The 1,037,882-nt window shown below is 42.1% G+C and overlaps 140 protein-coding genes and 6 long non-coding RNA genes across 250 annotated transcripts; 71 read left to right on the plus strand and 75 right to left on the minus strand.

Moving 5' to 3' along the window:
• The first annotated feature begins 3,496 nt into the window (after positions 1–3,496).
• On the plus strand, positions 3,497–4,765 carry LOC122321044 (uncharacterized). Its single transcript, XM_043210051.2, has 2 exons — positions 3,497–4,414; positions 4,487–4,765. Exons 1-2 carry the CDS (start codon positions 3,497–3,499, stop codon positions 4,676–4,678), a joined length of 1,110 nt encoding a protein of 369 aa, XP_043065986.1. The 3' UTR covers positions 4,679–4,765.
• Positions 4,766–9,842: 5,077 nt separating this feature from the next.
• On the plus strand, positions 9,843–11,029 carry LOC108133418 (uncharacterized). Its single transcript, XM_043210052.2, has 2 exons — positions 9,843–10,730; positions 10,797–11,029. The coding sequence occupies exons 1-2, from the start codon at positions 9,900–9,902 to the stop codon at positions 10,986–10,988; spliced, it is 1,023 nt and encodes a 340-aa protein (XP_043065987.1). The 5' UTR covers positions 9,843–9,899; the 3' UTR covers positions 10,989–11,029.
• Positions 11,030–16,653: 5,624 nt separating this feature from the next.
• Positions 16,654–17,614, plus strand: LOC108130940 (uncharacterized). The gene is made up of 2 exons (XM_017249627.3): positions 16,654–16,925; positions 16,993–17,614. The coding sequence occupies exons 1-2, from the start codon at positions 16,812–16,814 to the stop codon at positions 17,329–17,331; spliced, it is 453 nt and encodes a 150-aa protein (XP_017105116.1). The 5' UTR covers positions 16,654–16,811; the 3' UTR covers positions 17,332–17,614.
• Grx5 (Glutaredoxin 5) lies at positions 17,353–18,144 on the minus strand. The gene is made up of 2 exons (XM_017249626.3): positions 17,716–18,144; positions 17,353–17,653 (listed from the first exon to the last, which is right to left on the minus strand). Exons 1-2 carry the CDS (start codon positions 18,032–18,034, stop codon positions 17,454–17,456), a joined length of 519 nt encoding a protein of 172 aa, XP_017105115.1. The 5' UTR covers positions 18,035–18,144; the 3' UTR covers positions 17,353–17,453.
• Positions 18,145–18,241: 97 nt separating this feature from the next.
• On the minus strand, positions 18,242–19,000 carry LOC108130938 (BLOC-1-related complex subunit 8 homolog). Its single transcript, XM_017249625.3, has 2 exons — positions 18,708–19,000; positions 18,242–18,639 (listed from the first exon to the last, which is right to left on the minus strand). The coding sequence occupies exons 1-2, from the start codon at positions 18,923–18,925 to the stop codon at positions 18,306–18,308; spliced, it is 552 nt and encodes a 183-aa protein (XP_017105114.1). The 5' UTR covers positions 18,926–19,000; the 3' UTR covers positions 18,242–18,305.
• A 74-nt stretch (positions 19,001–19,074) lies between these two features.
• Positions 19,075–143,939, plus strand: Flo2 (flotillin-2). 6 transcript variants are annotated; one of them, XM_043210075.2, is made up of 8 exons: positions 19,075–19,093; positions 20,592–20,729; positions 132,013–132,200; positions 134,294–134,332; positions 135,408–135,516; positions 139,243–139,810; positions 141,841–142,024; positions 142,085–143,939. In XM_043210075.2, exons 2-8 carry the CDS (start codon positions 20,681–20,683, stop codon positions 142,262–142,264), a joined length of 1,317 nt encoding a protein of 438 aa, XP_043066010.1. In that variant the 5' UTR covers positions 19,075–19,093; positions 20,592–20,680; the 3' UTR covers positions 142,265–143,939. The 6 variants fall into 6 exon arrangements, with proteins under 6 accessions (XP_043066010.1, XP_043066008.1, XP_043066011.1 ...); XM_043210073.2 differs by having other exon boundaries at positions 19,085–19,164; XM_043210074.2 differs by lacking the exon at positions 19,075–19,093 and adding an exon at positions 19,100–19,262.
• On the plus strand, positions 22,691–23,711 carry LOC138926328 (uncharacterized). Of its 3 annotated transcripts, none has more exons than XR_011442802.1 (3): positions 22,860–22,901; positions 22,973–23,208; positions 23,407–23,711. It is a non-coding gene; the product is annotated as an uncharacterized lncRNA (long non-coding RNA). The 3 variants fall into 3 exon arrangements; XR_011442799.1 differs by having other exon boundaries at positions 22,867–22,901; positions 22,958–23,208; XR_011442797.1 differs by having other exon boundaries at positions 22,691–23,208.
• LOC108130930 (glucose dehydrogenase [FAD, quinone]-like) lies at positions 24,488–26,480 on the minus strand. The gene is made up of 2 exons (XM_070280007.1): positions 26,310–26,480; positions 24,488–26,246 (listed from the first exon to the last, which is right to left on the minus strand). The coding sequence occupies exons 1-2, from the start codon at positions 26,455–26,457 to the stop codon at positions 24,520–24,522; spliced, it is 1,875 nt and encodes a 624-aa protein (XP_070136108.1). The 5' UTR covers positions 26,458–26,480; the 3' UTR covers positions 24,488–24,519.
• On the minus strand, positions 26,639–29,188 carry LOC108130941 (glucose dehydrogenase [FAD, quinone]). The gene is made up of 2 exons (XM_017249628.3): positions 28,776–29,188; positions 26,639–28,716 (listed from the first exon to the last, which is right to left on the minus strand). The coding sequence occupies exons 1-2, from the start codon at positions 28,927–28,929 to the stop codon at positions 26,993–26,995; spliced, it is 1,878 nt and encodes a 625-aa protein (XP_017105117.2). The 5' UTR covers positions 28,930–29,188; the 3' UTR covers positions 26,639–26,992.
• LOC108130932 (glucose dehydrogenase [FAD, quinone]) lies at positions 32,672–35,810 on the minus strand. Its single transcript, XM_017249620.3, has 2 exons — positions 35,535–35,810; positions 32,672–34,658 (listed from the first exon to the last, which is right to left on the minus strand). The coding sequence occupies exons 1-2, from the start codon at positions 35,716–35,718 to the stop codon at positions 32,944–32,946; spliced, it is 1,899 nt and encodes a 632-aa protein (XP_017105109.2). The 5' UTR covers positions 35,719–35,810; the 3' UTR covers positions 32,672–32,943.
• LOC108130934 (glucose dehydrogenase [FAD, quinone]) lies at positions 39,975–42,142 on the minus strand. The gene has a single exon (XM_017249621.3). The coding sequence runs from the start codon at positions 42,092–42,094 to the stop codon at positions 40,244–40,246; it is 1,851 nt and encodes a 616-aa protein (XP_017105110.2). The 5' UTR covers positions 42,095–42,142; the 3' UTR covers positions 39,975–40,243.
• LOC108130935 (uncharacterized) lies at positions 43,952–56,323 on the minus strand. Its single transcript, XM_017249622.3, has 3 exons — positions 53,972–56,323; positions 49,807–50,083; positions 43,952–46,047 (listed from the first exon to the last, which is right to left on the minus strand). The coding sequence occupies exons 1-3, from the start codon at positions 56,059–56,061 to the stop codon at positions 43,981–43,983; spliced, it is 4,434 nt and encodes a 1,477-aa protein (XP_017105111.3). The 5' UTR covers positions 56,062–56,323; the 3' UTR covers positions 43,952–43,980.
• Positions 49,652–51,254, plus strand: LOC122321055 (uncharacterized). Its single transcript, XM_043210080.2, has one exon. The coding sequence runs from the start codon at positions 49,775–49,777 to the stop codon at positions 50,414–50,416; it is 642 nt and encodes a 213-aa protein (XP_043066015.1). The 5' UTR covers positions 49,652–49,774; the 3' UTR covers positions 50,417–51,254.
• LOC108120145 (glucose dehydrogenase [FAD, quinone]) lies at positions 66,795–68,906 on the minus strand. The gene is made up of 2 exons (XM_017233672.3): positions 68,767–68,906; positions 66,795–68,706 (listed from the first exon to the last, which is right to left on the minus strand). The coding sequence occupies exons 1-2, from the start codon at positions 68,881–68,883 to the stop codon at positions 66,985–66,987; spliced, it is 1,839 nt and encodes a 612-aa protein (XP_017089161.2). The 5' UTR covers positions 68,884–68,906; the 3' UTR covers positions 66,795–66,984.
• Positions 68,897–74,721, minus strand: LOC122321054 (uncharacterized). 2 transcript variants are annotated; one of them, XM_043210078.2, is made up of 2 exons: positions 74,242–74,721; positions 68,897–69,739 (listed from the first exon to the last, which is right to left on the minus strand). In XM_043210078.2, the coding sequence occupies exon 2, from the start codon at positions 69,713–69,715 to the stop codon at positions 68,897–68,899; it is 819 nt and encodes a 272-aa protein (XP_043066013.1). In that variant the 5' UTR covers positions 69,716–69,739; positions 74,242–74,721. The 2 variants fall into 2 exon arrangements, with proteins under 2 accessions (XP_043066013.1, XP_043066014.1); XM_043210079.2 differs by lacking the exon at positions 74,242–74,721 and adding an exon at positions 70,981–71,083.
• On the minus strand, positions 80,455–92,900 carry LOC108119710 (glucose dehydrogenase [FAD, quinone]). 3 transcript variants are annotated; one of them, XM_070281961.1, is made up of 4 exons: positions 92,560–92,900; positions 91,443–92,094; positions 83,394–83,644; positions 80,455–82,392 (listed from the first exon to the last, which is right to left on the minus strand). In XM_070281961.1, exons 2-4 carry the CDS (start codon positions 91,898–91,900, stop codon positions 80,927–80,929), a joined length of 2,175 nt encoding a protein of 724 aa, XP_070138062.1. In that variant the 5' UTR covers positions 91,901–92,094; positions 92,560–92,900; the 3' UTR covers positions 80,455–80,926. The 3 variants fall into 3 exon arrangements, with proteins under 3 accessions (XP_070138062.1, XP_017088504.2, XP_017088501.2); XM_017233015.3 differs by having other exon boundaries at positions 92,538–92,900; XM_017233012.3 differs by having other exon boundaries at positions 92,488–92,900.
• On the minus strand, positions 101,651–106,428 carry LOC108119712 (glucose dehydrogenase [FAD, quinone]). Its single transcript, XM_017233016.3, has 3 exons — positions 106,155–106,428; positions 103,366–104,384; positions 101,651–102,654 (listed from the first exon to the last, which is right to left on the minus strand). The coding sequence occupies exons 2-3, from the start codon at positions 104,336–104,338 to the stop codon at positions 101,756–101,758; spliced, it is 1,872 nt and encodes a 623-aa protein (XP_017088505.2). The 5' UTR covers positions 104,339–104,384; positions 106,155–106,428; the 3' UTR covers positions 101,651–101,755.
• On the plus strand, positions 105,421–106,160 carry LOC108119713 (uncharacterized). Its single transcript, XR_001773014.3, has 2 exons — positions 105,421–105,559; positions 105,620–106,160. It is a non-coding gene; the product is annotated as an uncharacterized lncRNA (long non-coding RNA).
• Positions 107,169–115,096, minus strand: fiz (fezzik). Its single transcript, XM_017233020.3, has 2 exons — positions 114,499–115,096; positions 107,169–108,918 (listed from the first exon to the last, which is right to left on the minus strand). Exons 1-2 carry the CDS (start codon positions 114,808–114,810, stop codon positions 107,296–107,298), a joined length of 1,935 nt encoding a protein of 644 aa, XP_017088509.2. The 5' UTR covers positions 114,811–115,096; the 3' UTR covers positions 107,169–107,295.
• LOC138926776 (period circadian protein) lies at positions 115,839–116,461 on the minus strand. The gene is made up of 2 exons (XM_070282143.1): positions 116,117–116,461; positions 115,839–115,990 (listed from the first exon to the last, which is right to left on the minus strand). Exons 1-2 carry the CDS (start codon positions 116,400–116,402, stop codon positions 115,875–115,877), a joined length of 402 nt encoding a protein of 133 aa, XP_070138244.1. The 5' UTR covers positions 116,403–116,461; the 3' UTR covers positions 115,839–115,874.
• On the minus strand, positions 117,894–119,894 carry LOC108119691 (glucose dehydrogenase [FAD, quinone]). Its single transcript, XM_017232985.3, has 2 exons — positions 119,275–119,894; positions 117,894–119,221 (listed from the first exon to the last, which is right to left on the minus strand). Exons 1-2 carry the CDS (start codon positions 119,892–119,894, stop codon positions 117,940–117,942), a joined length of 1,902 nt encoding a protein of 633 aa, XP_017088474.1. The 3' UTR covers positions 117,894–117,939.
• Eo (Ecdysone oxidase) lies at positions 121,220–123,256 on the minus strand. Its single transcript, XM_017232986.3, has one exon. The coding sequence runs from the start codon at positions 123,229–123,231 to the stop codon at positions 121,339–121,341; it is 1,893 nt and encodes a 630-aa protein (XP_017088475.2). The 5' UTR covers positions 123,232–123,256; the 3' UTR covers positions 121,220–121,338.
• LOC108119714 (glucose dehydrogenase [FAD, quinone]) lies at positions 124,226–130,689 on the minus strand. Of its 2 annotated transcripts, none has more exons than XM_017233019.3 (3): positions 130,512–130,689; positions 126,137–126,624; positions 124,226–126,074 (listed from the first exon to the last, which is right to left on the minus strand). In XM_017233019.3, exons 2-3 carry the CDS (start codon positions 126,516–126,518, stop codon positions 124,576–124,578), a joined length of 1,881 nt encoding a protein of 626 aa, XP_017088508.1. In that variant the 5' UTR covers positions 126,519–126,624; positions 130,512–130,689; the 3' UTR covers positions 124,226–124,575. The 2 variants fall into 2 exon arrangements, with proteins under 2 accessions (XP_017088508.1, XP_017088507.1); XM_017233018.3 differs by having other exon boundaries at positions 124,227–126,074; positions 130,504–130,689.
• LOC108119707 (uncharacterized) lies at positions 136,102–137,850 on the minus strand. The gene has a single exon (XM_017233004.3). The coding sequence runs from the start codon at positions 137,640–137,642 to the stop codon at positions 136,518–136,520; it is 1,125 nt and encodes a 374-aa protein (XP_017088493.2). The 5' UTR covers positions 137,643–137,850; the 3' UTR covers positions 136,102–136,517.
• Positions 143,940–146,333: 2,394 nt separating the features above from the next.
• On the minus strand, positions 146,334–147,849 carry LOC108119694 (decapping and exoribonuclease protein Rai1-like). 2 transcript variants are annotated; one of them, XM_070279007.1, is made up of 5 exons: positions 147,839–147,849; positions 147,156–147,597; positions 146,953–147,100; positions 146,688–146,895; positions 146,334–146,620 (listed from the first exon to the last, which is right to left on the minus strand). In XM_070279007.1, the coding sequence occupies exons 2-5, from the start codon at positions 147,583–147,585 to the stop codon at positions 146,438–146,440; spliced, it is 969 nt and encodes a 322-aa protein (XP_070135108.1). In that variant the 5' UTR covers positions 147,586–147,597; positions 147,839–147,849; the 3' UTR covers positions 146,334–146,437. The 2 variants fall into 2 exon arrangements, with proteins under 2 accessions (XP_070135108.1, XP_017088476.3); XM_017232987.3 differs by lacking the exon at positions 147,839–147,849 and having other exon boundaries at positions 147,156–147,636.
• Positions 147,850–150,932: 3,083 nt separating this feature from the next.
• LOC108119689 (retinol dehydrogenase 12) lies at positions 150,933–152,400 on the minus strand. The gene is made up of 2 exons (XM_043209873.2): positions 152,095–152,400; positions 150,933–152,038 (listed from the first exon to the last, which is right to left on the minus strand). The coding sequence occupies exons 1-2, from the start codon at positions 152,308–152,310 to the stop codon at positions 151,088–151,090; spliced, it is 1,167 nt and encodes a 388-aa protein (XP_043065808.1). The 5' UTR covers positions 152,311–152,400; the 3' UTR covers positions 150,933–151,087.
• Positions 152,401–157,350: 4,950 nt separating this feature from the next.
• On the minus strand, positions 157,351–158,709 carry LOC122321045 (uncharacterized). The gene has a single exon (XM_043210053.2). The coding sequence runs from the start codon at positions 158,653–158,655 to the stop codon at positions 158,416–158,418; it is 240 nt and encodes a 79-aa protein (XP_043065988.2). The 5' UTR covers positions 158,656–158,709; the 3' UTR covers positions 157,351–158,415.
• Positions 158,710–158,754: 45 nt separating this feature from the next.
• LOC108119688 (uncharacterized) lies at positions 158,755–159,637 on the minus strand. Its single transcript, XM_017232982.3, has one exon. The coding sequence runs from the start codon at positions 159,442–159,444 to the stop codon at positions 158,854–158,856; it is 591 nt and encodes a 196-aa protein (XP_017088471.2). The 5' UTR covers positions 159,445–159,637; the 3' UTR covers positions 158,755–158,853.
• Positions 159,638–162,474: 2,837 nt separating this feature from the next.
• LOC108119709 (pneumococcal serine-rich repeat protein) lies at positions 162,475–173,970 on the minus strand. 5 transcript variants are annotated; one of them, XM_017233007.3, is made up of 7 exons: positions 173,737–173,970; positions 169,775–170,224; positions 168,878–169,027; positions 164,469–166,851; positions 162,998–164,411; positions 162,877–162,940; positions 162,475–162,810 (listed from the first exon to the last, which is right to left on the minus strand). In XM_017233007.3, exons 1-7 carry the CDS (start codon positions 173,938–173,940, stop codon positions 162,736–162,738), a joined length of 4,740 nt encoding a protein of 1,579 aa, XP_017088496.3. In that variant the 5' UTR covers positions 173,941–173,970; the 3' UTR covers positions 162,475–162,735. The 5 variants fall into 5 exon arrangements, with proteins under 5 accessions (XP_017088496.3, XP_070132536.1, XP_017088498.3 ...); XM_070276435.1 differs by having other exon boundaries at positions 168,878–169,006; positions 173,737–173,967; XM_017233009.3 differs by lacking the exon at positions 173,737–173,970 and adding an exon at positions 171,782–172,158.
• An 8,560-nt stretch (positions 173,971–182,530) lies between these two features.
• Positions 182,531–187,565, minus strand: LOC108119695 (alpha-tocopherol transfer protein). 3 transcript variants are annotated; one of them, XM_070277666.1, is made up of 7 exons: positions 187,442–187,483; positions 185,675–185,759; positions 183,968–184,065; positions 183,680–183,839; positions 183,300–183,381; positions 182,807–183,234; positions 182,531–182,747 (listed from the first exon to the last, which is right to left on the minus strand). In XM_070277666.1, the coding sequence occupies exons 3-7, from the start codon at positions 184,059–184,061 to the stop codon at positions 182,633–182,635; spliced, it is 879 nt and encodes a 292-aa protein (XP_070133767.1). In that variant the 5' UTR covers positions 184,062–184,065; positions 185,675–185,759; positions 187,442–187,483; the 3' UTR covers positions 182,531–182,632. The 3 variants fall into 3 exon arrangements, with proteins under 3 accessions (XP_070133767.1, XP_070133768.1, XP_017088477.2); XM_070277667.1 differs by lacking the exon at positions 185,675–185,759 and having other exon boundaries at positions 187,442–187,565; XM_017232988.3 differs by lacking the exons at positions 185,675–185,759; positions 187,442–187,483 and adding an exon at positions 184,437–184,533.
• A 305-nt stretch (positions 187,566–187,870) lies between these two features.
• LOC122321029 (uncharacterized) lies at positions 187,871–191,548 on the minus strand. 2 transcript variants are annotated; one of them, XM_070277671.1, is made up of 3 exons: positions 190,972–191,106; positions 190,436–190,852; positions 187,871–188,365 (listed from the first exon to the last, which is right to left on the minus strand). In XM_070277671.1, exons 2-3 carry the CDS (start codon positions 190,811–190,813, stop codon positions 188,006–188,008), a joined length of 738 nt encoding a protein of 245 aa, XP_070133772.1. In that variant the 5' UTR covers positions 190,814–190,852; positions 190,972–191,106; the 3' UTR covers positions 187,871–188,005. The 2 variants fall into 2 exon arrangements, with proteins under 2 accessions (XP_070133772.1, XP_070133769.1); XM_070277668.1 differs by lacking the exon at positions 190,972–191,106 and adding an exon at positions 191,407–191,548 and having other exon boundaries at positions 187,875–188,365.
• LOC138925937 (uncharacterized) lies at positions 191,405–193,747 on the plus strand. Its single transcript, XR_011442188.1, has 3 exons — positions 191,405–191,544; positions 192,853–193,299; positions 193,357–193,747. It is a non-coding gene; the product is annotated as an uncharacterized lncRNA (long non-coding RNA).
• A 4,023-nt stretch (positions 193,748–197,770) lies between these two features.
• Positions 197,771–202,804, minus strand: LOC122321030 (alpha-tocopherol transfer protein-like). Of its 3 annotated transcripts, XM_070278939.1 has the most exons (7): positions 202,682–202,803; positions 200,915–200,999; positions 199,208–199,305; positions 198,920–199,079; positions 198,540–198,621; positions 198,047–198,474; positions 197,771–197,987 (listed from the first exon to the last, which is right to left on the minus strand). In XM_070278939.1, the coding sequence occupies exons 3-7, from the start codon at positions 199,299–199,301 to the stop codon at positions 197,873–197,875; spliced, it is 879 nt and encodes a 292-aa protein (XP_070135040.1). In that variant the 5' UTR covers positions 199,302–199,305; positions 200,915–200,999; positions 202,682–202,803; the 3' UTR covers positions 197,771–197,872. The 3 variants fall into 3 exon arrangements, with proteins under 3 accessions (XP_070135040.1, XP_070135041.1, XP_043065925.1); XM_070278940.1 differs by lacking the exon at positions 200,915–200,999 and having other exon boundaries at positions 202,682–202,804; XM_043209990.2 differs by lacking the exons at positions 200,915–200,999; positions 202,682–202,803 and adding an exon at positions 199,677–199,773.
• A 32-nt stretch (positions 202,805–202,836) lies between these two features.
• Positions 202,837–204,802, plus strand: LOC108119690 (sal-like protein 4). Its single transcript, XM_017232984.3, has 4 exons — positions 202,837–203,001; positions 203,091–204,160; positions 204,216–204,432; positions 204,496–204,802. Exons 1-4 carry the CDS (start codon positions 202,837–202,839, stop codon positions 204,730–204,732), a joined length of 1,689 nt encoding a protein of 562 aa, XP_017088473.2. The 3' UTR covers positions 204,733–204,802.
• Positions 204,803–205,650: 848 nt separating this feature from the next.
• On the minus strand, positions 205,651–209,786 carry LOC108119703 (pleckstrin homology domain-containing family F member 1 homolog). 2 transcript variants are annotated; one of them, XM_017233000.3, is made up of 3 exons: positions 209,551–209,786; positions 208,782–209,470; positions 205,651–206,253 (listed from the first exon to the last, which is right to left on the minus strand). In XM_017233000.3, the coding sequence occupies exons 1-3, from the start codon at positions 209,639–209,641 to the stop codon at positions 206,161–206,163; spliced, it is 873 nt and encodes a 290-aa protein (XP_017088489.2). In that variant the 5' UTR covers positions 209,642–209,786; the 3' UTR covers positions 205,651–206,160. The 2 variants fall into 2 exon arrangements, with proteins under 2 accessions (XP_017088489.2, XP_017088488.1); XM_017232999.3 differs by lacking the exons at positions 208,782–209,470; positions 209,551–209,786 and adding an exon at positions 206,962–208,659.
• Positions 209,787–209,966: 180 nt separating this feature from the next.
• Positions 209,967–214,595, minus strand: inc (BTB/POZ domain-containing protein inc). Its single transcript, XM_017233001.3, has 5 exons — positions 213,845–214,595; positions 212,451–212,636; positions 212,326–212,391; positions 212,068–212,258; positions 209,967–211,990 (listed from the first exon to the last, which is right to left on the minus strand). The coding sequence occupies exons 1-5, from the start codon at positions 214,175–214,177 to the stop codon at positions 211,978–211,980; spliced, it is 789 nt and encodes a 262-aa protein (XP_017088490.2). The 5' UTR covers positions 214,178–214,595; the 3' UTR covers positions 209,967–211,977.
• A 142-nt stretch (positions 214,596–214,737) lies between these two features.
• On the plus strand, positions 214,738–215,364 carry LOC108119706 (uncharacterized). Its single transcript, XM_017233002.3, has 3 exons — positions 214,738–214,880; positions 214,937–215,158; positions 215,211–215,364. The coding sequence occupies exons 1-3, from the start codon at positions 214,784–214,786 to the stop codon at positions 215,252–215,254; spliced, it is 363 nt and encodes a 120-aa protein (XP_017088491.2). The 5' UTR covers positions 214,738–214,783; the 3' UTR covers positions 215,255–215,364.
• Positions 215,365–224,212: 8,848 nt separating this feature from the next.
• On the plus strand, positions 224,213–235,471 carry Nmdar2 (NMDA receptor 2). 2 transcript variants are annotated; one of them, XM_017232992.3, is made up of 10 exons: positions 224,213–224,835; positions 230,490–231,261; positions 231,376–231,526; positions 231,746–232,339; positions 232,442–232,731; positions 232,793–232,945; positions 233,007–233,158; positions 233,214–233,721; positions 233,780–233,884; positions 235,006–235,471. In XM_017232992.3, exons 1-10 carry the CDS (start codon positions 224,331–224,333, stop codon positions 235,046–235,048), a joined length of 3,273 nt encoding a protein of 1,090 aa, XP_017088481.2. In that variant the 5' UTR covers positions 224,213–224,330; the 3' UTR covers positions 235,049–235,471. The 2 variants fall into 2 exon arrangements, with proteins under 2 accessions (XP_017088481.2, XP_017088482.2); XM_017232993.3 differs by having other exon boundaries at positions 233,780–233,881.
• A 3,208-nt stretch (positions 235,472–238,679) lies between these two features.
• On the plus strand, positions 238,680–240,128 carry sta (stubarista 40S ribosomal protein SA). The gene is made up of 3 exons (XM_017232997.3): positions 238,680–238,771; positions 239,012–239,255; positions 239,458–240,128. The coding sequence occupies exons 2-3, from the start codon at positions 239,037–239,039 to the stop codon at positions 240,049–240,051; spliced, it is 813 nt and encodes a 270-aa protein (XP_017088486.1). The 5' UTR covers positions 238,680–238,771; positions 239,012–239,036; the 3' UTR covers positions 240,052–240,128.
• Positions 240,129–240,199: 71 nt separating this feature from the next.
• Positions 240,200–243,699, minus strand: Lrpprc2 (Leucine-rich pentatricopeptide repeat containing 2). The gene is made up of 2 exons (XM_017232994.3): positions 241,299–243,699; positions 240,200–241,239 (listed from the first exon to the last, which is right to left on the minus strand). The coding sequence occupies exons 1-2, from the start codon at positions 243,592–243,594 to the stop codon at positions 240,305–240,307; spliced, it is 3,231 nt and encodes a 1,076-aa protein (XP_017088483.2). The 5' UTR covers positions 243,595–243,699; the 3' UTR covers positions 240,200–240,304.
• A 107-nt stretch (positions 243,700–243,806) lies between these two features.
• On the minus strand, positions 243,807–245,075 carry Sirt4 (Sirtuin 4). Its single transcript, XM_017232996.3, has 2 exons — positions 244,679–245,075; positions 243,807–244,605 (listed from the first exon to the last, which is right to left on the minus strand). The coding sequence occupies exons 1-2, from the start codon at positions 244,857–244,859 to the stop codon at positions 243,848–243,850; spliced, it is 939 nt and encodes a 312-aa protein (XP_017088485.2). The 5' UTR covers positions 244,860–245,075; the 3' UTR covers positions 243,807–243,847.
• A 118-nt stretch (positions 245,076–245,193) lies between these two features.
• LOC108119700 (RNA-binding protein 25) lies at positions 245,194–249,362 on the plus strand. Its single transcript, XM_017232995.3, has 6 exons — positions 245,194–245,602; positions 245,667–245,911; positions 246,004–247,180; positions 247,239–248,112; positions 248,179–248,801; positions 248,910–249,362. Exons 1-6 carry the CDS (start codon positions 245,540–245,542, stop codon positions 249,003–249,005), a joined length of 3,078 nt encoding a protein of 1,025 aa, XP_017088484.2. The 5' UTR covers positions 245,194–245,539; the 3' UTR covers positions 249,006–249,362.
• Positions 249,363–299,104: 49,742 nt separating this feature from the next.
• Positions 299,105–300,102, minus strand: Rab18 (RAS oncogene family member Rab18). Its single transcript, XM_017239620.3, has 3 exons — positions 299,889–300,102; positions 299,363–299,795; positions 299,105–299,291 (listed from the first exon to the last, which is right to left on the minus strand). The coding sequence occupies exons 1-3, from the start codon at positions 299,945–299,947 to the stop codon at positions 299,187–299,189; spliced, it is 597 nt and encodes a 198-aa protein (XP_017095109.1). The 5' UTR covers positions 299,948–300,102; the 3' UTR covers positions 299,105–299,186.
• Positions 300,103–300,315: 213 nt separating this feature from the next.
• Positions 300,316–301,211, plus strand: RpL35 (Ribosomal protein L35). Of its 2 annotated transcripts, none has more exons than XM_070278712.1 (4): positions 300,316–300,452; positions 300,519–300,546; positions 300,677–300,807; positions 300,875–301,211. In XM_070278712.1, exons 1-4 carry the CDS (start codon positions 300,355–300,357, stop codon positions 301,104–301,106), a joined length of 489 nt encoding a protein of 162 aa, XP_070134813.1. In that variant the 5' UTR covers positions 300,316–300,354; the 3' UTR covers positions 301,107–301,211. The 2 variants fall into 2 exon arrangements, with proteins under 2 accessions (XP_070134813.1, XP_017095110.1); XM_017239621.3 differs by having other exon boundaries at positions 300,378–300,452; positions 300,519–300,542; positions 300,671–300,807.
• A 262-nt stretch (positions 301,212–301,473) lies between these two features.
• Positions 301,474–308,112, minus strand: Tre1 (Trapped in endoderm 1). Its single transcript, XM_017239619.3, has 7 exons — positions 307,711–308,112; positions 303,020–303,156; positions 302,792–302,937; positions 302,628–302,728; positions 302,452–302,554; positions 301,887–302,383; positions 301,474–301,826 (listed from the first exon to the last, which is right to left on the minus strand). The coding sequence occupies exons 2-7, from the start codon at positions 303,153–303,155 to the stop codon at positions 301,640–301,642; spliced, it is 1,170 nt and encodes a 389-aa protein (XP_017095108.2). The 5' UTR covers position 303,156; positions 307,711–308,112; the 3' UTR covers positions 301,474–301,639.
• A 1,566-nt stretch (positions 308,113–309,678) lies between these two features.
• Gr5a (Gustatory receptor 5a) lies at positions 309,679–311,755 on the plus strand. The gene is made up of 7 exons (XM_043210054.2): positions 309,679–310,119; positions 310,175–310,435; positions 310,505–310,699; positions 310,758–311,026; positions 311,086–311,240; positions 311,296–311,551; positions 311,610–311,755. Exons 1-7 carry the CDS (start codon positions 310,011–310,013, stop codon positions 311,700–311,702), a joined length of 1,338 nt encoding a protein of 445 aa, XP_043065989.2. The 5' UTR covers positions 309,679–310,010; the 3' UTR covers positions 311,703–311,755.
• Positions 311,756–312,454: 699 nt separating this feature from the next.
• LOC108124034 (ESX-1 secretion-associated protein EspK) lies at positions 312,455–313,569 on the plus strand. Its single transcript, XM_017239515.3, has 2 exons — positions 312,455–313,296; positions 313,353–313,569. Exons 1-2 carry the CDS (start codon positions 312,503–312,505, stop codon positions 313,435–313,437), a joined length of 879 nt encoding a protein of 292 aa, XP_017095004.2. The 5' UTR covers positions 312,455–312,502; the 3' UTR covers positions 313,438–313,569.
• Positions 313,570–315,420: 1,851 nt separating this feature from the next.
• Positions 315,421–319,905, minus strand: PGAP1 (GPI inositol-deacylase). The gene is made up of 9 exons (XM_017239579.3): positions 319,615–319,905; positions 318,644–319,558; positions 318,347–318,594; positions 317,871–318,293; positions 317,690–317,815; positions 317,439–317,632; positions 316,473–317,118; positions 316,314–316,409; positions 315,421–316,258 (listed from the first exon to the last, which is right to left on the minus strand). The coding sequence occupies exons 1-9, from the start codon at positions 319,753–319,755 to the stop codon at positions 316,096–316,098; spliced, it is 2,952 nt and encodes a 983-aa protein (XP_017095068.2). The 5' UTR covers positions 319,756–319,905; the 3' UTR covers positions 315,421–316,095.
• Positions 319,906–320,081: 176 nt separating this feature from the next.
• Positions 320,082–322,554, plus strand: cv (twisted gastrulation BMP signaling modulator crossveinless). Its single transcript, XM_017239582.3, has 4 exons — positions 320,082–321,011; positions 321,637–321,849; positions 321,908–322,052; positions 322,119–322,554. Exons 1-4 carry the CDS (start codon positions 320,792–320,794, stop codon positions 322,309–322,311), a joined length of 771 nt encoding a protein of 256 aa, XP_017095071.1. The 5' UTR covers positions 320,082–320,791; the 3' UTR covers positions 322,312–322,554.
• Positions 322,555–322,824: 270 nt separating this feature from the next.
• Spg7 (SPG7 matrix AAA peptidase subunit, paraplegin) lies at positions 322,825–326,236 on the plus strand. The gene is made up of 7 exons (XM_017239580.3): positions 322,825–323,194; positions 323,251–323,691; positions 323,752–324,120; positions 324,184–324,720; positions 324,777–325,047; positions 325,105–325,643; positions 325,884–326,236. The coding sequence occupies exons 1-7, from the start codon at positions 323,051–323,053 to the stop codon at positions 326,046–326,048; spliced, it is 2,466 nt and encodes an 821-aa protein (XP_017095069.1). The 5' UTR covers positions 322,825–323,050; the 3' UTR covers positions 326,049–326,236.
• Positions 326,237–327,180: 944 nt separating this feature from the next.
• dyw (daywake) lies at positions 327,181–328,235 on the plus strand. Its single transcript, XM_017239581.3, has 3 exons — positions 327,181–327,334; positions 327,401–327,893; positions 327,970–328,235. The coding sequence occupies exons 1-3, from the start codon at positions 327,256–327,258 to the stop codon at positions 328,169–328,171; spliced, it is 774 nt and encodes a 257-aa protein (XP_017095070.2). The 5' UTR covers positions 327,181–327,255; the 3' UTR covers positions 328,172–328,235.
• On the minus strand, positions 328,231–335,353 carry per (period circadian regulator). Of its 3 annotated transcripts, XM_017239554.3 has the most exons (10): positions 335,149–335,353; positions 333,178–333,245; positions 332,911–333,064; positions 331,531–332,627; positions 331,118–331,474; positions 329,281–331,058; positions 328,980–329,222; positions 328,777–328,917; positions 328,520–328,718; positions 328,231–328,453 (listed from the first exon to the last, which is right to left on the minus strand). In XM_017239554.3, the coding sequence occupies exons 2-9, from the start codon at positions 333,227–333,229 to the stop codon at positions 328,647–328,649; spliced, it is 3,894 nt and encodes a 1,297-aa protein (XP_017095043.2). In that variant the 5' UTR covers positions 333,230–333,245; positions 335,149–335,353; the 3' UTR covers positions 328,231–328,453; positions 328,520–328,646. The 3 variants fall into 3 exon arrangements, with proteins under 3 accessions (XP_017095043.2, XP_017095045.2, XP_070136074.1); XM_017239556.3 differs by lacking the exon at positions 333,178–333,245; XM_070279973.1 differs by lacking the exon at positions 333,178–333,245 and having other exon boundaries at positions 334,918–335,353.
• A 4,818-nt stretch (positions 335,354–340,171) lies between these two features.
• On the plus strand, positions 340,172–341,132 carry LOC108124031 (uncharacterized). Its single transcript, XM_017239512.3, has one exon. It carries the CDS (start codon positions 340,337–340,339, stop codon positions 340,979–340,981), a length of 645 nt encoding a protein of 214 aa, XP_017095001.1. The 5' UTR covers positions 340,172–340,336; the 3' UTR covers positions 340,982–341,132.
• Positions 341,133–341,366: 234 nt separating this feature from the next.
• On the plus strand, positions 341,367–342,609 carry HLH3B (Helix loop helix protein 3B). Its single transcript, XM_017239510.3, has 2 exons — positions 341,367–341,767; positions 341,827–342,609. The coding sequence occupies exons 1-2, from the start codon at positions 341,419–341,421 to the stop codon at positions 342,600–342,602; spliced, it is 1,125 nt and encodes a 374-aa protein (XP_017094999.2). The 5' UTR covers positions 341,367–341,418; the 3' UTR covers positions 342,603–342,609.
• Positions 342,610–344,999: 2,390 nt separating this feature from the next.
• On the minus strand, positions 345,000–391,598 carry LOC108124038 (protein kinase shaggy). Of its 9 annotated transcripts, none has more exons than XM_070278577.1 (10): positions 391,512–391,598; positions 383,220–383,956; positions 354,048–354,238; positions 353,902–353,985; positions 353,124–353,234; positions 352,822–353,059; positions 352,568–352,761; positions 350,635–350,824; positions 350,048–350,560; positions 345,000–345,564 (listed from the first exon to the last, which is right to left on the minus strand). In XM_070278577.1, the coding sequence occupies exons 2-10, from the start codon at positions 383,302–383,304 to the stop codon at positions 345,380–345,382; spliced, it is 1,791 nt and encodes a 596-aa protein (XP_070134678.1). In that variant the 5' UTR covers positions 383,305–383,956; positions 391,512–391,598; the 3' UTR covers positions 345,000–345,379. The 9 variants fall into 9 exon arrangements, with proteins under 9 accessions (XP_070134678.1, XP_070134674.1, XP_070134673.1 ...); XM_070278573.1 differs by having other exon boundaries at positions 391,363–391,551; XM_070278572.1 differs by having other exon boundaries at positions 391,357–391,551.
• Positions 354,340–357,017, minus strand: LOC138925771 (uncharacterized). The gene is made up of 3 exons (XM_070277095.1): positions 356,982–357,017; positions 354,779–355,457; positions 354,340–354,473 (listed from the first exon to the last, which is right to left on the minus strand). The coding sequence occupies exons 1-3, from the start codon at positions 357,015–357,017 to the stop codon at positions 354,340–354,342; spliced, it is 849 nt and encodes a 282-aa protein (XP_070133196.1).
• Positions 391,599–392,183: 585 nt separating the features above from the next.
• Positions 392,184–400,419, minus strand: Pi4KIIIalpha (phosphatidylinositol 4-kinase III alpha). Its single transcript, XM_017239600.3, has 11 exons — positions 400,090–400,419; positions 399,655–399,868; positions 398,550–399,596; positions 397,235–397,730; positions 396,621–397,179; positions 396,157–396,563; positions 394,299–396,097; positions 393,329–394,245; positions 393,079–393,267; positions 392,771–393,017; positions 392,184–392,702 (listed from the first exon to the last, which is right to left on the minus strand). Exons 1-11 carry the CDS (start codon positions 400,183–400,185, stop codon positions 392,317–392,319), a joined length of 6,357 nt encoding a protein of 2,118 aa, XP_017095089.3. The 5' UTR covers positions 400,186–400,419; the 3' UTR covers positions 392,184–392,316.
• Positions 400,420–400,588: 169 nt separating this feature from the next.
• LOC108124032 (uncharacterized) lies at positions 400,589–401,649 on the minus strand. The gene is made up of 4 exons (XM_017239513.3): positions 401,561–401,649; positions 401,438–401,482; positions 401,033–401,333; positions 400,589–400,974 (listed from the first exon to the last, which is right to left on the minus strand). The coding sequence occupies exons 3-4, from the start codon at positions 401,327–401,329 to the stop codon at positions 400,711–400,713; spliced, it is 561 nt and encodes a 186-aa protein (XP_017095002.2). The 5' UTR covers positions 401,330–401,333; positions 401,438–401,482; positions 401,561–401,649; the 3' UTR covers positions 400,589–400,710.
• An 859-nt stretch (positions 401,650–402,508) lies between these two features.
• brv3 (brivido-3) lies at positions 402,509–404,987 on the plus strand. The gene is made up of 2 exons (XM_017239643.3): positions 402,509–403,513; positions 403,575–404,987. Exons 1-2 carry the CDS (start codon positions 402,584–402,586, stop codon positions 404,925–404,927), a joined length of 2,283 nt encoding a protein of 760 aa, XP_017095132.2. The 5' UTR covers positions 402,509–402,583; the 3' UTR covers positions 404,928–404,987.
• A 34-nt stretch (positions 404,988–405,021) lies between these two features.
• Positions 405,022–407,446, minus strand: Seipin (lipid droplet biogenesis associated protein seipin). Its single transcript, XM_017239644.3, has 3 exons — positions 406,529–407,446; positions 405,981–406,468; positions 405,022–405,921 (listed from the first exon to the last, which is right to left on the minus strand). Exons 1-3 carry the CDS (start codon positions 406,810–406,812, stop codon positions 405,503–405,505), a joined length of 1,191 nt encoding a protein of 396 aa, XP_017095133.2. The 5' UTR covers positions 406,813–407,446; the 3' UTR covers positions 405,022–405,502.
• Tsp3A (Tetraspanin 3A) lies at positions 407,432–409,248 on the plus strand. The gene is given in 2 exon segments (XM_017239506.3): positions 407,432–408,063; positions 408,141–409,248. Coding segments are annotated over 2 exon segments (912 nt in total). The 5' UTR covers positions 407,432–407,648; the 3' UTR covers positions 408,638–409,248.
• Positions 409,249–409,960: 712 nt separating this feature from the next.
• Positions 409,961–414,200, plus strand: Mybbp1A (MYB binding protein 1a). The gene is made up of 3 exons (XM_017239605.3): positions 409,961–410,765; positions 410,832–412,115; positions 412,179–414,200. Exons 1-3 carry the CDS (start codon positions 410,085–410,087, stop codon positions 414,024–414,026), a joined length of 3,813 nt encoding a protein of 1,270 aa, XP_017095094.2. The 5' UTR covers positions 409,961–410,084; the 3' UTR covers positions 414,027–414,200.
• Positions 414,201–414,233: 33 nt separating this feature from the next.
• Dredd (Caspase-8 Dredd) lies at positions 414,234–416,105 on the minus strand. Its single transcript, XM_017239606.3, has 5 exons — positions 415,896–416,105; positions 415,064–415,837; positions 414,654–415,010; positions 414,440–414,591; positions 414,234–414,381 (listed from the first exon to the last, which is right to left on the minus strand). The coding sequence occupies exons 1-5, from the start codon at positions 415,983–415,985 to the stop codon at positions 414,234–414,236; spliced, it is 1,521 nt and encodes a 506-aa protein (XP_017095095.2). The 5' UTR covers positions 415,986–416,105.
• An 871-nt stretch (positions 416,106–416,976) lies between these two features.
• Positions 416,977–421,525, plus strand: LOC108124113 (type-1 angiotensin II receptor-associated protein). The gene is made up of 4 exons (XM_017239662.3): positions 416,977–417,553; positions 418,337–418,483; positions 420,704–420,773; positions 420,861–421,525. The coding sequence occupies exons 1-4, from the start codon at positions 417,506–417,508 to the stop codon at positions 421,073–421,075; spliced, it is 480 nt and encodes a 159-aa protein (XP_017095151.1). The 5' UTR covers positions 416,977–417,505; the 3' UTR covers positions 421,076–421,525.
• Positions 421,369–426,642, minus strand: LOC108124106 (uncharacterized). 2 transcript variants are annotated; one of them, XM_017239649.3, is made up of 6 exons: positions 426,513–426,642; positions 422,954–423,283; positions 422,637–422,753; positions 422,264–422,553; positions 422,044–422,203; positions 421,369–421,981 (listed from the first exon to the last, which is right to left on the minus strand). In XM_017239649.3, the coding sequence occupies exons 2-6, from the start codon at positions 423,160–423,162 to the stop codon at positions 421,819–421,821; spliced, it is 939 nt and encodes a 312-aa protein (XP_017095138.1). In that variant the 5' UTR covers positions 423,163–423,283; positions 426,513–426,642; the 3' UTR covers positions 421,369–421,818. The 2 variants fall into 2 exon arrangements, with proteins under 2 accessions (XP_017095138.1, XP_017095137.1); XM_017239648.3 differs by having other exon boundaries at positions 426,509–426,630.
• Positions 426,643–429,065: 2,423 nt separating this feature from the next.
• Positions 429,066–430,530, minus strand: LOC108124023 (required for meiotic nuclear division protein 1 homolog). The gene has a single exon (XM_017239503.3). It carries the CDS (start codon positions 430,375–430,377, stop codon positions 429,121–429,123), a length of 1,257 nt encoding a protein of 418 aa, XP_017094992.1. The 5' UTR covers positions 430,378–430,530; the 3' UTR covers positions 429,066–429,120.
• A 194-nt stretch (positions 430,531–430,724) lies between these two features.
• LOC108124098 (large ribosomal subunit protein mL63) lies at positions 430,725–431,263 on the plus strand. Its single transcript, XM_017239637.3, has 2 exons — positions 430,725–430,982; positions 431,043–431,263. The coding sequence occupies exons 1-2, from the start codon at positions 430,812–430,814 to the stop codon at positions 431,190–431,192; spliced, it is 321 nt and encodes a 106-aa protein (XP_017095126.1). The 5' UTR covers positions 430,725–430,811; the 3' UTR covers positions 431,193–431,263.
• Positions 431,264–432,129: 866 nt separating this feature from the next.
• Positions 432,130–434,196, minus strand: Vps26 (vacuolar protein sorting 26). The gene is made up of 2 exons (XM_017239634.3): positions 433,760–434,196; positions 432,130–433,627 (listed from the first exon to the last, which is right to left on the minus strand). The coding sequence occupies exons 1-2, from the start codon at positions 433,901–433,903 to the stop codon at positions 432,326–432,328; spliced, it is 1,446 nt and encodes a 481-aa protein (XP_017095123.1). The 5' UTR covers positions 433,904–434,196; the 3' UTR covers positions 432,130–432,325.
• Positions 434,197–434,280: 84 nt separating this feature from the next.
• Positions 434,281–435,527, minus strand: LOC108124097 (uncharacterized). Its single transcript, XM_017239636.3, has 4 exons — positions 435,298–435,527; positions 434,891–435,235; positions 434,689–434,822; positions 434,281–434,628 (listed from the first exon to the last, which is right to left on the minus strand). The coding sequence occupies exons 1-4, from the start codon at positions 435,379–435,381 to the stop codon at positions 434,388–434,390; spliced, it is 804 nt and encodes a 267-aa protein (XP_017095125.2). The 5' UTR covers positions 435,382–435,527; the 3' UTR covers positions 434,281–434,387.
• Positions 435,528–435,626: 99 nt separating this feature from the next.
• On the minus strand, positions 435,627–441,967 carry LOC108124092 (apoptosis-inducing factor 3). 3 transcript variants are annotated; one of them, XM_017239628.3, is made up of 4 exons: positions 441,782–441,967; positions 440,329–440,376; positions 440,143–440,267; positions 435,627–437,589 (listed from the first exon to the last, which is right to left on the minus strand). In XM_017239628.3, coding segments are annotated over exons 1-4 (1,896 nt in total). In that variant the 5' UTR covers positions 441,784–441,967; the 3' UTR covers positions 435,627–435,868. The 3 variants fall into 3 exon arrangements, with proteins under 3 accessions (XP_017095117.2, XP_017095118.2, XP_017095119.2); XM_017239629.3 differs by lacking the exon at positions 441,782–441,967 and adding an exon at positions 440,650–440,841; XM_017239630.3 differs by lacking the exons at positions 440,143–440,267; positions 440,329–440,376; positions 441,782–441,967 and adding an exon at positions 439,394–439,553.
• LOC108124094 (uncharacterized) lies at positions 437,719–438,601 on the plus strand. Its single transcript, XM_017239631.3, has one exon. It carries the CDS (start codon positions 437,776–437,778, stop codon positions 438,583–438,585), a length of 810 nt encoding a protein of 269 aa, XP_017095120.2. The 5' UTR covers positions 437,719–437,775; the 3' UTR covers positions 438,586–438,601.
• Positions 441,968–442,352: 385 nt separating the features above from the next.
• Positions 442,353–443,469, plus strand: LOC108124082 (tRNA (guanine-N(7)-)-methyltransferase). The gene is made up of 4 exons (XM_017239617.3): positions 442,353–442,608; positions 442,662–443,073; positions 443,134–443,235; positions 443,301–443,469. Exons 1-4 carry the CDS (start codon positions 442,454–442,456, stop codon positions 443,403–443,405), a joined length of 774 nt encoding a protein of 257 aa, XP_017095106.2. The 5' UTR covers positions 442,353–442,453; the 3' UTR covers positions 443,406–443,469.
• Rtca (RNA 3'-terminal phosphate cyclase) lies at positions 443,389–444,853 on the minus strand. The gene has a single exon (XM_017239616.3). The coding sequence runs from the start codon at positions 444,558–444,560 to the stop codon at positions 443,472–443,474; it is 1,089 nt and encodes a 362-aa protein (XP_017095105.2). The 5' UTR covers positions 444,561–444,853; the 3' UTR covers positions 443,389–443,471.
• Positions 444,854–444,973: 120 nt separating this feature from the next.
• LOC108124083 (DNA damage-regulated autophagy modulator protein 1) lies at positions 444,974–446,324 on the plus strand. The gene is made up of 3 exons (XM_017239618.3): positions 444,974–445,131; positions 445,211–445,332; positions 445,407–446,324. The coding sequence occupies exons 1-3, from the start codon at positions 445,067–445,069 to the stop codon at positions 445,985–445,987; spliced, it is 768 nt and encodes a 255-aa protein (XP_017095107.1). The 5' UTR covers positions 444,974–445,066; the 3' UTR covers positions 445,988–446,324.
• On the minus strand, positions 446,172–448,274 carry LOC108124079 (cyclin-L1). Of its 2 annotated transcripts, none has more exons than XM_017239615.3 (3): positions 447,540–448,274; positions 446,663–447,481; positions 446,172–446,588 (listed from the first exon to the last, which is right to left on the minus strand). In XM_017239615.3, exons 1-3 carry the CDS (start codon positions 448,151–448,153, stop codon positions 446,348–446,350), a joined length of 1,674 nt encoding a protein of 557 aa, XP_017095104.2. In that variant the 5' UTR covers positions 448,154–448,274; the 3' UTR covers positions 446,172–446,347. The 2 variants fall into 2 exon arrangements, with proteins under 2 accessions (XP_017095104.2, XP_017095103.2); XM_017239614.3 differs by having other exon boundaries at positions 446,172–446,603.
• An 898-nt stretch (positions 448,275–449,172) lies between these two features.
• LOC108124046 (uncharacterized) lies at positions 449,173–450,891 on the plus strand. The gene is made up of 2 exons (XM_017239552.3): positions 449,173–449,375; positions 449,925–450,891. Exons 1-2 carry the CDS (start codon positions 449,331–449,333, stop codon positions 450,255–450,257), a joined length of 378 nt encoding a protein of 125 aa, XP_017095041.2. The 5' UTR covers positions 449,173–449,330; the 3' UTR covers positions 450,258–450,891.
• Positions 450,892–451,156: 265 nt separating this feature from the next.
• svr (Carboxypeptidase D svr) lies at positions 451,157–463,892 on the plus strand. Of its 2 annotated transcripts, none has more exons than XM_017239543.3 (9): positions 451,157–452,178; positions 456,200–456,435; positions 456,502–456,981; positions 457,055–457,155; positions 458,720–458,837; positions 458,899–460,225; positions 461,619–461,842; positions 461,903–463,113; positions 463,175–463,892. In XM_017239543.3, the coding sequence occupies exons 1-9, from the start codon at positions 451,696–451,698 to the stop codon at positions 463,354–463,356; spliced, it is 4,362 nt and encodes a 1,453-aa protein (XP_017095032.2). In that variant the 5' UTR covers positions 451,157–451,695; the 3' UTR covers positions 463,357–463,892. The 2 variants fall into 2 exon arrangements, with proteins under 2 accessions (XP_017095032.2, XP_017095033.2); XM_017239544.3 differs by lacking the exon at positions 451,157–452,178 and adding an exon at positions 454,678–455,422.
• An 835-nt stretch (positions 463,893–464,727) lies between these two features.
• On the plus strand, positions 464,728–484,656 carry arg (arginase). Its single transcript, XM_017239551.3, has 5 exons — positions 464,728–465,018; positions 465,120–465,323; positions 465,399–465,585; positions 483,179–483,278; positions 484,297–484,656. Exons 1-5 carry the CDS (start codon positions 464,796–464,798, stop codon positions 484,654–484,656), a joined length of 1,074 nt encoding a protein of 357 aa, XP_017095040.2. The 5' UTR covers positions 464,728–464,795.
• elav (embryonic lethal abnormal vision) lies at positions 473,828–480,340 on the minus strand. Of its 3 annotated transcripts, none has more exons than XM_070278589.1 (3): positions 480,080–480,340; positions 477,515–477,817; positions 473,828–475,581 (listed from the first exon to the last, which is right to left on the minus strand). In XM_070278589.1, coding segments are annotated over exons 2-3 (1,464 nt in total). In that variant the 5' UTR covers positions 477,516–477,817; positions 480,080–480,340; the 3' UTR covers positions 473,828–474,118. The 3 variants fall into 3 exon arrangements, with proteins under 3 accessions (XP_070134690.1, XP_070134689.1, XP_017095037.1); XM_070278588.1 differs by lacking the exon at positions 480,080–480,340 and adding an exon at positions 479,551–479,793; XM_017239548.3 differs by lacking the exons at positions 477,515–477,817; positions 480,080–480,340 and adding an exon at positions 479,551–479,587.
• Positions 484,657–484,745: 89 nt separating the features above from the next.
• Positions 484,746–486,594, minus strand: LOC108124044 (endoplasmic reticulum-Golgi intermediate compartment protein 2). The gene is made up of 3 exons (XM_017239550.3): positions 486,195–486,594; positions 485,310–486,134; positions 484,746–485,246 (listed from the first exon to the last, which is right to left on the minus strand). Exons 1-3 carry the CDS (start codon positions 486,313–486,315, stop codon positions 484,852–484,854), a joined length of 1,341 nt encoding a protein of 446 aa, XP_017095039.2. The 5' UTR covers positions 486,316–486,594; the 3' UTR covers positions 484,746–484,851.
• A 238-nt stretch (positions 486,595–486,832) lies between these two features.
• On the plus strand, positions 486,833–489,417 carry LOC108124108 (uncharacterized). Its single transcript, XM_017239654.3, has 3 exons — positions 486,833–486,993; positions 487,076–487,845; positions 488,035–489,417. The coding sequence occupies exons 2-3, from the start codon at positions 487,110–487,112 to the stop codon at positions 488,718–488,720; spliced, it is 1,422 nt and encodes a 473-aa protein (XP_017095143.2). The 5' UTR covers positions 486,833–486,993; positions 487,076–487,109; the 3' UTR covers positions 488,721–489,417.
• A 2,124-nt stretch (positions 489,418–491,541) lies between these two features.
• On the minus strand, positions 491,542–493,983 carry RpL22 (Ribosomal protein L22). Its single transcript, XM_017239590.3, has 3 exons — positions 493,890–493,983; positions 493,077–493,697; positions 491,542–491,959 (listed from the first exon to the last, which is right to left on the minus strand). Exons 1-3 carry the CDS (start codon positions 493,899–493,901, stop codon positions 491,693–491,695), a joined length of 900 nt encoding a protein of 299 aa, XP_017095079.2. The 5' UTR covers positions 493,902–493,983; the 3' UTR covers positions 491,542–491,692.
• A 386-nt stretch (positions 493,984–494,369) lies between these two features.
• Positions 494,370–495,546, plus strand: eIF3g1 (eukaryotic translation initiation factor 3 subunit g1). The gene is made up of 2 exons (XM_017239591.3): positions 494,370–494,500; positions 494,564–495,546. The coding sequence occupies exon 2, from the start codon at positions 494,564–494,566 to the stop codon at positions 495,374–495,376; it is 813 nt and encodes a 270-aa protein (XP_017095080.1). The 5' UTR covers positions 494,370–494,500; the 3' UTR covers positions 495,377–495,546.
• A 317-nt stretch (positions 495,547–495,863) lies between these two features.
• On the plus strand, positions 495,864–498,038 carry Smyd3 (SET and MYND domain containing, class 3). Its single transcript, XM_017239589.3, has 5 exons — positions 495,864–496,290; positions 496,357–496,598; positions 496,660–496,793; positions 497,071–497,533; positions 497,590–498,038. The coding sequence occupies exons 1-5, from the start codon at positions 496,121–496,123 to the stop codon at positions 497,961–497,963; spliced, it is 1,383 nt and encodes a 460-aa protein (XP_017095078.2). The 5' UTR covers positions 495,864–496,120; the 3' UTR covers positions 497,964–498,038.
• On the minus strand, positions 498,026–500,420 carry Zw10 (Zeste-white 10). Its single transcript, XM_017239588.3, has 2 exons — positions 498,955–500,420; positions 498,026–498,897 (listed from the first exon to the last, which is right to left on the minus strand). Exons 1-2 carry the CDS (start codon positions 500,284–500,286, stop codon positions 498,064–498,066), a joined length of 2,166 nt encoding a protein of 721 aa, XP_017095077.1. The 5' UTR covers positions 500,287–500,420; the 3' UTR covers positions 498,026–498,063.
• A 356-nt stretch (positions 500,421–500,776) lies between these two features.
• Klp3A (kinesin-like protein 3A) lies at positions 500,777–505,303 on the plus strand. The gene is made up of 6 exons (XM_017239624.3): positions 500,777–501,116; positions 501,184–501,863; positions 501,921–502,072; positions 502,130–504,429; positions 504,526–505,088; positions 505,149–505,303. Exons 2-6 carry the CDS (start codon positions 501,184–501,186, stop codon positions 505,192–505,194), a joined length of 3,741 nt encoding a protein of 1,246 aa, XP_017095113.2. The 5' UTR covers positions 500,777–501,116; the 3' UTR covers positions 505,195–505,303.
• A 705-nt stretch (positions 505,304–506,008) lies between these two features.
• egh (beta-1,4-mannosyltransferase egh) lies at positions 506,009–516,291 on the minus strand. 2 transcript variants are annotated; one of them, XM_017239583.3, is made up of 3 exons: positions 515,153–516,291; positions 508,134–509,251; positions 506,009–508,071 (listed from the first exon to the last, which is right to left on the minus strand). In XM_017239583.3, the coding sequence occupies exons 2-3, from the start codon at positions 508,932–508,934 to the stop codon at positions 507,499–507,501; spliced, it is 1,374 nt and encodes a 457-aa protein (XP_017095072.1). In that variant the 5' UTR covers positions 508,935–509,251; positions 515,153–516,291; the 3' UTR covers positions 506,009–507,498. The 2 variants fall into 2 exon arrangements, with proteins under 2 accessions (XP_017095072.1, XP_070133221.1); XM_070277120.1 differs by lacking the exon at positions 515,153–516,291 and adding an exon at positions 512,421–512,523.
• Positions 516,292–516,486: 195 nt separating this feature from the next.
• wds (WD repeat-containing protein wds) lies at positions 516,487–518,672 on the minus strand. Of its 3 annotated transcripts, none has more exons than XR_001773224.3 (4): positions 518,054–518,671; positions 517,372–517,997; positions 517,053–517,311; positions 516,487–516,938 (listed from the first exon to the last, which is right to left on the minus strand). XR_001773224.3 is itself a non-coding variant. In XM_017239586.3 (4 exons), the coding sequence occupies exons 2-4, from the start codon at positions 518,322–518,324 to the stop codon at positions 517,123–517,125; spliced, it is 1,086 nt and encodes a 361-aa protein (XP_017095075.1). In that variant the 5' UTR covers positions 518,325–518,348; positions 518,415–518,672; the 3' UTR covers positions 516,487–517,122. The 3 variants fall into 3 exon arrangements, 2 of the variants coding, with proteins under 2 accessions (XP_017095075.1, XP_017095074.1); XM_017239586.3 differs by having other exon boundaries at positions 516,487–517,311; positions 518,054–518,348; positions 518,415–518,672; XM_017239585.3 differs by having other exon boundaries at positions 516,487–517,311.
• Positions 518,673–519,032: 360 nt separating this feature from the next.
• Positions 519,033–520,757, plus strand: LOC108124111 (protein GUCD1). Of its 2 annotated transcripts, none has more exons than XM_017239659.3 (3): positions 519,033–519,645; positions 519,807–519,892; positions 519,958–520,757. In XM_017239659.3, exons 1-3 carry the CDS (start codon positions 519,167–519,169, stop codon positions 520,062–520,064), a joined length of 672 nt encoding a protein of 223 aa, XP_017095148.1. In that variant the 5' UTR covers positions 519,033–519,166; the 3' UTR covers positions 520,065–520,757. The 2 variants fall into 2 exon arrangements, with proteins under 2 accessions (XP_017095148.1, XP_017095147.1); XM_017239658.3 differs by having other exon boundaries at positions 519,035–519,645; positions 519,750–519,892.
• On the minus strand, positions 520,615–525,278 carry AANATL7 (Arylalkylamine N-acetyltransferase-like 7). Its single transcript, XM_017239655.3, has 2 exons — positions 525,124–525,278; positions 520,615–521,523 (listed from the first exon to the last, which is right to left on the minus strand). The coding sequence occupies exons 1-2, from the start codon at positions 525,205–525,207 to the stop codon at positions 520,777–520,779; spliced, it is 831 nt and encodes a 276-aa protein (XP_017095144.2). The 5' UTR covers positions 525,208–525,278; the 3' UTR covers positions 520,615–520,776.
• Positions 525,279–526,020: 742 nt separating this feature from the next.
• On the plus strand, positions 526,021–527,384 carry Vha36-3 (Vacuolar H[+] ATPase 36kD subunit 3). The gene is made up of 4 exons (XM_017239497.3): positions 526,021–526,314; positions 526,368–526,485; positions 526,548–526,911; positions 526,974–527,384. Exons 1-4 carry the CDS (start codon positions 526,274–526,276, stop codon positions 527,198–527,200), a joined length of 750 nt encoding a protein of 249 aa, XP_017094986.3. The 5' UTR covers positions 526,021–526,273; the 3' UTR covers positions 527,201–527,384.
• Positions 527,385–528,913: 1,529 nt separating this feature from the next.
• Pdfr (Pigment-dispersing factor receptor) lies at positions 528,914–558,428 on the minus strand. 2 transcript variants are annotated; one of them, XM_070278838.1, is made up of 11 exons: positions 558,248–558,428; positions 557,998–558,138; positions 555,090–555,258; positions 533,733–534,172; positions 533,083–533,193; positions 532,126–532,277; positions 531,803–532,060; positions 531,436–531,732; positions 531,107–531,370; positions 530,873–531,036; positions 529,665–530,808 (listed from the first exon to the last, which is right to left on the minus strand). In XM_070278838.1, exons 4-11 carry the CDS (start codon positions 534,145–534,147, stop codon positions 530,436–530,438), a joined length of 2,034 nt encoding a protein of 677 aa, XP_070134939.1. In that variant the 5' UTR covers positions 534,148–534,172; positions 555,090–555,258; positions 557,998–558,138; positions 558,248–558,428; the 3' UTR covers positions 529,665–530,435. The 2 variants fall into 2 exon arrangements, with proteins under 2 accessions (XP_017095129.2, XP_070134939.1); XM_017239640.3 differs by lacking the exons at positions 557,998–558,138; positions 558,248–558,428 and adding an exon at positions 528,914–529,281 and having other exon boundaries at positions 530,505–530,808; positions 555,090–556,281.
• On the plus strand, positions 538,817–539,170 carry LOC122321046 (protein FAM133-like). The gene has a single exon (XM_043210055.1). The coding sequence runs from the start codon at positions 538,817–538,819 to the stop codon at positions 539,168–539,170; it is 354 nt and encodes a 117-aa protein (XP_043065990.1).
• Positions 558,429–565,983: 7,555 nt separating the features above from the next.
• trol (terribly reduced optic lobes) lies at positions 565,984–645,886 on the plus strand. Of its 26 annotated transcripts, none has more exons than XM_070276595.1 (44): positions 565,984–566,116; positions 566,820–567,176; positions 589,628–590,087; positions 590,152–590,326; positions 590,390–590,553; positions 590,863–591,432; positions 591,746–591,973; positions 592,634–592,792; positions 616,280–616,390; positions 616,731–616,853; positions 617,502–617,630; positions 618,285–618,767; positions 619,329–619,513; positions 619,744–619,837; positions 620,252–620,422; positions 620,752–620,901; positions 621,077–621,209; positions 621,531–621,616; positions 622,249–622,425; positions 622,732–623,016; positions 623,775–624,002; positions 624,598–624,837; positions 625,075–625,152; positions 625,380–625,394; positions 625,735–625,868; positions 626,315–626,408; positions 626,764–627,153; positions 627,217–629,447; positions 629,504–630,605; positions 632,545–632,705; positions 632,779–632,959; positions 633,149–633,758; positions 633,818–634,080; positions 634,383–634,557; positions 634,629–635,727; positions 635,873–636,047; positions 638,078–638,146; positions 640,536–640,762; positions 640,822–641,094; positions 641,157–642,082; positions 642,151–642,863; positions 642,928–643,344; positions 643,402–643,549; positions 645,047–645,886. In XM_070276595.1, the coding sequence occupies exons 2-44, from the start codon at positions 567,024–567,026 to the stop codon at positions 645,087–645,089; spliced, it is 14,028 nt and encodes a 4,675-aa protein (XP_070132696.1). In that variant the 5' UTR covers positions 565,984–566,116; positions 566,820–567,023; the 3' UTR covers positions 645,090–645,886. The 26 variants fall into 26 exon arrangements, with proteins under 26 accessions (XP_070132696.1, XP_070132694.1, XP_070132705.1 ...); XM_070276593.1 differs by having other exon boundaries at positions 566,005–566,116; positions 566,792–567,176; XM_070276604.1 differs by lacking the exon at positions 638,078–638,146 and having other exon boundaries at positions 566,005–566,116; positions 566,792–567,176.
• A 579-nt stretch (positions 645,887–646,465) lies between these two features.
• Positions 646,466–673,454, plus strand: boi (brother of ihog). Of its 2 annotated transcripts, XM_017239593.3 has the most exons (10): positions 646,466–646,700; positions 647,335–647,456; positions 662,869–662,925; positions 665,598–666,838; positions 666,901–667,072; positions 670,341–671,045; positions 671,109–671,276; positions 671,337–671,503; positions 671,759–672,115; positions 672,335–673,454. In XM_017239593.3, exons 4-10 carry the CDS (start codon positions 665,612–665,614, stop codon positions 672,893–672,895), a joined length of 3,357 nt encoding a protein of 1,118 aa, XP_017095082.2. In that variant the 5' UTR covers positions 646,466–646,700; positions 647,335–647,456; positions 662,869–662,925; positions 665,598–665,611; the 3' UTR covers positions 672,896–673,454. The 2 variants fall into 2 exon arrangements, with proteins under 2 accessions (XP_017095082.2, XP_043065726.1); XM_043209791.2 differs by lacking the exon at positions 671,759–672,115 and having other exon boundaries at positions 672,335–673,452.
• On the minus strand, positions 667,145–669,750 carry z (zeste). Its single transcript, XM_043209792.2, is given in 3 exon segments — positions 667,145–668,280; positions 668,342–668,871; positions 668,943–669,750. Coding segments are annotated over 3 exon segments (1,833 nt in total). The 5' UTR covers positions 669,350–669,750; the 3' UTR covers positions 667,145–667,384.
• A 171-nt stretch (positions 673,455–673,625) lies between the features above and the next one.
• On the plus strand, positions 673,626–675,164 carry tko (technical knockout). The gene is made up of 2 exons (XM_017239509.2): positions 673,626–673,857; positions 674,701–675,164. Exons 1-2 carry the CDS (start codon positions 673,806–673,808, stop codon positions 675,069–675,071), a joined length of 423 nt encoding a protein of 140 aa, XP_017094998.1. The 5' UTR covers positions 673,626–673,805; the 3' UTR covers positions 675,072–675,164.
• A 17,004-nt stretch (positions 675,165–692,168) lies between these two features.
• Positions 692,169–694,240, plus strand: gt (transcription factor giant). Its single transcript, XM_017239575.3, has 2 exons — positions 692,169–692,475; positions 692,542–694,240. The coding sequence occupies exons 1-2, from the start codon at positions 692,424–692,426 to the stop codon at positions 693,858–693,860; spliced, it is 1,371 nt and encodes a 456-aa protein (XP_017095064.2). The 5' UTR covers positions 692,169–692,423; the 3' UTR covers positions 693,861–694,240.
• A 7,414-nt stretch (positions 694,241–701,654) lies between these two features.
• LOC138925628 (uncharacterized) lies at positions 701,655–760,741 on the minus strand. Its single transcript, XR_011441845.1, has 3 exons — positions 760,124–760,741; positions 701,815–701,946; positions 701,655–701,761 (listed from the first exon to the last, which is right to left on the minus strand). It is a non-coding gene; the product is annotated as an uncharacterized lncRNA (long non-coding RNA).
• Positions 712,061–713,467, plus strand: LOC108124052 (uncharacterized). The gene has a single exon (XM_017239576.2). It carries the CDS (start codon positions 712,149–712,151, stop codon positions 713,256–713,258), a length of 1,110 nt encoding a protein of 369 aa, XP_017095065.2. The 5' UTR covers positions 712,061–712,148; the 3' UTR covers positions 713,259–713,467.
• On the plus strand, positions 730,749–754,216 carry PsGEF (Protostome-specific GEF). 11 transcript variants are annotated; one of them, XM_017239559.3, is made up of 16 exons: positions 730,749–730,982; positions 732,437–733,347; positions 733,638–733,923; positions 736,766–738,065; positions 738,415–739,297; positions 739,362–739,539; positions 739,595–739,769; positions 743,985–744,521; positions 744,621–746,396; positions 746,455–746,570; positions 747,323–747,404; positions 748,426–749,103; positions 749,164–749,726; positions 749,784–750,539; positions 751,942–752,128; positions 752,189–754,216. In XM_017239559.3, the coding sequence occupies exons 2-16, from the start codon at positions 732,441–732,443 to the stop codon at positions 752,273–752,275; spliced, it is 8,511 nt and encodes a 2,836-aa protein (XP_017095048.2). In that variant the 5' UTR covers positions 730,749–730,982; positions 732,437–732,440; the 3' UTR covers positions 752,276–754,216. The 11 variants fall into 11 exon arrangements, with proteins under 11 accessions (XP_017095048.2, XP_070132970.1, XP_017095049.2 ...); XM_070276869.1 differs by having other exon boundaries at positions 746,467–746,570; XM_017239560.3 differs by having other exon boundaries at positions 743,988–744,521.
• Positions 755,381–779,885, plus strand: LOC108124050 (nascent polypeptide-associated complex subunit alpha, muscle-specific form). Of its 4 annotated transcripts, XM_070276479.1 has the most exons (4): positions 770,502–770,672; positions 774,657–774,985; positions 775,046–775,348; positions 775,810–779,885. In XM_070276479.1, exons 2-4 carry the CDS (start codon positions 774,928–774,930, stop codon positions 779,139–779,141), a joined length of 3,693 nt encoding a protein of 1,230 aa, XP_070132580.1. In that variant the 5' UTR covers positions 770,502–770,672; positions 774,657–774,927; the 3' UTR covers positions 779,142–779,885. The 4 variants fall into 4 exon arrangements, with proteins under 4 accessions (XP_043065881.1, XP_043065882.1, XP_070132580.1 ...); XM_043209946.2 differs by lacking the exon at positions 770,502–770,672 and adding an exon at positions 755,381–755,894 and having other exon boundaries at positions 774,657–775,348; XM_043209947.2 differs by having other exon boundaries at positions 770,501–770,672; positions 774,657–775,348.
• A 431-nt stretch (positions 779,886–780,316) lies between these two features.
• Positions 780,317–780,995, plus strand: mRpL14 (mitochondrial ribosomal protein L14). Its single transcript, XM_017239627.3, has one exon. It carries the CDS (start codon positions 780,424–780,426, stop codon positions 780,901–780,903), a length of 480 nt encoding a protein of 159 aa, XP_017095116.2. The 5' UTR covers positions 780,317–780,423; the 3' UTR covers positions 780,904–780,995.
• Raf (Raf oncogene) lies at positions 780,983–784,823 on the minus strand. Of its 2 annotated transcripts, XM_017239626.3 has the most exons (6): positions 784,186–784,821; positions 783,116–783,903; positions 782,888–783,016; positions 782,642–782,782; positions 782,194–782,567; positions 780,983–782,133 (listed from the first exon to the last, which is right to left on the minus strand). In XM_017239626.3, the coding sequence occupies exons 1-6, from the start codon at positions 784,346–784,348 to the stop codon at positions 781,554–781,556; spliced, it is 2,175 nt and encodes a 724-aa protein (XP_017095115.1). In that variant the 5' UTR covers positions 784,349–784,821; the 3' UTR covers positions 780,983–781,553. The 2 variants fall into 2 exon arrangements, with proteins under 2 accessions (XP_017095115.1, XP_017095114.1); XM_017239625.3 differs by having other exon boundaries at positions 782,888–783,903; positions 784,186–784,823.
• Positions 784,824–785,656: 833 nt separating this feature from the next.
• On the plus strand, positions 785,657–788,615 carry LOC108124107 (transcription factor mef2A-like). Of its 5 annotated transcripts, XM_070279468.1 has the most exons (4): positions 785,658–786,302; positions 786,540–786,824; positions 787,480–787,533; positions 787,585–788,614. In XM_070279468.1, the coding sequence occupies exons 1-4, from the start codon at positions 785,858–785,860 to the stop codon at positions 788,151–788,153; spliced, it is 1,353 nt and encodes a 450-aa protein (XP_070135569.1). In that variant the 5' UTR covers positions 785,658–785,857; the 3' UTR covers positions 788,154–788,614. The 5 variants fall into 5 exon arrangements, with proteins under 5 accessions (XP_070135562.1, XP_070135569.1, XP_070135563.1 ...); XM_070279461.1 differs by having other exon boundaries at positions 785,657–786,824; positions 787,585–788,615; XM_070279462.1 differs by having other exon boundaries at positions 785,662–786,824; positions 787,597–788,613.
• A 2,321-nt stretch (positions 788,616–790,936) lies between these two features.
• Ilp6 (Insulin-like peptide 6) lies at positions 790,937–797,353 on the plus strand. The gene is made up of 3 exons (XM_070277525.1): positions 790,937–790,969; positions 796,910–797,147; positions 797,223–797,353. Exons 1-3 carry the CDS (start codon positions 790,937–790,939, stop codon positions 797,351–797,353), a joined length of 402 nt encoding a protein of 133 aa, XP_070133626.1.
• Positions 797,354–798,504: 1,151 nt separating this feature from the next.
• Positions 798,505–799,419, minus strand: LOC108124105 (uncharacterized). Its single transcript, XM_017239646.3, has 2 exons — positions 799,130–799,419; positions 798,505–799,058 (listed from the first exon to the last, which is right to left on the minus strand). The coding sequence occupies exons 1-2, from the start codon at positions 799,247–799,249 to the stop codon at positions 798,831–798,833; spliced, it is 348 nt and encodes a 115-aa protein (XP_017095135.1). The 5' UTR covers positions 799,250–799,419; the 3' UTR covers positions 798,505–798,830.
• Positions 799,420–801,560: 2,141 nt separating this feature from the next.
• Positions 801,561–803,300, minus strand: LOC108124028 (T-cell activation inhibitor, mitochondrial). The gene has a single exon (XM_017239508.3). The coding sequence runs from the start codon at positions 803,150–803,152 to the stop codon at positions 801,737–801,739; it is 1,416 nt and encodes a 471-aa protein (XP_017094997.3). The 5' UTR covers positions 803,153–803,300; the 3' UTR covers positions 801,561–801,736.
• A 19,525-nt stretch (positions 803,301–822,825) lies between these two features.
• Positions 822,826–824,007, plus strand: LOC138926708 (uncharacterized). Its single transcript, XR_011443321.1, has 2 exons — positions 822,826–822,923; positions 823,755–824,007. It is a non-coding gene; the product is annotated as an uncharacterized lncRNA (long non-coding RNA).
• A 5,895-nt stretch (positions 824,008–829,902) lies between these two features.
• Positions 829,903–843,569, plus strand: LOC108124073 (uncharacterized). Its single transcript, XM_017239604.3, has 2 exons — positions 829,903–831,282; positions 840,786–843,569. The coding sequence occupies exons 1-2, from the start codon at positions 830,948–830,950 to the stop codon at positions 841,798–841,800; spliced, it is 1,350 nt and encodes a 449-aa protein (XP_017095093.2). The 5' UTR covers positions 829,903–830,947; the 3' UTR covers positions 841,801–843,569.
• Positions 843,570–845,076: 1,507 nt separating this feature from the next.
• LOC108124112 (uncharacterized) lies at positions 845,077–846,494 on the minus strand. The gene is made up of 2 exons (XM_017239660.3): positions 845,993–846,494; positions 845,077–845,789 (listed from the first exon to the last, which is right to left on the minus strand). The coding sequence occupies exons 1-2, from the start codon at positions 846,389–846,391 to the stop codon at positions 845,352–845,354; spliced, it is 837 nt and encodes a 278-aa protein (XP_017095149.2). The 5' UTR covers positions 846,392–846,494; the 3' UTR covers positions 845,077–845,351.
• Positions 846,495–847,487: 993 nt separating this feature from the next.
• On the plus strand, positions 847,488–848,252 carry LOC108124026 (uncharacterized). The gene has a single exon (XM_017239507.3). The coding sequence runs from the start codon at positions 847,562–847,564 to the stop codon at positions 848,117–848,119; it is 558 nt and encodes a 185-aa protein (XP_017094996.2). The 5' UTR covers positions 847,488–847,561; the 3' UTR covers positions 848,120–848,252.
• Positions 848,243–849,949, minus strand: Vml (Vitelline membrane-like). Its single transcript, XM_017239496.3, has one exon. The coding sequence runs from the start codon at positions 849,924–849,926 to the stop codon at positions 848,298–848,300; it is 1,629 nt and encodes a 542-aa protein (XP_017094985.2). The 5' UTR covers positions 849,927–849,949; the 3' UTR covers positions 848,243–848,297.
• A 900-nt stretch (positions 849,950–850,849) lies between these two features.
• Grp170 (Grp170 co-chaperone) lies at positions 850,850–854,846 on the plus strand. Of its 3 annotated transcripts, none has more exons than XM_017239632.3 (3): positions 850,850–851,008; positions 851,392–851,705; positions 851,921–854,846. In XM_017239632.3, the coding sequence occupies exons 2-3, from the start codon at positions 851,395–851,397 to the stop codon at positions 854,439–854,441; spliced, it is 2,832 nt and encodes a 943-aa protein (XP_017095121.3). In that variant the 5' UTR covers positions 850,850–851,008; positions 851,392–851,394; the 3' UTR covers positions 854,442–854,846. The 3 variants fall into 3 exon arrangements, with proteins under 3 accessions (XP_017095121.3, XP_017095122.3, XP_070136198.1); XM_017239633.3 differs by having other exon boundaries at positions 850,853–851,071; XM_070280097.1 differs by lacking the exon at positions 850,850–851,008 and adding an exon at positions 851,177–851,301.
• A 996-nt stretch (positions 854,847–855,842) lies between these two features.
• On the plus strand, positions 855,843–862,952 carry LOC108124068 (ubiquitin-conjugating enzyme E2 Q2). 4 transcript variants are annotated; one of them, XM_017239597.3, is made up of 9 exons: positions 855,843–855,873; positions 857,023–858,103; positions 859,955–860,071; positions 860,142–860,438; positions 860,500–860,574; positions 860,645–860,936; positions 860,996–861,144; positions 861,210–861,288; positions 861,347–862,952. In XM_017239597.3, exons 2-9 carry the CDS (start codon positions 857,942–857,944, stop codon positions 861,376–861,378), a joined length of 1,203 nt encoding a protein of 400 aa, XP_017095086.1. In that variant the 5' UTR covers positions 855,843–855,873; positions 857,023–857,941; the 3' UTR covers positions 861,379–862,952. The 4 variants fall into 4 exon arrangements, with proteins under 4 accessions (XP_017095086.1, XP_017095085.1, XP_017095087.1 ...); XM_017239596.3 differs by having other exon boundaries at positions 855,856–855,928; XM_017239598.3 differs by lacking the exon at positions 855,843–855,873 and adding an exon at positions 855,880–855,899.
• Positions 862,953–863,032: 80 nt separating this feature from the next.
• LOC108124067 (U3 small nucleolar RNA-associated protein 15 homolog) lies at positions 863,033–864,922 on the minus strand. Its single transcript, XM_017239595.3, has 2 exons — positions 864,738–864,922; positions 863,033–864,680 (listed from the first exon to the last, which is right to left on the minus strand). Exons 1-2 carry the CDS (start codon positions 864,828–864,830, stop codon positions 863,160–863,162), a joined length of 1,614 nt encoding a protein of 537 aa, XP_017095084.2. The 5' UTR covers positions 864,831–864,922; the 3' UTR covers positions 863,033–863,159.
• Positions 864,923–865,284: 362 nt separating this feature from the next.
• Positions 865,285–867,865, plus strand: temp (protein prenyltransferase alpha subunit repeat-containing protein tempura). The gene is made up of 3 exons (XM_017239613.3): positions 865,285–865,889; positions 865,948–866,336; positions 866,649–867,865. Exons 1-3 carry the CDS (start codon positions 865,804–865,806, stop codon positions 867,386–867,388), a joined length of 1,215 nt encoding a protein of 404 aa, XP_017095102.2. The 5' UTR covers positions 865,285–865,803; the 3' UTR covers positions 867,389–867,865.
• Positions 867,866–868,093: 228 nt separating this feature from the next.
• Positions 868,094–873,559, plus strand: LOC108124077 (UNC93-like protein). 3 transcript variants are annotated; one of them, XM_017239610.3, is made up of 5 exons: positions 868,094–868,280; positions 869,932–870,367; positions 870,416–870,757; positions 871,209–872,592; positions 872,675–873,559. In XM_017239610.3, exons 2-5 carry the CDS (start codon positions 870,221–870,223, stop codon positions 873,034–873,036), a joined length of 2,235 nt encoding a protein of 744 aa, XP_017095099.2. In that variant the 5' UTR covers positions 868,094–868,280; positions 869,932–870,220; the 3' UTR covers positions 873,037–873,559. The 3 variants fall into 3 exon arrangements, with proteins under 3 accessions (XP_017095099.2, XP_017095097.2, XP_017095096.2); XM_017239608.3 differs by lacking the exon at positions 868,094–868,280 and adding an exon at positions 868,340–868,427; XM_017239607.3 differs by lacking the exon at positions 868,094–868,280 and adding an exon at positions 868,340–868,427 and having other exon boundaries at positions 869,941–870,367.
• A 1,270-nt stretch (positions 873,560–874,829) lies between these two features.
• On the plus strand, positions 874,830–876,539 carry LOC108124022 (alpha-tocopherol transfer protein-like). The gene is made up of 6 exons (XM_017239502.3): positions 874,830–875,036; positions 875,271–875,430; positions 875,485–875,566; positions 875,626–875,952; positions 876,011–876,147; positions 876,208–876,539. The coding sequence occupies exons 1-6, from the start codon at positions 874,910–874,912 to the stop codon at positions 876,275–876,277; spliced, it is 903 nt and encodes a 300-aa protein (XP_017094991.2). The 5' UTR covers positions 874,830–874,909; the 3' UTR covers positions 876,278–876,539.
• A 92-nt stretch (positions 876,540–876,631) lies between these two features.
• On the plus strand, positions 876,632–879,386 carry LOC108124021 (alpha-tocopherol transfer protein). Its single transcript, XM_017239498.3, has 5 exons — positions 876,632–877,140; positions 878,276–878,435; positions 878,487–878,871; positions 878,941–879,077; positions 879,137–879,386. The coding sequence occupies exons 1-5, from the start codon at positions 876,987–876,989 to the stop codon at positions 879,216–879,218; spliced, it is 918 nt and encodes a 305-aa protein (XP_017094987.1). The 5' UTR covers positions 876,632–876,986; the 3' UTR covers positions 879,219–879,386.
• Positions 879,387–879,636: 250 nt separating this feature from the next.
• Positions 879,637–882,655, plus strand: fs(1)K10 (female sterile (1) K10). Its single transcript, XM_017239602.3, has 2 exons — positions 879,637–881,059; positions 881,655–882,655. The coding sequence occupies exons 1-2, from the start codon at positions 879,806–879,808 to the stop codon at positions 881,766–881,768; spliced, it is 1,368 nt and encodes a 455-aa protein (XP_017095091.2). The 5' UTR covers positions 879,637–879,805; the 3' UTR covers positions 881,769–882,655.
• A 413-nt stretch (positions 882,656–883,068) lies between these two features.
• Or2a (Odorant receptor 2a) lies at positions 883,069–884,333 on the plus strand. Its single transcript, XM_017239603.3, has 2 exons — positions 883,069–884,207; positions 884,264–884,333. Exons 1-2 carry the CDS (start codon positions 883,104–883,106, stop codon positions 884,312–884,314), a joined length of 1,155 nt encoding a protein of 384 aa, XP_017095092.2. The 5' UTR covers positions 883,069–883,103; the 3' UTR covers positions 884,315–884,333.
• Positions 884,334–884,340: 7 nt separating this feature from the next.
• crn (pre-mRNA splicing factor crn) lies at positions 884,341–886,676 on the minus strand. Its single transcript, XM_017239601.3, has 2 exons — positions 886,521–886,676; positions 884,341–886,451 (listed from the first exon to the last, which is right to left on the minus strand). Exons 1-2 carry the CDS (start codon positions 886,554–886,556, stop codon positions 884,430–884,432), a joined length of 2,058 nt encoding a protein of 685 aa, XP_017095090.2. The 5' UTR covers positions 886,557–886,676; the 3' UTR covers positions 884,341–884,429.
• A 338-nt stretch (positions 886,677–887,014) lies between these two features.
• kz (putative ATP-dependent RNA helicase kurz) lies at positions 887,015–891,061 on the plus strand. The gene is made up of 5 exons (XM_017239642.3): positions 887,015–887,249; positions 887,313–887,504; positions 887,564–890,583; positions 890,656–890,858; positions 890,928–891,061. Exons 1-5 carry the CDS (start codon positions 887,175–887,177, stop codon positions 891,017–891,019), a joined length of 3,582 nt encoding a protein of 1,193 aa, XP_017095131.2. The 5' UTR covers positions 887,015–887,174; the 3' UTR covers positions 891,020–891,061.
• Positions 891,062–891,226: 165 nt separating this feature from the next.
• Positions 891,227–904,324, minus strand: pcx (pecanex). Of its 2 annotated transcripts, XM_017239577.3 has the most exons (10): positions 903,701–904,324; positions 903,326–903,635; positions 902,315–903,262; positions 899,160–902,255; positions 897,675–899,102; positions 897,447–897,607; positions 896,981–897,380; positions 896,580–896,926; positions 894,008–896,518; positions 891,227–893,952 (listed from the first exon to the last, which is right to left on the minus strand). In XM_017239577.3, exons 1-10 carry the CDS (start codon positions 903,851–903,853, stop codon positions 892,891–892,893), a joined length of 10,416 nt encoding a protein of 3,471 aa, XP_017095066.2. In that variant the 5' UTR covers positions 903,854–904,324; the 3' UTR covers positions 891,227–892,890. The 2 variants fall into 2 exon arrangements, with proteins under 2 accessions (XP_017095066.2, XP_070137666.1); XM_070281565.1 differs by lacking the exon at positions 891,227–893,952 and having other exon boundaries at positions 896,240–896,516.
• Positions 904,325–905,064: 740 nt separating this feature from the next.
• On the minus strand, positions 905,065–905,715 carry LOC108124037 (histidine-rich glycoprotein). The gene is made up of 3 exons (XM_017239534.2): positions 905,646–905,715; positions 905,515–905,582; positions 905,065–905,452 (listed from the first exon to the last, which is right to left on the minus strand). Exons 1-3 carry the CDS (start codon positions 905,661–905,663, stop codon positions 905,065–905,067), a joined length of 474 nt encoding a protein of 157 aa, XP_017095023.1. The 5' UTR covers positions 905,664–905,715.
• Positions 905,716–907,456: 1,741 nt separating this feature from the next.
• Positions 907,457–915,594, plus strand: Vinc (vinculin). Its single transcript, XM_017239623.2, has 6 exons — positions 907,457–907,530; positions 909,493–909,665; positions 911,771–913,961; positions 914,039–914,169; positions 914,228–914,626; positions 914,700–915,594. The coding sequence occupies exons 2-6, from the start codon at positions 909,609–909,611 to the stop codon at positions 914,805–914,807; spliced, it is 2,886 nt and encodes a 961-aa protein (XP_017095112.1). The 5' UTR covers positions 907,457–907,530; positions 909,493–909,608; the 3' UTR covers positions 914,808–915,594.
• Positions 915,595–915,804: 210 nt separating this feature from the next.
• On the minus strand, positions 915,805–916,642 carry LOC108124033 (transcription initiation factor TFIID subunit 4-like). Its single transcript, XM_017239514.3, has 2 exons — positions 916,603–916,642; positions 915,805–916,542 (listed from the first exon to the last, which is right to left on the minus strand). Exon 2 carries the CDS (start codon positions 916,537–916,539, stop codon positions 915,859–915,861), a length of 681 nt encoding a protein of 226 aa, XP_017095003.2. The 5' UTR covers positions 916,540–916,542; positions 916,603–916,642; the 3' UTR covers positions 915,805–915,858.
• Positions 916,643–934,074: 17,432 nt separating this feature from the next.
• LOC108129070 (zinc finger protein 664) lies at positions 934,075–935,798 on the plus strand. 2 transcript variants are annotated; one of them, XM_070279667.1, is made up of 3 exons: positions 934,075–934,696; positions 934,766–934,814; positions 934,877–935,035. In XM_070279667.1, the coding sequence occupies exons 1-3, from the start codon at positions 934,184–934,186 to the stop codon at positions 934,897–934,899; spliced, it is 585 nt and encodes a 194-aa protein (XP_070135768.1). In that variant the 5' UTR covers positions 934,075–934,183; the 3' UTR covers positions 934,900–935,035. The 2 variants fall into 2 exon arrangements, with proteins under 2 accessions (XP_070135768.1, XP_017102482.2); XM_017246993.3 differs by having other exon boundaries at positions 934,766–935,798.
• On the minus strand, positions 935,784–937,444 carry Gbeta5 (guanine nucleotide-binding protein subunit beta-5). The gene has a single exon (XM_017246994.3). The coding sequence runs from the start codon at positions 937,232–937,234 to the stop codon at positions 936,158–936,160; it is 1,077 nt and encodes a 358-aa protein (XP_017102483.1). The 5' UTR covers positions 937,235–937,444; the 3' UTR covers positions 935,784–936,157.
• A 530-nt stretch (positions 937,445–937,974) lies between these two features.
• LOC108129052 (zinc finger protein 91) lies at positions 937,975–939,678 on the plus strand. The gene has a single exon (XM_017246974.3). The coding sequence runs from the start codon at positions 938,112–938,114 to the stop codon at positions 939,510–939,512; it is 1,401 nt and encodes a 466-aa protein (XP_017102463.2). The 5' UTR covers positions 937,975–938,111; the 3' UTR covers positions 939,513–939,678.
• Positions 939,679–939,699: 21 nt separating this feature from the next.
• Positions 939,700–942,488, minus strand: Traf6 (TNF-receptor-associated factor 6). 2 transcript variants are annotated; one of them, XM_017246973.3, is made up of 2 exons: positions 940,871–942,488; positions 939,700–940,791 (listed from the first exon to the last, which is right to left on the minus strand). In XM_017246973.3, exon 1 carries the CDS (start codon positions 942,366–942,368, stop codon positions 940,947–940,949), a length of 1,422 nt encoding a protein of 473 aa, XP_017102462.2. In that variant the 5' UTR covers positions 942,369–942,488; the 3' UTR covers positions 939,700–940,791; positions 940,871–940,946. The 2 variants fall into 2 exon arrangements, with proteins under 2 accessions (XP_017102462.2, XP_017102461.2); XM_017246972.3 differs by having other exon boundaries at positions 939,700–939,936; positions 939,990–942,488.
• A 56-nt stretch (positions 942,489–942,544) lies between these two features.
• Positions 942,545–943,881, plus strand: GIIIspla2 (Phospholipase A2 group III). Its single transcript, XM_017246897.3, has 2 exons — positions 942,545–943,316; positions 943,436–943,881. Exon 1 carries the CDS (start codon positions 942,691–942,693, stop codon positions 943,303–943,305), a length of 615 nt encoding a protein of 204 aa, XP_017102386.2. The 5' UTR covers positions 942,545–942,690; the 3' UTR covers positions 943,306–943,316; positions 943,436–943,881.
• A 1,209-nt stretch (positions 943,882–945,090) lies between these two features.
• On the plus strand, positions 945,091–947,132 carry LOC108129000 (uncharacterized). The gene is made up of 2 exons (XM_017246903.3): positions 945,091–945,438; positions 945,493–947,132. Exons 1-2 carry the CDS (start codon positions 945,260–945,262, stop codon positions 946,760–946,762), a joined length of 1,449 nt encoding a protein of 482 aa, XP_017102392.2. The 5' UTR covers positions 945,091–945,259; the 3' UTR covers positions 946,763–947,132.
• On the minus strand, positions 946,917–948,655 carry LOC108129004 (E3 ubiquitin-protein ligase MARCHF5). Its single transcript, XM_017246906.3, has one exon. It carries the CDS (start codon positions 948,465–948,467, stop codon positions 947,451–947,453), a length of 1,017 nt encoding a protein of 338 aa, XP_017102395.2. The 5' UTR covers positions 948,468–948,655; the 3' UTR covers positions 946,917–947,450.
• Positions 948,656–963,006: 14,351 nt separating this feature from the next.
• nullo lies at positions 963,007–963,896 on the minus strand. The gene has a single exon (XM_017246987.3). It carries the CDS (start codon positions 963,823–963,825, stop codon positions 963,142–963,144), a length of 684 nt encoding a protein of 227 aa, XP_017102476.2. The 5' UTR covers positions 963,826–963,896; the 3' UTR covers positions 963,007–963,141.
• Positions 963,897–964,418: 522 nt separating this feature from the next.
• Positions 964,419–965,236, plus strand: LOC108129065 (uncharacterized). Its single transcript, XM_017246988.3, has one exon. It carries the CDS (start codon positions 964,576–964,578, stop codon positions 964,963–964,965), a length of 390 nt encoding a protein of 129 aa, XP_017102477.2. The 5' UTR covers positions 964,419–964,575; the 3' UTR covers positions 964,966–965,236.
• Positions 965,237–971,748: 6,512 nt separating this feature from the next.
• On the minus strand, positions 971,749–972,806 carry LOC108129063 (uncharacterized). The gene has a single exon (XM_017246986.2). It carries the CDS (start codon positions 972,743–972,745, stop codon positions 971,960–971,962), a length of 786 nt encoding a protein of 261 aa, XP_017102475.2. The 5' UTR covers positions 972,746–972,806; the 3' UTR covers positions 971,749–971,959.
• Positions 972,807–974,401: 1,595 nt separating this feature from the next.
• On the plus strand, positions 974,402–983,498 carry LOC108129062 (uncharacterized). The gene is made up of 6 exons (XM_043210056.2): positions 974,402–974,522; positions 979,471–979,512; positions 979,572–979,772; positions 980,164–980,357; positions 981,104–981,200; positions 982,585–983,498. The coding sequence occupies exons 1-6, from the start codon at positions 974,402–974,404 to the stop codon at positions 982,743–982,745; spliced, it is 816 nt and encodes a 271-aa protein (XP_043065991.1). The 3' UTR covers positions 982,746–983,498.
• A 4,937-nt stretch (positions 983,499–988,435) lies between these two features.
• Positions 988,436–989,262, minus strand: LOC108129001 (coiled-coil domain-containing protein 25). Its single transcript, XM_017246904.3, has one exon. It carries the CDS (start codon positions 989,155–989,157, stop codon positions 988,528–988,530), a length of 630 nt encoding a protein of 209 aa, XP_017102393.1. The 5' UTR covers positions 989,158–989,262; the 3' UTR covers positions 988,436–988,527.
• A 3,028-nt stretch (positions 989,263–992,290) lies between these two features.
• On the plus strand, positions 992,291–995,547 carry LOC108129007 (facilitated trehalose transporter Tret1). The gene is made up of 3 exons (XM_017246907.3): positions 992,291–993,351; positions 993,693–994,196; positions 994,452–995,547. Exons 1-3 carry the CDS (start codon positions 993,060–993,062, stop codon positions 995,255–995,257), a joined length of 1,602 nt encoding a protein of 533 aa, XP_017102396.2. The 5' UTR covers positions 992,291–993,059; the 3' UTR covers positions 995,258–995,547.
• Positions 995,548–999,076: 3,529 nt separating this feature from the next.
• On the minus strand, positions 999,077–1,018,871 carry Sxl (Sex lethal). Its single transcript, XM_070282373.1, is given in 9 exon segments — positions 999,077–1,001,835; positions 1,003,446–1,003,511; positions 1,007,131–1,007,357; positions 1,007,558–1,007,739; positions 1,007,803–1,007,910; positions 1,007,974–1,008,336; positions 1,009,359–1,009,404; positions 1,013,284–1,013,859; positions 1,018,812–1,018,871. Coding segments are annotated over 8 exon segments (2,001 nt in total). The 5' UTR covers positions 1,013,361–1,013,859; positions 1,018,812–1,018,871; the 3' UTR covers positions 999,077–1,000,903.
• An 852-nt stretch (positions 1,018,872–1,019,723) lies between these two features.
• Positions 1,019,724–1,027,731, minus strand: su(sable) (suppressor of sable). Of its 4 annotated transcripts, none has more exons than XM_017246948.3 (6): positions 1,027,642–1,027,731; positions 1,024,987–1,025,385; positions 1,024,642–1,024,895; positions 1,022,774–1,024,107; positions 1,022,593–1,022,714; positions 1,019,725–1,022,457 (listed from the first exon to the last, which is right to left on the minus strand). In XM_017246948.3, exons 2-6 carry the CDS (start codon positions 1,025,279–1,025,281, stop codon positions 1,020,428–1,020,430), a joined length of 4,035 nt encoding a protein of 1,344 aa, XP_017102437.2. In that variant the 5' UTR covers positions 1,025,282–1,025,385; positions 1,027,642–1,027,731; the 3' UTR covers positions 1,019,725–1,020,427. The 4 variants fall into 4 exon arrangements, with proteins under 4 accessions (XP_070137364.1, XP_017102437.2, XP_017102436.2 ...); XM_017246947.3 differs by having other exon boundaries at positions 1,027,408–1,027,693; XM_070281255.1 differs by lacking the exon at positions 1,027,642–1,027,731 and having other exon boundaries at positions 1,024,987–1,025,511.
• A 297-nt stretch (positions 1,027,732–1,028,028) lies between these two features.
• On the plus strand, positions 1,028,029–1,029,249 carry LOC108129045 (uncharacterized). Its single transcript, XM_017246964.3, has 3 exons — positions 1,028,029–1,028,204; positions 1,028,270–1,028,393; positions 1,028,459–1,029,249. The coding sequence occupies exons 2-3, from the start codon at positions 1,028,289–1,028,291 to the stop codon at positions 1,029,113–1,029,115; spliced, it is 762 nt and encodes a 253-aa protein (XP_017102453.2). The 5' UTR covers positions 1,028,029–1,028,204; positions 1,028,270–1,028,288; the 3' UTR covers positions 1,029,116–1,029,249.
• Positions 1,029,220–1,029,955, minus strand: LOC138926590 (uncharacterized). 2 transcript variants are annotated; one of them, XR_011443160.1, is made up of 3 exons: positions 1,029,814–1,029,955; positions 1,029,626–1,029,753; positions 1,029,220–1,029,388 (listed from the first exon to the last, which is right to left on the minus strand). It is a non-coding gene; the product is annotated as an uncharacterized lncRNA (long non-coding RNA). The 2 variants fall into 2 exon arrangements; XR_011443159.1 differs by having other exon boundaries at positions 1,029,220–1,029,519.
• Positions 1,029,956–1,030,412: 457 nt separating this feature from the next.
• Positions 1,030,413–1,033,113, plus strand: MFS10 (major facilitator superfamily transporter 10). The gene is made up of 2 exons (XM_017246961.3): positions 1,030,413–1,030,620; positions 1,030,992–1,033,113. Exons 1-2 carry the CDS (start codon positions 1,030,413–1,030,415, stop codon positions 1,032,527–1,032,529), a joined length of 1,746 nt encoding a protein of 581 aa, XP_017102450.2. The 3' UTR covers positions 1,032,530–1,033,113.
• Positions 1,033,114–1,037,882: the final 4,769 nt, after the last annotated feature.

The following is a 1,037,882-nucleotide window of genomic DNA, read 5'->3' on the forward strand; positions in this document are numbered from 1 at the left end:
TCGAAATAATCCAGATTCAGTGTCCATGGGCATAGTGCTGAAACAATGTAAAATAATTATTTTGGATGAATGCACTATAACATTTAAAACCGTTTGGTAGCTCTTTGTTAGTCCTTTCATGATCCGAAAGGGGGCAAGGGTACGAAGATTTCCTTACGAACATTAAATATCTCATAATTATCTCTTATATTCTTTAAGTTTTTTAAACCTTCTGTATACAAGGAAAGCCCATAGGATCTTCGTACCCTCACAGGGGTACATAAATATCAATAATAATATTAAAAATGGCAGCCAAGAATTTAGTACAACAATCATCAATTGAGCTATCCGAAAAAAGGGAAACTCAATTAAATCACTATCAGTAAAAGCATTCATTTTTTATGTCAAAATTCGCAAAAAAGTTTCAATGCCATAATCATACTGAGCCCCGATTCCGCCTCCCTCAAAAGATAAGGAGAATGTCTAAATTGAATATTAAAGAACTTCTTCATTAATGCCTATTAGCTTCCGCGAAATCTGAGTCTTTTATTTGCAACTTAGATACATCTCTCGATTTATGAATTATTAACAGTTCCCAAGAACCGAAATCTGACCGTGTTCCTTGGTGCATTCACTTTTTGGGTATATATAAGACCGAAAATCGTACATTTCGAAAAGAATAGCGGATCTTCTCTCGTCAGGGAAGCACCAGTCAGCTCCTCACCAGTGGATTAATCCTTCTTGATCAGTTATGGGAAAGGATCCTTCTGCCGTCGTTTTGGCAACGGCACTTGCATTTTGTGCCTTTTGTCCTTTCTTTGCCAGGTGCGATGAGATTGAGCTTGATATCAAAAAAGGCATAAAAAGTTTGTCGAACGTCCTGGTGAAATATCAAGCCGATTTCGACAGGAAGGTGAAGTTTGTGGAGCTGCAGGAGGCCATCGATGAGATTGATACAGCCATGCTGAATTATAACGGCAAAGCCAAGGAAAAGCTGCCTCAGATTCGCTCTTTGAACTCCGAAGCCCGTCTCAGCTACGAAAACTGTGTGGGTCCAGTCTTCGAGTGGTGCATTTCTGCCAACAAGGCCTTCAATATCTTCATCGATAAAATTGGCGACAGCAACCTGTCGGAAACGAATAGGAATATAATGTGGAACTTGGTAGCGGTAGCTCTGGAATTGGGCCTCGAAAAAACCAGAATATCTTGGGATCTCCTCACCAATGTCCAACACAGAACTGCTCAGCTTAAACAAGCATTTAAAGTGATATTGCATGATGTCCACTACGATTTCGGTCCAGGGGGCTTCTATGGCAAAGAAAGGGCGAAACTGCAGAAGGGGGTGGACGGTTCTTTACTGGACCGCCCTTTAACCGCCATTTTCATCGTCCTCACCAAAATATTTAATTCGAATCAAAAGCAAACCTTCAAGGAGCAAATAGAGCTTATTGAGCGTTTCTTTACGTTCCTGACGAAAAAGATTGAGAAAGCCACCGAAATAGTGAAAGAAATGGAGAGTAACCTGGAGGAGGACAAAAGCAATCTTTACAGGCTCCAAAAACATTTTGAAGGCGCCAATGATGTACGTTTTTCCCCCAAAAACTCATACTTTTCAATGCTGTTATTTTTATATTTTTCTCTATTTTAGAACAAAGAGATGTTGTTGTTTGACATGGCTCTTCTGCGACGCCAATTTATTCCGGACATCAAGGATTTAAAGGATAGCTGCGCCGAGTATGTGAACTGGCATGGATTCGATGCTCCCTTTTATCAGAAGATCAGTTCCAGAACTCGTCGTGCAGCCTCCACTTTCTACGAAAGCGAACCATCGCCAGCTTAAATTGCAATTGTTAATTCTTAATCAACAATAGGGTGAATAAAGGTCAAACAAGTTACTTTTTTGATACCAACAACTTTTACCCTTTATCTACAAGTATTAGCTTTTTATACCCTTGCAGAGGGTATTACAATTTTGGTGAAAAGTGTGCAACGCAGTGAAGAATGTGGAAGACTCTAGCCCAGCGTTCTGAGTCTAAGGAAGAGATAAGCTTGTTGAGATCAGGCAGATTGGTTCTATCCTCAAGCCCGCTTTCTCCCTTTGAAGATGAGATGCTGGTAGCTTCGTCTTGGAAAGAGGCCATCCGAATATTCTTCCAAGAGGCCATCCCGTCACTTCGGCTATAGTGCCTGACTTTCATGAGAAGAACCTACACTCTCGGCCTTGGGCGCTAGGTCCGGAGATCGGTTCCCAATACTGGCCTATTAATTGTTAGTATCTTCTAGTGGTTTTAAAATTGTATTCTAGTGGTTTCTTCACAAAGCCTTTAGGTTTCTTTTAGATGATCGATTTTATGGGAGAATAAATGGGGAGAATGGGGAGATACCATCCGAGTCAGGTGTTGGTGACTCTGTTAAATGTCCTGTGGCATGGACAACTAGGTCCAATAGTCCAATATGTCCATGTTACTCACATTGAGAAAAGGCTCAATGCTAAAAAGAGTTTCATTATTACTCCAAGGAACCTTAAAGGCAAAGTATTTTGCAAAAAGTTCCGAAACGCCCTGATTCTAGTCGGCTACTAAATTACCATAACATATGAATGATGGTATGTCCGATCTTGACTTTTTTCTGCCAAAAAACTTTAGGACTGGATCGGAGGCTAGCTTCGACATGGATACTTAAAGAAACGTACAGCTCTCCCTGAAGGGGTTCCCCTTTATCTCGGGGGGATCTTTATAAATCAATTGTAATGCTTATCTCTTCTATTCTTTAAGTTTTTTAAACCTTTTCCTGGTATACGAAAAGCCCATAGGATCTTCGTACCCTCACAGGGGTACATAAATATCAATAATAATATTAAAATTGATGTTCATCAAACTCACACACTGGATGGAAATGAATAGATTCTCTGTAAAAATATTTGAAAAACATCTTTTCATGAACTTGCAACTTGTGGTTGACCTTTCTTGAGAACTACCCATATATAGATAGGAAAATGTATGATTCTGGGAATCATGGCTTTTGTGATAAAATTTGTAAATGTTAATAAATCTTAAATTTAAATTCACCCCACCCTTTTCGGGCCTTTATTCGAACTTCGTTATGGACACATAAAGGAAAATATGTGTCCACAAAATATCACTATCAGTAAAAGCATTCATTTTTTATGTCAAAATTTGCAAAAAAGTTTCAATGCCATAATCATACTGAGCCCCGATTCCGCCTCCCTCAAAAGATAAGGAGAATGTCTAAATTGAATATTAAAGAACTTCTTCATTAATGCCTATTAGCTTCCGCGAAATCTGAGTCTTTTATTTGCAACTACGATACATCTCTTGATTAAGGAATTATTAACAGTTCCCAAGAACCGAATTAGTGTTAAGTGTCCTTAGTGTATTCACTTTTTAGGTATATATAAGACCGAAAATCGTACATTTCGAAAAGAATAGCGGATCTTCTCTCGTCAGGGAAGCACCAGTCAGCTCCTCGCCAGTGGATTAATCCTTCTTGATCAATCATGGGAAAGGATCCTTCTGCCGTCGTTTTGGTAATGGCACTTGCATTTTGCGCCTTTTGTCCTTTCTTTGCCAGGTGCGATGAGACCGAGCTTAATATCAAAAAAGGCATAGCAAGTTTGTCGAACGTCCTGGTGAAATATCATGCCGAGTTCGACAGGAAGGTGAAGTTTGTGGAGCTGCAGGAGGCCGTCGACGTGATTGGTAAAGCCATGCTGAATTATAACGGCAAAGCCAAGGAAAAGCTGCCTCAGATTCGCTCTTTGAACTCCGAAGCCCGTCTCACCTACCAAAACTGTGTGGGCCCAGTCTTCGAGTGGTGCATTTCTGCCAACAAGACCTTCGATATCTTCATCGATAAAATTGGCGACAGCAACCTGTCGGAAACGAATAGGAATATAATGTGGAACATGGTAGCGGTAGCTCTGGAATTGGGCCTCGAAAAAACCGGAAAATCTTTGGAACTCCTCACCAATGTCCAACACAGAACTGCTGAGCTCAAAAATGCATTTGAAGAGATATTGCATGATGTCCACGACGATTTCGGACCAGGGGGCTTCTATGGCAAAGATAAGGCGGAACTGGAGGAGAGGATCAATAACAAAGCGGTGTTAGTGAAGACAAGAATTGTCTTATTCGTTGGAACCTTGTTTGATGCGATCGGTGTCCTGGTTTTTGGACCGATTGGTCTTTCACTGGGTTTCCCCGCCGCCTTTGCCTCGTTTGGTATCACCGATTTGGTTCATTGGCAACAAATGGAACCCTACCAGGAGCAAGTTGAGCTTATTGAGCATTTCTTCACGGACCTGACGCAAAAGATTAAGAATGCCACCGAAAAAGTGAAGGAAATGGAGAGTGACCTGAAGGAGGACAAAACCAATCTTCAGAAGCTCCGAAGAGTAATTGCAGGCCCCAATAATGTACGTTTTTCCCCCAAACACGCATACTCATACTTTTCAAATCTGTAATTTTTATAATTTTCTTTATTTTAGAAAAAAGAGATATTGTTGTCTGACATGGCTCTTCGGCGAGTCCAATTTATTCCTAACATCCAGAATCTAAAGGATAGCTGCGCCGAGTACGTGAAATGGCTTGGACATGATGCTCCCTTTTATCAGAAGATCAGTTCCAGAACTCGTCGTTCAGCCTCCCCATTCTACGAAAGCGAACCATCGCCCGCTTAAATAGCAATTGTTAATTATAAACAATTGTTAATTAATTATATAAGCAATATACAATTGTTAATTATATAAGCAATTAATAAACAATACTGTGAATAAAGGTCAAACAAGTTACTTTCTTAGTACCAACAACTATTACCCTTTATCCATAAGCTGTTTATACCCTTGCAGAGGGTATAACAATTTTGGTGAAAGGTTTGCAACGCAATGAAGGACGTGGCAGACTCCTCATTTTCTCTGCTCTCTAGCGTTCTGAGTCTAAGGAAGAGATAAGCTTGTTGAGATCAGGCAGATTGGTTCTCCCCTCCAGCCCGCTTTCTCCCTTTGAAGATGAGATGCTGGTAGCTTCGTCTTGGAAAGAGGCCGAATATTCTTCCAAGAGGCCATCCCGTCACTTCGGCTATAGTGCCTGACTTTCATGAGAAGAACCTACACGCTCGGCCTTGGGCGCTAGGTGCGAAGATCCGTTCCCAATACTGGCCAATAATTGTTAGTATCTTCTAGTGGTTTATAAGACTCCATAAAGTATCTCTAATCTTGATCAGAATCATCTCCAGTGCCGATTAGGCCATGTCTTTCTGTATGTTTTACAGAAAAAAGATCAAAGAGAAAAACTTTAAGATTTTTGATTTCCTATTTTATTTTTTATACCCTTGCAGAGGGTATTATAATTTTCTTGAAATATAAAATATATATATATATTAATATATATACATATATAGAAATATAAATATATTCTTGATCAGGGTCACCTCCTGAGTTGAAGATATAAAGCTGGAACTTGGTACAGATTATATTTTTTGTCAATTAATCCGACCTACCAAATTTCATCGATCGATCGGTCGACTATATCCTATAGCTGCCATATAACTGAACGATCGGAAATGGTTTTTGGTAGAACTTTGGTATTTTTGAAGATAGAAGTTTGGGACTTCTTTTTGGAACAACTATATCCGATATTTGCGATATATATCCGGTTTTAACTGCAAGGGTATATCAACTTCGGCTCCTCCCGAAGCTAGCTTTCCTTTCTAGTTTTTTTTTATAATTTTTCATCCGAACTTAAAAAGTGATTTTCCGATTGTACGCCCGTGGCGAAGTTTAGCCAAACCGTATCAGTTGTGAATAAATGAAAATCAATAATTTAAATTATACAAGTATGAAAAAAATTAATAAAAGAAAAAATTAGGTCCTAACTGCTTGAAAGCTTCTCTTGGTAAGCGATCAACTGCTCCTCTCGGCCATCTGTTGAATTGATTCAGGGAATATACATAGAAAAGAAAAAAAGGGTTCCTTTGCATCGGGCTCTACCGTCGAGCACCTAAGACCTCTGATGTTGCGAGGCTTAGTTTGCCCACCCAACCTGTGGCTATCAAAACTCCTGGGGGCGAAACCCTTTATGTCAATAATAGCCCCAGCTTTGACGGTCTCAAGGGGGCCTGTTATGTCGGGTCCAAAAAGTGGTTCTTAGAACATTATAAAAATTTATTTAAGCACTAAAAGAAATATAATAAAAATTAGCTTTAGACCTAAAACATACATGCCCACTATATCGAATTATATGGAGTAAATACTAAAGTAAACCTAATAATAACAGAAATAATCAAATGTGGCTAAACAAAATTAAAAGAATTAAAACTAAAAGATTTAAGAAATTGGCTTTTCAAAACAATAAAAACAAATTAGACATGAGCAAGACTTTCATATAAAAATAAAACTTCATGGCGATCCCTTCGAACATATAAACGAACATGCGCTCGAACTTGAGTGAAAACTCGCCAGCGAAATGGTTCGAACGATTTGGACTAGCGGATTTACTATTTACTTCAAAATTACCTTTTTTTATTTAAAAATTTAAGTCGTCCATGTTTGGGAAATATTCCTTGTTTTATTATATTTTTGTCCTTTCGGTCTCATTTACTTTCTTGTTGGGACTAAATCTGGTATTACGTAAGTTCAGTTCACACTCACCCCAGCCTTGGTAAACCCATCGTTGAAAGCGCTTTCTTGGACTGCAGGTGGCTGAAACTTTAGACTTAACACTAACAAAAAAACAAGGAAAATTTTCTATTGTGAAACGCACTTTGGGGCCATGGAAATCATTATTCTTATTTTTTCTCTTTTCTTCTCTTCTTTTTTTTTGAAAAGGTTAGGTATAACCCCACTACCACTTCGAATCGCGCTTGGCCAATTTTTCCTTTTTCATGCCATATGCCAGAAAACGTACTCACTAATAGAACTAACTAACAGTACTTAATCTTAATCTAACACCTATCTACTTGCCGAACTCCCACGTGGATTCGGCCGTACCGGTTTTTCCCGGATGAAAGTTCTCCGGATTACCACGCCGGGGTCGCCGGATGCCTCCGCAAACTGCCCGCTCGAGCCAAAGGTTTGATGGTGGGCCTATCGAGTAAATCTCAAGCCCGTTGACCGAGTCTTTTTCTTTGTTTTTTTTTTCGCCCTCAGCTTCTCGGTTTTGGTCTATCTCTTGATATCTTGGTGCAAAACTGGAACTCTTCCGGCGAACGCTGCTCCTGCAGCTCTGCGCCGTGGGCTTCTGGAGTCCCTTAGATCCGCTCCGACCCCTTAGGGCTGCCTGAATTTCCCTCCGGTAGTGTCTACCTTGATGCCGAGCTTAGTCACCCAAGAGAAAATTTAGCTAGAAAATTTACCTAACTGACCCGCCGCACTTCCTTACCTCGACGGATTCACCCTTGGCCACAAAAACGGTGGGCCCCTTTTTGATATTTTTGCCCCTGGACACCGCACTTAGGTGAAAAAATTTACTCAACTAAATCAGAGGAATGAATGCCCCGACGCCAAAACTTGGCGCTGATCCCCCCATTGCCTTTGCCCGGAGAGACAATGCCCCAACGGAAAATTTGCCATTTTAACCGGTTGCACTCCTCCTAATCTCTCTGTGCCCCTTGCTAGTTTGACACTTCTCTTCTAGATGGCGCACCCTTCGCAACTACTTTTTTTTTTTGAAAGATACAAGCTTTACACAATAGAAGCTATTTTTATCACTTGCCAGGGGGGATTTTATTTAAAACTGTCCAACAGAGACAACCATTAAATATTTTAACAGAAAACTTGGCTTATGTGTAACTTATGTAAGAGGTGAAAAAATAAGAGTTAATAAGAGTCTGAAGTTATTTCGGATGAGGTCCAGCGGGTGAGGTCCAGCGCTGTTGTCGAGGAGAGTGGTCGCCAACTCGTTGGGGTGGTCGTGTAGCCTCTGGATGTACTTGCTGCTGCTTCTCTGGATCTCCTCCTTCACCCATGGGAGGCCAAGCACCTCGGGGATTGTCTGGTTGTCGTGGTGGACGTGGGCCCCAGTGGCGATACAGAGGGCACTATTTTCAAATATTTGGATAGTCCGAATATTAGTCTTGGTGGCCGTGCCCCAAAGTTGGATCCCGCATGTCCAAATTGGCCGAATAATCACCTTGTAGAGTAGGATTTTCGAAGAGGTCCTCAGCTTCGACCTCCTACCCATCAGCCAATAGAACGCCTTTAATCTTACTTCACACTGCTTTCGCTGTTTTGACTAGGCGAGGCTTCCAAGTAAGCCTCCTGTCTAGCGTGAAGCCCAGGTATCTTGGGTTTTCTACTTGCGGGATGGGGGAGCTGTTGAGGTGGACCGGTGGGCAATTTCCTCGACGGAGAGAAAATGTGGTGGCGTGGTGTGGTGGAGGATTGTGGTGGGGTGGTATGGTGGGGATTTATCGTTATTCACTTGAATAACCTATTGCCGAGAAGATCTAGTTGCTCCTGCATGACAGTAGCTGGCCCTGTAGCGTTGTCAGCAGCGGTCAGGAAGGCGGTATCGTCCGCATAGGTTGCCTTGGGGGACTCCGGCGCGGACCTCCCTGAGTCCGGAATTAGCGGTCCTTCAGGTAGGACTTCAGGAAGAGGTAGTAAGGTCTGGGCAGGTTACTCTTCCATTTAAGCAGGAGACCGGAGTGCCAGACTCGGTCGAAGGCTTGTTTGACATCCAGCATTATATATCCAGGTATATATATTCTTGATCAGCATCAACAACCGAGTCGTTATAGCCATGCCCGGCTGTCCGTATGAACGCGTGGATCTCGAAGACCATAAGATATAGAACTATCCGATTTGGAACTTGGGATCGTATGATATCCGCGCAGATCAAGTTTGTGTCAATATTTTGCCACGCCCACTCCCGCCCCAAAAATATAAATCTTTTTTCAGCGCCAGTTCGTTAATGTTTGTGGAGAATGTTTTGATGCCAAACTGTTCCAATGGCTAACCTACACCTACCAAAGCAGCCAAATCGGATATTGAGGAGTTATAGACTTCCCTACTGAATCGGTAGTATGACCGTAGGTTTCTTGTTGTTGTTTTGCCCAAGCGCAAAAGTATGCAACAAAAATTTGTTGCTGAGAATCCATTCCTTTGGAGTTTAAGCTCTTAAGATGATTTAAATTGTGGCTGGAGGAGATGAGTACCGGGTATAATATAGTCGGGAAACTCGATTACATATAGCCGTCCACTCCTGTTTTTTTTTTTTAATTTTTTTGGTATAAAAGTATAAAATTGGACACAATAATTGACGTTCATCGGGCAACTACCATGTTATGGAAAATTTCAAGACTGAAATCACACGCTTTTTCGAAATGTCTTAAAATTAATTGGAAAATGGATTTGAAAAACATATTTGTTATATATATTGTTGGTTGTGGTTAACTCTCTGTGGTTAGTTCTTGGAATAGATCTCTATCTCTAGATCTACCCGTATATAGATCTGGAATCTGGATACTGGAATCATGGATTATAATATTAATTAATGTTTAATAAATATGTATCTGTGTCCACAAAATATCACTATCAGTAAAAGCATTCATTTTTTATGTCAAAATTTGCAAAAAAGTTTCAATGCCATAATCATACTGAGCCCCGATTCCGCCTCCCTCAAAAGATAAGGAGAATGTCTAAATTGAATATTAAAGAACTTCTTCATTAATGCCTATTAGCTTCCGCGAAATCTGAGTCTTTTATTTGCAACTACGATACATCTCTTGATTAAGGAATTATTAACAGTTCCCAAGAACCGAATTAGTGTTAAGTGTTCTTTGGTGTATTCACTTTTTGGGTATATATAAGACCGAAAATCGTACATTTCGAATAGAATCTTCTCTCGTCAGGGAAGCACCAGTCAGCTCCTCACCAGTGGATTAATCCTTCTTGATCAGTTATGGGAAAGGATCCTTCTGCCGTCGTTTTGGCAGCGGCACTTGCATTTTGTGCCTTTTGTCCTTTCTTTGCCAGGTGCGATGAGATCGAGCTTGATATCAAAAAAGGCCTAGCAAGTTTGTCGAACGTCCTGGTGAAATATCAAGCCGAGTTCGACAGGAAGGTGAAGTTTGTGGAGCTGCAGAAGGCCATCGATGAGATTGATACAGCCATGCTGGAATACAACGGCACAGCCAAGGACAAGCTGTCTCTGATTAGCTCTTTGAACTTCCAAGCCCGTCTTATCTACCAAAACTGTGTGAGTCCAGTCTTCGACTCGTGCCAAACCATCAACGGCACCTTTGATATCTTCATCGATAATATTGGCGACAGCAACTTGTCGGAAACGAATAGGAATATAATCTGGAACCTGACCGTGTCTACTTTGGAATTGGGCCTCACAGAAACCGAAAAATCTTTGGAATGTCTCACCTATTTCCAAAACAGAATTGAAGAGCTCGATAATGCGATTCAAAATATTTCGATTTATGTCCGCGACGATTTTGGTCCAGGGGGCTTCTATGGCGAAGTAAAGGCGAAACTTGAGAAGGGGACCGCCACTGGACCACTGGACCGCCATTTAACCGCCATTTTCATCGTCCTCACCAAAATATTTAATTTGAAGCAAAAGCAAACCTACGAGGCGCAAATGGAGCTTATTGAGCGTTTCTTTACGTTCCTGACGCAAAAGATTGAGAATGCCACCGAAATAGTGAAAGATATGGAGAGTGACCTGGAGGAGGACAAAAGCAATCTTCACAGACTCCGAGGAGATATTTTTAATGCCGATATGGTACGTTTTTCCCCCAAAAACTCATACTTTTCAATGCTGTTATTTTTATATTTTTCTTTATTTTAGAAAAAAGGGATATTGTTGTCTGATATTGATCTTCTGCGACGCCAATTTATTCCGGACATCAAGAATCTACAGGATATCTGCGCCAAATACGTGAACTGGCACGGATACAATGCTCCCTTTTATCAGAAGAACAGGTCCAGAACTCGTCGTGCAGCCTCCACTTTCTACGAAAGCGAATCATCGCCAGCTTAAATAGAAATTGTTAATTCTTAATCAACAATACGGTGAATAAAGGTCAAACAAGTTACTTTCTTAGTACCAAAAACTATTACCCTTTATCCATAAGCTGTTTATACCATTGCAGAGGGTATTATAATTTTGGTGAAAAGTGTGCAACGCAGTGAAGGACGTGGCAGACTCGACATTTTCTCTGCTCTCTAGCGTTCTGAGTCTAAGGAAGAGATAAGCTTGTTGAGATCAGGCAGATTGGTTCTCCCCTCCAGCCCGCTTTCTCCCTTTGAAGATGAGATGCTGGTAGCTTCGTCTTGGAAAGAGGCCATCCGAATATTCTTCCAAGAGGCCATACCGTCACTTCGGCTGTAGTGCCTGACTTTTATGAGAAGAACCTACACTCTCGCCCTTGGACGCTAGGTCCGGAGATCGGTTCCCAATACTGGCCTATTAATTGTTAGTATCTTCTAGTGGTTTTAAAATTGTATTCTAGTGGTTTCTTCACAAAGCCCAGCATAGCATACGATTTAGGCAGTATCTTTGATAATCTTTTAGATGATCGATTTTATGGGAGAATAAATGGGGAGAATGGGGAGATACCATCCGAGTCAGGTGTGGGTGACTCTGTTGAATGTCCTGTGGCATGGACAACTAGGTCCAATAGTCCAATATGTCCATGTTACTCACATTGAGAAAAGGCTCAATGCTAAAAAGAGTTTCATTATTACTCCAAGGAACCTTAAAGGCAAAGTATTTTGCAAAAAGTTCCGAAACGCCCTGATTCTAGTCGGCTACTAAATTACCATAACATATGGATGAAGGTATGTCCGATGTTGACTTTTTTCTTCCAAAAAACTTTAGGATTGGATCGGAGGCTAGATTCTAGATACTTAAAGAAACGTACAGCTCTCCCTAAAGGGGTTCCCCTTTATCTCGGGGGGATCTTTATAAATCAATTGTAATGCTTATCTCTTCTATTCTTTAAGTTTTTTAAACCTTTTCCTGGTATACGGAAAGCCCATAGGATCTTCGTACCCTCACAGGGGTACATAAATATCAATAATAATATTAAAGGGTTACGCCACCCTGAAATTTTCAAAAAATTTAAATTTTTTTTTACTTAATTTAAAAGACTATATTCTTACGCGTATTTTAAGACAAAGTCCCCGAAGACAATATCTTGATAATTATGGAAGTTATGTTTATTTGAAGTCGGCACGGCAGGAGGGCACCTAAGACACTTCTTTTTCTTCTTTTGCGTTTTTCTCGAAACCACTTTTTTCAAGACGGTGGGCATGATAACTCAAAAACTGTTCAACCGATTGACTTGAAAATTGAACCACATCTTCTTACATAGATTTTCCACAGAGTGACGTAGGATTTTTTCGATCCAATGGATAGAAATTTTGTTATGCAATTTGTAGTACGAAATTTTTGCCCAAAAAATTGAGTAAATTTTTGAAGTGCTCTCATTTGCGTAATTTTTTTTTTTTTCTTAAACGGCTACGTCACTCTGTTCCAAATTTATCACTTTTTAAAAAAAAATTTTGTTTACTTGACACGTGAAAATTGACACGTGAATCATGCCCACCATTAAGGAGCACTCCTGAAAAACCGATGATCGCCGATGTTCATATCTCCGCCATTTTGCATAGAAAACAAGTTTTTTTTTAGAATTTATAAAGCTTATTAGTTGTATTGAATAGAAATAAAAGTGGAAAAATCCTATCTCAACTAGTTTAGTCACAAGAAATTCCTGAAAAACCGTCCCGTTTCCACGCGGTCAGGGTGGCGTAACCCCTTAAAATTGATGTTCATCAAACTCACACGCTAGATGGAAATGAATAGATTCTCTGTAAAAATATTTGAAAAACATCTTTTCATGAACTTGCAACTTGTGGTTGACCTTTCTTGAGAACTACCCATATACTTATAGATCTGAAAATGTATATGTACATATATGTATGATTCTGGGAATCATGGCTTTTGTGATAAAATTTGTAAATGTTAATAAATCTTAAATTTCAATTCACCCCACCCTCTTCGGGCCTTTATTCGAACTTCGTTATGGACACATAAAGGAAAATATGTGTCCACAAAATATCACTATCAGTAAAAGCATTCATTTTTTATGTCAAAATTCGCAAAAAAGTTTCAATGCCATAATCATACTGAGCCCCGATTCCGCCTCCCTCAAAAGAAAAGGAGATTGTCTAAATTGAATATTAAAGAACTTCTTCATTAATGCCTATTAGCTTCCGCGAAATCCGAGTCTTTTATTTGCAACTACGATACATCTCTTGATTAAGGAATTATTAACAGTTCCCAAGAACCGAATTAGTGTTAAGTGTTCTTTGGTGTATTCACTTTTTGGGTATATATAAGACCGAAAATCGTACATTTCGAAAACAATAGTAGATCTTCTCTCGTCAGGGAAGCACCAGTCAGCTCCTCGCCAGTGGATTAATCCTTCTTGATCAATCATGGGAAAGGATCCTTCTGCCGTCGTTTTGGTAACGGCACTTGCATTTTGCGCCTTTTGTCCTTTCTTTGCCAGGTGCGATGAGACCGAGATTAATTTCATAAAAGGCATAGCAAGTTTGTCGAACGTCCTGGTGAAATATCAAGCCGAGTTCGACAGGAAGGTGAAGTTTGTGGAGCTGCAGAAGGCCATCGACGAGATTGATACAGCCATGCTGAATTATAACGGCAAAGCCAAGGAAAAGCTGCCTCAGATTCGCTCTTTGAACTCCGAAGCCCGTCTCACCTACCAAAACTGTGTGGGTCCAGTCTTCCAGTGGTGCATTTCCGTCAACAGCACCTTCGATATCTTCATCGATAAAATTGGCGACAGCAACTTGTCGGAAATGAATAGGAATATAATCAGGAACTTGGTAGCGGTAGCTCTGGAATTGGGCCTCGAAAAAACCGGAAAATCTTTGGAACTCCTCACCAATGTCCAACACAGAACTGCTGAGCTCAAAAATGCGTTTCAAAGTATGTTGCATGATGTCCACGACGATTTCGGTCCAGGGGGCTTCTATGGCAAACAAAAGGCGGAACTGAAGGTGAGGAGCGAAGAGGCGTTAGTGAGGGCAGTAATTGCCTTCGTTGGCGCCTTGTTTGTTGCGATCGGTTCCCTGGTTTTTGGACCGATTGGTTTTGCACTGGGTTGTTACGCCGCCTATGAAGTGTTTGGTATCACCTCAATAGATCAATGGAAACAAAAGCAAAGCTACGACGAGCAAATAAAGATTATTGAGCATTTCTTTAAGGACATAACGCAAAAGATTGAGAAAGCCACCGAAATAGTGAAAGATATGGAGAGTAACCTGGAGGAGGACAAAACCAATCTTCAACAGCTCCGAGGACATATTGGAGGTGCCGATTTGGTACGTTTTCCCCCAAAAACTCATACTTTTCAATGCTGTAATTGTATATTTTTCTTTATTTTAGAAAAAAACGGTATTGTTGTCTGACATGGTTGTTCTGCGAAAAACATTTATTGAGGACATCAATAAACTACAGGATAGCTGCACCAAGTACGTGAACTGGCACGGATACGATGCTCCCTTTTATCAGAAGAACAGTTCCAGATCTCGTCGTGCAGCCTCCACTTTCTGCGAAAGCCAACGAGCAACTGCAAAACAAATGTTAGCCGAATCAGGGTCTTCGAACTCCACACAATCTGAGGAATTGGGTCTCATCATTGACCAAATGGATTGTGGTGGCTTTATTCCTCCATATTCCGTGGAGCACCATGGATTCCAAAAGTGGCGTGCATAGGGATGATATTTTCGAAAAACCCCTTTAATTGCAATGTCATTCAGTGCTATATGTTGCAATGTATCAAAAATACGATGAATAAAGTTCAAACAAGTCGACTATAGTCCGACTATATCTTACAGCTGCCATATAACTGAACGATTGATGCAGAATGATGGAGAATCAATATAGAAATCGTTTAAGGTACTCCGCTTGAGAATTGGATCAGAATTGGGGAAGATATAGACATCGCCGTGGGCCATATGGGGGAAATCTGCATTTTCAAGGGGTCCCATCAGGAAAAATGGACAAAAAATCCAAAAAATATTTTGTGTTAGGATTTTGATGCAGAATGATGGAGAATCGATATAGAAATCGTTTAAGGTACTCCGCTTGAGAATCGGATCAGAATTCGTATATATGAGATACGAATGTATAACAAAGGCATTTTGTAAGGGATATTATGAGGATATTTTTATAAAGATATAATTGATACACAATATTACATAGCTTCTATTGATAGAGCTTGTCCTTTATAGGCATTATGGATATATTTTCTAGATATTACGAAAGTAATCGTACTTTACGAAGATTTACTTTAAATATAATTTTTCTTCTTAAAAAGCGTCTTTTTATTTTTAAAATATTGCATAGGTAGTCTTCTAAAAATATTATTTGTGTAATCTTATAAAGTAATATCTTTATAGAATATATAAATCTATCGATGTCTATATCTTCTATTTACATATATATTTATATATTTATTTATATAAAATATTTTTGTATAAAAGTTTTCAGACGGTTATCTTTAAGAGATATTACCGTCCATAATATTAGCATGTTAAAAATATAATAATCATATAATTTATTCTTTTAGAAGAACTACGAAGATAATATTTTAGAGATATTACGATTAAACTGAATTATTAGATACTATAGATAGAGTTTTTTATTACTAGGTCATACAAATAAATACAATTTTGAACTATTTCTTAAGTTATATTCTTCTAAAAGTATTATGTATAAACAATATTAGATTCTGGTAATAGAGGTTTACTTGTATTCATAGATCTATAAGGAAGATACCCCTTTAGAGACCAATATTACATTCCATTGATGCAGATGTTCTTTACAAGATATTACAGAGCTATGCTTTTAGATATTTTATTGCAAAGGTACTCTTCTAACGATATTACGAAGATATGCTTCTTAAAATACTACGAATATATTAATTTTTATACCCTTGCAGAGGGTACTATAATTTTGTCCAAAAGTGTGTAACGCAGTGAAGGAGACATCTTCGACCCTATAAAGTATATATATTCTTGATCAGGATCACCTCCTGAGTTGATATGAGCATGTCCGTCTGTCCGTCAGTTTTAAAGCTATCGTCTTGAAACTTTGCACACACCCTTCTTTCCTTTGCACGCAGTATATAAGTCGGAACGGACGGGATCGGCTGACTATATCCTATAGCTGCCATATAACTGATTGATCGGAAATGGTATAACTTTGGTGATTTTTGAGTTAGAGAGTTAATATTTGACATGAGAGCTATTTTTAGCAATATAATACGACATGCCAAATTTTATAAGGATCGGCCGACTATATCTTACAGCTGCCATATAACTGATTGATCGGAAATGGTATTTGGTTGACTTTTTTTTAATTTTTGTATTTTAATAAATTGGTTATATTATAATATTCTCTTAGTTATCGGAAAATGATACCCGATTTTTGCGATATATATCCGGTTTTAACTGAAAGGGTTTATCAAGTAAGTTTTAGTTAATTTAATGTTCACATGAATCTTGGAACTAATTCCTTTATGATATTAAATTCATAAATTTTTGTTTTATTCGATCGTTACCGACGTTTCTTTTTTAATATAGTAAATAAAAATATTGCCGCACAAGGGTTAAAGTTAAGCTTCCTTCAAATAACTGTTAATTTCCCATTTCTGATAAAAATATATTAAAAATGGGCTTTTGGCAGTTACGCGAAGAATTATGAACAATTGCTTGTATTTTTGGATTTAAAAAGATAAAACATAATAAACAAAAATAATTATTTAGTTTAATGATTCTGGATAAGGCCAGCATGGAAAATATGGATCAGTTTTCTAAAATAAGCTCACAGCATGAAAATTTGTTTACACAAATCGACAATCTTAACGATATTAGGGTTCAAAATGTAAGAATAAACCAGTTATATATATACAATATCCATATAATACTAAAAATTACAATACCCCATCCAGGAAGATCAGAAGAAACAATATTCACCACCAAAGCATGATCAGCACGAGCCCCTTGAGGTCCCAGAGGATTTAGAAGAGGTTCCCCCAAGTCAAGCCGTTGACCTTGAAGCCTCCCAGAAGTCGGTTCGTTCCCTCAACAGGAATACACCGCCCATGCCCTCCGAGGACCGAATGCGACACTCCATTGCCGATAGTCTGATGGAGATTCTGGCAAACATGACAAACCCTTTGTGCCAACGACAGTGTTTCGAGCTCTTACAGGTCAAAGATCCGCTACAGGCACGCTGTCGGATCCTCGCAGAACTGCAAAAGATCGACGAGAGCCGGTCGAACCCCTAAAAAAGTGTGCCTTTTCATCAGTTTGGTTTTCGTTAAGAGTTAAACATTTAATAATAAAAACGTTGCGTGGCTAACACATAGAAGTATTTAGGTCTTTGATCTTTTGGTGCTCTGCTAGGACACTATTTGGCCTCCTCCTTAGACCCCGCCGCCTGTTTGGATTCCTCCGCCTTCAGCAGCTCAGATACGATGCCTACTTTCTTGAGTTCCTCGATAAGATCGCCGCTTTGGTGCATTTGGAGTAAAATGTCGCAACCGCCAACGAATTCGCCATCAATGAATACCTGGGGAATGGTTGGCCAGTCTGTGTACTCCTTAACGCCTTTAAGAATATAAAGATTGTGTCAAACATAGTTACTTCTTATATGATGATGAAATTCGTACCTTGACGGAGCGCCTCGTTTTGGAGAACATCGTGGGCATCGTACTGAACGCCGTGCATGCGGAGGATCTGAACCACAGCGTTGCTGAAGCCGCATCTTGGCTGCTGGGGATTGCCCTTCATGAAGATGACCACCTTGTTGGTGCGGACCAGCTTGTCCAGCGTTGCCTTGTCCACGGCAGCCGGCGGAGCAGCCGCATCTGCGGAATAAAACCGCAACGCCGACAATGGCATAGATGCAGTGGCTCCTGCTGCCGGCCGCAAATGGTTAGCGGCTCCTGCGTAGCTCTGACGCAACAGGCTCTGGCAAATTCGGTTCATTTTCTCGAGGGCCGCTGGATTTCCTTACACTTATCTAATTTAAAGCGAGCGACGAGAGAGGAGACGCCGTGTCAGGTGGAAGATATCGATAGTTTGGTGATGACACGAACAGTATATGACGGTAATTTCTATGGTTGCTTTGTATTTTTAAATTATGGGTTTTATTCTCATGCAAAATCTGTCCAATGCAAAGAAGAAAATAAGATCTTACCCCTGTACTATAATAACATTTTATTCTATGTATATACATTAATATAATTTTAAAGGCTAACTAGTGGAGTGTGGTATAGGATCTTTGGAGCTCTCCAGGGTTGCTGGTTTGAGTTGTTGGAGCCTCTGAACGTCCTGTTGCCGCCGTAGGACCAATGATATTTTCCATCCGTTGACTAGTTTCCCTCATGACTCCACCAAAATCGGGCAATTCTGGTAGATCCAGGGCGAGGTGGGCAGAGAAACGCTTATAGACCGATGATTTCGTGCTTTCCTTTTTAATCTTTTTGCGGTTTTCCTCATATCGTAGTTGCTGTTTCAGGAATATTGAAGCCTTAATCATTTCTTGTATGTTATCGAATACGCTTTCTGATTTCTCGATGGTGCGCAGAGCTCTATGAAAAGGGGTTTCAAAGAAATGATGATTTTGGACTGTTTGGAAGCTATTCAAGTGGACACATACTGTATTCCGTATTCCATGTCGTAGCAGTGTCCCTGCAGCTTGTTTTGCAGCTGGAATACCTCATCGCGCTTCTCGAAAATCGCTGGTGACACCTTGCGTACATGCTCCTGGACGCGGAAAAACGCCAGCGACGGGTCATTGGCGAATATGTGTATGTTCTCCGATATCTTTTCCGAGGTTTTCTTTGTTTTAAAGACCAGTTCTCCGCCGCGGGACATTGTGATTGCGCCTCGTCTCTATTTGTTTACATCAAGAATACTTACACACAAATGTAACCAGTAGTGATGGTACAATGAGACCTATCGATGGTGGAATTAGCAATCGATATATCCTGAGGTAGACTGTCGTGCAGCTCTAGATTTTACTACCACCGCTAATATTTACTTGTGAGTTTGGTTGTGGTGCGCTAAATTGCGGAATTCGTTTACGTTTTACGTTAAACACATTTGGTTTAAAAGTTTGTGAATTAAGAAATCGGCAAAAAAAAACCAATTAGACGCGCTCGTCCAAGTTTCTTATTTGTTTTTTTTTTGTCAAATTTTTCTTGTTGTGGGTGTGAGTGAAAATCAATTAGAAAAGAATAGAATCGGCTACAGCCTGTGGATGCTGTTGAGAATCTGTGCGGCGCGGGTTTCGCCCACAGCCATTTTGTTGTTGTTTCTGCGACGCCGGTTGCTTAGTGTAAATGACTAATAAACTGATAAACAAATGCATGCCAAACTGGATGCATTCGTATACCTGATCCCCCCCCAAATCAAGTACAGCAACAACAAAGCAGCGGCAATAACAAAACTTTGTTTACCTCCAGTTTCTCCGGTTGAGCAACCCCAATCAGATTCCCAACCAGAATCCCAACTAAGGGTTATTTTCGAGTGTGTACTTCAGTGTGTGTGTGTGTGTGTGTGTGTGTGCTGCCTTGGGTAGAATCTGTTTCTAAGTTGTGTAGAATCTGGTTTCGCTCAGTGTTCTAAATGAAAAGAAAAGTGATGAGCTCATTGATAAGGCTCTCTTCCTCTCTCCTTCATCTCCCATCGGTCGCTCCCTTACGCACACACACACACATACACACACACGGACATGCTTACGTCATGCGACGCCACCCAGCGCCACCCCTTTTGCGAACCCCCATCAATGTACTTCCCAAAGTTGTATTCTATTTTTGAAATTCGCTTTATTTGAACCTTGATAAAGGCCAGAATAAAAGCCCGAGTACAACTAATAAAAATCACATTATCAAGTGGATGGATGGCTGGCCATAAAAATGTGGCCGCTCTCAGAATTAAGTTCTGAAATCTGAATAAATTCCTCTCCGATCGGGTCCATAATTGAATAGTACATATATGACGAACAAGTGTCCGATATTGTTGCTTTTGTTGTTGGAGACGTTGGAGACGCCGCCCGTGGCGAGAGCTTTCAATAAATGCGATATAAAACAAAAACAAAACATGGAGAACTAGGAACAACAACAAGAACAATGAAAATAAACAAAAAAAACACCAGCAAAGCAAGACAACAACAATAGGGCGCGCGTGCTCGATTCTAATCTCGAACAAAAAATTTGTAGCATACTCGCGGGCTGCGTTGGAAAATTGAGGGCACAGCCATTAAAAGCTATCTGTGTGTTTGTGCACAGAGAGAAAATATCCGATAAACAAAATAAATAAATAAATTATAATTCTTAAATGATATTTGAGAATATTTTTAGGAAATTAAAGTTAAATTTAAGGATTTTTATTAAAAAAAAAATATATATATATTTTTAAAATTAATCCTTAATTTATACCTTAAAATTCTCAAATGTTTTTTAAAAATAAATTTAAAATAAAATATTTTATTTTTGTCTATGTGGGTGTCTTTGTGTGTGTGTTGGTTTTTCCGTGGCAGAACTTTTCCAGCGAAGCTTTCGATTAAGGAGGAAATACCGTTATTATAAAGTCGACGAAGAAGAGGAAGAGCTAAGGACAACCTCGACCATGGGCAATATACACACAACGGGTCCCAATGAGGCGTTAATCGTTTCAGGTAAGTTACTTCCCCATCCTGTAATATTAACCCCCCACATGCTCCTCAGGTATGTGTAGGCCTTAACCCCTTAACCGTTAGTACTGTTGCGTCTGTCGCCTGTTGACTGGTTTTGAAATGGTGCAATTAGGAAACCGCATGTTGACAGGACATTGCGAAATACAGACAGGGTTGCGAATGGCACATGACTTGCCCCTTTGATCCTGGCGACTGTGGCCACTGAGAAAAATCACATTTCAAAAGATAATTCCTTAACAGAATGACGATAATGACTCCAGGGTCTTAATAGAAGTCGTTCAGGTACCGTTCTGTAGGGTTTTTTTAAAAATATGTTTATAATAATATTTAACATCATTAATTTTAAGAGATAATCCCCTTTTAGATCTCCAGAATCCGGAAATGGAACTAAGCTTAAGGCCTTATATACAGACTCTTTAAATATATAGCTCCAGACTCTTCCAGACTCATTCAAGTAGAGATATATTTAATATTATAAATCTTATGGAATAAACCTTTTTTTTAGATTCTATAATCCGAAACTGGAATAAAACTCTGGGCCTTATATAGCTCCAGATTCTTTATACATATAAGTCGTTTTATTAAAAATCTGTGGTGTTCTTTTAATAAAATATATATATTATTATGTTATATATTTCAAATTTAATAGAATTAACCTTTTTTAGATCCCAGAATCTAAACTATAGCTACAGACTCTTTATATAAGTCTTTTAAATACAGTTCTATAGGTTCTGAAGGGTTTTGATGAAATATATAGTATGATATAATGATGATATATGATATAACAGTATATATAGTATGATATAACATATAATGATGTATAATATCATTAATTTTAAAAGATAATCCCCTTTTAAATCCCCAGAAACCCAAAGTGGAACTAATCTCAAGGCTCCAGAGGCTGGTATAGATCCAAAATCTTTGCATGAGTCGTTTAAATACAGTTCTATAGGTTCTATAGGGACTTTGTTATAATATATAGAATATAATATATAACATTATTAATTTTAAGAGAAAATCTCCTTTTAGATCCCTAGAAACTGAAAGTGGAACTAAGGTACAAGGCCTCCAGACTCATTATATAAGTCATTATATATAGGTTCTATAGGGACTTCGATATTATATATTGATATTATAGTACTTTTGAACTGAAAGGTTGTAAAACATGTTTTAACTTATTAAAACATGTTAAATTAAATTAAAAAAAAAAATAAAAATTGATTGACATTTGCATTTAAATTAGCAAGATATTTAATGGAAAAGCACAAATAAAAATACATTTATTTGCCAGAAATAAATTCTGAACCTTTTCTGAAGTTTTTTTTTTGCAATTAAATTTTTAACAAAAGAAATGCTTAAAAAAATGTATAAATATTATAGGTATTATTCATCTTATCTTTATAAAGCTTTGATAATATGATAATATTTTCCAAGAACTATATTATTTTCTGTGCAAAACAGCTATTGTGTTTTTTGTTTTTTTTTTTTTGTTGTTGCCCCAAAGGCGGAAAACTTCCGGCGGCGTCGGCGTCGGAACAGAAAACTCCCCCATGTCCTACGAGTCCTGATGATGCATATTGAATTTTTTGATAAATACATACACGTATTAGGCCGGGAATGCGGAAGCCAAGGACAGTGATAACCACTTGTATGCAACCACCCCGCTGCCACCCGCCACCCGCCACCAGCGTCCTAATCCGAAACAGCATCCTCCTCCACAGCATGTCCTGATGCGGCAAACCACCCCCTGAGGTTGTTTTGTTGTGTTTTGGTTTTGGTTTTGAGCTGCGTGTTGGCAACGTTTTCAACCCCCGTTCGACCGTGTGGGTTAATGCACTCTTGGCCAACCCCTAGAGGACACCCAGACCCTAGCTATAGCTATAGCCCTAGCCTACCCCCCTTTTTGGGGAAAGAAAGCCCCCCCCCCCAATCGCAAGTACGTTGCGACTCGTTAAGGTAATTCCATTTAATTAACTTGCCAAGTCAAACAACTCTTTACCCTTTTCTTGGTTCGGCAATTGAATAATGCAATTATAGGCGTATCAATGGATTTGTTGCCCCCAGGGGTTTCGTAACTCCATGGAGTTTCAAGCATTCTGATCATGCAGATTTGGTTGGAGATTTACCAGCTTTTGACTCCCAGAGGAAGACGAGGTAATTGCAAGTCCAAAAGTACTCCTTTCTTTCAGATTTCAAGTCATTATTATCAGTTCGAACCACTACAGAGAACCATGAACCATGACTATGAGACTAGGGGACTAACCAGAAGATAAGTAAGCTATACTAATACTACCTAATCCGAGACCAATCTCAAGTTAAAAGTCAAGAACCAACGGGTGGTGGAAACAGACACTATTCTAAGAATCTCTTCAAAGCAAGCTCTTCAATTTTAAGCCATAAAATGACTTCTCCTGAACTTATAAAAATTAATATTTATGATTTTAATAATACAAGTATAAAGGTTAGTAAAGTAAGAAAGTAAGAAAGTAATATCCTTGTCTAGTAAGTGCTGTCTATACTTAAATTTAAAAAAGAAAATAAAACTTTGAAGAAAGTATTAGTCTTTGTTAAGTGAGTGTCTATATCCATGTTGTAGATTGATTAATTCCTAATTGAAAACTTCCAGTTTAATATGCCAATTTTTGTCCCTTTTTTTAAGAATGAAGAAATAAGAACTGAAATAAGTAAAAGTCCTGCTGGAAGTTTGACTTGAGCAAAGGTTCTATACGATCTCCATTGTCATGGTCATGATGTCAACATTTTGAATGAAAATCGAAGTCCATTAACAGAAAATATGTGCCGATTTATTGCAAGAAATGGTACTGTTTTTAAACAAATATTAAAAACAATTTAATGGAAAATTTAGCCCTGAATTAGGTACAAAATGGTGAAGAAAGGATTTTTTGGTCATTGAGGTTTTTCAATAAAAATCCGTTCTAAAATAAAAGTCAAATTTAATAAATGCACGTTATAAGTTATTTATTCTGCGGGTTGATGAAGCTGGATGGTCTATGATAGACCGTTTTAAGGTATGACTTAAGACTTAATCAATGACTTAATGTAATGAACAGAGAGGGCCCCCCGAATTAGACATTGCGGAGTTAAAGGTCTCTTAAGATAGGTATTATTTCTAATAACAGATCAGGGCGGGGTTATGGCACATCTAGTTTTACAAGCATCTGAAATCTCTTTTTACAATAAACTTAAGGTATAAAATAAACGTTAAATATTAAAAAAAAGGCCTGCGAAAATATCTAGCTTAGAATTCGAGTTATTAACTCATGCCATATATATTAAGTACTAAAACTAGTTCTACGATAGGTACTAAGTTCCTGGTATCCATAACCAAATTCGAAATGGAATAACAACAAATTTGTTCTCGATAATGCATATGTATATACATTTAAGGGCCACCAAGCCACAACTCTAGTTTAAAAGTAAGTTCGAACCAAGCTGGGAAGTGTTACCTATAGACCAGACCATACCATTTCTAATAAACTGAGATTAAACACAAAATAGGACCCTACAGAAAAACCCCTTGCTGTGGTTTAGGACCTGTTTCTATTTCTAGTAATGCTCCCTTCACAATCAATGATGAATCACAGTTTAGATAAAGTGGCCTAATACCTTTCGAATATAAAGTCCTAAAGTAATGTAGTCCTAGTTCGAATACTAGAGTACTGGGAGTACTACCTAGAGTTCTACAAGTAGAGTACTTTCCCTGATTCGGAGATAAACTCTTAAAGTGTTGAGGTGCTTTTATTGACGATCGTTACTGACCCCACTCGGACCGTATCATATCCGCCGCCTTTTCGGCAATCATGTAGGCCACGGCGTTGGTGTGGGCGGCTGGGATCACGGGGATTATACTGGCGTCCACCACCCGGAGTCGCCTCAGGCCATGCACTTTGAGGCGATGGTCCACCACGGCATGGGGATCGCTCTGGGGCCCCATGCGGCAGGTGGACGTCTGGTGGTAGATGGTGAACGAGAGAGTCCTGATGGAACAGCGCCAGTAGTCGTCGGAGGCGAACGCGAAGCCCTCACAGCCCGGCACCGTCTTGTTGAGGAGCTTCGTGCCGATCTTCTGCAGGGCCGGCATCTCGCTTATCCTCAGCGCCGCCTTGATCCCGTCCAGGACTACCTCCACGTCGGCGTCCTCCATGTAGTACTGTGGGTCGAGCTGGGGCGCGCTGAAGGGACTCTGATCCTTTAGCCACAAGCGACCCACCGACTTGGGGTGGAACAGCATCACCAGCAGCGTGAAGTGATCCTGCTCGGCTTCTGCCAGGTCCTTGAAGAGCTTCTCGTAGATCTCGTCTCGGAAGTTGGCGGCCATCTTGAGGCTAGTGCCCTCGTCGCTGGCCAGGCTTCCGGGGGCCATCATGAACTCGATGTCGGGCCAGTCCGGCGGCAGCTGCGATCGGTTGGACTTGAGGAAGGCCAGTGCCTCCACCCCGCCGATCGAGCTCAGCCGGGTGTCGGCCTTCGCGTCGTAGAAGAAGGACAACAAGTCGGTGGTGGTGACCCGCGAGATGTAGTTCGTCTGCCGGCTGGTGTTGGTCACGAAGGTGGGTCCAAAGTGGCTGATATGGTCGTACATCCGCCGGCCCACGGGCAGCGCTTGTACGAGGGGTATCCCCAGGGCCTTGAGGTCCTCCTCAGGACCGATCCCGGCGAGTATCAAGATCTGGGGCGAGCCGAAGACCCCGGCGGACAGGATAACCTCCTTGCGGGCCTTGAAAGTGTAGCTCTGGTTCCGGTAGTCGAACTCCACTCCGTAGGCGGACTTGGAGGCCTCGTCGACCAGCAGACGGGTCACCCTGGAGAAGGTGAAGATGTGCAGGTTGGGGCGCAGATCCCTCTGGGGTTGGAGGTAGGCGGAGTAGGCCGAGTGCCTCCTGCCGTTCAGAGTGGTGGCCTGGACGTAGGAGACCCCGATCTGGGACTCCCCGTTGTAGTCCGTGAGGGGCAGGCCCGATTCCACGGCGGCCTCCACGAAGGCGTCCACCAGCTTGGTGCGGAAGCGGACGTACTCCACGCTCAACGGGCCACTGTGGTTGTGGTAGGGGGAGTGCTCCAGTCCCTTCAGGTGGGCGTTCTCGCTGCGCAGGAAATAGGGCAGCACCTCTCGGTAGCTCCAGCCCGGGTTCCCAGCAGCCGCCCAGCCGTCAAAGTCCCGCCGATTGCCGCGGTTGTAGATCATGGTGTTGATGGAGCTGGAGCCCCCGAGGACCTTGCCGCGCGGAAGGGCGCACTGCCGGTTGATCATCCCCAGGCAGGACACGTTCTGGGGCACCGACTTGAAGCCCCAGTTGGAGGGAGTCAGCTGGGTGTAGCTGGAGAGCAGCGGTGTGAGGTGGCCCACGTTCTCCACCCCGCCGGCCTCGATCAGGGCCACGGTCCAGCGGGGGTTCTCGGAGAGGCGGGAGGCCAGAGTGCAGCCAGAGGTGCCACCCCCAACCACGATGAAGTCGTAGTTGGTGGGGTTGTGGGGTTCTTTTGGAAAGAAGTCATGGCGCTTGAATATCAGACCTTAAAAAGACAACCAGAGAGACCCACCTCGACCCAGTGCAGGTTCCTTGACATCCAAGATGCCTTCCATTTGGATGAGCTGCTCCAGGAGGTAGGGATCGGCCTCCCCTCGGCTGCCGTCAGCCAACAAAAGCCCAAGGAAGAGCAACTGTAGCGCCCTCATCGAACCTATCATGGAGGGGTAGAACTACTTTCGAGCTATGGTTCTCTGGTGCCTTGGACATTAACCACCGTGGCTGCAACGAATCGCCGGGGAGAGTAGAAACCTGCATCCGAAAGCTAATGAGACCGGAACATCCATAAGTGCAAAGTTAATTATAAATAAAGTAAAGCGAGTTCGAAAAACCCGGTAACTGTGTGATTGAACTGATATATCAAATGGGCCGACCGGTTATCGGAAAGCGCATTAATTTTGGATAACGCCAATGAAGTAATACCCGCCGAGATAAGTGGAAGGCTGCGATACATAACTCATCTAATAAATGCTTAAAGGCTGCCTGAAGGTGACGCAGATCCAGTTACAGAACTGGAAAGCTCCCTCAGTTGGGGAGCTACGAGAGACCCGGTTTGGATCTGATACCCCGCCCATTAGCAGTCTCCCAGTGTGGATTCTTACGGGTTTAGTTTACTTTTTGGTGGAGATATCGTTTAGGGTTATCGTAGGTTATAGCTGGGGGCTTATAGCTTCTATTCCATTAGTGTCCGGTGGCTCAGATCCATTCCCGCCGAATCATGTCCGCGGCCTTCTCGCCGATCATGAAGGCCGGCGCATTGGTGTGGGCCGTGGGCGGCACTGGGATGATGCTGGTGTCCACCACCCGGAGCCGCCTCACCCCGTGCACCTTGAGCTCGGGATCCACCACGGTGGTGGGATCGGATGCGGGTCCCATGCGGCAGGTGGCCACCTGGTGGTGCAGGGTGTAGGACAGGGTCCTGATGGAGCACCGCCAGTAGTCGTCGGAGCCGAACTCCAGCTTCTCGCAGCCTGGGACGGGGCTCCTGAGCAGCCTGGCGCCGATCCTCTGCATGGCCGGCATCTCGAGGATCCGCAGGCTGGCCTTAATGCCGTCTAGCAGGAACTCGACGTCCTCCTCGTCCTTGAAGTACTTGGGGTCGATGACGGGCCAGCGCAGGGGGTTGCGATCCCGCAGCCACAGACGGCCCACGGACTTGGGGTGGAACTGCATCACCAGGAGGGTGAAGTGGTCCCTCTGCTGCTGGGCCAGGGGCCGGTACAGCTTGTCGTAGACCTCGTCCTTGAAGTTGGCGCCCAGCTTGAGGCCCGTGCCCTCGTCGCTGGCCAGGCTGCCGGAGACCATGATGAGCTCCACGTCCGGCCAGTCCCGCGGCAGCTTCGAGCGCTCCAGGTTGAGGAAGGCCAGCGCCTCCACGCCGCCGATGGAGCTCATGCGGGTGGCCGGGTTCCCGGCCAGGAGGTAGGACACCACCTCCGCGGGAGTGACCCGTGAGGTGAAGGTCGTCTCGCCGGTGGTGTTGGTGACGATGGTGGGTCCGAAGTGGCACATATGGTCGAACATCCGCCGGCCCACGGGCAGGGTCTGGACGATCGGCACCTCGATGGCCTTCAGGTTGTCCTCCGGCCCGATCCCCGAGAGCATCAGGATCTGGGGCGAGTTGAATGCGCCGGCCGAGAGGATCACCTCCTTGCGGGCCTTGAAAATGTAGGACTTGTTCTTGAGGAGGAACTCCACGCCGTAGGCGGACTTGGTGGGCGCGTCGATGAGCACGCGGGTGACCCTGGCGAAGGTGAAGATGTGCAGGTTGGGGCGCAGGTCCCGGATGGGCTTTATATAGGCGGAGTACGCCGAGTGCCTCCTGCCGTTCAGAGTTGTGGCTTGGACATAGGAGACCCCGTTCTGGGACTCGCCATTGTAGTCCGTGAGGGGCAGACCCGCCTCCACGGAGGCGCCCACGAAGGCGTCCACCAGCTTGGTGCGGAACCGGACGTACTCCACGCTCAACGGGCCACTGTGGTTGTGGTAGGGAGAGTGCTCCAAGCCCTGCAGCTGGGCGTTCTCGCTGCGCAGGAAGTAGGGCAGCACCTCCTCGTAGCTCCAGCCCTTGGCGCCGGCCGCCGCCCACCCGTCGTAGTCCCTCCGGTTACCGCGGTTGTAGATCATGTAGTTGATGGAGCTGGTGCCGCCGAGGACCTTGCCACGCGGCAGGGCGCACTCGTTGTTGTTCATGCCCCGGCAGGAGAACTTCTGGGGCACCGACTTGTAGCCCCAGTTGGAGGAGGTCTCCTGCAGGTAGCCGGCCAGGACGGGCGTGTGGTGGGCTATGTTCTCCACGCCCCCCGCCTCGATCAGGGCCACGGTCCAGTCGGGGTTCTCCGAGAGGCGGGCGGCGACGGCGCACCCCGCCGCCCCAGATCCGACCACAATGAAGTCGTAGGCCTTCTGGTCGTGGGGAACTGAAAGGGAAGGCGCTTTAGTTATTTTGCCATGAAGCTGGGGAGGAGCTTGAACCGACCACTGGGGCGCACGGCCTGATCCAGAAGGTTGACGAAGCCGACCTGGTTGAGTTGCTGGAGCAGGAGTCGGTTGGGATCAGCCCGCGTTCCTCCGAGGACGGAGAGCAGCAGCATCAACGACGGCAGAAGGGGCGACTGCGTTCTGGACGCCATTTGGTGGGCAAATGAACTGCCCTCGAATGGTGGGAGTTGCTTTTAAGCCATGGCTCTTGGCGGCTCCTGGCCCGGCTGGACTGGCCGGCTCAGTGGAGTGACTCAGGTGCCGTCAGCCGGCGCACGCAAACAGTTGCACAAACACAAACACACCTGTCCCAGTGAGCCGCCAGACTGGGCCGAGAACCACCCGCCAGCCCCACCCACCGGTGCGTTAGGCGGTGCGTCTGTCATACAAACCACATACCCTGGAAAAGGTCTGAAATGGGAGTGTTGTGGTTTGGCAACAGAGGGTCAACCAGAGATCCAGTGGTAAAGGTTCTATTGGGGTTATCAATATTTGAAATTATTTTAGAGATAAAAGTATGGAAGCCCCAAGGAGACTACTAAGGAACTAAAAGCTTTCAAAAAGAACCTCATTCTTAAATACGAAACCATAAGGAACCAACTTCATGAATGAAATGAAGCTTAAAACCGAAAATAAAACTAAATCTGCAGCTCCCAGGAAGAAATAAACTTCAAACCATAAACCAACAATAAAAAAAGAAGCCCGAAAAGTCAGCAAACCGTCCAAAGTAATCAAACGAGTCATTTAAACAAAGCAAAATGGCCCAAACTAAATTAAGAAAAGACCCACAAAAAGCTAACGGCCAGTAGATAAGAACAAAAACTAAAAAAATAAATAAAATATAAAAACAAACAAACCAGAAACTAAAACCCGTTTAGAACTCTTGATGAAAACCATCAGCAATTAGCAGTAAACTTTAATCTTGAGATTTCTATTAATTTTTGGGTTACCATCCAGTTTGCTCTACTTTTTGGCTAATACAGGGCAAGATACAATATCTCATCGACAAATGAAGTGAAACAGTGTTGTCTAACAAGTTCATTGTTAACCCTTAAACGGGGACTAGGGCTTCATTTCGCCTCCTCTAATAAAATGGTATAATTTTCCTCATAATTGTTCTTCACTTGTTTCTACAGTTTAGTTATTAACCCTTTTAGTGGTGATGATCTGAATCATACTCTTAAAACTGTTATGTTTCCTAGTTCGCTATAAAATTGTCAAAATTTATGTTGATGCTATTCAGTTATTAATTTTATATAGAATATAAAATGTGCCTATTTTCCCAAAAATATGCCTCAAAATATCCTTTCGACTATATATAACTTCGAAATGGTTGAAGGTCCTACTTTTTCAAGAATATAAAAATAATTATAAAAAGTGCGTGGCTCATAAAATCTTATTTTAAAAAGTGGTGTATATTATATTTATGTTTAGACTATAATTCTTTTGGGCTAACCTCGTTAGAATTCAAGTAAGTCTGCAAATATTTTATATATTTATTTATATTTTTATTTATATATATATATATTTTTTATATAAATATATTTTTAAATATATTTTTTTTTTATAAATTTGGTTAGGGTGTATTTCTGGCAATACTATTATAATCTATGGTGCATTCAAGCCAGGATTTGTCTTATAATTCTTTTTGTTAATATTTTTAAATTCTTCAAACAAGCTTTTTACAAAATTAAAAAAAAACCTTCATTGTCTTACACACATTAAAGGTTAAATAAAGGTTAAGCCTTACAAGGCTTCACAACACTGTTAGGACATTAAGAGACTCAAAATGTAACAAAATGTCAACGAAGAGATCACCTTATCGTCATTGTATCTTATAGATACTGATACAGGGTATCTCACTCTTTCAAATACCCATAACCATAAGCTTTGGGCAATTGTGAAGGGAGAATGACAAGATTCTCACATTTTAAGTGCCGGGATGCCATTTGTGCGAGTTCGTTTAACTTTTGGAAGCGTGCTCGCCGATCCACTGGATTGTAATATAACAACAAACCCTTTCCACTTGACGAAAATAATAAAAAATGCACCCATTTTTTAGTCATATGTATAGGTATGTGTGAATGTGTGTGCCACATACACTCCCCCTTACCCGGAGCTCTATTAATTTTTGTTTTTTTTGGCTGGCCAGCCAGTAGCGAGACATTGAACTTGATGCGTGCAAACCCGTTTGCAATGCCTCGTTTGCTCCGCTCTGGACTTTGATTTGGATTTGTATTCGGCCATAGCCTTTTGGTTGGGGCTTTGGTGCAAATTTATTAAGCTAGGTCATGACGTGGACTGGCCCTGTCTAGTGCCAACACCACTGCCAAGACTACGCCTTTCTGGGCCAAAAAATAGATTAGCTTTCTAGGTTTTGGGTTCTAAAGAAATAAAATTAGATTCTGAAATTCAATAAATTCGGTGCTTTTTTTATTGGGGGCATTTATTTAAAGAAATTAAAGAAATTGGCACATTCATAAGAACATTCATTATCTAGGTCTTATCTTGGTTTTGAGCTAGAAATAAATAAATGAAAATGCCCAAACCATGATGACTTTTTGCTTAACAAAAAAATGCGCTTGAACGAAAAAATTGAAAGGTAATTCCACAAATATATACATATCTTTATTTATTTATCTACTAATAGATCATTTTATTATTTGTAGAACCGGCATTTTTCGAAAAATACATGCTTTTTAACAAATAGACAGTCTAAATAAAAGAAATAGAATAAAAGATTACGTTATATGTTTCGTATTAAGATGTAATCGATGTCTATTTCTTAATACAGGTAGTATCAATAATATTTGTTCGGAAACAGAATCAAATTATTATCAGAATTGATATTTTTTGGGCAAATAGATCAAGTTTCTTGCTTTTGGGTTTTGAATAAAATATGATTTAAAAGAGCGTTTTTTTTTTGGGATATTAAAGATAACTTTATAAAAGCGTGCCTTTACAAAGAATACATGTTCTTTGATAAAAATATATTGAAAACCATCAAGACGATATAATAATCTGGGTTCTATTTATACTTGATAAAAATATTTAGAACACCCAATATAAGGGTTTCATTCTCTGGGTTCTATCTCGGTTTTGCTTTCTTAAGAAGTACAAGAAAATTGAGAATTATTATACCCGGTACTCGTAGAGTGAATGTATGTAACATAGAGAAGGAATCATCTTCGACCTTATAGAGGTCGAATATATATAGAATATATGTTCTTGATCAGCATCCGTCCATTCGTCTGTCTTTCAGTTTGTCCGTATGAGCGCTGTAATGTCAGATTCTCAGATAACCTCAGAGCTATAGACTTATAGAGATATAGAGCTGGAGGAGCGCCCTCTTATTCAAAAGAAATTAAAGAAGAGCACATAGAAGAACATACAAGAAAGCAAAAAATAAAGAAAGTAAAATAAATATATGTTCTAGTCCCTTTCTAGTCCCTAATAGATCAAGTTTTGGGACATGTGTAGGAATGATTTTAGAATAAGTTGCTTTTAAAGCATATGTTCAAAATATTGAAAAAAAAGTCATATTAGGTTATATATTTTTAATTACGCGAGATTAGGTCTTTCCAGGTCAACAGAAAGAGTAACTTACGTTTATTAGAAATAAATTGGAATCCGGGTATCTAATCTAAAAAATCTCTTTCTAAAAGTAATCAGAGACCAACGAAAGCACATTTTATTTGTTAAATAAGATAGAGATAGAGATAGAGCCTTCGCCCTATAAGATAGAGCCTATTATAGCCTAAGGTTATATTTTATTTTTTTTCGAGAGTACAAGTCTATTAAAAGAAAAAAAAAAAAACAGACACTATCAATAGTATCATTTTGAGAATGCTGTTTGAAGAGCTGGCTAGGCAGGCACAATTATAGAAACCCCAATTAAGAGCAGTAGGTGTTAGTCTTTATTACATGGTAGTTTCTATTAGTCTATTAGTTATATTAATTTAAAAAAAGGAAAAAAAAAAGTATTGTTTCTATAAACTAGTTCCATATTTTCGTCGATAGCTTCATTTCATATGCAGTTGTTTCCCCCAACGATTCCTCACTTTCGACTTTCATCTCTCACTCCGGCTTGTCTTTATTGACCCGTTTACATAAAGATTAGTTTCTTGTTTGGCTTTCCGAGCTTCGAAACCAAAACAAGGCCGACCTCAGCTCCAGTCGCTCCGCACCAGGTCCGCCGCCTTCTCGCCGATCATGAAGGCCGCCGCATTGGTGTGGGCGGTGGGCGGCAGGGGGATGATGCTGGTGTCCACCACCCGGAGGCGCCGCATGCCGTGCACCTTCAGCCGGTGGTCCACCACGGTGGTGGGATCGGACTCGGGCCCCATGCGGCAGGTGGCCACCTGGTGGTGCAGGGTGTAGGACAGCGTCCTGATGGAGCACCGCCAGTAGTCGTCGGAGGCGAACTGGAAGGACTCACAGCCCGGCACGGGCTTGTCTAGCAGGCGCGTTCCAATGGCCTGCATGGCCGGCATCTGGGTGATCCGGATGGCCTCCTTGATGCCCTCCAGCAGCTGCTCCACGTCGCCGGCAGCCGAGAAGTACTTGGGGTCGATCCGCGGCCACTCCAGGGGGTTCCGGTTGTGCAGCCACAGGCGGCCCACGGAGGCGGGCTTGAAGTGCATGATGAGGAAGCTGAAGTGGTCCTGCTGCCGGTCGGCCAGGTCCTTGTACATCCTGTTGTAGATCTCGGGCTTGAAGTTGGCGCCCTTGGCGAGGGCAGTGCCCTCGTCACTGGCCAGGCTGCCGGCTACCTGGATGAGCTCGATGTCCGGCTGGGTGGCCGGGCTCTGGGCCGAGGGCACCTTGATGAAGGTGAGCGTCTCCACGCCCCCAATGCTGGACATGATGGTGTCCGCCCGGCCCAGCAGGAACTCCTTGACGACCGGCGGGCCTAGCTGGGCGGCGAAAAGGCTCTCCCCGGTGGTGTTGGTCACGAAGGTGGGTCCAAAGTGGCACATATGGTCGTAGAGGCGTCGCCCCACCGGCAGGGCCTTCACTACGGGCACCCCGATGGCCTTCAGGTTGTCCTCCGGCCCGATCCCCGACAACATCAGGAGCTGTGGGGAGTTGAAGGCTCCTGCTGAGAGGATCACTTCCTTGCGGGCCTTCACCTGGTACCGCCGGCCCTGGTGGGTGAGCTCCACGCCGTAGGCGGACTTGGTGGCGCCGTCTATGAGGATGCGGGTGACCCGGGCCAGGGTGAGGATGTGGAGGTTGCGGCGGCGCTGGCGGATGGGCTCAATGAACGCCCGGAAGGCGCTGTGCCGCCGCCCCTTCTGGGTGGTGGCCTGGACGTAGGACACGCCCAGCTGGGACTCGCCGTTGTAGTCGGTCTTGGAGTGGCCCGCCTCCTGGGCGGCGCGCAGGTAGGAGTGGGCCAGCCGGCTGCGGTGGCGCACGTCCTCCACGCTAAGCGGCCCGCTGTGGTTGTGGTAGGGGGAGTGCTCCAGCCCCTGCAGCTGGGCCCGCTCGCTCCTCAGGAAGTAGGGCAGCACCTCCTCGTAGCTCCATCCGGGATTCCCGAAGGCCGACCAGCCGTCAAAGTCCCGTCGGTTGCCACGGTTGTAGATCATGTAGTTGATGGAGCTGGTGCCGCCGAGGACCTTGCCCCGGGGCAGGGCGCACTGGTTCTGGGGCATGCCCCGGCAGGCGTGGCGCTGCGGCTGGGACAGGTAGCCCCAGTTGGAGGCGGTGGCCTGCAGGTGGGCGGCCAGCACGGGCACCTGGTGCACGAGGTTCTCCACGCCGCCGGCCTCGATCAGAAAGACGCTCCACTGGGGGTTCTCGGAGAGGCGGGCGGCCAGGGTGCAGCCCGCAGCTCCGGCTCCCACCACGATGAAGTCGTAGTGCGATTGGGGCACTAAAAAGAAAAGTCTTAGTTTTAAAATCAAATAGTAATTAATTGAAAAGAAAATGGAAAACTTAAAGCCTCTGTATGGCTTTCACAAAGCTTACCAAAGTCTGTTTATGAATGAATCGAATTAGTGGGGTAGTGATAAGAAAATAAAGCCTAATGATATATTGTCTTCGCTATTTTGCATATGAATCACGGATGTAAACTTTTTAATCTGTGTTTCTTAATAATATAATACAAATAGCTCAAAAGTCTATAATAGTTCTGATAAAAACTTATGATATTGATATTGAAACCTTATAAACATGGTTCTTAAATATACATACAGTCATGAATTAGGGATCTCTAGTCCTTCTTTCTAATATATTTACTTTCTGAAGTTCTTATATCTTTAAACTTTTACAAAAATATAGTCAAATATTTAAAGAAACCCTAATTTCTTGAAATTAAAATGCAATTGTTAGCCTTTATAACTATGGTTCTCAAAGATATAGTTAGATATTAGATGGTACTTTACAAATCGTCTCTAAAATATGCAGTGAAGTACCAAGGTAATAAAAATAATGATACATTTAAAGAAGCAGGTGTTGGGGCCAACAAGGTAGAACCCCGACTTAAGGACCTCTTCTTAAAAACTCACAAAGAACTATGACTTTAAAACTTAGTATAGTTTAAACTCTTAAACCTTATAAATATGTTTTCTTTTTTGTCATTTTAATTTTATCACGAAACTTTAAGATCTAAAACCAACACAGGCATGTTTCTAACATATACAGTATAGTATTTCAGGATCTCTAATATCTTAAAAAAAAAACTGTTGTTCTCAAACCTCATAAATCTAGAACTCTAGATCCAATATCTTTCACAAAAACTAAAACTCACCATCGCTATAAAGCGGCACATTGATGATATTTCCCAATCCCAAGCGCCTGAGATCATCCAGTTCGGGATTTTGGTTGCCATTCCGATTGCGATTCTGATTCTTCTGGTTCCTCTGGCAGCTGGCCAGGATCACCAGTACCAGGAGCTGGGTGAGGAGCAGGAACAGAGACAGCGGCTTCTCCATGGCTGCTGTGATCGGTAACTGAACTCTGCGGCCACTTGGAAGCAGGTGAAATGGTAGCTCGGCTCAGCATCGCACAGTGGTTGAGATAGGCAGAATATCTGACAAAAAGGTGTAATAAAATTAATCAAATAAAAGTTAAAGTCTTCAAAGTCTCAAGCCTTCTTAAAAAAGTGAATCATTTTGATGGCTAATACTTATTTTATTAGAGTATTATTGGATATCAGGAATAGAATTATTTTAGTAAGATGTGTGATAATCTGTCCTGAGTTCTTTAATATTTAATTATTATTTCAGAAATATTTTGTTAAAATATCTATTCTTGCTCCACGGTGGCTATCTTAGAGCTCCGGTTTGGATCTCCTCGACTGATCTTTCTCCACTGTCCCGCTCTACCTTTCTCCAGCTTTTGGCAGCTTCTGCAGCTTCTCTTGTCTGGTGTCTCTTTCTGGTGTCTTCCTCAAGCCGTCTCTCTCTTGTCCAGGTCCATAGGGCCAACAAGAAACGGGCCAAGAGTGCCGCTGCCCCTCAGTCGTGCTTTAGAATTTTTATTGCCACTCGCTAATTTTTGGTTTCTGCTTGAGAAACAGCGATGCTGTCTTCTTTAGCCCCCTCTCTTTCGCCCTGCCCATCACCCGTCTCTCTCTCTTCACTTGGCTTTGCATCTCCAGCCCGGTTCAATGGCACTTCTCCGGCCAACTTGTTCTGCCCCGACCGGGCTTGTACTTGACTTCCCATGCCTCATGCCCGTCGTCCATTATTAGGGAATCTTTGAAGGGAATCTTTGCAGAGACTCACCACAAACCCGGGGCTCTTAGGGGTTAATGCGGGTGGTCCAAGCCACCCCTATACACCCCCCCCATTCTGGTGAAAACAAAACCAAAGCGGATTAAACGAAAAAACAAAATTAATAAAAAATGTAACCCTTTTCCACTGCAACCCCAGACAGCCGGCATATGGATGCAGTTCCTCCCCCCAAAGTAAAGGAGGCGTAGGATGGATGAGCCGAGGGTGATCCCTGCCACGCAATCCTATGGCCTCCATGGCTACCGCACCAGGAGAGTGGGTCGTGTTCTGGTCATGGAAATTGCATTCAAAATTTGTTCTCTTGTCCGCCGTTTTCCGTGGCTTTGTCATCCGAGTACGCCCCGTCGATTCATGAATATTTCATTTCGCGTTAATGAAAAGTCTGGCGTAACCACAGTAACAATTTTTCCATTTTTTGAAGCGAAAGGGAAGGTTATGGTAAGAGATTTGAGAAGATGAGCCTTAGATGAGATAAAAGATAAAAAAATAATATATTTTGGTAAAAGATTTCAATGTATGATGGATGGAGTTTTATGGGGAATGAGAATAAAAACCTTTTAAGACATAATTCTTAAGAATCGGGAATCATCTTCATGAGGAATTTAAGGGGCTAGCCAAGAAACCCAATGCTCCTGGAGGTCTGGACCCTTTTGAACCCACAATGGAAAAGCAAAGATTGGAAAATACTACTTTTTGTCATCGCATGATGGGATGCACATGCTTTTTAGCTTAAAATTTTTGGAATATGTTGTAAAATGAATCTTTTATTTAGTTTTGGAAATATTTCAAAATTCTGTACCATCAATACTAATGTCAAATTGTGTGGAGATTTATTAGTTCTCAATTATTCAAAATTGTGTTATTTTTTACCCTTGTAGCCTTATAATTTTGGCAATATTTGCAATTAAAAATAAATAAAGGCTATAGGCGAGTTTCCCCAACTATCTTATACACGGTACTCATGTTTTTCTTCTTTTAATAAACTCTTTTTTTTTAACTCCAAAAATCAGATATAGTTAGCCGATCCTTATGAGAATATCATATTAAAACCCATTTATTACAATAAAAATCTAAGAAAATGTCGCAAGCTTCTATCTTGATGATGATCCTGATCAAGAATGTATATACTTATAGGGTAAGAGACTTCTTATTAACGTTGCACACTTTTGACGAAAATTATAAAAAGGGTATAAAAAAATAAGTATAGTAACAAAATAAATAAAAAAGGCATTTTATAAAAGGCTTAAAGCACAGTTCCATGAAACCACAGGAGGTACTATAGTTCGTCATTTGAATAGAAATAATGAAGAGAAATAATAATCATAAAAATAAATAAAATAAAAGCTTTTAAACAAAATGAAACCTTAAGAGCTCATCCGCCGATGTCTTTATTGTATCGGAATCATCAAGAGACCCACTTTTATACAAACTAAACAAAAAGAAATAAAGGCTTACACCGGAGGAAAATAATAAAAATAAAATGAGTTAAAAAATTAAAAAAAAATTAGCATAGTAGCAAGCTCTACATGGAACCAAAATTCATTTCATTAAGTGTTTTAAGCACTGTTCCATGAAACCACAGGAATTAATCCAACGATTTGGGGATCATAAAATACTGTTTTACAAAACAAAAAAAAAAAATCAAAGAAAATAAAGGAAAATTACAAGCACCAACACCTTATTCCCATATTATTCAAAAATAAAATCAGTTAAAAAATTCTAAAAAATAATGAGCAAAGAAGCAAGCTCTACATGGAACCAAAATTGATTCCATTAAGTGTTTTAAGCACTGTTCCATGAAGCCACAGGAATTAATCCAACGATTTGGGGATCATGAAATACTTTTTTACAAAACAAAAAAAATTCAAAGAAAAAAATAAAAAAAAGGAAATTAAAAAGAAACCGGGAAAAGTTAACTGGTTGGAGAGCAGTTAACGAATGATTGGAAATTGAAAGACGGCTGCCTTTCATACTGTTCGTGAAAACAAAAACTCCCCCAGGGCCTACTAATTTCGATAACAAATGATTTTCAGACTGCATTTATCGATTGTTCGTAGGGCTGCAACATGCAAGAGGCAATTCGTTCAGTCACCTGTAACCCTGGCATCTGGCTATCAAAATTGTTAAGTTTTTGAAAAATATTATAGCTTTGGGGTTCAGATTAAAGCCAAGCTTTGAGCTTTTAATTTGGAAAGAAATATTTTAGTGTAGCCTACCTTAGGGCAGCTGGGTGATTAGCAGCTTCTGCGGCGATTATTCTCAATTTATGACTGATTTACAGCCACTCCACATACATAAATAATTCTAAGGTCAGATCGATGCGAATCGAACAGCGAACCACCAGAAACCAAAGCCCGAAATGCTCGCAGCCAAATGGGAAATAAAAACAAATCAGAGTAAGGCGAAAAAAAATTCATTTCCGCAACAATAAAACGATATCCGAAATAGCGACGAATAAAAAGAAGCTGCGACTGAGAAACAAAGGCGTCTAATAAATCAAGAGCCGGCGAGAAAATCATCAAGTTAAACAAGCAGACTGTGTGTGGATTTCACGGATTTTTGATTATGATGCGACTGCCAATTGATTAGCATGAAAATTGCCGGAGCTGAACCGAAGATTTCGGTGTAGAAACGAATGAGACACGGCCAATAAAGGTTCAATGTCAATGTCAGATGTGCAGAGTCATAGAGGTCTATTTAAGATTGGTCTTTAGACCGATCTATCGGAGATCTATCAGGTGTAGGTATCTATTTAGGGTGTATCTTGTCTAAAGGCACGTGGAAAAAAAATGTCTTTCTTGTCTGTCTTTTGGAATTTGTTCATCAGATGATCATGATCATGATCATAGAGATATATCATTATACATCATACTTTCTTACGAGGAGATCTTTTTATGATCAATCATATCATGGAATCATGTATTGTAGATAAAAGTTATATTTAATATCTACCCTACAAAGAGTATATACAAAAATCTATTATGATAGAGGTCCATAATGATGTATGTATCTTTAAGAGAGATCTATTTAAGACCTACCCTGTTTAGGGTATACCTTATGGATTGATAAAAGTAAAGATGATGGATACGCAGAGCTATAGAGGAGTAAGATCATGCTTATAAAGAGACCCTACCTTATCTGGAAAATTATATAGGGAACTTGGAAAAATCATCTTACTTTTTGATGGTCAAAGTTACAGAGATCTATCAAGATCAAAGTATTATAAGTGTATCTATTTAAGATTTATCTTCTAAATCTTAAAGAGCTCTATCATTATCTATCTTATTAGTAAATCTTATAGGAATCTATCTAAAATATTTCTTCTAAAGAGCGCTATTCAAGACCCATCACCTGATATAGATCTCTGTTAAAAAATCTTGCTTATAGAAAATCCCTTTAAGATCTACCTTAGGCTACCTAGGCACTTGAAAAAAACAAACATACATTTCTTATTTTTTTTATATACAAAACTTACTCGATTTATTTGTTCATAAGGTTTCCTTGTGGCTTACGGGTCTAGACTTAAAGTAGAATCAGTTCAGGCAAGAGAGAATTAAACATAAAAACAAACAGTGATTCCTTAAAAGCTAAGCCCCACAAAGACCGGCCGGGAGGGATGGGATGGAAGCAGGGGATGGTACAGGGCCGGTGGCAGTGGGGCCTACACCTGATGATGATGACGATCGGCTTTGGACTAAGAACTAGCAACTATCCCCTGGGATTACTGGATGTATCCGTGATCCTGCTTGATCATATCGGCCGCCTTCTCGGCAATCATGAAGACGGGTCCGTTCGGATGGCCGGACATGATCTCCGGCATGATGCTGGCGTCGGCCACGCGGAGGTTCTTGATGCCGTGGACGCGCAGGCGATGGTCGACGACGGCGGCCCTGTCGGACTTGGGGCCCATCTTGGCGGTGCCGGAGTAGTGGTAGATGGTGAAGGTGAAGTGGCGGACGTAGCAGGCCCAGTAGGCCCACGACTTGTAGGGGTGCTGCTTGCAGGTGGGGATCTTCTTCTCCCACAGCTTGGCGTTGATGGCCTGCATGCCCTTCTGGTTCATCAGGCTGATGGCCTTGAGGAGGCCCCGCACCGAGATGTCCACGTCGTAGGGGTGGGCGAAGTAGTTGGCGTGGATGAGGGGATACTTGAAGGGGTCGGTGCTCTTCAGCATGATGCGGCCGCGGCTCTTGGGGCGCAGGATCATGGGGAAGATCATGAACGCGTTCAGCGACTTGTCCTCGATCTCGGCGAAGAGCGAGTCGTAGATGGACTTCTTGAGGCCGAAGGCCCGCGAGATGGCCGGGTTGGAGGACATGGATCCGCCCACCAGGAACAGCTCGATGTCCGGCCAGCCGTCCTCGTCGCGCTCGTGGTCCAGGTCCCAGAAGGCGATGGCTTCACAGCCGCCCGGTGAGCCGTAAGGACCCTCCATCCGGTTGAAACGGTTGATGAGCGTCGGATCGGCAAAGTCCTCAAACTTCAGAGAGGTAGCGTTGGTGGTGAAGGTGACCGCTGGCGCCGTGTGGTCCTGCAGGTTGTAGCCCACGGCCAGGTCGGCGATCGGCTTGATGCCCACCTCCCGGAGGTGCTTGGCCGGGCCCACGCCCGACAACATCAGCAGCTGGGGGGTGTTGATGGCGCCCGCGGAGACGATCACCTCGCGGCGGGCCAGGATCTTCTGCATGCGCCCGTCGGCCTGCACCATGATGCCGTAGGCGGTCTTGGTCTGGGGGTCGATCAGCACCTTGGTGACGAGGGCGAACTTCTTGATGTGCAGGTTGGGGCGCTTGCCCTTCAGGGGGTAGAGGTAGGCGCGGTTGGAGCTCCAGCGCGTCGAGTTGCGCGTGGTGGTGTGCAGGAACGCCACTCCGTTCTGGATGCGCCCGTTGTAGTCCCGGTACTTGAGCCCGTCCTCCTGGGCGGCCTCCACGAACGCCTCCGATATCTTGGAGCGCCAGTTGACGTAGCTGATCTTGACGGGCCCGTTGCGGCCCACGTAGTCCTCCTCGGCGTCGGGCACGCTGCTGCCCTCGTACTTCTTGAAGTACGGCAGCACGTCCTTGTAGCTCCAGCCGGGGTTGCCCAGCTCCTCCCACCGGTCGTAGTCCCGGCGGTTGCCGCGCGTGTACATCATGTAGTTGAGGACGGAGCTGCCGCCGACCACCTTGCCGCGCGGCCAGTTGCAGCGGTTGTTGTTCATCGCCAGGCAGGCGTGGTCCGAGGGCTGGGTCCGGTACTTCCAGTTCATCTCGCCGAGCTGCAGGAAGTGGGCTACGATCGGCACGTCCATCACGAGGCGCTCGGGCCCGCCAGCCTCCAGCAGTAGGACGCGCCACTTGGGGTTTTCGGAGAGCCGGGCGGCCAGGGCACATCCCGCCGTGCCGGCCCCCACCACGATGAAGTCATACTCCGGCTCGAGGACGACATAGTTGTCGTGGTTCTCCAGCTCCAGGTCGGCCTGGCCGCGGCGCAGGAAGTTGATGGTCTCGAACAGGACGTTGTTCTCCTGGGCGCGGATGAGGCCCAGCAGCCCGAGGCAGGTCAGGTATAGAGTCGCTTTGAATGCCATGTTGGCCTTCTTGGGTCTCCGGCTGGGTTCGGCACTTTCTTTGATTCTTTGCACTTGAAAAAAAATAGCGGTAAGCGGTAAGGTTGGGGGGAGCGCGTTCTTCTCTTTCTTGGCAGCCACTAAGACACGACGTGTTGCCCAATCGAAACCGAAACTAGAAATGCTGACAAATGCCGTGGCCAAGTTCAATTTAATATTAAATCTCGGCTGCCGAACGCGAATCTGTCGGCCGGCTTCGGTTTGCAACTTCGGGCCAGAAATCAGAAAACATATGGTATGCCGTGCCGATCACCCAAGAATCTTCAAATCTCCTCTCCAAAGTCTTTTGGCCAAGTCACTTTTGGCCAATAGCATGACTGTGGACACGTTCACAAGACTCCGAGACTCGGAGACTCGAAGACTCGGAGACTGAGAAACAAAATAAAAAACCCAAAGACCATAAACAAAAACAAAATCGAAAGCTGCTAGCTCCGCAATCTGACATTGACTTGGACCGATTGTTGGGCTTTCGGTTTCTATATACAACTCTTAGATAATATATCTGCTAGATGCGGAAGCAAGCCATTAAAGGGCTTCCCATGGCTAGACTGGATCCTCTTCCAAGTCCAAGTCCAAGTCCACATTCAAAACAATTCTTTAATTAAAGCAGCGACTAAGAATTTCTTGGGCGGGGTTCTTCGTGGGAATTCAGTCAACTCATCGTGATCTTTTCGGATAAACCCATAATATTTTAGTCTTATTTATGTGGCTTTTGTTTATAAAAGATTCTGAATCTAAATTAATTTTTTCAGACTCGGATGGCAACTGATTTTTAGACGAGATTCTATTAAAGTTCTTTGTTAGAAGAATCATTACTCACTTATAGATATTTAGTTTCTATAATGACAAGTCTCCACTTATTAAGTTTTAATGGAAAGTTATTTATCGTAAAATTATGTAAATATCGGAAAAAATACTCTAGAACCCTACCCTGGGGGGCTTTTTTATTAAAAACTAATTGACGGAAAAATATGGTTTTGTAATGCAACTTTAATGACAAGCGTGAAGTCGCAAATTATAATTTAATCGATAATTATCGATAAGCTGATAGTCATGTTAAGTACCAGTACCAACAATAAATTAAAATTAATGACTAACTTAAGTACCGTTTAAAGTTATGGATAATTGTGAATTACTATATTAATTCAATTTCTGTATTATTAACTACCAGTATTAACCATAAACAACAACGATAATAGTTACCAGTATACCAGTATAAGTTATAATTTATAATTTACTCGATAATTATCGATTATTATGAAATATTATATTATTCTGAATCCGGAAACTTATAACAATTTCAAATAATAATAAATACCGATTAATGACAAACGAAAATGTCGATATTTTAATTTTATCGATAAACTTTAATTCTTAAATTGAGTCAACCTTAATAACACCAATAAAATACTGTATATAAATACTATACTGTGCAAAAAATATCTATAATGTCAAAAGCAAAATACGTTTGAGCTCATATGTATATAATTTTATTCGATAAATATCGATTTTCACTCTTCGATATAAATCTTAATATTAAAACTAATTAATAAAATACGCATGTTTAAGTGTTTAGAGATATCGATTATTGTGTGAAGTACTCCCTAATAAATACAAATCATTCACAAATTGTAATTAATCGATAATTATCGACTATTGGACGGAGACATCCCAAATAAATGCCAAAAACGGTAATAAAAAGTATACATTTTAATTGTATTTATTAAATACAAATGGCAACAAGTAATATATTAAATTATTATAATTATAATTTAATCGATAATTATCGATAAATACAAATACCAACAAGAAATACCATAAAGCTCAACTTTTTATCACAAAGCCTTTCACCTAAACTGATGATCTTCCTTGACCAAGTCCGCCGCCTTCTCGGCTATCAGGTAGACCGGTCCGTTGGGATGACCGGACACCAAGTAGGGCATAATACTGGTGTCCACCACGCGGAGGTTCCCGATGCCGTGGACTCTCAGGCGGGCGTCCACCACCGCCGCCGGGTCCGAGCGAGGACCCATCTTGGCGGTTCCCGAGTAGTGGTAGATGGTGTACGTGAAGTGCCGGGCATAGCACGCCCAGTAGGCACTGCTCCGGTACTGGTACTGCTGGCAGCCCGGCAGTGTCCTGTCCAGGAGCCTCGCCCCGATGTCCCTGAAGGCCGGCTGGTCCAGCAAGCTGACGGCCTTCTCGATGCCCCGCACCGTGATGTTCAGGTCGTAGGGATGAGAAAAGTAGTTGGCGTAGATCCTGGGGTGGTCGGTGGGACTCCGGCTCCTCAGCTTGATCCTGCCGCGGCTCTTGGCGCGCAGGATCATGGGAAAGATCATGAAGCCGTTGGCACTGCTGCGCTCCAGGTCGCCGAACATGTTCTCGTAGATGTCCTCGGTGATGCCCAAGGCGATCCGCAAGGCCCCGTTGGTCTGGAGTCCCCCGCCGGCCAGGAAGAGTTCCATATCCGCCCAGCCATCTGGGTTCTGGTCGTCGTCCAGGGCATAGAAGGAAATGGCCTCCACGCCGCCAGGTATCTTGAGAACACCGTGACCTGCCAGAAACTTGCCCAGCGAATCGATGCTGAAAAACTGGCTGGGCTGCAGGGAGCTCGCGTTGCACAGGACGTTGATGGCCGGGGCTATGTGGTCCTGCAGGTTGTAGCCCACGGCCAGGTCGGCCAGGGGCTTGATGCCTATTTCCCGGAGGTGCTTGGCCGGGCCCACGCCTGACAGCATCAGCAGCTGGGGGGTGTTGATGGCTCCGGCCGAGACAATGACCTCCCTCTTGGCCAGGATCTTCTGGGACCTGTTGCCCACAGTCGCCATGACTCCGTAGGCTTTCTTGGTCTGCGGATCTATCAGAATCTTGGTGACCAGAGTGTTCTTCCTCACGTGGAGGTTGCGGCGCTTTCCCTTCAAAGGATAGAGGTAGGCGCGGTTGGAGCTCCAGCGGGTCTCGTTGTAGATGTTGGCCTGGAGGTAGGAGACCCTGATCTGGGACGCGCCGTTGTAGTCGCCCCCGGGAAGACCCCCCTCCCGGGAGGCCTCCACGAAGGCGTCGGCTATTTTGGTGCGGGTGTCCGGGTAGGATACCTTCACAGGCCCCTGGCGGCCCACCAGCCCCTCGTCGGCATTGGGGATGGTGCTGCCCTCGTACTTCCGGAAGTAGGGCAGCAGTTCCTGGTAGCTCCAGCCGGGATTTCCCAGGGCGGCCCACCGGTCGTAGTCCCGGCGGTTGCCCCGCGTGTACATCATGTAGTTGAGGACGGAGCTGCCGCCGATCACCTTGCCCCGCGGCCAGTTGCAGCGTCTGTCGTTCATCGCCAGGCAGTAGCTGTCCGAGGGCTCCGTCCGGTACTTCCAGTTCATCTCGCCCAGCTGGAGCAGGTGGGCGGCGAGCGGGATGTCCATGACGTAGTTCTCAGGGCCGCCGGCCTCCAGGAGCAGCACGCTCCACTTGGGATTCTCGGAGAGCCTCGCCGCCATAGCGCATCCCGCCGTGCCAGCCCCCACCACAATGAAGTCGTACTTCGAGCGCAGCTCCACCAAGTCATCGAGTCTCTCCAGGTCGGCTTGGTGCTGACCGCGCTGCAGGAAGTCCAGGACATCCATTAACGAGTTGGGGTGGTAGCTCTGGCCCAGAGCTCCAACCACGAGGAGCGCCGGGAGGAAAAGGGTTCGCCACCGCACCAGAGTCATTGGAGCGTCTTGACTTTTTGCAGCCGACTGCCGCGATCGACTAACTAGAGGCCCTAGTCGGGGCTTCCAGTAAACCCGAAAGCTCTGGGAACTGAGGCACTCGGCTTCAGATTCCAGATTCCAGTTAAGAACCATTCGCCGTGCGGAATACCAAGTGCTGTGCTCAGTGATTGATCGATCAGAGATCGTAGGCATTCCGAAATGCAGTGACTTGGAATCGTATCATTAAGAGCTATTCTTATTGTCAACTTGGCATTCCAGATACAGGTGTTAGTAGTGTACAATTTTAAAGGTAAAAAAATTATTAATTGAAATTGTTACCTTTTATTTATAATAATAAATATGTTAAATTGTAAACGGGTTTATAAAATAAGGAAGTTTATGATAACAAGTCATCAGTAAGTAATAATTGCATATCAAGCAATACTTTGTAATGCTGGGGGACATCTATATCTTACAATAGCTGAAAATTAAAATATATTTGTAATATTTTAAAAAGAATATCTTTAAATATCGCTAGATGAATTCTCAATACCTCTAGAAGATATCTTTTGAAGAATAGCTCTGTAATATCTTGTAAAGAACATCTGCATCAATGGAATGTATCTTCCTTATAGATCTATGAATACAAGTAAACCTCTATTACCAGAATCTAATATTGTTTATACATAACTTTAGAAATAGTTCAATATTGTATTTATTTGTATGACCTAGAAGAAGATATAGACATCGATAGATATATCGATCCTGACACAAAATATTTGTTGGATTTTTGTCCATTTTTCCTGATGGGACCCCTTGAAAATGCAGATTTCCCCCATATGGCCCACGGCGATGTCTATATCTTCCGCAATTCTGATCCGATTCTCAAGCGGTGTACGTTAAACGATTTCTGGATCGATTCTCCATCATTCTGCATCAAAATCCTGACACAAAATATTTTTTCGATTTTTTGTCCATTTTTCATGATGGGATCCCTTGAAAATGCGGTTTTCCCCAATAGGGTCCACAGTAATGGCTATATCTTCCCCAATTCTTATCCTATTCTCAACCGGAGTACCTTAAAAGATTTCTATATCGATTCTCCATCATTCTGCATCAAAATCCTGACACAAAATATTTTTTGGATTTTTTGTCCATTTTTCCTGATGGGACCCCTTGAAAATGCAGATTTTCCCTATATGGCCCACGGCGATGTCTATATCTTCCCCAATTCTGATCCGATTCTCAAGCGGAGTACCTTAAACGATTTCTATATCGATTCTCCATCATTCTGCATCAAAATCCTAACACAAAATATTTTTTTGGATTTTTTGTCCATTTTTCCTGATGAGACCCCTTGAAAATGCAGATTTCCCCCATATGGCCCTCGGCGATGTCTTATTTATCATGTATCTGTTTTTGTTATCTTTAGTATATTGGAAGATTTTGTATTTGTAACATATTTAGAAGAAAACTATAATCTTCAGTCGAGAGAAAAAGATCTTTGTAGTACCTCTCAAAAGAATCCTGATACCTCTTAAAGATTCATACCTATATGAATAGAATGTAACATCGTTGCTTCTTTAATTTTTAATACTTAAGTTGTAATGAAGGGTTTGTTTAAACCTTAACTTTTAGCCGAAACCAACATATATGGTAATTACAAAATCTTGTAAGATCTCTAATAAATCTCTGAAAACCTAATGATTACTGAAGCTGGCAACTAAGTGGCTAAAAATAATCCTCAAAAAGACCCCAATCGCCCAATGAACTTGCGCATTTTTGAACAAAAACTATTGATTTGTTTTTAAATTGCCGTCGCAATCGCAGGGCCTCTAATTATAATTACAAGTAAAGATAATGAATGGAGTCGAAGGCTTGTAATGTGTGTGTGTGTTTTCGCTGCATTGTTTAGTGAGTAATTTTATAATTATTTCCGCTTGCATGTGATTATTCGCGGAGCTTAGAATGGGAGAACCCGGTGCCGACGACTGGGCTCTAAAAGCGCCAAAGCCAAGAAACAAGAGCTGGCCAAGATAGTTGGCCAGCCGAGCGCAACCGTATGACAAAGTGAATAAATAAAAACTCACATACAAAACCGCAACAAAAATAAATTAAGAAGCTGCTTAATGGTTTTTTGATGTGTTCTCCGCCCTAAAAAAATCCAAAATAAAAGTAAAATATGAGATGCGATCGCGAAACCTTGAGGGACATCCGTCCAAAGGGATTCTAGGGGGAGTTCTTCCTTCTTTTTTTTGTCGGATGAGTTCGGAATACCAATGAGGCAGGGCAGCTGGAGGCTGGGCAGGGGCCATAAAGAACCGAGGCAGAACCTTTTGTGGCAAGAGGCAAGGCCAAAGCCGGCATTTAAGAACCGTTGACATTCAAGCCCAACACTTTGGAGCCAAGGTTGCTGGTTTCTGCGGAGCACTGCGGCTTCCATTTTTAGCAATTTTGTCTCAGATTCGCGGTCTTTGAGTTCGTTGAGCTAGCTAGTGGCTACTAAGTACACAGAGCGAAAAAAATCAAGTAATTATTTGGGATAGAGAAAGGTCTAAACTAAAAGAAAGTAAAATGTTATCGATAATATCGATTAAAGAGGGTTTTTTTATTGAGAATTTAAGTTTAGTTCAATAAATTTATTTTTTACAGTCGTAAATCAGAACTAAAAACATTAAATAAAATAATATCGATAGAGACTATAAAAGATATCGATAAAATCGATTAAAAGTATAAATATAATTTTTTTTGTGCCTTGTTTTAAGAAATTATTTTATAATGAGATTAAAAATCAATAAAACTATCGATAATACGTTCGATAGAACTTTCGATAATAGCGATAGAAACGATTTTATCGACAACAGTCGATAATTAAATCGAAACTATTCTGTATCGTCATTATTTTGGGGATTTCCAAAAGAGTTTAGCTCTAAATTCGACTAATCTACTATCGATAGAAACAGCAACCGTTCAATAATATCGATAGTTCGACCATATAATCGATAAAAATATCAAATCAAGCCTAAATAACCATTATTTTGGGATATTATCTGAGTAATATCGACTAATGACTCTAAGCTCCCACATTTTTCTCACAGTGCACATACTAACGGCAATTAATGCTTGGGGCTACCTACTATCGATAGGTATTGTGCTGGCGATTTGTGTTTTTGCTTCTGCCGTTTCTGTTTCAGTTCGCATAAAGTCAAGAATTTAAGCAAACTCGTTGTCTTTGACCGACTTTTCATTAGTTGGCAACTGCTGATTTTGGCCAAGTTGCTCTTTGGCTATGACGGACAATTTTTGATTTGGCATTTGTTATTAACTTGACGGGCCTCGACCATGTCTCTATTGGGTCTTTGACACTCGTTTTTGGCCACCTGTTTTGTCCCTGGCCTTCCATACCACGCAGAAGGATAAAGGATATTGATTTTTTGGCAGCTGATTCGACTGCCAAGCCCCAAAAGTATGTCTAGTTGCCTCAGCTGGTGGAATGACTGGCGAAAAAAAAACAGGAATTTGGTAATATCTTGGCCGTAAAATGTTCTTAAGTTTATAAAATGAGACTTCTATTAATTGCTGCGAGTTGTATCATCATGACAAAGCATTTTGATTTGCATATCCATAGCGGCAACATGTGGCAATATTTTTGGCAAATATTACAAGAAATAAATCGCATTCGATTTGAATGTGATTTTCTCAAGGTTGACCAAGAATAGAATAGATTAATAGGCATTTTATTTTATTTATTTTTTTGGTGAATGGCAAGTATTTGGGTTGTGCAACTCTGGGTGGGTTGTTGCTCTCTATGAGGCAATTTAGAAGGCACATAAATTAGAAGAAATATAATCGGAAACGTAATCCAAGTAGATCCACAGACAATACTCAAAATTCCAAAAAAATAAATACTCTTTTTCAATATCCGGTTGATTAAAGAAACGCCAATAGAATCGTCATGTCGCTGCCGAGTGGAAAAGGTCGTAGAACCCTTGGGAGTTCTGGAACTCCGCGGCCTAATCCTCGGGCTGTGCACTTTGTTAGTCCACCCGATGGCCACAAAAAGGCCGACAATGTGCCCGGATGCTCGAAAAAGTGCCTGGGGGCCTTGGTCTCGGATCCGGTGGACTCGGTGGAGAGTCTGGGTGCGGAAGGATCGCCGGGCACCTGCAACATCCTGTACAAGAACAGCCTCCAGGTGACCGGTACGGACAAGGGGTACGAACCCGGCGCCGACTCCACCGACGACTGGGAGGATGCGGATAAGCTGGAAATCAAAAATAGAACCGTTCGACCAGATCAGTGCGGTGTGCTGGAGACCCAATCCCGGCCCGATCTGGTGCCCGGCACTCGGCTAGGGGGCTTCCTGCGAGTCCTGGCCCGGAGCCTGCAGCACTGCTCCCTCAGCATCGCCGCAGGATTTGGGCTGAGCCATCAGCACACGGCTTGGTACAAGCACTGCTGGCACAGTCCAAGTAGCACCCAGACCCGGGACAGCCTCCAGCTGATGGACCAGCTCCACGAAATGAGGGAAGTTCGGCGGCCAGGCTCCCCAACACCAAGCTCACGTAGGCCAGTTTCCAGTTGCACGGAACTGTGATACAACACTTTTCCGATTCCGGAACTTCAAAAGGTGTACAATAGTTGAGTGTTTTTTGGATTAAAATTCATCCGCAAACGATCTCACCATTTTGTTAGTCTTTGTTGTGGGAAGTACCATTATCCATAGCCCGAGAACAGTAACAGAAGTACATAATTGCATTCCTATTGAGATTTTCTGCGGTTGTAGGAAGTCCGGCAAGAAATGAATCAATTATCTATCGAGAGGCTGCCCCGAAACCAAAACAAATCGATTGATTTGCAGATGATTGACATGACAAAGCAGAACAGAAGTTGAATAACATTTTGATACGACCATAATGCGAATAATTGCCGGCTGTATGAGTGCTTCGATATATATATAGTCTTGTCGGTGGGGAGACAAACAAATGGCCAGATAACACTCTATTGTTTGCCGAGCAATAAAGCACATTAAAGTGTGCAATTATTTGAGCTTGGAATCGCCACTATTTGCTCCGATTGTTGTGATCTGTGATCCGATCAATGGCCAATTGAGAGTACGTGACGCCAACACATCAGCGGCTTTTAAGAAATATTTTCGAAGCCACAAAAATAAGTGTCGGGCTAGGAAGTTGATCGACCCAAGGGTCATGGATCAAGATAATCACTTCAAAAATCAAGATTACTTATAATTAGTAGTAGGTGTGATGTGTTCAGCTCTAACAGACACTTATCGATTAGAACATCAGTTGTGAGATGTTATTAACCGCCTCGATTCCAAGCCATTCATTCAAACTTTTCCATAGCCACTCATTAAATCAATCTAAATTCCATTTCCCCCTTTGGAAACTTTGGATATGTTAATCCGCGAGAACCCCCCTTCGATATTTAGCCTCTATATATAATAAATATTTTAATCCAAGTTCTCAGAGTGATTTTTCCAGTGACCCACAGCGTGAATCAGACACCGAAACCTGTATGCCTCAAAAAAAAAAAGAATCTCAAGGTTGCTTCTTAAGAATTTTTTGTTTGCTTTTCAATCGAATTGGGGAAGTCGAGTGTATCTATGTTGTAACAAACTCGAGAACTGGCTGTACAGGTAGCATATATGGGTCAGGCGATCACTAATCACCAGCCAGGGTCGAAACCAAGCACTTCCGATCACTTTAGAAGAATGCTAGCCATGAATACTGATTTTGTAATCTCCCTATAATGGGTTATTCTTAGGTTGTCGTGATGATTTATTGAAACCAATTAATAATTCTCCCTCTCTCCCTCTGTGTCTTTACAGGTGAGTCGATGTGTGGTGTGAGTGACGTTGCGGTATGCAAAGCCAGAGATCAAGTTCATTGGGTCTGGGTCAACTGGTTGAACCGATATCTACGCTCATGTATGGTATATCCGATCGGGTGTCTAACGGAGCCCAACAAGTTGATTGACCTCTAACTGGAACGGTAACACATCAATCCGGAAGTCGGACGAACGGATGAACCAAAGCTGATACTTCCGCTGGCCATTGACCCAGTTTTCCTTTGCGAATTTTTTTGATATTTTTCGTATTTTGGCTTTTTGTTTTGCTTTTGTTTAGGTTTATTGCGTTTTTGGCCAAGAAATGTGCACACATGTTCGGGGACTAGGGCAAGATGTGAAGACTATGGTCTCAGTTTCTCTAAAGAAATTGCAATCGGTTGCTAACTGGTCACGTAGACATTGTTTTTTTGCCATCTTTATATAGTTTTGATCTTATTTTTCTTGCTTTTTGTGGGCGTGATCTCCATAAGTTTTCAGTAACTGAATTTTAAATAAAATTAAATATCTTGGTAAAGTAAAGGAGGTAATAAATGGCCAACTGGTTCTCCTAACATTCAAATAAAATAAGAAAAGCGTAGAAGTTTTTGATGGTGGATTTTGTGCGTCTATAAACACCGCAAGAGAGTTTTTGGATTCGGAATAATGCTAAAAATCTGAATAATACAAAAAAGTAAATAAAAAATTAAATAGGAGTGGGAACTGCCTAGATCGAAGACGAAGACGAAGACAGGCCCAGCTGTCTTAAGAATTTGAAAATATTAATATCGTAAAATCATTTTTTCATAAATCATTAGATTTTCTCATAAACCAAAATTAGATATCGTTCATCCTAGGATTATATCATCATTTTTAAAAATTTTAGGTATTCCGTTAAGAGCCAATGAATTATTCTCGGCTTAGACCTTGAACTTGTCTGAACCACCGCCCCGCCCAAGCCCATTAAGTCGTGTGATTTGTGCTCGTGCCCTCTGTAAATGGCCGAGACTTGTGGACATTTCCATTAATTAGCCATAAAGTCAGGTTTTGAGCTTAGCTTTCAGTTTCTGGTTTTTGGAATTATTAACTCAATTAGAACATTTTTTTTCTTGATTTTTTTGTGGACAATGTGGGACAGGGACCGATTAGTTAGCACATCTTTGATTCCGACCGGAAAAAGCCATTAATTTTGTGGGTTGATTAGACCAAGTTGGTTGTTTCCGACTTCCGATACTTTTGAAAACATGAAAATTGCTAGTCAAGGTTTGTGGTTCAGTCCCTCGGAGCTGTCAAACTTATGATTTATAACTAGTATCGATTGGTTGTCCGTTTTTTTTTAGACTGCTAGCTGTTTTAGCTTTTTGGGGCGTAACTGCAACAGGTGCGAAATATTTCGCCATTCGTTACTAGTAATTAATTTTCTACACCAGAATATTGCGTGCTGTTGGGTCTTTACGACAGAGGACGCCCAGAGGATAGGCTACATCTTTAGTCGCGGTCTGATGGGTTTGGCTTTCCATTAAAATGTTTCCGTGCATAAAAATGCTTTGAAATATGATTTATAGGTCAGGCATGGGAGTGGCATATGACGAGGGATTAATAGTAATAGATAGAGTTAACAGATAAAAGATGAGAGTAGTAGATAGAGAATAACTAGAAGATAGTACAAATACTTCAGTAATTATAAACCAAAACAAATAGCAACTAGTTTTGGCCAATCTTATGAGTCATAGGGCCAAATCTACAAGCTTACCTCATTTTTGTTGCCTGCTTTTTGGCTGTCAACATTAAATAGCCTCCCCACCGCGCCTCCCAACAGATAAACTCGCAAAAAATAATTATGATATTTAATTTATTAAATAGAATGTCGTTTAAATAATGCGCGTGTATGAGAACTTCTTATAAATAGTCAAACAGTATTAAATATTCTAGTACTAGCTTAGCATAAATAATACATAAACACAAAAAAAATATGTATATTAGATGGAAAAGAAACAATTACTAAGGCAGCTAGGAATAGTCTACAGCATAAGTGAAGTAAGGCATTTAATCTATGACTCGATTTCTGGGTTGTCCTTCTTGTGGTTGCTTTGAGACTCTTTACATTCAAGGATGACATTAGCTGAGATTAAAAAAAAAGAGGATATTGAGCTAGAGAATGGGGTTTTTCGGGCTTATCACCACAATTAATTCAAGCAATGGCAAACATTTGTGTTTTTTCTCTCGTTTTCTCGGTTGTGTAAAGCTAATGGACCCCTGAGCACTATTTTGGAACTTATAGCCCCTCCCACTACTCCTCCCGATTCACTAACTGACCATGACTGGGGTACTGTTGCCGCTGAAGCTGCTGCTCTCGAGGGTGCTGTTCCTGCTGACGTCGAGGTGGTGGCTGCTGTTGCCGCTCCGGTCACTAATCGTATCGGCGTCCACCTGGATTGTGTTGCTGACCGGTGGCAGTAGACTGATGCCCTCCAGATTGCTCTCGGCTGGCTCTGTTTCGCGCACCACCTGCGCCTGCCGCTTCACCTTGTACTCGGGATTCGTCAGCCAGTCCTCCTTGATGAGATCGGCGCCCTTCTCGCCAATCATGATGACCGGAGCGTTGGTATTCCCGCTACTTATCGTGGGCATAATGCTGGCATCGATCACCCTCAGGCCCCGAACGCCGTAGACCCTGAGGCGGGGATCCACCACAGCCTCGGGGTCCCAGGCGGGTCCCATCTTGGCAGTGCCACACGGATGGTAGATGGTCATCGAAATCGTCCGGACGTGGCACTCCAGATAGGCGTCCGACAAGAACTTGTGCTGCTTGCAGTTCGGCAGTGGCTTCCGCCACAGCCTCGAACCGAACTGCTTGAAGACCTGGGCTTCGGCCACTCGCAGGGCTATCTTGGCGCCCTCCACCAGGGTCTTGGCGTCCAGCGGATCATCGAAGTAGTTGGCGTTAATGAGGGGATAGTGGAAGGGGTTGGCCGAGCGGAGCTTCACAGAGCCCCGAGATCGGGGTCGCAGCAACAGCGGCATTATCGTCCAACTGTCCTTGTTGGCAATGGGGTGGTAGACCTCCTGATAGACCGACTCCTTGAGGCCCAACACCTTCTTCACTCGGGCCCCGTTGTCCGAGTTGATGGAGGCCGGCGCCATGTGGAACTGAATGTCCGGCCAGTCGAGGCTGCGATTCGAGTAGGGCGTGTGGACGAAGGCCAGGCCCTCGACTCCGCCCAGAGTGGTCATCGGTCCGCGTTCCCGCAGCACATACTGGAAGGTAACTGCCGTGGGATTGAAACGGTCCTGGACAATGGCCACGGGCTTGTCCACCAGGAACGTTAGTCCTCCCATGCCCACGTGGTCTTGCATATTCTCGCCCACGGGCAGATCCTGCAGGACCCGGATTCCGTGCTTTTCGAGGTGCTTCTTGGGGCCCAGACCCGACAGCATCATGATTTGGGGTGTGTTGATGGCTCCGGCCGCTAGGATGACCTCCCTGCGGGCTGCTATCCTGTAGACCTTTCCGTGCTTCACGAACTCCACCGCCTGGGCCCGCATCGTGCCCGGCTCGATGATGACTCTGGTGACATGGGAGTTCATGGAGAGATGGAAGTTCTTGCGCTGGCGAATGGGTCTGAGGAAGGCCTTGGCCGTGGAGCAGCGCGACCCGCGGCGAATAGTGCCCTGGGCGATCATGAAGCCGGCCTGTTGGGCGCCATTTATGTCCCGATTCTCGTAGCCCATTTGGGTGCCGGCCTCTACGAAAGCGGCAACCAAGGGCGAGTGCCAAGGCGATTCCTGGACGGTGAGCAGGCCTCCCTTCCCGTGATAGGCATTGTTGGCCAAGTACGGATTGCGATTGTCCTCCGATTTCTTGAAGTAGCGCAGCACATGGTCGTAGTCCCAGCCCGGGTTGCCCAGCGAGGCCCAGTGGTCGTAGTCGTTGCGGTTGCCCCTCACATAGAGCATGTAGTTGAGAACAGAGCTGCCGCCGAGGACCCGACCTCTCGGCCAGTTGCAGCGATTGTTCTGCATGCCCAGGCAGGCCTTGGTCGAGGGCTCCGTCTTGTAGGCCCAGTCCAGCTTGCTCAGCTGCAAGTAGGCCGCCAGCGACGGCACGTCCGAGATCTCGTTCTCATCCGGACCGGCCTCGATGAGCAGCACCTTCCACTTTCGCACTTCGCTCAGGCGATTGGCCACCACGGCTCCCGCCGAACCACTTCCCACCACTATGAAGTCGTACTCCGGCCAGAGATTCAGCTGATCCAGCGGTCTCGACTCGGGGTCCACGGCGTCGTATCGGTAGTACGTGATGGCGGCCAGCATCAGGGGTATGAGCCAGAGGCCAGTGGTGACCACTCCGAAGGTGGACTTGATCACTGTGGTTATAAACAGCAGGTTGAGCACCATGTTGGGGGTGTTGTGACTGTGATTCGAGGAGGTTTTGTTTGGGGATAGTTTCTAGTCTAGTCTTCCGTTCCAGGGGGTTAGATGGAGTAATGTTTGTGTTTGAGGTCCTTGAGGGGATCTTTCCTTCTCTCTAGAGTCTAGCGTTTTTTTCTTTTGTGCATGGCGGGGCTTTATGTGGCCCGCAATGTGATAGGTTTCGGGGATTGTGGGCTTAGTCCTATGCTATTATCCTTCTTAGCTTCCTTAGGTAATTGTTTAGATTCCTCTTCTGTCTTTGTGCTATCCTTGTGCTTGTCGTCAGCCAACTAAAAAACATAGAAAATTAGTTAAAAGGTTTACAAAATTATTGAAAAATCACTTGAGAGTCCAAAGAGAAAGGCTGTTGGGCTAATGCTTATGCCACATGTTGCTAATATTTTTTGCATTTTATTACCAAACTCCCAATTGATTGCCTTGCCTGTTCTAAATTTCAGAAACCCAGTAGCACTAATTACGTTGTTAACCAAGTCAGTAGCTTGTAAACTGCATCGGCTGGGTTACAACATGCTAACCAACGCCACCTCCCCGGCTGTGGCTGTTAACACAGCAACGACCTTGACGATTTATGGCAGCAACAGCATTTCAAAGGGTTTTGGCCACCGGCGGCTCTTCATTTGGGCCTATAATGCTGGCCACGTTACTGCATTACAGCCACAATGGTTAGCCATCTTTCGTTTGTTTGTCTTTCAAATTCGTGGGCCGTTTGTTCGGCTTTTGTGGTGGATCGCGGATTACAACAGTGTGTGTACGGTCGGTGGTGTTGTACGATCCCCCCCTCCCCACCTATGACGTAAGGGAGACCTATGGAGTGTTATTTTTATTTCGGGGGTATTCGTAATTGGCGTGCTCGATTGGGCAAAGACGGAATATTTGGTGGGTTCGTTTCATTTCGATTGTATTGCGAGCATTTTGTATCTGACGGATACACTTAATGCCGGCTCATGATGAGGTTCGGTGCTTAGGCTTTGGATATCTGCAGACCCTATGGGTTATGGTTTATGGCTTGGGGCTTGGGGCTTGGGGCTTGGGGGAGACCCGTTGACACATGTCTCTTGGCTGTTGTTGAGTTGGTAAGAGTGCGGGTGTTGAAATATCCAACGGAATTCAGCGCCTGTCTATCCAGTTTACAAATCGGACGGCGGGCGGCTGGGAGAGGTGGCTCTGTGCGCCACCTCCCCGGGTGGGTGAGAAATCCAGTGAAGGGTTGCCCCGGGGCCCAGAAACCAAAAGTGACAGGTGGATGGAATGATTAACGATGTTGCGGCACTAATGGAATGAAACCATTTTGATTAACAAGTTCATTAACTCTTTATAGGGCCGATATTATGTCTAATGTGCTGTTAAGAGCTCTCTAATAGGGGGTCTCCAATGAAAGGTTCTCCTTCTCCTCCGAAGTGAAAACTGGTTTTGCTTGGAAACCCCCTCTGACATAATCGATTTCAATGTCGATCTCTTATCACTTCAATTACCTGGCAAGCGGAACCCGCTCTTACCCACCTTAAGGTGGCCAAGTGAAAGGCCGGACTGGGCCAAAATAACAGCAAAAATAATCAACAAAAAATACAGGTGGCTATCGTATCTTTTCTGGCGGGGATGCAGATACTCTTTGGTCTCACAGATGCAGATACTGTATCCGTATCTGTATCTCCGCTAGCTGAGTCGAGGGTTTTTCTTTTTGTGATTCGGTTTGTGTTTTTTTTGCGAAAAAAAAGCTTACAACAGAAGCAGATTGTTGTAAAAAACAAAAATGTCGAAAAAAAAAGTTGCATGAAATTGGGTCAGCGAGAAACGAGTTTAGTTGCGGCCAAGACGCGGCTCCGGGACCAGGTAAACCTGTTGGCCCGCTGCCCCGGAGTCATCCATCCATTTCTCCATCACCCTCCCCCCACCGGCTTGCCACACCTGGTATCCCCACCGATTTCGGTTTATTTTCATTATATTTTTTTTCGTTAACTATCGACAGGCGGTTTTATAAATAGGATATTTGTGGGCTTTAAAGAGTAATAAATAGAAATACAATTTCGAACTAAAAGTCTTGGATGAAATTTTATGGTTCTTTCAATAGCTCCTAACTTCTCTAACCTTTTTTTTCCTCTGCAATGGGATAATTATAAATATTAATACTTTTATAACTACAAAGTCTGGGGTATTACTAGGTTCTTTGTTTGAGGAAGTATATCTTTCATTTGTAACCTAGGCTTTTTACCTAATAAATGTGTGTATTCTACACTCTTTTTATTAGAAATATTAAACTGAGATACAGTGAGGTTCTTTATTTAATGAATACTTTAAAATAATATTTGTTTTACTAAAAAATCATTGGTTTCTTCCATTATTTTGTTATCTAACTTGGGTAGAATAACCTGTATCTGTAGGATGTTCAGGGACTTTTAATAGAAGAATTTAGTTTAAGGGTTAAGAGTTATCGGATATAGCTGGCGTTTTTCTATAAGAAGGCATATCTTTTATTATAAACTCTGATCTTAATATCCGTATGATACTTGTACTTAAAATCTTAAACTGTGATATAGATAGGTTCTTTGCAAATCCTTTAAAATATTTAATGTTTTAATAAGGGACCATATATTTCTTTCCCCACTTTGACCTTAACTCATAGCAACCTCCACACCAAATAATTGCAACTAATTTCCACAACTTCCGCACTGAATAAAGGTCATGATCACTGAACTTCCCCTCTCGAAAAATATTCCCAAAAGAGTTGGTTAGCACCCACGCACTCCGGCACCTGATGATTGAGACAATTAAAGTGAATTGGTTTTGCCATTTTGTGCGCTAATTCGGTGTAAACAAACGTCACTCACCCAGTCAGTCACTCACTCAGTCAGTCACTCTGTCACTTACTCGGTCATTCATTCAGTTGATAAGCCCCACAATTGCTTTATAAAGTAGGTGGCGGTTGGGTTCACGACGGTGTGTCACTCACCTTGGCTCTATGGAGGGGCTTTGAAGATTCCTACCCAACGTGTCATTGTGTCAATGACTCGGGTTTGGCCCCAAAGGCAACACAGTACTCGCCCAAATGGCGCAATTAATTAATTATAATACTCTTGGGAAGGTAATGCGTTTAATTATCTAGCGGCAAATTGCATTTACCTGCAACAACACCTGCCGCAAGTTGCAAGTTGCAGGTTGCAGATAGCCGGTGCTTGGTGCTGCGTGCCAAATGTATATTAAGCTAAACAAATTTTAGAGAAGGTGTTTTTAGGAAATATTTATGTTTAATTAACCCATTAAGTGGGTTTCTTTAAAAAAAAAAAGAAATATTATTTCTTCCAGTGTCTCATAAAAATACTATTTTTATGATGAAGTTGTTGCTTAGCTTAGTAATTAATTATACAACTTTTTCTGTTTTTTTTTTTTTTCAAAAAAGATCTTTTATCAAAAACATCTCAATCTTTATGCTTTTTTTTTTTTTGGCAAAAATGCCGCAACTGTCAGATTTCAAATCTTAATTTAAAAAACACTCCACTGTTGCAATACCTTTGTTTATTTTTTGCGTAGTTATGTGAAAGGGGCGTGGCAATCTCCCATAGCCATAACATGCGGCATATGATTTAAAAAAAAAATAAATAAAAAAAAAAAAAGAAAGAAACAATTGTTGCGGCAAGTGATGCTGTTGCTTTTGTTAATGTTCATGTTGCTGATGTTCGTCGGCAAAGACAAATCTTTCTATTGTCTTTGGTGTTGCAAAAAAACAAAAGAAATGACTGTCTGTCTGTCAGTCCCCTACAACAACAACAACAACAACAACACCAACATAAACCGTGACAATCGTGAAGAAACCGTTAGAGTGATGTTGGTGTTGCAAATGCAACATGTAGCCTACTTACTACCTCTTTGTAAAGTCGTGTATCTTGACCTGAACACGACTATACTGCACTTGAGTGCACTTTTCACCCAACAATGTTTTCGATTTTTTTTTTTTTTTCCTCCAACCGGCAACAGGTGGTCACAGCATTAACCCTTGTGTGTCCCTTGTTAACCCTTGAACTCTCAATTTGCACTTTTCACTTTGGCTTGGCTTACTTGCAATTCTTAGCCCGCGTAGCCTGGCACTTGGGCACTTCCGGTTGTTACTTCAAAAACGACGTCAAGGGATGCAACTCTCGGGTTCGAAACAAAAAATAAAAAAAAATGGTTTTTTTTTGTAGTTGAGTTTTGAACCGCGGTCTGCGTCTGCGCGGCTGCGTTGCACGTTGCCAACTGAACGGAGCGATCCGCTTGCCGCGAAATTCCGCTAACCCAAAGCCAAAAGCCAAAACCAAAACCAAAGCCAAAGCAAAGAAAAAGCAAAGCAAAGCCAAAGACACAAAAGAAGCAGCAGCAGCTGTTGCATATTATTGGCACATCGAACACGTTCGCCGCCAACAAGTTCGACGCTCTGATAACGGTTCGGGGGCTCTGACGAGTTCGAAAAAAAAAAAAAAAAATATTACTGGAATTTCCAAGCAGAAGGTCAAATCGCCAGGAGAAAGAGGAAGCAAAAGTGGTAATTGAGGCTAATGCCTCAAAATGGAACGATTTTACCAATCAATATCGATACATTGCGAAATTTTTAACACTTAACACGAAATATTAAATATAATCTTAAGATAAATAATAAATCAAGCTAATCAGGCCAAGAAATGTCTCTAAAAATGTTACCAATTTCTTCGTCGACCGCATTCCACGCATATTCCCCCAAACTACTCCCCTTTGGTGGAAAAACAAAAATAAAAGCCAAGAAATGGTCAAATGAAGTTATTAACCCATAAACATGGCTGAGAAAAATCTGTGTGTGCTGTTTTTTTTTTGGCTTTTGGCTTTTTGGCATATCTCTGTGGCAATTGGCCTGGCTAGGTGGCTGCCTTGCTGCCTGCCTGGCTGTGTTTTGTCAACGGGTATAATTTATGTAATCATGAGCCAAAAAAAAAAAAAAAAAGTTAAACAAAAACAGCACACGGTAACTACGGTAAACAGCAACAACATGATTTAGGTAAGCTGTTGAAATATTTCGTTGCTGTCTCTTTCCCATTTCGCTAAAGTCTTGTGTAGTTTTTTTTTTCCTTGGGATGTTTGGGTGTTAAAGTGCAATTAGTGCCCGGGAAAGAGGGATATAGACATAGTATTAACCCTGTTATATATAGGGAGTGCCCAGGGCAATGCCAGCAATCTGGCCAACTGAAAAGGGAATGTTACCATTTGAAGTTGTAACGCCCTCGAAAAAAAATGCAATTCATAGGTGAAAGACAGTCCTGAATGGGTTGATCAGTTTTTGGATGCTCTTATGGTCGGGTTTAAGAATTTTTGATAATGAAAGATGGTAAGAATTGGGTTATCTTTACATTTATTCTCTTTAACGGACAGGCGAACATATTATTAAATATTTAAAAATCATTGTAAAATATTTTTGATACAAAAAAGTTATGTTCTTTGGAGATTGAACTTTATATCTAACTTTTTCAACTGAAACATAGTTCATATTCTATTCTATAGACATATGTATTCTATTCTATTAAACAGACCAACGGACAAGAGGACAGATGGGTTCCTAAAAATAAAGAAACTCGGTAGTGCTTAGAAAATATATAAAAATAGTAGAAAAAATAATGAATAAAATACCATAATGAGAAAAAACTCCCATCAATTTATTTTAATTAAAAAAAAATACTATCATTTCTTAAATATATTCTCTTGAGCGGACAAACGGATAAGCGGCCCTGCGGACACCTAAGAAAACACTTAGGAAAACAGCTTAGAATATTTCTTGCAAAAATACCTTGACCTCTAATTCAACTATTATTTGACATTTTTAAAACTAAACTAAGAACTATATTTATAAGAAAATTCTTATACATATTCTCTGAAGTGAAAACACTTAAAAAATCAATAAGAATTGATTTTTTTATTAAAATAAATTTGCTTAAACCTTAAACTTTTATTTTATACTTTCCAACTAAAAGGGCCAAGAAAGTTCTTAAAAATATTATCTGAAGCGGATAATAAATAGTTACCCAGAGCATCAGTCCTAATCCCTATACCCTTTCCAAGTGTATTCCGAGTTTCACTCCTTGAAAAAAAAGGGGGTGTGGCTCCGAAGTGCTCCGGCTGGAGAAAGGCTCTCCCATGTAGCCGCTCGAATTAAAAGGGCGGCAAGTGGCTTTAACTGCGGATCCAGCCTCGTTAGCCTGGCTTAGTCTGTTGGCGGATTTGGGTTTGATTTTGATTGCCTACGTGAGGCGCAGCACCTAACACCTTGCCATCTATGACATAAGCAGGCGGCGGTCTGATATTTTTTTGGTGTTTGGCTTTATTTTTGTATTTTTTTTTGACAATGCCTCCGTGGATCTCCTCCACTCTGCCTCCTCCACCTCCACCTCCTTCTTTTTTCGGGCCAGTTTGCAATTGAAATTATATGCCTTGAACGATTTCGGGTTTCGGCTTTCTGCGGCTCTTGGCTGCAATTGCTTGCAACTTTGCCTGCGACTGAGGCACGGCATAATTGACCGAAATTAAACAGAGATTATCCAATCCCTCAACGCCCCCTCTGGCCTGCCGCACAGTTCGAGTACCCCCTCAAAAAAAAAATTACAGAAAAAAAATTTCCCCCAACCAGTCGGCTTGGATTCGTTTGGAGTTTTCCTGCGATTTGTCGCATGTGCTCGACATCACGTCGCTATCTTTGCTCTGCGAAAGGGAGCCAAAGCGGAGGAGAGATGATGGAGAAGCAGGAAAGAGAAGCAGACAGATAACGGTGCTGCATTCGAATATTATGATGAATTTCCATACAATGCGTATTCGAGCTCACGAAATGAATGCGAATGAATCGTTGAAATGAATCACTTTTGACGACCCAGTTGTTCAATCTACATACTAGGTATTCATTTGTATTTGAGTAGAGCAACTACTCGATCATGTCGATTCGGATACTCAATCATTTACAGAAATTAATAGCTCCGATTGATTAATTTCCCATTTATTGTCATCAATATCACTTCAATCAAACGATTATTGGAATGACCCGAAAATGAATCTCGTAACGAATCTGACAAATATAGCCAAAGAGGTAGAGGTATAAAGGAGAAGAAGACAAATAACGGTGCTGTATTCGAATATAAATACGAATGAATCTTAAAAATGATTCATTTATGGGTATTCATATTTGAAACTTGATCATATTAACTCAGATCCCTTACAGAAATGAATAGTTTCTACTGATCTACGATTCCACTTTTTATATCAACAATATCACTAAAACCAAACGATTATCGGAATGACCCCAAATCTCCTACCGAATCCACACCCACCACACAACCTTCCAAATGTATGCATTTCCTACCTTACTTCATCTCTATTATTACTATTTTTACTGTTTTACGTTTTTGTGTCGGATCGAACTCACTGTTTGTTGGTTTAATGACCCAATTCCGTGTGACCGACCCATCGTTTCACTGACCACAGACATGTGGTCCCCCATATATGGCCCTCTCCACCTCTCCGGTGGTGTCATCATCCTCCACGATCTTCGGCATAACACTTTCCATTTGTATGCTATATGTATGTGGTCGCTATGACTTGTCGTTTCGTTAAAATCAAATCAAATATTTGCCCGGTCTTTGTTTGCATTTATTTATTAGTTATTTCTCTCGCACATCTCTCTATCCCTGTCTCTCTAGGGGTCTTATGTAATAAATAGTCTACGTATCGCGAGGCGCCCCCCTGGGTGGCATATGTTTGTTTTGATCTTTTTGTTACAATATTATTTTGGTTTTTTTTTTTTTGCAATATGTACTGGGTTTTGTGGACATTTCTGGCAAGTAGCATGCGAAATTCGCAATTGTCCGGCATTAGCTGGATGTCGATAATTGCCGGACAGGCCATTGCCCAAATTTTCAAACCGACTGACTGACACCTACGAAATAAAACGTGCCCACTTGCGGTGTGGTTTGGCCAACAACTTCGTTAACCTTGGCACACTTGAAAGCCCGAATCGGAAACTTTTTTATTCGTTTTTTTTTTTCTCTTTTATTTCATTTGAAATGGAAAACACGGAAGCCTGACTCTGCCACCACCAAGCCACGCCCCCTCCTCCTAGGCAAAAAAAAAAGCTTCAAAAGAGGGTGGAGGGGGAAACACGGAAATCTTCAACCATCATAAGTGAAGAGTTTTGATTTAAACGGCTGGCGGCTGCCTGGCTGGGTAGCTGGCCATTTTTTTTTTTGACATTTGGCCAAAGCCAAAGGAAAGCGGAAGGCTCCGAGAAGAAACAGAGCTGGCCAAAAGGGGCGTGGCACCAACGCCCAGCACTTAAGGCAAATCGAAAGACGAAATTGAAAATTGTGGTTTGGCACTTTCACCAGGGTTGGTGTCTGGGCTGAGGGGGTTTCTCAGCTAAGTTCGATGTGGTTGGAAGCCACGCTAAAGGCTTTTTCTTTTATTTTATTTATATTTTATTTATTATCATTTAATTAGAAGATTTTTAAAATCTTTTTTTTTTGTTTTTATTTTTGCATATTTTATCTATTTTAAGTTTTCATTTAAAATTTATTAAAATATAATTATATTCATAAAAAAGTTACAAAATTTATAATTTAAAATATTGTTAAATGTTTTTAGTTTATTAATTTGTCTCACAATCCTGTTAAGTTTTGGATAATATCCTTCCTTACGTCGGAAAGTCAACGGCATATTACATTGCATACCCAAAAGGCGTTGTATGTAAAAAAAAAATTACAAGTAAATCAGAAATCCTTTGAAATGAAAATTTTAAATTCTAACAAAAATATTTTGTCCCAAGATATTGGTTAAAATTAATTAAGAATCAGTTTACCAGTTGTTTAAGGAATTTATTTTGTTTTTATTGTACGTAATGTATATACATATGTATACATATATAAAAATATAGCTAAACTATTGCTTTAAAATCCAATCCACGTCGAACCCATATATATAATATATGTGTGAGAAGTAAATTAAGATCGTTATGAAATCGACTCCCAAAGACCATTTAAAGTAATGGCATTGAGATCAGATATTGACCGATTTAAAAATTTTTAAGGCATCTTGAAGATCCTGAAGTATTTTATTCGTTAAAGCGACTTAAAATCAAAAAGATAAAAAAAAATAAATAAATTAAAAATTAAGAAAAAAATAATGATGAACAGCTTTAAATAATGAATACAAAAAAATACTAAATACTTTTTTAAAAGAGGTAAAAAAAGGTCCATTAAAAGGAAATAAACTCTACCAGCTACAATATTAATATATAATATTAATAATACCGGGCTTTTCGGGCAAAGCGTACAAAGAACTAACTTCTTTTCAAAGTCCATAGAGTAGATTAAACATAAAAGGAAAACATAAACACAAATGGATGTTATATTAAACATATAATATAAAAAAAAACGGTGTTTCCAAAACGTACAAAGAAATAACATCCTTTAAAGTCCATAGAGTAGATTAAACATAAAAGGAAAACATAAACACAAATGGATGTTATATTAAACATATAATATAAAAAAAAACGGTGTTTCCAAAACGTACAAAGAAATAACATCCTTTAAAGTCCATAGAGTAGATTAAACATAAAAGGAAATAATAAACACAAATGGATGTTATATTAAACATATAATATTAAAAAAAAAAACGGTGTTTCCAAAACGTACAAAGAACTAAATTCAGCTAAAGTCCATTGAGGATGGATTTATACAAATGGATGTTAAAAAAATAAATAATTAAAAAAAGAAAAAAATAAAATGAAAACACAATAAAAATGAATAGATGTTGAGGGTTTGGAACCCGAACAGCAACTGACTTTTATACTGAAATCAATCCAGGTACTCCTAATTCTTTGAAAGTCTAAAAATGTCAAGGCCAATGTGATGACTTTTAAAAAAATCACTGAAAAAGTGTGAATTCCTTTAAAAAGGCCAAGAAAAGTGGGCTTTATAGACTTATGCTTTAGGATTTTTCCAAAAATGCCAAGAAATTTAAAAACCATTGTGTACGGTTTAAAAGAAAGGCGAAGAAATAGGTTGGGGGATGCCATATACGAGTATGATGAGAATATATGTTATTTTGATAGAGTTTTCATTACCGTTCTCTGGAAAATTGAAAAGAAGTCCAGGAGTCCAAAGTTTCTGAAGAATCTTTACAATCGGATGAAAATTGGAAGACATATACTCTGTTAATGGTCCATACATACAATATTATTAAGGGTTTGTGTATCAAAATAGTGTGTGATGGGTAATCGATCTAACAATAGTTTACAGTACTCTTCTTAAAAACCACATGAGAATAGAGATATAGAGACATTGTTCGTGGTCAAACATATAAGAAACAAACGATTTTTTGAGGGGTATATTATTATGATTTATTTTGGCATCTCATTATGAAGGTATATGATATTATTTTGGTATTCCCACATAAATAGGGTCATATAGGTTTGTTGGTTAATTTTTTAAAGTGCTTTTTGGTCCAGGATCTTAACTCCACTCTGAATGGGTAATCTTTCTAAAAATCCCTTTCTTTTAAAAAAGGGGAATCTCCTCCAAGGTATTCCACTTTAAAAAAGTATACGAAAATTCATATATATATACACACCATATGCCCAAAAATATGAAACACCTCCCCCCTTTTTACATAAATACATAAATATTTATTAAAATGCTGTTGATAAAATAACAAAAAAAAAGAGTGGAATGTGGGAAGTCGTACTCTTAACTATTCGTAACTAAGCATATCTTTAAGCTGCAAACAAAACGAGGAAGTCGCCGAACAGAACGCGAAGCAATAACATTAAATAACCGACATTTGACTAGTTGAGAATATAAATTAGTGATAGGCGAATACAGGGGGGGAATTGGGGGCTTGACACACTTAGGACTACGAGGGGTTTGGCCGGCGGGCGCCCCAGTCTTCCTTGATCAGGTCGGAGGCCTTCTCGCCGATGGCGATCACGGGGGCGTTGGGGTTCCCATTGACGATCGTCGGCATAATGCTGGCGTCCACCACGCGGACGCCGGACACGCCGTACACCCGCAGGCGGGGATCCACCACCGCGGTGACGTCCCAGCTGGGGCCCATGCGACAGGTGCCGGCCGGATGGTAGATGGTGAAGGTGAACTCCTTGATGCAGCAGGCCCAGTACTCGTCCGACTGGAAGGGCAGGTGCCGGCAGCCCGGCAGCGGGATGTTGTGCAGCCGGGAGCCGAAGCGCTGGAAGGCCTGGGTGTTGGACACGTTAATGGCCAGCTTAATGCCCTCGACCAGGACGTCGACGTCCTCCTGGTGGGCGAAGTAGTTGGGTATGATCTTCGGCTGCTGCTGGGGGTTGCGCGAGTTGAGGCGCACCCAGCCGGTGCTCTTGGGGCGCAGCAGGAGCGGCAGGATCGACCAGGTCTCGCTGTGCTGCAGCGGCTTGTAGACTGTGTTGTAGAAGCCGTCCCGCAGGTTGAGGATCTTGCGGATCTGCTCGCCGCCGTCCGAGTTTATGGAGCTCGGGCAGAAGTGGAACTGGACGTCGGGCCAGTCCACCGCGGGGTCTTGGTACTTGGTGTTCAGGAAGGCCACGCCCTCGACGCCCGAGAAGGTCATCGGGCCGCGCTCCCTCAGTATGTACTCCATGGAGACGGGAATGGTCTGGAAGCGGTTGCGGGTGACGGTCAGGGGGGCGTCCACAACGAAGGTGAGGCCGCCGAGGCCTACGTGGTCCTGCATATTGTTGCCCACCGGCAGGTCCGAGACGACCGGAATGTTGTGCTCCTGTAGGTGCTCCGCCGGCCCTACGCCCGAGAGCATCAGCAGCTTGGGAGAGTTGAGGGCTCCGGCACTCACGACCACTTCACGGCGGACGAAGACCAGCTGCTTCCGGCCGCCGCGCAGGTACTCCACTCCGATGGCCCGCTTCTGCTTGTCGAACAGCACCCTGGTGGCCTCCGCGTGGAGCAGGACGTCCAGGTTGGGTCGCTGGCGCACAGGCCGGATAAAGGCCTTGCCCGTGGAGCAGCGTGCCCCGCGCCGTATGGTGCTCTGGGTGAGCATGAAGCCCGTCTGCTGGGCGCCGTTGATGTCACGGTTCTCGTAGCCCATCTCCATACCGGCCTGCAGGAAGGCGATCGAGAGCGGGGTGCGCCAGGGCGCCTCCTGCACCGTCAGGTAGCCACCCGTCTCGTGGTAGGGCGTCTTGGCCAGGTAGGGGTTGCGCACGTCCTCCGACTTGAGGAAGTACTTGAGCATGTTGTCGTAGTCCCAGCCGGGATTGCCCAGCGAGGCCCAGTGGTTGTAGTCGTTCTTGGAGCCCCGAACGTACACCATGGCGTTGAGGACCGAGCTGCCGCCCAGGACCTTGCCCCGCGGCCAGAAGCAGCGGTCGCCCTTCATCGCCTGGCAGTACTGGCGGGTGGACGAGGGCGTGGTCTGGTACTTCCAGTCCAGCTCGGTCAGCTGCAGATAGCCGGCCAGGGCCGGCACGTCCGAGATTTCCGTCTCATCGCCGCCGGCCTCCAGGAGCAGAACCGTCCAGTTGCGCACTTCACTCAAGCGATTGGCCACCACGGCTCCGGCGGATCCTCCGCCAATCACCACGAAATCATATTGGCGACGTATCTGCAAGATGGAGGGCGTTAGCTCTAGTGTCTTATCACTAGGGTTCTAAGTGCTACTCACGACGGTTGGCTCCTGGACCTTGTTCTCGGGATCGACGCTTTGATAGCGATAGAAGTTCATGCCGATCGCCAGCAGCGGGATCATGCCAAGCAAAGACGTCATTGTGCCAAACGCCATGTTTCAGTAATTGTCAAATCCAGGGGTCCTCTTGGGAATGCTTGCCGGTGACGGATGATGCTCCGGAGCTCGTTCCGGATGTCCGCTTGCCAGGCCCGTAGCAGTGAGCCGGAGCACTGGAGGACAGTGACGCGTTGGTGGAGGTGGCCTCACCGCCGCTGGAGGCCAAGATCTTGGGGGTGTAGTTCCGGATGCCGCCCGGACGCGCCGACTTGAAGTGGGCCCGCGCTCGCTCGTCCTCCTCCAAGATATCCAAGTAGGACTTGATGTACAGGTGGTGGCTCAGGTAGTGCTTCTGCTTGTCCAGGGACTTATTGGACTTGCTGGAGAGCAGGGAGCTGGGACAGCCGCGACTGGAGTTGCTGCTGGTGCTGCTGCTGCGGCTGCTGTTGGTGCTGCTGCTCACCGCCGACAGCGAGGAGATGGAGCTGCAGTGGCAGGACGAGTTGTATATCCCGCTGTCCGAGCTCTGGGAGCTGCTGCGCTGAAGGTTCAACTTGGCGTAGTGCGAGTCCGTGTCCGACTGGCTCGTGTTCGAGGCCGTTCCCAGGATCTTGGTCCGCTCGTAGGTCTGCTTGCTGAGGTTGTACTTGTGCCGCAGTCGGTAGTTCTGGTTGTCGTTGGAAATGGACGAGTTGCTGGAGATGTTGCTGGTGGGCGTGTAGATGGGCTGGTTGTTGCTGGGGGTCACTGGTATGCTCTTGCGCTGATTCTGACGCTTCAGGTGGTGGGGCGTTGGCTGTTGGTGGTGGCTGTGGTTGTGGTTGTGGTGCTGTTGGTGTGGAGTTTGTTGCTGTTGCTGAGTTTGCTGTTGCGATATCTCCTGGCCCATATTTTGACAGAAATATGAACAGAACTGGAAGAGAAATGGGAGTAGAATAAGAGAATATAAGTAATTCTTCAAGGATAATAAGGATGAGAGTTCTTAATCTTATAAGTAGAGTTTGAAAAGGAAATAAAACTATTAGACAGGCTTAACTAAATTCATCTTAATCCTTTCTGTTTAGCCACTCTTAACAAACTCCCAACAAACTCAAGTTTCTTATCAAAACTGTTCAATCAAAAACCCCACATGATTATACCATTAATCCGCATGAGTGTCTGATTATTTCGATTAAAACTAAACTTGAATAAAGATATGCAGTTCCCAGCCTAATCCATCCGTAATCGGACGATGGAGCAACCATACAAGCGACTCTCGAGTGTTTCCAGATAACGACGACAATCGAAAAAGCGTGGGATCGGCCATCATTTTTCCCATTTATGGGTAATTGATGAGTTTTTGTTGTTGCTTTTGTTGTTGCTCTTGTTGTTGTTGGTGTTTTTTGTTAGGATTGTTGCATGACTTGGCTGGAATGAAAAGCAAAAGCTGGCCATATGCGTGATTGTCTAGCGGAAGCCAGTAGTCCACGGGTTTGGCAATCGTTGGCCAACAGATGGCGCTGTCGAACAAAAGACTTAGGCAACGAACTTGTTTACACTTTTTCGCAAGAAAGCAACAAAAAAAAAATGAGAAAAAAATATAAAGCACACACTCACATTAAAAAAACAGATAAAAAACAGAAATGTTATCAAATCGCTTAGAAAATTAAATTGTAAAATATTTAAACAAAAGTCGGGCTGCATCTCATTATTAATTTTTGTTTTTTATTTTCTTTCTTTTTTTTTGTTTTTGTTTTTCCACTTCATCTATTACTGTCTTGTTCGCTTTTTATACATATATTTTTTTTTGTCTTTTCTTGCACTGGCTAGTTTTTCAAGTTCAATGCCGCTTTAGTGGCAGGCGGAAAACAACAACAACCACTGAGTATATTTATTTAAAAAAAAAAAAAAAAAAAAAGAGTCCGTTTTGTCTTTGGATGTGAGACTCGGCCTGGCAAAATGCAATTTCGTTATTTTGTTTGTCCATTTGGACGGCATCTCGGCAGCTTTAATTGCTGTCCAGCCACCGCTCTGCGGATTTTCCAGTTTCCCAGTCCCCCCCCCCCCCAGTCGCCTAGCCCCTCGCGATGATGGTTGCTTTTTAGTGAAAGCCACTAGCGGCCACGGCGACATTGAAACTTCCTATGTAATCCCTGTCGAACATATACTGTTTACCTCCACGAGATAAATACGAAAAACACAACGGTTACTGGAACTGCTCTCGATTAATTAACTCGAACGAAAATAGTCGTCTATTTTTAGACGCAAAATATGGCCAAATAAACTACGCTCTTGGCCAAATAGTCGCGGTTTTATAATAAATATCGGGCTGTATATATTTTTTTATTTTCGCCAAAAAAACACAATTTCGCTTAGCGAATCGAAACGAAAAGCAAACGATAGTGAGGAATTCAACGATTTAAACGGCTCGACGGTTGCCATATAACTGAGCCACAAACCAAATCATCATCATCATCATCCTCTGGGGGCTGTTGCATTAAAGCCGAAATTCATTCATTCAGCCACTCGATTCCCCGTTAAGACGAGGACGCAACACCATCCATGGACCGTGTTTAGTTCGTGCAACAAGAAAACAATCAACACTGCCCGCTAATTTATGCAACGCCCTTGGGCGGAGTGACAAAGCCAGCCAGCAAGACAGCAAGCCCTATGGATGCTTGACGCAATCGGCCCCAAAGCTCATACTGAAGACTAGGTTTTCTCGAGCATTTCTGCTTTACATCACATTGATGTCCGATTTGTTCGTCATTATGCAATTCACACATTGTTAGGGAACTGGCCGCCAGTTTTCAGTTTTCAGTTTCTCAGCCTGTCAATTATGATTTGACGGCTTTTAATTATGGCCAAGACTTTTATGCCCCATAATTGATGACATTTACACGGCTAGCTGGCCGGGCTTGTTTGTTTTTTTTTTTTTGTTTTGTCCCTTTTGTGGGTCACTTGGGGTCTGGCCGTTGAGAGCTCGTAAACCTCTAGTACCGAAAGTGGCCAAGTAATTCCAGCTACTTCACTCCGGCTCAACGCTTTCTCGACAATCGGCTGAGTCACGCTACCGTGACACATTAAAGAAGCTCAACTTTGTCTAACACACATGCTTGTCTATCTTTTCCCTTCAAACATTATAAAGTAAAGAAATAGTTAAGGAAAATAGGTATATAATAATACAAGCCACATTTCCGTGGGGTTTCTTTGTAGGGAAAAAAGGAGCTTTTAAGGAAAAAACTAATAAGATTTTGTCTTCTGGGTGGCTTTGTACTTTTACATAACTTATTAAGGGGAAGATTGAGAGGTTTTTTGTTATAGAGTTTAATTGTAAAATTTATAAAACATGTGAGAGGTCTGTTTGCATTTTAACTTGTGGAATTTGTGACTATTTTGTAGATGGTTTTAGAAATCTATATTTATTTTTGAACATCATAGCTTGTTTTTCAACATATTGAGTAACTGGTTTTATAGCCTGTAATATAGAAACTATGGCTATGACAAAAATTGGTTTGCAATTAAAGATAGAATTCTGTAAATTGCCAGGCAACTTTTTCCAGATTTAAAATTAAGGTGTGCAGAAAGTAATTTGTTTTAACAACAAGCCTAATCGGCAAAAGTGTAGTGCACTTCAAAATTTAATAAATTTAATACAATGCTCTTGTTGTTGTTGAACATGAGCCTAAAGAGCCTAAAGCCTAATCTATGTTAATAAACTTAAATTAAAGGTCGATTTAGGTGTTAAAAATTAGTTTACTTTTCACATTACTTGAACAAGATAAGGCTCTCGTTTTCAAAAGATAAGGAGAAATATTAAAGGGACACTGGAAGCCCGATACTTTTACGTATTATCAGAAAACAGTAGTTAACTTGGAACAATAAACACTGAAACCTGCCTGAAATACTAAAGTTTATCTAAAATATACATATTAAAAATATAACTCGTTACCGATTGTTCTCATATTCTGTTGAAGTAATAGAATAGGGAAGTAATAGAACCGCTTGCTGGCCAAAATACTGCATCTACCCATGAAGCAATTATTTAATGATTTTATTACCTATTATTTCATTATTATTATTGTAATAATCCTGTTACTTATTCTGTAACTATATCTGTCAATAATACTTAAGACTTGTAGCTTTCGTTTGGTAAGAAAAATGATCTTTTTAGTAGCTTTTATGTTCCTCAACTAACTCACTGTAGCCCTTAACCTAATCTCCCCATTCCTAGGGTATCTACTAATCACTTCCTATTCCCTTTCAAAGAAAACTTGACCATCTCGGCGTTATATAGCCGTATAGCCTTACTTTCGTGGACGCTTTTAATTGCCCGACTCGTATGCAGATGCAGTGCCAGTGGCGATACACGCGCTCCCCGATTGCCTCTGTTTTTGTTATTTTTTTTTTCCAAGTTAAATTTTTTGTATTTTATGGCCGCGACGTGCACAAATTGATAATAATTCGCGCAGAGGTGCGAGGTGGTTTGGCTTTTGGCGGTGCGCGGTATTCGGTGGTTCGGTGGATCGGTGGAGTAATGCCACCGGCTTGTCGGTAGAAAGTGTGAATAGTCCACAAACCAACTAAATAACAAACAAGCCGCAGGGCGTGGCCGGGAGGAGTAGCCAGCCAGGCAGCCACTCAGACTGACTCTTACATAAGAATCTCAGCTCCTTGTTGTTTTTTTTCCCCCAACATTTCCACTTTTAAGGGTCAAAAATCGAAAGAAAACAGTAACAAAAAAAAAACAGTAACAACAACAAAATGTTACATAAAATAAAAGTGAAATTAACGCGAGTTGCAAACTACAAATGCAAATACATGTTGATGTGCGGAATAATGGATACTTTATGGTCTTTTATTGTTTACACACAGGTTGTTAACAAAAAAAAACCAAAAAAATTGTGAAAACAATTCACGGCTTGGCTATATTATGGTATTACGCTTAGGCTCATAACAAGAATCGTCATTTTTTCATTAGCGTATCGGTTAAAAAATGAATGTGATTATAATAATAGCATTTTTTGGGGGTTTCTTTGTTTTTGTTTGGATAAGGTTGGTTGGTTGAGTGATTTGAAGAGTTCTTTGTGCTCTCTGTTTGTTTTGGAATTACAATACTTCTTTCAATAAAGATTTATATAATTGGTAATGATTGGTTATGGATTATAGAGCCTATTAGTTACTTGAAAGAGTCCAGACTCTAGACCAAGTTATTGGCTTATGAATGGTTGTTTCTAGACTAGTTTTTGCTTAATTTTTCTGAAATATACTACTATGAAAAACACATAATTTTATTCCTAGTTTTCTTCCTTTATTCTTATTTATTATTTATTTAAAAAATATTTGTTTAAATACTTATTTTTAAACCCAATTTTTCGCCCTATGACTTGCCCTAACTTATCTTTAATATAATTTTTATTTCCTTAGTCCACTTGCCTCTGGTTTTGTTGTTGTTGTTGCAGTTACTGCCGCCTGAGGTTTAGTTGTTGTTGTTGTTTGATGAAGATTTGTTGTTGTTGTTGTTATTGTTGTTGCTTTTGTAGTGTGGCGGCTTCAACTGCCACTTTCCTTTGTCTCACACACGATTACCATGGCTGCTGCTCTCTTTTTCTTTTTTATTTTTTATATTTTATACATTAAAAAAAGAAAAAAAGTAAAAAAAAAATAAACAAAAAAAAAACTGAAGAAGAAAATTGTGGGGACACTCTTTTGTAGATTTGATTGCACTTCAGTTTCTTCGCTTCGGTTTCTTTGGATAATTGTTCGAACACGGCGCCTTCGTTTCACTCTCGATAGTTCGATATGTGGTTTATTTTTTTTAAGATTAAAACTATTATTTATTTATGTTTTTTTTTTTTTTGATTTTTTAAAACACCGCTCTCTGCCAAACGCACGCCACGAGCTCGTCTTGTTCAATGAGCATTTCGCTTTTGGCTTTGGGCCGCCTTGCACGAAGATGGCCAGCTTTCTGGACGGCCTTCGAAAGCTTTTCACTTGCACTGCCATCCACCACCACCACCACTACCACCACTACCCAAACACTGGCACTCTCACTCTAAAAACCAAATGGCTAAAAACCACAATGATCCGACGATCGGCCGAGTCAAAGAAAATAAAGAAAGAGTCCGAGCTTCGAGGCCTCCAAGAGACAGAGACTCGAAGAAACGGGCCACAAATATCCGCAACTTGGCCAAAGCTGCTACTTATTAAACACTTCAAAAAAAAATGCATTACTTAAAAATATATATTTTATAAATTTTATGTTATAGTATTGATCCATTTAACAAAAACTATCGATTATGTGAATGTTTAATTACCACTTTTCTGGGTTGTAGGAAATATTTATAAAGATTTGACTATAAAACTTAAGTTCGATCAAAAATGATATACGATACTTTCGAGAAAAAAATAACTGAAATTAAAAATTTTTAATAGAAGCTTATGTACAATAACTTCGAAAAAAACACTATTATTCGATACTGTCGATAACAACTGATATACGACACTTTTCGATACATTCAATAAAAGCTTATATACGATACTTTCGATAAAATAAATATTTGATACCTTCGATAACAAATAATACATATATGATTCCTTTGTTAACAACATATATATATAGTGTCCCGAAACTATATCGATATTGTAGGATTCAGGCAAAACAATTACTACCTAAAATATCAAGTTGTTAAGGATGTTTTTGAAACATTTTTATTTTCCAAAACATAATTACTTTGTTTTAAAATTAAAAAATACTCTAAAATCCTTAATTAAACCCATATATTTCTAAGAAAACCTTCATTAACCTGTTTAAAATTGAAAAACTTATACCAAAACCCTAAAGATTTTCTTGCAGTGCCTGTCTGCAAAGCGGAGCTGCACTTTCGATTTCATATCCATTTCTTCTGGCTTCGTCTTCGGTCTGTCTTCGGGCCTTTGTCACTGAGCTACGTGCTCGCCCCAGCGTGTGTTGCCAAGTTACCACATTACCATGGACTTTGAGTTTGATTTTTGATTTGATTGTGATTGTGATTGTGGCTGTATGTGACTTGCAGAGAAAAGGCAAAAAAAAAAAAAAAAAGCGAAAAGCTTTTCGGGAATTTGCTGGTGCTGTAATGCTGGAAAAAGACGGGTAGATGGCTAAGGAAAGAGAGCGGCTGAGAGGCCGGTTTAGAGGCTTTCGATGGCTGATCCAAAACTGCCCGCCCGGTGCTGGCCGACGATTTACAAGTCTGGCCATCAACTTACCGTTTTATTATTCATGATCGCCCCCACCCCTTTGACAAAAAAAAAAAGCTCAGCGTTTAACAACAAGGCCATAAAGGTTGCTTTTGGCCAAACATTGAATTGTTGTTGTCGGTATCGATCAAGATCAAAATTTCCGGTTTGTTTGCTTGCACTCGGTACTCTGTACTCTCCGTTTGGCAACCAATTGGGCAACCGAAGGGTAAAAGTGGTCAATTGACTTTTGTTTTTGGTGGCAAATAAATCAATAAAGTCAATATTTAAAGGAGTTGAGACATTTTTTGAAGAAATTCAATGAATATTTAATGCTTAGGTCTTGAGAAACAGCTTGAGGAAATCTTTTCTTATCACAAGATATAAGTTATTTTGTTGGCAAGCTTTTACTCGGCTTTTAAGAGGTCTATTTTAAGAGATTTTTAATAAAATGTGATCTTGGTTTTAGTTTCCTTTTCATTTCAAAGAGAAATAGATCCAATATATCCAAACAACTACCCACTCTTATAGATCAACTGTCACTGTATCTAATAATCCCCTGATTGATAAGCATCTATATAAATATCGCATTACCTTTGGGGTTCACTCTCTCTCTGTATCTCTGTATCTGTGAAATGAGGACCATTAAATTCGCTACCCACTCGCGGAATAAATTCGCTTCATTCACAAAACCTCCGCATCATTTCCCTCCAAAAAAGCAAAAAACACTCCACTCATTCAGTGTTTCTGCGTTTTTTCGGTTCATTCATTAGAGGAATCAGCAAAGTTGAACAACTTTGTGAACTCTGTGAACCCTGGGAATAATATCAGGTGCACTCACAATGGATACTACCAATTGCCCCCCCATTGAACTCGAACTCTATGCAAACTACCACAAATAGTGGGAAGTGGGTATAAATTTCACAAAAAAAAAAAAAGGAAAAGAGTTGCGTTTGTTCCGCCATGATGGCAGGTATATATACCTATATATATCTAGTGTTGTGCCGGCTTCCGACAAGCGGGCCAAATCTTGGGCCAAAATGCAGATTTAAAGCTTGACATAGCACTGAGAGAAATGGGGTCTAGAGTATGAGGTTCTTTCTTAACAATTTCTAACTCTCTCGCATTTAGTCTTCAAGAACCATTTGAAAAAGTTGAAAATTCTTTTGAAAAGCAACCTTATTTTTCGTCAAGTGTCATAGTACAAGGGGGCAACTTTCATTTTCATTTTCGTTCAGATGGCCGCGAATTTTGGACGGTCATTGCTTCGTAGCATAAATATTTATGCGTTGCACTTGAGAGAGCTCTGGAATTGGAATTGGAATCGTAGTTGGATTAGGTTTTTATTTTTTTATTTTTTTTTTTGGAATCTTGGATGGGTATACGGCATGCGGCTTAGATTTATGGCCCTCTTCCGCGACCCAACCGTGGCAAGGCAAGGCAACTGCAATTAGCCAAACACTAACACACACCGCCTGCATTTTGTTAACAAATTATTGGAGGCATCCAAAAATGCATTATTCAATGCGATTCCGAATCCGAATGCGAATCAGATTTATTATCCCTCTACGCACCGTTAACTGCCCGCATCGACTTTATGTCTAACATAATTGCAATTATCATCCCCGATGTCTGTAATTGTAATTGCAATCGAAACGGCCGGCTTGTAATTAATTTGCCAAAAGGAAAATTATCGCATTATGGCATTTAACAATTAAAGCACCTAACCGCATCGGGCTAGTTAGATCCGTTCAGGTGCGCTTCTGCGAAATGAGGAACTCCAGTGCCCAGGAATTACACAACAGTTTCCTAGAGTGTTTCCCAGAATTGCAATTGGTTTTTAGTTTATGATAATTGAAAATTCTTGCATGTCTTAGAAATAGGTAAAGGTTGATCCCAGTTGTCTTCAAACTTATAGTAAACGGTTGCCTTGGAGAGGAGAGACCCAGAGTTAAAATTACCAAAGAATTACTAAAGGATTTATAAAAGGTAATTATTTATTTTGACTAACGGACATGCATAGATATTCAGGATCCAACAACTTATATACGCAGGATAGAAATTTGAAATTTTTTGCTTGCTTTCCAAAGTATCTTTCCAAAGAGGGTTTTCTTATGTCCAGAAGTTGGGAACTCGGTCGGCACCACCTGGCCCTAAGCTCCTCTATAGAAGCGTTGTCGGTAGCAGTCGTGTACCCAAACACTTCCCAAGACCAGAGCCAGAAAAATGATGTAGCCACCAGCGACAGCCAGGTGGTTCCATAGCAGTTCGTACTTGAATTCCAGGCGGAATAGTCCGTTAATCACAGCCCCCACTTTGTCATCTAAATAGAGTTTTCTTGCAGTTATTAAAAATGATGCCCACATAATAAAAGTGAAAATTGCAACACGGTTGCGGTTCAGAAAATCAATAGCTCTACGGAGGCCTTCCATTTCGATCTTCCTCACAAGGAACTGCTCTAGAATTTCCAAAAGTCCTGATTATGATCCTTTCGTCACTTCCAATCAGAGCTTCTGATACGAAAAAATGTAGAGAGTTGATTTGCCTTGACGATTCAGCACTGGCTTCCTACTCGGTATCGGTATTTTTTGAATAATTTTCAATATTTTACAGCCAACTATGATAGAACAAGTTTTATACGAATCATCCCAAAGACATAAATAGTTTTTTTTTGGAATATTCATCTACAAAAAACTATATTTTAAAGATAAAATATGTTGAGTTATGAAAATAAATTAGGATTGCAAGCTTGAAACTTTTTTGGTAAATAGTTTGCTATGTGGAAAATGGTTCTGCCATCTCAAACCTTCTACTAAAGTTGGAAAGGACCGTCCAACAATATCCTATAGCTTCCATATAATTCAATACTCGGAAATAATACAACACCCAAATATCATACTCGGAAATGTTTTGGAAGATAGAAGCTTGTGACTTTGTTTAAAATTTGGAAATATAGAAGAAGGGCAAGAGAAGGGCAAGAGAAGGGCCAAGCGGACCAAGTATATAGGTATATGTATATCCTATATATCCTAGATATTTATACATACATACATATGTATGTATATCTTATTCCTTAAAGTGTCACATAACTCCAAGAGCGGCTTTTATTTCTTAACGCTTAAGGCGATTTTTCAAGAAAAATCTGCATGAGATTGAGATAGTTGATTTCAATCGTCTTCAATGGTCCTTGTCAATTCTGATACTACCAGTAGATATAGTTACATATATAACTGCTTTATTATGTAGGATATTCATTTAGAAAAAATTATTTTTTAAAATAATAAGTGTGTTGAAAGAATGTTGAAACATTGAACAGATTCTATTTTTGACCAAATAAAGCCGGTAAATCGGTACCCAAATATGAATTCCATGTACCTAACTATTTTTTTTTTTTTAAATACTCATTCTATAGCTAATTTGTATCTTGAAAAGAAGTTTCAGTTCAATCGACCGATTTGTAGGCGGTAGTACTAAAGAAGACTCTCAACTAAGTCTTTTTTTTTTTTGAGGTGTTAACTTAACTCTATATTTTTTACGCGGTATTTGGTTCTTGGTATTTCAGTCAGTAATGTAACTTATTAACAATAAGCTATTATACTCGAACCTTACAATATAAAAGCCTCTTAAATACTTCTTTGTAATTTGAAGATAAATATCAAATTATTAGCATCATACAATGACTATGTATGTACATAAAATATAGTTATTTTATCAAGATTACAAGTTTCCTCCTAAAGCCTAAAAGAATGCAACAAGCTATTGTCTCAAACAATTAAAATTTCTTCATTGGAAAGAAAAGAGTACCGGGTATCATATAATCAAGACTATTCTTGTGTTTTTTTTAGCAAGCTTCTAAATGGATTCATAAATTTTTAAGTGTTCTTGGTAGTTTGTTTTAACTATTGTTACTTTATTAAATATTAAATATTAAAACCTTTAAACTCCTTTCTCTAATATTAAGCTTTCTAATTTATAAGCACCAAGCTTTCGTTTAAGCTTTAAAGCCAGGCTTTAAATTTCCGTAAGCTTGAATAAAGCTTTTATTTGAAATTCGTCTCTTAACTAATCATTTTTGTCATTTATTTCATTTCAGGTAAGCTTTGTTTAAGCTTTTTTTGAGCCAAGTTTGCCGGGCTCTCTATAAACTGTGCTTGTAAAACTGTAGGCTTGAAAGAAAGTGTTTGTAAAAATTCAAACTGTAAGTAAAATACATACTTTTGAGAAAAGAAACGTAAAATAAAAGTTAAGTAGTGGTTAGGGACTCTATTTTACTTTAAATTACAATTTATTCTCCAGAGTCGAGACAGATATCCTCTAAATAAATTAATAATTAATCAGATACTCCATGGCTATAAAGACTTGAAAATTTCAAGTAAATAAATAACAAGAAAAACACAATATTTTATAATCATTAAAATTTATTCGCTTTTTGTATATGTGGTTTAGATTTAAGAGTTAAGAACTAATCAAAAACACTTGCATCGCAACGACAGACTCGACTTACAGACTAACTGAGGTACTCCACGTGTACGCGACATAAAACGAAGTTTAAACAGAAACTAAAGCTTAAGCTTTAAATACAAAAAAATAAACATTCTAGATTAGACACACACGATACTCGAACAAAAAAAATTACAAATGAACCTAAAAATTAGCATAAATGACTCGATATTTACATGAAGCGCTTAAGTGACTAAGTCCATGGGGGAGGAGGGGGCGGTGACCACAGGGGCATAGGATAAACGTTAATGGGGGTGCAGGGAGAGCAATGTATTGGAGGGGTGATGAGAAGCACACTAAAGCTTAATAAATTAAATTTGTCTCGAAGAGGATTTTTGTTCTAGAGGCTAGCCACCCAGGCCCAAGGCTAGGCCCCACCCCACGCCCACTACCGCCCCTGACCCTATGACCTTGGCAGAGGCCATTGATGAACGGGCGAGACTCCCGCATCCACCTCACTGTCCGTAAAGTTGAAGGCCCCCCCGAGGGAGCGTTTTCTTCGCCATTTCTGGGGGATCTGACCCTGACCCTGCTGCCCCTGCCCCTGCCCCTGACCTTGACCCAGGCCCTGCCCCTGCCCGTGCACAGGCGCCGTGGTGGGCGTCAGCCACAGCTGCTTGATAAGATCGGCGCCCTTCTCGCCAATCATCACCACCGGGGCGTGGATGTTGCCGTTGGTGATGGCCGGCATGATGCTGGCGTCGATGACCCTCAGCCCCGGTATTCCGTAGACCCGCAGCTGGGGGTCCACCACCGCCCAGGGATCCGAGGGCGGGCCCATCTTGGCCGTGCCGCTCATGTGGTAGATGGTCATCGTGTACTGCCGGATGAAGCAGTTCCAGTAGTCGTCCGTGAAGAGGGTCAGGTGGCGGCAGTTGGGCAGGGGCTTGCTCCAGAAGCGCGCCCCGAACCGCTTCATGGCCTGGGTCTCGCCCATGGCCACCGCGGCCTTCACTCCCTCCCGCAGCACGTTCACGTCGTCCGGATGGGTGAGGTAGTTGTGGTACAGGAGCGGATACCTCAGGGGGTTCTTCGAGGCCAGCTTGATGTAGCCCCGGCTCTTGGGGCGCAGCATCATGGGGAATACGCCGAAGACGTCCCGGTTGTTGACCTCCCCGAAGACCTCCTGGTAGAACTCGTCCGTCAGGCCGTGCGCCGTCTTGACCTGCGACCCGCCGTCGGACATGACGGAGGCGGAGGTCATCATGAAGTTCATGTCCGGCCAGTCGTCGCTGGCGTTAGCGTACTTGGTGTTGATGAAGGCCACCGCCTCCAGACCGATGCTGGAGGTCAGGGGGCCGTCCTCCGTGATGGCGTACCGCAGGGCGGTGTTGATGTTCACCATCCGCTTCATCACGATCGAAATGGGGTAGTCGATGAGAAAGGCGATCCCACCCACGGCGATGTGGTCCTGCAGGTTCTGCCCCACGCCCGGCAGGTGCTGCACGAGGGGTATACCCACGCGGCCCAGCTCCTCACCGTGCCCGATCCCGGAGAGCATCATGAGGTGCGGCGAGCCGATGGCTCCTGCCGAGAGGATCACCTCCCTGGTGGCATACACGTTCTGGAGGCGTCCGTCCCGAATGAACTGAACTCCCGTGGCCCGTTTGGTCTGGGGATCCGTTAGCACCTTGGTCACGTGGGAGAACAGGGCCACGTGAAGGTTGGGCCGCAGTCGGGCGGGACGCAGAAAGGACTTGGCCGTGGAGCTCCGAGAGCCTCGCCGCATGTTGAACTGATAGAACCCGAAGCCGGTCTGCTGCTCGCCGTTCACGTCCACGATGTCGTAGCCCATCTCCTCGCCGGCCTGCAGGAAAGCGGGTCCTATGGGGGTGTTGTAGGGGGCGTCCTGCACAGTCCAGAGGCCACCTACGAATTATAGATTTCGGATTAAGTTTTTTTTTTAATTTGATAGTGATTGGGTTTATATTTTGGCTAGCACTAGCAGTGAAATTTAGTTGTTAGAATGTTTTATGGGGTTTATGGTTCAAAGTTGAACTGAAGGCAGTTGAAATCAACTCTCCCAACCGAAATCAGCTCTATATATTTGTTTTAAAAAGCCACTTTAACCTAAAAAAGTTGGATAGATCTATAAATCAAAAGATTTGAATTATTAGAAGCAGCATAATCAAGACTTTTGGAAGTTGTACAGCAAAGAATCTATCGTGAGGAAGATACAAATGGAACGGTTCTATTTCGGTATCTTAAATATTGTTCTTGAATATGTCCCATAAATAAAGTAAATTGTTATCCGTTTGATATGTTGTAGTAATCCTTTGGTGAATCCTGCTTTGGGGCTTTCCGATCAGAAACATCAATACTTTATAGGTTCGTAGCTGAATCCTTTACTGGCTTCTCCCTTCTACTAATAGGCTTAGAACCACTGGTTAAGTGGTCAAGTTTTGTAGTTGTGCTAGTACTTTCTTAGTTAGAAAAGTAATAAGAAGTAGACACTTTGCCAAACAGTCATGGAAAGTTAAGCTCCAAAACCATATATGAGAATTCAAAAGGTTGGTTAGTTTTCTACTCAAGTTGTAACAATTTAATGGGAAATAAAAAAAATTGGGCTTGGTATTTCTTGGTAAGGATTATCACATTAAAAGAAGTACAAATTTTACCGATAAGTCTCGGAAAGTTAAGCTTTTAAGCCTTGTATTAACAGTTTAGTTAGTTATCTGCTTTAGTTGTGCTAATTTAATGGAAAAGTTGGCGCATCAACTTTCGCAAAACGAAAGATTTATGGGAAACGGCTTATGAGCTTATAGTCTTTTGTAGAGGCCTTTCATTCATAGGCCTTATAGAGAAACTATAGCTCTGAGAGAAAAAAGTTTACAATAATATTATAATGCCATCTAGAAACTTCCACAAACCTGTGCCGTGATAGCGCTTATTCCTGGCCAAGTAGGGATTCCGCTGGTCCTCCGACTTGCGGAAGTAGGGCAGTATCTCCTCGTAGGACCAGCCAGGATTGCCAAAGTCCGCCCACTGGTCAAAGTCCCTTTTGTTTCCTCGAATGTAGAGCATCGTGTTGAGCACGGAGCTGCCTCCCAGGACCTTGCCGCGCGTCCAGCAGCAGCGCTTGTCCTTCATGGCCTGACAGGCCGTCGGCTGGGGTTGAGTGCTTTAAATACAAGACATAATTATTATATAAAATTTCAAACAAAATAATTAAGACTTCAAGACAATTAGCAAATAAAAATGCCAAAAATCATCAGTCAAAAGCTAGCGAGGAAAGTGATTGAGAAAATCTCCGATAATTCGGCGGGCAGGCAAACAAAAGCGACAATGAAAGCCCATTAGCCAAGGGGGCCACGCCCACTGGGAGGAGGGTGGGGAGGCGTGGCTGGTTGCCCAGTGGCCGGCATAATTACAACACCACAAGAGCCGGTGTTAAACGTTCATTAGGCCAAGATCTCTGGGCTTGTTGGCCAAAAATAGCCGAGTCTGAGGCAATGAGTAAGCTGCGAGTACGGGTATCTGACAGTGCAAGTATCTATGTATCTGTGAGTGGCATTTAATGTATAATTTACTAGCCGCTAGCCCTGGTAACAAGCTCTTTCCCAAGAGCCAGCGTCTTAAATTTTAAAAATTAAACAAATAAGCCGGAAAGCCAACACCAACTCTTAAAATCTAACTAGCTCTCACTAGTTTCTCCTTAAATATTTCTTGAGATTTTAATCTCGCCTCCCAGGGTTAGGCGATTTCAAAAACATTCCCCAGCTCGAAAAACAAAATATTTCCCTGCCGTGAGTGCACTCAATGAAAAAAGCCAACAAATTAGCCAACAAAACGGTTTTGACAATTTCTTCTCTTTAGTTTTAATTTCTGCTTCAGTTTCAGTTACAGTTTCCACTCGTTTTTCTTTTATTTATTTTTTTATCCGCTGCTAAACATACAGGAAGACTATTGTTTTTTTGTTTAGTATCGGTAGTAGTTGTAGTATTTAATGAAATTAAAAATTACCAGTGACAGGCAACTAACAAAAGCCAGAGCCGAGAAAGCCAAAGCCAAAGCCAGGCAAGACACCAAACGGAAATCAAATGTCAATTGCGGAAAACTTGGTCAGCAATGATTTTGGTAACACGCCGTATGGCGGGGCTAAAAAGCGTGCCAAAAGCCAGCTCTTAAAAAATTGAAAACTAATCCATATAGATTTCTAAATGCTCTTGGAAAAACTATATATATTTTTTTAACAAATACTCTATCAAATACCCAGAAATAAACCCTTATAAATCCACAATATAAAGACAAAAGAGACTATATATTATATATACCCACTGCATCAACAAGTACAAGTGAAGACATTAATAGATGTCCCATCACTCTCTTGTCTCGAATGCATTTGCATCTTTAGGGCTTTGTGATTCACACCTGTCCCCTTGTCTTTATTGCTATTTTTCACCCAAACAGGTGGAGGTTGAGGGTAAGGTAGGAGTAATTAGCATAAAACACCGGCTCTATCTCTGTCTCTGCCTCTGTCTCTTTTTTTTTGTGATTTATGCTGTTCAGATATATATATTTTTTCCATTGCTTTAACCCACGGAGACCACGATGACGAGCCATTAATATCAATTCGCGCCACCGTAACCCCACTGTGGCACATTGTTTGGCTTACTGACTTATTGGCTACGTGCTGGCACTCTCACAGATACAAAGATACACCACAACACTGACACATTCCGAAGTAAGGTAAAAATAGTGAAAAAACTTTCGCCTTTACCTCGGCCTCGACTTCCATCTAACGCCCAACTGACGCAATTTGTTTGCCTTTTATTAGCCATTTAGCAGTTAACTCACATAAACGTAACAAATTATTATTAACTCATTTTGGGGAGTGTGCTTGCTTGTGTCTTTTTCCTCCTTGGTGGGCCAATAAATTGCAAATTAATGGAATAAACCAGCGGCGAAATGGACCTTCAAATTGGCTTTGAAAATTAAAGAAGATGGACCCGATTTTTGTATCGGGTTTCGGAAAGTGTGGCAGTTACAACTAATATTGGGCCTAAATTCTTTATATTTCTTTTTTTCAATAATAGCTATAATTTTGTTTTGGGAGGTAAATTATCATTAAAGTATCGGGTTTTTTATATTCATCATTTTAAGGAGTTATCATTTGTTGTCGTACAGGGTATCATATAAATAGTGTTGAATAAAAGTTGGAATATGATAATATTATATGATTATAAATATGATTATGATATTTTGAAGATAGAGGTATTGTTTTAAAACTCCATTTTGGTATTATATGATACGCGGTACTACAATTATAATTTAAATTTTTTTTAAAACCTCAATAATCAACAAAATCTATTGTATTATGATGTCTTTTCTATTTCTATATGTTTATATCTATTTAATCGAAGTTCGTTCATTATTTGTAGAAGAAGTTATATTTGTAGTATCGAGTTTTTTAATATAAAATCTTAGCTTAAAATATATTTTCAATTTATTTGGAAAATAACTGTCGTATCGGGTACTGGAGTACAAGGATGATTGTATGAGGCATCATATACATCGGTTCTTTTAATATCTTACAGACCTCTATTCTATCTTTCTTTATTTTTTATGTATTATAATTTATGAAATTCTTGAAAGCTTTTAAAATATTAAACACCCATTAGGGGCACTCACATTTGTCCAAAGCAAACAAAAGAAATAAAAAGATCCATAATTGCCGCTTATGAAATGAATATGCATGCCGAAAAACGCGAGTTGATTGCATTACTTTCGTAATTGTTTAATGCTCGTTAACTGAAAGTTGGTTAAGGCCTCGCCGCAGTTCCCCCGAAAATACAGAAAAATGTCTAAAGAAACAAATAAATAATGGGGCTAGCGCATTGGCTTGGAACAACTGTGCTGATTGCCATATAAAATCACTTAGCAGCCGAATTAAGCTGTAAAACGACGACGATTTATTAATTGCTGAACTCTCAGGCACTACTAGGTTCAGTGTCTGGCCAATTGTTTGGCCAACAAATCTTTGCCCAGTTCCAGTTTACATAATCTCCCAAAAAGCGCTGACCCATTGGCGATAATTAGATTAACATGTCGGGAGCCGAGAAGCTGTCACAACACGTATTTGTGCCACACATCCTATTCATTGGCCATCAGTTGATCAATAACTGTGCTCAATTTTCATTTATGGCCAAAAGGTAAGTAGATTTTTGTTTTATTGCCCGGTTGACACATATTTTCGGGATTTTTTTGAGGGTGCGGGGTGTATGACTGCAGCCACTGGTAGCCACCGAAGCCCGACCGCTCTCAACCGGCTATTTTGGATTGAGACTGTTGCTGTTGACTTTCGGCTATTGGCAATCACTATAGCCGGCATTCCCTCACTCATTCACTTGCTCACTCTGGCATTCCGACATTCAGGTGCAATTGCCAGCAAGTACAAGTACCAGCCTCGTTTCGTTTCATTTCATTTCATTTCTTGCGTTGCCTTTCATGGATATATTTGTAAATATATATATACACTGTGCTCTGCTATATAGTCCGATCTCAGCCTATGTAGATGCGTGTGTAGTTAGACCCAACCGCCTAACCCAAATCACCACTTGGAGCGCTCCAATGCGATCCGGTTTGGTCGCAGACCGATCCGACCGACCATGTTGGGAAACTCAACTGGACCGGCGTAGGATATCCCCATCTGGGAATGTGCACTGTGGGAATTTTGAGGGGCTTAGGGTTACATTTTAAATTTTTGGAACTTTGGAAAATATCTTAAAAAAGCCTGAAATAATATATTTTAAAATTTCTAAGGAAAATATCTTTAAGATACAGATAATAGTTACAGATACTATCTGAATTGTTTTCTATTTTTGTTTGTACTACAAACTTTATAGCTCCCCTGGAGTTTTAGAAATTTTAGAACTAAAAAATTTCCAAAAAAGGGTCTTAGGATTGAAACTTTTTCAAAAGTAACCTATAAGTTTGCTCTTCCAAAGCTATTCAAGTTTTTAACAAAAATATAATATTTAAAGTAGATATGACTATAATAATTTAGAAGGCATAATCTACATATCTGACTATCTTATTTATTGAATTAGTACCATTAGTACCTTAAGCATTATTTCTGCCAGTGTACAAGGTTCGTGTGGAGTGCCGGAATTGAATTCCCCTTGCAGCTTGCATTTAAATGCGAGCCCCCATCTGTCCGGGCGTGTCTCCATTGCGCCTGCCCGGCCAGATTCCCAAAATATTTCTGTGACTTTTAAACTTTAATGAGGCGGATAGGACCAGGCCAGACAGCTTGGGGGTCATCGCATCTTTCTTATATTATTTTTTGTCGTCGTTGCATAACGTCCCTTGGAAGAGCGGAATGCACCAGGGACAGGTTAGCAAGGCAAGTGGTATATCGACTCGATTTTTTTCCCTCGCGATTCGAAGTTCGGACGTGACTAATAATCGGAAATTATTGTTATCAACAGTAGGATGTGCCAAGTCACTTTATAGCCAGGGTCTACTGTAAAATTTGAATGCTTTCGAATGGCGAGCCGGCAAGACAACAACCAGTTGCTGCACTCGAAGCTGCAGTTATGAAATTTTATTTCGCGACGCAAAGTCGTAAAGTCTCGAAGCATTTATCCTGTAATCACACACGAAGCTGGCTCGATTGCCAATGCTTTATTATTCTTGAGTGGTGATGCAATTTTCTGGGAGATATCATGATAGAGACTACCAGCTCTGAGCGATACAATAGACTTCCCACGACCTTGAACCCCGATTTAAAACCGAAAAATCCCAAACATAAATATTTAAATCGATTTTGCCGACTTTCTCGGGTGAAACTTTTCGCCCATGAGTCAGTGTGTTTCAATCAAGATTTAACGATGATTGACGTGAGAGTGATTGCCGAGTGCTATTCGATTCAGTGTCTGCACTTTGTTGACTGAATTTCCCGTTTTTCTACAAAGCGGTTTTCTGTTTTCTGGGTGGCGTTGCACCCAGAAATCCAAAACAAACACAAAACACTCAACGCGTCGGGTATTAGGCACCTGAGCTGGTTAATCATTTGGTATTTTTTATGGTGTACACTGGGAATAATTAAGAGGGGTTTTCTAGAGAAAAAGTTTGACTCTAAAAGGGCTATTTAAGTCTCAAAGTTAGGGCTATTCTTTATTAAAAGTTATTCCGAACAGAAAAAAATTAAGAAAAAATATTAAACTCTAAAGCGGAGTCGAACCCGAGATCAAAGAACCCTGAAGAATCCCAAAAAGAGAAAATAAAGGGTCATACTTTAAAAGATTCATAATTTCTTTCTCTGCCAGACTGACGTTGAGAGGCACAGATACAGATAGCTAAAGTGCAGATTCAGATAGAGGCTCTCCCAAAAGTGATGCAACTCCATTGCCCCACTCGATGCACTTAAGGTTTTCCTGCGGTTTTTGTTCATTGTTTTACCGGCACCTGGCCTTTTCATAAAAATTAAAATTAAATTTTTAGGAGAATGCTCCACCGCAACGGAATCTGAATGAAAATGCTAATGAATGTGGAATTCTGAAAGTGAAATTCGAAGAAGACCTCGAAACAGAGACGAAAACGCCGCTAGGCCTACAAACCGAACCCAGCCCCTTGTCACATTAAACAGTTAAATGGATTACGGTATTGGTAACACGCTCGAACAAAATTCCAAAAAAAAAAAAACAGTCAAAACTCATGAATAATTAAGCATCTGTTGGATGTTAATTCGGTTCGCCATGCGGCAGCCACAGGTGGTGGCCTGTCTGTCGATCATCAGCTGTTATTAATGGGGAGTCGAACCCGAACCCTGAGAGCCCTGGGGGGCCACAGGAAGGGGCAGAGCAGCCTGCTTTTGTGGCCTAACGGTAGCCCGTTCTAATTTGTGGCAGTAGAAGCTTCAACAGTGTACCATTCTTCGTAACTAATGGAGGGCCCCGCCATACAAGGCAGCACTTAATTGCTGCTTGAACTCATCATCGAACCGCCAGACACAAAAGAAGATTATCCATCGGAATCGGAATAGGAATGGTAAATGTTTTCGGTTTGTCTTTATCGAATTGGAACATTCTGGAGAAGCGGCCGGTGGGTTTTACTTTTGGAAAAGTGAAAGACTCTTGGAGATGGGAGTGGGAAATGGGAACAGAAGCCTTATATCTTAATCGTTAAAATAATGGGATTTATAGGTGATCTATTAATAGATTGGATTTCCTTGAACTTAAGCCCTAATAATATCTCTGAACTTCTTAATAATACTATATTTGGATGTAGATTTCTTATGCTAGTCATCTATAGATCTTCTATTATATCTTTTATATCTGTTATATATATTATATCATCTCGTAGAGAAACAGAAGGTCTATATCTTAAGTGTTAAGCTAATAACTTTTAAAAGAATGGATTTTATTCAAAAATATTAATAGATTTGACTTTTTTGAACCTTAATCCCTACTAATCTGTCTGAATTTCATCATAATATTATATTAGTTTATGAATTCCCTATATTACTCCTCAATAGTTAATTTTCGGCTCTGTTTTATGTTTAATAGAGCTTTAAGATAGCTCTATATCTATTATATCTCTATAGAATATTTCTTAATTAGATGAAACTCCTTTAAACCCTAAGCTCTACTAAACTCCCTGGATGACCATTTACCAAATTATACATATTACTCATCTCCAGTAGATTTCCCTTTCTATTACATCTTCTCGGGAGATTGCTGAAATCGTTTGCTGTTTGCGTGTGAAAAGAGCTGGCAAATAGTCTGAAATTTGGCAGGCAGTTGCTAACTAAACGAATTCGGCCTTTAACACCGCCAGCGGCCTGAGTCAACGCTGTCAACTCGCTTTGGGCCAAGTTAAGTTGTCTGGGTCTATTCCAAATGCTAATGATGGCCGCAACTCATCGATGGTTGATGGCAAGCCCTCTGCGATTTGCGATTTGCATGCGATTCCCGGCAATAATCGCCGAGTCATGGCTTTCGTTCGTTGTTTTGGCCGAAAAGGGCGCAGACAAAGCTAACAAAATGCCGGCCAACAACAGGAAATTATTGTGAGTGCGTTTCGGCCCGAACTGGGCCACTGCTAAGGCCAAACGATGTTGACCCCACCCAGCCCCAACGCTGACCCGTTTGCTGGGCAATCAGGAAATGCTTTGTGTTCCGTACTTGGCTTAAACCAAGTGCAAGTTAGAGCGAACTAAATGGCTTAACAGATAATATATTTTATGGAGATTTTGGTTTAAACTTTCAATTATGGAAATAACTGGGAAGGAAATAAAATATTAAAAAAGTCAATAGTTTTCTTAGAAATTTCTTCTTAGAAAGAACAAGAATTCTAAGAGAGCCTATAAGTATTTGGTTCAAAAATGAATACATTTCCGGGAGATTATGTGTTTAAGCAATTCTGAGATGAACTGGGAAGAAACCATAATTTTAAGTTAAAAGATGAAGAAGAAGATTGAAGATTTTATGAAGATTTTGGTTTAAAACTTTCAATTCTCAATGGAAACTATAATGTTTAAGTTTAAAAATGGAGAGTTTATGAAAAGTTCAAATGGGTCTCAAAAGAAGAAATTATAGGTATCTTCATCTTCATCTTCATCTTCATCTTCATCTTAAACTATAAAAATAATTAGCTAACAAATAATTTATTTTTAAAATATTATGGCCTTACTATACCAATTCTACGAAGAACTACGAACAAACTATAATTTTTAGTTCGACAATGAATATATTTCACGAAGATTTGGGACTTAAGATTTCTATCCTTTGAAGAATTTGGAAAAAAACTAAGTTTTCTAAGCTTAAAAATGAGTATACATTTAAGGATATAATACTTAGTATTTCTAGGTCATATAATTCCAATTCTGTTAGAATATAATAATATTAAGGTCAAAAAACCATATATATTTTACCGAGATTCCGGTCCAAGTCCGATAGGTTCTCAGCATAACTCACCGGTACTTCCAGTCCATTTTGCTTTTGTGCAAGTAGAGCGAGAGGAGCGGGACATCAGAGATTTCGGTCTCGTGTCCGCCGGCCTCCAGGAGCAGGATCTTCCAGTGGGGCACCTCAGACAGCCGGGAGGCCAGCACAGTGCCCGCCGACCCGCCGCCAATGATGATAAAGTCGTAGGCCAGTTCCACTTGCTGGACGTTGAAAGGACGATTCTCGGGATCGAACAGATCATAGTTATAGTAAGCTATCGCCGCTATCAGGAAGGGCAGGATGGTGAGCTTCCCCACTCCGATCACGGCGGTGGCCAGCTTGATGGCGCCCGCAATGGCAAGGCCCAGCTTGGAGGCGCCCACAGCGGCCACGCCCGCGGTGGCGGCTGCCTTGGAGGCGGCACTGGCCTTGAAGAGTAGACCGCCCACCGAAACGGCGGCGGCTCCCAGAGCGGGAACCACAACCATGATTCCTTGGATATACAATCTTTTATTTCAAATATATATATTTCTATATATCTTCTGGGGTTTCTCGTTAGGGATTTTGGGAGCAGGTGACTGTTTCGTTGACTTTTTATTCCACTTTCGGATGTCACTTCATTGCATTGAATTATCTGGACACTTTCATTCGATTTGCTTTGGAATTTCTAAAGCGCGATGCACTGAGAAAAACATGTATGATGTATTTTAGTATAAATAAAGACTCAAGATTAAGATTTAATACTTTGAAGTATTTCTAGTCTTTTCTTTTAAATTTTTTCTTATCATAATTTGAAGAGACTCTTAATAGACTTTTTATAAAAATGTATTTTAAGATACATGAGTAATATTTAAAAAAAAAGTATTTTTGTAATTCTTATTTTAGAATATTTTTTTAAATTTTTTATGGAACATTTTTAACATCAAAGCAGTATCAAAGCAGCAGATTCTTTAAAAATGTAGATTTTTTAATAGTTTTTCGAATTAATAAAAACAAAAACTATCTTTATTAACTCAAAATAATTTTTTAAAATTACAATATAATTTTTAAGATATATTTCAAACAAAGAACTAACATTTCTGACAAAATCTTCAGGGCAACAACCGTTTCTCTCAGTGCAGTCACGTTCGCATTCACAATCACTTGCCTATCTGCACTTTCATTTAGGCCTCATTCACAATGCAGCAATGGAGCAGAAAACAAAAACAACAACAAAAGTAATAGTACAAAAAAAAAAACAAAAACAATTACAGAAGACACCAAAAACAAAACAAAAACAAATAAATTGTAATAGAAATGTTTGCTTCTTTTTTTCTCAATCGGAGTCCACGCGCGCGCTGTGAATCGGTAATTCAGGAAATCGGTTTGGTTTTTCGAATAAACGGAATCGGGCAGGCCTACAACCGCTCGCTTTAGGCCATCCGCCTCGTTTGGCAGTCACTGCGTTTCTGAGCCACAAAAGCCACTCGCCTGCGACGTCTTGGCTTGGCTTGACGTCTGCGGCTGCTTTCGCGCTTTCTTGCCGCCGACGTCGCCGCCGCAGCTGCTGTTGCTGGCTGCTAGCTGCTCGTGGTGCAGTGGCGCCGACGTCGCTGCCACCAAAAAGTTGCGCATGTGCTATTCGCAGCCACTGCACTCTCGCCGCCTCAGTGGCAGCGCAGTCGCAACTAAGCCTCGCTTCTGATTAGCTCTCTTTTGCTCTCTCTCTCTCTTTCTCTCTCTGGCTCCTGTCTGCCTCCATCTTCTGAAAATTGCAACACCGTTACTTCTTACAGCTCCTACTTAACCCTTAGTTTGTTCTGAAGGAACGAATACATGTCGTATACGTGATGTGAATTGAAAGAAATTACAAAAATATTTCATACGCACTGTGGTACGAAAAAATGTAAAAACGTTGAAACCTTGATGGAATTAATAAACTTTAGTGCTAAAGTTTTATTTTTTGATTCCCCTTAATAAAAAGAATCAAATATAAGATTATAATGGTTTCATGAAAGTTGAAATTATTCTTACGCACTGTGGTACACATAATAAATATTATATCAAAACTTAAAATAAAGCCTAAAAATAAATAAAACCTCAGCAAATAATCTTTGGGAATAATTTATAACGATTATTTTTTATCAAGGTATATCATGGCGTATACGTGTTAAAAATCTCATACGCACTGTTGTCTCTAAATGTCTTATATTTATGTTTTTTAATAAAAAGTTACCTTAATAAATTATTTAAAATATCAATAACACGGCGTATGAGAAATAGGGTTAAGCTTACTCTCCTTACATATTTCATGTAATATGGGTTACTCTTTCTCTCTTCTGAGCTCTCGCCTCATTAAGCTCCTTAAGTCTTGGCTCTTGCGGCTCCTGTTTGCTTCTCTCTATTTGCTTCTCTATTTATTTTATTATTGTAGTGGTTGCGATTGCGCTCATTTTGCAATGCGAAACGGTAACCGCTTCACGCTCCTCCTGTTCGCTGCCTCTCTTTCGCACTTCACCCACATGGTCTGCTGCTGCTGCTTTGACGGCTGCTGCGGTTGCGGTTGCGCTGGCTGCTGTGCATTGCGAAACGGTACTCGCATATAACCGCTTGCAGCCTCAGCTCCTTCTGCCGCCGCCTCCCGCTCTGCCACGCACTCTCGCATCTGACATTTGCGGTTTCTGCTTGTGGGCTTTTGTGCTGCTTCTTCCTCTTCAAGGGGCTCTCCTTGCAGACGTCAGACGACAGACGACCTTCATGCTCGCTTTACGGTTTACGGTTATGCGTGTGCTCTTCTCTCCCCATAGTTGAGTTGTTTTGGGGCTGTGGGATCGCTCACGTAAGCCATAAGATACATATAGTACGACCTCTATAGGAAATATTTTTAAGAAAAAATCTTCAAAATTTATTTTTAATCTATACTAGATGAGAAATTGTTTAAAATATGGAAACAGTCTAAAATTTTTTTGTTTGTATTTATCAAGTTCTTTTACTTAAGTTACCACTGTACTACCTCTTCAGCTTGTACATCCAAAAAAAATAAAATTAAAAACCAACAGAATCCGTAATCAATTGAAAAGTTTGGCATTGGAGGTCGAAAAAGGCAGAGATTTTTGATGAAATAATTTTTTTCCTTATTATGTCCATTGATTAACCGGTTTTTTTGGCCAACAAACAACACCTCATGGAATTTTTTCTGCCAAGTAATTGTCATTACATTGCACCTGAGCATCAAACGGATATTAAATAAAAAACAAGTTTTCAAATTCAATCGGAAATCGTCAACGACATTCCCCGAAATTGCTCTATTTTCTCTAGCCTATGGGGTGATAGTTTGGGGTCTTTGGGGATAGTGGATGTCTTGGGGGTTATCGATATGCACACAGATGTTTGTATTTCGCACTAATGGCTTCCCGGTTTGCATTGTTGCATGAAAGTTTCAGATACCGCTGGGTGAAAATCAATCTTGCATCCAATTTGTTACTTGAATTGAATGCTGATTGAAAAAAGAGCAATATATATTAAAGTTAAATGGAAATGGGAATGATTAAAGTTTATATTTTATTATAAAAAATTGATAATAATTGAAAGTGAAATTTAAGATTTTATGGAAATTGCTTTAAAAAATGGAACTTTATTATATAAGACCATTTTCTTATGGGATATAAGTTATGAAATACGAACCACAGTGCGTATGAGTTATATAATTTGGAAAATTATCCATTCTATCCATTTTAGAATGACATTTAGGCCATCTATCGCATCTACCGACCTATAGTAACTGGAGCATTTCCCAATCCAATCCCCAAACCCAAATGACGAAAGTCCCACACAATATAATGCCCGCAAATTAACGGAGTGACGATGTGACGATCGCTTGATATATATCGCCGTCTAATGGGGCAAGGTCGGGTCGAGCGACCTAAACTCAGTTTTTCCATGCGAATGTCTTTCGAGGAAACCCCCCCACTGCCCAATAAAACAAACCTCGACAATAAAAGCACAAATAAACTTGTCAAAACTTTTTGCGATGACAACTTGTGCCTCTATTTTTGTTTTCTTGCTTTAGCTTCTTTTTCTGTCTTGTGTCTTTTTTTTTTGTCAAATTCCAAGTCTTAGAGCCTCGGACGGTCAAGGGCCACACTTCAATGACCACAATTTGTTAGACCTTAAAATTTGGGCAAGGGCCTCCTTGCCTTTATGATGGATCTTGGGAATAATGATTCAAGTTTAATAAGTATTATGGCTTCTAGTTTAATAAATAATATAAATTATGAAATGAGCTTTCAAGAAACAATGTATATTTCTTATAATATTCTCCGCTAGTACGCTATTACACCTTTTGGTTTAGTTTAAAACAATCTTCTGTAAAGTTAGAATAAAAAATAAATAATAAAATAATAAAGAACAATAAAATGAATAAACAGAAAAAATAAAACTTAAAATCAGTACTAAAGAAACATTATTTTTTTCTAATACTTCCTAAAAATAACCTCCTTTTTTTAGTTTTCAAAGTCTTTTAATATTCCATCGTAACTTATTCCATCGTATCTTATCTTATGATATAATAAAATGGGAATAAATCTAGTGCTATAAAATATTCAGGTAATACAAATCTTAAGATGCGTTCTATAGAGACCATCATTCTCTCTAATATTTCCCTAAATAATCACCTCTATTAAACGTTAAACACTTGCATTCCTTTTCAATGTTATTCCCAAAACGATTACCTCTATTAGTCCCTAAAGTTTTAAAATATTGTGGTTTAATAGGAATAATAGCACTTATATAATATAATATAAAACAACGACCTTAAGAAGAGTTCTGAAGAAACCATATGTTTTATATAGAGATTACCCCTGTAATATCTTAATATAATTGTTTTGTAATATATTAGGTATTATTTATTTCTAATCCCCAAATTCTATTAAACCCTTTTGTCTTCTAAAATTTCCTTTCCAAAACAACTCTCCTTATGAATCATCTCTGTTTAAGCCTCAAGTCTTGTAATATCCCATCGTAACTTTAGGTTTAGTTCCCAGGCTTCTGTCTGTTTACATATTTAATCAGCGATTTCCGCCACAATTACACTTAGTGTAACACTCTGGGTTCCCACAAGTCGGCCATTTCCGGCAATACTTTCCTCAGAGTACTATATAGTACACACACGACTGCCAGCCCAAATATGTGGGCCATATTTCTTGCGGGCCAATTGCCCAATAAACAAACACACTTGGCTCGAGGGCAATTAAAAGTGAAAATAGAAGAGGCCCCGAAAATAATAATACAAGTTGGTTAGAGTGAAGAGGCGCCACAGTCGCCCCTTTCTGCGGCATTCCGCCCTCCCCCAAAGGAGGGGGTGACATAACATTTAGTGTCAGTTGCCCTCCGCGGCCCCTTTCTATTGTTTTTGATTTTTCAATGCCTGCCTAGCTTTATCTTTCTGCTGTGTCATTCGAATCTGTATCTTTGTATCTGGCTATCTTTATACTTGTGTATCTGTGAGTGTGCTTTTTGTGGCCGAAAATGAACTTCATTAAACGACAAATGCAAGAAACGAAGTCATAGGTATGTAGTAATGCCAACAAGTGCTTCGAGTACTTGCAACTCTGGTAGTAGCGATGGCAGCGTGAATCCTTGAAAAAGAGGTTTGAACCATATTTGTTCATATAACCCATAAGAGGGTCTATATCTCCAATGACTATTATTGAATTTTCTACAAAATACTTGAAAACCAGGCTTTATTTTTAGAGTTTCCTTAAAAATCCTGCATTTTTCATATACTACCTCTAATATTGTCTTTCTCAAAACAGCTTATATCTTTCATAATTCTTATTCAATTCTCAAGAAAAAGGTCTCAAAATGTAGATAAGATCGAACACTTTAACAAAAACTCACGCGTGACTTACGACCTACCTACCAACCTCACGCCCATCTCTAGTATCTTTGTATCTCGACTCGTGTATCTAACCGCAGTCGAGCATGGCCGACGTGCTTGACGCCAAAAACGCGGCCTGTACGTGTATGGGTAGTATGTAGGTTACCACGCACGCTGAGGGGCTGTAAAGAAAGGAGGCGTGGCTGGTGGAAGAGGGCTGGGGGGGGGGAGGGGGGGGGGGGGGGGGGGGGGGAGGGGCAAAACAGTGGGCAATTGGTAGCCAACAACTGACAACTGACACATCCAGCAGCCAACAAATGGCCACCGTAGCCACGCTCATCTCTCATCTAATCACTTTCCTAAACGCCTCAAATGGCTTGGCTTCTTGTTTTCTTTTTTAATGTTTTTTGTTTTTTTTTTTTTTTGTATTGTTTTTGGGAATTTCCGAAAGCGTCATGCCCACTTCCGAAACACTTATCCCCTTCCATTCCCAGGCATGCCATCCACTAACCCACAAAACCATTATCTGAGCAAGTATCGCGGGCGATTTCGTTTAATTGGATTCCATTTTGTTCGGTTTTTGGTCAAGTGCATGGCGAGAAGAGAGTCGCTTATTACGTCCACTCCTCTTGGCTAATTGAATTCAATAAAAAATGCCCGAAGAAGTGATAAAAAATAGGAGTGTTGCAAGTAATTACTTAGATGCAAGCCTGGTATTTTTTCATTTGCAAGATGGCTAGGAAAATGGCTTAAATTCCTGAAAAGGATAATAGTGAATATTAGCTTTCAATGATAAATGGGTTTAGTTAATTATAATTATAAGCATACTAGTTATTTTAGCCTTTTTTTAGAGGGAACTTGCTTACAAATTTTGTTCTATTTGGAAGATATGTGTAAGATATCCTAGCAGGGTTTATAAGAAATATTATAAACATATATGAATAAGATGTCATATAAGCTAGAATTTTACTTTTTTAATTGGGAATCATTATATCCTTATATTCCCTCTAATTCCACTACTTTAAACCTTTAAACTTGCTTATAAAAGATGCATTTTTAGGATGTCCAATCCTGACCCTATTGTATTTCCTATAAAATCTCCTTATTAAAGCCTTTAAACTTGATTTAAAAAAAAAAACCCCTAATTTCCTCTCCGATTATACGATTATTTAACAAACAACAGGCCACCTCCTCCAGGTGCGTGGAGCCAACTTGGCCAACAATTAATTGCGATTAGTCTTTGGTATGCACTGCCAGGCCATTAGATGATCGCCCAAAAATGTTCAAACAAAACCGAAAAGCTGGCACGCTTCGTGGCGTCTACAGAAAACAAAAAATTAAATATATGTACATATATTTCGATCATGGGGGGGCATGGATAATGAATAAGTCGAGTCCCCGGCCGTGCAATTTATTTACAAATATATTTAAAAATAAAAATAAAAGCAAAACCCCCCCAAAAAAAAAAAACACAAGATAAGGCAAAAAGTGAAAGCTGTCAATCAAAAATGAAACGAACCGAATTGCTGGTCAGTGGTCAACAAGTGTTAACCAGGCCGGGCATCGAAGTATCTCAGAGATACGAAATACAATTTGCCATTCAATGCTGATGGGGCAGTTTTTGGAGCCAATATTACACGAAATTAAGTGAAATTCACACCCAAAAATTAAGTTTTTAAGTTATTAATAGTGATTTCCCTTGTTTTTGTTTTTTAAATAGTTAAAAAATAAATCAAAAGTTTCCCTTTTAAAACCACTAGAAGATACTAACAATTAATTGCACAGAGACTTGCACAGCGGCTGTTGGCCAAACCAAGTCAGGGCCAGATAAATGGCCAAAAACTTTTCACCAAAATTATAATACAATTTATAATACAATATACCTGCAAGGGTATAAACAGCTTATGGATAAAGGGTAATAGTTGTTGGTATCAAAAGAGTAACTTGTTTGACCTTTATTCACCGTATTCTTGATTAAAAATTAACAATTGCAATTTAAGCTGGCGATGATTCGCTTTCGTTGAATGTGGAGGCTGCACGACGAGTTCTGGACCTGTTCTTCCGATAAAAGGGAGCATCGAACCCGTGCCAGTTCACATACTCGTCGCAGCTATCCTTTAGATGTTTGATGATCGGTATAAATCGGACGCGAAGAGCAGTATGAGATAACAATAACGCTTTTTTCTAAAATAAAGAAATATATAAAAATTAAGTATGAGTTTTTGAGGGAAAAACGTACATGATTGGCGTCTACAACTGATCCTCGGAGCTTGTGAAGGTTGGTGTTGTCCTCCTCCAGGTTACTCTCCATATCTTTCACTATTTCGGTGCCGTTCTCAATCGTTTGCGTTAAGAAACGCTTAACAATCTCTTTTCGCTCCTCGTAGGTTTGCGGTTGCTTCCAATTAAATATTTTGGTGACGACGGTGAAAATGGCGGTTAAATGGCGGTCCAGTGAAGAACTTTTTTCGGCATAGAAGCCCCATGGACCCAAATCGTCGTGGACATAGTTTAAAATATTATAAAACGCATTATTGAGCTCTCCCATTCTGTTTCGGAAATGGTTTTGACATTCCAAAGATTTTCCGGTTTCTGTGAGGCCCAATTCCAGAGTAGACACGGTCAGGTGCCTGATTATATTCCTATTCGTTTCCGACAAGTTGCTGTCGCCAATTTTATCGATGATGATATCAAAAATGCCGTTGAGGGATTGGCACCAGTCGAAGACTGGACCCACACAGTTCTTGTAGCTGAGACGGGCGTCATAGTTCAAAGAGCGAATCATTGGCAGCTTGTCCTTGGCTTTGCCGTCGTATCCCAGCATGACGTTACCAATCTCGTCGATGGCCTCCTGCAGCTCCACAAACTTCACCTTCCTGTCGAACTCGGTTTGATATTTCACCAGGACGTTCGACAAACTTGCTATGCCTTTTATGAAATTAATCTCGGTCTTATCGCACCTGGCAAAGAAAGGACAAAAGGCGCAAAATGCAAGTGCCGTTACCAAAACGACGGCAGAAGGATCCTTTCCCATAACTGATCAAGAAGGATTAATCCACTGGCGAGGAGCTGACTGGTGCTTCCCTGACGAGAGAAGATCCGCTATTCTTTTCGAAATGTACGATTTTCGGTCTTATATATACCCAAAAAGTAAATACACTAAAGAACACTTAACACTAATTCGGTTCTTGGGAACTGTTAATAATTCCTAAATCAAGAGATGTATCGTAGTTGCAAATAAAAGACTCAGATTTCGCGGAAGCTAATAGGCATTAATGAAGAAGTTCTTTAATATTCAATTTAGACATTCTCCTTATCTTTGAGGGAGGCGGAATCGGGGCCGGACCGTTGATCTGCCGGACCGCTTGTGTGGATTTGCCTCCGGAGGCTATACAACTACTTATTAACATTCCGAGCTTAATGCGGCAATGTGATAGCTGCGTCATTGGAAATGATTCGCATTCCAAAATTGATGAGCTGAATCATAAGGTTCTGGATCTGGAATCCCTTTTCGAAAGCCTAATGCCAAAGTGGATCATGCCCTGGTAAATGGAGCGGCTGGACCCGTGGGCCCGAGGTCTCTTCGGCTGGGGTCCATGCTGTTGCTCCCCCTTTTATGCCTACCATTTTTATTACCATAACATTTCCCTACAGTCTTCATTGATGACTTTTGGCCTATGTCGGTAAAAGTCAGCCGGTTTGTGCATGGAGAGCATGTTTTTTCAAAATTACCTTTGCGGTGGACACGACTATTATTCCGATCAACACCAAATTTTGACCACTTATTTATTATGATATTAGCTAGTCCGTGAATGAAGGGTTTTTTAATTTTTTTGAAAACTCCTTTTTAAAGCATAAAAATCGAAAATCTTCTACCTTGAAAAAGTACATTTTCTGTTAAAACCGTCGCCATTTTTTTTTTTATCAAAATTTTTACAAATCCCTCGTTCACGGACTAGACAATACAATATACTAACTAAATTTTTTTGAATTTTGGATTTCCGATGAACCGTTTTCGGGATATCATGTCCACCGCAAGATATCATCGAAAAAAGGCGATCCGGGAATTCGGCTATAACATTTTTATTATGTAATATTTTTTTATGAAAAAATTTAATTAAGTACCCAGAAACATGTACTAAACAACGTCGGTAAAACATTTTCAATAAAAATTTTTTTGTGCGGTACAACTGTATATAACCCCTTAAGAACTTTTATTCTAACTTGCCAAGGCTTTAAAACTGTACTACAGTTTGGGAGTGATTGTAAAATTGTTTAGCTTAGACACCCACCACTAGAGGGCTAGTTTTACATTTTGTGTAAAAAACTTTGTTTCTTTTTAAAAAAAATATGTTATTTATGAATTAAAAATTAAACAAAATTTTAAACTTTATGCATGTTTATTCGTTAAACACTTTCAAAAAAAAATTTGACCAAAAAAACCTACTTGCTAAGTGATAATCGTGTAATATCGCAAACTTTAGATTCAAAGCTCGGTGTGCTTGGCGCCAAGATAGTCCTCCTTGATCATATCGGCGCCCTTCTCGCCGATCATGATGCAGGCGGCGTTCGTGTTGGCGCCCACGATGTCCGGCATGATGCTGGCATCGATCACGCGAAGACCCTTGGCTCCATGGACCCGGAGGCGGGCGTCCACCACGGCGGTGGGGTCGTTCTTGGGACCCATCTTGGTGGTGCCCACCGGGTGGTAGACCGTGGTGGTCATGTGGCGGATGTAGCAGCGCCAGTAGTCGTCCGACTGGTACTCCAGGCCGTTGCAGGCCTCCAGGTCGACCTTGTGGAGGGCCGCCTCCCGCTGGCTGAAGGCCTTGGTCTTGGGCAGGTTCTTGTAGATGTTCAGGGCCCGGATGTAGGTGTCCACGTCCCGCTGGTCGGTCATGTAGCCGGGGTCGATGAGGGGCGACTCCAGGTAGTCACTGGACTGGAGTGTCAGCTGTCCGGCGGAGAAGGGCTTCAGGTGGAGCAGGTAGGTGATGTAGGTGTTGGAGTTCTGGTTGGCGGACAGGATGCTCTTGGCCACACGGTCGTTGAAGCCTGTGGCGGCCACATAGCCCTTCAGCTCGGGGCTCTGCATCAGGCTGAAGAAGTTGGTGGTCTGGATGTCGGGGTTGGGGCCCTCGATGGTGGTCGTGTTGATGAAACCGGTCAGGGCGGTGGCCTCGTGGTGGAGCAGCTTGCTGTAGCGGCCCATCAGCAGGTTGAACATGGCGTCCACCAGCTCCTCCTCGGTGGGCACACGGGCGGTGGACTTGTCGATCTGGAAGATGACGGGCAGGCTGGCATGATCCTTGAGGTTCTTTCCCACGGGCAGGTCCAGTTTCAGGGGGATACCCAGGCTCTTCAGGTGGTCAGCGGGTCCAACACCTGAAAAGTGGTATGTTTTTAGGGAACTATGTTTTTAAAAAAAACCTGTTCTTATATATTTTCTAGAACCTGTCTTTATGGAGTCAATAGGTAATCTTGGGGAAAAACTAGTTCCTCTCCAGTGATCTGTATGAGCTTTGGGTTCTATGATTTCTTGAATATAATACTGCATAACCCATTACCTATTATTATACTAATATATCTTTTATATTTCCATTTTCAGGTTCGTATGTGGTTTATACTAGAAGCTAAGAGCCATCTTCTGCCAAGTCATGCCTAGACAGGTAAAAATACTGTGCCCCTTTACCAAAAAGAAAATATTCCATCATAAAGTCGATGATATATTTTACAATCCCACACGATTGGTGTGACACCGAGGCACTTGACCTTGCTCATGACCTTGTGGGAGCACCTATCGACACTGGATTGTAGGATTGCCAGATTGCCGGAGGGAATCCCCTTGAGCTACCCATCTGATATCTTGATTCCGGCTATCTAATCGCTACTAACTGGCCGCAGCTGCCAATCCCCTACTTTATCACTAGAGCTCCCTGGCTTTATGCCTTTCTGGATGCAGAATATGGCCATAATCTTGGGCAAACTAACTTGGGCCCAAAGCCATCTGAGATTTGAGATTAATGCCACTGCATTGTGGACACAAGTACAAGGGCCAAGTATAAAGGCTCTCTGGAGGACTTCTCCGACACTCACCCGACAGCATCAGGATCTGGGGCGAGCCAATGGCTCCTGCCGACAGGACCACCTCCTTTCTGGCCTTCACCGTGTACTCCTTCTGGCCGCGATGCACGAAAGTCACGCTCTCGGCCCTGTTCTGGGCGTCCAGGTTGATCTTCTTGACGTGGGCGTGGCGCAGGATGTGCAGGTTGGGCGTGTCCTTGCGCAGGTGGGAGCGGGCGGTGGTGATGCGGCGACCGCCGTCCTGGGTGCCCAGGATGTCCATCTGGCCGACAAAGGAGCCCTCCGTGAAGTCGGGGGCACTGCCATAGCCCATCTCCTGCATTCCGGCGCGGATCGTCGACCGGAACTCGTTGTCCGAGACGTAGTTGTTGAGGCCCATGGGTCCGCCAACACCGTGGTCGCCGGGCTTGTAGTCCGGCCGGGTGGAGCGCAGGTCCTCCGCCTTGCGGAAGTGCTCGAGCACCTCGTCGTAGCCCCAGCCGGGGTTGCCGCGCCGCTCCCAGTCATCAAAGTCCTCACGGGTGCCGCGGGCGTAGATCATTGCGTTCATGCCGTTGGTGCCGCCCAGCATCTTGCCCCGCGGCCAGTGGCAGCTCTCGCCCAGCATCGCCATGCAGGCCCGACCGTTCGGCTCCGTGTGGTACTGCCAGTCCCACTCGGAGAACTGGGTCGCCATGTGCCAGGCCACGAACTCCGTCTCGATGGGGGGATCGCCTCCTGCCTCCAGGAGCAGCACCTTCCAGTTCGCTTCCTCCGCCAGTCGTCCCGCCACCACTGATCCCGAGCTTCCCGATCCAATCACTATGAAGTCGTAGTCGTCTGTGAAGCCCCCCGACTTCTCCAGCCAGTCGCCCTGGTCCGCCGGCCACTGCTGCTGGCCGCTCAGCTCACAGTACTTGGTTATCAGGGTGGTCAGCAGCAAGGACATCAGCGTGTTGGCAGGTCCTGCCGAACGGGCGGCGCACTGGGCACTCAGGAACTCCATTATAGTGGATTCCTCTTGGAGTTTCTCGCAAAAGATTCCTCAAGATCTGGAAAATAGACAAAGAATTAATGTTTTTGCAAGCTAAATAATTTTTAAAGTTTAATATTTGTCCTAAAAGAATAATTCTTTAAATAACATCGCCCCTCTCCTCGCTTTTCTTCTTAAAGAAGGTCTTTAAAACTAAAAGGTCCTTAAGCATAGCCTTAAAAAATAATTTCAAATGAAAAAATATCCAAAAACTTTCCAAATTGTTCCTCTAATTTAGAAAAAGACTAATAATTATTAGAAAAATCTAATGATTTAATAAAATGATTTAAATGATTTAATTTTCAAGAAATTGAAATTCTACGCTTCTTACAAAAAATAGCACCTTTCTCCTCGCTTCTCATAAGGTTTACTTAACCAACAAAATAAAATTAAATGAAAGAATATCTAAAATCTTCTATCTAAAATACTCATAATTCTCAAGAATTATAACAGACTACCACTTTTCACACTTCACATATGGGTTTAGTTATTAAGAAATATAAAAACCGAGAAACTTTAAGAAATTGAAACCCTTTAAAGTTTAAAAAAGTATCAGTTCAAAAGACAAGGCCTTTCCTCCTCGCTTCTCATAAGTTTACAATTATTAAAATTTAATACTTCAAAGTAGCCTAAAAACAGGACTCTTTTCCTCGCTTCAGTTAATAAATAATCTTAAGACTCAAAAATACTTAAAATGTTAAAATTTTAAGGCCTTTCTCCTAGATTCTTTTTGAGTTTCTTGAAACAACTAAGATCCTATGAAATAATAAAAAAAATATTTAAACATCAACGACCTTCTCATTGGGAGTTCCTAAGCCATAAAGTTTATTCAAGTTCACGGCACTTCCTAAGGCTTTCTAAAACTACTTCACAAATATATAATATTTAAATATTTTTATTTAAAGAATCTTTATGCTTATCCATATATTAAACCAATCTGTTGAACTTGAGTCATAATTTAATTTCAAAACACAACACTATTTACTTTTAAAATTCTAAACATTAAACCACTATCTATGGCTGAAGGCGGCTACAGTATAATACGAATAGGATAATAGTAGGCTGTGTAATATATTCAAAATTACCCTAAAAATATCGATAGCAGTAGAAAGCCAATGCTTAAACGTCAGGGCATTGAAGCGTTGACCTTTTCACTGAATTCAGTTCAATTTATAAAAATCTGCTAAAATCTGAGTAAGTTGAAAAAATCGACCAAAACCAAGACGTATCTGAAGCTCTGCTTGAAACCATTAGAAGCATCATAATCAAGACTTTTTCGAGGATCTAAAGCTGTGTGGTGGATCGAAATGGAACGCTTCCGCAAAGCTATTGATTTTATAAAGCACAACCGTTTTGAAATTCTCAATTTTACGTGTTGCACTATATTAATGATCGCAGCCGGAGTAGTATCATTAGACGACTATTTGGCGGCTGGGATTACAGGACTATTCCGCCTGCAACTACAAAACAAGTTGAAATGGAATTACCTCGCCGCCGCTGGTAGCTACACAATTTTTTTGGCGCTGGTCTTAGCAAGTATTTTGGTACAGCACCGCTTCCGACATCGCTTTTATAGAGTAGCTTAGAGTGGTCAGGTGGTACCGAACTCCAGCCTTATTTTGGAATTCAAAACACTCTCGGACTCGGACAATAGGACACCAACAAATGAGAAGAAACTTTGGAAAACGAGCCGAAAATTATAAATTTGCATCCTGTTAAGATTCCCGTTAAGATTCATTTCTGTATCCTGAAAACCTCTGTATGTCCTTTGGCAAAAATACATAGTTACCCTCTATTAGTCCTCTAGTAATCCTCTGGTAATCCTTTGGTAATCCTTGGCCGCAGACACGTTCGTCGGGTCTCTCCGCTCGACGGCAACTGAACTCGACAGCCGGTGTTCACCCGGAATTTGTACGGAATTCACCGAATGGGTGTTTTGTTTCTATTTTTCTATCTTTTTTTTTCGTATTCCAGCGGCGTCCGTAAATCAAGCTAGCTTGGAGGCGATTTGCATTTGGCGTGGCTCTTGTTTTTGCCTTCAAAGTAGTCGCGTTCTAGTCGCTCTTCTGGCACACCACACTCACATAAATTAGACGCACCTTCCATGCCAGTTGGCACTCCCCCTTATCACTCGGCTAGATTACGGGTGTAGGGTGTACGGCGTATACGGCGTATAAGGCATACAGGGAGAGGTGTGATAAACCCGACAACGGATCACTATTTAGTGGGGTCTTTGAAAAGTCGCCTCTCGCCTCTGCACTTGCTGCTGCTGGGAGGCTTATCTTTATGCTCGTGTTTTGGGTGGCACTTCCAGTTTTTAGTTTTTTTTTTTTCCTCCATTTCCAGTTCCAGCTGATAAGACCAGGTTTCTGGGATCTCATTGGGGCCCTCTATAGGTGTACTACAGGTATACATGGGTGTTTGTGTACTAAAGTGTTTTATTTATTTGGCAAACCAGTTTTTTGATAGCTTTGGTAAACATCTCTATTGTTGGCTTGGTGGGAGAATGTTGGCCAGCAAACAGGTGTTTTTTGTCGATAGATATAAGCACTGATTCGGGAAACTAATATAGATCTATGGGTTATCTAGCTTAGTGAATATTTTTCATAAATATTTGTTCAGGAGGACAAAGTTCTTTAAGAAAATATGCCTTGGTTTGTGTTTTTTATTAAATAGTTCCATGAAGATTCTTATTTTCCACAAAAAAAAAACCTTAAATCTTAATTCCTTAGATACTATTTATTTACAAAATAAAAGCCGTGGCTCTCTGCTTAACTTTTCTTATCAAAAAATCCAAAAAAAAAAAAAGCGGGTTATTAGCCCATAATCATAACACTTCCATAACAAATGTCCCCTATCCTGCAATTAAGAGCAATTGCATATCGTTATCGGGCCTATCGTTGATTTATGAAAGACCCTCCAGTGGTGGATCAATCGACGTCTTGCTGACAAGTCTCCGGAGTGCCGAGGTGTGACTGGAATTCCCAAGCGGGATTCTCGTCGACGTGCCAGTCCTCGCGAATGAACTGCGCCGCCCGCTCTCCGATCATCACGGTGGCGGCGTTCGTGTTGGCGCTGACTACCGCCGGCATGATGCTGGCATCCGCCACCCGGAGGTTCTCCAATCCATACACCCTCAGTCGGGGATCCACGCAGGCCTCGTGGTCCTTCGAAGGACCCATTTTCACGGAACCCGACTGGTGGTAGCACGTAATGCTGAAGTACTTGGCGTAGCACTTCCAGTAGTCGTCGCTGCGATACGGCAGGACATCGCACTCCTCGATGGCCACATGGGCTATGTCGGCCAGGTGGTTTTGGAAGGAGCTAGTCTGCACCAGGGTCTCTAGATATCTAATCCCTCGGAGCAGGGTCTCCACGTCCTGCGCTTCTGTCAGATAGTTGCTGATCAGAATGGGCTTCTCTCCCACCTCCGTGCTCCTCAAACGCACCTCGCCCCTGGCCAGGGGATGCGAGAGCAGCACGAAGACGCACAGCAAGTGCGAGTCCTTCAGGTAGTCCTGCAACTGCTCTATGTACTGGTCCTGGAAGGACAGGCCCTGCGTGAAAATGTTCAGCATGTCGTGCCGTCCGCGGCGGAAGAACAAGTGATGGAACTCCGTGTCCGGATAGGGACTCTGGTTGCTCGTGTTCGTGTTGACAAAGGCCACCAGAGAGGTCGGCCCGTGGGTGGCCAAAGGACCGCGCCGATGCATCAGGTATTGGTAGATGTCGTCCAGCATGTCCTGCTCCTTGGGCAAGGGAGCCTGTCCCTCGTCGAGTCGCAGGAAAACGGGAATCACCACGTGATCTTGCAGGTTCTTCCCGACGCCTGGTAGATCCAGTTGCAGCGGGATGCTCAGGTCCTGGAGGTCCTGCGCAGGACCTATGCCAGACCGAAGGAGCAGAGCTGGCGAATCGATGGCTCCTGCGGAGAGGATGGCTTCCTTTTTAACGAACACCCTCTCCTCGCGTCCTCTTCTCACAAAATCCACTGAAACCACGCGGTCTCCTTGGACGTTGATCCTGGTGACCTGGGCGTTCTTAAGGACATGCAGATTAGGACGACTGGCGGATACTGCTCCCAAGTAGCCCTTGGCCGTGCTCATCCTGTGGCCATCTCGAATGGTGCCCGGCACGTCGGAATATCCCGTCTCGCTGCCCTCCTGAAAGGACTTGACATACGGAAGTCCCAGCTCCCCGGCTCCGGCCAGGATCAACTGGTGTATGTCCTCGTCCTGGCGCTCGAACGGGTTCAGGCTGACGTAGCCCCTCGGGTGACTGGCATTTCCCTGCGGGGTCACCGACTTCTCGAAGAAGGGCAGGACCTCGTCGTAGCTCCACCCCGTATTCCCCAAGGCCGCCCACCCATCAAAGTCCTGGCGGTTTCCTCGCACGTACAGCATGGCGTTCGCGGCCCCCGATCCGCCCAGCATCCTGCCTCGCGGCCAGTAGCAGCGCTCGTCCTTCATGCCCCGGCAGGAGGCGTCGCTCCGCTCCACAAAGTAGTTCCACACAAAATCCGTATGTTGCAGTCCAAAAAACAGCGATGGGAGCTGGGAAGAAAGTATTACAAAATTATAATTAATTCCATATACTTTTCATTCCAAAAGTTTGGGTTGTGATCTTTGACTAAAACATGTTGTACTCTTTTCAGCGCTGAAAGCTTATTTCACAAAAAGAGCTTTCATTATGCTTTGGAGGTCTTGTTTTTGGGGAATAAGGGGGTTAACGTTACTTCAAATATCGGGAGAATGCATGGAAGCCCAATATGTGCCCCAGCGATGGCTATATCTCGGCCAGTTTTTATCCGATCCTTGAGCGGGATACCTTAAACGATTTCTAGACCGATTCTCTATCAATCTGCATCAAAATCTAGCAGCGAAATATTTTTTAGATTTTTTGTCAAATTTTCTGAGGGATCCCCTTCAAATATCGGGAAAATGCATGGAGGCCCAATATGGGCCCCAGCGATGGCTATATCTCGGCCTGTTTTTATCCGATTCTTGAGCGGGATACCTTAAACGATTTCTAGACCGATTCTCTATCAATCTGCATCAAAATCTAGCAACAAAATATTTTTTAGATTTTTTGTCAAATTTTCTGAGAGATCTCCTTCAAATATCGGGAAAATGCATGGAAGCCCAATATGGGCCCCAGCGATGGCTATATCTCGGCCAGTTTTTATCCGATTCTTGAGCGGGACACCTTAAACGATTTCTAGACCGATTCTCTATCAATCTGCATGAAAATCTAGCAACAAAATATTTTTTAGATTTTTTGTCAAATTTTCTGAGGGATTTCCTTCAAATATCGGGAAAATGCATGGAAGCCCAATATGGGCCCCAGCGATGGCTGTATCTCGGCCAGTTTTTATCCGATTCTGGAGCGGAATACCTTAAACGATTTCTAGACCGATTCTCTATTAATCTGCATCAAAATCTAGCAGCGAAATGTTTTTTAGATTTTTTGTCAAATTTTCTGAGGGATCCCCTTCAAATATCGGGAAAATGCATGGAAGCCCAATATGGGCCCCAGCGATGGCTATATCTCGGCCAATTTTAATCCGATTCTTGAGCGGGATACCTTAACCGATTTCTAGACCGATTCTCTATTAATCTGCATCAAAATCTAGCAGCGAAATGTTTTTTAGATTTTTTGTCAAATTTTCTGAGGGATCCCCTTCAAATATGGGGAAAATGCATGGAAGCCCAATATGGGCCCCAGCGATGGCTATATCTCGGCCAATTTTAATCCGATTCTTGAGCGGGATACCTTAAACGATTTCTAGACCGATTCTCTATTAATCTGCATCAAAATCTAGCAGCGAAATATTTTTTCGATTTTTTGTCAAATTTTTTGAGGGATCCCCTTCAAATATCAGGAAAATGCATGGAAGCCCAATATGGGCCCCAGCGATGGCTGTATCTCGGCCAGTTTTTATCCGATTCTGGAGCGGAATACCTTAAACGATTTCTAGACCGATTCTCTATTAATCTGCATCAAAATCTAGCAGCGAAATGTTTTTTAGATTTTTTGTCAAATTTTCTGAGGGATCTCCTTCAAATATCGGGAAAATGCATGGAAGCCCAATATGGGCCCCAGCGATGGCTATATCTCGGCCAATTTTAATCCGATTCTTGAGCGGGATACCTTAACCGATTTCTAGACCGATTCTCTATTAATCTGCATCAAAATCTAGCAGCGAAACGTTTTTTAGATTTTTTGTCAAATTTTCTGAGGGATCCCCTTCAAATATCGGGAAAATGCATGGAAGCCCAATATGGGCCCCAGCGATGGCTATATCTCGGCCAATTTTAATCCGATTCTTGAGCGGGATACCTTAAACGATTTCTAGACCGATTCTCTATTAATCTGCATCAAAATCTAGCAGCGAAATGTTTTTTAGATTTTTTGTCAAATTTTCTGAGGGATCCCCTTCAAATATCGGGAAAATGCATGGAAGCCCAATATGGGCCCCAGCGATGGCTATATCTCGGCCAATTTTAATCCGATTCTTGAGCGGGATACCTTAAACGATTTCTAGACCGATTCTCTATTAATCTGCATCAAAATCTAGCAGCGAAATGTTTTTTAGATTTTTTGTCAAATTTTCTGAGGGATCCCCTTCAAATATCGGGAAAATGCATGGAAGCCCAATATGGGCCCCAGCGATGGCTATATCTCGGCCAATTTTAATCCGATTCTTGAGCGGGATACCTTAAACGATTTCTAGACCGATTCTCTATTAATCTGCATCAAAATCTAGCAGCGAAATATTTTTTCGATTTTTTGTCAAATTTTCTGAGGGATCTCCTGCAAATATCGGGAAAATGCATGGAAGCCCAATATGAGCCCCAGCGATGGCTATATCTCGGCCAGTTTTTATCCGATTCTTGAGCGGGATACCTTAAACGATTTCTAGACCGATTCTCTATCAATCTGCATCAAAATCTAGCAACAAAATATTTTTTAGATTTTTTGTCAAATTTTCTGAGAGATCTCCTTCAAATATCAGGAAAATGCATGGAAGCCCAATATGGGCCCCAGCGATGGCTGTATCTCGGCCAGTTTTTATCCGATTCTGGAGCGGAATACCTTAAACGATTTCTAGACCGATTCTCTATTAATCTGCATCAAAATCTAGCAGCGAAATGTTTTTTAGATTTTTTGTCAAATTTTCTGAGGGATCCCCTTCAAATATCGGGAAAATGCATGGAAGCCCAATATGGGCCCCAGCGATGGCTATATCTCGGCCAATTTTAATCCGATTCTTGAGCGGGATACCTTAACCGATTTCTAGACCGATTCTCTATTAATCTGCATCAAAATCTAGCAGCGAAATGTTTTTTAGATTTTTTGTCAAATTTTCTGAGGGATCCCCTTCAAATATCGGGAAAATGCATGGAAGCCCAATATGGGCCCCAGCGATGGCTATATCTCGGCCAATTTTAATCCGATTCTTGAGCGGGATACCTTAACCGATTTCTAGACCGATTCTCTATTAATCTGCATCAAAATCTAGCAGCGAAATGTTTTTTAGATTTTTTGTCAAATTTTCTGAGGGATCTCCTGCAAATATCGGGAAAATGCATGGAAGCCCAATATGAGCCCCAGCGATGGCTATATCTCGGCCAGTTTTTATCCGATTCTTGAGCGGGATACCTTAAACGATTTCTAGACCGATTCTCTATCAATCTGCATCAAAATCTAGCAACAAAATATTTTTTAGATTTTTTGTCAAATTTTCTGAGAGATCTCCTTCAAATATCGGGAAAATGCATGGAAGCCCAATATGGGCCCCAGCGATGGCTATATCTCGGCCAGTTTTTATCCGATTCTTGAGCGGGATACCTTAAACGATTTCTAGACCGATTCTCTATCAATCTGCATCAAAATCTAGCAACAAAATATTTTTTAGATTTTTTGTCAAATTTTCTGAGGGATCTCCTGCAAATATCGGGAAAATGCATGGAAGCCCAATATGGGCCCCAGCAATGGCTATATCTCGACCAGTTTTTATCCGATTCTTGAGCGGGATACCTTAAACGATTTCTAGACCGATTCTCTATCAATCTGCATCAAAATCTAGCAACAAAATATTTTTTAGATTTTTTGTCAAATTTTCTGAGAGATCTCCTGCAAATATCGGGAAAATGCATGGAAGCCCAATATGGGCCCCAGCAATGGCTATATCTCGGCCAGTTTTTATCCGATTCTTGAGCGGGATACCTTAAACGATTTCTAGACCGATTCTCTATCAATCTGCATCAAAATCTAGCAACAAAATATTTTTTAGATTTTTTGTCAAATTTTCTGAGGGATCTCCTGCAAATATCGGGAAAATGCATGGAAGCCCAATATGGGCCCCAGCGATGGCTATATCTCGGCCAGTTTTTATCCGATTCTTGAGCGGGATACCTTAAACGATTTCTAGACCGATTCTCTATCAATCTGCATCAAAATCTAGCAACAAAATATTTTTTAGATTTTTTGTCAAATTTTCTGAGGGATCTCCTGCAAATATCGGGAAAATGCATGGAAGCCCAATATGGGCCCCAGCGATGGCTATATCTCGGCCAGTTTTTATCCGATTCTTGAGCGGGATACCTTAAACGATTTCTAGACCGATTCTCTATCAATCTGCATCAAAATCTAGCAACAAAATATTTTTTAGATTTTTTGTCAAATTTTCTGAGGGATCTCCTGCAAATATCGGGAAAATGCATGGAAGCCCAATATGGGTCCCAGCAATGGCTATATCTCGGCCTGTTTTTATCCGATTCTTGAGCGGGACACCTTAAACGATTTCTAGACCGATTCTCTATCAATCTGCATGAAAATCTAGCAACAAAATATTTTTTAGATTTTTTGTCAAATTTTCTGAGGGATCTCCTGCAAATATCGGGAAAATGCATGGAAGCCCAATATGAGCCCCAGCGATGGCTATATCTCGGCCAGTTTTTATCCGATTCTTGAGCGGGATACCTTAAACGATTTCTAGACCGATTCTCTATCAATCTGCATCAAAATCTAGCAACAAAATATTTTTTAGATTTTTTGTCAAATTTTCTGAGGGATCTCCTGCAAATATCGGGAAAATGCATGGAAGCCCAATATGGGCCCCAGCAATGGCTATATCTCGACCAGTTTTTATCCGATTCTTGAGCGGGATACCTTAAACGATTTCTAGACCGATTCTCTATCAATCTGCATCAAAATCTAGCAACAAAATATTTTTTAGATTTTTTGTCAAATTTTCTGAGAGATCTCCTGCAAATATCGGGAAAATGCATGGAAGCCCAATATGGGCCCCAGCAATGGCTATATCTCGGCCAGTTTTTATCCGATTCTTGAGCGGGATACCTTAAACGATTTCTAGACCGATTCTCTATCAATCTGCATCAAAATCTAGCAACAAAATATTTTTTAGATTTTTTGTCAAATTTTCTGAGGGATCTCCTGCAAATATCGGGAAAATGCATGGAAGCCCAATATGGGCCCCAGCGATGGCTATATCTCGGCCAGTTTTTATCCGATTCTTGAGCGGGATACCTTAAACGATTTCTAGACCGATTCTCTATCAATCTACATCAAAATCTAGCAGCGAAATATTTTTTAAATCTTTTGTCAAATTTTCTGAGGGATCTCCTTCAAATATCGGGAAAATGCATGGAAGCCCAATATGGGCCCCAGCGCCCACAAGACTTCTTTCTTATTCCTTTCATTAACTTTTTTCATAAACCAATTCGTGTCTCTTCAAGGTTTCAGACATAAAGGCCTTTCTCCTCGATACTTCTCGAGTTTTAGTTTATAAACAACTAAAATCCTACGAAATAATACAAAAATATTTAAACAACAACGCCCTTCTCCTCACTTCTCATTGGGAGTACCTAAGCCATAAAGTTAAATCATCTTAAAACGGCATTTCCTACGGCCTTACTTCTAAAATATCTTTAAGTATATTTATTTTAAGATTCTTTGTCCATATTTTAAACCACTTTCGTACAAAAGCCCAAGAAAATGGGCTTGGTATTTCTTGGTAAGAATTATCACATTATAAGAAGTAAAAATTTTAAGCCTTGTATTAACAGTTTAATTAGTTATCTGCTTAAAATCCCTTAACCATAACCTACCTCGGATTCCACGGGGGGATCTCCGCCAGCCTCCAGGACCAGTACCCGCCAGTGGGGATTCTCGCTGAGCCGGCTGGCCACCACAGAGCCGGCAGATCCCGCTCCAATCACCACCATATCGTAGGGCTGCTCCAGCGGGCCGGAGTAGTCCTCGGGCCAGAGGCTGGGCGGCGAGACCTGGCACTGGGCGGAGAGGAGGGACTGCACCAGCAGGCTGACCATTCCGGCGAACAAGCCCGTGGCCGGAGAGGGGCACTGGGCGCTCCAGTCCGGCGTGGAATTGTGGCAGGCTCCTTCGGCGACGAACGACATCTCGCGGATGCGTATCTGTATCTGGGACTGGAGTGCACTCGGGGCTGGGGATGTGCTTTTATATGGCGATAAGAGACCCGGGCACAGTGCAGCCTCCCCCTGAACGGACGCCCCTGTGCGATTTTTTCGGCATGTGCCGAGGACGTTGACTCACGAATGTGAGCTTGGAGATCACGAATGTGGATCAAACAAATCCAGTTTCAGGGGATGGCCAGTTTTGTGTTTTTATTTTATATTTTTAACAAAAGTTTTATTTTGATTTGTTCAACTGAGTGCTATGGGATTCTAAAATAGATGTTCCCGTGGTTTTAATTTAACTTCCGTTTATTAAAATTAAGTGGAAAACTATCGTGGTTTTTTTTATAAATCTTTTTTTTTTTATTTAAAGGTCGATCTACTTTTATTCAAAAGTTGTTAAACAATTAAGATTTTATCGGAAAATGAGAATGGTGCCAAAACAAGTCACTTTTTTTGGGGCGAGAGAACAGGTTTACTTTTTAGACCAAAAACTAATTCAAGTTTTTTCTATAAAAATCCTAAAACAATTAACATTTTTAAAGCGTTTTTTTTATTTTTTAAAATGTTTTTATATAAAAATTTAAAAAATACAAAGCCTTAGATTCTAAACTAATATTTTGGATCAACAGCAAACGACCTTTTTTTCTAAAAAATATTTTCATAAAAAAAAAAAACACACTTAGCTTATTTATTTAAAATATTTTGTATTACATCACTTGTTTTACTGTACCATGTCCTACAGTGGAACCATAGAGATAATGAAAGCGACCTGATTACAAGCACAGATAAGTCAGAAATCTCCCGATTTTCCGCAATTTATCGCACAATATATTAACACACTGTTGTCACCAGATAAAAACGTGTATCATAAACTCATTTTTAGCACTAATCTAAGGCACAAACAAAAAAAAAACAAGAAAACAAACAATTTAGCTTAACAAAGTAATTAAGAGAGTTGCTTAAAAATGCGCTTAAAAATTAGAGATAATTCGAATCTTTTTTTGGGGGGGGGGCGAGCAAGAATTCACTTTGGCGCCACCTGTCGGTCAGAGCCCGCTGTTCATGGCCGTGCGTATAAACGTAACGGGGGCGGGGGGCACGGCATTGGCAGCGGCGGCGATCAGGTTGCTAACGGGGGTCAGATTTAGACCAGCACTGAGATCTAGGAAAAATGATATATTTTATAAACATTAAACATTTATTTAAGAGTTGAAAATTAATAATTTTAATATTAAAATTTATTAATTTTAAAGCCTCTATGCTCCAACCAAGAGCTTTAAAAACTCACCCGAAGGATCATTAACTGGCAAGGGATTGGCTCCAGTTCCAGTGCCAGTTCCAATACCAGTTCCTGCTCCTTTGGCAGTTCCCGCAACAGGTCCCGCACCAGTTCCAGTTCCACTTCCCGTTAGTAGGTCCTGCGCAAAAAAGAACTGCTGCGGTGTGGCCAGGCTCTGGCTAAGGAGCGCCAGTGTGACCAGTAGCCTTATAATCGCCGGACTATTCGGATGCAGCGTCATCTTGCGTTCAGTGGCGGACGTGAACTGGCCAGCCACCTCGCCCGGCACTCGCATGAAAAGTCTCGAAAAAACCTTTTCCGATTGCCGATATGCGATTTGTGCGATTTAAGCCATGGCCCACTGAATCAAACTGGTCAAACTCGCTAACCGGCCGGGCCGAGCCGAGCTGCCATTTGCCATTTCAGTTCACTAACCGCTCATAAATTACCGTCCGCTGTGGTGAGAGAATTGTTAGACTGTTAAAATACTTCTTAAGGGCGAATGGGTATTGAAAAATGGGTATTTTTCAAAAACAAATAGACTTTAAACCAATAAAGTAATCACTTAAAATAGTGCCATAAAGAAAGAAAGCCTTAAACCCACTTCAAGTGGCTTTTAATCTCTCCAATAAAAAGACAATCGCAAATGTTGATGTTCCTCAATCACCCAACCAGCCGGCCAAGATAACCCGGGGGGAATCATAAAGCAAGACGTTGACCCAGTAAACAAAATAAGAATACAATGTGTCAGAGAGTCATTTACAAACCCAATGAACAACCCAATATACCCCATCCACTAAGCGGTCGAGCTAAAAATTTATAAATAACAGATTGCAAAATTGCTAAAGTTCAGAACCGCTGGGAAATAATATCCAGCTCAGCGCGACTAAATGGAGAAAATCAGAATTGAATTGAAAATGGAAAACTAGACAAGTCCGATTCCGCATAATGATTCCGCAAAAAGGCAAAACAAAAGACCAAACTGAATGCCAAGATCATTACCAAAGCAAATTAGCTGACCTGTGGAATGACAACAATGGAACGGGGCGAGATACATAGTCGGTGTGGTATGCCTCTAAATGGTATGGATACTGGCGGGCAAATATTTTAAATGGTACTTGCTAATCACAGTACTTGATTCCCAGGCACTTGGCTTGATTGGCTCTAAATAGGCCATATGTTGGGCCCTATTAGTCGGGTATGTTAGTTGGGCTTGGGAAAGGACAAGTAACTGAGACAATGGAGAGCCATTAATGCCCAGTACTTGTTGGATTTTCTTTCCATTTATCAAGCTTTGATTTATATAGGTTTAGGGAAAAATAATTAGAAGCTATTAATAACTGATACTTGTTAGATTTAATCTAATTTTAAAGAATTTTAACTTTAATTTTCCTTCAAACATGTAGCTTTAAGAATAGAAAGTGATCCAACTATGGGCATCTGTCTATAGTACCTAGTATTTGTCTATATAACTATAGAATCAGGAAGGAACACAGACAGTAATGCCAGACAGTAAGTAATGCCTATTTACATTACTTTTTCAATTTGATAAAATATTAATGAATAAAAAATATATAGCTTTAGACCAAAGTCTGTAAAGACAGTTATAATACCTAATACTTACCGGATGTTTTCTGGTTTTGAAAAACTCTGGTTATTTTCATAGATGAAAATAAAATATTAGAATTAATAGATAATACTATAAATAGTATTTCTTATTAATAACCCCATATTTGTCTCCTCTTCAGAATAACCCTTTTCGAAAGTTTTTAATGAAAAATATATATATGTATTTCCGAAGAAGAGCTAGAAGTCAATAGCATACAGAAGGCCTAGCTCCAACCACCATTCCTGTAGTGGTGCCAGTCCTGCTTGATGATGTCCGCCCCCCTCTCGGCCAGCATCAGGGTCGGAGCATTGGTGTTTCCGGTGGGGATGGTGGGCATGATGCTGGCATCGATGACACGCAGGTTGCGGATACCGCGCACCCGCAGGCGGGGATCAACGACGCCCGAGGGATCCGAGAGCGGGGCCATCTTGCAGGTGCCCACCGGGTGGTAGATGGTCTGGGAGTAGAACCGCGCCAGGCACTCCCAGAAGGCGTCGCTCAGGTACTCCACCTCCGGGCAGTTGCGCCACTCGTAGATGTTCATGGTGGCGTTGATGGCGCGCATCACCGGGGTCTGGGTCAGGCGGTGGGCCATCTTGAGGCCCTCGACCATCACGGCCATGTCGTGGGGGTCGTCGTAGTAGTTGGCGTGGATGCGGGGGTGGATTTTCGGGTCCTTGGACAGGATCTGGAGGTAGCCGCGCGACCTGGGCCGCATCACCAGCGGAGCGATCACAAACGAGTCCTGGTAGATCATCGGCTCGAAGGTGTCCGCAAAGTTGTCCAGGGTGATGGCCGCGCCACGGCGTCCGATCATGCCGCCGTCGGCGCCGTAGCCGTAGCTGCCCAGGAAGAGCTGGACATCGGGCCAGTCCTGGCGGGGGTCCTGGTAGCGGGTGCTGAAGAAGCCCATCACCTCGCTCACCGGCATGGCGTAGAAGAAGCTGTCCTTGCCCTGCAGGAAGTCCGCCACAGCCTCCTCGTTCAGCATCTCCGGCACGATGAATGACAGGTGGCGGTTCTGGTGCGCATTGAAGGTGTAGATGGCGCCCGAGGTGGATATATGGTCCTGCAGGTTGCCCCCTACGCCGGGCAGGTGCTGCACCACCGGGATGCCCAGCGGCTCCAGCTGCTCCCGGGGGCCCACGCCGCTGACCATCAGGAGCTGGGGGCTGGCAATGGCGCCGGCGGAGAGGATCACCTCCCGCTGCGCCAGAACGCGATGCTTCCCCAAGCCGTACTCGAAGACCACGCCCACGGCCCTCCGGGTGTCCGGCTCGATAAGGATCCGCTCCACGAAGGCCTTGAGGACGATGTCCAGGTTGGGGCGCTGCCAGCTGCGCCGGATGTAGCCCTTGTTGGCGCTGCACCGGAGGCCGTCCCGGAGGGTGCCGTGCGGTGGCGCGAATCCCGTCTGGGAGCGCCCGTTGAAGTCGCCGTCGGGATGGGCGAGGCCCAGCTGGTGCGCGGCCTGCATGAAGATGTTCAGCAGGGGCGAGGGGAACCTGTGGGGGATCTCTCCGTTATACCAGGTCCTTGGACTCTCCAGCCTCCTTACCTGTAGCGCTCCACGGAGATGGGGCCGCCGTGCCCGTGATAGGGATTGTGCTCGAAGCCCGGCACTCGCATGTCCTCCGTCTTCCGGAAGTAGTGCAGGACGTTGGCGTAGTCCCACCCCGGGTTACCCAACTCCGACCAGTGGTCGTAGTCGCGGCGGTTGCCCCGAATGTACATCATGGCGTTGATGGAGCTGCAGCCGCCCAGGACCTTGCCGCGCGGCCAGAAGCAGCGCTGGTCCTCCATCGCCAGGCAGTACCGGTCCGAGGGCTCCGTCGAGTACTTCCAGTCCCAGGGGCTGCGCTGGAACACCGGATACAGCTGGGGCAGGTCGAGGAGCAGCGGCTCGTCGCCGCCCGCCTCCAGCAGCAGGACGCTCCAGGCCGGGTTCTCCGAGAGGCGAGCCGCCAGTACGCAGCCCGCCGAACCTCCGCCAATCACTATGAAGTCATAGGACTCCCGCAGCTTTTCGATGTAGATGGAGCGCACTCGGTGGGCCTCATCCACAATGTCGGGTCGCTCCTCGACGAGTCCCTTGTTCAGCAACAGGATGACCATGGCCGAGGGCCCGAGGGTCAGCAAGAAGCGCCACATGGCCACGAAAGTGTTCATCGCCGTCATCGCGCAGAAGTCAACTGACTCGAATCGTAGAGTCACTTCCACGGGAGCCCTCTCTTTCCGGATTTGCTGAGGCAGCTGCTGCGAAATTCGCTGACCTCTTTCACAGTCCACTCTCCCGTAGCCCTTGGGGCTTCAATTCTTTCTAGAGTGCATTGACCCATATACATATAGGTTCACTCCAAGCCAGAAATTTCTGCAATCCCAGTCGAACATTTGGCCAAAAAAATGAGAATCTTACACAAGGTGTTGGGCGATTACTCAAGAATTTTAAGGGGGGAATAGGGTTCATTTGTTGCAAAATAAATATTATATTATATATAATAATTAATAATAATGTTAATGATAGTCTAGTATATTTTATGTTTATATATAGTATATAGTTTATACCATGAATTGGTTCTTTTAGTTTAAAAGCTATGATTGGACTTCGTTGCAGTTCTATTTATAGTATTTCTTGTTACATTACCTACGAAAACTATAGTTGAATAACGTTTTGTTCGGATTTTTAGCTTATCGTTTCAATATTTTTCTAGTAAAATGTCTAATAACATTTTTCTAATAATATATACAGATTGAAAGACATTAAAAAAAACCCTAATTAGTACCATAATCTTTCTTCATATTTTTTAACAACCAATAAACAACCTTTTCGAGAAATAGTTAAGAATATAATCTTTAATTTGTATGATATATTAAAAAAACGCTTTCCAGAGATACCTGGAAAATAGTTTATTGAGAATTTTGAATTTTGAGAATCAGAAACTGAAAATCTGTCAAATCAGTCGGTATAGCACTTTTTCAGATGAGTACCGACTTCTAAAATTATATCGATGGCGGTGATGATTAAAATATTTAGATAAATATTTGTAATTATTATTAAAGGTAGAAAAGTTTACAAAACTCAACTAACTTTGTGGGTATTTCACTGTTTATATTGTATTGGACTCTGGCTGTTTAAATAAATTAAATTTATTATATTAATTTATAAGGTTATAAACCTTAAAATATTATTGATTTATTTTAAAAGAGATCTGTATAAAGTTCTATAGATATTATAAAAATATAATTCTGCATGAACTCCCCATATAATAATTTCCTATCAACATCTTTAGGAACGTCATTTCAATGTCACTCAAGATAACACTAAACCATTTAATCAACTTCTCTGATATTTTCATTGTATAAATTATTATCTCTATATAGCTTTTTTCTTATTTCTTTAAAGCCCAAACAAAACCATAAACAAAAGGCTTGACCAAAACAAAACAAAAAATAAAAACAAAACCCCCAAAAGTGCTAACAATGCCAAAAATTTGATAAGCGTGTTTACAGAAATTCCAAAAAGAAGAGAGTTTATTAAACGCTAATTGCGAACTTGACACAAAGGCAAATACTTTATTCTTTTAAAACAAAAACAGTATGTAGTCTTAAATTAAAAAAAAACTTAACATTGCTGGAACACTTCATTGTTTTCTTGGCGATCCTCCAGTATCAGTTGGGCGCCCCTCTCGCCGATAATCATGGCGGGTCCGTTGGTGTTCCCGGCTGGCAGTTGCGGCATTATGCTGGCATCCACCACCCTTAGGGCCTTGACCCCCTGAACCCGCAACCTCTCGTCTACCACACCCTTTCCCACCTTTCCCAGGCGGCAAGTGCCCACGGAGTGCCAGGCTCCCACGTAAAAGCTACGGATGTAGCAGAGCCAGAAGTTATCCGAGTCCGGAAGATACTTGTTGCACTCCGGGAGAGGGGGGAGCCACAGGCGGAGGCCGCAGTGCCGGAAGGAGGGAGTCCCTGTCAGGTTTTGGATGAACCTCACAAAATGCAGGAGAACCTGCTGGTCTATGGGGTTCTCCCCGTAATGGTTTTCGATTCTGGGGGAGTCCGAGGGGTTTCTACTTCGGAGCCGAACTCTTCCCCTGGCCAGGGGCTTTAGAAGAGACCCCATGATCTGCAGGAGGTCTGCGCCCTGTAGAATGTCCTTCTGAGCCTGAACCAGTTCGTCCCGAAAGCCGAGATACCCGAAACTGCCAGAGCTGCCCTTCGGCAACAGAGTGTGAGCCACGACATGCAGATCGGGTTCTGCTGTGCGGGATTTGGGCATCCTCGCGTTGATGAACCCCATCATGGAGAAGCCAGTGGCCAGAGGTCCTTGCTGGCTCTCCAAGAGGTACTTGGTCACCGAAACGGGCGCAGTGGGCTGACTCACTCCCACCAGGGTGCTGTTTACTTGGCAGTTGCTGCCGAAAACCAGATACAAGGGCAGCATGCCATGATCCTGGAGGTTAAGGCCCACTGGCAGGTCCTTGATGAGGGGAATGCCCCATTTCTGGAGCTCTTCCCGAGGACCTATCCCCGAGAGAAGCAGCAACTTGGCGGAGTTTATGGTCCCAGCACTTAAAATTACTTCTCTGGAGGCCCTTGCGGTGTACAGTCTGGAGTTAAGGGAGTAGGTAACGCCTATGGCTCGGTTGTCCATGAAGAGAATTCTCTGGGCCTCTGCCCCACGTACCACCTTCAGGTTGGGCCTTCGGTTCACACCATCTCTGGCCAAGTACAGGCGCCCACTGCTGGCCCTGCGCGCCTGGTTGAGGGTCACTGGGACCCGGTGGGTGTACCCGTAGCTGGAACCCGCTATCAGGGGTCTCTGGACCTTGGGAATTCCAAACTCGTGGACGGCAGAGTACACCAAGTTGGCCAGCTTGGAGTTCAGTCTGTCGACTTCGAAGTAGGAGAGGTTCAGTGTCCCGAGGAGCCGTCTGTAGGACTTTTGCACCTGCGACCAGCTCCAGAGGCTAGAGTTCCAGCTGTCGAAGTTCCTGGGGGTACTGGGTATGAATATGTTCCCGTTGATGGCCCCCGTACCGCCCATCATGCGTCCATGCCACCAGGAGCAGCCCAGCGGCGGCTTCATGGCCCGACAGCAGCTCGGGTTCACCTCCGCCCGGTCCAGGAACATGTAGCGCTCGTCCTGGTGAAGGGAGCCACTCAGGCCGAACATTTCCGACTCCAGGGGAGGCAGGTCGCCCGCTTCCAGCAGCAGTATCCTTGCCCCGCACGTCTCACTCAGTCTGCTCGCCACAATGGAGCCGGCACTGCCCGACCCGATCACTATATAGTCGTAGGACTCCTCCTCCTGGGCAGGATCGTGCTGCAGGGGCCAAGCGGAGCTGTTGGCCAACGCCAGACTGGCCGAGTCCAGGGCCGAGGCCACCGCCTCCATCAGACTCAGCCCGTATCCATTGCTGTCCACCGTGAACTGGCCCAGAGCCCCGCTCGGCGACAGGACCATAGCCACAAAAGCCAGCAGAGTTCGCCGTACACCTCGGTCGCCCATCTTAAACTGATTTTACGGCCGTGTGCTGCCGTGCAGTATGCTTGGGAGTGTAAGATAGCCCCAGCATTATCACGATTATTAAATTTAACATTTTACTCCACTTTCTGTTTGTCCAGTCATTATAAAGATAATATAGCGAGTGGGAGGGATCTTCGGGGGAAGTCGAAGTTGGTGTACTCTTTTGAAAGCTTTTGAGAATATTTTTGTACTTCAAATTCTTTTGTATCTTTTTATGTTGTCTTTATATTTAAAATATATTTCTATTTTTATGGTTTAGGAGATCCTTACATAAACCAATAGATAGGCCCTCTGTCTCTGCAATTCTTTATATCTTAGGCTTTTATCATTTGATTTTTGAGAGGAATACCATATCCTTCGTAAGAATTTTAATACTATTTTTATTGTTTAAAGATTTTGTTAAAATTTATGTAGATAGACCCCTAAAGAGTCTTAGATCCCTCATATATGGCCCCTATATACATACATATCTGTATTAATCTCTATATCTCATGAGATGAGCATCCCATTCCCAACTCCCAGTTTAATTAATCAAAAATCTGCCTAAAAATTAAAAAGAATATATATTATTTAAACTTTCAGAAAATCATAATACCCGCAATAAGGGTATACTCCACACAAACTCTGAATTTCTTGACTGAAACACCTGGGGCGATAAAAACAGCACACAATTGTTATTTTCGGTGAAGCATAAAAACAAAACATAAAATAAATTGTATTCACTTTTTGACAATATTAATTTTTATGAATAATTCTGTATTTGTTCGCGATTTTGTTTCTGTTATTTTGAATCTCAAGAGATCTCTCAATTCTGAGACAATAGAGGGGGTTTAAAAATATAGGATTTAAATGAAAATAAAATCAAATATTTTCAGAGCTTATATTCCTGTATTACATGACAAATATTATGCAGCTTTATAAAGCTAAAAATTAATCCCCTGTAGTAATTAATTTTAAGCTGAAATCTATTAAAAGTAGTGTGGTTTTATTGCATTTTCATAAATTTAAAAATAAATACAGGGTTTGGCTTAAATATACAAAAAAAAAAAAAAAGAGAATGTAAGGTTTTAATGTAAATCATTTAATTTTAAAAATTTAAAACTAAGTCATGTACACTATTCGAGTATAAAGACATTCACAAGCCAGACACTCAAGATTCATACTCAGTCGGTCATTCAGACACTCGGAAACACTCACAAGCACTCACAGGTTAGATTGTGGGCTTTTTGGAAAGTGACTTCTCAGAAGAATCGTATCTGAGAGTTCTTCCAACAAACCAACAGTCGGAAACACCCAAAACTAAGACCCTACCACTCCGTTCTAAGACTACACGATGGTGTTTTTGATCCAAAACTCCTTGATCATGTCGCTGCCCTTCTCGGCGATCATGATGACCGGGGCATTGGTGTTGGCGGAGACCAGCTTGGGCATGATGCTGGCGTCGATGACCCGCAGGCCCCGGATGCCGTACACCCGCAGCTTGGCGTCCACCACGGCGTCCTTGTCCCAGTAGGGGCCCATCTTGCAGGTGCCGACCGGGTGGTAGATGGTGGACGTGTACCGTCGGATCATGCACTCCCAGAAGGCGTCCGTGAAGAGCGGCACCTGCTCGCAGCCCGGCCAGCGGATGCTCGAGAGCCGCGAGCCGAAACGCTGCATGGCCTTCGTCCGGGACAGGGCCACGGCGATCTTGACGCCCTCGATCAGCGTCTTCATGTCGAAGTCGTCGGTCAGGTAGTTGGGGAAGATGTACGGGTAGTCGAAGGGGTTACCGCTCCGCAGCCGGATGCTGCCCACCGACCGGGGCCTCAGCAGCATTGGGATGATGCTCCAGGCGTCCCGGTTGTTGATCGGTTCGAAGACGGCCCTGTAGAAGGACTCGGTCAGGCCGTGTGCCTTCCGCAGCTGGGAGCCCCCGTCGGAGTTCGTGGATCCCGACACGAAGTGGAACTCGATGTCCGGCCAGTCCATCGAGCTGTTCGCATACTTGGTGTTCACGTAGGCGAGTCCCTCGACTCCGCCAAGAATGGTCAGAGGTCCTTGCCCGAACACGGCGTACTGCAGGACCGTGGACATGGTGTGGAAGCGGTTCTCGACTATGGAGACCGGCTGGTTCACCAGGAACGTCAGCCCGCCCAGCCCGATGTGGTCCTGCAGGTTCTCGCCCACACTCAGCTCCTTGATCAGCGGTATCCGGTGCTTGGCCAGCTCCTTCCGCGGGCCCACGCCGCTGAGCATCAGCAGCTGGGGGCTGTTCACCGAGCCGCCGGACAGCACCACCTCCTTGGTGGCCCGCACGTGGTACAGCTTCTGATCCTTGACGAACTCCACGCCGAAGGCCAGCTTCGTCACCGGATCGATCATAATCCTGGTCACGTGCGAGTTCATGGAGATGTGGAGGTTGGGCCTCAGCCTGGCCGGGCGCAGGAAGGCCTTCGAGGTGGAGCAGCGTGATCCCCGTCGGGTGGTGCCTTGGGCGATCATGAATCCGGTCATCTTCTCGCCGTTCAGGTCCCGGTTCTCGTAGCCCATCTCCACGCCCGCCTCCACGAAGCTGGCGGCCAGCGGGGTGTGGTAGGGCGCCTCACCCACGGTCAGGTATCCGCCCGTGGCGTGGTACGGCGTGTTGGCCAGGTACTGGTTGGTGTTGTCCTCCGACTTCTTGAAGTAGTAGAGGGCGTCGCGGTAGGACCAGCTCGGGTTCCCCATGGCCTCCCAGTTGTCGTAGTCGTGCTTGGATCCCCGCAAGTACAGCATGTAGTTGAGGACAGAGCTGCCGCCCAGGACCTTGCCACGCGGCCAGTTGCAACGTCCTCCCTGCATAGCTAAGGGGTGTGGAATACCAGGATTAGGAACGGACGAACTCACTCCTCGAATGTCAACTCACCCAGACACGAGGTTCCCGAGGGCTCCGTCTTGTACTGCCAATCGACCTTGGACAGCTGCAGGTAGCCGGCCATCAGGGGCACGTCCGTGAGCTCCGTTTCATCGCCGCCAGCCTCCAGGAGCAGGACGTTCCAGTTCTCCACCTCCGTCAGCCGGTTGGCCACCACCGCCCCCGCCGACCCGGCGCCTATCACTATGAAGTCGTAGTGGTCGAGGATCTCGTCGCCGCCTATGTCGCTGGGCTTGGACTCCGGATCGATGATCTCCTCGTACTGAAAGTAGGCCACCGCGGCCATCAGCATGGGGATGAACCAGCTGTTGCTGGTGGCCGCCGTGACAGCTCCTCCGATCGCCGAAGCGGCTCCCGCAATCGCCGAACTCATTCTGTGTCTGGGGCCTTAGGTTTTCGGGGCTTTTTCGGGGTCTTGGGCGGAAATAGGTCGCTCGTTCGGTTTACTGGCCAACTTCCAAGTGTTTTCGGCGGCGTGACTGCAATGACAAGTGGGTTGCTGGTCAGTTGAATGTCGAAGAAGTGCTTAATGGAAATTGGATAGTGCCGGACTGGCTCAGCCAGGCAACCGGGTTACCAGGTGACAGCAGGGTGCGATTTTCATGCTCAATATTTTGATCACGAGTCCCCCGCCCCCGGCACACACCTGGCATCCCAGCGATCGCAGCGATTTCGTAACTTGGAAATTATTATGCATACTCTATACTATGTACGACATGTCCAATTTCCCCCATGTCCAAGGGCCGTAACTCTGTTGTGCTAATCGTGAGCAAGATCTGAAAGCTAATTGATAGTCTCTCCCTGAATTAGGGTAATACTTGTGGGGATTAATCGTCAAAAATAGACCTTCAAAAAAAAATTAAAAACCTCTTACTACACATGCTCTTTCTATATCCATACGAACTTCGTAACTCTCTATATATCCCATAATCCCCCAAAAGCTAAATGACAATCTTTCCCCGGATTAGGGCATTATCTTTAAAGATGGTAACCAGAAAAAAACATTTAAATAAAATTTTAAAAAATATATCGGTTCAAGCGGAGTTGAACCTCTTACCAGGCTACTTTTTGCTTATTTCAGATCCTTAAGGGTAATAAGGGTAAGAGTAATACTTTTAAATCAACAAAATTGAAGATAAAACAAATAAAAAGACATTAAAAGTACATTTTTTTAAGAAGAGGCGAAGAGGCTCGACCTCTGTAGGCTTACAACATGTATTTATTTCAATCCCTCTCCAAAAACCCCGTAACTCTATTGTGATAATAATGATTATATAACCTAAAAGCTATTTACATAGTAGTGTCCCCTTAATTAACTTTTTTTTTCAACTTTTGGGCATGTAATTGAAAAAGGAGATAAATATAAATATTTTATAAAATGTACCTCAGCGTAGTCGAACCTCTTTTAAGATCTGTCCCATTCAGAATATGTATCTTCTTTTAAGTCAGATTAGAATAATATTTCTGAATATTTTGAAGATTTTAACAGAAGAAAATAAAAAAATAACTATCTGGACAGATTCGAACCTCTCACCAGTCTTAGTCTTCTCTTCAGCCCCATTAGGATAATAATACTCTTAAGGCTTAACAAAAAAAAAAGACTATTAAACAAAGGAAACTTTTGAGTAAAATTTTTAAAAACCATCTAGAAAGACTCGAACCCCTCAGTCTCAGTCTTCTCTCTCAGTTTCAGTTTCGCTTCGTTTAGTTTAATTAATTCTGTTTGTTTTCAATTATAAAATAAATATGTTAATTTCCCTTTCATAAATCTTTCGCGTCACGTGCTCTTCATTACTGGCTGATGGATTGTATCGTAGAGATACCGGAGAGATGTTATAAGAAAGAGGTGTAATATGAGAGTTTTGGGGTTGAGGGGCCTCCCCCACAAAAGTGAAATCTTCCACGCTATTATAAAACTTTACTGGGCACCCGAAAAAAAAACAAATATTTTGAAAAAAAAAAAAATGGAAATCTTTAACCAAAAGCCGAACCAGCAACTTTTCACTCCCGTGGCAGCCGCGACATGCAACAATTGAGATGCACAATCCACACTCGCCACACCACAGCTTCACTCGAACTTGAGACGAGCTTGCAACCAGTTTGACAAAGTACAGTGGGACTTCTATAAGTGGAATGATCTATAAGAGCATTCATGTGCGTTTTTTGAGAGGGAGGGTTTAGAATCTAAGCCTAAGCATCTACCTACCAGAAAAAAGTATCTAAAGCTGTATTTAATAGTATCTAATAGTATCTAAAAGTATCTAAAATATATTTATATTCCTAGAATTCTCTAGGTGAGTCTTGTTTTAATTATAATTAGCAGATCTTTGTTAATAAATAAATACATTTTTTTCCAAAGGAAATTGTTCTAGATAGAAGCTTAAGTTTAGATCTTTAAAATGCTTATACTTTTAACAAGAAAGCAAAGCTAACTTCGGGCGGAGCCGAAGTTGATATACCCTTGCAGTTAAAACCGGATATATATCGCAAACATCGGATATAGTTGGCCGATCCTTATGGGAATAGGAATATATAATCCAATATTTTACAATACAAAATCTAAAAAAAATCCCAAACTTCTATCTTCAAAAATACGAAAGTTGATATTTCTACCAAGTACCATTTCCGATCGTTCAGTTATATGGCAGCTATAAGATATAGTCGGCCGATCCTAATGAAATTTGGTAGGTCGGATCAACTGACCAAATATATAATCTGTACCAAGTTCCAGCTTTCTATCTTCAAAAACACGAAAGTTGGGTCATTTCCGATCGTTCAGTTATATGGAAGCTATAGGATATAGTCGGCCGATCCTTACGAAATTTGGCATGTCGTATTATTTTGCCAAAAATAGCTCTCATGTCAAATTTGAACTCTCTAACTCTAAAAACACCAAAGTTATACCATTTCCGATCAATCAGTTATATGGCAGCTATAGGATATAGTCGGCCGATCCGGGCCGTTCCGACTTATATACTGCGTGCAAAGGAAAGAAGGGTGTGTGCAAAGTTTCAAGACGATAGCTTTAAAACTGAGAGACTAGTTTGCGTAGAAACAGACAGACGGACAGACAGACAGACGGACAGACGGACAGACGGACATGCTCATATCAACTCAGGAGGTGATCCTGATCAAGAATATATATACTTTATAGGGTCGGAGATGTCTCCTTCACTGCGTTGCACACTTTTGGACAAAATTATAATACCCTCTGCAAGGGTATAAACAGGTGATCATCACTTGACAAAAATATAAAAACATTTAGTTACGATTTTTTAATAAAAATTAGTTTTCTAGGGCTAATGTTTTGTTTTTTGTTTACTAAGTTTAAAATTTGTTACTGATATTTTATAACACGTAGGCTTAATTGTGATGTATAATCTTCAATTATACTAAAGTATTGATTATAACTAAATTTAAATGTTTAAAAATACTTCTCATATTTAAAATTGGTCTCTAAACTTTGTTTTATCAAAACCATATATTATATTTAATATTTAAGATCTAATCACAAAACAAGTCTTGTAAAATATTGAAACTAAGTTTAAAAAATATTGTCAGTGTTGTAAAGCTAACAATGAAACCCATCTGCAAGTTCGCGTTATGCAAGCTGGACTGTTAAATTTTTTTCTTAATATTTTTTTTTTTTATTTATGTTTCCGTTTGGCTTGTTAGGCTTTGGCTTTTCAACGAGAAGTTGGGAAGAAATAGGCATTTCCTCTTGCCTGCCAATTTTTTTGCATAATAAAAGTCTAGTAGGCATTTAGATGTTGTTGTTAGTTAGTTGCTAGTTGTTGTTGTTGCTGCTTCAACTGGTGGCAATTACAAGTGTTGTTGTTGTTGCAAACAGGTTGCTGATGGAAGAGTTGAATGTGCTGCCTGCCGCCGATCAAGTTCAAGGTACAAAACAAAGCTACCAAGAGACGCCAGTGCTGCGACTGTGACGCCGGCAGTGCTGCCTTCAACGAGGCACTTACAAAAAAAATAGAAAAAACACACCACACACTTGGAAAAAAAAAATTGGGTTGGTAAATGGTACGGTAAACACTTGCCAAAGAGAAATGCATAACAGAAAGCAACAACAATAGAGCAACCGTAATAAAGAAGAAGAAAAGAGCGGCATGAATCACTTTCGTTGAGAAAGCTTCTGCGTAGGCGGCGCTGTCGCTGCCACAGTCGCTGCCGCTGCCGCTGCCGGCGTTTGGTTCAGAATTTTTGTGCGTATTCTTTTTTTTTTTTTTTTTTTTTGTTTAAGCCTTGTTTCTTGTTCTTCGTTTACTTTGATTTCTTTTTTTTTTTACGATTTTTTTGCGTTTGGCACACTTTTTTTCGCCCTGTGTTTGTTTTCTTTTACTTACACACTCACTTGAGCTTGTTCTCTCTTTTTAACACACTTTATTATTTTTTAGAATTTTATTTTGATTTTTTTCTTCAGTTTTTGTTTATTTAAACCGTTTTGAGGTTTTGCGCATGCGCGCCTGGCGTTTGAGTGGAAGAGCAGGAGGTTTCTGTCAAAAAAATACAAGCGACCTCACGCTTCGAGGTTCGCTGGCCGAATAAAAGGCAAAAACAAAAAAAATATAGACAACTCCAAAGACATGGCCACTCTCTCTCTTGGACTCTCTTTCAAACTCTTACTCCCTGTCTCTCTCTCTCTCTATCTCTCGCTTGGAGCGACTCCAAGTGGGCCTGGCTTCCTTGGCTCAGAAGAGAGTGATTGATGATTGAGCCCTTTTGACAGTTTGTCGGTTAGTTTTCCGCCTTCAAGCCGGACAATTACTTCCTGGACGTGCAGTTATATCTCTTGGATCGACTTTGGACTTAGTGACGTGTTTGCCGGCACGTAGACCCATCACACCACACCAAACCACCTCCACACCGACACACGCATTGCTGGCGAAATGCTTTCACTCTTACTATTTGGTCAACTGGCCAAAGTCTGGGCCAAAAAGCTTTTTCGGCCGCCATGCACCTGGTCAGAGGTGCCTACCACATGGCAACACCTTTTTGTGGGTCACTGTGACGTCAGTCTTACCAAAAGAGGAAGTTGTAGAAAAAGGCTTGGTTTTTTTAGTCTAAAAGAAGCGTTTTTTGCATGAAAACCTCTCTTGGGTGGACAGTTTGTGGAGTGAGCCAAGTAAAATATACTAAAACTTGATAAATATGACAATTACATAGAAAAACTCTGTTAAGCGGGCAGGGTAGGGACCTAATAATCCCAAAATTTTACATTTTAAGTCCCCAAACTTTTAAAACTTCTGTAACTTTAGATAAAGGGCCACCCTCTCTTAAGCGGACAGGCTAGAAAGTCAATGCACACCAAATTCTTTTTTCAAAATAACTTCTGCAACGTGCAAGAGTCAACCAACCTCCCCTAAGCGGACAGTGTATAGAGTCTATATTATGGTATTAAAATACCTACAAGTACCTACCTAAAATTTAGCAAATAATATAATTTAAAAGCCAACCCCTGCATATAAGACTCTACAACTTTAATAAAAAATCCAACCTCTCTTATGCGGACAGATTAATGCCTCACTAATTATCTATTAAAAGTAAACTTATAGACGGTCTGAAAGTCAAAAATACCATCAAATATGATAAATAAGCAAATAAAAATGCAAACCTCTCTTAAGCGGACAGGATAAAATACAAATGAAATGGAATATAATTTTATAACCTCTGGAGGTATTATAACCTCTGGAACTATAACGAATTAATCAACCTCTCTTAAGCGGACAGGTTATAGCCGCGATAAACCGAAAACTTATTTTTATTTTCAGATATTACAATTAGAAAGCAACCCTCTCTTGAACGGACAGATTTTTTTTCTAACCTCACTTTTTGCCATTTCTCTCCAATTCCAGGTGGCTGCTGCGGTTCTACCAAGAAGCGGACAATTGTGGGCGGCTGGGCGTGGGCCTGGTGGCTGGTCACCGATGTCCAGCGTCTGTCCCTGAACGTGATGACCCTGAATCCGATGTGCGAGAATGTGGAGACCGCCCAGGGTGTCCCCCTGACCGTTACGGGCGTGGCTCAGTGCAAGATCATGAAGGTACGATTCGAAATATACGTCGATCGAAATGGAAATTTTTGGGCAACCCCTTTTTTTCTCTTCTGCACCCCAAAATCTGAGCGAAAGTGATTGAAGCTTGGCCGAGTTTTCTTTTAGGTTCTATTGAGTTCTATTTCTGCAAGATTTGTTCGAGTTTGATTTTTGTTTTCGATAATTCTCGATATATAGATAAATAATATTAATCCTTAGTCGAACTAGAGCGCCAAAAAGTAGTGAGTTGGTATCCTGCCTGCACCAGTTATTGGATTGTTCATATATATACATATATATCTCCGTATCTATTTAACCAATTTGTATGGAACTTGTTTTAATCCAATCTTTGGCTCTTTTTTGTTTTGTTTGTGCATCTTTCCTCTCGTAAAATACAAAAATACACACCTTATATACCTATGATTCCTAAACGTGTTCCAAAGTAAACAATCGAAATATCCTGAAACCCATCGAATGTATATTTAGCCTAGCAAGTGCTCTCAATCTGAACACCGCCAAGTAAGTTGCGATCATCCATCCCGGCGATTTATCTTAATTTTCTAAAAAAAAGAAAAAAAATATTTTAGTAGATATAGTCTTAAATCACATGTAGAATTCATATCAGTTGGCACAATATTATTTATAGTCTAGTTTTTGTTTCAGATTTTATTTAAGCTAGATGATGGCCAATTCAAAATTATAGTTTAATTTCTTTAAAAAAAAAAACAACCTCTTACCGGACAGTTCTCACTTCTACTGATCATTTCAAATAAATAATTTTATTTCTTCAAATATTTAATCCAAAACATAAGTATGTCCTTATAAACCACATAGTTTATTGTCTTGAACCGATTTTCCCAATCCCAATCACTATGATACGTTAACTATGAGATAGTCTCTCAGATAATGAGTGAAACAGTGTTGTATAACAAGGCCATTGTTAACCCTTAAACTCTGACTAGGGCTTAAGGGGTTATATACAGTTGTACCGCGCAAGAATATGGAATTTTATCGATTTTTTTTTGACACCATAAAAAATATTTATGAAAAATGTTTTACCGACGTTGTTTAGTACATGTTTCTGGGTACCTAATTAAATTTTTTCATAAAAAAATATTACATAACAAAAATGTTATAGCCGAATTCCCGAATCGTCTTTTTTCGATGGTGTCTTGCGGTGGACAGGATTTCTCGAAAACGGTTCATCCGAAATCAAAAATTCAAAAAAGTTTAGTTAGTATATTGTATTGTCTAGTCCGTGAACGAGGGATTTTTAAAAATTTTGATTCAAAAAAAAATGGCGACGTTTTTAACAAAAAATGTACTTTTTCAGGGTATAAGATTTTCGTTTTTTGTTCTTTAAAAAAGGAGTTTTCAAAAAAATGGAAAATCCCTCGTTCACGGACTAGCTAATATCATAATAAATAAGTGGTCAAAATTTGGTGTTGATCGGATTAGTATTTTTTTAGTAATCGTGTCCACCGCAAAGGTAACTTCCCAAAAAAAAGATTCTGAGATAATCGCGTTTAAAGTTTCAAGTTTGTTCAAGTTTTATATGCAGATAGTGCGCTATAAATAGCTACAGCTTCGGTTCTAATGCTCCGATCATTATGCATTTTTGTGAAAGTATTCCCAATAGAATATACTTTAAGAATATGCAAAAAAAAAAAAATCGATTTTTTCATATATCACAACTGTATATAACCCCTTAATTAAGCCTACTGAATTAAAATTATATAATGTCCTCTATAATTGTTATCAACATGTTTATATAATTGAAATTGAAAAAAGTACTCCCATACATACTTTAAAGGTTAAATATATTTAAAAAATTAATTTGCCAAATCACTTTACTCTTTACAACACTGGAGACTACCTTATAGTTATTGTTTCCTGCCCTACCACACTGTGAATAATTATTCCAATTCATTTGAATTTTTGCCATTAATTTTCACACTCCAAAAATTAAAGCACTTTCAAATCACTGTCTTGATAACCCACAAAAATCACAGACTGGCAATTATGATCGATTTCTTAGACCACAAGATAGCCTGCCTCAAAATTATTTGATCACTTTTAATTAATTTCATTCGATTTTGCAGTCATCTTCGTATAAAAGTAACGATTATCATAATGACGAGGTACGTTTATTATTGCATTTATATGATTTCCACCTGGGTTTATTATTTATGTTTTCTCTGGCCTAATCATCTAATATTTAATGTATAATATTTATGTTATATGCCATGCACTTACCCACACACCACACACACACACCACCTCCCATCGAGCACAAAACCAGGAAAAAGTTAAGGAGCCATTATCCATATTTTAAATATTATAAGCATGTGCTTTATTTGTGCTTTTTTTTTTTAAAGATTATTGTTTGTGTATGGCTTTACGTTTTTTGGTTTGCATAAAAAATTTCATTCAATCATCATCATCAGAAGCTGAGGAGGAAGAAGAAGGAGAAAGAAAAGTACAATCTGCAAATTATACAAAAGAATAAAAAAAATTATATATATGTATAATAAAAAAAAAATATAAAAATTTAACGAAGCCTTGTTGATCTTTGTATTCTACTCTCTTTTTTCTCTACTTTCTTTTCACCAAAAAAAAAAATCGACAATCGAAAAAAACCAAAACCCTGCGACCGATCGTTCAACGTTCAACTCATCAATTAATCCGCAACTAACTGTAACTGTATCCGAAATCAACTAAAATTAAATCAAAAAACAAAAAAAAAAATCCAAAACCACACACACATGCATTTAAAAAAACAAAAATCATTACAAAACCGAAAAAAAATTATAAAAATGAAAAAAAAAAAAAATACTGCTCCTCTACCGTTACTGCTACTGTTACTACTACCGTTACTGCTCTGGTTGCTGCTGTTACCGTTACTCCATGTATCGCTCTATATATCTATATATATATATACATATATATCTATTTCTGTCTCTCTCTCTGTCTCTGTGTGCATGTGCGTGTGTGTGGGTGAAAAAATTTAATAAAAAAAAAATTGGTATAAAAATTGAATAAAAAATAAATAAAATAAAACCCAATTGGATCGAACCTGCAAAACCTTCAATCACACACATGCACACCAAATACACCCACACACCACACTGACACACTGACACAATGACGTACAAACCCACACACACAAACACAAAACACCTACAGATGATGAATGTTTATTATTTCCACCATCAGGCCGACGAACTTCTGGGAACTGCCAGCGAGCAATTCCTGGGCAAGAGCGTCAAGGAGATCAAGCAGACGATCCTGCAGACCCTCGAAGGACACCTGCGCGCCATATTGGGTGAGTCATCACTTTTATTTTTAACCGTTAACTATTTTAATAGAGAATTACACTTATTTAAAGCCTACTTTTAGGCTTCAAGTGTTCCAAAAAAAGCTTCCAACAATAAGGAGGGTTTATAAGGTTAATTCGGTGGCACAGCGAGCAAGATACTGATTAAATTAAGCGTAATTTAATCAATTGAATTTCCATTCAAAAATTAAACATTCGAAGAATATTTTTGTAAATCATTGAGAAATATTGAAAATTAACCGCGTTATAGGGAATCTTCAGAGGCGCCGGAAAGAAGTTGAATCATCCCAAAGCAAAAAAAATAATAACTGAGGAATTAGTTAAATTAGTTATTTGTGAAATTTCATGACCGAAAAATTGAAATTGGTACAGTAGATTTTGCGTAATCGAGTACTGAGACTTTCAAAATTAGACATTTCAGGGCCACACCGACATTTGCTCCGACTGTCATATAATTTGGGATGGAATATTTGATACAAAAAATATTTTAAAAATGCCAAAAAAATCCTTATCTTACCCTACCTTTCCTCCCAAAAAAAAAACCTTTGTTTTTATAGTTTTACACTGTTTTTTTTATATTTTTGAATGTTGCTGTAGTAATTTGGAGTTAAATATGTTTGTCCAATCTGCTTTTTCGTTTCCTCATTTGCAGTTCGATTGAAAACACGTTTATGATTTTCTGTTCCTTGAATTTGTTTCTTACTTTGGACACATCCTAACTAGATCTTATCCTTGATTTAATTTTTCTTCGAATTTCCTACGATTTTTTCATCATTTTGGAGGTTTCAGTATTATGATATACTTTTGAAAACGATATTCTGAGGATAGTTGCGCTTGAAGTGTATCTAGTCTTTGGTTGAGATCCTTTTTCGTCGAAAGTTCTTTTTTGGGAGTGTGAGTGTGAGAGAGAAAACAAATAAATTTGGAATTTAAACACCATTTTGAATAACGATTAACGTGAGGACTATCGATTAACTATCGATCACCGATCATCGCTTGTAGTACATCTCCAAGTGGGGCTGATCGAACATGTTGATGGCGTAGTCCAACTCATCCAACTGCCGTTCAATGGCAATCTTCCGGGTGCGCACGCGCAGGGTGGGCTCCGAAACTGGCAGATGGTTGTACTCCTCGATCAGCTTGCCGTACTTAAACTGGGCGTCCTGCAGCGCCGCCTGGCGCTCCTTGGGCGTCAACGGGGTGTAGCCCTCGTATTGAGTGGGCTCCTGCTTGGATGATCCATCTTTCTCCTTCTCCCGCTCTGGCTCCCGCTCCTCCTTCTTATCCTCCTTCTGCTCCCTGGCGACCAACTGGGGTGGCGGCATGACCTCCATCAGCTGGGACTTGCGACTCGCTTGACTCACCACCGACTTCTTCGAGGCGGTGCTGCGCCTGGAGGCCAGCGACATGTTGGACCTGACAGTGGCGTTGGAGCGAATACTCTCCTGGGACGGGGATCGCATCACCGATTTCAGGGTCTTGGCCGAGTCGCTGCTCCGGGCACTGAGAGGGGTCTCCTGTTTCTCCCCCACCGATGACTTCTTGCTCTTGGTACTCATCCTGGAGACGCGAGAGCACACGGACATGGTGTCCTCGGCCTGCGGAGGGGCTACGGCGGGCGCACTCTCCTGCTTGGCCTCTGCCTCCGCCCCTGCGGCCAGACGGTCCGCCTCCTGCTTGCAGTGGCACTCGTGGCAGCACTTGTGCCGCATCTGGTGCTGAAGATGCTGCTTCTGCTCCCGCCTAGGGTCTATCCAGCCGCCCTGGAGCCGTGCCCGCTCCTGCTCCTGCTGGTCGCGCTTGTGCAGCTCGCAGCCGCAGGGCGGCGGCACCCGGCGACGATGGTTGTCCTTGAAGCCGTACGGATGGGTCAGGCCGCTTCTCAGGTCCTGCGTCTCGTGGGGGGCGGCCTGGTACTGGCGGGTGCGCCGCTGGATGGTCTGGCTGTGGGGCCGCAGCTTCTCCGTGTAGTGGAGCACGACCGGTCGCCAGAGGGGCACTCGGCGGGCGTTGGCAGCCGCCAAGCACCTGTTATTGGTCTCCATGCGGGACACGTTGTTCTTGTTCTCCATCAGGAAGTCGCGTCCTGCGTGCTGCCGCCGAAGGGCCGCCATAACACTCACCCTTTGCCCTTTATTCCCTTTTATTTTTTTTTATTAATTCCAAGATTGATAAAACAGCGAAACAAGTGATTCGTTTGGATGATTACATAAATTAAACTGAATAATGATTGAAACTTATTCCGGAATCGAGACAAGAGACTATATATGTTGTTTTTGGTTTTGGGGTGTGCGTTAAGGTCCGAGTGGAAAACTAGACTGAGCTCCGGAAAGCCCCACCCTGCCACCAGAATCCAAATGGAAAAGCAAGGCCTACTTGTGATATCAGAAAAGAGCTTACACCAATCCCAATGAGTGCCGGGCTTATGAATATAATTATGCCACTAAGTACTGGAAATGCCTTTTGAATCGACAATTAAAGGCCCGAAAAGTGCAGGGCAAATGGGTTTTTCTTTTGTGAATAAATCAATAATGACCTGATTACCTGACTGTCTAGTTCTTTTGTTTCCAGAGACTGCACTCTCCCCTCAAAAACTATTTCAAGTTCAGAGTGTCGGCGGGTTCTATTCCGACCGCCCGGCGACCTTGGCGGGCAATCTACACGAGGCTTTCAATTAAACATAATTCGAGTCGAGGGTTTATGGGCTCATCGAACTCACTATAATTTTTTTTTTTTTATTATTTGCTCGGTTGTTTCAATTTACTGGGCCCAGAGACAGACCCGATTCCATAGCCGAATCCGAGCCAAAGTTTTCAGTCCCCGGATAGCTTGAGCTCGAGCTCGAGACACGCTCGTGTCAGTTGAGAGGCGCATCGCGAAACGTTCGGTTTGTTTGGAAAATTGCTAAAAAAAAAAATAAAAAAAATATAGTACTAATAGTACTACAATGAAACTATAATATTGTAGCTTTGCGTGTGAAATAAATATGTAATGGTTCCCTGATGATCTCTCGATTTATAACCACTCCAAGTTCTCATCATTTTTTTGCCCGTGACATCATTGTGTGATAAGAGCGATTAGAAGTGATAAGACTGCGACAAGTGACGTCAAAACTAATACAGAGCCCTACACGCGGAGCACTATACATTTAATTAAACACCAGACCAGATACTATATCTGGCCTATAGGTATCTGGTTCTATAAGTAGAACCCGCTACCAGGCCGGCCGAAGCAGTTAGCCACCAGTTAGCCAGCATGTCCGACGTGTGGATGGGTGTCTTCAAGGTGGCCATGATAGTGGGCGTCACCTCGCTGGTGGTCACTCGGTAAGGTCATCGATTGCACAGAGCCAAGAACCAAGAGCCACCCCTAACCTATAGCACTCGAAGAAATCGGAAGATACTATCTTATCAGTGCGACTTAAGATATTAAAGGGGTCTTGGCTTTTTTTGCATAAATATTATGCCTGACATTGCTTTTAAAATAGTATCTCTTTTTTTTGCAATTTACTTGGATCTTTATTGTAAAATAAAACTACGTGCTTTGCTTGAGGAATTGCAAGGCTTCCGGAGGTTTAATTCCGATTGAGTTATGTGATTTGAAAGCAAAGTATTTTTTGGTTTTTTTTTCTCTGTGGAGGACAAACAAACACGAATACGAATGTCCTTTGGCTTTCCAATTTTAATATTCGATTACCCGATTGTGTCCTTGCAGGAACGCTTACAGTCGAAGAGGTGTACAAGGACCGCGACCAGTTCGCAGCCTTGGTGCGCGAAGTGGCCGCGCCTGACGTGGGTCGCATGGGCATCGAGATCCTCTCGTTCACCATCAAGGACGTCTACGACGATGTCCAGTACCTGGCCTCCCTGGGCAAGGCCCAGACGGCGGTGGTCAAGCGCGACGCCGACGCCGGCGTGGCGGAGGCCAATCGCGATGCCGGCATCCGCGAGGCCGAGTGCGAGAAGAGCGCCATGGACGTCAAGTACTCGACCGACACCAAAATCGAGGACAATACGCGCATGTACAAGCTGCAGAAGGCCAACTTTGATCAGGAGATCAACACGGCCAAGGCCGAGTCCCAGCTGGCGTACGAGCTGCAGGCCGCCAAGATCCGCCAGAGGATCCGTAACGAGGAGATCCAGATCGAAGTGGTGGAGCGGCGCAAGCAGATCGAAATCGAGTCCCAGGAGGTCCAGCGCAAGGACCGCGAGCTGACTGGAACCGTGAAACTTCCCGCCGAGGCAGAGGCCTTCCGCCTCCAGACCCTGGCTCAGGCCAAGCAGTAAGTATCTTAAATAGTATCTAGTATCTTAAATCCACTAAATCTAAATTGTGAATAATACCAGGAACAATCTACGGAAAGCTGAAGCCCGTTTCCTTAGAAACAGCCACAAACAACCTGTTTGGTTTATTGCAATTACAGAACTAGTTTTTTTATTACATTCTAGTCTAGTTAGGGTTCTAGTTTATGAAATTCTAGCCCCAGTTTACTTCTGATGGGTGCTTTTCCAATAAAACAGCGTAATCTACCCTGCAAGTAATAAAATTAACGCTTTCAAAGAATCTAAAGTTTTGATACTCGATTACTTTTTGTATTCCTACCGTAATTATACCCTTGCAGAGGGTATTATAATTTTGTCCAAAAGTGTGCAACGCAGTGAAGGAGACATCTCCGACCCTATAAAGTATATATATTCTATGTGAGCATGTGTGATATGTGTGTGACATATATGTGATATGAGCATGTCCGTCTGTCCGTCTGTCCGTCTGTCTGTCCGTCTGTCTGTTTCTACGCAAACTAGTCTCTCAGTTTTAAAGCTATCGACTTGAAACTTTGCACACACCCTTCTTTCCTTTGCACGCAGTATATAAGTCGGAACGGCCCGGATCGGCCGACTATATCATATAGCTGCCATATAACTGATTGATCGGAAATGGTATAACTTTGGTGTTTTTAGAGTTAGAGAGTTCAAATTTGACATGAGAGCTATTTTTGGCAAAATAATACGACATGCCAAATTTCGTAAGGATCGGCCGACTGTATCCTATAGCTGCCATATAACTGAACGATCGGAAATGACCCAACTTTCGTGTTTTTGAAGATAGAAAGCTGGAACTTGGTACAGATTATATTTTTGGTCAGTTAATCCGACCTACCAAATTTCATTAGGATCGGCCGACTATATCCTATAGCTGCCATATAACTGAACGATCGGAAATGGTATTTGGTAGAAATATCAACTTTCGTATTTTTGAAGATAGAAGTTTGGGACTTTTTTTAGATTTTGTATTGTAATAAATTGGATTATATATTCCTATTCCCATAAGGATCGGCCAACTATATCCGATGTTTGCGAAATATATCCGGTTTTAACTGCAAGGGTATATAAACTTCGGCTCCGCCCGAAGTTAGCATTCCTTTCTTGTTTGTACATATTAAACTCTGCCTTAAAAATGTCCCTACTTGAGGTCATATCTTTGCTTATTTATAATAGAAACCTTATACTGGCTTTTTGTAAATCTCTTAAGGTTGTATCTTTACGATTTAGCCACATATATATGTACATAGAGTAGATACCTTCTAAAATATAGGTATGCAGGTATAGGAGTTCAATATTCTTAATTGTTTTTTTATTAATTTTTAGTGGGTTTACTTTATCATAGTTTTTGAAAATTGAACGACAATCTTATTTATTCAATATATTTTAATCTTTCAATATCTTTTGAATATCTTTTCATATAACTTTTAATTCTTTTAAAAAATATTTTGAAAACATTTGGGAAAACGGAAACTTTAATTGTGATATTTTGGTTTAGATTGGTCTGATTTTAATGTCTTAATGACTTCACAATATAGGAATCTCTTAAAGAAAAATACACAAGCCTACATTAAAATCTGAGACTCTAAAATTTAGAGCCTAAAGAGCCTTTAGAGCCTTTAGAGCCTTTATTGGATAATTTTAAAAAAGTTTTAAAGTTTTAGGACAAATTTTCCTTACTTTTCCTGAGAATTTAAGGAATTTGAAGCTCAAGACCTGACTATAAGTTCTATCAGGAAATTACTGAGATATTGCAATAAAAGATATTGATTTTGAAAATCTTTAGAGAATTTCATCTTGAAATTGTTTAATTTTGTAAAATTTTAAAAAGATTTTCTATTAAACAGATAATAATATTAATTTGATAAGAATATTAGTTAACCATTAAGGATGATGACCTCTATATAGATACGTTGAAACCTTTTAAAAGATCTTGAAGATTATACCTTGGAGTACACCTTAATAAAAAAATGATCGCATCTTACCCCCACAGGTGCCAGACCATTGAGAGTGCCCGTGCCGAGGCGGAGCGTATCCGGAAGATTGGATCGGCAGAGGCCCATGCCATCGAGTTGGTGGGCAAGGCGGAGGCTGAGAGGATGCGAATGAAGGCCAATGTCTATAAGCAGTACGGCGACGCTGCCATTATGAACATAGTCTTGGAATCACTACCAAAGGCAAGTACTTTTCTGATTCTCTGAAATGGAACTTCATTAATGATCCATCCATCCCCACAGATTGCCGCCGAAGTGGCTGCTCCGTTGGCCAAGACCGAGGAGATCGTCCTGATTGGAGGTAACGATAACGTCACCAACGACGTGACCCGCTTGGTGGCCCAGCTGCCGCCCTCGATCAACGCCCTGACCGGGGTGGACCTGTCCAAGGTCCTGTCGAAGATACCCGGGGCCAAGGCGTGAAACCTAATGGAGTGGGACATCCAGCAAATGGCAATGACAACGTAACGCATCGCGCAATGGAATTGTAAACGATAGGACGGACTAGGACGCTTAAGAAAAAGGATCAAAAATCGGATGGAGATGGAGACTGGAAGGGTGATGGAGTGGATTAGAGTGTGGGGCATTTGTAGATTAGAACGAGAACTCGGGAAATCGAAACTGAAAACTGGAAACTGAAACATGGAAACTGGAAAATCGAGAAAATCAATCGAACGTAGCAAAATGTACTCCGATATTATATTTATATGTATATGTATAAATGTATATGTATTTGTATATGTATGTGCACACATATGCGTACACCTGCATGTGGGTGTCCTTTCTCTGACTGTTTGTGTGTGCGTGTGTGTGATGCACGACCGTGTAACAATCAAAAAAAAAAAAACAAAAGAAAGCGAAACCAACGGTAATCTCAGCTAAAGTTAAATATGCATTTCGTACGCAGCATTTGGTGGCCTTTTCTCGCAAAAAAAAAAAACAAAAAACGAAACAATATCGTCAAATTTGTATAACTTTAAACTCGAAAACGAACCAGATTAAGGCAAAGTTTTAGCAATTTATTTACTACTACTATTATATATATTAGTCACACACACGTACACTCAGAGTTCTTAGTTTGTAACAATATGCCACACCGTGTGGCGCGAGTCCTGCTGCAGCCCCCTCTCTAGCTCCTTGTGCTTCTAACTGAACTTCAGACTCCAGACTCAGACTACGACTACTGCCTACACTATAATTTCAAGAGAAATCTAATTAAAAGCCAAAGAGAAAGAGAGGGGAGAATCGAGTAGAATAATATCATAAATCGATCGAGACTTTCTTCAAGTTCAAGAAAAAGTTTAAGCCCAAGGACAGGGCACCTATTATTTCGACAAAACTTTCCAATATTGTTTAATGTGCCATTCTGCCATTTATAATAAAAACTTAATTTTTCAAACAAAAATCTCTTACTTTGTCTCGATCGATGGATGGAAACTCTATGGCTGTACTATGCAGCGCCAGGATCGTGCCACACCATACGCTCTTCCATTACCCATACTCACACACATCAACTAACACACTCACAAAAACAGATATTTATTTTCGATAAATTATATAAATATTTCTTTGTTATGGTTCGGCGAGACCCTAAGTAATTCTCCCATTTTGTAACTGTCTCGTCCTTTTGAATTTTTTGTGTTTGTAGTGTGTTTGTAAGCATTTAAAAATTAACAAAACAATTTTTTAGTTGATAGCATAAACAACTAAGCATACAAAATGAATATTTTTGTTATTTATTTATATAACACTTAACTGGAATTTAGTTAAAGCAATTTTTCGAGTCTTTGAGTCCAGTTCTTTCTTATATATATTTTTTTGCTAGAGTAATTAACCCTTATTCTTTTAAGCACACATCACAAGAGCTGATCCTTGAAAACAGAATACACCCACACCCATTAGACACACACACACACACACACACTCATAAAAATACTTTTTTTTCTATTGTATATTAAGTGCAAGTAATTTACAAAACACAACAAAGGTCAACAACAACAACAACATAAAACCGAAGAAGAACTAACCAAAATGCTAAACCTAAATCAAATCTAAAATTTTGTGTATTTTGTCGTAAATAAATAAATTTAAAAAAATACCTATTTATATTGATTTAATTCATAGATATTTTGAAATCATTCACGTTGTCTAGTGTGATCCCTTACGTTGTTTGTAATCCTTGATTATTGTGTAAGAATCAAGTTCGATTTCAGGTCATGTTTCAGGCCCTGACACCACATTACAATCCACTACTCACGACAACCACACTCACGATCCACAAACCACATACGAAACACACCATCGGCGCAAGCAAACGGTTCGTGTTTCGGGTAAATGTGTCTCAAAAAGAGCTTTTAAGCTTTTGAAACGTTTTCCGAAACCAAAGAAATGCTATATGTATATGAATTGCGTAGAACGTGCGTAAAGAATATTCTTGAGAGCTTTTGCTACAAGATTTAAAGAAAAGTTTCAAAACTTTTCTTTAAATTTTAAATTTTAAAAAATTTTTTAAGTTTTGAAAAATAAATTTTCTTAAATTTTTAAAATTTTTCTTAAATTTTTAAAATTTTCTTAAATTTTTAAAATTTCTTAAATTTTTAAAATTTTCTTAAATTTTTAAAGTTTTCTTAAATTTTTAAAATTTTCTTAAAATTTTAAAGTTTTTTTAAATTTTTTAAAATTTTATTAAATTTTTTAAATATTTCTTAAATTTTTTTTATTAATTTTTTAAATTTTTCCTGAATTTTTTAGAATTTATTAAAATTTTTCCAGATTTTTTCCAAGTGTTTTACGTTATATGTAAAAATATTTAAAGTCCATTACGGTGTACGACGTAAGGTTAAAATATGCCCTTTTCTATGGGTCGGGTGTTGGATTTATACTAAGTCCAGTACGTCATATTTTTGAAATTTGCGCCTTATCGCATGCGAGAGTTTTGCCAAAATGAAAAAGTGAAAAAATCGCATGCGACAAAATCTGAAAAAAATCTTAAAAATTCAGGAAAAATTGGAAAAACTCAGAAAAAATTCGGAAAAAATCGGGAAATTAGCATACTTTCAGAAACTTTCCTTTGCACGCAGTATATAAGTCGGAACGGACGGGATCGGCCGACTATATCCTATATAACTGATTGATCGGAAATGGTATAACTTTGGTGTTTTTAGAGTTAGAGAGTTCAAATTTGACATGATAGCTATTTTTGGCAAAACATTATGACATGCCAAATTTCATAAGGATCGGCCGACTATATCTTATAGCTGCCATATAACTGAACGATCGGAAATGACCCAACTTTCGTGTTTTTGAAGATAGAAAGCTGGAACTTGGTACAGATTATATTTTTGGTCAGTTAATCCGACCTACGAAATTTCATTAGGATCGGCCGACTATATCCTATAGCTTCCATGTAACTGAACGATCGGAAATGGTATTTGGTAGAAATATCAACTTTCGTATTTTTGAAGATAGAAGCTTGGAACTTTTTTTTGATTTTTTATTGTAATTAATTGGTTTTATTATGATGTAATCATAAGGATCGGCCACCTACATCCGATGTTTGCGGTACATACGGTTTTAACTGCAAGGGTATATCAACTTCGGCTCCGCCCGAAGTTAGCTTTCCTTTCTTGTTTTAAGTGCTTTTTGTGCCGAATTGAATTTTATGTAAGTCATAAAATGACTTAATAATCGGTGGTGTGACCCCTGACCATGTTGGCATGACCCCTGGCCGGAGGCTGTAATAATTTCTGGTTCTTTGGGAGCCACATCCCACGGAACTTGTTCCGACCAGGCTGTACACTATGGAAAATTTTACCACTTTTTCTGGACAAAATTAATATTTTATCTCAGAACCGAAGCAGGATTTTTAAATACGGTTTTTTTTTTCAGTTGTTTTTTTTTACATTTTTTGTTGCTTAAAATATTTACTTTAATAATTTTATATTAGCTAATCTTACAAGTTGATTAGTTGTGCCTTTTTTTAAATTTTTTTTAATAAATCGTAATATCGTATATATGTGCATGTATGATATTCACATGCACATGCATCCCATCATGATTGGCATTATCTAGACGCAGGGGGTACACCTGGACTGTGAGTTATTTTATTTCGCTTAGATATTTTCTTTGAAAAATTTCCTTATTTTAATTCACGTATATTCCTTTTTAAAGAATGGTTTTTGGCCAGAAAAGGCCCCCTTGGAAGATATGAGGTGGTTGTGATGTATTACCCAAATGTGGTTAGAGACCTTAGGTGCCGTGATCCCACAGATCGAGAGAGGGGTAGATAGGCCTTACCGAGGATTAGGTCATTCCTGAACCTTAAGGGCTTAGAGATTAGGCCAGGTGGCCAGTGATCACGTAACCATTAAGACTTTTAAACCCTTGCACTGTACGAGTTCCAGGTATCTTGGTATCTTGCATCTAATCTTGGTCACACTTATCTAATCGAAGTAATAAACTTATATTATATATATGAAATAAATGTATGATATACTTGTAAAGGGGAATACCACAAATTTATTGACACTTTTCAGTTTCATGGCTTATAATATACAAACAGTTGGTATATATTATAAGAATATAATAATACTGAGCTTAAAACTGGTTGGCAAAGTCCAGAAAGTCGGTTTTGAAAGCCTCGTCGAAAACGAATTCATTGCCGGAGAGGGTAAGCTTGAGGCTCACATTCGGATTGTCGACCTCGTCCAGCTTCTGCCAGATCTGCTCTAAAAAGCGGTTCAATTGTTTAAAGCTGGTCTGGTTAGATCGGACGTGAGACTGATAGAAAGGGGATATTAATTGGCTTAAAGACTTAAGGTTATATGTAGTTTAGTTTGGTGGTTACCTCGAGCAAATCCTCAACGGACTCGACCTCAATCCTTTCGGAAACACATCCATTATCCTCGAATTTGGCTACAGCCAACTGATTACCTCCACAAAAGTAGGTCTGAAGGACCCACGAAGGACAGCGAAAAGAGGTTCGCCATTTCACATAGCTTTTAACGACCCTTACGGTGGTCAAAGAGCACTTTTCCAGCTCCTCGGGATCAGTGCTGTGGATCAGTAAATAGGAATTATTATTATTTATAAATTGTCTAAATTCAACTTACAGATCACCGAGCTTTTCGGTGTTTGTAACTCCAACAACCTCGCATGAGTAGAGCAATCGGAATTTCCCAATTCGAGCGGAGAACATTCCATACATCTGGTCCCTCTGGTCTACTGGGGCATTCGTATCGGGTAGTTTTCCTGGCTCATCTAGATGAAAATTTTAAAACACTATTTAAATTTAAAAAACCATTAAATAACTTACCACTAAATAGGTACTGGCGTGCCTTAAATGAGTATGAATCACGGGCGGAAGCTTCAACATTTTCTTGTAGTATCCTTAGAAAGATACATCCTTTAAACCTGAAGGCCTCCATTGACAGATCTTTGGTAAATGATGTCCTTGGCTTGGCGGTAGTTAGCGTTAGTAGTACTTTGCGGGAGCAAAAGATGTCAAAGTCCTGCCGAATAAACGCCAATTTGTCGACGTGCTCAAAGTAGTACTGCACCATGTCAAATTCACCGGGATAATCGTTGTTCCGATGGACAAAGGTCTCATAGTTTTTGGTCAGATCCAGGGGATACTCCTTATCCTCAGGCACTCGAAGGTATTTTATGGTTGATGTCGGTAAAAACTTGTGACTTTCCGGGTCGAAATGCAAAAGGCTTCGCAAACGAATGTTGCTGAACTCCATTATTTCTTGATTCTTGATTCTGGCTTATTTTTAAGAAAAAGATTACAAATGATTTATCCTATTTCCTAACTTCCTATTTCTGGAAGTTTCTGACTGGTTTATGTGAAACCCTTTCTTGAGTTATTCCACGGAATGTAAAAATATCCCCTTTTGCACTTCGTTTTCTTTTTAAGAATGTGAAAACAATTTTATTTGACAAATTTTAAATGAACGAAAATTAATCGGTTTTGGCCAAGAAGCGATTTGAACCAACAATGTTACTGTTTGTCACTGAACTGCTTCGGCATTTTGGCGAGCTATTCTTTAAGGGGACCCCCCCCATTCTCGATTTTAAATTTTGACGATTTTCAATGGGCTGGCAAATGAACATAAATTATTTTTTAGGGTTGTAACTGTGCTTACATATATTAAGACACAAAAAGGAAGAAAATCATTTCACAGAATTTTTTTTTGTTTTGTTTTTGTTGTTGTTTTTTGTGATCAAAGAAAAGTCCTTCTTTTCGGCGGCGCATGTGATTTCCGCTCACTGGAACATCTGAATCCAAAAATTCCAACGGGATTAGAAAAAGTACATGTTTGGCTCTCGTATGAACTAGGATTATTAACTTCGCTCAAAAATTAACAAAATGGTGGACCTTTGAAATTTTTTTTTTGAAATTTCCATTTTTTTCAGCCACAAATCGAGTTGAAAAGTAAGGAAGATCTTCACCGATTCGATTTATCCTAGTTCATACGAGAGCTATATATGTATAGAATAACGTGTTAAAATTTGGAACCGATTGGATTAATAGTTTTTGAGTAACCTCATGCGCCAGTCGTAAAAACACTGTTTCAAGAAAAACGCGTTTAAAGTTTTGAGATGGCTCTCGCCGTCGCCTGAGGCTTCCACCATAAAGCGGCTATATCTTTAAGAGTTTTTGAAATTTTTACTTGAAATTTTCAGGGAACATTCTTGAATAGTTACAAGTTCGAATTAAATTAAAAAAAAAAAATCGATTTTTTAAAACCGAGAATGGGGGGGGTCCCCTTAAGTAAACTGCATTTATTGATAAGCAGCATTGATAAGCCATCTAAATACAATATTGAATGTAACACAACTTTTATAAACACATATGTATAACCAGGCCCGTCGAGAGGGAATTTCGGGCCCCCATCGGATTATCCAAGAGCTCACTCTGGCGAAACTGCCGACACAGAGTCTTACCGGATGCCCGTGCATAGCCCCATAGGTTTGCCGCTTTAAGATCCAATTACGATGTTCGATGGGCACGATGGGCATCTCTTGGGCATCTCGTCACCTGGTTCCTCAGCCAGAGCAAGGTTATGATCTGTTACAAGTTCTTCCTCATTTGCTCCTCATTTGGCAGAGCTTGTTCCAGAACCCTCTTGGATGCATTTTCTGCTTGATATGCTTGAAGTGGAGCATACTCCTCCAATTTTTGTATTCGTGAGTGCATAAGTACTTTGTTCGGCAGTTGATGTCATCACTGAGCCTGTATTTACGGAGTTTGGGTCGTGGAACGTAATGATTTCCCCTCATTGGGGAATTAGGTTGGCAATCTTCCTCCATAAGTGGTTCCTCCATATTACTCCATAATCGAATTTCCAAGACTCGATCCTGGTGCAGCTAAGGTAGTCGATACTATTAGTGCCCTGCCCTAAAGTATGCCCCACCAGATTGTCTTGAAGAATTTCAGGAGCTCTTTAAAGTATGCAGTTGAGATCCAATGGTTTACTGTCCCAGGAAACAGGGCTCTCAACAACAGGTGCTCCCGGTTTCGGAAACGGCTCTTGGGTTACCTTATGGTACAAGCCCATGGTTCTATAGAAAGAGAACATATAGTATAGTATAGTATAGTATAGTATGTGGATATATTTTATAAAAGTTAAAATTCTGATTAACGTGGCCTGCACGTTTTATGTAAATATAATAATTTGCAAAGTTTGCAAGATTTTTTTTTTTGCCTTTTTCAAACTGAAATTGCACAATCTGCTGCATTTTGTTTATACCAGGAAAGATCTATTTACGTATAGTACTGTGTTCAGTTTGATAAACAAAATTGGGGTAGGTTAAATAGATTTACAATTAGCCATTATCACGACCTGGTAGTATCTATTACCTGCCACTTGTTAGTTAATTTCTAGTTCATGACTAACAAGTATACGTATTTCACATGATATATCAATGGAAGACATAATCTTGGGACGTGTTCTTTTAAAGATATTTCCTCTATGGAAAATTCTAGAAGCAAAAAATAAATATTCTAAAAATAATATATCAGTTTTCTGATTGGAGAAGATTCTGGAAAATCGGAAAACTACGTTTTAGGGTAGGTGATGGGGGTTGCTACCCTTCGTCATTATTTTGTGGATACCCCAAACTGCCAATTTATTTATTTCACAAGACGAAAGGTAATTTTCTATAATTTATATTGTTGTGACTGCCCCTGGCTCACCCTTGACTCGTTATCGATCAAATTCACTTGCCAATGCAACAGCTGTTTGTTTGTTGGGGCTTCTTTTTGTATGGGGTGGGGGGGGGGGATGGGTGGTAATGGGGGTAATAAGGGGGTTGGAACGACCCAAGAGGGGTGACACGCAATCAAAAGGCACTCACTCATTCACGAGTGGAAATTTCCATTGCAATTTTTCGAGGAATGTACATATTGCGGCTTCTCTTAACCCAACTGGAGCTTCAATCGAAAAGTGTATTTTGTTTTAATCGAAATTTATTCCAGCAATTGTCTACATTTTTGCAGACAACTTTCAAATAAATAAAAATGCATATCAATTACCATTAATTGATCAAACCGAATCAGCTTTAGTTTTGGCCGATTTTCATTTTCACTTTTTTTTTTGCCAACTTTTCCAGCGCAGCCGGAACGACCCCACCGGGCACGAATGGGTTTAATGGCAGTTGCTCTCTCTTTCGCTCCATGCGATTTTTCGTTAATGCAAATGGCATTTGGATACAAAAACGAGAGAGAGAGAGGGAGAGCGACAGCGCGGGTAGAAAGGGGGGGAACTGACTAACTCACTTACTCATGTTGCCTGTCTCTGTCTCTGTCTGGGTTCTCCATATATAATTGCATTGCCAGCGCAAAATAAGAACACACTGGAAAAAAAAATTCAAAGTAATAAAATATTTAAAATTGTTTTAAAATGTTTTAAAATTATTATTAAAATATAAAATTAAAGAGTCACAATATTTATAATTTTTATATTAGTTTAATAAATTTTTGTAGAAGATTTTCTCTCAGTGTTGAAGCTCAAAAACGTCAGTGTCCTCTTTGGTTTTTGGTCTGCGGTCGTAATTTGTAAAAAAAAAAAGCTAAAAAACCAAACAATTGCATGACAGAGCATAACTTTTCTTTTTTTAATGGGTTTTCTTTCTTAAAATTAAGCACAGGATATACACGTAAAAAAAAACAGCAGGTAAAGTGAAAAAAGGGGAAAGTCACTTTGTAATACACTGGAAGAAAGTTCTATAGATTGGAACCCACTATGAACGATTCACCACCACTGTGTCCACTGATTGCATGGCTCCGGGTCCGGAGCTTCCGTTTCCGTTGCTGGTACCGTTATTGGCAGGTGATTCGTTTGTAGGGGAGGAGGGGGGTAGCCCCACCAGCTTCTCACTTTCCCGCCACAACCAGTCGGCGGTGTCGGTGCTCCTCGCCCACGGCACCAACGGCCAGCGAATACAATCCGAATAGTAGCCGCCCGTGGAGCCCTCCATCGAGGGATCGAGGGCCAGCTTTAGTGTTGTTTGGGCACCAGCTTTGGGCGTCTTGATGAGATAGATGGACAGCACCTCGAGGGCGCTCTTCATCCAGGCGGGGCCGGAAAAGTGGCGATTCAGCTCCGTGCGCACCACTCCCGGATGGCAGCAGTTCACCGTCACGCCCGTATCCTTGAGCATAGTGGCCAGTTTGCGGGTAAACAGGATGTTGGCCAACTTGGACTGGCTGTAAGCTCCAAGGAACTTGCTGTACTTCTTCTCGCTCATCAGATCGTCACGGTTGATCCGCCCCAACAGGTGGGCCGCCGAACTGACCACCACAATCCGGCTGGGGGCACTCTGCTTGAGGCGATCCAACAGGAGGTTGGTGAGCAGGAAGTGGCCCAGGTGATTGACGCCCAGTTGCTGCTCGAATCCGTCAGCGGTCAGGGAGCGGGGACAGGCCATAACGCCGGCATTGTTGATCAGCAGATCCAGCCGGGTCTCCTCGGCCTTGAAGCGTTCCACGAAATTCCGGACGGACTGCAGCGAGCCCAGGTCCAGGGTGCGGTTGAAGAGTTGTTGGTTTTGGCTCTTCTTCATGATCTCCAGGCGGGCGGCCTCGCAACGTCCCGGATCCCGACAGGCCATGTAGACTCTAGCTCCTCGCTTGGCCAGCTCTAGAGCGGTCTCTTTTCCAATACCCGTATTGCATCCCGTAACGATTACGACCTGGAATTAAAAATGATATTATAATAGATCTGGGGACTAGAGATGAGATCCCTTACCTTTCCATCTATTCTGTTGGTCTTGCGGTATATGGGTCCTTGGATGAACTTGCGCAGCAACCACATTATGGCCGAAACGAAGACGACTATGAGAAGAATCAGCACAAACCAGGCCCAGAATCCCCGGAAGCAGAGAGTCTTCTCAGCAGACTCGGCCGCGGGATCGAAACCAGGTGGAAAGGGTGTGCCTGATCCAGATCCAGGTGCTGAGGACATAGCTACAGGTAACCACTATGTCGACTAATTCTTCTCGGGTCTCTCTTCTCAAGATCTGAAAGAGTGGGGCGGCGGGCTGTGGAGGGAGGAAGAAAGAAAGTTTTTTTTAGAGAAATGGGAAATCATGAATTTTAAGTGCACCTGCCCTAAACTGGTTTTGGTAATTCAGATAAATTCTGAGATTAAATTGAGGAACTCTGCCCGACTATTTAGGTCATTTATAAAGTAAGAAAATAGTTAATTTTAAGCAAATTTTTAATAAATAGTTTAATTGTTTACTTTAGGAATCAATTCCAGTCATTGTTATTCAAATCAAGCTTCAACTTTCATTTCCATTTCTTTCTTTTTTTTTTTTTGGCAACTTACCTGTTTGGGAATTGGACTTTAATGGATATTTTCCTAAAATTGGAGAACTATAGAAACTGGAGCTCTTTTTTGGATCTGGAGCTGGTGGTGGTCAGGTGCCGATTTCGCACATTTCCAGGGACACAGGGCTTTCGTTTGCTCGACCAGTTAGTACGATAGGCCTATATGATAACTAGTGGGGGCTTCTACTGGGTTCGTGTCCAAGCGAGGCGCGAGATCTTGGCCAACTGACTGCCGCGGTCTTGGACTCCAGTTGCTCGGAGAGCTCAGCCCGTGTTAAGGCGTCAAAAACAACCTGTCTGTTATTAACATGAGACGCTACTAGGGTGAACTTTCGTGACCTACATAAATATATATATTATAAATATTATTAAAAAAAATTAATAAAAAATCTTAATTATTAAATGGTTACCCCTTAACCCCGCTGATAAGTCGTATAAGTTAGTATTTTTATTATCTGTTGAGGTTCATCCTAATGCTTCTCAGTCGACGTCGCTGCTGCTAGTTGTTAATGTTGTTGTTGTTGTTTTTGTTGTTGTTGTTGTGGCCAACATACCAAAGAAGAGCTTCAATTTCATTTCTTACCAATTTGGCTTTCTGGCTCTTTGCTTTTCTTATGCGAGTGCACAAGAAACTTTCACTGGTTACCCCCCCCCCCCCCCCCCCCCCCTCCCCCCCCTCCCCCTCACCCCTTCTGGCCAATCTCCAATCGCTTCGTTTGTTTTGCTCCGTCATTCTGCCATTCTTCAAGCCAAGCTCGTGCCCCGCTTCGCTGCCTCTGGTGGGCACCTCCTCCTTTCCCACCTATTGTTGTTTCTTCACCTTGTTCGCGAATACTCTTTCTAAAGGTATTCCCAAAATATCGGTAAACGGGGAGAGTTCTTGGACGGATCTAAAACTTTTGCTCTTCTTCCTTCACGGTCTTCTTGATCCTTTTTAGTTGTTTTTTTTTTGTGAAAAAGCTTTGTTTTTCTTTTTTAATTTAAAAATAAAAGAAATATAGATTAAAGAGTGATTAAAACAGCACTTAATCTTTTATTTTTTTTGGGGATAAACTGAACAAGAAAGGATAATTAACAGAAAGGATCTGAAAAAGTAAGTGCATTTCTGAGATGAAGCTTTTCAAGTAAATTCCGTTTTTACCGAAATAAGGGTAGTTTTTTTTTAAATATTTTATAATCTAAAGTTTTAAACTAAAACCAATACATCATTTTTTTGCAATCAACAAAAAAAAATTGCATTTCTAGACGTCATTAGACAAGCCCCATTCAAAGAAAAAAGCTTTATGACAGAAAATAATAATTACTGTAATTTTAATATACGTTATTAATAAACTTTAGTTATAGAATTTTACTTTTGACGCAAAAACACAATAATCAATAAAAAGAAAAAGAAAATCAAAAGCAACCAGAGTTGAATGTCCTTGACACGAGCCGAAAAGCAGAGTCGCAGGGGTCACGGGACCAGCTGCCGGCTTTTTCTCACGTTTTGTTTTGCTGGAAAGAGAGGGGAAAACAATTGTAAAAGAATTTGTAAAGAATCTTAAGACTAAAATCTTTTTGTTAAATCATTAAAATATAATAATTTCCAAAGAATTTCTTAACTTTATTTTCTTAAAAAAAAAAAAAAACATAAAGACCTCCATACCTTGAAAAGGGGGAGGCAATGGGCTATAAGAGAACCAGAAAGGAGAGAGCAAGAATGGAGAGTGTGAGAGAGAGAGTCTAAGCAGGGAGAGAAATAGCGCAACTTTGACTAGGTCAGGACATGTGGCGTCGTCGTCCTGCTCACCCCCTTTCTCCCCCCTCCTTTCTGCATTGTTTAATCGATGAACGGTAGAGCGTAATCCTTGCCATCTCCCTCGCTCCCTCTCTGTTTGCATTGGGGGGCTTTGCGTTGGGAATTTTCCACTGCACGATAATGGGCGAAATCGTTGTCGAGGGGCGTGGCAGGCATTGTTCAATTGAGAATATTAATTCAATTCCTGATTGAGGCGAATATATTTCAATGAGATGAGCATGAGAACGAAATAAAGGGCCACGTGATAAGAAATATAGGGTTTTTTTTCTTTTTAATTATTATTATTATTATTATTTTTACAGTGTTTTTAATTCTTATAACTCGAGGAGTATAATTGAATGAAAACAAGACGTGGATGAATTAATCGGAGCCCCATTATAAAACAAAACATAATACAAATCGTTTTCCATTGTATCTTCTTCCAATGGGGGGGGGTGAGGGGATCGAACTGGAAATTGTTCAATTCAGCATCACGTTGAATGCGGCACGCGCGGCACTAAATGTAGCATGGAATGGTGGTGGGGCTAGGGGGCTAGCGGGGGGTACGAGTCACAAAACCTGTTGCCTATCTTAGAAACTACAAAACAAAACACCAAAAAAAAAAACAAAAACAAAAACGCTTTTCATAAAGTGATTCATCCAATTAGTCAATCGAATAGTACCATATAGTACCTATAGACAAGACTTGGATTTATGGATGCAGAACATTATAATATCTGCGATGTTTACGCTCGATATCTTTCCGGCTATTTATGGTCATGTGAACTTGAAAAGCTGCCGCATCGTATCGAAAACAATGTAGTAACCGCCTGGAACTGGTTATGGAACACGCCACAGATAAGAACCAATAAGGGTTTCATAATAAAAGAACTGATCTACACTTTATAACAGCGTTTCAGATCTGAGAACCTAAAAGATAGAAGATACATTGATAATATTAAGGTGGAATAGTGTGTTTAGATGAAATATATACGAGGTATACCATTTATCTCAGAATCACTTGAAAGATTATAAGATCTATCTAAATCTTCTATCTCTAAAACTGTAAAATAAATATTAATTAAGAAGAAATATTACTAAAGATAGTAATATAACAGTTACTAATGATAATATACCTTATATATTTGAATTTCAGATCAAAAAAACTCAAAAAATATCAGATATATTGATAATAATTAGGTAGAATAGTGATTTTAGATGAAATATATACGAGATAAACACTTTATCTCAGAATCACCTATAAGATTATTAGATCTATCTAGATCTACTATCTGAAAAACCCAAAAACCCTAGTAATTAGGTAGAAAAGTTATTAAAGATAATAATATTCACTTAATATCTTACTTTTAGCTCAAAAACCCTAAAGATATGATACATTTTATAAGAAATGATATGAAGATATATCTAGAATCTGAATGTATACCTTCTGAAACCCTAAAATAATAGATAATAATTTAATAAAGATAATAAATAAAATATAGATAATAATATAATAGTTTCAGATGACTTTCAGAACTAAAACCCGAAAGATATGTTAAATTTTATGAGAAATGACGATAAGATCTATCTAGAATTTAGAATCTTGAATTCTAGAAACTTCTTAAACACTAAAATAAATACTAATTAAGAAGAATAGTTAGTTTTATGTAATAATGATAGTTACAGATAATAATATACATTATATATCCGACTTTCAGATCAAAAACGCTAAAGATATGCTGAATTTTATTCGAAATGAATATAAGATCTATCTAGAATCTGATAGATATCTGCATGCATGAACATATAACTTCTGAAACTCTGAAATAAATACTAATTAAGTAGAATTGTTATTTTTAAATGGGATTGCAACTGTGCAAGCAAATACATATATGTATATTTTTCTTTTTTATATAAGAGGCAAGACCTTCAAAGTTATATACTACATATATACAAATACTGTCGAGTTCTGGACCTTTTCGATTTAAATTTCTGGGTCTATTGTGTGAGGTACCCATTCCCATTACCATAACGCCACTGGATGCGGTCGGGTTGCACAGCTGTTCTTTATTTAATATGCAACATTTCGCTTCCGCTAATTTGCCGCATGCGCGAATCAGAACAAATCGAAATTGAAAACGTCAACGCACAGAAATTGAATCAGAGTAACAGTGACTGAATCACAATCAGCTCTAACTGGTCACAGAATCACAGATCGTATAACCGATCGTTCATAAAAAAAAATATTCATATGTATGTCGATATATTCATTTCATGGTCAATGTTCCATCGCATTCTAGGGTTTCTTTCAATTTATGGATCTTTTTCGACCCGTGATCGTACGTACGTACCCCTTTCGAGTTCTTAATTGAAAATTTCCAAACGTTCTCTATATATGTATGAGAATTTTTCATATATATGTACATATATTTCACGTAACAATGACATAGATTTTATCTTTTTCTATCTTTTCTCAGCAATTCGGTTCGACGCCACTGTGTCCAAAGGTCAAGGTTATTGAGGCGGCAGAAGCCGTGACGCTCTCAATTCGGGCACTCGAGTGTGTGACTCAAAAAAGCAAACGTATGTATGTATACACGGCGTATACTTAACGCGACAGTGATCGCTCTAGAAGAGTACTTTACAAGAGTACTATGCATTTTTGGATTCTTTTCTTTCTTTTTTTTTTGTATGTCTTTTTGGTTTTCTTTTTCGTTTGGTTGTTTCCGCATACCATCAGCCGTGTCGGAGGGAGATGGGTAGCTAGTCTAATTGCAGCGACTGAATTGGGGGGTGCCTCCCAACCCCCCGCCCTGCGCCCGCCCACACATGACGCATTTTTTGCGCACTTGGCTGCAGTTGCAGCTTTCTCCTCTCTCTCTCTCGTGCTCTCTCTCTCTCTCGCCGACATTTAAAATAGCTTTTCGCGTGCAAATGAAATTACATACATATGGTATTCTTGATTTTTATTCTTTTTTTTTTTTATTTAATTTAGTTTTTTATTATTTTTTCTGGTTGCCATTCTTTTTTCGTTTACTGTTGTGTATGCTTGTGTAATTACAAAAAGTTACTAACTAAGAAATAAAAAAAAAATAATACAATAAAATAAACCGAAAAATAGCTTAAATGTAGGTTTTTTTTTCGTCTCTAGGTACATTCTTGTATACATATTTATATAGATATGTATTCATATATACATATGTATATATTTTTTATTTTATGTGTATATAATATTTTAAGTCTGTTTTTCAGCTGCTTTTGTTTGATTTAACTTGCTCTGTTAATTTTTTTAAAATTTAATTTTGTGTTTTTTTTTGCTTGTTCGCAATGCTTAAAAAGTATATTGTCAATTGCTCTTACTAATTATGCAATTACAGTGTATAAATAAACACAAAAAATAAAATAAAATCAAATCTATTTAAAATCTGTTTTTTTGCTTAATTGTTTTGTCTAGATTTTTGTTTTCTTGTTTTTGTTTTTGTGGATTTTGTTGTACAATGCAATTGGCAGTTGCAATTACTGTTCTCGTTACAATATTATATATTATGTATATTTAAAAAAAAAATGGTTATTTAAAAATAAAATAGGGGGTTTTTTGGAAGCCTGATATACACACATACAAACATATATAAAGTTTTTTTTTGTTAATGTTTTTTTGTTACTTTTTGTATGTTTTAATATTACATAATTAGTTCGAATTAATTATACCGTTGATTAAATAAAATATTCTCAATTATTTATCAACAACCGTCAACGTTTTTTTTCTATTCTAATCCAACTCTCTGCTTTCTGCTTTCTCCTTTCTCTTCCCATCTCCTGCCGTCGTCGTTTACTCACTCCCAGTCTGTCCTCTCTCTCTCTCTCTGTCTCTGTAGCTGGCTGGTAGCACTCTCTGGTAGGGATCACCTGTAGTGATCTCAGGTATTAGTGGTCCTGCTCTCTCACTCTCTCTCTTTCTCTCTAGCCCGGTGAGGAGGTGCAGCGTCGCAGCCGCATTTTCAGCCGGCTGCCGGCGCTACCGATGCTGCTGCTGCGCCTACGCTTCCCCCCCGTTAGCTGCTCCATGGAGCTGCCCACCGCAGAGGCGGCCGCTGAACCCGAGGCCTCGCCATCTCCGTCACTCTCCCTTCGGGAGTGAAAGGGCGAGTGGGCGAGGAACTTGCAGTAGCGCCGGAAACGTCGCGACAGGCGACTAACCATGCCCCTATGATCCTTGCCGCCCTCGGCTAATCCTGCCTCCTCCCAGCTGTTGTTGTTGCCGCCAATTAGAGTTGCACTTCCGCCTGTATTGTTATCGTTGTTGTTATTGTTGTTGTTGTTGATATTGTGGTTGTTGTACTGTTGCTGTTGTTGTTGTTGTTGCTGTTGCGGTTGTTGCTGCGAATTTGGAGCCTGTTCTCATGACCGTTTGCCGCTATCCTTGCGGAAGGATTTGCGCAGCTTGTCGACCAACCGGAGATGGAATTTGGTGTAGTCGTTCGAGGATTCACCGCCGGTGGCGCCACTAGAACTCTGATTTTTTAAATTCAGCTGCGCCGCTGCCTGGGCGGCCGCTTGTCGTTCCAGAGCCGAGGCGGTGGCCGAGCGACTGGGCGGACTGGACCGTGTGGGCGATATCATTTGCATGTGTTGCATCGAGCCGTGGGAGCTGCGGGAGGTGTTGCGGGGAAAGGCGCGCGAACTGTTGGAGCGCTGCATGTGCAAACGATGGGAATTGGAGCCGCCGCCGCCGCCTACGCCGCTGCCGCTGCCGATGCCACCACCAAAGTGCGATGGACTCGCCGCAAAGCTTTCCGACTTGCATTCGGACACCTTGCGGCGCCGTTGCGAATGGGGGGCACTGCCCGGTGGGGCGGGTGTGCCGAGGGCAGAGGCCAGGGCCGTGGTGGTACCGTTACTGCTGGCATTCGAGCACTCGGACGTCTTGCGGGACCGCGTGTCCTTGTAAATGTCGTAGTTGTTCTTCATAACGGGCATCATGAACGCCATGGTTCTATCTTTTTTTAAACACAAAACAAAAATAAATAATTCGAATTCGCTTTCCGTTTTGCCGCTTTTCGTTTTATATTTTTATTTTTAAAAATAAATTGTTTTTTTTTTCGTTTGGTCTGCGCGCCGTTTATTTTTTTTTTTTTTGTGATTGACTGTCGGGACCCGTTAGCACGCCAAGTACGATGGGCAGTTTTTGACTATTTTTGCGAAATCGGCGAGCGGCGTTGCCTTATATAGTCGGCGCTCTCCCGCAACAGCGACTCAACACAGTGGGGTGGCTGAGAGCATCCAAGTGTTAAATACCATTAATTAACATTAATTTCTCAATCACGGGATATCGTGTTGAAAAGGATATAAATACAATTAGTTGGATTCTGTTGGATTGATTTAAACCTCTTGAAAATATACTCTTTTTTCTTAATTATTTCTTAAATCTACTTATTTCTGTCTAGTAACCCCATTGTGCAGTTCTGTTGTTCTCACAGCAACTGTTAACCGATTACAACATGGGCATTACAGCATCGGTTATGTTACAGGGAGTTAGTTTAGGAATTAATTACTCAAGAGTTTGCCCAAAATATGTTTTAAAATTATTAAAAAAAAACATAAAAATATGTATTTCATTAAATGATGTCATATAGAAGTGGAAACTCGTTAAATCAATGTAACAGAATCGGTTGAATCGGTTAACAGTGGTTCAGAGAGTCGCGCTTGGAGAGCGCCTGCGCAGAGAGAGAAAAGTGCCTACGTGTATTTGTGCGCGGCGTCACTGTAGTAGGTTTACACGGCGAACAGATAACGCGAACTTTACAAAAGGTGAAAACAGGTCAACGGCTTACCTTGTAGAACTGAAAATATTGCAGAAATTACAATTGTGTTTCCAGGCAGCTTGTCAGTCGTCTTGACGTCGTTCTTATCTCTTAGATATCTTAGATACTCGTAGCCCATAATCATGATTGATTGCCAACGGTGGGCTGGTTAAGCTTTGAATCGTGATAAGAGTCCAATTCACAAGTCCAAGTCGCATGCAAATTGTTTAGACCCCGGATTTTAAAGAATAAAGTCCCCCAGATAAAACAAAACTGTATTTATATATGTTTTTTTTTTTTACTTGTCACTTTAATGAATAGTTTTCAATTAACGTTCTGTATGCCTTTTACATCAAAAAGCATCGTCTTCGTTTATTTGAAATCGTTAAATGATGAGAGTGCATATATATTTATTAATTTATTTCCATTTGCTTTGCCCATCTGGTTTTTTTTCGGTTTTTTTTCATATGAATGCATTAATTTTGATAACAACAATTATTTTATAATTCTTCTTAATTAAACGTTCACTTTCCTTCGTCTTGTTTTTCATTTAAATGCATTTTTTTTAACAACAACTTTTCGTCTTTTGTTTTTCTTCTAAGTTATATATATAAAAAAAAAAATTTTATTAAAAAAAGTAAGAAAAAATGTATTCATCAAAACAAGATTCGGAAGCTGGAATGAAACTTATGTTTAAATGCATATACATATATGTATGTATGTAAATCCATCTATATAAATGTATGTGCGAATATATATGTATATATTATAATATATATATTGTTGAAATTATTGTACAATTTGTTTAAGATCATTTATGGATTCATCTATTATATAAAACATATATGGTGCATTTTGTGCATCTTCACCACTTTCAGCAGGAAAAAAATAAAAATAACTAAAATTATATAATCCGAATCGAACTCTGTACTTAGTTCTTCCATAAGTGATTCGATTTTTTGTTCAGAGTTCTTAAATTTCTTCGTTAAACTCGTTCAGTTCTCTGCAAAAAGCTCCCATTTTATGATCCTTTCATGCTAATTATGTTTTTTGTTTTTTTGTATAATTTACCTATAAGTTTTTCTTAAATTTGGATTTTTATATTAATTTTAACTTTAGTTTATTATGTTTTTCTTCATTTAGATGAACGTCCGTTGTCCGCTAAGTTCAATAGATTTTTAGGAATTTCAAAGACTAGCTAGGTGTTTATGTTTTTTTTTGTTTTTTATTAAATTTATAGTTTGATTTAGGTTTCGTTTTTCTTGGGATCAGATAATTGAAGGAATTAATTCGTGATATCTTTGGCGCATGAACCGAGGGGTAACCGACTTACTCAACCGGTTAGTGGCCCCCAAAAAAGAATTTTTGGAAATGTTTTCGAAAACAAAAAAAAGAATCTTTGAAATTCGCAATTGCCGCCTATCTCGAATGGCATTTTCTTTTTGTGTGTGCTGGCAGTTGTGTTTTCATTTCTAAACATACATATAAATATTTAACTTTATAGATCTGCAATAAAAAAAAAAAATGCCATTATCCTTTTGTATCCAAATACTGTCATCTAGTTTCGACTTAATATTTACAACAAACTAACTAATACGTTTCCTAAAAACGTCCAACTAAAGGCTACTTTATGTGTGGGCATGATCGAACCTAAAACGAATACAACACTCGTCCTTCGTCCTTCGTCCTTTTTAGAATTCTAGAATCTAGATTTTAGATGTAAATCTTTATATATAAATATTTTGTGTGGGTGTATGAGCAACCATCACCAGCCGAATAGAAAAAAACGAATAGAACTCGTTTGTAGATCGTTATTCAGATATATAATATATAGGTATATATATTTATATATTAGTAAATAGTATTATGGGTCTGGGGGAAATCGGGGGAACCCCAAAACACACGTTCTGAAAGTGTAAGTCTATGGGTTCTGGATTTGTCTGAGCGAGTTAACAAACTACACACAAAAACACCGACTTAAAGCTACAATCCCATCCGATCGGATAATGTCCGTCGAGTTTCGATCATACAACATCGTATTAGAGAGATCACATACATATATATATATATAATATATATATATATATATATTTTAAAATTGCCAGCGAAATGATTAGCGAAAAAAAAGACCTCTGTCTATATGGATTGCTATTAATGTATCTAGTATCTGGTAGAGTGAGTTTTTTAGGTTTTTGCTAGATTACCATTTATATATTTTATATATATTTTTATAAAAAAAACATTATCCTATCCATCATCATCATCATATACATGAGCTCTATGTAGTACCGAGTATTGTATTTCAATATGTATTATGGGTTCAGATTTCAGTTATTATTGAAGTCGAAAGGAAACACTTCTCCACATTTTAACAACCACTCTGCTTGAGGTACATTAAGGATATAGACCTGGGGCCTTATAGTTTAGTTTAGTGAGTATAGCTCTCTACCCAGAAGATCTACATAAGAACAGAACCGCTTTACTTTCTGTCCGGAAACTTGCGATTACGAGAACTGGATCCATTGTCCCGCCGACTGAACTCTCCCATTTGGTTCTGTTCAAAGGATAGATAGATATATAGGGTTCATTGGAGTTATAGCTAAGATGTCCTGACACTCACCCTAGAACCAGCACCTCCTTTGACATTATGACCCAACAGGGAGTGGGTCTCATCCGCATATATCCTGGAAATGATATATCTTTTAAAGAAAGAATCTCTCATCTAAGGACTTGAAACTCACCTGCCCTCTGCCGAAGTTTCAGGATCGAGGAGCGGCAACATGTCCTCGCCATGCTCCGCCGATGGCAGGGACTCGCTGCCCGTTCCAGTGCCAGTACCAGTGCTGGTGTCTCCTGCACCGGCTGTCGAGGATTCGTCCCGCTCCGCCTCATGGCACTCGCACTGGCAGTCCTCCGGCTTCACGTAGTTGTAGTGCAACTTGTCGCCTCCATCCGCTCCTAGTTTTGATTGCTGCTGATGGTGGTGGTGGTGATGGTGACCCGAACCGCTGCGATGGCCGCTCCCGCAGGCCGAGGAGGAGCTGGTGGTGGTCACGGCGGCGCCCCCAGAGGCAGCACCAGCCCCTGCCAGCGATTCCTTGGGCAGGGCCGTAATCCGTTTGGCGGGCTTTCGCTTCTCCGGGATGTTCTCGAAATCAATCCAGTGCCCCGAGAGCTTCCGCTGGGTGGATGCCTTCGGCTTGGGCTCCTCCAGAGTGGCGCCCGCCTGGGGCGGAGGCGTCACCACCGGGAGCAGCTGCTCGGCGGAGTCTTTGCGCTCCAGGTTGTTGTTCGCCCGGAGACCCTCCTCCGCGAACTCGAACCACGACTTGCCGCTGGCGTTGGAGGTTCGACGGGGTGACTTGGAGCTCTGGATGCGCTCCTTGCCGGCGGACTCCTTGCGCGGCAGGCTGATACGGAGCTTCTCTCCTCGCACGGGTGCTCCTCCAGCTCCTCCTGCCCCTGCTCCTGCAGAAGCTCCTGCTGAAGCTCCAGCGGAGGCAGCAGTGGGATCTACACTGGAAAGATATCCAGCGTTATCCTGCGGCACTGGCACTGGGATGCCTGTGCAGTACTCCTCTATGTGCGAAGGATTCAGGGGAGTGGTGGACCGTGGCCTGTCCACCGGGCAGGTCTTCAGTTCCATATTGGCGCGCTCCCTCATCGGGATGAGGGGCACTCCCTGGGCCCGCTCCTCGGGCAGGGTGGTCGGGATGTAGGGCAGCTCGTCGTCGAAGGATTCCTGCGAGACCAGACCGGTGCTCTCGTGCTCCTCGATCACGCACACGTTGCGCGGGAAGTGGTGATGGTGCCGCTTGGCGGCCTCGTCTCCCGCCGGCACCGCCGTCGTCACGGAGGAGCTGCCGGCCATGTCCGAGTCCCGCTCGCTCTCCGACGACTCCACCGGCTCGTGGTCGTCCGTCGACTGGGAGTGACGGCGCTCCGCCGGCGGCGAGGACAACGCCGAGGTCATGGCGTAGGAAGTGGGCGGTAGCTCGGCGCTAAAAGGCGTTGAGGATGGGGGCGTGGCAGCACCCGTTGTGGTTGTCGGTGTGGTGGAGGTAGTGGCCTTGGAAGTGGATGGAGGCAGAGGCTGGGTGGCAGCTGGGATGGGCGTGGTAGGCGTGGCTCCGCCAGAACTCTGACTTGTTTCACCTGAAAACGGATACAGGATGAAGGATGAAGGATACGGGGATTAGGTGAGTGACTTACGTCTTGATTCCGTGATGCTCTGCCGCTTGGGCTTCCTGGGAATCGTGGCGGTGGTGGGCTGACCCGCCGGCACCTCCGGCTCCGCGGGTAGGTTGTCCTGCAGCTTGAGCCGCACGTTGAAGTTCTCCAGATACCGGGAGTGCCGCAAGTCTGCCACCGGAGCTGGGGCGGGAGCTTCATCCCCCGAGTCCCCGCCACGTGGCTTGTGCTTGGCGCGCATCACTACGCTCTCGCGGAAGCCCGCCGTCCTGGCCCCCGCATCCGGTTCGTCCTCGGAGGAGGAGCAGACGCCGCGGGGCGGCGGTGGTGGTGGGATGGAAGGTTCAATCCTCCGGATGACGGTTCCCTGGCGCTGCAGGCCGTCGGCACCGATTGCTCCGCCGACCGTGGCCTCCGAGGTGCTCGAGTGCTGCTCCACCTGCTCGGACAGCTGGCTGGACTGGCTCTCGGTCTTCGAGATGCTGAACTGGGTGGAGAAGATCTGCTCCTGGCTGCCAGAGCCCAGACGCGTAGCGAACAGCAGGCGGCGACGTTCCTTGGCCGCCGCCGTCTCCACGTCCGGGTGGGGAGCATTCACGGTGGCCACCGTGTGGACCAGCTTCGGTTCGCAGGCGCTCTGCGTCGACTCCACGGATGGCAGTCGCTGGATCTCCGCCTGCTCGCGCTGCTGGGCGAGATTCGCCGCCCGGGCACTGACCACCGAGCCCACGGAATCGGCCGTGGTCTCCTGCGAGTCCTGGGAGCTATGGCGCTGCACTTCCAGGCTCCAGCTGGCCCCAGTGCCGCCCTGGTCGTTGGATGGCGGCATCGGCGGCTCGTCCTGGCTGGGCAGCGATTGTATGGCGTCCAGATCCGGTCGCTGGGCCACCTTCTTGTGGGCCACCGGCCGGAGGGCGGCGGCAGCGGCGGCCAACTGGCTGGCCGTGATGTGGGTGCCCGGCGGGGCGGTGGCCACGGCGGAGGAGGGCAGGACACGGTGGGCGGGCAGGGGCGAGGGATCCACAGAGGCCTGGGCGGCGCTGGCCAGCTGCTGGATGCCCTGCAGCAGGGTGCGGGCCTCTCGCTCCTCCGGCGGCGTGTGCAGCGGTATGTGGATGTAGCCCTCCACCGGCTCATCGTAGTAACGGAGTCGGGATCCCGGACGAGAAGGTGGTCGGCTGCGGTTCTCCGACCCGGCAGACCCCGGCACTGGTGGCGGTGGTGGTGGCACCGGTTCCACACTGGCCTCCACCGGCGAGGAGCTCTTGCTGCTCTGACTGCCGCGTTTTCCGGGCTTGAAGATGGCCAGCACGGACTTCTGCTTGCTGGGTGTCACATTCTGGGAGCCACCGCCTGGTGCTCCACTGCCACCGCCCAGTCCTCCCGAGGCGGTCGAGGGTCTGTCTTTGCTTTTGCTTCGCGAACGTGCCGTTTCGCGCGGCGAGTCCGGAGAGTCCTTGCCCAGCCGGAACAGGGAGCTGAAGGAGCTCTTGCGGGACACGGAACCGCCGCCGCCTCCGGGGCCAGTGGCCGGCGAGGGCGAGCGGCTGGTGAAGCGCCTGCCCGGCTTGGGACTCGCCGTCGGGGTCAGGTGCATCTCCTCGATGACGGTGGCGGCGGCTCCGCCACCCTCCCGCTGTAAGCTCAGGGAGGCCGGCTTGGAGTAGACCGGAGCCAGTTGATTGGGCGCCTCCACGACCCGTTCATTGGCGGCGATGCCCTTGTCGCTGTACATGTGATCCGGCCGGAGGTTGATCCGGATGTACTCCGTGCCGCTGGCGGTCTTGCCCACGACCATCTGGCCGGGGCTCTTGGTGCTCCTCCGTTGGGCGCCAATCGTAGTCTTGCCCGCCGACTTGGACTCCCTCTCCCCGTTGGCCAGCGAGTTGGCTTGCCGGCTGCGCCGCGACGTCGAGGAGCTCGGAGCGGAGCTGTGCAGCTGGGCGGGTGGCAGGACCTTAATGCCCTCGGCCAGGACCGCCTGTGTGGGATCGTGTTTCCGCGCCAGGAGCAGCTGTTCCAGCAACGCCGCATTGGCCGCCACAGTGCCCGCTCCGGGGACACAGTCTCCCGGACCGTGGGCTGAAGAGGCCGCCGTGGAGGCGCTGCTTGCCCCACTGGCTCCTGCCCCTCCGGCCCCACCGGCCAGTTCCACGGGCTTGGGGCCACAGAAGGAGGTCTCGAGGAGCATGCGATGTGGCGAGGGGGAGCGGGAGACCCCTGAGACGGCCGACAAGCGACTCACTGCCGATCCCTGACTGCCAACGCTGGAAATCCGACTGGTGCGGCCCGAGATGCACAGAAGGGCGGCCACCTCCGAGCTGGCCGAGTCCTTGCGCTGGTGCTGTTGCAGGTAGCTCTGGTGGTCGTCGAACTTGAAGATGTGCGGCGAGGAGCGTTTGGCCTGGGAATCAGAAAACCAAGAAATGGCTATAGACTGGAAGGAAGACCGGACGAGGATTCTAGAGGTGGAACATTCATTAGAGATTCTACAAAAGACTAAAAAAAAAGGACTAAGGACTGGCAGTCCTTCCAAAAATAGACCATTAGGGGTATAGTTAGATTCGGCCAGTGCTTAGGGTATAGTTAGGTTAGGAACAGGCCAGTGGACTCCAGAGGACTCCAGTCCCCCCGATTGAGAGAAAAAGAGGGACTATAGAAAGGGGGTAATCCTATTTACAGATGAAATCATTCAAATAATTATTTTACAATCATTTCTAGAATGGATCTTACCAATTAGGTGCCCCACTTGCCACAATTAACACTGTCACGTGTCCAAATAATCAATTGAAGCTTCTGGCAATTAGCTCCAGGATTAGGTACTTCCTCCTCCACCAAAAAGGTAAAGGTCCTTCCTTCAATTGATAAGTTTCGTCTTTATGGCAGCCCAGCAGCTGACAAAGTAACTCATTTCTCTCCCAGGGGGGGAGGTAGTCAGTCCGGGGGTAAATGATTCGCACAAAACTTTGTCCCACCAACTTTTCCATCCAAAAAACAAAACTTGGCCCAAACAATTGCTGCGCTGGGAAACTGCCAGGGTTACCAGAGTTAAGGTGGGTTGGCTTTGGGGGTGGCTTGGGGATGGCTTTCTGCACACTTGTCAGCTGTCATTCAGTGCTCGCCCGCACGATGAGTTTGCCCTTGACACCTCCACCCACAAACCAACCACCCAACCCCCCTACTCTCCTCTACTATCTATCTATGTGTGTGCTCCAACCCATCCCCATCACCATCCCCATTCCCACTTCCGTTTTTCCCATTTCCGTTTTCCCTTTTACTCATCCACCGCTTCCGCTGCTGTTTCACTTCCCAGGCACTTGAATGCAATTTTGCATTATTAATTGAACTTGTGATGCGGTTACCCCCCTATACATTTTTTGTCCTCAGCCCCCCCCTGTCCCCTGACCCCTTTGATTCCATCAATGTCATACAATGTCCTGTTCACGGCTTTGGAAAATATTGGAAACTAACCGTTAAAAATGAATTTGGGGTCCTTTCTCCAAGAGGGGTTTCTATTGATGGGATATTTGTTGAATGGAATATTTGATTGGGAAGTCCTTGACAGGGATTGTTGGGATTTTAATCGTTTAACAGTCATTTATAAGTGGTGGTTTGGAGATCTTAATAGATATAGATCTAGGTAGAGTAATCATATTATTCTATCAGACAGGTCTTATTAGCAGGTCTTCACTCTAGAGTATCATTATGAGAAGTACAAGATAAGTACTGGGTATGAATAAGGTTCCTGAAAGACCTCTAGAATACCTCAGGAAGTCCTGTAGAATACCTCTAGATCTCAAAGACCCTCTCTCTGTAAAGATTATATTGTGAGAAGTGCAATAAAAGTACTGGGTGTGAATATTTTTACCCCTATTCCAACTTGTCTGTATGAGGAGCTCTATAGTATCTCTTGAAAATCTCTAGAAGACCTCTAGAAGTTCTGTAGAAGACCTCTTGATCTCTAGAACCATACCCATTGAAGGATGAAAGGTTTTATAAAACACCTCTCTGTAGAAGTCATGAGAAGTTCAAGAAAAGTATTGGGTATGAATAGTTTTAGCCTTGTTCTAAGTTTCTTGTATAAAGAGCTATAGAAGAGCTCTTAAAAACCTCTAGAAAACCTGTTAAAGTTCTGTAGAAGACCTATAGATCTTAAAGGCTATAAAGGCCCTATAAACACCCTCTCTGTAGATATTAAATTATGAGAAGAACAATAAAAGTACCGGGTATGAGTAGCTTTACCCTTACTCTAGGTTTTTTCTAAAAATAGCTTTAAAAGATCTTTAGAATACCTCTAAAGGACCTAAAAAGGAACCTTTAAAAGATGTGTAGAGATTCTACAAAAGACCTCCTACACCTCAAAGACTATATCCTTTTCATTAATCTGTATATATTTTTTTAAGAGAAACCCTAACTGATCCTCAGCTCACCTGCTGCTGCTGTTGCTGGATGCGTTCCTGCTCCTCCTTCTTCTGTTCGGGATCCATGAAGTACAACTCCTCCGTGGAGCTGCGCAGCTCGAGGGCGCCCTCCTCCCGAAAGCCGAGACCGATTGTTTCCTGTAGGGTGCCAGTGCCGACCTTCAGAGCATTAGTTCCACATAACCACATAAACCAGCCAGTACACACACACATATCGAGTATTTCGTTTTGTCAGAGCGATAGTTTTTTTTTTTTTTTTTTTGATTGATTTCCGTGGGGATTTAAGGAGGGTGGGGTATGGGGTATGGAAATTGGGGGGTGCAGAAGCATGCAAGGATGTTGGAAAAGGGGGAGTCGAGTTTGGAGAAGCCAAAAAATTCGGAAACGGAATCGAAATCAACAAATCAACAGCCAATTTTGTGTGCAGGATTTTTTTTTCAAGGATGGTTGTATGGGGTTTTAAGGATATGGAGGAGGTAGGTGGAGGAGGAGGAGGAGGAGGTCGTTGAGGGCGTGTTCGCAGGACAAGTGTGTGTGCAAAGGGGTGTAGCGAGCGCATCACAGAGTGTTACAAACAGAGAAAGAGACAAATGTACACATAGTATGTAAGATAATCACATGATGAAGTGTATAAATGGATAAAGAGGATAAAAAGGATAAAAAGGATCAAAAGGATTAAAAGGATAAATGGATAAAAAGAATAAATGTATCGATAGAAAAATAAGAAAAATAATTAGCAACTAATTAGCACTTCTAGAGAGGCATTTTGTGATGAAAACTTCCAATTAAGGATAATAATTAAGGATATATTTAAAAAAAAAATAAAAACTCACTAAAAGGACATATATATCTAGCATATATATAGTCCAATCTATCACCAACTTCTACCCTCAACGATCAACTCACCTGCTCGAACACATTCTCGGGACTACTCTCCCGACTGTCCTCCTCGTGATGCGACGAACTGGACGCCCGGCTTAGCTCGATCCTGGGCGTTGAGGGCGTGGTCAGGGTGGCTGCGCCCCGGTATGTACCACCTGGTCCGCCCCCTCCACCTCCAGGATGGGCACTGGACGGCAGGGGCTGACCCCCTTCGCTGCTGGACACCAGAGTGGTGGTGACCGTCGTGGTGGCCGTTTTCAGGGGTGGCGGTCGCTGCTTAGCCTGGACAATGGTCGCCGAACAGGTGGCCGAGGACATGGACGACGACGAGGAGGAGGAGGTGGATGCGGTTGCTGTGGCGGTTGCGGTGGCGGTGGCGGTAGCGGAGGCGGTATTTGGAATGTTTCTATTCCGGTTGGCCATTTCTGTGGTTGGCCTCGTTGTTGTCTGTTTTTCCAAACTTTGTTCCATCATCTTTAAAGAAAAAGGATAAAGGATATTTTCGATACCAAAAAGGACTATGTAACAGGTATATCACCCTTCACCCAGATACCCCATATAATCCCTTAACTCCCGGCCAGACCTAATGACATATTTAATAATCCCTAGTGTTCTAATTAAAAACCACATGAGCTTCATACAATTGGCCCTCCCTCCAACTATGTCCTTGCCACATTTTGTTGCAAATACCGCCCTCTCGGGCTGCAATTCACAAATTGAAATCAAATGCTTTCACAAACGTGCTTTTTTTTTCGTCCTTTTTCTGGATATATAGCGTTTGTCGATTTCTCTGTGGATTTTGTCCTCAAAAACACCCACCCACATGTGTCTGTGGCAGTGTGTCCTTTTATTTTCCTTTTTAATAAAACGATGATTTGCTTTGTCAGTGTCCTTGCCCGACTTTTTATTGAGTTCTTTTGATTGAATTTCCATTGGGAGCGAGAGATATGCGACTTATATCCTTATAAACCTTGAAAAGCTTTAATATTTTTGGCTTTAATTTCGACCTACTTTTGGGCCAACAACTTTAATGGTCTTTAAGTTTTTAAGAAGCATAGTAACTCCTTTTTTTACAGAAAATACAGATCCTGAATCCTTTATTGAATAATCTATAGCCCCAAGACTCAGTCCTGAAAAGTTTCTGAAAACCTTAATGGTCTTGTTTTTTAGGCCATGACGATGCTGTTGCAGGGGAATATCCTTTCAAACAAGGACTAAAAAGGGGTAGGTCACAAGGATTGAATGAATTGTCGATAAAAAATAGGCTACACCCAAAAAATAATATTAAAGTCATCCAAGGACCCAAAAAAAGTTTTAAGAAAATCACTTGCTTTCGATAACATTTTGAAGGCTTCTGTGGGGGGGGGCTATTGGGGATTACTTGGGGGGGTCTATAGATCTAACATTTATTGTCTCTGCGGGACCTTGGAATCCAAATTAATTTAAAGTTGACGTTTGCAACTATGCAGCGATTTCAAATTGAAGGCAGCGCCCGCTGTGCGCCCCTTGAAACTCCCCATGCCCCATGCCCCCATGCCACCATGGTCATGCCTCGTGCCCCAAGCCAACCCGCTGGGTCCTTTAGTCTTTGTTTTTGTGGTGTACAGAAAGAAGAATAACGATTCTTTTCTTCTATTTTTTTTTTGGATAGAACGTAAGGCAAGTGTTTTGGGAAAAATCATAGCATAATTCTAGGCATACGAATTCAAGAGAGGAAGAGAGTGGAGAGCGAGAATGGGCTAGAAGGGGGAAAGTACGAAAATGAGAATGAGAGAGCACAGGTTTTTGGTTGAATGGGAAGAGAGCTGGAGAGGCAGTCACATAATGTGTGATTAGATTAATTAAAATTTAAATAAAAAGCAAAAGGGAGGTGCCACCCAACAGTACAAAAGGCAGAAGGAGAAAGTACATGGGGGGGGTAACATGGGGGTGCAAGAAGAAAAGGGAACTGGGCCGGGACCTGAAAGAGCCGCGTGCTTTCTATTTAGTTCTCACTTACACACACACACATACACTTAAAGCAAAACTCACCGCGAGCCCAAAAAAAAAAAAGGTCCCGTCTACGCTTTCTAGTTGTGTGTGTGTGTATTGCTTGCCGCTATTGTTTTTACTTGATTAATTTTCTAACGATTTCCACACTAAACACACGATTGAAAAAAAAGAAAGAAAAAAAGCAATTTTCAATTCTACTTCTGACTTTTTTTTTCCTGTTTTTTGGCTTTACTTTTCACTCAGTTATCGGCTATTGCATGCCCCCCCGTTAACAAACACACACACACACACGCGCACACACTTATATACACTACACGAACCGACACGCGCTCTCTTTAGTTCTTGCTCCCCAATCACGCTCCGCACTGTTTACCGTTAGACTGCACGCACGCAGCGCCAGCGTCGTACTACGGGCAGCAAAAGCCCTGAAATGTATGCTACAGTCACTCGACTAGCATTCCTTCCAAGCAGCAACGAAAGCTTGTCTCGGCTCGGAGTTCGTACACCGAAAGCTTTGTCACGATTACGGTTCGTCTGTATTGTACTATAGCTGCTGCAGGGGCGAAAGGGATAGTCGGCAGGAAAGCTTTGCTTGGCTTGGACTCAGCTGTGTGGCCTGTGAAGCTTCAAGAGTCAACTGGATATGTGCTAAATATTTAAGTGTGTGTGTGTATGTGAGAGAGTTTGTGGGTGCGACTCTGAGGGGGAAAATATTCGAGGGCTACTAACTGTAAGCTTAGAGATGAGAAAATCTAAATAAATATGTTAATAATATTTAATTTAATTATTTTAAAAAGAGCTTTTTAGGTTTTGGAATATTGTTTTTAATAATCATTTTTATTAGGTGTCTCTATTTTTCTGCCCTCTATTGTTTTTCATTCCCTTTACCTTGGCCCGGCGGAATGTTTCATTTTCGGGTACTTGCTCTTTCTCTGCCTCTCTCTCTCCTCCCCCTCCTGCCGTTCTATCGCACTCCGTCACTCTCGGATTTTAACCGGTCTAGCCATCTCTGTTCCACCCATTAAATGTCTCTACAAATGACATTATTTTTTTGTGAGGGGGGCGTGGATGTAGAGGGGGCGTGTTGTAGGTACTTCACGTTTTGATGCAAAGGATGCGTGCCAAATATATGTATATATGTATGTATTTGTGAAACGCACGCCAAAAATTTTTAACGTTTTTCAGGCACTGATCCTGCGGCGCGTGTCACGGATATTGTTTCCAATTTTTGTTATCCTTCAATGTTGTTGTTGTTGTTGCTGCTTGTTTGTCGTTTAAGGTTCATTTTGTTTATTAGCCAAAAGCGTTTGGGCAGCTTGCCTTTTAAGTGGCCTTTTGCATGATTGCGGCATACTGACTCCTCCAAGCCCTCCCCTACCCACCAATACACATACATATACACATACACCCACCCAGAGATAGGGAAAATTTCATATTTCGGGTTTTGGAAAGCTTTGTAGAGCTTGTAGAGCGCCCACCAGAATGCTTTAGTTGACTCCATGTTTTGGTTAATTAATTTATGCCCTGCATTTGGTGTAAAAACAACATGCTGTTATGCAGGATAAGGCTTTCGAATCAGGCCAGGCTGCTGGTTGAAAATTTTCACAAAGCTACGGGGCGTATGAGCGATTTGTAGTTTGAAAACTTTTAGGAGAGAATAGTTAAGCCTTGAAAATTTTACAAATTAATTATAGTTATAGTTTCCTAAGCATGAACTTTATTAAAATATATTTAAAAGTTAGCCATAAAAGCCCAGTATTTAAATGGAATAACAGGGCGTATGAGTAATTTTTTGAAAAAATATTGAACTTACAGCCCTAAAAAGTAGTTTCAACTGATCTAATCTTATTTAAACTTGAAAATAATTATAGTTTATTACAATTTCAGAAAGAAAGCCTTATCGAGGACCACCCTACTATCCACTGGGGCAACCAGTGCTCTATAAAATATTGTGGCATGGCGTGTTTGTGGTATATAGGCTAAAGGACACTCACCGCTGCAGGATTGCCATGGTGATGGTGATGGTGATGCTGATGGTGATGCTGTTGCTGTTGCTGAGCATTTGTCGTGGCATTGTCCTCGAATGACTTTTCGAACGATGCAATTGGCGCTTGGCCAAGTCTTTTCTGCCGACGAGCATCCATTCCGAAGCCGTTTACCTCTTCCTTCGTACCGCTCCAAAACGTTTGGTTTCTCATTCAACCGGCTGCATGGCCTCAAAGTTCCTTTAATGGGGCACAAGGATATATACATATATAGAAGAATAGTGTGAGGCGGCAATACCATCTACATATATAAAATAAAAACGGATGGGAGGGCGGTGGCTCAATTTCATTTCTGGCATAATAAATGGCAAATATAATGATTTGAAGAACACCATATGATAAAAAAAAAAGAAACTACAAGACCCTGATGTAAAAGGGTCTTATATGGCGTGCTAACGGTTCATTGAACCGTATAACAACCGTTAGCGAACCGGAAGTGCAATAATAACATCAACAATCGATGAATATTTAAAGGCACAGCCCACGGTCAGCCGTCAAGTAATTGAAGGCAATACCCCCTTTATTTTTATATTTTTTCTAACTTTATCCTTTATCCTTGTAACCAATAGAATACTCTGCCAGGGACAATAGATTTTTATTGCCTATAAAATCAATTTGGCAAACAAATATTAATCTCTTCTCTAGTGCAAACAATTCATCAATTTATTGCCAAACTGAAATTGTGTCACTTCTATGTATGACGTCGTGCCAGATGCAAAAATATCTCGGAAAAATTACCTCATCCTGGGAGCCTTTTATGACTTCATCAATTCTCTCTAGAAGGACTCTGGAAATGAAATCTCTGCACAAACTGTGAGCCATGACTAAGAGCTATCCTTTGGGATGATGACGGCTTTAAAGTGGCAAATCCTTGACACACACTCAGGATCCCTCAAAACAGGACATCCGAGCGGAAAAGTAGATTTCATAGACCTTCGATTTCAAGGTATAAATCCCCTTCTTTAGATACATAAATTATTTATGAGTTAATATTCTGTATAGATTTGTTGATCCTTTAAGGACCAACCTGTGAGGATGAGAAATCAAGTTTTTCGCCACTGAAGCCGCATCGCAACCCGCTGTGGAGCTTCAATTAAGAACTTTCGTCCTTGTAAAATAATTTACTTAAAGTTTCACTTCCTAATTACGTAATGATATCATTGTTTAAACTTATTAAACTTGCCAGTTCTGTGTCCTTTCGCAAAACTATTTTTGTGTGGAAGTCCTTCAAATTAGAAAGGACTTTGAAAGTTTTGAAAGTATCGCAAGGATACCAGGATACCTAGTTATGGCCACTTAACTGTAGTGGAATATCAAATGAATGCATTAACTCGAAAGTTGATCAAACAGTAAATCCTTTTTCATTAATAAATTGATTTTCGCTCGACAGGACACTCTGTTTGCAATGATTTTTTATTGGTTTTTTTTTGCCCAGCAATCGCAGTTTTTAATAAACTTGCCCCGCTTACCCGAGGCCCGAGGCCTTTTTCCGTTTCACTCTTCCATTTACCTTGATAAAGTCAAACACCCACCCACCCAGGCCCAGGCCCAGCCACCCACCGTTTGACCTTTTATGAATCCCAGAGTTTAAAATTAAAACAAGCAACAAGAAGCGCCCAACAGTGGTTCCGGTTTGTTTTTTTTTTATATAAATATAAATAATATATATAACTTGTAACTATAAAGGGGAAATGAAAACTGTCATAAGCATCAAAAATCGATACCCGGGAGATGTTTTTGGCATTAAAGCCATGTCTTGGCCCCGTTGCGGAAGCTAGTTGTCCCAAACACACTAACAGGAACTGAGTTTTAAAAGAGGTTTCTTTAAGAAATCACAGAAAAAAAGATAACCTTAACATAAAAGGCTTATAAATATTCTGATTAAGAAATCACACTTCCTTAAATCCGTGCCATTATCTTCCTTTTGGCAAGCTTGGATTACAAATGGCCGAGCGTCTGGTGGCGGCCCAAAGCCTAGGCCTTGCCAAATATAAAAAAAAAAAATAGATAAATTTATATACATTGTCCTTCCCCCTACCCCGACCCAGTGACATTGGTGGTGTCTCGAGCCATTAAAGGGGGCTGAAGGATAGGGCGCAGGACGGGCCGGGGTGTGGTGACGCCGGGCGACGTCGCCGCTGTCGTCGCTGACAGAGTTTCCCACTGAGAGTCGCGGAGGGGGCGCTTGGCGGGCGGCACAAAGGCATTTCATTGACCTCATAAATTGGCCAAGAAGGGCCACTGAAAGAAATTGGGAGAAAAGAAAATGGGAAAATGTCTGGGAAATGAAAATGTGTTCCCTGCAAAGGCCATATCTCGGTCAATATCCATCCGATTCTCAAGCGGATTACCTTAAACGATTTCTGGATCGATTCTCCACCAATCTGCATCAAAGCCTAGAAATAAAATTTTCGATCCGATTTTTTCAAATTTTTTTGATGGACCCCCTGCGAAAATGGGGAAAATCGTGAAACTCCAAGATATCGACTTCCGAAGGCCATATCTCGGTCAATATCCATCCGATTCTTAAAAGGAATACCTTAAACGATTTCTGGAAGGATTCTCCACCAATCTGCATCAAAACCTAGAAATAAAATTTTCGATCCGATTTTTTCAAATTTTTTTGATGGACCCCCTGCGAAAATGGGGAAAATCGTGAAACTCCAAGATATCGACTTCCGAAGGCCATATCTCGGTCAATATCCATCCGATTCTTAAAAGGAATACCTTAAACGATTTCTGGAAGGATTCTCCACCAATCTGCATCAAAACCTAGAAATAAAATTTTCGATCCGATTTTTTCAAATTTTTCTGATGGACCCCTTGCGAAAATGGGGAAAATTGTGAAACTCCAAAATATCGACTTCCGAAGGCCATATCTCGGTCAATATCCATCCGATTCTCAAGCGGATTACCTTAAACGATTTCTGGATCGATTCTCCACCAATCTGCATCAAAGCCTAGAAATAAAATTTTCGATCCGATTTTTTCAAATTTTTTGATGGACCCCCTGCGAAAATGGGGAAAATCGTGAAACTCCAAAATATCGACTTCCGAAGGCCATATCTCGGTCAATATCCATCCGATTCTTAAGAGGAATACCTTAAACGATTTCTGGAAGGATTCTCCACCAATCTGCATCAAAACCTAGAAATAAAATTTTCGATCCGATTTTTTCAAATTTTTCTGATGGACCCCTTGCGAAAATGGGGAAAATTGTGAAACTCCAAAATATCGACTTCCGAAGGCCATATCTCGGTCAATATCCATCCGATTCTCAAGCGGATTACCTTAAACGATTTCTGGATCGATTCTCCACCAATCTGCATCAAAGCCTAGAAATAAAATTTTCGATCCGATTTTTTCAAATTTTTTTGATGGACCCCCTGCGAAAATGGGGAAAATCGTGAAACTCCAAAATATCGACTTCCGAAGGCCATATCTCGGTCAATATCCATCCGATTCTTAAGAGGAATACCTTAAACGATTTCTGGAAGGATTCTCCACCAATCTGCATCAAAACCTAGAAATAAAATTTTCGATCCGATTTTTTCAAATTTTTCTGATGGACCCCTTGCGAAAATGGGGAAAATTGTGAAACTCCAAAATATCGACTTCCGAAGGCCATATCTCGGTCAATATCCATCCGATTCTCAAGCGGATTACCTTAAACGATTTCTGGATCGATTCTCCACCAATCTGCATCAAAGCCTAGAAATAAAATTTTCGATCCGATTTTTTCAAATTTTTTTGATGGACCCCCTGCGAAAATGGGGAAAATCGTGAAACTCCAAAATATCGACTTCCGAAGGCCATATCTCGGTCAATATCCATCCGATTCTTAAGAGGAATACCTTAAACGATTTCTGGAAGGATTCTCCACCAATCTGCATCAAAACCTAGAAATAAAATTTTCGATCCGATTTTTTCAAATTTTTCTGATGGACCCCTTGCGAAAATGGGGAAAATTGTGAAACTCCAAAATATCGACTTCCGAAGGCCATATCTCGGTCAATATCCATCCGATTCTCAAGCGGATTACCTTAAACGATTTCTGGATCGATTCTCCACCAATCTGCATCAAAACCTAGAAATAAAATTTTCGATCCGATTTTTTCAAATTTTTCTGATGGACCCCTTGCGAAAATGGGGAAAATTGTGAAACTCCAAAATATCGACTTCCGAAGGCCATATCTCGGTCAATATCCATCCGATTCTTAAGAGGAATACCTTAAACGATTTCTGGAAGGATTCTCCACCAATCTGCATCAAAACCTAGAAATAAAATTTTCGATCCGATTTTTTCAAATTTTTCTGATCCTTGCGAAAATGGGGAAAATCGTGAAACTCCAAAATATCGACTTCCGAAGGCCATATCTCGGTCAATATCCATCCGATTCTCAAGCGGATTACCTTAAACGATTTCTGGAAGGATTCTCCACCAATCTGCATCAAAACCTAGAAATAAAATTTTCGATCCGATTTTTTCAAATTTTTCTGATCCTTGCGAAAATGGGTAAAATCGTGAATTTCCAAAATATCGACTTCCGAAGGCCATATCTCGGTCAATATCCATCCGATTCTCAAGCGGAATACCTTAAACGATTTCTGGAAGGATTCTCCACCAATCTGCATCAAAACCTAGAAATAAAATTTTCGATCCGATTTTTCTTTAATTTTTCTGATGACCCCCTGCGAAAATGGGGAAAATCGTGAAACTCCAAGATATCGACCTTGGGAAGGCCATATCTCGGTCAATATCCATCCGATTCTCAAGAGGAATACCTTTATCGATTTCTGGATCGATTCTCCATCGATCTGCATCAAAACCTAGAAATACAATTTTCGATCCGATTTTTTCAAATTTTTCTGATGTACCCCCTGCGAAAATGGGGAAAATCGTGAATTTCCAAAATATAGACTTCCGAAGGCCATATCTCGGCCAATATCCATCTGTTTCTCAAGCTGAATACCCCAAACGATTTCTAGATCAATTCTCCATCGATCTTTATTAAAACAGGATTTAAACTTTATGTTAAACTATTTTTTAAAATTTCCTCCAGGACCCCCTATCAAAATTCAACAAAATTGTTGTGTTTCCCTCCTAGACACCATACCCCAGCCAATTTGCATTCAATCCTCAAAAGAAATATCTTAAATGATTCCTACTAATATTCGCCAACAACCATCATCAAAAGCTAGAAGCATATGTTTTCTCTCAGTGTACCAAATGCGATTACTTTGGTGCCATTGCATACTTCCAGCCAGCTGCAGGAAAATGACTTTTTGAATCGCAAAAACCCCTAAAAGGAAATAGTGCCAAAGAACCGAGAATCTGAACCCGACGGTAAGGAATTAGCCTAAAATAACAACGCCCGGTCGGAGAAAGTAGACAGGAGAAAGCAGAACTCAGGGAGAGGTACGACAAAACAAAAGTGCCATGACTAATAGGGTTCTTGTTTTCCCTATTGGGGTAGTTCCACTCCCCATTTTGGGTTTTTCTTTTTTTTTCGTTTTTGTTGTTTTTATTTTCTCCGGTGTAGGTGTAATTGTATGAAAGCGTGCCGATTGGCGGCAGGTTCTAGGTGTTAAATAGTGGCACACATGCACAGAACGGTACTGAGAGCATTGGGGTTATGCCCTAAGGTCGTTAGTTAGTGAATGGCTATTAAGGTATTAAGTTAGTTAATCAATAGTGTGCTAGCTGAAATAAAATTGAAACTTTTGCATTAGCCCAAGCCTGTTGTTAGACCTTTGAAATCCTACAACCCAATCCTATAATTTTTGCTCATCGCATTTCCCCATTGATTTGTGTGGCAGTCGCTTAGTAACACACAACAGACTTTGCACCCATAAATACTACCTTACATAATTGAAGAGCAAAAACAACAACAACAATAATACACAAACACACCTCTACAAGGATTAACGAAAAGGATTTTCGCACAAGCAACAGACGGTTGCTAAAAAATTCATAGCATACTTTTTGGAAATTCGTTGAAATGCGTTGCAAAGCACTTAAAAAAAATCAGTTTTCGAAATAGTTAAATAGTTTTCTATTTTTGGGAAATAGTTTGTTTGAATATTTCCCGCTAAACTAGACGAGAGTTAGCCGTACTATGAGGTACAAATATTCGATGGGGCGCGTTCAAAATTAAACCGTTCTCGGCGCCAAGCGAACTCCAACTGAACTTATCAGTCACTCAACTGAGTGGCTCAACTACAACTACAACTACAACTATTGTCACAACTACAGTTATAAGCCACAGCCATGGATACAAATATAAGTGCTCACATCGATTATGTAATTGTGTGAGGGTGTTGCGACCCACAACATGGTGGACCACACACACACACATGAGGAAGTACAGTAGTTATTGGTTATTTAAATTTAAAAGATAAAAGTTATAAAAATAAAAAAACAGATAACTTAAAATAGTAAAAGTATATTATTTTAATATTTAATATTTATTTTATTTTGATAAATAGCTTGTACCTTTTAATGAGACCCCACTGTAGTCTCATACAAAAGCACAGAAAACGGTTCTTGGATTATTGTTGACTGCACATTTCGTTTATTGCCTTTGCCTCTCTCTTGCTTTCTCTCCTACTCTTCCTCTCTCGCCACTCTTCCGGCTGGCAAGGAAGTGTTGCCTGGGAGGAAGAGAGTCACACACACACACACAGACACACAGACAAGAAAAACAGAAGACTGTGGGGGAATTCTTTGGGAGAAAAACAACAAGATGGGGCCATAGTTTTGAAGAGTGCATTGTAAGCATTTTGGCTTAGGCATGTTAATGGGGTCATCACGCCCTCAATAAGACCTAAACCCTAAACCTAAACCCCTTCTGACCAACACACACCCACACTTACATACGTACATACACATGCATATGTACTTGTAGGTGCCCCCAAGGACTGCGGCTGTTATGACAAAATGTAAAATTGATCAATTTGGGGAAAAATGCATTCCTTTTTTTTGCTCTTTTTTCTGCTGACTCTAAATTGAAAATATATATAATTTACGGAAAGAGAGGGAGAGATAATTGCGGTCTTAGGGCCATTTAAGCCAAGGATTTACCATTGAGCTCTATTATGGAATTAAAGGAGTGGACACTGGCCATGGAAAACCTTCTAGAAATTTAAACTAAATATTAAAATAAAGAAAATCAAAAATAAATAAATAAAATAAATAAAGGTAAACCCAAGTTTTAAGTCTTAAAATTTATTAAAGTCTTCCCACCCCCGCTTAAAATTATTGGATGCCAACCATCGTACCCATGCGACCCACTTCCACTGACACTTCTCCCTTTTCTGGCCAAAAGCAGAGCTGCCACATAATTTAATTACCATACATGCAATCGGATGCACAGCACGTCTGGTTTGGGATAAAAACGTAACCAGAACCACCCACACACCCACCCAAGTCCAACCTTCCAAGCACCACCCAAAAGGAATCCCTTAATGGAACTCCACGCATCCATCGGATGGCTGAGTTGCAGCATTAAGTGGCGTTAAATGGTGGCATGAAGCCCCAATAAGAAATATGAATTGATGTTTCAATAATAAAAAAAAAAAAGAAATAAATGCAAAAATGATTTCACAACAAAATTTAATTATGTTTTATTGTCTTAATTAAGATTTAATGAAAAATTTCCGAAAGGCCGAATGAACTTTATGCTGAATCATTAAATGATTATTGTATTTTGGGGGCTGAGCATAGTTTCTAGTCAAAACTATCTAAAATCTGCATAAAAAAAGATCTAAATTAATTTACACTTAAATTAATATTTTTAAGAAGTAAGAAATTAAAAAGAAGGCTTAATGACTTTCGTAACCTTTCTGCCAAATCATTCTTTTGGAAAACCACAAAGTTTATGGTAATCTTGTGGCTATAAAAATTCAGTTTTTCTTTTCGATTTTTTTTTCTTAATATTTTTTTCAAGTGTATGATGTAATAATCCGAATGTATGCAAAAGTATTTTTTTTGCAGGGCCATACACACTTTAATGTGTCAGCCACACGGTTTATGAATCTCCTCCATGTGCAATGTTGATGTGGTTACTGCACATTGGATAAATGGACAGTTGGGTGGATTGGATGGCTTGGATGGCTTGGCTTGGGTGGTATTCGGTGGTTGGAATGGATCGGTAATTGTACGTTGGACATGGCCTGTCTGGCGATGACGTTCTCGATGTACCAATGTGTGTAAAGTGTCATTGGGCGTTTGCGAAATGCAGATTGTGGTGTATTGGGGGGAGGGATAGGCACATGGATTACGGATAGCTGGCTGTGAATAATGGACTCCGAACTGGGTAAGGGGTACGGGTCCAAGTCTGGGAATGAGGACGAGCCAGGTCGGCCAACTTGGCCAACCGAACGGATGTGTCAATACCCACACACACATTGTGGTACTTCAAGGGGTCCTCGATGGGTCTGCTTCCATTACGGATTTCGTTTTGCTCTTAATTCCGTCCGGTTTTTGTTGCTCCACTTTCCACCAACCACACCTGTCACACCTACTTAAAAAACTGAGCTGAAGAAACTACAAAAAAAGGGGGTAACCTACATAAACTACACTACAAAAAGACACGAATTAACATAAAAATTATGTTGATAAAGTTTGAAGAGGTTATCTGTAGACTATATGATACCTAGTACTTCTGAAAGGATTCCCCTATATTCCCCCTAAACCTCTCAATAAAAAAACATCCCAAAATTATAATAAAATATATGTATATTTAAAAAATAAAATATTTACTTACAAAAGCCCAAGCCCAGCTGGGAAATACAAGAATTAAAAAGCAATAACAATACATATTTATAAAAAATCCTTTAAAAACTAATCAATCTCCAAGGTACGAAGGCTTTGAGCCACATCGGTGTCGACCTTGTGCCTGTTGCCGCCCTTTTTGGCCTTGTTTAGCTGCCAATTTTTGGCATCCATCAGGTAATCCCTAGAGAGTTAAACCATCTTTACTAAATCCAATTAACAAATTAGAATCCCAGCACCCACCTTTGCTCCTTAAGTAGCTGCATCCACTCCTGCTTCAGATCCGACATCTTTCCGGCCTCTCCGCCGTACTCCTCCGGCAGCATGGAGCGCGGAAAGTGCTGGAACGGAGTCTCGGCATTGGGCAGATGGAAGTGTATTAGCTTGAAGACCTCACCCTTAATAAAGGGCTTCACCACGGTGAGGACCTTGTCCAGAAACGAGGGGCAGTTGAGGACATGGATCTCCTTGAGCCGAACGGGATGTGCCTCCTGGACGAACTTCATGTAGACACGGAGAGCGCCCAGGGCGGTCTTGGTCAGATGTCGTAGGGTATAACCAGCCATGTCGAAAATGGGTATCTCACCGTCCGACAGCTTCTCCTCGTCCTCGGTGGCGAACCGGCAATCGGCCACCATGAAGAAGACCTTGATTCCAGCCGTAAAATTAAACTATAAAAAAAACATATATATTTTGGTTACAACTTCATATAACTCCGATACTACTACTATATTACCTTGTCGGCGTCAAAGTCAATCAGGCGGTAAAATAGCAACTTGTTGTTCTCCGGGGTCAGTCCGGGCAACGGCACCAGATCTCTGTGGTAGACCGAGAGGTGGGTTAATAAATATACAAAAGTCGGGATCCCAAAAAAAAAAAAAACCGGTTGCCCAAATGACACTGCATCACCCTAAGTGCAGACACTGCGAAAAAATCACAAAGTTGCCAAATCACATCGTAAATTATCATTCAATGTTAGTGCAAATTAATGCACATAAACCCAACCTGATATTTTGTATTTTTGATTACCATATGCATTTGGAAATCTTACAAAAGAAATTATAGTTTAAAATCCAATCAATGAATCCCCCACCTCGTAGTGGAACTCCTACTTACGCCACTTTAAGAAGCTGCTGGGAACTGGCATCTAGGGGATCTCGATCTATAAAGATATTACTGTGTTTATTCCTCAGACCGTAGTTGAGTTCCAGGAGGCGCTGGGCGTGGCTGACATCGCCCCTTGTGGAATGCAGAAAGCGTCGCAGCAGAAGACTGGCTACAAAAGGGGAGTCGGAAAATCAGAAAAAAAAGTGGGGGAAGAGACGGTGGGGTATGTGTTGGATTATGCAACTTGGCCAAGAGGCCATCCAGGCCATTGACCCAATTTCCAGTTGGTCCACTCACATATATTCTGTGGCAGCTGTGGATGCGACTTAATCCATTCCCGCAGCTCCAGCATCCGATCCGCCAGCAGTTGGTCCTCGTTTTTGTGCACCATTTTGCTGAACGAGAGAAAGTGGGTTTAGGTTTTAGAGTATCTTGTAGATTTCTAACTTTTAAGACTTTTATTGTTTAAGATCTTAAAAGAGATATATCCCATTCTAGCAAAAAAGGTCCTAAAATGGAGTCATTATTATAAAGGTTTCATTGCAAAGTCTTCCCTTTAAAGTTGTATCCATATTTGATTCATATTTTGTGTTATTTAAATATTAATTTTAATATTTTATCTTAATCACACAAAAAAATAGAAAACCTTCATCACAAATAATTAAAATCTTTATTCACGACCTAAACTTGAATTTATCAGTTAACTTTTTAGCATCTCTTGGTAATAAAAAAAAAACTAAAGTTGGTTGTAAAAATGAAGACCCACTAGAACTTGGCCGGATTTGGAGTGAAACGCGTCTATGCGAGACTTAACCGCGATTGCAACTGATTGGGGCTGGAGCCCGGTCTTGGTTTTGGCTTTGGGTTTTTGGCTTTTTGGCTCTGCCACCGCCTCTGCCTCTGCCTCTGCCTCGGCCTCGGCCGCTGCCTCTGCCGCAGTCTGGCTCTGCTGTTGGCATCGCAAATAACCAAGTTATTACCTGAATAAAGCCAAGATCGAGGGGGCCATGGGGGGAGGGACAACCACAACCCGCTTCCAGCTCCCAGCTCCCATCACCCATCCCAGCTGACTTGCAAAGTTTTTGTGTTTTTTTTGCACTTTGTGCGATCAGAGTTTGGCTTTTATGTAAGATGCATTTTTTTTTTAGCAAATTCGTTAATTTCAAATGGAATGCTGCATTATTTTGAAGCATTACATTTATGGACAAATATTTAAAGAACTTGAAACAAAAATTGCCACAACTTTTGAAACTTAAAAGATAACCACTTAAAACCATGATTAGAATCACCTCCCTTATCCTTATAGACATGTCCTGTGGTTTTTTTGTCCAAAATTCTAATGAATAAAAAATAATAATTAAAATAAAATAAAATTAATATTTTTTTAAAAAAGCGCCCTCCTCCTCGATTCTCATAGGAAGCACTTAAGTAGGCCTAAAAAGCCGAAAAAAAAATTAAGTCTTTTTTAATTTTATGACTTTTCTTTTTTGTTTTTGTTGTTTATTGTTGTAAAAACTAAGAGCTTATACAGTTTAACGGTAAATAAAGCCCTAGAAGTGGCTCTCTAAAACATATTAAATATTTTATTGAATATTTAAAATATTCTTCTTAAATGAGCTTGTTACCTTGCCAACATATAAGATAATTTAGTAAATCCTTGATCAGGATCAACTCTCTTATCCTTATAGACATGTCCTGTGGTTTTTTTGGCTAAAATGTTTATGCAAAAAAAATAATAACTAAAATAAAATAATTTATTAATTTTAAAAATAGCGCCCTCCTCCTCGATTCTCATAGGGAGCACTTAAGTAAGCCTAAAAAGCAAAAAAAAAATTAAGTCTTTATTAATTTTATGACTTTTCCTTTTTGTTTTTGTTGTTTATTGTTGTAAAAACAAGTAGCTTATACAGTTTAACGGTAAATAAAGCTATAGAAGTAGCTCTCTAAAACATATATAATATTTTTTTCAATATTTAAAATTTACTTCTTAAATAAGCTTCTCACCTTGCCAACTTATAAGATAATTAAGTGAATCCCTGATCAGGATCAACTCTCTTATCCTTATAGACATGTCCTGTTGTTTATTTGCCTAAAATGTTAATAATAAAAAAATTATAAACAAAACAAAATAATATAAATAATTTAAAAAATAGCGCCCTCCTCCTCGATTCTCATAGTGAGCACTTAAGTAAGCCCCTAAAACAAAATATTTTTTGAATCTTGAAAATTTTTATGGATTTTATTTCTTGTTTTTATTGTCTCTTATTATATAAACAACTAGTTTACACAGCTGACAGGTTAAGAAGCTTTAGAAAATGCTTTCTCAGGTGCATTAAATATTTTTTTTTTCATTTTTAAAACCTCTTTCTATCTTTTTTTTTTAAATAAAATTAACACCTCAGCTCGTGTTGGTATTGTTGTGCAATTCAATGTGTTGACTTTTCTGTGTCAAAAGGTCAAACACCTATATGTGCATGCGTGTTTACTATTGTTGTTGTTGGTGGTGTTGCGTGGGTGCTGTGCGGGTTTTCCGGCCATAACTTACTGGCTTTAAGCTTTTTCCATGCGACCGCCATGGCGGCCATTGGCGGTAACTTTTTTTTTCAGTTGCTGTTGTTGGACATGTACATATGTCTTCGATCTTGGTTTACTATATGGGTTGGCTTTAGCTTTACCGCGACATTGGCAAACAATTTTCGGCAAGGCAAGGCAAGGCCCACACCATCCGCTGCTAACCACAGTCCGATGGCGAGTCGCGCTCCACTTGTTATGCCGCCGGCTGGTCGAATCGCTTCGTACGTGTTTCGCAACTTAAACTATTTACAACAGCATGAATTAAAACAAAAAAAACTGTCAAAAAACAAAAACCAAAAAGAAGCAGTCACGAACCAAAAAAAAAAATAAAGACGGAACAGCAAAAGCAGCGCAGAACAGAAAAATAAAAAAAAAATACAGCTACAAAATAAAAAATAAATAAAACAAACAAAAAAAATAACCATAACAAATATATATAAAAATGTTTAACCTGTATTTGCGTTAGCAGCAGATTGCATTACCATATAACATACAAGTTTACAGTGAAGCTTCTGGTTGGCGGGATCACAAAAATCAATCATACGCCATGTAAGCCAAATGAATATTACATGGTTTTCTTATGACATAACTTCTCGTGTAAAAAAACTAAAAACTTTAATGAGAAATCCTAAAAAATATCAATAAAATATATTTCATAGTTACTTGGCTTATTGAAGCTCCACTGTACTATTTGACAGTTGGTTTTTAATGCAGCTGTAAACTTAATAAGCCACCAAAATCCACACACAAGCGCCATTTTTTCACATTTCCATAAAAAAAGCGAAAAAAAAAACCAAATAAAAAACGAAAAGCATTTTTATGTGTGTCTCAGCAATGAAAATTAAAAGCAATTGCTCTTGACCTTGGAAATGAAACTTAACCGGCTTAATATTTTTTATTCAACAATTTAAATGCTTCCTTAAGAGTTATTTTAACAATTGCCAAATGAATTAAAAGTCAAGTAATTAAGTTGTATTTTTAAAATGCGAATAAGATTTAAAAAAAAAGCTTAGAACTTAAAATAATAGAACATATGGATGTACCATAAACATAGGCTTTTATCATTCAAATTTTTAATATTTAAAATTTTTACTAATTTTAAAATAAACTAAGTAATCATTTAATTTTTAACAAAGCGTTAAATTAATTTTGAAATAAAAATATTACATACCGTTTTTACACATGTAAATAACTTACCTAATTCTTACATCGATTTTACAGTGTGACCGTGTAGGTCAGGCGTTGGCCAAAATGAGCTGTCCATACCGTACGCACCCCAACTGGGCACACTCGTTCGCATATCCGATGGTGGAGCAAATCTAGGGATGTCGAATTTTTTAAAATTATCGTATCGATAATATTTTCTGTTTTAAAAAAATATCAAAATGATATAAATATATATCGCTACAAAAAATCGATATATCGATGTTTTTGATATTTTTTTTAGTTTCCTAAAAAGTTTTTTAGAATATAAAATAATAGAAATAAAACACAGAAATTATTATTGCTGTTTAGTTTTTCTCATCTTTAGTTTTTTAAATCCATAAACATAACATTTGAAAATCATAAAGAAAAATATAACATAAAGAAAAATATAACATAAAGAAAAATAATATTCTATTTCATTATAGTCTTTGCCTGAGATTCGAGTTCTATTCATAAAAATAACATAAAATTTATCTTAAATTAAATTCAAAGTTCTTATATAATAAAAAAATAAGGAGATTGTATTCCATTATACAGTCTTGGTCTTGTATAAAGTTAGTGCCAATATTTGGCATTAATAGACTTTAAAAATACCCGTTGCGTTATGTGATTATCAGTCATTCGACTCCTTGAATCACAAACGACGCATTTTATAGCCGAAGCCAGTCTCTCCGAAGGCACTGAACTCCCAGGTGTAATTAGGTATTTCCGGGCGAGTTGATATAATCCTGGCATAGCCACCTTGTGTGCATTCCAAAATGTTAGGGGATTACTTTCCCATGATGTTTGGGGCAAACTGAGATATAATTTTAGCTCGCTGTGATCAGAGTTTTGCAAGGAAAGGCCCTTTAAAATTGACCTATTGTGGGCCTCCATAAAATCGACACACTGTTCCTCTGCATTGTCATCAGAAATCTGTAATAATTTAAAGGAAATTAATATATACTTTATTTTTGCTTCGGAATAATAAATAAATTATTAATGAATTAATTACGTTGAGTTATTATTATTATTAATGTAAATGTAAGTATTACTATTAAATTATATACATGATTACGAACTCTAAAATTTGACATACCGGGGTTTCCTTTGAAAAGGTAGAAATTTCGTTCAACAAATCATTTGTTGCCTCCTGTACCCCGATGGGTGATATGTACATTTTTTTAAATCTTGGATCAAGAAAAGATGATTTCACCAATATTTTATTTGATTCAAGTGTAAATTTTATTTTACAGTGTAGTGTAGATTTTATTTCGTGTGTGTGAAATTTTGCGACATTTTACTGCGAAATCTACATTTTTTTTCACACACACGAAATAAAATCTACACCTTCGCGGTAAAATGGCGCCAAATTTCGGCGTCATGTTGTACACATAAATATATATATTAGCGGTGCCCACACAAATACATTTACATATGTGCACAATTATACTGCGAATTTCTTTTCACACACACAAAAACACTGAAAAGAAAACGCTATTTTATATATAAATTTATTAATATGTACAAACCTTTTTTTGCTGACACTTTAAAAAAAATTCGTTATGTTTATTTTTAACATGTGACGTCAAATTTGTGGTGTTTCCACTTGTTTTTACCATTTTATTGCACAAATTACACTTTGCTGTTCCGTTTTTTATTTCACTATAATTCTTTTTTATTAGCTTTATGTCCATTTTTCTCACACCGCCGATCTTCACTTTTTTCAATTTGATCAAAGAGTGACCAACGCAGAAATATCAGATAATATCAAAAAAAACTATCGCACACTCGATATTTGGGGGAAAAAAATATTACGATATAAATATATTATTTTTCCCAAAAAATATCGATATATTGATATTTCGATATATTATCAACAACCCTAGTACTAAACTAAAACTAAGTGTGCGAAGCAACAAGCGTCCGGACTTTGAGGCTTCTGACAGTTGCCTACTCAGTTGAATCAAATTGTTTAGACGGTCTTGGCGGAACAAGAAAACAGCAAAAGCGAATGATAAGATAAGCTGTCCCGAAACTGTCTCTCTCTCCGGCTCGTTATCAGCCACCGCATCTGACGTAGAGTGCCTATGTATATTCCTTGTCAGATGCCGTGAGCTGAGTTTGGCTTTTAATCCGGTCTTGACCTTTCAGGCTGACGCTTTCGACACTGATTGGCCAAGTTTAAACTTTGTATAGAGGAATTACATTAGGCACCTCATAAATAACAGTTGGCCAAGTCTGATAAGGCTTTCTGATTGCAGACGATTGCTTTAAAGAACCAATTACATTTTATAAGTATTGCCAGACGAATGAATGCGATAAAGTCGCAGGCAAATTTCAAAGGTAAACTCCTAAGAATATACAGACTTTATAAAACGGCAGGTACATTTAAATAAAACAGAAAACATCGATGAAAAAAATAGTCAGTGAGACTTCCCTAGCTTTCAATCAACAAAGCTGTTAAGCAGGGCCGTAGCTAGCATGGGGCAGGTGGGGCGGTGCCCCAGGGCCCCCGAAGGGAAGGGGCCCCGCCGGGGCAAAAGACTTCCGTATAGGGGGCCCCACATTTACTTGTTGCCCCAGGGCCCCCGAGGCTCTAGCTACGGCCCTGCTGTTAAGCTTATTGAAAATTTAGATTTTGGAACTTGAGTTTTGGATAACCATTTTGGGATGTAAAGGAGTAACTTTTAAAGATTAATTGACTACGAGACGCTCTCTACGATAGTTAAATGCCTATCCTGAGTCAAAGTCAATTTTTGTAAGGTACAGTTTCTTGCAAAAGAAAAGGCCCTTTCTGCACATTGGCACCTTTTGTAATTAGCCATTAAACCATGGACGAACACGACATTCAAATGACTGCAGGGCGCAGTCAGAGAAGTGCGACTAACAAGTGCTGATAACCACACGTTGGTGGGTCAGCGATAAGGGCTTTCGCACATGGGTGCGCAATTGTTTTTTTCGTTTTTGTCTTTGTGGAAAACAGACAGAAAATGGAATGCTTACCTCCGCCTCAATAAGCTGAGTGTCCTCGGGGGTCGAGGGTAGCGGGCATCCGGCATCATCCTCTTCTCCCAGTTCGTCGTCGTACTCGAGCAGGCCCAAGTCGTTGGCGCTGAGGGAATCCTCCGGCCCCCAGCCTCGGCGCTTGCGAAGAATCATCTTAACTTCTTCGAAGATGTCCTCCTCTACCTCGTCGCTGCCGCTGCCGATCTTGTTGGTTCCGCGCAGAGTGGCGGTGGTGGTGGTCACAGCGTCGGCAGTAGCGTGACCCGAAGCGTCCATGCCAAACTTGGTGCTAGCGGTGGTTTTGACTTCCACTTCAGCATCGTTCAGATCGTTCGTGGAGCTGTGTCGCTCGAGAAGAGTCGATTCCGAATCCATGAGGCCCGTACTTTCTTTTAGCCTTCAAACAAGAAAGTTCTGAAATATAAATGAGAACTAATCAGTTGGAAACGCTTGAATTTGGTTGCTCGGAAAAGGGGGAAACGTTGTTTGTGGCGTCGCCAGCTTGCCACAATCGAGAAATTTGATATTTATACTTGTTTATTGGTGTCCGCCTGGAACCAATCCAATCGCCGTCGTGCCAAGTAACCTTTGTATCCCAGTGAATCGGTCGGTTACAGTTTTGTGCTTGTGTGTACCAGTGCGATTCATTAGTATTGCTTTGTTTGTTTAATCATTTGGCGAGTCAGATGCCAATTAAATTTTTATATAAGATCACTCAGATGAGTGGGCGGGGAGGGGTGATGGCGGAGTGCAATGATGGTGACTCCGCAGTCCATCAAAAAAACTTTGGAACTTTGATTGATAACTTGAACTCTTCAGAGCTCGACCTGAAGGCCACGTGTAAAAGGTTGAGAAACTGGTGTACAACCCACTCCAAGTTTTCACTTGCGAGTTTTTCCAAACTATTGAGGCCACCAATGTCGTCACAACCAAGGGCCTAATCAGCTGCATCCAATGGGATCACTTACATTGCTTAAATCGCGCAATTGGGGTAACTTCAATTGAAGGCGCTTGAAGTTAACACTGGCGCTGAGAACTAGTGGCTAAGCTTGGTTTAATTAAAACAAGAAGCCTATTTTCTTCGTGTGTTTTTCTCTAATTTTCTGGTAAGTATGGCTGCCTATGAAAAAAGGAAAATGTGTACTTGATTTTTAGGTGGGTACACACTATCATATGGTTTTAGAATTCACTATGTGGTCACACTGCTAGTAACAGCTGTTAACACTGCTCAAATTTAACACAACAGCTGTTGGGCTCAAAAACTTTCTCTGTTAAAGTTAACAGATTGTCAGACTGTAAATGTAGCGCCAATATTTAAATTATTTTATTTTTAATAAAATGTAAGCATTATTGTTTATATATGTAGGCATTTTACAAATGCATTTTGTATACAATTTTTTTTATTTATTTAACAAGGTTCTCAAGGTTCATTTTGCTGCATACTATGTCGATTTCTATAATAAAAAATATAAAATTAACAAAAGAAATATAAGCATTATTTTTAAGCATTATATATAAGCATTATATCTTGTTATATTTCCTTTTTTTTATAACTAATTGATAAAAAAAACTTCTTACTCCGAAAATATTTTTTAATGAGTTTATAATGCTACAAAGAAACTGCCGGCATAAATAATGAATGAAACTTCATTCAAGCATTGTATTTGTGTTACTTTGTCATTTTATGCTAAATGATCTGCTGTTTTAGTTAAATAGCCCTAAAAGATGTCAATAATGGTCAATGAATGGAGCTTCATTTTGAGTCGTAAAGCTATTTGTGTTACCAATTTACGCATCTTGTCTCTTTTATGAGAAATTTTCGACCATGTGTAAGACCTCATCCCAAGATGCCGATAATTTGTAACTCGAAGATCTGCTGCACTTATAACTCACTTTCTAAACAGTAAAGCTCATTGAGTTATTATTAGACATTGTTGAAACTTTCCTACCTCAACCACTCAATATTCCTAGCTACCTGACAATTATTATAATTGTAGTTTCTGAATATGTCCGTTAAGCCTAATATTGTAGTTATTTTCCAAGCTTATTTATTAAACTGATATTATGTTACAATTATCTTATTACAATTACAATTACAATGTAAAGTATCTTGTCGTTGTTTGTTATCTAACACCAACTTTATAGCCATTAACTTTATACCCTTTATAATCAATGTGATCTTTTTTTTTTTTGCGTTCTATCCCATTTAACATGTTTATCAAACTTATAGTTTCTTTGCTAAATGAATTTATGGGCTATAAAAAAATTTTCGAAAGATGTTTTAAAAATTGCCCCTCTATGAATACATTCTGACACAAATTGTAATAAACCCTACAATGTACTTTCTTTGAATAAATTATTCAACAATTAACGAGGGGTACTTTTTATATTAATAAATCGAAACTTTTCCGCAGCTTCTTAAAGGTTTCCATGCAAACTTGAATCAATATCTATAAATATTTACTAGGACTGGAACTACCATGGACAAAGAAAAACCCCATTAAGGAATCCAGGCCAATAGCATTAATCAGTCTCGCCAAAGTCTCGTGCCTTGTGTAGTCGGTCTTTGGTGTTCTGATAACTCTGTCAGAAACTCGGCCAAGGATCTGAGGCAAATTCGCAATGACGCGGACTCTGGACTAGCGGTATTAATCGACTGAATTTAAATAATATCGCTGAAGTTCAGGGCCATTATCACGAAAGAGAAACACCGATAATAGACGCCGCTCGAATGACAAACGAACGATAACAAACGCAAAACGGCTTTTTGTTTTTGCCACATAGTGGCGTTTTATAATGAAAATGCTAAAGACCCGGAAGAGCTCATGTCCGGCGAAAAATATATTTATGTATTTATACATGTATCTATAGTGCATTGCATTGATTTTGGTTTATTACACAGTTTTTTTATTTTACAGAATCGCAAATATTTGGGAGGGCACTTAACACTTGGGTGGGTCACAGGCCGTATAACTTCCCATCGTTGATCTGCAAATGCTTTCCCATCGGCCCAAAAACGTGTTAACTGTCCCCCGATAATCCTATTTACGCAAGTATTTACGTAGAGCCGTAATAGTGCCGGAATAGGGCGTGTCACCAATATATATGTATGTACGTTATCCAGACAAATGACGTGACGGCGATAATAAATCAATTGTCTAGCGGTTAGTTGGCGGCCAATTCGTGTTACCACCAGGAAAATCCACACAAGAAAAAAATTTAAACAAAAGTGCTTTAATTTTAAACATTTATTTAAGATATTTCTATTATTATGTACACAAAAATAGGAAACAAAATACTTTATTTACTTTTTTTGTATAAAATTGGGAAGGCCATATCTCGGTCAATATCCATCCGATTCTCAAGAGGAATACCTTTATCGATTTCTGGATCGATTCTCCATCGATCTGCATCAAAACCTAGAAATACAATTTTCGATCCGATTTTTTCAAATTTTTCTGATGTACCCCCTGCGAAAATGGGGAAAATCGTGAATTTCCAAAATATAGACTTCCGAAGGCCATATCTCGGCCAATATCCATCTGTTTCTCAAGCTGAATACCCCAAACGATTTCTAGATCAATTCTCCATCGATCTTTATTAAAACAGGATTTAAACTTTATGTTAAACTATTTTTTAAAATTTCCTCCAGGACCCCCTATCAAAATTCAACAAAATTGTTGTGTTTCCCTCCTAGACACCATACCCCAGCCAATTTGCATTCAATCCTCAAAAGAAATATCTTAAATGATTCCTACTAATATTCGCCAACAACCATCATCAAAAGCTAGAAGCATATGTTTTCTCTCAGTGTACCAAATGCGATTACTTTGGTGCCATTGCATACTTCCAGCCAGCTGCAGGAAAATGACTTTTTGAATCGCAAAAACCCCTAAAAGGAAATAGTGCCAAAGAACCGAGAATCTGAACCCGACGGTAAGGAATTAGCCTAAAATAACAACGCCCGGTCGGAGAAAGTAGACAGGAGAAAGCAGAACTCAGGGAGAGGTACGACAAAACAAAAGTGCCATGACTAATAGGGTTCTTGTTTTCCCTATTGGGGTAGTTCCACTCCCCATTTTGGGTTTTTCTTTTTTTTTCGTTTTTGTTGTTTTTATTTTCTCCGGTGTAGGTGTAATTGTATGAAAGCGTGCCGATTGGCGGCAGGTTCTAGGTGTTAAATAGTGGCACACATGCACAGAACGGTACTGAGAGCATTGGGGTTATGCCCTAAGGTCGTTAGTTAGTGAATGGCTATTAAGGTATTAAGTTAGTTAATCAATAGTGTGCTAGCTGAAATAAAATTGAAACTTTTGCATTAGCCCAAGCCTGTTGTTAGACCTTTGAAATCCTACAACCCAATCCTATAATTTTTGCTCATCGCATTTCCCCATTGATTTGTGTGGCAGTCGCTTAGTAACACACAACAGACTTTGCACCCATAAATACTACCTTACATAATTGAAGAGCAAAAACAACAACAACAATAATACACAAACACACCTCTACAAGGATTAACGAAAAGGATTTTCGCACAAGCAACAGACGGTTGCTAAAAAATTCATAGCATACTTTTTGGAAATTCGTTGAAATGCGTTGCAAAGCACTTAAAAAAAATCAGTTTTCGAAATAGTTAAATAGTTTTCTATTTTTGGGAAATAGTTTGTTTGAATATTTCCCGCTAAACTAGACGAGAGTTAGCCGTACTATGAGGTACAAATATTCGATGGGGCGCGTTCAAAATTAAACCGTTCTCGGCGCCAAGCGAACTCCAACTGAACTTATCAGTCACTCAACTGAGTGGCTCAACTACAACTACAACTACAACTATTGTCACAACTACAGTTATAAGCCACAGCCATGGATACAAATATAAGTGCTCACATCGATTATGTAATTGTGTGAGGGTGTTGCGACCCACAACATGGTGGACCACACACACACACATGAGGAAGTACAGTAGTTATTGGTTATTTAAATTTAAAAGATAAAAGTTATAAAAATAAAAAAACAGATAACTTAAAATAGTAAAAGTATATTATTTTAATATTTAATATTTATTTTATTTTGATAAATAGCTTGTACCTTTTAATGAGACCCCACTGTAGTCTCATACAAAAGCACAGAAAACGGTTCTTGGATTATTGTTGACTGCACATTTCGTTTATTGCCTTTGCCTCTCTCTTGCTTTCTCTCCTACTCTTCCTCTCTCGCCACTCTTCCGGCTGGCAAGGAAGTGTTGCCTGGGAGGAAGAGAGTCACACACACACACACAGACACACAGACAAGAAAAACAGAAGACTGTGGGGGAATTCTTTGGGAGAAAAACAACAAGATGGGGCCATAGTTTTGAAGAGTGCATTGTAAGCATTTTGGCTTAGGCATGTTAATGGGGTCATCACGCCCTCAATAAGACCTAAACCCTAAACCTAAACCCCTTCTGACCAACACACACCCACACTTACATACGTACATACACATGCATATGTACTTGTAGGTGCCCCCAAGGACTGCGGCTGTTATGACAAAATGTAAAATTGATCAATTTGGGGAAAAATGCATTCCTTTTTTTTGCTCTTTTTTCTGCTGACTCTAAATTGAAAATATATATAATTTACGGAAAGAGAGGGAGAGATAATTGCGGTCTTAGGGCCATTTAAGCCAAGGATTTACCATTGAGCTCTATTATGGAATTAAAGGAGTGGACACTGGCCATGGAAAACCTTCTAGAAATTTAAACTAAATATTAAAATAAAGAAAATCAAAAATAAATAAATAAAATAAATAAAGGTAAACCCAAGTTTTAAGTCTTAAAATTTATTAAAGTCTTCCCACCCCCGCTTAAAATTATTGGATGCCAACCATCGTACCCATGCGACCCACTTCCACTGACACTTCTCCCTTTTCTGGCCAAAAGCAGAGCTGCCACATAATTTAATTACCATACATGCAATCGGATGCACAGCACGTCTGGTTTGGGATAAAAACGTAACCAGAACCACCCACACACCCACCCAAGTCCAACCTTCCAAGCACCACCCAAAAGGAATCCCTTAATGGAACTCCACGCATCCATCGGATGGCTGAGTTGCAGCATTAAGTGGCGTTAAATGGTGGCATGAAGCCCCAATAAGAAATATGAATTGATGTTTCAATAATAAAAAAAAAAAAGAAATAAATGCAAAAATGATTTCACAACAAAATTTAATTATGTTTTATTGTCTTAATTAAGATTTAATGAAAAATTTCCGAAAGGCCGAATGAACTTTATGCTGAATCATTAAATGATTATTGTATTTTGGGGGCTGAGCATAGTTTCTAGTCAAAACTATCTAAAATCTGCATAAAAAAAGATCTAAATTAATTTACACTTAAATTAATATTTTTAAGAAGTAAGAAATTAAAAAGAAGGCTTAATGACTTTCGTAACCTTTCTGCCAAATCATTCTTTTGGAAAACCACAAAGTTTATGGTAATCTTGTGGCTATAAAAATTCAGTTTTTCTTTTCGATTTTTTTTTCTTAATATTTTTTTCAAGTGTATGATGTAATAATCCGAATGTATGCAAAAGTATTTTTTTTGCAGGGCCATACACACTTTAATGTGTCAGCCACACGGTTTATGAATCTCCTCCATGTGCAATGTTGATGTGGTTACTGCACATTGGATAAATGGACAGTTGGGTGGATTGGATGGCTTGGATGGCTTGGCTTGGGTGGTATTCGGTGGTTGGAATGGATCGGTAATTGTACGTTGGACATGGCCTGTCTGGCGATGACGTTCTCGATGTACCAATGTGTGTAAAGTGTCATTGGGCGTTTGCGAAATGCAGATTGTGGTGTATTGGGGGGAGGGATAGGCACATGGATTACGGATAGCTGGCTGTGAATAATGGACTCCGAACTGGGTAAGGGGTACGGGTCCAAGTCTGGGAATGAGGACGAGCCAGGTCGGCCAACTTGGCCAACCGAACGGATGTGTCAATACCCACACACACATTGTGGTACTTCAAGGGGTCCTCGATGGGTCTGCTTCCATTACGGATTTCGTTTTGCTCTTAATTCCGTCCGGTTTTTGTTGCTCCACTTTCCACCAACCACACCTGTCACACCTACTTAAAAAACTGAGCTGAAGAAACTACAAAAAAAGGGGGTAACCTACATAAACTACACTACAAAAAGACACGAATTAACATAAAAATTATGTTGATAAAGTTTGAAGAGGTTATCTGTAGACTATATGATACCTAGTACTTCTGAAAGGATTCCCCTATATTCCCCCTAAACCTCTCAATAAAAAAACATCCCAAAATTATAATAAAATATATGTATATTTAAAAAATAAAATATTTACTTACAAAAGCCCAAGCCCAGCTGGGAAATACAAGAATTAAAAAGCAATAACAATACATATTTATAAAAAATCCTTTAAAAACTAATCAATCTCCAAGGTACGAAGGCTTTGAGCCACATCGGTGTCGACCTTGTGCCTGTTGCCGCCCTTTTTGGCCTTGTTTAGCTGCCAATTTTTGGCATCCATCAGGTAATCCCTAGAGAGTTAAACCATCTTTACTAAATCCAATTAACAAATTAGAATCCCAGCACCCACCTTTGCTCCTTAAGTAGCTGCATCCACTCCTGCTTCAGATCCGACATCTTTCCGGCCTCTCCGCCGTACTCCTCCGGCAGCATGGAGCGCGGAAAGTGCTGGAACGGAGTCTCGGCATTGGGCAGATGGAAGTGTATTAGCTTGAAGACCTCACCCTTAATAAAGGGCTTCACCACGGTGAGGACCTTGTCCAGAAACGAGGGGCAGTTGAGGACATGGATCTCCTTGAGCCGAACGGGATGTGCCTCCTGGACGAACTTCATGTAGACACGGAGAGCGCCCAGGGCGGTCTTGGTCAGATGTCGTAGGGTATAACCAGCCATGTCGAAAATGGGTATCTCACCGTCCGACAGCTTCTCCTCGTCCTCGGTGGCGAACCGGCAATCGGCCACCATGAAGAAGACCTTGATTCCAGCCGTAAAATTAAACTATAAAAAAAACATATATATTTTGGTTACAACTTCATATAACTCCGATACTACTACTATATTACCTTGTCGGCGTCAAAGTCAATCAGGCGGTAAAATAGCAACTTGTTGTTCTCCGGGGTCAGTCCGGGCAACGGCACCAGATCTCTGTGGTAGACCGAGAGGTGGGTTAATAAATATACAAAAGTCGGGATCCCAAAAAAAAAAAAAACCGGTTGCCCAAATGACACTGCATCACCCTAAGTGCAGACACTGCGAAAAAATCACAAAGTTGCCAAATCACATCGTAAATTATCATTCAATGTTAGTGCAAATTAATGCACATAAACCCAACCTGATATTTTGTATTTTTGATTACCATATGCATTTGGAAATCTTACAAAAGAAATTATAGTTTAAAATCCAATCAATGAATCCCCCACCTCGTAGTGGAACTCCTACTTACGCCACTTTAAGAAGCTGCTGGGAACTGGCATCTAGGGGATCTCGATCTATAAAGATATTACTGTGTTTATTCCTCAGACCGTAGTTGAGTTCCAGGAGGCGCTGGGCGTGGCTGACATCGCCCCTTGTGGAATGCAGAAAGCGTCGCAGCAGAAGACTGGCTACAAAAGGGGAGTCGGAAAATCAGAAAAAAAAGTGGGGGAAGAGACGGTGGGGTATGTGTTGGATTATGCAACTTGGCCAAGAGGCCATCCAGGCCATTGACCCAATTTCCAGTTGGTCCACTCACATATATTCTGTGGCAGCTGTGGATGCGACTTAATCCATTCCCGCAGCTCCAGCATCCGATCCGCCAGCAGTTGGTCCTCGTTTTTGTGCACCATTTTGCTGAACGAGAGAAAGTGGGTTTAGGTTTTAGAGTATCTTGTAGATTTCTAACTTTTAAGACTTTTATTGTTTAAGATCTTAAAAGAGATATATCCCATTCTAGCAAAAAAGGTCCTAAAATGGAGTCATTATTATAAAGGTTTCATTGCAAAGTCTTCCCTTTAAAGTTGTATCCATATTTGATTCATATTTTGTGTTATTTAAATATTAATTTTAATATTTTATCTTAATCACACAAAAAAATAGAAAACCTTCATCACAAATAATTAAAATCTTTATTCACGACCTAAACTTGAATTTATCAGTTAACTTTTTAGCATCTCTTGGTAATAAAAAAAAAACTAAAGTTGGTTGTAAAAATGAAGACCCACTAGAACTTGGCCGGATTTGGAGTGAAACGCGTCTATGCGAGACTTAACCGCGATTGCAACTGATTGGGGCTGGAGCCCGGTCTTGGTTTTGGCTTTGGGTTTTTGGCTTTTTGGCTCTGCCACCGCCTCTGCCTCTGCCTCTGCCTCGGCCTCGGCCGCTGCCTCTGCCGCAGTCTGGCTCTGCTGTTGGCATCGCAAATAACCAAGTTATTACCTGAATAAAGCCAAGATCGAGGGGGCCATGGGGGGAGGGACAACCACAACCCGCTTCCAGCTCCCAGCTCCCATCACCCATCCCAGCTGACTTGCAAAGTTTTTGTGTTTTTTTTGCACTTTGTGCGATCAGAGTTTGGCTTTTATGTAAGATGCATTTTTTTTTTAGCAAATTCGTTAATTTCAAATGGAATGCTGCATTATTTTGAAGCATTACATTTATGGACAAATATTTAAAGAACTTGAAACAAAAATTGCCACAACTTTTGAAACTTAAAAGATAACCACTTAAAACCATGATTAGAATCACCTCCCTTATCCTTATAGACATGTCCTGTGGTTTTTTTGTCCAAAATTCTAATGAATAAAAAATAATAATTAAAATAAAATAAAATTAATATTTTTTTAAAAAAGCGCCCTCCTCCTCGATTCTCATAGGAAGCACTTAAGTAGGCCTAAAAAGCCGAAAAAAAAATTAAGTCTTTTTTAATTTTATGACTTTTCTTTTTTGTTTTTGTTGTTTATTGTTGTAAAAACTAAGAGCTTATACAGTTTAACGGTAAATAAAGCCCTAGAAGTGGCTCTCTAAAACATATTAAATATTTTATTGAATATTTAAAATATTCTTCTTAAATGAGCTTGTTACCTTGCCAACATATAAGATAATTTAGTAAATCCTTGATCAGGATCAACTCTCTTATCCTTATAGACATGTCCTGTGGTTTTTTTGGCTAAAATGTTTATGCAAAAAAAATAATAACTAAAATAAAATAATTTATTAATTTTAAAAATAGCGCCCTCCTCCTCGATTCTCATAGGGAGCACTTAAGTAAGCCTAAAAAGCAAAAAAAAAATTAAGTCTTTATTAATTTTATGACTTTTCCTTTTTGTTTTTGTTGTTTATTGTTGTAAAAACAAGTAGCTTATACAGTTTAACGGTAAATAAAGCTATAGAAGTAGCTCTCTAAAACATATATAATATTTTTTTCAATATTTAAAATTTACTTCTTAAATAAGCTTCTCACCTTGCCAACTTATAAGATAATTAAGTGAATCCCTGATCAGGATCAACTCTCTTATCCTTATAGACATGTCCTGTTGTTTATTTGCCTAAAATGTTAATAATAAAAAAATTATAAACAAAACAAAATAATATAAATAATTTAAAAAATAGCGCCCTCCTCCTCGATTCTCATAGTGAGCACTTAAGTAAGCCCCTAAAACAAAATATTTTTTGAATCTTGAAAATTTTTATGGATTTTATTTCTTGTTTTTATTGTCTCTTATTATATAAACAACTAGTTTACACAGCTGACAGGTTAAGAAGCTTTAGAAAATGCTTTCTCAGGTGCATTAAATATTTTTTTTTTCATTTTTAAAACCTCTTTCTATCTTTTTTTTTTAAATAAAATTAACACCTCAGCTCGTGTTGGTATTGTTGTGCAATTCAATGTGTTGACTTTTCTGTGTCAAAAGGTCAAACACCTATATGTGCATGCGTGTTTACTATTGTTGTTGTTGGTGGTGTTGCGTGGGTGCTGTGCGGGTTTTCCGGCCATAACTTACTGGCTTTAAGCTTTTTCCATGCGACCGCCATGGCGGCCATTGGCGGTAACTTTTTTTTTCAGTTGCTGTTGTTGGACATGTACATATGTCTTCGATCTTGGTTTACTATATGGGTTGGCTTTAGCTTTACCGCGACATTGGCAAACAATTTTCGGCAAGGCAAGGCAAGGCCCACACCATCCGCTGCTAACCACAGTCCGATGGCGAGTCGCGCTCCACTTGTTATGCCGCCGGCTGGTCGAATCGCTTCGTACGTGTTTCGCAACTTAAACTATTTACAACAGCATGAATTAAAACAAAAAAAACTGTCAAAAAACAAAAACCAAAAAGAAGCAGTCACGAACCAAAAAAAAAAATAAAGACGGAACAGCAAAAGCAGCGCAGAACAGAAAAATAAAAAAAAAATACAGCTACAAAATAAAAAATAAATAAAACAAACAAAAAAAATAACCATAACAAATATATATAAAAATGTTTAACCTGTATTTGCGTTAGCAGCAGATTGCATTACCATATAACATACAAGTTTACAGTGAAGCTTCTGGTTGGCGGGATCACAAAAATCAATCATACGCCATGTAAGCCAAATGAATATTACATGGTTTTCTTATGACATAACTTCTCGTGTAAAAAAACTAAAAACTTTAATGAGAAATCCTAAAAAATATCAATAAAATATATTTCATAGTTACTTGGCTTATTGAAGCTCCACTGTACTATTTGACAGTTGGTTTTTAATGCAGCTGTAAACTTAATAAGCCACCAAAATCCACACACAAGCGCCATTTTTTCACATTTCCATAAAAAAAGCGAAAAAAAAAACCAAATAAAAAACGAAAAGCATTTTTATGTGTGTCTCAGCAATGAAAATTAAAAGCAATTGCTCTTGACCTTGGAAATGAAACTTAACCGGCTTAATATTTTTTATTCAACAATTTAAATGCTTCCTTAAGAGTTATTTTAACAATTGCCAAATGAATTAAAAGTCAAGTAATTAAGTTGTATTTTTAAAATGCGAATAAGATTTAAAAAAAAAGCTTAGAACTTAAAATAATAGAACATATGGATGTACCATAAACATAGGCTTTTATCATTCAAATTTTTAATATTTAAAATTTTTACTAATTTTAAAATAAACTAAGTAATCATTTAATTTTTAACAAAGCGTTAAATTAATTTTGAAATAAAAATATTACATACCGTTTTTACACATGTAAATAACTTACCTAATTCTTACATCGATTTTACAGTGTGACCGTGTAGGTCAGGCGTTGGCCAAAATGAGCTGTCCATACCGTACGCACCCCAACTGGGCACACTCGTTCGCATATCCGATGGTGGAGCAAATCCCAACTTAGGATAAGAGAAACCCAATTACAAAATGATCTGTCGCCTGTGTCTGAACGCGCTGGACGAGCAGGACGCAGTGCTGCTATTCGGCGGTGCCACCGAGGCGGCAGCAGAGGACGAGGGCGACGGTGCCAGCGGCCAGGCAATGCCGGAAAGCGACCTGGTCCAACTGATCTCGATTCATCTGTACCTCTGCGTGAGTATTCCAACTTAGCCACCCCCCGACACCTCCCCATCAGCTGGAAGTGACAGAAGTGCATTCGTACAATTCCATGCATCTTGCAGCTATCCCGCGACGACGCCATCTCCACCTGCATCTGCACGGAGTGCTGCTCCCAGCTGGAGAGCTTCCACAACTTTTGGAAGCTGGTGGAGCTGAAGCAGACGACTCTGTGTAGCCAGTTCCTGGAAATCGACTGTGACGTCAACTGGTCGGAGGAGCCGGACGAGGAACTGGTCCAATTGGAGCCCGAATTTCCTGTGGAATTCTGTATAAAAACAGAACCCAAAGCAGTGGCCACCACCGTTGCTACGGCAGTCAATAAGTTTCCTTGTATGTTCTGCGAGAAGTCGTTCAAGATGCGTCGCTACCTGGAGGAGCACATTGCCACACACACCGGTGATCGACCAATCCCCTGTCCTTACTGCGAGATGGCCTTTCGCTGCCGCTCCAACATGTACACCCACGTCAAGAGCAAGCACACGGCCCAGTGGCTGAAAGCTCGAGAGGAACGGGATGCGGCCAAATCGCAGAATCACGCCATTCACGAGGTGAAAACTGAGGTGGTGGAGGAGGTTTCAGTTCTTGCTCCGCTTACAACTCCTGCCATCACCGGTATTCCCGCAACAGCTTCGGCTACATCTCCGCCATCCATGCAGCAGCTCCCGCTGTCTGTGATCAAGACAGAGCCCGGAGACTCCATCAACTTGACCATGGCCAAGACCCCACCCACAGCCAGTCGTGCATCGCGGACTCGTTCCAGCCGCCGCAAGACCCATTCGCCCAAGAAGGCTCAGCCCACAGAGTCCAGTGACGGCAGCGGCGATGAGGAATCACCCCAGAAGCGTCTCAAAGAGAACGAACTCATTTTGGCCAACTACAATGCTGTGGCTGCGGCTGTGGTGGCTGCCGCCTCAATATCTGGCACAGGAGGAGCCAGTAGCGGAGGAGGTGGCAATAGTGGAACCACCAGCCAGACAGACACCCTGCAGCAGCGTTTGTGTGCAAGTCTCCTTCAGCAGCAGCAACTCCAGCAGCACATAAATCTCCTGTCCGCTATGACAGCATCCACAGCAGCCGGAGGGTCAAGTAGCACCTGCACCACCACCACCACCACCACCAGCAATCCCTACGGGTAAGTCAACATAAATGCTCTTTACGATCGATTTTAATGACAAATCCATTTCCAGATCACCACCTGGCCAAGCTGAAAAGCGAACGCCGGACAAACGGCGATCCGCACCGACAGCACCACCCATCCAGACGGCCATCAAACCCGAGGCGCCCATCTCCCTCATTTGTCCCAACTGCGGGGAACTGCCCGGGCTGAATCACCGCTGCCTAAGCAAACCCAAGTACGCCTGCGATGTGTGCGGCAAGAGCTTCAAGATGAAGCGCTACCTAGAGGTGAGTAGGCTTGCCTAGCTTGTTAATACCTAGCCTTTATTCCATTGTATTCCATCGATTCAGGAACACTTTGCCACCCACACTGGCGTTAAACTGCATACCTGCGCCTTCTGCCCCACAGAATTTCGGTCCAAGTCGAACATGTACCATCATACGAAGCGTAAGCACAAAGCCGAATGGGAACGCTCCAGGGCTAGCCGATCGGCGGCGAAGGAGCAAAGGCTCCAGGAGCAAATCCAGATGAAAATACAGTTACCCAGTGCAGTTACCCAGGCCCAGTCCGGACCGGCTGCTGTCTAAACTTTTATATACATTTATATATGAATATATTTTTTGCATGTTAGACATACATAACACAAAATAACGAGAATACCGACATGTACTTAACCGAAGTTTCGTATAACTCCAGTCGCGATTTGCGGATATCGCCTATCGCCCATCGCCTGGCACCTATTGTGTATACTCTTCTCATTCTCTATAATGCCTTGGCCAGTTTTGATTAGATCTGGTTATAAAGTAAACATTAATTTCAACAAAAACTGATATATAATCGTTTTGCTTATTGGGGCGGCTTGGAGCTTAGGCGGTACGGATCCGTACCCTTAACTGTATTGGATTTCGATCTCTGGATGTTTATTTTGATTTGTTGGAAGTGGGGACTGGACTGGACTTTAAATAAGCAAATTCCTAAATTCTTTCCGTTATTTTCTTGCTTATTGATGAGTGAGCTTCTTTCTGGCAGAAATGATGAGTTTAACAGGATACTTCCATCTCTTTTCATTCGAACTATACGGGTCAGCAAAAAACAAACCCTAGTCCCTAGTCCCAAACCCACTCTGCTGGAAAGCCTCGAAAAACGAGCAAAATGCAGACAATAGTCGCCCAGATTACCCGGCGAACAGAAATCAGGAGCAGATGGAACTTCAAAACAAAAAAATAATACTGCAACGGTTCTCAACTCCGAATACCTCAGTATATACTATATACCAACTTTTTTGGTATTCTCACATGTGCTGACAACTGGTAACACTGCAGAGAGCGAGGAAAGTGGCGTTGCCACCTGCTGCCGATTACTGTTCGCCTGGTAATCTGGGTGCGTTTTGTGTGCATTTTGGGGAGCGTTTTGTGGCTCAAAAAAAAGCTAGCTAGTCCGTTTTTCTGGACTTGTATGCGCCCCCTAAAGCCCAAATGGAAAAAGATGAGAATTATTATTGCAAATTCAATTTACAGATTTAATTTTAATTTATTTTTTTTGTTTTATCGCCTTTGTACAAATAGAAAACAGTTAATAATTGCAATTGCAAATTGCTCAATGCGTACGTTGTTTTTTTTTTTATATATATATATAGTATGTAAGTTTAGTTATGATCCTCCCGCCAAACATAAAATTTTTAGTGATTTCTCTCATCCGAAATAAAGAGGGGAAATACAAATAATGTGAACGGATAAACGGATATACGCGTAAATTAGTGTTAGGGACAAAAGTGTGTGTGTTAATATGATAAAACTAGGTATACAATATAATATATATATATCGGTATATCAAGCTGCTTTCTGTACTGCCATGTTTTTTTTTGGAGAAGTATCCTTCGCCAGGCATGTGTTCTTTCATTTGTTTCGAGTTCGTTGTAACCACGAAAGCAGCCACCACTTGACATCGTTTTTTTTTGGACAAAAAAAAATAATAATAATTCTAACTCTGTTAGTCGACGATTAGTCGTTGGCGCGCTACTTGAATGGATTGGGTCGTGCCTTGAATACCGTCATCTTTCGTATTTCCTTGATCTCCTCCTGCTCGCATCGTTTCCGTTGTTCGTCTTGCTGAAAAAAATAAATTGAAAAAAAAGAGAACTTTAATGAATGGGAACATTCACAACAATGTACATTCAGTGGCTCATCCATATTGATAGCGACATTATTAAGTTGCCATTATATTCCCAACCCACTTTAATTGAAAAATGAAAAAAGAACTGAATCATTCGAGTCTTTCCTCTTCTTATGAAGCCGGGCTTACCCCCCGATTAGTCAGCCGGCAGGAGGCCAAGTGATAAGGGGACCTTGCTCGCCAGAGAATATGGTGGACGGCGACGTCCACTTGGTATCGGCTGTGGCTGATCCACTCGGCGGTTTGTTTGCCAGCAAAAAAAAAATAGAGAAACAGCCACAGCCATTTGGGCTGATAAGATTAGCGTAGCGGACGGAATTCGCGCCGAGTGGGATCAGTGAATAAAAAAAAAAAAAAAAATGGAAATTAAAAGAATAAGAAAACAAAGCGCCGAGCCAAGGTCAAAGTCACAAATACAAAAAAATGAGGATCTTACAAAGGATCTTATGAAGTAATCTTAAGCTCCCACCGCTCCAAAAGGATCATCGTAATAGAGCCACTTTCTATGGCTTAACTATGTCACTTAAAACTAACGATCATTACTAATATCTCTTTGGAAGCGGTGCACTAATCTCTTGTGAAAAGCTGCTAAGAGCCCCCCCCGGGCTATAATCATCTGAGTTTTGTTTGTGTTGGATATCTACCAGTGGGTTAACTCTCTTTTTTGATCTTCTCAGCAGTGGCTGCCGACTATGGGGGCAGCTGGATTCGGGGTGGCTTGGGCTGGCTCGCCACCAACGCCGGAATGGCCCAGCGCTGACGTTGCGGTAATCGTGGAGGAGGGAGTGGCTATCGTGGAGTCATCGGCGGAGGAGAGCACGCTGTTGTCGCCATAGAAACGGGGCTCGTCATGTGATTCGCCGCCCGGCGAGACAATATCTTCGTCGGAATCCTCATCATTGGAGCTATCACCGGCGGTTGTGTTGAGCTTATTTCCGGTAGCTGCGGCCACAGCTGCCGAATCCTCGCCAGAGCTGGAGCTTGGCACATGCTTTAAACGATCATAACAGGCGTCGCAGACGCGTAGCGGTTTGGTGCTCTGCTGTGGTAGCAGAAACTTCTTGGCGGAGCAGCCGGCACAGACGACAGCACCGCAGTTGCGGCAGTGATGACGGCGCTGGATAAACGTAAACTGCGTCTTCTTGCAGTGCATGCAGACACTGGCCTCGGTGTCCGGCACCCAAACAGCGGCATGATTCTCCACCGGCTTCTTGCCGCTTTTGCGCAGCAGGTCCTCCACGCACTTGTTGATGTGCGCCATCCATTCCTGCTTCTCTGTACTGGTGGCGGCATACACCACAAACGACTTGGTGGTGGTGCGAATGTACCAGCCATTCCTATACTGCTGATTATCGGCAATCGACTCCAGCGATACCTCCTCCAGCGGCATGATGTGCTGCTTGTTGTACTTCTTCTTGCCAATCACTATATTCCCGTAGACCAGGATGTCGTTGAAAAGGAAAAACTGGCGGCTCTTTGGACGCTTCCGGCACATCTTGGTTAGCACACCTTCGCCGACCAGGACACGGCCCTGCATCGCCAGCGGCACACCCGAACTTCCAAAACAATTCTCAACGGAGGCGATGCGTCGCGTGTTCGCCTCCGAGTTCACCAGACGGTCCACCATGATGTGAAAGTTCTTGTTCCGGTTGTTCCTGTTGCTTCGTTCGTTCGGTTCCGAGTGCTTAGGTGTTTAGTATTTGGTGCTCAGAATCGGAATCGGAATCAAAAATAATGAAGACTCTGAAATCCGAAGAGTAGCCAACTGTGACGACAAATTCACCTGTGTGTTGGTGTGTGCAGCGTTGTGCCGTGTGACCCTCGGTACCAGCTATATGTATGTGTGTGTGATAATGTATCCGATATTTTGTTAGCGTGTGCGTATGGGTGGAACTCGGTAGCAGCTGTTGCGTGTCCTGCGGGTACCCTGGTACCTTGATGGCCAATATCTCCTCCTTTCGGCTCGTCCGATATATGCAATGTACAACTGTCAACTGGCTTTTTCTACGCCGTCCGCGACGTCATGACTCACTCCCACCACTAACAACAAAAACAAACTGCGCTCTCGGCGCCCCCGCCTCGCTTCTTGTCACTTTCGCTCTTCCTATCTCTTTCCGTTGCTCGGTGTTCGGTGCCGTTTCAGCTTGCTGTCCGCTTATGTCGCTTTATTAGCGTACTGGTTCCGATTTTCTAATCTGAATGGTGATTTGTGTGTGGCGAGATCCAAGGAATACAGTATCCCGGCTGGCCAGATAGGATGCACAATTTCCCTCGATGGCAAAACTAAGTAAACCTTTTCGACGTTTTAACTCGCAACGGTGTGGCCAGCCTATGATCCTAAAAAATGACCTACTTTTAACCCCAAAACCTGTTATGACCCAGTGTTGTAAAATACAGCAATTGATGAACTTTCCAACCGCTGTATTTGGTTTTTAAATCTTTTAAACATTTAACGTTTAAATACCTCATTTTTTTTCTGCTCCAAATTCGCCTGCACAGCAGCGTCAAATTCACGGCGTTCCCGCAGGCGCTGTTCGCTTCGAAGCTGGAATGGCTTGGGCTGGCAGTGTCCAGGCCTAGGGGGTGGATGCTTATCATGCTCCGACCCTGTCTCCCGAATCCTTCGCCGTTCCCTGTCCAAGCGCCCGTGTTTTACGACCTCTGGAGTGACCGGCATTGTCACTTTGTGTACCACACGCATCTCGCCAATGCGGTTGTGTATCATTTTGAAATTTGGCATTGGCCGGCTGTGGAACTCACGCGCCTTACGCTCCTCATCCTCGCGTCTTCGCAGCGCCAGCTGCCGGTTTGACTCGTAGACGTTCTTAAAATCGTAGGCTTTGGGAATGGGAACCGAACCGCCGGCAGCAGGCTCTGTTTGGTGTTTCTGCTGGACGGGTGACCACATCAGACGCAGATTGGGACCCGGTGCGCAGCGGTTCTCTGTACTTTGGTGTTGATCAGCCTCAGGTCTGTTCTCCTCCTTGAGCTCGTCCTCGTCCCAGCTCGGTTGGATGATCGGAATCGGTTTGATTTCCGCTTCTTCATTTTTCGTTTGATATTGATCCTGATCCGCTTTGGCCACGGGAGTGGCACAGGTCAGCAGAGCGTTTACATTGTTTATGTTTCCAATATTTTCCTTGTTTGCCTTTGCTGTACAAAAATTGGCAATGGGCAAAAATGGCGCCCTTTTATTTAACTAACTGTGAATGCTGTGTTTGCAAAGTTCTTACCGAAAAAGTTTTGGGAATGATCTAGGAGATAATCACCCACGTCGATGGCGTCCCAATCGAACTCCGTCTTCAAAAAAGTGCCATCCTCCATGGCTATTTTGTGAATTGCGGCTACAAATTTTAAAATACAAGCAAGGTATGATCAAGGCACGCTGCGAGTGACCGTATGGCTTTGGTCAAAAAACACCAAATATCGTTTTGCAACACTCTATCGGTAAAATTTATCGATTTATCGACTGGCGCCTTCTTGAATTTTGAATATTCTGCTCAACAAGGGCTCTTTGTTTTCAACAAATAAAAATTCTATTTACAGATTTTTAATGCAAAACACACCAAAGTATTGTTTGTACATATCATCTATTTATAAATTGTAGTACTTCTATAAATAGGACATTCCAAAGAAGAGTCAATATTGCTTTGAAGATGATTTGTTGTTCCAAGAATTTGTTTTATTTATTAAATACACAAAAAAAAAATATTATTTCGAAAATTTAGTTCATATTATTGAAGTTTCCAGCTTCCCAGTTGCCCCAGACTTAATGCGACGAAAGAATCAAACAAGTTGAATGGTTTAAAATAAAGTTAATGTTATAATTTGAATTTTTCAAGATTGAAATTTTGCAAAAAAGTTTCCAGATTTTGGTCAGATTTTGTCATGTTTATTAGTTTTTTTTGTTTATTCTTAAATGTATTATTATTAGTTTGAGTGAGTGTGGATTATCGAGGACTGGTGCCTGGAATCAGGGTATGGCGAGACACCTATCTGCAGAAACGTGGGTAAACTTGTGAAGAGTTTTATTCTTTATAATGTGGAGGGGGTTAGGTAAGGCCCGGGTGAGTACAATATTATTGAGGGTTTTACATTAGGATTATCGTATTATCGTTTTGAATATCTGCATGTGTATATATATATATGTATATAGCTTTACCCATATTCTGTATCTGCTGTATATCTGCATATATATTTAAAGCAGTTGCGCCATTCTGGTATTGCTGTTTTGCCGGATCCGGGTATATATATTTACGGCATTAACCGGGAGCTGCGTGAACCAAAAATTCACGTTTAGCATAATTTAAAGTTATTCTCTAAATAATCAGCACGCACCTTACGTTACATAAAATAAGTCAAAATGGGTACGACGAGTAGGTGGCGACGTTTTTGAATTGTTATCAAATTTTTTTTTTTTTCATTTTCTTTTGTTTTCTTGTGTATAAATTAGTATCTATGTATTTAAAATTATATACATTAATGTACTTATCATATTATATTATATGCCTGTCTGAACATAACGTCGCCGGATAGGGTTTTCGCTTATAATTCCATCATTTTGTATTATTTGCTTTTTTGTTTTTATTAATTAACATTTCTCGTCACTATCAAATTTCAAGTTTTTTTTTGTTATATTTTTGAGTGCAAGTTCACATAAATTCAGTCGTAATTCATTTGTTTTCATTAGTGGATATCATTGTTTTTGCTTTTCATGTATTATTTTTTTTTGTATTTTTCACTTAAATAAAGCTCAAAAGGTAGTAGCCGGGGGCGTACACAACGCGGAACGAATTTTATACTCAAGAATTTACCATTTGTTTGAACAATTTAAAGTTTTTCTTTATATTTTTTTGGTTATTTTAAATCGAAAAACGTATCTCATTGGACAAACAAATAGTTAATCCTTTAGTTAACGGCTCTACGGTTCTGGGGAGCATCCAAGTCTGACATGTAAATGCAGCTCCAACTTAGAGTACAGTTTATGAAATTAAATTGCTTAACCAAGGACGCGACTGCCCAGCGGCGAAATAGTCGGTGTTGTTATATTGTAAGCACTATAAAAACTACTAAGACCTAACCCTACAAACATCCGCTAAATTGTGCATAATTCCTACCTTATTGTACGCAAGAGAGATCCGTTCAGGACCTGAGAACTGTGCTCTCGCGGAGCTCAAAGCAGAGGCGCTCAACAAAGCACTGGTTGGCTGGTTGTGGTTCTAGCTTAGTTTGTAATTTTTTTTTATATTATTTCATTTGTTTTCTTAGTTTTTGGTTCCACTCGAGTTGAACACATGCACTCCAGCCCACAAATTAGCTCTCTACAGTGCTATATATATATAGTCTATAGTACAGGAGCAAGCGCACAACGCTATTGAAATCGAATTTCAGTATTTGTCTGTTAACTTCTGTTTTGAAACGCGGCTGCTTGGGATGAACTTGGTAGGTGGCTGTGGCTGGTCTGGTATGGTCTGGTCTAGTCTGAAATCCTATAATGAACTGCCTGATGATGTACTGTTGCTAATGTGGCGCTTCCTTGGCGGCTCTTATTGTTGCTGTTGTCTCTATTGTTAGCTGATTGGCGATGAATTCTGTTTTTTGATTGATAGATGATGTGAGTTCGATCTCGTTAAAGGTTTCTATGTGAACATTGTGCGCATTTAAATTCCAAGACTAAAGACATTCAAATAAGAAAGAGATGGAATGTTAGTTTGAGAAACAAATCAAATAAGATAATTATTCATTCTCACATTCGTGATCCTTTCTGCTGCAGGACCTTGGCGCGGTCGTTTAGCTCTAGCTCCCGGCCGGCCGTCGTTCCGCACTCTTTGGAGACCACACACAGGAACTCATTGTTTTCGAAGGGCCCATAACTGGTGTACTGCATACCCAAGCTGATCAACTGCTCGAATCGCCAACCATCCGAAAGCGTTGAGATCATCTAAGGATGAGATTAAGACACAAATAGTTTATCAAAAGCTTTAATATGGAGTTTGGTAAGGACTCACCTGAGTCAGTTCTTGCTCCCGGCACTGAAGCACACGATAAACCCGTTTCTTGTCCGCTTGCGGCCGCTAGAGAAGAAGAGATTGGTTTGGAACATAACTACTTTGTACTTAAAGGACATAGTTACCTGATCCCTGTGACTGATGCACTCCTTCAGCAGTGCTATTAATTGTGTCACATTATAGAACTCGGCCTCCTCCAGTACTCCCTCCTCAGAGACGCCATCGAGTACTAGCTTACCGTGCCGCAAGTAGTTCAGCACCGGGGCAAAGTATTTGGGATCTCTGTCGATCAGGTAGGCGCCAGTTTCGTCCTGCCAATGGGAGAATATTACACGGTGTTAGTAATTACTAATCGAGCTGGGGAGGGGGAGGCCCAACCACCTTAAGGCCACCACTCAGGTAATAGCTAGAATGGCCTGGGGGGGGTGGGTGACCGGACCGGACTCGGTTCGGGGTGTATTTTATGTTCTGGTCTGGTCTGGTCACGGGGTGAGCAACGAATTTAATCAATAGTGAAACACAACGCTCTGGTACATGAATACAAAGTGCAATGCTTATTGTTCGACAGTATTTAAGCATCGTGGGAGGAATATATAACACGAAATTACTATCCATGCACAAAGAGAAAAAGCCCACTGGCTGCCCATTGTAGTTCCGCCGTACAGTAGTGACTGGCAATGATTGTTCATTGCCGTATTTGTTGAGCTTATTTATTATTTCGGTGTACATAACAAGAGGCCATCTGGAATTTCTCTGTGGAATTGTGTTTGAATATAATTGTTTGTGGTTTTGGTCGCGTTCATGTTGTGATTATTGTTATGATTGGGCCTTTATTTTTTTTGTTGTTTTCAACCACCCTACCATCAGCACCACCCACGGAGCTGCGCCCGCTCCAAGGCACCAAGGCTGCAAGGCTCAAGGACTTTGGTCAGCAGGGCCTCTGCCTGTCACTGCGAAACTAGTTCACCCACACAACTATGTCCAAGTGCAGCAAGTGCAGAGCTCTCCGGCTCTCGGCTGCAAGGTCTCTGTTCTTATTCTCTCTGGCTTCTCCTTGCCAGAGTACACTGGGTCACTCGCATATGATCTGTGTTTTCGACAAAAAGTTTATTACTTGAACGAGAAACAATTAAAAATGAAATAAAAGAAATATTCAAAAAATTACTAATAATAGACATAACTCACACCAATTACATTTGTTTACGATATTCTGTATCTTGAATATTGAGGTATTTGCTCTCCACTGTGTGACCTGCGACCTAGAAAAACGATTTTTCTGCGCTGGCTAGCTATGCTTTCACTGGCTGCCACTGCATGACCTGCATTGGGTCACCCAGTCATACATGTGCACTAAAATTTTTGGTGTTGGAATGGCCTGCCTTATTACTATAATTATAGCCCAGCCACGATGGTGGGGCGATGCTATTAATGTGTAATATTCATGAGTGTGCGTGTGTCTGTGTGTGTGGGGGGGTAGGGCGACCAGCCAGAGCATGGGGGGAGAGAGAAAAATACTCACCCGATCCGATATCAAGTCGCAGTCTTCCTGGATCAGACGTGACAGAAAGGAGTTGGGGTCGCGGGAGAGCGTCGTCTTTGTGGTGAGGAAATAGGTGCCGCCCACATTCAGCTTGACCCACTGGTCGGTGCCCTGCTTCTTCAGCACATTGGGGCTCTTGCGAGAGTTTATGAACACAGTGCTCATAGTGGATCCGTTGTTATCTCCGTCTGCTGCTGCGTCTGCGGATTTGTTTCTGCCAGTTGCCTCGCCGTGGAGGTGCTGTTGGTGGCTGCAGGATTTAATTTCTGTCGTCTCTGATGAGGAACTACTGCCTGGACACCTGAAGTTCATGGGCTGCTCTTCAAGTCACTTGGCTGCTTATCCAATTACCCAACTTTTCGTCACGTTGTCTGATTGTCCGCCCACACTGTTTGGTTGCCCTCGCCACTCGTCGTCACACTCCGCACTCCTGGTCGCAGTTGCAGTTGCAGTTTTAATTTCGATTTCAAGCTCAGCTCCAGCTCATGCTTTGCCCCTTCCTCCCCGTTGGCGTTTCCTCTTTGTTGTCGCTGTGTCGCTGCTCGAGGTGCTGCTGCCCTTCCGATAATTCCGCTTTTCCTTCGTGTCCTGATTGCCTGCGCTGGTCACTTGGTCGTCCGTTCCATTGGCCTCGATTCCTGGGCGATTTCGCTGATTTTCATTTACCTCACCAAACAAAAACACGGCCACAAAACCTCAAATACCATTACATTATAGAGCTGGGAAAATATCGTACAGGGAGTGCGATAGGCATGCTGCAACTGTTATCGACTTATCGATATATCGTTTGAGGTGAGAATATCGCTTTTGGTGAGTTTTTCAAATACGAATTTGAAATTTCTTTTTTGATTTTGATGGCGAGCATGTTATGATTGCAGATCCATGGATCAGTTAATACTAGACGACTAAACTGTCAACATGACAACGATTACTTTCCTTCTGTTGGCTTGCGTGGCCACTTCTTTAGCCTCGCCCATGCTCTACAAGCTGAATCCCGGCGAGAAATACGAAGTAGGTAAGTGTTTTCTAAATATATTTTATTTATTTATGATTAATATAATCTTTCCCTAGATCTAGTTCCTATATCATCCACTGTGATCCCTCTGACTGTCCTGGAAGTGAGCTATGGAGCCGGTGGAAAGCCCAGCGAGGAGTACAAGGCGGCCTATCTGCGAAAACTGAGAAAGCAGGTCCTCCAGCGGGCGGACAAGGAGCAGCAGGGTGCCGGAGACGACGATTTCACACCCACCATAGTTGCCGTGGCACCTGCCGATGCCGATTCCCTGATTACAGGTGAGTTTTTCATCGTTTTTCTGTTTCCCAATCTGATTAATCTCGTTTAAAGCCAAGACACATCAAGTGGAGAAGGCCAAAGTCAAGGACATTTGAATGGAGGTGGACCTGTCCTAAGTGTAGTGACCAAACTGGTGCTGGAGCTGGAGCAGGTCTTTGAGCTGATGTCATATAGTGCGTGGAATAAACAACATCTAGCCATCTAGCCGAATGGCAAATCTTGTTTTGGTTTTGGCCTTATTGGGTCGATTGTGTGGGCTTTGCTTGCGAATGACGCAAGGTTTTGGCCAGACATCAGACTCGAGACTCCAGACTCTTAAGTCTCTTCTTTATTATTTTTTTTTTGAATAGGAAGTGCCAGTGAAAGCCGGAATTTATAACAATCAATCGCCTCTGGCATTTGTAATAAATGATGGAGACCAATAGTTTGTCCAGCCATAATGGTAAAAAGTAGAAAAAAATAAAAAACTGTAACAAACAAAAGCTCCAACAAGCCATGGGATAGTGGCATTATCATGATTTTCAAGCCAGTTAGTCACTTTCCTTCCCCCTCGATGTCTTCTTTGTTGCCCTTGTTTGTGTGGCTTGTTTTTTGTGGGGGTACAGGACACAGGACTCAGGACTCAGGTGAGATTTTTTTTGTGCTAAACAGAAAGCTTTGTTGTTTCCCTTTTTGTTTGATTTCTTTTTTTTTAGAGCCTTTTCCATTGTCAGGAGTCCTGCATTGTGGACTTTAGCCATCTAATGTATTTTAAGCTGTAGTTGGGTGTAAGTAACACAAACAAGTCAGGGGCAGCACTTTAAAGAGCTTTGGAATTCCTAATCATCTGACAAGAGGAAATATTTATAATTGCTGTATCCTTGGCTTGTTTTATTTTCAAATATGGTTTTAATTATAGCTCTTGTGTGTCGTTGACACTCTTTTTCCAGCCTCTAGGGCTTCAATTAATAGCAGCGCCTCTTCAAATTGAATGTCAACATTGCGTATACGCCTACGTGTCCCACTTGTGTTTGCAGATGTGGTGGCTTTTGTTGTTTTGGCGGTTGCAGCATCTGATTGTTTGTGCCACAAATGTCAGATGCCGTTTCTAATCGATTTTGCCATTTTTCTACAAGAGAGAGGACAACTAACAAAGTTCGCAAGCTTTTTTAAACCACAATCCTTCATCAGGCTATGGTCACAATCTCCTAAAAATTCAAAACTTTAGAATTTTGCCATTTTGTCTCCTTCCGATACTCATAGTTTCTCCAATTTATACCCGATCGGAGAAAGGCATACCTTTCTGTAATCAGAGTGAGGAGTAGCTCAATCCCTCATTTAAATCATTTTCTAAGTACAGTTTTAAAATTTTTCGATTTTTTGCAAGGGGGTCCCCTTCAAAAATCCCCATTTTCGAATTTGGCCATTTTGTCTCCTTCCGATACTCATAGTTTCTCCAATTCACATCCGATCGGAGAAAGGCATATTTTTCTGTAATCAGAGCAAAGAGTAGCTCAATTCCTTATTTAAATCTTTTTCTAAACACAGTTTTAAAATTTTACGATTTTTTCCAAGGATTTCCTTTGAAAAAATTGACTTTCCGACCATGGCACCCCAGTTACGTCTATATCTTGTCCAATTTACATCCGATTCTTAAGGATAATGTCTTAAATGATTTCAAGATTTATTCCCCATCAATCTTTTTAACAATTGGAGATGCAAAGGATGTGGTTATCCAATGAAGACCCTGTCAAGGTGGGAAGGTAACGTTAGATTGAAAAGGCTGGAATATCCGGCCCGGCCATGGAGACACGATGTCATTAATTTCTTTTTGTTGGGGCTCGCCTTTGTATTTTGTGCCAGGGACATGGCAGAGGGCGTGATCTAATTGCGGATTTTGGTTGCATGCCGATGCAGTTGGTCCTCCGATTTCGATTCCTATTCCGATTTTCATTTCCATTCGCATTCATGTTCGAACACAGTTTGCCTTCCGGCTGGCCTCTATTGACCCGACTCCGGGCTCTGGCGATGGTGCTGGGCTCTGGTACTGTGTTGTCCACCCGGAGTATCGTGCAGCGTGGGAATTTATGCAAATGAGCTAGGGGGAGGTGGGCTGGATGGGGGTTTCACGTCTAATTGGCGCACGTCCTGTTCGTCGTGCATCATCCGGTGACTTCCAGAGCACCCAGCCATCCAATGATGTGGAAAATTACTTGAAACTTGTACTGTTTTGTCGGTTTATCAGATGAAACAGGAAGAGTGCCTTTCCCCGGCTAACCAATTTATTTTAAATGCTTTTATCTCTGTTTTCTGCTTTCTTATTTCTCGATTTTAATGTATGAGTATGTGTGTGTGTACTTTCAAGGATAAACTAAGGGGGGAGAAAGGTAAAAGAACTCTTTAGACTCCCCAGGTTTTTCGTCTTTTACAGAAAATGTCTCGAGGGCAACAAAATCGGTAACTTAATGAAATTTTGGGTTGGGCAAACAGAGCTTCAAAAAAACAAGGACATACATGGCCCAACACACACACAAACACACAGGAAAATGAAATTATAACAAACTTAAAGGCAACGGAAGTGCAGACGGAAGAAATGGACGACCGGATGGGGCGTGGCTCTTCCCAAAATCATCGGCTAGCGTAATTAATCGACCTTTCAATGCTACCGTATCGTAATCGCATCCATCAAAGTCTCAGGTCTCAGGTCTCAGTCTCAAAACTGAAAAAACCCAAAAAATTCAAAGTACGAACCGGAAAACAGGAAGCCGGATAATCCCGGTATAGGAACAGGAGCCATGGCAGCAACCTCCAATCATCTATCATAGACATTCCCATTCTCTTTCTGTATGTATGTGTTTGTGTATCCACCTTCACACATACATACATACATATACCATATTTATCTAAAAACGTTGCCTCATCACCACCTCCCCCGCTCATTCAAATCTAATCAACGAATACACGTCGCTATCTTTTTCCAGACCGAGCGTCTTTACAGGCAATTTATTAATTTGGCAAGTTAGGCCACAGGACTAAGGACTCGGGCATCAAAAAAAAAAAAACAAAAAAAAAAACAAGGATATAACGGAGGGATAAGATGGAAACTATGGAAACAAGAAAAGCCGCAAAGCGTCTTCTTTGGCGCAGATGGCCTGAAATTCAAGCCGAAAGCTGAAAACCGGAAAATAGAAACCATCAAGCAGAGTCCTTCCTTCCCGCCAACCCCAACGGCTCCCCCCCAAAAGGATGACACACTATGACACAGTGATGGCAGGTGCCACTAGATTATCCGTGAATATAATATTGAAACTAAATATAAAAGCAATGAATAAATAAATAACTCATACGTCATGTTGTCCGATTTGGAAGTTGGTTGCCTTTTTTAAAGAATTAAGCTCTGCTTAAAGAACTTCTAAATTGAATTTGACATTTGAGATTGATTAAAATTATGTGTGTGTAAGCCTCATCACTATGCGGGGAGCATTCCGAAACAGGGATTCGATTGGAGGAGTTGCACGGAGAAAGTCAGGCAGGACAGGATAAACGGTGGCAGCGAAAACAGAAGCAGAAGAGTAGAATCAGAATCAGAAGCAGAAGAAACGCGACAAAAGCGTACAATAAAAACAAATCAACACGTGGTTTCTGGACACCATCCCGAGTACTATGGCCGTTGAGGTCGAGGCCTACCCAACACCACCCCCAACATGGGTGAGAGCGACGCAGACGCAAAAGAGAAAGTTCAAGGGTTGCCAGATAAAAAAAAGGTGTAAACCATAAAAGCTTATTAAATGCAAGCTTGATTTATTAGATAATATTACTTTTAATTATAAATATTAATATTTAAAAGTCTAGCTTTATTTTTTAATGAAACTTTATTGATATAATTTGTAATATCCTCTCCTTCGAATCCTTTTAAAAGCTTAGGGTGACAACCCAGACAGCAATTGGGTTTGGCTAACGGTAGAGCCAAGAGAGCCAAGAGAGAGAGAGCGCCAGAGAGAGAGAAATATTACGTGAACGCTGCAGGAGGGCGTGTTACATGCCCGTTTGACGCAGGCTGATGACGCGAGGAGAAACGAAATCGAAATCGGAACCAAGTCAATCCCTCTTTCTCTTTGACATTGACAATGCTCCGGCTTCGGGATTTTGGGCGGCTTCGGGCTTTCAAGCTTCGGCCCAGGCACACCGCCCCCTCCCCCTCAAGCACCCCTACTGGCTAGTACCGCGAAAAACGAGCACACCCCCCCCAGCCAGCGCCTGTATGTGTGTGTGGATTTCGTAACGTGCCTCGGGATGCTTGGGATGCTGGTGCTCCTCGGGATGGCTGGCTGCTCTGCTCTGCGGACACCCGGGATGATGGCAGTGCCATTCGGTGGCTCGTCGCATTCAGTCCGCAGAGCGCGCTCCGTTCCTCTCCGTTCCGATCCGCTCTGCTCAGCTCGTTCTATTCTGTTCTGTTTAATGGCTTAATTCTGTCCTCCGGTTCTCTGTACAGAAGGCGTTGTTGTGTTGTGTTTCTTTGTTTTTTTTTTTTTTGGAATGATTTTTGTTGTTGTGTGTGTGTTTTTGCCAGCGGATCCTTTGACCCTTGGATCAAGCAAGCACTAGAACTGAGAGACAGGATCAACTTCGGATCAACCCGGAACCAAAAACGAGCGCCAAGCATCCAGGCAGGCAGGCAGGACGACGAGCGGAATGTGAACGGAAATGTAAGCAAAAGCATCCTCGATGTCCCCGCCCTTGTCCTGCAATTGTGTTTTGTTTTATAACAAAGAACAACGGTACATTTATGTGCCTGGCTGACTGGCTGACAACAACAACAATAATAATAATAACTGGGGGAAATAACGGTACTCTAGAACAATAATACCAAGCGGAGAGCGAGTCAGCAATGAGAGCAAAAAAAAAAAAAATTAAATGAATTTTCTGTTGCCTATTTTTTGGGGCTGTATGTAAAAAGTCTGCCTGTTTTAGGGCTAAACTGTATTAGTGTGCGTGTATTTTTTTCCCCATTTTTTTTTTTTTTGGCAATGTGTGTGATTGTGGTAGTGTGTGTGTTTGTGTCAGTCTGTGAGGCTGCGTCGTCGTCGTCATCGTTGCCTTTTACTCGTGTATTTGTACTTGTCGTGGCTGTTGTGCGTGCCTTTGACTTTTTGGGTGTGGACTTGTTTCATGTTTCAGCTTCTGTCTCATCTTTCCATATCCTCCATAGCCGTCCTCCCTGCCGTTTTTGGGGGCGCCCAACCCCCCTCCCCCTTGCCCTGGCAGCAGCTTACGCCCCTGAACTGTCACCATAAAACAAAAACTTTTTCGGCCAAGAAGAAGAAGAAGCACCAGCAACAACAAAAAAAAACAAAAACAACATCAAACAAAATTATGTGCATTTTTTAAAAAATAACCAAAAAAAAAAAGGACGAAAATGCAGTCTCTTTGCTTGTTTTTTATTCAAATCCTTTTTTTTAAGAGAGTATGTGTGTGTGTGTCTAATAGCAACAACAACAACAAAGGCAGTGCATTAAAAGTGTCGAAAAAAAAAGAGAAAAAAAAAAAAAGAAAGCAGCCTGAAATGCAAACAAAAGCCACGGGAACTACCTTTCCACATCCTACCAGCCCCTTCAGCGTCGCCCCTTATGACACATTTTAATTATGAGTCCTGCATGAACCCCACCACCCCACCACCCCTCTCAGCCATCCTTTTCATAACTTGCATTATTCTAAAAGGACGAAATTCGAGACGGTAGGCCAAGCGGATCAGCTGCCTTGGGTGTTTCTTTTGGCGCGTGTTGGCGCATCCTTTTTCGCCTGCTTTCCGGCCCATACTTTAATCCTTTTTTTGCCACCCCACCCAGGTGGTCTAGGCACCTTGCTATCTCTGTATCCTATGTTGCAGTTCGGAACGTAAACAAACCCCATCAGCATAAATCAATAAACTCCTACTGCCACCACCTGGCATGTAGCTCCTTAAAGGATATATCATTCTAGAGTACCCATAGTGGTAGTCCTTTCTCTTTGTGGCTATCGGATTACAGTATTTTAGTGCTATAATAAGGATAATAGCTATAAGGATATTAAATATTCTGTTGGTGGCACAACAGTTGCAGTTTTCTAGGAAGCTGCAAACTTTTTTTCGGTTTTTTTTTTTTTGGTTTTTTTTTTCTGGCTGGCCAGAACAGGACTCGGTAGACGTGTTTGTGTTTCCTAGTCCTTCTGCAGGCTGTGTAGTCCTTGTTTTATGTTGCACCAGTGTTGTCGAGTGGCGTGTAGTGGGATTTGCATTTTCGGGGGCACAACTTTTGGGGGCACAAACTTTTGTTTGCTTGTTGTTATGGCGGCTCGACACGACACGACATCCTCGTGCCCCGAACGGGGGTCCTGAGTCCTGAATTAATGAATCGAATGCCAGACTTGGATTTGATAGATTATACACCCAGTTGGCACTATCCTTTTGGATGCCACAAAGGATATACAGTTGACAGACAAAAACCGTTTTGGTCCAAAAAAAAAAAAAAAACTAATAAGGCTGACAGCGGTCGTGGCTCTGTCAAATTAGACGCCAAACCAAAAAAAGGATAAAACATGGCGCAAGGATAAGCGAAAGAAGAAGCCGAAAATAAATGAAAATATTGCATTTTGTGGGCGTGGTCAGGCCGAAAGAAAGAAGAAGAGCAAGAAGTGGGAGAAGAGCCAAGGAAATGTGAGTAGGGCTAAAAAGTAAATAACTGTCAAAAGGGTCCAAGGGAGTAGGTGGAGTGGGTGGAGTAGGGATATCCATGCTCAAGATGCCTCATAAATACGAACACACACATCCTTGGCAAAATGGCGGCCAGTTTCTAATGGTTTCTTTGGTCCTGGCAAGGACTAGGAACACATCCAACACAGCCGCATTAATAAGACGAAGCTGGAAGCTGCCGGAGCAACAAACATTTGCAATCAAAAGTTTAATACGCCGTGAATTCATTACACGTCCAATGAATGATCCTGCCAGCCTCCCCAGCCTCCCTAGCCTCCCTAGCCTCCCCAGCCTCCCTCGCCCTAGCTCCTTGAACATCCTTGTTAGTCTGTTATTTTGGTCCTTTCTTTCTTTCTTTCTCCTCTCTCATAAGATACAATTTATTGCCCTCATGTACGAGGTGAACAAAACACACATACATATGTAAGGAGTGTGGAGTCACACACACACACACTCGCATATCCTTGTGTATCCTGTAGAAAAGAAGCCCATGACCTTCGGCGTTTTTGGCGGCCATTGCATGGCTGAGGATTTCGCTTTTCCTTTGGCTTCCAGTCTGAGTCCTGCCTTTGAGTCCTGCCTGCCCCCCAGTTGTTAGTTGTTTTCTGGCGAAAAGGTCCTGTTAAGGCCTCCTCCCCCTCCCCCTTGGTAATCACTCCTTTCCCGCCCAGTCGCCCACTGAAAAGGCGGTGAAAGCCAGCAAGAGAGAGAGAGAGAAAGAGTGTGTAGAGAGAGAGAGAGCGCCTATTGACAGTCAGGATGTCTGGCATGTGTCAAAATACAGTTAAGGACGAAAGAGAGAGAGAGGGAGAGAGAGAGGTTAGGGGGGTCAGACAGAGTCGCCACCAACAAATTATAAGCCAAAAACATATTCAGCCAGCAGGATCCTGGCTGGAGGAGGGGGGAGGAGTGGCTGGAGGATGTCCTGGGCTGCGTCATGCATTCGCATTCAATGATGACGCGAAGCCACAGCAGGCGACGCCCAAAGCCCACACAGAGAGAAACAGATTGGAGGGCATATACTCCTCCTAAAACTAGAGATTCTTCTATTTTGTTCAGTGTCCTTTTCCAGCCCCCCAACCGCCCCCTCTACCCGAAAAATAAAAGCCAAAACCAAACAAAAGGGAAAACGCGAAAAAAAAGGACGAGAAGGATAAGATAGGACGAAACTACCAGCAGTAGTATACCCACAGTATGTGGGAGATATTTATGATGATGACTTTCATAAGGGGGACAGGACCAAAAGGACCACAGGACCAAAAGGGGGGTGGGGTGGCCGAAGAGCAAAGGACCAAAAAGCGACCACACCCCGAAAATATAGGCGTTTTCCGACGCTTTCCGATTTCGAATTGCTGATTTTTGCTTCCGCACGTCCTTCCACCTCCCTGTCGTTCTGTTATCCTGCCACCCCCTAGCACACCCCCCCCTTTAGACACCCCTCCTCCCTCCTGTATGACTTTAACAGTTGGGGGATTTGTTGCTTCCGCGATCCTGAAACATTAAAAATAATTAAAAGTGAGGAAATTCACGGGCAGGAGCAGAAGCAACAGCAACAGCAGGATGTGAAAAAGTAGCAGACGGTGCAGAGGACATGCCAGGCCAGACCAGGCCAGGCCAGGCCAGGACGAAGGTGCCAGGAGAGAGTAGGAGTTGCCGTCGGCAGCCGGTGTCCCATTTAATTTATGTAGAATGGCAAATTGCTCACAAATTGAATCTGTGTGAACAACATAACTTGGAATAATATGATTTGAAGGAACCAAACACACACACCGACACACACACACACACATACACTCACCATATACATATATCTTTATTAGATTTTCTACTCTTTAGTAATTTTCTTCGCCCATCGAATAATTTATCAGCCTGAGCTTTAAATTGCCGGAAGTTGCAGGACGAAGAAAAAAAAAAAAAAAGGACACACCTTTTATTTTCAATCTCGGCAAGGAGTTGAACAAAAGGACTTGTGGGTGTCCTTGTACATATCAACTCAAGCGCAGAGCGCAACTATAGCATACTTTTCTGGGCTTCCCCCCACCCCCCCGTTATGCCACTGCGGCGGCCATAACAAATTAGTAGCGGAAACGGAAATGGCGGAAAACGTCAATGACGACTGTTGGCTGTTGCTGTTCGTTGTTGCCATTTCTGCAGATGTTGCAAGCGTGCGTGGGTGGGATGGTATGGACTATGGGTTATTAAGGACTCCCCTTTTTTTTCTTTAAAGGATACTCCCTCATCACTAACCAAAGAAAACCCATTTTATTTTTTTTGTAAAAAATACTCACAGAATCCAATGCCAACATAGTAACTTAACGGAGCAGCAAAAGGATATCCGGCAGCAGCAGGAGAGAAGCAAGAAAGCAACCCAAGTCCATCCATCCAGGCATCGGAACTGATCCAGATGCACTAGAGAAGAGTCGCAGTAAGGATACCCGAGACGGCCCAGTCAAGTCCCAGTCATGCTGCTCAGTCGCGTTAAGCTGAAATGGAGGAGCAGCGGGTGGAATGGCTCCTCCCATAACGCCACGAACGAACACCACCAGAACAACCACCAGAAGGACCTTCACCAGAACCACCACCACCATCATGATGATGATGATCCGATCACTGCCAGCCGACAGCACAATATTACCAACAGATCCGCACATCCGCCGCCCGTTCGGGGGCTGTTACTGCCGTTGCTTTTGGTGGCGAGCCTGCTGGCCAGCCAGGCGGAGGCACTGCGTCTCACCAACGGCGGCAGCAGTCTCAGCAAAGGAGCGGCCGCCAACAAGGAGCAACTGAACATCGGCCTGATCGCGCCGCACACGAACTTCGGGAAGCGGGAGTACCTGCGGAGCATCAATAATGCGGTGACAGGACTCACCAAGACGCGCGGTGCCAAGCTCACCTTCCTCAAGGACTACTCCTTCGAGCAGAAGAACATACACTTTGACATGATGTCCCTGACGCCAAGTCCAACAGGTGAGTCCTTCTGTATATATCCTAGTAGTCCTAGTTCTCAGTGTAGTCTCAGTAAGAAAGGTCCTGCCATTTGGTTTATTGTCCAGAGTGGCGAGGACCTCCTGCGATTCACGATTCGTCGCGGAATGCGTAACACCTGGAAAGTCCTTTAATTACGTTCACCGTTCACCGTTATAATGGCCATTAATTTTAAGCTACTTAACCCCTTTTCTTCGCCTCCTCGGCTACTCCTCCGCAATAAAGGCGAAATGAGAAAGGGCGGGGCAGTGGGAAAAGGAATCTGAAGGATGCCAGGCTCAGGAGCGAGTGAAATACAGGATCAAAGTAGTGTCAGGCCGTCAAGGATGTCAGGTTTCTCAGGTTTCTCAGGACTCTCTAAACGGGCGAGAGTTAAGGGCTTAAGTTTAGCCTTTAAAAAGTTTAATATACCAGATAGAGAAATCCTTTGGCAAGGACCTCTGCCAAGAACCTCTGCCAAGGACCAAGTTAGTATGCATTTCCAGGAATGGCTGATTTTTCAGGATATTCGCTGAGACCAAACCCAAACGAATTTGCAATCAACTTTAAATGATTATTATTGCCAAGGACCAAGGACCTTGAGCGCAGGACATGCCCTATAGAAGACTATATGGAACAGAATCGATAACCAAATTATCGGCAGAGACAAGTCGGATGTGATATTCGTGGGGAAAATGGAAATTGAATTCAATCCTAATGCCAGACTGAAGCTGTCAATCTAATTGAATCCTTTAAGGACACAGAAAGGATGCTTACAATTTATATTAGAAAGCTAAGGGAGGAAGGGGAGATCCCAACATGTAGTTGTCCTGTGGGATTATTTTGTGTGAAAATAATTTCATCTAAAATGATATTACCTTAACCTCCAGACACAACAACAAACGATTCTGCTAGCCAGCATCCTGAGTAAAGTGGTTTTGTGGCCAAGGACTCCACTCCACTCAACTTGTGTGGCCCGTCCTGTCCTTTTGGGCCATAAACCTTGATGGCCCGGTTATCGAGTTTGGCTCATTTTCTGCCTGATGTCAGGGGAGAATTAAGGACAAACACCTTAGCCATGTCCTTTGGAAAGAAATTTAAACATTTATTTATTTTTAGTCGAGCCTCTATCGCATCATCATGATTAGATATCCTTTGAAATGTGCTCCAAGTACTGGCAGTTTGCGTTAATTGAACGTTTGTCTGCAATTAAGATCGACACAAGTTCCTCGTCCTGCGTCCTTCGTCCTTCGTCCTGTGTCTATGTTTAATGTAAACTGTTGTCGGTTGGCTGTCATGTTCGAAACAACATCCAACACAGCGCCTTCTTATTCCGACACGGATGCAAATGATGACTGACACGGTCCTTGATTTCAAAGGACATGAATGGACATAAAGGATGCGACTGCCAACTGGCATTGCGAATGCAAGCCAATGAAAGGATAATTAAATGAGCTCCCACTGCCTTGTCCAAGTTACTCAATTCATTGAGAATCCTGGGCCGGGACCAATCCAGGGCACTTTGCCAAATGAAATATTATGTTGCAGGATCGTCCAGGACTCGCCCATTCATATATCATTCCATTGTGAGTGTCTGGAAAACTCCGATACTCCGATATCAGGGACAAGTCATTTTTTACTTGTCATCCTGCTTACGGGCTTGGGTCCTGGCATCCGTGCTCAGCTGAGCCGAGCTGTCCTTCAATTGATTGTCCTTCAGTCGAAGTGGCCGCAGTCCTGTGTGTGTGTGGGGTCGTTATTATTAGCCACTGACCCGCGATTACTGGAGGTGTGGATTGGCCAGCACCTTGTCAGCATCCAGCATCCTGGCCGTAATAAGCTTTTGAAGCCAAGGGGGGTTCCTGCCATTAACAGTTATCGCTTTGCACACCTGCCCAGTGTCCTTTCACCTCCCATCACCCATCAGCCCATCAGCCATCCCACATCCTGTTTATCCTCTGACTCTGAACTATGCAAATTGTGAGGAAAATCGTAAATTGTTTCTCCCTCTATGCATTCCCAGGACATTCAGATAGTACTTGTATTGTCCTGCTCGAAGGAGGAGGGGGGAGGGGAGGGGAGGGAAGGGGGCAAATTCTAAACAAATTCCTCGCAAGAAAGGACATTTATTGAAAAGCCAAGTCGGGCATTGTAATGGCCCGACGTGTGGCATTGTATCCTTGCAGAGAATGGAAAGCAGTTTATGACTGAAAGCAGGCGACTTTTTCAAGGATACGATACCCGGTACTGGCCAGGATTAAGCCACAAATTTCCCTCTCTCTCTCAAGCCAAAAACCAAAATCAGAAGGAGTCACTTGCAGGTCAAAAATGACCCTCAAGCGTATTCGTCCTGCCTGGGTCCTGCCTTTTCATTTTTCTGCCTTTTCTGGTGAATGCCCCGCCCACTGGCCACTGGACTTTTGAAGTAAGGATATATATGTATATGTGTGTGTGTGGGTGTGTGTGTGTGGAGGAGCCAGTAGCCTACGGCTCCTGCGGTTGATGTCCTGCCGGACAGAAGGCAGTTAGTCTGGTTTGGGTTTCAGTTTTGCTTTTCAATTTGCCAGTGTCCTGCGAACTTGTGACCTTTCTCCAACACAGACAGTCCTTACAGCTTTTCAGAATTATTTAAAATATTAAAAAATTCCCAAATTTCGACAGGATGTTTCGATGCAGGACCTCGGTGCAGGTGCAGAGATTTTAATTAAATTCTATTTTCAATGCATCGTTGTGGCCTGCGACACTTCGGTCAGGGGGGGGATGTCCTTTTAAAACAAATAAGTCGAAAAATTAAGGATAAGAAGGGCAAGGCAAGTTGGCAGGACTAGACAAGGACATGAGGCGGAAAAAAGAGCATCCTCGCAGCCCTTGGCATCTCCTCGGAGCGAAAACTGGCATAGTTGCCAAGTTTTCAAGTTTTCCTTTCCAGCACCCGTTGCATGCCACACATCCTTCACTTGTCTATCTATCTACGAGTGTGTGTGTGTGTATGGGAGTGTGTATGTGTGTATGTGTGTGTGTGCTAAATAGTTCACGTGCTAAAGTCGTCCTAGTAAAGGACATGAAATGCGGGGAATCATCTGGCAACACTTTGATATTCGATAAGATGGTTCTTTTTTTGGACGGACACTCGTACCTTATCGCTATGTCCTGCGTCGTCCTGTCGTCCTGTCGCCCCATTATTCGCCATCATAAGGATTTCGGCAAGACTGTCTCTGTGTGTGTATTGGGGCGCTAGTGACGTCATGTTATAAAATATGCGTCAAGTTTCCATCGCATAGCTTCGAGTTTGCTTAAGTTTCCTCCTGCCACTCGTCCTTTTCGTCCTGCTCCTGTTTCGGCTCCTGTTTTTCTCCGCCAAATATGCCATTTTTTTTTCCTTTTTTTTTTTTGCATGCCACGCCCATGTCAGTTGTGAGAGTGTGTGTGTGTGTGTGTGCTAATGTTTGAATGGCAGGAAAATTGCTGCCACCAGGATAAGGGTATGAGTGTGTGTGTGTGTGTGAAGGATGCCTATTCTGATGTCTGATGAGGTCAGAACTATAAAATCATCTAAAGAATTTCGAGTTTTTGGAAATAGTTGTTTTGAAATTTTAAGATTTCTCCTCCTGATTCCTAAATGTCCTTTTACTCCCCCGGAAGCCTGGAATCTGGTTATTCCAATTAGGATACAGTCAGGTTGAGAGCTTCAGGCTTTCAGTTCGATATTCAGCGGAGTGGATGGAGTGGATGGAGTGGGTGGAGTGCCACTGCCTGCTTCACTGATTCCTGCTGACGAAGCTAAAACATTTTCCTGGCCAGGATGCGGGAATTAAATTGGCTTTCGGCTTTCGGTGTCTGTATCGGTTTCGGTTTTTGGTTTTGGTTTTCGGTTTCGTTTTCGGTTTTGGGATCTAAACCACCAACCAGGAGGACCCCAAGGCGACAGGCCCCTAATCGAGCGTTATTCTAAATTATCGACAAGGAAACCGAATCCGAGCCGGAATTGAGATTTGGTGAGATGGCAGGAGAGTGTGTGTGTCCTCCAGAGACTGGCTGGCAAGGACATCGGAACCCCTTTACTTTTTGTCAGGCAAGTTGTGATAACGAAGGCAATTGAATGATGCTTAAATGAAATTAATGGATGTTATAATAAGTTGACAGAGTCGCTTCCTGCTCGCAGGACCTAAAAGCTGACAAGGACATGAGGGGACAGGGACAGGGACAGGCAGGCAGTCTCTTCAGGCAAGTCACGCTGACAGCTGTCAGCTGCCTCACACTCGTGCCACCGACTCCTTGCCACCTTGCCACCGACTTCTTATTCTGTACTTTGTCAGAGGCACCAGAAATAATCAGCTCGAGGTGGTCCTGCAACTGCCACTTGCCACTTGCCGCTTTCCACTTTCCACTTGGTGCTTGGTACTTGCCACTGGTGGTACTTGTCTGCCACTGCCGCTTTGACAGTCAAATTGAGGCGGCATTCAGTGTCAAAATTCAATTTTCCCCCCATTACAATAGGCTGGAAGGAATGTGTTCCTTGAAAGAAGAGTCCTTAAAACAGGCACACCCAAGGAGGTGGTGGTATAATAATGCAATTACAAGACGCTTTATGCAAGTAATTAAATTTTTAATGGATGATTTGAAGGATACTCCCCCCCTTACAAACGAAATTAATTTCGGTGTCAAGTGAGTTTCTATTTATGTTTTTTTTTTGTTGAAAAATATGCCGACCCATCGATCTATCACTGTGCCTTTGTGGTTTGGAGGCCTATCCCCCCCCATCATCTCTCCAGTGACTATATAGAAAATGGTAATTGAATGCATGGCTGACAGAGGGGGCGGTGGGGGACTATCCGAAGGGAAAACTTAGGAGAACATATATAGCACCCGCAGGACTGGGTCCCTCCAGCCTCTATCCTGTCATTGCTGAAATGTAGATAGCAGAAGTAAAGTGATGAAAAAGTTAATTAAACTTTTTGATGAGATTTCACATTTTTGCCAAAGTATTGACAGACGGCTGACAGTCCTGACAGCAACTCCTCCCCTTAGAAGGGGGGGATGGATAGCAGGGGGATTGTCAAGGACTTGACAATGTCTTGTCATCGATTTCCTTGGAAAATATTGTTTTTTTTTTTTGTTTAGAAATTTTATATCCAGCGAGGGTTTATTTGAAATAATTATACAGATTTTCATGTGGTTGTGGTGTTGAAATTTTCAGACCTAAACCACCCACACAGCCACCTAACCTAACCTAACCCAACCACCCAACCACATCCCTATCCACAGGACCTCCCTCATCATCGTAACCCGTTTAAGTAGGTCAATTAGCGAGTGGTGCGTATAGCTGTAGAGCCCCCCCACCAGGCCCCAAAACCTGCCCCACTTTGATTCGGTTTCAGGCGTGGCACCATGCCTCCCCCCCTCCTCTTTTGGACCGTAAAACAAGCTGGAAAGGTGGCTAATCTGCAATTAATTGCCACACATCTGTACACAAGACACGCACGAGCAGAGATTGGGATTGTGATTTCCATCAGAAGGGGGATGGGGGGTCAGAGGTTACTGGGTCAGAGAGGGTTACCATATATACAATCTAATTTAGTTTCGACAGGGCCCTCGAATAAAAATGGGGGCGTTAACCGAAAGCCAATAATGATGACTGATATCCATTTTCGTTCCAGCGATTCTGAGCACTCTGTGCAAGGAGTTCCTGCGCGTCAACGTCTCCGCCATCCTGTACATGATGAACAACGAACAGTTCGGTCACAGTACCGCCTCGGCCCAGTACTTCCTCCAGCTGGCTGGGTACCTGGGCATACCGGTGATCTCGTGGAATGCCGACAACTCTGGCCTGGAGCGAAGGGCCTCCCAGTCGACGCTGCAACTCCAACTAGCGCCCAGCATAGAGCACCAGAGCGCCGCCATGCTGAGCATCCTGGAGCGGTACAAGTGGCATCAGTTCTCGGTGGTCACCTCCCAGATCGCCGGCCACGATGACTTCGTTCAGGCGGTGCGGGAGCGGGTGGCCGAGATGCAGGAGCACTTCAAGTTCACCATCCTGAACTCGATTGTGGTGACCCGGACGAGTGACCTGATGGAGCTGGTCAACAGCGAGGCCCGGGTGATGCTGCTCTACGCCACCCAGACGGAGGCCATCACCATTCTGCGGGCCGCCGAGGAGATGAAGCTCACCGGGGAGAACTATGTGTGGGTGGTGAGCCAGTCGGTGATCGAGAAGAAGGATGCCCACTCCCAGTTCCCGGTCGGCATGCTGGGCGTTCACTTCGACACCTCCAGTGCGGCCCTCATGAACGAGATCTCGAACGCCATCAAGATCTACAGCTACGGGGTGGAGGCCTATCTCACGGATCCGGCCAACAGGGACAGGCGTCTCACCACCCAGTCGTTGTCCTGCGAGGACGAGGGACGCGGTCGCTGGGACAATGGAGAAATGTGAGTGATCCGAGTAGAGTATTCCTACCCAGAGTTGGTCTTGATCCTTAGAGCGGGTTTTTTGGTCCAGGAAAGTATATCCTCCTCTAACCTTTGACCTGCTGTCTCTCGTAGCTTCTTCAAGTACCTCCGCAACGTCTCCATCGAGGGTGATCTCAACAAGCCGAACATCGAGTTCACGGCGGACGGGGATCTGCGCTCCGCCGAGCTCAAGATCATGAACCTCCGGCCCAGCGCCAATAACAAGAACCTCGTCTGGGAGGAGGTAAGTGGAGCGTTCGCTTTCGGCATGCTTTTTTCGCTCACATTCCTTACGTCTTCCTTACTGTTTTCTTAACTGTTCCGATCCTGAATCCGATCCTGAAATCCGCACCTTTCTTGCACCGCTTTGTAAATTATGCCACCACTACCAACCACCTATGCCAACCACCAACCATCAACCATCATGTCCTCCAATCCGATCCAATCCGATTGGGGAGGGCAGATTGGAGTATGGAAGTCGTGGGAGACACAGAAGCTGGACATTCGCGACATTGCGTGGCCCGGCAACTCACATGCCCCGCCCCAGGGCGTGCCGGAGAAGTTCCACTTGAAGATAACGTTCTTAGAGGAGGCACCCTATATCAATCTGTCGCCCGCTGATCCCGTGAGCGGTAAATGCCTGATGGACCGCGGTGTCCTGTGCCGTGTGGCAGCGGATCACGAAATGGCCGCCGATATCGATGTGGGCCAGGCACACCGCAACGAGTCCTTCTACCAGTGCTGCAGCGGCTTCTGCATCGATCTGCTAGAGAAGTTTGCCGAGGAACTCGGCTTCACTTATGAACTGGTTCGGGTCGAAGATGGTAAATGGGGTACCCTCGAGAATGGCAAGTGGAACGGCCTGATCGCCGACCTGGTTAACCGCAAAACGGACATGGTCCTCACCTCCCTAATGATCAACACGGAGCGGGAGGCGGTCGTTGATTTCTCGGAGCCCTTCATGGAAACGGGCATCGCCATTGTGGTGGCCAAGCGGACGGGCATCATCTCGCCCACAGCCTTCCTGGAGCCCTTCGACACCGCATCCTGGATGCTGGTAAGTTTTGCTCCACCCCTTCTATCCCCACTCTCTCTCTCTCTCAGTCCTCCTCATGCGGGTAAGTCTCTTCCTTCCTTCTTCTCCGAACCATCCGTTTAGGTGGGAATCGTGGCCATCCAAGCGGCCACCTTCATGATCTTCCTGTTCGAATGGCTCTCGCCCAGCGGCTACGACATGAAGCTGTACCTCCAGAACACCAACGTGACCCCGTATCGGTTCTCCCTGTTCCGCACCTACTGGCTGGTGTGGGCCGTGCTCTTCCAGGCCGCCGTCCATGTGGACTCGCCGCGCGGCTTCACCTCCCGCTTCATGACCAATGTCTGGGCCCTCTTCGCTGTGGTATTCTTGGCCATCTACACTGCCAACCTAGCCGCCTTCATGATAACCAGGTTGGTTTTTTGACTTAGTCTCTCTGGTATCCTCGATCTGAGTACTTGTCTGTGTCCGCAGGGAGGAGTTCCACGAGTTCAGCGGGTTGAACGACACCCGGCTGGTGCATCCCTTCTCCCACAAGCCCTCCTTCAAGTTCGGCACCATCCCCTACAGCCACACCGACTCGACAATCCACAAGTACTTTAATGTCATGCACAACTACATGCGCCAGTAAGTCCCCTTGGATCACCTAGGATTACCCAGATCTTGATCTGAATCCTCCTCCTTACAGATACAACAAGACCAGCGTGGCCGATGGCGTGGCTGCCGTTTTGAACGGCAACTTGGACTCCTTCATCTACGACGGCACTGTGCTGGACTACCTGGTGGCCCAGGACGAGGATTGCCGGCTCATGACAGTGGGCAGTTGGTACGCCATGACGGGTAAGCAGATGGACGCTAGAGGATCTTCCAAAAAGTAATATTCTCCCTTCTCTAGGATATGGCCTGGCCTTCAGCAGGAACTCCAAGTACGTACAGATGTTCAACAAGCGACTCCTCGAGTTCCGGGCCAATGGTGATCTGGAGCGACTGCGCCGATACTGGATGACGGGCACGTGTCGTCCCGGGAAGCAGGAGCACAAATCCTCCGATCCGCTGGCCCTCGAGCAGTTCTTGTCCGCCTTCCTGCTCCTGATGGCCGGCATCCTGCTGGCGGCCCTGCTCCTCCTCCTCGAGCACGTCTACTTCAAGTACATCCGGAAGAGACTGGCCAAGAAGGATGGCGGTCACTGCTGCGCCCTCATCAGCCTGTCGATGGGCAAGTCGCTGACGTTTCGCGGCGCCGTCTACGAGGCCACGGAGATCCTCAAGAAGCATCGCTGCAACGATCCCATCTGCGACACCCATCTCTGGAAGGTGAAGCACGAGCTGGACATGTCCAGGCTGCGGGTGCGCCAGCTGGAGAAGGTCATGGACAAGCACGGCATCAAGGCACCGCAGTTGAGGTGGGTTTTCTTGGAAGAATCTCCCTAAAGCATATCCTTATGAGCATATCCTTCACAGGCTGGCTTCGTCCTCCGACCTATTGAATCACCATCATCTGAAGGAGCGACCGCCGCTGCTGGGGAATCTGAGTCTAGCCGCCAGTGCCCAAGATCTATACAGGTGGTAAGTTTTTTTATGCATGTCTTGGTGTTACTCTTGCACTCATCCCTGCCCACATCCTACCCTGCCTAGTAGTGTCCTTGCCCTGCCTAGTGACCTTGTCCTGCCTAGTGTCCTTTCCCTGCCTGCTGTTAATTAAATATCCCTTCGCATTGATTTGGATTTTGAGGGAATTATGTTTATTTAATTACTAGATCCCATCACACACTATATTTGAAAAGGGGGATTCCCCGCCCGAAAGTCCCTGGTGTTAGTTCCATTATCAAAGGACTCTGTTGTCATCCAATCAGTCCTGCCCCCGAACCATAGACCCAGACTGTTTGAAAATAAAGCTATTGTCTTTGTCCGGATTATAAGCGGATTGTGTGCCAACGTGGAGGATGGCATATCACAGCCAGACAATGGCCAGGACCTCCTCCTCCTCCTGCCTGGCCAACATGGCCGGCAATTAATGGATCAGGATCCAAACAAACCAATACCAGCTAACGCTTCAGGTCAACTGGACAAGTCAGTCAATCATTTACTCGTCAAAAACCACTCGTGGCATGAGCGGGGGGGGATGGCTCCTGCTCAGGTTTCACTCTAAAAAGGATACTAAGGGGGACCAGAGCGGAAAGAGGATAGCCAACAATTGCCCATTTCAATTGTTTGGGTCTTTAAATTCCCCCCAAAAAAAAATATATATATGAATCCTTTTTGGGGGCAATCCTTTGTGCCTGCCAGACTTGTGTAGTTTGAAGGATTCGCATTTGCTTTTTGGGCACTAATTTATTTACAAGCCAGAAGGACTTGAATGCTCCCGAGCCATTAGGCTCTGATTGATTGATGATGGTGCTAGGATCCTGGGGTCCTTGGGCTTTAATTCTACCTATTCCCTGCCCGTTATGACTAATGTTTTCGATTTTCCAACAAAACAAGAAACCACACAGCACATAAGTATGCTAATTTTTTGTTCAGTTCAAAGTTCAGAAAGCACTCTCTCTCTCTCTCTCGCATGTTGGTTACTGTTACTTTTTATTTGTTAATGTTTGTGGGTGTGTGTGTGGAGTGCCCTTAAGTATTTTCTCTACTAACTCTAGGGAAAACGTTCTTTTCTCCAAAAACAACAACACAACCAATTACAGGTCGTACAAGACGGAAATAGCCGAGATGGAGACGGTGCTTTGAAGAGTTGAGAGAAACGGAAACGGAAGTGGAAGTGGAACTGCCATGAACAGGAACTGGATCGCTCACCCCTGGATACGCACACACCCGCCACACCACTACCACTACCACTACTCCCACTCCCACTCCCACTCTCAGTCCACCACCTACCGTAACAGGTGCCGTTTTTTGGGGCTAGTGGGGGCTAAGGGCATTGGAATTATAGAGCCAGTGCATCAAATCAAAATCAACGTTTCAAAAAGTATGTTAACTAGCAAGGAGGATAACACGAAGGGAGCCTCACCTATAACTGCACACACACACACACAAGCCCAAAACCAAGTAAATCCAAAGAGTGTATAAAATTTAAACTATAAAACTAAATGTATAACTTAAAAAACAAAAATAATGAATAACTTAAAACCTAATTGAGAAAAAAAAAGGAAAACCAAACCAAAAGCCGCCGCCGCACGAGTACTTCATAAACTAAGTTTTAAACCAAAACGAAAAAGGATAATCGATTAACGATAAACGATAAACGATAAACGATAAAGTATAAAGGATAAAGGAGACCTAGATCAACCGTTACATTTTTGGCGATTGAACTGTTAACAAAAGAACCTTAAACAAAAAAAAGAAAACAAAAAGAAAACCAAAAGAAAGTGCAAGGAGTGACAGAAGAGTGGCAGAAGAAAGTGTCCCCAAGATCCCCAACATAAGAAAACGAGAATGTTTGTATGTAATCTGTTTGATTGTTTGTGATTGTTGTTTTGTTTGTTGTCCTTTTTTGGATAGTAAGAATTTACCAAAATTATGCTTAATTAATAAAAAATCCATATACATACATCTATATATACATAAACAGTATCGTAATCGAAAAGGGGTGGTGCAGATTGCCGAGATCCCCCAACCCCCCCTTCCCCCCATATACAATGTACACAAAATTTATATGTATTTACCTTGCTATGATTACGACGATATACATAAATGTTATTGCATATTCACATACATAACTATTCAAGGATCAAAATCCGAACAAAAAGATAACAAATATTTACAAATGGATGTTTTATATATTTTCTCTGATTTTCATAGAAAGAAAAAAAAACACAAAAAACAAAAAGAAAAATGCTTATGTGCCGCCAAAATCAAAATTATAATTTTTTATATCCTTGCAGTGAAGCTTTTTTTAGTGAGATCGTAACTTTGATCGTAAAATGGCAGCCAAAACAACACGAGAGATGGTCACACTTTCTTAGATCACCTATTCATACGCTTTCCAACACTGACATTTAATTTATGGTGATTTCCACTGCAAGGATATAGAAAAGCACACCTTTGATAATCGAAATCTCTCCAGAAGATTATCTACAATCGTGGCTTCTTTATTTTTTAGTTGCTCTTTACCGCTTCGCTAGAGAACCGTTAGCTTTTAATCATCGTCTTTGTTTTGATTTCGCTTTCACTTTGCTCGCTCGCCGTTAGAGAAAGGGCGACTTTGCTTTCTAGTTCGTGTGCCACACACACACACTCACACCCAACACACACACATCTTCATGCACCCACAGACACCAACATAAATGGAAATATGAATAAAACGAATGTAATTTTAAATGTGCATTGTTGTTGTGAGGAGCAAAACATGCTTAATCAGAATTAAATTAAGCTCCAATTTTCAAATTGAATTAAAAATGTATGTACAAAGGGTAACAAGTGAAGATGATAAAAAAAAAGAAATAACTAACAATCGAAGAGTATATGTACCAGAGACCAGGCATATAGGAGGAAGAGGCAGCATTATATAACTGTTTGTGTTAATATTTTTTATGTGTTTCTTCTATGTGTTTAGTGATGATAAATAAGATAAACTAAAGCAAAGATCTAACTGTAAAGGACGGGCATCCATAAAGTCGCATCTCCAAAAGCTGGTGAGTTTGTGGGTTTATCGGTTTCCCTCCTAGAGATCGTAGAGATACTAAAAGACGAGTCGGAGATGGGAGCTTTCTGGAAGCTCATCCTGCCAAAGAAATTAAAAAAAAAAAAAAAAAAAAACCAAAAGCAAAACAATTCATGTAAGAATTTTAAATCGTTGTGCCAATTATAAGAAGGCATCTTTAATCACACATACATACAAACCAAACACACGCGTACGTATTCATGTGTGTGTGCTTCTTTCAGGACCTTTTCGTTATCTTTATATAGTTATACCGTTATGCGTTCAAATGCCTGTTCTTATTTCCGTTAGAAACGAGAGCGCTGAAGTGAACGAGATAGCGACACAACACGCGACAAAAAACAAACAAACAAAACCAACCAATAAAACAAACGAACTAACTAACAAACAGGACAGAAACAACAAAAAAAAAACAAAATGTTAACAGAAAAAAACACGAAACAAAACAAAGGAACTTATTGAGTTTTATTTGCAAAAGAGTGATTTTTTATAGTGGATATATTTTATACACAAGTTACGGATGGATGGAACGGAGAACATAGTGAAATGTTAATTATTACGTATATGTATATATTTTTTAATACAAATTGTTCAGATTTGTTATACGAGTACTAAACAAGAGCGAGTAACAATGGAGGAGGAGGAGAAGGATCTTGCAGACATCTTAGAGTTAAAGCCCGAAAACCAATCGTGGCGGGATGATGATGGGGTGGAGGAAGTAACAAATAGGGTGGCAAGAGGACGAAGATGGAAGTATGAGAAAACAAAACCCTTTACGGACAAATTAAAACAAGTAAAAAAAGTTAACATTACATTATATAAGTAGTTAGTAATTTAAAACTAAACCCAAGAAAAAATAAGCTAAATCACGAAAGATGATACTAAAAGAATGGAAAATGGAAAAATGTTTATGAATATAAAAAAGGATTTTTTTTAGTATTATTAATGTTATTAATTTACGAGTACGAATAACGAACGGGAAGCGGTATGAATTAAAACACTCCCAGACAGAGTCACACATTCACACGAATAACGAGTGCATTTTTTTAGGTGTTGAATATCAGAAACATAAAATAAAAAAAAAAACAAATATATAAAACCGAATCAATTTTTAAACGCAAAGATATTTCCTCGATCATAACGACGAATCAGTGAATCTGAATCCAAATCAGAATCTATTCGAAAATATGTAACCTGAGCATAAATGAGATAGTAACGACAGCAGATCGTTTTTAAGTTACTAACACAACATCCAAACATATTTTATTCAGCCAGGCGAACTCAAAAATCTAAACTCGAAAACGAAATTGGACGAGGAACGTTTCACGTACATAAAATTTAGCAAATGAAATATGCGTACATTGTTGTGGTAGTTACGGATGGCGAGGAGCATACACGTAATTTAAAATATAAACAAACCAACTTGCAATAAATGTGTATACAAAAATCAAGTGTTTTCAATGATTAGGGTATCTGGGAAATATTACTTATTCCATGTTCACCTACATGGAATTGGTGGTAGTTGGCGGTATAGTTCCAATTCCGATACTCACCACAGTTAATAACGGCTATACCTATCATCGATAGTGTACATCGATAAGTTTTGCTACTATCGAAATTCACCCATCACTTTAACGACCTACTATCGGAGATTTTTTCTAGTGTGACCAAACTGTAATTTTCGAAAAATATATATCCAGTGTTGCCATATCTGGGGGCGACTGCAATTCAACATCGTTTATCGACTTCCCTTCAATCGGCCATTTTGTCAAAACTCCCAGCGGCATCCAGACGTAAGTTCCATAAATCTTCCTATTTTTTTTTTTCAAGTTACAATACTTTTATAAGTGAAATATGAACTACCAAGTGCCGCCCAAAGATATGAAAGCGTTTATTGCTCGAAAACCGTCAAAGCACAGTCAAATTCCATAGAAAAAGTGATTTTTTTTTTGCGCACGTGGAGATGGCGGAATTTTGAGGTTGTGTTGAGTCGACCGACTAAAATTTTTTGTTTTGTGTCTTAAATATTGCAGGTTCCGTAACTCTCACCACGTTAACATGTCGGGAGGCTTAGATATTCTGTCCCTCAAAGAGGACGACATCACCAAGATGTTGGTGGCCACTACCCACTTGGGCTCCGAGAACGTCAACTTCCAGATGGAGCAGTACGTCTACAAGCGCCGTGCTGACGGTGTCAACATCATCAACCTGGGCAAGACCTGGGAGAAGCTGCAGTTGGCTGCCCGTGCCATCGTGGCCATCGACAACGCTTCTGATGTGAGTATATGATCCTCCCATGTGGTCTCAGAACTTTTCCCTCCCAGAGGCGTGGCTGCACGTGATGATTTTGTAATCTTTCGGGTATGAAATGCAATGATTTCACTTTTAACGCTGATCAGCCAAGCCTCACTATGGATGAGGAATACTCAACCATTCTGTTTTCTGAAAGAAACTAACGAAAATACTCCATCTCGTCCAGGTCTTCGTCATCTCGTCGCGTCCCATTGGTCAGCGTGCCGTGCTGAAGTTCGCCAAGTACACCGACACCACCCCGATTGCTGGCCGCTTCACTCCCGGTGCCTTCACCAATCAGATCCAGCCCGCTTTCCGCGAGCCCCGTCTGTTGGTGGTGACCGATCCCAACACTGACCACCAGCCCATCATGGAGGCCTCGTACGTCAACATCCCCGTGATTGCCTTCACCAACACTGACTCGCCCTTGCGTTACATCGATATCGCTATCCCATGCAACAACAAGTCTGCTCACTCCATCGGTCTGATGTGGTGGCTCTTGGCCAGGGAGGTGCTCCGTCTTCGCGGCACCATCTCTCGCTCCGTTGAGTGGCCCGAGGTGGTTGATCTGTTCTTCTACCGCGATCCCGAGGAGGCCGAGAAGGAGGAGGCTGCCGCCAAGGAGCTTCTGCCACCACCCAAGATTGAGGAGGCTGTGGATCATCCCGTCGAGGAGACCACCAACTGGGCCGATGAGGTTGCTGCCGAGACTGTCGGTGGAGTGGAGGACTGGAACGAGGACACCGTCAAGACCTCCTGGGGCAGCGATGGCCAGTTCTAAGGAACAGTGGCTGACAATGACATCCGTTTCTGTGGCGGCATAAATAAACATCTTTTGTTTTTCCACCTATATATAAACCCATAATTGTTTTTCACGCATAGAGATCCTAAGATATAGTCCGTAGGATATAGAAGAAAAGACCAGATAGTGTTGGGAAAACGATAGCTTTAACTTTTACTGAAAATGCCTTAAATGTCAAACAAGTAGCACCTTAGGAACAAGGACTAAGAACTAGAGGTAGATGATAATCCTACTATCTGATTTGGGCCCTTAAGGCTATTCCGCTGGGTATTTCCACGTTGTTCACCTGGAGCAGCTGCACCAAGTTGCGCAGGAACTCCTGGGAGACCTTCAGTTCGTCGTCCGCCTCCAGGCGCTCGAAGAGATCCAACGCTGCCTCAAAGTCGTTGGCCCGACTGAACTGGGCCAGCAGCAAGTCATAGATCCGCTGCTCGTCGATGGTCCTCTGGACACCGCGCACTCCTCTGGCCAAACGCAGAAGCGTTCGCACCGCACCCTCCTGACCCAGGTGCTCACAGTTCTTCACCAGCAGCTCGTGGTTTAGCCGGAACTCCGGGTTGATGATCAGCCGGCGCAGCTGAGACTCTGTTCCCGACTCCGCCAGGGCCAGTAGCAGGGCGCTGTTCATGTTCGCCGCTCCATGGATCTTGCTAACGGTGGCCGTCACCGTTCCCAAATACTTTTGTGCCGACTCCGCCGTTGCGCCAGGATAGCGAGCCAGCTCCTCCTGATCTCCGTTACCCAGGCGCACCAACAGCGACAGAATTTCGAACTGGAGTGGTGTGTGCCGGTGGGTGGTGGCCAGGCGTTGAAACTCGGCCACTGCCGACTCCAGATCCCCGCGCAGCAGCCACTCACGTACCACTGGTCCGAGGAGAGCGTTGTGCATTTGGCAGTATCCCAACTTCCGTAGGTACTCCAACGTTTCGTAGGTGAGATTGGGGCGTTTGGCTTCGGTTTCATCAGGTTTTTGGTTCGAGTTGACCTTCGCCGACATCTGAGCCACGTTGGTCAGCAGCTGCCAGACGTTCTTGATCACGTAGTCGCCGCCGACGATCTTGTGCCGCTCTGAACGCTGTTGGAGCATCTGCTTGGCCACCTCCAGCTGCTCGTAGTGGACGAGGAGGGCGGCAAAGTCGATCAGCTTGTGCTCGTCAATCTGGAATGCTAAACGGAGAGGACAAAGGATTAGAAAAGGATCCAAAGGAACTGTCTTAGGTACCCACCTGGATAGACGCTCTGCAGGCGCTTAAGACTCTCCTGGGCACGCGGCAGATCCTTCAGCTTGATGTGCAAATCGAGAATAGAGGCCAACATCCCGGCACTGTGCTGAACCTTGAGGGCCTGGCACTTGGCCAGGAGCTGTTGCGCCCGCTCCAGTCTACCGCTCCGCACCGAGAGCTGCAGGAGGCGGCGAAGCACACCGCGTGGATTCAGCTGCTTGGCCTCCAGCTCCACCAGATGGCACTCCAGCTCGTCCAGACTCATGTCACGCGGATGCTTGATGAAGCCTCCATTGGCAGTCAGGTCGGCCGCCAGCACCAACTGGGGATTGTGCATATTCTGCAATGCCTTGCCCAGTGCTTGGAGCAGCTCGTGGTCCTGCGTGGCTTGGCGTGCCAGGGACAGTATCGACTCGGCGGCCGACGGTGAGAGCTGCAGTTTAAGGCGGCGCAGCTCATGAACGAAGCGAGCCAGCGAGGGCACATCCTGGCTGAGACGGGACTGAGGACCACACATTTGCAGCAGCAGCGAACCCACAAAGTCATCCTGCGGCTGGAGAGATCTCTGCTGCAGCGCCTGGACCACCTGGGCAAACTGCTCGAACCGCTTGGTGGCTCTCGCGTTCACCGCCAATGAGGACAGTGGCTGGATCAGGCTGGAGACTTGTATCCGAGTTGGATACCGCTTCAGCAGCTCCAGGACGTCGTTCATTTGCTGCTGGTGATTCAGGAGTATTGATTCAATCACCAGGACCAGCGTCTGCGAGGGTCGCACACCCGCCGTCTCCAGCGCCTTCAAAGCTTCCAGCGGCTGGGCCAGGGAGTGCTTGAGGTTCGGCAGTAGGTAGCTACGCAGCGTCTCCTCGTCGCACTCCACTTTGAGACGCTTCATCTCGCCAACCAACCGGAGCATCCCGCTCTCTCCTTCGCGCCTATGATAGTGCAGGATCAGGGGCCAGAAGTAGTGCGGTCTCAGTTCCTGCCCAGCCGCAGACAGCTCCTCCAGACAATTCAAAGATGCTGAGGGCAGGCGGCGCAGCGCCAGTTCGGTCACGATGTGGAGGGCCCAAGGGTTCTGACCCCGCTGGACTAGTTCCTTGGCGAACTGAAGCGTCAGGTTCAGAGGCACACTGGCACGGAAGAACTCCAGAAGCAGCTGTGCCGCATACTCATCCACGTTCTGGTTGGATGCTTCGAACTTTGGAGCCGGGAGAGCGGCCACCAGCTGGAGAACGACTTCGGCGCGGTCATTATGCGCCAGCTGGATGCACAGATTCCGTAATGCCAAGGGCAAATCGAGCCCGGTGAGAAAGTCCCGCGGTAGCTTCTTCACCAGCAGCTGCACCAGCTCCATGTCCACCTCCTTGGCAGCCAGGACAGCCCTGAGCATCTGCAGCAGCTGGGCTGCCGTGAAATCCGTCTCCGATTGCACCACATCCTTGGCCTGGTCCAGCTGTCCGTTAGCCACGAGAGCCTCAAAGCGCAGAGCCTGCGTACTCGTGCCCAGGGGCATGCCAGCGGCTCGCATGCTGGACAGAACCGACTCGGTTCCGGTAAGATCCCCGTTGCGAGCATGGCCCAGGAGCAGGGAGTGGAAGTTGTGTTCAGTGAGAGCGAAGCTGCGTTCGCGCATCTCGGCCAGGAGCTCAGTGGCCTGCCGCATGTTTCCTGCCGAGCACGCCACAGCCAGGAGGGCGCTGTAAAGCGAGGCATCGGCCGGTCCATGGTAGACGGCAATCTCGGCGAGCAGTGAACGATGGTCCGGCAGTGGGAGGCGGTTCTGACGCAGCACCTCCAGTTGTGTGTGGTAGTGAGCCAAGGTAGGCTGGCCCAGTTTCAACAACTGTGCCCACAAGCTCTGGAAAAGCTGCAGTCGTTCCTGGCTGCTCTGGGCGGGCAACAGCTCGGGCACGCAGGATCCGAGAAGAAAGTGCAGCTGCTCGACGGTGACACCCTCCGGGTTGTGGGACTGCTGCAGATGCTCCACAAACCTCTGGCATTGCTCGAAGCTGATCAGGCTGTTTTGTTTGTAATAGGAGTCCAGCTGCGTCCACAACTGTTCCACGTCGACTGGCCTCGCTGGAGAAGATTTAGGATTTCTAGCCCGGCTCCTCCTGTCCGCTGCGTTCCAGGCAGCACTTCCGAAGCTCAGGTTCCGCTGTGGGATGTCCAGATTCAGCCGGCTGGACGTTGTGGTCTTAAGGAATCCCTGGCTTCCCCAGGTGGCGGTCCGTGTCGGGAGCTGCAGCATACGCTGCCAGCGCAGGCACACACCGGATAACAGGCGTGCTCGCTGCATTTCGCCCTATTTCATTCAGCTCCCCACAATATTATTAATTACGAAACAAAAAGAGAACCAAAAACAACCGGCACCATCTGGCGAGTTATCGATAACCGATAACAGGAGAGGAAGCGCGGCGCAAAATTTAGCTTTCCGATTGGTCGTTTAAGACTCCTCGTGGTTGGTGCCGAGAAACTACATTTGTTTCTAAAAAAAAACCATGAAAAGTCTTAGCTTTAATTTAATTTTTAATAGAAATTAAGAAACATAATTAGCTAACACTTTTAGCAGAACGATAGTCGAAGAGCTTGGGGAGCACATCGCCGCACTTGGCCGATATCTTGATGTCTGCCAAATGGTCAGCCCGGGTGTCTCCAATATTTACTATAGCCACAGGGAGCTTTAGGTCTTTGGTCTGCAGCACAACACGGTAGCCGGAGAAGACAAGCAGACTGGATCCCAAGACGAGCAAACCATCGCTGTTATACACCAACGCTGCAATCTCGTCCAGCCGAGCTCGTGGCACACTGTCACCGAAAAATACAATCTCCGGCTTGAGGTCACCGCCGCAGTCCGGGCATTCGGGTATCCGGAAATTTTCAATGTACTCTGCCGGTATTTCGACATCTCCATCGGGACGAATCATGTCGGGGGCATCCTGAAAGGCTGGATTTAGGGAAGACAGAATGCTCTGGAACTCGTGGCGATCGATGCGGTAGTCGCAGGACAAGCACTTGACGACATAGCCACTTCCATGGACCTCCACCACGTGCTTGCTGCCGGCTTTCGTGTGCAGTCTATCCACGTTCTGTGTCACCACTGCCTGGACTCGTTGTTCGCGCTCGAATCTGGCCAAAGCATGGTGCGTCGCATTAGGCTGGGTGGCAGAGAAGGTGGGCCATCCTACAAAGTTTCTCGCCCAATAGCGCTTGCGCACCGCCGACGATTTTACGAACTCCATATGCTGGATGGGCTTGTGGTTCGTCCTGGCGTACAGCCCAACGCCTTCGGAACGGTAATCGGGAATTCCTATGATGGGTATTAAGGAACGTAAGTTACTGTGTTTCGAGGACATCATTCCAAAGCCGGCAAGGCTCCTTACCGGACTCGGTTGAGATTCCCGCTCCCGTTAAAACCAAAACATTGGGCTTGGACAAGAGGAAGTCCTCCAGGCGCTTGATGTCATCCTCTAGGACGGGCTTATGCTGTGGCACATATTGTTGTCTGGCCTTGCTGTTTGCCAAAGCCGTGCAGCGGAACCTGAGCAGGCTTCCTACTCTCATTATCCTCCTCGTTTCTTGTTTAAAATTGTTATTTGTTGGTAGTTACCGCATCCAAATCAGCTGATTGATGTTTGGCGCACCTGATTTGGTCACTCTGAAAAACACTAGTGGGAGGGATCAGCTGGAAGTCATCGAAATGCTTCCTAAATATTATTTGTTACTAATTTAGAAAGCTTCAGGAAAACAAAAAGAGGTTGAGAGTAGTTTTTAAAATTTAATGCATATTCTAAAGCATAACGATAACATAAAAATCGGAACGGGGCTGCCACCAGATCGTGAAATGAGCGATTATCGATTGGTTACACGCCTGCCAACCGATAGAAGCTTGTTAGACGGTACCATCTCTAGAGCAGCGGCCGCAGAGTTGTGAAAAAGAAGATTGAACTCGCTTTTTTATAGTTATCGGCGTGTTTTTTGCATGCCTTTGTGGAAGCAGTTACTCCAAGACCAGAAGCAGGCCACCCGCCGGTGAACTCAATCAATTGAAGTGATTTTGAGTTACTAAAAGCCAATAGTACACCATAATTCCACGCATATTCCCACTCTTTTGCGTGTGTGTGGCGTATCTGTGTGTGCGTGCCTGGTGCGTTTGCCTGTGTCTGTGTAATTTGTCGGCTTTAATTTGCAAGCAAGCCAGTAGTTTCGGTTAAAATACTATCTTAAACCGGATAGCAGGCAAAATGTCGTACCCACCAAGGGCGCCCATGCCGCCCTACTTGAATCCCTCGATTCCGCCCCCGCACGTAAGTGTCAGCCTTCAAGAAACCCTCCATGCCAATAGTCACCCTCAACTCTTCCAATTTCCAGATGATGCCGAACATGGGTAATCCTCCGCCCCGAAGTTTTCGGAACTCGGCAACCATCAGTTCACAGCCGACAGTTTACCATCGCCCGCCAGAGCCGCAGCCACAATTCCGTGGACCCATCATCACGGTCTTCGTCGGTAACATCAGCGAACGCGTCCCGGAGGCCCTCCTGAAAAGAATACTGGCAACCTGCGGTGTGGTGATCAATTGGAAACGAGTTTCCACCTTTGGATTCTGCGAATTTGAGTAAGTTGACCTCACATGACCCTCCTACACCTCATCCCTCCATTCGAATGTTGTGGTTTGGCCTAATAAGCAGTTTTACTTTTCGTATCCAGTGGTCCCATTGCAGCCATGAGAGCTGTTCGGCTGCTTAGTGAAATGGAGATCGACGGAAAGAAGCTGGTAGCCAAGGTGGATGCCAAGAACAAAACTCTCATCGAGGACTACACAAAGGAGAATAAAAACGGCGACGGCGGCAGTGCCGTGGATGAGAAGACGGAGGACGAGTACGCTGTCAGTCAGATGCACGATCTGCTAGAGGAGCACAAGCACGAGTTCGAAGGATTCGATGGAAGCACCCGCGGCGACATCTACGGTAGCACTAACCGGAACAAGAAGACTCGCCGCGACGACGATATCAAAATCAAGGTGATGAACGACAATGCTCTCGAGGAGGAGAAGCGTAATCTCATCAGCAGCGAGATCGGCAAGTTCCGCATGCGTGCCGAGGCCGACGAGCACCGCAAGGAACTGGAGAAGGAGAAGGAAAAAGAGAAGCTGGCGGCAAGCAAGGAGAAGGAGCGTGACAAGGAGCGCAAGAAGCAGCAGCGGGAAAGCGAGCGCTCCAGTAAATCCTCCTCCAGCAAGTCTGGCTCAACGTCTGCTGGAGGAAGCTCGAGTACGGCAAAGGAAAGTGGCGAGATTGTGGACATAGACGATAAGGACCAACCATCTGTCAATAAGGAATCATCGTCATCAAAGGAAGCAAAGGAGTCCACATCGGGTGGTCGCAGCAGTGGCAGCAGTCGCAACAAGGACTCTGCCAGCACAGAAACACACAAGGAGCGTCACACAGACTCCAAGGACTCCCGACGCCGCCGTTCCAAGTCCAGGTCGAAAGACCGGGAGCGGGAGCGCGAAATCAGAGAACAGCGCGACAAGGAGCGTGAGAGGGAACGGGAGCGGGAAAGGGAGCGTGAACGGGAACGGGAGCAGAGGGAACGTGAACGAGTCGAGATGCGGGAACGCGAACGGGAGAGGAATGAGATGCGGGAACGGGAGCGGGAGCGTGAAAGGGAGAGGGAAAGGGAACGTGACCGGGAGCGTGAGCGGGAACGCGAGGAGAAGGTCCTGAAGCCAGTGCGCGACTCCCGCCGCGAAAAGGAGATGGAGGAGGAGTTAAGGGAGCGCAAGAAGGCCGAGAAGAAGGCTCGCGAGAAGGAGGCTGCCTACCAGGAGCGTCTCTCAAACTGGGAGATCCGAGAGAAGCGCAAGGCCAAGGAGAACGAGAAGGTAAGAGAGTACTGGTCTGTATATGGAACTAGCTAAGTGAAACTATTTTCTTTGGCAGTACCGTCTGAAGGAGCTTCTGCGGCAGGAGGAACGTGAAACGGATGCTAAGCGACTGAAGGAGTTCGTCGAGGATTACGATGACGAACGTGATGATTCTCTGTATTACCGTGGACGTGAGCTCCAACAGCGTCTGGCTGAACGAGTGCGTGAGGCAGATGCCGATTCCAAGGATCGCGAGAAGGAGGCCGACGAACTGGCCGAGCTCAAGAACAAGATCTTCAGCGGCGAGTTTGAAAATCCCTCGCTGGAGTATGAGAAGGCACGGCGGGAAATCGAGAAGCTGTACGAGCCTCGTATCCTGATTAACGTTAATCAGGATTCGTCAGGTGGCAATACGGCGGGGCGGGGCAAGCAAGCAGCTTCGGCCGCCGGCGAAAGTGGCACGCCATCGAATTTATCTGCTGGCGGGCAAAAGCAACGCAAAAACCAGTCATCCTCGGAAAGCTACGATCCCAACCTAGCCGGCCACAACGAGGATTCCATATCGAACGACGACCACGCCTCCATGGCGGACACAGCCTCGAATGCCAGCGGAGGATATGCCAAGAACAACAATAACGAGAAGTCCCTGTCATCGCGCCAAAATAGTATCAGTCGGCAGGACAGCGAGTCCCGCGACTCGCTCTCCCACATCCACACGCCAACCCAGGCGGCCATGCTGAACGATCAGGGTTCTGGATCTGGATCAGGTCCCGGGTCAGCGCATGATGCTCACCTTGCCTCGGCCACACCGCCCATGACCATGCCCCTCATTTCGCTGACGCTGGGCAACAATCTCAAGAAGAAGAAGATAGAGGCCACAGGCGTCTTTGTCAACGACGACGACAATGACGAGAATATCAATCCCAAGAAGCGCAAACTGGTGCCCCTGGGTGAGTAACCGAATCATCAGAATACGTTTCCGATATATCTAACCATCTCTGGCTGGCTTTTTGTAGACTACGACGACAACATGAGCAACAGTACGCCATTGGGCCATCCAGCTGGCGATATTGGCAGCAGTGAGGGCGGTGGAAAGAGCAGCAGCAATAGCAACAGCTCAACGGATCGACAAAGCTCCGCCGTTTCGGCGGCAACAGCTGCAGCCGCTGCCGTTAGCCAGAAGATAGCCCAGGCTGGATCCGGGACGGGATCCGGTTCGGGTTCGAACGGTAATGGCAAGAGCAACAGCGGCGGTAGCAGTAAACACAACAGCGGCAGCAGCAGCAGCAGCAGCAGCAAACACGGTAAGAATGATGCAGCTGCATCTGCGAGCAGTAGCGCAGATGCTGCCGCTACAAACACCAAAAAGGATGAGAATGGTGCAAAGGTGTATGATGAAAAACGGCGGCATATAAAAAGCATTATTGACAGGATACCAACGCAAAAGGCGGAGCTATTTAATTATAAGCTTGACCGCAACGAGATTGACAGCGGTCTAATGGAACGCAAAATACGTCCATGGATCAATAAGAAAATCATCGAATATATCGGTGAACCGGAGCCAACGCTTGTGGACTTTATATGTTCCAAAGTATTGGCCGGCAGTCCGCCCCAAAGTATTCTAGACGATGTTCAAATGGTGAGTCTCATCAACGAATCCTCTCAATCAAATTCAATGAAAAACTAATCCTTATTATTTCTATTTCTATCTCTTTTCGTTTCATAATATACGCACAATCGCTCATAGGTATTGGATGAGGAGGCTGAAGTGTTTGTGGTGAAGATGTGGCGACTGCTAATCTACGAACTGGATGCCAAAAAAAGCGGCATCGTGGGGAAGTAGAGCGCGGATGCAATACCCGCCATTCCGGGGTCAGGGCGGGACAAAAGGCTGCGGATCGTACGATCCTCTTGCGAGACGGATCAAGGCCCTGATTATTTAGAATTTAAGTTAATGCTTCAATTTGTACATATTGTGCGGCGTTCCCCGAAATGATGTTGAGCTTTCTCTGCTAAGACACTCCTTATTAGAGTTACTATAAAGCGACCAGGGGCACATATAAAAAGAGCTATTCAGTACGCTCAATGATTTTTTAGTCCATCATTTTAGTGTTAGCGATAATTGCTAAATTTAATCATCAATGATAAATGTAAATACACTCTAAATTCACAAAAAACAACATAAAAATCAATAGTCCTACATCAAGAGTACCATTTACATTTACCCCAATTATCCTTTATTATCCTTTGTTCATTAAAGCGACACTTTTTTTTTTTATCCGGACCATTTTTGACTTGAGAGCAAACAAATAAATCATCAAATAAAAAATAAACATATGTATATCGAATTTTTTTCCAACGGGTACCAATTTTACAAAAATGTGGATTTTCCTATTTTTCCCACTTTTGCTCCTTCCGATGGCCATAGCTCTGCCAATTCGTATCCGATCAGGAAATTAACTACCATTTAGTAATCAGGGAACCCAGAAGCTACTTTCCTCATCCAAATTAGTGCCTAAATATCGTTTTAAAATTTTTCGAATTTTTTCCCAGGGGTTCCCCTACAAAGTTGTGGGTTTTCCTATTTTCCCCACTTTTGCTCCTGCCGATGGCCATAGCTCTGCCGATTTGTATCCGATCAGGAAATAAACTACCATTTAGTCATCAGGGAACCCAGAAGCTACTTTCCTCATCCAAATTAGTGCCTAAACATCGTTTTGAAATTTTTCGAATTTTTTCCCAGGGGTTCCCCTACAAAATTGATGGTTTTCCTATTTTCCCCACTTTTGCTCCTTCCGATGGCCATAGCTCTGCCAATTCGTATCCGATCAGGAAATTAACTACCATTTAGTAATCAGGGAACCCAGAAGCTACTTTCCTCATCCAAATTAGTGCCTAAACATCGTTTTGAAATTTTTCGAATTTTTTCCCAGGGGTTCCCCTACAAAATTGATGGTTTTCCTATTTTCCCCACTTTTGCTCCTTCCGATGGCCATAGCTCTGCCAATTCGTATCCGATCAGGAAATTAACTACCATTTAGTAATCAGGGAACCCAGAAGCTACTTTCCTCATCCAAATTAGTGCCTAAATATCGTTTTGAAATTTTTCGAATTTTTTCCCAGGGGTTCCCCTACAAAATTGTGGACTTTCCTATTTTCCCCACTTTTGCTCCTTCCGATGGCCATAGCTCTGCCGATTTGTATCCGATCAGGAAATAAACTACCATTTAGTCATCAGGGAACCCAGAAGCTACTTTCCTCATCCAAATTAGTGCCTAAATATCGTTTTGAAATTTTTCGAATTTTTTCCCAGGGGTTCCCCTACAAAATTGTGGGTTTTCCTATTTTCCCCACTTTTGCTCCTTCCGATGGCCCCAGCTCTGCCACTTCGTATCCGATCAGGAAATTAACTACCATTTAGTAATCAGGGAACCCAGAAGCTACTTTCCTCATCCAAATTAGTGCCTAAATATCGTTTTGAAATTTTTCGAATTTTTTCCCAGGGGTTCCCCTACAAAATTGTGGGTTTTCCTATTTTCCCCACTTTTGCTCCTTCCGATGGCCCTAGCTCTGCCAATTCGTATCCGATCAGGAAATTAACTACCATTTAGTAATCAGGGAACCCAGAAGCTACTTTCCTCATCCAAATTAGTGCCTAAATATCGTTTTGAAATTTTTCGAATTTTTTCCCAGGGGTTCCCCTACAAAATTGTGGGTTTTCCTATTTTCCCCACTTTTGCTCCTGCCGATGGCCATAGCTCTGCCGATTTGTATCCGATCAGGAAATAAACTACCATTTAGTAATCAGGGAACCCAGAAGCTACTTTCCTCATCCAAATTAGTGCCTAAATATCGTTTTGAAATTTTTCGAATTTTTTCCCAGGGGTTCCCCTACAAAGTTGTGGGTTTTCCTATTTTCCCCACTTTTGCTCCTTCCGATGGCCCTAGCTCTGCCAATTCGTATCCGATCAGGAAATTAACTACCATTTAGTAATCAGGGAACCCAGAAGCTACTTTCCTCATCCAAATTAGTGCCTAAATATCGTTTTGAAATTTTTCGAATTTTTTCCCAGGGGTTCCCCTAAAAAATTGTGGGTTTTCCTATTTTCCCCACTTTTGCTCCTTCCGATGGCCATAGCTCTGCCGATTTGTATCCGATCAGGAAATAAACTACCATTTAGTCATCAGGGAACCCAGAAGCTACTTTCCTCATCCAAATTAGTGCCTAAATATCGTTTTGAAATTTTTCGAATTTTTTCCCAGGGGTTCCCCTACAAAATTGTGGGTTTTCCTATTTTCCCCACTTTTGCTCCTTCCGATGGCCCCAGCTCTGCCACTTCGTATCCGATCAGGAAATTAACTACCATTTAGTAATCAGGGAACCCAGAAGCTACTTTCCTCATCCAAATTAGTGCCTAAATATCGTTTTGAAATTTTTCGAATTTTTTCCCAGGGGTTCCCCTACAAAATTGTGGGTTTTCCTATTTTCCCCACTTTTGCTCCTTCCGATGGCCCTAGCTCTGCCAATTCGTATCCGATCAGGAAATTAACTACCATTTAGTAATCAGGGAACCCAGAAGCTACTTTCCTCATCCAAATTAGTGCCTAAATATCGTTTTGAAATTTTTCGAATTTTTTCCCAGGGGTTCCCCTACAAAATTGTGGACTTTCCTATTTTCCCCACTTTTGCTCCTTCCGATGGCCATAGCTCTGCCGATTTGTATCCGATCAGGAAATAAACTACCATTTAGTCATCAGGGAACCCAGAAGCTACTTTCCTCATCCAAATTAGTGCCTAAATATCGTTTTGAAATTTTTCGAATTTTTTCCCAGGGGTTCCCCTACAAAATTGTGGGTTTTCCTATTTTCCCCACTTTTGCTCCTTCCGATGGCCCCAGCTCTGCCAATTCGTATCCGATCAGGAAATTAACTACCATTTAGTAATCAGGGAACCCAGAAGCTACTTTCCTCATCCAAATTAGTGCCTAAATATCGTTTTGAAATTTTTCGAATTTTTTCCCAGGGGTTCCCCTACAAAATTGTGGGTTTTCCTATTTTCCCCACTTTTGCTCCTTCCGATGGCCCTAGCTCTGCCAATTCGTATCCGATCAGGAAATTAACTACCATTTAGTAATCAGGGAACCCAGAAGCTACTTTCCTCATCCAAATTAGTGCCTAAATATCGTTTTGAAATTTTTCGAATTTTTTCCCAGGGGTTCCCCTACAAAATTGTGGGTTTTCCTATTTTCCCCACTTTTGCTCCTGCCGATGGCCATAGCTCTGCCGATTTGTATCCGATCAGGAAATAAACTACCATTTAGTAATCAGGGAACCCAGAAGCTACTTTCCTCATCCAAATTAGTGCCTAAATATCGTTTTGAAATTTTTCGAATTTTTTCCCAGGGGTTCCCCTACAAAGTTGTGGGTTTTCCTATTTTCCCCACTTTTGCTCCTTCCGATGTCCATAGCTCTGCCGATTTGTATCCGATCAGGAAATAAACTACCATTTAGTAATCAGGGAACCCAGAAGCTACTTTCCTCATCCAAATTAGTGCCTAAATATCGTTTTGAAATTTTTCGAATTTTTTCCCAGGGGTTCCCCTACAAAGTTGTGGGTTTTCCTATTTTCCCCACTTTTGCTCCTTCCGATGGCCCTAGCTCTGCCAATTCGTATCCGATCAGGAAATTAACTACCATTTAGTAATCAGGGAACCCAGAAGCTACTTTCCTCATCCAAATTAGTGCCTAAATATCGTTTTGAAATTTTTCGAATTTTTTCCCAGGGGTTCCCCTACAAAGTTGTGGGTTTTCCTATTTTCCCCACTTTTGCTCCTGCCGATGGCCATAGCTCTGCCGATTTGTATCCGATCAGGAAAGAAACTACCATTTAGTAATCACGGAACCCAGAAGCTACTTTCCTCATCCAAATTAGTGCCTAAATATCGTTTCGAAATTTTTCGAATTTTTTCCCAGGGGTTCCCCTACAAAATTGTGGATTTTCCTATTTTCCCCACTTTTGCTCCTTCCGATGGCCCTAGCTCTGCCAATTCGTATCCGATCAGGAAATAAACTACCATTTAGTAATCAATGAACCCAGAAGCTACTTTCCTCATCCAAATTAGTGCCTAAATATCGTTTTGAAATTTTTCGAATTTTTTCCCAGGGGTTCCCCTACAAAGTTGTGGGTTTTCCTATTTTCCCCACTTTTGCTCCTGCCGATGGCCATAGCTCTGCCGATTTGTATCCGATCAGGAAAGAAACTACCATTTAGTAATCACGGAACCCAGAAGCTACTTTCCTCATCCAAATTAGTGCCTAAATATCGTTTCGAAATTTTTCGAATTTTTTCCCAGGGGTTCCCCTACAAAATTGTGGATTTTCCTATTTTCCCCACTTTTGCTCCTTCCGATGGCCCTAGCTCTGCCAATTCGTATCCGATCAGGAAATAAACTACCATTTAGTAATCAATGAACCCAGAAGCTACTTTCCTCATCCAAATTAGTGCCTAAATATCGTTTTGAAATTTTTCGAATTTTTTCCCAGGGGTTCCCCTACAAAGTTGTGGGTTTTCCTATTTTCCCCACTTTTGCTCCTGCCGATGGCCATAGCTCTGCCGATTTGTATCCGATCAGGAAAGAAACTACCATTTAGTAATCACGGAACCCAGAAGCTACTTTCCTCATCCAAATTAGTGCCTAAATATCGTTTCGAAATTTTTCGAATTTTTTCCCAGGGGTTCCCCTACAAAATTGTGGATTTTCCTATTTTCCCCACTTTTGCTCCTTCCGATGGCCCTAGCTCTGCCAATTCGTATCCGATCAGGAAATAAACTACCATTTAGTAATCAATGAACCCAGAAGCTACTTTCCTCATCCAAATTAGTGCCTAAATATCGTTTTGAAATTTTTCGAATTTTTTCCCAGGGGTTCCCCTACAAAGTTGTGGGTTTTCCTATTTTCCCCACTTTTGCTCCTGCCGATGGCCATAGCTCTGCCGATTTGTATCCGATCAGGAAAGAAACTACCATTTAGTAATCACGGAACCCAGAAGCTACTTTCCTCATCCAAATTAGTGCCTAAATATCGTTTCGAAATTTTTCGAATTTTTTCCCAGGGGTTCCCCTACAAAATTGTGGATTTTCCTATTTTCCCCACTTTTGCTCCTTCCGATGGCCCTAGCTCTGCCAATTCGTATCCGATCAGGAAATAAACTACCATTTAGTAATCAGGGAACCCAGAAGCTACTTTCCTCATCCAAATTAGTGCCTAAATATCGTTTTAAAATTTTTCGAATTTTTTCCCAGGGGTTCCCCTACAAAGTTGTGGGTTTTCCTATTTTCCCCACTTTTGCTCCTGCCGATGGCCATAGCTCTGCCGATTTGTATCCGATCAGGAAAGAAACTACCATTTAGTAATCACGGAACCCAGAAGCTACTTTCCTCATCCAAATTAGTGCCTAAATATCGTTTCGAAATTTTTCGAATTTTTTCCCAGGGGTTCCCCTACAAAATTGTGGATTTTCCTATTTTCCCCACTTTTGCTCCTTCCGATGGCCCTAGCTCTGCCAATTCGTATCCGATCAGGAAATAAACTACCATTTAGTAATCAGGGAACCCAGAAGCTACTTTCCTCATCCAAATTAGTGCCTAAATATCGTTTTAAAATTTTTCGAATTTTTTCCCAGGGGTTCCCCTACAAAGTTGTGGGTTTTCCTATTTTCCCCACCTTTGCTCCTGCCGATGGCCATAGCTCTGCCGATTTGTATCCGATCAGGAAATAAACTACCATGTAGTAATCACGGAACCCAGAAGCTACTTTCCTCATCCAAATTAGTGCCTAAATATCGTTTCGAAATTTTTCGAATTTTTTCCCAGGGGTTCCCCTACAAAATTGTGGATTTTCCTATTTTCCCCACTTTTGCTCCTTCCGATGGCCCTAGCTCTGCCAATTCGTATCCGATCAGGAAATAAACTACCATTTAGTAATCAGGGAACCCAGAAGCTACTTTCCTCATCCAAATTAGTGCCTAAATATCGTTTTAAAATTTTTCGAATTTTTTCCCAGGGGTTCCCCTACAAAGTTGTGGGTTTTCCTATTTTCCCCACTTTTGCTCCTGCCGATGGCCATAGCTCTGCCGATTTGTATCCGATCAGGAAAGAAACTACCATTTAGTAATCACGGAACCCAGAAGCTACTTTCCTCATCCAAATTAGTGCCTAAATATCGTTTCGAAATTTTTCGAATTTTTTCCCAGGGGTTCCCCTACAAAATTGTGGATTTTCCTATTTTCCCCACTTTTGCTCCTTCCGATGGCCCTAGCTCTGCCAATTCGTATCCGATCAGGAAATAAACTACCATTTAGTAATCAGGGAACCCAGAAGCTACTTTCCTCATCCAAATTAGTGCCTAAATATCGTTTTAAAATTTTTCGAATTTTTTCCCAGGGGTTCCCCTACAAAGTTGTGGGTTTTCCTATTTTCCCCACCTTTGCTCCTGCCGATGGCCATAGCTCTGCCGATTTGTATCCGATCAGGAAATAAACTACCATGTAGTAATCACGGAACCCAGAAGCTACTTTCCTCATCCAAATTAGTGCCTAAATATCGTTTTGAAATTTTTCGAATTTTTTCCCAGGGGTTCCCCTACAAAATTGTGGATTTTCCTATTTTCCCCACTTTTGCTCCTTCCGATGGCCCTAGCTCTGCCAATTCGTATCCGATCAGGAAATAAACTACCATTTAGTAATCAATGAACCCAGAAGCTACTTTCCTCATCCAAATTAGTGCCTAAATATCGTTTTGAAATTTTTCGAATTTTTTCCCAGGGGTTCCCCTACAAAGTTGTGGGTTTTCCTATTTTCCCCACTTTTGCTCCTGCCGATGGCCATAGCTCTGCCGATTTGTATCCGATCAGGAAAGAAACTACCATTTAGTAATCACGGAACCCAGAAGCTACTTTCCTCATCCAAATTAGTGCCTAAATATCGTTTCGAAATTTTTCGAATTTTTTCCCAGGGGTTCCCCTACAAAATTGTGGATTTTCCTATTTTCCCCACTTTTGCTCCTTCCGATGGCCCTAGCTCTGCCAATTCGTATCCGATCAGGAAATAAACTACCATTTAGTAATCAGGGAACCCAGAAGCTACTTTCCTCATCCAAATTAGTGCCTAAATATCGTTTTAAAATTTTTCGAATTTTTTCCCAGGGGTTCCCCTACAAAGTTGTGGGTTTTCCTATTTTCCCCACCTTTGCTCCTGCCGATGGCCATAGCTCTGCCGATTTGTATCCGATCAGGAAATAAACTACCATGTAGTAATCACGGAACCCAGAAGCTACTTTCCTCATCCAAATTAGTGCCTAAATATCGTTTCGAAATTTTTCGAATTTTTTCCCAGGGGTTCCCCTACAAAATTGTGGATTTTCCTATTTTCCCCACTTTTGCTCCTTCCGATGGCCCTAGCTCTGCCAATTCGTATCCGATCAGGAAATAAACTACCATTTAGTAATCAGGGAACCCAGAAGCTACTTTCCTCATCCAAATTAGTGCCTAAATATCGTTTTAAAATTTTTCGAATTTTTTCCCAGGGGTTCCCCTACAAAGTTGTGGGTTTTCCTATTTTCCCCACTTTTGCTCCTGCCGATGGCCATAGCTCTGCCGATTTCTATCCGATCAGGAAAGAAACTACCATTTAGTAATCACGGAACCCAGAAGCTACTTTCCTCATCCAAATTAGTGCCTAAATATCGTTTCGAAATTTTTCGAATTTTTTCCCAGGGGTTCCCCTACAAAATTGTGGATTTTCCTATTTTCCCCACTTTTGCTCCTTCCGATGGCCCTAGCTCTGCCAATTCGTATCCGATCAGGAAATAAACTACCATTTAGTAATCAGGGAACCCAGAAGCTACTTTCCTCATCCAAATTAGTGCCTAAATATCGTTTTAAAATTTTTCGAATTTTTTCCCAGGGGTTCCCCTACAAAGTTGTGGGTTTTCCTATTTTCCCCACCTTTGCTCCTGCCGATGGCCATAGCTCTGCCGATTTGTATCCGATCAGGAAATAAACTACCATGTAGTAATCACGGAACCCAGAAGCTACTTTCCTCATCCAAATTAGTGCCTAAATATCGTTTCGAAATTTTTCGAATTTTTTCCCAGGGGTTCCCCTAAAAAATTGTGGGTTTTCCTATTTTCCCCACTTTTGCTCCTTCCGATGGCCATAGCTCTGCCGATTTGTATCCGATCAGGAAATAAACTACCATGTAGTAATCACGGAACCCAGAAGCTACTTTCCTCATCCAAATTAGTGCCTAAATATCGTTTTAAAATTTTTTCGAATTTTTTCCCAGGGGTTCCCCTACAAAATTGTGGATTTTCCTATTTTCCCCACTTTTGCTCCTTCCGATGGCCCTAGCTCTGCCAATTCGTATCCGATCAGGAAATAAACTACCATGTAGTAATCACGGAACCCAGAAGCTACTTTCCTCATCCAAATTAGTGCCTAAATATCGTTTTGAAATTTTTCGAATTTTTTCCCAGGGGTTCCCCTACAAAATTGTGGATTTTCCTATTTTCCCCACTTTTGCTCCTTCCGATGGCCCTAGCTCTGCCAATTCGTATCCGATCAGGAAATAAACTACCATTAGGAATCAGGGAACCCAGAAGCTACTTTCCTCATCCAAATTAGTGCCTAAATATCGTTTTGAAATTTTTCGAATTTTTTCCCAGGGGTTCCCCTACAAAATTGATGGTTTTCCTATTTTCCCCACTTTTGCTCTTTCCGATGGCCATAGCTCTGCCGATTTGTATCCGATCAGGAAATAAACTACCATTTAGTAATCAGGGAACCCAGAAGCTACTTTCCTCATCCAAATTAGTGCCTAAATATCGTTTTGAAATTTTTGGAATTTTTTCCCAGGGGTTTCCCTACAAAGTTGTGGGTTTTCCTATTTTCCCCACTTTTGCTCCTGCCGATGGCCATAGCTCTGCCGATTTGTATCCGATCAGGAAATAAACTACCATTTAGTAATCAGGGAACCCAGAAGCTACTTTCCTCATCCAAATTAGTGCTTAAATATCGTTTTAAAATTTTTCGAATTTTTTCCCAGGGGTTCCCCTACAAAGTTGTGGGTTTTCCTATTTTCCCCACTTTTGCTCCTGCCGATGGCCATAGCTCTGCCAATTCGTATCCGATCAGGAAATAAACTACCATTTAGTAATCAATGAACCCAGAAGCTACTTTCCTCATCCAAATTAGTGCCTAAATATCGTTTCGAAATTTTTCGAATTTTTTCCCAGGGGTTCCCCTACAAAGTTGTGGGTTTTCCTATTTTCCCCACTTTTGCTCCTTCCGATGGCCCTAGCTCTGCCAATTCGTATCCGATCAGGAAATAAACTACCATTAGGAATCAGGGAACCCAGAAGCTACTTTCCTCATCCAAATTAGTGCCTAAATATCGTTTTGAAATTTTTCGAATTTTTTCCCAGGGGTTCCCCTACAAAATTGTGGGTTTTCCTATTTTCCCCACTTTTGCTCCTTCCGATGGCCATAGCTCTGCCGATTTGTATCCGATCAGGAAATAAACTACCATGTAGTAATCACGGAACCCAGAAGCTACTTTCCTCATCCAAATTAGTGCCTAAATATCGTTTTGAAATTTTTCGAATTTTTTCCCAGGGGTTCCCCTACAAAATTGTGGGTTTTCCTATTTTCCCCACTTTTGCTTCTTCCGATGGCCATAGCTCTGCCGATTTGTATCCGATCAGGAAATAAACTACCATGTAGTAATCACGGAACCCAGAAGCTACTTTCCTCATCCAAATTAGTGCCTAAATATCGTTTTGAAATTTTTCGAATTTTTTCCCAGGGGTTCCCCTAAAAAAATTGTGGGTTTTCCTATTTTCCCCACTTTTGCTCCTTCCGATGGCCATAGCTCTGCCGATTTGTATCCGATCAGGAAATAAACTACCATGTAGTAATCACGGAACCCAGAAGCTACTTTCCTCATCCAAATTAGTGCCTAAATATCGTTTTGAAATTTTTCGAATTTTTTCCCAGGGGTTCCCCTACAAAATTGTGGGTTTTCCTATTTTCCCCACTTTTGCTCCTTCCGATGGCCCTAGCTCTGCCAATTCGTATCCAATCAGGAAATAAACTACCATTTAGTCATCAGGGAACCCAGAAGCTACTTTCCTCATCCAAATTAGTGCCTAAATATCGTTTTGAAATTTTTCGAATTTTTTCCCAGGGGTTCCCCTACAAAATTGTGGGTTTTCCTATTTTCCCCACTTTTGCTCCTTCCGATGGCCCTAGCTCTGCCAATTCGTATCCGATCAGGAAATAAACTACCATTTAGTAATCACGGAACCCAGAAGCTACTTTCCTCATCCAAATTAGTGCCTAAATATCGTTTTGAAATTTTTCGAATTTTTTCCCAGGGGTTCCCCTACAAAATTGTGGGTTTAAATTCAACCATAGCCATAGCTCTGCCGATTTGTATCCGATCAGGAAATAAACTACCATTTAGTCATCAGGGAACCCAGAAGCTACTTTCCTTGTTCAAAACATTGCCTAAATATCGTTTTTTTAATTTTTTGAATTATTGTTTGAATAATTCGGGTTTGTTTCAATGTTTGTTTATATCTGGGTCATTTTTCAACCGATCGGGAAGTAAAGTACCATTCCTGAATCAGGACTTCATTGTTCCTCATTGTTAGGACCTCATTGCATCATAGAATCCTCGTAAAATCCTTATCCATATCGTAAATGGCGATGCTGATCCTTTTCTAAACTATGATAGCCGGTCGAAATGTTGTTGTTGGATTTCGAAAATCCCTTGATGCAGATCGAAGGGGGTTTGTGTCCTGATTATTATATTCCAATAATTATATTCCATTCTAAGATCGGCTTAAAAAAGACCGAGATATAAACAAACCAATTTATAGAAACATATTTCTGGTCCAAGTTCCGTTACCATTCGATCTTAACTTGGCCAATACCAGATTTTTCTAGCCAAATGAATGGGCCGTATTTTTCTGCATTTTATGACATCCCACGATCCGGGCTTAGATGCCAAATGGCCGAGTTATTCACAAGTCACGAATTGAACTTTAAACTTTTCGAAAAGCTTGACGGGCGGGAACTTTTTTGAATTTGAATTTAAATAAAACGGATCGTATGTTGGCGCGGGCGGGAAACTTATTTTTCGAATTTGAATTTGAGTTTAACGGATTTCGATCAACTTACAATCCACATATGTCCCAAATAGGATCCACACAGGTCCCACATAAGTTCCACATAGGATCCACATACCAACAAAGACACGAACCGGTTCAGCCAAGACACCAACCAGTGGATCAAAGCTCAACCCGTGACGTCACGGACTTTCGAGGCTGAAAATTTTTAAGTTTCCGGCCGCTACCAGGCGCGGAGTACCAGGCGAACAGAAACAGGTAGTAGGTGGATTCTATTTTTTTGAAACAGTTTTTTGTGAATAACTTGGCCATTTGGCACCTAAGCCCGGATTGTGGGATGTCATAAAATGCAGAAAAATACGGCCCATTTAACTGGCCAACAAAATCTGGTATTGGCCAAGTTAACACGGAGTGGTAAAGAAATTTGTCTTTGAAATATATTTCTATAAATGGATTTGCTTATATCTCGGGATTTTTCCAACCGATCTTAAAATGGAATATTATTTTGGAATCAGGACATGAATATCCTTCGATCTGCATCAAAGGATTTTCGAAATCCAACAGAAAAATGTCGAGCGGAAATCATGTTTAAGGAAAGGATCAGTATCGTCATTTCAGGATTTCATGAATATCCTTTGATGCAGTTCGAAGGACATTAAGGTCCTGATTCCTGAATTAAGGTCCTGAAATTTTTCGAATTTTTTCCCAGGGGTTCCCCTACAAAATTGTGGGTTTTCCTATTTTCCCCACTTTTGCTCCTTCCGATGGCCATAGCTCTGCCGATTTGTATCCGATCAGGAAATAAACTACCATTTAGTAATCACGGAACCCAGAAGCTACTTTCCTCATCCAAATTAGTGCCTAAATATCGTTTTGAAATTTTTCGAATTTTTTCCCAGGGGTTCCCCTACAAAATTGTGGGTTTTCCTATTTTCCCCACTTTTGCTCCTTCCGATGGCCCTAGCTCTGCCAATTCGTATCCGATCAGGAAATAAACTACCATTTAGTAATCAGGGAACCCAGAAGCTACTTTCCTCATCCAAATTAGTGCCTAAATATCGTTTTGAAATTTTTCGAATTTTTTCCCAGGGGTTCCCCTACAAAATTGTGGGTTTTCCTATTTTCCCCACTTTTGCTCCTTCCGATGGCCCTAGCTCTGCCAATTCGTATCCGATCAGGAAATAAACTACCATTTAGTAATCAGGGAACCCAGAAGCTACTTTCCTCATCCAAATTAGTGCCTAAATATCGTTTTGAAATTTTTCGAATTTTTTCCCAGGGGTTCCCCTACAAAATTGTGGGTTTTCCTATTTTCCCCACTTTTGCTCTTTCCGATGGCCATAGCTCTGCCAATTCGTATCCGATCAGGAAATAAACTACCATTTAGTAATCACGGAACCCAGAAGCTACTTTCCTCATCCAAATTAGTGCCTAAATATCGTTTTGAAATTTTTCGAATTTTTTCCCAGGGGTTCCCCTACAAAATTGTGGGTTTTCCTATTTCCCCCACTTTTGCTCCTTCCGATGGCCATAGCTCTGCCGATTTGTATCCGATCAGGAAATAAACTACCATTTAGTAATCACGGAACCCAGAAGCTACTTTCCTCATCCAAATTAGTGCCTAAATATCGTTTTGAAATTTTTCGAATTTTTTCCCAGGGGTTCCCCTACAAAATTGTGGGTTTTCCTATTTTCTTCACTGTTGCTCCTTCTGATGGCCATAGCTCTGCCAATTCGTATCCGATCAGGAAATTAACTACCATTTAGTAATCACGGAACCCAGAAGCTACTTTCCTCATCCAAATTAGTGCCTAAATATCGTTTTAAAATTTTTCGAATTTTTTCCCAGGGGTTCCCCTACAAAGTTGTGGGTTTTCCTATTTTCCCCACTTTTGCTCCTTCCGATGGCCCTAGCTCTGCCAATTCGTATCCGATCAGGAAATAAACTACCATTTAGTAATCAGGAAACCCAGAAGTTACTTTCCTCATCCAAATTAGTGCCTAAATATCGTTTTGAAATTTTTCGAATTTTTTCCCAGGGGTTCCCCTACAAAATTGTGGGTTTTCCTATTTTCCCCACTTTTGCTCCTTCCGATGGCCATAGCTCTGCCAATTCGTATCCAATCAGGAAATAAACTACCATTTAGTCATCAGGGAACCCAGAAGCTACTTTCCTCATCCAAATTAGTGCCTAAATATCGTTTTGAAATTTTTCGAATTTTTTCCCAGGGTTCCCCTACAAAATTGTGGGTTTTCCTATTTTCCCCACTTTTGCTCCTTCCGATGGCCATAGCTCTGCCGATTTATATCCGATCAGGAAATAAACTACCATGTAGTAATCAGGGAACCCAGAAGCTACTTTCCTCATCCAAATTAGTGCCTAAATATCGTTTTGAAATTTTTCGAATTTTTTCCCAGGGGTTCCCCTACAAAATTGTGGGTTTTCCTATTTTCCCCACTTTTGCTCCTTCCGATGGCCATAGCTCTGCCAATTCGTATCCAATCAGGAAATAAACTACCATTTAGTCATCAGGGAACCCAGAAGCTACTTTCCTCATCCAAATTAGTGCCTAAATATCGTTTTGAAATTTTTCGAATTTTTTCCCAGGGGTTCCCCTACAAAATTGTGGGTTTTCCTATTTTCCCCACTTTTGCTCCTTCCGATGGCCATAGCTCTGCCGATTTATATCCGATCAGGAAATAAACTACCATGTAGTAATCAGGGAACCCAGAAGCTACTTTCCTCATCCAAATTAGTGCCTAAATATCGTTTTGAAATTTTTCGAATTTTTTCCCAGGGGTTCCCCTACAAAATTGTGGGTTTAAATTCAACCATAGCCATAGCTCTGCCGATTTGTATCCGATCAGGAAATAAACTACCATTTAGTCATCAGGGAACCCAGAAGCTACTTTCCTTGTTCAAAACATTGCCTAAATATCGTTTTTTTAATTTTTTGAATTATTGTTTGAATAATTCGGGTTTGTTTCAATGTTTGTTTATATCTGGGTCATTTTTCAACCGATCGGGAAGTAAAGTACCATTCCTGAATCAGGACTTCATTGTTCCTCATTGTTAGGACCTCATTGCATCATAGAATCCTCGTAAAATCCTTATCCATATCGTAAATGGCGATGCTGATCCTTTTCTAAACTATGATAGCCGGTCGAAATGTTGTTGTTGGATTTCGAAAATCCCTTGATGCAGATCGAAGGGGGTTTGTGTCCTGATTATTATATTCCAATAATTATATTCCATTCTAAGATCGGCTTAAAAAAGACCGAGATATAAACAAACCAATTTATAGAAACATATTTCTGGTCCAAGTTCCGTTACCATTCAATCTTAACTTGGCCAATACCAGATTTTTCTAGCCAAATGAATGGGCCGTATTTTTCTGCATTTTATGACATCCCACGATCCGGGCTTAGATGCCAAATGGCCGAGTTATTCACAAGTCACGAATTGAACTTTAAACTTTTCGAAAAGCTTGACGGGCGGGAACTTTTTTGAATTTGAATTTAAATAAAACGGATCGTATGTTGGCGCGGGCGGGAAACTTATTTTTCGAATTTGAATTTGAGTTTAACGGATTTCGATCAACTTACAATCCACATATGTCCCAAATAGGATCCACACAGGTCCCACATAAGTTCCACATAGGATCCACATACCAACAAAGACACGAACCGGTTCAGCCAAGACACCAACCAGTGGATCAAAGCTCAACCCGTGACGTCACGGACTTTCGAGGCTGAAAATTTTTAAGTTTCCGGCCGCTACCAGGCGCGGAGTACCAGGCGAACAGAAACAGGTAGTAGGTGGATTCTATTTTTTTGAAACAGTTTTTTGTGAATAACTTGGCCATTTGGCACCTAAGCCCGGATTGTGGGATGTCATAAAATGCAGAAAAATACGGCCCATTTAACTGGCCAACAAAATCTGGTATTGGCCAAGTTAACACGGAGTGGTAAAGAAATTTGTCTTTGAAATATATTTCTATAAATGGATTTGCTTATATCTCGGGATTTTTCCAACCGATCTTAAAATGGAATATTATTTTGGAATCAGGACATGAATATCCTTCGATCTGCATCAAAGGATTTTCGAAATCCAACAGAAAAATGTCGAGCGGAAATCATGTTTAAGGAAAGGATCAGTATCGTCATTTCAGGATTTCATGAATATCCTTTGATGCAGTTCGAAGGACATTAAGGTCCTGATTCCTGAATTAAGGTCCTGAAATTTTTCGAATTTTTTCCCAGGGGTTCCCCTACAAAATTGTGGGTTTTCCTATTTTCCCCACTTTTGCTCCTTCCGATGGCCATAGCTCTGCCGATTTGTATCCGATCAGGAAATAAACTACCATTTAGTCATCAGGGAACCCAGAAGCTACTTTCCTTGTTCAAAACATTGCCTAAATATCGTTTTTTTAATTTTTTGAATTATTGTTTGAATAATTCGGGTTTGTTTCAATGTTTGTTTATATCTGGGTCATTTTTCAACCGATCGGGAAGTAAAGTACCATTCCTGAATCAGGACTTCATTGTTCCTCATTGTTAGGACCTCATTGCATCATAGAATCCTCGTAAAATCCTTATCCATATCGTAAATGGCGATGCTGATCCTTTTCTAAACTATGATAGCCGGTCGAAATGTTGTTGTTGGATTTCGAAAATCCCTTGATGCAGATCGAAGGGGGTTTGTGTCCTGATTATTATATTCCAATAATTATATTCCATTCTAAGATCGGCTTAAAAAAGACCGAGATATAAACAAACCAATTTATAGAAACATATTTCTGGTCCAAGTTCCGTTACCATTCGATCTTAACTTGGCCAATACCAGATTTTTCTAGCCAAATGAATGGGCCGTATTTTTCTGCATTTTATGACATCCCACGATCCGGGCTTAGATGCCAAATGGCCGAGTTATTCACAAGTCACGAATTGAACTTTAAACTTTTCGAAAAGCTTGACGGGCGGGAACTTTTTTGAATTTGAATTTAAATAAAACGGATCGTATGTTGGCGCGGGCGGGAAACTTATTTTTCGAATTTGAAATTGAGTTTAACGGATTTCGATCAACTTACAATCCACATATGTCCCAAATAGGATCCACACAGGTCCCACATAAGTTCCACATAGGATCCACATACCAACAAAGACACGAACCGGTTCAGCCAAGACACCAACCAGTGGATCAAAGCTCAACCCGTGACGTCACGGACTTTCGAGGCTGAAAATTTTTAAGTTTCCGGCCGCTACCAGGCGCGGAGTACCAGGCGAACAGAAACAGGTAGTAGGTGGATTCTATTTTTTTGAAACAGTTTTTTGTGAATAACTTGGCCATTTGGCACCTAAGCCCGGATTGTGGGATGTCATAAAATGCAGAAAAATACGGCCCATTTAACTGGCCAACAAAATCTGGTATTGGCCAAGTTAACACGGAGTGGTAAAGAAATTTGTCTTTGAAATATATTTCTATAAATGGATTTGCTTATATCTCGGGATTTTTCCAACCGATCTTAAAATGGAATATTATTTTGGAATCAGGACATGAATATCCTTCGATCTGCATCAAAGGATTTTCGAAATCCAACAGAAAAATGTCGAGCGGAAATCATGTTTAAGGAAAGGATCAGTATCGTCATTTCAGGATTTCATGAATATCCTTTGATGCAGTTCGAAGGACATTAAGGTCCTGATTCCTGAATTAAGGTCCTGAAATTTTTCGAATTTTTTCCCAGGGGTTCCCCTACAAAATTGTGGGTTTTCCTATTTTCCCCACTTTTGCTCCTTCCGATGGCCATAGCTCTGCCAATTCGTATCCGATTAGGAAATAAACTACCATTTAGTATTCAGGGAACCCAGAAGCTACTTTCCTCATCCAAATTAGTGCCTAAATATCGTTTTGAAATTTTTCGAATTTTTTCCCAGGGGTTCCCCTACAAAATTGTGGGTTTTCCTATTTTCCCCACTTTTGCTCCTTCCGATGGCCCTAGCTCTGCCAATTCGTATCCGATCAGGAAATAAACTACCATTTAGTAATCAGGGAACCCAGAAGCTACTTTCCTCATCCAAATTAGTGCCTAAATATCGTTTTGAAATTTTTCGAATTTTTTCCCAGGGGTTCCCCTACAAAATTGTGGGTTTTCCTATTTTCCCCACTTTTGCTCCTTCCGATGGCCCTAGCTCTGCCAATTCGTATCCGATCAGGAAATAAACTACCATTTAGTAATCAGGGAACCCAGAAGCTACTTTCCTCATCCAAATTAGTGCCTAAATATCGTTTTGAAATTTTTCGAATTTTTTCCCAGGGGTTCCCCTACAAAATTGTGGGTTTTCCTATTTTCCCCACTTTTGCTCTTTCCGATGGCCATAGCTCTGCCAATTCGTATCCGATCAGGAAATAAACTACCATTTAGTAATCACGGAACCCAGAAGCTACTTTCCTCATCCAAATTAGTGCCTAAATATCGTTTTGAAATTTTTCGAATTTTTTCCCAGGGGTTCCCCTACAAAATTGTGGGTTTTCCTATTTCCCCCACTTTTGCTCCTTCCGATGGCCATAGCTCTGCCGATTTGTATCCGATCAGGAAATAAACTACCATTTAGTAATCACGGAACCCAGAAGCTACTTTCCTCATCCAAATTAGTGCCTAAATATCGTTTTGAAATTTTTCGAATTTTTTCCCAGGGGTTCCCCTACAAAATTGTGGGTTTTCCTATTTTCTTCACTGTTGCTCCTTCTGATGGCCATAGCTCTGCCAATTCGTATCCGATCAGGAAATTAACTACCATTTAGTAATCACGGAACCCAGAAGCTACTTTCCTCATCCAAATTAGTGCCTAAATATCGTTTTAAAATTTTTCGAATTTTTTCCCAGGGGTTCCCCTACAAAGTTGTGGGTTTTCCTATTTTCCCCACTTTTGCTCCTTCCGATGGCCCTAGCTCTGCCAATTCGTATCCGATCAGGAAATAAACTACCATTTAGTAATCAGGAAACCCAGAAGTTACTTTCCTCATCCAAATTAGTGCCTAAATATCGTTTTGAAATTTTTCGAATTTTTTCCCAGGGGTTCCCCTACAAAATTGTGGGTTTTCCTATTTTCCCCACTTTTGCTCCTTCCGATGGCCATAGCTCTGCCGATTTATATCCGATCAGGAAATAAACTACCATGTAGTAATCAGGGAACCCAGAAGCTACTTTCCTCATCCAAATTAGTGCCTAAATATCGTTTTGAAATTTTTCGAATTTTTTCCCAGGGGTTCCCCTACAAAATTGTGGGTTTAAATTCAACCATAGCCATAGCTCTGCCGATTTGTATCCGATCAGGAAATAAACTACCATTTAGTCATCAGGGAACCCAGAAGCTACTTTCCTTGTTCAAAACATTGCCTAAATATCGTTTTTTTAATTTTTTGAATTATTGTTTGAATAATTCGGGTTTGTTTCAATGTTTGTTTATATCTGGGTCATTTTTCAACCGATCGGGAAGTAAAGTACCATTCCTGAATCAGGACTTCATTGTTCCTCATTGTTAGGACCTCATTGCATCATAGAATCCTCGTAAAATCCTTATCCATATCGTAAATGGCGATGCTGATCCTTTTCTAAACTATGATAGCCGGTCGAAATGTTGTTGTTGGATTTCGAAAATCCCTTGATGCAGATCGAAGGGGGTTTGTGTCCTGATTATTATATTCCAATAATTATATTCCATTCTAAGATCGGCTTAAAAAAGACCGAGATATAAACAAACCAATTTATAGAAACATATTTCTGGTCCAAGTTCCGTTACCATTCGATCTTAACTTGGCCAATACCAGATTTTTCTAGCCAAATGAATGGGCCGTATTTTTCTGCATTTTATGACATCCCACGATCCGGGCTTAGATGCCAAATGGCCGAGTTATTCACAAGTCACGAATTGAACTTTAAACTTTTCGAAAAGCTTGACGGGCGGGAACTTTTTTGAATTTGAATTTAAATAAAACGGATCGTATGTTGGCGCGGGCGGGAAACTTATTTTTCGAATTTGAATTTGAGTTTAACGGATTTCGATCAACTTACAATCCACATATGTCCCAAATAGGATCCACACAGGTCCCACATAAGTTCCACATAGGATCCACATACCAACAAAGACACGAACCGGTTCAGCCAAGACACCAACCAGTGGATCAAAGCTCAACCCGTGACGTCACGGACTTTCGAGGCTGAAAATTTTTAAGTTTCCGGCCGCTACCAGGCGCGGAGTACCAGGCGAACAGAAACAGGTAGTAGGTGGATTCTATTTTTTTGAAACAGTTTTTTGTGAATAACTTGGCCATTTGGCACCTAAGCCCGGATTGTGGGATGTCATAAAATGCAGAAAAATACGGCCCATTTAACTGGCCAACAAAATCTGGTATTGGCCAAGTTAACACGGAGTGGTAAAGAAATTTGTCTTTGAAATATATTTCTATAAATGGATTTGCTTATATCTCGGGATTTTTCCAACCGATCTTAAAATGGAATATTATTTTGGAATCAGGACATGAATATCCTTCGATCTGCATCAAAGGATTTTCGAAATCCAACAGAAAAATGTCGAGCGGAAATCATGTTTAAGGAAAGGATCAGTATCGTCATTTCAGGATTTCATGAATATCCTTTGATGCAGTTCGAAGGACATTAAGGTCCTGATTCCTGAATTAAGGTCCTGAAATTTTTCGAATTTTTTCCCAGGGGTTCCCCTACAAAATTGTGGGTTTTCCTATTTTCCCCACTTTTGCTCCTTCCGATGGCCATAGCTCTGCCGATTTGTATCCGATCAGGAAATAAACTACCATTTAGTCATCAGGGAACCCAGAAGCTACTTTCCTTGTTCAAAACATTGCCTAAATATCGTTTTTTTAATTTTTTGAATTATTGTTTGAATAATTCGGGTTTGTTTCAATGTTTGTTTATATCTGGGTCATTTTTCAACCGATCGGGAAGTAAAGTACCATTCCTGAATCAGGACTTCATTGTTCCTCATTGTTAGGACCTCATTGCATCATAGAATCCTCGTAAAATCCTTATCCATATCGTAAATGGCGATGCTGATCCTTTTCTAAACTATGATAGCCGGTCGAAATGTTGTTGTTGGATTTCGAAAATCCCTTGATGCAGATCGAAGGGGGTTTGTGTCCTGATTATTATATTCCAATAATTATATTCCATTCTAAGATCGGCTTAAAAAAGACCGAGATATAAACAAACCAATTTATAGAAACATATTTCTGGTCCAAGTTCCGTTACCATTCGATCTTAACTTGGCCAATACCAGATTTTTCTAGCCAAATGAATGGGCCGTATTTTTCTGCATTTTATGACATCCCACGATCCGGGCTTAGATGCCAAATGGCCGAGTTATTCACAAGTCACGAATTGAACTTTAAACTTTTCGAAAAGCTTGACGGGCGGGAACTTTTTTGAATTTGAATTTAAATAAAACGGATCGTATGTTGGCGCGGGCGGGAAACTTATTTTTCGAATTTGAATTTGAGTTTAACGGATTTCGATCAACTTACAATCCACATATGTCCCAAATAGGATCCACACAGGTCCCACATAAGTTCCACATAGGATCCACATACCAACAAAGACACGAACCGGTTCAGCCAAGACACCAACCAGTGGATCAAAGCTCAACCCGTGACGTCACGGACTTTCGAGGCTGAAAATTTTTAAGTTTCCGGCCGCTACCAGGCGCGGAGTACCAGGCGAACAGAAACAGGTAGTAGGTGGATTCTATTTTTTTGAAACAGTTTTTTGTGAATAACTTGGCCATTTGGCACCTAAGCCCGGATTGTGGGATGTCATAAAATGCAGAAAAATACGGCCCATTTAACTGGCCAACAAAATCTGGTATTGGCCAAGTTAACACGGAGTGGTAAAGAAATTTGTCTTTGAAATATATTTCTATAAATGGATTTGCTTATATCTCGGGATTTTTCCAACCGATCTTAAAATGGAATATTATTTTGGAATCAGGACATGAATATCCTTCGATCTGCATCAAAGGATTTTCGAAATCCAACAGAAAAATGTCGAGCGGAAATCATGTTTAAGGAAAGGATCAGTATCGTCATTTCAGGATTTCATGAATATCCTTTGATGCAGTTCGAAGGACATTAAGGTCCTGATTCCTGAATTAAGGTCCTGAAATTTTTCGAATTTTTTCCCAGGGGTTCCCCTACAAAATTGTGGGTTTTCCTATTTTCCCCACTTTTGCTCCTTCCGATGGCCATAGCTCTGCCGATTTGTATCCGATTAGGAAATAAACTACCATTTAGTAATCACGGAACCCAGAAGCTACTTTCCTCATCCAAATTAGTGCCTAAATATCGTTTTGAAATTTTTCGAATTTTTTCCCAGGGGTTCCCCTACAAAATTGTGGGTTTTCCTATTTTCCCCACTGTTGCTCCTTCCGATGGCCATAGCTCTGCCGATTTGTATCCGATCAGAAAATAAACTACCATTTAGTAATCACGGAACCCAGAAGCTACTTTCCTCATCCAAATTAGTGCCTAAATATCGTTTTGAAATTTTTCGAATTTTTTCCCAGGGGTTCCCCTACAAAATTGTGGGTTTTCCTATTTTCCCCACTTTTGCTCCTTCCGATGGCCATAGCTCTGCCGATTTGTATCCGATCAGGAAATAAACTACCATTTAGTAATCAGGGAACCCAGAAGCTACTTTCCTCATCCAAATTAGTGCCTAAATATCGTTTTGAAATTTTTCGAATTTTTTCCCAGGGGTTCCCCTAAAAAATTGTGGGTTTTCCTATTTTCCCCACTTTTGCTCCTTCCGATGGCCATAGCTCTGCCAATTCGTATCCGATCAGGAAATAAACTACCATTTAGTAATCACGGAACCCAGAAGCTACTTTCCTCATCCAAATTAGTGCCTAAATATCGTTTTGAAATTTTTCGAATTTTTTCCCAGGGGTTCCCCTACAAAATTGTGGGTTTTCCTATTTTCCCCACTGTTGCTCCTTCCGATGGCCATAGCTCTGCCGATTTGTATCCGATCAGAAAATAAACTACCATTTAGTAATCACGGAACCCAGAAGCTACTTTCCTCTTCCAAATTAGTGCCTAAATATCGTTTTGAAATTTTTCGAATTTTTTCCCAGGGGTTCCCCTAAAAAATTGTGGGTTTTCCTATTTTCCCCACTTTTGCTCCTTCCGATGGCCATAGCTCTGCCAATTCGTATCCGATCAGGAAATAAACTACCATTTAGTAATCACGGAACCCAGAAGCTACTTTCCTCATCCAAATTAGTGCCTAAATATCGTTTTGAAATTTTTCGAATTTTTTCCCAGGGGTTCCCCTAAAAAATTGTGGGTTTTCCTATTTTCCCCACTTTTGCTCCTTCCGATGGCCATAGCTCTGCCGATTTGTATCCGATCAGGAAATAAACTACCATTTAGTAATCAGGGAACCCAGAAGCTACTTTCCTCATCCAAATTAGTGCCTAAATATCGTTTTGAAATTTTTCGAATTTTTTCCCAGGGGTTCCCCTAAAAAATTGTGGGTTTTCCTATTTTCCCCACTTTTGCTCCTTCCGATGGCCATAGCTCTGCCAATTCGTATCCGATCAGGAAATAAACTACCATTTAGTAATCACGGAACCCAGAAGCTACTTTCCTCATCCAAATTAGTGCCTAAATATCGTTTTGAAATTTTTCGAATTTTTTCCCAGGGGTTCCCCTACAAAATTGTGGGTTTTCCTATTTTCCCCACTTTTGCTCCTTCCGATGGCCATAGCTCTGCCAATTCGTATCCGATCAGGAAATAAACTACCATTTAGTAATCACGGAACCCAGAAGCTACTTTCCTCATCCAAATTAGTGCCTAAATATCGTTTTGAAATTTTTCGAATTTTTTCCCAGGGGTTCCCCTACAAAATTGTGGGTTTTCCTATTTTCCCCACTTTTGCTCCTTCCGATGGCCATAGCTCTGCCAATTCGTATCCGATTAGGAAATAAACTACCATTTAGTATTCAGGGAACCCAGAAGCTACTTTCCTCATCCAAATTAGTGCCTAAATATCGTTTTGAAATTTTTCGAATTTTTTCCCAGGGGTTCCCCTACAAAGTTGTGGGTTTTCCTATTTTCCCCACTTTTGCTCCTTCCGATGGCCCTAGCTCTGCCAATTCGTATCCGATCAGGAAATAAACTACCATTTAGTAATCAGGAAACCCAGAAGCTACTTTCCTCATCCAAATTAGTGCCTAAATATCGTTTTGAAATTTTTCGAATTTTTTCCCAGGGGTTCCCCTAAAAAATTGTGGGTTTTCCTATTTTCCCCACTTTTGCTCCTTCCGATGGCCATAGCTCTGCCGATTTGTATCCGATCAGGAAATAAACTACCATTTAGTAATCAGGGAACCCAGAAGCTACTTTCCTCATCCAAATTAGTGCCTAAATATCGTTTTGAAATTTTTCGAATTTTTTCCCAGGGGTTCCCCTAAAAAATTGTGGGTTTTCCTATTTTCCCCACTTTTGCTCCTTCCGATGGCCATAGCTCTGCCAATTCGTATCCGATCAGGAAATAAACTACCATTTAGTAATCACGGAACCCAGAAGCTACTTTCCTCATCCAAATTAGTGCCTAAATATCGTTTTGAAATTTTTCGAATTTTTTCCCGGGGTTTCCCCTACAAAATTGTGGATTTTCCTATTTTCCCCACTTTTGCTCCTTCCGATGGCCATAGCTCTGCCAATTCGTATCCGATTAGGAAATAAACTACCATTTAGTATTCAGGGAACCCAGAAGCTACTTTCCTCATCCAAATTAGTGCCTAAATATCGTTTTGAAATTTTTCGAATTTTTTCCTAGGGGTTTCCCTACAAAATTGTAGGTTTTCCTATTTTCCCCACTTTTGCTCCTTCCGATGTCCATAGCTCTGCCAATTCGTATCCGATTAGGAAATAAACTACCATTTAGTAATCAGCGAACCCAGAAGCTACTTTCCTCATCCAAATTAGTGCCTAAATATCGTTTTGAAATTTTTCGAATTTTTTCCCAGGGGTTCCCCTACAAAATTGTGGGTTTTCCTATTTTCCCCACTTTTGCTCCTTCCGATGGCCATAGCTCTGCCAATTCGTATCCGATTAGGAAATAAACTACCATTTAGTATTCAGGGAACCCAGAAGCTACTTTCCTCATCCAAATTAGTGCCTAAATATCGTTTTGAAATTTTTCGAATTTTTTCCCAGGGGTTCCCCTACAAAATTGTGGGTTTTCCTATTTTCCCCACTTTTGCTCCTTCCGATGGCCATAGCTCTGCCAATTCGTATCCGATTAGGAAATAAACTACCATTTAGTAATCAGGGAACCCAGAAGCTACTTTCCTCATCCAAATTAGTGCCTAAATATCGTTTTGAAATTTTTCGAATTTTTTCCCAGGGGTTCCCCTACAAAATTGATGGTTTTCCTATTTTCCCCACTTTTGCTCTTTCCGATGGCCATAGCTCTGCCGATTTGTATCCGATTAGGAAATAAACTACCATTTAGTATTCAGGGAACCCAGAAGCTACTTTCCTCATCCAAATTAGTGCCTAAATATCGTTTTGAAATTTTTCGAATTTTTTTCTAGGGGTTCCCCTACAAAATTGTGGGTTTTCCTATTTTCCCCACTGTTGCTCCTTCCGATGGCCATAGCTCTGCCGATTTGTATCCGATCAGAAAATAAACTACCATTTAGTAATCACGGAACCCAGAAGCTACTTTCCTCATCCAAATTAGTGCCTAAATATCGTTTTGAAATTTTTCGAATTTTTTCCCAGGGGTTCCCCTAAAAAATTGTGGGTTTTCCTATTTTCCCCACTTTTGCTCCTTCCGATGGCCATAGCTCTGCCGATTTGTATCCGATCAGGAAATAAACTACCATTTAGTAATCACGGAACCCAGAAGCTACTTTCCTCATCCAAATTAGTGCCTAAATATCGTTTTGAAATTTTTCGAATTTTTTCCCAGGGGTTCCCCTACAAAATTGTGGGTTTTCCTATTTTCCCCACTTTTGCTCCTTCCGATGGCCATAGCTCTGCCAATTCGTATCCGATCAGGAAATAAACTACCATTTAGTAATCACGGAACCCAGAAGCTACTTTCCTCATCCAAATTAGTGCCTAAATATCGTTTTGAAATTTTTCGAATTTTTTCCCAGGGGTTCCCCTACAAAATTGTGGGTTTTCCTATTTTCCCCACTTTTGCTCCTTCCGATGGCCATAGCTCTGCCAATTCGTATCCGATTAGGAAATAAACTACCATTTAGTATTCAGGGAACCCAGAAGCTACTTTCCTCATCCAAATTAGTGCCTAAATATCGTTTTGAAATTTTTCGAATTTTTTCCCAGGGGTTCCCCTACAAAATTGTGGGTTTTCCTATTTTCCCCACTTTTGCTCCTTCCGATGGCCATAGCTCTGCCAATTCGTATCCGATCAGGAAATAAACTACCATTTAGTAATCACGGAACCCAGAAGCTACTTTCCTCATCCAAATTAGTGCCTAAATATCGTTTTGAAATTTTTCGAATTTTTTCCCAGGGGTTCCCCTACAAAATTGTGGGTTTTCCTATTTTCCCCACTTTTGCTCCTTCCGATGGCCATAGCTCTGCCAATTCGTATCCGATTAGGAAATAAACTACCATTTAGTATTCAGGGAACCCAGAAGCTACTTTCCTCATCCAAATTAGTGCCTAAATATCGTTTTGAAATTTTTCGAATTTTTTCCCAGGGGTTCCCCTACAAAATTGTGGGTTTTCCTATTTTCCCCACTTTTGCTCCTTCCGATGGCCATAGCTCTGCCAATTCGTATCCGATTAGGAAATAAACTACCATTTAGTATTCAGGGAACCCAGAAGCTACTTTCCTCATCCAAATTAGTGCCTAAATATCGTTTTGAAATTTTTCGAATTTTTTCCCAGGGGTTCCCCTACAAAATTGTGGGTTTTCCTATTTTCCCCACTTTTGCTCCTTCCGATGGCCATAGCTCTGCCAATTCGTATCCGATCAGGAAATAAACTACCATTTAGTAATCACGGAACCCAGAAGCTACTTTCCTCATCCAAATTAGTGCCTAAATATCGTTTTGAAATTTTTCGAATTTTTTCCCAGGGGTTCCCCTACAAAATTGTGGGTTTTCCTATTTTCCCCACTTTTGCTCCTTCCGATGGCCATAGCTCTGCCAATTCGTATCCGATTAGGAAATAAACTACCATTTAGTATTCAGGGAACCCAGAAGCTACTTTCCTCATCCAAATTAGTGCCTAAATATCGTTTTGAAATTTTTCGAATTTTTTCCCAGGGGTTCCCCTACAAAATTGTGGGTTTTCCTATTTTCCCCACTTTTGCTCCGATCAGGAAATAAACTACCATTTAGTAATCACGGAACCCAGAAGCTACTTTCCTCATCCAAATTAGTGCCTAAATATCGTTTTGAAATTTTTCGAATTTTTTCCCAGGGGTTCCCCTACAAAATTGTGGGTTTTCCTATTTTCCCCACTTTTGCTCCTTCCGATGGCCATAGCTCTGCCAATTCGTATCCGATTAGGAAATAAACTACCATTTAGTATTCAGGGAACCCAGAAGCTACTTTCCTCATCCAAATTAGTGCCTAAATATCGTTTTGAAATTTTTCGAATTTTTTCCCAGGGGTTCCCCTACAAAATTGTGGGTTTTCCTATTTTCCCCACTTTTGCTCCTTCCGATGGCCATAGCTCTGCCAATTCGTATCCGATCAGGAAATAAACTACCATTTAGTAATCACGGAACCCAGAAGCTACTTTCCTCATCCAAATTAGTGCCTAAATATCGTTTTGAAATTTTTCGAATTTTTTCCCAGGGGTTCCCCTACAAAATTGTGGGTTTTCCTATTTTCCCCACTTTTGCTCCTTCCGATGGCCATAGCTCTGCCAATTCGTATCCGATTAGGAAATAAACTACCATTTAGTATTCAGGGAACCCAGAAGCTACTTTCCTCATCCAAATTAGTGCCTAAATATCGTTTTGAAATTTTTCGAATTTTTTCCCAGGGGTTCCCCTACAAAATTGTGGGTTTTCCTATTTTCCCCACTTTTGCTCCTTCCGATGGCCATAGCTCTGCCAATTCGTATCCGATCAGGAAATAAACTACCATTTAGTAATCACGGAACCCAGAAGCTACTTTCCTCATCCAAATTAGTGCCTAAATATCGTTTTGAAATTTTTCGAATTTTTTCCCAGGGGTTCCCCTACAAAATTGTGGGTTTTCCTATTTTCCCCACTTTTGCTCCTTCCGATGGCCCTAGCTCTGCCAATTCGTATCCGATCAGGAAATTAACTACCATTTAGTAATCAGGGAACCCAGAAGCTACTTTCCTCATCCAAATTAGTGCCTAAATATCGTTTTGAAATTTTTCGAATTTTTTCCCAGGGGTTCCCCTACAAAATTGTGGGTTTTCCTATTTTCCCCACTTTTGCTCCTTCCGATGGCCCTAGCTCTGCCAATTCGTATCCGATCAGGAAATTAACTACCATTTAGTATTCAGGGAACCCAGAAGCTACTTTCCTCATCCAAATTAGTGCCTAAATATCGTTTTGAAATTTTTCGAATTTTTTCCCAGGGGTTCCCCTACAAAATTGTAGGTTTTCCTATTTTCCCCACTTTTGCTCCTTCCGATGGCCATAGCTCTGCCAATTCGTATCCGATTAGGAAATAAACTACCATTTAGTAATCAGGGAACCCAGAAGCTACTTTCCTCATCCAAATTAGTGCCTAAATATCGTTTTGAAATTTTTCGAATTTTTTCCCAGGGGTTCCCCTACAAAATTGTGGGTTTTCCTATTTTCCCCACTATTGCTCCTTCCGATGGCCATAGCTCTGCCAATTCGTATCCGATTAGGAAATAAACTACCATTTAGTATTCAGGGAACCCAGAAGCTACTTTCCTCATCTAAATTAGTGCCTAAATATCGTTTTGAAATTTTTCGAATTTTTTCCCAGGGGTTCCCCTACAAAATTGTGGGTTTTCCTATTTTCCCCACTTTTGCTCTTTCCGATGGCCATAGCTCTGCCGATTTGTATCCGATTAGGAAATAAACTACCATTTAGTATTCAGGGAACCCAGAAGCTACTTTCCTCATCCAAATTAGTGCCTAAATATCGTTTTGAAATTTTTCGAATTTTTTTCTAGGGGTTCCCCTACAAAATTGTGGGTTTTCCTATTTTCCCCACTGTTGCTCCTTCCGATGGCCATAGCTCTGCCGATTTGTATCCGATCAGAAAATAAACTACCATTTAGTAATCACGGAACCCAGAAGCTACTTTCCTCATCCAAATTAGTGCCTAAATATCGTTTTGAAATTTTTCGAATTTTTTCCCAGGGGTTCCCCTACAAAATTGTGGGTTTTCCTATTTTCCCCACTTTTGCTCCTTCCGATGGCCATAGCTCTGCCGATTTGTATCCGATCAGGAAATAAACTACCATTTAGTAATCACGGAACCCAGAAGCTACTTTCCTCATCCAAATTAGTGCCTAAATATCGTTTTGAAATTTTTCGAATTTTTTCCCAGGGGTTCCCCTACAAAATTGTGGGTTTTCCTATTTTCCCCACTTTTGCTCCTTCCGATGGCCATAGCTCTGCCAATTCGTATCCGATCAGGAAATAAACTACCATTTAGTAATCACGGAACCCAGAAGCTATTTTCCTCATCCAAATTAGTGCCTAAATATCGTTTTGAAATTTTTCGAATTTTTTCCCAGGGGTTCCCCTACAAAATTGTGGGTTTTCCTATTTTCCCCACTTTTGCTCCTTCCGATGGCCATAGCTCTGCCAATTCGTATCCGATTAGGAAATAAACTACCATTTAGTATTCAGGGAACCCAGAAGCTACTTTCCTCATCCAAATTAGTGCCTAAATATCGTTTTGAAATTTTTCGAATTTTTTTCTAGGGGTTCCCCTACAAAATTGTGGGTTTTCCTATTTTCCCCACTGTTGCTCCTTCCGATGGCCATAGCTCTGCCGATTTGTATCCGATCAGAAAATAAACTACCATTTAGTAATCACGGAACCCAGAAGCTACTTTCCTCATCCAAATTAGTGCCTAAATATCGTTTTGAAATTTTTCGAATTTTTTCCCAGGGGTTCCCCTACAAAATTGTGGGTTTTCCTATTTTCCCCACTTTTGCTCCTTCCGATGGCCATAGCTCTGCCGATTTGTATCCGATCAGGAAATAAACTACCATTTAGTAATCACGGAACCCAGAAGCTACTTTCCTCATCCAAATTAGTGCCTAAATATCGTTTTGAAATTTTTCGAATTTTTTCCCAGGGGTTCCCCTACAAAATTGTGGGTTTTCCTATTTTCCCCACTTTTGCTCCTTCCGATGGCCATAGCTCTGCCAATTCGTATCCGATCAGGAAATAAACTACCATTTAGTAATCACGGAACCCAGAAGCTACTTTCCTCATCCAAATTAGTGCCTAAATATCGTTTTGAAATTTTTCGAATTTTTTCCCAGGGGTTCCCCTACAAAATTGTGGGTTTTCCTATTTTCCCCACTTTTGCTCCTTCCGATGGCCCTAGCTCTGCCAATTCGTATCCGATCAGGAAATTAACTACCATTTAGTAATCAGGGAACCCAGAAGCTACTTTCCTCATCCAAATTAGTGCCTAAATATCGTTTTGAAATTTTTAGAATTTTTTCCCAGGGGTTCCCCTACAAAATTGTGGGTTTTCCTATTTTCCCCACTTTTGCTCCTTCCGATGGCCCTAGCTCTGCCAATTCGTATCCGATCAGGAAATTAACTACCATTTAGTATTCAGGGAACCCAGAAGCTACTTTCCTCATCCAAATTAGTGCCTAAATATCGTTTTGAAATTTTTCGAATTTTTTCCCAGGGGTTCCCCTACAAAATTGTAGGTTTTCCTATTTTCCCCACTTTTGCTCCTTCCGATGGCCATAGCTCTGCCAATTCGTATCCGATTAGGAAATAAACTACCATTTAGTAATCAGGGAACCCAGAAGCTACTTTCCTCATCCAAATTAGTGCCTAAATATCGTTTTGAAATTTTTCGAATTTTTTTCTAGGGGTTCCCCTACAAAATTGTGGGTTTTCCTATTTTCCCCACTGTTGCTCCTTCCGATGGCCATAGCTCTGCCGATTTGTATCCGATCAGAAAATAAACTACCATTTAGTAATCACGGAACCCAGAAGCTACTTTCCTCATCCAAATTAGTGCCTAAATATCGTTTTGAAATTTTTCGAATTTTTTCCCAGGGGTTCCCCTACAAAATTGTGGGTTTTCCTATTTTCCCCACTTTTGCTCCTTCCGATGGCCATAGCTCTGCCGATTTGTATCCGATCAGGAAATAAACTACCATTTAGTAATCACGGAACCCAGAAGCTACTTTCCTCATCCAAATTAGTGCCTAAATATCGTTTTGAAATTTTTCGAATTTTTTCCCAGGGGTTCCCCTACAAAATTGTGGGTTTTCCTATTTTCCCCACTTTTGCTCCTTCCGATGGCCATAGCTCTGCCAATTCGTATCCGATCAGGAAATAAACTACCATTTAGTAATCACGGAACCCAGAAGCTATTTTCCTCATCCAAATTAGTGCCTAAATATCGTTTTGAAATTTTTCGAATTTTTTCCCAGGGGTTCCCCTACAAAATTGTGGGTTTTCCTATTTTCCCCACTTTTGCTCCTTCCGATGGCCATAGCTCTGCCAATTCGTATCCGATTAGGAAATAAACTACCATTTAGTATTCAGGGAACCCAGAAGCTACTTTCCTCATCCAAATTAGTGCCTAAATATCGTTTTGAAATTTTTCGAATTTTTTTCTAGGGGTTCCCCTACAAAATTGTGGGTTTTCCTATTTTCCCCACTGTTGCTCCTTCCGATGGCCATAGCTCTGCCGATTTGTATCCGATCAGAAAATAAACTACCATTTAGTAATCACGGAACCCAAAAGCTACTTTCCTCATCCAAATTAGTGCCTAAATATCGTTTTGAAATTTTTCGAATTTTTTCCCAGGGGTTCCCCTACAAAATTGTGGGTTTTCCTATTTTCCCCACTTTTGCTCCTTCCGATGGCCATAGCTCTGCCAATTCGTATCCGATCAGGAAATAAACTACCATTTAGTAATCACGGAACCCAGAAGCTATTTTCCTCATCCAAATTAGTGCCTAAATATCGTTTTGAAATTTTTCGAATTTTTTCCCAGGGGTTCCCCTACAAAATTGTGGGTTTTCCTATTTTCCCCACTTTTGCTCCTTCCGATGGCCATAGCTCTGCCAATTCGTATCCGATTAGGAAATAAACTACCATTTAGTATTCAGGGAACCCAGAAGCTACTTTCCTCATCCAAATTAGTGCCTAAATATCGTTTTGAAATTTTTCGAATTTTTTCCCAGGGGTTCCCCTACAAAATTGTGGGTTTTCCTATTTTCCCCACTTTTGCTCCTTCCGATGGCCATAGCTCTGCCGATTTGTATCCGATCAGGAAATAAACTACCATTTAGTAATCACGGAACCCAGAAGCTACTTTCCTCATCCAAATTAGTGCCTAAATATCGTTTTGAAATTTTTCGAATTTTTTCCCAGGGGTTCCCCTACAAAATTGTGGGTTTTCCTATTTTCCCCACTTTTGCTCCTTCCGATGGCCATAGCTCTGCCAATTCGTATCCGATCAGGAAATAAACTACCATTTAGTAATCACGGAACCCAGAAGCTACTTTCCTCATCCAAATTAGTGCCTAAATATCGTTTTGAAATTTTTCGAATTTTTTCCCAGGGGTTCCCCTACAAAATTGTGGGTTTTCCTATTTTCCCCACTTTTGCTCCTTCCGATGGCCCTAGCTCTGCCAATTCGTATCCGATCAGGAAATTAACTACCATTTAGTAATCAGGGAACCCAGAAGCTACTTTCCTCATCCAAATTAGTGCCTAAATATCGTTTTGAAATTTTTAGAATTTTTTCCCAGGGGTTCCCCTACAAAATTGTGGGTTTTCCTATTTTCCCCACTTTTGCTCCTTCCGATGGCCCTAGCTCTGCCAATTCGTATCCGATCAGGAAATTAACTACCATTTAGTATTCAGGGAACCCAGAAGCTACTTTCCTCATCCAAATTAGTGCCTAAATATCGTTTTGAAATTTTTCGAATTTTTTCCCAGGGGTTCCCCTACAAAATTGTAGGTTTTCCTATTTTCCCCACTTTTGCTCCTTCCGATGGCCATAGCTCTGCCAATTCGTATCCGATTAGGAAATAAACTACCATTTAGTAATCAGGGAACCCAGAAGCTACTTTCCTCATCCAAATTAGTGCCTAAATATCGTTTTGAAATTTTTCGAATTTTTTCCCAGGGGTTCCCCTACAAAATTGTGGGTTTTCCTATTTTCCCCACTTTTGCTCCTTCCGATGGCCATAGCTCTGCCAATTCGTATCCGATTAGGAAATAAACTACCATTTAGTATTCAGGGAACCCAGAAGCTACTTTCCTCATCCAAATTAGTGCCTAAATATCGTTTTGAAATTTTTCGAATTTTTTCCCAGGGGTTCCCCTACAAAATTGTGGGTTTTCCTATTTTCCCCACTTTTGCTCTTTCCGATGGCCATAGCTCTGCCGATTTGTATCCGATTAGGAAATAAACTACCATTTAGTATTCAGGGAACCCAGAAGCTACTTTCCTCATCCAAATTAGTGCCTAAATATCGTTTTGAAATTTTTCGAATTTTTTTCTAGGGGTTCCCCTACAAAATTGTGGGTTTTCCTATTTTCCCCACTGTTGCTCCTTCCGATGGCCATAGCTCTGCCGATTTGTATCCGATCAGAAAATAAACTACCATTTAGTAATCACGGAACCCAGAAGCTACTTTCCTCATCCAAATTAGTGCCTAAATATCGTTTTGAAATTTTTCGAATTTTTTCCCAGGGGTTCCCCTACAAAATTGTGGGTTTTCCTATTTTCCCCACTTTTGCTCCTTCCGATGGCCATAGCTCTGCCGATTTGTATCCGATCAGGAAATAAACTACCATTTAGTAATCACTGAACCCAGAAGCTACTTTCCTCATCCAAATTAGTGCCTAAATATCGTTTTGAAATTTTTCGAATTTTTTCCCAGGGGTTCCCCTACAAAATTGTGGGTTTTCCTATTTTCCCCACTTTTGCTCCTTCCGATGGCCATAGCTCTGCCAATTCGTATCCGATTAGGAAATAAACTACCATTTAGTAATCAGGGAACCCAGAAGCTACTTTCCTCATCCAAATTAGTGCCTAAATATCGTTTTGAAATTTTTCGAATTTTTTCCCAGGGGTTCCCCTACAAAATTGTGGGTTTTCCTATTTTCCCCACTTTTGCTCCTTCCGATGGCCATAGCTCTGCCAATTCGTATCCGATTAGGAAATAAACTACCATTTAGTATTCAGGGAACCCAGAAGCTACTTTCCTCATCCAAATTAGTGCCTAAATATCGTTTTGAAATTTTTCGAATTTTTTCCCAGGGGTTCCCCTACAAAATTGTGGGTTTTCCTATTTTCCCCACTTTTGCTCTTTCCGATGGCCATAGCTCTGCCGATTTGTATCCGATTAGGAAATAAACTACCATTTAGTATTCAGGGAACCCAGAAGCTACTTTCCTCATCCAAATTAGTGCCTAAATATCGTTTTGAAATTTTTCGAATTTTTTTCTAGGGGTTCCCCTACAAAATTGTGGGTTTTCCTATTTTCCCCACTGTTGCTCCTTCCGATGGCCATAGCTCTGCCGATTTGTATCCGATCAGAAAATAAACTACCATTTAGTAATCACGGAACCCAGAAGCTACTTTCCTCATCCAAATTAGTGCCTAAATATCGTTTTGAAATTTTTCGAATTTTTTCCCAGGGGTTCCCCTACAAAATTGTGGGTTTTCCTATTTTCCCCACTTTTGCTCCTTCCGATGGCCATAGCTCTGCCGATTTGTATCCGATCAGGAAATAAACTACCATTTAGTAATCACTGAACCCAGAAGCTACTTTCCTCATCCAAATTAGTGCCTAAATATCGTTTTGAAATTTTTCGAATTTTTTCCCAGGGGTTCCCCTACAAAATTGTGGGTTTTCCTATTTTCCCCACTTTTGCTCCTTCCGATGGCCATAGCTCTGCCAATTCGTATCCGATCAGGAAATAAACTACCATTTAGTAATCACGGAACCCAGAAGCTACTTTCCTCATCCAAATTAGTGCCTAAATATCGTTTTGAAATTTTTCGAATTTTTTCCCAGGGGTTCCCCTACAAAATTGTGGGTTTTCCTATTTTCCCCACTTTTGCTCCTTCCGATGGCCATAGCTCTGCCAATTCGTATCCGATTAGGAAATAAACTACCATTTAGTATTCAGGGAACCCAGAAGCTACTTTCCTCATCCAAATTAGTGCCTAAATATCGTTTTGAAATTTTTCGAATTTTTTCCCAGGGGTTCCCCTACAAAATTGTGGGTTTTCCTATTTTCCCCACTTTTGCTCCTTCCGATGGCCCTAGCTCTGCCAATTCGTATCCGATCAGGAAATTAACTACCATTTAGTATTCAGGGAACCCAGAAGCTACTTTCCTCATCCAAATTAGTGCCTAAATATCGTTTTGAAATTTTTCGAATTTTTTCCCAGGGGTTCCCCTACAAAATTGTAGGTTTTCCTATTTTCCCCACTTTTGCTCCTTCCGATGGCCATAGCTCTGCCAATTCGTATCCGATTAGGAAATAAACTACCATTTAGTAATCAGGGAACCCAGAAGCTACTTTCCTCATCCAAATTAGTGCCTAAATATCGTTTTGAAATTTTTCGAATTTTTTCCCAGGGGTTCCCCTACAAAATTGTGGGTTTTCCTATTTTCCCCACTTTTGCTCCTTCCGATGGCCATAGCTCTGCCAATTCGTATCCGATTAGGAAATAAACTACCATTTAGTATTCAGGGAACCCAGAAGCTACTTTCCTCATCCAAATTAGTGCCTAAATATCGTTTTGAAATTTTTCGAATTTTTTCCCAGGGGTTCCCCTACAAAATTGTGGGTTTTCCTATTTTCCCCACTTTTGCTCTTTCCGATGGCCATAGCTCTGCCGATTTGTATCCGATTAGGAAATAAACTACCATTTAGTATTCAGGGAACCCAGAAGCTACTTTCCTCATCCAAATTAGTGCCTAAATATCGTTTTGAAATTTTTCGAATTTTTTTCTAGGGGTTCCCCTACAAAATTGTGGGTTTTCCTATTTTCCCCACTGTTGCTCCTTCCGATGGCCATAGCTCTGCCGATTTGTATCCGATCAGAAAATAAACTACCATTTAGTAATCACGGAACCCAGAAGCTACTTTCCTCATCCAAATTAGTGCCTAAATATCGTTTTGAAATTTTTCGAATTTTTTCCCAGGGGTTCCCCTACAAAATTGTGGGTTTTCCTATTTTCCCCACTTTTGCTCCTTCCGATGGCCATAGCTCTGCCGATTTGTATCCGATCAGGAAATAAACTACCATTTAGTAATCACGGAACCCAGAAGCTACTTTCCTCATCCAAATTAGTGCCTAAATATCGTTTTGAAATTTTTCGAATTTTTTCCCAGGGGTTCCCCTACAAAATTGTGGGTTTTCCTATTTTCCCCACTTTTGCTCCTTCCGATGGCCATAGCTCTGCCAATTCGTATCCGATCAGGAAATAAACTACCATTTAGTAATCACGGAACCCAGAAGCTACTTTCCTCATCCAAATTAGTGCCTAAATATCGTTTTGAAATTTTTCGAATTTTTTCCCAGGGGTTCCCCTACAAAATTGTGGGTTTTCCTATTTTCCCCACTTTTGCTCCTTCCGATGGCCATAGCTCTGCCAATTCGTATCCGATTAGGAAATAAACTACCATTTAGTATTCAGGGAACCCAGAAGCTACTTTCCTCATCCAAATTAGTGCCTAAATATCGTTTTGAAATTTTTCGAATTTTTTCCCAGGGGTTCCCCTACAAAATTGTGGGTTTTCCTATTTTCCCCACTTTTGCTCCTTCCGATGGCCATAGCTCTGCCAATTCGTATCCGATCAGGAAATAAACTACCATTTAGTAATCACGGAACCCAGAAGCTACTTTCCTCATCCAAATTAGTGCCTAAATATCGTTTTGAAATTTTTCGAATTTTTTCCCAGGGGTTCCCCTACAAAATTGTGGGTTTTCCTATTTTCCCCACTTTTGCTCCTTCCGATGGCCATAGCTCTGCCAATTCGTATCCGATTAGGAAATAAACTACCATTTAGTATTCAGGGAACCCAGAAGCTACTTTCCTCATCCAAATTAGTGCCTAAATATCGTTTTGAAATTTTTCGAATTTTTTCCCAGGGGTTCCCCTACAAAATTGTGGGTTTTCCTATTTTCCCCACTTTTGCTCCTTCCGATGGCCATAGCTCTGCCAATTCGTATCCGATTAGGAAATAAACTACCATTTAGTATTCAGGGAACCCAGAAGCTACTTTCCTCATCCAAATTAGTGCCTAAATATCGTTTTGAAATTTTTCGAATTTTTTCCCAGGGGTTCCCCTACAAAATTGTGGGTTTTCCTATTTTCCCCACTTTTGCTCCTTCCGATGGCCATAGCTCTGCCAATTCGTATCCGATCAGGAAATAAACTACCATTTAGTAATCACGGAACCCAGAAGCTACTTTCCTCATCCAAATTAGTGCCTAAATATCGTTTTGAAATTTTTCGAATTTTTTCCCAGGGGTTCCCCTACAAAATTGTGGGTTTTCCTATTTTCCCCACTTTTGCTCCTTCCGATGGCCATAGCTCTGCCAATTCGTATCCGATTAGGAAATAAACTACCATTTAGTATTCAGGGAACCCAGAAGCTACTTTCCTCATCCAAATTAGTGCCTAAATATCGTTTTGAAATTTTTCGAATTTTTTCCCAGGGGTTCCCCTACAAAATTGTGGGTTTTCCTATTTTCCCCACTTTTGCTCCTTCCGATGGCCATAGCTCTGCCAATTCGTATCCGATCAGGAAATAAACTACCATTTAGTAATCACGGAACCCAGAAGCTACTTTCCTCATCCAAATTAGTGCCTAAATATCGTTTTGAAATTTTTCGAATTTTTTCCCAGGGGTTCCCCTACAAAATTGTGGGTTTTCCTATTTTCCCCACTTTTGCTCCTTCCGATGGCCATAGCTCTGCCAATTCGTATCCGATTAGGAAATAAACTACCATTTAGTATTCAGGGAACCCAGAAGCTACTTTCCTCATCCAAATTAGTGCCTAAATATCGTTTTGAAATTTTTCGAATTTTTTCCCAGGGGTTCCCCTACAAAATTGTGGGTTTTCCTATTTTCCCCACTTTTGCTCCTTCCGATGGCCATAGCTCTGCCAATTCGTATCCGATCAGGAAATAAACTACCATTTAGTAATCACGGAACCCAGAAGCTACTTTCCTCATCCAAATTAGTGCCTAAATATCGTTTTGAAATTTTTCGAATTTTTTCCCAGGGGTTCCCCTACAAAATTGTGGGTTTTCCTATTTTCCCCACTTTTGCTCCTTCCGATGGCCATAGCTCTGCCAATTCGTATCCGATTAGGAAATAAACTACCATTTAGTATTCAGGGAACCCAGAAGCTACTTTCCTCATCCAAATTAGTGCCTAAATATCGTTTTGAAATTTTTCGAATTTTTTCCCAGGGGTTCCCCTACAAAATTGTGGGTTTTCCTATTTTCCCCACTTTTGCTCCTTCCGATGGCCATAGCTCTGCCAATTCGTATCCGATCAGGAAATAAACTACCATTTAGTAATCACGGAACCCAGAAGCTACTTTCCTCATCCAAATTAGTGCCTAAATATCGTTTTGAAATTTTTCGAATTTTTTCCCAGGGGTTCCCCTACAAAATTGTGGGTTTTCCTATTTTCCCCACTGTTGCTCCTTCCGATGGCCATAGCTCTGCCGATTTGTATCCGATCAGAAAATAAACTACCATTTAGTAATCACGGAACCCAGAAGCTACTTTCCTCATCCAAATTAGTGCCTAAATATCGTTTTGAAATTTTTCGAATTTTTTCCCAGGGGTTCCCCTACAAAATTGTGGGTTTTCCTATTTTCCCCACTTTTGCTCCTTCCGATGGCCATAGCTCTGCCAATTCGTATCCGATTAGGAAATAAACTACCATTTAGTATTCAGGGAACCCAGAAGCTACTTTCCTCATCCAAATTAGTGCCTAAATATCGTTTTGAAATTTTTCGAATTTTTTCCCAGGGGTTCCCCTACAAAATTGTGGGTTTTCCTATTTTCCCCACTTTTGCTCCTTCCGATGGCCCTAGCTCTGCCAATTCGTATCCGATCAGGAAATTAACTACCATTTAGTAATCAGGGAACCCAGAAGCTACTTTCCTCATCCAAATTAGTGCCTAAATATCGTTTTGAAATTTTTCGAATTTTTTCCCAGGGGTTCCCCTACAAAATTGTGGGTTTTCCTATTTTCCCCACTTTTGCTCCTTCCGATGGCCATAGCTCTGCCAATTCGTATCCGATCAGGAAATAAACTACCATTTAGTAATCACGGAACCCAGAAGCTACTTTCCTCATCCAAATTAGTGCCTAAATATCGTTTTGAAATTTTTCGAATTTTTTCCCAGGGGTTCCCCTACAAAATTGTGGGTTTTCCTATTTTCCCCACTTTTGCTCCTTCCGATGGCCATAGCTCTGCCAATTCGTATCCGATTAGGAAATAAACTACCATTTAGTATTCAGGGAACCCAGAAGCTACTTTCCTCATCCAAATTAGTGCCTAAATATCGTTTTGAAATTTTTCGAATTTTTTCCCAGGGGTTCCCCTACAAAATTGTGGGTTTTCCTATTTTCCCCACTTTTGCTCCTTCCGATGGCCCTAGCTCTGCCAATTCGTATCCGATCAGGAAATTAACTACCATTTAGTAATCAGGGAACCCAGAAGCTACTTTCCTCATCCAAATTAGTGCCTAAATATCGTTTTGAAATTTTTCGAATTTTTTCCCAGGGGTTCCCCTACAAAATTGTGGGTTTTCCTATTTTCCCCACTGTTGCTCCTTCCGATGGCCATAGCTCTGCCGATTTGTATCCGATCAGAAAATAAACTACCATTTAGTAATCACGGAACCCAGAAGCTACTTTCCTCATCCAAATTAGTGCCTAAATATCGTTTTGAAATTTTTCGAATTTTTTCCCAGGGGTTCCCCTAAAAAATTGTGGGTTTTCCTATTTTCCCCACTTTTGCTCCTTCCGATGGCCATAGCTCTGCCAATTCGTATCCAATCAGGAAATAAACTACCATGTAGTCATCAGGGAACCCAGAAGCTACTTTCCTCATCCAAATTAGTGCCTAAATATCGTTTTGAAATTTTTCGAATTTTTTCCCAGGGTTCCCCTACAAAATTGTGGGTTTTCCTATTTTCCCCACTTTTGCTCCTTCCGATGGCCATAGCTCTGCCGATTTGTATCCGATCAGGAAATAAACTACCATGTAGTAATCAGGGAACCCAGAAGCTACTTTCCTTGTTCAAAACATTGCCTAAATATCGTTTTTTTAATTTTTTGAATTATTGTTTGAGTAATTCGGGTTTGTTTCAATGTTTGTTTATATCTGGGTCATTTTTCAACCGATCGGGAAGTAAAGTACCATTCCTGAATCAGGACTTCATTGTTCCTCATTGTTAGGACCTCATTGCATCATAGAATCCTCGTAAAATCCTTATCCATATCGTAAATGGCGATGCTGATCCTTTTCTAAACTATGATAGCCGGTCGAAATGTTGTTGTTGGATTTCGAAAATCCCTTGATGCAGATCGAAGGATATTCATGTCCTGATTCCAAAATAATATTCCATTTTAAGATCGGTTGGAAAAATCCCGAGATATAAGCAAATCCATTTATAGAAATATATTTCAAAGACAAATTTCTTTACCACTCCGTGTTAACTTGGCCAATACCAGATTTTGTTGGCCAGTTAAATGGGCCGTATTTTTCTGCATTTTATGACATCCCACAATCCGGGCTTAGGTGCCAAATGGCCAAGTTATTCACAAAAAACTGTTTCAAAAAAATAGAATCCACCTACTACCTGTTTCTGTTCGCCTGGTACTCCGCGCCTGGTAGCGGCCGGAAACTTAAAAATTTTCAGCCTCGAAAGTCCGTGACGTCACGGGTTGAGCTTTGATCCACTGGTTGGTGTCTTGGCTGAACCGGTTCGTGTCTTTGTTGGTATGTGGATCCTATGTGGAACTTATGTGGGACCTGTGTGGATCCTATTTGGGACATATGTGGATTGTAAGTTGATCGAAATCCGTTAAACTCAAATTCAAATTCGAAAAATAAGTTTCCCGCCCGCGCCAACATACGATCCGTTTTATTTAAATTCAAATTCAAAAAAGTTCCCGCCCGTCAAGCTTTTCGAAAAGTTTAAAGTTCAATTCGTGACTTGTGAATAACTCGGCCATTTGGCATCTAAGCCCGGATCGTGGGATGTCATAAAATGCAGAAAAATACGGCCCATTCATTTGGCTAGAAAAATCTGGTATTGGCCAAGTTAAGATCGAATGGTAACGGAACTTGGACCAGAAATATGTTTCTATAAATTGGTTTGTTTATATCTCGGTCTTTTTTAAGCCGATCTTAGAATGGAATATAATTATTGGAATATAATAATCAGGACACAAACCCCCTTCGATCTGCATCAAGGGATTTTCGAAATCCAACAACAACATTTCGACCGGCTATCATAGTTTAGAAAAGGATCAGCATCGCCATTTACGATATGGATAAGGATTTTACGAGGATTCTATGATGCAATGAGGTCCTAACAATGAGGAACAATGAAGTCCTGATTCAGGAATGGTACTTTACTTCCCGATCGGTTGAAAAATGACCCAGATATAAACAAACATTGAAACAAACCCGAATTATTCAAACAATAATTCAAAAAATTAAAAAAACGATATTTAGGCAATGTTTTGAACAAGGAAAGTAGCTTCTGGGTTCCCTGATTACTACATGGTAGTTTATTTCCTGATCGGATACAAATCGGCAGAGCTATGGCCATCGGAAGGAGCAAAAGTGGGGAAAATAGGAAAACCCACAATTTTGTAGGGGAACCCTGGGAAAAAATTCGAAAAATTTCAAAACGATATTTAGGCACTAATTTGGATGAGGAAAGTAGCTTCTGGGTTCCCTGATGACTACATGGTAGTTTATTTCCTGATTGGATACGAATTGGCAGAGCTATGGCCATCGGAAGGAGCAAAAGTGGGGAAAATAGGAAAACCCACAATTTTGTAGGGGAACCCCTGGGAAAAAATTCGAAAAATTTCAAAACGATATTTAGGCACTAATTTGGATGAGGAAAGTAGCTTCTGGGTTCCGTGATTACTAAATGGTAGTTTATTTCCTGATCGGATACGAATTGGCAGAGCTATGGCCATCGGAAGGAGCAAAAGTGGGGAAAATAGGAAAACCCACAATTTTTTAGGGGAACCCCTGGGAAAAAATTCGAAAAATTTCAAAACGATATTTAGGCACTAATTTGGATGAGGAAAGTAGCTTCTGGGTTCCGTGATTACTAAATGGTAGTTTATTTTCTGATCGGATACAAATCGGCAGAGCTATGGCCATCGGAAGGAGCAACAGTGGGGAAAATAGGAAAACCCACAATTTTGTAGGGGAACCCCTAGAAAAAAATTCAAAAAAATTTCAAAACGATATTTAGGCACTAATTTGGATGAGGAAAGTAGCTTCTGGGTTCCCTGAATACTAAATGGTAGTTTATTTCCTAATCGGATACAAATCGGCAGAGCTATGGCCATCGGAAAGAGCAAAAGTGGGGAAAATAGGAAAACCATCAATTTTGTAGGGGAACCCCTGGGAAAAAATTCGAAAAATTTCAAAACGATATTTAGGCACTAATTTGGATGAGGAAAGTAGCTTCTGGGTTCCCTGATTACTAAATGGTAGTTTATTTCCTGATCGGATACGAATTGGCAGAGCTATGGCCATCGGAAGGAGCAAAAGTGGGGAAAATAGGAAAACCTACAATTTTGTAGGGGAACCCCTGGGAAAAAATTCGAAAAATTTCAAAACGATATTTAGGCACTAATTTGGATGAGGAAAGTAGCTTCTGGGTTCCCTGAATACTAAATGGTAGTTTATTTCCTAATCGGATACGAATTGGCAGAGCTATGGCCATCGGAAGGAGCAAAAGTGGGGAAAATAGGAAAACCCACAATTTTGTAGGGGAACCCCTGGGAAAAAATTCGAAAAATTTCAAAACGATATTTAGGCACTAATTTGGATGAGGAAAGTAGCTTCTGGGTTCCCTGAATACTAAATGGTAGTTTATTTCCTAATCGGATACGAATTGGCAGAGCTATGGCCATCGGAAGGAGCAAAAGTGGGGAAAATAGGAAAATCCACAATTTTGTAGGGGAACCCCTGGGAAAAAATTCGAAAAATTTCAAAACGATATTTAGGCACTAATTTGGATGAGGAAAGTAGCTTCTGGGTTCCGTGATTACTAAATGGTAGTTTATTTCCTGATCGGATACGAATTGGCAGAGCTATGGCCATCGGAAGGAGCAAAAGTGGGGAAAATAGGAAAACCCACAATTTTGTAGGGGAACCCCTGGGAAAAAATTCGAAAAATTTCAAAACGATATTTAGGCACTAATTTGGATGAGGAAAGTAGCTTCTGGGTTCCGTGATTACTAAATGGTAGTTTATTTCCTGATCGGATACGAATTGGCAGAGCTATGGCCATCGGAAGGAGCAAAAGTGGGGAAAATAGGAAAACCCACAATTTTTTAGGGGAACCCCTGGGAAAAAATTCGAAAAATTTCAAAACGATATTTAGGCACTAATTTGGATGAGGAAAGTAGCTTCTGGGTTCCCTGATTACTAAATGGTAGTTTATTTCCTGATCGGATACAAATCGGCAGAGCTATGGCCATCGGAAGGAGCAAAAGTGGGGAAAATAGGAAAACCCACAATTTTGTAGGGGAACCCCTGGGAAAAAATTCGAAAAATTTCAAAACGATATTTAGGCACTAATTTGGATGAGGAAAGTAGCTTCTGGGTTCCGTGATTACTAAATGGTAGTTTATTTCCTGATCGGATACGAATTGGCAGAGCTATGGCCATCGGAAGGAGCAAAAGTGGGGAAAATAGGAAAACCCACAATTTTTTAGGGGAACCCCTGGGAAAAAATTCGAAAAATTTCAAAACGATATTTAGGCACTAATTTGGATGAGGAAAGTAGCTTCTGGGTTCCGTGATTACTAAATGGTAGTTTATTTTCTGATCGGATACAAATCGGCAGAGCTATGGCCATCGGAAGGAGCAACAGTGGGGAAAATAGGAAAACCCACAATTTTGTAGGGGAACCCCTGGGAAAAAATTCGAAAAATTTCAAAACGATATTTAGGCACTAATTTGGATGAGGAAAGTAGCTTCTGGGTTCCGTGATTACTAAATGGTAGTTTATTTCCTGATCGGATACGAATTGGCAGAGCTATGGCCATCGGAAGGAGCAAAAGTGGGGAAAATAGGAAAACCCACAATTTTTTAGGGGAACCCCTGGGAAAAAATTCGAAAAATTTCAAAACGATATTTAGGCACTAATTTGGATGAGGAAAGTAGCTTCTGGGTTCCGTGATTACTAAATGGTAGTTTATTTCCTGATCGGATACGAATTGGCAGAGCTATGGCCATCGGAAGGAGCAAAAGTGGGGAAAATAGGAAAACCCACAATTTTTTAGGGGAACCCCTGGGAAAAAATTCGAAAAATTTCAAAACGATATTTAGGCACTAATTTGGATGAGGAAAGTAGCTTCTGGGTTCCGTGATTACTAAATGGTAGTTTATTTCCTGATCGGATACGAATTGGCAGAGCTATGGCCATCGGAAGGAGCAAAAGTGGGGAAAATAGGAAAACCCACAATTTTGTAGGGGAACCCCTGGGAAAAAATTCGAAAAATTTCAAAACGATATTTAGGCACTAATTTGGATGAGGAAAGTAGCTTCTGGGTTCCGTGATTACTAAATGGTAGTTTATTTTCTGATCGGATACAAATCGGCAGAGCTATGGCCATCGGAAGGAGCAACAGTGGGGAAAATAGGAAAACCCACAATTTTGTAGGGGAACCCCTGGGAAAAAATTCGAAAAATTTCAAAACGATATTTAGGCACTAATTTGGATGAGGAAAGTAGCTTCTGGGTTCCGTGATTACTAAATGGTAGTTTATTTCCTGATCGGATACGAATTGGCAGAGCTATGGCCATCGGAAGGAGCAAAAGTGGGGAAAATAGGAAAACCCACAATTTTTTAGGGGAACCCCTGGGAAAAAATTCGAAAAATTTCAAAACGATATTTAGGCACTAATTTGGATGAGGAAAGTAGCTTCTGGGTTCCGTGATTACTAAATGGTAGTTTATTTCCTGATCGGATACGAATTGGCAGAGCTATGGCCATCGGAAGGAGCAAAAGTGGGGAAAATAGGAAAACCCACAATTTTGTAGGGGAACCCCTGGGAAAAAATTCGAAAAATTTCAAAACGATATTTAGGCACTAATTTGGATGAGGAAAGTAGCTTCTGGGTTCCGTGATTACTAAATGGTAGTTTATTTCCTGATCGGATACAAATCGGCAGAGCTATGGCCATCGGAAGGAGCAAAAGTGGGGAAAATAGGAAAACCCACAATTTTGTAGGGGAACCCCTGGGAAAAAATTCGAAAAATTTCAAAACGATATTTAGGCACTAATTTGGATGAGGAAAGTAGCTTCTGGGTTCCGTGATTACTAAATGGTAGTTTATTTTCTGATCGGATACAAATCGGCAGAGCTATGGCCATCGGAAGGAGCAACAGTGGGGAAAATAGGAAAACCCACAATTTTGTAGGGGAACCCCTAGAAAAAAATTCGAAAAATTTCAAAACGATATTTAGGCACTAATTTGGATGAGGAAAGTAGCTTCTGGGTTCCCTGAATACTAAATGGTAGTTTATTTCCTAATCGGATACAAATCGGCAGAGCTATGGCCATCGGAAAGAGCAAAAGTGGGGAAAATAGGAAAACCATCAATTTTGTAGGGGAACCCCTGGGAAAAAATTCGAAAAATTTCAAAACGATATTTAGGCACTAATTTGGATGAGGAAAGTAGCTTCTGGGTTCCCTGATTACTAAATGGTAGTTTATTTCCTGATCGGATACGAATTGGCAGAGCTATGGCCATCGGAAGGAGCAAAAGTGGGGAAAATAGGAAAACCTACAATTTTGTAGGGGAACCCCTGGGAAAAAATTCGAAAAATTTCAAAACGATATTTAGGCACTAATTTGGATGAGGAAAGTAGCTTCTGGGTTCATTGATTACTAAATGGTAGTTTATTTCCTGATCGGATACGAATTGGCAGAGCTAGGGCCATCGGAAGGAGCAAAAGTGGGGAAAATAGGAAAACCCTGGGAAAAAATTCGAAAAATTTCAAAACGATATTTAGGCACTAATTTGGATGAGGAAAGTAGCTTCTGGGTTCCCTGATTACTAAATGGTAGTTTATTTCCTGATCGGATACGAATTGGCAGAGCTATGGCCATCGGAAGGAGCAAAAGTGGGGAAAATAGGAAAACCTACAATTTTGTAGGGGAACCCCTAGGAAAAAATTCGAAAATTTTTAAAACGATATTTAGGCACTAATTTGGACGAGGAAAGTAGCTTCTGGGTTCCGTGATTACTAAATGGTAGTTTATTTCCTGATCGGATACAAATCGGCAGAGCTATGGCCATCGGAAGGAGCAATAGTGGGGAAAATAGGAAAACCTACAATTTTGTAGGGAAACCCCTAGGAAAAAATTCGAAAAATTTCAAAACGATATTTAGGCACTAATTTGGATGAGGAAAGAAGCTTCTGGGTTCCGTGATTACTACATGGTAGTTTATATCCTGATCGGATACAAATCGGCAGAGCTATGGCCATCGGAAGGAGCAATAGTGGGGAAAATAGGAAAACCCACAATTTTGTAGGGGAACCCCTGGGAAAAAATTCGAAAAATTTCAAAACGATATTTAGGCACTAATTTGGATGAGGAAAGTAGCTTCTGGGTTCGCTGATTACTAAATGGTAGTTTATTTCCTAATCGGATACGAATTGGCAGAGCTATGGACATCGGAAGGAGCAAAAGTGGGGAAAATAGGAAAACCTACAATTTTGTAGGGAAACCCCTAGGAAAAAATTCGAAAAATTTCAAAACGATATTTAGGCACTAATTTGGATGAGGAAAGAAGCTTCTGGGTTCCGTGATTACTACATGGTAGTTTATATCCTGATCGGATACAAATCGGCAGAGCTATGGCCAATGGAAAGAGCAAAAGTGGGGAAAATAGGAAAACCTACAATTTTGTAGGGGAACCCCTAGAAAAAAATTCGAAAAATTTCAAAACGATATTTAGGCACTAATTTGGATGAGGAAAGTAGCTTCTGGGTTCGCTGATTACTAAATGGTAGTTTATTTCCTAATCGGATACGAATTGGCAGAGCTATGGCCATCGGAAGGAGCAAAAGTGGGGAAAATAGGAAAACCTACAATTTTGTAGGGGAACCCCTAGAAAAAAATTCGAAAAATTTCAAAACGATATTTAGGCACTAATTTGGATGAGGAAAGTAGCTTCTGGGTTCGCTGATTACTGAATGGTAGTTTATTTCCTGATCGGATACGAATTGGCAGAGCTAGGGCCATCGGAAGCAGCAAAAGTGGGGAAAATAGGAAAACCTACAATTTTGTAGGGGAACCCCTAGAAAAAAATTCGAAAAATTTCAAAACGATATTTAGGCACTAATTTGGATGAGGAAAGTAGCTTCTGGGTTCGCTGATTACTAAATGGTAGTTTATTTCCTGATCGGATACAAATTGGCAGAGCTATGGCCATCGGAAGGAGCAAAAGTGGGGAAAATAGGAAAACCCTGGGAAAAAATTCGAAAAATTTCAAAACGATATTTAGGCACTAATTTGGATGAGGAAAGTAGCTTCTGGGTTCCCTGATTACTAAATGGTAGTTTATTTCCTGATCGGATACGAATTGGCAGAGCTATGGCCATCGGAAGGAGCAAAAGTGGGGAAAATAGGAAACCTACAATTTTGTAGGGGAACCCCTAGGAAAAAATTCGAAAATTTTTAAAACGATATTTAGGCACTAATTTGGACGAGGAAAGTAGCTTCTGGGTTCCGTGATTACTAAATGGTAGTTTATTTCCTGATCGGATACAAATCGGCAGAGCTATGGCCATCGGAAGGAGCAATAGTGGGGAAAATAGGAAAACCCACAATTTTGTAGGGGAACCCCTGGGAAAAAATTCGAAAAATTTCAAAACGATATTAAGGCACTAATTTGGATGAGGAAAGTAGCTTCTGGGTTCGCTGATTACTGAATGGTAGTTTATTTCCTGATCGGATACGAACTGGCAGAGCTAGGGCCATCGGAAGGAGCAAAAGTGGGGAAAATAGGAAAACCTACAATTTTGTAGGGGAACCCCTAGGAAAAAATTCGAAAATTTTTAAAACGATATTTAGGCACTAATTTGGACGAGGAAAGTAGCTTCTGGGTTCCGTGATTACTAAATGGTAGTTTATTTCCTGATCGGATACAAATCGGCAGAGCTATGGCCAATGGAAAGAGCAAAAGTGGGGAAAATAGGAAAACCTACAATTTTGTAGGGGAACCCCTAGGAAAAAATTCGAAAAATTTCAAAACGATATTTAGGCACTAATTTGGATGAGGAAAGTAGCTTCTGGGTTCGCTGATTACTAAATGGTAGTTTATTTCCTGATCGGATACAAATTGGCAGAGCTATGGCCATCGGAAGGAGCAAAAGTGGGGAAAATAGGAAAACCTACAATTTTGTAGGGGAACCCCTAGAAAAAAATTCGAAAAATTTCAAAACGATATTTAGGCACTAATTTGGATGAGGAAAGTAGCTTCTGGGTTCGCTGATTACTGAATGGTAGTTTATTTCCTGATCGGATACGAATTGGCAGAGCTGTGGCCATCGGAAGGAGCAATAGTGGGGAAAATAGGAAAACCCACAATTTTGTAGGGGAACCCCTGGGAAAAAATTCGAAAAATTTCAAAACGATATTTAGGCACTAATTTGGATGAGGAAAGTAGCTTCTGGGTTCGCAGCTAGGGCCATCGGAAGGAGCAAAAGTGGGGAAAATAGGAAAACCCACAATTTTGTAGGGGAACCCCTGGGAAAAAATTCGAAAAATTTCAAAACGATATTTAGGCACTAATTTGGATGAGGAAAGTAGCTTCTGGGTTCCCTGAATACTAAATGGTAGTTTATTTCCTAATCGGATACGAATTGGCAGAGCTATGGCCATCGGAAGGAGCAAAAGTGGGGAAAATAGGAAAACCCACAATTTTGTAGGGGAACCCCTGGGAAAAAATTCGAAAAATTTCAAAACGATATTTAGGCACTAATTTGGATGAGGAAAGTAGCTTCTGGGTTCGCTGATTACTAAATGGTAGTTTATTTCCTAATCGGATACGAATTGGCAGAGCTATGGACATCGGAAGGAGCAAAAGTGGGGAAAATAGGAAAACCTACAATTTTGTAGGGAAACCCCTAGGAAAAAATTCGAAAAATTTCAAAACGATATTTAGGCACTAATTTGGATGAGGAAAGTAGCTTCTGGGTTCCCTGAATACTAAATGGTAGTTTATTTCCTAATCGGATACGAATTGGCAGAGCTATGGCCATCGGAAGGAGCAATAGTGGGGAAAATAGGAAAACCCACAATTTTGTAGGGGAACCCCTGGGAAAAAATTCGAAAAATTTCAAAACGATATTTAGGCACTAATTTGGATGAGGAAAGTAGCTTCTGGGTTCGCTGATTACTGAATGGTAGTTTATTTCCTGATCGGATACGAATTGGCAGAGCTAGGGCCATCGGAAGGAGCAAAAGTGGGGAAAATAGGAAAACCTACAATTTTGTAGGGAAACCCCTAGGAAAAAAATCGAAAAATTTCAAAACGATATTTAGGCACTAATTTGGATGAGGAAAGAAGCTTCTGGGTTCCGTGATTACTACATGGTAGTTTATATCCTGATCGGATACAAATCGGCAGAGCTATGGCCATCGGAAGGAGCAATAGTGGGAAAGGGTACCCTTATCGGGAGTATTGAAAATATTCGAAAAGGGAGAAGCTCCGGAAACCCGGGGATCATGATCAGCCTTAATCATGTGGTTTTCCTATTGTAATTTTACAAAAATGGATCCAAAGTTTAATTGTCAGGTTTTGATTGAGATTTTTTGTATTTCGGGTTGTATGATCGGGATGCTATAACATTTTTCGATTTTTCTACTGTTAGCCATATTATTAAAATATTATTGTTTGGAAAATTAGAACATTGCGTTTAAAGCTTATTATAAAATTCAAAACCCGCAATTCCTTTGTGAAAACAACCCAAACAGGTTTCCAATCGCATTCAATTTAACTAAGATATTGAATAATCCGTTTATTAAAAGTTCAGATAGAGGCCAAATGTCGTTGGGCTTTGAGTTTCGAAATTCTTGCTAAATCTTTTGAGCTTGAAATACTTTTAAGCCTGCTCCTTACACCAATCAGGCTTATAAGCGCCTGGTTTTGCCTCTTTGGAATAGTATACCAATCTAAGGATTATTTAAATAATTGTATATAAACTAGGCAGTTGGGCAGACTTTATGCTAATGATATTGAAACGGTTAAATAAATACATGATAGAAATTTGACAAAAGCACAACATCAAAATATCAACAGTAACACGTCGAAGCATTCGCTTCCAGATCCTGGTTGGCGCCGATTTCCATCCCATTCGCGGAGCCGTTTCCGTTGCCAAAGTACTCTGAGGAAACAATCTGTAGTATGAGAATCAAATAAGAAAAAATTAAAAATGGATCAGAAATTTCAAAAAAGAATCCGGTCCTACCTTCTCAACAACGTCCTTGAACACATCGCTGACAAACTGATCGCATTTGGCTGACGTTTCAATAAACAGGGCTCGGTGCTTGCGAGCAAACTTCCGTCCTTCTTCGCGATCCACAACTCGCTCCTGGTCGATCTTGTTGCCCACCACAATGATAGCTATGTTTGGATTGTCACTGTAGCTGTCCAGCTCTGCTAGCCATGCCTCTAGTTTCACTAACGAATCCCTGTTGGTGATGTCGTACACTAAGATAGCGCCCAACGCCTTCCGGTAGAAGCTCGGGGTCAAACTGCGGAATCTTTCCGCTCCGGCCGTGTCCCATAGCGCCACTTTGTAGTCGATCCCGTCCACGTTCATCACCTTGCTTTTAAAGTCCATTCCGATTGTGACGTCATGGTTCTCGTCGAACTTGTTCTCCACGAAGCGACGAATCAGACTGCGCAATGGAAGCGAAAAACAATGATGCAATGATTGCTATTTAGAATATACGCAGCGGACAATTGCTGAGGTCGTTGCTGGAATCTCTCACCTGGACTTGCCCACTCCGCTTTCTCCGATCACTAGGAGCTTGATGGCCCGATCTGCCATTGTTGTTTAGAAACTCTGTTTATGTTGTGTGTGCTTTACGTACATCTACCTAGCTATTTACTAACAGATAAGGAATATTGCGAATCAAATTATTTATACAGCGAAAATCAGCAACCTAATGCAGCGTTGCCACCTTGTTCGTTTGTTTACATTCACACGTTAGCGATGTCACTTAGCGATATATTCTCTAATTCAACTCAGCGGGCGTTTTCAGCACGTTCTGGTATATTTTTTTATTTTTCAGCACGTTCTGGTATTTTTTTTATAAAATTAAAATGAAAATATTATGCAAGCCTTACAATTATTAAGTTTAATTTCCCTTTTCCTGCCAGACCAGTAGAATCAGTTTGTTTTAATGTAATTTTTGTTTTATTTAATTTACTGGCACCGATACCGATTGATACTTTATGGGATTTTTTGGCGTTAGTCCGATTTCTCTGTTGGGATTTTTCTTAGGCCGCCTGGCAACTCTGTTACGTTCTTTTCCCTATCCGTTTCCGGCGAGGTATAAACGCTAAAATTTTGCTCCACGTTTTTTCATAATTTTTAAACAGTTTGTTTTTCATTTTAGGTTGATAAATATCCATTCAAAATGGTGGGTGTGCGATGTAGAACGAATACCGAATTATCGTAATGACTTCTGGCTGTGCAGTTTGTTTGGAAAATGCACGAATTTCTGTTACAAAATAATAATGCTTTTATTGTGCTTTTTTTGCCGCGCAGGTGAAGGTTAAGTGCTCCGAGCTGAGGACGAAGGACAAGAAGGAGCTGACCAAGCAGCTGGATGAGCTCAAGAATGAGCTTCTCAATCTGCGTGTGGCCAAGGTGACTGGCGGAGCTCCCTCTAAGCTCTCCAAGATGTGAGTACTTCTTAGAATTATGCTTCAAAGCAAATATTTTACCCAAATTTGTTTCCCCCCCCTTTAGCCGCGTGGTCCGCAAGGCCATCGCTCGCGTCTACATCGTGATGCACCAGAAGCAGAAGGAGAACCTGCGCAAGGTCTTCAAGAACAAGAAGTACAAGCCCCTGGATCTGCGCAAAAAGAAGACCCGCGCCATCCGCAAGGCACTCTCGCCCCGTGATGCCAACCGCAAGACCCTGAAGGAGATCCGCAAGCGCTCCATCTTCCCTCAGCGCAAGTTCGCCGTGAAGGCCTAAGTTAATGGTCTCCTCGTGGCGTCCCAGCTAACTAGTGTGCGTTAAGAGTTCTCCAGCGATAGACGAAGAAAAAATAAAACTTTTTTTTTAAAGTGAAAATGAAAATGTGTTTTTTTTGGCGCGAGTGCCCGCAACAGGCAGAGAAGCCTTCACGTGGACATACATATTCAGTGTGCGAATGGTTTATTGAAACTCTGCTAATGTGAAAACAATGTGCACTGATAACAACACAGAAGTACATACATATGTATATGGTAAATAATGTAAAGCAATCCATCAGCGGAGCTTCAGATAGTTTGGTTAGAGCTTGGCATTTAAATATTGTGTTTTAGTTACACCTCGTAATTAAAAAAAAGCACAAGCGATATTATTCTTTCTCAATTGGTCTACATAAATTTAATGTATTTATTTCGTTTGTCTTTGATGGAGGCTCTCCACAAATGCATAAATTAAAATGTAATAAGTAATTAATTAATATATGAATTACAAGCTCTAATACAAAGAATCAAATCTGAACTATAAATCGACTCGAATCATACTGAATATGTTTGGCACATTTGGTTAATACTATTCTTCTGCACAGCGTGGAAGAGCGGCGTGCTCCGGATGACGCCCGACAGCTCCTTGGAGTTCTTGCTTTGGTGATAGTTTCTACTTGGCATCGGGGACAACGGCTCCCCCCAGAACTTGAGCAGCGCAAAGATCTTATAGTAGGCCACTCTGCAAAGTGAAGAGAGTGATGCTCAGTAATCAGAATGGTCTTCATGTAGAGGAACCTACCTGTAATTCCGGTTACTGGCTGCATAGATGATCGGGTTGATGACACTGGAGGCCCAGGCCATTACCGAGGCGATGATGTGCAGCCAGGGATACGATGTATTGCGTTCGTCGTCCACCACATTGGCCAGCATGAGCGGCAGGAAGCAGACGAGGAAGCACAGGAAGATGGTGACCATCATCACGGTCAGTCGGTTGTCCTCGCGCGCCTTTCGCGGGCAAGTGGTGGTCACATAGGATCCCCCAGCGCCGGGGGAGCCAGCCTTGCCCGCTCCGCTGGCGCCGATCTGGAAGTTGTCGTGGCTGCGGATTTTCTTCTTCTGGTGCAGCACCGTGATGTAGATGCAGGAGTACGAAACGATGATCACCAGGCAGGGCAGCAGGAAACCGATTAGGAAGAGTGTCTTCTTGATGGACTTGCCCTCCTTCTTGAGGATCGTGCAGGAGAAGGTGGCCTCATCGAGTCCCATCTCGCCCCAGATACCCAGAATGGGCGGCAGCTGTGTGTGAGGGATCAGGGATCAAAGGATCAGTACTTGAGGGGTCTTCCAACCTTCGGGGCACTTACCAGGAGCAGAAAGGAGACGGCCCACACGAAGAGCAGCTGCAGGGTGATGAACTTGGGCTTGTAGATTTGCGAGTAGCGGCTGTGGCAAGCGATGAGTATGTATCTGTCGAGGGGATTACGAACGCATTCGGGGATTAGCCAGCTCAGCCGGATTTGCGATGACAACCGAGGCTTACCTATTCAGAGTGATGCCCACCATACTGAGCAGGGAGACGGCCACGTTGCCATAGAAGATTACCGGAAAGATCTTGCACAATGTACTGCCGAAGGTCCAGCTCTGAAAAAAGCGGTTAGAATACAATGTAAACATTCCAAGGAGCTGGAGTAAATGGTGACTCACCTCCTGAAAGAATCGCACCGCCGTCAGGGGGAGGCTGAAGGAGCAGAAGAGCAGGTCCGAGATACTCAGGGATATGACAAAGGCGGTGGTGGCGTGCTCCCGTATCGTGGGGCTCTTCAACAGCGCCAGCAACGTGATCAGGTTACCTGTTTGCCACAAAAAGCATCTGCCAGTTAGTCCAGGTGACTGGGAGGGAGGGTGGTAGGTAGGCAGGAGGAGATTACTCACCCAGAACGCCAACCGTAACAAAGACACAGGCACTGATCGCGGCGAATAGGGTCGCGGAATGCGGGTAAATGGACTGCGTGGCCGCTGGGGCGTCCATTGGCATGTCCGTGCTCAGGTCCATCATGTCCGTGTCCATGCTGCGGGCGACAAAGGGAATCAACATTAGTTAGCGGATGTTTACAAATTAATTTACAAAGAAATCGAATCTGTAGAAGCTCCAGGCTATGCCCCCAGGCCCCCTCACCAGGCTACGGAAATATTATCGGCAAGTCGCGTGAAAATCTGTGAATGAATGGGGGCCTGACACATAAAAAGTGTGTGTGCCAGGATCGGAGCCGGAGCGGGTAACTAATTGCCGGCTGGCGGATGCAATAGCCCAGTTTGCTCCACTGGATACCAGAGACTCCATAAACCAGATTTAGATCCCCGAGGAAGTCTGCATATAACATATACAAATACTCCCACCGTTAATGATCGCATCCGAGACATTTGATTTATGTGAACCGATTTCTGGCCGCTTAACAGGCCTCCAATAATGATCAGAGTGGTGTCCAGTGGTCCAGGGATCCGGTTTGGTCACGATTTGTATATTTGAAAATGTTTTCCTTGAGTTTCCTCATCAGTGCGGCATTGAATATGGAAATGGTGGTAAGTGTACTTATCAAATCACCGCCGACTGGCTGATTGATGGCTACGAGATTATTAATTATCGAATCAGGATTCAGGATTCGGGGCAGGAGAAGGAGATCAATGTCAGAGGCAGACAGGAGCATGAAAGCCGGTCATTTCTTTTGATTGCAATCGTTTTCCCAAAAAAGAAAACATGGTAATTATGCGAAAACGGAAAACCATGTTGGGCTGAAAACAGGTCTCTTGCAGAATCAGGTGAGGATGACTCACAATCGTGGCTTTCTTCTCAATAACACGGTCTTTCCTATTAGTCACGTTCAGCTAAAATAATACGACTTTCATTAAAAAGCTAGTATCGCAGTCTGAGAATGTCAGACAGTTGCACTATCAAGTTTCCTGAATGAAACCAACACACCTGTTCAAACTCTAATATTTTCCAAACAATTATAGAGTTTTTTAAAAAAAAAAGCGACTGACAAACGGAAGAAGTTCGTAGTAGTATGCTGAAGACTTCCTATTTAGATAACCAACATGTTTGACGATCCCCATTTTTTACGATACAAAGTATATCTCAAAAACCAGCCTAAAAATAATAACAGGGGGGGAGGTCAGTGTGATTTTTACAAAAACTTGTTAGGTCTCTTTATGGGATTATCAGGATGATAACCAAATCACCTCCCTCCCACCTTCACTTTTTCACTTCTGGGCTTGAAACTTCCTTTTTTTCAAAAAGTCCGCTTCTAATGGGGGTTTCCTTATCGTTTCTGGATTTCAGAACCATATTTTTTTAAGACTTGTTTTCAACGCTATCGCTTTGGACAACCGGCGATAACTTTAATGCACTTTTTTACGACCAATTAAATTTTCATTTTCCTTTCTTTTCGAAATGATAAGCCCGGCGAAAGCCATGGAAAATGAGTCTTGCGACATGCCACCACACTCATGCACTTGAAGAAAAAATGCAAGTTTCTAATAATTTTATCAGTTCGAAGGCAGGGTAGTTGAAAGGAGCTAGGATTGGTAAGGATGAATTGGTCTTTAAAATGGGCTCTATAAAGGAAAGTGTTTAAAATAATGGTGGTTGAAAGTCTCTTAAAGTCATAAGACTACTTTTTAGTATCATATAGTACAGTATTCTTATAGTATAGGATGATATATAGCATAGAATAACATAGTATATAGTATTATAGTATTGTATATACATAGTTACATAGTATTATAGTATTGTATGGTATATAGCATAGAAGTTAATGGTTAGCGAAGTTAGAGGATTTTAAACATCCTCTTTAAAACTTCCTCTAGAAACCTTAAGGAAACGGTTTCAAATATAAGATTTTTTAAACCACAAGACTACTTTTTAGTATCATATATTAAGTATTATATAGTATAGGATGATATATAGTATAGAATAACATAGTATTCTAATAATATTATATGATATATGGCATATAAGTTAATGGTTAGAGAATTTAGAGTATTTAAAACATCCTCCATAAAACTTCCTCTAGGAACCCTCTAGAAAGATTTTCAAAAATAAGTTTTTTAAAATCATAAGACTACTTTTCAGTATAGTATAGTATTGTATTATCATATAGCATAGAAGTTAATAGTTAGAATAGTTAGAAGATTTTAAAACATCCCTTTATAAAACTTTTCTATAAGAAACTCTTTCAAAAAGAGGATTATTAAAGTCATTAGACTAGTTTTAAGTAGAAAATAGTATACTATTCTATAGTATTGCATGATATATGAAATAAAAGTAAGATCATTTTAAACAGCCTCTATAAAAATATTCAAAAAAAATATGTTTCTTAAAAAGTATTTTCCAAATCCCAAGACTACTTCTCCCAAGAGTATAGTACCTATTCTATAGTATGATATGCTATATATCACCGAGATTAATGATCTTAAGTATCCCCTGTTTTTTTTTAAGTGTATGCTGCTAATGCACAATCAAATGGTTCCCGTTCCCATTTTTGTTTTCCGTTTCCCCCCCAGAATCAATGAAAATTTCAATTAAAGCCGGACCTCGTCGCTCCCTAGGCCTCCTCCATACCATATTTATATTATTTTTTGTCAGCCCGCTGGTGTCAGGGTTCTTTTTTTTTTTATTATTATTTTCGAACCCGCTGTGATAAGGCGAACGAGTGCCCAACCGTTTTGCATATGCACACAATTTCATTTATTTAATACTTTTCATTTGGATTTTTCCGTTTTTTTTTTTTTTAAATTAAAAAGCGCCTTGTTACGCATTTAACGATATTTCCGGTGCGTGCTACTCTTCTGGGAAACCAACCAGAAGGGGTGTACTGTGTACTGCATAGGGTGCCACCATATATATACATATATCTTATATGTATGGAGGGAGTATGTATGCCAAGGGGGGATCTGATCCGATCCGAGAGAGGGGGGGTGGGGGCGGGAGCGGCGGCTTTCATGCATGATCAACATGTGTGTTTGTTTTCAGAGTTCAGAGCTCGGTTGTTGTTTCAGTTCTTTCAGCCGCACCGCAACTGTTGTCTCCTCGTCTTCCTCCGGTTCTTGGGTTCTTTGGACAAGGGGGAGCTCCCGAGCATCATCCCATACATGTTACCCCCAAAAAAAAAAAAATTATTCCAAGTCTCATGGTACAGATACGGTTGAGTGGCTAGAAACATTCCCGGGGATTTGGGGATCAAAAGATAGTTCCAAAAAAAAAAACAAAAAATAAATAATAATCTCTGAAAGAAGAACTGTGGAACCTATTGAATCGCCCCCGATTGTTCTTAGCCCCCTCTTGGGGCAGGCAACCAGTTGGCAATGATGATGGCACCAGATATCAGAGATAGCGCTACCCCCACTTTCTGGTCCCTCCTCCTCCTCCTCCTCCACCTCCTGTGTAGACACAGCTAAGCATATAAGAGTTCCATGTTCCAATATTAAATAAATAATATTTACATCGAAATATCCGTTTATCAGTCACGGTTTCCCATCGCTCCAAATTCTTTTGGATATCAACAGAAACCGAAGACAGCTTAAAAAATAATCAATCAGTAAAGAAAAATATTTATAAAGGGGGGGTGCCATGTACTTGGTATGCAAATTACTTTCCCACACAGGACCCACATGATATAGTATTCCCTCCTCTGTTGGAAGAAATAAAATCCAATCTTCATAAAATGCATTTTTTTTTTTGTCATTTTGCTGACTAATCGAAAGCTAACTGGCCAAATAAGAATTATCGGTAGTCCGGGGGGGTATAATATATATATATATTCATATTCATATGCATACTATATGTTTGTAAGAATCGCTGTTTTGTAATGAAACGTTTCGGGTCCGGGTTGAGCCGAGACTTGAGCTGAATGAGTCGCTTTGCTGCCAACTGTTGCGGTGGAGGATGGAGGAGGGGCACTGGATGAATCATCCAGCTGATGTTTTGGTAAATGATATTTGTATAAAAAAGATATATATACATATATATATAGCCAACTATGGAGTGGAGAAAGGGGGGAGAGAATCGGAAGTAGCAGAAGAGGAATCAAGAAATCGGTGTAAATAAAAACAAAAGACTTTGGCGGGCTACAGGGTAATAAGGGTATTATTAGAATGTCATTTTCTACAGAGAGAGAAAAAAATCAGTGAATTTTATTAATAAAAAATAAATAAATCAAAAGATCTAAAGACTTTAAACCACAAAATATTTATCATTTTTTTAAGATAAATTTTGTTTAAAAATAACTAACGAATCCCCAAATACTTTCTGTGCATCCTTGGGTTCTTTTCCCCCCCCTCTCTACTTCATATTGCTGATTTTTAAAAGAGAGGGTGGAATTGGAATTTTGGATGCAGTTGCACAGCAGCTGGAAGTCAAAGAGAGGATGCACTGGAAGCAGCCGTTCCTTTATCACACACACACACACACACGCTGACAGACTCAGGCTGCTCTGCGTTTGCGCAAATGTTCAAAAAAAAAACAAAAAAACACTGACAATTGTTAACAAAAAAAAAAATAAATGTAGTTAGCCCGGGAGGCTGAGGCTTTTGGCCAGGTTCTGGTTTCAAAACACACAATAACTCACCCGAACTCGTTTTGTAGACCGCTCTGTTCTCTGTTTTTAATAAATTCTCAAACGATTGTTTTTTAAATACTTTCGAATAGCATTTTGCTTGAAATTCAAAATTGGTATCACGCACTAATATTATTGGCTCTAACAGGTAGCAAATAACAGAAACATAAAAAAAAAATAAATACAACTCTTCTGGCCTTCTGACGTTGGCACAAACACACTGAGCGAATTTCGAGTGTCGAGTTGGAATTTATGGTTTAAAGTAGAGAGATCTCTGATCACGGAGCTCGTATTTTCTTTGGCAATTAACAGCACAGCTTTATAATTCGTTTATAACTAATCCCGCCGGACAAGATCAACTTTTTCGATCGCGAGTCAAAAGAGAATTACGGTTCGTGCATTCCAGATTCGATTCACCCCCCCTCCCTTCTTTTAACTCGATGCCCGCTCCGATACCGATTGTAAGCTGGGATTCATCATCAACATCGCAGAATGTTCTATCGATAGCCGATTTCTGACAGCAGATGGCGCCTTTTTTTGAAAAGTTTCGTCTACTCCTATGTTCCGCTTAAATCTGCTTTGGTTGCGTGCTATAATTAACAATTCCTCCATTTCTCATCCGGCAGCTTGTCTCACCTGCTAATTATATGGTAAAATGTTTATACGGAACACATCAATCGCAGAGTCGCTGGCGATAGTTTCCATACGACTAAAGTAGGCTGTGATTCGACCAAATTTTTGAGGCCCTCGGGCAAACCTTTATTTTCCGTCAGTTGCCGTCAACTCCTCGAGCAGAACAGCTCGGGCTCCCTCTTTATTTTAAGTTTTTCTTTTCTTTTTTATTTTATTTTTACTTTTTCCCAGCGATTGCCTTGTAATGCACTCGCTTGATGTTGGATTTTCTCCTTTTTTTTTTTTTTTTTATTAAAAACAATAATTTTGCTTGCAAAAGTCGCTTCCCTCTGAAGTCGCAATCAAATCGGATGCGAGGCCTCTATGCTTTCCTCTATATTATATATATTTTTTACTGGATTTTATTTTATTTTATTTTATAATTTGTCCTTTATATTTTTTAAATATTTATTTTCGTGCAATGGGATCTACCTTGCGTCTTTTATGTCTTTCGCTGGTTCCTTCTTTATATTATATTTTTTTTTTTTGTTAAATAAAATCTCTTAAGTCAAACGTCTGTACGCTTGAGTTTCTTTTTTCCGTTTTTTTTTGTATTATTTTATTTTATAAATCAATAGTTTTAAATCCGTTGGTTGCTCGGATATCATAATCAGGACCGTCGCAAGGTCTTCATGGTTTCTTCTATATTATATATATTTTTTACTGGATTCCCGTGTTTTAATATATAATTTGTCTTGAGTTTCTTTTTTCTGTTTTTTTGTATTATTTTATTTTATAAATCAATAGTTTTAGATCCGTTGGTTGCTCGGCTACCATATATATTTTTTACTGGATTCCCGTTTTTTAATATATAATTTGTCTTTTATATTCTTGAAATATTTTTTCTTCAGAGCCTATGATTTATTTATTTTTTTTTTAAATATTTATTTGTTTGTTTAATGCCATTCTTGGTTCTCGAATGTACCAATCGAATCCTCATTTGAGGTTCTTATTTGCTTATTTGATTAAAATTATTAACTTTTTTTCATTTTTATTGGAGGTCTTCATGGTTTCTTCTATATTATATATATTTTTTACTGGATTCCCGTGTTTTAATATATAATTTGTCTTGAGTTTCTTTTTCCCGTTTTTTTTTGTATTATTTTATTTTATAAATCAATAGTTTTAGATCTGTTGGTTGCTCGGTTACCATAATCAGGACCGTCGCAAGGTCTTCATGGTTTCTTCTATATTATATATATTTTTTACCGTTTTTTAATATATAATTTGTCTTTTATATTCTTTAAATATTTTTTTTTTCAGAGCCTATGATTTATTTTTTTTAATATTTATTTGTTTGTTTAATGCCACTCTTGGTTCTCGAATGTACCAATCGAATCCTCATTTGAGGTTCTTATTTGCTTATTTGATTAAAATTATTAACTTTTTTCATTTTTATTGGAGCTTGTAATTTTTTTTTTTATTTTATCAATGAATAATTTCCATTATCCTTGGACTCTTGTGTCCTCCTGCCCGATTTTAATTTAATATTTGAGTTTTTTTTTTTTTGGGTTCTGATATTGATTTTGTTTCCGCTGCAATTTGCATGTTTTATTGCAATTTGCTGCACAATTAAAATGTCATTACCCGACGCCTGTCCTGGAGCCCTCGGCTCATTCAAGGACTAAGCCCCCAACGGAATGCCAATCGCAGGCGAAAGGACTCGCTCGAAACGCTGGATGCTTCGGTGGAAAAGCCACGCCAGGAAGTGGCTGCTCCAGATAAAGAGAAGCAATGTCCAGTGGAGAGGTGGGTTATATCTATAATTCTAATATTCTGTAACTCACCCTTTGTCCTTTTGCAGTTGGTCAGGAACGGGGTACCCGGAAGAGTTTCATCCACAAAGGCAGCTTCCACGAGGCAGTAGCTCCGGTACTGACGGTGGCCCAATGTTTCTGCCTGATGCCGGTCCTCGGAATCGGCGGCTCCTCGGTCCGCAGCCTGCACTTCACCCGGAAGAGCTGGCGGTTCTGGTACAGTTGCCTCTACTTGTGCTCCACCACCCTGGATCTGATGTTCAGCATTCGGAAGGTGTCACACGGTGGCCTGGATGTACGCAGTGTGGGTGAGTCCGATTCCATATCCCTAACGGAGAGCTTTAATATCCTTTCTTGTGTGGATTGGCCATCCTTAGAACCCATTGTTTTCCATGTGAGCATACTGATAGCTTCATGGCATTTCCTGAACCTGGCCAATCTCTGGCCCGGACTTATGCGGCACTGGGCGGCGGTGGAGAAGCGCCTGCCTCGCTACGGCTGCCACTTGGAGAGATCCCATCCTGCCCGCCGGATCCGCATGGTGGCCTTCCTCCTGCTGGCCCTCTCACTCAGTTGGGTAACCTTACGCGATATGCACGAGCCAGGTACTAACTCCTTGAGCCTTTCTAGTGGAGCACCTGCTGAGCATCATTTCCGTGGTGTACTACGACTTCTGTCCGCGGCGAAAGGATCCTGTGGAATCGTATCTGCGCGGCACCAGCCTGCATCTCTTCGAGGTCTTCGCCTACTCCAACTGGCTGGGCTGGCTGGGGAAGCTCCAGAACGTCCTGCTCACCTTCGGCTGGAGCTACATGGACATTTTCCTGATGATCATCGGCATGGGCCTCAGCGAGATGCTGGCCAGGCTGAATCGGAGTCTGAAGACCAATGTGGGACACGTGAGTTCTAAAAAAAAGAAACCTCCATATCCTGCCACTTTATGGTCAACATTTGGCAGCCAATGCCCGAGGAGTATTGGACCTGGTCCCGGACTCTCTATCGATCCATTGTGGAGCTCATACGGGAGGTGGACGATGCCATATCGGGCATTATGCTGATCTCCTTTGGCAGTAACCTCTACTTCATATGTCTGCAGCTCCTCAAGAGTATCAAGTGAGTACGAATTCCTGAAGGATTAATTGAGTTTCAATATTTGTTTATCCTCCAGCACCATGCCCTCCTCCGCTCATGCCGTCTACTTCTACTACTCACTCTGCTTCCTCCTGAGTAGGTCGTCCATGGTCCTGCTTCTGGTTTCCGCCATCAACGACCAGGCCAGGGAGCCGCTGCAGCTCCTGCGACTGATCCCCTCGGAGGCGTATCATCAGCCGGAGGTTACCCGCTTCGCCGCCGAACTGGCCAGCGATAAGGTGGCCCTCACCGGCGCCAAGTTCTTCAATGTGACCCGGCGACTCTTTCTGGCGGTAATTAAGGTTATAGTTTGGAGATCCTTCGGGTCTAAAGTGCTGGATTTGATTGCAGATGGCCGGGACTGTGGCCACCTATGAACTGGTGCTCATCCAGTTCCACGAGGACAAAAAGTCTTGGACCTGCTCGGTGGAAACTTTTGATTAAATGAATACTACATACCCCTTGACGACATGTTTCCTGAATGAATAAAAGCCAGTACTAGCTGTGGATGGATGTGTTTTGTTTTCATAATTGAATTAAATGGTAAAATGCATCACTCATACGCAATGTTGGTTTGGCATAGATTCCAGCTTGCCATCGTTTGTCGGCAGATAACAAACAAAAAAAAAACGTTAACACACATCTTTGGATCGGATTGGATTGGATTGGATTGGGATGTCTTTCTTTCTTCGCAGATACCCCATAAAGCATGCACCATGTGCTATACACACCGTGATCGAATAGGATTGGATTGGATTGGAGGATAACCAGTTTTCATCTGCCCGCGGTTTTTCACTTTTCACATCGTTTTCGTTTTCATTTTCATTTGGCTTGGCTTCGACCTGGTCTGGTCTGGTCCGGTCATCCAGTGCATAGATAGTGGCGGTGTCCATGTGATGCAATGCCAACCATAAATGGTTCACGCTTCCTAGCCACTAACTGAAATGCGTAAATAGCGATTCGTATTCGAAATTGGAGTTGGAGTTCGAGTTGGAATGGGAATGGGTATGGGTATGGGATTGAACCAGTTAACCAAATGCCAATGCCGATGGAGACTCCCCCCCGCCATGAGGATCCTCAAGCGCTTCGGCAAGTCCCGAACCAGATGCTTCCGGCCTGCTGCACTGTAGTCCAGGCCGGTTCCAGTTCCAGAGCCTCAGCCAATTGTTAACCCAGATCCCAGGCATATATAAGAGACAGTCCAGCCTCTTAATCCCACAGATACAAATCGCGCTTCGCTAACGATGGCTGGTTATCCGAGTAGCATCCACTGCCTCCTGCTCCTGTTCCTGCACGTGGCCAGCGGCCAGTTCCTTCACGGTCCCGCACCGCCACGACCACAGCGGTCGCTCTTCGGTCCGCCGCCCCATGCCATCGGTCCGATCCACGGACCCTGGAGCGGTCCCAGCTTCGGCTTCGGTCACCTGCCGCCCTCCTCCAGTCCGCACGTGACCAAGGACGAGCTACTGGCTCTGCTCTCCGCCTGGAAGGATGTGGAAAGGCCCACAACGCCGGCTCCCGAGCCGGAGGAAGAACCAGAGCCAGAGACTACACCGGCTCCGCCACCACCACCACCACCGCCAGAGGAGGACGAGGATGAGCCCGAGCCAGAGGCACCAGCTGCTCCGGCACCACCACTTGGCCCGCCGCCCGGTGTCCCGGTCACCGTTTCTCTGCCCGCTCTCGTGCCCATCCAGCTGGCGGCCATGTGGCAGCAGCCGGGTCCCGGCGCAGCGCCCGGAGGACTCGGTAACTTGGGCCTGGCCGGCTTGGGCATCGGCGGAGGCATTGCTCTGAACAATCTGGGCGGAGGCGGAGTAGCAGCTGCCGGAGCCGCAGCCGCAGCAGGTGGTGGAGGAGCAGCGGCAGCCGGAGCAGCAGCTGCCACTGCCCGTTCCGGTCGTTCGCGGGCCAGGGCAAGGATCGGAGGACGCGCCCCGTCCGCCATCCGTTTTCCGGTGGCCAATCCTCGCAGCTTTGCATCGGGCAACTATGTGGCTCCCAGACCTCGCTACTACCGCGACACGGACTCCATGCGGTGGGTATTTCTGTTGCAGCATCTTAATCCTTTGATAATTTCTCTCTCGCCTCCAGCCTGGATGTGATGTCGGCTCCTCCCCAGTATCCGATGGCCAATCTTCCGGGTCCCGTGCAGCTGGTGAACGCCTACTGGCAGTGAGAGTCCCTGTGGGTCGAAGTCCTTCATTTATCCTCCAAGTCGTTAATACTACTTCAAGCTCTAAGCTCGATCTGTACAAAGTTATAGTTATGTATATGAGCAGGTGTATGTGGAATGCCATGTATTGTTAACAAGTCGGATTTGTTTTTTTTTTTTTACTATGTGTTTAACTTGAAAATAAAATATTTTAACAAACTAAAATATTCATGGTTTTATGACTTTGTGGGAAGGAGGGAATGATATGAGGAGATGGGCTATCAGGAAGTGGGAAAGGATTAAGTTTTGGTTTTAAAGTTTTAGGTTCATTGATCAATAGTTTTAGATCTTATAGATACAGATCTATAGTTTCAGAGCTATAATAGTTGATCTATGATTTAAGATTTAAAGATATATAATTTAAGATCTATAGTTTAAGACTTTTAGTTAAAGATCTATAATTTAAGATCTATAGATTCAAATGGATAGTCCTTAGTTTCGGATCTATACTTTGAAGCTTAAACTAACATAGTCTCAGGTCTGTTGTTTAAGATCAATAATTTCCAGATCTATAGTTTTAGACCTTATAGATGCAGATCTATAGTTTCAGAGCAATAATAGTTGATTTATGATTTAAGATCTATAGTTTAATATTTTTAGTTAAAGATCTATAATCTAAGATCTGTTATCTGTTAGTTTAAGATCTATAGTTTAGGATCTTATAGATTCAGATATACAGGTTTAGGATAATCTATAGTTTAAGATCTATATTTTAAAATCTATAGTTTAAATCTATAGTTTTCAGATCTATAGCTTAAGATCTTATAGATTAAGATCTATAGTTGTTGAACCATTATAGTTGATCTATGGTTTAAGATCTATATTTTATAGTCTATAGTTCAGATCTATACTTTTCAGATCCATAGATTCGAATCGATAGTCGATCTATAGATTATTATCTGTAGTTTAAGATCTATAATTTCAAATCTATAACTCAAGATCTATAGTTATCAGATCTATAGTTTAAGATCTTATAGATCGAGATACACAGGTTTAGGATGATCTATGGTTTAAGATCTATATTTTAAAATCTATAGTTTAAATCTATGGTTTTCAGATCTATACATTAATATCTTTAGTTTACGATCTTTTCAAAGATCCAAATTTCAAATCTATAACTCAAGATCTATAGTTATCAGATCTATAGTTTCAGATCTATGATTTCAATCAGATACCAGAGATTAGAAACCCATGTACTACTACCCATGTTTGGGGTCATATAACATAAATAAATGATTAAAAGCCCATCTTAAAAATCTTTAGAAATTCCAGCTAACCTAGTTTCCATCAAAAAACCCGACTGGATCCATGAAAACACTTCACACTCCATTACAATCTCTTATCAGTTGATTTTACATAACCAATCCTTATTAATTAACTGATTTGTGGCGGAAAATCTTTCGGCACTTCGTTGAAAGCCGTCTCTCCTTTGATTTATATCGGCAGGGATTAAATGTCAAATTAAAGGAAATTTATTTCGGCAGGCCGACATCGAATCGCCATTTGCTTATATCACCACAAACGCCAAATTGGACGGCCGATCTGGTCGCGAATGGAATCCATTATGAATATGTGTATAATCTAAATGCACATGGGTGTGCAATATTTAATGTCCTTATCGGGGGGACAGGCATGTTTGGCTACTGACTAGGTAAACATCGCTCCCAAATACAGCTCCCGGGGGTGTTGTAGCTGCCTCACCCAGTGACTCGATATCCAGATCCACGTCTGCCGCAAGCGACAGCCGCAAGCGACAGCCGCAAGCGACACATGCCACACGCCGCCAAATGAGACATTAAGTTGATGGGCCGGTTGATGGATCGAAACTGGATCCCAGCTGGGTGGTGCAGCCAGTCCCGGTCTCCTTGTGGGCGAAATTGGCACGTACTCGATGAATTTCAAATTATTTACGCGTTCCTCTGCCTTGCAAGTACACTGGCCAACAAATCGGGGATATTTTATTGCTTTATTTCTATACGCAAGGTAAAAAAGTATATAAAAAAAAGTGGTTAGGACTAGTCAAAAGTCAAAAGGACTATCCAAAACAAAGAAGTACTGATTGTTACTAGTGGCAGTTGGGTTCGTTTAAGGCTATATGCTATTTCACAGGGAGGCAGTACTACCGCATGACTTGGACAAAAAATAAAATCAGTTAGTAAAGTGTAAACAATGATAACAAATATTTTACAAAATATACAATCAGTGGTGACTTAAGTTAATGGGAATACAAAAATATGCTAATCTAGAAAGCCTACACTGAAAACTTCTACGATTATGTCTTTGGCTAAAAGAAAGTACCGAGTCTGGGGCATAGAGTGTAACGAACCGACAGTGGCTGACATTTATGGACATTTTCACACATTGCCCCCAAATGGAGATTGACGTGCCGCAGCCACCCGATGGCTATAGCAGTCCAGGGATGTCCAAAATAGCCGGCGGCAGGCGTAAAAACAATTTACTATGTAATGCGCCACAGCGACTACGCCTAGTCCGGCTCCGTCGTCGTTTGGACTTCCCGCTAGGACCGATTAAGATCACTTACGCAATGCCCACACTCGGTCTAAACAAACATCAACTAATACAGAAATAAACAAACAAATCCAAGAAGGTGAAAGAAGGCTCTTAGGACAGGCGGCGTATCAACATCCAGAGAGTTTGGTGGGCGGCCAGCAGGGCAAAGGCTCCTGCAAAGACAAAGTTGATCCGGTAGACGGCCGCCTGACAGTACAGTAGAACCACGCCGGCGAGGAAGTAGAAGACAATGGACAGCACCCAGTAGCCGGCACTGCAAATGGAATTTATTACAAAGGATTGCCTAGAAAAGTCTGCTCCAAACAAACCATTTCTGTGGTGCTCGCAGCTGGAGGAGCAGGCTAAGGGAAGCCAAGACCACAATACTGGGATACAAGCCCGGATCGGGCAGAACAATTCCATGACTAAAGGTGTAGAAAGAACATTAGTTCCAGACTGGATCTATATAAGACAAGATCTATACTCACTGTCGACTGCGCAGCCAGGCCAAGGTAGTCGGAGCATTCAGTAGGAGCTGTATGAGCAGCATCAGCAGCAGGGTGACATGGAAGGAGAAGTTCTGCAGGCCGACACATGGCTCCGGTTCCTCCTCCTCCGCTTCATCTTCATTGGCCGCAATCAGGTTCTTATCCTCTTGGCCCTCCTCCTCCTCACTGGAAGCGTCTTCTGGCTTAACAGCCTTAACTGGAGCTGAGGGTTTGAGTTTACCCTTCACCAGGTTGGCCGCCTTCTGCCACAAGAAGTCCTCCAGGTAATCCTTGTAGGCATTCGACAGCATCAGGAAGTAGAAGATGAATGCCAGGAGCAGACCCACTCCGCTGCAGGTTCCCATGGCTGTAGCGATTGTCAGGACGCCGTACGTGATGGGCAAGTGGGTGACAATCGAGACGATCACATTGGAGGTGGTCTGGGAAAGGGTGGTGAGGCGCAGGGCCAGTCGGTAGAAGGCGTTCCCGTAGAGCGTCAGGGCCAGCCAAGTGGCCAGGGTGGCTATCAGCGACAGGGCTATCGCGGCACAGTGGATGATGATGGACACATTGATGCTGTAGTCTAGAGGCTCAGGCTCTGGCAAGAAGCCGCTGGTGAGGATAAGCTTTTTCAGCAGGCGGCAGGCTGCCAAGAAAGAGAGAAAATCATAGATTGTAGGGAGCAAAATGGGGGGTCCCAAAAATGGGTCATTTTTAAGGGGTACCCCTTGGAAAAATTCGAAAAAAATGAAAACCATCCAATTGAAAGGTTTTAAATGAGGGATTAAGCTACTCGTAGTCCTGATCATAGAAAGATATACCTTTTCCAGATCGGATTAAAATTGTAAAAGTTATGATCATCGGAAGGGAGCAAAATGGGGGGTCCCGGAAATGGGTCATTTTTAAGGGGTACCTCTTGCAGATACTTACAACGATGAGGATGTGATCTATTCTACTACCACTTACCTGTGACTACGAAGAGGGAAGTATACTGCAAGTACCCAACGTAGGGACGTAGGCTCCGGAAGGTGCCCACCTCGTGGAAGGTCTCCACCTGCTTGCGCAGCACAATAAGCAGCACGCAGGCAAAGTGAGCCGGAAGCCAGCCATAGAACTCCAGCACCAGACGAGATAAGGCCGAGGTATAGGAGTACTCATAGCTGTGGAGACACCAATTAGAGCGAGGCAGACATACAGATTAGAAAGAAACAACCTACCTAATGCGATACCGACAAATGGGGTCCAGATACAGGTCGAGGGTTACGGGATTCAGCGTGGTATTGTAATGCCTCGGCACCAGGGTGGGCACATTAGCGAAGAGCTGCGGCTTCTGATCGGCAGACCTGTTGGGAGAGTCAGGATTAGATCCAGGAGCTTCCGGTATGGGAGTGTACTTACTTGAGTATCTGGAATCGCTCGAATCCGGCAGCCCAAGGGACACACAGCCGAGCCGTGACACGGTACTCCGGCTGTAGGCACTGCAATGGCTCCACGTTTATCCGTAGACTCTGATACGGATCCAGCAGCCCGGAGATACGCAGTCGGAGGTGTAGTGTGCCCTGCAGCGTCTCGTTCACCAAGGGCAACTTTGCCATTGTGTACCAGCGGGGCATCTTTATGTCCATTATACGATCCTTTGGATCATAGATGTCTAGGTTGTATCCAATGCGACGATTGCCAGGCGGCAGTCGGACCACCACATGCGTCCACTCCAGGTAGGTCCGACGTAGATTGTGCAAATCCAGAATAGCCACGCTTCGCGGATCCCGGTCTTCGTTGGGCAGTCGTTGGACGAGATGCATCAGTGAGGTGACTTTATCGCTGCAAGGATAGGGCTTACAGATTGCGGATTGGGCTCCAGTCCAATCACTTACCAGTAGAGGTGGCCCGTCCCATCGTGTTTCTCCGCCGAGCAGCCAAAGAGCCAGTCGGCATCATCCACGTTGAGGGCCTCTATGGCCATCTTTTTGTAGCGCTCCTGACGGTGCAGGCTAATTAGCTCCAAGTAGGTGCCCTTAAGGCCATTGGCAAAGTACTTGTTGATGACTAGGCGGCGCTCCTCGTGCCAACTACCGCTATTGAAGCCCAGCCGGCTATAGCTTTGCTGGCGCCTGCGTGGTTTCTAAAGGATCGGATTAGAATATGCATTTCGGAGGGTCCTGTATACTCACCACAAAGCTGTGCAGGGCCGACTGCAGATTGCGCTGCTTGTTGGTGCCAAAAACCACCGAGGAGCGATCATCGCGCAGGTGAGCCATGCGGAAGAGGAAGCGGTTGATGGCCTGCATGAACTGCAGGCACCACACGGCGGACAGGTGATCACAGCTGAGACTTACGCGCGGAATGGCCGAGGTCATGGCATGCAGATCGTTGAAGCGGGAGCTTGTCAGGCCAGGACGAACCAGAAGATCCCTGTTGCCACCGCCAGTGGAAATCAGCAGCACGTTGTCCAGTCGCGCCGAGCTCTCCTGGTTGGCCATTCGCTGGACGCTTGGCGGCTTCTGGTGCAGGCTATCGCACACATTGGTGGTGCTTGTGGGCACGGTGGCGGTACGCACCTTATCCAGCGCCGTGTCCGTTTGCCAGTAGAAGGCCTCCAATTCCGAGTCTAGATTCAGCACTGGCTGATCTAGCGGCGTGGAGATGCTGATGATTGTGTTTATGTGCTGGCCAATCTCCGGATCGGTAAGCACTGACTGGGCAAGCTTGCCGCCCATGGAGTGTCCAATCAGTACGATGCTCGGCTTATCCGCACGTCCCTCGTAGATCGACAGAATCGTGCGAATACAGAGCTTGAGGAAGTTCTGCTGGCGTGGGAGGTAGCCGCCGTACAGGGCGGACAGCTCCTCGTCGTAGTCGATGGTGTAGTAGTCCAGGTGGATGCCTGCATCGTTGTCCCGTCCCTTACGCAGAGCCACAGAACCCAAGGAACGCACTTGCTTGTAGGAGCCGGCATTTCCGGGCACAAAAATAACCGGCGCACCCGTCATCCGACTTTTCAGAGGGTCCAGTGGCTGTTTTACGCCTTCGTAGTAATAATATAGTCCATAATTGGGGTAATGGTCTCCACCCTCGACTTGCACCCTCTGAAAGTCAAGATAAAATTGAGATTTTTAAGCAGAAACCTCCTTGGAGAACTTACCGCATACATGGGTGCGCCGAACATATAAGTCATTCGGCAGGCATTTGGCTCCACCTCCGCGTGCAGGTTGAACAGGCCAAAGATGAAGCAGCAGGCTGAGCCAATCACCAGCAGAACCGCACAGTTCCGGAACATAAACATTTCGGAAATGTTACTTTTGCATTCTAATGTTTACGTCTGGGTATATTGTTGTTGTGTCGTAGCCAGTGCTGCCAGACTGTTACAGGGAGGAGTTATGCGAGCTAGGAATGGGTGTATCCGATAAATGTATCTAAATCTTAACATTTTGTATCTCTAATATTGTATCTTAAAAATAATATGATCAAATTCCAATAATCTTAGCCAAATGGAAGAAAGGTATATATTTTGAAGACTTTCTGCGCCGCTAGGCAAACAGCTCTGGCCATCTCTAGCCATTTGATCTTCATGCCTTCGTATGTATGTGTGCGTATTGCCCACTGTTGTGGCTCCCCTATTCGAGAGTTGATCAGTTAACGTACGCGTGCGCTCGATCCCGATCCACCGATCCACCGATCTACCGATCCAGCGAGCGATCCAACGATCCACCCCGATTCTAAGATTCGATCGATCGCGTACCGGAATTGTCAACAATCTTTGACGCGACACACAGCTTCGTAACGTGTTTACGTCTAAGACACTGTTTCATTTTGTTGTTTTTTTTTTTGTATTTTGTTTTTTTGTTATTTTGTTGTCTTCTCTCTTTCACTCCTGCGCTTCGGATTTCCGTGTGTGTTCGGGCTTAAGTACCACTGTATTGGTGGACGTGTTGTCTAGCCTGTTAACTTGGCTTGGAGCGACGACGACAGTTATGCCCTACCAATAGCAACAAAAACATCGAGACGCGGCAGCATCCGCTCCGATCCGATCGCTAGTGTTCGCCAGTTGTTGTTGTCGTTGCTTTGATCGATCGCCCGATCGTAATATATATATATATGTATAAATATTCATAGGCCAATAAAAATAAAAAAAAAGAAAATATAGAAAGAATATAGAAAAAAAAAACATTTACAAGAGTTTTTAGTGGTGAGTGCGTCGTGTGTGCCTGTGCCCTCCCATTTGTTTTGTTTTGTACAAATTGGCTGCAGATATATAGCTAAGAGGCTATATAGTATCTGAACATTCCAATCGCCTGCTCTGCCCCCGCATATCCGCCACCATGGAAATTTGGCGCTCAGTGACGTTGAGTGCCTTCCTGGTCCTGGGACTGGTCTTTCTCTATGGCACCGTCGAGTCCTGCAATGAGGTCGTCTGCGCCTCCATCGTCTCCAAGTGCATGCTCACCCAGAGCTGCAAGTGCGAGCTAAAGAACTGTTCCTGCTGCAAGGAGTGCCTCAAGTGCCTGGGCAAGAACTACGAGGAATGCTGCAGTTGTGTGGGTAAGCGATCTTCATCCCTCTTCCCCTAACATCCCCCCTCCCTCAACGGAAGGCACTGCAAGTGGGTGGTGGGGTGGCCCCCGGAATGAATAATATATGGTGCCCATAGCTGTGGTGATGATGTGATGGGGCTTTGTTTTTGTTGTTGTCAAATGTATTCCATCTCGTTTTGGTTGGGTATGTGTGTGTGTGTAGGTGGAGGGGGGAGTTTGTGATGTGCCAACTAGTTATCGGCTATCGATAGCAGGCTTAAACGGCCCTTGACTTTAACCCTTACATTACAAACTGGGCTTATTTAACTTAAGCTTGGCTAGCCACATAGAGAAAGATCTCTCTTTTCATTTCTAAAACCAGAACCTAAAACCAGGTTCAATAAACCAATCTTAAATGGTGACGTTTTAGAATCTTGTTAACATCATTCCAAAGAATATAAACAAAAGTCCCCCGATTGCCTGACATTTTATGATTACTGAGAAAACAAATTTTCAAAAAATGTAAACAAACATTTGGCACAGTTCACATAGTGCTGCCCCTTGCTTCTGTGGATCACTGGCCCAGAATGTATCATTACTTAAGTAAACAATTGTCGATAAATCAATAATGGTTATTTATTTTGTTATCCTAGAACTCTGCCCAAAGCCCAATGACACGCGTAATTCGCTTTCGAAGAAGTCGCACGTGGAGGAATTCGATGGAGTTCCGGAACTCTTCAATGCCGTTGCCACTTTGGACGAAAATGACAACTACGGTTACAATTGGGATGTCTTCACGTTTCAAGTGGACTTTGACAAGTACTTGAAAGGTCCCAAACTGGAAAAGGATGGCAATTATTTCCTAAGTAAGTAGGAAACTAGCGAGCTCTTGAGATCCTTTTTCTAACCCTTGTCTCCATTTAGGAACTAATGACAAGAACCTGGATGAGGCTATCCAGGAGCGAAACAACATAGTGACAGTAAACTGCACGGTTATATATCTGAATCAGTGCGTTTCGTGGAACAAATGTCGGCACAGCTGCAAATCCACAGGCGCCAGCAGCACGAGGTAGTCCCATAATCCTTCCCAGATGTCTGGACTTTGTCATAATATAAATATTTGTCTCTAATTTAGATGGTTCCACGATGGCTGCTGCGAATGCGTGGGATCTACGTGCATAAACTACGGTGTAAACGAAAGCCGTTGTCGAAACTGCCCGGAGCAGGATAATCTGGGCGACGAGCTGGAGGAAAATGCGGAGGAGGAGATGCAGGACTTTGGCGAGAGCATGGGCCCCTTCGACGGACCCGTTAACAACAATTACTGAGCGCGGTGCGGTCATGAATGCCATTATTCAATGAACAGAACAACTTTTAACAAATTAGCTACTCAATTCAGTGACATTATTATTATATATTGTAGTAGGAAGTAATATTTGTATCCGGAGGGATAGAACGCTAAAGTAGCTCCAGAGAGCGGCGTTCCAAAATCACCGCTTGGGCTGCGGCAAAAAAAGTTTGTTAGTCAAAGAAACGATTGTATTTTAAAATTAAAAAGTGTTTATTTCTTACCTTTTTCCTTTGGACCTGGTGGTTGGTGAGCATCCGGTGATCTCCGACAGCACTTTCCACTCCAACAGGACAGCTGAACGCGGCTTAAGCTCAGTGGATAGACGAATCTTCTGAAAATAACGTATTTTATTTTAGAAAAATTTTGGTTTTGAAAAAAAGCTTAGCGGGTTTCTTACCCACCACTAACCGATAGTCTCCGATCGAAGGGCTGCAACATTTCACAAAAAAATAGATTTAATTGGTAGATTTTAAAACTTTGCACCGGCGCAGGCTTTGCGTTCATTTAGAAAACAATACAAAATTGAATTGTAATTAAAAATTCGACTGCTGAACAAAAAAATATATATTTGGGAAAACTAAAAACCAAAACAGCTGATTTGTGACCATCCGGCAACGCTGCGCCGCCGCCGCAATTTCAAGCAAAGAACCCTAAGTTACGTATTCGTAGCGGATTTCGGAGGCTATTCGCCGGCAAGGGAATCGGAAACACCAAATATGTTGAAGGGGCTGCGGCATGTGCGGCAAGTGCTGCAGCGTGGCCGCCAACAGATGGCCCAGATTCGAAGCGCATCAGAGACTTGTCCGCCTCCAGTAACCAGTAGGGGGGAGCTCTCGTTTCTGCCGCTCAGCCGGCGACAGGTAAGCCAATTGGGACACATATTCTAAAGGCAGACATCCAATGGGTTCACCCACAGATTCGTCAGCTGCAGGCAGAGTATAAGGCAATAGTGGGCGTGATAGCCAGATCCCTGCAGCTAACGCCGCAAGAGGTGCGACATATGCATCTACGCTGCATGAGCTCCAACTCGGGTAAATCGTCCAAAGACGGAGCCAAAGAGTCTTCAGACAAGGCAAAGTCCAAGGAGGAAGCGGTCGAGAAGCAACCCGAAAAGGAAGCGTCAGACAATAAGGAAAAAAGCAGCAAAGATGCAGGGGAACAGTCCCCCAGCACCGCAAGCTCCAGTTCCGACCCCAGCAGCAGTAGCAGTGACGGTGAAGATCCCAATAAGAACAATAACGAGAATGAAGAAAAGATGAGGTCTGTCCTAACCAAAGCCGTTCTGTGGCTCTTCACCATCTACATGTTTGTGGCCTTCTTCTCCTTGCTTATAACTCCGCGCTCTGAGCGACCCGAGGTAAATGTTCTGTAAGTAGGAGGTCAGAAACAATGATTAAAACATTTTGCCACCTTCCAGGGCTCCACACGCTATGTGTCCTGGAACGAATTCGTTCACCACATGCTAGCAGTGGGCGAGGTTAAGGAACTGATCATTCGTCCAGACATGGAAATGGTTACCATTATTCTGCACGAAGGGGCTGTGATTAAGGGCCGAAAGGTGACCTCTAACATCTTCCACATGGCGGTGGCCGATGCCAACAAGTTCGAGGAGAAGCTGCGAGAAGTTGAAAAGCGGCTGGGCATTACCGATGGCGTTCCAGTGACCTACGACCGCCAGACAGACACTACTGGCCGCATTCTCATGCTACTGCTCATCTGTGCCCTGCTGATGTCCATAGCCACCCGCATGAAGAGCATGAAGAGCCCCCTCAGCATGGACTCCTTCGTAAGCAGACCATTTGGGTCTTCAATTTTTGTAAAATGACTTATCCCATACCTTTCCAATTAGAACCAAATGGGCCGTGCCAAGTTCACGCTAGTGGATCCCTTTGACGGAGGACGGGGTGTTCTCTTCCGTGATGTTGCTGGCTTGAGCGAAGCCAAGCAGGAGGTGAAGGAGTTTGTGGACTATCTGAAGTCCCCAGAGAAGTACCAGCGTCTGGGAGCCAAAGTCCCACGTGGTGCCCTGCTTCTAGGTCCGCCTGGCTGCGGAAAGACGCTCCTGGCCAAGGCGGTTGCCACCGAGGCCCAAGTACCGTTCTTGAGCATGAACGGCTCGGAGTTTATTGAGATGATTGGAGGTCTGGGGGCGGCCCGAGTTCGGGATCTCTTCAAGGAGGGCAAGAAACGGGCGCCCTGTATTATCTACATTGACGAAATCGACGCCATTGGACGTCAACGATCAGGGACCGAAAGCATGGGCCAGGGCAGCTCCGGCGAATCGGAGCAGACGCTGAACCAGCTGCTGGTCGAGATGGACGGCATGGCCACCAAGGAGGGAGTCCTCATGCTGGCCAGCACGAATCGTGCTGATATTTTGGACAAGGTAAGCCGTTTTAAGGCTTTTATTCCTTGGAATACACATCATGTTCTCCCATTTAGGCTCTATTGAGACCTGGGCGCTTCGACAGACACATCCTCATCGACCTGCCCACCCTGCAGGAGCGCAAGGAGATCTTCGAGAAGCATCTGTCTACAGTTAAGTTGGAACAAGCGCCACACACCTTTTCCCAGCGTTTGGCACGCCTTACCCCGGGATTCTCTGGAGCAGATATTGCTAATGTATGCAATGAGGCAGCTCTTCACGCCGCCCGCAACACCCAGAAGGAAGTGAGCAGCAAAAATCTGGAGTATGCCGTTGAGCGGCTGGTTGGTAGGTGACCATGTGGTAGCTTCTACGTTTCATGACTTACCAAATGGTATGTTCCAGGTGGCACAGAGAAGCGATCGCATGCTCTTTCCTTGACCGAGCGGAAGGTGATTGCGTACCATGAGTCCGGACACGCGCTAGTTGGCTGGATGCTGCCCAACTCTGACATCTTGCTGAAGGTGACCATTGTTCCGCGGACAAGTCTGGCTCTGGGCTTTGCCCAGTACACGCCCAGCGAACAGCATCTGTACAGCAAGGAGGAGCTCTTCGACAAGATGTGCATGGCCCTGGGGGGCCGGGCGGCGGAGAATCTGATCTTTAACCGCATCACCACTGGTGCTCAGAACGATCTGGAAAAGGTTACCAAGATTGCGTATGCGCAGATCAAAAAATTTGGCATGAATTCGAGCCTGGGTCCCATCTACGTACGGGATGCTGACGAGTCGGAGAATGGTGGCTCGCTGGGAGCCGGTGGCGGCAAGAAGCCCTTCTCGAGGGCCATGGAGAGCATGATAGATAACGAGGCGCGCCATACGGTGGCCAGCGCCTATCAGGCAACAGAGTTAATTCTCACAGAAAATCGCGATAAACTGGAAAAGGTGAGTGCTTTGTTTGCAGTGTTTTCCTCTAGAAATGTGGAAACGGTATCTAGTTATATTCCGTTTTATTTAAATTTTGTAATTTATGGCACTTGTTACCATTAGCATGTGCAGCATTACATCTGATCTGAATTAGTTATACCGGTTATACCCAGTATATCGAACTCCACTACTATTGTTGGACGTATTATCGCTCTATCGTTCATACATACATACTCACCCCGTCTCTTTCCCTTTCAGCTGGCCGAGGCTCTGCTGGAGAAGGAAACCCTAGACTATGACGAGGTCGTGGAACTGATTGGACCGCCGCCCCACGAGATCGGCAGGCGTCAAGTGGACTCTGTGGAGTTTGAGCAATCACTGAAAAACCTGGGCAGCACCGACACGGACAAACCGAAAGCTTGAGCCGGAGCCTGAGACACATCATTATTCATCATTAATCGCCACTGTCCCCACGTCCGCCATCACCAGAACCGTTGTCATCGTCGCCACTACGTGTTCCCAGTTGAGTGTTCGCTCACCTGCGTGCCCCATGGTGCCCCTGGTTCATGTTCGTTGAATGTAAATAAAGTTGTTTACCTTTTTAAATCTGAGACTCCGAGACGGTGTTCATTCATTTAATTGCCTCGCTGAAATACTAATAAGTCTCCAGGTCTGGGCCGATCCAAGGGGATGTCTAACAATCTAACGGATACTACACTGCCGACACTGGGTCACACACCTAGATGATATCTTTTCAAAATATTATATATTTCTGTATTTGGATAATATTGTTAATTATACAAAACAATAAATATTATTGTACTTGTTTTAAATGATGAATCAAGATCAAGGTTTAGCTTATGTACCCCTTGGATACCCTCAGGGGATCAACAGCTTGATCCCGAACTGGAGGTGATGACCTAGAACTTGAAACTGTCAATTATTGGAGTAGAAACACTCATCTTAGTGACCCAGTTACCCCGTCACCTGATCACCCTAGAGGTTCTTAAGATCTTTTTTTATTTTCTATATTTTTTTTTTAAGTGCAAGCCCTGGAAGTACTTCTTATTTATTGAGCTTTTGATGAATTCCGGGGGTTAAACTATGTATCCAGAGTTCACTGCATTCAAATATCAAATGTAAATATTTATCCCAAGCCAGGTGACGAGATAGTGCGAGAGTTCGCTGCGGAGAACCCGTTCGAGACGGGTGCTGGCTTGGGGCTTTCATCATCCCACTCGGCCGATCCAGTCCCGATGACATACCGATGTGATACCGATATGTCACCCAACGCATAATTGCATATAAATATAATGTAATGTTAAAACTTTAGTAGTTTCAGTAGTTTTCCATAAATTCGATTTACTTTTAATTCAAATTCAATGAAAAATCCAAAAATAATTATATACAAAAAAATCCCCCTTCAAAGCTAACTAGGTGTCATGCCGGTACGACCGGGACGATCGGGCTGGCTCGATCGACACTTCGTTAGAGAGTCGTCGTTAATCCAACCAGAACACTCGGAGCATCGGAGGATGGATAAATAGGCCCGGCCCCGTGCTATCGTTAATCAGTTGTTGATCGTCGGAATACGGAAAACACGACCCGGAAATCGTAAATCTCGAAAAAAATGCACTTAGTCGGATGGATATATCTTCTGGTGGGTCTGTCTCTGGTGACCGACCTGGTACAGGCTTCAGTGGGTCTTCGTAAGTATAACTCTATTGGAAAACCCGAAGGAGATGAGTTCCTCATTACTTCCCTAACCTCCATAGCCTCTTCCATGAAGCGATGCAAGTGGCAGGATGAAGCCTGTGTCGTGGATCAGGCCAACATCTTCTTCAAGGCTTTCAAGAACGGAATCCCAGAGAGACAAGTGGCGAGCATGGACCCCTTGGAGCTGGGTACCATGCGAATCGAAAGCGGCGGTCACTCGGACTCGCTGCAATTCAAGCTCACCTTGTCCGACTCCAAGCTGTACAACTTCGCCCAGTCGGTGAAGGTGAAGGGCATCAAGGGCTTCAGCAAGGACCTGACCAAGCCCCTAAAGATCACCGTGCTCATGCAGGCCTCGGATCTGGAGGTGCGTGCCAAGTACGATGTGGACGGCAAGCTGCTCATCCTGCCGATTGTCAGCACAGGAACTGCGGTCATCAAGCTCTCGGATGTCCATTCCAAGTCGAGGATACTGGTTGAGCCTGTCAAGCGGTCGGATGGTCATACCTATCTAAATGTTACGGACTTTAGAATCACCACCAAGCTGAGGAAGTAAGTTCTCTTTCAAAAAAAACATAGCATACTTTTCTGGGACGCCACTAAACCCCAAACCCTTTCCACCCCCCAGCGGTAGCTTCAATATGAGCAACTTGTTCAACGACAACGTGGAGCTCCGCGAGAGCACTCTCAAGGTCCTCAACCAGGAGTGGGATGCCCTCGCCGCCGATGTCCAGCCGGCCTTCAACGTGGCCTGCGGCAGATCCTTTAAAAATATCCTACAAGGACTGTGGAACGATATACCTTACGATGAATTCTTCGAAGATGAGTAATCTCTTACAAAATATTAAACCATTAAAGTTTAAAATTAATAAAATAATCATTGCAAAAGTTGAATTTGAAGTTTTTGTTTTTATTCTGAATAAATAAAGTTATTAATTAAAAAAAAAAAAACTTAAAATTATTCTATTATTGTTTTGAGAACTTCAAATTTTAATGTTTTGAGGCTGTTTTTTTCTTTCCTTTGTGGTGATTCTTGAAGGATAATTGCTGAGGGACACTGTCGTCCCTCTAGTCCAGTCTATAGTGTGGAATTTGTTTGTACGGTTGGGTAACTACATGACATTACGGATATTATATTATTGGATTGGATAACCAAAGAAATATAAAAGGATACTCACACTTTGTTGTGATCCCTTGGTGTTTTAGGTGTCTGCTTGCGGGATCAGTGGGGATCGCCTAGGGTTCCACATCGGTCACATTGTGCACCCGGTTGTGTACATCGGTCAGCAGCACCCGCGGGTTTAGCTATCCGTCTCCGTGCTGGGTCTGGTCACCCTCCGGGTGCTCCATGATCTTGCTATCCGATGAATTGATGCTCTGCTTTCCGGTACTCGATTAGTCAGATATGGGACTCCCTTTTCCGGCAACCACTTACCTTTATCTTGCGGTGCTTGGCATCCTTGTCGTTGTCCGGCGGGCTCTCCGATCCATCCGTGGTCTTGATAAACGAAGAGTAGAAGGAGGAGAAGCTGGAGCCATCCATGTCATCGCTATTCCCATTGCTGTCGGTGTATTTCTGGAGGAGGATTTCGGAATTGAAATAGAGGAGAGGAATAATCAGAGGAGGGTCATCCTTACCTTGGTGTTGGTGGGATTGCTGCTGCAGGGCTGGTCCGAGGTGTAGTCACCCATGACGGAGGGAATGGGCGAGTCTGGAACTTCCTTCTTCGAGGACTCGGAGGGAGCCACATTCGAGCCCGGCTCTGCCTTCACGGAGGTGGCCTGCGAGGCGGATCTCTGGCTGGGTGTGATCGAGTGGAAGGCTCCGGGCATGGGTCCCTTGGTGGTCGAGGCTTGTGGCGGCCCCACCACTTGTTGAGGCTGCAGAGGAGGAGGATTAGAAGATTAGGATAAGCAATGGGCAATCCTCAATACTCACCGAGAAAACGCTCTTTCCGAAGCCACCGCCCTGCCCTGCATTGCCTCCGTTCACCGGCTCCTGGGGAATGGGGAGGGCATTGGCCATTCCGGGGAACGGCATCGGCTGGTACATCATCGCAGTGGCCGCTGCCGCCGCCGCCGGGTGGGTGTAGAAGAGCGAGGGATGCGGATACATCACTCCGGCCATGTACTGGAGCGGCATGGTGGCCGCAGCTGCTGCCGCCGCCTGCTGCGAGGTGCTCGGCTGGTCCACGCTCTTGTGGGGATTCGAATGGGGATGCGTGTGGGTGTGGCCGTGCTGGTGGGGATGCTGCTGCTTGGATCCAGCGGAGGGCGGGAGCGAGGCAGCCGGTATGTAGTAGAAGGTGGGGAACAGTCCGGCTGCCGAGGAGAAGCTGCTCTGGGCCATGGCCGTGTGGGTGGAGTGAACCGGCGTGGTGATCCCCACGGAGAACGGTGGCCAGAGATTAATGTTCTGGGTGCAGGACATGCTGGTCGTCTGGTACTGCGAGGCGGAGGGTCCGGGCGTGGAGCTGCCCACGGAGCCATTCCCGGGATTGACTCCGGCTCCTATTCCAGTTGTGCCTGTTCCCACGGAGATGCCACCTCCACCGCCGCCTAGTCCTCCTCCCGCCACGCCGGCGCCTCCGGGTCCAACTCCTGCACTGTTTCCGGGCACTGCCTTGGGCGTATCCATGCCCATGCCCACGCCCACGCCGACACTGCTCAGGGTCAGCTGCTGCTTCGGCTTGTTTGCCTCGCCCTCCCAGGAGTGGGAGCCACCGCGTTTGATCCCGTGTCCCGGCCCACTGTACTCCAGCATCTTGAGGGTGGAGGATTCGTTGGCCGACTTCTTCGACTTGTCTCCGGACCTGCCGCGCGACTCCCGATGCTTCTTCAGCATGAACTTCTCCATCTCGTCGTTGTGCTTGTTCAGCAAGGACTCCGTGAGGGTAACGGGCGGCGAGGCGGCGGTGGCTGTGGTGGTGCTCCTGGTCGCCGTGGTTGTGGTGGTGCTCGGACCAGCTGTTTCATTCGTCGCCGTTCCTGTCCCTGTCCCGACTCCCGTTCCAGTTCCCGTCCCTGTTCCCGTGCCTGTGCCCGTCCCAGTTCCTGTCCCGGTACCTGTTCCGGTGTTGGTGCCTGTATTGGTTCCTGTTCCTCCGGTTCCCGCATTGCTCGTATTGGTCACACTGCTCATGTGGACATTGCTGCCGGTGGTGAAGTTGCCGGACGAGCCGCTGCCGCCGCTTCCCTCGAAGCCGAATCCGTGCACCGGGCTCAGGTTGCTGCGATGGGCATCCGCATAGGGCGACTCGTGGGCGCCGGAGGCTGCGGCGACCTTTGGCGGATCGAACTCCTGGGGCGCGGTCACGGGCTTGCTGTTGAAGAAGCGCAACAGGTTCTCGTTGTAGTTCAACTGGTTGTAGCTCGGCGGCGTCTCCGTGGAACTCTTACTGTCGTAGTAGTCATGGTGTGGCGAGATCTCGCCCAGCATCACGCTGTCCCGCTCCGAGACGGTCAGCTCGTTCTCGTGCGGCAGCTCCAGCTTGAGATCCGCCCGCGACACCTCGTCCATCAGGGTTTCCATGAAGCTGGCCAGGGCCTGGCAGCGACGAGACACCTCCTGCTTGACCGTGTCCGAAGGACGAGACACAGTCTCCGCCAGTAGCTTGACAATATCCTCCTTGATTCTGGCATTCCGGCCCTGGGCCTCCTCTGAGATTTTTAGCTTGCAGATGGGAGCTGTTTCGAAAACATTACACTGCTTGGGTCCTGAAAGAAAAGGACGTTCTAAACTTGAAGACTCCAAACCTTCCTGAACAAGGACTCACCCTGGAAAACTCTATGATGGCCGACCACAAACTCCAGCTTGCGCGACCAGGGATTCACGAAGCTGGTCCACTCTGTTTCGAGGAGGACGTAGCATCCGTTTTGGATCAGGAAGCGGTACGGCTTGCTGCAGAAGGAGGCTCCGGCGGTCTGGCCCTTCTTCATCACCGTCTCGTAGGTCTCCTTCATGACGGCCAGATCCTCGTGATGGTAAAAGTCCATGATGCTGCGGCCGATAAGGTCCTGCGGCAGATACCCCAGGGCGCTCACCGCCGCGCTGTCCACGTGGGAGATGATGCCAGTGGCCGTGTGCCGGATGGCGAACTTGGGGCTCTTTTGCGAGAGGATCTCGTCGGGAACTGGAATTCAAGAAAGAGTAAAGATGGAAGAGGATGGACTTCAAAGAAGGACTCACCACGATAGCTACTCTTGATGGGCGTGGCACAGATGACGAGGAGCATGTTGGTGCCGTTGGAGACCATGTAGTTGTCCGGCCTGGCCTCCTCGGGTGCCTCCCGGAAAGTGAGTCCCAGGCGGAAGGGTTCGTAGCTGACGGAGCGTCCGATCACTCCGAATCCTCCAGAGTTGAGGCCACGGTAGCGACGCAGCATCACACAGAATGTGCTCCTGGCGTCCTTGGGGGTGCTGCCCCGAGATTCGGCGATGGGAATGCCAGTGGTTATCTGGCTGGCGAAGGTGGCGCGATCCTTATGGTGAACAAAGTCGATGAAGGAGCGACCCAGCCACATGTCGCGCGGAAAGCCCAGGACGTCGGTGATGCTGGGCGTGGTGTACAGGACGATGCCATCGTGCATGGAGATGACGCAGCAGAAGCTTTCCTCCTTGACGCGCTCGGCCCTGGCAGCTGCGGCTGCTCCTCCCACTCCGGCCACGGTCTCCAGCTTTCCCGGGGCGGACTCACAGGTCTTCTCCGACTTGCCGCCACCTCCGATGCCCGAGTCTGTGCCGGATACTCCGACGTGGCAGCTGTTGCCACCAATGCCGCCGATCAGGGATGTGGGCAGGGTGGTCACCGACATGGGTGAGGGTGTGGGGAAGGTCTGTGCTGGCTCCGACTTTGATTCCCGGCCCTCGCACTCCTCGCCCTCGGCCTCCTCCTCAGAGCCCGATACCTCTACCTCCTCCTCCTCCTCCTCCCCGGCACCAAGACGTTCCTCCAGCTTGCTGGGACGAGCTCCCGGCTTCTGGTCTGGATCTGTACGCATCTGCGGGTCACTGCAGCTGGATGTGGTTGCGATTCCCTCCTCTGACTGCTGCCCGACTGTCCGGCCTTTCGAGGAGCTTGTTCCGGTTTGGGATATGCTGGTCCGGCTCTGTTCCTGGGCCTGGGTCTGTGTCAGAGTCTGGGCCTTGGTCTTCTTCTTCTTGCGGGACTTGTCCTTGTTGCGCTTTATGATCATATCGTTGCTGGACGCTTGCGTGGAGGGTTTTCCCCCATAGCCGCTGCTGCCCGACGAATGGCTTCCACTGAGACGGGATTTGGAGCTGCCACTGTAGTGGAAAATAATAGTTTTATTTTTAATACTAAGAAATTAAGTGTAAGAGGCTTAGTAAGAGAAGAATGGGCTCCCTAATTAATGACTTGGTTTTAAATCCATGGATGAAAAGGTCTTTAAAAAGGTAGTATCCCTTACCCAGAAGCCATTAAATAGAACCGATTATTAGCTTCGATTAATTTCGATTAATAGGCTAAGTCCATCCCTAACTATTCTTGTCTGTCCTTAATACTCTTAGCCCATCTCTAACTATTCTTGTCTGTTCTTGTTCAACTCACCTGCGCTGCGACTGACTGTTGCTGCAGCTGTTCGAATATGCCGAATCGGACACCTTGGTGTTGTGATTCGATTCCGTCGACTCGCCGCCCTCCATTGTATTCAAGTTCTCTGAACTTCCAATCGTAGCGGTAATATTTATATATTGGGATGATCCTGCAATCAAATACAATATTAAATTTTTATTAGTTAAGAATATGTTTAAGGACCTGTGATATTTTAATCTCAAATTTCAGGTTAGACTCGCAGACGCGTATGGAGAAACATACCCAAGGATAGTTTAGTGAATTCGGTTCTAAGAAGGTCAATGAGCAAGGCCATTTAAAACGTTGCCATTCTGAAAAATATTTGAAAAGAATTTCGAAAGATTTGAGTTCCAAAAAAACGGCCAAAAGATCCCCACTGATTTGTTATTATCTTTCTATAGACACACGATATAGACATTTGATCTAACACCTTTGCTTGAATTTCACGCCATTAAATACCATTACCAAGAAACCCCTCACACCCACACCCACACCCCACCCCCTTCCAATAACAATGGGCATCGAATTTCGAGTGGCATAAACACTCGAATCGCACAGATCATAATGGTTATGGATGGCCGACACCTTGATTAACACCTGATTGGTGGCACAATGCCATAATGGCAACTGCGTCAGCGGCAGAATAATTAGAGGCAGACACGCAACCCACAGGAGGCGACCCAAGAGAGAGAGAGAGACCCAATCAGTTGCATTCACGTGCAGCAACAGGCGTTCACAAATACAGCCACAAAGTGGGTCTCACAGATACACACACACTGCAGTGTGGTTAGATAGAAAGATAGTTGGATAGAGCGATAACCAGAAGCATAGATAGATGGACAGATATCTTATCTAAATTGGCCCAGATAAACCAATTTGGATTTAAAATTAAAAAAAAGATACATTAAAATTAATAATTAATTTAATTCCTTTTAATATTTATGCTGATTATGGCTAAAAGTCTCGGAATTTACGTAATTCAAATATCCCAGCACTATTTGCTAATCGAGCTTCTCACATTTCCCCCAAAACATTCACGTGTGGGATGAGTTCCCCTTAATTACATAAAAATTCGCCGCAAGAATGCCAGAATAATGCTTACATAACAGAAAACCAAAACAAATACAATGCAAAATAATAAGACGGATTATGCAACAAAGAACCAGATTCGTTGGCTAAAATCGGAATCTGAGACATAACATAATCCCCCAGGATGGATGCAACAAAGTCTGATGCATAATCAGCACTTTTCGGCACTTGAGATGATGGCCAGGGCCAGCCACAAAATGCGACATTTATGTAGAGGTCGCCAGGAGTCGAAAAAAAAGGTCATAACCCCGCCAGAGTGTGGACAGGATTGGATTACACGCTGGGATCTACGTCACAAGGACAAGGATTGTTGGATAAGGCAGACGGGCAGACGGTTAGGCACTGTCATGTAATGGTACTTTCATTAGCAGACAGTAATTACGCCTTTCCAATAATTAGTGTGACCAAAAGTGCTTACGAGGCAGCAAACGGCCAACAATGTGACTAACCAACTAGGCGTATAAGTAATATTCAAAATATTCAAGCCTTAGAAACCATACTATCAATACAAACTAAATATTCTGTTTTGGAAATTGTGAAATCCTTATGGTCTCTAATTTAAAAGCCATGTGAATGGTGAAATGAATAGCATCTGGTGCAACGCTGCGTATGCGTAATATTGAGCGAGTCTAAAATTAAACCGAAATCGAAACATTCCAGGTGTACATCTAATGCCCGGCTTTGTTTACGCTGCGATTACTTTGTTTTTTTTTTATTTATTTTTATATTTATTTTTTGCAACGTGCTCTCCGGTTCGGACTTCGGTGTGTTATTGTTTTTCTCTCTGTCTCTGTCTGTATGCATATGTGTGTGTGTGTGTGTATGGATGAGTGTATGGGTTTTCTTTTTCTCGCTCTGGCGACCGACCGGCACTTATTAATAAGCACTATATACCCGTTACGAACGTTGTTGTTTATGTAAGTTGTTGGGGCCACGAGATTGTTTTGTTTTCTGATTTTTTACACTTTTGTTGTTGTTTTTTTTTTTGTTTTTGCAATATGATAATGCGGTTCTCGCTCTCTGGCTCTCACGCCGTCTGAAGGCAACTGTTGCTGTTTTATTGAAGCAACGTGACAGTATCACCCACTTGCACTCTCTCTCTTTCTCTTTCTCTTTATATCTCACTTTATATGTGTGTGTGTGTGTCACTCCAAGCTTTTCCAATTCTTCCAGGAGTTATCCTTTATTAATCCTTTTTGTTTCACAAAAAAATAATGTATGTAGTTTAGTTGAATTATTTTTTGTAAGTAGGCCTTGATAAGTGTGGGTATCTATATATTTTGTTCTCTCGACCGCTTTTGTCGACCTACTTGCTGGAAATTCGCGTGAATACTGGCCTGCAGTCGCATGGAAATGAAAATGAAAATGAAAACGAGCATGAGACCTCTCATGTGCACTCGAGAGAACGCCGAGCTTCGCATGCCCCAACAGGGGGGGACTCGCATTTTCTCTTCGTAGCCCAGCTTCGGGGGCTCTGCAGTTCTATCGCTCTCCACCATCGGCAATTGGCAATCGTTTTCTGATATTAACCCTTAACTGGGCAAACATATTTAAAACTAATAAAAATTATTTATGTTTAAATTTAAAAAAACCTATTAATTGCTTGCTTAAATATTATATTAAAAAAAAAAACTAAGCTTTCTTGCTGCATAAATATCTACCCTTGAACCATAGTTGGGTTAAGGGAATCCCTAGAATACGCAGCTGCCTGGCCTCTGAAACTCTCTGCCTCTGGAAGTGGGGGCCACTGCCAAAAGGGGGGTTTGGTGGCATGATGAGACTCCGGCCTGGGCTCTGGGCTTGCCATGTGCGTGTGTGGGGGTGCTGCGGGTGCCGGCGGCGAGCGAATTTGTGGGTCAAGTCACGCACCATGCCACGTGAGTTGTGGCTCTTGTTGTTGTTGCACTTACTGTCGCGTTGCTTTTGCTTTTCTTATTGACTTTTATTGCTATATGTGTTGTTGTTGCTTTTTTGTTTTCCTGGCAACAGCAACAATTTATTTATTTTTACGACGAACAGGGCCTGCCCCAAGATGCATGTTTTGTTTTGTTTATTTCGCAACGTTGCCTAAGCTCATTAGTCACTGATTTAACTGCTGCACTCATGCTAGTGTTCTCTCTTTGGCTGGCTCTCGCCCCGCTCTTTGACTGCCGCTCCCACCTGCAGCATCAGCAGTCATTCAGTTTTCCAGGGGCTCAGTTAAGAGAGAGATAGAGAGGGTATATGGAGTTTAAAAAGAATTAATATTAAATATTAAAAAATTATTTTGAAGACTAAGAGAGTTAAGGGGTTACGCCACCCTGACCGCGTGGAAACGGGACGGTTTTTCAGGAATTTCTTGTGACTAAACTAGTTGAGATAGGATTTTTCCACTTTTATTTCTATTTAATACAACTAATGAGCTTTATAAATTCTAAAAAAAAATTTGTTTTCAATTCAAAATGGCGGAGATATGAACATCGGCGATCATGGGTTTTTCCGGAGTGCTCCTTGATGGTGGGCATGATTCACGTGTCAATTTTCATCAGAAAAAAGTAAACAAAATTTTTTTTTAAAAAGTGATAAATTTGGAACAGAGTGACGTAGCCGTTTTAGAAAAGAAGAAAAATTACGCAAATGAGAGCACTTCAAAACTTGACTCAATGTTTTGGGCAAAAAATTTCGTACTAAAAATTGCATAAAAAAATTTCTATCCATTGGATCAAAAAAATCCTACGTCACTCTGTGGAAAATCTATGTAAGAAGATGTGTTTCAATTTTCAAGTCAATCGGTTGAACAGTTTTTGAGTTATCATGCCCACCGTCTTGAAAAAAGTGGTTTCGAGAAAAACGCAAAAGAAGAAAAAGAAGTGTCTTAGGTGCCCTCCTGCAGTGCCGCCTTGAAATAAACATAACTTCCATAATTATCAAGATATTGTCTTCGGGGACGTCTTAAAATACGCGTAAGAATATAGTCTTTTAAATTAAGTAAAAAAAAAAAAATCGATTTTTTGAAAATTTCAGGGTGGCGTGACCCCTTAAATAATTAAAGAAATATTAAATTTAAGAAAAAATATTAATATTGAAATAGGAAAAATTTTAATTTTAAAAGCTCCTTTTTTTCCTAAACCCCCCTTTTTAATCTGACACCACCTCTGCTTCCCACAGGCTCAGCATGTTGCTCCTTTCCCTTTGGGGGTCTTTCTACTCCCGACTTGTGTATGTGTGTGTATGGAGATGATGTGCTCAGCAGCACGTCCTCCATTGACAATGAACTAACGGTAATATCAGAGCTTCAGAAACCACTTTTCCCACAGATGGCGACACTGAATTGAAACCTTAATAATAGAACGTTGTTTTTATTAAAAAATGAAAGTTATTCCTTTTATAGACATATGGATATAAAATTTGAGCCATATTCCTTACTGACCACGCCTCCTTGGCTCCCCTGGCAATCCATTTTTTATCGACACTCTCCATCGGCAGACTGCGGTGGCTCGAAAGTAATTGAATTTTATTAATTGGCGGCTTTTGGCCGTCGAGTGGGTGTGAAAATCCATTTGAACTCGGACACGTGTGAGTGTTTGCCGTATTTGGACGCTTATCTTTGCCAACCATACACGTGCCAGACCATACAGACACCCGGATACTCCGAATACCCGCCCCGGAAAACTCCAAAAGGACGTACCGCCCTGCCGTCCGGATGATAGAACGTCTTTGAATTAGTCACCAAAAATGCTGCTAATTTGATTTTGATACTTCGCCACTGTTGATATATCCCTGACTTTTGGTTTATTTTGATTTTTTTTTTTACTTTTGGCTGATATATGATTTGATTGTTGGTAAGCGGCTTATGGATTTAAGATTTTTCACTCAGCGAGGGTGGATTTCCCATTTTTTGGGCGAACTGTGCGGCGCGGACTGAGAGCGGGATTAGAAATGGGTTCCCAAGGACAACCCTCTAATGCCAGAATTATGACCTGCCCATAAAGTGCGGATTTCCACCAGGGGGGAGGTCAGGTGCTGGTACTAACTTGGCTATTATAATTTTTAATCCTTGCTACTTTATGATATCTATATCTTGGTTAGTTTTTCTAAAACCGATTCTCTAAAGGAAACCCTTAAAATAAAGTTAGTCTGGTAAGAAAAATCAAGTAGTCTATGATATAGAATCTATTTCCAAATCAAGCAGGCCTTGACTATAACTTTGACATCGATACAATACTTTCAACGAGAATCTGGCATTCACTTCACTCACTTGCTAGATATTACATGTCTGGTTATAATAAAAAAAGGGAACAGAATGACTAACAAACTATTGGATCTGTGCTACAGCCGTTGCACCCTGGCCAACGACTACGAGCAGAGCCTGGAGCAGTACGAGCGGCGTCTTCTCTTGGGCAGCTTTGCCCAGGCCATAGACCGTTCGATCCACAATGGTCGCTGGACCCATCAGTTTCGTGTTTATATTAAAGCCATTAAGGAGGGAGATGTAGCCAAGGCGGCTGCCGACTTACCAGATTCCTATGAGCCATTATCCGACTACGCCGTCAAGGTGGTCTTCCGTTTCAACGATAACTGCTCCAATGGCATCCACATGGTCGAGAGTCCACCGTATGAGAGCGGCGCTTACTGCAACAACGATACTAAGGTCACCGTGACCATTCTATTTAAGGACACCAGTCACACATGCACCATATTCCACCATTATGTGACCATGGCGCTTGATCCGGATAGCCCATCCATTCAGGAGACTGTGCGCAGCATTTTCTTTGTTAATCCTTCCGACGCCATGAAGATGATGCTCAAGCTACCAGTGGAGCCCGAGCCGGAGATGTTCGATGCTCTGGAAGGGCCGCCGATTGATGATGTTGAGGTCCAGGAGCCAAGTGTCGAGCAGCCGGAGGAGGATCAGTCCGAGAATGATCCGGATGAGGATACTTCGTTGTATGAGCAGTCGCAAGAGGATAATAATTCTGAATATGAATCAGGTGATTCCCAGAACGGATACCAAGATGCAGAGGAAGATTCCCCGAACGGTTCCCAAGATGCAGAGGAAGATTCGTCTGATTACTTTGATAATCTCTCACAGGGTAGTCACCAGAACGAACCTCCAAATGATCCCCAGGATGAGGCCCAAAATGAGGAGGATCCCCAAGAGGAGCCAGACGATGAACCCCAGGAGGAGAGTGAATCTGATTCAGAGCTAGAAGACGTCTGGAAAGAAACAATAGACTACTATACAGAAAATGGCGTCATGTTCGAAGTGCTCACAGGAGACCGTCTGGAGACAATCGAAGAGGAGCAGGAGGCAGAGGCCGAGGCAGAGGCCGAAGCCCAGGCGGAGGCAGAGGCCGAGGCCCAGGCAGAGGCGGAGGCCGAAGCCCAGGCCCAGGCTATGTACGAGCAGGAAAAGGAAGATGCTGGCCAAGATGCAGCCCCCGTTGAGGAGAAGAAAATAGAGCTAACCGAGGAAGAACTGGAGATCCAACGCCAGCAGGATGAACTCAACGAGGACCTGGAGCGCGCACGCGAGTCCTTGAACGTGGAGCGTCGCTACATCGTCAATCCAGGACCCCGTGATGCTTAAGTTCCGATTCCCAGCCGCCAGCTGGCGCATTATCCCGATTGTTAACGTTAACCGCACAAACATATAGACACGTAAAATCAATCCATTTGGTATCAATTTTATAAATTTCTATCTAGTTACCCCAAACACATATGGCTGCTGTATTAGTTGGATTCCGAATCATTTCGAATCCCACAAATTTTCAAGTTAAGTAAAGATTTCGTTCCATCCCAACCCTGACAGTCTATTTTCTTTTTTTTTTTTTTCCACAAAAGGCTCCGCCCTTTGGCGCCTGCGCCATTTTAACCCCAGACATCCTCCTTCCAATTTTTACACAAATTTTTTTTCTCCATCAAGGGCTTAAAAAACAAGAGAAATATCCATAAAAAAAAGCGTTGAAATTTCCACGCTTTAAGGAAAACTTTTAACTGGAAATATTAATCCTCGAGATGGGTCTTAAGATTTCCACAAAAGAAAAGAAAATGATAAGAAAAAAGGTCATTTTTTTCTTGAAAAAATTAAATATCCGTAACAGTAATTTGTTAAAAAAAAGTATTCCCAGTAACCTCTGATTTTAAGATCATATATGGATGAGTTCGTTTAGATCCCATATACCATTTGATTTCCATACTCTTCCTGTAGAAAGCTTAAAAATTTGTTCTGTGAAACTTTTCGGTTAAAATTTAAAAATTTAAAAAAAAAAAGGAAAAAAATCAAATCTTTAAGATATCTATATATATATATATATATATTACCTGTTCCAGGATGAGCTATACCCATCTTTTGCGGCACCAGAACGCGGTCGACGAATGCCAGCGGGTGAGTTGCAATCGTGGTCCTGGCATCACCATGACCGGACGGTGTGTGATCTCCCGGGACATCGTGCTCGGCTGTGAAATGGAGGGCTCCGATCCGGATCTGCCCTATATGCTGGAGCCCACCTGGAGCGTCTACCTGCGCTCCGGGCCGGGCGGCGGCGACCTGTCCAAGTTCGTGCAACGGGTCTCGTTCCGGATGTCGCCGAAGCTCCCGCTGCGACTGCATGTGGCCGATACGGCGCCGTTCGAGATTAGCGAGGTCCTCGGCAGCGATTTCCCGGTGGAGGTGCAGGTCCAGTACATCGACGCCCGGATGACGCCCACCACCTACACCTTCCGGCCGCGTGCCGTCCGCGAAGGCCATTGCGGCCAGCGCGAGGAGATGCACGACAAGATGATCTTCGTGAATCCCTCGCCGGCGATGCGAGTCAACCTGCAATCTGGTGATGGCGGTGCATCCAAGATCCTGACCCGGGACGAAGACTTTGGTGGCGGGGAGGAGGAACGCGAGGAGGTGGGCGATTCCCCCCGTCGCTCCGGGCTGCCGCTAACCAGTGACTATCTTCTGATGAAACGTTTCGGAGGAATCTAATGGAGTTCTGCAACTAATCGCCCTTTTATTGGTCTATGTGGGAGCCGCGAGTCACTGTTAAATTCAGAGATCATACAAAGTCCTTTTTAATGTCCTTAAAGCAGGAAGCTGGAGAGATCTTTAACAATTTCAAATAAATTTTAAATAATAACCAACTTTAAAGCCGTTTTTAGTTGAAACACCCTACTCCTTCAGGCAGGAAGCTGTCGAGGCTCCTCCCCTTTTTTTCGTGTGTATGCCGAGCCTGGATGCAGAGCTCCTGTTCAACCCCCGTTTCCTGTGCAACAGACTCCGCCTCTTTTCAAGGTTGCCCGAGGGTGGTTGCAACATCGTGTTGCTGAGACTGTCCGGACCTCATAGCCTGCTCTGACTGCTCACTTGGCTGTGGAACTTGGACCACGGCGGACGTTACCATCCTCCGGAGAACAGTGTGAGACATGGCCTGGCTACCCAGTAGCTCCAATGGAGCAGACAATGGCGACGAAAGAAGCACAACGTCCAGTGGCGGTTCATCCAGCGGTCGCAGGGAACAGGACGAGCCAAACGGAGGAGGAGCAGGAGGCACCTCTAACGGCGGAGGTCTACCGGAGTCCACCAGGGCAACAGTGAGGCAACCTCCTGCCCTCCTTCGCCATGCCACGCCCCATTTGCAGCCCAAGACGGAGTCCATTTCGGACGGGGACGCTGATGGCGATGCTGAGTTGTCCGACTTCTCGCTGAACGATACGGAGGAGGACGAGGAGGACCTGAGGGACTACTTGGTCCTGAATGGAAATCAAGGAGATGGTAAGGATAACCCATATTTACCTGAAGGATCTGGAGTATATGGTGCCTGCAATCCACAGCGAATCGTTCCCTGTCCAGTTCTCCGCGCAGTCATTCCCGGAACGGACCGTTAACGGCTCCGGCGAGCTCGGGCAGCTCCGTCGGCGGAACAGGAGGCGGTGGAGGTGGTGGCGGAGGCAGTTCCGCAGCCAGTTCTGGCGGGGTAAGTGGCGGAAATGGCGTCGGTGGGGTCCGGAAAGTGTTCACCAATACGCGGGAGCGCTGGCGACAGCAAAACGTGTCCGGGGCATTCGCCGAACTCCGTAAACTGGTGCCCACGCATCCGCCGGACAAGAAGCTCTCCAAGAACGAGATCCTTCGCTCGGCCATCAAGTACATCAAGCTCCTCACCGGCATCCTGGAGTGGCAGCAGCGTCAGAATCCCGAGCAGAACAACAACGATAATCGCACGGTGAATGGTCACGCCCTGGACTCGTGTATGCCGGACTCCGGGGACTCCATGGATAACGCCTCCGTAAGGCACATAAAGTGCGAGCGCGGGGAGCACCGGAACGGTGGCAATGATCTCCTTATGATCGCCCCAGGAGGTCTAATCAAAACGGAGCATCTACAGGATCCTAGTGCCACAGCAGCCACTCCCACCATGCCATCCCTACCACTGACTCCGCAAGTTCCGGGCGAGAACAGCCGGATAGTGGGAGCGGGAACAGGTTCGGGTCTGCGATTGGCGGCCAGGAGTAGCAAGCGACGCCACAAGCCCGAAAATGGAAGTGGCAATGGCAACGGAAGTGGCGGAGCCACGGATCTCAGTCTTGGAAAGAGAAGACGGACATGAAAATATTCAAAATAAACACAGTTGCAATCTTTTTTTTTTTAAGTTTAAGAAAAACTGCTGGTAACCAGTAAAAAATTTAATAAGAATAAAGCTTAATTATAAAATATCATTTTTATTGAAACATTGGTCGGCAGAGCTATGGCCATCGGAAGGAGCAAAAGTGGGGAAAATAGGAAAACCCACAATTTTGTAGGGGAACCCCTGGGAAAAAATTCGAAAATTTCCAAAACGATATTGAGGCAATATTTTGGATGAGGAAAGTAGCTTCTGGGTTCCCTGATTACTAAATGGTAGTTTATTTCCTGATCGGATACGAATTGGCAGAGCTATGGCCATCGGAAGGAGCAAAAGTGGGGAAAATAGGAAAACCCACAATTTTGTAGGGGAACCCCTAGGAAAAAATTCGAAAAATTTCAGAACGATATTTAGGCAATTATTTGGATGAGGAAAGTTGCTTCTGGGTTCCCTGATTACTAAATAGTAGTTTATTTCCTGATCGGATACAAATCGGCAGAGCTATGGCCATCCGAAGAAGCAAAAGTGGGGAAATTGCGACAAACCTAAAATTTTGTGGGGGTACCCCTATGTTTTCTGAAATCCTTATCCATTCAAAATTAAAACACTTTTGTATATATTTTTGTTTGTAATTTTTATTGTTTTTAAATTAATGTTTTCTTTACGCATTTGTCTCTCGTGTTGTTCAAGTTTCATTATCATTTCCATTTTTTGTCAATTTCGGTTTTATTTTTAGGTTTCTCGTTATGTTATTTTTGTTTTTGTTTTGTGTTTAATTTCTTTTAGTTTTAATTAAGTTTAAGTTTTGGTTTTGTTTGGTTTTTAATTTTATTTTTTGCCTCATATTTTAAGCGAAACGCTGAAATTGTTCTCCATATAAGTATGTTTGTTTTCCTTTTTCTATGCATATATATGTGTGTGTTTATATATATATATATATTGATTTAGCATTTCAATAATTTCTTTCAGTGTGTTTCTTTGTGTTTGGGTGAAAAATAAAACTGTACTTTGCTTGGATTATACAGTTTTTAGATTTTAATAAGTTTCTTGTTTTAATTTTTTTTAAATTTTATTTCAAAATTATAAGTCGCATGTGCGTGAGTGTAAGTGTAAGTGTGTATGTGTGTGTGTGTGTGTGTTTATTTTATAAATTTAATTTTATTTAGTTTTTAATGGCGAAAAACTCAACGTTTATAGTTAGTTAAAAAAAAAAAAGTATATAGTTACATTTAATATATATATATATATGCTTTGCAAGGAGTTTCTATGGAAATACATACAAATAGGCTTGCTTTTCCGTACATTTTGTTCCGGTTTTATTTTCATTTACTTAGTAGTGCTGAGAAGTTACTAAAAGAATCAAGCAGTTCAACTGGGATTTCAAGGATTATGGGCTAAGGACTAAGGACTATGGTCTAAGAGCAGAATCCAATCGAATAGTCGAGTCGAAGAGGTGAGTCCTGTTGTTCTAATAATGCCTTAAATACCTATGCCTCAATTTCTGTTAAATTATTTTAAGTTTTCAATTGCAGCTAAATGGTTTTTTTTTTGTTTGTTTGTTGATTAGTTTTACATATATATTCCTTCCTTCCTTCCAGATCCTCTGACTTTTCATTATTTTAAGTTTATGGGTGGCGTCGCGCGCTAAAAGCGTTTCCTCATTCATTTCCATTGCACTTCTTTGTTTATTTTTGTTTTACGTTTTTTTTTAACTTTAAGAACATTTTGAATTCTTGCGATTTTCATTATGTATATTGTATGTATATAGTGTATATTGCATTTGACAATCGATCTGCTTCCATTACTTGCCTCGTTTCCTTAGATAATCTAAACTTGACTTAAGAACAGGCCACCACCAAAAAATGTATCTATTACTTTGCTTTATCTGGGTTTTTTGCTCTACTAGGATTACGAATGTTTGCATTAATATCTCGTTTACATATATATATGTCAGTATATAACTATGTTTATATAATATCTATATCGTATGTATATAGATGCACTTGCGCGAGTTTAGTAAATGGTTTTTATTTTTTTCTTCTAGTTTTTTCTTCTTTTTTTCATCCACTCTTCCCCCGAAATATTTCATCTATGGCTTTTGATAACTCTTGTGATCTTTTCTATACTTTATGTATAACCGCATATATATATATATTTTTATTTATATATATAAACGTTAAATGGGACAAAAAATTTTGATTTATTTCACTAAGTATTTCATTCTTAATATTTATTACGTTTCGCGAGCTATTTTTTGGGGGGAAGGGAGGGACTTTTTCGATTTCCAATATTTTTCAATATTTTTTTTTCCGAGATTTTATTTACTTTTTAATAATACATATTATTATTTTAATTATTATTTATGCAAAGTTTTAAAGTTGATTTTTGGTTTTTTTTTTGTTTTTTTTTTGGATTTCTTTTATTTTTTATTTTATTTCAAGTTTTATGCTAAATATTTTCCTGCGCCCAATGCATTTTAGCAAGGATATACATACATACATGTGTGTGTGTGTGTGTGGGTGTGTCTGGGAGTGTGTATTGGTGTATGCATTTGTAAGTGTGTGAGTGTGCGAGTGATAGAGAATTGTGTTAATTTTTCTTTCTTTCTTTCTTTTTTTTTGTAATTTCGAGTGTAATTAACCCATTTTTTTATGGCTTGTTTAAGATTTTTTTTTTTAAGAGTTTTTTCTTTTAATGGGATTTATGTGACGAAAATCCTGTGATTAAGATTAGATTAACAGAGCGCTATTATCCTGATCGCGCTAACCCGACGCTGCTGCCTCGTTCTCGGCTGCTGCTGCTGCTGGCGTCTCGGCGGCTGCGCCTGGTGCTGCCTGCTCGTCTGCCGTCTCGCCATTTCCGCTGCCGGCACTGCCGCCGCCATTTCCGTTTCCGCTGCCATTGCCGTTGCCAGTGCTATTGTTGAGGGCGCTGTTCGATTGGGAACCTGCGAATGTTATTTTAGACAAATTTTTCATAATAGAATCCTTGAAAAATCCTTTGAATTAAAAGTAACTCAAGAGTGGACCTCCAAACTCCATTGAAAATATCACTCATACGACCTGTGGACCCAGGTGGTAGCACTAATATTACTCATACGCAACGTGGTGCAAAACAAATATTCTCTTTGAAAAACAAAACCCTTTTAGAAGTCCACTCTATATGCTAGAAATTCATAAAATGGCGACCAAGAGCAAGGATACGAATGGAAACTCTTCTAGCATGCACACAAAGATACAATTACGATTACAGTTACAAATACGAAGAAGAAGTAGAAGTATTGGCATATCCTTGATGACGATGCTGAGAGACAGTGGAGAGAGAGAGAGAGAGTGGATGGTGATGATGCCCCGCCCACCAGAAGCCCAAAGAGAGCCAAAACGAAAAACAAAAACGAAAAATGATCAAAAGTTCAAAAAGGAAAGGCAACAAAACAGTTTTGTTTTTTTTTTTTTTTTTTTTACTTTTCGTTTAAATATTGTATTTGTTTCTTTTTATTTGTTGGATTTTTGTTGTATTTATTCATTCATTTAATTATTAGCAATTATTATATTACGGCTTCTTGGCTCATTATCATCAACGATTCTATATATTATCATGATTATTACAGCATTACATATACAATTGTCAGAGTATGCGTATGTATGTAGGTGTTTGTTTGTATGTGAGTGTCTCGGGTCTGTATGTGTTTCTTTTCTCTTGTTCTTCAATGTAATTAGCCAAAAAAAAATATTTAAAAATTAGATAAATGTGGTTGAAGTTTTTGTTCTTTTTTTTCTCATTTATTTATTTATTTTTTTTTTTTGTCAATGTTTTTTTGTGTGTGTGTGTGTGTGTATGTGTGCCTAAATTACTAGGAAAATGTATTTTATTCTGCGTGTGTATCCATTAATCTTTTATAATTAGCATAATAATTAGTTTAGCTTGGATTATAATAAACTATAGAAATAAATATACGTTTTTTTTTCTCATTTCTTCATATTTTTTTGTTTGCTTTTTTTTTAATTATTTCATTTTTTATACAGTTCTGCTTGCATTTCTAACCATTAACCGACGACAACCAAAAAAAAAAAGAGTCATTAATATTCAGCAGCTCTGAATCCAGGGGGAGGCGTGATAAAAGGATATAGAGGATACAGGATAAAAATTGGGATTATATAGGGGGGGCGGGCGAGGCAAGGCGACACTGACTATGCACTACTAATGCAGCTACAGTTACACAGTAATTTATCGGCTATCGCTATCGCTATCGATAGTTATCGATAGAACCGATTTTGGACCTTATCTACATATTGCAACTAAACCGTTGGTTCTCCGATGCCAGCACATCATCATCTTTGTTATCATTATCTTTCCATCTTCTTCCCTGTTCTGTTCTTCTAGCTGTTCTCTAACTGTTTTTCTTTTTTTTTTTTTCCTACATACACATAATCAATTATCGATATACGATTTACGACAATCGCTCATGGCGATTAAATAACTTCCCTTACCACTTCCGCTTCCGTTTCTTTTCGTTTTTTGTTTTTTTTTTTGTAAATCAACATACAACTTTCTCGCGACTTCTACTGGCTAAGTAATAATACATCTCATACATAAGTTTCGCTCGATTTCTCTCCATATATCTCTGTACATGTATATTTTTAAGCAAAGAATAAAAAAAAAGGATAAAATTTATATTTTTTTTGTCTGGATTAAACCAAAAAAAATATATATAAGTATAGATGTATAATTTGCGTACATGTAGTATTATTAAGTTTAAATTAGACTTCTCCACACTCTGACTTGGTTCTCTTGTTGTTGTTGTTGAATCATTGAATTATTTGCTTTTATTTATTACAAAATAATTATTTAATAAAAATAAAAATAATTTATTTATTTAATATGTATGTATACATAATTGCAAAAAAAATTGTTTGTTTTTTTCTCATAGGTATATATATATATATATATATGTATGTATATATATATATATATTTATATTATATATGTATAGTTTAAACAGGTTTTTGCTTTTTGTTTTTGTTTTGTTGCTTGTTTTTGTTTTTAAATCGTTTTTTTTTTTAATTTTAGCATAACATTAACATTATGTTCGGCTTCGGCTTCTGCGTCTGCTTTATTTTATTTTTGGGTTTTTTTTTGCGTGTATTTTCGTTTTTTTTCTATTTTGTTTTAATTTAATTTAATTTATCTTTCTGTCTCCTCTTGTTCTTCTCCTTCTCTGCTTCTTCCCAAGCAAGTGTGTGTGTGTGTGTATAAGTGCGTGTCTCTGTGTGAGTTTTTAATTTAATTTATTTATTTTTATTTTTATTTTTATTTTTCTTTCTTTTCTTGCATATAAGTATATGGTTGGTGTATAAATGGTGGCTATTGAATTTTATTAATTAAAATGTGATTTTTTTTTTTACTACACAAACTTGTTATTTTATATTTTTTAGTAGCCCCTCATTCATCTCATCTCTTTTCACCTTATACTATAAAAAACATACTAAACAGAAAGTACAAAAAAATATGCAATGACTCTTGTTCAATATACATATACAATTAATTATTATCATTATCCATTACGATTATTTAATTATTAAGGTGTGGGTGTTGGTTGGTGTTTACAAATTAAATGTAGCAAATAAAAAAAAAAAAAGTTAGAGAGAGTAGTGGGGTGGGGGTGGGGGGGCGAAGGCGAAGGCGAAGATGGAGAGGAAGTCAGGAGAATAATATATATAATAATAAAATATAACTAAAAAAAAATGACAATCAATCAGCGCTTTACTATTATAATTAATGTGTTTTTCTTTTTTTTTGTTTTGTTTTGTTTTATTTACCATTATTATTTATTATCAATTATTAATATTATTATTATTATATTTATTTTTATATGCTTATTAGTTTTATTTTAGATTTAAAATAAATTTAATTTTACCTAAGTAAAATGTTTTTGTTTTTTGTTTTTAGTTATAATTTTGCGTTTTGCTTTCGCCTTTGCTTTAGCTTTTCTTCTTCTCTCATTTATAATCATCATCTGTGTTACTTTTCCTCCTTATTTCCTAAATCTAACTTCTGTGCTGCTGCTGCTGCTGCTACTTCCGTTTCCGGTTTATTTCTCATCTTTGTTTTTTTTGCTATTTGCGGGTTATATGGTTATGTGGGTGTGTGTGTGTGTGTATATCTGGGAAGTGTAGCTATGTTTCTATATTCCTATATAGAATCGGATTGGTTGTTTTTATATATAATTGATGCTGCTGCACTTCCATATTCTGGGTTCTTTTTTTCTTGATTTTCCTTTTTTGTTGTTGTATTATTACATGCTTGTTGCTCTTGTTGTTGTTGTGTTTTATATATATATATATATTTATTGCTATATATATGTATATATATATATATGTGTGTGTTTGTAAGTTATATATGTTTTTATTGCCCCTATGAATCTGTAATTAAAAAAATGAAAAGAAAATAAAAAATAAAATTAAAAATTATAATCTTAGCATTTTACAAAACAATTATTAAAATGAAAATTTAATGAAATGTGTGGGCGTGGCATCTCAACCCATTTCCCGATTGGCCCAACCGCTGGAAAAAACCGTTTGCAGTGTGACCAGAGCTGACTTTGAAGCAAAAAAAAAAAAACGTAATACCTACATTGTTTTATTGCATATATATATTTATTGACAGTCGGCAAAAAATATTCATTGAAACTGGCTAAAATCGTTATATAACTGGTTATATAACTGGCATCCTAAAGGTCGATACTGCACTGCGAACTGTAGACGCTTATTGGAGGATTCTGATTCGGATTCTGATTCGGATTCTGATTCTATATGCTGGTACATGCTTCATAGTTTTTCCATAGATAGTTTATATACATATAGATAATATATATAGGATATATAGGACTGTGTGCTTCCACAAGAGGAGAATAGAAACTCTCTACATCTTGGCCTTTTGATTAATCGGCTCTCTTCTATAGATTTCCCCGGAATTCAAGAGGAAAGGATGTCTTCCTAGGCTTGATAGGCTTGATTTTTGGGGGAGAAGTTGATTGATGATTGAATGGAATCCTCAGTTTTGGAGCTGGCTTCGCAGAAAGGGCTTCCCCGGCTGCGGCAATTTGCGCGGTGGCTTCAGCATGAGACTAACGTCAACTAAGGATGTGCAGGATGCAGGATGAAGGACAATTAGGTGGAGGGATGACATCCAGGAAGGATGGATACAAAATAATAGAAGAAGCAGGAAAAGAAAAGCAACTACTTGGAAGGCTTTGTAGGAGAAACTGAATTAGAAAGTAAATACTTAAATATCGATATAACTATCGATATATATCGATCAAGAATACCCGAATTTTTGATGAAAAGCAGAAATAGAATAGGAGCAGGAAGAGGAAGAGTGATGAAGGATCATTGGGTGGGTGGCTGAAGGCCGGCCAACCGCTCACTCACCTGTTACATTGGCGCCGCCAGCATTGGTCGCGGCTATGGCGCCGGATGCAGTGGCTCCAGCGGCAGCAGCTGCCGCCGCACCGCCCCCGCCACCACCGCCGCCTACCGAAGCGGCTGCCTGCTGCGCATTACCGGCAGACGGCGCTCCCACGCCGCCGCCACCACCGCCGCCGCTGCTGCTGTTGTTGCCCCCCGATCCCGATCCGCTAGCGCCGGCTGCTCCACCCGATGCCCCACCACCAGCTGCTGTGCCAGCTGCCGACGATCCCGAACCAGAACCGGCGCCTGCACCCGATGCCGAGCCGGCTGCTGCTGCTGTGCCCGATGCGGCCTGCTGTTGGGGCTGGGCCGATCCTTCCGCCGAGGCGCCGCTGCCCGTCGAGGAGACGCTGGTCGAGCCACTGGCCGCTGCTGATGCTCCAGCCGATGACCGATTGCCGGCAGCACCGCCGGCAGCATTCTGCAGATGTTTGGGCAACAACTGTGGCACTAGGCTGGGCTGTATCGAGAGTTCTGTGAAGCGTTTGAAGAACGGTATGATTAGTTGGATGATCCTGCAGAGGAACTACATCACCGAATCGACTCACCATGCTCTGTGAAGTTGAACAGCGGCGGCATCTCGCGTCCGTTCGGCAAGGTGTGGTTGCCCTCCATGCGGAGCTCGTCAAAGAACGGATGTGCACAGGCCTTGAGCGGTGTGATCCGGGCGCTGGGCGTATACTCGAGCAGCAGGGACACCAAGTTGATAGCTTCTGTCGGAGTGCGTATACGGAAAACCTACAAGGACATCAAAAGGATTAGTAAAATGGTCTAGCAGAGGAGGAGTAGTAGAAGGAGCAACTGGCGGGACGGGACAGAGACAAACAGGACTAGCTTACAAGTGAGATAAACACAAGGGAAGCTTTTATAATTACAAGGATATTTCCTAAATGGCTGAAGGACTCTATGAAAAGGGTTTGGTTCTTGAACTTGAGCCCTTAGTCCTTTCATAAATGAAAACAAACGTTGGCAGTAAACGGGGGCAAGAAACAAAACAACAATAAACCAATAAACTAATCAATCAATCAATAAATCAATCATTTAATCAATAAATCAATCATTTAATCAATAATAACAATCCTGTACAGCTGGGGAGTACTGGCAAAAAAAGCTGATCATGAAAGAAGCAAGGATTTCCGTTGAAATTTCAAGGCCTCTAGTTAGAAACTATTTTAGAGACTTTCCTATTCTTCATTTTTAGCTTCTATTATCGTTTCTATCGATAGATATCGATTACAATCGTCCTAAGAATGAACAAAGCAAGGATTTCAGTTGAAATTTCAAGGCCTTTTCGTAGTAATGCTACTTTAGTAGATTTTTCTCTTTGGCTATCGATAAATATCGATATGAGTATGGAACTTGATAATGATATATCAATTTATATAGTCTAAAGTCTTTCCTTAAGTCCTTTTCTTACTTTAGAGCAGTGGTCGGCACCCCAATACATTGATATGATTTTACCGCATTAGTGTTAGTAACGAATAGCAGAAAGTAGGCTGTGAGCATGACGTTTCACACATTTATACTGTGTGTGTGTGGCAGAGCTCGGGCAGAGAAATTTCCTATGCCCCCGAGATAGGGCCGTGCCGACCTCTGCTTTAGAGTCTTTCACATTCTTGAATTTTAAGTTATATCGATGATATTCAGGATTCTTCATGACTTTCGATAAATATCGATAATGATGCAGTAAATCTTGAAACAAGCAAGGATTTCAGTTAACATTTTAATGCCTGTAGTGATTCTACTACTATTTCTCTTCATAACTATCGATTAATATCGATATGGATCAAGCTAAGCCTGAAAAAGGCCATTATTTCAGATAAATATTCAAAGTCTATAGCGGTAGCGATATATCCAAAAATCGGTAGCGATTTTCCTCATGATCTTCGATGGATATCGACATTAATCTAGACTTTGATCATAATAAATCGATAAATATCGATTAAAATAATAACTTGACTTGGAAATCATCCCTATTTTGAAATTTTCTTTACGTCTTTCAATAGACATTGGCATAACTATAGACCTCTATCATAAAATCGACATATATCGATAGAATATCTTTCCTATAACCCTAGTTTGATGAAAAATGCTATCTTCATGCCATGATTTATTAATAATGTCTGCATTTAAAGGCATTATGGGAGCAATCTTGACTTTCTCGAAATAATTTAGAACTTTTGCTGTTTTCTGTTTCGATTATTTTCGTGGCTTACTCTCCATCGCTGTTTCTGGTTTAGGGCGTTTGGAAATTGGGTGCGTTCGAGTAGTGACTGCAACGAGTATTTATGTACACACAGAGTTTAAGTTAAAAAAATTAAAAGAACAAAAGTCGGCATTTTTAGGATAAGTGACATTGAAGAGGGGTAATAATAATGTGGTGAGACCCCACATCTTATGACGAGTAACATTAGCGAAGAAGGCAAGGTGGGCAGGACACAAGGGCAGGAGAGTCTGGAGAGTCCTAAAAGCAAAGCTTACTTTCTGCCACGGATGACTCTTAATTTGTGGAAACTTGAATTCCGTATAGTTTGGATTCATTTCGCGTATCTGTTCTCTTGTCGGTGTGCCCAAGACCTTGATGACCTCGACGAGCTGATCGACACCGGAATCGCCGGGGAAGATGGGCTGGCCCAGCAATAGCTCAGCCAAAACGCAACCGGCACTCCACACATCTACAAAAAATATAGATATTTAATATATTTAATTTAAAAAAAAGTCAAAATTTAATATACCGATTTTTGTGGTATAATTTATGGCCCCGAAAATGAGCTCTGGGGCGCGGTAATAGCGGGAGCAGATGTACGAGACATTCGGCTCGCCGTGGAGTAGCTGCTTGGCGCTGCCAAAGTCACAGAGCTTCAGTACGGCCGTCTCCGGATCGAGCAGAAGATTCTGCGGCTTGATATCACGGTGGCAAATGCCCAGCGAATGGATGTAGGCCAAACTTCTAAACAGTTGGTACATATAGAGCTATAAATAATATAATAATATATTAATATAAAATATAAAAAATAATTATAATAGAAATACTTACCCGAATAAAGTTGATTGGTATCGTTTGCTTAGTTTTGGCATATTGGCGAGCCACTTTGTATACGGTTTCTGGTATATATTCGAGGACTAAATTCAAAAATACTTCATCACGCTATTAATTAGAAAAGAATATTATTTAATTAGTATTTATTTAAGATTTTTAAATTTAAGAAATTAATGGAAAAAACAATGTAAGAAATGTGAGTGAAAAGTAGGGGGTATCGACCGATGAAGTTGCGAGCTTTTTGATCTCAAAAACATGCTAAAGGCCGCACATACGAATATCGAATATCTAGCAAACTATCTAGCATAGCCATAGGAGGATCAAAGGATCAAAGGATCACAGCATCACAGCATCACAGGATCACAGGACGTGGACGTGAATTCAAAATACCATGCGTTTTTAAGGCACTCAGTACTGTCTCTGTACTTTCAATAGCATTAAGGATTCAAAGAAATGAGAGATAGATATAGAATCGATCTTGGAAAGATATAATATCTCTATCTGAATATCTGAATTATGAACTGAAGTTTGAAGCTGAAGCTGATTCTGAAACTGAAACTGAAGTCTGTTGGAGTTCTTGGAGAGATACCTGTGGCTTGAGTACACTGGCAAAAATGCCCAAATCGATGGGGAACTCGGCCATCTTATTTTTTTTGAAGAGAAAGTTATCCGATTAGTTAATAATACTATTTTTTGCTGGCAACTTCACCAGTTGAATTATACACCCTAATTCTTGATAATATATATTTTTTTTTTTGAAATTTAGAAACCTTACCTTTTCACCACTCGAATAGAAAAAGTACAAAAGCTTTACAATATTACAATGCTCCAATTTGCGCATAATTTGCAATTCGCGATTCTATAAAAAAAAGATGATATTATATATTATATATGGAAGATATATCTTATATAGATAATTACCTTAAATCGTCTGTCTTGTAAAACTTTTTTGATTGCCACCAGTTCGCCAGTGTCGCAGAGCTTGGCCTGGAATACAACGCCAAAGCTGCCATTGCCGATGACCTTTGTGTCTGTATAGGAGACCTCTTGTACACGATCGGTGCCTTGGCCGGGTGTTGCAACAACTGTTGTAATTTTGGAACCATCGCGGCCTATATAAATAAAAATTTAATATATTGATTAGTAAGGATTAGTACCTAGATAGTACCTAAGTTCTATATAGCACACACATATGTATATATCGGTTAACCCTTTAAAAACCCCAACCTGTTGTCTCCCAGGCTCCCTCCAGCTTCTCTTTGCTTCTATCGACCTCCTTTGGAATGGATAAAGCAACACTATGCTCGGGCCAAAGGTCATTCAGTTTGCCAATCAGTTGCTTCATGCCTGCCATTAAGGATATATATATAGGATATAGCCATAGCCAAATAAGGACTCTACATGGAGGAGATGGATTCAGACATAGCCAGAGTCAAGACCCTCCTCGCGTTGTGGATTATATAAAATTCTAGCCACGATTTCTTGCTAATTAATTTTGGCATTGGACGCCAAAATGGATCTGGGGATGATCATGAGAATCATGACGAGGGCCCTGCATCTGCTAGCATCTGTTTGATTGGATCACAAAAGTCACAAGAGGAGGAGGATGAGGTGGACTATAAGGGAGGAGGAGGGGTCTATCATCTCTGTACTTGGATCCTTGTACTGCTTGCCGCCGCCAGTGCTGGAGGAGGAGGCGGCCAGATTGGCGCCACTGCCACTGATCGACGTCCTGTGACTCGCCGATGCCCCCGCTGCCGCCGCCGAGGACGACGATGGCTTGGTGGTCTTCTTGAGGGCCGCCAGCGAGGAGGAGCAGGTGGACTGGGCCGCCTTGGCTGCCGCCGACAGTGGCTTGTGATGATGCTGCCGACCGTTGGCCTTGCGCCGCTCTGGGGAGGAGTCACTGGTGGCACTGCTGCTAGAGCTGCCACTACTGCTGCTGCCACTGTCGCTGCTCTCGTTGGAGTCACTGTCCGATTCCGAGTCACTGGAATTGCCCGTCGATCGGGATTCGCTCTCCGAGCTGCTATCCTCGCTCTCCTCGCTGGAGGATCGACGTTTCGCCTTCTTCTTCTTGCCCAGCAGGGCCAGGGGTATGGGCGGTGGTGGTGCTACTGCTCCTCCACCCTTCTTGGTTTTAGGCGGTGGCTTGGTGGTGCCACTGCCACCTGGTATGGAATCTATAGAGTTCTGCCTGCCGGAATTCGTTGTGGTGGTGGTGGTGGTGGTGTCCGATTCGCTGGCATCATTAATGGAGCCGCCGCCGGGTCGCACCTTCTTCTTGCGCACCACCCGCACCACTTTCCGCACCCCGCTCCGGGGCGCTACCTGTGACTTATCCACCTTGACTTAAGGCTGATCTATAGGCCGATCCAAGTGGGGTTTCGAGGGATGGTTTTGGGGTGTCTAGGTGTCTGGGTGTCTAGGGGGAGGGGGGAAGGGTGGTGATTGGCTGCTGGTGCTTCTGCCTTGCTGCCTTGCAGGCTTTGGCCTAGTTTTATTTTCGGGCACTTGACGTCTCGTTCAGATCAATCGATCGATCGATCTTCAAATAGCAAGAAAAAAAAAAAAATCAAAAAAAAAATGCAAACACTTGGTAACTAAAAAAAAAAAATAAAATATCACAGCACAGCGAAAAAAAAAAAGAATAAAAAATAGCACGAGTTCTTCGGTTTTTTTTCTATTTTTTTTTTATTTTTAAGAGAGTAAAAAATAGCTCTCCGCTTTGGCGAACCGATCGCTCGAGCTTCCGTTGCACAATTGGCCAAATTTTTGAAGAATCCACCAAGCCAATTCCCCGAAGATCCACACGATTCTTCTCGCCCAACCGATGCCATCCACATACGATCCACACACACAACAGGATAGGATCGATCCTCTTTGGAAAAAAAAGAATCTTCCTTGTTTTTTTATTTTAAAATTAAGATTTAATTGGAAGAAGATTTATTTTATTTATAAGTTTTTTTTTTTTTATTTTTATAATAATGCAAAAATTTTTAATTGCAGGCATATTTGATGGCGATCGCCAGCGGGCCAAGAAAGATAAGACGAGGCCAGCCGAAGAATTCGGGGGCCAGAAGACCGTAGAAGAGACAGCCAGAAGACAGCGGCTGCAGTCAAGCGTGGTGAAGCATGCGACAGCCACGCCCCCTTTCAAACGCCAGCAGCCCCCGCCCTCCCCCTGCTACGTACGACAGACAACTGACAGTTCAATGAAGAAGAGAATCCAAGAATCAAAAGGATATACACGCAGAAGAAAGCTGAAGAAACAACAATATTTCTTGCTATTTATTTTTAATTTAATGAATCAATTAAAAAAAATGACTAAATTTTTGGGCAAAAGAGCAGGTCAAGTGACTAAGGTTGGCATTGACATTGGAATGAATTTTATTTTTCAGATAAATAATAATACTAATTAGTGGTATGAGAGAGTGGGCGGTGGGCAATGGGCGTGGTTGGAAAAAACAGTTGGAGCTGTCGAAATGGGAAAGCAATTTGTTTAGCCGCCAACGTCGGACGGAAACTAATCGATATACAAGCAGTTGGCACCACTTTGCTGCAAAAAAAAAAACAAAAAAAGAGGGCGGTGGGGGGTTGGGAGGTGGTTGGGTGGTTGGGTGGCTGACATGCAAAATGGAATGACGCAGCAAAAAAAAAAAAAAAAAACTAAAAGAGGAGGAGCTAGTAAAAGGAGCTAGTAAACGGAGCAGAACTGAAAGGAAACCAGAACCGCACAGACAGAGGCAGGTTTAGAGGCAGGAGAGACCGTGGCCGAAACAATCAAACAAAACTATCAGAACCACCCAGACTAGAACCACCTCCTCTATAGAACCACCTCCTCTATAGAACCACCTCCTCTACCTCCTCTATAGCCCCACCAATAGACATCGAATCACCCACAGGACTCGTGTCAGAAGCAAATTAACAAAACTCTGGAGGCTAAAATTAAACAAGACCACGCCCATACCGAGACCAGTGAGCCTGGCACGCCCACCACAACCACAAAATAGAGAACCCTTTCGATAAGAATTTGCATACATTTGGAGGAAAACAAGACTATTTTGGGCCATTAGGCATGAAATTCAAAAGAAAATCGATGCCACAATCAAGATTCAAAAGGTTTATTTTTAAAGTAAATTTAAGAGTAAGTTTAAGATAGATTTTGAGAAGGATTTTTCATTGAAAATGTAAGGAGATATATTTATATATATCTTTATTATAATATAGGATAATAGTTTTAGAAAAACTTCAATGAACAAAATATTTAAGACCTATACAAAAAGGGCTTATTTCGATTCAATAGGTATTGCTGATATTAAATATTAATTTTATATATATAGTTATAGTTAGCTGATATATAGTTATAATAATTGTATCTTCTTTATAGGGTCGGCAATGTCTCCTATACTGCAAGGGTCTTTACTATGAGACAATGATCCTATACGATAGTTATACGATGGTAATCACATACTAATATATGATAGGTCATATAAACAGACCTCTGAGGTTAGTGGGAAATTGACTAACCCTTCGACTTAAAAGAAGAAAACAAAATTTTACACAAAAAAAAATTACATAAAAAAATTTTACATAAAAAAAATTACAACAAAAAAATTACAACAAAAAAAATTACAACAACAAAACATTACAACACCCACAAATTACAACAACCACAAATTACAACAACCACAAATTACAACAACCACAAATTACAACAACAGCAAACAATAGACCTGTTCAGGATTCTCCAGAAGGCCTCCTTAAGTGCCACCTTTGAGAATCGAGGAGGAGGGCGCTGTTTATTAAAAATTACAACAACAAAAATCACAATAAAAATCACAGAAAAAAAAAACACAAAAAAAAAAACACAAAAAAAAAAAATCACATAAAAAAACAACTAATTTCCCGACTTTTCAGGCCTGCTTAGCTGCCACCTATGAGAATCGAGGAGGAGGGCGCTGTTTTTTAATTAAAATTTTTTTTTTATATTTTTATTAAATTGCCACCAAAGTAAAAGCTCATCAGCCATGTTCTTATAGGCAAACAAACGGTAAAATTATGCTTTTCATTACCAATACACTTCGAAGCGCCCATAAAAGTAGGCCACGGAAATATGAGGGTTTACATTTTTAGATTTATTATTTTGTAAACAAAGGGGTTTTGAATTGGAAATTATAGAAGAATTGGGTTGTGGTAGAAGGTACGTATGCTTATATACCCTGGCAACTATATGTGCGATTATATAGTACCATTACATAGAAGAAAAGTATAATAAATATAATTAATAAAACATTATAGATGAAAAAGGCTTTAAAAGGGTAAACTTTATCTAAAACTCTCTTAAAAACCTTACATAACTCTTCCTCCCCACCATCCCCCCACCACCAAGCAATAAATAAATTGTATCAATTTCATAGAAATAAAAATAAAAAAAAAAACTAATCTATTTTCAATGCCATTTTTTTTTTTTAATAGCTTATTTTTTTCGATCTTATTTTTTTTTTTTGTATTTTTTGTTCTGGCTATCTTACAAACTGTCGATCAGAAATCGTGAGAAAAAAGCTATAGAATCGGAGAAAAAAAATAGAGTGGGCGAGCGAGTGAGTGGGAGAGGTAGACCGTGTGACGGGGCGGGGCGAAAGAGATGGAGAGATGACGACACCACGCGGGCGGAGATCACGAGATGCCCCACAAAGTGCACCTGAGGCATTTGGCAGGCAGGCGGTGGCCAAACCCAATTAACATTCAGCCTCATCATTTATAATCATTAGTATCCTAGAGGGGCAACATTTTTCGTGGCATACTTTCGGGCTGGCGCTGTCAAGAAGCCAACTAACCGAGCGCACAAAGAGAAATCGATAAAAGTCAAAGAGAGAGTGAGAGAGAGAGCGAGAGTGAAAACTAGTTACTCGAAGAGAGAAAAGCTAAGGGGGGGGGGGCGGTAGGATATAGCAGCTGATCAAATAAGAATTACTGGTTTATGTGCGAAAAGAAGAAAAATAACAAAATTAATAAAAATAAATAAAATAAAAACAAAGGTGGAAGGGGGGTGGAAACTATTTAAAATTAAATCATACGATTAGGTTTTAAAAATAAACTAATCGGTTAAGAGATTAAAATCTACAATCTACAAACTAACCATTGCCATTGGCACAAATTAAAAACAAATAAAAAATAAAAAAAAACACCATAAAAAAAATAATGAAAAAATAAAGACAACAGCTGAGGCTGTGAAAAATATATAGAAAAATAGAACGCTGCTAGGAGGGGGGAGATGCAGAACAGCTGCTGTTGTCAACCCACCCATGAAATGCTACACAGAGAAAAAAATAATGTAAAAGAAAAACTAAAGAAATAAAAAAATAAAAAGAATAAAAAATTATATATAATTTGCTTTAATTTATAAACTTTTAATAAAATATATATATATATATATATATATATATATATATTATTTTTTTGGTAACATTTCTTTCTGTATATTTTTGTTATCTTTCTATAACCTCCCCCCCAGCAAACTGTGGCATTAAAACAACATATATTTCTGTTTTTTCTGTTTTTTTTTGCCTTTTGAATATTCAAATCAATAGCAGTGAGGCAGGGCAGGGTAAAAGGGGAGGGGACCATTAAAAAATAAATGCAAAAAAAAACAAGAGGCAGTGCCAGCAAAAGTCACAAAAAAAACAAAAAAAAAGTGGAGAGACAAGCCTCCATTTGGTCACAAATTTAGTTGCGACTGATGTGTATATATAATTATATATATTTTTAAAGAATATATAAACATATATACATATATATATGCATGATATTTTTGGACAAAAAAAACTCTCTGTCATCCGTTTTATGAGACGAGCGCGTGATTGTCGAAAAAAAACAACAACAACAACAACTAAGGGTAATCTTTGGTTCTACCCCCCTCCTCTTCCCCCCACCAAACTCCCCTCGAGACCCCAAAAGTTCGCCGGGGTATATATACTATATAGAGGGGAGGAATATATATATAATCGCATGGAGAGCCGCGTGCTTCTTGATCTCTGATCATGCAGGCGGCATTAGCTTTCGATTCTACACCGGAAGAAAATATTTATATTAAATACTTCTAGTCATAATATAAATCATCATTAATTTCTCTCAGTGTAATGCTTATCAGTGGGTTTTTTCTTATCAGTCAGCATCTGGCAAAGTCGCAAATCATTTTATATGACTCGGCCGGATGGGAACTGGCTTTTAAATCTCAAAAACTTCTACCACCAAAGGTATATATATATATACCTATATATATATATATGGTATTATAACGGTATTGTTATATTTCACACTGTAATGTTAACGCTACGCTAAGCGCCCACTCCATGGGTACTAGAATCCTAAGTGATATAACCCGTCAGAGTCAGAGTCAGAGAGAGAGGCTGTAACCAGGTTGTTGACAAACAATTCTATAAATAAATCATAACTAGTTCTTAAGTAACTAAGTAACGATTCTAGTCCAAGTGTCTAAAAGGGGTTACCTAATTAAAATAATAACAAAAATATATCAAATAACTATCTTGTTGGGAATTTCAAGACAGAGATTCTTCCATTCTTCCATTTAAGATCTCTTATGGATTGTCCTTCATCTTTGGCTTGTAATTCCCAATTGGTTCTGTCTGTAAAGGGACTATCAGTTGGCAAATGGATTTTCATAGTTGACATAGTTGATAATATTTGAAATTTAACTTCTAATATTTTCAGCTACGTCGAGTCTTTAATAAATCCAAAAAAAGCAATAGGAATCATAGTTATAAACAAATATCTAATTATGGCATCTTTTGGTTTTAATTCTCAACTTGTTCTGTATGAAAATGGTCTTTGTTAACCTACAAAGTAGCTCTATATCTTATAATGACTACTGAGAGGAACTAGTTGGGGTTAAGAAAGAGAGCTTTACTAACAAAAAAGGTTAATAGGCAGAAGACTTTGATCTAATATCCAATATCTTTCATTTTTTTTGGTTATAATTCTCAACTGATTCTACCTGTAAATCCTCGTTCTTAACCTACAAATCACTGCCCTCCATCTTATGACTATTAAGGGGCCTAGCTCTGGGTTTCAAAAAGAGGTATTACTTCCATTTTAATAAAAAGTTTTAACATTAAAGTCATTAAACTAAATATTTATAATATATGTGCAAATATCCTTCATCTTCTGTTTACAATTCCCAACTAGTTCTGCCCGTAAGTCCTCTTTCCTAACCTCCAAATCACTGCCTTCTATTTTATGACCATATTTTTCTAGAAAACCCATTTTAAACCTCTCACAACCACACTCATAAAGTGTAATTGCCCCCCCATGGCTTATCAAAGCCCAAATGCAACAACAGATATTTACATATTCTATATAAGAATATATACCAAGAAGAATATATAGATTTAATGGTCGAGAAAATTCCACTTTCTGTTATCTGAGTGGCAGGGGCAGGCAGGCAGGCAGGCTTCAGAGCAACATTATAAGGCAATTAACTGACAAAAACAATAAAAAAAAACAAAATACATACATATATATATGTATGTATATATAGAAAATGACGGAAAAAATATCATACTTAATATCATGTTTATATATCCCTGAACATTTCCGCTCTTCATACAAGTGCATTATTTTCCCTTTTGTTTTTATCACAAAAGACTGACAAAGCTAACTGCGGAAAAATTGTATTCTCAAGCGATCATTGACCCGCCCCCCTTCCCTACCGACATAGGCATATATCATCTAGAAGATATCTCTGTCTCTATATAGGGGAAGTATGGAGGAGACCTCATCAAGTCCCAGACGGATCAGCGAAAATATTTCTCAACTTTATCAATGGCCTGTGAAAAATTTTCCATCGTCATATAAAAATAATAATAATAATACTTATCTATAGATGTGTGTGTGTGTGTGTGTGTGTATATGTGCTATATAGAACAATCTCACCCGATAGACCTACAAAGTACCCTGGCTCTAGGGTACAGACTTGGGGGTTTTTTTTTGGGAATTTTCTGTTGTTTTTGTTGTTGTTTTTCATTAACACTTACCTAGAAGAGAAGGGAAAATAAATATATTAATAAATTTTATAAATAATGGTAGATTGTAGTAGGAAGTATTGAAAGTCTAAGCAAGGTCTTTATGAATCATGGGGTTTAATGGATCTATAATATAACAAGAAAGGGAAGCTGATATAGCCTTGAAGTTAAGATTGGGTCTATATCGCAAATATAGGATATAGTTGGCAGATCCTTAGGAGAATTTTATAATAAAAGCAAATTAAAAATCTCCAACTTCTATCTACAAAAATACCAGAGTTATAGGGCAGCTATAGGATATAGTCGGCCGATCATTATGAAATTTGGTATGTGGTATTATTTCGTCAAAAATATACAGCATATAAAATCTCAACTTCGTAACTCTTTGAACACCCAAGTTATAGCATTTCCGATCAATCAGTTATATATAAGCTATGGGATATAGATGTCCGATCCTTATGAAATTTGGTATGTGGTATTATTTCGTCAAAAATAGAAACCATATAAAATACCAGCTTCCTAACTCTTCAAACGCCCAGGTTATAGCACTTCCAAACCATCAGCTATATGACAGCTATACGATATAGACGACCGATCCCAATGAAATTTAGTATGTGGTATTATATCACCAAAATAAGATTCTATAGAAAATCTCAACTTTCTAACTCCTCAAACACCCAAGTTATAGCAATATAATACCCTCTACGCAAGGGTATAATTATAGAACCTCAACTAAAGGTCTTCTTGATGACCTATATAGAGCATTACTTAGGGTTATCTTTTACCTAAAATATTCTTAAACTTTTGCACCACTTTGGTCCAACTGACACAGGACTGGGTGCGGGCCATCTTGGCAGTCTTGACATTGTCGGGACTCTCATCCCGCTGGTCCTCCAACAGCGGCTCGGCACCTTCTTCAATCTCCTGATCCTGATCCTGATCCTGATCCTGGTCGGGATTTGCGGGGCGGGTATGGTTGTTAGCTTGAGCAATGGTTCTCCGGCTGCTCTGCTGGCTATCGTAGTGATTGTCGTGGCTATGACGACGCATCTTCACATGGCCATCGGCGGCCTCATCATCCTCGGCCTCGGCCACATGGACATCCAGATGATCATCATGATCGTCGGGATGCTCCTGGATCCGAATGGGCGGTACTGAGTTATGCTTGCTCCGTATGGTGGAGCTATCACAGTGGGGTTCATCTTTGGTTTCGCCACTGGCGGCCAGATTGGAGGCCACCGTGGTGTTGCGCTTCTTGCGCTGCTCCTCGCTCCTCCTCTCCCGCTTGAGGAGCTGCTTCTGCTGCTTGGCCAGCAGTTGTTTCTGTTTCCGGGCGAACTTCTCGCGCAGCTTGGGGCTACCGAACTCGTCCAGATAGTACATGGTGTCCTGCAGGCCATCCTTCCGGTTGATCAGCTTGGCATCGATGTGCGGATCCTCGCTGATCTTCAGCAGCGGAAAGTAGATATGACCATCGGTGCCCAGGGATTTGGCATCGCGGCAACGTGCCAGGGCGGCGGCCACGGTCAGTTCTGCCTGATCGGGAGGCGGTAGCCGGGAGGTGCCCCCTGCCTGGTCGCCAGATCCTTCGGGCTTGCCGGGATCCTCTTGTTTGTTCTTGAGGTTGATGATAATACCTGACTGACTGTCCGACTGGTTGTCCGCCTCCTCCACATCGTCCACATTGACGCCATCGTCCTCCTCATCATCCACATCCTCCACATCGTCGTCGTCGTCATCATCATCACAGATATCCACCTCATCGATGCGATCCTCGACATCGAATCCCTGGGTGCCAGTGCTGTTGGTGCTCTTGTACTTGATCCGACTGCGCAGTATATTGGAGCCACCGCCGCCACTCGACGCCGCGGATGTGGAGAGCTCCAGGGCGGATGCTGCTCGGATCCTGGGGGGATTCTCCGGCGCCACACCGATCCCGCCGCCGCTCTCTAGACTCTCGCTGCTGCTGTTGCCGGCATTCCCGCCATTCTCCTTCCCCTTCGAGGATCCCCCCGTGGCGGATCCTCCCATCTGGCCGGACTTGCCACTACTGCTGGTGGCCACACCATTCTCAATGCCACTGTCCTGGCTGAGAAGCAGCTGTTGTTGTTGTTTCTTTTGCCGCCACTTGCCGCCAGGTGGCGCTTGCGGCAAACTCAGAGAACCGCTACTGCTGCGCGGTGGCGGTAACTGCAGTTGCTGCAACTGCTGTTGCGATGCACTGGAAACAATTACCCCACTATCTGCCGATCCCGTTGATGTTTGTGATGAGAATCTTTCGCTTAACGGTATTTTAATCGGTTGACTTATAACGGTATTATTAGTAGAGCTATTATTAGTGTTGTTGTTGTTGTTGCTGCTTGCTGTGCTGCTCCTGCTGCTCGAGGACTGGGACTCGGACTGGGAGCGATGGCTGGTGGTGGGCAGGAGTGCACTGAGTGCCGGTGCAGCAACAGCTGCCGATTGCGTTGTTGTTGTTGCCATCAGGTTTTGGATTCAATTTTTTTTTAAATACACCTCTAGGGGTATTTTTTTTTTTATTTAAAATTATTGTTTATTTAGGAAAGTTTTTTTTTCCAGTGTCTCAAAGGCACAAAAATGTTTATTAATTTTTTTTTGGTCAAAAATATAGTATTATCTTCTTCACTTCTTCACTTTTCCTTTTAAAATTTTTTTTACTTTTCAGTCACATTGCCTGCTCGTAAATAAAATTTAAAAAAAATTAATTATATACCGGTTTTTTTTCTCGTTTTTTTTTTAATTTTCTTTCCAATTCTTTTTATTTTTTTCGCGTTTTTTTTTGTTTAGCATTCAAATCAAAATCAATGTTGTTTTAAAACACACACTTTTTGTTGCTAATTTTAGACCATCACACACGAAAAAAAAAACCAAATTTAAATAAACCAAAATATAAATAAAAAAAAAAGCAAAACAAAAATAATTTAATTTTAAACCTACACACACACACATACGCAGAAAAATAAGAGAAAAGAGAGAGAGTTTTTCCTGCCAATTTTTTGAATTATTTTTCAAAAAAATGGAAATATTTGTATTTTTTTTTTGTGTTGCGTGCTTTGGCTATTTTTGTTGCTGTTGCTGCGCTTTTGGTGGCTTTCTGTTGGATTTTTTTTGAATTTTTTTTTCTTTCAGCGTGCAACATGTGCGGCGGCCGCCTTTGAAGTCGCGAGTGCGAGTGTTCGCTTGGGTTCGAGTTCGAAGTCGCGAATGAACTGAGAAGCCGACAAACTGGGAAACGAAACCGAAACTGGCACGAGAGAAACGCCCGCTGAAACGCTTGGGAAACGGGAGAGAAGAAACGGCCAGAGAGGACGAGAGAAGAGAGGAGAGAGGGCAGCCAGCCAGGCGGCAATTCCAAATTATTATCGCTGACGCACGCACACACACGCTCACACACGCGCGCCCTCTGTGTCAGGAAAGCTTACGGCGGCGGGGGAACATGTGGAATGAAACAAAGAAGAGTGCGTCGACGCTTTGTGACGCTTGGAACTCTTGGCAAATGAAACACCTGCATCGTGAAACGCGATAGAACGAAACAGCTGCATTTTAGGAAACAAGAAGCAGGAAAGAGAGAGGGTGCTGCTGCTGATAAGAGGGTTTTCGGCAGTAGGGCCCCATATAAGCCATAATCTTATCACCGAACTTTAAAATGGCTTTTTATCAGAACAAAACAAAATAAAATTATTAAACAATAATAAAAGTGAGACGAATTTTTTTTATATTTCTCAATGTGCATTTTTGAGGCTCCATTGTTGCTATTGTTTCGGGTCATAATTCATCATTTATCAGGCAGGGTGTTAAGACGGAGGTGGTGGGTGGATGGGCGTTAAATCAAACACAAGCACAAAAATATAAATTAAGCAACAGCTTAACCTGAAACAGCCAGCCAGCCAGCTGGAGGATGAACTGCTAAATATAAAAGTCAGACAGCGAAATTAACCCAAAATTAAATAGTCGTAAAAATAAATTAAAGCCCAACGGAAAAAACGGCTTTTATTTAGAAAAAGCATGCTTTTTTAACGTTTTATACAATTATTCTTTTAAGAACTTGGATAATCCTAAAGCTGAAGGATCAGGGACTAGGTATAACGTATCAGACTTGGATTTCAATCCATATTTAAATAGTTTTTCAAATAAATTTAAAGCCTAAATTGACAAAAACAGGTCTCCAAGATAAAAAAAGCATGCTTTTCTAGGGTTTTATACATTTATTTTTCTAAAAACTTGGATAATCCTAAAGCTGGAGGATCAGGGACTAAGTATAACTATAAGACTTGGATTTCAATCCATATTTAAATAGTTTTTCAAATAAATTAAAGGCCTAAATTGAGAAAAAACAGCTTCACAAGAAGAAAAAGCATGCTTTTCTAGGGTTTTATACATTTATTCTTCTAAAAACTCGGATAATCCTAAAGTTGGTGGATCAGGGACTGGATATAACTACAAGACGAGGATTTTAATTCACATTTGAATAGTTTTTTAAACAATTTTAAGGCCTAAATTGTCAAAAACAGCTTAACAAGAAGAAAAAGCATGCTTTTTTTAATTTTAATGAATTTATTCATCTAAAAACTGAAAGAATCCTCCAACTGCAGGATCTGCGACTAAATTTAACAGTTTTAATCCACAATTAAATAGTTAAACGTCAAAAACAGCTCCTTTAAGAAGAAAAAGCATGCTTTTTTCACGTTTTAACTATTTATTCATCTAAAAACTGGAAGAATCCTGAAGCTAGAGCATCAGAAACAGGACATAAAAGCCAGACAATGATATGAAACCATAATTAAGTAGTCTTGTAAGTAAATTTAAAGCCTTAGTGGAAAAAAACAGCTCTCCAAGAAGAAAAAGCATGCTTTTTTGAAATTTTAACCATTTATTTATCTAAAAACTCGAATAGTCCTGAAGCAGCGACTAAATACAATAGTCAGAGTACGATTTTAAACCACAATTAAGTAGTTAAATATCAAAAACAGCTCCCTTAAGAAAAAAAGCATGCTTTTTTCATGTTTTCACCATTTATCCAACTAAAAACTGCAAAAAATCCAACAAAATGGATGCAAATTGAGGGATATTCATTGCTAATACTATTTGCCAACTAAACAAAATCGAAAAAGGATAATGAAAGGACAAAAGCAGGATTCCTCGATGGGTTTATACAAGCAAAGCGACACATTATCGCAAATTAGAGGAGTGTCCTTTGGGCCAAATGAATTGAAATGAAATGGAACCTCCAAACAAGAAAGCCAGGAGACCAGGAGGAAGAAGAAGAAGCCAGAAGAACAACGGTAAACTTATAGGAGAACAGTAAACACAACAGCGCCCTCTACAAACACAAACACACTCACATATACAAATGCAATATTAACTATGCACTGAAAACAAAGTACCTAGTAGCTTTATATTTATTATTTAGGGATATATATATATTTTTTGTTCTGTGTATTTCCATTTAAACAGTGGTCAGAAGCAGACAATGCGCAATAGACCAAAGGCAAACCCTGTTAAAACAACAACAACAACACAATTATTGCATGAGTCTACCCCCACAGCCCCTGTCCGCATGTCCGTCTGTCCGCCAGTATGTATACGGTTTCAGGTTGAAAGCAGTTTCCGACGACGATGAGGCGGAGGAGTACGGTGGCTGGAAATTACGGAGGGTGCTTAGGTCAGTTTGTTGGCTTAGTTGGTTAGGTCATGCAATGCAGAAAAAAAAATAAAAAAAAATAATAATAAAGAAAGAAAAGAAAAGAAAGAAAAGAAAAGAAAGAAAAACGAAACCTCCAGTTAGGTTAGGGGGGGATGGAATCAACAAAGCCAGCTACAGTAAAGCATCTTAGGAAGCAACCAAGAAGGAATCCTGTCCGCTGGCTTGAGGTTTGAGGTTTCCTCGAAACGTGTCCCGAAGTCTTCTGTCCTTGGGAGTCTCTCCCCGTCCCCCCCCGCCCCTTTCTGAAAGTTTTATAAACTTTCTTTGGTTAACCCCATGACTGACGATTTTGTCGATATTTTACCTGGGATACCCCCCCTTACTGCGTCATTTGTTTTTATTTTTGAATACGACTTGACATTGAGACCCCTCCGAATATCTATAATATCTACTAGTTATAAGAAGTAAAGCCATTCCATTAATCAGGTTTAGATACTGCATTTGCATAATGCAGTTACATAATGCCACAACAGGTTCTATTATATATCTCTTTGTGGAAAGGGTATTCCCCGGACTTTCTAACCATTGATCCAAGTCTATGGGCAAGTTCCACGTGCCAACTTCAATTTGAATACCAAATGAGTTGGGTGGAGACCCCAAGACGTTGTTCTTGGACTTGAACTTGCATGTCGTCAATAATGCGACCTGACATTTTCCGTATTTTCCACACATTTTCCGTGTTGTGGTATTAACGTTGTAATTGCCTCAAGGCGCATGTGGTTTTTTTTTTTGGTCTATTTTCAGAATTATTGATCTTCTTGTTTCCAGAAATGTCGCTTCCAAAAAGCGCAATATAATCCCATTCGTTTCTATTATGTTTTTTTATTTTTTGGGGTCTAGGCTAATGGCTAGATCGAACTGATTTGAAAAAAAAAAAAAATATATAACTAAAAATAAATAAATGCGCCGTGCCCCATAGAAAGTGAAATTGCAAAAAAAAAAAAAAATTTAGAACAGAGAGACCAACAGACAGAGCTAAAAATAAATTGAAAAAAGACAAGCCACTTGTAGGTGTTTCATTCCCAGGGGTTTCCACTGTTCCACCGCCTGTTGCTGCTGCTGTTGCCTGCACTACAGCATCTACAGCGCCATCTGTGGGTCATTAGTGCGAAGAAAAGGGAAAGTGGTTGCTAGAGAATCTACAAACTATTTGCATTTCATTTGGACTAGCCGCAGGACATTTTCACCAACTATATTTGCCAAGGACTCGAAAGACAAAGGAGTCTAACCCAGGGGGGGTATTATCTTCTATATATATATATATATATATTTCCATTAAAATGGCAGCTTGTTTATTGTTATCGGGCTCTTCAGTCGCCAGCTGCTAATGACCGACTCCGACCCAATCAATAATTAGAGCTGACCAGGGCAATTAACCCATGACACACACCATTACACCACTTCAGGCCGAAAACAAGCTTCGATTTTAGCGATAACGATAACGATAACGATAATCTAAGGTATATAGTTCCAAGTGGCTGCCAAAAAAACACATAACCCGATTTTAATCTTTAAACGGTTAACTAATCTCATAATTTAACAAGAAAATGTAATAAAATTTTATCTGGAATTTTCTGCCAGTGTTACCATACCCTGATTGTATGCATTTTCCTTTGTTTTTTTTGCAAGAAAATCGATAAACAGAAAGGCAAAGACAATGGAAACATCCACAACAAAGGAAAATACAACAAAAAAAGAGAAAAAAAAATGGCAAAAAGCCAAAAAAAAAAAAAAAAAAAAAAAAAAGAGGCGCCAGCAGTGGAAAATTGTAGAAAAAAAAAAGAATGTAAGGAAGGTGGCAAAGCCAACACGCGATTACTAACAACCCACCACCACCCACCCACTCTCCGATTTTAGGGGGTAACAAACAAAGGAATCTAGAAAACTACGTCTTATGCGATAATTCGCGATAGGAAATAGTAAATATATATCGCATAATACAGAAAATATATATAATAATCGCACATCACTAATATTTGTATATTTGTATAATAAAAACAATAAATATATTGGGTGGTATAGAAGAAGATTAGGCAAATCAGGGATGTGTTTGTTTGTTTTTGTCATTAGAGCGGCAATTATATGATAATTATTTAACCCACTTATATGACAGCCAACGTGACAGTTGGGGGGGGGAGGGTTGAGACTTTGTGTGGGAAACAAAGAAACTGCGAGATTATTCGGTTCACAATTGAGACTTTCGACTCTTGAAATCAATTTGCATCTTTCTCTATAATCGAATAAATGTGATTAAAACGCAATTTAAAAAATTTTACTAAAAAAAAAAAAACATGACTAGTAAAGTTGAATGTCAAGTTGGTAACACGTGCCTATCCCCCCACATAAAATACAAAAAAAAAACCACAATTCACGCCGACGTCTAGTACTTTTTCATAATCTTATCATCCAAAATGCAAAATTGCCTAATTAATCAAAAATAATATTAAAAAAAAATATACTGGCTCTATATGGCTTTTTTGAACTTTGTACAGGAAACAGGCTGTATGAAATGGAATATGGAATGAAACAGGGTACCATCACATACGTTGTATATCGCCATATCTTTATGGTGCCCCCCCTAATAATAATTTTTAGTCACGATTAAAGTTTAAAGGCTGATAAGAATCATTTTAGCTCTAAAATTAAGGGTTTCAGTTGCCAAGTGAAGTGTCCTTTGTTTCGAACCCTGTTTTTGTTGATTTTTCACTTTACTTGATTATCATAATTACATATTTTCGCTGTCTTGGGGCTGTCTCAATGTAAACAAATAATAAACAGAAAAATAAAAGGAAAAACCTTACATTGATAACAATTACAAAATATACACCCATTTGTTTATTTATTCTAGTTGGGAATTTTATGGGAAAGTCTTCAAAGCTGATAATACATTTTCATAAAGAAAAACAAAAACAAAATGAATCAGCATATTATAATATAGTATATTTTTAGCATTATTTTGGGGGCTTTAGTTTCCAAGTCTGGACATCCTGTCCTGTCTAAAGGGTTTTAAGAAAGAAAACCCCCTCAAGATTACTCATCAAAAAACATAAGTCTTTGTCTTTAAAGAGTTAAGCTTAGTCACCAGATGGTTGTTAGTGTATACCCCCCCAATTAATAAAATAAAATAAAAACTCAACGCTGACTAAATTTTGACTTCCAAGTACTTGGGTTGTCCCCCAAAAACAAAATATATATATATCTACCATATAAATCGGAGCTTATTAAAGCCACGAAGCTTGAAACAAAACAGAAACGCAAAAAAGTAAGACAGCGAACTCCCTTCAACCTGTTGGCTAAAAAGCCAAAAGCCTTCTTTTTTTTTATTATTTTTTTTTGCTGGCTTGTTTGATGAATTTGTACGTAAAACCATCAATGAATTGCATCAGCCAATTTGGTGAATGATTATTATTATGGCCAACAATTATTATTAAACGGAAACATGTTTAAAATGAGATTTTCCCATAGAAATCCCATAGAAATAACGCACCAAAAGAGGTCGCTTGCACCACAAAAGTTTACCAATTTTTTTGGGGGGGTTTTATTTTTAGAACACCCCACTCTCTCTCTCTCTCTCTCTCGCAGTGTTTTATTTATTTAGGGGTCTGTCTCCCCCCACACACACACCTTCACTACCCACTAAATTATTAAAGCATGTGTCATCAACAACAACAATAACAACAACAATCGAAACATTAATCGGAAGAAAAAGCCGCCAACTTCTCTCTTCCGCTCGCTCTCTCTCTCTATCGAAGAGAGAGAAAAGCTCTTACTACTCTCCCACCACTCTCCACTTACAATGACGCAATGCGTGACTGCTTTTACGTCAGGCGATGCTGAAGTTTGCGTTTTCTTAGCTTTTCTTCTCTCTTCTTTCAGTTTCTTCAAAGAAACGGTACCAGAGAACTTATTACAAAGGTCAGTGGATTAAAAGTGGTAACTCTAATCTTGACACCTTTTTTTTTTTTTTTGTATAATTTTTGAACTTAAAACTCAAAACTCTAACCTCGTTTACACAACATGATCCACATAAACAGTTTTTTTTTTTTTTGTATTTGGTATCTGGGACAGACAGTCGACACTAGTAAGCGATAAGACTTTTCCAGACAAACCCCAGACCCACTTATGGATGGTCCTCAGTATGCCTGCACTCTCCGAAGCTTGGAAGCCAGTTCGGGGTCGGTTGAAACCAGACAAGAGACCCTATAGGTATATTGAAAGTCGGGGGCGTTTTTGGGGATAGCACGTGATGTGCGGATTATCGATGAACCCGCGCTAAGTGCTCGAATAATATTTGCATAAATTGATACAATGGCAGTACAATGTCCGGGCAAAGGCGGAAAATGAATCTGACATATAAATAACAAAATAAGCCAGAGTGCTAATTGCCGATCGATCAACAGTGGAAAAGTTGTCTTTCTTTTATAATCGATGGAATAATCGATGGAATGCACAAAAGAGTTTGGTCCATCTCTAGCACTTCCCCCGTTAACTCCATAACACACACACACACACACTCTGGCCGTCTCTTTCCGGCCGTTTGCTAATTAAATTTGCACGCAAATATGATGAAGAGGGACGGTAATACTAGTAGAGTGCTAGATATGTGCTAATTGCGCATCTCCTTCGCTTGCTAATTGCGCAAAAATAGAGGGGGGGGAAAGAGGAAGAAGAAGTAAAGATGAGGAACGATTCGTGTTCCGATTCACATTGTTGTTCAGTAGACTGGAAAGTTTTGGCGAACGGTGAAAAGTCGCAGATTTGCGATTTAGTTTGGTCATGCGATAATTTCGTTAGACCGCGCCACGCGCCGCTGATTAAACGCCTGCCTCCTACCTACCTGCCTGCCTGCCTGCATTTCAAATTTGCATTAAAAATAGCCAATAGTCAAGTGATAAATATTTAAAGAGGCATTAAAATCAACTTTCAGTCTATTTTTGGACACCAACTCGATTGTTGATCGATTAATTGGCGCCCTAACCAAGCGACGCTAAGTGCTTAGGAACGATTTGGAATGGAACACAACTAGGGATGGCAAAAGAAAATGATTTGAAGGCCAATCTGGACATTAACCTGTAGGAGGGGGGTGGGGGAAGCCACAATACAAATCAATCAAGGCAACTTTACTCTATTGCAGAGTTGGTGGTAACTTTCTAAACGGTTTTTGGTTTTTTTTTTGTTTTTTTTTTTCTTCAACTTTGTTGTTTGCTTTTTCTTCGCAGCCTTCGGCCAGCGGTCGATAATCGGCCTTGCCAATTTTGGGGGGAGGGCAGGTGACGGGTAGGTGTTGGCGGTTATTGGAGTTGGTATAGCTCGACACCAACAAACAACAGGTTTTTGCGATGTGGTTTACTGGCCTCGCCAACAAAAGAACATCAAACACCTCCAAAGTTGTAACGACAACCGCAAAGGTTAAAAGCACTTGAGGCCACAATACTACAAAAATATATACAACATATAGTATATATATCGAATAAAACTCTATTAGATGTTTCCCCTCCCCTAACCAGGAGAGATTTCCAGGAGGCTACAAAAAAAAGCGAATGCTTTTCTGCCATTTCCACATTCTTGCATAAATTAAGTGCATTTTTTTGTTCGTGTGTTGCGCTTGGAATTTCCGTGAAATCGGGCGGAACAACAGCAATAGCATATCGGTATCGGGGCAACACCCTCTGTACACCCAACCACCCCTTAATTGACATTACCATCCAGTGTAGAACTCAATTAATAGATTAGTTTCGATGACAGATCCAATCATTGAGGTATCTTTGCGAGATAATTCCCTATACAAGGTAATTGCAATAAGGAAGAGTATGAATAGAAAGCATTTTTAAAAAAATGTCATTTAATTGATTTTTATTCAACAGAAAAAAAAAAAAAAAAAATACAAGCAATTTCGAACACTACTATAGAAACGAATGGAACTGAAACAGCGCGTGCTGTTGTCAAACTTTTATTATCATTACCCTCCTCGAAGTCGTGTGGCTTCTTTGGTTTTTTTTCTTTTTTTTTGCATTTTTTGTATCCAACTGAGTTGTTTACGTCGAGAATGTGTGTTTCTTTATTTTAATATTATTTCATTTCCCTTCTCTTTTCAATTCCAGTCGATTTCAATTCCGTATCATCATCCTGAATGTGCTTTGTTTTTGTCATTATTATATATATTGTATATATTATTTTTATTGCAAATCGATTTAAAAAAAAAAGAAAAACGATAACACCACCACCCCACTGAGTGACAACGTCAGCAGATATATATATATTTTTTTTATTTGAAATGGGATTGTTTTCGTATCTTTTGTATATATTTTTTTTTTTTACAAATCATATAAAATCACTGACCTCATTCAATAATTGAGTAACTAGGTCGAATATCTTATCTATTTGGGATGGGATGGGTTTGTAGTTTTTTTTATTAATTACTACAATTGTTAATTGTTTATAAAATTGTAATATTCCCACGACCGGAAGTCTTCAAATACTTTAAAATACCTATCATTGCAGTTATGAAACGCAGTGTTTTTGGAACAGGTATTTATGAGGTTGCACTGGTTTTTTTTTTTTTTGTTCCATTGCCTTTATTTCGAATTGGTTTTTTTTTTTAAAAATTCATTTCTGGTTACCAAAAATGAGCTGAAAGCCAAAAATGGGCGTGAGAAATCACCGGGAGCACTTTAATTCCGACTTTTGGCATTCCAAACGCGTCATCATTAAGCGTCATTAAATTAAAAAAAAAAAAAAAACTGGAAATCATTTTAGAATAATTATTCAAGAATTTGTATTTAAAACCTAATTCGTGGAAAGACTTAATTATTATTTTTTTTTAAGCTAGTCAGCTGATCTAGTCTCTTTAGAGCGAGACGGGACTATCTCTAAAGATTAAAAAAAAAAAGCAGCAACAACTGCATCAAACAAGATCGATTCAGATTTTTTTTGAAAAAAATCCGAGCACAAGCCCAAAACGTGAGCTGGCTTGTCTGTAAAAATATATATATTTTTATTCATGTTCTGATAACCAATAAAAATACTATACTATAGGGGGCGGTGTCTAAAGACCGATGTATGTATACTTTTTTAAGAATTTTGTTTATATTATTTTTTGTTTGTTTATATTTTGGTTTTTTTTTTTTTTTTTTTTTTTGAGGATTGCACGCGTCATGCAGTTCGGCCCCCAAAAACCAAAGGCTTGACGAAAGCAAAGCTCCTTGAAGTGGGAGCTTTCGATGGGAAAAGCTCTCCTGGTGTCTCGATTTTTCTTATTCTTATTCTTTTTTTTCTTATTTATTATTCTCGGGCAGCCTGCCTTGAACCATTGACACATTTAAAGGCGTGGGTGAGCCGCAAGAGCCAAAAAACAGAGCGAAGAATTGAAGAATGGCAGAAGAAAGACTAAAAGAAAGAGGGAGAAAGGCGGCTCTAGTAGAGAAAGAAAAGTGATCATCTCTTGCAAAGAAAACAAAGACAATAGAGGGGGGGCATCCAAAAAAAAAGAAGGGCTGGGGGGGCAACAAAAATGGCAAAAAATAAAAAAAATAAAATATAACGAAACAAACGAAGAAAATTAGCAAATGCTTCAGAAACACACACACTCGCGAGCATTGAAATATGTGTGTGCAAATATTTCTACGTCTGTGCTATTTTTAAAAAATGAAAAAAAAAAATACATAAAAAAAATAATAAGAAAAAGCAAGACGAATTTGAGTATACACTTTTTTCAAATTTAAAAAACAATATATATTAAAATTTAAGTCATGAATTATAAAAAAAATGTAAATAAAAATTTACAAAAAAAAATAAAAAATATACCCTTATTCAAGTATACCCTTTGTGAGAGTATCTAAAACATTGAACAAACCAAGCCAACTGACTCTGTGACTCTTCGACTCCGACATTTTGCCTTTGGGGCCCCCACCACTCGACGAAGAAGCCGGCAAAGAGAAACACCGAAGGAGGAGGTGAAGGAGCATGGTCTGGCGGTCTGGTGTGGTCTGGGAGGTGGCGGGAGGCCCGGGAGGGAGGAGCAAGTCGGCACAGTTCATGCGAATTTTTTTTGGGAATTTTCCACTGGCAGCAGCAGCAGCGACAGCCAGCAGCAGCAGCAAACATGAATAATTCACTTTTGGCCCAAGCAAGCCATCACCAAAGACAATTGTGGTCACAACAATAGAATCACTTAAATAATAATTATTAAAAAAAAAATAATATTAAATATTAATTTACAAATATAGAAATATTTTCTTTAAAATTTTCCAACTAATTTCCCTCTTAATTGTAACTAATAACTTGACTGCTAGTGTTTGTTTGGAGCAGGCACATATTTCAACATTGTCGCCAATAAGGAATTGGATGCACGTACTGCAGCGCCCCCCTATTGCCACAGCCCCTGCTCCACCCCACTACCCTCCTCGGTGCTCATTGAAGAACTTTTGCCCATAAAAGCAAATGCGGATCGGCCCCAGGGGGGGATTCAAAGGGGGGCGGGAGGGAGAAAGAGCCACCAACACCAATTAGCGCGCAGACGCAGCAGCAACAGTAACAAATACACTGCGAAAAAATACTACCCAATCACATATTTTACTAAAAAGTAAGGTAACTGACTCAAAAAGTGGAAAAAAGCAACACTTTCTTTAAAAAAGCATGCTTTTGAGAAGAAATTGTCTCAAAAAGCCACTGCTTTTTATAAAAGCAGGACCATTTTGGGCAAAAAGCACGAGATTTTGTGTAAAAAGCAAGAAATGCCTCCAAAAAGCATGCTTTTCTAATAAAAACAAGTAATACAAATGTTGCAAAAAGCATGCTTTTAAAAAAAAAAAGCATCAAAATGGTTGCAAAAAGCAAGATTCGATTGTTGAAGCAAAAATTGTTCCAAAAAGCATGATTTTCTAAAAAAAAAATCAAACAGAATGTTTCAAAAAGCATGCTTTTGTAGATAAATTGTTTCAAGAAGCATGCTTTTTTGGGAAAAGCAACAAAATTGTTGCAAAAACCAAGATATTTCGTATAAAAAGCAAGAAGTTGTTGCAAAAAGCATGCTTTTCTCAAAAAAACCTGAAGAATTTTGCAAAAAGCATGCTTTTAAAGAAAATTTGTTTCAAAAAGCATGCTTTTTTTAAAAAACCAACCGAATTTTGATGCAAAAAGCAACAAATTTTAACCAAAAAGTCATAAATGGCTTCAAAAAGCATGCTTTTTTAAAAACCCAAGCAAAAAGCATGCTTTTTCAACCAAAAGCAAGCCCAAAACTGACTTTCAAATGTTAAGTTCATAAAAAATAACCATAAAAACAGCCTTCATAAACTTTAATTAGCCAACTAATAATACTAATTTTTTTTTTTATTTCAAGTGTACAGTAAAAGACACAAGCAACAATAACAACAACAACAACAACGACAGGGAAAACTGGTTTGAAGACGACGCCGCTTTGCCTTCGCCACTTGTTGTGCCGCTTTGGAGTGAAAGACGGAGAGAGAGAGAGGGGGGCTAACTGGGGGGGAGAACGAGATGGGGATATTGCAAAAACTTTTCCATTGATGAATTTTTTTCTTCTTTTTTTTTTTTTAGCTTTCGTCGCTATCTGTTGCTTCTTAATATTAAGATTATAGTAAAGATGCATTTCATTCTTGAATTAAAAACCCGAAAAATATTTGGAAAATATTGAAGAAAGAGAGCCGAATAGCTTTCTAGAACATTCTTCTGGTATTAATAGATTTCCCCCGCGAACCATCATCAACAGAGTGCGTGGGGGTTAAACCATTAACTCGCAACTTTAAATTGCAAAATCAGGAGAGAAATAAATAAATAAAAAACCGAAAAAAAAAAGATTTCACAATTTCATGAAACTTCAATTAATCGTGATTTGTATGGGAATTTTAAGGTCTATTTTTTTGGTTAATGGTGTCGTCGTTGTTGGGCAACAATTGATTTTGATTTCAATGCATATTGATTTCGATTTTTATAGGATAGAGGGGGATCGACACATTACACTGCACTGTTGACACAAAAAAAAAAAAATAACAATAACAACAAGAAAACAAATTAAATAGAAGAAGAAATAATCAAGCGCGTCACGAATTTGTTTCACTTTTGTTTCGCTTGCACAGCTTTTTTTTTGTTGTTATGTATACATATATATTTTAGATTTTTTTATTTATTTTTTTTTACTGATAAAAAGTAAATAGAGCCGCCGGGGGGAACGAGGCGAATCGGAACGGTACGGAGAGGAGAGTACGACGCGCCTGCTCGATGGATTCAACGCGAGTGAGCGAGTCGAAGCATCGCCATCGCATCAAAATCCACATCCACATTGCCGACGGCAGAGCAGCGACAGCGACGCTGGCGCCCCAAATGCTTGGGCCACACAAATGGACACCAATCTAGGTGACCTCTGCATTAATTTAATTCGATTTTCTATTAATATTTATTAATTAAATTGATTTTTTTTTTTTAAACTTTATAGTTTTTCAACACTAATTATTTGACATGGCACAAAAACTCCTATTGTCTTGACCAACACTGTGCTAGTATCGGAGCATTGAACGGGGCGAAGAACCGCAAAATGGATCCCCACATGGAGTGAGAGAGAAAGACAGAGAGAGAGAGCGCGGGCGCAAAAGAATTTCTAGTCGTCAGAAAGCTCATTTGAATGCGTGTGTGTGTGTGACACACAGGTGAGCTTATGTCAGTGTGTGTGTATGTGGGCCTGCATCGGAATCTCGCGTGTTGGCTTATGCAAAAAAAAATTAGGTAACACCGACAAAGAGCGACGCGACGCAGACAGACCGAGAGACGCGAAGACACAACAAACCCGAGAGAGTCATCCGCGCCGATGACTCAACACACTCACACACACACACGTACGCAAGGCAGCATAAATTCAAGCAAGCTGGCTGGTGGGTGGCTGGTGGGAGGCCGATTGGGGAGGAGTGGTTAACCGTTAATCAGTAATCGAGCAAAGGCGCACCCCCGAAAATGAAGAAGGTACCGTTCGATTAAAGCGCTCAGCCCAAAAGTATGCAATCCAAGGTCTCCCCCGCAAAGAAGAAGAAAATAAACAAAATCAGCACATTTTCAAGTGTGACCCAAATTTCAAAAAATTTCTTTCAATTTCTTTCTTTTTTTTTATATTAAGTATTTAAAAAAGCTACTTAAATTATAAGAAGGGTGGTTTAAGATAATTATTTATTAAAAACTCTTTAGTTTATCTCACTAATGTAGTGCAAAGGTTCCTTTTTTTAATAAATATATGATCTCGTGTAGAGGTCCCCAATTCTTAAGTGTGTTTAATCGATAGATCTATCGATAACGATCTATCGCAATGGCAGTTAAATAAGGAAAACATAACTTTATAGCTTAAGTAATTTTTTTTAAAATAATATATTTTACTTTACCCTATAAATGGATTAATTTATTAAGATTCTTCTTTCTATAGCTATAAGAAGCTTTTTCTTATAGTTTGGTCACACTAAACCATAATATTGAAAAAATAATGCTTAGACTTTCGCTTACCACAACTATGATCTTAAAATATTAACATTATCTTTCAAAACTTACCTAAAAAGAGAAGAAAAAAAAAGATTAAATTAGTTATTAAATCACAATCAAATATTTAAAATTAAGATTAATTATAGTAGATTATATAGACTAACTATTCACGGATTGAACAAACTGCCTGTCCATATGCTGCTTATCCGTCGGTGGCTTCGAGACGCCCTCTTGGGCGACTCCTTTGAGTCTCACATCCCGCTGCGTGGTCTGTTTAACTAGTTTCCTGTTAGTCGATATTTTAACGGGATTCACGCGACAATAGATCGCGTGTCCTCGATTATCGATATATCGGATTGTAACGGATCGGCAGATTATGGAGTTCCTATCTCGATTATATGGTCGCGATTCGATGGATTTGAAAGCGTTGCCGTTTTGTACGGCGGCGTATGGGTGTGGAATATAAAACGAAGGATTTTGTACAGAATTTTGACAGCCTAGGCGGAAATAAAACGATTGCTATTTTATACATATATACATAGACACAGAGTGAGTAAATAAACCTAATATTTGATTTTAAAATAAAAACAATAGTAGAATTAAAATTTAAATTAGTTAAAAACTAAGAACAACTAACTAAGGTAAGTTAATCAAGAAATCTTTTCAGGTGGTTTTCTTGGCATTAAAACACATGTTTGTTTAAAATTTTAAAACATTTCTAGAGGTCTCTGCCCTTGCTCGATATTATTTTTGGGGGATCGTTAAGATTTTTTATAGAGTATATGGTATATGTGTACCCCCCCGGGGGTGTAATTGCATTGATAAATTATGGATTGTGGATTTGGAACAACGCCAAGTGCACGCACAAATGTACACACACGTTTTGGGGGTCATTCGTCCGATTGTGAAAATAAATACACACAAATATTTATAAGACAAAAAAAAAGAATTATAAATTATAAATAAAAATATACGAATTACATAAATATTTATGAGAACAGAGAAAGAAAAGTCATAGAGCTGCATGTGCGCCGCTTGCTTTACCGCTTGGAATGCACCACCCCTTTTCTTGCCCCTCTTGAGCACCCCAGGGCAGCAACCCATGCACCACCCTCCCGCCACCCCTCCTTCTTTTCTATGTGGGTCATTATCTTGTTTACGCCGGACGCCGATGACGCAGCGCTGCCAAGGCAAGCAGAGCTGAGAACGCACGATCCTCATTGAAATTACACTGAGAAAAAAGGGATGTTTTGAAAATAATTTTACAAATTAAAGACAATTTTAGGCTTTTGAAAAAAGCTTAGATTTGAAGGAAAAATAAATATTTTTTTAAAAAAGTTATGATTTTTTTCAGTGTATAGTACTGATCCCGGCTTCTCTTTGTTTATTTAGCTTATGTAGTGCCATTTATGATTTGCAAATAAACAAATAAACCCAAAAGCCCCAATTAAGTCAAGTGCAACCAAAATACACAAACTCTCCGCCGCATAAACAAAGTTTATACCGTGAATGAAGGTGAAAGAAAGAGAGAGAGAGAGATATCGCATTCAGGTGGGGAAAAGTAAGCCAAGTGGGTGGTGAGTGGGTGTCTATGACGAGGGACAGTTGGATTTAAAAATGCATTCCAATTAAACAATTAATGATTAAAAGCACCTTGATCAATGAATCAGAATACTATACACTTGAAAAAATAAAAAAAAGATCTTTTGAAATAAAGAGATCCTTTCATCTTAAGAGGATCTATTTCTGATCATTACAAATTTAAGAGATAATTGGAGTAAGAGAGGAGCATCTTCTGCTTCTTTTTTCAAAAGTAAAGAGAGTACACGTGAGATGAGAATGAGAAAGAGAAAGTCTATTTCTGCTTAGTGAGAGTGTATTATTTTTAGTGAATTAATTACACAGTAATTACATTTAGTTTTTTTTTTTTTTAGTTAATTTTAATTTTTTTTAATTGAAATTTCGTTTTTTTTACCTTCCATTAGGGAACCGCGATTAATCCACATGCTCATCCCTTTGAGAAGCCAGCAGTAAAGGCGAAAGAACAAAAATACGCTGGGCAACGGCGACGACGTCGACGTCGACGCCACTGTCGCAGTCGCTGTTGCCGTCAGCGTCGACGGCAGTAACAGCAGCAACAGAGAAGCGCAATGAAGTTTTTTTTTTTATTTTCGACTTTTGCTGGCTGGCTGACTGACCTTCTTCTTCTTTGTTATTTTTTTTTTTGTCTAAAAAATAAATTTAAAAAAAAAAAACACAAAATCCAAGAATACTTTCGGCTGCACAGCCGCTGTCTGCTTAGCAGTTGCTGCGCTGTCAACTGCAGCAGTACACACACACACACATACACAAGTACAAAAAAAAAGCTTTTTTTTTGGCTTAATATTTTTTCGAAATTTTTGTTTAAAGTTTTTTAGAATTTTTGAAATTAATTTTTTGTAAAATTTACAATTTTGAAGCGAAGAGCGGCGAAGAGAACTCAACTCGCAGCGAACAAATCTCAAATCGAACTGAACGGCAGGGGGCAGAGGCGCTGGCCGAGCGGCAGCAGCAGCAACAGCAGCGCAGCGGGAGCAGCACTACTTCTCACAAGCGGCAAATTGAAAGTTTTTCCTTTTTCGAATTTTTCTTTTAATTTTTTTTTTTTTGCGATTTTTTAAAAACACTATTTTTTAGATGCCGCGTGTTTTTATTTCTTCGGCGTTCTTCTCGCCACGAATTTCGTATGCTACTACTTAAAAATTTGCCTTTTTCGCTGCGGAATTCACGAAAAAAAAAACAAAAAATTAAAGCCAACCAAAAAAAAAAAAAATCACAAATGAATAAAACAAAAAACGGCACAGGCACACTCTCCCGCACTCATACACAGCCAAACCAAGCTGTATGCAGCGGCAAATGCGGCGAATAGCGGCGAGAGAGCCACCTTATGTGCGGCGAAACCCCCCCAAAACAAGAGAGCGGTCAGAACATACGACTGTGGTGAAAATGGGCCCCACTGGTGGGTGAGAGCGGTGCTCTCTGTGTGTGTGTGTGTGTGTGGCTACAAATCGATTGACTTGGGAGAGCAAGCGAGAAAAATAGAGAAAGATGTGGGGGGAGGTGTGTGGGGGGCAGGCAGCGCACAGGTGGACAGACACTAGGTAGAGGAGAGCTGATAATAAAAAGGGAATATATTTCGCAAAAAAAAAAAAATCAAAGTAATAGTAAAAAATAAAAAAAAAAAATTAAAATCTAATACCCTTCAAAATTACTAATAATTATTATAATTAATAACTAAAAAAAACTAATCAATGGCAGCTAGAAGCTTTAAAAGAAAGCCAAGACATCTTATCAGTTGAGAGATACCGTTAAGCGGAAACGGCTTTTGCATTTCTCGCGCTGACCTTGAACTTCCCATGCATCGGATTGCATCTTTTCGTCTCTCTGCCTGCCTGCGCCTGTATGCAGTAGCACACTTTCGGGCTGACCTCGCAAATCGATTTCCAGCCATCCTGCTCCATTTTGGATAAGGAGGGGGAGGTGGAGGGTTTGGAAATTTATCGCCAAATTTCACTCAAATTCGTAGCTAATTGAGAATCGGAAAGAAATCGGCCATGATAAGGAGGTCTTGGTGGGTATCCTCAGAAAAAAAGGACGAAATTTTGAAAAAATATTTTAGAGCAGGATTTTGATCCAGAATGATGGGGAATATATCCAGAAATCTTTTAAAGTAATCCACTTTAAAATCGGTTCTCTAACAAAAGAGATATAGCCTTTATAAAGAGCTTTTCTTAATTTTTATTTTACCGCAAATCTTATCCTAAATGATCTTAAAAGAGAGACTAAGAGAGAGTTAAGAGTACTCACTGCATGTTTTGACGCCTCCCAGGACCAGACTCGGCGACTGTTTATTGCCCTCAGCGAAGGAGGAAGTTCTTGGACGACCGCTCATGGTGACGCTGCTCTTCTACTTCCTGCCGCTGCCTCTCGACTCCTGCTTCTTCTTCTTCTTCTTCTGCTGCTTTTATCCTTTTATTTTGTTGTTCTAGACTTTTTTTCTTCCAGTGTTGTGTATATTGTGTTGGTCGGGGTGTAATTTTAATTAATTTTAATTTTAATTAATCGTATTATTGGTAGGATGGTGGCGGACCAAGAGAAGAAAGGGGGGGACAGAGTAGTGGTTAAGGTTGAGTTTATATGCCCAGCGATTTCAAAAAAAAAAAACAAAAACAACGCGTTTATTTTAGCTATTTTAGTTATATTTAATTATTTTTTTCAAGTGTATTCTATTGCTCTGTATCCTTGTGATCCTGTTTATTTGTTGCTTTTGTATTTTTTGGCTTCTTCTGTGGCTGCTCCAGGTGCTCTTTTCCGCTGCAAAGCACGGCCATTGGCATGCACGCCTCAATGTATGCAATACTTTTTGTCTCCTCCTCCCTTATTCTTCCCTGTTTTTCGTTTTGTTTTTTTTTGTTGTTGTTTTTCTTTTCTTTTGTATTTGATTTTATTTTTTGATTCTCTCGGAATTATTTTTTAGTTTCTTTTTTTTTTGGTTAATTAACTTTATTTTTAACACACACCAAAGATTGTAATTGTTCAATTAGCTGTAAAAAAATGATATATTATTATAAATAAATTAGATTTTTTGGTTTAGAATTTTTTAATTTTTTTATTGGCACGTCACGTGGTTTTTTTTTTAATTTTTTTTGGCTGTTATTGCTGACTCATCCATACACACATAAAGTTAAATGATTTTTTTTTTTAAAGCTTTTTTTCTAAATTGCACAACATTAGAAATGCGCTTATTTTTTTGTATTTTTTGCGGAAGTTCTCTTTTCTCTCTCTTATTGGCAGCGCTTCAAAAATGCCAGAACAGGATGGCCTGCAATTAGGAAAGAAAAGTAAAACAGTTAGTTATGATGAGAGTGTGCACTCTTAATTAGATCTATTTTCAATTTTAAATTAATTTAACAAACAAGAGCCCCCCCCCCCATGCCTGTAATGACTGACTCTTAGCCAAGTTAATTCGATTTACCTGAAAACTCTGTGAGTGTGTGTGTGTGTGTGTGTGTAAATTGCAGTAAATTGAAGCTAAATGGCAAAGGAGAGAGCGAGATCGACAAAGGAGGCGCGAGTTCAGAGAAAGGAGGCAAGGGTTGACTAATGCACTTCTCTTACTCTCCTCTCCTCTCCTCCTTGGCTCCTTCTCTGTGTCAACAAAATAAATTGCCTCGTAATTCACAAACAGATGTTAATCAAAGACAGAGACAGGGCGATGGATGGGGCGGTTTGGAGGGCCAGAGCGAGACAGTTAGCTGCGGGTCAGCTGGGAAAACCACAAAAACAAAAAAAAAGCTTAGGTCAGTTCAAGAGAGAGAGAGAGATATGGAGGGAGAGCCAAAAGTAATTGCAAATGCATTAGTCAGAAATTCAGGGGCTAAGGCTAGGGCGTGGCCCAAAACTTTGATTGACCTATTTGGAAATTACAAGCCCCCCCCTAACCTCTAACCTCGTTCTAGTCTCCTTTGGACTTTAAAACTTTAATTGGCCTTTAAAAACAATTCAATTAGTTTGCCACACAACAAGTCCTTTCCTGCCATCCTTTGATTAAGTGTCCTTTCAATAAAAAAGAAGAAGAAGAAGAAAAGCAACTGCAAGAGAAAGAGATGGCCTGCATACCGCCGCCTGACAATGACACCATTTAATTTTAAATAGATCAACGGTAAAGGCAAGTCAGGCAAGTGTTCTCTCTCTCTCTCTCCCACTCTCTCGCTGACACCAAAAGGACAACGCCAAAGGACGAGAGGCGGGGGGGAGAGGCGGGGGGGGGATCTAAAAAAATTTATGACTCGCCACCACGCAAGTCGAACAAACTGCATGCAATAAATTTAAGGACAATAAAAGGACGACAAGTACTAAAATGAAAATGCTCTAAGGACACAGCCTTAAAAAGGATATTAAAGTTTTACTTAGTTTTTTTTTTTTTTTTTTTAAAACTTAATTTTTTAGCTTTTTAAAATTAGACTCGAACTCCTAGCTTGGCAACTCTTTTGGCTAGCAAGAGAGAGAGATAGAGCGGTAAGAGAGAGCACCGTTAGCATTGAAGAGAGTGGGGGGGGACTGTTCTATGGCGACATACCGACGATGACAACGAGGACGCTTCGTCGCTGTCGTCATGCGACTGACGCCGCCATTTGACCCACAAAAACCGAAATGCCGCAGCGTCGCAAAGGTTCTCCAATTTCCAAAAACCCCCACCGAACCTCCCTAATATTACCCACTAAGCTCATTTCCATTCATTCAATTAGCTCATTCAAACTTTTGACCAAAAAAAAAAAAATAAAAGAGAGAGAGAGAGGAAGAGAGAGGTCGAAGGTCGCCGCCTAGCCGGGGACTAACTAAGTGAAATTGCGTGTTTGGAACAAGTTAATTCGCACAAAGCTAGCCCCAATTCGGTAATTAACGTTTCTTGGCCAAGGGATATTTGTATGGAATTTTAGCCAAATTGAAATTAACTTGGCCATAATTGGAATCTACCAAGGAATTTAAATAATAATACTTGGCTTTTAAGAGCCAAAGCCATCCTTGATGCTGTTCTGATACTGGCTATATAAATTATCGATCTATAAAGGGCCATAAAAGGGAGGGGGGCTGCTAGGCAACCCAAAAAAATAAAAATATAAAGAGGAAGAAAAATACAAGACTAAATACACAACAAAATCAAGAAAAAGGAAAATCAATGAGATGGCAAAGGGTGTGCGCTAGTATTAGTGACCACACTCCAGAAAGTATGCTATGAAAGTTCAGCAGCAAACATTGCTCCACCACCCCCCACCCACTCATGGTATTTTTTTTTTTTGCAAACCACCCAAAAAACGCCCACAAATGCGAATCCATCAAGGTTAAAAGCGTCAAGGCAAACATTTTGGCAGAACAAACAGGCCAGGAGGTGGGGAGGCGTGTGGGGTATGGCGTGTGATGTGGGCAGTGGGGGGGTCCAGGACGGGGGACTGAGAGAAAGCTAACGGGTGACGACAGCTCACACTCTCCCACTCTCGCTTCTCTCTCTTGGCTCTTGCTCTTCTTATGGTCGCTCGCTCTTCTGCCAGAACGAATTTTTTTAATTATTAAATAAATAATTAGAAATAGTAATTAATTAATATTAATTTTATTTATTTTTTTTAACATTTTCTCTCAGTGTTTCAATTGTATTCCAATTTTCTTCTTTACAACTATTGGCAGTTCGATTCCCTTGAGTTTTTCTAATTGAATTTAAAATGGAGCTGTCGTTGCTGCCCCTTTGACCTCTCCCTCCCCTTCTCCTTTCTTCCTATTCTGTTACCCATTCCCCCCTCTCAAAAAAAAAAGAAATGTCGCCAATGGGGATTATTTTTGGCAAAAGGAGGCGGGGCACATCGAGCCGCCGCCTTTGCGCGTCATAATTTTCTTTTTTTCTTCACCTCTCTCTCGCTCTTTTCTTTATTTAAATTTCTCTTATTGTTGTTGCTGTTGTTGCTTTAGTGCTCTTTGCCGGCTATTTTCGCGTGCTTTTCACACGTATTTTTAGTTGGCTCCTCTTTATTTATTGATACACGCGCCCCACACACACACACACACAAAGAAAGTACTTTCTTTTTTATTGAAATCTTAGAAAGATTTTAGGTCCTTTCTTGAAAAATTTGGGAGCTTTTACTCAGATAGCTAAAATGATCGATTAGTAATCGATTTATCACATGTAGATCTTTAGGGTAATCGATAAAAGATAAAGAAATAAATGAATTTTAGATACTTTCCCCAAAATCTTGGAATCTATAGGATAATCGATTAAAAAAAATTAAAAAAATGAGAAAAATTGTTTATTTTTTTAGTAATTTCTTAAAAACAATATTATGATCTATAATGTTATCGATTAAAAAAAGGAAAAAATGGTATATTTTGGTTACTTTTTCCTAAAAACCCAGGAATCTATAAGAAATCGATTCAAAATAGAGGAAAAAATTGGTATATTTGGGTATTTTTCCTCAAGAAACCCTGGTATCTATAGGTATTTTAGTAGCTCCTCTATAAAAATTGTATGATCTTTAAAGTAATCCATTAAAAATAGGAAAATTTTATATTTAGTAAGTTTTAGCAAAAAAACCCAGGAATCCATAAGTAATCGATTAAAAAAACCCAAAAAATTAATATATTTAAGTAACTTTCCTCAAGAAACTTTGGGATCTATAGATATCTTAGTAATTCCTCTTTAAAAATCATATAATCTATAAAGTAATCCATTAAAATAAGGAATAAAATTACCTATTTTAGTGTAGTAGAAAGGATTTGTATATTAGTTAGCTAGTTATTAGTTAAGGATCTCTAGTACAAGTATCTATAGTATATCCACCATTATAACCGATTAAACAAAGAACTCTTTCAAGACCATCTAGCTCCACCGATCAACCAACTCGACTCTATTATCGCTTAGTCATTTCTATATTTCTATATATTATCTATGAAAGAGCCCTAAAAACGAATGGAAAACGGTAGGTAATATCAAAAAACCATATAAAGTAAATTAACCAACAAAGAACCTCAAAGAACAAAAAAATCATAATCTTATCTGGATGGGGGACTGGGGTATACTGGTGGGCAGTACTGCTGCTGGGGGGTGGGGAGTTTCAAATCTTTGGCATTATTCGAAAAAAAAGTGTTTGGAAACAACAACAATAACAAGAAAATAAGGCTGATTGTATCAGTTTGTAGATAGGAGAAGGTATTTCTTAGATTATAAGAGGGGATTTCTATTTGTAGGTCTTGTTATTATTTCTATTTTTTTTTTTTTAATAAATATTTTATAAAAGCCAGAAAACTTACTTAATTGTTAGAGAATAGTGTTACCAAAGTCTAATAGTTTTTCACACGCAAAAAAAAATTGACAAAAAAAAAGAGCCAGCCCACCGGCAGCTTTCAAAGTAAATGCAAATTTTTGCACTCTTTTTGGTTTTTTTTTTTTTTTGACACTCGCACACACACACCGACAGTCACACTAACACACTAAAATGTCAAACGCACGTGACACACACAATTATGTAATTTGCAGCAGCAGGAGCAGCAGCTGATTTTTGGTCTATAAACACACATATTTCCATATAAAAATGGTGGTTTAGGCCCAAAAGCAGACTATCGAGGAAAATGCAAGAGAAAAAAAAACAACAAAAAAAAAACAATGCGAATAACTGTATGGGGGGGAAGAAAACGTGGAAAACGACGGCAGCGTGCGGAGAAAAGTTCGCATTGATTTTGAGTCTGCTGCTGGCCAAATTCGACTGACACAAGTCGGCCAGAATGCGAAAAGTCGAAACGTTAAGAGAGCGAGAGAGAGAGAGCCAGCTAGTCAGTCAGAGAGTACCCGAGAGAGCGAACAGGAGCACAGGACGCTTACTGAGACGCAACTAGTGCTGTCAGACGCTTTACAACACTGGGCCCCCCCAATTCCTATAATGATGTCAGTCGCAGGCGCAGGCTTCCCGCCAAAACATGTCCTTACATGTCCACAAATTGATTATTTCAATAGCTTAATCGCCATTCTAAGCCAACATTACTGTAAAACAGGGTTGCCTAAGACAACAAAGCTAAGCAAACATTCAATTATTAACATGAAGTGGCGAAACTTTTTCGTAAATATTTGAAGCGATGACGAATTGGAATAATCGATAGAACGTTGGTCGGCGTGCAAATTGTGTACAAAGTATCGGAATGAATTGTATATCCTTCATGCGCAGGCGAAGGACAGCACACATACATGGGGGAAAGTGTTGCCAACGAAACTCGGAAAACCGGAGCACACTAACACTCTCACACTAACACCAACACAGTGGCAAGGCGAGGAGGAAAATGGGGATGAGAAACAGCTGTGCTGAAGAAAAAGACCTGCAACTAGGCTTCAATCTTACTGCTCTTCTTCTTTTAGGATTCTATATATATATAATATATATATCTATTTTTTTGAGACAATTTAAAACCGCGTTGCCACGCGAAACACACGCACACGTGCCCAGGAAGTTGACAACTCTGGCTCTGGACGTGTGTATGCGTGTTCGTGCCCCTGCAAAAGTTTCGTGGGCGTTGCTGGGCATGTGTGGGTGTGCAAGTCTAACCCTGTATGTGTGTATATATAGAATAGGTGTGATGTCGTGCCGTCGCATAGCGTGCAATTCCAACCTTTGGGCTCTCTTCCGCCTTCCACTCTAGTACTCTCTTTCTCCTTGCCCACCGCCCCACACTAGCTCTTTCTCTCACTCTCTTAAGCTACCTGTCTTGCTTGTACCTTGCACCTCAGCTAGGAATGATATTTACTGTTAAGGTGAGATTCCTTCCTTTGAAAAAGTAACTGTTTCCTAGGACCGTGGGAATAAATGATCAAATTTCCTTTCGCATTTCAAAGAAAAATAAATAAAATAATAATGGAATGGTGGGGGGGGGGGAGAGAATCGAACACGCGTCTACATCGATTCTGGCCTATTTGTTTGTTTGTGTTTTTTTTTTTTTTCGTGTAGACACTGGATGGCTGGCGTCGATTTCAATGTCACACGCCGTGCAAACGTTGCACTTTGCAGCCAGAATAATAATGGTCAACGATAATAATACCAAACAACAACAACAACAATGAACAACAATAACAAGAGCATGAGAAGAGCTCTATAATGGAGGGCATGGAACACACAAATCATTTTCGCACGATTTTTCGCTTTATTTAATTTAAATTTTATTTTCTTTCTGGGCCCCACGTCGCCATAGTCACAATACAGTGGTTAAAAAAAATAATAAAAAATAAAAACAAATAATCTTATAAGAGAATTCTATTTTATTAAGCTTTTAAAATTAAAAATAATTAAAATAAATTTAATTTTTTTTTGGAAAACTCTAACCCACATGACGCACTTCTCCGGTCGTTCCCCACTCTCACCTTTCTTTCTCTGACAGGCAGGCAGGTGCAAGAATGTGTATGAGTGTGTGTGTGTGTATGTGTGACCCACACAGCTGACCGATCTTTCAAAAGGAAACCCTTAAGAGACTCATATTGGCAACAAATTATCTCCCGAATGAGAAAAAAAAAGTGAATAAGATATGCGATTTCCAATCCTATATTGCTATGAAATACAAATGAATAATATTATAGATTCTACAGATATTCGAGGGGGGTACTCACGGATTCAGTTCTTAACTCCACTGTGCGCTGGCAGCGCGGCTGACGTCGACGCAGGCGTAGGCGTAGGCGTGGACTGCAGTTCGTTCGTTTCTGTGCATTCGATTTCGCGTGTGTGTGTTTGTTTGCTGTTTGCAACAAATTTCTTTCGATTTTGCTTTCTTTGCTTTATCTTTTTTTTTTTTTTTTATTATTTTTTTTTATACATATATATTTAATTTTTTGCTTGGTTGCAACACTCGAAAAAAAAAAATTATTAGATTATTGAAGCCGAGAGAGACACGCGACACTCACGGACACACTCACACACACCCGTACACTTGTTCACTTGCTTGTGTAACGCAATTTCCTAGCCTTTCTGTGTGTTGGTGCGGTTTTTTTTTTTTTTTTGCAATTGTTAAAAAAAATATATGTATTTTCGATCCAAAATTGTAAAATTTTTGTTTTAATTTTCAAGAATTTCCCACACTCTTTGGAAAATTATTCTCAAGCAAAAAAAAAAAGGAGAAAAAAATGGGGTGAAAAAAAAAAAGCGAACATACACGCAGGCACGAAATCGTCGGGAGAGCGGCGTTATTTATTCGATATATTAATGTTAAAATCGCTTTTCATATACTATATACGATTTAGTATCCTATATTGCGTTTTTTGCGCCGCTTTGCCCGACATTTCTTTCGTTTTATTCCATTTTTTTTCGACTGCTTTCCTTCACTTACGCACACACACACACACACACACACATACACATACGCATCCACACGCTCTTTTTTTCGTCTTTTGCTACACCTTGCTTCCGCATATACCTTTCACACTCACACTCACTCAGCACCAGCACGAGATGAGGAAAAACTCCCGTATGTTGCGGCCTTTTGACGACAATTTTCGTTGGCACTTTGTTCGATAAGTATTCGGCACACTTGAATATTTTTTCACTTTGGTGTTTTGGAATTGAGGAAAGAAGAAACACAAACCACGAAACTGAAGAAAATCGACGCCAAAATGGAGGCTAGGGATGTCGAAAATATTTATTTATATCGAACTATCGATACAATTATTTTGTTCCCCTCAAATATCGCATCAATTTGGTCACACTGTGGTCCTACACAGGCTTTGCATTCTGTTTATAGAGGTTGACCACAGTGCTAAATTTTGTTACCCGTATTGATAGTATTCCGCTTTGAAAATTGGCTGCTTTAATCTCAAATATCCCCTCTCGAATCTTCGATTTTTTAAATATTTTCGTTGGCAACTATCGATAATTTTGGTACATCACTAATGAAACCGATTAAAATACTTTTAAATTACCAGAAAATTTCCCTGAGAGCGTTGCCATACTGTTGTTTTCGATAACTTTTCAACAGTGCTGGAAAGTGCGCATGTAATCCCGCCAAACTAATTTCCCAATTGTTTTCAAATTTTTTAATCCAAGATAAATAAAACAAGCTTTTACCTTGGTATAACATATTGCCCTATAATTCATTTAATATTTATAAATATTTTATAACGTATGTATGCGTCGTAAAATCTTGGAAAAAGTTCAACATCTTATAAGTACGAAAAAAACAAACGATGAAAAAACACACACTGATAAATACCGACAAAGGATAGTTGAAAACAATAATACGGTTAGGGTAGCGGGAAGGATATATATATATATAATGTCTGAAGTTTTGGATCTTGGTGTTTCTTTTTTTTTTTGGCCAACAACAACGAACAAGAGGCGCCTGTATCTGTTTCTGTGTCTGGTTTTCTGGTTTCTGTATTTAGTTAGGAAGTTTAGTAGGGTATCTGATTCTGGTAGTACTGGATCATATCGTAGGTACGCGTGCGGAAGTTCTGATACGAGTTCCGGATAACAGCCAGCATATGGGCGGCCGCTTCCTTATTATTTTTGGTTGCCACAAATCGCTGTTTCAGCAAATTGATCGTCTGACCCCGGAAACAGGGTAATCCCGTGTCGAGCATCAAGGATACTAAAGAGACAATAGCATCTTGATAGGGTCGCACCGCCAGGAAGGCCTGGACGCACAGTTCACAGAACCATTTGAAGGCCGGCGAGTCCATTTTGCCGCCCATGATCATCACCATTTCGTCGGTGAGCTTCATGTCCGGCTCGAAGCCGATATTACCGCCCGGCGATGACTCGAACATGAAGCCGAAATCTATCGAGGATTAGGTCAGATATTGTATGATTTAAGGGCACCACCACCACCACCAACCCCTTACTCACCTATGTGTATGATGTGGCCATCCTTGTCGATCATAATGTTGCCGTTGTGACGATCCTTGATCTGGAGCAGATATCCAATCAGCGAGTAGGCGGCCATCGACTTGACAAAGTTGGCCCGGGCCGCTTGGAATTCCTTGGAGCTCTCATCGCCGTACTGGTGCTGGAAATACTCGGACAAGCCGCTGTCCGTTTGCCGGCCCAGCTGGTCGCGGGACTTGGCATTTGGCACACACTCGATGACGCCGCACTGGAATCAAGGATATAGACTCCTATAGACTCCACTTTCTAATTTGGATGCAGGGACTTACCCCGGGAGCGGTGGCCACCACACGGTAGGGGAACAGGAACAGATCCAATCCCACTTGCTGGAAGATGTTTTTGAAAATGGTGATGACCTGCAGGGCCAGCATATCCTGTCGCACATCGTCGCCCACCTTGAAGATGGCCGCCTGCCACGATTCCACTCCCAGCGTCATCTTGGCATCTTCCTGGGAGTTCTGTAATGGAATCTAGGATTAGGAAAGGCAAGAAATAAAGAAGAATGAGTTGAATCCTTACCGGGTTATTGGACACCTCCATGGCTCTCGTCTCTAGCTCGTTGATGCCGCACCTGTAGACCCGGAAACGGGCCAAGTACGGCGCCTTGGCGGCACTCTGCATGGGCGTGCCACTGCTGTAGTCGATGTCCAGGACCATGGCCTCCGGATTCGAGGGAAGATAGCAACCGCCTTGCACCTTGATCCGGCTCAGTGCCGCCAGGCAGGCGTTCTTCCGCTCAATGCCCTTGGGGAAGGAGCGTATCTCGCCCGATACCGCCGTGATCTTGCCAAAGAAGTCGAACTCCCGCTCGTAGAACCTCTTGGCCGCCCCCGAGAAGGAGGCGATAATACTTTGGGACAGCTGGTCCAGGGCCTCGTACAGGTTGGGATCGCGGTGCTGCTGGTCCTCGTCCATGTACATGTTCGTCTGCATGTTCCAGATCAGTTGGTGGGCCACGATCTGTGATCGGCGCGAGATGTTCTTGATGAACTCCACCACATAGCCCATGGTGTCGTGCCGGAGGGCCTGCACCAGTTGTGGGATGTACGGCAGCACCGATTCCGCCGGATAGGAGGACAGGGTCTTCACCGCGTACTGCGCCGTCAGCGGATGCGATGGATACTGACGCGAAAAGTAGGCCAGGGCCTGGATGGGCGTTACCGGCGACCAGGAGAGGATGTAGACCAGATCGGGGCTCTCCTGGAGCAGGTTCTTGGTGGTGCACAGGTACTTCAGCGCTTCGGGAATGTGACAGACGGCAATGGGATCGGAGCAGACCAGGCGGGACACCTCCTCGTCGATGATCTCGGCGTTCTTGATGCGCTGCGGCAGGAAAACGGCCAGCGAGGGATTGTAGCACCAGGCCAGGCGGGCGTAGTCCCGCCAAACGTTGGGCTTGTACGGCCGGTTACGCCACTCCGTGATCTGTTCCTCGCCTGCAAGGGATTGGGTCACAAAATGCAAGCAAGATAAGGGAATCGTAACTCACCCGGCACTACCAGATCCGGCAGACTGTTGGGATTATACCAGGTGATGAGGAACTCCAGCTCCACGGCCAGCAGCTCCAGGATGAGGTTGCGCTTCTTCATGTAGTCCTTGTCGTAGGAGTCCTTCTGGTACTGCAGCCGCTTGGAGCGATTCGATCGCTTGGAGAGGGTGGAGGTGGAGTGGGGAATGGTGTTGTACCAGCCGCTGCTGCTCCCACCGCCGGCCATGCCCACGCCCACCACATTGCCGCTGGCGCTCATCGACCGGGTGTAGTCCGTAATAATGCCACCGCCACTGATCAGGGAGGCCGTCTCCGGGTTCGTCTTAACGGCCAGCATTTGGGTGGAGCTCACCGAGGCGTTCGTCAGGTCATAGTCGCCCACCTCGGAGGTCACCAGATGCTTCTTCTCGCTGCGCATCGTCTGCCAGGACTTGAGCAGGATCAGGATGTCCTCCAGGAGCTGTTCCCGGCTCTGGTTCGGGCACGTTGGCGGGCCGCAGAAGTAGTCCAGGGCGTTGGAGTAGATGCGCTCCCGCAGGATGTTCCTGGCCAGGGACTTGGGTATGGTGTTGCCCTGGAGCAGCGACAGGCCGCACTGGAGGAGCTTGAAGCGACAGCCCACGGTGGAGACCTGTCGGTTCTGCCTGCTGCTCTTCAGGATGGGCAGGCAACGGTGGAGGAGGAGGCAGAACATCTCCACCTTGTCCCGGTTGCAGTACTTGGCCGTGTCCACCATCTCGGAGAGGAGCTGCAGCCAGATCAGGTGCGGGGTGATCAGGATCGGCTTGCTGACCAGCTTGCAGCCCTCGTAGGCGGCCAGGGGATTGGTGACCTCCGTCTCCCAGGCGAACAGGCCCATCCGCTTCTCGAACGTGGTCTGCCAGGCGCTGACCATCTCCTGGATGAAGCACAGCTCCAGATCCTGTCGCGCCGTCAGCACCCACTGCCAGCACTCCACGGCCGTTTCCATCGCCGATTCGGTGAAGAGCTCCAGCTGCGAGCTGGCCACCGCGTGGAGCAGTTTCCGGTCGATCTCCGAGCAGATAATGAGGTAGGCGGTGGCCCGCCACAGAGCGCCCCGATGTCGGGCGTCACTCTTCTCGGCACACGCCTCCCACACATCGCTGACCAGTCGCTCCGCCAGCCCGGCCTTGTCCTTCTCGCTCAGCACCGACAGCAGGCCGCTGATCTCGCCGGCGTACTTGCTCCGCAGGCACAGCACCGACACGAACCGCGGCGTATCCGAGTTGACGCAACTGGGCCGCTTGCTCAGCGTTCCCGGGTGGAGGGCACTACTGCTCACCACCGAATCGAAGGCCAGCGCCAGGCCGCTGTGATGCGCCAGCACCGGCGTGGGGATCTGGTTGGGATACTCCTGCAGATGCGACCTGGTGGAGCGCGGCGCCCACTTCATCGCCTCGTTCACAATGCCCTGGCAGCGGTCGGCAAAGTCCTTCAGGCGCAGCTCTCGCGCCGGCAGCGAGTCCATCAGCTGTAGGGTGTACGGCGTGGACACCACCCGCAAGGTGGGCGTCTCCTCGTTGGGATCCAGGCTGAGGGAGTAGGCCAGCAGCTGGAGGATGTCGAGCATGCACCAGAGCACGCGGCGATTCCACAACAAGTGCGGGAAGCGATCCACCAAGAAGGACAAGTACTGATCGGCCACCACCTGGATGGGCTTGTGGATGTGGTTGAAGTAGACCAGCAGTAGGGTGGCCTGCGACTCCAGCACCTTCTCGCGTATCTCGTCGTGGGCGTACAGAACGTTCCGGAACTTTTCAAAGACCTGATCGGCAACACTATAAAGGGAACTGGTCAGTGGAACCCACAAGGACTCTGAGAGGATCGGAAAACTCACCACTTGACACACTGCCAGATGCCGGTCTTGTCCCGTTGGAGCGCCGTGTCGCAGAGATAGCTCATGATGGGCTCCAGACTAGGCTCGTCCGCGTTCTCCACGCGCAGCATCTCCAGCCAGTAGACGCTTAGGAGGTAGGTGCACTGGGCGAAGGTCAGCTTGTTTATGGCGGTGGCCACGTTGTCCGTGGAGTGCTCCAGCAGGACGAGGATCTGGCTGCGCAGCTCGTTCACCGAGTCACTTTTGATGGCCAGCGTATAGTTGAGCTCCCGCATGTCCGACTTGTGGGCCGTCTGGGAGATCAGCAGCGGCGACTTGGCTGCGATCTGCTGGACACCCTGGTACCAATCCGCTGGCCACAGGCGGGCATTTGTGAAGCCCATCACCACGCAATAGGCCCAAAAGTCCTGCAAGGCCAAACAAGGTGATAAGAACCCTCAACTAGAAACTCATAGAGGCATTACCTTGAAGAGCTTGTGCAGCCGCTGGCGGGGATTCTTGATCGGTGGGAGGCGGCGCACCAGTACCGCAATCACCGGTATTAGCATGCCCAGATTACCAGCCCGGGAGCTGGCCTTCTGGGCGCCCGGAGTATTGTCGTAGCTGCGCTCGCCATCCAAACCGATCTGTACGAACAGCTCCAGCAGCTTACCCAGCAATTCCAGCATCTCCGAATCCCCCTGTATGTTGGCAGCGATATTGCCCAGGGCATTCACCACCGCATCCGAGACATGATGGAATTGCTTTCGGTGCTCCGGATCGGAGGTGTAGGCCAACGAGGCCGACTGCACGGTGACGCGCGAGAACATCTTCATGATCTCGTCAAAGACATGGGTCTCGCACTGCGAGATGATCATGCAGCCGAGCTGGTCCACGATCAAGGCGTTCTGTTCCGAGGGTACTTTGCAGAAGCGCTGAATGAAGAACTGCAGGATGTTCTGGGTGGTCTTGGAGGTGTCCTTCAGCGCCACAGCCACATGGCCCAGCATCACGATGATGTTCAGGCTGACCAGGTTCGATTCGCTGCGGATTATAGAAGGTTAGCACTGGATCTCTATAGATGGTAGGATTACACTACCTCTCGGACTTTTCAGCCGTAAACAGACGATTGGATACATTGGCCACCAGTGCCGGGACACAGAACTGATCCAGGGTGTGGGCTGCCCTCAGGGCAATCGATAGATTCTCAATGGCGGCATCCCGCAGTGCCTCGAAGGCCGCCTGACCACTTCGGCCCGTCGACGGCAGCTTCTGGTTCTCCCCGAAGATGTCCACCACGGCTCGCGAATCCGAGTGCTGGACCACGATCTTGAATGGGGTCAGCTCCTTCTCCTTCTTCTGCTGGGCGAGCGTTTGCATGGCGTGGGCGTGCAGCTTGCCGAGTATGGGACTGGGATCGACGAGGAAGTCGCGCAGGTACGAGATCGAGGTGCCGGCTATGTTGGGAAACTTCTGGGCCAGCTTGCCCAGTCCCTCCAGGCAGACCATCAGCAGCGGCATGTGATCCATCACGATCTTGTGGCTCAGCACCAGGTTGAGCTTCTGTGACAGTCGTCCGCACAGCTTGTCCGCCTCTGTTTTTGGGGGGATTTGATAGATAGAGTTGGATTAGTTAGTGAGATCTTTTGTGGAGGATCCAGATCGGAGGTGTATCATTCAGCGAACTGGGAACGAACTGGGGGGGAGAGCAGGAGGAATATCTGTTGCAGCATGCAGCGAACGTAGGCCAGGCAAATATAACAATACAATTATAATAATAATAATAATAATAATAATAATAATAATAATAATAATAATAACCACAAAAATCAAAAGTATTTTTTTTTTTTTAGAGAAAGAATCAACCACAGTACTCCAATCTGAAATATTTTTACAATTTTTTTTGAATGTGGTTAACCCTTAGAGGCGACCAATCAAGTGGGTGGAGGGTGTGGGGGGGGGGGATAAGGACGAATTAAAAAATACAACTCTGCTCTTGACCTTTCTTCAATAAAAATTGCAAGCCATTCTGCAGGGATGGCACATTATAGTCGACATCAACTGAACGAACGAACAACGTTCCGGGTTCCGGCCAAAAAAAAAAATAAAATAATTAAAAAAAAACTCAAAACTAAAAACTATAAGAAACTAAATTAAAAATTAAGGAAATAAATCAAGAAAGTGACGATCAAGAAAGAGAAAGAAGGAGGCATATGGTTTTCCATTTGGAGTATCCTTTCCAGTTGGAAGTCCCTCAACTATCCTCCTTCTCTTTCCGATTGGAAAACCCGATCCCCCTTCTCTCTCTTTCTTTATCGGAGCTGCTGCTTTTGCTTTTTGCTTTTGCTTTGCCGTTGTAGTAGCTTTGAGAGATCCGGTGAGGATGTGGTGGTGGCCCAAGGATCAACGCTTACCCGTCTCATCCCGTATGGCCCAAACGAGGAGGTCCACACAGGCCGCATTCGCCATCACGTTGACCTTGTACTTGTTCACCACAGCGATGCCGTTCTCCTCCCGCCGTTCGCGCTCCTGATCCTGCTGCTTGTTCTGCAGCTCCGTCTGCCCGTTGAGGAACAGACGCTTCACAAACTCCTGCACATCCTTGGTGAAGGGCGTGGGCAGGTCCACTTGGTGCTGCAACAGCTCTCGCAGCAGGGTGACCAAGACGAGGTTCAGCGTTTCCGAGAAACTCTTGTAGCAGTAGCCCTTGATCTGGTGCAGCGAGAAGATGTCGCTGGCCTGCTCGTCCAGGTGCTCCAGCGTGTCCTTGGTGAGGAGCTTCTTCGAAACGGCGAATATCGTCTGCAGGTGTTGGATGGGAAACGGCGGCACACGGTACAGGGGACGTGGGCCGCCCTTCGTCGGTGATTCGCAAACACGCATGTTCGGGAACTGGTTGAAGCTGGAGCCGTAGCGGGTGAAGAAATGGGTCCGCGGATCGTACGGCACGGAGAAGTAGCTATGCAGCGAGGGCTTGTGCTTGCTGGGATACCGCAACCTCGGATCATCTACGTTCTGGGCCTGGGCCAGGCTGCCGGACATGGAGCGCGGTATGATCGGTCGAAACTGGTGCGTGGCCAGGCGCTCGCTGCTGCTGAAGGAGCCGCCACAGGTGCCACTGGCACTGCTACTCGACCCAGAACCGTCTCGACTGCTGCCACGTTGGATGGGCAGCAGTTCCGGCGGGAATATGCGGCACAGCAGCGGCGGATCGTTGCCGGCATAGCGGCCCATGGAGCGGGCCAAACCGAAGAGCAGCGGCACCGTCGCCTTGCACAGGATGATCGGCGGTGGAGCCGAGCTGCTGTCCCGACTAGATTTCACAATATTGGCCAGGGCGCCCAACGTCTCCACCTGGTTCAGGATGATCTCCTCGCGGGATTCCGGGCATTTCGCTGCGATATCCGACAGCAGGGTGTTCAGGCAGAAGCTGAACTTCTCCGCCGAGGGAATCCGAACTCCTGAAAGGAAACAGAAAGGGAGTTAAGTGTGAATCGAGTAACTTATAGAGCTACTTACGTTCGATCTTGCTGCTCCGGGCATCATCGATCCAGACCGCCTTGGGCAAACACTTGGCCAGGCGGAGCAGATAGGGCACGATCTGTCCCTCGTGCTGGCAGCCACCTTCCAGGAAGTATATGCCCAGGGCTATCACTGCATCCTGCGCCCTAGTGTCCAGGCAAAAGACTCCGGCCGCATTCTCCTGCGGGCAATATCGGAATAGGGTCTGCACCTGGAGGATCAAGAAATGATGTCAGTTATTCCATGGATGACACATCTGTCCTGGCTTATTTGTGTCTGTTTTCGCAGTTCCCTTTTCGCCACCCCACCGCCGCCACACGCATGTCTGTTTTGTGGTCGCATTTCAAGGTCAGTGTGGGCAGTGAAAAGTCGATTTCCATGGCAATTTCCACCCCGGATATCCGGGATGTCACATGTGGCTTGGCTGTTTACCTTCTCCCATGGTGTGGGCTGTATCCCGGCCAAAACGCGGGCCAGGCAGAGCACCGTCCGCTGGTACGTGTACTTGTCCGAGGCGGTCATCGTCATAGCTCTTCCTCCTCCACTCCTCCACCTCTCCAGGGCTATCCCTCGCCGTTCTCCGCTTCCCAAGCTCTGTCGTTCGATTCGTTTTGGATCGCCGATGCGTTTAATTAATAATACTACCACTTGTTTTTAGCTAGGTGTCGTCATATTCGGGATATTCGAAATAAAAATCGTTTCGCAAATTGGATTTTTTTATTTTGTTGTCGGCCAGTGGGACCGTACTGCATGCAACAGCGATTCGTCAGCCGCAGTGTTACCGTAGATGGTTTCTCTGCCAAATACCAAAGATTTCCGTTACTTTTCGATTTCAAATTAAAACAAGAATTTATATTCACTTAAAATTTTTAATAAAAATAAAATATTTTTTCTGTAATCTATAATTTATATTTATTGAACGAAAAAAGAATTTCTTACTTGAATGCGTTTTATGTAACTTTTATAATTTTTTTTGTAAATTTAAAAATTTTAAAGCTCAACGAAGCTTGGGGGGGCCAAAATGTTTGTAACTAATAGAAATATAAGAATAAATTAAAGGAACAAGAACTCGACCGGCAATAGCAGCACGTCATGCAAGTTGTTAGGATCATCGTCATTGGAGCCTTCAGAGGAAGTGTCTGACATGTCATCATCATCGCACTCCGCCTTGGGTGGCTGGACGGGATTAGGGGCTTTGTTGGCTTGTTTTGGTTGTATCACTTGTGGAGCCTGTGTTTCCATGTCGTCTTTTAAGATTACAATCTTTCCTGCAGGGGACTTGGAGGAGTCTACCGATATAATTGTTTGAGTTGCTTTCTACAAGAGGTGAGGGATTGGTCAGATGGAGATGGACTACTCAGATGGATATACTCACCTGGACTTTCACCTGCATCTTTGCCTGGGCGACGGCAGCAGCCATAGCAGCAGCAGCACCGGAAGTGGAGCAGCCACTGGTCTCAGCTTGAGTTTCCTCTATCTTGGACATCATCTCCAAGTAACCCTGGCGGCCGGATCGGTTCGAGTTGGATAGGATACGGGGTGGTGGCAGATTCGCAATATATAATCCCACCTTGCTGCGGACATGCTCAAATCGGCGCACAGTCTCCTCCGTATGTAGGCTTCGGAAACTGTTTCCGGGAGTCTTCTTTCCTTGATTCTTCTTCTTATCCATTATCCTTCAATAAACAGTCAGGTGATCAGGTGAATATAGTATAGATATATATAGATATAATATAAATATAGTAAAAAATAAAGATTAATTAATTAAAAGAATAGTTACCGACTCAGACCCACAGCAAAAATATATAGTGGTTGTTTGTAATCCCTAAAAATTAAAAGAAAAAATAAAATAAATATAATAACAAAAAAAAAATATTGTACAATTTAATAATTTTGCTCTTACTTATGTACTTCCTACTGGGATTCGAACTGGAGAAGATGTAAGTATTCAAGTCCTACTTGTTTGACATATCCTTTTTGAAAGCCCACTAGATATCCCAGGCTACTATTTTACTATTATAAAACTCCATTAAAAGATCTATATCCTGCTTAATTTTCATACCATCTTTAAAAGTCATTCTGCATCAAAATCCTGATGCAAAATAATTTTCCGATATTTATATTATTATTATTATTATTATTTTCGATATTATTTTCCGATATCGGATTTTGATGCAGAATGACTTTTTTGGAAATGGGGTTTTGGCCCATATGGCCCAGTTGGATGTATATATCTTCCACAATTCTGCTCCGATTCTCAATCGGAATACCTTAAACGATTTCTGGATCGATTTCCCGTCATTCCCGTCAAAATCCTGATGCAAAATATTTTTTCTATTTTTTGTCCATTTTTCCTGATGGGTCCCCTTGGAAATGGGGTTTTGCCCCATATGGTCCAGATGGATGTCTATATCTTCCACAATTCTGCTCCGATTCTCAAGCGGAATACCTTAATCGATTCCTGGATGGATTTCCCGTCATTCTGCATCAAAATCCTGATGCAAAATATTTTTTCGATTTTTTGTCCATTTTTCCTGATGGGTCTCTTGAAAATGGGGTTTTGGCGCATATGGCCCAGTTGGATGTCTATATCTTCCCCAATTCTGCTCCGATTCTCAAGCGGAATACCTTAAACGATTTCTAGATGGATTTTCCGTCATTCTGCATCAAAATCCTGATGCAAAATATTTTTCAGATTTTTTGTCCATTTTTCTTGATGGGATCCCTGGATCTGCATTAAAGCCTCCGAATAAAAGGTTCAATCGATATTTTTCTCCTTTTCCGATGGATTATCTATCCAGGATTAAACCGAATAATGTTTAGATCGAATCTCAGAATAGCTACCCTTGCTTTACTCTCCTTTCAGACATCTATATTATAGATTCTATAAACTCCAAAAGTAGAAGTATACAGATATTCCGGAATAATGACGAAAAAAAAGTTACAAAGGGCGTACATCGCCTTGTTCCTTACCACGGTGGGGATAATGGTGGGCTGCATGGTCCTGATCGGGATCTATTCTGGCTACAAGCACGAGGAGGTCAAGTTCAAGACGATGCTGGCGAGCATGGTGATAGTGCTGCTTTTCCAGTACATCATCGGAGATCCATTGAAGTTCGTAGTCCTCTCCATAGACAGGGCCTTCTGGCCGCGAAAGATTTACTTGCCGAGCCCCATTGGAAAGGACGACGAAGAGGAGTACGACAGGCGGGAGTACCTGAAGATGCGTCTCAACATGGAGAGGCGGAACCTGGTGATAACCTCGCAGTACCGCAACTGGGCCCTCAACGAGCGCTACAAGCTGATTGCCGCCGATTTGCTGATCTACGGACAGTACTTCCTCTGCCTGATGGCCCTGGTGATGGTCACCCGGGACGAGACCCTCTACCACAACACCCGGATCATCAACGACCTGTTCTATTACAACCACACCGATTACTACGGCCTCAAGGAGATCTATCACATGAACCAGTTGTTCGACTTCATCGAAGCCACCTTGGTGGCGGCCTTCAATAAGAACTCCAGCATGGGCTCCAGTTGGGTGCATTCCGAGCAAACGGTGCTCATGGGCGTGATCCGGTTGCGGCAGGTGCGAGTGGTGGATCCGCGTCATGGCTGGGATGCGCCCCGATTCTCGGAGATGTACTACATGCCGGACTGGCAGCTGCCGTACCGGAAACTCCACTATGCCGACAAGTACTGGAGGATCTATGAGCCCTGGATTCCGATTACCGTCAGCTTCGAGTTCATCGATGGGCTGCTCATGAACTTCATGCACCATGGTTTTCTCAACAACTATCCGGAACTCATCGGATATGTCAGCTTGCTGGCCCGGAGTCAGGCGAATAGTATAAAGGTATCCCTGGGAAAGCCTACAAAAGGATTGATCTTTGAGGATTAATCCGTTCTCGTTTTAGGTCCTGGACTACCTCACGGAGTACAACTGGCTTACCCTGAACACCACCGCGGTCTTTATAGACTTCACCCTGTACAACGTGGACGCGAATCTCTTCAGCATCTGCACCCTGCGCGTGGAGAAGACCCCGTTCGGTGGCATTCTGCCCCACGTGGATGTGGAGAGCACGAAGCTGGTGGAGGAGGTGGATCAGATGCCCTACACCGGCCTCATGGCCCTGCTGGTCTACATTGTGGTGCTCATCCAGTTCTCCCAGATGCTGGCCATTAAGCTCTGGTACGAGCCCTATCTCCTGAAGATCATCTGGAACAAGCTGGATCTTGGGATATTCCTGTTGAATCTCCTGGTGGTGGTGCTGGTGGTGCTCCGCGAGGCTCTCGTCAAGGGCATGATGCAGCAGGTGGCCGGGGCCAGTAAGATGGAGTTCATAGACTTCCGGCGGCCCTCGAGGATGCATCAGTTGACGACGATAACGGTGGGATTCCTGATCTGCATCACGACGCTGCGACTGTGGCGGGTGTTGCAGTTCTCCAGTGTGTTCCAGCTCTTCACCCAGACCCTGTACCTGGCCTGGTCCGCCGTGGCCAGCACCTTCATGGTGATAGTGGTCTTCCTCATCGGATACTGCTTCGCCGTGGTCACCATCAATGGTAACAATAGCGGTAACTTTCACAGCTTCATCAAGAGCCTGGTGATGTGCATGTGCTTCACGTTCGGATTCAGCAGCCAGGTGAAGCCATCGGAGCTCTTCTACGGCGGCGAGGTTCTCGGCATCGTCCTGTACGGCATCCTGGCCTTCGTCATCGCCGTCCTCCTCATCAACGTCTTCGTGTCCCTCATCAACGACTACTTCAGCACGGCCAAGGCGATGCGGGACTCGGGCGAGAAGGAGCAGTGCATCAACTTCATACAGTTCCTCCATGTGGAGTTTCCCCGCATGTTCACCATCCTCCAGAATCTGCCCTTTTTCCGGAAGCACTACGTCCGCAACAACCGCACCGTCTCCGAGAATATCCGACGTAAGCTGGACGAAATGGACCGGAAACGATACATGGCTGCCAGGCAGCGTTCTGGATTCAGTATCGTGGAAAAGGAGCCGATCTTCCTGCAGAAAACCAAGTACATGGACAAGGGTGAGAAGATGATCAAAATGGGAAAGATTCTCAACGTCCAGCTGGAGCTGCTGGCCTTGTTGCTATTCGATAATGATGGGAAGGAGAACAAGAGTAAGGCAGAGAAGCATCCTCCACCCAAGGAAGATGATGACCAGCCCCAGGGGCCGGATCTTCGAAAGCGTCGTAATATCTTCAACTGGAGGAGGCAACGCAAGGAAAGGGATGAGGTCGACGTGTAGGTTTAGATTTCAATTAAAATTTTACGGTTAATGTTATGTTTTTAATAAAATCTTAGCAAATTTTTAATCAAATCTTAAAATAGGATATTTTTTTACACAATCTGAGGGGTTCTGATTACTTTTAAATATTCCCAAAGGTTCCATTAGTGTGTGGGGGTTATCTTATCCTACAAACTGGTGATTATAAGACTTTCAACTTCATTTTCAAACTTTATAAAATTTATGTGTTCAGTATTTATATTTAAAATATAAAAATAATGTCATAATGCCTTAAAAAGCGTAAATTTCTTATAGAAGAAAGCCCTGCTCTCAAGAAAGCCCTGCTTATATCTCCTTTTTTTAAAGCTCCTTCTCCTGTATAGTATGGGACTATGGCTATATACGTGGATATATATAACCGAAATACTTCAGATGGCAGCCGGAATAACTAACCTACGCCTCCTACGAATATCTGTATCTGGAATATAACCTATTTAGTCTTTGGCTCAAGCGTCACATGGGCGGTGGACTGAATCGGCTGTCTTCGGTGGTAATATATGATCCTGATCCGGATCATCTTAGCTAGATTCTACTTGTCAATGATCTGCGGTGGTCTTCTTTTTCGGGTGACGACGCCGCAGTGAGTCCTGATCCTTGGACTTTTCGGTATCGGACTTGGCCACCAGCAGATCATCGGCATCGGAATCGGCCAGAGGATCGACATGACCACCGCTCACGTCAACGATATCGGACTTGTCAGCGTCCGAGGCATAGGCAGACACCACGCCCAGATCGTCCAGGTCGTCGTGCAGGCTGCTGCTACTGCTGCTGCTCTTGATCTTCCTGCGACGGCCGGTGAGGATCACGCTGCCGGCGGCAGCGGTGGCGGAGGAGTGCAGCGTGTCCGTGAGCCGGTTGTACTTGATTTGCAGGCTGTGCAGCCAGCTGGCGTCGGACCAGTGGTACCAGCTGAGCAGAAAGATGACCAGTATAAAGAACAGATTGGTGCTAATGGCTGGAAGATGGAAAAAGGATTAGCAGTTCTCCAGGCGGTCGCTCTCGTCACCAACATACCCACTATGGCCGACAGGACGGGCCAGTTGAACATAATGTATCGCAAACCGGTAAAATCGGCCACTATATGCAGGGTCACCGTATAGAACTGGATCTTCTGTGACTGGATCTCCACATAGACATCCGTAATCGGGTGCTGGCGCTCCTCCAGATATCTCGAAAATATCTCCACCGGCACCTGCTGGAATTCCTCCTTCCATCCAAGCACATACAGTGGACTCAGGGCCCACGTAGAGATCATCCTGATAAGGGGGGAGCGGTAGCGCATCATGGCCGAGCGGCAGGAGTGACCACGCAGCATGGAGTCATAGTCACGCATCTCGGCACAGACCATGAACATGCCCAACTCCAGGTTCTGGGGCGATTCTGGCATATCAATGTTGACGATAACCTTGTAGGCCTGACCCACCATCAGCAGCTGTTGCTTCTTGGTCAGCGAAACATGGGCATGGGGAAAGGTACAGGGTGTACTGGTCTCCAAACAAGTTCTACAAGAGATTACAAGGATTTCAAAGGAGCTATAGGGATACCTTTTAGAGGATACTCACTTGAACTGCATGTGAACTGGACGGGTGTGGGAAATAGCCGGCATGTAGACATAGTAGAAGGCGGCATACATAAACACCGCCAGCCAGATGATGAGCACCACTGCAAAGGCGATGAGTCCCAGCCGGAGCACCAGCTCCCTTACAGTGCCCACCTTTTCGTCCGCCTTGCTACGCACTCGGTCGTACACGTTCCAGGCCAGATTGAGGCCCGGCCGGATGAAGAATCTCCTGGCCAGGCCCAGGGGATCCATGCAGAAGATTATGAAGCGCAGCAGAAAGTTCATGGCGTCGATGAAATGCAACTGAAATCGCCAATGGCAATTAAATAGGCTTGTTGCTGTAGGTTTTTTTGGTGCGATTGCCACTGCCGGTATCAACTGATTGCTTATCGATTCCTTATCCGACAATTGGAGTCCAACTACCACTGCCAGCTATCCGCACTGCTCTCCTTGCCGGCTATTTGATGCTCCCCCTATCGACTGTGGTGGGGCTGATTCATTAACGTTATATAGAGCGGATCCGTCCAGACGTTGTACCGGCTCAAAGGTCAGCCCCGAAATGATATTGCCGGGCAGTTTAATCGACTTGTTTAGAGCTTGTCGCTTCTGGATGATAGCGGAAGAATTGGACACTGGCCAGCAAACTAATGGGGATCTTCTGATGGAGATAGTGGAGATCCTCAGGGGTGGATCAGTAATAAATGGTCAGAAAATAAAGAAATATCTAAAGACAATTATTTTTTATATATTTAAGATTTATTAATTAAATACTTGAATTAAGAATAACATATATTTAATAATTTTGTCGCTATTTAAAGCTTATTTTTAAAAAGCTTGTAGTTCAGTGTTGAGTTCCCCCCAAAATCAGATAGTCTTAGAAAAACCCCGACGATTTCGTCGGCTGGTCACACTGCGATTTTCATTTTCCAACACTAGACCGTAAATATTTACACATTTTATCTTTGTTTCGTGAAATTTAAAAGTTGTCAAGTCAAAGCCTGCTTTCTCACTTAAAAAATCAAATCTAAAAACTTGAAACTTAAACTTTAAGTAAAGTACAACAACAACAACAACAAGACCAAGAAGCCATCCTGAAACTGACCAAAGGATTCCAGCCGGAGATGAGTAACTACAGGTATCAAGGAGGAGGCGGTAGCGGCGTCGTGATAGGAAGCCGTGGCTATAGCGGAATAGAACTGCACGAGATGCATCCTCTCCATAACTTCACATACGTGAGCGTCTGTGTCAAGTACATGATCTTCCTGCTGAACTTCATCTTCTGGCTCTTCGGCGGATTACTCCTGGGTATCGGCGTGTATGCGTTTAAGGACAAGTGGGAGGAAGCCAACGGCTGGGTACGTTTGGAGACCATCTATGATGTCATCTTTAACATTTCCCTGGTGATGATTATAACCGGAATCGTCATCTTCGTGGTGAGCCTGTCCGGCTGTTTGGGTGCACTGAGGGAGAACACCTGACTATTAAAGTTTTACTCATTCTGTTTGCTGCTCTTCTTCCTCATGGAAATGGCCATCGGTGAGTCACTGGCGTTATTCATTTTCTTACCCATTTACTCTTCAACTTTCTCTTTCGTTCATCTCGCATCTGTCCAGCCATCATCTGCTTTGTGTTTCCGCAATACATGAACACCTTCCTGGAGAAAAAGTTTGCCGACAAGATCATCCACTCGTATCGTGACGATCCAGATTTGCAGAACTTTATCGACTTTGCCCAACAGGAGTTCAAGTGCTGCGGCCTGAGCAATGCTGGCTACCAAGACTGGAGCAAGAATGAGTATTTCAACTGCTCGTCGCCGTCGGTGGAGAAGTGCGGTGTGCCCTACAGTTGCTGCATCAATGCCACCGACATCTCATCGGGCCTGGTGAACATCATGTGTGGCTATGGCGTCCAGGAGGCACCCGTTCCGGAGGCAAGGAAACGCATCTGGACCAGTGGCTGCATTGAGATTGTACGCGTCTGGGCCGAAAGAAATCTGTACTTAATTGCCGCTGTTGCTCTGGGAATCGCCCTCGTCCAGCTGCTGGTCATTTACTTGGCCAAGACCCTGGAGGGCCAGATTGAGCTCCAAAAACTGCGGTGGTCGGCGTGAGATCCGAGCCAGGCCGAATTCTTTGGGCCATACGATCGAACCTGATAGATTCTCATTAAGAATCTCTAGATGCTCACTTGACAGAAGACTGTCTTGAATTACTTACACCTTTATAAAGCTTTTCACTTAATCATTGTTCTTTTTAAGAAAGTGAGCATCTTAAATACTTTTTTCAAAACTTTGCTTGTTTTGTTATTAATAAGTCTTAGTTATTATGTTGTATAAGATTTTTGTTTCAAGATTACCAATATTTATATAAACGCACATACATAGACATGCTCATCTGACTGCCAAAATAATATATTTGGCTAGCTGCAAATATCTTATAAACCTCTAAATGTTATATACTCTATACATATTATATATACAATGTATCAAATAGGGCATATACTCAGACAGTGTATCATGAATCTGACTGCCTTCAGTCCAATGGTCCAAGTCCTGGTCCAAGAACCAGATTTCAAAATTCGTTTAGCGGATTTGAAGCATTTATTTAGGCATTTCTAGTGAAGGATGTAGAAATACAAGAGAATGAATAACCACAAATTTTAAATATTATTGAATGTATCTTGAGAACCCAACAAATATTTAGATTTTGTAATAAAAAATAAAAGACATACAAGGTGTGTTCAGAAAATATAATGAGTGCATTTTTTATTTATTTTTGGTTTGGGATAAATACACCAAATTCGGGATAAGTTTTCTAATAATAAAAGAGAATGAATAACTAAAATTTTTAAATGTTATTGACTGTATCTTGAGAACCCAAAAAATATTTAGATTTAAAAATTTGTAAAAAAAAATTAAAGACATGGAAGACTTTTTCGGAGAATGACTTTGCATAAAAGTGAAAAATGAGAGTGACTTGGCATTTTTGGAAGGACATTTTTGGACATGGAAGATTTTTTCGGAGAATGACTTAGCAGAAAAGTGAAAAATGAGAGTGACTTGGCATTTTTTATTTATTTTTTGGCAATACTAGATGAAAATCCTTTAATGCTGGGTCGGGATAAGTGCACCAACATAATCTCTAATCGAATGCACGTTGCCCGCGAAATTTGAAAAGCCACCTGACTTTCTAAGAATATTTCCTGTTTATACCTATTACTGTTCATTAAAAAGTTAAAGTTAATTTCTGAATTCAATCTTAGTTCATTTCTAAATAGAAATCCACTGAAGTAAGCCAAAATAAATGTATTTTAAATTTTAATAAAAAAACAAAAACTATCGATAAATAATCGAACATAGTAGGCCAAGTCAGAGAAATGTCAGAGTGAACATCTCTAAGCGGCACGCTGCTAGAACAACGTGCTTCATTTGATTCGAGTCGGGGCACACGTTCGCATCGAAGAGAAAAAAAAAAAGCTGAAAAAAAAGAAAAATTAACTGAAAAATAAATATTAACTGAATAGTTTTATTTTAATTGTGACTTAAACAAAATATCAATATGAAGGTTAAAGTAAACCTTGGCGATGACCAAGAAAACACAAAAGGTAAGCCAGATCGTAAACGTCCAAAATCCGGGAAATCCCTAAGCGATGTTGAATCGGAGACGCCGTCGAAGATTGGCAAACTCTCTGGCGAGGACCTACCGTCAGATGAGAAGGAGAATACACCCACCAACCCCATGAAGCTATCAGACATCAACAAAGCGGTGTTCGGTGTCTTCAAGAAGATGCAGAAGACTCCATTGTCGCAAAAGATTATCAATTCTTTGATCGTTTTGTTGCGCGATGATACAAATATACCGCAGCGTACTGCTACTTGTGCCTATGTGCTCAAGCGCTTCGTTCGATCCACGGGCGCCGATGATATCCAGGCGGTGTCTCTGGCCGCCAGTTATATTCATTGCATTTTGAGTTCCGTGCCCGGAATCGATGCTTTGGAAGTCCTTGCCACCATGAGGAAAGATCTGGCTGTGGGTAGTCAGCAAAAAGGCAAGGAGGACACACTGGCGGCCGTGGGACAGATGGTCACGGCTTATTCCATTTTGCAAACGCCGCAGTTTGTAGAAGAGCCAGATCCCAAGTTGGTGGCTGCTGTTTACGAGATTCTGGTGTCCCAGCTGAAGGGCCGTGAGTATTTGGTGCTTATGTGCTCCGACATAATAGCAGATTCGTTCAAAACGGTGAGTTTCAAGTTTTTTTCATATTTTTTTTTGTCAAATATTTGAAAAAGTTGCTTCGTCATCCAGCTTCCTGACAAACTTTTCATGGAGCATGTCTGGCCCTTGCTCCAGAGACCCTTGAACAAGCCTCTCAGTGGTCTCAAGGTTAATACCTGTGATATTTTGCTGTCCGTACACCTGGAATACCCATCGATTCTGGTACGCGAACAACTCCTCGTTAGTCTCTGGACCAATGAGCCTCAATATGCAGAGCTCTTCGAACTCTATATCGCCGGCTCCACTATCCACAGTGATGGTGTCTACTCGCGCTTGGCCAGATTCATAGCATCCGGCGGGCAGGAGGTGCTCTCCGCTTGGCAGCAGTTTGTGGATGCCAAGCAGCCGATTAAGTTCAACTCTGCCAAGGCCTGTATCATACAGGTTCTGGGCCACATCATCCTAAACTATGACAACGAGGACGAGCAACCAATTCTGGATCTGTTCACTCCGACCACAATTCAGTTTCTGATCCAGGAGCTATCTAGTGTCAAGTCGGACAAAAGTCATGTGAAGAAACCGTCGCAACAGGAACTACGCGATATTGTCCTGAAGTTCGAGGGAATTCTTCTGATTGCATTCGAGCAGCACCTGAAAAAGGAAGAGACAAAGCTGCAGTTGCTCCAGAAATTCCTGGCCGAGAAGATCCAATTGGACTGGGTGATTAGCTTGCCTCGTTTCAGTCACCAAGTCATTGCCTGTCTGGGCGTCGAGAGCCTTAAGACTCTGTTCGAGTTCTATCAGACGAAACTTACCAATTTGAGTGACGAGGACAAGTCGATCGGAACTCATTGTCTCAATCAGTTGCACTTCATACTCCAGAACAGTGAGCTGGCCGAAAAGGAGAGCAAGTGGCGCAACAAACAGCTGCGTCAATTGATGGTAGCCGCTCTGTTTCATTTAGACGGCAGCCTGGAGCCGTGCTTGGCCAGCGAGGCCAGCCTCTTTAGCCGCCAGTGCTCGGCGCGCTGCGAGGAGATCTTCTTGAACTGCTTGCTCCACAAGTGCCCGGGTCTGCCGGCACTGGTCCAGTTACTCCGCAAGAACTTTGTCTACCTGAACAAGCAGCTGGCGAAGGACAACGCCGAGAACAAGTTGCTCCATCCGCGTGATAAGGCTCTCCTGAAGGCCTGGCCGGAGGTGGAGAAGCTGCTGAAAGAGCCCAGTGACGAATCTGACGATGTGGCCCAGAGCTTCGAGGCTTTAATCTATTTTGTAGCCATAGCATTATGCACTAAAAGCACTTTGCCATTCATCGTGTTGGATGATCTGATCATCTGCCGCAAGAACGCCTTGGGTAAAGTCGAGGAAAAGGTTAGTATCGATGCTATTGGTTAGTATTTTCAGCTAATCTCTCTTACCTTATTCCCATTTAAGCCTGATTCGCCCGATGATGCGTCCGAAGATAAGCCCGAGTGGCAGGATGTCCTTACTGATGCCCTTTTGCAGATGCTCCTGCAAACTGGCCACTTCTGGCGCGAGTTCGTCAACTTGATTGTCTCCTCTGTGATTCCTCAGCTAAGGAATAACAACCTGGAGCAGATCTTAGAAGTTCTTAACATGAACAAAAATCCTCTCTCCAAGAATGATGAAGACGACGACAGCTATGATGAAGAAAGCGACGACGAGAATTCTAGCTCGGAAGATGAAGATGGAGAGGATCAGGAAGCAGATGATAAGGATAGCGATGAAGATGGTGACGAGACCTACTTGGCTCAAATCCGTGAGAGCGTGCGTCTAGCTCTTGAGGGTGACGGCCAAGTCGACGATGACGGCAGCAGCGTTGATTGGAATGATGTAGACGAGGCCCAAGGCCAGCGCCTGAATGCCGCTCTGGAACGCTCCTTCCAGCTTTACAAACCCAAATCCGCCAAGGCCCAGGCCAAGCAGGGGCCCACCAAATCCGAACGCATCGATATCACCAGTCTTATGCACTTCCGTATCCGTGCTTTGGACTTGCTTGATCTTTTCACCACCCACAAACCGACACAGGGTGTGATCCTGGATGTACTGCTTTGCGCTTTCCAGGTGTTCCGCTACAGCGTCCTCCATTCGAAGCACCAGCCAATACAAGAAGCCAGCTTGAAGTTATTGAAGAAAGTGCTGGCAAAGAATATTAATTTTGAATCGAATCCCGACAAGTCACCAATTCTGGAGGCCATTGAGCAGCTGCTGACCACCGGCGAGAAGACAGATGACGATGACAACGAGAAGAACAAGCAGCAGACCAGCCGCAAATCCAAGGCTGAGATCACCGCCTGGCGCGATAAGTGCTTCGCCTATTTGGTCAATCAGGGATCTATGAATGAAGACCCCAAGAAGAGCGCTGTGTGGCCGCAGCTAGTGAAGCTATTGGATCTGTGGGTGGCCAACCGCAACACCATCCTGTCCCTGGGCAGTTTCGAGGCTCTGTTCCAAGCTGGGCAATGGGCTGGCGTAGCACCGCTGGCAGTGCTTCTAGTATCCCACTTGGATCTAGACAAAACCCGTAGTCTGCGTCGCGCACAGATTCTCAAGCTTTTCGCCGGACAATTCCGTCGTCTGGAGGGGGCCCTCCAGGATGAGGGTTCCGACGATGCCAAAGAATTCGAGCAGCACTTGGTCCGATATGTCACTCAGCTGGAGGAGTCGGACAAGTACAGTGCCAAAGAGTTGGAGCTACTCCAAAAGATTCTGACCCAGGGGGGCGAAAAGCGTGCTCAGCTCCTGGAGAAGATCAAGATCGTGGCCCAGAAGCCTCCAAAAAATGCGAATGAAGAGGAAGAGGATGGTGACGAAGAGCCGGAGGAGGTAGAAGAAATGGATGTCGATGAGGAGGGAGAGGAACCCGAAAAGAAGAAGTCGAAGAAAACTAAGAAGGCCACTTTAGTGGTGGAAGGAGAGTTAGATATTGAGGCCTATGAGCAGCTGAAGAAGATGTCTGGAAAAGAGAAAAGGAAGCTGGAGAAGGACTTAACAAAGCAGTTGAAGAAGGCCCAAAAAGCAGTCATATTACAGGCTCAAGAAGAAGAAGATGAAGACGACGAGGTGGGCCTAGATGGGCAGAATCAGATGGAGGAGGATGAGAGCGAGAACGAGGCCGAGGAGGATCAGGCGGAGGAGGATGAGGAGAATGATGATAATGAGGTAGAGGAGGAAGGCGAGGAGGAGGAAGAGGTGGACGAGGACTTAGAAGAAGAGGAGGAAGTGGAGGATGAAGAGAGCGAGGAGGAAGATAATAATTAGAAAGAGGACCTGAAAAAATCATACGATTTACCACCATACTTCTATTAATTAATTTTAATTGTATATCATAAGCTGTTAGATAGCTCGTAGATAATTAAAATATCTATAGCGATGTAATCAAAACAAAATAAAACTGTTACGACAAATGGTCGGTCCCAAGATCATAAACCAAAAACGAGTTTAGAGTTTAGATTTAGGTGAATTGCACTAATCCCCCGTCGTCTGAATCCTTGGCGGCAAGTAAAAGTTCTGCACCAAGCATATGTTGGTGCTAAGGAGCATCTTTTCGTTGTTATCGCCACGTTTTTTGTCCACTTCATCGGTGACGATTGTCAGAATGTCTACAAAGTGCTTGCTAAAGATAACTTAATATTAATATATTTTATTAAAATGGAATTCAAATGGAAACTCACCTGTCGGAATGTTGAACGAGAGCCTCGCACAGGCACTGGATGAACCAGCTGCCCGTATGGGTATGCCGCAGAGCTGGAAATCCTGATACAGGCATCACTCGCACCATATGCTTCCGCTGGCCCGGTTCACTGGTGGTGGCATCTAACTTGAACTAAAGAATGGTTAGGGATAAGTTTCAGAGGTAATGGTCAGAGGTAAACACATCCAACTTACCGGCAATCCTTGCTGTCTTCGATTATTGTCCTGGCACGCCTGGATTATCAGCAGCTTGTGCTTGTCGTACACGTTCGCCTCGCTGCACAGGACATTCTCGATTTCTGGAATGCTCAGGGCAATGCTATTCGCTCCATAGACAGCTCCCTCGAAGCCGTGACTTAAGATACACACCACTATCGAATCGTTGAGCAGGGATCTCCTTGTAGCATTGCGCATTAGATGTACCATTTCCATGTGATCGATGTTGTGGTGCGACTCCACCTTGTAGCCCATTGCGGAGAAGACCTTGTTCAGAGACTGCTCGTCCACATCCGTGCCCAGTCGTGGCGCCAGTGGTTTGGGAGATAGGTATTTCTGCAGCGAATAAAATATAAATGGGGGATAGATTCTTCTACAGACCTACTTACCTTAAGATTATCGTCAACATTTCGGTGGAATTCCCTCTGGTTGATGATCAGACAGATGCCGGCGCTATCCCGGCTCAGCTGAACACCGTTTCGTGGCACTGAAGTATATGTGGATGCGTAATCTCTGTGGCTGTCGGTCAGGGTTTCCCGCTTTACGGTTATCGGTGGTGGACTGGCGGTCCGAGGGGGTGCAGGCTCATCCCTGGCATTGCTGTTGATCGTGTCTATCAGGAGTTTGGCCTGCTCCTGCAGATCATTGAACTTGAGGTGCTCGATCAGCAGCTGGACATCGCTTCCGTTGGTATTGATGTCGCCCAACTTGATCGATTTCCTCGTCAGCCAGTCCAGCATATATATTTCCAGGTAAGCGGGATCATTGAAGTGCATTGGATCGCCAGAGCCCTTCTGCTGGCGCGCCACCTTCTCGCCCACGTCCAGGACTAGTCGTCCGCTCTGCACCAGCGTCATTTGTTCGCAAATCGTGTAGAGACTCTTCAGTAGCGGGTGTATGTGCAGGGTCAGTCCACCGATGTGGGGCAGATAGTGCAGACGGAGCTCCGACCAGCGGAGGCCCAAACGGCGGAGTACCTGCCGGGCACCGATAATGCACAGCCCCTCCACGAGATGTCTCCGCCAGGTATCTGGGCGGGATTTTGCATATTGCAGGACTAGATCAGTTGGCTGCCAAGCTACTGGAGCCAAAGCCAACAGCTTTTGTAGAATGTACGTGGCGCTCGAGTGCTCATCACCGTATAGAAGGAAACAAAGACTGATCTGGAATAAACACATAAATAAATGAATCATGGATTCTTGGAAGAACTAAGAGTACTACCTTTTGGGCAAAGTTGAGATCTCTTTCCACAAACAGAAGATCGCTGGTATCGATGCTGTCTATTTGATTTAAAAGGTTCGATCCGGCCATCTCTTTAATTGCGGGGAAGCACAAAAGTTGAAATAAAGATCAATTCTCCCTCCACAACGGCAACAGCTGCGATACTTGTTGCTACATTAGTGATGGATCGCAACAGCTGACTGTTATCGCGATCGATAACAGTCTAACTAGAGAAGAGGCACCAGAGAGGAAAGCTTACTTAGGGGGGAGCCAAAAAAAATATTAAAAAAAAAAAATATTAAAAAAAAAAATTAAAAAAAAAAAAATATTAAAAAAAAAAAATTCCAAAAAAAAATTACAACAAAAAAAATTACAAAAAAAATTACAACAAAAAAAATTACAACAACAAAAAATTACAACAACCAAAAACTACAACAACAAAAACTACAACAACAACTAAAACAACAACCACTACAACAACTATAACTTACAACAACAAAAAAAGCTAAAAACAACATTATTTCCAAGAAATAAACACTATTTTCCCGATTTTTGGGGCCTGCTTAAGTGCAACCTATGAGAATCGAGGAGGAGGGCGCTGTTTTTTAATTAATTATTTTTAATATTTTTTTATTATTTTTTTTTTTTTATTAAATAGCTACCAAACTAAAGCCTCTTTTGGAATGTTATCATACGCAATATAACGGTAAAATTGTACTCTTTATTTCTATTGGACTTCCAGGCGCCCTTAAAAGTAGGCAATGGAAATATGAGTGTTTACATTTTCATAATTTTTAATAAAAATCAACATGTTTTCCTTTACAAATTAAATAAGATTTAAATAGTTTAACACTCTTTGTAAGGATATATATCCTGGCAACTATATATCGGTCTATATAGTACAGTTATTTAACAGATAAATTATAGCCAATATAGGAAAATAATAATCCAATTGGAATTTCCGTTAAATTGGAATTACTATTGGACGTTCACACTATTCTTTGGGGCGAGCATTTTCGTGGTGTGACCGTGTAGCGTTGGCGCCTTAAAACCCACAAAAGGGGAGCCTTTGATGTCATTCGTTGACAGTTTTTGGGGGGCCTCCGACAACACTGCCTCAGTTCACCTTAGTAACTTACATATTCCGGTTTTGATTTAATTTAGAATCGTCCGAGCTGCTGTGCTGTTGACAAAAAAATAATAGAAACACATTTTTACACACATATTTTTTTTATTCAACAATTGCACACACACACTCTTACTAAAAACAATACGCATTATCACATAACAAGTGCATACGGGTGTGTACTGTGGTGTAATTTTGTTATTGTGCTGTGGCTGTTGTAATTTGTTGCTGTTTTTTTGGGATCCAAAACCGAAGCCGCCCCCCGCAAGGAATAAATCGTGGGGGAAGACCAACAAGTGCGCTCTCTCACACACACACACACACACAGATACCTATTAAGGCGCGCGGGCTGGCAGCAATTGAAAGTGCATTGTGAAAATAGATTCGACACAAATTTTCAGTTTTTTGTAAAAAATTCTGTTTGTTAATTTCTGTGTGGGAGAGCCGACACCGAGAGAGGAGCATCACAGCCAGGAGGAGAATCATGACCGACCTCAACGAGCTAATGGGATCGCCGTTTGTGCGTGTGAAGGTAAGAAAGCAGTTTCTGGATATCCCCAGCATCCCCAAAAACGGGTACTCCCCTGTCCAAAATTCAAAAGAATATCCCAAATTATGGGCGTAGTTGACAAAATTTGGTGACCCCCAGGGGAGAATTGTAGACCTTCAGATAGCTAGTCATCGTTGTATGGTTGTGGCTTTAATACCGCTATTAAATGTATTTTTAACTTTAATTTTTAATAATTAGAAGTTAAAGAGGGGTTTTTATCTACAATGCATTGTTATAACAAGGATTTAGTAATATTTTTAATCTTTTATTTAAAAAGATAAGCTTGAAATTCGATAAAGCAGTGTTTCGTTTCGAGAAAGCAGTCTATTTTTCGATAAAGCAGTCTTAGTATCCTTTTTTTTAGGATTTTTAGAAATAACACTTAAAACCAGGCCTATTATAGATTATGGAAAGTAAAATATGACTCTCTCCCTCTTAAACCCATTCACTCTCACTTGTTGGGCCTCCTCCCTGGGTTAATGGCCACAGCAATGGATGGATGGGTGGGTTGGCTGATTAGCGTACCAAGTTAACCACAAAAACGACAACCGATACCGATTCCGATTCCGAGACCGGACGAGGGCGAGGGCGAGGGCGAGGGCGAGGGCGAGGGCCTGCAATTTGCAACTTCTCTGGTTGGGCTAAGGAGGCCGTATCGTGGGGCTTCACTTGGCACTAAACCGCTTATACTGATCGGTTTCTACTCAATACTTACAACACCCATGCTAACTGCTAACCAAATGCATTTTCTCTCCATATATATAGCTGGTGGCCTTTGTCCACTTCTTCTTCATGTCGAATGCCATGCTGGGAAGATGGGACCAGGGGGCGTATGTGTTCTACAACTTCCTCTTCATGATCGCCATGTTCTGGACCATGCACAGCAAGGACTCCATCGAGGCAGTTCAAACGGTGAGTCGATGAGAGAGTATTTTGTATGAAATATATTCTAGAATTTCTGAAATATTTCTTTGGAATTGTTATCGGAGGCTATTATTCATGCATTTTGTGGTGAAACCCAGTCCCTTTTATTCTGATAACAATATATAGGGGCTTGTATATATATATATGAGTATATATATCCAATTAATTGAAGTATGCATATTATTTCGACTAGCACTTCCTTCTGTTTTGTTAAGCGGTTTTTTTTTAATCAAATTCCAGACACTGTCACCCTGATATCGCCTCAAAACATATATATTTTTGTTAAAAAATAAACTAAAAACCGGTTTGCTTAAAAATCCATCCGACAATCTGTAATTAGCATACTCATGCAAAATATAAATAAAAATAAAAAATAGTTTCTGCATCTGTGAGGCTATTTGAAATCATGATAGAAAACTTTGATGAATGCATTGATTGATTGGGATTGAGCTTGAATGATTAATCCACTTTGTCATTCAATCACAGACCTATAGAACCTCTAAAAAATAAATGCTTTTTATTGATTTAAAAAGAATGCAGGGGTTTTTAGCTTAATAATTAAAATAAAATTATAGAACAAAGAATACTGAATACCAAATACTGTGATTCGTCGGTATCTGGGTTTTAACCGATAAGATAAGGCTTAATCTAATATAATAGGATTTTCTTTGGAGATTTTCTGGAGATTCTCCAGAGACTCCCTAGCTTGTGGCCAATCAATTTGTTAACTAAACCATAACAGGTTCCATGCCCCCTCCCCCATCTTCGCGACCGCCCACACTAGTTATGACCATTCCCCGTCTTAACCCGTCAAGTGGCTTGGCCAAAAAAAAAATAAAAAAATAATAAAAAAGCGGAAACCAAATTCGAACACCGCGTGGTGTGGTATGCTAATGAAAGTGGTGGCTTTTTGGTAATGCACTGAGAGAAAATCTAAAAACATATAATAAAAATAATAATTAAAAAGGAAATCTAAAAAAAAAAACGTATATATTTATCCAATAATTAAAATATATATAGATTTTTAATTATCTCTATTAATTTCTCTCAGTGCTTTCTTATTATTTATATAAATATTTTCACATACTTGGCCATATTGGTTGGATTGCGTGTACCGTTAGGGGTATGCTTGTATTAATAGATGATTTACTTGGTAAAAGCTCCCTCAACTTTGACCTTAGACCCGTCCAAAAAAACTGACCACGCCCCACCTGCCCTGAAACACTTCAACACTCTCCCCCCTCAACACCCCCTCAAACTATGCCCATTTTTTTACACCTTTCGGTATTAGCCCCCAAAGGCTTTTTATTTGAAGGAAAAGTAGCACGCGATTGCCATTTTGGGTCAGAGGCCCCGGGAGCTATATAAATCGGGAGCATTACAATTCCATTTACGAGGCAGCCTCGTCGGTCACTCACACGATAAATTGTTGGTCTACCTAGCTATAGCTTTTAGTTTTTTTTTTTTATTTTATTTTTTTTTGGCTTTTTGTTTGCTTCCTTGGAAAACCATTAGCAACGCCTTTTAATCAACTGGACGACGAGCTAAATCCTGTAGAGAATTAAATCAATAAAAATAATTTATTTAATTTTAAATTGTTGTTTTATAATCACTTCCACCAAGAAGTTCCATCAAGAATTTAAAAAGTTGGATAACTGTGGGGTTTTCTTTTCGTTCTACTTTCCTGGGAACTTTCAAATATGTCATCGTTTTGAGTTTATTTTATTAATTATTAAAAGCTCTCAAAACAAGTGGCTGGAAGTATTATTATTATTATTTTTGTAATGCCAGTCAGCTGGTTAAACAGAAAAATGGGAACACAAAACCAATAATTGCAGGCCAGTTGTTTGGATTATCTGCAAAAAGGTGTTTTATAATAATTTATCAGAGGATGGATTAATTTCCAAAGAATTATAAATAGAACATCTGCTGACTGGCTACTTTATTTTATTTTTTTTTTTAAGCTAAATTTTAAAAATAAGAAAATGCAATTGTTTTTCTTTGCTTATCAAGCCCAAAAGTAGGCTATAGTCTTAAGATATGAATATCAAGTTAATATATTATAATCCTTCCCTCTATGAAAGTAGGCTAAATTCTACTTTAGGCTATAGGCTATAGTCTTAAGATATAAATATCAAGTATATATATTATAATCCTTCCCTCCTCATTTCCCCGGCAACTCATTTTCCATCTATAATATCTTTTCAGGCGCTCGTCATCAACGCTTCTAGTATATTCTTTGATATAGTCAGCATTGTTATTTCTTTTAAATTCATGAGTAAGTAGTCCAGATCATCCATTCATTTCAAACTAAATACTATTTAAATTCTTTAATTAACTTGTAATATTAATAATATATTTTTAGATGGCTGGGCCGTGGCGTTTAGCATTATTAACCTGATCCTGAGGCCAGTGAGCGTGGCCCTGCTCTACCGGGAGTTCAATACACGGGGCGGCAGCCTCCAAACGGGTTCGGTCTTCCCCACCAGCCAGCAGCGCAGCTACCAGGACATCGACCGGCCCACCCAGCCCACACCCACTAACTCCCAACCGGGACCGAATGTGGCTAGCATTTTCTAGGCCACCCAGCCACCCCACCTCTGCGATGCCTACACCCCCCATCACACCTATTCTTCAAAAATGATATAATGATGGGCGACACAACCCTTCCAAGTACCTACATATACATATATATATTGAAGACAAGACTCCCCTAGTCAGACGGATGGAAAAGACCCCTCGATCTTTTATCAAAATTGTATAATTATTTGCATTGTGAGCGTTGTTTTGTTTTAAGTGTATCCAAATATTTCTGTGTGAGACAACGATTAAGATTAAGAACTTAAATAACATAAAAATCTGGGTCATAATCCAACAAAAAAAGAATCCAAAATTTAAAGTAAAAAAAAAAAAGAAAACCTGTGTGTTTGTTTTTTTTTTGTAGTCCCATTACGTTTTTTTTTTTTTTAAAGAATAAAGACAACTAATCCAATGATATACATATAAATAAATACTATATATATATATATATTTATATTTTTATTTGTATTTTTTATAACAAAGATTGCAACACTACTTTATATACTTATCTAGATAACGCTAACTGAATATTCGATATAAAAAAAATTAAAAAGCGGGCCTAATTAATTGTTGGTAAAAATAAAAATAAAAAAACGAAATAAATACAAAAAAAGGGTATCGTCTTCTTATTATATCCTTTTATATCCTTGTTATTCATTTGGCCTCCTGTACATTGAGCATAGTTTCTCCCCACCCCGTTTAATATCCCCCTCCCCGCCCCATTTCGTAGTCCTGGTTGGGAACTAGAAACCCTCCTTGGCCGCCCGGAACTTGTAATGATTGCTTCGCCCATCCAGACATGGTACTTGGACCAGATTAAAGTAAATGGAGCCCATCAGCTGCGAGGCAGAGGTGTTGGTCATCTTCAGGCAGGAGAAGAGCAGATCATCACAAATGCAATGGGATCTGGGGGATCACCGAAGAGATATTACCATAATATACCATCTATATAATATTTTTAAACTCACTTTGTGTATAAGGAATCATTGTTCAGTTCGTATTTGTGCTGATAGGCCCGGATCTTGACCGGACAGAGGTCATGCTGGCGACAGCAACGATCCATGGCCATTTCACTGCCCAGATCGCTATAGGTCTCGGCTATATCTCCAGTGCCACACCATTTGGTTCCTATAATAGATATAATCCCTCTAGAAAAAGGTTCCTTTAAGGCTATAAGTCATATCATACCTGGTATAATCCCGCTCAGCAGTGAGAACGGACTTCTTGGAAAGATATTGGTGGCCAGTTTCAGAGCCACTCCATCATTGGTGTCTCCTGACGAGGAGGCATCTCCTCCTGTACCTCCACCACTGCTACGTTCGCCATTTTCCAACTTGGCCTTGTGCCTGGAGGCATAGCTGATCTTATCCACATGCTCGCACTGATCCATCAGCTTCAGCATTTCATCAAACTTGATCTCCAGGGGGCGGTTGTAGTGTGAGAGTCCTTCCAGGAGCATCTTGCCCTCCTTGTCGTTGCTAGAAGATAGGATTGCCGGGTTAGGATTAGTGCTTGCTGGGAATATGCAATAGCTTCCGCATAACATCCAATATATACTCACTAGATTTCGATCAGCTCACAGCCCAGCAACAGCTTCTGGGGTCCCAGCTCCGTAACGGCTATGGTCAGATCGTGATAGTATATCATAATGAGGGAATCGTTGCTCACCCGCTTCCCGCTGCAAAAATAATGATATGAGTGATATAGTAGATATAGTAGACATCGTAGCTGAGTGAGAGCTACGAAGGAACATTTATGGGTAACATGGCCAGCCCATGACTACGTGACATCCATGGCAATGGTCTACGATTGGAGTGAAAAGCCTCGATTCGATTCGATCGCCACTAGACTGACAATCGAATTGAATCCACAACTCACCTGTAGGTCTTCATCTGCCGGACGCTGCGCTGTTCGATGATCTGCTGTGTGAACGACTGGAACGAGGGGAATCCCTGTAGTCCTTGCGGCAGGCTGAAGGATAATGTCGGCTTGGCCACTGCCGCCGAGGTCAGATAGCCGAGAAGGCAGCAGAATAGCACCGAGGCCAGCAATTGGAGGCGTCTCCTCAGCCACAGATTGTAGGGCATTGTTAGTGGTTTTTTTGTTGTTTCTGCAGGTGGATCGGGTGGAGCTGCCACTATGGCATCGCCGGCTGGACTGAGCCGCTACCCAAATAGTCCTTCGGCGATAGAAATATCCTACCTCTTTCTAAAAGAGAGAGCCACGAGTATTGTGATTCTTTAATTAATCAGCTGGATAAGTTCGCGGAGACTACTACTATATGGGGCTACTACTATATAGCTACTATAACCCCTAGAATGGGGTTTTTTCTGAGTCTTAGGATAGGGTTTAGCAATGGAGCAATTGTGAGGGCTGCGTGTCAAAACGTTGAAGGCGTCGCCAAACGATTCTGAATAATTTAAACAACCATTTACGCTACAGATAGAAAAATTAAGCCCTTCTCCACGCTTCTCATTTAGTTCAGCTAATGGGAGACTAATTTCCATTCGTTTCAGTGTAAAAGTTTAAAAACTAGAGAGGCTCGTCCGTCAGTTGGATGATTTCCCATCATAGTCACAGTTCAAAACCCCTTAGTCGGGGGAGAACAGGTGCCAAAAAACCGCGATTCAGATGACCGCGTTCCCAGGGTCTGGACAATGGATACACGTGCTCCGCCAGTCGGCATATCGGCATACATATGTCATTCATTGCATCAGGCCAAGCCCAGGTCGAGAATCGGACGAGCCCCGCCCTTTCATTAGTTTGAAAAGCCACTGGGGCGGATACATGCAACACATATTGCGTATACGCCGCGTATGGCTAGTGGAAGACAATGGCCAAAAAAAAGACAAAAAAGACTATAATACATTGTGGAATAATTGCCGACAGGTTGGATTACAAAATTCTATAGATGATTTGGAAATTTTGTGAAATTTTAGTTATTTAGTTTTTATTATAAAAATTACTAAAGATTTTTTAAAGAATTAAAAACTATTTTTTTTGCAATCTCGACATGAACTGACATCATGGCCGAAGGTCAGGGGTCAGTTGTCCCTTGACCTTAGCGTGGTTTCTTTTGTGTTTTGCTTTTCTCTCTTTCCCAGCAACTCTATTAGCTCGGAAAAAGAAAACACATACCTGGCCCCGGCTCGAATGGCCAAAACACACGCACCACCAACCTGCTAATAAAGCTGCCAAAATGTCCGCCATAACACCTGATTCACACTCCTACCGGACACAACCCGGCTCCTCCTCTGACGTTTATTGTTATTACCATTATGGTGGTATATAAACATATATTTTTTATTTTTATTTTTATTTTTTTTTTGGTTAAAAAAGCACGAAAGTTTACGCAAGTCGGGGGACTTCAGGGTGGCCCTGTAGGTGAGCAAAGTGAAAGTGATTCGGCCACGACGATATGGCCAATAAATAAGATGACGAACTGGCCAAAAAAAAAATGGGTATGTTTGGCAATAGACCTTGCCTATAGCTACGACTCCACCCACTCCTCTACGACTTGGCCAACAGATACAAGATACAAGATACAGCCAGAGAGATAAAAGCTAACTTGGCCAATATGTGTGTCAAGTGGAGCACTTAATTCAATGCTAAACGAAAATGCAAATAGCCAGTAGAGTTATGGCCCAAAACGAATCTGCAATGGCTTGAAGACTGGAGACTAGAATTTTCGAAAGGTCTGAGAAGTCTAGAGATCTAGAATTAGACTTTGTCTAATTTTTAAGTTAAAAATTAACATTAAATGAATCATAAAAGCTAAAAACTACTTCCTAATTCCAAACGAGTTAGGATAGGTTATAATTGGAACACGTTTATAGGTTAGTTTACGGTCGAAACTATAAGGCTTAGTCATTAGTCATGGCCTCTGGATGTAGGTACTTTTTTCGGAGCTATATTAGAAAAGTGTCAACTCATTGTTGGCCAAGTCTGAGGGCCTAATTCACAAGATCTTTACACGGAAATCAAAATGCCAGAAGAAAGCAATCAAATTAAATGATAAATCCAAATGAAATGTCTCTCGAACAGTTTTCATCGCTGATATGGGAAACTAATGGCATCGAGATAAAAAATGATGATGATGACGATGATGATGGTTATAATGAAAGCTTTGGGTGAAGTCTAGAGGTCTAGAGATCATCTCTCAAGTGTTTCTTCCGCTGAAGTCAAAAAAATAAAAGTCAATAATGATACTTTTGGCTAACTTGAACTTGGTCGGAAGCCCTTTTTTGTTAAAAGTCTGGTTTTCTGGCGAGAGTTGGCCGAGTTCAAAAGTTGAAAAAAGAGAAATAAAAAAAAAAACCATGGCTTTAAAGCCGCAAAATTGTTGGCCAAAACAGCTGGCTGGGGGCCTTGGCATAGGTCAGTGAAGCGTATTATTATGGCCAGGCCGAAAAGCACCAGCAATCCTCGTCCGAAAAACACTCCCACTTTGAAGTAGATATCCCCAGGGGGGTTTGAATCTCTATAAGGTCTATTGGATACTCTTTTTCTTTTTAAAGAAAATTATAGTTTTTGGCAACTAATCTTAGCTTTTATATATCAAACTCTCTTGAAAATATTTTTCTTTTTAATATATCTTTTTTTTAAAGAGTATATTTGTTCAAGTACTTTGTCGAGGGAGTGCAGTAAAAGTGGCCAAGACTGCAGATGAGCCACAACACGAGCACGTTGAAGACAAAAACAGCCAACAGGTTTTCAGTTGGCTCTTGAATCTGCCTTAACTTTCACATTGGGCACCTAATTGTGGGTCTTAATCTCGGTTAATTTGCTCCAGTTTTTATCGCCCGTTTGTGGCACACGCGATGATGAAGATGCTCCACTGGAGCCACCACCAGTGTCTTGGAAGAATGGTAGCATAGGGTCTACCCCCACATTATGCAACTCCATGGGGGAGAAGGGGCAGCCCAGTCACACTTCACAAAGGTCTGCTAATATACTACATCTTCTATATATATGAGCTCATGTCTTCACATCAATTTAGTGTCTATAATAGTTATAGTTTTAATAAAACTTTATTGGGCTTATAACGTTAATGAAAATATCCATTCGACTTTTAGGCTTTGGCTCTTTTGGCTCGAAAACTATAAAAACTATTTGGATTTTGAAATTGGCATGCAATGAGTGTACAATAGCTTCGAGGCTTTCAAGCTTATTGTATTGTATATATATATATTTTCTTTAAGTGCATTGCCTCTTTGATCAAGTTCGTCTATAAATGGCATTGCAACAACATCTCTGTGGAATTCTCTGGATCTCTGTGGGAATTTGAACTTGCGCGCCACTTTTTATAGCCCATTAAGAGACAAAATCCCAGGCAGAAGTCACAACAATAGATCTGTGATTTTTTAATTATAATGCACCCAGAAGTCTGGTCAGTTTCACTTTCAAAACACACACTCACTATCCACTACTCACTCACAAAAAATAAACGCTGGTCTTGGCCAAAAAAAAACCACGATTCAAAAAGAGGCGCATGCGCAGCTTTAAAAAAACAGACTCGAACTCGAGCTCGAACCGGAAAACAACAACAACAACAACAAGTAACACTCCAAACTAACTAGAAAATATATAAAAAATCAACAATCGCAATGTCGCAAACCGCTCGCTGCCGCGCAAAGTCAGCAACTGATCGATCAAAATCCAAGCCGGGCCCAAAAGCCGCCAAGAGAGACTCCGCCGTTGGGGCTCCGACGCGGCGTCGGGGCTACGCGGCAGCTGAAGCTACACAGGCACTGACAAAAATTTTGGATGACTTTTTAAACTATATAGTATTTTAAAAAATTTTAGAAATACTAGAAACTTTCAAAGGAAGTATACAAACATATTTCCAAGATAGTTTATGATTTTAGACTTAGGAACGAAGAAAAAAAATGTAATATATTAGAAAATATAAAAATATAGAGTTGTATATTACTTGGTTTTATATATAAGCTTTTAGAGAATATTTTATAAAATTCAATCAAAACAAAAACATTTTTAAAAATATTTTCAAAGTTCTTGAACGTTTTTCTATTCCAAGGCAACATATTTCATGATTTAATATAATTTAAGCCTTGAAAATTTTTAAATTTTAAAGAAAATATAAAAATCTAGGGTTTTAAATATAATTTTTTTTAAGTAACTAAGCTTTTAAACAACGTTTTGTTATAAAAATCAAACCTAAAAACTATAATCTTTCAAAGTTCTTTGGAAAATTTTTAAAAAACAAAGTTCAAGCCTTAAAATCATAAAAATTAAGGAGGAAATATAAAAATCTAGGGTCTTTTTTAACTTTTTAAGTAACCAAGCTTTCAAACAACGTATTGTAATAAAATTCAAAAACAAAAGCTCTTCAAAAATTTTAAAAAACAAAGTTCAAGCCTTAAAACCTTAAAAATTTAATAGGAAATATAAAAATCTAGGGTCTTATATGTAATATTTTAACTAACTAAACTTTTGTAAACAAAACTAAACAAAACTATTTTGTAATGAAAATCAAACAAAAAATCATAATCCCTTCAAAGATCTTTAAAATTTTTAAAAACAAAGTTCAAACTTTAAAACCTTAAAAAAGGCCTCTTTTATTAGCTTTCTTTATAAAATATGAGTTGTTTACCTACTATTTAAAATAAAAATTTTTTATTTTTTATATTTTTCCCCCTTATTTCCTCTCAGTGTATAAAAGCAACAAAGCCCCGCGTTGGCGGCAACGAGACAGCGATGAAAATGTGTCAAAAGCAAAAGCAGCTCGACAGCAACAACAACAATTACTCCGCGGACAGGTGAGAACAGGCCGACACCTGTTGATACCCTACACTAATGGAAGCGATGACTAAAATCTGAATATGACTTTTCTGGTAATTAAGAGTTTGTCAGCATTAAGGAAGCCCATTGCTTTTGTTCTTAATTATTAAAGATAATCTCATTAACAATTAAGAAGCTCATTAAAACGCAATTAATTATCACATTAGAATACTTTTAAGGAGTATTTTAAGATATATTTTGTAGGAGAGTTTTGTGGCTGATTTTAGAGTTTTTGTTACTTTATTATTCTACAAACCTATTTATTTTTTTTTTTAAAAAGAATTTACTTAATGAGAATGATAAAAAAAACATGTTAACAAAAGGCTTGCACAAAATGCAACAGCTTTTAAAATTAATTTACTAGACGAACGTTTTTTTTTAAGGCCTATATAATACATATGTTTATATATATATATTTTTTTTTAATAATTAAGGCCCTTAATTTTTGTACTTGGCAGCTTAAAGTACTTGAAATTGCTTAAGGTATGCAATGCACTAAGAATAATATTTTAAAGTTGCAATGAACCTTCATAAGACCCTTTTTGGATATTGCTTCAGCAACATTGTAAGAAATATTTAAATTAAATATTAATATTAAAATTAATTTAAGAAAATAAACATTAAACTTTTTATTTATTTTTCTTGGTGTTTTCATGAGTGGGCGGTCTGCAAGATGTTGCTGTTGTAGGTATTGTTGCTTATGTTGCTGCTGCATCTGTTGCTGTTGTTGTTTCTTCTCATACTGTTGTTTTTGTTGCTGTTGTGCCGTGACCTATTTTAGAGCAACTTTACGGCTGGCTCTGCACTCGAGCCTGCATTGCCAAATCAAAACGGTGGCTGATCTTCGGCTGCGATCGGTTGGTTGGTCCATCAATTGCTGTCGCCGGGCCGTGCCGTGCCGACCAGGTGAAAACAAAGCCCAGCCAAACAACTTTTACAATGCCAGCCGAAAGAAAAGTGACAGTGGGGCAGGCAGAGTAACCAGCAAAGCAATTAAAAATGGTTTTTAAGCGACACACCGAAAGCGACACACAAAAAGGTAAACAATGCCCCGGTCGTGCTGGTAGCCGTGAAAAAAAAAGGTGCTGACGCTCAGGGGCAACGTACGGTGAAAACTCTTGATGGGAAACCAGCTTATTAACATCTACGATTATTAAGTTTTACACTAATCCTTATAAATAACCACGGATAGGTTTAACGAATCTATATTTTGGTATATATAGTACAAAAAGTCTAGCCCTAAGTTATTTTTGTTTTAAAGTCGCTTGGCCCGAGAGGGGCAGGACCTCTAGCGCATGCGGATCTCCTCTGTCTTTGGCAAAGTGCAGCACCTCAAAGCCCACCTCCACCATGATTAGGATAATAATCATCCACTCCAGACGGATGTGATGAGCGTCGTTCAGATTGTGGGACACCAGCTCGGCCAGTTCCACGCAATGGTTGATCTTCTCGTTCATCACCTTGGTACGTCGCGTGATGCTAAAGTATGAGCACACCTGTAGATACAACGCCTCCAGCTCCTCGCGATCCCAATAGAAGTCCGGAGCATCCAGCAGATCCGACGACAGATTGATGACATGCCGCAGAGCGAAGAGTTCGCCGGTTTTCCGGAGCATGGCTGCGCGGGATATCTTCAGACGGCGACCGCGTTTCAGGTCCTCTGTGAGATGTTCAATGGAGCCGATATAACGATCCAAGGTGGCCTCCCATATGCCCAGCTTGATGGACTGAGCGATGGCGTTGGAGAAGGTGTACTTGTACAGGAAACTATCCGTATCCGCGGTCACAAAGAACTTTCCGTTCTGAAAGAAGGCCCTCGAAGTGACGTTGAAGTCACTGCTCTCCGCCACCAGGTCGCCCTCCACATCCACCGCCGTAGATGGAATGTAGGTGTACGGCATCACCTCGCTCTCGCCGTGAACCAAGGCACTCACATAGGACTCGCGTTCAAAGGACCTCAGGAAGCTGAGCACGTTATTCGTTTCGATGTCGCTGCAATTCCAGAAGACGACGGAACCCTCGCGGAAGAAGAAGATCTCCCGAGGCTGCTGACCGGTGGGATACTTGGCGGATACATAAAGAACATTCTGCTCCACGTCCTGGTTGTCGGTGGAGAAGAAACGCTTCGTTTCGTAGAGGTTCTGTTGACGGAGAGCTATTTGCAGGTCCTCGAGGTTGTACTCCTCAGCCGTGGTGTATCCCCGAGTGTTGAGGAAGCCAAGGGCGGACAGTTCGTCAATCGCCAGACGCTTCTTCCGGATGATGCGGGTGCGGATGGGGGACAGGACTGTTTCCAAGCGCTCTTCAGCCAGCGGTTTCACCCGAGGCAATGTTTTCTTAACTGCTGGCGTTGCTGAGGACGCAGGACTCTCCGTCGCTGCTGGGGAAGGAGCTGTGCTGGCCATCCATCGCCTGCGTTGGCCCCACCACTGGGTCTGTTTCGACGGGGCCCGAAGCCCTTTTAGGAGCATGTGCTCAAAGCGCAGGCGTGCAAAGTTCATATTTTTTTTTCTTATCAGACTTTATCCAGGAACGACTAGTTATCCATATCTGGCAGCAAGATATTATAAAGATGTGATTTAATTGGTCTATCTATAATGCTGTAACTAGCCGGTTAGTTTTAGCCGATTGTCCTTTGTTGTGATTATCGAAAACGTTAGCGATGGCTGTTTTTCGATAGTTTCTTATAAGAATAATTCTTATTTAATTTATGTGGGTAAAATATAATAGAACAAAGACTAAATTGGTTGTATAAATATTTAAGGTACTTTTTAATTAACTAAAATTTGTAATAATCAAACTATTTTGAATATTTCCCAACGATAGTTTTAAAATATTTATATCGATAAACAAATAATCAGCTGATCGAACTTGTGCAACCGAAATTGCTGTGGTGCGGCTGTAATTTTGGTTTTTATAAATTAAATATAGAAAAATGCAACTGACGCTGATCAACTTCTTCAAGAAGACCGTGCCGGGTCACATTTTCCGTGGAAAGCGGCGGCTGGTGAAGCCCGTGAGCAAAAAAGCCATGGATACACTGACCCGCGAGTACGAGCGCCAGGAACAGGTGATGCTGCTGCTCCGTCACCCCTACCTGACACTGGTATGCATTCCAACTATTAAACATGATTAACAGATAATAACTATTAAATCAAATTGGTAGGAACAATCGTCGGGTCATGCTAAGGAACTGCAGAAACGCGACAAGCTGGTGGCCAAGTGGACGGCTGAGCAAACAATACGCAAGATGAAGCCGCATGTGACCATCGAGGAGCGTCTGAACCAGCTTAAAATTAAGGAAGCCTGGGATTAAGTGCTGTTCCACACAGACATCCTTGTTAACCCGCATTAAATTTAAAATAAATATAGATTTTATGGAAATTATGTAATGACTAATCCCTGGAGAAAACCGGATAACACTCTTGTGGGAGTTTTATTTCGAAGATTTCAGTATATAGAGCTCTGAGACTTGCATAACTTTAAAATCCAAAGAAGGCAACCCTTGGATCACCGGCATGATGATTCTGAAACGCACTGTACTTTGGAGAAACTGTTCCCACCATTGTATTTCTGTCTCTGTCGGTTTTGGGTGGTTTTAGCGCTTGCTTGCATCGCTTTATTCGTTTAATTGCGGTTCTAAGTGTATATATATATATATATATTTATATATTTCGTGTATATTATGTATATGAACTGTGTTATGTACATATGCAAGGCATGTAACATGTTTTTGTCGCTTCTATATCCGTTCCGCCGTTCCTCCAGACCTCTCTCCAGCCAGAACATCCTCCCCAGCATCGTTAGATTCGTTAGAACTTTATAGACTAAAAACTTTATTATTTAATGTGGTTTTTTTGTTTTTGTTATTGCTGTTATCTCTGTATTGGAGTTCTGTTTGTTTACTTTGATTTTAGGGATACTGTTCTCTTACTTTTAGAAAGCAATTTCAACACTTTTAAATTGAAAAATCTGATTTTCCAAACGCCCCCGCAAGGATTAGGGAATGATCATCGAAATACTAGGGACTTTCACTAGTTTCAGTTAATGGGGGGAGGGGGGATACAGGATAGGATATGGGGGGGGATAGGTTAAGTGAGTTTGTTTTCAATTGTTTTTGCAATAATACCAATGGAAAATTTATCTCATATATATATATAGCTACGACGACATCGCCTCCTGTCACATTTGTCCTAGGTTTCGTTTCGTTTTCGTTACTATCATTTGCGTTTTTGTTTTGTTTTTTGTTTGCTTTTGCTTTTGCTTTTGGTAAATGATCGCGCATAACCTCAATAAAAGATTTTGTAACAATTTTAAATTAACTTTAAAAAAATAGATATATGCATATTTTGTTGTTGCTGCTGCTGCTCCTGCTGTATACGAATATATGCGTAATAGTTCCGCCTTTCCGCCCTGCTATTGCGGCAATACATCCCAGCCATCCGTCACTCAATCGGCGGCCTGCGGCGTTGGGCTGATCTTTTTCGTCTCGATCTCACCCGATTCATCGTCCTGCGGCTCATTGGAATCACCGCCCTGGGATCGGGTGAGCGGCGATGCCGGCAGCAAAGGCGGCGGCGAACTGGATAGCATGGCAACTGGCGAGGCACTTGTGGTGGCCGCTGCGGCACCATCGCCCATTCCACGCTCGGGTGCTGGCGGCTCTGGGCCGGATGTCGCCGATGATGATTCTGGTGCTGTTCCCACCGCAGACGTCGGCTCTTCGCTGGGCGTCAGCGGCGGTGAGTCCAGCTGCTGTTGGCTGAACTCCTGATTCGGACTCTCCCGGGTGAACAGGCCCATTTTGGATTCGGATCCGGCAGTTCCTGCTGCCGGAACAGTTCCACTCGCCTCTCCGCTATCCGTACTGGTGCTAATCAGAGAGTGAGCAACCGTGGGCGCTGCCGGACCACTCACCAAATGGGGCGGAGCGTGCAGCGGGACGTGCTGGTGCTGCTGATGCTGCTGTTGGTTCTGTTGCTGCTGGGCGACGTGATAGCGCGGTATGTCCGCCTTCCGCCACAGCGTTATCTCCTGCTGCTTGAAGTAGCGCCTGTCCTCGGTGTCCATCAGGACCAAATTGAGGAAATACTTGACCGAGAACTTCTTGTTAATGTCCCTCATGGTGGGCGTGAGATTATAACCGGCAAGGAACACCCGAATGGGTATGCTCTCACCCTTAACGGGGGCTCCATCCATAATCTCGTACTTGGCAATCGTTTCACTCTCGTTGAACATCGTCGGACCTGTGCCGGTGCTTTCCCGCTTGATGATTGCTATCTCCATGTGCTTGATCTTGATGCGTACCAGCAGGAAGTAGATCTTACCGATGATCGTGTCCCTTAAGTGATACTTGCTCTTGTTGTACTCGAATTCGATGTGCAGGCAGTCCTCAATGCCCACTTCCATTTTAATAGGATTGTTCATCTCCGGATAACTACACAGGGTGTGCACGGCGATGTCCACCTCCCGGGTGATGTCGCTGATCCGTCGCACAATCGTGGCACGCAGGAAGTACCGCAGCCTAACGTTGCTGCCAGCATAGACCTCGAACTGTTTCTCCACATTGGGGAAATCGAACGGATAGCTGTTGTTCTGGATGAGATCTCCGGGTCGGGCCAAGGCCTTGGCCAAGCACTTGAACTCGTGGTGGTTGCCTCTATCGTAGAATAGCTCTATTTGTCCAATGAACTCGATCTTGATGCCCTGGTGCTCCAGCTTGCTGCCCGGTTTCTTCAGCGTGACATTCACCTAGATAATGACGGAGAGTGGAAGCGATGATTAACGAGAGTTTTTTGCAGTTAACTGATAAAGCTTCATGGGATGCGGGCAACTCCCCTTGTATGTACACAATTATTAAATAAATTCAACAAACAAACGAACCTTTCCTGAAACCGTTTCACCGTCATAGAAGAGCAGCATCTTCTCCACCTTCCCATCCTCCCCTTTGACCTCGGCTGTCTTGTGCTCGGCGCCATCGAACACGATCTCAATGTCCGCTGACTGGCCAAAGCCCAGGAAATTCATAATTGATAAACTCGGAATCGGCTTCCTCCCCTGCTTCGTCTTCTTCTTCTGCCTGCGCTGTCCGTTGCTGCTGGTGCTTCTTCTTACTCCCGCTGCTTTGATGCTGCTCCGCTAGGCTGGAATGTCGTCTCCTCTCACCCGGAAGGCTCAGCGGTTTATTTGGCCAAAATTAACGCCTTGTTGCCTTTGTTAACTGAAAATTTGATGGGCGTATTTGCGGCGTTATGTGCTGGCGTGTGTGTGTGAAATCGGAAAAAAATTGCAATTTTTCTCACAGCACAGATGCCACCTAGTTGAAACTTGCGGCCGGTGTTGCCACCTAGTGATGGGCGTAACTGCACTATCGATAGTTATCAAAAATACCAAACAATCGATAATACCACATATACCAAATGCTTTTATTGTGGTATATTGTGGTCACACTGAAAGACCGCTAAAAAATTACAACAAAAAAATGTTTAAATGATCCTGGAATGAACGAACTCTAAAAACACGCCACAAACAGATTAAGGGCGCTTGCTGAACTCTGCATCTTGTGGGGTGAGTGACAGCCAAGACCCAGGCTGCCCACACAGTCCCACCAACCGCGAATGATTTGCCACACGCGCATCACCATCGGTGGCATTAAAACCTGCCATTGATCCTTGACCTGTCGCAGGAGCTGCACCTCTTCGCACAGCTGCCGGCGGCGCCGGATACGACGGAGTTGCAATTCCAAGATGCGCCTGTTGGTATCAGATACATATATGGGGTTACTGCCTGAAGGAAGCTATTTTCTGTCTTACCTTTTTATGTGGGCTTTGGCTTGCTCAAAACTATTTATGCGCATCTTGGTGTTGATCACCTCCTGGGTGAGATCAAACATCCGCGAGCAGAGCATCACTGACCTCGATGTATAAAGTTCGCCCTTGTCCACGGCCTAGAAAGGGAAAGGGTATGGCCAATACAAGGCTTTAGAAACTAATAACTTGTCCATGTTGTACCAACCAGGACATCCAGCTTCCGATGGCGCTCCTCCAGCAACCTGGTGGTGCGCCTGGCCTTCTCCAGGCGTTCGGTCATCTTGGCCGATGCGTACCTCTGATGGATTATCTCGAACCGTTTGTTGCGCAGCTCGCACTGTGTCCTCCAAAGCTGGGCCTTCCGATTTTTAAGCTCAATATCCATCTGCGACTGCTCCACGATCATACGCGTCCTGTTGACGTCCAGACGCATGTGACTGGCGTACAAGGTGCGCAGGACACCGGACACATTGATTACACACAAGCCCAAGGCGTCGTTTAGACCCTGTTGCTCCTGCAGGCTAAGGCATCGGCGTCCGGACACAGGAGCCTGTCGTATAGGCGAGGGCTTAGTACTAGTTACTATACTTTCTAACCTTTCTACCGCCTCACCTTTGTGGCGAACATGCGAAAGCTTTCGTTGAGAATGCGCCAGGCTTGGAACGATCGTTGCGGATCCCGACCCGGGCTGGCCATGTCAGTTCTAGCTGGACTCTGGTCTTCGCCGCTGGAACAATACGTTCAATTTGGAATTTCGATTTGGACGGATCGGGCGAGTTAAACATCAGTTGCTTTAGGGGGCTTTCGGTGAACTGAATACTGGGCTGGAGGTGGGACTTTGGTGGGGGGACTGACAGGCTGACAGATGAATCAAGGCTGCCCAGAATATAGAATCTAACAATGCCTGCTTAGTAGTAGTGCCAGATTAAAAACCAATAAAATAAATATTAAAAAATTCAATTTAATTGAAAAAAAAAGTTAATAGAATACCTGGCGACTGGCCTGCAGGAAAACCCACCAATTACATTTAAAATTTAATATACACACTTGCATAAATATATCTATATATATCTATATATATATGTGTATATATGTATACTGAATACTCAACGATTGCATGAAAATATATATGTATGTATGGTATAATAACAACAAATCTTAGGGATTAATCTTCTGGAGAGTCCTACAGGACTGTGGGCAGTGGTTCGGCAAGCTTCTTGGTCCAGTCCTGACGGGTGGCTGGATCGCTGATCTGGTCCAGTCCCAGGCACTTGCCCTGCGAGATGAGTTCAGCAAACTGAGCGACAACCGGATCCCGACCGCAGGAGGCCACTGCAGTGACGGTGGCAGCATCGTTGACGAAATAGGCCACGAACTTCAACTCCTCCATGTCGCCGTCGATGATGACCTGGCTGTAGGCACCGTGACCGGCATACCGGATGCCCTTGCCGAAGATCATGGTGAAGAAGAAGGGAACAGCCTCCAGTTTCTTGACGCCACCGCACATATTGATGGCCGCCACCCGGCCGTGGTACTGGGCCAGCTGGTAATGCCCGATATTGACGCGATCGTGGGCCAGACCCAGGATGTGGGCATTGGCGATGTCGCCGCCCACATAGACATCCGGGACATTGGACTCCAGGAAGTCGGTGACATCCACGGAGCCGTTCTTGTTGACTTTCACGCCGGATTTGGCCAAGAACTGGGTATTGAGCTTGGATCCAGTGCCCAGGATGAGCAGGTCGCAGGGCAGCCGAGTGCCATCCACCAGCTCCACCTCGGTCACCTTGCCGGCCTCGTTTCCGATGATCTCGGCAATGCCGCTCTCCATGCGCATGTCCACATTGCTGTCCTTGTAGAGCTTCAGAACTCGCTCGCCGATCTCCTGGCCGAAGGATGCCTTGAAGGGCACGTTCTCCCGCGCCACCAGCGTAACGCTGGCCGCCTTGGACACCAGACCGGCGGCCGCCTCCATCGATATGAAGCTCGAACCGAGGCAGACCACCCGGGTCTCGGGAGTGACTGTCTCGTAGATGGCCTTGGTGTCGGCCAGCTCGCGCACGGTGCACACATTCTCCAGATTCACGCCCGGAATGGGCGGCCGAAAGGGCGTGCATCCGGTGGCCAGGTAGATCTTGTCGTACTTCACCACATAGCCGTTGCTGCAGTGCAGCTCCTTCTGAGCCGTGTCCAGTTTATCGGCCGACACTCCCAGCCACACTTCGATGTCGTGATCCTTGTAGAACTGCTCGTCCCTGAAGCGCAGCTGGTCGATGTCCAGCATCATGGCCTTGGAGATCTTGACACGATCGTAGGGCAGATAGTCCTCCTTGCAGATGAAGACCAGCCGTCCGGTGAAGCCCTCCTGACGGATCGTTTCCACGGCCACAGCCCCGGACGGGCCGCCGCCAACCACGATGAACACCCGTTGGTCTTCCGGTTTGCGGCGAACCATGTTCTTGAGCCGCTTGCTCTTGGCCAGATCGGACTTCTTGGCCCGCAACATCACCTGACCCTCGTCGCCCAGCTCCACACGGTAGCAGGGCAGCGAGTCCAGGCCGGGGAAGTCCTCAATGTCGCCCGTCTCCAGATTGAAGCAGGCTCCGTGCCAGGGACAGCGAACACGACCCAATCCCAGGGCTCCAGTGTTCAGGGGCGCTCCGTAGTGGGTGCACTTGGAGCCCACGGCCTGCAGGCGACCGTTCTGCTTGACCAGCAGGACGCGGGTGTCCTCATCGAAGTCCACCTGTCGCATCTCGTTGTCCTTCAGGTCGGTGATCTTGCATTCGACCGTCACGGCTTCCGTGTACTCCGCGACAGCATCGCTGGACGAGGGTCTCGTGGACGTTGTAGTGGCCATGGCTGGATTGTTGCACTTGGATTGGTAAGAGCCGACGGTACCACCTGGTTATCGGGGCGAAAGCGGAGACCAAGAAGAGCGAGAGATACAAAAGAATTAGATTCAAAATGTAAAATGTAAATGGGTAGCACATAAAAATTTTCAATTTCCAGTTTTCTTTTCCATTTCCATTCGAAGGGAAAGTCATCGGCCTGCTCAGGTATAGACACACGCCCAAGTTAGTTCTTAAAATGTCGCGTTCGTGTTTGGAGGTCTTGCTGGGATTGCTATTCATCCTGGCAGCTGGAGAGGCCAGCGAGAAGCTGCCGGAGTTGCGATTGGAGTTGCAACTCCTCCAAGCGGAAATGGCGCGTCTGTATGTGGAGCAACCACCCCGGCCGGAGACCCAACTGCTTCTGGAGGAGCTTCAGCTCAGGGAACACCAACTGATCCTTCAAATCGATAACCTACAACGGGCCGGGAGCACTCCCAGGCTGGCCATTAATCTGACTGCCGATTTTGAGAATCTTCAGCACAAGCTGGACGACTTGAAGCACCAGCTGGAGCTGCTGGACGGACGCTTCGCCTCCCAGAGCAAGCAACTGGAGGCTGAGCACACGCCGGCTCCAGCTCCGGCTGCTCCCTCGCCCGGACTGGGCTCCTTTCTCTGGGGACCACTGCTGACCATGCCCGAGTTTCCTCAGGGGAACGTGGCCGGCGATCATCAGCACCAACATCCACATCCACATCAGCCTCAGCATCAGCAGGACCAGCCCCAGCATCAGCCGGAAACTGGGAATCCCTCGATAATCAAGCGGGTTATAGACATGCTGCGGCCTTCGGTGGGCGTGGCTGGTTTGCGGAGTCGCTGGGCGGAGTCGGACAAGTCAGCAGGATCTATAGGAGTTTCGGGCAAGACTGCCTCGTCGTCCTCTGGAGCCAAACAGCCTCTGAGTGCCGAGGAGTTGCTGCCCCAGTTGCAGGAGCAACGACGATTCCTGGACGATGCCATCACTCGTTTAGAGCTCCTGGCGGCCAAAAATAAATTTAAAAAATCCTAAGCTTGTGGGATAAGTTTTTCTAATTTTTTTTTAATAAATAAATTAAGGCTTTTATACTTTCAAATAAATTATAACTAATTCGTTCAGGCACTTGTGTTAAATAGATATAATAGCACTCCAGAAAGAGAATGTAACCACCTGGCTTATGAACCAGAAATAGCCATAGCACCTGGGCAACATGACCACAACAAAAGCGGATCTTGACTCATCCATCAATATTAATCAATAATAATAATAGTCATCCTCCTCGGAACCAGTTTCAATGTCAATGACTAGCCACAAAGTTGGTCAAATCCCGAGGAGTAATACCAGACCCGGTACCAGAATGGAAAAGTGGAGAACAAATCAGACAAGTGGAAGAACACACCTATTAACCAGTGTTTTCCAGCAGGTCTCTGATATGGAAACATTATCGCTGACTCGGTGACTTGCTTTTCCTCTATTTGAATTGTGATATTTCCCTGATAAGGGCCAGACCCAAATATTGATGGTTGGGCAATGACTATATAGGAATCTAGATCTATATCTTTTGGACAATCATTTCCTAGAGAATCCACATCCAAGCAAAAAAAAATCAATATCCCAAAAAAGGGGTCTCTTGGCTTGTAAAATAATTACAGAAAAAAATTTGGATTCTTGTTTAATTAGCAATGAATCGCCATGTTATTTTGTTGGATTTGGATTTCTTACACACAACCACACATTCAAGAAATAAAAACCAAACCGGTTAACCTTGCTCGAAAATGACTCAAAACCATAATAATAATAATAATAATAATAATAATAACAATTGCATGAGAACACATACCTCTAACGAAACAAGTTTCACAAAATTTTGTTGAAAAAAAAATTAAGTATTAATTATTTGGGTATGGGATGGCGTTTTTAGAGTATTATTATTTTCACTGGATTTTTGGAGGAACTATTATTATGTTGTGACGTTTAAAGGCCGGCAGCTGGTCAGCGAATGAGTGGTATCCACCGATTTCAGCCAACTAGGGAGGGTTGTCATGCAAAAAAACAAAACACAAAAAAAAAAAGAAAACTTAAAAGGCAAAGCCGATAGCGGTGACTAACGAAGGTACAGTGAAGACTAGCTATAAGAAATGAGAATATAGAGAATATAGAACCTTAAATAACTATTGTCTTTAAAGGTTCTATTAAATATAATATTTTAAATAATATTTTATAATATTTTAAATAATATTTTAAAATATTTAATAATATTTCTTATTTCTAACCAATCTCCACACTAGTGCCAATGACTCAGCAACTAGTTACGCTCTCCAGCCATCTCATCCACTCTCTTTCGCTATCTCTATATGGGGGCCTATGGGGGGCTCATTCCGGCGAGACTAAAGCAGGTCATTCCCACTCCCCTAATCTCAGTCTCCATTATCCGAACGGCCTTGTTCCGAACGGAGTAAAAGGAACACGACCATATAGCCTATCAAAAAAATCTACAACATGGTCAATATTACCTTTTTCTAATTACAGTCTGGCTGGGATTGGGGGGGTCTAGTTAGAGATTATTTTCGAACCAAAAAAAATACATACCTTGCGATTGGGTATTTTTGGGGGTACTACCCGTGGTTTTGTATTCCTTGCAGTTTATAGATCCCATGATGATCTGGCGACTTAGCAATTGGCGGGACGGTGTGTTGAGTATTTTCGAAATTTGTCTATTTGGAAAAATAGATTTTTGAAAATTTTAAAAAATATTTCGATTTTTATATTCCTTACCTTGGCTTAAGTTCGAGTATTTTGGCCAAGTTTAGAGCTCCACGATACCTGAAAAAGCGACACTTGTTAAGAGCTGTGTTTTTACTCCGCCTCTCCGCCCATTATAATCAATCAGTTAAGTACAATTCGTTATCACTGGTTTTTTTTTTACTTAATTTCCCCTGCTTAAATAACGCTTCTTTATGGGAGTAGAATGCGCTTTAAGGGATTGAGTCACCCGCTGGGATGGATGGATGTGGAATTTCCGAATTCCTCAACGCGTGTTTTTTGGAATTTCGAATATTCCAATAATATTCCTTTTGTCTTTCCTTTTCCACTCACCAACAAAACAAGAATAACAACAAACAAACAAAAAAACAAGAACCGTAAACACTGGAAATGCAATGGAAGGGATGCGATGCGAGAGAGCGTGCAACAGGTCTGAGATGCTGCGAGAGAGAGAGAGAGAGCGGTTGATGTACGCTGAGCAGGTGGGGCGGCGAGGTGGGGGAGTGAGAGAGCGGGCACGTCTATCGCGCGTGAACTGCAAACCGCGTATGGCCCGCAACCTCAACCCCACGAAGCTCCAAGCGCTCCAATCGAATCGCCAACTATAGTGCCGGTCAAGATAATAGGACTCCCGATAATATAACCCACTTGTGGCTTTAGCTTTTTAGACGTGGGAATATATACATTTCTCTATTTATTTTTTTACTATGTCATTATTCTATAAAAAAAAAAAAATAATAAAAACCAGACTTCTTTTTTTTAATCTTTTCGGTTATTATCGGGCGTTTTTAAACAAAATTGTTTAATCGAAATAGGCGCAATACATAAAGATTAAACCACAATCATTGTGGTTGTATAACTACATCGTTAGATACCCTATAGAGCCCTTATTATCATGACCACAAGTGTCTCTTACTGGGCCAAATAAAATACTTGTGTTTTGTGTGGCGACCTTGCCACCGTCGCACTTCACTTCCATGCCCGGAGACACGCCCCTCTCCCACCTTACCGGTTTTAATTGTGAATAGCCTGCTATATAAAAAGATCTAATAAAAACAAAGTAAGAAACAATGTACATACATAATACCAGTATGTTATAACCTTCATCGAGTTACAGACCAATGCACTCTGCACCTGTTGCTGCCACAGTCAGTACCGCGACAAAATTGCAACACAAATCGACGGAACTAGATCGCTTCTTGGCGGTTTTTCCATCTAAGCGGTGTTCCCAATTAAGCAGAACACCACTATCATAATTAATTAGAAAATGCCTGTTCTGTTAGCAAGATAAAAATTGTTTTTAATTTAATATACTTTCAAAAAACTATCCATCAGATATAATATCTTTTGATCCCAAGTGTAGCGTGCAACAAGGATGGCAAGAGAGAGAGGAAGCAAGAGAACGATAACAACAATGCTCTCTCCTTCCAGCCGGCTGGCAATGGAAGGAGCTCCAAAAACTTACATTTTAGCTTGATTATTGCTCAATGGTCAAGCATTTATGCCACTTCCTTTTGAAAGTATTAACGCCTAATGGCTGTCGAACGCCGGACTGGACTAGATAATTGGCCCAAACCGATGGCACGTTACTGATAAATTAATCACCTAAAGGCGGCACGTACTTGTGTTGACACAAGTACCTTGTCTATTATGCACACACATGCATACATATATTAGCAAGCTTTAGTGCACTTTTAGTACAATGTCAGAGGTTACATCAGCTCAGCACATGCCCTTTCATTTTATGAATTGATGTCGTTGATTCAAAACTATTACTTTCACTTAACTTTTACTATCTTTTATAAAATAATTTGTTTACAAGTTCACAGCGTTGCCAGACTAGGTGCAATTAAACTTTAACGGACATTAGCGATGAGACACTTTTCGCGGTGCTATATTTTAACACTACACTAGGCTTAGATAAATATCAGAACTATAGAAAAAAATTAAGTTTTTAAAAATTACTTAAAAAGTTATAGCATTATATATAAATATTTATAAAACAAACAAATTATTTCAAAAAAGTATACGATAGTTGTCTTAGTCCATCTCTAAAAACGTGCTAAGTTTCTCTCTCTTCAACCGACCCCTTTTGCTCCCCTTTATCATTTTTGGTTGTTTTTAAAGTTTAGTTTTGATGGCCAAAGACAGTGAGGATCAGGATATGGAAGCCGAGTCCAATGGGGCGATTGAGGGGCTGAACGCCACGTCGGCGGTCACAGGCCTGCCACAGAAGCGCTTCTATCGGCAACGCGCTCACTCGAATCCCATAGCGGATCACAGTTTTGACTAGTGAGTTGTGGCAATTATGGTGAAGTTCCTCTAATTTATACATTTTTCCCTAGCCCTGCTCGTCCGGAGGATGTGAACTGGCGTGCACTGTATCCCAGCATCCAGCCGGATCAGAAAGTAACCTTTGCAGACATTGGATGCGGCTATGGAGGATTCCTAGTCACCTTGGGCGAAATGTTCCCCGATAAATTCTCCATTGGCATGGAAATCCGGGTAAAAGTATCCGACTACGTGATGGATAGGATTACGGCACTGAGGCACAAGAGCGGAGAGGCGGGCGCTTATAAGAACATTGCCTGTATCCGCACCAATGCCATGAAATATCTGCCAAACTACTTTGCCAAGGGTCAGCTGGAGAAGATGTTCTTTCTGTATCCCGATCCGCATTTCAAGCGTGCCAAGCACAAGTGGCGCATCATCAACCAGGCTTTGCTTTCGGAGTACGCCTATGTCCTGAAAAAGGGAGTGAGTTTTCACCAGAGCACTATTTAGATAGGAATTTCACTAATTGGATCATTATTGCAGGGTCTGGTTTACACTATGACTGATGTTGAGGATCTACACCAGTGGATAGTCCAACACATGGAGGAGCATCCTTTGTACGAACGCCTGAAAGACGAGGATGAGGTTAGTGCTCTAAGAATAAAAGACTGTCTTGAAAAGATTAAGAATCTCCTTGTTCTAATCTACAGAAATCAGACCCCATCACCCCGAAACTCTACCAGAGCAGTGAGGAGGGCGCCAAGGTGGTGCGCAACAAAGGTGATCACTTCCTGGCCATTTTCCGTCGGCTCTAGACTCGTATCGCTCAGCGGTTTATTCGTTATAAATAAATATAAACAATAATTTTAACGTACAATAGCTTAAAGTAAAAATCTGTTGACACAACCCAGGCCGTGGCAAGAGACCCGAGTAAGGCCAGAAGGCTCCACCTCCACTTCGAACTTTACTCCGGTCATTTTCTCGGCCACATGAATGGCAGTGCGAGTATGCTTGGTCAGAGGGCCAGTACGAATTGTAGATACGCCATTGGCCATGCTCATATATATAATTAGCTGATCCTGCATGTGCGCATCCACACAGATCTCCTTGCGCAGGTACTCGACCAATTGGCATGAAGCATCCGAGCCAAGAACATGGCCATCGACCTTCTTCTCACCGAGAGTAGCAGTACCCAGTACACAACCCGTTGTAGTGCGAGCAGTCATTATGATCCCGGCACCATTGTCCCGTGCCTTATCCACAGGATGCTTCACCACTGTAATGGTGCAGTCATTATACGGCCACAAGCGATGAATCTCGCGCTGGGCCGTCTGCTGCATATCCATAGCAATGCTTCTGGGCAGCCGACCGGCGCAAAAAGCATATCCCTTTACATCATCCAGCTCGCCGAAGTCCACGAACTGGGCGGGCTCCACGCGACGTATCGGCAAGAGTTCCAACAGGCAGCGTCCATTGCCGCGAGGATAGAATCCGTAATGTAGGATTTTTAGCTCAGCATGAATGCCAAAGCGCTTGAGGTTGGGCAGCAGTACTTGCTGCATATACTCTATCTGGGGGGCAAAGGCGACATTGGTGCCACCAGTGACGTCCACGCGAGAGGAGCGTGCGGCGAAGAGGAGAACCGGCAAGGCCATCTGATAGATGAGAGTTATGCTGGCCGCAGTTCTGGTTTCCACGCGATAGCTATCATTGCGTACAGCGCGCGGCGAGAACTCCAATTGGGTGGAGAAGAGCGTGTTGCCCACCACATCCGCATTGGTGATGTCCCTCAGCAGATTCACGCCTTGCAGATGCTGGTGCGAGAGTCCCGGCTTCGGGCGATTGGCACGAATATTAACCACTCGCACTGGCTTACTCAGGATGCAGCTCAGGCTAAGAGCGTTGCGAAGCGACTGACCGCCACCCTCCAGATACGAACCATCAATCTCAATGAAGTCGGTAACCTCCATGTGGACCAGATAGAAATTTTACAAAAAGTATGATTTTTTTTGTTTTTGTTAACTTGTGCTGGGATACTAGGTAGTGCCTCGATGAGATGCCACCGTAAAATAAGGAGTCTCATTCAGTAGATATAGGAATTTCATGCCGGTTGAAATTATTTTCTTTCCTTGTGAAAATATAGCCAACTTTGTTTTGTTTTTGTTTTTTTTTTTTAAAGCTAGAGCTTTAAAGCTAAAATGTTTTTATCAGTCTCCCACTTCTTGCAAAGACTTTTTAACTTTATTTAATTACTTTACTTTACTATACGAGGTGTATTTATGTATTTATTTAATAGTTTTTATGGAAATACAAATTTTAGCCGTTTTCCCGCCAAATCTAGCGGGAACTGCAGTCAAGAACTTGCGCCATATGGCAACGCCACTGGGATTGCCTGCAGCGCAATTGCAAACAGCTGAAAATTGTTTATCTGCGGAGTTAGAGCTCCAGTCCATCCTCGTTAGGATAACAAAGAAAAATGTCACGGGTTTACCTGCTGCCAGTGGCTACATTCCTGATATTTCAGGTCACCTTTATTGGGACGTAAGTGGCGGTGGAAAGATTCCTTTTCTATTGAAACAGGACCATGGTTACCCTTTTCGTTTACCATTTTCGTTTTTAGATACATTTTCGCAGTGCTGGAGGGGCACGTGGTTCCCACTGTTCCCTACATATCGGATGCCGCTACTTACTCACCGGAAAGTTGTGTTTTCGGGCAGCTGATAAATATCGGGAGCGTGTTATGTGAGTTTGCAGCTTCCCCACGAATCTCCGCCTAGGTGACTCATCCGCTAATTGCATTGTCTTCTGGTTTTCAGTGGGACTCACGATATATGTGCGGTACCGGCAGGTGCTAGAGCTCTACGAGCACTTCCCGGATCTGGGCGGCGCTATGCTGCGACATAATCGCCTAGCCCTGTGCTGTGGACTCATCTCGTGCCTGGGCATCAGTTTCGTGGGCAATTTCCAGGAGACGAACGTCAGGATTGTGCATTTTATTGGCGCATTTTGTTGCTTCGGCTGCGGCACCTTATACTTCTGGATGCAGGCCCTCATCTCGTACAATGTCTGGCCGTTGGCAGGCGCCCGTCTCTACGCTCACCTCCGGCTGGGCATGTCCGTGTTCTGTACGATCCTTTTCATTCTGCTGGCCGTCACCGGCGTGATGTCACACATCCTCTTCAAGGGCCAGAATCCCCGAAAATGGTATCCCTCGGATGGAGGCTGGTACTTCCATGTTATTAGTAGTATTTCCGAATGGATTATGGCCACCATCTTCAGTTTCTTTATTCTGTCCTTTACGGACGAATTCCGCGATGTGTCGCTATCCCATCCCCAGATTACACTGTTGTCCGTTACCACCACTATCATAGCACCACAACATAGCGAGGTTATTTAAGCTGAAATTATAGATTTGCCGACGAATTTAGTTTGTCCGATAAAGATGCATTTGCCGGCCACTGTTGGAGATTATTCTAATTGGGAGTTTTCCATAGCGCTTCTCTCTCTTTCACCCGCTCTACTTCTTTCTCTATCGGATTGCTGTGATATATGTAATGTGGATGCGGATGAGTCAGCTCTGCTTGATTGAGGAGTTCCATTTATTATTTACCCGAGAGAGTTCATTACAATTAAAATTATTAAATCGAACTAGCACCCAGGATACGAATCGGTTCAATGAAAAAATTATATATCCTGCGCAAAAATCTGTAAAATAAAGTTCAATTACAAATCAAGGAGTGTGTATGTATTCTCGTTGCTAGCGTTTTCGGTCCCTGGAACGTTCGCCGTCTCTATGCTTGTGGCCACCGCGACTCCCATGGCTGCCACTGCCTCCACCACCGCCGCTGCTGCGGTGCGACGACGACGAGTAACGACTGTGCTTTCCCGAGTTGCGATACTTGTCACCGTCACTGCCCCCCACATTGTTGCTGCTGCTGCCTGCATTGCCGGAGCGATCCTTCTTGGAATAGTAATCGGAACGGTCTCGGGAGGATTTTCTAAAAGGTTTTCCACTTATTTTTAAAAATATCTATTTCAGTCAGGATTTCTACGGATGGGATTGACGACTTACCTTTTGCGGTGCTTGCTGTGGGGCGAGGCAGAGCGCGAGGGCGACCGCGAGTAGTGGCGCGAGGACTTCTTTTTGTGCTTGGCCGGAGTGCGTGAACGGGAGCGCGAGGATCGGTGGCTACGGTGGGACTTCTTCGTGCGTTCTCGACTCGGCGACCGGGAACGTGGCGAACGGGATCGAGGCGTTCTTGATTGGGTGCGCGTTCGGGAGCGAGACCGCGATCGAGAATCCTTCTCCGGCGACTTCTCTGATGGCAACGGCAGCGGCACGGCCCTTTGGATAAAGCCGCCCCAAGCGTTGTGCGAGCCATTGTTCCGATCCACCGTGATTACGGCCGGCGATGTGTTCGCCTCCTTGGTTTTATTTCGTGCATCCATGTAGCGTTTCTTCAACTCATCCACAGCAGCCTCCAGTTTCTCTACGACTGGCTTGGGCCTTGTGTATAGCTCCATCACGCGGTAGCAAATGTCTGTTATGTCCGCCATCGGTACACGAAAGATGCCAAACCATGGCGGTGTGTTGGGTAGTGGGATGTTGAGCTTACGGGCACTTAAATAGATGCAGGCACAGGCTATTGCCTCAGGAGTGTAGCGCATAAAGACATCCGTTCGCAGTGAATCGTTCATGAAATTCCAGGAGAGCTGCATCAGCTTTTCATGCTTTTCATACTGAAGCACTTGCAGGTACATCACGATTAGCTTGTGCGGATGCTTCACATGCACACAGAAGCCCAATTCCTTAAGTACTCTCCGCTCCGCCTTGATCACCTGCATCTTGAGGCTTGTGTAGTACGGGTCAAGTACCATTGGTGAAATTTCCCTGTAAAATATAAAATTTAATTAAAGATTTTGAAAAGTTTATAAATAATATGACTTACTTTTGCGCTCGCACTTGCTTGATGTGGTGGAAAACATTTATCACATCCCGAATACGCCTGGGTGCTTCTTCGATCTTGGAGGCCAGGCACACGCAGCTCATGGCCACGGTCTCCATGTTGTGACGCACAAAGCTCTTGGAGTAGAAGAAGCGCTGGAAGAGCACCTGGCCGGTGGCCATGGCCACCTGTGGCAAGCGCAGCAGAATACCCGCCGTTTGTATAAGCTCGCATCCGAGGATGCGCAAGTCCTTCTCCGTTTCGTGGTCCAGGCCATCCTGACTCGAGGGTGTCACATCGATCTTGGTCTCGGGTATAAGGCTATTCTCCAGCGTCAGCACAATCTTGTTGAACAACCGCGGATAGATCGGCTTGTTGACGTCCGTTTCCGCCACAACCACGCCTCCATCTCCTAGAGTAGATTCTGCCCCGCCACCAGCAGGAGCAGTTGTCCCCGATGCCACCACCGTGGTGCTGCTGTTGATGCTGTTTCCGTGAATTGATGAAACTGTCAGCACGCTGGTGATGGACTCTACCACTCCACTTCCAGATAACGATGAGGTTACTGTCACCTGGGAGGCGTGGACGGCAGTGGCGGCGGCCCCACGACTGGCCATTCGTTTCCCGTGTCCACGTCAGATAATGTCTCTTGCTAAGGCTTTAATTTTGCAATTTTGTTTGTGCCTTTTCCTCAATTCTTGCGCGACGGCTTGTACAATGTGACCAAAATATCTAAAGATGACACTTTTGCATCTATCGAAGTAGTCTGCCTATCGATTTAAAGCCAAGGCGGGAAGATTATCGATTTTATTTTGAATAACTTTTAAAAATTAGCTTTAATTAAATGAAATAAATACAGGATACGTTCTTAAAAACATCAAACTTTCCGAGTTTTATTTTTTTGGGAATTGGGGAAGCTGAAAAGAAAAAAGAATTTATTGCTGTAAAAGTTTTTGAAGTATAAACTCATGTCTTTACATTCCAAGATTTAAAACTTGTAAAGTCTTACATATTTAATAAACAAGGAAGTGGGTCGATTTTAAAAGTTTACTCAAGTACAATAACATCCGCTTTAAATGTTTTCTAAACGACAGAAACTCTTACAAGCGAATCTGATTGTAGTGCCAACATTTAGGGGGTTGTGCTATTCAGCAGAATTTCGCTTTTTAAATTTCGCTTTTCGCCGGGATAAACAAAGTTTCGCTTGGACTTCCGCTTCCTGGTCAACATAATTAAAAGTACTTTCCCTGGTGTGCGACTACCATATGCAGGATTAGCAGAGGAACCAGTGCCATAGGTCAGGGGATTCCCCAGTGAAGGATAAGTTGGGCTTCCCAAATTATTATTTAAATTAAGTCTGTTATCTATTTGTAATTATATTGTGTTTAATTATATTTCTTATATTTTTTAAAAGTATTTTTAAGGAATATTAACCCAAATCCCCATTTAATATAATCCCGGCATCCACACATGTCTCTCTCTTTGGGGGAGCGTGTTTGTTTTGACTTTCAATGGGCTCCACCTCTCTCGCTCTCTCACGGAAGCGGAAGCCAGCATGTGTGCGTGCGAAGGAGCATATAGCCAGGACATATAAATAGCAAAGGACCCGCAGGACTCGCTCACTCTGCCAGCGTTGCTTGGAGAGCCGAGTGCCAGTGCTCCCGCCAAGGAGCCTGAATTATAGACAACAACTCGGGCTTTTTGTTTTTGACTTTTTTGCGCAGTTCGTCTGGCATTCTATCTACCGCCAAGTCCTTCGCCAGGAAGCCGGAATTGAGGTAATAATAGAGGAAAATGGAGACCACAGGCTATCAGGACATTAGTGCGCTGGAGAAATCGGTAAGTTAATCGACCGAAAGGACCCTTATCAATATCTAGGAGATAGGCTCCTCCTATTTTCATCTCTGCAGTGCAAAGAAAATTGATGTGTTTATTTTTTTTTTCCCCCTCTCGAAATTCAGGGGGTCAATTACGTGCAAGTAATAAGCCATAGTATAGCCATAAATCCTGGGGCAATTTAGCAGCGAAAGCTATACTTTAAGGACCTGATAATTGGCTACAAAATTTTAGGGTTTTCTTTTAAAAAAGACTAGTTTATGAAAAAGAGATAAATTCAGGATGAGTTGCTTTATGTTTGTGCTAAAAATAAATTATAGCTATAAGGCTTTAATCTATAATTTTATAAAGAATACAAGAACTATATCAGAAGAACAAATCTTAAATAACAGAAAATTGTTTTCATTTCAAAAACTCAAAAAAACGTTAATCTTTAATCTCAAAACTCCGTAGAATCTTTCCCAGTGCCTTGATATGAATAGCGAATTCTGGTTTTAGTTTCTGGTTAACTGACCTTTACTGACTTACTCGCGTTTTATCCCCTTTTTCCAGGTGGCAAATGCCGGTTCACAGCTCTATACGATGGCCCACAAGCTGCATGCTGTGGAACGGAGCCTGGAACAGACAACCATGGAACAGATGGATGAAATGGAGGTGCTGGAGCTGCTCGAGTCGATGAGCGAGGTGACCAATGAGTACCAGAATCTGCGCAAGGACATTCGGGAGGTGCAGCAGTTGCAGCGTGACGTCAGCAGCTCCATACGCTACCAGATGCGCAGCATGCAGCAGACATTCCATACGCTTAAGCAAAGGATAGCCACCTCCCAGAAGCAGCAACAGCAGCAGCAACAACAACAAAAGCAGCAAAGTCAGCAAAAACCCTAAATCAGAGTGGGAATGGGATAGTGGGCTATATAATGGTAGGGATGGAGGGGGATATTAAAGGACCCACCCCATTGCCCCGCCCAGGCCGTTTATGAATAATCCATGAACTTTATTGATTGGCCTGGGCGCTGAAAATGTGTCAAAGTGGTGGAGCAGGGAGGAGGGCAGAGGCAACGGGAATGGGTTGGGGTTTGGCGAATGGGGAATGGGGGTTAAGAGGTCTCGGGACACCAATCTGAAGCAATCAACTGTGTAACTATATCGCTAATACACACCACACCAAGCATTTAGACTCGAAATCAGATCCTCTACTTTATACGATATACTTAGAGAACTATAAACCAAATAACACCCGATATAAGCACACAACACGCACACACTTCTAGGTCTTAGGAATAGCGTACTTTACGATGAACCGAATGTCTGATGCACTTTTCCAAAATTTGCCTTAACATAATCGTATTTGAGCTAGTTTTTGATACGACACGTTTTGAAAATATAACTGATACCCTGTAATACAAAGCATACATATTAAGCTACACACAATGGCAACCTGTTTTTGGTTATTCTTGTGTTTGTTTCACTTTTTGGAAATTTGTTTGTTGAACGAAAAATAAATAAAACGAATAAGTTAACAAAGCCCTAAATGGGAGGGGAGTTTGAATTTGAAACGTGCGCCACTTTCCTACAAGATATCGATAATTCTTGAGACTTGTTTTATAAAATGGCCGACTGTTTTAGATTATTTCTTGGAGTATATTATTTTCCAGGATAGGTATCTTTAATGCTTAAAAAATTAAGTTAAAATCATTAAATCTCAAAAAACCTATCGATGACTCCTTTTAACACTAATTACCGTTACAACTCTGATCGCTAGCGATCGGATCTTATTCAGACGTTGTGCAACACTAGACCGTTGCGTTCGCGTAGTTCGTCACGAAATTTGTATTATTGAATTGTTTTTTTTTTATTTGCATTTTGCACCTGCATTCAATAATAGTGATCAAATATGTTTTGCCAGCAGGTGTTGTGCCAAGCTGCCAACGAGGCAAATGAAATGCACTAACGGTGAATAATAGAAAAACAGAACAATTTCGGCCCCCCACCCGTCTGTGTGTCAAAAATTTGTTTATTTGTGACGCCGCCGCGTTTGTGTGTGTGTGTGCGTGTCAACATTTGTGGCAAATTCGTATTAATTTCAAACCGAATCGGCGAAAGAAAGCGGAGCAACAAGTGTGTCTGCAACATATACCCTTCCCCTTTTAAAAACACCTCTCTCTCTCCTTTCTCCACTGCAATCAGTCCTCCCCTACCCTCTCCCGCTCTCTTTCTACCGTAGAGAGAGCGCGCGCCTGCGCCTTGTTCTCGTTTTTGTTGTTGTTGGTGTTGCTGTGTGCTTACGTGTCCGCGAAATCCGTAAAAAAAAAAAATCCGCAAAATGTTCGGATATTGGCTGACTTTGGTGGCTCTAGCCATTCTGGCCAATGGATCGCTCTCCTCGGCCGGGGAGTACTCCGAAAATGCCGAAGTTCAGGTGGTACAGGAAACGGAGGACTTCCTGGATAATCCCCACTACTTGAACAACGAGGAGATTGGTGAACTCTTCGATAAGATATCCAAGGATTATCCGGAAATCGCTCAGACCTACAGCATTGGCAACTCCATCAAGGGTCGACCCCTCAATGTCCTGGCCCTGAGTTCCCGCATTCCGGACTCCGTGAACGGTGATCTGCTCCGTCCCATGGTCAAGTTGGTGGCCAATATCCAAGGTGACGAGGCATTGGGCCGCCAAATGGTTCTCTACCTGGCCCAGTACCTGGCCGCTCACTACGACACCGACAACGAGGTCCAAAAGCTGCTCAACACCACGGATATTCATTTCCTGCCCACCTGTAATCCGGATGGCTTTGCCAAAGCCCAGGTGAGTCAAGATTCTTGGAAGAAAGCTCTCAACAGCTGTGGACGAAGAAAAAAGTGAATGTAAATGCCTTTCAATAATCAACTTTAAAGATTGAGAGATTAACTTTTCACTAATATATGTTTTAGGGAATAATCTAATCTTAAACTGGAACTAGAAATTCCAACTAAAATAGAACAAGAACTAGAAGAAAATATATAGTATGTTAACCTTTTACTAGTGCCATGATTCAGAATCTATCGCCCACATCTCTCTCTGTTTTTTCCCCCAACTCATCATCTCTCGCTCTAGCATTTATGGTATATATATATATGTATATATATTCCCATTCGATCCGCTGAGCTTTTGTTTTGAATCGTGTACGCTGGGCTTTTGTTTACCGCAGAATGGGAAAAATAGGAGGGGGGGCTTTGGAGGTAAGATCTGAACTGAACTCTCTACAAACTATATAGACATTCTCCTGGAAACCAGATCTCGAGCACCCCGATCGGAATGTTGACCCACTTAACAGCAGCTCTAGCAACGCGGTATGATCGCTCAATTAGCACTCAAGAGTCTAGAGTCTAGAGTATCTGGTGCATTTATGATTTTTATCCATACTTTGTATCTTTTTTTACCTTAATGGCCATTCAATGTCTTGGCCAAGTGGCACTTCCAGCTTGAAGATGTTCAAGTGGATAACTCTTAAAATATTATTTGTATATCTTTTAATCTTTGTAAACCTATTAGAATAGTAATTAATTATCAAATGAAAACATCTTTAAAAACAATTAAATGCAAAATAATTTATTGCAAGCTGTCTTAACTATGAAACTTGGTTCTATTTAATAATTCTATTTAATCATTCTCCCCCTTTTAATATATGACCTTGTTAATCCACCACTCTTTGGGCAATTCCTGGCTTAGATTAGATTAAAATGTTAGTAAACAATTTAGCAAGCCATTGAAAAAAAGGGTTACAATATTAAATAAATTAAAACCTTAAGTAATTGTTTAAAAAATATTTAAAATATGTTTTTAGAGTCTTTATTTTATTGTTTTCTTGATAAACTTTTTTTTTAAGAATTTCGAGTCATTTTTTATGGTGTATGGGGTTAGTGGTGACAGTTTTATGGCCTCCCCCTCGTCCAATAATCGGGTGATAAAGTAAACACTGTTAGTCGCTCCGCTAAGCTTGACGGCTGACGTCATTATTTCGCAATTGAAACAGGGAGGGAGGGCATTTGGGGTGGTGTTGCAGCTTGTAGTTGATGGTAGTTTGTAGCGAAAAATAGCAATTACCTTGCAAGAAACTGGTTAGATGTCACAACAACAAGTAACCTCATGCCTCATGCCTTTTCTTATACATATTTTTTATTTTTTTCTCTTTAACATTTTTAATGTTTCTTGATTTGATTTTATTTTGTTGCAATTGAGACACTTTATTTGCAACCGGTTTGTAGTTGTTGTTGTAATTGACTGCAAAAAAGTTTGCCAATTTCCGCTGCATTTGCGCGCGTTGACAGTATTTTTTATTCCATTTTTATAGCCCCCCCCCCCCCCCGTGTGGCAGCTGTGCGGTTAAGATGATAATACAATTCATTGGGGTATCAATGCAAGACGTGTTAAGTTCCCTAAAGCATTGATTTTTTAATATTTTTGTCTTTACTTTGTATATAAAGTAAGGAATTTCTAGAATCTCAATGTTTCATTTTATATAAATATTAAATAATGATAGGGTATTAAGGATTCGCTATTGTCTCTCCGCAATTTCTCAAGGAAGTGCATTACTCCTTTGCCAGCACACCCCTCTCTTCGGCTGGCGCTCGCTCTCTCTCTCTCTGTTTACGCAGATCAGCTTTCCAATCGGACTATCCAATTGTAACGGGAAGGAGAGTGGGAAGTGAGTAAGTGGAGTGGGAGAGCGTGGAAATGCCCATATGCTCTTATATTGATAAGGCAAGGCGGGCAGGCAGGCAAGACCTTGTCGCTAATTTCATAGCATTTGCTTATCGATAACGGTAACCCCTCTCTCTCGCTGCTGACGCTCTTCATCACTGTTGTTTGGGGGTGGTGGGGGTGGTAGAACCCACGCAAACTGACACTGTGACGTCACAACGAGTGCGTGGGAGTGAAGGAGTTATCGATTTTGTTGTGCGTCTGTCGTCTCTCTGTTTCGCTAAAAATATCCTGTTGACGTGCGGGATGTCTCTCATCTCTCCCACACTCTCCCCATGCGCAGGCGCCCCACTTTTTGGGTCTGGCAACTCCGAGTCCCATCTATAATTGTGGCCATTAAAAGTGCTTAAATAAACCATTAATCGGCTGTAAGAGTGTTTTTTTGGAGACAAAACAAAGCTTTCCCCCAAGCAATAGAGTGTGATTTTTTTTTTTGTGTTAAAGCTAGTGCGCCTCCAGTAATTTCCCTACAATTAGCGCCTATTTTTTTTTTGTTGCTTTATATAGTGTTGTTTTGGTTGTTTCGTGTGAGTTCGTACTCTCCGGCAAAATTGTGACTCTCTGAGCAGAGCAGAGGCGGGCAGCCGCGACGCCGACTGAGACGGGACGGCAGCGCTTAAGGCCAATCAACGCAGCAAATTTTCAAACAGTTGATTTTTCGAGGCTGAGCTGCAACGACGACGGACGACATCCCCAGACGGTAGACAACAGATATCATCAGAGGGCAGCCATCAGCCTCCTCCCACCCGCCCCGCTGAGAGGAGACACAATCAGTGGCACCTCCGAACATAACTGTATCTGTAGAGCGTCACGCCGCCGTTCAATTTGCACACCAGTGATAAACGAACACGAGAGCTCCATTCCAATTCCGAGCTCCAAGATGATGGGCCTTTGGTTCATTCTCCTATTCGCGTCAATGGCCCAAGGCTATACCATCAAGGAGGAGGAGGGTTTCCTTCAGAATCCACACTACTCCAGCCAGGAGCAGTTGGAGGATTTGTTCGCCGGACTGGAAAAGGCCTATCCCGAGCAGGCAAAGGTCCATTATCTGGGACGTTCCTTGGAGGGCAGGAGCCTGTTGGCACTGCAGATCTCGAGGAATACGCGGGAAAGGAATCTGTTGACACCGCCGGTGAAGTATATCGCCAATATGCACGGCGATGAGACGGTGGGCAGGCAGCTGTTGGTATATTTGGCGCAATATCTGCTCCTGAACTTCGATCGGGTGACGGATGTGGGCAGGCTGGTGAACAGCACGGATATCTATCTGGTGCCCACCATGAATCCAGATGGCTATGCCCTCTCCCAGGTAAAGTTGCCTTGGTCACCTGTTGGGTTATTTTTTTGGGGAAAAATCAATAGTTGTTGACGTAGGCGTGTATGAGGGTTACTTTCGGTTGGTATTTGTGGCACTTGCCACTCTTATCTCTCCCTACAAGACCACCCCACCCCCTTCACCCCTTTTAAAATTTAGTTCTGATTAAAAACATTAGTATTTAAATTCTGAGAAATCTGAGAAATAGTCTCTATATATATTCACTGAAACTGATTCATCAGAAAAAATATATATGTATGTATATATTTTTGAATTTCTTTCGAAAGGTGGTACATCCCATTAAGTTCCTTTATGTTTGAAAAGTGAATCACTTTGGAGGATGACTAGCAATCCAGATCCAGATCTCGATCCGGTAGCGTGATCATGGCTATAATTACTCTTCCCCGATGACATGATCCATTTAATTCTGGTGGCCCTTTGATGGTGTTATTCCATGGTTATGCAATTGGTTCTATTATTTCAGAGCTTCTGTTGGGTTTTCTGTTCGCTTCATTACCCCCAATATATGTAACTACATATATCCATTGAATATCCATTAAAGAGGGCCAAAATAGGCCTTTCTCTGGCGTTATTTCGTTATGGTGTAATCACACATTACCGTTGACACCTGACTGCCATGCTAAATGGCCAATTCCGGTCAGGAGTGACCTGCATGCCAATCAGCCCATGACAGAAGAGAAACTTTATCTGAAAACTTGTTTTTTTTTTAAACATATGTAGTAAATTTCCTCTATATATATATCATTCCAGGAGGGCAGCTGCGAGTCTCTTCCGAACTATGTGGGTCGCGGAAATGCCGCCGGCGTGGACTTGAATCGCGACTTTCCGGATCGTTTGGAACAGGCCTATGTCCAGCATTATCGGGCCCAATCCCGCCAGCCGGAAACAGCGGCCCTGGCCAACTGGATTTTGAGTAAACCCTTCGTCCTCTCGGCCAACTTCCATGGAGGAGCCGTCGTGGCCAGCTATCCCTACGATAACTCAGTGTAGGTTTCCTTAAATCTCAAATCCCTAAACTAGTCTGTTTAACTAATAGTTTGTATACTTTGTAGATCCCACAACGAGTGCTGTGTGGAGAGCCTTACTCCCGATGATAAGGTCTTCAAGCAGCTGGCCCTCACCTACTCCGATAATCATCCCATTATGCGACGCGGCAAAAACTGCAACGACAGCTTCTCTCGGGGCATCACCAATGGCGCCAACTGGTATGAGCTATCCGGCGGAATGCAGGACTTTAATTACGCCTTCAGCAACTGCTTCGAGCTGACCATTGAGCTCTCCTGCTGCAAGTTCCCGGCGGCCAGTACTCTGCCCCAGGAGTGGCGCACCAACAAGGCATCGCTGCTGCAGCTGCTCCGGCAGGCGCACATCGGCATCAAGGGTCTGGTGTTGGATGTCAGTGGCCTGCCCATTGCCGGTGCTGAGGTCTATGTGGCCGGATTGGAGGATAAGCCGATAAGGACCACCAAGCGAGGCGAATACTGGCGTCTTTTGACTCCCGGTTTCTACAAGGTCCATGCTTCGGCTTTTGGGTGGGTTCTTTAGATCATTTTTTATTTTGAAAAATCTTTAAATTTAAATGTATTTTTTTTTTAATTTATTTAGTTACCAGCCTAGTGCCGCTCAGGAGATTCGAGTTACCAACGACAACCAGGAGGCACTGCGCCTGGACTTTAAACTGGCGCCCGTCGAGGCAAACTTTGATGGTATTTCCAGTTTTCACAATCCCTATTATTTCTAAAGAGGATTGAGGCTGCCGGATGGCCCCGAAACCAAATTAATGAACAAAAATGAAAAAATTATAAAAAAAACATTACCACATTATATATATGTATATGTATATGTATATGCTGCAGCTAATCCAGCTAGAGAATCCACATAGCCATGTCATGAACTGCACTTTAGTTAGCCTGCTCCTGCTCACACCGCACATCCTCTGTACTATATATATCTACTATATCTATCTTAATTCTTGTATATGTTTATAACCTTCATTTCCCCTTTCCCCCAAGCAGCATGTTCATTTATTTTAAATTTTTTTTATTTTAGTTTTAATTTGTGTTTCATTTTTCATTTGGAATCTCTCTTATTTTTTTTTTTTAAACCTTGTTTTTGGATATTTTTTTTTGTGTTTAAGTTTAGCTCTCTCATTTACCCCCTTAGCATCGCTATATATCTCACTCTGATTTGTACATAAAGAGATTTAAAAAATAACAACATGAACGGATGATCAAGAAATAGTAACAAAACCATTAAAAAAACAATAATCGAATAAGCGAATTGTACTTAGGAACTTGTAAAGAACAATGACCTCCGAAAGAAAAAAAATATATATACAAAACGAATGACAAAACCGCAACCATAAGAGAAAGTATCTAGTTATCACTAACCTTATCAGTAGCGATATAGAAACATATAGATAGTCCTATCCAGATACCCATCAGATGTCCCGAATAATTATTAGCAACTATCTATATCTATATCTGTATCTGACACGATCCAATAAGGAAGTCGAGTGTTGAGGGGAATAAAATTTATAATTTCCCTTGGTGCGTTTTATTTTCATCTTGGTATCATCATGGTATTCATTATTAATATTAATTTTTTATTTAATTTTTATTTATTTATTTTTTTTTTATCTTAATGCTTGTTTTTATTCTTAGTTTCCTTTGCCGGCCTCATCTATCTGTATATATCCTTTGCCTTACGAACCTGTGAGATTTGGGGGCGTGTCTGAGTCTTATCACAATATTTTACAAAAAATATATATATTAATATATATATATATATTTATATTCCACTGAGTACCTAAAAAAACAAAAACAACTACTAACAAAGAGCGTGTGTGCCAAAAAAACTAAAAAAAAAAAACGTTACAATTTTAGATTTATATTTAAAAGTACATATATGTATGTATGTGGGTATGTCCTGGCATACAAGGATCAAGATCATTTTCTTTGGACTTTTGGATTTTATCTCGAAAATAAATGTGTCAACTTATTACGTAAAAAATATATAAAAAATAAATAAATGAAATCAAAATTATATTCGCATTCGCATCTGCTTGTGCTTGTGGCTCGGCTGCTCTCTTAGATTCTCCGCTCTGCTCTAGCTCTCTAATCCTAGGAATTATCCTGCTAATCCTAACCCCACATCACTGGCACATCCGGCATGCACACACCCACACCCACTCACACTCACTCTTACACTTACACTCCAACATGTTGCTCAACCATTTCCGTTTCCGCTCTCCATTCCATTTCCGTGCAGGCAACTTCCGGAAGGTGAAGGTGGAGCGCTCGGAACCGCCAGAGAAGCGCAAGGAGCAGTTCAATGGATTCCTCACCAAAACCCCCATCGAACACCACAACTTTACGGCCATGGAGAGGTTCGACCATCCCCCTGGAATCCTCTCCAGAATAATGTATTCAAAAACTTACCTTTTCCAGCTTCCTCAAGGACATCGCCGCCAGTTATCCGACACTCACCCGCCTCTACAGCATCGGCAAGAGTGTCCAGAACCGAGATCTGTGGGTGATGGAGATCTTCGCCACTCCCGGCAGCCATGTGCCTGGAGTTCCCGAGTTCAAGTACGTGGCCAATATGCATGGCAACGAGGTGGTCGGCAAGGAGATGCTTCTGCTGCTCACCAAGTACCTGGTGGAGCGGTACGGCAACGATGATCGGGTTACCCGGATGGTGAACAACACCAGGATGCACTTCCTCTACAGCATGAATCCCGACGGATATGAGATATCCAAGGAGGGCGATCGCACCAGCGGCATAGGTCGCGCCAATGCCAATGGCGTGGACTTGAATCGCAACTTTCCGGATCAGTATGGCACGGATCGATTCAACAAGGTGACGGAGCCCGAGGTGGCGGCCCTCATGAACTGGACCCTGTCGCTGCCGTTCGTCCTCTCCGCCAATCTCCATGGGGGCTCTCTGGTGGCCAACTATCCGTACGACGATAACGAGAATGATTTCAATGATCCGTTCATGCGGCTCCGGAACTCCAGCATTAACGGTCGCAAAGCCAATCCCACGGAGGACAACGCCCTGTTCCGGCACCTGGCCACCGTCTATGCCAAGGCCCATCCGACCATGGCCCTGGGCCAGCCATGTGAGCTCTTCAAGAACGAGTTCTTCGCCGAGGGCATCACGAACGGAGCCCAGTGGTACAGTGTCACCGGCGGGATGCAGGACTGGAACTATGTGCGTGCCGGCTGCCTGGAGCTGACCATCGAAATGGGCTGCGACAAGTTCCCGATGGCCAGTGAGCTGCCCAAGTACTGGTCCGACAATCGCGAGCCCATGCTGCAGTTCATCGAGCAGGTGCATCATGGCATCCGCGGCTTCGTGCACAGCTCCATTGGCACGCCGATTGCCGGCGCTGTGGTGCGCCTGGACGGAGGCAATCACTCGACCTACAGCCACACCTTCGGTGACTACTGGAAACTGGCCCTGCCGGGTCAGCACAACATCACTGTTCTCGGCGACAACTACGCGCCGATCCGGGTGGAGGTAGAGGTGCCCCAGGAGGAGCCCTTCGAGATGCGCCTGGACGTCACCCTCATGGCCGACGATCCACAGCACTGGGCCTCGGCCAATGACTTCCGCATCATCGAGAATGTGGTCAATACGCGCTACCACACCAATCCGGAGCTGCGCGCCCGCCTGGCGGAGCTGGAGAACCAAAATGGCCAGATAGCCAGCTTCGGTTACGCCGACAACGAGTTTAGCCGATTCTTCAATTACCTCAAGATAACTTCTGATGTGAGTTCCCCATCATTTAAGATATCCTGGTCAAGAATCGGATGGAAACTGGGAGAGATGCAGGGACTATTGCAGGGCATGAAGGAGTTAGGAAAAGGGGGTTCCATTAGAATAAGAGGGAAAAAATCTGAAAAATATTTGATTGCTAGATTTTGATGCAGAATGATGAAGAATCGATATAGAAATCGTTTAAGGTACTCCGCTTGAGAATCGGATCAGAATTGGGGAAGATATATACATCGCCGTTGGCCATATGGGGGAAATCGACATTTTCAAGGGGTCCCATCAGGAAAAATGGAAAAAAATCTGAAAAATATTGTGTGTCAGGATTTCGGTGCAGAATGATGGAGAATCGATATAGAAATCGTTTAAGGTACTCCGCTTGAGAATCGGATCAGAATTGGGGAAGATATATACATCGCCGTTGGCCATATGGGGGAAATCGAAATTTTCAAGGGGTCCCATCAGGAAAAATGGACAACAAATCTGAAAAATATTTTGTTGCTAGATTTTGATGCAGAATGATGGAGAATCGATATAGAAATCGTTTAAGGTACTCCGCTTGAGAATCGGATCAGAATTGAGGAAGATATAGACATCGCCGTGGGCCATATGGGGGAAATCTGAATTTTCAAGGGGTCCCTTTAGAAAAAATGGACAAAAAATCTGAAAAATATTTTGTGTCAGGATTTTGATGCAGAACGATTGGAAATCGATATAGAAATCGTTTAAGGTACTCCGCTTGAGAATCGGATCAGAATTGGGGAAGATATAGACATCGCCGTGGGCCATATGGGGGAAATCTGCATTTTCAAGGGGTCCCTTTAGGAAAAATGGACAAAAAATCTGAAAAATATTTTCTTGCTAGATTTTGATGCAGAATGATGGGAAATCGATATAGAAATCGTTTAAGGTATTCCGCTTGAGAATCGGATCAGAATTGAGGAAGATATAGACATCGCCGTGGGCCATATGGGGGAAATCTGAATTTTCAAGGGGTCCCTTTAGGAAAAATGGACAAAAAATCTGAAAAATATTTTGTTGCTAGATTTTGATGCAGAATGATGGGAAATCGATATAGAAATCGTTTAAGGTACTCCGCTAGCGAATCGGATCAGAATTGGGGAAGATATAGACATCGCCGTGGGCCATATGGGGGAAACCGACATTTTCAAGGGGTCCCTTTAGGAAAAATGGACAAAAAATCTGAAAAATATGTTGTTGCTAGATTTTGATGCAGAATGATGGGAAATCGATATAGAAATCGTTTAAGGTACTCCGCTTGAGAATCGGATAAGAATTGGGGAAGATATAGACATCGCCGTGGGTCACATACCTTGATACCATCACTAGTGCCTACTAATCTTTGATTTTGGTTTCATATCCTTCACAGATCGGAGAACCTGAGGAACAGAAATACAAGCTGCTGGTGGTGAGCTCCCTCTTCGATACCTTGGCTCCCCTTGGCAGGGAGCTGGTACTTAACCTGGTGCGCCACCTGCTCGAGGGCTACAAGGTGCAGGATCACTCCGTGGTGCAACTCCTGAAGCGCAGTGTCATCTACTTCCTGCCGCAGACCCAAAAGTTCCCGGCTGTCTTCGACATGTACAACTACAAGTGAGTCTTCCCTACGCCATGTAGTGTCCATAACTCCAAACTAATCCATGATTCCTATAGCACCTCCATTTGCGATCCTGTGATGGGCGATGAGCTGGCCGAACGCATCCTGAGTCCCGAGACGGAGCAGAGCAAGGACATGTTCCTGCAATTCCTGCGCAGCGAACGCTTCGATCTGATGCTCACCTTCGGAGCAGGTAGCTCGGAACTGGTCTATCCCAAAGGTGACTCCATACTGGAGAAGTTCGCCCATGGAATGCAGAAGACGGAGTTCAGCTACTCGCCCCTGCACTGCAGCCCCTCCTCCACGAGGGACCAGCATCGGGAGACCACCAAGCGACTGACCAACTTTATGTACCGGATGTACAACCTTCCGATGTATACGCTGGGCATATCCTGCTGCCGGATGCCGAGCCACAAGCAGATTGCCTCCGTGTGGCGCAAGAATATCGACAAAATCAAGAACTTTTTGGCTTTGGTGCAGACAGGAGTCAGTGGTGTGGTCCAGAACGACAAGGGGCAGCCGCTGCGGGAGGCCTCCGTCCGGCTGCTGGAGCATCAGCGGTTCTACAACGTCACACGGAACGAGGCCCGCTTCCAGCTGATGCTGCCGCACGGCATCTACGGCGTGGAGGTGTCCGCCCCCAACTACGAGTCGCAAATGCTGAAAGTGGACATCCAAGATGGTCAGATCACTGACTTGGGCACCATACACCTGCACACCTTCAACGTGATCCGTGGCGAGGTGCTGGAGCTGCCGAACAAGTCCACAACGGACAAGGGAACCACCAGTGTCGAGGGTGTGGTGCTGGACGAGAGCAACCATCCGGTGAGGAATGCCAAGGTGTCGGTGGTGGGACAGGCCCAGTTGCGCAACTTCACCAACCGCATGGGGGAATATCGGTTGACGGCTGTGCCGCTGGGAACCATTACCCTGAAGGTGGAGGCACCCCGCCACCTGGAGGCCACCCGGCAGATGCACTTGTACGCCGGCAGTTCGGCTGCCGAGCATGTGGTATTCCATCTGAAGGTCAACGAGCACATCTTCGGGCTGCCCCGCTTCCTGTTCATCCTGATCGCCAGCATCCTGATCATTATCGGTGTGGTGGTGTGCGTCCTGTGTGCCCAGTTCTGGTTCTATCGTCGCCATCGTGGCAACAAGCCGTACTACAACTTCTCGCTGTTGCCGCAAAAGGGTCGGGAGCAGTTCGATCTGGACGACGAGGCGGGCGACGATGGCGAAACGGAGCTCTTCCGGTCGCCCATCAAGCGTGAGTTTGCTGAAATTTTTAAGAGAGCTAGTTAATTAATGGTATTATATATTTTTAAAAGGTGGCATGACCATTCAGCCCTACTTCGATGAGGAGCAACTGGAGCGCATCTTGCACACGGACGACGAGGAGGACGAGGATGGGCCGCGCATGGAACCGGAACCGGAGGACGATGTGGTCGATGATGAAAGTGGCGATGAGATCGTGATGCTGCACAATCATGGCAACAGGCGACGTCACTAGAGGATCCCCAGAACCACAACAAAAACAACAAAAACCACTGCAACACAACATAACTGTGATTCGAAACGTTTTCAAGAGAAGATACCAGCGTCCTGCTCCTCTAGGATTTTTTTTTTATTTAATTCCTTATATATTTTTTGTTTTATTTAAAAGCATTTGTAACTTAATTTGATTTAGAACCGGCGCCTAATGTTAGTAGATTATTGGAAAGCTTGCAGCTGGATATAGAAATGCATCACAATCGTCAGCTTTAAATAGAAAATGTTGTGCCCCAGGATCCAGACCCTAGGACCCAAAAATCCCCCCCAGAAACCTCGGCGAATCTCTTCCAAAAGCTTCTGTCCAGCCAAGAGAACTCTATAGGCATTAATAATCATAAACGTAAAACCTAACTTAAGACTGAGAAGAAGGCATCAGAAGAACCACAAAAAATTAGACACGAATCTAGAAAAATAGTTAATTGTACAAAGAGAGAAATATTTCAGACATTCCAAGCTGTACTTTTCCAAAAAAAAAAAAAAAAAAAAATTAATAAATCGAAATCTAGCCAAGGGCATACAGTGCGGTTCAAGACTGTAGAACGGTCTTAATATCAAAAGCTTTATTTTCTTCTTAAATGTTTCTTTTTAAATGAATCTTAACTCCAACTATTATTTTGTAAGACCAATGATTTGTTTTTAATTTTAAAAATCAATAAGAAACCCACTGTATGCATATTTTAGGGCTGATTTGTTCACTTGGCTTCCATAAATTAAAAAAAATAATTAACATTATAATATAAAACAGTTAACAGCTTTTGTAATATTACCTTTGATATGCCTAAACTTGAAAATCCATAAAAAAACAAAAAAAAATTATATTTATATGTAATGCACGATTTTAAAATTTATTATTATATTTAGAGCACAGCCAGTAAATAAAGGTGCAACATATATACAGAATATATATGTAAATAAATATATATATTTATATATATATCTATGCTATAATATATATATATATACTGATATACCGTATACATATCCACAAATATGGCAATTATATAGCTACTTAAGCAATTATTTGAATAAATGAATATATAAACGATGTAATTATAATGTTTCCTCATCGGGATGATTGAAGTTTCCTAAATTATTTCCTGATATATTATTTGGATTATTATTTTGCCATGTAATCCCCGCGATTGGTGTTGTTGTCGTCAGAGCCAGGATCAAGGTTATCTGGCGATAGCCGGGCCTTATCGCTCCAGCCCCCCATACCATTCAATGGCACTACAATGTCCGATCTCCGCTGAACTGTCGCCCGACTTTATCAGGGTCCCCAACCCAAGAGATAGTTGTCATCGTCGTCGTCGTCGTCGTCGTCGTTGTTTGCGTTGTCTCTTGCCAGTTGGCTCCTCACTCAGTAGCTCATCTTCCAGCGTTGCGTACAAATCGAAAATGTGGTGGAGCCGTAAGTTAGCCTCGAGATGTCTCCGCCTCCATAGGGCCAAGAGCACCAAATCCCCAGCATCGACTGGAGCAGGGGGAGGCCTGGAACCGGAGCAGACTCTGGGCATTATTGGTGTGCCCTTTGCCAAAGGTCAGGGCAAACAGGGTGTGGAACTGGCTCCGGACCTCCTTCGGCAAAGTAGCCTCCGGCAGGTACTACAGAGTAGTCATGGTGAGTTTTCTGGAATTCTAGAATCACTGGTTCCCATTGAAAAACAACGTCAAAATCTTTACTTTAAAAGTTTAATTATTTTCTTTATTAATTTTTCAAAGATGGCCTGGTTATACGAGACTATGGAAACCTGCAGTACTCCGTGGACGAGTCGTTGCTGCAACAACAGCGTGTCCACTATCACCACATCCGGAACTATGCCGACTTCATGGCCTGCAATCGGGCGCTGATCGAACAGGTGAAACAGATGCTCAAGGAGAACTCCCAGTTCCTGGCCATTGGCGGTGATCATGCCATCGGTTTTGGTGAGTCTACCTACCTTGGACATGGAGAAATGGATTAAATTATATAATGATTTGTTTTGGGGGATAATAATGCAGGTTCGGTGGCTGGACATTTGCAGCATACGCCGGATTTATCGCTGGTGTGGATCGATGCACATGCGGACATCAATCTGCATAGCACCTCGCAGTCGGGCAACATCCATGGCATGCCCGTGTCCTTTCTATTGGAGCAGCTGCGCACCACATGGCAGCATGCCGGCCTCCAGGACATAGCTCCCAACTGGTGAGTGTCGCACTGATTACGTTTATAAGCTTGCAAAGTGATAGAAATACTTGTAATAAAACTTAAAAAAATTTTCAAAATTTTTTGGAAAATATTTAAAAAACATTGTTTTTGAAAAGCAAGCCTATAAACGTAACAGATTGTGTCTCTTGTGAAATTGATTTCTTTATTATTTTTAGCGTCAAATCGCTTATATAGCTACACAAATTCGACTTATCTATCTAACTTCGAGGGGGGGGTTTCATTATTTTTATAAAACATACACTATTATAGTATTTTTATTTTCATGTATTTTTGGAATATTGGGTTGCTGGGTGGGGTTATTGGCGGGGATTTTTCGCCTTATCACAGTTGCCTTAAAAAACTAAGAGACTTTTTCGTAATTATTTTTTTTTTTTGATTATGTTTTTCATTCATTTTCGATTCTTTTGATTTCCTATTTATTTTGTTATTTTTTTCAAATATTTTTCAGTCTTTAGTTTAGTTGCTATCAACCTTAAAATCTGCTAATTTATAGCATTATTTTTTTTTACATTGCTTTTGTTTTGCTTTCGGCAGTCCATTTGTTATTTAATTTTTTATATAAATCTATTTTTTTTTCATAAGCTTGGCTTAATCAAAATCTAAAACGAATGATTTTACAAAAAAAAAAAATGGAAAAATATTTAAATCAGCGATCAGAAAAACCCAAGGTGCGCGAAAATCAAACCATAATTCGAGTTCTAACCGACTTCTAGTTAGTATAGCGCTCTATTCTAGGCACAACCAACATTAATTATTAATTAATTATATATATATATATATATGTAAATATTAAAAATTATATATCTTCAAGGGAAGTGGATGGTGCTATTTGGTTTTTATTTTTTTTTTAAATGGTGATTTCTACGCATTTTGAAAAATTATTCGAAAAATAGAAACTGAAATTCAAATGTTTTCAAAACTAAACTTCTCCTGACTTTTTTGGAATATTTTTCAACCTTGAACTGAAAAAAGATTTATGTACAAACACACTGAAAAAAATACGTGTGGCACACAACGGACAAAATGACGGAAACGGAAAGAAATTATATGGTATATATATTTTTTTTTCGATATATACATTGTACATCACAGAATCAGACAATGACATTTGAGAACTGAAGAAATATTTCGAATTTATGTAATACTGCCTGCCGTTTCTTAGTTAGTCTTCAAGGTCACAGGGTGAATGGGGGTTTTGGTGGGTGGTTGGGCGGTTGGGTGTTAGTGCATTGCATTGATCATTAAACCAAAAAAAAAAATTCGACTAAAAACTAGAAAAAGCATTTCGTTGGAATTAAAAATTATCACTGTGACTCACTAAGGTTAATTCTGTTTTTGATTTTCTGAAATTACAATACATAATGCAAAAGTTTTTCTGTCAGTGTGTCTGCGTATGTGTATGTGTGTGTGTTTCTGTATTTGTTTGTGTATGTACAAGATTATGTATACAAAATATATATATATATGGAATGGAAAAGGGATTAGGGATTTTTGGGATAATTTTTGGACATTTGTGGTTTATGCATTAAATAATTACAATCAATATTAAAGATTAAAGTATCAATGAATCAATATAATTACACAATCATTATCGGTTTAATCAAGTAATCAATTAACTAATCGAATCGAAATTCAACTTGAAGAAATGTGTTTTTGAAATATATATGTGTCTCATTTCGGTTTTTTCTTTTTGGTTTTTTTTTTTTTGCATAAATTCAATTATAAAATCGAACGAACATTAAGAACACACGCCTGAAAATAAATCAAGAGAAAGAAACAAATTAGAAAATGCTTTATAAATTATTATATACTTTTTTTTTTGGCTGCAGGATGTGAAGTTTACAGCGTTTTTTTGCTACAAATATATATATAATAAGAGAAAGAAAACCATTTGGAGAAATCATCAGTTTTGGCTGATAAAATATATGTTTATTTTTGGGAAATATAAAAATATATATGTGTGTGCCAAAAAATTGTACAGAGCAGGATCCTGCTCCAGCTCCCTCTCTCTCTCTCTCTCTCTCTGTCTTTATTTTTTGTCAATCAGGATCGATAGATCTATAGATCGGCGTTATCAGCATTATCTTCTCCGATTTACTTACCCAAAAAATCACACGAAACAATAAAAGTGAGTGAGAGGTACAACAATACAACAACGACAACGGAGATAACAACTGAAACTCAAAAAATATTCCGAGAGACAAAACCAAAATTCAGCTACAAACACGATGGATCGATGGAATATATAATAAATATATATATATATATATATATATAGGCGGCCGCAGACATTAGTGGGGTGTTGGGAAAAGGGAAGGAATGGAAGGGCAATTTTTTTAAGAAAGGAAAGTTTCAAAAAACTGAAATTTTTTGAAAAAAAAAAAACAATTAGAAAATCGGATCGGATTCTCATCACACACCGGTATCAGATCAAAACATCCTTATCGGGCACTTCTTGGGTGCGTTCCTTTACACTGGGACCAAAGAAGCAGTATGTTCAAAAGTACACTGAGCGAAATCATAAGAGCAAACAAAGTTCATACTCCATTCCAAAGAAGGGAGACAGTGGGCGGGTCACACAACAAAACTGAAAATAAATTTTCTTCTTCTTTTCGATTCTTTTGGATCATATATAGAGAGAGAGTCAGTGTCTGTGTTATTTGGTGTGTTAGTGTGTGAAATACACTGTAGAAAACAAATGATAAACGAAACGAAAAAGAAAAAATCAAGTTCAACGTAGAGCAAAAATCAGTCTAAGAGATGGAAAAAAAATGGCGTCAGTAGAAACAAGCTATAAATTGTTGAAATCAATTGGAAAACTCATCAGTATAGTATCTCAAAACTAGAAATCAGAAATTAGAGTGTTAACTGAAACAGAAACTGAGAGAGAAATCGAGAAAATGGCGAAAACCCAAGCGGAAACAGAAATCCAACTCAACCTGAAACGGAAACGGAAATGGTAATCGAAATCGAAATCGAAACAGTAACGGAAACTGAAACGGAAGCGTTGAAACAAAAGGTTTGGTGTCATCTGATATATACTATATAGAGAGATATACATACAATATATGCAAAAAGCAAGAAAAACTCATAATTATATATTTTTAAATACATTTATAATATTAATATCTTTTTTTTTTGGTTGTTGTTGTTTCATTTGCTGGTATCCTATTTTTTTTTTTTAGTTTTTTTGGTTTTGTATTGTTTCCATTTTGAAATATCATTTGAAATGTGTGATAAATATTATTAATTAATTAATTAATCGATATAAATATGTTAATAAAATAAATTAAATAGTTGTCGCCTTCCAACTCGTCATCATCATCATCATCGTTATCATTTTAATCATAATAATAATATATATATATATAGAAATGTATATATATTTTGTTGTTTTTTGGTTTGTGTGTTGCTTTTTTTTTTTTTTGTTATTTTATGATTATTAACGGTATCATTGTGTAATCGTTATCGCTACTCTAAAGCATCCAATCTTTCCTGATCTCGCTCCTCTCTGCCCATCATCGATGAATAAAATGATAGAAAAATTAGATTTGGTATAAATATTACACAAAAAATTACAAGATACTGGGTAAAAATCATACACCATAATCTCACCGCTAAAACTAAATAAGATTCTGAGATTCTATAACCATTAAACATAATGGGTTTTATTTTTGGTTTTTTTTTTTTAAGTTTGTTTCTTTGTTGTTTTTTATGCACAAATTAAAAGATTTTTTTTGCAACTGGCAGATTATCCAAAAAACCGAGCAACAAAAACGGAAATGAATCAGATCTAACCCGGAATGTAATTGGGGTTCTATATTATAATATTTTAGTGTTTAATAATATAATTAATAGTTCGAAAACTGTGAACCATATTTCTTGGGAATGTCTTTCATTTTCAGTTTCATTTCTGAGATCATTTGTTTTCCGATGGCATCTCCTTAAAGATATAGATTGGCCTTGACTAGATCGTTTCCTATAACTTTCGAGTGTCCGTCTGGGGGGATTTTTTTTTTTCAGTGTAAAAAATATGGTTAGAGAGAGAGAGAGAGAGCAAAAGATAGAGGGGGGGAAAATATAAATCAGGCTGGAAAAATCATACAATATAAAAATCAATATATAAAACCAAAAGTTGTACAACAAAAAAGTTAACAAATAAATCAAAAAATGATGCTAAACAAATTTTCATCAAGTGTTTGTTTTTATTGAAAGTAAATTTTTTCTTCATTTTTTTTTTTAAATATTTTTTTTTTTGTTGGTTGTTTGGTGCGGAAATTAAGTGAAATCATAAGAGTAAACATAAATGGATCGTAATTGTCAATAATTCGATCAGGAAACCAAAATATACACAAAATCAAATAAAGAAAATAAACCATACCATACAAAATCATAATAATAATAATAATAATAATAATAATGAACATAATCATAATCATTCGATTCTAATCTCACAGGATTTTTTCGAGTACACACAGATCGTATATCGTATATATCTAGATATATCAACTAAAACATAGATTTCGGTTTGTTTCATGTTGTTGTTGTTGTCATTGTTGTTGTTGCTGTGGTACAAATCAAATGAGTAGCTTTTCATTTTTTTTAAACAAAAAATAATAAAGTTAAAACTAAAAAATGCAGTTAAACAAAATAAAATACAAAAGTTACAAAATTAAAATTATAAGTAGAGAGTTCGAGTTTTGAGAGAAAAGGGATAAATTATTTATAATTTTTTTGTTTTTTGTGTAATTTTATTAATTTTTTTGGGGAGAGCAGATCCTGATATATAACGTCCTCTTTCTGGCTCTCTCTCTCTTTCTGATCAGGTGTAGGTGTTGTTGTTGTTGTTTTTGTTGTATAATTAGGCTAATTCTTCATCATAATCATCGTCTCGTAATTTCTTTCGCTTTGCTCAAAATCAAAGGAATATTGAATTCAAATTGAATTAAATTAAATTACGTAATTATAAAGTACAATAAATAATGTTCTGTTTCCGTTTGTTTTCTTGGTTCTTTGCTTACTTAAATATGATAAAGAAAAAATGATGAGATATAAATATATAATAAATATATATATATAATTATATATATATACGATGTATATAATATGCACGCATCAGTACATATCAAATTCGCTTAAATTGTAAATTACACGACAAAAAAATAATTGTATATTTTTATAAATTTTGTTTTCTTGTTGTAGTACTAGTTGTTGTTGTTATTTCGGTTCGTTAATAGAATAGTTAGGGGCTTTAAGAGTTTACATAATTCATAAAATTTGAATTTTTTTTGTTTTTTTTTAAATATTTGAGATGCTAGAAAATTGTTGCTGTTTTTGTCGTTTTTGCCATTAGTTGCATTTTAAAACTATTGCACAAGAATTAGAATTACTACAATTAATTAGATCATTGATGACAAAAAATATAAGCATAATTATATAATTATATATAAATGTATTTATAAAGGATTAATTAAATTATATATTGAATATATTTGTGTATGTGTGTGTGTGTGTTAAGGTGTGTGTGATGACAGAAATACAAATTAAATAAAATCAAGTACATAATTCTTTTTTTTTGTGTATTATTTTAAATATATGTATAAATAAACTAGCAGATTGTTCATAATTCTTCTGAAAGAAAGTCGATCGCTTTCTTCTCAGCCGACTGGGGAGGCTAATCTTTGGAAAGGGGGGGGGGGGGGGGGGGGGGGGGGGAGAGCAGGCCGTTTTTCTTTTAGTGTATTTTTCATTCATTTTGCTATGCTTATCGGGTAGCTACTAGAAATTGCCATAGTTTTTTCTTTTGGTTTCATCTACTATATATTCTCTTCTCTTCTCTATATATATCCTTCTTCTCGTCCTCTGGTTCTTCAACTTATCTTCTGACTAGATTTCTTGTTGCAAATTTTGTTCAAACACAAAAAAAAAATTGATTTCTTTTGTTCATCTATAATTATACAATAAAAAAAAAAAAAATAGTAATGTGGATTACAATTAAGTGGGTATATATACCATAAATAGAGTATATATACCCGATTACACATAGATCTAAGTATCGTAATAATAATAATCATAATTAAATCAATTTCTACGTGGGGGGCTCCTTGCTTCTAAGGACTCTGACTCTGATTCTCGGTTTTCTGTTCAATTGTTAAGGTTTTGGTTTTCAGGTTTGAGATAATTTCGCTATTTTTTTTTGTTTTCTTGGAAAATAAACTCAAAATAATGTATAATAATATATAATATAGATAGATATAAGAACACAAATCGTTTCGTATAAATATGCATGGTCGGGTCATGAATTTTTTGTTGTAGTTTTTTTTTTCTTTTGGTTTTTTTTTGGATGCAGGAGCCTCTATCAAATTCAATTCGTACACAAAGCAAACAAAGAAATCAAACTTAAACTCAAATTCAAATACAAAATCCAGAATCGAAATTATATAGTTATATAGAATATATATGTTTTTTTGTAGGTATAGTGTATTGTCTCACTCTCTTCTATACAAAAAAAAAAAAGAAATACGAAAGAAAAAAGAAGCAAACGAAAAGTCGATTTATACCAAAAGTTCAACTAATAAATCAACGCAAAAAAAAATTGCACAAAAGTTCTTGGATATTATATTATATATATATATATATGGGGGATTTGGATTATATATGGGATGTGCTTGGAGTTATCCTTTACTATATCCTTTCCTTTCCTTCAACTTACTTGGCTAAAGAAAACGCTTTGCTAATGATTTACACCTTTTTTTCATTAATTTTTACTTTTTGTTTCAAACGGTTTGTAAAAAAATTGTGTTGCTCTTTCTGTTAATTTTTTCTTTTGTTTTTAGTTTTTTGTGCTACGCTTTGTTTAAACACTAAAATGTTGGTTTTTTTTTTTTTTTTTGCTCCTTGAACTATACATTATATAAAGTATATAAAGAAAGCCTGTCTGTGCCTGTATTCAAGGATAATACTATATATATATATTATATCCACCTATATACACACGCACAAGTATTACAGTATTTTTAAATATTCACTAACAATTATTTACTTTAGTAAAACGTTTCAAATTTGCGCATAAATTATTGTATTACTTTTGCCCTCTGTCCTTCTCGATCTGCTTCTTTCTCTCTATATATTTTTACAGTTAAAACTGCTCTTTCCTACTCCCTTGTGTTTAAAGGACACCAGTTCGGCCCATTGTACACATTTCGGGCTATCATCGTTTCTCTAAGTGTAGGGGGTGAAAAAAAAAACAAACACAAAACATTTAAAAAAAAAACACTTAAATATTCATTAAATTTCTATATATAAATGTATATCTAGATAGATACATATCGATCTATATATATATATCTTGTTTTTTTTTTAGAAATATTAAACTTGCTGTTTGTTTTTTTTTTTTTTGTAAGTTTTTAATACTGTAGCAGCCTCCATGTTATGTATATTTTATTATAATTGCGATCTCGATCGCCCTTCGAATACTTTTTTTCTGCCCAGCCCTGGGATCCAACAAAAGCCGAACTGAGGTCCTGTAAGCACTATATCCTGCTAGGTATATCCTAGAAACTGAACATCATGCCATTTTTCTTCAAATCTTAATTCTGTTTTTTTTTCTTGTAGTTTTTAGTTTTTGTATCAAGATTTAAGATTTTTTTTGTTTTTATGGTAGAAAAGTTTTTTTTTTGGAGTGTAACTAACAGAGTTTCTTGTTTTTGTTTTGGTTTTTGGAAGATTTCATTGCTGCGTTTTACTTAAATTTAATAAATTTTTAAAATTTCTCTTGTTTTTTGTTTTTTTGCTAGTAATATTTTGTTAAATTTCTTTAAGTGTGTTTTTTTTTTGTGTGTATGGTTGATTTCTTTGTTTTGCTTTGCGACTAACCTGATTGCGAGTGCAACCTTTGACCTTTTTTCGCTTTAGCTGCCAAAGTTTAGAGGCAATTTCCTTATAATCTCACTTGTCTGCCTATCCTTCTCTAACTCTCTCTCTCTCTCGCTATCTCTCTCTGGTAATCTTTCACAAATCGCTAATCTCTTTTCTAATACAGCTCCTTGTTTTAATTTTTTAGTTAATGATTTGTTACTTAAATGCTAAACAAGAAGAATTTTTCTATTGCAACGTTTTTGGCCGGCGGTTCTTTGGAAGGGGAAGGGGGGGGGGGGGGGGAAAGGGGGAGGTGGATGGGAGGTTCATTCAATGTGGGAGGTGGGGAGTTGGGGTGGTAGAGGATGATGCCGTTGTTCGTTGTTTCGACACGTGAGAGAGAGTACTACTCCGCCTCCTGCCTGGCCAGGACTTTCTTTTCTTTCAAGTCCTTTGTTTTTTTTTGTTTTTGTTTCTTTTTTTTTTTTTTGAGTGTTTTACACATACTGTTTTGTTGCGCTTAGTTACCGTTATACCATGCATATTTATATATGTGTGTGTGTGTGTGTGGGAGAGTGTTAAGATGTGTGTGTGTGTGATTTCAGGGTCAATGGCTGCTCCTCCTTGTGTGTTTTTTGTTTTTTTTTTTTTTTTACTTGGGCTTGTTGGTCTTGAAGCTGACCTGCAGCACCCGATTTCCCATAGTGTAACCATTGAGGGCCCTGATCGCCATCGCCGCCTCATCGTAGTTCGTCATCGACACAAAGCCGTAGCCCTTGCACTGATTCGTGGTCGGATCCTTGACGATCTTCACCGATTGCACAGCCCCGAATGGACCGAATAGCTGCCACAGGGCTGCCTCTTCCGTTTCCGGTGCCAGATTATAAATAAAAATGGGATATGCTCCGCCAGGACCGCTGGCCAGCGTTGTGGCTGCCGCCGCCGCAGCACCCAGACCATTGGGCAGCATCACATCGAGCATGTCACCGGCCATGGGCGAGAATCGGGCCAGTCCCTTGTTCACCGGCGTGTGCATCGCTCCGCCAATACGTCGCACCAGCTGGGGATTGAGGAAGGCCGGCAGTTGCGGCTGGATGATCTTGCTGGTGCTGCCGGGCGTGTTCGAGAACTTGACCACAATCGGATCCGTGCAGCTGGAGGGTGTGGTGCCGTTCAGGGCGATGATGGCCCGGGTGGCCTCTTCCCGCTTATCGAATCGAATGAATCCCACGCCCTTGGTCTGTGTATCGTTGCCGGCATTCTGCAGGATGCGCGATGTAATGATGGCACCGAACGGAGCAAAGATCGCCTCCAGTTCCTGCTGGGTCATCGTCTTGGGCAGTCCGGAAACATACAGATTGGCGCCCTTGATGGCGTCCGACGAGGGACGGGCGAACGACACCTTGATCGTCTTGTTCTGGAGCCGAAGGCCGTTGAGGACGTTCACCGCCTGCTCGGCATCCTGGGGGCGTACATAGTTTACAAAGCCATAGCCCAAAGACTGACCCTTGCTGGGCGCCTGGGGATTCAGGGGGTCAATGTAGACCTGCGACTTGTCCCGTATCAGTTTCACAGACTCTATCTCGCCCACGCTGGAGAACAGTGACCGGATCTCGTCCTCGGTCATCGTCTGCGGCAAGTAGTTCACAATCAGATTTGTGCGCGTCTCGGAGCTGCCGTTGCTGCCATTCTGGGTGGCTCCACCGCTACCGTTGGTGTTCGCCTGTGGCTGTTGTTGCACCACCGCCTGCTGCACTGCGGCCGGCTGGGGTACAACGGCCTGCTGCTGCTGTTGCTGTTGCTGCTGTTGTTGTTGTTGGACTACCGTTTGCTGGGCGGCGGCTGCCTGCTGTTGTTGTTGCAGTTGCTGTGTCACGGCTGCGGCTGCTGCGGCCACGGCCTGTTGTGTCTGCTGTTGTTGCACCTGCAGTATGGCCTGCTGCACCTGCTGCTGCTGTTGGAGTTGAGCGGCCGCGGCCACGGCAGCGGCGTTCTGTACTGGTGCGGCTGCCGCATTTGTGGCTGCCACTGCCGCAGCGGCTGCGGCGTTTTGCATCAGCTGGGCCTGTGTATCGACTCCGCCGTTGGCTCCGTTATTTGCCATCATAAAGTCCACTTTGGGATTTGGGATGAGAGTGTGGTTGGAGGTCGTTTTTGAGTTTGGAGGACCAACGCAGGGGGAGGCGCATGGAAAGAATAGTTAAATGTCAAGATTAAACCATTTGCATGATGTGTTAGTAAGTTATTAAAGGTAAATGGGTTAGTTCTTAAGATTAAAATATGGGTTTATAGGGTTAGGATGAAGACTAAATGAGTTCTAACTCTCTGGGTTCTGGTTAAGTCTGAGATATGGTAGAAATTATACAGTTCTCTAGATAATCTACGAATATAGAGTTTAGATTCCACTCAAAGGACTACTGGCTCTCTTTTAGCCCCTAAAAGGTATTTTTTCTCAACGGAATGTATTAGTTCTCTTTTAGGGTTTATATTCCCGGAAGACTGTTACTGTTAGACAGGATTTGTGGCTCTCTTTTTTGGGTTAGTGGCTGATTAACGGTTAATGGTTAACGGTTAACGGTTAGTTCAAGGAGCTTTGCTCACTGGCGCCGCCCAGCGGCCCACTTACTTTTCTCTCGCTCTCTTTATCTCTCTCTCCGCCCTGACTTTCTCTCTCTCCCACTATATATTTTCTTCCTTCTCTCCACCACCCACTCGGCAATCAAAGCTCTTAGACGAACTCACACACACACACAAACACACTCACAAACTATCGCACTCACAGACACTACTCACAGAACTTCCACTGGATTTGTTTTTTTTTTTGGCTTTTAGCTTAATTTTTTTTTGGCTTTGACTTTAATCTGCCGTTAATTTATGTTCTTTTTTTTTCGATTTTATTTTAAAATTTTTATTTAAATAACTTTTTGGCTATCGGTATCGTATTCAAAATTGGCAATAGAGCGGCGAGACAGATCCGCTACGTTCCAGGCACACGATGCTTCTGAGCGCAGGACATTCTGGCCCAGGCTCGCGTGCTCTCGCTCTCCAGCCGGTTGGTCGGTCAACCCCCACCCACCTCTTCACCCTTCAAACTGTTACAGCTCTCCTTCCTGTATGTGTGTTAGTGTTAGTGCCATACCCCGCCCAGTTATGTAACACAGCAGCAGCAGCTAAAACAGCAGGAGACTGCCGGTTAGGGGGCGGGGAAGGATACAGGCTTGCACCCCTTAGAAAAACACCGAAAATTGCTGAAAGCAAAAATGAGCAACCGTCGGCGGTGGCGGCGACGGCGACGGCGGCGACAAAAACCCACCCTTAGCGCCCAAAACAAGTTGTAATATTTCCTTTTTGGCGAAACATCCTCCTAGCCGTCTATGTACAAGCTTGGCACTGCTTAAGGGTTAAACGCCAGGCGTTGCCACCCCCCTGAGCCCGGCTTTACAAGAGAGAGCTCTCTCTTGGGCTTTCGCTCTCCCTCTCTTGGCTGTCTGGCAGAGGCTGCGGCAGTGGGATGTTGCAATCCTCTCGGTTCAATGAACTACGATCGCCCAAAAGGATACTAGACATAGGGGTTTTTAATGTTTGTTTTAAATTTAAAAAAAAAGGATCTTTTAGGGAGAATTAAAGGAGAAATATTATAAAGCAGAATCCTTAGAATTAGAATCCTTTCTCAGTAGTTATCCTCAGTATCTCAACTTTATTTGAAGTTGTATCTTTAAGTTATTTCTTCTGGCTACACTCTCTTAGCAATATTGAAGTCTACTCTCGGCCAAGCTCTACTGTAATTGCCAATTCGCACATTCGGATTCAGCTTCTCGTCAGCGTCTGGCCGACACAGAAAGAGTCAAAAGGTCAAACGCACATACATCATCTATGTACACACCACCTCCCATGTCTCCCCACCCACATTATACAGTTGTCTCGCTCTCTCGCTCAACTATCACCATGACAGCCGCCAAACACCGTAATCGCCCATCCCCCCACCCTTTTGTCAGGTCCTTTTTCCCAGTTACCGTTATTTGTCTTGTAATAACTAAAATATACTCACTTGTTTTAATTTTAGTTTAGTTGCTGATTTCTCGACGGGGGGGGAGAAGGGTGTTGTTGTTATGTTGAATTAATTGCTACGATTTCTCTATATATATATATCGCTCGCTCTCTCTCTCTCTCTCTCTTGCTCCCGGTATATCCTTTGAATCCTTGTATGTGCGCGCGCTCTCACGGCGCTGCCTCCTCACTCTCGCTCTCGCTCTTTCAGACTTTTCGCTGGTCCAGGGACTCTTCCTTTCGTTTTTTATAGCTGCTGCGGCTGTTGTTGTTGTTGTTCTTGTCGTTTGTTGTAATTTAAACGCTAAACAAAAATAAAAAAAAAATAAAACAAAACAAAAAGAAGCGGTAAATTTTGGTGTTTTCTTTGTTGTTGTTGTGTTTGTTGCCTGTTTTGTGTTACAGTTCTTTATGGGAAATCGATTATATCGATTTTTTTTTTGTTGCCCTCCTAGCACTACCATCCCCACCACCACCCCAATCGCCCATCAATCTCGGCAATTTATTGTATTTCCATACATATCACTGGCATAAAAAAAAAAAATAAAATAAAATAAACGGAATGCTAAAAAATATACACATATTATATCAAAAAGCAATTTGTTGTTATACAATTCTATTGTGTGAGTGTCTATTTTTGTGATGCTCATTATAACAGTATCTCGCTCTCTTGCGTTCCCTGCACTGGGGATACATCAGACAGATGAGGGGGAGGACGAGGCGGAGGTTGTAGAGGTGAGCTTTGAGGGAGGTGGTGGGGGGGGACTCGCACACTCCTTTCTAAATACAATGTATGGCTGCCCTGGGCTATTGTTTTTGTAAGCGTGTTACCTATGTATTTGGATATTTGTGTTTTTTTTTTTTTTTTTTTGTTGAAAAACGAAACAAACACACACAGACACACATGAGTGAGAGAACACGCTCTCACAGATACAAACGTTTAGTATCTATAAGTTCGTTTTTTTTTTTGTTTTTATTGTTGGAACTAAACACGCGCTGCTCTTCTTTAATTTTTTCGAAAAATGTTTTTGATCTACACGGCCAGTGTCCGCCACAAATACATATATATACATATATATATTTGTTCTTGGATCTGGCCTAATTTTTTATTTCCGCGCGCTTTACAAACTCCCCTTTAACTATACTAATACTACATTGTATGGGGGAGGGGTGGGGGGTTTTTTTTTTTTTCTTCTTTTTATGGCAACCGGCGTTTTGTTTACTGCAAAAATCCGCCCCCTCCATAGCGCTTGCTCTCTTTTCTTCTCTTCTCTTCTCTCTTTGGGTTGCGGCACTCCTCTGGCCAGCTAGAGAGACCACCCACCACCCACCCGCCAAAATATCTACTTCTAACGGTTATAGTTGTTGTTGTTGTTGTTTAGTTTTGCGTACAATGCTCCTTGCACATAAAATCGATATGCTAGCTAGCTGCGCCCTTTTTGCGCCGCTATAGTAGCTCCCTCTCTCATATACAGAGGCACATGGAGGAGAAGGAGAGCCAGAGCGCTTACAGATACACAGCGCAGAGAATAGAGGCAGAGGCCAGAGGTATATATCAGCAGCGGCAGTGGCAACAGCAACGGCGTCGTCGTCCGATAGATTTTAGACACTACTACTATTTCCAGCCACTCCCACCGCCCCACCAACCCTACACTGTCATTTAGCAATTATTTTTTTGTTAGTTAGCTTAGTTAGTCTTTCTTCCTCTCTGTGGGTTTCGCTAAACTCTCTTTTTCTTCTCTTAGCCGAATTGCATATTGTTTTTGTTTTTAGTTTTTTTTGTTGTTGTTGTTTCCTATTAATATTTCCAACACACACACTCACACACACACATACACAAACTAGAAAATAGAAAAAAAAATAGATATAGTTTGTAAAATAATTGCACAATTATGCAGCGCGACGCGATCATTTGGCAAAAATGTTGCAATTGTTATTGTTTTCTTGTTGTTGTTGTTGTTGCTTTTATTGTTTTGATGTCACAATTGTATACATATGTATGTATTTCCGGATATCCGAGATTCTTGGTATTCTTACGTTTCGTTTGTATTGCTGCTGCGAGATGAGCTTGGTTTTCGTGTTTTTTTTTTGTTAGTGGGGCTTTTATTTAATTTTTTTTTTATATTTTTTTTTTTAGTCGTTTTAACTGTTATTGTTTTGCACTACTTTCGAAAAAAAAAAATCAATTGCAGAAAGAGCACACGGAGCACGAGATTTTCAGTGGCAACGCACACGGAGCGTAGCGTTCAAAAGAAAGTTCAAAAACGAATGCGAACAATTTCTGGTGGCACGGATGTTTTGTTGGGTTTTTTCGGTGGACTGTTGGTGGCGGTGGCGGCGGCGGCACATGCTCTCTTCCGCTCTCTCGTTGTAATCGGAGAGAGCAGTTTCATGGGTGTAGGATGGCTTGGTCAATGGGGTAAAGAAAGTAGTAGAGAAATGGTACACTAGTTTACATTTCTAAATGGAAATTTTTTCTTTAAAAAAATATTTAAAAATTTTCACCAGTGTTTTTCTTTTCTATAATTAGTTTTTTAACTTTTACCACCATTATATATTGACTTACATTTAAGCGTAATGATGCAATTCCCCTTTCACCTTAACAGGACGCCTCTGTCTCTGCCCCTGCGCTCACAGTTGTGCGTCGCGTTTACATAGTTCCATCATTTTTTTTGCAACGGATGCCGTTGATCACTCACAACTCTTTGTTGCATCCACCGAGTAGGCAATGTTATCAATTGGAGCCTTGTTTAAGCCGGATTCGTTCTAGAGTTAAGTGATTAGTTAGTAATATTTTATTGGACAATGTAAGCGCAGTTTAGAATTGAAGCCAAAATGGCCGACGACTGCCGCTATGGCTTATTTGTTGTGATCGGTATATGGTTTGAAACCGTGCTTATCCCGATTCGTAAATGTGTTACCGGTTCGCTCTCTTTACCTGAGAGCGCATTGGCTGAGAGAGCAACCATTCAAAATTCTTATTGTTAAATTACTAATTTTAAGTTTTATAATAATACTAAATAAACAATAAATAAATAAATTGATAGTTTTATAAAGTTTCATTTGAAAATGAAAGACCTAGAGGTGCCCTTTCCGCAGCGATCGCCTATCGCCTATCGAAGCACCTATCGATCGTTACAAATAGAGGGAAATCCATTTTTTTGAAATTAGTTGCGCTATTGGAAATCATGACTCTGACCATTTGCCAGGAAAAAAAAGGAGGTCGTCAACCGTTTTATGATGCACGCGACCATTATCCTTGCCAAATATCTGAGTTCTAAGGGCTGTTCTGGTTTTATGTCCTTCTTTATTATTATTATTCGTAAAATTTGTGTTCTTTTTCTTTCTTGGATTTTGTATTTTTGCACTAGCAACCACCAACGCTCGACGGTTGGGGTGGTTTCCGTGCAGCATGCTACACCACCACCACCACCACCACCACCCTCTATCCACTTCCCGAAACCCAAAAGGACCCATTTCCAAGAGGCGTTTCAATTTCTTTTTTTTTTTCTTCGTTATTTTTTGCTTTCCATGTTGCGTGTTGCGTGCGTGTGCTTAATTGCGCTTGTATTCGGCACTCGACATTCTATAGGGTATATAACATATATACATATATATCGGAGCCACCCTCCAACACCCCCAGCCCTTGTAACTTCCTGTTCCATGTGCTGATTTTTACCCTGTGTGTTCCCAAAGTCTGTGGCAAGGGTCTGTTCCAATTTACAAAACAGTTGTACACTTTTAAAAATTTAAAGGACTATTCTAAATTATAATATATATTCAAATTGATAAAATAATGTTGAGTTTTAATAGAAAAAATATTTTAAGTTGTAATAATATTTTTTTCTGTGCAAAATACTTGCAAAATAAAGTCCAACGAAATTGTAACGCAACTTTTGGCCCTGGGGGTTGTTTTTGCCGGCAACTGTGCCCGGCAGGGTGGTGTGGTCTCCTCGGCAGGAGGAGGTGGTAGTGGTGGTGGTGGTGCCTTAGCCAGTGGTATACTGTCCATGCCGGATATGCGGATTCAGACAGATCGGCGTCGTCGCAAGTGTCTGGTTTTGCATAAAAAAAATATACATATATATATGTTATATATTCTAAAATATATATATATATATATAAATATATATAAATATATATATATATATATATATATTTTGTGTAAATAATAGATTTCAAACAAAGGACCAAAAGTCCTTGCTGTGGCTGGCATGTAAAATGCAAATGCGAAAGGTGGTTTTTAAATTAAAGGATTTGCATAATTATTTTTAAAGCTCAAGGATATTTTCTGTTTTTTAGAAAATGAAACTAAAAATTAGATTAGGATCCAAGTCACGTGCCTCTTTCCCTCTTCCCCCAACCCCAAACATAAGGCTATAGAAAGGATATAAAGAAAGGGTTCATTTTTTTAATATTTTTGAAAAATTGGAAGATGAAAACAGAAAACAATACCCATTTCGAAAGGGTTGTCTAATCCGTTTTAGCCACGGCCGAAAAGCAAAACATAACACCAACAAAACAGGATTAAAAAAGCAGGACCAACACAGGATTACAACAAATGGTGGGTCTAGAGTCTAGACTCAGGGGAGGATGTTCCTGCAACCCTTAAAAGTTACAGATCCTTTGCAAGAGAAAGTTTTACTTTCTAAACAGGACTATTGGAGTACAAGAACTGGTCATGGAAAGGATCTTGGCTAAAAGGCTATTTGAAAAGTTACAGGAAAAAGGACCGAAAGTCGAAATAGGAACCTACGATAGCATCTGTCAGGATGTATTCCTCCCCCTTGGCACACATATGTGTACATATATTTACATAAAAAGGATCCTTAGGGCGCTTTTAACTTTGCACGTCTGGCTGCACATAGCATATAGGGATACCGAATCCCGGATTCCTTCCTTCCAGCCCCGACAGATGCAGTTTAACCCCGAAACTAATGGTTAATAATCATAAAAATTACCATAAGACTCCAGGGGCAGGGCTGCGATCGATGCAGGAATAGAAAAACCAGGGATCAGGGACATAGGGAGTGTTAACTGCAGTATATATATATATCCTTTATGTATTATAGAGCACGATCGGTGTGGAATCGTGGCATGTGTTGCTGGGTTGTCCTTTTACAAAAATTCAGCATTTTTCAAGCATTGTTTGAAAAGTGCAGCCTGCTCTCATTCCCAATTCCCGAATCCTGAATCCGATTCGGTTGCAGTACATTTTTTTTTTTTTTTTTGAAAATTCGGGGTTGCAATTTAAGGGCAAGGACTTGCCACCTGGCTTATTAATCAGGATCAAGAATGGCACTACTCAGGAGGGGGAGAGCCATACACATTTTGCAGGATCAGGAAATATGTATATATATCTCCCGACCTAACTCAATCAGGAAACAGGAAGGACTTTGGCACGAAGCTTTAAAGAAACTTCATGTCCTTTTTTTTTTTGTCTTCAAAGGAAGATCATTGACCGAAGGCTTTGTGTTCGTCCTGCACTTTAAGGACTTCTCTGGTTTCGCCCCCGGGAGTTCCTTGAAGTGGAACCCACGACTATTTGTTTACACGCTGGTCTCGAATCCTGTCAGCTGTGTCCCATATAGCAGTATATATATATTAGTATACCCCCTATTTTTCCTGGTACTGATCCTTTTCTATGTTCTGCCTGTCATTTCAGTTTGCCCAAGGATCAGTTAGTCTACATCGGCCTGAGGGACATTGACCCCTACGAGGCGTTTATATTGAATAAAGTTGGAATACGCTACTTTGCCATGGATGTAAGTACACTGAGAGAAAAGATTAATTTAAAAATGGTTAAAATAAAAGGTAAAAGGTTAAGAATCTTAGAAATCTATTTTTAATATTTATTTTTTGAATTTTTTATAAAATTATCTATTTTTTAGTTTTTTCTTCAAGTGTAGAAACTAGAGTATAACAGCCGCACCTAGGTAGACAGATCGTCCTTTTTTTTTTTTTTTGGTTCTCAGATCCTTTTCGGTTATCCTGGCAGTTGTAAAAATTGTAAAATTCCGGTTTCTGCCCTCTCCCCCCCTCCCCTCTTGTACAGGATCGTATCGAATGACGATCGTGCGTGACAGAGAGTCCTGCATCCTTGCACGAGCCTTCTGAGCGTGTGTGTGTATGTGTGTGTGTGTGTAAAGTTGTAAGCTTGGCATTTATAGGGGTTGCCTCTTGCCCCGAAGGAGCCTACAACATATATGTACATATATCCTTTTTTGCCACCCTACTCTCTCTGGCCCCTGTTACAGGGACTTCCGATCCTTGCAAACGGTGGTGACTCACACGGCTCACAAACACACACTTACACACACACACACATGTGAGTATTACGTGCCTGGCCACATCCTGCCCGGCGTGGTTCGCATCCTTGTCAGCTCATTGCCCATTATTTATGGCTCGTGCAAAATCGACGTATGTTGAAAAATGGTTCCTGCTTTTGATCCTGATCCTGCTCATGCTCCTGCTCCTGCTCCCCACCCTCCACCACTCCTCTCTCATCCTGATCCTGATTCTGATTGTGTTATCCTGGGTCGTAGGCAAAGCTGCAAAAATTTATTATAGCTCATTAGTTCGATCGGAATTGGCAATTGGAATATGCGAAAAAAAATCCAAAACCAGGGGATGGGAAACGAACATATGAGATGCACTCCTGGGGTACAGTTCCGATAGAAATCGGTTCCTAATTGAAGTTTCCAGATGAAAAATTGTAGATATAATTAATGAGATTCTTTAATGACCCGAACCTCTCTCTTTCTCCTTCTCCTCCTCTTTCAGACCATCGATCGTGTGGGAGTGCCCAAAATCATTGAGATGACTCTGGATGCCCTCAATCCGCAGAACAAGATCCACGTCAGCTTCGACATCGATGCCCTGGACAGTAATGTGGCGCCCAGCACCGGCACTGCTGTCCGGGGTGGCCTAACGCTGCGCGAAGGCATCAGCATTGTGGAAGCACTTCGGGACACCAAGCGGGTCCAGGGCGTGGACCTGGTAGAGATCAATCCGAAGCTGGGCAGCGAGCGGGATGTACGCACCACCGTAGAATCCGGCCTGGAGATCCTCAAGAGCATGTTCGGCTACCGAAGATCCGGCAATTGGAGCAACATCGACACTGGCATTCTGGGTAGCGATTAAAAACGATGGAATAACAAAAATCCAAAGCGCCTTGGAACTTATCAATATTTATGTACAATATTTCTCCAATATTTCTGTGTTTTTTTCCATTCTTTTTTTTTTTTTGTTTTTTTTTGTGATTTGAATAAAAAATTAGTTTAAAAAATAAAACAAAAATAAGCCGAGGTATTGTGCAGACTGAGATTCGCATCCGGATTATAAGCCGGACTTGAGCTTGGGTTGTGCTGTCGGCAGATACGCCGAAATGTCCACTCTCGCCATTAGGTTGGCAGTCTGGAGGAGTTCGTTAACCGGTGGCGCTGACGCTGCCGGGGCAGTAGGGATAGCCGGAGGGGCGGAAGTGTGTGGTGCCTGGGAGTTGGCCAGTCGCTGGTACAGCTGCGGAGCAAACGTACGCAAAAGACGCCGCTGGATGGCAATCAGTAGGGAGTTGATGGCTCCCGATATCACAATGATACCCGAAATGATGGAGCACAGACGGATGATGAAGGTAGCCAGGTGATCGCGATCATTGTCCACGACAATCTTCAGAGCCGACCAGTCGTACTTGAAATAAATGCCCGGCGAGCCATAGGAGTTCCTCTCGGAATCTGGGAAAAGGGAAACCAAGTCATTGAAAGTTGTAGTTTCCGCCGACGAACATAAAGACTCACCTAGTTTCCTGACGTTCTCGGTGACGGAGTACTGGAACGTATTAATTGTGCTAAACGTCTGACGTATCTCTGTGGGCACCACCTTCAGGAAGTACTGCACCGTGGTGGCCTCCTCGTTGATGATCGTCTCATCGCCCTCCAGCGGCTGTACAATCCTCCGGGAGTACTGCCCAAAGCTGAGCCTGTTGATGCGATGCGTAAAGTTGGCCGGCATGCGACGCAGTTCGATCATCCAATGATCCTCAAACAGTCCCACCACCGGCTGAGCTCCACCGACCAGGTGCAGGACACCGGCCACCTTGTTGATACCCAGAGTGCCGTGCAACCGGCAGGCATCGAACTTGGCCTCGGGATTCGCAGCAGCAGCAGCCGCTTGTTGAGACATATGGAAGTCCAGGGCCACGGGAAGAGCGCCTGGTGGCGGTGGAGCTGCTGGGAATGAAGCTGGACTCTCGCGCGGCGTATGGGTGTCCCGCATAATGTCCTTGAACAGAACATCGGCCAGCGAGTGGAATTCTTCGCGAAGGTACTGATTCTGGATCTGGATGGCCTGGAACTGCAGCCGATCGTGGTCGTTCATCTCCCACCAGACGCCCTCGCGTTGCAGGGTCCCGTAGGCGAACACATCCTGTTGCGTCTCGTCCATTAGATCCACGCCGGAGAGCGAGGCACAGGGCATGGCCACCGTGATGTCCACATGCATTTGCACCTGATCATCCAGCGACATGTCCGGCTCGAACTGATAAACAATGTCCGTTTCGTGCCAGTAATAGTGCAGTTCCGTGTACACCAGATAAACGATCAACAATCGGCTCAGCAGGGAGACTGCAATTAAAAGTGATTAGTAGAGTAAACACCCATTATTTGGGGCAGGGAAACGCTTACGTGTTCCTCCGATTTCTGTGGTCTCTGTATACTTTTCCGGGACCTTTTTGAAGGCATCCAGGTTCTTGGCGAACTCCAGGAGCTGGCTCTTATCACCACGATACCTCAAGGTGGCCGACATCTTGGACGAATCGTATCAGGTGGCTCAATCAATTGGATGCAGCACCGGCTTCGGTCAGCGGTTTCATTGCCACGTACTCCGCAGCTCTCCAGGCACAATGACGCCGTCTGTCAACGGCGGACTGTGTGCTTTTGGGCGATGAAGGTGTTTCTGGAATGTGGTTAGTTGGTTTTTGGCACTGTCTTATCCTTTTTTCTCAGAAATTGGATATTTTTCTAATCATAAACAAATCAGAAGCTCCTCTTAATATTTACAGCAGTCTGGCAGCTCTATTGGATTCCATTTAACGATATGGTAGCTCCATAAAGTCCAATTAGTACAATAGGGACTAATTTTAAAAATTAGTTTTAATTTTATAAATTGGTTAAAAGTTTAGTTAGTTTAGCTTTTAAATTTTGAACAAGGTCGGTTTTGGCTATATATCTTCCAACAATTTTAGGTACATTTTAAAACTGTACCTTTCTGATATCTGGCAACGCCGTTAGTGTAACCGTACTCTCCGGATTTCTCCAGCTTCGCGCCACTCTCACACCTGGCTCATTAGAGAAATCGCTTCCTAACGGTTCGAAGCTTTAACCGACTTCTCCGGATCGAAAGCTATAATTTGCGCCCCGCCGTAGAGACAACGACACTTGAACGCACGAGCACCAGCATCGCTTAGCATCCAAACGGGTTTAGGTAATTAGCGTATATATCATTTGATTCCGACTGACCGATTTACGATCGAAACTCATCATCATTGACGTTGTTTTTTTTATAGGTTTTTGTCTCTCAACCACATCGGTTTGGATCGGATGATGGCCATTAAGAACAGTCATCGTATCCTCGTCACCTGGACGGCCCTGGCCCTCCTGCTGACGCACGGCAGTCATGTTGTGGATGCCCGCCGTAACCAAGGCAACAATCAGCGGAAGACCTCCTCATCATCATCCTCCTCTGGCTCCAGCTACGGTCACGTGACCCAGCCAAGCTACAATACCAACGGTCACGCCGCTGGCAACTCGCACGCCGATGTCGCCAAGCTGAGCTATCCGAACTACAATTCCCAGCCCAACCGACCACCTAGCAGCGGCAGTGCTCCTCAGCCCGGCTGGAATGTGCCCCAGGGTCCGCCTCCAGCTTACTCCGCCTCAAATCCCGTCGGCGGAGCTCGTCCCAACATGCACGAACAGCCGCCGGCCTACCATGCTCCCAACTACGGCGCTGCTCCGCCCAGCTATGGTGCGGCCACAGGATCGAATGTCCATCAGCCGATTACCGCCACCCAGAACCATGGCACTCAGTACTCGGGTGTGCCTGCCGGAGCCACTTACTATCCAGCTGGACACGCCGGCGGTGGCTATCCTTCCAATCTGCCTGCCGGCGCCACCTACTATCCATCGGGTAGTCATGTTCCCATGGCTGGTGGCTATCATCCTGCAGCAGCTCCTCCACCGGGCGCTACCTACTACCAGGCTGGCTCAGCCCTGCCGCCGGGTGCCACCTACTACTCGTCGCCGCCGCAGCAATCCTCCTCGGGTCTGGGTTTCGGTAAGCCATCTAAAAGTTTTCGATAAAAAGTAGTCTGGGTTGTGGTTTCCAACCATCTGTGCCTATCAAATATTAACCCAAGTCATTACCACTTCGGCCAACAATCGGCTGGCTTTCAGCATTACTCACTTTCGGGCTAACGTCTTACTGTGGAAAAAACCTTGATTAATAATTGAGTGTTGTTTGCAGGAACTGGTCTTTTGGCTGGTGGCTTGGGCGGCGCTCTGCTGGGTCACGCCCTTACACCGTCTGGTGGCAGCTCCTCCTCGCAGCCGGTGGCCGCAGCTCCGGCCGCTGGACAGGATCGCATCATCATCATCAACAACGGTGTGCCGGTGAATGCCAGTGACGGCACCACCGTCATCAATGCGGCTGGAGTGGCAGCTGCGCCTGGAGCAGCTGCAGGAGCAGTACCAGCCATGAACGCCACCCAAGATGCCCAGCCAGCTGTACCCATGGCTCCAATTGCCCCCATGGCACCCTTCAATCCCGAGGCCTCCAACATGACGGCACCAAATGCCACGGATGCTGCAGCTCCGCCACCACCGGGCGGTATCATTTGTGTGCCCACCAAGGTGAACGAAACGGATCCCAACGACAGCACCAAGACGGTCGAGGTGGAGAAGATCGCCTGCTATCCGGCACCGCCGCCACCAGCAGCTCCTGCAGGCGAGGGACCAGCACCACTGGCCCCCATGGCACCCGTCCAGCCGGGATCCCAGCAGGTCCAACAGGCTCCGGACGTGGCCAGTCCCGTGCAGGCGTCCGTCAAATCGAATACCAATGGAGCCGAGTCTTTGAACGGCCTGATGGCTGCAGTGACGTCGCTACTGTTTGGTTTGGTGGCCAAGCGATTTGCATTCGCTGGCTATTAGGAAGAGTGTTGGCTGCTTCTGGAACGTTCCGCGCTCATCCCCCCATGCCCCCATGCCCGTTCCCCACAGACCTTTGCCTTTTCCAAGCTTTCAAGGTCTTGTGTTTGGTATTTTGTATTATTTTTTTGTGTCACCCCGTAGTGGCGCAGTTTGTTTTTCTGGCCAAGATCGATACCAGTTCTGCAGGCGCTAATTGGACAACATTTCACACCATCTCTCCCATTACAAATATAAACCCTGTCCCGGTATCCAGTATTTTCCCAGTCTAATTAGAATACTAATTATTTTGTTGATTAATCCATCCATCCATCCTCCACTCAGCCTTCAAATGTGATTACGATGATGGGAAAGCCATCCATAAAAAAAAAATCCATAAGAATCCAACAACGACAAAGACAAATGTTTAATGTGAATCTTGCATTCGAATATATATACTATATACTATATAATATTACTCACAACAAAAAAAAAGAAACCCTTTAATTGAAAAAAAAGACATAATTGAGAGCCAACGAGCTCTCACTAAAAAAGTGTATTATATATATTTTTCTAGAATTGTTAGCGTAACTGTTGCTTATTTTTTTTTTATTGTCTGTTTGTATTGTATTGTTGTAAGCAATTGTATTTGTTGCACTACTCCTACTCAAATTGTTATAAATAAACGCTTTCGCCTTAAAAAAAACACCCATAGCACCGACACGTAGTTGTTTTACTTTTTTTTTTTACTTTTACTCTGAAAAAACAGTCTGTATTAGTCATGTACTAATACATGACTAAATAGGGTATTGAATATTCAAACAGATGGGCTAATAATAGTGTATTCCTTTTCGGGAAGCTACTACTACCTTTCTTGGTCGTACAATGTTGATATAATGTCAAGAAAAGACGAAGAGTCTTGGATAAGGTGGGCAAATATTTGGAAGGTATACGATAAGGTAGCACTTTCCCCAAGGGGCTTTTTAAGATATGAGTATCTGAAGGAATACTTTTTAAAAGGGTGTCTCAAAAAAGAATTGATTTACATTCTTAAAGCTTTTAAATTTGAATATTGCATTAAGTACTTTTTTTAAAGCATATACCTTTTCTACCTACCTATCTTTAAATCTATAAACATTAAAATTAGATCCATAATACTGTTTTTTCTATATTTCCCAATTTTCTACACCTTAAGCTTCGGGTCTTGAAGAAATTTGTCTTTAAAATTAATAAAAAATTTTTATCAAAAATCTATTTTAATCTATTTATAAAATCTATTTTAAATTCTATACCTTTCTAGTCTTTAAAATCATAAACCCTTATTTAAAAACCCTAGAATTTTGTCTGATCTTCAAAAATATTACCCTTTTCCTAACCCAAAGTATCTTATCTAAGGTAGAATAGGTAGAATACCCGCTTCTTTTTATAAAATTTCATACTCTCCTAGTCTTTAAAATTCAAAATCCTATCTAGAAGTCCTAAAAACATATCCCCAATACTGTTCTTAATTTTTATTCAAAATTCAATTTTTTGAATTTGATTTGATTTTTAAAAATACCTGATCTACTGTTGAATACTGATTTTTCTTTTTTTTTTAATTTTATACCTTTTTAGAGTTTTTAAATTATATAGCCTATATAGAAATTATAAAAACATATCCCTAATACTGATCTTCACTTCCTTTTTAAAATCTCATACCTTCCTAGTTTTTAAAATCGTAAAGCTTATCTTGAAACCCCAAAAACATATCCCTCATACTGATCTTTCTTTTTTTAAGAGTTCATAAAGAGTCTAATATTTTAGGTATCTTTTTAAAAGTTTCTTTAGGTTCGTGTCTTGAAAAAAGTCTGTAAAATCGTAAAGCTTATCCGAAATTACATCCTTATACTGATCTTTCTATATTTTTTCTAAATGTTTTCAACCTTTTCAAATCTCAAATCTTTTCAAAAGCCCTTTTTTAAAAACCTTGCTGGTTCGGGAATTTAAGAAAATGGTCTTAAGAAAAATCATAAGCCTTTTATAGAAACTCTAGAATTAGTTATGATCTTCAAAAATACTAAACATTTCTAAGCCCAAAGTTTAATATTGGAACTAAAACCAAAAACTTCTCTAGATCAGACCCTACTTCAAATACACTATCCAGCTACTCTTTATTTGGAAACCTATATCTAGAATATCTATTCCAAACTTTTATCTTGATTTTCTAAAATATCTTTTTAGTATTCCACATCTTCCTTAATTCAAAATTTCTGAAATATTTATCTAAAGACCCTAAAAACTCTTTCCAATATCTGACCTTGACTTTGTAATATATCTTTTAAGTATTCCACAATTTTTTAAATCCAAAATATCTAAAATATATATTTAAAAACCCTAAAAACACCTCCCTATATCTGATATTAATATATCTTTTAAGTATTCCACATCTTTCTCAATCCAAAATATCTGAAATGTTTATCGAAAAACACCTCTCTATATCTGACCCTGATTTTATATCTCTCAGATATTCCACAACCTCCCAAGCGTGTAAAAAGTTCCCATAATTGTAGATTCATAAAAAAAAAACGAAAAAAAAAAAAAAATTCAAAAGGGAAAACCAAACTTTCACTTTGCAAACGCAAACCAGAGCGAGACAGCAATAACATACTAAGTTTAAAAAATAAAAAAAAAGCACCAATGGAATTATAATTTATCTGAAAAGCCCAATCAAGCTTTGGTTTTTTTTTTAAAGGTTAATTATAATTAGTTTACTAGAAAACCGAGTCACTAGCATGGCATGTTCTTAATTGCTTTCATTTTTTAATCGTTAATCAAATAATAGAATTTTTAATTTAAAAAAACATAATTATTTAAGATTTACACACAAATATTGTTTATTTTTGCGGTGAACCCATCAAGGGCTATTATCGTAATAAAAACAAATCAGCCATACAAGATTCATTGTAAACCCAATTTTATGGTAATGGAGATGATGATGGTGGCCATCATAGCATCGTTTACTCGGCATCGTCGTCCTCGTCGTCGTTGGAGCTGATCCTGAAGTAACGCAGCTCGTACGAGTCCTTCTCGTTGGCCACCACACGGATCCAATCACGGAGACTGTTCTTCTTCAGGTACTTCTTGGTCAAGTACTTGAGGTAGGCCTTGGAGAAGTGGACATCGGAGCTGACGTGCAGCTTCAGCTTGGAGCGCTCAAAGGTGACGTTGTTGCCCAGGTTGTTCACCTTGCCGTTGACCTTAAGGCGGGCCTTCACGTACTTCTCCTGTGGATTAAGGTTCGGGAATCAGGGATACAGTTAGTTCCGCTTGCTAATCTCATAATCTGCGATCAGGGTTTAGTTGGTTAAGTGAATGGAATTAGAATATCTCTTACTTTGTTAAGGCCAAAAGTCAAAGGAAAAGAACAAAAGGCCCAAATAAAGAAGAGTGACCAATTTTTTAATCTGCCACTGAGTACACTGCCATCAGAGCGACGCATTGGAGCTCACTCTCTGACGGCAAATCGGCGTGGCCCACAAAATGGTGCTACAATGATATCTTATGTATTAGTATTAGATGGTAGTTACCTGATCCTGTCGTGGTTGGGTGAAATAACGGGCTGCGCCCTGCTCTCTCTCTCTCTGTTCTTAGTGGCTCGTCTAGAGCACTCGGTTTGCCCACTTTTTAGTTTGGGGTAGATCTTTTTAGAGCTTGTGGAGATGGGGGGGGGATTGGGATGTTTCCCAAAACACACAAGAATCCTCTTCTACTTAGGTGAGTGGGAAAACCTGCAGTGTCTCGAATGTGAGAACACCTTTAAGCAGGGCGCACTATGAATTTTGGCCTGAGGCGACACGGTTGTGACGCACTCAACCCAGGGCCCACCACGTGGCGGTACACATAGCACGACTTGACGCTGTTCACAGACGGTTGCACCACTGGCCAGTGCCAGGTCACTGGCGGTCAGTGGCTACCCCGTTGCGCAACGCCCAGAGCCCCTTTGTCAGAAAAGAACAACAGACGCGTGTGCCAAGTAGTGATAGGCAGCGAAAGGTATCGAAACGAGGTTACGGATCACAATTCTTCTAATTCTATATACTACTATACTCTTCTACGGTCTACTACTACGGTCTATTAAGCGTTAGTCTTGTTCCAGAAGTTGTTAACCGCAAGCAGCAGGGCAGATCGTCTACTGGCAGTAATCGCAAATGGAGAGGCTTCGCTATAACCACAACTTTTTATCCAAAGCCCCTGGTTTGGTTTGGCGGGCAATGAAAAGCTTGGTGCGGTACATATTGATTCTGATATGAGTCCAGGCTGGTGGGCATCCGGGCAACTGGGCATCCGGACACCTTCAGCCTGTGGGAGAAGAGTACATCTCCAGTCCATTCGGGTACTTACAAAGTCGGCCACATCCATGATGCTGTCCTCAGCAATGTTGGTGCAGTCGATGGTGAAGCGGAGGGAGACCTTCTTCTTCTTCTGGCCCTTGCCGCGGAGCACATTCTTCTTGACCACCTTGCTGGGAGCCGGAGCAGCCTTAGCCTTGGGCTTGGGAGCAGCCGGCTTGGCAGCGGCCGGAGCAGCAGCAGCAGCCGGAGCTGGGGCGGCAGCAGCGGCGGCGGGAGCAGCAGCCTTGGCGGCCGGAGCAGCCTTCTTTGCCGGAGGAGCGGCAGCCGGGGTGGTAGCGGCCTTCTTGGCGGGGGCAGCAGCCTTGGCGGGGGCAGCGGCCTTAGCATCCTTCTTGGGAGCAGCGGCAGCGGCGGGAGCCTTCTTGCCGGCATCCTTGGCGGCGGCGGGCTTGGCAGCAGCGGGCTTAGCAGCTGCGGGCTTGGCAGCGGCAGCAGCCTTCACGTCCTTGGCGGCCTCGGGCGCCTTCTTGACGTTCTTGGCGGCAGCGGCGGTGGGCTTGGCGGCCTCAGCCTTGGGCTTCTCAACCTTGCCCTTGGCGGCGGCGGCAGGAGCGGCCTTCTTTTCGGCTGGCTTGGCAGCAGCCTTGGTATCACCCTTGTTGGTCTTGGCCTAAATCACAGAAAAAAAAGAGCACAAAAAGTGACGAGTGTTTTAGGTTTGTCTTGCAGGCGCTTTTCATTCATTTCTCTTGAAAATAATCAAACCCACGGCTTCTATGGACCGTGTTCTTTATTATTTTCATATTTAACTATTCTTTTTTAAGAATATTGCTTGGAATATACACTTGTTGGGAGCACTTACGGTAGGAGCCATCTTAATCAGTCAAAAACCACGAGGAAAAGAAATGGCTGAAGTTTGGAGGTTAAAAAGAAGAAAATAGTGTGGCAGCTCTTGGTATAAAAAAAAGGCCAAAGAAAAATCGCGTTTATATATTTCAGATAGTTGGCAACGCGAAAACTAAGAAATTAACAGAATATGGTTACATTTTCTATTATTTTTATATCAATTTCTTATTTATAAATGTAAAAATTGTATATTAAAATAAACTATAATATATTAGCAGAACAAAACCATCTTTGGTAGTTACTGAAAATACTTTTGAATACCAATTGCACCAATTGATCTCTTTGAACATACTTTTTTGAAATCCAATAACTACTTAATTCTTCTAAATTTCTTTTTACTATTATTGATTGTATTTTTTCTGCTCTATTATGTTTATTTTAATTTGTTTATAAAGTATAACCCTGCGACCTGACAACTCTATTTAGTAAGACCACTCAGAGCGCTCTTATTTAAGGTAATAACACTGGCCTCTGGTCACACTCTTTTCGTTGTGCTGAACCCCGTTCGCTTACTCGTGGCGAAATTTTGCATTTTCCGTACGCTCTCAATTTGTGCAGCAAAACAAAGTTAGTACCACCGAACCGGATACTCACCCTTGACAGATTCGAATAACATTCAAACCTTTCCAGATGCCGGGCATTGAAACGATCAAATCCTCGTGGGCCGATGAGGTGGAGCTGGATTACGGCGGCCTGCCGCCTACAACTGAGACCGTGGAGAATGGCCACAAATATGTGACGGAATACAAGTACAACAAGGATGACAAGAAGACCAAGGTGGTGCGAACGTACAAGATATCCAAACAGGTGGTGCCCAAAACGGTGGCCAAGCGTCGCACCTGGACAAAGTTCGGTGAATCCAAAAACGACAAGCCCGGCCCGAACTCCCAGACGACGATGGTGTCCGAAGAGATCATCATGCAGTTCCTCAACTCCAAGGAGGATGAGAAGGCCAACGACCCGCTGCTGGATCCCACAAAGAACATCGCCAAGTGCCGTATTTGCAACGGCGAGCATTGGTCGGTCAACTGTCCGTACAAGGGCACCGCCATGGACACGAATCTGATGGAGAAGAAGGCCACCGCTGCTGCCGCCGCTGCTGTGGATGCGCCCAAGTCTGGCAAGTATGTGCCACCGTTCCTCAAGGACAGCGTTGGCAAGGTCGGCATGGGTATGCGAGGACGCGACGACACCGCTGCAATCCGTATCTCTAACCTTTCCGAGTCGATGACCGAGGCGGATCTGGAGGAGCTGGTGAAGAAGATTGGACCCCAGAGCAAGATGTACCTGGCCCGCGACAAGAACACCGGTCTCTGCAAGGGCTTCGCCTACGTTCACTTCAAGCAGCGCAAGGATGCGGCTGCCGCCATCGAAATCCTCAACGGTCACGGCTACGACCATCTGATTCTGAGTGTGGAATGGTCCAAGCCCCAAAATAATTAGGTTTTCGTTGTCCGTGTCCATTCTTCTACAACCTGTTTTCCACCCCCACTCCCCGCCCTGTCACTACTGCTTATAGGAGTTTTAGGATCGATCATATAATATGTCCTTAATCTATAAGTTTGCTGCAAAAATAAATGAAAAACAAACTGCCCCGAAGGGGGCATCGAAAAGATCAACAAAAATATTTATTTCATCAGAGGTTTTATAGTATTTAATAAATCTTATAATCGGTCTTTATATAGAATGAAATCGGAATCAATATTATTTTATTTGAATCACTGCTACTGCTATCTCTTTCGTTTTTGTATTCACGGGCTAAAATATACAGTATCCAACAAAAAAAACAGATATATTTTTAACTAAAAAATTAAGAATAATGAAATTTTTAATATATAATCTCTAAAGATTAATTTTTTTATTAATTTACTTATCATTTCTTATCAATGGAATCCACTTTATTGAGTAACCACTGTTTGGAGTCTCAGCACTCTGGTCACACTGCAACTGATTGTTTTTATTATTTGTGTTGTTTTTGATGTTTTTTCTGCTTTTGCCAGCGATTTGCGTAAATTGTGTTTGCGTTTGGGATCTAATTATAGAACTAATAGATGCCGCAAAACATTCAAAATCGCCCAAGAGACACGGAACAATATTTTTGAACTGCAGGTGTGCGCTCATTTTCAGTCGGACGTGACCGGCCCCCAGATTCAAATCGAAGGTGTCTGTTTTTCGTCGCCCCCGAAAATGGAGATGCGAAAATCCTCATTGGTGAAAGCCAGTGGCACCTCCAAGTCCAAATCCAGCATTCCCAATCCTCAGATCAAGCGGGGCCAAAGGATTCTCACCGAAAAGCCATTCGCCTTTGTCCTGAAATCCAAGTACCGACTGGAACGATGTGATAACTGCCTGGAGGCGTGAGTTTTGAGTCATATATCCTGATCCTTCCCAGCATTCTATTGATTTTTGTGTTATATCCTTAGTACCAAAGTCCTTAAATGTTCCAACTGCCGTTATGTTTCTTACTGCAATCGAGCCTGCCAATCGCAAGCCTGGGGCCAGCACAAGCACGAGTGTCCTTTTTTGAAGAAGGTCCATCCCAGGATCGTGCCAGATGCCGCCCGAATGCTGTGCCGCCTTATCCTGCGCCTGGAGCATGGCGGAGACCTTATTCGGGGCTACTACACCGAGCACGGCTCTCGCAAGTTCCGAGATCTAATGTCACGTTAGTATTTTGGAGGATTCTTTCAAGAAAACCATATCAATTCCTTGCCCATATCCTTTAGATTATGCGGAGATCAAGAATGACCCGATGCGACTGGAGCATTTGGACTCCCTGCATGCTGTGCTCACCGACATGATGGCCGAGAGCCCCAGCACGGTGCCAAACAAGACGGAACTGATGAGCATTTACGGACGTGTAAGTGATCAGGGTGGGGTGGGGCCAGACAGGCGCTACCACCTGCTTTTCAGGAGCGGATTACCTCAAGTTTTCTTTTAGAAGCCCTATATATACCTTTCGAGGGGAGTCGCTCCTGGTCGCGCCTGGTTGGCCGCCAATTTAAGTGACAATCGCTGCTGTTTGGTTGGCGCTCTGCCAGCCAATTGATCATCTTTGGGGGGATGTTCAGGTGACTGCTTTCACATTCCCCGAATCTCTACTCACTGCGGCTTTTGGTTTTCCTCTCCACCCGCAGCTTATTACCAACGGTTTCAATGTGTTGGACGCCGAGATGAACTCCATTGCCACGGCCATTTACCTGGGCGTTTCGATCACGGATCATAGCTGCAAACCGAATGCGGTGGCCACGTTCGAGGGCAACGAGCTCCACATCCATGCCATCGAGGATATGGAGTGCCTGGACTGGTCGAAGATCTTCATCAGCTACATAGACCTGCTGAATACCCCGGAGCAGAGGCGTCTGGATCTAAAGGAGCACTACTATTTCCTCTGCTGTTGCAGCAAATGCATCGATCCGCAGGAAACCAAAGAGATGACAGCGGCTCTGTGTCCGAATAGCAATTGCGGTGTCGGTGTGAATCCTGAGCTGACGAACTGCAAGCGATGTGCCGCCGGGATCAGTCCCAAGCTGAGGAACTCCTACAACAATGTAATGGCACTCACCCGATCCAATCTAGAGTCTATGAAGGATGTGGCATGTAAGGTTTATGGATGATTTTGAAATCTTAGGACCTAATGGAACTTTCCTTTCCAGACCTGGATGTGTGCAAGGTGTGCCTTAATAAGCAGGCTGGTGTGCTGCATCCTCTGAATGTGTGGCATGTCAAGACCCTGGATGCCGCCTTCGAGGCTGCCATCGATGTGGGCAAGTGGGCCGATGCCCTCGATTATGGCCAGAGGCTGTTGCCGGGTTTCAGGAAGTACCACGGTGCCTGGAACCCCCTGCTTGGACTGTTGCACATGAAATTGGGAAAAATTCAACTGTACGAGCAGCGTGCCAAGGAGGCACTGCCCCATCTGGAAGATGCCTTGCGAATTCTAACTGTTACACATGGACGCGACCACAGGCTTCTGGCTGAGCAGCTGTATCCGCTGCTCATCCAGGCTCGGCATGAAGCCAACTGCTGAACTGTGGAGGTTCCTTATTGTGTTTTTTCTTTTTATTGGTAAAAATAAAGCTTAAGTTATAGAATATAATGTAAATAGGTCCCTTGCCCGGCCGGATTCTTTAAACGATTTGGGTGATGGCCTTGGCCCTACGATCGGTGTCCTGGAACAGTGCACGGATCAGGTGCTTAATCTCGTCGGCCTTGTAGCTGGCAGTCAGTGGCCCGGCGCCGTCACACCACAGTTCGGTGATCTCCTTCAGCGAGGCATTCATCATGGTCTTGAGCTGCTTCAGCTTCAGCCAGGAGTGCACCTGCACCACCTGATTCGGTTCGCCGAACAATTGCGGCGCCTTCTCGAGCACCACGTCGATGAGGTCGCTCAGCTCGCAGGCCATTGTGGCCGATATATCTCGCAGCGTGAAGACTCGACGGATTAGTTCCGCCGCGAACGTGTTCAGGAGCTCGCAAAAGGTGCTGATGTACGTCTTCTCCGGCAGGACATTGAACCAAACGTTCTTCAGCAGCTCCAACTGACGCAGGCACTGGCGCACCAGCTTCAGGGGACCAGTGCCCAGCGTGTGCGGACTCTCGAACTCGAAGCCCTGCAGGATTTCCATTAGAATCGAGTTCTGATAGTCGACCTGGACCCGGAACTGCTTTTGGCCGCACACCTGCAGGGCTTTGGCCAATGCCGGCAAGCTATCGATGCCCTTGTTGGCATGCTGGGCCACCCAGTGCTGGAAGAACATGCAGTTGTTGTAGAACAGCACCGATTGCTGGGGCACGCTGTCCAGCAGCTTGCGGTGCACGATGGGCACTTCCGACATGTACGTCTGCAGCATTACGCCAATAACTCCGGTGAAGGATAGTCCAAATAATCCCGATTCTGCTTCCGTGTCGCCCATTTTCTCGACAGGCTGGCGCAGGATGCGATCCATTAGTTTCACAAAGTCCTGGACAAAAAAATGTTATAATGGGACACTTCCAGGAGAATCATTTTATTGACTTACCTGTGCACTCTTGGACACCATGCAGCGGGGAAAGAGGAAAGGATCGCTAGACACCTCGGCGGCCAGGTTGTTGGGCGCCACCAGGACCATGTCCTGCAGATCGCGCTGTATGATCTCGCGTGCCGTTTCCAGGACGCGCTTAAAGAGCTTGTTGCGGAAGTAGGTCTCATACTGCTTCACAAACTCTCCCAGGGCGCGATCCACTTCAGGATTAATCAGAAAAGTATCGGCCAGCAGCTGCTCGAAGTTGACCACGTCCTCGCACAGTGTTGACGACTGGTACTCCTCCATGGTCTCGGGAACAGCTGGCACCAGACACTCCTCCAACAGAAGATCGAGCATCTTGTCCTTTACATGCTCCCCGATTATCGTGAACACATGCTGATCGTTAGAGACGCTGCAGTTGATGCCGCCGAGTGTCTGGAGCAGCAGTTGGAAGTTGGCCAGCACCTGCTTGTAGCTTGGACGCAGTTGCGAGGAGTTTGGTTCTTTGGTGGAGTAAGAGAGCGACAAATGGATGAAGGTATCACCCTCGGCGGTTTCGTTAAACTCCGCCATGACGGGTCGGCGGATCAACGGCTCGATGCAGTTCTCCCAAAGGAATTCGCAAATCTTCACTGGATTGTAGCTCTCCTGGAAGAGGGCATGGACGACGTCCTGTAACTGGGCCTCATCGCGGCTAACCTGCAAGGTGACACAGCGCGAGGTGGGGAAGGATTTGCACTGCAGTTGCACGAGGCGATCGAAGCGCTCCTGGAGAGTCTGTTGCAGCAGATGGGACTGTACGTGGTACTTCACTTTGATGGTGTCGTGGCATTCGAGAGCCTGGAAGACGCGATGCACCTCGGGCGGTGCTTCCTCGCCATAGATCAGAGCCTGCAGGCGACTTACCAGATCCAGGACCACCAAGTAATCCTTGGTGGCCTTGGCGTCCTCGATGCACTGGAACAGCTCGTCAATCTTGAGAACGAGCTCACTAACAGCCAGACCTAGGAGAATCTCCCGCTGCTCCCGTCCACCGGCCGCCAGCTTTGAGTTGGCTTCATCCAGGGCACCCAGGCCTTCGCTACTGACCGTCTCCAGCAGATCCGCTACCTCTCGTCCCAGCGAACTAGCTTCCTCGAGGTAGATGTCCGGTGAGGTGTGATTCGGCATGAAATCTGTATAGTCCTCCTCGATGAAGTTACGGACGCGCACCTGGAAGCGCTCCGCTCGCGTCATCACCTTCAAAATCGCCGACTTGGTGGCTTCCACGCTGGCGCAGTCGCCAAAGCCACCATTCTCATGGAAGACCTCCTCCATCGCCTGGTTCCTCGGCGCCGTTGCAGCCATGTTCTCTTGCTATCTTATGTTCCTAATTGGTGTTTTTCCTTTTTGGCAAAAAGCGGCAATCAAAACAAATACTGATACTGCAATTTTCGGCTTCTGCTGCTTTGATTGAGGACTGCTAGTGATGGCAATTCAAAAAAAACCGATTGTTAACAGTTTTTATGACGTGTTTATTTTCAAATTAAAAATAAAAGAAAATATTATATTAGTTGATAGTTACACTATAAATAATATTATATTTTTATACCTATAAATCAAGTTGTAAAATGTTATATACGTTAAACTTTTAAGCACTATTAAGTGTTGATTAATTAATCGATAACAGTTATCGGAACAAATTAATTTTGATAGGGAAGCGGTAAGCTGCTTTTTATATTATTTTGTGCAAAAAAAACCCATTAAAGTAACCTGTGCTATATTTGTAGTTGAATTCCGGACGGTAAAAAGTGACAGCTGAAAAATATTTAAACCAAGTAGGCAGTCCCACCCCAGATCCTCCGTGTATCGATAGATAGGCGCCAGTAGCTAAATAATCGTAGGGCCGATCCCACCATTTTTGAATTCTCTATAAAAAAAATGCTTAGCGTCTACCAGTAATTTTTTCGGCATTATTAATTAAGTTTTTTTTGTTAGCTTAGGGCCAAAACAGATACTTTTATTAACGATCTAAGTCGCTGCTGTTTTACAAAATTACGACAAGTATTCGGTTTCGATAGGATCCGCGTCCTCTGACGAAAAACGCGCGAGTTGAGGCTAAATTGTCAGTGGACATTGCCGGTTTTCCATCCGTTGTTACTCCAATTTCATACCCATACACATAGCCGGTCGCAGAGGTAAGTGATTTTTACTTAAAGTGGTGCAGATGTGAAAATATATATTCCTATATCCCGCCCACGGTAGATGTCTGGAGAGGATCCCAGCTCGGTAGCTGTGGCGCTACGCGTACGTCCTCTGGTGCAATCGGAACTGGATCGGGGATGTCGCATCGCTGTAGAACGGGCCGCAGACGGATCACCCCAGGTCACCGTTAATCGGACGGAATCCTACACATACAATCACGTTTTTGGCATCGAGGATACCCAGAAGGAGCTGTTTGAGAGCTGTGTCGAGGAGAAGTTGAAGCGTTTGCTGAATGGTTATAATCTTACTATCTTGGCATACGGTCAAACTGGCTCTGGTAAAACATACACAATGGGGACTGCCTTCAATGGCTCGCTGGACGACCATGCCGGTGTAATACCCCGTGCCGTGCACGACATATTCCGTGAAATAGCCGTAATGTCCAAGGACTATCGTTTCCATGTAACATGCTCCTTTGTCGAGCTATACCAGGAGCAATTCTACGATCTCTTCTCGACAAAGCCTCGCGACAAAGCCACCGTTGATATCCGAGAGGTGAAGAACAAAATTGTGATGCCAGGACTAACCGAATTGGTGGTGAAATCCGCCCAGGAGGTGACCGAATATCTGATGCGCGGCTCGGCCGGTCGTGCTGTGGCAGCTACTGCCATGAATGAGACATCATCCCGATCTCATGCCATCTTTACACTCACATTGGTGGCCACCAAGGTCCATGGAACGTAAGTGATCCGTTTTTGAGTCTTTAGATTCTTTTTTTTCAAATCTGGCTCTTCCAGACAATCGGTAACTACTTCGCGGTTCAATCTGGTGGACCTGGCCGGCTCCGAGCGCTGTTCCAAGACCCTCGCCAGCGGCGATCGCTTCAAGGAGGGTGTCAACATTAACAAGGGCCTTCTTGCTCTTGGCAATGTTATCAACGCTTTAGGATGTGAGTAGGCTTCCAAAGATAATGACTTTCAATCACGGGTTTGTGTAACTTTTGCAGCTGGCCAGGTTGCTGGCTTCGTCCGTTATCGGGATTCCAAGCTCACCCGCCTTCTTCAGGACTCGCTGGGCGGCAACTCCATTACCCTCATGATAGCCTGCGTCAGTCCCGCTGACTACAATGTGGCCGAGACGCTGAGCACTCTGCGCTATGCGGATCGCGCCTTGCAGATCAAGAACAAGCCGGTGGTTAACCTCGATCCTCATGCTGCCGAGGTCAATATGCTGAAGGACATCATTCAGAAGCTGCGAGTCGAACTGCTGGCGAATGGAAAGATGAGCAGCTCCATAACTAGTGCCATTGGCTCCGCTGGCTTGAGTTCGGCGCCAAGTTCGGACGCAGACTCGCTTTCAGGCTCCGCTGGCCAGGCAGAGGAGATAAAACGCTTGAAAGAGGAGAAGCGCGTGCTGGCGGAACGTGCTCGGAAGCTGGAGCAGGAGCTGCACCAGTCGTGGGCCGATCTCACCGAGAAGGAGATGCGCGTGGAAATAGCCGAGCATGCGCAGGAGAAGCTTCGCACCTATGTCCTCCAGATAAAGGCCAAGCTGGAGCAGCAACAACAGCAGAAGGCGGAGAATGGCGACGATGCCGACGATGGCATGAGCGATCCGATGAAGGAGATTAGCCAATTGGTGGAGCAAGTCGACAATGAACTCCATCGGACACAGGACGAGCTGGAGAGCCATGGCGCGGAGGCACGACGCCAGCTGTCTGGTCGCTCGCCCAGCGATCGTGAGGAGAACAGTTCGAGTGCCGGTGACGAGGTCCAGGAAATGATGCAGTCCCAGTCCGAGGAGTTCACCAACAAGCAGCTGAACCTCGCCGGGGAGCTGCGTACCATCAACCGCCAGCTGGATCTCAAGAAGGAGCTGCACGATCGCATCATGCGCAACTACAACCGGCTGGAGGGCGATGACGAGGGCGACGTGCTGCGCCTGTGCCACCAGAAGATCGAAGATCTTGAGGTTGAGCGGCGGGATCTGATGGATCAGCTGCGCACCACGAAGAGCAAGGACAACATGGCCAAAATAGCCGAAGAAAGGCGCAAGCGCTTACAGTCCCTGGAGACGGAAATCGCCGATTTGCGGCGCCGAGTTATCACCCAGGCGAATATGCTCAAGATGCGCGAGAAGGAGAAGGAGAAGATCACCAACCTGAGCGGCGAAATTCGTGCCATGAAGGAGTCCAAGGTGAAGCTGATCCGGGCCATGCGCGGCGAGTCCGAAAAATTTCGCCAGTGGAAGCTGGTGCGCGAGAAGGAGCTAACCCAGCTGAAGAGCAAGGACCGCAAGATGCAGTCCGAGATGGTGCGCCAGCAGACGCTTCACGCCAAGCAGCGTCAGGTGTTGAAGCGCAAGTGCGAGGAGGCACTGGCCACCAACAAGCGCCTGAAGGACGCTCTGGAGCGTCAGGCCACGGCCCAGGCTCAGCGACACAAGAACCAGAAGGATCATGCGTCCGCCAGTTCACACGGCAACTCCTCCAGCCATGCCAAGACCGATTCGTGGGTTGATCGCGAACTGGAGATCATTCTCTCGCTGGTGGATGCGGAACACAGTTTGGAGCAACTGATGGAGGACCGAGCGGTGATCAACAATCATTACCATTTGATGGAGAAGCAGACCAGCATCAATCCGGCGGACATGCATGAGCAGGTACGACTGCTGGCCCAACTGGAGGAGGAGCTGGAGATGCGCAATGCCCAGATAGCCGATTTGCAGCAGAAGGTCTGCCAGAGTGATCTCGATTCCCGGATCAAGGCCTTGGCCGAGGGCGTCCAGAGCATTGGCGAGGCCCGTACGGTTAGCAAGCATCTCTTGAAGTCCATGGTGCAGCAGAGGCGCCACCAGGCGGCCAGCATCAACGAGCAACGCACCCAGATGGACGAACAGCGGGCACAGCTGCTGGAGGCGCAACAAAATCAAGAGGCAGCTACCAAACGTCTCCGTTTGGCCGAGGCCAAGCACGAGGAGCAAATGCTCAACCTGCAGCGCAATTACGAGGAGAAGGTGGCCGTTCTGCTGCGGGCAGCCAACCAGCGACCAGACGAGGGCGAAACTGCTGCCTCCAAGCAGGAGCAGGAACAGCAGCGCCAACAGTTTCTGGACGAGCTGGTTAGCAGTCGTGAAGCATTGCAGCTGGAACTGGACACGCTAAGATCGAAGATGTCCGCCAAGAAGAAGCCGAAGGAACCCGAAGTTATACCCGAGGATCCCGACGAGAGTGTCATTCTCATGTCGGAAACATTGGAGCTAAGCGACGTTAGTAGTGACCCCGACTGGTTGCCATCCAAATCCAAGGTGAAATATGCGAATGGTGTGGTGTCAGGTCACCGGGCAGGGATACAGTGGGTGGTTCTGTTTTCTTAAGCTAATCTTTACTCACGTTTCCTTCAGAGATCCTCACAGTCGAAGAATCGGAACAATACCGCCGATCGGGATGTCTCGGGATCGGCACTAGCCCAGGATGCCACTAACGGATCGATGCAGTCCATTAACTCCACAACGCCAGCATCGGGGGCGATCCTGGAGGATTCGAAACGTGCCTTCTACTGCAAGTGCCGCACCAGATGCAATTCCAAGCGGTGCGGCTGCTTTGGCGCCGGAAACGGTTGCTACTCGGGCTGCGTTTGCAAGGGCCATTGCATGAATCCCAATAACACCGCCAATATGCCGCCGCCGGAAAACGGCCAGGGCGATGCTCCCATGATGAAGGCTGAAATACGCGAGGAACCGGCGGCTGAAGATCCTGGGGCTGGATCATCTGAAGATGCCAAGTCAGACGGGCAGTCCGGCAAGGAGAACTTTGTATCGCCGCCGCAGCCATCAACGTCATCCGGATCGGTGCCGGAGGAGGTCAGCAAGGGCGGCATGGACCAGCCGATGGCAGCGAGTGGTGGCCAGCCCTTGGTCACCGCCAATGCTACGATAGACGACATCAGCGCTCCAAAACTGGCCAGGTGGGAACGAGTCAGTAACAATGTTCGATTTTACGTCAAGTCTCTGTTTCCAATTTGCAGGATGTCCGGACTAGCCTTCTCCACGCCCAGGCGGAAGTTCTTCTGATGTCTCGGCTGATGCTGGAATCTCTCGCTGGAATAACCTCCACCCATCCCATCCTCCACCCTCCTCCTCCTTTAGGTCAGATATAACCAATAAAGCTTCGACAAACATGCATTCCAGGTATTCTTTCAATTTTGTTCCAAAAACCCTCCAAGAACGAGCCGGAGACGGAGCCGGAGCCGGAGCCGGAGAAGCCATCAGCACGGTTATGAGCGAGTTGGGTGTAGGCGCCTCTCCTCCCCCTTTTATTGTTGATTTATCTTTTGAATGGCCTGTTGCCCTCGTAGCTTAAGGTTTTTTTTGAAATTAAATACTTTATTTTTATTTTAAAATATTTTGACATTAAATAGCGATAAGTGCACGTCCGTTTCCCCCTAAAATAATTTTGTTTTTAATTTTAAATCCATAATAAAGTAGAAAATTAGGAAATATAATTAAGGATTTTTGATCTTACTGGGGGGAATATATTCTTATAGATTTATAGATATATTTAGATAGGATATGGATCAGAATTGGAGAAGATATAGACATCGGAATGGGCCCTATAGGGGAAAACCCCATTTTCAAGGCGTCCCATCAGAAAAAATGGACAAAAAATCTAAAAAATATTTTGTTGCCAGATTTTGATGCAGAATAATGGAGAATCGATATAGAAATCGTTTAAGGTACTCCGCTTGAGAATCGGATGAGAGTTGGGGAAGATATAGACATCACACTGGGCCCTATAGGGAAAACCCCAATTTTTTCAAAAAGTTTTTTTAAGAAAACTAGATGTTAGGAACTCTATGGATCTCCCAAGATATAGAAACTCTGGATGTTATATTTTCGACATTTTATTGTTTTTGTATTTGGTTCTTTTTTCATAACAGTTTATGTGTGTGTGTGTGTTGTGTGTGTGTAGGCGAGGGCGGTGTGTGATTCGGGAGTGTTTGTTGTGCTCTCAGGATTCACTTTCTTAATTTTAAATTTTTTCTACCAAAGGATATTATTACTTTCTTTTTTTTTTTTTATTAATTATTGAGGTGTGGGAGCGTGGGCGTGGTTCTTAAAGCACCAATAACAGTAAACAGAATGACAAAGAGAAACAAACAGAAAAAAAATATTTTGAACAGAACTAAAAAAAAATTAAATATTAAAAAAAAAAGAACAAAGAAATTCGATTGGTGCCCGGAAAAAAAATGCCAGGACCTCTACCGCTAATCACGATATCATATTAAGGATCATTCCCACCACAGGATGTCCAGGATGGATGGATTCAGTGGCCAAAACAATAAATAAAATATTAAAATAAATGTTTTTGCGCCTTGAAACCGAAACTGTTGGAATCCTCTGAGGATCTTAGTTGTTCTTCAAGGACATGTGGGTGGCTTGTGGGTGGTGAATGATACTGGGTACAAGTACATCGATTATTGCGCTTGTAAGTACATAAGGTCTAGAATTCTTGTTTCTTTTTTTTTTTTCTATATATTTCTTGCTCTGGTGTGAATGATAATTAATTATTTTGAATTTTTCATTTTAATTATTTCGTTTTGTTGTTTTTGTGTTTGTTGTTGTTTTAACAGATTATCAATTTACAATACATTAATGTACAAATTTTAAATAATCATAATAATAATACATAATAGTTCTACTCAATATACATACAATATTTATATTTTCTTCTTAATTTTTGTTTTTCGTTTTTTGTTTTTTTTTTTTTATAAATATAGCGCAATTCTTTCACTACAGACTATACAAAAAAATTATATATATATTTAATGAAATTACACATAATGGAGAGTTTTTTTTTTATTATTATTATTTTTTTTTCTTTGTGAAGATTCCCCTAATTTTGTTTTTTTTTTTTTCAGTGTATGTGCGTGTGTGTGGTGCGTGCATTTTTTTTCATAGATCTTGTCTAAAACATTTGTTCTTTCTTTATTTTTTAAATTAATATTTAAATTTTTTTAATTTGTAATTTATTATTCTTAAATTTTTTTCTCTTTTTTTTTGGCAATATTATTATTTTTTTTTAAGATGAAATGGATTTTTAGAACGAAACAACAATATCATATATGCGCTTTTGTGGTGTGTAGGGTGTGTGTGGTGTGTGTTTGAGTTGTGATTGTGTGAGTGGTCGCCTTATCCTTAGAAAAAAAAATGTACAAATAAAGTAAATCAGAATAGTGACAGGACAACACTGAACCTTGCCAAAAAATTGTGCGATATTTGCATTCTTGTTTTGGTTTCTTTTGGTTTTTTTTTTGCTGAGGATGCTACGATGGCTATAATGATGACTTGATGCTCTCCATGATGATGACTCTCCTTCTAGACTGTCTCCAGTACACGTACATCCTTTTGGACAACATAGAACTTGTGCTTCTTGCCCACTAATCCCCATATGACGGCCACATTCTCGATCACCACATTCACCGGTATCGTACACACCGCACCCAGGACACAGGCCAAAAACCGGAACAATCCAAAGCGATATAACGAAAAGGACTTGATCACCCCAAACACATACATATAGATATTAATGGCCGCTATAAAGGCGCACAGAAAGTCCACCAGATTGGGACACGGTATCGGATACACGGCAGCGAATATAATGTTCGATGTGGAGAAGGGCATGGTCACCCACGAATAGACACTGATGCCGAGCAATAGCTTGTGCTTGAAGGGTATCATCTTGGAGTGCACCACCAGCAGGATGCCTTGGAGCCAACGCTTCCGTTGCTGGAGGAAGTCCAGCATGGTGAAGGGGGACTTCTCGTACATCTCGCCGTCGATAAAGTTGAAGGTGTAGCCCTGACTGAAGGCGCGCATCGCAAAGAAGCAATCCTCGGCCACAGAGCCATCGATGCCATTGTCAAAGGACACGGAACGTTCAGCTGCCACCTGCAAGACAAGGACTAATGTTAGTACATAAGACAGAGATAGATCTCTTTGAGGATACCCACCTGGGTGACCACATAGCTGCCCTTCCAGCTGAAGAGCGGTTTGTGGAAGAGCTTGAACTGTAGCCGTAGCTTGCCCATGTCATCGGAGACCCGGAAGCTATCCGCCAGCGTCGTCAGCCAGTTGACCACATTCTCATTGGCGTACGTGATCAGACCCTGACCGAAGGGATGCTTACCATCGAGGACAAAGTTAATGATGCCACGCACCGAGTTCTTGGTGAGCACAGTCTCCTCATCCAGATGGACAATCCAATCGTTGTCGTTCAGGATATTCACCTTATCCTCGAGGCAGTATTGCAGGGCCCGGGACTTGAAGAGGGCGCCCGTACGCGTCTTGTACTCTTTGGGGACAACGATCTCACGGATGCGACGATGCTGCGCCAGATTCACCGCCTTATCGGTCACCACTTCAATAAGGAAATTCTCCAACCCAGTGTCCAGACACGTGTTCATATTCCGCAGGACATTGGTCTTGACCAGATCGGGAAAATCACCGCGAGTTACCACCCGGATGCAGATGAAGGGCGCCAGGAGGGGGCTGCCCTTGAGGACGACCTTCTCGGGGAAGGCATTATAGAAGACCAGGCCGCAAAAGTTGAACAGCACCTGGGGCAGCGTGAGGAGCGTCAGAAAGCGGAGTAAGTACAGCAGAACTGTGGCCACCTGGCCGTATTCAGTCCATGGATCGACGATCGTGAACGAGTTCTCGTCGATCTTAATACCGCCGGAGAATACTTCGAAGGTAACTATCACAGTGATGAGCAGTGTGCAGTGCAGCAGATGCTTTGTGGTGGAGTTCATCCTGGATTACAAATCCTGGCTGGCTGGATGGCTTCTCTATCTTAAGTGTGCGGCTTTTTGTTCGTTCGTTCGTTTTTTTATTTTTTATTTTTTATTTTTCGTTCGTTTTTTTTAGATGATGAGAGTCTTATTCTTTTTATATCCTTCGGGTTTTGAGCTTTTTTTCCAGTAATATACCTGCGGTTTGGAAGTTAACCCAGTCACTGGCTATCACTGCTAATCCTGGGCTGGCTTCTCCGCAATAATGGTCTAGGACTAGGATTCTTCCACTTTGCTAACATTTGAGACTCTCAGCTCTGATTCCGCCTCAGACATTTCTAAAAATATAAAAATAAAATATATATATTTTTTTAAATTAAAAAATAAAATTAGTCTGGTTTAGCGCCAGTCATGACCTCTGGCCCAAGGGTGATATTATTTAATTAGAACTGGAATGATGGATCATTAGCATCGCGTGCTTTGAGTTTCACATAAATATTGATCATATAACCACTACCCCCCCTTTTAGAAATTTTTCCATTAGCTTCTGAAGCGTATAATTGTTTGGCCAATTGAGGCACTCACCGAGAGTTCAAATGCCAACCCGGGTCTATTAATATTATTATGATCTTTAGTATAGATTCCACTACCAATTAAAATATTTTTTTTATTTTTATGAATATCTATACCCCTAGATCGAAAAAATTCCATTCCATTTCAAAATTCTGCGGGAGGAAAGGTTCTCAAGGGAATGATATAAGATTCATAATAATAATAATAATAATAATAATACGGGCGTATTCACATCGCTGGCATAAAGATTACTAGCATGCATGGCCCATTTTTCATGGCGACACCACCCATATAATATCGATTTAGTCCACAGCCAATGGGGGAGTAGTACCGGGGGTGTACTACTGGGAGTATGTACGTCTCTCTACTGGGAGGGGAGCCCTCAACGGGGCTGGGCAGGCAACCAATTGATATCATAATCGAGAGTTTGGAATCGCGACTACGTAACAATGGAATGTTTAGCAATTCGCATTTGCTTGCATTTCTTGGAACCTAAACCCCAAAGTGGCTATACTACATATAGACACTATATATACATAGTATTCTTAGAAGAACTTCAAGTGGCCACAGTAAAATGTTTATTGAGGGGAACCTTATCGTTTAGTATCGGCACTGGCCTGGCACTTGCCTATTAAGCAGGAAACGAAATGATATCGAAGATATCGATATCAGATAGATATCATAGCACAGAAAAGGGCTCTGGCTAGTAGCTCTTCGAATTACAAACAGAAACACGACTCCTCCAATACTTGTTGGTTTGCAGTTTTTTTTTTAACTTGAATTTTAAGGCCATTAATCACTTTTTATCGAAATTATCGATATGGTTAATAGTTCTTTATAAATTAGGATTTCTCATAGGGTTTATAGTTTATTTCCTCATTAAGTTTACGATTTTTTATATAAATAAAGTTTTTCATTTGAACTTTAAGGCCATTAATCACTTTTTATCGAAATTATCGATATGGTTAATAGTTCTTTATAAATTAGGATTTCTCATAGGGTTTATAGTTTATTTCCTCATTAAGTTTAAGATTTTTTATAAAAATAAAGTTTTTCATTTGAATTTTAAGACCTTTAAGGCCATTTTTTATCGAAATAATCGATATAATTCATATTCTAGGGAACTTTTGTATAGTTTTTAAGAAATAAAGGTTTGTTAAGCCTGGCGAATGATTTTATTTCTCAATATAGTCTCAGATTTCTTAAATAAACACTTTTTGAATAATAAATTTCATGTTATTTGACTCTAGTTATCGAAATTATCGAATATTTATATCCTCTTTGATGTTTTTTTAAAGGTTTTTTATGAATTCGGGTTTCTGTTACAGTTTATTACCTTTTTAAGTCGAAGATTGGTTTAATAAACACGGTTTTTTTATTGATATTTAAATCTGGTTATCGAAGTTATCGAATTTTTATATACTCTATGCAATATTTAAATAATTCTTTATGATTTAAAGTTGCTAACGTCTCTAAAATCATGTTTTTGTCACTCTAAGTATGAGATTTGTTTCAAAAAACCTAGTTTTTAAGTTGAAAGTAAATTTTATTAATGACTTTTTATCGAAATAATCGAATTGTTTTATTCTTTATGCAATATTTGAATAGTTTTTAATAAATTAGAGATTCTAATGTCTCCAAACTCATGATTTTACCCCCTTGAGTATAAGATTTCTGTTAAAAAACATAATCCTATCGCATTTCTTATCGAATTAATCGAATTATTATCCCTATTCCCCCTGTAGAGATTCTCATAAAGAGTCCCCACTGTTTTCCATTCGTTTCGGTCTCCGATAAGAGGCTATTCACGTGGAGACGACTATTTTATAGAAACTTGCGTACGTTTCAATGAGTACAGTATTTACAATCTGGAAGCCGATAAGCGACGGCCTTCAAGAAATGCGAAATCCTAGATACAAGCTCTAGAGACAGACGACAGGTCGGCTTTATCTATTCCCACCATACATACAGAGCCATACATTAATCCCCATTCGAATGAATGACTAATAATAAGATGCCATTGACTCCATCGTTATCAGCTTTCCAGGTTCTGAGAGTGATTCCGAGAGAAGCGTCAACCATTCCCCCGGATTTCCCTTTTTATTTCCGATCAAGATTTCAGTTCATTGAATGAATCACTTGGGCCGACCTGGTAGATAGTCTGGTTAGGGAGGAAGGAGGAGGAGGTTCAACGACAATTCCAGTGGGGGTTACGCGTCTGGGGGGCGTAATGAACTTGGTTAACCGGTCTCTTCCTCCGCCCCCACCAAACTCTCTCTTATATAAACAACACACAAATCGGTTAGATGCAATAATTTCGAACTGCCTGACTGGCTTTTGTTTATTTTTTAAAATTTTTTTTTTTGCAACGCTCTAGTGATTGCAACAACAATGGATTTAAACCTTTAAAGTTGAAGATCGAAAGTGTAAACAATGCACTAGATAGATGGTTAGTTGGTTGGTTGGTCATTAATTAAGTTTGAGAATAAAAAATTATAATCATGACTCCATCGGATTAATCTTATCCATAGTTTAGATTTACAAACTACTTCCCAGCCGATAGTCATTGTTACTGGAGAGGTTTCCAAGTGCAGGTAGAATCTAATCGTTTTTAGTACTTGCTCAGCACCTGACTCATTAAACACATCACATAACACTTGAGAAACTGGTTAGAAGGTTCCTTCTAGATCCAAATAGTTCATATACAATATATAGTACTATAAGTTCGCAACCCTTTCAACCCACAACTGTCCATTAATTAGCCTAGAAGTCAATTAAGGTAATACTACACAGGCAGAGGCATTCAATGTCAAAGTCCAACAGGGCAAATGGGAAATCCCTACACTTGAAAAAAAATAAATAAATAAAAACTATTGCAATAATATGCAAATATATAAATCACTTTGATTTTGATTTTTTTTTTTTTATTATTACCAGTTCATTATAATTATTATATATATATATTTATATTCCCGGCACGTTTATTTTTATTTTTTTTTTGTAATTTTCCTCTCGTGCTTCGAACTCCGAAGACGGTCGCCGGTACACTAAGCTCCATTAAAAAACTGCCCGAAAGCACAACCACCTACCTACACCACCTCCCCATAATAATAATAATAATAATACCTGTATGTACTTGTGGTCTAGGGTCTCTCTCTATATATATATATATGTGTATATGATTGTGTTTGTGACTTCGGTGTCGCCGTCATAATAATAAATTAAATACGTTATCAAGTGTAGAACGCAATCAGTACCAACACCGCCAGTGCTATACACTAAGCGCAGAGCCACCCAACCGCCCATCCACCCACTCACCCACCGCAGATCTTCCACATTGGAGTACCAAGAACCCTGCCTGATAATGGCTACTTCTATCACTTCTCACAAGTGACGTTGAAAAAGAACTTTAAAGAATTATTATTTTTATATCAGAAACAAGTCTTATCAGAGTCTTATATAATATAGTATATATAATATATATATATTGAATCATAGTCCCCAAGTCCATGTCCGAGTGCAGGGTCTACTGGGGTGGTGGTGACTAATGTCCGAGCATGTGCACTCATCGAGCACTCATCATATGGACATTTAAGAAAGTGTCGTCATGGATAAGATATCCTGTCTATATACCAATGATTATATAATCAATAGTCCTGTTGTCTGCCATTCCAGGCCAGATTCTAGAGCACTTTCCGAGAGCTAATATAGGTGGAGGAGTAGGGCTATAGTGCTTATCAGACTGGGTTGAGCAAACACCGACGGCCAACCCACATCGCTATATAGCTATAGCTATATCTGTGCATCCGCCGCTGCCTCTATATATGTATATGTATATGTATATGTATCTGTATCTGTTAGTAGATAAGCGCCGGCAGAGCTCGCAATCAGTTTAATGTCCCCTCCTCCCAAAAAAAAAAACAAAAAAAAATAAAAACAAAAATTAAATATTAAGTCGCACTGTCCACACATTAAAGTAATAAAAATGAATCATTAAAGTTTTATATGTTTTTCATATAATTACTAATTAATTACTAACTAATTACTAATCAAAACTTAATCATAATTGTTTCTTTTTTTTGTAGATTTTTGTTTTATTTTTAAGGTTTTTTTTTTCTTCTTGTTAGCCAAGATGTTTACCAAAAGATACAAAGATACAATGTTTCTTTTTTCGAACACATTGTGTGACTTTCGAGAACAAACATCCTGTAATATGATGTTGACTTTTCCTTTCATTTTTCTTTTATTTTCTTTTCTTTTGTGTGGCAACTGTACCGCCATCTAGGGAGTGTCTGACCAAAAAAAGGGGTCATTTGGGGAAACCCTTGCCCAAGGACATTAGCCCACTGGCTATGAATGTTAAATGCAGTCGAAAGTCACGAGATTCCCGGGTAACTTTCCAAGTTAACAGGTCACAATTGTCGACCCACACACGGGAAAAGTAATATAAAAAAAAAAAACAGAAAAAGAAAGAAAAAAAACAAACCAACAATGGAAAACAAACACGCGATCTTTGCTCAAAAAAATATACAGTGATGGGTAGAGAGATAGATACTTTCACTTTTTTTAGAAGTGGGTTTTGGGTGGAAATTGGGGAATTCTTTTTGAAGCCAAGGGAGGTCTATTAGGGTATAGTTTATAGGAATAATAAAAATAATAATAGACAAAATAATAGAATACTATTTATACCCAAAACTAGTTAGTTTTTATTTTTAATTTTCAACAACAACGAGTTTTAACCTGAACTTAAACCTGATCTTGAAAAAAGGTCTACAAATACTTTAATATTTTAATATTTTTATACTAATAAGTAAGATCTTTCATGATTAAACAAGAACCATTATTAACCTTAATGAAAACGAACATTATTAAACAAGAATCAACATGATTTAAGAAGAACCTAAAAGAAAGGAGGGGAAGAGACCAAAATTAATACTGAAAACTATGCCGTTCTTAAGAAAATATTACAAAAAAAAATATGTTTTTAAGAAAGTAAACTATTTTTTAATTTAAAAAAAGCTTAAGGTCTTTAGTTGCTATAACTAAACTGTAAAGACTCGCGCAATTTAAATTAAGCGTAAATTCTTTAATAATATATAGAAAATTTGAAAAAGATCGGCTATATATTTAATTTTGTAATTATTCAATTCAAAAGATATAATTTAAAGAAACATTACAGTAATTTAACTTAAAAAGAGCAACTTAAGAGCAAATTTGTATAAAATATAGTAGATTTTGTACTAATTTCTTTTAAAAAATACAACTAATGAAGTTTCAAACCATAAATATATAGTTTTTTTTATTATGCTTTATATATAATAAAAAAAAAACAATTTTTTAATTTAAAAACCAACTATTTGCGATCTAACAACAAAGATCTACCCCCTCAGATCAAAGAAATTTCAAAAAATAACCCCAATTTCCATATAGTACCTCTACCTAAGTACAAGATCATTGACAAAATTTTTTGGCTGACCTTAGTGCGGTGACCTCCACTGTTCGAATCAGACAATGCGAGGCAGGACAACAACAACAACAATAACAATCGGCGACACACAACCAAAATGTGCTAATGGGCAGACCAAGGGCGTAGACAAACCAAAAGGTGGTGGGGTGGGGGTGGGGTTTGGGGTGGTGCGTTAACTGGATTTGTTCGATCCACTTACCATGCTCTCCATGCCAGCCGGGAGTGGGAGGAAGGAAGTGGAAGTGCCAGCAGGAGGGGGGGAGAAGAGGAGAAGGAAGTTGCCTGTTTTTCCTTCTTGGGCTTCTCTCTCACTTGCTCTCTCTCTCTCTCTGTTTTCCTTGTTCCCTTTTGGGCCGTTGGGTGTGCCGCTGCTGCCGCGAAAATTATACAAACTCGTGTAAACAATTGAAGATATAGAAGATATATATCGATGACGCGGTCTCAAGATGCGTTCGTCGCTCTCTTTCAATCTTGCCGCTCTCCCGCGTGTTACCACCAGCACTCTCTCTCTCTGGCTCTCTCGCCCGTGTGTGAGATGGGGTTCCTTTGGGCCAGGGTGATACTCTTCTTGTTGCCAGCGGCGCCGATTTGTTTGGTTTATTTTTGTATTTTTTTTTTCGTATTAGAAATTTTTGTCAATGCTGTTTCGCTCTGTTGTTGTTGTTGTTGTTTGTATCACCGCCACCGCCGCCGCCGCCGCAGTAGCACAGGTTCATTAATATTTGCGATATTTGTATGAAATATACATATATTTATAAATGTAGTGCTTTGCTAATTTTTCCTCATCGGCTCCCCGTTTTTACACTTTTTTTTTTTTTTGGTTTTATGTTCACCTCTCTTCACCGGTTGACCGCTCTTGCCAATTTCGGAGAGCGTACTTTGCACCAGCAGTAAAAAAAAAACACTTATATATTTTTTCAGAATATCAACTAAACACCGACAGATCGTTGAAAGCACAATGAATTAATGCTGGGAACCAACACAATTTAAACGGCGGCTGAAAATCTATCGATTTTCCCACACGGCTATTTCCTTGTAGACGCTTTTTTTTTTTTTTATTGCAATTTTTCACTATGCGTCGCGTGTATGACTGGCTGTGTGTGTGTGGGTGATTAATGTAAGTGTGAGGCGGTTGGTAATCAAAAAAAAAATAATAATAATGCAATTGCCAATTCACTTTGAGGACTGGGCGTTTGCGGTGTCGTTGATACGCGCGCACATCATGGCTTAGAATGCAGAATCAGCCCCAAGCGATTGACCGTTACAACGTTTTTGTCGACTTTTTCTGATTAATATTTTAACCGCTGCTGCCCCGCAATGTGGCCAGTTGGCGCTCAATTTTGTTCTTAGCGCGTTACTTATCGATAATTAGTATTGGTTAATTTTTAATCGAAAATCGATAATAGTATTTTTAAGATATAGAAACAGATTTAAAAAGAAGCGCCACAAAAATATATCTATTTCCCAGAAAATCAGAAAAGAAATTTTTTACAAATATATGACTACCCTCGCAAAACGCTCACTTACCAATCGTAGCTAAGCGTCATTAAGGACATATCGTTTTATTTAAAATTTACATTTCGTATTTTATATATATTCTTTCTTGTACTCTCTGGTTTGTGAAAACCAGAAAAACATTTTTGTTTGCGTGTGAGTTTTCTTAAATTTAGGTTTCTCGACACCAGAAGATCATAATTTTGAGGGCGGGGCTTTTGTGGCAAAGGTTACAAAGAAATATTTCTTGTTTTGTTTTTTTTCTGGGAATTTTTTTTCACAATTTTGTCGCCAATGTATTAGGCTAATAAATATATTTATACATTATTTAACTTTTAAATTGTTTTTTTTTGCAAGTTTTTTTTTGTTGTTTTTTGTAGTTTTTTACCTTTTTATAGTGTGTATGTATCATAATGGTCATAAGGCAAGGCATGCCCATCGTTTGTCTTAGAATGTGAGTTTTAAATTGCGATTAAAAGATAAGACTCTGACTTAAAGGGTGTGACGATTAAATATGAAATATAAAAAAAAAAAATTAAGGTATTAAAATTAGAAAGTTTTTGTTTGTTAAAATTAGATTATTCAAGAAATGTATGTGTGTTTACTTTTAGCTGCTACGGCTGCTTATTACTCTCTTGTTCCTGCTCATCTGTATACCAGCTGGATACCAGCCATCTATGTATCCGACTTCCACAACTTGATGGTCTTGTCGTTCTCAAGCGCCGCCGAGGCGATGATGTTCTCCGTGGGATGGCAGGCGGTGCACAGAACGGTGTCTGTGTGTCCCTGTAGCTTCTGCACAACCTCCTTGCTTTGCAGATTCCAAATGTATACCATACAGTCCTCACTACCGCTCACAATCCACTGAAAACGGCATGTTAGGCTAAGCTAGAAAAAGAAAGTTAAGTTTCTTCAATCACTTACCTTTCCACCCGTAACCGAAAAGTTGGCAAAGATGCAGTACTTTTCGTTCTTGTGTCCAGTATACGTCTTCAGGCACTTGCCCTTGGAGTAGTCCCACAGCTTCAGGGTGTTGTCCAGCGTGGCCGCCAGGATGTACTTGCCGTTGGGCGAGAATTTGACGAAACTAACTGGCGGATTGTCGTCGTCGATGAGGGTCTTCAGGCACTGCCCACTGGCGGTATCCCAGATACGGCACAAACCATCGTAGCTGCTGCTCACAATCAGTGAGCCATCTCGATTGAAGTGCACCGCGGACACTGGATCAGAGTGGGCGGGGAGGGTCTTCAGGCATTTGCCCGTCCGTACATCCCAGATTCGGACGCTCTCATCAAAGCTGCCCGAAACGATAAGGTTCGATTGCGGATTGAAATTGCAGCAGAAGACGTAATTGCTGTGACCCTTTAAAGTCTTCAGACTTTTGCCAGTGCTCAGCTCCCAGACTTTCAGGGTTTTATCATCACTACCGCTAACCAGTAGGCGGGAATCCGAGCTCCAGGCTACATCGCTGATGCCCAGTTTGTGACCCGAAATGGTCTTCTCAAATTTGCCATCGTAAGCGCCCCAGATTTTGATCAGTTTATCAGCAGCTAGAAGTAATTGTGATTATTTTAACTGCATATAAGCACATTTACTGGCTACTTACATGAACTGGCAAGCCACTCGCCGTTGGGACTGAACTTGACTGCCGACACCGCCTTTGTGTGCCCGGCAAGGGTGAACTTGAGCATATAGTTGGGCTTCACCGACAGAGATCCCTTGTTGGACGACGCACTGGTGTTGGCATTTGTGTTGACACCAGCAGCTACCGAGCTTGGCTGCAATGTATTGGGACCGGTGGGCGCCGTGGGCATTGGCTGCGGCGGTGGATGCACCACGCCGGGATGGCCGCCATGCACGGCTCCAATTGGCACCATCGTCTTCTATTTGCCTTTAAACTTCTAAAGATTACAAATTATGTTTGATGGCTCCAATTTTGGTGATTTTCTTGCAAAAAAAAATTTCACCCTTTCCGCGCCGCACACGTGCTTCTTCTTCTTCCGGCCGGAGGAACGCTAATGGCGATATCCTGGCCGATAGGATTAGATTATTGGCTTGATTTATTTTAATTGTTATGCCTTCGATACGTTTGGCACCGCCTAAGCTGATCGGTTTGTTTGGTTTGGTGTATTTAGGGGGCTCGCGTTTCTTGCCACACGTGAAAATAAAATAAATTGCAGTAAAAGTGTGACCGTTTGGGCGCGGTGGTTAAAATCCAGACACGCGTGTCCACCACGCTAATGAGACCGTTACGGACGTGGCGTTGAAATACCACGACCCGTAATGGATTTCAAAATTATAAAAACTTATTAAATCAATTTTAAATAGTTTTTGGAATTATTTTCTAAAGCTTTTCAAGTTTTCTAGTAGCTATTCGATAGAAGCTCTTCTTAAAAGCCATTTTGTTGTTTTCTGAACTGGAGTTTAGGGTCGATAGTCGACGGTATGTTTGAATAAAATGATTAATGATTATATAAAATGACATTTTCAAATATAATTCTTTAAAAAAATGATGTTATTTATAAAATTTAAAATTTTTAAATATAAAAAAGCTTGAAAAGTTTAATACTTTAAGATTTCTGACTGCAGCGCCTACGGGCACACAGTCAAAATAAAATAACAACCCCAAGGAAAAATAAAAACATTCCCCCAACTGGACGTCAAAATTAAACAGCATCAGCTGGTACAGGACCACGGGCCCAAGGATACAACCGCAAGGATGAACGGTCTACCACCGAGTAAGCACTACAATCTGACGCACTACCAGCAGCGCTATAACTGGGACTGCGGCTTATCCTGTATCATTATGGTCCTGGGAACACAGCAGCGTGAGGAGTTCCTCAACAATTTCGAGACTGTGTGTAATGACGAGGGCTTCGGATCAAGCACCTGGACAATTGACCTATGCTACCTGCTGCTACGCTACCAGGTGCGCCACGAATACTTCACCCAAACACTGGGCATCGATCCGAACTACGCCCAGCACACCTACTACTCCAAGATCATTGACAAGGACGAGCGTCGCGTCACGCGCAAGTTCAAGGACGCCCGGGCGCATGGCCTTCGGGTAGAACAGCGCACAGTCGGCATGGAGGTCATCCTGCGTCATTTGGCTCGTCACGGTCCGGTTATCCTCCTGACCAATGCCTCCTTGCTGACATGTGAAGTATGCAAGCGTAATGTCCTGGAAAAGTTCGGGTAAGCTTTAGTTTTTTTTGTTGTATCCTAACCTCCATCCTCATGCATGCCATAACTCCTAATCCCTGACTCCTGTCCACGACATGTTTCCTTGAAAAAAAAAGCTGTTTTCATATAAATTGTATTGCCCGAAACACACGCTTGCCGGATCCAAATAAAAGCTATGCTGGTCACTATGTGGTCTTGTGTGGCTACGACATGGCCGCCCAGAAGCTCTTCTACCACAACCCCGAGGTCCATGACGGCCGTGAGTATTGGAATAGCCCTAACCCCTCAACCTCATTGATTTTAATATAATTTCTCTTCTGGCAGACATCTGTCGCTGTCTGGTGGAATCTATGGACACGGCCAGGCGTGCTTACGGCACCGACGAGGACATCATCTTCATCTATGAGAAAAAGGCGCCCACAACCGATTAAACTGAAGAAGCAATTATAACAGGAGCTGGTCTAGCCAGGGCTCCCAGCAATATATATAGTACCTGCCGTCGCCAGGTTGCCAGAGAAGGATAACCAGAGGAATGGAATCTGCGCTTTGTGATATTAGTTTGTTAGATGGTGTTAGAGAGGCGGGTGTCGATGGAATGGGAATGCGGTTGAGAACTGCTTGCTGCTTGGTTAACTTTGGCACAACAGTGTACTTTATTAAGGTATTGCTAGCAGTTGGTCCCCATTAAAAAAAAACACAAAAACGACAATTACAAACGACTTATATAAAGCAGCCAGGCAGCTTTCCAAATTGGAGAAGGTCGATCGATTTTATCATTAGGTTTTACTTTTGTCTGGAAGGGCAAAGGGTTTTTTTTTTTATAAAAATGCCAAATTTAAATGTATTTTATTATTCATTCAAAATTATTGTCCTTTAATGTTCCAAAATATGTGTTCAATGGTTATTAGACTGAAAGTTAAATTATTAACCAAAACAGACGGACGGACAATCCTGTATCAATTCCATTGGTTTAGTTTTGGATCTCTCCTTCCGCCGTATTAAAATTTTTGTTTTTTTTTTTCGAATCGACCCACCCTTGACTACTACATTCCAATAAGATTATGCGTAAAATATACATTATGTTCTGTATGTAGAAAATACAAAAGATTATTGTTCCAACCAGAGTGCAGTCGTGGTGTCTCTTTACTGGGCCTGCTCCCGGTCCTTATCCTCGTTACAGATTCGTTTGTAGAGCAGCTGTAGCTTGATGTGCGGCGCCTCTACCGGCAGGATTATCTTTCCATCCGCATCCGTATACTTGTCATATGGCTGTTCAGCGAAGACCTCGAATCCGTGTGAACGGAATATCTTCTGCGAGAAGATCCCTGTGGCGTCGGCTTTGAGGAGACGGAAGCCGTTCTTCTTGGCCACCGCCAGGGACTGACGGACCAGCTCGTTGGCTATGCCCTGGCCCCTGTATCCGGAGTCCACGGACAGGATTCGAACATCAAACATGGCATCTACATTAAAGTGTTCGAAGAGATTGTTCTTGAGGTTGTGCCGGTGCAGTAGCTCAAAGATCTTCCGGAAATCCGCATCGCAGCTCTCTTCCAGCTTCTCCAATGCCTTGGCCGTGTCGCCTGACCGCAGGATACCATTTAGGACCACTCCGGCAATCTTGCATTTACCTTCCTGGGCTGCTTTCCCGTCCACGGCCATCAGACTCATACGATCCTGTAGGGCCTCCAGGCAATGATCCTCTAGCTCGGGATTACTGCATCCATTCTGGCACAGTCCAGCGGCCTTGTTGAGCGGTTCGTCGGCAAAGAAGCTTTTGCGGAGGTGCTCCAGGACCTGTTTGTAGTGCTCGGGACCAATCAGCTTGTACTCCATGGTGGCGTTGCAGCTTTCCGAAGCGTTTCTAATAATGGAGTGGTATTTTAATGAGGGCTGAAAGCGATTAAAGAAAAGGGGGTAAAGGTATTATTTAAGGAAATATTAAAATATTATATTTTTTTTTAGGATTTTATTTAGATTGAAAAGAGTATGAGCCAGATTTTAAGGCCTTAAGACATTTATTTGCCTTAAAATTATGGTAATTACTAAATTTTTAATGATTATTTTAATGTTTTAATGAGAATTATTAAAAAACAAAGCCATAATTAAAAAATATAACTCAAAACCGCCTGTTGCTTCATCAAGTTCAAGAATATTAAGTCTAAAACTTATTAAAAGTTATTTTAATTGATTTTTAATGCCATTTATTCAAGGCAACTTTAATTAAAAACTAATTAAAAATTATAATAAATAATAAAATTAAAAATTCGATATAAAAAGAACAAATTTCCATAGCAGGAGTGAAGCTTCCTAAACAGGCCACTCTTATATATATTTTTTTTCTTCTGTAACTCAATTAGGAAAACAGCAACCTGCTACGCTGCTCCCTGCTCCTTTCTCCTTGCTCGCTTTCACTTACTTTCACTTTAACTGCACTCACACACACACTCTCACACGCACTTACCCCTTGTGATGATGGCCTAATGACACGCCCCCTTGACACACCTACCCGGGGACACACCACACTCTGCCCCACCGCGACCCACCACCACCCACTTAATCCGCGTGAAATGACAAAGGTTATAAGGACATAAAACCCCTGTCATATATCGACAACAATCGTCGTTTCTGGTTATAGTTTAGTGGAACACTTACTCCGGAGATTATGGATGAGCTGGTGGCCAGGCGTGTATAGATGTTAGATGTTGGGATTCGGCAACAGGCACCACCAAGGATTGTTTGTTTTCCTGGAAAAAAATGTGTAACCTACTTGCGGGCGCTGCCAGATGCGAACTGCGACTGGAGAACAAAAAGCGGCGACACAGGCTCCAGGCAGCAGGACCAGCATCCCAGTTTATACACTCAGAGAAATACAATTTATTAAAATATTAAAAATATAAATTATTTTTAAGCTTTACTGTTGAAGTTACAACTATTTAGGCCTTCAAAATATTAGTAACTTGATATATTTTTAAATAAAACTCAAAGTATTTTTTTCAGTGTACAGCCTCGTGTATCCTCCCAGCCGAAGCATGAGAAAAATGCTGCCGTTTCTGGTTTGAGGGCAACAATGAAAGGAAGTTGAGTGGCAAATGCCGCCCCATGAACACAGTGCGTATACGCAATATACACACACACACGTACACATACCAACTCGACATACACTAATACCACAGAAAAGAGTGTATGTGTGTGTTTAAGCGATTGCCTGGCAGTGACTTATGCCAAATACCAGATACCAAATGCCAATACTCTCGCACAATTGCTGGCACAGTAAAAATCAAGAGTTTTTCCCCCCAAAACGGAAAATTTTCCTCCCCCACAGTGAATTTTCCTTTGTTGTCCTGACGGACCAACTGTTGATTCCAACATTGTGAGGTTAGATTCGGCGTACAGGACACTGTAAGCAAAGTGGTTTAAGGGTTTTAATAAATAATTAAATAATAATAAAATTAAGCTTTAAGATAGGTCTTAAAATTATGGATAAAATATTTTTAAGAGAGAGAAATATATTTATAAATTATATACAATTTTTTTCAAGTGCCTTGTTCACCCACACTTGTGCAGATTTTGACTTTTGGCATAACTTACTCAACGACCAGGACGTGCCCGTTTCAAAAAATAAAAGAAGGGAGACTCCTTCGACAAATTATATTAATATATATGTATATGTGTTATTCATACATGCTTTATATTATGCATGTATAATGGTATGGTATCTCTTTTATGTTTATTTTTTAGAAAAGTATGTAAGGGTCTCACAAAGACTTTTAAGGTCTAATATTTATTGTTATTTATAAGCTAGTTAGTCACGTTCTGTCTATAAAGACTTCCTTTTATGAATAAACATAAAAATTTCGAAATTTTAACTGCACTTTTAATATATAAAGACCTGGAATTAATTTATAGCCTAAATGGCCTTGGTACATTTTTTAGTGTCTAGACAACTAAACTCTTATTGTTGTTGCTTGATAAAAATACAGAAAAAAAATGAAGCCTATTGGGATTCCGACCTTCCACCTCGGGTGTCTCACCCCATGGCATGCATACTCATTATTTTAATTAATAACCGTACTTGGTGGCCACTGGGCTGTGGCCATATATGGGGTGGACACGTGCCTCTAGCTACGCAATGGGAGGTAAGCTGACTTTTGGGAAATAAAAAAAATATACGAAAAAAAATTGGCTGTAAAGAATTACAACAAAAAATATGACACTAAAAAAAATTACAACAAAAATTACAACAACAAAAAATTACAACAAAAAAAAAATTACAACAAAAAAAAATTACAACAAAAAAAAATTTACAACAAAAAAAAAATTACAACAAAAAAAAATTACAACAACAAATTACAACAACAAATTACAACAACAACAAATTACAACAACAACAAATTACAACAACAACAAATTACAACAACAACAAATTACAACAACAACAAATTACAACAACAACAAATCACAATAACAACAAATCACAATAACAACAAATTACTACAACAACAACAAATTACAAAAACACCAACAAACTACAATAACAACAAGGCCATAAAACAACCCATTTGATGTCTACAAACATTACAACAAAAATGGCAATAATTAAAGAATTACAACAATAAAAAACCAATTACAAAAAAAACAACAAAAATTAAAACAATTAATTAATTATTTTTCCGATTTTTCAGGGCTGCTTAAGTGCAACCTATGAGAATCGAGGAGGAGGGCGCTGTTTATTAAAAATTACAACAACAAAAATCACAACAAAAATCACAGAAAAAATCGCGATAAAAATCACAATAAAAATCACAACAAAAATCACACAAAAAAAAAACTAATTTTCCGACTTTTCAGGCCTGCTTAAGTGCAACCTATGAGAATCGAGGAGGAGGGCGCTGTTTTTTTAAAAAATTATTTTTAATATTTTAATGAATTTCCACCAAATTAAAGCTTATTTTTTTATGTTATTATATGCAAAATAACGGTAAAATTTCCCTCTTTAAGGCCATTAGACTCCCTATGGCCCTTAAAAGTAGGCAACGAAATAATTCATGTTTACATTTTCAGAATTATAATTTATAAAAAAACATGTTTTCCTTTGAAATTTATACAAGATTTTTGTTGTTGTACAAACTTCATAAGCTTATATACCCTGGAGTCCATATGCCGGGTTATATAGTGCAGTTATATAAAAGATATAATAAAAATAAAACATGCCACATGACGACACAAGACGCATATTTAAATTGCGTGACACCGCCCTGTGGGGGAAATGTGAGACCCATATGCCCCGGATTCGAGGGTCCCGCAAAGGTATTTCAAAGTCAGTGTCGCAGTTGGACGCGTGTGGCAGCTCTATTGTCCAAAAAAAGAATAATAATAAAATAGGAAACAAAGATTGTTGTGCGTTATTGTTGGCAATCACCATCAATTGAACTCAATCTCAATCAACCGCTAAACTATCGATCTTTTTTTTCGTTTGTCGATTAAACTGACCTTGAATGGACTGCGACAGGATCTAAGGATTATCCTTGCCGATATTCTTCGATATCCAACAACATAGTTCCAGGAAGTTGTCATAACATTTGGGAATTTTACAAAAAATAATTATTGACAGAGTTTTCCAAGTGAATTGAAAGTATATATCATTTAAAATACCATATTATTTTGGTTCTTTGTCTGTAATGAGGTCATGCGTGACCCTTAATTGTGGCTTTAAAAGATAAAGGGTTTTTAACTAATTGGCTTTAATTTATGCAGGTTTTTTATCTCATTTTTTATCTCTCATTTCAAGAGTTTAATTTATTTATGTTTTCCTAATCCAATTAAAAGGTAATACTTGAGTGTTCAGAAAGTTTTCAATTGGTTGTTGGATAGAATATAGAATCTGAGATCATTTTGTAGCGGGGGTTTTATTGAGATATATAGACCTTTGAAGTACTTATTAGTTGTGGTTTGAATAATTGCTAAAAATATATATTACATTTGTAGCATTTGTTTATCAAAAGAAAGCTTATAGTATTTTTTAAAGAATTGTTTGAGTTAAAGGCTTTATAGAGTTTTTTTTACCGACTTATAAAAATATATACCATTAATTATAGACCCTTCAGTCTCTAATTATATCTCTTTAAATACCAACCTCACCCCAACCCTTATCTATATATCCCTTATAGCCCTTAGATATATCTACTCTATTAGATCTATAATTTAGTAATACCCTGTATAAAAACATATATACCCACAGCTGTTCCGGATCAGCTGAGTGACTCGCGACGAATCGAAACGAATCAGCCAGCTCTTCATCCATCACCCGAATATAAACGCCCCGAGTCCCCTCCCATCCGAGACCCAATCCGATCCAAACAGTATATATGTTTTTGAAGATTCGTTGGCCCAGTTTGTTGTCGTGTTGTCGCCGCCACAGGTCGTTGTTTTCGCGTCGTCTTCATCGAGTCGTGTTGTCTAAAATTGTATCTCCCCCTAGTGTCGCATATATAGTAGATATATAGATTTAGTAAATATTTTGTTGTTGTTATTTATAGTTTCGACTCGGTTGGCGTGGTCTCTGTTGTATTTATAATTTTTTTTTTTTAAGAATTTTTTGTTTTTGATTGTTTAGTGGCTGTTTTTTTTTTTTTAAATTAAAATGGCAGCTAAAGATCGCCTGCCCATATTTCCCTCAAGGGGGTGAGTAGTATTATACCTAATAGAGGATCCTTTAATTATTGGATTTATATTAGAGCTCAAACATTGATGAAATCCCGTCTGGCTGGTGCCACCAAGGGGCATGGCCTCCTTAAAAAAAAGGCCGATGCTTTGCAAATGCGTTTTCGTTTAATTTTGGGAAAAATTATCGAGGTGAGCTTTTATGAAAAAAATATATATTTTTAAATTACATCTAATAGATGGTGCTTTTTTAGACCAAAACCCTAATGGGGCAGGTCATGAAGGAGGCTGCCTTTTCGCTCGCCGAGGTCAAGTTCACCACCGGCGACATCAATCAGATTGTTCTGCAGAATGTGACCAAAGCCCAAATTAAAATCCGCACCAAAAAGGATAATGTGGCCGGGGTTACGTTACCGATTTTCGAACCATATACCGATGGTGTGGATACCTATGAGCTGGCCGGCCTGGCCCGTGGTGGTCAACAGTTGGCCAAGTTGAAGAGAAACTACCAAAGTGCTGTGAGGCTTCTGGTCGAGCTGGCTTCGCTCCAGACCTCCTTCGTGACCCTCGACGATGTGATCAAGGTCACCAATCGTAGGGTCAATGCTATAGAGCATGGTAATAGATTAAAAATCCTAAATACTCTTCCTTAAATATTAATCATTTTACTCTCTAAATAGTCATCATACCAAGGATAAACCGGACTATTGAGTACATCATCAGTGAGCTGGATGAACTGGAACGTGAGGAGTTCTATAGGCTAAAGAAGATCCAGGATAAGAAGCGAGAGGCACGAAAGCTGGCCGATCGGAAACGTGAGGAACAGAGGCGTTTGGGCCAAGTCACGGAAACCCAGGAAGTTCAGAATATCCTTGACGAGGACGGTGATGAGGATCTGCTTTTTTAAAATACCCACAAACCAACATTACCCAACATTGCTACCTCTGACCTCTGACCTTTGTATTACACCTATCCTACATTACTCTTCCACCCACTGTCTTTGTTATTTGTCGTTTCGGTTTCAATTTGTGATCCGGATGTTGGAAATAGAATCCATAACCTTTATGTGATCGCTGTCTTGTGTCGTCAAATGTGTTTTTTATTTAATTTTTTCTAGATCTGTGGTTTCAATTGTCAAGCATGTCTAAGTGTGATTTGTGTACACTGGGAGAAAGAAATATAGTCTGAAGATTAGGTATAAGTGGGCCAGGAATTTCATCTTCATAGATGAATATTATATCTCTAAGATAGCTATAAATGTTTCAGGGCTTATAATTTATTCGATTTTTAAAGTATTTCGAAAAAGATTATCAATATTCATATAATTCTGTTTATCATCGCCAATCAAGTGACTTAATTTGGTAATAATTGATATCATTCAATTAGATTGATTGAAAAAAGAAAAGCAATTAGTGTGGCATGCTTTCTATGTGATTTTATAAGACGTAAGGTCACACTAACCATGTGATTTGTAAAAGAAATATTCACAATAGCTAAACAATAAGAGTATATGATTCTCCCACCTTTTTGATAGCTTTCCCCCCCAAAATCGTTATGGCTTTGGTTGATGGGCCATTAAAACGCCCATTTAAGCCGCTTAAGGCCTTAATTGCCAATTCCCCGATACCGAATCGAGATTCTCCACGACAGGCGGCACGTGCCGTTTCGTAGCCACAAACATTATCGTGTTATCATTTTGATTATGATTTTTGCAACCACAGAACCTGATCTTAATCCGGCTGATGGGAGAAAAAGATACATAAATATATAACCGATGAGGTTTAGCATACAAAATCATGTTTATTCAATTTCCATTTAGCCTTATACACGTAATAGTTTGCCATTTACCAAGGTGTTCTGTGTGTTCAGTGTGTTTGTTCTGGTTTTCATAGATACTTTTAGTTTCATTGATTAAATTCGGCTTGCATTCTTAGTTGAAGAAAATTGCTTAAAGCGTTAAAATTCGAAAAATTAATACAAATTAAAATATAAAATATACAGAGTTTCACACACACATAATATGTACATATACATTCCATTGAAAATGCACAGTAAGCTTAAAAAATATGTGAATATTGATCACTGATCACTAATCAGTTGATTATGATACGTTCTTCTTTTTTTTTTTATAAATCGTTCCATTCCAAGTGCTTTGTACTCTCTTTGCCTGTGTATACAAATATTTCCCTATATATATCCCATGTATATCCAATATACGATCTATATTCCGACATTTCTATCAGGTTTCTTGTCATTTCTTGTATTTTTTTCTTCTTTTTTTTTTTTGTGTAAATACCATGTTTGTAAATATGCATTTTTTTTTATGTAAATAACTTTCACATATATATGTATGAATATTGAGCTTAATTTATACCAAAAAAAAAATACACTTTTTTAACATTTACTCCATCCTGAACTTGAGGTTCAATTCAATAATTTTATACATTTTTTATGCAAAAAAAAAAAGTTATGATGTGTTTTTGAAATATAAAAAAATACTCATTTATTGTGTATGTATTCCTAGAGAGGCAAAATATATGCCGCTGCGTACAAAAAAAAAGTGCCCACTTCCAGCTTTTTAGTTTAGTTTTTTTTTTAGTACAGTTGTGCCCTTGGATGCTAAGCTGGGCATGCTACTCTCTCTCTCCGAGCGAAGAGAGGATAGCAAGATGCATGTAGTTGTAGTGGAAGTGAGACAAATAGCACTAGCACTTCTTTTATTTTTTGAGGTTAGGCTTTCGGCGTTCGATGATTTTTAGTGATCGCCTTGGCTTTAGCTTTCGATTTTGTTATCGTGGATATTGTTGTTGCTGTTGTTGTTTTAACGGATGCTGCTGCTGCTGCTACGGTTGCGATTGTAGTTGTTGTTGTAGCTGTTGTAGTGCTTAACGATGTTGTTGTAATGGCTGCCAGCTTTGACGTCGGCGGCAGCTGTGACGTCATAAATATCTGCTGTGACTTTTGAGAGCCTGGCATCACACATTTGTCCTGCAATCGACACGAAGAAAAAGGACACAAACGGAGAGGGAGGGAGAGAGAGAGAAAAGAGAAAAAAAGAAAGAGATATCCAGAAAAAAAAGGAAGCCGCATTTGGTTTTTGTTTTTTTTTTTTTCAGTGTTGGAAAAGGGGCGGAAGATAAACCGGAAAACATATATTTACTTAATGCCTCTGACTGTGTACCCCTTTAGTTTGTTATTTTAGCAATCGTGGCAAAGTTTTCGTTGCAAAACAAAGCGCAGCTAGTAAAAATTCAAGGCAGTGACTGTGAACGTGATTAAACGTGACTGGCAGTGTGACCAGGCTCATAAATCAAACAAATAAATAATAAACAGAGTTTCAATGTTCATTTGTTTCTTTTAATTATTATACAAAATAAAATATGCACATTAAATGTACTTTTAAGCCTTCTTAATAAAATAAAAACTAAAAACATAATAAGTTAAATAATAAAAAGTTTAAGATTAATAGGATACAAAAGTTTCTAAATAACTAAATAAATAAGTTAGCAAAGCGAGTCAGCTTACAAAACGAAAATGGACACACTGGCTGGATGACCAACCGATATGGTCACACTGCGAAGTAATGTACTAAAGTTAAAAGTAGAAGAAGAACATGCCGCACAAGTTTTGCTGGAAAAATTCATCAAGTTTGTAACCGTGTGCTAGTGTTTTATAATATTATTAAAATATTATTATTATTTTCTTTTGTTGTTGTTGGTTTTTTTCTGAAAGTATTTGTGTGTCCAGAACAGAGTGATGCGCTAATAAAGATTTTATTGTCAGCAGATAATAATGGTAATTAATTTTTGGGATTTTCAAATTGATTTGATTTGGTATTTTTTTGGGGATACTAAGCCGGATATATCAGATCTGTCCTAGATGATCTTTTGGGCGGTTTTTTGGGAAATATGTACACAAAAGCTTTATACAAAAGGGTGGAGAATGTTTTTGGAGATTTTTTTTTTGTAGGGTTTAAGGACCTTTTTGTCGATATTTTGAAGAGGAGGGAGATTGAGGCATGGTGGTTTCTAGTGCTGGCTACTGTGGAGTTTTGGTGGCTTTTTTTTTTATTTTTGGCGATAGCTACTTCTACGGCTACAGCTACGTCTACGTCTAGATTTATTTTTTTTTTTGGTTTTGGGCTACTGCTCTGACAACTCAAATACAACTGACTCGGGTGGCACGGATGACGCTGACGGTACTCTAAGTACCTTTTGACCCCGGAAGCAGATGATGTCCATCATCCACTTGGAGCCACGATTTCGGCCCGTTCTCGCCGTCTCCTTGCTATGAATACGAGTCGTTGCCGGATCAGCTTCCGTCTCCTCCAGTTGCCTATCATCCCGCTGCCGATCCCTATCGTTTTCCTTATCCCTATCCTTGATCTTGTCCCGGTCCTTTCTCTGACTGTGGAGGCGTGGCAATAGGCGGTGTCGCTGTTGCGGCTCATGGATCATCACTATACTGGCACTACTGGCCTTTCTGCCATTAAGCCTTTTATTTGGAGGGGATATTCTGATTTGAAAGTGGGAGAGGGCTTTTATTTATGAACAAATTATATATCCTTTTCGGATTTTACCTTTTTCCAGTGGCAGGATTGTCGCCAGGCTGTTGGATAACCGCATCCGTATCCGGGGCTGTATTGTAGGCTCCGGAATACATGGATGCCCGTTTGGGCACCCATTCCGGATGGCCACGCACGGACATTTGAGTGGCCAGGCTCTTTAGTAAAACAGCACGAACCTTAAAAAAAAAATAAAAATAATTAAAGAAGACTTAAGACTAGTTTCGAGCTCTAGAGTCTAGAACTCACCTCTCCATTGAGAAAACAATAGATGAGCGCTATAAAGAATCCTTGAAAGGATGTGAGAAAGTGCGTTCCATAGGACCAGACTGCAAAGTTCGTGGCCGTTTTCAAAGGAGCCAGTTGGTGGAGAAGATTGGTAATACCCAATAAAGGCAACAGGACAATGGCGGCCCGAACCGCCTTTCTGGTTTGTTCAATATCACTGGCCTGCGACTGTCTCAGCTTCACCACCAGGACTCTTATGATATTAACCAGAAAACAAAAATTCAGCTAAAAAAAAAAAGGATAATAACTATTATCATAGATCCTTAAGAGGAATAGATAGTCCTGCATACCAATATGACCGCTAGTCTTGGTCCTTCGAGGATCCAGTAATAGGGCGTTAGATTATAGTTCCACAGACACTCGCCCATCGAGGTGTCCATATACATGACCGTACACCGGGCCCACACAAAGGTCATCAGGATGGGGACACACCAGCCCAGGCGGGAGAAGAATTTGAGGGGAAAGCTGCCCTGAAACACAGCCACGGTGACCATGTTATGGAGGTAGAGTCCTTCGATAAACATCCACATGAACATGGCGGTGCGGGCGTACTCCAGAAGGACGTAAGAGGCTTCACACAAATAGGGCTATGGGGATATAGATGACTTGTAGAGTATAGGCCTAATCGAAGGACTTGGAACCCCTACTCCTACTCACCGTATTCTCTATTGCCGATAGACTCGTATTGGTGGCCGCCTCCTTGTTCCCCCTCCGATACTGATCCAGGTAGAGAGTCAGTCGTACTATCACCTGCAGCACCATGGCGATGAAGAGGTTCTTATGGATCTTGGTCCTGTTGTTCCGCAGCGATCGAAAGGTGCAGAAGATCAGGAGTGAAATGACCAAAGCGAATAGTGAGACCCACAGGCCCACAATCTCCAGGGTGCGAGTTCTTCTGGCAATATCTATATAGATCTATTAGGGATATAATATAACACTTAAAGTCTTTTTAAATAGCTCTTTAATGTAAGTGTCCTTACATCAATGTCCTTGCTGCCCATGGACTGCATCAGGCGTATCACCTCCGGCTTGTAGCACGGCCCGTAATCGGTCCATCCCGCCGGACTCGGTTCCGTGGCATTTGGTCGGCTGCCCCAGCGGCCATCCAGTTCGCATTTTCGATTTGCAAACTCTTCAAAAAAATACAACAACAACAACAACAACAAAATGGATTAAAAGGGCGGACATCACGGTGGACGGACAAGTGCAATTATGGCAATCGAGGGGGTGGAACTGGGACGACCCCGTCCGGGAAAATAAAAAAAAGCCGGACTGTAAACTGAAAACTGAAAACTGACAATTGAAATGAGGCCAGGGTAATAGTGCACTTGAAGAAATACATGAAAGTCTAGTCATATAAATAAATATTAAATACTAACTCTAACTCTGAGATACCCGGTACTTTTCTTAAGAAAACTCTTCTTTAAAAACCCTTTCTTTATTACTTGTTTCTCTCAGTGCCTTTGCATTGGTTATTAAATACGAATTTCCCTTGGAAAGCGCTACTATTAGCGGGTTAACTCATTTTGTGGGGGTCTCATAGCTCTTGTACCTCCCACCCCACCATCCAAACGTAATTAAGCAATCGATTTGTAAGCCTTTTTTTTTTGCCGAGCCGGAGGATCCCTGGCTATGCACCTAGACACGGACTCGCCCGCCTCCCTGGCCCAGTTTCGTCCGGAATGGCCCCCCCCTGAGGGTACTGGCTGGCTGGCATTGGGGCAGGAGTTTGGTTGAATGAACGTGGCGCCGTCATGCATGTAAATATTGACGTCCTTTCAATGAATACGAAATCAAGTAATTGTTTGCCAGGTCAGCACTTGAAGGGATTCGTATCTAATGATCCGTATAATTCATAACCGCCAGTTATACGTTATATATGTTTATTGGCATGGATATTATTCACAGATCTGTTAAGGATATTTGGGGGGACTTACTTCGGGTATCAACACCATGATAGCCGCCGGGACAGTGCATCCGGGCAAGGACACCGGCTGGAGTGGGTGGCCAGCAGAGCAGAGTATCCCAGGTCCAATTACAATAAAGACCTGAAAGGAAATTCATTTTTTCATTTTTATTTTTTAATATTAATTCTATCATTTTTTTCACAAATAATTTCTTAAATTTAATTCCTTATCATAGTACTATTCCGGGAGAACTTCTTGGCGACACTGGAGACGGAAAGTATATTCCGCGAACTATTAACGGCCACCGCCGAAAAGACATTGGGCTCCTCGAAGAATTCCCCTTCTGACAAGGACCTGGACACCGGATGTTGCCTTTCAGGACCTTGCCCAAGAAGTGTGTTGCTTACACTGGCCATGGTTTCAGGTTGAACCGGAAGCTTAAAGACCCGGGCACGCACCAACATTTCCGGTCGACCGCCAGACGGATTCCGCAGCGAGAATCTCATAATCCAACGCAACATATTCGCCATCTTCGCAGTGTCGCGATTTCCAGGGTCCTCTTTTTTCAGGTTTTTAATTATTAGGATGTCCCTATTCCCAATATGATTTTGCGGCTGAACCAATCCTAGCCTGACATTTGATCTTGGAAAGGACTACTTTGTTTTTCTTGAATGTCTTACCTGTTTGTGGCAGGGTATAGTTGGCGAATAATGCCGAACAGTTCTCATAGTTGGTGGCCGTCGACGAGGACAGTGTCATATTCCAATGGGCACTGGCATTCACACCGGCCAGTACCTGATCATCCATCACCGTCGCCTCCAGTGCCATTTTGGCCACGTTTGTCACGCGATCAATGATGACATTCGATTGGCCGGTAGTCTCTGTTGTTGTGGCTAGATCCTGACCCAGACTGGGTACTCGTCTTCCGTCGGTGATTTCGTTAAGCATTTGCGAGGCGGTTGGCTCCACCATGGATTCGGAGGCCAGGGCTGTGCCAGAGGCGGATGCGGATGGGCTGGACTGACGCAGCAAGCGGGTGAGTCGCTGAACGGATACACTTCCGCCGGAATCAAGGATGCTGGACAGTAGCGTCATATTGCCAGTGTCTGCATAATGGTTTCTGGAAAATGAAAATAAAATAAGTTATTATATTAGTGGGAGAGATTTAAGACCAACTAGACCCCCTTGGATTAGTTTATAAACCCACGTCCTTAACAAACTAAGAGTCCTTCATGTTATAAAAGAAAAGAACTCATCAGAAAAGTAAAACTCATCAAAAGAACTATCAGTGAAACTATTTATAGGCCACAATATTAGCATAACACTTGTGTGGTTTTGCTGGGAAATGGAAACTGATACTGCCACCATTTCCGTTTCCGTTTTGAGTTACCCCCCTTCTTCTTGTTATCCTTTCCGTTTTTTTTTTCTCATTCCTCCCCGGTGGGGTCACGATTTAATTGAAAGCTTATCGAACAATGGAAACAGAAATAGAGACATCACCATACACGATGATTCCCCATTGTTTGTGGATATATCTATATTTTTTTCTCCACCATTTGTGGTTCATATATGTAGTGGATGATGACTGGATGACTTCTAATAAGTGAACATTGACTTTATTGGCCTATATTGGCCACCCATCGGTTGGGGATTAAAGGGCCCTATCTGGCCCTATTCGATGATTCAGAAGAATTTCTTTATAAATTTCCAGTAAGTGCCATAAGCTTTTTAAGCTTCAAAAATACTCTCTTCCTGGTATGTCCTTTCAAGTTCAGCTTTTCAATATATTTCCAATAATATTGGCATTATAAATTATTATTTTCTCCTTCAAGCTACGTTTTTTGGTTGAAAGGTGAAAGACTTTCCTTTTATTTGTTGTTCTTGCAACGAAGGACGAAGGATATTTCGTAAACAAGTAGTGGCCAGGAGTAGGGAAAAGATGGACCACTTGCCACAAATATATTTGCGAAGACCTTAAATTTTAAATTCTTAGAAATGCATGCAGGGAAGTCCTTGGCTCCTCAGGGCATGCTGAGTGTCCTGGTCGCAGGACTCGATAATTATGTTGCCTAAGAATAAGTAGACACTTGAAAAAAATACAATAATTCAAGGTTATCTTGAAAGAATTTTAGAAATAAAAAAAATAAACTATTTATTAATTTAAACCTTAAAAGACATTTAAAAAAATTATTAAAAAAATATTGAAAAATCTGTAGTTTTTCTCAGTGTTTAGCCTGCATAATGCAGCTTATTTAGTATGGATATCCTTGGCAAAGCACTCACTTTGCCGATTTTAATCGATACTTATCGGTGCAGCGGCCCGTTTCAGGACGCGTTCGTAATTAAGCCAACTAAGCGCTAAGCCACTCGAAACCTCAACTCACAACCGGGCCGAAACGGGGCTGCGGCAATAGGGCGTGGCAGTAGCTGTGGATTCTAACCAACTGGTTTTTCAGCCGCTGTCTGTATCCCGGCCCCAGTGTCTGCATTATCCTTACCCAGGCCAGGCCTTACCCAGCCAGACGGCAGGCAGGCTCTGATTTGGGTCACTTGGCAGCTTAAATGTTGGCAGTCAGCACCCAACTTGCATAACTTTAAGGCTTGAAGAATTAGATAGAATTTAATAAAATATATAAAGAGTTAATAAGATAAATTTAATATTTTTTAAATGACAAAAAGTCTAAAACCTCTCTCCAGACTTGTCTCTTTGTTGAAGAAATCTTTAAAACCTTCAAAAAATTCCTAAAAAAAATCATAAAAAACAGAGACAATTTTTATGTCCTTGGCATATATATTCCCAATTAATATTTACTCGTTTGTTTACAATTTCGAGCACTGAGGTCATTTTAATAATTAATCAACCTTCTTACTTACAAACACCCAGCCAGGCCAGGCCAGGGCAGGGCAGCCCCGAGACCCGGGTCGGAAAAGGCAATTCAATTATTAACACGCCTCGGAATGCCCCAAATAAGTTGTCAATGCTATCGATATTCTGTAAAGTATTTATATGGATTTAAATACGTAATGCCATACGAAATCAGTGACATCCACTTGAAGCTTCAACTTGAACATCAATGTAGTATATTTTGTATATAAAGGCGTTGGCCCGCGTAATTATAACCAAAATGTAAAAAAAAGAAGGAAATTCAAGAGCTCTCTTCTCCTTCTCGCCATTCATAGAAACCAAAATGCTAACAAAAAGCCCAAAGGGGTCTAGAGGGGGGTCTAGGGGTGCTGTGGGGGAAAATGTGTGGAAAATTGTAAGAAAATGGGGTGAAAATTGGGTAGCCAGAGCTACGAGCCTACTGCCGACATTTGAAAAGTTTTCGCGCTATTTGACAAGCCAGAAGAGACTTTTCACTGCGGCTTTCCTTTCTTTTGTAAGTGCAGCCAAAGAGTTGCCACAAGGACAGTGTAATAAATTTCATTTTTAGTTAAATATATTAAAGAAATATAAAAAATAATAAAATATTAAATAGTTAAAGTTATAGAATAAGAAAAATAAAATTAAAACCAAGGCAAGTTGCTTTAAAAAGTTTGGTATGGTTAGGGGTAGATTCTTCTTTCTCTCTTTATTTTATTTATAATCTTTTTATTTAAATATATCTTAAATATTTCTTAAAATTTATATCTTCAATTTTTGTAATATTTCTTGTTTATTTTATAGTTATGAAACTCACTGTACACTCAATTCAAAGTGGAAACCAATTAAGGACTTAACAAAGGCTTTTTCAATTCAAAGTTTGGCAAATGTTTAAAAAAGAAACTGATTTGAAATGAAAGCCAAAAAATTAAAGAATTTAATGAAACTGTTTAAGTTTAAAATTTAAAGCTTAAATATTATTTTTAAGATATATATTAGAAGAGTGTTAAATAATATTTAAGGCCTTTAAAAAGGCTCTTAATAGAGATCTTTAAAGACTTCAAAGCCCACTTAGTATTATATTTTTTAAAAATGCTTTAATCAACCAAAAAATTAAATAAATAAAAAGAAACAATCTCTTAAAACAGAAACATCTTGAATATCCTTTTCACCTTTTTTTTCCTGACCCTTCCCAAAAAAAAGGGAAGGAAACTTAAAGAAATCTCAGCGGGCGATGTCGATGGTTGGTGGTTTCTATAGTTGGGTGGGTGGAAGGGCGATTGGGTTGGAGCTGGCTTGGGGTGGCTAGGATGGTTACTTTTGTAGTGGCACTGCTGAGGTGGTGCTGAGGTGCCGGGTTGTGCTTTGCTTTTGTCACCGCAGGACATTTGCCGCTTGGCTGAGCCACTGCAGCTGCTTATACAATTTGGCATTGAAACCGTTTGCTTTCCTCGAACCTCGAACCTCGACTGCAGGGCTACTCCACCATGGAATCCATTGGAATCCCTTGGTCGTATCCTCTGAATCCTTGGTTCCTTAGACTTTTGTTTCATTTTTTTTTTGGGGGAAAAATGTCTTGGTCAGGGACACTTGTAATTGAATAACTGAATAACCGCAAGCCTCAAGGACAATAACAGAAGAAAATCCAATGAATAAATATATGCTTCGTTGAATATTATGCTTCGTTCTATAAAGGATATATACATATATTGAAATTTATTGAAATCCATTTGACAGCTGGAAACAGATTTTGACAGGTCGTCAAAAAAAGGTTTCTTTCCCAGAAATCTTTCAGAGAGTCCTCCTGTTGTGAGAGAGTCCTCCTGTTTGTAACTGTTGCATTGGTTTTGCTCAGTTTTTTCCCAGCTTTTCCTGATTTTCTCATGCTTTTCTGTGCTTTTCACTGGTGCTGTTGTGCAATTTGCCAGATTGACACTCCATAAATCAATATCGAACGTGCCGGGCCTGGCCAACATTTACTGTCAAGTCGGCAGTCGGAATTGGCAACCGGAATTTTGGTGGCCAATGGCAGTGCCAGTTACAGTCATCGTGCCAGTTCGTCCTGTTTCTAGGACATACCTTTCACCGGCACAGGTTCAAAGTCAAGGTTTCTTAATATCAAAACCCGAAATAAAATAAACAAATAAATTTCATTTAAATCCTATTTGGCTTATATTCTATAATAGTATTTTCTATTGATTTGTATAATACATTATCCTGGCAAGTTATGCAAACTAAGTGGCTTGCATAAATGCCATTCCATTACTCAATAATCAGCCAACTGCTACTGTATGACTTATATAAGTCTACCAACAAATTGGCAAAAGCCAACTCACAGGGCACCACCTGTTGATCGGAAAACCATCCATCCAACCACCCACCCTCAGTAGCCTGTTTTGAAACGCACTGTACTACTGGTCCGAGATGGGGACGGGAGCTATTTGCTCTCGTTTCACCCCCAAATGGCCTCAGGCTTGGCCCCAAATTGGCTGCAATGGTAGCCAGTCCCCTTCTCACTTTTATTTTTTTCTCATATTTGTCGGCGCCCCTGTCTCTGGGAAATTCTTTACTCGTTAGCCCCGGCAAAAGTCGGTGGCAGGACCTTGACAACAGGGCAACAGGATCTACGCTGCTGTGGTTCTGGTTCGGTTCAATCAGCAAAGTGAGAGAAAAATTGTGAGGTCTTGTTATTTTATAAATTACTAAGGTCACACTTCTTAGATAAAGGTGATTTTGGTCACACTAGAAAGTTAAAAGCTGGTTATACTTTTTTGTTTTTACTTTTTAATGATTTCCAAACCAAGTAAGCCTTTAATTTTAGGTTTCTCTCCTTACGATTGAGATATATTCACTTATTAGAACAAGCTCGACCTAGAAAGACAATAAATCTACTTAGTAATCATGCCTCCTAAGAAGGATACATCCAAATCGACTGAAAAATCAAAAGAAGCTGATGATAAAATGAAGAAGCTCTGTGAAGAAAAATATATGAAGGAGCATGAGAAGAGATCTTATCTGGATGATCCATACAAGTCGAAGGCAGGCTCCTCGAAGGCGAAGAAACCCAAAAAGGTAAAGTCTGTTCCAAGCCATGTTTCAGGCGACAGTTTGGATGAAGAGGGCGAAGAAGAGTCTGACTACTACTTTCCCATTAAGAAGTTTCTTCCAAAGAAGAAGGATCCAAAGAAGAAGGACCCAAAGAAGAAAGAGGAGGAAGAAGAGGCTTCAGAAGAAGAGGACGAATTCTGGGAATAATTTTTTTGAAGAATTCGAATATTGCGAGAGCCATTTGTTTAAATAAAAATTCTTAATGTTGGCTGCTTAATATTAATTTTTTTTAAGTGTATTTCTATATATTTGGCTGACTGCCAGCGTAATTCTTGCAACTCTTGTTTTGGTTCGTTGGCTGATTGTTGTGGTCGCCTGTTTTTCAGCTTCCCTGCCTTCTAACTCATCTATCTGTGTATCTGTGTATCTGTATCTGTATCTGTAGCCTGTAAATGTATCTATATCTGTGTATTTCATTTGTTGTCGCAATGGCTTGTTTAGCGTTTCGAATGACATAAAAATAATGATTCGCTCCTAATTGTTGGCCATACAATTATGCATAATTATGTTGTTATTATGCTACTCCCCAGTCTATATATTATTCCTTTGATTTTCGAAACCCCCTCTGGTCTATTGTTGGTTTCCATTCCATTGGCTTTCAGCTGTCAGTGGCCATGTCGAAGGGATCCTTATTGCATAATCTCCCGAACACAATAAATGAATTTCATTGCCAGAATGTGCGGGTTCGGTTCGGTTCAGTTCGATTTTATTTTATTATACAACGAACCAGGCCCTGTCTGGCCCTGGCCCAGGACTTGTTTTTTCCACCAAGACATCCTTTGGTCCTTGCTGGCACAGCTGTGATGTGGCTGGCACTCCTGCATCCTTTTTCGTGCCACAAAGAGGCAACCGGAAGTATTCATAAAACTGTTGCAAGCTCTAAGTGGTAGCGACAAAAAGCAGGCGCCACTTTTTACAACTAATGTGCCCCCTCTAGATGGGGTTTCTTGCCTCATTCCACACGTCTCTGGCTTTAAGAATTTCAATTTCAGGCTTATGTATGTTTTCTCTTTCATGGAACAATGAACTTTTCCCCTCTCTACAATTCAAACTAAAGCTAGCTGTCTCGACTCTATTTGTAAAAGCCTGTCAAAATGCTACGATTTGGTTGCAAAATAGAAACTCTCTTGCGTTTTCCAGCACTTGGAAAAAAAACGTCATATCTCTTATATTTATACCCTTGCAGAGGGTATTATAATTTTGTCCAAAAGTGTGCAACGCAGTGAAGGAGACATCTCCGACCCTATAAAGTATATATATTCTTGATCAGGATCACCTCCTGAGTTGATATGAGCATGTCCGTCTGTCCGTCTGTCCGTCTGTCCGTCTGTCTGTCCGTCTGTCTGTCTGTCCGTTTCTACGCGAACTAGTCTCTCAGTTTTGAAGCTATCGTCTTGAAACTTTGCACACACCCTTCTTTCCTTTGCACGCAGTATATAAGTCGGAACGGCCCGGATCGGCCGACTATATCCTATAGCTGCCATATAACTGATTGATCGGAAATGGTATAACTTTGGTGTTTTTAGAGTTAGAGAATTCAAATTTGACAAGAGAGCTATTTTTGGCAAACCATTACGACATGCCAAATTTCATAAGGATCGGCCGACTATATCTTATAGCTGCCATATAACTGAACGATCGGAAATGACCCAACTTTCGTGTTTTTGAAGATAGAAAGCTGAAACTTAATACAGATTATATTTTTGGCCAGATGATCCAACCTACCAAATTTCATTAGGATCGGCCGACTATATCCTATAGCTGCTATATAACTGAACGATCGGAAATGACCCAACTTTTGTGTTTTTGAAGATAGAAGTTTGGGACAATTTTAGGTTTCGTTTTTGTATTATAATAAATTGGGAAATATTATCATATTCTCATAAGGATCGGCCAACTATATCCGATGTTTGCGATATATATCCGGTTTTAACTGCAAGGGTATATAAACTTCGGCTCCGCCCGAAGTTAGCTTTCCTTTCTTGTTTTTTATCAGATTCTTAAGCGGAGTACCTCAAACGATTTCTGGATCGATTCTCCGTCATTCTGCATCAAAATCTAGGATCGAAATATTTTTTCAATTTTTTGTCCATTTTTCCTGATGGGACCCCTTGAAAACGGGGTTTTCCCATATAGGGCCCACGGCGATGTCTATATCTTCCCCAATTCTGATCCGATTCTCAAGCGGAGTACCTTAAACGATTTCTGTATCGATTCTCCGTCATTCTGCATCAAAATCCTGACACAAAATATTTTTTAAAGTTTTTGTCCATTTTTCCTGATGGGACCCCTTGAAAACGGGGTTTTCCCCCATAGGGCCCACGGCGATGTCTATATCTTCCCCAATTCTCACGCGATTCTTGCGGGGAATGTCTTTAAAGATTTGTAGTTGAATTCTCAATAAATTTCGCTCAGAATTTTGTTCAGTTTACTTTGCATTGCTTGTGTTTACCTTTCACAGTTTAAAAATACGAATTCAATCAGAACTGATGGCGGAGAAGGAAAGTGGCAGCTCGAAGGCGACTTGCAACTGCAACTGCAACTGAATGTTAATGGCCAACAGTCAAGTCGGAGTTGAGCTTCTACGACTTCAATATCCGCGGCTGTCAGCGGCAACCGGAAGTTGGAGGAAGGCGGCAGGATGAAGGCTGGACGAAGGCTGCAGCCAGGACTTGAAGTTAGCATTGAATCGAAAGTCGACAGTTGCATATTGTTTAAGTTTATTTTATTTTCTGCATCTGTATTATTATTTTATTTTTTTTTTGGCGGACTTAAGCCACTGACAGCTGCTGTCAAAGTGAACCCAGCCAGTGGACGGTGAAAGTGTAATGAAATCCGGATTACAGATCAAAGGGGATGCGACGTGGTGTGACTTCTGACCCCGCTGTCAGGTGGGGATTAAGCCAATTGAGTGGAGTGCCCAGTGGCTGACAGTGGTTGACTGTCAGTGGGGGGTATTGTGGGTGGACTGAAGAGTGGGGATTGCCTTAATTGAGGGCCCGGTGATGAGCCCCAAGAATCTTAGCCTGGTGGTCTGGTTGCCATGGGTTAAGTGTCAAGGTCAAGATATCATGATGCAACAAAGAGGATAAGCTATGGTTTTTGTTACAAAATATTATCTTTTTCTATAGTTTCTGCTAGTAATTTGTTAGGTTTAATATTTAAATTAATATTTATTTTTCTTTGTAACTGCTATCCGCCTACGTTTACATAAATTTTCTCATAACATTTCACATTTTGCATTACGCCTTCTGCACATGTGTTTATCTCTGTGTGTGGGTGGGTGTGTGTGACCTCTACTAAGTGGCTGCCCCCTCTTGACCCTCTCTCTCTCTCTCCCTTGGCCTTTTTCCCTTTGAGTTTTTGGCCAAGCAGCTTACTGGGCTATCCCTTCAGAACTATTCACGAGAAATTCGTATTCGTTGGCGAGAGAAAAAAAATTTGTAGCATACTTTGCTGCGTTTGGTGGCGGCTGCTGGCTACTGCTACTGCTTCTGGTACTGGTGTTGCAGTTGCAGTTGCAATTGCATTTTGCCCCATTTGCTTTTACTACAAAAATAACAAAAAATAAAAGCTACAATTACAACACACAACTGTGTGTTGTGTTATCCGGTTTCTGGTTTCAGTTCTCCGGTTTTTCGGCTTTCCGTTTGAATGCCCGCCTTTTTTTCGCTGCCCGCCTATTGTACTGAGGGCACTGAGAGAAATTTTGAAGGGAAATAGTTCTAGATCTAGATCCTAGATAGAAGAGATATTTGAGATAATAATTGAGAAAAGTATCTTTTAAAGTTTTCTTTCATTTCTTAGACTTTTAGTTTTTCTTTCTATTTCTTTAAATAATTTTTTTCTTAGTGTATTTCCGGATTAGCATAACTTTTTGGTACTGCGTTTGGTTTGCCGTGGTTTTTTTTTTTTGGCCAAACCACAGTCAAGATGGAAACTCTTTGTTTTCTGTCCTTTGGCTTTGTTGTTTTTTTTCGGCGGCCAGCGAATAAGCAAAAACATGGCCAACAGCCCACACTGGCAAGAATAATATCTGCAGGATTAACCCACAAGGCCATGGTAACTCGAGGGCTTATTGCCGACATGACAGGCGCTAATTATTTGCATATTAAACGAGCCATACTGTAATTAAACCCAACAAAAAGGCCCTTGAATGATAAAAATACATTATATTAAAGATCGAAGGATATAAAGGATCTGTTTATATGGAATTAATTAAAAAGCTCAAGCTCTGTAAAATTCTACGCTTTTTGTTTTTGTTTACATTCTAATTAAATTAACTGCAGTGGTTAGATAGTTGTTGTTATCAGAGAACCCGCACCACATGGCGTATGATTAATGCGGCTCGTAAAATATATTACGCATACGCAATGGTGACCGCAAAACAAATTAAAACCGAATACGAAACACGAAACACGAATGCGGGTCGCAATCAATCGATTTACTTTACTTTACATAATCACAATAAAAACAAAATAAATAAATAAATAAATATTTATATATATATATAAACATTTAATCAAATCATTGGTGGATTATTGCTTGATTTTGTTGTCATATCGATTTCATCAATCAGATTACCAATTACGTGTCGTTCTTTTTCGTTTTTTTTTTCTTATTAATATAGATTTTCCCTAAATGATTTCGATTACCATCAGACATTTGCCTTAATTGTGCCTCATTCTGATGGTTTTTGATGGCATTTCATTAAATTCATTTAACTTGAAGCATTCCACAAAATCATTTCAATTAGAGGATAGATGGTGAGGTTGGATTTCTCTTAAAGAAGTTAAGTATTTCTTAAAAGCAGGCATTTATCCTATGCATTGTTTCTTAAAGATGTAATATTTCGTAAAATTGGGCATTTATTTTCTAAATTTATCATATAATTTCTTGCTTTAAAAACCTAATATCCATAAACTTAATATTTAATATTTCCCCAAAACACCTCAATTGACTTTAGTATCTCCATTACACTTAAAAAAAAATATAAACAATAGCCTGTATAAAAAAAAAACAATATAGATGGCTAATGTTTCTGCTGCGCTTTGCACTTTTTTTTATATTTTTTTTCTGCTGTTTTTTGAAAAAAAAACGCAAAGACAAAGGCCTCGAAAAAATCAGACAACGTTAAGAGGCGTGCCCAGCGCCCACATTGTTCTAAATGCCCAGGAGCGAAAGGGATGCCACCAGAGAGAAAGAGATAGAAGAGGAGGCTTTCTTCTTATTATGTGTATTATTGTTGTTATTATTATGGCTGGCTTTGTTTGGCAGTCTTGGCCAGGCCAAAACTGTTGCATTGTTCCGGCTACGCAATCCACAACAAAAACAAAAACAAAAAAAAAAATAGCAGAAGACAGAAAACAAAACAAAGGTTTTTAGGGAGGGGTGGGGTGGGGTATGGGGGGCTTGCCACGCTTTTTTACTGCCCACTGTTGTAAAAAGTCGAGAAGGGGGCGTGACACGGGAAAGGGGAATGGCAAGACAATGCGGCAATGAAATCTTATACCCGGAGTCTACTGTAATCGCAATATCTCAAGTTTGGCTTGGGTTAGTACAGTGGAACAGACTCCGAGAAAAAGCAAGAAAAAAAGTAAAAGGAAAAAATTAAAAAATATAGGTCTTATATGATTTGAAAAATATTTTAAAAAAGTTCTAAAGGGCTAGTTTTTTAATGCAAATATCTTTTATCGATTTAACTTATATTTGGAAACATCTTCCATCTCTAAAAAACCTATCGAAACTATCGATTACTGTTTTAAATATTATTTTCACCAAAAAAATCCCTTTCTAACCAACTGCCGTTAGCTTTTGGTATTGTCGTTTGGCCTGCCATTTATGTTAATCAGTATAAAGGAAAAAAAGAGACAAAAAAAAGAAAGACAGAGAGAGAAAGAGAGCGACAGAGAGTGTAAAAGAAGCAGGGCAAGAAGGAAGACAAGGACGCTTCCTCCATCATGTCCATGCATGTTTGTTCTTGTGTCCATGTTTGTGTGTGTTTGCACATGCTTAAAATATTCAACTTTTGCTCAATGCTCTAGAAAGAGATAGTCCCCAGTAATAGAGACAGATGATGAGAAAGAGATAGATAGATAAAAAAAGGAATGCAAGACAGAGATTTGCATATGAAGCGGGTCGGCTGAACGCATCACTTGTTCTACTTATAAATGAGCCTGTAGTTGAAAATACAAAAATCAGTAGCATATGTGGCCATGTGAGTGGAAAAATAAAAAAAAAAAAAACGGTGTGACCTTGATCTTGAAACAGCACTTCTCTAGCACACTGGAAAGAGACAGCAAGCCAGCCAGAGAAAGAGAAAGAATAGAAAGGGAAATGAAATATATATACATATATGTATAATGCATAAATCAATTGCTTTCCTCTTACTTACATTACAGATTACCGAAGGTGAAAAGAATATAAAATGCAAGAAAATGTAAGAGTAAATATTTTATGGAACTAGAGATGGGAGGACATCATTTAAGCTTAAATATTTATAAAGATTAATTATTAAAGGCCATGAAATCAAAAATGTTGTTGAATTCTTAAATGAATTCCAAAGAAATATTATCTTAGATAACTATCGATATATTTCTAACACTTCATTATTGCTTATCGATAAAAATTTAAAGCATCTCTAGAATCTCTAGACTTCCTTTAATTCTTTAGAGTGCCCTAACTCAATAAAGAAATGTACTAATAAAAATAGCCCAGAAAGAAAGTTAAAGTGCTTGGCTATTTTTTATTTTCTTCCGCCCCCTTCTTAGCTTTCTATTTGCATTCTTTCTTGTGCTTATTCCTTATTGCATTCTCTATTCGCTTCTTTTTTTTTGTGATTTTGTAACGATTTCTTTTCTACTTTTCCTCACCTTAACCGTTCGCGGCTATAAATTGAATCGGCTTTATTGGATTCTATTACTTTTCCATTTATTTTCTAGCTTAGGGATACCTTAGTGGCCAAGACCACTTGGCAATTGTTCAGCTGTTCTCGGCTGTGGGATCCATCGGCCATCGCAATTGGATGCCAGAAATTGGCTATTGAGAAGTTTTGTGGCCAGAAGTGGCAGGCCGAACCATCGACTCGGTTTGGTGAAAGTTTTCCAGCTGAACTCTTTTCACTTTTTACTCGGCCTCCCTATGCATTCTCCGATTCCATGGATAAAGTTTTTAATTATTATTTGTATTTTACGCTGGCCGGCAAATGGCCGCCAAAATGACCAACGGCGGTTGGCCGACTTTTCGCAATGTCCTTGCCGGTTCTTCACAAACACTGGATGATATTCTCTTCTGGTTTGGCAACAGAAGCTACATAGCAGCCAACTAGGCCTGCCATCAAAATTCACGACCTTGCTTTGTAAAAAAAAAAAATGAAAAAAAAAATGGGAAAAAAAACTATAAACCCGACATAGACTCATAGTTGACCGCGTTATGCAATAGTGTGTGTGTGTGTGTGTCTGGGGCATTCTTAAAGCTTTTTGGCCCTATTCGCCTTTTGGCATTTAATTAACTTTCTACGTTTACTCAACATCCAGCTGTTTGGCATTCTTTTTTCTCTGCTCTCTCCATTGTCGGCTTGTTAAATATTCAAAGGAACATCCTTTTTATTATTAGTAGACAGGATAATTAAATGTAAGATTTGTTTAACAACTATAAATTATGTGGTTTCGTCGTGCTCATAAAACTGCCGAATAGTAGGCTATCAAAATTTTTACAGCATACTTTCAGGCGGAAATGCTGTTTATTTTGATACCCCAGAGCTCTGATTTTATTTTTAGTGATATTTTGTAATCATATTCTTATGATTTGTAGCTTGAGGGCTACTACGCTATAAAAGCCTTAAAGTATGCTATAAAAATTAAGTGTTTTTTCTCTAGATAATGGAGCTGTATATAGTATTTATTATGGAATACTACTCAAGAGAGTCTAATAATCATAATTGAATGGGTCTCATTAAGTCCTACCATATAGTCTTTGTAATTTCATGTTATAAAACCTAAAAGCAGGCTATAAATTATTATAAATTCATGTATATTTAATATTTACTAGATCCCTGAATATTTTTCATACTTTTGCCTGTTTTTTCCACAAAAATTTCCTGTATTTCCTGTACCTTTTTTTCGTTAAACAAAAACCTAAAACGTTTTCATTTTTATTCCAAAGTCAAATGTTATCAAAAATTAAACACATTGTGGGCACGTTTCCGTTCGTATCCAATTGCCTTTAATATCTTGTTTACAACACGATTGTATGAATGTCGCCAAGTCAAGTGCCACCCCCAGGAGAGAGTACAAGAGATTCTCGGTTTGCCAACATTTTTTGGTTATTTTTTATTTTTTTTGGCTTATAAAAATATGTTGCCAAATTAAGTTGAAAACTTGGCTTATAGTTGGGCGGAACCCAAAAGGGAATTGGTTATGAGTGGCCTAAAGTGCGGCACACAAACGCATCCACCTGCCTTCTGCCACCTGGCACCTGTCGTATGCAAATTTGCAGCAAGTTAAGTGAAATTAGCGGCTTGTCCTGCCCAAGAGACAGTAGAGAGTCCTTCGGCCTAGCCTCTGAGTGCCAAAAAATTTCGCATTTCCTTCCGTGTCACTGCCCCGCTTGAATTTTCATTCAAAAAAAAAATAACACTAACAGTGGTTTACTTAGTGTTTGGGGTTTTATAGAGGTTTTTGGTATTTAAAAAGCACTTTTAAAAAATTTATAGCATACTTTTAAGTGCTTTTCGACTCTCTAGCTAAATAATATTTAAAAAAATGGAATTTTAAACTATTATATTTCTTAAATAATATTTAAAATAAGCTTAAGAGTTAGCAAGTTATTTTACCAAATCTTATAGCATACTTTTAAGCTGATAGTGTATATTTTTGGAAGACCTTCATGACACCCTCAGAGATTGGCTCTTCCAGCCACCACTGGAGCTTAGAAAAAACTTTATTCCCCCTTAAGGGGGTAAGCTAATGGCTCTTCGTCTGCTTTGCGGTTGTCGAAAAATGGCTTTTCCTGGATTTTGACGAAAACTGAAACTCTTTAAACTCGTCCTGGCAATGCAACGAAAGTGTCTAATTGCCTTCTTAGCTCATTTGCAGCATCAGCCAGAAGTCACAGTACATATATGTATGTATATATGTATGTATATATGTAGAGGAGCAGGATATGGTGGTCCTGACAGCAACTTTCATTTGACATTAGTAGTCGCTGTCTTTGTGGTCCTGGCAATTGCAATTTGCCAATTATGTTATGCATGCCATGTGCAAGGACAACTGAGATGTGCATAAATTAAGGATCATAAAGACGAATGAGGGCAACCCTGACTAGGAGGGGGAAATGGGAGGGGGTAGGAGGATGGAGGGAAAGTGGAGGCACCCCTCTAATGGCGTCGATTCAATTAGAAAGTCTCGAGAAATAATTGCCATGGCAGCCAAATGAAATTGACAACGCAGGCCAAATGGCATGAAAAGTGAGCAAGTTTTTATTAGAAGAGGCACTGTGGCACTGTGGCAGTTAGAGAAGTAGCAAGTGGATTGGTTAGTTACTCGATTAAATTTCTTTTCGATTGGTTGCCAACTTTGACTGAGTGGGCTTTAAAATCTGAACCATAAGTTGGTTACAACTTAAAATGTAGAGCACTGAGAGAAATGGTTATGGAGAATTATTAAAAATATAAGTAAAAAGATAAGAAAAAAGAATATAGGACCTGAATATCAAAAACTTAAAGCGGTTGGGAATCATAAGCTAGTTTATATACAAAAATATTTTTAAAACTTCTCTGATTTTTTAGGTTTTTTCTAAACAAAACATAGAATAGAATAAATCTTAAACTAAAGATATAATTCTTTAAATCTATAGAATAGAATATATATTTCTTAAAAAAATAGTTCATCAAAAATGTAAGGAATTTTAAGATTTTTAAGATCTTGTAAGACAATCAAGTTGGGAATTAAAAGCCAAAAAGACCATAAAATAAAAGTTGAATATAAACCCAACTAACCTTACATATATGTTAAGGTTTCAAAGCCTTAAAAGCCCTAAAAAAATAATAAAATAAGACTCTGGTACGTAGTTTTTTTTCCAATAAAAATCCCTTAACTAACCCATATTTTCTTTAAGTGTCCAAGTGCAGGAATGAGTGTATTTATATGCCCGCAGGCGTACACAAAGCCAAGCAATGTAATGTCACATAAGGATGCGTTGAACAAGAAGCGCAAGAAGAAGAAGACGACGAATATGGGGGAAGCCAAAGGACTAGGACAGTTTCTTCTTCTTCTACTGATGCTGCTTCTGCTGCATTTTCTTCCTCTTACCACTCATTGTTAGCCTACGGCTGATGCAGTAAAATTCTGGTCAAAAAAAAAAATAAAAAATGTATGCCATAATAATGTGCTACATGTCATGTGGCATTCCATATATGAGTGTTATACTTCATCTCTATATATATCTTAATATATATATATTTTCTGACAAAAAAACAAAAATCAATAATAAAATCTTTAAAAAAAAGTGATAAACATAATTTTACATGCACTTGAAAAGAATCATTTAAAAAAAAAATATAGATATAGTTGAACCGGAAATTATAGAAATATCTCTCACTTTTTATTTAGAATTTAAAAGCTATTAAGCTCAAGGTATTTTTGTGTTAATTTCAAACACAAAAGTTTTATGATCAAAAATTGTTTATGAATTAAAATGATTTAATGCCTTCAGGTGGAATAAAAACACATGTTCTTTCTATTTAGAAAATGCCTAGAAGATTATCTTAACAATTTTTATTTCTTGTATATTCTTTTCTATTTTTAAATAATTTTTGAACGGTGTATGGCAAGTGCAAGGATTATGGAAGTCACGTCGACTAGTCAGAGAGGTGCAAGGCTTTCTCATACAGATGACATTACACCTACACTAGTACACCCACACACACTCACACACACTCATTCACTCACATTTATACACTCAGTGAACCGCTCAATCGCCGTTGGCGTCGAATTCCGTTTTAAATGCGCTCAAATGCGCAAATAAATTTAAGAGGCAACGCTCCATTGCCACGCCCACTTTATCCCATCAGCTGACGACATCTTGGGGTATAATTTCAAATAGAGATGGTATCAAAAATATATATAAAAAACTTAAAAACTATAGATTGTTCTTTAGTTTTGTTTTTTTAGGTTTTTTTTTGAAAATGTTGAGAAACTTTTATAAATCGATAATTATCGATAACTTTTATAAGTTATTTAAGAAGAAGAACAAGAAAAAATGTAGTTTCTAAGCCAGTTTCTAGGCTAAGATGATCAAATATTAGTAAGGTTAAGAGTATAATAATGAATATTGGCTTATTTTTAATAATATCGATAGCATTTCGATATATTCGATACATTTTTAGGAGATTTTGGATTTTATCTTGTTTATAGATATAGATTATAGATTTATAAGTTTCTATATCTTTTTGGATAATTCCTTTGAGGTTATAAACAGAAAAGTACATCTCTAACTTCCGGAATGTGTGTTGTGCCTTGCCACTAAGCCGATTTAGTTGAGAATTTCGCCACAACAAGAACACACACACACACATACAGAGAGACATTGGGAACAACAACTAGAACATGTTTCGAGAGCCTGACACACATACCAACACACTCAGACACACACAGACACATTAACACTTTGGATATTCGACAAAAAAAAGGACGAAATGGTTGAAACGAAAGCGATGGGTGTTTGACATCCTTTTATACACGTGCATCCTGTATAGGTCTATGTGTGTGTATGGGTATGTGTGTGTGTCTGAGCCCCATTGACAGTTAACTCTTACAACTCGCAAACGAAAGGATTTGAACGGGCCAAGTCGCGTTTTAATTTGCGATTCATCATAAATGGGCTTTAATCCGTTGACGACGAGTGGGCCGAAATGAAAATACCATCGAGTGCTTTTAGCCCAGGGTATTAGCCGAGTGCGAATATTTCCCGATCTTGGCTAAGCTAGGCTTCTAAAAAGGGAGAGGATATTCTGGCTACTATTTTATAGCATACTTTTAAGAGTACCAATAAAGTTTAAAACTTATCCTCTTGAAGTTATGATATAATAACATTTAAAATTTATTTTTAATATTTAATAACTGCCAAAACGGAAGTTATGTATATTTTTTTTTGTTGAAAAAATCTGTTGATTTCCGATCAACTCTCTGGAGTGATATAAAGAATTTAAAACATAGCCATCATATTCTCGTCAATTTTTTTGTGAAACAATTTGACGTCAATTGAGGTCTCCCACCAATCCTCCTGCGGATATCACATCCTGTCTCCTTTTGATTAAAAATAAACTTTTGCATCAAATGGGGAACGTACTTCCCATGTTATTCCTATATATATATACGTATTTATAAAAAAGAAATGCCAGAAACAAACTATATAATTGATTTATTGTTTCAACAATATATATGCGTTGCTTTCTCCCCTTCAACATTTATTTTTTCCCGAATCGGTAGCCCTCTGGCAATGTTTTTATACGATTTTTTTTTTATGTTGTTCGCTGATGCCAATAAATTGTTTTTCCATATGTATCAAATTCAGCGCTAAATGCACACGCCAACAAAAGTAGCAATATCCAGAATAAATCCGTAGAATCGGCACTTCACTTCAGTGATGCTTCGGGCTGTTTTTCATTGTGATTAGGTGTCATGGATATCAGATACCCATTGAAATAATCATAAGGAAAATTATTAATAGAAGAGGTTTTGGGAGCTTAATGGGGCTTAATCTTTTAGGAATAATATGAGATATATTTAATAAATAAACACTAAGAAGTAGTTAAGAAATATTATATTTTGAAAAGAAAAAGTCAGGATCATAGTTCAAAGGTTTCTTTAAAAAATTAAGTACTTCTCATAACTTAAAAAATAATTTTAAAACTATATAATTTATGAGTTTATCAATTCTTTTATGATAAACCCTCTATCCTGGGCATCTTTTCAACCAAACATTTAATTGAATTTCCCTCAATCTCAACTGAAGTAAACAAAGTTTAAATTTGCATAAAAAAAAAATCAAATTTAACTTAAAAGCAACAACAACAATAAAGCATATACAAATAAATTAAAACAAAAATGCATTGTGGGCAAAATATATATATGTTTTTTTTATAAAAATACAAAACGAAAGGCTACAAAAATGTCAATTGAATTTTGAGTTTGTAACCCAGGATACATTCCAATCGCAATTTGGCTCGACAATTTGAGGAATTTACCAGCTCTGGAGCAGCTTTTTTTGGTCACGCGTTTGTCCTCATCCTTTTCGTCCTGGCAAAAGGACGAAATCAAAAAAAAAATCAGAACCGGGAGGTGCACAAGGTTGGAGGCTGATGGCTGGTAGGAGCATTACAAAAGCTGAGCAAAAGCTAAACGAAGCCAGGAGTAATTAATTAGTTGCGCTGGAAACGGATACAGGAGTACAACAGGATCAGAGGCGGGGCACAGGACTCGTTTTGGGGTTTTTCGGGATGTAACAATTGTTATTTGAGTAGCTGGCAAACAATTATGACCAATCCGGAAAAATGCGCATTTCTCACTCGGCAAATGGCAAATGGCACATTGGCAATCGGCAGAGGGCTTCCAAGGATACCCCCATACCCCCACTATGTAATTTGATTTGATTTTCCACCAAAAATGTCAATGAATTTTCCATCTCAATATCACCATAGTAGTTGTTAAGGATTTTCCAACTTCAACTCTTTTTTTTTCAAACTAAATTAAATTTGAATTCAATGGGCTCGAAATACAAGACATGATGATATAAAAATAAATATATATCATTGCCAGGAGAGAGACTCCAAGTGTCCTTAGAGTCCTTAGTGTAATAGGAAAAGCCTCTAATAGGCTTTCATTAAAGAGCTCTTTACTTATTATTTGGTTTTTGGTTCACTTGCCGAATTTTTACTGTCTTTTGTTTAGGTTGTTTGGGGGAGCTTTGTTTATGCTCCGCTGTTGTGCTTTGTTTAGACACTGGCTGATAAACCTATTTTGGGGCCAGCGCAATGGGGCTATTGCCGCAAATTACGTATACGCCGTGTGTGTATGAGTGTGTGTGTCTCAATGCCAGTGCGAATGCAAATGTAACCGCATCCTACACCCTCAACTGATTCTGTGCCAGGAATTCAATCGTTCAAGCGATAGGCTAGTGTCCTCGTCCTTTGACTTTATGTCCTTTTTTGGCCCACAGAAACCGCCTGTTACTGTTTGACACAGTTAGGGAGGAGGACAGGCCAGGCCAGGACACTTGACAGCCGGAGAATAGAGATGATTTTTGGGGTTTAGAATTTAAACAGTGGTACTTCAAGGTTTCTTCAAAAATATTACAAATTATCTATAAAGTAAAGTCCTTGCTATTAAAGTTTATTTCAATAAAGTTTTCTCATCTGCTGGCAAAAAGGTCAAATGTGGCCAAAACGGTCGAGTCCTGGCCAGAGTTTTTGGGCCGCAAGTGGCACAATTTGATTACAAGAACGTTTAAGTTGGCCGCAGGACTGGCCGATAATGAGATGGCTGTGAACATGGCCAGGTACAGAGAGCAGAGGTGGTAGAATTTCACTGTGGTTTCCGGTGGATACCCCAGACTCCGGCCAGAACAGAACAGAGGGATATGCAGTTGCAGTTCATTAGAGAGTGAGAAACTGAGAGTCAGGGCCGTTTAAAGTCACACACGAAAATATACACCCATACCCCCCACACATCCACGACAAAATAGTACAAAAACACTTCACGACACAGCACTTTGGACAATGCTAACGAGCTCACGAACAGATTTCCCCCCTCTTTTTTCCGTGGGGGGGTGGGTGGCTAGTGCTCTTGAAATATAAATACAAAATGTCGCTTCCTTACTGGGGCCACACATTCCACATCCTCTAGACACATGTAAACTTTTGGTCTATTCTTCCAAAAAAAATATAAAGAATGCAATTCTATTGCGAAAAATATTTTTGTTTGCCGAAAAAGGAAAAAAAAAAAAAAAAGTAAGCAGGAAGAAAATTGCTAGGAAAATCTAAGGAAAAATGACAGCATGTTTACCATACAATAGAGAAGTTATACCAAGTATGACATATGAGTAAATATTTGCACCGCAAATGATTGGATCTAGATATGCCACTGACGCTGTCCGAATTGAGTATATTAAGAATTTTACAAATTCTACTTAAATCATTTCATCTTGTTTCATAAATATTTATATAATATATTGTATATTGTTAGAACAGATGCATTTTTGGTATATTTTTCTTAAATGCGCAACTTAATTCCAGGCTGCGCAACAAGTTTGAACGACTATAGATCGGTTTTATGAAATAGGAATAATATACTTTCATTTTTTTTATAAATAACTAAAAAAAAGTCTTTTAAACCTTTCTTAAGTAAGACTTAAAGTCTATCTTTGGGTCTAATTTTCAAGAAAAACTTTGAAAAAATCTGTCAGATTCTTATCTTTTTAGGATATACTTCATTTTGTTTACTTTTGAGACCTAAACAATGTTTGTTTAAACTACCAAATATTCTAGATAAGCTCACTTAATTGAGATTCAATTAAAAAAGGTTAAACTTGGTATGAGATTTCAAACTTAACCCTGTTATCAAGATAAGGGTTAAGCAAACTTTTAAGTGAAAAGATAAAAAAAGAACATAAAGTAGTTCTTAGATGAGTTTAATTATAATTTTATGGTATTTTTCAGATTCTTCTTCAATGTTTTTGTATTTTAAAGATAAATCATATAAAAGCTTATAGTTAATACCAAGAGATCTTGAAGCTCTTAAAAGCCAAATCTTTTCTCATAACTAATAATAATTTCACTAAAAACGTCTAAACATCTCCATAATTAATATTTATACATCTTGTTTATGAAATTTATAAAACTTTCCACATAAACAAATCCCCACGATGATAAAATTATATGATAGCACGACAATTATCTCGTAATATTTAAACAAATAACACAAAAAAGAACAAAACTTGGCAAATAAGAGAACTCTTTATCTTTCAAACACTGAAAACATTATTTGTTTTTCAATTAATTGACACTCACCTGCCACCGTTTTCACCTGCTACTGTTTCAACTGCTTCTCTTTTCTTTTCTTTTCTTTTGATTTTTTTCAAAAATTTCTGGTCTTTGGAGGTTTCTTGTTTGGTTTATAAGATTTTTGATTTTTTAGGCAGATTTTTTTAATATACAAAAGCCATAACATGACCCGGAACTCGCGTACAAACACAGAAAAAAAGGTAACAAAATGAGGTTATCTAGTTTTTTTTTTTTTGAGTTTTGAAAAAAACGTTTTCGAAAAAACGGCACGAATATTGCGGGGGCTGCTGCGGCGGCGGCTACGACGGCGGCGGCTGCTGCTGCTGCTGCTGCTCTGCTGGGAAAGCGTGCGAGGCGTGCGCCACGAGAGCCGAAGCCGTTATGACAGAATCTTGCGAGCATCTGAGCAACTTATCCTGCCCACCGACTCGCCCGAACGATAAACGAAACGAACGAGTCTTCGGCTAATGTGGGTGAGTGGGCCAAATGACACGTACATGCATGTATGTGTGTGTGGGTGTGTGGGTGTGTGTATGCGTGTGAGTGCAACTGCAGGCGTTTAACGGTCAAAGCGACAGCTTAGCTGCATGCTCCCACGCCTCTCTCTCTCTCTTTTTCTCTTACTTTCTCTGTTTGGCTCCTGCTCTCTGGGCACCATACCATAAGGGGGGGGGCTGCTCTCTCACACTCCGGTAGTTTTGTGCATTCACCGTTGTTTGTTTGCCTGTTTGTTTACTGTTTACTGCCGACTCTTGCCAGCAGTAAAATAAAAGTGAAAATAAATTTCCGTTACCGGCGAAACACACATACACACTCGCACACACGCACACGTCCTGGAATCGTCACAAAAACCTTAAACAAAGATGGTCTGCTTTCTTCTTCCCTAAAAACGTATTTCTTTCAACAAAAAAAACAGAGAAACAAACAAACAACACAATGGTAGTATGCGTAGTGCACGTGCACTGCAACAAAAAGGGTTAAGTTGGAGGATTTCCCTCGGCGTATACTTGATATTTGTTTGTTTTCATATTTACAACAGTGCGTATACGTGATGTAGATGATGGCTTGTGATTGTTCATATTACGTATACGCACTGTTGGTGGAATAAGATGATAGGTATGGTGGTTTTTTCTTGTTTTTAAAGTAAATTAAATTAATATTAGTATGAATTGATGGAATAAAATATTAAATAACAAAAATGGTCATTAAAAAATATGAATATTATGACTAACATGTTTTTTTTTAATATTTTTAAAATTTCATAAAAAATAGTAGTAAAAAAAAAAAGAAACATTTAATAAAAAAATAAAAGAAAATCTGCAGTATGAAAAAATATTAAGTATACGCCATGTGATTCAAAAACTTCTAAAATTCTAAAAAAATGAACTTAAAAAATATTTTGTAATAATTATACAATGGTTATTTCCCTCAAGTTATTTTATAGTTTCCTATTCCTTTTTTTCAAGGATATCAATTCTTTTTCGGGCCTTGCCCTTAAAGATAGGCTACTATTTTTTTTCTTAGCTTTTTTTTTGAATCGTTCAGCCTAATATATCCTTTTAAACCTTGACTTTGAATTATGGCTGCCTGCTTGCACAACGCAGTTTTCCGTGAAAAGATGCCGGAGCACGTGACCGTTGGCCTGCATCATGAGTACGGCTAAGATGGCTCGCTATATTTAGGCATATGTGTGACCCCCCCACTAACACACCCCCCTCTAACACACACAGATACACAGACACACTCTAAAACGGCGCTTCAATTTGCTGTCATAAGCACGGAGTTGCGCCCACGTCAACGCAGCAGAAACGGCAGCAGTTGAAGCAGCAGCATCAGCAGCAACGGTAGAAGCAGCAACAAACCAACGTCAGTCGTCAACATTGGCCTAGTCACGTTTTGATTCGTTCATCTAGTCTCGTCTCGGTTCGTCTCCTCTCGTCTCTAGGCCGTCTCGTCCCTCGTTTCTGGTCCCTGGCCCTCCATTCGTCTCGTTCGTTTGTTCTCGAATCTTTCATCTCGTATCATTTGGGCTTGTTGTCGGCATTCGTAGTGCTGCCTTTGTTCATTTGCCAGTCCAGTATAGAGGGTATTTTCAAATATTTAAAGGTATACCAGGCGTATGAGTAATATTAAGAAGGGATATATAAATAATTTAAAGTCTAGATAGAAGTTTTTGATATAAAAAGGGTAATTTCAAATATTTTGAGGGTTATACCAGGCGTATGAGTAATATTATAAAGGGTATTATAAATAATAAAAAGTTTAGATAGAAGTTTTTGATATAAAAAGTTAATTTCAAATATTTTGAGGGGTATACCAGGCGTATGAGTAATATTAAGAAGGGGAATATAAATAATAAAAAGGTTTTAATGGAGTTTTTGATATAAAAGGTAATAATTTAACTCATTAAAAAAAATATATCTAAAAACCAATAATTATCGATAAAAATCGATAAGTAATATCTATTAAGGCCATTTTTAACCCTAAAATATTTAGTATTTTATGCAAAATATATGGTATTTCTTTGTAGAATCCTTCAAATGATAACCCCTTCCACATGCATTACCATTTCTAGAAAACAAACAAAACTAGAAGAAAAAAACTGAAAAATAGAACTAAGCCAACATTGTCCAGAGCAGTGTTTAATTATAGTCACTAAAGGAATATGATGGACGGAATGAATGATTTAAGGAATGAAAGATTGAAGGACTAGCCAACTGACCAACAGACTGACCTACTCAGAAAGTAGGGCCTCTCACGTTCACAAATCAAATACCAACACACACACACACTGGTCAGTGGCACTCTTTCTGGACATTTATGTTTGTTTTGGCCAAACAAAAATTGGCCAAATTCATAAATCAGATGGGAGAGAGGGCCCTCCAAGGGCCCAGACTCGAAACGATATGTTTACCAGACATTTTCCAGAGCTCAGCTAAAGTGTTTTTTTGTATTTTTTTGTTTCAAAGATCGTAAATAGTAGATTCTTGTTCGTCTGTTATGGAAATAAATCAATTTTTCAGTCAGCACTTTCAGTTTTTTGTTTGTACTTGGTCTAAAAAAAAAGAAAATACAAAATATATAAAAATTTTAAAATTTCTATTAATTTCTAAGCGGCCCTGAACTTTGACTTTTGAAAAAAAGCAATTAAGAAACAGCAGTACTATAATACAAAGATTAGGCTGTGCTTAGAGCTTATCGCTTCCAGTCCACGTCGTTGTTGTTTGTTTGGCAAACTAGGTTTTCTATATTTTTCCGGACTTGTATATAGAGGAGGGACTTATTATATAGAACGTGCGACGGGCGATCAGGCGGCGTTGATAGGCGACCGGCAACTGGAGGCGAAATCGAAACTGCAACTTGGCTTAAGTATCGCAATCGCTGATGGAGGAACAACAAGAACAACTGCAGTAACATCCGGTCTATATATGTATATATATAGTCTGCTATAATGAGTTCTGAGAACAACAAACAGCGAAAAGTTCACTAATGAGACAAAAGTGCAACATGCAACAAAAGATCAAGTCTAGTAACAATATAAGTGATACACGTGTATATCAAAAGTGAGATAATACAATAATAAAGCCACAAAACACAAAACCAGCAACATGTTGCATCAACGACAACAACAGAAACAGTAAAAGTTCTGGGAATTTTTTGACAGGAACAAAGGTAAGCCGCAGGCGAAAGTAGCAACACGCCAGCAACAGCAGCAACCACACAGCAACATCAAGTGCATTAGCATTTATAATGATAGTAGAGTGAGCAATAAAAAAAAAAAAAAATATATATATATATATATATATATAGATATAACCTCAAGCTGACAACAACATGACTATGACTATGACTATGCAATGGCAATTGCAACAGAATTTCTAAGACCGTCGCCCCCTCACTTTTCTGGTTTTCTGTTTTTCTCAATGCATCTTCTGGGGGCATAAATTACAGCAAATGGAAAAAGCGAATAAGTAAGAAATTAAATAAACATCAGGAGGAAAAAATAATATATATATATATGTATATGTATATAACTATGGGAAAATGTCAAAGGAAAATTGCCGCGCTCTAGGCGAATATTAAATGAAACGTGGCGGAAGAAAATACCCTAGGAAAGTAGCTTTTAAAAGAAGATTTTCAATTTTCGATAATTTCGATAAACTATTAAGACTTCTACGAGCTAGTCTTAGAGATGGACTTTAAGAGCATCTGTTATCTGTTTCTTTATTGTTATCGAGACAAAAGGCTTAAGCACACAGCTGGTGACCCCCTTTAGAGTAACTTTTTGTTGTTATTTTGAATGGCATTATAATAATCAGAATCTGTTGTCTTGGCCTGTCAAGGCAGTTATCATAGAACACTAAGAGAAACTATAGCAAGCATTAATAATCCTTATTTAAGATAACTATCGTTTATCGATAGAGATGTAGTGCTTTAGTCCCATCTCTAAAACGCTGTAATCCTTTTCCATTTTATTACTAAAGCATATTACGATTTATTTCGATTGCCTTCGCTGAGCTTTATGCTGATTTTAATTTTTAAGTGCCACTCACCGGCACCTGGTCGAGAAGATTTTCCTGCAATTTCCTTCATCTTCTCCTTACCATCCTGCCACCTTGCCATCTTGCCACCTTGCCACATTTTGTTTGCCTTGAATGCTTCCCTTTTGTCCATTTTGAAAAGGAGGCAAAATAAAAAAGAAAATAATAGTAGTTGAAAATAAAGGAAAAAACTTGTGCAAATGAAGCGTTAAATTGACTGAGTGCCGTCCAGAGGAAGTGGCGCGACAGGACGAGAACGAGAACGAAAACGAGGACCAGAACGAGGACCAGAACGGAAACGGAAACGAAACGGGGACACATGGCTTCATCTGCAACTGCATCTGAATTTCTTCCTTCTGGCAACAGCGACAAAAAAAATATTATAGAACTACTTTACAACCAACTTTTGTATTGAAGTTGCCATCTTGAGGACTTTAATTGAAGCTCAGAGAGGGGAATTCCAGGTGGGGTGGGGGGTTTGTATTTTTCAACCAAATTAAAAGCAAATTTACAAGGTCATTACGATTTGGAGGTCATTTCTATTTTAATGCATCTTTTAAGTATTCTTTTTTTTCGCCGAAAACTTTTTATATTTTGTTATGTCAGCTGGAGAGGAGTTTTTGCAGTCAACAGTGGTTCTATTTTTTTTTTTCTTTTTCAAAACCAAATTGCAAATTTAAGAACCCCCTTTTTTAGTTGGCTAGGTCCCCCCTCCTGCACCCTTGGCCCACCGAAATTGGACCATTTCTCAGTTCAGAGCAATTTGCGCAAGTTTTATGCTTCAAGTGTGTTCAGTTCTTTGTGATACCCTGGGTTTTTTGTTTCATTAAGGTATAATGGAGCGTTTTTTGATATAAAATTTATTAGTTATATATTATAATATGGTTTTTTTTAGAGACTTTAGAAAGTCTAAACAATGTAATATTAAAGTTTTATGTAGAAATGTTCTTAAGAACTCTAAAGAATCTAGAGAGCTATTGTTTCTATTAACATTATCTATATATCGAGTCTTGTATCTAATATTTTAGTCTAAAAACTTTTGTAAAATTAGTATGAAATTATGTAAAATAAATTAAAAAAAAAAATACATCAATTTCGAATACAAATCCTAAAATAAAACCAAAAAAGGTTAATAAATTCTTGGCCAGATACCTATTATCTCTATTAACTCTTCTAGTAAAAGGTCTTAAATCTTTAAAAAATACTTAAAATCTCTCTCAATTATTTTACTATATTTAATGAACTAAAATTATATTAAAAATATTTTCCACAGGGTACTCCTGCTTCGAACTCTTAACCCATTACGACTTGCCGCTGTTATAACCCCCCTCGGTATTCAAAACTTTTACGACTGTCAGTTGTGCCGGGTTTGGCAACAAAATTTGTTTAAACAAAAAAGCCCGAAAGAGGACCCCGGGACCTCGGTGGGCGGGAAAATCAATTTTTTATTGCCCTGTTGCTGCTTGTTCAGCTTTTGTTTAGATTTTCCCGAGCATTTATTAGCTGGCAGCGAGAAAAAAATGTTTTTTTTTTTGTTTAATCCGCTGCCGGTAGGATTTCACTTATGGCCCCAAAAAGCCAGCGGTTGACAAGTCCCAGCCAGCAACAGGGCCAATATCCAGAGGGGGGCTGTGGGTGTGGGATGGCATGGCCTGGCCCAGGTGCCGAATAGTCCGAGAGTCTATTTGCCTTTTGATTGCCTTTTAATTACTGAGCAGCAAATAAACATAAACAATAGAGTTTAGCGAAAAATGGGGAGATTTCTATTTAGGGGGGGGAGTAGGGAGCAGAGAACAAAAGTCAAAAAACAAATATGCAACACGAAAAAAAAAAATAAATAATAATGAAACGAAAAGAATTATTCATGATTAAGCCGGGCAACGGCCTTCTTTTGTTAGACTGGTCTTTATGATTGTATTTCTTTATGAATTTTAGCAGATTTCTATAAATAATTAATTGAATTCAATTAAAAACATACTTAAGCAGCAATTTAAAATTATTTAAATAAACAAATCAAGAAATGAAGATCAAAGATAAAATATATCTATATTTGCCTTTGATGTGAGTTATTGATAAAATATTCTACCTTCTTTTGAAGTTTTAAATAGCTTTTAAGCCTCTACTATAAGTAGTTTATTTTTAGATATAGGATTATCAAAAGTTAAGACCTTAAAAAGACTTGAAATTGGGTCTATAAAATTCTTAAGAAATATACCATTTCCAGTCCACCAGCTATCTTCCTTGAACTTAATTACTTAATCTTTCACCCGAAAAAATTTCCTATTCCCCTAAAATTTTAGCCAAATACACCTTAACCTTCCATTCAATCTTAAATGTTGACCTTTTAGCGGCTTAACACTCTCTCTCTCTACAAAAACTCCACCACCAAGGAGGTCAATTTAATTAATTTGGAAACGAAATTAAAGGAAATTAAATTTCGAGTCGGTATTGATGACAACGGGGACAACCGCTGCCACAAGCAATGAAAAGCCATCAGGTAGCTCCAGGTTCTTAATTAAGCTAAAAGCCAAATCTCAGTCAAACAATTAGCAAACATTTTTTCCAAAAAAAAAAAAAAAAACAGTCTTTAGACCTTAGTCCTTTAGAATAAAGTCTGTTTGCCATTCCTCAACCATCTTATGACGACAATTGTTGAACATAAAATAGAATCTGAAGAACGATTTAAGAAACTTTTTGAATTTATTTGTTGGGTTTTCTTTGATTCTGTCGAAGGTGATATGGTGATGGCTTCAATCCAGATGTCTTATGCAAGCTACCATTTGCAACTTGCAACTTATGGCAACTTGTTACCTGCCACTTGTTCGGCTTTTCCCCAAGACCGAGGGGGCGAAAGCCAAACTCTTTCAAGGGTTTCCACGTAACCGAATTTCAAGGATTTTGTTCAAATAAAAGGGGGCAACTATAGATATATATAATAAGTATAATAGTTATATAGATGATACTATATAAAGCCTGATAGAAAGATAAGTCTAGAGATGATAGTTTAAAAACTAAGAGATTAGCAAGCCTATAAACCAACTCCCGGACGATTACCTCAAATTACGTTCTTAGAACCCCCCCTTTCAAGGATATAATTATTTATTCACCTTTCAGAAATTCCTGCAAAAGTATTATATATCCCCACAACCACTAATTATTCGAATTAATTATTCCTATAACGACTCTATACGATGGATGGGTGGGTGGGTCATCAAAGTCAAAGGATTCTCCGATTTAATGCTAATTGCTGGGGAGTACCTGGTATTCTCTCCAGGTATGGTATGGTTGCTAATTTGTCAATTCAATTGATACGAAAATAATTGTTGACCTGCTTGTCAAGGCTGTGTCGTCGTGAAATAAAAATAGAACGAAGCCAACGAGTACAACAATGCCATTCTAAATAATTCACAACAACAATTAGTTTTCAATTACGAAAATGGCGCCCAGCAAAGCATATGTAAGTGTGTGTGTGTGTATAAATATAAATACATATACATATATATATGAATATTTACGGAAAACCTCACGTACCAGAATGGATTTTATTTTTTTTATTTTTTTTATGGAAACCAACAAGTTGCCAATGTAAAACACGTGACTGGATGGGGGATGGGGGGGTTCGTGTGTGTAACGGTAAACATTTAGTACCGGAAACAGAACAAGATAAATGGCGTCGCAAAATGGCGGAAGGGGCGGGAAAACAGCAGTTAGAAAGGATAACGACAAATGACTTTTTTTTATTTTATTACGAGGATGCTTAGGGATAATTTAACAGTTTTTTTTTAAAGAAAACTAAACAATAAAATAAGAAATAATAATTCTTCTATGATTATCTGTAATCGGATTCCATCTGTACCTGATTACATAAAAATTAATCAGCTTTTGGCCAGGTTCTGCTTTCACCATTATACCATTAGCCTAATCGTGTTACGTGGCTTGCAATTAAGTTGCTCACCTAAACATATATATGCCATATAGACATGGATATTAAATATCTGAAGTTCTAGCCTGGACTTTCTGCTTAGCTTTTGCTAGCAGCTTTTGTTGACTTGGCTGAAAGCTTCCAGGTGCTGCCTTGGGTCAAGTGACTCTCAAACTTTTAGAGCAGCTTTCCATATTCACCATACATGCTCGCCACACGATTGTGGTGAGTTTGGATCATTCAAAAAATAGAATTTCTTGATGTTGTTGGGGTTTTTCTCGTCGTAGATAACCGATAGATAACCTTTTTTTTCATTAGAGTGTCTTTTGGTTGAAATTGTCTTTGGATTGAGAATTATTTTCGAATTTGTTCCAATTTCGTAGCTTGGCAGAGCTTGATAAGGTTTGTGTCACCTTTGACCCTCCAAAAAAATTTGTTTATGAGCTTCGGCGCATTTCTTAAATAAGGTTTTTAAATTATGTACTGAAAAAAATTATTTTCGTATTTTTCAAATAAGTTTTAAAGTTAGAATATCAAGAAAAATACCTATAATTTTCTCTCTCTGTCTTAGACACTGCCCATTTCCTTGACATATGTATGTTCCGTTTCTTAATAGACTCTAATTAAGTGAGTTTTTGTTAAAGTGTGAGATTTTTTTTTTATTTTTAGCATCTCCGAGTCTTATCAGTGAACGGAAGCTGTGGCACTTTGCAAAGGCGCCCCATCGGAAGGGTAAAGGGGGGCTATCAGTGCAGCTCACACATCGAAGGTGGGGTGGGGGGGACCGACCGGACGGCAGCTGGGGCGGGATGGTCGACAAAAAATCGCAACGTGTCCATTGGTCGACAGCTGGCCCCCGACCCGTACCCGGGAGATGGGGCGTCGGCCTCCAAGTCCGGAATTCCAGGCCAACGCATGCGTCGTACTTGGATGTCATTGGGTCAGGCGCCAATGGGAAGCCTGCTTGCCACCAGCAGGGCCAGGGGAAAGCGGAGCTAAGGGCGGGGGTCTCTGAAGGTCATAGGTAATAGGCAAGGGTCCAAGGTGATTGATATTCAAATTTATTATAATTAGCTATTTATATCGATTTTTTAAGTATTTAAGTAAAATGTTTTAGTTTTTAATGCTTTTATTAAAAATATTACGTATACGCCATGTAGTAAATATTATTTTTTACCATAATAATTAAGAAAACCATTAAAAAAACTTAAATTAAAGCCTCTATCCAATTTTTTAAGACCAAAAACCATTAAAAATTCAAGTAGAAAAAAGCATACAGTGCGTATACTTAATTTTTTTTTTTAAACAATCATTAAAATCTTAAGAAAACTACCTAAAGTATGTTAAATAAATAAAAAATTAAACCAAAAATTCGAAAAATTTAGTGTTTATTTGTAATTGCAAGACGTAAGAAATCAAATGAAAACCTTAAACAAACCGAAGCAATCGCATATTTGCCAAAAAGCATGCTTTTGCATCGCCGGCATGCTTCTTCACCTGGGGCCGCCTTGTTGCACTTTACACCTGTCCGGCCGCCGCCCACAACCCCCCACAACCCCACGATACGCGGTCATGGTGGAGCATAAAGTTTCGGCATACCGAGAAATACCAAGAAAAACACAAACATTCTGGGTTTTGGATCGGCGAGGAAAGTGAAAAGCCAGCCACAGCTGCACATTCTTTGGGATTTTTTTTTTGGGAGATTCTCCTTTGGGAGATTTAATATTATTCCGACCGATCTTGGGAGCTTAGGGAGTTCGAGGGTAGATTTTTGGTATGCCAAGCGGATTTTATTAATAGAGTTGGAAAAATATAGTTTTGAATTAATTTTAAAAAGTTTTACATAAAATTCTTGAATATTTTAAATTATTAATTAATTAATACAATAATGTTTTTTTTTATAATATTTCAATTATCCTTTTTTTTGAATCCTTTTTCTGAGTGTCTGAAATGCAAAAATACTTTCCAGAAAAAGTGCGAAATAAAACGAAAAACGGTTAATGGCTCCAGGGAGAGTGAGTGGAGAGTTGTGTACTGTTAAACCGGCTATAAAACAAAAACAAAAACAACAACAACAATAGCATTGGGCTGGAAAAAGGCACTCAACATTTGACCTACAGAGGGGGAGCCGAAGCTGGTGCATCCTTCTCCCAAAGATAGAGAGAGAACAAGCGAGAGAGAGCAGGCGCGTTTTACTTTGCGTAAGTCAACACCTACGCACCCTGTGGGAGTGGGAGTGGGAGCCACAGGAGAGAGAGTATAAAAGAGAGAGAGAAAGGGGAGCGCTGCATCGACGCAAGAGGCTTGAGCTGACGGCGGCGGCTGCAGTGGCGGCGAGCCACTTAAGCGCCGTTAGGTCGGCAACAGCAATAACAACAATAACAACGCGAGCACGCAAAAGTTTTGTGCTTTTCGGGCTCGTTTCGTGTTGCCTCGTGTGGTCGACAGAGCTAGCTGCCTCGTGTGCTGGGCAGCGGCAGCGACAGAGCCCAGGCGGCACCGCAGCACGGTTCTTGGACGGTTTTTTATTCGGTTGCGCGCCATCGTTCGAGGCGGTCGCACAGTCCACGGTACGTTCTCCTGGCCAATCGACCCACCGACTCGACTCACTAACTCTCCACAACCAGACTCTATACAATCGCTCGTATATTTTTTTTTAAAGTGCTCTCTCACTCACACCAAGTGCTGGAAACTCCTTTCTCAAGGATAATCTCAAAGTTTTAATCGGATCTAAAATAATACATAAAAAACCGCTACTTTTCATCCTTATTTTTGTTTTTTGTTTTTTTTTTGCTTTCTGTGCGATCTTTGGAATATGTGATTTTTTTGAAAAAAAGCGCGCGCGTGTGATGCCTGGAAGGGATGAGAAGAAGAAGAAGAAGAAATATGAAATATGAAGGATATTGGAAAGGACAGGGTGACACATTAGCGAGAAGTACTAGAAGAAGAACCGTTAGATCTGCAACTTCATTTCCATTTCAGGAAACATTTTTCGCTGACTTTTCGGAAAATAAAACTTCTCGTTTTTTGTGTTTCTCCTTAAATTTTTTTTTTTTTTTTATTTCCTCTCTTCTCTCTTGTTTTTTTTTTGGTTCCTGCACAGAGAAAAAGTTCTAGGACCTTAGAGTGGACCATATTTGTTGCCTATAAAGTGTTCTATAGATTCTAAGATCCTTGAGGGATTTGTATAACTAATTTTTAGAATAATTATTTTACAACTTGCTTGAATTTTTCTCTCTGTGCAGTGCCATAACCGTAACCACAACCTGCCAGCCGTTCAACAAAAAAACCCCCCCTCCAACTCAAATACGAACCGAAAACTGCCTTCACCTAAGTACCTAAACCTAAATAGCTGCCAAAAGTAACCAAATACCGAATAAACCAAAAAAAAAAAATAAAATAAAAAAAAAGACCATAAAAAACCAAATACCCTTCCCCCTTTATATCACCCCCTTCTGCATCCCGTTTGGAAGGAAAATGGGATCGCCGGGATCCCAAACGCCGCCGGCATTCGCGATCGCGTCCTCGAACTCCTCTGGCCGTAGGAATCATACAGGATCGCTACTCTTGCGAGTCCTGGCCGTGGCCCTAGTCCTGAACTTTTGCCATGTCCCGCTGACCAATGCCAAGGTGAGTTAGAGATAAGGGGGGGACCTCTTAAATATATTTAAAAATCTTTTAGTCACCAAATCATTCATCTTGAGTCGTGTCCCGCCTATAAGTCCATTAATCAGTCATTAATTTCCATTTGGGAGACTCCAAACTAGACGAACTTGAACTATTTTAACATGACACACATATTCCAAGCCCCCAAGCCCCAACCCCAACTCCTCCTCCTCTGAATTAACATAAAAATGTGTATTTCTATAGAAATGCTATTAAAAAAAATCAAATTTCGTTGGGAAGTAATTGGGTCTTTGGTTACAAAGACCGGATTTGGTGGCGACAAGAGGCCACCATCGAGCCATCAAATCTCGGCCAGCTGCAGGTCATCCTATGGGGTTATCATCAACACCCAGAGTCGTTGAATTAATTTCCTTTCTTTCCAAAAAAAAAAAATACTTTATAGAATGAATGTTGATTGTGATTTGAATTTGATTTATTTTTTATTATATTTTTTTATTATTATATATTTTTTTTTTGCCAATTATGTGTACTGAAACACTGAAAGACATTATTGTTTCCAAATTCGATGTTCTATTTCCATGCCGATAATAGGATCTCTTATCAGAGTGTTAATGACACAGACAGATGCCCTGTTCTGGTCAGTTCGTTTGTCTTTCAAAATAATGAAATAATTTCTTAAATTAAACAATTTTTTAAAAAGCACATGTTTTTTTAGACACTAGAGGGATCTGGTTCTGGAGGTCTCTCTTGTTTATTGCTGGATCTGGTTCATTTATTATCACATCGGAAGTTGCGTAAATGAGGCCAAATTTGAATTGTGTCGCCGTATATATCAACTGGCCAGTATCCACCGAGGTTCTTATCGGTTCTACACTATATCGTATATATATTGAAAAAAGAAAATACTTTCAAGAAGGATATACACTTATAACTGACAGGGTAGATAACTTATGAGTATGAATATTACGTTTTTTTGTAAACAACTTAAATATTACACATCCCCATATCCAGATGTTATAATATGTCTTAAGAGGAGGGAGTAGGAGATCATATGGGTTACATCTCGCTGAGATTGGCTGATGGCTGCTGGCTGCTGGCCCTGCCACTTGCCTGTCAAACAAACTGTCAAAATATTTGCATCATCAACACCCAGTCCCCAGTCCCCAGTCTCCCCAAAAAAAGAAAAATCATTTCGCAGCTTTTGTTGTTTTTCAAAAAAAAAAAAAAATTGGGGATTTTTTTGTTGTTATTATTGTTGTTGTTGTTGTGTAGAAGATGCGTTTGTTGGCACATTCCCTTTGGACGAGTAACGATGTCTTCGTGGTCTTCGTTCTTCTTGTTTTTTTCTCGCTGTTTCTCGATTTTTTGTTTGTTTGTGCAACATATGGACACAAGATGTTGGACCCTCGGATCACACATGTGATGGGGGTAGGGGCCAGTATCTGGGGGATATGTATCTGTATCTGTATCTGTATTTGTGTATCTTATACATTCGCATTTCTCAAAACAAGTGAGAGACGCGATCACATGCAATTTTTTCTGTGGAAGAGTCATGCGAGCATTTGTTTAAATATTTTTCACTGAGGCTGAGGTCCAACCGCCCCCCCCCCCCACTCCTCTCTGAAAAAAAAATCACCCACTTGAGCTCAAGTTCAGACAGAGGAGGGTTGGAGGAGCAGGTGGACGGGGAGCCAAAACTGGCACACTTAAAACTCTCTGGATGGAGGTGTGGAGGTGTCCAACTCAAGTGCCTGGTTTTGTCAATTGGCCTGGCCTATAGGGCCTGCGCCCCATCACTTCCGGGCTGGCCTCCACCTCCACCTCCATTCGAGTCATTAGTCATTAGTCGATGGGGCGATGGGTGCATCTGACCCCGGGCTATTCGGTGGCGATCCGGCTTCCATTCCACCCTGGCCCGCGTCCAAATAGTGACGTAGTCTCGCCATGCAGTTTGGTTATATCGGTATCGGGAATTCGTCGGAGATGAAGCAAACATTTATAAATAGACGGCCACAAGATTACCAGAGACACCAAAAAACACAAAAACAAAATCCCATTTGAAGTTTAAGAGAGATGGCAGAGGAAAGTCTGGTATTAGGGTAGGGTTCGATACTCTAAAAAAAGGGGTTGTATTAGCTTATATATGTATAAAGTCTTAAAGATTGGCTAGAATAATGGTCTAAAGAAGCAGAATATTTTGTATTTTGTTTATTATTCATAGACTAGGGGTTTGTAATACTTAGATAGCATCAAGTCTAAACTCTAAAGGGTTAAGGTTCGAAATTATCCATCAAGAAATTATTATTTTTCTTTATAACTTTTTTTTAAAACGATTTTTTTTATAATTTTAATTCTAGTACCTTTATAGTAACTAAAGTAGCAATAAAGTATAGTAGTTAGTATGTTAGGTTGTGGTTCGAAACCCTCTAGAGGAGTTTTATTTATTTATTTTTTCAAATTAATCGTAAATTTCAAAAATATCGATTTTTCAATACATTTTTCTTGTAGGAATAATACTAAAATAATTAAATGCTAATTTAAATACGTAAATACGTTTAAGTCTTGATAGAAAAGGCTAGAAACCCCCCCGAACATATAAATTTTCCATTTTTTCTTGTGTTGTTTTTAAATTATAACAACGTTATGGTAACAATGATAAGCCTGTTGGAGTTCGAAACTATCCATAGGGTTTATATTATTCATATTTTTCAATATTTATTTAATTTAAGAATCTTTTGTTAATTTTTCGCATAGTAATAGCCTTTAATACTAAAGTAATAGTAAGCCCAGAAGAGTAAGGTTCCAAACCCTCAAGAAATTACATCTTTTCTCTTCTTTTTTTTTTGAATATTCCTCAAATTATGATCTTCAGGGTAAAGAGAGTCTATCTATAGAATCTTTATAGAGCCTTAATCATTTTTAATTATAGCTATCTAGTAGCTCTTAAAAAAAGTATAATCCCGTAATTAAAAACCTTTTGAAGAACCCTCTCCAATAGCTAGTTTGCTGAAGAAAAGCTGATGAAATGTGCAACTTTGTGAGACTTCTAGTTCGATGATTAAGAAAATATGAAAATGGAAACCCTTTTGAATGGCACACCCCCCTTCCTGTTAGCTCTCGGTTTTCATTCAGTCTTCAGTAGGGTTCATTCCACTCTCGATGATGATGATTTGGTTTCAAGACAGGTGGAATTCTTGGCAATATATCCCGATGATCCATTTCCATATTTTTGCCTCATAGACTAAACAATGTAAAATAATTCCTAAATGAAGTTTTTTTTTATGAAAGATATTGTTGTTGTAGTGCCAGCTGGCCAAAAGCAAATGTAGTGTAAACCAATTTCTCAGCCTCACTTTTCATTTCTCACTTCGACAGCCCCTTGTGTCTTTTTTTTTTTTTTTGTAATTTAATATTTGCATGTCGCGTCTGTGAAATGACTATATATCAGAGTATATATACATACATACAGACCTTAGATATATGTATAGAGAGTGAGCTGGCATATGAACAATTATTGTTTGGCTATTGCATTGCGTAAATGTTGAAAATAGCCACCCAACCACCCATTAAAATTATTTCTTAAAATTCCTAAACTGTCGCAATTTTTTTTTCCTACTGAATTATTGCAAAATGCAGTAGAAGGGGGGACTTCACTGACTAAATGACCCAGTGTGGGTGTAGTCTATATATACATAGAACTATATTTAATATATATATCTTGTGTCATCATCCCAACTAGCAAACAAAAGAACTTAAAACGGCAGCAACATTTTCAACTTAAATGACGCCATAAAGTAGTTTTGTTTTCGAAAAAATTGCATTTCAAATTTTCTAATAAAGCGAATGAGTTTAGTATTCTAGAGGGATTTTTTTGGGGATTGGTCTTCTCATTCGTTATTCAAAGAAACTATTAAGGAGATCATACAACGAATAGAAATTAGACTATAAACTGGTCTACGATTGTTGGAATTGACTTTCAATTACAGATCACCAATCAGTGATTTTGTAATAAAGATTCTTTCGGTCTCTAATCGTTAATGAAATATCAATGGGATGGGCTTTTGAAATTATTAAACTTTATATCAGATGACATCAGCGGGTCCTCACTTTTTGTCGATTTTTATTTTTTCGGGAAATTAAAAAATGCCTTCTGATCCATGTGGCATCTGGGCCCCTGAAGTTGCATCATCATCATCATCATCAGCTTCATCATTTGGAGCATGACGACCCAAGTGGTTGTTGGGGAGGCGTTCTCTGGAATTAAAATAAATTAAAAGGAGGCAGGCAGAAAAGCAAAATTTTATTGGTTATTTCACATCATTTCAATTTGTATTAATTGATGGCGAGATCCCTAATTGTTGAGTCAGTGCGTCTCGAATTAATTTCAAACTTATAATCAAAGTACTTGCCAAACTGTGATCAAGTCGAGCCAATTAATTAGTAAACAAAGCATAAAAGCAGCAATCAAACAAGCCAAAGAAACGAAAAAAAAAAAAAATCTCCAAAATTGATGCATAATTATGCAAATTCCTTAATTTGCCATTGCCTTACGCGACCTGCATATATTTATGCTTAAAAAACGCTTCGAGCCACACACCGAAAAGCAACAAAAAAGCAACAAAAAAGCAACAAAAAAGCATGACAAACACTTTGATTTTCAACGCGATTCGATCGCGATGCTGATTTTATTGGAATCGGAATAAATGTTGGAAGCATTTGTCATGGCCTTTGTAGTGGAATTTTCGGGGTATCTCAGTGGCTTAATACTCTTATGACACTTCTTTTGGGAGCTTTAGAGAGGGGGTTATTTGTATGGATATATGATACCTGGTACTCTTATCATCATGCTAGCCGGGTTTCAGTTAAAATATTACAGATAAGGCTTTCTCATTCATTTTATAACTATTTAAAAACTAACTTATGGCTTCTTAAGTATGTGATACCCGGTACTTCTCTGTATAATATCCTGTATTTTGTATAAGATACCCGGTACTACCCTGTGTAGGTTCTATTTTGCTTTTTAAAGCTGGTTTTATACTTCTCTTCTCTATAAGGAGTAGGTTATACTGCCCATTCCTTATTCTTTCTTTCTTAAGAACTAAAACCGAGCTTTTATAGTGTCTGATACCCGTTACATCCCTGTAGGATATCATTACTTACTATACCCTTACTAATACCCGGTATTTCCCAATGTAGCTTCTACAAAGTTCCTTATTAAAGTTTTTATAATATCCGCTACTTAGAATATGATCCATGTGGCTAGGATATTGTGTAGAATATGATACCTGGTACTGATACTTATAACAGTTCCTATTAACTTCCTATTTCTATAGTAGAAATAGATCTTCCTATAGATCTATAGTTCCTATTAAAGTTTCCTATAAATTTATCTAATCTATAGGAAGTACATATGTCCTCTTCTCTATTTAAATCTTTATCAAAAATTTATTAAAAACTTATAGAAAGCTTCTTCGGTACTGCCCGACATTTGAAGGTATTTGGTATATGATATCCAGTACTTCCACCCTTAAAAATGCTTTTAAAGTTTCTATAGTTGTATACAACATATTAAAGTAAGTTATGGTTTCAAAAAAGGTATTTCTAGCTATGTAATATCCTGTTCTGCGTGTATTTAATACCCGGTACTTGATTAAATGATACCCGGTACTAATACTCATTCCACCAACTTCTATAAGGATTGAAGCATACTTCCAAGACTTATTTTTAAAATTATTATTATTGAATTATTATTTATTAAAGAGTGATGTATCGTTTAGAGATATAATACCTGGTTCTATTCGTTGGAGTACCCAGTACATGAGATCTTATAAAGAGTAATGTAGTACCTCAACCTCAAGAACCTCAAGCAGCTTCTAGAATAAAGATGAAATCCCTAGATCTCCTTAGACGTACTCCCTTTAAAGTTACACCAAAAAAGGAAACCCATGAATCATTTAGAGATTACAACCATAAATTCAATTAGGTCATATAATTATGATCTTGAGAGCATATACCCCAAAACGATAACCTAATCGCAATCGTAACTCGAAAAGCCAATAATATGACATAATTAAAGTGTGTTTGGGGGTGCGAGGTTCGAAATTTTTGGGCTTCGAAAATATTTATGTATTTATCATTAAATATATTATTTCAGCGTGTCAGCTACTTTATTGATATTTCATCGAATTTGTTTTGTAGTTTTCTGTAGACAAAAGACAAAAAAGGCCCAAAAGTATTCGGCTAATTGCCGTCACTACTACTCCCAGTGGAAGAAGTCAATTAAAGAAATATGTATTTTTTTTTTAAAAGCCCGTCAAGTTAAGAGTCGCATGTGTAAGCCACAAGTACTATATCTGGAAAGGAGAAAGGAAAAAAGAAAAAAGCCTGAATAACAGATAAGATATAGAATCACATACAAGGTGGCATAGTTTTTCGTTGTTGCTGCAGTTTCATGCTCATGATGTTGTTGCCAAGTTGATAACGTCTACTCCACTAACTGATATGGATGAGGGCGAAAAGGAATCGGGCCAACTATTCAACAAGTCGAATATATATATACCATGATATTATATATATACAAAAAATATCAGTAACTTCAAGAGACTCTATCTTAATTGAATGCATAATCCCACTGACATTTGCATGACCGAAAAAAAATACAGAATCGTGTGTGTGAGATTGTCACTTCTCTGGGCCATAACCGGTTCTCTTGGCCGAAAGCAGAAGCTGCCACAGTTTATGATGATTATTATTTGGCAGTGGAACTAGTTATAGTACTCTATAGTACTGACTAAGCCCCTAAAAAATGCCACAGGCCTCCAATTCCCTTTTAAAACTTGACTCTTTTTTTGCAGTCAGTCAGTGAGGTATCAGAATGCAGGAAAATTATGCCGTTTTCTGTTTATTTTTAAACAAGATCAGCACTTTCTGGCCAAGTTCATTAGCTTCTGGGATGGGGGATCGGTTTTCGGTATACGGTTTGGGTTTAGGTTTCGGTTTTCGGGTATCAGCTGATCCAATAATTTTTCTAGTTTTTTTTTTTTAAGGTAAATGATCTCAGGATAAAGTTACTTAAAGATATTTTTAAAGAAATTTTAAGCCACATTAGAAACAAGTCTTAGACTCATTCTTATTATTGATTTATGCATTAATAATTCAATTAACAACTGTCTTAATTTTTTTTCTTCTCTTATTTTTTTTTAGGTATGTGTGTGATTTGCCAAAAAAAAACCTATTTCCATTTCGATTCGAGAGCCACAAGCTGAAAGGTAAACAGACTGCTTGACGCTTGGTTAGACCGGCTATATACAGACACCTACCTACATATATATCCACCGATTTCTGGCGATCTCTAAATGAGCCCATTAGCTGTCAAAAGACAAATATTTGTCGCTGTCGCCCCAGCCCGGGCCGGCTCGGTCGCATCGACTTCGACTTGGACTTTTGACCAAACTTGATTTATTTCCTGTTTTGTGTTCAGAGTTGTTGTTTTTATTTTTTTCCAGCTTCTGCTGTTGGCAACAAATGAAACGTGCCGCCAAAAAATAAATATATAAAAAAAAAATAATAGAAATAGCCCAAAACAAAATAAACTTCAGACAGGCTGTGACTTCTTTTTTTTTTTGATCTATTTTTATTTCTTTATTTTTTTTCTTGGCTAAAAACCCGAGTAACTTGACCTTGGCTCTTCAACTCTCAAACAAGGAGGTAACAAGATGTAAAAAGTAGATACAGCGATGGATGGACAGAAAATAAATAGACAGATACATTTTTGGGGGAAAAAAAAGATACATTTCTTAAGAAAAAAGAGATTACTTAAAGTAAAGAACTACTTTTCTTAAAAAAGAGTTCGAAACTGAAAAACTTAATATTTTTTAAACATAATCCTCCCCTAAAGATAGAAACAGAAACATAATCCTCCCCTTTCTTAAAAACAGAGACTCTTATAAATCTTAAGAGTTCTAAACGTTTTGGAGTTTTTTTTTTACATAATTTCCCACAAATGTAGTTCTTTTTTTATGATTTCCATATTTGTGATGACTACTCAACCTCGAAAATACTAATTACTCCAAGCAGTAGTTACTTGAAACCTTTTTTCTTCGAAATTTGCATAAAAAAACACGTTTTTTTTTTTTAATAAATGTTTTTCCTACAACTTGTTGGCTGAAAAATTAATTTTTTCTTTAGGTCATAGAACTGTGTGGTGTTAATGTTACTGCCAGGTTTATGATATATATACATGGATATATGTTAACCTTCCAGGTGAGACAGGCGGCTCCAAACACTCATCGGAACTCATCGACAGTTTGACAGCCATTGATGTATTGTCAGCTGGCATTTTTGACTTGCGGACCCAGTTATGATGGATGGGGCTGTACATACTGACATACATATACGATATATACCTACTAAATGTATACCTGATTTTTTGTTGTTGTTGTTATTGTTGTTGTTGTTGTAGGTGTGTCGCAGCTTACGCTAATGCAGTTCAAGTGTTGGAATCATAGAAGAAGTCATAATTTTTTTTTTGTTGTTTGGTTGCCGCGTTAAATGTGCAGCAAGGCGAGTCGCAGCGTTGTTGTCGTTGTAGGTCTCCTCTCCATATAACCCTTCTGGTATATGCCCCTCATACTTACCTCCCCCTCACCTGTCCCCCAGTCAAGAAGAGAAGAAGAAATCAACAAGCCGCACAGTCAAGAGGTTGCCTCCTGCCTTTTTTTTTCATTTTTGTGACAAAGAGTAGAAGGCCTACAGCCACAACAACTGAGAAGGGCACTGAGAGAAATTTATGGTTCTTGAAAGGGAATAACAGATTTTTGAAATTTTAATAAAAGATATTTTTTTAAGCTTCCTTTTATTATTTTTTAAGATTTTTTTAAAGTAAAAATGGGCCTTGAGATGAAGAATACTTTAAAGTTTCTTTTTCAAACATTTTTCGAACTTAGAAAAACTTTATTTTGACAATATATAGAAGACTTTTTTAAATAGTTTTTGAAAGAATATTGTTTCTTATATTTTAAAGAAATTAATAAGGTTTCTTTAGGAGAGTATTTTTAACATTTTGAAGCAATTTTTTAGGAGGTTTGGAAGGAATCTTGTTTCTAAATATTTTTCGTAGAGTATTTTCACATTTTTAGTAACTTTTTAAGAAGTTTTGGAAGGAATTTTGTTTCTAAACTATCTTACCAATTAATGAGGTTTTTTTAGGATATTAGTTCACACATTTTTAGTAGTTTTAGTAATTTTTAAAAGAAATTAAAAGCCAGTTTAGAAAACGGTTTTAAAAACTTAAGAAAATGGCTTTTTGAAGAATATAACTTACTAGAGTAGAACCTAGTTACTTAAGAACTTAGGACTCAATAAATGGTTTAAAAACCTTTTCTAAAAAGTCTTTAAAGACCTCAAATCTTTAAATTATTGTATTAAATTATGTTTGTTAAATATTTAATATTTTAATATTTAAAAAAACTAATTTAAAACCACACCTATTTCAAAAACCTCCTTAAAAAGTATTAATATTTTTTGCCTTCATGATTTTTTTTAAGTGAAAATCTTTAGAGATTTTTAAGACAAGCCACTGAGACTGAGGCCGAGACTGAAGCAGCGACTGCGACGGCGACTGAGGCAGCGGCTGGGCTGTAATTACGTTTACTTGTTGTCTAGTGTGGCACTCTCTGTGGCATTCTCTGGGCACTGTGTGGCACACAGAACCGAACCGAACTTAGGGGCAAGAAGGGCTTTTCCCTTTCGCATTCGCAGTGGCAGTGGCAGTCGCATTGTGTCGGTGTCTAATACCTTTAATAAGCAGGATGACGTTGCACTTGATGACAACTGCATCCACTGATAGTGTGTGTGTGTGTGTGGCAGAGGCAGAGGTTACCTTTGTTGCAGGTTGGCTTTTTGTGTTTTGTGGATGCCACACACTTGAGGTCAACCAGGTGCCTTCAGGTGCCTTGTTTGTCTCAGCTTTGTCTCAAATAATGAAGCTCATTCTTATTTCAACCGATATAGGTAGAGAATACTATATAGAGAGGTTAGTTTGGTTAGCAACTCGACTGCACTGCGGGCCTTATAAAGAGGAACTATTATTCCACCGAAAAAAAAAATCAAGAAAAACTTTCCTTCCAAAAGCCATAAATGACACCTCGATTTCCTCTTTAATTTTTTTTTCTCAGAAAAGTCGGCTCTTATCTGATCCACATTAGTGTCATTATGATCCCCCAAATGCAGACTTGAAACATTTGGGTTTGGGCATCGGGATCATATACCTTATAGAGTCTATAGAAACTCAAAGGGGGTGGGGGGGACTCAGATCGGGCAACGTGCTTTGCATATCGGACCGCGCCCACTTGGTGCGCCAAACACGTCGCAAATGCTCAGAGCCCTCAGACAGAGAGATACTGTCTTCCAGACTTGGCCAGATAATTTATGCCGCTTCCAAGACAGTTCCTCAGCGACGCCTTTTGCATACTTTTATGCAAAAAAAAAAATAAAAATAAAAAATAACCATAAATTCTATAAGATCTTGAGAGCCTTGAGAAGGAGCCACTTGGTAGGCCTGAAATGTATTTCAGTTTTGGAGGCAATCTGATTGATACTCTTGGCCCATGGCTTTAATGCTTTTGGCCGATTAGGTGTGATGAGGTAATATCTGGGTAAGGCGATAAGCCCGATCCGAGACCGAGGTCGGTGTGCCGCATACGATACGATATGATAAGTTAACCGGCCGGGCTACGTCAATATTTGATTTATAGATATAGCCAGGCCCAGAAAAAATACAGAAAAATAGGTAGCTCTGCCTTGGTCTCTCTTTCTCTCTCTCTTACCAATTTAAATATTAAAAAAAAAAATCGAAAACTTCTTAAATTTTTAATTGCTAGACCGCCTTCGTCATAAATATTATTTCTAAATGGAAGCATCGAAGCATTAATGGCACACGTGCATGCATAAGGAAGTTGGTCACACAAAATGAAAAATAAAATAAAAAAAAATAAAGAGTGATTTGTTGGTGCTTCTGCTGGCTAGTCGGTAGTCGGTAGTGTGTAGTGTCGACTGCTTTTTCAGTTGCTAAGGTAATTAAGTTTAAAGTCCAAAAGTAACAAAACGACAAAACACACAACAAACAATCAGGAAATGTAATAACAGTTGACTATTATATACTCTAATTGTTGGGTTTTCAGTTTGCGAAGAAGCCTTAACTTGTAATTAACAAAGGTTAGGGTTTATATTTTATTTAATATCTTTTTTTTTTTGGTAGAGTATTGAATTAAAGGCAATAAAGCTTAAAAGAAGCGACTGAACTGTGAAGCTGTCTCGCCCAAAGCTGACCTACAAGTTTTGGCTTCGTCATCGTTGCATTCGTCACTCGTCACTCGCCTCTCGCCGCTCGTCGCTCGTCTGTCTGTGCGTGCCTAATGAGTTACTGAAATGCAAAACCGAAAATGTTCATACGACCCTCTGCCATTGTGAGTGGCTGTAACATATAGCCTGGCCCACATAGAGACGACAGTACAGTGGGGACTATATCTTGAGGGATTTTAAAGATTAATTGTTGAGAGAAGAGTTATAAAAGTGTGTATAGGTAATAATAGTCTAACTTTTCTAATTAAAGAGACTGTTATTTTTAAGAATTTAAATCTTAAAGGTTAGGATTATATATCTTAGATCGTATTAAGAAGCTTTAGAGGTTCTAATATATTTTTATTTCCAAGAAAACTTTTCTTCTTCTAAGAAACATTATGCTTTTAAGAGAACTATATCAATAAAAACTACTAATATAGTAAGTAAAATATAATATAGAATAAAGAATAAAGTACTAAATTTAGAAAGAAGCCCCTACTAGTCTAAACCCCTTTCTTGACCCTTTAAGTATTAACTTTTAACCAAAATCTAAGCACCAACTAATTAAATAACAATCTCTGACTTCCAAGCAAGTTCATTCCCGGCCAGGCTGCAGTGTGTCAGGTGTCTGGCTCTTAGTAGCCGCCGCGGAGTCGCTAAAACAAATTGCACGCAATTAAACACGCTCCAAGCCAGCCACCAAAACCACCGCACCACTGCACCACCGAACCACCTATAGAGCGCCAGGGGCATTGATATAGTGGGTGGAGGGATATAAAGTAAGCCTCTTGCACAAAAGTTGGTCCACCGGTTTGTTGCTCCTTGGGCTTGAATTTAGTTTCTTTTTTTTTATATTATTTTTTTTTATATTTTTTTATGACTATGTAATTTTGATGTTAACATCTTGATGGTCGAACTTTGATAAATGGCCGCATGGAAGATTTTTCGGCAATGATAGTGATTGGAGTATTGCACTTATAAGCGCCAGTGGCGAAAATGATTTATTTTTACAACCATGACGAGATCTATGACATCATACTATTACTACTTATAACTTCCAGCTCTATGGGTAGTGGAGCTGTGAGGTAATGTATTTTTTTTTTTAGCTTGAATGCAAATGACACAGTTCTGCTCCTCAAGTCTGGTGACTGATGTTTGAAAAAATGTCCTCAGTTGACTCACTGGCGTGCAGAATGGCTGGGCTGTTTTTTTATGATTTTCTGACTTTTCGGACAGTCGATAAGCTACCGAGAATAATTGTCAGCTCACCTCCTTGAGGTGACTGTCGAAATGAGTTATCTTCTATAACTCACTACTCGTTACTCGCTGTAGTCTATACTATAACGAGTTGTCCGCTAAACTGTCCATTAGATAAACTTATTCTTGAAATCTACATCTTTACAGAACCTTGGACAAGATAAACATTATCCAGGTTGAATATATGTATTTATTAAATATTTTTTTAATATTTGTCCTACAAAGTATGCCAAAGATATCAGTGTTCTTTGCTTGAAAACCTGTTGCATCCCCATCTCTTGACCATTAATCTTTAGGCATCTGCATAATTATAGTTATTCACTTGAATAGTGGCATTTAAATGCCAACAAATGATGATGGATTGAGATTTTTCCAACAATCTGGCTGCATTTTCTCTCGAAAAAGGAACGCTAACCTCTTCCCAACCCCGTTCCAAAGCCTTTCATCAACCATTTCAGACTGCTGGTTCTGTTGCTGTGGTTACAAGGTCGCAGCCATCGTCTGTGTCTGTTTTTCACACAAAAAGGGTTAAAAGGTCAGATTGCAAATTGCTGCGAGGGAGGGAGGCTACCTCTTAGGAGGTAGCAGACAGTCAAAACTTGCAAAAGTTTAGATAAATTAAAACTGAAAACACACGTGGCCGCAAAAATGTACTGCCGACACAGAAACTTTAACTGATATTTGCAGAGGCTGCCTGGCTGCCTGGCTCACTTGCCTCACCTTCCTGCCACATATTGTTGTTTTCATTTTTGTTGGTCAAATGAAATTGTTGTCGAAGCTCTCCAACCAACCATCCATCCATCTATCCATCCAACAAACCAACCAACTGGCAACAGGAAGCCAAAAATATTTCCCGACTGCCGGGCGGTCGGGTCGGGGCTCTGAACTTGCCGTTTCTAATTGAGCTCAGGTTTCACCCGGCAAGTGAGAGCCAAAAAATGAGGAGCTCCTCGGCTGGCGAAGGAGCTGCCACGCCGGCCAAGGAGCACTAAGCATCTCGGGGCGTAGGCCTCATTAACCCGCCAAGGATCCCAAAATAAACATCCCATCCGCGAAACCCATCTCTTAATTAGAAAAGGAAGCTAATTTCCAGCTTCCCAGGGAGGGTCATCTCTGTCCTCCTTGGGGGCTTCCTGATAGTGGGGTTCTCCTCTATATCTTCCCCAATTCCGATCCGATTCTCGAGCGGAGTACCTTAAACGATTTCTGGATTGATTCTCCGCCATTCTGCATCAAAATCTAGGATCGAAATATTTTTAAAATTATTTGTCCATTTTTCCTGATGGGACCCCTTGAAAATGGGGTTTTTCCCTATAGGGCCCACTGCGATGTCCATATCTTCCCCAATTCTTATCCGATTCTCGAGCGGAGTACCTTAAACGATTTCTATATCGATTCTCCATCATTCTGCATCAAAATCTGAGATCGAAATATATTTTAGATTTTTTGTCCATTTTTCCTGATGGGACCCCTTGAAAATGGGGTTTTTCCTTATAGGGCCCAGAGGGATGTCCATATCTTCCCCATTTCTGATCCGATTCTCAATCGGAGTACCTTAAACGATTTCTATATCGATTCTCCGCCATTCTGCATCAAAATCTGTGATCGAAATATTTTTTAGATTTTTTGTCCATTTTTCCTGATGGGACCCCTTGAAAATGGGGTTTCCCCTATAGGGCCCACTGCGATGGCTGTATCTTTCCTAATTCTCATCCGATTCTCAAGCGGAGTACCTTAAACGCTTTCTATATCGATTTCCCATCATTCTGCATCAAAATCTGAGATCGAAATATTTTTCTTCGATTTTTTAAGAATATTTCTCCTACCATTACTCTCTTTACTGGACTTTAAGTGACAAGAACTGGCCGGAGTTACTTGATTCATGGCCCTGGCGGGCTATTAATTAATATTCATTCAATAAATCGCTATCAATAGGCGGGACGGAGAGCGGGGCTGCGTGGAGTGGTGTGGGCTGCGGCGGGGTTGGGAGGCACCTCGGGTAGTAAAGTCGCGGAGTATCGCTGTGGGCCGAGTGTTATCAGGCAGTGGGACTACTATAAATAATAGCAACAAAGCAGAGCGCCAGAGCAGAATGAAAAGCCGATGAAGAAATTGCGTAAATGCTTTTTATAGAAGTTCAAGTCATTGAAAATCGAAATTCACTTCCTCAAACTGAAAACTGAAAAGCCTGAAAACTAAAAGCAATCCAAAATCATACAGAAATACATGTGTTGGGTGGGGGGGGAGGTCCGAACATTTCGCCCGATTCTTTCATAATCAGCTACAAAAACAAAAACTATACAATATATATACATATATATGAAAAATTATTGAGGCCATCGGGAACTTTAAACTAAAAACGATAGCCAGAGTGTGGCAGAGGAAATTCTGTTCGACTTCCATGTGTGGCAGAGTCTTTCGCTCTCACTGGAAATGAATAAATAAAAGCAATTCATTTTAATTAAAACAAATAACTGACAATCAACAAATTGGAAACATCTTTAAAAAAAATAAACAAACACACAAAAATAAATAATTGAGTTGTCAAAATAAAAGCAAGAATCAGTTGCTGCTGGAAGTTGATCTTCTGTCACTTATACTTATACTTGGCTTTGAAGTCATCACTAAAAATACATACCAGAGCACGTGGCTATAAAATTTGATACCCGAAAAACCCAAAGGGGTTATAATGGCTTAGAATTGTTGAGATTATTACAGAAATTTTTGGTGTGTATGTTTTTGTGTGAATCATAAAAATTATACAAAAACATGGCTCATAAAACCTGCCAACACCATCATCGTAATACACTAGCCCTGAAAATATTCCCAAAAATAAAATAATATCGAGTGTTAAAAACTATAATTTTTAAAATGTTGAACATTTTTTCATAATTTTTAATGAAGGCTATTAATAATTGAAATATTTGTTAGTTAATTAGGAATCTTAATTATTGCTCAGGTGGATTGAGATGGTGGGTGTGGCTATGTTTTTAATGCAAATTGATGAAGTATCATGATGGCTTGTTCTTTTCTTTTATTTTTAATATATTTCTTGTATTTTCTTTTTGGGGGGCACCACTAATGCAGACAAATGACAGGCAAAGGCACCTGAAAAAAGTGGCAGGACCTTCGTTGGTTCTCCTCATCATTGTCACGTAGCTTCTAAGTGCCACAAATTACGCACGCAAATTGGCTTTGTTGTGTCAGTGGTTTGGCGATGATGATGATGATGGTGGTGGTGTGGCAGTGGTAACATTGTTCTTTCGAAAGGAGGCTGCATCGATAGTTTCCCTGCAATCCGTTGTCCTAGGCACTCGTCACTCGTTTGTTTTACAGCGAGAGAAATTAAAGGGAGCTTTTAGAGGGATTTGGATAAACAAAGAGGAAAGAGTTATTGGAAAGAGAACTACTATTTTATTACCTAACTTTTTTATTTTTAAAATATTGTAAAATATTTTTAAAATATTTTATAAATATTGTATTGTATGTAGCTAGTTTCCCTGCTTTTTCTTTCTTAGATACTCGTCGCTCGTTTGTTTTACAGCGAGAGGTAAATAAAAGGGAGTTTTTGGGGATATTTTTTATTAGAAAAAGTTAAGAGTTATATAAATAGAAAAGAAATAGAAATATAAATAGAAAATTAAATAGTAATAGTAAATTATTTAGCTCTATATAGTATATATTTGAATGATATTTTAGATATAATACTTAAAGTAACTATGTAGATCTCCTGTCTATCTATCCCTCTATCTATCCTAGCTACCTCGGTCTTAGATACTCGTCACTCGTTTGTTTAACAGCGAGAGAAATTCATTTAAGCCATTTTGAGAGGTATTTTGAAAGAAAGTGTTATCTGAGAGACTAATACTATATTTTTCAACTCTATAAATAATAAAAATATTAAAGATATAAAACTTCTAAAGACTACTTCCTTGAAAAATTGAGGTTTTAGTGAGTTCTAGTTATTAGGAAAAGGTTCTTTAAAAAACCAAAAATGTTTAATAGTTTTTAAACCTTTATTATGGACATTATTATAGAAATATTCTCTAAGATTAGATCTCTAGTTCTTAGATCTTTAAAATAACATTATTTTTTGAAGTGCAACCAAAAAATCTGGCCATTAAACGGGGCTTAGGAATGGCAACAACAAAGTAACTGCACTTCCTGGGAGATGTATATACATTCTTTTTTGTGGTTTTATGATTTTTTTTTTTTTTTTGAAAGGACCAGCTCTTGTCCTGACAACTTAATATGAGGCACGAACCAAGTCAACCAGCCAGGCGCCAGAAGCCAGAAGCCTCAAGTCTCAACTCTCAGCCATGTCAGAGAAGAATCATAAAGTGGGTGGTAGGGGGCAAGAGGGGGTGTGGCATGAGGCAGATATGCTGCCGACAACTTAAAGGCGTTAATGGTCGTTTGTTTTATGAGAAATTGCCAAAACGTGAGCGGCATCCACAAATGATGTGGCAGTGTGGCAGGGTGGCAGGACATCAAAGCGCCCAGGATCAACAGTCGCCAAGCGTGCCTCTCTATATGTATGGACATTTTTCTTTCCCCTTGCTGCTGGACGTGTCCAACCTTGGAGTGGCTTCAACATTTAAATGAGTTTTGTTTAACAAAACAAAACATAAATATTAACCATTCAGATAGTCAGCTATCAAAGCTCAAGCAGGTGTCAGTGAAAAGCCATCTCCTCTAAAAAATATCTCTGGGATATATATATTTATATATTCTTTTATTTATTTCCCCCTTTTTCCATCTGTTTATTGTTTTGTGGAAATGTAATTTCCTTGTCATTGTTAGTGCCACCCACAGGTGCCAGAGTTCAACAGAAAAAAAAAGGCCAGAGGCCAAAGCCAGAGCTAAATTGAATTATTTGTTTGGCTTTGGTCAGACTATAATATATATCTTTTGAAATAAATCCACTAGAACAAGATACTTGTCTGGAAAAACTAATTAAATCAAAAGACAAAACAAAAAAAAAGCAAAAATACTTGCAGTTTAATTAAGACAAGCAGATTGTGCAAAAAATGCAAAATGCGCGATAAATATTTCCTGCTGAGTTCCTACATTGGAATCTCAAAAAAAAAACTAAAACTCAGAAGATATAAGGAAGGTTTCTAGTCGCCCAACAGCTGGGTTGTGGCATCCGGATCGGTCCCATCTAAACAAACATATATGTATATCCATATATATATATATCACTGGATAGATATATATCTCAAGTCTTGGCACAATGATGATTGACGGGTAATCGTGTAATCGTTCTCGGCCGTAGGAGCGGATTGCGGATTTTCTGGATTACTTCTCATAGCATTTTACAGTCTTGCCGTCCTATAGTAGTACTATAGTCGTGTGGCGTCAATTGCTTTGCACTTGCTCTAGAGACCCACATACCACCATCAGACCAGACCAGATTTCCAGATTTTCAGATTTTTTTTTTTCCAAATTTTACAGATTCTTAGATATGCATACATATATTCCTCTAGATGTCACTTTAGAGTGAACTTTTTAGTTTTCGCAGAGGTGGCAGAGGTGGAGGAACAGTTGTCTGGCGGCATTTCGCCTGGCAATTACCTTGAAGCTACTTTTTAATCAAATTTTCACATGTTTTTACCTCCAATTTCCTTCTTCTTTCTCACTCTCTCTTTGTGTCTTTCTCTTTTACTCTCATACTATGGTTTTTTTTTTGGGCTTTTCCGTTGATAATTGTGGCCAACACACACACAAACAAAAGTTTGCCTTTTTGGCCAAAATGCGTTTTGTGGTACTATATATGTGTTTTGGAATACACTTTCCTAAAGGAGGGTTCTGTTGGCCATTTTGGGAATTATTTTTAAAATTTTAAAGCTTTTTTTTTAGCTTAATTTATGGTTTGGTTTAGGCTTAAAATCTTTACTTAAAGTTGCTATTAGAAATATTATTTTAAAAAATGAGAAACATTGTTAAGAAACATCCTCTTCGTTTTAGGGGCTTATAATATACTTTATCTATTTTTTGAATAGCTTTTTTCAAAAACCTCCTTTCTTTAACGAGTTTTTAAGCTTTAAAAGCCAACATTTTTTAGCTTTAAACCTTAAAAATATTTTCCTAGTTTTGAAAACAGAAACAAATTTAATACAAATTATACAAAAAACATAACATAGTTATAAACATAACTATATTACCAACACTACACCTACATACTTACATCTCTTAAATTACTTAAAGATTATAGATTACTTATTTATACATAGATACTTGATATCTATAATTCTATCTATTTTATAGATACTTGATAAGATAGATGCCACTTATAGATGGATTAGATCTATGGTATAATAGTATTTATCAGAAAATAAATCATTTGGCTCATTTTACAGAAGATTTTTGATACATCTTAGAAGATATATACTATATATTCTTGGATATAGATTTATCTATAGATATATATATATATAACCAGATTTGTTTGAATCTATATATATATATATGGTTTTTTGAAGATTTTTAATATATTAGGTTTGTTGAAGATAGGTAGGTATTCCAAAAACATAAACCACAAGTAAATAAGGCATTTCGCATTTTTAGCTTGAAATCCTTGATATTTTCTTATTCTTAATAGTATTATTATACAATTTTTAGTTATAATTAAGACTATAATATTATATATAATAATTAGTACTAGTATTAATAGACAATATTTAGATAGACGTAGTAGCAAACAGACCCTTTCCGTCTTACTTTTTCCAGAGCTTTCTTTCAATCTTTTGTTATATTTTTCTTCTACAAATATTAATTAAATTCTTGTTATATTACATTTTATTGCTTAAATAATATTTAAGCTTTTTTTAATTCCATGTATATTTTTTTAGACCTTAGTGTATTATTTTTTAGTCTAATATTTTGACTTTCATAATTTCTCTTCCTTCATTGTTTTTTGGTCTAAAGCCACGCCCTAGGCCTGCTGACCGCCCAGTGTCTGCCGTGCCTGGAGGCCACAAATTGTCTGCCAGTTTGTCAGTCAGTCAGTCTGCCTCTCAGTCACTCTGTCAGTTAGTCAATAACTTTTTCTTTCGCTTTGTCAGACTGTCGCCCCCACCTCTCCTCGCCTCGCCCCATTTCGTCCAGCCACAAGTCCAATTTTGGTATGTCGGGATCGATTTAGTGAGAATTGGCTCGATGTCTGCGATTTTTGAACGTAGATGAAAATAAATTGCCGGCACACATATGTTCGCCAAATTTATGGCCCCACCAGGGAGGAGGGAGTGTCTTTCAGTCTGTAATTTGTCTTTCAGGAAATGAGCCTGAAAACGCCACAAAAAAAAAAAACAAAATCAAACAAGTAGGAGAGTTCGATAAACGCATGTGGTGTTTTTTTTTTTTTTGAGTCTAGAGGTCTAAGGATGGTTTACCATTAAGGGTGGCATGGCATGACCTTTCTTCCTTTGTCGATGACCCACTTTTGGCTTCAAAAATGAGCAACAAGTTGAGACAATTGACAATAACCATGTGTTTTTTTTTTTTGGCAAATGTATAAATGTGGTCGAGTCAGAGGCAGATGCATCTCGGGGTAGAAATGGGTTCAAGGACATGACGTTGTCATCTAATTGGTGAGGCACATAAATAACATTTCGTGTTCGTTTATACACTAATATTTATTTAAAACTATGCCTGTTTGTCTGTTATACGTTGCGTATGCGTAATAATTCATTTCGCTACTAAATTGCATACGAAAATCGATGTGGGCGGCGGTGGCACAGTTTTAGAAGCTCTGCAGTGTCCGGCCATGCTGTTTGCATGCATTAGCGGACAGCTCCGAGTAATCACAATAAACGCCCGGAATCTGTGTCAAGCATGCCAGCCAGCTAGAATGCAACCTCCACCGGAATCCAACAGATGCTCGCCGTATCTCTCTCTTCAATTATTAGGATCTGCAACAATTAGCACAGAAATCACAAGAAAACAAATCAAATATTGATAGCCTTATCGATGACGGCAAAAATATTATTATTATTATTATTATTATGTATAACACACTGTCTGCCAAAAAAAACTTGCCAAAAGCAGGAGCTGGGGGGTAACAACTTCAAAGTCCGTTTACGTGACCCAACAAGGCCATAAAAACGACAGACACTTTGTAGACATCACGAAGTCGAACAACAAAATCCAGGAAAACAAAACATTGTGGATGATTTCGTCACAAAAACAAAGTTTGTTCAACTTTTGATTTTTGAGGGAAAGAGTTCTTTAGAAGCAAGAGTGGTTGTTTTTATGAATTTTTGAACTTTTATTTAAGATTTTTAATTGATGTTCTTAAATTTTAAGGTTATTTGGCAAATAATTTAAGGGATTTCGTCACAAAAAATTGAGTTTATCTTTTAATTTTGGGTTTCTGAAAGAAAAATGGGAGTTTCTTTAATATTTTAAACTTTATTTTTCTTTCTCAATTAATATTGATTGCTTTCTTGCATTATTTATTTAGTTAGCGATAAGAAAATGAAATAAAGAAAAAGAGAGAAACGTTATTTTTATGATATCTTAGCTTAAATTTAATTCAATAAGCTTCTTTCTATTATTTTTTAGCTAATAAATAGTCATCTAATAAACTTTAAAACCTCCAATAGCAGGAATTCGTCACAAAACTATTTTGTAGCTCTTTTTTTTGTTTTCAAGGGAAATAGTTGTTAAAGACTCTTCTTTTATAATTATTTTATACTTTATTTTAATATTTATTTAACTTATAAGCTTTTTTAATAACAAAATTTAAGAAATCAAAAAAGTATAAGAGAATTCGTCACCAAAACATTACCTAAATTTTCCAATTGGGGTTTCATCGAAAAGATTACTTGTTAAAAAGTTTAATTAAGGTCTTAATAGGATTTTCTTTTCCTCTTTTATTATTAATTTCTTTCCTTCTAAAATTATGAGACTTGACAAGCTTTATCTTATGATTTAAACTCTATTTTTGATGCTTTATCTGAATCAGTGTTCATTTAATTGAAATTCATTGTAAAAATCGAGTTAATAAAATAGAGAATACCCATTTTCCACGCAACTGCCCCCCACCCGCCTCTCGATGCATTCTCGTGTCTCTGCCACTATCTTTTTAGTTTATCGAAGTATTTCGATAAGAGGATAGAAGAGTGGCTCGGGCCATGCACATTTGGCCCACATTCCATATACATATATATGTATATGTATATTCCCACACAGGCATATGGCTGGTGGGGAGTGGACTGGAGTGGAGTGATCGAGGGGAGTTGAAGAAAGACTTCCCCGGAGGGCTGGAAAGAAAGAGAGCACATCGAACATCAATTTTGTGGCAAGATATGATCTGGAGAAGGGGGCAGGGCAGGGCGGGGCAGGGGCATACAACACGCGGAGAAATGCCTTTTATCAGCCAAAGGCAACAATAAATAAATATATGACGTAGACACGCGTCTATGCTGATACACCCTTTCCCGTAAAATTTAAAAACTGGCACTTGAAATCAAAGTTCAATCAGGAAATGGGTTTAAAAATAGATAGGGGTGGAAAAGGGGGATAATTTTAAGGCTTTCTTATAGAAAATTAATGATAATATTATAAATAATTATAATATTTTGGGAAAAATCCTTTAAAAACCTCAAAAAACTTTACTTTTCTTTAAAAATGAAAACCTACAGTTTCTTAACAGCGACAGTTTTAGAAACACTGTGGTGAAAAGCTAGCCACTGCACAGTTTCCCACAACTGTGACTCTGCTTAGCCAAGACCACAACCAGCAATATTCCAACTTTTGGGCTTGTTGGAGTGCTTTTTTGACAAGTTTTAAGAATTTCATTAAAAATTAGTAAAATTTATTTATTTTATTAATTTTTTTTTATTATTTTTTAGCAAATTTCAAATGTTTTTGACGATGATACGGACTTTATGCTGGCCGATGAGGCCTCCTTGCAGTCCAATAGCGATGCCACGCCCATTGTCGATACGGATGACCTGAAGATCGGCTTTGACTATGACGCGGACGAAGAACTGCCCCTGGAAGAGGAGCAGCAGCCCAGTGGCAGCTGGCTCTCAACTGTCAGCCATCGTGTCCGACGCTCACTGTCGCGGTTCTTTGGCGGCGAACAGAAGGAACAGCCCCGCCAACGTCGGCGGGCCATGGAACGGCAGAGGGAGCGCCGCCGCCAGGCCAAGGAGCAGCGCCAGCTGGAGGCCCGTCAGCGCCAGGAGCTCAAGGAGCGCCAGCGCCAGCAGGAGGAGCAGGCGAGACGTGGACCCTTCAAGCGGGACTCTTTCGACGAGACCGAGGGCTCCGGCACTGAGGTGGACCAAGAGCAGGACTTTGTCAGCTGTGAGTCTATATTTTCAATAGAATGATCTATTTTTTAATAAAATCCTTTGATCCTTTGGACTAGATCGCGTGTCCTTTACCTTAAACGAGCCTTATCAAGAGGAATTCAACGATCCGGACAGCGAGGCTTATTTGCAGCTCCAGAAATCTCTGGAGGATGATCTGCGCAGCTTCTTCGATCGAACCTATCCGAACTTGGTCGATGAACTGGATATCCGTAGTATCCTAGTGCGAGCCGAGTAAGTCTAGAACTCAGTCATCATCCTATTTTGAAGGATAATTATTTTTGTTTTTAATTCCAGTCCCACGGATGACTCCTTCAAGGTGAATGTCCTGCTGAAGTTGCAAATCCCCGAGCGTATCACCGATTTCCGTAACAAGTTCTTCGATCAACTGACCAACTACAAACGTATCGAGAATCTGGGCGCCTCCGCCGATGAGAACTTTTCCTTCACCGAAGTCCAGGGTAAGTTTGGGCCACAAATTTTCATTCCATTCCAGTAGATGCTCCTTTCTATTTTCAATGACTACCTATTGCCGCTTTTGGTGTGAGACGCTGCTTGTAGAAAACTATGCCCCATATTCCCCAAAAGAAACCATTACAATCCCATCCTTAAAACTGAAACCATTTCCCCACCAAATATCTCCTGGATTTCCAAGTCGATGGGGATACTTTTGAGGGGGATTGTCTCCTTCAAAAGTATCCAATCGTTGGCTATTCTCAAAATGTACAATTTCCACAACTATTTTGTTTCCCCACATCCTCACCCCAAAGACCCCAAGAGACACCATATGGAGGGTAGTGCTGCCGCCCCAGAACCGCGCGTCTCCTTCGAGGGGGGCAAGCGTATCCCCAACCTAAATCTGGCCACCGACGAACCCGAAACCCCCTCCACTCCCAGTGTCTTTGATGCACCGGTTCAGTCGCGCGCCGACCTGGGCGGCGGAAAGAGGATCTTTAGCCTGAATCTCCAACCGGATGATGATGCTCCGGCACCGCCAGAGCCCACCACTACGGCCCAGTATGGTATCGTGGGATCGCGTGGAGGTGGCTCCTTTTTCCCCGATCGGACCACAACTCCCAGTGTCTTTGATGCTCCTGTGCAGTCGCGTGCCGACCTGGGCGGTGGAAAGCGAATCTTTAATCTCAACCTGTTTGATGATGATGATGATGACACAACAACGACAACGACAACAACAACACAATCTTCATCACCCAAGAAAGGACATCCTTCGTGCTTCAACAACTACTTTAGATGCGACAACAACCAGTTCATCATGTGCGACAAGGCCTGTAATTCTGTACAGGATTGCCTTGATGGTTCCGATGAGAGTAACTGCGAAGGTTGGTCACCCCAAAAGCTGGATGGATAAAGCTGCAAGCCGATAACTAACCCAATCATAAAGATCTGATCTCTGAGAAGCTCTTACGTAATTGTAAAACTGTGACCTGTGACCTGTTGTGTGTGTGATGTCTTATCATCGATTTAGAAAAAAAAATAAGGGCTTTCCAAGCTTCAAAATCCTTCTGTCTCCATCTCTGTGATTGTCCCTCTATATATATATATCCTTGTCTGTGTTAAAGTCTTCTGTCTTCTCTACTGTCTCTACGGTCGTTATATGCCCTTCCCTAATTCGATTTGTGGTTAATGCTGCAGGATCTGAGACGGAATTGGATCTCCCAGTCAACAACCCTGAGGTGGATGATAAGAAAAATGATTTGTCGCCGGATGTGGAAGGCTCGGGCTCGGTTGAAGAATCCAATTGTCGCGGTGATGCCACATTCACATGCCGACGCAGTGGTCGTGTCATCTGCGACGATATGGTCTGTGATGGTAACAGGGATTGTGCCGATGCCGAGGACGAAGAGAATTGTAATCGCGAAGGTCAGGGTAATGAAATATTAGGACATTCATGATCATAGATCGATCGCAGGATCGATTCTTTCATTCAATTTAAATGCATAACTCATGGCTGCTTCAAATTGGCTTCAAATTATAGGTGTTACTTATCGAGATAATCGATAGTAATCGATAGTAATCATGTATAAAGTATTTAAACATTAACAAGGATCTAAAGAGCTTTACATCACTATATTAATATGGTTCAAGAAAGAATACTTAGCTATAATAAGTTATCTAGATAATCGATAGTTATCGATAGTAAAAATAATAATAAAATTTTCAAAAGCAGAAGAGCAGACATTAAAAAGGTATCACTCATTAAAAAAGGATCTTAAAAGCTAAGTTATCTATATAATCGATAGTTATCGATAGTAATAGTACAGAATTCAAACAGTTAACCAGAACCTGAAGAACCAACATAATAAATGCTTTTTTCCACCAAAAATAGCCCTTAAAAAATACTAATTGGTGTTAGTTATCTAAAATATCGATAGTTATATCGATACCTGAAGAGCCACAACCATTAAGCATTTATTTCATTTCATTTACAATCATTTGCCTTTAAATATTTATTTTATATTTTTATTTAAAATATAATTTGTTTGCTTTTCTTTCCTTTTTTCCCTCAATTGCTTGCTTTAGTTTGCAATGATTCTGAGTTCAAGTGCGACAACAAGTGCTTACCTTTGACCCTGCGCTGCGATAATCGATACGATTGTGAGGATCAGACCGATGAGGCAGGATGCCTCTACCCTCCACAGAAGACAGAAGACGAACATGCTATACCAGAACCCCTACCGGGTGAGTTATTTTTTTAATTTGATTTTATATTTTCTATTTTTTTTTTTATTTGCTTTTAAGTGCATTTTATATTTTATGTGATTTTAGTTTTTCTAGCATCTTTGATTTCTAAATTTTTGGCTTGTGGGTTATTTTGTGAAGTGGAATCATCGCCACATTTGGCGATCGCTTTTGGGAAATGTGCTGATCTCATGCCCAACATTAGTTTCTGGTCTGGCTCTGTAATAATGGCCAGAATAAATTCTCAATATTAATTGGCCCGATAAATGAGAATATTTCCATTGAGTGCCGCCACCACTTTGTAATATCTTTTCATAATTTTATTTATGGTATGCGTCTCGGTTCTCGTTGTAGTATTCTTTCAACTTGAATAAAGTTCGTTTAGGCATTCAATTGGGTTAAATATGAAAAGTTCTAATGGATTTCCATTGGAATCGATGCATTGGAATGCAAAACAATCGAATAGCAATCGTTTCGTTTCGAAAAAGTAATTTTTATTAATGAACCGTTCAAGATTTGATGAAACGTGAAATGATTCGTATGGGGTTCTCGGTGTTTTATTAAAAATTAGGGATGTCGGAAATATATCAAAATATCGATATATCGATATATTTTCTCTTAAAAAAATATTATTATCGTGATATTTTTTGGGCAAAAATAGTCGATAATAATATTTTTGAGTTGGTGTTCTCCGATATTAGTTGCGAAAGAAAGGAAATGCAGGTTTACTTGAGTATGCCATTTTGTAGTTGGGAGACAAATCCGTTGGAATTCTGGAACTCACAAATTTCAACGATGCCGATGCTAGCGAAGGTTGCTTTAAGTTTTCTTATCACGCCTGGAAGTTCGGTTCCATCTGAACGGTTGGCTTCTGCCATTAAATGTATTGTCTGTGACTCCCGCAGTCGAATGACAGACCAGCATATAACCGAAAGAGTTTTTTTTAAATCATTGAAGAAAGATTTATTTTGTAATTAAGAGTAATTAAGAGCATTAAATAAGAGAATTAAGTAATTAGCATTATTAAGTACATATTCCATGAATTCCATGAAAATTTTTTTTTTTTGTATTAAGTTTTTTTTTATAAATAAATTTGAATACAATGTCCTTAATAATTTTGTTATTTTTTATTTCAAAGAACTTAAATAAAAGTTGCTTGAGAGTGGGTATAAATATTTGTTGTTTTTTCAATTCACTTTTTAAATAAAAAAATATGTCTTATTTGCAATTCATGGCGGATGAAAACACATATTAAAACCTTTTTTTAAATTTAAAAATAACCTTTTTTCAAATTTAGCTGACTATAAAAAATATCGAAAATACTCGATATATCGATTTTTTTTGGTGATATTTCTGAATATTATCGATTGATATTTTTTTCACAGCAAATATCATCAATACGATATTTTTTCAAAAACCAACAACCCTATTAAAAATACAATTTTAATGATTATGATGGAGAATAATGGTTTCTTAAGAGGTTCAGTGAACTATTCGAAGGAAGGGAAAGGTGTGGAAGTGTTGAAAAGTACTTGAAAAAGTGTGACCTTGCTCTCTATTTATAAAACATCATGTTTATTCTTCTTGGCTTTTGCTCATTTTCATCTAAAAGTTTTATTCTAACCTCTGTCTTTAAGAAATTGACAATTTTCCCACACAATTCAGTCTACTTTTCTGGTAGAACCCCAACCTCATGCTGTGCAAATTGTGCACTAAAACCCAAAAACATAAATGCAAATAGTAGCAGAGACAAAAAACCCAAAGCTAAACAAGAGAAAAAAAAAGTGAAATTACAAAACCCATCCCATCGAAAAACCCCAAAAAAAAACAACCTTCTGGTTTTGTTCTGTTCTTGCCCCAAAGACACACAGCAGAGAGAGGGGTCTAAAAAAACAAAAACCAGATTACAATATCTATGAAATATGCCACAAAAGTATGCAACGCAACGAGACCCAAAAAAAATATGTTATATAGATGGTGATTTGGGGTTCTGACAGCGTGTGTAACGGCAAAAACAATTTGCAACAGATTAAAATTACCCCTAAGCGTATTATAAACTTAAATAATCCGCTTGCCACTTGCTGCACCAAACAAAAAAAAACACACGACCAGTAGAGCATCCAGGCTGGGGAAACCCCCACAAAAAGCCAAATCCTGACTCCTTATATCCAGTTCACAGTCGAGAGTTGCCAGTTTTAGTACTTGGGGGCGTGTTAAGTGCTGTCAACGAGATTAAATGCAATGTCAGAGGTTGCCACCTCCTCACACCACCCACACACACGCAATGCGGGGGCGACAAAAAAAAAAAATGAATCCGAAAGGAATCCCCAACCACCCACCATTTGCCCGAAAGTTGTGTCCTTGGAAATTTAATGAATTTTCAACACTCGACTCCTGGGCATCTAAAAACAAAGGGGGGTGGGATTCTGGAAAGTGTTTATGGAGGATGTATATTTGGAATGGTTTTAAATAGGTATGGGTTGTAGTTTTCTGAAATATTAATCATGAAAGGGGGATACATATTTTATATTTATGAATAACTAAGAAATAACTAAGAAATAAAAGAATTAAAACCAAGATATAAGAAATAAATAGCTTAAATAAAGCTCTTTAATTTTAAACTCTATTTTGTGGCTTTGATATTTATCTAAAAAATCGAAGGATTTTGGAAATACTATCAATAGGTAGGTTTAAGATTTAAGCTTGAGGTTTAGGCTTTTTTATTTTAGAGTTAAAGTTCTTTAAAAAAAGTATAGGATATCTATAAAACCTGTTTTTCTTCTAGAAATATTATAGAAATACTAGGTACTTCGAACTTATTTAAAGAATTCAAAGAATATATCTGAAAAATCAATTGCTAATCGAAACACCATATATAATTAGGTTTAAGGTTAGGTTGGGGCTTCTAGATACTTCTAACTTCTTTTAAGGCTTTAGAGAATATATCTGAAAAATCGATTACTAACCGCAGCCAAACTACCATGGATAACTGGGTTTAATCAGGGTAAGGTTGAGGCTTCTAGATATTTACTTCGAACTTCTTTAAAGGCTTTATAGAATATATCTAAAAAATCGATTTATAATTTCTAACAAAACTTGATAACCTGTAAATTAGGTTTACGGTTAGGTTGAGGCTTCTAGATACTTTGAACTTCTTTAAAGAAAGATAGACTCTAAGAGTCGTAACCCTCAAATACATCTTAAAACCCAAGAATACTAACTCTTCTTTTTAAGCCCCATGCTCTTATTCTGTTCTGTTTGGATACCTTTTCTTTACCAGTTATTATTTCTATAATTCTTAAATGCATTTAACATCTGGATATGCCCTTTAGCTTTGTGTGTCTGTGTTTCTTTTTGTATTTTTGTTGTTTTTGTGTCGTTCTGAAATCCGAAACCGGCAGTTTACTGGGTGCTGCTGGGTTTCGAAAGTGCGTCAATGGAAATGGAAAACGGAAGCTGGGTGTGCTTTTGCACTTGAAGCCGAGCACGAGAACCTAAATTGTGAGGCTTTCTGGTTTTATCATTATGCAAGTGGAAAATAAAATATATATATATGTATGTTTGTATATGTATGATGTGTAAAACATATATAGAGAATATGAGGAGTAGATGGAGGTTGTTGGGAAATGTAATTACACAGCCCTGTTTGCTTCCCCCATTTTTCGGTTTATTTTGTAATTTTGGTATTCAAAAGTTGCATTTGAATTTATGGACATGCTTCTCAGTGCTTTTTTCGCTATTTTACAAATTTTACAATTGTTTTGTGGCTTTTGGTTTTGTTGGCTTTTTGTTGCTTGATTAAATTTGGCCAAAAGACGACAAGCAAAAAAAATGTTTATTTCGCGCCACGAAGGGGGAAAAAAAAGTGGCTCGAGTCAATTAGCAGCTTCAGTTGCCTGAACTGTGTTAAATGGCAGTGGATTTCAACCACACATACATATACACAGTGAAAAAAAATATAAATACAAAATTGCATAGACAAGGAAAGTGTGAAAAAAAATAGGAAACACATATGCAAATTGCAGTTGCCAGCCAGCCAGCCAGCCAACGCTTTTCTTTTCTCACCCAACGCCAAAAAGGGCGAAAATTAAGCCAAGAAATAAAGAAATAAACAAAGAAAAGCAGAGGAAAATGCTATATAGGATATGCAGAAAGTAAAAGGAAATTATAGAAACGAATAGGATAATACCCTAAAAAAGATATAGGATATAAAAAATATGGTAACTTATATGAGAATTCAGTGACTTAATTCTTTGAAAACAAGGTCTTTTTAAGAAAATATTATTTACTACCTATTTTTCTCAGTGTCAGTCTCCTTATTAGACTCTCATAATTTACGATCACTTATTTTAAAACTTAAGTAACTTTTAGCTTTTTATTTTAAGCTACTGTTCTTAGCCACTTTCAATAAATCACCAAGGCATTCATAAATTCTAAATTTTTATGTCAAAACTTAGTTAAAGCTTAAGTCGAACATTGTTTATTTTATGTTTTTAGATTCTTAAATAGAAACCCCCAACATGCAATAATTTTTAGGATTTATTTCAACATTTCTTGGCCAAGTTAATTGCCATTTGTATGGACCCTATTGATGGTTTTGTATTTTTTGGTTGAAATCATAAAAATCATAACTGTAAACAATGCTAACTTAACCTCCTTGGAGCCCCCCATATCCACCCCACCTCTTAAGGGGACTGTGCATGTCTGATGAGGTTTTATTTTTTTTGGGGAAAAAGTGAAAATCCTGGCACTTCCGTTTTCGGTTGCTGGAGGTTAGGGGTTTTTTTTTTATGGCACTTGAAAATTTTGTAAATGATAAATTATGTAATTAGGTTAGTAGTTTTTATTTTTAAAGATCACTATACCCTTTCAGGGGGTATTATGTTTGTGGTTAAAAGTATATATATTCTTGATCAGCATCCTTTCCTGAGTTAATAAAAGATATAATTCTGAAAATATAAACATTCATATTATCCATTGCCTACTTTTAAGGGCGCCTGCAAGTCTAATAGTAATTAGCAGGAGAATTTACCATTTTTTTGGGTATTATAACATTCTAAAATATCCTTTAATTTGGTATTTATTTAATAAAATATTTTTTAAAAAATTAATTAAAAACAGTGCCCTCCTCCTCGATTCTCATAGGTCGCACTTAAGCAGGCCCGAAAAAGCGGCGAAATAGGTTTTTATTTTTTTGGTTTTTGTTGTAGATTTTGTTGTAACTGGTTTATTGTAATGGCTTATGTTGTTGTAGGGATATGGTTGTTGTAGCTTTCTGTAGTTGTTGTAAGTTATGATTGTTGTAGCTTTTTGTTGTTGTTGTAGTATTTGTTTATGTTGTTGTTGTACTTTTTGTTGTTGTTGTAGTTTTTGTTGTTGTTGTAGTTTTTGTTGTTATTGTAATTTTTGTTGTTGTAATTTTTTGTTGTTGTAATTTTTTGTTGTTGTAATTTTTTGTTGTTGTAATTTGTTGTTGTTGTAATTTGTTGTTGTTGTAAATTTTTTTGTTGTAATTTTTTGTTGTTGTAATTTTTTGTTGTTGTAATTTTTTTGTTGTAATTTTTTTGTTGTAATTTGTTTTGCTGTAATTTTTTTTTGGGTTTTTTTTGTTGTCATAATGTTTTATGTTAAACATTTTTTTTTATTTTTTTTTTAACTTATTGGTTTTATTTGGGGTTTTTAAGGATTTCTTTTGGCCACGTATCTGAAAGTATTAAATACCAGTACATGTAGAGTATGAGTCTTATTTTCTATAGAACATAGACATTTTTTATTCAGTTCATATTCTCTTAGCCCTTGATATCTCTATGTTTCTAGTCACTTTCGATTTAATCAATAATTAAGTTCTAGTTAAGCCAACTTGCTTATAGAATGAATCTAAACACTATTAGCGCCCCAACACTTTGAGGCTCTGACGCAAGCGCATTGATTTTGGCTTATTTCCGAGCTGGCCAGCAACATGTTGTTGGCAACAAGACGAACCTGCGGCAACACAGTGGCCTGGTTGGCTATTCAAGCTCTATGCTCCTCTGTCTGTATGTGTGTGTGTGTGTGTGTATGGGTTCGGGCCCAAAAAACCGAGCTTGTACGAAACGGCCGGATGCCGTCACCAATGTCGGTGCCTACCTGTCGGTTCGGTCCGTCGGTTCGGTCGGTAGTCAGTCGGTCGGGAAGCCATCGGGTTGGGGCATCGGCTGGGTAGCCGAAGCGTTGGCGCGTGCCCAGCTGAGGAAAAGCGAGTCGAAGTTCGCCAGGCTGCCAGAAAAGTATCTGTATCTGCTGCGGTGGTATCTGTATCTGCCGGATTGAGCTGCGTCAGTTCAACGTGAAGCGTTTGCGTGTGCGTTACGTTGGCGGGTGTTTCAGCTTCAGATTCAGAATCAGTTTTTTAGGAAATACAAGCCCTAACCAAAGTTACTTGTTTAAAAAATTCTCTTACAAAAAAACCAAAAAAAGTAAATAAAAGTGCAAGTGTTTTTGTGTCTTAATTTTTTTTGTTAACATTTTTTTTTTCATCCAAAAACTGTGTCTATATTTTAAAAAGAAAATCTAAAACTTAAGCAGCTTTTGGTTGTGCAACTTCTGTTGGTTTTTTTTTCAAGTGCAGCAGGATCCGCATAGTGATCTCGTTTTATGAAAAAAAAAGAAAAGAAAACTTAAAAAAAACCTATTTCTTATCTTCCAAGTGGCCTTAAAAAAATGTAAAGTTTTAGTGGCTGTGTTGTTGGTTTTGAGATCTGTCTCTTAATGGTTGAGATAAGTTGCTTTTTGATTTGTGATTGGCAGGTTTTTAGGGCTTTTTTAAAGGCTTGATTAATAGATCTATAGTTTTCTCAAAGAAGTAGTCCTTTTAAGTGATCCTTGAAGTTTTTCTGGTGTTTTTTTTTTAAATGTTTTGTGTTTCATTTCTTCTTTTTGGGATTAAGGGTTATTGGTTAAATGTTTGTAGGATTTAGTCTTTTCTAAGTATTATATTTGCTAGACTGGTGGCTCTTTTATAGTTTTACTGAAAAAAGTTCTCTAAAAAGTGCTATTTTTTAACCACAAGCCTTTGATTTCCTTGAAGATTTTTTGTGTTATATTTTATTAAAGCCCTAAAGTATAAAATTCTTCAAATATTGGACTTCTTAAAAAGGCTTCCCCTATTTTTAGAGTTTTTTGTGCTTTTTATTAGCTGAAAAGATTAATATTATCAAAAGTTCTTATTTTTATTATTTTTATTATTGTTCTTATTCCTTTTATACATTTTTTTATTATGTGTTTGTTTAAGGAAGACACTAAGTTGTGATAATTTAATAAAGTTGCTATATAGCTTTATCTAAGAACCTAAAGTTTAGTCTTCACAAAGTGAAGAGGAGTTTAATTTTAAAGAAAAATATTCTTAAAACTTCAAAGACCTCTACTTTGGTTTGCCTTTCACTACCTTTTAGAAACCTTTTTCTTAAAGACTTCTTCAAGAACCCTAATTCCTTTAAAAGAATTATAATTTCTTATAGTTTCTTTAGCTATATTTGGATATATTTCTTTTCCTGGCCTTCCATAGCTTTTGATTTTCTTTCCAAAAACCAAAATCCCAACGTCTGTGAGTGAAAAATTCTCCAAGCACACGATCGCTGGCAAATTGCAAACCGCCTGAGGGGAAAAACCAAGCACTTAAATCATTCAAATATGTTTGCTCGAATCACTCATTATTGTTAAAGAATTATAGCGTGTTTTTTTTTTTGTTGATATTTAGTTGGCCGGCAGAGGGGTGGTGCGGAGAGGGATTAGGTTATAGGCCAAATGTTAGCGATTGGTTATTAATTTATCCAACTGACATGTTGCGGTTGCATTTGCCAGCTTGAGGTTTGAGGTTGCTGCCACAGAATACAGAATGCCATCGATTGTGCCCCATTGCCTGTTGCCAGGTCGTAAATCTCAATCTCAAGATAGAAGAGAAGACGAGAAGCTAAAAGTCGGCTAAAAAGTCGTTGCATTTCTTGGTTAGAAAACCGCGGCAAATAAATCTTCTTGTGCTGCCAGTTTGAGGCAAAACAAACAGTGGAATTTGTGACACTGATTGCTCACTTGATCTCCGACTTCTGCCGCCCTCTTACGGGCCATATATTTTTCGATTAGTTGTATAAATAGATAGATATATCAGACAAAAAGGGGGGTGGATGGGATATAAGAATATGCCTATTTATTCCAAAGGTGTCGCTGACAAATTCTCTCTGTTGCTGGAAAATAAAAATAACAAACCAAATATGGCAGAAGACTATTTTTGTTTCAGTTTCGTTTTAGAGTCGCTTCAGTCATGGTGGAGTTTCTCTTTTTTTTTTTTTGTGGAATTTAAAATTCCTGCAGCTGTCTCTGTGAAATGCAATTTGCTGGCCTCAACAAAATATGGCCAAAACAGACAGCTCGATTCTGTCAAAAAGTCAGGATCGCCCCCGGCGGAGATCGTCTTCCATGGTGTTTTGAGTTTTGTGGGAAAAACCACAAATGTAATTGACTTTTTCTGCCGACATGACAGATTTTTTATGACTATATTTTATAATTCATTGAGTGAGAATATTATATGAGTATACTAACCATATAATGGTGGTTTGTTGAATGAAAGATTTCAGAATGTAGTCTTCAAAACAATTTCCAAATAAAAATCCCACAAAGGCTAGCCTAAAAACCATTACCTTTTTAAAGGATTTTTCGAAAAGAACTTAAATGCATCATTAATTTTAATGACTGTTAATATGCCGGCTAAATAGATAACTTGGCCGCAATTTGAGTTTCTAAAAAAACTCATCATTAAGTGAGAGAGATGAGTTCCTTTGCCAGCTCCAGACCCATCCCCAAGCCCCCGGAGGAGGATGGCTATGTTCTATGGTTTTTCATTCTGAATAGAGGCTGCTGCGGCGATGCATCTCATTAGTGTTTTGGCGATGAAGTATACAAAACACCACAATTTTTGTTAGCCTGGCCAAGACCAGGGTAGCCCGTTGGCCCGTTGGCCCGTTGGCCCACCACTGACGTTGCATTTTGTTGCCAATTATTATTATTATGCGTAACATGTTGGGTAACCCGAAACTTAACCAAGATGCCGCGGCTAAAAGCATTCCTTTAATGCTTCGGTTAATTGAAACATACTTAACTAACAAAACACTAAAAGCAACAACAACAAAAAGCTGTATAATAATTGAAAAAAAAAAACAAAAAAATAAAAATGCAGGCATCTTGCCAAAACCGCATAAACAACAACAAAGCTTTTAGGCGCACACGTATCTGAAAGATACGGATAAAAGCCAGTCGATCGTAGCACCACAAATAAAACCTTTCACTCGACTTGGCACTTTTTGTAGCTCAGATCTTATGCTTTTTTTTTTATATAGAAATATATATATGTATGTGTGTATCTCTTGTGATATATAGTATACAAACATTTTTTTTGTTTGTATCTCAAGTTCAAGTTCATTAGGTCTCACGGCAGTCGGTCTGTGGGATAAAAAAAAAACTACAAAAAAAAAGGGAAAAATTTATTTAGAAAATGGCAACCAATTTGTTGTAATTTATTCCGACTTTTGCTGGCGAGTGAAAATTGGAATATCTTTTGAAATACTATAATTCTTAATTGAAATCCAAATGGTTTTAATCACGTTTTATGATTACGTTATATAATATGTATATGTTTTCCAATCGTGAGATCAAAATCTATATAGTCAAGGGTGGTATTTGGCTTTTGCCTTTGAATTTAGTCGTGTCTTATAAATAATTTAACAAAAAAAAAAAAAAGGTTAACAAAAGGCATTGAGAATTATGGCATATCTATATGGAAATATAACACATTTGTAGATGAAAAGCTTAAAAAAGCCCAAAAAATACCAACAATTGAATGCTGATGAGGCCTGCTCCTGGCGGGTGTCCTCCAGCAAGGATATGCTCTGTGTTGTTCGAGTGGTGGAGGGTTGCGTTATTTAAAATTAAGCAAACACTTAATGGCACCAGGACTAGGTTCACAATTGCTAGTCTTTTTTCTTCAAAAAGACACTGAGAAAAAAAAAAGATACTTATTTTTAAAGATTTATTTTTAAAATTATTATAAAAATGTTAGTTAAATATTTGTTAGTCTTATTTTTTTTTAAATTTAAATTCAAATCTTAGTCCTTGTTTCTAACAGTGTATCAGTGCCAGCATAGACAAAAGCGGAAGTCCGGAGTGGACGGGATGGCTGGGCTGGACTGAGCTGAGCTGAGCTGAACTGGGCGTGTTTTTTAGTGGGCGGGTCATGTTTGGGTAGCAGGGTCACACTGTGTGGGTGGCCTCTTCATTGCTTTCATTTGTAACGGAAATGTTTGTTAAAGTATCCTTCTTTTTTGTTGTTGTTATTGTTGTTAATGCGTTCAGTTTGCCAGCGGAAGTGTCGCCACTCGCCACTCTCTTGACTCTTCACTCGCCCCACGCCCACACGTCCCTAACGCCCCCGTTTCTGTTTTTTTTTTTTTTTATCGCCTGCGTGTGTCCTGCTGAGATTTTTATGCGCCACCTCGAAGTGAAAACAGAAACAGATATTCTCTGCGGATTCCAAAAGCTGCTTAACAAAAAAAATACAAAAAAAAAATAACCAGGAAAAAATATAGTCTTGAGATAGAGCATTTTCCCCCCATTTTTAGCTTTTCAACTTAGCTCGCGCATCCGCAACCGCATCCGCATTTCGCATCCGCATTCGAATCCGTGTATTCGCATCCGCGATGGGACGGCGCCTGAGGGCAGCCTTCTGGCTGCTGGCGGCCCTGATCGCCCTACAAAGTCCACAAAGACTCGAGGCCCGGGGCACATATGTCAACTATATTGGTAAGTTTGGATACAAATGGGGGTTTCGGAGGGTCTACCAAGGGGTTAAAGGTTTGAATAACTTGAGGCTGTTGATAATAAAGATCTTTAAATGTTTCTGATATGAATATTTTGAAGAATATTGAGTTATAGAGTCTTTTTTGTCTGTATTTCTGTCTTTTAACTTGAAATACTATAAATTACAATTATTCAGAGATATCCATAGAGATTTAGTTAAATTATCCTTTTCTCTTAGAACCTTAGATCTTTAAAAGTATAACCTATGAGTATTTTGGAAAAGATTGATTTATAAAGTCCTACACTTTTGTAGTTCTGTCTTTTAACTCCAAATACTACCAAAAACAAGTATTCAGAAAAATCTATAAAGACATAGTTCTATAAAGATCTATGAAGAGCCCTATAATCTACGAATATTTTGGAAAATATCGACCTACAAGGTCCCATACCTTTCTAGTTCCATCTTTTACCTCCAAATTCTACGACCCATTAATATTCAGACAGATCTATAAAGATTTCCATCTCCTTGAACTTTAAAGGTACCTCTTATGAATATTATTTTTAATAAATTGATTAAATAATTGAAATGCATTAAATAATTGAGCCAGCCCTCATGAATAGCCCCCCGCTGAATGAATATGCAACACAATGTTGCAAACAATATTAATCGATTCAATTCGATTCGATGGCAATTTATTTCAATCGGTCCGAGTGAGAGACCCCCATCTGCAGTACCCTATCTTCTCATTTAATTGCTACTCAAGTGACAACAATTGCCAGCTTCTTGATATTGAGGAATGAAATGAATATACATATGGTATGTGGAGGATAGTATATATAACACACAGAGAGAATGAAATGAAATGGAATGGAATGCAGCTGATGATGTTGCATGCATCACAAAATAACGATGATGGGGGGCAGAGATTGTTGTTGGAGGTGGTTGGCAAGTGGCAAGTGGCAAGTGGCATTGCAATCCGTTGACTCAAGTTCTCTATATGATGTGTGTATCTTTTGAGTTGATTTCGAGTCGAGTTGAGGAAATCTAGGCTAATTGTTTGTCGCTGTTGTAATAATGATGCCAGCGACCAATTAATTTGCACAAACATCTTAATTTAGGCAGCCGCGAACAATACAAACATATGTACATATATATATTGTATATATATTCTCAAATAAAACACTTGACATGATTTTGGTTCGAGTTTGCAACACTTGAGTTGAGGAAGTATAGGGCCTAAAGGACAGTAGACCCAGTCCCTATTGTTGGGATTATAACTGGTCTTTATTTTCTAGGCCTCTGGTCTCGGTCAGTGGGAGAAAGATGTGTCAGTTGGTAGCCTCGGTAATTGGATATACCAGGAACCGTATGCTCTTCTCCATACTTAAACAATACCGTTTACCGACCAACAGAGAGAAATGAAAACGGTTAACGTGGCCAAGATGAATGCAGTTTTCATACAATTACAGCAATGTCATCCTTGACTTCATTAACTTTGTTGTAACCCGAGATCTTTGGCAGTGAAGCTGCAACATCAGCAGATAGGCAACCCAACAAACAAACAAACAAATCTGACAAACAAACAAACAAAAACAGACAAAGTCTGTAACCTCAAGATATTGTAGTATATATTCTTTTTAATTTGTAATCCCAAGTCATTGGCATCTGACTCAGATTTTTGTATTTCGTCATCTACGGATATAGTTACAGATAGAGGTACTTATATAGTAAAGTTCTATATTTATTTTAGCGATAAGTGCAGCCTGCAGATTCCGAGGCTAGAAATTATAAAAGACGGAAGCTTGTTTGCAATGTGATGTTATTTTGTAAAGTGAATCATTGGGGCAGGAAAGGTTGAATAGACCGGAGATAGATAGAGCACAGTACCTATAAGGATGTAGTATATAAAGGTGTAGGGAATAAAAGTATCACCTATAAATAGTTTTCGGGAAGAACTCTAGTTTTAATAAAAGTCTATATTCCTGGGTTCTAGAGAGACCACTATCGGAAAGAAATATGTAGAAGTACCACCTATGAATAGTTTTTGGAAGAACTGAAAGGTCTGCCTCGGATTTCTATGGAATAATACGGAGTACAAATAAGGAGTACAAATATGGAATATTTAAAAAAAAATATAGTGGGGAAAAGTCAAACAATCCTGAGTTCTTAAAGAACCCAGAACTATCTATAAGGATTAGGTACATATGAAAATGGTACAAGTATCACCTTTAGAAAGTTTTGTAAGAACTCCAGATTGAAGAAAGTTTAGTGAAGAAAGCTCAAAAAGACCTGATTTCATAGATAATACTATATAGATACTATACTATACTATCATAGATACTATTCTATTCAATATATTCCTTCATAGAAGTACCACCATTATTAATAATTTGAAAAAGAACCTCCAAAGTCTAGTCCAAAGTATAAGAATTTCTACCTTTACTCCCTCACCTCACCTGCCCAAACCCTTTGAAAACCTCTCTCACCATCCTTAAAGCCATGACGCGCAGTGTACCTGCAGGGCATTCAAGTGTCGCTGCCTTTGTCCCGGAAAATCAACGTTTTCAATTCGGGATTTTGTTATTTGCTCGGCATTGCCGCCGTTTGCTTCTTGCAATTGCTAGAAAGAATGAATTGAAAAATGTTTATTTTTAGTACAATGTGCCGCCCGCCACACACACTCACTTGCCCCATTCCCAGCCCCACATACTCCCCCTTGACTACCATTCCATTTTAGCAAGTTTTCTGGTTGCCTGGCCCGAATGCTTCCTGAAAGTCAGCCAGAAAGCGCAAAAATGAAACAAGATCTGCCGAGAGCTGCCTCTAGGTTCTTGAATAAATAAATGCTCACGGAGGATTTTGAAAGGGGGGGGGGTGAGGGATACTAAGGGGGTGGTGGTATAGGGGGCAGGGGTGTGTTGCAAGCTGAATGCTCATGCGCTGATGTAAGCGTCTTGGAGAACAATTAGAGCTGGGTTTTCCATTTACAGTTTGAGAAGCATTGCAAATAGTATCTGAGAGTGTTGGGCTTTGTAGCCCAAGTATCTGAAAGTGTGTGTGTGCAACAAGCTCTCAAGTTCTAGTTTTTCGTATTATTTTTTTTTTTTATTATTATTTCAGGGTTAACTCTACACTTGTTGTAGAGGACGGCTTGCTTACCGTTTTGTTTGTTTGGATTGTTTGCCATCCGCTTGCCTCGGATTAAAGTTTTTTCTTTTCTAGCCTTTGGGTTTTTCCTTAGCCTTTGTTGTTGTTGTTGTTGGTGTTGTTGTGGAAAACCCTTCACTGGCCGACGGCGCATAGATTCTACTCTGACTCGCATGTAATTTGATGCTTATGCCATTAACAAAAATGTCAAAACGTCTAAATGCCATTGGGCAGAATGGAAAAAAAATATATACAACAAGCCCACCTTACAGCATTTCCCACCCACTTTTCACCATTTTCCAGGCACGTAATTTGCTTGTTGAGAGCGCGTGCGAAATGTCAAGAGAACTGCAGATTATACGAAAGAACTTTCCTTCTTATTTTATTTCATTTTTTTTTTTTGCAATGAGATTTGATATTTGTGTTGAACTAGAAAATGGGATCTTTGGATCGGAAAATGGGAAATGGAAAATGGCCAGCCAGAAAAGTCAAAAGTCAAGACTTTGTTGCCGACAACCGAGATGGCAACAATCTTTTCATTCTTTTCGCAAAAAAAAGAAAATAATATATATATGTATATAAAAATCTATATCTGTTTAGCTGATTAAATACGTGACTTAATTCCTATGCTGACAGCTGCGGCGGCGATGACTGGCGGAGAGTCTGGCCTGGTAGTGTAGTGTATCTTAAAGATACATGCAAGGCATTAGGCAAATTTATGCACTGCACTGCAATTAGAATAAACATTGCCAATGACGAGAGAGTGACAAACAGACATTGACCTTGATCGGATATCAGATATCGTTTATTTAAATATTTGACAAAAACAAAATAAATATATATTTTAGAATAGATTTCTGACAGTGTAGCTAATGCATGCTATTAATTGCAGTAACTCGTAACTGTCTTAAGTGAAGTGTTTGGCACGTGCACTCTACAAATATAACTTATTTATTAAATTGTATTTCTACCAGGTATACCCTGGTAGTATCTTGTATCTTGTAGATTTATTTATGTATTATACATTTTATTTGCTGCTCTATGCAAATGCCAGATACGGTGACAGACTTGCATGACAGCGGACAGCGGACAAAGACAGTGACAACCGGCGGACAAGCGAACGGACACGCGGACTCGCGGACAGCCAACAACCGACAATCGCACGACAACGGACAGCAAAAGTGAATTTACGAGCAGACTGCAGATGCGGCTTAGATACCGCATAATGTATCTGCCAGATGCATAGATGGCCCGGCCTATCCATCCATCCATCCATCCGTTCGCCATTAAAGGGAGGCGATTTGAATTGCGAAAAAAGGAAATCAATTTGCAAAAAAATAAAAGCATTTCTCCTCAAAGGCATAAGAAATTCCTCCTTCAAAAGCTTAGTCTTCAACATAAGACTCATTATTCATATTTACACACACCCTAAGCCATTAAAATCATGGATCAATCAACCGATCACACCTGCCTAATGACTCTCAGTACAATTCTGAGCCATCGGGAGGGTATTAGTTGGGTCGATAATGCCCACCAATTGCATCTCGACGACTGCACCCACTTGACAGCTGAGAGATGCAAAAGATTCTTATTCACTGGGTTACTGGGCATGAGCTGTTTGCTTTTTTTTTTTTATGAGACTTTATCAGCAATGCAAAAATCTAAAAAAAAATAAAAATACGAAAAAAAAACAAACAGAAACTCTTAAAAGTGCTGGCCTAGAGCACTTCGTTATCGTAAATGACGTAAAGAATTTTAATCGAGCATCCAAAACGATAAACGTTATGGCAAATATAGTGCTGGATTCTACACTGCAAAAGGTTTAAGATTTAAGCTTAAAAATACGGCTTAAATATTAGACAAAAATAACAAAATTTAAAGCCAAACTAACCTTACTTTTCAAGAGCCATAGTTCGAAACAGAGATTTTTTCTTCGAATTTCATTTTTTTTTTTAGAAAAAAAATATCTTTAAGTAATTCTTCTTTATTTATATATCAAAATTTATTTTCTTCCTATATATTTAATTATTTTACTTTTAAAAATTTCAAAAAAAAAAACTCCTAAATATTTAAATATTTTCTCCAAGTGTCAAACTCTAGTCTGAAAATAAATGCATTTGAACGATTTGTAATTGCTATTACAGGCAGCTTGACATCATCGGCCGACAGCTGATGCCATAAGTATGACGATCGTGTACGATATATAGATTAGAAAGAGACAACTACAGACCAAGAGAAAGAGACAGAGAATAATAGATAGAATCAGCGATAGAGAGGTGCATAAAAAGTGCCGACAGTGCCGACGCAAAAACAAATCTGAATGAATTGCTTACAAAAATGTAGGCCCATTAATATTCCTTATGGTGGAAACAGGGGGGAAAAATAAAGAATCTGGAGAATCAGAACAGATCTGAGATGGACCGAAGCGGTCAATTCTTCTTTTATGGAACGGAATCGGCTTGAAAAAATCGAGAATTGAATTTATGGATGCATTCCAATCGAGTGAGGTTTGAAGGAATTTGAATATGCCACGAGTTGGGGGCTTCATTAATATTTATTTAAACGATTACGCGGCTTCCAATGAATCATTTTTTTAGATTAATTTTTAAAAGTTAGTCATTTGCGAGCCAGGAAGTTCGGTTTTCCTCCCCCCACCCCCCCATGCATATTTTTCAATTTCGATTTTGATTGAAATCGTTGGAAGTTTAAAAGCAAAACAACATCATCATTATTTTTTGGGAGGGGTGGGCCACAAATCTCTTAACTTTTGACTAACTCTGGCGCCCATTTGGCCATCGATCAGTGGCTGTGGCTGGCTGCAAGTTTCCGTTTAGGGGCATGCAACATTTTTTGGGGCATTTGCATATGCCACGCGCGCATTGCATTTGAAATTTGGCAATGAACTTCAATTTGTGGATGGGATGAGGACTGAGGACTGAGAACAGCGTGTCCTGTTCCAATCATAGAAGCCAACAAATATTTGGCCACAAAATGGTTATTATGGTTATGTCGCGACACTTTTCCCCCCCTCCCCTCCCATCTCTGTATAGACCCTTGCATTGCGTGTCCTGGCAGCGATGATTAATGACAATTTTTGGATTGACCGTGTCGCTTCAATTTTCCTACTTATGGCTGGCTTACTCCTTTCCCCCTACATCAGTGTATGTATGGGATGTACAGATATATACATACATATATCTAGAGGGATATATATGTGTATGTGTGTATAACTGGGCATGTGCCTGACGTCTCTCTGGCCCGATAACATTTAATTGCTCAGCGATATATCACAAGATAGCAACGACATTGCAACTGCCTCTGTTGCTTCTCCATACCGTCGCCCCTTCAAGACTTGAAAATTAAATAAATAAATAAAAAATTCCGGAAAAAAAGGAGAAAGAATTTAATGTATTTACATATATTTGCATTGCATTTTATATGCCATTGTTTCACCTGCAAAATCAACTCATAAACCAAAAGACAGTCCGGACTCCGGAGGGAGGAGGTCACTCAAATCACGCATACGACATGTTGTGCAAACAAACTAGGTACCAGTAGGTGCTTTCTGGACACACATGCCCTGTTCTGTTGATATTTAAACTCTACAATGTGGGGTATATTTTTAGACATGTAGGGAAATTTTAATTAAAATTTTGTTTGTGATATATAAGCCGTACATTGTATGGCAGCGTTATTAATTAAAGATGGTCTTATGATTTTATTAAATATTTTTATAAATTTAATATTTAATAAATATTTCAAAACAAGAGCTTTTTTAAACGAAAAAAATTGAAGGAAATTCTTCTTAAAACCCTAAGAGTGCCTTTCGTCACCTAACTGATCAACAGTCTATGGTTATCTAGTCTCTGCGCCCCGAAAAAACATTATTGAAAATTATAATAAAATTATATTTTTGATACAAAAAATGAAAAAATGAGATTTAAAAAAATATTTCAAAATGAAAACATTTTCCAATAAAAACAAACAAAAAAATTGTACTTTAAACTCTGTAAATACCTTTCGTAACCTACCTAAACGACAGTCTATGGTGATATAGCCCCTAAAATTATTATTAAATATTTAAAAGAAACTAAAGAAGAAACTGAAATTAAAAATTAAGGCATTTTCCATAAAAAATAAAAAAGAATTCCAGTTAGAACCCCTCCAAGGACGTTCGTCACCTACCTGAACGACAGTCTAGGGTGCTATAGCTCTTAAAACTATACTATCTTTACCGATTTTTCAATTAAAACTTAAGGAAATAATATTTTTTTTTTATAAATATTATTTTTTATATTCTCAACCACAATCGCACTTTTTTCATAATTATTTTAAAGCCTTTTTGGCCAATTTGGTAACCAAAAGCGTCATTAATTGCTGCCCGCCGATTTGGTTGTTATTGTTGCCACCGACATTTTGCGGCTTGGTTTTGCGGTCGATTGTTGTTTCTGCTATTGGTGGTGTCTGTGGTTGTACCCCCCCGGCTTGTCACCCCAGCCCCATCACTCCTTGCCACACAAAAGTATTTAAGAAACTTGCAACAGAGAAAACCAAGTCAGAAAACGCAAACGAAACGGAGTTGGAAGTTTGGAAAAACTTGCATTTGGTTTTTGTTTCTTTTTTTTTTTTGGAGTCGTTTTGGTTTTTGGTTTCCCATCGCACTCACCTACTCTCTCTCTTCCTCTCTCTCTCTGTGTAGTCCTTTTTATCCTTTGTCCTTTGTCGATGGTGCCTGGCACGCGCTGACACTTTTACTTTGTGGCAGGACCAAGAAGGCGGCAACTGGTGACTGGTGACTGGTAACTGGCAACTTGCAACCAGCAACTACCAACTTGCAACATGCGACAAAAGAAGATTAAAAGGATGAGACCAGGAAGAAGGACGAAGGACGAGAGAACAACTAGTGGGTGTCATCTGGTATTCAGTTTGATTTACTCCTAGAAAAGTCTATTCTAGAAAAGTTAATTTCTTCATTACCTTGATTTCGGGCCATATATGTTTTGGGGATTTTTTAAGATTTTATAAAACAGAAATGCAGTAATTTTCTGCTTGCATACTTTTAGGCTGAAAAAGCGTCTATAATATTTTTGTAACATTTCTGGGAGGCCAAGCCCCCCTCTTGTACTGTCCTGGGAAATGATAAATTTATTTAATTTGCCATAAATTGCCAAAGTAACTAAGACGACGCACGCAATGACAACGCAGTGGGCACCCTCCCTCGGAAGAGGGGGGGTTAAGATATGTCTTACAGCAAAAGTTTATGCAAAACAAGCCACAAAAATTAACGTTTGTCACATTGCGCCCGGAATGCGACAAATCAGTGGAAAAACTTTAACCCGCAGACAGGATGGGCCGGTAGACAAGGAGGCGTGCCGGGCACACATGCCAACGTCAAACAATTTCATCGATTCCGCAGGTATTTTTTTTCCAAACCCCCCCCTTTCCGTTTGTTGTATTTTTTTTTTTTTTTTGTTTTTTTTTGGCCAACAAGTTGTCGACGCTTTTGCTCAATTTTCTGGCCAACTTGGCTTTTGTTTTGTGAGATTATTTATGCGACATTTTCATTGTGTGTTTACGGTTTTTGCGAAATGAATAAGTGAAATGTGGAATAGATTGGTGAAGCGTCGGAAAAATGGGGTGGTCCGGGTTGGGCAAAAAAAAAAAAAATTAAGAGGGTGGAGAGGAGGAGGGTTCTAGTGGGCAAAGAAGGGCGCTGCTTGAGCTTGAGCAAACAAAGTCACATGCAAAGGCGCACTTAAAACTGCAGACGCCACATAATTGTCGCCCCCTGCAGCATAGAGACCTTGTGCACTGAAAAAAATTGCTTAAGAATTTATGAAAATTATTCTAAAATATTATTAATATAATTTACTATTTATGCTTTTGGTTTAAAACTGATATTTATGATTATAAAGACAATAATTGAATCATAAAAATACGATTTTACGTTTATTGTTGCTTATAATTCTCAGTCAGGAATTCCTTGAGATAAAAACTTGAGTTACTTAAAGATTTTTTAAAGATTTTCAAAGAAAATGAGAAATAAACATTTTAAGAAATATTTAACCACAATTTCCTACTTTAAAGAAATTATTTTACTGTTTTAGGGCTTAGAATTCCTAACCAGATATGCTGTGAGACAAAAATCTTAAAAAAATATCAACATTTTTGTTTAAAAATTTTTAAAAATTCTTACCAAACAGCAGCTTTTTCACATATATTTCCTTTATAATTCCCAATTAGGAATTCTGTTAAACAAAAACTACGAAAATAAGCTTATTTTCTTTGTTGGAGTGGAAAAAAAAGGAAAAATAAATATTTTAAAGATTATTTAACAAAGATTCTTAGTACAAAACCAAGATTTTAAATAATTTGGCTTTATAATTCCCAACTAGTAAGTCTGTGAGACAACTGAAACAAAAAAAAAAAGATTTCCGATTCAAAAATTCAACAAAAATTGAAATAAAATATTTTCAAGGCCTTTACTAGATCTTAGGCCCTTCAAATACCAACCATTAAAAAAAGTTCAAACCTTAGCCAACTTTTCTCTCAGTGCCTGCACTGACAACTGTCACTGGTTTTTGACACGGTTACCCTGTCTTTCTTCAACGTCGCATCCGAAGTTGCAACCAAAACTAAACACTCTGGGGCACAACCTTTATGACCTCCGACCCCGCTGCATTAACCCCCATGATGCCCATGCCCATGCCCAGACCAGCCAAGCTAATGACTCATTAAATAACGCGCTGCAGCAAGCGGTTAAGGGTCGATCGGATGGGTCTATAGGGGATATATACATACATATATATAGTATTATAGTATGAGTATGAGTACGAGTATGTGTATGTGCATATTCATGAGCTTCGTGTTAAGCTGCCATTTTGACGTCGACTGTTGCAAGTTGGCAGTTGCCAGTTGCCAGTTGCCGGTTAGTAGAGTAGTGTTTGCATAGCCGAAAAAAAGCCGAACAGGGAGCACTGAACAGCACATGAATATGAATATGAATCTGAATATGAATCAAGCTATCAATCAAGCCAGACTCAGTGTCTCTGCCACTTGACATGCATTTTGGAAAAGTGGGGGGGGGTTGTGGATGGTGGCCTGTTTTTGGGAACACTAATAACTAAACGAATATGATGATGAATATGATCATGAATGATGGTTGTTAGACATTTGATGGCGTTGGGATTGATTTAAGCAAACAACTTAAATTGCAAGTGTTTTTTTTTTTTTTTGAAACATAAAGAAACATAAACTATAATTAACCACAGATGTCTGGCTCATTTCCGAGCACTAATATCCCATTTACAAGTAATTAAGCATATGAGACATCACGTATACGCCATGTAGGCTAGATCTCGATCGAAATCAGAGGGGGAAAAGCAGGAAATAAGGACATTTCCCTTACCTAGAGAGGGCTAGAACCCTTTTGCAACGGAAATCGATTAGTCATTGACAGTAAAAGCGAAATGAATGTTTATCGCTGATAGTTTTCGTAATTAAGTGGAAGGTTAAGGTAATAACGCTTTTGCATGGCAATAGTCTTGTTTATTTAACTCTTGGCTTTAAGCTTACTATGTATATACCGACTTTAAGCCAAGAAAGCACTTAACTGAAAGCGAGTTAATGATTCGACCCCCCCATTGATGAGATAAACTCAATGAAGATGAAGCGCCCTTGGCTTGGCGCTAACGAGCAATAATCAAATCAAAAAACACTTTTTATTCTTTCGTCGCCAAATTGCTCTTAAACGACAAGCTACCAGAACAACAACTCATCTGAATTTTTATACAATTTTGTTGCCATCTTGTTTGGCGGTAAAGTGAAAGAAATTTTTAGCTTAACCCCACATTACACGGAGATAGACCATACCTACCACCCACATCCACACCTCCACCCACACCCACTCTCTCTTGAAAACCTCAAACCCATTTTCCATTTTCCATCCATCGCTTAACTTGTTTGTTTGTGGCTTTTTGCGTTTTCCATGCCCCATGTGCTGCTGCTGCGGCAGTGGCGGTGGCGGTGGCGCCCCATGTATCAATTATCGGCTCGAATTTTTTGGCTTTCCTTTCGACTCGACCCGAGAGAGTCTTCCCAAGGTTTTTGTTTTCCAAATACCTGCATTGAGTTTTCTCTGCTTTTTTTTTTTGCGCTTTAAGTTCAAGTGCAAGTCACTGGGAGATTCCAGTTTCAAGGCGTTAAAAATACGACACTCGGACGTGAGGCAAGTAGATGCAACAAGCTGCCACATCGGGTTGAAAGAAAGAAACCTTTAAAAAAAAAGAAACATGAAGAAAACTTAAGCCTCGACTATCCTAATTCAATTTGCACCTTCATCAAACCCAGAACTTGTTTTCCATTCTTGGGGATTATAATTTTTTTTTTGTGTTTCTTCTCAGCAGCTTGTTTGCCGTCAAAAGGATTAGGATTCACACGTCTGGGCCGAAAATAATTGGAGCCCAGCAACCTTTTGGAATTCGGAAGCCGAATCCAAGCCCTTCCTCCTGTCTGTAACTATTATTTTGAATCTTTAATGTCAATAAGCGAGGAGCAGCCGTAGAAACAACAATCATATTTGCAAATTGTCTTGAGGCGCCTTTGCCGTGTCCGTGTGTCCGTCTGTCCGCCTGTCCTCCTGTCCGCAATGAAATTGTCAGGTATTCGTGTTGAAAATTGCCGAAAAAGGCGAAAACTTTGGCGATTTGTGTATTTGGAAGGGTAAAGCCTTAAGTTTTCACTGCAGTTTCGTGGCATTTAACTTTTTCTACCTTTTCCCGAAATGACAAATTGTTGACTGTTTGGAATGGGGGGGGGGGGGGTCTGGGGTTAACAATTATGTAATACTCTGGTGTTTTTTTTTTTTTTTTGAAAGATATAACTTTGTAGGGGTAAAGAAATTCCGCTAATTGTTTGACTCCCGAATTGGCTTTTACTTTAAGCTGCTCTGATTACAGCTGCCACCCACCTCCCTGCTGGGTGGGTGACTTTTCTTTGCTTTTAATTAGCCTCTGCTCGCGGCTCTTCTGAAAATAAAAAACACTTTGTTATCTATCCCTTGTGTACTTGTTTCTTGTAATCAAATCCCTCTCTTCTTGTGTCACTTTCTTGTTGTGCGCCAAAAAAAAAAACAAAATTATCCAAATATATTTTGTAGAAATTTCACAGCCAAAAGCTGTATGAAATATTAAGCGAAGAGAGTCCGGGAGTCCAGCGGAGGGGTTCAACAAAAAAAGGGTTCAAAAGCCATCCAAACATGCACAGGAAACTGTGGCTAACGATGACGTCGGAGGAGGAGGTGGATGGGTTTTTCGGGATTCTCACACACACACACACAACAAACACCTAACAAACTTTTGCTTTCAAGTTGCTGGTGGGGGATGGGTAGCGGATGTGCTTGTTAAACTGCATCCGGTGTTGTCATCTAATTGCAGGCCCATCAACAACTCCTGTCCTCTGTCACACCAAGGTGGATATCTAAAAATGTATTCCATTCCTTTTTTTTTTATTTTCAGAATGTGCCTCGAACGAGTTCAGATGCAACAACGGCCAGTGCATCGATGAGAGGAGACGTTGCGACTACAAACAGGACTGTCCCGATGGCGAGGACGAGAGCGAAGATTGCCGTAAGTGACGAACTACACATATCCTTGATTATTTTGACTGAATTCTAGTAGAGAACCTAGAAGATTAGACAGTGCTAATACCTAGTATTATAGACATATAGCTATGCTTAATCTAGACACTTAAGTGGCTTACTTAGTGATTAAGACTTAGATGTAAGAAGAGGGTGTTACCAAAAACCGAAAAGTGATATCCCATAGACTAACCACATTTTTTTCTCTATATATCTCTTGTTTAACCCCAACCATGCTAACCCGAACAACAACAACCACAACATCTACCAAATACCAACTACCAACTAAAAAAATAATCAACAACTAACTTAAAACCAAATACTAACAGCCACCGCATGCAGTGCTATGGAGTATCAGTGTAGTGACGGTACGCGCTGCATTAGTGTTAGTCAGACCTGCGATGGTCACATAGACTGCAGCGGAGGCGACGACGAGGAGCACTGCGACGGAAGTGAGTAACGTTCCATACATCCATCCCATCTCATCCACCCATCTCTAAAGCTTTAGAACTATCGAAAAAATCGATAGTTTTATGCTCTTACCAGAAAGTAACTATCTATTTCTTTGCCTTTTAAAAATAATGCTGCTTTTGTGGTACAGTTGTGCCCAAGCTACGATACTCATGCCCCAAGGGCAAGTTCACCTGCCGTGACCTAAGCTGTATATCGATAGTCCATCGCTGTGATGGTCGAGCCGATTGTCCGCACGATCGATCCGACGAGGAGGGCTGTCGTAGGTGTTCGATAATCAGCAATCGTCCACCTCTATCTTAACTTTTTCTTTTTTTTTAATTTTGCTTCTCTTATTGGGGAATGCAGCCTGTCTGTACGACAAATGGCAATGCGACGATGGCACTTGTATTGCCAAGGAACTGCTCTGCAATGGCAACATCGATTGTCCCGAGGACATATCCGATGAACGCTATTGCGATGGTGAGTAGATTCTTTGTTGCTCTCTAGTTGCTCTCTCCTCCAAGTTCAAAGGTAAGTGAGTAGAAAGTATATCATTGGATCATCACATCATGCTCGAATAAAAATTATCATGAAAAGACTAACAAAACGCGTGCTATCGATAAATATCGATCGATCGTCGTCGCCAGGTGGCGATATCTACGATGGGCAGTGTCGCAGCAATGACTTTCAGTGCCACTCTGGCGAGTGTATACCGATGCGTCAGGTGTGCGATAACATTTACGATTGCAACGATAACAGCGATGAATTGGCCTGCGGTAAGCGCGCTACGTGTTTCGATAGTCCAAAATGTTTCGATTGGTTTTTTTTGTCTCTTTCTATTGTATCTTTTGCTTTTTTTTCGCTTTTTCTTCGTGGGTAACTAAATGTATTAATTGGTGTTTGGTGTCTACTCTGTGTCCTTTTCTTGAAATCTCCCTGCCCTACTCTCTTTCTCTCTCTTTTTTTTTCTCTGCCTGTGCCGTTATTTCCTGTTATCGCTTTGTGTGCGATAGCCATCTATCGAAAAAAAACCGTGTTATATGTGTTTGGTAAAAAATTGATTTATTTAAATTTTATTTTTAACTCGATGAATTTTTATTTTCTTTTTCCCCACCATCCCCCCAAACAAACAAAAAAATCCCCCTGGTTGTGGTTATCGAATGTTTAAACCAAAATTAATCGATTAACTGCACGTCAACCCGTCTTGGAAACGATTATCCGGAACTACCCAACCACCACAACTACAACCATGATGATGCTCTACGGCCGAACGATAAAAAAAAAAACTAAACCCAAAATTGCATGTATTATACAAAAAAAAAAACAAAAAAAAACTATTACTACTATTTTTAACACCCCGACCAAATGGTATGCATGTGGTACCTCTTGTATCGTCCTGTCCTGTGTCAATATTGTATAACGAACACCAGCCCAATCTAGTGAAGAAGATCGGGTTGGTATTCCAATCGGTCGTCCGCCGTCCAGCTGGATCCACGAGGAGGACGAGGGCGAGTACATTCTGCAAAATAGCTACCACAACGCCAATGCCAAGAATCCCTGTCAGGCGAATCAGTTCCGTTGCACCACCACGAACGTGTGCATTCCATTGCATCTGCGTTGCGACAAATCCTATCACTGCAACGATCTGAGCGATGAGCTCGGCTGTGATCAGTATGTGCGTCCGGTGTCCACTCGCCGACCGCCAAAGGTCACCACCCTCTCGCCCTGGGACGAGCCCGGTGCGTTGAATCAACGAACCACCACAACCACCACCACCACCACCTGGGCCCCGCCAAGGACGACAACGACAACAACAACGGATGCACCACCGAGGCGACCGGCGGCGACCCAACCATCGTATCCATCTATCGAAACCACAACGACTAACCCATTAACAACAGTTGGCGTAAAGAGTAGGTGTCCTTTTGAGCGAATGCCAAAAAAAAGTGTAGCATACATTCCAGGGTAAAGGGTAAAAAAATCATAAATGCTTGCTAGTTACCAGAAGGTAATACAAATTTGAAAGTTAAAGACTAGCAAGCATAAGTGATTACCAGGTAATCGGGTAATTGGATAACCTCCATATATAGGTTTAAGTTACGTTATGGGGTATTTTTGTAGAAAGCGGAAGTGCATGCCATGTTTGAAACACTGAAACCTACTTTAGTTATAACCATCCAGACCATCCCCGAAGCTAGTTAGCTTAGAACTTAATTTATATTCATTTTTTTTAATTGATATAACCCCTCCGAAACGAGTCACTTGTACATACAAACATTGCTTATATGCCCTTTCTATTTTTCTCTCTTTTTGTTTCGTTCTATTTTTATGGCTTGTTTTTTTTTTTTATTTTTGAAACTATCATGTACCGATTATGTATATATTGTTTTGTTGTATCCACCTATCATCACACCACCTACAAACCAACAACTACAATACGAAACAACAACAACATATACATACCACCCATTTAGACAACTCATCATCATCATCCTCATCGTCGTCATCGTTGGGGGGTGGAGGAATCTGCCTCGAAAACACTGAATTCGCGTGCCACAATCACGACTGCATTCCGATTGAGAGCGTCTGCGACGGTATCCCCGATTGTGACCACAACGAAGACGAGGACTATGAGCTATGCAACTGCAGTGGCGATATGGTGAGACCTCAGGCAGCACCACCTACAGAGTCCAAAAAAAAAAACAAAAAAAAAAAAGTGCTTTTTAGATTCTATTCGATTTCAATTAGCTTTAGCTTTAAATTCTATCGATATGTTATCGAAACCTAAAAAGCACTTTAGTTCCTCCTACCACACACCCTACCTCATTCACACACCTGGCGCACCTGTACAAAAAAAAAACCAACACACATTTTCATGCTTTCCCTTAGTTCAAATGCCTGCGAGGGGGACGTTGCATTGAAAAGGAGAAAGTTTGCGATGGCAAATCGCATTGCCTCGACGGCAGTGACGAAAGTGCATGCCGTAAGTACCATCTCTATCTATCGATCACACACTCTCCTCCCTCGATCACTGCTCTCTACATACACAACTATATATAACACAAGCTCTTTGGTCAAATTTATTAAAACTTAGCTTTAAGTTGTGAGTTTGAGTTCCAAAAACCTAACCTAGATTCGTAGGTAGCCTTTGCTAATTGGTTGAACTGCTAACAGCTAGTGCCTTATCCTCGAAACCTCCTTAATCCTGCCCCCAGGCCCCCCCACCCATTTCTATCAACTTTTGTTGCTAACTTTACTTTCTATTTTGTTCTCTCTCTGCGCCCGATCCCGTATCAAAAAAAAAAACCAATACAATCTATAATCCTGTAATACCCGATACTCTGACTCTGAATCCCCGCCTCCGACTCCGATTCTGATCCCAAATCCTGTCAACCAGCTGGCCATGGCAGGTTCAATAAGAGCCGTCTGGGGGTTGAGTGTATGAAACATCAGACCCAGTGCGGCGATGGCAGCTGCATCGAGGGCTACAAGTACTGCAATGGAATTGTCGACTGCGCCGACGGCGCCGACGAAGATAACTGCCCCACCGACAACTACGTAGATTATGGTACCGCACCCAATCCATTCTATACCACCTACAATGTTCATCTATAGCTCTCTGTTTGGGATTCTAGTTGAGCTTTAATTGTTTTATTGAAAATACTTTGGTCTGGTCACTCTAATTTACAGAGAAAAGAGTTGCCAGATCATCTTAGAATTCAGAGCTTTAAAGTCTTGACTATAATTCCTATCGCAAGTTGATCTATAGCTTGAACTATCTCTCTCAATCTCCTGATCATTTATCTTATATTTTTCCAACTTTTCATACACCAAACACACACCCACACTCACACACACACACACACACACATACACACAAAATTCACACCCACACAGACCCCGACCCGGACAACAATCCGCTGAATGAATGCGATATACTTCAGTTTGAATGCGACTACGGTCGTTGCCTGCCAATTGAGAAGCAATGCGATGGCAAATTGGACTGTGACGATGAAACGGACGAGCGTGATTGTCCCGCCTATACAGGTAAAGACCCCGATCGAAACGGGCCTAACCCCCCAGGATCCAGGTGCTAACCTCAATCAGTCGCGCGATGACAACCCTATATACATACAATCAGTCCATCTCCAAAACATCTATCCACCTATCGCTCACCCAAACTCTCACCTACTACTTCTCGCCCACATATATCATTCCACAGACCATTGTCTAAAGAACGAGTTCGAATGCGACGATTACTGCCTGCCACGCGAACATCTGTGTAACGGTATTTCCGATTGCCGCGACGGCAGAGACGAGCGCGACTGTCACTTTTGCCGCGACGATGCCTATCTGTAAGCCATTTACCATCCATAAGTCACCTAACCCATGAACCCATTTTATCATAAATTCTAACCCACCTATCGATATTTGTTTAAAACTATCGATATAATCGATAACCCTCTAAACACCCAACTCCCACTCAAATCCTTTCGTATCATAATCATCTTCTCTCCTCTTCCATGTCCCTCAATACACAACTACATCTACATCCAACACATCACCACCACCACCACAACCACAACAATCAACACAACCACCACCAAAAACAACAACTTTTAAAACATTTCACGTGCCCATCGCTAACCGATATTCATCGCCGTAATCCCGACCAGTTGCAACACGGGCGAGTGTGTGGCAAGCAATCAGCGCTGCGACGGCACTGCCGACTGCGCCGACGGCAGCGACGAGCGTCACTGCGGTAAGATCCATCCAACCACTAAACCCACCCCCCCCAACCGAAACCTCCGCGCCCCCCCAAAAACCCCCACCCATTTTGGTAGTTTTGATGCTTTGCTTTTGGGTCGCTTGATTTTGGAAATATTTTTTTAGTAGCAGTCACTTCCGCTGGCGTAGACTTTGATCATCAGTTCTCTTGATTATATTGATTGCAAAAATATTACTATTTATTGTGATTTCAAGATAAGAAATACTGTCCGATACATACGATAGTCTGCGATGGTAATTGCGTCGATAGGAAGCTGCGATGCGATGGCAAGCGCGATTGTCGCGATGGCAACGATGAACTCTATTGTCCGGGTAAACCAAACCAAACCACACCATCGATCTATCGTCCTATAGTCTCTTCCATAGTGGATAGTGTGATCTATCTTTTCCAACTAGATCTATTCCAAATTCGAAATCCTTTCAGATATTTTCTTGATCTTTTCCCATCTCTAATTTCCCTAACCCTACTTTTCCAACAGTGTGCTTGTGCTAATTAACTGCCGTGCATTCGTTCGTTGATCGTTTGTTTTGTCTTGTCGTTCCATTTGATTGTTAATCCACACATTACCACACACGACCATCACATCACATCACATGGAAATACAGTGAACACTGCCCCACAACCGACAACAACACAACCAATACCACCAATATACCCAATACCGAGACGTTGCCAGCCATATGAATGGCAATGCGAAAATCTCGAGTGCATCGATTCCAGGTTATACTGCAATGATATCGAAGATTGCACTGATGGATCCGATGAGATCTGCCTGAGCAATGGTAAATTATATTGTAAAGGATAACTGTATAACCCAATAATATCATTTATCATAAGTTAAGATATAGTACGTAAGTGTCTCCCCAATTGGATGCAGGTTGGTATAGTCCATAAGTTCCATCAAAAATAATGCTTAAGCTCAAGAATGCCAAGCAGCCTTTTACATTCAGCTTTCTTGTCTCTCTTTCTTGCCACATCTGTAAAAAAAAAAACAATATACACACAAAACATACAACCACGCATCCCACAACCAAAACACACCATCAATGCATAATGCCATGACCTTGCTATATATCGGATATATATAGCCACCAATGTACTAACACCCAGCGATTGCACGGCCGATCAGTTCTACTGCGATGCTTCGTGTCTGAATCGATCCGCCAGATGCAATGGGCATATCGACTGCTCGGATCACAGTGACGAAATGGACTGCCCGTCCCACTCGTATCCGAGATCGGGTTCGGGTTCGGGATCGGATTTGGGAGGACTGCCATGTCCGCAGCACAAGTGCCCCAGCGGCAGGTGTTACTCGGAGAGTGAACGCTGCGATCGTCGGAATCACTGCGAGGATGGTTCCGATGAGGCCAACTGTAAGTCTTTCGTCACCAATACTCATACCATGGGAAGGATGTTTAATTGCGGGAAAGGATATAATTTTTTGGAAGAATACTCTTCTCTTCTCTGTTTCTTTTTTTTTTGGTTTTTTTTTTGGAAGCACTTTTCAGCTACTCTTGCCACACTTGAGTGTCGTTTGTACTTATACAAATAATTGTATTCGTAATGCTTTTTTCATTTGCTAATACTTTCTCTTCTCACCTTTCTCTCTTTCTCTCTCTCTCACCGCTCCTTTCACTTTGCTTTCATTATGCAATCAATTTGATTTTTTTTCTGTGCACCCACACTTATCCATATTAAAAAAAATATCCATCATACCACCCCTTGAAAACATTAAATACTGGTGATATATATAGGTACTGGCATCCAGTGCAAGGATCACGAGTTCCTCTGCTTTGATTTCCAGTTCTGCATTAATACCACTCAGCACTGTGATGGATACTACGACTGTCGTGACTTTTCCGATGAGCAGAATTGCATTGGTTAATAAACAGCTTAGTTTAATTTTTTTATTATTTTTTTAGCAGCTTTAGATCTAGATATCTAGACTATTGGTATATTATAATGATTTTTTTTTCGTAACATATCTGCATGCTTTAAATATAAAAGGCACTGTTTTTGGTTATCCTATAGAGCGAAAATTATAATCCTTTGTACTTCCAGATGTTGTAGCAGTTTTCGTATCTCTACAAGTTCATATTTTAATGAGTTCGGTTTGCTATTTTAACCCTAGGTTGCGCTCCCAACCAATTCCGTTGCCAAAACGGTGACTGTGTGCCCGATCATTCCACCTGCGATGGCATTACCCAATGCCGTGACGGATCCGATGAACTCAACTGCGGCGCCTCCCACGAATGCCTGCCCAGCCAGTTCCGCTGCAACAATGGTCAGTGCGTCAGCTTGACCGCCCGCTGCAATGGACGCACCGATTGCATGGACAGCTCCGATGAATACAATTGTCGTAAGTTTGGGTTATAAAGAAATGCTTATAGGAAGGGCTTTAAATTGGGAGGAAAGTGAACCATAAAAAAGAGTGTTCATTATGAGAAGTGAACTCAGAGGGTTCATTTTAAACAAGGGTTCATTTTGCTTTGTTCTTTAAGCTTAGAGCTTACTTTTTGAAGAAAGTGTTCATCTGCAAAATGAACACTCATCTGCTGAAGTGTTCATTATTCATAGCTATTCATTAGAAGTGAACTCAAAGTGTTTATTTTAGACTTGAGTTCCTATTTGGTATTCATTTAGCAAAGGTATTCATTTAGAAGCTTACTTTCTATGAATAGAAGTCTTCATTTTGCAAACCTGTTCATTTTTCAAAGCTATTCATTATGATAAGTAGACTCGAAGTGTTCATTTTAGACTTGAGTTCATTTATCAAAGGTATTCATTTTTCGTAGCTATTCACCCTGCCAAGTTTTAAATTTTTTTTAAGAAACTTAATGTTCACTTTTCTGATTTGCTTTGAACTTTGAACCTCTTGATAAACCACTCCCCTGATCTATGTAACCATCATCATATCATCATTTGCTCGCTTATGTATATGCCACATATATAAGGTTATCATCCAGCGCCAACGAGTAGCCCCACCATCATCACCACTCTAACCACAACGACTGTGGGAACGACTAGTACCACCCCGGCACCACCGTTGCGGATCATCTGCCCGCCCACGGCGTTCAGGTGCGACAATGGGCCCTGCATATCCTTGGGGCTGCGCTGTAATGGACGAATCGACTGTCCTTACGACAGCAGCGATGAGACCGACTGCGGTCAGTCAGTTAGCAACGAAATCGATCGTAAGTGGCCCAGCGACCCAACGTGCCACAAAACCAAAAAAAAAAGAACAAAACATAACCGTCTACCACACCGTTTGGCTTTTCTTCCCCCCCAGAAGTAGTTACTAAAACCGAGAGAAACTAAGGGCTATGGCTGACCAACACATCTCTTTAAGTTTTAGTTGAAATCACCTTATTAATAAATCATATGATATTTTTTACAAGATTACTAATATACTTGAATTATTCCATCATCAGCTGCTGAACCCAGTCCGGGACGCGGATCCAACAAACTGAACCTGAAGACCTATCCCGACAGCCAGATCATCAAGGAGAGTAAGTATGCCAGACTAATCCATACAACTTATGCTTTTCCAATTCCACAAAAGAAAGTACTACAACCAGAAATCGAGATTTTGTTCAGTAACATTCTGTTGATATATACAAATTTTTGAAATACTTTTTGTTTGGAAAATCCTAATTGCCGTTCTCTGTTCTCGTTAATGCTTAACCCAACCAATCAAAATCAAACCCAATTCTATATAAAATATAAATAAACCCAGGATATATTAGGGAGGGTAAGTTGGCCTAACAACACTCACTTTATGCATATGTAGTAGAGGATACTCCTCGACCAGCACCTGGACAGAATACCAATTGCAACAGCAAGTCCCCAGCACATCGAAAACTGCACGAACCACAGCAACGATCGATTGGCTCGGAGTGGAGTTGTACATTACGTCGAAATTCAAATCACCCTATCCCCTCCACTCTCGCAGTAATCTACTCAAGAGTTTTGCATTTAGCCTCCTTGTAAAGCCTATAGAACCCGTTTCCCCCGATATCCCTAATTGCTCGCCTTGACTTTGCTCCTCCTTTCAATCGTTATCCTAATGGCATTTTGTGTGAATCGCACAGGTCGCGAGGTCATCTTCCGTTGCCGAGATGAGGGTCCTGCCCGCGCCAAGGTCAAGTGGTCTCGTCCCGGCGGACGCCCTCTGCCTCCTGGCTTCACCGATCGCAATGGACGTCTGGAGATTCCCAATATTCGAGTGAGTACAAACTTTTGAAACTAAAAAACTTATCGTAAAATATTTTAGAAAATAGAAAGGGAATTATTTTTAAAGTAAAATCGTGGAGACATTGCCTAGAAATCGTTCGAGGTTTTCCTCTCAAGGATCGGGTCAAAATTGACCAAGATATAGCCTTCCCAAGGGGTCCAAAGTCACTCCTCACGGTTTTCCTCATTTTTCAAGGGGGTCCATCAGAAAAATTCGAAAAAATCGCATGGAAAATTATATTTTTAGATTTTAATGCAGGATTGAGGAGAATCCTTCCAGAAATCGTTTGAGGTATTTGTCTCAAGGATTGGGTGCAAATTGACCAAGATATGGCCTTCCCAAGGTCTAAAACGCTGATCCACTTCGTACTTTTATCATTATCTTATATTCCTTCTATTATATTACTAACCATTTGCTTCTTATTCTTCTATTCTCAGGTGGAGGACTCTGGCACCTATGTCTGTGAGGCTGTCGGCTACGCCAGCTACATCCCCGGCCAGCGGGTCACTGTCGACCTGAACGTTGAACGATGTAAGTATCACCTCAAGCCCCAAGTGGGTAGAAAATCGGGGGCTTCCACTTAATCGGGGGGGACCTTTAATCGTTGCAAGCAGCCTGGGGCGTACACAAGTACGAGGAGGTGCGCTCGAATCGAATTCGCTATGGCACAGTGCCCCACATCGATCTCGAGTTCTTCGGTCTAGGTAGGATTTATAGTCCATTGTGATCCTTTGTGATCTTGACTTTGGGTTTATTTTTAAAAATAATCAATATCCTCTACTTTACCCCCCAAACCCATGCCGCTTTGGCTCAATGGCGTGGTAAGATTGGTGACAAAGTCCGTGTCCATCACAATACTAATATATATATTTCTGATCATTGACAGACAACACCGATCTGTTCGCCCGGCCATCCTCAGCTTGCTCGGAGTACCAGGCCACCTGCATGAACGGCGAGTGCATCGACAAGACCGGCATCTGTGATGGAACCCCCGACTGCTCCGATGGATCCGACGAGCAGAGCTGCAGTCATGGCCGCAAGTGCCAGCCGAACCAGTTCATGTGCGCCAACTCCAAGTGCGTGGACCGTACCTGGCGCTGTGACGGTGAGAACGATTGCGGCGACAACTCCGATGAGGCTTCCTGCGACCCGGAGCCCAGTGGCGCCCCCTGCCGATACAACGAGTTTGGCTGCCGAAGCGGACACTGCATCCCCAAGAGCTTCCAGTGTGACGATGTCAACGATTGTCTGGACGGTACCGATGAGATTGGATGCGGTAAGTACCTCTTTCTTGGACCAGTGACCAGGGTCCTTCAATAATCCTGTAATCCCCGTTTAGCTGCTCCCAATCCCATCCGCCCGCCGCCACCATTGAAATCCCTGCTGGAGGGCGAGTCCCTGGACCTGACCTGCGTGGCCACCGGCAACCCCACCCCGACCATCGTGTGGCGCCTCAACTGGGGCCATGTGCCCGAGAAGTGTGAGTCCAAGAGCGTGGGTGGCACTGGAACCCTCCACTGCCCGGATATGCGGCCCAGCGAGAGCGGCGCCTACTCCTGCGAGATCATCAACACCCGCGGCACCCACTTCGTGACTCCGGACACGATCGTCACCGTGAACCCCGTCCGCCACGACGTCTGCAAGAACGGATTCTTCAACATGCTGGCCCGCAGCGCCGATGAGTGCGTCAAGTGCTTCTGCTTCGGCGTGGCCGAGTCCTGCGACAGCGCCAACCTCTTCACCTACGCCATCCAGCCGCCGATCCTCTCCCACCAGGTGGTCAGCGTGGAGCTGAGCCCCTACCGCGAGATCGTGATCAACGAGGCCACTGGCCAGGATCTGGTCACCATGCACCACGGCATCCAGTTCCGTGCCTCGAACGTTCAGTTCGGCGGCCGGGAAACCCCCTACCTGGCCCTGCCCACCGAGTACATGGGCAACCAGCTGAAGTCCTACGGCGGTAACCTGCGCTACGAGGTGAGCTACATGGGCCACGGCAACCCTGTCTCCGGCCCGGATGTGATCATCACCGGAAACCGCTACACCCTGACCCATCGCGTCCACACCAGCGTCGGCCAGAGCAACAAGATCAGCATTCCCTTCCTGCCCGGCGGCTGGCAGAAACCGGACGGACGCCGTGCCACCCGCGAGGAGATCATGATGGTGCTGGCCAACGTGGACAACATCCTGATCCGTCTCGGCTACCTGGACAGCACCGCCCGCGAGGTGGAGCTGATCAACATCGTTCTGGACTCCGCCGGCACCGCCGATAAGGGCCTGGGCAGTGTCGCCCTGGTGGAGAAGTGCGCCTGCCCGCCTGGCTATGTCGGCGACTCTTGCGAATCCTGTGCTCCGGGCTATACCCGTCAGCCGGGTGGCTCCTGGCTGGGACACTGTGTGCCCTTCACCCCCGAACCCTGCCCGGCCGGTACCTACGGCGATCCGCGACGCGGCATTGCCTGCCGCGAGTGCCCCTGCCCCCAGAGTGGCAGCAACAACTACGCCAGCGGCTGCCAGCAGCGACCGGACGGAGACGTCCTCTGCAACTGCCACGAGGGATACACGGGACGCCGGTGCGAGAGCTGTGCCGCCGGCTACCAGGGTAACCCCCTCATAGGTGATCCCTGCCGCAAGATTCCGGAAACGTCGTGCAACATGGATGGCACCTACAAGATCATGGCCGACGGACGGTGCCAGTGCAAGGACAAGGTCGTGGGCGAGCACTGCGACTCCTGTGCGGCCAACAGCTTCCACCTGAACTCCTTCACCTACGGCGGCTGCATCGACTGCTTCTGCAGCGGCCTGAACGTGGACTGTGGCAGCAGCACCTGGTCGCGTGACCAGGTGACCAGCACCTTCGGTCGCTCCCGCGTGGATCATGGCTTCCAGCTGGTGCGCGGCTATACCGGACGCGAGAACATCAACGCCCTGAGGCTGAACGACGTCACGCCGGAGGGCCTGCGATTCAGCGGATCGGCGGACAACAGTGGCGACACCCTCTACTGGAGCCTGCCGGCCGGATTCCTGGGCAACAAACTGACGGCCTATGGCGGTAAACTGAGCTACACCCTCAGCTACAGCCCCCTGCCCGGCGGCATTATGTCGCGCAACAGTGCTCCCGACGTGGTGATCAGGAGTGGCGAGGACATGACCCTCATCCACTACCGCAAGTCACCGGTTAGCCCCAGCGTGTCCAACACCTACGCCGTGGAGATCAAGGAGAGCGCCTGGCAGCGAACGGACGGCCACTTTGCCGAGCGGCCGCACGTCCTGATGGCCCTCAGCGACATCAAGGCGATCTACATCAAGGCCACGTACACGACCAGCACCCAGGAGGGCTCCCTGCAGCAGGTCAGCCTCGACACGGCCACGGCCACCAATCTGGGCACCCAGCGCGCCGTCGAAGTGGAGCAGTGCCGCTGCCCGCCCGGCTACACCGGCCTCTCCTGCGAGACCTGCGCCCCCGGCTACCGACGCGACCCCGAGGAGGGCATCTACCTGGGCTTATGTGTGCCCTGCGAGTGCAACGGTCACTCCAATCAGTGCCACAGTGAGACCGGCGAGTGCCTCGTAAGTATCTCCCAATTGTCCTTCTGTCCCTGTCTATATCCTTGCCGTCTTTCCAGGATTGCGGACACAACACCGAGGGACCCAGCTGCGACCGCTGCCTGCCCGGCTATGTGGGCAATCCATCCCGCGGCACACCCTACGACTGCCAACCGGACGGCGGCTACGAGCCACCACGCCCGGATCCGGATGCAGGTAACCAGACCATTGGCGAGTGCACCGTCTACTGCCAGCCGGAGGGAACGACCACCTGCCGGGGCAACTACTGCCAGTGCAAGCAGAATGTGATCGGAGATCGGTGCGACCAGTGCCGTCCCGGAACCTACGGACTGTCCCAGCTGCATGCAGAGGGCTGCAAGGAGTGCTACTGCTCCGGCCTGACCAGCCAGTGCCGATCCGTGGAGCTGTACCGCCAACAGATACCCGAGGACTTCATCAGCAGCCCGCCCCTGCTGACCGACAGCCTGGGCGATGTCGTCGACACCCAGAACCTGGACTATGATGTGGCCCAGAACATGTACACCTACTCCTACCCCTCGTATACGGACAAGTACTGGAGCCTGCAAGGCCGTGTCCTGGGCAACCAGCTGCTCTCTTACGGCGGCCTGCTGCAGTACACCCTGCAAGTGAAGTCCTCCTCCGTCGCCAAGTACAAGCATGGTCAGGACGTGCTCCTGATTGGCAATGGCCTGGAATTGATTTGGTCGCGACCCGACGAAGACTCCGACAAGGTGGACTTCTCGGTGCGCCTGCACGAGGACGAGCGGTGGCAGCGACGGGAGGCCGGCTCGGTACGTCCCGCCACCCGGCAGGACTTTATGACCGTGCTGACCAACCTCGAGCACATTCTCATCTACGCCACGCCCATGGTGCCCACCGATAGGACATCGATCGGTAATGTCATCCTGGAGACAGCCTCCCAGACCCCTGCCGGCCCGGGAGCTCAATTCGCCACCGACATCGAGGTATGCCATTGCCCATCCGGCTACACCGGCAACTCGTGCGAGACCTGCGCCCCACTCCACTATCGCGACCAGAACGGCGCCTGTCGTCAGTGTCCTTGCGATGCTGCCAACAGTGTGTCCTGTGCCCTGACCAGCGGCAACTACGTCCAGTGCCAGTGCAAGCCGCACTGGAAGGGCGACCAATGCCGAGAGATCGGTAAGTGATAAAGTGATCTTAGGATACTCCCATCCAGTCCCAATCCCGATCCCCAACCCTCATTCCCCTGTATATATCAATGGCCTACTCGCCCCATTCCTGCATACCTGCCAGCTACATGGAATACTACATGTCCCAAAGTCCAGACTTCTCCAGGGTATACTGTATTCGTGTAGATGTGTGTGTGTATAACAGGCGGCAGGGGAAGCCTAAAGCTAAGCCTCTATCCACTATCCTTATAGACTATATATTGTTTATTTTCAAATATTCGCTCAGTTTCAGGTTTTAAAATTAAAAAAAAACAAAAACAAAAAAATCGTATAATTATCTTGATATACTTAGCGGATATTAACTTGGTCTGGTAGTTCAACCGACTAGATCAGCTCTTAACTATTTTTTACTTTTCTATTTTCTCTCGGACTTTGTTTTTGTGAATCCTCCCCCCCCTTAAACATAAACCTAAATTTTAACTGAAAATGCGATTACGAAACAAAATGTCGAGAAATACGAATTACGAAATGAACCAACAAACATCCCTCCATCCATCCACATTCTAGACACATCGCCCATTAACGAAGAACCGCCCAAGATATGTGATATAAGCAGGGGATTCTGTTGCAACGGCTTTCAGTTCGATATCGCGCCCAACGAGACAATCTCGTATAATGACACCCTCCAGATAATTAAGGGCAACAGAATCATAGGAAATATAACCAAGCTGCGCTCCGGCTGTCGTTCGCGAGGTTCGCTCCAGACACTCCATCCGAAACCGATCCACTGATCCACTACTGATCTACTGATCCCACCACGATATACCTTTTTTTTTCTCTCTCTTTTTCTATATCTCTCTCTTGACAATCTCAAGTCTCTCACACACACAAACGTTACAAAAAAAGTATCAGCACTACCTAAAACTCTAGAACTATAGAACTCTAATAGAACTATTTCCCAAACCCACCCAGTTTTTTTCATAGATCTGTGTATAAAGATGTGTGTCTCTGTGTGTGTAGCGCGAACTTAACTCGTATCTATATGTGATCTATAACCAAAAAAAACGTAGACCAATCGAACAAGAATCCTTTAACCGGGTTAGCTCTCTACCTCTACCACTCTCTAAACCTGTGTCTCTGATCTTCCGGTGATCTAAAAACCCACTTAGATAATATGTGTCTTAGTTATATATACTATATATTAGTAGTTGTTACTATTTGTTTTCTGTGTACCGGAAGCCGTATTTGAGCTTATGATCTCTGACCTTCTGCGTTTCAATTATTTACAGCCTAAGTTAAGACCTACAAAGCCACAAGATAGTTGGCTCAAGTAGATCTAGGCCCTACCTTTAGAACCTTAGAGATACTAACTCCATAGAACCTGCGGTCTTAGGTCCTAAACCTGTTGCTCTGTTAAGCTCTGGGTAGTGCGTTTCATAACCATAAGCACTGTAGAAAGGGCTGTTACCAGTACTAACTCTTTTGAAATCGATAAATCGATAGTTTCGATAAATACTTTTATTAACAATTGCATGCTTAATGTTTTTACTTTAAAATGTATGATATTCCAGTCATTTTTCCAATGATGTCTTTGTACAAATTTGTTCACCGATATATATCGATTATTTCGATAGACCTTAAGGGTTCTGAAACGCACTGACTCTTTTCAAATAATTTGTATATTTGTTCACCTCCTACCGTGTGGCCTAACCCCCCTTTCTGGAGATCCATCCAGAATCCAGAACCTGACTCTGCCTCCGTAGTCCGTTGCCTAAACTTTGACCTCCGAGTCCTCCGAGGATCTCCGGAGAATCTTCATTAAACCGCAACCAGTGTCACTAACCCCCCACCACAACTATTATACACCGTACTCACACACACACCTGTTCCGTGGGGGCTGTCGACTCTCCGCTGAATAATCTCTATCTCGCCCTGTTGCTCACCAATAGACAACAATGACGATGACTACTCGGGTACGACTCGCTCGCCGGACGTAGAAGACCCCGTCCACACCCAGATCATTGTGTCGATTGCCAAGCCCCAGATCACCATTATCCCGGTCGGAGGCTCCTTGACTCTCACTTGCAGTGGTTACATGCGCTGGAGCAATGTAAGATATCATGGAAGACAACAGCTTCATCATCCTCTACTAAATACTAAATATCCTTTGAAATGTCCTTTAGGCCCCTGTGTTTGTTAACTGGTACAAGCAGAACAGTCGCCTGCCCCTGGGAGCCGAAGTGGATGGCGGAGATCTTTACCTCCACAACCTGCAGATCCATGACTCTGGTGTCTACATCTGTCAGGCCGTCAACAACGAGACTGCACGAGTCTTCGAGGACACCGTTTCCATCACCATTTCCAGTAAGTCTTTCAACTTAGATCCTTTTTTTTTGAATCCTTCTTTAAAATTCACCTTGAAACCTTTTTAAAAATGCGGCATTTAAAGGATATGCCAAAGCCATGTTGGCTAGATACGGTATAAGATAGATCCCTATGGCTAAGGATATGCATTATCCCTCTAATGATACTATATTCTCTCCCCCCACACAGCCCACGACCAACGCTCTCCGGCCCAGGTTGTTAGCCTGCCCCAGACCGTGACCTTCGAGGAGTACCAGACCAACCAGATCATCTGCGAGGTGGAGGGCAATCCCACGCCGACCATCACCTGGACGCGTGTGGATGGCCAGGCCGATGCCTACAGCACCCGCACTCAGGGCAACCGACTGATCTTCGATTCGCCCAGGAAGTCGGACGAGGGACGCTACCGCTGCCAGGCCGACAACGAGCTGAGCCGCGACGAGAAGTACGTCCATGTCTATGTCCAGAGCAACGCCCCGCATCCACCTCCGGCCCCCGATCGCTTGTACATCACCCCGGAGGAGTTCAACGGCGTGGCTGGCGAAACCATCCGGCTGACGTGCTCCTCCACGAGCGACGCCCGCCTGCGCTACGATTGGAACCACGACGGCTATCCGCTCAGCTCGTCCGGAGCCCGCAACGTCATCGTCAACGACAACTACCTGGAGGTGAGGGACGCCACTGCCCGGGACTCGGGCATCTACACCTGCTTGGCCTATGATCCTCGCACTCGTCGCAACTTCACCGTGGATGCTCGCGTCAATATCGAGAGCCGCGACCAGCCGCCAATCGATGATGGGTATGTCGGGTGGACACTCTTGAAGGGCCTTCTTGAAACTCATTCCTTGCATCCCACAGAGCTAGTCCCGTGATTACGCCGTTGCAGCAACAGATCCTCATTTTCCAAGGACGCGACCACAGTATCACCTGCGAGGCCAACGGCACACCCTATCCCTCCATCAAGTGGACCAAGGTGCATGCCCAGCTGGCCAACAACGTCCGCATCAGCGGCAACATCCTGACCATCTACGGTGCCCGCCAGGAGAACATTGGTCTCTACACCTGTATTGCCGAGAACGCCAATGGCTCCGATCAGTCCAGCACCTATATCGACATTGAACGTAAGTCTTAGTAGGTCCAGGATCCAAGTCTTAGAAGACGTGCCTCTCAGTAGTAGAGTTCTCTTAGCTAACCATACTTCTTGCTCTATCTCGTCCTGTTGTTGTCTCTCTCCCTGACACACACACACACTGATTATTTTTTTCAATTAATTTTAAACATAATTTTAAACATAATTTAAAAAAAAAACTTAACTAAACGTTTGCCATGCAAGTGCACAAGAGTGGAGTCGGTAATAAGATAGGTCCGCACAGTCTGATCCTAATACTAATCGGTGCCACCACCATCGTTTGCTTGCTTGCAGCTCGGGAGGCGCCGAGCGTTAAGATAGATCTGCCCCAGCAGACCCAGACGGTGGGCGGCCAGGTGGCGCTCTACTGTACCGCCTTTGGCATACCCCAGCCCCAAGTGGAATGGGTGCGCGTTGACGGAGTACCCCTATCGCCGCGCCACAAGGCCGAGGCTCCTGGCTATGTCGTGTAAGTACCTACATACATATATCCTTCCACCTCCCTCAAGACTTACTGATTATCCTTTTGTTTGCGGACAGGATCAATGATGTTCTCGTGTCGGATGCTGGGGACTATCAGTGCGTGGCCAAGAACGAAGTGGGCGAGGCCAGTGGTGTTGCCAACATCCGCATCATTGAGCGACCAATTGTTCAGATCACGCCCAGCAACAATGTCATTAGCCTCACCGAGGGCGATGAGCTCCAGCTGACCTGCGTGGGCAGCGGCTATCCCAGTCCCGTGGTCGAGTGGAGCCAGCCCAACGTCCTGAAGAACGTTCGCAACCAACAGGATCCTGCCAGCAACACCGCCTACCTGAGGATCTATCGCGTTACCCAGGCCGATGCTGGATTCTATACTTGCACCGGAAAAAACGAGGCCGACACCGACCAGGCCACCATTCGCGTGGACGTTCGCCCCAAGCGTGGTGACATCGGAATAGGCGATCCCGACTCGGACACCTACGAACCGCCGCCAAGGCCCTACGACCCACAAGGATCCTACGAGGGCAGCCAACTCCGACTCCCCACCAGCTTCGGCACCAACATCACCCTCACCTGCAACATCTCCGACCACCTGACCCCGCAGTGGGAGCGCGCCGACGGCACCGCCCTGCCCTCCAACGCCTTCATCAATCAGAACAAACTCGAGATCATTTACGTCCAGCAGGAGAACCTCGGCCAGTACCGATGCAACGGACTCGACCCCTACGGCCGCGTTGAAACGTATGTGGTGCGGGAGGTGGTGTACCTGCCCCTGCCCGAGATCGTGTTCTATCCGCAGATACCGCGCAGTGTGGAGACCGGTAGCCACCTATATATCGACTGTCAGGTGAAGAATGCCCGCAAGGAGGACATCTACTGGGCCACCGACAACAACCGGCCACTATCGAACACCGTACAGATCGACGGCACTGTCCTTCACTTCATTTCCATTGCACCGGCAGATGCCGGCGGCTATCGATGCACTGCCTCTAACCAGTACGGCAACACTACCAAGACCGCCCAGGTGGTGGTCAAGCAGCCGACGATCTTCAAGCCGGTGCCCCATACGCAGGTCCATCAGCACCCCGAGGGCGACAGCATCAAACTGAGCTGCAGTGCCACCACAGCCTACGGTGAAGTTCGCAACAATGTTCAGGTGAGTGGTCAGATCTTCTCTTTTCTACAAGATGTGGGCAGGGATATGATAGAGTTTAAGGACGACTTATGACAGACTGACTGAATACCCCCCACAAGTAACTACCTTAAGCCTGACACGCCCTTTGACCTTTGACCAAATACAGTTCCAATGGTACCGTGAGGACGGAAGCGAATTGCCGCGCGGCGCCCACCCCAACAGCCAGGTGCTGGTACTGACCGCCCTCCGGCCGGAGGATCAGGGCCGCTACATCTGCAACACCTACGACCTGGCCAGCAGGCAGCACCTGCCACCGACCTACGTCGACTTGCAAGTCATAAGTGAGTAATCGCCACCCCCCGGTGTTAGCCTGATCAGCTCCAGCTCAGAGGTGGAGCCGGATCCGGATCCGGATCCGCAGCAGTTAACTTTATCTCCTATATCCACAACCCCGAAACTTTCCCCAAAAAAAAAATATATCCTTGATAGGCCAACACACCCGAGCATAACGAGAAAGTAAAAAAAAATTTATAAGAAGAAAAAAATCACAAAAAAAAAAAAATTCCAGAAAAATAATATGATATTTTTAAGATTAATGAAGGAAGAATTATCAAGTTTAATGTCAAGGATTAGGCTTTTGTTAAGCAGGTTTGATCGTTCGCTGATTTTACTAATTCCCCCCCACCACTCCACTTTTCAAACAAAACATATATGAATGAATACGTCTCCTTATATATACAAAACAATATACATACTATATATATATATATATAATTACATCAATGTACTCGTAACCGGCCATAAGATATACTACATTCCACAATCCAGAAAACCCTAAAGTGGATGAACTAAACAACCAAAAATCTGTAAATATACGCAAAACGGATATTGTCATACTGTACAGGGGGGGGGGGGGCCAAAACAAATGTTCGTATATGTATGTTACGTACTGTAGGGAGCGGTTGCAGGGTACAACGATCACACACTGTATATAACAAAAAAAAAACAAAAAAAATTAAATGCCAGACAATAAAAAATATAAAAATTAATACTTTGGTGATGGAGCCAAAAATGGCGAAGCTCTTGATTATGTACAGTTGCCGCCATAAAAATAAAATACCTTCCACCATGTGTACAGTCACTGCATGCCGACAAAGTCCGAATCTGTCTAAAAAAAAAAAACTAATTTTCAATTTTCATTCATTTTTTTTTTTTGTAAACAATTTGAAATTTTTTTAGAAACCTAAGCGCACTCTCTATATATAGTATATATGCTATATATGTACGACCATTTTTTAAACTTGATAAATCTTAAGCTTACCAAAATGGCTGCCAAACAAACATTTCTAATACGATAACTTTAAGTACATCCACTAAAAGTGAGAAATAAAATATAATATTAACATTAAAAACTACTTGCACTACGAAACGTGTAAAGCAAACAATTGTAATATATTCTTTTTATTTCAAAAAAAAAAGAGAGTTCTAGAATCAAGATTAATATTTAAAAAAAATATATATATTCTAGAACTTTTTTTTGAGAAAAACTTTGGTTCACCGAGTTTGGCTTTCCTGTTTTTATTTTCTTAAATTAACACCCTAAACCCCTCATTTGGTGCTGGCTGTTACTTTTAGCTTACTATTGACTGTTTCTCCCGGTGTATGTTTTATTATATATACATATATATTTAAATTATTTATCATTTATGGTTTTTGGTTACCAATTGTTTGTGTTTTTGTGTGTCTCAATAAGTGTTATACCAAGTCATTATATTTTAAATTTAAGCACTGCACAGTCTCTGATTTTAATAGTTTGTTTCCACTGAGAAAAAAAAATGATGGGTTTTCTAATTGGCTTTGTGAGCAGTGAAGACAAGCTTTGAATTCTCTCTTCAAACTACGCACCTACACTGCAAAAAAAATTAAACAAATCAAGCACAATTAATATGTAAATAATTGTTTTCAGGTTTCAGAATCAGTTAAAATCAGTTAGGGATCGAAAAATTAAAGAGTTATATATTTATTTTTCTAGACTTTTGATTTAAAAAAAAAAACAGAAAACACTTTAATTAATTTCATATTTATTTCTTTCTCTCTCACGCTTTTCTCTCTCTCTCTCTCTTCCACTTTTTTACATGTGCGCTTGTGTTGAAAAAAAAAAATTATTGTTTTTTTACAAAATTTTTTACTTTTTGAATTTGAATTGACTTGAAACACTGTTTTTATGGTTTTTATACAAACAAAAAAAAAAAAAACAAAATATTAAACACAAAACACAAACATATTGTATGGTGCTAAAAAAAAACAAAAAAACACTGAAAAAAAAACAACCCATCGCAACAACGAAACTACGACTACTACTACACTCTAGGAATTAATATGAATCGGCTGAGCGGCTTCAGCCCGAAAGACACGCCCTGCATGGTTTTGTATATTTGTGGTGCGTTTCAGCCCCCGAGGCGGCCCCATCTAAATCAAATCTAGTTCTAAGTTCCACGAGCAGCGATCCTTGAGTTTAAATAACCTTTTATTTCATTATTATTATTATTTGATATATATTTTTGGTTTTAAGGGGTTATATATGCGCTTACTGAGACTTCAAAGATGTATAACCCCTTGTTTTTTTTTTTATATTTGTTTTATTTTTTTTTAAATTATTATTAAACTAATGATCTTTTTTGAAACTGTATTATTTACTGCCTAACCCTAGAGTCCTAGAAATTTGTTAATTAAAACCAAAACACAAATAAAAGAATACTTTGTACAAAATCCCGCCCCGCCATTTAGAAGAGCACAACTCCCCTGGCATGCCTGGTACTCTAATATAACCCGAACCCGAATATATAGTTAACAGATACCCTTAAGATCTCCTAATATATAATAGTATTGGTTATTGGAGCTATTGAGTATTATTATTAACCCAAAGGGCTTCAGGAGTGCCAGATTATATGCTAATCGTTGTTTTTTACTATACCGAACCATGAATGAAAATAATCAAAAAAAAATATATATAAAATGGGAAAAAATAAAACCATAAATCAGACTTCAAGAGCAGTAGTAGTAGCAACAAGCTGTCGTCGGGCAAGTCGGCGACCCCACCACGACCCTCGATCGTGTCCTACGCCTGCCAGCCCACGGACTTCAAGTGCGTCTCCCATCCGCACACCTGTGTCAAGGCCAGCATGGTGTGTGACGGCATCTACGACTGTACGGATCACTCGGATGAGTTCAATTGCATCGTTGGCGGCAAGTCGGGTGGATCCCGGACGGAGAAGGGATCGGGAAACTTTAAGCGCTGGAAGAAGAACCGGAAACCGGGCCAGATCGGAAGGACTCTGAGGAAGCGTCATCTTGGAGAGCTAGCCGGAAGGAGCTTCGGTTGGTCCCTCATCTTTTCTCTCTAAACACCCCCGACCTGGTTTCTGTTCTATAATTCCCCAATCCTGCCCCTCTATATCCTTCAAGTCCTCTTACCCACTTTCTATCAAAACTTTCCTCTTGCTATCTAATGCTCGTGGGTGCACCGAACGATTGTAATTGGCACTCAAAAGCAAAACTATTATCGATAACCGACCAGCGATAACCGATCAACCAGCACCAGCAACGAACCAAATGCCGAGACCATATGGATATTGTAGCCAACGCACGCACTCCAAGGGGTTTTTTCAGTAGCCTAGCCAAAGATATAACCCACCAAGATACCAAAGCAACTCTTCTAGAATCTATAACTATGTATAACCTAAGAAACGGTAAAAATAACCGATAACCGATAACAAAAGCTCGTAGCAGGTTATATGGAAATACAATAATGTTAAGGTGCATGTGGTTAGCTTTAAACAGTCACTAACAAGTTAGTTCAACGAAATTATTGTGAATAACAGAACTACACACACAAACACACACACACACACCCATAAAGATAAACATTCATTCGATAAACGATAGTTAAGTAACCGCCATTTTGTATAAAACCGTAGTTGTATCGATAGAACTCTATGTCTGTATGGTATATTTGTGATCATATATATTTGTGCTCAAACCCAAAACCAACCGATAAAAAACATGCGAAATTATAGTGGTAACCCTTAAGACCTAAAAATAATTAGACTTGTAGAACTCAAACCCCCCCAAAAGATGATATGAAAAAGAACAAACCCCATTCGTAACCTCACATATAAACGTATTCTGTGTGATTCGAACCAGTAGTATACCAGTATTGAGTAAATGTAGCTCCACCTCACCTTAAAAAAACCATATTTGGTTTAAAATCAAATCACTTAGATCCCTCCCTAGATCTGTCTCTATCTGTTACTCTCTGTGTATATCGTATATCGTATATCTTATATGTATTGTCTAACTAGGAACCCAAAATTCTAAAACAAAACAACTAAAAACATGACCACAAAGGCAATATGAATCGAATTATGAATGATTTTCTATCGAAAACTGATATATTTATTGAAATTTTATAATCGATATAGTCGATAATCGATTAATTCGATAAGTAGTGCCTTCTTTCTGTTTCTGATTCTCCATTTTTGACTTGTAATATTGCTAACTGTTTTTCTCTCTCTGTGTATTTTTTACTATCTTATTTCCATTACCATTCCACCATACAAACACAAACACACACACACTGACACACACATATATATACAAACACACACATGCACACACTCTCACACACACACACACACAACGGAATACATGCACCTTGCACTTGTGAATTGTCGCTCTCTTGTGATCGTTACCGCCGACCATCCGATCCTTCGTCCTTGTCGCCTTGTCGCCTTGTGTCCTGTGTGTGTCCTGGTTCCGGGTGATTGCAGCTGGCGGCAGTCTCGTGCAGCCTCCGCCGTCTCCGTACATCCCCACCTACCTGCCGCCGCCGACGACAAGGACACCGCCCCGGGATTACCGCCTGAAACTGGACCAGCAGTCATCCAATCTCCATGCCGGCGAGTCCACCGAGGTGGAGTGCTCCTCTACGGAGAACACCTACACGGACGTCGTCTGGGAGAGGGCCGATGGTGCTCCACTTGGCCCCAACGTTAGGGTGAGTCTCTATCTTGGAATCCATCCCCCCAATCCTTTACTGATTGTGGATCCTTGCAGCAAGCGGGTAACCTGCTGATCTTCAACGAGGTCGTCGCCGCCGATGCTGGCAAGTACGTGTGCAAGTGCCGCACGGACGAGGGAGAACTCTACACCACCAGCTACGAGCTGAATGTGGAGGACCAGCCCCATGAGCTGAAGAGCTCCAAGATCGTCCATGCCCCCGTCGGCGGAGACGCGAACCTGCAGTGCGGAGCCGACGAGAGCCGGCAGCCCACCTACCGCTGGTCCCGCCAGTACGGACAACTCCAACCCGGACGCAGTCTCACCGAGGTAACCACGGAGATTGGATCTGTATTGGATTTTTTCTAATCCTTGGAACCATTCCTTTCCAGAACAAACTATCCCTGGACGGCCTTCAAGCCAACGATGCCGGAACCTACATCTGCTCGGCTTCCTATCGGGATGGCGAGACCGTGGACTTCCCCAGCATCCTGGTGGTGACCGGCGCCATACCCCAGTTCCGCCAGGAGCCGCGCAGCTACATGAGCTTCCCCACCCTGCCCGACTCCTCCTTCAAGTTCAACTTCGAGCTGACCTTCCGGCCGGAGACTGGCGACGGCCTGCTCCTCTTCAACGGCCAGACGCGTGGAAGCGGCGACTACATCGCCCTATCGCTGAAGGATCGCTATGCGGAGTTCCGCTTCGACTTCGGAGGCAAGCCGCTGCTGGTGCGAGCGGAGGAGCCGCTGGCCCTCAACGAGTGGCACACAGTTCGGGTGCATCGCTCCCGTCGCGACGGATACATCCAGGTGGACGAACAGCATCCGGTGGCCTTCCCCACGCTATCCCAGACCCCGCAACTGGACCTGATCGAGGACCTGTATCTGGGCGGAGTGCCCAACTGGGAGCTGCTGCCCGCCGATGCTGTCACCCAGCAGACCGGATTCGTCGGCTGCATCAGCCGGCTGACGCTGCAGGGACGCACCGTGGAGCTGATGCGCGAGGCCAAGTTCAAGGAGGGCATCTCCGACTGCCGCCCCTGCGCCCAGCGCCCCTGCTCCAACGGAGGTGTGTGTCTGGAGAGCCAGTCCGAGCAGGCCTACACCTGTGTCTGCCAGCCGGGCTGGACGGGCAGGGACTGCACCGTCGAGGGCACCCAGTGCACGCCCGGAGTCTGCGGCACGGGCCGATGCGAGAACACGGAACTGGACATGGAGTGCCTGTGCCCTCTGAACCGGACAGGTGACCGTTGCCAGTACATCGAGCACCTGAACGAGCAGAGCCTGAACTTCAAGAGGAACAGCTATGCGGCCTATGGGTGAGTTGTAAAATATAGCATACTTTTATGGGCTCTGTCTTGAACTTCCCTCCTCTCTTCCCCCCTAGAACTCCTCGTGTCACCCGGGTGAACGTTACCCTCTCCGTGCGCCCTTCGAGCCTCCGCGACTCCGTGATCCTGTACGCGGCAGAGTCGCGCCTGCCCAGCGGCGACTATCTGGCTCTGGTGCTGCGCGGCGGTCACGTGGAGCTCCTCATCAACACGGCCGCTCGCCTGGAACCGGTGGTGGTGCGCTCGACGGAGCCACTGCCTCTGCACCGCTGGACCCGCATCGAGGTGCTGCGCCGACAGGGCGAGAGCATCCTGCGAGTGGGCGATGCCCCAGAACGCAAGGCCAAGGCTCCGGGCGCGGCCAGAACTCTGTCGCTGAAGACGCCACTCTTCGTGGGCGGCTACGATCGGGCCACGGTGAAGATCAACCGGGATGTGAACATCACAGACGGCTTCGATGGCTGCATTTCAAGGCTGTACGAGTCGACGAGGTCCGTGAAGCTCCTGGCGGACATCACGGATGCGGCCAACATCCAGAACTGCGGCGAGCTGAACGAGATTAGTGAGGATGCGGACGACCTGCCCGTACCACCGCCACCATCGCCAGTCGAAACACCATCCGGAGGCGGAAGCGGTGGCGAACTGGAGCCCTATGCCATGGCGCCATGTGCCAACGATCCCTGCGAGAATGGCGGCAGCTGCAGCGAACAGGACGAGGAGGCTGTCTGCTCCTGCCTGGTGGGCTTCAGTGGCAAGCACTGCCAAGAACGTGAGTATCTCTTAATCTTCTGATGAGTTATAGAAACTAATCTCTCCACAAATATCCTTGACAGACATCCAAATTGGCTTTAATGCCTCGTTCCGCGGCAATGGCTACCTGGAAATCAATCGCAACCAGTTCAATGCCGATGTGGAGCAGCAGTTCACCTCCGCTGTGGTCGTCTTCACCACCACCGAGCCCAATGGCTTGCTGTTATGGTGGGGCCAGAAGGCTGGCGTGGAATACACCGGACAGGACTTTATAGCCCTTGCCGTGGTCGATGGCTATGTGGAGTTCAACCTCCGGCTCGATGGCGAGGAGGCGGTGATCCGCAACAGTGACACCCGGGTGGATGATGGCAACCGTCATATTGTGATTGTGAAGCGAAATGAGAATACGGCCATCCTGGAGGTCGATCGAATTCTGCATTCTGGTGAAACGCGACCGACTGCCAAGAAGGAGATGAAACTGCCGGGTCATGTGTTCATCGGTAAGTCCCTCCCATCTATTTATAGTGTTCTATATCTAATTTGGATGGTAATCCTAGGTGGCATTCCGAATATTGCACAATTTACGGGCGAACGGTTCTTGCACAACTTTAACGGTTGCATCGTGGTCGTCGAGGGCGATGCCTCGGGTCAAATCAACCTGGGTCCTTCGGCCATCAGTGGGGTCAACGTCAACACCTGTCCCATGTAAGTAGCCTTCTCTAATATGATATATATCTATTCTATCTAGACTTCTATCTGTAATGCTGCCCATCTGGAATCTATAGTCTGTGGAATGCCTCTAGTCTGGTCCATCAGGAATTGGGTGAACGTTCTGATCTTAGTTTCTTTGACGAACTGGATCAACCGCCGCCGGTTCACATCCTTTATCCGCGTCCCAAAATAAGCGAATTTTCCACCAGTCCCGCCTATCGATCCGTTGTCTCCCTGTCCCTGGGGCTATCGATCTCCCTGTGTCTGCTCCCAGCACCCAGCTAAGCTTGTTGGGGATTCGTTGGACCAATCGATAGCCCTTCTTTAAGAGGTTCATTTCCTATACCTTAGCTCTCAGATATCGGTTGTATTGTTTGGATGTCATATATCAGCAATATCCACTTCAAAGCTATAAGCTTCTCCATATCTCCATATCGAAAGGATGTCATTGGCTATACCTAGTCTAGTACGTCATGGGGAGTGTTATAATTGGAATTATCGTGCCATATCATTGCAGAATATAGTGTTATAATATACAAAGTATAGTTAGAGCCGCAGAATATAGATAATCGGATTAAATATTAAGCCTGATCCTAAAGGATATTATTATAGGATACTAAGCGCGTGTTTTTTTTTCCATCATCGTCGTGGATAGTCAATTAGATAGCACCGGAATGGAACATATTGTTACAGATCTTACTATATATCTAGCATTAGACACTACTATTTGGATGGTTCACGTTTCGGAGTCAAGCTCAGGGCACACAACTCTCTACAGCTAACCGATGATCACAACAGTAACAATAACTATCTATATATAGTTAGTTAGATAGGCATATCCCCTCTATACCAAATAGGACATACATATCCTTGATGCCCACTCACTGATCCTGCGATACTGAAGCCCTAGCTCATTGTAGTCGAATCTTAAACTGCTTTATCGAAAAATATAAAAATATATTATATTATGAATATTGAAATATATATGATAGCTATTATAGAGTGCAGTGCGTTTCAGGACTGTAAGGTTATCGATTTGTTGACCGATCTCACCTAAATCTCTCAATTATTTTAGCTAAATGTAAATCTTTAAACGGAATCCCCAAATTCAGGTCCTAAAACGTACAGTGCTCGCATGTATCCCCATAAACGATTATATAAGAGTTTATACAAAGTCCCTATATACATATATCATAAGTGTATACAAATATTTAATCAATTCTTTTTTTTTTTAAACAAAAATACAAAAAAATACGTAATACCGATCGATGGGGAGAATCGAAAGCTCTTCGAGTTGAGACAAAGTCTGAAATAGCAAGTTGGCAGGGCTCTTAACCAACACTAGCAGATCCTTATTTTAACCAGCACTGGCCAACAGAATGTACCCTTTTTAATACTTGTGTTTTTAAAGTATTTTATAATTATGATTTATTATTTTATTTTATTTTATGATTTATATTTTGATTTTTTTTCATAAAAACTTTCGTTTAGTGACGATGGGTCCCTGGAAGGAACCGAACCGCCAGTCGTCTGAGGACACACCAGCAATCGAAATTAGCTTTTTAATTAATTAACAATAACACTAAAAATACAAAAACAAAAAACACACACAAAAAAAAAAATTAAGAAACCATTTTTATATATAAAAATATATGATTAAGCAATATATGGCATGAAAAGTGTGAAAAAAAAACGATCACTTCTACTACAATTGCTTCTTCGATCCTTAAGGCCAAGTTAAAGATTGTAGCAAGAGATATCCCAAATCTTTTATTTTTAATTTTTTTAACAACCAAATGAAATGAAATGAAATAAAAAAAAATAAAAATTAAGAAAGCCATGCAGAAGTGAAACGAAACAGTAACAATAATGCAAATATAATGTCTAGAACCCTAAGAACTAACTAAACTAACTCGAAACAACAACAACAACAAGAAAATACAAACAACAACAACGCATACTAGCCAACAACTGCAACCACACAACAACAACAACACCAACAACAACAGCAAAAAGCAATTAATGCTCAATAGTAAAGGCATTTTAATTATAATTTTAGTTTCTAGCTTTTAACTATAACTATGACTATTATTATTTTTTTTTTCGTGAAAACCCAGTGTAAAATAATTGAAAATGAAATTGGTTCACACCCCCACACACAAACACACACATACACACAAACAAATACACATACATATGTTATGGAATAAATATTAAATATTAAAATTGATATAAAAATGCAACTATTGTGAACGAACGAAAAACTGTTGAGTGGATTAAAAAAAAAAAAGCAAAAAAGCAAGCAGAAAATAAATGGAAATCAACAACAAATGTTTTATTGGCACTTGTTTCATTTTTTGGATGTAATACTGTAATAAGGTGAGTTTTCAGAACACATGTTTCGATTTTGGGGACTGGGGGAGGGCTGGAGAGCGTGGGAAGCTCGAATTTATCAAATTACAACTATTGTTGAAACAGAGTAACTGTTAAGGGAAGCCCTTGGCACGGGGCAGAGAGAGAGTGCAATGGTGGAGAGTCACCCACAGTGCGCGCTCAGCTTCCAAAGCTCTCTGCTCTCTCTCTCTCTTGCAATGCACTTTATGCGAGATGGATCCAATGTACAGTGGGAGCAGAGAAGAAAACGCTAGCTCTTAATATATATATTAAAAAATATATAAAATTTATTAAATATATATATTTTATTAAAATATATTATAGTACCTTTACCATGTCACAGCTTCTCTCCCCTCTTGACTCTCTTGACTTTTTTGCCCAGGTGCTTCGGTACCTTGCCCATCGTGTACTTCGGCTGGGGCTCGGCCCTCTTCGGCCCGGCTGGACTGCAGCAGCAGCAGCAGCAGCCGCAGCAGCAACACGGTGGTCTGGCGCTCAGTTCAGTTCACTGCGAAACGTTGAGCGAATCGGACGTGCGATCGGAAGTTGTGTGCGCTGGAAATTCAATAACTGTTTGGCGCCCTCGTCGTGTTAATTGCTACCTTTATTTATTTACGCGTATTGTTTTTTTTTCTTGTGTGTTGACTGTTTTTCTAAAAAAACAAAAAACAAACCAGTGAGTTAGTTTTGTATATCTATCCGGGTTTTGTTTAACGAAAGATTCTCGAAATTCGTGCCATCGCCGAGAAAAGTGCGTGTGCCAAGTTTTGTTTTTATTTTTAAAACGGCAACCGGCGAAACTGACACAAGCGCCGTTCGTCGTTCCCTACATAAATAAAAATAAAAATAAAAATAAAATAAATACAAACACCTAATAACAATAAATTATGGCCGGTCAGGGGCGGCACATCAATAATTTTTCTATTTGACCCAAAATCGAGGAAATAGGAAATATATTTTAGTTTCGACCCAAAAAATGAAAAAAAATCGAAGATCGCATATCGAATATCGCATATTGACCGGCAAGGCAGGCGGAGAGGCCGGGAGGACAGGGGAGGCCGGGCTGGCGGATGTGACTAAGAGCCAGAAATTCAATTTAAAACCGATGCCCCGGATCTCCCTTTTAGCCTCTTCCACGTGTACTTTAGTGTGTGTGTGTGTGTGTGTTTGAAAGGCTTTAAAAATGCTATAAAATTTTAATAGGTTTATTTTATTTGGCTTGCCTTTCCTTCAGTGACTATTTGGACTCTATTTGTTTTCTTTCGGATTTGTGTTTTTTTTTTATTTTTTTTTATATAGTTTAGTTTGTCGGTTGATGGGAAAAAATCGCAAGAATGTTGTGTTTAGTGATCAAAATCTAATCAAAATATTTACCGTTCGTTTAGAGAGAAAAGAAGCAGAAAACCAGAGAGAGAAAGAGGAGAAGGTGGAGAGATTTAAAGCCGAGGATTACGTATCTGGGACGGCTGGCTGCCCTTCTGAATAAATCGCAGCATCTGTTGCACAGGTGAGTCTAGTTAACGGTAAACGGTGGCAGCTCGAAAGTAGTTCATCTGGTCAGTGTTGGCCATAAATGTCCCATACCCCGGACTGCCATCCGACTGCCCATATCGATCGATTCCAGTTGACAAGTTTTGCCCGATGGCCGATGTGGTTATGTCCTTTTTTGGGCTGCAAGTGGCTACCGATGGCCGCTGGCCGATGGCCAATTGCCAATTGCCGTTACTTTATGTGTCAGCAGCAGCAACAGCAGCAGCAACAAGTGTTGCACATTACATATAGCACAGACACAAACCCGTCGATCATGGGATGGATTTGGGGTGGTGGAAAAGGGGAGCACATAGGCCCAGGTGGTGGGAGAGGTGAAATGTGGAGGCTATCCTTTATTCTCCCTTCATACGCTTGCTGATTAAATTCATGTAAGAGAGAGGAAGAGAGTTCTAGCATAAGGACTCTTTAGTTAGTGGTGGAAAAGGGGAGCACATAGGCCCAAGGTGGTGGGAGAGGCCAGGGAGAGGGAGATCGCTCTAGCATAAGGACTCTTTAGTTCTCACTAGCGAGGCTCACCTGTAGTTTTACGCACATTCTTCTAGACTTGTGAGAGAATGGAATGCAACAGGCAGCTGCTGCAGAACAAGATTACCTGGGAGAGAGGATACCACAGAGAGGAAGAGCAGAACCGGACCAAGAACCAAGGAGAGGAGGCTCATTCCCAATTCCCATTCCCAATTTCCCGCTAACAATAAATCAAAGCCAGAGAGAGGGGAAAAGCCCAACAACAATAAAAATCAAGGCAAGTGTCGTTCTTCTCAGAGATCCCGAGAATCAGAATGGGCAGAGTCCAGAGGTAGAGTCCAGAGGTAAGAGGTAGGCATAGCCTTTGTCTCGTCTGTTGATGGGATTTCATTATTACTTTCGATTGTGGCCCATTGAGACCTGGCTGGGTTCCCTTCTTTTCCTCTTCATCCAAAATGCAGACAAACAAAAAGGGTCTCTGGCTACAAACAAAAATAAACACACCAGAGAGCTGAGCTGAGCTGAGCAGAGCATCATCATCATCATCAGTTCTCATACTTGAATCCATATCCATTCTTATGGACATCCAGCGAGTCATCCTCCTTGGCTGCACTCTAATCGCATAAGCAGATAGACCCGGCCAGGTAGGTGGTGTAGGGAGTGGGGGGCTCTAGGCTCTGGACTCTGGGCCACACTGAAAGAAGGTTGAAAAATAAATAAAGCGATAAATGGAAAATAAATTTCAAAAAAATTGCTTTTCAAGTGGGCTCTAGAAGACCTCTCTTTTGTATCAGGACCCCCACCTAGATCAAGGTAACCTTACCTTCCCTAGACTCTGATCCGATCTTTAAGCTACCGATCTGAAACAGGTTCTTCTTCTTAGTTAGATCCTAACTTAATAATATACTTCCTATATCTATAATTTTCATGGCCAAAACCCCGCTCTACTGATCTAGTTCCTCAAATCTGATCTCCAGACCTCCTTCAATTCATAATGAGGAAAACAGACAGTGCATCATTTTCCATCAAAATTAGACATTGACACCCGGGCACCTCTTCTTTTTTTTTAATCTTTTTTTTTTATGGAATTCCAATTCCGAAACGGATTTGTTGGTTCCGTAAAAACGGCGCATAAAAATTATTTCACGCCACGCCGCATGCTCTCCAAAAATTATGATTAATGTTGAAAACATAAATTGGATTTGATTTTTGTTTGTTTGCCGCTTTCGTGAAGCTTTTTTTTTTTTGATTTTTTTTCTGATTTTTTTTTGCTAGGTAGCCGCCGCCTGTTCATTAGCACAGACTAATCATTGGAGCACAAGAGGCTGCCGTGGGGCAGGAGAAACCCAAAAGAAACCTCAAAAAAAAATCAGAAAAAAAAACGAGATACAGGGGAGCCCCAAAGGTGGCAATCAACGTGAATGAATGAATGGCTGAACTCGTCTCTCGTCTCGAAGATCTTGTGAATGAGCCAGAGACCCAAAGACGGCATGAATGAGAGACATTATACCTTCATATATATAATATATATATATATATATATCTCTTGGCCTTTTTTTTTTTTGTGGCATCTTCCTTGTCCCTTTCCCGCCGGCGGAAGTGTAATTGCAGACCGAATTCCGATTCGGATTGGGAGTTAACTCTTTTTCGAGCGGCGCCTTTGCATCATTGGGAAATTAGCTCTACCCCTCCTCCCCTACCCCCCACCCCCCTTGGCAGACAAATGATGGCAGGGGCGAAGACCAAACCCAAACCCAAACCAGACCTGGCCAGAAGAAGACACAAATCCCAAAACGGAAGCGCATTACCAGAAGTACCCGCGTAATGTGATCACATATGTTCTTGGGTTCTCAGCCACGCCCACGACATCTTTTTGGAAAGGCTGAGGAGGTGGGTCTAATGGTTCCGAGGAGGCAGGGGCTACAGATTCAGCTGCAGCGGCTTATCATTCAAAAGATATCGGAGGGGCAGTAAGACCAGATCTCTTCCGAAATCCACCTTGATTTATTGAACTTCTAACTCGGCTTGAATTATGCCTTGGAATTCGAGTTAATCCACTTTGGTAGGGCTTTTCAGTTGGCCAAGATGCAGTACTGACTTAGGGGCTTAATCGGTAACTAGGCGGAAATTTCACAAAAATTCGAAAAAAATCTAATGGAAAATTTTATTATGAGATTTTGATGCAGAATTAAATTGAATATTCCTCTTCAGGATCGGATCAAAATTGGCCAAGATATAGCCTTCCCAAGGGGTCCAAAGTCACTCCCCACGGTTTTCCTCATTTTTCAAGGGGGTCCATCAGAAAAATTGGAAAAAATCGGACGGAAAATTATATTTGTAGATTTTGATGCAGGATTGTGGAGAATCATTCCAGAAATCGTTTGAGGTATTCCTCTCAAGGATCGGAAAACTATGGAGGTTATAGCCTTCCGAAGTGCCAAAAAAGTACTCCTCTGGGTATTCCACATTTTTTAAGAGAGTTCATCAGAAAATTTTGAAAAAATTGGATCGAAAATTATATTTTGAAATATTTTGATTGGTTATGGAGAATTAGTCTAGAAATCTTTTAAGGTATTCTGCTTAAGAATCGGATCAAAATTGGACAAGTTATAGCCTTCCCAATGGGTCAGAAGTCGATCCCCACGGTTTCTTCAACTTTTCAAAGGGGTCTATTAGAAAATTTTAAAAACAATGGGCCCAAAAATTTGGTTACCTGGTTTTGATGCAGATTTGTGGAGAATTGAACTACGAGTTCTTGGAGGTATTCCTTTTCAAGATCGGATGAGAACTCGCCGAGATAGAGTCCCGAAAGATTTAAAAATGGATTTTAAGGCAGATCCCATTTTAGCCAAGGGGGTCCATCACAAAAATTTAAAAAAAAATTGGATAAAAAATTGTATTCTAAGATTTAAATGTACTTTTTAGAGAATGAAGCTACGAGTCCTTAGAGGTATCCCATATCAGGATCGAATAGGTATTTTCTGAGTTAGACCCTTCAAAAGGAGTGGAATATGCATTTTCAGGCAGATCTCATATTTTTTCCAAGGGGGTCCATCAGAAAAATTCGAAAAAATCGAGCCAAAAATTATGTTTTGAAATTTTGATGCAGAATCATGGGGAATCTACCCAGCTATCTTTTGAGGTATTCCTCTCCAGGATCGGATCAAAATTGACCAAGATATACTTCCTCAAAGTGGAACAAAGTCACTTCCCAGGAACTTCCCCATTTTCAAGGGCTTCGCTTAAAAAAATCTATAGAAAATCGAATAAAATATTTGAAACCTACTTTTAAATGCAGAATCGTGGAGAATAAAGCTAAGATTCGTTTGAGATGCTCCGCTTGAAGATCGTCTGGGTCTGGGGCGAGATATGGAGATGGCGGGGAGCCACATGCTCTCCTAATTAATATTTTCGGGGCATCGCCAGAGCCCAGAAACAGAAGCCGACGAGTGGGCGTCTGGGATGTGACTGGTGGGCGGGGAGGGGGGCGTGGCGGGGTACAAAGACAGTAGCCCTACGTAGGTTGGGACGCTTATCGGGTTGGGACATCGTCGGGCCGTGACGATGACAACAACAACAACAGGAGCAACAACAAGAGTGACAACAGTGACGGCGACGGCGACAGCAATCAGAGCACTATGCGTCTGCGTCTGCGCGACAGCGACGGCAACCGAAAGAGATAGAGCTATATAGAGATGAAAGAGATGGGTAGGTAGCCAGACAGGAAGTTGGCTATTTGCACTCGAATCCCAAAACAAGTCATAATTTTTCGAAAACAGAGACGGACACGGTCGGTTACGTGGAATTCATGGTATCATCCTACTACTCCTCCGCCTCCTACTCCTCCTCCTCCTCCTCCTTTTCATTCTTGTGTTCCTTCTACGGCTTTATCACCTCATCTCCACCCCTCACCGCGATGACGGCGGCTATTCAGTATAGTTTTTTTTTTTTTTTTTTTGATAAAGTGGCTCGTCGCCGGGACGAGAGACATTTAATAAGCGACAATTTAGCGCTCAAGTCTGACATTGACACAGGTAGAGGAGGGATGGCCTGGCCCAGACAATGGCCCAGGCAGCCCAGGCAGGTAGCCCAGCTCTGGCCTCGGATGTGTAGTATCTTTAAAGGCCGATCTTCCCAAAAAAAGATCCGAGAATAGATCAGAGTTTGAATGAAAATCTGAATGAAAGTGGCCACTCATCAGTAAGCTCTGAAAGGGGGGGAAAAGCTCATCTATCTGATGGATTAGAATGTATCTTTCCCACACACAGACACCTGTTGGAACCTGGGGCGCCGATGATGTATTCATTTCCCACAAGCACTGTGAAAATATTGAATAATCGAACTAACTAAGCACCGAGTCGGAGTCCAGACCCTGCCTGGTACCCCCCCCTAAGGGTTCAGCTCAGCATGCAGCTGTCAGCATTAGGAACGACCTCTCCTCCAGTCCAGTCCAGTTTGAGGTTGGAGGTTGGTGGCTTGGTGGCTTGTGAACTCAATTAAAATAGCAGACGGTCGGTATGGATAGGATATATGTATGTATAACATAGTAATGATGCAAATACTGAAAGCCAAGAGCTGAGATTCCAATTCCGATTCCGATTCGAACTTTGCTCCACCCCTCCACTCCTCACCCCTCATCCATCTGTTGGTGGTAATTAAACCTGCGTGGAAACGAAACGAAATAAACACATACCAGAGTGAGTTATGGCAAAGATGATGAAGAAAAAAGGCCTCCATGGCAGGGAGAGGAGGTGGTAGAGGAGACTGAGACCGCGAATGAATAGACAGACATTCCTCGGCCACCGTGGGGCAATTAGAAAATGAGTTCGAAGCCAAGTCGCGAACGCGAACGCGAACGTTCCATTCCGAGATCCAAAAGCTTCATTCGCAGGCCAGCTCGAGTCATAGATCAGCGTTCATGATAAGCTAGATCTCTCGAAAAAAAAACATATAGAAAAAGAGTTGAAACTATTTGTGGGCTGGAGTGGGGTCTAGGGACTAGGGGATACCCTAGGATTAGGATTAGGATTGATGATAGATGCAGTTGGATGTGAAGCTTTCTTTAGTTTCTTTTTTAATATTTTTGATTGTTGGTCTATAATATTGTTAGTACTATATACAGGGTAGCTAGGCAGATCTGAAAAAAGAGTTAGTCCAGGGGACTAAGGGACTAAGACTAAGGGATACCCTAGGGGTGTTCGGTTTTGGATTGAGATGGTAAAAAGATACAGCTTTCTTTTTACCCTTTTTTTAAACTCTTTTTGATTATTAGTCTTAAATTTGTATAATACTATATAAAGGGTATCTATTTAGATCTATAAAAAGAGTTAAAACGTTGGAGGGTAAGCTAGAGACTAAAGTATACCCTAGGAGAGCAGTTGAAGATAAAGATAGGGCTGTAGTTAGTCAGGGCAGTAGGGAGTCAAGCTTTCCTAACTTTATTCTTAATATTTTTGATTATTTTTCTAAAATGTTGATAATACTACATATAGGGTATCTAGGTTCTGAAGAGGAGTATCTATCAAGCTAGATCTTAAAAAAGGAGTTGAGACTGTGAAGAAAAGGCTAGAAACTAAGAGAGCAGCCTTGTAGATACAGCTTGAGATAGGGATAGTATTATAGTTAGAAGGACTGGGGCTGTTCATTTCAGATAGTTTCAGATAGTTTTTCTATAGTCTATATAGTCTATATTTATTTCAGTATCTTTAGGAATACTCTATAGCTCTTCTATATGTCTATAGCTCTTATCAGCCCCCCTAATCAACTCGTTTCTTCAAAGAACCAACAAAAAAATACCCCAAAAGATATAGAAAGTTCTGTAACTTCTAGCCCCCTTTTTTATACTTATTCTATATTTCTTCTATATGATTTTAACAATACAGGGTATCAAGCTAGTCTAGAAAGCAAATAGCATAGCAAGGTTACTGCTACCACGGTCTGGAAGGTATTTTCTTCCCTCTCTCTCTTTTCTTTCTCTCGCTTTTCTTTCTTTTTTTCTTTCGATTTTTTGAAAGTCAGTCTTTGAAAGCCTTGCACCGGTTTAGAGAAGTGATTAGCAAAAGACCGATCGCCCCAGGGAGGAAGGGAGGTAGGTGGGCGGAGTGGGGGGGAATGTTGGCAAATCTGTAACCCCAACTGTAACTGTAACGGTATAGATACACACTTATACACTCCCAAGTCAGGCTTAACCTTTTGCACCCGTTTTGAAAGCCAAACCCCCCAAGTCCCAGACATCGATCAACGTCTTAATGGTATTACCCCCTTCTACCAACTACACTACAACCAAAAAAAAAGGGGGGTATATTAGCTATAAGGAGAGTGTATGTAGAGATGACAGAGTAATTGAGGTTTGAAGGCGAAATTATCTAATTTTTGTTGGGGTTTCGAAGCTAGCCTTAATTGGTGGATCGATTTGTTCACTCGATCGTAACACAAGGGGGCTCTAGACTCTAGAGTTAGGTGTGGGTTAGGTGGGGGTGGGGGGTATAGCTAGACCATACCCCAGACCATAGCATCTGCAATCATCAATGAACCGCGAAGCCACTCCGCCAGCCAGCTGCCTCGCCACAAAAATGTATCTCAACGCTCGTGCACGTTCATTCATGGAAATCGGAAAATCGGAAAATTGGTTAGACCAACAGTTCGAGGAGGATGAGGGAGGGGGAAGGGGTAAGCCTCTAGCGGTTTGGGTTTAAACGGATTTCATTCATAAGCAGACGCCGGTACAGAGTTCAAGACAGCCATGGGATGGGATGGGATGGGAGGTAAGAGAGAGCTACCTAACTACTTTGGAGCAAGGTCACTTTAGGGAGAGAGGACTGTAAACAGTGGCATCCGCATTTGCATAAGAGACCTCTCTACAGAGAGAGAGAGAAAGATGTAGTCACGTTTGTCATTCTTCTGGATTCTTTTTTGTTGGATTTCTTCGTATCCCCTGTCTGCAGTAGACCTTGAAGCGCATACCAAAGGTCCAGAGACAGAGCCCCCTAAGATGCTGGCCGAGAAGAAGAGACCCTTTTCATCGATTGTGTCTCTCGGTTGCTTCTACCTTCTTTCCGCACCCGGAGACCCTCTTCTTTGGAAGAATCTTTCAAGAAGAAGCAACTGCATTCCAAGGTAACCAATTTCCGGACCTCGCCAATTAAAAATAGAATATTCTTTAGAAAAATATTAAAGAGACTTAAAATATTTATTTTAGAATCCAAAAAAAGAACTTCTGCAAACACACGATATCAGTAATGATATCCGATATATATTTAAATTAGCCAAGAAACCCCATTTCCTATCAAATATTAGCTCCAAAAGGATTCCATTGTGGTGGAACTACCTCCAGAGATTACGATCTCAAGCCCCCCTCCCCTCCCCAACCTTTCAGAATCTTCAGAATTCAATGAACCCCAAAAAACTCTGTTTGCTTTTCAAACTTTTATATCTTGAGGTTTGTTGGTTGAGGTTGTTTGAAGAAACGTGTTGATTCGGAGGGGTCTGATAAGAGCTATCCCTATATAGGTACTACTCCCCTACTCCTCAGAGACCCCAGATCCCGAGACACGTACAACCCAAGTACGGAGCAAATAAAAAAAAAGAACGAAAATTAAATTGAGGTTTATGGCATTTCATGTGAAAAGTAAACCCCAGAAAAGCGATCCCAACGCACAATCCAATTCATCAATCAAGCCTAGCAGCCACTTTTAGGGGGGGATTGGGGGGTTGGCAGCGCCATTGTTACGCCCCACTAAGCCGATCTATGTTTCTTTCAATTAAATGCCAAAAATGCCAATTAATTAAAAGACCATAACGGTTAACAGGCTAACCGGCCCACTGAAACCTAAACCCCTTCTTGATCTAAATTACAAATTTGTTTTCCCAAAATAGATAATATGATCTAATAAAACCCCCCCTAATCTAATAAAAACAACAAAAAAATACAAAGACACGCCGCTACAGGTGAGGTGGGAGGTGGTAGGAGGGTCCCCTGTAGTTCCCTCCCACCCGATAACACCCGAAATGGGGGACACACTCCTACATACATATATATATGTATGTTGTTGTTGGCGGTTTTATTTCTGTCCGACTGCCACGCCCCATTGCGCCTACGTGTCTGAATTTCTGCATCAATTGCATTTTTCATGGGAAAAACAACTCGAGACTCGGAGACTTGAGAAGAGGGAAATCTTTGACTGCTTTATGCTTATGCCTCATGCCTCATGCCCCATGCCATTGCATCTTGTATTTTATGAACCCCCATCCATCGTCCATCCATCCTCCCTCCCCATTCCATCCGAGATCGGTTTTTATTAAGGCTAGAGACTATAGTATGCTAATAGAGCTCTCTTGGCCATTTAATGCTTTTGACATTGTTGCTGTTCTACAAGAGACAGTGGAGATTGGCTAAGAGAGACTCTTTAAAAATAATCTTAATAATCTTTGGAAATACATTTAATTTTTGAGATTTTTATTTAATTTGGATTAAATATTCTTCAGGGATTTAGGAAGGAAAATTATCTAAGATTATTCTTAATATTTTAAAGATTTCGGCTTCTAGATCCTTTTGAGGTTTATTTTTTAATGAAAATCTATATACTTTTTGCAATAAATTAAAGGGCCAATTTAGCAGAAATATTTCATAAAGAATTCTTATTAGAAGTATCATTATGTTTTATAGATATCGGGTTCTATAGCCCTTCGAATGAATATATTTCAGGGAAATATTATTTTTTGACGGCTAAACATGAAAGATATTAATTAATTATTACATTAATTATGTTTAAAGGAAGTATTTTAGTTGTTTTTGGTCAGAAAGTAGAAATGGGTTAACTATTCATCTACTTGACTAAATACAAGTAACTATTAAGTAACAAGTAACAATTTTTAAAGTTTCTAAACCATTAAATAAGATATTATATCAAAATACCTTGTACTTTTTAAAGTCCTTAGGTTATAGACCCTTTTTAATGAATATTTTTTAAAGAAAATAATTTTTTTGGTGGTTTAAATAGTACATAATAGAAAAGGTTTTAATAAATACTTTCAAAAATATTAATTAAAAGTCTCTTAAAAAGTTTTCCAAGTCTCGAGTTCAACTACCTTCGAAAGGCATATTTTTTTTAAAGAAATAATCACATTTTTTGGTTAAAAGTAGAATTATGTTTAAAAAACCCCTTTAAAAAGTATATTTATTAAAATTACTTGCACTTTTTATAGATCTCGAGTTCAATCCCCTCTAAATGTTCACATTTTTTAAGAAAATTAAATTTTTTTTTATCTTGGATACCCCCTCCACTGTAAATATATGTATATCTTTATGTTTATTGTGGCGACAAAAAAAATGTCAAAAAAAACAATGAAAAACAATAAACGAAACAACGTTGCGTGCTTAATTGCATAATTAATTTGCATCTTTGCCTTTGTGGCTTCATTGCCGATTGCACGTTTTGTTTATTTTTGGCTCATTACACCCCCAATCTGTGAGTCCCAGACCCAGACCCCTACCCAGACCCAACACCAGACCCAGCACCAGACCCAGACCCATACCCGTACCAGTCACAGAACCCTTGGCTAGTATAATATTTCGTTGTGGACTCGGACCATCGAATCAAGACATTCCCCAGCCAAAGTATCTTGGATTTCAGTCGCCAGTCAAGAACTTGAAACTCGCGAAATTTATGCACTCACTGGCAGAAGAATATATACATATATATATACAAAGATCTGTTGTATATATACTGGCAATTGTAAGTCGACACCGCTGCACGTTCCATTCCCAAAGAGTTTAAAGTTTTGAGTGGGTAGTCTTTGGTTTCCAACAAAAAATAAGAAGGGGGTATCCCAGGGGGTAACTCAACTTGCCAAAAGCCAACCTTTTTTAAGGTATATCTTGGACCTTCCAGGGTATTGGTTAGTCGGGAGTGTACCCAACACTTGAGTGGCTTCTTTGGCTTGGTATTTTTTCAGACTCGCGTGCCCTTACGACACACCCTGCCTTAAAGTCTGCCTGCCTGACCCTCCAATATATATCTCTATATTCTGGTATCAAATTTTTATGCCTCATGTTTATATCTTTTCTGTTAATATTATTCGTCGATTTTTTGAATAATTAAAATTAATGAACATATTAAGGGAGCTGTTCTGGGTGTGGAAGTCGGAGATCGCGGCTGCGGGCTGGACGGGCCCGCAGGTAATCGAAGAACTTGGCGCGCGTTTTAAATTACTCACCAAAAAGAACAAAAAATAAAATAAAAAAAAACTAAATTGTGACGCAAATTAAAATGTTCAAGAGGTAGAGTGAGTCTTTAAAAAAAAAAAGAGGATATAACCCCTCCAAGAAAAGGTTACAATTACCAACCGTTTCCGGTTTGTTACAAGAACTATGCATGTATTTAGGAAAGTCTAGTCTTCTTATTTAATATTAAAATGAAAAAGAAAACATCTCTAAGAAATATTAAAATCTAGAAAGAGTATAAAATTATAAAAGACAGACCAAATGTGGGCCAATTTGGATGCCACCCGGCATCTAGCGCGCTGGGAAATCTAAAAGTGATTTTTCCTAGGAGGTAGGTGACTTTTGTGGCTGCCTGCCAGACCGCCCAAGAGAGACATAGCTAGAACAAGGTGTGCTTTATAGATATACATATATCTATTTTTTTTTTAAAGAGACTATGTATGTATGTATATACCCCCTTGTTGCATTTCCTGTTTTTCTGCCAAATTAGTTGATGAATTTCATATTAATTTGCGCAATTTGCCAGAGACTGCGACTGCGACTGCGACTGCGACTGGTGGCTAGTGTGTGGGCCGCAAAAAGCCAAAAAGAGGCTCATTAGTTAAGAAAATAATAAAGGCCCGAAAAGAGGCCTAGAGGGAAAATCTAATCTCTGGCCATTAAAGAGCCCACATAGCTTGACTAAGAGGTTCGATTTTTTGTTGTAGCCCTTATAGTTTTGTGACCTGAGAGACCGGCATTCTTCTTCTCATGTTGACATGAAAATAGAAATGGAAAATGGAAAGAAAAGCTGCCCCAGCAGCTACAGAAACGAAAATATCTTAATGATTGGAGGATGGGAGGTTGGGTGGTTGGAGTTTGGTGATGGGGGAGGGGCAGGAATTTTCCCGGGCAGCTGACGAATGTTTATGATAAATGGCTCGACAGGCTTGTTAGGTGAAAATTAGAAGGGGGTCGGAAGGCAGAAGAATTGCGCAAAAGTCTAAAAAAAAAAAATGGAAATTCCAAGATCAGAATCAGGAGACAACGCACTAAAAAAAAGCATAAAAAAAACAAAAGCAAAGAGTGAGATGGAGAGACAGAGAAAGACAGAAACAACATCACAATTTAATGCAATGAAAATCAAATAAATTGCAAAGAAAAAAGGCAACAACAATGACAACGATAGCCATCACTAAACATGGTGGGCCAAACAGCAACAAAAACAACAAAAAACATCTAAAAAAAAAAACAACAACAAAAAAAAGCTTAAAAAACAAGCCACAACCAGGGCAGCCCAAGACAAGTATTTGAAAAATTTATAATAGGCATGCAAATGAGGGCGAGGGAGCGGCTTATCCCCTCAGAAGAGGGGGGCAGGGGGGGAGGGATACCAAATCGAAAATGGATAAGCCTTGCCATAAGCCAAAGTCTCCACAAAAAAGGAGCTCGAGGAAGAGGAAAGAGCGCCAATTGAACGATATTCCAAAACTGGACTCGAGCCACCCAGCCACTCTGCCCCCCATGCCGCATGCCGCATGCCACATGCCCCATGTCTTAGGCCGACCGAAACCGAGGCAACTTACTCCTCAAATCGGGCAACGCATATGTACGTTTTTGAAGGCAGATCGGTGGGGTTGGGGACTAGGGGTTGAGACTACTTTGATATCCTGGAGATGGTTTTGAAGGAAAGTAGCTATAGATCTTTGTTTTTTAAGCTTTTTTTTTAAGAAGTTTTTAGTGAAATTGTTACTTTTGGGATATTTTATCTTTTTATTGCTTTCTCGAGTAGCTCATTCGTTAATTTAAGAGCTGTTTATAAGTGCTTTCGTCACTGGAATGGGAATACCTTTTAAGATCTTTATTATTTTTATTCAAAATATTATAGATCTTTATTTCTTTAAACCTTTTCAAGTTTTTTTTTTGTAAAATTTGTATCTATTTTACCTGTAATCCTTTCCTATCGTTCTTTAGTAACTTATTCCTCACTATATTTGTTATTTATTAAGAACTTTCGTCACTGAAATTGATGTATTTTTTGTATTTAATAAGAAAACTCGCTAAATTCTCTATTTTTTTTATCAGAAATATTCTAAAACCACTAAGGCTTAAGAAAATATCTATTTTGTAACTCTATCGTTACTATAATGGCCGTTTTGAAGTATTTTCGTCATTGGAATGAAGACTTGTTTAAATTTCAGAAAGATATTTCTTTAAAGTTCATTAGATATCAAATATCAGGATTAGGATAAGGTTTCTTTATGAATCATATACATACATGTATATTTTTCATTCTTGAGTAGCTTTTTCGTCATTAACATTCCTGTTTTTAAGTGCATTCGGCACTGGAATTTTATTTTGTTTCTATTTTATGAGAATATTCTCAAAAATCTTTATTGTTTTCATTATAAATATTCTTATAACACGAGGCTTAAACAAACATCTGTTCTATAGCTCTTTTTCATGGGTTTAAGTGCTTTCGTCACTGGAATATAGCCTTGTTTTGAATAAAAACGTGTGAAATGCTATTTTAAAGCTGTATTATTTTCATTAAAAATATATTTTATTTCTAAAAAGCTTAAGCTTTCTAAGAATATCAGTTCTCTAGCTCTCTGTGTTGCTATAATTACTATTTCTAAGTGCTTTCGTCACTGTAATTTGAGCTTGTTTTGATTAAATAAGAATATTGCTTACAAATATTCTTCAAAATCCACAAACTTGAACAAATATCTGCCTTGTTTTTGAACAAGATTAGGTTTCTGTATTTATTTTTGATGAAAATGGGTCTTATTTGTCGGCCTGAATAGATTTAGTTGTGTTATTTGTTTAGTTATCAGCTTAAGACAGTCTGGGCTTTTGTTTCAGAGTTCTAATAATGATATACTACTCTATTCTATTATACAGATCTATGATATAAGAACCTCTATATGATTATTTCCCAGGGTATTACCAGCTTTGAGAGTCTCAAGTTGGGCTTTTTTCCTTTTGGATTGCCGTTGGGCGATCGCGGTTCAGTTTATTTTTATGTGTGCTGCCTTTTTTGTGGCACTTTTTGTTGCATTTTTTAGTTGGATTTTGCATTTGGCAGCATGGTGGAGGCATGGTGGAGGCAGCGTGTGGCAGTAAAATGAAATGTAAATGTGGCAGAGCCTGTGGATGGCGATGGCGATGTCGATGGCTTTCACCCATGGAATGCGAGCAGCGGGAAAATTAGCTCAAATGTCGTTTGCTGGCGGCGGTGGTGATGGTGGCCCATGGTGGCAGCTGCTAATAATAATAACAAGAAGTTGCAGGGAAAAAAAAGGGAGAAATTGCATGGCTCAAGCATTAATTATGACAACAACAAAAAAGACAGCAACCATAACAGCAACTGTTGCAGTGGCAGTGGCAGTGGCACATCTGTGAGAACGTGGCGATGCCATAAGATGAGAACGCCTGTCATGCTTCACACGCCCACACATCTTGAGAAAAAATATATAAAAAAAAAAACAAAAAAACTAAAAAAGCTTAGCTGTCATTTATGTTGGCTGCATTCGGCTATTTTCTAACACACTGACCGACAAAAGCGGCAAAGTGGCAACCGAGTGAGTCATTCTGCAACCCAATATGCTGCAACAGTAGCCCCAGTAGCCCCAACACTAGCAACTGCAACATCAGCAGCCAGTTTGCTGAAATATGATAGCCCCCAGAGACCTGGCTTCCAAACATCCCAAGTCTCCTCTCTATATATATCCATCATATATATAGATATACTTTTTTTTTTTTTTTAGAAAGTCTCAAGCTTAATTAAGTCATTTAGTTATTAATTTAAATCCCATAATCGGGGCCATAAAAAAAAAAAGCTCACTCGCAAGATGCCAAAAAAACCAGATCTGCGATGACTGACAACTGTCATAAAAATATATTAATATGAATATCTTAAGGAAGGTCTAGAGTCTAGACCCTACCCTCTCGACTTCCAAAACAGATCCATCAGTTGGGAAATTGGAAAAATATTTCTTAAAAAATGACAACTTTGAAGGTAAAAAATGAAGAAAAAATTCTATAAAGAGCCAGGCCATGTTTTCTTTTCTTTACAAAAAAAAAATGATACAAATTCTAGAAAAATTATGACCCAACAACTGTCAGGGGGAGGAGGAGGTGTGTGGGTGGGTGTCTAAAAAAAAAAACAACAAAAATCTATACATAAATTAATTAAAAGTATTGGTCTTCTCTCACATTATTATTATTTATGATCTTTTTGGCATAATTTTTAGCTACTCGGTTGGGAATTTGTATTTTTGGGAATATTTATGATGGAATTTTCTTTAAAGAATGCCATTTTCCAGCTAGTCTTAATGTCTTTTTAAATGGAGAGACTAAGTAGGACTAAGAAGACTAGCCCCCAGGGGATGGCTCTTAAGTTTTATGGTTCTATTATATTATAAAATATAAAACTTAATAATAATTCTAGTATCTTATGGTTTAATTTTCCCCTAAAAAGAGTTTATTTTATTTTATTTTGGAATACCCCTTGTCTCTATCTCTGGGCCCCCACACGTGCCGGGGCTAGCCACTCTTCCATATTTATTTTTAGGCTTCTGGCCTGTCGCCAGTCGGCTTCTGGCCCGTTTTTTGTGCCACTTTAGGCCTCAATTATTTTGAAATTCATTAAAAGTGTCGTCTATTTTCAATATTTTGTCTTTTTTTCTTTCTTTTACAGAGATGCATCTGTAGGATTGGCCCTCTCCCGAGCTAGAGACCATAACCGACCATAAAGGTAAGTAACTAAATGGGACACTGATCCTCTCCAGGAGAACGCCCACGCCATTGAGATGTGGGCGTTTAAGGTTCGATTCCGCACCCATCCCAAGATCCCAGAACCTTACAAATCGGTTTTTAGGGCCCACGCACTTGGCCGAAGAGTTCCTGCAACCAGAAACAGGTGGGGCATGATCACGATGATGATGATGATCATCATCCTGGTGGAGAAATCCTGTCCTGTTCGGTCGCTGGAATGCAGATTTCGAACTCGTTTACATGCGAGTTTCTTCACCTTCTGCGCCACCGCCCTGGCGCTTAACCCAGCCCTCAACATTACACTGAAAGAAACTATAGATAAACTGTAAAGATCTTGAAGATCTGTAGAGGCGGGTTTTGGGCGCTTGTTTGTAACCTCGATGAGCTCCTGGAGAGCCAGCTTGGCATCTTGTTTTTGGACTCCGGTTCCGGTCGCGCTCAAAAGAAGATTTCAGCTGCTGCTACTTGGCCGCCAAAACAGGTTCCATTGCCAAAGAATTTTCGCCACATCTCTCTCACTAGTACAGTGAAGCGTCTACCAAGTGGACTAGCTGGTTCTAGGTGGCTAGCCGGTGCTCCTTTTCTGCCAAAACAACTAATGACGAGCTCGACTCGGCCAGGTTCTATTGAACTCTCTAGCTGTGGCAATGGCTTGTATGTAGCAGGTGTTGGTGTTTTACAAGCTGTTAACTGCCTCGGCTAATGATGGCGAAGAGCCCAGGCCACCACATCGTCGAGATCTTGGAAGGTAGAACCCCTCTCCTGTCTTAGATTCCATCCGGTATTCAATTGTCTTCCCAAAAGGCGCCACGCCCAGTGTCTTCTAACAGTTTTATGCTAATTTTTTGTTGGAAAAAGAAAACAAACAGCCACTAAGTTAGTACACGCTAAGAAATTAGACACCACTAGGAGGTCATATAACTGATGAGTGACTGGCCTGGTTGGTCTGATTTCTTGCAGTGTATACTTAACATATTTATTTGGCATTCATTAAGAGTCTTTTGATTAATGGCCGGGGGGGAACAACTGTTCCCAAATGAGTCAACAAAAGGAGCCATCACTGGCTCTTGTCCGTGGCTAATCGAATTAGGTTTACTGATCTGACCAGACTAGGCTAGACTTTAGGATAAAATCCACTAGCTGCCACAACATGGCAGTCACAACTTGCCACACACACTGTGGGTGACAAGTCAGAGACTAGCAGACAATAGTTACCCTTTCAACTCATGTATGTACCTAAACCTCGTGAAGGTCTTTGAGCCACAGGTGTCTTCTGAAAGCCCAGCTATTCATCAATATGCCAACTTGCATCTTTGCCACAAAAATTCCCTATTCTCCAGTAACTGACGTCATTTTAATGCATTCTCGTAGCATCTGTTGCAAGACCCTTGTTGGGATTCTTGGGATGGTAGGGGGAGGGGCCCTCTCTTGCTTCATTCATTTCCTTTGTAGCTTACTTGAGGAATGCGCATTAATTTTCAACACACGCAACCCAAGTTGCAACAAGTGGCAAGGTGGCAAGGTGGCAGAGTGGCAGGGGGGAGGGTGGCACAAGAAACCTGCGTCAATTTCGCGCTTTACTTTTGTTGTCAGATGTTTTAAATCAGCGTCGAGCTGGTTTTGAGTTTGTTGCAAGTTGCCTGATGCCAGTTGCAAGTTGCCTGCTGCCTGCTGCTGGCCTGTGGCTGGCTGTGTAGGCAGTCCGGTTTGCTCCTTGCGTTAACAAGTGGCCACCACCAGCAGCAGCACCACCAGCAACATGCAACAGTGCTGGCTAGAAGCTAGAAGACTTTCTTAAAGAATTACTCAAGTCTTAGGTCCTTCAGCAAAAAAAAGCCAAAGAAACCTTTAGCTGGAAAGTAGAGCATCACTGATCCTCATCCACCGCCAGCTGCACGCGCCTCGAACCAATAATGACTATCAAATGGGAGCCGCGTTGCGATTTATGTGCGTCAGGAGTCTGGAGTCTGCAGGATAAGAGGAGGCTAAGGCAGGAGGAGGCTACCAGAAGGAGGAGCAAGGCAGAGGCAGAGGATGAGGCTGAAAGGAAGCAACAACCTAACGACTGGGCGGCCAATTTCTTGGAATTCCGGGCGCGCTTTTGTGTTGTGGCATCGTTTAAATTTCAAATCGAGAGCCCGAGTGCCCCAAACTGTCGCAGGCCAGACGCTCGTCCAACTCGTTCTGGAGGAGTAGGGACTGGAGGACTGGGGATTGGGGACTGGAGACTGGGGACTGGGGCTGGGCAGCTCATAATAATGACACGCCATTAACAATCTGGGCCTGAACGACGACGACGACGACGAGTCCTTGAGTCTTTCTCTCTTTCTTGTGCTGCAGCTCCAGTTTAAATGGCACATTGCTGGGCCCCAACTGCTTCCGTTGCCACGCCCCCTTTTAGGGGCCAGCTGGAGGAGAAGAAGCACCACCACCAGCAGGTTGCAGTGGGTACAGTAGGGAAGAAAACATCACTGTCCCAACGATCGCATTCCAGAGATCTTTGAAGGGTTTCGTTTTTTAGGAAGGAGGTTGAAGAGTTTTTTTTTAAATTAAAGTTAGGATTTAATAAATAAATGAATAAACTAAATAATTAATGAATTAACTAATAAGCTAATACCCCCAACTGTAAACCCCCATCCCTTTCCATTGCAGACTTTAGAGAAGAAATGGCAGACCATAAACTGATACCAGCACTGACCTTGACCCTCATGGTGACCCTCACCCTCGTGGGCAGCCTTCGGGCCTCCAGCGAAATCAGCTCCTCGGGCTCCGATCCCTTGGGCGTCTACTTTGAGCGGGCACCCGAGTCGGCGGTGGCGCCCAAGGACGACGAGGTGGTCTTCGAGTGCGAACTGAACCTGAAGCCCGACAGTCTGGAGTGGCGCTTCCGGCGGAGTGGCTCCACGGAGCCGTACCGCTACCTGCGACCCTCCGCCGGCTACAATGTGACGAGCGGCAACGAGGACCGGGCCTGGCGGCTGAGGATCTACGTGGGACCCCATACCGTAGGCGATTACCAGTGCGTGGCATGGTACGGACCCGGAGCCCTGGCCTCCACGCCGGCCCGTCTGTCGCTGGTGACCCTGGCCCTGGATACGAGTGCCGGGAACCGGGGTGGGTCCATTCGGTGGAGTGTGGCGCCCAAGAACTGCATCCTGATTCGGTGTGGGAGTGTCATCTCGAATCCGCCGGCCATCTGGAGCTTCTACCGGAACGGCGAGAAGGTGCCGCAGACGGAGCTGCTTTCGGGAGCAGCGGGGGCTCTGATCCTGGACTCGGTGACGGCCAAGGATGCCGGCAACTACACCTGCGCGGCCACCAATGCGATCACCGGCCAGAAGCTCGACCTGCCCCAGACCATTGAGCTCCGGGTGGACTACACGGATCGCACTCCCCCCTACTTCCTGCAGCGCCCGCCCACGGATCTGTCCACCCGCCCTGGGGAAACCATCGTCCTGGAGTGCCCGGGCGTGGGGTCGCCACGACCCACTGCGGTCTGGAGCAGTCCCAACGTCATCCTCAATCCCAATCGCACCAAGATCCTGCCCTACGGCCTGCAGATCACCGACGTCCGGCCGGAGGACCAGGGCTCGTACGTGTGCCTGCTGGACAACGGCCACGACGCCCTGATGCACATCATCAAGCTGAGTGTCCTGCAGCGGCCGGTGATCCTGCGCGGCCCCGCCTCCACGCTGACCACCGAGGGCGATCGCCTGGTGCTCGAGTGCTCCGCCTCCGGCAACCCCCAGCCGGACATCTACTGGCTGCTGAACGGCGAGGACGCGGCCAGCGATGCGGAGGCCCACGTGGACAATCGAAGCCTGCAGCTGAACAAGGTCCAGAAGCGCCATGCCGGCGTGGTCCAGTGCTTTGCCAAAAACATCCTCGGCGAGGTGAGTTCTTCGGGAGGACCTTATAGTTACTGATCTTATGGCCTAACCTCTCCCATCCACAGACCAGCGAGGGCAACATGCTGAAGGTGACTCCCCTCCAGATCACCGGCGAGGGCGACAAGCCCCTCGGAGGAGTGCCCGTGCGGCCCATGCACGAATCCCAGGGCGGAGCCTCCTCCACGCCCTCCGGCGGCGGCAAGAACAAGGGCAAGCGGAAGTACATCCGCCTTGGAGGTGAGTACCCACTCCACATTATCCTTGGTGGTCCTTGAAGGCCCCCCCCATCCCGTAGAGGAAACAATAGCCTTTCCAAGTTCTCGTCGTGGATTATGTGGCCACGCCCACTCTCTATTTTTTGTATAATTCCGTGTATGATTGCGAATTCGATTTACAATTAGTGATGGCTTAGTCGCTAAACCTGGCCAGCTGCGGGCCCCCGCCCCGTGTCAACTAAACAGATAAGTTCCAAAAAAAAAAAACATCATGGTGGTATGGTCAGAGGGTCAAAGGGTCAAAGGATCTGTGTGGTAGAGCTAAAACTTAGAACTAGAAGCCCCCCGAGGACCCGTAACGGTCCAGATAGGAGTCGGGATCCTCCTCCTCCTCCTCCTCGTCGGCATCGCTTATGTCCTCCAGGTCTCATGACCCCGAACACTTGCGCAGCTGCTCCTCCTCCTTCTGCAGGATGCGGATCTTCATCTTGAGCTCCTCGACGCGCAGCCGGTGCACCTCCCGCATGTACTTCAGCTCGTCCTGGGCCTTGTTCAGCTCGATGCGCTTCGCCTCGGTGGCCAGCTGCTGCTCCTTGCACCGCAGCTCCGCCTCCCGCACCTTGAAGTAGTTCATCCGCTCCTCGTAGTTGTCCTGGGCCGAGGCCACTGATCCGCCGGCCACCACGCCGCCCCCGCCGCCAACCAGGCTGGTGTTGCTCACCGCGGAGGTGTTGGCGCCGCCCGCCGCCCCATTGCCGGCACCCGGGTTGGTTGGCGCCGTGGCGGTGGCCACCGGTACGGGCACGGTCGCCGACGCCGTCACCGTGGGCAGGGCGCTGAACGTGAAGGTGGGCGTGGCGGCGGTCAGTTGCATCTTGACGGCCGCCGCTGCCGCCGCCTGCTGCTGCGCCTGCTGCTGGGCGGCGGCGACCTGCTGCTGCTGCTGCACCACCACGGCGGCGGCGGCCTGCTGCTGTTGCTGCTGGTGGTGCACCTGGACGGCGGCGGCCAGTTGCTGTTGCTGCGCCGCCGCCAGCTGCTGCTGCGCCAGTTGCTGGGCCTGGGCTTGGGCCTGCGCCTGGGCCTGCTGCTGCTGCTGGGCCTGGTACTGGGCCAGGGTGATCTGCTGGGGCTTGATCTCGCTGATAATCTGCTGGTTGTAGCCGCCGGCGGTGATGGTGGCCATCGTGTGCTGCTGCGGCTGGGAGGGTATCGTGTGGATCTGCGTGGCTGTCGGTTGGAGGACTGATGTTAATAGGACATCCCTATGGTGGCACCGGATCGGACTTACCTGTCCCCTCCGCCGGGTGCTTGATCTGCAGAATGATCTCCTCGCGCGGCCGGGCCGTCTTGAAGTGGAGCAGGTCGTTGAGGGTCAGCTTGTCGGCGCTGATCTGGTCCACGTTGATTTGGTGGGTGTTGAGCATGGTGGCGTTGGCCGCGGCCACTGCAGCGGAGACCTGCATCTTCTGCATTTCGGCAGCCGCCGACTGCTGCTGCTGTTGCTGCTGGGCTTGGGCCTGGGCCTGAGCTTGGGCCTGGGCCTCCTGCTGCTGCTGCTGGGCGTCCATGGGATCCTCGTCAATCTCGCTCACGTCATTGGCGTCCATTTCGATCTCGTCGAAGGTGTCCGCCTGGGGATTGTGCTCGGAGGCATCCGGACTGATCTGGTACTCCGGCTCCACCTTGACGCTCTCGTGGTGCTGCTGCTGCTGCTGGTTCACGGCCGCCGACACGGAGACGGAAACGGAGCTGATCTTGGCACTGCCAGAGCTGAGATTGGAGGAGGCGCCCTCTCGGTAGGGATACTGCTTGCGGAGTCTGCGAAAGACGACACAAAAGGATATATATTAGTCCTGCCAGCCCTGGTACTCCTCTGCTGGACATCTCACCTGGAGTTCAGCCAGAACTTCTGGATCTGCTTGATGTTGCGCATGGCACTGACGTTCGGATGGGAGTTAAAGTCGCGGACTATCTTGTCCCAGGTCTCGCGGACGGAGTACTTGTTGCGCTGCTTCTTCCGGTACTTGATGTCGATGACCTCCTCGTGCAGATGGAACAGGTTGTATAGCACGTCCTTCTCCTCGGCGGTGAAGCGCGGCGTCAGCGGCAGCTGGCTCTTGTTCCCGCCACCACCACCTCCTCCGCCACCGCTGCCGCCATTGGTGACCACTACGGTGGCGCCGCCAGCTGAACTCCCGCTGCCCGGATTGCCGCCCTCGCTGACCGCCGCACCACCACTACCGCCACCGGAACCGCTACCGCCGCCCCCACCACTGCCCTCGCCCTGTGCCGACATTATTATTATTTGTTGTGAGTGGGAACTTAACTTTCGGGTTGAGTCTTTTCTGCGGTTCTCCGATTCTGTTTACGTTTCGGTGGCTCGTTCAGGTCTGAGTTGAGTTCGCGAGAGCCACAAAATCAATCGGCCGCTCAGAATCTCGTTCCCTCTCGTTCTCTCTCACTCATCGAATGAGTGCCACCTAATGTGTGTATTATTGCACTAAATATTCCGCAATATTGCCCTCACTGCCGCAACTGTTGTATTAATACGTTAGCACGGCGATCGCTAGTCGCCGTTTAGCTAATCGTAGCTAGCATTATTTCCTCTATTCGTTCACACGCGAGACGTTTGTTGTCCACAAAAAAAATACAACTTTTTGGCTCAAAATAGGGATGTTGAAATATGCATTTTTATCGAAGTATCGATAGGTGTTCAGAGAAAAAATACTTATATCGTGGTATTTTATCCGATAAAGTATCGTTTGTTGCGATATTTTGTGCTTGGTCACACTTAGTGGGTAATGGTATATTTTTTTATCGATTACAGTACTAGATTTAAAATATTTAACTTGGTTTTAGTTTATTTTACAATTTTTTTTTTTTAAATTAAGAATCTTAAATTTTTTTTTATTTTCAAGGTGATGTAGACTTTTTTTCAATTACAAAGTTTTAAGGATTATTTTTAAACGAAAAAAAAATACTTAGTTTGCTTTTCCAAAAAATACTTAATTCTGCCACTTGGAAAATAAGTTTTATTTTTAACTTCTTCAATCTTTACTAATTCTAATATTATTTTAAAGTATTATATATGGTTTTAAAGCTGCATTTATGTAGTTTTACAACATTAAAAAACAAAGGCTTTAAACTTAATAGATTTTTTTGAAATAAATTTTTAATAAAAGTCTTACTGTCCCGCCTTTTGCAGTAATTCAAACCCATAATTTTAGAAATATTCGTTTAATTTTAATTAAAAAATAAATATTAAAACCAAAAATGAATCTTTACAGCCAACATGGTGCCACCGTCCCGCCCCAATGTGACCCGCCTCTCGGACGAAGCTGTTATGCTGCGCTGGAGCGTTCCCCAAAACGCCGGCCTGGCCATCGGCTACTTCAAGGTCCAGTACCGGATGCTGGGCGACGCCACTGGCACCATACCGCGGGACACCTGGCAGACGACCAGCGAGAACATTCCCTACAGCTACGGCTCGAATACCAAGAGGCCCCGCGGCCGGGACAGAGATCGCCACGACCAGCACGATGCGGTGGTTAATCCTCCGAAGAACTTCACCTACTCGGTGATGGGCCTGCTGCCGGATAGATTCTATCGCTTCCGGATCGTGGCCGTATACTCGAACTACGACAACAAGGAGGGCAACACCTCAGTGAAGTTCTTCCTACAACGCGGCTCCGCCAAGTCCAACTTGCCGGTGCCGGAGCTTCGCGAAGTGGAGGCCTACTCCGAGTCCGCCGTCCTCCTGCACTGGTCGCTGGTCTCCGATGGCGCCACGTCCCAGATCGATGGCTACTTTGCCTACTACCGACCCGCGGACTCGGCGGGCGAGTATCTGAAGGCCACCGTGGATGGGGGACACACCAGGAGCTTCAAGATCGACCAGCTGCTACCGGGTACGACCTACGAGTTCAAACTACAGTCCTTCAATGCGGACGCCGCCTCAGAGTTCAGTGCCATCCGGCAGGCCAAGACCAAGCGTGAGTAGAGACCGAAGCCCTGACTTGTAGAATCTCTGTTATAACCAAGGACTTCCCTTACAGAACTAAGCGATCCGGCAGCCACCGCCTTGCCCACCACTCCGGTGACGGTCCAGCAGCAGAACTCCATTCTTCCGGTGATTGCCGGAGCTGCCGGCGGAGGCCTCCTGCTCTTGATAGCCACTGTGGTGGCCTGTCTCTGTCTCAGGCGCAAAAATGTCCAGCCAGAAGGTGGGTATCCAGTGGTCAGACCTCCTCCATGATTAGCTAATCCGGTGTGTCCTTTTCCAGAGGAAAACAAACCCAACTTGGAGCACATTCAAGCCGACTTTGTGACCTCGGCGGTCCTGGGTGTCGGCGGTCACCACAAAAGCGGCGATGTACGGCGTCTGAACGGCGTGATTCCCCGCATGAACATCACTCCGAATCCCCTGGCCCAGGAGGCGGCCTCCGACAAGGTGAGTTCCCGGACCTTGGTCCAACCATGGATGCTCCACTTTCATATACAAGCTTCATCCTTGAAAACAAAACTTTCGCTGGTTGGTTGGTCAAAATTATACGATTATATACACCCGCTCCATACCCACCCGCCACACACCCCCTTCTGGGCCCCCTGTCTATCGCTCTCGCTCTCTTTTTCCCCCGCTGTTGCTGTCTCTGTCACTTTCGCTTGCCATCTGCGAGAATCGCCAATTGAGCGTCCACCGTTCTAGAACCGCAACGTGATGGAGCTGCGCTTTCTGCCGCCACTATCTGCCGCCAATGGCAATGGCAACGGGAGCCTTCCCGCACAGATGGAGGACCACATGGCTTCCGGAGAGGAGCGGAAAGAGCAGCAGACCGAAGAGAATGAGGAGGAGGAGGAGATGGAGGAGGACGACAGGGAAGAGGACTCGCCACGGCCGGCGGCAGCCTCGTCCTCCTGCGAAACGCTCGAGGCCTGCGACGAGGGCCTGAAGCTAGGTCTCAGCCCCAAGCCGGAGCCGGGTCGGAGTCCGGAGTCTGCCCTGGAGGCGCCCAGCAAGCCGCTGCCGCCGCTGCCCAAGAAACCAGCCGCGAATGCTGGCCAAGTAAGCCGAGCCCGGAAGCCAAGTAGTAGACCTTGCTGGCCGGAGAAGAGCTTGTGATCCGGCGAGGCAGGTTCTAGTACTTGGCGGTGGCTCCCAGTAGCTCCAAGCCAACCCCCAGCCTAGATTGTTTTGTCCACATGCCGTCACTCATGCAGAACTCATCCACCGCCCCGCGAGATCCATCCCAAGCTAATGATTTTGTAATTTGTGCTCCCCTAGGCAACCTCTGGCCTGCACCAGAACGGCCTGCACCACGCCCAGCCCTACCATCCGCCCGGCACGCCCACTCTGCTCCACAAGCGCCTCGACTACCACCAGCAGCCGCCGCCAGTGCCACCCCACTCGGCATACTACCAGCAGGCGCCCGCCCACCATCACCAGCCCTCGCCCATGATGGAGCGCAGCGTCCGAGGACTCCAGCAGCTCCAGCAGCAGCAACAGCATCACCTGCAGCAGGCTGGGGGCTACCACATGGAGGAGGGCACTCCCACGCCCTCGAGGATTCCCTCGCTGAGGCGGCAGCGTCGCACCTCCGGCAGCCAGCACAACAGCCACAGCAATCTCAACCTGAACCACAACAACAACAACCTGCCGCCGCACCACCAGCACCTGCACCACCACCCCGGCCATCCCGGTGGCCTGGTGGGGATACCCATCGTGCCGGGCAGCCCGCGAGTCCAGCGCTCCCCCATGCCGAGCCGGGCGATGATCAAGAGGACGCGGCTGGGCAGCCACACGGACAACATATCCTCCGGCAGTCTCAACAGTATTGAGGTGTAAAGCTGAGGCAGGAGCCAGGAGCAGGATCCATGGAAGGAAGACCACTTTAGGATTAGGATTAGGAGCCGAAGTGCGATGTGTATTATTATGAATATTCGTAGAACAGGCCGGCGGAGCTGTCGAATCCTATTCTCTTAAGATTCAGTTCCATTTTCGTAGTTAGGATCTAGTTGTTAAAAGTAGCTTTAAGCCATCATTACACGTGGAACTGTTGATTCTGGCCAGTTCCGGCCTGATAGTCAATAGAGTTATTAATTATCCTTTTTTTTTTATTGAAATAATTAACTTTTATGTTCTGCAACTCCTTGGAGGAGGAGGCAGCTCGAATAAGTCCTGTACGTAGCTCTAGGCTAGACCTGTAGTGTTATTTATTTATTGTCGGACGACTCGAATCGATTAGTTCAACTAGTGGCTAAGATCCTAGGCCCTAAGCACACGTAACTCTCGCGAATTGTGACTAATATTCACCCACATCTCGTATTTCTTACACCACCCATAAAGCAAGCATCCTAAATTAGCTATAAGTAACAGTTTAAAACGCAACTATACCAATTTTTGGATTAAAAATTTTAAAAATTAAAATTTAAACAGTAAAATGTCTTATTAATACGAGTGGGATTTTCAAAATACGCGCTCTTTACGCCAGGGCTGCATAACATTAGGTTAACAGTGCGCCGAACAGCTCACTGTGCGCTGTTAAGCGAACTGTTAGCAGACATTCAGGTGGCAACACTGCTGCCAAACAGCTGTTTCTCACATTGGCTGATTGGAATTAAAGTTTTATTACTTAAATAGTGATTTTAATTAAAAGAAACATAGTAAAGTGAAGTAATTTAGTGATCTGAACTGACTACGAGTATCAGTTATCAGCTGGAGCTTGGAAAACCACCGATCGGAAACAGGAGAAACCATGAACTTTTTGCGGCAAACTTTGGGAATTACGAAACAGTTGACGGCGCAGGGTGAGTTGAAGTTTTGCCCTTTTTAAATTAAACACAAATGCTAGGCTAGTTGTTATTCTAAGAGAGATTGGAGATGAGTTGGCGGATATATCAACCCTTTGTCAGGCCAGCGAGTCTGGGTTCTGCACCCACGCACCCATTCCCGGCAGCGTCGCGTGTCCGTCGCACTTTCCGCTTGAGAATATTTTGATAGTCGCGTTCTCAGGGCCACCTCCAATGGAGGATCCGCTTTTAATTGAAAACCTGTCAAAAATGCATCCAGAAATTGGCAACCGCACAAAAAAAAGGTCACCCGTTGCAGGTCGCAGGTGGTGGGATGATCGTTTCTCGTTTTTGTTTCTCTCTCCGCCGACCCGACCGGCTATTGTTATTTTTTTTCGGCTTTGTTTTTGTTTTTTTTTTTTTGTTGGGTTTTGTGGTTGCATCCAATCCTGCATATGGAAATTATTACCTGAGATCTGTTGGTGGCATTTTTATAATTAAAACGACTGGATGCATTGTCCAGGAAAAGGCTTGACTGGCCCGGGACTGGACATTTGCGCATGCGCGTCATTTTGGCTGTCAATTATTGCTGGATGTTGTGGATTCGCATTCCAACCGATTTTCACAGAGATTAGCCCACAACAATGGCCAGCTATCGGGCGCACACACAGCGGGCATTGTCTCCCTCTGATATCTCTCTCTCGCTGACCCTTTGTGGCCTGACCCATCGGGGTACAGTTGTGTGTGGGTTCGGGGTAAGGGGTTCTAGGTGAAACAGGAGCAGCTGCTTTGGAGACACCAGAGAATACGCTTTAGTACGCCACCTTCTAATTCTGTCGAGCATCCTCTCCGATCTTCCAGCCATCCACAACAGCTATGAGAGCGCCCTGAGAGGCATGGCCTCGCTCCAGCAGATGCATCGCACCGGACCCCACATCAAGAAGCGTCCGCCACGCCAGCCCCTGGACGGCAAACCCTTCGCCAAGGGTGTCGTTTTGAAGACCTTCATCAAGAAGCCCAAGAAACCGAATTCGGCCAACCGCAAGTGCGTTCTCGTCCGCCTCTCCACCGGCAAGGAGATGGTGGCCTACATCCCCGGCATCGGACACAACCTGCAGGAGCACAACATCGTCCTGTGCCGAGTGGGTCGGCTGCAGGACGTGCCCGGCGTCAAGCTGAAGGCCGTTCGCGGTGTCTACGATCTGGCGCACGTCATCAAGAAGAGTCAATAGCTTTACTAGCTTTTAAGCATCATTTTTTTTCCTATTTCGTCCTCCTTTCAATTGAAAAATCACAACTAAAAAGAGATCCTGTTGAGAAAGCCACATATCCTTGCTTGTTATTGTTTATTTTTTATGGAAAATTATGCAGCTCAGCCGGCTTAAGGACAAGTGAACTGGAGGGATTCAGCTCACAGTACCTCGCAGAAGACTCATCCCCCGGATCCTGTGTCCTCGTAATCTTAAGTCAACAGGGCGTCACGTCACTTCCTACCTAGGAAGGGTGCTGCACACAATGGTCTTAACGGCATTTTTACGCTTTAGCAGTTAAATCCTTTTGCCGGAATCTTCTGCAGGACTCGCCTTCTCTACTTTTTTTTTTTACAGAATTGCCAAATTTTCTGCCAAATAATCGTTAGCCGAAGGAGGCGGCCACCGGGCGACGCCCACTCTTCACAGTTTGGATGATGATTGAGAATTTCAGGAGAAGAAAATCCAAGGGGTCCAAGAGGAGCCTTGTAGTAAAGTCCTTGTTTAAAAAATATCGAACATTTTAAAGCAAAATCTTAGTTAATTTAAAGAACTTTTTTGGTGGGAATCAAAAGGACCTCTATAGCTGGACTCTTACAGGAAGAACCGTTAAATCTTAACCGTTATCCTTTGACCTCTAACTGCAAACCAGGAACCAGAAACCGTTAGACAAACATGTCGCAGGATCTCACTGTTTAATGTAAGCCGACAAGGCTGGAAAGTTGTCGCCAGAGGAAGGATTCTGCTCCAGGCCAGACATTGTGTCAACAAAAAAATCCTGCCTAGGATCCTGCCGGCCTGATTGAGCCATTATGACAGGACCTTTGTGCCCAGGACCCAGGATCGCTGGCCGATCGCTTCTTGTTATTATAACTATCTTACTCCTTTTTGCATTTTCTGCTGAGTCAAGTTGTCCAACATTAAGGACGACAGGACTGGCCTTTGTCCTGCAGCGTGCATAATTTTTATCAATAAAAACGTCATTGTCCAGAAGCATACATGAGTCCTGCTCATAATCGTCCTGCTTCCGTTGAATTCTCCTAGTCCGAGTCCCAGTCCGTGTCCGAGTCGTGTCCTTCTTGTGGAATATTAGCCAGCGTCTTTGAGGCTTTGTTTTCCGTATTAACTGTAAAATTTGGCAAATGAAAAATGATTGTCCTTTTTTGTGGCAGATAACTGGACAATCACGGCGGTGTTCACACGTTTGCGGCTTTTTTTGTTTCTTTTTTTTTTTTGGCCAGAATATCATGAATTGGCAAAACACCTGGGAAGAGTTCAAGATGAAAAGTTTTGAATTTCAAACGAATTGGTGAAGGATAATCAAGGATATTGAAGGAAAAGGACCTTTATAAAGTACATTCTCTAAGAGACTATTTTTAATCATTTATTTTTAAAAGGAAGAAACTACTTTCAAGCTTTTTGTAGGGATTAACATTTAAATGTTGATTTTTTGAATCTTTTGGGGTAAAAAATAAAAAGGATATTTTGGAAAATATTTCCTCTATAAGGTAGAGTTTTTAATTAATTATTTTCAACAAGTTTTGTAATAGAAAACTTCTTTTTTTAGTACAAAATCATTCTGGTTTAAAAGATAAACATTTAAATGTGCAAATTTTTGAAACTTTTAAATAAAAAATAAAAAATTTATAGGAGAAAATAAAAGGATCTAGAAAAAAAAACTAAAGTAAAGTATAAAGTACAATTCTTAAGAATTTAAGCTTTTGAAAGGTTCATTCTAGTTGACGGAATATCTCAAAGTATGAATATCAGCATTGAAATCAGCAGAAAAAATACATATTTAATTAGTACCTTTAACTAGTAAATAAACTAAGGAAAATACACAATAATGAAAATAGAATTTTTGAGGCAGGTTTTTACAAAGAAATCTAACAAATTTATTAAATTGTAAAGCATTTCTAATTTTTCAAATAGTTTTAACTAAAATATAAAGAAAAGTCCTTCGTTTATCTACTATTGGGTATCTCTAATATGTGCTTAATGCCCTGTTTAAAATTTAATCAGGAACGGTTAATTATTTTTGAAGAAATCAAGAGTCAACTGATTTTTGAAAACCGGGTTGTGAGAAAAAATGCGTTTTTTGGGAATTTGTTTCGTTGAATTTTTTGAAGAGATATTAGGGATATCTTTTAGGAGATATAAGGAAAAGGATTTAAGTAATCATGTGCAGTTTTTAAAATCGAAGCATGAAGTAGGGCACCAAACAAAATAAGGACCCCTCCTGGTTATCATGATTTAGCTAAACCAGGGGATCTTAAAATTAAAAAATGGAAAACCATCTTAATTGGTATCTCAGTTTGAATGACAAGGTATAGCCTCACACTGAAGTCCTCTATTCCTTTTGACTTTTTCTCAGTAAGTATTTCTTGGATCAATTTAAAATTTAAGGACAACATTTTAAAGATATTAAATAACGTAAGAAAATAAAATATAAAATATTAATTCGCTTATATATAACTGCAAACCCCTTTTTTGTGGCTGATGATTTTTGGTGAGTTTGTCGGCCAAAGGCTTAAACCCTGTCCTGTGGTCAATAACCGGACAGCAGGACCCTCACTCCTTGTTCAATCCAGGCTGTCACTTGCCTATTTAGTCCTAGATGCTGCCTCCGGAAAGGGAAAAGGACGAGGCAGTAACCCAAAGGGTTGCATTTCCATCAAACGAATTGCCAAACATTTTATTTAATCATGGACACGTGTTCCCAACCCCCCACCCGGACTATCCACGCCAGGAATAGAGGTGAGGGTTGGAAGCTGCAACCCCCTTGACGGCCTGGTAGAGTCCTTCCACCCTTGTGCAACCCTTGCGTGATGGATATCTGTCGTAACTCTCGAGGAACTCCCAAAAATGGCGAAATCGAAATCAAAAGTCTTTAATCGATTCGCCATAAAAATGGTCTCCGCTGGGACATGAATTCTCTCCTTTTTCCTTAAAAAAAGGACAAGATCTTAATACCTAATTGGCATTTTGTTGTCCTTGTATGTCCTTTCTGTGGCGAAACAATCCAAATGTCAAGTGTGAGCCAAATAATGATGCATAACCCAGGGCCCGGACCCAAAACAAACCAAAGATGTTGCAACCGAGATTATCCTTTGAAAACATCATAATTTTCTTGTAATCGATTGCCAAAAAAAAAAAAGGAAGAAAAAAAGGCACGCCAAGATATCCTTGACACAAAAAATAAAAAAATAGGAGAGATCAGACGACGGGCGGGCCTAACCACACAAAGGACAAAGGAGTGCCTGGCGCGTCGCCATCTCTCTCTCTCTCTCGGTTGTCCTTGGCCACGTGCAGAGCACACTCCAATCACGATCCCACTGAGATCCAGGTGAGAAGGGCACAAATGTCAATCAGGATACCCCAGGATATATGTATGATCTCCCCCCCCCCATTCCGATCATGATTGTCGGTTTTTATTCATATTTTTTTCATATTTCAACCCCAAAAGGATTGCTGATCGGCGATCGCCAGGATCTGATTCGCCAGCCGTTGCTGTTGACATTTCGCCGAAATGTGTTTGCTCATGTCCTTAATCTCGCCCCTGGTCCCTCGTCCTTGTATCCTTTTTTTGGGGCGTCACGATCGATTGGCAACGATCCTTTATGCTGCTCGCGCCTGCCAAACGCGAGAACAGCACGTGTCCTGGTGTCAGGATCATCATGATCAAGGGGATATCATATCCTTTATATAAATATTTCCAATTTTTTTAACCTAGTTGATCCTAGATCTCCTGCCTAGTTAGTCGAAAGTCACCTGGGATTCTGGGATTTTAATCGGAGGCACTGCTAGCTTTAGTGGGCATGACCAGTGGCTTTCCAGCGGCTTTCTACCTAGACCACTGCCTCCTGGTGATCTAGTGATCTGGTGATCTAGTGACCTGGTGACCTGGTGACCCACTTGCATACCCCTCTGCATGCTCTACTCAAGTGATCTCTCAATTGACCTAACAATTGGGCTAATCTAAGCGATCTGTGCGCCGGGAAATTGGAAAATCTGGGGATCTAGACATCTAATCTCGAGGATTTACGTGCAAACTTTTGCAATCTGTCTTGAAATAGTCTTTGAAGGACCAAGTCTGAGGAATATTTGGCAATATACGAGCAGAGCAGTGCCGAGACTATATAATCTGAACACTGATCCGGGGCTCGCTCCCATCTTGTCCGGCAATGTCCTGCGTTGTCCTTTCTAGATTAAATTAAAGTGTCGCACGGGGCAGGAGCGATGGGCATGGCCGGCTCACCTCTGTTTTGAGCTAAATCCCCTTGGATCCGGCGGCCTAATCCTTTCGCTTTCGCCTGGCCAACATAACCTACTACCTGCCATTGATCCGGCCATAGACCATGTTGCATGCAACCGAGTCGCGCTACACACGAATTAACCTGATTAAAATTGTATTTTTCCCAAATTTATGGGATTAAGTTCCGTTCAAGTTCCTTTAACTCGTTTAAGCTACCGGATTTAGTTCAAGTGCGTTCGCTGGCCTGCTTGTTGGCCTGCCTCGATCCTTTCGCAAGGACCTCCGTGAGCCGATTTTTATTGGGCTGGCTTAATTAGCACAATTGTTTACAAAATTTACCTTTCGTCATGCTGCGCGAAACGAAACGAAACGAAACGAACTCAAAACTCATACTCAAATCTCAAACAGAAACTGCAACGATCAGCAAGGATTTCCTTGCCTTAAGATCCTGTGTGAAATCCATGGCACGCACACGCCCACAGCTCGGCGTGGGCTCACCTCACCGCCACACTCTAGCAACAAATCTCCGGAGCTCGGGCCTCTCGCTATGTGTGAACTGCTCCGATTGCAATTCCATTTAAAAATTAGTCTAATCCTCACCAGAGACACCACTCTTCACCTCACTCAATTAGCTCGGCAATTGCCCAAAGGAATATGGGATCATTCTCTCCGTTTTCCCTCCTCAGGAGCGATATTATGCGAGGAATCTCTATTGAAATCGTTGCAGGATGTTGCAGGATATCTGCCGAGACTGGCTTTCCAAAAAAATAGGTGGCCATCAATGGGGTTTGTTTTTTTGGAGATTCTTTCTAGGGTTTCCATGGCCATAACTTTGAGGATTTTCATTCAATCCTGAAACGGGTTACCTCCAAGGACTCGTGGCTTCATTCTTTATAAATCTACATCAAAATCCTGCAACGACATTTTGGATCCCATTTTTTCAAAATTTTAGAGGGGACTTCTTAAAAAAATGAGGTTTTTATGAAAATCCACTTTTGAGTCCTCCTGAAGGCTCTATCTCAGAGAATATCTATCCGATCCTGAAGCAGGCTACCTCTAAGGATTCGTAGCTCAATTCTCCACCAATCTGCATCCAAATCCTGGTTCGAAATTTTTTATTACATTTTTCGAAATTTTTCTGATGGACCCCCTCAAAAATGGGGTTTTTCCTAAAAATCCACTTTTGACTCCTCTATCTGGGTCAAAAACCATCCGATCCTTGAAAGGAATACCTTAAAAGACTCGAAGCTTCATTCTCCATAAATCTTCATCGAAATCCTGCAACAAAATTTTGGATCATTTTTTTCAAAATTTTCCGATGGACCCCCTTGAAAAAAGAGGAAAACAGTAAAAAGGCAAAAAAAAGGTTTTGATCCCTTTGAAAGGCTATATCTCTAACAATTTTGATCCAATCCTTACTTTAAACGATTTCTGGATCCATTCTCCACGTTTCTACATTAAAATCTGAAAATATAATTTTCGATCCGATTTTTTCGAATTTTTCTGATGGACCCCCTTGAAAAATGAGGAAAACCGTGGGGAGTGGTTTTCGACCCCTTGGGAAGGCCATATCTTGGTCAATTTTGACCCGATCGTGGAGAGGAATACCTCAAACGATTTCTGGAATGACTCTCCTCAACCTTGCATTAAAATCTAGAAATGAAAATTTTGATCCCAATTGTCGAAATTTTTCTGATGGTCCCCCTTGGAAAAATGGGGAAACCCGTGGGAATCAACTTTTCGGCCCTTCAGAAGGCCATATCTGGGCCAATTCCTATCAAATCCTTAAGCGGAATACCCCAAACGATTTCTGGATCTATTTTCCATGATTCTGCATCAAAATCTATAAATAAAATTTTCGATACCATTTTTCGAAATTTTTCTGATAGACCCCCTTAAAAAGTTTAAGGAACCGTGGGGAACGATTTTTACTTTTTGGGAAGGCTACTTGGTCAATTCTTATCCGATTCTTGCGCGGAATACCTCAAACGATTTGTAGATTTATTCCCCATAATTCTGGATTAAAATCTAGAAATAAAATTTTCGATAGCATTTTTTCAAAATTTTCTGAGGGACCTCTTGGAAAAGGCGATCTACCCTTGGAAAATGCAAAATAGCATATTCGACTCCTTCCGAAGGCTATATATCGGTCAATATTTATCCGATTTTCAAAAGGAAACCCTCTCAAGACTCGTAGCTCAATTCTTCATAAATCTACATCAAAATCTCCAAATATAATTTTGGAAACCATTTTTTCCTTGATAACCCCTTGATAAATGGGTAAAATTGTGAAATCGATTTTTTACCCCTTGGGAAGTCCAAAACGTGGTCAATTTTTATCCGAACCTTAAGCGGTTTACCTCAAACGAGTTCTTGATCAATTATCCACAAATCTGCTTTAAAATATCACACACAAATTTTTGATCCCATTTTTCAAAATTTTTCTGGGGGACCCTCTTCGAAAAATGGGGTTTTTCTGAAAAGTCACTTTTGAGTTCTTCTCAAGCCTATATCTTGAAGAATACCTATCAGATTGTTGAGTGGGATATCTTTAAAGTCTCGCAGCTTCATTCTCCATAAATCTACATCAAAATTATGCAACGAAATTTTTGGTCCCATTTTTTTCAAAATTTTCTGATGGACCCCCTTGAAAAAAGGGGAAAATAATGGGTAGTGATTTTTGACCCTTGGGAAGCCTATATCTTGGGCAATATTGATCCAATCCTTGAGCGGAATATATCAAACGGTTTCTGGATTGATTTTCCATGATCCTGCATTAAAACCTAAAAGGAAAAATTTAGATCCAATTTTTCTAGGGGACCCCCTATAAAAGTTGGAAAAATCGTGGGGATCGACTTCTGAGCCCTTGGGAAGGCTATATCTTTGTCAATTCTTATCCGATTCTTGCGCGGTATATCTCAAAAGATTTCTGAATATATTCTCCTTAATTCTCCATTAAAATCTAAAAAGAAAATTTTTGATTCCATTTTTCCGATTTTTTCTGATGAATCCCCTTTGAAAAATGGGGGTTTTCCAAAAATCCACTTTTGACTCCTTTTGAATGGTCTATCTAGGTCAATACCTATTCGATCCGTTTATGAGATACCTCTACAGACTCGCACCTCAATTCTTCACAAATCTACATTAGAATTCTGTTACACTATTTTTGATCTAATTTTTTCAAAAATATTCCGAGAGCCCCTTTCTGTCCCCCAGCCACATCAACTACAATTTGCATCCGATTCTTGAGGGGAATAGCCCAACCAAATCGGGGACAGACCTTCCATGAGTCTACATTTTTTATTGCCAACCAAATGGGTATTTATTTGAAGTAATTTCGACTTCCGCCGGGCAGCTGGAAAGGCTTAAGAGGCTCGCCTGTGAATCTCCGGTCTCCTGGCAGGCTATTGGCGCCTGGCGAGGATCCTCTAGTGGCTTGAGGACACTGCCATGTAGATTCCCGGGAAGAGGACGGCACAAATTTGGCGCTTGAACAAATACAAACAAATACAATATTTATTTGTGAAAACAAACCCCAGACGAGCCCTAGACGAGTCTGGGTCCAAAGGCCTGTCGGTCGTAGAATAACAATCTAGCCTCGACCAGAAACACGTGCCCACTTATTATATTTTCTTTAGATACTGGACAGGACATGGACATGGACAGGGATAGGGACCTTCATCCAATCCGTTCCATTGAGGCCATGGTGGAATAACAAAAACGCAAGTCAAGGCAAGATTTTGTTTCCGAAATCACCATTCCCCGACATAAAGTTGCAATATGTTGGGCATTCATTCCCATTCTAGATCCATAGACGAACTTAACTATTTTCTGATCCATTCAGTAAGGCGCACGCGTTCGGCGACGCCCCCTTGAGATTAATAAGGATGTTCGGCGGTTTTGTTTGTGTTTCTCGCAGAGCAACCCAACGTATGTATATGCGAATTCCGAATCCTTTCAATCGGTAGGGACACGGGGCATGAGCTGGCCACATGTGTTGCGTTTTCCAGCTGCTGACCACACTACTGGACACTGAAGAGTCCTCTCCCTCTGCCAGAGTCTCATTAGACAGCCCTTCCACTTAACCATGAGTTGGCATTTATTTTTCTGGTAATTGTTGATGAATTAACTGAGAAATGTCCTTTTTGGCTCGTGTGGTATAGGATCTTAAATGTTGGAGCACTACAAGAACTTGGTAATAGTTAGCCACACTCCAGTTAGGAAAGAAAAAGGATCAGATGAGAAAGCCCGGCAGGATACTGCGTACTTTCCTCGAAATCCGCTGCGCCCAACAATTAGTGAAGGAAAGTCGTGTGGCTCGTGCACCGAAACAATTCCACAGTGAGAGGTCCTGGCCAGTCCAGTCCTGGCTATGTCCTACTAATTATGCATTGAAAAATTGAGAGCCTCGAATTACACGCCGGACAAAAACGCAACATGAGCTGGGCCATGCAGCTAGGAGACTAATGGAGAAATGGTAATCCAAAAATCCAAAAAATCGAAAAATGCAAATGAAACTGCCACTCGGAGTCAATTAATCATGTGGCAAATTGTGGATGCAGAGCCAGGACTCTAACCGGAAGACTGAAGATCATTAGGTCTTGGAGTTGAGATGCCATGGCATATGTGAGTATTTCATCCATTAATGGAGGTCAAAAATGGAGGGATGGAGGATGGAGGAGGAGGCATTAGCATTCCCAGGGACCGACCAGATCAAAACTCTTTCCAGATCACGCTCCAGTGATCTCTATTTGGCAAACAGCCTTCCGATAATGACAAAAGGATACAATCAAAGGCTAGGACCAAGACAGGAAGTGACCTGACCCCGGCCGCATTCATTCTTCGGGGAGACTCTGATTCCGCATCGCTTCCACTTGTCTGGCCGCAGATCTGAGGTCTGATCTGATCGGCCCTCAATGGACCGATAATCTTATAATATTACTGCCATCCTTTTTCAGTTCTCCAGTTTCTCTTGACAAAATATTTTCGGTATCAATGACAGAAAGGTTTCTCCTTCTGGTCTTCTGGTCTTTAAGTCCTGCTCTGTAAATTAAAGACGATGCCCAGACGAGGGGCAGGGGACTAGAGAATGACTAGAAACTCCATTTCCACCCTGCTGTTTTGCGGGGTTGGGATGGGGTTGGAGGCTGCAATTGTAGGAAATTGCCAAAAGTGACCACAGCGTTTGACCCACAAAGTCCCACAATCTCAACCTCATCCTCATCCTCAGCCTCAACCATTTGTAATCAACCGTCAACCCACCGCCATCCGGCTTTGTTATCATTAAGCAACCGTCGAGGGAAACTCCATATCCGCATCCGCATAGGCATCTATATCCGCATATCCGCATGTGAACCCTTTTATTTTTCCTATAATGAAAGTCCCCCCCCACCCCACCCGTCCTTTTATTTATTTATTAAATGCAAGAAGAGACAGCGGCCAGAGTGGACAATGGACTGGGTCATCTGGACGGGCCAACAGCTGTCACATTTTCCTTCATTCTAAGCCCAACTCTGTCCTCCGTCCTCCGTCCCCGCCCCTGCTCCCCTGCGTGTCAACCCTTCAACTCCAATCTCTATACTATACTATACTATACTATATTTTATTTTATATATATATTTTCATCTTCTATCTGCCGGCTTTAATGAAGTAAGTCCCCCGGCCCCTGTCGTGAAAACCCCGGTTTCCCTTCACAAAATGAAGTCACCAGACGGTGGTGGTTTCCCAAAACTCTGATTGGTTGTGGCATGGGTAGGTGGAAGGGGCACCCAGGCCAGCATCTCACTTCAATTGATTGCGAGTCTTTGGAGTTTCGTATAGTTGGCCCAGAAATGGTTATAGGGCCACGATTAGACGAGTGGTAGACGCACCAAAATGGCGCAATCTGCGGCAATGGAGGTCGAGTCGTAATATGGCGAAGGATTTTCTGGTTTTCTTGAGGTTTTTTATTGGATTTTGGGGTTTAAAAAGTTGGTGGTGAGGATATCATAGTTAGGAGGCTATAATTATATAAATTTAAACAATAGTAGAGTAATAATACTTATAATAATAATAGATACTGGGGGTTATCTTAGTTGGAGTTAGAACCTTGGAGGTTCGTTAGGGTTAAAGTTCATAGTCTAAGCCTCATAGTTAGGGGCTTAGATTTATAAAGAGTTTACAGAGTATAAAGAGATCTAATAACAATAATAATAATAGTACTCTGAAGCTATCATAGTTAAATGCTCATACTTGGGATAGTGTTAAAGTATTAATAATAATAATAATAATAGAAACTTGTGGGTTTCGAGTTAAAAAAGTTAGAGACAAGTTACTTGGAGTTAGAGTTCTGTAGAGGTAATATTTTAATGATATTTGTAGGTATGTAGGTATCATAATATTCACAACAGTAGTAGTACCTTCTAAGTAGAAGCTATCATAGTTAGAGGTTTATAACTATAAAGATTGAGATATTGAGAACTAATAACAATAGAACCTTGTAGTTATCATAGTTAGGGGGTTTATTATAGTGTTCATAGAGAGATCATAGAGATAGAGAATAATGATAGATAGATTTTTGATAACTATCGTAATGATATAAACTGGGAGATATCATGCTGAGAAATATAACTTGGAACATATCATAGTTCTTAGAGGCTCATACTTATAGAGATCTAGTTATAATATCAGAAGTTAAAGGTTTGTAAAAGTTACATTATATTAATATATGTAGGTAGGAGGAATTAGGTAGTAGCTATATCAGTAGCTATACATTTATAATAGTCGAGATTTAACAATCTACAGGTATAAATAACAATCATTATAATTAAAATGATAAAACCTTGGAACTATCATAGTTAGTGCTAGTTATTCTTAGGAGCTATCATGGTTAGAGGCTTAAGATCATAGTGGAAGAAATATTATAAAAATAATGATAGAACCTTAAAGCGAACCTAGTTAGAGGGTTATAAGTACAGTGATAGAGTTATAGTAGTTATAGTTCTTATAGTTCGAGTTCATTGGAAATAATCATAGATAGAGATAGAAACTAAGGACTTATCATAGTTAGAGCTTCGTATACCTTATGCTAGAAAACTAGAAGACTGGCTAAGTTATCCCACAATTACCACTTCAAACCCCTTTTTGAATGTCAAACATTTTTAAGACCTGGCTTAAAACACACACCATCGTTGTATTTTAAAACCTTAAATATTTATGACCAACTGACGCAACGACCTTGGCTCAGTGGAAATCCGCCCGGGGGGGTGCTTAACTCCGGCAGTCATCAGAATCCAATTCCAATCCCTCCGGCTTACCGGAGTGGAGATCTATCGCCAGATCGCCCGGGGATCTGGACACTTGTGCGGGTAATCCCCTCGGCCGGAGTACGCAATATTATGCGAGATTAACTTGAGGCAGCCAGATAGTCAGGATTGTTGGTCGGGATCCTGGCAGCGAGTACCTGTCACCTGTTATCCAGAGCTTCGCCAAATATTTGTGTTTTCCTTCCAGGAAGACTAGCCAGGACTGGCTAGGACTGGCCAGGACTTGTAAGACTGCCAAATAGAAAAAATATAAACGATGAAAATTATGAAATGATATGCTAAACCATAATTTTTGTTAGAATTCCAGGACAATGGTGTTCAGGACACATTCAGCCACCTTCGAAACTCGGCTCACAAAAGGCTTAAACCGCTTAAGGACCGTTTAATCTCTTTGGCCTCAAGGACCCATGGCTAGAGTTTTTAGTTTCATGTGAAAAAAAAAACTCGAGAAACTGCAGAAATTGGCAAGCCAAAAGGCAAAAATCTTGGCTCTTGAGAAAGGGGAGTGGCGAGTGGATCAGGATCTGAATGGGAATGGGAATGGGAATCAGAATCCGGATACGGAACTCGGATACAATGGGCGTAGCCAGGACGAAGATTTTTCAGTTGGATGGAATGCTCATATTACGAGTGGCCAGGAGTCAGGAGGTCCTGGCTCCCAGGAAAGAGTTGGGCTTAGCACCTTTTTTTTTTCGGTTCCGGATTTCAATCTGCCTATTGATAGTATCTGCCAGATACCCAGATACCAGATATAGTGATGGTGCGAACTGACAATTGTCACAATTATTAGGACCAGAACGAGAACGAGAACGAGGACCATTTTGACAGCAATTGTTGTTGGCCAACAAAACAATGGGAATGGGTAACGGATAACGGATAACTGGTAATGGGTAACGGGTAACGGGAGTGTTTAGGGCCAGGGGCCATTCTAACGGGGTTTTGTAGGCGGCTTTGCCCCGAAATCGAACAATCGAAACAATGAATCGAACAAAAAGGACATTTCCCATTTCCCAGCAAAAGGTGTGAACATTTTTGAAGAGCCAACCGCTTGATGGATCGAGTGCGATCCTCCACGAAAATCGGATCCTCCTTTCGCATTCGCATTCAAAAACGGTAGCTCATAACTCTTTTTATGTGGGTTCTGTTGATTAACTTCACGCCTCGGAACTCCAGTTCTCTCTAACGGATCTCCCCGGAAAATCCACGCTGACAATGCCACAGATATATGCCAGCTAATCAACATTAAAATGCATAAAATTAAGTGAGCAATGAAAGGGGGATTATTAAAAATGTGAGGGTTCTTCTGGTTCCTAGCGTAGAGTTATTAGAATTGTCTCGGACATAACTGTACTCTATGGTGGTTCACAAAGAATCTATAATATGTGACAGCTATATGCCACACAAGAGATCGGTGATGGGTGATCGGTGATCGGTGATCTGTGGGAACAATGGCCTAAACGTTGACAGTTCATCATCACGAATGATGCATGCAAAATGGGAGTTGTATGCCGCATGAGAGTTATGAAAATACACTGAGGGAAATAGGTTTAGTTCTCTGTTCTTCAAAGAAGTTAAAACCCAATTACTTTCTCTCAGTGCCATGAAATGCGTCGTTTTTCTTGCATTTTCCCAAAAAAGATGGGCGTAGACCGGACACACACCATACCATATCCCTTTTCATGGCAAGGATCCTCCAAGGATGGCCAGGGCGTAAGGAAGTAGCCAGTTAGATCTGCCCATTTAAATACCACTCGGGCCATTGAGACTTTTGTTTGGCGATTTGACGAGCATTATACGATTGTTGGAATGGAAGACCCCCCCCCAGCAGTATGCCCATCACTACAATCTTGTGATGTCAGAGCCTTGAACTCTTCCCAGCTTATCGCACAACAACTCTTTACAGATCAATATTTGGGTTGATTTTGTGGAAAAAACAAACTTGCGATTAGAAAGTTTTCCCATTTAGTTGATGAGACATTGAGTCGCCAAACCCAAATAGTGATTTCTTTGTTTCCATTTCTTGAAGATTGTCATTCTGGGTGAGATATAATCCCCATTGGACTCTGTCTGGTAATCAAAAACCGCACTAATTTGGCCAAAAAGAAATGCAATACGAAAATCTCGAGCAGATCTTTATGGTTCGGCGATCAGTGAGACTATGAATGAAGTGGTGGATGTCTTCCTCTCTCAATTAATGAGATGCCATAATTGAGCAGCGACCTAGGCCGGATCTGGAATCTAGGATATGGAATCTAAAATCTGGGATTAGGAGCCACGCCATAGGATAACAATTAGCCAAAGGATTTGACGACGGAAGCTAGACCTGGTGCTGGTGCTGGTGCTGGTGTTCATCATTTTGGTACTTAACTTGTGTGTCTTTTTAGTCTCTCGTCTGGAGGATCCTTTTTTTCTGGCCATTTGCCATTTGGTCTTTAATATTTGTACATTTTCCCATTTTTCTATTTACTTTCTGCACTTCCGTTTTGCAGGAAGTGGCTAAAAACTAATCCGCATGCGAATACCTGTTTCTCTATAGTTTTTGCATATTTTGCCAACGAAAACAAACAAGTGATCGGGCTAAGGACTACAGGATACTACAGGCTAGTCTTTTTTTTTTTTTTTTTGAGGCAGAAGAGTCTTCTGAAGAGCCTCGACCTTTGTCCGGTCGAGGAGCACGTGTAATCCCCCTTTCGGTGTTCACTTCCTTGATGGCTGATGGCTGGCCGGTCCACTTACTTCCTCATTAGCATCCCACAGGCATTAGACGGCCATCGACTAATCATGTATATTTGAAAGTAATCTCATTTCTTTGTTTCTTACAGGCTTCCGGAATTATTCGACAATTCTATAAAGATTATACCGAAATGTTGAGTCAAAAAAAAAAACAAAAATGGCGAACAGACCGAGGGATTGGTAAAAAGTATACCCAAAATTAACCCATTAGTACAAAGGGCTGGCGAAAGGAGTTAACGGTGATTCCAAGAAGCCAGGACACTATCACCCTTTTTTTATTCATTCGGGCCATAAATGAGAAACCCCTTTCAGTCAATTAGTCGCTGATTTTCTTTATGTCGCCCACGGACCAGGCAGAGTGGGCCGCCACAATGGGCGTTGAGGGAGAACCCTTTTCTTTTCTTTCCCTTTTTTTTTTTTTGCGGAATGTCTTGTACGGACTCTGGGTATGTTTTATGATCGGGATGCCTCTTAAAAAACTGCATCTATTATGACCTGCTCGCTACACTACACATTTCACACGAAGTGTCCACTGTCCACTGTCCACTGTCCCCTGTCCCCTGTCCAGTGTGTAGTCCAGTCCATTATGCAATAAAAATAGTATCCCCGTTTTTTAGGCAATACCACGGTTATAGCCCTCATATATTGTAGAGAGAGTGAGTAAGTGAGTGTGGTTTATGGCCAACCCGTTCGTCTGTCGTCTGCCACCTACCTGATTCCGTAAAAAATGCGCCCAAGGACGGCCAAGGATGTGACGGTTTTTTAAAAAAAAGGATTGCACAAATATTGCATCTTTGGACCGGCGGGAGCGAGCGAGCTCATTAAAAGCAACAGCCGTTGAAGTTTCAATGTTTATGAGGTTTCTTGCTTTTTTTCGTTGAATCTGGTTTTTACACCGAATTCGGCAACTCTTTGGCTTTGCGACTTTTTATGGCATCTGGCATGGCATCGAGGATCTAGGATCTGCAGCACTCAGGTACGAGAGCCACTCAATGGCAGGACAGACAGAGGCATCGGCTTGGTTTTTGGTTGTGGGTGCGCGAGGATCAGGCGGAATTTTAGTTTAATCCACCATTTTTACGGTTGGATTAGCGCACGGATTAGCGGATAAGTTCGCGGTTTTTTTTACTGATTACTGGGAGCGATCCTTCTTTTTATTTCCAAGCCAAGCCACCATACTGACCATGGCTCTCAATGGGGAGTGGGCTGTAAAAAGTGAGTGAATGAATTGTTTATGGCAAGGATACTCCACTCCAAGTATGCTCTTCCCAGAGTGGCTAAGCCAACGGAAGTGGTTCGTTTGAAGAACAGTTAGGCAAACAGTTAGTTGGGTCAAAGGTTAAACAAGCCTTTAAGGATCCCACGCCGCAGCGGAAGGACTATTGAGAACAAACATCACGGACACTTGTCGCAATGATTTGATCTCTCCTCTATCCCATGATGTTTGGCGGCGTCATGAATCGATGAGTGTCCTTGCCAGGGCAGCACAGGACATCCCAGACCCAGACTCTGGCTTTCCAAGAAGCAACGTTCTCCATTAGCGGAATCCGAATTACGGCAGCGAAAAAGGGCTGAGCCTGAGACTGAGACTGAGACCCCGACTCGGCCTAATTTCCATAATTTGTCACGCACACTAATTTTGTGCAAGTCGCTGTCCGCCAAAAACTGAAATTCGCCAGTTATCCTGTATCCTGAGCATCCAAGGAGATTTGTAAGGATGGCCTGGGCTGGTCAGCAAAAGGATTTTAGGGACAAAAGCGCAAACAAACGGATTTAGGATTCGCAACCCTTGAACATTGTGCATCCATCATCAACAAACCTCATACTGTCTCTATCTAAACGATGTGGCCTTCTCTTTCGGTTACTTACTGGGAATGGGAATGGGATTGGGACTGGGACTGGGACTGGGTAGGAGCGATATCCTCCCCGCTGATATAGCCAGAAGTATGATTTGGCCTAATTGATTCGAGCTAGGCGCTGGGAACTGGCTCTTTAAGTTGGGAAATGTTCTAGAACCCATGGTATTCCCCAGGACTTCAAATAGTGGGGGGAGTTTAGGGTAATCTTATATGTATATAGAACTTGTCTAAAAGGGGTTTTATAGAGGTTTTAACTCTAAATAGGTTCTATTAGGGGTTAAAGTTAAAATACAATGAAAAGAATTGGTTTATTTGAGTCTCAGATATCTCAAATCTCAAGACATCTATAGCTTTATTATTTCTTATACTTAAATATACCTATAACTACGATAGTCCTTACACATTTTGGCTTAAAACTAAGACCTTAAATCACTTTCTTATTTAAGATCTAAGAAGCTATATCCTTTATATCCTATGTTCTCTAGTAATACTTAGTTTAGGTTACCCCTATATCATACTCTAGAAACCTACTTTTATTATTTTAAAAATAGAAAACTCATGCTATATTTTTTCGTGAATTTTCCCAACCTTCTTTAATGATTTTCTTTTTTTCATAATCCATTTCATTAGGGTCGTCGCGGAAACCAGGAATCCTTTTTCTCCAGACCAATCCTTTCGGAAGAATCGCTCACAAACAGGACGAAGATGGACGAAAAAAAAGTTCAAAAACTCTTTTTTTAAATTACGCTAAATGGCGATGAAACAATGCATAAAGATTTTCGCGAAAAATGCGAAAAACTAAAGAGCAACCCGCACCACACCGCACCGCACCGCACCGCACCCTCGTAAAACCCTTTGAGGGCCGGAGGGCAGCAAGATGGCGGAAGCGAGAGGTCGGAAAACTAGAGGGAGACAGGGCGAATGTCAACCCCTTTGCCCTCGGGCTACCTGCTCGATTCGTCGGCTGGCCGCTCGTGTCCGCCATTTGCCTTTTCTTCTGAATGGAGCGTCGGCGCGGCAGAGTATAAAAGCGGTCGGTCCAGCGGTGAGGAAATCAGTTTGCGTTCGACATCGTCAGCGTAAAGATACAGATACACCGCACCGCAGATACAAGATACATTGGCTCTGAACCAACTCCGATACCTTTGGATTTACGAATTAAAAACAAATCATATCCCTCAACATGCTAATGCACGAGAAACTGATGGCTGGGCAGTTCTTCGATCTGAAGACTGGTAAGTTAAATGGTGACACCCCCTTACTATATGGTTTATTAACTGAATCGTTTTCTCTCCGTGTAGATCGCAAGCCTTTGATGCACCACCACCAATACCAGCCGCAGCAGCACCACCAACACCACCATCAGTTGCAGCAACAGCCGCTGCACCACCACCAGTTGCCGGCTCCCGGCCAATTGCAGCCGCAGCCCGCCAGCCTGGCCCTGCCCAAAATGGACCTCTATGCCGCCTACGCCTACCAGCAACAGTTGTTGCAGCTGCAACAGCAACAGCAGCAGCAGCAGCAGGCTGCTCCCTCCGCCGAGGTGTTGGATCTCTCCCGGCGCTGTGACAGTGTGGAGACGCCCAGGAAGACCCCATCTCCCTACCAGACCAGCTTCAGCTATGGCAGTGGCTCTCCCTCGGCCTCGCCCACCAGCAATCTCTTGTACGTGCAACAGCAACAACAACAGCAGCAGCAGCAACAACAGCAGCTGGCCTCCCTGTACCCAGCCTTCTACTACAACAACATCAAGCAGGAGCCACTCAGCGCTGCCAAGACCACGCCCACAGCCTCGGCCACTGCCACCGCCAGTTTGCTCCAGACCTTCGCTGCAGCCTCGGCAGCTGCTGCAGCCGCTGCTGCCGCCTCCTCGAATGCCTCGCCTCGTCCTGCCAGCAACGCCAGCACCATGCAGATCGATGTCCTCGAGAATCCTCAATCGCCACCAGCCCAGATCCCAGCCCAGAGCCAGACCACCACGCCGACCAGCAGCAGCGGGGAGTCCAGCAAGAACACCCGCCCCTTCAAGGCCTTCCCCCGGGATCCCTTGGTGATTGCTGCCAATTTTGCTGCCACCGATGTGCTGCTCGACAATCCGCGAGTGGAGCGATACACCGAGTACCGGAAGCGAGTCCTGGAACAAATCCGCAGCTCCAACGGAGGACAGCGCACTGTTACCAACCCAAAGATGCGACGCACCAACTCCCGCAGCGGATCGGTGAACGAGGGCAGCTCCTCCAACAATAACAGCGAGAGCGAGGATCGGGCAGCGGCCGAGGAGTCCAGCGATTGCGATTCCCAGGCTGGAAACTTCGAGGGCAAGTCCAATGGCTCCGCATCCACTGCCATCTTGGCCAACACCGCAGCCACTGGCGGCAACGCAGCCAACGCCGTCAACACTTCCGGCTCTGGAGGACAGGTTAAGGACGCCGCCTACTACGAGCGGCGGCGCAAGAACAACGCTGCTGCCAAGAAGTCGCGCGATCGCCGCAGGATCAAGGAGGACGAGATCGCCATCCGGGCTGCCTATCTCGAGCGCCAGAACATCGAGCTGTTGTGCCAAATTGATGCTCTCAAGGCTCAGCTGGCCGCCTTCACCGCCAAGGTGGCCACCGCTTGAAGGGACTCTGATCCTGATGCTGTTCCGAAGTCCTGCTTCTCTTGTTGCGTTGAACGCGAAGATTGGTCTCAAGATTTGGCTGCCATTTGCCAAAACATCCTACCTCCTAGCTATTAAGGATCACCATGATACCATATCCTTTTTTTTTTCGGTCAGCTTATCTGTGAATATTTTCGGGGGTCTCCTTATTTTTTTCTCTCTCGCATGTAAGTACTTTAAGTCCTCGCGTTTACGTTATATTTTTAAAATGTCCTAGTTTAAGTGCATCTCGCAATCACACCAGTTACACACTCATCTATCTGCATTTGCTTCTATTGACGTATTTATAGAAAGGCCAGGATACCTTTAGTCCTTATGCATAAGCCAATTTTTTTCATAGATCTAAGAAAACACAATATTGAAATAAATAAATAATTAAAAAAATACTTTATGGTGTTTTTTATAAAGGGAAATATATAGGGAAAGCAACAATAACAACAACAAAAACAACAACAACAAAAACAACTACAATAAAAACACAACAAAAACAACAACAGACATTTTTTTGAATTTTTTAATTTTTTTCAGAATGACTTGCACTTTTTTTTTCGCCTCCGAAAAAAGTGGATTTTGGCCCGCTACCAGGCGCGGAGTACCAGGCGAACAGAAACGCATAGTAGGTGGATTCTGTTTTTTGAAACTGTTTTTTGTGAATAACTCGGCCATTTGGCATCCAATCGTGGATTGTGATGGCTCAAAAAAAGTGGGAAAATACGGGCCATCTACCTGGCTAACAATGTCGGGCATTAGCCAAGTTAACACGGAGTGGCTAACCAATTTGTTTTATATATTTATTTTTAAAAGTTCGCTTGTTTATAACTCGGTCATTTTCCAACCGATCGGGACGCAAAGTACCATTCCTGAATCAGGACCTTAATGTCCTTTGAACTGCATCAAATGATCTTCATGAAATCCTGAAATGGCAATACTGATCCTTTCCTTAAAAATGATTTTCGCTCGACATTATGTTGTTGGATTTCGAAAATCCTTTGATGCAGATCGAAGGATGTTCATGTCCTGATTCCAAAATTATATTCCATTTTAAGATCGGTTGGAAAAGTCCCGAGATATAAGCCAATCCATTTAGTGAAATATTTTTTTAAGCCAAATTTCTTTATTACTCCGTGTTAACTTGGCCAATACCAGATTTTGTTGGCCAGTTAAATGGGCCGTATTTTTCTGCATTTTATGACATCCCACAATCCGGGCTTAGGTGCCAAATGACCGAGTTATTCACAAAAAACTGTTTAAAAAAATGGAATCCACCTACTACCTGTTTCTGTTCGCCTGGTACTCCGCGCCTGGTAGCGGCCGGAAACTTAAAAATTTTCAGCCTCGAAAGTCCGTGACGTCACGGGTTGAGCTTTGATCCACTGGTTGGTGTCTTGGCTGAGCCGGTTCGTGTCTTTGGTGGTATGTGGATCCTATGTGGAACTTATGTGGGACCTGTGTGGATCCTATGTGGGACCTGTGTGGAACTTATGTGGGACCTGTGTGGATCCTATGTGGACTTTTGTGGATTGTAAGTTGATCGAAATCCGTTAAATTCAAATTCAAATTCAAATTCAAAAAATAAGTTTCCCGCCCGCGCCAACATACGATCCGTTTTATTTAAATTCAAATTCAAAAAAGTTCCCGCCCGCCAAAGCTTTTTGAAAAGTTCCAAGTTCGATCTCTGACTGTTTTTTGTGAATAACTCGGCCATTTGGCATCTAAGCCCGGGTTGTGCGATGTCATAAAATGCAGAAAAATACGGCCCATTTAACTGGCCAACAAAATCTGGTATTGGCCAAGTTAACACGGAGTAATAAAGAAATTTGGCTTAAAAAAATATTTCTATAAATGGATTTGCTTATATCTCGGGACTTTTCCAACCGATCTTAAAATGGAATATTATTTTGGAATCAGGACATGAGCATCCTTCGATCTGCATCAAAGGATTTTCGAAATCCAACAACAACATTTCGACCGGATATCATATTTTAGAAAAGGATCAGCATCGCCATTTACGATGTGGATCAGGATTTTACGAATATTCTATGATGCAGTTCGAAGGAAAATAATGTCCTGATTCAGGAATGGTTGTCTTTGCTTTGCTTCCCAATCGGTTGGAAAATGACCGCGATATAAAAAAACCTATTCAGACAAACCCAAATTATTTAAATATTAAAACAAAAAATTAAAAAACGATATTTAGGCAGTGTTTTGAATCAGGAAGGTAGCTTCTGGGTTCGCGGATTACTAAATGGTACATTATATCCTGATCGGATACAAATTGGCAGAGCTATGGCCATCCGAAGGAGCAAAAGTGGGAAAATTGGGAAAACGCACAATTTTGCAGGGGTACCCCTAGGAAAAAATTCGAAAAATTAAAAAACGATATTTAGACAGTGTTTTGAATCAGGAAAGTAGCTTCTGGGTTCGCTGATTACTAAATGATACATTATATCCTGATCGGATACAAATTGGCAGATCTATGGCCATCCGAAGGAGCAAAAGTGGGAAAATTGGGAAAACGCACAATTTTGCAGGGGTACCCCTAGGAAAAAATTCGAAAAATTAAAAAACGATATTTAGACAATGTTTTGAATTAGGAAAGTAGCTTCTGGGTTCGCTGATTACTAAATGGTACATTATATCCCGATCGGATACAAATTGGCAGAGCTATGGCCATCCGAAGGAGCAAAAGTGGGAAAATTGGGAAAACGCAAAATTTTGCAGGGGTACCCCTAGGAAAAAATTCGAAAAATTAAAAAACGATATTTAGGCAGTGTTTTGAATCAGGAAAGTAGCTTATGGGTTTGCTGATTACTAAATGATACATTATATCCTGATCGGATACAAATTGGCAGATCTATGGCCATCCGAAGGAGCAAAAGTGGGAAAATTGGGAAAACGCACAATTTTGCAGGGGTACCCCTAGGAAAAAATTCGAAAAATTAAAAAACGATATTTAGACAATGTTTTGAATTAGGAAAGTAGCTTCTGGGTTCGCTGATTACTAAATGGTACATTATATCCCGATCGGATACAAATTGGCAGAGCTATGGCCATCCGAAGGAGCAAAAGTGGGAAAATTGGGAAAACGCAAAATTTTGCAGGGGTACCCCTAGGAAAAAATTCGAAAAATTAAAAAACGATATTTAGGCAGTGTTTTGAATCAGGAAAGTAGCTTATGGGTTTGCTGATTACTAAATGATACATTATATCCTGATCGGATACAAATTGGCAGATCTATGGCCATCCGAAGGAGCAAAAGTGGGAAAATTGGGAAAACGCACAATTTTGCAGGGGTACCCCTAGGAAAAAATTCGAAAAATTAAAAAACGATATTTAGACAATGTTTTGAATTAGGAAAGTAGCTTCTGGGTTCGCTGATTACTAAATGGTACATTATATCCCGATCGGATACAAATTGGCAGAGCTATGGCCATCCGAAGGAGCAAAAGTGGGAAAATTGGGAAAACGCAAAATTTTGCAGGGGTACCCCTAGGAAAAAATTCGAAAAATTAAAAAACGATATTTAGACAATGTTTTGAATTAGGAAAGTAGCTTCTGGGTTCGCTGATTACTAAATGGTACATTATATCCCGATCGGATACAAATTGGCAGAGCTATGGCCATCCGAAGGAGCAAAAGTGGGAAAATTGGGAAAACGCAAAATTTTGCAGGGGTACCCCTAGGAAAAAATTCGAAAAATTAAAAAACGATATTTAGGCAGTGTTTTGAATCAGGAAAGTAGCTTATGGGTTTGCTGATTACTAAATGGTACATTACATCCTGATCGGTTACAAATTGGCAGAGATATGGCCATCCGAAGGAGCAAAAGTGGGAAAATTGGGAAAACGCACAATTTTGCAGGGGTACCCCTAGGAAAAAATTCGAAAAATTAAAAAACGATATTTAGGCAGTGTTTTGAATCAGGAAAGTAGCTTATGGGTTTGCTGATTACTAAATGATACATTATATCCTGATCGGATACAAATTGGCAGATCTATGGCCATCCGAAGGAGCAAAAGTGGGAAAATTGGGAAAACGCACAATTTTGCAGGGGTACCCCTAGGAAAAAATTCGAAAAATTAAAAAACGATATTTAGACAATGTTTTGAATTAGGAAAGTAGCTTCTGGGTTCGCTGATTACTAAATGGTACATTATATCCCGATCGGATACAAATTGGCAGAGCTATGGCCATCCGAAGGAGCAAAAGTGGGAAAATTGGGAAAACGCAAAATTTTGCAGGGGTACCCCTAGGAAAAAATTCGAAAAATTAAAAAACGATATTTAGGCAGTGTTTTGAATCAGGAAAGTAGCTTATGGGTTTGCTGATTACTAAATGGTACATTACATCCTGATCGGATACAAATTGGCAGAGCTATGGCCATCCGAAGGAGCAAAAGTGGGGAAAACTGGGAAAACGCACAATTTTGCAGGGGTACCTCTAGGAAAAAATTCGAAAAATTAAAAAACGATATTTTGGCAGTGTTTTGAATCAGGAAAGTAGCTTCTGGGTTCGCTGATTACTAAATGGTACATTATATCCTGATCGGATACAAATTGGCAGAGCTATGGCCATCCGAAGGAGCAAAAGTGGAAAAATTGTTTAAACGCAAAATTTTGCAGGGGTACCCCTAGGAAAACGCACAATTTTGCAGGGGTACCCCTAGGAAAAAATTCGAAAAATTAAAAAACGATATTTAGGCAGTGTTTTGAATCAGGAAAGTAGCTTATGGGTTTGCTGATTACTAAATGGTACATTACATCCTGATCGGTTACAAATTGGCAGAGATATGGCCATCCGAAGGAGCAAAAGTGGGAAAATTGGGAAAACGCACAATTTTGCAGGGGTACCCCTAGGAAAAAATTCGAAAAATTAAAAAACGATATTTAGACAATGTTTTGAATCATGAAAGTAGCTTCTGGGTTCGCTGATTGCTAAATGGTACATTACATCCTGATCGGATACAAATTGGCAGAGCTATGGCCATCCGAAGGAGCAAAAGTGGAAAAATTGTTTAAACGCAAAATTTTGCAGGGGTACCCCTAGGAAAAAATTCGAAAAATTAAAAAACGATAGACAGTGTTTTGAATCAGGAAAGTAGCTTCTGGGTTCGCTGATTACTAAATGGTACATTATATCCTGATCGGATACAAATTGGCAGAGCTATGGCCATCCGAAGGAGCAAAAGTGGGAAAATTGGGAAAACGCACAATTTTGCAGGGGTACCCCTAGGAAAAAATTCGAAAAATTAAAAAACGATATTTAGACAGTGTTTTGAATCAGGAAAGTAGCTTCTGGGTTCGCTGATTACTAAATGGTACATTATATCCTGATCGGATACAAATTGGCAGAGCTATGGCCATCCGAAGGAGCAAAAGTGGGAAATTGGGAAAACGCACAATTTTGCAGGGGTACCCCTAGGAAAAAATTCGAAAAATTAAAAAACGATATTTAGACAGTGTTTTGAATCAGGAAAGTAGCTTCTGGGTTCGCTGATTGCTAAATGGTACATTATATCCTGATCGGATACAAATTGGCAGAGCTATGGCCATCCGAAGGAGCAAAAGTGGGAAATTGGGAAAACGCACAATTTTGCAGGGGTACCCCTAGGAATAAATTCGAAAAATTAAAAAACGATATTTAGGCAGTGTTTTGAATCAGGAAAGTAGCTTATGGGTTTGCTGATTACTAAATGGTACATTACATCCTGATCGGATACAAATTGGCAGAGCTATGGCCATCCGAAGGACCAAAAGTGGGGAAAACTGGGAAAACGCACAATTTTGCAGGGGTACCTCTAGGAAAAAATTCGAAAAATTAAAAAACGATATTTTGGCAGTGTTTTGAATCAGGAAAGTAGCTTCTGGGTTCGCTGATTACTAAATGGTACATTATATCCTGATCGGATACAAATTGGCAGAGCTATGGCCATCCGAAGGAGCAAAAGTGGGAAATTGGGAAAACGCACAATTTTGCAGGGGTACCCCTAGGAAAAAATTCGAAAAATTAAAAAACGATATTTAGACAGTGTTTTGAATCAGGAAAGTAGCTTCTGGGTTCGCTGATTACTAAATGATACATTATATCCTGATCGGATACAAATTGGCAGAGCTATGGCCATCCGAAGGAGCAAAAGTGGGAAAATTGGGAAAACGCACACTTGTGCAGGGGTACCCCTAGGAAAACGCACAATTTTGCAGGGGTACCCCTAGGAAAAAATTCGAAAAATTAAAAAACGATATTTTGGCAGTGTTTTGAATCAGGAAAGTAGCTTCTGGGTTCGCTGATTACTAAATGGTACATTATATCCTGATCGGATACAAATTGGCAGAGCTATGGCCATCCGAAGGAGCAAAAGTGGGAAATTGGGAAAACGCACAATTTTGCAGGGGTACCCCTAGGAAAAAATTCGAAAAATTAAAAAACGATATTTAGGCAGTGTTTTGAATCAGGAAAGTAGCTTATGGGTTTGCTGATTACTAAATGGTACATTACATCCTGATCGGTTACAAATTGGCAGAGATATGGCCATCCGAAGGAGCAAAAGTGGGAAATTGGGAAAACGCACAATTTTGCAGGGGTACCCCTAGGAAAAAATTCGAAAAATTAAAAAACGATATTTAGGCAGTGTTTTGAATCAGGAAAGTAGCTTATGGGTTTGCTGATTACTAAATGGTACATTACATCCTGATCGGATACAAATTGGCAGAGCTATGGCCATCCGAAGGACCAAAAGTGGGGAAAACTGGGAAAACGCACAATTTTGCAGGGGTACCTCTAGGAAAAAATTCGAAAAATTAAAAAACGATATTTTGGCAGTGTTTTGAATCAGGAAAGTAGCTTCTGGGTTCGCTGATTACTAAATGGTACATTATATCCTGATCGGATACAAATTGGCAGAGCTATGGCCATCCGAAGGAGCAAAAGTGGGAAATTGGGAAAACGCACAATTTTGCAGGGGTACCCCTAGGAAAAAATTCGAAAAATTAAAAAACGATATTTAGGCAGTGTTTTGAATCAGGAAAGTAGCTTCTGGGTTCGCTGATTACTAAATGGTACATTATATCCTGATCGGATACAAATTGGCAGAGCTATGGCCATCCGAAGGAGCAAAAGTGGGAAATTGGGAAAACGCACAATTTTGCAGGGGTACCCCTAGGAAAAAATTCGAAAAATTAAAAAACGATATTTAGACAGTGTTTTGAATCAGGAAAGTAGCTTCTGGGTTCGCTGATTACTAAATGATACATTATATCCTGATCGGATACAAATTGGCAGAGCTATGGCCATCCGAAGGAGCAAAAGTGGGAAAATTGGGAAAACGCACACTTGTGCAGGGGTACCCCTAGGAAAACGCACAATTTTGCAGGGGTACCCCTAGGAAAAAATTCGAAAAATTAAAAAACGATATTTTGGCAGTGTTTTGAATCAGGAAAGTAGCTTCTGGGTTCGCTGATTACTAAATGGTACATTATATCCTGATCGGATACAAATTGGCAGAGCTATGGCCATCCGAAGGAGCAAAAGTGGGAAAATTGGGAAAACCGAGATAAGAAAGGAAATGTTATTTTACATATCTCTGATCGGATAAGAATTGGTTAGATATGCGCCTTAAAAAAAACCTTGCATACTATTAGGAATTTTCAAAAATGGATACCTTTTGCTTCTCGCTCCTTGATCCTGTGAGGGCTTCCAATTTTTTGTCAGTAGCATGGGGACATTATCCTTGCTTAAATTTTACCATCCTCTTATAATTAACCTCCTGAATTGGCTTTTTGGACTGCATTGGCTGTGGTTTTGGCCCTGTTTGCATTAGATGCAGTGGAATTTGGCCCCGATTTCTGTTTATGATCCTTCAAATCCTTAGAAGAAAAACAAAATCAGGTAATTGGTTTTATTTTCGAATCTTACTCACCAATCTGTTCCCACCCTTATTTTTCATGCATTTTACATTACTTGTATCTTTTATGGTTCCGCTTCCTAACAACAGAGAGCGCTGTATGGCGCCCTCTAACGGTAGGCCTGTCAAGCTTGAGTTTGAATTAATCTGTAAGGAATTAATAAATATTATTATAAATTTAACATCAATTTAAGAAAAAATTAAGCTGATAAAAACTAAATACAAAATCAAAGGCAGACTATTAAAATATTAAAACTAACATAAATTTATTAAGTATTAGAAAATAGTTCATAAAATAAATGCAATTATTAAACTAAATATTTCATAACCTCTAAAATAATTAATATAAAAAGTCATTACTATATAAGACTCCCAAGCCTGAAAATTAGTTCCAACATTTCTTAAAAACCCGCAACCCTTTCAGAGGATTTATAAAATAATAACTTAAGGAATAAATCGATTTGGGGCTGGCTTTCCTGCAATTTCAACAGCAAAGGCTATTGCGTGCAAAAAATATCCCCTGGCATGGCCAATCGATTGACAGAAGACATATCCTTTATCCCCCCCGACATGACGGGATACCCGCTCGATCGATTATGGCAGGCCGAGTCCATTAATAATAAAAATTATGGGGCGTTTACAAGAGGTTGTCATGACAGTCGGCTGACATTTATGCAACTTTATGAGTAGGACAGGGCGCATCAGGATTCCACCCCGCTTGGCGAAAAAAAAGAAAAGAAACCGAATGACAAGTCTATCAATTTTTCACACACTCCTCAAGACATCGACGAAAGGGTAAGGGGGAGTCCAGGCCGGGCCGGGCCAGGCCGGGCATTTTCCAAGCGATTAAGGACCCCTCGATAGAGCTCTCAAGGGTTAGGATGGTCGGTCGTGCCCATCAAAATCTAAAAAAATTCGATAATCGAAAAATCCGAGGGCATGCAAAATGTTGTCAGCTCATTGCACAATTACGATATATATATTTTTTAGCAACGTTTTGTTCGCTGCATATCGAATGCAGTAATTTTTGACAATTTGCGAAATTTAAACGTCATGAATGGCAAATGTCTTAAATTACAACCCTTTTGTACTTTGCGATGCTCTTTTTTTTTAAATCTCATTCCTGCTCCTTTGATTGTTTTGAACTTTTGCATCTGTCATTTGTGAAACGTTGAAGAAAGTTTTGACATCGAGTCTCGTTTTCATGTTTTTTTGGTTGATTGTTGATTTTGTCCAAAAAGTATCTGTTTCAAGTTCGGACCGAGCTTGTCTTTTGATTCTGGGTCCCGTCACTCCCGTTGACAGCTCAATCGGGACATTGTCCTGTGCCAAGAAGTGCCAAGAGACATGTCCTAGATCCTCCCAAAAACAAACCCCCTTAAAGTACAAAACTGTCGCGTCATGCATGGCCAGCCGCAACAACATTCTTGAGTCTGAGATTTACATGACAAGTCAAGAGACGTCGAGTTATGGGATAATACTAGTTTCCGTCTTCCTTTTTTCATTTTTTTTTAAGGAAGAATCTGCCTGTTTGGCTGGAGGATCCCTGCCCCGGACAGATGTCAATCAAATGAAATTAACACATCGTCATTGAAGTAGGTTGTTGTCTTTTCATTTTCATTTCAATTTCCATTGCCATTTCGGTGTTCTTGGTTGGGAATTCCATTAGCCGATGAGGGGGGGCTCTCGACTGGTACCCGATTTGCCCAAAGATTCCGTCACCCCAGTTCCTGGGCCCGGCTAAGTCGCATTAGGCGCTAATGTTTTGCTTTTCGATTTTTGCGATTTTCGCATTTCGCGATTATTGCGGTTGATTGCATTTTACATTTTTTTTTTTGCTTTTGCTGCCCGAGGCCGAATCGGAAATTCTGCTAATGGGATTACATAATATCATTAATCAGCCGAGTGAAATCGAAATCGGAATCGGAACAGCGTGGCATATGACATGTGCCACCTTCGAAGAGAGGGTGGTGGTGGTGGCCAGCCATCCCTCTGCTGGCAGGACACGCGTACTCCTCCCGACTATAAGCATAGTAGTATCTGTAATTATGTAATTACCGATATGGAATACCGATACCAATAGATACTACAAAGTATGCCATACTATTCATCCACTGACCATCGCCTATCGCACTAATTGCATTAAATTGTCCAACACGGATCCCGATCGGACCGAATGCCAGATGACGCTCCTGTCCTGCAGTGTCCTGCCGGCTCGATAGCGTATCATCCTCGCCGGTCTCTTTGTTTTTATTGATATTTGTTTAAGGCTGAGCGTGCAAGTTGTCCACTCTGATAGGCCTAAAACGAATGCATTTTAATTGGCCATGCAAGCGTTTTGTTGTCCCAACTGTAATTTCTTAATTTGGATCGAGGGTCACCCCATCGAGGGGGAGAGCTACAACATGTTTTAGACTTAATTTCCAGCGTTGCGATGCCTGCTTTTATTTGTGCATTTATTTGATATCCTTTTAAGTGGCTATACTACTTAGATATTCCTAGTCTGGTCTGACAGATCTCTATCATATTTTTTAGATACATCCCTGGGCAAGGCCATTCAAACTTTATTAAATACAAATTATGCAATCAGTCGAATCGGAAGAAAGTCAGAGGGCATCCTGGCAGCATAATTAGCCTGCTGCCGTTCATCGATATGGAAATATCCTGGCACCTTGATTGACAACTGATCTTCTGCCGATCGACAGGCCACCCTCCCCGATCTCACTCTCACTCTAGCCACTCCATTGTCCTTCAGTCATAAAAAAAAAAAAAACCTAAAATCTGAATTCATAAAAAATGGAAACATTTCCCACGTAACCCAAGACGAAAGTAAAAAAAACCTCGCACCCTCAGGCTCCGACCGAGGAGAGAAAATAAAAAAAAAAGAAAGTAATGTTGTTGCAACCATAGCTAACAAGCCTGTAATTACTTGACACAAGGATTGTTGCCCATGTAACACCTTAATGGACTTAGTGTCAGGATCCTACAGAGTGTCTACCGAGTGAAGCTACCCCCTCGGAGGCCAAGGCAATTTGCATAAAAAATGCACAAAAAAAAAAATGGAAAATGAAAAATGAAAATCCATGACCGTAGCTAAAAAACATAAACAGAATCCTTTCGATGATGATATTTTGACATGACATCGTGGAAATATTTATTTGTCATCGCCTTGACAAAAGGATTAGAGGCGCAATCATATTTTATGGACATGAAAATCCATGTTGCCCCGTCCCGGAATTAGCATAGGTCCTACGGAAGGCAATATTTTGACATCCAGTCGTCCCGAAATGTCCCGAATAGGAACAAAATCCCAACACAGAAACAGAGACAGTTCAATTATGATTACACAAAAGGGTTAGGGGTTGAGAAAAGAGAAAGGAGTTTAAAGGATTTGTCGCAAGATGCTTGACCAGCTTACATAACCCGAGCAAATACTGAAAACATAAAAAAACACAAAACAAATCTCAACTAAGTCGCTTATGAAAGATCATAAAGGTTATTACCTTAAACTCAGACATCTGGATGGTTGGTTGGTTGGCTGCTTGGCTGGTTGGTTGGAATATAGTCCCTATCGGGTGTCCCAGATCGCCAAAGTGTCCCTTCTAAATGCCAGCAATTAACTTAAAGACTACCGCAAGACCTTCAAGACAGAGTCACTGAAGCGCAGAGTTAAAGTCAGCCTCTAAGTAGTTGCACTTCCGACAATTACCGGTTAAGGACATGCCTGGACATCCTTCTTGGTGGTGGCTTCCTTCCCTAACTGCTGCGTGTGGGGGAGTGCGAACCGAAATCGAAATGATTGCGGTTTGGGCTTCCATTCGTTCTCAGGGTCATAGCTGGCTAATTCTTAATTGTTATTTTCCCCTCATTACCTTAATTTTTGTTTTTTTTTAAGGAAACTTTTCCATAAGTTTCTTGTACTTGCACTGTTGCGCAATACTTCACAGAATATCATGGTCGGTAGCGTAAATATTTCTTGAATAAAGTGAAGAAAGAGGAGCATCCTGCGGCTGTAGGTAAAAGGATAATAGGCGCAACGTCCGAGCGGCTTAGGACCCAAAAACCCAAAACAAATTGGCAGCCAATCGGTTGACTTGCTGCAGCTGCATCCTTCGGGAAAATCTAAAGTCGAAGGACTAAAGTCTGGATCTGAAATATCTGCAATCTGCAATCTACAATCTGCACTCAGCAACCACCAAAGCCAAAGACAGTTGCTCTAATTTAGTGACCAGGAACCGTTTCTTTTTTTTTTTTTGGGTAAATTTTTGCACAAGGATCGAAAATTGGCTCATCTTGCGACAGCTCGAGCCAGGAGCGGTGAGTGGCCAGAGAAGAGGATCCTTTTGTTGTATTTGAATTCCGGCTGCCGGACTTCGGGGTTCGGCACTTTCACGCTCTTTAGCTCCTTAGTCCTGTGAGTCCTCACAGCGTGTGGAACGTGACATTGGTATAGGACGAACGAAGAAGGAGGTGGAGGTGTGGGGGTTCTTATTCTTAGTTTTCTTTAATTCTTTCCCCCACCCCCCTCCCGAGCCGACAGGATCTAAACAAAGCCAAAAGGCCAATAAATCTGCTCAACGATCGGCCACGCATCGGCAGGGCATCAAGCAACTGACAGGATCTCCATTGTTCGGCTCGAGAGCTCGTGAGCCGAAGGACAAAGGACATCGATTCGAATGGTAAACTAGAGCACTATGCAGGATACTAATGCAAATATTGTCAAAGCCAAAGAAGGACATTGCAGCACCCGCAGGATCGTAAAACCAGAGGCGCCAACCAGAGGTTGCGGTAAAAAGTCAAAGGGCTATGCGCCGCCAAAGGACCTGTCGCAGCGGGAGAGAGGAGCCAATAGCTGATCTTATTTGTATTTTATATTGAGGATTTTTTAAGGATATAAGCAAGGAATTCAAACATATAAATTGAAGAAATAAACCATATTTTATTAAATACTAATATCCTTTAAAGGATACTCCCCCATTTTCTAAAGCATTGCCTTTCCATAAATTATCACATCCCTTGATCCCAAGCCTCCAAGCTGACCATTTATGATGACCAACAATCACCACATCCTCCCATTTTTAACAACTACATCTTCCACAGGACACTCGTCCTTTTTGTATCTGGACGTTTTTTAAGTGGGCCATTGAGTGCCGAGCCAACCTCCCCATTCCCAAGGACACACCCAGCAATTAGAGTTACAGGATGGGCCCGATCGTACTTTCTTTTTTTTTGTGAATTTCTTTTTGGGATCTCCAGATCCTGGCTAGATCCTTTTCTGTGCCATCCTTGGTCGAGTGTGCAGAACTGTCGCACATAAATTTTAATTAACTTTGTTTTTAATTGTTGCAAATTTATGTTCGAAGGGCGGGCAACGGCGAAAGGAGTCGGACGTCGAGGATGCCACGGATGCAACACCTTGGCTTGGTGTCTTGGTCTCTGGTCTGCATCGGTGGCATTGGTGGGCTAAAAACGACAAACGAACAAACCGAAAAAGGGATCGAAGGATCCTTTTTTTTTTTTTGGTATCTCTGGTCCCTGCAATTTCTGCTCTAAATTATTTGCAATAATTTCAGCCCCTGCCCTTATTGCGAAAATCTTCAATAAATTGTGTTGTGTTCCCTTCCCAGTTGCCCACTTCCCCCTTTTTGCATCCTTTCGCCTTCGTCGTCCTGCCAGTCGTCGTCCTTTCGGCTTTGTTGTAATTTACTCCTGCTTGTTGGATGGATGCTTCAGACATCTCCCGTCGCGTATCTGTATCTGTATCGCCCAGTATCTTTGTATCTTTCTATCTTTCTTCATTATGGCAACCATTGTCTTCGCTGTCTGGCTCAGACAACGTCGGGCATCCTTTTTGGCCGTGCCTCGTGTGTTCCAGTTTGCTCTCCTTCCATCACATCCTCCGAGTTCTGAGTTTTTCAGGGTCACCTCTGGTTCTCCCTCCCTACCACCCTACCTCTTGGCACTCCCCACCCCCCTAGGCATTTGGACCCTAGGCATTTTTGCCAAGAATTCGTTTTTCGAAATTGTCTCGTATTTGACAGTTGACAGTTGGTCGACTTTTGAGTTGGAAAGTTATGAGCATAAACATCATGATATTTGGGCCCCTGAGTCCTTAGTCCTTCGTCCTGCGACCGAAGGCCCGTTATTGCCATTTATCCTTTTATATATAAAGTGCATTGTGCAATTCTGCCAACTCATGGTTCGTTTTTTTTTCGATTTCTAGTTTTTAAAAAATAGCAAGAGCCTTAAAAAATGTATGAAATCAATTAATCATTTTGCGGAAATGCAACATCATTTATGATTTAATGGTTTCATTTGTGGGTTTCGCAAAATAATCATAAAAAAAGGAAAACGCCGCCAACTCATACATATTAAAAAAAAAATCCCCCCCTTCTACTGAAGCGTTAATGAAGTCGCTTTACCAATTTCCTCTTTTTGGAAAACTAAATTTTCCAATCAATGTTCGCTTTCCCCTTTTCGCAAAAACACTTTCCCCGAATCTCTACTGTTTAGTTTTTGTTTTTTATGATTTTATGCAAAACGCAAACAAAGCCGCGCGACAAGCATTTGATACACTTTTAGGATTTTTGCATTTTTGCCGAGCCGAGCCGGCCGAGCAAATCAAATATCGATAAATTCCGCAAACAATGCCAACACGGGCGCATTAATCACAGGCAACAACAATAAACCAGCAGCCGAGGCAGCAGCAGCAGCCCTATCTACATATCCTGCAAGGACATTAAGCCACAAGGTCCTCGAAGTACCCGTAAGCGCTTCGGCAAAGGATCACTCGAAAAGGGTTCAATCGGAGAGAATCAAGTGGCTATAGAAATTTTTTTTTATAGTGTCACAGGCACTCGGCAAACAATTTTCAAGTGATTTCTTTAGTTTTAAAATAAAATTGTTTAAAAAAAATAAGAAAAGAGAGAGGACTCTTTAATTATTATTTTAAACAAAGAAGTAATTAGGTTGATATTTTAATAATAAATAATTTGTTAGAAAGGATGTTTCAAAACTTGTTACTTACTTATATGTAAGTAATACGAATAAGTCACAAATAATTAAAGTAATGTTAGATAGATCTTTAAGTAGGAATAGATACTATAAAAGATGGTTAGTAGATAAAATATATATGAGTTCAATATAATAGATATTTTGTATTATATCTAATAAATACTATTTCAAAATATTATTAACAGTTTCTAGATATTTAAAAGTCTTTAAAATATTTCTAAAAATATTCAAGTCGTTCTTAAAAGTCAGTTTTCCATTCAAAAGTTGCTATATTATATTTCTACCTTGAAGGTATAGAACCTCTTTGTAAAGTATTTATTGCATTTCCAAGAAATTTTTCAAAGAAATTTTTAGATAACTTGATAACAGATAACAGCTAAATAAATATATAATGTATTAATTATTTATAAAGATTTATTAATCTATTTTTTTTTTAACAAATTCAAGGGTTTCAATTTGAAACTTTCAAAAGATCTAAGCTCTGGAATCTTAGTCTTCGGCTGTCATAAAGATACTGTATTGTAAGAAAAATAAATAAATGGTTACCCAAAATATGCAATATTTTAAATTTAATAAAATCTACAAGTTTAGATCCATATCTTTATAGATCTTTTGGCTTCTAAAATTTCTATAAAGTTATCTGCCAAAATAAAGAAACCTAACCGCCCCTTTAAAAAGCTATGCAACCCCAGCCATAATACCTCCAAAAAGCCATACCCTCTGAGAACTTTTTTTTCGCAAGTTTATACGCCAAAGTGGCGAGAATTCAGCCACAGGCCATTGAGCAATGCAATTCTCCCTTTCTCCAGTCCAGTCCGGTCCTGATCCAGAGCCACATCCAGATCCAGATCCTGATTCTCCGGCTGAGAAAAGAGAGTGAAAGTCAAGTGGTCCTTGGCGACGCCAGTGAGCGAGTGAGTTGGCATTTAAAAAAAAAACACACAGAATAGCAGGGGGATTGTGGTAAAAAAAAAAAAACCCAACAACAACAACAAAAAATGCACGCAAAGGGCAATTTGCATAGCCGATCGGGGCAGTGAGTCCTTGATCCTTGAGGCCCTGCGATGTGTCGTCCTGAGTCCTTGGTCTCGTTTCGGGCTCGTTAATTAAGCGTAAAATCGTCGCACACGAAATGTTGAAAACTCCAAATTGAATTTGAGTGGTTTTCGTGTGTATTTTTTATTATACTTTCAATTTGTTGTCCTTTAACGGGACAAAACCGCACTAAATGGTGGGATTATGGTAATTTCTTAAAGGATATGATGGGATGGATGGTCGAAGACAAATCGGTCTTGGACACGCCCTGTTTAGATATGGATGCTCGTTAAATCAAATTAATCAGCAGAACTACCATATATCCCTATTTTTTTTCTTGGCAATGCAATCCTTTTTCTTTTTTGCTCTGGAAACTCTCTCAAAAACGCATTTAATCCTTTTGTGCGGCTATGTAAACAGCGATAACTCAACGACACAAAAAGGATGTCGGAAGAGGGTCCTGAATGCCCCGAAATCGAAAGTAAAATTCGCAAAAAAAGGGGAAAAAAAAGAGTTGAAAAGTTGAGAAATTTTCGCCATTCTTGATCGGATTCTTTGGTGGATGGAACGAGGCGGCAATCAATTAACTAACCCTTTCAATCCATTGTCCTGGATGCAGGATCGATGATCGGAAGATAGGAAAAACCCAGAAAACCAAACAACTTTCACCGCAAAATAAGAAAGCGGAAGGATAACGTGCAAAATATACGATCTCTGTTAGCGATCTTTCGCCAGGATGGCAAATGAAGTGATTAAGGATATATGGCGGCGGGTCTTCGAAATAAGATCATCCACTAGATAACTAGATCTGGCACATTGGTCACGGGCACTTTGAGTGATCGGTAGTATGTAGTATAGCTCGGCAGTTCCGTCAAAGTGATGGGATCGATCACTTGAACATCACTTAGTCTCCCAAGATCCTTCACTCACTTGAGGATCACTCAAGTGAACCAAAAAACCGAAAAGAAAATAAATATGTGTACTACTGCCCCAAACGGCAGCTGGTCAAGAGTCATCAAGACACATGTGGGCAGTTATCAAGGATCGAAGATCAATAAGTAGATCAGTATATTGGTTCCATATTTTATATTTCATATTTTTTGGAGGAAGAAATATGTACTTCAAGAACAGCGAGGGAGCTGGTAGTACTACTTTGGTAATAGAATTTTTTTTAACTGACACTTCCTATCACATGCCAAGTGCTAACGTGATAATGATCGTATCTCTGATGGAAAACTTTTTGCCCAACTGACGCTTAGTGGCTAGCAGGATAAAAGTCCATTTTCCCAGCCTTTGTAACGTTATTCTAATGACTCCTTCCGGATGTGGCAAACATTTTCAATTAACAAAAAAAAAAGAAGGAAAATACCCTTACTCCGCTAAAGAGCAGCAATTAATACTGATACGACAAGTGGCTAAAATGCCAACCAGGAAGTTGCTCAATCTACGCCACAACCAGGCTAATTAACTTCCTTTTTGGCCAACAGAGCCTGTTGCTTTTGGTTGTTGGCCATTCAAATTCCAGAGGGGGGAGAGACCAAAAAAGGAAGCGGCCAGCGATCATTTCCTTGACTCGCAGGAGTCGTGAGGGGAATGAAAGCAAATTTAATAACCCGCCGATGTCTATCTAGATGTCATTTTTTTGTGGTGTTTCTTTTTAGGAAAAAAGTATACATAAACTAGGGGCTCGACCTGCCGATCTGTGGGAAAGGATGAGGAGGTGTTGCTTACAAGTCAGAGGATAGTTTTAAAAAAAACCAAGAAGGAATCTAAATAGATTTTAAAAGTTAGAGAATAGCTAAAAGAAGGAAGGAAGGAAAAGCTTCTTTATAAGATGATTTTTTTGCAAAAATTCTAAAAAAGGAGATGCAAAATTCCTCCTTTTTTAGATGCATATTAAAATTAAGAACCTTAACTAAAACTTAATATTTTTTTTAGAATTTTAAAAACCCAAGTTAAATACTATCCTTGAAAGTCCAACAAACCTTCTAGCTTTGAAAGATTTTCCCGAGGACTCACAAGTCTCTCTCTAGCTCTCTAGCACTCTCTCTCCCTCCCTCCCAGAGAGCTAGTCATCCTGCATGTCCTTCTGCCCTTCAGGGCGGGCTGCGCTTGCGCAACAACCCCTAACACTCTCCCGCCGCCGGACCGCTCTCGGCGAGCGGTATAAAACGCTGCCCGCTCCCCGTACCGCTTCAGTTTGTCAGCGAGAGCCGTTCCGAGCGGACACCGAGCAGAGTCCTGCAGATTCCTTTTTTTTTTCCTTCAACGAAACCCAATCGACACACAAACCAACCAACATGCTGAAGTGGACAGCCTCGGCCCAGAGACTGAACGAGATGCCAGCGGAGAGCGGGGATGCGGCGGCATGCCCCAGCCAGAGGCGGCAACAGCGGCGGCAGAGACGCCAACGTCGCGCCACCATCGCCAACAAGGAGAACGTGCCGGACTATATCGCCTCCACGCCCATGCCAGTGTCGCGGCTGCGCAACAGTCCTTTGGTGCTGGCGCCCTTGAGCGATATCCGCAACATTACGCCCGAGTCCTTGGCCAGGAGCCGGTCGCCGGCCGTCCAGCGGGTGCAGAGTGTGCGGTATGCCACCACCTTGCCCATGTTCGCCGAGGACTACTCCCCCAACGGAGTCCTCCTGCCCACCGGCCAGCATCTGGCCTTGCGGGGTCTGGCGCCCTTGGATCCTTTCCTGGGCCAGCCCCGGTACATCAATGCAGCAGGATCGGGAGCAGCAGCGGGAGTCAACACCACTCTGAAGAAGCGCAAGTTGGATGCCGACTTTGTGGCCACCATGGATGAGCCGCCGCCAGCTCCGGCGACAAAGACCATCACACCGCCACGTCCTGTCACACCCCAGCCTGCCACCACGTCCTCGCAAATGGGCGACCAGACGCTGGATCGTCTCATCGACGCCATCCTAGACTCGGCCTGCAAGTCCAAGGACGCCAGCGCCAAGAAGAAGCCCCGCCGCAGCACCTTCAACCTGCGGCGCAGGACTTTGGTGAAGCAGCAGCTGGACGCCGAGTGCGCCCGCGTCGAGGTCCTGTCGCCCTCGTATGCTCCTGGCGACGATCCGGCCAGCGATCTGAGCTTCGGTCTGGTGCCCATCCCAACCGGCTTCGCCACTCCCGAGCCCGGCACTCCAGTGTCCAAGATCACCCACAACATCCTGGTGCAACTGCCCACGCCCTTGGTGGGAAATCCTTTGCCGGCATGTCCTTCGGACAACACCTTCTGCCTGGAGACACCCGTCCGGAAGCTGAAGAGGGGCCGTGCCGAGGAGCGCTTCACCGCCAAGGAGAACCTGGCCAAGGAGTCGCCTCTGAAACGCTACAAGGTCGACGAGCGCAACTACTTCGAAGTGGGCCTGGCCTTGCCCTCCTCGATTTACGTTTAAAAATGACTGGAATCCTGGAAAAAGGACATCCTGACGAGAAAAGAAAGATGAGCCGCTGACAAACGGGGGGAAAACGCTTAACTATGACGCTTAACTAGTTCCTAAGTCCCAACAACTAGATGTACATAGCAAACCTAGCTCTAAGTCTAGCCAATTAACTCAATTATTTATGTATTTTTTTTTGGACGCTGCTGTTATGTAGTTTTTGTATCCACAACCTTTTTTTTCCATTATTTAATTTTAAAACAAATATTTATTAACAGTTTAAGTATAAAAAAAACCTTTTTTTTTATAAAAAAATAAATTAAAAACTAAACAAAAAAAATATGAAGTATTTTTAAAGAGGTTTTATTTTGGGAAGCAGTATATTTCAGGATGCTCTATAAGATAAACTAAAGGCTTGGTTTGTAATATTTTTAATAGAAAGAAAATATCCCTAAAAATACTAGGGTATGCTTTAAAATTATTATCTTTCTATTAAGAGTTTATAGATGGAGTTTCTTTTGGGGAGTTTCTTTAGAGGAGGTTATTTAGAAAGTTTCTATTGGGTTTTTGGAAGAATTATTGTAAACCGATAGTTATAAACCGATAGGACTTCAAGAGAGGTCTAATGTCTTTATAAAATAGAAAATTGGAGCCTTGCTAGAACTAATTGTATGACTGATTTAATATTCTCTATAACATTACCCTAAATAACCAGTACTTCTATCCATAGCTATCTAGTATCGGGTATCATATACGACTTGCAGACATAACACTTGGTAATCCTAAGTAAAAACCATATCTTAGAATACCCTGCAAAACTAGCTCTAAAGATCTTTACAAAACTCTAACCATAAGCCCTTAAATAATGATTTTTATAAAATATATCTCAAGCCAAAGAACAACCAAACCTAATACAGCAAACCTAACTAATTCCTTAGAACAACCTCCCGCAAAAAAAAAATGAAATATTATGAAATATGTACCACCTGCAGTGTCCCGTGTCATGCAATTTACAGAATGTCCAGCTCGTGCCATTATCCTGGCGACCTGTTGTAGCCAAGGATATTTATACAGTTGCTTGACCAACCGATTTGCTTTGCTTTTCCAGGCGACCAAAACAAACAAGGCGATCCGACGGTACACAGGTTGAATGGCTGACAGGTACACGGGAACACACGCCCCAGGACCACGGCCAGGATCAAGAAAGAATGGGCCGGAAAAGGAGTCAGAGTCACGGCAACAGCTGGCCCAGCCTAGCTGGCAGCCTCTCAAGAAGGACCGAGAAAGAGCCCAAGCCAAAGCCAGACAGAACCTTTTAGCCAGGACCTATTAGTGCTGCTATTCGAAGAGCTCGAAAAACGGCTAGTTTGAAGGATAATAGCATTTTGTGTTTAGATGCTGAAGCTCTTAGCAGCTTTCCATTCATGGTCCGACGAGGCAATGCCCTAAAAGCATCCCTCATTTGCATTTTAAACTCGTATCATAACTGCAAAGCCTCATCCTCAGCGTAATCCAACCGATGCGTTTTGCACCCTTTTCTCAAAATTGTTTAATAATGCGAAATAAATGAGCTTTTAGGTGGGAATAAATGCAAGCCAGCACTGAAAGAAAAATATGGAATATGGAATATGAATATGAAATTAGTTTGGAAAAGCAGTATTCATAGTCATAGGTTTCTAGTGGTGGGTATTGTTACCATAATACCATATTAGAAACTTTTGAAGGGTCCTCTTTCTTTAGTTTTAGTTTAGTTTAGTCTTACTTTGGTTTGAAAGAAAACTGGGTACATTTATATCTTTGATCCTATAAGTACTGGGTTTCTTACAGTTACTGTATCATATCATATACTACCCTGTATCCTAGAGTTATCATAAACTGGACTCCTATCTTCTATTGAAGCCTTATTTTTGGTTTAAAAGAAACCCGATTACTTTTATATTTAAGATCCTACAAGTACCCGGTATCATATAGTTACTGAATATCATATACTACTATACTATTCCTAAGCCTTCCTTCTTGCTTTCATTTCCTTCCTATTTTTGGCTATAACTATTTCCCAACTCTATGTTTAAAACCCCCTAAGTCCTAGCTATCCTATATCTATCTAACATCTAGCTAGATTTATCCTCATCACTGACCAGGACAGGACAGCACACTTGTTAACACTTTGACGCCCTCGCACACGGTTTTTGGCACTGTAACTCGATTTGAGTGCGGTAACAGACACAAAAGGACCTACGATGCGGTGCGGAAGGAACCCGCTTAATCCGGTTATACTTCGATCCTTCGATCCTCCGAATCCCTCCACGGACAACCTGTCATCAGGTCGCACATTCCTGTGGGCTTGTCCCTAATTTGTAGCCCATTTAGACTGCGACTGTTATAGATAATTGAATTATTTTTATTATTGTTCATCTTGGAAAGGGTCTGTTGTGGGTTTCCCGCTAACTTGTCTCCTTCTCTACCGATATCCCTTGCTGGTTACACTTGCTGGGATCGGGATCTAGACTCCCTCGATTCTCTATCCGGGATCCCCATCCGCTCCGCTTCACTGCCAGCTGTGCTCACCCGCATCGTTAGACCAATTTCCTAATGTCGCCAGTTTTCGGGCAACACCCCTTTGTCCGACTCCCCGACTTGTTTCTTCTAACCCTTCTGTCTTTGGGCCAAGAGCCTGTTTCCGTCTTGGTTACTTCCTTGCGTTGCGTGTCACTTGGTTAATCGATAAAAATTTAATTAATTGCTTGTAAAAGTGATAAAATATAACAACAAATGCTCAATGAATAGAGGAGGAGAGAGGATGGTAGGCGGTCGGGCACTTCTGTTTCTAGAAGAGGGTGTGGAAAATGGTCACAGATGGTTGCCTAAAAAATGGGTTAGGTCTCAAAGAAAATATTTAAAATGAAAGCGTTTAAAATAGATACTTTTTACAAGTATTAAAATGAATAGATTTTAAGAACAAAGTTTTTAAATGCAAAATATTTAATTAATTTGAAATCCTTTTTCAAAAACAAGTCCACCTTTTTTTTCATTCATTAACCTTCATTTATAAATTTCGAATTGCAATTGCCAACTACGAGTTTGTTTGTTAAAATAAAACCCGATTCGAGCAAGGTCTTGGTCCTTTGGCATGTCCTTCTGCCAAATGCCGATCCTTTTTTTGCACTCCTTCATTATGCAGTTAGTTAATCAACAGCTGGCCGCAAAAAAAAAGGAAGTGCTGCGGCTGAAAAGGATTCGAAATTCAGGATCCAGAAGTCTCAGGCTCGGGGGCAGGACCACATTTCTGCCAGATGCATTCGCGATTTTTTTCTTACGTCCTTGTTCGTCCTCGTACCTCGTCCTTGCCAGTGTGCCAGTGTTGTTCGCCTTCGTCATGGAATTCGCATTCGTTTTCCCTTTTTTCATTTATTTTGGATTTGCGGATTGTTGATTGACAAACAAGAAGCTGCCACCGCTGCCACCGCCGCCGCAGGCTAAATGGTTTGAGGCCCAAGGACCTTAACCCGCCCCTGCCCAAAAATATGGAAAATGAAAGGAGTCAGAATCGAGAGCAGTTTCCCTATTAAGGGAATTTAAAATTCGCACTGCCCTCGGGGCAAGAAACTTTCTTTCCATCTTGCCCTCCCCGGCCAAAGGCAAGCTGCAAAATCTCCACAAACCCGAAAAAATAGTCGCTTGGCAAAAAAAAAAGCTGGTAAGCCGGCTTAGGAGTTGGTCATATATCCTGGCAGGATGTGCACTACTGGCGTCTCCCATTGCCAGCCGAGATGGGATGCCCCGAACTGTCAGTGAGTGTGTTCCCAATAATTGCCAAATATTATGCAAACAAAGGACATCCAATTTTTGTCGAAATCCCCGCTCGCCGCGTGTGGCATCGTAATCGTAGGCTGGCATTAATATTTAAATCCCCCCTTCCTCGCCCTAGCCTAGGCAAGGGTGGCTGCTAGTCCTGCCACACTGCCTCACTGCCACACTGCCACTGCTGTTGCATAATTATAATTCATTTTCCAAAAAAGGAAGCCCCGAAGTGCTGCTGCAATCTGTTAATGATAAACAAATTTTCCACTGCAATCTCTGCGACAGCGGCGACGAAAATGACAAAAAAAAAAAAAAAAAATTAAAATAACACAAGCGCGAAAGGGTTGCAACATTTTGTTGCAACAACGCCGCATGCGTGTTGCCATTGCCCCCGGCAGACCTAAATATACATACATATACATAGTATAGGGAGATGGGAGTGAAATGAATTTTTGCAAGTCTGTTAATTAGCTTAGCGATCGGAATCGCATCTGATCGGGTGAAGTGGCCGATCCTCGGTCTCGCCCCGGTTCAGGTTCGCCAAAGTGTGAAAGTCAAGAGTGTGTGCACTTGGAGAAAATAGGGGGTGCTGCTGCTACGATTTTTTCAGTTTTTTGTTTAGGGTTAAAGAGGCTTAAGAATGCTGGGATATGTTTAGGAAAAATTATACATTCATTTTTTAAAGAAATCTTAAAGATTTATGAAAGAGATTTGGATGCAAAATAATGGTAGATTCATTTTGTAGATTTTCTTATAAAGTAACCTAAGAAAGTTATGTATAATTAAGTTTCTATAAAGCTCAACAAGCTTAAAAAAGGTTATAATATAATATATCTAATCAATAGTTATTATAAAGCTTCAATATATAAATCTGAAGACTTAAGCTAAAGATAGTCCACAACTTCCCTAAGAAGACATTACTTTAAAGATTCTTTAAGGTTTTCTTGTAAAGCTCTTAAAAGCCGAAAAACAACCTCAATCTTTTTCAAGAAAATATTATTTTAAAACCTTTTTAAAAACTAAAAGAATATAACCCTTAACTTTCCATAGAAAAAATCCCAACCTTAAATGCCCATTTTTATTCACAGTGTCCTGGATGAGTGGGCAGAATGCGTTGAATGAGCCATCGGCGGATGACGCGGCAGTTCCGCCGTAGTGACAGTTGGCCTGGACGGGGCATTTGCCATATGCCACACATGCCACGTGCCTCATGCCTCCTGCCTTATGCCTTGTGCCTCCTGCCTCATTGTGCATACATGACTACATATTGCCGCAGGTCAGAGGCACAAAAGTCATGCAAATTTTCGCAGTCTAACTAATGATGCAACTGTTAAGCTTTTTTGTTCTTGCTGGTTGGTTGTGTTTTTTTTTTTTTTGGGCAGGCGGCTGGTCGGCCTTGCCGCCTGCCACCCCATGTAAAAAGTAGGAAAATATGAACTGTTACAATGCATCTGCATGCCGTTGCAATGTTGCAGTGTTGCACGTTGCTGGTTACCAGTTTGATGGTTGCAAGTTGCTGCCAGGCTACTCCAAAAAATAAAAAAAGGGGGTGACTTGTGCCGCTTACAAGCGACAAACAATAAAAAAAAAATGGGAATGCGAATGAAACGCTTCCGGGCGATTACACGCGTGCCAGTTGCATCGTCTCCCCCTCCCAGCCCCGTCTCCACTTCTGGCAGGACCTTACTGACTGGCTGGCTGTCTGGCAGGATTGCCTGTATTCTCATTTGGGTGAAAATTTACATTTTTTTCCAGCGGCTGTTGCTTATGAAAAACAAATATGAACGAGGTGGAGTGGTGGAAACACGAGCATTAGGAAAACTCTGTCTGATCCCCGTTCCCCTTTGTCCTTTCGTCCTTGCTGGTGTTTGTTGTTGCTGCGCACTGAAGTGGACAGAAATAGGCAAAAAAAAAAAAAATTATAAAAAGGAGCCTCGCGTCCTGAGCTTAAACGTTTTGTAAATCGCTGACATTTGCCTGTCAGTTTGTCACAAAAAGAAAAAAAATTATTCCACATCCCAAAAAGGGGAGGGGAGGGGGAGGCGTGGCCGGGCGACACATTTTTTAACGGCTGCCAGCGGTCGTCGTGCGTCCTTCATCCTTTATCGTCCCGCAACTGGTTTGATGGCTGATTGACATGATTCGCACTTGACTTGCTGCGCAGGCGCGCATTAAGTGAGCAAACCAGGACACTAGCCGGAAAGTAGGGGAAAAGCAAGGGAAAATCAGGGAAAAAGCAGACAAAAAGCAACCGGAAACGGAATCTGAATTGGAATGAGAATCTGAATGGGAATCGGAATGGGTCGCCTGGAAACAGGATCATCATGGCTCTGAGCCGCGCTAATCGTCTAATGAAGCCAAAGCATTTTTGTTTATTTATTCATTTTTTTCGCTCTACTCGTTTCCAATCGTTTCGAATTCTGAGCACCCTCAAATGGCACAGTGGGCCTAAAGAGATCAAATTTCTATAAAAGTGTAGGGTCAAATTATTTGTTTAAAAAATTAATAAGGAACCTAGAAGAGGAACTTAAAATTAATTCAATACTTCAAACAACCATTATTGAATGAAATTTTAGAGTAGAAACCCTTTTTATTTACATAGAGGCATGGTCACACTAAGCTTTTAAGAATAAGTTATCCATAACTTTGTTCTGGATCCAGAAGTTATCCTTATCTTTAATTATGAAACTTTTTAGTTTGATTTTTCTTACAATAATGGGTTTATCTTTTATTATTTTTCTATATTTGGCAAAAGCTTTGCTATTTTAAATAGAAATATGGTAACACTACTATGGAAATTATTCAGAAAATTCGACAAAATTCTTATTCGGAACTAAAGCAAAATAAAATGCTTTTTGAGAAAATTGCACCCAAAAACTTGTCATATTTTTAACATCTCTAACTTTTGTTGTAATTCCTTTCCAGTTCGTAACCTGCTTAGCCCACTGTAAGTACTAGCTTGTGGCCCACTGTATAAAATGTATGCTTTTCAGTTTCTGGTCCGGGGTTGGGAAATGGGTAACGTAACTGGGTAAACTGAAAGCAACTTTCGGCGCTAAGCTGCCAGAATGAAGGGGGAGAATTAAGTGAGAGGGGTGGCGCCGAGTGGCCCTCGGGCCGCGGGCCATGCAGATTTCTATCTGATGGGCAAACAAAAACCGCAGTGGGTGCCGAGTGGTGCTGTGGTGCTATAGCCCGTACTACATATATAGCCACCACCATCACTACCATCAGTACGGTGGAAAAGTGGGTTTCTGCTGCGTTTGGTGGCATTTGAATGCGAGAGTCGTGCAACGTCATTGGCAAAACAAAAGCCGCGTCGTTTATGTTAATTTATGTGCTATTAAAAGCGGCGCGGGGCACTTAACTCGTCATTGCCCCGGGCCTAATTCCACCGTATAGTCATCCGTATGTTTTTATGATTGGACGCACGTGACGCCGCGGAAGGCCCAGGGATCTGGAGCTGTCCAATAAAATCCTGAAACTGAAACTAGCCCAAACAGAAACCAACACAAAAAAAAAAGCTGTCAGCGTCTAGTTCCACATTTGGCTTAGCCACTGACGTGTGCCGGTGATTTGAGACAGAAAAGGGTTCATTAAATTAACTTTAGAAAGGCTGACTTTGGAAGTAAATAGCCACAATACCCTTGACTTTAGCTTAGAAATTGATTTCAAAAGACCTCTCTTTTGTAGTTATCCTTTAAAGTCAGACATAGTTTTTTAACTCTGAAAGTGTATATACACATATAACTTAACTTCCACCAAAAATTGTGTCTAAAAAGCCCACTCTTTTGTAGTTATCCTCTGAAGTATATCCCCTCCAGACAAACGGACATGGAACATAGCTTTATTGACTTTCAAACAAATTCTCTGACTTCTGCTAGGAAATGACCTTTCTTTTTTCAGTCATCCTGTCAAATATATCCTGTGAAATATATCCAAAAAAACTAACTCCGCTGCGGACAAAAGGACACAGCTTTTTAACTCTAAAAGTACACCTTAACTTCCACCAAAAATTGTCTCTAAAAAGCCCACTCTTTTGTAGTTATCCTTGTAAAGTGTAAGAATGGAAGCTATGTCCCCTCCAGACAAATGGACATGGGACCATAGCTTTACTGACTTTAAAAAAAATTCTCCGACTTCTGCCAGGAAAAGACCTTTTTTTTCAGCCATCCTGTAAAATATATCCTCTGAAGTATATCCAAGAAAACTAACTCCGCTACGGACAAAAGGACACAGCTTTTTAACTCTTAAAATATACCTTGACTTCTACCAAAATTGTCTCTAAAAATACCACTCTTTTGTAGTTATCCTTGTAAAGTATAAGCATGGAAGCTATGTCCTCTGCAGACATAGCTTTATTGAAACCAATTCCCTGACTTCTGCAAGAAAAAAGACCTTTCTTTTTTTAGTCATCCTGTGAACTATATCCTTTCCCCTCAACTATTAACCACTAATGAGTATCTGAGATTGATTTAGCCGCCGTGACAAATTAAACTACTGTCGCTTAATGAGCCACCAAGGTCTTCCCGAATGAAAAGCGTTGAAAAAACCAACGCTGCACATAAAAGGGCGAAACAAAAACGATTTTTCTTACATTGAAATTAAAATAGACACACACCACACACACAAAAAATAACACAAAGCCAGTGAACAAAATGTGTCGAAAAATACACAAAAAAACTAACAATTTTTTTTACACTATTAATTGTGTGTTTTTTAGTTCTTGTAGGGTGGGGTGGGATGTGTGTGTGAATCAACCACAGCAAACCCTTGCTAAACTTGCGTTTTGTGGAGGGTTTGTTTTTCCTTTTCTTCGAAAGACAAACAAAGCATTTTCCCATTTATTTTTGGGTGCATTTTTGCGGAATCGCACAAAGAAAGCGAAAAGTGGCAAATGAAGCGTTGATAAAACGCCCGAGTCACGTTTGTTTTTTGGGTTTTTCATCAGTTTTTTTTTTCCTCCCAAAGAAAGTCCTAAGACGGCGCCCGAGTTCGGCGCAGAAATTCGATCATAGATCATTCAATCCCATAACTTGGTGGGATCTCATCCCGAAGAAAGCAGCTGTGGCTCCGATCATTTGCTAATTGCTGTCAGAAAGTCTTAAGCCACGTAATAAATGTGCTATGCGAATTATTTAAAGGAATTTAATGAGAGTTGCATTGGGTGAAGAAGAGCTCTAGGGTTTCAATCATGAGAAAAAGTTTTGATCAACTTTGAAGAGGGGGTCTATCGAAAAAATTACAAAAAATCGAATCCAAATATATTCTTTCGGGTTTTAATGCAGAATTGTGGAGAATCAATCCAGAAATCGTTTGATATATTCCGCTCAAGGATCGGATAAGAATTGACCAAGATATAGCTTTTCCAAGGGGTCAGAAGTCGATCCCCACAATTTTTCCAACTTTTACAGGGGGTCCCCTAGAAAAAATTGAAAAAATCGGATCCAAATTTATTCTTTCAAGTTTTAATGCAGAATCGTGGTCAATGAATCTATTAATCGTTAGAAGTACTCCTCTTCAAGATCAGTCACATATTGGCAAAGATATGGACATCGCAAGAGGTCATCTGGGAAGACCATCACTCTATCTGGACTTTGTCTATAAAATCAAAAACGTATTTCTGGCAGAGCTGTCCCACTTCTGTTCTCGGTAAGTGGTTCTTGAAACTATTAGCCATCCAGATAAAATCTGACTCGGACTTGCTACAAATTGGCGGGTAGAGTGAGGGAGTGTGTGTGGGATTGTCCAACAATCGATTAATTGGCCATTATGTTCCGTTTTGGTCAGCAGCCTCCAATCCGAACATGTGCCAATATATCACCGGGACGGGACGGGATGGGATGGGACTGGACAGTACAGCAGCTGCTTAGTCCGGCTAGTCAGAGGAAGGGGGCCCTGTGCCGGACTAATTGCATTGAGTGGACAGTCAACGCCCAGGTCTCTCGACTATCGGTGCTAATCTAAAACGTTCTACATTTCTTTTATTTTCATTTGTAATTTCATTTTCATTTTCATTATTATATTATTTCATTTTTTCGCCCCGTTTTTGGATAGAGAATGTGTGGGCATTCAACTAAACAAACGATGACCACGTGCCCTCTTTTTTTTGGGTTTAGTGTTTCGGAGGAGGGGCAGGTTCAAGGGGGAGGCAGGGAGGGTTACCAACATACGTGTAGGGTTTTTATAGGGGACATGCTGGCAGAGTGACCGCAACAATGGTCGCGTTTAATTACAGTTATTGTCGCACCCTTCGCCTCTAATTTGCATTTCCATTTACGTACATTTGCTTTTCAGTTTCAGTTTCCATATCCAGGTTTTTATAGCTATGCCCACCATACATATAGTACAGTATAGTAATTCCACCTTTATTATTTTGTTGGGCACGTGGTGCAATTTCTAAGCACATGTGTGTCCACCCTAGATGCGGGATCAAGGCACTGAAAGAAATGGTTAGCCCTAAGAGGGTCCAAGAAGTCTACATTGAAAAAACGAGGTTTAATTCTTCAAAGGCTATGCTCTATAATTTATTTTTTTTTGCCAACTTTTTCTCTCAGTGCCCATTTAATTAGCATAGCAGTTGATGTCTCAAGAAGTCTCAAGACCGCGACAATTGCGCATTCTTTTGGAAAGTCGCCGTTGTATGTTAGTTCTCGCTGAGCGATGAAATTTATGTAAATTAAATGAAAATTGTACAAGGATAAGGTTCGGACCAACAAGCGGAACCAAAAATACCTATAAAGTGGGCGCGACATATGGCGGAGAGAATGCCAAACCATTGTGGATGAGTTAGAGGCGCATAAATTGTCAAGCCGGGCGCCTGTCAGCGCCCACAGACCCATCCACCAGATACCAGATACCAGAAGTTATATCTTCTAAGGGAGTCCTATATATACATATATGGGTATACAGTAGTAGAACCCTTTCCGCCAACCAACTGGGCGACACTTAAGATAAAGATCGAAACGATCGAGTGGGCAACCAACTGACACGCCCTCGGCCAGAAAAGTAATAAAAATTTACAATTTTATTCAACGCATGCCAGGGACCAGTGTGAAAAGGCGTTTTAAAATTATGATTAAAGCATTGAGATAATTATAATCATTCCTAGAGAGATCTATCCTGAATAATATTCTATTTAATATCTTTGCTGGCATGCGTCTAGGTTTTTTAGGAAAAGAAAACCACAACGAATTAGAGTGATCATAAAATTCTCTATTTATTTCCTTAAAGACCCTAAAGGACTTCCTTAAACTCTTTCTATCAGATAACCCTAAGGATAGCCCGCCGAGTGAAATGGTTAGCACCTACAGCCTTTCAGGACATCCCACTGAGAGAGCCATGAATATAGATTCGAGAAGCTATAACTTGGGCATATAACTTAACTGATCGACATTTATGATGCATAAATTTTCGCCACTTTCTCGGCTTTCTCCGCTTTCCATCAGTTGGGCATCCCTTTGGTAGTAGCTCCGGCCAATTAAGTGCAACGAATCGGTCTGGGATTCGTCACAGGATGACATGGATTGCAAAAATTTAAATACAACGTTGGCAGGGGAGGGGGAACGTACAACCGGGACAGTGACAGGCAGAGGTACAGGGAGACCAAAGGACCAAAGGACTATAGGGTGGCTGACTGCCCCTGAGTGTCATCAAAACAATGTTTGCCGTCTAGTTTATGAGCTGCGCCTCATTTCCTCATTTTGCATTTCGCATATTTCTCATCTATTTTCCATTTTCCGATTTTCGATTTTGCATGTTATGTTATGTTACCTTTTTTGCATTTTCCCACTTTTCCACGATATGTTCCCCCATTCTGTGGCAGGATCTGGGATCGGGCCTTTTTCAATTTCACATTAATTTCTCTTCAATGCCCCTGTCCCTGAGAATTATGCTAAAATATTGCAGTGACCGCAACCAAATGTCCACAAAAAAGTGGGAAAAGCATCGTAAAAATCGGTAACATCACTGTTTGCTTAATGAAACGATCCATCGGGGTCATAAAAAATAAATAAAAAAATAGAAAAACTAAGGGAGTGCTAGAAAGAAAACCAACAAACCCATTTTCCTGGTCAAGCGCAACGACAGGGGGTCATAAATGCGATTTTTTTTCTTCATCTGTCTCTGTTGGCTCATCTTTGGACTAAAAATTTGAATCTCAATCCCCGAATGAGTATCCTTCGAGCAGCGGGATATCCCGTGGCATGAATGGGAATGTGATTAGTGTCCTTTCAGTTTTTGCTCATGATCTTGGTCGGGTCTCAAGATTAGCCAGTGGCTGAATATCCAGGGTTATGTAAACGACCCATGGGGTCTGATGCTTTGGCATTATTTATTCAGGGTTTTTGCATTATTTTGTGGGGTATCGTATGAATTTTTAAATCAAATTTTGAGGCTTAGGAGATGGGTTTCATAAGAGGGTTTAATAATTGGGTTTCAGGACAGAAATACGAGCACATACAACTTATGGATTAAAGATACAGAACCGCTGGCCCAAAACACTATTGACCTTTTCCCATAATGAATATATATAGAGTTGAATTTTGATTTGGTTAGAGTAGTGGTCTCCTGGCAGGATAATCGCAGGCCATCCATCAAATCAAAAGGTCCTGTGATCGATCTGCCACCTACGAACTCCGCTTAATGACTCACTTGAACCAGACCAAGTGATCTCCTGGACATTTCGTCTCGTTTCCGGGGCCGAACTGTCAACGAGGACTAATTAGAATGTCAGGCCAGGACCTTGGTCAAGCTGGCAGGCCGGGCAACCCACACAACCGCAACCGAGCAGCAAACAAAAAGCGATTGGTATACCCCTTATACCACACAATCGTGTGGCACAAACTGGCACTCACAATTCCCTGACGGATTGATCCGTGTGATTAATGATTAATGATGTTGCCAGTGTTGCAATATCGCAGCGTGGCAATGTGGCAGCGTGTCAGTGTGGCCTTGCGGCGTGTTTCGTGACAAGTTTGTTAGTAAATTGATGCGGTTGCTTGTACCTTTTGCAGCTTGCAACTCTCTGCTGTGCCGCTGACACTCGTTGTCCTGTCAGTCCTTGCATCATTAATCTATCTCTGGAGGAAAACTGTACCACTAAAATATGTCCTTTCAGCAGCGAAATTTCAGCAAATCTCAATCAAATTTCCCACGACGATCGCCACGATCTTAAATCGTTTTTAATGAACTCATCATAATGTTGCTGGCAAACGGCCAAGAACTGTCATAAGCCGTGATGGGATGGGGATTCAAATTCGAAATCAGCGGTGCGTGAATTTCTCCGCCAAAACTGACCACAAGAACAAACAGATTTTAATGGAAAAACACACACAGACACACAAGGATATGGGGTAACTAAAGGAAATTTATTAGATGCAGATCACCGCGCATTGTTCCTGGACTTTAACGACCCTCGCGTTTGCATATCCCGGAATATCCTTGTATCTCAACCCCTGATACTATTTTTTTTTTTTGGGAAAAATACCTTAAAGATTAATGAGATTTCTTAAGCCAATTTCTTATGGGTGATTTTTTCATTTATTTTTTTTTGCTTTACATTTCTCTTTTTTCTCATTTTTTTGTTGGGTCGATTTTTTATGGGTCGTTTAGAGATCGGCAAACAGGGCGCTTGTCTCGTAATTTACATGAAATTACTTCATTTGCTGGGGCAGCCAATGTCCTTTGTCCCTTGCGGTCCTCGTGTCATGTCAGTCAAACAAGGCCTCCAAGAATCGTGAGAAATCGAAATGCAAATCACTCCGGACACCGATCGATTGAATGTCTTCGATCAAAGTCACGACCGACTGATTGGTTTTTAGGGAAACTGGACCGATTCCGTGTGGTCTTCAAGGATCTTTCTCTTTCGTCGGAGCAGCTGCTGACCAAAGGACACGCTTGCAATTAGCCATGAAATTTTTCCATCTTGCCAGGACCAGCGGCAACGGCTCTTTGTCCTTTGGCGCTGGACAGTGAAAAATCAGTTTTGGCAAAAAAAAATAGAAGGAGAAATTATGAAACATTCATTGAATTTTTCATAATCAGGATATGAGTTATGAGACAGAGACAGTTGGCAAATGGATATTAGGCAAGGATAATTGCAGCTGACTAAAGGTAGTTTCTGTCCTTGGTTTCTGTTTGAAATTCATTATAAAATCCTGACAAAGTCCCAAGGCATTTGATGCTCTACAAAATCCTTTAAAAAATCTCTAAAAAAGAAAAGCAGACTGCATTCGATGGAATGGAATATCTTCGCCTTGGGCCTCGTAAATCAGGCTGCCAAATGTCATTCGCTCTCCTGACATGCTGCATAACAAGTTTCTGGTTTTTGGCTAAAGGAGCTGCATTATTTCGAATCTCCTCGTTTTTTTTTCGGAGAGGCTCCTTTTTTTTCTTTTTTTAGCCTGTCAAATTATCTTGAGGGCGCCGCCATGTCTATGAGAATTGTTTGTGGGCATGGAAGCGAAAAAGGACACGAGAGTGCAACTGCAGACACACAAGACGAGCCACGAGCAGGATCCTTGCAATGCAGACAACTCTTTCTTCCCCGTTTTTTTTTTTATTTCTCCTAAGAGCTATCCTTTTTTTTTTGGGTGGATAAACCTTTTTTTTTTTTCATTCGCCTTATTTTGTGTGAGAAATGCAAATTTGGTAAAAAATATAAAAAAAAAGTAAAATTTGTTAAAGGCAACCGGACGAAAAAAAACGCGCGCTGCACTAATTTGATTTTTTGTTTTTTTTTAGGAACAACTGCAGTTATCCTTGGCTCCTGGCAACAGCAGGACCTCTGCCATTTTTTGGTCATTTATCAAATTTCAAGCAAAAGCAGATCAGTCTTTCAGTCTCTCAGTTTTGTGACTGCAGGACTCTCGGTATGTGTGTGTGAGTGTGTGTGTCTGTGTGAAGTGAATATCAAAACAAAACAAGGACATCGGTGTCCTTTTTCGGGGCGCGCCTTGTCGGCTGTCAATCAAAAGTCGTCTTCGATTTTGTTTTTTTTTTATTTTTATTTTTTTTTCCCAAGTCCCAAGTCCCAAGTCCATGTCATATTTCTCCTCTCGCTCGTACTGAGGAGATATCCTTTTCGGGACTTTCCCACATTTGCATTTTAATAATCTGAAGGCAGAGGCATGCAAATTTTGCAAGCAAATCCTTTAAATCCGCAATATTTATCGCTTACATGCCCGAAAATCAAGTTTCGCACAAATTAGGCAAATTTACTGTACGGGCCACCCAGATATGTCAAGGGGTTAGGGGCAAAAGGTTAGGGCCCTAATGCATTCGCAATTAGTTAGCTAACCCCTTGAAAAGTCGGTTGAGGATTCGGGATTCAAATTGAATTTATAATCGATTTAGATCATTTTTTTTTTTTTTTTGCAAAAGCAAATCCGCCAAACACACAAAGTGGCCTGGCAATGGAATGGAAAATCAAAAAATCACCAATATAGAAAATCCACCCCGATATTCAGAGGAGGTCCTGCCGGAAAATAACCCTTTCCGCGGCCGTTGTTGTTGCTAATTTTGATTCTAATGAAGCGCGAATTACGAAAACATGGAAATCGTATCAATTACCAGAGACAACGATCGCACAGCCTTTCCATCTCAGGCGGCCGGGCAGTGAAAAGCGCAAATATCAATGGATGAGGGTTAAGTGCCAGGATCTTGCTAAAAAAAAAAAATCTAAACGGGTTGATCTAAATCAAATAAAGGTGGTCTCTTTGGTTCAAAATACACTCCAGTTTTGTTTGTAAAGCGATCTTTTAAAAGAGTTTTTTTGTTGTAGGATTTAGTTTAGAGTTTGGGGATTAGAACTGGACTTAGAGCTTCCTCTTTCATGCTCCATCAACTATGTAGATCCTTTGAAAACTTCTTCAGAAGTCAAGAACTTCTCCATCAATAACATTCTAACCATAATCTGAAGAACTGTCGATACAATGACATAACATAACCAGGATATGCAAGCCGGGCCAGCTGTCCTTTGACTTTCTGGAGTGACTAAAGGTGTCAAGATGTCAAGAGGACTCTGGGGAAGAGTCGCAGCGGGTAGGGCGGCAACTGTATTCTAACAATTCTCAAGTATCTAACTTTTTTTCCACGAACCCCCGAGGACTCCCCCACATATCCAGTATCCTTGAGGAATACGCAATGAGAATTGCATTGCCATTATTATTATTGAATTGCCATTGGATGGGTATGAAAGTTGGGCAGCGAGAGCTCGTAAAATCCGTAGATCGACAGCACCCGTCACATAAACATCTCCCAGTCAAAGGACTCAAAGGACTATCGGAGACAACCTGGGCCAACCGGCTGCTAATATAGGGCACGAGTCCAGATATTGAGTCCTGTGTTCCCGGCATCTGGACAAATATTTACCAAGGACTACGAGGACGAGGATGAGTCCGAAGGAAGCTTCAGCTCGTAAATTGCCGCCTACACACAAAGGACGATTACAGGATACCCGGGGCCAAGTACAAATCAAAGTGAAAGTAATGACCAATCGAGAGAGATGGACGATTAAAGAGAGAGGGATATAGGATATGTCCTGGGACAGAGACATTAGGCTACTGTTTTTGTAGTTCGGCTTCTGCAGTTTCCCCGCCAGGACAATGGTTTTCTTGGACAACACACGAGACAAATCTGGGCCAGGACACCTTGCGAAGTCGTGTGGGTTTCTGGGTCTCTGGATTTCCTTTCTTTTTACACTTTTCTTTTTTCTTGTCTCTTTCTGCTTTTCCTTCTTTATTATTATTTTCTTTTTTAGACTTTACAGTTTACAGTTCCTGGCCAGCTGTCCTGGCAGCCAAGGATCATTGTTGTTTGATCGCTGATGGCTCAGCGGAGATTCTCTGGCCAGGACAATGGACGGGATTTACCTGCTTAGCCACGTTTCCTTCGTCCTTTCACCGGAAGAAAGAGAGCGGGAGAGTGAGCGGTAGTGAGAAAGAGATTGGGAGAGAAAGGTGTTCAACAGGAGGTTTACTGGCCGACAAGGCTCGGAAGAGAAATGCTCTTTACCTTTTATGATAGAGCGCCCCTAGCGGACGGTGGCCGAAGTTGGCAGTAACTGAGATTTTTGTGAGAGGAGTTTCTTGAGGTTTTTAGCAGATTTTAGTTAGAAACTAAAGAAAAAAACTATTTAAAAAGGATAATTTAGATAAAAGATTATTTATTTCTTATTTTAAATTAAATTTTAAGGAGAAAACCTAAAGGAATATTTATAAAATGATATTTTAAAGCTCTTAAAAGCATGTCTTTCAAGGGAATTCATTTTCCACACTGAGAAAACCCAATCAAAAGAAGGTTTCCTGTTAATAAATTAATACTTTAAGGTCTAGAGGTTCTGTAAAAATGATTTATTGAACTCTAGTCTAGGAAACTATATTTATAAAATAATTTAAAGAAACTAAAATCAAGGTAAAAGGTTCAAAAATTTATTATTTAGTATATAAAATCTTATAAATTATTTCTTTAAATGTAAAAAGACATCAAAGATCTATCTAACTCTCTACTGTCTTCCTTCCAGTCTTCTGGGCCATCCTATCTCTTTGTAACTTTCTCTTTCTCGATCATCACCAGAGGGTGGTTCCTCAGACTTCGTACAACTTCGTGAGGTCTTCGGCTAGCCTCGTGCCTGGGTGGCTTCGAGCCGAGCCTTTGCCGAAGGCTGCGCCGGCGCACAACCTCATTTCCGTTTCTGGCCTCGTGCAGAGCTGACACACGAAGAACTAGACCATTAAATAATATATCTTTAACTTTCGAAGCTTATTTGGCAATTTATTTTTTTTTTTTGTGCAAAATTCAAGAAGAAAATTGTGTCAACCAAAACCCAAGACTCTTAAGTTCTAAATTTTAGAAATCAAAATTAAATAAAAGTGTTTAAAATATAGAAGAAAGTGAAGCCATTGAGGCGACCTAGTCGCAAGCAGATCAAGTTTCTAGGTAAGTCCCCTGACACACTGACCCCTTTGAGGGAATGATTGATCCGTTTGTTGGAAGAGATCGATAAGCTCCATCCAGGAAGGAACCACACCTGGCAATATTGATTATTCTCATACACAATTACGATCGCACCCATGTGACGCGGTTGTTTGTCTTTTGCTCTAGCTCTAATTTTAATTCCCGGCCAGGGGTTAGAGGACGAAGTAGAAGGGAGGGAAACCCAAAAAAAGAAAACCCTAAGACACATACACATACGTATGTAGACCCCTAAACCCCGTAACCCCTAAGATCCAGATCACGGTGTGACCCACAAGTAAAAAAAGTATTCAGGAAAAAAAAAAACATTGAAAAGGGGTGGTGCGTCTTCTAATACATTTAATTTGTTGCTCTACCTTAAATTTTTTACCTTTTCCTTCCCCTCACCCCAACGATAATCCTCCAGGCACAAGTCACACACACACACACACACTGGCATAGTTAGGATCCTGGGCTGGAAAAGAAAATATTTTTTTTGCTCGCCTTTAACAAATGCCTTTCTCGTGCAATTTCGCTCGGCTTTTCATCTTTCATTTCTGGGGCTGGGATGACGTTTATGGATTACACGAAAACCCATTTTCAAACTCACTTTCCAATGAGTGTGTGTGTGTGTGAGAGTGCGTGTGTGTGTCTTAGAGAATCCTGAAGACAAAGACCTGGGATCTGGAATCTGGAATCTGGGATGAACCTTTTGTGGCCCCTTTTGGCTTTGCCGTTTGCCGCATTTTTGCAAAAATGCCATCATTATGCTGGGGCGTAATTGTTCCACACACACACACACACATACACAGAGACATTAGAGAGATATGAAGGACCTTCGATCCTTAGATACAACAGGATCCTGAAGATCTTCAGGCTTGGCAATTTTATGCTTGGCAACCGCAGCCCAGAAATCACTTTGAAAATTAGCATAAGCTTAATTTCAATTTAAATGCAAACCTGAAATTTGCTCAAGCAGAATTACAGGATCGCAAGGACGAAACTCGTTTTCTGCCGCAACAAAAAACAATTTGCAAATTTCCTCCATTATCCTTGCACTTTGTTTGCCGCTTGCTGCCTCCTTCATTTGTTTTTTTGTTTTTGTTTTTTTGCCACGAAATTGTCTGGAAGTTTCCGAAAAAAATCCTTCCGAACAAGGACGAGAAGAATGGGCAATGGGAAACAAGAAGCGTACGAAACCAGTAAACCAGACCAGTCGTTGTTCTGATCCTCTTGTTTGGCAGCCAGCTGCCCAAAGAACCAAAAGGACTCGATTTTGCCAACAATATCTACATATATGAAGGAGGGAATCCTTGAAAGACTTGGTCTTCAAGCATTTTTAGCATTGAGGTCTTCGAGGAAGGTGATTAGTCTTTTTCTGAAGAGTAGCGGAGAGTCTACAATCCTTGTTTAAATCTTGACCTTGATCCTTATTCCAGGGACATGCCAACCATGACGAGAATGCATCGCCACTCCAGCTCCAGTGCCGTGGTGGAGGAGAATCGCGGCCGGAGACGCGGCCCTGGCGCGGGTGATGCCAACAAGGAGAACTTCGGGGTGCACTTTATGAGCAGTCCGTTTGGCAATGCCAGCCTGATTGCCCTCCAGGACCTGAGCAATGTCCATGGCAAGAGCCCGCAACGCAGGAGCTTCAGCGAAGGCAGTGGTCCCCGCCAGGCCACGCCCCAACTGGCGGCACTGAGGAGCTGCCTGCCACGCGGTGGAGTCGGTGTAGGTGGCGGTGCCGCCGCTCTAGAGGACTCGCAGCTCTCGTCCTCTCGAATGGGTGACACCACGCTAGATCGTATGCTAGATGCCATTATTGAATCCGCACGGAAGGAGGTGCGCTACAAGCCGAATGTGGTGGCCACTGCCACAACCACAGCAGCCCCCACCACCACTGTCCTACCCGAGAACGCCGAGTGGAGTGAGACCAGTGTCCACGAAATGGAGGTACGCACTCCCACCCACTTGAAGCGCCAGCGGGTGGTGCGCCGCAAGAATCCCCACAAAACCACCGGTCCCACCACTGGGGGCCAACGTCCCACCAGCACCACCACCACCGCCCAGCAACTGGAGCACATTCCCAGCACGAAGCGGTGCCTGAGCTTCTCCTCCAGCTCCAACTCCAGCGACCTGGAAGTCGAGGAGGATGACGAGGAGAACCAGCAGGTGGCCAAGAGGGGATCCCTGGCCACACCGCCCTCCCACTGCACCACCACGAGCAGCACTAGCAGCGGCAGCAGTGGCAGCAGCAGCGGGGCAACTGACTTTGGAGAAGCCTCGCCAAGGGGCAGCATCGATCTGAGCATTTCTTACGACGCCAAGGAGCAGAAACTGAATGTACATGGTGAGTTCCAAACTAGCTTAGTTTCTGCTTAGTTTTTAATCTTAAATTTTAAATAGAATAAAGAATTAAAGTGTCCTTAGAGAGCCGCAACAAATTAGATTTATTTTGTGCAACAGAAACAGAATCAGTTGCCAAAGACTAGCCGCAATTCAATTTTATGAAAGCGATTACCAGGGGAGATGTCTCTGCCCAGTCGGGGGTATTATGTCCTGCCTCCCAAAAGGATTAAGCCCGCAAACCCTCAACCCATTCTCACCTTTCCACCTTTTTCCATTTTTTTCTATTTCTAGTGATTCGCTGTCGGGACTTGCAACGTTCCCATGGCGGCAACGGTGGCAGCATCAATGCCTACGTTAAGGTGGCTCTGTCCGGTACAGGATCCGGCTATGGATCCGGTTCGGGTTCGGGATCGAGTGGCCAGCGCGACCAGCGCACCGCTGTTCATCGGCACTCGAGTCGTCCCTATTTTGACCAGCGCTTCAGCTTCCCGATTTGCGGTGGCGATTTCAAGGATAACGACGATTTCAAGGAGCAGAGCCTTCAGCTGGCAGTGTGGCACCGAGATCGCCATTTAAAGTGAGTACGAGTACGGTCGACAGCCAAACACTAAAAGGTTTTAGTTCTAATTAGCTTCTAAGAATGAATATACGTATATATCCTTGTGGCAAGTATCCTTAAGCCTTTAAAGCCTTATATCCTGATTGCAAAATGTTTCAATTAACAATTCCATCGAATAGCCCAATTGATATTTTATTAATACACCCCTTTGGCGTATTTATGTCCTCGTCCCACAACATCATTGCCTTGTTGAGCCTGTTCCGTGTCCTGTGGCCCAAGTCATTCACCCCGAAACGTTTATCCAGCAAGGACGAGGTGAGGATGAGGATGAGGCGGTAAGGGTGAGGGCGCCAAAGTGGAAAAGCAAGCCTTCCATGGACAGACAGGCAAAAGACCAAGACTCCTTCGAGCCTCGTCTGGTTAATTGCGGCGCCCCCGTCGTCTTTCTTTTGGGGCTCCTCCTTACCGCGTGGCAACTTCGACTCAGATTCCGATTCCAAAACCCTGAATCCTTGTGCATTTCCTGCACATAAACAAGCCCTCACCACCCACCCGTCCCGTCCACCCCCTCGTATGGGAAGTGGAATATTTCCAGCGCCTGCGCCATCGAGACAGACGCTTTTCCAGACCACTTTCCCGGGCCTGAACCGAACGTCTGTCAGGCTACAAGGGCCTGACCTGAGCTTCCGTTCCCAGTTTTCCCAGTTCTCAGTTTCTCGGTTTTCCCAGCTCGGTCGAGAGCTCAGTTCCCGTTACTCGGTCCGAGTGGCAAGCTCGCGTGAAAAGCGTGAAAAGCGAACGGCGACGGCGACGGCAACTGCGACTGCGACGAGCGGAAAACGGCTGGCAACGCTCGAAAACGAAACATCAAAAAAAAAAAAACACGCAGGATATCGCAGGTCCTTTTCCTTACAAAAATATTCCAAAACTCTTCCTATTTTTTTGTCGAATTTTTTTTACAAAGTGTCCAAATTAAAAGTTAAAAATATCCTTTTGAAAAAACCCAGGTGTGAGAAAAATCCAAAACACACAAAAGTATGCAACGAAAACTTATGTAACTGTGTGTGTGTGCGAGAGGATATCCAGGACGGCGTATATGTGTCTGTGTGTAGCATAATTTCGAGCTAAACAAATGCGAACAGGAAGTGGAAGTGCGAGAGTGTCTGTACGAGTGTGTGTGTGTTTGTGAGGCTTTTCGCAGCACGCTTGAAAGTTAATTAAGATTCAAGGACACGCAGCAGGCATTTAAGTGGAGTACTTGAGCCAACACACCCACCTACAGTCTCTCGCCCCCAAAAAAAAAAAAGGCAAAAACTAAAAAACGTGATGAGACCTCCAGTTTTAATGCCAAATCGATGGGGAGGGGGGGAGGTCCTTTTTAAGCGATTATGCAATGCCCACACGCACACACCCCCAAGCAGCCCAAAACACCCATTGAAATCCTTTGGCTGTCAGCAGCTAATTGAAGTGGCTAACTAACTAAATGTACACCCGGGAACGCCATAAACTCTTCAGGCTATAACATACCATACACTACAAAAAATGACCCAGTCAAAAGTCAAAAACAAGACCTATGATATCCTTAAGATTCTACAGGAAATGCTATAGCTTTTAGTTCTTTCTATTTCCACACTTTAGTCCTTTATAAAAATTCAATTTATTTTTAGTAAAAATCCTTTTTTTGTACGGTGTACTCTATACGCACCTGCTTGTATTTTGTTGGGCATGCATAATATATTCCATTTATTGTGAAAATAGTTATGCCTCCCCCCGAAGGACTATCCGAAACTACCAAAAAGGACCTCGTTGTGAGCATTTTAAGTCAATTTACAAAACGACTGGCAGCTGAATAATGTATTGCCTACTTTTCGGCGCTGCCTGAAGGATTTCTGCCCTCTAGCCACCCCTCCATCATCCTATTTAATGCCTCCGTCTTGGACTGACTGACAGCTGCGATTGCAATCGCCCTAAAATCGCCCAAAAAAAATAAAAGAAAATCCAACTTCCTGCAATGCTACCGAATAAAAAATCAATAAAAGTGACCCAAATACGCGCGCCAACTTCAGGCCAAAGTGGCCAGTGGAAGAAGCAGTAGATAAAGCCTCAAGCCACTGTCATACCCACTCTCACACCCACCCACTCTCGTCCCAAAAACCAACCAACCCTACCCACCCCCCAGCCACCCTACAAATTGGCCAGGCAAAGCGCATTTCCGGGCCAACAGTACGTATGTGGAATGTGGCGGCAGCTTAGGGCCGCTAATTGATTTATGTCACGTACCACGATATACGACGTCCACTATCCGCACTATCCATGCTATATATACCAGCTACCAGCTAGTATAGGTGGCGCCACCACCTACCTTGGGTTGTGTGGGGAATGGGCGAAGGGAGGGGCGGATCAGCAGCTGCCCTCGGTGGTAGTCTGTCCACCTTCGATGGCTTATAAATAGACAATGTCCGGCCAATGCCAGTGCAACGTGACGCAAACCAACAAAATTGGTATAACCTCCCAAAAAAAAATAATCAAAGCTATTGGAAGATATATTGTATGATACAACTCAATTAATAAATATCGTGTTTCATTATCAACATAATAATCTCAATCTCCGGACATGTTCTCCAGGCAGACATACATAAATAATTAAAAAGGCCTGGGTCATGATAAGGTGACGTAAAGAGAGTCAATTAAAATGGTTAAACAAGAAATAGATTAAAGATATGTTTCAGGAAAGTATCTAGATGGTTTATTATAGGAGTTAGGAGCTAGAAGTGTTAGGAAAAGGATCTATTCTCTACATTATAATAAAACTCTCAGTTTATAACCCTTATCTAACCTCATCTCTTGTTCCTTCTTATAGACGCAGCGAATTTTTGGGCTGCAGCACTTTCCCATTGAGCGAACTACTGCAGCCGCACGCCGGCACCACGGCCGGATCCTACAAGCTGCAGGCGCAGGGATGTCCACCGCCTAGCCACCGCCAGAGTCGCGAGAACCAGCACCACAATCACCAGAGTCACGCATCCGTATCCGCGGCGAGCACTAATCCCGGAGAGAATCCGGAGAAGGCAGCAGCAGCAGGAGGAGGAGGAGGAGAACGCGAGGGTGAGGAGCAAGAGAATAGCACGGAAATGGCTGCCATTACAGCAACGCCACAAAAGGCAGCGGCCACCACCGGAACTGGCACTGGATCTGTATCCGTTTCCGGATCCACAGCCGCCGCCCTGACCCTCAACGATGAGGTGATCAGCATTAGCATCGATGGAGATCCCAGCCAGCAGGCCGGCCAGCAACCGATGCGACTCAGCAAGAAGGCCCTCCACCAGCGCGACGCCGACGAGAATCTCTTCCTGAGATTCCTGGAACTCGATCCGCCGGCGGACGGGAATGCCAACAGTACGACTGTGGGCGCCACCGGCGACAAGACGGCCAACTCGTCCTCGAACGCCAAGGCCAACGAGAGCAATGCCAACCACTTGAACGGCTCCGCCAGTCGACGACACTCCACCATGCCGAACAGTGCTGGTGGCGGCGGAGGAGGAGCAGGAGTGGGAGGAGGCAGTGGCTCCGGAAGGCAAACCGGAAGGACACCCTTCACGATGACCAAACGACTGACCAGAACCGAGGAGCGGGGCTTCGGGTTCTCGATCGTTTGGACCCATCCGCCCCGGGTGGAGAAGGTGGAGGCAGGCCTCTCGGCGGACCGGTGCGGCATCCTGCCCGGCGACTATGTGATCTTTGTGGACATGCACAATGTGGTCACGATGCCCGAGGCTGATGTTCTGAACTTGATACGATCGCAGGGCTCGGCCTTGACGTTGGAGATTTTCAGAAGGTCAGGCGCGGGCGCCACCACAATCTCGACGGCCACCACCGCCACCGCCACAGCCATCGCTGCTGCTCCCCCCAAGAAGATCTACGGCCTGGATGCCGGCATAGGCATTGGCATCGGTGTGGAGGAGCCACTGTTGCCCACCAGCTTGAGCACCACCAGCACCCACGCCCAACCCCAGGGCGTTGTCTCCAGTCTGCAGAGGAGTGCCAGTTCCCGCGTCCAGACGGCCATCAGTCGTCCGGCCACCGCCTGCTCGGGCACCACGTCCTCCATCGAGGCCGCCAAGCGGCGGCTGCACCTGCCCCAGGTCACCTTCAGCAAGGAGGTAGGCAAGGGTGTCTTCGTCTAGGACGTCCCTCGAGTCCTGGCTCTTCATTTTGTATCGATTACCGATTTTTTTTTTTTTTGCCTGGTTTATCCTTTATTTGAGTGCCTCTGTAAATAATCGACTGGCCCCTCGCTATTTGTTAAGTTTTTAAAATTTAAGCAACCTGCTGGTTATCCTTTGATCCTTTTTTTTTGTGCTGAATCCCCCTTCCCCAACCTATGCTTGACAATAAACATTTTTTTTCAACATTACTTGCTTGGTTTTTCATTTTTTGAGTTGATCACCCACTGCACACCCATATCCTTTAAATAAAATATATCCTGACTGATTGCTGATCCTTGTCTAGTCCATTGTGCCCATCACGGACAATCGGAGGCGTTTCCTGCTCCAGCTGATCAGCCGGGAGCAGAACTTCACGGCCGCCCTGCACTTTGGCGTCCAGCGCTTCGTCCAGCCCTTGGTGGAGCGCAAGGACCTCATCTCGCCGAACGACCATCGCACCCTGTTCCAGAACATTGACGAGCTGCTGCGCATCGCCGAGGACATCCTGGAGCAACTGTGCAGCAGCGAGCAACAGGACCAGGACCAGCCCCAGATGAACTTCGCCTCGCGGGTCTATCTCTCGAAGACCACGGCGATCTGTGCCGCCTACAAGAAGTACTGCAACGGCATCAAGCGGGCGGACTGTGTCCTGGTGAACAAGTCCCGGCAGACGGGCTCCGAGTTCATTGCCTTCATCACGGAGCCGGCGGTGCCAAGGAAGAGGCCCGATCTCACCATGTTCATCCACCGGCCGCTGCAGCACTTCCGGGAGATCCTCAAGCTGATGCAGCTCCTGGCCGGCAACTGTCACGTTGACACCGAGGAGCACAAGAACTTCAGCACGGTGATTGCCGAGCTCCAAGCCGCCTACAGAGAGATCACCGTGAGCAGTGGGCTGATGGAGCCCCTGGGCGAGGGCCGGCCGCTCCTAACGCTGCAGGACCTGGAGTCGCGAATGGTCTTCACCAAGTGCAAGCCCTTCACGCTGGCCGTGCAGGGCCGCCAGTGGATCTTCGGCGGGGACTTGTCCCGCGTCGAGGGTCGCTCGGTGAAGCCCTACTGGACGCTGCTCTTCAGCGACATCATTGTCTTTGCGAAGGTCAGTCGGGATCGGGTGCTCTTCATCACCGAGGAGCCCATACCCATTGCCAATGTGGTGGACTCCTGCTTCCACATGCGCAAGAAGAGTGAGTAGTACACCTTTTCTTCAGTGGACACCTCTTACCTCCATTTTCTTGAAACCCCTTCCAGCCACCGAGTTCCGTCTGACGGTGGATCCCAATGGCCGTCTGGCCGAGAGCCCCACGGGCTACTGTGCCCCGGATCTCACCCGCACCCCCAAGAGAGGAGCCCGCCGGAAGAGCCTCATCCTGAGAGCTCCCTCCCTGGAGCTAAAGGCTGTTTGGCAGAACCTGCTGCAGCGTCAAATGTAGGTCATAGCCATTCCAAAGTATGAAACCCAACTAACCAAAGCACTGTCTCAGATTTCTTGTGAATGCCGCCCTGGGATCGACACCTCTATCCAGTCCGCTGGACTCACCAGACGTCCTGAACACCCTCGTGCCCCTGAGCGACATCGGCCTGACCTCCGCCTCGATGGGATCGATGAAGCTGCCGTCGCTGGACAGCATCCACCTGAAGCAGCAGCAGAAACAGCAGGTGCGTCTCTTTCGCAGCAAGCGGCTGGACAGTGCCGATTCCTACGAGAATCTCCAGAGGCTGGCCAGTGCGGTGAGACACCATTGTGCGGCCAGTGGCGCCAGCACAACAGCCAGTAGTGCCACCCAGACCCAGTCCCAGACCCATCCGACCCTGAATACCAGCTCGCCGGCCAGGAACGGCGGCGGTTCGGTGGTGAACGGAGTGACTGGGGAGCTCAGCTGCCTCAGACGCTTCAACACCAACAGCTCCTGCCTCAGCAGCAGTGTCAGCTTGGTCCAGACCCAAGCTCAGACCCAGACCCAAACCCAGACCCTGACCCAAGTCCAGACCCAGACACAGATCCACACCCAGAGCTCCAACCACTCACAGACCCAGACCTCGACCCTGTCGAGTTGCAAATGCCTGACGGCCATTCCGGAGGCTTCCAGTGAGCCACCATTGCCATCAAATCCTCACCCGCATCCGCATCCGTCCCAGAAGCTGCTGGAGTTCAGTCTCAGCTCGGTGGGTCGTTCGTTTATCGACGAATCGGCGGGCGTAGTGGAAAGGGGCAGCGGTGGAGTCGGTGGTGTCGGCCAGATATCCCTCACCACGCCGGAAACACCCACCCCGAACATCTCCCCCAGCTCCCAGCCCTGCAACTCGGACGCCTTCTCCAATGACTTTGTGCCGCCCAACTCCAGTCAGGCCCCAAACATCCCTTTGGCGGAGTTTGGAGGCTCCTGGGATCTCCTCGAACTCGATCTCCAGCTGCACGAGGTCAACCTGGATCCGTGCTACGACACGGATGTGGAGGAGTGCATCTTTCTGGGGGACAGAGGGGATCGAGAGGGCGGCGAGGGTGGTGGCGGCGACGGGGGTGACGATGACAGCGACGATGATAGTGTCGTGGTAGACGATCCCTTCGGCATGCTGCCCACCAAACCGACTCCGCCGGACTCCCTGGACCTGTGATTTGACTTCTGGCTACAGTCAGAGCCCGATCCCAGCCTCTTGCCGCACAATCTTTGAATCGACTTATCGAGCTTACCTAAACCACGTATTACCACTGATCTACTACTCTAGCCCTAGCCCTCACTCTTGCTCAAAATTTTAACTCAAATCAAAATCCATCGCTCTGCTTTTGCCTCAGCTCTTGGCCAAGTTTCTAGGCTCTTTCAGTATTTATGAAAATAGTGGGCAGCCTCTTGTCTAGATTGGGGACTGACTTTGCCAGGATATATAGGATATAGCTCTACAAAGAGTTTCAAGCTCGATAGAGGAAGGCAGCTAGTAGGGAAGTAACGAGTAAGAAAAGCTATTAGGCAAGTAACGAACGCAAGGCAGCTAGTAGCAAAGTAACGAGTAGAAAGTAACGAAAACCAGAATATATTGACAGGATTTTTGAGAAAATAGAAGCCAGAGCCAGAAAATCTTAGGCTTCGAAAACAAAAAAACGCAAAAGTTAACAATTATAAATGTTCTATATAATTAAAAAAAAAATTAAAAACATCAACATAACGAGTGAGAAGTGACAATTATCCCTGGAGAATTGTACATAGAAACCCCCGATATCCCTCTCGCTCGAGCTCTCCATTAATGTGTATGTGTATCTGTTGTGTATTGTACATACCATATATATATATATATATATATAACCATCATATACCATATATATGTCCTTCCCCGTAATGGTGTTTGTTCCATCCAAGTCGATTCTGAATCGAGTGTATATAGAAAGGGTAATGGACATTTTTGGAAGAGAGCAGAGTTGGCTTCGATGAGGATTCGGTGGCGATGATGATATGATTGTATGTGTGTACCGATAGTATATAGCTCTTTATAGTATACCCAGTATACACGTCTTATTAGCTAGTCAAATATACACGACACAGAGATGCGAAGTCCTTGGGGACTCTCCATGTTTTAAACGAGTTTTTAGCTTATAGACATACAAGTAAGAGTATATATAATGTATTTATATATATGCGCAATACCTAATCACTCTATTCGTATTAACCATTCAATTGAAACTATTTTGCCAATCCAACAAAAAAAAAAAAACAAAAAATCTAAAAAGAATAATTACTAATGTTAATAATGCTTCCATTTTGTAGCCAAATTGAAAACCTATTGATTACCAATTACCGATTACTGATTACTGTTATCGCTGTTGTTATCCTATATTAGCCTAGTCCTAGTTTCCCAGTCATCCCAGATCTCAGATCTCAGATAACCTCGGATCGGATCCTCCTCGTATAATAAGTTGATCTTTAGCCAAATTGTTTGTAGATTCGATTGAAAAATTTTGAAAAATTAATTAAGTTTAGCAAACCCAATTGGCCAGAACTAAGTGAACTCCATTTTGTATATAATAGTAATACTCTCTCTCTCTATATATATATATATAGACATTTATTTATATACCTTCTTCCCACACATCCGTATATATATATTTACATAGTATCTATATGTGTATCCTTAAAAGAAACCAATGAATACCAAAGAAATCTGTAACGAAAGTTTGCTCAGTCTCAAGGCTTTTGGCTGGATGGCGGCCCATTTGCTACTTATTATGTATCTGATCGATCGATCGATGTCAATTATTCACGACAAGCACGACTTTGTTGCCTTTGAAAATCAATCCTTAACTCTATCTAAACTATATCTCTAACTAAATAGCAACTACTTAACATAAAGGATATACATTTTAGAAAGCTCTAAACTGTTTTCGCACCAGGGAGGTTTATATTTCAATTACCAGACTAGAGTAGTAGTGTGATCTTTTTATATATAATCCTAGTTTTTCTCTTTCGAAAGTTTCTATTAGTTTTGTGTTTCCTTTGTGCGATTTCAGTTTAGTGACAAAGCTGTCCAGCCAATAGTTAACTTTCATAGTATCTCCGATTAAACATATAGTATATATATATATAAAATAGTAACTCTCCTACACAGCCACATACCATACACCTCTAGAATGCACAGACATCGACATTTATTGCAAATTTTAAACGAAACGATTGTTGAATATCAAGCATACGCCGCGTTGTCTTTTGCGGTTCGGTTTTTGTGTGTGCCTTGAGCAGTAAACAAACAAAACAAATTTCTATACACATTATATATATCTACATAAAAAAAAAAACAATATATATATATACATATACTATTTAGATTCATATTCATATATTATGTAAACTTTATGTACGTCTAGAATTTTTTGATTTATTGTTTTTCGACATTTTACATAAACACGAGAGGATCGAGAATCGAGAGTCGATAAGCGAGAAGCGTGAAGCGTGTGTAGCGAGTAGCGAGTAGCGAGAATCGACCATCGATATATCGATTAATCGAGCCGTTTGAGATTGAGATTGCGAAGAGAAACGATGAATTCAAATAATAATAAAAACCGAATGATTCTTTGACTAAAAACGCTTGTGATGTTCTTTTTATTTCACTAATCGAAAAAAAAAATACCAATAATTGAAACACCATGGAATTAAAACCAAGTAGAAAATCCACCGAGCACTCACTGAATTACCAACAGATCCTGCGCCAAATACAACAAAAAAATTGGTCGATCCAGAGCAAGAAACAAAAAAAAAAATACAAAAACAAATATAAAATGAAATCTTTTTCAAACAAAGAATTGATAAATTAAAAATTGTGATGGACTCAATTTTAGTTTTAAGTTCGAATTGCTTCCTCCTCTAATCTATAAACTTGAAAACCCCCTCCCACCGAAAAAAAAAAATACCAAAAATTTCCATTGCTTATTAGTTGTTTGTTGTGTGACTGTACCCGCTGTTGTCTTGTGTCATATGTAACTACTATATTTTTGCAAAACTTATAACCATTATATGCATTCAGAGCAAGCGTTTTTAATCAAAGACCAAGGACTATTATTGTTTTTTCGTTCCGTTTCTACGCTTCGCAAGAACTAAGATTTCTCAAAAGCCGGAACTATCAACTAACTACAAGATAAGCTATAAAAAAAAGCTATAAAAAAAAAAACAAACTAAGCCTAAAAAATGAAGCCAAAAAGCAAAAGCAAGAGCCCTTAACTTTTTGTTACAAAATTTTGTTACCAATGAGCCCATCACAAGTTTTAATTTGCCAACCGGATAGGTTCTTTGGCGGGTGAATGGTGGAGTGTTGTGGTTTGCGAGCTCAGTCCGAAGGTAATGTATGGGTACCTGGTATTCATGTCTTTTCGAATCGATCGATCTCTTCCAGCAGCGCAGCAATAATTCCCAAACAGCGGCCACCGATCGATCCGTGGATCGATCCCATGGCCCGCACTCCCACAGCGGCCACAGCGGCCATGCCGTGGAGCAGATCGAGCTGCTGATCGACGAAAAGTGCCGCATCTTAAACAAGACCGGCACCCCCAAGTCGAGTGCCCTCCACCTGGCCAACTGGATGAAGGGCCAGCTGGACAAACAGCAGCAGCAGGCCCGACTGGCGGCCATTGCCCGCTCCCAGGAGAATGTCAGTGCCGAGGACGAGCAGCTGATATTCAACAGCGACAGCGAGCAGGACGAAAGGATCACCTACTGGACGCGCCAGCAGCTGGAGAAGCGCACCAAGGAGCTCAACCTGGCCAAGGAGAACGGCGGCCTCTCCGCCAAGCCAAACTTTGGTGGGAAGCGCCTCAGCGGCGTTGAGGAGCTCAGCATGAGCGCCACCTCGGACATATATTCCACCACGTCGGAGGCGGAGGGTGTGACGAGCCAGATCAGCCAGTCGCACAGCACAACGTCGGACAGTCAGGTAAGAGTCTTGAGCTCCTGAATCATACCCATCATAGCTTGTATCTCTGGCTTGGTAACCCGCTCTTCTCATAAACATCATCCCTGTTTCCCCATTCAGATCACCGTACGCTCCAGTCCCATTGTCCTGGACAAGCTGGCCGTGTGCCGGCACTGCCACAAGAACTGCCAACAAAGCGGCGGTGGTGCAGTGCGTCCTGGCGGCGTGAATACGTCCAACTCCACACCCGTGCTCCTCTGCAACTCCCTGAAGGTCCAGCACAGCCAGTCCTCCCCAAATCGATGCTGTAAGCTGAACGGCCTGGGAGCTGGGGAGCATGGCGCCGATAAAGGATCAGAGACACGAACTGGCGCCAGAACGGGAACGGAGACTGGGACGGGCAGCATGACCAGCATGTCCAGTAGCACAATAACCGGGGAGTTCTCCTCCAAGGTAGTGGCTAGCAGCAGTCGCCGGGAGACCGGCGACACGGAGAGCGATGTCGCCCAACTGATCACCGACGAAATCTCGATTTCCCAATCAGAGGCGACGGATGACAGTGTTGGGGCGATCCCGAACAGCAGCAGCAGTGCCGGCGACTCCAAACTACGTCATCTAGAACAGAATACAGTCACAGCCACCCCAGCCAGTCCGTCCCTGCCCAATGGTCACTGTAGTGGGGGAACTGGTGGTTCGCCCAAGCCACTGCCACCGCCCCGTCGCACCCGAATCGTGGCCCAGATGTGCCAGGAACCGGCCCGGCCCAAGGCCAATCAGCAGGTGAAGGCCATTGTCACCATAACGGAGACGGCCCGCATCATGCGGAGCAGTCCCACCAAGGGATCCAGCTCCGTGGGCGGATCACCGGCCAAGTACTCGGCCTGCCACTGTCGCTGCACCCCAGAGGACTTCACGAACGCCCAGCTCTCGCCGGACAAGATGGAGCACCAGACCTGCAAGCTCCTCGAATCGCCCAAGCAAACGGCCACCACCATGAAGCAGCAGCAGGAGAAGCAGGAGGACGACCAGCTGTCCCTGATGCTCATCGGCCTGGCCCAGTTCGCGCCGGCGGCCAAGCTGTGCGGCCAGGACCGGCTGGCCAAGGAGGAGAAGAGCCTGAGCAGCAGCACGCCCACCATTGCGGTGGTGCCGCCCACTCCCGACGCCGTGCTCACGAAAACCACCACCCACGTGTGGGACAATAGCGGCTGCTCCTCGAACGGCACCGGCACGGCCACCACTAGCACCGCCACCACGACCACCAAGCAGCCACGGCAGGCCATCATCGAAAACATACCCGAGGACTCCTGCGACGAATCGCCCCTCGACGAAGAGCCCCCCTACCGACCCATGAGCAGTGCCCTGCGGCGCTTCGGCACGATGTCCAGCCTGGAGAAGCTGCCCTCCGACGATCGGATGGACGAGGCCGACGAGCTGGACGACGACCTGGAGCCCTACACCTCGAACGGGCATGTATCTCCGCCGCAGAACGACGAGGACGACGAGGAGGAGGCCCGATCGGACAAGGCTCTGGTGCAGAACCTAAACGACCTGGGAGGGGCCAGTTCCTCGTCGGGTATCCTCGTCAATGGCGATGTCCTGGCCAGCGGGGCCTGGACCAACCGGGCCGGGGCCTTCGTCTCCGACAAAATGTCCTTCTTCGAGGAGTCGCGGGCCTTCATCGACAAGTACTTGGGCCGATGGAATGCCGGGGATGGGCAGCAGTCGCAGCAGCAGTCCCACCACCAGCCCGGCACCGCCTCGGAGACGGACGAGCAGATGGACGAGTGCACCTCGGGCGCCACCAGCGGCGAGGAGGTTTGGGGCACACCCACCAGCGGCGGGGACAACGACGACCAGGACATGCAGCTGATCAACTCGGAGAACACACACTCGGTAGGCCCTCAAAGATATTCATAATTCGAGTTGGGAATCCAAGATATTAATCCTTTAGTCGCCCACCAAGTCGAGCACCTCGCTGAACGATGACGATGACACGGAACTGATGATGGACGAACTACTGATGGCGCCACCGATGACGGCCAGCACGATCCGAGGACTGCTGCCACGGTATGTAAGGTCCAGGGGGTCTGTCTGTAGTCAGAGTCCCCACCGACACACCCACCGATACTCACACACAGCTGGTAGTTGAGATACCCTAGGCAGAAATCTCTCAAATATACATACATTTATGTATCTACCATACATAGTATAGCTTAGACTAGTGCCTCCATATATACATCTATATATATATTGATTGAGATCCTATTGTTAATAAGAATACGAATTCTCTTTTTTTGTGTACTCCTTTGGTAACTTTCTTTCGTAGCTTTTACAGGTGTTTTTTCTTTCGTAACCATTTGTTTCACACACTAAACTAAATGCCACACATCCAATAACCAATCCAATCCAATCCGATCTGATTCGAATTCAGTACCATTGTATCTCTATCTGTATCCATCATATATCCGTATCTATATACTCCTAGTATTGCTCACTAGCATAGTCCTACATAGGTGCAGGTTAAGTGGCGGGTCATATCTTTGTAGTTCTGTACCTCTATAGCCTATAACTGTATAAACTACATACTATATAGCCAAGTTTCAACTCGAAATTGATGAATCATTTATGCCATTTAACACCCACGATAATAACACAACAAACACACATCAAACCAATCAACACACACACATCAATCGATCGATCGACTTTCTCTAAATTCCAATTGAAATTCGTTTGCATTCGCCATTCACACGTATTATCGAACCGTAAATCGTATATCGTATATCGTATCTATCGTATATCGATACTGTCATGCGTAGACGTCGACTTGAGCCATTATTCGAGGAAGAGACGGAGAGCGACGAAGAGAAGACTCAGCAGGATAGCGATGACGTCAAAAAGGTGGGTCGTTATTACAGCAAATCCCAGACACGTCCCCGATAAGTCCAAAAGTCCAGGTCGATAGATCGCCATCGAAATGCAACCGTGTTCCGTACTCGTTCAGTACAGTTACGTTTTAAATACCAAAGTTTCGCTGCATGGCCGATAAATACTAAAAATACTAAAAAGAGGCAACTGTACTTCTGCACTAAAGACTAAGGAGACTAAGGAAGCTGACCGGCAGGCTATCGATCAGAGATTTTGATGAGAAATCGATAGAAATCGATAACTTGCCGAGTCAGCCCTGACGAGATGAAGATCTCGGCGGGGTAACCTTCCCACCTCCAACAAAATCCACCTGCATGTAGCCTAATCACTCTATGAACTAACTTCTCAATTGACTTTGGTTTGTCTTTCTATTTTGTCTATATTTTCATAAAAAAAAACCATCGACTGCAACTCGCTCATCTCCATCGATCATCTTCAAATCAATACCATCATCAATCAATCAATCAATCATGACACCTAATATGCTTTGAATTTGTATGTAAACTGTACTCTTTTTTGCTTGTCTCTGCTTGACCATCATGCCATTATCCTTTTTGTAATCATTTTTGTTGCTAAAAAATAATAATAATAAACTTGATACAAATGCCTTGTAATTGTATAGAAGGTCGTAGTGAAATTAGTGAAGCTTTAGCCCATCCTGCAATATTGCGAGCTCATCAACATCACACGTCCGGACAATGGCCACGACGATGACGACGCCGATTGACGAAAACCATTCGACAGTCAAGTGTCACAATCCGAATCAGAATCAGAATCGAAATCGAAATCAATACCAATACCAATACCATCATCCCCAACACCCTTGATCCGATCTTGCTATCGAAATTCCGTACTATAAAGCCAATCAGAGCTAACAGACCCACACGCACATGCACTCCATCCATCCATTCATCCATCCATCCGGCAACCGCTAGCAGGAGGCTCTATCCCAACCAGAATTGATTAGTTGAATTCTATTCCCACAAATTGGTAGGGGGAAGCAACGACCAATGGCCACTACCTAGAGGATTCGGCTGGAAGTTCAAGCGACAGCGAGGTGGAGCCAGTGGCGGAGGCGGGGGCGGCGGGAGTCCAACCACCAGTTCCAGTCCCAGTTGTGCCGGATCTGGAGGAGGATCCAGCGGAGCAGCAGTTGGTGGCGGAGGAGCAGCAGCAGCACCGGGAGCCACTGCATCCGATGGCGATGGGACCACGTCCCTTGGTCACCACACGTTTACTACCCACCACAGCCATTACCACGCAAGTGGATCGCGTCCTGGATCCTCCAGTGGTCTCATCCTGCGAGTATCTGCTCGATCAGCGCCGATCCGACGACGTCGTGGCGCCGGCGGACAAATCTCAGATGCCAGCAGCGATGCCGGCAGTGACGGTGATGAGTACGGGGATCGGATCCACGACGACGACGACGATGACGATGACGACGACGAGGATGACGACGATGAGGGCCACAACCACATCGACGACGATGACGACGACGATGCCGAGTCGAGCTCCCTCATCGACTACTACAACAATCAGCAGCGGGAGCGGCACTACCAGCTCCGGCGGCAGAGCCAGCGGCAGGCCAGCGGCGAAGTTCGTCCCGCCTCCGCCGCCTCCGCGTCGTTTGCTGCTCACGCAGACAGATCTAAGCGCTGCCAAGGTCAAAACGGTAAGACAAGGTCAACTACTAACCATGGGATGCATCCTTTAAGGCTATTATCCTTCACAGGAGCCACCTCAAAGAAAATCTGGCGGTACTGCTGACAGTGGCTCTTTGGCGGCTGTCGACGGCGCCGCCAGCGTTTCGGGCCCAACCGCTACCGGGTCAAGGACAACGCCAGCCATGGGGAGTACCAGCAGCTCGGCGGCAATGCCAGCGGCTCGGGCCAGGGCGGAAGCAGGTCCTGCGGCGGCAGCAAAACGACCATCCTCAACGATAATCGAGACCTGCCTGCTGGGGGCGCCCCGACGCGGGCCCTCAACCTCAGTCTCAGCAACTTCATCAGCAACAGTCTCGAAGACGGCAAAGCCGAGCCGGCCGAAGCCGCAGGAGCCGCGGGATGCAGTGGGGCAGGCGCAGAGCAGCCAGGATGCAGTGGCACCACTGCCGCCGCCGCCAGCAGCAGCAACCGACGCAGCCGCTCCTCATTCAGCGGCCGCTGCCCCAATGCCCCACGGTGGCTGCGGCCTAAGCCCAAGGCTGGAAATGCGACTGGCCCTCAACCACGACATCCTCGGGGACGAGGACTTGATCTGCTACGAGCCTGGTCCCGATCTAACAACTATTCTGGGGTAAGCTCTCTGCCTAGCCATGCTCCAAGTCCTAGGGTCTTATAATCCCCATTGCAGGCACGACCTCTCCACATTTCATCGTCTGACGGGGCGCGATTTATTGAGTCGTTCAGCCACGAACCGGGTGCAGCCAAAAGAGGCTGTCATATCGTTCTCTCAACAACGCAACTCAAAGATGGACACCCCGACGGTGAACCGCCGGGGCCGCCCCCTATCGGTGGGCGGTGGCAACACCAACACCACCAGCCGCAGCAGCAGCAGTCACGGCAGTCCGCTCGCCGCTGGTTCAGCTCGTGCCGCCGGCCCAGCGGGAGTCCAGCAGCCGGCCCATCATCAGCACCAGCCGGGGGCAGCACCACCAGCATACGGTACATGGAGCGGTTCTGGTTATGCGGGTCGAGTAGGCGGCGGGAGCGGAAGCGGCGCCGCCAGCAGCACCGCCTCCAACTCCAACAGAGGCGGGAGCAAATTAGGCGATCTGGAAATCTTGGCGAGGCGCGAGAAGATATACTGCACGTCTCGATCGAGGAGTGGCTCTCGAGTCAGGGAGACATCCACAATGTCCTCAACGACCTTGGTGGCGATGGCTTCCGAGCTGGCAGCGGAATCGGGGACGGGGACGGGGACAGGGATGGCAACGGGAACGGGGAAACGAGACTCTTCCTGGCCGAGCCGAGCAGCTGCAGCAGCCTCACTGACGAGGACGAGGAGTACTACTTCGATGGACGGAGCGGGAGCCATCAGTACCACCACCACCACAACAACAATGACTGAGGCATTCCTCGAAACGGAGGCCGGCAAATCGAAGCGATTGTAAGTAAGAAATCCCTTTTCAAAACGCCAATGAATCCTGAAATCATTTAAAGTATCCTTCTTAAAGATCGGGTCAAAATTGGCCCAGATATAGCCTTCCCAAGGGGTCCTGATGCCATTTTCACGATTTCCCCCATTTTGGCAGGGGGTCCCCTAGAAAAATTTGAAAAAATTGGATCCAAAATTATGTTTTCAGATTTTAATGCAGATTTATGGAGAATCGATCCAGAAATCATTTAAGAGAGTCCGCTCAAGGATCGGATCAAAATTGGCCAAGATATAGCCTTCCCAAGGGGTCCTAATGCCATTTTCACCCTTTCCCCCATTTTGGCAGGGGGTCCCCTAGAAAATTTTGAAAAAATTGGATCCAAAATTATTTTTTCAGATTTTAATGCAGATATATGGAGAATAGATCCAGAAATCATTTAAGACAGTCCGCTCAAGAATCGGATCAAAATTGGCCAAGATATAGCCTCCCGAAGTGGTCTTAGATGAAAACTGCGTATTTTAAGGGGGTTATCTTAGGAATTTTTATACCCTTGCAGAGGGTATTATAATTTTGTCCAAAAGTGTGCAACGCAGTGAAGGAGACATCTCCGACCCTATAAAGTATATATATTCTTGATCAGGATCACCTCCTGAGTTGATATGAGCATGTCCGTCTGTCCGTCTGTCCGTCTGTCCGTCTGTCTGTCTGTCTGTCCGTTTCTACGCGAACTAGTCTCTCAGTTTTGAAGCTATCGTCTTGAAACTTTGCACACACCCTTCTTTTCTTTGCACGCAGTATATAAGTCGGAACGGCCCGGATCGGCCGACTATATCCTATAGCTGCCATATAACTGATTGATCGGAAATGGTATAACTTTGGTGTTTTTAGAGTTAGAGAGTTCAAATTTGACATGAGAGCTATTTTTGGCAAATTATTGTGACATGCCAAATTTCATAAGGATCGGCCGACTATATCTTATAGCTGCCATATAACTGAACGATCGGAAATGACCTAACTTTCGTGTTTTTGAAGATAGAAAGCTGAAACTTAATACAGATTCTATTATTGGCCAGTTGATCCGACCTACCAAATTTCATTAGGATCGGTCGACTATAACCTATAGCTGCCATATAACTGAACGATCGGAAATGGTACTTGGTAGAAATATCAACTTTCGTATTTTGGAAGATAGAAGTTTGGGACTTATTTTAGATTTTGTATTTTAGTAAATTGGTTTTATTATGATGTAATCATAAGGATCTGCCAACTATATCCGATGTTTGCGATATATATCCGGTTTTAACTGCAAGGGTATATAAACTTCGGCTCCGCCCGAAGTTAGCTTTCCTTTCTTGTTTATAATATTCTAGAGATAAGATCAATAATCTCAAAAACCGCTTGATTTCTTTAAAGGATTAACTTCATAAAGCGCCGTAACTCCGAGATAACCGCCAGTAGCAGCAGCAGCATCCCCAACGTCTCCGATGGCGCCCAACCGAGCCAGAGTCAGAGCAGCCTGATGCTCCAAAGGCAGTCGCCGGGCCAGTCGCAGGGTCCGGATTCAGCGGACATGGCACAGATGTCGCCGCGAAAGGATAACGTAAGATGATGATGATGTCCTTTGTTAATCCTTTTAATATTGTGCCTTTTGGGATTGCAGGACAAGCCATCGCTGAACCGCCGCCTGTGGAAACAGATCACCAAACGCCGACGCACCAACTCTGTGTCCCAAATAGTCGCGGGCTAGGGGAACCCCCATCCTTGAACCCCAAACCCACACACACACACACACACTCTCACACACACAATCTCACACACTCTTAGCCCTCGTTCAAACTGTGTTCTGTGGGTAGATTTTAGTGACATTTGCACGGGGCAGTCGATGTCTGGATGGGAATTGAAGAGGAAACTGCAACTGCCAAGCATATCAAGGTGGGTTTAGGTTCTTAAATCGACTGCCCCACCAAAAGGACTGGCAGAAATCAAAATGAAAGAGAGAGAGTAGAGAAAGTTAATTAATTGAAAGCCACTCGACATGGAGGGTACAACACTTTAGTAGTATGTTAAGTTTTTTGATACGACTTTGTAGCTAGCGAATCCCCCCGGATCGCAACGATCCTAGGGGCAGCTCTAGGCGTCCAAATTGCGTCCAAAAACCAAACAAAAAAAAATAAAATAAAAATAAAATGGAAAATAAACATTAAACGATTCTCCTGCCAACAGAAAAATAAAAGCCAAGAGGAACCGAGTCCCAGCCAAACAGAAACTGAAATACTGAGTAAAGAAAATAATATTTAGACAACGAATGGCACTAAGGCGGCAGTTGGAGAGTGGCAAAGATCAACAACTACTGGGCACACTTTAAGCATTATGACATTAACTCGAAAAACAAAAAATAAAAAACCACAACATAAAAAACTTATTACAGCAAAATCCAGCCAAATGTTTAGGACTTAGAGGAAGTTCATACACACAGACTATATACATAAATGTGTTATTTTTTTCATTTTTTTTTTTTTTTCTCAATGGAGGAGACGTAACGCCAGACGTGGAGGAAAAGCCGGCATTCATAATTAATTTTTAGCTTTTAGCAGTTTCGGGTTTATGTTGCGGGATTTAAGATTTAAAACAAAAACAAAAAATATATGGAAATGGAAATGGAAAAAAAATGTGGAAGAAATGAAATTGCCTTACGTATTCAATGAACTATTGTATGGGTAGCTTAACGTAGTAGTCTTTATATATTTACTTATATTTAAATTTGAAATTTTACATTTTTGCGGCATTTTGCAACTGTCCATCACAGCCTCAGCAGTTTGTAGTTTGTACCAACTAAGTCTGTATGCGTATGAGTATGAGAATTATTGTATGAGTAGCTTGTCGATCGTAAAACAATTTTTTTAGTAATTAAATTTCACAGTTTTTCTCAACTATTTACAACAAAACCAACTTTTGCATCAGTTAGATCTTAAATAAACGATATAGGGAAAAACTTGGTATTTGTAGTTCATTTCACATTGAAATTGAAATTGTAATTGTAATTGTAATTGATATTGAGAAGAAGAATTACTAGAATCTAGAATCGACGAGAATCTAGAATCGAGAAAACGAATAAACGAAAAGTCGCGAATATAATTGTTGAATTCCCAGCGATGTGCCGGGTAAAACGCTAACAAATTATACGAATTAATAATAATAATAATAATAACAAACGATCAAGTACATTTATCAGCTTTAATAGAAAATCTAATATATAATATATACACATGAATCTAAATGAATCTAAATAGTTCTAGTTCTAGTTATATAATTGACATGTACGAATTACCTTTGGATAGTGAGTACATCCCGGGATCGAGTTATTATGCATTTATCACTCACACACATTCCGCTCGAGGCATTCATTCAAAGATCCAGCACATAATGGCAGTGTTTTCCGATCGGAAAACTACTTTGACTTTTAAAAATTTTTAAGAGAAACTCTCCCCTACCCCAAGGTAATTTAGTTTACTTTTTTTTTTTTTTGGTCGAAATTCGTATTTTAGCCATTTTAGTAGAAATGCAAAAGTGAATTTTCCTCTTGAAATTCAATAAGAAATTCAATTATTTAAAGAACAAACTCCAAAGAAACAAAAAGAAAAAAAGCATCCAAATAAATTCAATATACAATAAATCAAAATCAAATATATACCAACTTTGTTTTAATTGTTGTTTTTTCTTAAAGTTTAAAGGGGATTACTTTAAGACATATATATCTTTGTATATAAGCTTTATTTATTCTAGCATAAAAGGTTTATCTTTTTGAAAATATCTGTAAACTGATATGGTCGGAGCTATAAGTACTCTATACAGAATACTTTTATTTAAACATTTCAATTGCCTACTTTTAGGCTTTGAAACTATTGGAATATATTGTTGAAGGTATAAGATATATACTACTATTAAACCCAAATATTAAAGTATTTGAGAAAGAATGGTTTTCTTTAATTATTTTTGAAAGGTTTTATTAAAGAAAACTTTATTGTTCAATATTTGTAGCTATTGTACAATGATTTCTAATTATATTACCTACTTTTAGGCTTTGAAACTGTTGTTGAAACTAAAGATATTTTTGAATCTTTAAATATTTAAATTATATGACTGCAAAAAGGTTTTCTATAGTTATTTTTGAAAGTGCTTTTGTTTTAAAATATTTTGTTTACATATTTTAAGCTATTAATACTTGATTTCCAAGTAAAACTGCCTACTTTTAGGCTTAAAAACTGTTACAGTTTCAAAAATACATCAATATTAAGTTCATCAAATCTTTCTTACATTTTCTATGATTTTCCCTGATTTCCCTTAGAAAGAACTCTAAGAAGCCCTTTAAGTACTTACTACCTTTAAACCCCTACCTTAATAGGCCAAGTCTGAGTTCTGATTTAGTTCTTGACTTGAAAATATCAATACCTTCTGGCCAGGGTGCTTTTTAGAGGGAGACACACAAAAAAATCTACAAAAAAAACTATACATGTTGGTCAAATTAATTGTAATTCCCCAGTGGAGCTGGGTTGGGCGCTTTGGAGGCCCGTGCGTGCGCCCAGTTAATTTTTGTTGCACACTCACCGTCACCGTCACTGCCACCACCCCCAACTCCCCCATTTTCCGGGCATTGGGTGGCTGGAGGTGTGGGGAGGTAGAAAGGGTGGACTGGACTGGAGAACGAAGAAACGGTGGAGCGGAAAAGCGGTAATGCGGCAAAGAGAGAGTAAGTGTCGGCGGCGAGCGGCGCCAGCTGTATCTGCTACTGAGCTGGCTACTGCAGCTGAGCTTCAGATACTTTTTCAGCTGAGCGGTTCAGTTCGCAAACGAGTTTCACGCCGAACGGACGCTCGCGCTGCGTTTCGCTTCGAAATACTACTTCGATACTACTCTCCACCACCCTCGTCGTCGTCGTCGTCTCGTCTCACTCGGCGTTCTCTGGGTCGCGGAATCAAAATCTGAAGAATTCCTCCTCGCCAGAAGAATTCGCAAATGCTTCACAGTCCAAGTGCATTTGTTTACACATCCGAAAGATACGTCGCGAGTGTTAGTGTTCACCATTTCGCACAGAAATGTGGCGTTAAATAAATATATATTTTGGTCCCCTTTTTTTTTACAATTTTTTTTTATTAAACCAAAAAAAAGTGATTACCAAAAAATAACCCTCGGGAAGAAAGAATTTAGATCGAGAGTGTACGAGAGTGTGTTGACACTTGAAAGACACCGATGCATGTGAGCTGACAGGAAGTAGAGCGCCATTAAGTCCATCACATCAAAAGGCAGTTAGAACCATGGAACAGAACTCGGCCCAAACTGTTTTTTTGCTAATTGAGGTCGTTGTCTAGGTAAGTTGTCGGTTTCTTCTGCTTGGCCAGGCTAAGACCATCTTTTGTAGCCGTCTTCTAGCTTCCGTTTGCAACACAGCTTTTGGAATTCACTTTACCCCCCCACTCACCCCACTCACTCCATACACTCGGATCTGATCCGCCAAAACGATCCAACATACCGATAAGGCCCGAACCACAGCCAGTGCTCCAAAAACGGTAAATTATGCCGGTGTTGTTGGCTAAAAATTCACACGTTGCACTGTGGTTAAAAGGATCTAAAAATTAGTTAATTTAGAGTGTCCGCTTAAGAGAGGCTTGTCCGCTAAATGAGAATATTTAAGCTTTAAAGTCTCCCCTTTCTTTTGTTTCTAATTCTAAAGAGTTTTAAAGCTTAACTCTAGTGTCCGCTTGAGAGAGGATTGTCCACTTGGAACAAAAATACAAAAAACCCCTGAGATCTCCTGCTTAGATTTTTTTTTTCTAAATTTTCACACGTTCTCAAAAAAACAAACTCTCCAACCAATAAAATAAAATTGCATACGTGATTTCTATTAAATCAGGGCTTTGCTTTAAATTTGATCAACCGTGTCTGTAAGTTTTATTATTTTTATTTTATTTTGGGGAAAATAAAGTGAAGTGGGTTAACAAAATGTTGTGTTTTCGGATTTATAAAGCCATCGACCCAGAGTGGCCTGCTAAAAGCGGAAAATCAAAATGACAGATAGTCGGATTTCAAGTCCAAGAAGAAAAAGCAACCTGAGTCAGCAGTGAAAGCAGGCAATCGAAAGCTCGCTTCGGCAATCTGCAATTTTACTTCCTTGTAGCGCCCAGTACCAGTACCGGATTCTGGAGATCTTTATTTTATTTCATTTTTTTTTTTTTGGTGGCTGGGAACGAATCGATAATCGAGAACCCAGAGTCAGGTGATCCATCCAGCCAGAGCTCTGATAATAATTATCACACAACGGTGGCGGCGGCCACATAACAGAACAACAATCAATGGTTTATACCAATAATGGTGCCGAGATGCTGGCTGTGATTATGATGGAGATTATAGTGGTTGGATGGCCGACGAAAAACCGCAGCGGAAACATATTATCGCGGCTTTCAACTATCGATCCTATAGTGAGAAAAAAAAACTAAAAATCAGTTAGCTATGTAAGGTCGAAGCACGGCAGCTAAATGCATATTAAGTAATTTCCAAGCAAGTGAGAAACTCCACAAAAAAACGAGTTAAAACGTAAATAGATACTTGTACGACTCTATTTAGCGCATGTTTCCTTTTTGAGATTTTTGGTTCCGCCAAATAGCAAATGGCAAGTGCAAAAATTTGTTGCGAAAATTGATTAACATCAAACAGGTTCCTCATCTCTCTGCTTAAGCTCACAAATTTATGAAATTGCTGGTCAAAAGTTTTTAATTGAATCTCACATAAAAATTAACAAAAGAAACAAAAAAAAAAAACAACTAAGGAGAAAAAAGGTAAAATCGTAAAAAATGGGGAAAAATCCACTAAAAAAAAAAGCAACGCAAACAAAAAAACGCGGCGACAAAGACAACAAATGGGTATGATGATGATTGGGACATGAAGCTCATGATTGTTTTTTTTTTATTTTGGGGAGGAATATATATAGCTTATATATTATTTGGCAACTTTTGCCCAAGACATTTCACTGAGAAACGACAAAGCTCCGGCAATCAACTGATAAACTGGTTTCGCAGTTTATTGAATTTTATACAACATTTGCATCGCTTCACTCACCGAACGACAACGAAACAATAAACAATTTCAATGAGAAAACACAAAAAAAAAGATGGTAGCTCGTTAAGTTGCCCAAGGTATTTGACCCACCAGCGCTAAGTAGAATTGTTCTCATTCTCACCGAAGCTTAATCATGGGGAGAAGACCGGGAAGGGGGACCCTACCTACCCTACACACAAATTTTCAACAGCAGCTGCTCGATTTAAATCCCAGCATATATACATATATATATATTTTTTGTTGAATGGGAACAAAAGACAAACAAACTGAAGTCTAGGGTTACCATCGGAAGGAATCTGCGCATTGCTCATTTCCATTCCATTCAGTTTCTTAAATTCAGATCGTACCACTTTTTTTTTTTATCCCCCTTTTGGGTTTTCAAAGATCCCCCCACTGGGCGCAATATCTCCCGGTTTTCTTTTTTTTACCTGTCACTCCACCTGGCTCCTCTCACTTTCATTCCATTTTTTTGGGCCGAATCTGATGCTGAAGGGCCTTTCTAAATCTTTAATGGCCCAGACTTTTACATCAATTGGTAACTGGGAATTCTGGGCATACAAGGCCAACATGGGATTATGAAAAGAAACTATTAGTAAGCTCTTAACTATGGCGACCGTGACAGTTATGGTTAATAGCAAGGAATTTAAGCACATTCCTGATGCACATTTTATAATGAAAATTCTGACCAAACAAGCCAAACATTATTTTATAACAACCATGTTCTTTTCGGTGAAATTATTTGGCGACCGTGACAATTAGGGTTTGAAACTAAATATGAAGGAATTAATTGAGCACATTCTTGCTCATTGTATGATTTAATTGTAGAAACCTTTTTAGCTGAAGGCCTTTGATTTGCAGAGCTATTATTCCCACCTCGGTCGTATGCTTGAAGACTTCCTCTATGATCTATGGCGGTCATGTAATGTTTGCCAGGGTACTTGAACTTCTCCAAGTTCCATTCTCTTCGTTGTCTATACACCATTCTACATTCTACAGTCTCGATTCTCCAACTGACGCTCTGCTGACGAAGCTCAAACAATAGAGTTCTTGTTGGCACTCCAACTCGCACTCTCCTGCTCCCCATCTCTCTCTCTCTATCTCTCTCTGGCTCTTTCTTTCTCACTTTGTTTAGTTACATATATGTACATATATCTGTATGATCCGTAGGCACAAAGCCGAAGCCGCCCCTTTTGCGCCCCTCTATTTTGGGATGGGGGTCCCATACATAGTAATTAGAATCATGCACGAGCATACCTTTGGCTACGTATCAACCCAACTATCCAAGTATCTGAGTATCTGAGTATCTGCGTATCTATGTATCTTCTATGTTGAGGTGTATCTGTGTGTTTCAGAGTTCGCTGACTGTGACTTGAACCGTTTTGGCGTCGTCGTCTCAGCTGAGTCGTTAATTTAGGCTTCGTTTGCCTCTTGCAAGTAATTATGAGCGACAGAAGCGGACCATTTCCATTTACATTCCCCCAATTCTCAAGTCTAAAATCTCAGATCTCCAATCCCAATCCCCAATCCCAATCCCTCCAGGCCCTGGAGCAGTGAAAGAATTTAATTCGGGATCGAAGATAGAGACCAAAACAGTTTCTGGCAACCATCTAACTTTTCTGGCTATTAATCACTGGAATTGGTCAGTTGAAAATTCAATTTCGTGGCCACCAAAAAAAAAGAAGAAACAACTCTACAAATTAACGTCTTTTTAATTGCTCGTGCTGTTGGCTTTTGCCACGACAACACTCCACCAGCAACAACAACAACAACAAAAACACTCCAACAATAGCAACAACAATGGCCAATTGTCATATAAAGTCGTTGAACTCAAGAGCCCCCTTCTCCACTGCCACTTCCACCTCCGCCCACTTAAACCAACAAACCAGAGTTTATTTTTCCCTCTTCCGAGCTTAATGTTTTTTATAATTTTTATGTTTTTATTTTTTATTTTTTTCTGGGGACATTACAGTTATACAATGGATCAGCTGTTGATCCATCATTTTAGACATTACACCACCCCCCCCACCACCCCACCCCACCCACAACCAACAGATATTGTGAAACAATGGCTGCAGTTTTTTTTAGGTTTTTGATAGAAGCCGCTGAACAAAGTAAATAAAAATAAACAAAAAAAAGAGCAGCATTTGACTGGGCATGACCTTGACAAGGGCAGCCGCTCGGCAAACGTGTTTACCAACAACAGCAACAACAACAACAGTAACAAAACAAAACACAGACACCACACGGTCTAAGCCAAACCGGTATGCTTCCCCTACTCATCATCACACAACCCAAAAAAAAAAAAAAAAGAAAAAAAAAGACACCTTTTTCTAAAAAACTTGGTTGATATTTCAGACTTTTGGTGACGCTTCAAAGATTTTCCACACCAAATATTGTCATATAAACGAATAGAAATAGTTAGAACTTAACCCACAACACGTGCCTCCCCCCTCAAAAAAAGGTAAATAAAGAAAATGAAACTCACCTGAATTACTATCGTCACCTATGCGGACGGCCCTCTCTATGCTCTCTAGGATGTTATTCTTCTTCTTCGTGCTGGGAGCTTTGTAAACACACACGCGAGGGGGAGGGCAAAAATAAACATTGAAAACTCCTTTTAAACAATTGCATTCATTAAGATTTAATTAACAAAACTATTAATTAATAGATAAACACTGTTTTCTACAACTTTTCAAACAATTAAACACACAAAAAAACACGCAAAAACAAAAACAATTCGAAAAGGGGAGTTAGAACGAACTTTGATCGTAGTGTCAGTGATAGAGAGAGAGAGTGAGAGAGAGTGGAAGGATGAGAGTGTTAGAAAGCGCAGGTGCAACGGCAGGAAAGCTTTGCACTCCTTCCAGTTTACATATTTTAGAACACTAATTACTTTGGCGCCTATCAGAGGCGGGTGATTTAAATATTAAGTGGCTATTAAATCAAGCTATGAATTACAATTTATTACCAAAGATTGAAGTAAAAACCAATAGAAGAAACTTTACCAATAAAAATCAAACGATTGCCAGATAAATTCGTTAAACCTAAGGTATTTATTATTTTAGCTTTTATTATACTACTCCCCCTTTATATTTGTTCATATGGGAGTGCTTGACCAATTGCAATTTTTTTTTTTTGTTGGCTTTTCAATTGCAATTCAACTCAATTGTGTTGAGTACGAAAGCGTGAAAAACTCAACGAATAAACTACAAGAAGTTGACCGGCCAGTGACTCGAATTAGATATATTAAGTGCTTTTTAGTTTATTAATAGTTCCATCGTTTAGATCTTTAAGCAAACATGGTGTTGAAATTGCATTTTTTTCTCTTTTAAATGTGAACTTGAGGTGTGAGTAAGGGGTTTTTAAAATCATGCTACAGGTCGGAGGCCTCTAAATCATCGAACCATAGCAATGGATTGCCTTTTTTTCTCGTTTTTCGCTTGCATAATTTCAGTTTTTTTACCTGTTGGTTTTTGTTTACGTTTAGCTACGTTTTTTTTCGGTGTTTGATTTGTGTTATTACTTAATTGCTTTGAACCTGAAAACTGCTGACGAAAAAGAAACAAAAACCACTAATTTATAGCCCGTCTTTATGCAAATCTTCAACGACATTTACATATGATTTTGTGTAAATTCTGGTTTTTTAGCTTCTTTCGCTTTTGTTTAAACTAAAAATGCAAAACACGCGCGCCACAACCCAAAAACGAAAAAAATTAGAAAAAAAATACTGCTTTCAACTCCAGTTTGGACTTCATTGTCACCCCAAAAAAATAAAAAAAATCATGTTGACATTGAAAATGGCCCAAAAGAAAGAAAGAGGAGACGCACAAGAAAAAGGCCAAAAAGAAAAGGGGCGAAATGCGATCGGATCGCATTGGGGCAAGTGGGTCAACTTCAACAAAAAAAAAGATACTCACAAATTCGCAGATACAATTGTTGGGCAAGGGCTGCAGAAATCCCCAAAAAACATACCATAGAAAATAAAAAAACAAAATAAACGAAGACGTGCTTAAAATATATCTCAAGAGTAGACAGCGTAAATATTTAGCTATATATTGTATAATCTTGGTAAATATCGGTACGTGATCGGGCTGGATTATTCGATATAACTTGTATGTAATAATTTACAAAACTTGAAGAACACACAAATCAAAGATTCTGATGTTGATATACTGAGAATAGTACAAGTTTACACTTGGAATACTGATTTTGAAGAGTATATATCATGGATATCTGAAGGATAAATATTTATTAAAATTCAGACAAGTATCAGATACTTTAATCTCTATGATTAACAAACTAATTACTTCTTGTTAAAAGCCATTTAGCAATTTCCCAATCCCCTGGGCATTATCCAATATCCAATTCAATATCTATTACCTCGTGCCCCTCCGCTTTTTTGAGGACGTGCCTCACATGAGACGCTCCCGAAACACACTTTTTTTTTTTTTAGCTACGATCATTGTATAATCTTGAACAGCATTTCCATTCCATTGGGCGAAGACCTGGACACTCTCCCAGATATAGTATACATATATATACAATATATTGGTATCTATGGGGAGCTACGTGACATGACTGAGGCATCGGATTGGTCTAATCTTTTATATAAGTGGCGGCTGTGGCTGGAACTGGCTGGAATTCCATTAGCCAAACGGCAAACTTTAAGCTCCAAAAAATAAAAAATAAAAAACTACAAAATAAAAAGAGCTCAAATCAAGCGAAGCTTGCGTGTTGCAAGTGTTGCAAGTGCTTCCTGCTCGAAAAGCATGCAACACGCATCCCAAATACACAGCAAAAACTTAAGTTTATTGTTTTTCTTTTCAATTAAATATGTATTCTTAATGGGTATTTTATAGAATAAGTATAATTGATTTTTTTTTAAATTTTAATTATAGATTATTAAAAAGGAGGTAGGATTTTTTTTCGGGTGTGTGTGGCAAGTGGGGTTGCCTTTTGCTTTTTTGGCCAACTTGTTTGGCCAGTATGCGAATGCGAGAGACTTGTTGTCGATATTTTTTGTGTGTGGCGCTTGTTTTGTTTTTATTTTTGTATTTGTATTTTTCTTGGTTTCATTTTTTGGGGCAGAAAGTAAAAACCTGCCACTTGCCACTGGCCAGTTTCGTGTGGCTTTCAGTTCACAGCTGTTTTCTCGTTGATTTCTGTTGTTGTTTTTCAGCTTTTTTGGTTTTTTATCGGAGAGCCAGAAAAATAAATGCCTTGGGTGCCGAACTGCACCATTGCAGGTGACATACTTTTTTTGGCCACAACACACGGCCTGTCCTAAAATAATTTTACTTTTTCTCTCTTAACTCTTAACTGGTTGGCGGCAGCCTAACTACTTTCTCTGCCCTGATGGTTTTCTTAGCCATAGTTTCTTAGCTGAATTTCTTGACTATTTTTTTTTTGCTTTTTTTTCTGCTGCCAGGGGTCCATTTCAAGGTCAACACTGGCTGGTAGTTTCCCACCAAAACCAAAGAGCTCACAGAGCTGTGACTTGCATTCGCAATGAATCTTAATGCCAGACCATTATCCGTGTTGCAGAAATATATGGCCCATGTCTCGGACGCTGACAGGCCAGGTCTCACCGAGTCTCTAAATCTCATTCCAAATCCAAGTCCGGCCAATGACTCTTTAGTCCGGGTTTGTTCCCCCCACATTAACCTTTTGAATGTCTCATTTTATATAAAAAAAAAAATAAATAAATAAATATATATACATGCACTTAAGTTTTTTTTTTTTTTGAAGTTTAAATGGAATCAAAGTCCGGATCAGAAATTGCCATTCCAGCTGTGCCGGGAAGCGGATCCAATCGGTAATCCGATATGGTAAACAGTGTATTTATATCCCGAATATATGTATATACAGCTGAAATTGATCCTAAGGGGGTTACCTGGTCAGCTGGGCAGGTGCTCATGGAATTGGATCGGAACTGGCATGGATTTCAACGGAAAGTAGACATCACAAATCAGATATTGCTTAACAAAATTACAAAAAAAGTACCATAAGATTGTCATTTCTAAGATTTGATAAAAACACTTGTAATGAATAAATAAACAAATGATGATTGTAAAAAATATGGGTAATACTGATAATGATAGTTTCGTTTGTTTACTTTGACAAGACACGTTTCAGGTGCAGAGATTGCACATAGAATGAAATCTATAAGTTGATTTCTAGGTCACATTAGATGATAATAGTTGGAGATGAAAATGTTTAAAGAAATAGATATTGCAAGCTCGGATTTAAGCTTAAAAAGACTTGAAATAGCTGAGAATTGTAGGAACCATTAATACTAAAAGTCTGCTAAAATTCTGACCACTTTAAAATATTTTTATTGCATCTTCAGGAACTAAAGCCATTTAGAATAACCTTTTAAAAGTAGTCGTTAATTGTTAAACCTCTCAAGTGTCTATCCTTTCAAACCCAAACTATTAAACTTTAATTACTAACTGGTAATGCAATTCAAGTTTATACCTTACTTTTTATTGCATAGTTCCGTTTTAAGACATTTTTGTCATATTTGGCCAGGCCATGTTCACCCACTAATTGGTGGTCTGGCTGTGGCACCTGGCCACCTAGTTACCCATTCAGCTGTCCAATTTCATTGATAAACATTCAGCCCAGCCCCATAGAGAGAGACACAAACAAACAGAGAGAGAGAAAGAGAGAAGTATCTTAAGCCAAGGTGAGCCACATTTGTTCGATACAGTTTCAATCTATCGAACGGTTCAATGCACCCCACCTATCCACCTATCCACCCATCGATCCAGTGGTGCAGGCATTTCAGGTAACCACTATTCAATAGCCAATATCCACTCTTTCGGCGACTGTCCAGGTCCATGATCAATCGCTGCATATGGCCAAAACCGATGCAGATACTTGCACTTACGGATACAGATACAGATACAGCTACTGATTTAGATACAGATACACTGATGAAGAGTGGAGATATTTGGAGATATAGTTGAATTTTTTTTTTATTTATTTATTTTTTTTTAAATTAGTTATTTCTGCAAAATAACTGTATTATATAACCCGATATATAGTTTCCAGGTTATATAAGATTACAAAGCTTGTATAAAAATATAATTCTTCTTTAATTTTTAAAGGAAAACTTGAGTTTTTTATAAATCTTAAACTAAAAATGTAAACACTAATATTTCCACTGCCTACTTTTAAGGGCACCAAGGAGTCTTATACCAAGGAAGAGTACAATTTTACGGTTTTATTGCATATAATATCGTTCCGAAATAATCTTTAATTTGGTAGCTATTTCATGAAAAATTAAAAAATAATTTTTTAAAAAATAGCGCCCTCCTCCTCGATTCTCATAGGTTGCACTTAAGCAGGCCTGAAAAATCGGGAAATTAATTGTTTTTTTTTTTTTGGTAAGTATTGGTGTTTTTTTTTCTTGACTTTTATTGGTTTGTTTTTGTTTTTGTAGCTTTTTGTCGTTGTAGGTGTTTGTTGTTGTAGCTTTTTGTCGTTGTAGGTGTTTGTTGTTGTATTTTTTTGTTGTTGTAATTTTTTGTTGTTGTATTTTTTTGTTGTTGTAATTTTTTGTTGCTGTAATTTTTTGTTGTTGTAATTTTTTTTGTTGTAATTTTTTTTGTTGTAATTTTTTTTGTTGTAATTTTTTTTGTTGTAATTTTTTTTTTGTAATTTTTTGTGGTAGTTTTTTTTTCAACCATATGGCTACCATATATGTAGGCATGTATGTGACTGCTTGGGTATACAAGCCAAACTTGGGACCTTGTTCTCATAAGAATCGGTCTACTATATCCCATATTTGCAATATAAATTCCATCCGATATACATATGCCCGTAACTGCAAGGGTATATCAACTTCGGCTCAGCTTAAAGATAGCTTTCCTTTCTTCTTTTTTTTTTCTGTAGATGGCTTGGGCGGCAATTGTTCAACTTGCAACCGGTTGGATGCGACTCGCAATTAAAAAGCGCGACCAGCCAATGCAATCTAACTACAGGGAGCACTAGATAAACTAAACAGATATTAACAATTATTTAAGGAAGGATTTCAAATACATAAACTGCCGGTATAATGCTTCATTCATATATTTTTTTAATTTTCTTATTAAAATAACTTTCTAACTCAAGTTGTCTTGACTGTTTTTGAAAATTGAACTAAAGCAAGGTGAGTCTAGCTCATCTCTTGTGTGGGTTTAGATTGTAAATTGTAAATTGTAAAATTTAAATGGTGGATGGGCTTGTGTTTGGATTTGAGATTGGATTGGATTGGAGACTCGAGATGGCAGTTGGGATTCGGATTCGGATTGGAATTGGAATTGGAATTGGGAATGGGCCGCGCACTTGTCGGCGATTTCCTGTCATTAGTTTGGCGGCATGTCAAGGTTGTTTGGCAAGCCCGGCAAGCCCAGCAGCATGCGATGGATGCAATTGTATCTTTAAATCTGTATATCTGTGTATCTGTATCTTTAGTTGCGTTGGCGCTGCCTTGGCTGTTACAATGCAATTAAGGCAATGCGTTAAACGTCTTTCAAATGAAATGCAAGCCAGTTATTACCCAAGTAAGAAAGCCGCTTCACAGGCCATGGATAAGGAGAAGCAAAAGTTGCTGCTATCTTGTTGCAAGTTGCAAGTGGCTGCTGGTAGGCCTGTTGCAGCTGCATTTCATTTCGCTTCACTTTCTTTGCCAACAACAAAAACAACAGCAGTTTTCCAGCTCGTTTGGCCAGTGGGCGGGGAGTTTTTCTTCATTTTTTTTCTCCCATTTTTTTTTTTTTTTTTAGTTTTGAATGGAAATGTTGGGTTAAAACCGGCATCTCTCCGATTGCCTCCAAACATTGCAATGTGGAAAATGCACTCCAACAAATTATTATGAGCAGCACTTGGCTAGCAATTGGATGTGTGTATCTATTGCTGTTGTATCTTTTAGATACTTTTGCTGCTGCCGCGGTTGCAACACTCAAACACCCAAATCATAAAAAAAATACAAAAACAAAACTTGATTTTTTTGTGGCAAAACTTTGACAGGTTGTGGCAAGCACCAATTTTTGTAAGAGCTCTTTGGAGTTCCCCAAAAAAACAAAAACAAAAAACCTTACAGGTGGTCAGCCAATAAAAAATATAAGGAATTTCAGCAAAAAAAAATGGATAGTATTTAGAAGGAATTTATGGTATTTCACACCCAAAGTAGTTGGACTTTGAGATACAATCCCCGGCAAAAGTTCAAACCTATAAATATTTTCCAGATTAACGCAAAAAAAAAAGTGAAAAATAATGTTTGTGTGACGGCACTTACGATAATAGTTTCCATAATATATGCAAAGATGTTTCTCTGGCCACGTACGTAGTACATGTGTAAGTGGATATCTCCTGTCAGACTCCACTTTTGTTCAGCCTGATAGAAACATGTGTATGCAAATGGCTGTCTAGAGTCTGGAGTGTGTGTGTGTGGATGCCAGGGTGTGTGTTTTTTTTTTTGCCACAGATTGAACCACATTGAATTGTCCGGACGGCTGACTGCACTTTGCGATTTTACGAATTGCGAATTGTGAGTTTTGAGGTTTGAGTTTTGAGCTTTGCGTCGCACTGCAGGCAGGCATAATTGAATCAGCTGCTTGAATCTGAAAACTCAAATCAAAATCATCGCAAACGCATGCAACTGTCAGGTCAAGTTAGCATTTCAAAGATACGAAAGAGGGGGTACAATCAGTAGGGTCTTCTAGATCTAGAGGTAGAGGGCTAAGATCTGTTTTGGTCTGGCTTTGAAGTATGGCTCAGAGATGACAGTTGACCTCATTCTGGAAGACGTTCTAGCCCTTAGTTTTAAAGCTACTGTGTTTTTAACTCTATAACAACTATATAAGTAAGAATATATCTTTTTAAATTAAACTGAATATCAAAAAAAATAACTTCTATAAGGACTTAACTTTATCTCATGACTGTCAACAAACTATACCTTGATTGGCTTGAAGAAAAGTCAATTAAGTCTATCCCCATAGCTTTTTAAACTCCAACTCCTCCCATAGGCCACCTTTCCCTCCTTGTTTTAACCATTTAAAAGTCAGTAGGGCGCTGACAGTTGCCTCTGGCATTGATTGAAGTCTAATTAAACCGAGACATGCAAAAAAAAAAAAAGAAAAATCTGGAAAAAAAATAAAGAAATAAAAGGGCCACGACTAACGGAGCCCGGTATGTAGATCAACCTTACCTGTCTCTTTCTGTGATGCATTTTCCAAAGAAAATCTACAAAGAAAAGGTGGAGTTGGCTAGGCGTGCCTTTAAAAATATTTATGAAAGATTTAAAGAGCCCGAGAGTTGAAGAAATCTCTCCTCGAACAGCATCAGCCAATAATGATCATAACTATCATTACTCCATAACTCTGATCATATGGTTCCATTGTCGAATTTGCAATCGTGAAACTTGTTTAGTGCCTGTTTCTGTTACTGATTCTGTTTCTGTTTCTGGGTTCTTCAAGCCGCTTTTCGGAATGAGTTTGTGCCACTTTTTGCAACAACTACCAAACACAAAAAAAAAATGAGGCAAAAATACCAGACAGAGTGCCAGAGAGACAGAGAGAGAAGAAAAAACAACAACAACAACGCAAGAATTCCCTCAAAAAAAAATCGGGGTCACCAAGTACCAGAGGAGGTCTTTGTATCTGTGGCCGGAGAAATGCCTCAATGATGTTGCTGTCGATGTCGATCATATACGTAGTACGTACTTACTAAGTACAATACAAATATATGTACATTCGAGATATATGCCATTAACACGAGTGATAGCAGCAACGCCCCCAACGTCTGGCTGGGAAACCTTCGCTTATTGCTACACCGAAAAATTGCCCGACATTACCAGTTAAGGTTGAGGTTATCAGAGGCCCCGGAACGTGCCCGACACCTCTACTATATGTGGTTGACAACTAAAGAAATAAATACATTAAAACTAGATGTATGGGTATCTTACCTTTATTTTTGGAGTTATGGTAGTTAGTTAGGCGCCCTCGAAAATCATAAAAATGAAATAGAATTTCTTGGCCCGCAAGCCATATCTTTAACTTGGACGGGGGCAAAAGTTCCGTAAGCCAGACAGAATTTATTGGAATTCTTTGCGTACATTATCGAGTGTGTGTACGGTTACCGATAAGCGGTATAGCTATATAGCGTCACCGATTCCAAACAGAACTTAGGCACCTTTTAATATGCGAGTCAAACAAGCCTTAAGTGATCAAGATAGGTATGGGGCGGTAAAAGGAAGTCGGCCCAGATGGATGAGATAGCGTTTGGAACTGGTACTAGTACTGGGAAGGAGGGAGACCTCTATAATCGCCATTAAAACCAAAATAAACCCTTGAGAATTTTACGTCTTTTATGTTGAAAAAAGATTAAAAAAAGTTGAAGGAACTTGGTTTTTGAAGTTGAGAGATACTATAGAGAGGACTATACTATAATTCTATATATAGAGTTCTCTAACCTCTAACCATGTGTCCATTTTTAAGAGGTATTATCTTAGTGGATAAAAAAATAGAAGTATCCAGACTAAAATGTTTTAAGTATATAGTTGTTTTACTAAAAGTTTTAAGGTTGTAGGATAATATCCTTAATGGCAAGTCCTCTTAGTTGTGAGAGGCTTACTTGTATCTTTATTGACTTTCAGTAGCTCTTAAGTTAAAAAAAAACTCAAAGCTAAACATTCTTAGATGTTCCACTTTGATAAAAATGAGCTGCACACATAATTAGAAGTTGGATCGGCACACCTTAAAGCCATTGTCTCTTGGAATGTCCATTTATGGATACGATTAGTGATGTCATAGATATATAGTATACTGTATTAATATAGTGGTGCGTGTGCGCTTAGGTGAGGCTTCCTTCCTATTTTCTTGGACCCCCAAAATGGTCACGCACCACTCCTGTGGCCATACAGTGTTGGTGTTGGCGCGTCTTTTAAGCCATGAGGAGCGCCACATCTTACCACTTAAAAAGTTGGCAAAAGAAAGAAGACCGAGGCAGTTGAGGGTTGGGTGGTGGTGGCTTGTAGGTTGTAGGTTGCAGGTAGTAGGTTGCAGGGGCACCCACACGATAAACACTGAGAATAGTAGTAGTTGACTGCGATTGAAGGTCGTCAATCAGAACGAGAAACTTGCGCAAATTGACAGTCGCTGCCAGCGTCGTCGTCGTCGTCGTCGTCGTCGTCGTCGACGCAGCTCATCATCATCATCATCGTGGCTTATGCAACGCACTTGGCTCAAAGTTTTAGTTCAGTTTGGCCAAGTGCGGCGACAAGTGAAGATACAAATACATCGCGAACCGCCAAAGATACAAAAAAAAAGTATCTACAAGTATGTATCGAATAGAAACACTTGCCATGCAGTTTTTCACCCTTTCACCCTTTTATTATTATTGTTTTTATTGTTGTTGTTATCATTTTGCATTGTCTGATAAGATAAGAGCACCAGGCTCCAATTGAGTGCGAGAGAAAGAGAGAGAGAGGTGCACAAAAAAAAAAAGAGCGTGAGAGTGGCCCCAGCTGAAAGGGAGCCAAGACAGTGGAATCAATAGGAATTTTAAGCTTAAAAATTCGGAAATTTTAATCATTTTTTAAAGTCTAAAGATTTTTATCAAAAAATATGTATATATTTATTAAAAGATTTGAAATATTTTTAAAGATTTTAAAGCCTATCTTTAGTTTTATGGCCACTGTGCAACGCAGGTAACTTAACTTTTTTTTTTTCTTTCTTCTGCCTTTGGCTCTATTATTAGAGAGTTACCGTTGCTTTATTATTGCTACTATTATTGCCAAGTGTGTGTGTGTGTGTGTGTGCGAGCGGTTGAGTGAGTGTTTTGTGTTCTATGCATAATTTGCGCGTTTTTTGTTTTCAGTTTTGTTAACGTCGTCGATGGCGCCGCCTCGCAAAAGTCGCTTCTCCGCCTTCTCCTCACTTCTGTTCTGCCGGAATCTACTCCACAACCTGTGGGCCTTCCCCCCACCACCCAACTCCCCCCTCGGAAACATACACCACACGCCCCCCAAAACACCCAAACGCGAGAACGTGAGTGCGAAAGAAGAAAGAAAGCCATCAAAAGAAACAGAAAGAAAAAGCTTACCGCTAGACCTTAGTACGCAGTTCTAGTACCAATTTAATATATTTTTTTTTCCATTTTTTAGTTATTCTTTTTTTTTTTAGTAGCTAAATCTTAAGTGCGTGTTTATTTATTTTGTTAAACATCAAAATAAAAAAAAAAAAAAATTGCAATTTAATTGCCAAGAAGTGATAACACGAAAAGTAAACTAAAAAGAATGTGTGTTTGTGACCTACGGAGAAAGAACAAAAAAAAAAAAATTAAAGAAAGAAAGAAGAAAGCAAAAAAAAGAGAGTGTATGTGTGTGTGTGTGATTCGTCACGTAGTTCACGGGATCTAAAAACTGCAAACTGTAAAGATATATATAACCACCATTAGCCATCACATAACATTTCCCATAAGCCAGCCACAAAACAGTAGTTACTGCTAATGCAGTTGTTATCTGTGTGGAAAATGAACGGAAAACTTGCAATTAGCCAGGCTATGAGCGATTTGTTTTCAATTTGCCAAGCCGCTAAAAGAATCGGTCTTAAAATGCGGAAAAAAAAAGACTAAGAAATAAGAATTCTTACACTTCAGAGTTACGCCATCGAATTTCATTATCGCCAATAATAGATGATTGATCATTTCCAGTACTTGATCTTAAAATATGCATCATCTTTATTTTGCAAGATGCTAAGCTTTTTCTTACTTTATATAACCTTTGGATTATTATTCTAAAAAGCCAACACACGTCATAGAGGCTCTTCAAAGTATAATTGACAGGAGGTATTGGATGGTAACACACAATCGATTGTCCAACAGACAGGTGCCATCTCTTAAGGCTATAACTCAGTACGTGATATCTGGCCAACATATATACATACATATATATATAATCAAGTGGCTCAAATTGCCGCACAAATTGAAATAGATAACGACATAACGACAACGACTAGCAGATACGACTTAGCATATTTTGGGATTAGTCATCCTGGCTGATAATTTGCTGCATTGCCATCCTCAGGCAACGTCTTCAGATAAAGGTTGTCACAGAAAAAAAAAAAAACAGTGCCTCACGAAAGTCAGACACCACCACTCTGGGTCGAGACTTGGAAAGAAATTTGCATAGCGGTCTAGGCGGTTAGATTCCAGCCGATCGTGTTTTTTTTTCTTTATAATGAAACAATGATGAGCACCAATAAAAAATTCCCTCACGTCGTATTATCCACTATATGATATCATCGTCTAACTTTGAGACAACAACCTCAGTGAATCTCGTCGTGAATGCAATGCCAAAACTTCAATGTCAGTGTCACTGCATATTTATTATATATCTCTCATTATATGATTCAATCCTTAAAAAATTTTGGCTTTCCCAATCACCAACTTCCGATCCCTTTTTTCAGTGAGATGGGTACCCATTAATCATCCACTGTTTGTACTTCTGATTCGCGGTACTTTTCAACAAAAAATAAATATAAACATAAAGCCACCGATTCATGGATATTTATTTAGGGGGGTTGTGTGTAACGGTAGAAAGTTGCCAATAACGGTATTAGGGCTCTCAAAATTGGCCAAAACAATTTGCATTCATTTATGGTTGGGGTTATCTAACCCATAAACAAGCCAATTGGTTCTACTTGATAGATTCTTGATGGACTATAAATGTTTCCAAATCAGAAAACAGGAAAGTTTTCAATCGAACTTACTCATAAAACCGCAAGTAATTATTTACATAATTCCCCCAAAAAAATATACCTGCTTTGATGATTAAGAAAACCTTTCCTTGAGATCCACTTACAAAAAATTAGAATTTTTCAATGCTGCTGATCAATCAAGTTCACACTGCGATAAGACCTTATTTTAAAGACCTTGTTTTCTATCGGAGGTCTGACCCCTTGGCATACACAATTATACAATATAGTAGGTATTATATATAGATATATGGCACAGTATTGTTTGCCTGTTAACTGGGCTACTTGGGGTGAGAAGTGGAAATCGATAGAGGGCCTTACTTAACCATCTCACCTATACAGATACTCCGAAAGCAAACAGTTCAATTACAGTCCGATTGTTCAGGTGCAGCTCTCAGAGACTCGACACTGATTCATCATCATCAGGCCAGTTAGCCAGTTACATGGCCAATTGTATTCAAATTTATAGGCTATATAGAACCACTCAAAGCCAATAAAGTTATAGATAATGAAGGTTTCTTATAGCCCTTAGGCACAAAATTCACACCACTTTTGGGTATAATTTAATTTTTATTTCAATTAGCCGGTTCAAAAGGCCCCCAAATGTGTCCGTGTTCATGTTTGTTTCGGCTATTAGCCAAGCTCATTATTTTTATTTTTTTGGCAACACCGCAAGCCATGTTTATGGAACGTGATGATTTAAAACCCCAACAACAACAACAACAAAAAAAAGGCAACACATTTTCATGATAGCTGAGGAATTTTTACTTACTCATGTTTATTTCAAGGGGAACTTTAGTGACTGACTATAAAAAAAAGCTGCCTAGCCTGGCCAAAATCCAACAACAATGTATTGATAAACTCGAAAACAAACAGGTTAGAAAAGCTTGGCAATTCGAATCTTTAAATACCCAGTAATATTTTTGTTGTTTTTTGTTAAATCTCAAGTGTAAATAAATATTTACCACAAAATAAACTGTGACTAAGGCCCTAAAAAAGAAAGAAAGTGAAATGTAAACAATTATAGTGCTTTTGTGGTAATACCGATATCACCTGGGGGGGGGTGGGGGGAGGCTATCGATTCTTTTCCGTGGGAAGCAACTCTACCAGAAGCCGGAGACGCCATGTTTTGAGTTTAATATCTAATTAGACTGGCTAATAGTTGGACTAATTAACCGTGGCTGCTCATTAAAATGTAAACACAAATCGATTTGTGGAGCACGTGTCTGGTACACAACGGATCATTAAGTTAAAGGCAATGAAGTGTATAGCTCTTAAGGGTTATAGGTATATTTTATAACCTAGAATCTGGATTAGAGAAACAAGTTATTTCAACTTGAAATCAAATCAATTATCGGTCAATTAATGATCGTGAATCGGTTGGCGCTTCCGAAAGGTTAATTAAGGGTAGAAAAAAAAATAAAAAGCGACTTCCTGTGGATCTGAAACTCACTGTCGTCGATGTGAGAATCTAAATTGTTTTCAAACACAATTGGCCGTAATTTGCATTTCCATGCCACATACACTGTTGCACCTTGGAACTGTGTCATTAGACAATAGTCCATCACAGCCCACCTACAGCCCCCTACCCCTAGGCTCCCCACCCCCCTCTGGCACTCTATATATCCCTATCTTGGCCATAAAGTTACCTTCGCATTGGCCATTGTTTGCAAATGAAACGCACGCGACAAAAAAAACGCCTCCAAGTCGCTAGCGAGCTTCTCCGCCGCGTCAGCGATTTCGATTTTCTTAAGCTTATCGCTTGTATACATATATATACATACATACATATATCCATTTGTTTGTAGGTGTGAGCCATTAAACAACCTGGCCGACAATTAAGCACTAAGCCAGGCGAAAAAAGTAAATAGCAACGCGAATGGCAAGGAAAAACATGTAATTGATAAATTAAATAAAGTAAAATCAGTTGGGGGAAAATATACACTGAAAACAAAAGGAAATTAATCATCTAATTTGAGTTAAAAAAACGAAAAACATCTGGTAGCTGTTTTTTTTGGGCAAATTGATAAATGAGCCATAAGGAATGCGTACTACCAGAGACCATAACCACCGGAGCCATTAAACCATTCAAGCATTCAACCATCCAGTATTCAGTACTCAGTACTCAGTACGGAGTACCCAGTACCCACCTCCATCATTCTTATCAGACCACTCTTCCGATAAGGTCTGGCGGAGCTAGAGTCTTGTGTTTTGTAATCAGTTCGTATTTTTTTTTTTACTTAATTCTTAACCGTTTTTTTTTTCTTTTATTTGCAGATTTCTTTGCTGCGAAATCGCACGCCATTTTCTAGCATGCTCTAGGAATATTACGAAACTCGTAAGATTACCGATTCGAACGCGATCGAAATATTTATTTAAAAAAAGAAACCACAAACGATTTCAAACGAAACGGAAGTTCATAAAGGTGGAAACGGAAACGGAAATCGAGCTAGCTGTGTAAGAGTGTGACAAGGAGAGAGTGATAGTAGGAAGAGCACACCCACACTCACACACAAAAAGGATCAAAGAGAGAGCCACGCCCAGAAACATGAGCAGCATGAAGGGCGGCTTCTCAACCTTAAATCGCTGGTTTGGCCGAAAAAAGGGTAAGATTTCCAAAAAAAAATATATAAAAGGCCTTAAAATAATCCTTAATATCCTTTTAGACAAATCCAGCACCGGCAGCTCCTCCATCGGCAAGCTGTCCAAGTCGACGACACAGCTCCATCATCTGTCCACCGACACGGACATCAACGAGACTAGTCAGCTGGAGTACAACCGAATCACACCGGTGCCCGCCGCCACCAGTAACGCCCCCTTCGAGCAGACCTTCCGGATCACCGTTCTGCTCCCCAAGGACCAGCTCTTCGTGGCCCGTCTGGGCGCCCGGGTGCCGCTCAGCAAGCTCCTGGCCCTCGTTTGCGACAACAAGCAACTGGATGCGGAAAAATACGAGTTCCGGAGTCCAGGTAAGAGTTAGATATAGTCAGAGTGATAGGGGTAAGGATTTGGCGACAGGATCGAAGCATAATAGAACACGGAAAGGGGTTCTTGAGAGCATCTTTATCATAGATTTTATTTACGAATCTTTTGACGTATTCTTCTCAAGAATCGGATCAAAATTGGCCAAGATATAGCCTTCCCAAGGGGTCCTAATGCCATTTTCACGATTTCCCCGATTTTGGCAGGGGGTCCCCTAGAAAATTTTGAAAATTTTGGATCCAAAATTACATTTTCAGATTTGAATGCAGATTTATGAAGAATCGATCCAGAAATCTTCTAAGGTATATCTTTCAAGAATAGGATTATTTTTGGCCAAGTTATAGACATGGGATCTCTCAAAAGACGAACTCCTTCCTAGGGATACCCATCCTTACTTTTTTTTTTAAATCTGAGACAATTTCTCACACTCTATCTTCTTTTCTTTCAGTGGACGCTAGTCAGGTGTACAGTTGCGAGTCCACAATCGGAGCCGTGGGTCTCTCCGAGATCCGGCTGTGCCACAAGTCGGAGTCGTACGACAACTTCAATCCGGATGCCATGCACAAGTTCCATCGCACTGGGATCGCACGCGACTCGCTGAGCAGCAGTTCCGATTTCAGCAGCAGCCGGAACTCGAAGATCACGGCCAAGACACCGAGTCCGTACAGTTCGAGCAACTCCCTCAACTCGATGGACTCCACGGGGATGAACTACACCCGGATACCGGTGGTGGTGCCGCCGGCAAAAGTCCTGGCGCCGCCGCCCCGCAAGAAGCGAACGGCTCCACGGCCGCCGAGCCAGATTTGCATTCCGGAGCAGTCGGTTCCGGAGATACCCTCGAATCCTCCGCCATCTAAAGTGGCGGCTCCCGCTCCTGCTCCTCTGAAATCGGAGCCAGCTTATGCGGTGATTGTGAAGCGTCCCCAACTCCACATGTCCACGCCGAATCTGTCCGGGAATCAGGAGCTGGACTGCAACGGTAACAGCGCCAAGGGCGTAATCCGACAGGAGGAGGACTCCCCAGACGGTCACTACGCCACGCTGGATCTGAAGCCTCTGTCCGGTGCCGGGGGACCGGAGCCCACGCCCCGGAAGCGCCTAATTCAGATTAAGAAGAAAACGGCGCCGGCTCCTCCGCCGGAGCATCTGAGTGGCGGGGACACGGTGTCCCTTGCTTCCCTGCCGGAAGTGGCCACTCCGCCCACGCCTGTGAATGGCAATGTCCCCCAGCCGGCACCCAGGATCACCACACCCCTGCCCGTGGCCAGTAGCCCGCCGGTGGTGGAGAACGGCCTGGCAGCCACACAGAACGGAAACGTCTCCAAAGTGCTACTGAATCGCACGCCCACACCGGAGCCCCGATCCCTGGGCAGTGCCGCCGACGAAGACGACAACGATGCGGCCTCCAAGCAGGCGGATTCCGGAATCGGAGAACCGGCACCGTCTCCGTCACCCGAGCCGGAGGTGGAACTGGATCTGGAGAACAAGTCGCAGCAGGAATCGAGTTCCGAGGACGACGAAGCCATCAAGGTGTACAACTTTAAGCTGTGCAAGACCTCCTCGAAGAAGGTTGAACCTCCAGTGGCCACCAGTCTGGCGGAACTGGCCGCCCTCGCCAAGGAAGAAGACCAGACAGAGGAGGAGGAGCAGGCGGTGGCCACTCCCAATGGAAATCTGACCACGCCCGGCAGCACCAGCGAGCTGACCTCGCTCTCCTCGTGGAACTATTCGGTGCCCATATCGCCGCCGCCGGATTTCTCCGACAGCCGGGCATCCCAGGCAAAGGCAAACGGTGGCAACCGAAGTCCCGGCTCGCCGCTGGACGAGATCGTGGACGAGCTGTCGGCCATCATCAACCAGCAGAAGCTGGAAACCATCATCAAGAAGCAACCGGAGCCGACAGAGATCGAGGCGGCCAAGCCGAGTCGTCTGGCCAACTTCAGCATTGCCACGGCCAAGACCACGACGAGGGTGGCTCGCGCGGACTCCTTCCAGGCCGTGGGCTCCCCGGAGACACCCTCAGCTAGTCCCGGGCCGGGGGAGGGCCTGAGCCTGCGCAGCACCTCCCACGTCTCGCTCAACAAGCTGGAGCAGAATGGCTATCCGTTGGGCCAGAGGCGCTCCTCCAGCGAGCTGAGCATCGGCGAGTCGCCCTCCCTCCAGAGCCTGGAGGTGATCAAGACCATACTGAACTCCCGGAAGAACAGCCTGGCGGAGAGCGCCGGCAGCAGCAGTCCCGTGGCGGAGCAACCAAAGATACCAAGTCCTTCGGTGGAGCAGCAACTGACCAAAGAACCAAAGAACCAGGTCAAGGATGCAAGTCCGGCAGCACCACCAAAGCCACCACTGTCCTTGACCGTTACAGAGAAGGTGGTGGAGTCTCCCAAGCCTGTCCAGAAAGTAGCTGTTTCTCCGGTTGTTGAGAAAAAGCCTGTCCAGAAAGCAGTGACTCCTCCTCCCGTTGAGAATAAGGTTTCATCGTCACCCAAGCCTGTCCAGATGGTGCCCGCTGCTGTGGTTCTCGAGTCAGCTCCTATTGTCTGCAAAGAGGAGCCACTAGAAGTTTTTAACGAGTGGAAGACCACTGTCCCCAAGGAGCCATCACCACCGCCCGTAGAAAAACCAGTTTCCGAACAATCCTCCCCAGCTACCCCCCTGAGCCCTGTAGCCCTGCGAGAGCCGAGTCCAAAGCCCGTCAAGAAGGAGGCGGTTGAATCCGCGCCAGGATCCAAGCCCTTGCCGCCCAGCTACCGGTACTCTGGTCCGCCCAGCATCAACTTTGCCACGTGGAGCGAGAGACCCAAGTCCCAGGTGGCGATCAAGAACGAAGGCGACTACATCTTCGGCGGTGCTGGGAAATCCCAGACAGTGTCCTCGCCGCCGGCCAAGCTGACCATCGAAGTGGCCTCGCCCATTCTCAGGATGGGCATTCCGCAGCGTAAGGAGTACCATGTTCCCATCACGGTGAAGCCTCTGAGGGATGTGGTGCCAGAAGCTCCACAGGAGAAAGAAGAGGTGTCTAAGCCAGTGGCCAAGGTGGAAGTTCCAGCTCCGAAACCCACACAAGTTCAGTCCTCGACACTGCCGCGACCTGCCAAGACCAATCGCTTCACCCTCCCAGCCGGCAATCACATCCAGGTGGTGTCCACCACCTCCGCCAGCAGCTCCGCCAGCAACTCCCTGCCACGCCCCGTCTCCAGTCTGGAGCGGAACAAGCCCGTGGAGGCGACACCCACACCGTTCGGTCAGAATACCTTGCGCCGCACTGGCTTCAAGGAGCGAATGCTGGCCAAGGAGCAGCAGGAGCAGGACAAGGCTCGCAGCTCTAGGGTTTTGGTGAACGGAACTTCATCCACCCCAGCACCTCCTGTAGCAGCTCCTGCTCCGGCTCCAGCCAAAGCTGCCACTCCTGCTCCCTCAGTAGCACCCGCATCAGCTCCCACTTCCACATCCCCGCCAGCCACATCCCCCAAGCCCGTCACCTTCCTGAAAACCAGCAAGGTTGAATTGAAACTGAAACCGGAAACGGAAACAAAGTCGGAAGCTGTAACCCTGCAGGTGAAGCTACGTCCCACATCCCAGCCAGCTGCCGCAGTGGCAGCAGCAGCAGCAGTGCCACCCCCGCCTCCGCCACAACTGGGCCTGGCCCTGAAGCCCGTCAAGCCCAAGGAGGCAGGACGCAGTGCATCCGCTGGCAACACACCCACCACGCCCGATCCCCGTTCCCAGCTCCTGGAGGCGATACGGAACTTTAAGCGTGAGGAGCTGAATAGATCCTGAATATCCTTGTCCTGTCACAGTTGAAATCCCAAAAGTCCTGCGCGCACAAATTTCCATTTTTTTTTTTATTATTTGTTAAAAAAATTTGTGTACCAAGTACCTTTAAAAAAAAAAAAAGAAACACAAAAATTGTAAATAATACTGCAGCCTTCACATTTTTCTGTATTTTTTTTTTTAACTAATCTTAGTGTTTTGTTATGAACTATTTAGTTTTTTTTTTATATTGAAAGCATTGTTTTAGTCATTAGGTCACAAAAAAAAAATACCCTGCCCCGCCCCCTTTCAGCCTCCAATCCACACTAAAAAGTGAAAAAACAAAACCACAAAAAACTAAAAAAACGATTCAGCGAATGCCAAGCAAGAGCGAAACTTTAATATTTATATCTTATATAATTATATATATATTATAAAAAAAAAATATGCCTATATATTATTATTTTGTATGTCATAGTGAAATATAGTAACCAATTTTCTAACCAATGGGACTGGTCTACTTAGTCGTGTCAACAAACAAAAACTAAACTAAAATATAAAAAATATAAAAAAACCAACCTACTAATAGCACAAAAAAATTAAAAACCGAAAAATTGCGATTTAATTAATGCTTATAAATTATTCTAAAGCATAATAAATGAAATAAACAATGTAACAGGCAGTAAATGCATTTAGAGAGCATTGTATATACATACGTATTTGTATGGCATTGTATTAAAATAAAATAAAATACAAAATATTACAAAAAAATGCTATGGTTTTTCATTTATTAAAGACTTTTTAATGATGGTTAGCTTTTAAATTAAATAAAAGGCTTACAGACAGGGTTTTTATCATTTTTAAGATCTTATGAAAGTCAAAGACTTAAAAAATACTCTTCAAAAACATCTTCATTTTATATTTAAACAATTAAACGTATTATTTAAATACTTGGCGGGCTGTATTCCAGTAGCCTGCAGCCCTGGTACTCTGTTAACTTTATGTTAACCAAAACCAATAAAAAGCCGCTAACCCAGGCTCTAATTTTCATTAAAAACTAGAAAAACCAAAAGAAAACAACTAAAAAGAGTAAGTTTTATTAATTTTCTTAAATAGTTTCTTATTATTAATCTCATTTTGGAATAAAAACCTATTTCTGTTAACTCGCCTCTGTTAAAAACCTATCGCTGCTATCGATAACTCCATCGTTTTCTTCGCCCACCCCTACCTGCCAAGAAATTGTATAATTTGTTGTGTTTCTGATTAAATGAATTAAACTTAAAGCTAAGGCGCCCAAAAAACACACCTCATGATGGCGCTACGGAACCTGAAGACTCTTGGCCAGCTGTTGCTGAAGCAACAGGCCACCCAGCAGCAGCAACAACTCATCCATACGACACCGGCATGCTGCGAGATCCGGAAACTGGCCCGCCTCCGTGTGGTGGACAACAGTGACCTGGGCAAGCGGGCGATGGCCGAGGGACGACCGCCTCGCTGCATTCATGTGTACAATAAGCGCGGCGTGGGCTATATCGGCGACAAGGTGCTGGTGGCCATCAAGGGCCAGATGAAGAAGGGCATCCTCGTGGGCCTGAAGCAGAAACAGAAACCGAAACAGCCCAAGTTCGATAGCAACAATCTGGTGCTAATAGACGACAATGGCTCGCCCCTGGGCACACGCATCCATGTGCCCATACCGACGATTCTGCGCTCCATTCTCAAGGAGAAGACCCAGGCCAAGGGTGCCGACTACACCAAGGTCCTGGCCATTGCCAGTCGATATGTTTAGAACCATGGTTCTGCCTTCCTGTTATGTTTATTTTTTAATAAATAAGAGGCCCGTGTCTTGTAAAGAAACGATCGTGAGCTTCTGTAGTATAAGTATAATGTGTTTTAATGTAATTGCGATCAGCTAGTTTAGTTTTAGTTTTTTAGTTTAGTTTCAGTAGTTTTTTCGCCTAACATTTTATAAGTTATATGATGCATTTATGTACACATGGGCGTTGCAGTTTAGTTTACAGCTTTACAGTTTATAGTTTAGAGTTTCTTTTCTTTTTCTTTTTTTTTTGTTTGTTTGTTTGTCGTAACAGAAATGCACTTTGTCAGTTCCAAGGAAAGCAGCAAATTGTCGGTCGCCACCTGGAAGCCAGCCACCAGCCGTAGCAGCTCTCTCTTTCTGACTGACTGGCCCCTTCAGTGTCTCACTCACAAATTGCTTATATACAGAGAGGGGGAAGGGGAGAGGGGGACACACAAAAAAAAAAAAAAAAAAAGTACCATTTATATATATTATATATCTATATAGTGTGCAGGCATAAAAATCCTACAAGGATAGGTAGATCACGTTGGATAGATATTGGCTGTGCAGGACTATACAAGTACAGGTACAGCTTGGCCGGGAATCGGGTCTATATATATATATGTATATATATATATGATTTAAATATTTCCGGCACTGCCGAAGAACTGGAAATTATTAAAGTTCACCGGCGTCTTCGGACTGGGCAGGTACAGAAAGTCATCGTTCTGCAGCTGCGACTGCGTCAGGTTCGGTTCACTGGCGCTGCGATGGATTTTCGGCAACGTTCGCAGCATATTCTCCAGCATGTTGAGGAGCGGCCGGAATAGCGGACGATCCTTTGGCGTATACTTGATGCAGTCCTCGGCCAGACGTTTCAATGCCTGCGGCGCATCGGAACGCACCTGGCTCATATCTGGCCGGAGGAGACCCCGCCCGACCATGAACAGTATCTGATCCTTGTTGCTGATATGACCGTAGGGCAGCGTCTCCGCCAACAGTTCGTACATCACGATCCCGAAGGCGTACACATCGGACTGGAAGGAGTAGGGATTCTGTTCCTGCATACGGATCACCTCGGGAGCCATCCACAGAATACTGCCCGTCGGCTGGTTGGCCTGTTTCTCGCCCGACCATCGAGTCTTCGCAGTGGCCAGACCGAAATCACCGATCTTCACCGACAGATCCTCGTGCAAGAAGATGTTGTTGGACTTGAGGTCTCTGCGGAACGGAAATTCTGATTGGATTGGGGACTCAACTGGCTGTGGATGGATGCCTCACCTGTGTATGATGTTCTTGGCATGCAGATAATCCATGCCCTGGGCCACCTGCCGGCCAATGTCGATCAGCGTATTCAGCTTGAACTTCGTCTCACTGACATGGACGTGCTTGTAGAGGCTGCTGCCCTCGCACCACTGGGTGACAATGGCCAGCGAGGGCTGGGAGACGCAGCCCATGAAGAGCAGGATGTTGCAGTGGCGCGTCTTCTTCAGCATGGCCACCTCGTTCTTGAAGGCCTGCAGCTGGGCTGGGCTCGGTGTCTTCACGTTGAGCGTCTTCACGGCTACAGGGCCGTGCCAGTGGGCGCGGTACACAGTCCCGAAGGATCCCGAGCCGATGCGAGGCCCAATAAGTATCTCCTCAGCCTTGATGTTCTGCAAACAGCAATATGGATTCATGTGGTTGAAGAGGAAGGATCTTCCAGAAGGATTTCAAGGTTTATACTCACCCAGTTCTCCTCGGAGCTCTTGGTGTCCCGGAGGAGCAGATTCTTGTTACTCTCGTCGGCGGAACGGGCCCGGGGACGATTGTGCTTCAGGGTGCTGGTGGGCGAGGCCTGCGTCGAGTTGGAGTGATCCGTGCCGGGATGCTGCTTGAAAGAGAAGATAAGCCAGAGGGAAATGGAGTGGAAGGAGGATACAGAATCCATGAGTCCGGATGGGTACTGGAATGGCCAGAGTATCAGTCAACTAACCGGCAACGGGGGCCTGGCCTGCATGATGAGGCTGCGCTGCACCTCGCTGGTCACCGATCGGATGTTGTTGATGCACACGTTCGGCGCCGAATTGGAGCGATCGTCCTGGCTGATGCGCGGCGGGCGACCCTGTCGATGGTTGGAGGCGGAGGATGAGGATGGTGGTTTAGAACAGCTGCTGCTGCTGCCGCTGCTGCTGCACCGTCGACTCCGACTGCGGCTACTCACGTTGAATCGCACCGCTGTGCCGCGTCCATTCAATCCGATCCCGTTGTCCTGATTCTCGGCCAGCATCAGTTGATAGTAGCTGTCCATGGGGAAGGGCTGGCACAGCATCGGCACTCGACCGGCGCACCGCTGATGGAACCTAAAGTTGCACTGGCTGCAGTAGAAGCCCGTGAAGAGCAGCCGCCGACAGCCCTCGCAGAAGACCAGCGAGAAGAATGTCTTCCGCAGGAACTGATGATTGATGTGGGTGCGTATGGGGAACTTGTCCACCAGCCGCACAAATATCTCCTCCACGTGCAGCGTACCGATGTCCGTGTTCCAGGGTATGATATGTCGTCCGCTATGCGAGGTACTCACCTCGCACATGTCCGGCGTGAGCTGGCGCAGCTTCAGTGCCTTCATCAGGGCATCACACAGCCGCACCCCGGCCACCACCTCCACGGAGGTGCGCTGCTGATTGGGCAGATGGGCGCGCAACAGGATCTTGGGCTGGCGAGTCAGAGTACCGCACTGGCTGCCCGGATTCGAATTGGATCCACCCAAACTGTCGGTCAGATCGCTGCCCTGCACCCGAGCCAGCTGCCGTTGCTGCTGGAGGATCTGGGTTTGGTTCTGATAGTGCGGCTGGTCACGCATTCGCTGCTGCAGCTGTTGGTGCAACTGCTGCTGCTGCTGCTCGCTGGCGGTGGATACATCCTCCTCCTGCTTCTGCAGCGTGTTCAGCTGCTCCATCAGTTCATGCTCCTTGGCCTCCAGTTCGTGGAGCTTGGACGTTAGCTCCTGGTATTCTGTAAGTATTTTTTAAGGATATTATTCAGTTTTTGAGAATCTTTCAGGGTTTAAGCTTTCAAGGACTCTTAGTCACTGAGGAGTCTAATTAGTTAATAATTATTTAATTAATTTTTAAACTTTAAAATAAAAACAAAGCAATTATAAAGCTAAAAAGTGAAAAACTTTAAAAGAAAACTCCAAGAACCCTACCGACCGGCAAGGTCATTGAAAAATATGGATTATCCTTGAAAGCTCCACCAAAGAAAATCACAAAAAAAACCAAAAAAAAAAAAACTCACCCGTTAAGTACATGGCCGGCGGCTCCTGCAGATTGGCGAATTTCGCATTTAAAGCATCGATGTTCTCCCGGGTCACATGCTTCACCAGCTGGACGTTGTGCAGCTCCTCGGCCAAAGGATCGCACAGCTCGCTGTCGCTCTCCGTTGAGGCTTCGCTAGACATGATGATCCAAGGATACAACTACGATGCCAGCTAATCGACCATGACCTGAAAAATATCCTTCTCTCCTTCTTCTTGTTGCTTGCCCGATTTTTTTTTTCGTTTCGTTCCTTTCTTCTCGTTCTTTTCTTCTCCTCCTCCGCTCCTGTGTTGGGGCTGCTGCTGCTGTTGGGTTTTTTTTTTTTGTTTTTTGCGCTTGCGTTTTTAGAGTTTTCTGGCGAGCCACCCACAACCACTTTCGCTTTCCTGCGGCGGCCGCATGACGTCCCCCACTGGCCCAGGCGATTGATCCCGTCTTTATGTGAGCCCTCAATCGATTGGATTGGGTTTAGTTTACCTGGTTTCTCAGTTTACTTCCCCAGAATGTTAGTTTTTCCCTCGCTTTCCAGCTAACAAACTCACACACAAACACTCTGGCACGCACTTGTACGCATGTCGTATTTATTTATATCGAATTATCAATCTTATCTTTTTTTTTTTTGCAAAACTATCGGTTTTACTGGGGAATGTATTTTCGTGCGCACTGCGCTTGGTCACACTGAGGCCACACACGGGCTTTTCCAACGATAACTTTTAAGCTATCGATATTATTACCGGTTCGACTTTTTTTAGTTTTTAAAGCAAGTTTAAAGCTTTGAGAAAGTATATTCTCTATAAAAAAATATAAAGAATTAGTTATAATTAGAATTGTATTAAATTAAGGTATTATAATTAACTTAAAAGTGCGGTAAAAACTCAGTATCGATAAAACGTAAATCAACACTGTTTCCGATACACAAACCGGCACAGTGTGGTTTAATGCCGCGCGGTATAAATTCAAAGCGAAAAACTTTCTGGCAACTTTCAAAGTTACCTTTAAAAAGTCTTCTTCAGCGACGCGTCGAACATTTCGGAGCGTCTTCCATTTTTGATCTTTTTTTTTCGCATAAGATAGTTAAAATTTCTTTGATTCTATGAAAAGTGGAAAAACAACCAGTGAATAAAACAGTGAAAAGTAAAGAAAAGCTGAAAATCATTGAGGTTTGATCAAGGTAAGTGCAATTACCCATACCAAGACATACCCGGCGTCATCCCGCCACACAAAAGCACATGGTTAGGCTTTTTTTTTAGTGGTGTTGTTGTTTTTTCTTAGTTTTTTTTTGTTGAAAAAGTGGATCAATTGGTCGCGTTTCTAGAAACTTCTGGGACGACGCCATTTCCTGGAAAAAAAGCGCAACACTAGAATGCAAAAAAACCATGAGTACAGCCCCTGAGACAGAAAAGTCTGATGAAATTTTACAGTTGGAAAAACTTTTCCACGAATTAAACCCAAATCCCAGTAACAAGATCGATCTACTAAGTAGCCCTAGTGAGGAACTTTCTCTCGCTCAACAGCAGATACAAATTATTGCCCGTGAGCTTCAGAACAACACACAGAAACAACACACACCACACACACAACACACGGATAGCACGAACACGAACACACAAGAAAACGAAGAACTCGATCAGCAAAAAAGCACACACACAACGATGCAGTCGAACAATTCGCACGTGGCGCAGCCATCGCAGCCAAATCAGCGTCGGCCCGCCATTGCTGTCGTACCACCACATGTGCACTCACACGGACACTCACACGCGCTTTTTGGCGCGAATCCGAACGGCGTGCAGCAACACCAGAATGGTGGTCATTCACATGGCGGGCAACCCTGCCCTCATGGTCATCCCCCTTTCGGGCAGCATATCCATCATGGTGGACACCAGAACCAGCACGGTGGACAACAGCATCAGCTCGGTGGACAACAGCACCAGCACGGTGGACAGCAGCATCAGCACGGTGGACAGCAGCACCAGCAGGTTGGTCAGCACGGTGGACATCAGCACCAGCATGTTGGTCAGCACGGTGGACATAATCATCAGCACGTGGGACCTCACCAGCACCCCGGTGGAATCCATCCCCAGCACTGTCCTCGTCACGGTGAGCTGGTTCCGCTTCTATTCGTGGTTCCGAGCATCATCGAACAGAACCAACATCCAACACATGCCCACAACCACCAGCCGTTTCCCCATCGACACATCTACGATCTACGCACTCCTGAGGGCGTCCCGCACATCGCTCACGCCCTCCAATACCAATATATTCATACACATCTTCAACCACATCTGAATTTTATTCAACAACGCCAACAATACTACATGTATCACCCACAACCAGTGTTTATACACATGCATTATCCAATGACCCGGGGACAGGCGATCGAACTCGCACTTTGGCACGCACAGATCCTTCATCATCATTCGTTCATGATGGGTCACACGGAGTATCAGGTGGAGGTGGCGCTGCGTGAACAGCAAATGTTTGGACGACCACATCGCTACCATCAGTCGCCGCCGCCACCGCCGCAGCCATTTCAACTGACACCACAGCAGATAGCCAACTTGCTAGAAGAGAGACGCGATGTCCGACAACGACTAATTTCCCTCAACAACCGGGCCAGAGGTGAGTACAAGTTTAGTTCATAAGATCATAGTTTTTTTGAAAAATAAGTCATATTTTGAATTTAAAAGGCATTTATTCATTTCATTTTTAAATGTCAAAAAAAGCATACATACATATATAGTTTGTAGTATAGCTCTATATCTAGCTCTGTTTTCTATTCACAACAAAAAAAAAACACAACAATGTTCCATTTTGGCGCCAAAAAAACGAAAAAGTTTTTTCTTTTGCTGAAAAGATTATTGTTTTGTTCAAGAAGAAGAAATTCATCAAAGAACGGTATGGTATTATAATTAAAAAATAATATATTAAGTATTTAAAAGTAAAATTCAATCAAATTTCTAAAAATATACAAAGTTCTTTAAGAAAAACACGTGTTTTTACCCAAGAACGCCATTATTTGGGAACCAGTGTTAGTTAGTGTTCGACAGTGTTAGTTAACGGAAAGTTGTGGGATGAACAAAGGAAGTGTTGGAAAAAGCATCTACCGTTTCTTAGAGAACATAATTCAAAATGTAGTAACCTTTTAATATAGTTTCAGTTATTCCATTATATAGAATCATCATTCAAATACGAAATCTCATAACGTTCTCATCAGCTTTCAAATTTAACTGACTGCTTAACTGAAATATTTATTTTTTTTTTTTTTCCAATATAGCCGGTGGTGCCACTAATTCAACAAATAATAACATGCCCAACATGCAGTTCCAAAGTGAGATCATATCGATATCCCAATCCTTTAATGTATCCTTTCAATATCTAGATAACCCCGGAGATCTAAGTTTTTCTGGGGGTGCCAGAGTCAACGTTAATAACAACAACAACAATGGACAGCAAAACGGTGCTTCGATCAATAACGGCACACAACCGCGTCGCCGTTCGCCCCACACCCTGCCCCATGTCGGCATGGAGGAGTATGTAACCCAGCCATTGCTATGGCTCGGCCTGGAGGCCCTTGAAATGCAAAAGAAGCTGTTGGAAGCCCAGATCTTGGCCCTGGCCTCGTCCTCGCCGGTGTCTTGCACCCCTGACGGTGCTTGTGGACCGTTTGGAGTTTGCCAGGTAGTTGGACCTATCGGCGGTATTGGAGAAAATGATCTTTTCCGGGGTCCGGTGTATCTGCCTGAAGTGCCTCCCCCCGCGGAAGTGCAGGCATCAGTTTTCGTGGCCGGGTTCATGGAGCGCCACATGACCATGGCAATCTACAGAGATGGTAACGCACCGCGTTATGGACCCTCAGACCCTCAGGTATCTGAAGGAGGTGCACTGACCCCGGCCGCGGCCCCGGCTCCAGCTCCGGTTCCGGCTCCAGCTCCGCCACGCGACTCTTAGACCAATCTAGTCCATCAACCCCAATCCCGGCAGAAACGAAACGATCGATACCCACCAGAAAAGCTAGAAACCCAACCGATGCAACCCCAACTACAAGAAAGTATTAACTGACAGGACTTAACCCAATCACCGTGCTATCCAACCAACTATCCATAGAAGAAACCAAAACATCAAAATCAAAGTTCATCCCATCCATTTCAAACTGTGGCATCGAAACGCAACAATCCCCATTTTGGTCATCGAATCCCGGAAAAGAGCTGCAACAAAATTCTCAAATGTCCAGGATGCCGCAGAACTTTTCGGATCAACACTCTGAAGCAGCACAGCTAACAACCGGCTCTGGTTAAGGACCATGGACGCCCATCAAGATCACACTCACACTAAAAAACAAATTCAGAAACCAGGTTAGAATTATATCGAAAATATATTTTTCTAAATTCAAAGGCTTGAAATGAAGTATTCCTTAAAAATGAAGTGATGATAAGTTCCTTATTAGAAATAATCGAAAAAGATTCCCAAAAAAAAATGAAAAATAATTTATATTTGAACCCAGTTTTGACTTCCTTGATCTGATTATAGGACTGATTAATAGCCACGTGGGAAATATTGAAATTTACACATATATGAATATTTTTTTTTTTTTATATTTTTGTAGAAATGATAGGGGAGATTGAAACCGGGTCACTCCGCCAGAGAGATACCCTTGTGCTCCTTTGAATGAATCGAAAAAATTCTATCAGTTCCATCCACCGACGAAGAGTTGCCATTCTAATCATTATTAATTATAATTGTTATTGCGACTATTTGTTGTAAATTGTTTACAATCTTGAGATTCGCATAATCATAATGAATTTTTTTTTTTTATAAACAATATGTGTGTGGATTTCGAAATGACAAGATCGGAGGTGAAGATAATACTTGCCCCGCACACGGGGGCGAGTTGTAGATGCAGTGTCACCAGAATTCATGTCACTGTATAATATAATCCCACCAGATAGCCACAGAGACTATATATGAAGAAGTCTATAGAGGCTATAGTGAATAAAATTTGTTTTCAATTATTATTTTTTCATTTTTTTTTTTTTTGGTCAATGATTAATTGATCGAAATGATTGTAATGCGGTTAATGATTTATTTTGAAATCGTCTCCTAATCTCACACACTCGACACTCTGTAATTGAATTGATGTACAATATACATTGTACACACTATATATAATTCATATTTTATTTAATTACAATCATCATATACTACACTTGTTGTTAGGATGTGTGTGCCTGTGTGTTGTTTTGTTTACAACTGAAGACCACGCGCCAGTCAAGTGACTGCCTTCTCAGCTTCGGTTTCTGTTTCATGGGAAATGAAAAATGGAAAATACTGGAGACTTCAGTGACTTGGGGTGAAAGTTCACCAGGACACGCACGCAACCAGCAGCCTTTTGCGGGTGCAATGCCCCTCACAAGATCTGAGTGGGGGAGGGGGTGTGGAGGTAAGGGTCCAAGGTCGCCAGCCGACCAGACAGAGTGCAGACGAAACCTCCAACTGCTTGAAATCATTTTTTTTTTTCGAATTTATATTTTTTGGGTTTTTTTTTTTTGAGGGGGTGCCTACTTTTTGGGTAATTAAATAGAGAGTACTTTATAGGGAGCAAAACTGGGTATCATATAATTAGGATCGTAAAATGTAGAACAGTAGTGCATATTATATATTCCGAGCCTTAACTTTAAGAATAGAAATCGATATTATATATTTTAAGCGCTAACTTTGAAGTTCCAGGAACAAAAAACCAATTATGGTTCCAAGTTTACATGAAATATTCTAATTTTTTGAAAAAACAACATATATCATATATTAAAGATCTTAATTTTAAGAAATTTACCACAAATCATACATATATATATCCAACGACATAGCTTTACAAAAAAAATTACCACATAATGTTTCTAGTTTTTAGGAAAGAACTGAAGTTTACAACTTTGTATTTAATTTTTTTTGCATTACTTTTCTACCGGCTATCATGTATTGAAGCCTTTAACTTTTGAAAAGAAAAATCAGATATCATATATTGAAGTCCTTAATTTACAAAAAAAACCACATATCGTATATTCCAAGACTTAACATTAAACAAGTGCCACAGATACTCAATGCCTTAGCTTTAAAAAAAGTTACCATACAATGTTTCTAGTTTTTAGGAAAGAACCGAATATCCATTATGAAAACCTATACTTTACTTTGTATCACACATTCCTGTATCCGGCTATCATATATATTGAAGCCTTCAATTTTTGATCAAAAAAAACATACCATATATTCAAGAACCATATATTTTTCTGGCTAATAAGATATTCTGATATCCGGCTATCATATATTGAAGCCTTCAAACTTTGAAAAAAAAAACTTATCATATATTCAAGAATCTTAAGAAAACCACATATACCACATACTGTTCCAAGTTTATGGGATACTCTCCTAGTATCCTTTTCAAAAACTCCCCAGTCTATCATTTCATTCTAATGATCAAGACCTACACTTTATAAAAATACTTTATAAAAACTATACCTTATCAACTTTGTAAACCTTAATATCATTAATAAAATTCGTATTTCTCAAATAAAACTTCAATAAAAATTAAATAAAATCATATTCTTGCCTTAGAACTTGATTGGCTAATAGGATCTTTTTAGAAATGTTTAATATAATTTTAGAAATACAATCGTTTACCCGATGAATGCAATTGGTGAATTGTCCGAATTTGAAGATCCCACTTGATTGGGTAATTCCGTATGGAAATCAACGTGCTCTCCAAGTTCATCAGGGTTCAAGGCCTTCTTCACGTTTTTTGGTTTCAATTCAAGTTCAGCACACTTTGAACCCAAAAAAAAAAAAAACCTCATTCTCGACCGTGACATTGTTTTTTTTTTTCTGTTTTGTGGGCCAGACGTTGACCTTGAGGCCTCTTAACCGATTGCAGTTCATTGGCAGCTGGAAAAGCAGACATCCTTCCAACCCACACCACCCACCTGTCGTGCTCTGTCGCCACCCACTTTTCCTCCCAAAATGCGAAGGCCATCCAAAAAAAAAAAATAAAAATAACAATATAAATAAAAGTGTGTCTATGGCCGGGTCTCTCTATCATTTTCTCTCTTTCTCTCGATTGTTTCTCTTTAGACTCTGTCCCCAAAACCGCCCACCATTGCCTCCCCCCTGGAAAAAAAAAATCCTGATTTTTTTTAGCAGCTTGCGTTTGGGGTCGTCGGCGACAGTTTATTGACATCGAGCGATAATATTCTCTGGTGTTATTTTCGCCAACAAAAATCAACAAACCAAATAGGAATCTTTAAATATTCAATAGGGAAAAATATTTGTATATTAAATGGTACTTAATAAATAAAATAGAGTTGGAAATACTTAACATTATAAAGTTGAAAAATTTTATATGGCTTAGATTATAGACTCTTTCCAAGAACTTGTTCAAAAAAAAAACAATATTTAAAATATTACTCAGTAAACAACTTGGAAACTAACTTATCAGATTCAAGGGAAATTCCAAGCTTATAATATTTTTGTATAAATAATTAAGAATTTTGGAAGAAAACTATAAATCACTAGGGGACTTTAACTTGAAAACTAACTTATCAGATTCAAGGGAATTTCCAAGTTTATAATATTTTTGTAGAAATAATCAAAAAATTTTGGAAGAAAACTATAAATCACTGGGGGGACTTTAATGGGTTCTAGAAACTCTTAAAATTTTTAAAGAATTTTGTGGATATGAGACCCTAAAGTCCTTAAATAATGTGACCAAATTCCAAGAATCTCGATTGCAAAGTTCAATCCACTAGAATGCAAATATATTTTTTTTTTTATTTATTTTTTATTTTTGTTTTATTTTTATTTTTTTTTTTTGTATATATTTTGTTATTACGATTGCAGACTGTTGATGTCTAGGCTTTGGTATCAACAACAAACACCAGCAGAGACGTCGACTGAAGCAGAGGGAGCAACTGAGACTGTTGAAGTATATATATGTAATATATATATATAGAATCTGAGACATCAGCACCTCCTCCACGCTTCTGGGTCAATAATCTGCGTCTGAGCTGGGCTCTGATTCTGATTTCAGTTTTCTGTTTCTGTTTCAAGAGTTGCTATTGTTGTTGTTGGCGCCCGATTGCCGCTCTGTCAATCAATGGAGATCCAATTTTAGCACAAGTAAACAATATTTCGCTCGATCGCTCCTGGGACGCTCCATCACCGCGCCGGCCCCTCGGTGATTTGTGGCGCCGCCCGCCCACAACCGCCCACAATTGTCCGGCTTATCGCCGGGGTCTCTGGCTAGAGGAAAAAACCAAGAGCCTGCTCTTGTTTTGCTAACCCCCGCTAACAGTTAATGGCTTTCTTTTTATCAATTAATCGATAATATCGATAACTCGAAAGATTGTCCTTTTATTTCGATAAAACCTCTAGGATTTTTGATGAATTTTGTCTGAAATACACTCTATTTATCGTTTTAATCGAAATCTTTGTCGAATCGTTGACCCTGACGTGTTGGAACGCCTGCCGTGTGGTGGGTCTTCCCACCTTGGACTCTGAACCGTATTGCGTATGGCTCATGTCGCATCCCCAGCATCATCAACAACACCATCCTCTTCCAAACAACATACACAGAGAAAAAATATGTTGATGATAATATTAAATAATAAAAGCTTTAAAGAGATAGAACCCTTAAAAATAGGCAAGAAAAGTTCGTATAATTATAGTACTCTAATATATTTGTCTAAAATTAGAAAGAAACTTTTATTTTTGAGTGAAAACCTTGGCTTATCTCCCTCTTGATGACTTAGAACACAGGGCCTCTCCATCTACCATCTCTTTCTGTCCTTGTATAGTCATCTCTGTCTATTCTTCTCTTTAAGCTCCGTCTCTGTCTCTGTCTCGGTTGTTTTCCTCCAATGGAGGGAAAGATTAATGCTAAAAATAGGGATCTTTTATTTTGAATTTAAACTAGATCACGTCGAATTCACGTTGCTCGTTGTTTACGGTTTTTTCACTGACGGACGGACAGCGTTACGCCATCCCCCTGTTCAGACCCCTCATTACTCCCACCCTCCCCCCTACCTACCCCTCCCCCGAACATCATGTGGGGCTGCCCCATTGGCTTCCGTTCTTCATCGGCTGCAGTCGAGAAGTCGAAGTCGCAGCGCCAGCAACAAAAACATCAACAACCTTATCGCCCCTAGACATTATCTGAAAGCCCAAGACCCCGGGAGCGTGTCCGTATGTAGGGTATACCGTTATACGTACAATCTGGCACTCGGGGAACTCAATCCAGATGCTAAGTTCCAGATGTGAATTGATGATCCCTTGACATAAAGGGTTGATTTTAAATCAAAAAAATAGGTGATAGGTTGGATTTTTCGAAGAGGTATTTTTTAAGAGAGCCTTTAATTAGTTTAAAAATTGTTAGAATTGTTAAGATTATAGGTTTAAACAAGCCAGGAAAGAAAGAAAGTCATAGCATTAGATTCTTCATGTTTTGGTCCTTCGAGACAAAAAGATGTTTTGTTGTAGGGCTTATGTTTATGTTGGCATATGTTTATTATTTTTATGGTTTTTAATAATAACTTTTTATACTAATATCTATAGAAATCAAAGAATTTTACCTAGAAACTAAAAACTTGATAGTATTTTGTGAAAAAAGGCAAAACTAGGTCGCCTAAAAAGTATATTGTATTGCATGAAAGATTGTCATAAAACTTAATTTCTTAAATTTCCATTGAATTGAATAATTAGATATATGTATGTATCTATATGTAAGACCCACATATCATCATTTATTATTAGATATTTTCTAAGAACGCAATGCTTCAGTTAACGATAAATTGATGTAAAAATAGTTTGGAGAGCCATTTGAGCTGAACTTTGTTGCTTTTGACGAAGCGTGTTACCGTTAACAAGGAAAATCAAAATCATCAACAAGTGCATACATCCATATATATATATAGAGCATGGATGGTTGGATGGATGTGATGGGTTATGATGGGATGGGATGGGACATGAAAAGGGGGATGCTGTGCTTTCCACTGATGGATTCACTCTAGTTGCTCTCTATTGTGGTTGTTGTCACTTTTGATGCTGTGTTGTTGCTGTGTGCATTTGTCAGATAAGGCACAAACACACACAGATACACACACACACATACATAGAGGCATGACAACCGCACGCACACCCACACAATTACATTCACACAAACAGCTGTTTCGTGTGCCCGGAATGTTTGTGTGTACTTTGCTCAAAGGCGATCTTATTAATGTGATTATTCCATTGTATGGACATACAGTCGAGCATTACTAACTGCAACTGCAGCTAGAGATTAAAAATGAGTAATAAAATAATAAATAAAAGTTAAATTTTTACCAAAAAAAAATATCTAAAGGAAGTTAAGAGCTTGAACTCTATTAATTTTTAATAAATCTTTTCTTCTTTTAATTCTTCTTAGTCTTTAGCTTATAGAGTTCCACCTGTATTAACGTTCACAAACACACTCAAACACACTTAACCGCCCACTGTGACCCAAAGTTGATTGGATGTGTCATGGCCGGCAAATTGTTTAATTTTTGAGCATTTGTTTGCGATGGCTTTTTTTTTTTTTTTTTTTTTTTATTTTTTTGATTTTTGCAAGACACTGGACTTTGCCATCACCATCTCGCTCTGTCACTCACACCTGCAGTCCACGTGCTGAGCACTCTGACATGCACCGCCAAGCCATACTCCCCATTCGGTGTTACTTGCCTCTCGCTTGCACGCACTCACACTCACACACCGACACAGACACAGAGACACGCAAGTGGGAAAATCGAGCGGCGCTTTGGGGCTTCGCGGTCAGCTGGCGTCGCTACAACGGTTCTTTTTCAATTTGGCTGTGAAACAACGAAGAACGTTCTTCCGAACCGAACGAGAAGAATTCAAAAAAAAGAAAGAAAGAAGAAAAGGAAAAGTGCTCGTCGAGAAAGTGCAACAGCTTTAAAGTAGAAAAAAAAGAGTAACGCGAAATCTAATTATAGAAAAAGAAAATCTAAAAATAAACAACCGCAAACATCATCAAACCAGAAGAACCGAAGAATCCAAATCCGAAGAAAAGGGACGCTTGAGAGAGAGAGAGAGCTTCCGTGCTGGTCATCAGCTGCAGCGGCCGCAACAACAACAACAACAACAATAAGGACACGCCAAGCACCGCCACCGCAATGAGCGCCGAGGAGAGAATCTGAGAGAGGGAAGACCAACCAGCTCAAAAGCACGAGAGAGGAGAGAGAGAGTCAAGTTGGAGGTGCCGAACATCGTAGCTTCCAGGCCGACGTTGAGTTTCCAGCTCCCAAAAGCGTTTCCAATTCCAAGCCAGCCGCAACATCGGCGGAATAATAATATTAATTCTTCAAACACCCCCCCCCTAGAGATATATAGCCAATATATATATATCTCTGATCCTGCGACGCGATGCAACAACAACAACAACATACCGCAACAAGAAAAGCAGCAGCAGCAGCAGGGGCCAAAGTTCTCTACTTCCACGCCACACCAAAGCACTCCGATAGTCGTCTAACGATAACGCAAGGACACTAATCGATATTTATCGCTTCGCGTAATTCGTAAATAATTTTTTTTTTGCACGTATCCTAATTTAAACAAAAAAACAAAAACAAAAAACCCAACAAAAAACCTTTATAAAAACAAACCCACCAAAAACAAAAAAAAAAAAAGGATATAACTATTATTAGTCGTTTTGTTTTGTTTTTAATTTTTTTTTTTTCGTCAATTGATTGTGATTTTGAAACTGTGTGATCGCAAAAGAATTAAACTGCAAATTAACAAAAAAAGAAAGTTCCTTAAGCAAGTGATAATATCCGATATAGAACTCTAAAGACAACGACAACAAAAGGGGATCTATATATATATATATATATATACATTATCTATATATGTACCTTGATCTGTAACAATCGAGGACTACAAAGGAAAACCCATATACGCACTCCTATATATCAATCTATATATATATATCGAAATATATATTCCGTCAAAGTCTGGGCCAAAGCAGCATGCAAATGTAAGTATTATAGTAATAGCTATTTATAGAATTATTTCCAAATAAACGAGTATTAAGATTAAAACATTAATTCATGGAAAACAAACTCTTATCAAGAAGCAGAATATATATATCCAACAACGACCTTAACCTCTTCCACAAAAAAAAAATACTTCTTAGAAACCCAAAATCTACAAAGTGGTATACGCTAGTTCTATATATAGAACTATATATATATATATATCACTTATGCGTATAGTCCGAGAGAAGTGGGGAAAAACATTGAACCACATTACTATATATAGAAGACTATATGTTTTCATAGGAAAAACAAACAATAACAAACTCACTCCTACTATACGCGACGACTCTCTGACTTCTGATAATTATTGTGTTTATTAAAAGAACCCATGTTCCAAATGATAAGCGATAAGGGGGCGTTCAGTTTATTTTTAAACACTGAAGTTTATGTAAATATTTCCTGGCCAGTTTCCAGACGCAAACAAAAACAGAATCATCCATCAGAAAAATACAATAATATTTGAAGCCCCTGATAAGACTGAGAGGAGAAACCAGACAGACGCGTATACAAGGCAGGAGAAGTAGATGGGGAATGGGTTAGGAGACAAGTCCTTAATAATATTACTATATCTTTCATATCTATATCTTTCAGATGATTTCCGTAGTGCCAACGTCCAAGATCCTGCTATTGCTGGCCTCATTTTTTGTAGTGCTGGCTTCCCTGAACCTAATCAGTAATTGGATGCAGTTGCCCAAGGTGGGGGCCAGTCCAGTTACCTTCACAGATCCCCGACGGGATAACACACCTCGAAGATTCTGCGCCGATATACTAGCCGATGAAATACATTTGGTTTGCGCCGGACAGTTTTTATCCCTAAGCGATGCTTTTCGTAAGTATATCACTATATATGGATATATCATTTTGAAAGATTATATTAATTGAAATAATTGTATTATCCGGACAGCCAACAGTTTTGGGAATCGGAGTAAACGTCAAGGATCATCGGATGGGTCCTTAACTCGCAATTGTTGTATTAACAAATGCAGTTACGCCCAACTCCGGCAGTACTGTGCCCCATCAAGCGATAATCCCTAAACGGGATAACTCTATCTATCATACACATCCATACATATATCCTCCACAATTTCCCACAATTCAGTTATCATCAGAAAGAAAGATAATATCAAGAAGCAGTCTCCCATAGAGTCCACTAAGTATATGTTACATATTACACTAATTTAAACTATACACTAACTAAATTCTGTACAATAATAAAAATCCAACAAGCAAAATAATGAATGAAAATAAGAAGAATCTTAAGTCTTAAATATTAAATATTATTAACTCTAAAATCGTCTTGGTGATTTCAATTTCCGTTGACCGGAATTTGGAATCCGGAATTTGGAAGCCCATTTTAGTTAACTTACCGAGACAGAACTCTATATATTCTTTTTATTTTACTTCCTGGGAGTATCTCCTCCCCCAACCCCAACCCCCCCTGTTTCATTAGACCTCTTCATTGTTGTTTGGCTTTATACCCCACAAGAAGCGAAATCTATTCAGAATGACACTCAACAAGATTGTCATGGGTTTGAGTTAGGGTTTCGTGCCTGAGAGCCAGATAGCCAGAGGGGTTGGGTGTTCCCTTGTAATACAATATGCATGACATTCGACCAAAAGAAACACCACCATTACCAACACTACCACCACTCTCTCTAGTCCACCACCCCATTTAAATTGTTTGCCAATGGGTGGAATCCTTGAATCAAAAATGTAAAAAAGGACACGATAGCTGGACAGCTTTGAATGTGGGGTCAGATGATGATGATGATGATGATGAGATGGCTGCAAATTAGATTACAAATGCTGACGATGATGATTTTAATGATGGTGCAAATCAGCCACACATGGGAGTAGTACCCCAGGACCATATTTTAACCCAAAAAACCCAACAACTTACCCCTAACATACATACATCTAGTCTCCATGGAATTTTCAATTCTGAGGTTGATATTCGGAGAATATTTGACACTTGATATTCCAGTTGAATGAACATATATAATATCCCTTATTTGACAATTAAAATATTTAAATTTTTTTATTCAAATGAGAAAACAAAGGAACCCATTAAGCATGACATGATAAAATAATGCAAAATATTTTAGAAGCCAATTCTTGATTCTTGTTCTCTAAGGCTCTATATGATAACCCTTCCCCCCCCCCCCAAAATAAAAACCACTAATATATAATATTTTTGTTGTATGAGGACCAGGCTATATATTCAAAATGTATATGAAAATGTAAAACCTGGCAGAGAATTACATTTATAGAAACAATGCCCTTTTGCGGTTACTGGTCCAGTTCTATACGGAATTTGGATATCATTGCGAGAATTTGTAGCAAGCTTGGTGCCTGGACTTCAGGATTACTCCTCCTCGGCTAGCTATGCATCTTGACTATCCTAAGTATTATTTTTGATCTTCAAACAAAAAAAAACATAACGAAACGATTTAACAATTGAACTGGAACATTAGAGCTATCCGATTGGCTCTGGAAGATTGGATGGCATCTCCTATTTCTCCGGGAGGCGCCACCAGTAGAAGGCACGTCCAAAGTAACCCAATTTGGTCATCTTGGTGGACTGGGCACTATCCTTGGTATTGATCTCAATTGTTGTCTTGGGTCCAGTCTTGACCTTATCAGCGTTAGCACCTCCTAATCCAGCATTGATGTTCTTCTCCTGCTGGTTGGTGGTCTTCTTGCCAGCATTATCGGACCATGGAAGGTAGCGGTTTCCAGCCTATAGTGTAGGGGGATGGCATTATATAGAGACCTCTGATAAGAGATCTGTGGTTTGTTGGTAACCCATACCTGAATCCAGGGGAAGCCCCATTTGGAGGGATCACGTAGGGTGGTTACATCTCCAATCTGGAGAGCACGACCAGCATCACGAACTTGCTTCAACCACTGCGATATCTTAGCTTTAGCCATTATCTTTTCAGTCACTTGATTTAACTTTGAATATTATTTAGTGTTATTAAAATATTTTTATTTTCAAATTTCAGATTTTCAATTTTCGTTTTTTGAATCAAAAAGTTTCAGATCTTATTGTGATGAGCCAAATAAATATGTAACTTCTAGTTGTGAAGGAAATATGAAACTGAGGCTCTACTCCAGGGGGTTCGAACTAACACACTTTGACAGTTCTACCAAATCGAGTCATGGATTGCTTGATTTACAAAATATTATTTAAATATATTCCTGCGTAGAGTACTTGAAAATTTATTATTAGATCGTAATGCCTCCATCCAGTGGACACGTGTGGGTCTTAAAGTTGTCGGGGGAAAGGTTGATAGGTTGATGGGTGAGTGGGTGAATGGGTGGATTGGATGGATTGGGTGGTTGGGTTGACAATGTCTGTGCCATGAAAACGGGGCCAAAGGAAAGTAAAGAAAAAGAGCAAACATAAGGCCGAAGGATAAGCAACACCAGACAAACTTCACCGGCTTTCCGTTTCGAGTTCCGGGTTCACCATTCATCCTTCCCCATACATACTATATGTACATCCCCCTATTCCTGGACATCTCCCAACACCCCCTCCCCCAACTCCCATTCCCATCCGGACATTGATGGAGCGAAGCCATGGAACATTAGCTAAATCTTACAGAAAATTTCGCACTAGACCGGGCGATGGGAAAGGAGGCCAGGCCAGGCCAGGAGGCCCATCCACCATGCCCGTTTATGGGGTTGTTCGAGGGAACACTTACAACCAGAACAGTGAGGGTCGCGAACACTTGAAGAAAACAAGATTATTCATATTTTATGAGGATTTTAATTGATTTAATAGGATGCGATGGATTTTGAATAAAATTCTTAGCCAGTGGAGGTTCTTGGTGGGCTTTTCAAGGTGTTTGGATAAAGGGGAGTACTCTTTTTTGGCTTACAAATTTTATAGTCCAGTTTTTAATCTTTGAATTAGAGAAAATTATTAAAATAATGAACCTACTATACTGGTAAGTGGTTTAAAAGACTTTTTCTTGTCTTAGGGTACCGGAATTCCCTTTTCAAGACTATAAAGTCATTATCATTATCATTATTTCTTTTGATAAACCCCTAAATTTCTCATTATAAACAAATATAACTCTTAAAACTTAAATAATAGAGTTTTAAACTCTTAAATTATAAAAAATTATACAAATAATAAAACTACTTAACTATAAAATTGTTTAAAAAGAGCTTTTTCTTGGTTTAGGATACTAGAACTCTGGTTTCCTAATATTCTTCCATTTACAACACTACAAATTAATTATATTTTAATATAAACCGTTCAATAATAATCATTATAAACCAATTTTTTGGCTTACAAATTTTATAATCTTTTTTTTAACTCTTAAATTACAGAAAACTATAAAAACAATAACCTACTTTACTTGAAAAATAGCCTTTTTTTTTGTCTTAAGCTACCAGAATTTCCTTTACAACATCATAATGATATAATATTTTATTATAAAGCCCTCAATGAACCAATTTTTGACTCTCAACCCTTACAATCTAGTTCTAAACTCTTCATTAATATAATAATTATAATAATTTAAAATAATAAAACTACAATACTAATAAAGTTCTTAAATAAAAAGAGCCTTTTTTCTTGCCCTAGGCTACAAGAATTTCCTTATAAAACCCTTCAAATTACTCATTTTAAACCAACTTTTGGCCTTAAAATGAAATAATCTAGTTTTTAACTCTTAAATTATAAAAAATAATATCCTACTTTACTGGTAAATGTCCTAAAAAGATCTTTATTACTTTTTAGGCTTCAATAATTCACAATTGTTTCGGTTCTAATATTTTTCTTTCATTTCCAACACTATAAAATTATTAAATTTTATTAAGAATCTTAATATTTTTTCTCTCTGCAAGTATTATGGTGGTTGGAGTCGACTAGTGTCAACAGAAGTCGTATAAGGACACACGTTCAACCCCAGGACGAAAGCCACTGGATCGCCTTCACAGGAAAATCCCAGTCATCCAGACAAGAGTTGCGAACTTTGGTTCGTCTCATCCCCATCCTCATCCTCATGAGAAAGGAATCCTTCAAACAAAAATGTTAGACCCCCTTCCAAAAACTACATATATTGAAAAAAAAGCCCAGACATTTATTTGTTATTTATTTTTTTGTCTATTTTTATTTTGTAAATAAGAATAAACAGGATGAAGCCAATATAGCAAGTGTTTTCCTAATTCAAAAAAATAAACAACCTCCAAACTGAAATCAAGAATGTAAACAAAAATAATCAAGAAATAATAATCAAATATTGCCCATAGAAAAGTGAGCACATTTTGTATTTCAAATGATAATCCAGGTATATCCAAAAAATACATGCAAATTAGCCGAAATTCTATTAATTAATTATCTTATTCCTTTTTTTGTTTTGCAAAATATTTTTTGGAATTTTCGGTACTGAGGCCTGGAAGCTATTAAAATTCCAGCTTGGACTTGTGGAAGTCCCAGGGAATGCATATGATACCATCGGTGGGCACGGACCAATAGTTAGTCACATGGAGGCTGAGACCAGGAGAGGACCTGATGCCGCTCTGGAGGAGATTCTGCAGCGTAATTATCATTTTGTCCGGTGTCACCGAATCATCCTTGCTGAGGCGCTGCAGTTGCAGTTCGTCGAGGCATTGGCGCCACAGCAGCTGCTCCACCTGACTGTCGTGGTGGTAGCGTCTAACTCTCATGCTGGCCACCTCCAGGTTGCGGCAGATGAAGTCCACCAGATCCGGACCCGGGCAGGATGAGGGGGCCAGGAACAGGCCCGTATGGCTAACTTTGGGTGACTCGCTTTCCGGGACAACGGCCAGCCGGTGGTGCTGCAGGGTCTTGGGCAGATCGTCCACACTCTCGGCCAGCTTCAGGTGCTCGCTGACCGCCCGGATCACCCGTTTCAGGCGCTCGGCATAGGCCCGAGCATCGGAGCCCGGATCCATGGACTGTCGCCGGGCGATCTGTATGCCCAGCAGGACGGCGGACAGGGCCCGTTCGTAGAGCGGCACCAGCTTCAGCTGCTCCTCGTGGACTGGCATCTCGGCGAGGAACTCACGCCACCCATCGCAGGCGTCTCCGGAAAAGAGCATCACATCGCCCTCCAGACTAATGCCCGTGTACGGGGCAAAGACGACGACGCGATCCCGGAGGGGATTCTCCTTCTGGGTGTCCATTACGTCCTGCAGGTCCCACAGGCAGTTGCGATAGCATTGCAAGTTGCAACCACAATCATACCGAATGCTCCGGATGCCCCGTCTCTTGATCAGATCTCGTTCCAGGTCGTTGACACTGGAGCGCACAGTGGCCAGATCGTCGGGCTCCGTGCGAGCCAGAGCCTGACGCATCCATGCATCCAGGGAGAGCTCTTTCAAAGGATCCCCCTTGGGTGGTCCTCGAAGATCTCGACCCGGTGTCTGAAGACCTCCAATCTTCGACTCTTTATTGCTTTCGGGTTGAAGTAAGTTACACGATTTCAGGATACCACGAATGACGGCCCTGGGATCTAGCAGATTGCGGTCCACCTGCACCCTCACCAGACGACTCATCACCGGGCCCTCCAACGGCCCACCCTCACCGGCCGTCGGCATGTAGAACTCCAACTGGCCGTCGGGGGGCAGACAGCTACCCGAATGTCCTGTCAAGGACTCCAGATGGGAGCTGAGAAGACGCAGCGACTCCTCGTTGATGCGTTTCTCGGCCGGCCGTTGGGTTTGGCGATTCGGTTGGATGGCCAAGTAGAAGGGACGCAGAGCCGCCACCAGATCCGTGCTCAACAGTCGTCGGACTGGACAACTGGAGCCGCCGGCCACCCAAGAGTAAGCCATTTTCACGTTGAAGAACCTCATTTCGATGAAAATTGGAGAATCGGAAAATTTTAATCAAATTTTGCTTCGAATTTTGGAAATGATTGAAATTCAACTCGAAGAAACTAAACGACAAATTTTTACACAAATAGCTTCCAGTGTTGGTGAAGTCACTTTATAAAATGATTTATTTTCTTTTCTTTTTTTTTGACATCAAAATCAGAACAATATGTATCTAAAGCTATAACATATTCATAAACAATCATCCATATAGTTGTAATTTTTATATTTTCCCAAAAACACAAAAGAACTGTTGCCTCAAGTGGTGGCACACTCTGTGTTCCTCTGTGGTTATTCATGTGTGAATCAAAATATATATATATACATACATACGAGAAATAGAGGCAATCCCAGAGGACACATAAACTTCAACCCCTCCTCCCCATAGTCAGGACCAGTGCCAACCCTCATTTCCTACAATATTCAGAATAAACTACAATAATTTAAAAACACCCAAGCTCACTTCACTTCAAAACTCAAAGGTAAATACTTAGCTCAAAAATTAACCCTAAAAGTCAACTATATAATTGCTCTTTTTATTATTAAATATTTACAAGAGCTTTTTTTTTAATATTTAACTGAAAAGTGTTGTTTATAATTGATTTCTTTCAGTGAATTCTATTTAAAATAAATGTACCTCTTTAAAATAATATTAATTTTTTTTTAGTACAGATTCTATTAAACTTTTAATGTAATTTATTAACCCATTAAGTGCCAAAGGGTTATTCAAAAGGGTGGGTGGGTGAGTAAATGTTTGTTTTGATTGCTTTTCGGTTAACCCTTAAATGCCAGAGTTTAAAGGGGTTAATACCTACATGATGATTTTAATCAGATAATATCAGATAATAGAACAATGTATTTAATTGCTAAAGGAGCTTAAATAGTTTCATAGATAAACGCCTCGTTACGCACATCCTGGCTTGGGGTCCTTGCTGATTTTGTTAATCCTTTGGCCATCATTGGCCCTAATCCCTATTTAACACTTTGTGCTCCACAAACATAAACTGTCATCAACTGTCGCCAAATCAGGTCATGGACCCTCTTGACGATTTTTCTTTTATTTTATTTATTTTTTTTTGGTATTTTGTCTGCCTTTTTTTTTTTTATCCCCAACAGTTTTCACAAAAATTGTGGAACATTCCGGCAAATCAGATCATTGCCCCGCATTTTGTTATATTTTTTTTTTTTGGTGGCGGCGGGGGGAGGGGTGTTGGGGTTCATGGCTCATTCGCACGGAGAAGGATGTCGGTGCCAAGCGGTTCAACTACCCGCAAAAGGACCCGCACAGGGTCATCACATCTTCGGCCGCTGCTCCTTGTGTATTTTTGGTCCACCCTTCATGATGAGTCTTTCGGTGGTTGCACTGCAAAAAAAATATGGGTGCTTATTTTTATCTTAAATTTGAATGCAGATTAAGAAAGGATAAATAAACTTATCTTTTGAGGTATATCTTTTGGGGATTGGAGTAATATTGTCAGAGATATAACCTTCGCAAGGTGAGGTATTTGAAGTTCCTTGGTTTTTCGTATTTTTTTGAAGGGGGTCCTCTGGAAAATATTAAAAAAATAGGATGTGAGATTTTGTTACTATATTTTAATGCAGATTGATGGAGAATGAATCTAGGAATCTTTTAAGGTGTTCCTCTCAAGAATCGGACTGGAATTGGCCAAGATATACACTTCGCAAGGTGTTAGAAGTACGCTCCTCATGATTTCCTCAATTTTCGAAAGGGGTCTCCTAGAAAATTTTTGAAAAATCGGATGAAAATTTTTATTACTAGGTTTAAATGCAGATATATAGAGAATGAATCCATAAATCTTTCAAGGTATTCCGCTTAAAGATCGGTCCAGTATTAACCGAGATATCGGCTTTCGAAAGAAGTCATTTGTCATAGTCCATGCCTCATACTACTCACTTTATTTTTAAGAAGGACCTCCCTTAAATTAATTTCTTGGCTTTAATTTTAAATAAAGAGTTTGTTTAAAATACTCCCTAAATCACTCCCTAACCTCCCACTAGCCCCCTTAATTTTTTTTGCAGTGTGGAAAAGTGCGTAAGCAGAGGAAAATTTCCTTTTGGCTTGGGTTTCGCTTTTCTCCTTTTGCTCCTTTATTTTTTTTTTTTTTTTTTGTTTTGTGGCGAGTGGAAAGTTTCTCATTTTCCCACAGCAGATGTTCATCTGTGTGTGGCAGTGTGTGTGTGTGTGTGTATGTGAGTGTCTTTTGTGTAAGTGTCTGTGGGTTTGTCCTGGTGCTCTTTAAAAATTTCGCCCCTTGGCTTTGTATCGGTGTGTGCCGGCTGACCGGCTTTGTCAGAGTATTTGTATCTGTATCTGTATCTGTGTGTGTGTGTGTGTGTGAATGTATCTGAGTATCTCTTTCTGCAGAAACTTGGAACCTGCAGCGTGTGTTACGCCGCCACTGCCACCGCCGCCGCCTGTTACCCTTCTCGTACAACTCTCGTATCCTCTCGTCCTTCGTCCTTTCTGTCTGTACTGTTCCCTTAACTGTCTGTCTATACCTTTAGATATATATATATATATATATATATATATATCTGTATCTGTATCTGTGTGTAAACCTATATAGGGGCGCCCTGTGTGTACTACTTGTAATACCCCCACCAACCGCTCTGTCCTGTCCATCAACAGGATTCGATTTATGGGTGTGTGTGTGTAGGTTACGCATCCTCGGCATCCTCAAAGGTTCATTATCGAATGCCAGGAAGCTCTATTTCATTCCCAAACATCCCAAACAGACATTACACAATTATTAATTTAACGTCTTAAAGTCAAAGATTTAAAATTTATTAAAAAATACAAAAAGTTGAAAACTTAAGCCATTCAATTATGCGGAAAGTTAACGAATGAATAGTCTAAACTGGAGAAAGTTTAGAGTTTGGCAAGTTTATTGGAGGGATGGTGGATTGGAGGGGGGGAGTTACCAAGGATATAATATAAAAAAAAGTTTAATTGAACCTTTTGGCATGCACCTGTCCTTGGTTTTTATATTATAAGTAAGTATATCTACAGACTGTAGGTCTGTAGAGGATATTAAATGATAGAAGCTCCTAATTGAGTTGCTACTAAAAAAGACAGTGTCCGTGTGTCCGCTTGTCCGCCTAACTATTTTATTTATTTTTTTAATCTTTAAAGTTTAAACTAATAGTTTCCCACTCATACAACATTTTAAGCTTATTTGTTAACCAATTTCTAGAGTTAACCTCCAATTAGTAAAGTTCCTTTGTCCGTGTGTCCGTCTGTCCGCTTGTCCGTATCTATACTAACCTCAAACTCAGTCCTTTTATCTGAAAAATTATCTGAAATTTTCTCTTAATTCCCCCCCCCCATATATACCAGTAATAAACCTTGATATCAACTCTACTTAAATTACAGGGGCGTATACCCCAATAGGAAGTGCCCCCAAAGATGATAATTACAGGACCCTTACAGAACACAACCCCCGAAAATCCCCAACGATTGGTATCGAAATCCTCCATATATGGATGGATACCTAAGGTGAGGGTGTGTGTGTGTGTGTGTGTGTCGCCCCATCCGACAGACGGATAAATAAACAAATTCAGCTTTATCTTCAATAAGAACAAGGAAAACAGAGTTCCCCCGTTGAGGTTCTTCGCTTTGATATTTAACAATCTTTGAACAGCTGAAAGACGAGAACAAAAACACCATCCCAACCCAACCAACCAACCAGCCAGCCAGCCAGCCTTCCAGCCTCTCAATGGATACACACACTCGGCACGGCACGGCACGGCACGTATGCCGCCTCAGATACAAATGTACCTACATATCTACATAATATCTTTGTAAAGCGTATATAGTACCAATGCCTGTGCCAGTGCCTGTGCCTGGGCCTGTGCCTGGGTCTGGGTCTGGACTGTGTATGTTTGCAGACAAAGGCCAACAAGTTGCCATGGGAGTTGCCACCAAAAAATCTTTCGTTTGCACTCCGAGCAACAAGGAGCTCAACAAGGAATAGCCATAAAAATCAACAAGAGTAACGAGAAAAAGTGGTACAGTGAAGCCTAATAGGGGAGGGAACTAGTAGAGAGTAAACTTACCTAGTTATGAAAAGGATAAACCAACTATAACATATACTTTTATAGCAAAATTCTGTTTAAATCTTAAAATTTAAAACAAAAAAATTATTTTCCTCTGAAGAATTCGAACTTGTCACTAAATACCTTTCTAAAAATACTCTTCTTACAAAAAACCCCCTTTTGATAGAGCAGGGACTTAGGGGAGAGTAAACAAGTCTAGTTATGAAAAGGATAAACCAACTATATAACATTTATACCAAAATTCTGTTTAAATCTTTATTAAAATTTTAAACAAAAAAATTATTTTCCTCTGAAGATTTCGAACTTTTCACTAAGTGTCTTTCTAAAAATACTCTTCTTACAAAAAACCCCCTTCTAAAAATTAGGTCAACAACCAAAATTAAACACACATTCCTTGTATACTTAACATATATCTTAGATCAACACATTTTAGAAACAATTGTATCAACAAATTTTGATTTCTTAAGCTTATTTCAAGTTCAAATACAACCTGGTATGTCTACTTTATCCAATCTTGACTATGGGTTGGAAAAAAGAACAAAAAAAAAGACTGTTTGAAGTAAAACAGTTAAGAGCCGGAATAGGCAGTAGAGCTCACACATGTGACAAGGCCAATAATCCCCATAATCTTTTAGTTTTCAAAAGGATAAGGTTGTCCTTATCCATCGGATTGGTTTCCCAAAAAAGGCAAATATTCAGAGAAGGATCAAGTACTTCCCCCCATACCTATATTTTATGAAAAATATTCAAATAGAGTTTAAAAAACTGATTTTTGAAAAAGTTTAGAAAGTCTCTGTCCTTTTTTTCAACAAGTTAGGAACCAGAGTCTTGGAAAGGGGACCTAGAAAGAGAGGGTAATACATCATATGAAAGGGATGGGATGGGCACTTCTGGGTGGGAAAATGAAAATGGAAATGGGAGGGAAAGTGCTTCCATATTGACAGACTGCCTGACATTTGTAGCGCGCTGCTTTACTTCTTTCTTCCTTTTTGTCGGCTTTTCATTTTGTTTTTCATTATTTCGGCTCGTTTTTTCGGTTTTTTTTTTTGTAAATAAAATAGATGAAAATCAATTTGACGTGTCTGGAATTTTGGTTTGGGTCTCGAGAACTCGTTTTTCTGAAGGAAACCCAAAAGAATAGGGGGTAGGATTTACCAATTAGTAAGTAGGGGATAAGGTAAATAGTGTAGCAGATACAGTTTATAGTGTAGGGGATAAGATATTGGGGGATATGTAGGGGATAAGGTTTTATAATGTATAGAATAGGGTATTAAAGAAGTGTAGGGGATAAGGTATGTATAATATATATGCTATATAGTGTAGGGGATAAGATTTTGTAATGTATAGGATAAGGTATGTAAGAAGTGTAGGGGATAATGTATATTTTGTAGGGGATAAAGTTAATGGTATAGCGGATGGAGTTAATAATGTATGGGATGAGATATGTAGGTAGTGTAGGGGATAGTATAGGGTAGGGGGAGATAATATAATCTAGGAGAAAGTTATGTAGAAAGTGTAGAGGATAAGGTATGGATGCAGAATATGGTATATAGTGTAGGGGATACGGTATATAGAAAGTGTAGGGGATAAGATTTTGTAGTGTAGAGGATAAGGTATAAGGATAAGGTAGAGTATAAGGTATTAAGTGTAGAGGATACGGTACCAAAATATAGGGAATGAGACATAGTTTTAAGGGGATAAAGTTATAGGTATAGGGAATGGAGTTTATAGAGTAGGTAACGTAGTATAGGGTATTTAGAAGAAGATAATAGACTTGAAAGTTGAATAGACAACATTATAAAAAGTAGGGGATAAGAACTAAAAGGAAGGGATTATAAATATAGTGTACGCACTACAGAATAGAGAGTAGGGGCTTCGAAATAGGGAGTAGGAACTAAAAAAAATAGGGAGGTAGGGGCTACATAATCGGTAGTAGTCTACGTACTACAGAATAGAGAGTAGGGGCTTCGAAATAGGGAGGTAGGGGCTTCGAAATAGGGAGGTAGGGGCTACATAATCGGGAGTAGTCTACGTACTACAGAATAGAGAGTAGGGGCTTCGACATAAGGAGTAGGAAATACAAAAATAGGAAGTAAGGGCTACCAAACCTGGAGTAGGGTCTACAAAATAGGGGCCACTGGGTAATGGGTATGGAAATTTTGTTAAATAAACACAAAACCCGATGCATAAACAGGGAATTGTGGATGAATTTGGTTAAGGGACTTATCGAATTTGTCGCTACCACCGGCATTTTAAGGGTGGCAGTAATTACATCAATCTTTTTACCATTTCAATTTTTGAAAACAAATCGAGCCACTCGACACAACACGGTCATAACAACAACAACAACGCAACACCACCGACCGACCCCCCCTCAGGGGATAAACCAAAGAGAAAAGAATGGGAAGAAAGGCAGGCAAAGGAAGGGACGACAAAAAAAAAAGGCAGTAAGTAGTAAAAGAAATGAGGCGAAAGAAAATGAATATGAATGACGAGGAAACGGGAGGGAAAACACGATTTCAAGATGGATCCATCCGTCAGATTCAATTTGTTAAACCCTCCCCCCCTCCCACGGAACAATGAGATACGAAATATGCATACGCCCCCAGAATCCCAAAATTTCCGCATTTCGTCCATTACATTTGCATACGCCTGTCCCAGATCATCCTAAAGCTTAATAGGTCGCATAGGCTCTGAATTTCTAATCGCACTTTTATTTTTGGAGTCTGCAAGAAATTACAGAATAATGGGGAATAAAGTTGAGGCCTTGGGGTGTGGTTAGGACTTGAGATATAAGACATTCCCCTTCATAATCCGACTGATATTACCTAAGATAGAGGCTCTATATGGTGTCAGGAGTCAGATTTCAACGATTTCGCCATTTTTTGAAGGGGACCCCCTAGAAAATTTTGAAAAAATCGGATCTGAAATTTTGTTTCTAGGTTTTTATGCAGATTGACGGAAAATGAATCTATAATTCGTTTAAGGTATTCCTCTCCAGAATCGGACTGGAATTGGCCAGATATACACTTCCCAAGGTGTCCAAAGTACGCTCCTCCTGATTTCCGATTTTTGGAAGGGGTCCCCTTGGAAAATTTTAAAAAAATCGGATCTGAAATTTTGTTTCTAGGTTTTGATGCAGATTTGTGGAGAATGAATCTAGAATTCGTTTGGGGTATTCCTCTCCAGAATCGGACTGGAATTGGCCAAGATATTCACTTCCCAAGACGCCAAAAGTACGCTCCTCATGATTTCCCTATTTTTTAAAGAGGACCCCCTAGAAAATTTTGAAAAAATCGGATCTGAAATTTTGTTTCTAGGTTTTGATGCAGATTGACGGAAAATGAATCTATAATTCGTTTAAGGTATTCCTCTCCAGAATCGGACTGGAATTGGCCAAGATATACACTTCCCACGATAGCAAAAGTGCGCTCCTCTTGATTTGCCCATTTTCTGAAGGGGACTCCCTGGAAAATTTTGAAAAAATCGGATTGGAAATCGGATTTGTTTCCAGGTTTTGATGCAGATTGGCGGAGAATGAATCTAGAATTCGATTGAGGTATTCCTTTTAAGAATCGGACTAAAATTGGCCAATATATTCACTTCCCAAGGTGTCCAAAGTACGCTCCTCCTGATTTCCCCATTTTTTGAAGAGTGTCCCCAAGAAAATTTTGAAAAAATCGGATTGGAAATCGGATTTATTTCCAGGTTTTGATGCAGATTGATGGAGAATGAATCTAGAAATCGTTCGAGGTATTCCTCTCGAGAACCAGCTAAAAATGGTCCAAGTTGTGGTCTCGACAAGGTGCCACGCTTTCGTTCGAAATGATTAATTCATAAAAGTTACGTCAAAGGTCTATTAGGTGATTGTTTCTGTCGAAAGGCAAAGCCTGGGGGTCTGGGGGTATGGGGGTCTGGGCCCCGGAGAACGGTTAACCCGATGAGTATGTCTCATTAGGCAGGGCAATAAGCGATTTTTGCTGAATCATTCGGGTAATTAACCGATTAAGTCCGCCCACTAAGGCGATGTTGATTCGATTGGCTCCCATACCGGTTCGCATACAAACTGCATTCATTTGCAGGCACTTATCCGAATCCTAATCGCATTACCGGAGGGATCAAATCGAATCGGAATCGTTTATCGATGACACAAATGATGTCTAATCGAATCAATTTGCCGCTAACCCATATATGTATATTTTCTACCTAAAAGAGTGTTTTTTTTTTATCTCGCTACCAAGCGACAGATACACATGCTGCGTTACAGATGCAGATACAGATACAGGGATACAGATACAGATACAGAGATACGGATGTGTGTTAGGGATGTAGATGTAGATGTATATGAATGAGAGTGTATATGTATGTGTATGTATGAGATGACAATGCCCTCCTGGAACGTTTTGCCGCCACCGCTTGTCACTCAAAATGGAAAAACCTGGCAAAAGCCGGCAAGGGAAAAATGGGAAAAAGTAGGGAGGAAAAACAAGGGATACGACATTGCCCTACCCCGCCAAGCAGCCACCAAAACCTCATCATAAACATCATCATCATCATCAAGAAAAAGTCATGGTCTTTTTTTCTTAAAAAATCTGATGAGAACACCTGGATAACCAGGAATCTAGTAAACTAAAATAATATAATTCCAACAAAATTAAATGATTTAAATGTAAATATATCCATATATATTTGTTTAAGGATTATGAAAATTAAATTCCACCCCTCAGGATCCCTTGTGTTTTTGGGCTTACAACAAATTATAACACCCCCCATATTTGGTTTTATTTTTAACCCTCCTTCTTATTGAAATTTAAATGGTTGTAAATTAATAATAATTGTACTTAAAGTATCTTGGCCAAAAACATGCAACAATATTCATGCCACATTCCCGGTGGCACGATGGAAAAATTTTTCCATAAACAGATTGGTTACCGCGAATATTAGATCAATTAAAATGCTTTTAAACAATCGGGATGTGGAGTATGGATCCCGTGCCCCATTTCCATCCCCCCACCCCCCTTTCATGGTATCATTTTTCCAACAGTACACACACATACATATATACATATAGTTGTAGTAGTAATACCCATCCAGAGTACAACGGGACGCACTTAAACTAATTAAGCCCGTGATTGCCAGGCAACCGCCAGTAAGCGCAAAAAATAACCCATGGGTGGGGGGGAGGAAAAACTATTTATAGAGGGGGGGTATGGAGGTATGGGGGGTCTTGCACCATTAAAGATGAGTCTATGAATGTTTCAGAAAAATGTTACTCAACAAGGTTTTTTATTAAAATTATTAATGGTGTTTTAGTATCAAATATTTGAAAGTTATTCAATGGGAAAGCTATTTCCTTGTAACATAACTGCAGTTTTTTGTACTTTGCAATACTGGTTTTGAAAAATTATAGCTTTTAAACACTAAATACTAGTTTTAATACTATTTTGGTTTTTATTTATAGTTGTTTTAGATTTAAATTATTCATAATTTTTAGCCTCAAATATTTAAAACCTATTCTTTGGATAGAAATCTTTCATATAACCCAACTGTTGATAGTTTTTTTCTCTACTTTGCAATACTGGTTTTGAATAATTATAGCTTTTAAACACTAAACACCACCTAGTATGATATTTCGGTTTCTATTTATATAGATTTTATATTAAAATTGTTAATAATTTTGAGCCACAGATATTTAAAACCCATTCTTTTGTAAGGCAACTTCCATATAACCTAACTTTTGGCAGTTTTTTTCTATTTTGCAATACTGGTTTTGAATAATTATAGCTTTTAAACACTAAACAATATTTTTTTATTCCATTTAAGCCCCGTTTAAGCCCCACACATATTAAAACATTTTTTTTATTGAATAGTATTAATTTTTTTTAAATCGTTTATTTTTTGTGTCCCCCCCCCCTTTTTTTATAATCTCAAAAATAAAGAGTACCTTGTAGAAGGGATGTAACAAGCCCTTAAATGATTTTGCATTTAAAATCCATCACCGGAAAATAACAACAACAACAACAACAGCAACAAAAATGCTTTTGGTCCCCTTAGTACTTCCTTCTTCTTCTTCCTCATCTGCTTCCCTTGTTCTTGTTCTTTGGCATTCTTCTTCTTGTTCTTGCCATCCACTTTGCCGCCCCTTTCACCGCCTTTCGCCATCAGCCGCCTTTCTCCCCTTCTGTTGCTGGATTCTCAATTCTCATGTTTTATGTTTTTTTTTTTTTTTTTTTCTCAGCGGGGGTCGACTTGCATCGAATCGGGGAATTGGGAATCGAAAATGGAGAGTGGAGAGTGAGAGAGAGGGTTTGTTTGCTGTCCACTGTGTGTGTGTGTGTGTGTGTGTGTATTAGTGTTTGTTGGCAAAAAGGGGGTTTTAAGAAGGAGGTTGGGGATTTTGGGGTGGTTGGCTTAAAATTGTAACGCTTCCTCCTCCCCCTGATGATGATGCGATTGGAGTGCCAAAAAATCAACACATACTTGTAAAAAGATTCCAACTTATGAGATAATAAGAAGAGATTTTTAAAATCAATTTATAAAAATAATGTATCTTAAAGTATGTATGTATTTCCATGGGAACAACCAAAAAAAAAAATACCAAAAAGTGATTTTCAATTAACAAATCACACGCAGAGTAAATGATTTCATCAAAAGCGATAAGGCAATGGGAATAAAAGTGCGTTTTTCCACATTAATTGGTTTTCGAGGAACACGACGAGCCGACATGTACGGCCCGCGAAGGGGGAGGGGGAGCGACGGCGGCAACGGCAGGGCGCTGAGTGAAGCAACCCCCCAATGACATTTTTTTTGTGTGTTTCCATCACTCTGGTGGCTGAGAGGCTGCAACAGCAGCTGTATGAATTTTTAACAGCTGATAGCATACCAAAATTTATGATGACGTCGCTCACACCAAACAAAAACCAAACAAACACACACGCTATACCAATCTCAGATACTTTACACGCTCTTGCTCTCTCTTTGTTTATTTGCTTTGCTTGGCTCTCTTTTGAGTGCTTGAGCGCTCTTCGAGGTGGCTTCGAGGGGGATCGCTTGGCACTTCCGAGTGAGCGAGAGAGCGCTAGAGCCGTTTGGGGAGCCGTTGATCTTGGCAGCCGATAAGTAACAGTTGTTGCCCCTTTTTGGCTCCTTTTTCTACCTACCCCCCCTCCCATCCCTCTTGGTGTTTGGTTCTTGAACTGATAACAGCTGACGATCGTGTGTGTGTGAGTGTGTGTGTGTATCTGTGTGAGGCTACCTGTGATTGTGATTGACTTGTGATGCGAACAGCTGCACATGCAAGAGATACACGACAAAGATGAGGACAAGAAGGAGGAGAAGGAGAAGGGGGCCAGGCAACATGCGGAGAGGTCAATGCCAACAGATCCTGACAACGAGTCCTGTTTCTTTTTTTTTTTTGAGGTTAAACAAGGTCTTGCTTATAAGCAAGTCCTAACTGATCTAATCATGTCCTAACTTGTAAAACCATCTAATTTAATCAAAAACAGTTAACATTCCACCCCCACCCCTCCTCCTTGACTTATAATGCGAAAAACTCGACCATATTTGATGGCTTACCGTAACCGATACACCCCCTCGGCGTTGCCAAGCTCGAAAAGTGAGAAAAAGGAAACCCTCTTTTTTTTTTTTGGCATAATCCCTGCTTAATTGCTGGCCGCTTTCGAGACATAACCGAGTGACAACCCTGCCACAAAAACGCATTCAGTTTCTAGTACAAAATTCCATTCACCTCCCCCCCTTCCCCCCACCTTCCAAAAACGCCCCGCCCTAGCGTCGTACCCCTGTAACCGCCATCCAATTCCCCTGGGGGTAGCCCTCCCCCTTCCCCCTCTACCACTCCACTGTCGTCGCTTGTTTTGTTTGCCTGTGCCTTTGGCCCTTTATTTTATTGCCTCTCGTCGTGGCTGCCAAACGGATACACACACACACACACACAAACACAGATACACGGAGCTAGCACAGAGACCTAAGAGAGGTAGAGATGGTATGGAAAGAGGCGTCGGGAGAAGGGGAGACGGAGGTGGTCGGGCTAAAGAGATACAGAGAAAACGTTGATTATTAATTATGAGACACTATGGCCGATAACTGTGGGGTTTGTCGACATTTTTATTGTTTTTGTTGGCTATTTACATATTCTATTATTTACTTAAAACACCTAAATAATCCCCAAAATATAATGCCAAAATATTGTTAAATAAACAGGATTAAAGGACCCCAAAAAGGTTAAAATACATACAACAAAAAATTTTAAAGTTTTAGCCAAAAAAAAAAAAAAAGAAACCTTAGAAAGTATCTTTGAATTACAGGAGCTAGTGGGCATTCACCTGACAATTTCCTAGTCTTATGGATTAGGCCTAGAGTAACCCAATACCAAAAGGCAGACAAGAGGAAGCACTAACAAAGCAAAAACAAAAAAAACAAACAATGCAAAACAAGAAAGGAGCGCGCAAAATCCATTTCAGTTGTACAACTTCAGTTTTATTTTATTTTTAGGGATGGGGGAAGGGGGGGCAGCTAGGTGATGACACAGCAGAAGACACATATGGGCCTTGAGGGGGAGAAGGGGTGGATATTCATTGCACTCCCAAAACAAAACACAGGCAAAGGCACAAAGATACAAAGATACAAGATACAAAGACAGAGCGACGACGACGCCAAGCTCAAGCAACATTTGATTGTCGGCCATGCACAGAAAACCAGTATAATTGCACAAACACACACACACACACACATAGGCCGAGAAAAACACGCGAGCACAAACACAGATATAAAAACCAGAGGCCAAATAATTAGAAACATTTAAATAAGAATTAGATTATCTAATTATCCAAGTTTATAATCATGTCTTGTCCTACCTAATCATGTCATAACTTGTCATAGATTGTCCCACAAAAACAGTCATCTAATTGAATAAAAATAGCAGCTAGCACTATAGTTTCCCCCACCACTGTTTTGGCCATGCCTGGCGTGTATTTTCCCAAGTGAAGGGCGCTGTGCTCTCTTTTCTTTTTATTCATGTTTTCAATATTTTTATTATTATCCAAATAAATAAGCCATAATCGAATATTAAGCTAAAAAAAAGACAATCAAAATACATGCTGTTTTTTTTATATTATTATTATTTATTTATTTATTTATTATTATTATTTTGTTTGTGTGTTGACCTCGCGTTCTCTCTTTGGCAATGCCCTCGTGTACTCTTTTGGGCTTCCGCCCTTGCCTGGTGCGTGGTGCTAAGAGAGTGAGACAGAGAGAGAGAGAGAGAGCGAAAGAGAGGCGGCGCATTGACTTGTGGGACACGGGCTGAGACGCCAGCAGAGACGCCGGCGTCGTTATTGTTGCGCGGCCGTTTAACTTTGCGTATTTGTGTTTGCATGTGTTTGCTTGAGTGTGTGTGTGTTTGTGTTTGTGTGTGTGTGCCATGGTCTCATTTCAAGATAATCGTCACACGAATGAGTTGCCCGCTCTTCTGCTCTCCGTCTTCTGGTGGCCCCTTCTTGTTATTGTAATTTAGCGGTTGGCTTTGTTTTTGTTGCTTTTGTTGTCATAGTTTAGTTTAGTTTAGTTTTTTTTTTCCTTTCTTTCTTTCCTGCTGCCGCTTAATGTTATTAGTTTTGTGTTTTTTTTTTCTACTTCTTCTTCTTCTCGCTGTTTGCTTTTATTGAAATTGTATTTAATTGCGTGTGTGTCAACAGGTTTTGACCCAAATGCAAAAAAAAAAACAAAAAAAAAAAAAATGAAAAGGAGCCACCACTTGAATGGGGAAATACAGAAAAAAATGCTAAATATACTTAAAGCGGAAAACAAAGAAATTATACAAGAAATGCATTTAATTTGAAAACAAAGGAAATATGTACATTCAAAAATGAAGGTAAACTTTAAAACTAAAAAAAAAAATGTGAAATATTTAAAATAATTTTTCCCATGACCAGATTTGTTTGCTTTTGAAATTATGAAGATTTTCCAAAGCCAAAGCCAAAAACTTGACTTTTAGAAAATCCCAAAAGCAAAGACAAATAAACACAAACACACACGCTTATACCAAAAGAGAGAGGGGCTAAGAGATATTTCAAAAATCTTAAAGATTTTACAGGAAATTTAAATAAAAATTTTAAATAAAAAAAAAAACAAAAACAATTATAATGTTACGTTGCTCATCTGCTACTGCGCTGCTACTGCGCTGCCCATTTCGTTGTCTTGGCTGAACTTCCGGCATTTTCTTGCTCATCATGAGTACACCTCATTGTTGTTATTTTTGTTGTTATTTTTTTTTGTTATTTTTGTTGTTATATTGTTATTGTTAACACGACACGTAGTAGTAACTGCAACAACAAAGTTTGAAATGCGTTTTTGCGCAAAAACCTGTTAGGAATTCAACCAAAGAGTATACGGGGGGAACGAAGCCAAAAACGGAGACGCAAGGAGAGGAGAGGGAAATGGCAAATTAAGGAAAATGAGAAACATAATTAGAGGCAAATACTAATCATAGTAAAAAAAACAATAACAAAACAAAAAGTATCTATCAGATACAAAGTATCTGACCCAAAAGTATCTTGTAGATATCATTATTCCCACTTTATTTTCCATGTAGAACGAAAATATGCCAAGAATTCTTCTAATGGAGAACAAGAAAAAAACCAAAAAGGAGTTTGAGGCAAAAAGGGAGACCCATAGCATAGAGAGGAGGGTGGGGTGGTGTGGTGCAGGGGAGCAGGGCAGTGGGAAACAAATAAAAATCAGTCGAATAACGCATTTAAAGACACTCCAAAAAGCTAAAACAGAAGACCATAAAATGTTTTCTTCACGGCCCTAAAAAAAACTGGTAGGGGGGAGGGGTTGGAGGGGGGGAATAGCTGTCGAAAAGGGCAAAGTGAATAAAAAAAAAAAAAAAAAAGAGAAGTAGACGATAAAGAAGGGCGGGGGGCAAACAGCATTTCGTGTTACAGTTTCAATTTAAAAGGAAAAACGTTTCCCACACGCACAACCTCAAACATACGCACACAAACATATGGACATATATACACACATACATACATACATACAAACGCACTGAACGGCAGCCAAGCGGCTTCATCATCAATTTCTAAATGCAAAACCGCAATAAAAAAAAAGGCTACATGGACATGGGTAAAAACTGCGGACCAAATAGAAGAGGAGGGGGGGTAAAGGGAATAACAAAAATAAATAAACTAAAAAAATAAAAAAAAAAACCTTATTAAAACAAATAACTTTAACCATTTAAATCATGTTTTATATATCATTTAAAAATATTTAATATAACCATGTAGGGTATCACCAAGTCGCCTTGATGTACCCTACACTTTGAGCTCCAAAATCGAAGCCGACAAACTTGTGTCGCGTGAACGAGAAAGAGCCAGAAGGTGAGAGCAGTAAGCCACACAGCAGCGTGAGAGCGCCAAATGTTGCGCTCTGTTTCAGCTCCCCCCCCCCCCCTTCCCCCAACCTGAGCAAGCAAGAGAGTCCGAATCAGAAGAGGATGGGTGTGGGGGTGGGGGTGGTGTGTGTGGGGGGTAACAGCCAAGCAACAGCAACAACGATAAGAGTGAAATAGTGAGAGTGAAATAGTAAGTAGTAGGGGGAGAGGGTCAAAGTGGGAGTGTCAGGCGTCGCGCGTGTGCGTATCTGTATGTGTATGTGTATATGTGTGAGTGCGTGTGTATTTACTTTGCAAAATAACCACCCAACTAAGATGGTTGACAAGATAATTGTTGCCCTCTGTCTGTCCCCCAACCCAACCAAGCTACTTGAAAGAGATATACATATAGAGAGAGAGAGAGAGAGTTCGGAAATGGGAAAATGCCAGATATTAGATTTCACCAGAAACTGCAAGGGCTAGGCTACCCTATCTCAGTCTCCAAATGAACTGTAATTATGTAATAGATTAGCCTTTGCTCGGCCAGTGTTTGGCCTTTTTTGCAATTATAATTCTCAACTGGAGAGTTGCTTAATGGGGGGACATGATTTTTGGACTCATCGGCCGTGTCATCGTGGCACCTGTGTCTTTTTTTTTCTGTTTTGACTCAGCACTTTAAACTCAATGTCAGATAGATATTCATTTAAAACTCTCGCAAACAAACAATAAATATATACATATATATTTTGTGGGGCATTAGCCTCTAGATATTTGTTTGATATGCGCTTTAAAGGTTGGCATTATTCAAGGTTGTGTTTATTTCAGCCGCAAAAATTATTTGGGGCATTGTCCGCTCGCGACCATGATAGGTCCGTTCGCTCTCTCTATCTACATAGGTACTGCCTCTCTCTTACTGCCTCTCTTCCTGTCTTATCGCCGGGATAGATAACGTCAAGTTACGGGTTATTATACCATTATCATCATATATTATAACATAGTAAGCATGTTATAACTTTATACAAATTTATTGGCTTTTATTGGCTTTTGTCTCTTTTTTTTATATTTATTTTTTCTCGGGAATAAATGATCTTTTAAAAGGATATTAATAATCTTTTTTTTTTCTCAGATCTTCAGACTTGCTCATCAATCAAGCGCTTTGAATTGGATCGGATCGCTTTGAATGCTACAACAACAACAACAACAACAAGAAGAAACTTCATACATACATATATCCCATACTGTATCTCAACCCTCAGTTTCGATTTCAGTTTTTTTTTTGTTTTTTGGTGTTTTTTTTTTGTGGTCTTCTCCAGACGTCCAGACAATTTCATCAATGTCTTTGCCCGCCACCGTAAATGCTAAAGATACAAATGTATCTACAGCTGCGGTTGAGTTACTAGCGAGGGGATTTGAAAAATTCTTAGGTTTAAGGAAAGTTATACTTAAAGTTAATGGTATTATGAGGTTATATAGAGCTAGTATACCATAGATCTTGAGATATAGATAGTTATAGATGTAGATTTTAACTATAGAGCATCATTTTAATCAATTATATATTTGGTACTCAAGATATAGATAGTTATAGTTCCAGATCTCTTTCCCATGAAACTTTTGGTGTTTTTTCTGGACTTCCCAGAACTATAGCCTCTATATTTTCCTTTCAAATAAGCACAATTACATACTATATGTATATTAATAGTAAAAACTATCTTCTAGGTAGTTCCAGTTTGGCTTTCACCGTAAATCCCCCTTCTGTCAATCCAAAAATTCCCCCGAAATACGAGAATATGTTTGTAAGTCGTTCAAATTTACTTTACGGATACGTATTTTTTTTTTTTCTCATTTTTTTTTTCTTTTTTTTTTAGATCGTAGCCGTAGCATACATTTTCAATGTCACGTATTGCCGTTCAATTTTTGTTGTCAGCTCTGTAACCCCACACACAGATACAAACACACACACGCACACACACAGAAAGTGACTGACAGACAGACGGTGTGGGGGGTGGGGGCTGTGAGAAGATTAAAGAGGTAGGGTGGGTGGGGAGAGCGCGCGTCGGGTCGCGTCGCATCGCGTCGTCGTCTTCATCATCAACTTAATTATTAAATTAAATGCGCTAAATGGCAGCACACGCAAGTGCCAATAAAACAAAATACGAAAAATGGAGAGTGATGATGAAGCGAGAAGTTAACAAACCAAAAAAAACAACAACAAGCAACATAAAGGGGAGCAAGAGGGGGAACCACAACCTTGTCCGTTAAGAGGTCGGCCGACTGCCGGCAACGTCACAGCTCCCTCTCCCCCCCCCTCCCACTCTGGATTCTCTTCTAATAAATATATTCGTACTCTTAAATCATGACTTTTAATTGAAAACAATTCAAAAAAGGGCAGTTTATCTCGAGGCGGTTAATGATGCCTATTACTGAATTAAATACCTTCATTAAACGGAGTATGTTAACGGCTGTATTTTTGGACCACCTGCTTGACTTTTTTTGTTTCCCACCCCCTGCGCTGCGCCCATCCGAACAATTCTGAACAGAACCCTTGGCAAATCAAATAAAATTCTCCGCCACTCTCACTCTTGTGCTCTTTTTTTTTTGTTTTGCTTTTGTTGTTTTTGAATTTTGTTTTTGCGCGCTCTCTTTTGAATGACTATGCGCGCTGACTACTTCTCTTTCATTCTTCTCTTCTCGTGACTCTCCAAAGCCATAGACGACGTGTTTCGTTCCGTTCAATTTTCTTGGCTTGGCTTTTGAGTGACTGACTTCTTGCCATCTTCAATGCTTTTTTATGGCTTTTATGGCCATAAAGTCGATGCCGCAGCCGAAGCTGAAGCTCAAGTCGCCTTTTGCCCGCCAGCTGTTGTTGGCCAAAAGCAACAACAACAACAACAACAACAACAGTAATGAGAGTGGCTAAATGGCAACATATGCATGGAGTTACATACAAAATGTACTTACAAGCCTTCAGTTTGAATGCAAGCCTACACAAACACACTCACACACACACAAACAATCACGCACAAGCGTATGTATACATTTATATTTATTATAGTGCTCAGCACAGGTATGTTGGTCGAAAGAGCGTGAAGGTGAGAAGGGGGAATGAGAAACAGAAACCGAAAAAAAAAAAACCAAACGTAAAAAGCGCGCGCGAATACAGGTCGACGCTCGTTTTTCTTTGTTGTTACCATTTTTCTTATGATTTTCGGAAATACCAATTCTCTCTCCTTATCAATATAATCAAAATAGAGCACTCTTTATACTTTTAAGAGAAAAAAAAAGCAAAACATGGTAATTAGCACAGATCTGGTTTGGTAGTAATTATGTTAGCCAAATGCTAATGATTACTTTACGTCTCTTTTTTTCCGCCTCACAAATGATGTCAGATTTTCTTTTATGCTCTCCTTCCACTCTTCTTCTTCTGTGTTTTTGCCATTTTTCTAAGCGTGTCACCTGCTGTGACGTCACAAATTTCTTATCAATAGGTTCAAAACCCAGCTGTCGTAGACTAATGAAATTTTTTTTGTTTTTGCTTTTTATTTTTTTGCTGTTTTGAAAAACAGAGACAAGCAAAGACAAATAAAATAAAATTGTGGGACAACAGGTTTGAACTATGTACGCAAACGGAGCAAAAAAAAAAAAATAAAATTACAATAACAGAAGCCACCGCGACATTAAAGCCGACAGAGACGCCTCCAGCGACGCCGACAGCGGTGATAACAACAAAAACAAGAGAAGCAACGAAGCATCGGTAAAAGCCAGTCGTAAAACCACACAAATACACACACACACAAACACACATAGATACAAATATAAATGAAAATGGAAATCATTTCATAGAGTCGTCAGTGTGTAGTTGAAAGATTCGGAATTATTCCGCCAAACGTAAACAAACTTGACACTCAAGTGGAGCATTCAGTTAACAGAAAATAGAACCCAGCCACGCTAATACATTGTGTACACCCTTAACAAAAAAAAAAAAAACGTCTATAATTAGCCAAAAAAAAGAAACCACAATCAGCGGAAACCAAAGTCCACGGGCTTCTAAAAAAAATAATAAAAAAAAACGTAAAGAGAGAAAAGCAAACGAAACGAAGCGAAATTAAACCTTGAACCATATTTGGCATGTTGTTGGGTTTATCGCTATGGATTGGTTTCTCATAAACATTTCCAAAACAATAAAAAAAAAATAATATTAAACAACAGAAATAATAATAATAAAAAAAAAAAGGAGAAGAAACTCGTGTTCGCCTACGTCTTACTATAAATTAGGAACACAATTTGGTAAATCAGCGACCTCATTATGAATGGATTTTAACCAGTTCAGAATCATACGCAAGCACGATTTGTATCTCATAGATACTAGCTACGTAGCTTCCAGCTAGCAAGAAAACAAATATTTCTTCAAAAAGCATGCTTTTCGAGATAAAAATCAACATTTTATACTCTACAGCTCATCATTTTGATTATTTGGCGAGATTTTATAGTTAAATGGAGTAAAAAGCATGCTTTTTCCACTGCATATCCACAAAAAAAGCATAAATTGCAACACAAACCTTGAAAAAGCATGCTTTTTGAGCTAAAGACTAGCTCATGATTCCCGTTAGTTCATCAATTTCATCATTTTGTAGGACTTTATAAGGAAATAAACTAGAAAGCATGCTTTTTTTAATGCATATTCACAAAAAAGCAGAAATTTCAACATACGCCCTAAAAAAGCATGCTTTTTGAGCTAAATACTAGCTCCTAATACCCCTTAGTTCATCATTGAGATTACTTTGTAGGACTGCAATAATAACTAAACTAAAAAGCATGCTTTTACCAATGCTCATCCACAAAAAGGCATATATTGCAACATAAACCTTGAAAAGCATGCTTTTATGACTTTTTATGTCTTCTATAGAGGTTTGCTTAGTTTTTTTGCAATGCAAACGGGCTCTAACCCAATATTATGATCTTGAAAAAGCATAAATACAACCCGCATTATTAACCCAACATTACAGGCATATAGAAATATATCTCACAAATCAAAATTGGAAATCAAAACGTGCCAAAGCAAAACAAAGCAATGGCATTACCGAGTGCATTACTGCATCTACATATAGTATCTTTCAGATACAGATGCGGGCCAGCATAAGCACACACACACATACATATATACATATAGACGCCGCTTGGAGGAGGGAGACTTGACAATACGTCGGGGCGATTATGCGATAAGTTAGGTGAACGAGCAAGCGAGCTAGTAGATACAAATGCGAGTGAGATGTGAGATACAATGAGCCAAGCGGATCGGATCGGATCGGATCGTTCTCTTCGAAACGTGAAACGAAACGGAACCAACAAAAAAAAAAAACAAAAACAAAAACCATACATACGTTGTAGATACGTAGATACTTATATGAGAAACCTCTCTTCTTTTGCTCGCAAATGCAAGCCACGACTTGGAGTGATTTTGAATTTGTATTTTGTATTTTGTATTTGTCGGATCCGATCGCTCAGACCAGGCCAGACCAGACCAGACCAGGCCAAAATCAAATGACGTACAAGACGGGCTAAGAAGAAGAATGCCCTTGGGCCACACTCAGTTATTGTTGTTGCTTTTTGAGGTTTTTTTGGTAGCTGAATATTTGAAGGCTTTTGAGGTTATTATGCTGCAATGTACTGTCGTTTCGACCACAAGATACACATACATATATATTTTAACCACAAACGAAGCAAAACAAAATGAAAAACCAACTTTTGCGGTTTGAAGAAATAATAAAATTTAAAAAAAAATGTCTGTTTGTTTCCAAACATATCACCCAGTGTGTGAAAACAGAGTTTTAATCAGAGTATCCCTCTCTGATATGCTATCTAGATCTTTTTAAAAAGCATGCTTTTCGATCTGAAGGCCCCGGCAGCTCAAAAACTTAATTATTAGCTGCAAACTGATAAATAAATAGGAAAAATAGGAAAAATGCTTTTTAGTAAGTTTTAGCATGAGCATACAAACAAAAAAGCATAATATGGGGAACCTGACCCTTGAAAAAGCATGCTTTTATTACTAAATTTGTTAGTTAAAGACCTTTGCTTAGTCTTATGGCAATTATAAGCTTGAAACTGATAAATATATAGGAAAAAGCATGCTTTTATTAAGTTTATCATGAGCATACAAACAAAAAAGCATAATATGGGGAGTCTGATCCTTGAAAAAGCATGCTTTTATTACTAAATTTGTTAGTTAAAGACCTTTGCTTAGTCTTATGGCAATTATAAGCTGGAAACTGATAAATATATAGGAAAAAGCATGCTTTTTATGAAGCTTATCCACACAAACAAAAAAGCATTATATCGGGAGCCTAACCTTTGAAAAAGCTTGCTTTTATTCCTAAAGTTATTAGTTTTAGACCTTCGCGTAGTCTTTTAGAAATAAAATGGGAAAAGCATGCTTTTATAAAATTTTAAGCAATTGCATACAAACCGATGTAGCCTAACCCTTCAAAAAGCATGCTTTTTTAAATACTTAAGAATGAGCATATCAACTATAAAGCATAATTTGGTATCTTTACATTTAAAAAAGCATGCTTTTCCATCTAGAGGTCCTGCTAGCTTAAAAACTGAAATATTTGCTGATATTTAGAAAAAGCATGCTTTTTATGAAGTTAAGGATGTGAATATCAACAAAAAAGCATAATATGCATATTAGCCCTTGAAAAAGCATGCTTTTTGAAATAACCCATCAAGTGCTTACCAACAAAAAAGCATAATTTGTATCTTAAGACGTGAAAAAGCATGCTTTTTTGAATAAATTTGTAATTTATAGACTTGTCTTTTAGTCTTTTAGGCATTATTTCGATCTAGGAATGTCACCCCTTCCCCCCTTGCTTTTTTTTGGTCCGTCATGTCTTAGCAATTGAAAGGGCTAGCGATTTGGACGGGATATGGGCAAGTGGTATCGGAATTAGCCGGATTTGGTCGCAATGCTCCCTGAATGCGGCTCATCCCACTCAATTAGCGTCACTCTTTTGGGGGGAGACGGCGCCCACCCCATCACACCCATTTCACCCGAGCACTTACCCAAGACCTCCACCTCCCCACCTCCCCACCCCCCAAAATACCCGACATACACGCTGTAATTACCGTTAACCGAGCTTAGCATTGTCTTTGGCCGGCCCTCTGTAACGTAACTGTAACTGTAACTAGCGCGCTTTCTCTGCTCAGCTCAGCTCTGCTCTGGTCGGACCTCCTCTTTCTCCTCGAGCTCTCTTTTTTTTGCGCCCTCTGCCTGCCTGCCGCCTGCCGCCTTGCCGTCATTGTCCGTTTTTGGATAGCTACTACTTTACGGTACAGTGATGACTCGAATTAAGAGAGTGGTCTTACTCACACACCAAGAGAGGATACTTAGCGAGTGCTTACTGTACTGTGGTAGAGGGGCGGCATGAATGGAGTGCAAGAGAGGTACATAAGTTGGAGCATTGGATTGGCGACTAGACTAGGCCGACGGACACCACCACCGCCCCCCCCCCCCTCGGGGCTGCCAGCCTGAGACGGAAATCCCGAAGCGAGTGGGGAGAAAAGAAAACAAACTGTTGGCGGCTGCTTTCTCGGGGGAGGGGTGGGGGGGGGCGAGCCAGAGCGCGCGCGAGAGAAGAGGGGGGTGAGAACAGCAAGGCCGCAATTAATTACAAACTTACCCAGCTGTCCCCACACATTGCCCCCAACCCTCCTGTATATGTATGTGTGTGTGTGTATGCCAAAAGTGGCACGTATCAATGTTGAAAGCATAAAAACACAAAGCGTACCCCGCTCTCGCTCGGGAGCAGAGCAGAAGATGCCAAGCCAGAAGAGTCAGAAGGCAGACAAAGGTGGAGAGAGAGAAATGCAAATGCCTACCGTTATGCTACCCTTTTAGGCCTTTTTTCTTTAATTTTTAGGCCTTTAAACTACAACTACTACTATACATGTATGTATGTACTTGCAACCACCTTTATATGCCACATATTTGTCAGATACCCAAAGATCTGAACTGAAAATAGAGTCTTACGGGAAGTCATTTCTTAAAATGCATTCAAATCAACAAAATGGGGGGGGTTTATACTTTGTATCTATGTATATTTTACATACATACATACATACATATGTATGCTCCTACCTACTTACAAGATATTTCTACATACATATGTACATACTGACAAAACATGCGCAGGCTGAATCTGCTGACGACGCTAAGGCGGCATTTATCACTCTGAAAGTCGAGCGACGGTGACGGGGGTGGGGAGGGGGCGGTAAGAGGTGGGGGGTCCGCTTTGATGGAGCCAAGAGGGAAGCGCATTGGGAGTCATTGATTTTCGTTTATGAGCTGAAGCCCGCAGAGCAGGCAACGCGACGCGACGCTCTCACTTTTTATACGTTCATTCACACGCGGCACAGTGGGCTTCATCACACCTATACTCTATATACATACATATATATTCTAAATATTCCATACGACAGTTGTTTTCTTGATCCTTTTGTTACCTGTCCTGATGTCCTGATTTCAGGTAAGCACTATATATGTTGGATAATCCTTTACAATCCCCGTTAAAGTGGTTAAAAGTGGGCTTATCTTCAAGGTCAAAAAATTAACCCTAAGGGTTAAATCATAAAGTTACAAATATATCCTTTATATTTATACCACTGTACTCTCCGTTTGTGGAGTGCCCAATGCAAAGAGCGTCATTCTCCCCCCCCAAAACCAAAAAAAAACAAAAAAAAGAGAGCCGCGACAGACCAAAAAGAGCACCAGACAGTGGGGGCTAAAAAACGTGGTAGCGCGTACAATTGACGACGGCAGAGAGGGTGGGGAGGGGGGTGGTGAGGCCAGGATGGTCATGCCAGTGCTTGGGGAAACTTAAATATGTTATTGATAATTAAAGTGGGCTGCTGTTGCTGTTGCTTTCCATTTATTGTTTGCCATGTTGCTTTGTATGTTGTATGTTGCTCTGTATTTGTTGCAAACAAATGCAATAATTTTCAATTTGCATTTGGCCCAAAGCAACATACATACATACAAACATACATAGTTTTCACTTGGCCCGCAGCTGTTGTTGTTTTCCTTGCGAATCGCGATGCTTTACCTGCGAAAATAAAAACCAAAAGCGCGTGCCAAAGAATTAAAAGCGATAACAAAAAAAAAAAAAAAAAAAACAAGCAACTCTCGAAATTCGAACATGAAGCGCTGATTTCGCTGCCGCCGCCAACGCCGCCGCAGGTAGCAGCGCTGCTGTGTCGGTGTGTTTGTGTGCGTCCGCTTTGCTTTTTATTTACTTTGTTCTGTGTTTTTTTTTGTGTTTTTTTGATTTTGTGTTCTGTTATCGGGCAGCAAATTGAAAGCAATAAATACTTAATTGTTAGCTTGTTGTTGTTGTTGTTCTTGTTGCTTTTGTTGGAGCTGCTTAATTACGTAATACGTATTTATCTTTATCTTTTACAAGAAAATGCAAAGCCAGAAAGATAACTTTTTTTTTTGTTAAAGGTCTAAGGTCGAAGGTCTTCCAATGCATTCCATTCTGTATAAACCATAAAACTTTCGCTGAAACAATTAATGAAAGAAAGTGATCCATTTTGATGATAGAATTCTTTCGGTTTTTCCCCCCCTCCACTGTTGCTGAATCATCGAACATTGCGGGGAATTTTTCTCTCAATGTTTTTTTTTTTATAAAAATTTAAAAATGTTTTCAAAGAACAAAAACAATCGTCATCGCTGTCTTCGGATGCCTTAATAATAGTACACACATGAACAACAACAAATAAACACAAAGATCTGACACTTGCCTGCCAGCCCATTCTCGGCCCACTCGGCCCACTGTTCGCTCATGAACTGCTCCCCCTTTTTATGCTCTCGCTGGCTGCCTGCCTGCCCCCCACCCCCTCTCTATCTTGTTTGTCTCTTTGTTTGAGTGCAAATTTGCATTGTCTCTTTGTGATTGCCACGCTCTTACATACATACATACATACTTATGTACAGACAACTGGACCGATTGCCGAAACTGACCTCACTGTTTTTGTTGTTGTTGTTTTTGTAACGGAACATTCTAAAAACCGTAAATTGAGTTGAACTTGTACTTGATAGTGTGGGGGTGTGGGAAGAGTGAGAGAGAGAGAGATAGAGATAGCTATGAAAAAGAGCTTTGACACTGATTTTAAATTTATCTTAAAGATTGTCAAGGATTAAATATTTTATTTGTATTTAAATTTTAAAGAAAATTGTAGCTTATAGATAGTTAGCAAAAGTATCTTTGAGATAAAGTATCTACAAGGCTTATTATTATTATTATTATTACCTTTACCAATTACCTCAACCGATGCTGATTGTCCTAGGAAGTATTTAGCATTTTAAAAAGCCACCCAAAGCCACTTGCTTGCCACCTTTTTCTGCCCTCTCTCTCTCTCTCTCTTTCTTTACATAATAAAAAGGCAGGCAGACAAGCAACAGCAACTATCAAAATTATGCCCCGCACGCCCACAACACAACAAACACAAAAAAACCCCCAAAGCCACCCACAACCACCCACTGACCAGTGTTTCGTTTGTATGAGTTTGCGTTTTGCTTCCGTTACAAAAAAAAACAAAAAACGTTGGGGCAACCGGGTGCGAGGGGCCAAGGGGGTTGGAGGAGCTGCCAAAATCTTTGCGCTACTTGCACACACACACACAAGCATACATCCTAAGGCACACGCCGAGACAGGGGCACGCGGCCATCACGTAGGCCATCTGTGGGCACTCTCTTAAGTCCACACTCTTCGAAGAGAGAGGGCGCGCTCTCTTTGACACCGCGCTACTTCCGTTTCAATATGAACATCTGTGCACTCTGCCGACGCCGACAGCGACAAACTGTGATGGCCATGCAATTGGCTTACTATGGTTTCTAAGATATCTTTAAGATACTTTTTAGTTTTCTTAAAAGTTTAAACTTTAAGGTTTTATTAAGATTGTAAGCCACTATTTCTTGTCTTTTTTTCTTTAATAGACTTAATCAAATAACCACTTTGGCCAATAAATTAAAAGAAATTACTAAGCCTAGTTAATCAAGCAGAAAATAAGTGTCCTACTACCATGACCACCAGTGTAGGCTAGTGGCGGTACTATCTTTTCATTCAGCGTTCGCATGTTCCGTTTGCCGCTCTTGCTCTTGCTCTTGCCTGCTTGCTCACGACCGACGTCCGAAGAGAGCCGACGCTGCCGACGCTGGCATAGCCAGCCGAGAGCGCACCAGTGGCGAGTATCAAAAAGCAATTGTGTTTACAAAAAAATGTCAAAAAGTTTTCGAACACCGACGGATGCGGAACACTACTCCGAAAACGGTGCGGAAGAAAACAGACCGAAACCTTTCGTCGACTTAGCCACGCGCTCCCAATTACGCTCTTTCACTTCGTAACCCCTTTAACTTACACCGCGTCACCTATTTTGCAAAAAGAAAAAAAATCGCCGCATCAAAAGATACTTTTAAATGGAAATCTTTTAAATAAAAAAACAAACAAACAAAAAAATCAAATTTTTGCAATTTTTTTTGTCAATTGTGTGCCTCGAATGAAAATCAACAAAAAATAGAAAAAGAAAACCAAACCAAACAATAACAAATCAAAGTTACAACAAAAATTAAGAAACAAAACAGTACTAGTGGTCTTGCAATTTTTGTTGCATTTTTTTTCCTGTTGAAGCAATATTTAAGTGCAAATAATAAAAAAAAAAAAACCCTCAAAACTCAAAATTCAAAAGTCCTGGATTATTTTGAATTAAAAAAACAAAAAAAAACAAAAATATATTATTTTGTTTTTGAAACAAAGACAAATGCAAATTACCAGCAGCAGCAGCAGAAGAGCTCCCCGTAACGGTAACCAAGCAAAGTGAAATCTCACGCAAAAAAAAAAAAGGCAAAAAAAGAAAAAGCAGTAGCTGAACGAACAAAAAAAAAAAACTAAGCGGCAGACAGAAGAAGAAGCAGCAGCAGCAGCAACATCAGCAGTAGCAAGTGCAAGAGAGAGCGCAGCAAAGAGAGTGACAAAAAAAAAAGAAGAGAAGCCGCCGCCGACGGAGTGTGTGTTGTGTGTTCGCGCTTCCTGATTGAAAAAAAATAAATAAAACAAAATCCAAAATCAAAAACAAAGAAAAAATCAAAAAAATCACACCCCACCCCCCCCCAGGCGAAATAAAGTTTTGTTTTAAAAGGAAGAAGATACTGTGTGTTTAATTCACGCACACACACACACACGTACTCTCAGATAGACACACAAGGCAGACGGCAAGAAAAACGCACATACACACACACACATACACGTAGAGGCGCAATGACCTTGCCGACAAACACAAATGCAACACCAAACGACGCGGGCAACGGCAGTGGCAGCGGCAGCGACGACGACTCAGACATGTTCGGACCGCCCCGCTGCTCCCCGCCCATGGGCTACCATCATCATCGGTCGCGCGTGCCAATGATCTCGCCAAAGTTACGACAGCGGGAGGAGCGCAAGCGCATCCTCCAGCTCTGCGCCCACAAGCTGGAAAGGATCAAGGACTCGGAGGCCAATCTCCGACGCAGTGTCTGCATCAACAACACCTACTGCCGTCTCACCGATGAGCTGAGGCGCGAGAAGCAAATGCGTTACCTCCAGAATCTTCCCAGGTTAGTAAAGATCTATGATTATATGTTGGTTTTCATCCGATTTGAGTTCTTTGGGAGTTATAATTGAGTTTTTATGATGCTTCTTTGCTAAAAAGCATGCTTTTTAGAGAAAAGTGTGGTACAGACTTGCTTTTTTATAAAGCAGAAAAGGAAAATCGTTCTAAAATCAGTTTTTAGATAACTGGGGTTATCAGAACTCTTAAAAAAAACTTTTAAAAACAAAAAAAAATCCTAAAAGCATGCTTTCAAAGCACAAAATTCCTTTCTCCAGCACAATTGACTTCAAGGTTTGACTATAAATTGGAATTTTACAAGTAATTTTCATATTATTTAATGATATTTAGCTTATTTGCAAGCTAAACTTTGGTTGTTATGACCCTGCTTTGCTAAAAAGCATGCTTTTTAAAGAAAAGTGTGCTGCAGACATGCTTTTCCAAAAAGCAAAGAAGGATTCATCATCTAAAATCAGTTTTTTAGATAATTGGAAGGAAGGAACTCTTCAAATTACCTATAAAAACCCAAAAAATTTCTAAAAGCATGCTTTCAAAGCAAATAATGCCTTTTCTAAGCACTATTGACTTCAAGGTTTGGCAATAAATGGGAATTTTTCAAGTGATTTTCATATGATTTAATCATATTTGCTTTATTTGCAAGCTATACTTTAGTTTTTATGACCTTTCTTAGCCAAAAAGCATGCTTTTTACATAAAACAGTGCTAAAGACCTGCTTTTTCTGAAAAGCAAGAGAGGAAAATCAATCTAAGATCAAATATAGACAGTTGCGATGATTAAAACTCTTTCTAAAACCAGAAAACCTTAAAAACTTTTCAAAAAGCATGCTTTCAAAGCAAATAATGCCACTTTTAAGCACAATTTAACCATTTCTCTCCTGTTTTAAATCATTTTTTATAGACTGGCTGGTAATTTAAGTGAAATATTAGTGTTTCAAAGCTAATCAGCATGCTAGTGATTGACTAACAAGTATAGGGTCTAGTTAGTTACTCAATATGGGATTTAATTGCCCTTTAAAAGGCATTCAGTGTGTGTGTGTATATTCTGAAAATTGTCATTAATTTAAATTTGAACCTGATACATTCGATTCAACAAACAAAAAGCACAAAACCCTTTCATACCTGATACGGTATGCATGTAAATTTTGCGAAATAAATTAACTCGCTTGCTTGCTTGCTTGTTGGCTTTATGTCGTGGATGGAGGTGGAGGTGGAGGTTTTGGGTGAGGACACGGAACCCAGAAGAGGGTGTCTCAATATTATTTCAACCTCATCACAATGCTTGCGTTTTGTGTCATGTGAACTGTGAACTTGGGAGGGCGACGCCCACGCGGCGGATGCTTGATTTGTGTTTGCCCTTTAAAGTGCGTGTGCGTATAAATACTCAGATACAGATACAGATACAGCAACAGCTATAGCTACAGCAACAGCTACATCTACAGCGTAGGTGTAGGTGGAGCTTGTGGTTGGGCTTAAAGGCCAAAGGGCCTAGAAGGAGGCGATACGATGCGTTGCGTTGCGTGGCATTTACGGCAGTTAAATCCAAACAGTAGACTGATTCGATAATGCAAGGTGTTGAGATACAAGATACAAAATGACAATGTGTGGGCGGTGATGCAACAGTGCTACTAGTTGTTGACAGATAACTAGTAACTGCCAGCCCCGTCGTCTGGTTAATTATAGGGGGGGTAGCCTGGCCACTAATTGGTAATGAAAAATCCCAAAAACCTTACAATGATGCAACTTATTTGAAAGTCAAACCAACAAAAAACAAGGACTTTATAGCTAGAAAAAGTATTTAAAAGTATTAGCTTGTTGGCCCAAAAGATGATGCAATTATTTAAGCCAACAAACAGTCAGTGTTTGTATGGCTTCCATAAGGACTTTTGCAATGTTGCAGCAACAATTCAACAGATACAGATACAGATACAGATATAGAGACGTACTACCACAGGCATATTTCATAGCTAGCAGCAGACAACATTCAGGCCAAAACACCACTCCAAACCAAAGAAAAGCAGCCAGCAACTACTCTCCAACCCAAAACCCAAAGCAAAAAGCAAAAAAAAAAAAAAAAAGCACAAAAAGCAAGGCAAGTCACAAAGCAAAAGCAAGGCAAGCCAAAACGAAGCATAGCTAAACGCAGATACTCAGATACTCGGTCGGATACTCAGATACTCAGAGACATAAAAAAAAAACGGCCAGCACGAAACGAAACCAAAAACCAACCCAACAGTTGATTGTGTGCTTTGGCTCATTGTTGCTTTTGGGATTTTTCCAAAAAAAAAATACCAAAAAAAAATGATTATGATTTTTGGAGAAGGGCCCAGAAACAAAGAAGGGAAATTTCGGAAAATCCCAAATAGCCATTAAGCTACACAAGCAATTAAGAAATGTTATTACAAATATTCCCTTACAAGACTACATAGTATAAATAGACTGATTAAATAATCAGTTGTTAACTAAAATGTCTAGATTGGATAATATGTACAAATAAATGGAAATTGATTTGCTGCTGCTTGGCATACCATTGGCTTGTTGATAACTAATTGAAGTACCAAAGATAACAGATACAACATTCCACTTAATCGACAATAGGCCAGCCAACAACAACAACACACAAATGAAATCAATCAAAAAAGCAGGAACAAAAATGCACACGCATCCAAAAAGCAACAACCTTCGAAAGCAAAACAAAAGCAAAAAGAAATCAAAGCCAACAAATGGTTATACATATAAATACAAAAAAAATATATATATATATGTACACACTTTTTTAAACATGCACATGGATGTGTGTATGCGCGTCTCTGTTTTTTTTTTTTGCTTGTCTGGACTTGCACGAATGCTCTTTCCAAGAGAGGTTAAAGCGCTGTCACAGAATGTACCACAATTAGAGATGGAACTTTGGAGATGGCAGAGATAAAGATGTTTTAAATAAATCAAAATAGAGTATGTTTTAGGTCGTTGTTGTGTGATTGTGCATAGCACTCGTTGAAATAATCACGTTCCACTTGCAACAAAAAGCAACCACAATAATAACAACAAAAGCCAAAGCAAAAGCAAAAGCAACAACAGTGAAGCGATGATAGCCTAATGCAGTCTTGGTTTGTTGTTGTAAGCACATGCCAACAACAACAACAACAACAGCACTCAGTGCACTAAACCTTCAGGTAACAAGTGTTTGGATATTCCACACTTACATACATAAGTACACTATAGAAAAATAATTAAAAAATATAAATTTTAAGAAAAGTAATAAAGGATACAGGACCTGTATGTATCTTTGTATCTTTATGGCGAAAAGATATACATTTTGTTGCCGGAAAACTGAAACTGGCGCCCAACAAACAAGCACACACACGCCCCCTTTTTTTTAGTTTAGCCCACCTGCTGGCCATATATCTGCTATCATCATCATTATCATCATCTGGCAAAATGAGCATGCTTTGGCATGCTTTTTACTTGCTTTCTTTTGGACCGTTGATTCGATGGTTAGTTGGTTGCCTTGCTTTGCTTTCTTTCAACGGGCCAAAGGAGAAAACAAACAAACAAACAATTCAACATACCGTTACACGTTTTGTTGTTATTGTTGCTGTTGTTGTTGTTTCATTGCGAAGTTAATTCATCGCCGATTTTCCTTTTGGACATTGCGTCTCTCTCTCACAGACTTCGTGCTTTGCGTTTCCGTTTTTTTTTTGTTTTTTTTTTTCTTTGTATTTTGACTTTGCTTTTGACTTTGTTGCTTTTGGGCTTTTGTTTGACATGTTTTCTCTGTTCGCCTCTGCTTCACATGAAATATGGCATAAAGTGTGGAGTGATATGCTTATGTGCTTATTATTAACTTTTTTGTTGTTGCCAGCCAGTCAGTCAGCCAGCAATCGATAATATAATTACAACAAAAATATGTTAAACGGTGAAATTGTAATTAAAAGAGGGGACATATGTACATAAATAGATAGATAGAGAGATAGATAGACAGATACTACTTAGTTGCGTTATAAGATACTTTATGATTATTTTGCAATTTAAAGTTTGGTTTCGACGGCATTTTGGGAAGTTGGTAGTTATCCATCCATCCATCCGTCTACACAATATCCAGGCTGCTCATTGCTTATGCATCCGTTTGCTCAAATGCAAAAACCCCATTCAAAATGCTGCATTTTAAACACTCTCGACATTGCGCCAAAGCAACACTGTCAAAAAAAATGGGTAGCTACAAATTTTTAAGTTAATTTAAGGTTAAGTTATCGTAAGAAAATCATAATTAGTGATGGTACATCAACAATACTCCTAATAGCGGAAGATCTTACAGTTAGTGATGGTAGTATTTAAAAAGAAATATAACTAACATATCGAAAGTAGTTATTTTTAAATCTTTAAAATTAAATTTAATTTGTGGTTGTGTAGCTACAACAACAACAGCAACAAGAGCAATAAACACAGCCCCCTAGCTCTTATTCAATAGCTTACCGAATCTCCTCTCCAATCTGCGCCTCCCTTTTCCACCCTCTTTCGCCCTCTTTTGTGCTTGTGCTTTATGCTCAGCTCTGTCTCTGTCGCTTCAGCCTCGCACAGCCACAGATACAGATACAGATACTCAACAGTAGACATCATCATCATCATAGTTGTTTTTGTAGTTTTTCTTCTGCATAATTTTTTTTTTTTTATATTTTATTTTTTATTTCTATTTTGTATTTGTTTTTTTTTTTTTTTTTTTTGTGTAACCCACTCAGGCCGCCCCATTTTGTGGCGTCGTCGTAATAATTTCGCGACTGCGACGACGTTTTTATAGTTTTTTGTGCTTCCCCTTCTTGTTTCTGTTTTAGTTTCTTCTTTCTATTCGATTGTTATCTTCGTGTCGCTTGGCTTTGTTTTTGTTTTGTGTTTTTTAGTTGATTTTATTGTTGTGATTCCGATTCGTCGTGTGCCAGAGTTGTTGTTGGTGTTGCTGTTGCTGCTTTTCATCTCATCATCTATTCGGTAACGCGAATTGCACCACCACTAGCAATTTAGTATTCCCTTTGTCTGAAAACCTCCAAGCCGCCCTCTCACCCAACACTCGAAGAAACAAAAGATAAGAATCTATAAATAAATAGGTTGTTCGATATATATTATTTTTCTAAACTACCATCACTACCATGCATGATCTTGTGTCATAACTATTTGTATTGACTTACCATCACTAATTATGGTGGATGGCAGTATACCATCTCTAACTATTTGATCTTTTGAGATATCTTTTACAATCTTGCAGTTGATTTTTCTCAGTGTAGAAAAGTTGCGTCTTGGAAATGCATATTTTGTTGCTGTGCCCTTGTTATTATTATTATTGTTGTGAACTATTTAGAACAATTCGATTATACAATGTTGACTGAGAGTTGTGGAATAAAGATGGCCTGAATAAGTGGCGGCAACTGGTTAACTGCTCGCTCTCGCTCTCGGACTCGGGCTGTCTTGTTTTTGTTTACCCGTTTTGTATTTTGTTTTTTTTTTTTTAATTGTTTTTCAGTTTCCCGCTCGTTATAACCTTGCGACACGCGCGCAATTTTCTGCCAAGCCATTCGCGTCACTCCTTGTTTTTTTTGGCCAAGTTATCAGAGAGAGAGGTATTTTGTGGGGAAACCAAGCCAAACCCACTGATAAGCAGCAGATAGATAGATAGATAGATGGAAAGATAGTCAGATAGAGAGAGTATGCGGATGGTAACAAAATAAATAAATTGTAATAATTGAGGCGTGTGAACACAGCATGATATTCAGGTGAACAAGGTGACGGGGTTTTTTATTTTCTTTATTGTTTTCAATTATTAATTTTATTTTATTTTCATTTTTTTTTTTTTAAGAAAAGGAGTGTATGGGGAAACGAAGCGTAGCAAGCCATCGAACCGAACTTTGAGTAATTCTGTGCAGGTTCAGACATGTTTTTTTTCTGAAGCGGAGACTGTGGAAATGAAGTTGTCTTTGACACGAAACTGCCAGCGCCCCATGTGGCAAGCAGGCAGCCAGGCCAGGCCAGGCAGTCAGGCAGGCCCCCTTATGGCACATATATTTTTTTTTGCTTCCTTTTTGGGTAGCAGCACACCCCCTACTGTATCCCTTTGGCATCCATTCCCTCGCTTCCCTCTTCCTCGTCTCGCCCTCTAGTCTTTCCGCAAGTCAAAAGCGCGCTCAATGACCCCCAACAGCGTCCTACATTCGCGACTTGCACACCCCACACCCCCTAGCTTTTGTATACCCCCTCCCCCTCCTCTTCACACGTTCGTTTTGTCTGCTGCCCCCCTCCATCCCCCCTCCTCTCTTCTTCTTTCTTTGCTTTTGCCTTGCTTTGTGTGCACTTGTCGTTTGACAACGTTTTCGTCTTTCTTTGCCGCTTTCGCTCTTTTTTTTTTTTCCACATTTTTCCATTTCACTCACATTGCTTTCCCTCTGTGGACCCCCCCCCACCCTTTGGGAATTTTCTACCCTGTCAAGTGCAGCTGGAAAATCCTTTTCCCTTATGCCTCATTTCGTTTTTGGCGACCAAAATTTTTCAATTCGATTAATCGAAACAGGTCATTCGATTATTTTCAAAGAACTCTCTTAATATTATTCATTCATTCATTTATTAACTCTTTTTTTTTTTGGGGTTCAACCCAGTTTCTGGTTAAAAAAAAAAAAACAAAATCAAACAAAAAGTTAAGTAATAACCGTTGCCTAAAGAGCCTTGAACTGGAAACCCCACCCCACTTTGGTGGGCGGCCGCAAAGGTTGACCAAGTTTCGGGAGGCAAAGATTAACGCGTAATAAGTGTGCCCCAATTTCGGGTTGAACTCGCCACATATCCAGGGGGAGAGGAGTGGCGATGGGTGGATGGAAAGAAAAAAAAAAAAAGTTAACGCCACGCGACGACCATCGAAAACGTGCGCAAAACGAAAAACCAGATAAGACAACCAGACGAAGGACAAAGAAAAAAAAAGAAAACAACAAAAAAAAAAAAATATGAAGAAAATACTAAAAGATATATAACTTTTTTTTTTTTTTTGCAAGTTTGCTGTTGAGCTTATCGGTCGCATGCCACATGAGAATATTTATAGAGAAACATGGCTTACTCATAAGATATTACTAAATAGACTTTCGAGACAGATTAAAGACGATTTTAGTATTCCGACTGACTAATATGGTCCAGTCTATCGATATGACTAATTTGTATCTAAATATTCGCATTAGCACTTGTCATTAGCATGGGCTTATATATAGATGGCACGTGGGCTGGTTCTAATCGAGATATTAACCTACAAAATGGGTTCTGTTTTAGGAGAGGTTCTTTATTGAAGCTCTATCGAATTACTATCGATATCTTAGATTCGATTATCGGTATTAATCTGTAAGTGTTTACTTTTCCTTCACTAAACGATGGAAGATTAATATCGATATCTAATATCGATTATTTCTGTAACTCCTTCAAAATTCTATCGAAACACTATCGATATCTTAGATTATGGGCCGTAAGCCTTATTAATTATATCGTTATCGATCTAAAAGCTTTCACTTTTCCATCACTAACCAACAAACGATTAAACTTAGATACTTTTCAATAAAATCTATCGATTTTTATCGATTATTTCTATTTCTTAAAGCATTATTGCATTTCTATCTTCAAAATTAGTAAACCCTTTTAAAGCCTAACCTTTTCCATGCCCTACCAATCGATGCAATTAGGCCCCCCCTATCTTTGACCCTTTTTTTTTCTGGCTTGTCTCTTTTCTAACTCCGTTTCGTGGGCCACTTGTGCAATCTTCCGGCCAAGAGTCGGGTCCCCTCCTTCCCCCCCCGCGGTCGTTTGGCCTTTTGGCACCTCATTTGGTCAGTTGCCGTCCGCGTCTCTTCCGCCTTCCTCCTCCTCCTTCTTGGCCATCGTTGCTGCCACTGCTTGCTGCTCCCATTTTGTTTCGGCCGTCCATCATTTCAAGTTAACGGTTGCGCGTACGAACAACCAACAAGCATTAAAAGCAACAACAACAACGAAACTAACACACTTTTTTTTTTTTTTATTTAATTTTTTTTTTTTTTTTGCTTGGCCCCCATCCCTCTCTACTCCCCTCCCCCACTGAGTGTACGCTTTCTGGTTTTTTGGTTTCTATAAGTTGAGCGATTTTTTTTTTTCTTCTCTTCTCCGCTTGTTTCGTTTTTTTTTTTTTTTTTTGTACAGATTCCTCCATACTTTCGCTTTTATTTTTTTGTACTTCTCTCTCTGGGCTCTGCCCTCCGCCTCCTGCCTCCCCCTATTGGCCCTGTTTTTGGGGTCCCTTGGTAAAGACCGCTTGCCATTCTTGTCAGTTATATTGCCGTATATTTTGAGCATTTGTTGCTCTGTAGCTTTAATAGTCAACATTGACATGCTCAGCTGCGCATTTTAATGCGTTGTTTGTCGCACAGCCCCCTACCAGACCCCCCCGCCCACCTACCTGTACAGGGAGAGAAATTAGTGTTGGAAAGAGAGAAAGAAGTGGAGTTCAGTGTGAGGTTCGAAACTTTGAGGTTAGAATTTTTTTTTTTTTTATTATTTTTGAAGTATGATGTTTGAAACTCATTGTTAGAGTTAATTTACGTTAATTTTTAACCCTTATATGGATTTATAAGGTTAGATTTATTTTTTTTTATTTTTTTTCAATGCATTTCTGATATTTTTCCTGTTACCTTATTTTAACATTATTATTTTGTGTTTTCCTCTCCAGCTGTTTCTTCTTCTTATAACTGTTGTTGTTTTTTTTTTTTTTACTTGAAATGGTTGCCATATTGGCTGGAAAAGCAACAAGATGGGGGGAGATAGGGGGACTAGGACTGGGGTAGATGAAGCTTTTATTGAAAGAGAAATTAACTGAAATTTACTTCGCTGCTGGTCACCACACAGTTGTTGGCCCAGTTAATTAAAAGCGGATCCCCCTGCTCCGCCCCGCCATAAACCACCAAGGTATACAACAAACCCTCAAGCCACCCCCACCTTCCGGGAAACAAATATTTCTGATGTCAGGGTTGACTTTGGTAAGGGATGGTTTGGGACGGGGGGGGGGCTGGGTGAGATGTGGTATATGTATTATCGATGGGCGTTGAAATGTTTATGACAAGATTACGCTGTTAACTGATTTGAGGCCAAATAGCCTGAGAAAGTGTTGGGAAGAGGAAGGATTTTCTAGAGAAAGTGTTGGGAAGCGGAATATTACTCAAATTAGAGACTAAAACTTAAAAGAGATCTTAACTGGAGAGCTTATAACTAAGAGTTTAGGGGGTTTTCTTGAGTTATTATTTTATATAAACTATAATATAGTTCAAGATATGATAGGTATAGATATTATAAGGTTTTCTTTTGATTTTCTTGATTTCTTCTGTCATATCTAAAGACCCTCTTATAAACAATATATTATATTTTTGTAAACTTTTCTGTTGTAATGCCACCGTTGTCGAGACCATCCGAGACTAACTTTCCCTTTCCCACTTTCTCTCTCTTTTTGCAGAACCGACAGCTCGGCCGCCACGGAACTGGCACGTGAGAATCTCTTCCAGCCAAATATGGATGATGCCAAGCCAGCCACCACCAACAACAACAATAACAATAACAACAATATTAATAATAATAATAATAATAATACAACAAATAATAATAATAATAATGGAAAGTCATATGGCGGAGAATCTCAAATGGCAGGACGTGGAGGAGCTGTGGATTTGGAGAATCAGCCGCCACAAGGAGGTGCATCCGGAGGACGACAGTCACCAGCTGGAGCTTCGGCACCGGCGGCTGCTGCCTCGGCGCCTGTTTCCGTTTCCGGTTCGGTATCCGCCACGGCCAACAATGGCCGGAAACGACACCTGTCGAGCAGCAATTTGGTCAACGATCTGGAGATACTCGACCGGGAACTGAGCGCCATTAATGCCCCCATGCTGCTCATCGATCCGGAGATCACCCAGGGCGCTGAGCAGCTGGAGAAGATTAGCCGGAAACGGCTGAGGAGCAACAGCAGCAGCGAGGACGAGAGCGATCGTCTGGTGAGGGAGGCACTCTCCCAGTTCTATATACCACCGCAACGCCTCATCTCGGCTATTGAGGAGTGTCCTTTGGATGTGGTCGGCCTGGGAATGTCCGGCATGGGTATGGGCGTGGGTGTGGGTGTGGGTGTGGGCGGAGTGGGAGTGTCGGGCGTTGGTTTGGGAGTTGTTGGTGGAGTTGGATCGACGGGAGTGGTTGCAGGCGCTGGCGCCGGCATCGAGGGTCCCAGCAGTAAGCGCAGCAAACTGTCCACCAACGGCAACGATCATCATCATCATCACTTGCTGCACCATCACCTGGAGCTGGTGGATTTCGATATGAACCAGAACCAGAAGGACTTTGAGGTGATTATGGATGCATTGAGACTGGGTACTCCAACGCCGCCGAGCGGCGCCAGCAGCGATTCCTGCGGCCAGGCGGCTATGATGAGCGAATCGGCGAGTGTCTTCCACAATCTGGTGGTCACTTCCCTGGAGACATGAAAGTATCAGTAAAAAAAAAAATACTCCCTCCTAGTAGCCTCCAATCACCCACCCGCCACGCCCCCATCTCCTGCAGCAGACAAAGATTATTGAAAAAAAAAAATTGAAAAATGAGAAAAAAACTGAAAAAAATCAAGTTTTCAAATTTTAAGATTATGTTTTTGTATTAATCTTAAACAAAAAAGTAGAAGATTATAAGAATATAAGAAAACCATTAGGCTATGAGAGTAGATCTAAGTTTAAACCTAGGCTTAGTTAACAAATATATATATATATACTATATATTTAGCGAGCCAGTATTACTCATTATTTGGCAATCGCAGTTTGTACAAAAAACAAAAAATGCAAAAATCATAAAAATCCAAAACTAAAAAATACAACAAAAAAAATTACTAATTTTTAAGATGCCGCAGCAGCAAACAAAAAATGAAATCAAGACAAAAACAAAAATCAAAGAATTTGTAGTCAAAACAGCAAAAACAAAAAAGCACATTTAAAAAAAATACCTAAAAACAAGAGAGAACAATTTATAAGTTAACTTATAAACAAAAAAACAACATAAACCTTAAAACAAAACAAAAAATTAATTAAGAAAGCTAAACAAAAATTCAGTTGCGGTTTCAAATTCGGTTTCCTAGAGCTCCATTTTATTAAATACCTTAAAAATAATACCTTAATTAAATTTAAAACGAAAAAAAAAACAAACTTCCAATCAAAAGTTAACTAAAAACAAAGCCAAGAACATTCCAGGGTATTCTTTAATTTTAAAACTTGGCTGGTAAGCCCTGGAGCCCACGATTTGTTAACGAATTTTTTGTTATATCTCATTTTTTATAAAAAAAACAAATATATATATATTTTTAATATTTTTAACCCGAAGAAGTTCTCCTAGTCACACAACAACAACAACAACAAATAGCACCTAAAATCGGCAAAGAAAACATAAAAAAAAGGTTTCATTTTCGTCAATTCCAAAAAAAATACAAATCTTTTCTTAAAAATTTGTTCCAATTTTTAAAATTCCTCTGACAAAAACAAAAAAAAAAAATAAAGAAACAAGTGAACAAAAAACTGAGACAAGAAAACAAAACAATTTAAATAGAAATTTGAAAACTTTAAATATTATACAAAAAAAGTGCAATTAGAATTTTTTAAAATATTGAAAGCAAGCCTAGAAAACAAACGATTAAAAAATACCCAACAAAAGTGCATTCAAATCATAAATCGGGCAAATTAACAAATTATAATTAAAATTAATATTAGAATTAACAACAATTTAAAAGCAACAATTTTTGTATTTTTAAGACAACAACAACAACAAGAAGAAAGTAAGAGGAAAACCGCAAAAAAAAACAATTTTTCTTCGAAAAAAAAGAATTATGGCTGTGATAGAATTTTAAGTTTTTTTTTTGGCTAAAAAAAAACACAAAAAAGTTATAATTATAAACAACAAAAAAAAGTACTACAAAGAAAAACAAATACTAAGCATAAAATCATGAATATTATGATCTATGTGTAAAAAATTAAATGAACATTTTTTTAAGTATTAATAAGAGGTAAAAACTAAAAAAAAAACACAGAAACCAAGCTGAAGAAAGAGAGTGAGAGTGTCTTTGGCACTTTCTTCTTCACAGTGAGAGAAATGGAGAAAAGCCAAGAGAATTGCTCTGTCTAAGCCTTCTCCTCGAACTTTCGCTAGCTTGGCTTTCATTGATTTTATATATATATATATATATAAAAACAATATCTAAAAAAAAACTATATATATATATATGTTTTTTTTTTTGAATATTTTCTATAAGACGCCTCGCCTCGCCTAAGCTTTCGATTTCGTTTTCGTTTCACATTTCTCGCTTTTGTTTTGTTTTCATTCACACGTCTTTGGCCCCAAAAAGAAATCGGACAAAATATATATCGGACATTAATACTATGATTCTACTATGATATGTCAGGAAAGTCCAAGACTCAAAGAATTTATCGTTAAAAATCGACAAAAAAATGTTGTAGAAAGCGTTTATTTTTTATGAAACATCATCCTGTTTTAAAGCATAATTTTTTTTGTTACCTTAAGTATGTGTACCTTAAGTTTATTTTTTCTGTATGATTATTTTTATACCAATTATTAATTCTAATTATTATTATTATTATAATTGTGCGTTTTTTAAACTAGACGAATTATTTTGTAGCCCTTAGATGAACATTTACGCCTATGTATTTCCATTTTAGTTAATATTTCTTATATACAACAAAAACATTATCTATAGTTAAACCAATATATACATTATATAGTATTCTGCCCCGATCTCTATATATTTGGATCGTACTTGCAGACAAAAACAAAACCAACTATTAAGCAGCAAAGGCAAAATAAATTATAAAAAAAAAATTAAACACAAAAAATTATGTTTTTTATTTATTTATTTTTTTTTTAGTTTTTCTTCTTCTCTTGTTTTTTGGTTAAAATTTTTGAGCGACCTTGGTGTTTCTTTTCGGATATATCTAATCACTGGTGGTGGTGGAGCTGCTCCAAAGAGCTCCATGAGATCATCATCGGCATAATGGGAGCTCTCGTAGCTTTGAGTTCCGAAAACATTTCGGTCTGTGGCTGACCTAGCCCAGGGTTAGGCTTTTGTTTTTTGCCCGTTTGGGGGTCAAATATATTCAAAAAATACAGAAAAAAAACAACAAAAAAAAGTGTGTTCCGTTGACTGCATTCCATGTGTTTGTTGCCTCGAAATATATTTCGTTTTTGGACTTTTTGTTGGACTTATAGATGGGTTTTTGGCCAATGTCGAACACGTTCAACGACTTTCCGTTTTGTTCGAGCTTGAACCCACAAAAATATATACATACATAACTTCAGAATCGGTAAACATTTCTTTAATATTTCTCTTAGTATTTTTTTTCGGTTTCGATTTTTGGTCAGGGACGTTTTTGTAGGCTTTGTAATTATAATTTGCCAAAACTGAATAATACCTCTTAATCTATGGACCAGTCTTTTTAGCACATACATATACATATATACATACATATATATATATATATATATAAACTTGATTTATTTCTATAACTGTAGTTGCAACAAAGTTTGATAAGAAAAAATGTCAAGTTTCCATTTATTTTATTTCAATTTTAAATGTTCCAAGAAAACAAAAAAACAAAAACAAAAAAAACGAATAACATAATGAATGATTCAACTTGATAGAGAACATATATTTATATATATATTAAGGTATATATATAAATATATATTTAGTATATATATATACATGAATATTTAAGGATACATAAGTGCTTTTTAATGGAATATATAGACCGCAAGAAACATACAAGAATCAATGTTTTGGATTAACAAATGACATATAAACTAAATATACAGAGCCTAGTTGTACGTATTTATTATGAGTTGCTTTTAGTGTGATAATTAATTAGCAAACCAAAAAATAAGTGAACCAGAAAACTTGCAAATAAATAATAAGCAGAAAACAAATTATATTGTTTTTCCTTAACCTCACTTTTTTTTTCAGTCGATATTTCCAAGTACAGCCACACTAATTCTGATGAAATGTCTGCATATCGGCTTGATATATAATCTTATTGATTTGGAATTGAACCATACTTCGTACCCGGGGACTATAATTTCCCAATTTGCAGGCCAAATATTTTATATAGAATTCGGTGTCATTATTTTCCAGATTCTTTTCCGTTGTATCCGGTTGCTGGAATGCCAATGTCTTATATTCCACCTCCTCTTCTGAAGGATGTTCTGGATCTTCCGTTTCAAGGTCATCCGCTGTTAAATCCTGTACAGAATTCTCATTAATATCACCAATTTGTGTTGGTTTCTTGGCAGGAGTCTCCAATTCGCTTAAAAACTCTACAAAAGCGGAGCGTTTCAGGGGATTATCCTGCACGAATTCACAATCGCTGCTTATATCATCGAAATCCTTGTCGGAAAGGGAACCATAACTGTTCTCCGAAAAGCCACTCTGAAAAATTAGATAAAATTATCAATTTAAAAAATTTAAGTTTTAATATTAAAGATTAAGAATTTCAGTAAACTCATGAAATCTCCAAAATGTAATTTTAAAATCTCAAATTTTTTCAAACGGAATTCCGTTTGTCGGAACACCCTCTCTTGCTTTGAGAGTCTTGCGAGAGAGAGAGAGAGCGTCCGTTGTGGATAATTTACCTTAGTCTTATCGCTCTCGTGCTCATTAGAGTTGCAATTCTTCTGCTGGTTGTTGTTGTTGCTGTTGTTGTTGTTGTTGCTGTTGATAGCATACTTCGGGTTGGAGAGAAATGAGAAGTGAACAGCCCACCAGGTGCGACTGGTGGTGCCGCGCTTTTTATGCAACCGATGAGTATGGATCATGCTATTCATTTTTTTTTTAACCTCAATTACATGAGCCTGCATTTCTGCGGCGATTTTCATCCATGCCTCCGATCTGGCCGGTCGGTGTGCAAAAGCTAGATTCTCTCGATTCCATAGCACATCCTGCTCCTGGTAGGCTCGGATCAGCTTCAACGTTTGCTCCCTGCTCCAAAAGCTTTGGTAGGCAACAATGTCTTCCTGGGCTCCAGAGCTCATTCTGGCTGGCTTTCGAGTGTCAACTTTATGAAAATTTTTCTGAATTAGATATACAAAAAAAAATAAAAAGCTTCAACAACTTATCGTTGCGAGCGAGTGATTCAAACTGAGAGATGAAATTGTACCTCAGCCTCGCACTCGTTTCTCTCAGTTCTTTCACAATAAATTGGCTTGTGCTCTCTTTCCTCAATTGAAAGAATGCGAGAGAGGCACCCAGGAACCTCCATAGAGCGCCATTATATCACGGTTTTTATGCTTCGACAAACACACAACATAAACCCACCCGAAAGATAAGAATCTTCAAGACCAAATATCAATTTCAAAAAGTGCTTACCTGTCAGTACCTAGCGATTGGAGTGGCTTCTATCAAGGGGTATTCCTTAAAAATTATATATAAAGAATTTCCTTTATATTCATACCGGTCCGATAACCATAGCTCCTCCAATTTAAACCTGATCCAAAAAAAAGGATACCATTCCTCCTTGAAAATTCCCGATTTTCGATTTTTCCCATTTTCCTACCTTTCGATACCCATAGCTCCTACAATTTAAACCCGATCGGAAAAAGGGATACCTTTCTGGAATTAAAGCTTCAAATGCCTCAATCCCTCATTTAAATCCTTCGCTATAGATCGTTTTCAATTTTTTCGAATTTTTCCAAGGGGTTCCCCTTGAAAATTGTTGATTTTCGATTTTTTCCATATAGCTCCCTTTCGATACCCATAGCTCCTACAATTTAAACCCGATCGGGAAAAGGGATATCTTTTTGGAATCAGACCTTCAAATGCCTCAATCCCTCATTTAAATCCTTCGCTATAGATCGTTTTAAATTTTTTCGAATTTTTTCAATGGCTCCCCCTTGAATATTCCTGATTTCTTCCATTAGCCCCAACCCCTAGAAGTATGCAATACATTTTATTTTCTTGAACTTCGTTTTGTGAAGATTCTCGAGCCAATTAAAATTTCTAAAATATTTCGAAATTACAAAATAAATAATGACACCGATAAGGCTCATATTTAGGGTAATTGTCAGGCTTCCGGGTCTAACTGTGTTTTGGGATTATCTTAATGAAGACATTCCAGTTGGAGGGACTATCGGCTATAAAAGACCCAGCAGGAGTCCAATCCCCACCGGCTTTGTGCAGGGTAAAGTTTGAATTTAAAAGAAAAGATGATACTTCCTTGGTTTCTGCTGTTATGCGGAATTTTGAGTACTGCTGCTGCTCCCGATAATAGCACATCCACGGAGGTTGTGGATCCCCTGGCGGAGGCCGATGAACTGGAAACGGCCACCCTGAAGGCATACCTCGCCCAATACGATAAGCAGTGCAGTGGAAATAGCGAGCTATCCAGCTGGCTGGAAAGGATACGGCGGGCTTCCAAGATGAGCAAAAACCAGTTGGCCGAAAAGATCCAGGTTCGGATCGGCTTCGAGACCTACAACGAAAGACGGTTATCGCTGGAGGCCGACATCGACGATCGCATCGAGGATCTGGACAGTCTGATTCCCCAGCAGGAGCCCAACAGCAAGTGCTCCCTTTTCTACCAACGACAAAGGACTCTCCTGAAGAAAGCCAAGAGCCTGACGAACGAGAAGAAGGCTCAAAAGTTGAAGGAAAATTCGGTCAGTTGTCCTTTCGAAGATTACGATTATCGTCGCGATGATGAAGAATACATCGAAGAGGTTTCAGAAGAGCCCATTATCAATCTGGTTGATAATGGATGCTAGGATATCTATGTATATCCTTTTCTTTTGTTTTGAAAGCGGTGTAAAGGGTATAAATATTTGATCTCCATGTTCCCATCCTTAATCCCTCCTTAAAGTTAATAATCCTAAATAAATATTCCCCTCTTTCCGATCATTAGTTTCATTTTTATTAAACATGATGTGATTGTTGCGAGTCCTTTTAGTAAGCAGATCCTTGACTGCAAGGAGCTGGACTGAAGACGCTCTGGCAGCTGAAGACATAGCTCTTGGGGCAGGGTGGAGCTGGAACAGAGACTCCTCCGTAGGAAGGAGCTGCCGAGCCGTAGGAAGGAGCTGCCGAGCCGTAGGAAGGAGCTGCTGATCCATAACCTCCAGCTGTCCTGGCCATTCCCAGCATATCCATATCGCGAGCATAGCCACCCGACTTGGAGGGAGCTGAGTATCCAGAGGACGCGGCTGGGGCAGAATAACTGGGCGAGGAGGATGGGGCTGAGTATGAAGGGGCTTTTGGTGCGGAATAGGATGATGAAGCTGGTGCTGAATAGGATGAGGATGCAGGAGCTGAATACGATGGGGATGAGGGTGCGGGAGCTGAATAGGATGGTGCTGCCGGGGCCGAGTAGCTGGGAGCTGCGGGAGCCGAGTACGCTGGGGCCTTGGGAGCTGAATACGATGGAGGAGCAGCAGGTGCCGAGTACGATGAGGATGAGGGAGCTGAATATGATGGGGCGGCAGGAGCCGAGTAACTTGCGGCAGCTGAAGCCTTGGGAGCTGAATACGGTGGAGCAGCTGGGGCTGAGTACGATGAGGAAGCAGGAGCGGAGTAGCTGGGAGCTGCCGGTGCTGAATAAGCTGGTGCGGCTGGAGCGGAGTAGGCTGGGGCGGCCGGAGCCGAGTACGATGGAGCCGCTGGCGCAGAATAGCTAGGAGCAGCAGGAGCAGAGTAACTGAGAGCTGCAGGAGCTGAATAAGATGGAGCAGCAGCAGGAGCTGAGTAGGATGGAGCAGCCGGTGCGGAGTAGGATGGAGCAGCCGGTGCGGAGTAGCTGGGTGCTGCAGGAGCCGAGTATGCTGGAGCCTTTGGTGCTGAATACGATGGAGCTGCTGGAGCAGAGTAGCTAGGGGAAGCGGGAGCTGAATAGCTAGGGGCAGCGGGAGCCGAGTATGATGAGGCCTTGCGTGCTGAATATCCAGAGGATGCGGGAGCCGAATAGGACGGAGCTGCGGCTGCTGGCGCTGAATAGCTAGGAGCAGCAGGAGCCGAGTAGCTAGGGGCAGCTGGTTCTGAATAGGCAGGAGCAGCGGGTGCGGAATAGCTAGGAGCTGCCGGGGCAGAGTAACTTGGAGCTGCCGGGGCAGAGTAACTTGGAGCTGCGGGTGCTGAATACGATGGTGCTGCCGGGGCTGAATACGATGGAGCAGCCGGAGCTGAGTAGCTAGGAGCAGCAGGAGCCGAGTAGCTAGGAGCAGCCGGAGCTGAGTAGCTAGGAGCAGCTGGAGCCGAGTACGATGAAGCCTTAGGGGCTGAGTATCCAGAAGATGCAGGAGCCGAGTAAGACGGAGCCGCAGCCGCTGGTGCTGAATAGCTTGGAGCTGCAGCCGGAGCCACTGGGGCGCCGTAGCCACCTTGGGACTTGGAAGCCGAGTAGCTGGCCTGGGAATTGTAGACCACTGGAGCGGCGTACGCCTGGGAGGGAATATCACGAGCACGACGATCCAAAAAGCTGAAGAGTCCCTGCTCCGGAAGAGCCGTCTCCTCGTTGCCGGCGACGCTGACGGCCAAAAGGCAGCCGAAGGCCAGTAGAATCTGCAGTCTTTGCTCGAACATGGCTAACCGGGTTTTGACTGGAGAGGAGAGCCATGGCGGGGATTTTATATGGCCAACACCAAAAAAACAGATCAGCGAAATTTTCGATTCAAAATGCATTCAAAAGTATTGCGAAATATAGTTCTCCATTTAAAAATTCGCTGGAATAGATTGTTTTCTTCAATCATTTCTTTTTTTTGCGAAGAGTTGACGTTTTTTTTTAAATTAAAATATTAAATACTCTAACTGAAATGAATATTTTTATATTAAAGAATATTTGTTTAAGGCTTTGATAGAATTGCCAAGAGTATTTTGTACTTAATAAATATTTTTTAAATTATATTACATTTTTTGATGCTCTTAAAAACTATAAGAGTATCGGAAACTAGTAGCTTTTTTTATTTGTCAGCATTTTTTTTGTTAAAAACGCGGTCATTGATGTTTTTGCTGAGTTTATAATATGTGGGTTGAAATTCTAAGTGATTTAAACAAAAATATATGTAACTGCATGTAATAATTAAATGCAACTGAAAGCAATTTAAATGTAGTTGACCTATTAAGTCACGATTTTTTATTATTTTTAAAGTTTTGATGTCTTAAGTTACGTGACTTTTAAAACTAAATTTAAACAATAAATGTTAAAATCGTTTTTCTTAATTTATTATTTTATTTGTTATAGTTTGGCTTAAACATTAATTTAATTAAGAAATTAGAAACAGCGTAAAATACAGAAAGTGGGGTCTTTTCAGTACTTCATAAAGTTATATTAAACTAAAATAAGCTTTAGTAACATTTTTTTTTTGTTTTTTAACTTATTTTTATTTAATAACTTAAATTTTTAAATCTCTAGTATAATCTAGTATTTCGCGCCATTCCAATCTAGATTTTTCCAACACTAGCCCGTTTAGTGTTGAACAGCGTGACCGCACAACCGATTTAGTATTGGACAGCGCGGCTGTTCGTTCTCCGAATCAACACGTCAACGGGGCGACTCTTTTTTGTTAATCCCTCTCTGCGAAACGCATTCGCCGCGCACAATTAATTCATAATTCAACAATTCTTGAATCAAAGTAGAACGTCGACGGTCCCAGCAAGTGTATCAGGTTAGTGGCAAGACAATTGGAAAGTCGCAAGGACGGTGGGGAAGTGGAAACACAACGGGACACGTAAGTGTAAAGCGGTTGAAGGAGGCGGGACGGTGAGGAGGGAGCACTGGCAGCACAGACAGCTGCTTGCGTTGCAAAAAAAAAAGAAAAAGTAAAATATAATAAAAAGATAAAAGAATTGGAAGAGAAAGAGCTAGAAAGGTGGAGAAGAAAGTTAAGGTTAACGCTCTCCGGTTAAAGCCACCGGAGGTTACCAATTAGAAAAAAAAGGAAAAGAACAGTACACGAAGGTAACCGCGTGGCGTATTGATCTTTAAATATTTGATTAGATTTTGATTTTTGTCGATTTTCCTGACATTTCCTTTTTTGGCCTTCCACAGACAATGAAAATCCTGCTCGTTTTGAGCGCCCTGCTGGCGGGGATTGCCCTTAGCCATGGTGCCGCTGTCATGTCCGTGGATCTCGGCACCGAATGGATGAAAGTTGGCGTCGTTTCACCCGGCGTACCCATGGAAATAGCCCTGAATCGTGAGTCCAAGCGCAAGACACCAGCCATCCTGGCCTTCCGCAACGGTGTACGCACAATTGGCGAGGATGCCCAGACTATTGGAATTAAGGAACCAAATGCCGCCTATGGTTATCTATTGGATCTCCTTGGCAAGACCATCGATAATCCGATTGTAGATTTGTACAGGTGAGGTCTTAAAACAGTTTTTCTATTCAAATTCCTGGAAAGAAAGCTTATCAGTTTCCTGGCTTATAATTAAAAATTAATACATAAAGTTTATTGAATGAAAAAAAAAACTATCTACGTGGAAGCCACTTCCATTGCCATTTAACCAAATATATGTACATATATTGAAATGGCCACGTCATTCTAACACTTATATTTTTTTTTATTTAATTCAGAAAACGTTTCCCGTACTACAACATTGTCGGCGATCCGGAACGTAATACTGTGGTCTTCCGCAAGAGCGATACCGAGGAGTTCACCGTGGAGGAGCTGGTGGCACAGATGCTCATCAAGGCCAAGGAATTCGCCCAGGAGTCTACACAACAGCCCATTGCCGAGTGTGTCCTCACTGTGCCCGGTTACTTTGGCCAGGCCGAACGTGAGGCGCTCCTGGCCGCCGCTCAGCTGGCCAATCTGAAGGTGCTCCAACTGATCAACGACTATGCCGCCGTGGCCCTCAACTATGGCGTGTTCCATCGCGGTGAGATCAATGAGACGGCTCAGTACTTCCTATTCTACGACATGGGCGCCTACAAGACCTCCGCCGCTGTTGTCAGCTACCAGCTGGTGAAGGATAAACAGACCCGGGAGATTAACCCAGTGGTGCAGGTCCTGGGTGTGGGCTACGACCGGACACTCGGTGGCCTGGAGATCCAGCTGAGGCTGCGCGACTACCTGGCGGCCGAGTTCAATGCCCTGAAGAAGACCAAAACCGATGTGACCACCAATCCCCGGGCTTTGGCGAAACTTTTCAAGGAAGCCGGTCGTCTGAAGAACGTCCTTTCGGCCAACAACGATCATTATGCCCAGATTGAGAACGTGCTGGAGGACATTGACTTCAAGCTGCCGGTTAGCCGCGAGAAGCTGGAGGAGATCTGCGCCGATCTCTGGCCAAGAGCCACCAAACCCCTCGAACAGGCCCTGGCCTCATCGCACCTCAGCTTGGACGTCATCAGCCAGGTGATCCTGTTCGGCGGCGGCACTCGTGTTCCCCGCGTCCAGGAGACCATCAAGGCCCTGATCAAGCAGGAGCTGGGCAAGAACCTAAACGCCGATGAGTCCGCCACCATGGGTGCTGTTTACAAGGCAGCCGATCTCTCCACTGGATTTAAGGTCAAGAAGTTTGTCGTTAAGGACGCGGTGCTGTACCCCCTGCAGGTGTCCTTCGAGCGTGATCCTGGCGATGGCGCTGCTGTCAAGCAGGTGAAGCGCGTCCTGTTCGCCCTGATGAATCCCTATCCCCAGAAAAAGGTCATCACCTTCAACAAGCACACCGACGATTTTGAATTCTACGTTAACTACGCCGACCTGGATCGCTACACCCAGGACGATGTCCAAGCCCTTGGCAGCCTGAATGTGACCAAGGTGCAGCTGAAGCAGGTCAAGGAACTGCTAGAGAAATCCAAGAATAATTTGGTGGACAACAAGGGCATCAAGGCCTACTTCTACTTGGACGATTCGGGTATCTTCCACTGCACCAACGTGGAGTATGTGTTCGACAAGCAGAAGCCCGAGGAGGATGCCGACGATGACAGTACTCTAGCGAAGCTGGGCAGCACTCTGAGCAAGCTCTTCGCCAAGGACGGCGAGGAGAAGACCACCAAGGACGAGGAACAACAGACCGCCGAGGAGTCAGCCTCGACTGGCGAAGAACCACCCAAGGCTGATGCCGATGCCGAGTCTGAAAAGTCCAAGGAGGAAGAGGAGGCCGCCAACAAGGAGCCCAAGGCCGATGGTGACAAGCCAGAGGCCGCCGAGAACAAGGACACGGAGAAGAACGAAACCATCAAGCTGGTGACCGTCAAGTCCCCTGTCACCTACGATCCCACGGTGCTGTACACGCCTCTTCTTTCCGGCTCCGCCTACGAGACATCCTTGGCCAAACTGAATGCCATTAACAAGGCCGAGGAGGAGCGCATCCGTCTGGAGTCTGCCTTCAATTCCCTCGAGTCGCACATCATCGAGGTGCAACAGAAACTGGACGAGGACTCGTACGGCAGCTGTGCCACCGCCGAGGAGAAGGAGAAACTCCTGGCCGAGTGCAGTACTCTGAGCGAATGGCTATACGAGGATCTGGAGAATCCCAAGGCTGAGATCTATGAGGACAAGCTGGCCCAGCTGAAGAAGCTCTCAAACGTCTTCCTGGCCCGTCACTGGGAGCACGAGGAGCGTCCGGAGGCCATCAAGGCTCTCAAGGGCATGATTGAGGCGGCCGAGAAGTTCCTTGTCAGCGGACGCAACCTTACCAAGGACACCAATCCCGAGAAGGACGTGTACACCCAAGTGGAGATCGACACCCTGGCCAAGGTGATCGACGAGACAACCACCTGGCTGAAGACCGAATCGGCCGCCCAAAAGAAACTGGCCCGCAACGCCGACATTCGTATGGCCGTCAAGGACATCACCGACAAGATGGGTGTGCTGGATCGCGAGGTCAAGTACCTGGTGAACAAGATCAAGCTCTGGAAGCCAAAGACCAAGCCGGCCGCCGACAAGGACAAGAAGAAGGACGCTGGCAAGGAGGAGCAGGGTTCGGGCAGCGGTGAAGGCGCCAAGATCGAGGAGGAGCCGGCGGCGGCGTCCGAGGAGAAGCCGGAGGAGCAAGTGCCCGAGCCAGAGCAGGCAGCTACTGAGGAGGAGGAGAAGATCATCCCCACGCCCACCGAAGAGGGCAAGACACCGCACAGCGAGCTGTAAGCAGCCTTTGGGGGATATTTCTTTTTTTTGTAATGCGAGTCCAGGGAAGACGAGTGCCTGGCTAAGATTCAACAGAAGTAATTCAAATCACAAGGGGGGGTCGTCGGCCGACAACACACACACATACCATGAGGGAGGGGCGGGGGCTTAGCCAGGACACTCCAGTCGCCACATAAATTCTATGATTTTTTTTGTATGTATTCAAGTTAGCTAAAAAAAAAAAAAAAACAAAAACGTGGGGTTAAATTATGCTACATTTAATTTCTAATTAAAAAACAAAAGAAAAAAACTAAAAAAAAAACATGAAAAGGAAAAACTGAAAAACATGTATAAACCATTTTCCATACCATTCCGCTGTGCTTTAGGTGGTCGCTCTTAGAAAATACAAGACTTATGTACACACGACTCCCACATTGAAAGCCTCTCTACTTCTTCTCTAAACATACTATATATTATATATACATGTCCACTATATAGTATCCACTGATCTATTGTAGCGAAAGTAGCGAAAAAAACAAAAACAATTGGGCGGGCAGGGGAGCGTTAAAAGGATCAACGAATTATAACAAAAATAAAAAATCAGCTCAAAAATACACGAGATCATAATAAATTTAAACAGAAATTAAAAAAAAAAAAACCAAGTATCCATTCAATTTTTTTTTAAATCGTAGAAACCTGTCATTTTTATTTTGAGTCTCGGTCTGTCTGAATATATTTTGAAACGTGTATTACACGCAACGGCTTTCCAGCGTCAGAATTTCTTACAAATAGTAATTGTCCTACAAATAATTTTATACAAATTGAAATATTTTTCAAGTTTTCCCAAAGTAGTTAGTTGTTTCGAAATTTTCCAAAAAATTGAGATCCCCCTAGTTTTAACCCAGAAACGTCGTTATCAGGTGAGTAATTCCAGTTCTATGCCCATCCATCGGTGTTTTTAAAATTTTTAAAATAATTCTAATCAAGATCCAAATAATTCAAATCACGGTTATTTCTCAAGACTTTCCAACACTAAGATTGCGCGAGTCTGGCAACCTACGCTGCACAAATTTTCATCGCTCTGGCCACGCCGGTTATTAGTAATCCCTGGTAGATCTAGGAATAAATAACATGAAATGAATTAAGAAACTATTGTAATTTTTCTATCAATTTTTACCTTTTTAAATCGTAATTTTTGTAATTCCCAAGAGATCGTAGTAAAACGAGATCCTACATATTTTCAACAGCCTACTGGTAAAATTCTTAATGCCATAAGTTATATAGATAAGAGATATGTTTACCAACAGCATATTAACTATTTTTAAAGTTTTATTTTTAAAAATTTGAATTTACTTTGAAATATTAAGGAAAGTAGGATTTTTTAGGCGGTTTTTAAAGCCTGCTGAGTGTCAGGTAATTTCGGGGAAATCCGATTCGGCCATCTGGCAACACGGTACGCTATTCGTTTTTCGCTGCTGTGTGCGTGTTATTTTGTTGTTTTTTCCTGGGTTTGTGGCCTCTGCACAATTTTCCAAGTGCTTCGTTTAATGTTTTTCCGTTTTGCTGCACGTAACGCTGTTTTCGTGGGTGTCACTGTGTGATCTCCGTCTTTTTTTGTTGTGTGTATGTGCGTTTTTCCGACCCCGTGTCCCAGTCGATTCTATGTTGCGTTTTCCGTCTTTCGCTTCGCGAACAAAGAAGTTATCGGGGGGGGTCAGGGGCAGGGCAAGGGATCCACCAGAACAGTTAGTTTTTTGCTTAAAATATTGATAATTATTACAGGCGCAGGTCTCTCCGTCTGCTTTCGTGTGTGTCTCTGTGTGTGTGTGTGTGTCTCTGTTTTTATGTCAAAGTGTGTGTGTATGCTGTGGAGCACCGTGGAGCCTCTCGAGAAGAATTTGATTTGGATTTAAATTTCCATTTGTTTCCACTGTACTCCCTGCCCTCTGCTGCCCCCCCATTTATAATAGTGTGTGTGTGTGTGAGTGTGTGCCTGTGTGCCAACTGACTTTCGATTCCTCTTTGGCACGGATTTTCTTCGGCTGCCATCATTTTTCTTTCATCGGCTTGTGCCTTGCGAGCTTTTTTTTTTTTTTTTTATACAATTTTCAAGCCCCACGAACAACAAACGCAGCAGAAAAATGGGGGTTCGGGCAGGGGGAGGGCCAGCCAGCGAGAGCGAGTGAGAAGGGCGAACTGTCGCGAAGCTGACGCGGCAACGGGGGCGGTGTAGGCGAATATTTTCCAATATCATTTGCAAAGAATTTTGGGGCTTTTGTTTTTTTTTTTTTTGTCTGTGAAACTCCACTGGGCTCCACCAGGTTACCAATTTCCAATTCCGATCGTCGTTGCGTAGGCTGGCAGCTCCATCGCCCCAAGTGCGAGGGAGACGTCAATATATTTTGCAAAAGTGTGCGTTTCGCTGTGTCTGGCTCTTCTCGTCTATGTCGGTGCGTGCGTGAGTGTTTGTTTGTTTGCGGCTGTGTGTGTGTGTGTGTGTGTTAACTGCTGTTTGTTGTTTTTGTTTGGCGTGCAGCAGCCAAAATAGAAAAAAAAAAAACACGTGTTTAACGCCATCATTTCGTCCTTTTATCAACAAAAGAACTGAACAGGACATTGCACACAGTTGGAGCCCATAATTAAGGAAAAGACAGAGGGATAAGTAACGAAATCAAAGGGCAAACTGAACGCCAAAAAAAGAGAGAGACGCACACGAGAGAGCGCATGCTGGGCGCCGCAGGAGAAGAAGAAGAAGCAGGAGCAGCAGCCGCAACAGCAGCAGCAGCCGCAGCAGCACCAGAAACAGCAGAAGAGTGAACGTGTGAGCGAGAGCGAGGAGGCAAAGTGGAGCAGGAGGAGACGACGACGACGACGACGAAGAAGACGAGGGTGAGGTGTGGTGTGGCGAGGTGAGGAAAGGAACAAGGGCCCAGGGGCAACGAAAACGAAAACAACAAAGAACAGTACCGAACGGCCAGGCGTCTGTAAAAGTCGCCGTTTTCTTTTATTTTGATTTTTTTGGCTTCGAAAAATCTACCTCCAAAACAAGAGCAAAAGCTAGAGCACAATAATTAAAATCGTGAATTGAAAACACAAGAAACCAACAACAACAACATCAACAAAAAAAATATAAATAATAACAATCAACAACGAGCGCGAGCGCCATCTATTGACGGCCCGGCTACAAATCCGCAGAGGTGGGGAGACCGCGAAGAGAGTAGAGCAGAATAAGAGCCAGTTGGCGACTGTGTTGGTTATCGTCTTGGTGTGCTTTTGCGGAGAAAAGAAACGGAAAGGAAACGAAAAAAAGGAAACAGACGCAGGAGCAACGAGAAGCAGCTGTTGTTGTTGGGGGGTATCCCCCTTCGGAACAGAAAGCAATTTTATTCGGACCAAAAAAAAAAATAAATAAATGAACAATATATAGAAGAAATCAAATAAAAGAAGCAAGGAGGAGTATAAAAAGGAAACAGATAGAGTGACAAATATCCCGACCAGTTGCCTTTGCTGCCCGCCACAAGATGGCGTGCCTTAACACCCTGAAGCAGGAGATCAAAACCCTGGAGAAGATCTTCCCCAAGAATCACGAACGCTTTCAGATCCTCAACTCAAGTGTCGACGAGCTCCTATGTCGTTTCATCGATAAGAATGGAAAACGCTACGACATCCATGCCAATATAACGGTGAGTTATAATTATCCTTTAATGTCTGTTACCCCCCATAACACTGAGAGAAATAATACTCCCTAAAGTATGTACATACATATTCCTTTAGAAAATAAAATATATATTTTGTTTAGTGTTTAGAAATCCATTAATGCGTCATCACTTCATTTGTCATTCAACAAAAATCTTTGTAAAGTAACCTTCAATGGCTAAAAAAACTACGATTTCTGGCTTAAAACGCAATAAAATGCATTTCAATTGCATTCACAACTTTTCCAACTGAGTCACTTGCGGAGAAATGGGGTTCTTAACAGATTTTCCCATGAGAATGGCCTTGTAGGCAATTATACATATGTTTGTATATTTTTATTTTATTAATTTTTTTTTTTCTGTTTTGTTATCAGCTTTGGCCCCAGACACAAACAAGACTTTTATTTTCACAAGTGCAATTCCAAAAAAATGCTCAGATGGAATATCAATTTATTAGTCGGTGGAGAAAAATTCTTAAAGAAAAGCTTATCGTCCAAGAAACTCGTCCAAGAATGATATCAGAAAAGCGCCTTGTTGACAAATGGCTTAAGACCTGCGGGGAGGGAGGGGGAGGTAAAGAAAAGCGATCTAATAAAGGGTTAAATTATTGTCCGATTTCCCATTCCACTACTTTTCCACTTCAGAACTATTGGAATGATAAGATTATGGAAGTACCTACACATATCTACATTATAGTATCAGTATTCTGGGCAAGTCTCTCCATCAGCTGTTTTTTTTGAGTAATTATATAAAAAAATGAAACGATTACCTTCCTTTTCATCTTTGCACTCCCCATCTTTCTCCCCAAATTCATAAATTTCTTCCTTGTTTAGCGCTATCCTTGTCGCATCACCTTTCCCTTCCTTTGTGATCGTTCTCGTGCTAACTCCCTCGCACTTGGTCAGTCTGTGTGTGTGTTTGTGTGTGTGTGTGAGTGGGGATTCTTTATTCCCACGCTCCTCACTGGCGTAGCGAAGCGGGTGGTGCAGGGGAGCGAGGGGAAAGTGGAGAACAGAAGAGAGATCAGATGGTGGTAGTCGATGCCCTTTGGGCTCCATCTCTGCTCTGCTCCACTCTCTCTTCCTTTATCTCTTGTCTGTTCTTGTCTGTTTTTTTTTGCATTAATTCTTCTTCTTTTTTTTTTGGGGATGATCCTATGTCGATAACCGATCAAATATCGTTAAAAAAAAAAAGAGAGTGATTCATCGCAAGAAGGCCAAGCTCTGTTCTACACAGAGAAAAAAATTATGTAGAATATTATTATTAATAAATGTATTTGTTCTGTTAAGTATATAAAAATGATTTATTATTTATAAATTTTTTTTTTTTAAGTTTTTTTTTTCTCTCTGTGCACGTCCATCTGTTTTGTGTTCAGTGCTCCCCGTATGGTTCAACGATCTAATTAAAGGTTATAATTCCGAACTTGCTCCCGCATCCCCATCCCCGCTCCTCCCCTCCTTTCCTCCTCTCCTCCTCGCTTATTTGTTTATTTTTTATTTACATGTGTATGTCAAGTAGACATTTGACGGCGACAAATTCACCTGAGAACGAGCTGAGAACGAAAGAGATCTTTTGTGTGCGAAAGTCAATGTCCTTGACCCACCCCACCACCCCCACATCACAATACATTTAAGATAGTCTTCTGGCCTAGAAGGGGTAGACCCCTTCATGTTTCATCAAACTATTTTTAGACAAAAAACATTTAAAGTTTATTATCAATAGTTGCTGATAAGAGTCGAGTACATACATACATATAAAGCTCTAAATCAGGTGGTTTATTTTTAAATTCTATATGAATTTGATAAGAAAAGAATGTTAAATCCTTGTTATCCATTCCAGGAAACTTATCCTTCATCGCCGCCAGTTTGGTTTGCCGAAAGTGAAGAGACGAGCGTCACAAATGCCGTTCAAATACTTAGCAATACAAATGGACGTGATAATCACGTTATTAATCAAGTAAGATATTAAAAAATATCCACAAATCGATTAAAAATTAAATAATCATCCTTGTGATGATGATCGTTAGGTGGGCATATTGCTGCGTGAGCTGTGCCGACTACACAACGTTCCACTGCCACCCGACATCGATAACCTGGCGCTGCCGCTGCAAACACCACCGCCATCCGCATCGCCACTTCGCTGCGAGCAGAGACACGGCGGCGGAGCGGGTGGTGCGGGCGGCGGTGGCAGTGGGCCGCATGGTAATGAGGAAACAGACTCGGACCAGGACGAGATCGAAGATCCAATTGGAGAAAGTGAGCAGGAAAGCGAGGGTGACGAAGACTTGCCCCTCGAAATGGACGATGTACGAAGTACAAACAAGGTGAGATTATTAATAATATTCTATTAAAATAATATATTTATGAAACTTTTATGATTTGCAGAAGGATGATATGGAAGTTGAGCACTTAGCGACCCTGGAAAGACTGCGTCAAAGTCAAAGACAAGACTATTTAAAAGTAATTTTTAAATTATTCCTCCAAAAATTTAAAACTAAACTAATTATTGTTATTTTATTGAATATTTTAGGGTTCCGTTTCTGGTTCCGTGCAGGCAACCGATCGCTTAATGAAAGAATTGCGTGATATTTATCGGTCGGACGCCTTTAAAAAGAACATGTATTCTATTGAGCTCGTGAACGAGTCTATATACGAGTGGAATATACGCCTAAAGTCCGTCGATCCAGATAGTCCGCTTCATAGTGATCTGTTAATGCTCAAGGAGAAGGAGGGCAAGGATAGCATACTGCTCAATATACTCTTCAAGGAGACGTATCCGTTCGAGCCGCCCTTTGTCCGAGTCGTTCATCCTATTATCTCAGGTAAGGTTTTGCAGTTTGCAAGTCCTAAAAACCATTTACTAGAAGATTCTTGTTTCCAGGTGGCTATGTGCTCATCGGTGGAGCCATCTGCATGGAACTGCTGACCAAGCAAGGTTGGAGCTCTGCTTATACCGTCGAAGCGGTGATTATGCAAATTGCCGCCACTTTAGTGAAGGGAAAGGCGCGCATTCAATTTGGAGCCACCAAGGTAGGTTGGCTGCATGAAATGGTGGAGTCTTATTTAAATAATCGTTTCATCTTTTTGAATATCAGGCACTGACCCAAGGTCAATATAGCTTGGCCAGAGCCCAGCAGAGCTTCAAATCGTTGGTGCAGATCCACGAAAAGAATGGTACTTATAGGACCAGATTTGATTGAAACTAATTCTAATATTTGTGTTTTGTTTGTAGGTTGGTTTACACCGCCCAAGGAGGACGGCTAAGACGGTCACGGGGGGGTTTAACCAGACGCACATACTTCCCAGAATAAATTGCACCCTGGAATCACTCGCCTCACACACCCCACCACACTCACGGACTTACATACATATATATATACACACACACACATCGAGTTCTACATCCAAATTGCAATCATACTGATACCGCCACACTGACAAAATCGGACAGAAACGACATGCATCCATTTCCTGGTTTTTTGGATGGCACACCTTGGATCAAAGTGTCCATCCACGGGGAGGTGTATTTGGATTTCGATAGCGACACAATCACCCACAGTATACCAAACCCATTTGGTTGATCGTTTGCGTTGAAATGCGTTGCAAGTAAATTCCTATGTGAATGCCACACATGTTTGATTAAGTTCGCCCGCTTTCCCGTAGTCTGTAGCAAGCCAGTAGAAAGCCAATCCCCAGCCAAGCCAATGCTTAAATGTATGTTGTACAGACTCTCGGCAAAAAAATATTGAATTGTGTAACACTCTGACTGAGATCCGAAACTGAGGTGGCTGTTGCAGCGGCCTCGGCCACGATTCTCTGGATCGGAGGGGACCGAAGAGTGTAAAATGTAAAGGCAATATCTGTTATGTATATGCGTATAAAGTATAAACCTGTAATTTGTAATTTAATTGTAAATGTAGGGGCTCCAGCCAGCACTTCCGACAACAACACACACTCCTTCATCCCTTTGTCCTCCCACCCACCACCACCACTCGCAGCTAGTAGTCTATCCTAAGTACTAAATGTCCAACGTCCTCCCACACATCCCCCCAACCATCGTAACTTGTCCTCCTTCCACCACGTATGTAACTTGTAACTAGTTAAGACGCCTATCTGTATTTTATGTATTTTTTAATTTAACGAAAGTGTGTAATCTTATATATTTTTTTCTCTCTAATCTTAAGAGTAAAATGGCAAAAAGTAATCGAGATCGAGCGTAATAGATATATATATATACCTATACATATACATATAATTATACATAAATACAAAACTTTATATATATATTATAATTAGCGCGAGAGTTTAGTTTAAGCTATAAAAAAAAAAACAGAAAAAAAAACAGAAAAAATCGATGCAATGTCGGAGATGAGCAAATTCTAAGTGTAAATTCGTCTTTCCAAATAACCGTAATATAATGTAATCATAACTTTAATTCTACACACAAAAAAAAAAAAAAACAAAACAAAAGTGAAAAAAACATAAGTGAAGTGAAAAAACAAAAACAGAAAATAGTTTAAAACAAAAATGCTAAAATCTGTATTTCGAGATCGAAAGAATATTATGATAAAACTGCAAACAGCAAAAAAAATGCTAGTTTGATAAATGATTATGATAATGATTATAATTAAATTGTGTCGTTTATTTTATGTTAAATAGTTTTTTTTTTATCATTTGTACAACTTGTGCAGGAAAAATTCAACTGTATATTTAAAAAAAAATAAAATAAATAAAAATAAAAACAAAAGAGAAAAGAATGCAAATCGGCAAGATTGATGAAGAAATTATGTTCATTTTAAGTATGTATTTAATAAAGAAGGATATATACATGCATAGTACGCATCCTGGGTGTTATCTCTTTTCCTCAGCAATGTCCTCCTATCTTCCTCCCAAAACTTTAAACACAAATTAGTACATATTTCTTTTCTTATTTACACTTTATTTTCCGCCTACAAATAAAATATTTAAAAAAATTCCTACTATATAAAATATAGGTATTACTATTTATGTATAATTGGATAAAATGGGTCATCCACAATGGGTGGTCACTCCACAAACACCACATACTTCTCCGCCGCTTGGGAGGGCTGCATTTTGGGAGCTTTTGCCGGTTGGACGTAGGTGGGCCTGTGTCGCACCTCGTCGCTCTCCAGCGACACACCTATCAGCATATCCATGGCGCCCTTCAGCTGCATCAGCTCTGTCGTCAGGTGGATCTCGTTCTCAACCGTCCGCGATAGCTTCTCCAGGGCCTTTAACAGCTTATCGCTGCAGGTCACCAGCTGGCGCTCGAAGACGTCCAGTATGGTGCTGGCTGCGTTCATCAGGGGTCGCATGAAACGTGTCTCGGAGAGGTGGGCGCAGATAAAGTCGATGAACTTGATGAGAATGTGCTCGGGCCGGTCTAGGAGGGCTTTGTCCAGGGATTTCCGATGCAGTAGGTCCGTTATCACCGCCACCACCAGCTCCGGCTGCTTCTCCAACCTCTGCAGATACATAACATTGTCCAGTGCCTTCTTATGATTGAATCGCCGCAACTGTACATCGTAGGTTTGCAGGCCGGTTCCTTTCACGCGATCCTTGACGACGTGATCCACATCCTGGGGAACGCTTGGATGAGCAGTTGGACGCTTGTGATGCGCCTTCGCTCGAGAGGCGCGGATCTTCCTCAAGTGACTCGGCTTGCTGTCGACGATCATCCGTCGAATGGACACTAGGCCATCGACCATACCAGCCACCACAGCCTGATCGCCGCTAGCCACGCCCAAGCTCACCACGGCATTGGGATAGGTAAGTGTGTGCACTGTTTTGTAGGTGCTGACATCGTAGATCTTGACGTGCCGGTCCAGACCACCCGACAACAGGCGCCGGCCATCTGATCCCAGCCTGAGACAGGTTACGGTTTTGTGGTGCTGCGCCATGGTGGTGAGCAGACGGCAGCCACTGATCATGTCCCAAACACGAACCTGGTTACCACCGGCGGTGACAAATACCGAGCCATTGGGCAGGAACAGCATGGATTCCACAGGTGCTCCGTGATCCAGTGTCTGTTGCAACGCTTTCTCGGCTCTCGTGTCGTAGAGATGGATTTTGCCATCGTAACCACCGGAGGCGAACACATTCGATGCCAGGGGATGCATGGCACCCGCCCGGATGTAGTCTGTATGGGCATCCTCGTACGTCTGAACCACCTTCTCGTTGGCGACGTCCCACAGGCGGATGGATTTGTCGTCGCAGAAGCTGGCCAACTGCAGTTTGTCGGCCGTAAAGAAGGTCCGATGCACTGGGGCGGTGTGTCCTTTGAACAGGCGGAGGATGTTTCTGCTCGTCGTGTCGAACAGCTTGACATGGCCCTCTTCGTCGCCGGCGGCCAGTAACCGTCCATCCTGCCTGAACGTGGCTCCATAGGCTGTCTTTTGAAACCTGGAGAGGTTCTTCACCACCAGCTTTGTGACCAGGTTGTAGATCTGTACTCTCACCGAGCATGTGACCACGAAGTTGTCCGGATCGCTGGGGCTAAAGTCTATATAGTCGATGGTGTTGTGTTCCTTCAGGAGATCTGCTTTCTAGGAAGAGTTATTTAGCCTTTGGTTCTTCTTCTTGCTTGCACTTCATTCTCATACCGATAACCGCTCCCAGTATATTGTGTCTGGGGTTTCCACCTGCGCCCGCTGCTGGAACCGTCTTATGTTCAATGGGAGGAAGTTGGCCTGCATCTTGGGAGTTAATAGATCCTTATTTCCCGCGCACGTGTTTCCAAAATCTCGTATAGTACGTCCATCGATCAATGTGACCAAGAACGGTGGTCTCAATTCGCGATTTTCTATCGATGGTAATCGATAACATCAGTGATGGCGAGTTCTGATCATATTAAATGGATTTTCCACGACTTTTTCGGCTTTTTAATCTTTTTAATAAAATAAACTTGTATGGAAAATCTCTTATTTTAGAAATTCTCCTTTAGTTTTATTATTTTCAGTCGTTAATATACTATTAATTAAATAAAATTGATAAATTAAGCAATTAGTCAAGTTATAATGTGAGCTATTTTCCTTAAATTGCTCTATAACATAAAAAACTATTAAAAAAAAAAACTTTAATTCACCTTTCTTTGATAAATCTATTATCATTTTTGGTATTTTACACCGTTATTAGCGACGGTCACATTGCGTTTACAAACCGATAAGAACAACAATAACAACAGCAGTCCACGGCACATATGCTGCTCCCCCCAACAAAAAAAAAAAGAGAAAAACCTGTGATCCACCCGAAATCCACTGGGAAATCAACAGAGCAGTCGCTCGTGGAAACACCAACGGAATATACCATATTATTGAAATAGGGGAGCACATCGGACTAGAAACACCAACAACCGTTCGTGCGCCCGGCGGCCACAACAATAACAAAATCGCTTTTAATTGAAATTTATTTGTTGTGATGCGGCTGCCACGGGGGGTTCCGCCGTAGTCCCAGTACCGCCCCCTCATCGCTTGGCCGGCCCGGTCCCTGACGCTGCCACTGCCTCGAAACCTTAATTAACCGGATCGGGGAGGAACTGGGCATAGAGAGCATGCCAATGTTAATTGGAGGCAATCAATGTGCCTGAGGTCCCTCTATCGAACGGAAGAACCGATCCCGCGGAGCCTCGGAAGCAGTTAGTTCTGCGGAGTTGCCGGAATCGCAACAATCATGGCGGAGGAGCGCAACGAAAAGAAGGTCCTCTGCGAGAAGATCATCCAGGACATAAATGCGGTGTTCCAAAAGGATGCAGACCTGTAAGTTAGACCCCAAAGTGCCTTATAGTTGTACCGACATTATTTTACTTGATTTTAGTGCCTCCTTTGAGATCATACCCAAGGAGACGAACTGCAACAAATCGCCGGTGGTGCATGTGGAGCACAACCTGGGCCTGGAGTCGTGGTGTGCCCAGCATGTCTACGATCATGCCCATCGCACCCTTATCTCTCATCGCCGCCAGACGTGGCAGCAACAGCTCCGCACCCTACAACAGCAGCAGCAGAGCGACTCCCTGGCCAAGTACCTGAATGTGGCGCTGCTGATTAATCCGGACGTGACCACTTTCTGGCATATACGTCGCCAGCTGGTGCAGAAGAACCGCCTGAGCATCAACAAGGAGCTTCAGTTCTCCGCCCTCGTGCTGTCCATCAAGCCCAAGTCCAACGAGGCATTCGCCTATCGCCGTTGGCTCTACTCGTTCCAAAGTAAGTGTTCTGGCGGGGATTAGTTGGGTATATCCTATCTGGCCATTGAAAAATCAAGCATCTTCAGTCAATGGCTTATAAAAATTCCGTGATAATCTTTCGAAAAATGTAAATTAATCTTATCGTGCCCCTAAATCAAAATGACTTTGAAACTATTCAAGTTCCAAGATTATTTTCCTAGCAACAAATTAATTTTTTTGTTATTCCACACGCTCGTAACCCTTTTTTTTTATCAATTAATTGAATTGGCCATCGTGGGAAATTGAGAAGAATTTGGATTAATTGGTGATACTTGAAATTTGTGTATTTCAGGCGCCGACGCCATCGACTGGCCCAACGAGATCGGAATCTGCGAGCGGGCGGCGGATCGGTGCGCCAGTAATTACCATGCCTGGTCGCATCGCCAGTGGATCCTGCAGAGCGGCCCCTGTCTGCTCCAATCGGAGCTGCTGCGCACCGAGAAGTTCATGCGGAAGCACATCAGCGACTACAGCTGCTACCACTATCGCCAGGTGCTCCTCGGACGAGCCTACGAGCTCTGCTTTGCCCTGCCCACCGCCGAACCCACCTCAAGTTCGGGATCTTCATCGCTGGCCAGTCTACAGCAACTACTGGCCGAGAACTATGGCCTGCCGTGTCAGGCCAGAGCGGAGAGTCTGCTAAGCCTGCTCCTGCCCCATGTGGATCGGAGTTCTGTGAGCGAGCAGCGCCTGCGTTCCTTCCTCTACTGCTGCAATGTGGCCGCCCACGATATGCGACTGTGCTCGGAACAGCGGACGCTGTACGGAGCGCGAGATTGCTTCGAGCTGCATCGCCGTGCAGCCCTCAAGTTTATAGTGGAAGAGTGCGTTCGCTTGGAGGCAGGCCTGGCCAGTGGTCCGACGGTGGGGAATGTTGCAAGCGCCGCAAAAGAGCTGCAATCCCATCTCACCAGTCTGGACTTTGAGGCGCATCCGTTTCTGGGCGCCGTTCGCCAGGCAGAGTTCACGCTGGGCAGCAAGCATCGCAGGTGGTGCAATCTCCATCTAAGCTTTGGCTATCCGGCGGATTAGGCCATGTTAACACAGACACACACACACATACATACAGCTCAAATGAAGGCGAAGAACTCAATGCTAGGATTTAATAGTGCTGTTAGCCCGTTTTTTTTTTTGAGATTATAGTTGCCATTCCATTTGAGATTGTTTAGAGTACGAATGGTTCGGATTAATCTAACAAAAAAAAAAAAAAAAATGGGTCTCCATATATCTAATACATACATGTATCTATATATACTCTATATGTATGCCCCCCAAAGACAAATGTTCAACTAGCCCGACGACGATATGTCGACGAATGCATTTCAATATCTGTTAGTGTTAATTGTTTGATTCTGTTCTTGATCTGGTCTGACATGATTTGTTAATGTGGTCTCATGCTCAGATCTGCGATTTAATCAATAATTAAGCCAAGCCATGCACGTGTTTGTTGTTAGCCAATTTGCAGTTAGTTTTCATCTTTTTTTTTTAAATAAAACAAAAACGAATCCAGCCAACAGACTTGGGGATTGGTTGCCACTTAGCTCAGTGGGTGGGGTCAATGTTTGGGTTAAGTTCTACACCGAAAGAAATTCAATAGACATCCTTTACAAGTTTTCGAGCTTTTAAGTAGAGTAATTAAGCTTATTAATTATTCAGTAATTAATTATTTTAATCTAAAATCAAAAAATTCCATCATATCCCCTACCCAGAGTGACCATAAGCCTATTTAATTTTTTGCAGTGTGCCCCTGCTACCCAGAAATCAGGATATTTGAAGCATTTAGTGCGCATGTCCCATGCTGGATGCTGTCCTGTCAATGGCTCTCCAGATGACAACAGTGGTGTTCACCAGTAGTGGAAGTAATCCCTCCTTGGCTTTCAGTGTGTTTCTGGAGCAGATTGCGTGCGGCCGTGTATTGTTATCGGTATTCCGACTTGGTTTTGGACCGACTTTTTAGTATAAACAATTTTAACGGACCCAGGACCTAACAAGTGCGAAACTAAAATCTCAACAAATAATTATCCTTTTGTTCGAAAACAAAGTGCAGATCGAAACGGGAGACTTCAACAAGGTTTCTGTGTTCTTTTTTTTTTTGTCTATATATTTATTTTTTTTTTTTTTTATATATGTACATATATGGGACTGGTTTGGGGGATGTAGCTTCTCTTGGTTTGGTTTTTAAAATATTCATATTCATTTCTCATCTGGCCTTTTTCCATTTGTTATCTTCCTTTGGCTGATTTTCGTTTTTTTTTGTGTGTCCTGGGAGGAGGAGCTGGAGGTGACTGGTGGGTGGATGCCCTCTAGGGGCGTGTGTCCGCAAAACTGCGCCTCAACTGGAGTTGTTTTTTTTTTTTTCTCATTTTTTTTTTTTGGATGGGTGGGTTGGATGGCTGGATGCTATGTAGTGGCAAGTCTGTTTATGAGTTGATTATGAGCTGCAAAACGATGTGCCAGTCTCTTTCGGTGGCTACCCCTCCGGCTAAATTCAAACCAATCCCAAATCCAGTCAAAATTCTTATCCACTAGTGGGACATAGCTTTCGCAGGATATACATACGTTGGATGTGTGTGTGTCTCTATCGGTGGGTTGGGTGTGCACATGTGTAGATAACTCAAAATGGACACACCTGATGATTTTGTGCAGTGAGTGGGGTGTGGGGGGGGTGGGGGGGTGGAAATGATAACACCCCATTGCTGTTAATTAACGCCATCTCATTATCTGCAAGGTGAAATGTGGAAGCGAGTGACCAAGGACATGGTTTGTGGGACACACACATCCCTCCAGGTCCTTGGGAGTGGTAACCTGATTTTCTAATCCAATTAAAACTTTTGTCACGGGTCACTTTTAAGATACAGAATTCCAGAAAGCGCTCTAGGCTTTAATTTCAAAGCAATTAAATTTCTGGAAATGTTTCTCAAGTTTTGGTGACCCCGAACAGTAAAGAGAACCTTCTAAAATTAGTCTTCAAGGATTATTATTCTTATTTCTTGTGTTGTTAGGGAAGTACAGCTTATGTTTTGGAAAATAATGTATTTTATTTCAAAGTTCTGGACTTCAAAGTGTGGGTTATTGTTCTAGAAACATCTCTTAAGAGCTGGTGACCCCGACAACCTTAAATAGGCCCCTTAAATAGTTAAGAAACCTTTCTTAACATTTTGTGATCTCGACACCTGAAAATAGTCCTTATAAAGTATTAATAACAATTCGTTTAACCTTAAAGACTTATATGGCTTACGTTTTAAGGAATATTCCCCTAGGGATATAGCTTCTCCAGGCACTGTATGTGTACTCATGAATATGTAGCTTCGTCTCCTGGCCCACATAAGTATGCAATATTTGCGGAGCTGGTTGAATGTTTAAGTGGAAATGTGATATGTTCCGTGGATGTGGGTGTGCCCGGGAGGGATGTGGGTGCATGTGTGTACAGGTGGAGGTGACAGGCCAGTATTCCTGGTGCAGTGACAACGGCGCCGATAAACGGAGCCATTCAATACCCGCCCACAATCCACCTGTTCTGCCCTGTCCTGTCCTCGCCCGAAGGCAAGCTTTCTCATTTCCTGCTCCATTCGCAGGATACACAGGACACAGGACTCGCATGCTGCAACGGGAATACGGTAAATGCCAAACGATATAGTTGCATGTCAGCGCCAGACAATGGAACCGCCCACAAAGGACCCATTTTTCCATAGAATTTCATAAATGTTGGCATGCCAGTGGCGGAGCAGGAACATGACCAGAATCTGGTGTCGGGCGTTGTAGGAGCAGCATGAGAGGAGCATTGGGAACTCACTGACTCGGCCGGAGTACAAGTGAAGTAGCAAACGGATAACGCCTCGATAAGTCAGGAATATTGTCGGGATCATGGGCAGTCTCCCGAATCTTCACGAGCTGGAGGAGGCGGAGCGCAAGCGGGAGAAGCGGCGGGAGTACGAGCTCCTATTGGAGCAGCGGGCCAGGGACACCAGTCGAGAGCGGGAGCGTCTATCTGCCTTTGCCCAGCAACGAAAGGTGAGTCATATCCTTGTCTTTTCGTCCTTGTAACCTCTCGATCTCCAGCAATCTTCGTACAATGCCTATATCATGGCTGGTCTGGGCATCGGCGGTGGCTCGTTAAGCCTCACAGCCACCGGGAATGGTGAACTGCCCAGTGGCAATGGTACTGCGTCTGGAAAGTCCCAATCCCAGGCGACGGGCGGCGCAAATCCGGCCACCACCACCACAACCACGCTGAGCGGCTTCGCCATGCTGGGCCTGACCAAAAAGTACCAGCACCACCATCCACATCAGCACCAGCACCAACAGCACCAGCACCGTCACTCGCTGACCACCAGGCATCGGGTGCTCCGGACGAGGAGCTCCGGCGGTACACAGAACGTCTGGGACGAGCAAATGATGGAGGTGAGTGTGGGTTTTGGTTTTCTGATTTTATAAAAAAGGGGAGCCTCTGGACTTGTCACCTTCCTAAATGAGATTAGTGCTTAAGACCCTTGTGCCTTGAGCTGGGAGGGGGAGACGAGCAGGATGGCGAAGGACTAAATGAAGCAACAGGAGCTGTCAGAGAAGGAAACTGCATTATCTCCTTCCGATGCACAACAAGCAATTAAGGGGGAATCTCAAATGTTGTTTGTAGAGTAACCCAACCACCCACCGCCCACAGACAAGGACTACCACCACCTCCACCCACTCCCAACCTTGTCACTTGCAATTGAAGTCCAAGGCTTTGGGGGATTAACTGCTACCAAGACGATAATCTCCGCCAGCTTAGTTTGAAAAATGATTGGAGAAAACTTTAACTTAATAAAGCTCAAGGATGAAAGTGATATCCTTACTGATTCATCCTTATTTCCAGCACCTGACCACCTACTCGCCCTCGCCCATATCGACGCGGTCGCATCGCATCAATCCAGTGTCCTCCTACCAAGTCCAAGCTGCACTGGCCGCTTCGAGGCGTCGGGAGTCGATTAATAGCTCTATCGGAGCCACCTCCATCCGGCGGCTGATCACGCTGAACAACCGCAACTGCCGCCACAAGGTGCCCGCCCACGTGCGCCAGAAGGCGTGGCGGCAGTTTACATGCCTCAGCCTGGCCCACGGCCTGATGAACTGCGTCCTGCTGCCGGTGATGGCCCTGCAAGGCTCCAACGCCGTCTGGCATCATCGAGAGCAGTGGCTGCCCCTGGGACCGGACGTGGGATCCCTGCTGTTGAGCCTGCTGTTTCTGGTGGCCGCCGGCATGAGCCTGCCCAGCCTCCGGTTGATACGCAGGTATGGATACACGCCCCTGCTGGCGGCCAACTACTTGGCGGTGACCCTGTTCCTGGTCTCGCATCTGTATGCCTCGATATACACGCTGTTGCCGGCCTATCTGCTCCTGGGAATGACCATCAGTGGAGCCGGGGGCTCCAAGGCGGCCCTGATCGTGCACTACGGCGGGAAGCTGAGCTGCTCCCAGCAGCAGCAGCACACCTGCGACTCCCAGCAGGCCCAGGATGTGCTCGTTCACGAGGAGCACAAGATGTTCTGCAACCGGGATCAGAAGGTGAGGCGGCTGGCGCGCTGGTTTCGTGCCTCCCAGGATCTGGGCCTGATAGTGGGTGCCCTGCTGGCCTCCCTGCTCCTGGCCTGCACCCACGGGGACTGGAGCACGGATTGCAATGCCTCCGGATCATCGAACGACAGCTGGCCACCACAGCTGCGGGATTTCTACAATCGCAACGAACACGGAGAGAGGATCTGCGGCGCCGACATGTGCCCATTGCGGGTGCAGTCCCTCCTGGCCGTCGGTTGGAGCAATGGCAGTTCTTTGCCGGGCCGGAGCGGCTCCTCCATCTATTCGGGCTTCATCGAAAGTGGTCCTCGCGTTGACGGAGAGTCGCTGCTATGGCTTTATATTCTCTTCTCGCTGGCAGCGTTGACGCTGTCCCTTCTCATGGTGGTGGTGGGCAAGGTCCAGGCCACGGGTCTCCTGCGTCCCACGGAACGATCGGCGGCCGGCGGCGGCAGTCTCAGGGATGTTTCCATAACGGATACCCTGCTCTTCGCCGGTCCTCTGGCCTACTTCGTGGGCACGGAACAGGCCTACATGCTCGGCGACTTCCTGAGGGCCTTCGTGTCCTGTTCCCTGGGAATCGGGATGATTGCCGGCGCCCTGATCGGCATGGGCCTGATGCAGTTGATCGTCTCCTGCACCCTCAGCATGCTGCTCCGTCACGTCAAGCGGATAGTTGTGATTTGTAAGTATGTTTATCCCTAGTGTCCTCCTCCCTGTCTGCCCTCCAGTTGGTGAGTTTCTCACTCAAAGAATATCCTTTCCAGTGGCCGGCTTCTTCTTCCACTCCTGCCTGCTCTTGGCCCTCTCCAGCTGGAAGCCATCGAGCGACGACAGTGCCCTCTTCTACGTGATTGCCGCCTCGTGGGGAGCCTGCAACGGAATGTGGGAGACCCTGATCCTGTCGCTGGTGACCCTCAACCATGCCGGGAACGTGGCCGAAGTCTCCGCCCCGCTGCAGGGACTCCGATTCCTGGGTCTCGGACTGACCTTTGCCGGGCATGGCTTCCTCTGCGAATCGGTGAAGATCATAGCACTGGTGGTGCTGCTCGTGATCAGTGTTCCGCCGTATGCCACGCTGGAGATCCGGCTGGAGGCGCAGCGCAAGGCGACGCTCATCAGCTTATGACGCAGCATCTTCAGCTAGTCCCGACGCCTGCGACGGGGCACCGTTGCCCGGACGCACACCATGTGATTCCGGCGGAATCGGAGCACGGAGCAGAAGCATCGTCAGATTCAATGGCCACTCTGGTTAGAGTGGCAGACCCAAGACCCGGATGAGGGAAATGGAGGGAAACCCGTCAGTATTCGAGATACAGATCGAGAGACAAAAGTCAAAAAGAAGCTAGTGAAGCTACACTTCAGTATTACCACCCCATCGGAGGTGGGGGGCTGAGGATTACCAAGGTTGCGAAGGTTCTAGAGAGTATACCACCTCTATCATCTATATACGATTATAATGCAATTATAATTCTACAATGGTTTTTGGAGATCTCTCAAAGTTGTATCCTTTGGTAAGGCTCAGTCCCTTTGCTTTCGATAGAGAGGCCTAGGTTTTTAGTTAGATTTCTAAGACTAGAATCATAAGATTGATTTATTAATACCTATACTTATAAAGAGGGGATCCGTACGTTTCGGTTTCGGTTCTCCCATCCGATATGTGCATTCCAATTGTAGCATTTGCCAGTGCCAGTAATGTTGTTCCATGTCTGTAAACCTACTTATATATATACTATATATATATCTATCAAATAGAGAACAAAACAGATCGACAAAAATGATATAGATAGATAGAGACAGAGAGAGAGAGAGAGCTTTATGGGGATTACTCTCTACAATAAACAAGTAGCATATAGAGCGTTATATTATACATATATTCATATATCCGAGATCTAGAGATCGGGATCGAGATCGAGATCGAGACGATATCAATTGATGTATCTGCATACTATATACCACATATGTATGACTTTTGTGCCATCGGCAGTGGTTTTCCTAAGAAACTAACTTCTATCGTAGATGTATTTCAATCTCAAAAACCAGTCCAGAATCGATGTTTGTATTCGTATGATTATTGGTGTTATTTGTCCCATTATTTCTTTTGGCCAGATCCACAGATTCCAATCACAGACAGATACATACATATATTACAGATCACAGATAAATATAAATAATAAAGCTAAACACACAAAACTGTTATGATAACAAGGTGAAATCCTAAGGTATTAGGATCTAAGAACAATGTTAACATTTTAAAAAATTTTGAGATTAAACATTTTTCAAAAAAAAATAATGAAACCGTTGACAGCTACGCAGGCGATTTTCATAGATCGTACATTCATATATATATAGAATATATACAAATAAATATATATGTATATTAATATGTATATTTTTTTTTTTTTGTATCACCGATCTGCATGCATATTGAATACTGGATATTAAAAATGAATTAAACAAAAACACGCAAAAACAAAAATCACAAAAACGAGTTTCCACAATCGAGTTCTACATGTTTGGATGTATATTGTATATTATATTGTATGCATTATAGGTTTCCAGCTCCAGATTCAAATTTAATAAAGATTTCAAAAATACCATTTAAAAAATATGAATATTCTCTTCTTCTCTCTATTTGAAAAGTGTATCTCATATTCGACTTGATCTCAAGTATAAACCTTTCTTTTTTTCTAAAATCATCATTTCTAATATAGCAATTAAAAATCACTCTGGCACTGAGTCGGCTTAATTGCAACCCACTGGATCTATTTGTGAGCTTTTCATAAAAAAAAAAAAAAGTAAAGCTTTTATTCTCTCACCGATCGGAGCGTGAACATAGAGCCCTATGGGTGTATGTACATTTTACGACCCCCATTGTGTACATATGTGTGTCTCAGTCTCAGTCGCTTTATCAATTGCTTAGAGGCACTTAGCTAGTTAACCGGCTAGTTAGTTACTTTGCCAGTTAGTTAGTTTGGTGATCAGTTTTCCGAGCGGCTTCCATGGAGACAGACACGGATTTGGGTGAAGCCCGTAGCAGGGGTGACGAAGTCGCCACTTCGAGGAGCGGTCAACTGAAAGAGCTAATCGCCTGGTTCGAGTCCAATCCCAATCTTCCAGAGAAAATAGGTAAGCAAAGACAAAGACCTAGCTAGACCTCTAATGTCTAGACCCCTCTAGACATCTAGAGATACTATAGTTTCGCTTCGATTAATAATCAGTCAAGTGTTGGGACTGAAAATAAATGGGCGCGCAATAAACCTGATATATGATGAAGGCCAAGTTACTTCCTCATCCAGTTTATGGCTTAAACATTAACCCAAGATCAAGGTATATATGTATATTAAATATATTTCATTTTAGAACCCATTGTAATGCTTCGCTTTATGAAGTGCATGGCCTATAATGTTGAAAAAGTCAAATCTCTGGTGGAACTCAACTATAGTCTCAGGAATAAGAATCCACATCTGTTTATAGATCGCAGCATAGAAGACGATATGACAGCCAAGTGTCTAAGGGCATCGTAAGTAAAAGATATACTTGTTAAAAACCCAACAATATAGTCCATATTCCACAGAGATCTCCTAGTCTTGCCCGGATTAACGCCCGAGGGTAATAAACTACTCTTCTTTCGTATGGTCGACATGGAACCCAATGCGGTGGGGTTTATTGAATATAAATCCTCTCAAAAGATATACATCATACAAAATACTTTTAGCGCAATTCCGTCGAGGAGACCAAGATCTTTTACATGATGAGCGATGCCCGATTCACGTTGCCGGACGTGGAAAAGCCAAAGGACGAGGACTACCAACTGAATGAATCGGATATAGCCGATGGGGATATACAGATTGTGGATATCGAGGGTTATACCTTAAGGCACTTGGCCTATGTATCTATCTTTGTTCTGAGGATCCATATGAAGTTCCTGCAGGAGGCCTATCCAAGTCGCTTGAAGACGATGCACGTCATCAACTGTCCCACATACTTGGATCGATTGATTTCCATGATGTCGCCCTTTCTCAGAGAAGAAGTTCGCAAATTGGTAAGTATTATTACCCATATTTTTCAAGATTTTATTAAATAAATATTCTACTTTTCAGATCAAATACCATACAGAGGGTCTGGAGAGTCTTTATAAAGAGGTACCCAGGGATATGTTACCGAATGAGTATGGCGGGAAGGCCGGAACCATTGCCGAGCTCAAGGAAAGAAACATTCAGATGATGAGGGATCAGCGGTAAGCTTCGGATATATAATATATAATACTAAGTAGTTATATAGATTATATATTTTCTAGTGCCTATCTAACAGATGATCGTTACTGGAATGTAGCTTCTCAGGGAAAGAGTCGCTGGAGTTGGTTTTGAATTTATTTTCCAAAAAGTGTGATATTCAACAAATCGCTTTTAGGTTTTCGGTTCGAATTTCTTTCTAAAATATTTAGCAAAACCAAAAAGAATTTTAAAAAGTATACAAGGGGATCTTATAGATAGTATTTATTGGGCCTGGAAAAATAGTTTTCAGTCTCACATATTTTTTTTTTTTCGTAGAACCCAATAAGTGCTAACTGTCAATATGAATGTTTTATTTTTTTAAATTGTAATAAAAATCAATTTCTTATTATTTTAATGAGCTACTTTACTAGGACACAGGGTAGAAGTGTATATAGATTTTGGATTTATTTGGATTCGGCGCACGACTAGGCTATTAGACAGATCCAGAAGCTGGGCCCGAACATATTTAGGCACTATTAAGCTCTTCCCAAACGACAGCCAAAAAGCAATTATGAATTACGTGTTTTTAATCGCAGACAGACAGCGAAGTAAACATTAAATATTCAAAGCCCCCATCGAAAAATATGAAAAATTAACCACACAATCCCAATCGATGGCCAGTCAGTCGTTCGACAGGCTTCAACCCCAACGGTTCACATCCAACAGTTAACTCAAAGGACTCTCAAAAAAAAATATTTACTTTTCAAAACTTTTGAATTTGAATTTTTGAAAGTGATTCCCCCAAGTCGATAGACTTGCCGATTACACTGTCGCATCCAACAATCGATAACCAATCGCATCCATGAGCGGAGCGGGCGGGAAGAAGACATCGACGGTCACCGCAGAGCAGACGGCGAACGGAGGCGGCACAGCGGCGGACTCCCAGCGGCTGAAGAGCAATCTGGGGGAACTGCTCACCTGGTTCCAGGCCAACGACAAGCTTCCCCAGGAAATAGGTGAGCCAAGCACATATGGCCTTACCCTTCGGCCATCCCCGTCACATCCGTTTCCCCCCACCGCCACCACCCAGTCCGGCACCTACCACCCACCGCCCACTCTTGGTAATGAGGTCGTTAGTAGGCCGCCGGTGCTGTTCGGGCCATTTGGTATTGGCCCCCCGCGTTACGTCATTGTCGTTTGGTTTGTAAACAAACAATTGCCAATTTCTACACAGAACCGAATTTATGACTCGTACCAAGCTATTCTGTTAACGATAAAAATATAGGGACACATATCCAAGTTCATAGTGAATTTATCTACGAATCATTCAAGTCATTTTGGGTAAGAATCGGACAAATATTGACCAAGATATGACCTCCGCAATGGGTCAAAATTTCACTCCCCACGATTTTCCGATTTTTGAAGGGACCCCAGATTTAAAGAGAGTAGATCTACGAGTCTTTTAAAGTACCCTGCTTAAGAATCGGACAAATATTGACCAAGATATGACCTCCGCAATGGGTCAAAATTTCTGAAGGGGGATTTTTGAAGGGGGTCCCCTGGAAAAATTTGAAAAAATGGGGTCCAAAATTTTGTTTCTATATTTTGATGCAGGTTTAAAGAGAATAGATCTACGAGTCTTTTAAGGTACCCCGCTTGAAAATCGGACAAATATTGACCAAGATATGACCTCCGCAATGGGTCAAAATTTCACTCCCCACGATTTTCCGATTTTTGAAGGGGGTCCCCTGGAAAAATTTGAAAAAATGGGGTCCAAAATTTGGTTTCTATATTTCGATGCAGGTTTAAAGAGAATAGATCTACGAGTCTTTTGAGGTACCCCGCTCAAGAATCGGACAAATATTGACCAAGATATGACCTCCGCAATGGGTCAAAATTTCACTCCCCACGATTTTCCGATTTTTGCAGGGGGTCCGCTAGAAAAATTTGAAAAAATGGGGTCCAAAATTTTGTTTCTATATTTTGATGCAGATTTAAAGAGAATAGATCTACGAGTTTATAAGGGTACTCCGCTGAAGAATCGAATAGGTTTCGGCTGTGATATAGCCATTTCAAGGGGTCGTTGTCTTCCGATGATCAAAATTTATAAATAAAACGATTCTATTTATAATGTGTGCCTCATTTTTATAGAACCCCTCTTGCTGAGACGTTTCTACCAATGCATGTACGGCGATGTGGAGGAAACCAAGAAGCTCATTGAAGTCAACTATGCGCTGCGTAACAAACATCCCCATCTGTTTATCCAAAGGGATCCCCAGGACGATGACAGCCGACGGACCTTCGAATATGCGTAAGTATTTTCTACAAAAATTTAAAAAAACCTTTAATATTCGTCCTTCAGGGATATTCTGCCTCTGCCTGGGCTGACCCCAGAGAAGTACAAGGTGTCCCTGTACTGTTTTAGGGACTTTGATCCTTACAAGATGCACCACACGGAGGATACGCGGGCCTTTTTCATGGTCACCGACTGTCGCTTTGTGACTCCGGATGACCCGAATGATCCAGATGTCCTATCCGAGGGTGAGGTGCAGATCTTCGACATGAAGGGCACCACCATGCGACACATCTCACGTCTGACCATCAGCACCTTGAGGGCCTACATCAAGTTTCTGCAACTGGCCTTCCCAGTGCGTCTCCGGGCCATCCATATGGTGAATTGTCCCACCTATCTGGACCGGATCGTCAGTGTGGTGAAGCCTTTCATAAGCGACGAGGTTTTTAAACTGGTGAGTCTGGAGAGGAAAGGTCCAATAGTCTAACACCTATTAACTAATATTCCTTTATATCGTATTCAGATCCGTTTCCACACCGTTAGCATGGATTCCCTGTATGAGTTCGTTCCCCGCCAGATGCTGCCGGAGGAGTACGGCGGAGGGGCAGGTTCACTGGCTGACCTGCGAACCCAAACCCAGAAGACCTTGTTGGATCACCGGTGGGTATTGGCCCTCTAAACGGTGGCCCACTTAGTAATGCCTCATTGTGTCGTTCCAGTGATTATCTGATGAATCCCAAACATTGGCTGGTGGAGAAGACCGAGAAGCGTAACGGCGGCTCGTGGAGATTTTTCAAATAATTGAGATAATAATTATGTGAAATTTTGGGGACTAAATAGTTGATTGGTTTTGTTAAAAAAATTTTTTTTTTTGGTTTTTTTTTTGTATGTATATTTATAGATTTTGTAAATTGTGCCTAAGTGTATTAAAATGGTTCCTGAGGCATTTCTTCTCATTAACAAAATGTATATTGTGACTATTTATTGGAACTAAAAATAAATAAATTTAGCAATCAATTAAATAATAATAAAAAACATGACAACAAAATGATAGTGTTTTCTTTTTATTATTATCCTCTTAGCTAGATTCAAGCTTTTTTTATGTGGAATTTTTAAAATTTCCATTAGCCACATACTTGTTCTAAAAATATCGATAATGTTCTAAATCGTCGCTTCCTGTCGATAACATGTCGGAAAATTGATATCTGCTGATCGGTTTTGTTCCATCACTATCAGAATAGAATCGTAACCAATTTTTTTTTTGTCGTCGGAAATCTTGTCATTTTTTTGTTTGTTAAGTGTTATTTATATCATAACTGAATAGTTCAGAGCGTTGACAGTCGTTAGCATATATCTAGAACGCCGCAGCTGGTGTCTTTGAATGAATAATGGTGCCCAAAAATCAATTTCAGCAGAACCGGAACATGCAGCAGCAACAGATGCAGATGCAGTATCCGAACCAGCAGGTTCAGTATCCGCAGCAGCAGCAGCACCACCACCACCACCAACAGCAACAACAACAGTATCCGCACCAGCAACAGTTTCAACAGAATCGTCCTAATAATAATCTTAATAATAATGGCAATGGCCACAATAATAATATCAACAATGCTCGTGCCGCGGCAGCGCCGTATCGGAAACCCTTCCGGCAGGGGAACAAAAATAATGGTCACAACGGAAATGGTGGCAACGGCGGACATGGTCCGAATTCCGCCAGCGACGACATCTACTCCTCCTGCCAAATGCCCAGCGATCCGCTCTACATCGACTTTAACAGTCCCTCGTCGGGTGGTGGTGGAGGCGGTGGCGGGAACCAGGGGAATTACGAAGATCAGGGTAAAAAGAAGCAAATGAAGGGCAGCAACAAGCAGCAACAGCAGCAGCAGGGTAACAATAACAACAACACCAACAAGCAGCAAGGATACAATAACCAAATGAACGGGCACAACGGAGGCGATTGGCAGCGTTATCCTAATCCCATACAGACTCGCGGTGGTTTCAATGGGTTCTTACGCGGGCCACGCCCCATGATGCCGCCAATGGGTCCTGGTCCAATGGGACCTGGCGGACCCATGGGTCCCGGCGGGCCAGGACCACGTGGCGCCGGGCCCATGCCGCCGTTTCCGCCAATGCCGCCGTTCCAGCCGGGCATGCGGATACGCGGTCCCATGGGTGGGCCCCGCATGGGTGGACCGCCGATACCGCCGCCCCACTTTATGGCCCGCAATGGTCCCTGTCCGGGACCAATGATGGGCGGTCCGCCCATGCACATGATGGGAATGAGAATGCCGCCCCGTGGTCCGCCGCCGTGCGGCCCCTTCGGCGGGCCGGGCATGAACATGAACGGCGGCCGCATCAAAAAGCCGAATCCCAATCTAATCAAGCAGGGCATCAAGGGCAAGAGCACCATCAAGACCCTGAAGCACCTGATCAACCAGTATCCCATCGACAAGCCGTGGGTGACGGACGAGATACGGTCAGAGCACGCCAAGAAGCTGGACATCGAGAACCGCCTGAAGGGGCACAAGGACGACGAGCTGTTTGCCCAGTTCCGGGTGCAGCGGGACAAGTTTGTGACCAAGTACGAGGCCGCCCGGGAGGAGTATCTGAAGCAGGAGGCGGCCAGCGTAAAGGCGGCCAAGGTGAGCATAGCAGACACCCCCGAATCCTCCATCTCCTTACTCACCTCCTAGTGCTTGTCCATGACCATGATACATCCACTAGGCGACATCTGGTAGAATCTATCCAGCTGCGAACTGTTATGTCCTCCCTTAGTTTTGTGTGTTGGGATGATGTGTGGGTAGTGAGCAGCAGGCTGCTGCACATGGTCCGAGGGCACATGACCGGACGGTGCAGCAGGCTGAGGCCGGGGGTCAGCTTTTTGCCAAACTTGGCCAGCAAAAGAGACAATCCTGTAGAGAATATTCGAGTAAAAATCTAGCGCGAGTGGATGGCATTCTGAGAGTAATGAGTCATCATTGTAAATATAAACCATCGTTTGAATGTTTTATTTTGGATACATTAACTATTAAGGCCTGCTCCTGTTTTTAAATAATTTCCTTAAGAATCATTAACAGCTTGCTTACTATAATTAATTAGAGACGAAACTGTAAATAAAAATAAAAAAACCAGAACAGGCCCTAGAGATTGAAATCTATTAAGAAAACTTAAACTTAAATTGTAATTGAAATATTTTTTTGTAAATTCCTTTTGGAAAATATCGTATTTCTTTTGCAGGATGCCAAGTCAGACAAAGATAATGACAAAAATGCAAATTCAAATCCGAATACGAATCCGAAACCAAATCCAAATCAGGGCGACGCCAAAGATGCAACTATTTCAAGTCCCTAGGCAGACCAAAACGTAACCAAAAGAAGATATCAGATCGCCACCCAGACAGACCCCCCTAGAGATACAAGCCATATATGTATATAGAGGAGGGAGAGAAGATCTATATATATATATACAACAAAGAACCTTGATCAGATCAGAGATGTCTGAGACTCGTAGAACTGAGCTTACAAACCCGTAAACACACCACACACACAGCCTGCCTAAAATAATTAAATAAATTAAATAAATCATTTGCTTTCGATTGATCCCCCGATATGGGAATAATAATAATAATAATAATGATAATAATAATAATAATGATTATGATCCAACATAGTGATAATGAGATCGAAAACCTAAAACTAACTATAATAATGAATGAGAATGTTGATGGATCAGGATCTGATTATATATTTCTAATATGACTTTTGTTGTAACGTAGAGTATATTGTCCTCTAACTGTAGTTGTAACTGTAACTGTAATTGTAATTGTAACTGTTTCTGTAACCGTTTCATCATTATGTTCGAAAATCGTTAAAGTTAATTTTTTTGAAAAATTTTCTAAAGCTGATTTCAGCAGCAATATATACATTTATATATATATCATTGTGTACACAAAGTTTATTATGAAATAGTTATTATTTATAAAAAGAAAAAAAAAGAGAAAAAAAAACTCAAAAAATATATATACTTAGGTATATGAATTAACTTTAAATTTGAAAGCCTTTTTGGATTAAAACACAACTTGATTGTATTTTTAAATTAATTCTTAAAAACTACAAGTTAAGATCACTCTGTGAACGTGTTCTCGATGGTGTGCCTCTACGGATTTGTTTCCCTCCTCAAAACCTACCCAATCCTTCACCTGACAAGTAACCAAATAAATGAATCTAATCCCCACATAAGCGTTAGTTAATAGATCATTTAGATTTTAAGCTAATGATGGATCGGAGTACAAGTCCTCGAAGTAGCTAAAATTCTAGAAACTCCTTTAAAGTTTAGGGATAGCCAAATAATAAGAGTTCCCTTGCCAATGTGGCACTTGAGTCCTACTTGTCAGGTGCTGTTAGGGCTCCATCCCATGGTACATATATATAAATAGTCCCATTTTACCCCATCCATCCATCCATCCATACATCCATCCATCCCCCATCCAATAATAAATTCCGCAGAATAAAGAGAGAGATTACCAAACAACTGGAAATGTGGTGATTATCCTTCTGGTGACATGGCGGGGTTTCCCAGGTTATTAGCCAAAAGTTGTGCCAACTTGGTCAGGTAATAGGGCAATCATAATCATGGCAAGGCCTATAAAGGCCTATAGCTGAAACGGCCCAGAGCCCACAAAGCATCATGAAGGAACTGCACCTGGACACCCACAGGGCCGTGCGCTACCACTGGCGTGTGTGGGAGCTCACCGGACTGATGCAGCCCACGGGAATCTCCCGGTTTTGGTATTTCATCTACTCTTTGGTGATCAACGCTTCGGTCACCATCCTGTTCCCCCTGAGCCTCGTGGCCCGGCTGTTCTTCACCCACAACATGCAGAACATGTGCGAGAATCTGACCATCACCATCACGGACATCGTGGCGAACCTTAAGTTCCTCAATGTGTTTCTGGTGCGACGGCAGCTCCACGAGATTCGCTCCCTGCTGAAGCACCTGGACGAACGGGCGCGCCAAATCCATCATCCGGAGGAGCTGGCCGCCTTGAACGAGGCCGTGACGATCGCCCAGAAGGGCTTTCAGTACTTTGCCCGGATCTTCACCTTCGGCACCATCCTCAGTTGCATCCGAGTGGCCATCTCCTCGAAGCGGCAGCTCCTCTACCCGGCCTGGTTCGGTGTCAACTGGGAGAACTCTTGGCGGGCGTATGTGATCTGTTATGCCTACCAGCTCTTTGGTTTGGTCGTCCAGGCGGTCCAGAACTGCGCCAGTGACTCGTATCCGCCGGCATACCTTTGCCTGCTGACGGGCCACATGCGGGCCCTGGAGTTACGGGTGCGGCGGATCGGTTATGGGAGGGGAAGGTTGAATTCCACGCACGAGGAGCTGCTCGACTGCATCCGGGACCTGATGCTGGTCCACCAGCTAAAGAACATCATCCAGCGCATCCTGTCGGTGGCCTGTATGGCGCAGTTCGCCTGCTCCGCCGCCGTCCAGTGCACCGTGGCGATGCACTTCCTCTACGTGGTGGACGACAACGATCTGTCCGCCATGATCCTGTCGATAGTGTTCTTTGTGGCCGTCACCCTGGAGGTCTTCATCATTTGCTACTTTGGGGAGCGGATGCGAACGCAGAGCGAGGCTCTCTGCGATGGCTTCTATGCCTGCAACTGGGTGGACCAGCTGCCCGTCTTCAAGCGGGATCTCATCTTCACTCTGGCCAGAACCCAGAAGCCGTCTCTGATCTACGCCGGCGGCTACATACCCTTGTCCCTGGAGACCTTTGAGCAGGTGAGTTGGTGGCTTTAGGTAGAATCTGTATTCTAAAAGATCCCCTTCCATGGCAGCTCATGCGGTTCACTTACTCCGCCTTTACGCTCCTCCTGCGGGCTAAGTAATTATCCTGGCCAATAAAAGCAACATCTCTGGTTACAGTAGTCATTATTTTTATTACAAAGTTATATATCCTGGCGGCTCCTTCATACACAATTATAAAATAAAATGGGAATCTCCTCAGCTGTCTGCTGTGGCGGGTTCCGGTTCCTGGTCGTCGGTAACAGTCTGCTTTTTCCACATCTTGGCGGCGGCCAGCAGCTTGAGATTGGGTCGGGCCATTTCGTCCTCGGGGAATATGTAGTCGAAGACCTCCTCCCAGCCCTCGTGGACGCCCTCATCGGAAATGATCTTCTGCCGCTTCTTGATGCGACGCGGCATCTTGTCGAGGACCTTCTGCAGCGACCGGTTGTCGCCGCAGTTCCGTTCAAAGTCCCGCCACGCATCCAGGAGCATGACTCGCGACTCCTTATCGTCCATCTGGCGTAGATATTCATTGGCTCGCTCGTAGATACGCCTGGCCAGCCTGTTATTCAAATCCGCATCCTGACCACTGCCGTCGCCATGTTTCAGTCCCATCTCGAACTTGGCATACGATATCCACACCTTCACGTGCTGGGTGCGCTCCAGGAGGCGTTCGTACAGCTGGCGAGCCAGTTCCGTTTCTCCCAGAGCCACCTCAAAGTCAATGAACGCCTTCCACAGCAGCTCCGGCATGTCCAGGCGCGGCTGCTGCATCGCCAGCTCGTAAATGGCCCGTGCCCGCTCCGTGTCGCCCAGCAGGTTCTCCAGCTCGGCGAACTTCATCCACGTGATGCAGTTCTCCGGCCCGAACTCCAGGAACTTCTCGTAGAGCAGCCGACAGCGCTCGAACTCACGCAACTGGATCTCCAGTTCGATGTAGCCGCGGAAGAGCTTGTCCCGCGGACACATGCCGATGGCCATGCCCAGTACCTTCCTGGCGCGCTGCAGCTCCTTGCAGCGGATCTCGAACTGGGCGTAGAGCAGCCACACCTTGCTGAAAGTGAACTGTTTGTGCGGTATCAGCTCCAGGCAGGTCTTATATATCTGACGCGTCCGTTCCGGATCCTCCGCCTCCAGTTCCTCGTACAGGGCGTAGTTGATCCACAGGTAGATGTAGCGGCGCCAGAAGTTCTTCTCGTTGGCCGGCGGGACGTTGGATATGGCCCGCTCGTACGTCTCCCGGATCTGATCGACGTCGCCCTCGCCTTCGATTAGGCGCAGATAGTCGAACCAGGCGTCGTAGTTGGTGGGATCGGCGGTCACCTCCTGTTCGTACTGGTACCTCCTCTTGGACACAATAACATCCTCGATGCCGGCACGATCACCGTACTTCTTCTCGTGTACGGTATAGGCCTTGAACAAGTCCTGTGTCCGCTCCTTGGGCAAGTGATCCAGGGCATACTTGTAGATGACGCGCGCCCGGTCGTGCTCCTTCTGGCCCTCCTCGAAGCGGGCAAAGGCGATGAACAGACGCTCCTCGATGTACTCGTCCCCAAAGAACTCTATGGCCCGCTCGTAGACACGACGAGCGCCGTGAATGAAGCCGTGCGTCTCCTCGAAGCTGGCGAACTTGATCCAGTTCTTGACATCCGGATGCACGTAGACGAACCGCTCGTAGACCTCGCGGGCCCGATCGATCTCCTTGTAGCGCAGCTCGAAGTTGACGTATGTCTGCCAGGCTTGCTCCTCCGGCTGCCACTCCATCCAGCGCTCGAACACCTGCCGTGCTCCGGCCACGTTCTCCAGCATCTCCTCCATGTAGGTGTACTTGTACCAGAACTGATTCACCCTCGGCATAATGGTCACAGCCCGGTCCCACAGATTGCGGGCATGATTGACCTGTTTGTTCTTCATTTCCATCTCGGCGTACTTCAGCCAGAGCGTCACATTGCGGTGCTCGTTGTCCAGAGCACGCTCCCAAATAGAACGTGCCCGCTGAATTTCCTGCTGTTGCTCTTCCCATTGGGCATATTTGATCCAGTGGCTGACCACCATGCGATTCTTGCGGAGATTGTCCTCGAAGGTCTTACGCTTTCGCTGTTGGTAGTCTGCTAGCTCGGCGGGATCGGAGATCTTTTGCTTGGGTGGCGGCGGCAGGATCTCCAAGTCGCGCTCCTTGGCTTCACGGAGCAGCTGTTCCGCCGTAATCTGCACCTCCGCAGGCGCCTTGTTTTTCACCTAGAAGTCGCATTGTGAAATTAGTAACTATTCGAACCAATAATACACCTGGACCTGGTCTAAGCTTACCTTGGCCACCTTGGGCATCTTCTGTGGCCGGTCCATCGCTGCTGGCTGTGTGTTTAGGCTTTAAATATTGAAGTTTTTGTCTATTTAGCAAAGTAAATAATGCGCGCAGGGATGGCCAAATAAAAACATAGGCATCGGTTATCGGCCCGTGGAAGGCGGCTGCAGGTTTAGTATATTTAGTTCATATTAGTATTTAGTATTTTTCTATGTGCCTGCCTATCGATATTTTAGACCTTATCACCTGTTGCGTGTCATCACTAACTAAAAGCTTCATCACTAGCCAAAAATGTCATCACTAACTAAAAGCTCCATCACTAACCAAAAATGTCATCACTAACTAAAAGCTCCATCACTAACCAAAAATGTCATCACTAACCAGAAATGCCACCACTAACAAGAAATGTCATCAATAACCAAAACTGTCACCACTAGCCAATAGTGTCATCACTAATGGAAAGTGTCATCCTTATCAGTGTTGTCCATCCCTAACGGCCAGTCATTCTCGCGCGGCTGACGAATGTGAAGTGTGGTGAAGTATTTGCTTATCGATATTTCGAAATTAAACGATGTTACCGATGTTTTTATATGTGTTTCATCACCACTAGAGGACTGCACGTGTGTTTTGGTTTGTTTTGAATGGAATAAACAGCAACAATGGGCAAAAAAGTGCACAATGCCAAAGCGCGGCAAAACCCAGAGACAATTGTCGACAACTCGGCAGTGAAAAAGGTGTTTGTTCGGTCGTTAACATATAATTACCAATAGAGACTAATTTGCCGCCAACCCTTTCAGATTCAAATCGATGTGGATGCAGTGGCTGGAGGGAGCCAAACAGGCTACGATGAAGCTAACGCTTTGGTGCTGCCCTCCCAGAAGCGGGCAACCAAGATCAAGGTGGACAAACAGCAGCACGTGAAGATTCTCACCAAGAAGCAACGGAAACACCTGCAAACTATTGTTGACAGAAAGAAGAAGAAGGAGGGCGTAAGTTTTTCTTCAAAGGATTACTGTTTATTGGTTTTCACATGGACTTCTTCTTTCAGCGTGCACAACTCTTGGGCGACCTGGCAGCCGTACAAATCCCAGAGGCAGAGCTCCAGCAATACACATCCATTAGTCAGGTGCAAACAGTGGGCCTGAAACGGCTGCCTACTTTGGACGAGTATCTGGCCAAGAAGAAGGAACGTCAGGCCCAAGTGCAGGCGGAGAATGCCACTGGCAACAGACGAGTGAATGCCATCAAAGGCTCAAAGCGGAAGCTTCTCGACGAGGAGCAGGCGGAACTGGAGGCGAAGCGCCGAAACCCGAATATAGTTAGTTTAGAGGAGGAGGACGACGAAGAGGACTCCAGTGACGATGACGAAGAGTCCAGTCCTCCTCCACCCATTCCCGCTCCTATTCCTACGCCTGTCCAGACTGCTCCTCCGAAAATCCCAGCCAAGCCAGTGAAAGAGAAGCCCAAACCCGAGGCTCCTGCTCCGGTCTGCACCCACCAAACAGTTTACGTTCCTGTCCACCGCTCGGCAGAGGTCCAGGAAGCCCGTCTTCGGCTGCCCATCCTGGCCGAGGAGCAACAAGTTATGGAGACCATCAACGAGAATCCCATTGTGATTGTGGCTGGTGAAACGGGCTCTGGCAAAACCACCCAGCTGCCGCAGTTCCTCTACGAGGCCGGCTATGCCCAGCACAAGATGATCGGTGTAACGGAACCGCGCCGAGTGGCCGCCATTGCCATGTCGAAGCGTGTCGCCCACGAGATGAATCTGCCGGAGAGCGAAGTGTCTTACCTGATACGTTTCGAGGGAAATGTCACGCCGGCCACCAAGATCAAGTTCATGACGGACGGTGTCCTGTTGAAGGAGATCGAGACGGACTTCCTGCTCAGTAAATACGCTGTTATAATCCTGGACGAGGCGCACGAGCGCAGTGTCTACACGGACATCCTGGTGGGCCTGTTGTCGCGGATCGTTCCCTTGCGGCACAAACGTGGTCAGCCCCTGAAGCTCATCATTATGTCCGCCACGCTGAGAGTCACTGACTTTACGAAGAACGAGCGTCTGTTCAAGGTTCCGCCGCCCCTGCTAAAGGTGGAGGCACGTCAGTTCCCGGTGACCATCCACTTCCAGAAGCGCACGCCGGACGATTACGTGGCCGAAGCTTATAAGAAGACTGTGAAGATTCACAACCAACTGCCGGAGGGCGGCATTCTCATATTTGTGACTGGCCAGCAGGAGGTGAACCAACTGGTTAGAAAGCTGCGTCGCACTTTTCCGTATCGGCCCGTGAAAGATGATAAGCCAGGAGAGACGGAGAAGAACGAAAAGCCAGAGGAGGCGGAAAAGAAGGAAGCCAAGGCTGACGATCTGGCGGAGGATCCCAAAGAGCAGGAGTTTGACATGAAGCGAGCCATCCGTAACATACGCAAGACGAAGAAGAAGTTCCTGTCGCAGATATCCCTGCCTAAGATCAACCTGGATGACTACAAGCTGCCTGGCGACGACACCGAAGCGGATATGCATGAACAGGAGGAGGATGAGGAGAAGGAGCTGGAACTGGACGACGAAGAGGATGAAGAGGACATGAATGTAGATGGAGAAACGAATAGCTCCGGACAGAGACAACCCTTGTGGGTTTTGCCACTGTACTCGTTGCTGTCGTCCGAGAAGCAGAACCGCATCTTCCAGCCCGTTCCCGAGGGCTGTCGCCTCTGCGTGGTGAGCACCAATGTGGCCGAGACCTCGCTGACCATTCCGCACATCAAGTACGTGGTGGACAGTGGCCGCCAAAAGACGCGTCTGTACGACAAACTGACGGGCGTGAGCGCCTTTGTGGTCACCTACACCTCCAAAGCCTCGGCGGATCAGCGAGCCGGCCGAGCTGGTCGTATCAGCGCCGGACACTGCTATCGTTTGTACTCCAGTGCCATCTACAACGACAGCTTCGAAGCCTTCTCCCAGCCGGATATTCAGCAGAAGCCCGTAGATGATCTCATGCTCCAGATGCGATGCATGGGCATCGACCGCGTTGTTCACTTCCCCTTTCCCTCGCCGCCGGACCAGGTGCAGCTGGAGGCCGCCGAGCAGAGGCTCACGGTGCTGGGGGCTCTAGAGGCGCCGCCATCCAGCTCCAGCGATTCGAAAAAGGATCTGCCGCCGGAGGTGACGCGACTGGGCAAAGTTATATCAAGATTTCCCGTTGCACCCCGTTTCGGCAAAATGCTCGCCCTCTCCCACCAGCAGAATCTGTTGCCGTATACGGTGTGCCTGGTGGCCGCCCTGTCTGTCCAGGAGGTGCTCATCGAAACGGGTGTCCAGCGGGAAGAGGATGTGGCGCCGGGAGCGAATCGCTTCCACCAGAAACGACAGAGCTGGGCTTCCTCCGGCAACTATCAGCTACTCGGGGATCCGATGGTCCTGCTACGTGCCGTCGGAGCAGCGGAATATGCCGGATCTCAGGGACGTCTCGCGGAGTTCTGTACGACCAACGGTCTCCGGCCCAAGGCCGTCAGTGAAGTGCGCAAGCTTCGCGTCCAGCTCACCAACGAGATCAATCTGAATATTAGCGACGTGAACCTGGGCGTTGATCCCGGCATGAAGCCGCCCACAGATGCCCAGGCCCGCTTCCTGCGTCAGATCCTGCTGGCCGGCATGGGCGACCGGGTGGCCCGCAAGGTGCCGCTGGCCGAGATCGCCGACAAGGAGGAGAAACGACGCCTCAAGTACGCCTACCATTGCGCCGACATGGAGGAGCCGGCCTTCCTGCATGTCTCATCCGTGTTGCGCCAGAAGTGCCCCGAATGGGTTGTCTACCAGGAGGCGTATGAGCTACAGAACGGCGATTCCACTAAGATGTTTATACGCGGCATCACTGCCATCGAACCGGAGTGGCTGCTCCTGTATGTGCCGCTGCTGTGCAATATCCGGGAAGTGCGCGAGGATCCGGCTCCTAGGTATGATGAGGCATCTGGTCGGATCTACTGCTATGTGGATGCCACATTTGGACGAGCTGGGTGGGATCTGCCGCTGGGCGAGGTGGAGATGCCACTAAGCGAGAAGGCCTGCTGGTGAGTCTTGTTAACAACCCACCCTGGTGGTTTATGGTTACTGATTTCCTGGTTTTCTTCTGTACTCTTCAGCTACTTTGGCATGTTCCTGCTGGAGGGAAAGGTGTGCCCCCGCCTGACCGAGTTCAAGGGCAAGCTGAAGTCGACGCCCGCCTCTCTGATCAAGAGCTGGTCGAGTCTAAACGACAAGGTGCTGCGGTTCAAACGGGCGCTGATCACCAAGCAGATCCACAGCCGTCAGGGGCTGGAGAATGAGTGGGCAAGCGATCCGCACTGTGAGTTTGGGCTAGTCCGTTCTTCTAGTATCTTGTAATCCTAATGACATCCTCTTCTTTCGCATGTAGTCCTCTTGGAAGAGTACCAGAACCTCCTGTACGACGTCGCTCTGAGTGAACTGAGTCCCATCTGGCCCCCACTCGATAAAAACCAGTCCTAACTTTGTATAACAAGTTTCATTTATTATTTATTTAATTGATATATATATATAATATGTATATATATAATTTTTTATGTATAATATAAATATGAAATTTGTTTTAAATGGAACTAAAAAAAAAAATGGATTGGAGTGGAGTGAGAGGGGAATAAAAATTTGTTTTTTTTTTTTTTGTAACATCTAAGTTTTTTGATAATTTTTTAATACACAATCCGTATATGTACACAGAAATAATCAATATATATATATATATGTATATATATAGTTTAGTTTTTTGTTTTTTTTTTTGTAATTTTCTCCCTTCCATGGTTCGTCCTTGCGAGAGATTTGGCTAATTGGGTTTGGATTTGGGCTTGGATCTGGGCAATGCGGCTATAAAGAAGTGATTTTCATTCCTGCCTTGATTAAATACGATACGGTTTTGGATTCAGATTCGCTATATACACGATAAATGGTTTTTTTTTGTTTGTTTTTTGGGGGCCTCCACGGATATGGATGGTACAGTATACAGTATACATATATATATAGTTACATTATATAGGTATATACACTAGTCTAAGTATATTTCGTTATTACCGCCATCCATTAGCTAATTTTTAATTTTAAATGTACTTTCTTTAAATTTGTTAATCATCGAGTTTTTGAAGTTCAAGTATCGCTGAAAGCGATTAGTATTTTTTGTGTTGTGTTATAAGTGTGTGTGTTTGTTGTGTGTGTGTGTGTGTGGTGTGTAGAAAAAATCAGTCTAATTTATTAAGGCAACGTGAGAGCTTTACATATCGTCCTGCATGCATCCTTACAACGTCCTACTCCTTTGCCGTACCTACACTTCGCTTACACCTAGGAATTTTTTGTTGTTCTTCTTCTTGTCTGTTTATGAGTAAGTGTGTGTGTGTGTGTATATATAATATCTAAGTATTTTGTAACTTGAATCCTGTCCGAGGTTGGCTTATCCTTTAGGTTTTTAATTTAATTCATAATAATGGATTATCCTTGGGGGAGCATGGGCATGGAGTTGCTTTAACAATCAAATTTTGGTATGTATGGGGGCATCGTTAACTTTAAATGTTAAACTAACTTTAAGTTTATTATTATTATTTAGTGTTTACACATATTTATGTATGCATATAGTTGTTATATATATATATTATTTTATATATAAGAGTTGTATAAATTCTTTGTTTTAGGTTCGCTTAATATTTCTGTATTGGCTAGCAAGAGGAAAAGAACAAAATAGGTAATGTTGAGAAGCATTTTGGTTTTCCATTTCGTATTTTACACATTTTCATCGCAAGTTACAACAATTAGTTAAATATTTAATATATATGCTTTCCTTTTAAGATATATATATATGTATATATTCCTTAAACCTGCTCTCGATTTGCGCTCTCTTCTTTGTCCTATATATTGAGTATGATCTATAACTGTTCTCATTAATACTAAAAATGTTATAATATATATATATATATATGTTTCTTTTTTGTAGTTTTTTTTGTTTTGTTTTTGTTTTGTTGTCCTAAACCCTATTTATTCATACACTAAACGCAGTCGTTTTATAAACATTACTTTGATTTCTTGGAAGTGTTCTCATTTGTTGTTTGTTGCGGTTGTTTCTTCTTCTTCTTCTTGTTGTTGTTGTTGTCTTTTGGCCTTAACACCCACTTAGCCTTGGCAGAAAGGACACACAATGCATCCTGTAGTCGGGAAGCCCGGAGCAGAGTCGTCCTCATCCTCCTCCTGCCCTTTGCTGATATGTATGTAAAAAAAAAAAAAACAAGGTGGTGTCCTTCTGCCGGGTGTGGCACACATCCTAAAAGTTGGCGTCTGCTTGGCAAACGCAAAAAATGCAAATCCTCTTAATCCGGGACTCTTCAAACCGTCGTCCCAGTCTCGCTGTCTTCGTTCTCCGGACATTTTTCCGTCTCTGGCTTCGGTTCCGGCTCGCTTTCTTCTTCGTCCTCCGTCTCGTCTTCCTTGTGGCTCAGGGATGGCGAACTGGTTGTGGAGTTTGAGGTGGTACTGTGCTCCACAGCCGCCGGACTAGGCGGAGGCGTCACTGGCTGCTCCTCGGGACTGGTAACTGTGACCTCCTCCAGCGCCTCCTCATCCTGAGGTTCATGTTTACTCTCCGTTTCTGTGTCCACTTCAGTTTCGGTTTCAGTTTCGACTGGCTCTCCTTCTTCCTTTTCCGCCTCCTGTTCTAACTCCTGTCTTGGTTCCAGCTCCTTCTCTGGCTCATCCTCCTGGGCAGCATCGACAGCTTCCGCCTCCTTGGCAGCTTCCACCTCCCTGGCAGCTGCCGCCTCCTTGGCAGCTTCGGCCTCCTTGGCATTGGCTTGAATCTGTGCAGTGGCCGCCTCATCCAGCTTCTGGAGCAGCTCCGGCGCCAGCTCCCCGAACTCTCCGCCGCCGTAGCCCCGCTTGTTCTTGTCCGCTATGACCTTCCACATGCTCACCAGAGTGTTGAAGTTCATCAGGTCCAGGGAGGGAAGTGTCATGTCAGTCGCCTCCATGCCGTCCTTCTCGTCCTCCTCGGAACTGCTGCTGCTCACCGCCCGGATCTTGGCCTTGTGGTGGTGGACCTTTGAGGGTTCGGGCAGGTTCAGCGACTTGTTGTACTCGTGGAAGTTGCGCTGGATGCTGCTGAGACGCGCGTTGGCCAGATCCTCGTTGCTGCCCATTATCTGGTTGTACTCCCGCAGGCCCAGCTCCTCCACGGGCACGTAGCGGTCCCCGATCTCGACGAGGTACACACAGCGGTTGACGTGGGAGCGGAAGCGCTTGTCCTTGTGATTCGGCGTCCAGCAGTGGACCACGTTACCCACCATGCCGGCACTCGGTTCCCAGTCCTTCCACGACAGCCGGCCGCCATTGTTCCGCATCCGCTCGCTGGGCCAGACCACGGCGTCGATGATGTCCAGGCAGTCGTAGATCTGCAGAGGATTGAAGATTACACAATGGAAGGCCCGTCTTGACTCCAAAACTTACCCCTGTATCGTCCACTATGATGACCTTCTTGAGGATGTCGATGCGCGGCTTCCTACTGACGCTGCTTGCTGCGGATCCTCCTCCTCCTGCCGTTCCAATGCTGATGCCCGCCTCGGTGGTGAGGCAAATGGGTCCCTTGGTCTTCCGTGGATAGTCGCCCGGGGTGGTGATAATGTTGCCGATGCTCACTCCCATGCCCAGGCCCAGGCTGCCGGACGAGCTGGAGAGCTTGTTGCTGCGCGGACTGGGCTCGTTTTCGGTCTGGGATTGTGGTGCCACCAGCTCCTTTCCCCCATCACCGCCGCCCGTTCCCCCACTGGCTATCGGAAGCGTGGCTCTTCGTTCGTGGTCCCGTCCTCGGTTGCTGCCCAACTGCCCCAGCGGCACCTGTTGACTCCGGCTCCTCACTCCGCTGCTGCTAGTGGCTCTGGTCGGACCCACACCTCCTGCCACTCCCATGCCAATGCCTGCTCCGCTTGCTCCGCCGGCTGCCGAGATTCCCGAAATGGAAGAGGACTCCTGATCCCGCTCCCTGTTTAGCAGTCCGGCTATCAGGGTGGTGGACGTGGGCTTCACGGGCATCACCGCCAACCCGCCGCGGACCACCGCCAGGCTGTCGCTGACATAGTTACCGCCCAGGTTGGCCGGAATGGCTCCGCCGGGCACATTGCCGGAGCGGACGCTGTAGTAACTGTTTACGGTGAGAGTGTTGTACAGTGGAGCGGATATAAATACCGGAGCCATGTCGCCGGATTCGCCGCCCGTGCTGCTGGCCGTTCCTGGTGCTGCCGCCACGCCCAGACCCGATCCCGCCGAGGCACCCACTCCGGTCGCCGTGGATCCAGCGCCGACGACGCTGCCGCCACTGCCGAAGTTACAGGCGCCCAGTTGGACGGGACCCAGTCCCGGCGGATGTTCTAGCGCCGAGCCGGAGCTGCAGCCCTGCCGGCATCGCTCTCGGATGCGGTGCCACCACCCGAGCACTGTGTTCCTGATGGTGTCCAGCGTGATGGCTCCACCGATCACCTGGCAGAGCTGCGCGTTGGTGTCCGCATACGAGGTGGTCAGCGGAGACACGTAGATGGGATAGCCGATGGGTTGATCGCAGCTGGAGTTGATGATGTTCCGCAGCGCCTGCTTGGCGTTCTGAATGCTGCCTCGCTCTGGGTTCCGGTTGCGGAGGTAGATCAGCTCCTGCTGCTGTCCGGCCCACAGTCCCCGGACGCATTCCCGGTTGAGTTTGATGACACGGAAGCTGAGGAAGCGCTTGGTCAGCCGTATGATGCGGTACTCGTCCGATCCATCCTCCATGACGTGGCGCAGGGCCAGAAGATTGGGCGCTCCCCGCAGCACGGCACTGCGCCACACCGGATCCGCCTCGTGGGAGATGACCAGCTCCTTGGAACAGTTGTCGATGGCCTCGTACAGGGCGTGCGGGTCGAGGAACTCGTCCGGATTCGTTATGTGATCCTGCTGCAGCTTGAGGGCCATCTTAACAGCCGGCGCCACCACCGAGTGCAGGAGTTCCATGTCCGCAAAGACCCACTCGTCGCGGGGCGAGGTAATACGGAAGTCTCCCTTGAAAAGGGCATGCAGGCCATGAAGGAAGAACTCCACGCCGGTCAGGGAACTGTGGGAGGCGGTGGCCAGTGAGCGTCGGGCCAGGAGAGCCAATGCCAGGCAGAGCGAGACCAGAGGCGCATCCTTTCCCACGCTGGCCAGCTTCAGGCGCAGGGTGGGCTTTTCCTGTAGGTTCTCCCGCTGGCGATTTATTCCGGACGTTGCTCCAGCTGCGGCCGAAGTGGCGGTGGTGGTGGTGCTGCTCTTGGCCAGCTTCACGAACACATTCTGGTCCATGTAGGTCACATAGCCGCCCAGGCCGGGCGCACTCTCCGACGTCTGACGCGAGATGTTGGCAAAGCTGTGGGAACTGCTCATCTGGGCGTCGCCACCTCCGGAGTTCGCTCCCGCAGCGCCTCCCGCGCTTGGTCCTCCTCCACTGCCTCCAACGCCAGCCCCGCCGCCTGCTCCTCCACCGATACTAGACCCTTCCTGGTTCACGGTTCGCTGAGGTCTCCGCAGTTGCTGCTGCGACTGGGATTTGGACTGACCTGCAGGCTGACCCGACGAGCTGCCATGGGCCGAGAGGTTCGGGGTGCTCTTCGAATCGTTGTGGGCTGGCGTCACTGGAGGGGGTGGTGCTGCCGTTGCTGCTGCCGTGGCCGGAGCCGAGGAGGCGCCACTCTGCCCTCCAGCATGGGGAACAGCTGTTCCTGCCACATCGCGGCGCATGTCCACACAGTAGTTAATCCACTTGAGGTAGACGTAGCAGAAGCTGGCTCGCGTTATGCCCACGGCCCGGAAGTCAAAGTCCTCGTCCAGATTGAAGTTGAAAATGGGATCCAGATCGACGAACTGCCGGCCCAGGGTGTGCTGCAGGGCTTCCTGGATGGGACCGGAGGACAGCCACTGCTCCAGCTTGGGATTCTTCACCACGTAGTAGATGATGCTCTGGAAGAGTGTTATTTTAGAAACGCAATCACAATCCTCCTCCTCTTTCTGGCTTTCTCACCTTGATGTAGTAGGTGATGAGGACCTTTCGGTACTCGAACACCTGCAGCGTAGCGCTGGCCAGGTTGTCCGAGATGGAGTAGCCCTCGATGACGTACTGGGCGGCCACTACCTGCCAGGCTAGCCACCGGGTGGAGAACATGGCGTTGGCACTGAGCAGGCGCGGCAAATGGCCGGGATCACAACAGCAGCAGCCGTCGTTGTCCTCCACGTCCTCGGTGATGGCCTCCACTTCGCGCTGCTGGCAGTAGGTGCCTCGGAACTCGAGGCCACGCATCTGGAAGGTGCACAGGCCGTTGCCCAGCTCGATGATGTGCACCAGACAGTTGAGATCATCGGAGGCGAGCACTGAAGGATTGAAAGCTTAGTATGAAGATAGTCCAGGACATGTGGGGAACTTACCAAAGCAGTCGCCCTGGTTGACATTGCCCCAGCGCCCCATCAGCAGGTCGCCGCACAGGGAATGCTGCAGGGATCGGGTGAGGTGCTCGTAGAAAATGCTATTAAGGTTGTTGTCATCCGCACCCAGGTCCCGCTCCAACTGGGAGCTGAGCCGTGTGTTGGAGTGATCTATGCGGCGGGTGTTGTAGTCCCGCTCCCAGAACTTGATGGGCCGCACATACGAGGTGAGGAATATGGCGCTGCCGAGAAAGGGATTCAGCGGCGTGGAGAGCAGGGCGGAGATGCCGGCCTGCAGGAACAGCATGGCCGAGTGGGGCACACTGAACGGCTGGGCGAAGGCGTGGAAGGCAGAGCCCCAGGTGATCTGCCAGGGGGCGATGTAGGTCACAATGAATTGCAGCTGCGGAGGAGTCACAATCATTAGGATTATAAAACTCTGGAGAAGATCTCGTGATCAGGAGCTCACCTTCAGCAGAAAGTCACAGCACTTGCGGAAGGCTAGAGAGACGAAGAAGTAGTCAATGATGAAGGTCTCCGTGGCCATGGAGAAGTCGATGCGGAACAGGAGCACGGTGAAGATGATTATCAGGTACTGGTTCGTGGGATCCGAGTAGGCGTTCCTCACAACTGCGGATGAAAGTCACGGGATTAGCTTGGAAACAAAAGAGAGGCATACAGCGGATGGACTACTCACACTTGAGGGCGCAGATGGCCACGATGAGGGTGCCCCAGGGCAGGCCGAACTTGGCCACAATCAGCTGAGAGTCTGCGGTCAGCGAGGAGATGGCCAGCAGCGGGAACAGGACGTTCCGCTCGAGGACACTAAGGTAAATGTACAGCTTCTCGAACCACATGATCTGCGGCGCCGTCTGGACCTCGAACTGTCCGAATTCCCGCTGCCGGAGCAGGGGCCGGGCAAAGCACAGCCAGGGCATGTGCTTCCGCATCTGGGGCACCGCATAGTGCAGCAGCAGCCCCAGAACCCCGATGAAACAGTACAGCACCACATTGAGATCCGGCTGGAGGGCCGTGAACACCGTGCTGCAGTGGAGTCCGAGGACACTGACGGCCAGCAGAGTCATCACTACCAGGTCGTTTTTCAGTCGCGTGGTCACCGTGGCCTGGAGTTTTCGGGGCAGAGGATCGGGCAGATCATTGCCAGCGCTAGCGTTGGGATTGCCGGCATGGACACCAGCATTGCCACTGTTGGTGTTTTCGCTGGGCTCTGTGGTTCCGTTGCCTGTTCCTGTTCCAGCTGACTGTCCCTGCGGATGATGCTTCTCCTCGGCACCGGTAATCTCACCCTCCACGTCGGGATCTGGTTCCAGGCATGCCGGTGTGGCATCTGTGGTGGCTGTGCCCGCTCCGGCTGTCAAGGTGGATATGTCCCCGGGATTTGTGGCCGAAGAGCTGGAGATCTTGTCCTCCGCCTCCTCGGCTTCTTTGGCTGCCAGGTCGTAGACCTCGGCCAGTTCCCGTTTGCTGGTCTCCTCCCCTGGCGGTTGGTCTTCTCCCTCCGCTGGCACTTCCCCAGCTGCCACTGCTTGCTCTGCAGTCCCTTCGCCGGCAGCTCCTCCAATCGAGGCATACGAACTGGAGGCGGTAATGGCTCTCTTGCTGCTGCTGATCGTCTTGGCCAGAGTCTGCTGGCTACTGCCTAACGAGGAGGCCTTCGACTTGCTGTGCGGCTTCTGCTCCAGCCCCTGATCCTGCTCCAGTTCCAGGGCCTCCTCCGCCTGCTCGGGCTGCTCCTCGTTGATGGCCAGCTTCTCCAGTGAGCTGAGCTCGATCTGCTCCTGCTCCGTCTTCGGGTCGGCGACCCTTCGCTGCTTCGGAGTGCTGGTTGCCAGCTGGAGCGCAGGCCCCGTCACAGCCGCCACGTGGCTGAGCTCCTCGTCCTCGTCGTCCCGGTAGGTACTCACAATGCACGTCTTGATCAGCCGCCACAGGTGGCTGAAGTCGCTGGCGCAGCGCGACAGATGGTAGCCCAGCGGCACCAGCATGGCGCAGAATATGGAGAACAGGATGTACTGAGTGCCCCGCTGCTCGTCCAGAGCCCCATATAGGGGTCCGTAGAGCAGCATCACCGCCAGAACCGAGCGCACCACGCAGAGAAAGGAGCCTAGAACGGACACACAGAGGATTAGAAAGATTCACGAGGTGGAGGACACCGACTCACCCAACAAACTGCTGGCCGCGTTGCCGCCAAAAACGTGCATATCGATCTGCTCCAGCAGGTACATGAGGAACGTGTTGATCTGCGGACACAGGCCCACCGAGAAGATGACCGGAAAGCAGAGTAACAGAACGTAGAGAGCCTGCAGGAGCAGGGCCACCACGTCGGCCGGTGAGTAGCGCATCCCAAAGAACACCACCGGGTCGGGTGGACGATCCTCGTAGTCCGTGTTCAGGCGTTTCAGCAGCAACAGCAGGCCGCCTCCCAAGCAGAAGTAAATGGCCCGGGAATAGGCCACCGTCTTGTTGAATCCATGCACGGGAGACGCCGCATCCGGCTGGACACTCTTCACCAGCGAGTACTGGGCTCCGGCAATCACGGCGCAGAAGAGCAGGGCGCACAGATCCTTGTAGTAGTCGTGCTGGAGGATCGCCGCTCCCAGACAGGCCACCAGCGTGCACAGCAGACTCGCCAGGAGCACGTGCATCCAGTGCAGATCCCTGTCGAACAGGGCCAAAAGCTCCAGCCGGTCCATAGCGATCTTGAACTCGTGCTCCTGCCCGCACCACTTGAACCGGTACTTGTAGAAGCTCTTAGGCGCCGCCGGCTTCTCCGCCGCCGACAGGAGGCATGCCGGCCGCCAGTAGTCGCAGTACGGAGCCAGATGTCCGTCCACGTTCGGTATGGGCTGGCTGAGATGGGGGAACTGACTCAGGTTGGGGAACTGACTGATTTGGCTGATCTGGTTGCTGGGGTGATTGGCCAGTCCCAGGGCACTGAGAACTCCTCCGCCACTGGAAGATCCACCGCCACCGCCGGGCCCACCGACGCCCAGTCCCGACGCCGATCCGGAGTCCGCCTCACTGGCATTGGCCGCCACTGCCGCAACGGCCACTCTCAGCTGCTGCACTGCGTCCAGGTTGCGGGCCACCTGCCGCTCGCTGCGAATTTGGTTCAAGAGTCCCTGGACCGAGAAGGCCGCCCGGGAGCCGCCCATCAGCATGCCCACCTGCTGCTGAGTCTGCAGCGGCGTATTGGCACTTCCTCCTCGATTCCCGGAGCTGGCTTCCGCCGCCGCCGCCAGCTGCTCGCACATAATCTTGGCGTCCAGCCGCAGCTTGTCGCGGGCCAGCGCTCGCTCGATGTTGTTCATGTGCTCCACACTGATGCCTCCGGCCGTAAAGTGCGCACCTTGCAGCGCCTGGATGGCGTCCTGGTAGAACTGGAAATGGGCACTGGACATGTTTGGCGGCACCAGACTGCTGCTCGCCGGAATGGGTGTTCCGTCCGCCGATATCCCGGCAATGGGTCGGCCGCGCTCGTCCACAGCTCCGCCGTGCATCAGCCAGAGCATCTTGTGGATGTCCGCCGTGAGGCTGTCCGTCAGGCTGACACTGTGCGTGGAGTTCGAGGAGGAGGAGTTGCGGGAGGCTAGCTTGGACTGCTGTTTCACCAGGGCGAACTCATTGCCGCAGGCATCGCCTCCACCGTCCGCTGGAGAGCCACCGCGTCGCCGCCGCCTCAGCTCGTCCACTTCCCGGTACTTGACTACCTTGGGAATGGCTCCCAGGCTCTTGGCAGCCATTTTGGAGGTACAGGGCTGCTCCTCATCCAGCTGCGCCAGGGAGCGCTGCTGCTCCGGTTCCATACCCGCTAGCAGCTGATCTTTGGAGCTGGCACTCACCTGTTCGCAGTCGCTGGACGGACAGCCAGAGTCCGCCTCGCTGCGAATGGGTGCGGGCGGAGGTGGTGGCGGTTGGATGGATCCAGGATTGGCGCCGGACTGCTGCTCCTGATGCTGGTGGTGCGACAGTTCCTGGCGGAGCTGCTGGTCCGCCTGAATCTCGCGCAGTGTCGCCTGCTGGCGGTTGCGATCACTGAGCAGCGGTGACCGGGAGCCCGTATTGTTGTCCTCCGTCTCCTCGTCCTCGTCTTCCAGGCCGCCCGCAGCGGTCCCGGCCGGCAGTGCCTCCGTCATTTTGTGCAGGTGGTGGGAGTGGTGGTGGGAATGGTGATGGGGATGGTTCTGGTGCAGATCGCAGGCCCGCAGATCCTCGTCCAGTTGCCGGTGCGTCTGCTTTAGTTCGTTGTATATGTAGTCCATGTTGTCGTCGAAGTCCTTGAACACATCGTCGTCGTCGGCCAGGATGCCGCCCACATCCGACTCGGCGCTGTGGTGCGTCTGACTGCAGCCAAGCGCCCGTGTCCGCCGACGGATGGGCACATCGTCCACCTCGTCGTCGTCGTCGGCATTGCCCTGGCCCAGTCCGCTTGGCTCCAGCTCCTCGTGGGCGGTCTTCTCGTCGGAATGCTCCACAATAGGATACACGGGTGGCTCGATGAGTGCTGTGGTGGAGCCACAGGCACTGGAACTGCCAAAGAACAGGCTGCTGTTGGTGCTGCCACCTGCAGGTGCTCCTCCCGGTGCGGCCGGCAGCGCTGCCGTGGCTGTTGCAGCTCCTGGTCCAGCTGCTGGCGCATTTCCGTCCCCATAGCCTTGGGCGGGATAGAGACTTAGGTGCTTGTTCCTCACCAGACACTTGCTGGGCGGTGGCAGGGGATTCCGCATCTGCTGTTGCCCGGAGATGGCCTCCACGCTGTTCGGATGCGGGCTGAGGTTGGAGACCGAGGGCTGCGGGCATAACACTTCCAAAGCTGCGCTCTTGATGCGCCTCACTCCGCCGGACTCATTGCCGCCTCCACCGGCAGCACCTCCACTTGGCGCTGCTCCAGCCGAGCCTCCTCCCGCCGCTCCGCCGCCGATGAATGCTGATTTGGAACCTTGTTTGTGAAAGCTTGTGGCATTGGAATGTCTGCGTCGCTTCATTCCGGCAGCAGAGCCACCTCCTGCCGCTCCACCCACCCCACCACCAGATCCACCCGCCGCTGGCAGAGCGCCACCCGCCAGCTGAAGCGCAGACATGGTACTGGTGGGGTCCTTGCGGATAATGGCTCCGCCCAAATGATGGTGCAGGTGATGGTGGTGGTGGTGATGATGATGATGCTGGCCACGAAAGGATGCCGGCTGATGCGGCTGCTCGATGCCCAGATCCGATTTGGTGTAGCTATCGTCTTCCAGGTACACATCCGATGAAGAGTCTGCAACAAAACAAGGTTAACCATGATGTCTTTCGCTCTTACAGGAGCCCAGTACGAACCTAATATCCAGGACTGCAGGGCCACACCGCTGCTTCCCGTATTCCTGGCCAGACCCAGCTCCATGTCTTCCACGTCGTTGCCGCCACTGCTGCCACTTCCGCCGCCCCCACCGATCGCAGCCAGAGCTCCTATACTGCTGGCCGCAATCTCCTGGGGATGCAGCAGAACTGGCCTGCCCAGGCCTCGGTTTTGGTGCTTCAACCGCTCGTCGTGCGTCTCTGAGCTCCGGTGGCGCTGCAGCCGGGAGGACCGCCCAGGATTGGCAGAGGAATTCGAGGCAGGGGCAATTACTACCACCGCAGCTCCGGCAGAGGAGGAGGACGGTGCACCATCTCCTCCCCCCGTGCCCGGGGTGCTGGCTATAGAGTGCTGGCGTGGATTGGCCTGGCCACGCGACTTATTTGCTGGCTGAGAGTGCAGGAACGAGGGTGCCGCCATCGTGGCTATCGTGTCCGACTGATTTCGCATCAGCTTGTGCTCTCCGGCTGAGTTGGCCGACGCCGCCGCCGTGTCCAGACTGCTCTGGCGCTCTAAACGCCATCGGTGGCGCCGGCTGAATACCTCGGAGCACTTTCTCGATAAGTGGCCAGTGCGAACGGGTGCCACTCCTCCTGATGCTGGCATACCGACTGTAGCGGCTCCAGAGCGACTGTCGCCGCCACTGCTGCCGCCATCGGCACTGCCAGCACTGCTGCCGCCTGCCTCCACCACTTCCGGGTAGACTGTTAGGTACTTGTTGAAGAGATCCGCCTGGGCGGCAGCACTTGTGGCTCCCGCCGCCGCTCCCGCTCCAGCTCCTCCACCGCTGCGTATTGACTTGCTGACGCTGGCAGACCCGGCCAGCGATTGCTGATCCTGCTGGCTGCCGCCGGATAGCATGGAGGGGGCGTAGAACATGAGCTCGATGGACTCGGAACTATTTTTGCGATGCACATCGACCTTGAGATCTACAAAAGAAAGGAAACATTTTCCATAACTCTTCAGAGGATTAACCCAAGGGATAAACGTACCAATGATGCTGTTCACATTGTCAATGGACATGATGCTGTTCTCCTCGCTGGCCTCATTGATGGCTTGCTCCACGGAGATGCGTGATCCACCCGGACGGATGACCTTCATCTCGATTCCTCCCTCGTCATCGTGTCGGGGCTCTGTCTCCTTGGTGACCTTGAAGAACTGCCCCTTGAGATTGACCTCGGACATGGTCTGTGCCCGGTCGTAAAGCCGATGCAGTGCCAGATTGGCCAGCTTTACCATGAGGATGGTAAGGCTGGTTAGCACGCAGTACAGACACCATGTTAGCCATGTGCTGGGAAAGTACTGGAAAAAAAGAACAGAATGCCGATTAGCTTCAGTTGATGGAGATTCAGGATGTGGAACACTACCAGGTAGGCCACAAAGGGCGAGCAGAGCAGGTAGAGCCAGAGGTACAAGTGCACCACGTTGCAGAAGACGCCCTGGTGCGGATCGTAGAAGTAGCCGCCGGTCAGCGAGGCCCACACGCCCTGGCGCAGTATCTCCAAGGTCTGCGAACCCATGGTGGCCTATACTGCATCTCTTTGCCGCTTCCGCCGAAGCCGCCGCTCCCGCAGAGGCTTCCGTTTCCGCTTACTCACAGGCTCAGCCCCTCCTCTTCCCGTTTGCCCCCTTGTACCGCTCCGTTCTATTATTTTTTTCGGTTCTTGGTATTTTTTGCTGATTAAGCCTGACCACCGTTCCCGGTCAGGGGGGGTCGTGGGCGGGGTAGTGGGGGCGTGTGAGAGCAGCAACAAAATCGGGGAGAATCGGTGCTTGCTTTTTCCAAAAGGGGAAAGCTGTGTCGGACTATCCAGCGGATTCGTTGCCGTGTTACTCCTCCAACTGGCGCTTCTCCGTTGTGACTCGCTTTGGACAGCTGCAGGGAGGACCGACGTTTCGTCTCCTGGTCGCTGCAAACGGAAAATCCTGCCGTAAATTTTCCTAAATTTTCTTTTGTTTTACGTTTTTTTCGCACTGTATTTCCCAACACTTCCCCATAGGAACTGTTGCATTTTGCAGCACTGGAAGAGAAATTGGTCCAAAATTATTAACACTGTTTCTGTGCAGACGGTTTTGGGCGCGAGTTTTTAATTTTTGAAAAATAAGATCTGGTAACTATTTAAAAAATATGAATACTTTACACTCTTTTTAATTTTAAATAAAAAATACAGTAATGTGCATTCTAAACTGATACATTTTGCAAAAAGGTAATAGGCAGCTTTCTTTTGATAAATTGAATACACAAAATTTAACAAATTTAACATTTTACATATATTATGTTATTTTTCAAAAGATAAAGTCCAAAATATATTTAAAAAAATCCACTATTAAACGTATTAATAAATCCCGTATTAATTAAAACGTATTAAACGTATTAATACTATTAAGTATTAATAAACGTAAAACAAAAAAAAAGTGTTTTTTTATTTAAACTAGTTCATGTTTAATGTACATCAATTAATTAAATAAGTTAATAAACCACATTTTCTTGAGGAAATAATATATTTCAATATATTTCAAATTCATTTCCTACAATTCAATTACACTTTAAAACTAATTTATAATCTTCGCCGTTGCCATTCTTAAACTAAACATTTAGGCTATAAAAAAAATATAAATGTATGTAAAAAAAAATTGGTACGTATCTAACGAATCACAAAGAGATGCCCTGCCCACAGCTCTCCGATCAGATCAGTCTGCGCCTCCCATTGTCGCTGCCACCGTTGCATAGTCAGCGCTCCTCGCTACTGCTCCCGTCTCCGCCGATGAAGTCGTCTCGGAGTCCACCCCGGTGCTCGTAGTTGTGATGGTGATGGATGTGCTCCTCCTCCTCCTCCTCGTACTCGGGCAATGGAGGCGGTGGTGCCACTGCAGGCGCCGCCAGAGGATGATGGTGCTCGTGGTGGTCATGGTGGTCGTGCTTCTCGTGATGATGGATATGCTCCTTTGTCTGGTGGATTTGGATGGGGCGATGATCTTCGTGGATGACCTTCTTCTCCTCCTTGAGGACCAGGGGCTTGTGATGATGGTGAACATGCTTCACCACCGTGTGGATATGTTTCTCAATCTTCTTGTGTATTGGCACATGGATAACGATCTTTTTCTTCTTCTGGTGACCACTATAAAGATAGGTAAGCCATTAATATATGGTTTAGACAGTGTCTTAGTAATGATTTCTTACCCTGCATCTGTTTCAGGAACACAGACCAGCAGTATAACTAAAGCCACCACCAGGGAGAGCCTCAGGAGCTGAGAAAATAAATAATCGTGGTAATCCTCTGGTAATCCTTGTATTAAATATTATCCACTCACCAAACTGCGGTTATCCATGCTGCTTGGTTTTAGGACTTTTCGTGTGGAGTTGCTAGATCCGACGATGCAACCGCTGGGAAGGCGTCGAGTGGTTTGATTGCTGCCCCACTGCAACCATTTAATTTATACCAGCCCCTGGGAATGCGGTGGAATTACCTACACCCGGCGCCAGTTGGTGGCGCTTCCGTGCCGCAGCCCCATACCCAATAGACCTGCCCCTGCGCATGCGCACGCGCCCCGGACAAAAAGTCCAAAACAAAACAAAAGGTAATAATAATAAAGAAACGAAAATATAAATAACTAAAGAAAAGTAAAGCTAAGTGGCTGCTTAGTGGAAAACCAGCAATTTAGGTGGCAGCTATCATCGTGTCATGGATTGTGGGTGGATTTTGGCCACTGACGATGGATAAAAGGATACAAACCGACAGTGTATAATACCCTTAACCATTGAATAGATAGCTAAGTAAAATTCACATCAAGCTTTGCCGATTTAAAGGACTTTAAGCTAAGGATACCTTTCCAATACTAGTTCTACTAGTTCTTTTCTAAGAACTTTTCACTTGTCTATATAAAAAAAATGTATAAGTATTATAATTAACAATATGTTTTGAAGGTGTAAGGCCTAAATAATTAATCTGATCCCTATTTCTTTGGCCAATTTACAGGGCATGGGAGCTTCACTTCCATTGAATAGGGTTTCCCACTGTTTTTCCGTTTTGTTGCGCTATCTGTGTGTGAACTTCTTTTTCTGAGCCGCCTATTTTGTTTCAGTTTTTTTGTTAATAATAAATTTTTTTCTTTTCCACTTTTTCAGTAGCTCACGCAGACGGAAGGCACGGAGGCCTGCACCCGAAACTTCAAAACCCAGGCTTTCAACCAGCGGAGACCCAAAGTCAGTCAACGGAAATAGCAGCGCAGAGTGCAGTATGTGTTTAATACCACATAGATATGTTGCATGGTCGTCCAGCCCCCAATAGTAGAGCCCCCTCGTCGTCGCCACTTTTCTGAAAAGGTATGTACGTAGCACGTAACGCTAGAAATACGTTACAAATAGATCGCATGCATATGGTTCATATTTGTATTATGCAATCGTACTGGCGATTTGCAAGATTTGCAATTTGCGATTTGCGGGTGTTATTTAATTGCGCGAATTTCTTCTTCTCCAATTGTTGCAAGAATGGGGCTCTCTCGTTAGCGGGAAATTATAGTTGGTTGCATTTTGAAATTGAAATTTAGCCGATAGTCGTAGGGACTATCGATTCCCAATCGAATTCGATTGTCGGCGAGCGGTTAGAAGAAGAAGAAGCTCTGGCCCCAAAGAACAGCGTGTGAAAGCGAAAAGAGATAAGAGCGTCCCCCTAGCACAGTGGGAGTTGTAGGCTAAAAGCTTACGAAATAAAACATAAAATGTTTTTAGAACATGTTCAAGAACAATCCTGGGTGACTTTTAAAGGAAGCTTAAACTTTGTTTCTTTGCAATTCTTAAGTATGTAATTCAGTTAAAAGACAAAATCCAAGAAAAGAATTAGACTTTTATTTAGCTGCTTTGAAAACCATAAAAGTCCACTGTGCGCAGGCTGGATGAGTGTGCGCGTTTATAAGCGTAAGCTTTGGAGTGGCCCTTTTTGAAATAAATTAACAAAAGGTTAAACAAAATAAAAAATGTCTCTCCAAGATACCATCTGTTTAAAAGAGAAATTAAAAACATTTGAATCTATGTGACACTTATATTCTAGGGTCGCCAACGTGTTCCCTTTGAACAAGGTTCACTCTAACGTGTGAGCGCTGCGCTCCCCAATCAGATTCTTTTTTTAGTATTGAAAGAACAGTCGCGGAAATAAGTTGGGGAAACAAGTTGGGGCGCAGCTAAAAAGAGCCAGACAAAGTAAATAACGGCGAACATATATATATGTATATTAACCATTTCGATTCCGTGAATTATTTGTTGATGAGAAAAGAAGACACAGCAGTAGCAGTAGCCATAGCAGTACAATATTTAACAACATTCGCCCCCACCGTGCTCAGTTATATTCTCTTACTAATTTATTTTCTTTCTATTCTGTTGTATTTTTTTTTGTTGTGCGACTGTGTGAACCAATTGTTGCTGTCTCTCGACTTGGCGACCGTGTGCGTGTGTGTGTGTGTGTGAGTGAGCGGTGACAAAGCCCCAAAATATCAGTGAAATATACCAACAGTATCTACCATACCTGAAATATGAAATGCAACAATAACGCCATCAATGAGGCATACATCACGTTCAAGATTTTTCAAAAACTGAAATCTGTCCCAAATATGCATATTTTTATTATTTAATTCCGTGTGTTTATCAGTGTGTATGTGGTGTATGGTGTATGGAGGGTGTGCAACAGCAGCCAGAGGCGCAGGCACGCATGTCACACTCTGCGTCGATGGCTTCCACCCAATTGGGAGGGAAGATCTCCATACCCGAACGGTATAGGAGATCTGATAGGATCCAGTGTGGAAATAGCCGAGAACTTGTAGAGCTTCCCAACCGATCCCAACCTGTTCTTATGGGGCGTGCAATTTGTTGGCCATAAATGGCCAGAAGCAGCAGCAGCAAGTCAATAAACTTCAGCCCACATCTGGCCATAGAAAAACACACACAATATCAAAATGGCAACAAAATTGTTTTTGGCTCGGCTATTATGAATTTTTGAGTTGAGCGAAAATCAATCGAAAGCAAAATTCCATAAGTGGCAGACGTAGTACATCACAAGTATTTCTAGAATATATATATTTAGACACGATTCCGATCCGTGAGTGTGTGTTAGTGCATTGCAGCCGTTCTAAGAAGGTTCTTAAAAATCCAGAAATACTTTTGGGTGGTGTCTGGAGGGGTGTCAAAAAAGTCCCCATCACAACCATTCCATTTTCCATATCCAAAAAAACTGAAAACCCTCCTACGCAACAAATTCACACCGAACACCTACCCACCCATCCGCGTTTAGAGGAAGTCGTATTTTCAATGTCTTTTGGCGCGGATTTTCGCATTTTCCACCTTTTTATTTCAGTTTTTTTGTTGTTTTTGTTGTTGGCCAGTATTTCCGTAAATCATGGCCAACTATTTAAGGTCCGCACCCTGTGGGTCCGGCAGCGACCAGTGCGTCATCGATTTGGTATAGCCCATACCCCTAATCATGGCAATATACCAGGGCCAATCCAATATCGACATCCCCCGAATGTCTGGGCAAGTGACCTCACGAGATGCGTCATCGTTATTAAAACGAAAGCAACGACTGTCTGAAAACTGAATCAACAAACAAAAAAGAACAACCCAAAATGCTTATGAATATAATATACATATATTGTACGTCTCAGACCCCCTAAGAACTCACAAAAAAAAAAATATATAGAGGAAGGTGCTGGTTGGAAAGGGTTCTAGTTCTGGTTCTGTTTCTGGTTGTGTCTATCTTTCCTCGAAATCTGGGTCACAGATTGTTTATACACCCGATAAAGTTCTGTAATTTAGTAGTAGTGTACTCCTAACAATTGTCAGAGTTGTTCCAACAAATCGTATAGAAAGAGCACAAGGCTTTCGGATCTTAAATTAATGTACATGATGCGGTTTGATATCAATTGATTGGAATTTTTATGGCCGGGGAAGCCAATTATTCACGATTTGTGGCTCATAACTTTCATTATAATGTTTCCAGAGTGTATGGAATATTTATGTTATATTGGTTAACATTTTTAAGATTTTAAATTGGAATGTGGAGAACCTTTCTCATCTTATCTCATCACCTAGTTGGAATTTCTTGGCGGCAAGATAATTCCAGAGATTTGTTTACTTAATTTTAAAGATGATTTTAAATTCGTTTCTTTACAGAGAATTGGAGAACTGGCCCAGAGACGTGAGAGGAAGACGAAAGGAAGTGCGATAACCCCCCCGGGAGATAAGTGAAACTGAAGTGAACTGAAAAGGTAACCAACAGAGCAGCGAAAATGCCAGTCTTCCACACAAAAACCATCGAGAGCATATTGGATCCTGTGGCCCAGCAGGTAAGACCCATATATCCCTTATAAGCAAGTCTGTTTTCGGGGGTTCGGGGATATATCCAGATAGAGGGTTGAACTTTCGTTTCAAGTGAATCTCTCCTCCGACTAGCTATAACTAGTAAGCAAGTTGGCGCCCCGAAAGGTAATCTTAAATGTTTTCTTAAACTTATATCATGAAAAACAGAGGTTTTTGAAAAATATTACTTTAAAGAACAAACCTCTGGTTGTTTCAGTGTATGCTGTAGAACAAAAAGCATCGTTAGTTATGAGCTTGCACCTTACTACCTCCTTCTACGATCATATATCGATAGCTTGCACCTGACATCATCCCCGAGTTGTGCATCTGTGTGGCATGTGTTGGGCATTATGCTGTATTGAATATACATATATTATAGGACCATACCATTCCATATACATACATATATATATATATACCCCTACATATACCCGTTTGTTTTTCTCCGTGTGCTTGTGATTTCCATCGTGAAATGAAACAAACTTGCGGAGCGGAGAGATCAGTTTGTGTTTTGTTTTTGTTTCCGTTGTTGTTTTTTTGGCGTTACTTAACGAATCTAAAAATAAACTAGGTAGAATAAATGTTGATCAGAGGCCAGAGAGGCGGCGACCAACCTGAGCCACCCACCTCCACCTCCACCTCCTCCACCCCTTCCTTCCCAAAGGCCGAGCAGAAAGGCAGGGCAGAATTTTAATTTAATAACGCAACAAATGAAAATGAAAAGAATCGGCCAAAAGGTGCCTCTGGCGGCTGTGACGGGGGCGCTGATTTTAGTTGGCCAACATCCAAAAATAGCAGCATAAAATACGTTTAAGAAAATCCAACAACAACAACAACAACAAACCAAAATAAAAACATTTACGACGACGACGAAAATGAAATCATAGCAAGAGTTATACTAGTAAGGGGTTGTGGCACTCTGGGGCTGTTTTCGAGACGGGGGTGGCGCGAATTGGCCAGGCGAGGCGGCAACTGAAAGGTGTGGGAGTTAGGTGAAATATATAGAGGAAGAGAGTGTAGGTGTAGGTGTTCACCACCCATCCATCTAGCCATCCATCGGTTGCGGATGAGTGAGGACTGCGGACTGCGGTCTGAAAACTGTGCCAAAAAAGCAAACCCATAGCATTAGTCATCCGCCTGGCCTGGCCAGGCCTGGCATGGCAAACAAATGAATTAAAAACGATCATTCAGCACATCAATCAACACATTGATACCAACAGATGTTGGGATGCGAACATGGATATATAGAGTACAACCTCTGTTGTATCTATAGTTGGACTAATGACTGACGGGAGGTGCTTAATTACATAATTAATTAATCTAGTTGGCTAGTTGGCTAATTGCTTGGCTTGGCTGCCTTATTGGCAGTGTCTGGCACTGGGTTAAGGCCCTGTAAGCCCTCGGCTAATACCATGGATTACACCAGTCTACCAGAGCAAGTGTAACGATTTGGTTTCACTTTGGCTGGCTAAGACCACTGGAGATTAATCGACACGGTGGCTCCTATAAATAGCCATGGCCGAAAACACCTTGAGCAGCAGGTGCTGATGTCAAGACCAAAAATGCCATATGCAACATGTGGCGTTCTCTGTGTTTGGCCAGCAACGCCCACGCTCCCCCCGCCAAATCCAGTTCTGCTCTCTCTTGGTTTTTTTTTGTTCGCTTCTCCACTGGAGAAATCTGTATTACTCCAAATCTATGAATGAATGCCAGCCACCAAAGGCCGACCAAAGTGAGTGTGGGCTGGATCACTCAGTGGGATCATTAACAGTTTCAGCTTCCATAAATAACTCCATTGCCCCATCCATGGCGGGGAATTGATTGATCAATCAGCACGCTTGAATAAAGGCGTTAGAGCCACAGTTTCTTTTTCATTTAGAGAGCTCTCCAAAGGGGTTTCATGAATTTGGGTAATGGAAACCCCTAAGTTTTACTTGAGACTATCATAACTCCGAATAGCTTTGAATAACTCCGATCATCGAATAGATTATCATTCTATGATTATTAGTATCAAGTAATTGTTATACAAATCTCATTTTAAATCCGATAGCTCTTTCAAACTATTCCCTAATCCGCTGTCTTATTTCGATAGGTATCCCGCCTCGTTATCCTCCATGAGGAGGCCGAGGATGGCAACGCCATGCCGGATCTCAGCCGACCCGTTCAGGTGGTGTCGGCGGCTGTGGCCAACTTGGTGAAGGTCGGCAGGGAGACGATCAACAGCTCGGATGACAAGATCCTGCGCCAGGACATGCCGTCGGCACTGCATCGGGTGGAGGGTGCCTCGCAGCTGCTGGAAGAGGCATCCGACATGCTCCGCTCCGACCCGTACTCGGGTCCGGCGCGCAAGAAGCTGATCGAGGGCAGCCGCGGCATCCTGCAGGGCACCTCCTCCCTGCTGCTGTGCTTCGACGAGAGCGAGGTGCGCAAGATCATCCAGGAGTGTAAGCGAGTACTGGACTACCTGGCCGTCGCCGAGGTGATCAACACGATGGAGATGCTGGTGCAGTTCCTCAAGGACCTCTCGCCCTGCCTCAGCAAGGTGCATCGCGAGGTGGGTGCCCGTGAGAAGGAGCTGACCCATCAGGTGCACAGCGAGATTCTGGTGCGTTGCCTGGAGCAGGTCAAGACCCTGGCCCCCATCCTCATCTGCAGCATGAAGGTCTACATCCACATTGTGGAGCAGCAGGGCCGCGGAGCCGAGGAGGCGGCCGAGAACAGGAACTACCTGGCCGCTCGCATGAGCGACGAGCTGCAGGAGATCATCCGTGTCCTTCAGCTGACCACCTACGACGAGGACACTAGCGAGCTGGACAACCTCACCGTGCTGAAGAAGCTGTCGAATGCCATTTCCAACAAGATGGAGCTCGCCAACGAGTGGCTATCGAATCCCTATGCCCTGCGCGGCGGTGTCGGCGAGAAGGCCCTGCGCCAGGTCATCGACAACGCCACCGAGATCTCGGAGCGTTGCTTGCCCCAGGACTCGTATCCCATTCGCAGGCTGGCGGACGAGGTCACCGCCATGGCGAACACCCTGTGCGAACTGCGCCAGGACGGCAAGGGTCAGACCCCGCAGGCCGAATCCCTCGCCCGAGGCATTCGCGATCGGTTGGGTGAACTCCAGTCGCTGGTCCACCAGGCCGTCCAGGGAGTGGACAAGGCCGGCGTCCAGCAGACGGCCCACACCATCCAGGGCCGACTGGAGCAGGCGGTCAAGTGGCTGCAGCATCCGGAGATCAACGACGGCGGCCTGGGCGAGCGGGCCATCAACCTGATCGTCGAGGAGGGACGCAAGGTGGCCGAGGGATGTCCGGGCCACCAGAAGGCCGAAATCCAGCAGCTGTGCGACGAGGTGGAGCGCCTGAAGCGCCAGGCAGCCGGTTCCGGGCCGGCAGCCAAGCAGGCGGCCAAGCAGCTCACCCAGAAACTCTACGAACTGAAGGCGGCCATCCAAAACGCTCTGGTGAACCGAATTGTGCAGGACTTCATGGACGTGAGCACGCCGCTCAAGCAGTTCACGGAGGCGGTCCTGCAGCCGGAGGGCACTCCTGGACGGGAGCAGAACTTCAACCAGAAGTCCAACAATCTACAGGCCTTCAGCGATCGCGCCTCGAAAACGTCGCGCATGGTGGCCGCCGGCGGAGCATGTGGCAACAAGAAGATCGCCGAGATCCTGCTCTCATCCGCCGCCCAGGTGGACTCACTGACGCCGCAGCTAATCAGCGCCGGCCGCATCCGTATGAACTATCCGGGCAGCAAGGCCGCCGACGAACATCTCCAGAATCTGAAGCAGCAGTACGCCGATACGGTTCTGCGCATGCGCACCCTCTGCGACCAGGCCACTGATCCGGCGGACTTCATCAAGACCTCCGAGGAGCACATGCAGGTCTACGCCAAGCTCTGCGAGGACGCCATTCACGCCCGCCAGCCCCAGAAGATGGTCGACAACACCTCCAACATTGCCCGCCTCATCAATCGGGTTCTCTTGGTGGCCAAACAGGAGGCGGACAACTCCGAGGATCCGGTGTTCACGGAGCGCCTCAACGCCGCCGCCAATCGCCTGGAACGTTCCCTGCCCGCCATGGTGGGTGATGCCAAACTGGTGGCCACCAATATTTCTGACCCGGCTGCTGCCGCCGCCTGGAAGAACTCCTTCCAGCGGCTCCTGGGCGATGTCCGGGAAGTGCGTGAGGCGATTGCCCCGCCACAGCCTCCACCACTGCCTACATCGCTGCCGCCCCCGATTCCAGAACTTAGCGCTCTTCATCTTTCCAATCAGAATGGTGAGTCTTTTTGGGAATCCTTTATTAACGCATTTTAAATCCTTTAAATCCATTTAAATCCTTCCTATCGTTCACAGCTGAGCGTGCTCCTCCACGACCGCCACTACCCAGGGAGGGTGTGGCGCCAGTGCGTCCGCCACCGCCAGAGACAGATGACGAGGACGAGGGCGTCTTCCGTACGATGCCACATGCCAACCAGCCTATTTTGGTAGAATCCCATACCTGATCTTGTGGAGAATGTTTATTAATTACTGTTCCTCTTCCAGATTGCCGCCCGTGGCCTGCACCAGGAGGTGCGACAATGGTCGTCCAAAGACAACGAGATCATTGCTGCCGCCAAGCGCATGGCCATCCTGATGGCCCGACTCAGCGAACTGGTGCTCTCGGACTCGCGTGGCAGCAAACGCGAGCTGATCGCCACCGCCAAGAAGATCGCCGAGGCCTCCGAGGACGTGACGCGGCTGGCCAAGGAGCTGGCCCGCCAGTGCACGGATCGCCGCATCCGTACCAATCTGCTGCAGGTGTGCGAGAGAATCCCCACCATCGGTACTCAGCTGAAGATCCTGTCGACGGTGAAGGCCACCATGTTGGGAGCCCAGGGATCGGATGAGGATCGCGAGGCCACCGAAATGCTGGTGGGCAATGCTCAGAATCTGATGCAGAGTGTAAGTAGTCCTAGTACCTCTTTCCAAATATGTAAATTCGGATGCTAATGCCCTCTCTTTCCTATTCGAACAGGTGAAGGAGACGGTGCGCGCCGCCGAGGGAGCCAGCATCAAGATCCGATCGGACCAGACCAGCAATCGCCTCCAGTGGGTGCGCCGACAGCCCTGGTACCAGTACTAGGCTACTAGGCTGCCGGACTCCGCCGCCCGCCACCTGCCACATGTGCCTTGTGTTGTAACATACAAAGCTAAACACTAATCTTAATGAATTCTTTAAATTTTAAATGTTAAAAATGAAACTCTCCCAATAACCTTATGTAAGTGCCTGCAACTATTTATTATGTGCTCCGAAAATCAAACGGAAAGCAAAAAAGCTCTGAAAAAAAAGATAAACTTGTGCTCATGCCCCCTATCCCTGTTTCCCATTCTAATTTTGTTTCAATAATTGTAAAATTAATTATTAAGCGTGCAATAAAAACAAACAAAAAAATGATAATAATTAAATTAAAAGCCAAGCAAGAAAATTATAAAAAAAAAAAAACAATGTGAACAATGAAAGCAATACCAGCAGAGATGAATGTACAGTCAGATGTAAGCGAATGCAATCTATATACATACATATATAATAAGTTACACTCTCCCACAGAATTTGCAAGTTCGAATATGAATACTCTACTCTACCACCGTTTCCTACTACTCTTTTTTTTTGTAGTGTACTAACCGAAGCATTTAATGAACCAATCACAAGCCCAAGGCCCGTTTTTGCCATTATTTATGTTCCAAATCTTAACCACTTAACTTGAAAACAAAATACACAAGATGGCATTCTGAAAATACGCGATATATTACTACATATACATATAGTAAGCCGATTTGAGCTGATCACAGACCCCAAACTTGTCAACCCAAAAACTATAGTGTGTTATGTTCCAAATATCATTGAAATAAAACTGAATATTGAAAGTGAATCTCGTTAGTATTTGGTGGCTTAACAATTTGTATATTTTTCATAGCATAATTTTTGGAGTAATATTGAATTTTTTATTTTATTTAATTTTTGAATAGTAATATTTTGACTCTGGATTTCCCCCTTTTCTGTTATTTGCTCTCTCTCCGATAGCCATAGCTCTGCCAATTTCTAACTAGAACTAAAATTATAGAAATTGAAATGGTAACACAAGGTTATAAGGATTCAGCCTTAGGGAGTTTTAATTTATTCAATATTTTAAGGCCTATTTATATTTCAAATAGGCTAAAAATAGCATATTGCTCCTGGAAAAGCGCTTCTCCTCCGCCATGAACTGCATCACATCGTGAACGTTTACGTTTTTGTTTCGCATACGTTGTAGACTACCCGGGGGTTGGGCAACTGGGGGTTGTGCCCCTTGGCCAGCGACAGGAGGCTTGCGTCCAATAGCATTGAGAGCGGTAGTATTAATCGCATCCATTTTCATACTGGGTATCTTCTCACCTCGGGAATCCCGTTTGCGATCTCTGCGATGGAAGTCATCATCTTCTTCGGCGGATCCACATTGGGCCTTTTTCAGATCATTCAGAAAGTTCATCGTCGGTCGCATTTCGTTCAGCATGATACACCTTTTGTCGTTGTATAAAAAATAGCTAGTCCGATGTTCGCACTGCTCTATAGACTTTTGAACCGTAAACTTCATAAATGTCTCCAAACCTGCCATGAACCCTTCAATAAGAGGATCATCACATTCGATGTTGAACTCCTCGTCGGGGCATTCTTGGCCCAAAACCCTCAATAGCCGTTTTAGGACACAACTACGATCGAAAAATGAAGGTCTAGCCTTGGATGTGCTGGACGAAGTATCCGGAATGGTGAGATCCTTGATCAGGAGCAGAGCGCCAGCATAGGGCTGCATAGGCACTTCGATGCCACGCTCCGCCATTATCTAGAGGATAATAGCGATAGTAAAAAAAAAGATTATTTTCGAAAAAAACGAATCACTCACCCAGGTTGACAGCTGCTGTTTGCCTATTTTTCGCCTGGGCTGTCAAATGGCAATAATTAAAATATATATAATATTTGATTATTTTATTTTTCGCCAGGGTTGTCAAATGGTTAATATATATAATATATAAATAATTTATTATGTAATAATTAAAAAAATAATGTAATAATTAAAAAATTGTGGCTTTTCCCAATTTTCCCACTTTTGCTCCTTCGGATGGCCATAGCTCTGCCAATTTGTATCCGATCAGGATATAAAGTACCATTTAGTAATCAGCAAACCCAGAAGCGACTTTCCCCATTCAAAACATTGCCTAAATATCGTTTTTTAATTTTTCGAATTTTTTCCTAGGGGTACCCTCGCAAAATTGTGGCTTTTCCCGATTTTCCCACTTTTGCTCCTTCGGATGGCCATAGCTCTGCCAATTTGTATCCGATCAGGATATAAAGTACCATTTAGTAATCAGCGAACTCAAAAGCAACTTTCCCCATTCAAAACATTGCCTAAATATCGTTTTTTAATTTTTTGAATTTTTTCCTAGGGGTACCCTCGCAAAATTGTGGGTTTTCCCGATTTTCCCACTTTTGCTCCTCCGGATGGCCATAGATCTTCCAATTTGTATCCGATCAGGATATAAAGTACCATTTAGTAATCAGCAAACCCAGAAGCGACTTTCCCCATTCAAAACATTGCCTAAATATCGTTTTTTAATTTTTCGAATTTTTTCCTAGGAGTACGCTTACAAAATTGTGGGTTTTCCCGATTTTCCCACTTTTGCTCCTTCGGATGGCCATAGCTCTGCCAATTTGTATCCGATCAGGATATAAAGTACCATTTAGTAATCAGCGAACTCAAAAGCAACTTTCCCCATTCAAAACATTGCCTAAATATCGTTTTTTAATTTTTCGAATTTTTTCCTAGGGGTACCCTCGCAAAATTGTGGGTTTTCCCGATTTTCCCACTTTTGCTCCTTCGGATGGCCATAGCTCTGCCAACTTGTATCCGAGCAGGATATAAAGTAACATTTAGTAATCAGCGAACCCAGAAGCGACTTTCTCCATTCAAAACATTGCCTAAATATCGTTTTTTAATTTTTTGAATTTTTTCCTAGGGGTACCCTCGCAAAATTGTGGGTTTTCCCGATTTTCCCACTTTTGCTCCTCCGGATGGCCATAGATCTTCCAATTTGTATCCGATCAGGATATAAAGTACCATTTAGTAATCAGCGAACTCAAAAGCAACTTTCCCCATTCAAAACATTGCCTAAATATCGTTTTTTAATTTTTCGAATTTTTTCCTAGGGGTACCCTCGCAAAATTGTGGGTTTTCCCGATTTTCCCACTTTTGCTCCTTCGGATGGCCATAGCTCTGCCAATTTGTATCCGATCAGGATATAAAGTACCATTTAGTAATCAGCGAACTCAAAAGCAACTTTCCCCATTCAAAACATTGCCTAAATATCGTTTTTTAATTTTTCGAATTTTTTCCTAGGGGTACCCTCGCAAAATTGTGGGTTTTCTCGATTTTCCCACTTTTGCTCCTTCGGATGGCCATAGCTCTGCCAATTTGTATCCGATCAGGATATAAAGTACCATTTAGTAATCAGCAAACCCAGAAGCGACTTTCCCCATTCAAAACATTGCCTAAATATCGTTTTTTAATTTTTCGAATTTTTTCCTAGGGGTACCCTCGCAAAATTGTGGGTTTTCCCGATTTTCCCACTTTTGCTCCTTCGGATGGCCATAGCTCTGCCAACTTGTATCCGAGCAGGATATAAAGTAACATTTAGTAATCAGCGAACCCAGAAGCGACTTTCTCCATTCAAAACATTGCCTAAATATCGTTTTTTAATTTTTCGAATTTTTTCCTAGGGGTACCCTCGCAAAATTGTGGGTTTTCTCGATTTTCCCACTTTTGCTCCTTCGGATGGCCATAGCTCTGCCAATTTGTATCCGATCAGGATATAAAGTACCATTTAGTAATCAGCAAACCCAGAAGCGACTTTCCCCATTCAAAACATTGCCTAAATATCGTTTTTTAATTTTTCGAATTTTTTCCTAGGAGTACGCTTACAAAATTGTGGGTTTTCCCGATTTTCCCACTTTTGCTCCTTCGGATGGCCATAGCTCTGCCAACTTGTATCCGATCAGGATATAAAGTACCATTTAGTAATCAGCAAACCCAGAAGCGACTTTCCCCATTCAAAACATTGCCTAAATATCGTTTTTTAATTTTTCGAATTTTTTCCTAGGGGTACCCTCGCAAAATTGTGGGTTTTCTCGATTTTCCCACTTTTGCTCCTTCGGATGGCCATAGCTCTGCCAATTTGTATCCGATCAGGATATAAAGTACCATTTAGTAATCAGCAAACCCAGAAGCGACTTTCCCCATTCAAAACATTGCCTAAATATCGTTTTTTAATTTTTCGAATTTTTTCCTAGGGGTACCCTCGCAAAATTGTGGGTTTTCCCGATTTTCCCACTTTTGCTCCTTCGGATGGCCATAGCTCTGCCAATTTGTATCCGATCAGGATATAAAGTACCATTTAGTAATCAGCGAACTCAAAAGCAACTTTCCCCATTCAAAACATTGCCTAAATATCGTTTTTTAATTTTTCGAATTTTTTCCTAGGGGTACCCTCGCAAAATTGTGGGTTTTCCCGATTTTCCCACTTTTGCTCCTTCGGATGGCCATAGCTCTGCCAATTTGTATCCGATCAGGATATAAAGTACCATTTAGTAATCAGCGAACTCAAAAGCAACTTTCCCCATTCAAAACATTGCCTAAATATCGTTTTTTAATTTTTCGAATTTTTTCCTAGGGGTACCCTCGCAAAATTGTGGGTTTTCCCGATTTTCCCACTTTTGCTCCTTCGGATGGCCATAGCTCTGCCAATTTGTATCCGATCAGGATATAAAGTACCATTTAGTAATCAGCGAACTCAAAAGCAACTTTCCCCATTCAAAACATTGCCTAAATATCGTTTTTTAATTTTTCGAATTTTTTCCTAGGGGTACCCTCGCAAAATTGTGGGTTTTCCCGATTTTCCCACTTTTGCTCCTCCGGATGGCCATAGCTCTGCCAACTTGTATCCGAGCAGGATATAAAGTAACATTTAGTAATCAGCGAACCCAGAAGCGACTTTCTCCATTCAAAACATTACCTAAATATCGTTTTTTAATTTTTCGAATTTTTTCCTAGGGGTACCCTCGCAAAATTGTGGGTTTTCCCGATTTTCCCACTTTTGCTCCTTCGGATGGCCATAGCTCTGCCAATTTGTATCCGATCAGGATATAAAGTACCATTTAGTAATCAGCGAACTCAAAAGCAACTTTCCCCATTCAAAACATTGCCTAAATATCGTTTTTTAATTTTTCGAATTTTTTCCTAGGGGTACCCTCGCAAAATTGTGGGTTTTCCCGATTTTCCCACTTTTGCTCCTTCGGATGGCCATAGCTCTGCCAATTTGTATCCGATCAGGATATAAAGTACCATTTAGTAATCAGCGAACTCAAAAGCAACTTTCCCCATTCAAAACATTGCCTAAATATCGTTTTTTAATTTTTCGAATTTTTTCCTAGGGGTACCCTCGCAAAATTGTGGGGTTTCCCGATTTTCCCACTTTTGCTCCTTCGGATGGCCATAGCTCTGCCAATTTGTATCCGATCAGGATATAAAGTACCATTTAGTAATCAGCAAACCCAGAAGCGACTTTCCCCATTCAAAACATTGCCTAAATATCGTTTTTTAATTTTTCGAATTTTTTCCTAGGGGTACCCTCGCAAAATTGTGGGTTTTCCCGATTTTCCCACTTTTGCTCCTTCGGATGGCCATAGCTCTGCCAATTTGTATCCGATCAGGATATAAAGTACCATTTAGTAATCAGCGAACTCAAAAGCAACTTTCCCCATTCAAAACATTGCCTAAATATCGTTTTTTAATTTTTCGAATTTTTTCCTAGGGGTACCCTCGCAAAATTGTGGGTTTTCCCGATTTTCCCACTTTTGCTCCTTCGGATGGCCATAGCTCTGCCAATTTGTATCCGATCAGGATATAAAGTACCATTTAGTAATCAGCGAACTCAAAAGCAACTTTCCCCATTCAAAACATTGCCTAAATATCGTTTTTTAATTTTTCGAATTTTTTCCTAGGGGTACCCTCGCAAAATTGTGGGTTTTCCCGATTTTCCCACTTTTGCTCCTTCGGATGGCCATAGCTCTGCCAATTTGTATCCGATCAGGATATAAAGTACCATTTAGTAATCAGCGAACTCAAAAGCAACTTTCCCCATTCAAAACATTGCCTAAATATCGTTTTTTAATTTTTCGAATTTTTTCCTAGGGGTACCCTCGCAAAATTGTGGGTTTTCCCGATTTTCCCACTTTTGCTCCTCCGGATGGCCATAGCTCTGCCAACTTGTATCCGAGCAGGATATAAAGTAACATTTAGTAATCAGCGAACCCAGAAGCGACTTTCTCCATTCAAAACATTACCTAAATATCGTTTTTTAATTTTTCGAATTTTTTCCTAGGGGTACCCTCGCAAAATTGTGGGTTTTCCCGATTTTCCCACTTTTGCTCCTTCGGATGGCCATAGCTCTGCCAATTTGTATCCGATCAGGATATAAAGTACCATTTAGTAATCAGCGAACTCAAAAGCAACTTTCCCCATTCAAAACATTGCCTAAATATCGTTTTTTAATTTTTCGAATTTTTTCCTAGGGGTACCCTCGCAAAATTGTGGGTTTTCCCGATTTTCCCACTTTTGCTCCTTCGGATGGCCATAGCTCTGCCAATTTGTATCCGATCAGGATATAAAGTACCATTTAGTAATCAGCGAACTCAAAAGCAACTTTCCCCATTCAAAACATTGCCTAAATATCGTTTTTTAATTTTTCGAATTTTTTCCTAGGGGTACCCTCGCAAAATTGTGGGGTTTCCCGATTTTCCCACTTTTGCTCCTTCGGATGGCCATAGCTCTGCCAATTTGTATCCGATCAGGATATAAAGTACCATTTAGTAATCAGCGAACTCAAAAGCAACTTTCCCCATTCAAAACATTGCCTAAATATCGTTTTTTAATTTTTCGAATTTTTTCCTAGGGGTACCCTCGCAAAATTGTGGGTTTTCTCGATTTTCCCACTTTTGCTCCTTCGGATGGCCATAGCTCTGCCAATTTGTATCCGATCAGGATATAAAGTACCATTTAGTAATCAGCAAACCCAGAAGCGACTTTCCCCATTCAAAACATTGCCTAAATATCGTTTTTTAATTTTTCGAATTTTTTCCTAGGGGTACCCTCGCAAAATTGTGGGTTTCGTTTTTTAATTTTTCGAATTTTTTCCTAGGGGTACCCTCGCAAAATTGTGGGTTTTCCCGATTTTCCCACTTTTGCTCCTTCGGATGGCCATAGCTCTGCCAATTTGTATCCGATCAGGATATAAAGTACCATTTAGTAATCAGCGAACTCAAAAGCAACTTTCCCCATTCAAAACATTGCCTAAATATCGTTTTTTAATTTTTCGAATTTTTTCCTAGGGGTACCCTCGCAAAATTGTGGGTTTTCCCGATTTTCCCACTTTTGCTCCTTCGGATGGCCATAGCTCTGCCAATTTGTATCCGATCAGGATATAAAGTACCATTTAGTAATCAGCGAACTCAAAAGCAACTTTCCCCATTCAAAACATTGCCTAAATATCGTTTTTTAATTTTTCGAATTTTTTCCTAGGGGTACCCTCGCAAAATTGTGGGTTTTCCCGATTTTCCCACTTTTGCTCCTTCGGATGGCCATAGCTCTGCCAATTTGTATCCGATCAGGATATAAAGTACCATTTAGTAATCAGCGAACTCAAAAGCAACTTTCCCCATTCAAAACATTGCCTAAATATCGTTTTTTAATTTTTTGAATTTTTTCCTAGGGGTACCCTCGCAAAATTGTGGGTTTTCCCGATTTTCCCACTTTTGCTCCTCCGGATGGCCATAGATCTTCCAATTTGTATCCGATCAGGATATAAAGTACCATTTAGTAATCAGCAAACCCAGAAGCGACTTTCCCCATTCAAAACATTGCCTAAATATCGTTTTTTAATTTTTCGAATTTTTTCCTAGGAGTACGCTTACAAAATTGTGGGTTTTCCCGATTTTCCCACTTTTGCTCCTTCGGATGGCCATAGCTCTGCCAATTTGTATCCGATCAGGATATAAAGTACCATTTAGTAATCAGCGAACTCAAAAGCAACTTTCCCCATTCAAAACATTGCCTAAATATCGTTTTTTAATTTTTCGAATTTTTTCCTAGGGGTACCCTCGCAAAATTGTGGGTTTTCCCGATTTTCCCACTTTTGCTCCTTCGGATGGCCATAGCTCTGCCAATTTGTATCCGATCAGGATATAAAGTACCATTTAGTAATCAGCGAACTCAAAAGCAACTTTCCCCATTCAAAACATTGCCTAAATATCGTTTTTTAATTTTTCGAATTTTTTCCTAGGGGTACCCTCGCAAAATTGTGGGTTTTCTCGATTTTCCCACTTTTGCTCCTTCGGATGGCCATAGCTCTGCCAATTTGTATCCGATCAGGATATAAAGTACCATTTAGTAATCAGCAAACCCAGAAGCGACTTTCCCCATTCAAAACATTGCCTAAATATCGTTTTTTAATTTTTCGAATTTTTTCCTAGGGGTACCCTCGCAAAATTGTGGGTTTTCCCGATTTTCCCACTTTTGCTCCTTCGGATGGCCATAGCTCTGCCAATTTGTATCCGATCAGGATATAAAGTACCATTTAGTAATCAGCGAACTCAAAAGCAACTTTCCCCATTCAAAACATTGCCTAAATATCGTTTTTTAATTTTTTGAATTTTTTCCTAGGGGTACCCTCGCAAAATTGTGGGTTTTCCCGATTTTCCCACTTTTGCTCCTCCGGATGGCCATAGATCTTCCAATTTGTATCCGATCAGGATATAAAGTACCATTTAGTAATCAGCAAACCCAGAAGCGACTTTCCCCATTCAAAACATTGCCTAAATATCGTTTTTTAATTTTTCGAATTTTTTCCTAGGAGTACGCTTACAAAATTGTGGGTTTTCCCGATTTTCCCACTTTTGCTCCTTCGGATGGCCATAGCTCTGCCAATTTGTATCCGATCAGGATATAAAGTACCATTTAGTAATCAGCGAACTCAAAAGCAACTTTCCCCATTCAAAACATTGCCTAAATATCGTTTTTTAATTTTTCGAATTTTTTCCTAGGGGTACCCTCGCAAAATTGTGGGTTTTCTCGATTTTCCCACTTTTGCTCCTTCGGATGGCCATAGCTCTGCCAATTTGTATCCGATCAGGATATAAAGTACCATTTAGTAATCAGCAAACCCAGAAGCGACTTTCCCCATTCAAAACATTGCCTAAATATCGTTTTTTAATTTTTCGAATTTTTTCCTAGGGGTACCCTCGCAAAATTGTGGGTTTTCCCGATTTTCCCACTTTTGCTCCTTCGGATGGCCATAGCTCTGCCAATTTGTATCCGATCAGGATATAAAGTACCATTTAGTAATCAGCGAACTCAAAAGCAACTTTCCCCATTCAAAACATTGCCTAAATATCGTTTTTTAATTTTTCGAATTTTTTCCTAGGGGTACCCTCGCAAAATTGTGGGTTTTCCCGATTTTCCCACTTTTGCTCCTTCGGATGGCCATAGCTCTGCCAATTTGTATCCGATCAGGATATAAAGTACCATTTAGTAATCAGCGAACTCAAAAGCAACTTTCCCCATTCAAAACATTGCCTAAATATCGTTTTTTAATTTTTCGAATTTTTTCCTAGGGGTACCCTCGCAAAATTGTGGGTTTTCCCGATTTTCCCACTTTTGCTCCTTCGGATGGCCATAGCTCTGCCAATTTGTATCCGATCAGGATATAAAGTACCATTTAGTAATCAGCGAACTCAAAAGCAACTTTCCCCATTCAAAACATTGCCTAAATATCGTTTTTTAATTTTTCGAATTTTTTCCTAGGGGTACCCTCGCAAAATTGTGGGTTTTCCCGATTTTCCCACTTTTGCTCCTTCGGATGGCCATAGCTCTGCCAATTTGTATCCGATCAGGATATAAAGTACCATTTAGTAATCAGCGAACTCAAAAGCAACTTTCCCCATTCAAAACATTGCCTAAATATCGTTTTTTAATTTTTCGAATTTTTTCCTAGGGGTACCCTCGCAAAATTGTGGGTTTTCTCGATTTTCCCACTTTTGCTCCTTCGGATGGCCATAGCTCTGCCAATTTGTATCCGATCAGGATATAAAGTACCATTTAGTAATCAGCGAACTCAAAAGCAACTTTCCCCATTCAAAACATTGCCTAAATATCGTTTTTTAATTTTTCGAATTTTTTCCTAGGGGTACCCTCGCAAAATTGTGGGTTTTCCCGATTTTCCCACTTTTGCTCCTTCGGATGGCCATAGCTCTGCCAATTTGTATCCGATCAGGATATAAAGTACCATTTAGTAATCAGCAAACCCAGAAGCGACTTTCCCCATTCAAAACATTGCCTAAATATCGTTTTTTAATTTTTCGAATTTTTTCCTAGGGGTACCCTCGCAAAATTGTGGGTTTTCCCGATTTTCCCACTTTTGCTCCTTCGGATGGCCATAGCTCTGCCAATTTGTATCCGATCAGGATATAAAGTACCATTTAGTAATCAGCGAACTCAAAAGCAACTTTCCCCATTCAAAACATTGCCTAAATATCGTTTTTTAATTTTTCGAATTTTTTCCTAGGGGTACCCTTGCAAAATTGTGGGTTTTCTCGATTTTCCCACTTTTGCTCCTTCGGATGGCCATAGCTCTGCCAATTTGTATCCGATCAGGATATAAAGTACCATTTAGTAATCAGCAAACCCAGAAGCGACTTTCCCCATTCAAAACATTGCCTAAATATCGTTTTTTAATTTTTCGAATTTTTTCCTAGGGGTACCCTCGCAAAATTGTGGGTTTTCCCGATTTTCCCACTTTTGCTCCTTCGGATGGCCATAGCTCTGCCAATTTGTATCCGATCAGGATATAAAGTACCATTTAGTAATCAGCGAACTCAAAAGCAACTTTCCCCATTCAAAACATTGCCTAAATATCGTTTTTTAATTTTTCGAATTTTTTCCTAGGGGTACCCTCGCAAAATTGTGGGTTTTCCCGATTTTCCCACTTTTGCTCCTTCGGATGGCCATAGCTCTGCCAATTTGTATCCGATCAGGATATAAAGTACCATTTAGTAATCAGCGAACTCAAAAGCAACTTTCCCCATTCAAAACATTGCCTAAATATCGTTTTTTAATTTTTCGAATTTTTTCCTAGGGGTACCCTCGCAAAATTGTGGGTTTTCCCGATTTTCCCACTTTTGCTCCTCCGGATGGCCATAGCTCTGCCAATTTGTATCCGATCAGGATATAAAGTACCATTTAGTAATCAGCGTTTTTTAATTTTTCGAATTTTTTCCTAGGGGTACCCTCGCAAAATTGTGGGTTTTCCCGATTTTCCCACTTTTGCTCCTTCGGATGGCCATAGCTCTGCCAATTTGTATCCGATCAGGATATAAAGTACCATTTAGTAATCAGCGAACTCAAAAGCAACTTTCCCCATTCAAAACATTGCCTAAATATCGTTTTTTTTAATTTTTCGAATTTTTTCCTAGGGGTACCCTCGCAAAATTGTGGGTTTTCTCGATTTTCCCACTTTTGCTCCTTCGGATGGCCATAGCTCTGCCATTTGTATCCGATCAGGATATAAAGTACCATTTAGTAATCAGCAAACCCAGAAGCGACTTTCCCCATTCAAAACATTGCCTAAATATCGTTTTTTAATTTTTCGAATTTTTTCCTAGGGGTACCCTCGCAAAATTGTGGGTTTTCCCGATTTTCCCACTTTTGCTCCTTCGGATGGCCATAGCTCTGCCAATTTGTATCCGATCAGGATATAAAGTACCATTTAGTAATCAGCGAACTCAAAAGCAACTTTCCCCATTCAAAACATTGCCTAAATATCGTTTTTTAATTTTTCGAATTTTTTCCTAGGGGTACCCTCGCAAAATTGTGGGTTTTCCCGATTTTCCCACTTTTGCTCCTTCGGATGGCCATAGCTCTGCCAATTTGTATCCGATCAGGATATAAAGTACCATTTAGTAATCAGCGAACTCAAAAGCAACTTTCCCCATTCAAAACATTGCCTAAATATCGTTTTTTTATTTTTCGAATTTTTTCCTAGGGGTACCCTCGCAAAATTGTGGGTTTTCCCGATTTTCCCACTTTTGCTCCTCCGGATGGCAATAGATCTTCCAATTTGTATCCGATCAGGATATAAAGTACCATTTAGTAATCAGCAAACCCAGAAGCGACTTTCCCCATTCAAAACATTGCCTAAATATCGTTTTTTAATTTTTCGAATTTTTTCCTAGGGGTACCCTCGCAAAATTGTGGGTTTTCCCGATTTTCCCACTTTTGCTCCTCCGGATGGCCATAGCTCTGCCAATTTGTATCCGATCAGGAAATAAAGTACCATTTAGTAATCAGCGAACTCAAAAGCAACTTTCCCCATTCAAAACATTGCCTTAATATCGTTTTTTAATTTTTCCTATTGTGGGTTTAATACAAAATTGTGGGTTTTCCCGATTTTCCCACTTTTGCTCCTTCGGATGGCCATAGCTCTGCCAATTTGTATCCGATCAGGATATAAAGTACCATTTAGTAATCAGCAAACCCAGAAGCGACTTTCCCCATTCAAAACATTGCCTAAATATCGTTTTTTAATTTTTCGAATTTTTTCCTAGGGGTACCCTTGCAAAATTGTGGGTTTTTCCGATTTTCCCACTTTTGCTCCTCCGGATGGCCATAGATCTTCCAATTTGTATCCGATCAGGATATAAAGTACCATTTAGTAATCAGCGAACTCAAAAGCAACTTTCCCCATTCAAAACATTGCCTAAATATCGTTTTTTAATTTTTCGAATTTTTTCCTAGGGGTACACTCGCAAAATTGTGGGTTTTCTCGATTTTCCCACTTTTGCTCCTTCGGATGGCCATAGCTCTGCCAATTTGTATCCGATCAGGATATAAAGTACCATTTAGTAATCAGCGAACTCAAAAGCAACTTTCCCCATTCAAAACATTGCCTTAATATCGTTTTTTAATTTTTCGAATTTTTTCCTAGGGGTACACTCGCAAAATTGTGGGTTTTCTCGATTTTCCCACTTTTGCTCCTTCGGATGGCCATAGCTCTGCCAATTTGTATCCGATCAGGATATAAAGTACCATTTAGTAATCAGCGAACTCAAAAGCAACTTTCCCCATTCAAAACATTGCCTTAATATCGTTTTTTAATTTTTCGAATTTTTTCCTAGGGGTACCCTCGCAAAATTGTGGGTTTTCCCGATTTTCCCACTTTTGCTCCTCCGGATGGCCATAGCTCTGCCAATTTGTATCCGATCAGGATATAAAGTAACATTTAGTAATCAGCGAACCCAGAAGCGACTTTCTCCATTCAAAACATTGCCTAAATATCGTTTTTTAATTTTTTTGAATTTTTTCCTAGGGGTACCCTCGCAAAATTGTGGGTTTTCCCGATTTTCCCACTTTTGCTCCTTCGGATGGCCATAGCTCTGCCAACTTGTATCCGAGCAGGATATAAAGTAACATTTAGTAATCAGCGAACCCAGAAGCAACTTTCCCCATTCAAAACATTGCCTAAATATCGTTTTTTAATTTTTTGAATTTTTTCCTAGGGGTACCCTCGCAAAATTGTGGGTTTTCCCGATTTTCCCACTTTTGCTCCTCCGGATGGCCATAGATCTTCCAATTTGTATCCGATCAGGATATAAAGTACCATTTAGTAATCAGCGAACTCAAAAGCAACTTTCCCCATTCAAAACATTGCCTTAATATCGTTTTTTAATTTTTCGAATTTTTTCCTAGGGGTACCCTCGCAAAATTGTGGGTTTTCCCGATTTTCCCACTTTTGCTCCTTCGGATGGCCATAGCTCTGCCAATTTGTATCCGATCAGGATATAAAGTACCATTTAGTAATCAGCGAACTCAAAAGCAACTTTCCCCATTCAAAACATTGCCTTAATATCGTTTTTTAATTTTTCGAATTTTTTCCTAGGGGTACCCACGCAAAATTGTGGGTTTTCCCGATTTTCCCACTTTTGCTCCTTCGGATGGCCATAGCTCTGCCAATTTGTATCCGATCAGGATATAAAGTACCATTTAGTAATCAGCAAACCCAGAAGCGACTTTCCCCATTCAAAACATTGCCTAAATATCGTTTTTTAATTTTTCGAATTTTTTCCTAGGGGTACCCTCGCAAAATTGTGGGTTTTCCCGATTTTCCCACTTTTGCTCCTTCGGATGGCCATAGCTCTGCCAATTTGTATCCGATCAGGATATAAAGTACCATTTAGTAATCAGCGAACTCAAAAGCAACTTTCCCCATTCAAAACATTGCCTAAATATCGTTTTTTAATTTTTCGAATTTTTTCCTAGGGGTACCCTCGCAAAATTGTGGGTTTTCCCGATTTTCCCACTTTTGCTCCTCCGGATGGCCATAGCTCTGCCAATTTGTATCCGATCAGGATATAAAGTAACATTTAGTAATCAGCGAACCCAGAAGCGACTTTCTCCATTCAAAACATTGCCTAAATATCGTTTTTTAATTTTTTTGAATTTTTTCCTAGGGGTACCCTCGCAAAATTGTGGGTTTTCCCGATTTTCCCACTTTTGCTCCTTCGGATGGCCATAGCTCTGCCAACTTGTATCCGATCAGGATATAAAGTACCATTTAGTAATCAGCGAACTCAAAAGCAACTTTCCCCATTCAAAACATTGCCTTAATATCGTTTTTTAATTTTTCGAATTTTTTCCTAGGGGTACCCTCGCAAAATTGTGGGTTTTCCCGATTTTCCCACTTTTGCTCCTCCGGATGGCCATAGCTCTGCCAATTTGTATCCGATCAGGATATAAAGTAACATTTAGTAATCAGCAAACCCAGAAGCGACTTTCCCCATTCAAAACATTGCCTAAATATCGTTTTTTAATTTTTCGAATTTTTTCCTAGGGGTACCCTCGCAAAATTGTGGGTTTTCCCGATTTTCCCACTTTTGCTCCTCCGGATGGCCATAGATCTTCCAATTTGTATCCGATCAGGATATAAAGTACCATTTAGTAATCAGCGAACTCAAAAGCAACTTTCCCCATTCAAAACATTGCCTTAATATCGTTTTTTAATTTTTCGAATTTTTTCCTAGGGGTACCCTCGCAAAATTGTGGGTTTTCCCGATTTTCCCACTTTTGCTCCTCCGGATGGCCATAGATCTTCCAATTTGTATCCGATCAGGATATAAAGTACCATTTAGTAATCAGCGAACTCAAAAGCAACTTTCCCCATTCAAAACATTGCCTTAATATCGTTTTTTAATTTTTCGAATTTTTTCCTAGGGGTACCCTCGCAAAATTGTGGGTTTTCCCGATTTTCCCACTTTTGCTCCTTCGGATGGCCATAGCTCTGCCAATTTGTATCCGATCAGGATATAAAGTACCATTTAGTAATCAGCGAACTCAAAAGCAACTTTCCCCATTCAAAACATTGCCTAAATATCGTTTTTTAATTTTTCGAATTTTTTCCTAGGAGTACGCTTACAAAATTGTGGGTTTTCCCGATTTTCCCACTTTTGCTCCTTCGGATGGCCATAGCTCTGCCAATTTGTATCCGATCAGGATATAAAGTACCATTTAGTAATCAGCGAACTCAAAAGCAACTTTCCCCATTCAAAACATTGCCTTAATATCGTTTTTTAATTTTTCGAATTTTTTCCTAGGGGTACCCACGCAAAATTGTGGGTTTTCCCGATTTTCCCACTTTTGCTCCTTCGGATGGCCATAGCTCTGCCAATTTGTATCCGATCAGGATATAAAGTACCATTTAGTAATCAGCAAACCCAGAAGCGACTTTCCCCATTCAAAACATTGCCTAAATATCGTTTTTTAATTTTTCGAATTTTTTCCTAGGGGTACCCTCGCAAAATTGTGGGTTTTCCCGATTTTCCCACTTTTGCTCCTTCGGATGGCCATAGCTCTGCCAATTTGTATCCGATCAGGATATAAAGTACCATTTAGTAATCAGCGAACTCAAAAGCAACTTTCCCCATTCAAAACATTGCCTAAATATCGTTTTTTAATTTTTCGAATTTTTTCCTAGGGGTACCCTCGCAAAATTGTGGGTTTTCCCGATTTTCCCACTTTTGCTCCTCCGGATGGCCATAGATCTTCCAATTTGTATCCGATCAGGATATAAAGTACCATTTAGTAATCAGCGAACTCAAAAGCAACTTTCCCCATTCAAAACATTGCCTAAATATCGTTTTTTAATTTTTCGAATTTTTTCCTAGGGGTACCCACGCAAAATTGTGGGTTTTCCCGATTTTCCCACTTTTGCTCCTTCGGATGGCCATAGCTCTGCCAATTTGTATCCGATCAGGATATAAAGTACCATTTAGTAATCAGCAAACCCAGAAGCGACTTTCCCCATTCAAAACATTGCCTTAATATCGTTTTTTAATTTTTCGAATTTTTTCCTAGGGGTACCCTCGCAAAATTGTGGGTTTTCTCGATTTTCCCACTTTTGCTCCTTCGGATGGCCATAGCTCTGCCAATTTGTTTCCGATCAGGATATAAAGTACCATTTAGTAATCAGCGAACTCAAAAGCAACTTTCCCCATTCAAAACATTGCCTAAATATCGTTTTTTAATTTTTCGAATTTTTTCCTAGGGGTACCCTCGCAAAATTGTGGTTTTCCCGATTTTCCCACTTTTGCTCCTTCGGATGGCCATAGCTCTGCCAATTTGTATCCGATCAGGATATAAAGTACCATTTAGTAATCAGCGAACTCAAAAGCAACTTTCCCCATTCAAAACATTGCCTAAATATCGTTTTTTAATTTTTCGAATTTTTTCCTAGGGGTACCCTCGCAAAATTGTGGGTTTTCCCGATTTTCCCACTTTTGCTCCTCCGGATGGCCATAGATCTTCCAATTTGTATCCGATCAGGATATAAAGTACCATTTAGTAATCAGCGAACTCAAAAGCAACTTTCCCCATTCAAAACATTGCCTAAATATCGTTTTTTAATTTTTCGAATTTTTTCCTAGGGGTACCCTCGCAAAATTGTGGGTTTTCCCGATTTTCCCACTTTTGCTCCTCCGGATGGCCATAGCTCTGCCAATTTGTATCCGATCAGGATATAAAGTACCATTTAGTAATCAGCGTTTTTTAATTTTTCGAATTTTTTCCTAGGGGTACCCTCGCAAAATTGTGGGTTTTCTCGATTTTCCCACTTTTGCTCCTTCGGATGGCCATAGCTCTGCCAATTTGTATCCGATCAGGATATAAAGTACCATTTAGTAATCAGCGAACTCAAAAGCAACTTTCCCCATTCAAAACATTGCCTTAATATCGTTTTTTAATTTTTCGAATTTTTTCCTAGGGGTACCCTCGCAAAATTGTGGGTTTTCTCGATTTTCCCACTTTTGCTCCTCCGGATGGCCATAGATCTTCCAATTTGTATCCGATCAGGATATAAAGTACCATTTAGTAATCAGCGAACTCAAAAGCAACTTTCCCCATTCAAAACATTGCCTAAATATCGTTTTTTAATTTTTCGAATTTTTTCCTAGGAGTACGCTTACAAAATTGTGGGTTTTCCCGATTTTCCCACTTTTGCTCCTTCGGATGGCCATAGCTCTGCCAATTTGTATCCGATCAGGATATAAAGTACCATTTAGTAATCAGCAAACCCAGAAGCGACTTTCCCCATTCAAAACATTGCCTAAATATCGTTTTTTAATCTCGGTGATTTTCCATCCGATCGGGAAGCAAAGTACCATTCCTAAATCAGGACCTTAATGTCCTTTGAACTGCATCAAATGATCCTCATGAAATCCTGAAATGGCGATACTGATCCTTTCCTTAAATATGATTTTCGCTCGACATTTTGTTGTTGGATTTCGAAAATCCTTTGATGCAGATCGAAGGATGTTCATGTCCTGATTCCAAAATTATATTCCATTTTAAGATCGGTTGGAAAAGTCCCGACATATAAGCAAATCCATTTATAGAAATATATTTCTAAGCCAAATTTCTTTACCACTCCGTGTTAACTTGGCCAATACCAGATTTTGTTGGCCAGTTAGATGGGCCGTATTTTTCTGCATTATATGACATCCCACAATCCGGGCTTAGATGCCAAATGGCCGAGTTATTCACAAAAAACTGTTTCAAAAAATGGAATCCACCTACTACCTGTTTCTGTTCGCCTGGTACTCCGCGCCTGGTAGCGGCCGGAAACTTAAAAATTTTCAGCCTCGAAAGTCCGTGACGTCACGGGTTGAGCTTTGATCCACTGGTTGGTGTCTTGGCTGAACCGGTTCGTACCTTTGGTGGTATGTGGATCCTATGTGGAACTTATGTGGGACCTGTGTGGATCCTATGTGGGACATATTTGGATTGTAAGTTGAAGGAAATCCGTTATATTCAAATTCAAATTCAAAAAATAAGTTTCCCGCCCGCGCCATCATACGATCCGTTTTATTTAAATTCAAATTCAAAAAAGTTTCCGCCCGCCCAAGCTTTTTGAAAAGTTCCAAGTTCGATCCGTGACTGTTTTTTGTGAATAACTCGGCCAATTGGCATCTAAGCCCGCATTGTGGGATGTCATAAAATGCAGAAAAATACGGCCCGTCAATTTGGCTAACAAAATCTGGTTTTGGTCAAGTTAAGATCGAATGGTAATGAAATTTGGCTTCGAAATTTATTTCTATATATTGGTTTGCTTATATCTCGGACTTTTTTAAACCGATTTTAGAATGGAATATAATTTTGGAATCAGGACATAAAAATCCTTCGATCTGCATCAAAGGATTCTGGAATTCTATCATATTTTAGAAAAGGATCAGCTTCGCCATTTACGATGTGGATCAGGATTTTACGAGGATTCTATAATGAAGTTCGAAGGAAAATAAGGTCCTGATTCAGAAATGGTACTTTGCTTCCTGATCGGTTGGAAAATTACCGAGATTAAAAAACGATATTTAGGCAATGTTTTGAATGAGGAAAGTCGCTTCTGCGTTCGCTGATTACTAAATGGTACTTTATTTACTGATTGGATACAAATGGTCAGAGCTATGGCCATCGGAAGGAGCAAAAGTGGGGAAATTGGGAAAACGCACAATTTTGTAGGGGAAAAAATTCGAAAAATCAAATAACGATATTTAAGCAATGTTTTGAATGACGAAAGTCGCTTTTGGGTTCGCTGATTACTAAATTGCTTACTAAGCTATGGCTATCTAAATAATGGGTATCGGAATTTTGTTCGTAGTGTAAAATATATAATCGTGGCTATAAACATCTGATTTATTTGCGTCGTTTTCCAGCACTGTTTTTCGATTAACTAGTTATCGCACTAAATTAGAGGCTGAAATGTTTACTAGTTGGATTTAGTTCGGTTTCTCTAAAAACAATTAGCCAGAGCTATTGGGGAATAGAATCTTTTACCAGGATGCTAAGGCACTGCTTGGCGAATGTTGACTTTGGCCGGTTGCACGCGCAGCAGCAGCTGCAACCCAAATGCGGCGTAATCTTCTATGAGCAAGAAGCCAACAGTTTCCAGCTCATGTGCCTGCTCTGCGAAATGAAACACTTTGCTTTCGAGGACTTCGCCCGGCACATTCGGAACGTTCACTTTGATTCCCAAGGTAGACCGCTCACAGAAATGGTCACTGCTGCTCGGCAGGAAAACCTAATCATTACCAAGACTGAGATGCAGGAGTATTTGTCCGGTGGCGAGGAAGGACCTGAGCTTGAAGAGGGTAATCCTATGCGTATAATGGCCGTAGATGAAAAAAAGTCGGAGGAGGATGAAGAAACTACCCATGTGCTTTGGGATCAAATGGAAAGCCTCTCGCCGCACTCTGAAAGTTTATCTAGCAATTTTGAGGACGAAAATATCTTCAGCTATTCTTTAGAGCAACTACACGAAGAGGAGCAGGACTTACCGCAGTCGGTTTTTAAGGTACATATATTTCCATCCTTGGGACTATGTGCTGTTTCATTTTTCAAGCTTCCCTTTCGACACCCATAGAAAACGAAGAAACGTCAACCAAAGGATTACAATTGCCCGCACTGCGATCGTAAGTACACAACCCAGAAGTACCTGAACACACATCTCCGGATGAGTCATCCGCACCCACAGGCCTTCAAATGCGATGTTTGTGAAGCCACCTTTGATGTGGACCGAGCCCTGGAGCAACACCAACGTAAGGAGCACACCGAATTCGAATGTCAAATATGCGCCAAAGTGTTCAAGAGCACTCGCTCCCTTCTCCGTCACATGCAGGGTCATTCGGGCGTCCGGCAGTTTAAATGCGATTATGAAAACTGTGGCAAGGCCTTCGTAAATCAACACAATCTCAACTCCCATCGACGCGTCCACAGCAATGAGCGAAACTTCGTGTGCGAACTATGCGGTTATAGATCTCGATACCGAGAGGCACTGATAGTACACCGCCGGACGCATACAGGCGAAAAGCCTTTTGCGTGTCAGACCTGCTCCCGTTGCTTCGCCTCCAAGTCACTGTTGAACGAGCACCAGGCCATGCACTCGACAGAGAAACCCTTTAAGTGCGACAAATGCGAAGCGGCATTCTCACGCCCCAAGGCTCTTTACCATCACAAGCATCTGCATCTGGGAATTAAGAAGTTCAAGTGCAAAGTTTGTGGAAACGCATATGCCCAGGCTGCCGGTCTCTCCGCTCACATGCGAGCCCACAAGCTGCAAGCCCAAAATACGGTCGAGTTGGGCGGTGAGGCGGGTTCCGTGGAGATGCTCTTCTCTCTCTGAAATTTATCATTTCCCACTCCTTATTTAACAAAGTATTATATGTTACATTTGTGCAAAGAATCTTAAGTAAGCTTAGTAATAATATTATGTTACTCTGAAAAACATCTAGGAACAAGAGATTTACTGTGTAAACTAGTTTTTAAGGATAGACAAGACATACATATAACATTGAGGTTATAAGGAAAAGGAATTACCCAAGTTTCGATTGCGAATTAAATATATATTTCCTACCAAGTTGTAGGAAAAATACCTCAAACTATTTCTTTGTATAGCTCAACATTTATTTCGAACAGGAACTTATAACTATACGCATAATGGTTACACTTTAGTTACACAGATATATTTTGTTTATCGGTTCCGTATTGTACGGCAGTTGGTAATAATCATAACACTGCGGTGTCCTGGATCAAGAATGAGGACTACCCACATGGATCGTGGGCAAATGATTTGCTAGATTCTTGAAAGTGATCATTTGGAGTAACCAGATGAAGTGTCCCCATCCTCCTAGTACACTGCAGGTAGTCCCCGTTCTGATTCCGTACACCTAATACACGATTCCATTATCTATTAATAAAAAAAAATGACTAGAGCTCGGCTTGAAACAAAAAAACAAGCGATAACAATATTATTAACTTAGGCCCAGACCCGGATGGTGTAGTCCCAGCTGCCGGTTGACAGGGCGGTACCGTCGGGCGAGACCTGGACGCAGGAGACCTTGTTCTCGTGTCCGTACAGCAGGCAGACGCGCTCCGACTTAAGGGTGTCCCATAGGTTTACGGTGTAATCGTTATAGCCGGCGAACAAGAGACGTCCACTGACCGAAAAATCGACCGAGTTGACTCCAAAGATAATGCTCTCCTTGGCGAAGACGGCAACCTCTCGATCTGCCCGCATGTCGTACAGCCGACAACTGCTGTCGTCCGATCCAGTAGCAATCGCATCTCCGCAAGGGTGGAACTTTACGCTGTTCACGTCTGACTGGTGCCCCTCAAAGGATTGAACCACATGTCCAGAGCGCATGTCCCAGATAAAGGCCATGCGGTCGCAGCTGCCAGAGACGAAGGTGTTGCCCGTCTCGTTTGGGGCCAGATCGATGGCCATAACATCGCCTGAGTGACCGTGGAAACTTTGGAGTAGCTGGCCAGACTCTACGTCCCATAGGGCACAAGTGGAATCGCCGCTGCCAGTGAGGATTTGCTGATCCGAGTTCGGATAAATGCAGCACGACATGTAGCTAGTGTGAGTGCCTACAGTGCGCTTCTTGGCGGCCATTTCCTCGTCTGAGGTGATTGGGTACACGGTAACCTTGTTGTCAAGTCCGCCGCAGGCTACGAAGTTCCCTGAAGGGGCATAGGCACAGGCCATGATCCAGGTAGTGGGCATGGTCACGGCGTGTTCCTTGTTCGTAGTAAACGCATCCCAGATTATCAGGCGTCCGTCCTGCGAGGAGGAGATAATGTGGCGCTTGTCGGGACTCCAGTCGGTGCACAGGACCTTCGCCTGGTGTCCTTTAAGCACCTTGCGAGGCTTAATGTTTACATAGGCAATCTGTTCCAGGCGCTCCGCAATGTTAGCCAAGTTAACGTCGTTCAACTTTTGGCGTTCCTCCTCCAGCTTTCCCTTCAGGTTTTCCGCCTCCCGCACCAGGCTGGCCATTTTCTCGCTGGCATTGCCGCTGGCGTTGCTCGCTGGCACTGCGCTCTCCGACATCTTTGCGGAGCCGAATGGATTCTGTGCTGAATGGATTTGTTTCCTTGTCAAGATTCACGATTAACGAAAAATCAATGAGCAGCAGCTGAAAAAACTGTATACGCGAATCGGGTGGAAAATATGAATACACAACGGTGCGCGCCAGTGTTGAAAGCTTTTGGTAGCTTTTAACGGTGGCGGAAAAATTTGTCGCAAGGACAATGTAATGTTGTCAACTTTCGGTTTTGTTGTTTAATACATTGGTCTATTTTTTTTAAGTTTTAATTTAAAAATCCCTCCGTGGTTTCAAGATCCCTGCCAATTATTAGCAAAGTTATGCACATTTTTCCATGCAGTTTTTTACCATGTCGTAACCGATTCAAAAAAGGAATACATTTTCAAAGATCAAAGCAAAAAAAGGTACATTTTCGGCTAAAAACACCATCATGTTCTTATTTGTTTCATGTTTTATACCCATTAAAAAATTACGAAAGGTTCAAACATTTTTTGGCCAGGTTACGATTGAGAAGATTACTTCTGAGAGGGGAATATTACTTCCCTGACCTATTGGAAAGGTATATAGTTTAAACATCGGCCAAAAAAATATAAAAATGAGCATTATGGCGTTTAAATTCTGAAAAGAAGAGAATAAAAGTTAGGTATGGAAAAAAAAATCTCTTATCGATAAGAAAGCTCCCGCCTTATCGATAATTAAGTGTTGCTAAAGGTGCTACAAAATTTAAAAACAAATTTTGTTAGATATTAAACAGCACTAATGGATCAGCTGATTTCAATATGAATTCCCAAATATTGTTTTGAATTGTAATCTTGGAAAGCGATATCTATGGGCGACCTACTTCACCAGAGCTAGATTATCCAGACCAGGAACTGCGTCACCATGATTAAGTTGCAACCGCCGCTGGACTTATCCGGAGTGTACCATAATTTTCGGTGTGGCGAAGTCCTGTGCAACGGCCCAGCTAGCTACGATGTCTGCTGCTCCCTGTGCGGGAAGCGCCTGGAGCTGGAGAGTTTTCCTGTACACTTTCGTATGGAACACCTCAGTAGAATTGAGTCTGTTGATGATGATGAAAAAGCAACGACAAGGATAGAGTACGATCCTATCGCTCAGGATACCATGGAAGTGGAGAGTGATCTTAAAAATCAGGAGGAACTAGACGAGCAGCTGGACCAAACTTCCCGCAGACAGCGCCCCAAAAGGGTGGCGGCAATGAAGAATACCCTGGTGGATAATTCCGAAAAGCCGCTTGAATTGGAAATGGACATAGAGTGGTTAGAAGCTGAAGAGGAACATTTAGATAAAGAGGATTCTGAAGACGAAGATGTTGGCGGTGCCCCCAAAGATATGCTCTTCCAGTGTGATCAGTGCGACAGGGCCTACAACAGCAAGCGCAGTCTTCAGAGTCACCGCCGTCAGAAGCATAGCTTATCCGCCATAGAAAAAAACGTACCTGGAGGCACCCCTGAAAAGCCCAGAAGGCGAAAGGGTCCCGCAAAAGTGTACAAATGCCACGAGGAGGCCTGCCACCAAACTTTTCGCACGGAACGGGATCTGAGGGGCCACCGGTGGAAGCATACAGGAATATTCTGTGACATATGCGGCAAGCCTTTCACCCAGTCCGGTAACATGATGCGCCACCGCCAGCGGCACAGCGGCATTAAGCCGTACAAGTGCCCTGAATGTGACGCTACGTTTTACACGCAGAAGGAACTGTCGTCGCATAGCATCTGTCACACGGGCCGAATGCCCTGCATCTGTGAGGTGTGCGGGCGTCCTTGTCGGGATCGGGGTGTGCTCACTGCCCACATGCGCCGCCACACTGGCGAACGGCCAGCCAAGTGCGATGTCTGCGGCAAGGCGTTCTATAGCTTCCACGACCTCAATGTTCACGCAGTGTCTCACACGAATTTGCGTCCCTTTGCCTGCGACGTCTGTGGTTCCACGTTTCAGCGCAAAAAAGCCCTCCGCGTGCACAAGCTACTTCACTCGGAGCAACGTAAATACGTCTGCAAGCTGTGCGGCAAGACGTTTGCTCAGTCCGGCGGTCTTAATGCCCACATGCGAAGTCACGACCCGGCCAGGATCAAGGGGACAGTGAAACCGCTCTTGACTCCAGTTAACTCTGTGGAGCTTGTGGAGGTAATCCATCCGAATGGCCATACACCGCTTACCAGTGGCTTTCCTGCCACGCCTACTACAATTACCCTCGCCATAGATGATGATGAAGGAGAGGAGCAGGTGGACACAACTCCTGAAGAAGTTTCATGGCAGCTCTAGTTTTAGCTTCAGACATCCCACTTTTATTGCATAAGAATTTATAGAAATTTATAAGAGATTCGTACATATGTATTACAGACAAAAAACGTTCAAATGTAAAACAGAACTTGCATTTTTTTATGCAATTAAATATAATTTTAATTTGTATTGAATTACAAAATTAATTCCATTCCGAATTCTACATCAGTGGGGGAAAGGGCAGCCCGGGAGCTGCTCCCACGGCCGGGCGGCCTTTGCGGATGCAGTCTTGCTTCGCGCCCCACGGCTTATGACGAAACTATGCAGAGTTGAGGGTGGACCTTGCTTGTTGAAGCCATGAACAATAAAAACTATCCATTGTCGGTACAAAAAGTGTCCTTTATTGTGGATCCCCAGGGCGGAGATGGCCCAACCCTGGCGAGACCATGGTTCTTGATTCTTAATGCTTAATATAGTATGGATAGATAAGTTTAAGCTTGGTTTTAAAATAATACATACAGCCTTAATCCATTCCAAACTAATTTGGCAGATATGGAGTTTGCAGAAAAAAACGTTCTGGATGCTGCTCGAAAAACATAGTGGTTGTGCCTTTCAAATCAGTCAATATAGTTGCCACATCGAAATCAGGAAACTACAGTCCCTGTAATCCTTTTCCAAATCATGTGATCTGAATCTCAAATTAGTGGAAACTAGATTTTCTTAAAATATTGACAAGTATCAAATGGACGTATTCAGTTTACAAATAATTGAAATCAATCGAAATGGGGGGGAATGTAAAAGTATAAGATTATTGGAGGCCGAATTATAAATTTGAGGCATTCGGTTCCAGTATAATTGCCACATTTTCAGCAATATTTCCACTATAAATTGACGTATTCTACACCGGGTTTTTTTTCGGATATTTCAAATGCCCTGATAAGCGACCAATTTGATGGAGGGGAAAAAGTCGCGGGATTTCGATTAAATCTACTAAAAATAACCTGTTTTCCCCTGAAAACTAAACAAAAACAAAAAAAAGGCGGGGGAGACAATAATTGGGTTATTAAAATCTAGGTCTACAATAGATAATATCGATTAGTATTGGTATAGTTGCTAGTTGGTATGGTATCCAAATTGCCATCTAAATGTGTGACTATTAGCAATCGCTTGTACACTATATATAGGTCTATATAAAATATATGTATGTCAGCGCTATTGGCCATTGCATATTGTAATAGATTCTCACTGGGGTAGAAGCTCGAGTTCGTTCGATGAGAAATCTCAGGGTCGGCGAACAGCTATGGAATGAGTTTGCCTAGTTCTGGAAGTAAAAAAAATACCTATTCCTTTTTAAATCGAACTTTTGTTTCTTACAAAATGACTAAAATGTGATATGATACCTTAGACCCTGGGATTCCTTTCACCCCACTGTGCGCACAACGTTTATTGGAAAATTTCTGTACGGTGGAGGCCACCTCACACAATGTTTATCTCGATCTTGATGAGCAGCCGGTCGTCGGCGCAGAAGCCCAGCTGCATGATGTTCGATATGTCGGCGTACTCGAGAAACCCGAATCCCCGCGTACTTATTGGCTCGCGCGGCTGATTAAAGGCCAGTATCTCCGGTTTGGTCATAATGGTATCGTGCTGCGACATGGACGCATCCATGGGATGCACCATACACAGCTTAATCCGCCCCTTGAACGGCCAGTCCAGATGGTAGTCGTTCTCCGACTGCATCAGGTGGACGTGCAAGCTGAGAACTTGTGGCTTCCGAGGCTGAATATTAAGACGGGCACAGAACTTGTAGCCGTGCGGCGAGGTGTAGCACTCATGTGAGTACTCCTGGTTGTTGGCATTTGCTCGGAATCTGGCCACGAGCGATGCGAACTGCTCGATGCGCCAGATTATAGTGCCATTGCTGTAGCGAGGATCAACGGGCGCCTGCTGTTGGCGGGCCAAGCGCAGCTGCTTCTGCAGGTTCTCCACACGAGTCTCCTGCTCCCGGGTTCTTTGCTCCAGCACCACAATCCTCTGGTACATCGTTTGCACAATCTGCTCATCCACTCCGTTCGCGTACTGAGGGGGTGGCGGCAGCTGTCCGTTTTCCAACGATCCGGAGGTACTTGCGCCCGATTTCTGCGGCTGCCAGGTAGCGATTGCCGTTTGTTGCAGGGCCTGTAGCATTAGCTGCAAGTGGTGGGGCATGTCCGCCTTCAAATGCTCCTCCAGCTGATTCGTCTCAGGCCTGCCAACAAAGTCGCACTTGATTCCGACAAAGGGGCACTTCTCCTCCGGCGGATCCGGTTCCTGCTGGCGTCGGTAGGGGCAACTGGGAAGGTGGCGATGCAGCTCGATGGGCGAGGCCACCACCGAACAGCCGAGCGGCGAATTGGGGCATTTGTGCTTTAGCTGCTCAATCTCCCGACGCACAAAATTGTCGGGAAAAATGTCCTGGTCGGCGGATAGCCGTTTATTGTCCAGAGGACAGCACTGGTTGTGGTTCTGTAGCCAGTCAGTGATGCAGCCGTGGCAGAAGCGGTGGCCACAGGACGTCAGCATTGGCTCCTTTAGCCAGTCGATGCATATGGCGCATTCGTATTTGGCGTCCAGCAGCTCGTCCTGCTCCTGATCGCCCGACGTGTCCGAGGCGGCATAGTGGTTATTCCGGTTAAGAGCCAGGCTTTTTGGGGGAGTAGGAATAGCAGAAGCGCCACCTCCTCCGACTCCGGACCCTCCGGCTCCAGCCCCACTGTTGGGGCTACTGCTGCTGCCTGCGACGCGAATAATTTCGTTCCTGTTGTTGTGGTTGTGCTCACCCTGCTCCGATGGATGGTGGTGGCGATGGGCCAAGTGCCTGGCCTGGTTTATCTTGGGCTCCCCCGTTGATCGATTCATGCTCCGGCCGCTCCGAGTTCCGAGTTATCTTAGTCAGTTCATGTATCGACAAAAATATTGCTTTTTCTATTGCTTATGACTCCTCCGAACAGCTGTACAAACGGAGGTTAGCCAACACTGACGTCGCAGACGTGGCAACCCTACCGAAAGTTGGGGAGCACCACTGCGTTGTTTCACACTGGCTGATTAGACAATTTTTGGGTACCACCAGTGCGCGAGCTTATAAAAGGCCAGTGTCCGGCAGCGTGGAGAGCAATCGGGCGCGAGAAACCCCACAAAACAGAAGCTCCTCCCCCCTTATAATTAAAATAAATCAAAGACCATGTCGCTGGCAATCGACAGTAATTTTTCCCTCGGCATATACTTGCTGCTAGTGGTGCTCGCCGTTCTGGCCTCCTGTCCCACGACGGATGGTATGCACCTGGTGGAGCGTCACGAATCATACGATATCGGTTCAGAGAACCGGCACAGTGGCAGTACGGATATTGATGCCGTTCCCCTCATCCGGCGGCGCCGCCAAATGTCCGACTGGCTGATCGCCCCCAATACGCGCTGGTGCGGACGCGGGAACCTGGCCAACGGCACCTACAACGACCTCGGCGGCGCCTCCAAGGCCGACAAGTGCTGCCGGAAGCACGACCACTGCAAGATGTTCATCGATGGGATGTCGAATCGCTATGATCTCTTCAACTATCGCCCCTATACGCTTTCCCACTGCAACTGCGACTTGCGGTTTCGCACGTGCTTGAAGATGGCCGGTGACGAAGATGCTAATGCAATTGGCAAACTGTTCTTCAATGTCGTCCAGACCCAGTGCTTCGGTTTGCGCACGGAGACTGTTTGCACCGAGCGAGGCGGAAGCGGCAAGGAGTCAGATCCTTGCTTGAAGGAGGAGGTGCGCCACAAGGCGTTCCTGCGCAATAACAAGCGCTTCTAAACGAGCTGAAGGTAGGTTCCTGACTTCTTTGGCACCCCCACCTTCACTACAGAAAGTTCTAGAAACCAGAAAGTAGAAAAAGGATTTTATCAGTCAAATTCCCAACTAACACTTCTTTCTTTTATTTCAGTATCCAGAAGTGAAGCTGCCGGAATTGGGGTCTCCCGAAGACAGCTGCCACAGGCAGAAACCAGAAAGTGTTGCAAGAGGAATGACATTCCAAAAACCACCATGGACTGACAAAATGGTGGAGCAGCGGGAACTGGCACCCTGGCGAGAGGCACCCCTATGTATTAAGCTATATAGCCACCACACACTCACACCACTCAACCACAAACATGTACTATTTTCGCGACACTCATGTGCTATTATAGTGCGTAGTTGTCGCCGTAGTCACACAATCTAGTTTAGGCCACCGCATCAAATATAGGCTGCCAGAAACTTAAAGTTTTAAACTAGCCGTAGACTGTAGAGTTTAGACTGTAGCTTCGTAGATACCCTGTAACTACCATCTATAATCGAATAAGTAGACGTAGAGCTGTAGTAAATAAAATAAATGTCCAAAGATCAAAAGCACGTTAATTTTGTCTCTTATTGGGGGGAAACGGATTCGCGGAATGTCGGACTTTGGACCGCGACGACGGCCATGTCATATCAACATCCATCCGCGCAGTATACGAGTGTACAGGGGTCTGGAGTCGGACTGCGATCAACGTCGGATTGACGTAGCTGCTCGATCCCCTCCCCTGACTTGACCCCCCGGGATAATAGGTGGCCACTGGTTCGTCCGTACTCCAGAGATTCAGATGCGTCACGGTGGCGTCTGGGCCGGATCAGATAATCCCAATACCGTTGTCCAAGACGCTGGGTACAAGGTCTGAAGCAGCTAAACAGCAAGGTCACTGGGTTGTGCCTTTCTCCCTAGTTGCTCCCTATTTTCGATTTTCGAGTGAAATAGTTGATTTTAATAAATTCTCCAAGCTGTCCCTAATCAGGGGCTTCACTAGAAAGAGAGTCTCATCCAAAGGTCTGGGTCAGAACGGAACCGGCAGCAGCACAATCAGCTCCACAACTGACGCAATTAAAATAATTTCAAACACCTATTGCTTACTTATTTTCGTTATTTTCGGATTGTTTATATTTTAGTTTTACGAAAGGGGGCTTGTCCGTATTCTGGTCTTGTAACTTCCATGTTTTCCTACTTTGTCAGCCTTTTGTGTAATCTTTAAGTGTTTTTTAATTAAATTTTTTATACTGTAATCTAAACAAATAAAATTACATCATTTTAGCGTTAAAAATAAATAAACAACCCACCGATTTTTATGCGTAAGCATTTTGTGGTGTTGTTATTATTTTACAAAAGTGCATGTGTTTTCTAAATTAGTTTCCTTAGAACCAAAACAATAATAAATATTTTTTAATAATATTTATTTTCTCAAGTTCTAATGTTTGTATAATACTAAAACTATAAATATATGATGCTTTTATAGTTCATTTTTTAAGCTTTACTCACTTAAAGTTTGAAAAATAACCTTTTTTTGAAAGTTTTTGGAAGTATGTATGGTTTCAGCATATATCATTTTAGTTGGGGAACTTGAATAAATTAATTGAATAAAAAATAGTTTATTATTGAGGAATAATAGAGCAATATATGTTGCATAAATCCATAGTATATTTTATTCAGGTTGATCAGTTTTGACATGGATATCCTGGCCCTCTCTCCGCAAAAAATAGCTGTAGTATTTTGAGGCAAGGCTTCTATTTTCTCCTATAAATCCTATCCACATTAGTTTTACGTTGCTCTGAGTTTTACGTTGGCCTGGTGCTTCGTTAACTTAAACATTTAACATTCCATTTCCCAGCAAAATTTTAAAGAGTTGCACAGTGCTTTATTCGGATATATTTTGGCATTCGAGGTGCAAGTTGCTAACCAGTCGGAGATCGGAGATCGCAGATGGAAGACGCGCGTGTGGCAGAGGACGTGGCGGTGGCCAATCCGACGAACCAAACACTTACCCGACCGATCCAAATTCCAGTTCCTATTTCCATGCCGGCATACCCTTTAGCATCCGCCCCAGCGAATGCTCCAGTCATCGACGGCCGCCAGTCAGGTGGTCACACAAAGGCTGCAATGTAAGTAGTTACCGAGCCATCCTGGACACTTAACTGATATCGTATGCGATGCAGGTTGCCCACCCGCAGCCATGGTATGCACAGCTCAAAGTTATCCGCAGTGAAGGCCTCCTCGTCGCCAACCCGCCGGACACCCTCGCTTCCGAGCCGAGCGTGCGTGCTCCAGAATGAGATGTGCGAGGTGCGGGACGCTCTGCGATCCCAGCCCCATGCGTGCGATATACGATTGCTGATCTTTGCAACCGCCGCTAGTGAGGAGGGTTACGAACACACTCTAATTCCAGTGCCTCCCCAGTTCAAGGCTGCCGCCGGTTCCGGGTGCGATGTGCAGCGACTGCGGATCGCTATATCGGACAACTGGCCCAGCTGCCGGCTGATGCTGGAGATCCTTAGCGCCGACGAGCATTACGCCGCCTTGGAAACGGATGACGTGGATGCCTTTCACCTGCTGCACTGGCTCCTCGTGACCAGTCCTACGTGCCCCACGCTGCGCCGTGTTTCGGGCCTCCATTTGCGCTGTTTGTGCCGCGTCCTTGGCCTGGCCCGTCCCACCCAACCCCCCGGCCAGGTGATGAGCATCTGCTACGAGCGCGGCGGCACTCCGGTCCAGCGGGGGGAAATCGAGCGTACCAATTCCCGGCAAAGGGCCAGTTTCGCATACCTAGGACTGCCATTTAACCAGGTCTACCGTTTCCTGGCCACCGGCCGCTTCGAAAGCACGGCCGGCGAGCCCGTCCGCCTCTACGCCCAGCCGGAGTCGGCCCTGGTCCACTGCTACGATCCGTCGCCCCAGCAGTTCCGTAGCCCCACTCCGGCTCCTGCTCCTTCTCCCGCTTCAGAAGCCAATAAGGACGAACAGCAGGATGAGAACACTAACAACACGAGCACTAAAGAGAAGGATAAGGACACGCACAAGACTAAGGATAAAAGCAAATACCAGAACAAGAAGGGAAAGGCGCTATCAGCCCAGGCCAACGATGAGGACTCCTTCCTCTGCTGGCCACACTCGATCCTGACCGAAGCCCAGCAGGCACTGATCATCTGCCAGTTGCCCACTGAGCTGGACGAGTCCATTGCACACTCACCAGAGAAGCACTTCCTAGAATACTTCGTCCAGGATGCAGCCAGCCTAAGACCCTGCTACATACTGCTCTACGACGAACAGGTGGCCGCCGAGATGATGCTCTCCTGGCCGGGACGCCGTGTGGAGCCGGAGACCTCGGGTCCCTCTCTGTTGGAGCGGTCCCGCGACCGGCTCATGGGCTGGGCTCGATTTGTGGGTGCACGATTCGGTGCCATCAAGCGGCTTATTGCCGCCTTTTAGCGAACTTGATTCCCCGAATCCTGATCGAGTTTACACAAAATACACATACCATACAACATTATCTATCTATCCGAGATCCTTCCATCCATTATAGATCATTACGAATCTGTGACGGATGATGCCTTGGAGCGAGGTGGCCTTTTTTAGAAAATCGTGTTGTGAGCACCTTGATTCCATACACCGCCAGATGATAATTCAAGAATCATTCATACAATATATAGACAGTGTTCATATGAAACTAAGTATGTGCATAAAGTATATGTGTACGTGTGTAACGTGTGTTCGAAAGTTTTAACATTTTTCGTTTTCAAAATATTGTACAAATGCACTTGGTCAACTTACATGAACTATTATTGTGCAAGGCTTAAAATTAATTGGTTTTTTCTATTCTTAAGGGGATTCTAGGGGGTCTTAAACAAATATCGAGTCATGAGTCTTCAGGGTCTTCACAAAAAGAAGACTTCAAAGCTTTTGAAAACTTTTTTTTGATAGTTTTTAAATCTCATTAATTCTTATCCTGATTTTTCTCTATTTATTCAAATATATGGTTTTCTACTCGAGAGATGAGAGAATTGTTAAGAGGCAATGTTTCAGGCATTGGTTCAGGAATTTATATTATCTGCTTGGCGCCTTTATTGGGAGGATCGGGAACCAGGAGGCTCTTGGCACTAGGGATAGCGTCGGCCTTTTAAAAGTTGCGGGGGCGACGAAAAAACCGTGACAGGTTCGACGGAGTGTAGTCGAGAACGTAGCGGTGGCGTTTCCTGTTGTATTGAGTCTGACGGAGATAGACACTGGCCAGGCCCTTGACTGCCACGTAGGTGATACCACCAAGAAAGACAGCGACCACCTTGTTGGCCTCGTAAATGTTGGAGAAGAGCATCTGGCCGAGAATCACGGCAAAGGTGGGCAGGCTAAGGGCTGTGCAGAAGCTAGCCGAAGCTCGCCCAATGTGGTCAGACCAGAGGGCTCCCGGCTGAAGAGCCTCCGCCGGCGGATAATCCTGTTCCAGGTCGTCGAAATAGTCGTCTGCCAGTGGCGCCCCCGGCAGAGGGTGCCCGTCCCCATCGATCTGATCTGGGGGCACACCCTGCCTCTGATGGCGGCGCAGCCAGCGCACGAGGCAGTCATCCCACCGCACCATCCTGCTTAGGAGGAGGATGGTAGGCACCGACGGTAGCAAGATCATGAGCAAGGTGGGGTCCTCCTGCAGCAGTCGCACACCTGTTTCATAACCAGCGACCTCCAGCAGGGTCAGGGTCCCGAAAGTCACGGCTGAAAAGTAGACAGTGGCAGCCAGGATGCCCATCAAGACACTAGGGCAAAGGCGCTCGTAGCTCTTGTCCAGGCGCTCGAGAATAGAGTCGAAGCGACACAGCGGCGGCATAACAATTATGTACTCCGTGCGGCACTGAGTGCAGGTCACCGGCAAGTCTGGTGTTAGCAGTTGCTTCTCGTCGATCCACCGACTGAGACAGGCCTCGTGCACCCACTTGTTGGTGCCGCGACATCGGCAGGGATGCACCCAGTCGCGGCGCGGCTGGTCCTCGTCCCCGGAGAGGCAGATCCAGCACATTCTGTCATCGATGCTTTCCGGCTCCAGTCCGCTCATTAAGCGACTGGGGCGACTCTGGCCTTGGGTCGGGTTACGAGTACGATGACGGAATCGGAGGCCGTCGGCCATTCTCGGCTGCTGGTGATTCATTCTGTGGCTATCCCGGATCTCTGGTTATATGCGCGCAAAAGGAATTTTGTTTGAGATTTTCTGGAGAATACGGACTGGATTTTGTAAAGAGATGTTTCAGATTTGTCATTTACGAATGAAAATGCTGCATACACTTCAAAACAGGAACTTCCTCTCATGACAAATATTCCATTTTCAATTAGAATATGTTTTTTGAGAAAAATAAATAAACTAAAGTGCCTCTGGTTTTCAAAAATAAACTTTGAAACGTTGAAGCTCCTTGATGTTCTCATTATTCTATTTGTGGCTTACTTTCAATCTTGAATCTGGCTGGATTCAAAATGCGGGGGCCCACTCCCACTTGGCCAATAAAGCGATAAACAATAGACAGCACTTACCCAAAGAAAGTGGATCCTCAAAGTCGTTTAATATTACATAATGCCGTTTCACACACATTGTATATTCACTCGGATTCGAATTTCCCGCTTAAGCGAGGAACAAAACATTTACAACGCGACACGAAGAAAGAAAGATTCTCTTCTTTCTAGGCTCGTCGGCTCGAGAGCAGAAGAACATTTGGCCAACATTTGGCTAGAGAAATGGAGATGGAGCTGCTGCTGGAGCTGGGCCAGAAGAATTCAAAAATCAGAAAACCTCGGCCCACCTTTCCACGGCCCGACATTCTTCCTTTTCTAGAATAGAACATTTGTTAGGTTTCTTTTTAATCTGACGTTTCCTTACCAACATCGTTATGTTATTTAATAGATCATTTAATATAGATAAATATTTTAAAATTTTCTTCCTGTAAGATTCTATTTAATTTTCCCTCTCTTTATATTGAAATCCTGAGTATAATTGTAACGTCCTATTTAAAAAAAGTTAACAGAGCGCCATTTATTAACACTGTTATGTATAGTGCTGCCAGATGGTTTGAAATACATTAAACAGAATATGCAAATTAACATAAAACGTTATGTTAGTTACAGACATGCAAGTTTTAAATTTAAACATTTAATTTAAATTTACTAATGATTAAGTAAGGTTTTCGGCTAAGTCAAATAGTATTGATTTTAAGCTTTATAATAAAATCAAGATAAATCGTTAAAGAGCTCAACGGGCTTACTAGAAGGCTCTGTTAAAAACCATTCACATGCACCATCTCTGTTAATTTACGGCGTAGGCTATCCAATTGGACTCCGACGGAATTGAATCCAGTTGGTTTCTGGCACTCGACAGTGGCGCACGAGACCTGCCCCGCCCCCAAAGCTGCCCCCGCAGTCGCGAGCGAAATTTTGGCGCGCAATTTTGTCAGCCCCTTGCAACTTGCGATCTGCAACCTGCAATCTGCAACTTGCGGCATCCTAGAGCCATTAATTGGCTAATAATTGTATTTTTTTTTAAAGTGTATTTTTTTTTTACGGGACTGAGTGTGTGCGCCAGGGGGTCAGTGTGTGCGAGTGTGTGTGTATGGAAGGATAATTGCAGGGCGCATTTGAAATATTCATGGGACAAGTGCAGCAGCGACAAAGGCTTGAATTATTTAAGAAACTAGCAATTCCCCTTATTTTGTTTGTTCTGTGTGTGCTTGCCGCCGTTTTGTTTTCGCAATAGCAACAATTACAACAACAATAACAACAATAGAAAGCGGCGAAAGGGTAACGCTCGCCGATCCCATGAACATGTAAATCCAATAACAATAGCCGAGAATAAGAGAGACCGTTAGAATCCGAGACCGAGCGAAATGCCAGGAGCAACAGTAAGGAGCAAACGGCCCGGAGGGCATGGGCACGGCTCCGGTTACGGTTACGGATATGGATCCGGATACGGGTACGGGTACGGGTACGGGCACGGTTACAGGCATAAATCCCACAGCGCCGCCGGCACGCAACTTCGCTGGCTGGACTCCTTCTGCTTCTGCCTCGTCCACCTGTGCCTGTTTTCCGCAGGTGAGTGAATATTGTCCAGTGAATCGGCCCTGCCTTGGATCTAGAATCCTATTTGGGAATACCACTGGGAGAAAAAAGGTTGAAATATTCTTTAATTAATTTAGAAGTAAAGCTCTAAAAACCAAGGATCTTTTAGCAACTCTAAGATCCCTAAATTGTAAATATAAGATAACCTAAGATTTAACTCATGAATCTGACTATTTTTAAAATAAACCATTATGTTTATACCTATATTTCAAATAGGCTCTTTTTTTGGTTGCATTTTTATGGTTAACATGTATTTTTTGGTGAACATGCTATTCCCTGGAGTCTTACGCGGCGTATGCGTAATTTATGGACTTGCTCCCAATGCATTCCCCTTGCCACTTGCCGCTCGGGCCATAACGGTACTTAACGAAATTAAAATGCGAGTCGCCCCAAACACCTTGCCCACCCTGTTGCAGCCCAATTTCCATTTGTTGCCATTTCTAGGCTGTTGCCGTTGCAACCGCGCATTAAAGTGCGAATTGCGGAATGGACAGTGGCCAAGAAAGGGGGAAGTGGCGAGTGGGGGAAAAACTTTATTATTATCAGAGGAAAATTCTCGGGAAAACTCTGAGAGAGAATATAGAGAGGGGAGGGGATAAGTGCAAGCCAAAGAATGTGGCCAACTAATCTTGGCAAAATGGAGAGAAAAAATATAAAGAAGAAATCAACTTTGTCCAAAGAAATTTCAATTATCCTCCGAAGCAGCAGAGCGTTGAAATTATAAGCTGACTTTTGATTGACCAAAGGCCAGGATTCCATTAGCCAAGAAGGGCCAGGAACAGGCTAGACAGAAAAAAAGGAGGCGCAACTTGGCCATAGTTTGCAGCCAATAAAAGGAATAAAAGAAACTCGTGGCAAGTCAAAAACTTTGTGGCAGATAAACGCACTTTATGTATTAAATATTTATGATAGTTCAAGATACCTATAGCAGCTTATAGATAGGTTTTTAAATACAATCTAATATGATTTAAAAGTGATCAGGGTTGAGACAATATTGGTATTCCCGAGGGTCCGGAAACCCACCCTGTTTCTGGTAGGCATTCCCAAAATAGACACCAAATCGCAGTTAAGAAATCTCATCACTCTGCCACAATGAAGGCGACTAAACCGATACTAGACAACAGGCAGACTTTGCTTAGGGCAGTTTTCCTAACTACACTGCAAGAAAATTAAAGAAAAAAGATAATGTAAAGAGAAATGGCATACCTTTTTGAGAGAAAACTCTTCTTAAACTCTTCAAAGAGCTTATATATTCTTCCATTTTTTTACTGGGGATTTTTCAAAGTGCTTTGAGGGATTGGTTTTGGCTCACCTGGCAAGGGTTTCTCCTCCTGTCCCCTAGTAGCCTAGGGACCTGTCCTAACTGGCTTACGAAACCTGCGATATCCGGCGACAAAAGGGCGAGTTAACCTGAAATCCTAGACCCTAAGACCCTGGAGAAGATACAGATACTGTATCTGTTTCTGAATCTGTAGCTGGGGTAACGCAATATGGCGACACTAATCTGAGATTGTCAGACCGTCCGACCACGCCCCTAGGCGTTGCTCACCCCCCCGTGGAGCCACCCCAGTTACCGTTCACCGCTTTCCCCCTCTCCACTTGCCACGTAGCGCTTACCACTTTCCAGCTCATGTTTTGCGTTTGCAGCTGATTAGACGGCACAGTGACACTCCATTTAACTGTCAGCCGCAGACGAGGCTCACTGTACCTGGAAAAGGCCAAATGCACCAGGCAGGGGGGGGGCAGGGGTGGCCTGTATCCTGTGTCCTGTGAGTCCTTTTTGCGTCAGCAAGTGCTCTCAACCTTGCAACAATTATTCACCCTGCCCATTCAGCCGTCTTGTCAATTATATAAGCTGTTAGAAAAACATTCAAAGGACTAGAAAACGCTGAAAGAAATATATGAATTATGTATTTATACTTTTAATATTTTCTTTTAAATTTTATTCTTAGTGTAGAACTTGTTTTATAATCATTAATTATAAAACAGAGTTGTGAATATTATTAAAATTTTGGATTTGGTTTTTCGGGGTAACCCCTGTTCAAAAACAAAGTTTTTAGGGAAAGCAAGACCTCTAACAGAACCCATTTCAAAAAATATTTAGAAAAATCTTTTAGCCATTAATAAAATCTAAAAAACTAACTAGCTAAAAGGCAATTATTCTTATTTATATTTTGTTTATCCAGCTTGGCCTTTTTCAACAAAAATTCCTCAATCAAACGGCGGCAAACCACATTTCAGACCACAAAAAATGATCTGGGAAAAAATTGAAAATGAAACAAGTCGATGGGAGCAGGGAAGAGTGGTGTCCGGGGGGGTGGCAAAGTGCGATTGATAGGGGGCACAAATAGTGGGAGGAGTAGGGGGCACTTTCATGTTTACAAACATTCAACGAGCGGCGCACAAAACTTTTTTTTTGTAAAAATAAACAAACGCGGAAAAAACCAAAAGATGAAATACACTCCAACTTGATCTTTGAAATAGTAAATATTGAAAAGTGGTACGGAAACTTTAAGAAACAAATAAACAAATTAGAAATTTAATATTTGTGGAATTAATGTTTCAAAAGTCACAAAAATGTCTGTGCCACAAAAAAAGGACAACATAAGCTGTGGCATCTTCATCAGCAATGCCAACAATTTGCCACATTATTACACACTCACACACAACGACATCATGGCTGACACACACAGCGGCTCATACACCCATACAGGCACACACTCATACACATGTTTTTTTATGGATCCTGTGCCAAATATTCAATTGTTAAGTCCCGAAACCCCCCGCCATTTTTTTTATCATATTTTTTTTTGTGGCCCCAAGGCAGCAGCATCTGGCTGCTGTCGCTGTTGCAATTTTTCCAAATTTGTCAACTGCTGTGGTCGACAACCGCTCTCCCCTCTACTTTCCCCACTTCTCTGCTTGTGGCAGCGTCCCGCCCCCTCCTGGCTTTGTCCCTTTTAACTAACCAAGGACGCCCATGCATATGAATTATTTGGTCCTTATTTTGTTTTAATACAACAAGATATTATTCTTATAGTTTGTTTTGTGTTTGAACAGGAAAATACCTAAGGAATTTGGATTTAAACTTATGAATCTCATAACAGGATTAAGTTTATTGAAATTTTTTATTTATAGCTTTTAATTTTTATTTATAAATAACAGTAATAAGCTTTGAGGAAAATACCAAAAAGAAAAGGATCTCTTAAGAGTTTCTAAAACAGATCTTTCGGAAAAACAATTTTACTTCCCAAAGCTTAAACATAGCTTGAATTTAATTTATTGCATTGGTTTTTTTTTAAATTTTTTCTTATTTAATATTTTAAAGACCAAAAGTCAGGCTACCTCTAAAGCTAAAAACAAAACCAAAGAACTCACGGATACCCTGTACTCAAAATTTAACATATTTCCTGGCAAACTCAACGACAGTTCCTGCATTCCCTCTTTTCCGATTATTTTTTGTATTTTGTTTGTAAGTTGCTTTTGTCTCTGTAACTGTATTTTTTTAGCCTAAGGGCTGCCACGCCCACAAACCCACATGCCCCCAAAAGAATTCAGAATTCGTTGTGACAGGATACAAGCTGCAAGTGAAAATGAAAATGAAATAAAATGCGTATTAAAAATAATTTCCGAAGCGATCCTGCCCCAAGTCCTTTGCCATTTGCGTGTGCAACCTAAAGGGGGGAGGGCGGAACATCCACCTTAACCCCTAACAGTGTTGCTGGTAACCTTAACCCTTGACCGCCAAACGGGCCAAAGGCCACACATGGAACACAAGTGCGGTAAACGTCACGCAATCGAGTTGAAAATTATGGGGTTTGGGGGGAAATCAGATGATGATGATGATGTTGAAGAAGAGGGTCCGGTGGCAACTTGCAACATGCAATTACAGGTTGCAATGCCTAAGATTGACAGGAAAATAATGCTTAGGTTAGATTCCTGAACTAAAAGAAGTTAAAGTTTGTGCAAGTATTTTATAAAAAATTAAATGGAATTTCCATGGAATCCTTTCAGAGTCCTCACTGTGCCTTTGTGGCTTTCGTGCTCTCTACTTTGGCAAACATTAACACCCTTTGATTAAAATGGAACATACCATACATGAAAACACGAATGTGAATATATATGTATATATTTTCTTTATTGTTTTCAGTTCCACTGGCTGGAAATCAAAATCAATTCCTCGGGAAAACCCGAAAAGTTTTCCCCATTCAAGAGCAAGAGCAGCTGGAAAATGAAATAGTTTTCCATTCATTCGGATTAATTAGTTTGTAAACACATTTGCCGAATTGTTATTTCCCAATTATGCATTATCTCGAAAAAAAAATCCCTACTTAAGGGAATCCTTTTCAGTCGCCTGTCAGGATAAGATCTTCGGATAGATCCTTGTGGAAAATTCCCCTCTTGAGAGTGTTTAATTATTTAAAGTGTTGTTGTCTTTGGGCTTTTCCGGCTTTTCCTTACCCCTTTTTTTCCCAGATGTTGAATATCCTGTCGTGTCCTTTTTGTAATTTCATTAGTGTTGACAACAATTTTGCTGCTGCTGCTATTATCCTTTATCCTGGCGAAAAATTGAAAGTCAACTCGAGCAGTCTCTCCACCTTGATGGGAATTGAATAGAATGCAAAATGACAGCCACGCCCCCTAGCCTCCTAGCGCCCTTGCCCCCCTTGCCCCTTCTAGCCCACAATTCCCCCTTGGAGAGCAGCATGTGTGATGAGCTCGAAACGTGGCCAAGAAGACAAAGCAGGCAATCCCGTACACTGTGACAAAAAAGCCATCAAAAGACTAATAACACAGGCGTACCAGAATTAAAATATATCAAATTGTATTGTACATTTTTCCCGAATTTTTCTCAAGTGTAGAACTGACACATTTTTGCTTTGAAAGTTAATTAAAAACTCATTGAGGCGAAGTGCAAATGTTGAAGAGTGTGAACTACAAAACGGGATTTGCCACGCCCCAAGGACCGCCTCCAGCCCAAACACACGGCCTTACCCTTTAACCTTTTTTGCCTTTTACCTTCTATTGCTCTTTTTTTTTTCAACAAAAATGGAAAGTCTTACCATAGGTTTGCCCTGAATTTGCCTAATGACCGCAAGTCAGAAAAGACCACGGGGATCCTGGCGATCCTCGGTCTACAGTAGCTGCCAGGTAGCAGCAGGATCGACTGTATCCCAGGTAGCACTTGCCACTAATCAACTCGGTGTTCTGGCCAGGTAGAGACAGAGTCCTCTAATTGAAACGAGGGGCCTCCCCATCAGGGGAATCCTCGACTGTCGTCTTGGGGATTAAAGTTGTAAGCGGCTCAATGGGTAATTAGCCAAATGGCCAAGAAGGCTCTTTATGGCCAGTACCCTAGAGTCCTGCCACTCGTGTCCATGTTGGTCCCCCTTCGTCCTCGCTTGTCCTTTGTTGGCGAAGGAAATTCGTGTCCTTACAGCTGGGACACTCGAATGCAAATATCAGGACGAGTGTGTGTTTCAGGCAGGATATGAGCCCTTTGTTGGGGTGGAGAATGCATCCTTGTAGCTGAAATTACCATTTCAAATAAAGTCCTTAAAAATGTATAAAATTTCAATCCTTATAGGATAACTCTTACTCGCCTCATACTCGCCTGTCGAAACTATTTCTGGCATCAACCATTGACACTGATTTTTGTGGCAAAGAACATCCTGTAGAACGCGTCGTCCTTCTAAGCTCCTGGCATTTTGGAAAAACGTTTTTCATTTTCCATAGTTGCTGCTGCTGGAAAAAAAAAGAGGGAAAACCTGGTTCGTACATTTGGCCAAAATGAAAAACGCACAAAATGCAACACAAGCAGCCATGCAACAACAAACAAAGTGGGGAGAGTGTTCAGGGGGGCCGGATCGGGCAGGAGGGTGCTTTATGGCCCAACTGAACCAACAAGAAATGCAGATGCAGATTCTCAATGCAGATACAGATACAGATACACACTACAGATACGAATAAAGAGTCAGTTTAAAGCGAGAACGAGAAACATGCCAGGCATTTGTTATTTTGGCCCAAAAAACTGGCCAAAAATAATACAACTCTAACTTCTTGGCTTTGTATTTTCCATTTAGAAGCAAATTTTAATTTGATTTCTAATTAAATACGCCCCCGGAACGTTTTCATTTTGTGGCTAAAATGTTTATTTGAATGAAATGTTATGAGAATTTTCCTCTTTCGGCCAAAGGCCAATAAAATTGTATTTATTACTAGACAGTGTGTGCTAAAATTGTACTTCTCCACACACAGTTAATTAAGATATCAATAATTCATGGGGCTATTTAATTTTGGGGCAAAATTCAAGGAAGAAAGAAAAACAAACCGAAAGGTAAACAAATATTTGCACATCATCATCAATCAGGTGGCGGCAAACTGTTGCCGCTCACTGTGCTCATCAATTTTCCATTTAGACAAATTCGAAGGTAAACCGAATCCCAAAATCCACAAATCTACAAAAATCCACAAATCTACAAAAATTGAAAGAGAGTGGGCGATTGTTTATTTGAGTTATGCATATCAAGTTGAAAGGTAAACATGCGAAATATGCTGCCCACTGGACAGACCACGACCCATGGCCTTGCCCCTCCGCTCCCCCACAGCCCTGGCCTCTAATTTGCATACTCAAACAAGCAACAGAGACAGAGCTATTAGTTAGAGGGAGCCAGAGCGATAGACCAAATTACAAGACAAAAGTCGAAAAGTTCTGGCCCATAATTATAGGGCCTGGCAGCGATTCTATTTATTTACATGCTTCGAAATCAATTTGGCGGCGCAGATAGGAAACCAAACAATAAACAATATTTCGGAGAAAGCTGGGAGAAAGGGGCAATAGAAAGGGCAGGAGAAAGTAGAGGCAGAGGCGGACACGCGGACAGACAGATGGACAGACAGTGAGAACCAAAACAAACAAGTCAGAGCCACAGTCAGAGCCACAGTCAGAGCCAGAGCCAGACAAAAGGAAACCAGGCCCAAACCGCTGGCTAAGGGATAAAGGATGGCCGCCAGGATAAAAGGTCAAAAACCAAAACTAAGCCTCCACCCCAGGATACGCCAAAGCATGTCCTTGCTTGTGAGTTTATCAAACTCTGCCAAGCATTTAGTCCGTGTTTTGGGGCTTAATTCACAGCAAAGGTCAGAAAAGAGGGTCTCTATACCCTTTGACTTTCAATATCCTACTCTTAAAGGGTATCCATTAGTCGTGAGAAAAAAGCTTAAATCATTTTCTTTAACTGGCAAACCAATCGAAAGTTTCGATGTGTGGCTTCCAAGTTGCTGACCCAAAAGTCCTTTGATAAACTTTCTGCGGTCCCACGGTCCCTGGGAATGTGTGGCGACAAGGACATATCAATCCTGCATGATCTATCCTGTTAATTGGCAACTTAAAGCCGAGCATGCCGCAACCTGTATGCCGCAAAAACTAAGTCCAAGCCTTCCCTTCCAATTATGTTATCCTTTTCCCAGGTATCCTGCTGTTTCTTTCTTTTATTTTTTTTGGGCTCGTCCCGAAATCATAAAATTAAATATGCATAACAGGCGTAGCCTCTCTCTGCAATTGACTTAATATCCTTTGGGCAAACAATCAAAACAAGGATACCAGAAAAAAAAAGGAAAAGTTAGGAAAAGGATGGGCCGCCCAAAAAAAAAGAAGGAAAGTATGAAAGAAATGCGTAAAATCGCGTCGATTTGCAACGCTTTGTTGCACGCAGCCATTGAAATTATTTCCGCTTCTTTTCCACAATTGTTTTTCATTTTTTTCCCTCTCCATCTCTTCCTACAACTTTCTGCTTTCTCCAGTCCTTTTGGCTTTTCTTGTTATGCTCCTTTCCCTGCTCCTTTTTCGTCCTGTTTCCTCTGCTGCTTGATTTGATGCGTGCAATTATGGCGTCATTTACATTCTTGCCTTCCAAATGGCCAATCCATGACACCCAGCTTTGGCAACCCCACATATACTGCACTGCACTGGAAGAAATCAGGGGTTTGTTAAGTAAAAGTGTATCATTTACAGAGAAAAATCTTAATAGAATAAAGAATAAATAGGTCGTGGAAAGGAAATACTTCATTCTTTTGCATTAGCTTATGAGAAGATTTTGAAAAATAGAAAAACCTTTTACTCATTTTTCTTTGTGTGTATCAGTTCACTTGTATGTGTGTGTGTGTGTCTGTGTTGTCTGCTTCTTTTTGTTACTTCCCGAATGCCACTTTGCTCGCTGAGCTGCGCTGCTAAGTATGCTACAAAAATTTACCACAACTTTTCTTCTGCTTTCTTTTCCGCCTTCTTTTGTTTTTGGAAAGAAAGGGGGAGGATGGGTGGCTGAATAACCACTATATAGAGATGGATGATGGCCAAATGATGAGAAGAATGGGAATGCCAACATTGTTACTGCTTTTTTCCGCTCATTGTTGTGAATTTACTCAGAAATAGTGGAGAAGCGCACTCGAAAAATAAGGGGGAAAAAAAACAGGGCTAATGGCTGAAGGAGGCTAAAACAAAAAGTGGCCATAACTTTGCCTTCAATATACATTTTTTTCGGTTTGAAAAAAAAATCTAAGCTCCATTACTTCTCATAATTTTTTTTTTTGGGGGAGGGGGGGGGAGATCGGTGGATGAGAAAGGTAAACAAACTGAAAAACTTGAACTGAAACAAGTGCAAAGTGAAAGTAAATATGAAAGGCAAACAGAGGCCAGAAAATAAATATATACCATAGAGGAAAGTGTAAAGGAGGTGCTTCCAAGGTAAATATCCTTAGCAGGACGCTCGGCGGAGACTCTTCCAAGCAGCCCCAACCAAAATGGTCAATTAAAAGTTGAACTTTAAGCGAGAGAAAGTTTTATCAAAAGGGTTTTTTAAATTAACTAAATTTAAATATTTAAAATTAAGGTCTTAAGGAGAGATGAGATAAAAAAGAACCTCAACGGAAATGAAAAGGAAATGAAGTGAAAGTGAAGCGAAAATAAATCAAGCCACAAAATGGCTGAAGAGGAAAATGGTCTCCTGCCGACTTTATTTTTCTTGTCTTATTCACTCCCCCTCCCGCACATCCTTGGGGCTTCTTTTAGAGCCATTTTGTTGGCATCTTTTGCTGGCTTTTTAATTGCCACTTACGCGTTCTGGCTTAGACCGAAAGCCCCGTCGAAAAGCCCTTGATGCCTTTTTCGCCAATGTCCTTGCCAGCTCCATCCCCAGGCTATTTTTTCCCTTCCCTCTTGTTGTCTTCACTTGCCAAAAACGCTTTTTATCCTTTTTTGTCAGGCTGCGACATAAATTAAAGTCAACTAATTGCGTATACGCCGCGTGTGCCTTAAGTGGGCTTTGCCAAGGACAACGCGGCAAGGACAAGCTGTTCTAAGGGCTTAGTTCCCGATGATCCCGAGCGGAGCTCCAGGAATCGCATTCTTTGGAGGATTTGTGGCCTTGATTTAGTAGTGTTTGTCGACTCGTTAAAATTTAATTAAACAGAAATGCACATCCCCATCTTGGCAAGGACCTTATGATTAACATTGGCCACATCCGTCAGTACATCAAAGCACGAAATACGTTTTGTGTCCTCATACTGACAGGGACATGTAATAATTCATAACACAATGAACTTGTGGTCTTCCTTCAAGGACATCTGCACACACACCCTCTACACTCACACACACATGTAAATAATAGGTCCAGTTGGGGACCTTTTTTTTAAACTATAAATCACAGCTTTTTCTTGCCAAATTTTGACTGTAAAATATCCTTTACGTCTCACTCTCAATTAGCCAAGATCCCCTACACTCGTACAAGGGTACAGGACATCATCATCATCATCATCGCCATTGCGATTGTCAGCGTCATCATCAGCCAAGCATGATAATGATAACAATAACAAACGAGGCCAGAAAAGTGGGGTTTCCTTCGGGTTTCCTTTGAGTCCTGCCGGAGTCTCGAGTCCTGCGATATAAAGATTGTTGCCATATTGCTATCATTTGCACACAATCAGCGTCAACGTCAACGGGATGCGAAACGAAAGGAAAAAAAAAGGCAGTTACGATGGGGGCAGGGGGCAGGGGGGGTCAAAGGGCGGTGGGTGGTGGGCGGTAATGTATGCAAAGGGCGGGGTGCGTCGCAACAAAAAAAAATATGTAAGAAAGAAAGAAAACCCCGAACAGGATGAGACGAGGATGACGCGGAGATTGCTCGTCGCTCGCTGATGTTCTCAACGACCAAATGGCAGATAAAGTATAAATAAATTTAAATAAATAGCGCAAAATCAAATTTCCTAGAGCGAAGATGCAAAAAAAAAAATATAATCAAGGGGCGACAAAAAAATTGGCGTGAAAATTTTTCAAAAAGAAAAACCAAACACCGGGGAAGCCAAAGGAAAATTGACTGCCAATAAAGTTATTAGAAAACATGGTGCTTTTCCGAATTACAATTTATAGCCAGGATTTTCGCATAATGTCATTTCGATTTACATATTTTTAATATGAAAATATGGTTTTAGAAAATATTTAAGCATTTGAAAGTGTATATCTCTTTGAGTTCTAAATGGATTTTATTAAGAAATATCTTAAAATATTCATATGAAAAATCTTCTTTTAACTACATTTAAATTTTGATACATCATTTTTGAAAAATTTTTCTCTTATTTTTTATGTACCCCTGTGAAAATTTTGAAAAAAATGGTTCAATTTTCAGTTGGTTAATTTTTAATGAGGCTGAAAAGATGCCAAATCTCTGAATTTAAGGTATGGCATTTGAAAATATGTTAAAAATTGGCAAAGTTATGAAGAAATAAAAAAATAAAAAATCTAAAATTATTTTGCATATTTTTTGAACAACTTTGAAAATTGTTTTAAAAATCTACATTAGATAAATGGAATAAATTTTGAAGAGGTTTCAAAAATAAGGATTCAAAGAGACAAGAACAGTTTAGTTTTTAAATATTGCATTAATTTTAACAATGTTATAGCTAAAATTTACCAAAAGAAAATATTTCTTCCTTTAATCTTAAAAATATTCGCTAATAAAACCATCCCATAAACATCACTTGCAATTAATTACAAAATAAATATATAAATCCTAAACAGAATGACTTAAAAATATTTGTGGAGAATCTTGTAGTTTTTGTTAAAGGCTCTCATTCATTTTGTGGCATTCGGTTAACCGCATGTTGTACGCGCCCCTTGGAGGTGGCTGGGTGGGTGGCGTGTGGCAGGTACCCCCACATGCCCCCAGCACCGCCTCCAGCCGCCCCTGTCTTATTGGACATTTGCCTATAATTGCCTATTAGTTTTCATTTGTTGATTTGGTTTCGCCTGCACGTGACATTGACTTTGGTTTTGGTTTTGATTTGGATTTGGATTTTAGTTTTTGGATTGTTTGGGGGCCTCAGCCCGAGTCCTGCCTTAGTCCTGGTTCGGTTATTGATATTGGACTTGAATTTCTTGTATCGATTTGACATTTGTGGTGTACACATGGCGGCTAATAGCTCGACTACTGTCAGTTCCGATCAATCGGGAATTATTTCAGGCCACGTCCCCCAGGGGGTCCTAGCATTTGGCTTATTAAAGTTTTGTCAAATCCCTTTGTTTAAGTTTTTTTTTTTTACAAAAAACACGTTAGGATTGTTGGGAATTTTTGTGTTTTATTTGAGAATTTTTCGTGGCGGTCATTGGGGCTTTTTGGCGGTTCATTCAACTCGGCGACGCAGAAACGGCGACGACAGTGCCACAAATATTTCATTGAGGCATTTGCATTATTATTTTTTTCAGAGGGGGCACTCACATCCTCCGGAGACTTTAATTTACGCCGAAGAATAAGTTGAACAAACGCATAAAGTCTAGGATTTTTTCTTGCCACACTGCTTCTCATAAATTTGTAATTGAAAAGAAAATTGAAATCATTTCTTGATATATTTCATATGTTAACGTGTCCAATTGGCTGCCAAAAAAATAAAAGAAAATAATTATTTGTGATAGAAAAAAAGACAAAGAAAAAAAGAGGAAACTCGGACAAGGTCTTCCCTTGATGGCCTCCCCCTCCCCTATTTTTTTTTTTTTGCAAATTTTTCATTTTTGTCTGGCTTTTGTCTGTTTTTGCTGCATTTTCTTGTTATTCTGGCTCATGGGGGCTTTTGTTGTTTTCTGTTAGTTGGCAGCTGATTAATTGCCTTGCCTCTTTTTTTCTCACTCAGCCCCCCCTAGCCCTGCCCCAGATACCGCCGCCAAAATCCGCTCTATGCGTTTCAGGTCAATAATTTAATTCTCTAAAAATAGTTTGCTCCTAAAAGTGCCGAAAACCTGCCTCTAATTGCATTTAAATGTTTGTTTTGGCAATTAAATCATAAATCACTAATATAAATTGCACTTTTTAAAACTTTTCACCTCAAAGTGTTTCATATTATTAAACACTTTGGGAGTTTGTAAGTTAAATATTCTAAAAAAAATGTTTAAAGACTTGATAGCTTGAAGCCTAAATGGTTTAAAGAGTCCTGGAAGCTGGTAGATGGTAGTTCTATTAGTTTCCCTCTAAAAACTAGAAAAATTAGAAAGGATTAAAGACTCATTTATAGAGTATCCAGTAAGTACTCTAAATAATTTAAAGTTTAAATCTTAATATGCGAATTTTATTCAAGTCCCTAGGCTTACAAGCTATCACAATGTTGGCTTTACAATCAAAAAAATTAATAAAAAAAAATAGTTTTTCAATTCTGGATACAAAGTCCTCAAAAGTAGAGTCTTAGATGCGCACCAAGCGCTCGTTGCGCTGGGCAAAGTGGAAGCCCCCGTAGTAGTCCTCCAGGTCGCAGAGCTCCTTCTGGATCTGAGCCTCCATGCGAGCCTGGGCGGCCTTTTGACGGGCGGAGGGCCGACGCACTGGGAGGCGGGGCTGGACAGGAATGCGCAGACTGAGGCGGCGGCGCACCTTCGCCTCGTACAGCGGCGACTCGGGAATGGAGTCCTCCGCCTCGGGAATGAGACAGCGGCGAGCGTCAGTGTGGGAGGGAAAGCCGCGTGGTGTGACCTGGCCGGCGATGGCCTCGCTGATGTCGTGGAGCGGACGCTTCTCCAGGCCGACGGAGTGCTCGAAGCTGCACTTCCACTGGGCGTAATGCCGGTCCATGGTGGTTAGCCCAGTTGCCTTGGCGGCAGTCAGAAGGGTGCCGCAGGATCCGAAGGACGAGCACCGGGGCATGGTGCGCAGTAGGTTCGACTTGGAGCGGGATCGGCTCAGCTTGCTGGTCTTGCTCTTGTGCTTCCTCGAAGAGATGCTGACTTTGTGGCGCAGGATCCTCTGGATCTTGGTGAGCAGGCCCCTCAGACGAGGGCGTGGCAAGAGGCAGCACATGCCGCCAGGTCCTGCAGCCGCCACAGTGGTATCCTCGCTGCTCTTCATGTTCTCCACAGATTGTGTTACGCCCATTTTTCGAGATTATAGGTTTATTTTTCAAAGTATTCAGAAATGTCTCTGAGATGATGTTGTCACTTCGACTGTTTGGTTTCAACTGATGCTGATTGCCAGGACAGGCAGGACTATATATATTCCTTGGCGCTTCAGGTAGCAGGTCCTATAGGGTCGGGCAGAACCTCTTATTCGCTACCTCCTTACGATATGTGACCTCTATAAAACCAAAACCCCCGATCCCTGACCATAATCCCCTTGTTTTGCATAGTTTTATGAGGCAACATTTGGTCAGGACTTTTGGTTTTAGTCCTTTGGGTTTTGCTTGGGTTGCGATTTTTTTTATGACCCCCTTTGCAATCCTTGCACGTGCATGTCCTCCGCTAAGGACACCCAGGCAGGCAGTAGGCATTTAATGGCCTGCCGGCGAGCTGGCAGTTGGCCAGGATATGCTTGAGACATAATTGCCTGGCGAAAGGATGCAGGCTCGCGCTCAACACTGAACGAGGGGGGTTGGGAGGGCGGAAATATCTAATGAAATGCAACAAAGTGGCTCCCAGACACTGAGACAAATAGAATCCCTATCCAAGTAGTCTAGAAAGAATACTTCGCCAGCCATTGCTCCACCTGTCCCATTCCCAAAAACATATTTTATCCAAGCAGAATTACGTAGTCAGGAAAATCTTAAAGAACAAAAATCCAAAAAAAAAATTAAACTAGTTTGGAAAGTTTTAAAAATTCGGAAGTAAAGCTACAAATTTTTCGAGTAAAATGAGTCGGAAGACCAAAATTATATATTCGGACATCGCCGCCGTGAGCAGGGGACTTTTTTCCATTGGCAAGCCCGCCTCCATCAACCGTCTCTCCAAGTACTTGAGCAGCATGCTGGGAATCCCCTCCTGGATGCTAGTGGACGACCTCAAGATCCTGCTGGAGACTTACGAACCGTTGGGATTCTTTAAGAAGGAGAAAGAGCTCTACTGGCTCCCAGCTGACCTCCTCCAGATCCTCAGCGAGCAGGAGCGCGAGAGGCAGGCCAAACAAGTCGTCCCCCCAGTTACCGTTGCCCCCCCAAGCGAACCGGACGTGGTCTATGGCTATACATCCGAGATCGATTTGTCCCGGTCCCTGCGCCATCCGTATCTCCACAGATTTCGATAGACGGACATTGCAGCAGATGGACACTGACATGGATATGGACATGGTTTATGGATGTGGAGTTTGATATGGATTTGAATCTGGGCTTGGCTTTGGCTTTCATTTGCGAGGAAGGAGTATGGTTTTATTAGAGACAGGCACGACTTTTAGGCTTTTATTATAAAGGATCTCGGGTTATACGATACGATGACAAATGTGGATCATACACAATGTGATTTTGTCAGGTGTCCTGAAAATAAAGAGATTGTAAATCAAAATTTCAAATTAAATAAAAGCTTGTCTTTATTTTCAAGAGATTATGTATATCTCTAGGTTTATAGAAATCGAAGGTACTATCTATTCTTATAGACTTTTCTCTCAGTGCTTGGTGTCTGGTCCTGAAAGAGGGGGCGTGACTGGCGCATAGGCAATTTCATGGCGGAGTGTCCATGGCTAAGCATCCTGGCAAAATGCCTCCTTTGTGTGTCAATCAGCCTTTGCATGTCAGCAGAGCCTCCGCCATCAATGATCCCTTCAAATAAGTGTGTGCGTGTGTGTTTGTGGTTATATATATATATGTGTGTGTAAGTAATTGGTTGGGTGAGGACATAAGCTGCTTTGCCTTCATTAAAATTAGACTCTACTACTACTTACAGTGGCCCAATATTACACAAGAAAGATAAATAAATTAAGCCAATTACACTGGCGAAAAATGTAGTGCTTTTAGTTCTCGTAATTCACCATTAATTCCATTTATTTTTCAGCATTCGATGCACTCTCTAATTGTGTTAAAAGCACACGAAACCGAAAGGACATGGGTGCTGCGTGTGGCTGAGAGTGAGAGTGGCCCCTCCTGCCTCCTGCACAAGGTCGGGGCACAAAAGGGTCAGTGGGTTCGGTGGTCTGGCGGTGTCCTGTAGTGTCCAATTGTATTGGAGCAAAAATTTTCCGCTTTTCATTCTCCAGGCCGAACAAAAGAGCTGAAAATTCATTTGCAAATTCCTGACAGTAGTACGTCCTGTGAATGGAATGAGTTTTGAGGGTCGAAAGGATATGAACAATCAATATTACTACAACAAGCTCTAAAAAATCTATAAATAACTTAGTTTCAACATTTTTTAAAATATATTTTAAACAAAAATTTATAGTTAGAGTATAATATAGTTTATGGAAACCTCATTTTTTGTTTAAAAAGCATTTCATTGTCACCTGCAGACTGCAGAGTACATTTTTTTTTTGGTTTTCTGTCCTAGCCATTCAAACCCGAGGCCATGATTCAACTTTGACCCTTGAAAAGCATTCCCTTTCTAGGATAAATTCCACTTAATTGCTGCCATTTGTTAGGAGAGAGGAGAGTCGCAGATACATTTGTATCTGTACCAGCAGCAGCCATGAGATACGCCGCAGTTCGCTTAATTGAACATTTTGCGGCTGGCCATTAATTGCTCTGTGTTTGTGTATAAATTTTATATAAATTTTTAAATATTTTAAATATTTTATAAACTCCCATTTGTCAGTGTCAATGTCAAAGGATATGGGCCCTGACAAAATTCAATTTGATTTTCCAAATGCCAGCAGCTGTTATATTTTCAATTAAGTGCAGTTTCTATTTTCCATTTAAGCCTTTTTTTTTGCACAACTTCTACCTGGCCGGAGCACTTTACCATTTTTAGAAAAATAAATGCAAAAAGGGAAGGCAAATGGCATAAAAATGGCTTTTTTATTTAACCCTTTTTTAGGGACATAAAAAATGCAACTGGGAATATTCTTTTCAACTCTTTTTTTCCGTCTTTTTTTGTGATGTGTAGTCCTTGTATGCAAATCGTCCTTTTTCCTGTGGATTTTTTTTTGTTGGCCACATTCTACAAATATTTTTTTGGCCAACGAGGTGTCAACGAATTCTCCCAGGACATTCCAAACTTTAGTTTTAAACAAAAATCGAATTTCAAAGCAAAGAGAAACTCGATCCTTGACACAGGACTTCTTGAAATCCATCTCTATCAATCTTTATAGATTAGAAAGTTTATCCAAAAGTTAATAATATAAAAGAAAAGACACTCAATCAAGTTAAGAGAAAACACACTTCCAAAGCCAGTTAACTTTGTCTTTTGCAATTTAGTGGGATGACCGCAAATCCACCCAGAGGATACGGATGATAAGGATAAGGGATAAGGATAAGGATAAGGGCAAGGACACTGTGTGAGCAGGGTTAAGGACAAATCACGCATCAATGGCAATCAATCAATTTGCGGGCAAACAAACAAATTGACCAAAAAAAGCATAAAAGCACAGTCACCCAGAAAAGTTAACAGCATCTAATGCGATTTTGACACAGTCTAAACAAAAACTATACACCTACACACATATATTTTATATGTGTTTATATATATTCTATGTAGTTTGTATATATTTATGGGGGGAAACCGACTTGACTGTCTTTTGTTTACAATATACTGACCCCTCAACTGATAAATGATTTTCAAGTTCACGTTGTTTAGGGGGTTTAGTTTTCAGGGATACCCTTTACGGAATATTCCAGGCACAGAACTAAAGAGTTCCCTGTATTGTATATCCTTTAAAATTAAATAGCTTTAATAACTCATTTTTTTGGTGGCTTCTATAATTGAGTTTGTTCAAGTTTTGTTTAACTTGGTTTTCAATTTCGATGAAGAGGAGGTGGAGGAGGTTGGGTCGTGGGGGCTCGGGGATGCCCTGCTGCCAGCTCCAATCAAGCGAACTATCCATCAGCTTGAACTGTGACCCCACTGCGACCCCCTTCGGGCCCTCACCAGTTTTCCTTTTAGGAGTTTTTGATGCTGGCACGCATCGAATTCCCTGTTTTTCCACTTTTCCACTTTCCGCACCCACAAAAACCACAAACGCACACATGATGAAAATCAATAGAAAACAAAGGATGTGAGTTTTCGTTTTTTTTTTTTTTGGAAGGAGAGAGAAATATTATACTCTCTCTATTGAAGTCGTATTTTATTTAAATATTTTTGAGGAATTGTAGAAAGCCAGGACCCTTTGGATTTTGAATTGCAATAAATAGACAGTACTTCCTGGAGAAATAAATTTAAAAAGCCGTCCAAAAGTATGCTACACGAATTTTAAAGGTCCTTAAACTACCTGAAGGATGGAAACTGTCCTTAATTGTAAGATGGATAAACTTAACATTTATTTTTGTATCATAGTGTACTTTTTTTTCGAAAACAAAAAGTGGCAAGTCCAGAGTGGCAAGTGTGTCGCCCATAAATTCATCAGCGTCTCTAAATGGCTTAAATGTGGCTTAGAAAGCGGTCTGATAGCCACAGCTGCTGGCTGGCATTAAAACCGCAAGATGTCCTAATCCTGGTCGAGGATTTAGAAGCTTAACCACGCCCCCCCTGCTACCAGCCTCCCTCTGTCTCCCTCTAATCTCGCCCGCTTGATCCTATATATCTGAACATATATATCCCATATCTGCCAGATCCGCTCTAATCTTCGCCCAGATTTCACACCGCAGAGAGCACGCGACATGCTAGGATTCGAGGGAATGCGAAAAGGATATATGGTGGTGGCTGGAGAGTCCCAACGATTAGGCAAATCTTTCGGGGATTCAATGAAGGATTCAATGAAGGACTAGCAACACGCAATTGTGGCAAGATTGTAATTAGAGCGGATCACGATTTTGCGAAATCTGTTCGAGTCCTTTTGTGGGTCCTTTGGCAAAGGCCAACCACTTGAGTTTGCTCTGGTTCTGCCTCGCGCCTTTTGTTTTTCCGGAGCACTTGCCTTTGTCCGCCACTCGAGAGTCCTCGAGTGTCCTTTTCGGAGGAGTCAGGCCAACACTTGCGGCTGTCAAACGGCACCAAAGTCTCCTGGCTTCGTCCTCACCTCCCAGTCCCTGTAGTCCCTTTTGGTTTTAGTCCTTAGTCCTAGTTTTATCTAAGGATAAGTCTTTATACAGTCCCAGAAAATGTCCTTTCTGTTTCAACTCACAATTGGAATATTTATAAACACTTGGCAGCAAACTAAAGGTTGTATATAAAATATAAATAATGGAGTTTTTCATCTTAAAATATAATAAGCCTAATTTATTATTTATTTTCTATTTAATTTGAATATTTTCTCTCTCTGCATAACCTCTTGAATTATATATTTTCTCTGTTTTTCTGTAAAAAGTTTGATTTGTTCTAGGCTTTTGCCTTTTTGCCTGGCACATCCCAGGACCTCCTCGTCCTTGCTCCTTGGCCAGCTCACAGTTTGACACTTTAAAGTTTTTCCCCAGAGTATTTTCATATTGCTGGGAAAACAGGTTAAAAATGCCAAAGGTTGCCAGAAGTGGCTGCAAAAAAAACCTATTTAGTTTCGAATTTTTTCACTATTTTTTTCTTTTGTGAAAATTACTTGGCCCCTTTTTAATTTCCCTCACCTGGCTTTTCCGCCACTTGTTGAACCGACTTTTCCAACTAACTTTTTTACGGCTTTTCCGCCGCTTTTGTTTCACTTTTTCCCTCAGAAACATAATTCCTTTTTCAATTTTCCGCACAATAGATCGCCACTCATATTTATTTGATTTCTTTGCCGTTTTCTTTCGCATAAATTCCCTATAAAATAGCGCCCTTTACTATTTATTATTCCCCGAAAAAAAGCAGAGAAGGCTCCGGCATCCATGACCTGCCCCCAGGACCAGTTTTTATTATATATTTTTACCTCCTCTGGGTGGAGCCAGAGGTTTCTTTGTGAAGGCCAAACGGAAAACTTAATAATTCTACATCATTTTTATGTGAGCACATGAAAGCCAAAAGGAAGATGAGAAGGAAACCTGAGAGAGATAGGGATAGAGGCAATGATAGAGAGAGGAATAGTGTCAGTTATGGTTGGGGAAATGCGAGGAAAAGCCGGAAAAGTTATCTGCATTAAATATGGAAGTTCTCACACCCGTCTGGCAATTCAACGCTGCGTTTTCGGCAATTTGCAAAAACACCGAAATAGTTTCTCATCCTTGAACAGGAAATTGTAATCTTGGACTTCAGAAGCCACAAATCATTCAGAAAATGGCTGAAAATTGGACAAAATATATCTTAAAAAAGGGATATCTATGGCAACATCACTTTTAGGAAAGGGGGTCCATCAGAAAAATTCGAAAAAATTGAAAAAAAAAAGGATTCGAAAGTTTGATTCAATATGTTGATGCAGATCTGCTTGGGATTCGGATATATATGGGCGAAGATATATTCTTAGGCAGGGATCTCCTAGTCTGAAATAACTTTATTTAATAAAACTATGGGTATTTCGCATAAATACAATCCTATGCCCTTTAATATTACTTATTTTTTATGACCCATGGCCTACAATTTTCACTTTTCATGTGTTGGACCTGCAGAAAAGTTTTCAACCTGGAAAAGTTTTGCAATAATCAACACGGAACAGGTGCCCACTGTCTCCCACCTTTTCACTCGATTTTCCACCCACCCTTCCACCCCATTATCCACCCACTTTCACAACCATTTCCACTTGCACTCGAGTGGCCTCTTGGTCGCAGCAATTAGGAGCAACACTTGCACCTTGTATAGCTGCCTCTTTGTCTACCCCTCCCCGCCGCCACCTTTCGTCCTTTCGTCCTGGGAAATTATATAGTCCTGGGATCGAAATCATTGATTGATTGAATGATTGACTGACGGCTAGACTGATTGGAGGAACAATTGCCGGCCAGCTCCAATTATGGCAACTCAGCGATGCAAGCCGCTTGGGTAACCGCACTCCCTGTCTCTTTTTCGCCCGCCTAATGCCGTCTCTTTCTGGCAGCAGGATGTCATTGTTAGAAAAGCAAAGAAAACTCGATGGGTGGTGGGGGGTAAGAAAGGAAATGCGAAGGTTTCAGGTGGTTGGCAGGAAAACCTTAAGTGGGCACGGAGGAAAGACACTTGACAAGCCACGAAAATCAATAAAAACTACGGGGATATCCTGTTAAAAAAAAAATTAAGGATAATGGCATAAATATTTAAGGATAAGGATAATGTGTATATTTACTAAAAATATTAAATATCAAGCCATCTAGCCGGGATATCGAGCAGGCCAATAAGCCAGCACACTAATTACGAATGCAAACATGGCCATAATCCATAATCCATAATCCATTATCCTTTGGCCATAATCCATAATCCGATACCCCTAAGTCCCTAGGTCCCAAAGTCCTGAATCCATGATGCATAATCCATATTCAAATTTTAGCCGAAGCTCGGGTTTTAATTTTTTTCCATTTGAAATGAAAGTTTTTTGATTGGTTTTTGGCCCGGCGGCTGCATTAATTAAAGCGCATTTGTGCGCCTAATTAGGCCCAGAGCTTGGCCAAAATCTATTGGCCAAAAACGAGCCCCTGACCCCGGCCGCTCACCCCTGGCTCTGCCCCGTTTTGTGGCAGCTTCGGTGTGCGGTTTGTGGCATCTGCTTAAAATCGAATTACCAAAGTCCAATTAAAACATTTTGCGGCCAAAATAATGCAAAATGGCCCGAAAAATGTGCCTTAAATTATTAAAAATTAATAAGAGGAATTGAAAAAAAGCCAAAGGCGGTTAATATTTAATTTTCGGTTGACGGGAAACCACTCCAAAAAATTCCCAAAAAAAAAAGTTTACAAAGTTTTCTTTTACAGAAAAAGTTTTCACGAATTAAGTCCGTGACCTTTGAACCTTGTAATTATTTCAATTAAAAAATTATTTGCTTTCTTTTTGTTACTTTTTATATCATGATTATTATTATTATTATTATTATTATTATAATACAATTATAATTTGATTATTCAACCTTGAACGCATCGTTAAATTTTCTTAAAATTTAGTTTATAAAAAAAAAGTATGATTGCTGGGCAATTTGGAAATGATTTTGGATGAGAGCCCAACTGTTAGACAGCTGGCACACCTGTTGCCAGTCCTTGCCAGATCCTGATCCAGATCCAGGTCCTGGGGAATCATCATCCGTCTCCGAACCATGCGGAGATAGGTGAGATTTTCCCTTTTTTTTGTTTTAGATTCTCCTAGAGATCGGTGGAGATGATCTGTGTGTAGGTGTGCCCGGCCAGCAACTGGGAAGTGGTGTAGAGCGGCTCCTCTGGCAAATCCTCCTCCTCCACATGCACATCCACCTTGAACCGCTTCGCCGCACTCTCCATCTCCTCCAGGTCGCTGAAGCCGGGGAAGCCGGTGGGGCAGAAGTGGCCGGCAATGGCCTCTGGGATGTGGGTGACGTTGTGCAGCATGTGAGCCGGGGTGGACTGGAGGTAGTTGCGCCACTTCTGGTACGAGCTGGCGGGGATCACACCCTGGTTGCGTCTCTGGCAGATTGGCGAGGAGGTCTTGGGCATTATCCTCTGGGCCTGTTGCATCATGTACATTTCCCACTCCAGGTTGCCCACCAGGGGGGTGTCCTCCATGTCCTGAGTGCGCATCAGAGGATTCTCCTGGCACTCCTCCTCTCCGAGGGAGGAAGTAGAGGACTTGTCCAGTGGCTGGTGGCTCTTCCTGGGCGAGGAATCGGCGCTGGAGCAGGTGTAGTAGCCGCAGGATCGTTCCAGTTGTGGCTGCTCGGCAAAGTCATCGCAGATGGGCTGCGAGGTCTTCGAGCGACTCCAGATGCTGCGACTGCTGCTCCCGGCGGAGGAGGAGGCTCCAGAGGTGAAGGCTCCAGAGGAGGAAGAGGAGCTCCCCATGCCACTGCTGTTCCGGCTGCTGTAAAGGCGCTTCCTGGACTTGCCGGACGCCACGTAGACACTGCTGTTCAGGGATAGCTCCTTCAGCTTCAAACTACTCGCACAGCAACCCATTTTTCAGATGATTTCGAAAAGTTCTTGAAAAGACTGTCCTTTAGATGTTCTCGCTCGAATAACTCCCGATCGACTGTTTGGTTGAGCCATAAATCCAGAGGTTTTTATACCTCCACCCGGGCAGGTAGTCCGTGTCCTGGCCAAAAGGGACTTCCAGGAAAAACGGGAATCCTACGCGCTACCTGATAACATTTTTTCCCTGTCCTAATCCCCGCGAGATTTAAATTTCAGGGGATTTCATGAAAACACGCGGTACGATTTATGGCCCAGCAATTTGGTCAAAACACACACACAGGATAACGGCCAGCAGAAATGGAAAGGGAAAGAGCTAGAAAGACAGCGGGGGAGGGAGAGGGAGAGAGTGTCCTTGATTTGGCAACGAGTTAAGGTTTACCAGATAAATCTTTTCTCGGCCAAGAACTTTCTCTGTCGCACAACCCTTTGGGTTTTATTAACCAAATTTTTTTGTTGGCTTATATGGAGAATGATACTGGCCAGGACCGGCGGGCAGGACCTCGGCCACGATCATCAAACAGTGTGGCCCTGACCATTGTTTGGTATGGCCAACCTTGGGCCATTGTCCTGGCTCTTTCGTTCCTGGCAGAAGGACACAAAACAATTGTTGTGTAAACGCCGTGGCGCATCCTTCGGAACGCCGTTAACGCCGGCCACAAGTGCTCGCAGGATCGCAATTTTATATAGTCCATATATAGTCCTTATGGTTCTGCAAAGGACTTTGTATCAAAATCTTCTGGGACATCTGCTCCGCACCGACTGCGATCTATTTCGGGCGAAAAAAATATCCTGAATGGATTCCATTCCTCATTCTTGCCTATTCCGGCCAAGGACATTCCACAAACTCGACCAGAAATCGAATTAAACTCAGAATTCAAATGAAAATTCAAGGCGACACTCGCAAAATGAAAAGTGGAAAATGATTTTTGCCTTCAATGGAGTGAATGACGGTCGATGAATGGCGAATTCGATTCAGATGCAAATGGAGTTCGTCCGGAAAGTGAAAATTGGCCGGAAAGGGGTTACAATTTCAATGGACCTAATCAGTTCATTAGAGAGGTGAGGGTTCAATAGAGTTTTTTGGGGATTTCAAACTTAAAACTTTATTAAACTGGATGACCTCAGCTTTATAAGTTCAGGAACTATTGCAAAAGCAAAAGCAATACTACCACTTCCATCACATCCATAAATAGAATCCCTACCTCTACCATACTGAGGGATGTGTATCTTAACTGGCTCGTGACCCGCCTCTGCAGTAGGACGTGATAATCGTTCACACTTTGGAGTCACTGGTCACCTCCTACTCGTACTCCTCCTTTCCCTCCTTGCTGGAATACTCCTCCTACTCCTAACTTATGTTGGCTTTTGTTTTGGGCAACCTCAGGCCTCAATTGACTATCTCACCTCTGACCCTGCCTCGTGTTGCATTCTCGCACGCAATCGCTAAAATTCCCGCATATTTCTCATGGTCTGGAAAAACTGGGAAGGCGGAATTTCCTTTTGGAAACTAAAGTCCTGACGTAGTTTCCCGGCCTTTGTTTTTCCTGCGTTGCATTCGACATCCCAAATCTGCATCCGTATCTGAATTTGAATCCGAATCACGTAACCCGACATTTGTTGCCGCTTTGCTGGTTGCACGTGATGGATGCAGCCTGGGACTCCATGGACTCCATGGTGGACTCCATTGAAACGGAAACGGAAGCACAACCGGAAACAAAAAAGAGGAAGCGCAGCTGGAACCGCTTCGAGTGCCTGAAGGACAGTTGGAAAAAAAATCTTGAATAATACGAGCTTTAAAAAAGTATTTAATAAAATTTAAAGAAACACTTTAAGCGATTTTTTTTTCTCTCTGTAGAATATCTCTGAATTGGCCACAAGAGCTTCGCTTCGATTCAGTGGAGTGTGTGTGATTGGGAGTGCCAGTACAAGGACATTGAGTGGGTGTAGCCATACTCTTATATCCCAGTATATATTTTATCCTTCAATTGGGTGGAAGTCAGACGCCCAGAGAGCGAGGCACGTATGAGGAATGACCCTTGACAATTTAACTAAGTATCTGACTTCCTTATTGCCCTGCATACGTAGTATGTCCTTGCAAGGATTCCAGAGAGTACATTCCACAGTTAATTTCCATTTAGTGTTTGAGTTTTATCTCAATTTACGGCCCCAGACTTGCTGCACAACTTAATGAAGAAAGTTTGCTGCCGCAGTTTAAAGAAAATCTTCGTGTATGGTATCTTTCACTGCTACTTCAAGGAGCGCATCCTTGTCGCTTTAGGATGTAAAACATTTGCAACATTGTGGCAAAAATCAAAGCCACACAAATAAAAGCAAGAAATCCAGTTGACTTTACTCGACTTCTGTCCATTAAATTGAAGCCAAAAGTGGATTCGAGTCCGGACTTCAGACTCCGGATTTGGATGCAAGAGAGAGATTCCGAATTCCGCACGGAGCCCCTCCAAAGGAAATGTTCACGAAATTGAAATGCCATTGACACAGACCAGAGCTGAGCTGAGGAGAAAATGTATGTATCAAGGATACGTGCCCGGGACCCTAAATCGTAACAATGAAACCAAAAACTGAAACTGAAACTGAGACAAATAATAAAAAGAGGGAAACCCAAGCCCAAAAAAGTTGAATGCAACTTTTGGCACAAGTGCAGAGCCAAGCAATTGTCTCCGGATTCCGTATTCCGGATTCCGGGTTCGACTCCGTTGTCGGGGTCGCGGGATATTTTTTTGTCCTTTTTTTATTGAGGCAACTATCTGGCCAGCTGGATGACTGGCAAGGACATGACCGCCGTTTCCAGAACACATCTGTGATCACGAGAGACTATCAATGCAATATTCGATTTTTTCTTCAAAAAAAAAGAAAAAGAGAAAAACAAAAAACCAAAAAATACATAAAGAAGTGAAAGGGAGGGAGGTGGGCTGGATGGGTGGGAGGGTGTGTGTATGGGTAGGTATGGCCAGTATAGGTAGAATGGCTAGCCGCATTCAAAACCATCGAATTTTGTTTACGAAAAACATTTTCCTGCAACTCCTTGGCCAAGGCAATAAAATCCTGGCCATAAAACCGCGTACCACGTGTGCGGAGATCGGTCAGGTAGTTCGGCATAGGCATACATACTTACTCAGGATATATATTGACAGGATACACAGCGGCAGTCCGATGATGATGATGATTGAGTGAGCGAGTGTCCTCCGGGCACTTGTTGATCCTTGGCTCAAGTTCGTTGGCCAGATTCCGCTCGGAAATGGAAAGGCCCATCCATATCCATGTCGCGACGGTATTTCCGCATCCGCGGGGAAATCACAAACGCTAAACCGGGGGAAACACTGGCCAGGACGCATCCTCCAGTTAGCTATGCCAGGGCGAGGCTACTTAGGCTCTAATTTTGGACAATAGCCACCTGATGCCATCATCCTGGCACAGCTGGAGCCCAAGTGTCCTGGCTGGGATTTGCCCGTGGCGGGCTGGCCAGGTGCACGCGAGTCCTTGAGTGTCCTGCTCTATTTATGCAAAAATATTTAGGGTTTAGCTCAGTACAGTCTAGCCGCAAAAGATAGTCTTAAAAGAGCGCTCTTTAAGGACTAGGACTCTCTATGCAGACTGTACTTTATGGCTTTGGAAATGAGCCCCACTTAAGTACAGTTGAGCTTGAGCGTTGTACTAACTAAGTGGGCGTGGGGCCACGCCCTTTTAGAGGCAACAATTAAGCAATCGCTCGCGTTTTACGAGGACTACTTTACGTGCCCATGCCAGGACACTTTTTTCCCGCCTTTTTTGGCCAGCTTTAAAGTGATTGTGTTAGTGGCACTAAGTGCCCTCCCCCTCTCCTCTTACGTCCGTGTCCGGGCCCCAAAGACTCGCTTAAAGTTCGTCCAACATTACTTCCTTATCGCACTTTAGTTGAATGCGCCTCGGGATAGGCAACACTTTTTTTGTTGGCTGTCTAGGAATTCCTGGGGAACTGGGCGGGCTTTAAAGGACTTTTAATTTAATATTCAAAAGGGGTAGCTGTGTGCAAGCATAAACAACACACTAGATTATATATTAACGGGGTGGAAATAATAAATGGGAAGATTTTAAGCAAGGATATATGCGTTTAAACCCAGAGTTTAAAGTTTTGCATGATATAACAAATTGATAGTTTACAAAATTTAATATAAAACTTTTATAGAAATATTTAAAGAATTAAATTAAGTGGTATCCTTAAAGCTTATAAACTTGACTGCTCCATTTTCTGGTCCTTTCTGGTGATTTTTGGAATTTTTGAATCGTTTGAAGCCTTTGCATGCGTCACGTCGACTCGAATTTTCCTTGAAGTCTCCTCGTTCTCGTCCTTTTGGGAGACCATGTTAGTAAGCGGCTTTTGTCAGTACACCTGTGGCGCCCCACCACCCCCCTCCGGTTCGCCCCGTTGATTGCCAGGACTCTCAGGAACTTACATACAACAACATGAGGCCAGACATCCTTTGCCTTTGCCCGTGCCTGTGCCTGTGCCTGTGCCGGTCGTAATCGAAGAAAATCAATAGAATTCCCTCACTTATAATTGTGTTTGTATTATGACTGTCACATGGCTTCTTCTACTTCTGGCCCCCTATTTCTCTCAGTGCCTGTGTATGTTTTCTTATGAATTATTGAATGGCTTATGGAGTTTTTTCTCTCCCTTGATGTTTATTTACATTTGTAATCCGGTTTGCTTTTCCATTCTTTATTTGTGAGAAAGTTTATTGAGAAAACTTGGGCTTTTTTGCATCTGTCAAGGGCTTATGAATCTATATAGGAGGTGACTTTGGAATAATATATATATAATATATATTATACAGCCTTAACATGACCATTACTTTCATAAGTATGTGCCCTTGATTTCAACACAACTCTCATAGCCGGACAAATCCAAGCATATTTGCTGCTTTAATATATTCAATACCAGGGCATATATATCCTTGAACATATCCTTGATATATATTAATGCCATCTAGACCAGCATCGTCCCTTTAATTAGCAGGCTCTCTCGCCTTGCAGTCTTCGGGTGAGTCACAAATTGCGTAAAATGTTTCTGTTAATTGCCGGGCGAGTGGCAGAGTGTCCTGTGGGGACCAGAATACATCCCATATCTAGGAGGACAGGGCCTGGTCTTTGTTTTTGGACTACTGATTATTAAAATTGCATTCGTCGTTGGTTGTTGTGGGTTGTTTGTTTACTCTAATGAGCATTTAATGGCGATTCTGGTGATGAAACTGGAAATGGTTGAAAATTAGTGGTTTGAGAGGACTTACCTGCTTTGCCTTCCGGTTCCTGCACTTTCACCCTTCCACTGGGTTTTCCTTACGCTCCTCACTATCCTCACTCTCTAATTTCATTTTTATTACACTTTTCCACACTCCATTACTGTTGCGTTTTTTTCTTCAATCTCGGCCATCTCGGTCTCTTCAGTTTTCATTCATAAATTACGGGGAAATTTCCACAGCATATACACGTTGTGGCATCGGTTCAAAGGAAAATCATCGCATACACTGTCGATAGCATCCTGGGTATATCCTTTTATGGCAGCACATCCTTTGTACTTATCCCTGTGGGAATTGCGTATAATTTGCGCATGTTAATTAACTCATTTGCTGCATGGATTTGAGCTGCGAACACATGTAATTAAGCAAATTAGGCAAATGAAGCAACTAAATAAATAGTTCATGGGGGTCGACTATCTGATGATGAGTGCTAAACGCTTTCAAGGTCACTGCTCACCTCCCCCACCTCCCACCTCTGACTGGTGGCCCCATTTAATGGCCAATTCCAGTGGCGTTGTCTGACCACATTCCCCCCCCACCTGTTAAGCCAACGGTTTCGCCTTTCTTGGCTTCATTTTGTTAACAGGATCTTTTTTTGCCACACACATACATCACGCACCCACACACACACCACCACATATGCATATTATGAAGGCTGTTTCACCCTGTTTTGCAAATATCCTTCCCCCCCCCAAACACCTCTTTGTCAGCACAAACTTTTAATGCACTAAATAACTATAGAAAGTTATTTCTTCTTGAGTGCCTGGTTTTGAGCACTGAGAAAAAATAGTAAGTAGAATAATTATCAGAAAAGTTTGAGCTTAAACTACCATAAGATATTAAACAGTCAAAAAGATTTAAAGTACAAAAAATAAAGATACAAAGATATTTCTTTGGCTTCGAAAGATATACGACATCCTCTTAAGAGAGATTAACTCTTATATACGCTCTTTTAATTTCTTAAAATCAAATAATAATATTCGATTATATTTTAACAAAAAACTTGTAATATTTTTTGTTTAATATTTGATATCCCCTACTAAGGAAAGCCCCTTGAAAACCACCATCCATGTGCCAGAAGTGCAGTCATAGCACTTTAGACAAACTTTCACCAACGTCACAAAATGGAAAACTTCATCCTTGACACCCACACCCACACCCACACACTCACACAATAGCACCCACATCCCTCCCTCGACCGCCTCTATAAGCAATCATCTGGGGGATATCCTTGGGTATATATGATCCTTTAAGTGCTGAACGATGGCATAATAGAGGGAATTTTCAAGTGGAAAACTCTGGGCATAATTCCCAGGTCATCAAATCTGTTTGCCGAGTGTTTATTGCATTTTATTCTGATGAACTTTGTTTAGATTCACTGAACTTATCCTTATTATCCTTATTATATCCTTCCAGTTGCTGGCGAAGAAGTCACCACACCAGGCAGTCTTTCAGCGGGTAAATAATAATAAAATTTAAAATATATTCCTAATTAAATGTGCCTAATTAATTCCAAGAATGGGGATCTGGCTGGCGGGGAACTAATTTCCTGGTGGAAGTGGAGCAGACCGCTCCCATGTCCCCGCCCTCGTCGTCCTCCGCTTCCGCTAATGGCAGTGAGGACTACATTGGGGAGCTAAGCAGCCAGGAGACGGAAGAAGGATTCACCACAGGAGCCACCACAGGCGCCACCAATGGCACCGCCACCGTAGAGACAGGTGAACCTTTACATTAATTTGTTAAAAAACGGAACCAAGGTCTTCTTGCCACACACATCCTGAATGTATCTTGTGGATACATTCTTTCCGAGCATCAATTTTCCACGTGCAACCCTCAACACCTGGTCGAAATCCCTTTTGGGTGGATTTGGCCCGGCTAAGTCCCATGATTCGGTTGCCTAATAAATCCCCGTGTACCAATGCCAAATACCATTTGTTTATCGCGGCTATAATTGAATTTTTCCCCGGCTTTGGATCTGATTCCTGAGTTATTTATGCGCGTTACGTGCGAACAGTTCACAAAACCCAAACAAATCCTCGAGCAGCGAACAAACAAATAAATAAAACTGGAATTACACTCACAAGACACTCACATTGTAAACTCTTGCAGGGCCGAAGATCATTGTGCGCACCGAGGAGGTCCTGATTGTCGGCCTCGTCCTGGTGCTCTGGGTGGGCGCCATCATGCTGTTCTTCAACCGCTGGGGTAAGATCCGGATGCTCGAGCCCTATCAGCCCAAGTTCCAGCAGCAGCACCGCAGCTCCTGTCCTCTGGTGGATATGGACGCCGTTCCTACGCATCAGGTGAGAGAAAAACGGGTTAAATAGGACCTCTTTGGAGAAAGCTTAAGTTTCTCCACCCTTGCAGATTTCTTCAAACAGTAGAATGTTTATATCTTTCGCAAAACTTATTCTATTTCCAAGCGGAATCCCCTAAACGATTTGTGCTTCGATTCTCAACAAATCTGCATCAAAATATAGAAACAAATTTTCGGATCCACTTTTTTCGATTTTTTCTGATGGATCCCCTTCAAAATTGGGAAAATGCATGGGGATGAAAATATGACTTTTTCCGAAAGCTATATCTTTGCCAATATTTATCTGATTTCAAAGCGGAGTACCTTAAACGATTTGTGCTTCGATTCTCCGCAAATCTGCATCAAAATATAGAAACAAATTTTCGGATCCATTTTTTTCGAATTTTTCTGATGGATCCCCTTCAAAATTGGGAAAATGCATGGGGATGAAAATATGACCTCTTCCGAGGGCTATATCTGGCAATATTCATCTGATTATTTATGGAATACTTGAACGATTTCTAGTATTATTCCGCATCAGTCTGCTTTAAAATATGAAAGGGAAATATGGTAGACTATTTGTACTTTATAGATCATTTACAAGGGTGTGATTATGGGCGTCATTAAAGATATAATAGCGATTCCACCTATGAAAATGTGTATGTCTAGTATTAAGTACTCTCTTACAACCCCAAACTTAATGCTTGCCTTGATGCAATGTCCTTTTATCCTTTTATCTTTATATTTTCACAGCGCGCCTCCGTGTCGCGAATGTCGATGGGAATGGTGCACAATCTGAATATGCCGACGTGTCAATTTGCGGCCTATAATCCCAACATTTATGCCAAGGGTATGTACGTCATCAGCTGCCTCAGCCACGCCCTTTTTTACGCCTGCTCCCCCCTTTATACCTCCTTGGGCCGCCATTCGAATGCAATTAAAATCGAACATCCAGCGAGCTCAAAGTATCGACAACTTGTAGTGCATACTTTTTTGCGTTGCCAAGGGCTGCACAGTGGGATAAAATGGTGGTAGTGTTCTTAAAATATATACTCATATATAAAAGTTTTTTTTTTACATTTTAAGAACAAAACACTTATTTATTGGGACATCATAAATTATGAACAGATATTGTGAGGCCCCAAAATCAGTAAATTTTTACTTTAAACATAAATCTCCCTCTGTGGTAAAGCAATTTATTAGATTATACGTAATATGATAAACCCCTGGATTCATTCAATTATATAATTCAGCATCCGAGGCACTCGCATTTAATGAATCCTGGTTAAACATATGCACACATCTGCTCTGATCCCTTCCAGCTTTACGCTAATCCCGTTTCCCGTTAACAGAAATCGAAATACTTATGCATAAGGGGAGGCGGCCACGTCCCCCCCACCCCCCACACAACCACGACAGGGTCGTGGTCCCGTTAAATACAGCATTTAGTTGTAGTCACTCTGGGAAGCCGGAGACTCGAATTTTTTTAATGAGTTGCCAGACAATTAAGTTGCCCGCTGAGCGACTCTGAGGCAGCGGAGCGCAAGTGAAGCAAATAACAATACAATTTTAATGGCACTGCCAGGCCAGGCCAGGGAGGGAGTCCTGCTGGTCCTCCAGATCCTCCTTCCGGTCCTGCTCCTACCTCCAGGCTCCATCCTTGAGCTGAGCAATTAAATCTCATGGAAACGCATGGCAGACAAGCGGCCAGAGATAGAAATACGCACATAAAACATGCAAGCGCCAAAGGCCTGGCAACGGGAATGGAAATGGAGAATAAAGAGATATGTACGTATGTACGACGATGATGTGGGTAACAGCCAAGGGGAACACTGGGGGCTGAGTGGAGGGACCTCGAACCCGTAGCGGAAAGTCTATTAAGTTGAGTCAGGCCATCATCGCTCGAGGGTTTTCCCGAATTCGTAAAAGCATCCAGATAAAGATGAGGCTATGAAACTGACTGGGTAAAAATGAAAGCAAGAAAAGGAAAGGCTATCTTTAGAGTCTAGACTAAACAATTGCAATTAAAATTTTAAGATTTTAAATCTTTAATATATTTTTAAACCTCCTTACTCGAGCATCTCTAAAGATTTTCCCTGCTCGCCCAGTTGACATTCATTTGCCACTGATTGTTGAGCACGCAGCTCCCGAAACCCCCAACTCCCACCCCTGAAATCATCGCGAGGCATAACCATTATCCATTAACCGATTACTCACCCCCTTTGTGCTTCCAGGCTACGCCTCCCATGTGTCGCAGGTGTCGCGTCCCCGCCAGAACTCCGTGTTTGTGGGGGCAAGTACCAGTCACTACCTGATGCCGCGTCCGCCGAGGAAGACCCGTTCGGCGATGGATCTGCACTCCATGGTGCTGGACGAGAGTGCCGAGCAGGTGTAAGTTCCAAGCCAAGTGGAGTGGCCAAGGAATCCAGTAATGTAGTTGCTAGGTAAGGTGTGGGAGGAGGTGTGAGTGCGAGTGAGCGACTGCCAAAAGCAACCCATTTTTCTGAAATCTGTACCTCAGTCTCAACATTAGGCTCTAGTACCGGAGGATATGCCACGTAATATTTGTTGGTGAGGCAAGTGAATGGGTTCAACGGCAGTCCAAATGTTGTATCATCTTTTTTTTTTTTTTGTAATGAGTGTATGCGATGGAGAGATGGATTATAGCACTGTCCAATATTTGCAACTTAAAATACTACCATACCATATATTGTATGAATCACTCGGCTGTCTCTGTCTATTTCTCCAACTAAGCCACTATCTCTGTCGCAAAAGTGTGTTCTTCAGAGTCAATTTAAATCAGTTTTTAATTTAGGTCAGCCGAAAATATATCTACCCTAGCGTATTATTATCCTAGAGCCCTATCCAATGTTACTCAACGTAGTCTTGATCTATCTAACCTAAAACCGTAAAGCATTTTCTTCAACTTAGCGTTTTTCTTCACACAAATATTGGATGCCAGAGCAAATTGTTATGTATACATACACGGAGAAAATTAACGTATAATTATCTATTAAATATATATATACACATATTTGTAAGGGTTAGTAGAGCCCATATTTAGTTCGTAAGCCCAAAGCTCAAAGAGATCAGCCTACAACTCCATACTTGACCAAAAACATCTGTCTAAACTCTTTCTAAACTAACTCTTAAGGATGTAGTCTCATGTGTGAGATTGAAAAAATCGATTTTTTTTTTTCAACACATTTCGATAGTAATGTTTATTAAGAATGTACTGTTAAAGTTTCAAATAAAAATATCAAATAATGACAGAGATACAGCCCATAATCGAGAGCGCGCCTACACCGAAAAGTATGAGTTTCTCGGTAGCGTCTAAACTTTAAACGAGTTTTTCTCGGAACGACATTTTTGTGTGCGGCGCAGGTGATTCACAAAATTCTATGGTACCGATCTAGCTGAAATTTGGATATGTTGTTCTTAAAAGTAACACCTCTGTCCCGTACTAGAATCATTTATTTTTAATGATTAGTTTTTTTTTTATCATTAATTTAAGATAAATTTTTTAAATTTAAAAAAATTTTTTTTTTTGTGAGCTTGCCATTTTGTTGTTTATTGATGAAAATATTTCATTCTAGTACGGGACAGAGCCATAAGCTTACAAAACAATAATCTATTCTAATTTTTTGTTTCGGATGACTCTAGCAGTCGAAATCACCTGCGCCAGGGACTTACCTTTTTTTTTTATATGCATACTTTGGCATGCTATAAAGTGTATTAAACTACACAAGAATAAATTAAACAAAATATTTTCAAATAGTTTATGATGCCTATAAAAACATATGTGAAAATTGGAACAATCGCATTATTTTTTATTACAAAAAAAAATTTTTGAAATAACCTCTAAAAAGTAGGCCGGAACATGAGACTACATCCTTAAGTAATTTCGACCAACTACTAAGAAAACTGAGAATGTCCTGGAAGGGTAGGGAGTTGGAATAAGTAGCTGAAAAGCGGAGGGAAGGGGAAAAATAAAACGAGAACAACAACTAACTAACGAAAGCTTTAAATTCCTTGGGCCACTTTTGGGGGACCCGCAAAACAAAAAAAAACCAAGAACCCATCCAGATCAAAGTAAACTAAAACTAAAACTAAAAAAAACAAATCCGAGGATTATTGTATTTTTATGCTTAAGATAATGAATGTAAAAGTCTAGTGCAACAATATGTGGAACAAATAACTAAAAACCTAAACTAATCCAAACTTAACTCCCACATCTAAAATAAAAAAAAAGTAGCTGAAGGATATCTTAATACTCGGATTTCAGACGCCCAATTGTTGAATATGAATGTTTAATTAACTTATTTACAATATTTACAAGAGCCTGAGCAAACCAATTATATATACACTCGTGTACTATATCAAAAGCTAAACTATACTATATATACATAAATATATATTTAATATATCTATATACATGTATGGATGGAAACCCAAACAATTATATACATTTTGAAGGATTCAATTAAATAAATGGAACAAATTATATTTGAAGCTAAAGTGTTTATTGGTTTCGAATCTTAATGAATCAGTTTTCGGGGCTAGGGGCATGCCCCATGCTGGGGCACTCAACATTTCACAGATGTCGTTTTGGGCCGAGGGCTGAGGGCGACTTCTGGGCCATAAACACACTTGACAAGGCGGCCAGAAAAATGGCGCTTAAATGGCTAAAAGTGTGGCGCGAAATGGCCGAAAGCGGGGCCAATAAACGGAAGGAAGCCATCGACCAGCGACCAGTTCAAGTGCAGGCGATTTATGAAGCCTTCGCCAATGCAGTAGCCACAAAGAATGCACTGAAAAAATTATATACATATTTTCAATAAGAGAAAACTTAAACAAAATAACTCCTTAAATAAGGTTTTAATTTCTTAATAAAAAATGTGTAAATGTTTGAACTTTATGCCTGGAAAACTCTTCTTTTTTTTGTGTGTAACAAGTATGACCTTGTTGTCGCCGCGGGCCACAAATCAAGCTAGTGTCGCCACACCATATAGACCCTGTTCCCCCCTCTTAGCCCTCATCTCTTTCAAGAAAATCTTTCCACACTTTCTCTTCACGAAAAAATAAAGAAATTTCACCCCAAAAGACTTTAATACTGATTGATTTGGAATTGAGTTTTTAAACTCAAATGGCTATTATAGTTTTCGTTAGTTATTTCTTTTCATAAAAGCCACTGACAAGCTTGAAATTGGCCATAAAAAATGGCCATAATACTTGTTCACAGGCTGGTCGTAAAATATTTTTTTACAAAAAAATCGCCACTTAGCCGCACACACATATTTTGGCTAGAAACGACAAAATGCTTAACGATCCTGCCAATCCTGGCCATCTGCATAACAATGTGAATTAATTCCAGGCATCTCCCCTTAAACGGGAGGGGATGGGGCAGCTTGATTGACAAGGGGCAGCCGGGCCAAGGGGAGGATGGCATAAAAATGTGGGACAAGTGGCAGTTTCCTGGCCTAATCAAAAATGCTTAGCATAATGATTTTATACTTTTTTTCTGGCCAAGATTTATGAACCAAGAGCGTGTGGGCCAGGAACTTAATTGCCTTTTGGCTTTTGGGGGCAATTTTGGGCCAGCTTACGAAGTTAATACAGCGACAGGATACTTTCCGGTTTTCAATTTACTTCTCGGTCGGTCCTGCCACGTTTTTCTCTCGGTTATCTTTGATTTGTCCATTGAGAGACATTTAAATGGAATTTCTGATACACACACACATCAGCAGCAGTCGCAGCAGCAGTAGCAGCAGCAGCAGCATCCTTCCTGCCCCAACGGAAACCTTCAGAGTTCCTGCCACGTCTTTGGTTTTTGTTGCAAGGACACAGTAACTGCGCACTTGCAATTCCTTTCATTTTTCCTGATTTCTTTTTTTTTTTTTCGTTTTATTTTATTATTTCCCCCCCTAGCTGCCGCATAAAATTTTCAGTGCACACCCTCTATGTGTGCTTGCAACTCCCACATGAGCGATCACTTTAATTGCAACAGCTTTTGGCTTTATTTTGATGTCCTGAACGTAAATCAGAATTTTGGATGTTCGCTGACGTGCCAGATTTTTGGCCAACGCGGCACTTTGTTTTGTCCTTGCGAGGCTAAAAGTGTCTAGGATACAAAAAAAAGGTAATATATTAAGGAAGCTTTTGTCTTTTACAGGACTTGCTGACTCTTTTCTTTTTTATTTAAGTTTTAAAACAAAAAAGATATACATATAAATAAAGGCCTAAAAATTAATAAAATTTAACATTTATAATCATCCTTACTGATTCATTCATTGGATTTAAGCTTTAAAAAGTAAAATTAATCGGTAATTTATTTGTGTATATAATTTAATTCAAGTAAAAACATTTATCCTTAAAATATGGCCATTTTTTGTCGAGTGATTTAAAAGCTTATTTTTTGGTGGCTGGCTAATCTGGCATAAGGATGGAGAATATTTTTGAAAATTTATGCAGAGCTATTCCCGCACTTGGCTGGCCTTAATAGTTGGTTCAGCTGATTGATGGCCTCCTTCCAGGATATGCCACACCCACCGCCAACCGCCCACTCCCGCCGCATGAATGATGGCGCAAAATGTCGGGGAAAACTAGCTGCTCTCCAGAGTGACGAGCGTACATATATCAAGTGCAAACAAACATGAAATTTGATTACCAAAACAAGAGAGTTGGCTTTCAGCTGGAATGCTTCCCGCGTCTATGATTAATTGGAGCTGCATATATGCAGTGCTCCACTGCATGCCCCTTTTAATCAGTTAGACCTGCCACACGCCCCATTCCACTGTCCAGGGAAAGCTAATTATGTTGTGACTGCCACTGCTGACCTTGTCGAATGGGAAATGTGCGGCTTTTCTCACAATTTTCCCTCGACTCTGATGGAGTTTGGTGACAAATGCAATAAAGACCGAAAGCGAGAAGCTTTTGTTGACGAGGGTTCGTCCTGGGAAGGATACTGTTGCCAGTTTGATTAATGACAGGCGATTGCCCGGAAAGGAGAGGGAGGACTACCGCCCAACCACCCACTGGGTCGTAAAACATCTTCAGAGAGTCATTTTAAATCAAAAGAGACGAAAAAAATAATAATCTGCAGACCAAGAATCAATCAAGGACTAGGCCAGAGGGGCTAAGAGGGGGCGTGGCCAACTGCAACTGTCATCAATGTTTACGAGCAGCCATTGAGCCAAGTCGGATGGATTCCAATGGCATAATCAAGGAGACACACAGCCTCCCATTACTTTTTGGGGGCAAGAACAGCCCCTTTGTTGTTTATAGAGAGGGGGGTGGGGGGTTCGGTCGCCTTTGTTGTTCGGCGAACAATGCGTGAAAATAAAACGAGCGATAATGAGTGCGTGCCACAGACGAGGCGCTGACCCAAAGTTTGTCACCTCATCCACCCACTAGGTCCACCCCACTCCCCCCCATTATACCCTTCATAAGCCTGGCCTACAGCAAATTGTCCAGAAACTCAAAAAGAAGGCAACAAGCCGTTGAAGCCATAAAACGCTCAGCAAACAGCAAAGAACCGAAACCAAAAACCGAGAAAAAAAAATGAACACGGCTCATAAACACTCATAAAGATGGCCCAAAAAGGCCGCCAGATGTTGCCAACGGTAATAAAATTGCGGCCATTGCGAATTTGTGACAATCAGCGATTTTAGGCCAATTGAGCTTGCCAAGAAAAGTGGCAAAAAAGAATGGTAATTCATGAGAAACTACTGCCGCCTTAAGTTCAAAAATACATTACAGAGCCATCAGAGTTAACAGTGACGTTAACATAGCGGTTACATAGCTAGGGCTGCCAGATCGTTTGAACAGTTTTATACTGCCGCGGATATTTTCAAAATATACTTAGTTTGTATTACAAACTTTGTGCGTAAATTAATTGGGAGAATAAAGTACCATAATTTTTTTAAATGAAAAGCATCCAAATGAAATCCAACTTTTGTTTAGAAAAAAATGTTAATGTCAAGCTCCGGAAATACGAGTGTCGGGAATCACATTTCAGATAAACATTATGAAATGGATAAAAAAAAAACAATAATTTTCCACTAAAAGAAACCATAAGACTACATGTTACAATAACGTAATATTTTCATAATTTAATAAAAAAAATTGGGAGGACAGCTGAGAGTGTTTGGTAAATGCAATGCATATTTTGCGGAACACTACATGAAGTCATCCGATTCGTTGCCCGCATCATAGTTAGTACGCATATTCTCCGTCTTCTGCAAGGAGGCATAGCTACGCAATTCCGCCTCCAGGGCGCGCTGCTTGGCCGCCTCCTTCTCCTGCTCACGACGCTCCCTCTGGATCTTCTTCTGGTCCTGGCGCTCGGCGGCGTCGCGTTCCTCACGCTGCGCCCTAAGGTCCGGGTGCTCCTCCTCTGTCTTGGTCCTGTTCAGACGGTTTACAATCTCGTTGACACGCTTTTCAAGGCGAATGCGGCGCACCGCTTTTTCGTCGTGATAGGCCACCTGGCCGGGCTCCATGCCAGGCGTCTTCTTGAGATTCTCCCACATGGTGTACACGATCTCCAAATTGTTTACCTTGTTGCCCTGAATGCTGTTGGCCTTACAGAGCTGGGCGGCGTCCACTAGCACATCGGAGGGAATGTCTTCAATGGTCTGTCCCTTGCGGAGGCGAAGGTAAACGTGAGCCGAAGACAGATCATGGACATGGAACCACACATCCTCCGGCCAACCCCAGCGAATGAGCTCCTCGTTCTCGTACTTATCACGGCCCATGTAGAGGGTAGCCGCCGGCTGGACAACGTTGCTCTTGAAGTAGAACACCATTTCGTAGAAATTAAATTAAAGTAATAATCAAGTAATTCAAGAAACAATGAAGCTAATGAAAAGCAATGCCTCCGCTTGTGTGTTCTCGTTTTTAGGGATGGGAGAGCTTTCCAGCTGATAGCTATCGATAAATACCCGGCAACAAAAAATACCACTCAATATACCAAAACGATTAAACTGTATTTGATTGTTCGATTTTAACTTTATTTGAATTTTTAAATTATATTTAAGCTTTTTCGGAAATTTTAATATTTTTTCATGTTTTTGCCTAGCCATTTTTGTTTCTTTATTTCCATTTGAAAGCTTTTATGAAACAATAATGTTTCTGAGGGATTTCTTTTTATATACAATTTATAACTCTATACAATTTTTAATAATTTATATTTAAAGCAAAGCTGTCAAGCAGTATTCGCCAATTCATTACTCTATTTATAACTCTACTAGTCTGAATAATTTATACTTAAAGCCAAGCTGCTAAACAGTATTCACAAACCTATTATTCACAAACGTATTCAAATAAATTCACGATGATTTAAAAATGTTAGTAGGTAAATAAATCATGAAACCTGATAACTAACAAGGTCTTTTCTGCAAAAATTCCTAAAAAACAACAAAAAATGGTTTAACTTTGAAGTGAGGCAGATTGTTTTCAACAAAAACGTCTTGTTGCCACGCCGGCAGTGCGGCTTTTTCGACTGACGTCGTCCGAGACACTTCAGATAACCAGTTTTTGAACAGTTTACAGTGAAAATTGCTAAAATATGCTTTCAAAGATGCCTCAAGTTTTTGCCCTCAACACATACATTTTAATATATTAAAAAATATTCTATTTGTGCGGCACTTCAGGTAAAATAAATAAATAAAAACCCCGTACGAGCTTAAAGAACATTTTGAATATTTATTGAGTCTTGTGGAGCATGTATCTTCCTTGCAATTATTTTTATTGATGTCTAGTAAATATTATTCCTTGTGAAATTTTACTCACACCTTGGTGTTATCGGTCAAAACACCTTCCCAAAACAAAACACGAAAAATAAATAAATATATTCGAGTAGACGGGTCTATCTGATATGGACTGTATTTATTTTCCTTTATTTTTTTTTTTTTTTGCTGTTTTTTTTTTTAGGGGGCAGACAATCTCACGTTTTGGTTCTTACTATTTTATCAGCTGTTCGACAAGGCATTTACATATAGACATACGATCCGGTATATATAGGTATATAGTCCGAAATGGAAGCCTTCGAAAGGTTATTTCTTTTGATTGTGGGTGCGACACTCGGCTCTAATTGATTTAAAATTGTTCAATTTCAGAGAACAAGCCGGGGGATTGTGATTGATTACTGTGGGCTGGGTGATAGGGGAAAGTACCCCCAATAAATTCGTAGGGGATCTCCTCGGGACGTGAAACGGAAACCTGATTTTGGCCCAAAGGCCTGCCAGCAACAGCGATACATACATAAATCACATGGAATGTAAACCGAAACCACAGACAAAAATCAAATTTTAATTCAAATTATCTGCCGTTCATAAATTACTCATCGTTACGTCTGGCTTTGTTTTTTGGCTCTGCCCTTCCTCTTTTTTTTTTTTTAACTAAAAACTCTGGGCAAATTTTGTTTAAACATTAAGCCATAAATATTTAGAATCTGCCAAATTGGCCTGCAATCATAATTTAAATATTTGAAGGGGAAACAAAATTGTCAACCGAATTGAACCGAAGCCATTAGCCATTATCGTGATTACAGAGTGTTGTGGTCGTAAAACCCAAAAAAAAAATAACTGAAAAGGCAATAATAATAAAGTCAGCAACCACAATTTGTGGCTCGGATTTCGCTAATTAAAGTAGCACAAAGCTATACGATTCCCGATTCCCGATTCGATCCGATCCGAGTGCTTTATAGATAAAAATGTGGTGTCGTTTGGGTCCAAAATGCCAAAACAAAGCGTCGGTATTAAAATTCCGCAAAATATTGCCGCGGTGGCGCATAATTTATGCACCTCTTCCGTAGTACAAGTGGCGAAAGAGACGGCCATATTGGCAAGTGAAAGAGAGAGGGTACAATACGAGTACAATGATAAGCCCACTTGGACCCCCCCCTTTTCGTTGTTTTGGCTTCTGGCTTTTGGCCAACTGCAGCCGCAAGTTTCTCACCAAAAAAAAAAAAGAAAATTTCATTAACGAAACATTCTTGTTTACCTTTGCCGATTACCCTTTCGAAAATATAACAAAGTCCACTTGTTTTTTCAAGTGTTTTGTTTTATTTTTATTAGCCCCTGACATTAGAACCAGGAATAGACAAAGATAAAACTTTTTCCCATTAATCGGTCTAATAAATAGAACCTGAGTGGGTAATTATAAAGAGATTAGTAAAGTCATAAATAAACAAATTAGTTTGTTTACGCATCTTGGCTTGGGGATTCCTAAAAATAAGGGTATGCAAATATTATAATGTTAGAATAGTATTATTTATACTTTTTTCTATATATTCTTGGGATATATTCGCTACAACACTTTCTAGTCCATCCTCTCTGATTCCTAGGCCAATGTCAAGTTCGTTGCCAATGTCGTTCGATTAAGGGGGGTGGGCAGTGGTGGCGGGTTACACCAAGAAAAATACTAGATGCTTGTTTTAAATAATAATTAAATAAATAAAAATAAATTTCTTTATATATTCTTTGTCTAAAATTAATATATTTGAATACCATTCTATTTTTAAAGTAAACCCCCCGATTAAATAATTTAATTTTTTGCCCTGTTCTTTCCACTATCAGCTTGGGACTAAAAGGAGGGATGACCCCAGCACCTCCGGGGTGTTGGCGGCTCGATTAGACGGGCTAATTGCGTTTAAACGCCCCACTGACAGCGCACGCATGCGACGGACGCCCCACTACGATGGCGGTGTCGGTGGCGTATACGTAATCGCCACTACGAGAATACCAATCAAATCGCTCATACGCCCCGTGCTCCCAATAACCATAATTATTAATTTTTGCAAAATTATGGTCTTGGCCCAGAGCAAAGCTAGCAGCAGCAACAAAGAAACAGTAACAGTAACAGAAAAAAAAAAGAGTAACAAAAAAGGCTAAAAAGAGCAAAGCTAAAGCAAGAGCATCGTTCTCAGTTTCGGTTTTCAGTTGCTCGAGGAGCGCTGACCCAAACGGACGCGCCAACCGGTTAATAAATAATTATAATAATATTACATTCAGAAAATAGTATTATTAACAAGACGGGTAAGGGGGAAAAATCAGCTGTTTTGAGGACAACAAAAAACAGGTGACTACCAAATGGAACTGAACTGAACAGAGCAGAAAGCCCAAAACACAAAACTGTCGGGCGGCTGTCATAATCGATTTGCGATTCGCGATTTCCCACCGCCGAATCAATAGCACGCCGCTGGCAAATGAGCAGCACTCGAGCCACGACTGATAACTGAAGGCCAAAAGCCAAAAGCCGTGCGTGGGGTAGCCCGGCCAGAAGTGGCTGAACGGCTCCATCCAGACCCCAGTCCCTAGGTAACTCTGGAGATCCGGGAGAGTCAGCCACTCATACGGACATGATTGTCGGGCAGTCACAGTCGTAGTCGTAGTCGCAGTCGTAGTCACAATCGTCATCAAGAGTCACTTGTGAAATTGATACTGGAGCCCCAGCCCTTGATTGAAATGCGCGGAAGTTTCCACTTGTTAAGCAGAACAGCACTAGACAGCAGCCAAGGCACAAGCAGAGGCAGCAACATTTTTTGGCTCAAAAGCTATCGGCCAAGTCGACGACATAGCCACTATAGCTAATTGTGAGCCATTAATTGATTGGCGGCGTTCGTGAGAACAGCTAAAGAAGAAAATTCACGCCCCCCCCCCATCCAAATTGGTGCACAAAAATTATATCCCAAAACGAAAACAAAACAATGACGGAAAAAACGGAACAACAGGAGCAGCACCTGGTGCCACCCTACAAGCCCACCACAGTCGTCATCAAGGACATGGACAAGACCAAGGAGTCACAGAAGTCCCAGAAGAAGCCCAAGCCACTGGGGGAAAGCCGCTCGGCCGTTCTCCGTCAGGAGCTCATGGTCTTTCTGGGCAACTGCGGTGTCCTGGGCTCTGGAATGGTGGTCAGCATGCCGGCAGTAACTCTCAACCAGCTGCACGACGAAACTCAGCCCTTTTGGCTCAACAAGGACGAGTCCAGTTGGTTTGGTAAGTAAAAGGACACTTAAGCTCTTGAAAAGTTTTTTTTTTTTCATAAAATTAAGAGTATTTTTTTCTGTGAAAAGTGATCTTAAAAATATCCTGCCTAGAAGCCTTAATTAAATCAAACCTGGTTCTTCCCATCCCAAACCCAACCAAAAAGAAGTATCCTTTATAGCCAAGAACCTATAGGTTTTGTTTAAAAGACGACGATGTAGTCTTGAAAATATCCTTTCTAAAACTGTAAATAAGTGAACGGATCCTGTACCTCTCTGGCCAAATCCAAAAAGAATAAATCCTTAAAAATAGAAGAGAATCCAAAACCTAACCTTGACTTTCTCCACTTCCAGCCTCCATCAATAATATGGCGTGTCCTTTGGGTGGTCTGATGGTCAGCTACTTCATGGATCGCATCGGCCGCAAACACACCATCCTGCTAACCAACTTGATAGGACTCCTGGGCTGGATCCTGCTCGCCACCAGTTTCATGCACTCGAATCGGGATCTCATCTATGCCCAAATGCTGGCGGGACGAGCTCTGGGCGGGATTATGATCGGAATGTTCGTGTCCCCCGTGGGAGTCTATTCGGCGGAGATCAGCTTACCGAAGATACGAGGTCGCCTGATCCTGGGCACCTCGCTGGGCCTGGCCGGTGGGATCCTGTTGATGTACTGCCTGGGTTACTTCATACGGCACAACATAGTCCTGATCTTTAGCATTAGTTGTTGCTACCAACTGATGGCCACTTTGCTGGTCTTTCCGATGCCGGAGTCCCCCAGCTGGCTGCTCATCAAAAACAAAGAGGATCGGGCCAGGAAGTCGTTGCGATACTTCCGTGGATTGCCCAAAAATGGTGAGTTACGAATACTATTATTTAATCAACTTTTCCATAGATTGGATTGTATTGTTTTACTCCGAAAAGTAGTAGTAGTCTGGCCTTCGTTTTTTTATCAATTATAAAAAATTGATAAAGTTATTATCTGATTGTGTTATAGTTTTTATTGGAGATACCCCGTTAATCACTTTATTACTGGCTTTACAAACAAAATTAAATATTTATAAAATATTGATTGGAATTCCCCCTCCCCCTTTCTCTTCCCCCTGCCAGATGCCGACTATGTTCCGGAATTCGAGGCGGAACTCTCCCATATGCGCGAGGTGGCGGCCATGAGCAGGACCACGGCGGCCAGTGAGTCCTTGGGCCAGATGATCCACCGACCGGAGGTGTACAAGCCCGTCCTGATGATGACCACCTTCTTCGGCTTCCAGCAGATGTGCGGCGTGGTGGTGATCATCGTCTATGCCGTCCAGATCGCCCAGCAGGCTGGCGTCACCATCGATCCTGTCCTGGTGGCCGTGATGCTGGGCGTCGCCAGGATCATCACAACGTTGTTCATGAGCAAGGTGTTCGAGCAGTGGGGCCGAAAGCCGTCCGGAATCTTCTCTGCCTCGGGAATGGGAATCTGCATGTTGCTCCTGGCATGCGGAGGATGGTTCCCGGAGTCGGTGGGCACGTGGCATTGGGTGCCCGTGGCCTGCATCGTGGCCCATATCGTCTTCTCCACCATGGGCATGCTGACGCTGCCCTTCTTGATGATCTCCGAGGTGTTCCCGCAGCGGGCGAGGGGCAGTGCCTCCGGCATTGCCGTCTTCTTCGGCATGATCCTGGCCTTCGTCATGCTCAAGATCTATCCCAATATGCAGGCCGCCCTGGGCACCTCCAACCTGTTTGCCTTCTATGCGTTCGTGTCCTTCATGGCGGCGGCCTTCATAGGCACCTTCGTCCCAGAGACGAGGGGCAGGACCCTGGAGGAGCTCGAGGAGCGCTGGCAGACGGGCAAGTTCTCACGCCGGCTGACTGTGGCCAACAACCTGAAGGACGTGGAGCTGCACGAGGTCTTCCTGAAGAAATAGGGACGAAGGATCAAGGATCGGGTCGGTTTATTCAATCTGTGATGTGTTAAGTACTTAGCCTTGGCAGCCTTTGGAAAAGAAATTATAAATAAAAACTAATCGTTTTGGCGGAACTATGAATTCGAAAGCCAAAAACGAAGCAACTACAGTGGATATTGTTGAGTATATCGGCGAATATCGGCATCCAACATTATTTTTTTTTATACCTTTACTTTAAATTTTAAGATATTGTAATGAACACTTGTATACACCTGCTATTTGCAAAAATAAAAGACAAAAAAAATGAAAAATGTTCACAAAACAAAGTCATTAAAAAAATTTTGTTTAAATTGAAGGTCAAAGAACGGAAATGGAATGAAATGGCATCGTAGCTTTCAATTAATAATGACGATCACTCAGCATTAATTTTTTCTTTATTTACTTTACGATTTTTGCAAATTAAAGCATTTGTAATAGATAATGACGAGATTTTAATGGTTTTGTCAGGAAAAATCCGGTATTGATAGATGATAGGCAATTCTCTGGAAATTCATAAAGGGGTTTTTTTTTTTTAAAACTAAAAACTAATCAAATTAAAGAGACAAGATTACAAACTTACGGTGAAATGTTAGGTATTTTAAATTAGTTCAAAGTTATATAAAAACTTTATGTCAGAGAGCCCTTAACTGCACTTCGTAATAGGCCTCCAAGCACGTGCTCAATCTTTGCCAGAGTCGGGCCCACTTTCCTACCCACTATGGAGAGCCCAACCCTCAAGAAATCAAAGATTTATATAGTACATATATGTAGGTATATACCTATTCGACCTTCAAGTGGCCCGAGTGGGAATCCAAACAATGACTGGGCGCCAAAATTATCGATCCAGCTGATAGTAAAACTACTTATACTACGATTATTCCCTGATAGACCAGATTCTTGGGGTGTTGCGTTCGTGACGCGATGACATGGATCATGGATCATGGATCATGGTTGGCGATTTGCGGATCACGAGTCGAAGGATCGAGAGCGGCGCTATGTTCACCAAACATTGACGCTCTTATCGCCAAGAATTGCGTGCTCTGACGTAATTCCGGAACACTAATTGACAGTGCCCGGGAAAGCGTGTCACAGAATCAATATCATTTTGCAGCGATCGGAAAACAACAACAACAACAACTGCCAATCCAAGGGGAGTGTCAGTCGAGCGCTTTGTTTACCACTCGATATGATATCAACAAACGCGATTATATATAGGGAATATACTATATACTCCAATATCAGTCAACACTTGTAATTTCGGGAAATGTAGAAATTACACTGATTTGCGGGCACTCGAGTGAATGCCCTCTGTGATATACAGGTGATATAATAACCACAGGTGAGGCATTCTCAGCTCGCGAACTTCAAAGTTATTATTACATCAACTTAAAACCAGTTCAAGTGCGCAAATGATAAAGTTATTTTTGTTTGGATGATTAGCGAACAAATGCTAAAGTCTTTAATGTGTAAAAAAAACTAATAAGAATAATTTACGCATTGTTATTTGAATAAATAAATCTAAAACAACCAAGAGTTTTAAAAAACCCGCCAAGCATCAGTGTTGGAAAACGGCAGTGCTGCCACTCACTGTTATAGGTTCCATCTCTAATATATTTGAATTCAAAAATCCTGATCGTTTCCGCTTGTTGAATTTTAAATGTTTTCGTTTATTTGTTCTTTTTGTAATGTGACATCTTAAGTACAACAATTAGCTGCTATTTTTTGTTTGTTCTTTAATATATATTCATGTATATATGTGTTTTTGTATAAACGAATTAAAATTCAATTTTTCATAGTTTTTTTTTTTTTGTTTTTAGAGTGTAGTTTACGGACTACGAACATTTTACGAGTCTGTCCTGTTTTCTGTTTATGTGTGTGTCGTTTATGCGGGTTTTCACTGTACCATTACGTTATACATATTATTAAGTGTAGTTATTATTTCAAAAAAAAAATTTCCTCTTCGGGGACTTAATAGTTATAATTGTTTTTGCATCGTTTCGAGTATATTCCCTTTGTTTTTTTTGTTCATTGTTGCTTTCTATTTAAACTGCTATTTTGTTATTGGTTCCACTAAATTTGTTCTATATGTATATATATATATATATTTGTAATGTGTTTATGAATGTATATTGCTTTTAGGTAATGCATTTATCGTTTATCTGTAGGCATGACGTTAGTATTCTTACTTGATCTCTGGTTTTAATATTGTTTTAATTCTCGTTTTTAAATATTGTTTTAAATCTGTTCTACGGTCGTCTTTTGGTTTTATTGGTGTTCGGTTTTTTTTATTAAAAAATCTTTCATAGGCAGTTCACGTTTCACATACAATCAATCTTTTTCCGTCCGATCGAGTGTTAACCTTACTATGCAAAAAAAAATACGTTTCTGTCGAATCTATATAATCCGCTCCTTGTAGTTTATATTCTCGTATATATATATATATATATTAATCTCTATATTTTAATTTATTGAATTGTATATAATTTTTCGGTGTTTTTTTTAGATGAAAGATGAGCGCTAGAAGAGGGGGTTTATAGCAGAGATGATCGAGAAATTGAAACCACGAAATAATACCAAAAATGTTCACAGGATAAGCGACGATTCTATATAATATAATCCATCGTCTGAACTTTTCGAATAAACTTCTCTACCTGGAGAAAATATTTTCTATATAAGCACTGATCTTTCTTGAGGTTTCATTCAAGTCATTTGGTTTTTTTTTTTTTTTTTCTTAACTTTTATGTATATGTTTATATAAAAAACGCTTTCTCTTAGACTAGGAAAAAAAATTGTATGCATATTTTCTGGTATTTTGGTTTTACACTTTTTTTGTTTGTTCTTATAAAAAAGATCTTTGTTACCGTCTAGACACAATTACGTTGATATAAAAAAATGTATAATGTATATTTCCGTTATTTATTGAACAACATTTAAAATGTATTTGCGATTAGGTTTTCCGTGAGGTTTTTCATGTTCTACAATATTTAGTTATTAAAAATACCAAAAAAATTATCTTGATTTATTTAGACTTTTCTCTTTACTTTATATTTTATGCTCTCGTTTAACAAAATTAGCTTGGCTGCTTATGAGTTAAAGAAAAAAAAAAACAATCAGAAAAAAATACTTTTTGACAATCTACTTTGATGCTAAAAAAAAATATTATTATTTTGATGATTTCCTTTTGTCACATGCTCAAAAAAAGGTCACAAAAATTATTCTCACTTCACATTACATCTTAAGTAATTAAAAAAAAAAATATATTAATATATTTTTAGATTTGTTTTTTTTTTTTTTGGTTTGCAATGGCTAAGTCTACAAATTACACGAGAGGATCGAACCGCATGCTAGGTGCTAATTATGAATCGTTCATTTGATTAACCCGATTATATATGTATTTCGTTATGTAAATCCGCTTACTTACTAAGGCTACAATTGGTTGAGAGTATTCCATTCGATTTAAGTGAATCTGCGCCAATATCCGGCTGCTAGCTTACATTTATGGATTTAATAAACTGCCTCGCTTCGCTTTGGTATATAATTATTCGGCTATAGGAGACGTGTGTATGCTCTCCTACGTTTCTGGAATCGTAATATTTAGTATTCAGCACAACCAAGCTGTAAGTTTTACTGTATGTATGTTTTCTCGAGTGTGTTTTTTATTTCTCTTAATTCTAATTTCAATATTTTATTATAATTCGTTGACTGAACATTCCACGCACAAACTCTGAAAACATAGGTTACGAAAGGAGGTTTTTAAAATAGTAACTTATTTGAAATAAAAAGAAAACTCAGTGTCAAATGTTCTTTTTGGTGATAATGTTTATTAAGTTGTCTTATATATTTTTCGTAAGGTTTTTTTAAGCCAGAGACAGAGTTATAAAATATATAAAATAAAATTGTAATTCAGAAAATAAAGATTTTTTTGTGTAACAAATTAAAATTCTTACAATTTTCGTATTTGTAATGAATAAAAGTATGAATATAACGCATAATTTTGAAGTGGTTTTATGCACCTACACCGAAAAAAATAGTTGTATTCTTCTTTCAAATGGGCAGGGCTGTTTGCGACTCCCTGGCCAAATAATAGTAAGATGGTTTAAGAAAGTTTAAGAAATTTTCGAAAATTAAAAACAATAAACAATAAAATAAAAACATAAAACAATATTGTGGGGGGGGAAGAGTTTAAATTAAAATGTAGGTTCAGTTTTCAGCCAGGACACGCCTCCAGATCCTGCCCATGGGCGTCTATAATTTTAAGTGCTTTTTTTTTCTTTTCTTTTCTTTTCTTTTCTGTTCCCCCTTCATCCTTTTCATTTCACTTTCCTTTTTCTTCATTCCTTCTGTACTGTCTTCTCTTCTGATTTACGTTTTGTCGGGCTCTTTATCACGTTTTCTTAATCGTTTGTTGTTTTGTTTTTTTCATGTTGCAACATGCTCAAGTTTTTTTCGTCATATAAACTAAACAAAAAAATGGATTTCAAAAAAAGTATTTATATTTAGTGTTAAAAAAAAACGTATATACTTCATTATAGCTATGAAAAAAAAAATATATATGGTTTTGTAGTGTAATTTTGTCTGGGTCTCTCATTCGTCACCTAGTCACCTACTAACCTCTCCTAACCTTCTACGAACCTCTGTAGAAGCCTCTTCTTCACTATCTTTTTTGCAATTCTCCTTTGCGTTCTATAGTTTCTATCTTTCTATCTAAGTATTTTGCGTTTCGTTTTTTGTATTTTGTATTTTAATGTATTTTAATTAATAAACAGCCTGAAAACTTGAGCATGCCCAACTGTCTAGCCGTTTCGTTACAATTATATATGTATGTTATAAAGTAGACAAAAAAATTGGATTCATAAATTATTATATAAAAAAAAAAAAGAATATATGCTCGTATATCTGCATTATTAACTTCAGCTATAAACATACACGATTGTTGCCCGTGTACGTTGTTGCGTCATAGTTCGCGCCAAAAAAATCAGTTTCCAGACACAGAGAAAAAAAAAAAACAATCAGAGCTTATGCTTTCACGCCTACAAGTACATGCTATATATATAGTTATAGATATATAATGTGTATATGTGTTGTTTGTATATATATTTTTCATTTTTTTTTCGGTTTTTTTGTATATATAGTTTTATATGATTATACGTTATAAATATGTGACAAAAAAAAATTATTTCTCATAGTTTCTCTTCTTCCTCTTCTTCATCTAAGTTTAAGCAAAAAAAAATATATTATTCACCTCCTTCATCGAGTTGCATTCAATATATATACTTTCATTATATATAGTTACGAATGATTTTTGTACACATATATACGTGTCTTGGCTTACAGGCTAGTTACAAAAAGAAAAAAAATATTCCTCCCAAAAAAAAAGCACAAAAAATGAAAAAAAAAACCAACTAAACAATAAGGATATCCAGTGAGGAACATACAAAAAAAAATAGTATATATATATAGTAATTAATTGGGGGTTTGAGAACATAAAAATTTGGGTTGTTTGTATGGTATGGTGTCTACGATGATCTCCTACATCATATTCATATATACTTCTTCTATATATATATATATAGTTTTAAATTAAAGATTGCCTTCATCTTTATGTTTTTACACTTCCCAATTGTCAGGCTATGTACGCCAAAGGAAGCCAGTGTTTGTGGGGTTTGTGGATGTTGTGGATGTCGATGTGGATGATGTTGTTGTTGAAGTCAGAGTCGCCGTTGTGGTGTTGTTGGTGTTGGAATTGCTGTTGCTGTTGTTGTAGCTGCTACTAATGTGCAACTCTTGCAACTTGAGGGTCTGCTTGTGCAGCTCTCGTTCGGAGGTGGTCATCGGGCCGAATCCCAGGTCAAGATGCGACGAGTTGTTGGTGAAGTTGTTGGAATAACCACCGCCATGGCCAGAATTGTTCATGAAGCTGCCACAGGCACCGTTGTTGCTATACCCGCTGCTGTTGTAATTGCCGTTGTAGTTGTTGTTATGGCTACTGGTGTTGTTGGCGGTGCTGTGATGGCCATTGGTGTGATTGCTGATGGCCAGCAAGCTGCCACCGTTGCTCGAACTCTGATTCTGGTTCTGGTTCTGGTTCTGACTACTCCTCTGCTGTTGCTGCTGGAAGGGAGGCGGCGATTGGAGTTGGAGTTGCTCCTGGAGATAGTGAAGAGCAGCCACTCCGTTCTGACGAATGCTGTTAAAGTTAATGGTGTTGGGACTATTGCTGGGTGGATTCTGGCTTCCACTTGGACTCAAGCTGTGAGCAGCAGCATTTCCCAGGCGTTGTTGTTGTTGTTGATCTTGTTGTTGTTGCTGATGGTAATGTTGGTGAAATAGTAGCATGTTGTTGTTATCGCTGTTGTTATCGCTGTTGGTGTTTCTGGTGTTGTTATTACTGTTGGTGTTGGTGTTACCATTACCGATCGCATTACTGGGTGTACTGGGGAAGCCCAACGCCTGTTGCTGATGTTGGAGGAGCTGCTGCTGCTGTTGCGGTGTCAATTATAAGTAAGGATAGTGGTACTTCCGGCGGTACAAGCCGTCGAGCAAGTCGGCAAAGTTGTCACCTAAATTAAGTCAATGGGCGATACAGAATGTGGATTAAAAGAAAAAGAGAAAGAAATTCATTAGTAAAAGGCTTTCTTTCACATATACTTAGTCATGCTTCTAGGCTAATAATATCTCAAAAAAAAAAAAAAAACATACTAAGTCTGACTTAATTGGCCCTAAATTACAACTGGCAGCCCTGTCAACTGAACTCTAGCCTCTAGGTGAGAGATAACATTTGTTTAGTATTTCGTTTTAAAGAGTTTCGTTTGCCTTAATCGCTTTGTTTAGGTGTTGTTTTTGGGAGGTTAGTGTTTATTGTTGTTTGGTTTGGTTTGTTGCGTTGTTACTTTTATTTTTTTTTGTTAACGTGGGAATTTAGTTGTAGTTTTAATCCAAGCCGAAGTTGTTAGCGTTTCGATGTCGCTGTATATAGAATATTCATAATTTTATTGCATTTATTTATATATTTATGTATATTTAGTTACAATAGCAGTCGTTTCGGTATTTTGATTAACACACGATTCGATTATATATATATTTTTGCTTTTGTTATTAAAACGTGCCATGTTTTTTCTTTGCCAAAAGGATCTTTTTTTTGGGAATGGGATGGGATTTAGGATCTGAAGATGACTGAAGATGACTGATCGATCGAACAAACACACACAAAGTCAAGTGCGTTTCATTAATATATTAGCAAGCAAAAACAAATTGTTATAAATATTTAGTATCAAAAACATCTAATTATTTGGTTGAAAGTTAATGAATTTAGTGATTCTTGGACATCAGACGAAGCAGACCATGAATGAAACGAAAATCTTTGCTAAACACTAAACATAACTTTAGAACGGGGTTGGAGGGGGGACTCTAAGTTTTAAATACTTATATATGTTTATAAATAGGGATTTGAGAAGCGCAAACAAAGGACAAACTTTACATTTTTTTTAGGTCAGAGTTCGAATTGGGTATGAGGAGTACAATTTTTTTTTCTCTTTTTTTTTTGGCAATTTTTCAATTGGACCTTTTTCAAATAACGCTCTACTATATATGTCCTTGGCACTTGCTCAACTTTAAAGAAAATGCCAAGGACCAAAAAATCCTTAGAGAGAGAGAGAGAGAGAGAGAGAGAGATGGGTACAGTAGCTGGATGATGGCATGAGAGAAAGTAATAAAGAAAAACATGGCACGCTTAGAAAAGAAAATTCATATTTTTTTTTCATTTTCCTTTCGCATTTAAATATATATATATATATACTTTTTTTTGAGATGAGGAATTTGGAAACTGAAATTGATTTTTTTTTTTTTATTTTCTGTCTTCTCAATTATGTGGGTAGGAGCGCATGAGTGTGTAAGTGTCTGTGCGGGTGTGTGTGTCTGTCTGTGTTGTGTCTGTGTTGGTGCTCTCTTCTGGATAGAACTCTACTTATAAGATTAAAAATCGGTTCGATCTCTCGGCTAGATCTCATTATTAGATTATCTTAAAAACGGGCTCTCAAAAGAACAATAAAAAGAAAAAAAAAAAAAAAATAAGAAACTTTATAATTAAGATGCCTTCTTATTAGCAGAGAAGCAACGTTTACAACTAGGAGTAATTAATTAGAAATATTATAGATATAAAAAGGATAATTACTATCGAGACCAAATATAGCATCGCATATAGCATCGAATAATGAGCGTAATTTTTCCATAGCTCCGTCTATAATAAAAAAATGGAACGAAACGAAAAAAAAAATTGTACAACTTGGATTAGTTGTGGCGCAGATTGAGGATATTTTTAATTATTTTTTTTTGGTGGGGATGGGGGGATTTTTGGGAAATGGGAAATTAAAATAAAGATTGAATTTTTTTTTTTTGATTTTTTTATCGATATTATTCAATTATTTGATATTCTTCAACAACAATCAATATGAAGGTGAGTTGAAAGGATCGCCTATTGCTTGGATTTTTGGAAAGAAAAGGCGATCGATTCGAGGGGGGGGGGTTAGTATCTACGGCATGGAAACAACAAATGCGAAATACAATTGGGGAGGGAACACAAACTACGGTAATATAACTCTTCAAAGGATAATGGATATTGGATATTGGATTTTGGATTGTAACTTTGTAAGCTAAGGCAAATAAAACAAAACTAAAAAAAAATTTGGCAAAAAATTCCACAAAAAACTGTCTTCGGATAAGGAAACCGAAGTGATTTCAATGTCACAAAGTATAGCATACTTTTTGGAGGTCCAATGTCAAAGGATATACCCAAAAAGTAGGCAATGTTCTTTGTGATAATCTCCATAGCTAGCTAGCTCTTTCAAAAAAAAAAAAATAAAAATATATATGCTACTCAAATAATATAATGCAAACATAATATATAACGGGTTCGATTTCAAATCAACAACAACAAAAGAGCAAACAAAATGAAAATTATCAAAATTTTAAATCATAAAATGGTTAATCAAAGTTCTACAAGGTCGGATAAGAGATATTTTTGCATATTTATTGTTTTTTGGCTTTAGTAGAAACGATAGATAGAATCGATAGATAGATAGAGTAATAGGATATGGTAGTTATTTTTTTTTGATATAAAGTTGATTCCTTGAATCCACACTGGAACACTGACAGGCACGTAAAAAAATATACAAAAAAAATGTCGAAATAAAATTTGTTATTCGGATAAGTGGATCTTATCGAGCACTAAGCATATAGAGATGATGTTTCAAAAAAAAAAAAAAAAATATTGGCTGAACACACAGTTTTTGGTTTTTGATTTTTTTTTCACTTGGATAAGATATATATATATATATGCGTATGAAATACACTGGCAAAAAAAGTATAAAAAAAATAATGTGGCGATTGTAAGAAGATTGTTTCTCATTTTCAAGGTTTATGGTTTTTTATTTTTTTTTTGTTTTTTTTTTAAGTTTTTGCACTGGAACCGATAAAGGGGTGAGCTTTCGGTATATAGATATATATTTTATTCGGCGTTACAAGATTTCTCGATCCAAGAAAAAAAAAACAAAAAAAAAGGACATCAATATAATGTTGCACATTAAAAAAAAGATTAAAAAAAATAGAATGTCTGATGAGGGAGTCTCTTTTTTTTTTTCTTTTTTCTTGAATGGGTTTGGGGGGGGGGTGGTTGGTTGGTTGTTTTTTTTTTTGGTTTTTTTTGGCAGCACCCCGTTATCGTTTCGGTTTAGTGCGCGCATACTTACCATGCGCATGCGCCTTTCACTTCTTTTTTATCATTTTCACAGTGTCTGTGTTGTCTCTGTCTGTCACACTGCCGCCCTCCTCTCTCTGTCTCTTTCGGCTGGGGATAACTGTAAACATCTGTAGCTGTAAATCTGCACTCGCGCACGTCCGTTCACGCTCGCACCCGAGCGCAGGATATGGGAGATGGGGATCAATAGTTCACCTCACCTCACCTCACTTTCACTCCCTCTCGCTCACACCCAGCACATACACTCACACAGACACACACACAGCAAGGCAGGATAACAAAGATCGAAATATTTGAGAAAAACTCAACAAAAAAAACAAAAACTTAAAAAATACTTTTTGGGAGAAAAAAACTTCCCGTTGGTGTGGTGAATTGCAGCAGCAGCAGTAGCAGTGTTGTGTTGTTTTCCAACACTCTTTTTTTCTCGCAAAAACTTTCATGAACTTGAAAAAAAATGAAAAAAATTGTTGGTTGGTTTTGGTTTTAACGTTTGTTTTGCTTTTCGCTTTTTTATTATTATCGGTTTCTTTTTTTTATATATTTCTCTGGTCACACTTTCCGTTTGCATTTTTTTTCGGGTTTTCTTACTTTTTTTTTTTGCATTTAACGCACTACAAACTAAATAATTATTTAAAATTTAACGCTATTTTATAGAATAAATTTCATGTAGTCAAATATATATAAAATTTATATATTATGTGTATATATCTATATAAGCATTTTTAAAAATTTTCTTTTTTTCAATTCTTTTAAGTTGTTTTTTTGTTTGTTGTTTTTGTTGGTATATGTGATAAAAACTTGATGAGAGAAGAAGAAGAAGAAGTAATAAGGAAATCTTTTGCATTATTTTGGTTGGATTCTTGTTGGTTTATAACTGTTGTTGTTGTTGTTGTTGTTGTGGTTTCTGCTGCTGGATAGAGATGCGAAACTAAAGAATGATTTCACTGATATTCGACAGAGATGCGTTCTGAAGAGTAGGGGGGCAGGGGGGGTGGGTAGCTAGGATAGCTAGGATAATGCTGATCTGAAAACAGGGCAACGCTTTTACTCCTTTAATTGGCTTTTTTATATATATATCGTTGGATTTTCAGTTCTGTTTTTGTTTAATAAAAAATTTATCGAAATTTATCGTTTATCGAAATTTATCGTTTATCGAAACAATAAAAAAAATTCGAAAAAAAAATTGCACACTCCTCTCTCTTTCTCTCTCTCTTTCTCTTCTTTTGATGATTTGTTTTTTTTTAGTTTTAAGTTTTAGTTTTAGTCAGTCTGGTTTTATACACAGTTATTGCATATTCGTTTATATTTTATGTGAAATTTCTTCATGTGTATCTGGGTGTTGTGCTGTGTTGTATAGCCTACTTTTTTGTGCCTAAAACTGGTTCCGCTTCAAGTTCCGACACACACACTTGAAAAAAAATCCAAAAAAAAATATTAGCACTTCTTCTGAACCGTTAGTGTACTTGGGAGTGTGTGTGGGAGTGTGTGTGAGTGTGTAGCACTAGAAAAAATTATATAAAACTGGATGTTCGACAACCCTAGACTTCATTATATCCGTTTTTGTATTTTTTTTGTTGTTTTGGTTGTTTTTAATGGAAAGTTAGTATTTAAAATAGTTTTTATTTTGGGGGGGAAGATGATTTCAAAATAGTTTATATAAAATTTAAGGGAAATTCAATTTCTTGTCTTCTCATTCAAGTAGACACACATATTATTGAATTACTAAGTGGGTGTGGGGGGTTTGGGGGGGTTAAAATCAAAATTAAACTAAGTATGCATTTGTTGTTGTTGTTGTTGGTTGGTTTTGTTAGTTAGTTGTTGTTGGTTGTTGCTTCTGGTGTTTGTTGTTGTTGATGTGGAGGGGGAAAAAAAAGAAACGAGATTTAAAATCTCCCGCTCCCCAAATATATATATATACTGATGGTATATATATACACAAGTGTATCTGGATCATACATATATATGTGTATGTTATGTATATATGTTGCATGTTGGATTGTGTTTTTTTTTTCTCTGAATTGGATTATCTCGGATTAGATAAACTTTTTCGCATCGGAATAGGGATGCGATTTTTGGAAGCGTTGCTGTGATTTTAATGATCTACCTCTGTGCACCATGCTGTTGAATCCGGCGGCCATATGGGGCAGCGGTGGTGGTGGCGGCGGCTGTGGTGCATTCGGCGCCGGTACTCCCATCTGCGACATAAAGTGGGCCGCCTTCGCCTTGCCATGCTCCTCGGCCAGGCGGACGGACAGTGGCTGGGATCCGCCCTCCGGTATAACGTTGTTCAGCGCCGATATGGCCTCCTGTGCCTCCTCGCGCTTGTTATAGCTATTTTTTTTTTTATATTTATAATAATGGATGCACCAAAACATGGATGATGGATATAGAAACATGATCGTGAAAGAAATGAGAGAAAAATAAAAAAAAATAAAATATATATTTTATGAGTAAAGTGGATATTATGGAACTTCTGGTCCCTACTTATATATAGAGACTTCTAATAGAGACTAGACTATAGGGGGACTCACCGAACAAATGCCACGCCACGGGGTCGTCCTGTCAGCTTGTCGCGCAGGATATTCTTCTGGACAATGGAACCGTATTTGCCAAAGATCGTGTCCAGCTGATCGTCGGTGATGGTGCGCGGCAGATTGGTCACATACAGGTTGGTGTCCTTGATGGATTCTCCGCCGGGACGAGCATAGGATACCTGGACAAGGATATAGTTTAGTTATAGAGATTATAATGGATTATATTCTAATGTAGATCTCACCTTAAGCCGCTTGTTACGCACTGTGATGCCATTGAGGACTTTGATCGCACGCTGCGAGTCCATTTCGGATGTGAAGTCCACGAAAGCATATCCAAAACTGTAGCCAGTCTAAGATCGAAATCAGAATTAGTTAAAGATCTTATAGCAAGAGATATATATCCCTTTACTCACCTTATAATCTCTCATGATTCTGCACGTGTTAATGGGTCCAATGGCCCGGAAGAGGGCGTACAGCTCACGGTCAGTCATATCCTGGGGCAAGTAGTTGACAATCAGGTTGGTATTGCTGGCCCGCTGATCGTTCAGCATGTGATCATCGCTGCCGCCGCTGCCCAGCGACAGGCCGCACAGATTGTTCAACGAATTGTTGCTGGTCATGGGCGGCAGGTTGCACATATTGCCGCCGCCGCCACCGCCTCCACCGCCGCCGCCGCCCAATGAATTGGCGCTGCCACCGTTGCCGCCAATACCGCAGCCGGGGAAATCATTGTAACCGCGACGCGACGAGGAACTTGGAAATGAAAATTCTGTATCCTGTGGCGAAAACGCATAACGTGACTGGAATCAGATTAACCATACAAAGATATTCTATCGTTGAGAGAAGGCCTCATATTCGCTGCTTGGGTTTTGGTTAGTTAGTTGGTATGATTTTTTTTTTTAGTGGCGGCTGCTTATCATCGTCGTTGCAACAACAACAACACACACACACACACTGTCGAATGGGAAGTTGAATGTCGAAATATGACGTTGAAATACAGACAAAAAAAAAATATTGAAGAATTCTATGAACGCAACAATCCGAAATGCAAATGCTTCCGTGCTTCAAACTTGGAGTGCACCATTCTCTTGCTTCACTGTACTTCTGGTTTTGTGTATGAGTGTGTGTGTGTCTCTAAAAGGCATTCAAAAGGTTGCAAAAAAAAAAAAAATTGAAAAAAAAATAATCGAATTTTCTTTCTGGTTTTTCTTTTTTTTTTTTTTAAGCTTCTTAAGTGTCTTGGTGGGGGGTGGGGGTGGTGCTTCTTTATGTGCCGGGGCACGGCTGAGGCGGAAACGGAAGTGAAACGGACAAGGTGGCAGGTTGGCCCCCTTAGGTATGCTATTAAAAATTTTTCATGCACGTGTTCTCTGTGTGTGTGTGTGTGTGGGTTTAGTTTAGTTTTTAAGAGTTTATTTAAGAGATTTTTAAAAAAGTTGTTTGTGTTGTTGTTGTTGCTGGTTCTGTTTAGTTTAAGGTTTTAGGTTTTAAGGTTTTTATTTAGTTAGTATCTTGTATTTTGTTGCTCGGAAAATTGTAACCAAAAGCGTGTGTCCCCAGAGCGTTCATGAGACAAACTCAATAACATACAAACTATGGATAGTAGGGAGGCATAAAATTTATATTATTATCATTATTATTATTATTATTATTATCGAGAGTAACTCTTGGTTCTCTGTCATGCGATTTAAATAGAAATCGATCACTAACAATAATCATAAATTTCAGGCTTTAAAATGATAAAAAGGAAAATCAAGAAAATCAAGAAAATATATAAAATATAGTATTGAATACTAACCATTCCCGATGGCAATGAATGGGACATGCCAAATCCTCGCCCACCGCTATTCGTCGATCGATGAAATAGAAAAGATATCGATTAGTAATCGGTAGTGGTGTTATCGATAGGTATTGTATAAATTATCGAAATTATAAGTATAAAGCGCAATTTAAAATTATCTTTCATTTTCTAAATTTTTTTTTAACTTCAAATTTATAATAATTATCTTAAAAAATGATTCAATAATGTTTAGGCGGTTGGATGATATGACGATATATCGATTACAACTAACTTAGTCTTACAAACTAACTTAATATAGCGAACTTAAAGACTTAATTGTAGAATTCGAAATTTAGAAGAAAGAGGCTGCAAGTCTTGCAAGTTCTTGGAGAATACAAAGAAGGATTTTGTATCGTCCTTGAAGCTTGCAAAACCCGTTTAGAAAATTGTAAAAAAAAAATGTTTTTCACTTAAAAAAAATTAGCACTTAAAAAAAAATAGATACATATTATATGTTTCATGCACTTCTTTATACACCGTAAAAAAAAGAAGAAAAAAATACATCACTTGTAGGTTCACTCGAAAAAAAATATCGTTTGACAATTTTTTTTGCACAATTTTTACACTTGAAAAAAAATTGGAAAAAATAAATAATTAGAACAGCAGGGTTGCTGCCTCTATGGCTGGCTGGATGGATGGACTTCTTCCCACGACGATTGGAATTTTAAATGTCTAAGTATTAAGAGGACTTATATATGGCATAAGACTCTCCCCGGATATAGTTTAGGTGGATATAGTTTCTAGTCTTAGAGTCTTGTTACTTACGGGCGGCGGTGGTGGCGTCCTCGATTCAACAACATATCGTTCCGTTGATGAGGAGCCGGAACAGCTGGGTGGCGGAGGTGGTGCAGTCGCCCCCAGTGTAAAAAAAATTTTACCAACTACATACTACATCTACAAGAGTCTGTGTCTTTCGCTCGATGGCGGTAATCGGTTAACGGTTATCGGTAATCGGTATCGGTAATCGGTATCGGGTATCGATGGCTGCTTCTTTCTGGGCTGTGAAAAAAGATGTCTACACAGAATTAAATTCGGCTGCTGGATGACGACGACGACGACGATGACAGGTTTAGAGCTGGAGGGGATTTCTTGATTTGTGTCTCAATTTTTTTTTTATTTTTGATTTTGGAGATGATTTGGAGTGTGTGTGTGTGTGTGTGTGTTTGGATGGGGATTTCGATTTTATTTCGATATATTCACTTGAAAAAAATATGTAACAAAAAAACAGGACAAAGACTTGTCGGCAAGGCCACACTGGCCACAAAAAACAAAAATCCTTCAAGATCTTTGAGTAAGGTCACACTATTGAGATGCTGCACTTTGCTTGTTGACATTGTTGATTGATGTGATGCTGTTGATTTTTGCTGGACGTTGTTGTTGTTGTATTGCATTTTTCATTTTTTTTTTTTTCTTTCATTTTTTTTTTTTTTGCATTTTTTGCTGACCTTGAGGATATATCATAGCCTCATAGCCTTTTATACATTTCGGCTTTCACTCACAAGGCTAGAGAGAGAGAGAAATAGAATGGGGGCGGGGGGGAGAAGGCAATTTGTCGGCTATGCATTGGAATGTGTGTGTAGATATGAGCAGGGCAGTGGGATGGGTGTCTACAAAGTGTGTGCTAACCACAACAAGAACCTATACTTAAAGCTATTTAAACTGTAAATTCCCCCCAACCACACGTGCGGAAAAAGGACAGCCCTACACGCACATGTACAGTATGTATATTCGTACTCGTCGACTTACAACCACGGCATGTCAAGGTCCTGACACAATTTCCCGTTAAGCACGTGGTGTGTGTGTGTGTGTGCCAGTAAATAGCGAGACGAGACCGAGTGGAGCTCAGTGTTTACATTTCATCGACTCCAGCTGAATAATGTGCCATAAATTATACCAAAAAAAAAAATATATATATATTGGCCAAAGAACAAGAACCAGAACAAGTGCATGGCCTGCAGAGCTTAAATGGCCTATAAAAGTGTCACGAATGACGGCATTCCCCCGACCAGCCATGCCATTGTTTTTGGCTCCAGTGGGCCCCGGCGGAGTTTATCAGATCAGAGAACATAACCCCACTTTTTCTTCTTCTTGTTGGCAGCAAAAAACAGTCAAAATTTTATAAAAAAAAAACTCTTAGACGAAACTTAAGGCTTACGTTCTACTGAAGATCTGGCGATGGTAGATAGATGGGCGAATGCTTGGCGAGAGAAAAAGAAAAGCTCAAAAAAAAAAGAAAAGCTCAAAACTCAAAAAAGAACTCAAAGAAAATAAGAAAAAAGAGCAACATAGTAGCAACTTCAAATAACAGTAGTTTAACAGTTAGCAGTAGTAAGTTAAGTGTGGAAGAGAAGAGAAAGAACATTTACCGGTACATTGTGAGACTGTTCAAGTTGCACAGGCCGCACGATGAGAACGTTTTTAGGCCGTTTCTATAATCCTCTTGCCACGAACGAATTTCCCAGATACAGACACATCTATGTATCTGTGTGTCTTTTGTGGGGGGTGTGAGTGGTGTGAGTGTAAGTGTGGCTATGTGTGTGTGCCAAAAAAAAGGATACTACAATAGATAGTTCCGAATCAAAGCCTTTTTTTCGACCCACACATGGCGTTCGCTCTTAAAAATGTATCTTTGTATCTTAAATGCGTTTATTTAGAAATGTATCTTTACGTTGCTTTGTTAACATTTTGCATATTGCTTATCATTTTATCACAAACTGTAAAAAAAAAACAAACAAATCAAAACACGACACGTCGCGACACGTTTGACGAAAACACGCAGACGATCAGCTGATCGAGATCCACCAGAGATCTATATTGGTGTGTGTCCATGGATGTGAGAGTGTGTCCGTGTGCGCATGAAAGTATGCAATGAAGGATGCCAAAACTAGAGAGCGAGAGCGATATGGCGGAGATAATACAGCTAATGAGGGGGGCCATTTTTGAAATGGTACAAAAATATAAACAAAGAGCATCTAAAAAAAAAAACAAGAGAACTGTAAGTTAACTGTAATCGGGAGCGGGAAACTGATTGTATCTCTATAGGGGGGAGGGAGAGGGGCGTCCCCCAACGCTTGACTGTTTTTTGCTGCTCTGGCTTGGTTATCACTATTTACGTGTGTGTGTGTGTGGGTGTCTGTATTTAATTGATTATTGATTTATTTTTGAATGGCCGGACCATCTAGTACATGTAACAGTTAATTATACTTAAACAATGTCGTCGCCATTATAATCCTCCTTATTGCTGTTCTCTGGTTATTGTTATCCATATTCTCGTACTCATTTTCCTTCTATTCTTTTATTTTCTTTTTTTTTTAACTAAAAAAACTTAAAACCATGTGTGTGAGAATGAGATGACGGGGGCGGGGGATAAGACAAAGAGAGAGAGAGTATTACTTTTTAATTGGGCCAGCGATATCAATAGAAAATCGATGACAATCTCAAGATGTTATCGACTTGCAATCGACATCCCTTCCCCGTACACATACCAATGCATATAAGCCGCCAAGTTTGCTTAAAAAAGATACTTCGAACCTGGCAAAAAAAAAATCTGATTCGTAGATGCTAGTCAAAAAAAAAAAATCAGGATGCTATAGGTGGTTGGGATGTCCAACTTGAAGATCTGGGCAGAAAAAAAAATTATTTGCATCACAGTTGTGTGTTCTATTGTGAGGAGACCGGACACTTGGGATATAGGGATGTGGGATGGGTTGGGGTAAAGGATGTTGTAATTACAGTGGAACCTCTTCAATTGCCCATAATTAGGGTGGTTCGACTGTCATTCGAGTTAAAATTAAAGGATGATCAAAGGATTAAAGGAGGAAGGGTCACAAAATGGAACATATGGGCTGCTGACGGAAACTTAACAACTGAAGTTAAAATTTACCTCGACTTGTTGTTGTAACCATATGGAGGATAACCACCGTTATTATTGTTACTACCCGGATTATTGTTGCCGTACATATCCTGAGAGTTGGGAGTGTGTGTGTTTCACTTTAATCGATATTCGATTTTTCGATTTCGATCGAATCAAAAAAAATGCCACCCTCGAGATCTATCGAAGGTGAGCGATATGAGGTGAGACGTGATGATTAGAGATGGGAGCTGTAGTGGTTATTGCTGTTTATCGGGAGGATCTTGCTCCCCACTTCTTCTCCTCCTCCTTTTTCTTCTTCTTTATTGGCGCTCAGCGCTCTCAGCTGGCCTGCTGCTGATGTGTCTTCTTCTTCTTTCTCTTGCTCCCTTCTCAATTGCTATTTTTTTTTCTGTTTTTTTTTTTTTGTGTTGTACTCTCCGTTTCTATAGAAAATGTATTCTCTTTTAGCATACAAAACACTCTCTTAATTTCTATGTCGTTTCTCTCAGTGTATGCTTGATTCTTCTTGTTTACTTGGCGCGCTCTCAGCTGTGTGTGGTTGTTGTAGTAGTTGAAGAGATGATATAGTTGTTGTTGTTGTTGGTACTAAGTGGATTGATTTTGGTTTAGTTTTGATTTAATTTCATTTGTTGGGAATTCTAGGAGGACTAGGGGACGGGGGGGACGGGTTCTACTTAATACGAAATTGAGAAAAAAAAAACACATGAAAGAGACGTGAAGTGTGTGTGCGCGAGACAACGATAATAATGTGTACGAAAAAAAAAAACAAAAATCGAAGAGAGAAAATTGATAATCGCATTACGTATTGAGAGAGTTAACTTATGCATCTGTGTGTGTGTGTGTATCGGTGTGTGTATGTGTACAAAGCTTGAGTTATCAGAAGCAGTATTAATTATTATTAGTTTTTTTCTTGGAAAAAAAAATACGTAAAAAAAAATACTTAACTTATTTTTTTGGTTTGGATTCTTAGGAGACTTAACGTAGAGACCTCTTTGAAATAAAATACCTCTTTAATGCATACAGCCGTTCCTTAACTTATATAATTAAAGCTTAATTAATTGCGCTCTTATACGATAATTTATCTCACCACACCGTGGTGTAATTTCAAAGGACATACCTTGCCATTTTGAAATTATAGTAAGACGACATAGTCGACAGGGGAGTCACAGTATCAAAATCAAAATCCATAATGGAGGACATCACAAAGTTTTTAAATTGAATTTTTTTTAAAAATAAAACACACACAGTAGAGAATTGCAGGACACAAGTTGGACTTGTAACGAGTGGCACTCGAATGAAGATGTCCTGCCGGGCCACGATCTATTTAAGGATCGGCGGTGGGTGGTAGTAGGGTGTAGGGTGGTTGGGTGGTTGGGTGGCAGCAGGTAGGTGGCCAGGAGGCAAGGTGCGCGTGCCAGTCGCGTGTTCTACCTGCCCCCTAATCCTTGATCCTGCTAGGAAGTGTGCCGGGCGTACTTTCATGGGTGGCCGGCTGCATCTCGCGGATCCCCGAAATTCTCACACTCAGGCAGAGGCAGATGTTCCGCCTTCTCGGAAGCTGCAAGGTGCTAACTTTTTGGGTGGAAAAATCGAAAGGTGGAACATGGCAAGCTGCAACTTGGATGGTTACTTGGAAGCAAGCTGCAATTTTTATTCTTCCAACAGATTATAGATTCTAATTTTTAAAGAAGACTTTGGATGTCATTGGTTTACCTAACTGGGTTGAGATGATTTCCATCAACTAGTCATAGATGGATAGATGTCTTGGATTTCATTTAAAAAGAACCTCTAACTTTTGATAAAAAATATCTATTTATTATTTTTTTTTATTTAAATACTATATTTCCTTTTAATTTAATATATTTATATTATATCTCTAGCATCTCTCGATTAAAGATCATTATTTTTATAATCTCCATAAACTTAATCTCCCTGCCATAAATAACCCATTAAGGGATCATCTTTCCTGGCAGCTGCCTCTGGCTCTGCCCCTTGGCCAGGATTTTCGCCAGGGGCAGGTGAGAGTGCAAGCTGACCTACGCTCCTAAAAAGGCCGGCTGGAAAAGTTGGCCTTTTTGCCGTTTTTCATCAGAACCATCGAGTCTCTCAAGGTGGAAGTATCTCGGAAATTAAGAAATTCCCTACAAAGTAAGAATACTAAGATAATTAATAATCTCTGGGAAGATACTAACTTATTCTATTTAAAGGATCCACCCACCCACCCCCTCTCTGAAAAAGTTTGCCCCATTTTCAAGGGAAAGGAAAGGACAACTTTCAGCCCTTCCAGCGGCCGAGAGAGGGGGGGGGGAACCAGAAACGTTGCTAAATTGAAAACGAGGACAGCATGGGGCGAGAAGGGGGCGGGGCCCGGCCTAAATCGCATTGGAGAGCACAATGCTGGCGAGGGGTGCGGTGAGGTTCGGACCGTTTCGAGGGCTGCTTTTTCCAGATTGCCAAAAAAAAAAAAAAAAAAAAAAAAAAAACAACAAAAGAGAACAAGAACGAAAAGAAAGCAAAATATACAGAGAATTATATACAGAGTGTGTGTATCTCGCTTTCCAGCTTTGAAAAGACCAAAACGGAATAGAGGAGACAAAAAAAAAAAACGTAACAGGAAAAGCGGAAGAGAAGCGTAGCAAGGTGGAGATGGCAACAAAAACAAAACCAGAAATGGAAAGAAAATCCACCAAGTAGGGTAACCAAAGTCGCCGTCTTCTGCGACTCAGATATCGTATGCATATCGTATATCGGAGAAAGCTAAATCACCGAGAAATCAAAAAAGAAAGCACAACAAAAAAAAGAGGTCTATGAGGAAAATGACAATATCTGAAGGTAAATACATAAGGGCTTTTATGAATTTTAATTCACAAGAAAAATAACCTCATTTCAATGCTAAATCACTTAGCGAAATACAATATTTTAAGAAAATTTATTAATTTAACATTGAAATCAATAAACATTGATTTCGCTCAGTGCACTGGCCGACTGGAGAGCAGGAGAGCAGGAGAGAGCGAATTGTAAGAAAAAAAAACAAACTTTACAGTTGATAACAGTAGTAGTCCGGCTTATTTGGAGCACAGTTGTGTAAATAGAGCAGCTCTATTATGCAAATGCATGTGTGTGCAAGTGTGTGCAGCTACTGATAATGCGGGGGACAGACAGACAGAGAGAGAGCGCCACTCTCGCTCTCTTTGCGGGCAGCGTGAGTCATGCGGGGGGGGCGCTTCAAGCGCTTGCATGAATGAAATCTCGAAAATCTCATTAAAAGTCGTGTATGAAATGGAGCGATAAAGCGAACATTCCAGCTGATCACTCGTCAAGTGTTGTTGCACTTTCGAGTGTATGTATGTGTGTGTTGCTGTTTTTTTTCTTCTCTTCCAAAACAAAACAACGAAATATTAAATGTTTTTTTTTTTTTTCAAAGTACAGTGAAGCTAATTGTCTAAAATTAGGATCCATACCGTTTAGCAGGGTACAACGAGCATGACGGATATATATGCATATATATATATACATATATATATTTGTTTTTTTTTTTCGCCCCTGCGAATGACCTTCGCTGATTGAAAAACAACAATAAAGAATTGGAAAAAAAAATGGGTTGTCGGAAAGCGGAGAAACTTCAATACCACCACCAGTTCGAGGCCGGTTCCAGGCCGTTCCAGTTTTCCAATATATATATGTATTCCAGTGCAATGAGCCAAACGATCGCTGAGCAATGACATTACCATCAAAAACAACAACAAACACACGGGGGAATGACCGAAATGAGAAAAGAAACATGCAGCTGCCCCCCTCCACCGCACCATGCAGCTGCACGAAGGGTGCAGCACAGCAGCTGAGAGGAAACGGAACGTAGCAGCAGCAAGGACTCTTGCATTACCTGCCTGGAAAATCCTTACCCTTCTTTTCTTTGAAGGAAACTTTTTGCGTCGTATTGGCGCACGCCGCTAATCGGATTAACTTTTCTTTTTCGAGAATATCGTTTGTAGTTAGTACTCACTTTTTTTTAGATTTTATGCAGCGCATTTTTTTTTTAATTGCAATGCAATTTCAAATGGGGAAAATCACTTCAATGGCAAAGAAAAACACACAGAAAACTTCCGCTCCGATAAAAGCTGCAGCCGAAACACGTTGCCTTGGACAGTGGCAGCTGGCAACTCCGCCACAGACGAGGGAGATGGAATAGTGCAGTTTTGCGCAAGTAGGGTTGCCAGATAACGACTCCGATTTTGGTGTTGGAAAACCAATGCAATTCAAATACTCAAATTTTTAAAAATATATATATATATTAAATTTTTTTTCAATTAAAAAAATTAAAAGGATTTAAAAGCCGGAAGTTGACCAAATTAGGGTTTACAAGGACGCACCCGTTGGGATAAAAATGGGTTAGGTAGCAGAAATGTGCAGCGGAACTAAGGACACCCTACTTCCTATTTTGGGTCTGACCGTATTTGGAGTGACAACTCAGGTACCTGATCTCAAGAGCCCCGGCCCTACGTAGCTGGACGCGACTGTATGCATTTTTGTATTTCGCTTGGGCTGTTGTCTTAGCTTCTTCTTCCTCTACCCTCGACAAAATGGTAGTATGTGTATAACACAAAGTACCCGAATATCATCGACTTACCAAATGTTATTTTAACGAAAAATTTAAACACTCACACACTGCTTATATGGGATTTTACTATTATTTATTTTGCTGCGTTTTATTGGTTTTATTGGTATGTATGTAGGTTTTTATGTACTACAGCGGTTGAAAAAAAAAACGATTTAAAAAAAATGGTATATATGCAATACAGAAAAACAAGTATATGTATGTTTCTATGTACTACACCTTAACAAAAAAAAAAAAAAAATTACAAAAAAAAAAGGTAAATATGTATGTATATACACAAAAGTGAGAGAGCGGCCAGCGTCGCTAACACACACACATACACATATGCGCTCGGTGGCGTGTGTATGTGTATACGTGAGAGCAATACGTTGCCATTTTCCCCGTTGTTGGCTGGAGCGTAAGTGTAAGTGTAATGCCACCAAGGCTGAATGGAATTTTACATCCACAATTCATTACTTGCGGCAACGCAACGCATCGGCCCAAACGGCAACCACTATATTTTTTTTCAATACCACAAACAAAAAAAAAAAACAGCAAAGAAAAACAAATACAGCGAGTAGGCAGCCGCCTCACTCGCTGCTATTCGTCATGGCAAAGCAGCCATGTGTGCGTGCGTGTGATCCAAACCAAAAAAATAAAAGAAAAACTCAAAGCTTTTTTTGTACTAGATAGAATGCATAAATATAATATAACTACATATGTATGCGAAATGATTTGCGCATTTTCACAAAGTCTGCGTGTTTTCTATTATCATTTTCTCTTCTTTTCGTTTCTTTTTCTTCTTCTTTATTTAATGTATACACTTCACGTCACTTGTGAGACAAAAAGAGAAGAACGGGGGGGCTTTGAAAACTAAGTGGATAAAAACCCGTCTTAATGCTCAAAAAAATCTTAAACGTACAACTATTTTAAATACACTAACTCGGAGACTTCTCGTCAACTCGCCAACTCGCGCGAATCTTGCTCAAGTGTAGTGTGGTCAAATGGTTGGCAGCAATGTGGGGTTGTTGATAATACTGAAATATATCGATGTTTTCTATAAAAACGGTATATATCGCCTATGGATTTTGCAGAAATATCAAAAATACCATTTATTTGTTCCATTTTTCAATATTTAGATCAATTAAATATTAATTTGTGCTTTAACTTTTTTTATTTCCAATTAAGCTCTTTTTTAGTTATAAAAGCTTATATTTTAGAGAAATTCTATCGAATTATACATGTATTGGCAACGCAGCACTATCGGGTGCAATGGAGACGGTATTTTTCAGTCGATACCTATCGCCTTCGTGAACCGGGCGAAGAGTAACGAACCGGGTAAAAACAGTCTTTTAAAATAAGTTCGAAAAGATGCAATTTTATGATAAAGTACTGAAAGTCTCTTTCAAAAAGAGATATATATAAAAAAAGCTTCAATCCCATGTGGAATTTAAACTTTTAATATTGCTTTTTGTTCAATAATATCGATATTATCGATTATTGCCGATACAAGTAGGGATATTCAATAAAATAAGTTATACTTTCAGGTTTTTAGTTTAAAAAGTATTAATTTAATGATCGGATGAGATAACATGGCTTAAATAATATATTTTTAGCCTCAATCTTGTAAAATACTATGAAACTTTAATGGGAGATACTTACGCTTTAAAACTATTTTTAAAAATTTCCTTTAAAAAAATTATGTATTTTTAATAAGGAACTATCAGTCTTCAAGGACTCTCAACTTAAGAACTTAAGGGAGCAGAATTAAATAGATCCAATTTATTTTATATTCCTTGCTTCAAATTCTGAGAGAAGCGCATTAATTTATTTTATAAATCAAGAAAAATTAAATAAATCAAATTTGAGAATAACTTAAATGAAATCTTAATACATAAATAATTTCAATTATACATTTTATGGAAATAAAACAAAAAAATAAAAAAAAAAATGGTAAACTGCAATAAAACTTGTTTCCGGCACTTTCAAAATGCCTACTCCTACTACAGCTCGGTATTTCTTAGAACACGTCATTATTTATTTGTTAGTTAGTATGCCTAACTTATCCAAGAGTACATTTAATAATAAACGTAACTATATTATCGAAAAAAAGTTCTTTTTTAAAAAAAAAAAATTGGGCTTTCCATGCACTTGGAACGCACTTGGTATCCTTTTCTTGTGTTTAGCTCCCTGTTTCTTATCAGTGACCTTATATAACATGATCCTCTGGTTTTTATTCTGATTTCAACTACATTTTATCAGTACGTAGTAGTGCTAAACGAGTCCTTACACCTAGCAAAAAAAAATAGTAGTCATAGGATTAAGGAATACAATGTACAAAGCAGTCAAAGTTTCGCTGTTTCGGTTTTTTGGGGGGGAACAGGGGCATCATAACAACGGGCAGGGGGCAAGGGGCAGGGGGCAGGGGGCATGGTGTGTGTGTGTCAATGGAGTCAATGGGTAAAAAGGATGAAGGATGAGGATGGATCATCATTTTGGCATAGCAAGTCTTTTTGTGGGTTCGACTCCGATCTATCAGCCGGAGCAAGTTCATCCGCTTTAGATGTGATTGCGATTCCTTTGATTGCCTCCTCCGCCACCGCGCTGGTTGCGATTTCCGTTACCGTTTCCTCCCATTCCTCCCTGGAAGTGTCCTCGGCCTCCCGAATTGTTATTATTGTTGTTGTTGTTAAAATTCTTAAAAGGCATATTGTTGTTGTTGTTGTTGTTGAAGGGCATGTTCATACCCATGTTGTTCATATTTCCCATGGCATTGAGGTTGCCACCACCATTTCCTCCACCTCCATTACCGCCTCCACCGTTTCCTCCGGCAAAGGGATTGAAGGGATTCCCCCCATTCGGCATACCTGATCCTCCGTTTCCACCATTGCCTCCACCGACTCCAACGCCGACGCCAACGCCGACCGGCATACCCATGCGGCCGGTGCACGGTGGCGGCTGGTTGAAGGCCGGAAAGTTGCCCATCATCATTCCAGACATACGGTTCGGCCCGAGGCAAATATTGGGCGGGGGCTGGCGCAGCATCTGGGTGAGGTTCGGCGGCGGCTGCGAGAGATTCGGCAGGATGACGGCACCCGTGACGGAGCCTCCGGTTGGGCCGCTATTTTCCTCGGGCAGCTGGGACACGTGACCGTTGTCATCGATGTAGATGTAGAGCTTTCCAAAGATCTGGAGCAGAGTGGGATTGTTGACGATGAAGCTAGTGTCGAAGGCCTTGGGCATGTCGGCCGGGATCTGGTGGAACTTGCTCAGCTCCACGAACACCAGGTTGAGCTGCTGGTTCACCATGATCTTGTTGTTGCTTCCGAGGTTCTTGTACCAGTTGGAGTTCTGCATCAGGCGGCGTATCTCCGAGATCTCCTTGCTGCCGCCGGAGAATGTGGGTGTGGGAGTGCCGGCCTGGGTCTGATTCGAGTTGAGGGCAGCCGACGGCTGAAGATGGGCCCGGCGGGGATCGCGGCGTGGATCGGTACGCACGGACGGCTTCTCGGCCTGAAGATTCGGCGGTGGGACGCTCATCGATGGCGGCGGCACGTTCATGGACGGCAGGCCCGCCAATGACGGTGGCGGCGATACGGGTGTGACTTCCGGTGCGCCTCCATCCGAGTCCGGCGAGGCTATACCCCCCTTACCATACGAGTCGCCCAATCCGTCAGCGGCCTCGTCCACCAGTTCGGGCAGTCCCAGGATGCGGCGCATGCGCGGATCACGCAGCTCACGCTGCTCCTTGTGCAGGGCCGAGGCCCGCAGCTGCGTGTAGTCCGGCTCTTCGACGTCCACCACGTTCAGCTGCCAGCGGATCGGCATGTGCGAGAAGATGGCCGCATCGATCTCAGTGGCCGGACGGTAGTGCTTCATCGGCTCGAACGGCAGGCGCATGTCCACGTCGCGCTTGTGCTCACCGTCGTTCTGCAGGCGCCGGCGACGCTCCTGCTTCTTGATCTTCACCGGATCATAGTCATATACGGAAGCGCGTGCATATAGCGATGGGGAGGCCTTGGTCGCCTCCTGATCCTGGTCCGGTTGCTTCGGCGATTGGGAGCCCGGCTCTGGAGTGGGTGTCGGGGTCAGAGAGTGTGAGTTGGAGTTGGAGTTCTCGTTGGAAGATATTACATCACCGTCGCCGCTGTGCGCTTTGAAGGGATTGCGGATGATGTCGCGGTAGAAGGCGGCCCTGGCCTCCGGATCGGACTGCTTGTCGCCGAACAGGTAACGGCTGAACACATTTGAGGACGTGCTGGTGGAGCTGGCTTCCGTAATCTTGGCCGTGGTCTTGGTTAGTTCCTCGCTAACTGGTGGCGGAATCTCTAGAACTGGCGAGGCGGCACTCACCGGCACCACCAATGGCTTGGCGGTGAGGCTCTGGCCGAGCATATTGCTCATAAAAGTGGGCAGATCGAAGACCGAGGGCATCGGTGCCTCATCCACGACTGGTGCGATCGGTACCTGTGGAGCTTCTTCTGACTTGGCGTCCTTTACCTGCTGCTCCTCCGGCTTCTCCTCCTCGGCATTGGACTCGTTGCCATCGTCTATCACCAGCTGCTCCTCGTCATCGCGATCATCGTCCACTGGAAACGAACGAGAACGAGTTAGAAAAGGATTCGGAATTACTGACAGAGTACATCCGGAGAAGTTTGTCATTTTTTTTGGGGGGGGAAGTCTAGTGCTCCTTGAATACTTCTTCAAACAATCGATATACTCACGCGGATCATTCAGGTTAACGTGGGCGTCTTTGAGATACTGGGTGTAGTCCACCATGATGAAGCCGTTGCTGTTCGAGTTGCTGTTGACCTCCACTTCCGGCTTGGGTGCCGGGTTGGAAACGCTGCGGACAAGGAAGACCCAATGTGTGACAAGGACTCTACGGAATATCTAAAGGCTTACCTGGTGGACGCTTGGTTGGCCTCGGACTTGGCATCCTCGGCCTTCCTCTGAATCTCCCCGATCTCGATCAGCGTCAGGCCGGCATCGGTCAGCTGGCCGAACGGAATCTGCATCATCTGCTCCAGATTGGTGATGCCCAGCTTGCTCAGCTTGGTCATCTGGTCGGCACTCAGGACGTGGCTGAAGTTGCTCAGGTCCAGGTGCGGTGACAGGCCTGGAGGCTTCGCAGCCGGCGATGTGTTTCCTGTTTCTGGGACGGCGGCCGGCTTAGCACCTGGTTGCGCCTTATCGGCCCAGCGGGATTTGCGTTTCTTTTCCTGCGGCGGAGGATTTATGACCATGTCCAGGAGCGAAGGTATGTTGCCTCCAGCATCCGCTTGCTGTTGTTGTTGCGATTGCTGCTGCTGTTGTTGCTGCTGCTGTTGTTGTTGCTGCTGTTGTTGTTGTTGCTGTTGAATCTGTTGCTGCTGCAACTGTTGCTGATTGGGCTGGTGTGGCTGATCCGGCTGTTGGTTCTGCTGGTTGCGCCGGTTCATGCCCGCACTGGCCAGCGTGCTCCAGGTGTTCTCCCGCTTGTACTGCTCGCACAGCTCCTCGTGGCGGCGCGTCATCTGGCCGAGGGCCACGTCGCGGGAGATGCGCTTGAAGTCGCCGAGAATCTCTTTGGGCGCCGTCTCCATGTGCTTCAGGAGGATATTCCTCAGCTGTTCGGAGAGCGGCTCGCCGTGATGGAAGAGGCAATCGTCGCCGGCGTAGCATTCCATGCCCAGGTAGTAGTATTTACACGGGAATTCCTTGTGCATGTAGGAGCACTTGTCTCGCTTGGCGCAGCAGTCCATCAGATAGAACTTGCACAGCTCCAGTTTCCGCGGCTCCATCCGTCCGCCCATCTTCTCCGGTCCGTCACCGGAGTCGCGTCTATTCCGTTTCGCTCCGCCGCCACCAGCCCCTCCCCCAGCTCCTCCACCGCCACCGCCATCGCGATCTCGTCGCTTGCGGTTCCCGCCCCTCTGATCCTTCTCCCGGTCGCGGCGCATTCGACGGCGCTGATTCATTCCACCGCCGGCTGCCTCCTCCTCCGAATACGAATCATAGCTGCTGTAGGGATCTGGCGGCGAATCGAAGCCTCCGAGCGGTACAACCGGACCCTCACCCAGATCCGGCCAATCGGGCGGTCCGTTGAAGCGCTGGCCAAGGCCGGAGGTGGTAGGGGGTGGACCTCCGGGCGGTGGGCTGCCGCCTCTAACGTTCATCATCTCGTACTCATCCATGTCGTCGCTGACGGCACCGCCCCCCAGACCGGCGACGTCGTCCTCCTCGCGACGAATGCGTTTCTGTAGGAGATTAGGAAAGGTTTAGTGTTGCTATAGGATCTATTGATCTTGGAACTATAATCCCTAGCGATCTCTGTATTAAGGACTGAATTAAGTAGCTTGTTTAGTAGCTCTAACTATAATTACTATTAAAATAGAGGATAAATAAAGATCTAAACCAGATAAACCCGGAATTAGATGATATATACTGGATGTGATCTTGAAAACCCTATACGGTAGGGTTCTTTTAACAGAATTGCAGGTTTAACATAAACCAATTAAGAACTAAATAATAATTAAGTAATTAATAATTAAGATATAAACCTAGACAGTGATCCGATACGATCTATACCCGATCCACACGATGGGAAATTGAACCTAGAAGTGGATCACCATGAAGATATCACATCGATTTCTAGTGTTAACCCAAGAAGAACCGATTCGTCAGGGTGGATTAACCCATTAAGATAATTGAAAGAGTGGAACTAATTCAGGCGCTAACACAGAGCTGGACTAGAGATATTGGGGATATTTGGGGAGGGGGGGCCGCCTTACTTGGTGCTCCTTGTCCTTCTTTTGTTCACGTTCGCGTTCTTTTTTGCGCTTTCGTCGCCGGCTGCTGCGACTCGGTTGCTGGCCGTGCTGGGAAGCAGCACCACCGGCTGCTAGATCCCCGCCCTGACCCTCCGCGGAGGTGTCAGCGAGGAGTTGGTCCTGGTTGAGGGAACGCATGCGCGGCATGGGCGGTTCTATGCCCTTTTTCTTAAGGGCATTGGCAATGGCATTCTCAATGCTCACCGCATGATCATCTAAAAGGATATTCGGTTAAATATATGAATCGTCTAAAAAGGGATCTTGAGAGGAGTGCCTGAGTGGAGGAGTCCCTGAGTGAAGCGTTACCTTCCAATGGCCTTGGCTTCTTGGCCTTGGCAGTAGTGATTCCATTGCCCAGGGCATCGTTGGCCAATCCCATGTAGACGACATCCTCGTCGGACATTTTGTTCTTCATCTCGATGCCCATAAACTGGACATCCTCGTCGGCTATGAGTGATCTCTTTAACGGCGCTAGTGGCTGCTGATGCTGTTGCTGCTGCTGTGCCGGCTGCTTCATCGGCTGCTCGTCCTCATCATCATCATCATCTATCTCACCGTCCTCGAGATCCTCAGCCAAATCAATTACCGCAATGGATGACATTGTGACCACCAAAAAATAAATCGGTCTAATTACCAATCACAGTGAATTACCACAAAAAGTGAATCTCAATAGTGTTTATCCGTATGGCTTTCAAAAATCGGAAACTGCAAAGGAGGATATGGAAAAATGTCTGGTTGGAAAAGAAGGTCATAGGATAATGGATCCCTATATACATATTTTGGTTTTAATTTTAAGGGGTTTCTATATTGCGTAAACCTATAGCATCGTATATATATATATATATATATTATATTCAGAAATATATTCCTTGAAAAATAATTATTTTTATTTTGGTGGGGAGCCCCTCACCTCACACTCTGACCAGCAAGCTTCCAAATATGTTAAGCTTTAAAAAGCAAAGATTCCTAGGTTCCAAAGAATTTCAAAATTCTGGAATTCAAGGCCTACTTTATAAAGTTGCTATTTTTTAAAAAAAAAGATTAAAATATAGTGGGTATTTCTTAAAAAGAAAAAATGAGAAAATATCAAAATAATTGGTTGATAAAAAAAAGAGATAAGAATTAAGTGATAAATTAAAGATAATTAAATAATAATTTTATGTTAATAATTAAAATAAATAAATTTTTAAAATGAACTCCATATCCTAAAGATACAAAAATGTGAAAAATTTCTACCAAAAAGCGAAAATAAAGCCAAGTTTGGAAAACAATTTCAAAAATATTGTATTTTTTGTTTTTTTTTAAAGAAGTACCGTTCAACAGATCACAACACACACACACACACACAGGCACTTTTCAAGCCCAAAGCGCGTGCTTGTGTGCGTTTTGTTTATCAGATAGGGGGGAGCGGGGGGAGGCTTGATCCGAAAAGTCCAAAATGTTCAAAGAATCCAAATCTAATTAATGAATATGGTAAATACAAAGCGATATGATAGAGCTCAACACCGAGCGCGTGTTTCATTCTGATTTTGGATTGTTTATCATGTCATCTCCCTCGCACCACGTACTACATATGTTTTATAAACATACAGACACGCTATAGCGTGTATGTATGAAATATAGAAAGGAAAAAGATATGTATGTATGTAGGTAGATAGGTATGTACATTAACTGTAAATTGCTTACACTTTTCGCATTTAAATGATTGTCGATCCACGAAATAACTTTTTAATGAGGCGAAAGTTAGCTCATTGTTTGAACATTTTTCTCTCTAAATCGAGTTTGCAATGCGTGATTGCTACGATGTGGTATGTGTGTGTGTCTGTGTGTGTGTGTGTTTATGTGAATTTGAACAGCTGCGCAGTTTTTCAGGCTCGCACCAGCATATGTACATATGTATGTATATATTGAAATACATATGTAAATGTGTATGCGCCTTGGAAATGGAAATAACAAATATATGTATGTAGATTTCCTCGTTGTTGATCGCTTTTGGGGGGCATTGAAGTTGAGTTTTTTTTTGTTTTTCAAAAACAAACAATACAATAGATATGTCTTCAAAAGCCGAAAATTGTTTGGTTTTGTTTCGTTTTTTTTTTTTGTTTTTTGTGGGGGCTTTTTACCCCCCCTTTCTGCGCATCCGTCCGTCCCGCTCTAACCCGCAGCTAGGTGAAGGTTTGGGGCGTGGCGTAACAGATACACTTATATACGGCATGCATGTATGCACGTTGTATGTATGTATGTACGCACGATGTCTGAGCAAGCAGGCAATATGTGCGCATACATACAAACATACATATGTACAGAAAATGCGTATTCTTCGTTTTTTTTTTGTCTTTTCCAACTAAAAACAAACAATTTTCGGATCTTACATTTGGATTTGTGACTTTGTGTGGATTTTTAAACGATTAGAACTTTTTACTCGATTATAACATTGCTGTTCGATTGATTTTCGGTTATATGTATGCTCATTTTTTGGCTTGGTTTTCTTTTCATTTTTGTCGTTGTTTTAGATGACTTTTTTTCGCTTTTTTGGTAATTTTTTCGCATTGTCTTTTTGGATTTAGCGTCGCTTTTTGTCTGCTTACATAATGGAAGAGTGGTACAGTAGGTGAATAATATATATATATATATATATATTTATATACATATATATACATGCATATATGGTGTACGCACACACATATGAATGGTTGCTTTTTTAGTTGTGCATATACAATGACATACATATATATATAGGTGTGAAAAATCGTCGCAGAATCGAAAATTCGCAGCCAATTTTGCAAATTATTTTCGCTTTGATTTTTGTTCTACTATATATGTACATATATGCTGTCTCGCTCGCTCTGTATATTAGTTTCTCTGCCTTTATCGGCCCTGGCCTCAGTAAATCTCTCTCCCCTCTTCAAATCCTGTTACTGTACTGATACGCTCATATGACAGAATACAATATACAAATACATTAAATTAAATAAACTTCTTCGTCCAACTGCAATTTTTTTTCAAATGAATTCGTAGTAGCAGTGTTGCCAGACATCGGTTTGCCTTTCCCCCCCCGATAAAACGATCCCACTAAATGCCTTTTTTTGGTATTTTTATGTGGTGTGTTATATATATCGATATTTTTTGTTATACATTTTATAAAGTTATGTTTTAAAAGAGTATAAATAATGTTTAATAAAATAAAAGATTAAGCTCAATACACCATAGATTTATAGAATTTACTTGAGTCCAAGCCATCGATAAGACTTTCTTGCGCGCCAAATTCAAAATTATCAGATTAAGTGTTGGGAAACACCAAGGCATTGAGAAATGTGTTATGTTTGTGCTTTTTTTTGTTATATTTTACATTCGTAGTTCAACAATAGTTTATATCAGTCAAAATTTGTGTAGTTATTTTTTTTATAAGGATTTCATCTAGAAAAATTAATTAAGTTATTTATCAGTGTTGCTTAACGATTAAACAAACCGCAATTCCATCCTATCGCCGATCTTCGCGTGTGGCGATCGTACTATATATATACGTATGTACATATATAAGCTGCTGATAACGAAGACGATCAGTTGGGTGTGTTTTTCTTTTTTTTAGAGAAATCCGGGTGCTAAGCATGGCGAGCAATTGCAAATCCCAAGTCCAGGAACCATCTCGGATCAGCAGCGACATGGTCAACGAACTACCAGGAAACCAAGCCATATTGTCGGGCCAAAACCAGGTCTGTTCAAAGCGTCATATCAAAGACATAACCTTGACATTTACCACCGTTTCTGATTGTCACAGGGCAACGGAATCGATACGCCGCAGTTGATGATCATTTTCGATGCCGGCGACCTGAACTCTGCCCGCCAACAGTTGCTGCCATCCCTGCAGGATCCCTTCGCTCCGGGCGCCGTTGCCACGGTCCTGTTGCAGGAGAGCATAGCCGAGCAGTTTGTGGGTCTGTTGGCACACGATCTGCGTCCCCTGAGCGAGGCGGTGGCCAAGAATCCGATCCGAGTAAAGGCTATGGCCCAGATCAACAAACTCAAACTGAAAGTGGTCAAAGGTACGCACCTAAAACCGGAGGAATCTCCCCTGCTGGTGTACGACACAGTGCACAGCTATCTGGGCGATGGAAGAGCCACTGGAGTGATAACCGTGGACGTCTTCCGCACCGCCAAGGAGGCCGGAGAGCTGGCCAAACGCGATGCCCTGCTCTTTGGCCAGGTTAGCATCTGGAACGAAAAGCTGGCCTGTGCCTATGAGCTGGTGTTGCGCCTGCCCACGGATGTCTTTGCCATCAACTGCTTTAACCCAGACTTGACTCCCATCAAGGATGCTTTCACTGCCAACCAAAACGAAGTGCTTGTGGAGAAGAACTATCACTACGAATGCCTGGAGTTGGGCAATAAACGGCGGATTGTCGTCTTTCCCATTGGCACAATCTATGCGAACTAGATGATCCCAGGACGTTCGAGGATATGCAGCCAGGTGCTTGATCAGCCATACTTTTTATACCTCTCTTAAGCATTTTAATGTGTGAATTTTGTGTAGTACGTGGGGGAATATATTTTACAAAAGCTTTTTAATCCAATACCCTTTTTTTTTTTTTAATTTTAAAGGATCTTTATATATAGTGGGTGATTGGGGTAGGTCCTAAATACATTATCTCTATGTGCAACAGGCGCTTTTCAGGCATGCGTGGAGACTTTTCCCAGAAAATGAAAATCTCTGGAAAATGTAGGAAACAGTGATGTGAAAATTGAGTATAGGCAGGACACCCTGCACACTCCAGGTCAAAATATTAGAACAGAATATGTATAAAATGGTGATAGTTGTGAACTACTATCTTATCGTTTGGGCTGTAAGTTTAGATAAAGATAGAAAAGTAACTGAAGTGTGCGAATTGGTATCTTTTGTAGTGCTATTGTGTTGGCCAGGTCTGTGTGTGTGTTGAGAAATCTTTACCTTTCTCTCTCCCAAGTTGTGGCCAATCTTTTTCTGGCTAATACACAAGTTTCCCTTGCTTTTTCGCCATCTGGACACGTTGGGTCGTGTCTTCTTCAGACTGCTTCGGTATGTTAGTGTGCGGGTGGCTGGAATTAGTGTATTAGTAAGTGGGAAACTAAAGCTGTAACTAAACAAAGATATTGTACTTAAAAAACCGTTTGCTCTCTCTTTCTGCCTGCTGCCATCTCGCTCGCTCCAAGGCCCCCTTTACACTCTCTCTCTCTTCGGTTCTTGCACCCCCGGATGACGTAGTAGTGGCTCTTTTGGCTGCCATTGCTCCACTTTCACGGGGAGAGCGCAGAGAGAGAGAGCATATTAGAACATGGGCGTAGAAAGGGGGATGGTTAAGCTGGTAGGGTTTTGATACTTTTTCTTCTTATTATCCACCTTGAGCTTGTACTATATTCCCGTTAGTTTTTAGTTAGTTTCTTGAATTATATCCCTTTTGGAAATTATAAAGACTACGTCCCAGTGGCCCTCAACTAGTTGTTGTTATTTCTCTCATGGTTAGAAGCTATTGTTTGGGTTTTGTTGTTGCCAGTCTGCGCTGGTTCCCGCTACGTCGAGGTGAGCTCTCTCCCTGTTTCTGGATCCGTTCCCGTCATTCATCGCCCGTTGCCCTCCGTCCGCCGCCTCCACTCCGTGCGGAAGGGGAAAATGCCCTGTCAGTTGCAGTCGTTCCAGCTCCAGCTCCAGTTCCAGAACCAAATCCATATCCAAAAACAGTAAGAATCCTCAAAAAACAATGCCACCGCACAAGTGGACGGATGAGTCCCGGGACGCCAGTTGCTACTACGAGGACTCTGCCGGCACTGCCACTCGATTCCGCCGGAATTCATCCTCCTCGAATGGATCGGGGTCCGGGGATCGCACCGACGACGAGGCGGACGACGAACGGGAGGCCTTCTGTTCCGGCGAACGGCCGCTGATCCGCTCCAGTGCCGGACCCGAGGGTGAGTACCTTCGATAAGATGCACCATCCATGTTCTGGTTTTCCGATTGCCGTTTCACATTCAATTATATCCACTTGGAATGCCTCCTAATGCCACATTTCATGCCGCAGTGGAGCGTTATCTAAGAGGGAAATATTATATTTTTTTCTGAAAAACGATAACATTTAAAATATTTTATGAAAATATTGTAGTTTTAAGAGCCATCCGGGTTCACCAGAGCCAGGCCTGACTTTAGGAAAATGTATCATTTATGGCGCAGTTTATTTTTTTAATCATTCGGACTGATTAAATATTTAAATGGCATTCCAACTACCGGAACATGTCGATGGTAATACGCCTCCAAAATAATCCACTGTCTCTCCCCCCGCCAGATAACGATGGATGCGGCCTGCTGAAGACCCGACACATCTTCGGACTCATGGGCTTCCTGGGCTTCGGCGTCGTCTACGCCATGCGCGTGAATCTATCGGTGGCCATCGTGGCCATGGTGAATCAGACCGCTATCCCGCACAGCAATTCTTCCGTTATCGACACCGATACGTGTCCCGTGCCTCCAGTGCCCGGAGGGAATGGCAGCGCTCCGATCCCGATCCGGGAAGGTGAATTCGTGTGGGATGAGGCCACGCAGGGATTGGTGTTGGGGAGCTTCTTCTATGGCTATGTGATCACCCAGGTGCCCGGCGGACGCATGGCAGAGCTGTACGGCGGCAAGCGAATCTACGGGTACGGAGTACTGATTACGGCCATCTTCACACTCCTCACGCCGCTGGCCGCCCACTGGGATCTGCCGCTGCTGGTCCTCGTTCGCGTCCTGGAGGGCATGGGCGAGGGTGTCACCTACCCGGCTATGCACGCCATGCTGGCGCAGTGGATCCCGCCGCTGGAGAGGAACAAGTTTGCCGCTGTCGTCTATGCTGGCTCCAACATTGGCACGGTGATATCCATGCCCCTGACCGGATGGCTGTGCTCGCAGGACTTCCTGGGCGGCTGGCCCTCGGCCTTCTACATCTTCGGACTGCTGGGCATCTTGTGGTTCGCCTGCTGGATGTATCTGGTGTACGACAAGCCCCGGGATCACCCCCGCATCTCGTGCGCCGAAAGGGAATATATCGAACGCAGCCTGCTGGCCCAGCGACGTATTGAGGAGCCAGACTTGGAGGAGGAACCCGATATCGAGGAAGATTGCGAGCAGCAGGAGGACCGGGTAAGCATGAGAAGACCTGCCGAGGATGAGGGGATACCCTGGCGTTCGCTGGCCACCTCAGTGCCTCTGTGGGCCATCCTCCTGACGCAGTGCGGCCAGGGCTGGGCCTTCTATACGCAGCTGACGGAGCTGCCCACCTACATGAGCAACATACTCCACTTCGACATCCAGTCGAACGCCGTGCTGAACGCTGTTCCTTACCTGACCGCCTGGATCATGGGCATAGCCTGCTCCGCCCTCGCCGACTGGATGCTCGCCCGTCGCTACATCTCCCTCATCAACTCGTACAAGCTGTGGAATACGGTGGCGTCCGTTGTGCCCTCCCTGGGCCTCATCGGCATCATCTATGTGGGCTGCGACTGGGTGTGGGTCACCATAATGCTGGCCGGTGTTGGGTCCTTCGGTGGCGCCGTCTATGCCGGCAATCAAATGAATCACATCGCCCTGAGTCCCAAGTACGCCGGAACAATGTACGGAATAACGAATTCGGCGGCGAATATCTGCGGCTTCCTGGCGCCCTATGTAATAGGCTTGATTATCAATCACCGGGAGACGTTGACCCAGTGGCATCTGGTCTTCTGGCTGGCAGCGGGCCTGAACATAGCCGGTAACTTCATATACCTGATCTTTGCCAGCGCCAAGGAGCAGAGCTGGTCGAAGGGAACATCCAGGAGGGACACTGTGCAGCGCAGCCAGCGGGCTTGATTGATATTCCCCGAGCAGGATCCGAAGCATTTGTGATAATTCCAATATATAGTAGAAATATATATATATATATATACCATAGATTATGGACTCGAAGTTTCCCCCGGATGCACCAGAAGCGTCGTCAGTATTTGAAGTGGCTTCCAACCAACCAAAAAATGAAACACTAGTGCTACCAAAATCGTTAATCGAACGATATATATATCATATATGATCATGATCATGAGAAATGTTAATTGTTTTAGTGTGTCGTTTTATATGGACATATATGTTTTGCTAGACGTGCTGTATTTTTTGTTTTTTTTTTCATTTTTGATACCAATATTTGTACCAACCATATGAATATATACATACATATATATATTTATATATCTAAGATATACACACACACGAAGGATGTTGCACATTCAGCTTTAGAAGGAAATTATACACGACTATACTCCTACCAGGTGTAGTTCTATATAGCGTTAAATATATATACATATATGTATCCGTACGTGAAGTACTACCATATCCTATAGATACGCCAGTTACTAAGTCTGTGACGAATGGATAAGTCGAAATAAATCGCATAAACATATCAATTATATGACTAACAGATGTTTCTAGCGATGGAGTGACTTATATTTTCGGGGTTTTTTGAAGGGAACTCTAATCATAGATATAGTAACGCTCGTCTCAACCCCACAATGGGTAAACTATTATATACTTTTAGGCATTTTGTTGCACATTTGAATCCAAAGAGAGACTTTATTTTGGTTTCAACAGGTACATCTTTTCATGATTTGTTTTCAAATTCCCTTTCAAAAGAATTAACCTGCAAACAGACGACCTAATTTGAAATCTTTAAAATTATGAAATGGCAACACTGCGTATGAGTAATGAAGCTACGTATGCGTGATATCATTGCGTATGAGCGATAAACTTTGAAACTGTCTGGCGGGTCATTATTGTTTAACTGTTTCCAGTTTACAGTTAACAGTTATGGGCTTATGGACCAAAACACATATATATGGCTTGAATATGTACAGAAACAACATAACACGCTAATAAGCAATAGTATTTTTAAAGAAAATAGGGAAAAAATTTAAAAAATATTGGGAAAACACGGACAGATTTGGTAAATATGGAGATTTAAGGAGAATCGATGCACAAATCGTTAAAGGTATTATGTTTCAAAATCGGATGGATATTGACAAAGATATGGCCATCGCAAGGGGTCAAAGTTGCACTCCCCATGAATTTTCGATTTTCAAAGGGGATCCTCCAGAAAAATTAAAAAAAAATGGATCCAAAAATTTGTTCTCAGATTTTGATGCAGATTTATGTAGAATCGATCCACAAATCGTTTAAGGTATTCCGTTTCAAAATCGGATGGATATTGACAAAGATATGGCCATCGCAAGGGGTCAAAGTTTCACTCCCCACGAATTTTCCTTTTTTGAAGGGGATCCTCCAGAAAAATTCGAAAAAAATGGATCCAAAAATTTGTTCTCAGATTTTGATTCAGATTTCGATTTTTGAGGTGTACGGCACAGTGATTTCTCTCAGTGTAGGGCACATACAAGCCATTAACATGCACTTGCAGATCGAGCATTCCAGCACAGCCTCCGTACGTTCGGTTTCGGTGCGATTACCGTGGCACAGTTTTAACGCTGCTGTCTGTCAGTCCGTCGGCTTGTCCGTGAATCTGTCCGCCTGTCCGCCTGTCCGCTGTATGCCCGTCCGGTGGGACAAGGCGTTTCTCATGTGCTCGCATCCCCGCCCCCGGGGCACGCCCTCCCGAAAAATGCCAGGCATTAATAATGCCTAAGTGACATTGCAGTTTTTGTGTCGCAGTCTCTCACGCGGTTTTGTTTGTATTTTGGCGCTTTGTCTTTTTTTTTGTCAATTTTCTCTTCATTGCATAACAATTTTCTGCCCATCACCCCCACCACCGTCCCTGTCCCTTTCCCATTTTCCCCTTTTACCTTTTACCGATGCGAGAGTTCCCCGGTGAACTTCGCGTGGCCATAAAAACCGTGCCACAAAAGTCAAGTGAAAATATTTTGGCGCCTCTGTTATGACAGCCGTGTGCCTCTCTCTTCCATACACAGTGGAAATACTTTATACTTACTCTATGTATTTTCTTATATTTTTTCCAAAAGAAAATCTTTAGTATTTGGCAACATGGCGTATGAGTAATGCATGGCAGACCTCATATTACGTATACGCACTGTGAACTCAAGCTTTGAGCTTTTCTCTCAGTTTCTCTCAATGTACTGTTACTTCTCCCTTTTCGGTCTCGCTCGCGTTTGCGTTTTTAATTAACGGTAGTTTCTTCTATTGCCACACGAGAGATTGCAAATGAAGTAATTATAAAAAAAAAAATTAAAAAAAATACCGCTAGAGATGGGGAAAGAAGCCCGTGATTACGAGCTACATTTTTCGGTTCAATTTCATCCGATCTGCTCCGGTACATGCCCTCTCTCTCTCTCTGCCTAGATATCTGGCTGTCTCTTTTCAAATTGGTGTGCGTTTTTCCTTGCCAAGAAATGCGTTCATGGTCAAAATGTCAAAACGTGACGCAAGCGCAAACAGCCAACAGCAACAGCAACAATTAACATCAGCAACACATCCCCAACATCCACACAAGAGCATCAACAATGGCATTAAAAAAAAAAAAAAAAAATACCAAAACCAACAACAGCCATAACAAAATTACAAAAAAAATACAAAACAGACATTATTGTTTTGGCCCGGCCAGTAAGTGATCCACAAAAAAAAAAAAAAACAAAAACAAAACTATGTGAAAATTTGTGCAATCAAATATTTGGTTGAATAATTTTCCAAGTGCCAAGACTAAACAGTCAAGTGCACTGAATAGAATATATGTAGCTTCTTCAGTTATAAGAATTGAGGTTCAAAAACCCCAAGCCACCAAGCCACCACTCCCCAAGGCTTTCATGATTTTTCAATTAATAACCCATCGAATAAAATATTCCCATTGACCTAAATTCAAAATTTCAGAGTGGAAATAATAATTCAGAGTAGAGATAATTATATTTTGGTGTATTAAGGAAATGATGAAGTAATTGAGGTCATATTAAAAATATTATTATATATGTATGGGGAGATCTTAATCAAAAAAACCGCAGCTTCCCAGGTGAACCTCACAATTCCCCATTCCCAGACCTAGATTTTGAGTTCAGTTCGGTTATCGGTTGGCTAATTGATAGATAACCTGGCTCGAACCTGGCTTTGCTAATCGTTTTGATTTCTGATTTTCTGAATTTCCGATTTCTGACTTGGTTTCGTATTCAACATTTTTTTCTTGTTGTTGTTGTTGTTGTTATTGTATTTTATTTTTTTTTTGGTGGCTTAGTGGCGCGTTTTTTATTTATTCACTGTTAACTGAACCTTTGTTGGTCGTCGCTTTGCTTATTTCTTGACACTTTCACTTTTCTCATTAAGATATGAGCTCGCCCCCCCCTACCGACAGGTTTTTTTTTTTTTTTTTGGAGTGTGTGTTGTTTTTTTTTTGTTTTTTGTTAATTTGCTGACAGCAGCTCACAAAACCTTACGTGTACCAACCGACAGACATAAGCCCAGACCCTTGCACTGAGAAAAGAAAAGTTTTTCAAAAAACTATATTTATGCTTTAGAGAGGTTTGGATCTAACCTATTCTTATAGAAAAGTTTTCAAATATTAATCCTCTGCAATACTATTTCTCTAAGTGTATCAGCCTGCGGGCTAACCTTAAATATTTTGCGGTTTCATTTGCATCTCCATCCCTTGCTCCATCTCTGTCTCGGCGTTGAGCTTTTTCCCTCTCGCTTTGAGTGATATTGAACTTTGAGTGCATTAATCGAGATCTCTGGCATCTCTCTGGCTTCTGAATGCAATTATGCATTTTTTTTTCCTTTTTAATTTTTTGGAAACCCTTTTAAACCCGTTTGCCGTTGCAAGATCTTTGTCATGCTTCTTCTGTTTTTTCGTATTTTTTATTTTTTTTTTTTGGCAATAACAAAATGCATTTTTGTTTCGCCTTACCACTTAGCATTTAATTTTTGGCAGCTTTTGAGGTTTTCTACCTTTGTTTTTTGTTTTTCTTCAGAACTGGTTTCCATTTGCTTAACGGTAAATGCAGCCATAGCCGCCATCGATGAGGCCGTCTCTGTCTGGCTTTCAGACTATTTTTTTTTTCGTTCCCAACTTTTATTTGTGGCTTTTGTGGAAAATTGAAAAGCATTGCACGAGATGTTTGGACGCTTCAGGGATTGCATAATTTATGGCTTGTTTGGGGGGGAGCAGGATGGCAAAGGAGGTGGAAATGTGGGGTTTTCCCAGAAGTCGATCGATCTTCTGGCCATCCCTAAAAAGCCTTTTGAATCCCCGATGCGGAATCTGTGCCAGGAGCAAGTATCTCTCCATCTTACCCGTTTTGCTGGCTGGCTCAAAACGGGTCAGCAGTGACACAAAAAACCGAAACAACAACAATTGTTCCATCTCTTGCAACATATTTCGGGTTGGCATTCCTCCAATCCCGTCGTTTCGACTGGATTTTTGGGGAGTGGGAACGGGAATATTGCAGGTGGAGTAGTTTTTTATTTTTTTTTTTTTTTCGATTTTTATCGATTCGCAAGTGAATGTCCAAACATGGAAAATGTTTGTTGCATGTTAGCTGCAAATTATAGGCCATTTAATTTATGGATTCTCGTCATTTCTCAATCACTTTTGATCTCTATAATTAATACTTTGTATTTCTGGTGGGATTTTTCAAGACATTTTTGATGAGATATGGTTTGGTTTTGGATGAATCATTTTTTGGGTATATTTTTACATTTATTTAACCTAGATGATTTAATACAAAGGTTTCTATTAATAATGCCTTGAAAAGGGAGTTAAAAAAAACCATTGCAGCTTTCAAGGCGCAAGGATCTCTTCAAAGGCGTATTTTTTTTCTTTGAGGATAAGATATATAAGATATATCTACTATTATATCATGTTTATAGGTTTATTATCTAGGAATTGCAATTTTATGGCTTTTTTTTAAAAACTAACCGATTGACCGACTTTAGTGGAATTTTGGCCCAGCGCTATATGGTTATAGTTATTGTGATTGCGATTGCAGCCATCATTCCAGTCCTCTTGGCTTATTCAAATATCAATGGCTAATTTCATTTTTGCGGCCACTTTTGCAACACTCACACTCTCGCCAAAAGTCCATATAACATAATGCCACACACACACACACAGGCACGCACAACGATTACAACATAGCCGATGACGCAGGGCTTTTGCTTTTTTCAGGCTCCACACCGCGCTCTCTCTCTCGCTCTCTCTCCATCTCTCACTGAGAGAGCCGAGAGC

This window comes from Drosophila bipectinata, chromosome XL, assembly GCF_030179905.1.
Source record: "Drosophila bipectinata strain 14024-0381.07 chromosome XL, DbipHiC1v2, whole genome shotgun sequence".
Lineage (NCBI taxonomy): Eukaryota > Metazoa > Arthropoda > Insecta > Diptera > Drosophilidae > Drosophila > Drosophila bipectinata.

Bases quoted from the DNA above. Each gene is read 5' to 3' on its own strand.
- LOC138925771 (XM_070277095.1), bottom strand. From the start codon at position 357,017: ATGTCTATTGGTGGGGCTATAGAGGAGGTAGAGGAG. The intron at 355,458-356,981 runs GTGGTTCTATAG...GATAAGTCACAG, and splicing joins CTATAGAGGAGGTAGAGGAG to GTAGCGCCCCGGAGCGGGGT. The intron at 354,474-354,778 runs GTACAGAGATGA...CCTTAATGGCAG, and splicing joins CAAGCAGTACAAGGATCCAA to GCATGAAGCAACTGATTGGC.
- LOC108119700 (XM_017232995.3), top strand. From the start codon at position 245,540: ATGTCGTACCCACCAAGGGCGCCCATGCCGCCCTACTTGAATCCCTCG. The intron at 245,603-245,666 runs GTAAGTGTCAGC...TCCAATTTCCAG, and splicing joins CCTCGATTCCGCCCCCGCAC to ATGATGCCGAACATGGGTAA. The intron at 245,912-246,003 runs GTAAGTTGACCT...TTTCGTATCCAG, and splicing joins TTTGGATTCTGCGAATTTGA to TGGTCCCATTGCAGCCATGA.
- Pdfr (XM_017239640.3), bottom strand. From the start codon at position 534,147: ATGACGCTACTGTCCAGCATCCTTGATTCCGGCGGAAGTGTATCCGTT. The intron at 533,194-533,732 runs GTAAGACATTCA...ATTTCCTTTCAG, and splicing joins CTATACCCTGCCACAAACAG to GTCTTTATTGTAATTGGACC. The intron at 532,061-532,125 runs GTAAGGACACTT...TATCCCTAATAG, and splicing joins TGGGCAGCAAGGACATTGAT to ATCTATATAGATATTGCCAG.
- temp (XM_017239613.3), top strand. From the start codon at position 865,804: ATGGCGGAGGAGCGCAACGAAAAGAAGGTCCTCTGCGAGAAGATCATC. The intron at 865,890-865,947 runs GTAAGTTAGACC...ACTTGATTTTAG, and splicing joins TTCCAAAAGGATGCAGACCT to TGCCTCCTTTGAGATCATAC. The intron at 866,337-866,648 runs GTAAGTGTTCTG...TGTGTATTTCAG, and splicing joins TTGGCTCTACTCGTTCCAAA to GCGCCGACGCCATCGACTGG.
- Rab18 (XM_017239620.3), bottom strand. From the start codon at position 299,947: ATGGCAGATCGGGCCATCAAGCTCCTAGTGATCGGAGAAAGCGGAGTG. The intron at 299,796-299,888 runs GTGAGAGATTCC...TCCATTGCGCAG, and splicing joins AGCGGAGTGGGCAAGTCCAG to TCTGATTCGTCGCTTCGTGG. The intron at 299,292-299,362 runs GTAGGACCGGAT...CTCATACTACAG, and splicing joins TCAAGGACGTTGTTGAGAAG to ATTGTTTCCTCAGAGTACTT.
- LOC108124046 (XM_017239552.3), top strand. From the start codon at position 449,331: ATGGAGACCACAGGCTATCAGGACATTAGTGCGCTGGAGAAATCG. The intron at 449,376-449,924 runs GTAAGTTAATCG...CCCTTTTTCCAG, and splicing joins TTAGTGCGCTGGAGAAATCG to GTGGCAAATGCCGGTTCACA.
- Klp3A (XM_017239624.3), top strand. From the start codon at position 501,184: ATGTCTGGAGAGGATCCCAGCTCGGTAGCTGTGGCGCTACGCGTACGT. The intron at 501,864-501,920 runs GTAAGTGATCCG...TGGCTCTTCCAG, and splicing joins GCCACCAAGGTCCATGGAAC to ACAATCGGTAACTACTTCGC. The intron at 504,430-504,525 runs GTGAAATATGCG...CGTTTCCTTCAG, and splicing joins GGTTGCCATCCAAATCCAAG to AGATCCTCACAGTCGAAGAA.
- sta (XM_017232997.3), top strand. From the start codon at position 239,037: ATGTCGGGAGGCTTAGATATTCTGTCCCTCAAAGAGGACGACATCACC. The intron at 239,256-239,457 runs GTGAGTATATGA...CATCTCGTCCAG, and splicing joins CCATCGACAACGCTTCTGAT to GTCTTCGTCATCTCGTCGCG.
- LOC108129063 (XM_017246986.2), bottom strand. From the start codon at position 972,745: ATGGGTTGCTGTGCGAGTAGTTTGAAGCTGAAGGAGCTATCCCTGAAC.
- LOC108130934 (XM_017249621.3), bottom strand. From the start codon at position 42,094: ATGGCATTCAAAGCGACTCTATACCTGACCTGCCTCGGGCTGCTGGGC.
- mRpL14 (XM_017239627.3), top strand. From the start codon at position 780,424: ATGATGGCGCTACGGAACCTGAAGACTCTTGGCCAGCTGTTGCTGAAG.
- LOC108129052 (XM_017246974.3), top strand. From the start codon at position 938,112: ATGATTAAGTTGCAACCGCCGCTGGACTTATCCGGAGTGTACCATAAT.
- Zw10 (XM_017239588.3), bottom strand. From the start codon at position 500,286: ATGGCTGCAACGGCGCCGAGGAACCAGGCGATGGAGGAGGTCTTCCAT. The intron at 498,898-498,954 runs GTAAGTCAATAA...TTTTTTGTCCAG, and splicing joins TGGTGTCCAAGAGTGCACAG to GACTTTGTGAAACTAATGGA.
- LOC108124068 (XM_017239597.3), top strand. From the start codon at position 857,942: ATGGCGTGCCTTAACACCCTGAAGCAGGAGATCAAAACCCTGGAGAAG. The intron at 860,072-860,141 runs GTAAGATATTAA...GATGATCGTTAG, and splicing joins ATAATCACGTTATTAATCAA to GTGGGCATATTGCTGCGTGA. The intron at 860,937-860,995 runs GTAAGGTTTTGC...TCTTGTTTCCAG, and splicing joins CGTTCATCCTATTATCTCAG to GTGGCTATGTGCTCATCGGT.
- LOC122321044 (XM_043210051.2), top strand. From the start codon at position 3,497: ATGGGAAAGGATCCTTCTGCCGTCGTTTTGGTAATGGCACTTGCATTT. The intron at 4,415-4,486 runs GTACGTTTTTCC...TCTTTATTTTAG, and splicing joins TAATTGCAGGCCCCAATAAT to AAAAAAGAGATATTGTTGTC.
- LOC108124105 (XM_017239646.3), bottom strand. From the start codon at position 799,249: ATGGCTAAAGCTAAGATATCGCAGTGGTTGAAGCAAGTTCGTGATGCT. The intron at 799,059-799,129 runs GTATGGGTTACC...CCTACACTATAG, and splicing joins GGGGCTTCCCCTGGATTCAG to GCTGGAAACCGCTACCTTCC.
- Gbeta5 (XM_017246994.3), bottom strand. From the start codon at position 937,234: ATGTCGGAGAGCGCAGTGCCAGCGAGCAACGCCAGCGGCAATGCCAGC.
- Vps26 (XM_017239634.3), bottom strand. From the start codon at position 433,903: ATGAATTTCCTGGGCTTTGGCCAGTCAGCGGACATTGAGATCGTGTTC. The intron at 433,628-433,759 runs GTTCGTTTGTTT...GTCATTATCTAG, and splicing joins GTGAAACGGTTTCAGGAAAG to GTGAATGTCACGCTGAAGAA.
- inc (XM_017233001.3), bottom strand. From the start codon at position 214,177: ATGAACTTCAGGTGTCCAGGCAGTAGTTCCTCATCAGAGACGACAGAA. The intron at 212,392-212,450 runs GTAACTATGTCC...CTTCTTCTCTAG, and splicing joins GCATCAGTCACAGGGATCAG to CGGCCGCAAGCGGACAAGAA. The intron at 212,259-212,325 runs GTGAGTCCTTAC...TCTCATCCTTAG, and splicing joins GGGAGCAAGAACTGACTCAG to ATGATCTCAACGCTTTCGGA.
- arg (XM_017239551.3), top strand. From the start codon at position 464,796: ATGTGGTGGAGCCGTAAGTTAGCCTCGAGATGTCTCCGCCTCCATAGG. The intron at 465,586-483,178 runs GTGAGTGTCGCA...CTGTCATTTCAG, and splicing joins CAGGACATAGCTCCCAACTG to TTTGCCCAAGGATCAGTTAG. The intron at 483,279-484,296 runs GTAAGTACACTG...CTCCTCTTTCAG, and splicing joins TACGCTACTTTGCCATGGAT to ACCATCGATCGTGTGGGAGT.
- LOC108119703 (XM_017232999.3), bottom strand. From the start codon at position 207,944: ATGGTGGACCGTCTGGTGAACTCGGAGGCGAACACGCGACGCATCGCC.
- LOC122321046 (XM_043210055.1), top strand. From the start codon at position 538,817: ATGCCTCCTAAGAAGGATACATCCAAATCGACTGAAAAATCAAAAGAA.
- LOC108129000 (XM_017246903.3), top strand. From the start codon at position 945,260: ATGGAAGACGCGCGTGTGGCAGAGGACGTGGCGGTGGCCAATCCGACG. The intron at 945,439-945,492 runs GTAAGTAGTTAC...TATGCGATGCAG, and splicing joins GGTCACACAAAGGCTGCAAT to GTTGCCCACCCGCAGCCATG.
- LOC108130935 (XM_017249622.3), bottom strand. From the start codon at position 56,061: ATGGTGCTCAACCTGCTGTTTATAACCACAGTGATCAAGTCCACCTTC. The intron at 50,084-53,971 runs GTGAATCGGGAG...TTTGATTTCCAG, and splicing joins ACCCCAGTCATGGTCAGTTA to CTTATCCGCATCCTCCCAGT. The intron at 46,048-49,806 runs GTTCTACGACCT...TACGATTCCAAG, and splicing joins GAGTTCCAGAACTCCCAAGG to TCACTGCATTTCGGAATGCC.
- gt (XM_017239575.3), top strand. From the start codon at position 692,424: ATGCTAATGCACGAGAAACTGATGGCTGGGCAGTTCTTCGATCTGAAG. The intron at 692,476-692,541 runs GTAAGTTAAATG...CTCTCCGTGTAG, and splicing joins GTTCTTCGATCTGAAGACTG to ATCGCAAGCCTTTGATGCAC.
- LOC108130941 (XM_017249628.3), bottom strand. From the start codon at position 28,929: ATGGCGTCCAGAACGCAGTCGCCCCTTCTGCCGTCGTTGATGCTGCTG. The intron at 28,717-28,775 runs GTCGGTTCAAGC...CTTCCCTTTCAG, and splicing joins TCAGGCCGTGCGCCCCAGTG to TTCCCCACGACCAGAAGGCC.
- trol (XM_070276595.1), top strand. From the start codon at position 567,024: ATGGGATCGCCGGGATCCCAAACGCCGCCGGCATTCGCGATCGCGTCC. The intron at 622,426-622,731 runs GTAAATTATATT...GGATATATATAG, and splicing joins TGAGATCTGCCTGAGCAATG to CCACCAATGTACTAACACCC. The intron at 624,003-624,597 runs GTAAGTTTGGGT...CACATATATAAG, and splicing joins CTCCGATGAATACAATTGTC to GTTATCATCCAGCGCCAACG.
- nullo (XM_017246987.3), bottom strand. From the start codon at position 963,825: ATGGGCGTAACACAATCTGTGGAGAACATGAAGAGCAGCGAGGATACC.
- LOC108129007 (XM_017246907.3), top strand. From the start codon at position 993,060: ATGACGGAAAAAACGGAACAACAGGAGCAGCACCTGGTGCCACCCTAC. The intron at 993,352-993,692 runs GTAAGTAAAAGG...CTCCACTTCCAG, and splicing joins GGACGAGTCCAGTTGGTTTG to CCTCCATCAATAATATGGCG. The intron at 994,197-994,451 runs GTGAGTTACGAA...TCCCCCTGCCAG, and splicing joins CCGTGGATTGCCCAAAAATG to ATGCCGACTATGTTCCGGAA.
- LOC108124112 (XM_017239660.3), bottom strand. From the start codon at position 846,391: ATGAGCTCTGGAGCCCAGGAAGACATTGTTGCCTACCAAAGCTTTTGG. The intron at 845,790-845,992 runs GTAAATTATCCA...CTAATTTTTCAG, and splicing joins ACGAGAGCGATAAGACTAAG to AGTGGCTTTTCGGAGAACAG.
- Vml (XM_017239496.3), bottom strand. From the start codon at position 849,926: ATGTTCGAGCAAAGACTGCAGATTCTACTGGCCTTCGGCTGCCTTTTG.
- Pi4KIIIalpha (XM_017239600.3), bottom strand. From the start codon at position 400,185: ATGACGATGACCGCCTCGGACAAGTACACGTACCAGCGGACGGTGCTC. The intron at 397,731-398,549 runs GTAAGCGTTGAT...CCCCAAAAACAG, and splicing joins GGCCATACGGGATGAGACGG to AGGCGGACAAGCTGTGCGGA. The intron at 393,268-393,328 runs GTAAGGATTCAA...ATTCCATTACAG, and splicing joins TGGAGGTGTCCAATAACCCG to AACTCCCAGGAAGATGCCAA.
- Ilp6 (XM_070277525.1), top strand. From the start codon at position 790,937: ATGGAAATCAACGTGCTCTCCAAGTTCATCAGG. The intron at 790,970-796,909 runs GTTCAAGGCCTT...TATATCTTTCAG, and splicing joins TGCTCTCCAAGTTCATCAGG to ATGATTTCCGTAGTGCCAAC. The intron at 797,148-797,222 runs GTAAGTATATCA...TTATCCGGACAG, and splicing joins ATCCCTAAGCGATGCTTTTC to CCAACAGTTTTGGGAATCGG.
- pcx (XM_017239577.3), bottom strand. From the start codon at position 903,853: ATGGGTTCGCAGACCTTGGAGATACTGCGCCAGGGCGTGTGGGCCTCG. The intron at 903,636-903,700 runs GTAGTGTTCCAC...CTTTTTTTCCAG, and splicing joins CGCCCTTTGTGGCCTACCTG to TACTTTCCCAGCACATGGCT. The intron at 897,381-897,446 runs GTGAGCTCCTGA...ACTCCTCCGCAG, and splicing joins GCTGTGACTTTCTGCTGAAG to CTGCAATTCATTGTGACCTA.
- LOC108133418 (XM_043210052.2), top strand. From the start codon at position 9,900: ATGGGAAAGGATCCTTCTGCCGTCGTTTTGGCAGCGGCACTTGCATTT. The intron at 10,731-10,796 runs GTACGTTTTTCC...TCTTTATTTTAG, and splicing joins ATATTTTTAATGCCGATATG to AAAAAAGGGATATTGTTGTC.
- LOC122321030 (XM_070278940.1), bottom strand. From the start codon at position 199,301: ATGGTGCACAAAAACGAGGACCAACTGCTGGCGGATCGGATGCTGGAG. The intron at 198,622-198,919 runs GTAAGTAGGAGT...GGTCTACCACAG, and splicing joins CAGCAGCTTCTTAAAGTGGC to AGATCTGGTGCCGTTGCCCG. The intron at 197,988-198,046 runs GTGGGTGCTGGG...TTAACTCTCTAG, and splicing joins CAGCTACTTAAGGAGCAAAG to GGATTACCTGATGGATGCCA.
- svr (XM_017239543.3), top strand. From the start codon at position 451,696: ATGTTCGGATATTGGCTGACTTTGGTGGCTCTAGCCATTCTGGCCAAT. The intron at 456,436-456,501 runs GTAGGTTTCCTT...TATACTTTGTAG, and splicing joins TATCCCTACGATAACTCAGT to ATCCCACAACGAGTGCTGTG. The intron at 460,226-461,618 runs GTGAGTTCCCCA...TATCCTTCACAG, and splicing joins ACCTCAAGATAACTTCTGAT to ATCGGAGAACCTGAGGAACA.
- LOC108129065 (XM_017246988.3), top strand. From the start codon at position 964,576: ATGAGTCGGAAGACCAAAATTATATATTCGGACATCGCCGCCGTGAGC.
- LOC108120145 (XM_017233672.3), bottom strand. From the start codon at position 68,883: ATGGCGTTTGGCACAATGACGTCTTTGCTTGGCATGATCCCGCTGCTG. The intron at 68,707-68,766 runs GTGAGTAGCACT...TCCATCTTGCAG, and splicing joins AGGTCCAGGAGCCAACCGTC to ATACGTCGCCAATATGATTT.
- LOC108119691 (XM_017232985.3), bottom strand. From the start codon at position 119,894: ATGACGGCGATGAACACTTTCGTGGCCATGTGGCGCTTCTTGCTGACC. The intron at 119,222-119,274 runs GTAAGGAGGCTG...GATCCCCCACAG, and splicing joins ATCTCCGTGGAGCGCTACAG to GTTCCCCTCGCCCCTGCTGA.
- RpL22 (XM_017239590.3), bottom strand. The intron at 491,960-493,076 runs GTAAGTACCCGA...CTTAATCCACAG, and splicing joins TCATGGATGTGGCCGACTTT to GAGAAGTACGTGAAGGCCCG.
- PsGEF (XM_017239559.3), top strand. From the start codon at position 732,441: ATGCCAACCATGACGAGAATGCATCGCCACTCCAGCTCCAGTGCCGTG. The intron at 749,727-749,783 runs GTAAGCTCTCTG...TCCCCATTGCAG, and splicing joins GATCTAACAACTATTCTGGG to GCACGACCTCTCCACATTTC. The intron at 752,129-752,188 runs GTAAGATGATGA...TTGGGATTGCAG, and splicing joins TGTCGCCGCGAAAGGATAAC to GACAAGCCATCGCTGAACCG.
- LOC108119707 (XM_017233004.3), bottom strand. From the start codon at position 137,642: ATGGCGGCCCTTCGGCGGCAGCACGCAGGACGCGACTTCCTGATGGAG.
- LOC108124113 (XM_017239662.3), top strand. From the start codon at position 417,506: ATGACCGACCTCAACGAGCTAATGGGATCGCCGTTTGTGCGTGTGAAG. The intron at 418,484-420,703 runs GTGAGTCGATGA...ATATCTTTTCAG, and splicing joins CCATCGAGGCAGTTCAAACG to GCGCTCGTCATCAACGCTTC. The intron at 420,774-420,860 runs GTAAGTAGTCCA...ATATATTTTTAG, and splicing joins TATTTCTTTTAAATTCATGA to ATGGCTGGGCCGTGGCGTTT.
- kz (XM_017239642.3), top strand. From the start codon at position 887,175: ATGGGCAAAAAAGTGCACAATGCCAAAGCGCGGCAAAACCCAGAGACA. The intron at 887,250-887,312 runs GTGTTTGTTCGG...CAACCCTTTCAG, and splicing joins ACAACTCGGCAGTGAAAAAG to ATTCAAATCGATGTGGATGC. The intron at 887,505-887,563 runs GTAAGTTTTTCT...TTCTTCTTTCAG, and splicing joins GAAAGAAGAAGAAGGAGGGC to CGTGCACAACTCTTGGGCGA.
- LOC108119712 (XM_017233016.3), bottom strand. From the start codon at position 104,338: ATGGAGTTCCTGAGTGCCCAGTGCGCCGCCCGTTCGGCAGGACCTGCC. The intron at 102,655-103,365 runs GTGAGTGTCGGA...ACCACTTTTCAG, and splicing joins CCAGATCCTGATGCTGTCGG to GTGTTGGACCCGCTGACCAC.
- LOC108124037 (XM_017239534.2), bottom strand. The intron at 905,453-905,514 runs GTAAGAAATCAT...CTATCTTTATAG, and splicing joins GTTCCTGAAACAGATGCAGG to TGGTCACCAGAAGAAGAAAA.
- LOC122321055 (XM_043210080.2), top strand. From the start codon at position 49,775: ATGTCGCTGCCGAGTGGAAAAGGTCGTAGAACCCTTGGGAGTTCTGGA.
- LOC108129045 (XM_017246964.3), top strand. From the start codon at position 1,028,289: ATGGCGAGCAATTGCAAATCCCAAGTCCAGGAACCATCTCGGATCAGC. The intron at 1,028,394-1,028,458 runs GTCTGTTCAAAG...TGATTGTCACAG, and splicing joins TATTGTCGGGCCAAAACCAG to GGCAACGGAATCGATACGCC.
- Seipin (XM_017239644.3), bottom strand. From the start codon at position 406,812: ATGAACTTTCTGCTGCGCTTCATAATCTTCTGCATGGATCCCCTGGGC. The intron at 406,469-406,528 runs GTGAGTATCCTC...AATCTCTTGTAG, and splicing joins CCAGTTCACATGCAGTTCAA to AACTTGTTTGGAGACCAGTA. The intron at 405,922-405,980 runs GTATGTTGGTGA...TCCATCTTCCAG, and splicing joins CGTCCTGTCGGCCATAGTGG to CCATTAGCACCAATCTGTTC.
- LOC108119714 (XM_017233019.3), bottom strand. From the start codon at position 126,518: ATGAGTTCGGCGATTGCGGGAGCCGCTTCGGCGATCGGAGGAGCTGTC. The intron at 126,075-126,136 runs GTGAGTTGACAT...CACACCCCTTAG, and splicing joins CTCGGGAACCTCGTGTCTGG to CTATGCAGGGAGGACGTTGC.
- LOC108124050 (XM_043209946.2), top strand. From the start codon at position 774,928: ATGAGCAGCATGAAGGGCGGCTTCTCAACCTTAAATCGCTGGTTTGGC. The intron at 775,349-775,809 runs GTAAGAGTTAGA...CTTTTCTTTCAG, and splicing joins ATACGAGTTCCGGAGTCCAG to TGGACGCTAGTCAGGTGTAC.
- LOC108130932 (XM_017249620.3), bottom strand. From the start codon at position 35,718: ATGGAGAAGCCGCTGTCTCTGTTCCTGCTCCTCACCCAGCTCCTGGTA. The intron at 34,659-35,534 runs GTGAGTTTTAGT...TTTTCTTTTTAG, and splicing joins TGTGCCGCTTTATAGCGATG to TGCCCCAATCGCACTACGAC.
- Lrpprc2 (XM_017232994.3), bottom strand. From the start codon at position 243,594: ATGCAGCGAGCACGCCTGTTATCCGGTGTGTGCCTGCGCTGGCAGCGT. The intron at 241,240-241,298 runs GTGGGTACCTAA...CTCTCCGTTTAG, and splicing joins CCTGCAGAGCGTCTATCCAG to CATTCCAGATTGACGAGCAC.
- HLH3B (XM_017239510.3), top strand. From the start codon at position 341,419: ATGGCCTGGCTACCCAGTAGCTCCAATGGAGCAGACAATGGCGACGAA. The intron at 341,768-341,826 runs GTAAGGATAACC...TGCAATCCACAG, and splicing joins GAATGGAAATCAAGGAGATG to CGAATCGTTCCCTGTCCAGT.
- LOC108129062 (XM_043210056.2), top strand. From the start codon at position 974,402: ATGGATGCAGCCTGGGACTCCATGGACTCCATGGTGGACTCCATTGAA. The intron at 979,773-980,163 runs GTGAACCTTTAC...AAACTCTTGCAG, and splicing joins CACCGCCACCGTAGAGACAG to GGCCGAAGATCATTGTGCGC. The intron at 980,358-981,103 runs GTGAGAGAAAAA...ATATTTTCACAG, and splicing joins ACGCCGTTCCTACGCATCAG to CGCGCCTCCGTGTCGCGAAT.
- tko (XM_017239509.2), top strand. From the start codon at position 673,806: ATGAACTTTTTGCGGCAAACTTTGGGAATTACGAAACAGTTGACGGCG. The intron at 673,858-674,700 runs GTGAGTTGAAGT...CCGATCTTCCAG, and splicing joins GAAACAGTTGACGGCGCAGG to CCATCCACAACAGCTATGAG.
- LOC108124111 (XM_017239658.3), top strand. From the start codon at position 519,167: ATGAACGGTCTACCACCGAGTAAGCACTACAATCTGACGCACTACCAG. The intron at 519,646-519,749 runs GTAAGCTTTAGT...TGAAAAAAAAAG, and splicing joins AATGTCCTGGAAAAGTTCGG to CTGTTTTCATATAAATTGTA. The intron at 519,893-519,957 runs GTGAGTATTGGA...CTCTTCTGGCAG, and splicing joins CCCCGAGGTCCATGACGGCC to ACATCTGTCGCTGTCTGGTG.
- Tre1 (XM_017239619.3), bottom strand. From the start codon at position 303,155: ATGGACACGGACATGATGGACCTGAGCACGGACATGCCAATGGACGCC. The intron at 302,938-303,019 runs GTGAGTAATCTC...TGTGGCAAACAG, and splicing joins TGTTACGGTTGGCGTTCTGG to GTAACCTGATCACGTTGCTG. The intron at 302,555-302,627 runs GTAAGCCTCGGT...TCCCCTCGACAG, and splicing joins GTGGGCATCACTCTGAATAG to ATACATACTCATCGCTTGCC.
- LOC108124023 (XM_017239503.3), bottom strand. From the start codon at position 430,377: ATGAACTTTGCACGCCTGCGCTTTGAGCACATGCTCCTAAAAGGGCTT.
- Traf6 (XM_017246973.3), bottom strand. From the start codon at position 942,368: ATGAATCGATCAACGGGGGAGCCCAAGATAAACCAGGCCAGGCACTTG.
- egh (XM_017239583.3), bottom strand. From the start codon at position 508,934: ATGAACTCCACCACAAAGCATCTGCTGCACTGCACACTGCTCATCACT. The intron at 508,072-508,133 runs GTGGGTATCCTC...CTTGTCTTGCAG, and splicing joins GCAGCTATGTGGTCACCCAG to GTGGCAGCTGAACGTTCCGT.
- Spg7 (XM_017239580.3), top strand. From the start codon at position 323,051: ATGTTGAAGGGGCTGCGGCATGTGCGGCAAGTGCTGCAGCGTGGCCGC. The intron at 324,721-324,776 runs GTAAGCCGTTTT...TCTCCCATTTAG, and splicing joins GTGCTGATATTTTGGACAAG to GCTCTATTGAGACCTGGGCG. The intron at 325,048-325,104 runs GTAGGTGACCAT...GGTATGTTCCAG, and splicing joins TGCCGTTGAGCGGCTGGTTG to GTGGCACAGAGAAGCGATCG.
- Or2a (XM_017239603.3), top strand. From the start codon at position 883,104: ATGAAGGAACTGCACCTGGACACCCACAGGGCCGTGCGCTACCACTGG. The intron at 884,208-884,263 runs GTGAGTTGGTGG...CTTCCATGGCAG, and splicing joins CCCTGGAGACCTTTGAGCAG to CTCATGCGGTTCACTTACTC.
- LOC108124026 (XM_017239507.3), top strand. From the start codon at position 847,562: ATGATACTTCCTTGGTTTCTGCTGTTATGCGGAATTTTGAGTACTGCT.
- LOC108130940 (XM_017249627.3), top strand. From the start codon at position 16,812: ATGATTCTGGATAAGGCCAGCATGGAAAATATGGATCAGTTTTCTAAA. The intron at 16,926-16,992 runs GTAAGAATAAAC...TACCCCATCCAG, and splicing joins ACGATATTAGGGTTCAAAAT to GAAGATCAGAAGAAACAATA.
- LOC108124098 (XM_017239637.3), top strand. From the start codon at position 430,812: ATGCAACTGACGCTGATCAACTTCTTCAAGAAGACCGTGCCGGGTCAC. The intron at 430,983-431,042 runs GTATGCATTCCA...TCAAATTGGTAG, and splicing joins GTCACCCCTACCTGACACTG to GAACAATCGTCGGGTCATGC.
- Dredd (XM_017239606.3), bottom strand. From the start codon at position 415,985: ATGGCCGGATCGAACCTTTTAAATCAAATAGACAGCATCGATACCAGC. The intron at 415,838-415,895 runs GTAGTACTCTTA...TGTTTATTCCAG, and splicing joins ATCTCAACTTTGCCCAAAAG to ATCAGTCTTTGTTTCCTTCT. The intron at 414,592-414,653 runs GTAAGTTGGATG...ACCATTCTTTAG, and splicing joins GAAGACAGCAAGGATTGCCG to TTCAAGTTAGATGCCACCAC.
- Grp170 (XM_017239632.3), top strand. From the start codon at position 851,395: ATGAAAATCCTGCTCGTTTTGAGCGCCCTGCTGGCGGGGATTGCCCTT. The intron at 851,706-851,920 runs GTGAGGTCTTAA...TATTTAATTCAG, and splicing joins CCGATTGTAGATTTGTACAG to AAAACGTTTCCCGTACTACA.
- Gr5a (XM_043210054.2), top strand. From the start codon at position 310,011: ATGCCAATCGCAGGCGAAAGGACTCGCTCGAAACGCTGGATGCTTCGG. The intron at 311,027-311,085 runs GTGAGTTCTAAA...AACATTTGGCAG, and splicing joins TGAAGACCAATGTGGGACAC to CCAATGCCCGAGGAGTATTG. The intron at 311,552-311,609 runs GTAATTAAGGTT...ATTTGATTGCAG, and splicing joins CCCGGCGACTCTTTCTGGCG to ATGGCCGGGACTGTGGCCAC.
- LOC108124033 (XM_017239514.3), bottom strand. From the start codon at position 916,539: ATGGCGGAGCGTGGCATCGAAGTGCCTATGCAGCCCTATGCTGGCGCT.
- LOC108124097 (XM_017239636.3), bottom strand. From the start codon at position 435,381: ATGGCCAGCCCGGGTCGGGATCCGCAACGATCGTTCCAAGCCTGGCGC. The intron at 435,236-435,297 runs GTGAGGCGGTAG...CCTATACGACAG, and splicing joins TTCGCATGTTCGCCACAAAG to GCTCCTGTGTCCGGACGCCG. The intron at 434,823-434,890 runs GTTGGTACAACA...TTCCCTTTCTAG, and splicing joins ATCGGAAGCTGGATGTCCTG to GCCGTGGACAAGGGCGAACT.
- LOC108124082 (XM_017239617.3), top strand. From the start codon at position 442,454: ATGGCCAAAGACAGTGAGGATCAGGATATGGAAGCCGAGTCCAATGGG. The intron at 443,074-443,133 runs GTGAGTTTTCAC...TCATTATTGCAG, and splicing joins CCTATGTCCTGAAAAAGGGA to GGTCTGGTTTACACTATGAC. The intron at 443,236-443,300 runs GTTAGTGCTCTA...TCTAATCTACAG, and splicing joins GCCTGAAAGACGAGGATGAG to AAATCAGACCCCATCACCCC.
- LOC108119690 (XM_017232984.3), top strand. From the start codon at position 202,837: ATGATCTGTCGCCTGTGTCTGAACGCGCTGGACGAGCAGGACGCAGTG. The intron at 203,002-203,090 runs GTGAGTATTCCA...TGCATCTTGCAG, and splicing joins CGATTCATCTGTACCTCTGC to CTATCCCGCGACGACGCCAT. The intron at 204,161-204,215 runs GTAAGTCAACAT...ATCCATTTCCAG, and splicing joins ACCACCAGCAATCCCTACGG to ATCACCACCTGGCCAAGCTG.
- LOC108119706 (XM_017233002.3), top strand. From the start codon at position 214,784: ATGACAACGATTACTTTCCTTCTGTTGGCTTGCGTGGCCACTTCTTTA. The intron at 214,881-214,936 runs GTAAGTGTTTTC...ATCTTTCCCTAG, and splicing joins CGGCGAGAAATACGAAGTAG to ATCTAGTTCCTATATCATCC. The intron at 215,159-215,210 runs GTGAGTTTTTCA...TCTCGTTTAAAG, and splicing joins TGCCGATTCCCTGATTACAG to CCAAGACACATCAAGTGGAG.
- LOC108119688 (XM_017232982.3), bottom strand. From the start codon at position 159,444: ATGGCGTTCATGATGCCCGTTATGAAGAACAACTACGACATTTACAAG.
- LOC122321029 (XM_070277671.1), bottom strand. From the start codon at position 190,813: ATGGATTCGGAATCGACTCTTCTCGAGCGACACAGCTCCACGAACGAT. The intron at 188,366-190,435 runs GTAAGCATTCCA...AAATTATTACAG, and splicing joins CTCAGCTTATTGAGGCGGAG to ATTTCTGATGACAATGCAGA.
- Flo2 (XM_043210075.2), top strand. From the start codon at position 20,681: ATGGGCAATATACACACAACGGGTCCCAATGAGGCGTTAATCGTTTCA. The intron at 20,730-132,012 runs GTAAGTTACTTC...CTCCAATTCCAG, and splicing joins TGAGGCGTTAATCGTTTCAG to GTGGCTGCTGCGGTTCTACC. The intron at 142,025-142,084 runs GCAAGTACTTTT...CCATCCCCACAG, and splicing joins TCTTGGAATCACTACCAAAG to ATTGCCGCCGAAGTGGCTGC.
- cv (XM_017239582.3), top strand. From the start codon at position 320,792: ATGGAAATTTGGCGCTCAGTGACGTTGAGTGCCTTCCTGGTCCTGGGA. The intron at 321,012-321,636 runs GTAAGCGATCTT...TTGTTATCCTAG, and splicing joins GGAATGCTGCAGTTGTGTGG to AACTCTGCCCAAAGCCCAAT. The intron at 321,850-321,907 runs GTAAGTAGGAAA...GTCTCCATTTAG, and splicing joins GGATGGCAATTATTTCCTAA to GAACTAATGACAAGAACCTG.
- RpL35 (XM_070278712.1), top strand. From the start codon at position 300,355: ATGGGATTTTTTGGCGTTAGTCCGATTTCTCTGTTGGGATTTTTCTTA. The intron at 300,453-300,518 runs GTATAAACGCTA...TTTTCATTTTAG, and splicing joins CCCTATCCGTTTCCGGCGAG to GTTGATAAATATCCATTCAA. The intron at 300,547-300,676 runs GTGTGCGATGTA...GCGCAGGTGAAG, and splicing joins ATATCCATTCAAAATGGTGG to GTTAAGTGCTCCGAGCTGAG.
- LOC108124034 (XM_017239515.3), top strand. From the start codon at position 312,503: ATGGCTGGTTATCCGAGTAGCATCCACTGCCTCCTGCTCCTGTTCCTG. The intron at 313,297-313,352 runs GTGGGTATTTCT...TCTCGCCTCCAG, and splicing joins CGCGACACGGACTCCATGCG to CCTGGATGTGATGTCGGCTC.
- LOC108124083 (XM_017239618.3), top strand. From the start codon at position 445,067: ATGTCACGGGTTTACCTGCTGCCAGTGGCTACATTCCTGATATTTCAG. The intron at 445,132-445,210 runs GTAAGTGGCGGT...TTTCGTTTTTAG, and splicing joins CAGGTCACCTTTATTGGGAC to ATACATTTTCGCAGTGCTGG. The intron at 445,333-445,406 runs GTGAGTTTGCAG...TCTGGTTTTCAG, and splicing joins AAATATCGGGAGCGTGTTAT to TGGGACTCACGATATATGTG.
- LOC108129001 (XM_017246904.3), bottom strand. From the start codon at position 989,157: ATGGTGTTCTACTTCAAGAGCAACGTTGTCCAGCCGGCGGCTACCCTC.
- wds (XM_017239586.3), bottom strand. From the start codon at position 518,324: ATGGTGCCAATTGGAGCCGTGCATGGCGGCCATCCCGGCGTGGTGCAT. The intron at 517,998-518,053 runs GTAAGTAGCCAG...AATTACTTCTAG, and splicing joins CGAGTGGCTTGCCAGTTCAT to CTGCTGATAAACTGATCAAA. The intron at 517,312-517,371 runs GTAAGTGATTGA...TGCCGTTTTCAG, and splicing joins TTTCGGTTACGGGTGGAAAG to TGGATTGTGAGCGGTAGTGA.
- LOC108119694 (XM_070279007.1), bottom strand. From the start codon at position 147,585: ATGGAGTTCAGCAACATTCGTTTGCGAAGCCTTTTGCATTTCGACCCG. The intron at 146,896-146,952 runs GTAAGTTGAATT...ACTGATCCACAG, and splicing joins ACCGAAAAGCTCGGTGATCT to CACTGATCCCGAGGAGCTGG. The intron at 146,621-146,687 runs GTAACCACCAAA...CCTTTCTATCAG, and splicing joins CCGTTGAGGATTTGCTCGAG to TCTCACGTCCGATCTAACCA.
- LOC108124028 (XM_017239508.3), bottom strand. From the start codon at position 803,152: ATGAGGTTCTTCAACGTGAAAATGGCTTACTCTTGGGTGGCCGGCGGC.
- LOC108130938 (XM_017249625.3), bottom strand. From the start codon at position 18,925: ATGTCCCGCGGCGGAGAACTGGTCTTTAAAACAAAGAAAACCTCGGAA. The intron at 18,640-18,707 runs GTATGTGTCCAC...CCCTTTTCATAG, and splicing joins GACATGGAATACGGAATACA to AGCTCTGCGCACCATCGAGA.
- LOC108124106 (XM_017239649.3), bottom strand. From the start codon at position 423,162: ATGCCCTACAATCTGTGGCTGAGGAGACGCCTCCAATTGCTGGCCTCG. The intron at 422,754-422,953 runs GTGAGTTGTGGA...TTATTTTTGCAG, and splicing joins CGGCAGATGAAGACCTACAG to CGGGAAGCGGGTGAGCAACG. The intron at 422,554-422,636 runs GTGAGTATATAT...CCTATCTTCTAG, and splicing joins TGTGAGCTGATCGAAATCTA to CAACGACAAGGAGGGCAAGA.
- LOC108124077 (XM_017239610.3), top strand. From the start codon at position 870,221: ATGGGCAGTCTCCCGAATCTTCACGAGCTGGAGGAGGCGGAGCGCAAG. The intron at 870,368-870,415 runs GTGAGTCATATC...CTCGATCTCCAG, and splicing joins CCTTTGCCCAGCAACGAAAG to CAATCTTCGTACAATGCCTA. The intron at 870,758-871,208 runs GTGAGTGTGGGT...CCTTATTTCCAG, and splicing joins GGGACGAGCAAATGATGGAG to CACCTGACCACCTACTCGCC.
- LOC108124094 (XM_017239631.3), top strand. From the start codon at position 437,776: ATGTCGCGTTCGTGTTTGGAGGTCTTGCTGGGATTGCTATTCATCCTG.
- dyw (XM_017239581.3), top strand. From the start codon at position 327,256: ATGCACTTAGTCGGATGGATATATCTTCTGGTGGGTCTGTCTCTGGTG. The intron at 327,335-327,400 runs GTAAGTATAACT...TAACCTCCATAG, and splicing joins ACAGGCTTCAGTGGGTCTTC to CCTCTTCCATGAAGCGATGC. The intron at 327,894-327,969 runs GTAAGTTCTCTT...TCCACCCCCCAG, and splicing joins ATCACCACCAAGCTGAGGAA to CGGTAGCTTCAATATGAGCA.
- LOC108124032 (XM_017239513.3), bottom strand. From the start codon at position 401,329: ATGGATAAGAAGAAGAATCAAGGAAAGAAGACTCCCGGAAACAGTTTC. The intron at 400,975-401,032 runs GTGAGTATATCC...CACCTCTTGTAG, and splicing joins AGATGCAGGTGAAAGTCCAG to AAAGCAACTCAAACAATTAT.
- GIIIspla2 (XM_017246897.3), top strand. From the start codon at position 942,691: ATGTCGCTGGCAATCGACAGTAATTTTTCCCTCGGCATATACTTGCTG.
- PGAP1 (XM_017239579.3), bottom strand. From the start codon at position 319,755: ATGTTTATGTTCCGGAACTGTGCGGTTCTGCTGGTGATTGGCTCAGCC. The intron at 317,633-317,689 runs GTAGGTTGTTTC...GTGTCTCCACAG, and splicing joins ATTTGTCGGTATCGCATTAG to CTATGAGTACTCCTATACCT. The intron at 316,259-316,313 runs GTTTGTTTGGAG...TTCCATTTGCAG, and splicing joins CTGCGAGCACCACAGAAATG to TGCCGGCTACTGGGTGCTGT.
- Sirt4 (XM_017232996.3), bottom strand. From the start codon at position 244,859: ATGAGAGTAGGAAGCCTGCTCAGGTTCCGCTGCACGGCTTTGGCAAAC. The intron at 244,606-244,678 runs GTAAGGAGCCTT...TACCCATCATAG, and splicing joins GGGAATCTCAACCGAGTCCG to GAATTCCCGATTACCGTTCC.
- LOC122321045 (XM_043210053.2), bottom strand. From the start codon at position 158,655: ATGGTTAGTCGCCTGTCGCGACGTTTCCGGCGCTACTGCAAGTTCCTC.
- boi (XM_017239593.3), top strand. From the start codon at position 665,612: ATGGCAGACCATAAACTGATACCAGCACTGACCTTGACCCTCATGGTG. The intron at 666,839-666,900 runs GTGAGTTCTTCG...TCCCATCCACAG, and splicing joins CCAAAAACATCCTCGGCGAG to ACCAGCGAGGGCAACATGCT. The intron at 667,073-670,340 runs GTGAGTACCCAC...GAATCTTTACAG, and splicing joins GAAGTACATCCGCCTTGGAG to CCAACATGGTGCCACCGTCC.
- LOC108124021 (XM_017239498.3), top strand. From the start codon at position 876,987: ATGAGCGGAGCGGGCGGGAAGAAGACATCGACGGTCACCGCAGAGCAG. The intron at 877,141-878,275 runs GTGAGCCAAGCA...TCATTTTTATAG, and splicing joins CAAGCTTCCCCAGGAAATAG to AACCCCTCTTGCTGAGACGT. The intron at 879,078-879,136 runs GTGGGTATTGGC...GTGTCGTTCCAG, and splicing joins AAGACCTTGTTGGATCACCG to TGATTATCTGATGAATCCCA.
- LOC108124044 (XM_017239550.3), bottom strand. From the start codon at position 486,315: ATGTCGGCCACCTTGAGGTATCGTGGTGATAAGAGCCAGCTCCTGGAG. The intron at 486,135-486,194 runs GTAAGCGTTTCC...TTTTAATTGCAG, and splicing joins CACAGAAATCGGAGGAACAC to TCTCCCTGCTGAGCCGATTG. The intron at 485,247-485,309 runs GTGAGTCTTTAT...CCCTTTTCCCAG, and splicing joins CGAGAACGTCAGGAAACTAG to ATTCCGAGAGGAACTCCTAT.
- LOC108124107 (XM_070279461.1), top strand. From the start codon at position 785,858: ATGCAGTCGAACAATTCGCACGTGGCGCAGCCATCGCAGCCAAATCAG. The intron at 786,825-787,479 runs GTGAGTACAAGT...TTTCCAATATAG, and splicing joins CCTCAACAACCGGGCCAGAG to CCGGTGGTGCCACTAATTCA. The intron at 787,534-787,584 runs GTGAGATCATAT...TTCAATATCTAG, and splicing joins GCCCAACATGCAGTTCCAAA to ATAACCCCGGAGATCTAAGT.
- Vha36-3 (XM_017239497.3), top strand. From the start codon at position 526,274: ATGGCAGCTAAAGATCGCCTGCCCATATTTCCCTCAAGGGG. The intron at 526,315-526,367 runs GTGAGTAGTATT...GATTTATATTAG, and splicing joins CCCATATTTCCCTCAAGGGG to AGCTCAAACATTGATGAAAT. The intron at 526,486-526,547 runs GTGAGCTTTTAT...GTGCTTTTTTAG, and splicing joins TTTTGGGAAAAATTATCGAG to ACCAAAACCCTAATGGGGCA.
- Eo (XM_017232986.3), bottom strand. From the start codon at position 123,231: ATGGGCGACCGAGGTGTACGGCGAACTCTGCTGGCTTTTGTGGCTATG.
- LOC108119710 (XM_070281961.1), bottom strand. From the start codon at position 91,900: ATGGTTGTGGTTCCCGCTCTGGGAGCCGCCGCCGTTTCGGTGGGCGGT. The intron at 83,645-91,442 runs GTGAGTTATGCT...TTGTATTTAAAG, and splicing joins AAAATGGACTGGAAGTACCG to CACTCAACCCCAGCCGACGG. The intron at 82,393-83,393 runs GTTTGTGGAAGT...TATAATTCGTAG, and splicing joins TAAGCGCTATCACGGCACAG to GTGGCCTCTGGACTGTGCAG.
- LOC108129070 (XM_017246993.3), top strand. From the start codon at position 934,184: ATGCTAAGGCACTGCTTGGCGAATGTTGACTTTGGCCGGTTGCACGCG. The intron at 934,697-934,765 runs GTACATATATTT...CGACACCCATAG, and splicing joins TACCGCAGTCGGTTTTTAAG to AAAACGAAGAAACGTCAACC.
- LOC108124067 (XM_017239595.3), bottom strand. From the start codon at position 864,830: ATGCAGGCCAACTTCCTCCCATTGAACATAAGACGGTTCCAGCAGCGG. The intron at 864,681-864,737 runs GTATGAGAATGA...AACTCTTCCTAG, and splicing joins TATACTGGGAGCGGTTATCG to AAAGCAGATCTCCTGAAGGA.
- crn (XM_017239601.3), bottom strand. From the start codon at position 886,556: ATGGACCGGCCACAGAAGATGCCCAAGGTGGCCAAG. The intron at 886,452-886,520 runs GTAAGCTTAGAC...TGCGACTTCTAG, and splicing joins AGATGCCCAAGGTGGCCAAG to GTGAAAAACAAGGCGCCTGC.
- eIF3g1 (XM_017239591.3), top strand. From the start codon at position 494,564: ATGCCGGGCATTGAAACGATCAAATCCTCGTGGGCCGATGAGGTGGAG.
- Nmdar2 (XM_017232992.3), top strand. From the start codon at position 224,331: ATGCTGCTCAGTCGCGTTAAGCTGAAATGGAGGAGCAGCGGGTGGAAT. The intron at 224,836-230,489 runs GTGAGTCCTTCT...TTTTCGTTCCAG, and splicing joins CCTGACGCCAAGTCCAACAG to CGATTCTGAGCACTCTGTGC. The intron at 231,527-231,745 runs GTAAGTGGAGCG...TGGGGAGGGCAG, and splicing joins AGAACCTCGTCTGGGAGGAG to ATTGGAGTATGGAAGTCGTG.
- Grx5 (XM_017249626.3), bottom strand. From the start codon at position 18,034: ATGAACCGAATTTGCCAGAGCCTGTTGCGTCAGAGCTACGCAGGAGCC. The intron at 17,654-17,715 runs GTACGAATTTCA...ATATTCTTAAAG, and splicing joins AAACGAGGCGCTCCGTCAAG to GCGTTAAGGAGTACACAGAC.
- brv3 (XM_017239643.3), top strand. From the start codon at position 402,584: ATGACGAAAAAAAAGTTACAAAGGGCGTACATCGCCTTGTTCCTTACC. The intron at 403,514-403,574 runs GTATCCCTGGGA...TTCTCGTTTTAG, and splicing joins GTCAGGCGAATAGTATAAAG to GTCCTGGACTACCTCACGGA.
- Rtca (XM_017239616.3), bottom strand. From the start codon at position 444,560: ATGGAGGTTACCGACTTCATTGAGATTGATGGTTCGTATCTGGAGGGT.
- AANATL7 (XM_017239655.3), bottom strand. From the start codon at position 525,207: ATGACAACTTCCTGGAACTATGTTGTTGGATATCGAAGAATATCGGCA. The intron at 521,524-525,123 runs GTCAGTTTAATC...AATCGCTTTCAG, and splicing joins CCTGTCGCAGTCCATTCAAG to CCCTCATTAAAATACCACTC.
- LOC122321054 (XM_043210078.2), bottom strand. From the start codon at position 69,715: ATGGGCCAGGAGATATCGCAACAGCAAACTCAGCAACAGCAACAAACT.
- LOC108119709 (XM_017233007.3), bottom strand. From the start codon at position 173,940: ATGAGAAACCAAACGTTTTGGAGCGGTACGAAGGAAGAGGTAAACGGC. The intron at 164,412-164,468 runs GTAAGTCACTCA...ATCCGTTTTCAG, and splicing joins GAGCATCACGGAATCAAGAC to GTGAAACAAGTCAGAGTTCT. The intron at 162,941-162,997 runs GTGAGTTTCAAG...TATCATTTCCAG, and splicing joins GAAACTTCGGCAGAGGGCAG to GATATATGCGGATGAGACCC.
- fiz (XM_017233020.3), bottom strand. From the start codon at position 114,810: ATGTCGTTCGTCGCCGAAGGAGCCTGCCACAATTCCACGCCGGACTGG. The intron at 108,919-114,498 runs GTAGGTTATGGT...CTTTCTTCCCAG, and splicing joins ATCCCCCCGTGGAATCCGAG to CTCCCATCGCTGTTTTTTGG.
- per (XM_017239554.3), bottom strand. From the start codon at position 333,229: ATGGCCTTGCTCATTGACCTTCTTAGAACCGAATTCACTAAACTATCC. The intron at 333,065-333,177 runs GTATGTTTCTCC...ATTTGATTGCAG, and splicing joins ATTCACTAAACTATCCTTGG to GATCATCCCAATATATAAAT. The intron at 329,223-329,280 runs GTGAGTATTGAG...CCTCCTCTGCAG, and splicing joins TCGGAAAGAGCGTTTTCTCG to CCTCAACAAGTGGTGGGGCC.
- LOC108124052 (XM_017239576.2), top strand. From the start codon at position 712,149: ATGCTGAAGTGGACAGCCTCGGCCCAGAGACTGAACGAGATGCCAGCG.
- LOC108124073 (XM_017239604.3), top strand. From the start codon at position 830,948: ATGACCTTGCCGACAAACACAAATGCAACACCAAACGACGCGGGCAAC. The intron at 831,283-840,785 runs GTTAGTAAAGAT...CTCTTTTTGCAG, and splicing joins TACCTCCAGAATCTTCCCAG to AACCGACAGCTCGGCCGCCA.
- LOC108119695 (XM_070277667.1), bottom strand. From the start codon at position 184,061: ATGGTGCACAAAAACGAGGACCAACTGCTGGCGGATCGGATGCTGGAG. The intron at 183,235-183,299 runs GTAATATAGTAG...TTTTTTTTATAG, and splicing joins TTGACTTTGACGCCGACAAG to TTTAATTTTACGGCTGGAAT. The intron at 182,748-182,806 runs GTGGGTGCTGGG...TTAACTCTCTAG, and splicing joins CAGCTACTTAAGGAGCAAAG to GGATTACCTGATGGATGCCA.
- LOC108130930 (XM_070280007.1), bottom strand. From the start codon at position 26,457: ATGATAGGTTCGATGAGGGCGCTACAGTTGCTCTTCCTTGGGCTTTTG. The intron at 26,247-26,309 runs GTGGGTCTCTCT...TCTTTCCAAAAG, and splicing joins GGAACCTGCACTGGGTCGAG to AACCCCACAACCCCACCAAC.
- LOC108124092 (XM_017239628.3), bottom strand. The intron at 440,268-440,328 runs GTAAGGAATATA...TTTTCCAAATAG, and splicing joins ATACTCGAACTTAAGCCAAG to ACAAATTTCGAAAATACTCA. The intron at 437,590-440,142 runs GTATGTATTTTT...CCCGATAACCAG, and splicing joins CAAAAATACCCAATCGCAAG to GTGGTACCGTCGGCTCTTAC.
- LOC108124079 (XM_017239614.3), bottom strand. From the start codon at position 448,153: ATGGCCAGTCGTGGGGCCGCCGCCACTGCCGTCCACGCCTCCCAGGTG. The intron at 447,482-447,539 runs GTAAGTCATATT...TATATTTTACAG, and splicing joins AAGCAAGTGCGAGCGCAAAA to GGAAATTTCACCAATGGTAC. The intron at 446,604-446,662 runs GTAAGTCGTCAA...TTTAAAAATAAG, and splicing joins CACAGCAAGCACCGCAAAAG to TGGAAAACCTTTTAGAAAAT.
- LOC108124031 (XM_017239512.3), top strand. From the start codon at position 340,337: ATGAGCTATACCCATCTTTTGCGGCACCAGAACGCGGTCGACGAATGC.
- LOC108124108 (XM_017239654.3), top strand. From the start codon at position 487,110: ATGATGGCCATTAAGAACAGTCATCGTATCCTCGTCACCTGGACGGCC. The intron at 487,846-488,034 runs GTAAGCCATCTA...TGTTGTTTGCAG, and splicing joins CTCCTCGGGTCTGGGTTTCG to GAACTGGTCTTTTGGCTGGT.
- Mybbp1A (XM_017239605.3), top strand. From the start codon at position 410,085: ATGAAGGTTAAAGTAAACCTTGGCGATGACCAAGAAAACACAAAAGGT. The intron at 410,766-410,831 runs GTGAGTTTCAAG...TTCGTCATCCAG, and splicing joins TAGCAGATTCGTTCAAAACG to CTTCCTGACAAACTTTTCAT. The intron at 412,116-412,178 runs GTTAGTATCGAT...TTCCCATTTAAG, and splicing joins TGGGTAAAGTCGAGGAAAAG to CCTGATTCGCCCGATGATGC.
- LOC108124038 (XM_017239535.3), bottom strand. From the start codon at position 364,654: ATGGCAACAACAACAACGCAATCGGCAGCTGTTGCTGCACCGGCACTC. The intron at 352,762-352,821 runs GTATATTAAATT...TATTTTTTGTAG, and splicing joins AAATTATACCACAAAAATCG to ATGTGTGGAGTGCCGGTTGC. The intron at 345,565-350,047 runs GTGAGTGAGCGG...TAACATTCGCAG, and splicing joins TGGCGGCGCCAATGTAACAG to GTTCCCAATCGAACAGCGCC.
- LOC138926776 (XM_070282143.1), bottom strand. From the start codon at position 116,402: ATGCGAGTGCCGGGCGAGGTGGCTGGCCAGTTCACGTCCGCCACTGAA. The intron at 115,991-116,116 runs GTGAGTTTTTAA...CATTTTTCCTAG, and splicing joins GCCAGTTAATGATCCTTCGG to ATCTCAGTGCTGGTCTAAAT.
- Raf (XM_017239625.3), bottom strand. From the start codon at position 784,348: ATGTCTAGCGAAGCCTCAACGGAGAGCGACAGCGAGCTGTGCGATCCT. The intron at 783,904-784,185 runs GTGAGTTTTTTT...AAATACTTACAG, and splicing joins GCCGGCCATGTACTTAACGG to AATACCAGGAGCTAACGTCC. The intron at 782,568-782,641 runs GTGAGTATAAAC...TGCTGTTTGCAG, and splicing joins AGAGCTCCGAGGAGAACTGG to AACATCAAGGCTGAGGAGAT.
- LOC108129004 (XM_017246906.3), bottom strand. From the start codon at position 948,467: ATGAATCACCAGCAGCCGAGAATGGCCGACGGCCTCCGATTCCGTCAT.
- MFS10 (XM_017246961.3), top strand. From the start codon at position 1,030,413: ATGCCACCGCACAAGTGGACGGATGAGTCCCGGGACGCCAGTTGCTAC. The intron at 1,030,621-1,030,991 runs GTGAGTACCTTC...TCCCCCCGCCAG, and splicing joins CTCCAGTGCCGGACCCGAGG to ATAACGATGGATGCGGCCTG.
- Vinc (XM_017239623.2), top strand. From the start codon at position 909,609: ATGCCAGTCTTCCACACAAAAACCATCGAGAGCATATTGGATCCTGTG. The intron at 913,962-914,038 runs GTGAGTCTTTTT...TATCGTTCACAG, and splicing joins TCATCTTTCCAATCAGAATG to CTGAGCGTGCTCCTCCACGA. The intron at 914,170-914,227 runs GTAGAATCCCAT...TTCCTCTTCCAG, and splicing joins ATGCCAACCAGCCTATTTTG to ATTGCCGCCCGTGGCCTGCA.
- LOC108124022 (XM_017239502.3), top strand. From the start codon at position 874,910: ATGGAGACAGACACGGATTTGGGTGAAGCCCGTAGCAGGGGTGACGAA. The intron at 875,037-875,270 runs GTAAGCAAAGAC...ATTTCATTTTAG, and splicing joins CAATCTTCCAGAGAAAATAG to AACCCATTGTAATGCTTCGC. The intron at 875,431-875,484 runs GTAAGTAAAAGA...CATATTCCACAG, and splicing joins GCCAAGTGTCTAAGGGCATC to AGATCTCCTAGTCTTGCCCG.
- Smyd3 (XM_017239589.3), top strand. From the start codon at position 496,121: ATGGAGATGCGAAAATCCTCATTGGTGAAAGCCAGTGGCACCTCCAAG. The intron at 496,291-496,356 runs GTGAGTTTTGAG...TTATATCCTTAG, and splicing joins TGTGATAACTGCCTGGAGGC to TACCAAAGTCCTTAAATGTT. The intron at 497,534-497,589 runs GTAAGGTTTATG...TTTCCTTTCCAG, and splicing joins GTCTATGAAGGATGTGGCAT to ACCTGGATGTGTGCAAGGTG.
- LOC108119689 (XM_043209873.2), bottom strand. From the start codon at position 152,310: ATGTCCTCAGCACCTGGATCTGGATCAGGCACACCCTTTCCACCTGGT. The intron at 152,039-152,094 runs GTAAGGGATCTC...TTTTAATTCCAG, and splicing joins CCAACAGAATAGATGGAAAG to GTCGTAATCGTTACGGGATG.